This window comes from Podarcis liolepis (genome assembly GCF_965112155.1).
Source record: "Podarcis liolepis genome assembly, chromosome: Z".
In the NCBI taxonomy this organism is placed as follows: Eukaryota; Metazoa; Chordata; class Lepidosauria; order Squamata; family Lacertidae; genus Podarcis; species Podarcis liolepis.
Genome location: NC_139570.1, coordinates 11586196 through 12739628, shown reverse-complemented (window position 1 = coordinate 12739628; position 1153433 = coordinate 11586196). Strand labels below are relative to the sequence as shown.

Genomic DNA, 1153433 nt, shown 5'->3' with positions numbered 1-1153433 from the left:
GGTCAGCAGGGCTATGCTGTGCGTGACAGGTTCCAGTACGCAACACGCACGCATTAAGGAGGGAGAATTTCCTTTCAATTTTTTGCTACATGGCCAAAGAATGAGACTGTAAATCTGCCCATTATTTTCTGGATAACTCTCCTGCCTGGCCTACTTTCATTTGGCTAATCAGTTTAATTGGTTTGTTGCAGATGCTCTAAGTTGTTTTGCTATATTTTATTAAATATGACCTGCTTCACCATATTTACGCTTCTCGAATCTTCTTTCTGGGTATAATAGCAAATTTAAAGAAAATTTGTACTAATGACATTTCCTGTGGGAATGTCTATCCCTATTCCAAAGTGGCTTTTCAGTTGCTCATTATACATATCAAGTACCATAAAAACATAAGAATAGTACTGCTGGTTCAAGCCAAAAGCCCATATAGAGTAGATGTTTTGTAAACTGCACCCCTTAAGGTGGCACGTCAGTGAAGCCTCAGTTTCCTGGACCCAGAGGTATTCCACAGACCACAAAATATCTTTGCTCTGTCAGAAACCCTCCCTCCACTGCCTTATCAACATTTGCTAACTATTAAAAAAAATACACCTTCTTAGCCAACTCCCATGTTGTTAACAACCATTTGATCAGCAGAGGAAGTTTTCCATGATGTAGAAAAGAACATAATCAGTTGATACTGTCTGTAGACCAAACCACAATTATAAGGAAGAGCAGCAGCAGCAGCATAAAAGTTGGTAACCCACATCTGATCCTTCTCCATATCAAATGCTGCCTTTCCCTTTCAACCCTTCCCAGAAGTGTGGGAAGTTACCCCTTATCAGAAGTTCCCCACCCGTGACATGAAATAACATTATAGTTGCTTCTCTTAGACTATTATATCTGCAAAAGGTAGCTGTGTATGATAGTGATGTAAGCAATCTTTCTGGCTTTTTGTTAGTTTGATCCCTCTCCTTCCCCCACCCTCAACCCACCATGCAATCTGATTAGGATGCTGTTATCATGACTTTGTACATTGCTTCTACTCAATGCTTAAAGTCTGGAAAGGCATTGTGGTATGCAATACTCTGTTGAGGTTGCAAACCTTTTTGACCAAGTTCTGCTCCTGGGTCTTTAACAGCGCCATAATCAGCAGACATAATTGTCCTGCTAAAAGCTTCTCCTGCTGGTTTCAAACTGCTCATCGAACAGCTGTTTAACATGGTTGTTTTCTGATGAGTTGACAAGGCTAAACAACATTTCAAATATAAGAAGTGTCCTGCTGGATGCAACCAAATGTTCATCTCCTCCAGCAGCCCGTTTTCGACACAGTGACCAACCAGATGCTTCCAGGGGTCGCACAAACAGGATATGAAAGCAGCAACCTACTGCTATTACTCAATAGCATCTGGTATTAGTGGCTTTCTGTGGCTGACCCTGTAGGCTCCATTTAAGCCATCATAACTCATGCTCAGGTTCATTTCTTGAGCCAAAGGATTACTGTCTCGATGGCTACCTCGCCTGATCTTCAGGAGCTTGGAAACTGAGGCTAAGCGTTAGGTAGCGGGCAGGACTTTGCAGGTCTTTTGCAGTGCAGGTTTTCTGTAGTGGGTCCCAGATTTCCTGATCCCCACTTTTATTTATTTTAAATGCTTGATGGAAAGCTGAGCACACTGCCAATTAGCCCCGAGTCACTGCCATCTGAAAGATTTGAGTGCCTAATTCACATACAGCTTACCGGGTCCAGAAAATACTGTTGACACGGTTCACAGTAAGCCAGTTTGCTTTCCCCCTCCCTGAAATTTGACCAAAATTCATGCATATAAATCAGCATATGCAATATGCAGATTTGTGCCATGACCCCAAGTCTTTCAAGTACCTAGCAATGGCTAGGTTTGGAGTAGGTGCTCTGTGACTCTTCCCGGTAACATCTCCCACTGTATCCTGTATCTGAAGATAAATGATATGTGTCCCAGCATGAGGGCCTTTGTCTTTTTACTCTTTGAATCCGAAGCTGGTGCTTATTGGTACATGTAGTGTGGAAGGCAGGGAGGCCAACAGTAGGTGGAGCCAGCTAGGTTCTACTTAAAGTTTTTTGTGTGCCCCCCGCACTCCCTGCAGAGTTCTGCAAGGGCAACACAGAGACTGAGGAGGAGGAAGATAATAGGTGGTACCACCCCTCAACTGGCTGTAAGCAAGAAGGCAGGAAGGTCAGTACTAGCTGAGGGTATTCTGAGCCAATACTTTGGGTTTATAACACACAAACTCTATCATGCAAAGTTTGCATAATAGCAGCTCTTTTGCAATGCACTGGTGACAATTTTATTTATTTTCTATTGTTGAAGTATACTTCACAGTTGCCTCTTGCTTTGTGGGGCAGCACGGGATCATTTCGGCTAATCATTTGGGCTTTGCAGCAAGTGCAACACTAGACCACTATGTGTCCTTTTTCTTCCCCTTTCCAGAGAGAATCTGGAGGGCAAATATCTATCTTGGAGAGACCTTACAAATGCTGGATCTACTTTCACTCAGCTACTGCTTCTGAGCGGAACAGGCAGCCTGCAAGCCTCGCATCATATATTTAAAGCAGCAGGTGGCATTGTTACTTGAAATAAAACAAGCACAAGGACTGTACCGAGCATCACAAACACAGTTTCATTGATTAATTGATTCAAATAAATTCAGAAGGAAGCGTCCCCAGATTATATTGTACATCTGTTGCCACCACGCTAGTGGGAAGGGCGGGCAGACGGCTGCGATCGGAGACCAAAACACAACAGATTCCATTTGAATTAAAATGCCATATCCCAAATTTAGCTGAAGTGGTGCAGAAATAAAGCAGCACAATCGACAACAACAACAACAACCCCACACACATATAGGAGGCAAGCACACATGTAATGCATACATTTAATTCCTAGGTAACCAACTTTTCCACCCATTCCCATTTCCCCTCAGCAGCAAACTAACATGTGCAGGCATCAGCAGGTGATCATGCTTGTCTTTATCCTGTAAAAAGATTCATTTTCTGGTTTCTGCTTGGGTCAGTCACATGCCTACCCCAGAGCTTGAACCACATACCCCACAGGACAATGACTTGAAACTTAAAACAGAGGATCATCTTCGGGATCCCTTCTCTTGATACTTTATAAAGAATCCCTAGAACTAACAGAGGATGAGGTGCAGCTACACCAAACCCCATCCATAAGAGTGCTTGCACAAAAAGCTTTGGGTCCAGGGTGGAAAATATATGTCTATGGGCCCAGAGTCAGTCTACTTATGATTAAGCAATCCCTGATATTCCCTCACTGCCTGCCTGCCTGCCTGCTGCTGCTGCCCCACTGCCCCTGCATCACTGCAGCCTCCCTTACTTGGGCTGTGCAGTAACACCCACAAAGCAGTGGCACTGACGGCAGCTTCTAGTGAGATCTTGCCCAAAGCAAGCACTGCTTTCATGGTGCAGTGCCCATGAGGGTGCCATCTCTTGACCTGCTGCTTGAGGTGGCTGTCTCGTCACTGGGCTGCCCCTGCTCTCTGCCAGCAGCTGTGTTTGGTGGTTGGTTTAGGAGACCAAAGTATATAAGGTTTCTAGCTACTGAAAATAACATAGGTCTCTGCTTTCTTGTTACTGGGTTCCTGTCTTTATGGTACTTGGTTTGAACTGCCTGTGATGTTGCTTTTTGGCTTTTTCTCTCTCAGTCACATTGATACCTAGATTGATTGTCTGCACTTGACCTTGGCTTGCTTGGACTGTGCTGCATCTGAAACCCTGCCTTCATTGATGAGTACTTTGGTGAAAGTTAGTGTTTCCTGTATCTAGAACCCTGGTCCTTGAGGAGACCCCTGCAGAATGGCAGCCAGGATCAGTGTTTTCCATTGGGACTGGTAGGGCAGAAATTAGGGCAGTTAAGAGTAGATAGATCCAGAGCCAACTAATTATTGTGTTGTCATCATCCTTTTTCCTGAGAAGTTTTGCAAAGGCAACACGGAGACTAAGGGCTTGTCCACACTTCTACTTGTCCCATGCCTTAACACCAGCCCCTAAGCGGTGTGTCTGTCCACTGTTTTAACTCCAAATAACCTGGGTCTAAGCTATCAGCCTCCTTCCATAAGATTCTGTTCCCATCACTTGAGGCTCATGTCCTGTATCATCAGAGGTAATCTCATTCTGCACTGTGGGTGTAATAGTAAGTGTGAACCGAGCTGATTCATTATGTTTATTTGTGATTTGCTTTTCTACAACAATCTGCATCTTTTAGAGTGTCCAATCATATTCTCTGGATTTGTGTTTAATAGGAAACAAATTGGTTTGAATAACTTTTCAATGAAATTGTAGGGTGGCTGATTGCTAAAAATCAGGGTTGTGCACCAGATCTTGGCCAAATTCTAGGTAATGAACCAAATCAAGGCATATTCCTTTATTACCTTGTATGTTCACCTTGGGAAATCAAAGCAATTAGATCCAAGCAGAAGCTTATCTTCTAGTGCTACTTTTTCAAAGTTGAAACTTGTTCTTGGCCCAAATTACACCCCCCCCCCCAGTTGTTGTTCTTCAGTCACTGAAGCATTGAGTGGGGGCGGGGAGAGGTAGGAAGAGAAAATGCGATCAGATTGTGAATAAGGATGCCTCCTTGTTTGTGTGGCTTCACTGGGCAGTCAAATAGACTTTCTAGATCTAGAAAGTGCACTGAGGTCTAATGGAGAATTGGATAAAGGAATTTGTCAGCAGCGATCAAAGAATCCCATTGCTACAAGGGAGCCAGCAATTTTCTAGCCCCTCATGCCAAAGCTTTGATCTGTGGTATTGGAAAATGTGAAAGGCAAGCCAATGACACATAACAAATGCTTCTTATCTTGAACCACAGGACAGTAGTGCAAAGATCTTACTCGTTCCCTTTTTTTTTGAGATGGCATATCCAGCTTTCTCTGTTTTGTAAAATAGCATGCTATTGGCATGATCACTACCTCCCAGTGATGAACATGGAAACCTCACAGCCAAGTCAATAGAAAACAGCCTGGTAAGATCACATTTTTGCTTGGTGGAGTTGATCCTGGGCTATTTAACATCCAACATTTCCTAGAAATGCAATGAGTGATATTTTACCTTTTTGGACATGAATGCCTTTTAAAACACATTTCATGTTTTGATTACAGAATCACAGAATTGTAGAGTTGGAAGGGACACCGAGAGTCATCTAGTCCAACCCCCTGCAATGCAGGAATCTCAGCTAAAGCATCCATGACGGGTGGCCATCCAACCTCTGCTTAAAATCCTCCAAGGAAGGAGAGTTCACAACCTCTCAAGGGAGTCTGTTTCCACTATCAAACAGTTATTACTATTGAACAATTTTTACTGCCAGAAAGTTCTTGTTTTGGGACTTCCGGGGTGGCGCCATCGGTAATGGCAGATTCCCTCTGATCCAGAGGGACCAGCTCCACGGGAAACGGGTCTTTCCCGCTACGGCGAAGCGGGGACCCTTTTAAAAATCACAGGCGGATGAAGCCTCTGACCATGGGACTCGGTGGGTACCTTTAGCGCGCCCCCAACCCGCAAAGGAACCCACTAACGGGCTCCGGAGCAAAGAGGGGGAAGTGGCACAGTGCTGAGAGTCAACTGCTTCTTCCGTGGAGCGAAGCCGCACAGCCGTTGCCAGAGAGCGCTGCCTTTTTCCTGGGACAATTTGGCTTTTAAAACAATTACCCGTGAGTACTTTAATTTCGGACAATTGGACTTTAAATTATGATTTGCGAGTAGGAAGGAAAATTGGACTAAGAAATTTACCTCAATTTGGCACTGAAACGGGAAGGTCTAAACAGGAAGTCAGCCTTCCTTTTCTTGTAGATAGATTAAAGCAAAGGTATGGCAAACTAGAGTTCAGAAAATCGCTTGTAAAGGATTAACTTTCATCATTTAAAATTGTTGAACCCCCTTCGGAAGCAGGAGAAGAGGGGGGATTTTTTTCTGGACTGTTTAAACCTGCAGAAGAGAGTGTAACGCAAAGTAACTTTCCACCGTCTTGATCCTGGAACGGGGTGTCAGGACTGACGTTCTTTGGGAAGCTCATTGACCAGAGACAAACATCTTTGACAGATAGTTAAAAGAAGAGAAACATAGTGATTCCATTGTTCCCCTTTGCATTTTAAAGGAACAAATATTGACAAAATATCAGAAAAAGGAAACTTTGTTGTTAGATCTGCCTTTAAAAGAAAATAACAAATAGAAGCTCTTCCCCTAGAGGGAGCCTATGAAACTGTTACCAATTCTGAATCGGGGAGCTTGCAGCTGCAACAGATTACGATCGTGGGAATAGACTTCTGACCTTGCAGAACAATGTATTCAGAAGCTCTGCTGCTTGTTTTCTGTAAAACAAGTGCCCTACTAGAACAGCTATATGAGAAGACGGACTTGATGACTGTTGCGATTAGAAATTTTGGACAGGTAGTGGGGAACTATATAGAGCCCACCCATGAATCAAATCAGGAGTGTGCTCTGACAGAACAGATGAGGGAAGAGGATGTTGCTGAACCTTGGGCGCCAGAGATGGAGGGAGCTGTGGCCCAGCAGGAACATGAGCTCTTGGATTTGACAAATGAACTTGGAAAAAGCCAGATTTGGAGAAATAAAGTTTGGTTTGGATTGGAAATGGGGGGTTGGATAGACCCCCCTATGCAGGGATGTTTGGACTTTTCAAGTCTGGCAATGGGCCATGAGATGTTTGGGGTTGTGGGGGCTCTTAATTCTGGAGGGACTTTGAAACATGTTTTTAAATACCACATGGAGTTTAGTCTGGACTATGGAAAAGGGGCTGATTTGTCTAGAAGGGTCAAAAACACTGTTAAGTTGGAGTTCCCACGAGTGAAAGGAGCAGGAGACAATGTAAAGTACAGGTATAAATATGAAGAAGAACCGCGGAAGGGACATGGAAGGGACTTAAGGGCCTCGGACATAAGATTACCAGGTTAATGCGCTAGATTGATGGGATAGAAAGGACTGACAAAACCCAGGACCAGGAGGAAGAGACGCTGGATGAAGATTGGAAGGGGAATTTTTTTTTTTATTAGGATTCTTTTATAAAATTGATGAACGTTAGAAAAATGTTGGAACAAAATTATTTGGCTTTAGTAAAAATGTTTAAAGAATTATGTTAGAATATTATGGTTATGAGAAATTGGTATAAATAAGATTTAAGTTTTAAGTTTTAAGGTCTTTTATAGTAAGATAAGATTAAAATAGATTAAGGTAATGTAATGACAGAATATTATGAAATATGGAAAGGATTTGCTGTGAAAATTAACAACTAGGATACAAAAAAAGGGAGGAGTGAGGAGGTCAAAGAAAGAAGGTAATAACAGTTAAGGATTTGAGAATATTGGATTTGTTTTTAAATGTTTGTAGTATATTTTTGTCTTTTGATTGTGCTGTGTTATTTTTTGATTTTGATTTTTATCAATTTGTATTGTTTGATTGTGGTTTGTTTTTCCTTTGTTTTTTCTTTTTCTTTTTCTTTTTTTGTAATTCTAAAATTCTTAATAAATATCATTTTATTAAAAAAAAGAAAGTTCTTGTTTTGCTCATTCTTGCAGTTGGCAGGCAGTAGCCCTATACTAAATACGTATCTTTTTGTTTTGGAGGCCATGCACCTTGGCGGACATACATCAGTAGCAGAGCATGAGCTTTGCATGCAAAAGGTAATAAATTCAATCTCCAGCTAGGACTGGGAATCTCTCCAGGCTGAAGCCCTGCAGCGTGGCTGCCAGTCAGTGTAAACAATGTTGATCTAGATGGTGCAATGCACCTTATTCCTAAGGTAAGGTGGCACATGGTGGTTATAGAAGTAGTGATGGTATTGAGGGTGTGAATATGCGAGAAAACGTATTTTAGCCAAGTAACCGCAGCTTACGGGGACTTCTTCTCATTGCTGGTTTGTGAGAGGTAGTGCTGCACTGAAAAGTCATTGTGCATTTTCCCCAACCTTTTTTGAGGAACAAAAGTTGCACTAAATATGATAGAAGTGGAGAGGACATATTCCTCCTCTCATTCTACAAATCTGGTGGTCTGCACTCTACAGCATCCCTGGTTTTCCACATTCAACTTAAAGGCGAGGGCAAAACATCACAAGGTATCTCCTCCCATGGGGCTTTTTCAGAGCAGGACACACAGTCAGCAAGGGAGGCTGTAAAGTGCTGAGGAAATGTTCACAGTGGAGATATAAGCATAACACCATCAGCCACCTTGCATTGATAAAGTAAGCTCAAAACTCCACACTCAAAGAAATTATAAAGAAATTCCAAGGTGTCTTACAGATGAGACAGGAAAACAGAAAACAGAATGCATACGCCTTGCCCCCTTCTATTTGTAGAAGAAAACATTTTGAGAAACTGAAAGATTGATTTCTGCACAGTGCTAGTCAGAAGTGGGAAATTGTAGATTGTTTATTTCCTACAAAACATGCAGTTTTCAATCTACAAACTGCATATCTGATACAAATCTTGAGCCAAGTCATATGCATCTCCACAGGCTTTATTAGGCCTGAACCTCTCTTCTCAACTCTGTGCAGGCTTCCAAATTTTTGTGCACCTGAGCAAGTGAAACGATACACGCTGATGAGTGTGATGAGTGTGATGAGTCACCGGCTTCTCTTCCAACCCTGGAGTTGCAGAAGTGAATGGGGAATGTATCGGCAGTTGTGCAGTGATCTTCTCATCTTCATCCAGTGGCTCCATGTTGGAGATTGTTGTTTTTTTATCATTGTAATTTTTTTATAATTGTTTTGAATATTCTGTATTAATGTTGTAACTCACCCTGGGGCCTTAGGGTGAAGGGTGGGTAATAAATAAATAAATGCAGATTGTGGGTTGCTTGGCCTGCTGAAACTCCTGACCTCAGAAGGGTGAATCTTTCAGGAAAGGTGGGTTATTTCTGAAGAGAAACATCAAGCGTGCCTTGTTTAAGAATTGGCAAATGGAAGAACCAGGTCCTGATCAACCGTTTTTAGTTTGGCTAGCAAGCCAAGCTGAAAATACAGCTGGACCCCTAACTATGCCTTTCCTACTTGTTACAGCTTTCTACAAACTTTCAGTGTCACTTGTGTTCTGTTATTCTGGAACTGTATCTATATGGAAATTGGCATACGATAATAGCAGATTGAGAAAGTGCTGTCAACCATCTCATTTTCTTTTGCATTAATGCCATTAGTCACATACTATCTTTAAGGGTTTTTGTGCTCTTAAAGGTATGAAGAATTTAGCATCAACCAAAAATGTAATAAGTCCAGCTTAACCCTTGAATACCACAGTTGGGGAGAGGAAAGCAAAATGCCATTCATTAAAGTGAATAGGAAAAAAAAATTATTTTATTTTTTGGTTATGTGAGATAAACAAACTTCTTGTATGCCTTGCTTGCTGAACAGTTTTTTTTAAATCTGGATGTCAAAATAATGCTGTTTCCCTAGAGCTAAGAGTAGACACTTTCACATTCAGGTGCCATATAGTTTGTTTTTGTTATAACAATCTATATGAAAATTGTTTAGATTGTAAATCCCATGCACTCATGAAAATTGAGACAGCCAGTCCCAATAGAAGACTGCATATGCCTCAGTGTTTAGTCCTGTGCCAAATTGAATTGTCACCGTTAACCCACAGGATTACCCGGATAAGAGGAGACATGATAGCCATCTTCAAATATCTGAAGAACAGACACATGGATGATGGGGAAAGCTTGTTTTCAGATGCTCTGGAAGGTAGGATCCAAACCAATGGATTGACATTACAAGAAAGGAGATTCCAACTCAATATCAGAAAAGTAAGAGCTGTTCAACAGTGGAGTGGACTACCTTGGAAGGCAGTGGGCTCTAAACAGAGGTTGGATGGCCACCTGTCAGGGATCATTTAGCTGTGATTCTTCCATGGTGAGGAGTTGCAATAGATGGCGCTTGGAATTCTTTCCAACAATTCTAGGATTGGGTCTGAATGCTCTCATTCTTTGTGGTTTAGCTCATCTCCAGAATCACCATTGTAACCAGGCACATCTGGCAAAGTTAGGGCAGTGTTTCCCAACTGGGGGCCAGAATATTCCAAGGGGGCCACAGGTGAAAATCACATAAATGGGGGGGGGCACAGCATAATACTAGGGGGCCACAGAAGGAAGTGAGAAGTGAAGAAAACAAAGAAGTGACTGAGAAAAGAAAACAGAGAAGTAGAGGGAACAGAAAAGTGACTGTGCTTCCCAGTGGAGGGAGTGCCATGCAGACTCTACAGCAATATCAATTCCACTTCCTTCTTCCTCCCACTTCCACACTCCACCACTGCATGCACCAAGCTGTCTGCATCTCGTTTGTCATGGGCAAGGTGTGTGGCTGCAGCAGTGTTAGTGTGTGGGGTGCTGTTTCTTTGTGCAAGTTTTAGTGCAAAAGAAGGTATGTTTCTTTTATCAGTCACTTCTATGTTTTCTTCACTTCTCACTTTCTTCTGTGGCTTCCTAGTCTCGTGTAATGCCCCCAACCCATTTATACAATTTTTACCAGTGGCTCCCTTGCAATATCCTGGGGGCCATATGGCCCTTTTTGGGGAAACACGGGTCTAGAGAAGAGTCCCAAGGGCTGGATAAAGGGGCCTGAGGACTCCCACCAGCCCCTGCAGTAGAAAAGACATGTCTCAGCAGGAGGCAGGTGCATCTTGATTGTGGTGGTGCTTGTTTATTTATTTTTATTGATTTTTGAATTTATAAGCTGTTGTTGTTGTTGGCATCAAACCAGTGGAGAATCACAGCACTTGCTGTGGCTTCAGAGACCAGTAATTTGTAACTGCTGCCTCCCATAGTATTTTTGCTGCATTAGCAGCACTGAAGTGACCTTCCCAGGGTGTGAGCCTGGGCAGTGTTTATGGACATCAGTCTTGCTGGTGTGGTCCAAAGTAAAGCAGAGCAATATATCTGGTGTGAGCTTAGCTGCAGGAGTGGCCAGAAGGAGGCATAAAAGACACCATCCATCCGTCTTTGGGACTCAACTCCAGATTTGTGTAGGGTTTACTCCAGGCTTCCTCAACCTTGGCCCTCCAGATGTTTTTGGCCTCCCATGACCCCTAGCTAGCATGTCAGGGATGATGGGAATTGTAGTCTCAAAACATCTGGAGGGCTGAGGTTGAGGAAGCCTGGTTTACTCCTTTGCCTTTTCTTCTCCTGAAGATGTCCCACAAGGCAGCAGGTACAGATATTTCCTCCCAAAGCTTTTCTCATGAATGAGTATAGCCTCGTAACAGTGGAGTTTAGGATCAGAGTTTTCTTTCTCTATATGGGCTACCTGCTCAGGTTGATGATCCCCACCTGCATCTCTCTCTCTCTCTCTCTCACACACACACACACACACATACATATATAACAAGGTGGTCTGTCTTATCGAATTGTGAAAACAACTCGTATTGAATTGTGAAAACACATGAAAACATTGGAAATATTATTAAAACATTAATAAACACTGATAGGATTAAAAGGGAAAAAAATATATGCACGGTAGTATACCATCTGCCACTTTTTACACTGCAACATCTCATGTGTTCTTTGAATTGTGGCTGTACATTATCAGACAGCTGTGTGTGTCCCTTCCCCCAAATATTCTTAGGTAGATAATCTAAGTGCCATCTTCTTTAAAAACAAAACAAAACCCTGGTAGAACTGTTGTAGAGTAAATGAACGATTTGTGTGCAAGCACTGTAATAAATGAATAATTGAGGAGGAAGTGCCACACAGTGATTGTTGGCACTATAATAGAGGTGCAATATGTATGCCCCCTCCCATTTCATCTGAAATATGTTGGGGATACACAAGCATATCCCAGTTTTTGTAGCTGTTAATGAAAACGCTCTGCGAAGGTACAGATACATGACTATTTCCAATGCCTACATTTTCTACAACTTTGTTCTTGTGATGTCAATGAGAGATAAATTCATGTTTAATAAAAGGGAGGGAGGAAAGTTGGCATCTTTTACATGCTGTAGTGTTATCAATTTCAGGTGTTCATTTCTCTTCCAACTTATTTTTCTTCCAGCAGAGAGAATTCTCTCTTTCGGTTTGATGTTTCTTATCAGCCGCGTACCGGCAGTCTCCCCCCCCCTTTTTTTTTAAAGAAAAAAATCTAGACACTTTGTTTGTGTCATTAAAGATACAGAGTCTGGAGAATTGCTAATACACCTTGTCATCTCTTTTACTCCTCCTTTCATTTTAAAGTTAGCTAAAGTTCCTCCTAAGTATATATATTTCTTCTACGTATATCACCCTGTTGCAAATTAAGACAAAATGGGTTTTGTTTATCTGCTATACCAAAACAAAGGACCTATGGCATATTGAAGACAAACACATTTAGGGATGGGAGAGGAATATGTGGAGTCAGCTACATTGGCAAAAGAAAAGCACTTTAGATGCATTGCTAATGCATTCTAACACTGTGACACCAGATGGCACTGTGGAGTCCCATTTTTGCTAACCTGATTTCTCATACAAAGTTTGCAACGTGTTTAACTGAAATGCTTCTTTGATGTGTCTAGATCAGTGGCGTAGCATGGGTTGTCAGCACCCGGGGCAAGGCAAGTAATTTGCGCCCCCTAACCTGTGGATTTGCGCCCCCTAACCCTAACCGCCAGATGTTGCGCCCGATGCGCCCGGGCCCCCCTGCACCCCCCACGCTACGCCACTGGTCTAGATCCAGCCTGTGTGGTTCATCTGTTACCCACAAACTTGCTTGTGGATTGGAAGACAACTCCCAGTCTGCTTATGTACTTCTGTGGATTTTTGCAATGTGTTTTTGGTGTACCTAAATGTGTGGCCCAAAATACGTGTTTTACATAAATTGATGCAGTGTTTGTGGTGCAAAGTGTGTATTTTACATTTTTAAAAGTGTAGATAAAAATGTGTACAGTGAGAGAGAATGGGGCAGTATTGAGAAACCTATGACCCAACCTATATGCAAATACATCACAATGGGGAGGGGACACACACATTTGCATGTATTTCTGATCCCTGTATTTAAAATGTTAAGGCAGGGTTGACATCAGCTCCAGGCATCCATGGGCAGCTGCTTAAAATTTTGTTTCTAGCCCAGCAGTCTGGGCAACTCCAGGCAACTCTAGATTTCCCACAATGCCATTGACCTAACACTAGTCTGAGGCACTGTTGGGAGGCGGAATAAAAAACCAACGGTCAGGTGTGATAAAAGTTGTAGTCCAACAACTTCTGGGGATCCAAAGCTGAAGAACACTTCACTAAACTATGGTTTCATACCATGTCCAAACTAGGCTAGTAAACTATGGCTCAATGGTGATTTTAACGTGGGCCTCTCTAATCCTAGTCCAACAATTCTAGTCCAACGGCACTATATTGGCTCAATTTTAGATAGTTCACTTGGCATAAAGTTGAGATTACCTGCTATTAGGTATGGGGGGAAAGAAGAAGAGAGTTTAAGGTTTCTGTAAGAGATGGATGAACGCTTCCAATCCAGATGGTAGAATTACTGTTCAGCTCAGTTGAGGTGGACAGATCTCTCTCTTTCTAGTCTTCATGTGTCCACTCATTTGTGATTCTTTTTTTTACGTCCTTAAGAAAACGCATTAGCATTTTTGTGTGAATTTCTCCTAATATGCATATTTTTGTATGTAATTTTGCCTTAATATATTTGCAAAGCAATTTTTCTTAAAAGATTGTATGCCTCTGCTATTTCCATTGATATATTCCTATTCATGCACACTTTGTCCTAATGTATGTAGTTTCTGTACCCATTATGTACTTGGTTGGCGAACTCTTCTGCGTAATTCAGAGAAGTGCTGATTTTGAACGAAAGCTGTTTGATGCTTTACATATTATTTTTATTATTTCGGAAAGTGCAAATTCGGTACGTTTGGGATGGGATTTGAATCCAATTTCTTCCGCATCCCTAATATATGTACACATAGATACATGTGCGTGCACACACACATATTTAATGGTGCTACCATAAGGCTTGGGTAAACCAGGGGACATTAAGTATCTGCAAACAAATATTGCAGTCCTCTTCATAAGCCCTTAGGAAATTTGACCATAAAACTCCTCCTGCTCTAATTATATGTGTTTTAGTCCATATTTTTTATGGGGACTTAGGGGAGGGACAGGTTGTTAAATTGCATTGCATTTAACAAATCTATATAAAAATTGGGAGCTGCAAGAGCTGAAACAAAGATATCTTTATAGGAATATTTATTTTGAAAGGTACGCTATTGGGATTTCTGTGTTTCTATCTTCTGGGCCTTGGTGGGAAGGAAGACTCATGGATTCAAAACTACCGTACTGTGCATTTCCTGGACATCTGTATTTCTAAGCAGGTTATTAAACAAGGGCTCATAATTGTTCTGTAATATTTTCATTAGTGTTATGGTGCAATTTTGCTAATGAAGATGTTTATCTTCATATGGTTTAATACTGTTTAGCATGCTGGCTTTTTTAGTGGGCAGCAATCAGGGATGCTTCTAAAATTCTCCTTCTGAAGTTCTCTCCTGTTTCTGGAGCTCTAAAGTGGTGGTGCATTAGAAAATCCTCACCCTCCCATTTTTCTTGTAATTTCTGATTTTGCAATTTCATGGAAGACAGTCTTGGTAGGGCTTGATGTGTGACTGTCCCAAGATTATTTGTGTGCCATGCTTTAGCAGTGTGCAAGATCATATGTTCACTTCAGTAAAACACTGGAGGAAAAGAGTAGTGGTGCAATCATACACATGGCCAAACACTTAGTCAAAAATGCTGCTTGGATTTTGCAGCTTCTTTTGCAGATCATGGTAGGGTGGCCAGCTTTGCATTGTGAAAAAGGGGGGAAAGAGTTTTGCATAATCACAACCACCGCCATCCCAAGCAAAGGGCATCAATTTGGATAAAATTTGCATATTCATATGTACAATTGCACAATTAGAAACAATTGCTGTAATTTAAATAGAAATCCAATACATGTCACCATAGTGACGTGTGCCTACTCATTCTCCTGAACAGGTGTTGCTAACAGATGATCGACAACCTCAAACCCTATTTATGGTTCCTTATTTTTAAATCAGATTTGGATTGGACACTCCTCCAACCTAGGGCTGTTCTCTATAAGCCCTTCAAAATGGAGAACTGTGGTCTGTAGAGTATGGTGCGTGGCCACCCTCTGGCCCAAAGCCCTGAGATCTGCAGTTCCCTGGTGATTAATAAACACACAGACACAAGTATTTAGGTTTATGGATTCAAATAGGCCACAACTTTATTGGTTACAGATGTGAGGGGTTTGGCTTAGGCATTGAGTGAAGCTGGACTATATCTCTACTCCTGCCTGTCTGCAGGGTAAACCACCAATCGGGGAGCCCTATGACTTACATCAAATAGGGGCACCCCGAGGGGTCCCCACTGGGGTAGTGGCATTGGCCTAGCTCACACCCAGGCATCAGACAGGATAAATACCCCCAGATCCCTTTAACAGGATACCCTTAATGAGGAAGGGCAGGCGGAGGCTACAACCTCCCCTCCATCCAAAGAAAAGCTTACCTAATGCCTAACTGCCACTCAAGCCCAAATAGCTCGCCACCAACACCCTCACACCTGCAACCAATCCCCGATGCCCTCTGTAATGCCGCTCAATCAGATATTGTTGCCAACATTGGAAAGGTGTACCCTGTCATTACGGAACAGGGCCTCCTGGTCGAAGGTGATGGCAGGGCAACATATCACACAGCCTTTCAAGTGCTGCACCTTTTGCACAACTGTGCAGTTTGCTTTCTTTCTAGCTCTATTAATGGCAACTGGATCAGGGCAATCACACCAACAATGCCTCTCCAGCAGCTGGGACCAAATTACAGTGGAACCTTGGGTTACGTACCATCCTCCTATGAACACCTTGGGTACTGAGCTCCGCTAACCTGGAAGTAGGTCTCCTAGTTGCAAACTTTGCCCCAGTATGTGAGCAGAAGCCATGCGCCGGTGGCACGGAAGCAGTGGGAGGCCCCATTAGCAAAAGCGCGCCTCGTGTTAAGAACAGTTTCGGGTTAAGAATGGACCTCTGGAATGAATTAAGTTTGTAATCGGGGGTACCACTGTATGGTTAATTCTGGGTACAGGGCAGCAACCTTATCAAGAACCCCTGACAATTAAGTCCAGTTGCAGATGACTCTGGGGTTGTGGTGCTCATCTCGCTTTACTGTCCAAGGGAGCCGTCGTTTGTCCGCAGTTTTTCTGGGTCATGTGGCCAGCATGACTAAGCCACTTCTGGTGCAATGGAACACCAAAACCAGAGCAGTGCACGGAAACACCATTTACCTTCCCACCAGAGCGGTACCTATTTATCTACTTGCACTTTGATGTGCTTTCAAACTGCTAGGTTGGCAGGAGTTGGGACAGAGCAACGGGAACTCACTCTGTCACGGGGATTTGAACCGCCGACCTTCCGATTGGCAAGCCCTAGGCTCAGTGGTTTAGACCACAGCGCCACCTGCGTCCCAGAAGTATGCATACTGGCCCCATATCCAACATCCTCATGCAAGGTCTACCACAAGACCTTGAGTCGATGGTAAAGTGAGCGATTAAGTCCTAAACTGGCAGTCCTCTGCCTGGTGCATGGAGGGGAGGGACCTGCACCCTGCTTCTTGTTATCAGGCATAGCAACCAGTTTAGATTTGTTAATATGTCCTGATCATTGATAGCGCAGAGGAGGGTTAGATTGATATTGCATGAAAACCCAAACTGGAGGTAGCAATGGCCCTGGCTACCAGAACCAAGCACAATAAAGCACTGTATGGGAAATGCTACTCCAGCAAGATCAGATACAGAATTTGAATGCAGCCCCTACAAAATGAGATGTAGTGACGACAGTACAATCCTGCACAATGAAATGTGGAGCGGAAAAACAGACAACCCACCACACAGGTATCAGAATGTGGCAATGAGTGTAGTTTAGTATTGTCCACACTGACTGGCTGGCAACAACCACTGACTGGCAGCAACCACCAAAAGAGTGAAGCTAAGTGTATTTTTATCTCCTTGACTGTTTTTTATGGTGCGCATTAGTTTGTTGTTTTGACTATTGTACTTGCTAATCTTTTACAAAAAAGGAAAAAGAAAGAAATTGTCAACCCACCTTATGAATACTGCAGTAGATAGCTCTCTAACCAATATCCATAGGCCTTGAGCCAACCTTCTTAGTCCATCACATAGGAGCAAGCTTCTCATGTGCCAATCAAAAGTGAGCACACAAGGCAAAGAGTGCCAGCTACAGTTCCCATCCAGGGCATAACACAATGTGTAGGAACCTCATGCTGCTTAATATATTTTTAAAAAAAATTGCTTATGTGGTTTACAACAAAAATACAGCAATGATTAAAAATGCAATCAACTTTTAATAAGTTCACCCTCAGCAAACTAGACAAAACCACAACTGTATATCACAAATAAAACTAAGCACAATACAAAATCAATATTTAAAAAGAGAGAGTCAGCACCCAGGGAAGCTTGGGTAAACTTTTTGATACGAAAGTTGGAAGCTACCCCCAATCTCTGTCAAGTTGTGGTGAGATTCTAGGGGGTTCCAGGCACTCACCAAGGACCTGGGTTCCTATGAGAATTAAGACATGGCAGCAACTGCTGTGCCTTGAGAAATATGGCTTAATTACACATATTTACACCTTTAGTCTACATAGACAGAATACATATCTTCCAGCATGGTCATTTCAAGAGGGACTTGTTCCCCACAGCGGTGCAGCACTTGAGTCTAAGATATCTCTTCCTGCCTGCCTTCAGCCAAAATCCTTCTGGCCTTTTCTCAGCCATTCTGAGTCTCCTGCCGAAAGCCCCAAACTCTTCCTGTGACATCATACCCAGTTGCACAGGCAACCTTCCAAATCTCCTGTCTCTGTTCACACCTGGGGGTGGGGGACAGACAAGCCATTTCTCTTGCACTGCTAATGGACCTCATTGGACAGGTATTGTTTCTTATTGACCCTAGCTCAGCCAGGTCATTTTGCATAGCTAGCCCAAGAATTCCTCTGCAGATTGTATTTTCCTTTCACATCCCAGTTAAAATCCTATGATTTATTAATTTCTACTAGTCACTAATAGACACTGTTATCTCATATCTTTAACAGTATAATATTATGAAGAGTTTCTGAAAGGTCATTATAGTCTCTATCTCATGAATTACCCAAGGATGGATATTTCAAAGGGTGAGAAGGTATTCTATGGCATGGTTGCTATTGTTGGTGGACTTTTATTTATTTATTTAGCGTGTTTCTATAATAAATCAGCATAAAACCTACCAATAGTAAATGCTGGGGAACAGATTCAATACGGAGTCAGTTGCAAGGGGAGAGCTACTTAATCTCCATTACTACTGCCTATAAAATCTATACACTTCTTGGAGGACTCCAATCTAAGTACTTGCAACATACAAACTCTGGTAATTTATGGCACTGGATGTAGTGTTGCTAACACTGCTCTGGTCATTTAGAAATGATTCTAGCCTCTGCAGTCCCTTCATCTCCACACCCCCTTCCTTAAGCAAAAAAACAAACCCCTCAGTATGTAGCTTTTTTCTACATACAATATGTGAGGAAGCACAAAAGAGGATAACTATGTAAGGATAACAAAATAAAAACCTACATTTCATCACCTGTCAAAAATGTCTGAATTGCATAATGAGCTGAAAAATTATGGGGATGCCAGAAAAAGCAGAGGGTACCAAGTGAGTCTTGTTATGGGGTGAGTGTTGAAGCCTGAGAAAAGGTCTTATCCTGGGTGCAAGCATGCTTCCTTGTGCAGCCTCCCTACCCCATCGTCCTCTTCTGGATAGTCTCCAGAAATCATGAGAGAAATTCACACAGATACTCAGGTCTAGGACAAATGGTGGAGGCAACACTAAGCATGCTGAGGGGAATTAGATGTGAAATCAACAGATATGAGCCCCACTCTTTTGAAAAAGAAAATAAATAGCTGTGAGGGAGCAGAGATATAGGAAGGCACCATTCACCATTCCTAGCTGCATTTGTCCCATACAGCATTGTTTCTGTTCTGCTGCAGTTCATTTTCTGCAAAAAGCTGTTATTCATCTTGCTGTCCACCATGGCAAAACTGTGAAATTTCCAAAGCTAATTAGATTCTCATTATGTTATTCTACCCCATTGACCTCAGCACAAAGAAAATGCAATACAAATGAGTTTTAAAACATAATCTTTGAAAACGGAAAGCAACAACAGCAAATACCAATCATATTTGCTGGATTGATTTCCGTCACAGACCTGGGATGAATAAGTGAACATCAGCAATTTTTGTTCCCATTTCCATCTGAATTCCTGGGGGGGGGGGGAGAGAGATTTGGATGGAGTCCACAACACTGGAAAGGGATTATTAATTCTACCCAACAAGTCATTTCTCCTGTTATGTTTTTCCTCTTCCAGGAGCTGCTGTTTTGTCCCCAAATGTAAGTTTCTTCCAGCAATGAAAATAGGTTTCCTCCTATTTGGCCCCAATCCAAATAACACTTTCCATAACTGCATTTTCACTAACAAAAAACAACAACAATTTGTTAACTAAGTGAGAAGCATTACCATATATCTGCCGAAGTCACTTGTGGTCATATCCTAAATGGCTCCAACTAACCTGAGAAACCTTTGGCTTCAGATCTCTAATGCTATCTTTTAAAGTGACCTTGGGTTATTTTCCTCTGCCCCCTTAAATTAGCTAAATGCTCAAGGAATTAGTTCAGGCCTGTCCTTCAATTCCTTCTGGGTACCAACTTTAGAGAGAGAATAAAATTCTACATTTCAGTCTCATCTGCAGTAGCAACAACAGTAAATATTCTAAAATTACCGCAAACAATTTCCTATGGCTTTGGCAGGCTGTGCAAAGAGGACTCCCTGGGGCCTCCTTGAGCAGAGAAAGAACTACCTCCTAATCTCTCTAAAACTTTTGAATTGAAACAATTAGCAAAGTGGGTTGGGGGGGGGGCAGGGATGTTGTATGAGTTCCTATTTGGTGTACAGTCAAACCACAGTTCCCAAACGACTCCGTTTTGCAACGTTTCAGCTCACAAATGCTGGAAACCTGGAAGTAAATGCTCTGGTTTGCGTACATTTTCCGGAAGCCAAACATTGGAAGCCGCATCTCGGTTTTCAAACATTTTAGAAGCCGAATGGGCTTCCGGAACGGATAACGTTCAACAACAGATGTTTGACTGTAGGAGAATAATGCTAAATTCCTTCACATCAGTAGTTAGTCTTTAAATGTCTTGGCCAAGAAGAAGAAATATTAGAGTGGGGTAGGTCATTTCATGAATCCTATGGTTCATAATAGCATTTATTAAAATAAAAAAGCTACTTCTATATAGAGACGCTATATTTGTTTGCATTGCTCCCTAAACAAAAACAGCACACCCAGCAATTCTTTGAGAAGCGGACACGGAGCAATGGATCCAAACTACAAGAAAGAAGATTCCACCTAAACATTAGGAAGAACTTCCTGACAGTAAGAGCTGTTCGACAGTGGAATTTGCTGCCAAGGAGTGTGGTGGAGTCTCCTACTTTGGAGGTCTTTAAGCAGAGGCTTGACAACCATATGTCAGGAGTGCTCTGATGGCGTTTCCTGCTTGGCAGGGGGTTGGACTCGATGGCCCTTGTGGTCTCTTCCAACTCTATGATTCTATGATTCTATGATTCTATGATATTTGCACATCTCCGGCTTTTGCAATGCAGTTCGCCATCCAAGTAATTATTATTATTATTATTATTATTATTATTATTATTATTATTATTTATTATTATTATTATTATTTAGCCACTCTGGACGGCTTCCACAGAAACCAAAAATACACTAAAATATCACACATTAAAAACTTCCCTGAACAGGGCTGCCTTAAGATGTCTTCTGAATGTCAGGTAGTTGTTTATCGCTTTGACATCTGATGGGAGGGCGTTTCACAAGGCGGGCGCCACTACCGAAAAGGCCCTCTGCCTGGTTCCCTGTAGCTTTGCTTCTCGCAATGAGGGAACCGCCAGAAGGCCCTCGGCGCTGGACCTCAGCGTCCGGGCAGAACGATGGGGGTAGAGACCCTCCTTCAGATAATCTGCAGAAAACCGCATACACTAGGGTAAAGTATCCATAGAAGTGCATATATTAGCAAAAATGCGTAATGTTAAACAAAAAATGTTATATTAGGACAAATGTGCACCATTACAGGAAGGGAGAGGATGTTTACCATGATGGCAAGCACTGCAGCCCTGTAATGTCCGCCCAACATGGCAAAAAGAAAAGAAAATATTAAAAGCTGTTGCTACAGAAGGCAAAGTAACCCCAAGTGTTTGAGCAATGTTCCCTCTGGTTCTAAAGAAAATTTCACTGAAAAGATGCCCATTTCAGATTGCGAATGCAATGGTGACTTTGTGTGGGTTACAGGTAGGGAGGGGGGTCACTTTGTTTTTCATCTTCATTGTTCTGAAGCCAAATCTGAGTGAAGGCAGGTGCTTATTCTGGTGTCTTTTTTGGAAGAAGGATCTTTTTTGAAGAAGACAGGTGTTAACTGTGGCAGCAAGCACCAGGAGGACCTAAAAAGTCAGTAGCGTCACAAAAAGTGAGTAGAAGTTTCAGGAGTCTCCCTTCCCCACTGCACCACCACCACCCACAGTCCCCAACTTGCAGCTGACAAAAGTCCTTTTAAGAACTTTCAGCTCTAATAAAATGTCATATAATTGCTGAGAGTAGGTAGGGGAGACTCAATGTATCAAACATTTTAAAATGCTTTCTCTTCACGACATGCATATAATGTAGTTGTCAAAATATGCATTCCTCTCACTTAGTTGGGAGACATAAAGGTCGTACCAATTTGAGGAACAATGCAATGTCAGGTATTCAGAAGCTTGTTAGTGGCATCCTGGGAATACGAATACACACACACAAATCTTCGACTGTCAGAGTCACGTGGTGATAAATAACACCTGAAGGCACCTTAAAAACTATATATTTTAATTTTTAAAAGAGTTCTGAGACGAATTAATTCTAGGAAGCAATTAAAGGCCAGGATAGCTCAATAAAGTATATAAGACCTTCTGGGAGCTCACCATCTTGCAATTAGGATACTAATCAAAACATATTTAAGATTCATTAGGCTTATTCTTTCTTGTAGTTTGGAATGATTGCATCCCAACATATTTTGAACATTATGCATGAATCCCCATGTTAAACCCATCTTAAGACCAATACATATGTGTGTGAGGTTTTCTGCAGCGGCTTCCTCCCACCACCTCTCGTCTTCTGGAAAATATTTCAGCTCAAGAATGGGTTTTTATAGGTATGGACAAATAACAGTCTGTGCACCAGTCCATTCCATTCAATATCTACATTCCATCCCACCCATCTGCATTTAAAAATTGGGGGGGGGGTGCTATTTAAAAGTTTGCATTTAAATAGACATTAAATACTCATGTTTAGTTCTTTTAAAAGCATTTTCTCTCAATGTGAATGTTTTTAAAACTGCTTTTAAAAGTTTGTCCTAGGCAGAAAGAGGTGCTTCTCTTTCTTCCACGTCAGCAGAGAGAAACCACTTCCTAGGCATTCCACATAATCAGTGTGTACATGTTAAAAAAAAGAAAATGTTATAAATATATAAAGATCTATTAGAGGGAAAAACACCCTGGTGGGTGGCCCCAACAGTGGCAATGTCAACCAAAAGAATAAATATGGAGGCAAAATGGCTGACATATAGAGATTTATTGATAGAAAGAGAAGAGAAACTAAGACTTAAAATATTATGATGAAATAAAAGACTTGGTCTATGATTGGCTGCAACATTGACAACTAAATGAGATTTTCTTTTTTTAAAAAAATAATATTTATTAGTTTTCCAACAGATTAAACACAACACTACAAAAAACCAAAAAAACACAATACAATACAATACAAAAAACACTACAAAACACTAACACATATAACTAACAAAACAAAACAAAAACCATTTGAAACACAGTCCAATTTCAATATCTTATCTTTCTTTCACTTATTTCCACGACCTCCTCACACCTCCCTTTTTGTATTCCACTTCTATTAATTGTTTCAGCAATTCCTTTCCATCTTCCTCTGTTTTCTATCCTATAATTGTCTTAACACATTCTAACCTTATTTTTCCCTTTAATACTCTATTAATCTATTTATACTTAATTCCTTATAACATTTCTACTAAAGCCATATAACTTCATTCCAACATTTTTCTAACATTCATTAATTATACAGTATTTCTGTAAATAGTCTTTAAACTTTTTACAGTCTTCTTCCACCGACTCTTCTCCCTGGTCTCAGATTCTGCCAGTCATTTCCGCCAATTCCATGTAGTCCATCAACTTCATCTGCCATTCTTCCCTGGTGGGTGTATCTTGTGTCTTCCAATATTTCGCAATGAGTATTCTTGCTGCTGTTGCATACATAAAAAAAGTTCTATCCTTCTTTAACACCAATTGGCCGACCATGCCCAGGAGAAAGGCTTCTGGTTTCTTAAGGAAGGTATATTTAAATACCTTTTTCATTTCATTATAAATCATCTCCCAGAATGTCTTAATCCTAGGGCACGTCCACCAAAGGTGAAAGAATGTACCTTCAGTCTCATTACATTTCCAACATTTATTATTGGGCAAATGGTAGATTTTTTCAAGCTTGACTGGTGTCATGTACCACCTATAAATCATTTTCATTAAATTTTCTCTTAGGGCATTACATGCCGTAAATTTCATACCTGTGGTCCATAACTGTTCCCAGTCAGCCATCATTATGTTATGTCCAACATCTTGTGCCCATTTAATCATAGCTGATTTCACCGTTTCATCCTGAGTGTTCCATTTCAACAGCAAGTTATACATCCTTGACAAATTGTTGGTTTTTGGGTCTATCAATTCTGTTTCCAATTTTGATTTTTCCACCTGGAAACCAACTTTTTTGTCCAATTTTTATGCCTCCATTATTTGATAATAATGGAGCCAATCTCACACTTTGTTTTTCAATTTTTCAAAGCTCTGCAATTTTATTCTGTCTCCATCCTGCACCAGAATTTCCCAATATTTCGGCCATTTGGCCTCCATATTGAGTTTTTTCTGTGCCTTCGCTTCCATTGGTGACAACCATCTTGGGGTTTTCTTTTCTAACAGATCCTTATATCTTATCCAAACATTAAACAATGCTTTTCTAACAATATGATTTTTGAACGCTTTATGTACTTTTACCTTATCGTACCACAAATATGCATGCCAACCAAATACATTGTTAAAACCTTCTAAATCCAACACTTCAGTATTTTCAAGAAGCAGCCATTCTCTCAGCCAGCAAAAAGCAGCTGATTCATAATAAAGTTTAAGGTCTGGCAGGGCAAATCCACCTCTTTCTTTGGCATCCGTTAATATCTTAAATTTTATTCGAGGCTTCTTCCCTGCCAAACAAATCTAGAAATATCCTTCTGCCACTTCTTGAAACAATCCATCTTATCCAAGATTTGCAACTAAATGAGATTTTCAAGGAAGATAAAAAGAAAGGATTTAGTTATACCATATCTAGATTCCAAAAAGAAATAATAGAAGAAAATAGTAAATTATAAAAGAAAACTTATAGCTTATTGTTAGAATGAGAGACAAAAGACGAAGAGGTGAAATCTGTAATGATTAAATGGGCACAAGATACAGGACATAATATACAAATGGAAGATTGGGAAAAGTTAAGGAAAAGTAATTTAAAATTTATGAACTGTATATTGCTGAAAGAGAATTATATGAAAATGATGTACACATGGAATATTACACCGGTGAAAATGGTGAAAATGTATAGAACAAGTTCCAACAAGTGCTGGAAATGTGAAGAAAAGGAAGGTACCTTTTTTCATATGTGGTGGAATTGTAAAATAATTAGAAATTACTGGGATATGACTCATAATGAAATGAAAAAAAATGTTCAAGATAACCATTGTTAAAAGTCCAGAAGTGTTTTTATTAGGTATTGTAGGTCAAGATTTATCAGGAGACAAGAATAATCTATTTATGTATGAGACAACAGCGGGCAGAATTTTACAAGCTCAAAGATGGAAAAGCGATGAAACACCAACAAAAGAACAATGGCAAGAAAGTTGATGGAATATGCTGAAATGGTGAAGCTAACTGAGAGACTTAAAGATAAGAACAACAATGACTTCAAAAAAGATTGGGAACCTTTTATGACGTATATACAGAAACAATGCATGGAAATGAACTCACTTGCAGGATTCGAGTAACACATTTACAGTGGACAAATATAAATAGAATATATAAATAGGATGTAAAAATGTTAGAATAGATAGATAAGGTATAATTTTACTTTTAGTATATAAGGTATATAAAATTATAAGCAGAAGAAATAAACACACTATAAACAAGAAAGGGAAGTAGGGGGGAGTTGCGGGGGGGGGGAGCTAATTGAAAATGTAAAATGTAATTTGAATTTTTGATTACGTTAAAACCTGTTGTAAAATCTTTTAATTTTTATTTTTTTTTAAAAAAAAGAAAGAATGTTCTAGAGCAGATGGTAGCCAATGTGGTACTCTAAAGATGCTGCTGGACTACAACTCCTGTCATTCCCAACCACTGACCACACTTGTTTGGTAGGAGTTGTGGTCCAACAACACCTGGAGGATACTGCAGAGGCTGTCTTAGAGCAAACCAAGGTGAAATGCCTTCACAGACAGAATCTGTGCCAATATGGTGGTTGAATGAGCAGATGGAAGTCCATTTATATGGAAGTCGCTTACAGTCAATTTTCAACAGATTCCTCTGACATTCCTACTATGAATAGCATTTTCTGGGAATCTGAAGTTGGGTGAGCTGCTTGCAGACTTCTCTTGGGGACATCTGGTCAGCCATTGCAAGAACAGGTTGCTGTACTATATGAGTCTTTGGTTTGATCCAGCAGAACTCTTCTTGGGGTCATAAGGAGTTGGTGCTCCCAGACCCTCATGTGAGTGAGATACCAAGACAATCCTCTACCCAGTCCATTACACACTATAATGAGTTTGTGGCAGGATCACTAAAAATATGATAATATGCTCAGGTTGTTAGAATAATAGAATGATAGAATTGGAAGGGACCACTAGGGTCATAGGGATGCCGGTGGCGCTGTGGGTTAAACCACAGAGCCTAGAACTTGCCAATTAGAAGGTTGGCGGTTCGAATCCCCACGACAGGGTGAGCTCCCGTTGCTCGGTCTCAGCTCCTGCCAACCTAGCAGTTCGAAAGCACGTCAAAGTGCAAGTAGATAAATAAGTACCACTCCGGCGGGAAGGTAAACGGTGTTTCCATGCACTGCTCTGGTTCACCAGATGCGGCTTAGTCATGCTGGCCACATGACCCGGAAGCTGTACGCCGGCTCCCTCAGCCAATAAAGCAAGATGAGCGCCACAACCCCAGAGTCGGTCATGACTGGACCTAATGGTCAGGGGTCCCTTTAGCTTTCCTAGGGTCATCTAGTCCAACGCTCTGCAATGCAAGAATCTTTTGCCCAACTTGGGACTTGAACCAATGACCTTGAGATTAAGAGTCTCATGCTCTACCGACTGAGCTATCCCAGCCATTGTTATTAGACTGTGTAAATAAATAAGTATTGGGGGTGCTTTAAAATGATCCTAGCATCTAGGAATCTGCCTTTTTGATAATGTCCTAAAGGAATTGCAAAGCTTGCTCATGATGACTTTACCCACCAGGGCCTATAAGACTAAATTCTGACTTTGTTAATAGTGTTTTGCAAAGAGAGTTGCTAAGGAACCAAATGGGTAAATGCACTTACTTATATGTATGTTTTTCATCAGGCAAATCAAAGGTTGAAATGTAAACTCTGAAGCTCAAGGACATCCTGTGGATTTGTGACATTTCCTGGAGGAATTGCAAGCCATAAACCAGCAAAAGGATTGATACAATGGGACCTATTGTAATTGCCATAGCTTCATCTGTGACAGATAAAAATATCTCCTTTTGAAGTTGTCATCTTTGTTTAAAGGGGGGAAAATGCACAGAATTACTCACACTCTTTTTAATCCCAGATATATCTATATATCTATATATAGATCCTTTGTAATCTAAAAGCGGAATAATTTTTCAATGATGTTCACGCAAACATCTCTCTTTTCAAATAAATGTTACACTTTGTGTTGGAAAGGTCTTATTTACACTTGCTACAATATCTTGCAGTGGCATGTATGGAATACATTAATGTTTTAACAATCAGAGAACTATAGAACTATGACAGTGTTGCAAATAAAAGTGACCCTCACTGCTTTATTCTTTATCCCTTTTCTGCTCTCTTTGCTTGGTCAACTTTTTTGTGTAAGGTGCCAGCAGACTAGGACCAGAGAATTAATGAGAATTCCTTTACTCTCAATAGCACTGGGACAATTTACACATGGATGGGCTGTCTGGTTTGAGTGTTGGTGCTCCATAATCCTTCCCCAAACCAGTGACTGTAAGGCAAACTGCACCCAGTAAGTGCATAAGGATTCTGATAACCTGGGGTGCTTGTTATATGAGTGCTTGAAGGTGCTCCAGCTTTTGGTCATGTGCAGGATTCCTTCTTCCTATATACATAACAATGTAAAGTGTCGCCATGCTACAATTTGTGTGGCTGCCTGTTGGTGGCCATGCAAAATACAGTGTGATGACACCAGGTAGAGTGAGTGAGCAAAGGAAGTTGGCAGGCAGCATGACAGGCAGAACTAACAAGGGAGTGGGCAGGTAGGTGGCCCAGGTGGGTCTCCCCATGTTCCTTGTGTTGTCACTGCAACTTGCCTACCTGCTGGCATGCACACACAACAGTGAAGCCCAAACTCTGAATGAACAGGTGGCCCTGCTGAGTGAGGGCCACATGTCATTGTTGCTGCCACCCCCCAGAACTCCCCCATCCCAACATAACGCCTGAATACCAAGATCCCACTGTCACTTGCAGTGGGAAGGAGAATCAAGAGGAGAAAGTATTTTACCCTGCACCACCACCCACTTCCTTCTGACAGTGGCATTAAGGAAGGGGAGAAATACTTTATCCTCTGCATTCCCTTCTCCTCTGTGAGTGGCAGCAAGAGCTTTGGACTGGTGTGATCTGGGTGACCCATACATGGAGCAAGCTGAGATGATGACCTCAGGCTCCAGGATCCACTGGAGTGGCAGATCCCAATGTAGATCTTTATTTTTCTCTCTGTTTCTGATGTAGATTTTCACTCAGCCCTTCTTCCTTGGCGGGGAGGGTGGACGCCATTTTGTGGTTAGACTTAGATGCCAAAACATCTGGAATGGCCATGGGTGTCATCAATGAAGGGATGGGAAGGGAGAAGTTTTGTGTGAATTGGGATTGTCAATGGGGTGCAGGTAGCATGGAAGAAGCTGTGGGGGTTGAAGGGTGGGGGTGGCTGAGGGTTCAGCAAGTGGGTTGGAGCCACGTGTGGTTGATAAGCAACACAAGTATATGCCTGAATGGCTTCCTATTGTGGCCAGGTTCATTCCCAAATGGCATTGCCTTAAAGCACAAAGTTATGAGACTTTCTAGCAGACTTTGGGTTATATCCAATGCTAGTACTACTCAAAGTAGGTCCTTTCAAGTTATGGAACATTAATAACAATAAGTCTACTCTGAGTATACTTCCATAGGGTACAACCCAACAGGTTTGGGGAGAAGTTAGTGCATGCTAGATGAGGGCTGGAAAACAATGTTGGATAATTTTACTGACGCCCTGAATAATTATTTAACAAAATCACTCCTCCAATTTTGCCAGCCGCAAACAGGGTGGATAAATTTGGGAGGCTATTTCTGCTCAGCCCTTACTTGATTTGAGAAGGAACCATATGTTAGTATTACTGGGTTAATTCATCTGTGATTAGAAAGAGGACTGTTTTCCACAGAGGAAAAGAAAATTGCTTGAGCGTGAAGGTTGGGGAAAACGGAGGAGATACCTTTTTTTTTTTTTTTTGTAAACAGGTGTATATGTTGTAAGACAGTGGCATGACAGGACTGCGTGTTAGACAATATATATTGCATGCTCTGCAAATGAATTAGGAGTAAACTTTCCAAATGTCACACTCTAGACTCTTATCAATATGTATCAACATCCTCAAGCTACTTCTGCGTCGTAAATGTCAGTTGAAATTTTTATGGCTTTTACAGCTTCTGTGCAATTTGTAATAAGCTTTGTGCATGACCCATTATTTTATGAGAGGGGAACAACTGTCAAATGAATGCATTTGTAATGTCAGGAGTTCCATTAGAACATGACCAGGGGCTGAAGGCAAGGGGCTGAGCTACCACCTAGTTTACGTCTTTTGACCGCACTTTGGTGGGAAAAAAAAGGAGCGTGCATCTTCCAACTTCCATTACTTTTTGTGGTTACCTTTTCAAATTAATAATTTAACTTACATTTCTTATAGCCTCATTATCACTCCACTATTTCATTAACTAATCATTACAGCACTGCAGTTTATAGCTTTTTCCGACAAAGGGACCAGGAGCATTAACTGGTAGCATGGAGTTACAGAGAGGTAGCTCTGATTTGCAAGTTGTGCCTGCAGCACTGTGGATTTTACACCATTAGAAAATCTTTTTATCTTTTTTTCTTTTAAAAAAAAATTAAAACAGGAAAGATTTTTAATTCTTTCTCCAGTGATTCATATCCTGTGGATTTTTCCTATTAGGCAATGAAGCTATGATATTAAGATTGAGTATATAAATAATTCCCATAATTCCTGGAGAAGAAGAAAGTGAAATAATTACCTTCCGATCATTTCATTATGAATGGAGTTCTGTCAAAAGTTTTAGAAGAGGGCATTAATACAAATTAAGGTCTTTAGAAACCCATTCTTTCAAGATACATAAAATCAGGATTGAGTAACTCTGACCAGGCCAATGAGAGGTGTTTCATGTGCAAAATGGATTGGGTTGTTGGAGCTGGGTGGGAATAAAATATTAAAGATACCATTTTGAGGTTTTGCAGATATTTTATATTTTGATGGTTTGATAAAGGAGTGAATTTGTTTAATCTTCTGAACTCTGAAAAAAACAAAACCTGCAATGATGGATGTTCAGGAAGTCCATATTATTGTGTCACACAATCCTGAGTTCCAAGTAGGAATAGTCCTAAGTACACCCAGGCGTGAGGGATTTTTTAACCCACTGCTTTTCCTAGGAAAACACACTGTTTACCACGGAATCAGAACAAACAACAATCGGCTGGGGCGCCCATCTGCCCTGTAGGTCTTTGTCTATCCTTGGAGTAACAAAAGGACCCTTGTGCAGGGTACAGGACATAATGCCTGTCGGGAAACTACATACAAAGAATGTTTTCTCCATGTCTCAAAGTATTAGTACTTGCAAGTCATCCAAAGGAATTGATCAGTGGTAAAATTCAGGGCAGACAAGACAATTGTACTTCTGCAAACACATGCATACACACAGCTGTATCCAACTATTTCCCATTCAGAATATACCAATTAATATCAGTGGGCCTGGAAAACTTAACCCCATTGATTTCAATGGGTCTACTCTGAGTATATCCTTAGTTGGATCCAATCAGAATTGTATATCTGGGAGGGATGGAAGGGTCCTCTAGTCGAACCCCTGCAATGCAGGAATCCTTCCCACAGCTGTCCTTAGGCGGGCTCAAACCACCAATCTTCCGGTTAATAGCCAGACACACTGACCCATTGCTCCACAACCCAATTTTTTTTGCAATTAGTTGCCACAGATGTGGTGCTGGCCTCTAACTTAAACAACTTTATAATGGGACTCAACAAACACGTGGAGGAGAATTCTATCAATGTCTGTGGGCCAGGATGTCTATGAAACATCCACGTTCAGAGACAATATACCCACAAACACACACTATTCGATGAGCAACTGTAGAGGGAGGCTGCTGCCTTTTGTGCCCTGCTAGTGGGCTTCTGGAAGCGACACGGGTGGCGCTGTGGGTTAAACCACAGAGCCTAGGACTTGCCGATCAGAAGGTCGGCAGTTCGAATCTCCGCAACGGGGTGAGCTCCCGTTGCTCAGTCCCTGCTCCTGCCAACCTAGCAGTTCGAAAGCATGCCAGTGCAAGTAGATAAATAGGTACCGCTCTGGCTGGAAGGTAAACGGTGTTTCTGTGCGCTGCTCTGGTTCGCCAAAGTGCCTTAGTCATGCTGGCCACATGACCCGGAAGCTGTACGCCAGCTCCCTCGGCCAATAAAGTGAGATGAGCGCCGCAACCCCAGAGTCGGTCACAACTGGACCTAATGGTCAGGGGTCCCCTTTACCCCTTTACTAGTGGGCTTCTGGAGGCATCTTATTGGCTTATGTAGGATTCAGGATGCTGGGCTAGGTGCACCTTGGGATCTTCTTATGCTCTGTACCTTAAGGAGTCACCTAACACACACAGCAGCTTCAAGGTAAATTTTTGCTACCTCTGAATGTCCACCTTTGCTCAGCTATTTCACATTTCTGATCCATCTGGATCTGCCCAATGTCCAAGAAGCAAACAAATGAATTAAAACCAATCTGCAGAAAGAAATACTCTACCTTGCTAAGCAACAATCCCAAGCCAGCCATACTGTTGTGCATAGTTTTGCCAGCTATCAAAATTATTTTTTGTACAGTTCAGTGCATTTGTAATTTTTAAATCTGACAGCTTCGGAGATGAGGTTGAGCAGGGTAGCCAAGCTAATGTGCAGAAATTAGCTATTATAGGTAGGGTCACACGAAACCATACAAATTAACCCCCTATAAGTGCTGCCTAGCATTGCATTAGATTAGATTAGTGGGTGCTTGTCGGAGGTTGGTGTTGAATGACAGGGGGAACTCACATATTGATGTGAGAATCCCATTTGGATTACTGTATGTCTGGCAAATGTGCCAGTGAGTTCCATCTTAAAAAAGCAAAGTTTCTTTTAAGAGGCTTTTAAAATCATTCCCAGATACATTTTTTCATCAAGCACACAGACTTATTTTCTTGATGAAATAGCTGCCCCATGCTTTTGCTCAGTGCTCCTTTAAAGCCCCTTTGTGCTAATATCCCAAAGTTCAGAATATCATGATACTTTCAATCTTTCAACGTACTCTAACTGTAGCTGTAAAGTAGTACAAGTACCAATAAAATTGAACTGAAATGAATTTGTGGAACAAAGGCAAATGGTCCTAGTGTGACTTTTGCTTTAAAAACAAACAAGAAACCTTTCCCTGGTATTTCTCAGTTACTAATACTGTTGCATTTAATACATGGTGCTCAAAGCACATTGTTTTATGGAAAGTCAGTTTGGTATAATGATGTTCCTACCTACCTTCAAAGAGGGCAAAATTGCCTTACTCCTTCTGTCTTGGGAGAGACTCGAGTTGGTCTCTTCCTGTGGGAGAAGGGCAGCAGACCGTGTGGGCAGGGGTGCTCAACTGGATGAGGTGATCCTGCTAGGTTATGTGGCTGCTCTACATCTTCTATTCCCTCTGTTGCAGCTGCAGCAACCTTCCCCTCTGCAGTGTGGGTTTGGGCTAGATGCCATTTATGGAGCCAAATAGGATTTTGGGGAGAGCCCCTCACCACTTCACGTGACTCTGATATTTTGCCTACTTAAGGAAAATTGTTGCATCAATTTGGTTTGTTTCACATTCAGTGCAGGCAGGAAATATCAGGGAAGACCTTATGTCACTGGCACCCTAAGGCATTGTTGGGTTAGGGGGCTGTAAATGAGCCATCACCCACAGCCTGTGGGTGCTTGGAGTGCCTTAGGACCTGGTATGCATCTTGGTGAACACTGGACTGCAGGGCCTGTGTTCTCATGTTGGGTTGACATACCAAAGACTCACTTAGCAAGGAGGGAGCATCTTTTGCTGGGGAGCCAACAAGGTGGAGGAATTTTCCTCTCTTACAAATGGATTCAACCCTCCCCCCCCCCTGACTTACTGATTTGGCTTATTAGCAGATCCTCTGATCTATTGTATTTAAATAAGTATAAACTTTCCCTTCAATCAGGTGTGTTGAGTCATCTCTCAGGGTGTGTTGGCAATGCTTTACATTGTCATATGGGGATAAGCACAACCTGTGTTCAAATCCCATCTCAGCTGTGATGTTCACTTGATAACGTAGGAAGTTGCCTTACAATATCAAACCTTTGGTCCATCTATCTGACCCTTCCCTGAGCTTTGGGAACATCACCATACATAGCCCAGTGGTAGAACATCTGCTTTGCATGGAGAAGGTCAGTCCCTGGCATCTCCAGGAGAGACTCCCTGTCTCAAATCCCAGAGAGCCACCACCAGTGCTGAGCTAGATGGACCAATGCAACATAGTATAAAAGCTTCCCATTTCCTATGTATTAACAACAACATCAAGCTAATTTTGTAAACCAAGCATAAGCCTGGGTGAAGTAATACTAGGAGAGTCAGGGGTACAATGACAGGATGGAGGGTCTGCTTTTCACTGTATGTGGTGCTTTGGAATACTGGGGAGTGTGGGACACTGAATAGATTATGGAGGAGTCTGTGTGTTTAGGAGGGCTTTGTTGGCTGCTGCCTCTGCCAGCAAACCTGGAACCCTGCCTATTCTGCTTTTTAGTAGAAGAAGAAGAGTTTGAGTTTGATATCCCGCTTTATCACTACCTGAAGGAGTCTCAAAGCGGCTAACATTCTCCTTTCCCTTCCTCCCCCACAACAAACACTCTGTGAGGTGAGTGGGGCGGAGAGACTTCAGAGAAGTGTGACTAGCCCAAGGTCACCCAGCAGCTGCATGTGGAGGAGCAGGGAAGCGAACCCAGTTCACCAGATTACGAGTCCACCGCTCTTAACCACTACACCACTCTGGCTTTACCAGGTATTTACCAGGTATTTGAGGGCAAGGCTGGTGGAGGAGTTTGGTCTGGAGGAGTCTGTGTGTTTGCAATACTGGTTGATGGAGCTGCATTTGAATTTCTGAGATTGGCAGCATGGTTAATGATGAGACTCACCCCCTTTATCCCCCACTGACCTGATGATGAACTGGTTGAAATATTCCTTCCAGTAGCACCTTAAAGACCAACTAAGTTAGTTCTTGGTGTGAGCTTTCGTGTGCAAGCACACTTCTTCAGATACACAGTGTATCTGAAGAAGTGTGCTTGCACACGAAAGCTCACACCAAGAACTAACTTAGTTGGTCTTTAAGGTGCTACTGGAAGGAATTTTTTTGTTTTGACTATGGCAGACCAACATGGCTACCTATCTGTAACTGGTTGAAATATGTTAGCTATGCCACTGGCTACTTCAGGGTCTATGTTTTGACTGTTACTTTTCTTAGCACATCCCATTTCTGTCTTTCCCATCATTTTAAATTTGGAATTGCTTTTTTATAAGTCACCTTTTTTGAAGGGGGCGGGGTGGGTTGAGCTAAATGTAAAATAAAAATATATAGCACAGAAAGTGGTCTCTTATAGCCAACACAGCTATGATGATGGATATAACGCTTTTCTTTCACAAGCAAATCAAAAGAAGAGATATGGCCCCAAATTGTGTGTGTTTCTGAAATGTTTGTGTTTCTTGTGGTCAATAAGTTGTGCCAGTTCAATTCTCATCGTTGATCAAAAATTTATGGCAGCAAACAGCAAAGGTCATTGAAATGCACACAGTGTGTACATTTCCCATTACTTTTGTAGTCTCAGTTGTGACAGCTCTGTGCAGCGCTCATGCACATGTTTTCAAAAAGGACATGAAACTTGATTGAGATAAACTTTACTGCTCTTGTTCACACTCCTGATCTTTGGGTTCAGAGCTTCTGTTTAAGTTTATTATGAACAGTTGAGTTTAACATGATTCTTAAACTAATCCAGACATCTGTAGATGCTGCCTGCCACATCTCATCAATATTCGAATTGTGTTTGGCTAAGAGTGTGGGAGAAGATCTCTTCTATATCTGTGCTAGATTTCTCTGGCCCATTCTGCCCAAAGAAGCCTGGTGCTTCTCCCACCCCCATATTATTTTTAAAATCTTATTTAAATAGTAATAATAATAATAATAATATTCCACTACCCTATGTCTTAGTAAATTCCTCACAGGTCTTAAGTACTCTGCAAGCAGCCTCGTAGACAGTCATACTTCTTACCTGATGAAGCCTTCTCTGAATTTGGTAGCCCAGATTACCATATATAGGGTGGTATTCAACTAAGTTTTACTCAGGGTCTAAACAAAAATTAGCTGAATACCACCCACAGTATTTCAGTATGTGGGGAAGCCTACCAAAGTCTAGGCCAACAGGCTTCATAGGAAATTATCTTATACCATTGGTCCATTTAACTCCATATTGATCACTCTCCAGGATTTCAGACAAGACCCACACAGCTCTACCTTAAGATCACAGGGGTTGAACCTGGGACCTTCTGCCACTGAGGTGCAGCCCTTCCTCACCCCAGACATCATTGAAATGTGTGGGTAGTGGAACTAGGGCAGTGGCAGACCTTGGTAATATAGCATCCTGTGCAAGGCCAAAATTAATTGCCCCCTCCCACAGCCCTTGCGCATACCCTCCAAATGTCTTGATTTTCCAGGGATGGTTCTGGGATTATGAAACCATCTCAGCTTCTGATTTGATCCTGGAATGTCCCTATTTTCCCTGTCAGCACCTTCAGCACTGAGCTCAGGGAGGAGGAGGAACCAGCATTTGTCCTGAGTGGCGGCAGCAGTTGGGGCTGCCAGGGAGCATCCCACTGCGACTCCATGGTCCTCTGTTGAGCAGCTTGTAGCTGCTGCTGAATAATGTGTGAAGAGGAGGCGAGGCTGCATCCGCTGAGGCCCAGCCCCATGTGACATGCAGGGGGCAGGCAGAGGGCAGGGCCACCCTGCGTAGGAAGAAAGGGAGAGCGGAGTGCAATGAGTCTTGGTTTTTTTAAAAATATATATATATATTAAATACTTTGTGTGTCTGTGTCTAATCTTGCCCTTTTCTAAAATTCATTTATTGGTGCATTATTTTTTTTCTTTTGTAAATCTACCAAGGAAAAAATAAAATAAAATCAGTGGAGGGCTTGTGTGCTGTGTCCCATTGGTGTAGAGGTGCCCCTCTTCTGATAGGATATGCTCTGAGGGGTGGGGAGCAAAAAATGGGGGATGCTGAGGAAGATCAGCTGGGGGGAAGTGAAAAATGCCCCTATTTTCATCTGATGAATGTTGGAGGATATGCTCATGCTGCCTTCCCAAAGCTGGCTAAGTGAGGCACCAGGCTTTGGAAGGATGTGTGATAATCTGGCAGGGTCCTAGAGGTCTCCTTTCTCCTTCCCAAAGCTGGACATATGCTAACTAGGATTTGAGGAGACAAGGGGATTCTAGAACTCTGTTAGAGCCCTCATGTCTCCTTCCTGAAGCAAGCTCCCATGCACTCTGAGTGGGGGAACCAGTCATGCTGCCCTAAATATATCTTTGTCCAGGGCTGAAAGAAGCAACTGAGGACAGTGCTACAAGTATAATATCATATGCCTTTACTACACACTTTATCGTTTTAAATGAATAGCACGTGAAGGGATCTGTTGCCTTTAATCTTGAGTTCTGGAAACGGCAAACTTATTCTGCTTTGACCTTTGCAGTATGAGCAGTGTAGGCATTGCCTGCCAGCTTCCTCCTCCTCAGACTCAAGTGTTGCCCTTAGCAGGGAGGAGGATGTGGACAAAATGAGGTGGCTCTGCCTGCCATTGGCTCTGGATCCACCTATTGTTGGTCTCCCTGCCTTCTGCCCTACCAGTCTCAATGAGCACCAGCCACCATGGAGGACAAGCAACCATAGTGTGGATTTTGCCACAACAGCGTCTCTCCTGTCTTTCTCCTCCCTTTCTTCTTAATGCAAGAGGCAATTACCATTGCTCAGGCTCTCATTTTAAACCTTATGTCACCCATTTATGGTGTTGTTCTGCATCTTATAATTGTGGAAGCAGCTAAAGTGGTTTTGTGGGGCTTCCCCCCTGCTTTTCTTTCCCCGTCTCTGTGTTTTTGGTGGACTCCTTCTTCATCAACAGCCTAATGAGTAATTTCATGCTTGAATTGGAAAAGCAAAGCCTATTTGGATGAGTGGCAGTAAAGCTGCACAGACTAAAGAGTGGTGCCGATCCTGTTTTTGAGAACTCCTGCAAGCCTACTCTTTGGAACAGAATAGTCTGGTAAACAAAGGTAATGCTCAGCTAACACCCTAATTTTAAAATTATTGCATCATGTGAGCACTCTTGTTTTGTTGTAATTTGTGTGCCATAAAAGAGAAATCTTAGTTTTCTTAACAGTACTTTATTGTACTACCTTGACATTCTGCAGTGACTTTCTCTGCTGGATTGGGAAAATACCATTGTTCATTGGCAGAACAGGAGCCTTGTGTTCAGAAAGCTGCAGGTTTAATGCCAGGTAGCTTCAGTTAAAAGCAGAGACTGGGTGAGGCAAACACAATATAGTGGTACCTCGGGTTAAGAACTTAGTTCGTTCTGGAGGTCCATTCTTAACCTGAAACTGTTCTTAACCTGAGGTACCACTTTAGCTAATGGGGCCTCCAGCTGCCACTGCGCTGCTGACGTGCAATTTCTGTTCTCATCCTGAAGCAGAGTTCTTAACCCGATGTACTATTTATGGGTTAGCGGAGTCTGTAACCTGAAGCGTCTGTAACCCGAGGTGCCACTGTATGCTTGCTTTCCAGTGGTGTCTCACTGCTACTTGCCAAGAGAAGGGCACTGTGTTTACCTCCCTGTCTCCTTGCCCCTCTCCCTCCTGGTAAGCAGCAGCTACCCACTAGGAGGTTAGAATAGTGGCTGTGAGCTAGCCACTTCTGGGTTGAATGCTCCCAAGCTGCAGGACTGGGAAAAGGACCGTGCCTGAGGCTTTAAAGAGTCACAGTCAGCTGAGCGAGACATATCATTGATCTGACTATAGCCCCATCAAACATTCAACCTGAACAAATGAGACCACACAAGCATGCAGGTGGGTAGAGTTGCATGCGCTGCCCCTGGGCCAATGTCCCCTACACATACTGATTCCCCTTCACTCCTGAGAGTTCCCAACTGAGAGGAGAATTCAAAGATCATTCAGCAGTTCTCTAGCCAGGTAATGTGCCAGAATGTATATATATTGGCATGCAAAAGTGCACTGGTGAAATTGATATGCAAAATATGTCTATATTAGGTGAAATCACATACAACAATGTATCGTATTTTTTGCACCATAACACTCACTTTTTTCCTCCTAAAAAGTAAGGGGAAATGTCTGTGCGTGTTATGGAGGGAATGCCTACGGGTGGCATGCCTACGGATTTTCCTCCTCTAAAAACTACATGCGTGTTATGGTCGGGTGCGTGTTATAGAGCGAAAAATACGGTATATATTAGGACAAATTTGCACTGAAATGCTGATTAATTTTAATGATGATTTGTTTTTAATTTTTTAAAAATAAGTATATCACAGACTGGAAATTTAGAGAATGAAATTTAAGATTGGAAATATGGAAAAATGAAGCCAGCCTGATTTTCCTATCCCTACCACGAACCCAAGCCATTAGCGTTTTACAGCTAATAACCAGGACTGAATTGTGTTGATGCCTCTCGATCAACCACATTGCTCCAAAAGTCTGACACTGCCTCATGAACTTAGCTTGATATACATCTGTGTCAATCCAGGTGCCAATTTTTTTTCCAAAGAATACAACGTCTTATTGATTCCTTCTTCTTTTTTTATTTCTGTGCACACGCTCTTCCTCACAGTCAAAATTAACTTTGATTTACAGCAACTTGCAAGAGAACAACTGCAATGCCCATGGCGGTAAGCTGGTTGACAAGACTTTCTGACCTCTGTTCTTATTACAGGAAACACACCTGGAGTCAAGGTTAGCAGAACTGTGGGTACAACCTGATTGTGTCTTGTTATAATCCAGAAATGACTGGACTGCATTTACTTCCTACTGCTGCCTTCCAAGTGATTTCCTGTCTTAGCATTGAAAACATTTCAGCTTTTTAATTAACATTGGACCTTCATCCTTATGGGGTTTTTTCTTTTCTTTTTCTTTTTAAGTATTGATGATTAATCCCATAGCAACCTTTTAATTGCAGTGAATTTTGAACAAATGTGTAAACCTGGTTGGTACTTATGTGTTAATGTCTTGTTCAATAGCATATTTGAATCCAAATAACATAAAATATTGATATGCTTATTCAGAGTTGATATGGAAGAATGCCAGGCAAATTAAATAATAAATAATACATTTTTGATAGTTTTCTACAAAAGCCATAACTCTCCTACCCTAAATCTGAAATACAGTAACTGGAGTATCTTATTGTTGGCATCCACCTGTCTCAAGAAACAATGAACCGTGCCTCCAGGGGCGATGTCAACCACTGCATTAGCAGCACCAAAGCGGCCTCCTCAGGGTGCAAGCCTGGGCAGCATGTATGGCGATCCTGAGCTGCCCAGACAACTGGCTGCAGTAGTTGCTGGAAGGAGACATACAAGGCGCCACCTAACCATCTTAGGATTCCACTCTGTATTTGTGTAGGCATTACTCCTTAGCCTTTGCTTCTCCCAAAGATATCCCACAAGGCATTGTAGGTTTAGTATCAGAGTTTTCTTTCTTCAAGTTGGGCTACCTTCCCAAGTTAATGAGCCCCACTTGCTGCTCATTTCCCTCTACAGCACATGCCAAAACCGCCTTCTTGTCTGTTGGACCCACCATTGGTCTCGTCCGCTCAATCAACCAGAGCCTGTCTTTGCACACAAGGGAAGTCCCTAACTCATGGAGGGTTTAAGACCCATTGGCTACCCTCAGTTTGATTAGAGAACTGCATTGAAAAATTCAGATAAGTGTGAATTTCAAAAGAAAGGGAAGGGAAGGAAGGAAGGAACCTCCCAGTATGGTCAGATGGGGTGTATAAAATTATGCATGTGGAAAAAGTGGATAGAGAGGCACTTTTCTCTGCTTTGCAGTTGGGAGATTTAGGGTAGACAAATGGAAGTGCTTTTTTCATGCAGTGCATAGCTGAACTCTGGAATCTACTGCCATTAAGTTGTAGTCATGGCTAATGGCATGAAGGGGAGTTAGTCAAATTCACTCTGGATAAGGCTATCTGTGGCTACTAGTCATGATGGCAATGTGCTACCTTCCGTTCTCAGAGACAGCGTGCCTCTGAATGGCTGTTGTTTAGGAGCACAGGTGCAGAGAGTGCCTATTGTGTTTGGATCCTGCAAGAAGGTTTTCAATAGGCCCCTGGCTGATCACTCTGTGAACAGGATGTAGGAAAAGATAGCCCTTTGGTCTGATCTGGCAGGACTTTTCTTACCTCTTTATGTTCTTATGTGGAATTGACACAGAATGTTGACTGATTCTTCAAGGAGGGTGGGGGGAAACATGAAGTGAGTGATGAAACGGAATACTTTGGAATGGGGTAGGGTTGTTTGGAACCCTGACTGGGAGCACTTCATATGATAAGTGTGTGTGTGTGTGTGTGTGTGTGTGTGTGTGTGAAAAAGAAGGGGATGTGCATGTCACACACACACACATTTCCATCTCTTTTCGAAAGTTCTAAAAAGTAGGATGTCCACTTTGAAGAATATGCCGTTTAAACTCCCCCATTGTGGAAAGACAAAGAATACATGTGCTCTCTGGGGTGTATTGCTGCCACTGCAAGCTTTCAATAATGCATTGTGGCTGGTGCTTCAGGCTATGGCACTTCCAATATATTTGAACAGCCAGCTTTGGCCATCTCTGTGGGGAGCTCTGAATTATGGATAGGAACAAACTACACCTTCTGATGGCATTGTGTCGGCACCAAATAAAAATTTCCTCCTTCAAACCTTTGTTTTTTTCAGTATGGGAGCATTTAAAAAAAAAGTCATGTTGTATTGGTAACAGGGCTTCCAATAAAATGATTATTCGTGTTAAACCCAATGGATTTGGTAATTGGCCTACCTACCATAATTTTTTTCTGTGCATTCTTTTTCTTTCCTCTCTTGGGAATTCCTCCTGTTTTCTAGGGCTCCTGATACCATTTCCACTCTGATGACTCCCATATCTCTTTTTTCCACTCCTGACCTTTCAGACATTCTCTGATATTCTTCCTCCCACCAGCTTGGAGGCCTTTAAAAGAGGATTGAACAAATTCATGGAGGACAAGGACATTGATGGCTACTAGCCACAATCACTGTGCTCTGTCATCTGAAGGCAGAAATGTTTCTGAATACCAGTTTCTGGAAAACACAGGAGGGAAGAATGCTCTTGTGCGCATGTCCTGCTTGCAGGTTTCCCACAGGTATCTGGTTGGCCACTGATTCCTGCATTGCAGGGAGTTGGACTAGATGACCTTCAGGGTCGCCTACAATTCTATGGTTGTGTGTTCAGACCTTTAAACCTCCCTCTTAAATACTGTATTTTTTGCACCATAACACTCACTTTTTTCCTCCTAAAAAGTAAGGGGAAATGTCTGTGCGTGTTATGGAGGGAATGCCTACAAGGTGGCATGCCTATGGATTTTCCTCCTCTAAAAACTACGTGCGTGTTATGGTTGGGTGCGTGTTATAGAGCGAAAAATACGGTAAATTCAGACAAGACTCAAATTTTGGTTTGGTTTTTGGCAGAATTTAGGCCACAACTTTATTGATTACTGGATGGCCATAACCTTGAACAGATTAAATACTTCAGTTATCTAGGGCTCACATTCCATCATACAGGATCTTGGAAGCACCACTGGCAAACCTCCCTTCAAAAGGCAGAGATCACAAAGCTAGCCATACCCAGATTCTTTTCCACAAAGGGCGGCAAATATGTTCCAGCAGCCTTAAGGGTTTTCAACGCAAAACCCGTTCCCCAACTCCTGTACACTGCAAATGTCTGGCATAATGGGGACCTGCCAAAGCTAGATGGCTTTCAGGCAAAATTTCTACGATCTCTGCTGCAGGTACCCAACTGTGTCCCCAACTCCATACTTCTGTTAGAAGCTCGTGAGTGCCCAATTTCAACTAAAGTGTGGTGGGCTGCCCAAAAACATTGGCTCAGGATTTCAGTGTTTGATCTAGGGAAGGGTTTGTACCAACACCTAACCAATGAGGAGTTTGTCAGCAAATGGCAGAAAACCATGGCTAGAAAAACCACCCCTATTGGTCTGTCACCCCCCCCCAACTTTATTACCTGGATTATGAAGGAGCCCTAAAGACGTTAAAGCAAAGATTATGGGATAATACACACAGTGACTTGCAATCTTGATCACATGCAGTCTGTAGTCCGCTGGCAGTAGGAGTACAATATGGGCATGTCTTTAAGTTAACACCTTACATTAAAAACCTGACAGTACCAAATTATAGGAGGTTATTCTCCAAAGCCAGACTAAACGTCTTTCCTTCTGCAGTGTTGGATGGCAGGTTGAGAGGAGTTCCCTACCAGGACAGACTTTGCTCATGTGCTCAAGACATCGATTCTATAAAACGTATTTTGCTGTACTGTGCGAAATATGAGCAAGCCAGGGCTGAACTGATATTACCCTTGCTGGTGCCTTTCCCAGGAAAATCAGAGACTCACTATGTCAGGTTCCTATTGGAAGACCGGACAAATGCTAGAACATTAGCAGTGGTGAAGTTTTATCAGTCATTGCAAGAACCAATGATCCTTATCTTTAAGTCTGAACAAAATGCTTGTTTAACCTGGAGGTAGGCTGTCTGAATTGTGCATTGCTTTGTAACGATTTGTTGGGTCTCTGGACCGTAATAAAGATTGATTGATTGATTGATTGATTGATTGATTGATTGATTACAGCGAGTGGTTGCATAGGCTCTGATTCGACTAGCTCCCTGCACTGTTGCAGGTAGTGCTGACCCAGGGCACCAGAATAGGTCAGCCAAGGGTGAACACCTGGATAAGTGGAAAGCCGGGAACAGGCTATCTCCACCACCCAAATGCCCCCCTGGACTTAGGCTTGGGCACAACCCCCTCTCAGGGGTTGACCAAACCACCGAGTCCCTGGATTCCTTTAACGGAATACCCTTCACATAGGGATGGCGAAAGCGGCCCCTATCCCTATCACCTGCACCAGAGCCTATCCACAACCTTACAAGTTGCGACAATTTGCTACTTGGCAGGTGAAACCCAAATGGCAACAGCCAATCAACCAAGTGGGGAAAATTCCTGCTATGCCCCTGTCCCAACGACAGATGATGTCATAGCAAGGTCAAGCACAAAATCCCTAAAAGTAGGGAGAGGTGGGCGGGTGTTCTGATGCATGCGCTGAAACAGGAAGCTCTGGGTCACGTTCATAGGTATATATAGGTCCCTTGATCCATTTAGTTTGCGTCCCATTGGTCTGATTAAACTCTGCATCAAGGGACTTACCAGTTGGGTGTTGTGGCTATCCAATCTTACCCACCCACAACACAGGGTTTGGTTGCCAGGTCTCACCGCAACACGTACCCTCTTTAAGCGAGGACCTGATTTCTATGATTCTATGACTGTGAAAACAGGATGCTTTACTAGATGGTCCACTAGCCTAATTCAGCCGGGCTCTTCTTGCATTCTTATGTTCTCTCCTTGCAATCTTATTGAGCATTAGCCATGGCTGCGCATTGCATTGCGTTCTTCTTCCAATTTATTTTAAAATTATTAATTTACACACCTGTTATTGCCAAAATAGGCTTCTAAATGGTTTACAAGACAAGAAAGAAAATTAAAGTGACGATTCAGATCAAGAGATCAAGCGAATGACTCTGTAAACAGGTGCATTTTTAAAAGAGAGTAGAATGTCAATGTGGTTGAGGCCTCTTGCATTTCAGAAGGGGGTGCATTTCATAGCACAGGTTTCTTGGAACCATCTTTGTCAAGACCACAGGTAACATGATTTTTTGGAGTGCCTTTTATCAGGTTAGACTGGTACACCAGCTAGGTGATGGGGCAGGCCCTTGATCTGCTTCCAAGTAACCCAGCCATAGGAGCCAACTCCAGGGAGCTGTGGGTGCCTGTACACCCACAATAATATAATTGTGGAGGCTAGGCACCCCACAAAGTCAACGAGAAAAGCTGGCAGGCAATAGTGGCGCTACCTCCAAGAGAGAAGCAGTTCAGCTCCGCTGACCACAGCCAGCCAGCGAGCCACCCTTTTCTGGGAGGGGGGACTTGGACATGGAGGCAGAGTGTCTCTGCCTCCGAGTCCAAGCCCCTTCCTGCAGAAAAGGGTGCATCTCTGGCTATGGAGAGGAGGAGGAAGAGGAGCCACCACCACAATGCAAACCTGCACATAGTTCATGTGATGCCACACACTACATTCAGGTATGTGTGTGTGACGTTGCACATCCATGTTGTGGCGGTGGGCACCCACAATCCTGAGAGTGAGATGGACCCAGCAATCAGTAAGAGCTGGTGAGTCCATGTCAGAACTGCCAGCAACTTTGAGTTGTGGGTGCTCAGTGGAGATAACAGTTCGGGAAAGCAGCCATATATTACAGTTCTTTATTGCTTCTCGACATATTTACAAGCAGTTCAAACAAGAGACCTGATCATCCTGGAAAGTTGTTCCAACTGGCGTCCTTCCGTTTGGGGTGGGATCAGCATAGCCACTGTCTCAGCCCTACCCGCCTCCTTCCTCTGTGACAAGAGGCACTTGCTCTCGGAAGTCCCTCCTCCCTCTCCAAATCACTTCCCTCTGACCCCCCCTTCGTCCTCCCTTTCCTCTGAGAACGAGAAGCTGCTAATCAAACGGGATTTCTCCCGATAACCTCCCATGCTTTCCTCCCTCTCTGCATCCTGTTCCCTGACAGTCCATTAGCCAATCAGCAGAGAGGGAGTGGAATTTAGGTTAGCTGTTAACAGTTCAATGGTCAAATGGGGTTTTTTGTCTGGGTGGGCAGACGGAGTCTTTGAGAATCAGAGTGGGCTCAGATAGGGAGTATCTTTCAGTGGGAAAATAGTGAAATTGGCTCTCGCTTAGAAAGAGTAATTGTCTGTAAGCAGACAAGGCTAGACTAGCTTTGTTGGGTTAGCTAGGCAGGGCAACCCGGTTTTGATTCCCTGAGTGGAAGTTAAATCCTAGAAGGCGCTGAGTAGCTATTGCTGATAGCCATTCCAGGTGGGAAAAGTCTATCCAAGACTTCGCTTGATAAAGGGTGCTGTTTAAGAGTTTATCTATAAAGCGTTTGTGCCTCTGTAAAAACATTCACTGGTGCTCTAAGACCAAGACTTTTGAATTAATCCATCATCTCCCTACGTCTAGATTTACCTGTATGCTGCTTTGGTCTGACCTAATTTCCTGATTTGTTCCTTAACCAGCAGCAGTGATACACATTATTTGCATTCATGGTTTGGCTGTGTGACTAATTGAGGAAATTTGTAATCTTGCTGTCTCATATTGGCATTACATTGTATCGCTCCTTATTAAAATAGCCTGGCTCTTTTTAATCTATGGCTTACAGATACTTATGTCTTTTTGCTTTCATACTAATATTATGGTATTAAGGCTGCTTGGAGTTTTTATGGTTTTCAAGAAGGGGGCACTTCTCAGTGCAGCTTATGTTAAATTTAACAGAAAATGCAAATATATATTATATCCACACACACCCCAGTCTTATTTTCATAAGAGGGCACGTAAGGATAGGCAAATTTCTCTCTTTCATACCCATGCCATTTTTTAAAGCATTTGTACCCATTAGTGCAGTGTACTTTCTGATTCACCCGTGATTTCATTTCTTTTTTATTTTAAAGCAAATCCTCTTTAACACACACACACACACAGTTTAAATGCTTATTTTGATACTGAACTGTGTCACAGTCGTGGAGATGGGAACAAACTTGGAAAATAGCAAAGTGTAGAGATGTACAGATGGGTCATTTCAACCAGGAATTTTCTATGTTCAGATTCATCAAATTTCCTTACTGACAGATGGGCACAATCTACTAGGATGCAATGAACGGCATCTCTACAGGAATCTTTCATTCTGCATGATTTAGTAAGGGGTTGAGAATTATCATCAATTGCTTAAGAACCAGACATTAACTATGCTAAAAAGTACCCATTTTTACAAATGTGCCAGATAAATAAAAAGTCATGTTTCCTATAAATGCAGATCATAGCTATTTCTCTGCATTAAGTAAATCGAACAATTTCCAGCTGTGCTTCCCTGAGACATTAGCGTGTCAAGAATGCAGCATTTTGAATTTTGCAAAATGAACTTTGTACCAATAAAATATAGCATGTAGATATTTCAGAATATCTAGCATGTTATTCAGAAGTTGGCCCAGTATACTTTTCCATTGAAAACTGAAGTTTCTGCATCCCATAATGCCAAGCATATATAGAATCACTCCTAAGGCAAATAGTATTTAATTTGCGAAAGAACAAGGAAGCGGGCGGAACTGTTAATTACAATTCAACCTGAAATTTACTAATCCTAAAGATTATTGTAGCCCTTAGCATTAATATTACAATCATTGGCCTAAATGGGTGTTTTTCTTTATGTCGTTGAATATTTTTTTTTACTATTGTTGCTTTTATGTTGCTTCATTGTTCTTCTGTTGCATTTGCATTATTATTGTTAGCTGCCTTCAGCACCACTTGGTAGACAAGTGATGTAGAAATGCAACCCCCCTGAATAACAATTTCTGGGGGACATGAGTGAGTGAGCGCTCTTGTCAGCAGAGGCGAGTCCATTTGGGGAGGTGGGACATGGCCCCACCAACCCCTCAGCCTACCATCTTTGTTACAGCTAACACAGGGTGTGGCCCTGCCTCTCAGCTCCTTCCTACTGCATCTCGTCATTGCCCTTGGAGAACTCAGCAGAGAGAAGGAACAAAACCAGAATTAGGTTGTTTTTCCCCCTCCTGCTTTTCATTCATTCATTCTGGCTGTACCTGTCATTGACTCTGGCTCAACTTACTGTTGGTCTTCCTGCCTTCTGCCCTACCAGTCTCTATGAACACCAACCATTGCTGGTTCTTCTGGTCTTGTTTCCATAGGCATCTGCTGGCCATTGTAGGAAACTGGATACTGACCTAGACAGGCCATGGATAAGAGAAGTCATGGTGAGAGGTTGGGACTCAAGGCCCTTGGGACTCTTCCCCAGCCACATACCCTCTCTCTAGGCCACACCTTTCACTGGGCCTCATTTGGACCTTACTTCGGTATTTAAGCTGAGCTGCAATGTGTCTTTGAACTCTCATCTCATCATGCTTTTTGTGAGTTTGGATGATGGACCTGCCTACTACTGGTATGCAGCCCCTAGAACAGCTGTTCTCAACCTGCGGGTCCCCAGATGTTGTTGGACTACAACTCCCATCATTCCTGAGCTCTGGCCTTGCTAGCTAGGGGTGATGGGAATTGTAGTCCAACAACATCTGGGGACCCACAGGCTGAGAAAGGCTGCCCTAGAAGGATGTATGGAAGGGAATGCAGCCCTCAGGCTGCAAAAGATTCTATATCTATCATCTATCTATCTATCTATCTATCTATCATCTATCTATCTATCATCTATCTATCTATCTATCTATCTATCTATCTATCTCTATTTATTTATCATCTATCTATCTATCTATATCTATATCTATATCTATATCTATATCTATATCTATATCTATATCTATATCTATATCTATATCTATATCTATATCTATATCTATCTACCTATCGTCTATCTATCTATCATCTTCTGATTCCTATCTATTTAAAGTAAAATACATTGTGTCTTCTACGTTTCACCAATGTGGCAGGGAATCCTTAATTTACTAGCTTAGAGAAGGCTGGGATTGCTGGGTTTTCTTTCTTTAGGTTTTTCTGTTTGTCTCTCTTCTTATATTTTAGTTGGTTGTGAATTTTCCTCACATCCAAAACCATCCTGATGCTACCATAAGTCAACTCCTCTGAGATTTGAAGTTTGACTGACACTATCTACTCTGTCTAGTTCAGGGATCTCCCATAAGCCATTTCTGGATGGAAGCATGTGTCACAAATGGCATGAAAGCTCAGAGAATTTGGCATATCATTTTCTTTTCGGGCTGTTATAATTATCTCGGGGATCTTTCTTTTTGCCCGGTGACTTCAATTTCCTCTGCTCGACAGACCTTATCTATCAACGGCTTAAACCATGTTTACAAATAATGCTTGTAGGTCTCTGCTTTTGATGCCAAATTATTCCATAAGCTGTTGATCTTTATTACAGATTTGCTGTGTGTTACTAAATATGATGGTAATTATACAACTGGGCTGTCTACATCTTGTAGAATTTTCTTTTATTCTGTGCTTGATGGCTTTCTTTCTGTTGGCCTCATTCAAATCAAATATGACAGTGTATTTGCTTGTTAAATTAATCTCAGTTATTCAATCATTTCAATTGGAAACACAAGGACCATTATATATAGAAATTTCCTGCACAAGCGCAATATGGCCATTTAGCAAAGGAAAAGCTAAAATGTCACAGGTGCAGATCCGGAGAGCAAAATCTTGGGGGAATGTGCTCAGTCAGATAGATAGAGTGTTGGGAGGCTTTCTACAAAAAACTTGGAATCTTAGCAGCTCATGTTTTAGCTGCTCAATGGAATTATATCTAGGCTTTTGAACTGAGGTGACAGTAAGAAATAAACACTGTAAAGCTGGGACAACAGCGTCTGTAACATATCACTTTGAAACATTCCCTGTCTCTGGGTTTCATTGGTTTGGTACTTGTCAGAGGTGAAGTGGGATCTCCATGAGGTGACATGAAGTGCTTCGTGGTGCTTTGGCAATCCAGCATTGGGCGGCAGAGTACTTCTAAAGACCAGTTGCTGGCAATCACAAACAGGGAGCCTGCAGTTGCACTAAGGTCCTGTCTATGAGCTTCCCATCGGCACCTAGTTGGCCACAGTGTAAAGAAGATGCTGAACTAGATGGGCTTTTAGTCTGATTTCTCAACAGACATCATCACATAAGGTAACCAGGGCAGTTTCGGTGCCAAAAACAGACCCAAACCCTGATTGATTTTCTAGATCCATTTGAGTCTCCTCTAAGAGCACCTGGATCTGGTCAGTGGCCACCCATTCAGGAATTTTGCCCCCAAAAGGGAGGTTGGAAACTAGCCAGTCATGTCTTAGGTTCTCAGAATCTATTGGTGGTTTCTTAAGAAGCAGTCTTATAACTGGCTTCTTCAAATACATAGGCACCACCCCCTATTGTAAAAAGGCATTGATCACCTCCCTGGCCCAGATAGCTGTCTTCTCTCTGCAAGATTTTATCAGCCAAGAGGAGCAAGGGTCCAGAGTGCAGGTAGTTGCCCAAAATGATCCAAGCACCTTGTCCACCTCCTCAAGCTGCAGCAACTAAAAATCATACAACAAAACTGGACTAGACAGTGCTCTTGACATCTCTCAAGATTCAACTGCTATAATAACAAAATCAAAGATGCAAATAGTTTTATCCTTAAAATGCTTTGTAAAGACGTCACAGTGAGCTATCATCAGTTCTACTACCTCTTTCAGGCCTGACTGTAAAAGGCCCCACATTGCCCAGAAAAGCTCTGCTGGGCAGCGCAATGAGGTTGCAATACGGGCAGCAAGGTATGCTTTCTCCAGCAGTGGAGCAAGCCGATCAGGCGCCTGGGGCAAGGGGCTGATGTCAATATATCCCACTTTCAGATCACCTTCTTCCCACCGAATCTAAAAGACAAGATCCAGAGTGTGACCCATGATATGTGTCAGGCCGATGGCATGTTGGGACAGCCTCATGGGAGCTATGAAGTCCTGGGCTGCCCCAGAGCCAGTCACCTTTGCATGGATGTCCCCCTGAACCAGAAACCAGAAGCCCTCAAAACTGCTCCTGAGACCAGCTCTGTCAGCTCAGGCAGGGAGACACTAAACCAGCAGAATTCCTAATCTGTCCCAATTATTCAGCACCAGGAACAAACACTCTAGATCCCCATGCAGAAAGCCTGGCAAGAGAAAGGGAGCTTCTATCGACCACAGCAACCCCCTTCTGGCCCTCAAGTCTGCTCTGATGCTGTGCTGAGTACCCAGGTGGGCAGAATTGGTGAGACCAACTCCTCTCTGCTCACTCATTCAGGTCTCAGCAATACAGACCATCTTCCTGTAAAGTAACCTGGTTAATGCCTGTGCTTTGATTCCTTTTATTTCTTTGTGGGACCAGCTGTGGACACATATTCAAAACCTTTTCAAAGTTTCAAACTGTTTCTTCCAGCAAATGTTTTGAAATGTGTTAATATTCTAGGCCAGCTATTGAGAACCATGTATTCCCCCCACCCACCCCAATGTGTGCATAATACATACGTTCAGCAACTTTCCTGCTTTCATCCCATTATTAAAGGAATTTGTTTCATTTTCTATCTCTCTTTTTTCATTATATTTGTAATTCTGATTTATATGCTTTTATTTCTTGACTTGCAGCAAATACAACTTGACTTGTAACCAGTATTCCACTGCCATAAAAACAATTTCCATACCACACCTTTTGTCTGTGTCACTCAAGATATGATGCCATTAAACATTTAAAACATCTTCAAAATTCACCTGCATGGGAAGTCTGAATGCTATTAATGTAACGATATCAAGTCCATTGAAATGTGAGTGCTTTTCAAATTGATAACCTTGGACTTTTAAAACTTTAATACCTAGTTTTGATCAAAACAAAAACATACCACATGCAAAAAGTAGATTAAAAGGGCAAAATAAAGCAAATCACCTTTGTTCTACCATAAGAAATGAAAGCTGTGTGGATATTTCAGACGCAGATATATCTGTCAGAGTTTATTTTATTGTTGTATAGGTCTTTTATATTGCAATGTGCATATATTCTGTTTACCAGGAAACAACACCAAATCCCCACATTCTCTGGCAAGTTTAAAAGCAATATATCTGAACTAATCTGCATTTCCCAGAATGAAACTGCAGAATACCATTTTTTGTGTACCTAGTGTATTGTGAGTTTGCTACACAAATCTAAGAGCATTAAAGGTTTTGGGATAGTACTTTTGACATCACAAGACTTGATTATTTCACCTATTACAGTTGCAAAATGTGGATCTAATAGCAAATCTTTGTAATGAGTTGAACCAACTTAGAATTGGTCTTTTTGTTTTGCTGTTACTTTCTAATAGCAGCAACTTGATTAGATAAAAAGCAGAATGACTTGAGGGGTGGAGGCACTGAAGTTTAATAGCCAGCATCTTATACCCTGACACTGCAAGGGGAGTATGTGTTAATCTTACAGTATAACTATCATCATTACCATGCTACCAAAGCTAATGAGGTGTTTTTTTTTTGCCACAGACTTCAAGGGTTTTTGTCTTACAGATTATTTAACTCTGGTTATGCAGCACAGGAACGAATCCTAGCTAAGTGCATAATAATTATACCATGCTTTCAGTTCCTTATGATTCTATGGGTCTTTCCTGTGTTAAAAAATACCGTAAATCTGTAAACAAGACACACTGTTTATGGAGATACACAGTCTCAGCATCTTTTTGAGGTACAAATCCCACCATCTCTAGTCCTTGTCCATGTTGGCTGAGACTAATGAGACTTGGATTTCCACAACTTCTTGGGGGGGGCACAGGTTCCCCATCCCTTTATTTGTAATCCTTGATTACAAGCAGAATGGTGTACAAGCAGAATGACATACTGAGCCATAAATACCTAAAATTCCAAACAGCCACAAATATTCACAGAGATAAAAACACGTGGTCTTCAAAAATATAGAGCAGCTTCATCCTTCAAAGTAAATTAACAACCAGTGTCCTATAGATGCCTGAGGTGTGTTTGGATCCAGCACAAACAAAGTTCTGGAGGGAGGGTTATTGCCAGTTGTATGGTGGGGGAGGGGAGGCATTCCATAGAAAGGAGCCACCACAGAGAAGGCCCTTATCTTTAGACACCTGAGCAATGTGAGCACTGGTAATGGGCAACTAATGTTTGCCAGAACTCTAGGTCTGAAGTCCTCAGGTTTGCCAGGGCCCGGCCAGGCACCAGGTGGAGGTCTTGAATCTCCAGGTGGGTGAGAGTGCATATATTATATGATGCATATATTATATGATTATATGATGGCACATGCATCTTGCAAACTTCAGCCTGGCAGGAGCTAGCTGCAAATTATGGCATAGGCACTCTGATGCATCTGTCCTCCTTCTCACCCCTCCCATTAACCTCCATCTCCAGGACAACACAGGAGAAACCCCCTGACATCACCAGGGGCTGCCCAAGTTATCAGCTTTGGGCCCTGAAATTACAGAGTCTGGGGTGCTCTCAACTGGCAATGCTATAACAACTCATGGTGGAAAGATTCTGTATATATGGTAAGAGGTGCACATTGATATGGACTGGTAGAAGATAAATCAGGGGAGGCTTTTTGCATATGTTCAAACGCACACATCAACAGGATCTGATAGTGTAACTTGAGGGAAGGCTGTCTGCTTATGCTCTGGGACCCAAACCTCTAGGGATTGGTAGTGTGGTTGAAAGAGGCTCCTACATCTACATAGGGGCACATATCCATATCCCAGTGATGGGGATCCGGTTGGACTACACTCCCACCATCTCTGATTGTTGGCCATGCTGCCTGGAGGTGATGGGACCTGGAGTCCAATCTAGAGGGTCAAAGATTCTTCTGGGATGTCACTATACTGCCACATATTGACTTACTTTGGCAATCCCATCCCCAAAGCAAAGAACTTCCAAGTGCATGTCTCCCCACCTCAAGCATTCCACCTTGAGTAGTTATTTTGCTTGGACACCATCAAGAAAAGTGTCAGAGACATTTGAATTTAATTTATTTACAGGTGAAAGCTTTCATTCTGAATTTAAACTAACTCCAGTATTTCAACTGTGGCATGAGATCTATGGAAATGAACTGCTGGGTCAGATGGTTGCACAAATGTCTTGGAAATCAGACTGGCATAATTATAATCTTAATGAAATACTGATTTGAATAATAAACCACAAACAAATTACATAACATCACTGTAGAACCTCTGCAGGTTTTTTAACTGCTTATTTTGTGATCAAACTGACTAAAGTCTTAATCTTGGGAACTATTGATAAAGTTACATTCACAAAGTAAAGAAGAAAGTAACTCTTTTGTGTCTTGGGTGAAAGCGTCTCACTAACCAACAGAGAATGTTATCCAAAGGAAAAAGCCAAACCTTTTAAGGTGGAGGAGGAATACAACTTAATTAGATTTGACTATTATGTAAACAACCATTACACTGCTCTTCAGCTGAATAGGCTCCCAGGGTATTTTTTAATGTAATACTGAAAAGGAACGACAATGAACCAGGTAGTCCCTGCCCACATGTTTGCATTCTAAAATACACATCATGAAAGTAAATAAAGATGGGGAGAAAGATGGAAGGTGGGGAAGCTCACAAACCAAATCTCAAAGTTACAATGTTCTCATAATGACAGCTTGAAAGGAAACAAATAGTTCAGTGAGAAGAAGAGACAAAACTGAGCTGGTCTCTTAGCTAACACAATAAACTGGGTCCTGCAGTTCCATCTCTCCATCTGCTGCAGCTGGATGCAATCGCCATTACATTTTTTGTCACAACTAGGCTTTACTTTGAATAGGTTAGAACAACTGGTAAAAGCTCCCGCAGTGACATGAGCATTCCAATGAAATGGCAGTAGAAACCAATGTTCTGCATGGTGGACAGAAATCTAGGAATCATCCTTATACCAGGCCAGCCTTCCTGTCTGTCCAGCCCAGTGTAGTTTGCTCCATCTTTCACCAAGCCAATGTCCACCAGAGGTTTTGAACCCATGAGCCCCAGGTGTTATGGCGAACACCAGCCTATTAGAGAAGCCAAAATATTTGGTTAATCAGTCCCACCCATGAAGACCAAGAACCTTGTCACAGGTATAGCTGGTTTCCAGGAGAAATACCTATTTTGTGGGGAGAGTGCTGTTGGTGGTGGGTCACTGCTGTTGGCAGCCCAGCAGTGGGGAGGCCACGAAGTGCAGCTCTTTGGAGTGTGACATAGGGTACTCCCCAGGGCAATTGGTTGGGGAGGGGTTGGCTCCTAGGCAAGAGACTGGAGCAGCCAGTTTGTGGCTGGCAGGGATGTGAATTTACCTGGCTTTCAAGTGAGGTGGGGTACTTGGTGAGGTTTTTCTGTAGTGAGAGCATGAATGCAGCTTATAGGTGCATATCCAGTGTGAATGGTGGGTATTTTGCAATTTTACATTGTTTTGATTTATCTACTGCAATTTTTGGACCTTACTTTTATATCAATATGCTGTTCAATGCTTTGGGAACCTTTGGGTCAAAAAGTAACATATCAATTAACATATAAATGCATAGCTGTGATGTGTTGGCAAAGTTGTTTAAATAATGCAGGCAGAGTGGGAAGAGAAAATAAACCTGGTACCACGTTACTGAGCAAACTCAACAAAAACAGTGCAAATTCTGAGGCGAAAAGAACAGAGAGGTTTTGTCTTTCTCAGGTCAAACCATATACACAGCAGGGAGACATTCAATCAAACATACAGGTAAAAACTCACTCAGAACTGTGAGTGCAGCTGCTATGCAGTCCTGAAGCAGGGATTCCTGACCTACACACACTGGCGGAGGAAGAGGAGTGCAGGGGGAGCGCGCCACCCCCCAGCGTGATCCCCAGGGTGCTATCACAGCTATCCCTCCCCCTGTGCTGGGTGCCCCACCCCCACAGGTGGCACACCCCATCCCGGGACGCGCACCAGCCCTGCTCCCGCCTGCTCTCTGCCCCTCAGTGCCAGAGCATGAAGCTCCGCCACTGCCTACACAGCCAGTTACAGCACATGCTAATTCAGTGAAAGTCATGCCACCAGTGGCGGAGGAAGGGGGGCGGTGGGGGCGGTCAGCCCCAGGTGTCATCCCTGAGGGGTGTGTGATATCGCTGCACCCCCCCCAGGACGCTCGCCATGGGCTGTGCCCCCGCAGGCAACTAGCCCTGCCCCCAGGTGCACAGCATGTGAACTGCTCTGGGTGCCAGAGCAGCTAGCTCCACCTCTGCATGCCACTCTGCTTGGTTGCTAAATAACACTTCCACTCGTCCCTGTCTTGGCTAGTTGACATTAACACTAAAAGAATTAACCCTTAAGTGACAGGCTGAATGATCCCTGCTGTTGCACTTCCAACACAATGTACTGTATATATTGTTACTCACCACCTCCAATCTGTGCGAGATTCCAGGGAGTTCCAGGCTCACTTTACCCCAGATCTGTGTTTCCTTTTGGACAACGAGGCACAACAGAGACCGGTGTCTTTATGATCTATGGTTCATTTATACATATATACAACCTCAGTCTGCCATGGCGGTGTTTGGGGCATCAGCATTCCATGGAGGTCCTGCTTCTCTCCTAGGCAGTTTCCCTTGCTTTCCATGTCATATCCCAGCTTACTCCCCTCTGCACTGACTTCTTTTAAGAGGCCCTACTCCCTTTGGCCTATTCCCTCAGGCTAACACAAAGGAAATTATCCTGACTCAATTACTTTTTCAACACATGTTAATTTCAAGGGATTAGCAAGGTGTCTACTACACAGTATAGGAAGTTAACTTAATTAGTCTTTCACACATGTTATTTGAAGTAGTGCACAGCTGAAATACACACATGGATCTAACCTAAATGCATATGAATCTGGCTATTTCCTGGTTTAATTACTAAAAGCCTTTATTTAAAATACCGCCTACAAACCTATAACTATATTCTATGGGGCATGGAGAGGTTCCTTTCTCAACCACTCTCATTGTTATGGGACCCTAATGGTAACATTTATAAATCAATCTGGGATTCACTTGTTGTAAGGACCAGCTACCCAAGACCATCCACCCAGTGACACACTTGTCAAAACCCAGCTCATTATCAAGTGGCAAGCAAACAAAAATCGCCCCCAGAAAAGTGCAGTTCAGTAGAATGCCTAGGTGTATTCCCACCCTCTCTAGTTCTTGGTTTCTAGTTTTAGAATCCTCAGCCCAGTTCCATACATATCTTACACCTGCAGCCAGAGACCTTGCAGTTGCAAGGATCCAATTTCACAGCAAAATGACTAGTCATCCCAGCAGGACCAAAGCACTCCGCATTCCCCACTTTATTTATTACACCTGCCTTTTCATCTGGGATCTGGTCCTACATTTCGCTTCCTTGGCACCCAGAGGTTTCGCTGTACATTGCCAGCAGTGGTTGCTGGAGTAATTGGAATTGCCATGCAAACGGATTAACTGTGATATTGTTCATTGCCCGAAAACACTCCTGTGCTGTCTAAGGAAAATGCACCCTTCATTACCGAGTCTGCAGCTCCTGTTCCGGGCAATGTCATGGTAACAGCAATTCTTTTTGATTGGCAGCTTACCCTTCTGCAGTCTCCGTTATCTGCATGAATATTTTAAGTCCTCTTTCTTTGCTGCCATTTCTTTTCTTTTCTTTTTCTTTTCTTTCCTTTTTCTTTTTTGTCATGGGTAGCACTGCCCCCTCCCACCTACTGCAACACAGCAGAGAAATAATCTCTCTATGATTTTATAACTTACTTGCTCTCTGCTCTCTCTGCTCCAACCTGCTCTTCTTCAAGCGTGCATGCATGACTACAGACAAGAGCCAACACAGCTACTTTGGACATGCCCAGAGGGATTTGTGAGGCTTCCCCCTGCTTTGAACAGCAGGACACCCTTCCACCCCCAATGCCATATCACAATCTGCTTCTGTAACATCCCTCCTGACTCCCCCTCCTTTTCTTTACATGTCCTGAACAGCTGAATTGCCATCATCGGTATAGTTGCACGTGTCATGCCAGCATCACCACCTGACACCCTCTGGCAGCTGGCAAGTTCCCACCAAAGTGGCAAGGCAGACCAGCACTGATGCCTGCCCCTACGGTTCCCAAGCCATGCAGCAAATGGCTGTGAATTCCTGTTTTATGTTTTCTATGGTGCCCTGGAATGCCTGGAGTGGCATCATTCTGGGACAGGGATGGGGAGTCTTCTTCAGCAAAAGGGCTGCATTTCCCTCTGTGCAAAGTCTGAGGGCCACATGCTGGTGTTTGCTAGGCAATTGTGGGCAGCAGAGCCTTCATAATGGAGCTCCTTTTACAAGAACTGGGAGGGAGCTTTCTGGGTTGATGAATAAAATATTAGGGGAGGGGGTTGCTAGGTCTGAGTGCCATCAGCTTTGGGGCTCCTTTTAGATGTGAAGTTATTGGATATTTTTACCTGACCTTCTGGTGAGCTTTATGCTCACATAAACATTGATGTATGTTAAATGAAGTGTGCATTGACCCTACCTGCACTGCACGTTTAAAGTAGCATTGTACCGCTTTGTTTTTAATCATGGGTTCCCTGCCCCCCCAAAAAAGAACCCTAGGAAAATACCCAGACTTCCCTGACAGAGTTGCAGTTCTCGGAGTTCCTTTGAAAGAGTGTCTGACTGATAAACCACTGTGGAATTGTAGCTTTGCTGGGGGGGGGGGGAGGGAATAGGGGCATGCTAACAACTCTCAGCATCATTAAAAAACTACAGTTCTGACCATTTAAAGTGGTATGACACTGTTTCAAATGTGTAGTGCAGATGGGGCCTTAAGGTAATACATTGCTGTGGTATTATATCTTTTTACAAAGTATCGTTATTGCACTACAGTGGTACCTCGGGTTACATATACTTCAGGTTACATACGCTTCAGGTTACAGACTCCACTAATCCAGAAATAGTGCTTCAGGTTAAGAACTTTGCTCCAGGATGAGAACAGAAATCGTGCTCCGGCAGCACGGCGGCAGCAGGAGGCCCCATTAGCTAAAGTGGTGCTTCAGGTTAAGAACAGTTTCAGGTTAAGAATGGACCTCTGGAACGAATTAAGTACTTAACCCGAGGTACCACTGTATTTTGTTTAGAATGTTTTTTTTATGCCAACCAAGCAACAGAAGTATTTGTGGGGAATATGGTATATAAATGAACTGGCTATGAGCTATTAGTATGATTTCTCCTATATTTGAAGCTTCAGAGTTAACTTAAGCATCCTGACAGAGCTTGAAAACATATCTATTTTAAAATAAAATAACCACCTGGTACCTTCTCACTGTTGTTTCTTCCAGGAGCTCTCAAGAGACTTGGAGCTTTCAAGAGAGTGGACCCCCACAAGTGGCCAGGTTTTTACATAACTCATGTAATGATTGAATCATGCCCATTTTTCCAACCAGAAAACACATTCACAGGAAAGCTTCACCCCAGGAGGATTGCACACCTTCCTGTTGTCATTTCATTTCAGGCATTTAGATACCACTTAATAGTCAAAGTTTCTAAGCAGCCTTTAGTCTGGTAGGCACTGCCTTCTGGAACACCTTTCCAGAAGGAGGGGTGAGCATGCATATTTGGTCCCCCAAAGCACTTCTCCAGTTGGCAAATGTGCCCACAGGCCCCAAAAGGTTGGCAACCCCTAGACTTACAATTGAACACATGTGAAACTGATATGGACAGGGAATAGACTGGTCCGTCCATCCCTAGCGAAAACAGAAGTAGGAGTCTGCGTGGCCTTAAGAACAAAAACTGCCTAATTTAGCTATCCTCCTTTTACCTGCATAAGAAAGTTTTAGCTATCCACCTCTATTTAAGAGTAATGGGTTTCTCCCCCCCCCTTTGATATACACATAAATCAAAACTCACCGAAGGCAGCCGTGCATAAAGTGACAGCTGTTTATTTAAATTATCCTAGCCTTGGTGTGCTGGCGTCTCTCCTTGACAGACGTATGTTAAGCTATTGCATCAGAAATAGAGGCACATATTGCTTGCCATACTGCCGTAACTAGAGACTGGACAATACCAGTTGCTCAGGCAGTTGCAGCATGCCAGAGACAGATTTGCCAAGCCTTTCATTTTTTAAAAAAAAAAGAAAGGAAAAGAAAAGAAGAAAGAAAGAAAAAATGTCTCCTACAAATAAGGATTGCATATGTTTCGGATAAACATTTTGACTACATTTCTCTCGAGTGATTCTTTAAATGACTTTTGTTAAGCAAATGTGTCAGCGAAAATAAAGGACTACTCTCAAGTTTATACATGGGGCAACAGCTAGTATGGCTTGATGAAAAGGATCAAAACAAAAACTCCTACAGTTTATTAGCTTTGATATTATCGAAGCATCAGGACCATATTGATTGTTAGCTGCCGGAAATTCTACTGTCAGTGCGGTGAAGGCTGCTCCATTAGCTGTGTGTTGCTCTCCAAGCTCAGCCTTATATTCAGTCAGCCCCTGTGTTCTTACCTGCTTACTGAAAACCAGTCTAGGGGGTAGCAATGGCTGTTTGATTAATCCTCACTGATAAGTGACCTCTGAACCCGTTCTTCCAATTCACCAGCCTGTTCACTCATCTCTTGCCTTGACCCAGACAACAGTGGTGGTACGGAAGGAGGAGCAATAGATGCTGTTGCCTGTTTTTTCATTGGCTCTCTGCCTGGAAAGCAAGCAGGTGGTTGCAATGATGAGGAAGAAGAGTGGCAGGAGCAGCAGATGATAATGGAAATGAGGGAGAGACCATGAATGGTGTCTTGTCGAAGGACCCACCAGGATGTGAATAGCTCTTTTTATATTCTTGGGGAAGGGGCATATGCCAGTGACAGAGTATCTGCTTTGCATGCAGAAGGTCTCAGTTACAATTCCTGGCTTCTCCCTGTCTCATACCCCAGAGAAAAGCTGTTCTTCAGTGCAGTGCACGCCATGCTATAGTTCTGGACAATAGTATAAGGCAGCTTATTTCCTTTGTAGCAAATATGTGAGTGGGAAAAACCAATTTCATACCATTGCTTATGTATTTCCTGAAAGCATCCAATTGGGTATTGTTGGAACAAGATGAGAACCTTTGGTCTGATCCAGCAGAGCTTTTATTATGTCCTTCTTATGCACCATTAAAGAGTGCAAATATGAAGAATTTATCAGACCCAGTATCAGTTCAGCAAGAGATTTGGTTCTGTGTCCCTACAGTGATTGGCCTCCTTTAAGCACACAACTTGCCTTCCAGCTTGCCTTCATCTTCAGGAAGTTGAATTGCCATTTGAGAATTGAGCAGAGGTACTTAAACTACAGTGGAACGTAATTACTTTCCATTCAAAGTGCTTTGAGGCAACAGAAACAATAATAAACAGTGAACAAAGGGAGGATATTTTTAGACCCAATCATGTTATAAAATAAAAATGATTGTGCAGACACTGGCAAGAAGGAAGTGGAAATGTCCAAGGGAGAAGCTTTCAAGGAGAAGCCTTATGGACCTGGATATATATATATATATATATATATATATATATATATATATATATATATATATAATAGCATCCTGTTTTCTTTTCTATTTAAGTTGTCAACAATTTTTGCCTGTGACAGTTTCCTCCATCCCTCTTGCATTGGGTTGACACCTGAAATAATTGCCACTGGCTCACAAATAAACAAAGGAACAGAAACAACAGTCTTGAAGATGTATTTAGATAATCTACTAAGGCAGGGGAATGGAATCTCTGACCTTCCAAATGTTGTTGGACTTCATTTCCCATGATCCCCAACCAGCATGGCTAATGATCAGGGGTGATGAGAGTTGCAGTCCAGCAACATCTGGTGAGCCATAGGTTATCCACCCCTGCATTGAGAAGCAATAAAGCATCATGACCTCTATACTTAGCACATGCTCCCTCATCCTAATTGCCTTTCCTGTTTGTTTCAGTGGAGGCTTACCAGTCCACCCATTCCTTCCCTTGTGTGGGTCGCCTATCTCCATTAAATTGAATGTGGACTCCACATGTGCACAGGACTTCAGCCTGGCATAGCACCTCTGTGCAGCAGAAGAAGCCCAAACAATGCAAAGAAATACATATAACCTTAAGAGAGTTGTCAGTGCAAAAGATGTCTGGAGGTGGTTGGAGGATGGATGGCGGCTAACAGATTGAGGTTGAATCCTGACAAGACAGAAGTACTGTTTTTGGGGGACAGGAGGCGGGCAGGTGTGGAGGATTCCCTGGTCCTGAATGGGGTAACTGTGCCCCTGAAGGATCAGGTGCGCAGCCTGGGAGTCATTTTGGACTCACAGCTGTCCATGGAGGCACAGGTCAAATCTGTGTCCAGGGCAGCTGTTTACCAGCTCCATCTGGTACGTAGGCTGAGACCCTATCTGCCTGCGGACTGTCTCGCCAGAGTGGTGCATGCTCTGGTTATCTCCCGCTTGGACTACTGCAATGCACTCTATGTGGGGCTACCTTTGAAGGTGACTCGGAAACTACAACTAATCCAGAATGCGGCAGCTAGACTAGTGACTGGGGGCGGCCGCCGAGACCATATAACACCGGTCTTGAAATACCTACATTGGCTCCCAGTACGTTTCCGAGCACAATTCAAAGTGTTGGTGCTGACCTTTAAAGCCCTAAACGACCTCGGTCCAGTATACCTGAAGGAGCGTCTCCACCCCCATTGTTCTGCCCGGACGCTGAGGTCTAGCGCCGAGGGCCTTCTGGCGGTTCCCTCATTGCGAGAAGCAAAGCTACAGGGAACCAGGCAGAGGGCCTTCTTGGTAGTGGCGCCCGCCCTGTGGAACGCCCTTCCAGCAGATGTCAAAGCGATAAACAACTACCTGACATTCAGAAGACATCTTAAGGCAGCCCTGTTCAGGGAAGTTTTTAACGTGTGATTTTACTGTATTTTTGGTTTTATGGAAGCCGTCCAGAGTGGCTGGGGAGGCCCAGCCAGATGGACGGGGTATAAATAATAAATTATTATTATTATTATTATCATCATCATCATCATCATCATCATCATTTAAATGAATGTCATTCCCCACGATGGTATGCGTAAAGGTAGATTTCAAAATGCATTAAGATGGCTCATTAAAATACAATAAAATGCAGTGGGTATATATGGTAAAAACCCTCTGCCTTTTTACAGACTTAGATGGCAATCCTGTGTCTTCTCAGAAGTAGGTCCCATTGAATTCAATGGAGCACATTCCCAGGTATGTGATGTTGCAACTGCACATTACAGCACATTGTGCCCCAGAACTCAGCTCAGACATATTTGAAATGTATCTGAGCTGAACATTTCCTTCAAATAATCTTTTCACTTGAACATATGAGCTACAGGGGTGTGAACATCTTCCCCAAGCCACCCTGCCACTTACCTTATTTTGCTGCTACCACTGCCTTTTTTTGTCATTCTGCCTATGACACTCCTTACAACTGTCATTCCTCATACCCAAGAATTCCCCTGCAGCAAGGGAAGTCAACTTTGTGCCCTCCAGATTATGTTGAGTTCCAGTTCCCATCAGCACAGCAAATTGTCAATGAGGATTTGAGTTGGGAGTCTAATGATATCTGAAGGGCCACATGTTCCCATATCTCTCTGTTCATGTGGTTAAGATGAAAAGGCACGTTGGTATTTCATGACAACTGAATAGATGCCCCAGAATTCCTCACAATGCAGTGGTGTTCTGTGGCTTGTCAGTCACCATTGAAAGCGGGAGCCCTTCCCCACCAGATTTATCAATGTGGAAACCAAGTGAGTGTTTTCTCAATCAGGGAAATAAGCCCATGTGTTCTTAAATATTTTAAGAAGGTGATAAAGCAGCCTAAAAAAAGAAGATTTTAAACAATAAATGGACATCAAAAAGTCAACATGATCTCTTAAAGTGCATTAGGTGCAGAAATCTGCTGAATGCTGTCCAGCAATGTCAATGTTTAGTCTTACCCTTCAGGGGTTTTTTATGTTTAATTTTATAGCTTTCAGTAAAAAAAAAAAATCTATTCTCCTCAATTGGTGAATAAATACTGTAACTATCTGTCATTTTCCTTGATTTGCTAGTCTTGCTATTTCACTCTGTTCCCTTTAATCTTTATTGAGTAGGGCATTAAGAGTGTGAGACCTTCTCTCACCTCGTCCTCATGGCCTCTGCAATTTGATCAAAGAAAATCAATATGCTGTAACTAAAGAGACTTTACTACCTTCTGCCTGCAAAACTACCATGGCAAAGCTATGACTACAGAATAAGTATGAGACTGTATACTTAAAAAACAAATGAAAACAAATGCATAATTCATTTGAGTGGCCATCGGTGAGTAGAACTTCAAATGGCAAGAAATGGCCCCTGGGAAGCTGCCAAAGAGGTGACAGCTCACAGGAAGTGACACCTCCTGGACTGATGGGCAGGTAGAGCTGACTGAGTTTGGTGGGGCTGTGCCCCATTTTCTGTAATGGACCTGGCTTCACTGGGGTCTACCAATGAAGGCTACGGATCTTCCCTAATTATTATTCCCTGTTCCTGTGATTCATTGGAGTTATACTACTGAGACAACCCCCAAAGGGAATCATGGGAACTCTGTTGCATTGAGTTGAAATAGTTATATATCTCACTTCAACGTAGATTAAAACCAAAGAAATTCTAGAACACAGGGAATTATAAAATGTTAAACGAGACAGAAGCAACAGATAGCTGAATACTATAAGCAATTAAATGCCCTGGCAGTTTGTTACAGACAAATATGTTATAAGGAGAGTTTCATTACTGAGAAGGCCTTTTCCCTGGAAACCACCACTCTATCTTTAAAAGATGGATGAGCTCAGAACCAGACCTCCAATGAAAATCTTTAAAGTGGAACAAGTTCATATGGAAGCAGATGGCTCTTTGGATACTCTGGTCCCAGATGATTTAGGGCAGGAATGGGGACTGATTGTCCTCCACATGCTGTTGGAGTAGAGTTTTGATCATTCCTGACCATTCACAATTATGGCTGGGGCTGATGGGTGTTGGAGTACAGCAAGATGTGGAAAACCAGAAGTGACCCTTTCCCCACCGCCACCGTGCCTTAACACATGGAGACTGGTTCACACGTGCATTTTTATCACTGGGTGATTGCAGTGTGTATATAACACCCCTAAGCTAAGGGCTTCCATACAGAGTCAACCTGGGGCTGGTTCACACATTAGTGTCCATCACTGATTACTTTATGGCAGGGATGAAAAAACCTGTGGCCTTCTAGATGCTGTGGGAATCTAGCTTCCATTGTTCTCAGCCAATATAGCCAATGATCAAAGAAGGTGGGGGCTGTAATCCATCAATATCTGGATGGTCATTGATTCCCCACCTCTTGCTTAGGGCTTTGAAGTTGTATGAAGATGACAGAGCTGTGTGTGTGTGTGTGTGTCTGTCTGTCTATCTATCTATCTATCTATCTATCTATCTATCTATCTATTTATTTCTATACCACCATATCATTAAATAAAACATAAAACCACTTTAAAAATGCAGATAATCATTAATCAAGACAAAATTCAAACAGCTGTGAAATCTTGTTGGCATAAGAAAAGGTATTCAAGAGGTACTTAAAAGTCAAGAGCAAGGGATGGTACACCTCCCTCTTCCCCACTTTAGTGACTGTGTGGGGGAAATTGGAAGCTTTCACCTCCATTTTGGATTAAAATGGCAACTGGTTGGTCATTGTGAAAAGAGGATGTTGGCCTAGATGATCCTTTGCTCTGATCCAGCTGGCAGACTCTTTTTACATTCATCAATCCCTTGTCTCTAGGCTTCCCACTAGACTGACCCTGAGCTGAAGGCATTTCCTTCTGAAGTTCATATCTCTAGCCACTCTTGGTTGCTCTTGTCCCAGCAGTGGAATCTTCCTGTATCCCAGAGGTCCATACTCAGTAGGTACAGACCGGAATGGAAAAGGAAGCTCAATGTGGGCAGCTCCAACACCTGCTGAGTGATTTCTCCCCACCACCACCCAAAAGTAGGTGGAATAAAATATATAGCAGTATATGGCAAAGTGGCAACTTTCCAAGGAAACAGAAAGAGGGAGGAGTTGCTGGTGACTGTTGCTAATAAATGTGTGTTTATCTCAACTTCTGAAGCAGAGATTGCCACTGTAGAGATCTGCTGCTGTTCCTTCTACCATCTATGATGGAGGTGAAATGGGGGCTCCACACATATTATGAATAAAATGGAGCAGCAATGGAGAATCACCCACCTCGTTGAAAGAGGATGTTCAACTTTTAGGCAGTTATTCCTTTCTTCAACCAACCTGAGCACTTCTCCTTCTGTGAGGATACCTAATGCAGCTAATATTTCTAATTCAAGTTTCAGAATTCTGACTCTTGTGTTTGCAAGGGAGATGCAGTAGCACAGAGCAGACCAGGAGTCCCAAAACCTTTGGGTCTGGAGGCAAATTTGAACATCTAAAGAATTATTGTGGGCACAAGAACAAAACAAAAATGTTTTCACAGAAAACAAACGGGTGGTGCTCAGAACTCTCACACACTCAGGTTAAACAAAGACCATTTAAAACATAGATATTGGGAAGGGCAAGTGGCCAAGAAGAGTGTCTGAGGATGTTGTGTCACCCATGGGCACCATATTGGGAACTTCAAGAGTTAACAAGTCCACTGTTGTCTATTTTAAAAGCAACTGAACATTGTAATTCATTTCCTAGTTAACTGGCCTGGCGCTGAGTTGGTCAGATTTCTATTCTCGGCATAGAATGTTCATCAACACATTTGCAGTGCCAATGAACAGGAGTAGCTATTAGACAGGTGCCATAATCATTTTTTCTTGTAAGGAAGAAGTACACCCCTCTTCTCCAGAAATTAAATAGTTTATAGACTTCTGTTTACTGATAATCTGCAATGAGCATATGCGATTCCCATGGAGACTGAAAGGTAGATTGCTCAGCAGGTAGTGGTATTCTAATACTAAAATTAAGTTTTTAGTATGGATCTACTAGGGATTTACTTCAAATTAAATGAGAAGTATGAAAAACACACTTTATGCCTTCTGGATTTCACACTGAGTAATCTTTCTATCCAAAAATGAACCACCACATATTGCCACGTTTATAAATGAAAGAAAGTCAATGGAGTTCCCAGTTGCCCTCAGAGATTGTCACAGGAGGGGCCAGTCTCACCTGTCTGTCTGCCTGTAATAGCCAGTTCCCAACATTTGATCTCTTTGTTACACACTCTAGCGGCCTCATGCCAGAGTGTGATAGAAAAATAAAGTGGGAAGCTGGCTTTGTGAGGGGAGGGGAGGAGAGGAGCAAGGCAATGTACTGGGAATGAATTAGCTCAGAGTAGATGGACATGCTTTAGTCCAGGACGCGCAATATCTGATGGGCAACCTTCTGGGAGCCAAATGCTGGTGGTGGGCATAAAGGTAAAGGTAAAGTGGGTAGGGCCAGAAGTAAACAGAGCCAGACTGGGACATTTTGCCACCTAAGGCAAATCAGGAAATGGCACGCGCATACACACACACACACACACTGCTGCCACCTCTGTCCTCCCCACCAGCTCCACCTCTGCTGCCACCTGACATGACTAGAGGCAGCCCAGGGAAGCCCAGGCATGCTGAAGGCAGTGGGGGAGAAAAAAAGAGGCTTCTGTATCTCCCAGCTCTTCCCAGCCTGCCACCTGAGGTGACTGCTTCATTGAGCCCCTTGGGTGGGCCGGCCCTGGTGGAGAAATGGATATGATTCTTACCTTTGCACAATACACTACCTTCTAGCTACAAAGAAGCCAGATGTTTCTACACACAGGCCCCATCTGCACTGTACATTTAAAGCAGTATCATACTACTTTAAATAGTCAAGGCTTTCCCCAAAGTATCCCAGGTGCTTAAGGGTGCTGAGAGCTGTTAGAAGACCCCTATTGTCCTTACATAGCTATGGTTTAACAATCAATCCCTCTTCTCAGAATTGAGAATTGTGCTGTGTGAGGGGAATAGGGGTGTTTAAATACTGTTCAAAAGCCCCTCTTGGGTTACCTGGACATTTCTGTGCATCAGCTGTACGTCTGTCACTTCTAGCCTGGACATGCAAACATCTGGTTGGGCCAAGGTGTGGAACAGCTCAGGAGATGCCAGTGTCCTGATGCCTGGGGTGTAGCTGGTCACATTCTTGCCATGCATTAGGAGGTTTAGCATTATCACCATGCTAAAAGCATAAGTACATAGAAATAGTCCTGCTGGATAAGACTAGAGTCCCTTCTAGTCCAACTTCTTTGTATAGTGGCTTATAGGAAGCTCGCAAGTAGGACATGCATGCCGTAGCTCTCTTGTGATCACCAGCAACTGGTATTCAGAGGCATAAATACCACCCTCCTAGGAGGGTGGGGCAAGGCGGGCAGGAAAAGCTACACTGTGTACTAACAATTTATGTACTTTCAATATACACTAAATGGAGAAGTATTTCTTTTCGATGGTCCTGATTCCCCCACCATTCAGCTTCATTGGCTAGGTCCTAGTATGGTTGCATCTGTAGGCTCCTCCAGACAACCTGTTTATTGAGCATCCCTCCTGATTAGCTTGCACAAAGCTTATACAGGGTTTAGACTATTCCCACTCTCTATTGACAACTCTTTCTGATTTGCTTTCAACAATAAGCATTCATACTGATCAGTCTGTATGATTAGTATGTCATTCCTGCTAATTTTTTTGTTCATTTCCTGAGCATTTCCCCATTGCTTTCATAAGTGCATCTTGTTTATTTTGTTTATGTTTTGGATTTGTTGTGCTTGGGTGACTTTAATTGTGCACAACTAAATATCTAGTATACACCTGAAGCTGTCCCACAAAATACTGACAGTCTGGAGGTGTTCTCCTTCCCCACTATCTGTCTGGCTGTACCATTCAGCTAGATCCTTTGACTGATACCAGTGAGAGCACGTGCCACAGAGTGCCTGCCATTTTGCTCCATTTGTGGCTTGTGCTTTGAGCAGATGGACTCCTGAAGTGGCAAGCTCTTAAATGATTAGGGGTGTGTGCCGTAGCCTCCCTTGAAAACAAGCACGCAGGCTTGCTTCTGCCTTTGTCTTTGGTACACTTTAAACCTCAGGCACATAATGATAAACCAAGCATCCTCTCTCGTTTGCTGACTTACTCTGTCACTTGAGTACCTCTTAGGAGTAGTTTTAAGGAAGCAGGAAAATAAAAGTGAAATAGAGGAGGCAAAAAAAGTAAATAAATGCACAGTTACTTTTGGGGATCTGTTCCACTTCAGACAGAAAGATAAGTATATAGAATGCTGTATAGGGAACAATGGAATCCACACAACTCACACATATAGCAGCTTCTTTGAACGACTCAAGTGTCAGCTGAGATTTCTCTGTTTAATGCTTGTAAATGCTTCAAGATCCATGGATGAAAGGTGCTGAATTTTGAAAACGCCATGCCAGGCACAGTCCTAAATAGGATTAGTTTCAAGAACTGTATCTCATTTACAAATTGAGTAGCTATCTTGCTGTGGAATTGTGCTCCCTGTCTACCCTATTTTAGTTATCAAATGAAGAAGAAGGTCCTTTTTCTAAACAGCTAACAGCACAGCAAAGCCATGCAACCCATAAACGGTCAATAGTTTAGAGATCAGTGCTAAGTAAGTAGTGCGCAGTGAGGGCTGGGCCCATGTCATCCATAGAAGATGGTTGCTCACTTCAGTATTGCTCCTTCTGTCTTTATAGGGACCTAAGAAATGTCCAGCATGTTTCATTAGATAAAGGAGAGCCACAAAGCAGTACATAAATCTGTTCTCAGTGTTAGTCCAACTGCTTTGCATGCAAAATGTCCCATGTTCAATCCTCAGTCTATCTATATTTGCAGAAAAGAAAATGTCACTGAAATGTTTAACTGTTTCTTTGACTGAATCTTCCCACCACACAGGGGCACTGACTCCCCCCCACACACACACATTGAGGGGGCGCGGCATCATGTGATGTCATGCGCCCCTCCGCGCACCATGCTCCCAAGCGCAAGAGCAGCAGAAGGTGGGCTGCACAGAGGGCAATCTTCACCCACCATGCGAACTGCCCCTGCCTGGCTAGTGAGCGCTGCCCAGCGGCAGCAGGGGATGACAGCCCCTCAATATTGGGGGGGGGGCGCTAAAGCCCCTTCCACCCCCTATAGTTGCCACCCCTGCCACCAAATTTGCCACACGCTTGGAGAATCATTTCTATAGATATTGCTGGGCTACATTTCCCATCTTTCCTTACCATTGTCCATGCAGGCTGGGGCAGTCCAACAATGTCAGGAGGGCACCATGTTCTACAACACTGCTGTAAGATGAAAGGGCAGAGGGTGTTAAGGTGAAGTGAGTTATGGGGTTTCAGGAGGAAAACTCAGAATCCTTTTCCAGCCTGGATCTGAAATAGAATGTAACTGCAGGGCTTATAAATCTCATTTCTAGTTTGAGGTGGCTTGTTAATAAGAACCCTTAGAATCCATTTCAAAGGCTAGCCCAGGAGAATTTTGCCTAGCTTCCTTAGTTGTTCCTAGTTTTGCTCTCTGGGCAAAAAGTAGGTTCCCTCCCTGCTCCAGCCTTTCAAAAATAAATAGAAAAACAACAGCTGCATTTTGGCTTCCTCTTCCTTTCTGGGTCAAAATGAATGAATGTCACTTACATCAAGATGATGCTGTTTTTCCTTCCAAAGGTGAACTAGGGAAGCTGCTTTCTCACTAGGCTTTTAATTCTTTAACCAGAGCTCTCCACAGAGGTAATTAGCAGTTACATCATAATTTATTAACTTGCTGGAATGGATGAGCTATTTTTCATAGATAGGAATTGTAAACTGTTGAAGAGGATAGGTGTGGATACAGAAGTCTGCTGACTTTGATCTTCTGCTTCTGGTCTCAAAGACCAAGGGGTACGTGAGTTGTTAGACCAGCCTCCCCCCCCCCCAAAAAAAGTGCCCTAGATGTTTTGCACTACAACTTCCATTAGCCATAGCCACTATGGGCAATTATTAGGGATGATCTAAAACATCTGGACAACAAGAAGTTGGGGAAGGCTGTTCTCAATGTGCCACCAAATAGATATATGGGTAAGAGCTATAGCTCATGGTAGAGCATACACTTTGCATGTAGAAGCTCTCAGATTCAACCCCTGACATCTCTGAGAAGGGCTAGGAGATATCTCATCTGAAAACCTGGAGATCCACTGAAAGTGTAGATCAGCCTTTCTTGACCCTGGGTTCCCAGATGTTGTTGGACTACAGCTCACATCATCCCCAGCTAGCAGGGCCAGAGGTCAGGGATGATGGATGTCCAACAACATCTGGGGACCCATGGTTAAGAAAGGCTGGTGTAGACAATGCTGAGATACTGCAAGTGGAACAAATGACCTACGTAGTATAATGCAGCTCCCTATGTTCCTGAAGCCAACAGGAGCATGGCAGCTTAACTTAGTGTTATACGGTTGGCAGAGGGAATTCAGAGGGAATCTGGCAGCAGCCAACTCATTGGGAAGATATGATTTTTCCCCCTTCCATGAAGTTTTGTATTTGGTTTTGTTTTTTGTACATGGGGAAACAGTCAAAGCATTTTTTCCCTAGTCTGCAGTCTGAAATGAAAGGGGAGATGCCAACATTTTAGGACTCTACCACCTTATTGCTGTAAGCATAGACCAGCCCCACCAGCCCCTCACTTACAGTAAATAATCAATAGTCTTCCCAGTTGGTCTGAGGATGGGTTGTAGCTCAGTGTAGAACATGCACTTGGCATGCAGAAGTTCTTGACTTCAACCCCTAACTAGTGGCGGCCTTGTTATCCATCTTCCCACCAACTGGCACTGAGCAGGCGGTCTGCATCCCTCTAAACTGCTAGGCCAGTTGCAGTTCTCCCTTTTCACCTGTGGTTTCACTTGCGCTGCACTGGGAAGCTGAGCCAACTGTTCCTGGGCCACTCCAGCAAATGAAGGAGCCCAGGGGGCTGTTGTCTCTGTGGGGGAGGACCAGCTTGCTGGCTGGGATGTCACTGCTGCTGCCAGCCAGCGGTGCATGCACTGGGCGAGTGCGGCCAGAGAACACGAAGGAAGGAGTGAATGAAGCAGCGCTGCTGAGCTTAATATTCAAGAGGGATTGTAGGAAAGAATGAATTCTTTCAGATATTTTGAGCCTGAGTCATTTAGCACTTTAAACACCAACATGAGCAACTTGAATTGCATTCCCCAGTCCATCTCCTTCTCTCTCTCTTCAGAGGGTTGTCTTTCACTGGAAGCCTGCTGTGTGATTCTCTGCAGCTGAATCTTAGCAGCTGAATCTCTGCAATACCTGGTGCATTGTTTTTGTTCAAAATCAACCAACAACCATAGTAAGAGAAATACACAAGTGATGAGTGTGCTGGCAATTACAAATGAGTACATGCATGATGCATAATAAATAGCACATTATGGAAGCCAGATGCTTTATTTTTTGAATATATTTTTTTGCACTGCTTGATCCCCCATATGCAACTTGAAGCCAAACGCTCCGTTAGCGTGACCACCTGCCTACAGAGCGCTCCGGTTCCTTGCCGCAAAGCAGTAGTTAACATCCACTTCTACTGTAACTGGAACATCTGGTAGGTTTTCTCGGGTTGGAACCGGCAGACAAGCCTCTCACAAATTGTTTAAAGGGATGTCAGTTATGTGCCTGTTCATTACTCTTAACTGTTCACTTCTTGAAGCAATTACTCAACTGATCAATTATGCTTCAGTCAAGTTAAATGCATGGCTTAAATGCTAAGAGGTTCTGCCTTTAACCAGGTTTCCTCCATGAGTAATTCATTTGTGATGGCGTTCTATTTATTCTCCCCCTCCCTCTATGTGTGGAGAAATAACTGTTTATATTCTGACTGGTATTAGCTTCCATTCCAATTGCATTTCTCTTTTAATTTGTTTGTTATTCAAACAAATGAGGTTGTTTTACCCTGTTGCGTTGTGTATTGTACCTTATAAGATTTGAGCACTGGCTGATGATTTGATTACAGTGAGCACAAACAAAGATGAATGTTTTAGGAGGGAGAAGCGATTTCATACTGGGTGGCTGTGCTTAGGCAGATAAGATTCATTTCAAACATAATAAATACTGTAGTCCAAATTCATTAAAGCAGTGCTAATGGGGATGAGCTTAGCTCCAATGGCTGTTTGCATGTGTGTGCTTGTGCTTTGCATCAGGCAAGGTGGCAAGAGATGGGGAACCTACTGGCAAAAGGAAGATGTTAAACTGTACACAATCCTCTGTCATAAGGAACATAGCAAACTGCCTTATATGGAATCAGAGCACTGGTGCAACGAACTCCATATTGTCTGCACTGACTGGTAGCAGTTCTCTTGGCTTTCAGACAATGGACTTTCCCAGTCTTACCTGGCAATACAAGGGATTGAACCAGGGACTTTCCTGCATGCAAAAAGATACTCCACCACTGAACTGCAGCTCTTAAATTACCAAATGGGAGCTGGGCCCTAGAGAGTCACCAATGATGCAATCATACTGAATGCATGCCTACTGAAACGCAAGTCCCATTGAGTTCAATGCCACTCAACCCTGGGCAAGTGTGGACAACCCATTTGGGCAACCCATGGCCTAGGACTTCATGTGGCTCTCCACCTCCCTTAAAGGTGTCCCCTAGCTCAGGGAGAAAGAGAATCAATGGAAGTATAATAGTGGATAGAGTATGAATGAAGGAGAGGAAAGATGTTTGTGTGGTTAGACAGGGCTGGCACCAGACTTCAGGAGACTGCTCAGGTGAGAAGCCACTACAGAAGTGAGCCAGACTTGACTGCCATTCAAAAATGATGCCACCACCCACTCACCACTAATTGAGGATGAGGGTGACTGAACATCTGGGCTGGCCAGTGATTACCCTTTCTAAGCTCCAGATGGTTCTTGGCCAATTCCTAACCTGACCCACCACTGGAACTGAACTGGTAAATTGGGGAAGGGTTGAGAAGAGAGAAAGGGAGCAGGGTGGAGAGGGATAGAAGATAAATGAATAGGTGGGTGTTGGAGGCATGATAGATGATGGTGTAGAACAGAACTCTGGATATTCCACCCACTTTTTGTTTGTCTTCTCCGCTGCAGTCAGTATGTGGCTCTGACTATTTCCTCCCAAAAAGTTGCTCACCCCAGTAAACAGAAGTGCAGACGTTAAATTGTGATGATGAAATGGATCTGTGCTGTTGAAATCTCTTAGGTTAGAAAAGAAGAATGGATATTGAGGCACATGATCTCAAATGTAGGCCTGTACTGGGCTGAAATAGCACTGGCTTTACTTATCCTTCATGTAATTGCTCACTAGATCCAACAAAAGACAAAATAACAGTTGGTATTATAAAATTTGAACAGGAATAGCTTTTCTACTGACCAATAGAGCAAACTGCCTTAGAAATTGTGGAATATTAGTCTGTGAAGGTATTCAAGAACAAAGTGGACAACCAGGAGTTATAGATATATGTTAGGTCTCAAGACTGAGTGAAGAGCTGGATGATGTGCCTTCTAACTCCATATTTTTGGATTAAGAATGTCATGGATACTTACTAAGCTATGTACCATTTGAGTTAAGAATTCACAGCAATCACTGTGGTTTGGCTGTCAACTAAGGCAGTGAGCAAGACACATGATACTAGCATGGAATTCTCTGCTGTTGTAAATAAAAGTTGGCAATTTAGGAAATACGTCTCATATTTCTAAAATGCATGACATAAAGCAGTTGTGAGGAACCTTTGACGCTCCAGATGTTGCTGAACTACAACTCCCATAATCCCTGGACATTGGCCATGCTTGCTAAGGCTGTTGGAAACTGCAGTTCAGGGCCAAATGTTCCCAACCCCTAGCCTAAAGGCATATTATACAGCCTTTTCGGCTCAACAACTCAGATGTTATCTGTCACTGTGGGCCACCTTTAACAGGTAGGTCAAAACCACCTGACATGATTTATGACATCAGATGACTGGCAGGCTTTGAGTCTGCTCCTAAAACTGGGGTTTCTCCCTCCATTTTAACAGCAGTTTTAAATGCAAACTGCTTGCATGTGTGTTGATGGAGAAAGCCATTTTTTCATCAAACATCATCCTGATGTGGTATACGGCATGTATCAACTTTGCTGATGCTAAGCAGGTCCAGGTGTAGTCAGTGCCTGGAAGGGAGATCACCTGGGTTCCTTATATAGGCTGCTACGTGTTTCATTATGAAAGGGAAAAATGGGAAATGTGTACTAAATAAGTGGTAAAATTGAGAGCTCGAAGTCACAGTAACTACTTTCCATTGTTGCCTTCTCCCTGTTTGTCAAGGTTTATAGTGCGTTACTGTTGTCAAGCATAAATTACTCTATTTGGGCCCACGTTTTGTCTCTGTAAGGCTTGGTATTGCTTTAACAAAACCATTATGTTTTCCTGAATGTAAAGTGGAACCTGTAACCGGATCTGCAAAGGTAAGTAATTCTGGCTCGGTAAATATCATCAGCCAGTATTAGTCAATTGCTCAAGGACATGTTTTCATGTGCAATGTGTGGAGTAATATACTGTACGCTGACAAAAAGGGAAAGTATTTAAACCAAATGTAAGACTTTGTTACAAGAGAGGAATGTTTTAAATAAAATATGCTTGTTTACAATATCTTAGCTCCAGGGAGAGGAAGCAGGCTCCAAATGTCAAATGTGGTAAAACACTGCCCTCTCCTGGCTGACGTGGGTTTGTTGTCCATTGGATTCTTCATTCGTCTTTCCTGCTGCATTTGGTTAATCTGTGAATATGATTCTCCGCTTTCCTTTCCCCAATATCGAGCTGTAAAAAAAATCCCTTGTTGTGCAGGAAATGTGAATGGGCACCAGAAAAAAGGACCATTTTCAGTGTTGCTGAAATAAAATACAGAATTTGTCCATCCACAAACGCAAACCTGCCACGACCATAGTTCATATTTAAGAATTAAAGGTAAAGGGACCCCTGACCATTAGGTCCAGTCGTGGCCGACTCTGGGGTTGCAGCGCTCATCTTGTTTTATTGGCCGAGGGAGCCGGTGTACAGCTTCCAGTTCATGTGGCCAGCATGACTAAGCCGCTTCTGGCGAACCAGAGCAGCGCACGGAAACGCCTTTTACCTTCCCGCCAGAGTGGTACCTATTTATCTACTTGCACTTTGGCGTGCTTTCGAACTGCTAGGTTGGCAGGAGCAGGGACCAAGCAAAAGGAGCTCACCCGGTCGCGGGGATTCGAACCACCAACCTTCTGATCAGCAAGTCCTAGGCTCTGTGGTTTAACCCACAGCGCCACCCACGTCCCTTTTATTTAAGAATTAAAAACTAGCTAATTAGAAATGGTCTGAATCAGCCCCCCACTCCAAAGTTGTACCAGTTGCCCTATCATCCACCGAGTTTCCAACCCATCAGCAAGAGATGTATATGGAAAGAGTGGCAATTGTGGGGAGTGGAGTAGCAGGAGGAGAATATGAAGAGAGTGGTACTTAAAAGCTTATCATGAGTCAACAGTGAGATGCAGCAGCAAAAAGGCCAACACTGTCCTAGGCTGCATCAACAGAAGTATAGTGTCTCAGTCAAGGAAAGTAATTATATTTCTCTATACTGCCTCGGTCAGACCACACCTGGAGTACTGTGTCCAGTTCTGGGCACCACAGTTTAAGAGGGATATTGACAAGCTGGAGTATTTGCAGAGAAAGGTGACCAAGATGATCAAGGATCTGGAAGCCAAGCCTTATGAGGAACGGTTGAGGGTGTTAGGTATGTTTAGCTTGTAAAGGAGGAGATTGAGAGAAGATAGCCATCTTCAGATAAAGAATTTGTTCTCTCCTGCTCTGGAGGGTAGCACCTGAACCAATGGCTTCAAGTTACAAGAACAGAGATTCTGACTAAACAAATGGAATAACTTTCTGACTGTAAGAGCTATTCAACAGTGGAACAGACTCCCTCAGAAAGTGGTGGACTGGAGGTTTTTAAGCAGATGTTGGATGCCCATCTGTCATGGATGCTTGAGATTCCTGCACTGCAGGGGGTTAGACTAGATGGCCCACAGGGTCCCTTCCAACTCTATAATTCTATAAGAGGTATATAGAAAGAGTAGCAATTGAGTTGCAATTGAGTACCAACAGGGGTACTGTGATAGTGGCATGGCAGTAGAGGCATTGTATATGGAAAGAGTTGCATTTGTAGCAATGGAACTTCCACTTTCTACTTTATTGATTGACAAGCGGGACCTAAAATTTACTTTAAAAATTTACTTACTACGACAAAATGTTGCAAAGTAGAGTGTTGTTCACTGCTCCATCCATGCCTCCTTTCTGGCAACAAGGTCAGAGGTACTAGTTAGGGAGCTGTGACAAGTTCAGGGCTCTGAGCTGGCTACTGGAGATCAGTGAGTCACTGTGACTGAGACTAGGGACAGGATCTTCCCCGCCCTAGAGGAACCTCTTTGACTGTCAGAACCCAGAATCTCATAGGCACCTTCCCCTGGGCCTGAGCAACCAGATGACTCCCACCACACCACAAGCCCAGCAACGCAGAGAGAGCACCAGGAGGGAGCCAATAAAATGTATTTAGGCTGGATGGTTGACCCTTTAACACTCTGACGTCCTGCAGTATGAGGTGGAAGTAGCCTGCTGTTGGAGGCTTCAAAGGCCTCCATCTTCCCAACCTTTGTTGGAAGAGGTTACTTGCTCAGAGTTCTCTGTGGTCCTACAACTTCCACCTCACCTCCTTCCCTCCAGTACAGGACTGGAATCAGTGGCGTAGCGTGGGGGGTGCAGGGGGGGCCGGCCGCACCGGGCGCAACACCTGGGGGTTAAGGTTAGGGCGCGCAAATCCACGGGTTAGGGGTGTCGCGTATTCCACGCGGCGTTTTCAGCAAAGCACTAAGAGTTCCAGGTTTTTCAGTGCAGTCCTTTTTAATGTGAGTTATATACAGGCATTACAAAAGAAACAGTCCATACAGAGTACTTACAAACGAATACTCTCCACCACAGCACCACCACACTACAGCACAACCACCACACCCCCTGTTAAACAGGCTTTCCTTTTTAAAACAGGTGATAGCCAATTACACTAATCACACTCCTGCTGAGTCACTCTGACCCAGCAGAGTATTGCATCATCCTGTTGAAGCCTGCAGACTTATCCAGTATCCTGCAAATCCCAACACTCCTCCTTAAGTCAAAGGCTTGAGACCCAATAATTCTCTTAAGTCTCGAAATTTAGGAGCATCCAAACATTTTGTATACAAATCTGCCACATTACATTTTGTGTTACAGTGCTGTACCTTTAACACATTTCTTTCCGAAGCATTTTTCACATTTCCGTATCTTATCGCAATATGTTTACTTTTGCTCTTAAAGTTCTGTTGGTTAGCAAGCTGTTGTGCAGCCATGTTGTCACTTAGCACAGTGATTGGCATTTCAGAAGGTATTCCAAGCTCTTTTGTTAGGCAAGCAAACCACTCTATTTGTGATACACATTCGCTTATGGCTGAGTACTCTGCTTCACAAGTACTTGTGGCAACAAATGTTTGTTTCTGGGATTTCCACTGAACCAGGGCATTTCCAATATATATGGCATAGCCAGTGGTAGACTTTCCATTTTCTCTGTCTCCCCAGCTGGCATCAGCGTATGCATACACTTGCTGATCATGTCCTGTATCCAGCACCAGTTTGTAATCTTTTGTGCCTTTCAGATACCTTAGGATTCTTTTAAGTGCTACCCAATCTCTCTGAGCCGGGTCTGCACTTCTTTGGCTTAACATGTGCACTGCCAATGTTATGTCGGGTCTTGTCCAACAACTTAAATATAACAGAGAACCCAACAGAGAATGAAACGCTGTTGCATTCTCACATTTTTGCCCTTCTGGTTCATGTTTGTACTGGGTAGTTATGGGAGTGTCAACCTCATTTGCCCTCTCCATTCCATATGTCTTCAGTAACTTTTCGATTTTTTCCTTCTGACTCAGAGAGTAAACGCCCTCTTCATTTCTCTGAACCTCTACTCCTAAGTAATTCTGAATCTCTCCCAAATACTTCAGTTTGTATTTGTTACCTAGGCTGTTTATAAACCAAGACACTTGCTTTTGTGCAGTTGTTATTAGACAGATATCATCAACATACAAAAGTAAATAACAAACACTTCCTTGCACCATCGCTGAATATAAACAGGAATCAGCCAGGCTTTGTTTGAATCCCATCTTTTTCAAAGTTGTGTCTATGCATTCATGCCATAGACGTGCACTTTGGTGTAAACCGTATAGTGCCCTTTGCAGCTTTAACACCATGCTGTCTTTTTCTAGCTCATAACCTGGTATTTGCTGTAAATATACTTCAGCGTCAATAGGAGCATTTAAATATGCTGAGGCAACATCAAAATGATTAACTTTTAACCCTCTCAGACTTGCCATTGCTAAAACTGATTTTACTGTTTCAGCCTTTGCTGTTGGGGCAAACACTTCATCATAATGTATCATTTTCCTCTGTGTAAAGCCCCGTGCAACCAACCTGGCTTTCCTCTGACAACTACCATCAGCCAGCTTTTTCACTTTAAAAACCCACTTACAGCTTATGGGCTTTTTACCTTCAGGCAATTCTGTAGGTACAAACACATTGTTGTTTAGCAGAGAGTTATACTCTGCCTGCATTGCCTTTAACCACGCCTCTTTCTCTAGAGTAGGTAACTCTTGCACTTCTTCAAAGTTTTCTGGCTCAGTTACACAAACCTGGTTTATGGTGGCTGGGAACCCATAACGGTTTGGAGGTTGACCTTTATTACTTCTTGCAGACCTCCTTGGTTCATTAATCTCACCTCCTGGGCTACCTTCAGGACTGCTTTTGGGGTGGATTGACTCTGGAGATCTACCTCCTCCTGTCCCTGTTGCACTTTCTTCTCTCCCCTGCTCCATGCTAGCAGCTGGAGAAAAATGCTCAACCTTTACTTCCTCCCTTTCAGTTTCTCTGGGAGAACTGCCAATTCTTAGCTTTGTTTCAACTGCCTTATCAGGTATGCTCGGCAGTAAAACTTTTTCTGGCAGCAGGTTTGCATGTATCTTGGGCCAATTTCTTTGCTCATTAAAGCTGGCTGATCGACTATAACTCAAAAGGTTTCTATCATCTTCAAACCTGTAGGCTTTCGTACCACTTTCATACCCAAGAAATAGCAACTGCTGTGCCCTTTTCCCACCTTTTCTTCGGTTCTTTACAGGTATGTCAACCCATGCCTTTGTCCCAAAGATTCTTAAATGTTGCAAACTGGGACTTTTGTTATAGAGAATTTTATAGGGTATGTCATCTAGTACCCTTGACCACAAGCGATTCCCAATATAATTCGCGGTCTTAATACTTTCAGCCCAGTACTTAATTGGAAGATTTGCATCTGCTAACAATGCTTTCATTTGTGTCTGCAAGACACCTCCTCTACGCTCTGCTACTCCGTTCTCCTGAGGCGTGGCCACATTGGTAAGCCTATGTTTAATCCCTTGGGCACGCAACCAGTTTCTTAGGGAGCTTGCCATAAACTCCCCTCCCCTGTCTGATTGAATAGAGGACACCTTTTCACCAAGTTGCCTTTCTACCCTTCTTACCCAGAACTTCAAAGTTTGGGCAACGTCAGACTTTTGCTTTAATGGATAGACCCAGCCAAATCTAGAAAAATCATCCACTAGGATTAAACAATACTTGTTGTGGGAGACACTAGGTGGAAAAGGACCAGTTACATCAGCATGAATCAACTCCAGTGGTTTTTTGGTTTCTCTCTGGCTTGCTCTTGCTACTGGGCAAGCCCTGCTTTTAACCTCCTTGCAGATATTGCAGTCTAAGTAATTATCACAACTTTTTATGTTTTTCATCCCCCCACACAACTCCAATGTTTTGTTTAGCACCTTATAGCTAGCATGAGCCAGACGCCTGTGCAGGAGATGAATACACATATCATGGGTCGGGACATTTTGCACATTTGCAACCTTAGATTCACACTGCAGTACATACATATTAGTTCTAAGGCTAGCATTTGCCAACACTGCCCCATTTTGCTTTATCTGGCACTGGTCTCCCACAAAATTTACTTCAAAGCCTGCTTTTGCCAAATCGGGAATGCTCAGGAGATTGTTTTGCAAACTAGGCACACACAACACATTCCTGAATGTGTGTCCCAGCTGTGGGAACACAACCTCCCCCTCACAAACCACATTAGCTTTCTGGCCCGTAGCAAGACTTACATGTTTTTTGTTTGAAGCCCTAGCATCAATTAGCAATCCTTTTCTTTTACAAAAGGTTTGAGAAGCTCCACTGTCCAAAACCCACAGTTCTTCATTTTCTTGACCATCTGCAGACACCCAAGCGGTAGACTCTCTCTGCTGCCTCTTGTGCTTCCGCTGTTTTTGTTGTTTTCTTGGACAGTCCCACAGCAGATGTCCACTGGACTTGCAGCAAAAACACCTTTTTACTTTGTTGACCACCGGCTGGTCTGCAGCAGCTCCTCCTGGCTGTTTCTCCGGCTCCCGACACCTCTGCTCTTCCCGGCTGTTGTTCCCTCTGGGATGCTCCAACAGCTGGGCTGAGGTCATCTTTCGCTCTGCACGCCTGTCCTCCTCTGCATACAACCGTCCGGTCACGTATTCCAGAGTCAGCTTATCAGTCTCTACAGACTCGAGGGAGTTGACCAGCATATCATAGCTGTCATCAAGGGAACTCAGGACTATAAAGACTTTGTCCTCTTCCCCCACAGGCCTCCCTCTTAAGGCTAGCTCCTGGAAACAGCCTGTTAGGAATTTTAGGTGGTTTACCAGGGAGTCCCCCGGTTTCTTCCGACACCGGTACAGTCTCCTGGTCAGTGTTATCAGTGAGCCAGCTGTCTCTTGCACATGGACAGCCTTGAGCGCATTCCACGCCTCACTTGCCGTCACCTTATCAGCTACGTAGACTAGCTGGCTGTCGTCCACTCCAAGGATGATCGTAGCCAACGCTTTCTCATCCTTTTCAAGCTGGGCCTCTGCTAGTGCCAGCTTTTCATCGTCGTCCTCATCCTCCTCCGGGGGCTGCGGTGGCTCTTCCACCACTTTCCACAGGCCCTCACGCTTGAGGAAGTGTTGCATGCGGACCGACCAGATGCTGTAGTTCGTGGCCGTCAGCTTCTCCAGCAACACGCCAGTTCTGGACTGCTCCATCCCTGCAGCTCACCTCCAGCACCCACGGCTAGATAACTGCCACCTGTACTCTTGCGCAGCGGAAGCGTGCTGGGCCCATAACCCTGTCGCGTATTCCACGCGGCGTTTTCAGCAAAGCACTAAGAGTTCCAGGTTTTTCAGTGCAGTCCTTTTTAATGTGAGTTATATACAGGCATTACAAAAGAAACAGTCCATACAGAGTACTTACAAACGAATACTCTCCACCACAGCACCACCACACTACAGCACAACCACCACACCCCCTGTTAAACAGGCTTTCCTTTTTAAAACAGGTGATAGCCAATTACACTAATCACACTCCTGCTGAGTCACTCTGACCCAGCAGAGTATTGCATCATCCTGTTGAAGCCTGCAGACTTATCCAGTATCCTGCAAATCCCAACAAGGGGGCGCAAATCCACGGGTTAAGGGGCGCAAATTACTTGCCTTGCCCCGGGTGCTGACAACCCACACTACGCCACTGACTGGAATGTGAAATTCTGTAGCCACCAAGCATGCTCAGTTCTCATTGGGCTGTTTTTTTGGGGGGGGGTGGAGCAGGAGAGAAGGAGAGCGAGGTCAGCATCTGCTTAACCCTCATGGAGAAGATGTTGCAGCCCTGTGGACCTCCTTTACTTCTCTCAGTGAATATCTGCTTATACTTCATAAACTATCAGGTTCCTCTTAGCATACCAGCCTCTTGCTTCTCAGTGGGCCTTTTTTTACTATCATTGGTAGTGCACTTCACCCAAGTTTCCTATCAGAGGGAACAATGAGAAAGGGCCTTTTGATCCCCTTCTTCTATTCCCCTCCTTGAAATGTTTCCATATGAAGTGACCTACTCACATCTGTCCACCTTGCATCCAGGCAATCTAGAGACATCGTAACAGTCAAGGATGCATTCTAGCTGGCCAGTACTATCTACACATACCAGCATGGGCTCTGTAGGGGTTCAAACAAAGGTCCATCCCAGCCTGGGGATGCCAGCTATTGAACTAGAGACCTTCTACATGAAAGGCAGGTGCTCCTCCAGTAAGCTAGAGCACTTATCCCCAAATGGGAGGTGTCAGGGAACTGCCATCGGAAGGACGGGAGGTGGAAGGGCTCACACAGGTTGGGAGAGACTCAGCAGCGGAAGAGGGAACCAGCAGGGGGAGACGAGGTGATCCGAGGGAAAGTGAGCAGGAGGGATGGCTCGGGGAGACTTCCAGTGAGGGTAGTGGGGAGGTTTCAGGACCTCCTGTAGGGACACCCACCCCTCGTCGGAAACTGTCACGCAGAGAGTCCAGAAGACGTGTTTCCGTTAAGGAGCTTTTATGTTGGAAAAGATTTCAAAAGCAACCACTTTCGGAATCTGCCAGCGACTGACGGAGCCATGCTTAAGGGGCTCTGTTACAGACAGAGGTTTGCAGACTTGAGCAAACTCTGAGGGACTTGGATTTTACGCACAAGCAGCTCATCATCCCATCACAGGAGGCAAATAGATTTGAGGAAGGTGCAGAATAGGGCTATTGGCATGTGTGGCCTTAAAAGGGTGTAGGCCTGGGATTCCCCCAGCCCCATCTTACAGGATTCTTGAGTTTGGATCTTCTGGCCACCAAAGGCTAGTACCTGTGTGATTCTGGGATTCTTTCCCTTACCCAAGTTCTCTAAAAACACGAAGCTCTGGAAAATAGCAAACACATATTTTTTCTGTTTCAAACACAGGTAAACCACCATGAGGAGATGAGTCACAAATACACTGATCTGTGTAAAACTATATTGGTCTCTGAATTCTCACGTAGCAACTGTTCTCTCTCTCTCTCTCTTTCTGTGCTAGCTGCAAAAATGCCAAATAAATATTAGTTGATAAAATCTACAGGGTGCAGGAACTGGAAAACAAGGTTAGCAGCAGTGTTCAAGCTGTGATGCCGCCTCCTAGAAATGTCGATAAAGTTGTCCTGGCTTTCTCTTTCTCTTTTCTCTCTCCTGGAGCCTAGAGAAGAAATCTTTGCTAACCTGCTTCTTCCCATTTCCATTTTTCTCTTTCCAGAACTGCGTTCTTTTTCTTTTCTGTTTTCACAAGTGGGACCTATGCAACAAAATCTTGCAATGTGAAGTGCTCCTTTTCTTGGTTACAACCAGCAAGCCAGCCATGTCCTCTTTCAGGACACCCAATTCCTGGCCGCCCTTAGTTTTCCGTCTCTCTCTCTCTCTCTCTCTCTCTCTCTCTCTCTCTCTCTCTCTGCCTCTTAATCAGCATTTGTTGCCTACAGAGCATGCTGTCTATTCATTGATCTGTTTTGAGGTGCTCCCCTTACCGCCCCCGTTCCTTCCTTCCTGTATCTTATGAGTTTGCTGGCATCTCTTTTGCACAGATAATGCCTTTTTGGTTTTATCAGAATCCCAGGTGGATAATGACTTAGGAGAGAGCATGGCTGGGGAATCTGTAGCCCTCTAGATATTGTTGGACTATAACTCCCATCATCCTTGAACTTTGGCCAAACCAGGCTGGAAACATGGCAGAAGAAGAAGAAGAAGAAGAAGAAGAAGAAGAAGAAGAAGAGAAGAGGAGGAGGAGGAGTTTGGATTTGATATCCCGCTTTATCACTACCTGAAGGAGTCTCAAAGCGGCTAACATTCTCCTTTCCCTTCCTCCCCCACAACAAACACTCTGTGAGGTGAGTGGGGCTGAGAGACTTCAGAGAAGTGTGACTGGCCCAAGGTCACCCAGCAGCTACATGTGGAGGAGCGGAGACGCGAACCCGGTTCCCCAGATTACGAGTCCACCACTCTTAACCACTACACCACACTCAGAACAGCCACATTTTTAAAGGAAAGTGAAGAGGAGTGGATTTTGCAATACTAAGTTCACCTGCCCACCTGGGTAGGGGCCAGACATAAATTATGTAGAGAATCAATGTAAATCTTATGTTTGTACACAAATTCACACGCATCTCACCATACAGGCAGGCAAAAGGCATTCAATGCCATATCAAGGATGATCCTTCTTTCCCATTGTACACTCAGCAGCTCTGGAATAAAGATGTTCAAGGATTTTGCTTGCTACAGATTGTTAAGTGAACCAGCCTGATTCACTCTTCCTTGATTAATAGGCATATTAGAATGCAGATATTCCCTGATTTTCACATGTCTGGATTTTAGGTATGCATATATAAAATATGCATTTGGGTTTATGTGTCAGACAAGCATCCTCTCTTATTGTCATTTTGGAGACCTCCCTTTTTAAACAAGCTTTTCAATAGGAGATTTCTTGTGCCAGTCTGTATGTGTATTGGATTTGAATTGTTTTTATTTGTTGTTATTTGCTTTAGCATGTTGCATGAGAACTGATCTGTAAACAAAATGAATAAATAGAAATGTGTGTTTTTGGACAAAATGTGTTACAAAAGTGTGGATTTTGTGTGTAGTAAAGGTAAAGGGACCCCTGACCATTAGGTCCAGTTGTGACCAACTCTGGGGTTGAGGCGCTCATCTCACTTTACTGGCCAAGGGAGCCAGCATACAGCTTCCGGGTCATGACTAAGCCGCTTCTGGCAAACCAGAGCAGCACACAGAAACGCTGTTTACCTCCCCGCCGGAGCAGTACCTATTTATCTACTTGCACTTTGACATGCTTTCAAACTGTTAGGTTGGCAGGAGCAGGGACCGAGCAACGGGAGCTCACTCTGTCACAGGGATTCGAACCACCAACCTTCTGATTTGCAAGTCCTAGGCTCTGTGGCTTAACCCACAGCGCCACCCGCATCCCTTGTGTGTGGTAGGAAATATATAAATACAATGCAGATTCTTGTGCAGGTTTTTGTTTTTGTTTTTTAACCAATTGATGTGGGAACTGGATGGAAAGGACTTGTGAATTAACACATAAGAAGCTGGCCTGAAGTGGAAAGAGACGGGTTGGTTTATCCCTGGGGACAATCTTTTCAACCTGCAGTGCTCTTCCATTTCAGGTATGGAACTAAAAGTATTTGTCCTTTGAAAACGCCTCCTTATTCTTCCATCTCACAGACAACCACAAAGGAAGGAAATATAATCCCTTCTATAAGATTATGAGAACCCGACTTTCCAAACCTGGCTGGTCCTTTCTTCTTGTTCGTAACAATCTAGCAAGCCAGTGCTAGAGTTATAAAAGGAGCCTCAGTACGAAATGTAGAGGGGATGAGCAGTGCTCTGAGAGCCATATAAACCATGTGCAAGAAAAACAGGCTCTTTCATAAATAACACAACATGCCGACAGCTTAGGCAAAGCATTCCAGCAGTAAAGATATTTGTTTCCTTGGCAGCAACAATAACCTTGATTTGGAGGACCACGAGAGCTTTATTTTCCATACAAACCGCAATCACTTGTGTGGGTAAGTCATGCTTGGTTCCTCCTCCCTTAAACTGCACACCAGTCAGTGAACGTTAACCCATGCTAACACAGAAACGAGCAAACATATTTTTTTTAGACCAGCTCTTGTAAAACTTCTTCACAAACGTATCAAGTGCATTAGTAATTCTCGCTCAATTAGACTATTGTTGCAACGCTGACACCAAACCCTACATACATTAAGCATAATAGAAACATTGCCACTTCATCAGTGCAGGGTCCAGTACTGGGGACCACATTTTATGAAGACATTTGATGAAACTACATCTACTACATCTACTACCTTTTCTCTCAGTGAGCTCTGTGAAGCACATGTGATGTTCCTCATCCCTGTTTTATCCTCATAATTCCAGTTACAGATAGGTAGCCGTGTTGGTCTGCCATAGTCAAAATAAAAAAATTCCTTCCAGTAGCACCTTAAAGACCAACTAAGTTAGTTCTTGGTATGAGCTTTCGTGTGCATGCACACTTCTTCAGATACACTTATCTGAAGAAGTGTGCATGCACACGAAAGCTCATACCAAGAACTAACTTAGTTGGTCTTTAAGGTGCTACTGGAAGGAATTTTTTTATTTATCCTCATAACAAACTCATGAGAAAGGCAACATGCAAAAGAGTGGCCAGCAAGACCAGCAGGTTTGATGGGAACCTAGGAAGCTGCCATACTGAATACTTGGTCCCTCTAGAGCTATATTGATGCTGATGGTAATTAGACTTCCTTGGCTGAGTGGTGATTTGAACCTGGGCCTCCCTGGTCCCATTCTGACACTCCAAAGACGATACAAACATGGGTGCATGGGTTTCTATGAGCAACCATGGGAGAGAGGAACTTTCCTACCATATGTCATGTGCCATGTTCCAGTGAAAACGGCTTTTATGAAAACTGTACTCCAAAGTCAGTTGCCGAGGGCAAGTTGACTTGCTCCCATTTCATTTCAGTGTCGCATACACTCAGTTGAGGGCTCGCTCAAAACATTTTGCCTCCTTTGGCAGGCTGCTTCAACAAGAGGCAGCAAGGGCAGCAGGGGCAGAGGTGAGTCCCTCACCCAGCTTCGGGTGGGGACAATGCTGGGGACCAGAGTGGCTGAGTCAGAGGCTGAGGAAGGAGAAGGGGCAGTGGTTAGTGCCTGTGCATCCTGCTGCCCTGTGACAGCCTCTGCAGGGAAGAGGTGGCCCGAGGCAAATGTAGGCACCCCAGGAGTCGATGGGAAGTGACTGGAGGTAGCAGAGGTGCCATTGGGAGGGGGCCAAGCTCCCTCAATATTCTGTGATGGCTGTGTGTACACATGCCATGCAACATGCTCATGCCACTCATGCACGTTGCACAGCATGTGTACAACATATCAGCACGTCGTGTGGCGTATGTGAATGATGTCAGCACATTGTGCAGTGTGCATGCACAGCGCAAGCACATCACATGGCACCGGCCCCCTCAATCACGGGGCAAGCCAGAGTGCTTGGGAGGTGACCAGACTCATAGTTCTGCCCAGGTTGGCAGCACCAAGGTCCTTGTCAGTGCATCAACAGCTACAGGAAGAGCAACAAAGGCACACGGAGATATCTTATTTTGTCTAGACATGTGTGATTGTTTGATTATAAGCACAACAGAATTACATTTTTGTTTGCCTTTTAATGCTTCTACTCCCCCAAATATGTTTTGCATTTTGTTTTGTTTTTACTTGCACATGTAAAATACCATTTCATGAAACACATTTTTTGGGGTGGGCAGTTTTTAAAACTGAAGCTGCACCCGCAAATTCAGAGAAGTATGTAATCCAACCAACATATAAATCAAGAATGTGCAAATTAGGTGGGTTCATGTTAAAATAAATGAATTTCTCTTCCATCCCTTGTAAATGCAGACACTCACTAACCAGTTCATACCCTACAATCTGTAATAGCACAAGGCTTTTGCCCCAAATTGTCCCTGTTCGAACTAACCAAATGTGTGACAGCAAGTATTTTTAAAAGTGATGATCCATGCTCTTTATTTATGGAGTAAACTCCATAGGCCAAATAGTACTCTCAAACTTTATATCAACACAGTAATGTGTGAAGTTACAGCTCATATAATATGCTTATTATCTCTCTGCTTTTTATGTGACTGCTCTGGCCCCTGCTTCAGAAGGGCTGGAGTTTCTAACCCATGTTTGTTCAGTAGCCATATGGAAGTCTTTATTGTTATCATTATTATTATTATTATAGAGATGTTCTTAAAGGGTGAATTAAAGTGTGTGTTATATCTATGTGGGAAACAAGGTGTCAGCCCTCTGCTAATTGCAAGCATAGCACATTATAAAGTATGCTAATAAGAAATTTATCTCCACTGAGCCACAAAGTGCAACTGAAAAATTAAGGGTGGAAACATAAAATTGGTGGAAAGGGCGGAAACATGAAACAAAGAGTTGGGCTGAGTGGGACATAATTGCCGCTGCCTCTGGGTGCTGCAATCATTCAGTAGCAAAACTAGAATGGAACAAGTGAAATCCAGCTTGAGCATTAAGATAGCTTTCCTCAGCCCTGTGGCATCTAGATGTTTTAGAGTACAGATCCTATCAGCCCCAGCTGCATATCCCTTGATAGGTTATCCCCACAACCCCAATGTTGGCTCTCTCTATGTGACTGATGCCTAGAGATGGCATCACCAGGAAGCCAAATAAGGGTGAGAACAATGTTTCCTGCTCTCACTCTCGCTTCTTACAGGCAGAAACCCTGACAAATCATTTCCCAAAGGCACTTTGCCTAAGCAGAGTCCATTTATAGCCATTGTAAGGGGAACTGCCAACCTAGCAGTTCGAAAGCACATCAAAGTGCAAGTACAGTCATACCTCAGGTTAAATGTGCTTCAGGTTGAGCATTTTCAAGTTACTCTCCACGGCGACCCAGAAGTAACAGAGTGCGTTACTTCCGGGTTTTGTCACTCACGCATGCGCAGACGCTCAAAATGATGTCATGTGCATGCACGGAAGCGGCAAAACATGACCCGCGCACACACAGACGTGTCTTAAGTTCTATTCAGGATGCGAACAGGGCTCCGGAATGGATCCCGTTCACATCCAGAGGTACCACTGTAGTTAAATAGGTATTGCTCCGGCGGGAAGATAAATGGTGTTTCCGTGTGCTGCTCTGGTTCACCAGAAGCAGCTTAGTCATGCTGGCCACATGACCCAGAAGCTGTATGCCGGCTCCCTCAGCCAGTAAAGTGAGATGAGCGCCACAACCCCAGAGTCGTCCGTGACTGGACCTAACGGTTAGGGGTCCCTTTACCTTTAAGGGGGGTAAACACTAATCCTCACCCACAACTTCTCTTCTACTCCCTAACCCGCAAAAACAAAACAAAATACAAGAGGGGCATGTTTGTATCCTGCAAAGAAGGTGGTGGATTTTTGTGGGGTGGGGATTTGAGCTCAGCTCTTCCTTTCCCCACTCTATTATTATTATTATTATTATTATTATTATTATTATTATTATTATTATTTCCCACTTTTCTTTGAAGCACGTATTCCCTCTCTCTGTCTGAATTTAATACTACTGTGAGGTAGGTTAGGCTGAGATACAGTGACTGGCTTAGGATAACCCACTTCATGGCCTGGTGGGGATTTGAACCCGCGTTTCCCAGGACCTAGTTTTTTTTATATTCTGGCTGCCACAGCATACTGCCTCCCTCCCTGTAAACTTCAGGGGACTTTATTTGCTCTCTGTTTTCCTAATAAAGTGCTTTGAGTTGAAAATGAGTTGATGGCAAGGAGTCTGCTGAGAAGAAAGGTCATCATAGGCCAAGAAAGTAAGGCAGCTAAAAGGGAAATCAAACCAACTCTGTGAATGAATTATAGGTTAACTAGCATTCTGTTCAGCAGAGCACTTGTCGGTGTTATTTATATCAGTTTCCAGGGGTGGGGAATGTAATAAAATGAACACCATAAGAATAAAAAAGAACATTACCTGCCCCTCAGGCAGTCAGATTTCCATGACTTTTTTTGGTGGTTCCCCCGCACCTTCAGTAGAGTTCTTTAGTGCTCCACTTTGTAATAAAGTTAAGGAATTCTCTGATCTAATTTATCAGTTTTGATCCTGAACACTTTGTAAACTCAGCTGTGCAAAACTGCACACCAGGCCAACAGCAAGTAGCTCTCAAATAAGCCATTTCCTGGGCTCTGGGCTACCAGTGTGAGCAATGAGGAAATAAATGGATGCTTTATGGGGAAATGATGTTACTCTGTGGCAGGACATCTGCTTTGCATGCAGAAGGTCTCAGGTTCAATCATTTCCAGGTAGGCCTGGGAATGCCCTCCATTTAAACCCTGTGTAAGGACTGATGTTTAATACAGACAGTACTGAGCTAGAGAGTCAAATGTCCTGACTTGGTGTCATGCAGCTTCCTTTGGTCCAGTGCAGTGCACTCCCTGATGGTTCATACTAATTGCTGGCTGAACAGTGAAATTTTCAGACTGGCCCAGAATAATGGAGAATGTGCTTTCCCTTTAGCTTTTTAATTAAGTAAATGGAGACTCGAAATGTTTCTGTGCTCAGTTCTATGATTCTGGAGTTGACTATCCATCATGTATGATCTAGCTGAGATTCCTGCAATGCTCAGGATTGGACCAGATGACCCTCAGGATCCCTTTCACGTCTACAATTCTATGATGCATAAGGAATGTTTGAGGAATTTGATATTTGAAAATTTCTACGCAAAATTTTCTGGTTGGCTCCTTGCAGACTATGTATGATCAGAACATATAAAGCTACCATATACAAAGTCTTGTCCACCTAGCTCAGTATGCTATGGATTGAATCTGTAGGCTGCATGCAAAGCATGTGCTTTTCCACTGAGCTATGGTAATCACCAGATTTTGCACTTTCTTATATATATTTTGAATGCAGGTTAATGCAGTTAGTGAACTGAACAAGTGGGCAGCTTGCTATGTACAGATTGTGGGGAGAGTGAACAAACAGAAAAGGGAAGCAGGTCTAGTAAGCCCAGTTGTGAACCAGAAGACAGAAGGGTAAGAACAGCAAGAATGAGATGGGGGCTATCATGCAACATAAAAGAAGTAGGTATAGATAGGAGGAGGTGCTGGAGGAGACTCTTGAGAGTCCCATGGACTGCAAGAAGATCAAACCTATCCATTCTGAAGGAAATCAGCCCTGAGTGCTCACTGGAAGGACAGGTCCTGAAGCTGAGTCTCCAATACTCACGAGAAGAGAAGACTCCCTGGAAAAGACCCTGATGTTGGCAAAGATTGAGGGCACACGGAGAAGGGGACGACAGAGGATGAGATGGTGGGACAGTGTTCTCAAAGCTACCTGCATGAGTTTGACCAAACTGCGGGAGGCAGTGGAAGACAGAAGTGCCTGGCGTGCTCTGGTCCATGGGGTCACGAAGAATCAGACACAACGAAATGACTAAAGAACAACATAGATAGGAAGCACTATACTGCAGGAAATGAAGTAACAAAGGGTCCTTTGGAAACAGGGACCCTCAAGCCCTGGTGGTAAGGGTTCCACCACGCAATCTGGAGCTCCTGGGCACTCAGCTAGAATCACCTGCTAAGCATGGTTTAGAACTTATGCCAAGTAAGCCTACCAGAGGAGGGAGGTCACCAGAGGATATCTTTCCCAGGGCACCTGCACATTGGCAGACAGACTCATAAGCTGCCCAAATTTCAAGGCAGTTCCCTGGTGTGAACTTAACGGTGTTCAATAGTCTTATTATTATCTCATTGCTGCTGCTTAATTGTTGCATGCTATGCAGTTATCCTTTGGAGGCTGGTGTTCCCTCATCATTGTTTTTAATCATATTTTTTTTTAAAGGTCGAAAATAATTGCCTGCATAAAGCTGCAAACACTCTTCTGATACCTTTTTTTTTTTGAGGAGGGAATTGATGGATGTTCTGCTCATGCATTTCTTTGTACGCTGCATCTAATGCTTTAAAAAGGCATTTAACTGTTATGAGGCATAAAATCAATCTTGATTATTATGAGGAATAAAATAGCTTCATTTTACAGAGACAGTAAAACTTTTTAAGATTTTGGTAAAAATAAATGAAGATGCAGGAATAATAAATGGCGCTGCATGACCCTTAATTGTTCTGAATGTCTCTGGCAGGATCTTTATTCAAAGATCATCTTCGTAATCTACCCTGTGTCAGCTTTTTTAGGACAACTCAAGTGATGCTGAATGCAGTGCTGTATATTTATTGTCAGTCATACTCTTCATTATTGGTCCACCCTCTTCAGATATGGAATTCTTAGCATTCTGAAAGACACAACGGTATGTGTGTCACGGATCATGAGTGTGCTAAGTGAACTGGTGGGCTTCCTCCTTTCAAAATCAGAGGCATGGACTACATAGATGGTAATTTTCCCATTTGATGGTGGGGAGATGCAGAACACTGCTTCAGCCAAGCCAGTATATTGCTGAATATGAGCACTTGGGAGCAGCCCACAAAGAAAGGGCATGATAAAAACCAATGAGCATATAAATGAAAACTTCATAAAATTCAAGAAAAGTAATTAAACATTTCAAAGTAGCAAAGTAACCCATCACACCCCCACTTGGGGTACAACAGTGTCTGATCCCAAACTCCTCTCACCCACTCAGCCTTCAAACCTTCCTCATACTGCCTTGTGTTTGGTTGAGCATTACAAGTCCACATGGTTTCTAACCCCAGACAGACAAATACAAGCCATGCAGTGAAAGCAAGAAAGAAACTTCAAGCAAATTGAAGGGAAGATAACTGGAAAGTTCCTCACTGACCTCTCCAGTTTATTTTTTTTTTCTTTATAAGCCATCTAAAGCTTGACTCAGGTTGTAAAGTTTGTACCTTTTTTGTGTGCTTGAAGTTGAAATAGAATCCACCATGGAGCAAATGGTCATCCATTTTAGGTTTTACTAGGCTAGGTAGCTACCAAAAGGCCAGATCCTATGGTTTCATCTGTCTGGGAAATGTCTTTAGTGCACCTGCTCAGAGGACATGTTTTCTTAATGTCAGCTAGCCATATCTCCTCTTTACGGTGCCCATCTCTCCTTCACCCAAATAAGCACTTTCCTTTATGGCATTCATCTGTCCTTCCAGTATTGCAGGACCTCATGCTGAATTTTCCCCAAAAGGTTTCAGTGTTATAGACTAGTAAAGCTGATAATATATTTTCCCCCAAAAGCTTTATTCTTAGGATGGAAGAGAACTACATTTCAATGAGATGTGATAGCCACAACCCATCACAAGGCATATGCACTTAAGCCTATTGAAATCAGTACACTCTATGTCTTATTATGGTCCATGTTTCCTTGCAACAGTTGCAATGGTCAGATGTTACCAGTGTAGCAGTATAGAGTTGTACAGAAGCTTTCCATTGTAAGGTGATACAACCTGTTGGTGGCTGATTTTCATGGTAAAACGCTAACTCTTTAGGATTTTCCCTTGCATACTTTACTCCCCAATCACCAAATGCTGATTTGAGCAGTAAGAGGAGCCACAGCTATTAATATGAAAACCACCTTTCTGGATCAGGCCAAGGGACCATCTAATGGTCAGATAGATGCTTCCAAGAAGCACACCAGCAGTATGAAAAGATGTTCACAATTCTCTCTCTCTCTCTCTCTCTCTCTCTCTCTCTCTCTCTCTCTGAGAATTTCACTGGTCAGAGAATTTCACTGGGTGAGGGATAATTTTCAGCCCAGTTCTATAATTCATTTCTGAACATTCTATTAATGACCCACCCACCCCAACAGAAATTTGAGAACAATCCATGGCATCACAACAGCATGGCCGGTCTCAGGGGCAGAGAATCTCACAGGCGACAACAAGCTTGAAGCCTACTTTGTATGGGAACAGTATGTCTCTTGGTTCCCTTCACTTTTGACGACAATTCTATTTCCCGTAATTATTTCCACCGTGAATCGCAAACCACAGGATGTTTTTACAAAATAGAAGAAAAAGCCAACCTCTTCAGCGGCTGCCTTCGAGAGCCAACTGTTGCTCTTTTGCATTGATTCCAATTGACAGCTGCAGAGCAGGCCCAGGTTGGAGTACTTGGTAATTTCAGCATCTTCTCTTACACCCAGCTGGAGCAATCAAAGGAATTCAGTTCAAAAGAGCAATGCTTGTCAGAGCTGAGCTAACAGATCAGCAGAGGGCAATGCAATGGTTGCTTATGAGAGACTGTAGGCAAGTTTGTCAAACTGCTGTCAAAGTAGCAGTCCCAATTCTTCCTAAGGTGGCCCATTGCCAGTACTTCCTGGCAAACTGTTTCCTCTTTTTGTCTTCTCTGTAGAATCTGAGAACAAATAATTATGTACTATTTGTGTGGGTGGGTGAGGAGGAAGAAAACACACAAAAAGACAGTACCACTTATCAGTCTGCTGTAGCCTTCTTGAGATCAGCTTTGGAGACCACACTTTTCGTTCTTTCATCTGCCATGAGTCCCATGGGGGGAGGGCTGATATGGAGGAGAAGTGGAAGGAGCTTGGAGAGTTGGTTCTGGAAGACCCAATCCTAGAGGGCTGCAGATTGATGATCTTGAGCATCAAGAGGTATTTGATTCAAGAGGGGCAGGGATAAGCAAGTTAGAACGTGGCAATCCAGATCTGTGTGGGGGATACTGAATGTCCTCCCTCCTGAGACATCTAGTCTGCTGCCTTTTGCTAAGAAGCTGTCTCCAGGGCCTCCTCATGCCACTTAGGAGCCCTCCACACCAGGGTGAGGTACTCAAGAGTAAATCTGACACTGAGACACTGCCTCCATTACCAAGGATACAGATGTGCTGCTCCAGTATGAGCAAGCTTCACCTAGCCAGTCCACAAGGAGTGCTCATTTTCCTGACTAGTCTGGGACACCAGTTGCTGTGTTCCCACCACTGTGCGTCAAAGGAAAGGATCAATGTCTTACAGTGCATTTAATCCCTCATGCACCCGCTGAATCCTGCAGCCTGTAACTTGCCTTAGGCAGCAATGTGGATTATGCATTAACACATCTGGCAGAACTGGAGTTGGGTTGATCCCAGTGGGGTGGGCCAGGACAGTTTGATCCAAACCTACCAACTCTGGATGCCAGAGTCATAGAGATGGATGCCTCCTGCTTAATCCACACTGGATGGGATCCTCTTCCTGCAAATTTCATCTGCTTATGTGAAAACAGTCATAGAGACTTAGCCAATTTGAATGTATTATGATGGTCAATGAAAGCAAAACAGAACTTTGGATTTAATAGATCAGATTCAGATCAGAATAATTAATAAAAGCAGGAAAACAATAATCAAAAGTAATTAAACAACATTATTTACTAAAAACTGCTCATCCTGCAATATTAGGATGGATCCTACTTCACCCTTAAAATTGAAAAAGAACCCCACCCCAGGCTATGGTAACATCATACAATATGACTCCATTTAAGAGCCAAATGCCACCACATGGGAATGCTGCCATATTCCACATCTCCCTTGAAGGAAGCACTAGATAATGAATGCAGGGTCTGGGTAGGTTCATGGTAGAGACACAGTTCATAAAGTATTGGAATCTGAGCCTCTTATACTAGTAACTAGTTCAGGGTTTTTGCCTGGAGTGAAATGTCAAATTCCTGTTTAGGGAAGGGGATATATAAAACCAGCCCAGCCAGATGGCCATGTCAGCCCCTATTTTTTTTCCAGAATGCCATTATGCTTAATATATTGTTATTTTTAATAAATTTATTAATCTTTCTGGGAGAAAATGCCGCCCAGAGTTGGGGTGCATTAGGGATTTAGTTTTTAATCCTCTTAACTTCACAAGTCTGAAGTCATTAACTTTGTAAAACAGTTGAAAGAGTTGTCATTCGGGCAACCTTGAGACAAAGAGAGAAGAAAACTCCCAAGAACTTCCAGTCAAGGCACCTGAATGTGTTTTGATGTGGATAAATAACACACATGAATATTCATGCAGTGTGTGTGTATGCACGCACACACACACACACTAAGCAAATATTTGGGGTAGCAGCTATGAGAACAAATGAGTAAATATAGAAACTTAATTAAGGAAAAGAAACTTCAAGGTTGTTGTGAAGATTCATTTCAATATCACTTTTGTAGTTTGAAATAAACATTGCCAGTCACTTCTTTGACCCGCATCTGTGTGCTCACAGTGGCGTATATTGTTACTACCCCACCAATTTTATCTTTCTCAACAGCTTTGTTGCGTGAGTGACATGTTGTTGTTTTTTCCAAATTATTAATTAAATTTAAGTGAGTTATTCAAATTCCTATATGAAATGCCCACTGGTGGCTTGTGGCAATTGGGACTATGGAACAGATGGCAGAATGGGCAACTGTGGATGGAGCCAGACCCAACAATAGACACAAGCATATACTTCCGGCTTGGTCCCCATCCTCCTCCGCACTGAACTCTATAAAATGGCAACACTGAGAGGATGCTGGCAGCCGGTCACCCCCTGGACCAGATGTAAGTGGAAGGAAGGAAGGAAGGAAGGAAGGAAGGAAGGAAGGAAGGAAGGAAGGGAGATGGAGTGACTATGGGCAGAATGAGCTTTGCAGGACCATGCTCCATTCACCTTAATGGGCCAGCCACCTCTGGAAATGTCCTGGAAATTTCATGGCTGGTAGCATAAATTCCAGTTAATGGAAACACTAAATGGGGGGGGGGGAGAGAGAGAGAGATAGTGTCCTGATGCTCAGGCCCCACTTTAATGTTTCCCACAGGAATCTGGATGGCCACAGTGAGAACAGGATGCTGGACTTGGCGAGCCATATTTTAGGCTAACATTCAAGTAAGAGCTTAGCTTTTCACCAGACTCTGGGCTTCTCAGCAGTTCCGTTGCAGTTCTTAGCAGGTTAAGTGTGTACACATATGGTTCCATCCAGCTATGTTCTCCTTAGCGCAGACACATTGAAGTTAATGGACCCAAGTTACCCATTTCCATTAATTTCAATGGGCCTACTCCGAGTTGGAGTAACATTAGATATAAGCTGGATTCAACAGCATGAAGGTGTGAATTGTGATCATCCCAGTCCTTGTATAATCTGCTATCCCAATGCAAGAAACTAACTATCCAAGCTTTATTGCAAACTCAGGCCGAAACATGGTCCTCTAATCAAAATGTCTTCATTCTGCCTGTAGGATGCTTTCTATCCATGCCCTCTCCTAAGGCCACACCACTCCTGCTCTGCACCCTACCTGAGTACTTTGGCTTGACTGGAATGTTTCCTTATACTGATATAATGCCCATTGCTTGCATGAATGAAGAGCCATGTATGAACAGGGGTCTGGCTTTCGATATACTAGAAAGTACAAAGGTAAAGATCTGTTGCTCCACCTTCTGACATATGGCCCCAGAAGGTTCCCTGTGAAGAAATGTGGCCCTTGGTCTGAAAGGAGTTTCCACCACACCTGCTTTATTGTGTTGTGGTGTTACCCAACTCATATTTTAGAAATGAGGCACCTACAGTGGTACCTCAGGTTACATACGCTTCAGGTTACATACGCTTCAGGTTACAGACTCCACTAACCCAGAAATAGTGCTTCTGATGAAGAACTTTGCTTCAGGATGAGAACAGAAATCATGCTCCCACGGTGCAGCGGCAGCGGGAGGCCCCATTAGCTAAAGTGGTGCTTCAGGTTAAGAACAGTTTCAGGTTAAGAACGGACCTCCGGAACGAATTAAGTACTTAATCCGAGGTACCACTGTAATACATACATTTGGCCACTATCTCTGGAAACAGTTTGCACCTGAGTTCACAACAGCATTGCAGCATAAAGCTGAAAAGAGCATGGTTTCTGCACCACTTTGATTGGAAAGCAATTCTAAATGTGGAGATACCATGGAGAACCCTCACCCCCAAAGCCGGCATAAGCTTTAAAGTGTTCAGGACTCCAGCTCTGTGTTTGGTAACGTCTCATTTGACCACTGATAAAGGAACAAGGAAGGAAGCCTGTATCCAAGCAGCCCAAGCAAAGTACAAAACTGAATGCATTGCTTTTAGTACAGTGCAGGCTTCCCTGCATGAGATGTTTGCAGCAAAGAATGCCTGTTTGTGCTAGTCTTCCCTTCTGTCACTATTTTGGTCCCCACTGCATTCAGATTATCTCTCCTTTAAAAAAAAAAATCTCCTATGGTCCCTTTTGATACATTCATGACTTTTCCTGGCCTTCAGTGTCTGCAATCTACCTCTGAGGTTCCCTGTAAATTTTGCTTTAACTTAATATCTTGATTGGAGCCCCACATTATGCTGGCAGCACCCTTGCTATATCTCTGTGTGGGTCTGTCTGTCTTTCCATCCCTGCAGCTCAACCACAGAAATTTCACTGAAATTTTATCTCCCCATTTTTGAATAAAATTTATTTTATCATTAGTGGGTGGGAAATGGTGATGGTGGTGAAACAGGGAAATAATTCAGAACTCGGATCCCAAGATGCTAGTGCACCTAGATTTGAGCCCAGTGGGCATTCCTGGCCCCTGTACTACCAACAGGGGAAGTTTTCTTCGTACAACTAACCTGGCCCAAACTGGATAGGGTTTTTTTTAGCAGCTGCCCTTTCACCCTCCTTCTCACAGGTTCTCTCTGAAGCACTCCCTTTTTTACATTCCAGATTGTCTGACTAATCAGCTTTGAAAAGGCACCTTGCACTGTCTAATGGTCCCTTTAATCAACATGACTTGTCCCACCCTGGATAATTAGAACCCCTGGGAGTATTTGCCTGGACACAACAATATGCCCATGTGTCAAAATGGTTAAGAACATTGAGACAACAAGACCTTGACGTGGTTGTTTAACTGGGATGTTCCAAGTCACGATCAATTCAGTTCTGGCTTCTCTGCAAATATGAAAAGAAAACACACCATTAAGGCTGTCTGTTTGTTCTCCGTGGCTTTTTATTTCTGATTGCTCTGGGAACAAGTAATTTTTTGCACAAATCCTTTTGTAGGCCACTTGCAATCAGCCTGCTATTTCATTACATGCTTAGCATATTTTCTTCATGCTTGATGGGAGAGTGTGTGTGTGTGTGTTTTAAGTGTGCTGAAGAGCAGAAACTGTCTGCATATTTTGCCTTTATCCCTGTTCTGAGTTTCTTGCTTCATAGAGAGCTGTTAAACTAATCCAAGTCTGGGTAAAGTTTCCTGTTTATATGACATTAGAATGAAATTAGCATCCCTGTTCTTCAAGATGGCAGCATGGTCGACGAATATCTATTGGAAGCAAGAAGAAAGATGGAAAATAAAAGTCTCTTAGGGATGGGTCAGAAACTCCATTTGGTTCAAATAATCATCAACATTTAAATGTGAGCAGGCATTTAAGATGGCAAGTGTAAGTGTTAAGTGGGGGGGGATGCTAATTTATCGGCTTGTTTTATGATTTGTCTAATGTTTGGTTTTTCATTGTTCCTTACTCTGAGATTACTTTGCAATGAAGGGAAAGCCATAAATATAAACAAATTGAAATTAATTAATAGTATCAAGAGCTGCTAGTCAACATGATGTTGAAATACTGCCACTATGTTAGGAGGCAGCATCACTCTGAATCCATTCAGGGAGAAAATTTGGAATTTTTTTATTACTATGGTGAAGAAATGGCACAGGAAGAGGACATTGACAGGCACACAAGAAGCTTCCTTAGAACTGGTAAGAAGTAAGACAAATGTTGTACATTAGATCAGTCTTAGTATTTTGGGTATGTGTAACAAAGAGCTGGGAATGCAGCAAACTTCCTTTGGTTGGGATTTGATTTACAGGGTCTGAAATCATATTGACAATTGAAATTAAAGTGCATGTCAGTTTCTCAGCACTCTGGGCATATGAGTCAATTCTTCAGATATGGATTGGAGTTGGGAATATGGGTTGGAGAGGGCTATTGTACTCACATCCTACTTGTGGGATTCCCAGAAGCATCCGATGAGCCACTTTGCAGGTAAAGGATGCTGGATTAGACAGGCCTTTCATCTGAACAAGCAGGGTTCTTCTCAAGTTTCCACAATAAGAGTAATGTAGAAGAGAGTGTGTTGCTTGGGTTCTCGGGAGGCTTGCTTTCAACCTGCCCCACTCATAGGTGCATCATAACTCTTAAACTATAAGTCGTTACTATAAAATGTACATCAGCTGCACAAACTTTGGTAGAAGATGGCATATAAATGTAGTAAATTGGATCTATTCCCCCACCCCCAGAATGGCAAGTATTCGTACTATGTGTGTTCACAAAGACAGTGGCTTTCTCCTGCAATCTCTAAATGGATGTTTCCTTCCTGGTGTAATGTTCAGACTACAAATGTAGTGCTATGGTGGCATAGTGCCATGCATTGCTACCAGTTTACTACAGCAATTTGAGAGTGGTAGTTTAGTGCTATAGCCATGGGGTGTTTGATTAGTGTATTTTGTCCTGCAAAACAGAAATACCTGGAGACATTTCCTTCTTGAAAATCCTCCACTTGTTATTTTCAGAGCTATGGGGAGTAGCCATTATTTATTTGTTTGGGCACAAAGCAAGGAGGAGTTAAATCCTTACCAAGGGTAAAGAGCACAGAAGGGAATACCTTGCTGCTGAAAATAATGTCAGACCAAAGCTATTTGTGCCTGAAAAGATATCTGAAAATGCAAATATAACTTTACATCTTGCCTGACTTTAAATTTCAAGCATGGAGAAAAGGGAGTGAATCCCCTGGATGTGTGATACACACACACACACACACACACACACACACACACACACACACACTTTTCCCTTTGCAACGGTAGGATGTTGTGTTTCTCTCTTTCATTTATCCCTGTGGAAAAGCATCTCTGATTAGCAAGTGCCTTCACAGGTTGGCCTCTTTCTTAATCCTTTGACTTTCTGCATGACCTCTCTGACTGTTTGGAGGAGCAATCTGTTCCTGTTCCAGGCTGTTTCATACCTCAGTGATAGCCTGCTTAGTCTCCTTCAGGCCTGCCAAGTATCAAGGTCTCTCTGTGTGACACATGGCTACCGTGTCACTCACACAGCCACCAAGTGAAACCAATATCCATGACCCCGCTGCTTCTGTTCCTTTAAAAGACCTCTGGACTGTAACGCTCTGTCTCTTCGCCAGCTGCTCTGCTGCTTCTGTGTGACAGGGCAACCACTGAGGCAGGAAAGTGGCTAGGGGAGAATCAAAATCAAAATAAGTTGGCAGCCTTTGGGCTGTAGGACAGTCAGCAAAAGGCTCTTGTACAAGGCAGAGGTGGTGGATGCTGTGCTTGTTGATTTTAAAGAACAGTATTACTACTACTACTACTACTACTACTACTACTACTACTACTGTCATCTGACACAAACTGTGGGACTTGTCAAGCCACTTTTTTGATTTTCCATAGCCAAGTCTTCCAGGCCTAATTGCAAAGCTGGCTCGGCAGAAAATTATCTGGCTTGCAAAAAAAAAAAAAATCCATGGTTCCCTCCTGAGCATTTCTTGTTTAAAGGATCTCAGTTGCTTGACCTGGGAAATATTTATGCCAGGGACCTTAGAATTCTACCCAATCAAGTCACTGAGTGAACGGAATGACTTCTACTTGCACAATGCAACTTCTTCTCCTTCTCCTCCCTCCCTGCACCCCACACTCGCAAATCTATTCTGGGGTTTCTCCTGACCCTATCAAAAGAAGAAGAACATCATCCCTCTTGCTGAGACATTGAAGAGGAATAAATGAAGACTCACCACTGCGGCTACAAATGAGCTGTTCCCAGCTTTTACCCCACCCCAAAGAACTCAGAAAAATCCCGCCCTCCAAATAATCAGAGACCACTTCAGCTCAGCCCTAAATATTGAACGTAACCCCCCCCCCACACACACACACATTAAGATACACTGTGCATACCTTTTATTTATTTGATTTTAAAAGACTAACAACAAGCAAAAAGAACTAAAAAAATATGGTACTCCAGTTTAACAAAATAAGGCCTCAGTAGGGGATTCTAACAGGTAGAGACAAAAAGTCAATGTTGTGCTTCACAGAAACTTTGTGCTTAGTTCCAGAACTATATGCAGTTCTTGGTTAACTTCTCTAGAAAGGACATTACTGATATAAAAAAGATTTAGAAGAGTCAGAAGAAACCAAAGCGATTCAGCATTACCAACTCCTGCAGGACCAGCAAAAGGCACCCTTGACCTTGAGCATTAAACACTCCATGTGGTATAATGTGCAGTTAGTAATGATTATGGTATAAATATGGATGTTGCAAGAGATCTTGCCTATAACCTATAATTCATACAGAAGGGCATGAAAGGTTTTCCTAGAGACTTAAGCCTATCAGCATAAAATTCAAAGCGAGGGATAATCCTGCCTCTCTCTAAGCCATAGTGGTTCAGTGTGTGCAGGATATACAGTGATTCAGTGTGTGATTCGCCAGCAACAGTCTAGCCTCACGAGTCTTGTGGCAGATCCCCGCACAACTTTTTTTTGTATGCAGAAAACGATCTTCATGGATGAAGCAGAAGGCCAAATGACATAATACACTATCTTGTGCTTCTAAGAGCAACAGAGCAGGCGGCATTGGTGGCGGCAGTATTCAACCCTTTCTGAATGTGTCATTTCCCCAATCTAATTCTCAAATTACAGGGCAGCAGCTCAAACTCTCCAAGTGTCCCTATTTTCTAGAGACGTCCCTGATTGAGAAGCCATCCCGGTTTCTGATTTGATCCTGGAATGTCCCACTTTTCCTTAAAGGTAAAGGGACCCCTGACCATTAGGTCCAGTCATAACCAACTCTGGGGTTGCGGCGCTCATCTCACTTTATTGGCCGAGGCAGCCGGCATACAGCTTCCGGGTCATGTGGCCAGCATGACTAAGCCTCTTCTGGCGAACCAGAGCAGCGCACGGAAACACTGTTTACCTTCCCATCGGAGCGGCACCTATTTGTCTACTTGCACTTTGATGTGCTTCCAAACTGCTAGGTTGGCAGGAGCAGGGACCGAGCAACGGGAGCTCACCCCGTCACGGGGATTTGAACCGCCAACCTTCTGATCGGCAAGTCCTAGGCTCTGTGGTTTAACCCACAGCGCCACCCGCGTCCTCACTTTTGCTTAGGATGTCCCTATTTTCATTGGAGAAAAGCTGGAGAGTATGGAGTTAGCTGACCCCTGAGACGTCTGAAGGCAATCCTGTATAGGGAAGTTTTTAAAAAATGTTTCATGTTTTATTATGTTTTTATATATGTTGGAAGCTGCCCAGAGTGGCTGGGGCAACCCAGTGAGATGAGTGGCATATAACTGGTAAAATTATCATTGTGGAATGGGACGTCCCTATTTTCATTGAAGAAATACCCTTAGGGAGGGTATGCTCCCTAAGCTTTTTAATGCTCCCCCTTAGCTATTGTTTTCAAAAGGGAGCAGTGGAGGTTGGTTCAGTAGGTCAAGTGAGGCACTGTCCCACCAACTTCAGTGTGCCATCACCCAGCCCCCACTTGTCTGCCTTCTTACTTACAGTTCAGGGGGTCCATCACTGCCTCTCAGCTCCTTCCTCCTGATTCCTAGTGGTGCCCTTGTATAACTCAACAAGGAGGAACATGGGCAAAATCTAAAATTAGTTGGCTCTGCCTCCACCTACTGTTTAGTGCCTGATGGGCAACAACCACCATAGAGAAAGGATGTGAGAATTGACTCAAAATGAAGACAGGCAAGGATGGAGATTCCCCCAAGTTTCTCCTCTTCCCAATAATCCAAGTGTTGATCTAAACTCCAAGCTGCTATCATCTCCACTGGGGACAAAAGATGAGCACAATGCTCTTACCACTAGGAACCTCAGTGGGAGGGCAAGTTTCAAATGGGTTGAATTAAATGGGTTTCCCTTCTTCACTGTGATTGCTCCAATCCAATCCCGAGCCCCTCAAATGTTAAGCATTCTTGGACAATCTGCTCACACATTCCCTGCATCTTATGGTATTTGGTACAGCCATAAGTGTATAAAGTAATATGAGAATACATGTGTGCGCAAGTATATTCCAAAACTATTCAATAATACTGAAATTGTTCGGGGGGGGGGGTGGATACTAAGCTTTAGCTCCCCCTGCTGGGATATGCTATCTAAATGTCAAGTCATCTAAAGCTTATTGTGCTCTCCACCCCCATCCCACCCAAAGGGTACTCAGAAGGTTAGCAAGTCAGTTATGTTGACTTTGTCTCTTTGTCTACATTACACAGAACAGTTCATCTCAATTAGTGGCTATTCAATCTTCTTATCTTATTTTTACGGCACACCTCTGTCCCTGGAGATCTCAGTGCTTTTTCTTTTTAAAAAATAGCCTAGGTCATAAATCATCCCTTTCTTTGTATATTATCCTGCTTTTGTGTTCTAATATCTAAACTTTCTTCAGAGTGTAATAAGGCATTTGCTGTTTCTGCACAATCCTACCTAGAGGTCAGCTGTAATATCTTCAGCATAAGGTTCTTCATATTTTCACACCTATAACCTGAAATCTTTGGGGTGACACATGAAACTTGGGGTGAGTGGTGGCTTTCATCTTACAACTAGGGTCTGCACAAATGACCTCTCAACATTTTTCACCCTGCCTGCCACTGCCAGGCATAACAGGAAACAATCAGAGGAAGAAGTCAAAGAAAGCTCCCGATGAATGTTGCAGGGAGATCTTTGTTGAATTGAACTTCTGGAAGAAGTTGGCCATACAATGATAGACATTTCTGTGTTTATATCAGAAATATAGCACTGTATTGTAGAACTACGGCTTTAATTTTGCTTCCAGATAATTGCTGAGAAGCAGCGTCTCAGCAGCACCAAGGGACCTCAGTGCAGAAGCAGTCTTAATTGTGAGATAACAGAATGGACTTGGTGTTGGGTTTTAGCCAATATTCTCCTATTAGATTTTCTTCTTCTCCCCCACCCAACCCATTATCTTTTGTTTCCTCCTGGGTGTTCATAATATTGTTTCCTAATATAACTACCCCAGAAGAAAAAGCCATGTTATTTTGTAATTAATTAAAATTTGCCTTGACATTTTAAGGACACTGATCATCTTTACCATTTACACAACAGATAACAACATAATCCAATTTTCTGTTCTCCTTTCTAATGATCTTTTGAAAGAATGTAGCGCTTGCCACCCTGTGTTTTAAATACATGCTAACCTTAGCCTAGCAATCGCTGTCAATTACTAATCTTTTATTATTGGCTTCAGGGAAAGATGAAAGGAAGAGCTGAAATCTAGTTGACAGTTTAGTTATCACATCTGGAGTAAATGAAAAGCGTGGCCTGAATCCATCAGAGACGATTAGGTAAATATGGGGGGGGGGGGAATTACGGATGTCCTTTTACACATGTAAATTTGAAAGCTGCTGTTTGTTGTTGTTTTTTCAAAACAACAATAACAAAAAAATTAAATAAATAAACGAAGTGTCTCACTTTTGACAGATCCCCCTCCTATTGCACAAATCTCTCAGGAACAATGCACTGCATGGCAAAAGGTAACGCGAGACATTTCTCCCCATCAGTGAAACAATTGCAATAACATTGCTTTACCACTCACCTCCAGAGAGACATGAAAAAGTCAGCTGTGAATAAAATGTACTCACTCTGAAAGTGACAAATGAGACCGAAGAGGAGCTGACTGTAGGTCCTAGTGGGACCAAATGTTAATCAAAAGAGAAAGGGAAAGAGAGAGATTGCACTGATGTAAGGCTGTGTGGGATGGGGATCTTCATCTCTTTTTGGCCATTATGCTCTATGCGCAGGGCTTTTGTGGGGGGGGCAGAATGCCTGTGTTCCATAATAGCGTACATGCAGAAGGGGGTCCAGGGGGCACAGATACGATTGCAGGTTGTCATGTCAATCTCACATTCTGCCTGTACAATAAGAATGGGAAAGAAATGTGATTACAGTGGTACCTCGGGTTAAGAACTTAATTCGTTCTGGAGGTCCGTTCTTAACCTGAAACTGTTCTAAACCTGAGGTACCGCTTTAGCTAATGGGGCCTCCCGCTGCTGCCGGGCCACTGCCATGCGATTTCTGTTCTCATCCTGAAGCAAAGTTCTTAACCCAAGGTACTATTTCTGGCTTAGCGGAGTCTGTAACCTGAAGCAGCTGTAACCTGAGGTACCACTGAAGTTTGCATTTAAAGGCAGACCTATCTAACGCTCCCCAGAGAGTTTCCTAGACCATTGTTTCCCAACCTTTTTTGGGCAAAGGCACACTTGTTTCATGAAAAAAATCTCGAGGCACACCACCATTAGAAAATGTTTAAAAAATTAACTCTGTGCCTATATTGACCATATATAAAGTAATTCTCTTTAATAGGAATCAAATAAACACAAAGAAAGTATTTTACATTGTCTGGTTTTGTTTTTAACAGAAATGATTGTGCGTGTTTTTGGTACTCAGATACCTGTTGGAGCACCCCTCCTGCTATGTGCCAGGCTGGCAGCTAAGATTTATGGAGGGGTCCCTCCTCCTGGTCCCACTCCTGTGCAGTGTGTGTGTGTGTGTGTGTGTGTGTGTGTGTGAGAGAGAGAGAGAGAGAGAGAGAGAGAGAGAGAGAGAGAGATTTATTTCTCTGCATTTTATTTTATATATTTTGTTATTAAGAAGATAATAAAAACTGAGGTATAAAAATGTCAGAATAAATAAATAAATACAAATCTTGAAGCTTGTCATTCTAAAACTTAAAATGGTCACTTTTTCCAATAGAACAATTCTTTCCACTCTTACTATTTACTAGGTACCTTTGCCATTGCACTGAGGATCATAAGAGACTGAGTCAGAACGAGGAGTGATGTGACAAGAATGAAGCAAAGGATATTTACCATATTGGCACCAGCACCGCACAATACCTGCCAGGCTCAACGCCGGTCTCGCGCTGCCGCTTCCCGCACTCTCAAGGCCCCGGGAGGAGGAAGGCGTGAAGGGAATCCCGAAGGCGCGAAAACCTCGCGCATGCGCAGGCCTTCCGCCTGCGACAGCCCAGTAAGCCGGCCGAAGCGAGCTAGCGTGTGGCAGAGTGGCGATGGGATGTGGGAGGGAGCTCGCTCGCCACCCCGCGTGTGCCTATGTGGGGCACGTTACAGCCCCGTGACGTCAGCGCCACGCAGGCAGCCAGGCAGGCAGACGGCGAGAGCCCCGCGCTGGGCGGCCTCTCCTCGCCGCCGCCCCGCCTCTCGCCGCCCGACTCGCCCGCCTCCCTCCCACGGCACACCAGGCAACATCTCGCGGCACACTAGTGTGCCGCGGAACAGCGGTTGAAAAACACTGTCCTAGACCCCCAGGTTGGTTTCTAGTTTCCTTCAGCTCAGGCCCCTCCCTGTGTCTCTTTTGGACACTAACTTTTCAGTTTCTACTTTATTTATTTACAGTGGGAATGGCAGTGGGGGCTGGTCCCTTAGGACAAATGGGGTGCTGCCCCACCAACCTCAGCCAACCCCCCTTCCTGCCTTTTTACTTACTTACTAACAGTTTCTGCCTTTGATTCTACCTACTGTTGGTCTCCCTGTCTTTGACCCTCCTGGTCCCAGTAGGCACCAGCCACCACTAGGAAGTAGAGAACATTTTCTTAGCCTGAGGATCACATAGGGAGGGAGATGTCGTTGCGCCACTCCTTGGTGTGTGGAGTGCCACAGGGCTCAATCCTCTCCCCAATGCTTTTTAACATCTTTATGCGCCCCCTTGCCCAGATTGTCCGGAGCTTATTGTCACCAATATGCTGATGACACTCAGCTCTATCTGCTGATGGATGGCCACACCGACTCAGCCCCGGACTCACTGACCAGATGCTTGGAAGCTGTAGCTGGATGGTTTCGTGGGAGCCAATTGAAACTAAATCCTTCGAAGGCAGAGGTCCTCTGGCTAGGTCGGGATGGTATGAGGATGAGGGACCAACTCCCTTCTCTTGCGGGGGCCCAATTAGTGCCATGGCCTTCCGTTAAGAGTTTGGGTGTAATCCTTGACGCCTCCCTTTCCATGGAGGTGCAGGTTACAGCAACAGCCAAGGCGACATTTTTCCACCTTTGCCGCATCAAGCAGTTGGTCCCTTACCTTTCCCGCCCTGACCTGGCCACTGTTATCCATGTGATGGTCACCCCCAGGCTTGACTACTGTAATTCGCTCTACATGGGGCTGCCCTTGAAGCTGTCCCAGAAACTCCAGCAGGTGCAGAATGCTGCAGCGAGGCTCCTCATGAGGTCTCTGCCATGGGAGCATATTCATCCAGTGCTTTTCCAGCTACAGTGGCTCCCAGTGGAGTACGGGGTCAAATTTAAGGTGCTGGTTTTAACCCTTCACGGCCTAGGACCCTCGTACCTACGGGAGCGCCTCTCCCGGTATGCCCCATGGAGGACCTTAAGCAACACCCTAGTGGTCCCGGGCCCTAAGGAAGTTAGATTAGCCTCAACCAGAGCCAGGGCTCTGGCGTGGTGGAATGCTCTGTCTCATGAGACCAAGGCCCTGTGGGATCTGATTTCTTTCTGCAGGGCCTGTAAGACAGAGTTGTTCCACCTGGCCTTTGTCTTAGAATCAATTTGATTCCCTCCCCCTCTTTCTTTTCTCCTTCTCCTCTTTTGAAGAGGCTGCATCTTAATGTTTTAACGCTGTATTTTAATCTTGTTTTTTAAGTTGTATTTTAATCAACTTGTTTTTATTATTGGTTGTTAGCCGCCCTGAGCCCGGTCTTGGCTGGGGAGGGTGGAGTATAAATAAAAATTTAGTAGTAGTAATAGTAGTAGTAGTAGTATTCTCTCATGGTCTGAATGACAGAAGGGAAAAATGGGTGTTGATAGTCGCAAAATGGGTATGACTGCTACATTTGTACAGTGGGCTACATTCCAGCCATGCAAAGTCAGAGTCTTACACACACACACACACACACACACACACACACACACCAGGACTTATCTCCATCAAGGTAAGCAAGAGATATTTTCACAGTTCAATGGCACATTCAAGTGGCGAAAAAATACTCAGGGAGGGCTCTGAGCAGATCCAGGGAAGGGTGTGGTCTGGGGAGAATCCTGACGGACAGACAGAGGCCTGGAGCCATTGTTAATCATCTGTACTGGATTCCAGTTCCTTTCAGACACAATTCAAGATGGTGATCATGATGTTTAAGAGCATAAATGACTTGACATATTCTCATACCTTATACCTCATAGAAACCTGAAATCATCTTCAGAGTCTCTTCTTCAGGTGACCTTGCCAAGTGAGGTGTAGTGGCTGGTTACTGAAATAAAGGCCTTCTTGGTGGTTCAACTCAGTTATGGAATTCACTCCCAAGAGTGGCTCACTTAGCACCTTATTTGTGATTGTTGTGCCACCAGGTTTCTCACATCAAGACCTTGCTATTTACCCAGACCTTTAAATTTGAATCCACCGAACTTTAGAGCATGTAACAATGGTCTTTATAATGTATAGTCAGGTACAATGCATTGCACTGGAAGGAAGAATATGAAAATTTCCAAAAGTTCCCTCTCTGCGAGAAGTGAGGTTACAGGGAACCAGGCAGAGGGTCTTCTTGGTAGTGGCACCCACCCTGTGGAACGCCCTCCCATCAGATGCCAAGGAAGTAAACAACTATCTGACTTTTAGAAGACATCTGAAGGCAGCCCTGTTTAGGGAAGTTTTTAATGTTTGACATTTTATTGTGCTTTTAATTTTCTGTTGGGAGCTGCTTAGAGTGGCTGGGGAAACCCAGCCAGATGGGCAGGGTATAAATAATTCTTATTCTTATTCTTATTATTTTGAAGGTGCAGGCACAGCTACTCTATTTAGACTGGAAAATAATATATTTTCTGGGGGAAAGTGGTTTAGCTGGCCTTTCAGCTATGATTTTCCTCTCCCTTTTCTCTGAAAGCAATGCTTTTGATGTGCCATGTCAGCCAATGATGCTACATAACACAATACCCACAAAGCGCTTCACTGAATGGAAAGGGCAGAGGGAAGGCTGAATTGGCAGATATTAGGGAGGATAAGGGAGAGTGAAATTTCTCTATTTTGATGAGAGCAAACAACATTCCTGCTGTCTAGGTAAAATTCATGGGTGTCTTGACGAAGGTACAAAGACCAAAAGATAAATAAAACACACACCAGGCAGATCTCCTTGTGTGGGTATGTGTGTGTGGTAGTATGGAATAGGAATTAGAGCTGTTATGAAAAAGCTTCCTAGCTTCTGCCTTCCACCACCACCAGCCCTAAAAATAAAAATAAAAAAAAACTAGGCCCCCATCAGCAATGATAGATTTAAAACAGTATCATTCTACTTTAACAGGCATGCTTTCCCCAGAGAATCCTGGGAACTGGTTTGTTAAGGGTACAGAGAGTTTTTAGGAAGACACCCCCCCTCCAAATCTCATCACAGGGCTACATGTACCAGAATTCCCTGGGAAGAGGGATTGTCAACCACTCTGGGAGTTCTAGCTCTCGGGGCGAAGGGGGGTTCCTCACAACTCTCAGCACCCTTAACAAACTGTACTTTCCTGGGTTATCATGGGGGAGCTGTGATAACTTAAACTGGTATGATACTGCTTTAAATGTATAGTGCAGATGGCACCTTAGTTCTGGTCTCCTTACAGTCAGACTCAAATCACTACTTTTCTCCCCGGGGCAGACTTTGGTCTTTCAAATTTCAGTAGCATCCTGTGCAAGGGATAAATTCATTGCCCCGCTCCCTGCATCTTGTGTGCTGTTCTGCATATGCACTACGTCATAGATGCAGCAACCCCTTCCGTTTGGCACCCAGTGCTGCAGAACTGGTTGTACCACCCTAAATCTGCCTCTCACTCACCCCACAGTCTTTCTATAACTTGTAGCATGTGTCTAGAGATGGGAGTGAAATTTGGTCCAGCATGGATTTAAAAGTAGACCTACCGAATTTGCACCTCCCCAAACAATATGTGAACTGAAGTGCAGCCGTTCATTGGAATTCACAATCCTCTGAATTTTACTATGCAGTTATTGCCCAATGAAAGCTTAAAAAAGAGGGTGGGAGAATGTAAACCCTGTTGGAATGAACGAAAGGAATGAACTCTCTGGGAGATAATGTTCCCTGCACTCCTGGAATGGAGACTCGAGAGTAAGAACTGTATACACAGGGACCTTCTGTAGATAAAGAGGGAAATATTGTTTCTCTACCACCCTGAGCAAAAGCACCATAGCTCAGCTCCATCCATTTAGAGAGTGTGATGATTCCCATTTCTCCTTATAGGGGAGCAGCAGGTGTGCAGGATCTCATGTGTGATGTCCAGCATATAGCAAGGAATACATCTCAGAACCCAGGAGCACCAGACTAAGCGGTCCTCTGCCAGCAATTAAAAGTGGTTGGAGATGTGTTCTTCACCCAAGAGTGCTTACTGGTGGTCTTCGTCCTAATCCACTTATGTGCCTGCAGTACATGCCAATTGAAAAAACAGTGATGCAACCAAATCATCAAGCCCAAACCCACCAGGAGTGAAACATAAGGGCAGAGCAGAGTAGGTGAAGAAAGATACTCTAAATGTCAGTTGAGAACCACCATCACCACCCCAAAAAAAAATCTTCTTGGCTTCTGTAAGGCAGTGACATTGCCCCAGATGAATGAGTGAGATTTTGGCCATCAAGATAATCCTAGGTACATGCCTTATACTGAGTCAGACAATTGGTCCCTGCAGCTTGGTATTGTCTTCACTAGCAGTAGCTCTCCAGTATTTCAAAAGGGGCATCACTCCACTTACAAGGGGTTGAAGCTGGGACCATCTGTATGCAGAACACTGAGGCACCACCCTTCTGCAATGCTCTCATTGAGGTAGGCTCCAAATTGACAGTCCTCAGGGAAGGAGTAATATTTTCCCCCTTTTCCATTTTCCAGATCTTAGCATAGGAGCACAGAGAGCTGTCACACACCAAGTCATACCATCGGTCTACCTAGCTCAGTACTGTCTCTACTGACTGGCAGAAGTTCTCCAGGATTTCAGGCAGGGATCTCTCCTAGTCCTACCCAGAGATGCTGAGTATTGAGCCTGGAACCTTCTACATGCACAGCAGATGCTTTACCACTGAGCTATGGTCTGGGTTGGGATGTTACACAGAAAAAAGAGGGGGTGCCTGGTCCTTTAAGAAGACGTGCCGGCCCTGAACTGATTGGCATGATGAACCAAAACAACTCTCAATCAAGCCTCTGTCTGACTCTCAGGAACCTCCTCTCTAAAGGATGGGGCAAATTCACTCTATGTTAAAGGGACAAGAATGGCAATATGCATACAGTGGGTAAATCAATGCTGTTTCCATTCAAGCACATCTTCTGTCTGGACAAAGAGCCCATGGATTTCTTCCTTTGTTAGCAAACAAATCATGAAGATATTTTAATCTGAGTATGTTAAGCCTTTTTGACTGTTTGTTTTTGAGGGTGATTAATTTAATAAACATTCCATTTTATTTATGTTCACACCACAGGGAGACATAATTAAGGTTTATTTCATGCAGATGTAATTATGAAGTTTTATTCTTGTGTTACTGAAACAAAATGTTTCTGGGAGGTACTGCAAATTGGCAATGGCCAAGAGAGAGAGAGAAACAAACAAACAAACAAACAAACAAACAGCACTCAGAGGAGTTTTCACCCAGCAGCTGAATGTCTATGACACAGGGTAGCCAACACGGGTAGCATTGTGTGTGCCAGTACATCCTAGGCACCCACAAAAGGTTTCTCAAAAGGGATGGCTTGGTCTTCCTGCTCAGTTCCTGTGTGTAGGTTCAGCCTCTCCAGTACTGAATTCACTTCTTAAGCATGTTCACATTTCACTGGATGCCAGGACTGAACACACACCCTCCTTTCTGTTTTGAACAGAGGAGAGGTCCAAAGAGCTGTGAGTGAGTGGGGCCATGGATAATGTCGGTGCCATTCCCCATATTGATGGGGTGGCTGATGTGTGCATGGGGTATATGTTTGAACCTAACACGTTTTACAGTCCTGTCTCTTCTCTTCTGCTCTTTCAGACATGGTGTCCATTATGGTACTCCCCAAAAGGTATGAGAGGCTACCATATGTGGTGGCAATGTAAAGTTATCAGGAAGGCCTGGGAAGTGACATATAAAGACCTGAAGAGAGTGTTGAAAATGACATTTGGGTTTTTTAAAAATAGAAGCTATGATTTTGAAAGGTACAGGACTTGATGGATTTACTGTGCAAAAGACTTTGTTCCTGCATCTGAGAATGGATGCCAGGCCAAGCCCAAACCAGCCCTATAGAAGAAAGAAGCCACCGCCAAAGAAGATGAAAGAGATTGGCAAAATAAACCAATGAACTATGCAGGACATATTAGATAATTTGAAACCCAAGAAAGAAAGGACATTGGGGGTTTTTCCTTGTTCTTTCGTTCCTTTTCTTTAAAAGGGGGAAATTGTTTAATACACACTTTGCAAGCTTTGTGTATAGGTTTTACATTAGCTGAACTTCTAAAGGTCACTTGTAACAACATGAATAAGGTTTTAAAATGGACTGTTAAGAATATTAGATTCTATGGACCTGCACGAATAAGTAGAAAATAATGGAACCAGGAGGGGGAGTGGAGGGAAGTGAATTAAGATGTATGATTTACATTTTTGATTGTGATGCTCCCTTTTTTTTTTCTTTTTTGTTATTATAAAATTAATAAATTACATTTTTTTAATTAAAAAAGGGTACTTCCCAACAACATACATTTTCGTGACTAGCATCTACAGCAATTTCTCAAAATTCATTGTCCCCAAAATTCAAAATGTGTTTAATTCAAACCCGATTTAAACATGTGGTCAGGAGCAGGGAAGAAGGAGCAAACACATCTAGGATGAGTGAACATATATCTCTCTCCTCTTCCTTGCCACCAATCTGCCTCCCTCCTTTTGGCAGCCCCATATCACTCCAGGTGGACCTGATGTTACCAGGGGCAATCCTCAACAAACTCCAGCCAAATCCTGAGTCAATCAAAATCAAACTGATTCTGTTCAGGATTCAGGATTCAGCCTGAGCTAGTGTACAGCCCTGATAACAAGCAACAACACATTTTTAGTGCAACTGGTAAAAATATAGCTTACTTCTCATGAAGATCAAGGATTGAGATGGGAATTGGGTGAGGGAGTGCAAGTAAGCTTGATTTTCAGAAATTGCATCTCTAGCTGGGAGATCTTGGGTGTGCCTATCGTTGGATAATAACATAAGAAATATCTTGGGGGATCAGTCCAGTTCAAATGCCTTTTTGAAAGCCCACGAGCACCTGACTGCAGCACCACTCTGCTAACATGTGTTTCCCAGCATCTTATATTCAGGGGCACCCTCTCATATTCAGAGGATTATGGCCATTGTCTAAACCAGACCAATTTGCCTTCAATCTCCTCTTCTTTTAAACAACTGGGTACAAGTAGAGGCCAAGTAATATTACAATCAGCAAACAAGATGCATTTTTCATCAACTCTGAATCACCTGAGATCAACAAAGCTGAAGTTTAAGATGTCAAGGGAAACACCTGAAAAGGGCAGACAGACAAAGCAAACTCACCTGGAATGGATATGTTCATGACATCTCAGAGGGCTTGCACTTTTATACGTAAAGATAAACCATAGGGGAAAAATAGGGAAGGGGAGATAACTGAATCCACAAATAAAAGGTCATTTACCCAGTAATACATGCCCTCCATGTTGCAGTGGGGGTTTTTTGTCTTTTGTTTTAATATCGTCTGCTTGAAAAGCAAAGTGATATCTCGATGGATACACATTATTAACGGTAGTTTAAAACTAGGGGTGGGCGAATCTGTCTATTTTGGTTTCTCTCTGTTTCTTTCTTCTTCTTTTTTGCAATCTTAGTGCTTGGTTGATTCCATTCTTGCATCAGTCTGCATTAAAAAAATAGTAATAAAGTCTTCATGAAAATTTGTATATATTTTGGAGCACATTGCTCTTGGTTTTGCCTAATGTGTTTTTTTGCAAGCAACTTCACACAACACAGTGTATTTTTCCGCATTAGTCTTGTACATATTTAACACAGGATTTTTGTTCACCTTTGGGGTTTTTTGCAAACTTCAAATAAAAGCTGCGCTTCACTTTGCATATTGGTTTCAGAAGTACAAGTTAGACAAGACTGCCTTTGAAAAGCTGTGGCTCAACAGTAGAACACCTGCTGTTGAATGCCCAATCCCCAGCTTCTTCAGGTTGGATTAGGAAATATTCCTATCTGAAACCCCAGAGAGATGTTGCCAGTCAGTGTCAATGAAGCTGGTCTAGATCAGGGTGGCCCAACTTTTCATATCAGGTGGGCTGCAAGAGTACTTCAACACTGAATCCATGGACCGCACATTGTCTTGTATCATGGGGTGTGGGAGAGTGAGCCCAAAATTTGACACACACAACTACCTAGCCTTTGCACTGCTTTCCCAAAACCATCCTAGAGCCCTCCCACATCGTTCCTGTAGCTGGGAAAGCGTCTGAAGGCTCCCTCTTTTTTGTAGGGACCCATCTAGGACTTCTGTAAATAGTAGCACCTATAATTTATGCAGATATCAAGAGAGTAGCACCAAAAAGCCGTGCAGGTATTAATGATCAGAGACACAAATGTCACTTAGAACAGAACCATCCAAATGGAGTTGATTTATGAAATCATTAATAGTAATATTAGAACAACTTTTCCCATTTCTTTTTGGTAAAAAGGAAATGTTAGGAGCAGTGTCACTTCCTTTAGGCAAAGATCAGTGTTACAGCTGAACTGTGTGAAATTAAAGTGATCTGGTGAATGTCTATGCAAATATTTTTGGTGTTGCATATGGATGTACCTCTAACGGTTTACTGGTACAATATCTGTAAAATGGCATTCCTAAATTCTATCACTCAGCAGAAGAAAAGCAGGGTGGGAGAGAATTACAGGATCTGAGGCTCAAGAAGCAGCCCCCCCCCACCTTTTTGGTTTGTTTATTATTTTGAATACATTGTTTTCTTTAATAAAATAAAAAATGCAATATATATTTGAGTGCTAGCACTGCAAATTCTAAAAGCTGTAAAATTGCAATATGTAAAATATATTTTAAAAGGTGGAACTGTTTCTAGATGAAATATAAGGCTATTTAAAAGGCAAGTAATATAGCCAGGGAAGGATGATGCCTTAAACTGGCACAATTTAAAACAGAAATGCTGGAAGGAATGCTATAAAACAGAACGAATAGCTCAGCATTGGAATATTTCTGTTCATTCTAATTTCTCATTCATCAGCTCCTGCTAATGGCTCTAGCAGAAGCCATTAGGCAGAAGTAAATCCCGCTGAATTCACTGAATTCAACTTCCTTTCATGTAAGTGTATCAAGGCTGCAGTTCTAGTGAAATCTGAATTGGGAGAAGAAAGAGAAACTGGCCCTTTACCAGCACCATGAGAACACATAAGGTGATAGGATTGTGGGGATGAACTCTGCCCCTCATTCATATCAGGAATTGGATAATAATCTGAAGTGGGAGGGTGGGAGCCTCTAGTTTTCATGGAAGACTCTAGGGTTTTAGAACCCTATTAAATCAGGGTTCAAAAATATGTGGAGATCCTATAGGAGAGTAGAAGGTTCCCTGATCACCCTCCAACTCATGGAGGGCAACAAAACAAACAAACAAAAAAACACCAGGGTCTGTCTCAAGAGAAAATGGAGTGTGCCCCTAGGAGTGCAGTCAAATTACTGTGGTAGCAGGACCAAAGTGATCTCCCTGGGGCACAAGCCTTGGCAGTGTGTATATGGGCCCAGGCGATAAGACCCCCCCTCCCCTTGGCTTCACTGACGTGGTCCAAAGGAAAGCAGAGCAATACATTTAGCACCAGCTTGGCTGCAGGATTTGCCTGAAGGAGGCATGCAAGGCACCATCCAACCATCTTAGGGACCCCACTCCAAATTTGTGTAGGGTTTACTCCTTAGCCTTTTCTTCTCCCAAAGATATCCCACAAGGCAGTGGAGGTTTAGGGTCAGAGTTTTCCTTTTCCTAGATGGGCTACCTTCCCAGGTTGTTGAACCCCATCAGGCCCTCACTTCCATCTACAGCATTTGCAAGAACTGGACCCACTATTGGTCTTCTCCACTCAATCCACTGGAGCCTGCAGAGGAAGTCCCTAACTCACTGAGGTCTGAGACCCATCAGCTACCCTCACCTGGTTTAGCCAGCCAGTCCAAGCCATTCTCAGGGTGTGGCTGCTGTCACATGCTTCCAGCTTCTAGGAGCCACAGGTGAGAGCTGAGTGCAGGGTGGGGACCAAAAGTGGACAAACTAACCCAGAAGGAGCATGATGTGTCCCCCACTAGAAGTACTACCCTAGCACTTCAGACACCCCATCCGATCCTAATGTTTCGTAAACACAACATTATACTGCCTTATAGTTATGGGTAATGCTAAGGCATGATCTTGAGTTTTGCCAAGAGTGTTGTTTTTTGAAAAGGCAATAAATACATGCTCTTAAGGCCATACAAGATGAAGTGTTAAATGTGTGTTCAAGCATCTTCCTGTGTTAGCCAACATGGGAAGCCCCAATCCTTATCAGAAATGCAGGGTGGAGGGTGTCTAGCATCTCCAGCTATTTGCCCCAGGATGGCTTTATTAATCTACAGATGCATCTGACAAATTGGACAGGAGCTGAACACAGAGCACAATTAACCCACAGGGTTCAGTTGTTTAAGTATTTTCTCTCAAGCAGACAACATTCAGTCTGCTGAGAACAGTGTTGCCACATTCACAGAAGTGTGAAATCCAGCAGTTACACAAATTCTGATATACACAATAGCCTGAGAGATACAGAAAAGTTCATATTGTATAGCACTTTAACTATCCAATTCCTCTAGTTAGTCTTCACAGTACCACATACAAAGAGCTCCCATATAAAGGGCATAGTTGGGAAACAATGAAGGGAAATGGAGAGCTACGGGTAGGGCCACTGGGGAACAGAATGATGTAGTCATCTAGTGGCATGTGCTAAATTCACATCTTATAATATTTGCTTATGAGATTTGTTATCAGGTCCAATACCAAGGTTGCTGGTTAGGAAAATAAGGAATGCTATTAACCTAAATATTGTGCAGGGGGATGTCACCCAGGAAAAAGTGCTTACCTAGGTGGCCAATCCTAGCAAATGAAGTTTGCGGTGGATCATCTGAATTGGCCAGATTTGCATACCAAGTACATGCAAAGCTTCTACACTGTAAAGATGCTTGATGTCCATTGACAGGTTGACAGCCAAGGTAGGAGTATGGTGACATCTCAGGATTTCCCTAACAATGGAACAGGCTGGTGATTTGAGTGCCTGAGCAAAGTTCAGATTGTTTGGATTATTTAAAATGGACAGTAGTGTTGAAAGATTCCTTTTTGTACTTCCATGACATGAGTCTTTTAATTTCGTTTGAAGTGCTTACATCAAATCCATTGCAGGCTAGGCAGACTTAAAAGCTGTATTTTAAACTTGCAACTGTGTGTTTCCAGATAAAGAGTCAGTGCAGTGCAATGCAGTGGTTAGAGCATGACACCATTTTCTCTCTCTTCTTTCTCTACACAGCACCAAAAGATCCAGTGTGCTGTAGGGACTAGAGGTTTGGACTAGGACTAAGCCAACCCAGATTCAAACTCCAAGTCAGCCACCAGTAAACTCACTGGGAAATCTTGGGCCAGTCACTCTCTCTCAGGCTGGTTGCGAGGATAAAATTGTGGGAAAGAATGGGGCCGGAACCATGTATTTTAAATTGAGAAAAGGCAGAATATAAAGCTAAATAATCTGCTATAGATTTTGGAAATTTGTATGTCTTGATGTTTTCTATGCATTTGGACACTTCTGAACTTGTCGGGTTGTATCCTGTACTAGCCCAACTCAGGTTGATTCCCATTAAGATTAATGGACATAATTCTACTCTGAGCAGGACTTAATTGGGTACAACCCATCATAACCAAATTTTGCATTGCTCTTCCTGAGATCAAGTGGCAAGTTTTGTCTATGTTTTGAAACCATTGAAACCAGCATTTTTACTCAAGATGGTAGACTGAATCTTCCAAAACTGCGCTAATTTTAATCACAAGTTTCACAACTGCATTGAATAAAGTTGTTGTCTGTGGAGGGCGGTTATTAGAATTTGCAGGCAACACAGAGTGTGAGGCTTTTAGTGCATAAATAAACTCAAGTACTGTGTCATGATCCTAAGCTGTAACTAATCACTTTATATCTTACATGTGAAGCACTCTGGCCTTTCAAAAAGGGAATTATATTATTTTTAAAGTAAAAGACACAGATAAGTGAGGTAATGTGTTCAATTGTATATCCATGTTCTTCCTTCTAAAATCTAAATGTTTGCATGTTACTGTGTAGGATCTCATTGATCCTGCATTATCATTCCACATGCTAATTACTATTCTTCTTTTTTTTTAAGGAATCTATTAAGATGATGCCACTGTTAAATGCTCTGACAAACCAATTGTATTAAGTGAATAAGGTCGTTAACATTTCCCTTGGTACATTTGATGAGGTTAAGCAGGATGAATGTCACAATTAGTAATGCTATTAAGATAAAGCTCTTGTGAGGGAACTGTATATGATGTCTCTGCCTTGTGGTCCTGAACATCAACAGCCTTTACAAAAATAAAAAATCTGCTGTACAACTAACTTAAGAAAAAGTGCAAGTGAATGAATGACTTGCGCCTAGGACATGTGATGCTAGCAAATTCATAACATGGTGTATTCTGCTTACTCTTCAGGTAGAACAACCATCTAAATACTTATGTGAATATTGCAAAAGCCATATCACCAATGAATTTTTCCCTGCTGGGGCTTGGGAAAGAACACCAGACATAATGCTTGCCTGAAAGATGAGGTTAACTTTCCTAAGCTTCCAAGTTCTCCTTCTGTTCCATCCCTTCAAGGCCTTGCATCTGCAATTGTAACAAACCTCAGGAGAACTGCCTGTAGCCCACTGGGTTTTTGCAACCCACACGCATTGGATTGGTCACTGTGAGAAAAGGATGCTGGACTAGATCTGCCACTGACCTGAACTAGTAGGGTCTTCTTGTATTCTTATGTTCTTAACTACTACTCACACAGAGGAATGCCGAGGGGTGAGGAGGGAACAAGGATAAACTAGTGTTTTAAAGATAGACACATACCTTGTGCATAATCAAAAAAGAGGACAAAATAAGACACAATTTTGCATATATAGATTGCTACGTATATTTTCATATTTAGAACTGATTACGATAATTTAAAGAGAAATACAGTGGAACTCACCATAGTGGAGAAGATTCAGAGCCACCTCTGACCTGAATCATAGCAGTGGACTATACTTCAAACTCATCGAAACATCCTCTTTTCTGGCACAGGTATACAGTGAAGTTGCATCACAAGTGGAATTAAACTGTACAAATTCAATTACGCATGCTTGAATTCAGCGTTGATGAAAGCCTTCTGGGAGACAGTTGCAGTGAAGGAGGGAGAGAGATGAAGGTGGAAGAGAGGAGGGAATCAGGCAGCGGAAGATGAAGCTCAGCTCTCTTGGCTGTCAGACCCAGGGGGAAGTGGTGGAGGCAGGGAGATGAAGGAGGAAAGGAGGAAGAGAGGGGCAGACAGAGAAAGATGCAGGAAGAAGCTGCAAGATCCATTCAAGATCAATTCCAGCCTTTTTCTTCTTTTCTCTGTCTGCTTCCCTCCTCGCTTACACCTTTATCTCTTCCCCAGCACCACTTCCCTGCTTGGCTCTCTGCAGCCCTTGGTCATCAAAGCCAAGGAAGCTAGGTTTCTTCTTCCTCTGCCTGCCTGCCTCTCCTTCCCTCTTCCTTTCATCTCTCCTCCTCCTATGCTGCAACCACAGTCCATGCTGCCACCTGCATTGCCAACCACCCCACTGCCGCTTATTCACTAGCCATTGCAGCCAAGAGAGAGAGATTGCTGCTAGCCATTATTTATTCCTTGCCATGACACCCCAGAAATGAGGGAAAGTGGTTTGCTACTGCTCTCTCAATGCTGCCATCATGCGTGAAGGAGGGAAGGCAGCAAAGCACAGGGAGGTCCTTTGTGTGGGACCTCATCCCCTTGGCACCTAGCAAGCACCCAGGTAAATTGTAGCTACATGTGATTTTGCATACATGTGCTGCCTCAGGAAGGGAACTGTGTACCAGTAGACTGCAAAACAGCAACATTGATCACAAACATTCAAAATACTAAGTCTAATCTAAGTTGCTGAAATGCACCTAGGCTGCCTTCAACACATTTGGAAAAGGGGAGGGGTAAATAACCCAAGCTGGACTATTTCATACCATGGCTCAACCATGTGGGGCTGTTCTTTGCTGAACTCAGCAATTACCCTCTTTATTTGATTTACATAAATTTTGTTTGTGAATGTTTGTTGTAAAATAGGAACTATCTTAATAGAGGCAAGCAGACACAAATAACATCCAGGGCTGAACATCCATCTTTAATGTATTAATATGTGTTATCTAAAAAGGAACATTTTTCACTGGTTGATTTAATTATGGTTTTCATGACTTTGGCACTAAGGGGGGGGGAATCTCTGAATGAAAGTTTTATGAGAAATGAAAATATGTCTTAATGTACTCTCAGCCAAACGTTTCCAGACTGAAAACTAGCAATTTGGACAGCCAAGAGAATGGCTAAATGGCTGGTTTTCTACTACATCACTTAAGAGTACAATCCTATGAAAGTCTTACAAGTACAATAAAATTATATTAACTAATTAATGTATTTATATCCCACCTTACCACCAAATTGGGATTCAAAGTGGTTTCCAACAATTTTTAAAACCCCATTATAAAATGGAAAGTAAGAAAAGCAAACTTATTAAGAGCAACAGTCAAAATGCAACAAAACACATTTAGAACCAGCATTGAAATACCAGTTGCCCTGACAGCATCCCACTTATTCCTCACCTCACAGGAAGATAATTTAAAAGTGTGTGAATACCCAAAAATATCAAGGATTTTTCTCAAAGGAAGGTAATGCAAACAATTCCTAACCCAAAAGAAGATACACGGGACACACCCATAAGTATCAAATATAGCGCTGTATTTCGTGTTATGCAAAACGACTATTTTAATTCTACCTCAAATTGCTTCCTGAAAAGCAATGCTTGAAGAGCACCAACTATTCTCAATGAGGAATCACTAATATGAATTATGGCTGGACCATAATTCAAAATACACCATCAGACCTGCAGTTTAAAAGCCATCTTCATAAAGGATCACACACCCATTGATTGTATTCCTGTAGAAAACAGGAAGGTTTGTTTCCTATTTCAGTGTGGCCTGCTATGCTCAAGTCTCATCTAATGAGAATTTATTCCTTGATTAACCTGGCTGTCTACCTGTATTACGGATCCTATGGGATGTCACCGGCAGTGTTATCCTGCTTATCCCAGATGGCAGGAGGTTTCAGTCAGGATTGAGCACATTTGTATAATTACCTCAGCCTTGTCTCTGTCATAAATCCCTATCAGGATTTTATTGTGTCCTCTAAACTATGTCGAGAGGCTTTCCCTCCCGCTTTTCAAATTGACAGTGTTAACCTCCAGCTTCAGAGATAATTCAAATCATCATTTATAACAGGGATGGGCAATGCAAATGGAAGGGGACCTGTCCTGGGCTATTTCCACTCATATGAAAATCATCCAAATTTTGTTGGAGTTTCAGTGCAGTGGATGACATTGGTTTGCATGTGTGCAAAATTCGGCATTATTCCTTTCCTCAGCATCTGAATCAAATCCCAAAGTTACCCATGAGAGCTTTGAATTTTGAGTTTTTCACCTTCTAAAATCAACAAAGTGGTGCCAATTGCTTTGATTTGTCATTTGCTCAAATATTTTAATGATGGCTCAACACTGGGGTTGCGGACAATAACCCACTTCAGATTTTTGAGAAACTGGGTACAGCAATGCAGGAGAGTGAGGTCAGGGTGAGGAGTGTGCTAGCTCCTCTCCCTTCCCCACCATCTCTGTGGCCCTCCATGATTTGGAGGGTAATTGGCTAGTGTCCCTTGCTTAGAGAAGGTTCCTGAGCAGGTTGTCGCCAACCAACTCCAGATAGTTTTGGGTGAGACATAAAATGGTTTCCAACTAACTTATTCTGTCAACACAAAGATTTCCACTTGTGCAATTGAACTCCCACCACCACAACCCCGCTCCCACCCTGCCTCTGCCACACACTCCTCAGGGTTCTGCCAGTCTCTGAGATCCTTCTGGCCCAGCTCCAAGAAATGGGAATTGGGGGCACTGTATTTCAGTGGTTCCAATCCTACCTTTAGGGCCAAGTCCAGGGAGAATGCCTTTCAGCCCTTGGAGGCTATGCTATGAGGTGCCACAGGAGACTACCTCCATTGCTATTTAGTATCTGCATGAAGCCATAGGGGGCAGTCAGTAGGAGTTTTGAGGTGAGGTGCCACCAGTATGCTGATGACACAGCTCTATATGAATCAGGAGAGGCTGTGCAGTCCCTGGGCCATTGCCTGGACATGGTGCTGAAATGAACGAGAAAAAAACAAGCTAAGCTTGAATCCTTGCAAGATGGAAGCACTATGAGTGAGTAGTCCCCATGTCCAAAATTGTTCAGTTGGGGTTACACTCCCCCTAAAGGAGGAGTAGATTTACAGTTTGTATGTGGTTGTGGATCCAGTCCTGAATCCAGCCCCAGTCACTGGAGGTTCAGGTAGCCTCAGTGGCTAGAAGGGCCATTTACCAAGTGAAGTAGGCTCAACAGCTATGGCCATTCCTGGACCAGGAAAGCCTTGCCACAGCAGTTCATGGACTCGGACTAGTAAAGAAAAAAGTGATGTATATGTGGTATAACATTGTGCCGCTAGATGGCAATGTGGAGTCCCATTTTTCTCTACCTGTTTTCCCAGTTTAAATTTACAACGCTTTAAACAGAAACCGCTTCTTTGATGTGTCTAGATCCAGCCCATGTGTTTGTTACTTCAAGACTGAATTACTGCAATACAAAGCTTCCCTTGCGCTTGATTCAAAGTTGCAAATAGGTGGTGGACTCTCCTTCCCTGGAGGTTTATAAGCAGAGATTGGATGGCCATCTGCAATGCACGACCTAGTTGAGATTTCTGCATTGCTGGCAGTTGAACTACATGGCACCCAGGAGCCCTTCCAACTCTATAATTCTATGATATTATGATTAGTGCAGAATGGTGCAGCATAGCTGTCAACAGGACTGAGGCCTTGCCAGCATATAGCAACTCTGCTCAGAGATCTGCCTTGGTTGCCATTGGCCAAGTTCAAAGTGTTACTATTAGCATGCAAATACCTTAATATGGATAAGTGGCAGTCCATGCATAACAAATTTGACTAACCTTCTGGTGGTTCTTTGGCAACATTATATTTTGGGGAGAAAGTTAATATAATCTCTTTACGACATGAAAAATCATTCAGCATTTTCCTGTGCAACTGTGTAAGCTACAGTCAAGTCAATCTTTTTGCTTCTGGAGAGAACATAGTCCCACAGGTTTACCTCAGTCTCTGAAATGTCATCAGTGCAAAGAGGGCTGAAAGATTTACTTCAGGCTGATTAAGACGAAGGTATGTCATGTGTTCAGGTGTTCCTTTTTCCACATCACTTCAGAAGCCTACTTTCTACCCTCTGCACTCTTCCCTTGGAGCAGTGATGGCCAGACTTGGCCCTCCAGCTGTTTGGGGACTACAACTCCCATCATCCCTAGCTAACAGGACTAGTGGTCAGGGATGATAGGAACTGTAGTCCCAAAACAGCTGGAGGACCATGTTTGGCCATCACTGCAAGGAATGAGAGAAGCTGATCAGCTATGTGCAATTTCAAAGGACCGAGTGCCCTCTCAGAATTTGCTCTCCACATCTTCTCTGAATGTGTTTGAGAAGAGGAGCTAGCTGTCAAGACCTGCTAATTATGTGTCATGTAGTAGTGATCTGCCAAACTGCAGCCTCTCTGAGAAGAACCTTCCAGATCTTTCCTTGTTCACCCATACAGGTTGGTCATTGGCTCCATTGGTATGAATGGAGCCTTCTTTGGGACTGAGTGTCTCTTACATCCCTGCACATGCTCTTTGGTTCTGGTTCATGGCTTTTTCTCCAGTCCTGCCTTTTGGTTTGCTATCCTGGTTGCTATATGGTCCTGTCTTGTTCTATGAGCCCTGCTTTCTGGCTTTAGTTTTGAGTCATCTCAGCCAGCCCTGAAACTATCTGACATGGCCCCATCCCAATATTGCGTCCAACAGCCCTGCCCCTGACATTGGCAGAAAATCTTATGATTGTGTGGAACAGCCTCTATGGCTGTATCCACATAGGCTTCCCTTTCAGAACTTTACCAAAAGTGCAGAGCTGAGCGTGTTAGAGCCAGTGTTAGAATATTGATGTTCCGTTCCACCTAAACAGATGTGTGGAGCTGTTGTATGTCACATGTCTGTTTACATTCCAGCACAGCTTGCTGGGAACTTCTGTTTGTGTATAGCTTTTGCCTTATGCTGCTTCTTGCTTGGACATGAAGGAGAGCAGACATGTTTTCTTTGTCCTGATCTATGCTGAATAAACTGCTTGTAAATATGCTTTATATATGCCTCTGTCCGCCCTTCCGTCGCGAGGAGTTTGTTATCTCTGCTGGCTTGCATGCTCAGCTTCTGAAAGGCTTCTGAAGCTCTGAGTTGCTGATTGATGCAGAACCGAAGACTGGAGTTTGACCGGCAACTGGCTGGTGGGCTGGAGGCAGCTGGGGGCCTGCCAATTGCCCCCGTTTCCTCGGACGCATCGCAACAATAGGCTTCTCTTTCAGACCTTTGCCAAAAGTGCAGAACGGAGGGTGTAGAGCCAGTGGGTGTGTTAATATTGGGGGATCGGATGAGTGAGGCAGCCACACACCCTCAGTGAGATAATCGATTTATAATGCTGAGCCACCTTGAATAAATGCCGTCAATAAATAAGTGGAAAGAGTCCACAGAAGAGAGACAAGGACTCCAGCATCCTTTTGAACTCCCTTGGCACCTTACACTCCTAACAAAGGGGAAGGCTTTCCACACTAACAAATTCATTTTCTGCCGTTAAAGTTGTTTTGGAGCTCTTGCACAGCAAGACCAAACCCAGCTCTAGCAAGGTACTCCTTCAGAATACTCCATTCCATTCTACCTCTTCCCGTTTTCTAGAGCCCTCCTCTCAACCTGCATTTTGTGGTGAATCAGTGTTCCTTAGCCCTGGGCTGCTTTTTTGGCATGTTTCTACTCATTCCTTGACTTTTTTCTTCTCCCCATTAGATTATTTTTTACATCTGCAAAATTGGAAATTATCCCAGCTTGCTGATACCTGGAATCGATGTTGCCATTTTGGCTGCACAGGAAGCTGAGTCTGAGGGCTCTTCAAACATTACATTCAATGAATGTACAGTCTGTGTACCTGGGTGCACAAGCATTGAACTGCACAACTCTATCCACATGTAACATTCAAATACATGTTCAAAAGCATGTGGAAAGAACCCAGGGTTAAAGGAACACATGAGCGGAACTCCTGGTTATTAATGGACAGTGACTTGTACATTCTCCACATGTGTACTCTTCTTTTTTAAATAAGATTTTATTATGGCTTTTTATAATACAGCACAGCACAATACAACACAAAAAACTAATCTAAACAAAAACAGAAAGAGGAAGAAGAATGCAAAGTCATCTCTCCCAGGTAGATCTTAACTCTTGTATCACACAGAAAGAGGTGGACCCTCCCAATTCTCACCTGGGAGCTTCCGTTTCTTTCCCCAGCCTCCCAGCCTGGGATATCTTCCCTTCATTGCCTCTGACATAGGGTCCTTCATCAGCCATCCATCACCTTCATCAACACACATGTTTATTGTGCGTTGAGGTCCCCAAGCCACCCCAATAAACACACTTTTCACACAGAATTTTTGTTTATGGTTTTTGGCATAATTTTGTCCACAACTTTATTAAAATACAAAAAAATGTGAGTGGTTGCTTAAGCATTGGTTGCAACTATCTGACCCCGCATAGGGACAGACTGACATTCGCATGACCACGAAAGTCAGAAAGGGACAACATTTCGGGGAGATGCTCTCACCTCTCCCCAAATGCTCCCAGGGGCTCTTGCATGCCCCCTTGACAGGGGTTCAGACAAAAGCATGGTGAGCCCCTGGATTCCTTTAATGGAATACCCTTGCAGCAGCAGCATTGGAGGGGCAGGCACAGCCAATCCATGCCCCTCCACCAACCAATTCATAAAACCAATGCCTAGCCGCAACCTTACAAGTTGTGGCGATTTGCTACACAGTAGGCAAAAACCAAATGGCTCCAGCCAATGAGCCAAATGGACAAAATTCCTCAAAATCTCCCCAACGACAAGGAGAACCCAATCACAATGGTGGCCAACTAAATTTTACCCGCCCAGCAACAGTGGGGTGTCTTATTGGCCCCCACCGCAACACGTGTTCTCCATGAAGGAGAACACACTATCTTCCACAGGGGTAGCTGAACCTAAGTACGAATGACCTGTACCCAGTTACAGCATAACACGAGAACACCCCTGTATTTTGCTGTGAATACAGGAGTCTGAATCCCTGTAGAGCACACCAAAAGGCCAGAAGCAAGCCAGGCTTAATTTCTCCACTGCCTTTGCAAGAGTTTAAAAAACTAGTTCCAACTTCTCCATGCCAGCATTCTTTTTCTACACTGGGGGGAAAGAAACTCTTACAGTGTATCTGCCTTTAAAACAACTAATTTCAATTCATTAAGTAGCTTTTCATAGATTGAAGCTGGAACTGTTTATACATTTAAAAAGCTCTTCGTTTGATTCTTTTCTAGCATTAGTCGGAATGAAGCGATTTCAAGTTAACAAGCAATTCATTTTGGAGAGCAAACCTTTGATTTAGACTGCCATTTTGGCAAGCTGCAATAAATTATTTTTAAATGTCAGTTTTGCATTTCAAAATTTGATGTTTGACTTTTCAATGGAGGGGGGAGGGAGTAAAAAGCTAGTTGTATGGGATTAGCATAATTCCTCGGATAACTCCTAAAATCTTTAAAACGCCACTTTATCATTAACTAATACAGGATTTTATTCAAAGAGAATTGTTGAATGAGAATAGTTGACTGTGTGGCTGTGAAGACATCACAGATGTGAAATTTTGGCTTCCTCTGTGGTGTTCAGTGCATTTTGAAAATCCCAAATTCTGCAGTGACAAAGACAGTGTTTCTAGACCTCATTATTCCCGTTTTCAAAAATGAGTTTTCTGGAACTTTAAACTAATTTATTATGGCATAAGCTTTTGCAGAACATGTTTGAAATGTTATCCTCAGCTGGCACATGGGTATACAGGAAAGAACCGGAAACCATGAGGCCAAGGGATCATGAAATGTAAAAGCATGTAAGAACAGGGCATGTATTTATGCAAGACTCAGTGACCATTCAAGACAGAAATAATATCTGATAACACAATCTTCCCCTATTGCTATGCCAACTTAATACCTGCAGTTGGATAGGAGTTCTAAATGGATACCACCATACTGATGCATTTTAGTTCCATAATTTCCTGCAAGAGTAATTTCCCTTTTGAAGCTTGTTGGGTTTTTCTTAAGAACATATGAAGAGCCTTCCAGAGCAGACCCAAAAACACAGCTAGTCTAGCGTCCTGTTTCCCGGCTTACTTGCTTTTAAAACACGTACGTTTGACATGGACATCTCAATAGTAAAAGGAGCCTCCCTGTTGGTGTGTGTTCTAATCTCTCAAAGGCTTTAGAGATTTTCCAGTCTCTTAGACAGCTGCTTATTTTTTATTTTATTTCTGCAGAGGTTTACAGCTCCAGAGTTATATCCCTATCTAGTAAAGTACCCAGGAGATTCTGTAGTCCAGAATATCGTGGCAATAGATTTAGTGGGGAATTCTTAAAATATCAAAGGGGTGCGTGTGGGTGTGTGAACACACACACACACACAATGCATTAGTCATTAAGACTGCACTGTTGATTCTGACATTGACATAGCAGGTCAGTATACTGGTGCTAATTATATGTATATCAAGGTTTTTGGGCAAAGTGATTCATAATGTAGAGTGTAAAGACACATGTATACAAGGACTATACGGTGCTTAATATGAACAGCGTTTAAATTATTCAAATCCAGGAGACTGAATCAGAGTAGGAGACGTAATTCCACCCAAACTCCATCATGTACTCATTACATAGTAATGATAGCCTAATTCTACCATAAGGAATCCTTAATAATATCGTGTCATGTCTGAAAATTTAACAATTGAGTTGGAAGTTGACAAGATCCAGAAGCTTAAGGAAACACATTAAGTGAGGCTTGAATAAATAATCAGCAAAGAATACTGCTGTCTCTTCCAACCACCTTCTTCTTCCTTGAGTAACAGTTGCTCTGGTGGTAGGGATGGGGGGGGCAGCATTTTGATTCAGTTCATATTTAAAGGTGAACTTACCCAATTTCTGAAACCATACATAAACCAAAACACAGCCGCCCTACACCATTTTAACTTATCAGAATTCTACAATGCAGAATTACTCCAGCCAACCAATGTATACCAAGATTTATATACTAAGGCAAAGTACACATAAAACACATATATTAGTGGTGGGGAACACACACACACAAATGCATTCTATTAGAAGAATTCCTTTGCTCAAATGTGTATAATAGGCAAAAATACAAGTATATTAGGGAACATGTACATTAAGATGCTGTTGAAATTTCAAGAGGGTTTTTTTTTTTTTTTAGCCATACAAACAAAACAACAACCACCCTCCAACTGATATGGAGATATGAAGAACCTAAGACTGGAGAATTAAGAAGCTGAAATTTATAGATTGGCCCATTCCTACTGATGGTGATGGTTATTATGCAGCATACCATTCAGATTTATAAGCTTGGTGTTATTTTTATTTATTTGGAAAGTTCATAAACCAGTGGATCAAAAAATGTTCTCCAAGAGGTGTACAAATAAAAATTCACACAAGACACAGCTAAAATCTACAAACCAAATGGAATTAAATTGTCATAAATACATCATTGTCATCATCATTAACAAATATACGGAACTAAATCATGCGTCTGGCTAGACTAGCTGAAACAAAAAGTTTTCCCCCAGGCGTCTCAAACAATACAGTGAGGGTGCCTACCTAGTGTTAATTTGCAGGGAGTTTCAAAGCACAGGTTTTGCCATACTTAAAGAAAGACCCCTTTAGTGATTATACCAGCCCTATAGCGCTTCCAGTCTGTCGCTATTTGGGGATGGGATTCAATCACATGCCAGCAAATTCAGGTTGTGCAAAACATCCCCTCCCCTCCCCACACCACCATAAGATTTTGTGCAATAAGGAAACTTTAAGAGAAATACACTGAGAAGTGTGTGATAATATTTGATTGAAGCAACATTGTTTTATCTTCCCCGCAAACAAATCTGAATAAATGCTCAATAAGTAGCTGATGTTGTCTCGCCTCCCTGTCAAGTTAGAGCTAACAAATCAGGATGAATGCTTAATATTCAGGGCATCTGGGACCAATAGTACTCTGGAAGAGATCACAGTGGCTGATTCTCATGATCCTTTTTCTTCATTCCTACTCCCACTCCCTGTCCCCCATTTTTTTGCAAACCTGAGATGATTCCTGCAAGTCATCAGCTTCTCTACATAAGTGGAAACTGCACAATAAGAATGAACAATGCAAATGAAAAGTGTGCAAAACTTCCTTAGCACCAGCTATCAGCAATATCTCAATTGTCTTTGGTGCCTGTTGAAGACCTTCACTTTTCAACAAGCTTTTTAACTAGAGAACTTTGTCCCTGACCATATCTATATTGAATGTGTAAGTGTTTTATGCATGAAATGGCTTTTAATTGTTTGTATATATGGTTTTTTTGTTGTTTTTAAAAAAAACGTATTTATAATTGTTTTCACATGTGGAATTGTGTGTGGGGTTTTGTGTTGATGTGTTTGCTGTGAAATCACTTTGAAAAACCACATTGGAAGTTATTCAGAAACAGAATAAAATAAATTAATCTGTTAGTGGTAACTGTTGGCACTTGGGAAATGAACCATAGTATTTGCAAATCCCTTTTCGTATAAGCACTGCTTTTACATGATGCATATATGGCAGGTGTGTGGCAGGTAGGTGTGGCTTTGACCTAATGGCCTTGTGGGCAGAATGGAGAAGCCTGGTGGGCCTAATTAAACCCACAGCCAGATCTCCACCCCTGAATTCATGAGAAGACATATCAAGAGTGCACAAGCAAACAAGGACAAATACTCTTTTTATAACCATCCTGCAAACAAATAAGAATGAATGTCATTAAGACTGGACACAGGGTTCAGTCATATGTTGGGATTAGTGAGTTAGTTTTCCTGGTTACAGTGGTACCTCTGGAGGCCCGTTCACAACCTGAAAAGAACGCAACCCGCATCTGCACGTCTGCGCATGCGCGGGTCGCAATTCCTACTTCTGTGCATGCGCATGATGTCATTTTGTGCGTCTGTGCATGTGCGAGCGGTGAAACCCGGAAGTAACCCGTTCTGGTACTTGTGGGTTGCCGCGGGATGCAGCCTGAAAACGCTCAACCTGAAGCAAACGTAACATGAGGTACGACTGTATAATGTTAGCAGTTCTCTCCCAATTCCTTTTTTTTCTTTTTAAAAAATCTTTATTTATACAAGAACAAAAACACACACAAAGAAACACAAATACAAAATTACACACAAATTACAAAAATAACCATAGACACATAATTTTCTTGGCAAACAATAAAACATCTATTGGTCTTAACACTAAAGACCCAACTTCCTGTCTATTCCATATTTCAAATTCATATTACTTATTGCCAATACACATTTTCATAATTGAACTTATTCTCAATAAATCTAATTTCTTCTATCTACCTTGCAACTAAAGTTCCTCGAATGCTGCAACAGAATTTAAACTACTATATTTATTTTTCAGATATTCTTTAAAAACCTCCCATTTAGAAACAAATTCCTGTTTTGATTTATTCTTTATCTTTTCTGATAAACCATCTAATTCGGCATATTCTGTCAGCTTTTGGATCCAATCTTGTATAGAGGGGATTTCATTACTCTTCCATTTTGCTGCGATCAAAACTCTTGCTGCCGCCGTCGCATATAAAAAGATACCCTTCCTCTTTTGTGGAATATCCAAAACTGTTATTCCCAGGAGGTAGGCCTCTGGTTTTTTATTGAAAGAGATCTTTAGCATTTTTTGCAGTTCTACATGGATACTCTCCCAGAATACCTGTATTTTCCTACATATCCACCACATATGGTAGAATGTTCCTGAGTCTCCGCATCTCCAACAATTACTTGACACATTTTTATACATTTTTGAAAGTTTCCATGGTGTTAGATACCATCGATGTTGCATTTTTTGAAAGTTCTCTCTAATCGTGAAACAGTTTGTGAATTTCCCATTGATCTTCCATAAATTTTCCCATTGGGCCATGGTTATTGAATGGCCAAAATCCTGGGACCACCTCACCATTGCCACTGTTACCTCCTCCTCCTTGACTGTCCAGTCAAGGAGGAGTCGGTAAGTTTTGGAAAGAGTTTTTCTTTTAGAATTTACAAGATCAGTTTCGAATCGAGAAATTTCTACTGAGAACCCCTTTTGTTTGTCAGATTTAAATTTTTCAAATAACTGATGGTATTGGAACCAGTCTGAAATGTGTTCTCTTATTTCCTCATTTTTTTTTTAATTTTATTTGGTTATCTTCATTTTTTAGAAGTATTTTATATGTTGGCCAGCTTTCCTGAGTATTTTTCCATTTTACTGCTATGGCTTCTACTGGAGAAGTCCACCACGGGACTTTAGGCTCCATCAGGTCTTTATATTTTTCCCATACAGCAAAGAGTGACTTTCTTATTATATGGCTGGTAAATTTTTTATGAATTTTCGCTTTTCCATATATTAGGTAGGCGTGCCAACCCCAACGGTTGTCGAAACCTTCCAGGTCCAGGAGGTCTGGATCCTGCAACGTGCACCAATCTTTTAGCCGCGGGATGCAGCCTGAAAACTCTCAACCTGAAGCAAACATAACATGGGGTACGACTGTATAATGTTAGCAGTTCTCTCCCAATTCCTAGTGTTCCTTTTTCACTGAATTATCTGTTGTGTTATGAAGTTTTGGCTTTTCTGATCAAAATACTGCCATGTCATGATAAATCTCATTCACACCAGTTAGTTGTGGTGTGACTCAACAGCAGAAGCAATTGGACCTGATGCCGTCCTTTGTGTCCTTTTGCTTCTATTCTCCCACGACTCACCCATGAAAAGAGCAAGACAGAATTAATATGCTGGAATGCTGCTCCAATTTTTGTTTTATAGTGATGAGAAATTATAGGTCAAAGCTCCCGTGATAATCCAAGTTAACAGCGTCACATTTATTTATTTATTATTTTTTTTACTGGAAGCAATTATTTAAAAAATGATCACTAAACTTCTGTTACATTTCCAAAATAGGTAAAGTATTAAATAAGGAAACATCGGGGAAATTGAATAAAGTTGTGTCTGAATGCAGCCTCAATCTAACCTCCGCGTAAAGTTTGTGCAAACAAATCAGGACAAATGCTTGATAAACAGGTCACCTGGAGGTGGAAAGTCTTGAAGAAATCTGGTCCCAGCCACTCAGTTCTCCCTCTCTCCACTTTTGCAATGGTACATTGCTGATATGCCACATCTTAAGAGTTGGTACAGCAACTCTTAAGACAAGCTCTCAGTGCTAAAGTATTTATAGCACTTTGTTCCTTGAGCCACCCTTACTTAACTGAAGATTTCTTCTTCTTTTTTCCCTTTTGTGAAGAAATTATGCAAGGTAAAAATTCTATCTTTGCTTTATGACAGTCCCATTAATTACAGACGGAGAGCTGAACCGTTATGCCGTTTAAGAAGTTTTCACAATTAAAAGTTTTATTCCTGGAGGAACTGGAAAACAAATGAAACACCACCAGCAAATTAAAGGCTTTATAGGTCAGCCATCCCATTAGGTCTCTTTAGGGATGCTGTTCGCACATAAAGCATGCCATAACCTATTTGCATAATGATTCTATCTTAACTGTGCCTTCTGCTCGGTTATGGTGTGTTGTTTATCCTTCTGTAGAGCTGATATTGTAGAAATGCAGGGACTCTGGAAGCTGCTATTTATGGCAGGCAGAAATGCTGCCATCTTCAAATACATTTAGCGCCAACAATAGAAGCAACTCAGGCAGGAAACAACAAATTAACACAGAGCAATCAGTTTGCATTGTTATTATTATTATAATTTTGCCATCACTTTTTTGACACGTTCTGTGGAGGACATCTGTTTTCCAAGCACGTGGCATTGGGGTTGGGGAAGTTCAGGGCCTGAGCACCAAAGGCTGCCCTTAACTCTTTTCTAATTCGCCTTTGGGAGTCTCCTATACTATACCACCTCAACCGCAGACCCTCCCCCTAGCTGCACCACTCACAGACTCTACTTGACCCTTTAGATATAGATATATTACATTGTTTGCTTGTTTGTTTGTTTGTTTGTTTGCTTGCTTGCTTGCTTGCTTGCTTGCTTGCTTGCTTGCTTGCTAAAAGGTTTTGGCTTCCAGCTTCATCTGATAAAAATTCAGTGGTGTGGCAGCTATACTGTTTTGCAGATGGAAGGCTCAGGATTCCATGCTTCATTCGCTGAAGCTAAGCAATGATGGCACTGACTTCCAAGTTGAGGCCCTATGGTATCAACGTGTTCGGTGCGTACATTCAGAAGTGCTTCCTTGCCAACAATGATGGCACTCTTGGAAGCTCTGTAGCAATTTTTAGTAAGTCTGACAGGTTGTCACTCTGAGAATTGAAATGTTTGGCAACTTCCTCCATTGTTACCAATGTACAGTGGTACCTCGGGTTACATACGCTCCAGGTTACAGATGCTTCAGGTTACAGACTCCGCTAAACCCAGAAATATTACCTCGGGTTAAGAACTTTGCTTCAGGATGAGAACAGAAACCGTGCAGCGGTGGTGCGGTGGCAGCAGGAGGCCCCATTAGCTAAAGTGGTGCTTCAGGTTAAGAACAGTTTCAGGTTAAGAACAGACCTCCAGAACAAATTAAGTTCTTAACCCTGGGTACCACTGTAATACATACATTTGGCCACTATCTCTGGAAACAGTTTGCACCTGAGTTCACAACAGCATTGCAGCATAAAGCTGAAAAGAGCATGGTTTCTGATCATACCCACTGGGTCCTAGGGACTGAGGCAGCCTCCCCTCCCATCAATGTTTTTGTTGAGGGAGCCCGGCCCCCTCAATGTTCAGCAATGCCCCCTGACTCATCCTAACATCACGCATATGAAGTCAGGATGTCATGCAATGTTGCGACTGGGCCCCTGACTCTGACTCTGATAATGCCTCTTACATGGCTAGATGGAGGGCAGTGTGTGTGCGTACCTGTATAGACCAGTGTGGGTTTTAAGGGGGGTACTCAAGGGTACACAGTACTGGCACTTACTGTAACAACTTAATGGTGAGTACCGGCACCTATTTTTCTAGGAAAAAAGCACTGATAGAACCTAACCTATCCAACACAAATTTTGCACTGCTTAGGCCACTTTTTCTTCTGACTCTGCCCACCACAGGCCACAGAAGTTTGCAAAGAAAAGAATATGGCCCTTAGGCTATGTACACCAGTCAAATCTACACAAAAGTGCATCATAGACATAATTAAAGATAGTTACAGTGTAACACAGCTGGCTAAAGGTTGCCAAGTCTGGGTATGTCTTGTTCCAGCAAAGTGCTCAGAGCTCCAGCAAATACGGCTGGGCCATGCGGTTAAGCACTTATAGGTGACGGCCTGAGGTTCCACTTTTCAAAGGATCATTGATTTTCCTTTCTCAGTGGTAGCTTAATGACTGTGGTTATCTTTAGATTCAGGTAGGTAGCCGTGTTGGTCTGACGCAGACGAAATAAATAATAAAATTTAAAAAATTGTCCAGTAGCACCTTAGAGAGCAGCTATGTTTGTTCTGGGTATAAGCTTTGTCTGAAGAAGTGTGTATGCACACGAAAGCTTATACTGTACCAAGAACAAACTTAGGTAAAGGTAATGGGACCCCTGACCATTAGGTCCAGTTGTGGCCGACTCTGGGGTTGCAGCGTTCATCTCGTTTTATTGGCCAAGGGTGATACCCGGTGTACAGCTTCCGGGTCATGTGGCCAGCATGACTAAGCCGCTTCTGGCAAACCAGAGCAGTTCACGGAAATGCCGTTTACCTTCCCGCCGGAGCGGTACCTATTTATCTACTTGCACTTTGACGTGCTTTCGAACTGCTAGGTGGGCAGGAGCAGGGACTGAGCAATGGGAGCTCACCCCGTCGTGGGGATTCGAACCGCCGGCCTTCTGATCGGCAAGTCCTAGGCTCTGTGGTTTAACCCATAGCGCCATCCACGTCCTTAGAACAAACTTAGTTGGTCTCTAAGGTACCATTAGACAATTTTTAAATTTTTATTTATTTCGTCTGTAGTTTACTTTATTAGGGTGACAGCAGAAGGGGTAAGCAAGATGCTCAGTGGGTCTTTGTGTGGGGGGGGGCGCTGTGGGATGTGGGTGGCACTGTGGTCTAAACCACAGAGCCTATGTGGGGCTACCTTTGAAGGTGACCCAGAAACTGCAATTAATCCAGAATGTGGCAGCCAGACTGGTGACTGGGTGCGGCTGCCGAGACTATATAACACCGGTCTTGAAAGACCTACATTGGCTCCCAGTACGTTTCCGAGCACAATTCAAAGTGTTGGTGCTGACCTTTAAAGCCCTAAACAGCCTCAGTCCTGTATACCTGAAGGAGCGTCTCCACCCCCATCGTTCAGCCCGGACACTGAGATCCAGCGCCGAGGGCCTTCTGGCGGTTCCCTCACTGTGATAAGCGAAGTTGCAGGGAACCAGGCAGAGGGCTTTCTCAGTAGTGGTGTCCACCCTGTGGAATGCCCTCCCAGCAGATGTCAAAGAAATAAACAACTATCTGATGTTTAGAAGACATCTGAAGGCAACCCTGTTTAGGGAAGTTTTTAATGACTGATGTTTTAATGTATTTTTAATCTTTTGTTGGAAGCCGCCCAGAGTGGCTGGGGTATAAATTATTATTATAGCCAAAAGATGGGGGGAGGACATTCTCCAGCATTCTAAGAGGAAACATTAGGGTACAAAATAAATATTTAAGTCCCTTCTGGTGAGTGGGAGACCCTTTAAAGCCTGCAATATATTAGTTATTCCCCAGCGACAAACAGTTTAACTAGAAATTTAACAACTTCAACATGTGTGTATATTAAAATAAAATAAAAAATGTTTTCTTGATACCAGCAAGCTAATTATCAAAGCATTGGGGAACTAACCTGGCTAAACATTTTATCCCCCTAAAGGCATATCATTAGGTCACACAGCTTCTAATTAAAACAGTGTATTGTCATGCATACTACATTTGTTGTAGAAATCTCTTCATTTTGAAAGGTGGGATGCTAGCATACAAACAAATAAAGCAGCAGTACAGGTTTTATTCAACTTCTATTTATTTAAAAGGGGTGGTGGTGGGGATAGCTAACCTAAGTTGGAATTTTAGAAACCACTGGCAATTATCTCTTTCTAACCTTTTTTTCTTTCATTCTCACTCCTTGCCCTTACTTTTCTCACACAGATACAGAGGCTTTTTGTTACCATTTCAAATCTTCTCATCTCCACACCACCACCAAGTTCAACCTTATAATATGATGATGAAGCCTCGGCCCAGTATACCCGAAGGAGCATCTCCACCCCCGTCATTCAGCCCAGACACTGAGGTCCAGCTCCAAGGGCCTTCTGGCAGTTCCCTCAATGAGAGAAGTGAGGTTACAGGGAACCAGGCAGAGGGCATTCTCAGTAGTGGTGCCCGCCCTGTGGAACGCCCTCCCTTCAGATGTCAAGGAAATAAACAACTACCTGACTTTTAGAAGACATCTGAAGGCAGTTCTGTTTAAGGAAATTTTTAATGTTTGATGTTTTATTCTGTTTTTAGAGTTCTGTTGGGAGCCGCCCAGAGTGGCTGGAGAGGCCTGGCCAGATGGGCATGATATAAATAATAAAATTAGTAGTAGTAAAAAAATATCAAGCTGTGCTTGCAAGAGGAATCTGATCACTGGGAGCTGCTGCTTCATCTTTAAACTCCTGCAGTTTGCTGCACTGAGACACCAGACCTCCTTGGGGGGTCAAGAGAGGCATTGAGCAGACTGACCAACATTCATAGACCAACTCTTTGGAATTGAAAGATCCAGCTCCTCTACACAGCAGCAGCCTGCAGTAAAATTACCCAACAAGCACTAATAAACTACAAGCAGCCGCTTCACAGAAGAGGTAAATCGTTCAAATCCAAAGTGGTCACCTGCACATTAGGCCCTGGCTCCTAGTGGGGAAGGGGGCAGCTGTTGAGTGGGAGTTTTGTAGCTGGGCCAGGTTGGTGGGTTGTGTAGGAGCTCCTTTGAACCAGAGATGCAGGGAACTGGACTTGGGGGGACCTTCTGCATACAAAGCAAGGGCTCTATCGCTGCTCCTCCAATATTGGGGGAAGCATGACTATGAATGCCACCTGCTAGACACCACAGGAGGGGAGAGTGCTCTTGGATGTGGCTTCTGTATGCGGGCTTTCCATAGACATCTGGGTGGCCACTGTAAGGAGAGGGTGCTGGACTAGAAGGGCCATTTGCAGGCTGTTCTTATGTTCCCAGAAGCTCTAATTCTCATAATCTGTTGCCTGATCCTTTTAACAGGAGATTCTGACCCGTTAATTGAACTTGGGACCTTCTGCATGCAAAGCATGTGCTCTGGCTGTGAGCTATGGCTCCTCTCCAGACTGTGGGAATGTGGATATGTAGCATATTGGAGAGACATGCCAGCTAAAGTTTAACTGCTGTTTAAATTTTAGCTTGCAAGCAAAATCATGCTCCGATAGTTCCATTATTGGTTTTCAAAAGAGGTTTCCTGCAGACTGTTAAAAGGAAAAGCTTTTGCCATCCTGAGTTCAAAACCTTTGTTTAAATGAGAATATATGATAATCTGGGTGGCTTTTAGAAATGTATAAAACATGCTAGCACATTGAGTCATGCCAGAAGATGAGGAGACAGCATATGCTGAGATGAAACTGAGCACAGCGAAAGCTTAATTGCACTTCTGTATGGTAATGCTGTGATATTTCAAGATGTTCTTGTTTAAAATTGAAAGTACAATTGTCAATTCGGGTAGCTACATACTTTTTACATCGCTACCTCCCTTAGGACTAGGTGTTCCACAAAACAATTATTTCACTGAGTCTTCTGGTTACAATATGTACTGCAGTGGCAGTTGTTTAATTGGTCCCCATCTGGGTTGATACAACCCAGTAAGTGACTCAGATACATCTGTGGGTGAAAACCGGACAGTTTTATTAACATACAGGCATGGGTGGGGCTGGCAATGGCACTGAGTTTGGGGTGGGGATCTGCTGATTAAGGGACTTCTGATCTGAAGTACAACAAACTTCCTCATGGAAGTTATCCAACGTGAGGTTCCAGAGAGGTGTAAGACCAAGTTAAGCTCCCTACCTAAGTTGTGGCAGAGAAGAAGAAATGCCTAACAAAACTTTGCTACCCACTGGGAGAAAAGCAAAAACCTTCCAGCCTACAGCCAATTGCAGTTGAAAGTTCCTTTCTGACCCCATTACGCAGCAGTCACTGAAAGCCTTAGTTGTTGCTGGGAAAGTTTTCCCTCACTGAGGAAGAGTCAAAGAGGGCAATCAAGAAGGCAGCACCTTCTCACCATTATGCCCTCACCCTGCAAGATCCTACTAGGCCATGTGAGGTGTAGAGTGTGCACCCCCCCCATATCTGGCAAGGTTTGTTGATCCTCCCCACACTTGTAGCCATGACGACCACTGCACCACCCTGCAAATCATCCAGACACTGTCAACAAGCTCAGCAGGTGCAGATATTATGCATACTTTCTTCCCACACTGACATTGCATCATGAAATACAGAGAACTTACATTCAGATCTGCAAGTTTAGTTTGCTGTGCAAACAAATTTATTGTCCATTCCTAATCTTCACCTGGTGTCAAAATCACTGTTTATGCTTATGTTTGGAATGGGGTTGGGGAGGAATTCTGTGTAGGGATGCAGGGATCTGTGAATTTCAGTTCTCCCCAATTTTCATTTTTCCAATCTTTCCAATTCTGTTCTCCCTGTTTCTGCAGCAAGTAGCCTTTTAAAAAATCCTCATAAATGCTTCAGCATTTAATGCCAATTTCTCCTAAAAAACACATTTTTGTATGCAGTTTCAACTAATGCACACATTGTTGCTGGCAATTTCTCATCATGTCATGCATTTTCAATGCTATTTTCACTATTATATTAATTATAATACACACTTTCCCCTAATATAGCTACAGTATTTTTTTGATAAACATTGGATAGAAAATTCTCTTGCAAAATTCAGTAGGGGAGAATTTTCAAAGGTGTCTGCTTTTTCAGTTCTCATATTGCCTTGAAAAGTGCAAATTGTAATAGATTAAGCTTTAAATGCGAACTGAATCAAAATTCTTTCTCATCCTCAGTTCTGTGACCTCTGTGACAGAACTTGTTGAAGCCTTGTTCAGTTAGGATGTTGCAAGCAGTAGTTCTTGGTGACAGGTTCTCTGAGGGGAGAAAGACGCAAGCACTTTAATGTTATATTAGGCAGGGCATGGATTAGATAAATTCAGTCTGATTGGCCTGTGTGACAGTGGAATCTGACTAGCTGGATATTCCAGTTGGGAGTTAACTGTTAGTTAGGGAAAGGTGGCTGACTTTTAGTCAGCTGAGGAGCCAGAAGAGATGGGAGTTGATAAGGGAGGTATGAGAAAAAGACCACAGAAAAAAGCTGAGGAGAATGGCTAAGGCCTGAATATTAATACCCAGTGTGTTGTTAATATTTGTCTGGTAAAGATGAGAAGAGAGACAGTGCCGGAGGGTGTGTTTGTATTAATGCTTACAGCAGCTCCAGCATGTTTCCACAAATGGGTTCTGTTTAAGGCAGGTTCACATGACATTAGTCAAAATCCATTTGTATCCTGCAGCTTTTACAATATATATATATATATATATATATATATATATATATATATATATCTTTTTTGATTTGCTTTATCTCAAACCAGATCCCATGTGATTTGTAAACGGAAGCCATAGTTGTGGTGTGAATGGTTTGGGCAGTTTTTGTGCAGGCGCTGCAGTTCACTGTGTGGAAGGAAATGAGCAGGTGAAGGCATCCCTGTTCCCATGATGGCATCAACAGCAACAGAAGAAACTGACTTGAAAACAACCTTGCAGCTTTTCAAGCGGATAAGGTGAACATAACTTCAGCTGGTCTCAAAGTCTGCCCTGCATAAAGATCCCACCAGAGGGAGGTTATGCAAGTGGGCTGAACTGCCCAAGGTGCCAGAATGACAACCAGAAGAGCTTTGGGGTACAGAGACATCTTACCCCCATTATCTGGACTGGGTCGTTGGAGTAATGGGTGTCAACAATGTCTCTTTAGTATTCAGAAGCTTTCATAAAGCACCATTAAGACCCTAATATAAGCATTGGTATTGCCTTATGTATTTAGTATCACTTTGATAAACCAACAATCTCTGTTTAAAGTTCATCCTGTCTCTAGTGTTGGTGTTCATCTCAAACCTAAAGCTGATATACCAGCTACCAGGAGGTTTTGTAAGCGTTCAGGGAGAACTGGTGGCTGTGGAAAATTAAAGGACAACAGACACCTAAACCTGTGCTTGTACAAAGTGAGACTGAGGGCACCAGATATACTTGACAAATGCCAATGCCATTGCTCTTCCGCACAAAATCAAAGCAATTTCTTTCACTCAAGAATTGGGCTGCAGTCAAGATAAAATGGGATGGGTGACAACCGCATACACTACCATTTCTTGGAGGAAATGTGGGGAATAAACATAATAGTAACTAAAAACACAAGAAGAGCCTACTGAATCAGGCCAAAGGTCATCATCCTGTTTTCACAGTGGCCAACCAGATGGCTATGGGAAGCCTGAAAGCAACAGCACTCTCCCACCTGTGATTCCAAGCAATTGCCATTCAGAGGCATATTGCCTTCAACAGTGGAGGTAAAACATAGATATTGTGGTTAAAGGTAAAGGTAAAGGTAAAGGGACCCCTGACCATTAGGTCCAGTCGTGCCTGACTCTGGGGTTGCGGCGCTCATCTCGCTTTATTGGCCGAGGGAGCCGGTGTACAGTTTCTGGGTCATGTGGCCAGCATGACTAAGCCACTTCTGGCGAACCAGAGCAGTGCACGGAAACCCCATTTACCTTGCCGTTAGAGCGGTACCTATTTATCTACTTGCACTGGCGTGCTTTCGAACTGCTAGGTTGGCAGGAGCAGGGACTGAGCAACAGGAGCTCACCCCGTCGCGGGGATTCGAACCACCGACCTTCTGATCAGCAAGTCCTAGGTCCTGTGGTTTAACTCGCAGTGCCACCCGCGTCTCATAGATATTGTGGTTAGTAGCCATTAAAATAAGATAGGAACAATCTCTTTCATTTTGGAGGCTCTGAGAAACAAAAGCAGGATATCCTGCTTGAGGGCTGGAACTCATGCTAAAACCCATCCAGCTTTAGACATTTTTAGTCTTGAAACCTGGACTGAGAATGCAATAGCATGCCATGCCACTTTGAAACACTGATACTGCATAGATTGCTGCATGGTAAAATTTGGTAGAATTTTGCTCTGCCGTTCCACCAGAAGGACTGTGTTGCCTCATTTGCATAAAAATGAAGAATATTACATCCCATCTTCTCATTAATGCAGGAATGATGCCAGCGGAGGCTAGAGAGTCCCAGCTGCAATGCTCTAACTAGGTCTGAGCAGATGTTGTTCAGATCAAGATAGACTACCGTGGGGTACACCTCTGCCAACTGTACAGTCCTTTGTACCTTTATGCTGGAGATGAATATACTTGTGGCTTGCATAGTACAAGCCTCAAGAGGACAGTTTGACAGAGCCTGCCAAATCTTAATATTGATGTTTAAATCGGGAGACTTGCCAAAACTGCAAGCTTCTAAGTACGCAGAAGGCACAGCTGCCCAGTCTTCCAGGCTCACTGGCTCAAGTCTTCCTGATCAAGCTTTGATCAGGAAGGAATGGATTTGACCTAGGGTGGGGAAACTTGTGGCTCCTTCATCAGCCCCAGCCACCAAGGGTGTCAAGGATGATGGAAGTTGTAGTCCAGAGACATACCTGGGTAGTTACAGTTGTGTTCCCTCCCCCAGGTTAAATCACTGGCCTGAAATTGGTGGGTCAAGACTCCAAAGTAGGTCAAGCCCTCAATCTAAGGTGGATTGCAGCTGTGACATCATCACCAGTATGCTTTCTTCCCCCATATAATATATGGCCCACTTGTTTTGGCTAGTCATCACTACTGTAGGCTTACCTTAGAAATAGAGGGAGCCATCCAGTGGTTGTCAGTGGATGTAACAGGACTTCCCTTCCTTTCCTCCCCTACCCCACAGCCTCTGCACCCTTCTAATCTGCCCAGAGGCATGCAGACAACTCATTCTGTAGGGAGCATAGATAACAAAAAGTGGAGGCTGGCCCTATCAACCACAGCGTGCACTCAGTCTGCACCCCATTTGCCTGTCATTGGCTCTCAACTCACTGTTGGGCTCCCTGCCTTCTGCCCTTCCAGTTCCAACACTTGAGTGGATAGGAATCTGCTTTTTAGCAAGTCAGATTATTTATCCATTGTCTATTCCGGGTCCTCTAGAAGTCTTGGTCAGAAGTATTTCCCATCATCTGCTACCTCATCCTTTAGGGCAGGGGTGGGGAACACTGGGCATACTGACTGGGACTTATGGGAACTGTAGTCCAAACCACCTGGATAGACGCAGTTTCCATGCTACTGCTTTAGAATAATGCTGCTAGAGGTTTAAAGTGGGACCTCCCAGCTCTACTGCTGATCTATGGTTCAATCATCACAGGACATTTTAAAACTTGATTTAACCAAGCAGGAGCAGATTTTAAGGATGGTTTGTGAATGTGTAGATCCTATGTTTTTGACTTGGAGACAAATTTCACACTTAGATTAGATTGGACTGGAAAGTGGCTACCTAAGGTCATCTTCTGTTCCATTGGCCTCAATCCAGTTATGCAAAATTAATTGCTTATAATTGATAGATTTCCTTTGCTAAAGTAACTAATGGCACTAATGGTCAATAGTTACTGGCCATGAAGCAGGGGAAGGAGAGCCATTGTTGATGTTCTCATGATCCAGTCCCCCTTTCTGCAGTAGACCCACCAATCCTCAAGCTCAGCTATAGACCATGTCAGTCACTTTAACTATATTGGTAAAGTGGATTCTGATAATTTCAGTCTTGCATCTTTTAAGGCTGCACCATCACAAAGGATCACAATTGAAGAAAGGAGTGGATTCGGGTGATGCATTTCCTCTGAGACTAATTCCCTTTCTCTTTCATTCTGTTTCCCCCATGGTATGCTGTTTGCACTCACCCTTCTCTAGGATGCTTTGAATGCATTCTATAGATTCAAAGCTGACCATTCAGATATTGTATGCAAGTTTTGAATGTGTTAAATATACCATCCTTTTCCGTGTATAAGACTAGGTTTCGTTCTTTAAAAATCACGTTAAAAAATGGGGGTCATCTTATACATGAGTAGTGCATAGGGTGGACGTTTGATTGGTTGTTGCGGCTGTTAGCAGCTATTGTGCATGTTACTGGGTGCTGCGTCAGTGGGTAGTGTTGATTGGCTGACACTGTGGCAATTCGGTGGGCGATTGGCAGCTTCTTCTGGCGAGGGGACAGATGAGAGGCAGATTTTCCAACGATTGTGGCTAGAATGTACCTGGGACGTGGGTGGTGCTGTGGTCTAAACCAGTGTTCCCCAACCTTGGGCCTCCAGCTGTTTTTGGACTACAATTCCCACCATCCTTGACCACTGGTGTTGCTAGCGAGGGATGATGGGAGTTGTAGTCCAAAAATAGCTGGAGGCCCAAGGTTGGGGAACACTGGTCTAAACCACTGAGCCTCTTGGGCTTGCCGATCAAATGGTTGGCGGTTCGAATCCCCGCGATGGGGTGAGCTCCCGTTGCTCGGTCCCTGCTCCTGCCAACCTAGCAGTTCGAAAGCACATCAAAGTGCAAGTAGATAAATAGGTACCGCTCCAGCGGGAAGGTAAACAGCGTTTCCATGTGCTGCTCTGGTTCGCCAGAAGCGGCTTAGTCATGCTGGCCACATGACCTGGAAAAACTGCCTGCGGAGCGGACAAACGCCAGCTCCCTCAGCCTGTATAGTGAGATGAGTGCCGCAACCCCAGAGTCATTTGTGACTGGACTTAACTGTCAGGGGTCCCTTTACCTTTACCTAGAATGTAGTTACACCATAAAGGTAAGAGTGACATGCATTGTTCCCCTGCACTTGCCTCTGGGTACACCCACTTTTGCCTTTGGCCCTGATTACCACTGGTACATGGTCCCCAGTCGCCCGCCGTCGCCCCCCCCAGTAATGTGTCCCTTGGGCTGAAAAAGATGCTCTACCACTAGTTTAAATGCTAAAACATTAAAATAGCAAATTTAAAGACTATGATCTTTTAGGTCCTGCATTTTCAATGCTGGGCAATATTCCATATAAAGGTTTATTGGTGCTGTGCATACATACAAACTTTCCTAAAGGAACAACCATAGTGAAGCTGCTTGGGGTTTGGTTTGGTTTTTAATCCAGTGGAAATATTTATCAGAGTTGTGATCTGTTTCATTGCAACTGGGGCATATTGATAAGAGGAAAAGAAATATGGAAGAACTACAGATATTTGGGGCAAAAATTGGTCATGCAACCTCATTCTAATTTTCCACAGCTCTTTAATGCAGCAAACTACTGAATTTATCTCAACTCAGCCAATTTTATGCATCCACGCTAGAAACACAGAGCACCCAGGATTCCCAACGCTGCAAGTGGAAACATCAAAGGGTTGAAGAAGACCTTAGAAAATTCTAAGTAGACTTCATTATAGTTTGTCACAGCTTTGCACATTTTGTTAAGCTCAGTTTAAGAAAATAGAGACACTTTCTTCCTTTTAAGTGCAGGAATGAAGCCCTGTCTCAGAACAAATTCGCAGAGGTGCATGGCTCTGTTTAAGCGAAAAAATCAGAGTAGATAAAATATGCATTGAGGGAGAGGGAGAGGGAGAAGAACAAAAATCAATAAGGTCTTAAAAATTCCATTAGCCTTGGAGGCACCAGCGACTCCTAAAACATGCCAACAAATTAAGTGTTTTATTTGACAATTTGCTCAATTATTTCATAAATAAGTATGTACTTACTCGGCCTTATAATTGACAGTGCAGCAGGCGGCCGCTAGAAAGTTGGGTGTTGCAAGATCGAGGTTCTCATTAACTCGGCAAGTGGAGAGAGGAGAAGTAGTAATGTAATAGGTTGGATGCATTATGTATGGGGCAAAGAGCTGGCTTGACTTTTCTTAGCACCTTCCTCGAACATACACACATACCATATATATATATATATATATATATATATATATATATATATATATATATATATATATATTCCAACACATATATATTCCAACACATGAAAGAAACAGGACACGAAATTAATTTTGCAGTTTCCAAATTGCTCTTTAACATGGAACATCACCACAAGAGAATAATCATGGAAGCCATCGAGATAGAGAAACACCCTCACAACATGAACAAGCGTGATGACACGTCCCGCCTGCCAGACATCTGGAAATTAGCCCTCCCCACAAAAACCGACACCAGAACCAGAGGCACACAGAACGCCATCACCAATCAACCACACCAGACCCAAACCCAGACCCTCTCCACAGATAAATTACAGACACCATCCAGTAGCCAAACCATAGTGGCACCTCCGGATGCTGCACCCCCCTGCAATCCCTACACAGATCTGGCTGGCACAGGGCACAAAACCACAGCTCGCCCCTATACACGAAGCCAAGCCAGAGCACAACTAAGTGCAGTACAGCCATCTTCTCAGAAAAACTCTTCACAAGCTCAAGAGGTCAAGACACGAAAGCTTTAGCAACTAATCCACACCTAATGACCCTCCTAAGTGGTACTCAGAATATCACTCAAGAAATCACTCAAGATATCCCTCAAGTAATTTTGGAACAAAAGAAGAAAAGGCACACTAACCTGGGAACTTCCTCTCTGCCCAGAACGTTGGAGGCTATACACCACACCCCCTCAACAGTATTTATAGGAACTCAAACACTGAGATCCTGCTCTGTTCCAGTAACAAGAAGCCGAAAGCACCAGCCTGAAGATGACGAGTGAGACCTCGTCGAAACGTCGCCTAGACACCCCAACTCTTACACGGGAAGACACCCGAAGACACCAAAACCTGCATTCCTGTACCCGTGAAAATCTACGAAAGCATATATATATATATATATATATATATATATATATATATATATATGGTTATGATTTCGAGATGGTGGCATAACAGGTGGCCAAAATAAACCAAGTAGTCCTGAAACTTGTTTAAGACTTTCTTAAACTAGTGGCTTGCTATTTATAGCCATTTCTGCAGAGCTTTCAAATTATGTATTTCCTTTTCACAATTTTAGAGTCTATTTGAAGCAGGATAAGAAGAACTCTCCAACGTACAACTCTCTGCCACACAAAAAGGGGGTTGTTTATTTTGTCATGAGGTCAACAAAGAGGATAGGACTATCAATGGTTATCAACTTTGATGGTTATGTTCTCCTCCACTGTCAGAGGCTGTCTTGCTTCTGAATACCAGTTGCTAGAAACTGCAGGAGGGGAAACAGTTCTTGTGCTCAAGTCTGTTTGATGGGCTTCCCATTGGCATCTGATTGGCTACTATGAGAACAGAATTCTAGACTAGATGCACCACTGGCCTGATCCAACAGACTCTTCTTATGTTCTTAACAAGAATTTTAAAAAGTGAATCTCTTTTTAAAATTGCATCTATATGAATAAGTATATGGTGATTTGGGGGAGAAACTACTGCTGTTCTTCAAGCTCAGCAAATAGTCTCAAAGAGAAGAAATTTGGGATTTCAGGTGCAAAATTCAATTTGAGATACAGCTGAATTGAAAAAACACCATCCCCAATTAGGATGGAGGAGAAAATAGATTCAATTCACATTTAAAGGCAAATCTTCCTATGGTTGTTACTAATTTTTAGACTATGCAGAGCAGGCCGACTGAAATCATTGTGCATTACTTAGAGCCATTAACTTTAGTGGGTCTACTCTGAGTATAATTTAGATGAATGCAAGCTCGAATTCATACTTCTGCAAACAATATGCAAACTGAAACAAAGCCATGATTAAAATGAGCATTTCTCTGAATTCTGTAATGTAATTCTCTTGCTGAGTAATGGGTACAAAAATGCACATACTCACGATACAGTAAATATATATATATATATATAATACTTACATTGGTGAAAATAACATAGCTAATTGTGTTATATTAGGGGAAATTGCTGTCAGTGATGTACATATTTTGCAAACTTACATTCAAAATTGTGTGCATTAGGACAAATATGTACTAATGCTGATAGATTTTCCATGAGAACCTTTGTCCCATTCAAAAAATATAATAATAATAATAATAATAATAATAATAATAATAATAATAATTTATTATTTCTACCCCACACATCTGGCTGGGTTTCCTCAGCAAACTGATGTGGAAAAAACAGAAAATTGAGCTTAAGTTTAGGAAAAGGGAAACAGCAAGAAACTGATATGGACAGATCTGCCCATTCCCACCACCCCACAAAATTTGCTGCAACACTTTTAGTAGGTGAAAATGGAAGCACTATTTCAAAATTTTCAGAGTGAAAGAGGGTAAACAGGACTTAATGGAAATATTCTATGTCAAGTATGTAAATATGTATCTAAATTTAATTTGCATTTTGGAACATTTGTTGCCCAAAACAATAATTTGTAAACATATTTTATCTAAATGTGTACACATTTTAAAACACATTATTGCTGTAGCGTTAGAGCTGAAAATTGTACTACAAAATAATTCAGAAAAAATATGAAATTTGAAGGATGCGTATGTTCTGATCTTCATATTAGTTTGACAGGCAACTATGCTCCAGAATTCAAAAGATCAAATTCCTGAAGCATCCATATATGGGAATAATGTTACAGTCTGACAGAGAAAGGAAGGAGCATGATGGAGAGGTCAGTATGTTGCAAATGCTGTGGCAGGAGTGCAGGATTGGTTCTGCTGGTGCATTTACACTGCACTGACCCAACCTTTACTGCATCCCTTCCCCTTTCCATCCCAGTATGTTGCAGTGAGTAAAAGGTAAAAAGGTAAAAGACCCCTGGATGGTTAAGTCCAGCCAAATTTGACTATAGGGTGCGAAACTCATCTCCGCTTTGATGCCAAGGAAGCTGGTGTTTGTCTGCAGACAGCTTTTCCAGGTCATGTGACAAAGATGACTAAACTGCTTCTGGCACAACAGAACACCATCACAGAAGCCAGAGCGCACGGAAATGCTCATCATGCTGTCTACTGCTGGTGGTGATGGTGTGGAGTCAACATTCAATTGAAGGGGAAGAAAAGGGACCTGCAGAAAGGAAAATCTATCATGCATCCCTTTCCTGTTTTGCTGCTGCTGTTTCTTTTTGTGCTACTCTCATTCCTTCCATCCCAGATGCCTCGGCTTTTTTCCAGTCAAAAATCCTCCTTGCTGTGAATCCAATCCAAAGGAGCAGGCACACTTACAGGAGCATTGGAGTAGCACATACAGTACAGGTGGTCTTCCATGATGGTCTTGGCTTGGCTCTCTTCTGTTTTAAATGATAAGCTAATCCGCAGTGGCATGCTATCAGTGTCTTCTGTATCACTGCCAACATGAGAATCAGCAGCATGCTGCTGGAGATCTTTACATAAGATGGCCCAGATGTCTCATTCTTTGGCAAGACAGAGCAGAGTCCTCTAAAGGAAGCAGTCTATGTTTCACAATAATGAATGCTTCTTGCCACTCGAAAACAGAATTGGCATTTTTCTTTCTTTTTTTAGAGCCATGGAGCAGGAGAGCATAAATTCTACAGTATCCTTCCTGGACTCTTAGCCAGGATGGAGTTGGGGGCTTCTGGGATCAATAATTAATTGTGCTGGTGAAGGCTTCCTGGCTCAGAAAAGATCTTCAGAAGCTTCTAAAAGTCCACCTGAAAGGTGGAACATAAGAAGAGCCTGCAGGATCTTGTCCAGCATCCAGTTCTCACAGTGGCCAACCGAATCCCACAAGCAAAACCTGAACATATCAGTGCTCTCCCCATCTGCAATTCCCAGCAACTGGTATTTAAAGTCATACCATGTTTGACAGCAAAGGTAGAATGTAACCATCCTGACTAGTAGCCACCAATAGCCTTATCCTCAGTGAATTTGCCCAATCCTTTTTAAGGCAACCCAGTTTTAGTGGCCATCACTACCTCTTGTTTTACAATCCCCAGAATTCTTCTGCAATTCAAATGCAGCGTGAGAATAATTGTCAGGCTGTCTGGCTGACAAATAATTTGCACAGCCCAACAACTGCTCTCTCCTAGCCAATCAAAGGCTTTGACAGCCAGTGATTCATGGGTTGGCTGTTAGCACATGAGATTTTTCACTTTTAAAAGCTCCTACAAGCCTCCTAATTCAGCCCTGTGCCACTCTATTACAAGGATAGGGTGAGAATCAAGTTGTGCAGGAGCAGAAACCATGGCTGAGGAAGAGGATGGTAGCTTTATGGAAGGATGCTTCATAAGGGATTGACTCCCTTCCCCCAACCTCACTTTTTGCCCCTGCAGTGATACACCATCAGCAGATGTTGCAGGATGATGGATAGTAATCTTTCCCCCCCAGTCCTTAGATTCTTTTTGGGGGGTGGAGGAATGCCTGAATTTGCTTTTTTTCCTGATGGTGGTAGAGAATTTAGGGAGTTTCTGTGTTATTCCAAGGTGAATTCACCTATTTGTTGCAAGAAGAGATTCTTTGCCTGTGTACGGTAATTCTGGCTTCCCTCAGTAACCTTCTTTTGTTTCTAGAGTGCTGGTTTTCAAACATGTGCAGAGGAGTCCTGGAGTTCCTCAGTGCAAAGAACAGTAGTGGAAAATAAACTTCCTAGAACATATTGTGTTAGAAATAAAACACTGTGGTGCCCAGGAGTAGACACTTCTTTGGCTCTAAACTTCCCTGGCCCAGCTGAGCCTATAGCCTGGTTTTGCCAGAAGAAATTAAAAGTGTCATTTGTCAGTAACATTGCACATAAAACCTTTTGACGGTGGTTATGTTCATAACAGAGGAGTTACGAAGTCAAATGCCATCTTTCTAAGCCTTTTACTTTGATAAATAATACAGATTTGCCTAGAGGGTGGGGCTCTGTTATTGTAGTACCCTTCTATTTTAGAGAAAGTTTTCTCTCTTCACTGAAATTATTGTACCATTATCCTTATTGATAGAGCAGTAAGATGTTATGTTTTGCAGCTCCTAGTTTTCTCTATCTCTAGGTAAAGGTACAGGGACCCCTGACTATTAGGTCCAGTCGTGACCAGCTCTGGGGTTGCGGCGCTCATCTCGCTTTATTGGCTGAGGGAGCCGGCATACAGTTTCCAGGTCATGTGGCCAGCATGCCTAAGCAGCTTCTGGCGAACCAGAGCAGCGCATGGAAATGCCGTTTACCTTCCCACTGGAGCGGTATCTATTTATCTACTTGCACTTTGTTCTTTCGAACTGCTAGGTTGGCAGGGACCGAGCAACGGGAGCTTACCCCGTCGCGGGGTTTCAAACCGCCGACCTTCTGATTGACAAGTCCTAGGCTCTGTGGTTTAACCCACAGCACCACCCGTGTCCCTTTTCTCTATCCCTACTTTATCCAAAATTTGATCTGTTCTCCTGTGAGGCCTATCCTGCACCAAGAGCACCTCCACATGGATACGTAAAAGTTTAATTTCTCACAGAACCTCAGTAATACAGGATACCTGGAGGTCCCCGCCTACCTCAGTCAGTTGTCCAATCCCACCTGGGGGAAGCATTGCCAAGGAGACCAGGCCAGGTAGGGGAGGGATTACCTGCCCACACAATAGAGGGAGGATCTTACCTCGGATTCCTCACTTGGCTCCAGAGCTTCTCCCACCCTACCCACCCTCAGTTAATGTCTTATTTGCAGGTTACCTTTTCTTCATAGGTTTTGCAGGTTAACTTTTCTTCACAGGTATGTGGGCGCTGCTACGATAAGGCCGCTGTTAAAGGGCTGGAAAGGAATTTCCCTGCATTGGCAGGTTTTGCCTTTCCTGTAGCAAAACGTCACAACTTTGGCGGTATCAGGCCTTGGGCGGAATCCTTTAGTCCATCTTCCTCTTTGCGGCGGTGATACCAGGGTTCCCCGTTAAAGGGGTTTCTGAAGGGAGGCTTTGACCGTACGCTGAAAGGTCGTCATTGCTCTCCCGTCATTGCTCTCCCGGCGGCAGCGTAACAGGGGCGGCTATCTCTGCTTGAACATATGTTCTCCAGAGCCGCTGCCCCCCCCCACTGGATAACCCTGAAGCTCCCTAGGTCCCCAGCTGGGGACTGGGGAGGGAGAACGCCCAATGCCTGAGCCAAGGTCTACCCACATTTGAAATTTAATAAAGTTGTGGCCAATTTAATCCCATAGCACATTGTCTTGAGTCGTTATTCCACATGACGGGGGGGACCGCTCGGGATCTGTCCACGCAATGCAGATAGACCAGGTCCTACAGTGCTCTTCCTGTGATCTATTTAGTTTGTATGATAGAGCCTGTAATTTGTTGGCATTTTCTTCATGTCAAGGACTTGGCAATTTGAGGATTTGCTCTTTAGTTGGGCACCTCATTAGCCTTTAGCTTCAGTTGTAGCAGAGGTTTTGGAGGCTCCTCTGAATAAAGCTCCTTCTGTTAAAGCACCTGGGTCAGGTGCCTATCCTGACCCAGAAACATTTCAGGGATGGGGTACCTTTCCCAGCTCAAGAGCTATATTCCAATATTGTCAAACTTCTGGATACCACACATTAGTGGTGGGTGGGGCCAGAAGTAAAAGTGGGTGGGATAATTAATATAAATTTGCATGTATACTAGGTTAGTTTCTGCACACATTCACACACACCTTTCTATCCAGGCAAGCAAGAGGCAGTAGCTTCAACAAATGCTTTTTTTCAAATAAGCTGCTTGTTAGGTATTGCAGACACTGGCTACACCAAGGCACTGTACTGAATCTCTTCTCTGCCCTGCCTAATCAAAGTTGTCTAGATATGTCCTTGGTATCCTTTCCTTTTACATTCCTTTGGGTAAATACCAGAAGTCAAAAGGAATCAAACAATCTTTTCTAATTAGTACAACAAGTAGATTGGCATTGTGGCTGGTTATATCTCCTGCAACTGGGGGGATAAACCAAATATGTCAATCTGGCAAATTATTTTGAAAAAAAGAAGAAGATGTAAACAACCTTCACCATCTGTGAGATTAAATGTCCACACAAAAATAATGTTTGGATAATTAATGCTTAGTTTTCCAAAGTCACTTGAGAAACAAATCTGTCCGTACAGAATTATAGTCCTGTCAACGTTTTTTGTTAAGTGTTGAAACATCAAGAGCACCACTACATGTTATTAAGTTAGCAATCCACCTGATTATCAAGCTAAATGAAATGATTAATGGCCACACCCCAGTACATTTCTTGGCAGTCCTCTTCTGTGATCGTAACATCTTGCTTTTATAGAATCCCTGAGTTGGATTGCATGTTGCATTGCCTTTGCTTAACCTTGCTGCCTAAGCATTTTCTCTACCTTCCAACTGAAAATGAAAACGCAGCCTTTAAAACGTTAACTTTAAACAGCAGAATGTGCAATGATTTTAATTAGTTTCTCCCAACTGTGAGGTGTGATAAAGCTAAAGTGTTTAATTTACTACTATTGGTGTAACTGCTCCATCGTCTTCTAGAACATAAATATCCATTCATATATGCCATGGGCCACACAGTTGCTTGCCACATCATCTCTCACTATCCTTACTCAGATCACCAATTCACACATGATTTCCTATGAGCCCTCAAATTTAGAGAAGGACTTGGGGCCCCTATCTTCTCTAATGTTGTCACCCAGCTGGTAATGGTACCTGCAAAGTTAGCCTATTCTGGTTGTCATGACTAGACCTAATCTGCTTCCCGACATGGAGTCCTCAAAGGACAAACCAGACAGCCCAAAAGCTGAGGACCTTGAGGAGCAGTCACAGTCTCCTGAATTAGTGGTAATAGTCCCCTTGAGGAGCCTTGGGGATAGAACTTCTGAAGAACTCTTGGAGCTCTCCTTGAGAATGCCCAGTCTTCAGGAACACCAGCACCAAAAGATCTGGGTCCAGGTCAAAATGCGAGAACATAGCATGTTTCTAAAGGCACAGAGTTCACATGTGGCACCCATGCAAGGGGCCTTCTAATGAGTAAGGATTCTCCTTATGCAGAATAAATTTCTGAGATGTCTTCACTATAAGCAGCTGTGCTTAGGCTGTGATATAGGAGGCCAGAGGTTTTCATAAAGAGCCTCATGGTTGCTGGAAGAAGGCCAGGTCTGAGTTGCTGTGTGATTGAGTTTTTGATGTGATCCAATTTCCTGCACTTGAGGGTAGTTCATTTGGATGACACTGTGCCTCTAATCCTTCTGTCCTTGGTGAATGTTTTGTTAAAGGGCTTACATCTCTTGGAATCAGGACCCTAGTTCCTAGGGCACCTATGCTTGTTGCAGACCACTAAAACAAAAACAAAAACAATCTGTGCCAAGTTCAGCTTGCTGTCTTCTGAAGCTTTCAGAGTGAACTCGTTTGGGTGGAGGTTAAAAAGTAAAGGTAAAGGGATCCCTGACCATTAGGCCCAGTTGTGGCCGACTCTGGGGTTGCGGCGCTCATCTCGCTTTATTGGCCGTGGGAGCCAGCGTACAGCTTCCGGGTCATGTGGCCAGCATGACTAAGCCACTTCTGGCAAACCAGAGCAGCACACGGAAACGCCGTGTACCTATTTATCTACTTGCACTTTGACATGCTTTCAAACTGCTAGGTTGGCAGGAGCAGGTACCAAGCAACGGGAGCTCACCCCATCGCGGGGATTCGAACCGCCAACCTTCTGATTGGCAAATCCTAGGCTCTGTGGTTTAACCCACAGCGCCACCTGCATCCCTTTGGGTGGAGGTTACATACCTGTATTTAGCTGACTTTTTAAGATCCAGTCCTTCAAGCAAAGTAAGGACCTGATTTTAAAAGATCATATTTTAAGAGTTGATATGTTTTTATCCAGCATCCATGCGCTCCCAATCTCCTAGATACAGGTGTAAACTTCAGCCCATTTTTATTGGACACACCTCCAACAGTGGGCATTAATTTTAAGCTTGTATTAATTACAGCCTGGCTTGGTTTAACATTTAACTGAAACAAATATGCAGTGTGATGGGGGAAGAGTGCAGTAAAGGGATTACAAACTATGAAATACTCCAGCTGGGGTGGCCCAATGTGTTTTAGCACCTGAGGTGAAATGCCCCACTGCTGCTCCCACAACGGGAGAGGGCATTCTCCATTTTGCAGAGACTCCCCACCACCACCACCACACATACAACAGTGGCAAGAGGGAGATTATTTCCAGATCCCTCCTACCAAGATCTGGTGCTGGGGCTTTGCATTAGCTTCTCCCTTCAAGATAAGGTGGTGCAAAGACTTGGCACACTGCCACCTGGGGGGAAAGCTGGGTGCTGTAACACCTCCCCTCTCGCTGACTGAGTAGTAGGGGAGGTGTTCCACAGAGCTTTGCCACTGGTCCCTCTCTGCCCCTAAAAGCCAGAGAGACCGGCAGCAAAGATGGGTTGTGCCACCCCTGGGGGGGGGGGGCGTGTGCCACTTGAAGCAGCCTTCTCATCCAGCTTCATGGGCAGGCCAGCTCTGACTCTTGCCCAACCCATCCTTTCACAATATCAAACCTGTACATAAATCTGCATGCTTTTTTTAGCGATATCTTCTGAAATTGATCAGATATCCATTTGCTATCCCATTTGGATGCTTTCTAGAGTCAGAGATTCACAACGATAGATAGATAGATAGATAGATAGATAGATAGATAGATAGATAGATAGATGATAGATATAGATGATAGATATAGATGATAGATAGGTAGATGGGTGATAGATAAACAGCTCACAGCTGTTTTATGTTTTAAGATTCCCAAAAGTTGTTAAACCATTGTACTTTTTTAAAACCTAAAACCCTCCTTACTATGTGGTTTGTGGAAGAGCTGTGTTTATTTTTGCTGTCAGGGATCTTCATGAAAATAGCAATGGCTTGTTTCGTTTGTTTTCTCCCCTCCTCCTTTCTCAATCAGAGGTGAGAGGAAAAGTGCCTCATCGAAGTACTATGCCGCTTCGATCATGATTCAGTTCAATTAAGAGGATCAAGCAAAAAATACAAAGTTAATTCTAAGCCCATTTTTTAGCACACACAACCTCTCGAGGTAAGCACAGCAAAATAGATAGTGGTGTCACTACGGGGTCCATAAATATAAAATTTATGACTGAGTGTCAAATGTTATGCATAGCTCACTGAAGCAAATTAAGATAAATGCAGTTCAATTGTGCTGGCTTTCGACTCCGGCTCCACTGTCAGAGTGTTGTCTCTGTTTTGTTATGATAAAGAATTACAGTGCTTGGGCAACTTCCACCCCACCCAACTCTCCCTTCTTCCACAGCTTGGCAGATTTTTCATGGGCATTCCAATGCTGCCTTTTTCTCCCATTATAATTTATGCGCATAAGTAGCATATATAATCTATGAAAGATAGATTGGAGGGTGTAAGGGCATATACATCAATTTCTCCTGTTTGCCTGAGTTGTCATTAAACATGCCTATTGTGGGTTGAAATTTGGTATTATTGCTTTCTTTTCTTTTCTGCACCAGTCTTAAATAAAGGCAGGACAGCTAAATGTGTTATAAACACAAAACAGAAAGGGCAAGTAACTCTCTTTTAGAATCTCTCCCTCAAACACCCCCACCCACCCCACCCACTTAAGAGTCACACAAGGCAGAGAGCGGGGGTGGGCCTGTTGCCCCCACATTTCCAGCTGTGTTGTCATCACCAATATAAGATGCACCCCAGAGGCAAAAATACACTGACTTAAGAATTTTTACTTCTACAGATCCCCCTGCCCTCCCCCAAATGGGGGGAAAGAGACAAGCCCTGAAGAATGATATCTCTAGCAACTTACATTAATAAAATTGGGAGCTGAAGTCCAACAGCATCTGGAGGGTCACATATGTACCACCTCAATCAATCAGCAAAACACTTTCATCCTATCCTACCTCCAAGGAGCTCAGGATCACAGGCATGGATTACTCTTCTGTTATTCTCCCAGAAACTCAGAATTGTCAGGATGAGGTATTGACTAGGTTATCCAGTTGGGGCTTCGTGACTGTACGATGACTTGAACCTTGGTTTCCCCAGTCCCAGGACACAGCTACATCGGCAAAGAAAAAGTGCTTTGTGTGTGTTGGATATGCACTGTGACACCAGATGGCGCTGTGGAGTTCCGTTTTCCTAACCTGATTTCTCATACAAAGTTTGCAACACATTTAACAAATGCTTCTTTGATGTATCTAGATCCAGCCCTGGTCTGACTCTCTGATAGAGCTATATCCAGTTTCGGAACCGGAGAGGTTTAGATTCTAACCACCAAGCTGTTCTAGCTCCCAATCGAACTATAGCCACATGGAGCTCAAGCAATGGGTGGAGAAAGCAAGTGTGTCTGTATAGCAAGTGTGGTGGAAATGTGACACACAAGCCCATTGATACCCTTCTACAACCTTTTTGCTAGGTTCACACATGCATCACACACTCCAATGTCAATTGACAACATGTGGTCTGAATGGGCTGCTGCCGGTATAACACCACAGGAAGAACGCTTGCAATACAATGTTTTTCAATGAAGCCAGATCACATAGGCAGCTGTAACCATTTGTGTGGAGAATCAGGTGATAAGTGTATGCTTGTGTGAATCAGACCTGTTTACGATATCTGCAGTGTGTTATATGTCAGGCTACCTTTGGAAGCAGCCTGGAAACTTCAGTTGGTCCAAAATGGGTCACCGATATGAGATTGGCCAAGTCACCCATAGTACATCAGTATTTTGCCATTAGCATTGACCTCCTGTCCATTTCTATAGGTGATTCAAATTGCTGCAATCAACCTTTAAAACCACAAACAGCTTGGGTTCAGGTTATCTAAAGGGCTGTGTCCATCATATTCCTCTATAGATTTCAAGGTCATCTTCTGAAGCCCATCTCTAGGTGTTCCTGCGAAACAATGGTGGGTGTCTCCTGGGGATAGGGACTTTTCAGTGGTGGCCCATGGAATGCCCCCACAGAGAAGCTTACCTGGTGCCTACATTATAGCCTTTTCAGTACCAGGTGAAGACAATTTGCGGTCTTAAAATATTTTTGGTACTTTAAGATATTTGGTACAAATGCCATTCATGGTTCCTGGTTTTCTAACTGACCAATCATTCCTGGATCAGATTTTGCAATAGAAAAATGATTAAGTTTCTATTTCCCCTTCTACCCAGATTGTAAAGGGAAACTGTTCCAGATCCTCAGATTGATTACACGTTTGAAGAATTTTTTTCTGATTTATATACATATATATACATTCCTTCATCATAGCCCTTTTCCAGTAATCAGCCAGTGGCGAAACTAATCCATGCATAATTATAATGCAGCCACTACCTCCTCATTTATTTTTAATCTCTCAACAATATGTCCAATCAACAGTTCACATTCATAACATCTAATTATGCAAGGACATTATTAGATTAGCAGCAGATTAAGGGCATTATCAATTCATTTATTTTTAAATAAGCGCATGATGAGGGTTTCTCTTGTGCCTTGCAGCAATGAACATAATGATAATAAAGTTGGTATTAGGGCAGCATTCTACAGTTTCCCCCCTTGTGTCATTTGGCTAAAATGACACTGAGATGCACTGATTCTGCTACACATACATACGCACATACATATATACAACAATTTTCATGTGGGAGGGAGAGGGAGACCAGTGGGGAAAGGGACATAGCTCAGTGGTAAAGCAACTTCTTTTCACACAGAAGGTCCCAGTACAATCCCCAGCATCTCCAGATAGGGCTGGGAGTATGCCCTGTCTGAAATCCTGGTGAGCCATTGCCAGGCACTGTGGACAATACTGAGACTTGCAAGGTGGTGGTGGGAGCTTATGATGCAACTTGCTTGCTTGTTTTAAAGTTGCTTTCATGGCAGGAGGATCACAGGATATTCTCCTGTTAAAGTGGATGCAGGAAACCTTTGGCTCGCCAGTTATTGCTGAACCACAACTCTCATCATCCCTGGACACCGGCCATGCTTCCAAGGGCTGATGTGAGTGGTGGTTCAGCAACATCTGGCCAGCCAAATGTTCCCCATTCCTGCTTCAATGCAAATGTATATTTGTTTTGAATGACAGCTGTTGACATCCATTCGGATGGCCCTAAAAAAGACCTAGATTCTTAGATAAGCAAATGGGTGAGTAGTCCGCTCTCCTTCCCTAGGGGGCAGCGTTGCAGACTGGCATCCAGGACCCCCCAGTGACCCAGCTGGACAGTGTAGGAATGCCATCCACGTCATGGGGACTCCCAGCCATGTCATGCACCCAGCTGTCCAATCGACACAGCTGGGGGCGTGGCTGCAGTTTCAACTGTGGCACATGGGGGGGCAACCTCCTTTCACCTCAAACCCAGAGCCACTCAGTGAAGTTGAATGCTGGGAGATTCAAGGAACACAGGAAGAAAGTACTTGATGCTGCCTATTAGTTTAAACCATAGAACTGGCGATAACAAGTTGCAGTGATGGTTGTGAATGTGGATGCCTTTAATGTAGGGTTGCACAAATTCATGACTATTGCCAGTAACATAATTCCTACAGTATTTATAACAATATATTGTTTCCAGTATCGGAGACTGTGTGCTGCATGCTTCAGGAAACCAGGTTCTGCAGATCACAGATAGGGTTGGGTGCTGTCGCCATCAAAACCCGTTTTGGGGGCTTTCCATAGACATCTGGTTGAGTGGTGTGGAAACAGAAGTCTGGACTAGAAAGGACTTTGGTCTGATCCTGAAAAACTCTTATGATTATTATCTGAGGATTTAATCTCACAAATAACACATGGAATAGCAATGTTCTGCATAGAAAACTGGTGTGTGTGTGTGTGTTCCTATTTTACTAGGCTTGATTTCTTTTTCCTCACAACCAGACCGTTCTTTCTCTTCTCCCCCTGGAAAAGAATGAGATGTTGAACAAGGAAACATTCCAGATGGGCATTAAGTAAGGTAGACTGCTCCCAACACACCAGACACCAATTTTCTTATTCCAATAACACCTTGAAATTAAAACTTGTTAAAGCACTTGTTACTTTTTACTGCTTAAAAGGAATGAAATTATTGCAATGCTCTTGAATATGCAAAAACATTTTGGTCCCCAGCAGCTGAAGATAATGTTCTCCCAGGAGGTTTTCCAGAAGAGTTTCAAGAAAGGGTTTGATATGAGAGTGTTCTATCACTCCCATCTTTTTATAGCAGCACAGTGTGTGTTTATTTTATTTATTTATTTTGCAAAACTTGGGAGCCAGCAATACTTTTTTTCACAAGACCCCTCCCAATGTTTTTTCTTCTTCTCCTCGTGTTGTTAATGATACATTTGTATGCATATTAGATGCTCATGCATCGATTTCCCTATATACACAGAGAGGTCAATAGCTTTCCAGACAGTAAATGCTGCCAGATGTGTTTGGTTTGCAGACACCTATTCTATGAGAGGGACAGTTGAATTCACTGAGAGATAAGCATACTGCTAAACATTCTTACATGTGTGGTTTTTTAAACTCACCCATCCATGAACTGTTACAGTCACTTTACTTACCTGCCCTTTTTCAAAAGCCAATGAAGAACACAACATTCAGAAGAGTTTCAGTAGGCTGCCACTCAAGCAGCATCTTGTTGTGAAAGGAACTCCAAGAAGTAGTCCAGCCCCTATATTCTTTTCTGAAACAATGAAGGGTACCCAGTCCTGTTGAATTCCATTTAATTGAATTGGTGCTGTCCAATACATATTTATATGATTTAGTGCTAAGGCTGAATGCCTGCTATCGCTGATTCATGTTGCTAACATGCAAACAATTGAACGAAAGGTCAACAGCTATATTTAAAGCAGCAATCTCGCTTAAGAAGTCACAGGTACTCTTTGAAAAAGAAGGGGGGAAATAATCACCTTGTCGAACAGTGACTGAAATTATGTAGTTGATTGATTAAGTATTGATTATTTAATTTCTATACCACTGAATGCATTAAAAATATATCTAAGTGATGTAGCAACAACAGAAAAGTGAAACAAAATATTACAAAAATACACAGTTACAAATAAAAAGTTGAATAAAAAGTTATATTCATTTCAACTGGAACAGACCCTCCCTCAGCCTCCAGATTCTCACCCAGGGTCCAAACAAACTCTCAGCTCACTCACAAAAGTATTACAATGAGAACAGTTCCTGGAAACGGTGGACATCACCCTGGCCTCTCTCTTAGACTTGCATTTGATGGACAGGATCTGATGTGGATGGTACTCCCTCAGGCTGCCCAAAGCTGTGCCCCATTCAGCTTCACTCTCCACACTTCCAACCTCAGCAGGTTAGCCAAGTTTCCCATGAGGTCCACCGAATGGGGAAAGGACTCCCTTCCTCTCACACCCTCTATTCTTTCCTCCTCCTCCAGCTGCTTGAAACATACAGCTAATTTGGGGTGGAATCAAGTGGATTCTTAACTACTAGGTGACAAAGAGTCAAGGCAGTGACAAGGAAAGGTTTAAAGATCTGGGTATGTTCAGGCTGGAGACCAGAAGAGTAGGAAACATGACAGGACTCTTCAGATGCCCAATGTCAGGGGTCAGGGAATTGGACCCCCCCCCCCACGGTAGGCTGCCAGGAACAGATAGACAAGGAAAGCTCTTACCAAGTTATTTTATTCAATATTCACAGAGAGATGCTAAGAAATGCTGCATCTTGGAGTAATGGTGTTGCTCCAAGTGAACTTATTTCCCAACTCTGATCTTCATCTACCTCTGAGCTGTGACCTTCCTCAAACCACTGCTGTAAGTCTATACGGTCTTCCTCGTCTCTGGAAGGTTCAGGAGGGGGAAGCAGTCTCTATCATTCCTCCTCTGTCCAGTCCCCGACACCCAAAGGGCTGTTGCATAGAAAAGGGCAAATGCTTCTTGTCTATTCTGCATGAGGACAAAATTATATCTAATGCAGTTAAATTACAAGAAGGCAGATTATATTTAAATGTTATGATAACCTTCTGGATAGTAAGAGTAGTTTGGTAGTGGGACTAATTACCTAGAGCAGTGGTTCTCAAAGGGTGTAGTGCATCACACAGGCATGGCAGAATAGGATGGGGTGACAGGAAGAGTCAAGGACAATCAATATTTTATTTTGGGAATGACTCATGTTCTTATGTAGTTGCATTGTTTTATACTTCCTGGATGTCCCACGATTGTATTATAAAATAGTTGTGTCCCATGTTATTAATCAAGCACTGCTGGGAATTGCTTCTTTTTGTTTTCAAATCCAATGCATTTCTTATCAATAAAAATTTGGCAAGCAAATTTTTATTCTGAAAGAATAAAAGTAGTTTGAGACCCACTGATCTAGTGGCATTCTATACATTCAGGTCCCGCAATTCAAATGCTGGTTATATGAAACTTCCCTTATCCAAACATGAATAATGTGTAGCCTGACCTCACTACACAAACATCTGATCCAGACTCCAACAGCAGTGCTGCTTCATCCCACTAACTGTGCTGCCTAGAGTCCAGGGGTCCTTTACCTTTGCCTTTTATGTTTTGTTTTTTTAAAATAATTTTTATTAAATTTCCATTTAACAATCCAATCATGCCTCTTTAATTAATCTGAATTCTGATAATACATATCATAAAGTTCAAATATTTTGCCGAATTTTTAACATTTTTGTTGGGGGTACCCATGCTTCGAGCTCAGAAGGGTCCAATCCTCTCATATTTCTGCTGCTTTGATGTTCACAAGTCCCGTCTTTCAATCTTCTTGTTGCTATCATTTTTCTTCTTAATAACCTCTGAGTTATTTCCACAAGCAAGTTGAAGCAAACATTATTATAGTCCTGTGTGGATTTTCACGCTGATCCAAAAGCCCTATTCCAGTGGCAGGCACCATACCTTTACCTTTTATGTTTGCAGGTGTAGTAGATCTGTAACAAACACACCAAGCAGCTCAGCAGATCTCCCACCTTGTGTCCTTCCATTGGTCTGGCTCTTTTACTGGTGAGCACTAAGATTCTCACACCACCGATTGAAGGAGAAATACTGAGGAGACTGGACAACCAGTGGGATGTTGGTGTCTCCAGCCCGACTTGTTCCTCTCTGCTGTTGAAAGTACAGTACTCGCTGCAACCTATTCATTTATTGTACAGTGGTGCCTCGCAAGACGAAAAGAATCCGTTCTGTGATTCTCTTCGTCTAGTGGTTTTTTCGTCTTGCGAAGCAAGCCCATTGACGGATTAGCGGCTTTTAGCGGCTTATCTGCTGATCGGATCAGCTGATAAGCAGCTTAGCGGCTTAGAAAAGGGGGGGAGGGGGAAAACCAGCAGGAACTCGCAAGACATTGTCGTCTTGCGAAGCAAGCCCATAGGAAATTCGTTTTGCGAAGCACCTCCAAAACGGAAAACTCTTTCGTCTAGCGAGTTTTCCGTCTTGCGAGACATTCGTCTTGCGGGGCACCACTGTATTTTTAATATTTTCTTGGAAGCCACCCAGAGTGAACACAAGCACAACTGGTACAGACTGGAAGCACCTGTGAAAAACCCAGTATTTCTGCACATAGGAAACTGCCTTACCCTGAGCTAGACATCTCTTACATCTTGCTCAGTATTGTCTACAGCCACTCTCCAGGAGTTCAGACAGGAAACACTTCCAACACTACCTAGAGATGTCAATAATTGAACCTGGAACCTTCCACAGGCAAGACAGATGCTCTTCCACTGAGCATAGCCCCTCCCCTGCATACAAGTGTTTGCACACATGCCCGTTAGGCTTTATCCATCAGAGTTCTTGTTTACCTTTCTGGAGTAATTAAGCCAGTTCTGAAGAAATGATATTCTCTCATTGCTATGGTTCTACCCTAATGTGATTCATTTTCTGTCTTCAGCCAAGAGCTCTCCTAAGCCAAATCTCCAAAAAGTCCATTTTGTCTCCAAGACTGTGGCTTCAGATTACTTGAAGAACTTCTCTGGGAGTCATCTAATGCATTATGCAAAAGACGCAAACACCGTTTCCCCCTCAAACAACACCTGTTTTAATGTGTGGACTTTTCGAATTGGTAGAAAACTTTAGAATATCTGTTTTAAATAAATGACTGTGCTCACATCACCCACTCCCCCTCTCTTCATTTACTATTCTAAAACCACAAGATTTCAACTATCTGAAATGAGCTGCTGCTTAGGCCAATTGGATACAACTTATTGGTTTGCTTTTGCTGTCAAATATACATAAAATATAAATCATAGCATCAATTTACTTAGGTTGCAACAGGCAAAAGAGTCATAAAATACAACTCAATCTAATCTAGTTGAAGTCAAATATGGGGGGGGGGGGCGAGAGTCAAGAAGAACCCAAAAATTATAGTAAGCAGAAGAATAACTTTGCATCTTTAAGAAAAGATTGTCTCACGTTTTAAGAAAATATTATATTATACTGCAAAATGATATTTCATACCCAACACAGAAGATTACTGAAGTAGAAAAATATTGACAAAATGGAGGAGGGAATAGCCAGTATTTGGTGTTATTGTTCTAAAAGCAGGGATGAGCGATTTGTGGCCCTCCAAAGATTGTTGGATTCAGTGTTTTTCTTTTAGGAAAAAGGTACCAGTACTGCATACCCTTGAATACCCCAGGGGAAAAGCACTGGTTGGATTCCCATCACTGGCCTCAGCCAGAATGCTGTCATAAACATGCCCTACCCATGAGACAAGGTGAGGAGACTGCCTCAGGCAGAAGGATTCATAGGGATCATAGAGTTCACATGGTAGCCCCCCTTGCTACTTCTATGGTGGCCTCTTGACAAATAGGAGAGACAGATGTTGTTATCCTGATGTAAATGGTCAATCACCCTTCTTCCCTAGCAAGAGGGATGCCATGTTGTGTTTTGCCTGAGGTGTCAAAGAGTCCTAGGCTAGCCCTAGTGTCACGAATTTGCATACCATTAACAGAGATTCTGTCCCAAGGTTTTGTAAACAGCAATAGATAAAGAACTGTGTGGGCCTTGATGCAGGAGTAGAAATGGGTTGTGCAATTGATCTACCATGGTGGATATCATGTTTGAATTCTACTCATTCTCCAAAGATCTCCGGGTAGCATGTATGACAGGGATAGCCAACAAGGTTGGATTCCAACTCCCACCTGTCCCAGCCAGCATGACCAGTGGTCTGGGGTGAAAACAGTTAGCAGCCAAAATATTTGCTGGGCTCCCTGATGACTATGTTAGCTGTTGTGCTAATTTATATAACCGTTAATGCCAGTATAGGCTTCTAAGTGATTTAGAATATAAAACCAGTCACACAAATGTTAAAATATAAACATCTGTAATTAAAATACACACTAAAAACAATCCCATTAAGACATTTAAAGCTTATATCTCAGCTAGATTCAATATGCCCTAGTTTCATAAGCTCTTCACAACAATTAACGGCTTCTCTTTATATGTATTAAAAAAGAAACCTCCAACCCAAGAAATTTCATTATATTTTAAAATATTAAAGGGAAGCACAACTCTTGCTATGCAAAGGAAAATGAGTGCAGGGGGTGAAAAGGAAATGTTCTTTGGATATAGGGGCTAAAGTCGTGACAGTTGTGTAAATGATTACATTAAGCAAAAAGACTTTAAATAATAATATTGCTCAGTCAAAATTTATTCAAGCTATTGCTGCTCTGCACAGTTGGAGAATAATGAAAAGGTCTGGGTGCAAATCAGAAATCCTCAGATTTTTTCACATAAAAGAGGAATAATTTATTTTAACATCTCTTCTAGGCAACTAATATTTTGAGAGCTTTTAACTCCTTGTGGGTGATTTTTCATTTAGTCTTGTTCGTTTTGCATCACCCATAAAAAGAGGACTTTGGCTCCTCTTCAGCCTCCTTTTTTGCTTAGTAATTCCATGCACTACCCATTCATATAGTCCATTCATTTTTAAATTGGTCCATTTCATACCATTTGTCAGTTATAACAGCTTCAGTGGCAAAGACGTGCATTTTGGGTGCTTCATAGCAGGTGTAGCAGCTCACACTTTATGCTGGACCCAATGAAACCACCAGCCCCCCAGAGATGTAGGGCTGCGTTCTGATCTTGCCAAGCTGAACCAACAAAGAATCTGCAATGAATTCCACACTGGTTATTGGCACTGGGGGATGAATTCTATTCAGTTTGCATTTAAAAAGGAATCTGTATAATTCACACATTCTGAAATAATATTTAAAGCAACAGCCATCCTTCAAAGTTTGAACATCTTTGAATTTTGCAATACAGTTCTTCAGCCATGTACCAAAATGCATATACTTGGGTAAAGCATGCAAAAAGTGCATATATTCATGTGGGAGGGATTACATTATATTATGGGGATTTGCGTTGCAAAAAAATGTGTTATACAGAATTGCATTCAAATAATATTAGATATTAAACAATTTGCATACTAATATAGAAATGGGGATAATTGAACTTAAGTTTGGGAAAATGAAAAATTTGGAGCAACAGAAATTAACTTACTCACCCATCCCTAGTCAATATAAATGTTATATATAAACGGCACCACTGAAGGGCCAGCCATGAGCCCACACTTCTGATTCCACAATAATATCAGTACACTTCCAATGACTAGGAGGCTTCTTTTGCTCCTGCTTAGCCAGTCATTGAAATCACTAGCAGTGGATCCCTCCTTAGGAAACAGCTAAGAGAAACAAGCATAGGAAGAGCTATGAGAGAGGGAAAGAGGCAGGATGATGCCTGTCTTGTTCGCTCGGCTTCTCTCTCTCAGAAGCCACACCTGGTGGCAGAAAAAGTCTTAAGTCTAAGGTCTAATGGAGGGGGAGATAGTAGGGAGGGATGCTGCTGGGCAGGTGGGGGAGGGAGAGAGGACCCCCCCCCAATGAAAGGAGGTGGGTGTACAGCTGAGGTGCAAGCATTCCGAATAGCAAGTGGGATCATCTTAATAGATGGTCCTGGTTGCGGGCAGGCCCTCAACCCAGTTCCCCCACCCTGGCGTGGGTGGAGCCATTACCCTCACGCCAGGGTGGCACCAAAATTACCCAGGGCTATTGCCCAATCAATCTGAATAGGTGATCGTGGGGGGAAGTATAAAAGCGGCGGCACGACGTGTGCCAAGCACCTGCTTTGCGCTGCCGACCACAAAGCTCTGTCTGGATTGTTTCCATGGAGCCTTTTACGGTTTGCTGTGACCTTTCCATTTTACACCGTCTTGAGCTGCCTTGAGTTGCTCATTCTTTCCGAATATGGCTTCTGTCGGGCCTGACGCCTCTCCCGTTAATTCGTGGGTCCCTGGTGTGGTGTTTGTGACTTGGTCGGGGCTGTCACTTCTCCCGGTGATTCTGTGGCTCCCTTTTTTGGCTTTGCTTACGTTGCGCCTTCAATACAAGGTTTTAGGGTGCGGAGGTAAATTTTGCACCCCAAATTCACCATCAGATCACATAGCATGTCCATGGCTATAGCCTGCACCAAAAAAAATCATGCATCCACTGTTTCGTGGGGCCACAATGATGCAAAAACATGGTTACAAAGCACGGATCCACATGGATTCTCCAAACTCACCATCAAATCACATTTGTGGCCACAGCATGAACCACAAAAATCATACATCCACTGTTTCATTCAGAATATTTGTTTTCTTGTATTCCTCCTCTAAAAACTAGGAGCAAAAAATACGGTAATTGACACCTTTATTATTGGTAGTAGCGTCATTTAATTTCTACTTGATCAGTCTTGTTGGCAGGTTTTAATTTTTTGTTACTTATTGGCTCTATTTGGTGGTTCACAATATTTGGTGTCCACTGCTGCGTCAATTCGGCATAAAAGAAAGAAATCAATTGTTTGCTTCTTGTTTCTTAGGGTCCAGCGGCATGCCTCCCAAGAAGTAAATGCCAGCCAAAGGTGCTTCTGCTGCAAAGAAGTGCTCAACTAAAGGTACAGACACCCAGACAACTCAAGGTTTGCGAGCTTCCACAACCACAGGGCACACTGAGGATCTATTAGGGTCCCTGATGGCCAGTATGGCCCATGACCCCGACGCTTTGTCGTGTTTTGTCTCCGACTTTGATGTGCTATTTCAATGTTTTGAACCTCAAAGGGATACTCTGGGTGGAGTTTCTTGGGCTAATCTGTTAGCTGCTCAGGTCTCTCAGGCTTTTATCCCTGCTACAGGTTGTGGAGCTTCCACAGTGTCCCCCTCCTGCCCTCCTGTGTTTGAAATTCTAGAATAAGAAACTGCCTCTTTCCCCTCAGCTGATATGTCTGTTTGTGACATCACAGGAGACCATCCATAGACAGGGCTGGGGAAACTAGGCCTAAGGGGGGCATTTATAAATAAACAAATGACTGAGGAGCCCCCCCTTGTGACACGGGTAGCAGGTGGACTCCATGGCAACCTCAGAAACCCTCCTTAGCACCCACCAAGGCCCCCTGACTCTCCCATTTTAAAAAGGTTTCTCCGGAAATCTGTTAAGTTTTTACACTGCTGCAAGACCATTTGTTTTGGCAGTTGAGGGATTGGTATTATTTATGTATTTTGCCCTTTGTGAGAGATAAATAAACTGGTTCCTTTGACTTAAGGTCTCTGGATCCTTTTAAATAAAGTGATCTGGACAAAATTGGTCAATTTGGAAACCTTCTTATTATACACACTTGCAAGTGGGGTAACCCAAGATCAGGCACATCTTCATCAGGAAAAACACATCTTATAAAGTTGCTTCACTGGCCAAAACTTCCTCCTTCCATGCCCACAAGAAGGGGGATGCCAGTTTACAGAAGTATTGCGTTCGCCTCATTAACATTTTACCATTCCACTTCCCATGTTAATCAGAATACAACACAACACAATACACTGCCATACTAATACCTTTATTGGCATTTCAAGTTTAGACATTCCAAATGGCATGAGAAACAAAGGCTTTCTTCCTGTTTCCGAGAAAATTGAATGGGGAAATCCTTTCGATTCCACAATAATAAGAGGCAGTGGGGTGAGGGAGGCCAGGGCCACATCCACACCATTTAAAGTGCTATGAAACCGCTTTAAACACTCATGGCTTAAACAACCCCCAAAGACTCTGGGAGCTATAGTTGGAAAAGGGTGCCAAGAGTTGTTAGGGGGCCCCGTTCCCTGCCAAGAAGGGAACCCTACCTCTACCCCTACCCCCACCCCTACCCGACGCTAACCCTAACCCTAACGCTAGCCCTTAAGCCTTAACTAGAGCTACAATTCCCAAAGTTCCCTGGCAAGAAGGGAACCCTAACCCTGCCCCCTAACTACAGCTACAATTCCCAGAGTTCCCTGGCAAAAAGGGAATCCTAACCCTAACCCTGCCCCCTAACTAGAGCTACAATTTCCAGAGTTCCCTGGCAAGAAGGGAACCCTAACCCTGCCCCCTAACTACAGCTACAATTCCCAGAGTTCCCTGGCAAAAAGGGAACCCTAACCCTGCCCCCTAACTACAGCTACAACTCCCAGAGTTCCCTGGCAAAAAGGGAACCCTAACCCTGCCCCCTAACTACAGCTACAATTCCCAGAGTTCCCTGCCAAGGGAACCCCAACCCTACCCCTGCCCCTGATGTTAACCCTAACTCTAACCCTTAACTATAGCTACAATTCCCAGAGTTCCCTGGCATGAAGGGAACCCTACCCCTACCCCCACCCCTAGCTCTCACAATGGTGAGTACAGCTCAGCAGCCAAAACACACACACAAGTTGTGCCAATATCTGTGAAGGCCACACCGGGAACCCAAGTGGGCAGGAGGGGGACATTTTTAGGCCCAGTGGTTGCATTTCCCTCCCCACAACACTAGTCAAATGCACAAATGAACAGAGCAATGAAAGCAAGCCTTATCTTTGCACAGCAAGCTGTTCAAGGAATGACATGCAGAGAGAAAGTTAGCATCTCAGGAAAAAAACACTTTTTCGTCAGCCAATCAATCAATCAATCAATCAATCATTTATTGTATTTGACTAAAAGCCATTATAAAGCCAGTTACAAAAGCACCAAACCCAATGACCCAAACTATGGCTCCCAGATTCTTGGGGGGGGGGGGGAGCCAGGTGAATGCCATGTGAAATGAGTGATGTGTCAAGTGATGGCTATGTAGTACCTCCAGGTTCAGAGGCGGCATATTTCTGCATATCAGTTCCTGAGAATCAGGAGGGCTGTTGGGGTCAGATTCTGCTTGCAGTTTTTGCACAGGCATCTGTGAGAATGGGATGCTGAACTTGGGCCACTGGCCTGATCCAGGCAGCTTTCTTTGGTTACAAAGGAAGACTTCCAAGAGAATAGTTTTAATGTAGCACTCCAAGAAATGCTGCAAGTTTCAGAAAGTCAAATAATGCACTCCAAAATCAGAAATTTTGAAAGTGCATTTCAGCACTGTGTCATTTTACTTTCCCCCTGCATCTCTTATCTGAACTATGTACTTGCAGTTTCTTTGAGTATGGTTTTTCCAATTTATTTTTATTTGGTAGCCATTTCTCCCTTTCTGAGGAAGGAACAAAAACATTCCAAGTTCTCTCTCTCTCTTTTTTAAATGATATTTATTGATTATTTTTTTTAAATTACAGGAAAAACACACAGCAGATACTTTCTAAGATACTTTCAAGAATGTATAATCTGCTGTTGAAATGGAACACTGAGGAAGAAACGGTAAAATCTGCAATGATAAAATGGGCACAAGATATAGGACATAATATTATGTTTGCTGACTGGGAGAAGTTGTGGACCACCAGGATTAAATTCACGGCATGTAATGCCCTAAGAGAGAATATTATGAAAATGATGTACAGGTGGAAAATAAGTTAACCAAAGAGGAGAAATTAAGAAAGAAGGAATTTTTGTTTTTTTAAATGTGCTTTTTTCTTTTCTTTTTTGTGTTTAATGTCTGTATTTCTGTATTTTGTAATTTTGTATCTTTTTCGTTTTTTGTATTTTTCTAAACTTTTTTATGGATAAAACCTAATAAAATATTACTAAAAAAAAAATGAAGCAGCTGGTTGCCATGGTGAAATTATGATGACACTATTACTCTGTAGTGGCAGTGCTGAAGTCCTAAGTCAGATTCAAGGGGGGATTTCCCCCCAAGGCCAAGCCTACCAGCTAACAGTGACCTTAAGTTTTCCAGTAAAACATGAAACGGTGCACACGCTACATCTTGTTTGTGTGCTTATCAGGCATGTTCAAAGTCCATTTTGGGGGCCTAATCCAGCCCACTGGTCAGTTTAATCCGGCCCCTGTGGCAATTTATTTCCTGGGGTAAAATCCTAAAAAAACAAACCCTCAACAAATTCAACCCTAAAAAAGGTTAACAACTTGGGTTGACTGTTTCGGCGGCCCTCACAGCCCTTCACTTCATCAAATCTGACCCTCTTTGAAAAAAGATTGGACAGGGTTACAGTCAAAGAGTTCAAGAGAAGCAGAGAAGCGGGTGCTGGATGTCTGGAGTTTCATTCTCTCCCGTGCTGCAGAGTGTGTGTGTGACTACTGGATCACATACTCTGTGTGTTGACGTTCCATTCTTTGGAAGAGAGGGAACAGAAGGAACTGTGCGCCACTTCCGTCTTCTTTGTTCTGTGTTCTGTTGTTCTCTCTCGGACGGCCCACTCCCCATGGTGCTTCCGTTGGAAAAGGGGTGTGGTTTAAGCAGCCCGGTTGCCCCACCCTTTCCCATTGTGCCCTGTCCCTTTCCCTGCAAGGGTTCAGGTGAGTGCAAAATGCCTACTATAAACGCATGCAGATTTTACCACCCTACTTCCCATGTTAATCACAACACTATACAACACAATACAACAAAAATACCTTTATTGGCATTTCAAGTTAAGACCTTCCAAAATGGCTTGAGATACAAAGTCTTCTTTCTGTTTCCTGTTTCTGAGAGATTTGAATTGGGAAATCCTTTGGATTCTTCATTAATAAGAGGCAGTGGGGTGAGGGAGGCCATGGCCACATCCACACCATTTAATGCACTATGAAGCCGCTTTAAACACTCATGGCTTAAACAACCCCCAAAGACTCTGGGAGCTATAGTTGGAAAAGGGTGCCAAGAGTTGTTAGGGAGCCCCGTTCCCTGCCAAGAAGGGAACCCTACCTCTACCCCTACCCCCACCCCTGACGCTAACTCTAACCCTAACGCTAACCCTTAAGCCTTAACTAGAGCTACAATTCCCAGAGTTCCCTGGCAAGAAGGGAACCCTAACCCTGCCCCCTAACTACAGCTACAATTCCCAGAGTTCCCTGGCAAAAAGGGAACCCTAACCCTGCCCCCACCCCACCCCTACGCTACCCCTAATCCTAATCCTAATACTTAGCCACCGTAACAAGTCTCCGTCCCCTTAACCACCTACAGTTCCCAGAATCCCTGAGGGGAAGCCATGCCTGTTTAAAGTGACTTCACAGCAGTTCAGTGGTGCACCTAATGTGGCCTAATGTTGCCTCCCTCATTTTCTTCTCTCTCCCCACTGCCCCATCACTTGCAATGCAGCAGATGTCCGCCTGAAGTCGCCCTTCAAAGCTCCTTCTCTCAAGTATGGCCACAGCTTTGTCCATTCCATTTCTGTTTCCTGTTTCTGAGAGATTTGAATTGGGAAATCCTTTCGATTCTTCATTAATAAGAGGCAGTGGGGTGAGGGAGGCCATGGCCACATCCACACCATTTAATGCGCTATGAAGCCGCTTTAAACACTCATGGCTTAAACAACCCCCAAAGACTCTGGGAGCTATAGTTGGAAAAGGGTGCCAAGAGTTGTTAGGGGGCCCCGTTCCCTGCCAAGAGGGGAACCCTACCTCTACCCCTACCCCCACCCCCACCCCTACCCCTGACGCTAACCCTAACTCTAGCCCTAACGCTAACCCTTAAGCCTTAACTAGAGCTACAATTCCCAGAGTTCCCTGGCAAAAAGGGAACCCTAAGCGTGCCCCCTAACTACAGCTACAATTCCCAGAGTTCCCTGGCAAAAAGGGAACCCTAACCCTGCCCCCTAGCTACAGCTACAATTCCCAGAGTTCCCTGGCAAAAAGGGAACCCTAACCCTAACCCTGCCCCCTAACTAGAGCTACAATTCCCAGAGTTCCCTGGCATGAAGGGAACCCTACCCCCACCCCTACCCTACCCCTAATCCTAATCCTAATACTTAACCACCGTAACAAGTCTCCGTCCCCTTAACCACCTACAGTTCCCAGAATCCCTGAGGGGAAGCCATGCCTGTTTAAAGTGACTTCATAGCAGTTCGGTGGTGCACCTAATGTGGCCTAATGTTGCCTCCCTCATTTTCTTCTCTCTCCCCACTGCCCCATCACTTGCAATGCAGCAGGTGTCCGCCTGCAGTCTCCCTTCAAAGGTCCTTCTCTCAAGTATGGCCACAGCCTTGACCATTCCTCACTGCCAGTATTTCACGTTCACTTCTCCGATGTAAATAGGGATGTCCTGTGGTTCTCTTGATGACTTTTAAGACTGGACTTGGGGAAAACCTCACCGGCTCCAGACATCCCTGTAGGGCAAAGGCAAACAGGTGAGTGGGATGGCCAACACCCGACAGCGTCCCCCCCCAGATTCCTCCTCTGTTTGGCTGCCTGTTAACAAACAAGGCTTCCAAACCCGTTTGCACCCATCTCAGCCAGCGTAGCCTCGCAACATCCACTAGCCTGAATGCAAATTCTTCCGACAACCGTCCACCAGCTGCAACCTCATCAGGTCCATTGCCAGACATCAATCAGCTTCAGAGCTGAGTGTCAGTCACCTTCAAGTAGCGATCCCACCAGCAAGTAATCTTTGTACTTGCCTTCTCCTTGCTCCACAGCATCCCAGCACCGGGCGATTGCCTCCTTCCGCTTGCCAGCTTGCCACCACGGGGCGGGAGACCACCAGGGTCACAGCATCCCAGCACCGGGCAATTGTCTCCTTCCGCTTGCCAGCTTGCTGCCGCGGGACAGGAGACCACCTGGGCTGAGTGCCACCGAGCTGCCCGTTTCTCTCTGGGGAGGGCAACTGCTGAGGCTTGCGCCTTGGCCCACATTTATACCCGCTCAGCAGCCAAATGCTTTTGTCACATCACAATCAACCCACGGACAATGGCAGCAGCTGGGGAGGCATCACCATCACTCCCTCAGCTCTCACAATGGTGAGCACAGCTCAGCAGCCAAAACACACACACAAGTTGTGCCAATATCTGTGAAGGCCACACCGGGAACCCAAGTGGGCAGGAGGGGGACATTTTTAGGCCCAGTGGTTGCATTTCCCTCCCCACAACACTAGTCAAATGCACAAATGAACAGAGCAATGAAAGCAAGCCTTATCTTTGCACAGCAAGCTGTTCAAGGAATGACATGCAGAGAGAAAGTTAGCATCTCAGGAAAAAAACACTTTTTCGTCAGTCAGTCAATCAATCAATCAATCAATCATTCATTTATTGTATTTGACTAAAAGCCATTATAAAGCCAGTTACAAAAGCACCAAACCCAATGACCCAAACTATGGCTCCCAGATTCTTGGGGGGGGGGGGGAGCCAGGTGAATGCCATGTGAAATGAGTGATGTGTCAAGTGATGGCTATGTAGTACCTCCAGGTTCAGAGGCGGCATATTTCTGCATATCAGTTCCTGAGAATCAGGAGGGCTGTTGGGGTCAGATTCTGCTTGCAGTTTTTGCACAGGCATCTGTGAGAATGGGATGCTGAACTTGGGCCACTGGCCTGATCCAGGCAGCTTTCTTAGGTTACAAAGGAAGACTTCCAAGAGAATAGTTTTAATGTAGCACTCCAAGAAATGCTGCAAGTTTCAGAAAGTCAAATAATGCACTCCAAAATCAGAAATTTTGAAAGTGCATTTCAGCACTGTGTCATTTTACTTTCCCCCTGCATCTCTTATCTGAACTATGTACTTGCAGTTTCTTTGAGTATGGTTTTTCCAATTTATTTTTATTTGGTAGCCATTTCTCCCTTTCTGAGGAAGGAACAAAAACATTCCAAGTTCTCTCTCTCTCTTTTTTAAATGATATTTATTGATTTTTTTTTTAAATTACAGGAAAAACACACAGCAGATACTTTCTAAGATACTTTCAAGAATGTATAATCTGCTGTTGAAATGGAACACTGAGGAAGAAACGGTAAAATCTGCAATGATAAAATGGGCACAAGATATAGGACATAATATTATGTTTGCTGACTGGGAGAAGTTGTGGACCACCAGGATTAAATTCACGGCATGTAATGCCCTAAGAGAGAATATTATGAAAATGATGTACAGGTGGAAAATAAGTTAACCAAAGAGGAGAAATTAAGAAAGAAGGAATTTTTGTTTTTTTAAATGTGCTTTTTTCTTTTCTTTTTTGTGTTTAATGTCTGTATTTCTGTATTTTGTAATTTTGTATCTTTTTCGTTTTTTGTATTTTTCTAAACTTTTTTATGGATAAAACCTAATAAAATATTACTAAAAAAAAATGAAGCAGCTGGTTGCCATGGTGAAATTATGATGACACTATTACTCTGTAGTGGCAGTGCTGAAGTCCTAAGTCAGATTCAAGGGGGGATTTCCCCCCAAGGCCAAGCCTACCAGCTAACAGTGACCTTAAGTTTTCCAGTAAAACATGAAACGGTGCACACGCTACATCTTGTTTGTGTGCTTATCAGGCATGTTCAAAGTCCATTTTGGGGGCCTAATCCAGCCCACTGGTCAGTTTAATCCGGCCCCTGTGGCAATTTATTTCCTGGGGTAAAATCCTAAAAAAACAAACCCCTCAACAAATTCAACCCTAAAAAAGGTTAACAACTTGGGTTGACTGTTTCGGCGGCCCTCACAGCCCTTCACTTCATCAAATCTGACCCTCTTTGAAAAAAGATTGGACAGGGTTACAGTCAAAGAGTTCAAGAGAAGCAGAGAAGCGGGTGCTGGATGTCTGGAGTTTCATTCTCTCCCGTGCTGCAGAGTGTGTGTGTGACTACTGGATCACATACTCTGGGTGTTGACGCTCCATTCTTTGGAAGAGAGGGAACAGAAGGAACTGTGCGCCACTTCCGTCTTCTTTGTTCTGTGTTCTGTTGTTCTCTCTCGGACGGCCCACTCCCCATGGTGCTTCCGTTGGAAAAGGGGTGTGGTTTAAGCAGCCCGGTTGCCCCACCCTTTCCCATTGTGCCCTGTCCCTTTCCCTGCAAGGGTTCAGGTGAGTGCAAAATGCCTACTATAAACGCATGCAGATTTTACCACCCTACTTCCCATGTTAATCACAACACTATACAACACAATACAACAAAAATACCTTTATTGGCATTTCAAGTTAAGACCTTCCAAAATGGCTTGAGATACAAAGTCTTCTTTCTGTTTCCTGTTTCTGAGAGATTTGAATTGGGAAATCCTTTGGATTCTTCATTAATAAGAGGCAGTGGGGTGAGGGAGGCCATGGCCACATCCACACCATTTAATGCACTATGAAGCCGCTTTAAACACTCATGGCTTAAACAACCCCCAAAGACTCTGGGAGCTATAGTTGGAAAAGGGTGCCAAGAGTTGTTAGGGAGCCCCGTTCCCTGCCAAGAAGGGAACCCTACCTCTACCCCTACCCCCACCCCTGACGCTAACTCTAACCCTAACGCTAACCCTTAAGCCTTAACTAGAGCTACAATTCCCAGAGTTCCCTGGCAAGAAGGGAACCCTAACCCTGCCCCCTAACTACAGCTACAATTCCCAGAGTTCCCTGGCAAAAAGGGAACCCTAACCCTAACCCTGCCCCCTAACTAGAGCTACAATTCCCAGAGTTCCCTGGCAAGAAGGGAACCCTAACCCTGCCCCCTAACTACAGCTACAATTCCCAGAGTTCCCTGGCAAAAAGGGAACCCTAACCCTGCCCCCACCCCACCCCTACGCTACCCCTAATCCTAATCCTAATACTTAGCCACCGTAACAAGTCTCCGTCCCCTTAACCACCTACAGTTCCCAGAATCCCTGAGGGGAAGCCATGCCTGTTTAAAGTGACTTCATAGCAGTTCAGTGGTGCACCTAATGTGGCCTAATGTTGCCTCCCTCATTTTCTTCTCTCTCCCCACTGCCCCATCACTTGCAATGCAGCAGGTGTCCGCCTGCAGTCTCCCTTCAAAGCTCCTTCTCTCAAGTATGGCCACAGCTTTGTCCATTCCATTTCTGTTTCCTGTTTCTGAGAGATTTGAATTGGGAAATCCTTTCGATTCTTCATTAATAAGAGGCAGTGGGGTGAGGGAGGCCATGGCCACATCCACACCATTTAATGCGCTATGAAGCCGCTTTAAACACTCATGGCTTAAACAACCCCCAAAGACTCTGGGAGCTATAGTTGGAAAAGGGTGCCAAGAGTTGTTAGGGGGCCCCGTTCCCTGCCAAGAGGGGAACCCTACCTCTACCCCTACCCCCACCCCCACCCCTACCCCTGACGCTAACCCTAACTCTAGCCCTAACGCTAACCCTTAAGCCTTAACTAGAGCTACAATTCCCAGAGTTCCCTGGCAAAAAGGGAACCCTAAGCGTGCCCCCTAACTACAGCTACAATTCCCAGAGTTCCCTGGCAAAAAGGGAACCCTAACCCTGCCCCCTAGCTACAGCTACAATTCCCAGAGTTCCCTGGCAAAAAGGGAACCCTAACCCTAACCCTGCCCCCTAACTAGAGCTACAATTCCCAGAGTTCCCTGGCATGAAGGGAACCCTACCCCCACCCCTACCCTACCCCTAATCCTAATCCTAATACTTAACCACCGTAACAAGTCTCCGTCCCCTTAACCACCTACAGTTCCCAGAATCCCTGAGGGGAAGCCATGCCTGTTTAAAGTGACTTCATAGCAGTTCGGTGGTGCACCTAATGTGGCCTAATGTTGCCTCCCTCATTTTCTTCTCTCTCCCCACTGCCCCATCACTTGCAATGCAGCAGATGTCCGCCTGCAGTCTCCCTTCAAAGGTCCTTCTCTCAAGTATGGCCACAGCCTTGACCATTCCTCACTGCCAGTATTTCACGTTCACTTCTCCGATGTAAATAGGGATGTCCTGTGGTTCTCTTGATGACTTTTAAGACTGGACTTGGGGAAAACCTCACCGGCTCCAGACATCCCTGTAGGGCAAAGGCAAACAGGTGAGTGGGATGGCCAACACCCGACAGCGTCCCCCCCCAGATTCCTCCTCTGTTTGGCTGCCTGTTAACAAACAAGGCTTCCAAACCAGTTTGCACCCATCTCAGCCAGCGTAGCCTCGCAACATCCACTAGCCTGAATGCAAATTCTTCCGACAACCGTCCACCAGCTGCAACCTCATCAGGTCCATTGCCAGACATCAATCAGCTTCAGAGCTGAGTGTCAGTCACCTTCAAGTAGCGATCCCACCAGCAAGTAATCTTTGTACTTGCCTTCTCCTTGCTCCACAGCATCCCAGCACCGGGCGATTGCCTCCTTCCGCTTGCCAGCTTGCCAGCTTGCCACCACGGGGCGGGAGACCACCAGGGTCACAGCATCCCAGCACCGGGCAATTGTCTCCTTCCGCTTGCCAGCTTGCTGCCGCGGGACAGGAGACCACCTGGGCTGAGTGCCACCGAGCTGCCCATTTCTCTCTGGGGAGGGCAACTGCTGAGACTTGTGCCTTGGCCCACATTTATACCCGCTCAGCAGCCAAATGCTTTTGTCACATCACAATCAACCCACGGACAATGGCAGCAGCTGGGGAGGCATCACCATCACTCCCTCAGCTCTCACAATGGTGAGCACAGCTCAGCAGCCAAAACACACACACAAGTTGTGCCAATATCTGTGAAGGCCACACCGGGAACCCAAGTGGGCAGGAGGGGGACATTTTTAGGCCCAGTGGTTGCATTTCCCTCCCCACAACACTAGTCAAATGCACAAATGAACAGAGCAATGAAAGCAAGCCTTATCTTTGCACAGCAAGCTGTTCAAGGAATGACATGCAGAGAGAAAGTTAGCATCTCAGGAAAAAAACACTTTTTCGTCAGCCAATCAATCAATCAATCATTCATTTATTGTATTTGACTAAAAGCCATTATAAAGCCAGTTACAAAAGCACCAAACCCAATGACCCAAACTATGGCTCCCAGATTCTTGGGGGGGGGGGGAGCCAGGTGAATGCCATGTGAAATGAGTGATGTGTCAAGTGATGGCTATGTAGTACCTCCAGGTTCAGAGGCGGCATATTTCTGCATATCAGTTCCTGAGAATCAGGAGGGCTGTTGGGGTCAGATTCTGCTTGCAGTTTTTGCACAGGCATCTGTGAGAATGGGATGCTGAACTTGGGCCACTGGCCTGATCCAGGCAGCTTTCTTAGGTTACAAAGGAAGACTTCCAAGAGAATAGTTTTAATGTAGCACTCCAAGAAATGCTGCAAGTTTCAGAAAGTCAAATAATGCACTCCAAAATCAGAAATTTTGAAAGTGCATTTCAGCACTGTGTCATTTTACTTTCCCCCTGCATCTCTTATCTGAACTATGTACTTGCAGTTTCTTTGAGTATGGTTTTTCCAATTTATTTTTATTTGGTAGCCATTTCTCCCTTTCTGAGGAAGGAACAAAAACATTCCAAGTTCTCTCTCTCTCTTTTTTAAATGATATTTATTGATTTTTTTTTTAAATTACAGGAAAAACACACAGCAGATACTTTCTAAGATACTTTCAAGAATGTATAATCTGCTGTTGAAATGGAACACTGAGGAAGAAACGGTAAAATCTGCAATGATAAAATGGGCACAAGATATAGGACATAATATTATGTTTGCTGACTGGGAGAAGTTGTGGACCACCAGGATTAAATTCACGGCATGTAATGCCCTAAGAGAGAATATTATGAAAATGATGTACAGGTGGAAAATAAGTTAACCAAAGAGGAGAAATTAAGAAAGAAGGAATTTTTGTTTTTTTAAATGTGCTTTTTTCTTTTCTTTTTTGTGTTTAATGTCTGTATTTCTGTATTTTGTAATTTTGTATCTTTTTCGTTTTTTGTATTTTTCTAAACTTTTTTATGGATAAAACCTAATAAAATATTACTAAAAAAAAATGAAGCAGCTGGTTGCCATGGTGAAATTATGATGACACTATTACTCTGTAGTGGCAGTGCTGAAGTCCTAAGTCAGATTCAAGGGGGGATTTCCCCCCAAGGCCAAGCCTACCAGCTAACAGTGACCTTAAGTTTTCCAGTAAAACATGAAACGGTGCACACGCTACATCTTGTTTGTGTGCTTATCAGGCATGTTCAAAGTCCATTTTGGGGGCCTAATCCAGCCCACTGGTCAGTTTAATCCGGCCCCTGTGGCAATTTATTTCCTGGGGTAAAATCCTAAAAAAACAAACCCCTCAACAAATTCAACCCTAAAAAAGGTTAACAACTTGGGTTGACTGTTTCGGCGGCCCTCACAGCCCTTCACTTCATCAAATCTGACCCTCTTTGAAAAAAGATTGGACAGGGTTACAGTCAAAGAGTTCAAGAGAAGCAGAGAAGCGGGTGCTGGATGTCTGGAGTTTCATTCTCTCCCGTGCTGCAGAGTGTGTGTGTGACTACTGGATCACATACTCTGGGTGTTGACGCTCCATTCTTTGGAAGAGAGGGAACAGAAGGAACTGTGCGCCACTTCCGTCTTCTTTGTTCTGTGTTCTGTTGTTCTCTCTCGGACGGCCCACTCCCCATGGTGCTTCCGTTGGAAAAGGGGTGTGGTTTAAGCAGCCCGGTTGCCCCACCCTTTCCCATTGTGCCCTGTCCCTTTCCCTGCAAGGGTTCAGGTGAGTGCAAAATGCCTACTATAAACGCATGCAGATTTTACCACCCTACTTCCCATGTTAATCACAACACTATACAACACAATACAACAAAAATACCTTTATTGGCATTTCAAGTTAAGACCTTCCAAAATGGCTTGAGATACAAAGTCTTCTTTCTGTTTCCTGTTTCTGAGAGATTTGAATTGGGAAATCCTTTGGATTCTTCATTAATAAGAGGCAGTGGGGTGAGGGAGGCCATGGCCACATCCACACCATTTAATGCACTATGAAGCCGCTTTAAACACTCATGGCTTAAACAACCCCCAAAGACTCTGGGAGCTATAGTTGGAAAAGGGTGCCAAGAGTTGTTAGGGAGCCCCGTTCCCTGCCAAGAAGGGAACCCTACCTCTACCCCTACCCCCACCCCTGACGCTAACTCTAACCCTAACGCTAACCCTTAAGCCTTAACTAGAGCTACAATTCCCAGAGTTCCCTGGCAAGAAGGGAACCCTAACCCTGCCCCCTAACTACAGCTACAATTCCCAGAGTTCCCTGGCAAAAAGGGAACCCTAACCCTAACCCTGCCCCCTAACTAGAGCTACAATTCCCAGAGTTCCCTGGCAAGAAGGGAACCCTAACCCTGCCCCCTAACTACAGCTACAATTCCCAGAGTTCCCTGGCAAAAAGGGAACCCTAACCCTGCCCCCACCCCACCCCTACGCTACCCCTAATCCTAATCCTAATACTTAGCCACCGTAACAAGTCTCCGTCCCCTTAACCACCTACAGTTCCCAGAATCCCTGAGGGGAAGCCATGCCTGTTTAAAGTGACTTCATAGCAGTTCAGTGGTGCACCTAATGTGGCCTAATGTTGCCTCCCTCATTTTCTTCTCTCTCCCCACTGCCCCATCACTTGCAATGCAGCAGGTGTCCGCCTGCAGTCTCCCTTCAAAGCTCCTTCTCTCAAGTATGGCCACAGCTTTGTCCATTCCATTTCTGTTTCCTGTTTCTGAGAGATTTGAATTGGGAAATCCTTTCGATTCTTCATTAATAAGAGGCAGTGGGGTGAGGGAGGCCATGGCCACATCCACACCATTTAATGCGCTATGAAGCCGCTTTAAACACTCATGGCTTAAACAACCCCCAAAGACTCTGGGAGCTATAGTTGGAAAAGGGTGCCAAGAGTTGTTAGGGGGCCCCGTTCCCTGCCAAGAGGGGAACCCTACCTCTACCCCTACCCCCACCCCCACCCCTACCCCTGACGCTAACCCTAACTCTAGCCCTAACGCTAACCCTTAAGCCTTAACTAGAGCTACAATTCCCAGAGTTCCCTGGCAAAAAGGGAACCCTAAGCGTGCCCCCTAACTACAGCTACAATTCCCAGAGTTCCCTGGCAAAAAGGGAACCCTAACCCTGCCCCCTAGCTACAGCTACAATTCCCAGAGTTCCCTGGCAAAAAGGGAACCCTAACCCTAACCCTGCCCCCTAACTAGAGCTACAATTCCCAGAGTTCCCTGGCATGAAGGGAACCCTACCCCCACCCCTACCCTACCCCTAATCCTAATCCTAATACTTAACCACCGTAACAAGTCTCCGTCCCCTTAACCACCTACAGTTCCCAGAATCCCTGAGGGGAAGCCATGCCTGTTTAAAGTGACTTCATAGCAGTTCGGTGGTGCACCTAATGTGGCCTAATGTTGCCTCCCTCATTTTCTTCTCTCTCCCCACTGCCCCATCACTTGCAATGCAGCAGATGTCCGCCTGCAGTCTCCCTTCAAAGGTCCTTCTCTCAAGTATGGCCACAGCCTTGACCATTCCTCACTGCCAGTATTTCACGTTCACTTCTCCGATGTAAATAGGGATGTCCTGTGGTTCTCTTGATGACTTTTAAGACTGGACTTGGGGAAAACCTCACCGGCTCCAGACATCCCTGTAGGGCAAAGGCAAACAGGTGAGTGGGATGGCCAACACCCGACAGCGTCCCCCCCCAGATTCCTCCTCTGTTTGGCTGCCTGTTAACAAACAAGGCTTCCAAACCAGTTTGCACCCATCTCAGCCAGCGTAGCCTCGCAACATCCACTAGCCTGAATGCAAATTCTTCCGACAACCATCCACCAGCTGCAACCTCATCAGGTCCATTGCCAGACATCAATCAGCTTCAGAGCTGAGTGTCAGTCACCTTCAAGTAGCGATCCCACCAGCAAGTAATCTTTGTACTTGCCTTCTCCTTGCTCCACAGCATCCCAGCACCGGGCGATTGCCTCCTTCCGCTTGCCAGCTTGCCAGCTTGCCACCACGGGGCGGGAGACCACCAGGGTCACAGCATCCCAGCACCGGGCAATTGTCTCCTTCCGCTTGCCAGCTTGCTGCCGCGGGACAGGAGACCACCTGGGCTGAGTGCCACCGAGCTGCCCATTTCTCTCTGGGGAGGGCAACTGCTGAGACTTGTGCCTTGGCCCACATTTATACCCGCTCAGCAGCCAAATGCTTTTGTCACATCACAATCAACCCACGGACAATGGCAGCAGCTGGGGAGGCATCACCATCACTCCCTCAGCTCTCACAATGGTGAGCACAGCTCAGCAGCCAAAACACACACACAAGTTGTGCCAATATCTGTGAAGGCCACACCGGGAACCCAAGTGGGCAGGAGGGGGACATTTTTAGGCCCAGTGGTTGCATTTCCCTCCCCACAACACTAGTCAAATGCACAAATGAACAGAGCAATGAAAGCAAGCCTTATCTTTGCACAGCAAGCTGTTCAAGGAATGACATGCAGAGAGAAAGTTAGCATCTCAGGAAAAAAACACTTTTTCGTCAGCCAATCAATCAATCAATCATTCATTTATTGTATTTGACTAAAAGCCATTATAAAGCCAGTTACAAAAGCACCAAACCCAATGACCCAAACTATGGCTCCCAGATTCTTGGGGGGGGGGGAGCCAGGTGAATGCCATGTGAAATGAGTGATGTGTCAAGTGATGGCTATGTAGTACCTCCAGGTTCAGAGGCGGCATATTTCTGCATATCAGTTCCTGAGAATCAGGAGGGCTGTTGGGGTCAGATTCTGCTTGCAGTTTTTGCACAGGCATCTGTGAGAATGGGATGCTGAACTTGGGCCACTGGCCTGATCCAGGCAGCTTTCTTTGGTTACAAAGGAAGACTTCCAAGAGAATAGTTTTAATGTAGCACTCCAAGAAATGCTGCAAGTTTCAGAAAGTCAAATAATGCACTCCAAAATCAGAAATTTTGAAAGTGCATTTCAGCACTGTGTCATTTTACTTTCCCCCTGCATCTCTTATCTGAACTATGTACTTGCAGTTTCTTTGAGTATGGTTTTTCCAATTTATTTTTATTTGGTAGCCATTTCTCCCTTTCTGAGGAAGGAACAAAAACATTCCAAGTTCTCTCTCTCTCTTTTTTAAATGATATTTATTGATTATTTTTTTTAAATTACAGGAAAAACACACAGCAGATACTTTCTAAGATACTTTCAAGAATGTATAATCTGCTGTTGAAATGGAACACTGAGGAAGAAACGGTAAAATCTGCAATGATAAAATGGGCACAAGATATAGGACATAATATTATGTTTGCTGACTGGGAGAAGTTGTGGACCACCAGGATTAAATTCACGGCATGTAATGCCCTAAGAGAGAATATTATGAAAATGATGTACAGGTGGAAAATAAGTTAACCAAAGAGGAGAAATTAAGAAAGAAGGAATTTTTGTTTTTTTAAATGTGCTTTTTTCTTTTCTTTTTTGTGTTTAATGTCTGTATTTCTGTATTTTGTAATTTTGTATCTTTTTCGTTTTTTGTATTTTTCTAAACTTTTTTATGGATAAAACCTAATAAAATATTACTAAAAAAAAATGAAGCAGCTGGTTGCCATGGTGAAATTATGATGACACTATTACTCTGTAGTGGCAGTGCTGAAGTCCTAAGTCAGATTCAAGGGGGGATTTCCCCCCAAGGCCAAGCCTACCAGCTAACAGTGACCTTAAGTTTTCCAGTAAAACATGAAACGGTGCACACGCTACATCTTGTTTGTGTGCTTATCAGGCATGTTCAAAGTCCATTTTGGGGGCCTAATCCAGCCCACTGGTCAGTTTAATCCGGCCCCTGTGGCAATTTATTTCCTGGGGTAAAATCCTAAAAAAAAAACCCCTCAACAAATTCAACCCTAAAAAAGGTTAACAACTTGGGTTGACTGTTTCGGCGGCCCTCACAGCCCTTCACTTCATCAAATCTGACCCTCTTTGAAAAAAGATTGGACAGGGTTACAGTCAAAGAGTTCAAGAGAAGCAGAGAAGCGGGTGCTGGATGTCTGGAGTTTCATTCTCTCCCGTGCTGCAGAGTGTGTGTGTGACTACTGGATTACATACTCTGTGTGTTGACCTTCCATTCTTTGGAAGAGAGGGAACAGAAGGAACTGTGCGCCACTTCCGTCTTCTTTGTTCTGTGTTCTGTTGTTCTCTCACCCCCCCCACCCCCCATGGTGCTTCCGTGGGAAAAGGGGTGTGGTTTAAGCAGCCCGGTTGCCCCACCCTTTCCCATTGTGCCCTGTCCCTTTCCCTGCAAGGGTTCAGGTGAGTGCAAAATGCCTACTATAAACACATGCAGATTTTACCACCCTACTTCCCATGTTAATCACAACACTATACAACACAATACAACAAAAATACCTTTATTGGCATTTCAAGTTAAGACCTTCCAAAATGGCTTGAGATACAAAGCCTTCTTTCTGTTTCCTGTTTCTGAGAGATTTGAATTGGGAAATCCTTTGGATTCTTCATTAATAAGAGGCAGTGGGGTGAGGGAGGCCATGGCCACATCCACACCATTTAATGCACTATGAAGCCGCTTTAAACACTCATGGCTTAAACAACCCTCAAAGACTCTGGGAGCTATAGTTGGAAAAGGGTGCCAAGAGTTGTTAGGGAGCCCCGTTCCCTGCCAAGAAGGGAACCCTACCTCTACCCCTACCCCCACCCCTGACGCTAACTCTAACCCTAACGCTAACCCTTAAGCCTTAACTAGAGCTACAATTCCCAGAGTTCCCTGGCAAGAAGGGAACCCTAACCCTGCCCCCTAACTACAGCTACAATTCCCAGAGTTCCCTGGCAAAAAGGGAACCCTAACCCTAACCCTGCCCCCTAACTAGAGCTACAATTCCCAGAGTTCCCTGGCAAGAAGGGAACCCTAACCCTGCCCCCTAACTACAGCTACAATTCCCAGAGTTCCCTGGCAAAAAGGGAACCCTAACCCTGCCCCCTAGCTACAGCTACAATTCCCAGAGTTCCCTGGCAAAAAGGGAACCCTAACCCTAACCCTGCCCCCTAACTAGAGCTACAATTCCCAGAGTTCCCTGGCATGAAGGGAACCCTACCCCCGCCACCCCCACCCCTACCCTACCCCTAATCCTAATCCTAATACTTAACCACCGTAACAAGTCTCCGTCCCCTTAACCACCTACAGTTCCCAGAATCCCTGAGGGGAAGCCATGCCTGTTTAAAGTGACTTCATAGCAGTTCAGTGGTGCACCTAATGTGGCCTAATGTTGCCTCCCTCATTTTCTCTCTCTCCCCACTGCCCCATCACTTGCAATGCAGCAGATGTCCGCCTGCAGTCTCCCTTCAAAGCTCCTTCTCTCAAGTATGGCCACAGCTTTGTCCATTCCATTTCTGTTTCCTGTTTCTGAGAGATTTGAATTGGGAAATCCTTTCGATTCTTCATTAATAAGAGGCAGTGGGGTGAGGGAGGCCATGGCCACATCCACACCATTTAATGCGCTATGAAGCCGCTTTAAACACTCATGGCTTAAACAACCCCCAAAGACTCTGGGAGCTATAGTTGGAAAAGGGTGCCAAGAGTTGTTAGGGGGCCCCGTTCCCTGCCAAGAGGGGAACCCTACCTCTACCCCTACCCCCACCCCCACCCCTACCCCTGATGCTAACCCTAACTCTAGCCCTAACGCTAACCCTTAAGCCTTAACTAGAGCTACAATTCCCAGAGTTCCCTGGCAAAAAGGGAACCCTAACCGTGCCCCCTAACTACAGCTACAATTCCCAGAGTTCCCTGGCAAAAAGGGAACCCTAACCCTGCCCCCTAGCTACAGCTACAATTCCCAGAGTTCCCTGGCAAAAAGGGAACCCTAACCCTAACCCTGCCCCCTAACTAGAGCTACAATTCCCAGAGTTCCCTGGCATGAAGGGAACCCTACCCCCACCCCTACCCTACCCCTAATCCTAATCCTAATACTTAACCACCGTAACAAGTCTCCGTCCCCTTAACCACCTACAGTTCCCAGAATCCCTGAGGGGAAGCCATGCCTGTTTAAAGTGACTTCATAGCAGTTCGGTGGTGCACCTAATGTGGCCTAATGTTGCCTCCCTCATTTTCTTCTCTCTCCCCACTGCCCCATCACTTGCAATGCAGCAGATGTCCGCCTGCAGTCTCCCTTCAAAGGTCCTTCTCTCAAGTATGGCCACAGCCTTGACCATTCCTCACTGCCAGTATTTCACGTTCACTTCTCCGATGTAAATAGGGATGTCCTGTGGTTCTCTTGATGACTTTTAAGACTGGACTTGGGGAAAACCTCACCGGCTCCAGACATCCCTGTAGGGCAAAGGCAAACAGGTGAGTGGGATGGCCAACACCCGACAGCGTCCCCCCAGATTCCTCCTCTGTTTGGCTGCCTGTTAACAAACAAGGCTTCCAAACCAGTTTGCACCCATCTCAGCCAGCGTAGCCTCGCAACATCCACTAGCCTGAATGCAAATTCTTCCGACAACCATCCACCAGCTGCAACCTCATCAGGTCCATTGCCAGACATCAATCAGCTTCAGAGCTGAGTGTCAGTCACCTTCAAGTAGCGATCCCACCAGCAAGTAATCTTTGTACTTGCCTTCTCCTTGCTCCACAGCATCCCAGCACCGGGCGATTGCCTCCTTCCGCTTGCCAGCTTGCCACCACGGGGCGGGAGACCACCAGGGTCACAGCATCCCAGCACCGGGCAATTGTCTCCTTCCGCTTGCCAGCTTGCTGCCGCGGGACAGGAGACCACCTGGGCTGAGTGCCAGCGAGCTGCCCATTTCTCTCTGGGGAGGGCAACTGCTGAGGCTTGCGCCTTGGCCCACATTTATACCCGCTCAGCAGGCAAATGTTTTTGTCACATCACAATCAACCCACGACAATGGCAGCAGCTGGGGAGGCATCACCATCACTCCCTCAGCCCTCACAATGGTGAGCACAGCTCAGCAGCCAAAACACACTCACAAACACACACACACACACACACACACACAAGTTGTGCCAATGTCTGGGAAGGCCATACCGGGAACCCAAGTGGGCAGGAGGGGGACATTTTTAGGCCCAGTGGTTGCATTTCCCTCCCCACAACACTAGTCAAATGCACAAATGAACAGAGCAATGAAAGCAAGCCTTATCTTTGCACAGGAAGCTGTTCAAGGAATGACATGCAGATAGAAAGTTAGCATCTCACGAAAAAAACACTTTTTCGTCAGTCAATCAATCAATCATTTATTGTATTTGACTAAAACCTATTATAAAGCCAGTTACAAAAGCACCAAACCCAATGACCCAAACTATGGCTCCCAGATTCTTGGGGGGGGGGGGAGCCAGGTGGATGCCATGTGAAATGAGCGATGTGTCAAGTGATGGCTATGTAGTACCTCCAGGTTCAGAGGCGGCATATTTCTGCATATCAGTTCCTGAGAATCAGGAGGGCTGTTGGGGTCAGATTCTGCTTGCAGTTTTTGCACAGGCATCTGTGAGAATGGGATGCTGAACTTGGGCCACTGGCCTGATCCAGGCAGCTTTCTTAGGTTACAAAGGAAGACTTCCAAGAGAATAGTTTTAATGTAGCACTCCAAGAAATGCTGCAAGTTTCAGAAAGTCAAATAATGCACTCCAAAATCAGAAATTTTGAAAGTGCATTTCAGCACTGTGTCATTTTACTTTCCCCCTGCATCTCTTATCTGAACTATGTACTTGCAGTTTCTTTGAGTATGGTTTTTCCAATTTATTTTTATTTGGTAGCCATTTCTCCCTTTCTGAGGAAGGAACAAAAACATTCCAAGTTCTCTCTCTCTCTTTTTTAAATGATATTTATTGATTTTTTTTTTAAATTACAGGAAAAACACACAGCAGATACTTTCTAAGATACTTTCAAGAATGTATAATCTGCTGTTGAAATGGAACACTGAGGAAGAAACGGTAAAATCTGCAATGATAAAATGGGCACAAGATATAGGACATAATATTATGTTTGCTGACTGGGAGAAGTTGTGGACCACCAGGATTAAATTCACGGCATGTAATGCCCTAAGAGAGAATATTATGAAAATGATGTACAGGTGGAAAATAAGTTAACCAAAGAGGAGAAATTAAGAAAGAAGGAATTTTTGTTTTTTTAAATGTGCTTTTTTCTTTTCTTTTTTGTGTTTAATGTCTGTATTTCTGTATTTTGTAATTTTGTATCTTTTTCGTTTTTTGTATTTTTCTAAACTTTTTTATGGATAAAACCTAATAAAATATTACTAAAAAAAAATGAAGCAGCTGGTTGCCATGGTGAAATTATGATGACACTATTACTCTGTAGTGGCAGTGCTGAAGTCCTAAGTCAGATTCAAGGGGGGATTTCCCCCCAAGGCCAAGCCTACCAGCTAACAGTGACCTTAAGTTTTCCAGTAAAACATGAAACGGTGCACACACTACATCTTGTTTGTGTGCTTATCAGGCATGTTCAAAGTCCATTTTGGGGGCCTAATCCAGCCCACTGGTCAGTTTAATCCGGCCCCTGTGGCAATTTATTTCCTGGGGTAAAATCCTAAAAAAACAAACCCTCAACAAATTCAACCCTAAAAAAGGTTAACAACTTGGGTTGACTGTTTCGGTGGCCCTCACAGCCCTTCACTTCATCAAATCTGACCCTCTTTGAAAAAAGATTGGACAGGGTTACAGTCAAAGAGTTGAAGAGAAGCAGAGAAGCGGGTGCTGGATGTCCGGAGTTTCATTCTCTCCCATGCTGCAGAGTGTGTGTGACTACTGGATCACATACTCTGTGTGTTGACGTTCCAGTCTTTGGAAGAGAGGGAACAGAAGGAACTGTGCGCCACTTCCGTCTTCTTTGTTCTGTGTTCTGTTGTTCTCTCTCGGACGGCCCACCCCCCATGGTGCTTCCCTTGGAAAAGGGGTGTGGTTTAAGCAGCCCGGTTGCCCCACCCTTTCCCATTGTGCCCTGTCCCTTTCCCTGCAAGGGTTCAGGTGAGTGCAAAATGCCTACTATAAACGCATGCAGATTTTACCACCCTACTTCCCATGTTAATCACAACACTATACAACACAATACAACAAAAATACCTTTATTGGCATTTCAAGTTAAGACCTTCCAAAATGGCTTGAGATACAAAGTCTTCTTTCTGTTTCCTGTTTCTGAGAGATTTGAATTGGGAAATCCTTTGGATTCTTCATTAATAAGAGGCAGTGGGGTGAGGGAGGCCATGGCCACATCCACACCATTTAATGCACTATGAAGCCGCTTTAAACACTCATGGCTTAAACAACCCCCAAAGACTCTGGGAGCTATAGTTGGAAAAGGGTGCCAAGAGTTGTTAGGGAGCCCCGTTCCCTGCCAAGAAGGGAACCCTACCTCTACCCCTACCCCCACCCCTGACGCTAACTCTAACCCTAACGCTAACCCTTAAGCCTTAACTAGAGCTACAATTCCCAGAGTTCCCTGGCAAGAAGGGAACCCTAACCCTGCCCCCTAACTACAGCTACAATTCCCAGAGTTCCCTGGCAAAAAGGGAACCCTAACCCTAACCCTGCCCCCTAACTAGAGCTACAATTCCCAGAGTTCCCTGGCAAGAAGGGAACCCTAACCCTGCCCCCTAACTACAGCTACAATTCCCAGAGTTCCCTGGCAAAAAGGGAACCCTAACCCTGCCCCCACCCCACCCCTACCCTACCCCTAATCCTAATCCTAATACTTAACCACCGTAACAAGTCTCCGTCCCCTTAACCACCTACAGTTCCCAGAATCCCTGAGGGGAAGCCATGCCTGTTTAAAGTGACTTCACAGCAGTTCAGTGGTGCACCTAATGTGGCCTAATGTTGCCTCCCTCATTTTCTTCTCTCTCCCCACTGCCCCATCACTTGCAATGCAGCAGATGTCCGCCTGAAGTCGCCCTTCAAAGCTCCTTCTCTCAAGTATGGCCACAGCTTTGTCCATTCCATTTCTGTTTCCTGTTTCTGAGAGATTTGAATTGGGAAATCCTTTCGATTCTTCATTAATAAGAGGCAGTGGGGTGAGGGAGGCCATGGCCACATCCACACCATTTAATGTGCTATGAAGCCGCTTTAAACACTCATGGCTTAAACAACCCCCAAAGACTCTGGGAGCTATAGTTGGAAAAGGGTGCCAAGAGTTGTTAGGGGGCCCCGTTCCCTGCCAAGAGGGGAACCCTACCTCTACCCCCACCCCCACCCCTGACGCTAACCCTAACTCTAGCCCTAACGCTAACCCTTAAGCCTTAACTAGAGCTACAATTCCCAGAGTTCCCTGGCAAAAAGGGAACCCTAACCCTAACCCTGCCCCCTAACTACAGCTACAATTCCCAGAGTTCCCTGGCAAAAAGGGAACCCTAACCCTGCCCCCTAGCTACAGCTACAATTCCCAGAGTTCCCTGGCAAAAAGGGAACCCTAACCCTAACCCTGCCCCCTAACTAGAGCTACAATTCCCAGAGTTCCCTGGCATGAAGGGAACCCTACCCCCAACCCCACCCTACCCCTAATCCTAATCCTAATCCTTAACCACCGTAACAAGTCTTCGTCCCCTTAACCACCTACAGTTCCCAGAATCCCTGAGGGGAAGCCATGCCTGTTTAAAGTGACTTCATAGCAGTTCGGTGGTGCACCTAATGTGGCCTAATGTTGCCTCCCTCATTTTCTTCTCTCTCCCCACTGCCCCATCACTTGCAATGCAGCAGATGTCCGCCTGCAGTCTCCCTTCAAAGGTCCTTCTCTCAAGTATGGCCACAGCCTTGACCATTCCTCACTGCCAGTATTTCACGTTCACTTCTCCGATGTAAATAGGGATGTCCTGTGGTTCTCTTGATGACTTTTAAGACTGGACTTGGGGAAAACCTCACCGGCTCCAGACATCCCTGTAAGGCAAAGGCAAACAGGTGAGTGGGATGGCCAACACCCGACAGCGTCCCCCCCCCAGATTCCTCCTCTGTTTGGCTGCCTGTTAACAAACAAGGCTTCCAAACCAGTTTGCACCCATCTCAGCCAGCGTAGCCTCGCAACATCGACTAGCCTGAATCAAATTCTTCCGACAACCATCCACCAGCTGCAACCTCATCAGGTCCATTGCCAGACATCAATCAGCTTCAGAGCTGAGTGTCAGTCACCTTCAAGTAGCGATCCCACCAGCAAGTAATCTTTGTACTTGCCTTCTCCTTGCTCCACAGCATCCCAGCACCGGGCGATTGCCTCCTTCCGCTTGCCAGCTTGCCACCACGGGGCGGGAGACCACCAGGGTCACAGCATCCCAGCACCGGGCAATTGTCTCCTTCCGCTTGCCAGCTTGCTGCCGCGGGACAGGAGACCACCTGGGCTGAGTGCCACCGAGCTGCCCGTTTCTCTCTGGGGAGGGCAACTGCTGAGGCTTGTGCCTTGGCCCACATTTATACCCGCTCAGCAGCCAAATGCTTTTGTCACATCACAATCAACCCACGGACAATGGCAGCAGCTGGGGAGGCATCACCATCACTCCCTCAGCTCTCACAATGGTGAGCACAGCTCAGCAGCCAAAACACACACACAAGTTGTGCCAATATCTGTGAAGGCCACACCGGGAACCCAAGTGGGCAGGAGGGGGACATTTTTAGGCCCAGTGGTTGCATTTCCCTCCCCACAACACTAGTCAAATGCACAAATGAACAGAGCAATGAAAGCAAGCCTTATCTTTGCACAGCAAGCTGTTCAAGGAATGACATGCAGAGAGAAAGTTAGCATCTCAGGAAAAAAACACTTTTTCGTCAGTCAATCAATCAATCATTCATTTATTGTATTTGACTAAAAGCCATTATAAAGCCAGTTACAAAAGCACCAAACCCAATGACCCAAACTATGGCTCCCAGATTCTTGGGGGGGGGGGGGAGCCAGGTGAATGCCATGTGAAATGAGTGATGTGTCAAGTGATGGCTATGTAGTACCTCCAGGTTCAGAGGCGGCATATTTCTGCATATCAGTTCCTGAGAATCAGGAGGGCTGTTGGGGTCAGATTCTGCTTGCAGTTTTTGCACAGGCATCTGTGAGAATGGGATGCTGAACTTGGGCCACTGGCCTGATCCAGGCAGCTTTCTTAGGTTACAAAGGAAGACTTCCAAGAGAATAGTTTTAATGTAGCACTCCAAGAAATGCTGCAAGTTTCAGAAAGTTAAATAATGCACTCCAAAATCAGAAATTTTGAAAGTGCATTTCAGCACTGTGTCATTTTACTTTCCCCCTGCATCTCTTATCTGAACTATGTACTTGCAGTTTCTTTGAGTATGGTTTTTCCAATTTATTTTTATTTGGTAGCCATTTCTCCCTTTCTGAGGAAGGAACAAAAACATTCCAAGTTCTCTCTCTCTCTTTTTTAAATGATATTTATTGATTATTTTTTTTAAATTACAGGAAAAACACACAGCAGATACTTTCTAAGATACTTTCAAGAATGTATAATCTGCTGTTGAAATGGAACACTGAGGAAGAAACGGTAAAATCTGCAATGATAAAATGGGCACAAGATATAGGACATAATATTATGTTTGCTGACTGGGAGAAGTTGTGGACCACCAGGATTAAATTCACGGCATGTAATGCCCTAAGAGAGAATATTATGAAAATGATGTACAGGTGGAAAATAAGTTAACCAAAGAGGAGAAATTAAGAAAGAAGGAATTTTTGTTTTTTTAAATGTGCTTTTTTCTTTTCTTTTTTGTGTTTAATGTCTGTATTTCTGTATTTTGTAATTTTGTATCTTTTTCGTTTTTTGTATTTTTCTAAACTTTTTTATGGATAAAACCTAATAAAATATTACTAAAAAAAAATGAAGCAGCTGGTTGCCATGGTGAAATTATGATGACACTATTACTCTGTAGTGGCAGTGCTGAAGTCCTAAGTCAGATTCAAGGGGGGATTTCCCCCCAAGGCCAAGCCTACCAGCTAACAGTGACCTTAAGTTTTCCAGTAAAACATGAAACGGTGCACACGCTACATCTTGTTTGTGTGCTTATCAGGCATGTTCAAAGTCCATTTTGGGGGCCTAATCCAGCCCACTGGTCAGTTTAATCCGGCCCCTGTGGCAATTTATTTCCTGGGGTAAAATCCTAAAAAAAAAAACCCTCAACAAATTCAACCCTAAAAAAGGTTAACAACTTGGGTTGACTGTTTCGGCGGCCCTCACAGCCCTTCACTTCATCAAATCTGACCCTCTTTGAAAAAAGATTGGACAGGGTTACAGTCAAAGAGTTCAAGAGAAGCGGGTGCTGGATGTCCGGAGTTTCATTCTCTCCCGTGCTGCAGAGTGTGTGTGTGACTACTGGATCACATACTCTGGGTGTTGACGCTCCATTCTTTGGAAGAGAGGGAACAGAAGGAACTGTGTGCCACTTCCGTCTTCTTTGTTCTGTGTTCTGTTGTTCTCTCTCGGACGGCCCACCCCCCATGGTGCTTCCGTTGGAAAAGGGGTGTGGTTTAAGCAGCCCGGTTGCCCCACCCTTTCCCATTGTGCCCTGTCCCTTTCCCTGCAAGGGTTCAGGTGAGTGCAAAATGCCTACTATAAACGCATGCAGATTTTACCACCCTACTTCCCATGTTAATCACAACACTATACAACACAATGCAACAAAAATACCTTTATTGGCATTTCAAGTTAAGACCTTCCAAAATGGCTTGAGATACAAAGTCTTCTTTCTGTTTCCTGTTTCTGAGAGATTTGAATTGGGAAATCCTTTGGATTCTTCATTAATAAGAGGCAGTGGGGTGAGGGAGGCCATGGCCACATCCACACCATTTAATGCACTATGAAGCCGCTTTAAACACTCATGGCTTAAACCACCCCCAAAGACTCTGGGAGCTATAGTTGGAAAAGGGTGCCAAGAGTTGTTAGGGAGCCCCGTTCCCTGCCAAGAAGGGAACCCTACCTCTACCCCTACCCCCACCCCTGACGCTAACTCTAACCCTAACGCTAACCCTTAAGCCTTAACTAGAGCTACAATTCCCAGAGTTCCCTGGCAAGAAGGGAACCCTAACCCTGCCCCCTAACTACAGCTACAATTCCCAGAGTTCCCTGGCAAAAAGGGAACCCTAACCCTAACCCTGCCCCCTAACTAGAGCTACAATTCCCAGAGTTCCCTGGCAAGAAGGGAACCCTAACCCTGCCCCCTAACTACAGCTACAATTCCCAGAGTTCCCTGGCAAAAAGGGAACCCTAACCCTGCCCCCACCCCACCCCTACCCCTAATCCTAATCCTAATACTTAACCACCGTAACAAGTCTCCGTCCCCTTAACCACCTACAGTTCCCAGAATCCCTGAGGGGAAGCCATGCCTGTTTAAAGTGACTTCATAGCAGTTCAGTGGTGCACCTAATGTGGCCTAATGTTGCCTCCCTCATTTTCTCTCTCTCCCCACTGCCCCATCACTTGCAATGCAGCAGATGTCCGCCTGCAGTCTCCCTTCAAAGCTCCTTCTCTCAAGTATGGCCACAGCTTTGTCCATTCCATTTCTGTTTCCTGTTTCTGAGAGATTTGAATTGGGAAATCCTTTCGATTCTTCATTAATAAGAGGCAGTGGGGTGTGGGAGGCCATGGCCACATCCACACCATTTAATGCGCTATGAAGCCGCTTTAAACACTCATGGCTTAAACAACCCCCAAAGACTCTGGGAGCTATAGTTGGAAAAGGGTGCCAAGAGTTGTTAGGGGGCCCGGTTCCCTGCCAAGAGGGGAACCCTACCTCTACCCCTACCCCCACCCCTAATGCTAACCCTAACTCTAGCCCTAACGCTAACCCTTAAGCCTTAACTAGAGCTACAATTCCCAGAGTTCCCTGGCAAAAAGGGAACCCTAAGCGTGCCCCCTAACTACAGCTACAATTCCCAGAGTTCCCTGGCAAAAAGGGAACCCTAACCCTGCCCCCTAGCTACAGCTACAATTCCCAGAGTTCCCTGGCAAAAAGGGAACCCTAACCCTAACCCTGCCCCCTAACTAGAGCTACAATTCCCAGAGTTCCCTGGCATGAAGGGAACCCTACCCCCACCCCTACCCTACCCCTAATCCTAATCCTAATACTTAACCACCGTAACAAGTCTCCGTCCCCTTAACCACCTACAGTTCCCAGAATCCCTGAGGGGAAGCCATGCCTGTTTAAAGTGACTTCATAGCAGTTCGGTGGTGCACCTAATGTGGCCTAATGTTGCCTCCCTCATTTTCTTCTCTCTCCCCACTGCCCCATCACTTGCAATGCAGCAGATGTCCGCCTGCAGTCTCCCTTCAAAGGTCCTTCTCTCAAGTATGGCCACAGCCTTGACCATTCCTCACTGCCAGTATTTCACGTTCACTTCTCCGATGTAAATAGGGATGTCCTGTGGTTCTCTTGATGACTTTTAAGACTGGACTTGGGGAAAACCTCACCGGCTCCAGACATCCCTGTAGGGCAAAGGCAAACAGGTGAGTGGGATGGCCAACACCCGACAGCGTCCCCCCAGATTCCTCCTCTGTTTGGCTGCCTGTTAACAAACAAGGCTTCCAAACCAGTTTGCACCCATCTCAGCCAGCGTAGCCTCGCAACATCCACTAGCCTGAATGCAAATTCTTCCGACAACCATCCACCAGCTGCAACCTCATCAGGTCCATTGCCAGACATCAATCAGCTTCAGAGCTGAGTGTCAGTCACCTTCAAGTAGCGATCCCACCAGCAAGTAATCTTTGTACTTGCCTTCTCCTTGCTCCACAGCATCCCAGCACCGGGCGATTGCCTCCTTCCGCTTGCCAGCTTGCCACCACGGGGCGGGAGACCACCAGGGTCACAGCATCCCAGCACCGGGCAATTGTCTCCTTCCGCTTGCCAGCTTGCTGCCGCGGGACAGGAGACCACCTGGGCTGAGTGCCACCGAGCTGCCCGTTTCTCTCTGGGGAGGGCAACTGCTGAGACTTGTGCCTTGGCCCACATTTATACCCGCTCAGCAGCCAAATGCTTTTGTCACATCACAATCAACCCACGGACAATGGCAGCAGCTGGGGAGGCATCACCATCACTCCCTCAGCTCTCACAATGGTGAGCACAGCTCAGCAGCCAAAACACACACACAAGTTGTGCCAATATCTGTGAAGGCCACACCGGGAACCCAAGTGGGCAGGAGGGGGACATTTTTAGGCCCAGTGGTTGCATTTCCCTCCCCACAACACTAGTCAAATGCACAAATGAACAGAGCAATGAAAGCAAGCCTTATCTTTGCACAGCAAGCTGTTCAAGGAATGACATGCAGAGAGAAAGTTAGCATCTCAGGAAAAAAACACTTTTTCGTCAGTCAATCAATCAATCATTCATTTATTGTATTTGACTAAAAGCCATTATAAAGCCAGTTACAAAAGCACCAAACCCAATGACCCAAACTATGGCTCCCAGATTCTTGGGGGGGGGGAGCCAGGTGAATGCCATGTGAAATGAGTGATGTGTCAAGTGATGGCTATGTAGTACCTCCAGGTTCAGAGGCGGCATATTTCTGCATATCAGTTCCTGAGAATCAGGAGGGCTGTTGGGGTCAGATTCTGCTTGCAGTTTTTGCACAGGCATCTGTGAGAATGGGATGCTGAACTTGGGCCACTGGCCTGATCCAGGCAGCTTTCTTAGGTTACAAAGGAAGACTTCCAAGAGAATAGTTTTAATGTAGCACTCCAAGAAATGCTGCAAGTTTCAGAAAGTCAAATAATGCACTCCAAAATCAGAAATTTTGAAAGTGCATTTCAGCACTGTGTCATTTTACTTTCTCCCTGCATCTCTTATCTGAACTATGTACTTGCAGTTTCTTTGAGTATGGTTTTTCCAATTTATTTTTATTTGGTAGCCATTTCTCCCTTTCTGAGGAAGGAACAAAAACATTCCAAGTTCTCTCTCTCTCTTTTTTAAATGATATTTATTGATTATTTTTTTTTAAATTACAGGAAAAACACACAGCAGATACTTTCTAAGATACTTTCAAGAATGTATAATCTGCTGTTGAAATGGAACACTGAGGAAGAAACGAGAGTTGTTAGGAGGCCCCCTGTTCCCTGGCAAGAAGGGAACCCTAACCCTAACCCTAACCCCTAACTAAAGCTCCTATTCCCAGAGTAATTCCCATTGTGAGGGCTGAGGTGCTGATGGTGATACCACCCCAGCTGCTGCCATTGTCTGTGGGTTGACTGTGATGTGACAAAAACATTTGGCTGCTAACATTTGACATGCCAAGAGGAAGCACCACACCCAATTAAACCTATCAAGAAATAGCTTATCGAACCCCCTGGAATGCAGGAAACTCAGCTGAAATTTAGGAAACGTTCGTATTTCTGCATGTGTTTATAGTATCCATAATGCTATTCAGAATAGTCGAAAGGGGGGCCCTCAGCTGCACACCCACCTCCCTTCATTTTTTGGGGGGGTCTCTTTCCCTCCCTCACCTGCCCAGCAGCTTCACAGCCTGCTATTTCCCCCTCCATCATCCCAGTGGCATTGCATCCTCCCCCCAGCCCCCCAAAAGCTTGCTGCGCCCCAAGGCGTTTTGCACTCACCTGAACCCTTGTGGGGAACATGACAGGGCATAATGGGAAGGGGCGGGGTGACCGGGCTACTTAAACCATGCCCCATTTCTAACAGAAACAACATGGGGGGGCCCTCCGAGAGAGAACAACAACAGAATAGAACACAGAACAAAGAAGACGGAAGTGGCGCACAGTTCCTTCTGTTCCCTCTCTTTCAAAGAATGGAACGTCAACACCCAGAGTATGTGATCCAGTAGTCACACACACTCTGCAGCACGGGAGAGAATGAAACTCCGGACATCCAGCACCCGCTTCTCTGCTTCTCTTGGACTCTTTGACTGTAACCCTGTCCAATCTTTTTTCAAAGAGGGCCAGATTTGATGAAGTGAAGGGCCGTGAGGGCCGACCAAAGTTGTTAACCTTTCTTTAGGATTGAAGTTGTTGAGGTTTTTTAGGATTTTACCCCAGGAAATAAACTGCCATGGGGGCCAGATTAAACCAGTCGGCTGGCTAGATTAGGCTCCTGAAACGGACTTTGGACATGCCTGGTCTAAGTACTGTAGGGGAGGGGTCAAATGGGGCAGTTCTTGCATAGCCCCAGGGGCAGAGACCAATCTTTCACCTCTTCGTTACCTCCCCTCCTTTCACTCCCCTCCATTCTATACATATGTGCCAACTCCTTTGCACTGAGATGTCTTCCACCCTCTCAATATTATTTAGCAGGGGGCTCAGCCTTCCCAATATTGAAGGGGCAGAGGAGGCAAAGCAAGTGTTGAGCCACATGCGGTGCAACATCAGTGGCAGGCTCTTCCTGAGTGTGTGAGAGGAGGAGCCACAGTCATTGTTGCTGGGCTAGGCACTCAGCCTCCTTGTGACGGTGTGTGCACAATGTGTCACACACATGACACGACACTGGGTCCCCCAGGCTTGGGCTGAAGCCAGCACCTCCTACAAGAGATTATGTTGCCTTGGACAAGGAAACAAGCCATGGAGTGATAGACTGAGTGTAACACCAAAATTACTCATTAGGCTAGTAGGATGGACACATAGCACCGCAAATGTCACCTCCTAGGCCCTGCACACTTGACCTCATAGGTGCCCCCACCAGGTCTAGGGTCTACCCGCCTCCATTGGTTGGAGTTATTAGGCACGGATCAGGAGGGAATGTCAGCTATGAGCTAAATAGATGCCATAGTCTTAGCCTTCAAAAATGTTTTAAATGTAAAATATCTCTTTGTTCTCGTCAAAAGAATGCTTTTAATATGATAATAGTGACACCACTGCTCAATTTGCCTCTTTCCTGTTGAAAATTCCAACAGATCCGAATGCATCCTTTTTATTATACCTGTTAAAATGATTTATTGTAAGGAAATGAAATGTTAATGATTGGTATAAAGATGCAATTTTATGCAGGCATACAATAGTGTAATGTAGATATCTTCAAATGTCAACCAAGGAGTAGGGAACGGGAATAGATAGACATTTGATAGATAATTGTTTGTTTCCCCCCTCCCCATTATTGTGAACTGACAGAGTTTGTTTCTTTTGTTAAAAAAAAAAAGTTTTACTGTTGAAATGTTATTTTATTACAACTTTAAGGTGATGACTGATTAACACAAGCCTAAAATTGGTGCTGATTTTGTTTGTAAAGTTCAAACTTTGTTTGGCTGACTTTTGAATTATGATGTTGCATCCCAGGTTGAGGGACCTGAAAAACCTGGGTCTTCAAAGCCAATTGCAATGTAGTCACTGACAAAGTGTAGCACAGGCAGACTTGAGACTGGTATTATTCTATTAAAACTTCCTCCCAGAGGAGCTCAGGGTGGGAAACAACAAATACAACATCTAAAAAAATCTTTTTTAAAAATTCCAATACAATCCAAGCTAGGAGAGAGCCCTACATAAAGGCTTGTTGGAGGACGAAGGTCTTCAGTGGACGCCAGAAATACAAGCAGATATTTCTCCCATTTAATGGGAGGGAGCGCCAAGGTGTTGGCGCTGTGGCACAAAAAGCCTGGTTTCTCTACTGTGCAGACTGGAATTCCTGATAAGATAGCACCTCCAGGAAGCCCCTCTACTGCAGAGCATAGTGATCTATTGGGTATATAAAGAGTGAGACAATCTTTTAGGCATCCTAGTCTCAAACAGAAGAGGGCTCCGCCCACTAGTGCCAGCACCTTGAACTTAGCTCAGTAGTAAGAATCTAAAAAAGAATATATCTCTGAAAACATTCTGAGTATGGGAATTCATTTTCAGTAACAAAACTGAACAGAGCTTACAGTGCTTCCACACAGAATTCTGTTCCTGATTAGCTTTCTTTCAAACAGCCCAATTTAGGTTGGGAAACTCATTTGGTTGTTGTTATTATTAAACAATTGGAAATTGGAAACCCTTGCTGATGTACTGTGAATCATGTACAGATCCACAAGAAAATCCCAATCCATTTTCTGCCAGCCCTTGATCATAGGGACAGGACAGAATCATAAAGCAGAGAGACCAGCTGAGGCTAGTGTCAGAATTGCACTCCAGGCAGAGAAGGGAGGTTCAGGGGTGAAAGCAGGCAGCAGGGCTAATGAGAATTGTTTAAAGAAGAATGAGTGCTGAGCAGATGAGAAAAGAAAGCAAAAAAACCCCTAGCATTTTACCATCTCACCAGCCTACAGTGTGCGCTCTTTGCCAGAACTACCCAGTAACAAAAGCTTGACATTTGCTCTTTCTGTGCAAATCATACAAAATGTGCACACTGATAAAATTGTTATCCCTGTTTGCCAAAGCCATATACAATATTTTCCCCGCTACACACTCACAATCTTTTTTTTAAAAAAAGGATGAAGATTTACTATATATTTTGGAAAGTTGTTCACTGTGCATTTGGAAACCTTGTAAGAGATTGCAACCAAATTTTGCACCTTGGCTCCTGGGTTTAAGGAGCAGGTTTACATCTGCTTAGATACAACTGGATATCATTTTGAATCAAGATGGTAGACTGAACCTTTCAAAACTGCACTGATGTTTAGGTTTCTTAGAATTTCCAGACAATGCCAGGTACAAGGCCTCTTAGTATTGAATAGTATGGAATTCAAAATATTCCTTTCTCTCTCTGTTGTTTTCCCCTGGCGGTACTGACTTCTCACACTCTCCCCTTGCTTTTTAACTGTAGCATAAAAGGATGCTGGTTAAAGTGCCATTCTTGCAAAGCATATTGTATCCATTGGCATCTGGAGAGGGAAAGATTAGCGAGAACATTGTTGGTATAGGCTCTGCTCTTGAAGTAGTACTGGAGAGCCCTCGTTCCTGAGGCGAGTCTTGTGCGAAGTTCATGGTCAGTGCTTCCAAGAAGCAAATTAAACTCTATAGAGTACAAATATTGTTTTGTAAAGATGGGGAGAGATGCCTCTCAGTCACTTGCATTTGTTGGACGGGGAGTACAAAGTGATCATTAACCAAGGGAATGGATTAAACTACATAGGTAGGAAATACAGATGGAAAACTAACACTGTCAAAATATTATCTCATTTTGCGCCCCCCCCCCCTTTGACCATTCCCTATCAGTTAATGAGAAAAGAAATTGCATTAGGAAAATATCAAGGGGGAGGGAGACAAAATCAGCGAGATTCTCTTAGATGGGACACAGAGTTTTTTCTTGTGTGTCCTTTCTTTTAGGATGCCTGAGTGCTGTTTTGGAACACTTTGTAGGAAAGACGGATTAAAAATATAATAAACTACAGTGGAGAACATGTGTAGAGAGTTGGAGATGGAAGGGAGATGTCACTACATCTCCACCTGCTACTCCCCACTTTTCTTTGCCAGAAAGGTGAAACTTAACGAAGTAGTGTTAACACAAAGCAGCACGTGCTATTGACCAGGGATATGAGCATTTCAATCCTTGCTCAACCATGAAAGTTGATGGGTTGCTGTGGGCCAGGTGCATCTCCCATCATCCCCGCGCACTAGCTTTCTGTCTGGGTCTGATGGGAGCTGGAGCCCAGCAGCAACTGGCAGGCACCCTGTTTAACCCTGGTATACATTTTGCTCCGAGATGGAGAAGAAGGAGGGGGAAGTGTGAAATCTGAATGTGACAACCAAGTTAGTTGCGTAATTAAATATCCAATTTCCTCTGTTCTGGCCCCCACTATCCTTTCTCTGTTGCAGATTATGACACCAGCAAAATAACCTTGGATTTTAATTATGATGTACAGAATTCATGACAGAATTAGGGTTTTTTTTAGTGCCAAAGGATGAAAAAAGGTTCCTTCCAACATGTGAAGACTTTGTAGCATTATGTCTAATGGTGTGTGTGTGTGTGTGTGTGTGTGTGTGTGTGTGTGTGTGTTTAGGAGGGAACTCATAGCTGATCATGTGAACAGGAAATAAAGAAGAATCGTTTAATTTAATCTGCTTATGTTTTCCTCCAGCACTGAACACAGCTGAAAGCCTATATCCCTTTCGGTTTATCCTCCTGTGTGTGTTGTCACACGAGGATCCAGAACTTTACTAGTAGGTTATGTGCTGTGATTTATTTATGTAGTCACTTCTAATAGTGAGAGGCTGAAAGCTGTCTATTTCAATGTTTATTGCACCCCTCAGCATCAAATTCCTAACAATAAATATACTAAATTGCTACTGGAGGTGGGGGGGTGGATACACAGGGTAAATACTATGGCACATCAAGGATATATAAATGAGGGATGGGGAGAAATTGGATTTGGTTCGTTTCTAAAGACAAATCTATCAAATTTGCATGTTCTGAAGCAACCTGAGAATAATAGAGAATCCCTCTATTTCCTAATACGAGCACAATTTTTTTTTTTTGTAGTGTTTCCTCACCCACCCCAAAGAGGTGTGTCCAGTGCTCCAGCCAACCTTGTAGTGCTGTCCATGCCTCTAAAGTTGTGGTCATATAAGAGATGGGGGTGCCCTCCTCTGATTTACTTATAGGATGTCCACATCTATATATTGCCAAGTAATATGTAGTGCATCACCAAGAATCCAGGATGAGAGTGCTGGCAGTTGTATGAAAGGTGCAAATCTAGAAGTAATTGCTATAATAAAAAATAAAAATGCAAACATTCCACCGTAGTGCTCAGCTGACCTGTGTCGGGTCACCTGAGTCTGAGTCTAGTCTGCTGTCTAGGAGCAAATGGTAGACAGACAATTTCAAAAATCTCCTTGGACAGGACATCTAAAAGCAATTCCAATACAGATGCAGTCTGCGGAAGATCTCAACTTTAAAAGGTTTGTTGAAAGAGGAATGTCTATAGTAGGTGCTCAAAACACAAGAAACCGAGTGCATAGGAGCGAACTCTTAGGGGGCGATACACAGGCTAAATGCTATGGCACATCAAGGATATATAAATGAGGGGTGGGGAGAAATTGGATTTGGTTCGTTTCTAAAGACAAATCTATCCAACACAGACAATATATGAGGAGGCTGCTGCCCCCAAGTTGATGAGCATTGCCATTCAAATGATCAGTATGTGCCATGTCTTGTGATCAATTATGTGGAGTGGGGCTTACCTCCCCCTCCCCCATATTTTATTCAAGTTGACAGGGAATTCCAAAGAGTAGGGTGCCCCAGTGCTAAAAATCAAAATCCTATGTTGTGCAGACTGGCCCTCCTGATAAAATGCCTTGCCTGCAGAATGCAATGACCAATTGCTTATGTAAGGGATGATTTTTCAGGTAACCTTAGGATTTACTTTCAACCAGGATTTCAGACCTGATTCAGTCATGGATGTGGTATGTTCCCGACGAAAGCATTAACCATGGTTAACATCATTGCGAAGAGAAAAAGGGAACTCTATGCAGGAGATAAGAGAGAATGGGGAGATGGAGCGTGCAATCCCATTCATGTACAAGTGAAAGCTACAAATCTGACACACACTCCCTTTTTATTTTTACTTTTGAGGGGAGCAGAGTATAGGTGTGTTTGTTTTTTAAAGACTTCACTTAATATAGAAAGGATTGTTTCCCTAAGTCTTTAAAAGTGTCCAAGCTGTGTTTGCCAGCACTTGCTTGCTGCAGCTAAATCCTCTTGCATTATGAGGTTTATACAACGCCATATCACCACCTTGCTCTAAACAGCTGAAGATTGCATTATAATATACAGCATCCAATCATATATAGGTGAATGTGAGTAGTAAAACCCAGGCCTCATAAACCGTCTCTGTCTCAGCACCTGTGCTGCATGTTAATATCATCTCTTCACTTCCCTCTATCATTAAATCTGACAGACCAAATTTTATTCCCGTTTGCCAGGGTGTTAGGATGACTGCCCGCTAAATATGAACCTTAAGCGAAGATGACTTCACCTTGGTACTGTACTTTCTTTGCTTCAATTAACTTTAGCACTTTACCCTGCTTCAATTAACTTGGTGGTGTCTGGCTTCATATTAACACCAGCTCTTCGGTTGAAGGCAAGAAACTTAGATTGGTGGTGGCGGGTGCACAATGGGACAAAAATGAGTTCAGAAAAATGTCTTTGATGACTGAAGTGTCCAATTAAATGATAATTAAGCTATATTTGGGGTAAGGATCTCATTTTAAAATCCCTACATGAAAGTACACACTTGGTGGTTAGGTTTCTGCATCCTTTCTGCCCACAGAAATGCATATAGCCCCCATCTACTCCATTTATTTAAAGCAATATCATACCAGTTTAAACAGCCATGACTTCCCCAAAGGATCCTGGGAAGCGTAGTTTGTTATAGGGTACTGAGAGTTGCTAGGAAACCTCCATTTCCCTCACAGAGCTACAATGGTCAGAGTAGTTTAACAATCAAACTCTCTGCCGAGACAACTTTATTAATTGTAGCTCTCTGAAGGCAATAGGAGTCACCTATTTGTTTATTCATTCATTCATTTGTTTATGTATTTGATCCCTTCATGTGAGGACTGCAGGGCGGTTTACAATATAAAAAGCACAAAAATGCATAACCCCTCCCCCCACAAACAATTTAAAAGGCCATAGATGGCTTAATTAGCCGAAGGCCTGGGAGAAGAGGAAGGTTTTTTCCACAGCCAGAAAAGACCTGTTCTCCAGACTTCTTCCAGAGGAGGCACACAAAGAAGAGCCTCGGATAATAATAATAATAATAATAATAATAATAATAATAATAATAATATTTATATCCCACCCTCCCCAGCCAAAGCTGGTCTCAGAGCAGCTAACAACAATAAAATAACACATCATTCTAAAATCAATTCATTATACAATCACTTCAAATAAAATTAATGGCAACCATTGGGCTAGAGTTCTGTGACGATTGCCAAAGGAGGGAGTCAGGCTGTGCCCTGGCCAAAGGCCTGGTGGAACAGCTCTGTCTTGCAGGCCCTGCGGAAAGATGTCAAGTCCCGCAGGGCCCTAGTCTCTTGTGACAGAGCCTTCCACCAGATCGGGGCCACAGCCGAAAAAGCCCTGGCTCTGATTCAGCCTAACCTCCCTGTGGCCCGGGATCTCCAAGATGTTTTTGTTTGAAGACCGTAATGTCCTCTGTGGGACATATCAGGAGAGGCGGTCCCGTAAGTACAAGGGTCCTAGGCCGTATAGGGCTTTAAAGGTTAAAACCAGCACCTTAAACCTGATTCTGTACTCCACCAGGATCCAGTGCAGCTGGTATAGTACCGGATGAATGTGATCCCGCAGCGAGGACCCCGTAAGGTGTCTCGCCGCGGCATTCTGCACCCGCTGGAGTTTCTGGGTCAGTCTCAAGGGCAGCCCCACGTAGAGCGAGTTACAATAATCCAGTCTGGAGGTGACCGTCGCGTGGATCACAGTGGCTAGGTCAGGGCGAGAGAGGTAAGGAGCCAACTGCTTAGCTTGGCGGAGATGAAAAAATGCCGCCTTTGTTATAGCTGCAATCTGTGCCTCCATGGAAAGGGATGATGATCGCAAGGTCCAGGTCTGTTCATATTGGGAGAGGCAGTCTTTGACAACTTAACAAATAACCGAACAGTCTAAAAGAACTTAATGAAGTTAAGTTATGGCTTAGTTTCTTTAGGTTGTTTGGCGAATAAAAATAATGCCCTTTATGACGGAGTATGAGTATGTATTCAGTAAATGTTTACCTTAAAAACAAAACACAATCCCTGGGTGCACATCATAATAAAATGCACTACACACACCTCAGTCCTGTGTATTTTGTAAAACATTCATGTTTCTGGGCTAGCTCTACCAGAATGACAACTGTGAGTCCTACAACAGCTGCTCCTTGTTTCTCTGCCAGGCCTATTTTTACCTAACCTATGAGAATGGGGCCCTGACGGAATACAGCTACAAAGACTGTTTCTGTTGCTAAATGTACCTAGAGATCATTTAGCTCCGAGTCCTGCAAGATCTGGTCCCTGCCTGGATAATTTTCACTTGGAAGTGACAGCTGTACATTAGGCAGAATGATGCAATTGCCCATGGCAAAAGGAAAGAGCAGTAGTAGGCCCTATCTGTTCATCCTGAGCCCCCAGGCATCTCTGTTCTTGCACAGCACCCCCTGGGCCTCCTAATCTGGCCCACTTCTGAGGTGTAGTAGAGGATGCTATCAAATGACCAGTGCTAAAATAGGACTCAACTATCAGTCTAGACTTTTGTGTGTGAAATGAAGAGAGAGTTCCATCTTGCCCTTTGCTTCAGACAACAGAAAGCCTTGGGCCAGCCCTGACACCTAGCATAGGAGAATAGGGCCCTGACTCAAAACCTAGAAAGAGCACCCTTGATGCTGAAGGTGCTTCAAATGCTTTTTAATAGGGAAACATTAATATGAATGGTATTTGTAAGCATGTAAAAGGGGACTGGAGAATGTATAGCCCTTGGTGTTTTGCTAATCTGGAATCTCCATCATCTCTGATCACATAACATGCTTGCTGGGGCTGATGAGATTTGGAGTTCAACAATATCTGGAGGGCCACAGCAATATATTTATGAAATGTGTTCACTGTATGTTTGCTGTACATAGATATCCCTCTATTTGCTGCTCTATTTAGAGCTGCATCATCTGGAAAAGCAGCATAGAAATAATAATGATTAATAATAATAATAATAATAATAATAATAATAATAATAATAATAATTTATTTCTACCCCGCCCATTCCCCAGCCACTCTGGGCAGCTTCCAATAGAAGGTTAAAAATACATTAAAACATCAGTCGTTAAAAACTTCCCTAAACATGGCTGAATTCCCCTAGCAGAAATAGAGGGCCTCAGAGGGAAGAGGTACTTTCAGCAACAGAATATCCTTTGCATTCCAGAAGGGTTTATTCCCTGGAAACATAGGATTCAGACACGTGTCAAAAGCAAGCATACTAATACATCATGGATATATTTCCCTTTTCAAAATGAGCATTTTTGAAAACTTTTCTGAGAGCCAAGTGATATTAAGTGTGTATTTGAATCCTACTTAAAAAAAATGCAAATAGCATCAGCAAGAGAAGACCTGAATGGTGTCAGTGGTGGAGCCCTTTGCAAGAAAACCAAAAACCAAATAGAAGCTTCAGCAAAGCGATTTTCCTGCAGGCCTCAGCACAGGAAAGAAAGGGTTACATTCATCCCTCCATGCCTGCTGTGAACCTGTTAATTAACACACACAGCTGATGAAATTTGCATTTCTTAAAAAAACACACACCTGTGTGTTAGATGCAAAGAGGGCATTTAACAACAGGTATGGTGTGGCCCTGTGTCTGCTGCAAGTAGTGCACTGTGTGAGTGCCACTTGAAATCATTCCAGCTTTCCATATCTTTCCATTGGCCCTTCATTATCTTGTGAAATATGATAACTTATTTAGGTTCTACGGAACTCATTATCTTTAGCCAGCAACTGTAGTACCCTGTGAAAAAAGAGAGAGAGGGAGAAAGAAATATTTGATTTATTCTCCGTGTTTCCTTTCAAATCTCACATTGAGTATGCTGTGTTTCCTTCTGAAAATCTGAAAATGAATTTCTCCAGCTTGTCTCAGAGAAAGATGAGATGTTTCATGGGGAGGGAACCTGTTAGGCATGTCCTACCATCAGAGGTGAGGGAACTTCAATTTCAATGGTAATTAGTTCTTAAAGACTTGCTGCTGAGTGTTCAGATCACAGGGATGGAACAGTTCGGCTTTTGCTTGAGTAGGGGGCAGTGGGGCAGCTGTATTGTTAATTGGCCATCTTAGCCTGCGGTAAGATGCAACAATCACAGAATGTTTCCCCAAACATTGTCGATCATGAGCAATTATCAGCTGAGGTCTACTCAATGTAAACCCACTGAAATTAGTGTACCTAGCTTAGTTGTGTTTGTTACTTTCAGTGGGTCTACTCTGCGAAAAAAACTTAGTTGAATATCACCCCTTGTATCTCATTCGTCCCCCTTCCCAGGGAAAGAATATCAGTGAGTGATGTGATGTCATCATGCTGTGAGTGCACCTGCCTTCCAAGGCAATAACCAATACTGTGGATCAGGGAGGGTTGATAAAGGGAAGTCTTCTTTCTGCACATAACTGTTAGTTTTCCTTCTGCACAAAACTGCTCCATTTTGGGGAAGCCTTGCTCCTCTTTTCTCTTGCTTTCTGAGAAGTCTTGCTCGTAGGTTTTTCCCTGCTTTTGCACACACTGTACGAACCTGCTCTTCACACCTAGCTGACCACAACTACAGAACTTGATTATTACATTGTCTCATGCTATGATCAATCATTAGTAACAGACATCCCAAGCTCATGGAAAACAAACTGTACCTGTTCTCCATGCCTACCTGATTGTTATATTGTTTGTGCCATATTAATCTCTAGTTACAATTCAATTAGGAGGCTTCATGCCTGTCTAGTTCTAGCTCCGATTCCCAGCCTTTACTCCATCAATGATAAATGATCACATGTAATCCCCACCTCTCACATGTAATTCCCGCCTTAGTACTTATGTTAACCAATCACAAGTTTCTTTGTGTATGTATCAACCAATCAGCCACAGGCCCACCTGTGGCAATGCTTGCAATATTCAATAAAATAGGCTCCCAGGGCCCGCCCTGACAGACGCCTCATGTTACACCTGCCTCTCTCGTCTCCCGTGATTTTTCATTCCTACAGGTTGAAGCATAATTACATCATATGGCACTTTCACCCCATGGAATTCAAGGAATTCATATAAGGAGCAGAGTAGGATCACAGTTTTGGTTCCCAACCTAGACAAGCTCAATTTGTGCAGGTCCTGCAAAGCTGCCATTCTCACTGTGGAAGCTGGAATACTGCTTTTTCAGGATTTAGGCGGAGAGGTTCAGAGCCCCTTACCATTGTACATGAAATTGAGTCTGTGTAGACCATGAATGGGAGGTCCTTTTTCCATCGTCTCATAGCTAAACTGCCAGGGACTGAAAACAAGCACACATATGAATATATTTGGGAGGGGAAATGAACCAATCTGCCTTTAAAGCCAAACTTCCTTAATTTTCACTTTCCAGAACAATATGTCAACTAAAACAAACGCACCCTTCAAAATTGAACCTTTCCTGAATTATGCAATGTATTACTTCTCCAGCCAGCTAATGTGGATGAAAAGACTTATGCTGGGATGAAAGTATGCATTGTGAGAATAATGTACAAAACTGCTTTATACTAGCGAAAACTTTTAGGGAAAAATGTGTAGGAAATGGAGAAATTCACACCCAAATGCTGGTTAGTTTCCATATTTATTTATTTTTTTAAAAAAAACCTGTTGTGAAAATGTAGAGAACTGAACTCAAATCAGGGATGGCCAACAGGTAGATCGTGATCTACTGGTAGATCGCGAGGACTCTGTGGTAGATTGTGGTAGATCACTGTCCCCCCCCCCCCCGCCCCAAAAGCTCAACAAGCTTGACTTCCCAAAAAAGCTCAAAACTTTGGTAGACCACTGCCAGTTTTTTTATAGTGGGAGAAGATCTCAGTCTCTTGAAAGTTGGGCATGCCTGATATACATCTACAGATTACACTCTTGTATATCACAGACTTTCAACATAATTATGCATAAGGAACATGGAAAGGGGACGCTCCCATTAGAATCCTGTCTCTTTTTCATTGTGTGCAGCAAAGGATCTCTAATTTTAACAAAGTAGTAGGATAATCTTAATTGAAGAGGTAACATTTTTAAAGCAACTCAAAGTCCAGGAGGAGGCTAAACGGTTTTGGATTTTTAAGGGTTTCCAAGATCTGCTACTGAGATAGTGCACTTTTAAATCGTTTTCGAAAGAAACAACAGCACTGCAACTCATGGCCATTCAGCAAAATGCATCATTATAAATATCATGAGTCAGTATCATCAAACATGAAACAGAAACTTCATCTGGGGAATTGAATCAAGTAAAAAAGAAAAACCCTACTCTGGTTTCACTTAATGCTTTCCCTAGTGAAAGGTGATGAAAACAACTGATGTTCTTCCAGCGCAAACACCAGTTCTTCTTGCCAACTGCTATGTAAGAGAATGTTTGCAGTTTTCCAGACTAATCCTAGGCACAACTTTGGCAGCTGAAGCATCAATAAATGAACACAATTCAAGAACACCATTTGGGCAGCGTGAGGGACAAGGAAACAAAATGTAAGAGGAAAACTATTGCCAGGAATTCCAGTCCTTTAATCAGGAATTTAGGGCTTGTCCACACTTCTCCTTGCCCAAGGAGTGCCAACTCTATGTCTTCGGCCCCCTAACATCTGTTGGGAGAGTGACTGGGGCCCATCAATGTTGAGGGGGTGGAGGAGGCCAAGCGCAAAGCTGAGTGTGGTATGGCTCCTGAGTGTTAGAGAGGAGGAACCACCAGCCTTTGAAGCTGTGCTGTGCTAGACTCCACGCTTAGCCTCCTCCTGAAGATGTGACATTGTGTGCAAGATGTCACACAAATGTGATGCGTGCATGACATCACACATGTGTGTGACACATGCCAGGGCCCCTCAATCTTGGGTGTAAGTCAGCGCCTCTCCCCTGCCCTGTGCCTAGAAAGCATGGGTCCAAGCAGTTTTCCATTTTCTCCACTACATTCCCCAGGAGAAACAGCTCTATACTGCGGAATCAGAGCAAATGTTCATCCATGGAAAACCCAATTGACATTTGCTCTTACTCAGTTGTAAAGAGCAGGTTTTCCTGGCAGGGGGAAGTGGCAGGACAAGCAGAAGTGTTAACAAGCCCTCAGATATGTGTCCTAGCCAACAGCTTGGGGCTGAATGCTCAGGCTTCAGGATCAGTAGTTGATCTGCAGGAGGTTTGGAGCTTTTGAACTAGTCAAACCTAGTACAAATGTTGGGAACCTTCCCTGTTGCCTGATAATTTGGTAACTTCTGGGTTTTGGCACGTCTAGAAGCTGCAGCCCAACTCAAACCTCCAGTTGAAACTGACCTTAGGGAACCTGAGCTGGAGCATGTGCACAGCCAGCTGAGATTAAGGTAAGGATGCAGAACTTGTGGTTGTCCCAAATGTTGTTGGACTCCAGCTTTCACCAGCCCACTATTTATATATACTACAAAGGATTGGAATAAGTTGTTGTTGTTGTTTGTACTCATAGATCACTACCATGTTATTCTCTTCCAGTAATATGCAAAACAACAACAAAACCTGCTTCTGGACACTGCACAATATGCTTTCAATTTCTCCTCAAAGCTCCATGGAATTTGTATCTTTACTCCATTTACTGATATAAGTAGCAATCATGAATAAAAATCCTCTGGTCTGACTGTTAGTGCAGAACTAGCCATTACAAAGGACGCAAGGATGCCACTGGAAAAAGGAGCATTATATCAAGGCACTGATCTACCACCACACACACCACAAATTTTAAAGGAGGGAGTTTGTTTCCAGAGATGTCGCTGTACATAATTGCCTCAGTTCTATGATAATCCTTCTATTCTTTGTTCATGAAACTCCTCCAAAGAGCAAATGTCTTTGGGACTAGGGTGTTGAGTTCATGCCTTTGAGTGTGCTGTTGGGTAGCTTATATGGTGCCCAGCAAATGTTGTTAGACTTCAACCCCCATAATTCCTGACTATTGACCAGGCACCCCCAAACTCAGCCCTCCAGCTGTTTTGTGACTTCAGCTCCCATTGTCCCTAGCTAACAGGACCAGTGGTCAGGGATTATGGGAATTGTAGTCCCAAAACATCTGGGGGGCCAAGTTTGGGGATACCTGCCATTGACTATACAGGTCAAGGCTGATGGTACATTGGATTTCATTAACATATTCAGGGCACCATGCTGGTTAGGCTTTTACTAGAAGGCCCTTAGTCTGATCCAGACAAGCAGTTCTTACGTTCTCCTTATAAATCTTTTGAACCCCATTCATGTGCAAGAAAAGTTTTATTTGGACTAGCTTCTCTCTCACTCGCATTCTCTCTCTCTAAGCCTGACAAACTGTTCAACCTAAATGCTCGTTTTTATCTAATGCAACAGCATTATGAAGGATTTCAGGCATTTATCTCATAATCTGTGTCCAACTTTCTAGTACATGCAAATTGGATGGTGTCATCTGGAGCAATTGTCAAGTTCAATGACTTTTTCATTAAGTGCAAAGGACCTTAACATGTTAACCTTCTTTTGCTCTGGGCCAATGATCTCCCTTGTAAAAGATTCCATTGTGGGCAGAGGTGCTTTATCAATGCTAACATGTCTAACTCATGAGCTATCAACCTTTTAAAAACTGAAATGACTGCTCAGGCTTTGAAACTTGAGTTTTACCTGCATGGCTGCTGGGCTATGAAGGGCTTTCGTTCCTAGTTAATTAGCTTCAGGGGGGTCAAGATATTAGGCCCAGAAGCCTGTGGAAAATGGTTCCTTCTAACCTAGACTGGTCCTAAATCCTGCTGCGGCAGCACTGGAGCTTTGCCTTCTCAAAATACAGATTATCTGACCTTATACATAGGTGTATTCCTACATAGCTCGTGGACAGACTGAGGCTTTGTCACCAGTACCCCAAATCTCTTTTTCTGTCTCTCTTCTCAGACTTACCAAAGGCTGACCCATTAGGATGACTTGGGTACTGACCCACCAACCTTAGCTAGCTGTCCACCAGTCTGTCTCCTCATCCTCCATTGTTTTTTTTTATTATTGTTATTGCCCACCCTTCATCAGCAGTTCCCAGGGTAGTTTACAACAATTTACAGTTCTGAAGTTAGAGTATAGTCACAGGAACTGGGTGGGCCCTAAAACACACATCTTGGGTGCCAAAGACCAGGGTGAAGATGTGTATTCACCATTTACCCAAACCCACATATTGAGGATGCCTGATACAACTCTTTAGGGAGAGAATTCCACAATTTAGGGGCTGTCTCAAATAATGCCCTGTCCCAAGCTAGCACTGCTCAAACTTTCAAGGGAGGTGAAACTACTAAGAGGGCCCCCACTGCTGATGTTAACATCTTGGAGGGTCTGTAGGGTAAGAAGTGGTCTTTCAGATATTTGGGACCAAAGTCATTTAGGGCTTGCAATGAGTCCAGGGAGTGCCTCTGCCTGCTAGCTTCCTCCTAATTAATCCCAGTTTTGTCCCTTTGCAGGGTACAAAACAAGAATTAATTGACACTGTCTGTCATTGGCTCTGACTCCATCTACTGTTGAGCTCCTCCGTCCTACTGGTCCCAATGGGCACCAGTAGGGCTGGTCAAGGGACGCGGGTGGCGCTGTAGGTTAAACCACTGAGCCTAGGTCTTGCCAATCGGAAGGCCAGCAGTTCGAATCCCTGCGACGGGGTGAGGTCCCATTGCTCGGTCCCTGCTCCTGCCAACCTAGCAGTTCAAAAGCATGTCAAAGTGCAATTAGATAAAAAGGATACCGCTCCGGTGGGAAGGTAAACAGCGTTTCCGTGCGCTGCTCTGGTTTTGCCAGAAGTGTCTTAGTTATGCTGGCCACATGACCCGGAAAAACTGTCTGTGGACAAACGTCAGCTGCCTTAGCCAGTAAAGCGAGATGAGCACCTCAACCCCAGAGTCATTCACGACTGGACTTAATTGTCAGGGGTCCTTTACCTTTACCTTTTTAGGGTGGTCAACCCATGAGGCAAGGTGAGGCACCTGCCTCGGGCAGCAGAATTCACAGGGGCAGCAGATCCAGTCTCCAAGGAAGGCTTCCCCAGCTGTCGCTGCCACTCACTCCTTGGAGGCCAGATCTGCCTCCTCTTCTGCCTCCTCCTCTGCAGCTCAAAGGCTCAGTGAATAGGAGGTGCTGCTGGTCACCCCTAGGGAGGAAATGGAGCGGGGTGCATTCTGGGGCCTCCTGGGCTCTGCAGCTACTCAGCATGATTCAGAACAGCCCCCTTTTCCCCTAGCATATGCATTTTTGCACACATTACTTGGTTACTGTGTTGCAAAGTTCATAGACATGTAATTACAAAGGATGGCACAGTTTCAGTTCCTGGATTGTTTGGGAAAGTGTGAATTAGTATGCTTGCCTTTAAATGCAAACTGAATCAAATCTCTCCCTGATCTCTGGCCCCAGCCCTGACCAGGTAAGCGGCAGTGATTCCCCCACATCACCGGCTACTATGTCATTAGCGTGATATTAAACATTATTCCAATGTTTTTCTTATCCATCATTCCTCCCTGGCCCCTCATTTTGGTACATTAATAAGATTCCTCAACAGTATGTACAGAACCCAGAAGTTTAATAAGTTTGAGAGCAAATCAGGAGGTCAGGCTGAGAGAGCCAGTCATAACACAAGGAGACCAAAAGGCAGACAAATTTTGTTCTTAGGTGTAATGGTTCTAGGGGTTGCTCGTGCGTAAGCCTGTGCCAACACCTGGCTGGGTTGCCTGAGTGAACCTTTCCTGTTCGGACAGCCACTCACCCGTGGCTGTCTTAATATCTGGCAGAATCCGTCAGTGGGCGTTTCTTAAACTTCTTCCAGCAAAGAAGCTCTTTGACGCCCAGTCTCCTCCTACTCTCCCTGCGCGGAAGCCTTCTGCGCAAGGAGGGCGTAGGCAGCGGAGGAACCTTCCTCTCCCCGCTGGTCCCTGGCAAGGAGTCATGTGACCACCTCGCTGATTCCCCCATCTGCCCCCCTTCCCCACTGGAGCTACGCTGATTCCCTTCCCCAGAAGATGGGCTGCCTCTCCCAATCCCGGGACGCTCTCTGGGATCCCTCTGGAGCTTACTCTCTCCCTCCGTCACTGATGGCAGTTCCCTGACATTAGGATTTCATTCTAATAATAATAATAATAATAATAATAATAATAATAATACTAATACTAATACTAATAATAATACTACTACTACTAATAATAATAATAATAATGTGTCCTTTGTTGCTCCAGAAAAAATGGAGAAATTCTCTGGGTGTGGGTTTGTTTACATCATGCTGTGAGATGAAAAAAGCGGGAGAGAAAAACTATTAGTACATTAGAAAATAGAGGTTGAAGTATCTGCTTTTGAGGAGAAATAATATTGATTTCACTGCATCATAGATTCATTCTGAATGTATAAGCAGAGTGCACTTCATCTTAATTGTAAAGCAGTGCACTTCTTAACCACATCCATGCCTCCTCATCTGGCAATGGAAACAGCATGCAACAAAAGGTAAGAACAGAAGAGCCCCACCGTATCTGGCTATAGGCCTATATGTTCAACCATTCTGTTTGCGCACTGGCCAACCACGTGCATCTTCAAAACCCGTAAACAAGATCCTAGTGTAATAGCACTCTTCTCACTTGTGATCCCCAGCAACTAGTATGCAGCAGCATTCTGCCTCCGGAAGTAGTGGTGAAACATTGCCATTGTGACTAACAGTTGATTCATTTATTTACTCCTCTGTTAAAGCCTTCCAAGAATGCAAGGCAATCCTTAATTTAAACCAAACAAGTCTTTCTTTGGTCAACATGTTGCTGTGTTGAAATGAGGGCAAAACCAGACGATGCTAAACTTGTGCCTGGGAAATGGGCACCCTATTCCCTTGGTTCAGCGTTAGAGGGCCTAAGCTAATAAGGCCTGGTGGACATCCACTGACATCAGGGCTTACTCACTGGTGGCACCAAACCTTGTCAGATGGCCATCCGAGATATTAGAAAGGGGCATGGGTCAATCTGATTCACGAATGTCTACATGGGTTGGGACTTATGCATGCAAATAGCCTTTGTATTTCCTCAAGTCTTGAATTGTTCTAACTTGTTTTCTTTTTTAGTGGTAAATTGGCAAGAGTTTTGCTGGCTGGCTTGCTTGCTGAATTTTCTTTTACATTTTCTTTGGCTGTGCTTCTATTGGCTCTTCTCTGTTGGTTTTTTTATTGTTGTTCATGTGTATCTTTTTAGTGCCTTGTGCTGTTGATTTTAACTGGCTTATTTTAATATATACAATATATACTATAGTAATTCAAATAGTATGAATAATAAAAACAAAAACTAATTAGTTCATTATCATGGCAGAAGGTGCACTTTGTTCAAATTTAACTGCCAAAAATTAGGAATAATTCACAGCAGAAACTGCATGCATGTTCGGATTCTGAACCAAGTGAATTGGTTATGACATTCACAAATTTGTCATTTTTTATTATTATTTTTAGCGAATGAGTCTAAAACTATCAGAAATGAATCTGAGGGAAATACCAAAGGGATTTGGTCCCCATCTGCACTATTCATTTAAAGCAGTGTTGTACCACTTTGAAGAGTCACAGATTCCCCCGAAGAAACCTGGGAACTGTTGTGTGTTAAGGGTGGTGAGAGTTGTTAGGAGACCTCCTGCTACCACCCCGGGCTGCAATTCCCTATTAGTCTCTCTTCCCAGTGAACTCTGGGAACTGTTGCTCTGTGTGGGAATGGAGGTCTCCTAACAACTCTCACCACCTTTAACGAACTATACTTCCTAGGATTCTTTGGGGGAAGCCATAACTGTTAAAAGTGGTATGATGATGCTTTAGATACGGTATATGGTGCAGATGGGGCCCCACTTTCTGCTGCTGCAGTGGCCAGGACTTAATTTAAGAATAAAAGGGTAAAAGAATACTGGGAAATAATTTATAATGAATTGAAAAAAATGTTTAAAAGTAATTTTCAAAACAAACAAACAAAACTCCAAAAAACAGAGTCCTTTTTGCTGGGGATAATTCAGACGGAAATTTCCAGGTGTCAAAAAAGGTAATTTGTGTATCCCACTACTGCGGCCTGTGTTTCGTTAGACCAAAAATGGAAAACAAGCGAGGTCCCAACTAAAGAAGAATGGCAACTTAAACTGATGGAATATGTGCAGCTTGTGGACCTAACATGTAGAATAAGAGAACAAGAAGAACATACATTTAAAGAAGATTGGAAAATGTTTATTGAGTATATGGGTGAAAATTGTGTACATTTGAAAACGTTGGCAGCTTTAAGATAAATTCAACAGTGTAAATAAGTTTTGATTGATGTAAAAATGAAATACTGAATGGTTTAGTTTATGTAAACTATGCAGCGGTCTATGGCATGCAAACTGAACCATGGAAAGCGAAGAAGGGAAGTCATTGATATGGTAAGGTTGTTTAAATGAATATTCTAAAATGTAAAATAGAAAAACTTAATAAAAATTATACAGAAAAGGACTTAATTTAATAGGCTTAAGCTGCAGGAGGGTAGATTTTGGTTCAGCTTTAGGAGAAATGTATTGACACTAAGAGTAGTTTGACAGTGGAACCAGTTGCCTAGAGCAGTGTTTCCCAACCGGTGTTCCCCGGCACACGAGTGTGCCGTGAGACACCGGCTGGTGTGCCGCGAGATGCCTGGAGGGAGGCGGGCGAGTCGGGCGGCGAGAGGCGGGGCGGGGGCAGCGAGGAGAGGCCGCGCCTCCTGCTGCTGCCTGGCGCTCCTCCTCGCAGCCGGCAGCGCTGCCTGGGCGCCTCCGCGCGACTCTGTCTCGCTGGGTTTGGTCTCCCAGCAGAGACGGGTCACACGCGCCCCTCCCTCCCTCCCTCAGCCTGCGCGGAGGCGGATTGAGCGCAGCTGAGAGGAGCTGCCGAGGGAAAAAACGTTCACTTTTGTGCGTCCCTCCCGTCGTGACGCTGCGCGCTGACGTCACGGGGCGGGGCTTTAATGGTGGTGTGCCGCGAGATTTTTTTTTAGTACACAGGTGTGCCGTTGCCCAAAAACGTTTGGGAAACACTGGCCTAGAGGGGTAGAGCTTGATTTGCCCTTGCTGGACCAGAGATTTAATAGTGATGTCCTTGCACTGGGTTTCCTTCATTGGTCAGTGGTTAGACTAAATCAGGGATGGTGAACCGGTTACCCTCCAGATGGGATACAAGCTCCATCATCCCTCATCAATGGCTAAGCTGGCAAAGGCTGATGGGAGTTGGAGTCCATCAAGACCTGTAGAGCTTTAGGTTCCCTTGCCCTGGATCCCTCCAGCGCTATGATCTGATGACTTTTATCTAGTCCAAGGTCGAAGTTCTGTTTATAGCAGAATTTGGAATAATTTGCTTCATAAAAAATTAATGTGTTTCAAGCTAAGCAACCATTTTTAATATATATTTTCTAAGGGACTGAGTTTTTGTTGGGATTTTTTAAATAAAAAAAACGGAAAACTTAAAACAGAAACTCTTGGCACTGATATAAATTGCCTGATAGCACCATCTTCTGACAAGCTGTAGTTTTGGAAGTAACCTTGAAGGAGCTTTTGCGTGCATTTTTTATAAAGGAAAATTCATCTGAATGCATATTTTTGGAGCTGTCAGAATGAATGATAGCCTCTTTGCCTAAACAAAAAACACAGGTTGTTCCAGGTAGCAGTGGGGGAGGTCTGTGGTATCAGTAAAGCACGCCAGTGCATCCCGACAATAGGATGTTGACTGGATGTCAGAAGAACAGAAGCACTTGCCTCTTGTGTTCTAATTTCTGAGAAGCAACAGAGAGTGCAATTGATCTGTGGATCTGCATGTTATGTAAGGAGGGCAAATTCGGACAACCTGCAAAGCAGTAAAACACCTGAAAATGTTACGCATATGCAAAATGGTTATCTTTCTCTAGGGATGGGTGAGAAATTTGGTTTGGATTGGATCCTTATTGCCTAATTTGTACTCCTGAACCAATGTGTGAATTAAAAAGCACCTAGACTTCAGAATTTGCTTTTCCCTGAATTTTCTGGTGCAGTTATCCAACCCCCAAATGTTTACAAAAATGCATAGATTAGGGAGATGTCTGCACAAAACTGCATACATTCTTGAAAATAACCACCAGCTGAAGTCCACATTGTGAACCAGAGCAGCATGGGTTTGACTGGAGCAGGTTGACAAAGCCTACCTGGGACTGTCAAAAGGAAGGGAGGGAGTCAAAAGGGTCAAATCACCCGGCTGCTGAAGTTCCATCTAAGTGGCTGTCCTTACATCCTTTGTGATGGAGAATTACCAAAGCTTTTGAATGCGGACTTGAAAGGACTCTAACTATTCTCTTTTTGTTTCGATGTGAGTATGTAAGTTAGTTAGACTTTGCAATGTTCTTATTTTTCTTGCCTGTAACATACAAAAGGAAGTCCCTGCTATTTTAGCATGTTTTCTTATGTTCTTTTAAAATAAATTTTAAGAAAGAAACTGTTTTTGGTTTGTGTGCCTTTCCGGGGGAATAGCTAATTCCTAGCCTTACGCTTGGTTACGCTCTACCATAGAATTTCTGTCTGCAGGTCTGTGGATACAGCCTGTGGAGGGGGGATAACCAGTAACAATGGGGCACAGCCTTCTCCCTGGGTTGTGGCTCCGGGTTCCCCGGAACAAAGGGAGTGGTGGCAGCCTTACGGGTGTTATTTTGTCCTGTTCTGTAAAAAGTAAACACGCCTGCCAGCCCTGCTCAAGAAACCTAGTCTGGCCAGGGAGCAGAGACAGGTGAGGGAGGAGCAAGTGGCTGGGGCTGAAGGTTTACCACATGGTAAACCTTCCGTCTTGAGGGGCTGGGAGCTGGGGGCACCGTCTTGAGGGGCTGGGAGCTGGGGGCACTGTTATACAGTGGTTCCGCTCCTTCCTCCTGGGCCATGTTCAGAAAGTGGTGGTGGGGGATAAGTGTTCAGACCCCTGGGGTCTCACTTGTGGGGTGCCTCAGGGTTCTGTCCTCTCCCCCGTGCTTTTCAACATTTACATGCAGCCGCTGGGAGAGATCATCAGGGGATTTGGGCTGGGTGTTCATCAGTATGCAGATGATACCCAGCTCTACCTCTCTTTTAAATCAGAACCAGTGAAGGCGGTGAAGGTCCTGCGTGAGTGTCTGGAGGCGGTTGGAGGATGGATGGCGGCTAACAGATTGAGGTTGAATCCTGACAAGACAGAAGTACTGTTTTTGGGGGACAGGAGGCGGGCAGGTGTGGAGGATTCCCTGGTCCTGAATGAGGTAACTGTGCCCCTGAAGGACCAGGTGCGCAACCTGGGAGTCATTTTGGACTCACAGCTGTCCATGGAGGCACAGGTCAATTCTGTGTCCAGGGCAGCTGTTTACCAGCTCCATCTGGTATGTAGGCTGAGACCCTATCTGCCTGCGAACTGTCTCGCCAGAGTGGTGCATGCTCTGGTTATCTCCCGCTTGGACTACTGCAATGCACTCTACGTGGGGCTACCTTTGAAGGTGACTCGGAAACTACAACTAAACCAGAATGCGGCAGCTAGACTGGTGACTGGGGGTGGCCGCCGAGACCATATAACACCGGTCTTGAAAGACCTACATTGGCTCCCAGTACGTTTCCAAGCACAATTTAAAGTGTTGGTGCTGACCTTTAAAGCCCTAAACGGCCTCGGTCCAGTATACCTGAAGGAGCGTCTCCACCCCCATCATTCTGCCCGGACGCTGAGGTCCAGCGCCGAGGGCCTTCTGGCGGTTCCCTCATTGCGAGAAGCAAAGCTACAGGGAACCAGGCAGAGGGCTTTCTCAGTAGTGGCGCCCGCCCTGTGGAATGCCCTTCCAGCAGATGTCAAAGCGATAAACAACTACCTGACATTCAGAAGACATCTTAAGGCTCAGGGAAGTTTTTAACGTGTGATATTTTACTGTATTTTTGGTTTCTATGGAAGCCGCCCAGAGTGGCTGGGGAGGCCCAGCCAGATGGGCGGGGTATAAATAATAAATAATAAATTATTATTATTATTATTATTATTATTATTATTAGCAGGGAGAGAAGGAGATACTGCATCTCGCCTTGACCAGAGCGTTGTCTTCCTCTACAGCTGTGGATCTTCTGCAGGACAGGCAAGCTCAGACCTTTGGGGAGTGGGAGCATGATGTCAATTCAACCCTTGTCTCTTCAGCATTGCTTCCTCATGCCTGCAGCTCCCCAACCACTTAGTGTCACTGCCACTCATTTCAACATTTCCACAATAGCCCCAGTTTATGTGAAGGAGCGGGTGCTGGGAGCAGGTCAGCAATAACTCACATGACTTTGGTGAAGTAAACTCTTTATTCAAAGAAACAAGACAGCTCAGGAGGCCAGGACTAGTGAATACAGCAACACTTCCCAAAGGTCCCCACCTTCCTACAGCTCCCTAAAGTTCCTCCTTTCCTGGTTCCTTCCCAAGCAATTTGAGGCTCTGCCATCTTGCCTGTTTTGTGAACCGCCCTGAGATCTAGAGACAAAGGGCAGTATACAAATTTAATAAATACGGATAATAATAATGTTGTGTGTGCATATACAAATGTGTACATGTGAATGTGTGTCTAAAAACAGGCATGTGTATTTCATTTTTTAAAAGTCTGTTCCCTGCGTGGGCTGCTGTAGAAGCTTCTCAAGATTAAAAGCCTAATGAACCATTTCCATCCAAGTTAATGCCTCACTCTACAAGTGCTCTGGTATAATTTTGCAAGGTTGTTTACCTCTTGGCTATCTTCAGGGCTTTTAATTTACCTCTGCAAATTGTTGTGATTATAAATGCCATTTAGAAATATGATGGCCCTTTCTTTTATTATGGAGGCTCGTAGCAATAATGAATGTTCTTTGACATGTTTTCATAATCGTACAATCTTGTTAGGCAAAAAAATGGATGATGGAGATGGAGCCAAAGCACTTAGGAAATGAAAGGTTGAAGGAGAGGGGGAGCAGGGAAAGGTAACTGCTCACTTCTGAAATACCACTTGCTTACGACTCGCAGAATTTATTTTAAACAAAATGCATATTGGCAACAATAGGGTTGCAATTTATTACATTTTTATGCACTCCTCTTTTCCGTAAATAAGTTTCAGGGGCAGTGCCATGGGGCTTTGGTTTGCTTTTTGAGGACCGATTACCGGAGACCAGAATATGCAGACCTATGAAGAGCAAGATACACTAGAAGCTGCCATGTACTGAGTAGGACCCTTGGTCTATTTTGCTTCCTGCTGTCTACCCCATCCTTCTCCAACCTGCTGCCATCTGGATGCTTTGGACCAGAACTCCCATCAGTCCAGGTTTTTGGAGGTACCGGGTCAGTGAAGGCTGCTCTACATTGAATGGCAGTAGTCCTGTAGGATTTCAGGTGTGAAATCCTGGGGTGTGTGGAGGAACCTCTAGGTAGATCAGCCCTGAAACTGGGGGCTTTTGCATACAACACTTACGCTTTTCCACTGAGCTGCACTTCCTCCCACAGGCCAATTATGTCGCACAGCAGTAAATTAATCAACGCAGAGTCTTCTTCATAAACAGAATACAGTGGTACCTCTGGTTAAGAACTTAATTCGTTCTGGGGGTCCCTTCTTAACCTGAAACTGTTCTTAACCTGAGGTACCACTTTAGCTAATGGGGCCTCCCGCTGCTGCTGCACAATTTCTGTTCTCATCCTGAAGCAAAGTTCTTAACCCAAGGTAATATTTCTGGGTTAGCGGAGTCTGTAACCTGAAGCGTATGTAACCTGAAGCGTATGCAACCCGAGGTACCATTGTAAAACTTTTACTGAAGAAAATAAAGTTGTTCATAAACAACATAGTTAAAGAGCCTACACAGAGTGCTCATAGCAGCTATCTGACTCTTCACAGAGGCACAGTCTTAGTTAGTGATTCACTAGAGTCCTGGGGCCACTCTGTCTGCCTTAGCTTTACATAGCAACAACAATAGCACTATTCCACAGACTACTACATACACAATCCATACAGCTCTCTGACTTGAGGCCCAGAGAGGCTGGCTACTTTTATAGGGAGAACGAGTCATCACCCAAGATGAGTCACGAGTCACAGTGACTTAGCAGTTTGCTGTTAACAGTTAGCAGCCTTAGGCTTAAATGATTGTGTAGGCCTTGTAGGCCTTACTGCTTCTTCTGCTCTCAAGAACCTTTGTCTCATGACAAATTACGCCAGGAGGGTGTGATGGATTCACTTAAATAGAATGTGTGTCCCCTTTGTATAGGCAAATATTCCCAGCAGTGAAAGCAGCCCTGCTTGCATGAAGCTCGGTTTGTGATACAGAGCACCCTTTTACTGTAGTTTCCTGACCAAGGTGTTAGTGTGGTACATAAAAGTTGCAAGTGGGAGACTGAGAGGAGCAGTGCTCTGGCTAACTGGGAACACACTCCAAAGTCTGGATGACAAGTTTGACTTAAACCAAAGAAACCAGAGCCCTGTGCAGCCTGGTGTTATGTCCCCAAACTGTAGGCAGCAAGATTTCTCTGAGGGTGAATTCAGATGTGAAGAATATTGCATTACATTTCATGATTATAATGCTGATGCTTCTTTCCTGTTTTCTAATTTTCCTTTCAAACCTGTTGCTGTGTTATGGAACTGTGGCTTTTTGACCAATTATACTGACAGGTCATGATTACTTTCATTCACACCACATTCACCACCCCCATGACTCCCCCATGAAAAGAGCAGGAAAGAACTGAATGCTGATATACTGCCCCATATATATTTTTTCACGTTACTCTCGCAATTTTCCAGATTAAAGGGGCTGCAAATGGATTTCTTCTGGAATCAAATCACATGGAAATGAGCACTAAGCTTGTGCTATATTCCCATTAGTTTTCCAGAAGTGGCTTTTAAATCATGTGAAAGCTCAAATATAATGTGGAAGTTAGGGAAATGTCAGGTTAATGGAATAAACTACCATGTAAATGTAGCCTGGGTGTTTTTACATGTTAAGGAGATGAGAACATAAAACGAATTCAGTGCCACTATTATAAAAGTGGGAGAAAAATGTCTCCCTATCCATTTTTTTCCATGTTCTAGGCAGTTCTGAAAGAGGCTGTTCAAGTGATTTGGACATTATATTCTCACGCTTCCAGTGATAACAACAAACTATAAGATAGGTTAGTTCTGTATGCATTTGGATCAGAACTAAAATCTTGAAGTTAGCAGTGCTATAGACAAACTACTGTGGTTTAGAGACACCTGGCACTGTCATAGCTAACAAAGCTGGTAAAAGGTGTTTTTCACCACCTAAGCCAACTTTTTTGCTATTGTTTTAGATGGCAGTGGGGAGACACCACTTGACTAAAAGTTGAGGGAGTCATAACAATGCTGACTCCAGATTTTATGATTCCCTCGGGCAAGATGCCTCCATCAGGTCTCTGTTCTCCTCCCTGCCATAATCCTCTGTCCCTGGTCTAATTCACGGAGAGGAAGGCAGGTGAGCAAGAAGGTGATGGCAGCTGTTGTTAACTTTCTGCTCACTGCCATTGCTTTTTGAACTGTCTGCCTCTAAACCAGAGAGATGGAGAAAGCATGCAAGTGGCAATGGCAAAGGGAGCAGCATGAAGGCAAGGAGGCTAATGTGATCAGCAGTGGGACCTGCATGAGATGTGGGCTTCAACAGATGCTCTTCCTTGCCAAGCCCTAATGTCAGCCCTGAGTCAGAAGATGGAGATGCTGGATTTAATTTAAGGGCCTCCCTGCCCTTTCTTCCATGATTTGGCCACTACTGCTCTTCATGTAATATTTAAAGCTACCTTCTTAGAACTGCGTTTAGGTACATGAGAAACACAAGAAGCTGTCCGTTCATTTAGCTCAGTACTATCCACACTGACTCGCAACAGCTGTCCACAATTTCAGACACCCCATCTGGAGATGTCAGGGATTGAACCTGGGGCCTTCTGCATGCACAGCCGATGCTTTTCTGCTAAGCTATGGCCTCTTCTTATGGCCTTGAGTCTGATGTTCCGGCTCCTTCTTAAGCAGTGGTGGGTACCAGTGTTTGCACCAGGGAACAAATTCAGAGTTTCTTCACTCTCCCCCGCCTCCCTTTCCAGGGGTAGCAATAAACTATCCAGTCATAAATGATTTAATGGAGCATGAAATAACACACAGTGGCTTCGAGCCAGAAGACAGGATATTTTACCGAAGAGAAGTGGTTATTAGGAAGGTCATTTTGGTTATTGTTGTAATCGAAAGCTATCACACCTCTGGTGTTTAACACGATGGGGCGATCACTGTTACAGTCTGATGGCAGTAAAAAAAAATAATGATAAAAAATAAAGAACGGGAAGCATTACATTCCTTCTCTCTTTTTTCTCTCAACAGCAGGAAGCAATGGTGTTTCAATACCTTTCATTATAGCTCATTTTACACCCCAAAAGATAGCAGAGTCCTAGTGGGGCTCCGATGTACCTTTCCAAAACATTGGCATTTGATGGTGAGATTGGAGCTCCCGAGAAAGGGGCATTATGCTATTCTGTTTGACGTGTGCATAAGGAGAATGTATCTGTGTCTACAACTCTGAGGGAATCATGAATCGAAAGTGTCCCTTTCAATTGTCACTCATTTGCCACTCTGGGAAAGCAATACAAAACATATCCCCTTGTAAATATTTCTGGAATATGGAGAGGAGAATGCAAACATTCAATTCTGGGTGCACAGAGAGGAAGACTGTCTTTGCAACAATCTGCAGCAGGAAGTCGGATCAACCGTATACAGCAGCATATCTTTTGTGGCAGATATCTTTGTAAAGCTTTGGAGGAACTGTGAAAGGTTTTCCAAATTTGAATGGATCAGCAGAGAGTATGGACTGGGGTTGCATTATTCTTTCATGCTTTTTTTGCAGTCAAACTTCCCCTCCTCCCCAAATCTTGGTTTCCTATCCACAGAAGCAACAGGACCAGGGCTATTTGAGAATGTTACAGGGTGATGTTGGGTTAATCAGTCTCTCTCTTTCTGCTTCACCTAGCTCACAGGATTGGTGTGAATATAACCTGGAGAAACAGCTTACATGCTGTCCATAGCGACTGTATTTGGGCAACAATAGAAATTTTATTTTTAAAAAAATTATAATAAAATTTCCCCTCTAGGGAGGAAAGAAACCTGACAAGAAGTCCATGGATCATGCTGCTGATCCTCTCGAATTCAGAACCCATGGCTGCAGCATTGAAATAAAATTAAAAATGAGGAACCAGTTCATGCACCTCTTGGATCACATCTAGTTTCACCTTGTGTTTTTTAGATGTTTGTGGGAAATTATGGAATTTTGTGTGTGTGAAATGAGATTCTTCCAAAAACAAAACCCCACAAAAAACATTTTTTTTTGTGGTGGTGGGGAGCAAATCTAATTGAAATTGCTAAGTGGGTGCTGCCACTTATGCTAACCTTATACAGCAACCTTATGGAGAGCTAGTGTGGTGTATTGGTTAAGGGTGCTAGACTAGGACCTGGGAGAGCAGAGTTCTACTCCCAACTTGACCATGAAGTTCACTGGGTGACCTTGGGCCAGTCACAGTCTCTCAGACTAACCTACATCACAGGGTTGTTGCAAGGATAGAACAGAGCAGGGAGAACTATGCACACCACCTGGAGATCCTTGGAGAAAAGGTGGAATATAAATGCAGTAGTATTAGTAGTAATAATAATATAGTGGACAAGGATTTTTCATAATTTCCTGCTTTTTTGAATTAAATGAAGAAGTAGCTTTGTGACATTCAGGGAAGCAAGACTCTCCCCACAGGCTGCAAATTTTTGTGAGACCCAGTAAGGTAAGAAGCAACTCCTTTCTGAAAGTGCTGGGGCAATATCTCATCCTCCCCCAGAACAACAGCAACAAAAAGAGCAGCAGAAAATGTTTTTATAGAAAAAGAATATTTTATGGGGCAGGGGCAGCTGGGAGGAATGGATTTCAGCCTGGCCTGGAGGATCTTTTCCATCCCAAGGACCTCAGTCCCCTTCTGGGTAACAGTCCTGGGGGCACCTGCCAGTGTGGGGCAGGACCAGAGGCAAAAGCGGCAGAGTAACCAGTGTCAATGCTACCTTTGTATAGTAGGCTCATATCTTCACATAGGTACAGCTTTATCCTTGCCCTGCATCCAGACAAGCAAGAAGCATTATCAAAGGCATATTCCTGCCAGACAGAAAGGCTCAAGGGGGGGGGGCAAAGCAGGGCTGGCGAGGGGTGTGGCTTGAAGAAATCCATGTGGGCCATATAGAGACCTGAGGGCCACATTTGACCCCTGGATGTGAGGTTTCCCATCCCTGGTGTAAAGTCAATGAGTTTATGTGTGCATGGGGGGGGGAGTGCACAGGTACTGGATGCCTGAGGGTGGTACAAATATTTCTCTCATTCATAAGCAATACTTTTCTGTTTCACAAGTCAGCACAGAAGATGGCAGGAGGCAGAGCTTAACAAATACTAAGAGAATAAGCAACACGTTTTTTAGGAAGGATGTGAACTTAGAGATCATTTCTTTCAACGTTCACATCTGTATGGTTTTCTCTTTCGCCTTTGTTTTGCAGGAGATGCTAGTAGATCTTAATAAGCATAGCCTGCATCTATTACATCAGGGTATTGCAGAAGACAGGCATTTAAGATCCTCTTAATCTTTTGAAGATCCCTACTGTATTCCTGAACACCTGTGCCTCTCTTTAAGTTGCCCTTGCTTTGAGGGTTTAAGTTAGACCCTTCCACGCACACCCCATGGCATTATTTCAACACAGACAGGGTGTGTGTGTGTGTTGTGTGTGTGTGTGTCTAGGAATAAGATCTTTGTTTTCATTGGTGTGTTGATTCCCCCCCCCCCTCTTTCCAAGGGATAAAAAACAAGGCTATAAATCCCAGCGGTGGAACTTGAAGAATTGGGTTTGCGTGGTTGAAATCTTTTGAAAATTCTATAAAGCAGTAAGAGGCATTGTTCTATTCAATTTTGAGCTATTGATCCAACTGAATGCTTGTTTGGAAATTGCCTTTGCAGCTTTATTTCAACATAAGAAACACTTCTCCCCCCTCTCCCGCCTCTCTTTAAAGATTGGGTATGTGGGAATTTAGCGTACAAGGGCCACATGTTTATGTGCCTCAAATATTTATGCACATTTAAGAGATTCTGTCCTTGAATTAAGCCATTGCTTAATACCTTCAGACTGAACATTTGTGTTTGCTGAGTACAACTGAACCTACCATTTACTGGCACCAATAGTTTCATCTACTTCCCACATTGCAGAGATCGGCAAAGCATTCCACTTTGCTTCTGTTTGCATGGCTACTTGAATGGGACATTAAACCACCACTGCTTTTCTTTGATGGGTAATAATTTCAGCTATCTTACTGGACCAGTCAAGAAATGATATAATGCAAGGGCAGGGGAACCTTTTTCATTTCAAGCAGTATTGGAGCATGGCTAGTGCTGCCCGGGGTGGGCATGCAGGTGTCCCCTGAGGTAGGCCCAGCATGGAGGCAGCTTGCTCCACCTCCAGGTCAAGCGTGACTCAGGGTGGCACTGCTGCGGCTGGCACATTGCAGCCAAGGAAAGTGAGCGGCAGAGTTGCTGCAACTCCTTTCTCTTTCTCTGCCCCCAGGTTAGGCTTAACCAAGAAGTGGAACTGCGGCTGCTTGTGATGAGCCAATTCAGGCTCCAATGAGGGAGCCTGCATGGGGGGCCCTGGTCGCACCCCCTCAAAAAAAGCAACCCCCAGGCCTTCCCATGCTACACCACTGAGACTGAGGACCAAATCCCCCTCTGATCTACCTTCCAGGGTCAATGGTGGGCAGGATTGGAAGCAAAAGTGGGTTGAATGAAAAATATACCTTTGTATAATAGGACAGTTTTCTGCTCACTCACCCCTCTTCCAAACAAGCAAGAGGTATGAGTAGAGTTCACGGATACGTTCCAACTATGCAAAAAACACACACCAAAACACACTCAATGAGGGTGTGAAGCAGGGTTGGTGAGGGATGTGGCTGGTCAGATAGGGAGGCATCCAGATCAAATGCATCTCATCTTCACTTGTATGCCAGAGGGAATGAGAAAATGTACTTACTGTTTATCCTGTCTTTCATCAAAGGTGTCATACATCATTTTTTCCCATCAGTGTTATCCTCATAACACCTTGAGAGGTACCGTAGCTTAGGTTGAGTAGTAGTTACCAGCACACAGTCACCAAGTCAACTTCATAGCTGAGTGAGAATTTGGCCCCTGGTCACCCCATGGTCTGACACACTAAAAACGACACCAGTTCACAACATTATGGCCTCAACTCATGCAGGTGATATGTTTTAATTCATTGGGTTTCAAACTGTATTATAGAACGGGCTTTTTTGGGAAGGTTATCAGGTTTCCAACTCCCACACATCCGAAGATTAGTAGGGATGCTTGATGAATTTGATTTCTGTTAATTCTAATGTGAAGTGACCTGATGTGAACCTTCTGAACAAATGTGCAGCCTGTAACATAATTATCCTTCAGATTTCATGCTTGTTTGAATTTTGCAATACCATTCCCGGCTCAAAAAGTATGTTTTAAAAAGAGCACATTTTGATAACATACTTTTTGGGCCCGTGGACACATTTGCAAACCACAAAAGCCGTTGTGGGTGCCATACACACACCACAACCAACTACACAACACAATTGATTCTGTTGAGTATAAAATTTCTCTTTCAATACTATTTCAGTGGTGGAGGAAGAGCCACTGAAAATGCATGCATACACATGTGCACAGGTGCCACATCAGCAGTCCTGAAATGCATGTTGAAATATGAAATTTCATGCGGAGATTTATTTCTTTGCATATTTCTAATTAAATCAGTCCATCAGGAACAGGGCAGAATAGTACAACAGGTACAAACCCATTTGAAATTGGCACAGGCCATATATGGATTTCCCTGCAAATACAGCACTTTCACGACACTGGGATGAACAGGGCTCTGTGCATAAGATTTCCAGGTCATGTGTGGGTTTTCCTCCTATTCAGGCATTCATGTGCGATGTCTACAGGGAGCCACATGGCATGACGGGCAAGGCCAGGGGTGCAGCCCCTTCTTTTGCATTCATCTTCATAGTTCACATGTGAAGGAACCCAGGGGCAGCTCTAGGGGAGTGTGACCAGTGCAGTTGTACCATGCACAGAGCTTCTAGGGCGCTGGAGCAGGCCCCACCACTATTACTCCAATGGAAGGTGAGAGGTGGGGTGTGCGCGCCAGATTTTGGCATCACACAGACACTTTACTACTATGGCACCCTGAGTTGGGCCAAAATTGGGCACCCCCCACCCAGTCCTTGTGCCATGCTGGGCTTTGGGAAGGAGATACTAGAGCCCTACCATCTCCCTGCTAGAGCCCTACCATCTCCCCCAACATAGGAAAGTGCTAACCAGGCTTTGGGAAGGATGTGGGAGGTCTCTGTCAGAGCCCTCACACCTCCTTCCCATAGCTGGGCAAGTGCTTACTGGACACCCTTTCTGCTTGGCACCCAGTGCAGGGCAACTGATTGCTCTGCCCTAAAACTGTGTTTCCTGTTGGAGTAGCCTACTACTCCCAGGATTAATCCCCTTCCCAAAAAATGGAAAATATTAAACAGGTGGCTCTCTGGCCTGAATCCATTGACTCCCAACTAGCTCTCACCTTCAGAAGATAAGTAGAACCTTGCTAGATCAGTTCAAAGGCCCTTCTACTTCAGCCCCTCACTTTCCACAGGGGTCAACTTCAAGAAGGCTGCCTACACTCTGCAGGATCAGATCCTTGGCTCAATAGATGTTGAGCAGAGGATTCAATTCTGTGGGGATGCTATTTCAGAGGGTGGTGCATAGGGCGGGAAGGAGAGGCAGGTATCAGGCAGAAAGAAGGAGAAGTCAGGTGGGAAAGCTGCTTGCAAACAAGCACTGTGCCCTGCAGTCCACATTCAAAGGCATCCCCACTGCCACCCAGAAGACGCAGCCAACCTGCTTTCATTTGCATTTTGCTGCTGTTTCCTGGCTGACTTGTTGCTGTTCTTCTTCCTGCCCAGTGCCAGCCTCTTCTTTCTGCATGATGCCCCACTTCCTGACAGTACCAGATTGCTTTGGGTGGCCCAGCTCATGGTGATCTGGGGCTGTCTCCATCTGCCTGGGGTGAAGTCCAGTTTGGTGCTTTGTCCAAATCTGGTGCACAGCCCAAATAGCATGTGATTGATAAGAGACCTGGTTGTAGATTAAACCCTAGAGCAGTGGTATTCCAGGAGGTACAAGGAGTATAATATTGTGCCCCCCACCATTACACTCTTCATGCACAGATATTTTGAATGTCTTTCATTCGGTGTCTCTTTCACATTTAGATGTGAAATTACTGTCTGCTTAATATTTGCAGCACTTAGTTCAGTTTAAGTTCAATGCAATTGTGTGGTTATTTGATGTACTGCACTGCATTCTACCTAGGATGAAAATAGGTTATTGACTTTCAAGTTTCATAGAGTCGTACATACTTTTGCAAAGCAGTATTGATCTGTCTTCAGTTTGGGAAGGTCAGCATAAAGTTTACTGTTAGGTATCATTGCCTGCTTTTTCAGTACTCTGTTCTGGAAAGCTGTTCCCGTCCAAGCTTTTGCTGTTGTCAGCAAGTTGGCCAGAATGTTTGAGTTTGTGTGCTTCATAGTGCAGTGTTTAAGGCACTAAACTATAAACTAGGAGGTCCCTGGTTTGAACCCTGCCTCTGCCATTGATGCATGAAGTGACATTAGGCAAGCCATTATCTCTCAGGCTCATCCATGTCTATACTATGGGAACAATACTATAGAGCAGGGGTGAGGAAGCTTTTCTAATTAGAGGGCCCAATTCTCTTCTGAACAATCTTCTGAACGCTACATGCTAGCAGTAGGCAGGTCCAGAAGTAACAGTGGGTGAAGCAATGAATGTACCATTTGCCTTTTACAGTAGACTAGATTCTACCTCCTGCTCACCTAGCAGTTCGAAAGCACATCAAAGTGCAAGTAGATAAATAGGTACCACTCCGGCGGGAAGGTAAACAAGCAAAGGGGCATTGTTAAAGTTCACGGATGCATTTTCACCAAGCAAAACACCCAGGGCTGGTGTGGGTTGTGACCAGATAGAAAGTTTAAGGGGTGAATTTGCCACTCAAGCCTGAGGTTCCCCACCACGGTTATACAGCCATAGGCTATATCAAATTTGCCATCCTATTCTCACATGTCAAATTTGGAACATCTTTTTCTTTGTTTGAGGGTTGAATTCTATGCAAAGAAGAGTAATGGAAGCAGCGTCTTCTGTTTACGCAAATAGTCATGGGGATGGCAACATGGACACTTAGGAGCACTGTTGTTGTCGTCCTCACTTGCCATAGCAGCAAACCAAACATTTAAGAAAGAAATACTTCCCTCTACCAGTAAGTTCTTGCCCACTGAAAATTACTTAGAATTCCTCTCATTCCTTAGAAATTGACCAGTGGGATATTTGGGGAGGAGGGGATTTCACTCACCATTAATTAGGATTAATAACAGACAAGAGTGCTTATTTGAAGAACTTAACCGTACACTGAGACTGAGGTGAATGTGGTCAGAACTATTTTCGAAGCCCACAGACTCATCTGATTTCCTCTATCCTTCATTCTCTTCCAGTTGATGACGATCCCAGCCACCACCCACTCCAATTTCCTCCAACTGCTCTACCTTACTTTCTTTAAAATTCCATATTTCAAGTGATCTGTTCTCCATCACAATTCAAACACACTAGCTCAGCAGTAGAACATCTGCTTTGCATGCAGAAGGCCCTAGTTTCAATCCCTGGCATCTCCGAGGATGTCTCAGGGAGACCCCTGTCTGAAATCCTGGAGAGCTACTGCCAGTCAGTGTGGACAAGTCTGAGCTAGATAGATCAAAGGTCCATCAGTATAAGGCAGCTACTTATGTTTGATTGTTCCTCACACAAACCCCATCCTTGGTTGATGCCAAAGAAGTATTACACAAAAGAACAACTTATTGGTAATCTTTTGTTATGGATCTACAACATCAAACTGATCTTTCTGCAAAGTTTCACATTATACTGTTTTGAATACCTGATTGCTTTAACTCCAGTTCCTTTGACCCTTTGCACCATGGCATTCCTTTTAACAATGCTTTATGGTTCTAAAGCCAGAGATGTGATGAGTGTCCTTGACTCCTTTGACACTGCCAGTCAAATTTCTCCTCCCTCACAGGCATCTCTTTGGAGCTCCTTAGCTTGCAAGCATTTCGTAATGAGTAAATCAAACCACCCCTTCTAACATGTTAATAGTCTTAATTTCCTTCTTTCCCTCAAGGTGCCAAATCTTGATTGCTATGTTAGGAATATGAAAATTAATATTGAAAAGTAGGACAATGATCAGAGGCGCTGATGCTGTTTCAGTAGAATGCTGATAGAAAGAAATGGATTGGGGTTGGCTATTGGCCAGTGAGAGGGAAAGCTTGCCAGTGAGGATGAGGGCTCTAGCTCAGTGGAAGAACAGATGTTTGGATGCAAATGGTCCTAGGTTCAATCCCTGGCATCTCCAGGTTTGGTTGGCACACATCCCCAAATGAAACACTGGAGAGCTGTTGCCAATTACTGTAGATCAAGAAAGCCAGTGTGTTGCCCTCCAGTTGTTCTTGGACCTGTTGGCCTGTCCTATCTTCCCTGACCATGGGGCTTATGGGATCTGGAATACAATAACATCTAGAGGGCACCATGTTGGTTGTTGCCAGGCAGTACTGAACTGGGTGGACCAATCGACTGACGTGGCAGAGGGCACTACTTATGCTGCAGAGGGGCTAAGTGAGCATGCGGCTTCCAAAGAAAGATGCAGGGCGCTGGGAGATGGAACAGTCAATGTCTACAAAGAGAGTGGTGTCTTTTGACTCTGTACTTCATGATTTCATACCCCTACCCCTCATTTGATGGCAGTGTGTTTTATTTCACATCATTAAACATATGGTAAGCAGCCCTGCTGCCCTTGGGGCTGGTTCAGTGGGGAGATGGGGCAGAACCCCACCAACCTCACTCTGCTCTAAGCCAGGACCTACCTGCCGGCCTCCTTTCTTGCAACCAGTCTGAAGGATAGCTCTACCTGTCCTCGTCCTCCCCCTCCTCCTCCCCCTTAGTGCCATCTTTGTATAATTCTGCAAGCAGGAGGATGAGGTGGGCAAACTAGAATTGGTTTGCTCTGCCTCTTATTACCTCTGCCTCTGCATGTCATTGACTTGGGCTCTACCAGCTGTTCGTCTCCCTGTCTTCCACACTACCAATCCCAATGGGCACTGAGCACTCTCAAACTGATACCAATGCCCCAGTTTCTGAGAGGATAATACCCTGCTTCTGGATCTGTTTGCCACTCATTTGAGTTGTCACTTGCCTACCTGTTGCAGCAACAGTAAGGGGAGGTGTTATCTGGGGGCTTCCCAAAACCTGGATCCAATCATACAAAACTAGGGTCATGCATCTAGCCCACTCTAAGGTTGCATTCAGACATGAGGATTATTGTGTTTGTTCTCCTGGTTAAACTGCTGCCTGATTTGCATTATCTGTTGCATTATGGATTTGTGGGGGTTTGTCATGATAAATTTCATCCACACAACTGGTTGTAGTGTGACACAACAGCAGATGTCATCAGGCATGTGGCACACCCTTAATGGGGATGCATGCTTCTGCTCCCCCATGATTCCCCCATGTCTTTGGCAGGAAGGAACTGTATGCTGGGATACTGCCCCAAATTTCTTCTCATGATTTTCCAGGTTAAGAGGGTTGAAAATATGCCTTCTCTTTTCTTTTTTCTGGAAGCACTTAACATGGAAATGAGCACTTAATTCTACTAGATTCTGCTAGATTTCCAGAAGCTGTTTGCATGCTGTGTGAAAGATCACATAAGATCACATAAAATGCAGACATTATCAGCTAAGGAAACCAGGAAGATGAAGTGAAATGCAACCCACAGAATAATAGAATTATAGAGTTGGGAAGCACCTGAAGTATATCAGCTTCCAATAACAAACTTAGTTGGTCTCTAAGGTGCTACTGGAAGGATTTTTTTTATTTTGTTTCAACTACGGCAGACCAACACAGCTACCTACCTGTAACTAGAACTTCCAACAATGTACTCAACAAGTAAAAAACAGGGAGGAAATTGAGATAATGGTTGACCATAAGTAGCATTTCAATAGGGACAATTCAATCAGATAACATTATTAGTTATAATGACAACTGGGATGGAGAAGAACCTGTGGCCCTCCAGATGTTTTTGGACCCTCCATCAGTTTCAGTCAGAGTGACATAGGTCAGTAAAGATAGGAGTTGTAGTCCAACACCATGTGGAGGGCCACAGGATTCCCATCATTGCTGTTTTAGTTCAGAAGTGTACTTCCTTTTATATATTTTTCTTATCTCTGTGGGATAAATCCCTATACTGAGCATATAGTTGAACTTTGCTCCTGAATCCTATTGCTGGATTTTGATTAAGGATAGAATTGTTCCACTTTCTGTGGCGCCATATGAAGCATTTCTGAACTAGTTAATACTCTGGTGTTGTCTCTCTCTTTCCCAAGGGCATTTTAATGAGGGGAAATTGCTTGTTACCAAATATGTTTACCTGTGTTGCAATTAAAGTAATGAAAATGTGTTCGAGATTAATCAAAAACTGCTGTAGATATTACAGATAAGGAAATCTTCCCCTGCTGACTCCATATATACACAAGTGATTGTTAAAATTAATATTACTATTACCAAACTGGTGTTGTGACATTAATTTTCGGTAATTCCCCTCCCACTCTGATATTCCATTTTGCTGCTACATCCATGCCTCCTGAAATTGCAGAAAGTCTTTAACATATCCACTTAATATTTCTCAGAATGAAAGTGGTTTGTGTGTCAGAGAGAATCAAAGAGTTGACAGATTGAGGCACAGCAGAGTGCAGCTGTTTATCTCAGTACAGTAGAGTCCTGCTGAGGTGTTTTTGTAAACTGGAAGGCCCAACATGTGAGGGATGTTGGGATGAATGTGATGGCTCTGCCCCCTTGTACACACCATGGTATGTCAGTTCAAGGGTGATGGCCTGAAGTGGTGGAGGTATTTGATTTTGTTTGAATTTTAATGAGAAACTACCCAGTTAACAGGTGGCGCTGTGGGTTAAACCACAGAGCCTAGGGCCTGCCAATCAGAAGGTCGGCAGTTCGAATCCCCGCAACGGGGTGAGCTCCCGTTGCTTGGTCCCTGCTCCTGCCAACCTAGCAGTTCGAAAGCACATCAAAGTGCAAGTAGATAAATAGGTACTGCTCCTGCAGGTAGGTAAGAGGCGTTTCTGTGCGCTGCTCTGGTTCACCAGAAGCGGCTTAGTCATGCTGGCTACATGACCCGGAAGCTGGACGCCGGCTCCCTTGGCCAATAAAGCGAGATGAGTGCCTCAACCCCATAGTCGGTCACGACTGGACCTAATGGTCAGGGGTCCCTTTACCTTTTTACCCAGTTAACACATCTTGAACCAATAAGCAAAAGCACATATACCCTTCAAAATTCATACTTCTCCAGTTTTCCAACCAATGAGTCCCAAAATGCATATACTAGGGTAAAGTGTGCTTTAAAATGTGCACATTAGTGAAAGTGACATACAGAAATGCATTATATTTAGAGGAAGTTGCTTGTAAAAAGGTGTATATTGTTGAAACAGCATTTAAAAACTGGTTTATGGGAAAAATTAACACAAAAATGCTGATGAAATTCCAAGAGGGTTGTTTTTTATTAAAAAAACAACAACAACACAAATTGCTATGGAAATGGGGAGAAATGAATGTAAGATTGATTTAATGAGAAACTGAAAGAAACCAAAGCTGCCCATCTCCAGTGCTTGTGGAGGCTTCTGTTCAATGCAGGACCTGGGAAAATCAGAATCCTACATTGTGCGCATGTGGAACAGATGCCTTTCATGTAAACTATTATTTGGGGGACATCAAAGACCAATGCAGGCACTCTCCTGCTACTGCAATTAGAATTGTTTGAGGAGAGACACACTCGCAAGCTCCACTCCATCCATTGCATCTCGATTGGATGGTCTTTACCCTCTGCACATTGAGGGGAATACATCTGCAGCAGGGGTTCTAAATAGTGTTAAGATTGTCTCTCCAAGCTCTCTGCTGCAGATTAGGGATCAGGTAGAAATGTGCACTGTAATGTGAGTCCACCAAATGTGCACTTCTCTCCCCCCCTGCAAAAAATATTAATAATAGAATGTGGGTCAATAGGCAGCTATCCTTTGAAATCTGCAATTCTCTATGTTTTGTAGTGCAGTTTTCCAAACAAATGCATACAAAAATCTATGGGAAAGTATGCAGAAAATGCCTAGATTGGGGGGGGGGGAATGACATTACATTATATATTAGGAAAATTGGCTTGCAAAAATGTGTACATTAAAATAAATTTGCTCTAAAATGCTGGTGAATTTTCATGAAGCCTTTTCTAAAAAAAGATAATGATGATAATTGAAAACTGATGTAGAATGCAAATAAGTGAATTTAAGATTGGAAAAATGAGAAACTGGGAGGAACAAAATTGGCAGATCACCCTCATCCCCAGTAGTTTGTCATATACTTTGGTCTCCCACAATAACTTTTGATTTCAGAAATATCTATTGTCTATAGGGACCAGAGTTGGACTGAGATTGTGGTTTGGGGGACTGCAAAAGAAAGGATGAATATTTTGTGTTTTGTCACCACTGTGCTCCTTATTGCAGTCACCACACCCACAACCACCTTGCTCTTCGTAACACAGGAAAACTCCTAGTGGACTTTTAAAGAACACTGTTGTTGAGCTGTGTGTACGCATGGCGTGTGTATATGTGCATGCACGCACACACACATTTAATTTTTTTCCTTGTTTTGTTTTTAACCTTCAAACATGCTTTGGCAAAGTCGCACTTCATTTTTAATAGGGTCATTGGACTAAAGAACCATAATTCTTCATGACATGTCAACCATTGCATTCAAACAATTAATTAGATTATAGAAGACCAAAATGCTTTTCATTCCCTAATTATACCTACACAATATAAAATGACCCTTTCACTTCTCCTCCTTCCCCTCTAATTAATTCTAATACGAGAGTGGTGATGTTTCATGGCATTCAAACAAATAAATCACATAAAGGCGTTCACACCCAAAACGTTTTGTAAATCAAAAGTACTCAAGTTGGTTTTAGCCATAACTTTGAATTAAATGCTTTTGAAGTCAAATAGAATACACTTCAACATAATACTCTCATTGAATGCTGCATTGAAATTTGTGTACTCCAGTTCCCAACAAGTCTGTCCTCTGAGTCAGGATTCAGGCAGATGCACCAAAATCTTAGCTAAACAGCAACTTTTCTTTCAACTGCAACATAGCATACGTGTAGATGACTGCAAGTCAAGCAATGAAACTGAGAAGGGCCAGGAAGTGGGCCCTTCCATCCATATAACATTCATCCACAAACCTACCCCAGTCAGCTTTTCATTGTGGCAGAGCTACACATAGGCAGACCTACAGAGTAGAGCTTCCAGGACATTGTCACCTCTATAATGCCTCCAAAATTCAACCAATTAGCACTTATCATTTTCCCTTCTGGAAACAAAAGAACACCTTCGACACAAAATGCTCCAGAAATGCATTGTATTTTGACACTGGGATGTATTCATTACCTCAGCCAGTGGATTGGACTGTCAGGACACCCCCATCATTTTTCACAGGCAAGAAAGTGTCAGCAGGTTAACCCATATGATGTTGTTGGGGGACGTTGCCCTAACCAAAGACAGCTTTCTTGCAGGTGTTTTACTGGCGTAGAAAAAATTACTCCAAATACTGTTCGCGTTAGTTTTCTATTGTAATACATTTTGCCTGGACATTTAAAATATGTCACAATATTCCCATAACATTATTTACTTTAAAATATAGCTTTTATTGTTTGGAGTTAGGAGTGCAAAATCACAGCCACTGGAAAACTACTGAGGTAGAAAACACACACACTCCCAAATGATTAGTGTGACTTTTTTTCAGCCTCTGAATAAAGAATAGGAGATGAATTAATGGAGACTGGAGCGATGGGTACTAGCCGTGATTGCTATGTTCTTTCGCCATTGTTGGAGGCAGTGTGCTTCTGAATACCAGTTACTGGGAATCACAAGTTCAGGTGCTCTTGCATTCTTGTCCTCCTTAGGGGCTTCCCAAAAGCATCTGTTGGCCACTGAGAGCAAGATGCTGGACTAGAAATGATCCAGAGCGGCTCTTCATATGTTCTTATAAACTTACATTGCAATAAGGTCCAGAGATAATCTCAGACCTATTATGGCTTCAGTTTTGGACCCCTCAGTGCTCTTGCCCTCTCTGAGTGCTAAGCAACATAATAATTATTATTGAATTGCAGCTGCTAACTTCCGATCTTCTGTCCCATGCTGTACAGATGTTCAATGTGCAGCAATTGTTTCTTTGAGATATGTCTCTTCTGGGTGATATTGGGTACATGGGGATTAATTGCCCTCCAAATGAGGGATGAGACTCTTTCATCATTTTGCGGCTATTAACTTACAAATATTCCATAATATATCAAGGAGACAATTTTTATAATTCCATGTTGGCACAATATCTATTAAACTATAATTGAACTTTAATGATGTGACAGATACAAAAATAACTTCTTTAATTGAAAAGACAGCATTTGAAGGCTACTGTAGAGCATGTGCTCTGCTTTTGCTGGAATTGTAATCTATATTTCTCCCACCTGCCCCATTACTCAGACACCACGGTCTTGGATAATTATATTAGCATAGTCTTTGTGCCAGATGAGCATTGCATTAGACTCAGTTGTGGGATTCTACAGGCTGCTGGCATGTTAGACTATTCTTGTCATAAAATGGAAGGTTTACAGTCTAGTGTTATTGTGTGGAAGTATTCAGTTTATACACTGCATTCCACAGAGTTTGGAGTGTGAACACTAGCTGGGCTTTTGACAAAGCCCATCCTTAGACCACTTAAGGTCCACACTTTGGGCGATCATGTCATTCAGTGAAACATGTTTTGATATATACTGTATTGCATTACGGTCATTTGAAGGTGCTTGTCAATATGGTTTGCTATTGCTATTGTCCACAATGAAGTGTGCTGTGTTTCTGAGCTGAGTCCCTTCCAGCGGATAAATGGCTAAAATTAAGCAACCATTTTTAAAGTGTGTGTGTGTGTGAGAGAGAGAGAGAGAGAGAGAGATCCTTCTGGAGTAGTTTCTTGAAATAATGCATCTTCTAGACTATGTGAGGGGATCCTTTGGCCCTCTGGATATTGCTGAACTACAACTCCCATCATCCCTGGTCATTGGCTGGGCTTGCCTGGAGCTGATGGGAGCTGTAGTTCAGTAAAGGTATTCATTCTATACCTCCAGCTTAGCTCTGGAAATGCAAGCTGCATGTCTTGATAGGTCCTCGGTGGGATGGATTAGGTTTTCTGAACTGCTGCCAGTTCATCCCACTCTGCTTCCATAATTTCTAAGCTAATTTCCCTTAATAAGTGAAGAAAAGTAATAGTTGGCTTTCTAAAAAAAAAAAGATTTCCCCCCCCCCCTTTTCCTTTCCCACCTCCACCCCCTCAAAAAGATGTTGGAGATCAACAAACATGGATGGGGCAAAGTTATTCTTTTGATTTGTGCTTGATCAACTCAAATTAAGTTCAGCTAATTTCTTTGTCAAAGAACTCTCCCCAAATCTGCTGTCAATCTTCAAAGCTTACATCTTGTTTGCCTTTAGTCAAATGAAAATGATTAAAGATGCTTAATATATCTTAGCAGAAGCAACAATCTTAACATTTTCTCATATTCCTAAAATATAAGGTGGCTGATTGCGTTTAGAAGTGCATATTCATTTTGGAGCCATGAAAAATTGAACTGAATGGGGCCCATTTCGTTCAGTGTTGGTTGCTTCAAGACAACCTGTTTATTGAGCATTCATCCTCATTTATTTGGACACATGGAGTTCAAGAAGGCACTAATTTCTCTTCCTATTGTATTGTCACAATTTGTATTGCATCCATTTAGTTTGGTTTCTGCCAAATTCTCCATTCTCCTTCTTACTTACATTCTACCCACAAGGCAGGAGCCAGGGGAGGAGAGAAAGTCAGGGCAGTCCAAGGCGGAGGAAGGTGCACAGGATGGGACCAAGGAAGAAAGGATTTTTCAGATGAGGGACAGGTCAGTAGATTGCCCACCTTCCCCTGCCCCCTTGTCTCCTAAAACAAGGAGGGACTTGAAAAGGGATGAGTAGTGGGCACTTCTGAAACCTCTCAGAGGAGGGTAAACATATAAGTCGGAGGAGGGGAGGGGCCCCACTGTTGCTAGACTGCTCCATGGGGCCAGTGCCCAACAGCCTAGAGGCTAGAAGCGTGTAAGCATGTGTATTCAGAACACTGTGGAACCTGCTGCAAGTGCTTCTCTTGCCAATAAAGATGTGTGTCTTCCTTATCTAGGATGGGCCATGACATGTGTCAGTCACCAAGACTCAGCCTACTATTTCACAGGGTTGATATGAGGATAATAATACTTTGAGCTCCTTGGAGGAAAATTGGGATAGAAATGCAGTAAGTGTCCCAAAAGCTGGAGAGAGGCTGAGCCCATCCTGGCCCTGCTGGATTTGGACTCTGCTGCTGTGCCAGCTCTAGGCTGGTGCAGTGATTTACCTGTGCTTCCATTTTATGCCCACCGAGTGATAGTATGAGTGGCTGACATGAACAATGGGGCTACAGATGAGGGGATGGCTCCCCATCACACCACACCAATGCCTAGTTCTGTAAATCAGAGAAAGAAGCCATTTTACTGCAAATGGATCCTTATAGCCAATGGATAAGTACAGACCCCTGTATTTTGAGGGCTTTCCTTAAAAGCATGCCTCTCTTCCAGGGGTGTGTGGCTATGAGAGCTCTGACAATCAGCTCCTGAACTTTGAAATGTACTGCTACACCCCTTCTGGTAACACTTCTCCATTGTGGAGAATCAAGCTCTTCCACAAAAGTCTGGTTAAACTTGTGATCAGTACCAGTCATTAGTGAACGTTGCATTGCTATTTCAGGAACGACACTCTTTGTAATTTCCATGTTATGTGCAAAAACATGACAGAGAGGAGGAGGAGGTCTATAAGCCAAGGTTCTATTTCTTTTCAGTCGCATGTCCTTCTTCCACTTCAGCTTCAAGGCCTCCTATGTGGCTCGCAACTGAAAATAGCAATTGTAATTAGAAAGCACTCAGCTTAGCTGGGTGCCATTGAAAGGACATTACAATAAAATCACAGCAACTTCCCCCCTCTCCTTTTTACATAGCAGAGAAGCCAGAGAAACAAAACATCACAACTGTACCTCCCCAATGCTTAAATAAATAAATACATGAGGATTCCTGATCATGGGGATGACTGATACTGTTTATAATCCTATTTCAACCTTTCCTATTCAGTGCATGAAGGTCAGGGGTTAAGGTGGTAAGGTGGAGCATGCAAACCTGTTTCCTTTCTACAGATACAGTTTAAGAATACAGCTCTGTATTATCACCCTCAGTCTACATCCATGCTGGGTATTTTCCAGAGCAGAGACTACAGCTCCCATCAGCCCCTACCAGAATGGTCAGTGTTGTCAGAGATTATGAGAGTTGTAGTTCAACTGCAAGTCTAGACTGCTTCTGCATGCATTAGTGCTGATAGTAACACCCTTGCTAAAACTTTTACACTGGCTGCCCATGATACCAGGTCAGATCCAAAGTTATTGTATATGAAGTCCTCAACAACTTGGGTCCAGGATACCTCAATATCTGAGGTGTTATACCCAAGTTCAATTGCTGAGAGTATCCAAAGGAGCACTTTTACTTGCCCCTCATCTTACATAAGCCTAACTCAGACCCTTCCAGGAATGTCCCTGCTTTAGAGAAGCCATCCCGGTTTCTGATTTCATCCCGGAATGTCCCGCTTCTCCTTAGGATGTTTCATTGGAGAAATGTTGGGGTGTGTGGAGTTACCCTACCCCCAAACCGTCTGAAGGCAATCCTGTATAGGGAAATTTTTTTAAAAAAATGTTTTTTAATGTTTTTATATATGTTAGAGGGACGCGGGTGGCTCTGTGGGTAAAACCTCAGCGCCTAGGACTTGCTGATCGCATAGTTGACAGTTCAAATCCCCGCGGCGGGGTGCGCTCCCGTTGTTCGGTCCCAGCGCCTGCCAACCTAGCAGTTCGAAAGCACCTCCGGGTGCAAGTAGATAAATAGGGACCGCTTACCAGCGGGGAGGTAAACGGCGTTCCATGTGCTGCACTGGCTCGCCAGATGCAGCTTGTCACGCTGGCCACGTGACCCGGAAGTGTCTGCGGACAGCACTGGCTCCCGGCCTCTAGAGTGAGATGAGCGCAGAACCCTAGAGTCTGGCAAGACTGGCCCGTACGGGCAGGGGTACCTTTACCTTTACCTATATATGTTAGAAGCTGCCCAGAGTGGCTGGGGCAACCCAGTAAGATGTGTGGGGTATAAATTAAAAAATTATCATTATGGAATGGGATGTCCCTATTTTCAATGGATAAATGTTGGAGGGTGTGCCAACTGGCTTTGAATAAATGTTGGGCATTTAGTACCATCAGTCCCATGTGAACTACACTTCCAGCAAAGATTTGGCAGGCACCCTCACTTTTGACTTTGGGTGCATTCAGACATAGGAAACATTGTGTTAGTTTTCCAGGTTATAATGCTATCACTCCTATGCCATTTTCTAATTTTGCTTTTGCCTTGCAGTACCTGTTGTGTTATGGAACTGTGGCTTTTTGACCAATACACCAGCATGGTATGCTAAATTCCATTCACACCAGAGTATGACGCAACAGGGAACATCATTGGACACCATCGCTACTCCCCCTCTGCTTCCACACTTGCATGTTTCTGTCTCTCAATCATTCACCCATGAAAATGGCAGGAAAGGACTGTAAGCCTCTGTGTCGCCCCATATTTTGCCACTTTGTTCCCACAATTTTCTGGGTGAATGAAGTTGCAAAAATAAAATTAAATTTTGGAGGCAGTTAACATGGAAATGAGTTCTAAGCTTTCACTAGATTCCACCAGTTTTCCAAAAGTGGCTTTATGTTCTCAGAAAGCTCAGATATAATATGGTAATAAACGATTAGTGGAACATTGAGGAAATGAAATAAGCAGCCATATGATTGCAGACTTTTTAGGTCTCACTTCAAGTCCTTTTTCTATATCAATATGCCTTTTAATATGAGCCAATCATTTTATGATAATTATGTAGTATTGCTTTTAATGGTATTTTATATCTCATGTAAATCTTGTACAGCTCCCTGAGATTTTGTATGAGAGGCAGTATATAAATATTTGTATAAATAAATATAAAATAAAACATCTAAAGGGCACCAGAGGTTTGGAACAACTTCTGATTTCTGGATGTCCATTGAGCCTGTTTGACTTATTTAGTTCAAGAAGAATATTTAATATAAGTAAAATTATTATTGCTTTTGGCTATTCATAGTTCCATATTTTTTCCTCATTTTAAGTATTTTGTTCTTATGGTTTAAGTTGGTTAAATTTCCTAAGTTGGTTTAAGTTTCTTAAGTTCCTTTCTTCAGCACAAACATTCACAGATCAGTGAATTAGTAATTCTTGTAACACTGCTTTCACAAGTCCTTCAAATATATGGCTTATAAGCCAATATTTCATATAGATATAGATATGTGGGTTGTTTTGGAAACTACTTGATGAGATGTAATTTGATCAAAGTTAGTGAGTTCTTTATAACTGCTAAATTGCATGTGTGGGTGTATGAATTGGTGTGTGCATATTTTATCATTCTTAATTGTTGAGAAGCTCATTTGCCTGTACACAATTATGAAATCATAGCTGTGTGTGTTTCTGGTGGTGGGGAGACCTTTAAGGTGGTACCATATGTTTTTGAACATCACAATAATCATTAGCTGAATTATCAAGACTATAGATATTTATTAGCAGTGACATTTCATGGTTTACTTCCCAGGTTATACTACAGTGGTGACATAAATAATCACAAAAGCCAGTAATTCGGCGCATCAAAACAATTTCATACAAAGGCGTATATTATATCGGGGCTGTAGGGTCATCTGCTTCATGACTAGTTTGCAGATAGCAGGATATTTGAGACTGTTTAGACGGAAACTTCTGGTCTTACTTTTAAGGGTGGTTAAAAAGAAAAAGCCATATGTAATGGAAGAGACTGGCCATGCTACTTTGAACTATCTAGCTACTTACTTGATTCTTTGACTTGGCGTGCTTGCTGGGTGGCCACGTGTCTTATTTTACAGGGCACAGTCCTCTGTTTGGAGGGTTATCGTGTGCAAAAGCCAAGTTAAAAGTCAAACTTGAGGGGAGATCGGGGCTATTGAACTTACCCACTGAGAGCAGGAACATAGGTGAGCTAGTCACAGTCTTCCCAACTACAGTGAGACTACATTTCTATGTAATTATTTCTCTTTTTGGACCTATAGACATAAATGGGCAAATGCAAAGGTTATGCAGAGCTGTGTTTGCTTTTTTTGGTGATGACCATATTGCATCACGTGCTTTACTAGTTGGATAAGTGATAAACATTTTTTTTTGGGTGGGATGACAGGAAGCTGCCTTACAAAGCATAACAAAGCACACATTGCTTTATACGGAATTAGACCATTGGTCCATTGAGCTTAGTGTTGTCTACACTGATTGGCAACAGCTCTCCAGGGTTTCTGGCAGGGAATTTTTCCCAGCTCTACCTGGAAATGCTTGGGGAGAGGCCCTCCTATTGTACAAAGGGTGGCAACAAGAGAGGGCCTTTTCAGTGGTGGCCCCATGTTTCTAAAATCCCCCAAAAACATTCACCTGGTGCCAACATTAATGCAAATTTTCCTCTTTCCCTAGGCCTTAAAAAAATTAAACTTCTTTTTAATTCCTTGCTCCTTGTAAACTGATGTTCAGATGTTGTGTTCCTTTGCTGGTGGTTAGCCATATTATTAAAACGAATAGCTTTAATGTTGTGTCATCACTTAGAGGCATTAGGCAACTAACAAATGTTAGGTAGTAGTAGACATCACAATACCTAGCCTTTGTCATAATACTGAAACTCAGGAGCATCCAATATAGCTGAATGTTGGAGAGTTTGAGACAGACACAAGAAAGAATATCTCCATACAGTAAAATTGTGGAATCTTCTCCCACAAGAGCTACCAACTAAAGGAATGTTAGACAAATTCATAGATGATAAGGCTATCAATGCCTAATAGCCATAATATTCTACCTGAACTGTAAGAGGCAGCACGTGTCTGAATACTATTTGCTGGGAATTGCAACAAATTCTGGTGAGGGCTTTTTCAAAGAAAAAATGCAAACAATGCACAACTGAAGATGTGGAAAAAGTAAGAAACTGAGCAGAAAGTGGACAGATTTGTCCATTCCTATGTCAGACTAGCATTTATAAGTACCTAGATAAGCACACCAGCTCTCACAGAAATATCCCCTAAAGTCTGATCAGCTAGAATTCTTTCTTTGTACATATGGAATTTTTCAGGACTCCTTGGTGTTTTTTGGTGGGGTTTTTTGGTGTGTTTTTTTGCATCCAGGCTCTCTGGTCTCTTCCAGTAGAATAGCATCCAACCTATTTGATGAATAAGGAGAAAACATGGAAGGAATGAACCCACTACATTTTATTGACATTGTTTTCTGTTCCCTTTCCCATAAGAAACCTGTCAAAGTCTTCTACAACTTCAAGTGAAGGAAGCTGCTCAGATCCCCAGCAATAAAAGTGAATGGAATATCCTCATGATTAAAATTTCATGGTGGGGAACATCAAGGAAGTGTGTAGATTCGATTCTCTTCTCTTACTTGGCTCAGATATACAGTCATACCTCGGGTTGAATGTGCTTCAGATTTATCACTTTCGAGTTGCGCTCTGCAGCAACCCGGAAGTAACGGAGCACATTACTTCCGGGTTTCTCCACTCGCGCATGCGCAGACACTCAAAATGATGTCATGCGCAGAAGCAGCAAAACGTGACCCGCATGCACGCAGGCGCGCCGTCGCGTCTTACGTTCCATTCAGGATGCGGACGGGGCTCCGGAACAGATCCCGTTCACATCCCAAGGTACCACTGTGCTGATTTTAGGACATATTCCCACTCAAGACAGTGTCCAACTTATGGCAGAATTTGAAGATGTAACTCCAGTGGCTACTAGCCCCCTTCCCAACAGAAAATATGTCACCTCATCACCAAAACAGCAAACCATGGAAACTTTATTAAAAGTATTCTTCAATCATATATTTTAAGTGGGAAAGGGGCCTGTCAATCAGGGATTGTGCAAAAGTTGTCAGAACTGTCTCAAAGAAGCTTCCATTGGCCGGCCGGCCAGGCACTGCTTGTGGATCTCTCTTCAGTGTTCTTTCATGCAAACTTTTATGCTCTGTTATCATCCAATATATAAGAAGATCCCTGCTGGATAAGGGCAAAACCCATCTAGTTCCTCATCTTGTTCTCACAGTGGCCAACGAGATGCCTGTAGGAAGCTGGCAAGCACAACCTGGGTGCAACAGCACTCTCCTTGCTTGTGATTTCCAGTGACTGGTATTCAGAGGCTTACTGCTTCTGACAGAGAAGGCAGAACATAGATTGGATTTAACTCTATCCTAGACACAGGAAATAATGAATAAAAGATAATGAGTAAAACTGAATTTTTAAAAGGTAGCTTGCTGAAAAATAAATTATGGCTTCATTTTGCAACTCCAAGACTCAGAGCTTGTTGCTCCCCTTGATAAGATCTTTCTAATCCACAGAATCAGAGCTGTAATAATTTTGTAATTATAATTTGGCTTTTGCAGCTATGAAGCACCCAGATTTATCTTCAAAATTAAGTAATTCTGACTGTGTTTGACCTGAGATGTAACACACTATTAACCACCCCTGTTGGAAAAACCTACAAAGGCCTCATGCTCTATATCAGAGAAACATTAATCACTGCTATGGGGTTATTAATCTAATAAGCATTGTTCAACCAACTTCAGCTCTCTGAAATTTAGTTGCTAAGGTTTTCTCCTTTGACACCAGAAGACTTAGTCACAATCACTAGCATGTCTGCTGAGGTAGAAAGTATTTATTGGCATGGCATTGCCATTGTATCAGGAGCATATACAAAAGTGGCATTTTATTTTTTATTTTAAAACCAGTTTTCTTTGTCTATTACTTTCATAAAAAGACTTTTCTCAAGGTTTTGTGGGAACTGGAATACCTTTAAGAACTAACTTTCCGCAAATGATTGTCTGCTGAAGTCCCTCCAGTCATATATTCATTGACATGTTCAGAATCAAGACTCTGGGAATTGTAAGGCTCCTCTATTTCTGCTGCATTTTTCAAAATATGGTCCTCCTCCAATATGGTCTTCCTCCAACACTAGTTGTGTGTAGAGGAAATCATATCTATGGCACATCCCTTCCTTGATCCAGACCAGCATTTCAGCATGCCCCGGGTGAATGATGAAGCAGTCCACTCCAGGACTTACGTTGGACTAGCAAAGCAAATGAGATTCCAAAATAAAATTCTTCACTTAATGAGCATGGTCTGAATCCAGAGTCCCTGGCTACTGCATATAACAAGGGCATACATTTTGGGAGAAGGGGGAAGGATCTGTGTCCAGATATCCCAATTTGCCCTCACCAAAGCAAGAAGTGGGAACATACCTATTGCCTATGCTTCTAACCTCCACCCATGTGAGCTGAATGTCTGAACAGAGTCTACACACATATAAATTGTATGCTCATAGTCAGGGTTCCCAATCCAATAGAAAGAGTACAGTTTCTTCAGACAAGAGCACTGAGCAAAAATGTGTCTCCTTAACCACATTTTACGTGGTACTAAAGTAAGGCAAAGGGATGTGGGTGGTGCTGTGGGTTAAACCACAGGGCCAAGGGCTTGCCAATCAGAAGGTCGGCGGTTCGAATCCCCGCGATGGGGTGAGCTCCCGTTGCTCGGTTCCTGCTCCTGCCAACCTAGCAGTTCGAAAGCACTTCAAAGTGCAAGTAGATAAATAGGTACCGCTCCGGCGGGAAGGTAAACGGCGTTTCCGTGTGCTGCTCTGGTTCGCCAGAAGCGGCTTTGTCATGCTGGCCACATGACCCGGAAGCTGTACACCGGCTCCCTCGACCAATAAAGCGAGATGAGCGCCGCAACCCCAGAGTCAGCCACGACCAGACCTAATGGTCAGGGGTCCCTTTACCTTTTTAAAGTAAGGCAAACATGATAGAGAGAGGTATAACATTATGCATGGTGTTGAGGAAGCAGATCAATAGAAGTTTTCTCTGTCCCTCTCATGGTATGAGAATACAGGGTCATCTAATGGTGGGTGATTTTAGGGCAAATGAAAGGAGATCAGCAGGAAAATCTGCTACAAGGTGTAGTAAGGGCCACTGACTTGGTCATCTTTAAAAAGAGATTAGACAACTTCATATCAGATAAGGCTAAAGGTGGCTATTAGCAATGATGGCGATATTGTCTCCAGCATCAAAGCTGTATGCCTCTGGATACCAGTTTCCAGGGTTGGCAAGTGGGGAGTGCTGTTTTTCTCATGTGCTGCTTGTGAGCTCCCCCACGGGACACTGATTGACTACTGTAATTGGCCACCATGGGAACAAAATGCTGGACTAGATAGACCTTTGGTCTGATCCATCATGGCTCTTTTCATGTTCTTAATACTCAGCTGTGGTTTCAGAACCACTCTGAATTTTAACCCTGTCCTTTGTAGCATCTGCAGTCCCTATCAGTTACTGTCGCTTCACTCCAGAGTTGTGCTTCTTCTGGCATCAAGTCTGCTCCACTGACCTTTGGTCCTGTATCTTCCTAATTAACCACGTTTCTCATACTGTGCTATAACATACACTGCCAAAAATCTTTGGATACATTGCAGAAAAGTTCATGGGACAGAACTAATATCTTTTCACTTTCTGTTCACACAAGCCTCAGATCCAATCTGCAATACCTGCAGGTTCAGCTCGTGTGCTTTGCTTGCTACTTATTATTTATTTAGATAAGTTATTAAATCCTGCTCTACATTTCAAAGACAATATTGATGTGAACCTCAGACCCAGCAGGGAGGTCAATGTGGCCCTCCAGGACTCTGACACTTGCAACTCTTCCTAAGCAACATTGCATCTCCCCAGACCATGTCTCTCACCAGCCTTGCTTTGCACCTCAAGTAATTTAACCTGGTTGGAAAACATCCTCAAACTGTGATGATGCATATTGCTTGTCTGCATGGGAGACAGATAAGGGTGTGTAGCCTACTGTACAAAGGTAACATTTATATCTATTGCACTGCCCATTTTCCCATCTGGCCTCCCCACCACTGGCATGTGGCCCTCAAGCTGAAAAAGATTTCCTACCCCTGGTTTACAACTGCATCCTAAAGATATCACAAGTAAAAAATCCTTCATCCTTTCTCTACATTCTGTGTCCCTCTTTATTCGGTTAATGCAGGCAACAAACTCCAAAGAGGTGGTTAAGTTCCACTTCATCTTATTTCAGCTTCCTATTGTTTTATTGCACTTAATACAATATTTTATAGCAATGCTACTTGACTTTATAATATTCGCGAGAAAACATTAGAATTCATGTTGATGTATTATGCACCCAAATGTGCATGTAATGACCAAAAACAACCAATTTTTATGTCACTTCAGATTCCCCATGCTCTCCTCCCCACCTCTAGTCATTTTCTAAAAGCTTTAAGTATCATTCTCCCCATTTTGAGTGACTAATATATACTTGGAAAAAGATAATGCAGCTTATTCTGTCATTGTGCCAAATGAATGGAAGGGATGAATAAGCAGAATATCCATTAAATTGAGCCTCTCCCCCCCCACACACACACGCACACCCGAGTCTAACAAAGCTTTAAAATGTAAAATACCATATTACTCCTTGTCTAAAGATTTGGATACAAGCTCACACATCCCTGTATTAAAATCCAATAACTTAATTGCTAACAATTATATGATCTTACTCATCTAACAATTATTTTAATTAGGGGTGCTTAAATAGTTATTTAAAATCGCCTATTAATCTTCACAGACAGCAGATGCAAATTGCAACAATAATTATGACAGAGGAGCTGCAGATGGCCCAGATTCTTCCCCTTATCTTAAAATTTTCCATACACACACACACACACACACACACACACACACACACACACACACATATATAATTTCAGGATTCCCTGAAAGCTCAAATTGTGTCATTTTGAAGTGTCCATGCAAGGAACCTAATAGAAAACTGCATTAGACTTAGGCACATCATAGTTGATTATTGTTTGGTTTTGCTTGGTGAACATTCCTTCCTTTCTTTTCCGCCTTCAAAGCAGGTTCAGTCCAAATGCACAAGATTCTCCCATTTTATCCTCACAGCATCCCTTTCCTTCGTCATCCTTCTGGCTTTTCAAATCCAAAAAAGTAGATCTATGGGTCACAGAGTGCTTGGCTGCAGTTCACCAGGACATAATTCTTTAGAGACATCGGACATGTGCAGGAACTCTACTTTTCCATTAGGCCCCATCCCTTGGGTTTTGCTATTATTTCTGGGCCCAGTTTTGTCTCGGGCCTGAGTATACACATAGCAATGCTGCCTGCTAGAACTTTAAACTGCAATGCATTGCTTTTGACAGCTTATGTAGCCAAATGGCTAACAGTTCTATCCTGTACATTCCTACTCCAGAAGTAACCCTCATTGAGTTCAATCAGATTTAGTTCCACAGATGTTGTTGCAGTCAATCCAACAGAGTTCAATCACCTAACCTCAGAGAGCTAGCATTGTGTGGAGTGTTGGGCTACAAGGACTGGAAGACTTGGGTTTGAATCCTTGCTGAACTGCAAAGATCACTATTTACATATTTTTTTATAATAAAGGTATTTATGAAATACTGATTATGTTGAGCACCATCTTAAACAATGCCTTCTCAACTGCATGCAAGCAGACTGTCTTCTAAGGTAGCAACTGCCACAACCCAAGTACATCATCTTAAAATAAAGTTTAAACAAAAAACAAAGTTTGCTATTTATATGCAGACTTATGCAGATTTAATGGATTTTCTTGACGGATTGATTAATTGACTGAGAACACTTTAATCGGATGAAAGCCCTAAGTGTATTATTCATAGATACTGAATATAAGTACGTTCCATATTTCAGTGAGATGATCTGGAGCGAGTAATTTTTCCACTTGAGACTGCTAAAGGAATACCATCCCATGTACCCAAAATCCATACAGCTGAACCCACTTCCCTAACCACTGATTTAAGAGTTAAGCCCATCACACACAAAATTGCCCCATCCTGCTGAAGGGAATCATTCCACTGACAAGAATCAGGATTCTTGTTCTGAGCCTTCCTTCTCTCTCTCTCTCTCCCCACCTATTTGAAGGAATGGCAGTGGCACACACACACAATCCTTTGGAAAAACAATCCTCTGCTGAGATTAGCCGAGTTGGAAAGTGCAGAACTCTAAATACAGATTTAAAAGATAGGAAGGGGCTTCCTCCTTGTAAAATTGATGCCCTGATTTAGCAGTCCCAAGCAACATTTGCTGTTCCACCCCAGTTGAACTGAGTCATCTAGCTGGGCTAGTGGAATGAAAGCTGGTGGGGCTTACCCCTGAAGTGAGTGACACTGAAGGATATTGCCACTTTGGGGTGGCACGAGGGTGAGGACCTGTCCCCCTGTGCAATAGAGTGGAGGAGGACCGCTTGTGCTTAGGATCAAACTTGTGCTTTATTTTTGCTGGTGCAGGTGCCAAAGCAAAGGATGTGCAAACAAAGGATGTGATGCCAAAGCAGGGGAGGAGATGATGAGACCCAGGGAGCAGCCATCAGACTTACAGAAGGCAGAGAGAGATATGGAGGTAGGAGACAAAGGCCTGTTATCAACAAAGGGGGCACCACAACAGGGTGTTGGTTGCCCCCCACACTGCCCACCTCTTCAAATAACCTGGATAGTCCTGGCAACTGTCCCCCTTGGTTGAAAATGTTGCTGGTCAATCAATTCCAGGTCAGTAAATGGCAAAACAACAGCTACCCAGGACTGGATCCTGGAAGGGCATGCTGACCTTGTGTTATGGAGACTAGGGGTGCGTGTAGGGTGTGTGTGTTAATCTCTCAACTTTACCCACCAGGGTTCTATGTACAGCAACAGGCAAGATCAGGGTGGGTGCGGGCAGGGAGGGTTTGATGCTAACCCTAACTCAGTGGCGGAGCTACCTGGACCAGAGAACAGATGACGGCATGGCTAATGCGTGTCCCAGAGGCGTGACGCACGTCCAGGGGCGTGGTGCACATCCTGGGGGGTGCACAGTGTGCGTCCCAGGGGGCAGCTGCGATGGCACCCTGCCAGAGATGGCACCCAGGGCGACCCGCTTCCCCACCCCCCTTCATTCGCCAGTGCCCTAACTCAACAATAGTAGGAGAGCTCTAAAGGGAAAATATAGTGATGGTCTTTCTGGTAACCAGAGAATGGCATGGGGCAACCCAGCCAGGTAATTTGAAACCCTAAATCTGGGGAGAACAGAAGTCAAGTCTGCTGGGTCAGGCCAATGGCATGTCTATTCTATCATATGCCTGTTGAAAACACGCAAACAGAACCCAAGCACAAAAGCACTATCCCTTCCTGGGTTATTCAGAAGAATTGCAGCCTCTGACAAAGGCAGCAAAGTTTAAATGGGAGGATTTTGCGAATATATGTGCCTAGGAATGGAGTGGGGGTGGGGGATTTCTTCAGTACACAATCCATACTTCCTGAAACAATATGTGAACCGGAACACAGTTATCATTAAAAAAATTGCAGCTCTCCTAATTTTCCAGCCAAGAAATGGGATTTGCAAAGCATATATTAGGTGGAATGTGTCCAAAACTTAATGCATTATGTAAAATAACACAAGCAAAAAAGCAAAAACCTTGCATTGGGAAAATGACTTGCAGAAGCTGTGAATATCGGGCAAAAAGTGTGTGCACAAATGTGTATACTGGAAGAATGCATACAAAAATGGCAACAAATTTTCAAACTTAAAAAAACAAAGTAATCTGACAAGGAAATCAGGTGAAGGGAATTTAAGATTTAAAAAATGAGAAATTGCAAGAAACCAAAGTTGACACATTTATCCATCCTTAGCCATGCCATGGAATAATAGCAAGAATGGGGAGAATCCGCTCTCTCCTACTTTATAGCAGTTTCTACTATGCTTGATCTCAGTAATAAATATAATAAAACTTGCCAAAGTTTCCTACAAATCTTAATGACCCTTTAGAATGGGATAAATTATATTAACTCTTACAAATATGATGGTGCTTAGACACATGCACACTGAGCTACCGCGCTAGTATAGCAGAATTTAAAAGGTTTTTAACAAAAAACAAAAATGATATGCCCAATGGAATTTTCATGGCAGAAATACTGGAGACTGCATTTTAAGAACTGATCTAATTCAGCTGCCATTTCTAGCAGATGGCAAATTTTAGTCTTTAAAATTCAATTAGCCAAGCAGCTAATTAGAAATTCGAGGTATTAGAGACACAGGGTGTTAATAAAAAAAATATTCTGGACAACAAAAGAAAAAGGGAGGGGAGGCCCTGGTAGAACCGGAATGTTTCTGGCCCATGACTTATCAGTAATCCTCCAGTACTCATCAATTCTTTTTATTATATAAGTTGACTGATAAACTGTAATAATAATAATAATGCTTTTTTGCCATGAGTGGCATTCAGCTAAATTTTACTCAGAGTAGACCCGCTGAAATTAATTAACATGACTAAATTATGCCCATTAATTTCAGTAGGTCTACTCTGAGTAACGCTTAGCTGAATACCACCCTTTGTATGCTTGCCACTAAAAGTAGGTTTCATTAAAGCTGTTTCAAGTGGCTGGCTAAAAACTTACTTTAAATAAAAAGAAGCTCAAATTCTGTGGTAACTGCCCAAAGGCAACACTGAAAGCCTTCAAGGACACCATGGCAGCCATGGACAGCAGGTTGGTGACCTCTGTAATAAGACATCCCCAAAAGGCATAGGGACAAAATAAATATAGTGATTTTTTGGGGACAGAAAATAGAAAAAGGAAGGGCATAACTCAGCAGCAGAGCTTTGCACAAAGGTCCTGAGATCTGGTCCTGAGACCTAGGAAAAGGTTTTTCTCAGGAACCCTGGAGAGCTGCTGCCCTATAGTGAAGATCAGTCTTCCCCAACCTTGCATTCCAGATATCATAGAATTGTGGAGTTGGAAGAGACCACGAGGACTTCCTACAATGCAGGAATCTCATCTAGATCATACATGTTAGATGGTCATCCAGCCTCTGCTTAAGAACCTCCAAGGCAGGAGATCCACTACTTCTCAGTCCTATCCAGCATTGCCAATGGTCAGGGATGATGGAAACTGTGATCCAAAACATCTGGAGGGCACCAGGTTGGGGAAAGCAGATGTAGATGACCCTAAGCTAGAAGCAGCATTGCTCTGACCAAATATAAGGTATGCATCCTATGTATAGAATAATCTCCCTTCAGCACATTGGAAAGTTCTTTTGAAAGAATGTCTTGCGCTGCAGTGAGAAACAGAAAGAGTCCTTTGGGGGCAAGGATAAAACGGCCCCATTCTCCATGTCAGTATGTCCCGTGCCATCTGCTTGAGCCAGAGCCTCTGTGTGGATAGAAGGAGCCCGCATGCTTGTTTAAAGAGAAAAGGGACTCAAAGCAAGATGAAGTTTAAATGCTCAAAAATAGCACTCTGCAGTAATGAGGGGATAGCATGACAGGAATATAAAGCATAAGAAAATATCCTTGGAGGATAAGTGAGATGATTAGCAATATCATTAACGCCAAGGAGGCATCTGTTTGAGTCCTCTGAGAAGCACCCAACTCACCCACGTGAACACACCAAGTGAAAAGAGAGTGGCTTGCTTAATGCTCCAGCCTGAACGCTGAAACACAGCATGATTCACATTTAAAGAACATACAAATTAAAGAGAAGAGAACAGGGAGTGGGGGGGGGGAGGACTGAGCTGAGTCTGCCATTCCGGTGCTCAGTGGAGTTAAGAAGGAGCGTATCAAAATAGGCAGCTGTCCATAGTGAGCAAATGTTAATTATGGTGGATTTCCCACCAGGTATCTTGTCTTCTACTGCAAACAGTGAAGTGAAAAGTTGTGTGGAGGGGGGGTTCCTTTCCCCCCTTTTTAAAAAAAGTTTGTCCTTTAAAAGAAATGCTTGTAGAAGTCTGTAAACCGTAAATCTTTCAAAACTTGCACTCTTCCAGCCAAACAATGGGTACAAAAATGTTTGCTTAAGGGGAGAGTGTGCATAAAAATGTATGCTTTAGTGAAAATAACATTAAAATGCATTATGTTAGGAGGAAATTGTTTCTCTCCTCTCCCCCCCCCCCTTCTCTTTCCCCTTCTTTTTTAATTGTGGCTGCATCTAGCAGCAAACACAGTCAAATCTATAAACATTTCTTAGGACAGGATTGCTACACAGGCCTTTTCTCCCCCCCTTAATCTGCTGACCTCCTTGATATGTTCACTTAAATATTATCCTTGCAGTTTTGATCATCTTTCATGAAAGTTATTCCATACAATGAGCTTTGGATATTGTTAACGAGCCTTTGCTTATAGCTACCCACACATTCCTGCTCTTCCGTCCTGCCAAGTACATAAGAGGAGGAGAGCAGAGGAGCAGAAAAGAAAGACAGACGGCTGTACTTGCTTGACAGAGCACTGCGCTATAGCCCTCAATACATGGCCAGTATGTTTCCTGCCTCTTCCTTCACCTCCTCTCTAGGCTGCTTTGGCATCTGACCCATTAAGCTTGCAGACCAAGAAGCTTCTGAAATTCTAGTCAACTGAATTCCTCCTTAGATTTTGGAAGGCCAGGAAAGACCTGCTCTTGTTTCTGAACTGCTGCAAGAGGACTCCTCCCTTGTTCTTTTCATAATTTCATACAGAGGGCCAAGCAAATGTAGGCCAAGGTGAAGTTGCTGGTTGTGGTAGCTTGGGGCCAGGATCCCTGAAATGTCCTCTCACCCCTTATGCACCTAAATGATCTTGGAAGCCACTAAGAAGCCTTCTTTAAGTGGAGAGATTCCGAATCTGCATCTGCATTGAAATTGTTTTTGAGATGTTTTAATCATTTTATCACTTATGCATTTGCTGCTGTAGGCTCCTTTGGGAAGTTTTCCTTAACTGGCATGAATAGGATGTCCTGCACTGCATTTGATTTTCTAAAATACCCTAGATAGCTATGTGGTCTGCATTAAGGGATACTTGAGTGTGAATCTGTCTTGGGGATCCTTGTAATGCATAAAACAGCCGAATGCAGCACTTGAATTCTTTTTGCAGACACTGCAGGGAACTGTGACTTCAGGTACATTCTAAAGTTGCATAGCAGACAATTTGTCCCTTAATGTCCATTGTTTATCACCAATTTCCCAGCTATGTCAGTGCTAGATAAAGCAAGAGAGGACATACTCTCTCCATTTTATATTACACACTCGCATGGTTCGCAGCTTTTATGAAGAAAAACCGCCCCCCTTTCATTTCCACAGTTCCTGAGATTTAACATTCTTTTTAAAAAACGCTGGTGCAGACGGTAAAGGAAAATTAATATATGAATACAAATGGACTTGGAAATAGTGACAAAATGACACCAGTTAAATCCAAGTACAAGAAGAAACAGCCGGTGGTTGAGCAGTAACAGTTTTGGGTACAAAAATGATGTTTGGGTGATATTTGGGTAAAAGAAAATTTCACTCAGCTCATTGAAAGCCATTTCTTTTGAGCAACATTGTAGAAGCAAACAAATAGAATACAATGGTACCTTGGTTCTCAAACTTAATTGGTTCCCGAAGTCTGTTCCAAAACCAAAGCATTCCGAAATCAAGACGCACTTTCCCATAGAAAGTAATGCGAAACGGATTAATCCGTTTCAGACTTTTAAAAACAACCCCTAAAGCAGCAATTTAACATGAATTTTACTATCTAACAAGACCATCAATCCATAAAATGAAAGCAATAATCAATGTTCTGTACTATAAAATAAATAAGACAGTACTGTAGGTGATAAAAATCAAAATTAATTATTTTTTTTACCTGCACTGATGATAGTCATTGTTTGGATGGGGGGCTTTTATCCGTTTCCGCAGTCACTCACTCACTCACTCACTCAGTCAATCAATCATAAAACAAAAAACAAGCCAAAGTCACAAAAATGAAAAAGCCACACAAACAAAAACGCAAAAAATAGCAAAAACAAAAACATCAATAATCACCTCAGAAAACTGCAATCAGCAACGGAAGGCTTTAATTATGATGGGGGGTTAAATTAGCTGCTGAAGGATACAAACAGGATAGAAAAAAATTAATTGTGATGGGGGGACTTAAAATTGCTGCGCAAGGGTAAAACGGGATTTTAAAAAATAATTACGATGAGGGGACTTAAATTTGCTGCGCAAGGGTAAAACGGGATTAACAAAATTAATTATGATGGGGGGGATTAAATTTGCTGCACAAGGGTAAAACGAGAGGGGGAAAGCCTTAATTACTATGTGGGGGACTCAAATGAGCTGCGCAACAGTGAAAATGGAAGCTCAGGAGCACGTTTGGCTTCTGAGGCAAAGTTCGAAAACCGGAACACCTACTTCCGGGTTTGCAGCATTCAGGTTCTGAGTTGTTCAGGTACTAAGCTGTTCGAAAACCGAGGTACCACTGTATGCGCATGATGTTGTTTCCATAAATGTACACGTAATGAAACTGTTCTGCAATTTCCTGAAGTGAATGTTAGACCACACCTGTAATACTGTGTCTAGTTCTGGGAACCACAATTTAAGAAGGATATTGACAAGCTGGAATGTGTACAGAGGAGGGTGACCAGGATGATCAAGGGTCTGGAAAGCTGGCCTTATAAGGAAGGGTTGAAGGAGTTGGGTACATCTGACCCAGATAAGAAAAGATTGAGAGGAAATATGATTGTCATTTTCAAATATCTAAAGGGCTGTCACATGGAGGATGGAGCTGCCTTGTTTTCTCCTGCTCTGGAGGGTAGGACCCAAACTGATGGTTTCAAGTTACAAGGAAGGAGATTCTGACTAGACATCAGGAAGAACTTTCTGATGGTAAGAGCTGTTTGACAGTGGAACAGACTCCCTCAGAAAGTGGTGGACTGTCCTTCATTGGAGGTTTATAAGCAGAGGTTAGATGACCATCTGTCTTGGATGCTTTGGTTGAGATCCCTGCATTGCAGGGGGTTGGGTTGGTGACATTCGGAATATCTTCCAACTGTACAGTTCTATGGTTAATTGTAATAGTAGCAGCAGCAGCACTTTATTTATTTAGAAATGTTTTATACATTGTAATTTAATATTAAAAAATTCAAGCAGTTGACATAAAAGATAGTAGTACACATACAACTGTGTATATGGTTCTTTCCATAGATTAAAAGGAGATGTCCCTGCTCACAATGAACTTGTAGTCTAAGGGCCAAGCTAGACATGCTACTACTAACAGTATTTGTGAGTGGGGTTGTTGTTTGTAGTGAAAACTGGACACCCTTACCCCGATCTGAATTAGGACAGGCAGGGTGTATGGGTGCATAACAGACATCCTCATGAAAATTCATCTGCATTTCAGTGCAAATTTCTCTTAAGTTATACATTTTTGTACGCAATTTCTCCATATATATATATATATATGTTTCCGTAACATAATGCATATTTGTACAGTCATACCTCGTGTTGCATCCGCTTCATATTGCGTCTTTTCACGTTATGTCCTGCGGCAACCCGGAAGTACCAGAACAGGTTACTTCCAGGTTTTGCCACTTGCACATGTGCAGAAACGCTAAATCGTGCCGCGCGCCTGCGCAGAGACAGCGCTTCGAGTTGCAGGCATTTCACGTTACGGACGGGCCTCTGGAATGGATCCCGTCCATAACACGAGGTATACCACTGTATGTTACTTTAATTAATATATGCATTTCTATGCACACTTAACCCTGGTATAAGCATTTTTGTACACATTACAAGGCGAGAACTGCATTGCACAATTCAGAGAAGTGCAAATTCTGAAGGATGGCTGTGTTTCAGAAAGGGTAAATTATGTCGTTTTGCCTTTAAATGTGAATCAAATTAAATCTCTCCCCCTTCCTTAACGTATGTATGTGTTTATGAACAATTTTAGGGACAATATGTATTATCTAATCAAGTCCTTGTAAGATAGATAGACACACACACACACACACACACACACATATATATATATATATATATATATATATATATATATATATATAATATCACAGAATATTTATTAGAAATTCCTAGAAGCCTGTTGTTGTTATTGTTGTTGTTAAGGACTGGGATCAATCCAGGTCTCCGAAATCTCAGCTGACATATATCTAGTGACATCACCCAAACTGTGATCAACTTTCCAAACAGATAACTAAACCAGGGGCAAAGTTTCTTCTTTAATGCTCTTTCAAGGAAGATATTACTTTATCAGCTGATGTCTAACTTCAATAAAAATTAATGGGAAGCTTCCATCTGTGTTAATAAGAGCTGCCTTGGGCCATAAAACAGGATGCGTTTCATAAAAGTGTCGCTGCTAGATTCCATTTGCACAATATTTATGGTGAGGGCTAACATTAAAAAGTCATCCTTAACTTACATGCCAGGACAGGTTTGCTGGTTTTTAAACACTGCACCTTTGTATCGTCTACCAGGGCCAACATTATCATTATGCCAGCCATAGTGACATAACAGCACATTCTCACCCCTCTTTAAACTACAGCTACCCAAGTCACAATATTTGCAGAACTGTAGCACAATTCATGGCAGGCAAAGAAGGTTAGAAAGTCAAGGTGTGGAGTACTGGAGCAGAGTGCCAAAGCAATATTCTTGCCATAAACATTTCTCAAGCCTTAAGACTATGGCCAGCATCTCAAGTGATCTATGCTACCTTTGGGGTGTGTCAGGAACAAAAACTGAGAAACTACGCAAGTGGAACTGTGTATTCCGGTATCTGTTTTTGGTGACAAAAGGTTTCCTATCTTGAACTCATCCTAGCCTTGAGCTCATCCTATCTTGAACTCATCCTTAGCTATCCTCAGCTGTAAGAACTATATAGGTTTCCTATTTAGGTTGTGCCCCTGCTTGTCTAACAATAAATTTCCCTGCTTCTCTATTACAGTGGTACCTCGGGTTAAGAACTTAATTCATTCTGGAGGTCCCTTCTTAACCTGAAACTGTTCTTAATCTGAAGCACCACTTTAGCTAATGGGGCCGCCGCGCCGCCAAAGCACGATTTCTGTTCTCATCCTGAAGCAAAGTTCTTAATCCGAGGTACTATTTCTGGGTTAGCAGAGTCTGTAACCTGAAGCATATGTAACCAGAAGCATATGTAACCCGAGATACCACTGTATTTCTTTGGTTCTAATTTACCAACATGGGCTATTAGCTTGAGTGGTCAATGTCCACTTTGGATGTCTATTTTGGATGTGTGCAGAAGTCCATTCCATTGTATGTTCACAACAATCTGAAAAGGATGGGGTGTGTGTGTTGTGGGTGAGTTGACTCCAAGACCTCCCAGGTTGGGCAAGTCTTCTTCTCCTTCTCCTTCTCCTTCTCCTTCTCCTTCTCCTTCTCCTTCTCCTTCTCCTTCTCCTTCTCCTTCTCTCTCTGCAACAAGGAAGCCTTTTTTTCTAGCAAGAAAACAAGAGAGAGATTATTGTCTATTTGATGGAAAGCTGTGGGTGGGTGCTATGCTGTTTATTAGGGGTGGGATATTATGACCCTTTTGTTGGTTTGGAATCTCAGAAGGAAATAACACATTGTCTTGGAGAGGGTCGTGGTGGGTCATGGAGAGGGAAGTTCTGAGGGAAGGAAACTGAGGCAGGGATAAGTTGTGGTCTTGAGGATAAACAGAGACAGGGAGATGGCATTATCCCGGAGAGGGAAACTCTGGGAAATCCTGTGAAGGAAAATGAGGCAGGTAGATGGGGCCTAACAAGCAGAGTAAGCAGGAGGACATTCCCTAGTTAAAAAATAATCTGTATTTAAATGTGTATTTAAACTGTGTATATTTAAATTATCACAAAACATATATATATTATGTAATGCATTTTGGGTTTATTTAATGAATTTTGGGGTGCTGATTCATTTTGCTTTGTCAAGAGCTCTATCATAAAATTCAGAGAACTGCACTTTCTATAATATAATTATTTTCCAATCTGTGTATTAGTCTGGCAGAAAGGTAAGTGCACTTAAAAACGCAGGCTGAATGTAAATATTTTCTGTCCCATGGGTTTTCAGAGAGCGTAAGGGGCTTCAATGGGAAGTGGGTTCTTAGAAATCCTGGAACACAGGTAACTTCAGCTCCCATACGCACTTACCTGCAATTATGTCTACTGAACTCAGTGGGATTTGCTACGGTGCCACTATAGTTCTGACTTACACTAACATTTTTAGGATGAATGAGCTTCATAAAATATGTTCTTTCCCTCCCAGAGAACCAGAAACTTGAGATTCCTTGCAATTAAGACATAATTGAAGTCATGCATTGAATTAGCTTGCCTGGAAATAAGCATGTTTATATTTTCATTTAAGAAAGGAATAACAGACTCCTTGAGTTGGAACAATACATTGAAGGCTATAACACTTACATTCTTATTTAAAAATAGCACAAAATAATAATGTTGCCTTCAAGGTCCTCTCAAATTATAGTGAGTTAAATTAACGCCTTAATTTGACACATTCTGCATTGCCTTTCACACATATGAAGGAAGGAGAGCTCCCTATTATCAAAAAAGCCTGCTGAAAATGTATGTGTGGAGAATCAGAAGCTGATCTGTTTTCTTCCAGCCTTAGGATGGGGTGGGGGGAGAGATCTTTATAGCTTGTCCAGTTTTCCTGTGTAGAGCACACAGCTTGATATAGATACAAAAACTGAATCAAATTGAATGATTTTATGGGAAGTTCTAAAAATCCAGGTATGTTCTGAAATGGATCCGATGTTTTTTGTAGACGCATACACACATATACCTTCATTTTCATATTCATTATTTATTTGAAGCATTTCCTCGTCACTTTTCGTCAGAGCAGCTTGCAAACCAAATGCACGCTCATATACTTCTAGTATACAGTGTAGAAGATAGTTTGCCCATTTGTCCATTATTTCTCCATGCATTCAGATGCCTTTCAAAATGTCATCGTCAAACTCTGCATGAGAGTTCCAAAGGTGAGGGATGCAGGCCTTTTCAACCTTTGGCTGACATTTTGAATCAAGATGCCAGACCAAAATGTGAATTCACCTGAATTTTGGCATTGATTCTGCCACCTCTAGAGATATGATTATTATCAAACTTGGCACGAGGGTTCCAAAGTTGGGGCAGCAGACACCATCACTGTTTGGAGACTGGATGCCTATTTTGAACCAAGATGGCAAACCAAAACATCCTTTTGTGTGACTTCACCCATTTTATATCTCCCTCTCAATATATCATTGCCTAACTCCCATGATTTCACACCGGTGCCCCTCTCAGCCTTATCTCGAGATGTCGAAAATAGAACCCTGGACCACTGAGCATTTGGCTCCAACAGCCTTCTGAAAAGCTGCAGTTCAACTTCAGCATCTGGTTTTCAGTAGCACACTTCTTCTGAACGCAAAGCTTCAATACAACCACTGCAGCAATTAGCTGTTGAGAGACATAGCTCCCATATGTCATCTGAAAGCTTTTTAAGGCATTCAGTTATAAAATAATGAAGATACATGAAGGTGACATCACAGCAGCAGGCTCCAGCCCCTGACCTTGAGGCATTCATTAGAACACTGAGGTGGGAAGGAGACATACAGAAGGCATAGATATACTCTCATGTTCAGCATTAGCATTAGGGAGAGGACATCATCACCTCTTGTATCTGTGAGCTTCTGTGGACTCTGTTGCGCATGGTGGAGTAGGAGTGCTTTCTTCTTCCTATCAAGAATCTCCTGCAAATTAGTTCCATTGGTTGACCAGAAGTTCTAGAAAAGCAAGCAAAATTCTGTCTATCAACTCTGCACAGCAGATGGAATTTTATAAACCACTTTCATGTCCACCGCTGCAAAGCACAACTTGGGAGAGTGTTGCACTCAGGTCCCAGTGTTGCAGGCTTCCCATGGGCATCTGGCTGTCCTGCATAAGAAGAGGATGGGGAACCAGATGGGCCTTTGGTCTGATCCAGCAGGGCTCTTCTGATGTTACTTCCTTAGCTGTGTTTCTTTCTACAGTAAAGCTTATGAATATTGCAGTGTGATTCCATACTACTCTGGGAGAGAAAATATGCATTTCTTTAAAGTAAAAAAAATAAAATAAAAAATTGTGGCTGGGTTCTTATGTGTGCTGAGTTCCGTTGAGTCGGGATTAGTCTCTCCACACACACACACCCCCCCAAAAAAAAGTAGGAGGGAAGGAGAAAAAGAGATGTGCTTTGATGTGCTTGGTTATGGTCCTTGTCTTAAACAGATATATGTCTTACTGTCACAAAATTGATTAAAGAAAAAGCTGAGCAAATGTCAGGCCTGTCTATTTGTGTCTGTGCTGTACATGCCACTTAAAACTTTTCAGGCATTCCACCGCCAACAGCATTAGCATCTCTCCGACTCGTTATACTTTTTAAAAGGATTGATGCTTGCAATGGACCCTTTCTGAGAAGTGCAGGGGTTAGCAGTCATATTCAACAAGCTGTGTGATGTCAACCATTAAATGTCAACACAGGGCCACCCCAGAGCTTTTGCTGCCTGAGGTCGGAAGGGCAAGATGGTGCCCACATACAGAAGCCAACTGGACTGACAGTGGACTCTTCCTTCAATAGTATAAACAGAATGGAGCCCTCCACAGGGCAGCAGGGTAGTTTGTGGGTTGCAGGATAGGTCACATGCCCTCTAACAGAAAGGTATAGTCAGGGGGAACAGCTGGGGGCTGTCACCACTGCCTCCAGCATCTGCTGCCTGAGACAGTCGTAAAATGTGGGGGTTTGGGGGGGGGTATTGTTGTCATTTTGATTATGTATTTTATGGGTCTATATTTTGATTTTATTCTGTGGACCACCCTGGGACTTCAAGGTATAGGTAAAGGTAAAGGGACCCCTGACCATTAGGTCTGGTCGTGGCTGACTGGGGTTGCGGCGCTCATCTCGCTTTATTGGACGAGGGAGCCAGCATACAGCTTCCAGGTCATGTGGCCAGCATGACTAAGCCGCTTCTAGCGAACCAGAGCAGCGCACGGAAACGCTGTTTACCTTCCCGCCGGAGCGGTACCTATTTATCTACTTGCACTTTGATGTGCTTTCGAACTGCTAGGTTGGCAGGAGCAGGGACTGAGCAACGGGAGCTCATCCCGTTGCGGGGATTCGAACCGCCAACCTTCTGATCGGCAAGTCCTAGGCTCTGTGGTTTAACCCACAGTGTCCCTCAAGGTATAGAGTGGTATATAAATTCAATAAATAATAATAATTGTAGGGCCAGCCCTGATTATATCCTGCAGTACCATCTGTTCATCCATCCCCCCCATCCAGCCTCATTCCTCATTCCAAACCTTTCAAACTCTTGACATTTATGTAGCATTTGAATATCCAAGGGAATTTTGATAACTGTGCATGTATGGACAGGCCTCATATGCAGAAGAACACAGAGTGAACTGTACCACTTCAGAATTGGGGAGGGGAGGTTCCACTTTTGAAAGCTTTCCCATCTAAAAATAGATGCTTACAAGATTAAGTTTATTGTAGCAGACCAAACAGTTAAAGTAACCTTTCCCTTCCTGATATCATTTTCCTCTTATATGGAGAAGTCATTCTTTACCGTAATAAGACTCACTTTTCCCCTCCTAAAAAGTAAGGGGAAATGTGTGTGCGTCTTATGGAGCGAATGCAGGCTGCGCAGCTATCCCAGAAGCCAGAACAGCAAGAGGGATTGCTGCTTTCACTGCGCAGCGATCCCTCTTGCTGTTCTGGCTTCTGAGATTCAGAATATTTTTTTTTCTTGTTTTCCTCCTCCGAAAACTTGTGGTCTGGTGCGTCTTATAGAGCGAAAAACACAGTACCTAGAAGAGCATTCAACAAAGGGATACACGCCTTCTGCAAAGTCCATGCCATTCTACCACAATTAGGACTGTTCCACCTGAATTAGCTGCATATGTCAGTCCAACCTAGGACTGTTCAGTCTGAATAGTCTTGCTTTGATTATACTAATAAATAGCATCCATGTAGCACCTTTTGGCGATCCAAAACAGTTTGCAGTATGTAAACCATCTCTGTTAAGTGTGCATAAGTACTTAAATTCTCTCACCTGCTGGGACTAAATGCCAATTGAGCCAAATCCAAAAAATGCCACTACAACGGTAAGCAAAAAAGAGGGACCCTGAAGACTAAGCAGGGGCTCCCCCCAAAATTCCTACTTAGCTCCCCCGAAAAGCACAGCTCATACTCTAAAGGTAGAGAGAGGGTGTAATAACTGTAGGGGTTACTCGTGCGCAAGTTGGTGCCACTCCTGGCTAGTTTGCCTTGTTAAACCTTTTCTGTCTGGACAGCCCTACACTTCGTGGCTGTTCAGTCACTAGCAGAATCCGTCAGTGGGCGTTTCTTAAACCTTTTCCAGCATAAAAGTTGTTTGACTCCAAGTCTCCTCCTACTCTCCCTGCGCGGAAGTCTTCTGGTGTTGCGCTGATTTCCTTCCCCAGCTGGTGAGCCGCCTCTCCCCCTGCTGGGCCCTTCTCCAGCATCGTTTGAGAGCTTCGCCTCTGCCTCTGGCTCCGATGTCAGTTCCCTGACAGAGGGCAATGTAACAAAGTGGGAAGAATGTGTGGTGGAATCACTTTAAAAAACCTGGTCCTTATTGGACCAGACAGCCCATGTGCTAATACCCAAATCCTCCCCTGAGGCAAAGCACTGCTTCTTTGCAGGATGTTGCAAATTCACCCCCAACTTGAGAGTAAAAGTGCCATTTTTCTTCCCTTATTGCAGGTGAGAGGGCCATAGCTGAATTATTGCATCTTCCTGTTTTTAAGCAGCACTGTCTGACTGTTTCTTCACGTTCTTAACTGCTGTATGATAGTGGTCTTTCTTGCCTGTTATTCTGCCTCTATCAATGGTCAATAAGATATTGGAGTTACTGGACATGGAAAGCGCTTAATTTCTTTCATGAGTGTATATCAGTCGTGGATGAGCTAATCACAGGTTCAGGGTCCATCAAGCCAGTTGCTAATGGCCCAGTGCACCAACTATATCTGTGGTTAATGCATATCAGCTGAGTACAGTGGTGCCTCGCAAGACGAAATTAATCCGTTCCGTGAGTCTCTTCGTCTAGCGGTTTTTTCGTCTTGCAAGCAACCCTATTAGCAGCTTAGCGGATTAGCGCTATTAGCGGTTTAGCGGCTATTAAAGGCTTAGCGGCTATTAAAGGATTAGCGGATTAGCGGCTAAAAGGCTATTAGCGGCTTAGCGGCTTAGAAAGGGGGGGGAGCGGGGGAAAATCGGAACACTTGCAAGACGTTTCTGTCTTGCAAAGCAAGCCCATAGGGAAAATCGTCTTGCGAAGCAGCTCAAAAACGGAAAACCCTTTCGTCTAGCGGGTTTTCCGTCTTGCGAGGCATTCGTCTTGCGGGGCACCACTGTAGTAGAGTCTGTTAATGTCCAGTGATGTATCTTGAATTGCTGGACTTATTTAGAGCAACGGAAATACTTTGTACTGGTATGTATCTGTGTATATCTGTATCTGCAAAAGCCTACAGGCTGTATATATCTACACCCAGAACTGTTTCATTGAGCCTTATCTTCTGCAACTGTAAACTATCTGAATGTTTCTCTGCTTCAGTGTGGACTGGGAGCAACTAGGCATGTATGTATGTATTCTGCTTGGCACCTAAATAAGTATAATGAAGGTGCCAGGTGAGCCTCCCTAGGGAGAGAAGGGAGGTGCTGCAGAAAAGGCCCATGTTGCCACCCTCCTGACCTTTCATGGAGGAGGCACACAGGTATTTGCCCTATTTACAGTTTGCCCTTCACCCAAAGGTCACAGAGTAGAAATAATTTAAACAAAAAAATATCAAAACAATGTTAAAAAGTTTACAATATTAAACCATAAATCTTCTACAACAAACATGAATTCAGAGCATTTTAAAATACAGTGGTACCTCGCAAGACGAATGCCTCGCAAGACAAAAAACTCGCTAGACGAAAGGGTTTTTGGTTTTTTGAGTTGCTTCACAAGATGATTTTCCCTATGGGCTTGCTTCGCAAGACGGAAACGTCTTGCAAGTTTGTTTCCTTTTTCTTAACACCGTTAATACAGTTGCGACTTAACTTCGAGGAGCAACTCATAGAACGCGGTGTGGTAGCCTTTTTTGAGGTTTTTAAAGACTTCGGTGATTTTTGAAGCTTTTCCAAAACTTTCCCGACACCGTGCTTCGCAAGATGAAAAAAATCGCAAGACGACAAAACTCGCGGAATGAATTAATTTCGTCTTGCGAGGCACCACTGTAGAAACAGTCATAGAAGCTTACCCTGAAATTTCAGATGTGGACATAATGCTCCTACAACTCAGGTCTATGGGAACCCACACAGCTGGGAATTAGTTTGCACAGAACACTTGCTACCTGTTACAGAACCTTTTAAATTGGTATGCAGTACATTTTGTTTCTCATTTAAATTCCAAAGAACTGTGCAGTGGCTTGCTTTTTGCAAGGGCCCAGGTGCAAAATAAAAAGGGGGGAGAGCTGTTTGCAATATGGAAGTGTCTTGCTTTCTGCTGTTTTGTACATACTGTGTCTTATTAAGTCATTTTCCTTCTCTTTGTTAGTGACACCATTTTCGCCTACTTCAAAGATGTTTGATCTTACAGGCTTTCTTAAAGGCCTTTTTTAAAAAAGAAAGACAGTAGTGAGCATCTTGTTGCTTCAGATTCTTCACTGAGAAGCCATAAAACCTGTTCTTCTTGATGAAAATGAAGGTTAACACTCGGGCAGTGTGAAATGAAAGTCAATGAAATTCGCTAAACAGATTAACTATCAAAGATGATCCGGAAAAGAACTACAAAGCTGATTAATTTCAGAAATTCAGCAAAGAGTCAGGACTCTTAAGCATGTAAATTTATGTAACCTCACTACAACTAAGCCAACGTCAATTTCACTTCTGTCCTCCAAATTCAAGGTGTATAATTATTGCTTTCCCTCATAAAGGAGTTGCAAAGGTCAGGACAATGACTGTTTAGAAGAGGGAAATGCCACCATAAGATGGATTTTCCTGACATTCTTGCACAGTAGAGTTTTCTTAAGAACTTTCTGTTGCAGGGTTTCTGCCCAAAAAAGACTATTTGTTAACAAATGCTGGATCACAGTTTGGGGACCGGACAAAGGAATGTTAATGGCTTAGGATGGGTGCTTGATGAGTCCTCAATGAAGCTAATGGTTAGGGAAGCAGTTGACAATTCCTCTTGAATTGAAGCTAAGAAGCTGACTCAACCTCACATACCCGCACCCAGCCACAAGTAAGGACAGCTGCTGATCACAGGTGTGTATGTGTAAGAGTGAGTGTGGGTGTGGGTGCCTCCAGACTAGCCATACTTTGAGGCAGTGATTCAAGTGCATGCTGGGAACTTAGGTTTGCACAGTTAAAGTGAATTAAATTGTTCTGCAACCCTAGGTCAACAAATCCACTTAAAAAACAACAAAGAAGCAAATCAGGGTGACTGCTTTATGAACAGCTCATCGGAAGGAGGAGGGAGAGAGAATGGTGAGGAGTGGGATAATAGAAGTCATTTTGGAGAAGTCAGAGCAGATAGAAAAACAGACCTAGCTTTGAACCCTAGAAGCATCTTGGGGGCAAGCTCCTCCCTATTGGAATGTCCCATAAGGTAGCATATCCGCTCTCTGCTAGGAGTGTGATACTGCTCAACTCCAGCTATGCTTAATTTGTGAAGCTGTTGTTAACACAGGGAATCCGGGCTCCCAATCACTGGCCTGACTTGCCATTCCCTCTCTTCAAAGGTAACTCTTGAGTGTTTCAATCAAATTTAGGATGTGTCAAGGATGGCAATTTTTATCAGATGATTCCAGAAATAAAGGGTTGCATCAAATGAAGTTCTATGCACACCGTAGCCACCAGAGCATAATTGTTCACATGACGCAGCTCATGCAAACCATTTTAATGACAATGGCCATCAACTTTTGGGGCGGGCAAAGTTTTATTGGGGGGCTGAAGGAACCCTCTGCTACTAGGAGTTGGCTCCTATACGTCCAGAATTTCCTAGAATTCGGCCGTCAGAAACAGTGTCCGGGTGGGAATGGCTGAAATGTCCAGGAAAATCCAGACGTATGATGACCCATGTCGAAAGATTTTGGTGAATTTTCTTTAAAATAGCTCAAAAACTTTTATGTCCAGATTTTCACTTTCTGAAATATGGCAACCCTAAATTAGACACTGATTTCTGTAGATCTACTCTCAGTATGACTAACCTTAGACACAAAGCAAAACATGTGCTGACTGTTGCAGTTTAGATTTATTTGTTTTATTTAACAAAATGTGAATGCCACTTGGTTGCAATAAAAGTGCTAAGCAGCTTACATGAAATAATAAAACTATTAATAAAAACAGTTAAGAACGTTTAAAAATAATCAACAGTAAAAGAGATTAAAAAGCACCTATGCTTCTGGAAAGGCACCCTTAAACAAAAATATTTTAAGCAAGCACTAGAAATTGTACAGCAAAAGTGCCTGCCTGATTCTAACAGGCCGGGAGTTCCAAAGTGTAGGCACCACCACAATAAAATATTGATTTCTTACTATTGCATGATTTCTTAGATGCATGCCAAAATACTTTCCAGGCATAATGATTTTAAGCTTTTACATCCCAAGATCAATCACATTCTTCACATCCTCTTTGCCTTCTCCCTATTCTTGTACGAAAGATTATACCTCATTGGAGGGGTAGATATTTCCTGATTAGTCTGAACAGAATTCTAATGACTATCACACTGCCTTTTCCGTGATGTAAGCTTGATTTTGTTGTTGTTGTTCTATGGGCCTGATTTTACACAGAAAATCTGCACTATTGCACTATCTGCTCCTACTGTTTTTAGCTCAAGTTCAACTGGGTTATTTCACAACCCCATCACTGTGTTCTCTGAGTGAATCATCAGGCTTGGGTGATTGTGGCCATGCACTGGAATGCAATGCTCAACTAGGTACTAGGAGCTTTAGTTCCTGCACATGGGCGACAAAAAATGGCTTGGTGAATGCCAAAGCAAGGGAAGAAGTGGGCCCACTGTGTTTAAAATTAGAGACAGCCTTGGCAGGGAGCTAGTCCTCTGCAATCCATCTTGATTTTCAGAAAGCAGTCTAAGAACTCGGCATGTGTCTTCTAGTTTTTCATTTCTTTTATGAAGACAGCTGGCCGTGTTAGAGCTGATGTATAAGGCAACATTCTGGAGCTGTGGCACAGCAGTTTCTGTTGGTTTTAAATTCTCCCCCTTCTTTTTACAAGATGTATAAACTATGAGGGCTTTTATATCAAAAGCATTGGGTTCCTGGACTTTTATAGCTGCATTTCCCCTCCTCCATTTATGTTTTACAATTCAGGTTGAAGTGGTATAAATTAGTGGGGCTGTTCACTAGGGGGAGGGGAGAGAGATTGAAAATACTTTCATTTACAAGTAGGCAACATGTAAAGCAGTGATGTTTTCCTGAGGTCAAAAAAAGAACCTCATTAACGGAACAGAGCTCATAAACTTGGTTCCCAGTCCATCAAGAATCCAAAGCAATGGGGAAATAAACCTTCAGTGCAACTTAAAAAGTGTTGGCTCCCCTGCTGGAATTAGAGTGCAGCATTTATTTTGAGCAGCTGCCACGCTCTGTCGCCTGTCAGGAATGAAATTTTAAAGAACGCAAGTGGGACTTGCAGCAGTGTGGAGGGCTCCTGTTCATGGTTTCAGCCAGCCAGCCATGCCCCTCTCCTCTGCTACTGCTGCTTCATTCCATCCCCACAACCCTGGTTCCTCCTTTTCCTTTTCTAACTAAAACTTTGTGGCTACTGAGTATATTCAGTCCACACTGATATATGGTATATGTCAGTTTCAGTTTCTCTGTTGCCTATTTCCCCGCTCTTAAATTAATTTCTTGATAATTCAACATCAGTTTGCATTTTTTTAAAAAGACACCCCCGTGGAAACATATCAGCATTTTGGTGTGAATTTCTCCTACTATATACCATGTCGCAAAGCAATCTGCTCATTTCTCACTGAAATTAAAGGAATAATAATAATAAATTCTAAATGCTAGTTTCACTAACGCACACTTTAGTATATGCATTTCTGTACACATTACTTGTCTGGAGTGCAACATTCAGAGAAATTTGAATTTCAAAGGATAGCTGTATTTTAGTTTACATACTGCTTCAGAGAGTGCGGATTAAGGGAAGTCGCCTTTAGATTCCAAACTAAATCCATCCCCCCCCCACCGCCATTGCTAATTATGTCCCCTGGTTTTTTTTGCTGCATATTGATTTTAAGTAGGGCAAGAATAAAAGTGTTTTATTGGAGTTGATTGCATAAATTATCAATTAAAAAAACCCTGTGTCTGAATGGCATGTAATTATACAAAGCAAACCAGTTAAGTGTTTTGATTGGCATCCAAATCTATCTCTCTAGTTCTTAAGTGAACAAACAATACTTAGCAGGAAATATGTGGCACATATCTAATTATATATAGTTTTTTTCCTGTTTAAAATTGGTATTATGAACGATGCAACATTTCAATAAACATTAGGCATAAAACACAGTACTTTTACATAATGAAATTACAATCATTTGAAGATGAATTGAGCATATTTAAATAATGTATGAGAACAATTTCTGGAATACATGATAGAAATAAAAAAAAAGAATTACAAGAATATTTTATTTCAGAGATAACTTTAAGTGCCAGGTTGTTATTTTGTTTTCAGTTGAAAATGAGCTGGATGTATGTAATGCACACTTAAATTCACTCTGTTGGGAATATGAAATGCATATCATCTTCCCCCACAGAGTGGAACTGTTATTTTGGTCAATAAAAAGTTGCTATCTTTTTGAAGTCTCCATTAGTACCAGCTTGTACTTTTAACAAATAAGTATATCACTGGAGGGAAACTAGATCCATCCTTTATTCTCCAACACTCCTTTGCACTGGTGGCTGGGGTCGGCCTCCTGTCAAAGTTCAAAGGGTCTTGCTGTAACCACCAATAATGTGTTTGCACATTTTTAAAAATCCAAGTTGCCCCTGCAGACAGACAAAGCGGGGCTTGCGGTCCACCCCAGCCAGCTGATATGTGCTGTTAGTGAGCCCTTTTTGTTGCACACTAGGAAATTCCCAATGGGAAACACCTAGGTGCAAACAGTCTTAGTAGGGCTCGCTGACAGCAAGCCCTGCTTGCAAAGCAGCATTTGGGAGCATACTTTAAGCCATTGTTTGCTCATTTGTAGCTACATATGAAGTTGGTGGTTTGGATTTGATTTGATATCCCGCTTTATCACTACCCGAAGGAGTCTCAAGGCGGCTAACATTCTCCTTTCCCTTCCTCCCCCACAACAAACACTCTGTGAGGTGAGTGGAGCTGGGAGACTTCAAAGAAGTGTGACTGGCCCAAGGTCACCCAGCAGCTGCATGTGGAGGAGCGGAGACGCGAACCCGGTTCACCAGATTACAAGACTACCGCTCTTAACCACTACACCACACTGGCTCCGGTGAGGCACATGGGCATGGTTCAGCAAACTGCTTGGTCAAATTAGGGCTACGGGCTGGAGGTTGCCTGTCCCTGAAATAAATTATCCATTTATAGGGAAATTGTATCCCAGTATCCTCTAATTTGTTGTTGGTTACATTGCTAATTCTGTATATACTTACATAGGAAAAAGCCCCATTAAAAGCAGGGTGGCCTGCTTTTGAATAGGCAGGCATACAATTTTGCTGTAAGGCATGCCATTGCCTGTTGGACTGCCAGCTTCCTGTACAGTGGTGAGACGGGAGTCAGGGAGAGAGACATGTCTCTTCTCCCTGCTCTCAACAGTTTGCAATCAGGAGGGGAAATGTCTCCTTCTCCTGCCTCTCCTCCTTGCCAGACTGTCCCCATCCACTTTTTTTTTTAAAAAAATAATTTTTATTAGTTTTCAGTTACAATCCAATAATAGCCTCATTATAACAATACTAATTTATAATGCAATTATTAATACCAATCATTCAAATACCGAATTATATAATTTAGATAACGTGCCCCGTGTGCTAGAATTGATGGTTTGATTATTTGCTTTATTTCTGCATTCCAAAATCTAATTAATTTACATTACATTCCAGTCATAATAATAATCCCTTATACAACAACTGCAATATTAATACCTTCTATTCCTATTGACACATTAAATGATTTATAAAACTATAAGTGAGGAGCTCAAACTATATCCTTGTTCTTCTATGTGGCATCCACTTTTGTTAGCTCCATATAGTTCTGGGTGGAGCTGAACTGATCTGGGGTTGCCTCTGTGGGATTACCAGCATGTTATAACAAGCATGCTTAAGTCTAATTAAAGCATGAAGGGGTTAAGACCATAAAATAAGCTGTTCTGCCAGGTTTAGCTCACTTTGGGAGGGACTAGGTAGTCAAGCTTTGTTCCCCTTCAATCTGCCTAAGAAACTCAACATGTGAGAAGGGGTTAGCTGGTTGCTCCAGGGTCAGGCCACATGGCTCTTGCAAGCCCCTCTTTAGTTCCTATACCAATAACTTAGGAACTTGCACCAAGTTTTACTGCCTGTGTAATTTTTTTCCTGAATGTTGTATGGACAAGCACATGAATCTGACCTTTGCAGAGTATGTAAGTAAACCATTTTTAACTTACCAAATGTTTGGGCTTTTTCTATGCTAAGGGAAGAGTGGAACTTTGGAAGGAACTTGGAAGGGCATATTTTAAAAGTCGAATAGCCTCTATTTCTACACTTTACATATTCTGTGATTTTAAATCTCTGCTGGGGTTTTCTCTCAAAAAAAAGTTCTTGCTCCAGACTTGGATCTTGGCATCTGGAAATTCTCCTTTTATAGCTATTTTATCCTTGCAGCCAGCAGCCTCAACCCAGCTGAATCCCATGTTGACCCAAATCAGCCTGATTCAGTTTGGGAACTAGTCACATTTCCCACGTTCCTGCTATGTTAGCAAATACAAGCCAGGAAGGCTTGAGAGTGAAAGGTGAAGGTCCTTTGTATATAGGTACAAAAATAATTAAGGAAGGACAGATCACCATAGTTCCATTTCATGCTGGTTCTCCCCTGGGGCTCCAAAACTGGCTCAATTCTGTTCCATTCATGTGGATTACTTAGGGGAAATCCTTTTTAGAAATCCACCCACTTCTTAAAACTTTTTTTAAAGAAACAAGTACTTGTGAAGTGCTCATATAGTACATGGGGATAGACAGCAGTAGAGTTCCCCAGGAAAGGACTGCACATTACAATACAATGTCAAACCACATGTCCATGGAGATGCTCTAAATTTAAATAGCTTTCTACGGGATGCATCCTTGGACCAACTAGACCAGGGGTCTGCAACCTTTAAGACAAAAAGAGCCACTTGGACCTGTTTCCGAAGAAAAAACAACAACTGGGAGCCGCAAAACCATTGCGACATTTAAAACAAATATATCTCCGGAGCCACGATCTGACAGCGGGCGGGAAGGTGACGTCGGGACGGTGCGTGACTAACGCACGCACCACCCCCATGCGACATCAGAGCCAGTACAGCGCCCGCCACAGTGAGGAGTGTCGGGGCGCACAATGCGCCTCCTCCCCTCGCTAGTATCCACCCCGGAGCCGCAGCAAAGATGTAAAAGAGCCACATGCGGCTCCGGAGCCGCGGGTTGCAGACCCCTGAACTAGGCAAAATGGAACTGTTCACTCTAACATGAAGAACAATCTTGAATCCTCCCCAACCCTGTAAGTGAAAAATCAAGGTGTGTGTTTTTTTCTCCACTGATCTTATAGATGTGGGAGGGAACAGGGTATAGGAAGGAACAGAGTCTTATAATAGAGATCAGCCAGGAAGATGGCATTTGTAGAGAATTTATATGGACAATGTGAAAAATGGTGTGAGGAAAAAATGTACTTTTCTTTGCTGTTTGAGGCTTGGGTGGGGGAAAAAAAGAAAACAACATTTCATAGTCAGAATTCAGATCTCTGTATGGTGAATCACACTGGCAAATATTTGTCATGTTGTACATTGCAGAGCAAAAATAAATCACAAAACAGACAGCATCAAATCTGCAGCTGATCTTCATCCATAAATTGAGAGAATGTGCAAAGCTGCTATAAAATATTTCAGCGAATGGATTTTCAATGTTCAACTTTGTTCAGTATCAGCGAGGTCCATTTCCCTCTCCTCCAAAGAATGTGTCATCTTTCAAATCTTGTTCTTCACCTCAAAAGTGTCTTGTCCTTGTGGGAGGAACAATGTGTAAATTATTAACCATGTGTTATGAGCATTGTAGAACAGTTTTATTTCTTTAAAAATATGGGGAGGTGGGAACTGATGCAATTCTACATGCTATGAATTTTGTAGAAGGGGGGATGCCAGAGGAACTTGTTATTTCTGAATCCCAATACAAACTGGCCTAATCCTGGCCTAATGCACAGATCAGAACAAAGGAAAAAACTGACTTCAGCACTTTCCAATATCCACAATGGTATCTAAATAATCTTAGAAATGTTTATAAATGCACATTTTTGTGCTGGTCCCCTACCCCTACCCCTTTAAAAAAAAGCAGATAGTTTTAGAAATGGAATGGAGCTGACTCGTGAGTGAACATATGAAAGTGAGTGGACTGGAAATAAACTGATTCACCCATGCATAAAAGAAAGTGAAACTCTTAATTTGTGAGTCAAAGCTGAACATTCCTTGCTTTGAAAGAATGTTGTCATTTGGGGATTCCATCACCCGTTCCTTTTGAGTTCATCTCTGGTGTTTAATGCAGTTTGGTTTATTTCTAGACACTACCATTTGTTTTGTTATTTACTCTTATTACCATTCAAGTACTTGATTGAATTTTTGTACAAGTCATGGCCATCTTTAGAAATCAGCGTATCCAAAAGAAGCCAAGTTCCAGCACTCAGATTACATAAGATGTATGGGGGAGACACATACCTGGTATCTTTTTAATTGTTACTTACTCCTGCGGGCGACCTCACAAATTCGATACCAATAAACAAGGGAGTGCGCCAAGGATGTATATTGGCTCCCTGCCTATTCAACCTTTTCATCAGCGACATGCGAGCACCCCTAGTTAACTCATCTCCAAGTACACACGCGCCTAGACTAGCGGATTACCGCTGCCCACTCCTTTTATATGCGGACGACGCGGTAATTCTATCTTATACACGTGTTGGACTAACCAGAGCTCTGAAGATCTTTGCCACGTATTGCCAACTCAACCAATTAACCATCAACCATGCTAAGTCCAAGATTCTGATTTTCTCCAGAAGCCGGAGATTATACAAATGGAAGCTTGGTGGAGCAAAAATAGAGCAAGTCCTAAAATTTCAATATCTAGGAGTTATTTTTCAATACAACTTGGGATGGAAAGCTCAAATTCAACACCTACTTAACAAGGCCAAAACCCTGTCATATGCGCTCCTCCGATTTTTCTTTTCGGACGGAGCTCTGCATGTTCCCTCGGCCCTAAAGGTGTTCAAGGCAAAAGTGGTTGCAGTGCTTGCTTATGCTGCCCCGCTCTGGGCCGTGATGACAGACCTTGCTCCCCTTGAGACTCTGCAAAGCCAATTCCTACGTCGGCTCCTAATGCTCCCCCTGTGCGTAAGCAACGCAGCCATGCGACTAGAATTGAAGATCGCATCCTTAGAAACTTGCCTGTGGAAGCAAGTCTTCAATTACTGGTTATCATTGTGGCATAGATTACCAAACCATTACCTTGTCCAATGCTTATGGCGAGATGAATTCTCCAGCCTCTGGTCTAGTAAAATTCATGCCAAACTCCTGAGCTATGGAATCTCTCCCTCAGATTCCCTAAAACTAGACCAAATCACTGCTCAAAGACTGATCCGTCAAAGACTGGATGACATCGACTTACAGCAAAATTATATGCTGGGGGGAGGTGTTTGTTCGCCCCAGAACATTGGTATCACTTTAACTTATTGCGTTCCATCATACCTCTCCTCCCTTTCGACTGTTGCCCATAGACTGGCCTTCACCAAAGCGAGGTTCAACGTTTTCCCCTCCAATGTCCTGAGACATAGATTCTCAAAGGGCCAAGACCCCGCCACGTGCAAATGTGATAAGGTGACGCCGGAGTCGCTTCAGCACATTATGTTCACTTGCCCCTTGTTCAATGTGCCACGGGCAAATTTGTTGGGATCAATCATACAGAAACTAGAGGGTACCCCACCAAAATTCCACCTTGCCCAAATCTTGCAGGACAAGGATTCCCACACGACCCTGAAAGTGGCTAGGTTCCTGGTCGCTGTCCTCTCCCAAAAGCGACGCCAAGGAGCGCTACAAGCTAATTAAGGCGTAGCATGCCTTTCCATCTTATAGTATTTTATTGTTATAGTGGTGTTTTAGCGACTGGTTTTGTTTTTTTTTTCTTTTCCCCCACGGCACAAGCTGTCACTTATGTGTTGTTTTTACCTGTATGGGCCTATGGCCGCAATAAATATTATCTATCTATCTTTTAATTGTTTCCACCAACTACTATTATAGGAGGAATGATTTGGTTGAAATCAGAGTGGTGCAAAAGCAAAATGGATCCTCCACAAACATTTGTTTGGTGGGGACAAAATGAAACCCATCCAACTCCCCCTTTAAAAACTGTGGAAGTGGGAGTCCTTGTGGCCTTCTCATAGGCATCTGGTCATCCTCTGGTCAAGCCTTAGATAAAACTGGGTGAATTAGGCATTGGGGCTCCTAGATTTCATTATGGGGCCCCTTATCTTTTTTGCCATAATTTTGTGGATTTGGGTCAAAATCAATTCTAATAGATTTTAGAAGACCTAATAAGAAACGATTAATTAATCAATTGATAGTTTCTCATTAGATTAATTAATTAATTACAATTGTATAGCAACATTTAGCTGAATATTTCAGGGAGGTTCACAGCATAAAAGTACAAAAAAACGAAAACAAAAAACATAATAAAAACTAGAAGATAAACAAAACAAACCCATAAATTCCCCCCCCCAAAAAAACCCCACATTTAAAAGGTCGTAGATTATTGATCAGCCAAAGGCTTGGTTCTAGAGAAACCTATCTGCGTGGTGTCCAAAGATATGTAATGAAGGCACCAGGTGAGTCTCCTTGTTGAGAGCATTCCAGAAATGAGGAGGCACTGCAGAAAAGCCTCTTTTCAGGTTGCTGCCCTCTGGACCTCTCACACAAAGAAGGGACTCAGAGGATTATCGCAGGGTCTGGAGCAGTTAACATGGGGAAAGGCATTCCTTGGGGTATTGTGGTCCTGAGCCTTTTAAGGCTTTATAGGTCAGAATTGGGCTCAGACACTAATTGGCAACCAGTGCAGTCGGGCCAGGATCAGTGTAATATGCTCAAACCATCTTGCCCTGGTGAAGTTTCTGAACCATCTTCAGAGGCAGCCCTATGTACAATACATTGCTGTAATATAACTTAGAGCAGTGTTCCCCAACCTTGGGCCTCCAGCTGTTTTGGACTACAATTCCCATCATCCTTGACCACTGGTCTTGCTAGCGAGGGATGATGGGAGTTGTAGTCCAAAAACAGCTGGAGGCCCAAGCTTGGGGAACACTGACTTAGAGGTTATCAGAGTATAGGTAAGAGAAATTAGGCAATCTCTGTACAGATAGGGGTGCAACTGGGCCATGAGCCAAAGCTGATGGAAGGAACTCTGTGCCACTGAGGCCACCTGAGCCTCAAGCAAAGGATCCAGGAGTACCCCAAGTTCTTTCAGAGGGAGTGTAAGTCCACCAAGAGGAGGCAACCTCCCTATCCATTTAAAATCAATTCTCATGCTTATGAAAGCTTGGGAAAATATGATGGGAAGGGTTTGCATGTTAATTAAATGCACAGAAAACTAAAACTGAAGGATGAATATATGACAAATGTACAGATGCTGCCTATATGGGTGGCTTTCCCACATGAAGCAGCTGTAGAAAATTCTGCATGTGTCACAGTAACCCTAGAAATCTACCATCAACCCTACTGGAGCCAATGGGACTTAAATGGAACGAAATCATAGGACATCTGCTTGAAGATGCTGTGGGCTGCCAGTGAAAGAGTTTAATTGGGAACCATCTGCAGAAAGCATGTTTATTGTATAAACTACTAAAGCATGTACTAATCGTTTGCAATCATGTTTATTTTTTGGCAAAAAAGTGTTAAAAGCAGCAAGGCTACACAATCATTTCTGTTAGCTAAATTGAGAAAGAATAGTTGCAAATAGTTTTAACTTCCTAATTGCAAATTTTGTTTAGCTGCTGGGTAGAAAGTTGCTGAGAAATTTCGAGGGCTCACATTGCAACAGGAAAAGTAAACATCCAGATCTTCGCAAGGCTTAATGTGTAAAAAGTGTCTGCAATTTGTAATGTGTGAAGACACACAAGCCATTTGCGATAATTCAGACTTCTTAATCTGTTAATATCATTGCAGAATTGTAGCTTTCACAGTAGTCTGCATTACATGTTGCTTGGCTTTGAAAGTACTTTGCAGCAGATTTCAAACAATTAAGTATTTAAGGTCTGCAAAGTACTTTCAAAGGCAGGTCTTATCTATTCAGCTTGTCTAACAGGTGAGGCATTGCTTTCAAAATATATGCAAACTAAGTGAGGGGCCCTCTAGAATGGTGGGAGTTTTTTGTAGGTGCATTTTGAAACTTATCATTGATGAAATAATAGCACATTAGTTGTGGATTTATACTAGATCGTCCGCTGCTTGGCAGGGGGTTGGACTCAATGGCCCTTGTGGTCTATTCCAACTCTATGATTCTATGATTCTATGACATCACCCCACTTTATTAGTAGTTCTGCAATGCTGCCCCATGTTAGCATCCTAATTCTTTAATTCAGTTCTTCACATTTCTGCAGCAATGTGCAAAAAAGGGGGGGGGAATCTTTTGAATCTTGGTCAGTATTTTACTGGAAATTTCTACCAATAAGCATGCTTTTTTATGCAGTTTTGACCAATACACAATTTTTTTGCAAGCACTTTCCCCTAATAGAATGCATTTTGTATGTTGTTTTAACTAAAATATGCATTTTAAGGCACACTTTGCCATAGTATATGCATTTTTGTACACATTACTTGGCTGGGAAAATGCATTGCAAAATTCAGAGAAGGGCAGACTTGGCTCCTTTTTAGTTTGCATATTGTTTCAAAATGTGCAATTTTGGTAAGATTGCCTTTAAATATGAACTGGATAGAATTACTCCCTGATCTCTAATATCATCCTTTATTTATATGTGCATATAGGGTTGTTGCCACCCCATATCTTGCAGGCTGAATTGGTACAGTACGGCAACAAGTATATCTTCAGAGGCTGCTGTTTCTTACTCTGTTCTTAACAATCATTGGGGAAAGTGTCAGCAGCAGCAGATATGCAAATGGTGTAGAATAATTGATTAATTGACTGCCTATTATTTAATCAAGATCAAATATTGTCACATATTCAATTAAGCCTTGATGCTGATGTTATTTAGCACAAATTCCTTTGGCCTTTAATAGTTGTTACTTTGCTTTCTTTCTTTCTTTCTTTCTTTCTTTCTTTCTTTCTTTCTTTCTTTCTTTCTTTGTAAAAAGAAATGTTATTGACGGCCAGACCTGGTATTTCAAGGTATAACCTAAAGAGAAGAACTCATATTTACAGCAACCTAGTTAAGTAATATATCTGTATTGGATTGAAATTGTTTATATGAAAGTTTTTTATTGCTAATGGATTCTGGATGTTTTCTGGCAAGCAATTTGTAAATGTGAGGAAATAATAAACGAATTGTTATGTTAAATTAGTTGACAATGGCACTTAACCAATTTATTTTTATAATGTGTGTGTCTCAAACCTGTTGATAATTCAGCCTCCATCAGCACGATACATTTGAAGCATTATCATATCACTTTAAGTTTAAACATTGTTTTCCCCAAGGAATCATGGGAACTTTAGCTTGTTAAGGGTCTTGAAGAGTTGTCAGAAGACCTCTATTCATCTCACATAGCTAGAATTCCCAGAGTTCCCTAGGAAGAGGGAACTGGTCATTAAATCACTCTAGAACATGGGTTGGCAAACTAAGGGCCGTGGGCCAGATCAGGCCCAATTGCCTTCTGGATCCTGCCTGCAGATGGTCCAGGAATCACCGCGTGGATAACCAGCATGCAAGTTCTTTCCGTCTCCCTCCCTCTCCCTTACACGGTGGTGATGCCTCCCCCCTCCCTCCTTCTGGCTTCTCTCCACCCTTCCTAGAGGAGGAAGGGGGCTGGGCTTTGTTGGTGCCACCAGCAGCAGTGCTCGAGTGGCCACCATTTTAAGCAGCCCTTCTCCGGAGCCCTTTCATTCACCGCTCATCATCCCACCACCAGCCCCTGCCTCTCGCAAGACACAGTAGCTGTGGTTGGGTGAGCACCCTTCTCAAGCGGCCGCCATTTAAAATAGCCCCTCTCTGGAGCCCTTTCATACACCACTCATTGTCCCTGCACCACTACCACCGCCAGTCCCTGCCACTCGCAAGACACAGATAAGCAGCCCCCGGGGCTCGTCCAGTGCTGTACAGAAGGGACGGGAGAGTTGTAGGGGGGTAGCTTACCTAAGCAGAATGTTAAAATGCATCTCTGGGTTATTTGTGGGGCCTGCCTGGTCCCCCCCCCAAAAAAAAATATACTCCGGGCCCCCACAAGGTCTGAGGGACAGTGGACCGGCCCCCTGCTGAAAAGGTTTGAGGACCCCCTGCTCTAGAAATTGTAACTCTGTGGGCTGAAACTGTCCTGTTGTATTAGTTTTTGTTCTCCTAAAGTGAACACTGTAAAATGTTTGACCGTTATTGAACAATGCTTGACCAATTCTTGAGTGGTCAGTTGAGGAAATCATTTTATTTTTTATTTTTTACCAGACATATGCTCAAACCTAGTTGCAAGAAGGGTTCAAAAGAATGGCAGGAAAGTCAGTTGGCCACTGCCAAACTGGGAATCAGACTGGATAATGCTGGGAATCAAAGTGGGGAGACTGCTGTGAGACCCCAATCCTACTCCTCATAGGCATGTGGTTGGCCACATTGAGGAGTCGATGGAGGAGAAATGCAATATAAAGGCAAACCTATGCAATTTGCACTTTCCAAAATAATAAGAGAACCAAAACACAGCCATCCCTTGAAATTCTCTCTTCTCTGAAATCTGTAATACAGCTCTCCAGCCAAACAATGGTCATAGGAATGCATATATTGGAGAAAAGTGTGCATAAAAATGAATATATTCATAAAAAATAACATGAAATACATTATGGTAGTGGAAATATGTTAGTGAAAATGGCATATAAAAAAGTGTTAATTTCAAGAAATTCACACTAAAATGCTGGTGAATTTTCATGTGGATTGCTTTTTTAATGCAAATAGTTGCAGAACTGTGGAGGACTTAATTTAGAATTGGAAAAATGGAGACAGAAAATGGGGGGGACGACGACTGAAATTGACAGATCTGCCCATCCCTGTTGTGAGGACAGATTCTAGACTGGATGGTGCATGTGGCCTGATCCAGCAGGGCAGTCCTTATATTCCTATCTGCAAACTTGTCATCATTGTAGTTTCTTTGTCCTTATTTAAGTAACTTTGCAAGGTGGGGGGTGGGGGGTTAGGATGATTCAGCTGAATGGGTCAATGCTGACAGTTCTTGGCATGAATTCATGCTGTGTTCCAAATGTCAATTGTCAGGTTATTGAAGAGGGACCGTGTTTCTTTCAGGTGGCTTCTGCTCAATCGGCTCTCTGGTGCCTTGCCAATAATCAGAGCAGGAGAGACAAAGATTAGGAACAAGGGACTGTTATTGTTCAGAAAGTCACAGAAGAGTTGAACAAGGAGGCGGCAAAAATGTATGAGAACAAGGATGGCATTTGGCCTTAAGCGAGCAATGAATAATAGAGGAAATAGCAAGAAGCTAAAAATATACCTGCACCTGGATACCTGTTGACCTAACAGTGAGTTGTGAAGTTGACTTCTTGATTGGCACATGCGTCTGCACTAAGATGTCCTGTGCTATGGTTGCATTGGGGATTTATGGTAATAGATTGCAATTTCATTACCCTCCTTGATTTTATAGGAGTTGGTAGATTATTCAATTGAACACCATTTGTATTCTTCAGACTAATTAAGCAATTATAAATAATTCCCATTGGATTAATTGGCTAGATAGCTCTCAGGATGTAAATCTTTTAATAACAGTTCTGTTGTGATCCAGACTGAAATTGCTGCATTTTTTCAGACATGAAGCAATATAAATCAGCTACTCCCACTTCATATGTTCACCAGTCATTAATCACTTTCCCCCCCTAAATATGTCTTATGCCTTTAATCTTCATTTTAGTTTAATTATAATTATTTCAGGTATGTAAAAGAAAGGGGAGTGCTAAATTTTTGAAATTCATCAGTATACTGAATTATGCCAACACTGCCAATTTCTTGGAAGTTTTCTTCCCACACAATAGAGGTTTCTTTATCCATATACCTCCCCCCACAACTTGCAAGGCACTTCATACTTTTGGAGGGTACAGCACAAGGTAGTGCTGTTTTACTTTCCATGAATTATTTCTCCTGGCTTTCATGATCAGAAAAGCCCCATTAGGACGAATGACCTCATTGTGTCTTCTTCTGGGTTTTAATTAAATTAGGGCAAACCAAAAGGTTAACAAACACCTGAGACTGGCCAGTTCACTGGTTTTGTTTTTAAGAGATGTCCTTCCTTTATTTCTTGAAAAGTAAATGCTTCCCATTAAAGTAAACTGAACATCTGTAAGAAACATAGCAGACAACCTCCCGACCTCCCCATGCTTAAAGGGTTGCCCAGCTGAGGACATAATGCTCAGGAAATGTGAGCAGTCAGGACGGCTGAAGAAGACAGACCACTAGGGAGACGTGATAAAGGAAAGGAAAGGAAAAAATGAAGAAAAGGGCAGTCTCAAAGCCCCTTTTCCACATTCAGTGCTTTTTTTCCTGGGGAGACGCAGGGGTACACATTTTAGTGAAACTAAGTTTGGCCTCATTGAGGGGCAGTATTTCAATATGAGCAGGAAAATGAGAGTACCCATAAACATTTTTTAAGGGGGGGGGAGCACTGGCCACATTGCAAGTAAGGTAAGCACAACAAAAGCTCTGTGCCACTGGAATTTCACACACACACAAAATCCCTTTGATGATTTCCAAGTGCGATTAATTTTTTTCATTACCTATACGTGAATCATTGCAGAAACACAGAACAATTTTTCAGCACAGCACTAATATATGGAATTACTAGTTATTTTGTGAACTCTCCCAAAATCTTCAGTATTTTTCTCCTGGAAAAATGATTAAAAAATAAAGCTGGCATCTCCAGGTAGGGCTGATAACATCTCTGGTCTCAAACCCTACATGACAGCTGCTAGCTAGATAATGCTGAGCTAGATGGACCAATATTCTGACTCACTATAAGGTAGCTTCCTGTTTCTGTCAGGGCAAGTAGTATATTCTTTCTGGGATTCTTCTTTTTTCCCTAGAAAAAGAATGCATCCTGAAGAATTTTCTCTAAATATTTTGCACCAACATATGCAGCAGAACAACAGAAAAGATAGGGAACTGTGTGGGAAGCAAGGCCGAACTCAGTCTGGGTGAAGGACGAGATTTGGGCTGGATACTGTGTAGACTGAAGCAAGAGTAGGTAGGAGTAGGAGCTGGGTGCCGGTGCGGCTGGTAGGGTGGGAAGTGGAAAGAGGGGAATGATAGGTGGGGCCATAGACAATGATAGACTGAGCTGACTAATTCTTGCATTGTCAATGCCCTCTTCCCTGAGGAGTTCTATAAAGAACTCGCTGACACTGATGAGGAACCTGACAAGCAGGGGCATGCCCTGAACAGGCTGTAAGTAAGGTGGTGGTGGTGGCTGAGGGCAGATTGTGGTCACTGGGGCACTGTTCCATTCACCCTCATTGGACCAGCTTCCACTATTAAGCAGTGACGAGGTCAAGTTGAATGCAGGGGCTCAGACTGCACTGTATAAGTACAAATGTTGCTTCAGTAGGGAACAAAGTGTACCTTAGCCCTGTGTAGCAGCAACAACACAACTGCCTTCAAACTTTGAGCCCCACCTGCACTGCAAGCTGCTTCTGTTGTTTTTCTTGAAGACGCTTGGCCCCCTCCATTTGTGTCTTACTGTAATGAAGCAGTGGTGGGGAGGGAGGGGTCTGGTTGCACTGGATCTCCCATGATGTCATCCAAGTCTTAGTTTCGCAGTGTTGTGTTTTCTGGTTTTGGGGGGTGGCTATCAGTGGCCCCACGAGCTCATCAGATAACAATATTTCTGGGGTCAGCTCTTTTGCAGTTCTCTGCTCCACCACCTGAGAGAGAATCTGACTCCTGGCTCTGGGCACCACTTGCAGGGGCATAAAAGAATGGCCTGTGGAGCTACCACTGCTAACAGTGAGCCCCTCCCCCAAGAAACTATTGGGATAATTTCTCCTCCTCCTGGAGAAATTCAGAAAAATAGTTTCCCCAGTTTCTCTGTCCACAAATAAGATCATTCTGACTAGCTTGGAACTGGAAAATTATTCTTTTATGCTACAAACTGATATAGGGCCTTTTTTTTTTTAGAAAGCCACCTTTATTTGTTGAGCTATTTACAGTGAAGAACTGGAACATTAACAAGCACAGTATCTGAGTACCCTCCTTTTCTTTTCTTTGTCACACACTAATTTGGTTCTAGCAGTTACTCTTCATAATTACTGGTTATTTGCCCATTTGAAGCTCAGTCTTGAACCATGTCTATTCAGACGTAAGTCCCACTAAATTCAGTTGAGGCTCACTCCCAGGTTAGTGATGTGAGGATTGCAGCCTAACTCTTTTATTCACAAAAGCTACACGTCAGATGTTCCTCGTTATGCATGAATGGATGTATCCCATTATATTGTACAAGTAACTAGTTTTACTTCAATTCACGCTTAACTGTAATATAGAAGTTAAAGATCACACTTTAGCATGCAAATTAACTAAATTTCACACTCAACCTGTAACATATACCATATTTTTTTCACCCAAACCTCACTCTTAAAATTATATTATTGGTGCTAAAAGCAAAAAAAAAAAATTAATAAATAAAAATAAGCATTCATCTATTTCTAATGGTTTTCATATATCCTTTTGTGAAACCCTTTATATCTTACAAACCCTCCTCAGGCATTGCTTACAAGAAGGGGGCAAGTATGCGGAATGGGGCACTAGAACTACATACACACAGCCCTGCCCCCAAATTGGGATGTTCCTTCCCGCTCTGTGTTGGGCCATAACTTTTGAAGAAGGGAGCCTGGTCTGCACATTGAAGTTACCTGTGCAATTTACAATATTAACCACCCAGAGTTGTAGATCCTACACAGAAGGCACATAGCATGATAGAAGAGAATTTATTTTTCTCTCAAAAGACACATTCAGATTCAAAGTCTGAAAGCTTGTGTTGCAAAATTTGGGGAAATCCAGTAGATTTTCCAGCCCATACATTAGGATGAGACTTGTTGTTTTGCACTGGAATTTGCAAAGAATCAAATCCCCCAAATAATTCTAGGCAACCATGGAGAACATCCCTGCTGTGTGTATTTTTTTTTAAATAGCCACCATGCAAAGCTGCCAAATACTGAGTCAAACCATTGGTCCACCTAACTCAGTCCTGTCTACACTGGTGGTAGCTCTCTGGGGGCTTCTGACCAGGGCCTTCTACAGCCCTATCTGGAGATGCTGGGGATTGAACCTGGAACCTTCTGCTTACAGAGCAGATGTTCTACCAGCAGAGACATTTCAGCAATTTTCAGGATTCTCAAAAGAGGCCAAGGCTGTTACGGACACAGACTTATCAGAGGTACAGACACAGAAACTTCTGAATGTATTCCTCTACTGAACTAAACTTCCAAGAGAAACTTCCCAATGGTGCCTCTGCAGATGACAGGCTCTCCTTTCTGGAGGTTTAAAAGAGAGGCTGGCTGGCCAACTGTATTTCAGTGAGGTGTGCTAAAATTCTGAAGCACCCTTTCCTTCAAAGACTACAGTTCTCAGAATTCTCTGATGAGTAGGAATGGCCATAAAACCAGTTTATACCTATGGCATTGGTATGCCTTTTGACTATAAGAGCCCTGATGGATTGGCCACATCTCGTCCAGCACTCTCTTCTCACAGCAGCCAGCCAGAAGCCCACAAGGAGTCCACAAGCAGGACCTTAGCACAACATCACTTTCTCTACCTGTGATTCCTATCTAATGCTGTTTGAAGGCATACTGCCTTCAACAGTGAAGGTAGAAGATAGCCATCGTGACTTGCAGCTATTGATAGTCTTAATTTATCGAATCCACTTTGTGGCCATCCCTACTTCTTGTCAGAGTGCACTCCAAAATTTAGCTATGTGTGGCTTGAATAAGCATTTTCTTTTGCTTGCCCTGAATCTTTCAATGTTCTGCTTGATTAACATATTATTTGGATGGAGATTGACAAACGCATATTTGTTAATGGTGTTAAGATAGAAATGATTTTATGTTTGAAGTACCATGCTTTCAGAAAACATAGGCTTTTAAAATGTGTAATATGGCAAAGTGCTAGAGTAGCATCCTCAAATGCCTGTTGGGTGCATTAATAATATTTACTGATAGTGATATAGAAGTGAAACTGTGTGCAAAGATTTTCTTCCCCTTGGCAATTTTGTTTAGGAAAATACATGACCTAATTAAGATAAAAGGGATAACAACCTCTGAAATTGTTATTCTGGAAAATAAAGAGCACTACTTTAATGGGACTTAATTTCATCATTAAATATTTTAAATGCTTTTCTATAAAAAGTTGCATTGTTATTTGAAACAGACTTCAAATATATGCACTGTGACACTTTCCACAGCTTTATAATTAGGAAGAAATTAGTGTTAATGAAACATTTAATATTATTTATTGTGAGGAACCAAAATTAAAATGCTTTCCTATGGGGGTTTAATTACCATTAGCACTCCTTTTCCACTTCAGCTCATAATATGAGCCATCTAGAATGGATTTTGCCCCTAGCCCTAAAAAGGCAGACACAGAAAATAGTATTTAAATAATAATTACATGTACACACCAATGCTGAAATTTGCTGCAGCCATACATAATCCAATATACAAGGGCAGCCAGCCCCTTCATTCATTGGGAGTAATAGCAGCACACATGCATTCTCTACATGCACAGAAACCTGAGGGCTACTGCATTACCACATGAATGTGCACCCAATCCAAGGTCCAATCAACATCATCTAGCACCTGACAAGGTTGGCACCAGAGCACTGGACTGAACGCCTGAAAAAAGCATGTGTGAGAGTTCGGGAACAAAAAAGAATCATCCTGATTTTGGTTCCCAAGTTGGTAGATGACATGACATGGCAGCTCCATTTAACTACCATGTCGCTGGAAGACATGTCCTCTATTTATAAGTGGAAGGTGGCCCATGAGGGTGAACACGCCACTATCCTCTCCTGCTTGCCTTACTCACAACAACCAGACAGAGGTGTAGCTCTGCTTGTCATTGGCTCTGGCTTCACCTACTGTTAGTCTGAATGCCCTTTGCCCTTTCTGTCCCAATGGGCACCGGTCATCACCAATTCTGCTATCAGTTAAGGTAGGAAGGAGTTGCCAAGGCCCTAAAAGGCTTCCCCTAGATTAGGCTATTTTATTTCTCCTCATGAGGCACTCACTAATGCCAGTCCTCCTATGGTATGAATGTGATAGCCTACTGTTAGGGATGGAGAAACTCTGGCCTGCAATCTGTGCATGGCCTTTAGTGCTCCCCTCCCAGCCCCAGACCTGAGCAGCCAGTAGGACTTTCTAAAAGCCTTCTTGGTGCCAATGGAAGCTTTCCTAAAGCCTAATTGCCCTTCATAGGGACTTTTATTTGTGGGGGAGGGGGAGCACAGGTGCTCTCTTCACATACTGTGACCACCTCCCCATGTTCACACACACACACACACACACACACACACACACCTGCAGCAATTAGTCTTTTTAAAAACATCCAGTATTGTCAATGGAGGCTTCTTAAAAGGCTAATTGCCATGCAGAGGGGTTGCAGCATGCAAAGAAGAGAGAGATAACCTATTGCAACATATTGATTTATTCCAGCCTCAGAACTATGTAATAAAACTGTATAGCAACTCCTATGCCTAACCCTAACTGGTGTTTATGGTGGGTTCTTTTCTTGCTTGGTCAAGAGTCAAGTAATCTACTACTTCTCTGTTGAAAGGAAACCAGGAATAATCACTGACTTGAGAAATTATCACCAGCTTTTAAAACGCAAATGTCTCTGTGCAACCTTAGCATAAGTAGTACGAATGAGCATCATCCCCAGCCTTTCTTCACCTTCTTTCTGTTCCTCACTGTGAATGAGATAATCTTGTGTGAAACTCTGAAAGTATACCAAAGTTGCCTCATAGACTCTGTTGGGAAAATAAACGAAGCAGATGGTTCCCCTTGTCATGCTTCATAAAGCAGGTAAAGAGTGCACTGATCTCTTAACAGTTTTCCCAGCTGACAATCTCATTACTAAAAATGGTTTTCTTACAGACTAGTTCAGCAAGACCACGAGTTCTCCATAGCAGAGATGGTTGCTGGTCAACACACACCAACACATACACAAACTGGTCACATCCAGGCTAGATTACTGCCATGCTCTCTTTCTGAGGCTGCCTTCAAAGACTGCTTGGAAACATCAGATATTACAAAATGCAGCCACCAGAATGCTAGTAGGTGATAAGGATGTGCTAATATTACACCCAAATTATAATGGTGATGATGACCATGATGCATTTCCCATAAGTCTCAAGTTGTTTGCATACAACTAGAACAAGTAAAAATAGGTTTCAAAACAATACAAATGAACCCCCAAGGCATAGACCCATTCCCCATCTCCATCCCCCAGAACCTAGGAAAACATTTTTAAAAAATGTACTGGATTTATGTTTAAAACCCTCTGAAATTGTTTATCAACCTTTAAAGCATTGATAGGGAACCTGTGGATCTCAATGCTGATTTGGAGATCCAAGTTCTGATCATCCCCAGTCAGCATGCTCAGTGATCAGGAATGATGGGAGTTCTAAAGGCCTCCTGTCTGAAAGGCCACAGGCTCTCTACCCATGAAAGAGGTTCCCCATACACAAACATATAAACCTTTCCATGCACTAAGGTCATTCCCTGATCCTTATTTCTGGTCCACCACTAAGAAAAATCAGATTAGCAGATACTGGGGGCAAAGACTTTTCTGTGGCAACTCCCTACATCCTTGACACTTTCTTTGCTGAGAACTGAGAACTTTGCTCTCCTCTCTTGTGGCTTTCAAATGGATCCGTAAAACATTTTCTTCTTTTATAATTTCATCAAGTCTATCACTGACTTTATTATTGGCTCACTACACTTCTATCTGATGTCAAGGTATTGATAGTTTTGATATTCCCTTGTATAAATATTTTATACAAATTTATTGTTTTGCTAGTTGCCTTGTGAGGGTTTGGCCCTAAAAAGTTGTGTTGTGTTGTGTTGTGTTGTGTTGTGTTGTCTGTCTGTCTGTCTGTCTGTCTGTCTGTCTGTCTGTTTGTTTGTTTGTTTGTTTGTTTGTTTGTTTAAAAAAAAGAGATTTGTGGGCTTGAGCCAACCCCAAAAACAAATTTAAATCCACCTTGATTAAAAACTGACAGGGCCACTTTGAAAATGTTTCAAAGACATCCATATCACAGGTGCCACCTGGCATCAAAGATTGTGGGCGCCCGCAATGAAGGGCTTCAACTTTGCCCATTGACTGGAGGGGGCAGCCCCCACAAATATAAAACACCTCAGTTATTTTACTCTTCTTGGGCCATAACATTCAACAGGAAGGAGTGATGAAAAGAATACCTGTGTCCCAAGTCTCTTCAGCTCCCTGCCCAGTGTCTCATAGTCCCTTGCTATGTATTGCAAGCTATGTGTGGCACTATTATTTGTACCCACATGAATGAGAAAGAAGGGGTAGTGGTCAATGGGCTCTTATAAGACTAAACAACTTCTCCGTCACACCGTGAATCTTTGCACCTGGAAGTCAGCACACCTCCCATGACATCCTCTTTCCTCCACACACTACTGCCTCTGTTCCCCTCAGTAAGGAGTCACCTTCAGCTTCCAGGGGACATTTACTGTTTGTTCATATAATGCCAGCAATGTGCATAGAAGGTACTAACAAGGGAAATAATGGAGAGGAGAGGAGCAAAGGCAGGAGCATACCATTCAAAAGGCAGATTAATTGCTCAGCTTCACCAAATTGTGACTTCTAAGCATCCGAGCGCATATGCTCCAGAAAAAGGAAAGCCTCACTGCATAATGAGGACCCAAAAAAGGTGAAATATTTGTTTCCAACCCCAGCCTACTGCTTGGAGAATAAAGTGGCCCCATAGCATACAAATGTGGGAAAGTTCTGCTCCCTGGTTTGCATTTGGTGCTTCCTAAAGATCATCAATAATGTGGTGACCTAATTGGTATGCTTGAAGGCACCCACTCAGGCACCTCATTGCAGGCAGATTTCCAGCAGCCATCCCTGGGTGGGCTTGAACCATCAACCTTCTGGTTAACTGCCAGACGCACTAACCAACTGCGCCACAGAGACGGGTGGTGGTATGGTCTAAACCACTGAGCCTCTTGGGCTTGCCAATCAGAAGGTCGGTGGTTTGAATCCCCGTGACGGGGTGAGTTCCCGTTGCTCTTTCCCAGCTCCTGCCAACCTAGCAGTTCGAAAGCACACCAGTGCAAGTTGATAAATAGGTACCTCTCCGGCAGGAAGGTAAACAGTGTTTCCGTGTGCTCTGGTTTCCCTCATGGTGTTCCATTGTGCCAGAAGCGGTTTAGTCATGCTGGCCACATGACCCCGAAAGCTGTTTGTGGACAAACACCAGCTCCCTCGCCCTGAAAGAGAGATGAGCACCACAACTCCATAGTCATCTTTGACTTGACTTAACCATCCAGAGGTCCTTTACCTTTACCTTACTTGAAGTTACATCCACAAAGATATCTTTGTGCAGTTCTGTGCCAAATTTGTAGTGATTTCCCACTATGCTGCTCAAGATTCCTAGACACATAATGTTTCCCAATTGGGGGAACGGTCTCCCATATTGTATTCCTTATCTATTCTATGTATATTATATGAGAAAGAACAAGGCAGTGGAATGAATTCATGGGGAAGTTTATCGATGGCAATTAGTCATGTTTGTGTTTGTGTCTCAGTCAGGTCTGAGCAGGAGGAGCACATATTTGAGCAAGGAAGTCAGGACCAACTGCGGAGCTGCCAAGCGGGAGCTGAGTTTACAAGGCTCAGCAAGGGAGCCAATCCCACAAAGTTGTTGTTGCACCAGCAACTACCGAGCAGATGCTTAAGTGCAATGCTCTTCTTATATTTATGTAAGAGAATATAATTGTGATGGCATTATAAAAAGGGGAACAATCTCCAATACCTCACTTTGGGGTGAAGGGGGAAGGAAACGTGGGCATGTATATGGGGAGATATATTCTCTCATACAGAATCTTAAAAGAGCATTGCCATGAGCATGGGAGATGAAATGCATACATTTGTCAAGATAAAAAATTGAAGCCGCAGTAATATGTACCAATTCTTGGTACATAATGATTCCAGAGCCAAATACTTAAGACCAGCTGTCCCATAATCTTTATTACATATGTCATTGAATTTCAAATTTATAAAGCTTTTATATCAATTCCCTGGAGCAGTATCACCTTCTGAAGTCTTTTGTCATATTTGCATGTGTGGATTCTGCTAGATTACTCTAGAGTTTGACAAGTGTATGTATGTGTCATGCATTTCTGTGATTATAACCACATCTCTAGGTTTTTTTGCATAACAAATGATGCCATAAGGCAAACATCTTTCAAAGCTTTAGTGGGGATAAAAATGCATATTTCAGAAACAGGGCATTTGTTTCCTCCAGGGAGGAAAATAATTCTAAATGGCACAATGTCAAAGCAGAAGCTATGGCAGGGTCCAATTTCGAGACCACATACTTAGATTTAACGCAGTAATTTCTTTTTTATATAGCTTTTTGCAACATTATTTTCAACTGGTTCTACAACTAGCTTTTAATTAGTTGTCATTCAGGTTTATTTTAGAATTGCTTTATTTAGTTCCAAGTTCTCCATGTGTAGTTTTCTGTTCACTTATAAGAACTTATGTTCTTATTAGTGGTGATTGGTGTCCATTAGGACTAGTGAAACTGCCTGCAGGGAGCTCAAAAGTAGGCTGAGCTAGAGCCAATAACAGGCTGAGCTAACTAATTCTGTTTTTTCCCCCCGCATTCCCTTTTCTACTGAGTTCTACACCCTATGGAGTGGCTGGAGTACTGTGTCAGGTTCTGGGCACCACAGTAATAAAAGGATATTGACAAGCTGGAACGGGTGCAAAGAAGGGCAAGCAAGATGAACAAAGGTCTGAAAACCAAGCCTAATGAGCAACAGTTGAGATAATTGGGTATGTTTAGCCTGGAGAAGAGAAGACTGAGAGGTGATATTAAAGCCACTTTCAAATATCTAAAGAGCTGTCATATGGAGAATGGAGCACGCTTGTTTTCTGCTGCTATAGAGGGTAGCACCCAGGCCAATAGATTCAAATTACAAGAAAGGAGATTCTGACTAAATGTTAAGAAGAGCTTTCTGATGGTAAAAGTTGTAGAGACATGGAATGCAGTGCCAGGCTACTTTGCACACTAGGCAAGGCTAACTTCATTTGCTAACTTCAATTTATGAAACCAGATTTCCTGTAGAAAAAAAATGAAAAGCACAAAACTTGAAATTGCTAAATTTATTTTAAATTGCAAGAATAAGTAATAGAATAAGATTTTATTATCTTTCTCAAATAACAAAAGAAAATATTTTAGCACACAAATTATTTCAAATGATTTTGTGAATTGTGATGGTTACTTTTCATCAGCCATAGCTCACTATAAAAGTGAATACATTTTCTAAATAAGATTAAGATGTGACTGTAAAATTTAAAATTCAGTGCTTTTCCCTTTTTTTATGGAGAGAGAGCAACTGTAGAGTTGATTGGAGGTTGTGTAATAACCTCTAATCAACTCTGTGGTCTATTTCATAGATACGTAAAAAATCTAATTATGAATTACTTCAAAAATGATAAAACCCTTCAAAATATAAAATAAAAGTAAAATGTCATGAGAAATGTATAACAAAAATTAATCTTTATAAAACTATGCCCCTAGTTGGCATAATGATAGCACTGGCCCTAAGCAGACTAAGGAGGTGCTAGGTTCTCTCACTCAGTTCCTCCCTGTTGGTGAGGACCAGGTCAAAGAGAGATAACCTCCTTGTTGCTTTTTCCATTGTCAGCAAGGCAAGGGAAGAATTTGTTGGACTTTACATTCTTGGCAGAGTTTGAGTTTCAACAGATATTGGGGTAGCTGAAGTATTCCATGCCTGTTATATCTCTCTTTTTAAAGTAAAGGTAAAGGGACCCCGGACCATTAGGTCCAGTCGTGGCCGACTCTGGGGTTGCGACGCTCATCTCGCTTTATTGGCCGAGGGAGCCGGCGTACAGCTTCTGGGTCATGTGGCCAGCATGACTAAGCCGCTTCTGGCAAACCAGAGCAGCACACGGAAATGCCGTTTACCTTCCCGCCGGAGCAGTACCTATTTATCTACTTGCACTTTGACGTGCTTTCGAACTGCTAGGATGGCAGGAGCAGGGACCGAGCAACGGGAGCTCACCCCGTCGTGGGGATTTGAACCGCCGACCTTCTGATCAGCAAGTCCTAGGTTCTGTGGTTTAACCCACAGCACCACCCGCATCCCATCTCTCTTTTTAGTGTTTGATAATAGGCTCTATGAAAGCATCATCCAAATCTTCAGTCAGACTTAGCACCCACAGTAAGTTAACTTTTGTTTCCCTCTCCTACACTTTTTGCCCAAATGCTCTCAATTTGCCTTCCATGCTCTAGGTGTACACATCCTTTACATATAATGCTACTCCTCCTTCCTTCCTTCCTTTCTTTCTTTTGAACAGGCTATACACCCCAGTTTCTACATTCGCGTCATGAGTCTCACCCCGTCCCACCACATTTCAGTAGTTTCAGTAGTAAGAGTTCAGGTTCTGCTAGCTTGTTTCCCATGCAATGTGCATTTGTGTAGAGACAACTGAAACCATGACTCATTCCTCCACACACTGCTGCCTCTGTCCCCCTCCGTAGGGAGTCACCTGCCACCACCATACATCTCTTCCTTTCCTGGGGGGTGGCAATAATTGTTCTGTACATGGTACCCTTCACTACCACCTTGGTGTGTTCTGAGATCTGCAACTGCTCTTCTGGCTGAGAATCAGTGTCCTGCTTTTCTGTGTCACATTCCACTAGGGGATGTCTCCTGCACTGCGCAATCTTCCTCCTCCCTAGGGGCACCCCACCTTCATCTCTATTCAAGACAGCCCACTCTGGTACATCAAAGCTTCTGGCCCCAAGTTAAATCCTGGAGTTGTTAATATAGTCCAAGAACTTTTCTCTCTCTCTGGCCCCAGAGAGAGATTCTAATAAGCAACTTGCTTCCTCAATATGCTGGCAGCTGTATGTTTGTTGTAAATTTTCCTCTGCAGCTGTGGAGATCAGAAGCCTATCTGTCTGTTTTTAACACACAAGGGCTGGAATTTCCAGGAAGCCAGAATTCTTACTGTGGTTAATAATTGACACTACATGGCAAAAATAATGAGCCTATTAAATAACTTGTAGCTCTGCACTGAACATTATCTGCTTTTTAAATTGGTTGTAATGCTGACAGCTGCTCTTAGGTGGCCAAATAAAAACATGTCTCCCTTGTAGAGATTCGAGTCAACTAAACTTAAATGCTTCTGTCAGTATTTCTAAGGAAAATAAAATATCAAGGTTTCACTTAGCTTCTAGTTTGGTTTGAACTTTTTGTCAAGTTGTGGCTGTTTAAGTCTGCATTTGATTTTACTGTACTTCAATTTATTTATTTTTAACCATATTGGGATTCTTTTCTAGGGATGAAAAGGTGGCATATAAATAATTTTATTAGAAAATGAAGTCTACGGGCAGTCTATGTGTCATGGTTCCAAAGGAACTATACACATGCTTATTGTGAACATGCAGATTAACTCTGAAATAAAACACACCGCTGTTTATCCGCAACCAGCTGTAGGTTCCATGGGAACAGAGACCTGCCTATAGCAATAGCCTAATAAGCAATGTTGGGATGCAGCACTGACCTGTTGAGAATGCCTAAATTTGATGGCTTCAGTGCATTAAGGGTAATTGGCAAGCACAACCAACCTGGTAATAACACATAGCGAAGCCATTAGGCCCAAGTTACGGACATGCTAAGCATATAAGAAATAATGAAATCATTCCTGTTATGATGTTGAGTGGTTAGACAAATCTGGCAGATGACAAAAAAGCGCTGGGTAACCTTTGATATGAATGATAAACAAATTAAAAGGTTAATCAGCAGAAGGAAAAGGACCAGTCTGCTTAGCAGCTCCTATTTTCTGAAACTGGGAAGGAAGGAAGCAGGAAAGAAAGACTCAGAAATCGGCATTTTGTAGAGCAGGCTTCTTCCAACTTTCTGAAAACTGTAGAACTTGTTGTTGGGAATTCTCAGCTGTGTTTTTTCCTCTTTCCCTTTCCAGCTTATTTATGTGACCTCTCCCACTAGACAGAAGACCAAGGCCATTAGGACCCCACCCCCTCCACCAAGGCCCCACCCCATCAGCCAGATAAGGATCAGCTGCGGGGAGTTTGGTTCTGCTCTCCCGTCCAAATAGGCCATTTGGCTTCAACTGCCAGTTGACCTGCAAGTGCAAAACTGAAACGAGACGCATTCTTACCTCTTCTGGTGGGGGGGGGGGTAGAGGGTCCTGCAGAAAGTGCCCTCAGATAAAGCCTGGGGGCAAGCAGTATGGAAAAGGAGATGAGGTAGATTTGCCCAGGGAAGAGACATGAGAAGAGACATGGAGGACCAGCATGTAGATCAAGGTGGAATAGCAAAGCCCCAGAAAGACTGAGCCTGTGGTTTTGAGCCACAAAGTGACTGTTGAATGTACTAGAAATGAGAACTGTGTGCAAAAGAGAAAAACCCAGAGACTAAACTTCTTAGGCTGCTGCTACAGGGAACTCTGTGCAGCCATGTGATTCACTCAGGATGAAGAAACCTAGAAGTCCCAGGACAGAAGACCATGCAAACACTTGCCTGGTAGAGGGCAGAGGGAGATGATGGCAATGCCATTAAGCCATCTACAAGGCAAAGGATGCTAGAGGTAACCAAAGTGGAGTTTGTTAGGGCAACATGGGTGTCATGCAACACAGAAAAAATACTTGCCCTTTTACACAGAGCTCTCTCTTTCTTTTTTGACAAGGTGTTACAGGAACAGGGAGGAGGAAGCAAGAACTCCATGTGGCACTGGCTGGAGGAGGCTGCACTGAGAGACATGGGGTCATGACTGGCTACTGCTTTGAACCCAAGCTCGCTGAAGCTATGAAAGGAGCGATGAGGGATGCTCTAGGGGCATAATGTGTGGGAATGTTAAGGATAGTAGGAAGGGATATATTGAATAAGTATTATCCTTCTTTAACTCACACTAGTAAGTGACATAAAGGTAAAGGGACCCCTGACCATTAGGTCCAGTCGTGACCGACTCTGGGGTTGTGGCGCCCATCTCGCTTTATTGGCCAAGGGAGCTGGCGTACAGCTTCCGGGTCATGTGGCCAGCATGACTAAGCCACTTCTGGTGAACCAGAGCAGCGCACGGAAACGCTGTTTACCTTCCCACCAGAGCGGTACCTGTTTATCTACTTGCACTTTGACGTGCTTTTGAACTGCTAGGTTGGCAGGAGCAGGGACCGAGCAACGGGATCTCACCCCGTCATGGGGATACGAACCGCCGACCTTCCAATCGGCAAGTAGAACTGGCAGATGTGATCTCAGAACCACTGGCAATCATCTTTGAGAATTCCTGGAGAACAGGCGAAGTCCCGGCAGACTGGAGGAGGGCAAATGTTGTCCCTATTTTCAAAAAGGGGGAAAGAGAGGACCCAAATAATTATCGCCCAGTCAGTCTGACATAAATACCAGGGAAGATTCTGGAGCAGATCATTAAGCAAACAGTCTGTGAGCACCTAGAAAGGAATGCTGTGATCACCAATAGTCAGCATGGATTTCTGAAAAATAAGTCATGTCAGACTAACCTGATCTCGTTTTTTGGCAGAATTACAAGCCTGGTAGATGAAGGGAACGCAGTGGATGTAGCCTACCTTGATTTCAGCAAGGCGTTCGACAAGGTGCCCCATGATATTCTTGTAAAGAAGCTGATAAAATGCGGTCTTGACTATTCTACCACTCAGTGGATTTGTAACTGGCTGACTGACCGAACCCAAAGGGTGCTCATCAATGGTTCCTCTTCATCCTGGAGAAGAGTGACTAGTGGGGTGCCACAGGGTTCTGTCTCGGGCCCGGTCTTATTCAACATCTTTATCAACGACTTGGATGATGGACTCAAGGGCATCCTGATCAAATTTGCAGATGACACCAAACTGGGAGGGGTGGCTAACACCCCAGAGGACAGGATCACACTTCAAAACAACCTTGACAGATTAGAGAACTGGGCCAAAACAAACAAGATGAACTTTAACAGGGAGAAATGTAAAGTATTACACTTAGGCAAAAAAAAATGAGAGGCACAAATACAAGATGGGTGACACCTGGCTTGAGAGCAGTACATGTGAAAAGGATCTAGGAGTCTTGGTTGACCACAAACTTGACATGAGCCAACAGTGTGATGCGGCAGCTAAAAAAGCCAATGCAATTCTGGGCTGCATCAATAGGAGTATAGCATCTAGATCAAGGGAAGTAATAGTGCCACTGTATTCTGCTCTGGTCAGACCTCACCTGGTGTACTGTGTCCAGTTCTGGGCACCACAGTTCAAGAAGGACACTGACAAACTGGAACGTGTCCAGAGGAGGGCAACCAAAATGGTCAAAGGCCTGGAAACGCTGCCTTATGAGGAACGGCTAAGGGAGCTGGGCATGTTTAGCCTGGAGAAGAGGAGGTTAAGGGGTGATATGATAGCCATGTTCAAATATATAAAAGGATGTCATATAGAGGAGAGAGGAAGGTTGTTTTCTGCTTCTCCAGAGAAGCGGACACGGAGCAATGGATCCAAACTACAAGAAAGAAGATTCCACCTAAACATTAGGAAGAACTTCCTGACAGTAAGATCTGTTTGACAGTGGAATTTGCTGCCAAGGAGTGTGGTGGAGTCTCCTCCTTTGGAGGTCTTTAAGCAGAGGCTTGACAACCATATGTCAGGAGTGCTCTGATGGTGTTTCCTGCTTGGCAGGGGGTTGGACTCGATGGCCCTTGTGGTCAATTCCAACTCTATGATTCTAAGTCCTAGGCTCTGTGGTTAACCCACAGCGCCACCCGTGTCCATAGCGACATAGCAGAGCAGATTCCCCTCAATATAGCTGGACGCTAGTTTGCAGATTTGTTTGAATCTCTTAGTAAAGATTATTTCCTGGTGTTTCCTTAAATCCATCTTAAAAGAATAAAGACACAAGAGTCTTTCTGAATAAAATAACAAAAAGTTTACTCACATTTCCCTTCACAATATGATCCCTGAAAGGCAGCATTTACTTATCACGAAGCTACTTCAACCTGAGGTATGACTGTATAATGGTACATATAATTTGTAAACCACCCTGTGATCTTTGGATGAAAGTCAGCATAGAAATTAATAATAATAATAGTGATCCTGCAGCCTATTTTTAAAGGACCAGTACAAATACCACACTACACGCACACACACAAACCATTTTCACTCATAGAAACATGCACCAATGTCGTCCCCCTCTGATTTTTCTCCTTCTTAAGCTATGACAGTTCAAAGACCTAACAAAAACAGTGAATGCTACATTAATTTCAAAACATTAAACCAAGCAGGCAAAACTCTTTATGCTGTTTTTTTTCTCCCTCTGTGTTCATTTAATGGAGCTTTTTAGCTGCATCGGTGCATTATTGCTTAGGCTCATTTTTTTTAAGTACTTAGAATGTGTTATTGCTTTAATGCACTTCATGGGACATTGCATAACACATACTTAAATTATTTTACTAATGTTAAGCAAGTGTTCCTGCATTATTAAATGCGAAGTGATATGTAAATTTGGATAAACATGATTTCAGAACATGTTCCTCAGGTGCCCGTTTGCACATTAAATAGCAATAAAACAGTATATTATAGAAGCCCTGTGATGCCAACATCAGAGTGTCAATATTATGGAACCCTGTGACATTAACATTAGAGTGTCATATATATACACAAACGCATGCACACACTTTTGAAAGAAGCTGAAACTCATAACTCATGTTAGACTTAAACATTTTCTTCATTTCCTGCCTCTAGTGAGATGCCGAATGAGAGCTGTTAAGACCCTCAACCTACCTAAAGCTGCTAGCAATCTCATAAAAGCAATATATGGCTCATAAAGGTTCAGAAACTGGTACAATAGAATGATGAAGAATTTGTTTAGTCTCGTAAAAAAAAAAAATTAGCTACTGTAAAATGTGTCTATGAAGCTAAAGTCACTCTGCCACAGATGATAGCGATAATCATTTGTATCCAACGAAGTTATCCCATTGATGCAAGGACTTCTGCTTATGCATTGGAAACCCCCACCCCCACCCCCGAGACACACACACATACACACACACCAAGTGTGTTCTGGGATCCTACCTAGGATCAGATTTCTTTTGGGGAGGGGACAGAGAGGAGAGAGCGAAGGGAAGCTCCATTGTACATGCAGAAGCTGTGCATCAATGGAACAAATTTGCTGGTTAAAAGATAGTTGCTACTAATACTACTACTACTACTACTACTACTAATAATAATAATAATAATAATGTGTAGCACTTTCATCTTAGCAACAGCCATCAGGCTATAGTAGCGAGAGAGAGAGATAGAGACATGGAAGTATAGGGCCCCTATATCTACTCTGTTTAAAAACCAGCAATGTTCAGTTCATCCTCTTCTTGAATACTTTCTATTCCAGCTGATCATTACAGTTACAGTCATTGTGGGCTGTGGATCCTCTTTTCTGCCTCTCTGACGTCTCTCTGGCATTATCTGGGTATTGCTTGATTCTTTGGGTTCTACGTAGATATGTGAATTTATGGGGGAAAGAGTTGCCAAAGTTCCATTCAGGTGTAGATGCTGAGAGAAACATTTTATCATGTGTTCTTCTACTGTGGATTGTTATCAAGGGGGCTGAGAACTCATAGCTTATCCCTTATGAAGTGGTTTCCTGTATTATTCTAAGGGACCCCATGGGGGTGTCTAATAAATCTATTACTGAACAGGTGGCGGTATATCTGAAGGTAGTAGTATCTCTTAGATCTATTATGATTATTAGTTCTTAACATGTGCACCTTCAATAATTGGTTCAGCCAACGTTATTTGTGCTACTTCATGTTTTATACTTTGCTTAATGGTCAGTCAACTGTTATAAATGTTTATTTATTTGCCCTTCTACCTCAGAATCTCTTCTTGCCTTTGTGTCATGTCTCTTGGATCAGGCTTCCTCAATCTCAGCCCTCCAAATGTTTTGAGACTACAATTCCCATCATCCCTGACCACTAGTCCTGCTAGCTAGGGATCGTGGGAGTTGTAGGCCAAAACATCAGGAGGACAGAGGTTGAGGACGCCTGTCTTAGATTGTAAGGCTGAGAGCAGGGAGTGTCTTCCTACCAGTATTTGTAAGCTGCCCTGGGAGACTTTTTCTTGGGGGAAGGGGAGCAAATAGTGGGATAAAAATGTTTTAAATGAAATAATTATTTAAAATTGTTCAAAATGAATTTTCTGGAAATCGTTACAGCAGTTCTGTAAGGTAAGACAGCATTCTTATCCTCCATATTGCATGTGCAGTATTTGCAAGCTTATAAATGTCCCAAAGAGGCTGGAGCCAGATTAATAACCACTCCGTACATTTAAAGCACTATGATATCACTCCTCAGAGTTCCTTGTGAAGAGGGATTGGCTCTTAAACCACTCTGGGATTGTAGCTCTGTAAGAGGAACAGAAGAAGAAGAAGAGTTTGTATTTGATATCCCGCTTCATCACTACCCTAAAAAGGTAAAGGTAAAGGTACCCCTGCCCGTACGGGCCAGTCGTGTCTGACTCTAGGGTTGCATGCTCATCTCGCTCTAGAGGCCGTGAGCCGGCGCCGTCCGAAGACACTTCCGGGTCACGTGGCCAGCGTGACGAAGCTGCAGCTGGCGAGCCAACACCAGAGCAGCACACGGAACGCCGTTTACCTTCCCGCTATAAAGCGGTCCCTATTTATCTACTTGCACTTGAGTGCTTTCAAACTGCTAGGTGGGCAGGAGCTGGGACTGAACGGCGGGAGCTCACCCCGCCGTGGGGATTTGAACCGCCGACCATACGATCGGCAAGTCCTAGGCACTGAGGTTTTACCCACAGCGCCACCCACATCACTACCCTAGGGAGTCTCAAAGTGACTGACATTCTCATTTCTCCTCCTCCACCACGACAAACACTCTGTGAGGTGAGTGAGGCTGAGAGACCTCAAAGAAGTGTGACTAGCCCAAGGTCACCCAGCAGCTGCATGTGGAGGAGCGGAGACGCGAACCCGGTTCCCCAGATTACGAGTCTATCGCTCTTAATGACTACACCACACTGGCTCTCCACACCTGGCTCACACCTGGCTCTCACAGGAGTCTCCTAACAAACCTCAGCACCAGTAACAAACTGCAGCACCCAAAATTCTTTGGGGCAGGCAAGCCATAGCCATTTCAAGAGGCATCATAGTGTGAATGTGGCCTTGATTAGAAGGAATAAACTTGTCAAGAGGCATCATAGTGTGATTAGAAGGAATAAACTTGGCAGTGTGGTGTTGCACAATTATATATAAATGGTTCATCAAAAATAGTCCACTTTTCTTCAACTTGATATAAGTTTTTCTCCTATGTTATCTCATCTGCGCAGTCTACTAAACCCCTTCCTCCACAGATAAATATGCGGAGAGGCTTTATGAAGAACTAATTTGACTCACCTTTTGCTTCTTATATGTGACAATTTTATGTGGCATTGCACTCTCAGTTGTCTGCCAGTTTCCCCCTCCCCTCTGTATTCTCATGTAATTTTTTCTATTTCTATTTTTATTTGTTGCACTCATTATTCTTACTGCGTTTTGTATGTGCTTATTCAGTAACCATTCGGTATGAAAAAGAACTGGGGGGGGGGACCTGGAAACATTCAGATGATCCTCAGCTTCCTTCGCCTCCTACTTTCACCCAGAAATTATTCCTTAGCATATAACCATTTCTGGATCACTTTAGTTCTTATTCATATTATGGGGGGGGGGCAGGGAACCAGGTTTTGTAGTTGCTTTTTGGGGCTGAATCCAATACACTCATTCACTTCACACAAGGATTTACACTTGTGCTATCAAAACTGCCACCCTCTGTTCATCTTGTGCACTCTGCACCCTTCTCAAATCTGGTCTGGAGGGCTGGCCAAATATACAAAAGCAGATTTGGAGGGGTGAAGAACTAAATGAGGGAGGAGTTTCATTTTGCAAGTGTAAATGCTAGCACTAAAAGAACACATTACCTAGGTTCAACGTCACTTGGGAGAGGTGGGCTTTCAATCAGGGACTCCTGTCATCTTGGTGATGCCACAGCTGTGTGCCACCTGGCTGGTGCAAACCAATGCCAGGGTCTTTTTGGTACAGGCCCCCCACTTATGAAATGTGCTTCCTGTTGAAAGCCATCTCCTTATTGCTTAAAAAAAAAATTAACCAGCATTTAAAATCATTCCCATGCACTCATGCATATGATCTTCTGGCAACCTTGAAATCATTTAGCTGTGAGGGTATTTGATTCTTTTCATCATCATCATCATCATCATCATCATCATCATTATCATCACTGTTAATTTGTGTACAGCCTTTCTATCTTACAATACTCAAGGCGGTTTACAAGCTGAAGAAACAAAGAATGTACACCTTATAACAATCTAATGAAATACAAAAATGTGATAATAAAAACAGCTTTAAAATAAGCAATCTACATCAAATAATGTAACATTCGGGACCACATAACACCGGTTCTGAGAGATCTGCATTGGCTCCCAGTACGTTTCCGAGCACAATTCAAAGTGTTGGTGCTGACCTTTAAAGCCCTAAACGGCCTCGGTCCTGTATACCTGAAGGAGCGTCTCCACCCCCATCGTTCAGCCCAGACACTGAGATCCAGCGCCGAGGGCCTTCTGGCGGTTCCCTCGTTGCGAGAAGTGAGGCTACAGGGAACCAGACAGAGGGCCTTCTCGGTGGGGGCACCCGCCCTGTGGAAAGCCCTCCCATCAGATGTCAAAGAGATAAACAACTACCTGACATTCAAAAGACATCTTAAGGCAGCCCTGTTTAGGGAAGTTTTTAATATTTAACTCTGTACTGTTTTTAATACTTGATTGGGAGCCGCCCAGAGTGGCTGGGGAAACTCAGCCAGATGGGCGGGGTATAAATAAATTATTATTATTATTATTATTATTATTATTATTATTATTATTATTATTACATTCAACAATCATTAGAATAGTATAGAATAATAATATCAGCATATAAAAATTAAACAGAAACCCACTCTTAACAATTACAATAAATAATTTTGAAACTACAATCAATAAAACAATAGCAAGCCGCAGTGCATAAAATAATACAATACAAATTGAGAAGCAGAGACTGGAGGGTGAGGCAAGGCAGGTGGAAAAAGGCCTTGCGTGATGGCCTCTCTCCCTCCTTAAAAAAAATATTTGTATTGCTTTGCCATTTGCCACCTTGCGCTCCAAACTGGGAGCAAGGGTGGGATACAAATTTAATTTTTAAAAAATAATAAAGGAGTGTTTTACCAGAGTTCTTTAACAATCAGTGCCTCTTCCCAGGGCACACTGAAATTGTATCTCTGTGGGGGAATAGGAGTACAGTGGTACCTTAGGTTACAAACGCTTCAGGTTAAATACGCTTCAGGTTACAGACTCCGCTAACCCAGAAATAGTGCTTCAGGTTAAGAACTTTGCTTCAGGATGAGAACAGAAATCGTGCTCCGGCGGCAGCAGAAGGCCCCATTAGCTAAAGTGGTGCTTCAGGTTAAGAACAGTTTCAGGTTAAGTATGGACCTCCGGAACGAATTAAGTACTTAACCTGAGGTACCACTGTATACCCCCTTCATGGATCACTGCCTTGCCGTGGCTAAGGGGCTTGAATAACTCAGAGAAGCTATGAGCTATGCCGTGCAGGGCCACCCAAGATAGACAGGTCATAGTGGAGAGTTTTGACCAAACGTGATCCACCTGGAGCAGGAACCAGCAAGCCACTCCAGTATCCCTGCCAAGAAAACTCCATGGACAAAGACAGCAGGCATATAAAAGTTATGACCCTGGAAGATGAGCCCCTCAGGTCGGAAGGCGTCCAACTTGCTACTGAGGAAGAGCGGAGGACAAGTACAAGTAGATTCAGAGCTGATGAAGCAGCTGGGCCAAAGCTGAAAGGACGCTCAGTTGCGGATATGCCTGGAAGCGAAAGGAAAGTCCAATGCTGTAAAGAAAAATATTGCATAGGAACCTGAAATGTAAGAACCATGAATCTTGGTAAGTTGGATGTGGTCAAAAATGAGATGGCAAGAATAAATATTGACATCCTGGGCATCAGTGAACTAAAATGGACGGGAATGGGCAAATTCAGTTCGGAAGACCATCACATCTACTACTGTGGGGAAGAAACCCATAAAAGAAATGGAGTGGCCCTCATAGTCAACAAAAGAGTGGCGAAAGCTGTACTGGGATGTAATCTCAAAAATGATAGAATGATCTCGATACGAATCCAAGGCAGACCTTTTAACATCACAGTAATCCAAGTTTATGCACCAACCACTGGTGCTGAAGAAACTGAAATTGACCAATTCTATGAAGACTTATAACACCTTATAGAAATGACACCAAAGAAGAATGTTCTTCTCATTATAGGGGATTGGAATGCTAAAGTAGGGAGTTAAGAGATAAAAGGAACAACTGGCAAGTTTGGCCTTGGAGTTCAAAACGAAGCAGGGCAAAGGCTAATAGAGTTCTTCCAAGAGAACAAGCACTCTTTTCCAATAACACAAGAGACGACTCTACACATGGACATCACCAGATGGGCAGCATCGAAATCAGATTGATTATATTCTCTGCAGCCAAAGATGGAGACGCTCTATACAGTCAGCAAAAACAAGGCCTGGAGCTGACTGTGGCTCAGATCATCAGCTTCTTATAGCAAAATTCAAGCTTAAACTGAAGAAAGTAGGAAAAACCACTGGGCCGGTAAGATACAATCTAAGTCAAATCCCTTATGAATACACAGTGGAAGTGAGGAACAGGTTTAAGGATTTAGATTTGGTGGACAGAGTGCCTGAAGAACTATGGACGGAGGCTCGTAACATTATACAAGAGGCAGCAACTAAAACCATCCCAATGAAAAGGAAATGCAAGAAAGCAAAGTGGCTGTCCAACGAGGCCTTACAAATAGCGGGGGAGAGAAGGCAAGCAAAATGTGAGGGAAATAGTGAAAGATACATTGAATGCAGATTTCCAAAAATTGAATGCAGATTTCCAAAAAATAGCAAGGAGAGACAAGAAGGCCTTCTTAAACGAGCAATGCAAAGAAATAGAGGAAAACAATAGAATGGGAAAAACCAGAGATCTGTTCAAGAAAATTGGAGATATGAAAGTAACATTTCGTACAAAGATTTCCATAATAAAAGACAAAAGTGGAAAGGGCCTAACAGAAGCAGAAGACATCAAGAAGAGGTGGGAAGAATACACAGAGGAACTATACCAGGAAGAAATGGATGTCTCGTATACCCCAGGCAGTGTGGTTGCTGACCTTGAGCCAGACATCCTGCAGAGTGAAGTCAAATGGGCCTTAGAAAGCATTGCTATTAAGAAGGCCAGTGGAAGTGATGATATTCCAGCTGAACTATTTAAAATTTTAAACGATGATGCTGTTAAGGTGCTACACTCAATATGCCAGCAAATTTGGAAAACTCAGCAGTGGCCAGAGGATTGGAGAAGATCAGTCTACATCCCAATCCCAAAGAAGGGAAGTGCCAAAGAATGCTCCAACTACCGTACAATTGCACTCATTTCACACGCTAGCAAGGTTATGCTTAAAATTCTACAAGGCAGGCTTAAGCAGTATGTGGACCGAGAACTCCCAGAAGTTCAAGCTGGATTTAGAAGAGGCAGAGGAACCAGAGACCAAATTGCAAACATGTGCTGGATTATGGAGAAAGCTAGAGAGTTCCAGAAAGACATCTACTTCTGCTTCATTGACTATGCAAAAGCCTTTGACTGTGTCGACCACAGCAAACTATGGCAAGTTCTTAAAGAAATGGGAGTGCCTGATCACCTCATCTGTCTCCTGAGAAATATCTATGTGGGACAAGAAGCTACAGTTAGAACTGGATATGGAACAACTGATTGGTTCAAAATTGGGAAAGGAGTGCGGCAAGGCTGTATATTGTCCCCCTGCTTATTTAACTTATATGCAGAATTCATCATGCGAAAGGCTGGGCTGGATGAATCCCAAACCGGAATTAAGATTGCCAGAAGAAATATCAACAACCTCAGATATGCAGATGACACAACCTTGATGGCAGAAAGTGAGGAGGAATTAAAGAACCTTTTATTGAGGGTGAAAGAGGAGAGCGCAAAATATGGTCTGAAGCTCAACATCAAAAAAACGAAGATCATGGCCACTGGTCCCATCACCTCCTGGCAAATAGAAGGGGAAGAAATGGAGGCAGTCAGAGATTTTACTTTCTTGGGCTCCATGATCACTGCAGATGGTGACAGCAGTCACGAAATTAAAAGACGCCTGCTCCTTGGGAGAAAGGCGATAGCAAACCTAGACAGCATCTTAAAAAGCAGAGATATCACCTTACCAACAAAGGTCCATATTGTTAAAGCCATGGTTTTCCCAGTAGTGATCTATGGAAGTGAGAGCTGGACCATAAAGAAGGCTGATCACCGAAGAATGGATGCTTTTGAATTATGGTGCTGGAGGAGACTCTTGAGAGTCCCATGGACTGCAAGAAGATCAAACCTATCCATTCTTAAGGAAATCAGTGCTCACTGGAAGGACAGATCGTGAAGCTGAGGCTCCAATACTTTGGCCACCTCATGAGAAGAGAAGACTCCCTGGAAAAGACCCTGATGCTGGGAAAGATGGAGGTCACAAGGAGAAGGGGACGACAGAGGACGAGATGGTTGGACAGTGTTCTCGAAGTTACAAACATGAGTCTGACCAAACTGCGGGAGGCAGTGGAAGACAGGAGTGCCTGGTGTGCTCTGGTCCATGGGGTCACGAAGAGTCGGACAGGACTAAACGACTAAACAACAACAACCACTGTATACTATCACATCTCAGCAACCATAACAAACTGCACTTCCCAGGATTAATTGAGGGAAAGGCACAAGTGTTTAAAGTAGTGTCATACTGCTTTAAATGTATGGTATATATGGGGCCTGCGTGAATGCAGAAATTCCCGGACTTTGAATGAGAAAAGCGTAAATGAAGCCTCGTTGTCTGGCCACAACACGTGAATGAATGTGGGTATATCAAGCGAAAACAAATCCCATTGAGACTGAAATACTGATAGTTGGCAGGTTCATATGACACGGACCCTTGGCTGAGGAAGCTCTGTCATTTATAGCATTCAGCATGCCAATGCTGACATTTTTACCAGAAAATAAGACAGTGTAATCACAAGCCAGTAAGCTCGCTTGATGTGTTTGTCCTTTTCACACATGATACAGGCTGCTTAAATTATGACAACATTTTAACCTCCTAAAATTTCATTGCATTTGGCTAAAACATTAAATTATGTATAGCTTTAATGGCAGTAAACATGATCAAACACTTCCTAAGATGACATTTTCTTTGTTCGGCTGGCACATATGCTATGAGCAGGCAGTGCAAGTTAAACCCTTCATTACTTTGACGTGTGAGCCCTGAATTAAGCAATCTCTTCCCTTTCCCTGGCTAGCTGTCTGTGCCCATTTGAAAGCATTCTGAGCAGTGCAACCAAACTGGGCGCTTCTAAAAATACTAGGTTCACAAAATCCTCTCTGAGGCAGATTTATTTTTTAGAGGGTTATATTAGTGAAAACAGCTGGGAAAGTGTTTACTTCCTAAGAGTAAATTATAAGGTGCATATAAATTTCTAAAACTGAAGGAGTGAAGACGATTACTTTGGGGAGGGGGGGGAGAGGCACTATCTGCTTCTTATTACTGATGTTAATCAGCATGATGTGGTGGGGAGAAGTAAAGAGCCATTTATTTATTTTTGCAATGTAATTATCCAACCCCCAAATGTGCATGTATTACTAAAAATAATGCACACATACATAAATACATTATGAGTGGTAATCAACTACGTTTTACTCAGGGTATACCTACTGAGATTAATGGGCCTAACTTAGTCATGTTCATGAATTTAAATGGATGTATTCTGCTTCATTGAATATGAAGGGAAATCGCTTGCAAAAATGTGTATACTCCGCATAACGGCATACAAAAATGCACATATTATGAGGAAGACTTGTCTTGCAGGGCTTTTTCTGGCATGGAAGGGCAGGACCCAGACTGACTCCAACTACAAAAGCTGTTGAACAAACTCTTGGGCTGGGGTGTTGTTTGGGGTGGGGGGGTTGATGAGTGGTGGTTGTTGCTGTTATTGAAATTAATTTTTTGTCTCTATTCTCAATCTTACGATTTATGTAGAAAGTGTTCAAGCGGTGTCCTTTTTGCTGACGTATTTATTATTTATTATTACTTTCATTGTGTTAGCAATTAGGCATTTTTTAAAATGATGTAAGCTTCCTTGAACATGATCTGAACTATGGAAAGGTGGCATACAAATACAATTATGAATGAATTTTCATGAAGACTTTTAAAGGGGGGAATCACAAATTGGCATGGAAAATGGGATGAAATGAATGGAAGTTTTGAAAAATGAGAATTGACACATTCAACCATCCCTAACACTATTAACTCTCTTCCCTATTGACTATAAAGACAAAGACTGAAGGGTTGTTGTTTTTTAGCAGGGTTGGTAAACTGATCTCTTTAAATGTTGTTCTAATTAGATGTGCATTGGCCTGGGTGAGGCTTTAGATAACAATCACGGCATGTATGTACAGTGGTACCTCAGGTTACATACGCTTCAGGTTACAGACTCCGCTAACCCAGAAATAGTACCTCGGGTTAAGAACTTTGCTTCAGGATGAGAACAGAAATCGCGCAGCGGCGGTGCGGCAGCAGTGGGAGGCCCCATTAGCTAAAGTGGTGCTTCAGGTTAAGAGCAGTTTCAGGTTAAGTACGGACCTCCGGAATGAATTAAGTACGTAACCAGAGGTACACTGTAATGCTCTGCTCATCCTAATGAGGTTTTCTTCTTCTCATCCAGGTTGTAGGATCTTGATCAATTTCTTGCCAGTTCCATACCATCCCACATTTCTTTGATAAAAATAGATACACCCTAAGGAAAAGCAGGACATTCTGGGGTCAAATCTCAAACCAGGATAGGTTCTCTAAATCAGGGACTTCCCTGGAAAATAGGGACACGGAGGGCAGGATTGTGCACAACCCTCTCCATTCAGCCCATGGCCCCACCTGTGGGGTCTTGAATCAGTTCAGCCCACCCTGGGCCAAGCTGGGGACCACCAACTCTGTCCTAGATGTGGTACCAAATTTGGTAGGGAGCAGGACTCATGTTTAACTAGAGGTTTTTTTAAAGCTTAATTACACATACAACTGTGAGAAGGGAAGGAGGTGCTTTCATTTTCCCCTACCCCTGCTCCTGAATGAGAACAGGGTGGTCGATTCTTTTCAAGAGGCATCTCTGATAGCTGCTTGGAAAGAGAGTACCTTGCACCAGGCTTGATCCTCGCTTCTACTGAACACCTGTTCCATACATGCACCAATCCTGCATGTTCTTTTACAAGTGATTTCTCTGAAGGAAGGCAATTTTCAAGGAAGGAGAGTCATACAATGGGCTCCTGCCCTTCTCCAAAAGTTGCAGCCAGTGGTCAGGGTAGGTCTCAACCTTTTGTGGGGTGTTCCTGCCTGATACCTCTCTTTCATTGCCTGATGGTGTGTACCTGACAGCCATGGATTGCTTTAGGCCATCCAGTCCTGAACCATCAAAATCTGTGGCTGACTGTACCCAACTTGTCTGATGCCCGAATCCCTTCTGAACATGCCCAGTTTGGCTCAGGAATCAGGTCTCAGCCAAATCCAGTGCACAACCTAAGTTTTGGGAGATTTCTCTCACCTGTAGCAGCATCGGCTGAGCTACTGAGATAGCCTTGCCACTGACTTCTGGCTGAGAGTTAACAATACAAAAAGAAAGGTGCAGACCGATACTCTCAACTGAGTTAATAAATTTGATCATTCATTAAATACTATCTTCTGATAAGAGATTTATGAAGTAACCAGAAGCCACTGAGCATTAACAGTAATGAATTCATGTCAGTATAAATAAGTTAATTAACGAGTTGGCATCTGCTGCTTTAGGTGGCTAAACTAATACTATTGAAGCTACATGCTTCCTCTCCCCTCCTTCCACATATCCTTTCTCATAATGTTGATGCAACTTGGGTTAATCACACCAAGCATCCTTATTTTTCAGGGTGACATTGTGTTCTGCTCTACAGAAAACAGCCCTCTATTCCAAGGGTTGTCAGTAGACAGACTTCTATTTGAAGGAATCTTCTATTTGAAGAGACGTACCATCTAAGAATGCACTTGTATGTGGGGAATATCACATTAGCTTTCCTGATTATAATGCTAGCATCCCGGACCATTTTCTATCTGCAGTACCAGATGCATTATGGAACTATGGCTTTCTGACCAACACACTGGCATGTCACAACAAATTTCATTCTCATTAGTGGGTGTGGTACGACACAACAAATAACATCAATGGACAACACTGCTACTCCCACACTCTTTCCACATGTGTGCATCTGTTCCCCCATGGAAATGGCACAAAAGAACTGTATGTCAGAATACTGCCACAGATTCCATCAGTTTAATAATAATAATAATAATAATATATTACTTTTACCCCACCCATCTGGCTGGGTTTCCCCAGCCACTCTGAGCAGCTTCCAACAGGAGATTAAAATTACTCTTGCAAATTTCTCAGGTGTACAGATAAAGGTAAAGGGACCCCTGACCATTAGGTCCCATTGTGACCGACTCTGGGGTTGTGGCGCTCATCTTGCTTTATTGGCCGAGGGAGCCGGTGTACAGCTTCCGGGTCACGTGGCCAGCATGACTAAGCCGCTTCTGGTAAACCAGAGCAGCAGAAACACCATTTACCTCCCCGCCGGAGCGGTACCTATTTATCTACTTGCACTTTGACATGCTAATAAGGGACCTTGAAGTTGCCCATGGAAGGCAAATGCACACTGGAGTAATTTATTCATCCCATCTCAGTTGGATCTCATCTGTCTGAGATGAAGCTGTCTGAACAGAGGTGGGTCTAATTCCCAAAATGAGTACTCAAGGGGTGTGACCAAAGTGAGGGGGACAAAAGCTGCATCCTAAGCCTATACAGATCAGTCACATGATATGACAACCCTACAGTTACCATTGTAAAGGCAGAGCAACAGCAGCAGCTTCACTGCTGAATGAAATTTGGATCTTGTGTACTATCTTAACTTGTGCCTTCTTGCTTTATGCCTGCTTCTTATGCACAGAATGCATCTGAAAGGAGGGAGGCGATAGAACCAGCTGAAGTTATCCAAAGCAAACAAAAAACAGGGCTGCAAGCAGCCCAAAGAGGTTATATCTGGGATTGTGGGCCGGGTTCAGAAATCACCCTTCACCCAGTGCTTTGGGATGGGGGTGGGGGAATGAGTGCAGTTTGTGCATTGATATTTCCCTCTTTTTCTTCTTTTCTGCAGTTTCTAGCCAGATACCTCAATTCACCCAGGGACTTTGTGGTCTGCAACACAGTGGGGACACCTAAATGGTGTTCCCACTTTCAAGTACTTGACAGTACAGATTTCTTATATAAGCAAAATAATTGCAACATAAATGTGAACCTCCTGCTGCATCGAAGAGTTTTGCCTGTTCCGATTGCTTGCTTCTGGGTGGAGATATTTCCTTAATGGGTCATCTGAACCCATTCAGAGACTAAGGTGTGCAGGTGGCCCAAAAAACTGTTTTGCAGTTTGTATTTGGCCAGGCAGAGAGAGCAGGGAGTTTGTTAGTAAAATATTTAAATACTGGCTTCTGGGGTCAACATGCTCAATGAAGCAGTTAACAAAACAGGATACTGAGAACAACAGGAGAGCCTTATATATAAAACAGCCAACCAAAACTAATAGCACGATCTTACACAGACTTATCTTGGAATGAGCCACACAAAATGCAGTGGTGCTTACTTCTGAGTAACTGAGCAAGGGGTTGCAATGGAATTAATAAAACAGCAACAGTACAGAAATCCAAACAAGAGACTAGGAAATAAATGTAGCAGAAGAAACTCAACCAAACAACAGCCAAATCCCTGCAGAACTCAGCAAAATACAGTAGCCAGGAGGAAGAAAGTCCCCAAAGGTCTTTGAAACACTTCATTGAAATGCCAGAAAGGGAGAGGAACACCAAACTTCTATGGGAGGAAGGTTGGGATCAGGAGTCCCAAAAGGATTTTTTGACCTCCAAGACCACAAACTTTAATTAGTGCCAATCTAAAATTATAATAATTGACATCATTATCATCCTTCTGTGGGTTGCCAGCTGTGATTTCAAGAGGACAAAATGGTTTTGTGCCCCCAACAAAGCCCCCAATACTAACCGGTCCCATGGGTATTATAACCATAACCATAATGAAACCATAGTAAAACTTCTTACCAAGTACCTGTACATTTCTCCACTACACAGTGGAGCTGGGCGACATCGGTTTTTCAGTTATTGTGGTATATCACCAGACAAACATCACTGTTTGGTGATATACCATGATATTGAAAAAAACAATATCCATTGGCCTCTGCCCGTGAGACACCAGGTGGAACTGTCCCAGCTCTCACCTCGAGAGCTGAGGCAGTTTCACCCAGACTCACAGGCTGGGACAACGCAGCTTGTTTATGCCACTCAGCTGGGGGGAGGGAAGGTCCCCGCCCCCGCGCTGAGACAGCCCTGATGCTCTCGCGTGAGTAGGTGGAGCATCAGGGCTCCTTTAACTGCTCACTGTGGGGAGCAGCAACCACACTCTCCTTGCCTGAGCAGTTTCACAGAGCCTCCATCCCCTTGCCAGCTTGCGGGAGCCAGTGCTGGGGGCTCCTTTAACTGCTTGACTGAGGCAAGGGCAGCTGCACACTCCTCAGTCAAGCAATTCAAAGATGCAGAGGGAGGAACAAGCTATATTGGCGCCTCGCTGATACAGCTTGTTTCTCCCTCTCCGTCGTATGAGGGCAGAGTGGGATGGCAGTTTCACTCAGTGATATATCGCTGGTGAAACTGCCATTGCTCCTAAATTCCTCTGCTAGCACTGCCCAATGGAGGAAGGAACTCTTGACTCCCTCCAGCAGATGCTGCTAGCAGAGGGACTCAGGAACGGTGGCAGTTTCACCAGCAATATACCGCTGAGTGAAACCGACGTCGCTGTCTGCTCCTCATACCAGTCCTGGGAGATATATTGCCCAGGCATACTACACAGTGAGGCCAAGGCTGCAAGTTTATGTAAACTTAATGTTAAGTCCTATCAACGTGCCTGCATAAAGGCTAACCCTAGATCTCAGATCACTTTTTCCTTGAGTCATCAGCTATGATGAAGTGACAGTGTGACCAACTAAATCTGCACCATAAACATGGCATATTATTTGCAAGTTGGCTTGATATTTCAGCTTATCAAATATTCATGGAGAACAATAGAAGAAATTGTTCAAAAGAGAATGGAATTACGGTAGGTGTACAAAGGAATTTTGCAAACTGTTTTGAACTAAAACACCAAACGCATTCAAGAAAGGTATAGCAGACTTTCAGCTCATATTTAACTCTATTCAGTTTGGCTCTATCTCTCTCTCTATACTATGACTCTATATCTCTATAGTACAAGATATCAACAAGGAAGGCTACACAACGCTTTACTTTACTTTTACTCCTCCTCTCTCTCCACACAAAGGCGGGTCTGCCCTCTAGGGAGGAAAAAGAGGTGTCAACAATGATATGGTGATATTGGCAAGCTCAGAAGCCCTGCCTCACTTCTCTTCCTGAACTACAGGCCGCAACTGTTTCCTGGTGTTATGTACTGAAGTTCTCACCCTGGGCCAGCAGGGGGATACTGTAGATAGTTATGCAAATAAGGGATCGAAAGTGACGTTCAGTGATTGGACAGTTTTAGAAAATTGTTACAGTTACGTTGTACTGGATCTGACTGAGCCCTTCAGATCAGTCAGATCAGTTCTGTTCTGGCCTGTGAATAAACAAGAGCTGTTTGAAGAATCGTTGTGTCGTCTGATATGTTCACCCACAACTTAACACCTGGGCCTGTAGTTTTTACAAGTAATCAGTTAATCAACAAGTTATAATGCTAACAGGACAACCATGGTAGACAGTGCTAATGGTACTGTTTTAAACAATTGATAATGTACTATCAAAACAAAATTGAATCAGAGCAGATATAGGAGTTTTGTAATAGTTCATTGGGCTGCCTTTTAAGACTACTGCTAGTGTAGAATGTGGCCGATAGGAACAAGAATGTGTGCTAAACAAAATCACACCTGTGTTTATTATGTTTTCACACAAGCACTGCCCTTTGCAGGATCGGTTGTATGTCCTGCCTGCAACAGGATCTACCTTCTCAAAATAGGCTCTACTTGTGTATTGCAAATAAAATATTTTTGTTGTTGTTGTTGTTGTTGTTTTTTTCCAGTGCATTATCTCACTATGAGGAAACAAACAATGTAAATTAACCAGCCTCAGATCTTCCTACCACCCAGAAAAGGATAATGAGTCAACTCCCTTTGAACTAATATGTCCAGGCCATAAGGGGCAGTTTAAACCCACCCAGCCCAACCTAGTGATTTATTATGGACTAAGAACATGCATCAGTAATCAATGTGCAATCCAATTTCCATATGTGTAGGTGGGTGGGGTTGCTAACTTCAGCAGCAACACCAGTTAATTTATTTAATAGAACGCCCACAGGAACTTAAGTGACACCTACACAGACATTCAATACGTCTCTGATCCTTACCAGCATAATGCAGGATCCCTAATTATGAGGACACCTAAAATTATATTAAAGCTTGAGTAATTATGATTTTTCTGACTATGCTAACTGCAAGATGCACAGATGGTTCAAGGAACGATATATGGGCTCATGCAGGGCATGCTGAGATAACAAGATGAATGTCTTAGATGGATTAAAACAAATCTTTGTGCTGCCATACATGTGATTTTTGTCTCATCCATAATGATGGAAGACCCCTGATGCTCAAAAACAAATTTTGGCCCATTCAACGGCTGTGTTTGAAATATGTAGCCTAGCCCAATTAGATGTGAGAAAACAGCCCACAGAGCTGCCTGTGAAATATCGAAGGAGAACATTTCAGTATTTACTTTTGGATGTGGTGGTGAGGAGTTAGCAAGCAGGACAAGATTCTCAGCATCCATGAAGTATATTAGAAGCCTTCCTATTCTCCCAGGAAATTGATCCCTTGATCTCCCTCCCTCCCCCCCCCCACAATTATTTTTTTAAATCAGCTGGCTGAAGACCAACAAAAAGGCTTCCTCAAATTGGTTCACGTAATTATTATTGTTGTTGTTATTATTATTTTCAATTTATATCAAAAGATGCTGGTGTACAACATAAAAAAGCAAAACATAAAAAAGCAAAATAACAGACAGAATAATAAATCATAGTAAGAACCCCACCCACCCCCGCCCAGCTTTAACAGACCATATACTAGTTTATGGCCTGGCTAAAAAGGAATGTTTTGCCTGGCACCTAAAGAATACTCAGTGTCAATGATGGCAAGACTCTCTATGGAGAACATTCCACAGCCAGGTGGTTAGAAGCTAAGGCTACTGCTTTAACAGTTGGACTCCATAATCAGAAATAGAGATGGAGGGTGCAATTCAATTCAGAACATATTTAAAGGTGAACTTAATCAAACTCACTCTTCTTGAAACAACAGAAGCACCAAAATGGATCCGTTCAAATTCATGCTTTTCATAATTTAGCAATCCGCCAGCCAAGTGATGCCTGCAAAAATGCACATATTAGGGTAAAGTCTGCATGTATATGCTTAGATTAGTGAAAATAACATACAAAGATGCTTTCAGGAGATATCATGGGAAATTGCTTGCAAAAATGTTTATATTTGTGAAAACTGCATGCAAATATGTCTTTGTTTGGAGTAAGTCACACCAGAATACAGTGGTACCTCGGGTTAAGAACTTAATTCGTTCTGGAGGTCCGTTCTTAACCTGAAACTGTTCTTAACCTGAGGTACCACTTTAGCTAATGGGGCCTCCCACTGCCGCCGCGCTGCCGGAGCACAATTTCAGTTCTCATCCTGAAGCAAAGTTCTTAACCGGAGGTACTATTTCTGGGTTAGCGGAGTCTGTAACCTGAAGCGTATGTAACCCAAAGTATCACTGTACAGTCAAATGTCGCTTGTTGAAAGTAATCCATTCCAGAATACTGTTCCGCTTCCGAAACATTCGACAACCAAGGTGTAGCTTCCAGTTGGTTGCAAGAGCTTCCTGCACTCAAGCGGAAGCCGTGTCGGACGTTTGGCTTCTGAAAAACGTTTGAAAACTGGAGCATTTACTTCTAGGTTTTCAGTGTTCAGGAGCCAAAATGTTCCAAAACAGAGCCACTCAGGAACCGAGGTTTGACTCTACTGGAAAAAAATCTCAAGGTTTTTAAAAAATTGTAAATTGCTGCAGAAATGTGAATAATTGAATTTAAGAGTGGGAAAAGGAGGGGGAAAGGAGACTGAAAAGCAACAAATTCATCCATTCCTAAGCAGGATTGACATTCTGCAACATCACAAAATGTGCTCATTTACAACTTACCCTCTTCCATGTACCTACACTCAGCACTTTTCTTCTGGAAAAAAGGGTGCCGGTACTCACCATGAAGTTATTACAATAAGTGCCACACTTTTAATTGGAAAAAAGCACTGCCTACACTAAATGGAGAGGATGAAGACGGCCCCCATTTTGCTAGTTCTCTACTGCCTTTTGAAGCATCTGAGCCTTATTCTACTCCTTCTGTGAGTCAAGTTTGTGCCTGTTTGCTGCTTACAGCCGTAGCTGGCAGGATGGGTTGAACAGTGGGATATGGGGGTGCCTCTTCTAATGCAAGAGGGGTAAGAGTAGAACTGCTGCTAATCACTTGGGATGTGGTACACACAGGTGAGTAATTGCTGCTGAGTAATTGCCAAGTATTGTACCACCACATTGCACCCAATGATTTCAAAAGCGCTAGGCTTAATTGCTCTTCACGTTTCACAACTGTACCCCTTTGAAAAAGCATCCTTCATGTTTTCTATATTCTTTCGCAGAACTGAGACTGTCTTTTATTTGTTGTGGAATCAGTTGCTGCAGATTCTGCTTCTGAAGGCAAGGTTTGGATTTCAGGCATTGAAAGGAGTTTATATTCTCCACAAGAAAATGAAGCAATATAGTATAGAAAAGGTCAATGAGCACAATAATTCTGTCTTCTGGTCTGAAACATTTAAGGGTCTCTGTAAAAGAAAATATAGATGACAAAGCGGAGCCTTTTATCTATCAACACTGTGCATAAGGCATTGGGGAATTCTAGCATATCTTTGGGTTTTGCAAGAATGAACTGAAAAAGGGTTTGACATTTGTGGATCCTCTGTTGAAAGTAACTGGATGCTGTAAATGTCTTTGAGAGCTAAGCTGAAACTCAGGTACCCTGATATTTTTCTTGATTAAGCTAGGCCTAACTTGTTTAAAATCACGAACAGAAAATATCGTTCTTAGATGTCCAGATAAACATAAGTGTTTAAAATATATATATCTGCTGGTTTGAAATCAGGGATAGGATATTCCCAGTTGGTTCAAGCTTCACAAAACTCCAGGAAACTGGGAGATAAGGCTAATGCACAAAACACATTGCTTAATGTAGTATCGCAGCCTTACTGCATTGCATTAGTGATGTTGCCTCAGTGAGGGGCAGGGTGCGTGCAGGGTTGCAAGTGGCTCTCTGAATAGTTGCAGGGTTTGTTCATACAACACAGTTTCTCAGGCTTCCAGATGTGGCCGTAGGCCCCAAGAAGGTCAAATCACTTTTTTGCAATGTCATGTTCCATAACTAAAGGAATGAACATTGCGCATAGCACCCAGCAGGTGGCTCCTTCTGCAAACATTGAAGTCCCAGCAAATTTTCATATCCAAAATTGAAATGTGCACGCACCATAGTTATTTTACCAGTGATTGCTGCCATAGGGTGTGATGGGGTGGGAAAGCCTTAATAACTTTTGAAGCACTGTTCAGAACTTCACCAAGCCAATGAGCCATGTTTTTCCTTGACAAGTCTGAATAATGTGCATCAGTAGTTTCCTCCCAAAATCGGAAAGTAATATATGATATGCCTGTATTTTAAAAAACACATTAAAAGGTTTCAATGGGCCAATTTTCAGCACTATTTAACTTGCTGTGCCTGTGGCAATTTTTACTGGAAATTTGAAATTCGGCACATTTTTATCCTTATCAGGAAGACAATATATGCCAGGATTTTAGTTATTAGCTCTAACTAGAGGGACACTGTTGCGCCCCTTTAAAAACAATTTTAAAGAAATTAAGTACTAGTGTAGATAACCCAGTTAGAACACCTAAGTACTGCCATCAATATGCCATTTATTCACAGCAGTCTTTGAGACTAGGACTTGAGAAGATCGGGAGAATGGCCCATGTAGTCCAACATCCTGTTATTGGAGTGGCCACCCAGATGCCTATGGAAAACTTGCAAGCAGTTGCAGATCTTAACATGTAAATGAGAGGTGTTGGAGATCAGAAGCTTTATGGTCCTAGGGCCTGGGTGCAAGGGCTAAAATGTGGTACTTGGTAGAAGGAACATAAAACAATCCTCTGTATAACTCCATCGGATCTTTTAAAATGTACTACTCCTTAGAGAGGAGCAGCAAAAAGCACTGGAAAGTCAAGCTTTTTATTTTGTTAACACCCCTCCCCCCAGAAAAAAACACGGTGACTGGAGTGTCCTGGTAACATCCTAAGTCACCAAAGATATCTCAACCCACCCTGTCCCCACCCTGCTGTTTCCTTAGAAGGTAAGCATGGAGACATAGTTTTGCTTTTAGCAGTCACAATGCCCTCAGTGACTTATTTATTTTTAAATGTCCATGATGAATGGCTTTCGAAGCGCGTTTTTCATTCCCCCCCCCCCCATTGACTTTGCAGCCAGCCCTTTGATCCTCAGTTTTCAGATGTTTCGGAAGTTGAACTGTCTTGCGGAATGGATTACGTTCGAAAACCGAGCTTCCACTGTAACTGATGATGTACCTAGTAAGCAACTACTATTATTTTTTGAAATCAGGTTTCATTGTAAATGTTTTACAATGACCCAAGTGGTATGTTTCTATTGTGTATTGCAATAATTGCCTTGAATTGTAATGCTGCTTTTGGAATACAGTCATACCTCGGGTTACAGATGCTTCAGGTTGTGCGTTTTCGGGTTGCGCACTGTGCCGAACCCGGAAGTACTGGAACAGGTTACTTCCGGGTTTCGGCACTCACGCTTGCGCAAAAGCACTAATTTGCACTTTGAGCATGCACAGAAGCACCGAATCGCAATCCACACGTGCACAGACACGGCGCTGCGGGTTGCGAACGTGCCTCGCAACCCGAGCATCCACTGCACTACTGCTCCCTCCAGCCTTCTCATATATTTCCTTTCTTTGATTTTCCATTCTTGCTTTGATCTTTGATCTTTTTCTTCATTGTTGTTGCTATTGCATTTTGTGTATTCAAAATGAAAATGAAAAACCAATAATTTGCAACATCTTAAATGATTCATCCCTACCTTTAACCTCCATTTAATTACATGAAGGTTATGCGTCCAAATGGTATTAACTTGGTGTCCATGCAAACAAACATCTATATTCATTATTCTTTTTTTAAAAAAAGGCCTGGATTATTCTCCACTTGGAAATCATTTGCACTGGAATTCCTATATACATTTCTGAAGCTGGGCTTGGGGACTTCTGGGGCTTAGTACCAGTTAAAACGTTTCAGTTTCCACTGACCTGAACAGGAAAGGTAATGAAGCAAATGCTGGGAGCATTTGGAAATTTCCACGTCCTTTTCCTTTGATATGAAAGTTTAAATGAGTTCTCTTGATCCATTTCTACTCTAATGAGCTTAGGACGGAGCATTTCAAATAACTCCAAACTAAACAAGGTAACAAAATCAATAGACTTTTCAAGGATTCGCATCTCCAAAGCATTTATTAAAGAAATATGGGCTCAAATTCCAAGGCGTCTCATTTGAAGTTAATGAGACTACTCTGGAGTTAGTATCTCCAAGACTCCAGATCAGTGGGAGTTTTGCTATTGATGTTTGGAAGAGATAGGTAATAAGCCCCAGGTATTTTGTAAGAAGAAAACAAAACTGGCTACTTCTTTTTTTCCCCTCTAATGAGTAACAGTTCAAAGAAATTGAGATATCCAATGACTGATTCATAAATGCATGTTGATCCCTTTCGGAATGGAACAAACACATATGGAATTCTATATGTGTGAATTGGGGTCAGACTAGACATGAGATGGGATACCCCCATTGAATTTATTGATCTGTTTCTTCTTTGCTTAGAGCAGTTGTGGGAGCTAGAGGCCATAACATTTGGAAAATAAGCCCCTGGCCACAGTGCTATTTCCCTGTTTGAAAGTGCTCCTCTCCAAAAAGATGGTTTTGTTGTTGTTGTTGTTTTTAAAAAAGGAAGAACAGACAAGTGCCCCCTCTCCTAGGAATGTATTGTTATGAATCTTGGAGTCAAGACACCCTAAATTCCAGATTAAGCTAGTGGTAGAATTTAATTTTGGTTTGGAGTATTAAAGCCAGGAATTTAAAGCCAGACTCATGTGTATTTAGGATAGACCCAAGTGTGTATTTGAGCTGTGCTAGACCCTGCTAATCCTTTAATTAAGCCAAGTGTCACAGCTAATTAAGTCAGAATTCGCCTGCTGCATGCAGTGGCGTAGCGTGGGTTGTCAGCACCCGGGGCAAGGCAAGTAATTTGCGCCCCCCTAACCCATGGATTTGCGCCCCCTAACCCGTGGATTTGCGCCCCCTAACCCTAACCCTCAGATGTTGCGCCCGGTGCGCCCGGGCCCCCCTGCACCCCCCACGCTATGCCACTGGCTGCATCAGGTGTTAGCCTGGGGTAATGAGTTGTTAGCAGTATCATAGGATCATAGAGTTGAACTATCTGGTACCAGGAATCAAAGAAACTTGCCATGGAGGGCAAAGAAGTTGGGTCCCAATAGCTTAGAAAAGGGGAGGAGAGCAGAAGCTCAGTGCAGAGTATTAGGAATGAAGCAACAGAGTTAGGAAGCAGTGGGCTAGAGAGGGAAAGGCAAAGAGCAACATTTGAGAACAATGGTTGGGGTCTGCTTAAGTCTTAAGTCTGCCGTGGTTCTGAAAGAATGGGGTATCAATGCTGTGGACCCCTCCTCAGATTCTATATATGTGTAAATAAACCATATATCATAAGGACACCACAGTTTCCGCTTTGCCCCCTCTTCCTAAAGAAATATAGGCCCTGGTGGGTAAAGCACTCCTGGAACCTCACACTGCTGTGGAGATGGGGACAGCATGTGACAGTACCAACAACTTTGGGCTGGAGTGATTTAACTCAGCAAAATAGTACATTGAAAGGGCCAGCCATGTCAAAACCTTGATCAAAATTGGACCAAATCTTACCTAAGTGATGGGATGGGAACTTGTATGAGCCTCTCTGAAAGTAACTACAAGTAGATCACATCTTAATTAACTTAGGTGATTAAATTCTACAGGGTTGCACAGAACCTCCCCCCCCCAAAAAAAAAATACTAAAGAGCAAGAGAGTGGGGAAAATACACCTGGAATGACCACCTGAGATCTTGCAAGATTTCTTGGGAGCCCTCATGTGACCTTCCCAGAGCCTAGTAAACAAGGTGCGGGCTTTTAAAAGCTGTCCGCCTTGTGTGCAGGGACATGACCCACTCAGTACCAGCTCTGGATAGGTAGAGATGGCCATGCAATGCTGCTCTGGAGGCATTCCTGCTTTGCACAATTTTGCTTATACATGCAGTAGCTAGTAAGGTAATCCCCACCACACAGACGCAGAAGGTGAGATGTACCTGTATTTTCTTCCACAATCCGGGAAGCAGTTTATTCATTCATAAGAACTGCACAGTATATTTGTTTATTTAAAGATTTCCAGCATGCCTTTCAAAGTGCACTGGCCTCTCATGGTGGTTTACAACATTCTAAAACACACACAACACAACAAATCAACTCCACCATCATTCAAGTAGAAGATTTTTTAATAAAAAATATCAATTAATTAATTGACAGCTTGCCACTAAGCCCCCTAAAGTGATTTACACAGTGCCATAAAAATATAGAGAGAACAATTGCATATATATAAAACAGTTTTTAAAATCCATATATAAAAACAATTTAAAACAGAAATAGAGCCAGCAACATAAATACAGTGGTACCTCAGGTTACAGACGCTTCAGGTTACAGACGCTTCAGGTTACAGACTCCGCTAACTCAGAAATATTACCTTGGGTTAAGAACTTTGCTTCAGGATGAGAACAGAAATCGTGCTCCGGCGGCACGGCAGCAGCAGGAGGCCCCATTAGCTAAAGTGGTGCTTCAGGTTAAGAACAGTTTCAGGTTGAGTACAGACCTCCAGAACGAATTAAGTACTTAACCTGAGGTACCACTGTATATAAAATGAGTTCAAGACCAATACAGATATTAACTAGGATAAACACATTACAGCAGAGCAGAGCACATTAAAGCTTAGCATGTTATTAATCCAATGCAGACTGGAATACAAATATCTTACAGGTCCTCTTAAAGACCAGCAATGAAGAGGTCATGGTTTCCCTATGATGGAGGTTTCCTGAGGTTTGCCTTTCCTGCAAGTGATGATTGCATGCAGGGACGGTGTGGGAATTTTACCTATGGGGATTCCATTGCTACACACTCGCATGCCTCTTGGGGGAATGTGCAGATTGTGATTCAGTCCACCAACTCTCTTCACGCTTTACAACATGTTCCAATGTTGATCTTGGTTGAAATGTGTACTAAGATGTGTTTAAAAACTTGCATATTGAGAGGAAAATGTATCACAGAGCTACAATTCCCAAAGTGCTTTAACAGGGAACTCTGGGAACTTTCCAGGGTGAATATGTGTCTCCTAACAACTCACAGCACCCTTAGCAAACTATAGTTCCCAGGGTTCTTTGTTAGAAACCATAACTGTTCAGTGATGCTGCTTTAGTGCAGACAGAACCACAGTTGCTGGAGAAGATAAGCAGGAAGGTACTAACATGCTCATGTCCTGTTCGTGGGCTTCCCTGTGATATATGGTTGGCCACAATGGAAACAGAAATGTCTTCTTGTCTGAATCAGCAAGGGTCTCCTTATGCTTTATTGCGGGGAAGGGCTCTCTAGACATGTAGAAAGCTAACATATTCCACCTAGTATGTTAGGAAGAAATCTATTTCTTGTTATCTCCATTCACTTGAAAGATGGGTTAGTATTTTGAATTTGGATGTGCAGTGAATGAGTGCAGTGTTGGTTCTGCAGATAACTGGCCAGGCCCACAGTATGGATTTGATTCTTACACCCTGGTCACAGGAGATTTTCTAAGCTGGAATTGAGTGCCCAGCAACCTTTGCAGATAAAGCCACACTGGCCCATTACAGCCAATGGCAGGGGCGGCTCATCCCATTTCACTGCCTGAAGCAAATTGGGAAGCTGTCCCGCTGCCACCATTCCATCTCTGCAGAAGCATCACTTACCGGGATCATGTGGCAGCCACTTCTTCCAGTAAGATATCACTGCAGGATTCCGCCACTTCATGGGGGGGGGGGGCTGTCCCCGGCAAATGGGGTGCTGCCCCGCAACTCAGCCAGGCTTCACATGCACACCTTCTTCCTTATAGCTAGACAAGCCTGTGAGCATCCTCCTGCTTATTCTTAGTGTTGCCTTTCTACACCTCAGAAAGGGGGGGGGGCAGGAACAACACTATAATGAATGGGTTCTACCTGCTGTTTTGGACCTCTGGCTCCTCCTTCTATTGGGCTCCTTGCCTTCCAACCCAGCATTCCCAAAGTGCATGAACTGCCATTCTACAACATTGCAGATTCAACAACAAGAAGATATACTCCTTTCTAGGGGAATTCAGCAACCTTCAAAATACATAATCTGGGTTTCTTCCACACCCTCAAATGAAGCTCAAACTAGACATTACAGTAAATATATGTCCCTCTTTCAAAATGGGCACCATGTCTCTTCCCTTTCCCCACTATAATGGCTAATGGAACTTGCCTTATGCCCTGATTTTCCATATTAGATGCCAACAGTGGTGGTGGTGAGAAATACAGAACATCATGGATGAATTATTGGCCAGGGTTGGCTCACGTATGAGTCCAAGTGAGGTGACCGCCTCAGGCAGTAAGATCCACCAGGACAGCAGATCCCAGTGTCAATCTTCTCCCCTTGTTCTTGATATAGATCTTCCCTGACTCCTTCTTCCCTAGTGGGGGGTGCAATTTTGGGGGTCCACCTGAGGTGCTGAAATGTCTTGTACTGGTCTTGTTATTGGCCAGCCTTAATTAATGCTATGCAGTTATTGTAATATCTCTTATGCCCCCATCCCCAAGAACTTTGGAGGGTGACAACATGTGGTGGCTCCCCATCTGAGGGCCACATGCCAGCAGTGAGTGTGACCAAAAGTAATAAGGAGCAAAGGAGCAATAAATGTGAATTTTAATTTTGTACCTTATGTTAGTTTCTACACACCCTCTCACACCTTCCTCTATCTTCTATCCAAATAAGCAAGAGTTCAATAACATATTCCAGCCAGGCCAGAACACTTAGGATATGAAGCAAAGTCAGCAAGAGGTGTGGTCTGGGGAGAGGGACATGGCCTCTTGAGAATTCCAGGGGCCAGGTAGAGTGAACTGGAGGGCCACATTTGGCCCCTGGACGTGAAGTTCCCACCCCTGTTGTAGCCCCTCTTCCAGAAAGGGGTCATGTTCCTCCTCCTCCCCCAGTAAAATGATTTTAAACACACACCATGCTTTGCCAGTATAGTTCTTTTAAAAGGTCTTTTAAAAGGTCTATTTCCTGGCATTTATTCACACCACACATTCACTTCAGCTCAGGGGTATTTTATCCAGATGATAAATAAGACAAAGTACTGGGAGGGGGGGTGGAAAGAAAATTCTAAATATCCCTCTTCCTTTTCAGACTAGGCGATGAGTGATTAAATGGCTAAGCATGGAATGTAATTATTGACAAACTGATAAAAGAAAGCAGAGACTGGCTTATTTGCTTTGATTTTTCCCACATCATAAAGAACTGGCAGTTACATTTAATTTGGCAGACGTTTACCTGACTATTATGGATGGAGGGAATCAAACAGGAATTCCGAGAGTTAGCAGAAGCAGACTAATCATGCACATTTGGATTGGCTATTTGTAGCAATAAAGTTAAGTAGTTTAGCTCCGTGTCCCTTACATGCTGCAACTCCTACACAAAATAATTGAGAAACGATCGTGCAGCTGAGATATCTGCACAGTTAACTTTCAGGGGGTGTTCTACCAGCAGAGGAAGGTTTCCTGCATGAAGTCAGACCATGGAGACCAGCATAGCTGTCAACGTTTCCCCTTTTTTAAGGGAAATTCCCTTATTCTGAATAGGACTCCTCGCAAGAAAAGGGAAAAGTTGACAGCTATGGAGACTAGGTTCAAATCTCCTCTCAGCCATGAAGCTCACTGGGGTGACCATACAATAGCGATCTCTCAGCCTAACCCACCATGTAGGATAGATAGCTGTGTGGATAAACTGAAGGAGTAGAGTACCATGTATGACACCTCAAGAATATACGAAGAGCCTTGCTGGATCATGCCAATGGCCCATCTAGTCCAACACACTGTTCTCACAGGGGGCAGCCAGTATGTCCATAACAAGCCCGGAAAAAGGTCCTGAGTGCAACGGCACCCTCCCCACATGTGGTTCCAAACAACTGCTATTCAATAGTGGAAGTAGAACACAGCCATCATGACTGGTAGCTGTTGATAGCCTTATTCTCCATGAATCTTGAGCTCCTGTGAATAAATTTGGGATATAAAATCTAAATAACCAATAAATAATTGTAACTATTGCTTGTTTGATAGTCTTCGTTGTTGCACTGATAGCCCTCCAAGGGTTTTTCTGTTTGTTGTTGTTTCATAAGCATAGAGGTTGCTGTTGTGCTAAATTCCGCGGTCACATCCTAAACCAGCTGGATTGAGATGACTGTTTTACAATATGTCTGCAGACAGTTCCTTTGGTAATTACAGGAACACCGAGCCATGTTGTCAATTGAGATGGCCAGCTGTGTTTACTTTCAGGCTGGGAGGAAGAATGGCCAATAGTTGAGACCATGCTGATCTTTCTCACGCTGAGAATTGCTGAGAGTGAGAGGGGTAACCTTCTATTTGTCTTTCATTCTCTGGCCAGCAATTGTAACCAAGTGACCCTACTTTACCTTTCATTTCTGAGACCATCCTTCCACAGAACAATAGGGAATGAATTCCAACAATAGTGATTGTGGGCTCATCCTTTTGTGCCATGTTTCTAGGCGCAGGTCTGGAATTTCCAGGTCTGTCTCTGGGTGGTGTTTGTGTTGTTGTTTTTCATTCTGCTGTTTTCCCTGGGAAATCAGAACAAACAGCAATCATGTTTTTCATGGCTTACCATTTGCTCCAACTCAGTGATAGAATGTGGGTTTTCCCAGGCAAAACAAAAACCGCTCAGACACGAACCTGGAAATCCCAAACCTGTGCCTAGAAAGTGCAGCACAAAAGGAAGTGTTGTCGAGCCCTGAATTTCATGCTGAAGACTTATTTGTCAAGAGGCGACCTGGAAATCACTGAACACTTGGACAAACACACTTTCTGATGCTGCACTTGATTCAAATGTTTACACCTGCTTCTGTTCAGAGCAGGGGTAGCCTTGTGCATGGCTTATAGTTAGGAGTGACTGGAGCTGTAGTCTAATAACATATGGAGGACACTGCAATGGCTACCTCTGGTGCAGAATATTTCTAGGGAAATTAAAACTGACCCAATGTCAGTAACCACAGCAATCCACCTCAACAAGCATGTTGACTTGAGCTGCTTGTATGGACAGCGTAACACTGAAGTGAAAAAGGGAGCAATCCTGCAGACAAAGAGCTGGTGTAGAACAAACAAGTGCAGGTTCAAGCTGGTGTAAAGTTACACGAGATCCAAAAGTGGTTCAACAGTAGGGCTGCTGCTGTTGCTGCTTTGTCTGCTTTTTGTCTGTAGGGCTGCTGCTCATCCTGTATCAGGAAGTTTTAAATGTTTGACATTTTGTTATGTTTTTATATGTGCTGGAAACCACCCAGAGTGGCGAGGGAAACCCAGGCACATGAGTAGGGTATAAATAATAAAACTATTGTTACAAATTATTATATCTGCCCTGTGACTTGTAGGCAGGGGTCCATGATTTGCAAACACTGGTCTGAGTGTTTTTGCATTCTGTTTCATTTTTGACCTGCCACTTTCCCAGGGAAAACTCGCTGTTTGCGTGGACAGGCGGAGTCCCCAGATCCTGCATGGTGCCCCCGTCATGTGGAATAACGACTCAAGACAACGTGCTATGGGATTAAATTGGCCACAACTTTATTAAATTTCAAATGTGGGTAGACCTTGGCTCAGGCATTGGGCGTTCTCCCTCCCCGGTCCCCAGCCGGGGACCTAGGGAGCATCAGGGTTATCCAGTGTGTGGGGGGGGGATGGGCCGGCTCTGGAGAACATATGTTAAAGCAGAGATGGCCGCCCCCGTAACGCCGCCGCCGCAGGAGAGAGCAATGACGACCTTTCGGTGTATGGCCAAAGCCTCCCTTCAGAAAACCCCTTTAACGGGGAACCCTGGTATCGCCGCCGCAAAGAGGAAGATGGACAAAAGGATTCCACCCAAGGCCTGATACCGCCAAAGTTGTGACGTTTTGCTACGGGAAAGGCGAAACCTGCCAATGCAGGGAAATTCCTTTCCGGCCCTTTAACAGCGACCTTAACGTAGCAGCGCCCACATACCTGTGAAGAAAAGTTAACCTGCAAAACCTGTGAAGACAAGTTAACCTGCAAAATAAGACATTAACTGAGGGTGGGTAGGGTGGGAGAAGCTCTGGAGCCAAGTGAGGATTCCTAGGTAAGATCCTCCCTCTATTGTGTGGGCAGGTAATCCCTGCCCTACCTGGCCTGGTCTCCTTGGCAACGCTTCCCCCAGGTGGGATTGGACAACTGACTGAGGTAGGCGGAGACCTCCAGGTATCACACCTGAGGGAAGGCAAAGCCAAGCCTATGCTGTTGGGGCCACTCCAGATCTAGGGGCTGCATGCGTCCACACAAAGGGCGCCCCCCCGTTTTAAGCGGGGAGCGGTCATTACCACTGAATCAGAATGAGCAGTGATCTGTGGAAAGCCCTATTGCCATTTGTTCCAATTATGGGTAACAGGACCTCCCCCACACAAAAGAAAACCTGGTCGGACATGTGCCTACAAATTGTGGCACAGATGGAAGTCTAGAGAAGCCCTAAATTTTGCAGAGAGAAAACATCTTAGAAAACAGTATTCTGTGCTGGGTTTCCAGGTTACATAAGAAGAGTTTGGATTTGATATCCTGCTTTATTACTACCCAAAGGAGTCTCAAAGTGGCTAACATTCTCCTTTCCCTTCCTCCCCCACAACAAACACTTTGTTAAGTCTCTCAGCCCCGCTCACCTCAAAGAAGTGTAACTAGCCCAAGGTCACCCAGCAGCTGCATGTGGAGGAGCGGGGAAGCGAACCCGGTTCACCAGATTACGAGTCTGCTGCTCTTAACCGCTACACCACACTGGCTCTCATAACTTGAGCTTAATATGCAACCTAAGTCAACCCTCTCTGTTCCTGCCCATGCAAGCCCCCTTTTGGGAGACTTACATCAGTCTTGGCTAAGCTAACTTCAGAAAGAGCGAGAGTTATTGCGGGACGCAGGCAGAGGATGGGGCGGTGCCAGAAAGAGGAGTTTGAGAAAGAGAGTTTTTCTGTGGGCAGGTGATGGGCTGCATAATGCAAGAGGGGGGATTTGCAGTGTACGGGTCTTCTAGAGTAGAGTCTCGGGTTTTGCGCTGGCAGGGGGGCAGGGGAGTCAGAACTGGAGAGCGAGAGAAGGGGTTTGCACAGTTCTGGTGGAGAGTGGGGCAAATAGAGGCGAGTGGGTTGGAGACAGAGACTTAGAGTCAGAGAGTGAGAGAGATGGAGTTTGCATGGGCAAAGGTGGGTGGGAGTTAGTGCTTTCGCTGTCATTTTCGTTGAATATACCAGTGTAAACCCTGTGTGCCTTTGTAATGGATTGCTTTGATGTCATTTCTGCACCAAGGAAATTAATTTCAGCCCCCCCCCCAGTTCCTCCCTTGACTTGTCCCATATTTTGTCCAACCTGTCCTTTATTTTACCCTACCAAAGGCAGCAATCCTACTGGAAGGGGAAGGGGCAAATGCATGGTTTCCCACAACAAACTTAAAATAAGATTCAACAACACTAAAACTGGATCAACAGTTGTTTCCAAAATTCATCGATGGTCAAATTATGAGGGCCATTTCATCCATTATTCTCTGGAGGGAGGAAGCTTGTGTTCTGTGAAATGGGAAACTGCAACGTTCAGACTTCTTCCTTTTATTTTTAAAATTCAGGTAGCTGGGGGAGGTAATTTATATCCTAAGTACATGCAAATCTATTCTCAGTATCCATTGGAAAAGCTCTGGCCAGTGTGAACTGTAGCAGGCTTAGTTAAGACAAACTTTGAGAACCCCATTACTAAAATAGACTTTGAGAATTAAAAAAAAAGCCCTGTCCTTAAGAAAAGGCTTGCATCGTTGCATAAAAACTCAGAAGCAAATATGCATTCTTCAGCAGGTGTTGTATTGTGTGTTTGTGTGTGTGTGTGTGTGTGTGTGTGGTGGAGGAAAGCCTTTACAATGGCCACTATTTTAATTAAGATCTGCTTATGCTACGTGAGTCTATAGATTATATTTCTAAAGCGCTTACGCTCCAGCTGTGTTCTTCTTTTCTCAACCCTATTATTACATATTATTTTCTCCTTTAAGCTGCTATTACCATTTTAAGAAGTTTTCATCATTTTCTCCCAATTCCAAGACAAAAATCAGATTATGTCTGGCACTAAGGGGAAGTAAGGGGGGGGTTGCCTTCTCCCCACCCCACCCGGCGCTAACCTTGAAGGAAAGCAAAGGAAAGCTGGTTTTGTCTGTAAATAAATAAATAACTTTGCTGGTTAAGGGTAGGGAAAAATCTGCAGTGAAGGATACCTGTTTTTCAGATTGTGCATTATTCTGGAAAGTGTGGATTAGGTAAGATCACCTTTAAAAGCAAAGTTAATTTAATTCTTCTCCCATCTCCATCATTAGGAAATCATAGAATCATAGAGTTGGAAGAGACCACAAGAGCCATCGAGTCCAACCCCCTGCCAAGCAGGAAACACCATCAGAGCACTCCTGACGTATGGTTGTCAAGCCTCTGCTTAAAGACCTCCAAAGAAGGAGACGCCACCACACTCCTTGGCAGCAAATTCCTCTGTCGAACAGCTCTTACTGTCAGGAAGTTCTTCCTAATGTTTAGGTGGAATCTTCTTTCTTGTAGTTTGGATCCATTGCTCCGTGTCCGCTTCTCTGGAGCAGCAGAAAACAACCTTTCTCCCTCCTCTATGTGACATCCTTTTATATATTTGAACATGGCTATCATATCACCCCTTAACCTCCTCTTCTCCAGGCTAAACATGCCCAGCTCCCTTAGCCGTTCCTCATAAGTCATTGTTTCCAGGCCTTTGACCATTTTGGTTGCCCTCCTCTGGACACGTTCCAGTTTGTCAGTGTCCTTCTTGAACTGTGGTGCCCAGAACTGGACACAGTACTCCAGGTGAGGTCTGACCAGAGCAGAATACAGTGGCACTATTACTTCCCTTGATCTAGATGCTATACTCCTATTGATGCAGCCCAGAATTGCATTGGCTTTTTTAGCTGCCGCGTCACACTGTTGGCTCATGTCAAGTTTGTAAGAGAGAGTAAGGCTGCCTCTACCAGATGAAGATGACCAGCATGATAAGTCAACAAATTCATCTAATGTATTATGGGGGGGGGATTATTGCCTGTGGGAGGGCAAGGTGCTTGTAGGATTGGACATGGTGGTCAACAAATGTTTGAACCTTGACTCAGAGAGGTGGGGGCACCACTTGCAGCATGTCAGTCAAACAGCAACATGACTTGGGACAACACTACTTCCAGTTTGTACTGCCTGGTGCCCTTGAGACTGTCTAATACCGTCAGGCCCCCTGTCTTCTATTCCGCTAGTCCCAATGGGCTCCAGTCACCACTGTTCTCCTAGAATCTCCTAATCATGCTGTCCTTCTGTCCTTGGGCATGATGAAGGATGCTGCCACTTCACCAGCTTGAATCTGTGGGTACCATCTTGTCTTCTCCCTTTGGCAGTAAAAACAGTTTGGGTTGTCCATATGGGTTAGGGGTTTTTTAAAAAAATAAAACAAAACCTCCCAGATGTTTTAAATTTCTGTTTAAACATAAACAGCAGCAATGCATAGTTTAAAATATATTGTGTCGTGGCTTGTGTCTCTGGAAACAGAATATAATAATTTAACTAAACTATCGTAAGTGCCTTCAACTTTCAATATCTTAAGTAATTGCTGCACAGCACCAGCTGACAAGATAACAGTGAATATTCTAGAAGCTTCCACACAGGGACAGACAGTGTCAAAAAAGCCGGTAGTTTAGAATTCAGTCCACTCAATCTCCTCAGCTACAAACCTTCCCATTATTTAGAACTTCTGTTGCTGCTGCTCTAGCTATCGATCTCTTCTGCATTTGCTGAAGTAAGATCAGATTTACCTCAGTGGAAAAATCTGCCTGCTGCAGAAATATAAGATTTTATTTTTATTTTCAAGAACGGCATCTGAGCCCAAGAAGGTCTCTCTTTTTGGAGGGGAAAGAAGTTTATTCGTCTGAAATCTTACATCCCATATGATATTAGCATCATAAGGGTGGCCATTGAGATGATTAAATTGACTGAAACACATTTTTAAAAAGTGCTGGCAGCTGATCTAATCTGAGCACTGTATGCCATTTAAAAAATTTCCATTGTAATAATTGGCTTTATTAATTCATTGTTAATCATAAATGTTTTTAAGCGATGGCACTTAATCTCACTTGAGGGTGCCTTTCCTGTGGCAACACCGCCATCTATGGGTAGATTTTGTTTTAGTGTCTCTGGGATTCTATATCATTTTAATTTCATACCGGGAGAAAAGGGATACTATTTTTTGTAGCTGCAGAAATGTTGTGGCAACGTAGAATTGGTTTGTGGTAAGTGAACAACTGGTTGCTTTTCTAAATACAAGAAGTCTGGTATTATGGGTTGAGCGACTTACATGCTGATCAGCCCTTGTGCTTTGCTTCAGAGGACTATGGTGGAAGCTTGGTCCTGGCAGAAAGACTGACCTCCATTATGGCTGGAATGAGTCCTCCTTCTATACCTAAATAACAACAAAATGGAAGACCAAGTGGGAAGGCAGGGCATGCAGCATGAATAACCCTGTCAGTATAGGGGCATTTCTTTGCTCTTGTAATTATTGCAGGAAATTTTTGTCCGTTGCTTTGAGCACCTCTTAGGGTTACGAAGCAGGATATAAACATTCTAAATAAATAATTGATGTTGAACACAAACTATGGGACTCACTCTCCATGAGGCAATGATGGCCACCAAGCTGGATGGCTTAAAAGAGGATTGGACAGATTCACGGAGGAGAGAACTATCAGTGTCTACCACAGTGGTTGGCAAACTACGGCCCACGGGCTGGATCCAGCCCAATTCCCCTCTGGATTCTGCCCGCGAATGGTTCTGAATTGGCGCAATCACCATGTGGTTTTTTTCAAGTTTTTAGGGGGCGCCATTTTTTTGCGATCTTCCCCCTAGACTACATATCCCAGCATGCTATGAGGTTGCTCAGACTTCCATGATGCTGGCCAATCCGAAGCCTTGGCAACCTCAGGCCTCCCCTCCATTGGCAGGTTTAACACGAGCCGGTGGCCAATGGCTACCCTTCCCAAGACTCACTGCTCTAATTGGGATGAGGCACAGGGCAGGGCGCCTTGTTCATGTCTAGCTCCGAGAAGGGAGGAGGAGAAGTGAAGGGGTGGGAAGAAGTAGGAGCAGAAAGCCTGTGAGGAGGTAGGAGGAGGACTCTTCTGTGCTGCTCGGCGGTGGCACATTAGCAGCACGGTCATGGACAACCCAGGGTAGGTGAGTGGAGGTATCTCAGCCACTCTGTCTCCGAAGGAAGGAGGGATGGAGGGAGGGAAGGCATATGGGCATACGCGGTCTGGCCCACCACAAGTTCTGAGGGACAGTGAAGTGGCCCCCTGCATAAAAAGTTTGCTGACCCCTGGTCTACTAGCCATGATAGCTGTGCTCTGGCTCCATAGTCAGAGGCAGTAATGCTTCTGGATAATCGATGCTGGAAACCATGGAGTGGGGAGGATGGTTTTGTGCTTGAGTCCTGCTTGAAGGTTTCCTGCACACATTTGGCCAGCCTCCGTGAGAACAGGATGCTGGACTAGAGGAAACTAGGGACCTGATCCAGCAGGCTCTTCTCATGTTCTTTAGGCAATGTATACAGATTTCAAAATGTGGCAAGTCAGCCCTCATATGTTCAGGAGTCAACCTGCTAGTTCCACTGATCAGGGTCTTGGTCATCTGCCCCAAAGTCCTTGAATAGTGGCACCACTGATTTCAAATTCAACAGACCCCTGATAATGGAAGGGAAAGTATCACAAAGTATGTTATCCAAGAAAAATGCTATACAGTAGAAGCCACTGAACAACACATATCTAGAATATGAATACAGTGGTACCTCGGGTTAAGACCTTAATTCGTTTCGGAGGTCCATTCATAACCTGAAACTGTTCATAACCTGAAGCACCACTTTAGCGTATGGGGCCTCCCGCTGCCACCAGAGCACATTTTCTGTTCTCATCCTGAAGCAAAGTTCTTAACCCGGTACTATTTCTGGGTTAGCGGAGTCTGTAACCTGAAACGTAAGTAACCTGAAGCGTATGTAAACCAAGGTACCACTGTACCAACAGTTCCTGTTTAGTTCTTTGTCTTCTTTATTGTGTGTATGGTTGCTAATCCTAATTTATCCCATTGCTTACTTTGTCCATGATGGTCTCATTTTCCCCCATTTGTGAGCCTTTTCTCCTCTCTTAAATTTCACTGGGTTCCATGAGAGCATATATAGTGCCTCTCTCCCAAAGAATAAGATCAACATATTAAATCTCCTGAATTATCTTTTAACATTTCGAGGAGTGTTTTAATGTGTTCAGGCCTGGAGTACACTGTGGGGTTTTTAGACCCTGACAATATATGTTGCTTAAAAATAAATAAATCTGAAGCTGTAAGCACATTTTTCATTTGTTTCTGAAAGAAATGGATCTGTGAACCCAGCTGGTTCTTATAATTATCTTGACTTGCTGCAAGATTTTGCAATATGCCAGCTGACAATTGATTTTGATAATCTATTCTCTTCTAAAGCTACAATGATGCACAAATGCTAGTGTTTCCCTGCTTAAGCACGACATGCAATGTTGCTTTGAGAATTTACCCCTGCTGCTCTGGACCTGGGGCTGAGATAGTACAGTGGTACCTCAGGTTACAGATGCTTCAGCTTACAGACGCTTCAGGTTACAGACTCCGCTAACCCAGAAATAGTACCTCGGGTTAAGAACTTTGCTTCAGGATGAGAACAGAAATCATGCGGTGGTGGCACGGCTGCAGCGGGAGGCCCCACTAGCTAAAGTGGTACCTCAGGTTAAGAACAGTTTCAGGTTAAGAACAGACCTCCAGAACAAATTAAGTTCTTAACCCGAGGTACCACTATACAATGATCTGAAAGACTGGACTAAGACAGAAAATGGCAGAGGTATGGTGGGATTGGTGCTCATGGTGAGTTCCATTGATGAAGATAGTGATTAATACCTGTTGGGCTCTTCGGCATTCAGATTGTGTTATAATTAACAGGACTGCAGTTAATGGGGAGGGAAGCTTAACCTCTTTCTCTTCTGCTTGAGTTCTGATGAAAATGCCTCTTCTGAAGCTGCTGTTTGCATTGGGAGAAAATCCCCTGTAAGGAAGGGGGGGACCCTCTCTTGTGTCAAATGTAAGGGTTACAAGCATGTGGCATCACTGCTAAATCAGTTCCTCTTTGTCCCATCTACAGATTATCTAAGGAGCCAAAGAAGCATCAATGAGGGAAAGCTGTCTATCTGATTTCCAAGTCTGATCATTGTTCATTTGTTTTGATTGATTGATTTTTGCCATCAAGAAAAGCCGCTATGCATTTGAGTCAGCTGTAATTAAGAAGCATGCATTCTTAATGAATCCGTTAATGACAGCTGTTTCAGAAATCAATGCTCACTCCTAAAGGATGTGTTCCATTTTTCATTCAATGCAGATAAAATGTGTGTTCATCAGATAGTCTCCTGAGGAATTTTTTTTTACCGGGTGTGCTCTGTTAGCTTTATCATAAATCTTTCAGTTGTAAAATACCATTATCACATTTACTGTTTTTGTCACCTTTGAAGTGAACAAGATGACGCAGTGTTGGCAGATGCAGGCATGCAAGTCTTTCAGAAAGCTCAGTACTGTATTTTGTCAACCCAGGTTTTGGAGAGGCCTGTTTCCTCTGAGGTGTGAGATCTAGGACATGTCATGATTTGGGAGGCACTTCTATAAGCTACACATACGAGTTACTATATCACAGGTGTGGAGAATGTTTGGTCCTGCAGATGCTGGTGAACTACAACTCCCATCAACTGTATTGTAATTCAACAACATCTGAAGGGCCAAAAGTTCTGAGTTGATGGTAGGGCAGTGGTTGTGCTATCCCTCAAACTATTTTTATGGTATGTTTGTGAATCACCTTGAGTCTCATGTAAGAAGTGGTTAATAAATTATTGTTTATAATAATATAGACATTTCTTCATTGCTTCCTACAAAAAAAAAATGTCTCAAAGTGACTTACAAATATATAAAGTACCAAACAGCTTGTCATTCATTTAAACCATTTAAAACCAATCGCATAGAAAAAAACATGAAACACAACAAATATTCTCTAAGGTGTTCATCCAACAACGAGAATAAAAATGACAAATCTTTCCTCGCCTCACTAAAGATGAGCACCTGCAAAAGGGCTCTATTACTGTGGTTTTGCCCACCTAGCCACTAATAGCCTAAGAAAAAGAGATCAATGGTCCTTAATGATGCACATCCCAACTGGTCACACTACGCTTTTATACAGCTAGATTGAGGTGAAAGACTTGCTGCACAATCGTAGTGGGCAATGAAGCTGACAATGAGCCTGGCAAAACAAGAAGCAGTGACCCAGTTGCTTGAGTGATGCAGTTTCTCTTCCCTCTCTGCCTTGGTGAAAGCAATGGTAGAGCTGTGTTTGATTTCAGCCATGTTGTCATGGAGCCAAATCTGATTGGCTCCGTGACAGTGCCTGTGACGTCATCAAGTTTATAAAGTGAATGCCTAAGGAGTCTTTTGAAGGGGAAAAAACCTCACTGAAGCAGCATTAAATTATGGAATCTAATGGTGGGTGAACTAACTACAGAAAAGAGTGCAAATAAGGATTTTTGACAGATCCTTTCTTATGCCCCCCCCCACACACACAAAAAGAGGAAGAAATTATTTGCACTGAAAATCAAAGTTCACCAAAACTGTAGCATAGCATGAATTTTTGCTACACTTGATAGGGAGAACTAGATAATGTTTCAGGTATCAGATCTATTAAAGCAATAGAAATCTATATATATGTGAGTGGCTTGAGTCACTACCAAATATCACCCAAAGCAAAATACATTGTAAATGAATGTTGATGGTTCAACTGATGCAAAATGTGAAGAGAATGCAGGTAAAGGCAACAAGAATTTCTATTTAGTTAGCTTAAAGTGACAGGTGGATGGAGAGTGTTTCCGTCCTTCCTCTACATTTATATAAACATGGGTGCAAGGTGGCTTACAATAAGTTGAGAAAAATAATTGCCAGTAAGCAGCAAGAGGACAGACTGAAACAATAATAAAGCAGCAGTATATAATAAACCATAAAAGTACATAAAAGCCATTGTCGTTAATTAAAAGCTCATGCAAAAAGTCACACTTAGCCTAGACCCTAAATGAAAATGGAACTACCACCAGGTCATACTCAGACTGGTCCCATTAACATTAATGGACTTAATAATTACTTACGTAAGTCCACTGATTTAAAATTAGTCTGTGAAAACCTAGCCATGGTTACTTAGAACTATGGTAAGTCCTACTAAATTCAATTGGGCTTGCTCCCAAATCACTGGAAATCTTGGTTGGCAACAATGCAACATCTCATGGATTACATATCTCAAACCTGGAATTTCACCATGGCAATGGGCCTTTCCCCAATAGCCACTCAGGGAAATAAGACTCATTAGGTCTTACTTGTGTGATTGGCAGACCATAAACCTGATGGTTTTGTGGGAGGATCGTGTGAAAAATCCATCCAAATGGAAAACAAACACTTCAAGCAACCATACAAACTCCTCCTATGATACCTGCTTAACCCAGAAGCAACAGAACAGAGATTGGGAGTCTTCTCCAGATGTTGCAGGATTCCAGTGTCCATTATCTCTGACCATTGGTCATGCTAGATGTGACTGATGGGAGCTGGAGTCCAACAGCTTCACCCCTACAATAAAGAATGTGTACACGGCTGCTATATCTACAGCACTCAGGATTTTATTCACCCTGTCATTTATAAATAAGCTTAAAGACTTTATCATGGGAAAATGCAGGAGTGGAACATGTTTCTCTTTTTCTTAGCAAATATTCCAGTGACTGAAAAGCATGAGCTACATAATACATTACTCTGAGTCAAATGTTGTCTACAGAATGATCTTTGAAACTGTGTGATTTTTATATGCAGCTGTAAATTTAGTTGTTACCACCCTGGTATTAAGTAATAAGAAAGTTTATTGTTACACCACTGTAAATTACTGTAATGGATGACTTCTAAGATAAATACAGTAATTTCAGTATTCTTACCAAAGTAGTATTTACCACAGTTGTACTCAAAAGACTGTAATTTTAGCATAGTCATTTTTACCTAGTTTGTCTTTAACTTGGAAATTAATATAAATTCGGAGATGGTTCACATAATCCAGACATCTATGTGCAAACCCTCCTATTCATACTTTGGTATAGTGGCCTTGCGAAAAGTAGACTGATTAAACTGGTGTGCTGTGCCTGCATGCCTATGATTCCTGTAATTATGGTCAGTTTAAATGGTTGCCTTTGCAGCCACAATAGACTTCTCTGCCTGAAAATATGTAGGAGGGTAGAGTATGGATGTAGAACCTTTGGGCTTTTCAGAGGTTGTTGGATTCCAGATTCCATAATCCCTGACCATTGGTTGTGCTGGCTGGGGGTGAGGGGTGTTGCAGCCCATCAACTGGGAGGTGGGGGGACAGGTTCCCCATCTCTGTTTTATAGAAATGCAAAGTGGTACCAAAGCAGGTCAAATTATCTCTCTCGACCAGAAGCAGAAATGTAAAAACAAAGCAATTTTCAATGTGTTTGTTTTAAGACAATGTTCACCTCCTACATGCCATCCAACCATAACATGAGATATTGTGGATAAACCATTCACGATGTGTCATGTGATTGTGACAGTCCATGGCAGGTGGTGAGGAACCTGTGATTCTCCAGATGTTGAAGTTCTACTCCCATCCACCTCAGCCAGCAAAGCCAATGGTCAGAGTTCTAGTCCAACAATGTCTAGAAGTCTACAGGTTTACCCATTCCTGGGATGTCTGGGCCCATTCACTTTTGCAGGCATTGGCTCATGGGGTCCTGACATTCATGTAAAAATCAGCTGATTGCATTAAAAAAAAACTCACAACAACAACCCACATTGCAGTCCTCCAGTTTCTAGCCCTCAATGTTCATTTTCTTACTCATTCCCTTTATGCCAACTATGCATCATTTCTCAGTGCAGATGTCTCTGCGAGCGCCCATAAAAGGCAGAAATTTCACCACCTCTGTCCTTCTTGGGCACAAAATTAGAATCGCAGCACTGTTGAAACAGTGCCCTCCCTCCCCAGTCTCAGGATTCCTGCAATGGCAGTGGAAACTACACTGTGTCAATATTCTACTGCTCACACCTTCTGCAGTTAGCAGTGAAAATGCCTCTGGACATTCTGTGCCATCACTGCAGCTCAGAGGACGACTTAGTGAGATAGGTGGCACAGGGGTCAAGTGACAGACAGCTTCTTTGCCTCTTATAGGTATGTTGTTGTTGTTGTTTAGTCGTTTAGTCGTGTCTGACTCTTCGTGACCCCATGGACCAGAACACGCCAGGCACCCCTGTCCTCCACTACCTCCCGCAGTTTGGTCAAACCCATGCTGGTAACCTCGAAAACACTATCCAACCATCTTGTCCTCTGTCGCCCCCTTCTCCTTGTGCCCTCCATCTTTCCCAGCATCAGTGTCTTCTCCAGGGAGTCTTCTCTTCTCATGAGGTGGCCAAAGTACTGGAGCCTCAGCTTCAGGATCTGTCCTTCCAGTGAGCACTCAGGGCTGATTTCCTTAAGAATGGATGCGTTTGATCTTCTTGCAGTCCATGGGACTCTCAAGAGTCTTCTCCAGCACCATAATTCAAAAGCATCAATTCTTCGGCGATCAGCCTTCTTTATGGTCCAGCTCTCACTTCCATACATCACTACTGGGAAAACCATGGCTTTAACTATACGGACCTTTGTTGGCAAGGTGACATCTCTACTTCTCAAGATGCTGTCTAGGCCTGTCATTGCCCTTCTCCCAAGAAGCAGGCGTCTTTTAATTTCGTGGCTGCTGTCACCATCTGCAGTGATCATGGAGCCCAAGAAAGTAAAATCTCTCACTACCTCCATTTCTTCCCCTTCTATTTGCCAGGAGGTGATGGGACCAGTGGCCATGATCTTCGTTTTTTTGATGTTGAGCTTCAGACCATATTTTGCGCTCTCCTCTTTCACCCTCATTAAAAGGTTCTTTAATTCCTCCTCACTTTCTGCCATCAAGGTTGTGTCATCTGCATATCTGAGGTTGTTGATATTTCTTCCAGCAATCTTAATTCCAGCTTGGGATGCATCCAGCCCAGCCTTTCGCATTATGTATTCTGCATATAAATTAAATAAGCAGGGAGACAAAATACAGCCTTGTCGTACTCCTTTCCCAATTTTGAACCAATCAGTTGTTCCATATCCAGTTCTAACTGTAGCTTCTTGTCCCACATAGAGATTTCTCAGGAGACAGATGAGGTGATCAGGCACTCCCATTTCTTTAAGAACTTGCCATAGTTTGCTGTGGTCGACACAGTCAAAGGCTTTTGCATAGTCAATGAAGCAGAAGTAGATGTCTTTCTGGAACTCTCTAGCTTTCTCCATAATCCAGCGCATGTTTGCAATTTGGTCTCTGGTTCCTCTGCCTCTTCTAAATCCAGCTTGCACTTCTGGGAGTTCTCGATCCACATACTGCTTGAGCCTTCCTTGTAGAATTTTAAGCATAACCTTGCTAGCGTGTGAAATGAGTGCAATTGTGCGGTAGTTGGAGCATTCTTTGGCACTGCCCTTCTTTGGGATTGGGATGTAGACTGATCTTCTCCAATCTTCTGGCCACTGCTGAGTTTTCCAAACTTGCTGGCATATTGAGTGTAGCACCTTAACAGCATCATCTTTTAAAATTTTAAACAGTTCAGCTGGAATACCATCACTTCCACTGGCCTTGTTATTTGCAGTGCTTTCTAAGGCCCATTTGACTTCACTTTCCAGGATGTCTGGCTCAAGGTCAGCAACCACACTACCTGGGGTGTACGAGACATCCATATCTTCCTGGTATAATTCCTCTGTGTATTCTTGCCACCTCTTCTCGATGTCTTCTGCTTCTGTTAGGTCCTTACCACTTTTGTCCTTTATTATGGTAATCTTTGTACGAAATGTTCCTTTCATATCTCCAATTTTCTTGAACAGATCTCTGGTTCTTCCCATTCTGTTGTTTTCCTCTATTTGTTTGCATTGCTCGTTTAAGAAGGCCTTCTTGTCTCTCCTTGCTATTCTTTGGAAATCTGCATTCAATTTCCTGTATCTTTCACTATCTCCCTCGCATTTTGCTTGCCTTCTCTCCTCCGCTATTTGTAAGGCCTCGTTGGACAGCCACTTTGCTTTCTTGCATTTCCTTTTCATTGGGATGGTTTTTGTTGCTGCCTCCTGTACAATGTTACGAGCCTCCATCCATAGTTCTTCAGGCACTCTGTCCACCAAATCTAAATCCTTAAACCTGTTCCTCACTTCCACTGTGTATTCATAAGGGATTTGACTTAGATTGTATCTTACCGGCCCAGTGGTTTTTCCTACTTTCTTCAGTTTAAGCTTGAATTTTGCTATAAGAAGCTGATGATCTGAGCCACAGTCAGCTCCAGGTCTTGTTTTTGCTGACTGTATAGAGCTTCTCCATCTTTGGCTGCAGAGAATATAATCAATCTGATTTCGATGCTGCCCATCTGGTGATGTCCATGTGTAGAGTCGTCTCTTGTGTTGTTGGAAAAGCGTGTTTGTGATGACCAGCTTGTTCTCTTGACAGAACTCTATTAGCCTTTGCCCTGCTTCGTTTTGATTTCCAAGGCCAAACTTGCCAGTTGTTCCTTTTATCTCTTGCCTCCCTACTTTAGCATTCCAATCCCCTATAATGAGAAGAACATCCTTCTTTGGTGTCACTTCTATAAGGTGTTGTAAGTCTTCATAGAATTGGTCAATTTCAGTTTCTTCAGCACCAGTGGTTGGTGCATACACTTGGATTACTGTGATGTTAAAAGGTCTGCCTTGGATTCGTATCGAGATCATTCTATCATTTTTGAGATTGCATCCCAGTACAGCTTTCGCCACTCTTTTGTTGACTATGAGGGCCACTCCATTTCTTTTACAGGTTTCTTGCCCACAGTAGTAGATGTGATGGTCATCCGAACTGAATTCACCCATTCCCGTCCATTTTAGTTCACTGATGCCCAGGATGTCAATATTTATTCTTGCCATCTCATTTTTGACCACCTCCAACTTACCCAGGTTCATGGTTCTTACATTCCAGGTTCCTATGCAATATTTTTCTTTACAGCATTGGACTTTCCTTTCGCTTCCAGGCATATCCGCAACTGAGCGTCCTTTCGGCTTTGGCCCAGCCGCTTCATCAGCTCTGGATCTACTTGTACTTGCCCTCCGCTCTTCCCCAGTAGCATGTTGGACGCCTTCCGACCTGAGGGGCTCATCTTCCAGCGTCATAACTTTTATATGCCTGTTGTCTTTGTCCATGGAGTTTTCTTGGCAAGGATACTGGAGTGGTTTGCCGGTTCCTCCTCCAGGTGGATCACGTTTGGTCCAAACTCTCCACTATGACCTGTTCATCTTGTGTGCCCTGCTTGGCGTAGTTCATAGCTTCTCTGAGTTCTTCAAGCCCCTTCGCCACGGCAAGGCAGTGATCCATGAAGGGGCTTATAGGTATACGTAGATGCAAAACAACATTGTATAACATGTGCATGCCTTTTATGAAGCCTTTTAATAGAAACTGATGCATTTCTGTCATGGAAAAAAATGGGCTAATGATCTTCAGGATATCCAACACCCCTCTTTCTTCCTGTGATGGGCAATAACAAAGAAAGAAAGAAAGAAAGAAAGAAAGAAAGAAAGAAAGAAAGACACTATCATTGACAGCCACAATTATCAGCATTGCACATTAAGAGTTGTGTGGTATCTGAGTTGTACACTATGTGCCAGAATGCGGGAGTTTGATAACTGAGCCTGTCAGGAACATACTGAAGGTCAGCAGATCTGTGCCTAAGACTGAGAGTTAATAGTAAACATTTTATTGTATGATTCAGCAACACTCCTCAAGTAATCTTGTCATTCATCATTGTTAGAACAACTGCAAGGCATAAATGTGATTAATTTGTTTCTACTCTTTGGAAGATTTCAAGGCATATATCATTCTTGCCAATCAGACAACTCACTTAAAGAACCAGGCAGAAAGCAGAAACATCTGTTTCTTCAATGGCAATGCATATCTTTGTGTGTTTGCTTCAATGCAGAATTCCCAGTGTAATCCTGGTATTGCGTTTTTTTAATAATGAAAGGGGCAGCTCTCTGTGTGCCTAGGGATGTATGCACATAGCTGTGTTCTCCACTGAAGCGAACAGGGGAAACAACACATGCATGGATGCATGTGCTAAACTTAGTACACACAGAGTTCAAGACTGGGGTGTATGCATACAATGACTTTTTGTTTAGCTTCCTCTCTCTGAGGTTATTTTTTAGCAAGCCCATGCATGTAAAAAAAGCAACATCCTATCACTGGCATTTACATGTTTCTGATAGCCCCAATTTAATCCCTTTCCTTTGCATATCTGTCTTGCAGTGGTTTCTATATGGTCGAAACTGGAATCAAAATACGAATCTATATGCATGAGAAAAACACTAAATTCATGATCGCTCTTGCAAAAAATGTTTGTGTGTACATGTGTGTCCTGAAAAATAAAAATCCTAGTAATTGTTCTCACAACATTCCTGAAGATCCTTCTGAAGATGCCTTATGCTCCATTAGATTATTGATCTATAGCTCAGTGTTGTCAACTGAGCTATAAACCTTCTCCCTAGTTGGCACTGTCAGGCTAGCTCTTCTGGTCAGAATGTGATGCTATTTTCACCACCAAGTCTATGGGTTTCATGCTCATGCTGGTCTCACAATGTTTACAGACTCCTAAAGGTTTTCCATCCTTTGCAATCAATCGACAGCATTGTATGTTAAAATGAACAGATCACATGTGATGGGGAAGACTTCTGACAAGGCTGTCAGGCTGGGTTGGCAAACAATCTGACCAGCTGATACAAGGCAGCTTCCAATGTACTATTTTATTTTATGTTAATTATGTATTTATTTAATGTTGTGTATATATATATATGTATATGTGTGTGTGTGTGTGTGTGTGTATATGAATAATCATGGAAGCCATCGAGATAGAGAAACACCCTCACAACATGAACAAGCGTGACGACACGTCCCGCCTGCCAGACATCTGGAAATTAGCCCTCCCCACAAAAAACCGACACCAGAACCAGAGGCACACAGAACGCCATCACCAATCAACCACACCAGACCCAAACCCAGACCCTCTCCACAGATAAATTACAGACACCATCCAGTAGCCAAACCATAGTGGCACCTCCGGATGCTGCACCCCCCTGCAATCCCTACACAGATCTGGCTGGCACAGGGCACAAAACCACAGCTCGCCCCTATACACGAAGCCAAGCCAGAGCACAACTAAGTGCAGTACAGCCATCTTCTCAGAAAAACTCTTCACAAGCTCAAGAGGTCAAGACACGAAAGCTTTAGCAACTAATCCACACTTAATGACCCACCTAAGTGGTACTCAGAATATCACTCAAGAAATCACTCAAGATATCCCTCAAGTAATTAAGGAACAAAAGAAGAAAAGGCACACTAACCTGGGAACTTCCTCTCTGCCCAGAACGTTGGAGGCTATACACCACACCCCCTCAACAGTATTTATAGGAACTCAAACACTGAGATCCTGCTCTGTTCCAGTAACAAGAAGCCGAAAGCACCAGCCTGAAGATGACGAGTGAGACCTCGTCGAAACATCGCCTAGACACCCCAACTCTTACACGGGAAGACACCCGAAGACACCAAAACCTGCATTCCTGTACCCGTGAAAATCTACGAAAGCAAATATACACACACACACACACACACACACACACACACACACAATTTCCTCCAATAATTTCAAGGTGGCGTGCATGATTCTCCTAATTTTATTCTCACAAGAGCCCTGTGAGGTGGATTAGGCTGAGAGTCATTCAGCGAGCTTCTTGGCTGAGTGGGAATCTGAACCCTGGTGTTGCAGGTCCTAGTCCAGCACTCTAATCATCACCCCACACTGGCCTTCTCTTTAGTGTCATTAAAGAAAAAAACATCCTTCAACCAACCCATATCCTTGATGTGCTTCAGTACAGCACAAATGGCATCATATACTTCACAAGCCTTCATAAACTGCATTAGATGAATCATAGCAATATTAGGAGATGGGACAAGGACTGGCAATGAGTACCAAGGACAGTGAGTACTTGTGTCATCTTGCTGTCATCCAGATGTTGTTGGATTACAGCTCTTATCATCCCTGACTACTGGTCATGCTGCCTTGGACTGATGGGAACTATTGTTTGAAGGAACTGGAAAAAAACAAAGTGGGAGGATGCTGAGACAAGATATCACTAAGGAGGAATGAGGAGAACCAGAGAGGCATCCTTAGGTGGTTCAGAAAACAATAGACTGAAAAAGAAGGACTAAAAGAGGAGATGAAGGCAGCCAGATTAGCTGAGAGAGGGGAGGTGTTTCAGGGTCAAGGAGCAAAACCACAGGGGAGGGGGGTATAAGGAGGAAGTGACTGAATGAGACCACAGTCTTTGTTAAGCTTAAACATGAACTGCAAATCAGATACAGCGAATGTGTGTTCTGTCTGCAGAACACAGACTTAAGTGGCTGTGTGATTAGACTCACAATAGCAAATGTTACTTCATTGATTGCGCAATTTAATTCCAGCAGGGTGGGTAAGTTAGTATGTAGTAGCGAAGAGAGGAAAGTGTTGTGACATCTGCAATTGGTCTATGGCCTGCATTTAGTCCAAACAGCACACTTAGGTGCCTTTCCTGCAACTGTGGGCAGATTTCCAGCTACTGAGATCTTATTTATTTATTTATTTATTTGTTTCTTAATAGATCCCCTGACTTCACCAGCTGGAGCCAGGGGCAATAAAGTGTCTTAGGAGTGAAGCCAGATGCAAAATGGTATGTCAGGGGGTGGAGCCAATTACTAACTGTACTCCATGAGTCTGAATAGCCTGGGATAAAACGATCAACATCTGATTTAATAATGATCAGGGTTTCTAACGTTTTCGGGAACAAAACTGAAAATGGGGTGTGGGGGGGTGGAGTTAATTTATCATGGATCTACCTAATTTGCAGTTTCTGAAACAACGTACGACTCAAAAACACAGCCATCCATTTTTGCAGTGCAATTCTTTAGTCAAGCAATGTGCATATACTCAGGTAAAGCGTGCATAAAAATAACATGTGCTAGTGAAAATAACATACAAAAATGCATTATGTCTTTGCAGACATGTACGCGACATGAAATTACATACTAAATGTGTATCTTGAGAGAAATTCACCCTAAACAGCTGTTGAATTTTCATGAGGACTTTTTTTAAAAGTGATGTAGAAATGTGGAGAACTGAATTCAAAGGCTGGAAAAATGAGAAACCCAAAATTGCTCTTCCCTGTTTCACAATCATTTCCCACAAAAATCTGCTCCTTCCCCCCACCACACCCTCACAAGCTTTCACCATTTTATCAGCCTGACTTTGCAGGGGGTGGGCAAATACCTTTGTTGTTGTCATTGATGTACAACTGAGTAAATCCTTTTCAATCTCCTGAAAAGGACACAATCTGCCTCCCCTTGTCTGCTGGCTGTCATGTGATGGCCTTAGCTAATATCTCTCCACATCCTGGAGAGATAAGAAGAGCGCCGAGGAAAAACAATGAAAAATTATGGTAGATCGGAAAATGGTTGGTTCCTGTGGTGGCTGGTGGCCCATTGGTAATGGTAGGATGGAAAGCAGGGAAAGCGCAATATTAGGAGGCACCAGAGGCAGGTAAAGCCACCCTCGAATGAATTGAGAAGGCAGGCAGGCAGATGGGAGCTGACTTATGGCCTATTGAGGCTGGTAGAGCAGTGCCCCATTTCCCCCAATGGACCAAAAGCATCCATTGAATATTTCCATGTGTGTGGCCAGCTTCCCTTTCCATTTCCTCCAAATGAATGGGGAAGCTCACCATGTTTTCAGGAATCCTGAGACAATACTGTGGAAGGAAAGCCAACCACGCCATGATGGATCTATGTATGAGCTGACGGGTAAAGGGCAGGATGGAAAAGAAAAGTGTTTCTCTTTGTGTTGTCCAGTTCCTTTTTTTTTCTTTTTTTTCTTTTTCGGCTGGTCAATGTTAGATTTTCTTCCATAATCCAATAGTGGACAAACAAAGCTAAAACAACTCTGTATTTAGCTCCTCCCTTTAAAGCCTTCCTTATCTGAGGGCATGGGGCAGTAGCCACCCATGTGTGTGTTTTGCCAAGAACAGTCATTTGAATTTTTCCGTGTGTAAAAAAAGATAGACAGTTGCATGCTGGGGGAGGATGGGGATTGTATCCATTTTAAGCAAAGTCCCAGCAAAGATCTCCATATGACATTTCCACATGCAGCTGATAGACAGGTCTTGTCACACCAGCTATCGCAGTATCTCTACGTGTTGTCAGGCACCCTTCCTGGTTAATTTGAGGCTTTCCTCCCATTCTCAGCTGTTGCTCCCAGTTTGGCTTGCTGTGTAAAATTACAATTTGTCTATGTTGCAACAACAAAAATAACAACCAAAGAGAACAGCAAAAATCTATGGCAATCAGACATCCAAATTATAATTATTAAGTTTGTAGCATTTCCTCTGTCCTTTTTGACAACCTGGGTTGGGGAGGGGATAAAAAGTTTGGGCGCTCTTCAGAATTCTTGGATCTAAAAAGCAGGAAAGTCATAACAGGGATATAACCAATGTATTCTGTCACTAAAGAAACCCACAGAGATATGCAAACACCTTGGAGGGAGTAGCCAATTCACCTGGCTTCAAAGTCATCAGTTGCCTGTGATAAATCTAATAGGGCATTTATACTCAAGGACCTAAGTGATGTAGTCTAATGTCCTGGGGTGGTCCTGGGGAGACTGGCAAGCCCTCCACATAGGTGAGCTTAGGCATTTAACCAAGTTGCTAGGCAAAACTGTGAGCTGGGAACTTAAGGTTCCTAAATCAGAGATTTAGGAATGCAGATAAGAACAAAGAAATGTGGCATTTTGGTACCTAAAGGCTCACCTCCAGCCATATGTGACCTCCCATGCATTCCATTCAGTGGAGGCCATGCTCTGTGTGCCCCTGCCAAATTATGTGTGGCAGATGTGTACAAGAAGCAGGGTCTTCTCAGTAGTAGCACCAACCATCTTGAATGCTATCCTTAGAGAGGCTCCAACACTCCGTGTTTCTAGGCATTTTCCACCCCTGTCCTAAAGGTTATCAAGTACCTATCAGGTGACATTCAAAGACAGGTGAGTAACAAATCATGCAGTCCTGGTCCTCACTACAGATTCACTCACCAGCGCATTTTGTATTTTGTGATTCTGTCTGCAATAATAAATAAGTTAGGATATATGTTGCTTAGCTACACATTGCTTGGTTTCCGCACCTTTCCCCTCTTGGTTAGAACTCAGTGAAATCAAAGGAAGCATTTCTGTTGTCATGATTAGAATGTGTAAGAACAGGACACATTGTTCTAAATAGGCAGGCAATAAATCTAGAATTTGTGCTCAAAGTGGGGTTGGGAAGGGCGGTGCACTCACTGGTTGAGCATATGTTTTCCCAGGTTCGATTCCCAGCATCTCCAGGTCTGGCTGGAAATGTCGCCTGTCTCAAACCCTGGAGATCTGCTTGTAGTTATTATAGACAGTACAGAGCAGGATGGGTCAATAGTATAAGGCAGCTTCCTGAGTTCCTATGATCAATGTCAATAAGGTTAGATGGAAACAGCTTGAACAGGTTCAGCAACGAGTTATAACATTAGAAGTAAATAATAGGCTTGAAGACTGTGGTGAAACTGTATCTTTATTAGCAGATAAAAGGGCTGTAGGTTAGGGGTTGAGCATCTGCATTGTATACAGGTCTCTGGAGCAATCCCTGACATCTCCAGAAAGGGCTAGGAATGTCCTTTTCCTGAAAACCTTGGACACCCACTGCCAATCAGTGTAGACATTGCTGAGCTTGATGGACCAATGGTCTGATTTTGTATAAGGCAGATTTCAATATGAGGTGTTGTCCCACTTCTTTTCAGGGGGACATTCTCTACTCAAGTCTAACCATCCCCCCTTCCATTTTTCTTCTCACTTTAAAAACTATTCCATTTTTCCCTCTCACACACATGTTGGGTCCTGACTAGAATCCAAAACTGTCCAAAAGGTAATTTCACAATTAAGCTTCAGGGAAGATTAAATACTAGAGCCGCATTAGGAGCTGACAATTTAGCAATCAGTTTTGATACACCAAATTCATGATCTGAATCTAAAGTTTCCATTTTAATTCTTTGTACTGGCTTCAGGTCATGAATTCTGTATATCAGATCTGCAGCCAGATTGTCAGCTCTTGTCCTAAACAGTGCATGGATAAACATTGCCTGTCTGAAAAGAAAGAAAGAAAGAAAGAAAGAAAGAAAGAAAGAAAGAAAGAAAGAAAGAAAGAAAGAAAGACATTAAGATTTCACTCTTTTTATGGGAGCAAAAAATGAAAAAATCTTTCAGCAATTTCTTGCTGAAGAATAAAATCAAATTTGAATCTAATGAGTCCAGGTATACTTATGAGTCAATGATAAGGTAGTCTTAGGTGTAAAACAATCAGAAACATTCAACAAATATATATCCAGACCTTTGTAGCCCAACCAGCAATTTAAGAAAAAAGAAGAGTCCTGCTGGAATAAAACAAGCATGCGCCTCCTCAGACTTCACAAGCTCTGCTTCTGAATTTTTGGGACCAAAGGTTCTCCAGCTCAGCTGATTCCAACACCTGCAGGACCAATAACCTCCTGAGTAAAATTATAGCTAGAAACCCTGTTTAAGTCCTCCATTAGGTCCAATTGCAGGTTCCCATGCCTCTTGCTCTCAGATACATGAATCAAGTCTGACTCCTGCTCAGTTTCATTTGGAGCTCTCCCTGGCCATGTTAATTTGCCTGTACTCTCGTCTCCCTTTCCCAATCTATCTATCATTTCTGCCTGGGGGGGGGGGGGACACCATAGGCCTCTCTCTTCTTCAACATTGTTTTCAGAGGCTGTAGTAGCTATCCACAGATCTCCACCCTCACTTTAATTGGATTATCTCCCAATTGTGAGGTCCTTGGACCAGCAGCATCAGAAACACTCTCATGAACTTATTCCATGTTCCTTCTTTTCCTTCTTTTCTGTATCCTCCAATGCACAGAGGAGGTGCCAGTGTGGCAGATCTTCTTCCTAACCTCTTACAGCTACACCTCCACCACCCACCAAGCCATTAGCACTCAAAGCTCTAATTGAGATAACTTTTTTCTCAAGGTCATCATTACATGTTCAGTCATGTTGAGTAAAAAGCTGTAAAAAGAAGAAGAACGAACGAACGAACGCACCTGGCTGCTTCCGTAATGGTTTGTGTATCAGAAAATGGGAAGCGTCAGGCAGATTGGTTACAGATTATTTCGCAGGATTAGTTACACCTTCTGGAGATGCTTTTCTCGGGACAATATACTCTGGGTTCTGAATCATCCACCATAAACTACTAATTTTGCATCAGGCACAAGCCCATCAATTTGAGTCTAATTATATTCTTCCGTGTGAGATATAAAATACCTCAGGGTTTTCTATAATAAGCCTCATTAATGTGGATGAGAAATAATTCTGAAATTCCTTCTGCCAGGGCTAATGTTAATACTGATTCTAATTGTTCTTAAAGGGCATTAAAGTGCAGATTTATATATATATATATTAAAAGAAACAACTTTAAACTAATCATTTAACAAAGCCATTCTTATAACCCCATAGTTTAGAATAGTGGGTCTTAATTTCCTGGATACTTTGCATCATTAGCTGTCATGTGTGTCTGGAGACTGAAGGAAATAATAGGTATTCAAGGGAATATTCCAAAGTCAAGAGTGGGTGGATAAAATGCTAGAACTCTTCTGGTAAGAGTCAAAAGTATCTCATTTGTTCCAGGTAAGAGAAAGGTGCATTTATTTTTGAGATTGTGTGTTTGTGTAAGGCGAAGATATGTCTTGTGCATTGCCACATTCCCAAATAGTGACAAATCCCTATTCTACAGGAGTACATAGTAGGCAATGTTCAGGGTAGCTGTTTGATCAGCCTTCCTGGTGATTATATAAGGTTTACTGTTGATACTGTTGCATTTTTGAAAATCCCTTGAATGCATTGTTAACAATATCCCCAGTTGTATCAACCCTGGCTGCTGTCCAATGTACAGGTAAGCCGGTTTGAGGGCCATTGAAACCAATACGACTTGGCAGCATTGCTGCCCTGGATTATAGCCACTGTGAACAGATGTAGTAATCAGAATTATGACAAGATTGTTCTATGGTGCTGAAAGGCACTGGGGTAGAAATTTGATGACAGAAACATGAAGAACACACTTCTTTTTTTAAAAAAAAGAAACAAAATGGCTGCACCATGTTTACATTGAGAAAAAAAAAATTAAGTGTACATTACCACCTGCTGGTTGTCTGCTGGTATTGTTTGTATATCAGACTTTTGAGTTGTCATGAAATAATGTAAAACTACCCCCCCACCACCACCACACACACACACTTTAAACATTCACCCACAAATGTTTGGCACAACCCTCCGATTGCATGGTTCACGCATCATATGAATTGGCTGTATGTTTTGATTTATTTTCAGAGCAAGCTTCAGAATAGGAATTTAAGATACATCATCTTAAATTAAGCTGGCTAAATTACCCTTATTCCAAACTCTGTTCAGGAATGGAGCTACTGCCAGCTGAGCCCAGCTTGAATGAAGACAAACCTTTAAAATAGTGTCCTTCAACAGTGTCCTTCAGCTCTCTATATTGGACAAACAGGCTAAACCTTACGCCAAAGAATAAACGGACATAAATCTGACATCAAGAATCACAAAACAGAGAAACCAGTAGGAGAACACTTCAATCTCCCAGGACATTCTATACAAGATCTCAAAGTAGCTGTTTTACTACAAAGGAATTTCAGAAACAGACTGGAAAGAGAAGCTGCTGAATTACAACTCATTACCAAACTTAAAACCATGGAAAAACCTGGGCTTAACAAAGACATTGGATTCTTATCTCACTATACATGACTAAACCATTTCTCACCTCCTCACCCCTTGCCTTTTCCTGTAAGACCTATTACAGTCGTTAAGAGTCGTCAACAGGCTCTCCCAGCTATCTGCCTATCTCCCATTCCCACCACCCTTCTGAGTAACACCCCTCCCCACCTTCTCACTATATAGAAGGATCTGGCAACTTCTGTTTCAGTGTATCTGAAGAAGTGTGCATGCACATGAAAGCTCATACCAAGAACTAACTTAGTTGGTCTTTAAGGTGCTACTGGAAGGAATTTTTTTTATTTTGACTATGGCAGACCAACACGGCTACCTATCTACTACTTTAAAATAGAGTTTGACTTAAGACCAGCATACATTTTCCCAGGTTGCTAGGTCACATGACTGAGCAGAAAGACATTTGGAATAAGTGTCTCTCCTTGTTCCATCCTGACCACATCACATGCCCTGAACACCCCATAAATTGTGCCAGCTTAAGTTCTACCAGCTGAACCTGGCTGAGGTGGGGTAATGGACTTGTGCCTGCATATCTCCAGCTCAGCTAGGTTGAAAGAGTTACACCAGTGTAGTTCTGGCATAACACCAGCTCAGCAAGGATGGCCCAAGACCCACATATTCCAAACTTACTTATCCTAACAGATCTTGGATTTGCACTGTTAGTTCTGTTTTTAAAATACCGTATTTTTTGCACCATAACACTCACTTTTTTCCTCCTAGAAAGTAAGGGGAAATGTCTGTGCGTGTTATGGAGGAAATGCCTACGGGTGGCATGCCTACGGATTTTCCTCCTCTAAAAACTACGTGCGTGTTATGGTCGGGTGCTTGTTATAGAGCGAAAAATACGGTACTTTGAAAAAGTTCACACTCCAGAACAGAGAACTTCCTGTTAGCTTCAGTGCTCTCACAAAGTTCCAGCTCCTGCTCCATGTCTGAAGTGAATGAGAAGCTCCCTTAGCTTGGGAGAACTAGATCAGACCCAAAGGTCTTTTATTATTATTATTACCCTTTTTGACAAGTAATACACATTCCTAGACGTACAACTTGACAAACACCATGGATTCATTGCATGGTCACAGCAAACCACAGTGACCCACAACTCGTCAGGTTGCCATTGGCTTAAGGGTACTGCTATTCATTCCTAAAAGTGACAGGTTGCATTTGTCACCAAGCGTGCTGCACAGCAAAAGAAATATGTTATGGAGGGGGGAACTTCTATGCCAGAGAAAGGAAACAGAGCTTCATGTTAAGCTACGTGTTGAACTGACATCTCCCCTTCCATTTCTTTTTTCATATCCTGCTATGTAAAAGACCAGCTCATCCAACGACATGTACATCTAACCCTAAAATGTACTCTTGAAAACCACACTAAGTAATGCAAACATGACAATTCATCAGCCAGTAGAGGTTAGAGTGTAAGACTTGAGCCTGGGAGACCAGGATTTAAATCCTTCCTCAGGATGACCGTGGTCCAGCTATGATCAGTATAACGTACCTTGCAGGGTTCCTTTGGAAATAAAATGAGGAAGGGGGGAGCCGTGTGCCAGGGATCTGTTTGCAGGGGAGGGGGAGAGACAGGAATGTACAGAGAGCCACCTCCTCTGTTGAGCAGCTGCACTTCGGCAGAGTCTGGGGAGGGGCAGTTTTCAGGAGACACAGAAGACGAGAGAGAGCGGAGCCAAAAGCCTGCTACCAGGGAAGGGAATGAGCAGCTTCCGTCGCATAGTTTTCCACGTAAGGAAAAAAGACGTAGAGGGGGTCTTCCCAGTTTTCTTTGCTGGAGGGGAAATAGGAAGAAGGCACTTCCGGATTATGGCAGACATGGTTTTGAAACTTCTGCACTGTACATAAGTTTTGCACTCAAAACCTGAAAAGACAGGCTGTAGTCCTTCGCAAGCATCCACACAGGTAGGATTGAAATGTAGTAAATAAAATAATGTGATAAATAAACAAAACAAACCTTTCCACAAGGGGAATGTTGTGGTAGGAGGCCCTGTGGTGTAGAGTCTGGCCTTGCCATAGCAGATTCTGTTCCCCTCTTCGCCTGCCTCCCTTACTCTTCTCAAATCCTTAGTCCTACAATGGGTGGTGAAGGGAAGTTTGCTTCACTATTTTGGGCAGTTTGGAGGGTGGGCAAAGCTCATTGGTGGCCCCCTACCACCTCATTGCTGCTGACTGCCATTGTTAGCTGCCCATAAGGCCCACAGAACTGCCTGCCCTCATCAAATTTGCAAATTTGCGGAGCTTGGAAGGTGTTAAAAGGAAGAGGCATATACATATATAGTACCAGACTTTCCATACAGAGATAACAACAACAACAACAACAACAACAACAACACACCAACAACTCCTCCATTCAGGTTCATGTAAAGACTTGCATATGGGTTCAGCAATGCAGTAGGGAATAATGTGGATAGCTGTTTGGAATTTACCCTTGAGTGCCCAAATAGCACAATATGTTTCTGAAATATTGAACTCCCTGTGTGTTTGAGCTGCTGTGTGCATAGGGGCGGGGGTATGATTTTTACAGCAGAGCAGGGTAGCTATGAAAAATTCATAGAGAAGAGCATAACTGTGAGGAAACTGCTTTAGAGTTAGATAAATATGTACAGTTCCATCTTACAGTTTAGGGTATAAGGCTTGAAGAGTCCAGTGTGAATGTGTCAATGTGGCGTTAAGAGTCGTGAGGTAGGAAACTATTGGGGATGAGAAGGCTGAAGTACGCTCTGGCAATAATGGAAACAAAAATCCCTTACCTACAAAACATCTCTTCCACAAATATCGATGTCAAATAGACACCCAGATATTCTCTGAATATTTCCCAAGAAATCAGTATTTGACAGCCTATGGTAATTGCTGTTGTTTTTTGTGTTGTTGTTTTGACAACTGACCATTTTTTAGAGTTAGATGTACAGCAGCATTTAGTGTGGTGATACAAGGACTGGCATGCAGAGGTATATGGTATTAAGTGGCATTCAATGGCATTCCTATTTGGTTGCATTCAATCATGACACACCATGGTATTTTAGACTGCAAAGTCCTTGAAACAGAGGCTTGTCCTCTTTACATTTTGTAAAGGCACAGTGATGGCATTTCTTCACAACAGCTTCAGTAAACATCTTACAGAGTTTCATATTTGATACCTAGAAAAATCAAAACAGCCAACAAGTGTAAAATATTGGAATTAAAATGCCATCCACAAAATTAACATCCTAAATTTTATATTGTTCTGTTTCCAACCTTGTTTTTTTTTAAATTTAAAAAACAAGTGATGCAATATTTCAGTTTTCTTGCAGAACTTTGTTTCCACTCTAATTAATGTGTTTATGAATGGAGCAACCAACATGGTGAGCACAGTATCCCAAATGCAGCCAGCTACAGCCTTCCTGACTTTAAACTCCAGATTCAGGAAAGGCAGTTTTGCAGATGTCCTTTTGGAGTATAAAAGCTCCACTCGTAGCACTCTCAATGAACTCCATCTCTTTACCAGACACCTGTAGGGAGCTGAGAATAATTAAATGAGATCATTTTCCCTTTCCCTTTTAAATGAAGTAGACCTGGTTGACTGTACTGCTTATTGAAGAGGGAGTTTCCCTAAAGCTTTCAGGTTGTTTTTGTTTGGAAAGAGCAAAGAAGCAAGCATACTGTGAGGACATGATATCACTGTTGGGGGTACAGTACCAATTTCAAGGGAGGAAGAGCTACTGTTTTCTGCATTCGGTCGTAAAAATGCCATTAAGTTAACAAAATGAAACAAAAAAGGCATATTACTTTTGGAAAGCCTTGGAACAGCAAGATGTGACTTGTAATTCAGGTATGTTATGACACCTCCAGCCTCATAGATTTCAGACCTGAACGGAAAGGATTTTAAATTCAGATCGCCTAACCTTGATGGTCTACAGTAGCAAATATATCCATCTATAGACAGATCTTTCTTTCTCCTCCCCCACCCCAGGTTGTGGAAGCAAACTGTTTTCGTTAGCTGTGTCTTTTTCTTAGCAGGCCATCCCCTCAAAAACTTTTAACTGGATGTGTCAAACAAATATAGCAGGAAGGAACGGCTTCATGCATGACTTATGTAAGCTCATTTGACAGTTTGTGAGCAAGGGTAACCAATATGGTGCCCTGTAAATAATGTTGTACTCTAGCTTCCATGATCCCTAACATTTGACTACACTGACTGGGGTTGATGGGAGTTAGAGTTCAACAACAGTTGGAAGGCATGCAGGTTTGAATTGGTGTGAACTGGAAATTTAAAGTAAATAAGGAGGGGCATAGAAACAGACATTGGCCAGGAATGATGGAAGTTGGCATACCATAACATGTGGAGTACACCAGGTTGGCTACCCCTGTTGTAGAGAAACCCTTCCATATTAGCACTCTTCAGGCTTTCTGCTTGTGTGCCACAGTATGTAGAGGGCAGAATGTGTGTGTACCAGCTGATGGACACTGGGCACTCCTGCGGACAAACACTGGCACCTTGGGTCTGACGTAAGATGAGCACCCCACCCCATAATCACCTTTGACTGAACTTAACTGTCCAGGGGTCCTTTACCTTTACATTGAGTGAGGAGATCTGAAAGGGGACTTCTAAGCGCATTCAGATGAACACACTTGCAAGGCTCCCCATTCCCGATTGTGGGGAGACTTCTAAGATCATACAGACCCTCCTGGTAAAGATATGAAGTTCAGAAATGGATAGGGTAAGGCAGCATGCACAAGCACATTTGAGCAGGGTTCAATTGTAGCTCCCTGCTCATGTTTTACCCATGTGCTTAGGCCAAATGCCTGAAGGGGTCTATTGCTTTCTCGGCATGACTGGGAAACCTGCTTTTGCTGATGTCACAGGAAAAATCTCTGTGGTCTACGTGTGGATCACATTTGGCCCATGTGTGGCCTAAGTATGGAATGGGAGTCTGCAATATCCTATAAACCTTGGGACACCTTTCCAAGTCCATATGGAGAGAGGAAGATTGCAATACCCCATGATGCCTTGGAAATCTTTCCAATGCACTTGTGTAGAGTGGGAGTCCACAATATGCTGTGATCCCTGAAACACTCATTCCAGGACCATCGGATTGTGCCCTAAGAACTCAGGTAAAACAATCCATATGATGTTTACCCTGTAAGCACTGACTGAATAGCTGAATGACATAAAGTAAGAATGTTTTAATAGGAATAAATTCATCTTCAGCATTGCATGTGCCATTAGCACATTGGTTTTGCAATGAGCTGACCTGACAATGGAACTGTTAACCTAATTAGCACCATTGGAAGAGTCGCAGGGAAAATATGGAAGGCAAAAATAGATTCCCCCCCCCCTTTCCTGTGCTTTCATTTCATGGGTGAATGAATTTCACTGGTACACCCCCAAGGCAGGTTGACATTTGTGACCGGAAATGAAACTATTGATCATTGAATTAAAGTTTATATAAGGTCCAAATATCTTAAGTCAAGCTGGGAAGCCAATATTATGAATTCAAGTCAAGCATGTCATTTGTAAATGCCACTGAATATTTACTTCTTGAATAAATCATCATTTAAAAGAAGAAGGAAAAGAAACAAAAGCTTTTTCAGGTCATTCTTCCATTATACAAAGAAAGATTGTCATTGTTCGACAGGCTGTTGGTTCATATAGCTCATTATTGTGTACATTGATTGGCAGTGGCTGTTCGGGTTTTCAGACAGGAGTCTGAAAATCTCCCTACCTAGAGATTTCGGGGATTGAACCTAGGACCTTCCAAGCGCAAGGAAGTCCAAGCTCTGTCACTGAGCTTTCTCCATAGATGATGATGATTATAGATGCTGTACATTTTTTGCTGAGAGGAGAGAAAAAAGAGTGTGCACAACATAGATTAGAATCAAACTGCACATGATTTTAACTACATGATTTTGCCCTTGCATGCAGGGATTTTCTGTTTTCCAATCAAATTGCTGACCCACCAGTTCAGATCTGGATCCTACTATGGAGGTGTATAGAAAACCTCTAGCTCTTCTTCTTCCTCTCTTCCCACCACCAGAAGTCTAGCTCACTACCACCAGCTCACTGCCATCACCACCTGTAATCTGCATTGCAGGTAGGAAGTCCACTTAAAATGAATAGGACCATTTTTGCAATGAAAATTGCAGACATGAGGCAGGAGAGATGATGATGATATGAAATAATAATAATAATAATAATAATAATAATAATAATAATAATAATACCCCACCCACTCTGGGCAGCTTCCAACAAAAGATTAAAAATACCTTAAAACGTCAGCTATTAAAAACTTCCCTAAACAGGTGTCTTCTAAACGTCAGATAGTTGTTTATTTCTTTGACATCTGATGGGAAGGCATTCCACAGGGTGGACGCCACTACCGAGAAGGCCCTCTATCTGGTTACCTGTAACCTCACTTCTTGCAATAAGGGAACCGCCAGAAGGCCCTCGGTGCTGGACCTCAATGTCCAGGCTGAATGATTGGGGTGGAGACGCTCCTTCGGGTATACTGGGCCGAGGCCGTTTAGGGCTTTAAACGTACTGGGAGCCAATGTAGCTCTTTCAAGACTGGTGTTATGTGGTCTCAGCGGCCGCTCCCAGTCACCAGTTTAGCTGCCACATTCTGGATTAGTTGTAGTTTCCAGGTCACTTTCAAAGGTAGCACCACGTAGAGCGTGTTGCAGTAGTCCAAGATAACTAGAACATGCACCACTCTGGCGAGACAGTCCGTGGGCAGGTAGGGTCTCAGCCTGCATACCAGATGGAGTTGGTAGACAGCTGCCCTGGACACAGAATTGACCTGCGCCTCCATGGACAGCTGTGAGTCCAAAATGACTCCCAGGCTGCGCACCTGGTCCTTCAGGGGCACAGTTGCCCCATTCAGGACCAAGGAGTCCCCCACACCCACCTGTCTCCTGTCCCTCCAAAACAGTACTTCTATCTTGTCAGGATTTAACATCAATCCGTTAGCCGCCATCCATCCTCCAACTGCCTCCAGGCACTCACACAGGACATTCACCACCTTCGCTGGTTCCGATTTGAAAGAAAGGTAGAGCTGGGTATATCATCTGCATGCCTTTTCTGCATGCCTGCACACAGAACACATGCTGTGTTTTTACTCTGCTACAAGTCCGGCAAGCTGAGTCACAGTGAAAGCGCACCAGACTGCCACATTACCCCACAGGTTATGGCTTGTTAGCATAACCCCACAGAACAGCCAGCCCAAACCCCCTGATGATCTCTCCCAGCGACTTCATGTAGATGTTAAAAAGCATGGGGGAGAGGACAGAACCTTGAGGCACCCCCACCACCACTTTCTGGACATGGCCCAGGAGGAATGAGTGGAATCACTGTATGACAGTGCCCCCATCTCCCAGCCCCTCTAGATGGTCCAGAAGGATGTTATGGTCGATGGTATCAAAGGACACTGAGAGATTCAGCAGATCTGGATTGGGAATACTGCATTGTCTAACAAGTGTATAAAACTCCTACCATCCCATTATAGTGTCACAATCTGAACTGAACCCCCTGCATGCATGTACATTGGCCTTCAGTGGGAAGGGATGGGGCAGGGAATGTACCAGGAAACATATATGTTTAGATTGGATCCAAAGGTTCCTTCCTCCAAAGGTTCCAGCTGGGTGAAGCTGGGGCTGATGAGAGTGTAGTCCAACAATTTCTGGAGGGCAGCATGTCTGTATTTGAGGACATGTCTGTATTTGAGGACATTCTCATCTGCACAGAAGTTAACAATTTGCCCAAATTTCAGCTACTCTGCATTTACAGTATTATTTCCACATATGAAAAGCAGGTGTAGATAGATAGATATGTATCACAAAACTATATTTATTTTTGGTATGTAACACCCACCAGATTGGCAAAAATGTCTAAAAAAAAGAGAAAGGCATATGTTGGAAGTGTAGTGAAAATGAGGAATCTCTTTTATCACATGTGGTGGTCCTGTAAAATAATTAAGGAATATTGGGAAATTATATGCACTGGTACTTCAGGTTACATAAGCTTCAGGTTACAGACTCCACTAACCCAGAAATAGTGCTTCAGGTTAAGAACTTTGCTTCAGGATGAGAACAGAAATCGTGCTCCGGCGGCGCGGCAGCAGCAGGAGGCCCCATTAGCTAAAGTGGTGCTTCAGATTAAGAACGGTTTCAGGTTAAGAACGGACCTCTGGAACGAATTAAGTACTTAACCCAAGGTACAACTGTATAATGAATTTAAAAAGATACTTAAAAAAGCTTCCCCCCCAAAAAAAACACACACACACCTGAGATTTTCATCTTAGGGATGGTAACAACAGAGGTAAAAAAAAAACCCCAAAAGAATTCATTACTATACACCACCACCGCAGCTAGAATCTTATTGGCACAAAGGTGGAGAACAAGTCTAGTACCCACTAAAGAAGAATGACAGCGTAAAATGTTTGAATATGCTGAACTGGTTGGTCTGACGAACCGGATAAGAGAAAATGAAGATAAGGAATACAAGGAGGAATGGATAATGTTTATTGAATATTTTAAGAACCAGTATAAACAAATACATAGCTTAGCAGGTCTCAAGTAAATCCAGCAGAGTTGAAATAGAGTTTTTAATAGATAACAAATTGGATGATTTAAAAGATATGGATTACGTGGAGTAGTAGAAAAGCAAAGGAACCAGGAAAAGTACCTACGGGACCGCCTCTCCTGGTATGCCCCACAGAGAAACCTACGGTCTTCAAATAAAAACATCTTGAAGGTCCCAGGCCACAGAGAAGTTAGGCTGGCCTCAACTAGAGCCAGGGCTTTTTCGGCTGTGGCTCCGATCTGGTGGAACACTCTGTCACAAGAGACCAGGGCCCTGCGGGACTTGACATCCTTCCGCAGGGCCTGCAAGACAGAGCTGTTCCACCAGGCCTTTGGCCAGGGCACAGCCTGACTCCCTCCCTCGGCAATCTTCGCAGAGCTCTGGCCCAATGGTTGCTAGTGGCTTGAATTAATTAATTTTTATAATGAATGATTTTAGAATGTTGTTTATGTTGTACTTTTGTACTGTTTTATTGCTGTTAGCCGCCCTGAGCCCGGCTTCGGCTGGGGAGGGCGGGATATAAATAAAATTTATTATTATTATTATTATATGGTATACGTATACATGCTGTATTTGGTACGAAGTTGTAAGTTGGACAGGGGGAGGGGAGGGGGTTAAGCATGCTCTCTGTTCCTGTTTATGAAATGCAAATGAAAAAAATAAATGAAAAAACCCCACTATATTTATTTTTGTCATTGGTTTGTTCATTTGTTTTGTCCCAGCCAGTGTAACTTTTTGGATTTTAAAAAATCCAAATACAACTGTTCCAATGATACAGGTTAAAATGTCCACATGGAGTTTTCTCTTTAACAACCAAGAAGTGCCTGCAACAAAAAGTATTCCAAGGAATATATTGATTTTTGCCATGGGAATGCTTTTTAAATATAAAAAATACCCAGCCAAAGTTAACATATTGGGATAAAACATGTCCTAATACATTTTTCAAACAAAACTGATCCACAGAAGCAGATTTCTTCTAAATCCACGTCCTTCATTTGTTTTAAGGGTTCTAACCAGTCTGAGATACACTGGGATGCAGCTCTGGGTAGAAAAACATCTGCAAAATCTATTTGTGTAAGTAATTAATGGGTCTAGGTGAAGGTAAAAGACACTTTGAGAAAAGGTAATCTGTGCTCAGAGTTTTGTATCCCCTCCCCCTTTTATTGTTAATTAAAAATCAATAAAATACTTTTTTTTAAAGAAAAAAGATGATAGCAGAAGAGCCCTCCCAGCGAAGAAGGTAGCAATCCTAACCTCCCATTATCTCTTCCTGCCCATTTCCATTACCACTTTTTATAAACTGTTTTATAAAAGGTGCTGTTTTAGGTGCTATGTCAGTGACAGAAATGCCACAGTTCCATCCCCGGAGGGAATACCTTCTACTTTACTTAGCAAGTGAGGACTCATTCCAGTCAATATAATCAAGATAGTGGAGAGACAGCCCTTAAAACTTTGCAAGCTTTCTGAAGGAAAACGCCATGCAAATAATTACATCAAAATTGTGTCAAAGGTTCCCCTAAGCAAGTCAGGCTGAAAATGTGACTTTTCAATTAACATGACAATGGTGTCAGTGCTAATAATTTCCAACTGGAACATCCTGGGGCGTTGTGAAAACAAAATGTCTGTCTGCATAATAACTCAAAATGGGCCCAATACAACTGAAATAGAAGGATTTCTCCCACGCATCCAATGCGTAGAACGGATGCCATTGCCCCCAACATCTCCTGGAGTTTTATTTGGAACACTGCTCTTTGAAGGGATTTTTTTCACAATTTTATGGCAGTTGTAAATTGGTTGTCTTCTTAAGACTGAAAACCTATATACCAGAAATGGGGGAAGTTCTTCATCTCAGGGGACATGTTCCCTTCTGGGCAACCTTCTGAAGCGCCATATGCCAGTGGTGGGTGTGGCCAGAGGCAAAAGTGGATGGAACGTTCAATATAATTTTTCATGTTGTATTGCAGGTTAGTTTCTACATGCACTGCTCTCCACCATCCATCGAGGCAAGCAAGAAGCAGTAGCAGTACAAGGACACTTTGCAACCAGGCTGAAACACTCATGGGATATCTGAAGCAAGCATGGTGAGGAGTGTAGCCAGTTAAGCAGAATTCACACTGAAATGGGGAATGCCTGTTGTGTATTGCTGAAAGGGTTTCACTGGAAGATTCCACTGAAGATAAAGAACAGCAATAAGAGCTCTCTAAGCACCTAGATGCATTGATAATTAACTGTTACTGTTCTCTACTCTAACACGTTAGTGTTTAACCTTAGATCAGGTGATTAAGGTATTGAATTGCAAATCACCAATGTATTCCTATGTATAGCACATCCTTGGGGATCCTGCCATCTTCTATTCTGTGGACATGACCAAGCCAGTGTAGATGTCGCTGAGAGGGGAGTGCGAACATGCTGGGAGTGTGGGCCTGTTTGAGGTTCTGTCCTGCCATGTGGTGCCCAAAATCTTCCTGATGCAGCACATGTGGAAAGCAATGAGGCATTGCTCATGGTGGGAAGGAAAATAGGCTTGGCTGCTCCCACAGGGCATGATAAAGCAACAGTGCAAGGTGCATGCCAGATACCAAAGATGGAAGAAGTGAGCAGGAAAAAATGGTGTGGAAATATGGTTGGCTGGTCACCAGGAAGGCTGTCCAGCCACTGTTAAGCCCCATGTGCACATGCTCTTGTGAGGAAAATGCTTGCCAGTGACACATCACACAGTTGAGTTCAAACCCTCAAAGGCCCTGAAGAGGAGCTAGGCTGCTACCACTACTGGAGTTCCCACTCCTCTGCCATTAACTGCCCTCCTCCTGCCCTGCCTCTGCTATCACCATTGTTGCCTCTATGGGCTCTTCTCTGAAGTGTCCCCCCACAGATGCTATGAAGAACCGAAGGCCAGCAGAGGGGTGGAGAAGGCTTAAATATTCCCTTGCTTAGCTCTGTGCTCCAGGTGCTGACATAATGTGCAATAGCATGATACGTGGTTGAAGCCATGCCAGGACTCCTTGCTGGTGTGACCCCAAAGGCTGTCATAGTGCTGCAAACCAATGGCTGAGTGTGACTAAGCTAGTCAGCACACCTGGGGTTATGTAGGAATATTTTGTCCTCTCTTGTGATTGGCTGATAATGTGGATTTTTTTCACCCACACCATACTACAGTGCCAGATAATGGTGGGAGCCAAATAATTACTTTGATTGATTAATAAACTGGTTTATAAAGTGACTCCATACCTTGTGTATTGCCTCTTTATTTTCGGTTTCCTAACACAAGTGCACTTTGCCCTGTTGAGGTAAATATTTCCCCATCATACGTAGAGAGATTTGGGTTGAACTAGGAAATTCTGACATTTATACAGTGGTACCTCTGGTTAAGAACTTAATTCATTCCGGAGGTCCGTTCTTAACCTGAAACTGTTCTTAACCAGAAGCACCAGTTTAGCTAATGGGGCCTCCGGCTGCCGCTGCACCGCCGGAGCACAATTTCTGTTCTCATCCTGAAGGAAAGTTCTTAACCCGAGGTACTATTTCTGGGTTAGCGGAGTCTGTAACCTGAAGCATATGTAACCTGAAGCGTATGTAACCCGAGGTACCACTGTATATTAATGATATACATGTCTACTCAGAAGTAAGCTCCTTTGACTTCAGTACAAGTTAACCCCTATGTGTGTAACATGGCAGTCTTAATTCATAAAGCAAACCAAACAGCACTAGCCTCCCTAATAGGGTTATAAAATAGACAAATGCACACTGATTGTGAGATTATTGTTTGTTGCTACAAGCAAGTGAATGTAAAGCAGCTTGTCGTTGCTTGAGGGATGCATAAAATTTCTTCATTTTTTGTATCACTGTGAAGACTTTTTTAAAAATCAGATAAATACTTTAAACCATTTAGACTGTGCCTGTTTCTTATTCTATGTGACTGTGTGATTGTTAACAAGATCAAAGGAAGGAGTTCTTTCATTTCCCTCCTCCCCTCCCCACTTACTATGGTTATCACGGGGCTGTAAAGGGCTTTTTTCCCCAGTTAGCATGAACACAGTGAGAATCTTCTATCAGAAAGAGAATAAATCCAGGCCTTCTCTTCCGTCTAAGTCTTTGGAAAGTGCTGCATTTAGATCAGGGAGCTTGTGTTTTCAGCCCACAGCTGAGTCTTTCAAAGTCTCTCCATAAAATCCGCATGACTTCACCAAGGAATCCCCTGGAGTTAGTCAAATGCTCGTGGGGGAAGTTGAAATCTTACGGCATGGCTTTTAATATTCAGATCCACCTGTTTCAAGTTTCAAAGGCAAAACTTCTGAAAATGGGACAGTCTTTGCATCGGTTGTGTTCCGTGATGTATATGGACACAACTTCCATTAATATTTCACAAATGAAAACAGGGACATTCTGAAGTTATGTAAAAAAAGATGAGCAGTCGTGATACCCAATTCTGGGGGAGAAAGATCACATCAGGGCAGTATTAGGAGAAGCAAAACTGAAAGAAAACAAGTGTACAAGTTTTCCAAGTTCTCCAGAACCCTTCAGAGAATCATAGAATTGTAAAGTTGGAAGGAGTCCAGAGGGTCATCTAGTCCAACACTTTGCAATGCAGGAATCTCAGCTAAAGCATCCATGACAGATGGCCATCCAACCTCTGGTTGAAAACCTCCAAGGAAGGAGAGTCCACAACCTTCTGTTGAAAAACTCTTACAATCAGAAAGTTCTTCCTGGTGTTTAGTCAGAATCGCCTTTCTTGTAACTTGAAGCCATTGGTTTGGGTCCTAAACTCCAGAGCAGGAGAAAACAAGATTGCTCCAACTTCCATGTTGACAGCCCTTTGAAGATGGCTATCATGTTCTCGAAGCTACCAGCATGAGTTTGACCAAACTGCGGGAGGCAGTGGAAGACAGGAGTGCCTGGCATGCTCTGGTCCATGGGGTCACGAAGAGTCGGACACGACTAGACAACTAAACAACAACAACAATCATATCAGTCTCCTCTTTCCTAGGTTAAACATACCCAACTCTCTCTACTGTTCCTCATAAGGCTTGGTTTCCAGACCCTTGATCATATTTGTCCCCCTCCTCTACGCACATTCCAGCCAGGTGAGAGAGTGGGGCCCATCCAATGGCACAAAGCCACTTCCTTTGTTATACTAAGGACCATGCTTAGGGCCATTAGCTCATCAAGAAGTTAGCCTAGCTAGTTCAACAATTGAATCCTCCTTTAAATTTTAACCCTCCCTGGATCCAGAACCCCAGGAATTACAATGGACTTAGGCATAACACAGGCTGACACTCAAACTCACAAGACTGTTTTCCCCATATCTAGTCATAAGGGAATGCTTTTGCCTCAACTGAGAGTCCTGCAGGTATGAAACACAACCAGATCTATTTCTGAGTGAATATGCATGATAATGGTTTGAAATTTCTGTCAATCTCCAGACTAGTTCAGTGGGTTTGGTGTGAAGTTGGAGCTGTTTTTACTGGTGCTTTTCCAGATATTTCTGCAACCTTTCTGAATGGATGGTGCCTGGGTGTCTTTTCTTCTTTCTTATGAGCTATAGTTTCAACAATAAAAATGTGATGGATTGGTTTGGTTTGCATCATGAAAGCCAGTCCTCAGCCTTCTGCTCTGATCACTTGGTGGTTCTTTTTCTTTTTCAGAAATGGGAAGGGGGGAGCTTGCAATAAAGCAGAGCTATTTTCGCATATAAATTCTGCAGGACTTCCTATTAGCTTCCCATTAGCAGTGTGACATTCAATAATATTGAAAATAACACCAACATCAATATTATTTATAAGGTCAGCCATGTCAAAATGATATTGAGGTTTAAAAGGCCTCACTGTAGTTCTGCTCTAGGCAAACCTGAGGCAGAGTTGCTGCCAGAGGATGATTTGAATATGACTTTACATATAAGACCAGCGCTACACCATATACCTTTCCCTAGTTACTTCTCCTTTAGCAAAGGTGCACCTGATTACCATGGAAAGAAAGATATAGATCGGGGGGGGGGGATTTTTCAAAAAAAAAACAAAAAAACATAGTGACAGAATTAGAGTATATATACAAAATAAACAATAAAAAACTATACAGCATAGGCAATAAAATGAAGCTCATATATATAGATAAAGCAAGATACAGTGGTACCTCGGGTTTCATATGCTTCAGGTTACATACGCCTCAGGTTACAGACTCCCCTAACCCAGAAATAGTACCTTGGGTTAAGAACTTTGCTTCAGGATGAGAACAGAAATTGTGCAGCAGCAGCGCAGCGGCAGCAGGAGGCCCCATTAGCTAAAGTGGTGCTTCGGGCTAAGAACAGTTTCAGGTTAAGAACAGACCTGCAGAACGAATTAAGTACTTAACCCGAGGTACCACTGTATGGACTAGAAATGGGTGGCTCAGTGTTTCCTGGTCTGTCAGATTTGCATGTGTTCATTCATAGATCTGTTTCTGCATCCATCTCTGATTTATTCATTTATTTATTTAAAATTTACATTGCTTTTGAACTTTTTTCACCAAATACACATTTTTGTCTGCATTTTATCTCAAAATGTGTGTCTTTTTTTGCAATTCCAGGTAAGGCTGGGAAAGAGCTATGCCTGAAATAATTATCCACACATACATACATTTTGCCTTGCATTTTCTGGGCATAGGTCTGCATTTTCCTCATCCATGTCCAAGTGCTTTGTTTTTGGTTTTTGGATTTTGATCTGCCACTTTCCCCAAGAAAACACACTCCTTACTGCTGAATTGGAGCTAATTGGAAATGCAGATTTTCCGTGGGTTGCAGCTTGCTCTGATTCAGTGGTAAATAACTGGTTTTTGCAGGAGAAGCTCCCCACCCCCACCCCCTGGGCGGGGGATGCTCAGACCTGGACCTGTGGATGAACCCTCACTGTAGACAACACTGAACTAGATGGACCACCAGTCTGACTTAGAACAGGTAGATATAGGAAAGATGGTAAGGATTTGCTGAGCTAATTGTAAAGTTAAACTGTCAAGATAATTTTTTTAACAAAAATTGAGAAAGATGGAAAGAATTTGCTGAAATAATTAATTAAACTAGAATACAAAAAGGGAGGTGTGAGGAGGTCAATGAAACAAGCAAATGGAAGTTATAGATATGTAATTTGGGATCTATGTTGTTTTCTTTTTTCTTGTGCTTTCCATTTTTCTTTTTAATTTTTTTGTTGTATTGTTGTTTCTTTTTTCTTTTTCTTCCTATGTATTACAGTGTTGTTTTTAATTTTTCTTTTTTCTTTATAACTTTGAAACTACTAATAAATATTATTTTTAAAAAAAATAGAACAGGTAGATATGAAAATTGATATGAAACCAGGGTGAATGGTGATTTAGGTATTACCCTATTGATTTTCCAAAAGTGGCAAACTATAGGCTAGATCCAAAGGAGCTGTGATACCTGTGGGAAACTCACAAGCAGGACCCAACCATGGAGGCAGAACACAGCTTTCATCAGTGGTAGGCTTCAAAAAGCCCCTCTTCCATGTACTTGTCCAATCCTCTTTTAAAGCCACCCAAGTAAGTGGCCCTCACTGCTTCTTTGGGGAGAGAGTTCCATTGTTTACCTTTGATCTGTCCTGAATTTTTGAGTGTTCGGCTTCATTGGATGTCCATGAGTTCTAGACAGGTGGGGATGGAAACATTTCTCAATCTACTCTCTCCCTGCTGTGCATAATTTTACATGCTTCTATTATGTTGCTTAGGGACGCAGGTGGCGCTGTGGATTAAACCACAGAGCCTAGGACTTGCCGATCAGAAGGTCAGCGGTTCAAGTCCCCACGACGGGAGAGCTCCCGTTGCTCGGTCCCAGCTCCTGCCAACCTAGCAGTTCGAAGGCATGTCAAAGTGCAAGTAGATAAATAGGTACCGCTCTGGCGGGAAGGTAAACAGCGTTTCCATGCACTGCTCTGGTTCACCAGAAGTGGCTTAGTCATGCTGGCCACATGACCTGGAAGCTGTACGCCGGCTCCCTCAGCCAGTAAAGCGAGGTGAGTGCCGCAACCCCAGAGTTGGTCACGACTAGACCTAATGGTCAGGGGTTCCTTTATCTTTACCTTTATCATGTTGCTTCTTACTCACCTTTTATCTAAACTTAAAAACTCCCATTGGGCAGTTGCTCCAACTCAATGGGGAGTTGTTCCACCCCCTCAATCATTTTGCTCACTCTTTCCTGAACCTCAAACTGTCCATGGAAATTATGAGTATGGGCAAAGGGAGCATATGCAATAGTGTGTTTGGAAGAGTGATGCATATTTGGTTCCACGAAAAACCATGAACAGGAGCCCTGTCTTAAAATGCCTTCCACCTGACTTCTATATTTATCCAAGTTGACTTTTTGAACACTAGACTGCCTTGCCACTGCTCCCCACACCTTTGCAGCATCTGATTTAATATTTGGGCAAAGTTGCTCTCCAAGATTGGAATTACAGTCTTGAACTAAGGAAGATAAAATCAATACTTGTAACAGTTATTGCTAGCTATGTAGTGTTTATAGATTTAAATATAGAAACAGTTTATTCTGTGGTATTTATCAGTGTCAGAGACGAGAGACTTCCAAGAGCAGGAAAAACAGTGGGTAACTGACAATAAAACTGCAGGTTATCTGATATCGTGTAATTGCTGATGTGGTTGAACAAGCTGTTTAATTCTGGCGGGGAGGGGGGGAGGATGCATATGCCTACCTAATGTTCCTGCTCTTTGTTCCCTAATGGGACATTAAAATATAAATGCTTGGAAGCATCACTTGAGCTGTATGCTCTTGAAGTTGTGTGGAGATGCTGAACATCCAGCTTTTCAGAAAATTCCATCCGTAGCCTCTGATTCATGCAGCCCCATATGCCCTGTACAGTGGTGCCCCACAAGACGAATGCCTCGCAAGACGGAAAACTCGCTAGACGAAAGAGTTTTCCGTTTTGGAGGTGCTTCGCAAGACGATTTTCCTATGGGCTTGCTTCGCAAGACGACAATGCGGGTTTTTTCCCCTCCCCCCCTTTTTCTAAGCCGCTAAGCCGCTTATCAGCTGATCCGATCAGCAGATAAGCCGCTAAAAGCCACTAAAAGCCGCTAATAGTGCTAATCCGCTAATCCGTCAATGGGCTTGCTTCGCAAGACAAAAAAACCGCTAGACGAAGAGAATCACAGAACGGATTCTTTTCGTCTTGCGAGGCACCATTGTACATTTAAAGCATTTAACAGTCATTACTTCCCCAAAAGAATCATAGGAACTGTAGTTTGTTAAGGGTGCTGAGAGTTGCTAGAAGACTCCTATTCCCTTAACAGAGATGAAAATTCCCAGAGTTCCACGTCAAGAAAGATTTATTTTTAAACCACTCTGGGAATTGTAACTCTGCAAGGAGAATTGGGGCCTCCTAACAACTCTCAGCATCCATAACAAACTACAGTTCCCAAGATTCTTTGTCGAAAGCCATAACTGCATAATAGTGCTTTAAATGCTTGGTGCAGGTGTGGTCCTACACAAGTATTTGTTCACATAGCACATAGTTAAGATATGGGATTTGCTCCCACAAGAGGTAGCAATGGCCACCAAGTTGGATGGGTTTAAAAGAGCATTATACAATTTCATGGAGGACAAGGCAAAGGATAACTAGGTTCCACCTCCACTGTCAGAGGAAATGCATCTCTGGATTCAGAAGTGGGGAGAGTGCTTTTGCACTCAAGTCTTGCATGTGGGCTTCCCATAGGCATCTAGTTGGCCACTGTGAGAGTGCTAGAAACTTCTCTATATAGACCAGGGATAGTCAACCTTTTTATACCTACCGCCCACTAATGCATCTTTCTTGATGGTAAAATTTCCTTACCGCCCTCCAGTGCTTGATGGAAGGAGGATTCAGCTTGTGCTGTACAACCCCCTACCACCCACCTAGAATCCTAAAATGCCCTCTAGTGCACCCACTAGGGAGCAGGCTGACAACCCCTGATATAGGCCTTTGGCTAGATGGGCCATTGACTTTCTTAAGTTCTTAAGTAGAGCATGCTTCACTGCCATAGATGGTTTCCCTTCAGTTCGGAAAGGATGACCAGAACAGTGATGTAGTGGCAAGTGCCCTCAGAAGAAGAACATCCTGTTCTCACAGCAGAAAGCCAGATGCTTATGGGAAACCTGCAAGCAGGATCTGAGCACAACGGTGCTCATCCTCCATCAGGTAACATGATGCATTTTCATGGCTCAAAGATACATTCCAGCCAGTAAAAAGTACTGGAGGAAGGGGTATGGCCTAGGGAAGAGTCCCAAGGGCCAGTTAAAAAGATTTGACCCTCCTTTTAAGGTTCCCCACCCTTGCTCCAAGCAGTGCACATAACAAAATTAGTGATAGAACACAGCTAATAAACTATTATATTGGATTGATCTTTATTCCCGTTTGAATAAACTATTATACATAAGATTAAAATACATTTGTACATAAGGTAACTGCCAATAAGACACAGATAAAATGTTCCAAATGCATCATCCTTTCCTCGTAGGGGAATTGCTCCTTTTACATTCTTGTTCTAGAAACTCTTGGTGGAAGGAATTGAACCCTGAATAATCTATAGCATTCCACCCCTCCAAGGGGGGGGGGGGATAAGAACAGTGAAAGGACAGAGAATCAGAACTATCAAAGACGTGTGAGTGTGCAGAATATTGTACTAGAAGGTTAAAAAAGATAAAGGTAAAGGACCCCTGTATGATTAAGTCCGGTCAAAGGCGACTGCGGGGTTGCAGTGCTTATCTGGCTTTCAGGCTGAAGGAGCTGGCGTTTGCCCACAGACAGCTTTCCAAGTGACATGGCCAGCATGACAAAACCACTTCTGGCGCAACGGAACACCATGAGGGAAACCAGAGTGCACGGAAACGCCATTTACCTTCCCACCACAGTGGTACCTATTTATCTACTTGCACTGGCATGCTTTCAAACTGCTAGGTTGGCAGGAGCTGGGACAGAGCAATGAAAGCTCACCACTGTCTAGTGGATTCGAACCACCAACCTTCTGATCGGCAAGCCCAAGACGCTCAGTGGTTTAAACCACAATGCCACCCGCATCCTAGAAATGAAACCTGAAGGCCAAAGTCTTTTAAAGCACCTGCTGCTTGGGCCACCTGATCATTTTGGTCATAGGGAAAGTTTCGTATCCCACAGAACTCCAGGGTACTCACTAGGCCCCAGCATGTCCATTGGGCACAATCTCACTATGTAGCAGGCTTCCAATGAATCCCTCTCTGAGGGAGCCGTGATAAAATGAAGCCATATCAAAGCTGAAGATCAGAATGGGTTCAGATGTCAGTGCACCACAGATAAGGCAAAAGGCAATATCTAAAACAAACTGATAAGTATTCTTTAACCAATACTGGTAAGCGTCTAAGCTGCAAGATCCTAAGCATGGACATAAGCTGTCTGACATCTTGCAGGTCCTGTATCCTTCTGAGGAGACTATAGCCATAGCTATTCTTTTATCTTCCTTTTGACAGTTTTGCCCCAGAGCCATCTTTAAAAAGTTTACAGAATGCTGTTGAACTTTCCAATCTGTGTTAATCCTTTTGAAGGCCATGATGCCTGCATTTGATATTTCTTACTATATTTCTCCTTTAATCACACCGTGAATAATCCCTTTGCCAATATCACCCCCCCTCCCTGGCCAACCATTGTTCTTCTATGTTTGGAATAAGAAGCAGAAATGATGGACTGTTTTAAAATGCAACCCGTCTTATCAGTATATATTACTGCAGTAATAATAACTGACCTTGACTAGTGTATTAAGATTGATGGATGTTGTACGCTGGGCTGCACTACTGTGAAGATAAAATAGTGATGGCAATCTAGCCCCTCTATTTTTCTGATTTGGTTTGTTTTTGAGCCACACTTCAAGGATGCTGAAATAAAGAACAGCTTCGAGAAATTAGGAAGTCTGTCTCAGAGTCTCACAACATATCTACACTACAAACATTCATTGGCTTGATAACACTTCCAGCATCATGGCTTCTTCCAAATAACCCATTTTGATCTGCTGCAGGGACATAGGAATTTTGAGCAGATGAGTGTGCTGTGCTGGAGACCACTGTTTCTTCCAACAGTCCCGTTGTTCCCAGAGGAAATGAGTGTTAAATCAGTTTAACTCTGGTGTGGACCATCACTCAGTGGTAGCACACAAGGGTAGCATGTGGAAGATTCCCCCCTCCCCATGAAAACAGAGTTCCAGATGAACAATTAATGGATGGTGACATTTAGGCATTCTCCTTACACAAGGTATAAGGTGTTCAGACTAAGCTCTGAAGCTAAGGCTTTATAGGCTACATAGGCTCTGGTAAATAGAGAGGCCATAACTCTGTGGCAGAGCACATAAGTTCCATATAGAAAGCCCCAGGTTCAAATCCTGCCATCTTTAGCTAAGGGTGATAAAGGTCCATGTCTAAAAGCCTGGAGAGTAGCTGGCAGTCAGTGCAGACCAGGGCTTGTGTCAAACTATTTGTCTATCCCATTCTACACAGTTGAAACAAGTGTGGGAGTAGCCCTCCAGATGTTGTTGAGTGCAGCTCCCACAATCCCTGCTTGGGGCTGATGGGTGTTCAAAAACATCTGGATGAAAACAAGAAACACACCATGCACAAACATTCACACTTGTGTAAATGATACAAAACTGAATGGACAAGTCATCTGACTCATCCAGCTTCTTATGCTGAGACAGAACTAAGCACATTCCTTAAAATTTGTAAAGTGAAAGGCACTCAAACTTAGAAGTCCGGTTTATTTTTAATTTGTTGCTGTGCTTTTCTCAGTCTTTCTCAAATCCACTATCAGCTATCATCTGTCCTTTGCTTCATGTTTGGCTCAAGACATTTGGCTGCCTGAGGTGAAAGACAAGTTGGTGCCCCTTCTCTATTTCAGGTCAACTGAACTAGCAATTGAATCTTACTTCAACACTGGTGATGGGATACTGTCCACTGCTCCTGAGGCAGCAAACCAGATTAGAAGAGTCAGGAGTGCCAGAAGGGAATGGTTGGATAGATGGTGAGCAATATCTGGTTAATGTTGTTGCTGTCCCCAGAATCTGCCACCTTAGGCAGTAACCCTCAGAGTGGTGGTGGGAGTGTTCCCCACCTCTGCAGTAACCCATGTCTATGTATAAATATCATTTGTCAGGTTTCGGTGATTTCACAGTTTTCTGATAATTTCATTCAAAATAATTTGTATAAGTTCAATAAAACTGAACTGAAGAGAGATGAGGCAGCCAAGGTCTATCAGTGTTGATCTTAAACTCTTCTTTTGTTAACAAACTGTGGGGGCAGGGAGTCCTATGAGCCACTGGGAAGCAACAAACTTCAAGAAGCACGTAGGTTATTAATTTCATTTGGGAGGGATGAGTGGGGAAAGATATTAGGGACAATTAGCAATGAAGATTTTCATCCATATAAATGCACCAAGATTGCCTCTAAAGCTATTTAGTTAATTGAGCTATATATAAAAAAGGGTTGATTCATGATCAGCAGATAGACAAATTAATCTTCATTTGAAGCTTGAAAACAAGTCCGAACAATGAGCTTGGACTACAGAAACACTTATTTAATTTGATAAGCAAGCCCCCTGTCCTGAACAGCTGTGTAAACTTTCTTCTTCTTGACTTTACAAGCACTTTTACTTTGCTTCACGAGTTGGCCCTGCAGGAAGCTGACTCTGGTAGTGGATTAGGCATTGCTTTGGATCCTTAGACTATTGGGTACCCTGTTAAATGGCTCCAGGAAGGTGTGTCTCTGTTTGGAAGCTCACGCAGGGGCCAATGGGCCATAGCACCCCTCCAAACAGCAGTTCTGGTCGGTTACCCCAATTGGATGTATGGCATAGGGGAACCCCCAACCCAGCCAGAGTATCAATCTGTGGGCAGGCTGGTTGATCCCAGATTACACCCAGTGCCCTCACCAAAGCCTACTTACATCTGTAATCAATAAAAGTTGTGGCCTGTTTTCCCCTAACACCAGTGCCCTGTGTCTTTATTTCCTGGTGTTGACCTTGCCTGGCCACGACCATACTGCTCTTGGGACCACAAGCAAGCTGTGTAAACTTTTTCTTCTTCTTGACTTTACAAGCACTTTCACTTTGCTTGAAGAAGCTCAGGATTCTTTTTTTAAAAAATATTACCTCGCTTTTCTAAGTAGTGTGGTGTGAATAGTTAAGAGTGTCAGAAAGGTACTGGGGACAGGCAGTTTTGAATGCTCATTCAGCCGTAAACGGCTGCCTTGCTGCCTGAGGCCATTTCATGTACAAAATTGACCAGACTGGCAGCTGAATTTTCCTTCAACATCTTCCACTTCACCTGAGGCCAGCAGGCTAACTTAGTACAGGACAGGTGAGTAAGGGCAATAAAAGTTGCCATGATAGTAGTGTATAAATAACGGCTAGTGTGGAGATAGTGGATAGGGAAACATTTCCTTCTCTCTCATAGTAGCAGAATCCTTCAAAAATTAAAAACTAAGCATGACTTCCCATCCATCTCTCACATGGATCGTTTGTCCCAACAAACTCAGCTTCCTAAGAAACAGGGTTAGCCGGTGTCTGTATTTAACTCTGTTTTCTGGACACATCACACTGTGACAGAATGCAGAGAATTGACATCCGATGAAGCTGAATTATGGAAGGTTCAGGAACAACAAAAGGAATTGCTTCTTCATGCAGTGCGCAGCCAAACAAGGGAATTCACTCCCATAGCAGGGGAAGTTGGGCACCAGTTTGGATGGCTTTAAGTGAGGACTAGACAAATTAATGGAGGACAAGTCTATCAGCAGCTATGAGACATGCTCTACTGGTGGAGGCATTGTTTGCTGGGAATCACAACTGGGGAGGTTGCCATTGCCCTCAGAACCTGTTTCTGGGCTCCCCATGGACACCTGGTTGGCCACTGTGAGAACAGTATGCTGGACTAGATGGGCAGGGCTCTTCTTATGTTCTAATGCATGAGGCCCACCAACCCGGTTTTTTCCCCTCTGCCCCACCCAGCATCAGCTTCATTCAGCTTCATGACGGTGTCAGCCCTGGGAACAAAGCTCACTGGGTGATCATGGGCCAGTCGTTCTCTTGCAGCATAGCCTACTTCACACAGGTGGGGATAAATTGGGGGAAAGGGCTGTGTTTGCCACCTTGAGCTAAATGGAGAAAGGTAGGAAATAATGGTCACATTCCTATCTTCCCTTTCCTTTTTTCAGTTTCAGTTTTTATTATTGTGCAAATTTAGTTCTTTGAATGCAAATTTTCAGATATCAGTGGTGGGCGGGGCCAGAGACAAAAGTAGCTGAGTCAAAGGATGCAGAATGTCCCATTGTACAGTATGGTAATGTTCACATTGCTGCTCTACAGGAGAACCAGACTTACTTCAAATGGCAGCCTCCAAGGGAAGAACTACACCTTTATCTGGTAAAGAGGGCATACAGAAGAACCACATACACATGGAAACAATTTTGTGTGCTTCCAATTGTCACAGGACCGCAGATGCATGAGTCCTTTTGGACCCAGAAGAGGGCAGAACAGTGGTGGAACAGGGTGGCATGGGGGAAGGGTGGAGCAGAACAGGGATGTAATGGGGTGAAGGCTTATGCATGCACTGCCAACATGTGGGGGGAGGGCAGGAAAGGAACTCTCACACAAAATGGTCACCATTTCTATTCACAGTGTAGACTTTGCAGTGAGGAACTCTCTTCTTGCTTTTCCTCTGCCATCTTCCAGTCCGGTTAACATCTTGAGTGTTTAGACTCCCACTGACATACAGAAGGACCTATTCAGTGTAAGGCACTAGACCAGGCTGTCAGGAGGGTCCCAGACTACGAATACCTAATACTGCTGAAAGACATCAATGCCAGAGTCGGGGACTCTCATCACACATGGGATAACTGCATACGCCACTTTGGTATTGGCAGCATGAATGAGAACATGCATCTTCTCTGCCAAGGCAAAACAGTGAGTGTTCTGGAGACCTCCATAGTCAGGCCATTGGCACCAGCTGGAACTTTATTGTCACCAGGGTATGAGTACTTTACTGTGTTCATGTCGCAAGGAACTACCACCGTGCTAACTGTGACACTCCCTGATGGTAAGCAATATCCTTCTCCAGCCAAAGAGGACCCATAGCACAAAGCAGAAATTGCAACCTCAAATCAACACTATCAGAAAAATTGCCATACCTGAATTTTGTGAATGCTTCTCCAATTCCATCAAGCTAGCACTATTGAACTATTGAGACAGCAGCAACGCAAGGTGGAACTACATCAAAGGCAACCTACAACACAGCTATGTCCTCTTTTGGCAAAAGAGAGCAGCAGGTCCCAAACTGGTTTGAGGTTGGCATTAAGGACATGGGTCCTGTTATTACTGCAAAGTGTGAGGTTCTTGCGAACTACAAGTGTGTGCCCTGAAAAAAGACATTTGCTACACTGAGAAGGGCAAGGAATGGTGCCCAGCAGATTGCCAGACGATGCACCAGTGACTACTGTCTAAAGTTGTGCCTGAGCATCCAACTTGCTGCTGACAGTGGCAACACTTGCATGAAGAAAGACATTCAACTAACAGTCAGGAAAACTACACCACTGAAAACATTATGTGGAGAGATCATCACAGACCACAGCAAGCAGATGAAGTGATGGGCAGAGCACTATCAAAAACCAAACTCGTGGGAGGACATGGTTTCCAGCTGACAGTATCCAGACTCTGTCTGTCTTGGAGAAGCTGGATGTCCCTCCCTCCCTTGGTGACCTGGAGAATGCCATCAGCTCCCAGGCTTGTGGTAAAGCTTTTCTGCTAAAAGAATATTTTGTACTTGTTCAGATGTAAATCATAAATGATGGCTTATCTTTTTAGGGATGAGCCATTCAGTTCCATCCGGTAAAATAAGCCCCTTGCCTGAAGGCATGAGGTCCAATGAGGAAGTCACTTCAGGACAGCAGACTCCAGACAGCTGGGAGGGGCACCACTGCTACATGACTGCCATGTGCCTCCTCTGCATGCCCACCCGCTGCCACCACATGCTTGCCACTCACTTCCCACCCCCATGTGCTTGCATGCCTGCACTGCCACCCACTCCTCTCTGACCTCCTTTTACTCCCAGGGCTGCCTCCAAGTGATGGAAAAGGAGAAGGAACTGGCAGGAAGGGGTGGCATTTTCAGTTTTGCCCAGAGTGGCAAAACATCTGAGGGCCGCCCCTGTTTGCTAGGATCTGGGGTTTCATGTGCACTTATGCATTGAGTTCAATGGAGGGACATGACCCATGCAAAGGAATGCATGTGTAGCTCCACTCCCTCCATGCATACACAGGAACACTGACAGTATCAGCTCCAAGCTTCAGTAGGAGAGAGGGGAACGGGGCCAGGGCCATCTTACCCATAGGCGCTAGGGGTGTGGGGCACCCAGGCTCTGGGCTCTCAGGGGCACCAGGCCCAAGAGTTGAGTCCAGGGAAGAGTCTGCCCATCGCTCAGAGTGCTGCAGCGGGCTCTTCTGCTGCGGGCGGCTCTGCACTGTGAGTTCGGGGGCAACTGAACCAGAAAGACACTGAGGCAGCCAGACAGCTCTGCCCTCCTTTGCGCCTGGGACTGGGCAACCGGGAGGGGGGCACCAGATGGATCTCCCCACACACACACACACCACATATGCTTAACACAGCTCTGAATGGGGCTTGAGCTAAATGCCCTCGGCGAGCCCCTCCTCTAGCTCTCTCTTGCTGCTGTCACCACTACCTATTCACTGCCTTTTAATTTGGTTCCAAACAGGATGAAGAGTGAAAGGTAAACAGGAGCTGCTGCTCCTCATCTTTGCTCCTGTTGCTTGCTTAGAAGGGGCAAGTGAAGTGAAAGGAGGAGGAGAAGAAATGCAAGGAGAAGGGAAAGGAGGACTAGGAGACCCCAAGGGTTGTCAGTGGGCTTGTGCTTTGAAGCTCTTGAGCAGGGAACTCAGACCTGGGCTTCACAGCTTCCCCAGCTGTGTCCCCTATTGGCCTTGCAGCCTCCATGAACATTTTTGACTGAATGGAATGTGTCCTTGAACCTGGATATTGCCTTTTGCCTTACAGAGGGCAGAGAAAGGTGTGTGTGTGTGTGTGTGTGTGTGTGTGTGTGGAAACTAGCCTACTGCACACACATGCATGCAAACACACACACACACACAATTTGCATTCATTGCTCTGCCCTCTGGTTCCAACATGCCCCCCAAAGGTTTTCAAGAAAGGAGTGTGGCATTCGGGGTGCAAAGGGTTCTCCCCTCTCCCCTTACTCTTGTGCCTTTGGAAAACATCACTAGCATTGAGTTAAATTATGGATCTAATGATGGCCCCAAATGTGCTGAAAGGAAACAAGCAACTTCTGGCTCCATCCTAGAAAACAACCTGGGCAGAGCCCAAGAGGTGATCAAAGTGAATGTAGGACATGGCTTTTCTTTGTTCCATCCACAGAAGTGCTTAGAAAGACATTAATGTGAACCTGTAGTGAATGTCTGTTGCTATGCTTTGGCATCACCAAACCTGTATAATGAAAACCAATGCAGCTTAATTAAAGTACTTAGATTTAGCAACACATTGAACAACAATGTGTCCTTTTGCAGCATCTAAATCTATTGGAAAGAGTAAATAATGTTGCCCTTGGCATTCAGATGGCCAGCGATCATTTAGTGTCTAGACGTGCGCAAGCGATATACTGTGTAGCTTATATTGATTAGCTTTTTAAAGCTGCATGTTGTTGGATGGGCATAGACATACCCATTGCTTTTAAAAAAGTTTATTCCAAATATATTTCTTTCTAATTAAGCAAAATAGCAATAAAAAGTTCAGGTTCTAATGTGTTCTATGAAATACCCACAATGTCTCCTGGTCCTTGATACATTTTGCAAGGAGTCTTGTTTTTCACTCGGGCTTCTGGAATTTGCAAAGTGTTTTTGGAAGAACAGCAGCGCCACCTAAGGGTTATCATTCTACATGCTGCTAAAGGAAAAAAAGTTGTTTGTCAAGTTCTGAGCTAGGCAGTTGTGTCTGTGTTGGTTCACTGTTCTTGAGAAGCGCTCTTACCTACATGAACACAGTTGCAAGAAAATATGTTTGCCACTATGACAGGAATGGGAATGGGAAACCTGTGACCCTAAGTGGGTTTGGACTACAGCTTCCATCATACCTGACCATTGATGCCTGGAGTTGATGGCACCTGGAATCCAGCAACAACTAAGGGGACAATGGACCTGCACTAATACATAGTCATATTTGGGGCATGTGTTTAGCCACTCATCATGTTTCTTTCAAACTTTAAGAATGTGCACAGTGATATTTCAAAACTGCATGCAAAGTGTTGACCTACCATTTGCATAGCATATGCAAATGTTGCTATCTGACCTATTTTGTCTGTCTTGTTGTCATTAATTTTGCCAGAGGTTTTCGCTGCAGTCTCAGTATTGATATGTGCTCCTGTTCATGCATAAAACACTCCCCATGGATGAAGCAGAGCCATGCATACATTCCTTTGTAATTGTAGATGAGCTGTGTTTTATCAATCTGCATATGTGTGTCAGTAATGCATGGTGGGAAGACAAATATCAGCTGAAGCAACGGCTTCGGTGAACTGGGTACGCATTGCACTCTGTACAAAATTCAGAAATCATTGTATTTATCTTACCGTATTTATTTTGTAGCATTTCTCTCCAGCCCTTCTTCCATCATGAACCTTAGGTGCTGTGCATTGGGATTCATTATATGTCTTTTCATTTTCAGAAACAATACTTATAATTTTGACCTCAAAAGCTCAAGGAGAAATTAATAAGCTGGGAATTCTGGAAGCAATTGCACTTATTTATCACACTTCTGAAGTAAGGTCCTTAGGTGCTGAGCTTTCAAAGAGTTATTCTTGCATAAGCAAAGTAAAGGCCAGCTCAGCTGCTCTGTTTGGGCCTTGGCATCAACACTCAGCATCTTTAAACTATTGCCAGTTCCCCAGCACGGCACAGATACTTGCCCACGGATCCTTGCAGCAGTTGAGAGTATGAACCTCCATTTTAAGTTTCTGACAATGCTCTGATACCATGAGGAATCTATAGGGAATTTTAAATAGTTGCCACCCCTGTCCCCAAATATGTCTTGCCTCACCAGAGAGCAATTTACTGAATTCCCTAGTACTGCATGAAAGCTTCCTGTAACCAACATGATATGTATTTTCACAACATGCTTGCTACACTGACTCCTGGTGTACTTGATAAACAAGAACATGCACTTGCTTACCTGAGTTTGCTTGGCATTGCTCATGTTTGTCTTGAAAGTGTGTAAAACAGTACATAAGAGCCTACTGATGGCCCATCTCGTCCAGCTTCCTTTTCTCACACTGGCCTATTTGATGTGTGTAGGTAACCTGCAAGCAGCTCACAAGCACAACAGCACTCTGCTCACCTGCAATTTCCAACAACTGGTATGCTGATGCACAATGCCTCTGATAGTGCAGGCAGAACATAGCCTTGATAGCTAGTAGCCACAGATAGGCTTGTTCCCTATGATTTTGTCACTGGGCACCAGCACAGTACTGGTGCACCACAATAGTCATGTACATACAGTCTATCATTGTAGTGAATGGCTTGTCATACTTTCCCCTGACAAAACTAGCAGAGAAAGCTGCCCCACTCCAGTCTAACCAAACTAGCTCCATATTATGTACAGCAGGAATGAGGAAGCAATGTCCTTCCAGTTGTTGGACTACAACTCCCATGAACCCTGGGCATTGGCCAACAAGATCTGTAGGGTCACCACTTCCCAATTTCTGATGTTCATCCTGGTCTACTTGTAGTGGGTCTTTAAGGTTTCTGAAAGGGATCTTGTCCAACTTTACTTGGTGATGCTAAGGATGGAACATGGAAACCTTCACATACTAAGCACATGCTCTACCACAGAGTTATACTCCCTCCCCCAAGTGAGTTGTGTATTCTCTCCTAAGGAGGATTCCAAGCCTGTCTCTGCTGGAATCCTCAGTTCTAATGAGTTTTCCAATTGGCAGAGATGTGCATCATCATCTCTAGCACATGATGCCATTCAGCCATTCACCATTTATCCACATCTAACTGGCCAAAGGTCCTGCAGGTCTGATCTAATTACCAGGGTGGGATGTTTTAGGTTTTAAAATGTGGTATTCTTACTTTCTTAGGCTCCATGATCACTGCAGATGGTGACAGCAGTCACGAAATTAAGAGACGCCTGCTCCTTGGAAGAAAGGCGATGGCAAACCTAGACAGTATCTTAAAAAGCAGAGACATCACCTTGCCAACAAAGGTCCGTATAGTTAAAGCCATGGTTTTCCCAGTAGTGATGTATGGAAGTGAGAGCTGGCCTATAAAGAAGGCTGATCGCTGAAGAATTGATGCTTTTGAATTATGGTGCTGGAGGAGACTCTTGAGAGTCCCATGGACTGCAAGAAGATCAAACCTCTCCATTCTTAAGTAAATCAACCCTGAGTGCTCACTGGAAGGACAGATCCTGAAGCTGAGACTCCAGTACTTTGGCCACCTCATGAGAAGAGAAGACTCCCTGGAAAAGGCCCTGATGTTGGGAAAGATGGAGGGCACAAGGAGAAGGGGACGACAGAGGACGAGATGGTTGGACAGTGTTCTTGAAGCTACAAACATGAGTCTGACCAAACTGCTGGAGGCAGTGGAAGACAGAAGTGCCTGACGTGCTCTGGTCCATGGGGTCACAAAGAGTCGGACACGACTAAACGACTAAACAACAAACAACAAATCCATCCCTTTCTGACCTTTGAGGGATACTTAGGAGAGAGATGGCCTACTGCAGGATTTATTGCCAATTCAAAAGAAGACGCAGCATTCATCATTTTTTATTCCTCAAGATGCCTGGGACCAAAGAATTATAGGAGATTGCAAGGTTGTTGTGGTTGTTTTTTTTAGCCCTGCTTGTTAATTTCACCCAAGCCAAGAAGTGAAGGAATTCGTCATATGAAAGGATCCTTGTTTTGCAACTTTTGATTTATTTTTGATGTGGTTCTTTACTCTATAATAAAATATTCCCATCTGGTAAGAGTGCGCTCTAAAGCATATCAGTTTTCATCCACGCTTTTTAACATTATCTCCTATTGATTTTTTTTATTATTGTTTCCATACTGGATAAAAAAAGACAAAGAAGAAGAAACAATAACAGATTGATGTCAGGCAAATGGATTCAAATAACAAAAAGAGAACTACATCAGTGTGGACTTTAGAAAGATAAGCAAACAAGAGAGTTACTGCTGAGTTAACTTCAGGGCAAACAGCATGGCTAGCCTTTAGGTGTTGGCTGGGACAGAGACAAAATTTTCTGGTCTCACAAGTAGGCCTTTTGCTAAACCTTTGCTTATTTGGGGCCACCCGGAATGCCAGTAAGCCTTTGGTTTTGAAGGTTGTTAGCAGAGAATCCTAGCTAAGAGTTTATGGTTGCAATCCTGTGCACACATACCTAGAAGTAATCCCTTTGAACTCAGTAGAACACAGAATACTTGATGGAAACTCTAGTTTGCAACTTAGGGCCCATCTGCACTATATATTTAAACCAGTATCATGGCACTTAAAAACAGTTGTGGCTTCCGCCAGAGAATCCTGGGAGTTGTAGAACACGGGTGGTCCTGTGGGTTAAACCACAGAGCCTAGGACTTGCCGATCAGAAGGTCGGCGGTTCGAATCCCCGCGACGGGGTGAGCTCCTGTTGCTCGGTCCCTCCTCCTGCCAACCTAGCAGTTCGAAAGCACGCCAAAAATTGCAAGTAGATAAATAGGTACCACTCCAGCGGGAAGGTAAACGGCATTTCTGTGCGCTACTCTGGTTCGCCAGAAGCAGCTTAGTCATGCTGGCCACATGACCCAGAAGCTGTATGCCAGCTCCTTCAGCCAATAAAGCGAGATGAGCGCTGCGACCCCAGAGTCGGTCACGACTGGACCTAACGGTCAGGGGCCTCTTTGCCTTTACCTTTTAAGGATGCTGAGAATTGTTAGGAGACTCCTATTCTCCTCATAGAGTTACAGTTACAGTTCTCAAAGTGGTTTAACAATAAATTCCTCTTCCCAGAGAGCTCTGTGGTGAAGGAAATGGAGGGGGGCACCTCCTAACAGCTCTCAGCTGTTAACAAACTACAACTCTCATGGTTCTTTGAGGAAAACCATGACTGCTTAAAGTAGTGTGGTGGTGCTTTAAGTACAGTTGGGGAACTGATATGTGATATAGTAGCAGTTGCAGCAGCGGTACACATGGTGGTGTCGACGCACCCTCCAAACACCAGCGTCACTGTTCCTTGCTTGGATGGGCCTGCACTGAGGTGGAGGCGAGATTGAGGTTGCATGGGCACACCAGTGGGGCCCCAATTACCAATCTTGTGCTCCAGCTGGTGCATCCAAATGGCCCTAACCTCCTCACCTCACTTCCCCAGCCCTGTCCAGGCAAGAAGAGATCTAGTCTTATAAGGGTGGCCTCATGGCTTCCCACCGCCACATTCATCACTACTGAGCAGTAGGGCAGATCTGTTTTGGAAGCTAGATCATATCATTTCCCTCCACAGTGATGTTCTAGTCCAGGAAAAGTGAAAGTCTGCTAGCTTGAAATCTTCTCGGAGTGTGAGAATGAGGGTACAATTATTTTAAGAGAAGATGACTCTAGTGAGCTTTATGTATGCATACCATGGAACCATCTCAATGCTAACATTGAAATAAAATACATGTAGTTGCATTAACTATTTCACTGTACTTTATAATAGCTTAATTATACTTTCTGCCTTTTCATGGCTCCTTTTAGATTTGGCCATTATTCTGTGCAAAAGTGGAGTAAGAAATAACAAAGGGCTGGGAGCATCCAGTGTCATAGCACTGCTGGAGAAGTAAGCAGGTCCGGACCTAACCAATTGCCTGCATAGGAGACCTCTGAAAGCCCCATATTTTCTATACAGGAAGGACTGGCTTGATATATAATAAATAGATCAACATCATCTTAAAGACGTCAAACTAGCTGTCAACTCTGATGCACATTAATTCCACCTGAAGCTCTTCAGAACAGCAGGGCAGGCAATTTTTCTCAAACTGGTGATTGCCTTGGTAAGTTCTCATAAACAGCAGAGCCGCTCTCCTCATTTAGAAATAGTGATTTAGTTTGAGGAATATGAGCAGTGTCAGTGAGCAATTAAATTTTAATTGAGCATAAAATAAAGTCCACTTGCTAGTGTATATTATCACCAAACTACTTGGAAAGACACCCAAGCCATTGTGTGTGTGTTTTCCTTTCTCTCTTGGAAAGTTACAGAGAGGTCAGAGGCCTCTGAAAGAAAACAGCAGGACATAAAAATATTTCCACATAAGAAAGGTTTATTTCAGAGTGTTATCACTTTATCCCTTGAAATAAACCTTCCTATACAGTCATACCTTGGGTTGAAGTGGCTTCGGGATAAGTATTTTCGGGTTGTGCGCTGCGGTGACCCAGAAGTAATGTGCTCCATTACTTCCGGGTTTCGCTGCTCATGCATGCGCAGACGGTCAAAATGACATCACGCGCATGCGCAGAAGCGGTGAATCGCAACCCGCGCATGTGCAGACGCGCGGATGCGGGTTGTGCTCGCTTCTGGATGTGAATGGGGCTCCGGAACAGATCCCATTCACATCCAGAGGTACCACTATATAGGGAACCTATAGGGTTATTTCATATATCAGGGGTAGCCAGAGTGGTGCCCTCCAAATGTTGTGGACTAAACCTCCCATTGGCCCTAGGCTGCATGGTCAATGGCCAAGCAGGATGAGAGTTGCTGTTGCCTACCCCTGCTGCATACTGTAGACACTAATTTAAAACTGAAACTGGTTGTGTCATTTGACTGGCACTTTGTCAGTACAGCATAATTTAATTTACTTCTGTTTACCTGTGCTTCCAGCCCTTCATGTGTTTTGGAGCCTCATTGGTGATCTGTAAAAAACACACACAGAGCTGTCTTGTCCACGGTCTGACTATTGGTCCATTTAACACAGTACTGTCTGTATCAGTGATAGTTGCCATGGGGAGAATCATAGAACTGTAGAGTTGGAAGAGACCCCAAATTCAACCCTCAGCAATGCAGGAATCTCAGCTAAAACATCCACAACAGCTGGCCACCCAACCTCTGCTTAAGAGCTTCCAAGGAAGGAGAGTCCACAGCCTCCTGAGAGAGACCGTTCCATTGTAAAAGAGCTCTTACTAAGTTTTATTCAGTTCACATTTACTATATTTCTACTTTTGAAAACAATGGGCAAACTGAAATGAAATTTGCACTTGTTAAAGAAACAATCTCTCTCAAGAGGCCTGCAGTCTTGGGTCCTACAGATGTTTCTGGACCATGTCTCATTGTCCCCAGCTGCTTTAGCTCGGTAGTCGGATATGATAGTATCTGATAGGAGTTGTAGTTGAATATTCTGCTGTGGGTGGTGCTTTCCAAATTCCAATGATCAATTGATCCTGAGGGCTTCTGTGCACAGCATTATGTAATTCTCACTGCCCAGCTGATCATGAGTATTTGAAAAGTGCTGTGCGCTGCATCAAGTAAGTTCTATCAACTGCTCTCAGGGAAACCAGGTAGGGCTGGCCCAGACTGTGTGGAAGGACACAAAGTTCAGGGCACATTTACTCCTGCCCCCATTTCCCTCTGCTTTCTTCATCTCCCTTCTCAATGCAATTACAGTATTATTAGTTTTTTTTCTTAATTGACTTAATATAGTCACTTACTAATTAAGGGCATCAGGTTGAGGGAAGGCTGATCTAGACTGGAAGCCACTTGGGACTGGCACAAGTTCCTACAAAGACCCTTCCCATCATCATTGCCATATTATTACTGCTGTTGCTGTTGTTAATTACAATGGCCAGTAACATTATACAAAAGAAAAGAAGAAAATGCATTAAAATGCATTAACAAGAGACAAAAAGGAAAACCAAGGAAAAAAATAAAGCAATGGACAATGCAAAATACATGAAATGTTCCTCCAATAGCATATTGCTAAGGAGAAGTCCTACCTATCCCACTAAAATATGAGCACCACTGGAAGAAACATCTTCGTTACCAAATGCCTGCGTAAAAACAAAAAAAACAAAATTAGTCTGCAACCTAAAGATTCCCTTAGGCTGCAGAATGTAAAGAGAGCATTCACTGATCAGGGGCCACCACTAAAAAGGCCCTTTTTTCATGTGACAACCCTCTGTCTCTCCCTTGGGTGGGGTACATGGAGAAGAGCCTCTAATGGAGGCTGCAGGGTCAGGATTGGTTCAGACACTCCTTGAACCACATAAGATCTTAAAGGTTTTCTGTGTATAGTGGCAGACTGCCTTACTCTCTCATTCACTGATATTTTGTTGTTCATTTTCATTTGTTAAAGCTGAGTTAATGTTTCCTCCTCTTAAGCCACCAAAGTAAATCATCCTCCTCATCAGGGGCCTACCCTGTTGGACAGGCCTTTCCAGACTCTGGCGAATGAACAATGCCCCATAATGACTGTTATACAGCGTATCGATATAAGATTAATCAAGTTTATTTCTCCTGTCAGTGCCCGGTTGTAATAGATGACAGGCTGCAGTAGAGTCAAACCATCCAAGAAATTATTTGCTAGAGGCTTTGTCAGAAATCTGCTGACATTCAGGGTGCTCTTGACTGTGGCTGAGATATGAAATTCCAGCTTTGTGTCATATATGCATGAGTTCTTTCAGGCTTCTTTTGGCTTTCTCCAGCTGTAAAAAGGTCAGAGGTAATCAGATAAGCCAGGAGGATGCTATCTGTCATTATAATTGACTTGAGCTATGGCATGCAGGAAAGGGGGGGTCCAGAACAGTATCAACAGTGACATATAAAGAGATGGTAAAGATGCCCCATTATTGCTCAAGCAGGCACCCCTGGAACTAACAGACAATTTCAGACTATCTCATGGCAATAAAGAAATGCCTTCAGGTGTTACATGTGGTGCTTAAAAAAAAAAAGTCATCTTTAGCTGCACAGAAGCTTTATCCCCTTGAATGGGAAAGATAAGGGACGTTCAATTTTGAGACAGTCATTTAATTCGTTATTGATGAACAAAGCGTGTGCCTTTTTCTGCTGTGTAGTGGAAACATTTGGCCAGAATGAGACCCAGCTTTGACACATCCCTCTCCATGCCTCATTGCTTGGAAGAGGCAGGCTTATCATAGAATTGTAGAGTTGGAAGAGACAACATCAACAAACATTAATCGATAGTAATGCATCATATTAAACATCCCTAAATATATTTAACAAATGTATGGGAATTTAACCAATGAAAGTTGTAACCAATAATTGTACTTGGCTTACCACTTCTGGGTTTTCTGGAGTAAAACAAAACATGAGCTTTGATTCACACAGAACACTAAGCCAAACCAAGTAGCATGGCAACAGCAGGACTGGAGGAGGACCATTTTTACTGTGGATACCAAAACACTCATACTGTGGGTACCCAGACACTCATGCTGGGCCATGATTTGGCTTAGTAGTACATGCAAACTATTTCTAGCATCCGATCTCTTGCAACTGAGCTTTAGGAAAGTGTTCAACAAGTTGTACTTACAGTAAGGATGGGCAAATCTGCTCACATTGGTTTCTCTCAGTTTCTATCTCAGTTTCTAAGTTTTCCACTCTTCAACTCTCCACATTTTTATCCCAGTTTGAGATTTAACCATTTATTTGTTGTTGTTTTTTAAACCCTCATGATCAGAGTTTTAGTGCTGATTTATCTTAATATGCAGATTTTAATGTACAATTTTATCTAATTGACACATTTTTGCAAAACAGATTTTCCAAATATAATGCATTTTTTGTGTTATTTTTTGTAGTATATGCATTTTTAATGCACACACTCTCCTAGTATATGCATTTTTCTGCACATTATTTGGCTGCAGAACTGAATTGCAAAATTCAGAGAAGTACACATTTAAAAGGATGGTTGTGGTTTGATTCTCATATTGTTTCAAAGTATGAACTAGGTAGGTTTCACCATTATATAGAAACTGAATCAATTTCCCCCCATCCCTTGTTAAGAGTACCTGATGGATAGTGGCAAATTGCACTGAACTTAATATAGCATATAGAATCACTTATCAGCCAAATCCTCTTCACCACTAAGACGTATTGACAGTCTTCTGATAATTTGACTCATCTACGCTACAGTGCAAAGTTCATTTTCTCACATTCTGTCCTCTTTTTTAAAAAAGGGGGAAAAAGAAAAAGTGCAGTCTTGTTATCTTTCTTCTACCAGTTTAAGACTCCCTTTCTGTGGGTCTTATTTGAGGTGTGTCTGAAGAGATAATAATGTTCTCTCCAAAAGTATTTGAATGGCATATTCATTGCTGCAAGGTCATTGAAATTCAGAAAGTGTAACCAGTTCTTGAAATAGCAGTTTCTCATGATGAAGCTCCTACTATTGACATGTGAGCATGGCAGGAGTCTAAAAGGAATTCTAGGGTGATGCCCTTTAATAGGGCCACTGAAAAGTCACCAAAGGAGCAAGCAAACTTTTGGTTCCATCAAACCCTTCATCATGCTTGATGTTTTGCGACAGCATAGGAAAAGAATATAAGCCTGCGTGCAGATTTTAATAGTCGGAAACTGGAACGTAAGAGGTATTACTTAATTAGTTTAAGTCTTATTCGGTGTATAAGGAAACCTTGAGTTACACCAAAAGCTGAGGCACACAAGCACATGTCTACTGTCTCTTTAAAAATATAAATGCCAGCAACAAATCAAGGACTAGTGACATGTTGTGTAAAATGTGTAGCTTCAGGCTTTATCTCTGTCCATGCATTTCCCTCCCTTTTAACATTTAAACGGGAAAGGTTGAAACATTGGGGTCTTCTAGTTTCAGTAAAGACATTGAGTGAGTTGTGGAGGACATGATAAAGGTGTATAAAACTGGACAGAGAGATGGTTATCTTGCACGCGTAATCCTAGAACTTAGGGTGATCCACTGAAGTTGAATGATTGGATTGATTCAGGACTGACAAATTAAAGTGGTTTTTCGAGCAGCATATGAATGAAGACAAAATGTGGCGATGAATTCGCAGACAGCTTTGAAAGGGGGTTAGACACACTCACAGAGGGGATAGCTATCAGTGGCTCCTAGTTGTGATGGCTACAATGCATCCAGTATTGTTGGTTGTAAGGTACCATCTGCAGGAATGATGAATGGAAGAATGCTTGAAGAATTTCCATAGGTATCTTCTTGACACTGTGAGATCAACGTGCTAGGACCAGATACGCTTTGATCTGACCCAGAAGGGCCACTATTCATACCAAAATTGCATAAAAATTGGCAGATGTGTCTAGCCCCTAGACATGCTTGAGCTTTCTTTGGGAAATATTTCATCAATTGACATGACACATTTATTGGCTATTAGCCTATCAAATGACAAGGCCAAAGCATTCTCCCAGCTACAGTGGTCATTGGTTCCTTAAATTAAATGGGGTTAAATAAAGCTGTTTAATTACATTGTGTTTGGGGTGGGTGCCTGAGCATGATTAAGTGGAGAAAGGGAAGTAGCATTTCTGAGGATGAGTGGGGGGGGGGAAGAATCGTTGTCTTGTTGCTGTTTTTCTTCCATGCTTTAGCTTATGCCCTCTGTTATACTTTACTTTCTCACTTCTGTGAAATCTTGTGTGTTCAGTTCCATACACACCATAATGCCCTTTCAGCATTGCTTAAAGGTGTTCCCATAACTAACCCATACCCCAAGTAGCATTATAATTGGCAACATCATTTGCATTATCACCAGAGGAACTGAGGATTCAAACAACTGGGGACACACAGCTAATTAATGCAGTCAGAGAGGGTTCCCTCAAAGGGATGCATTGTCTCAGGTGTTGATGTTGGCAGCCCTAGATAAAGAAACTTGGTCCGTAAGCTTCCTAATCTATCCACTTCTACAAACTCCCCACAAACATTTTCAAACTGTTCTCCCCTTAACAAATATTAACTAAAACAGCCATTGCAACTAAAAATGCTCAGGCATTTTCCCCCCTCAAAAAAAACCCCTTTTAATCTTGCTTTTCCCTTTTAACTCCCCACCACCACCACCAAAAAAACCCTTTCCCTATAGAAACTGTTTCCTTTTGGATTGCTCATTTGAGCTTTGCTACCCAGGAGGTTGTGGTTAATTCAAAGCCTGGAGTTGTCAGCAAACTCCATACTGTATAATGCAAGTTTGGAATTAGAGGACAAAATTCAGCATAGTAGACTAAAAAAAAGTTTAGGCTTCTATAATGATGCTGTGTTGGAAAAGTTGCTTATGAAATCATACACAAAGCTCTTAATCCCACAGGGGCCTCCATCCACCAGGTTGGGGTAAATCCAAAAGGACCTTACAGATGCTGTGTTCACACATTATTTTATCCGGCTAAGTCCTAAACCCACTGAAATTAATGGACATAAATTAGCATCATCCACCAATTTGAATGGGTCTGTATTGAGTTGGATTAACATTGGATACAACCCATCATTATCATAATTTCATTTACAAATCATTTCCTATGAAGCATCTTGTAACAATAAAAACAATGGGGGGAGGACTCGTATATGAAAACAGTGAAAACAATTGTATGTATAAAAACAATTAAAACAATTTCATATATAAAAACAATTTCAAGTCCAAAATCGGTATCAGCTTGGATAACATATATCCACTTAGGAGGTCTACCAAAAGAGTACAAAAAGGATAATAGCAATGGCACCTGCCTGATCTGAAGTGGAGGAGTTCCAAAGGGTAGGTGTTGGCATGCTAAAGGCCCTTCAAAGTACTGCTGCACGCCACTCCAATCTGAGCGGTGCAAGATTCCAGGGGTTCCAGGTGCTTGCCCAGGGTTTGTATTTCCTTCAGAACGAGGGACAGTGGAGCCTGTCGTGTCTTTATGATATCTGGTTTATTTACACACATATAGTGGTACCTCTCGTTACGAACTTAGACCCACACCTCCATAGGCTTTGGACAGGGCAACGCCCCCCGGAATCCTTTACCGGAGTACCCTTCGATTTGGGGGAAGGTGATGGCACTTCCTTCCCCCCTCTCATTTGCATAACAATACCCCTACCAATGCCTAACCGCCAATGCCGAGAAAGTTGTGAGGATTTGCTATGAGTTGGCGAAAAACCAAATGGCTGGTGCCAATTTGCCAAGTGGAAAAAAATCCTACCAGGCCCCTTGGTGTCGACCAACCGAAGTCCATAGCAATGTCAGTGAGCCAAACCTAAGGGCGGCCGGGGTGGGAAACCGGAGCAGCTGGAACGGAGAAGAGAGGGATATCCTTGGCCGCGCCAGCCCTAAATAGCCCGGGCCATGCCTCCCTGGCTAGCCGATTGGCTGGACAGGGAGATGACGACCCAAGGATTCCTTGATTCTCGCGGGGGCTGTGAGTCAGCCCCCACGTGCGTGGGGAGGACGTGGGTCCGCAACCCCACCTCCTCTCCAGCTCAGAAGTGGCTTTCCGGAAATCTGAATCATTGCTTAGATTTTAACACATGCTGGATCCAGGAATTAGAAGGGTCTCAGCATACAGCCTACTCCCCCACTCCGGGGGGAAATAGAACCATAGCAGTATATATAAGATTTCAACCTATACCTTTTTACTTGGGAGTAAGTCTCATTGAATTCAGTGGGGCTCACTTCTGAGTAGACATGTCTAGGGTTGCTATGTCAGTCACCTATTTTATTCCATCTTAAATGTCTTGTGAGCAGCCTTCTCCGTCGTTCTTGCCTCATAAACATCAGTAACCATGTTCTCAGGCATGCTGCCTTCTGCTGATTCACAAACAGCTGCTAGATTAGAAAGGGGTTCTTATTCTTAAAACTGGGCCTGAGTTACTACTGAAACTTCCAAAAATCTAATTGTCGCATGTTAGCATTCCGACACATCAGGTGAATTTATTCCCAGCTGTTTCCTGTCTTCTCGACAGACAGCCGAAGCTTCCAAAATAATAAAAGGGGCTACATTATGGTTTCTATAGTGTAGGCAACAAACTGTGATTTCTGTTTGCCGCTACTGTGAGATTCACAGATGTTTGATACACAGGAAAGATTTCCAGTAATCACTAAAAGCTCCTGTAGGTGTTGAGATGGCTTTTATCACAGCCGTGGAATATCCTCTGCTGCTTTGGTAAAAGGTTTTTAAGTACTCTTTAAAAACCAAGAAATCACTCCCTTTCATTATTACACTTTTCAAGATGAAGCTTCAGTCTCCATAAACCTGTTTCTGAACTCCTTATTTAGTCATTGTCATGCTAAATACAGCTTCAAAGTCCATTTGCATTTGGTCCTCTGTATTTTTAGAATACTCTTTCTATTGCATGGGGTTCAGTTTAGGATAACATCACAGGTAAAATGGGTGAGAATAAGGTACCGACCTCCATAGAATCAATTTAAACTGGATTACAGTTGGAATTTTGTAGCATCGTCTTTTGAGTGCGGTGTTAGGAGTGGAACTTGGTGGGCAAAAGCTGGTTTGGGGTCAGATTCCAGAGGAATGTTTTTGGAAGTTTAACCAGGAAAACTGAACTACTGTTATTTTAAAATAAAGTTCTGGCATCCTTTTCTAAAAAGTGAATTTGTGTGATGGATACCTCTGCTTAAATGTTGAAACTGAGATTTAAGGAGCCCCCCCCCCAAAAAAAAAAGCCTTATGGAGTACACAGAAACCTACCACTGAAGACTAGGGGTGGATGTGAAATTTATTCTGTCTGCATTTTAAAGTGAACTGAGTTGATTCTGCTCCCAGGCCTATAAACAGAGTGGTAGAGAGTGCTCATGTATTTTTAGAAACCAAAAAATATTGTGATTTTTATCTGGATAGCGCGATTTTTGAGTTTGGACTCATCACATCCAAGATTGGGTGAAGTCAATCCAAAATCATACTTCAATCTACCATCTTGATTCAAAATGGCAGCTGGTGTCAAAGGGTAGTGAAGGCTGCTGCTGCCACCTCAGGCATCCTCATACCAAGTTTGAAAACAATATCTTAAAGAGGTAGCCAAAATGGTAGAAAACAAGTGGGAAAATGGACAAACCATTGCTCAAAATATGTAGTAGATTAGAATGGAGCTAGGAGTTTGATTACACACTTCTCCAAATTTTGTGATGGAGTTTCTGCTGGAAAAAGTGAGCAAAAAACAGCAAGATATGGGGAGGATGCCTATTTTATGAGGAAGTGCATTTTAAAAAAAATTAAGGGACAAAACAGGTCTGTGATTCAGCACAAGCAAAATTTCCACAGAATGGAAATGGGCTGATTTGACTCTTCCTACCAAAGAGTCTTAGAATCCTAGAATTGTCAAGTTATATGGAACTCCAAGGGGCATCTAGTCCAATTCCTAAAATTGCCAGTTGCCAATACTCCTTTATAGGAGAAGGTGATGAAAGCTTCAGGTATTCTTAGAGACACAGATTCTTTAGATACATTCCAATCTGGGTTCAGGCCTGGCCACAGAACAGAGTCGACCTAAGTATGACTTTGCAGAGAACAGGACTGGTTGAATACAACCTTGCTCCTGCATTGGCATTTGATACCATCAACCATGGCATCCTCCTAGATTTGGTCCAGGAAATGGAATTGGGGGCACTGCATTACAGTGAAACGCCTGGTGAGAAAAGGGGGCCTTACCTTCTCCTGGTTTCTTGGCCTTCTTCTCGTTCTTCTCTCCTGATGTCCCATTCCCTGACAGCCCTGGATGGCTCGGGGGGGGGGCGTCATTCAAGGCAACCTGTGTAGATCTGGGGCTGCCTCAATTCAACACAGACAAGGTCCAGATCCTTCCAATTGGGCTTGTGAGTCAGGCCTTGCCCAAACCCAGTGCACAGCACTACTGTCTAGGCCAGTAATATATCTACCCCAAGTTATGCATGTGCTTTAGAAAAATGATTCAGCAATCATGCTTGTTCTTCTCCCCACCCATAAATATTGATTACAGTCCATATACGTGTATCAACTCTATGATTTATCACTGCAAGCACAGTAAAGTTTTCTCTCCCCTTCCTGCAGTAAAGGTTCTTGTTGCATCTTGTGACGAGGTTAATGAGGGATGTGGCAGGGGACTGTTTGAAAGCAGCAAACCATAAAACTTAACCATTGGATGAGTTTTATTGAAATACTGGATGCTGTCACTCATGACATATCCTAGCAAGCATGTCTCTCTCCTTCACTGTGGAGTGATGTTGCTTTCTGTACCCTCTTAATTTCAGACCAATTTATTTAGTGACACTTCTTAAAATACTTTCTGCAGTGGCTGAGTGCTACAAAAACAGTTTTCTTTTCCTTTTTGTTTCTTTTTTCTACGGAGAAAGCAATTTATTTATTTTTTTATCAATAGCAGCCCTGACATTATCAGATTGAGTGGTTCGCATCGATTTTCTGCCTGTGTATATTTTAATTGTGTTGATTTCAAGGATCTGTACTACAGCGCAAGTATCACAGGCCTTCCGCTCATTTCCACCACCACCACCCCTTCAAAATGTTATTTCGGTGGCAGCAATAGTAGGGGGAAATTACTTCAGTCTTGAAGAATACTTAGAACAGCAAAGCAGATTTTCAATTCCTTATGTGAACAATAGTCACATATTCAAATCTTAACCAGTAGATATAAAAAAGAAAGAGGTTCAGATAACTGGGAAGATAAAAAAAGCCCTGTTGGATCAGTCCAAAGGCCCATGTACAGTAGTCCAACATCTGCTTCCCACAGTGGCTAACCAGGGGTAGCTCAGTACTGTCACTACATACTGTGGCTAGGAACATGATGGGGAAATGCATTGAAAAGTGTGAAATGAATGAGTGACCAACAAGAAGACATATAAGCTCCCAGCAAATCAGGACGGATGCTCATAGTCATTTAATCTCTCCACAAACAAATAAGAATGAATACTTAATAATCCATGTAAGCTTTCTGAAAGCAAATTAATGCTCTATAAATAGGTCATTGGGAGCAGCCCCAGATGCCTATGTACTTAAGCACAACAGCACACTCTCCTCCTATGGTTTCAAGCAACTGATATTCAGAGGCATTACTGCATTTGGCAGTGAAGGTAGAACACAACCGTCATGGCTAGTAGCCATTGATAGTCTTGTCCTTCATCAATTTGCCTCATCCTTTTCCAAAGCCATCCAAGTTGGTAGCCATCACTACCTCTTGTGAAAAAGGTGCTGCAGCCCCTTCTAGATTACAGCATACATTAAAATAGATGCCTGCGCCCAATGGTTTGGTCAAGTGCCTTGCCTATTCGGCTTTGGATCAAGTGTACAATTCCTCTTTGCCCATTTTCTCTCCAAGTTCTCCCCTCTGGCTCTTCCTTCCAGACTTTCTTTCTTATTTATTTATTTATTTATCTATTATTTATTTATTTATTTATTTCATTTTAAATTCAACCCCCTGGGATTTCACTGAGAGTGGGTTACTGGCCCAAGAATATTTAGAGAGCCACTGATATTTAGAGACACTGAGGTCCAGCACTGAGGGCCTTCTGGCGGTTACCTCACTACAAGAAGGCAAGTTACAAGGAACCAGGTAGAGGGCCTTCTCGGTAGTGGCACCCGCCCTGTGGAACGCCCTCCCATCAGATGTCAAAGAGAAAAATAACTACCAAACTTTTAGAAGACATCTGAAGGCAGCCCTGTTTAGGGAAGCTTTTAATGTTTAATAGGTTATTGTATTTTAGTGTTTAGTTAGAAGCTGCCCAGAGTGGCTGGGGAAACCCAACCAAATGGGAGGGGTATAAATAATAAATTATTATTATTATTATTATTATTATTATTATTATTATTATTATTATTATGGTTCATTGGGGGGGTGTAGTAGCTCCTGGGGTGTGGTCTGAAGGCACATGACACCACCAGGTTCCTGAAGCTAAGCTGGTCGAGGTCTGACCATTGTCAATCCAGCAGGTGATTTGGAATTTCCAATTTACCTGAAAGATCATATCACCCATTATATACCCAACTGGTCACTGTGCTGTGCAGGGCTTTCAACAGATACTATCTTACCAGGAGGTCAGTTCTTCACAATGTAGGAATCAGGCATTTAGTGTTGTGGCATCTACCCTTGGCTATTCTCTCCTCTTGAATATTGGACAGCTGGGAGTAGACCCAGTTCTGACCAAGATGGCAGCATAATCCTGCAGCTCCTCTGTCAACCTGGCATAATTATATATAAAACTAAATAATGATAGCAAATAAAAACAGGTGATTGAAACCTTAGCAGGCTATGAAACGTGTACACTTACATTTAAAAGAATGGTGCCTGGATTCTTGCTTTAAAGAGAGGAGTTGCTTTGACAGCTGTCCAGAGAGTAATTCAAACATGACACCCCAAACTCCAAAGTTCTCTAAAGATGGACAGTATCTGCTATTGGACTATTGGACTATCATCTCTGTTGTCTTTTCAAAGTCTACTGAAAATCTTCCTCTTTCAACAACCCTTTTAAGCTAAACCCAGTCTTCATCTGTACTGAAATTCTGAAGAAGAAGAAGAAGAAGAAGATTTTATTGATTTTCACTTGTTACATAAGGAATGATGGAAATGCAGATACTATATGTATTTTTCATTCCATTTATTTATTTAACAAGATTTATATGAAGCTTGATTTATATATGTGTGTGTGTGTGTGTGCGTGTGTGGTCTTACATGGTATAAAATTGTTGTTGTAAAAAACTGCCTACCGCCCTACATCCATAGATATCAGGGCAGTTCACAACATAAAATTATAATACAAAAAATACAAAATGCTTCTATTGATATTATATTGGTATAAAATATTGATTAAAAATAGCAGTCAAAGCAGACTTTAAACCAGGAGACAGAACCATCAAATTATTTTATCTATCGGCAGCTTTAAAAGCAAATATACATGATAAAATTCCATATCTGGGTAGGCTTTCTTTAAAAAAAATGAAAGAAAGGTCTGATCAGAGGTGAAAAACAGTACAGCCAAAGCTCCTGCTTGCTATCTGCAGGAAGGAAGTTCCAGAGTGTAGCTGCTGCCAACCTAAAGGATTGAATTCTTGCAGGTGTGGAACAAACATTATGTGGCACTTGCAGAAATGCCCATTCTTCAGATCGAAGAGGCCAAGTGGGAAAATATGGGATAATGTGATCTTTCAAGTAAACTGGCCCCAAGCTACAGAGGATTTCATATACTAATAGTAACACCCTGTGATTGGCCCAGTTACACATTTATTTCTTTATTTATTTGTTTGTTAACAGTGTCTGTAGATCGTCCTATGACAAGAGTTCTCAGGGACGCTCATGATGAGAATTAAAAACAATTAAACTCTTATAATTTCTTCATAAAAGAAGCACAGTTGGCACAGAGAGCATGGATTGCAGGTCCCAAAGGCAATTCCTCGCCGCCAGCATCCACTGCTTGTCACTAGAAGGGATGGGAGGGGGGTGTAGAAGGCTAATTGGTAATGCATTTGTGAGTTTGCAGATAATTAACATCATGGCTGTTTAGTTCTTTGGAGACTTAATGCTGTCTGTTCCTTTTGCATTTCCTCATGTCCCTCCCAGTACTGGACATCACATTTGCATACGGAGCCGCTCTGCCCTTCAGCTGTTCCAGCAACATTTCCAAAGCAGTATCAAGGGGTGGGGCCTATTTACTTCATGTCATTTTAAAACCTAAGGACCCAGGAAATCTGATTTGCTGGACTCTTTTAATTATTCTCTGTTTCATGTGTGTGTTTAAGGATAGTGATACGATTGGTTCGGTTCTCATTTAAAGGCGAACTTGCCAAATTTGCACTTTCTGGAAAATTACAGATGGCGAAACACAGTCGTCCTTTGACAATTGCACTTCTCTGAATTTTGCAATGCAATTTTCCGGCCAAGTAACGTGTACCAAAGTGCATGTACTTTTCATGTGTTAGTGAAAACAACATACAAAAATGCATTTATTGGGGGAAATGGCTTTGCAAAAATGTGCATATTGCAAAAACTGCACACAGCAATGTGCCTGCTAGGAGAAATGAGCAATAAAATGCTGGTGAATTTCGTAAGCACGCTAAATAAATAATTTTGAAAAATCACAAACTGTTGAGGAAATGTGGAGAACCAAATTTAAGACTTGAAAAATTAGAAGCTAAGAGAAATTGACATATTCATCCTATGTGTCTCTCTGTGTGTGTCCTTCCGACATCCTTTTTACTATGCATTCATGATTATTTGTGATAAATTTGAAGATAGTTGTACACCAGGGGTCAGCAAGGTTTATCTTGCCCGGGCCGGATTGGTTCTGCAGAGATCCCTCTGTGTGCCAGATCACATGCGTGCCCGCAATTTTGGGCGTCTGAGCATGTGCAGATGCGATTTTTGGTGCCACGGAAGCAGGTCCCCGTGCCGCGTTGCTCCGGTTTAGCACAGCACGCGAGCAGGAGGGTCAGTTCAGGGGCGGCTTGTGGACCAGTCAAACGACCTTTGCAGGCCACTTCCAGTCCATGGGTTGCTGACCCCTGTTGTACACAATTCTGCTTTTAGCACTGCTTGCACTCGCAAAAGTTTTGGGGTGAATGTACTTCTTCTTTTCCAATCAGTGCATGTTGCATAACTTCCTGCTGAAATATTGTAGCTATTTATACCACAAATGTTCCAGTTTATTTTTTGCCCCACTTTCATTGAGCTATAGCACAACAGTGCCACTCCAGAAAGCAATAAAGCAGTAACTACAGGAAATTATATGTGGACAGTCAAGTATCATCCACCACTAATGCACTATGATTGCAGAATATACTAGCTAAAACAAAACAAAACAAAACTGCCAAGAGGGCCATGTGTGCGCTTGGTTTTCCAAGTTGAAAAGTCCTCTCTGTTTCCAGGACTTCGCCTTTTATAGCTACTGCAGTTATTACCTTTCAATTTCTATGCCACTTTTCAAAACCAAGTGTCTTTGGCTGAAAGGTTATAAACAGCAACAACAAAAAGGCAACAAAATACTGACGTCAAAACCCCATCACCTACCTATGAATTAGGCATTTAAAGAAATTCAAATAAAGCAGCATTTTTAAAAACACACACAAACAAACACACAGGGACTCTTGGCTGCTTGCTAGGCATGCAAGCTTGATGCAATGTTGCCATCTAGTGAAATTACTAAAATATATGGTTTTGTCAATGAAGCACCGGGTTAAGTGCAGATGCTCTCTTTGATTCATATCAACAGCAGTATGATTGTTACTTCCCAGCCATTGCCCATTAAAACGTCGCCCATTAAAATGCAGCCAAATGTGTAAAATATGGAGCATTTCTAGTACATGTGGGGGGGGGTGTTTTGTTTAGATTTCTAAATCAATTTACAACATAGCAGCACATGTGGAGTCTAACCTTCACTCAAACAGTTGTGAGTATCTGAAAGGCTTGGTTTGGGGGATGAACAGTGTTGAAACAGTTGAAAGGTAAAAATAAAAGAAGAGCCTTAGTCCATCATCCTGTTTCCTACAGTGGCCAATCATGTTTTCTGCTGTGTTAGGTAGGGTGGCTGGCGCCCGTGGGGACTGGTGGGAAGAGTCGAATCCCAATGGTAAGTGGAGCCAGAGCTAATGGCAGGCAGAGCCACTTAATTCTGGTTTTGTCCTTCTTCTCCTGCCTGCTGAGTTCTACAAGGGCAACACTAAGATTAAGGAGGAAGAGGAAGATAACATAAGAAAATACAAAGAGCCTGCTGGATCGGGTCAATAGCCACCTGTTGGACTGGTTGTAAGTAAGAAGGCAGGAAAGGGGGGGCTGACTGAATACAGACTGAGGGAACTAGCCCCTATTGGTTACCTACCATTTGTTTCTTGGAATCTGTGAGCCATTCCCCTCTGGGGCCCTCTGAAACTCCTCACTATGGAAGATGGAAGTGAAACATAACTATGCATAAGTGATAGTTAGTGCATGAAAGGGTTAAGACCAGAGAGGTCTGTTCTTAGACTCAGCTAGGTCACACACCCTTACGTCCATGATGAAGGAAATAAAGCTTCTTCTCTCTCTCTCCAACTATAAAACCAACCAGGATGGACATGTCTGAAATTAATCCAAGTTCAGACTACATATTTGAAACTATATGCTGTATTTTGTACCCAGGAGTAATGTGCCTGTGTGTTCCTTTCTGCTGTGAGGAATAATGCATGAACCAGACCTTTGGACTTAGTAAGTAAAAAAAATTGTGCGGTATGCTCATTGCTAGAGGGGTAAGTGTTTCCAAGCAGACTAAATGGGGTATGCAAAAGGATTTGACAACCTGTATTCCATGCTATGATGCTGCTTAACTCTGATAGTGTTTTTAACTCTGCTGAGGGCTTTCTCCTGCTGGAGAGTGTGCAAAACCCCCATTTTGAATCTAGGTGCCCAGCCTATTCTTCTTCTGAATTCAGAAGACATGATCAGAAATGAGCTGCTTTACTCAAATCTTCCTTATGCACTAATCGCAAGCATCTGTTTGGCCACTGTGAGAGTAAAATGCTGGAATTCAAAGGCTTTTGCTTGATCTGATCCAGCAGAACTGCTCTTAAGTTTTTATGTCAAATAGAGTATAGGATGCTGTCTTAAACCATGGCAGACTAGTTATACATTAAGTCCAATACAGCCTGCTCAGTATATCAGTGGTTCCCAGGATCTCAGGCAGAGATTTTCTTCCCAACACCTCCCCAGCCAGTGGATGAACCTGGGATTTCATAAAGTGCCATTGAGCTGTCATCCTTCCCCATAACAGCTGCCTTATCAGGCCCAACCAGGGTTATAGTTATGCCACAGTTATCTTCTAGGAGAAGAAAGGCACAGCATAAAAGGTTGGTTGCAAAGTTTAACATTTTGAATTCCCATCTTTATTTTTATTTTTAAGAATGTTACTAATTCATAAGAGCTATGAATACATTCTTGAAATTGTGTGGGCAACATCCCACAGAATCACACAATCCCAGAGAGATTTATGGATAGAATTTCCATGGTCCATCCTGCAGAATCAGTGCTTGCTTCTCAACCTCTCACCATGATAAGCAGGAACAGAACAAATCAAGAGCACAGACCCAGAGAACAAGACAGGAATCTGGACCACAGAGCAAGAAGGACTGTAGTTGTGTGGTAGAGCTTTTGCTTTGCATGTTGAAGGTCCCAGGATCAATCCCTGGTAGGGCTGGGGGAGACTCTTGACTGGAACCCTGGAGAGCCACTGTTAGCTAGAGGAGATGGGTAATGAGCATGGCCTGAGAGGGGCATCTCGCAGGAAGGTTCCCAAGGGCCAGTCAGTTGTTGGCCTATCCAGTACTGTTGCCTGCGGTGAGTCGGCAAGAAGGAGCAGAGCGCTTGTGATGTTTCACGTGTCTGAAAAGAGTGTTAATTAATTATTTTATTGATGTGTGTGTTCTGCCCTGGGACCATTTGTCAATAAATAAGCAAGCAAGCAAGCATGACAGCTCTCATAATAACCCATTCAACCCATTCAACTGTTTGGGGAAGAAGAAAAATTATTGACTATGGTGCTATCTGCACTTTTCCATTTGGGACAGTTTCCCCTGCTCCCATGAAATTTAGAATTTCTTTAACACCCATGTTTATGTACAAGCTCAAATATATTTCACTGGCTGCTGACCTCCATTGGTGGAGATATTTTCAATTAAGAAAACATTTAGATAGTAAACTCTCATTCAGTAAAAGTAGTTTTTTAATTAAACAGATGGCGATAACAAAGAAATTAATGAACACATACTTGTTTGCCTGCTCTCCTCATTTGCCTTCCTAAATTATTCAGGTTATGCAGCAATTAAGCTTTAATTGCTTTTAGACAAATGGATATCTCAGGATGAATGACAACGTGTGACAGAATTTTCTACGGAGCTCATGATAACCCAAAGGCCCGCATGGTTTTTTTCTGGTTGCAATCCTCAGAGCATTTCCTCAGAGTAGTCCCACATACCACAGCTTTGCAAGAGAGATCAGAAGTGGGATAATTGGCGTTCATGTTTGGAGTGTTCGCACATTGACTTAGCTTTGGAACAAAGCAAATAATCCCGTAAGGACTATACCTCAGGGATGACCAACAAAGGCTGGAGTAAAAGCCATGCCATTCTGTTACTGGGAAAGATGGGATACAGCCACATAGATGCTTCTGCCCTGTGAACATGGGAAGAGGCTGCTCAGTCAGGCCAAAGGCTTGACCAATCCAGCATCCTGTTATAACAGGGGCCAAATAGATGCCCATGGAAATCCCACAGCACCCTCCCTACCTGCAACTCCAGCAACTGGCATTGAGAAGTACGCCATCTGTAAAAGTGGTGGTAAAACATAGCCATCATGGCTGGTAGCCACTAGTGTCTTTATCTTCCGTGAATTTGTCTAATCCTCTTTTCAAACCATCCAAATTAGTGGCCATGACTGACTCCAGTGGAAACAAACCCCCAAAGTCTAATTATGCATTGCTGGATGAAGAAGTACTTCCTTTGTCCTGAATCAGCTTCGTTGGGTGGCCCTGAGTTCTCATATCCATGTCATCTTGCTTTGGTGACACATACACCAGATTTAAGGACACCCCATTGCTTCTTTGATAACCAAGGAATGTAGAAACCATGTAGAGACAGAGCCCCAGTCTGGTCTCACATTGTAATGTGCTTCATCCTTCATCATTAACTTTACAGGGTAGTTTGAGAAGAAGCAAATGGCAGTGAAGAAACAGCCATCATTGGTTGGATCTGTCCATCATCTGCTTAAGCCATTTCCGAGCCTAGGGAGGAGAGGGTGTTGCGGGCTGGCCCCTCCCACAAGCGCGGGGCTGGTGTTAGCCCCGCGAGAGCCAGGGAATCCCCGGGGGCGTGCCTCCCCGGCTTCCCTGTCCGCCAATCGGCGGACCCTGGAGGCGTGGCCTGGACTATTTAAGGCCAGGCACGCCCCCGGGATCTCCCCTTTCGTTCAGTCACTCCTAGCCAGCGGAGAGGTTTTCCCAGCCCACCCACCCTTAGGTTAGGCTGTCTTGACCTTGCTATGGACTTCGGTTGGTCGCCGCAAGGGGCCTGGTAGGAATTTTTCCAAGTTGGCAACTTTTCTGCCTTTTGGTTTTTTCGCCTACCTCGTAGCAAATCGTCACAACTTTCGTGGTTTTGGCGGTTAGGCATTGGCTGGGGTCTATTGTTATGCAAATGGAGGTGGGGGAAGGACACGCCATCTCCTTCCCCCGAGGAAAGGGTAGTCCGGTAGAGGACTCCGGGGGCGTTTGCCTTGTCCGAGACCTAGTAAGGTGAGGGCCGCCGGCACGCCCACGAGCGGTGACACCCGTGGGGGTCCTAGCTGGCGTACTTCAGCAGGGCACTCACGGTTTGTGTTCAACCCTTCCCGGTTCCCATGCCGGGTAGTGATAGGGTCCAATGCCTAAGGCCAATACCTTCAATTCTGTAATCAATAAAGTTGTGGCCATTTACGCCCATTAACCTTAACTAACGTGTCCTGTGTCTTCATTTCATTGGGGGAGGGAACTTGTCACGCAATAGGTTTCCTAAAAGCATAGCTTTTGTTTCTTTTTCTTTTTTGTGGTGGGGGAAGAGTATTTCTGTACCTCCATGTCATAAAACATCAAGGTGGTGTACAATGTTATTTTAAAAATGCAGGTTATGAAGATGACTGTCTAATCAAAACTGAAAATGAAACAGTTGCAAAGGCCTATTAGCATATAAAGGTATTCAATAGACATCTGAAATTCAAAAGCGAGGGTGCCTACTGAATCATAGAGGGAAGATTGTTCCACAGCACAGGACCAACAACAATAAATGCCTGACTTTTAGCTGAGGCCAGTCAAGTTTCTGTAACATGGGGGGAGGCAAGTTTATTGTGCCTTCCCAGATGATGCCAGTGATCACCCTGGAATATAAGGGTTTGGGGAACCCTTAAGCTTTCCTAGATCCAAGTTGCTCAGGGTTTGTATATTCACACAAGTCCCTTGAACCTTTGCCAGTAGTATATGGGCAGCCAGTGCAGATGTTTTAACAGAGGTGTCACATGCTATCAGATATCTACCCTGGTCAGTAGCCTAGCCACTGCATTCCACACCAAGGGCAGCTGCAAGTAACAGCACATTGCAGCAGTGGTTGGTTGCTGTTGGGAAAGAGGTTGTCAGACAGTTCCATGGTCTGACTCTGAACTACTAGGTCTCGTTTGTATTTAACACTCATCAGTGAGGCACATGGATTTTAGTATGAGAGTGCTTGTAATAATACCTTTATAATTTGCATCTGAAAAGATAGCTGCAAGTTATTGCTAAAACTATGTTGCTTGTCATTTTTATTTGAAGACTTCTCCTTCTTCTCCTTCTTCTCCTCCTTCTTCTTTTTCTAAATTATAGCCTGCTTTCTCCTGCATTCAAATTAAATATTTGTCCATACATGAACTCAAGCATTTGTTACTAGATGGTGGATTAGTTTGCCTCATTGAAATAAATGTGGCTCAGTGTCCAAATTTTTACTGAATTAACAACCTGGAAATAAACACAAAATAAATAACTAGCTCCAGGTTTTCGGTACTTTTAATCAAACTGTCTCATAAATCTTACTGGAAAGATAAATGATTTGCCTAGATAGATAAATAAATAAATAAAAAGTTGTTAGAGCAGTAATGAATTGCCAGGATTAAAATATCCATTATAACGCCAACACATGTTGCCTTTTAATGCAAGTACATGATCTTGAATATTATTAAGGTTTAAACAAATTTTGAATGTGACAAGCACAAGATTTAATGTGGCACATAAATGAGTTTAAAGAGCTAATTAGATTTTGTTGGGCAGTTCTATGTCTAACGGATATGTAACAGCAGTAATACCAATTAGACAGGCATAATCACCAAAACAGGTATTAATTTTATCTTGCATCTTTGGCTCTTTACTTCACGTTTACAGGTGGTCTCTCTGATTTCAGAGTGCCAGGGTCCAACCTGTGTCAGTTCCTGTGTGTGTAGACTAAGGATGAAGGATAATTTCATTAAGATCGCATTTTAAAGTAAATCAGCCCAGACTATAAATTCTCAGATTTATATGCAAATTAGAAAATAGTTAACTATAAGGTTGTGCATCAGTCTGAATTTTGTGGTGCAGTTTTGGTTTTTAAAATGTGTGCTTTGCAAGAAAAGTGCGTACCATAATGCATATTTTGGGGGGAAATGAATTGAAAAGCATGCAAAATGGCCTATGTTGTGAAAGAAACAAGGGGTGTATAGCTCTGCTGTTTTTTCAGCTTTTGATACCATTCTTCTGGTGGCAACAGTCTGAGTTGGTATTCGGGGCACTACATTAGAGTGGTTCCACATCTACTTGGATGCCAGCTCCAGAATAAGCTCTACAGCTTCTGGATTCACTATGCAGCTGAATCCAGACAATACTGAGATGTTGTTAGTAGAAGGTTCCTTTGACCTGCTGAGTGACACGTGTCCTGCTCTAAATGGGATCAAACTCCCTCTGAAGAAGTGGGTTTGTAGTTTGGAGGTTCTTCTGGATCCATTGCTATTACTTGAGAAAGAGACGGCATCAGTGGCACAGAGTACCATCCATCAGCTTGGGCTGGTGGCCCAACTGCAGCCTTATTTGGATAGGGATAACTTGGCTACAGTAGTCTTATGTTCTGGCTAACTCAAGATAGGACTAATACAATGTGCCTTACATGAGGCCACCTTTGAAAATGGTTCAGTGTAGAATGTAGCTGCCAACTGTTGACAGGTTTGAGGTGAACAGATCATGTAGCACCTCTTCTGTTACAACTACGTTGGCTATTTGTATACTTCTCAGCCCAATTCTTTATGGCTCCAGACCCCAATATGTTCTGAAATGTCTCTTCTGATAGGGCCCTACATAGACCCTAGAACCTACCTAGACCTTTCTCCAGGTCCCCCCTCTGAGGGAGTCTCAGAGGATGTTAATAAGGGAGAGGGCCTCATAAAAATATTATTAATTTCAATGGGTCATCTCCATTAACTTATGGGGGGGTGCACACGCGCGCACACACGCAAGTGTGTATTCAATGCTAGTCCTAACCAGAGTAAACTGATGACTGAATTAATTTCCGTGGGTTGACTCTGAGTTGGACTAAGATACATACAACAGCTAAAAAAAAACTCAGAGAAGGGACCATGCAAACCTTGCTGAGTAGAGCATTCCACAGATGTGGAGCCACAGCTAAAAATGCCCTCTCCCTCCATACCCATCTGAGCTGAATCAAAGCACCAAATTGAAATATGACCCAAATCTTGAAATTAGTGTGCATCCCTAGTATTTAATACCTGGCAGCATTTGATAGGTAACATACTACAGTTAAATTTACTTTTGGATTACCAGCAGCATGTGACTTTACAAATCTGACGTTCACCACCACAACCAAGCATTGCAGGAGGACCTGTTTTCAAAAAAGTTGATATTTACAAATTCCTATTCCTAAAGTGAATTTGAAATCCTGAATGTGAGATTGCCAAAATAAAAAAAAAAACCTGATGACTGTCGAGTATTTGCAAATAATCATTGTCATTCTACTCTGCACAAAATATTCAGAATCTGAACTAATGTCTGCTCAAAAATAGAGATAATGTGTGCCAAAACCATTTCTCTGCATTACTTTGTACTACTGCCCCCCACTCCAAAAAAAGCTTTAATGCATTTATGTTTGTCCGCTGCATCTTTGGTCTTCCAAGGATAACAAAAACAACAAAGTCTTATCTATTCCTCAGCAGATTCCCTATTAAGCAACAGAAGTCTCTTCCATCTCAGTTTTCTATCTAAACAGGGTGCAGTATGCTCTAAGTGTATAAATAAATAATTTTTTGTAAGAAAAGAACAACACACACACACAGGAGAACTTGCCTGAGACTAGCAACAGACTTCAATGGTATCTTCTGAGACACACCTGACAGGAGAGCTTTGAAATGTGAATCAAAGCACACTCGACTAGGGAGAAACTTGTCGTACTCAATTAAAGATGATCTGCGGCAAAACACAGCTCAATCAAGGTGAAGTGCTTCCATCCCTTCCCATCGTGCTCTCCAAGGCTCATCAGAGGCTCTGGAGAAAGCTGTGCCGTGTGGGGTTCAATCGCAGGTAGAACCAAAGGAGACTCTCTGGGATGCACCTCCTTAATGTTCTTGGGGGAGAAAATATTTATTTGTAAATGTCCTTGGAAAAACTTTCCAACTTCAGCTACAGAACTTAGTTCTTTTAAGGGCATCAGTGATAACGGCTGACAATATCACAGAGGTTAGTCATAAAAGGGACATCAGAGGTCAACATCTTCAACCCCACAGTCTGAATCTGCAGCTACAGCATCATTAGCAGATGGCCAATCTGCCTCTATTTAAAGAAGGCTATTGGAAGATAATTTCTTTGGGTTTAGTGAAGTGGGCTACTTTCCTTTAGGAAAATGAACTTAACAGGAAGTACCATGGCTTAGCGGTAAAGCGAGTGATTTGCATGCCAAAGGCCACGGGTTCAACCGCAGCTTCTTCAGATAGGACTGGGAAAAAGTAGGAATGGGGGAGGAATTCTATTCCATTTGCATTTATAGGAGAACCTACCTAACCTTCGCTTTCCAGAACAATGCATTATGTTTTATTTATTATTTAATTGTTTAATTTGCATACTGCCCTTCATCCGTAGATCTCAGGGCATGAAACACAATCATTCTTCAAAATTCACGCATCTCCAAATTTTGCATTGTACTTCTCCAGTGCAATAGTGTATACAAAAAAACCCATATGAAAATGCATATATTACTAAAAGTAGTTCACAAAAATGCATTATATAAGGGGAAACTGCTTTAAGAAAATGCATATATTAGCAGAAATCCACTCTAAAATCCTGTGGAATTTTCATGAGTACTTGTTTTTGTTTTTGATTTTTGAAGGAAAATAACGATCACAAACTGGTGGTGAAATGTGGTGAAACAGGGCTTTTTTCAGCCAGAACTTACCAGAGCTCAGTTCCTGCACCTCTCAGGTGGGTGCCGTTGCCATCATAAGAGAGCAATGGAGGCGTTTGTAGTATGTTCCAGCACCTCTTTTCCTAGATAAATAGCACTGTGGAGAACTGAACATAAGAGCAGGAATATGAGAGTGAAATATACTCGGAGTCGAATGTGAATTTCATGCTCTTTATTCAGCTCGTAGTAGCAATGAATGAAACTTTCCCCAAAACGTCTAGCTATATATACATTATTTACACAATGGGCCCTGCATGATTGGCTAATTCCGGGCTGCTCTTGTAGGCCAATCAGGCTGCGGATTCACTTCCTCTAGAAACCTGATTGGCTGCTCCTGCAGGCCAATCAGGTCGCTGATTCACTTCCACCTGGAGCTGGATTGGGTGGCTCATGCGGACCAATCAGACTGCTGCAATCTGGATCCCATTGTTCTAGGATTCAGCTCAGTACATAACAGAGAGCTTCCTGCTATTGTAGCTGCACCAGACAAAGCTCTCATACCCATGTCCCTCTCAGTGGCCAGAAGCAGCCCCAGCACTGGAAAGCCAGTTGAACCACGTTGCTCCACTTCACCCTACTGGATTCGCTGCTACTGAAGAGTCCTGTGTCATTCTGAGCTCCTTGAGGGAAGAGTGGGTGTGGATTTAAGAAATAACAGTGTTATTTATTTATGTTACTACATTATACCCCACTTTTGCTTCAAAGAGCTCAAAGTGGTATACGTAGTCCTTCTTCCCATTTTATCATTACAATGGCCCTGTGAGGTAGCTTAGGCTGAGAGGCAGTAACTGGCCCAAGGTCACCCAGGGAGCTTCATGGCTGCGTGGGGATTTGAGTCCTTTTCTCCCAGGTCCTAGTCTGACATTCTAACTGTAGGAATGGATTTATACACTAGGAGAGGATATATTGTCCTGCTGTATCATCCTTTGCAGCTTAAACTGGGAAACTAAGACAAGGTTGATTTAACCTTCTAGAAACAATAATCCAGGGTGATTTAAGATAGACTTTTCCCAGTATTACTCCTTTTCTGCCCCTTAAAATCAAACATACAGTGGATGCTCGGGTTGCGAACATGATCCATGCAGGAGGCACGTTCACAACCTGCAGTGTCTGCAACCCACAGCGCTGTGTCTGCACATGCGCGGGTTGCGATTGGGCACTTCTGTGCATGCACAAAGCGCGATTTAGTGTTTTTGTGCATGCGCAAGCGCGGAAACCCAGAAGTAACCCGTTCCAGTACTTCCGGGTTTCGGTGCATCCGTATCCCAAAAACACGCAACCTGAAGCGTCTGTAATCCAAAGTATTACTGTACATTGTTTGTGAAGCAATAAAGGTAGTAGTTACTTACATAATCTAGGTACTGAAGCAGTGATTACAGAAGCAAAATTAGGCAGATTTATAGCTACTATAAGTTACAAAAGTACAAAATCTAAGTTCAAAATGGGGTCCGAGCTGCAGAGCTCAGACAGGCATGTGTGGTCAGCTTGGAAGCATGGGGAAGGGCAGATGAAAGTGATGGACTACATGGAACTGGCGGAAATGACTGGTAGAATCCGAGACCAGGGAGAAGAGTCAGTGGAAGAAGATTGGAAGAAATTTAAAGACTATTTACAGAAGTATTGTAAAATTAATGAATGTTAGAATGATGTTTGAATGAAGTTAAGCGGTTTCTAGCTGTAATGATATAAAAGAATATGGAAAATTGGATTTTTAAATAGGTAAAAATTTAATGTTATAATATATTAAGATTAAAGATCAGGATAATAAGGTGGGAAAGAAATTGCTGAATTAAATTAATTGAATTGGAATACAAAAAAAGGAGGTATGAGGAGGTCAAGGAAACAAGGATATGAATGTAAGATATGGAAAGGTTGATCTTTTATTTTTATTTTTTTAATCTGTGTACTTATTCTGTATTTTTCTTGTATTTTTATTTTTGTTTTTTATTCTTGTATGTTATTCTTGTATTTTTTGTTTTTATGCAGTTCCTTTTTTTGAAACTTTAATAAATATATATATATATATTTAAAAAATGGAAGCATGGGGAAGAAAGAGAAGGCTGCCCAGGCAGGAAGGCTGCCCAAGGCAGACAAAGGAAGCGATGTCACAGAATTCTCTCTAACAAGAAAGCTCTGTGAACCTTAACCCTTCATGTGCCTATCTGGCAGAACATGAATTGTTGCTTTGACTGCAATAATATCCCACACTAATCACTACACCACTATAGAGCCATCTGCCCGATAATTGTGTTGTGTGTTTACAAAAATATCACCCCCAGTGAGTTACATGATCTCACCTAAAGAAAATATAGATAATTCAGTGGAATGCTGCCTGTTTTTACCGTAACTGAAACCATACATTCTTGAAATTGCAACCAATCATTCATCTCCTCACCTCTTCAAAACTTAATTATTAGGGTGATCAGCAGAAAAAGAGTTACAGTTACAGTGCAATAAGATGGCCCCAGTTTCCTTTGCATTTGAGATGCTTTATAAGACAATTTGCTGTTATTTGGAAGCTGGCACATTGATCTAAGCAGCGAGCAAACAATTAATTGCTCTTGACGCGGACAGACAGCAGCCCCTTTTGATATATAATTGGGAAACAATTCAGCTAAAAGTTTCAATTTCTTGTGCATCTGGAAGACAATGAAGAGAAAGAGGGCATGAGAACAAATTGAAACAGTATATGGGACAAAAATCCTGTTAGGACTCTTCAGGGAGCATGTCTCATTTGCATAATTGTATTTCTGCTGCAGCCAGACATACTGCTGTGCTAATACTTCTTCCTGGGGAGTCCATTAAAAACCCCTCTAAAGATGGCCTTTCCTGACACTGAGCTGTGAAAAATGACAACTGCAGGTATAAGCGCATTTCTTATCATAAGGGTGGAGAGCCTCCAGCCTGTGGGCCTAAATAGACCTCAGCATGGGTCCCAATTTGGTCTGCAAGGACATTTCCCTCACCTAACCCACATTGTTGTTGTTGTTGTTGTTGTTGTTAAACCACCTCCACACATATGGTTTTGGGCAGGTTACAACAATTAAAACACAAGGTTGAAAACAGGCTTAAGTGACTTACCATTACAGAAATATGGTGGGTCCCCAAAATGGACCTTTGGTTTCCATTTTTTGGGACATCATATTTCAGATGTCAAAGGTTAGAATAAAGAGGTGTATTTTCAGCATTCACTGAAAGCTGTATAATGAAGATGCCAGATACATCTCTGTGGTATGGGAATTCCACAACTTAGGGGAGAATGCTATATAGAATGCCCTCTCCTGACTGCTACCCCTGCCCAAGCCTCTGAGGGTGGTGAGGCAATCAATATGTGATTCAGGTGTGGGGCAGGTAGCAACACAGGAACACCATGACAAAGGACACAGTGACAAAGGAAACATCTGTCTTAAAGTCACTTAGTGGTTTACTTGTTCTACTGAAGAAATGCCTTGTACCAGTGGAATGTTGTTGGGCAAGAGAATGCATTGAACAGGTGGCTGGTAACTTTGTACAATCTGTTGGTCCAGTGGTGCCAGGGTCCTTGTTGGCACTTGTAGGGTAGAGTAGAAGGCAAAGAGAGCAACAGTAGGTGGAGCCAGAGCCAATGAGAGGCAAAGCCAGCTCATTCTAGTTTTGTCCACATCCTCCTCCTTGCTGAGTTCTACAAAGGCAATAATGAGACCAAGCTAACAGGCAGGGCCACCCCCCAACACTGTTGTAAGTATGAATACAGGCAAGTGGGGCAGGATGAGGCTGGTGAGGCACTGCTCCATTTTCCCAAATGGACTAGCATCCATTGGCTTGGCCCTTATTTATAATCTATTTTCTTTGTGAAAGTGAAAGAGGTTGACCACAAACAAGACGATGAGGGTGTAGATGGTTTGGCTTGTAACACAGAAAGGTGCTTTATACCAAGCAGAACACAGAACCATAAAGCTCAGCATCTGGTGCCTTCCAGATGATGTTGGTCATTCCTGACCATTGGCCATGTTGTCTAGGGCTGATTGGAGTTACAGCCTCAGAACATCTGAAAGGAACTGCATTGGCTACCCCAGGTCTACAGTGAGTGCCAGTGGCTTTTCAAGGTTCCAGAGAGGTTTTCCCTCTGAGTCCTACCTGAATTCTATCTGGAGGTTGATCCTGAGACCTTGCAGAAGCGGATGCTCTTTCCACTGAGCAATGGTGCTTTCCACACACTTAATTATTTTATTTGTGTGGGCTCCCGTGTGTGTGCGTACTCAGGTGTAGGAAGTCTGTGCTGCAACCCCTGCAGACCCTATATTTTAGGAATGTAAATGCTCCATTTTGGAATGGTTTGGCCTGTTACATCATAGATCATCACTCTCTGAGCCATACACCTCCCCCCATTTCTTTTTTTCATTTTGCTAGAGCAATCAGCCGGCTCCCTAAATCAAGAGCAAAGAGCTGGGTATCTGGCACATTTTCAATGAGATCTTCGCCTCTAGCCTTCTTCCATCCCGCCTCCCAAGCTGTGGTGCTTTGTATTTTGAAGTGAATGCCGTTTTAATTACCATTTTGACTGTTACGGCGTCTATTTCATCTTTCACTTTTAATTTAAAAATGTATGAATCATTGGTTGCTTTTTAATAAAAAGTGAAATGTATTTTCGTTCAGTGGCAGCTAAACTGCTAATTAAAGCAAAGGCTGTGCCAGGAACTTCAAGCCATGTTTTTATACTGTTTACCCTATTTTGGTTCCTGCAAACTCCAGCAGCAAAATAGGATTTGGTTTTTCAGGTGTCTTCATGCCCAGCATTTAAACAAACCTTCATCTTTTCAACCCTTGGACAGTTTTGCTCTCATGTCTGCATGAACATAAGGACTAGAAATTTGGGGAATGAAAACTAAAAATACTTGGAGAAGGCCCATACGTCAGTGGCAGAGCACATACTTAGAAGTCCCAGACTTGATCCCCAGTAGCTTAATGGGGCTGGAAAATATCTCTGCCTTTGACCTGTAAGAGCCATTGTGTTACATGGAACAATAACCTCATAAGGTATCCCTGCTCTGACCATCAGTGCGGGTACATTGGTACCTCGGGTTAAGAACTTACCAGTAATTCATTCTGGAGGTCCATTCTTAACCTGAAACTGTTCTTAACCTGCAGCACCACTTTAGCTAATGTGGCCTCCCGCTGCCACTGCACCACCGCCGCACGATTTCTGTTCTCATCCTGAAGCAAAGTTCTTAACCCGAGGTACTATTTATGGGTTAGCGGAGTCTGTAACCTGAAGCGTATGTAACCTGAAACATCTGTAACCCGAGGTACCACTGTATATTGAATGAGGAAACTGGAACTGCAGCCACAGGCTCCATTCCCCAACTGGAAGATGTGCTCTATGTTTCCATCAAGCAGATTGGTCTCACTGCTGGGTTGACCTATAAAGCCCTTCACAGACCTCAATGTCTTTTGGAATGCATACAAACCAGCCTGGACCATTAAATCTTCATTTGTGGCCCTTCTCTGGGTCCCTTCACATGTGAAGATTTGTAGAGGGGTTCTGACTCCCCATTTGTGGAAAGCTCTCCCCAGTGAGGGCTACCTGATGCCTCTCCTGAAATCTTTTCAGATCCAGGTAGAAACTGACCTCTTTTACTAGACTTTTGCTGGATTACAGTAACAATGCTTGCTTTATGTAAATAATAATAATAATAATAATAATAATAATAATAATAATAATAATAATAATAATAATAATAATTTATTATTCATACCCCGCCCATCTGGCTGGGCTTCCCCAGCCACTCTGGGTGGCTTCCCAAAAAATATTAAAATACTGTAATACATCAAACATTAAAAGCTTCCCTAAATAGGGCTGCCTTCAGATGTCTTCTAAAAGTCTGGTAGTTGTTCTCTTTGACATCTGGTGGGAGGGCGTTCCACAGGGAGGGCGCCACTACCGAGAAGGCCCTCTGCCTGGTTCCCTGTAACTTGGCTTCTCGCAGCGAGGGAACCGCCAGAAGGCCCTCGGTGCTGGACCTCAGTGTCCGGTTAGAATGATGGGGGTGGAGACGCTCCTTCAGATATACTGGACCGAGGCCGTTTAGGGCTTTAAAGGTCAGCACCAACACTTTGAATTGTGCTCGGAAACGTACTGGGAGCCAATGTAGGTCTTTCAAGACCAATGTTATATGGTCTCGGCAGCCGCTCCCAGTCACCAGTCGAGCTGCCGCGTTCTGGATTAGTTGTAGTTTCCGGGTCACCTTCAAAGGTAGCCCCACATGTGTTTTTTGCTACTTTATTGGAGGTTGCTCTTCGGATTAAAATAAAACCCTGCATGGTTTTATTACAATGTTGTTGAGGGTTTTGTGAGGGTTGTGTATGCTTATCCTCTTAAAACATTAAAGTCACTTAGAGGCCTTTTGCATGTAACAGGTGACTGGTTGAGTGTGTATCTGAAGAAGTGTGCATGCACACGAAAGCTCATACCAAGAACTAATTTAGTTGGTCTTTAAGGTGCTACTGGAAGGAATTTTTTTATTTTGACTATGGCAGACCAACACGGCTACCTATCTGTAACTGGTTGAGCATAGGTGAGGGATGGAACTGCTAATACATTATCCATACACACATGCACATATATTAGTGCTATTGCACATGCTCCATTTCACTTTTAGGGTTCCCAATCACTTGGAGCTGTGTGTACAAAGGTGCCCCTTTCCACACATCCTACAGAATGCACAGCTAGTGGGGCCAGTGGATTGTGTCAATGCTGGGAACAGATTTCTGGACCTGGCCACAGGTTTGGGATATGTATGAATGGAACAACAACATTTGGGAAGTACTAAAAGGGAATGATTCGAAGTAACAAATGTCAATGATACCATTCCATATGGACAGATGTTTCTTTTCACTCTGCCTTCAGAATTCTGAGCCACTTGGCAAGCGACTTGCAAGTTGTAAATTTATTGGCATTTGTGATCTCTGCATTGAGGACTTGCCGTTTGTTTCAGAGTGTTCACCATTCACCGTATGTGAGTAGCAAGAAGTAGTGGGAAGGGCGCCCCTGTGAACCTGACCCCATAGCAGAGTCACTTCTGCTTACCAAGCAGGGGGGAAGAAGGAGGAGGAGGAGGAGTTAGGACTTGATATTCCGCCTTTCACTCCCCTTAAGGAGTCTCAAAGTGGCCAAGAATCTCATTTCCCTTCCTCCCCCACAACAAACACTCTGTGAGGTGAGTGAGGCTGAGAGACTTCAGAGAAGTGTGACTGGCCCAAGGTCACTCAGCAGCTGCATGTGGAGGAGCGGGGAGGCGAACACGGTTTACCATATTATGAGTCCACCGCTCTTAACCACTACACCACACTGGCTCTCAGTGGGAAGCTGTGGGCATGTCAGTGACATGCTTGCAAACAAGTGTAGCCAGTCAAGTGCTCCTATTGATATGCCTGCACACAACCAGTGTCCCCCTACCCCCAATAAGTGGCAGCGACTCTACTGCCATGAGGTTGGGTATGTGGTGTCACCCCTCATCTGCTGTGTTCATTCTTCTCTCCTTAAATCTAATAAAGTTACTGCTATGTAAGAACAGGTATATTTGGATTTGCCACCAGGTTGGAATGGATTGTCCAGTAGTGAATGAATCTTTCTAGGTTGCAGGATAGAGCCAGATAGAGCTGCCAAGCAAATTTGTTATGCAATTTAGAAAGACCTGTCTGATGGATTTTCCTTAGACAGAAATTGAAGCATTACAAAGATTAGATAGACAAATCTCAGGATGAACACAAGTTTGACGTGGCATTCCTGCATTAGAAACATGTGACTGTCCATCATGTCCTGAAGAGGATCCTGTGTACATACATAAGTCCCTGCCTTTGAGAGCTCCTCCATTCCTTTTAACTGGAGTGGATAGTTTTCTGTCTGCACACATTTCTTGGCAGCTACAAATCTCTTGAGCTATGCCTTCAAGGTAGCGAATAGAAGAAGCTCATAATGTTTCAGGACCACCAAATATACTTCAAAACACATGTGGAGCTCTAGCAACTCTTTATTTCTGAAGATGTGGTTGTGCTACTTTTGTCAGGCTGTTTGCTCACCAGGGGATATGCCATGGCAGCTGCAGCTGTTTATACCTGTGTCTCATAAACTTTACAGCATGTTTCCAACATGAAAGATCACAAGAATTGCAGCAAATAAGAAACAGGAGGGCATTATCTTTTAATTTAGGTCATATTTTTAAATATAGGGCTGTGCCTATGCCAGAACTTTGTGAATGTGCAAGAAAATGATAAAATGCGGTACAAGTTCCGAATTTAGCTTTTTTTAATTTTTTAAAAAATGTTTCAGGTCTGCATGAAATTATGCATGCTTCTTTTCTCAAAGACTAGAGGATTTGGCTGAATAAGACAGTGCCCTGCTCCTTCCCTCTCGCAATCATTAAATTATGCAGAATAAGCTGGGCAAAATGACAGAATAAATTATGCAGCATAAGAGAAATTATACAGAGCCACTCAGTTTGTACTGTTTATACAAGTTGCATAATTTTTGAGAAGGGTAAAAATATTGTTCCTACCCTGAACCATTGGGCTACAGCAGAAGGCAAATAGAAGTTAATGAATTAGTTGAACTTTCCCTGTCTAATTAAATGCTTATTTTAGTGCAAGGTTTCTTCCCACAACAAATTCAGATACTTTTATTTAATTTAGGGCTAATTCAAATTCATAAACTCTTCAAGTAAACAGTCTCTCTCTCTCTCTCTCTCTCTCTCTCTCTCTCTCTCTCTCTCTCTGTGTGTGTGTGTGTGTGTGTGTGTGTGTGAAGGAAAAAAAAGCTCTCTGGATTTCCCCTTTAATTTTCCCTGACTGCTGATGTACTGCAGTGCTGCTCACTTTATAACTCTTAGGCCCATGAGCATAATAAATGGATTCCAATTAAGTATGGTCAGAAGTAATTTCAGTGGATTTATCAAAATTTGGCAGTCACAGGCTGCTCCAGTAGCACCAAACCGCATTGGGATGCAAGATTGGGTCCCTTGTGCATCTAGCGCACATGGCTTCATGCCTTCCTGTTCATTGCACACAACAGCAGAGTGCAGCAGAATGGTTGTTTTGTTTTAAAAAACAAAACAGATGATAAGCAGTGCCAGCTCTAAGGTCAGCTTACACAGAACTGCCTTGCTAGAGGGTCAAAGCACACATCACGTAGATCCCGCCCACTGAGTCAGAGGAATGGTGATGGTTGCAGTCAATCTCATTTCCGGGACTGTCTTTAGCATATGCGCTGCCAGGGTGCAAAGATCCGCCCAGAGTCCCCAAATTTAGTTTATCCCCCAAATCAACTTTTATTATGCTTATGTCAGACACCACGCTTATGCCTTATCTCTTGTTTACGAAAGAAGGGAGGAAAAAGAAACAAACTTTTTTATTTGCTCATTTATTTACAATACACTTATACTTAAGTATACAACACCACCACACTTAAACTTATAAGTATTGTTTAGGCACCTACTCAGGAGAAACATCACTTGTGTCAAAGGTGCCGCTGACCCTGCTGCCGCATAGCAGCTCAATACAATATGTAGCATAATATTTTGATGTAAGAGTTAATTTTGTGTGCATGGCGCCATTGTGAATGACAAGGTCCGTCGTTGAGTCTGACAAGCGCCACCATTGTGAATGACAAGTGCCACGGCTGGCGTGGCGCGTCTTTGGTAAATGAGCGCACAAAGTCAAAAATCCTTTAGTGAAACAGTAGGTATAGATTTCAGTAATACAGTGGTACCTCGGGTTACATACGCTTCGGGTTACTGACTCCGCTAACCCAGAAATATTACCTCGGGTTAAGAACTTTGCTTCAGGATGAGAACAGAAATCGTGCTCTGGCGGAGCGGCAGCAGCGGGAGGGCCCCATTAGCTAAAGTGGTGCTTCAGGTTAAGAACAGTTTCAGGGTAAGAACGGACCTCCGGAACGAATTAAGTACTTAACCTGAGGCACCACTGTATCTAGGTATGTATGTATGTATTTTGTTTTTCTAGCTTGATGAAAATTATTTATTATTTCATAACAGGTAGATAGTTAAGAGCTTAGGTGGCTTCAGTGGCGGATGCCTGGTGCCGCCCAGGTGGCCCTGCTCCTTTCAACCCTTTAGGTGCCATATACCACAAGGCAGAGGCTGAGAAGGTACTTTTGAGACATGCTGGATTACAAGTATAAATTGGCTAGAATGGGTGTGGGATGAATCATTAACATATGTGCTGATTCCTGCTTAATTGAACTTAGATTAAAGCAGTAATTTTTAAATGTTCAGATGACTTGCTTTATTGTTAAAGTTGTTAAATACGCACATACACACAAACAACAACCCTCAACTTACAGAGCAATATTAGAAAGGTAAGCCCCACTGAGTGTTAGGATAACTCATTTTATTTAACGGTAACTCCCAATTTATGACTGTACAACTGATGTGCAACCGTGCATGCTCACATCACTCTGAAGCCGGAAGTGACTTTTAAAATGGTAAAAACAGTCCTAAAAGAACCCAGAAAGGGCAAAAAGGTGTGAAAACAGTACCTAGCGATCCCACGAGCCTTTGCAAGTGCAATCCCAAGAGCCCTTGCACCAACCATTGAGGCCTGTGATGAGTTGGAGTGTGAGAAAGGTTTGGAGGGAGTGATTGTGATGGAGTTTGGCACCATTCTTGCCAGTCTGGTAAGTGCTGCTGGTTTTTAAAAGGGGTTTTGCAAGGGCTTCCAGAGGTTTAGAGGGTGTGTGCAGACTTTTCCCAATGGCGTTTCAAATAGGGACAGCTTCACTGACACGTGTGGTGCTTCAGAACATAACCCCCATGTAAATTGGGAGTTGCCTGTATATATTTTACATTTGTTTATACTGTTGCATGCCACCCCAATCTCCAAGCAATGCAAGATTCCAGGGGTTCCAGGCACTTGCCCAGGGCCTGGGAATAAGGGACGGTGGAGACTGTAGTGTCTTTATGATATGATATGCATACCAGGATGGATTCTGGATTCTGCCAGCTTCTAGCCAACCTCTCTCACACTCCACTCGGGCTATTGTCACTCTCACCAGCAGCCAGGTGAGGGAGGAGTCCCACCTATTTGCCCTCTGTCACAGAGCAACCTCCTTTTTTATACTAACAGCCTTGCTTTAACCCATTAACTGACTACCCAAAAGCTCTGACTACTTTAATCAAATGGATCCTCCATTAGATTTTAACCCTTGCTGGATCCAAGAACATTAAAGGGACTCAGGCATCATGCAAGCTAACCCCCCAGACTCATAAGAATGTGTACACATGGGGTGGGTGGGTGGGTGTGAGAGAGAGAACCAGCAGCACTCCTCCCCACTTGTTGTTTGCTGGCACCCATGGCACTTTTATAAAGATATGCATACCAGTACCTTGGGTTTTACTCCCACCCAAAAAATGGAAATGCATATATGCCTGCCAAGGAATTCTAGATGCTTTATGTTTTATAATAATAGCTGACAATCTAGGAGACAGGATACAAAAGAAAGGGAACAAATGGAGAGGGAACGGGGAAAATAAGTAAATCTGCGTACCAGCTCTTTTTATCCATTTGCATAATGAACTTAGATAGCAACCTGGTAGAAAAGCTGTTGACAGAGGGAGCTCTGGGAGGGGAGAGGCATCTGTTTGCATATGCCTACCATGGGAAACAAGAAGCACTAGCTGCTAACACAAGCATTTCAGTATTTGTATTGGGTATAAGCAACCTTACATGTCTGCAACCAGCAGAGGGAAGGTTTGAGACTAACAGATAGTCAAGGAAAATACACATTGTTGTTTCCCGCTATACCCTAAGCTCTGTCCCTTCCTCTTGCTCTCATTCTTCTCCCTCTTTTTTGCAGGAGAATGCTAATTAAACAAGCACCGGTCAGGTAGTTAAGAATTCAGATTGTTGGTTCCCAGTATGCAGCCACTGGTCTTCCCAGAAAATGGGCTGCAGGGGAATTTCAAGACAAATGCAGCCCTCCAAGCCTCTCTGACTGGTCCTCAGGAACCTGCCCAACACACAGTGCCAGAAGCGGCTTAGTCATGCTGGCCACATGACCCAGAAGCTGTCTGCAGACAAATGCCGGCTCCCTCGGCCAGGAAAGTAAGATAATAAATAACAACAACAACAACAATTTATTATTTGTACCCCGCCCATCTGGCTGGGTTTCCCCAGCCACTCTGGGCGGTTTCCACAGAGACCTAAAATGTCACACATTAAAAACTTCCCTGAACAGGGCTGCCTTAAGATGTCTTCTGAATGTCAGGTAGTTGTTTATCGCTTTGACATCTGATGGGAGGGCATTCCACAGGGCAGGCGCCACTACTGAGAAGGCCCTCTGCCTGGTTCCCTGTAGCTTTGCTTCTCGCAGTGAGGGAACAGCCAGAAGGCCCTCGGCGCTGGACCTCAATGTCTGGGCAGAACGATGGGGGTGGAGACGCTTCTTCAGGTATACTGAGATGAGCGCTGCAACCCCAGAGTCATCCACGACTGGACTTAACTGTCAGGGGTCCTTTACCTTTACCTTTACCAACACACCCTCTCCAGACCAGTCCCTTCACCAGCCCTGCTTTGCAATTTCCTTGGGTGTTTCTTCCTGCCGAGACAGTGCCTGTCCTTGTACTCTGATAATGCCTGGATGGAGGATATTAAAAATGCCAACTGTACAAAGATAACATTTGCTCCAGTTCCACCCACCACTGGGATGTGGCCCCCAAATGGCTGCCTGGCAGAAAAAGTAGCCCTCAGGCTGGAAAAAAAGGGTTCTCCATCCCTGCAATTGACCATGGCTGTGCTCAGCTTAATTCCTTTCTTTGCCTCCCAGAAAATGGGAGAGAACAGTTCATTGACCAGAAATTAATTGCTTGTTTCCAGGGCGGGGGAGGCTTTGTCCTGAGTAGTGATAAATTTGCACAGCACCTAGGTGTTTCAGGAGATCTAATTGTCTTCACCTACTTCTAATGATGAGAGAAGCAGGAGGTGCAATGTGGATAGGTTAAAGATGGGATCAAGATATTAATTAGAGACCTGTTCTCTTGATACATCCATGGCCTGAGCACGTCTCATTAATGTTAATGGAAATTACCCTTGCATGTCACAGAAGGATAAATAGATCCCTCACGTAGTTTTAAAAAATGTATATAGGTTGTTCCGGGAAAAGAGAGACAGCAGACTCTTAAAGTCAATGAGGCTGCTGTGAGATAGGAAAATAATTCCATAATAATGACCTTATCTATAGAATGTACAGCTAACAAAGGCCTTCCAAATATATTGACGGTCCTGATGTTTAGCTCATGAGATTCCAGTTGTTAGCAATGCTTGGAATGAATTAGTTCAGTTTAATGAACTTCACTGAATTAGTTAGAAAATTTCTGAACTACACCTGAAGGGAAATCCCGTAACTGCCAGGTGAACATGAGTTAAATTGGTTTTGGAATAGAACTTTGAATGTCTTCTAGTCCGTCTTCAAGTTCATTCTCTTGCATTACTTTTTAGCCACTTTGGGTCTTTAATAACATAATTGTTGGAGGGAAGTAAATTAAATGACTCACATTCAGAGCTTTGCAAATGCTGACAGTTAGCTCAATGTTGGTGCTTGCATTGTGCAGTGCATGAAGCTATACAAGCCCTGACAATCAAATAATAATCACATTTTTGTAGGGCGTGAAGCTTGGGCATTAGGAGAGGCTGAAAAGGTGGTATTCCAAGGCAGATCTGCAGAAGACTATGGAGTCAAAAGAACCATAGTGTCTGGGCAGTATTTTCAGAAATCAGTTAAAATGTTCATGAAAATCTGGGCGTATGGCTCAACGACTTTGTCCCAAACAAAATATAACAACAACAAAAAGAGCTCAACAACCTTTGTGTCCAGATTTTCACTTTTTGAAATATGGCAACCCTAGATTGGTGGGGTGGGGGAGCAAGTGTTGATATTCCTGGAGGCTGGACAAGATGACCCTCAGAGTCCCTTCCAACTTTGCAATTCTATTATTCCAATTTCCGGACATGCCACCAAAACCAGGGAGACAACTGCAAAAGCCCCAGAGCTGATGTAGGACATTTCCTTCCCATTATTCTCAATGGGAGCGGTGTTGCTGAATTGTGACAGAGGACCAGAAAATTATGGAATAGCACAATCATGCCTCTTCACTCACACTTCCTCCCTGCTGCCACAAGTCTCACAGGGTGTTGGAAATGACAGTTCATCTGATTTCATTCCTCCTCCCCCCTCCACTTCTCACCCTTTCCAGACTGCAACCTAAATTGTTGATTCTGTTGAATGGATTTTTGTGTGTGCGCGCGCAGCTAATTAGAACAATAACAACACTGTAACAACACTGTACAATGTGTTTAGGGTTATCTTAACCTTTAAAAAGAACTTGTGATAAATAGGCAGCTTTAAAGAGGAAGTTCCCATTGAAATCATGCTACTTCATTTGAGTGTGTGTGGTGCTGAAGAAATGAGGACTCAAAGAGGTTACAAATCCAATCATGTAATGACCTACTTATATTGATGCTCGCTCCCTGTGATTAATTGTTGATCAGGGTGCTGTCTTTTTTTAATTAGATGATGAGTTGGCAATATATCAGTGCTGAGCTTGATTAAACAAAGAAACTAGCAATTTGCATGGATTCTTGAAAAATAGTTTATCTCCAATAACACTTTCTAAAACCACACACTTACAAACACATGCTTACATCCTTCTCATGTACTCTCCCCTGGAGCTATATAGACACTTGAAGAAAATGACAAGTAGATTTGGCCTCAACAGAAATTCTGCCTTTGGTCTATAAGTTAATTGCAGTGTGTAAACACACAACTTGGCCACATCCACGCCATTCATTTAAAGCACTCTTATACCACTTTAAAGTAATGGTTCCTCCCAAAGAAACTTGGAAACTGTTAAGGGTGCTGATAGTTGTTAGAAGACCCCCTTGCAGAGCTACAAATCCTAGCTCTACAGTTCTCATGATTCCTTTAGGGAAGCAAAGTGCTTTGGTGTAAGAGTGCTTTAAATATATGGTGTGGATGTGACCAGTAACCATAATCATGAGTTATATGTACTCAGGACACCCAGTGCTGTCCTCTAATTCCCATCAGCCTTAGCCAACACATCCATGCTCAGCTAAATATATTGAGGTAGCTCAGAGACTCAACCCACTGGGAACTTCCTAACTCCAAAGCACAATGAAATGAGTGGCAAATTGGCAGAAGCACATGCATACTCGGATGCGAGACCCATTAATTCATGCAGGAGTGACTGTCAAGGGGAGTAGGAAAGAGCCATTCTTGGCCTCAAACTCTAGAGTAAAAGGTAAAGGGACCCCTGACCATTAGGTCTAGTCGTGGCCGACTCTGGGGTTGTGACGCTCATCTCACTTTATTGGCCGAGGGAGCCGGCGTACAGCTTCTGGGTCATGTGCCCAGTATGACTAAGCCGCTTCTGGTGAACCAGAGCAGCGCACAGAAACGCCGTTTACCTTCCCACCAGAGCGGTACCTATTTATCTACTTGCACTTTGATGTGCTTTCAAACTGCTAGGTTGGCAAACTCTAGAGACCTGAATTCAAATCCTGATCAGCCATGAAACTTGCTAGTTGGTCTTGCTGGGCAAGTCAGCTCTCTCTCAGTCTAATCTAAGAGGGGGCATGGGAACAGGACAGTGGGGCTTGAGCTAATTAGATAAAGGTTGGGATACAAATGTGATATATAATAAAAATCATTTCACTCTCCTTTTGCCCTTTCTATTTCTCTAAATATAATTTTTTTAAGGGACACATTTCCAATCTGAGAAATCTGTTAACTTTCCTGGTCATGGAAAGTTTTTAAGCCAGGGGCATTTAGTTAAACAAATCTCAGATCATTTTGATATGCATCAAGCCAATCATGTAAGTGGTTCACAATTAGAAACTGGTTGGAATGAATATTCATAATGCACTTGTTTCCAAAACAAACAGTGGTATTAACAGCCCTTATAAATAACTTATTGCAGAGCCGGAGGGAAACTTTTGAAACCTATTGAACCACAAGGCTGGATTCTTGATCCCTCTTCAGGCATCTAACATTATTTCCTGGTTTTCTCTCACTGCAAATCTATATGTTTGCAGGGATGCATGTTTCAAGTTTTTCCTTCTTAGCACTGAATATTTATCTGGTCCAGAAGGATGGTGCAAAGGTAACAACTGTTGTGAGAGCCACCTACATTTTTATGCTGTTTTCACTTACATGCATTTTTCTGTACACTTTACCCCAGTGTTTGCATTTTTGTAAATGCTAGGTAATTAGGCAACTGTATTGCAAAATTCAGAAAAGTGCAAATTTTGAGGAAAGGCTGCATTTCTGTTTACATGTCACTTCAGGAAAGGCAAATTAGATAGATTCACTTTTAGATCTTAATGGAATTTCATTTACACCACATCCCTACCCCAGCATGGCATTTTATCTGACCAGTATTAGCGCCGATTTAACACATCAGACCTTGCTTTCAGAATCCAGTAGCTCAAACATATCATTCCTTCTATTTCCAGTGTTCATAGTATGAGTGCCATTGCATACTTACCTAAAATGGAAAGACAGGAGGGGGCTATCAGAAGGCTTGGGAGGGAGGAGCCCTAAGAAGTACAACAAATATTTAGGGGAAAAATGAGGGAGGCAAGCCCCAAAGTAGACCAATGAAGGCTGAGCTCAGTGGCCACAGAATGTGGATCATTCTTGGAGGATAAGGAATGAAAAACTGAAGGAATGCCTGTGTGGCAAAGCAACCATACTTTAGTGCAGGCTTCCTCAGCCTCAGCCCTCCAAATGTTTTTGGTCTACAACTCCCATGATCCCTAGCTAGCAGGACCAGTGGTCAGGGATGATGGGAATTGTAGTCTCAGAACATCTGGAGGGCTGAGGCTGAGGAAGCCTGTTTAGTGAGTGAAAAGCTAATAATTGTAGGAAGAGATTATCTGCCTTCCAGAGGCAGCATGGGAAAATAATTCCTCGTGCTTATTACCACCTCCACCCCCACCATCATTGTTGGTATTGTTAAGACAGCTGACTTCAAAAGCTCAAGACTGTGCTTTATATTTAAAATAAACAGTTACACCTAACTTTTTAGAAAGTAATTTAAACTGTCTTTCCATCTTCCTGGGTCCCATCTGCATGATACACTTAAAGTAGTCTCAGACCACTTTTAACAGACATGGTTCCCCACCCCTCCCCAAAGAATTCTGGGAAATGTGGTTTGTTAAGGTTACTAAGAGTTATTAGGAGGCGCATATCCCCTTCACAGAGCTACAGTTCCCAAAGTTTCCTCAAAGTTAATAATTTCAAGCTTGGCGGGAAAATTATATTTCAGACATCAGTTGCCTGAATGAACAGAAATGCTTTTTAATCCCTCCTGAATGTTAATAATGAGAAAGACAGGTACACTTCACCATAAAGAACATTACACAAATTAGGAGTCACCACTGGCATGGCTCTGCCATGGATCATTGCTGGCTAGGCAACAGACAGCAGCAGAACTACAAACAAGGCCTCACATGCTGGTTGTAGGGTACAAGGTGTTTGATACAGGAGACTTGCTAGTTTTGATACTTGGCTCCCAAGCTGTTTAGGGGTTTATACACAGTAATAGGACATTTAATTGGGCCCAGTAGCTCACTGGCAGACAGTGCAGCACTATAAGAACCAGCGACACATAATGGCCACCACCCCCTAATTAAGATAGCAGTCACATTCCACACAAGATGAAGCTTCCTGTCCAAGGACAGACCTACATAGATTGCATTTGAGTAGTCTGGACAGGATGGAGAACCTGGGAATAAGTTGCATTGAATTCAATATAACTTATGAGCAGACCACCAGACTGTACAAATAAGCTTCATATAATTGCTAATTTTGTTATTATGCCCCTTGTGTTCTATTAAATCTTGGCTGTCTTCTTTAATGCAGTGCTTCCTTCATAACTATATATATATATATATATATATATATATAGTTGGTCATAATGTTCTATTATGTGTTCTGAAGTTCTGTCTGTATCAATCACTAAGTGTGTTAACTGATTTCCATTTAAAATGTGTCAGAAAACTAGGTGAAGACTATTCAATAATTTCATTTTGGGGGTAAGTGGGGGAGAAACATTCTGGCATTTCAGTCATCTCATTTTGTCTGACAGCTTCCCTTTGGTAAGCAATGCAAATAAAAAGGAAGATTAAAAAGCTGGCGGCATATCTTTAGTGTCAGATGCTAATAATATTGTTCAGGCACCAAGACAATATTCACTTTATGCTTTTCAACATGTTGTTCCATGCTCCTGTCACTTCAGACTGTCTTACAACAATTTCCTTCTTACACTTGTAGCTACTAAAATATATTCTAACAGAATATATTAGCAATGTGAGTCAGGGGCAAGGAAGCTGTGGAGTTCTGGAAATTGCTAGGCTGCAACTCCTACCATCCTTGACCACTGGCCATGCTGGTTGCGGTTGATACCATCTGGAGTCCAACAACAATTGGGGTGCCACAGGTTCCCCATCCCTGATTTCCGTCATTGCAGCCGCTCCCTCCCAAAATAATGACCCAATTCAGATTAGCCAAACCATCACTTTAATTATTATGAAAGACTTTACATGCCTGAGGATCCTGTACTCCCCTCCCCATCCTCTTCCTTTGCTTTGGTTTCACTTTTGAGCAAACCACAGTTCCCTATTATGAACTCAGGGAACTGTGTTTGTTCTAACCATGGCTTATTAACTAACTGAAGTTAGAACAAAGCAGTTCTGTAAGTTTGTTCTAAACTGAAAGTGTGAAGGTACAGGAGAGTGGAGCATGTAAGCCTGAAGCTTTTGCGGGATCATTTGTGATCACTGCAACCATGGTTTAGATCAGCATTTCAGGTGTTGTTGGGTTATAACTCCTATAATCACTGATTATCTAGGGGGCACAAAAATACTGGCTTAGATGATCAACTGAACAGGGTTGTTATCTTTGGCAGTTGATACCAGTGCATGTTAGAAACTAGGAAATTCCTAATTTTAAATTCCTCCCTCTCTCCTTCCATGCTGTCTTACCATTTCACAGGTGTAAAAGAGACACCCACTGTTAATGCCGCCATTGCCATCATTGTCCAAAAAAACCCCACTCCCCTTCTTACCCATGGAGAAAAGTTCATCTCTGCTTGCTGTCTTCATTTACAATAGACCGTCTTTAAATTTAAAAAAATGTTAAGAGGCTTTAAAGAAAGAAAGAACAAGTAAGACATGTCAAAAGCTTCACCTTTTCTCAACCAGTGAGGTCTAACCATGACCCTCAAAACTGTGATTCTCAATCCACCACCTGCAAGTGAGATGACAGCTTGTGTGCAGTTACTTTTGACCCATTCTTAGCTACAATTAGTGTGGGGTGAGTAGTTCTGTCTCCTACAGGGGACCTGGTTATGGAGGCTAGCATGGATACCCAGTGGCCATGTACTCCTGGCACCACTGACTCAACTACACCTGATGGATTGTTGCTGCCCCCTTGCGAGGAGAGGCAGGTGTGAAGTAGTTTGTTCATATTGCTGCTTAGAGGTTTTATATATAAATTTTTATATATTGCTAGTAGCAATATCATACCTTCACAGATGCTGGGCAGATCCCAGCTTTTGAGCCTCCCCATCCCTGAGTTTTCTACATTGCTTTACCTTAGCTGAGATGGTCTTCACAGACACTTCTTCCACTTTTTCGGTATTTCTCACGTTCACAAATGACCTTGCTGCCAAATCTATGACAGAAAGAAGAAAATAAGCAATGCATCTGGTGGAACCATACTTGCATACCACTGGAAGGAGCACATTCATACATCTGTCTCTCACACTGATTGGAGATGCAGTCACTTGTCCTCAGTTGGTGTGGTCCTGCCTCTGTATTTAGAAACGACACAGTTGTGCATATGATGTCATCTGTCCCAGCAAACATGTTTTGGCATTTGAGGGCATGTGAGCAAGCAGGAAACACGTTGTGAGTTTTTTAGTATGTTGAGGATCATTAACTTGATTGTGTCAATTTGCTAAAGTGCCAAGTAATGATTTTACAGGTAATTAGACTTTAACAGGCAGAAACAAATTTATGTCCTCCTTGTTTTTATGACACATGTAATGATAGATGTACCATCATGCAAGCTGTTGTTTCTAGGTACACAACATCTCTTAATGTCTTCAAACCAATGAAATATTACATGTCAGGAACTGATCAGTGACTGTATAAAACACATTAGTGGCTTTTTCTTCTTTTAGCTGCTGTTAATCGAAGCTCATTCGTCATGTCATAGGAAGATGGAATGTTTCAGGTTATTTTTTTGCTGTATGGAGAAATGGCTATGAACCTTTAAGGTCAAAAGGATAAGACAATAGTTTCAGGTTATTACAATTGCTTTCCCCCTCCCCACAATAGTTCAGGCCCATGTTGCCTTAATGGGTTTTGTGTTCATTTTTTCCCTTCTGTGTGTAAGTACTCATACTGACAGCAAGGGTAAAAGCCCCTGCTGAGTTTTCAGAGGATTGGTATGGTACGATGTTCAGTTGCAGGGAACCGTGTTATAATACTTGATCAAACAGGAAACTCTTTGAGTGACTTTGTCACTACCCTGGTAAACAACTTTTATTCAGCCTCCCCCAAACTGGTGACCTCCAAATGGTGCCAGATTCCAGTTTCCATATGCTCCAGCTCCATGAGCAGGACTGATGGGGGTTTGCAGTTCTGCAATATGTGGAGGGCACTAGGATGGGGAAGGCTGATATTATCCAAAGGTTAACACTAAATGTGGTCTGTTGCATTATCCCTGGTTAAGATTCCAAAACATAAAATGAACTATCCCAGGAGTTCCCAATCTGTGGTTCATGAACCACCACTGGTTTGTGTTCTGTTTCAAGTGGCCCATGGCATGCCCAGTTGAAATAGTCATTGTATTTTTATTGCTTCTTTTAGTTCTTATATTGTATTTTATTGTTTTAAATTTTGAATTGTATGGAATGGAGATTGTATTTAATTTCCCACATGTTTTTTTTCTTAATATAATATTCTTAGGCACATTTTCCTATAATGTATGCATTTTTTGTACTCATTCTTTTGTTGGAGAATGAACCACATAAGAAAATTCAGAGAGGTGAGAATTTTGAAGGATAGCTGTATTAGGTAGTTTCTCATTAAAATGCAAAAAATAAAAATAAAAAATGAATTTCTTAGCAATCTCTAGTTCTAGGTTACATGGAGAGGCAGCGGTATTCCATCACTTCCTTTTGCTCTTGTTTGGGCTCTAGCCATCAGATGAATATGACCCACTCTCCTGCCTCCGCTAGTGACAATTCAGACACAGGGGTTAATTAAAGATAGCACGATGGGCCTGCCTCGCTTAATTGCCCTTGTTAACCATTTTATCCTGGAGGGCAGAGAAAGAGGAAGGAGAAAGGAAAATCCATACATCTATGTGCTTAAAAGCCATTTGTCTCTGTGTTGTTCCCTCTTTCTCTGCCGTAGAGTGGCTTGTTGTCAGTCAGTCCTGTTGTCAGCCTATTGCCTTGTGCTGAAATGTCAGCACTGCAACATACTTTTGTGAAGGCTGATGCTTGCACAAATGAAGTGTTTACTTCAATAGATTCTTACCTGTAATTATAATGTCACAACTCACAAAAGTGGAGTTAAACCTCTGTCACTATTTTTTATTATTATTGAAAGTGTTGTTTTTCTTGCCACAACCTCAAGGGTTTATAACTTTGGGGAAATGTTATTAAAGGATAAAAAAAAAGTTTAGCATGCAAACTGCTCTTCTATAAGCCACCAGAGCAAGTCAGGAAATGTGTTGGCATGCAGTTTCAAAGGCAGAAGAACTGCCCATGAAAACCCAGCAAAGCTGCTTGGGGTGGAAGTATATGGTATATGGGGTGCCAAGGGAGCAGGGCGTGGTTGGAAAAGTGTGCACACACCTGTAGGAAGAGAGGCTGATTGTTTAAACCACTCAGAAGTGTAGCACTGTGGAGAGAATAAGGGTATCCTAACAAGTCTCAGCATCCTTAGGGAACTTACAGTTCCCAGGATTCTTGGGGAAACCATGAATGTTTCACATTGTTGCTTGCTACCCCAATCTCTGAGAGGCGCAAGATTCCAGGGGCTCCTTCAGAATGAGTGACAATGGAAACTGTGGTGTCTTTATGATATTTGGTTTATTTAACACATATACAACCTGAGCCTACGATGGAGGGGTTCACAGCATTGACACCTCAAGAGAGCCTTGCTTCTCCAATGGCCATAGTATTATATTCAAACAGAAATCAAGCATTACTCTGAATTTCTCACTCCCTAGCTTGTTGCTTCCAGCTTCTAGCTCACATCATTCAACTCTCAACTCTGGCTTTTGTATTTCTAACCAGCAGGCAGTTGAGGGAGTGATCCCACCCATTTGTCATCTAGAACAGAGCCACTTTCTTTGTTCCCTTAATGGCCTGTTATCTAGGCTCAGCTCACCAAGAAGCTATTCTGGCTTTTTCAGGAATTAAAGGGCACCCAGGCAAACAACCTACCCCACACAAAATTCATAATAATATGGTAAGAAACTGCTTTAAATGTATAGTGCAAATGGAGCTTGGGTCTCACCATCATCTCTACTCAAACACTTTGGATAGTTCTTTGAAGTACTTAAAAAAAAAGCCCACAAGAAAACCTTTTTATTCAGTTTTTGACAATCTTTCATTATTGATTGTGCAGATATTGATTGTGTCATTTTTGTGGGAAATGATTATTTTGGATTATATAGGTAACTAGTTCTGTTTTTCTGTTTGTAAATATATTTGTGCATTATATGTAATGATATATATATAGATATAGATAATGATTGTGTGTGTGTGTAGATATAGATATGGGAAAAGGTGCCTGAGAAATAATAATAATAGGTTGTATCCAGCACTAGTCCTCCTCAGAGCAGAACCATTGAAATGAATGGGCATTACTAACTTACATTCATTTCAATGGATCTACTCTATAGACTTACTTGGATAAAACATGATGATGATGATTTATTTAGGGTGGGGGCTTGGAATTCAAATGGAAAAACCCATTTTCCCCACTCCTTTAATTTACAGTTAATTGGTAGTATCATAGTTGCTAGCTAGTTTACAAACTGTTTAGCAGAGAAGCTGAGTAATTACTTCCCATTAATATCAGAGTTCGAAATTTGTATAGCTGTCATTAAGACAACACTATGAGGGGCTTTTTCCTCTCTCTCACTTTGGGCAAAGCCTAAGGGTAAATGAATGCTAATTAGCCACACAAATGTCAGTTCCTTTTTGCAAGTGTCAGCCCTCAGCATGTCTACCTGGGGATGTAACCAGACTGGAAAAAATGTTATGCCATTGCTTTCTATGATCGCGGTGTGAAGATGATAACTGCTGTACACCGTTGGGAGCATTGCACCATTCTAATGACTAGTGAAATCCCTGAACTGTAATATAAATAAGCAGTGAACAACTTCTAGTCTCTGTGGTACTCCCACCCCCACCCACAGGCTTCCATTTAATTGTCAGGAATTCTTGCCAATAGATCTCCAACTCTAACCATTATGTATAGTGCAGAAACAAGCAAACAAAGCGAGACAAAAGTGCAACTGACATTGCATTTTCCCTTCTGCCAATATCATCTTTGTTGCGTGAAAGGCAATATCTATCAAGCCAAATCATAGAATCATAGAGTTGGAATAGACCACAAGGGTCATCGAGTCCAACCCCCTGCCAAGCAGGAAACACCATCAGAGCACTCCTGACATATGGTTGTCAAGCCTCTGCTTAAAGACCTCCAAAGGAGGAGACTCCACCACACTCCTTGGCAGCAAATTCCACTGTCAAACAGCTCTTACTGTCAGGAAGTTCTTCCTAATGTTTAGGTGGAATCTTCTTTCTTGTAGTTTGGATCCATTGCTCCGTGTCCGCTTCTCTGGAGCAGCAGAAAACAACCTTTCTCCCTCCTCTATATGACATCCTTTTATATATTTGAACATGACTATCATATCACCCCTTAACCTCTTCTCCAGGCTAAACATGCCCAGCTCCCTTAGCCGTTCCTCATAAGGCATCGTTTCCAGACCTTTGACCATTTTGGTTGCCCTCCTCTGGACATGTTCCAGTTTGTCAGTGTCCTTCTTGAACTGTGATGCCCAGAGCTGGACACAGTACTCCAGGTGAGGTCTGACCAGAGCAGAATACAGTGGCACTATTACTTCCCTTGATCTAGATGCTATACTCCTATTGATGCAGCCCAGAATTGCATTGGCTTTTTCAGCTGCCGTGTCACACTGTTGGCTCACGTCAAGTTTGTGGTCAACCAAGACTCCTACATCCTTTTCACATGTACTGCTCTCAAGCCAGGTGTCACCCATCTTGTATTTGTGCCTCTCATTTTTTTTGCCCAAGTGCAAAAAAGTTCATCTTGTTTGTTTTGGCCCAGTTCTCTAATCTGTCAAGGTCGTTTTGAAGTGTGATCCTGTCCTCTGGGGTGTTAGCCACCCCTCCCAGTTTGGTGTCATCTGCAAATTTGATCAGGATGCCCTTGAGTCCATCATCCAAGTCGTTGATAAAGATGTTGAATAAGACCGGGCCCAAGACAGAACCCTGTGGCACCCCACTAGTCACTCTTCTCCAAGATGAAGAGGAACCATTGATGAGCACCCTTTGGGTTCGGTCAGTCAGCCAGTTACAAATCCACTGAGTGGTAGCATAGTCAAGACCGCATTTTACCAGCTTGTTTACAAGAATATCATGGGGCACCTTGTCGAATGCCTTGCTGAAATCAAGGTAGGCTACATCCACTGCGTTCCCTTCATCTACCAGGCTTGTAATTCTGTCAAAAAACAAGGTCAGGTTAGTCTGACATGACTTATTTTTCAGAAATCCATGCTGACTATTGGTGATCACAGCATTCCTTTCTAGGTGCTCACAGACTGTTTGCTTAATGATCTGCTCCAGAATCTTCCCTGGTATTGATGTCAGACTGACTGGGCGATAATTATTTGGGTCCTCTCTTTCCCCCTTTTTGAAAATAGGGACAACATTTGCCCTCCTCCAGTCTGCCGGGACTTCGCCTGTTCTCCAGGAATTCTCAAAGATGACTGCCAGTGGTTCTGAGATCACATCTGCCAGTTCTTTTAATACTCTTGGATGCAGTTCATCTGGCCCTGGAGACTTGAATACATCTAAACTAGCCAAGTATTCTTGTACTATCTCCTTAGTTATTCTGGGCTGTGTTTCCTCTGCTGAATCATTTGCTCCAAATTCTTCAGGTCGGGCATAGTTTTCTTTATCAGAGAAGACTGAGGCAAAGAAGGCATTGAGGAGTCCAGCCCTTTCTGTGTCCCCTGTTTGCATTTCACCATCTTCTCCCCTGAGTGACCCCACTCTTTCTTTGTTCTTCCTTTTGCTACGGACATACCCATAAAAGCCTTTTTTGTTGCTTTTAACCTCTCTAGCAAGCCTGAGTTCATTCTGTGCTTTAGCTTTTCTGACTTTGTGTCTACATGTGCTGGCTATTTGTTTGAATTCCTCTTTGGTGGTTTCCCCCCTTTTCCATTTTTTATACACATCCTTTTTTAATCTTAACTCAGTTAAAAGTTCTTTAGATAGCCACCCTGGCTTCTTTAGGCACCTTCCATGTTTCCGTCTCATTGGTATTGCCTGAAGTTGTGCTTTTACTATCTCCCTCTTAACAAACTCCCAGCCATCATGAACTCTCTTTCCTTTTAGTATTACTGTCCATGGGATCTCACCCAGCACTTCCCTAAGTTTTATGAAGTCGGCTTTCTTAAAGTCAAGAAATTGAGTCCTAGTATGCTTGGCTGCTCCTTTCCGCTGTATAGTAAACTTCAGAAGAGCATGATCACTCGCGCCTAATGATCCTTCCACTTCTACCCCACTAACCAGGTCATCAACATTGGTTAGGACCAGATCTAACTTGGCTTTCTCAGAATGAGTTAGCCCATGGTGTTAACACTGAGGTTTTATGCTGAAAAGATCTTGACCGACATTAAGCAACAGAATGATTTCCAGAACTTGAATTTCACACTGAGGCCTTTATTTTTAATTGAAAGGTGATATTGTATTTATTTAGTACATTTATGACTGCATTCACACGGCAGTTTATTCTGTTTCCCTAACTGTAAATTTCCACATTATATTTGAGCTTTCACAGAACATAAAAGCCAGTTCTGGAAATCTAGCAGAATCTAGTGGAAGCTTAGTCCTCATTTCCATGTTTATTGCTTCCGGGGGTGGGGTGGGGATAACACTTAACCCAGAAAATTGAGAGAGCTAAGTGATGAAATGTGGTTGTAGTGAATAGTGAAGACTGGAATCTGCAAGTCCCTCACCCCTTTCAGTGCTGCGGCATTGCAGGACCCCAGAGGCTTTACCCTGACGAGGGAACTGGAACAGTGGTGCCCTTCCTGATAGGCGGTGGGGGCCTAACCCCCCTCTGCCTATCAGGAACTGGATCCTAGCCTGCACCAGGCTAATGGGGATGCAGGATGGGGCTTGGGCTGCATTAGGGGGTGGAGCCGACGGAGCAGGTAGGCTTCCCTCAGATCCACCCCTTGCCGGAAGTATTTTGATTGTCCCATGCCCAAGCCAAACCTCTTTCATCTGTATTCAACAAAGTTGTGGCCTGCTTAGATCCAAATACCAGCCTCATTGGTCTCTTATTTGCATGGGTTGGGGTATGGGAACCCAATACCTGGTACTACAAGCAGTGCAGGGTGTATTCACAGCAGTGCAGGCTAAACGCAACATACTCGTGCTTTGCTGGGAGTTGTACTCAGTTTTTGTTTTGTTTTTGTGGTGGTACTCACCAGTACTGAATACTGACACCCAGGGCCTGCCCATTCAAAAGGCCAGGTGAGGAGACCACCTCAGGCTGCAGGATCCATAGGGGCAGCAGATCCCAGTGTACCTCTTTATTCTCCCTTTGCTCCTGATGTAGATCTCCACTCATTCAGTACCTGATGGATTGCCTCAGGTGCCAAAATGTCTTGGGCCAGCCCTGCTGACACCCAAGGCAGTGCTATTTTGTGCTGGCAGCTGCAGCACTTTTATCGAGTTATGATTACAGGCACCTCATGTAAAACAAACAAACAAAAAAGCACTGGGATTAAACCTTTAGCATGGCAGGCCCAGCCCTGTAGAATTCCTTGCCACTAGTACTTTGGCAGGGGTCATCCTCACTTTCTTTCTGCTTTGAAAACTGCACTGTTCAGACTGGTGAGTGTGATTATTTATTTATTTACCAAGCAGCTTATCAATGCCTTTTTTAAAAAAACTGATCTTACAATTATATAATTAGATTTCTGTGTTGTATGCTGCCTTATGCTGCCTCTCTTTGAAAATATGCTTTATAAATTTTTAATTTTTTTAAAGATTGCTTAACTAGAAAAAAGCGTACAATAACAACCAATTACAACATACACAACTAATAAAAACCCATAGAAAGCAATTACAGGGCCTGGGTTAGTTCCTATAGGAAGAGGCGGTCCTTGAGGTACTTATGCTGAGTCAACCATTTACCCATCCAGCCCAATATTGTCTCCCATGACAAGAGCTAGCTAAAGCTTTGTGAGAGGTCCTCTTTCTGCCTTTCACCCATCACCTGTTCCTTTTAGCTGGAGCTACACAAGCGCTAAACCTTCTAGGGGCTCTCAGGGAATGCCAAGAAGGTGCTCTTCCACTGAACTATGGGGCCCATCCCTAATCCCTTGGATTTGGCAGGTGTGATGGGCTTGACAGCAAGTCCTGCTTGTGAGACACAATTTCTCTTATCACTGTTGTCATCCCTTATTTTTCAGAAAACACAGACTTCTATAGCAAACTGTATTGAATAATGTAGCTGGCTAGACCAAGGCAGCCCTGAAGGAATAGAGATTCATCCAATAGACTGGAAGATGGAAGTGCAGTCACTCATGAATACAAAGTGTGATTGGGAGAGCTGGGTTGTAAAATGGTGGTTCCTTTTTTATTTTGTTGCATATTTTTGCTTCAGAGAAGCTCCTTATGAAAAACTCAATTTTATCGTCTCAGAATGTTCTGCCACAAGGGGGCATCTTTTTGTGTTGTTGTTGTTGTTGTTTTTAAAAGGCTGTCCCCAGTGAGAGCTGCCATTTTCTTTCCAAAAAAACCCCATTGGATTAACATTATATCATGATATAGCATCACTCCAAGGGCATGGTGGGGGAGATAAAATAGCAGCCACCAGTGGCTCCACCGTTTCTACTGTTGGTAGAGATGGTGAAATTTTGATTCAGTTCACATTTAATGGCAACCTACATAATTCACATTTTAAAAGCCCACCAACTGATGGACACCCATCCTTCAAAATTTGCACCTCTCCTAATTTTGCAATGGAGTTCCCTCTTACAATACATCCCAGTTGCATCTGCAGCCTCTCTGCTCTCACTTGCTGGTTGGGGTTCCTTACTGCACTACTGTGAAATTCTGTGTGTCCATAAGAACCCTACTCATTGGTTGCATTTCCAAACAGACAGTGAGGCCTGAAGATGCAGACTTCCTTCAGCATAGCTGAATCTTGGGAGAAGGTGGGATGTACTGAACAAAAAAATCAATCTGCTCATTGTGCCGTTAATCTCATATTAACTCACTGTTGTTGTTTGAACAAATGGCATTATCCACACATAACTTAGGAATAGGTTTGTACTGTGGGAAGGCTCCTATTCAGACATCCAAATTGGAGTCCCAGAACTTGAGACAGAACTTAATATAAGAAGACCATCCCTTAGATACTGAACCTGACCTAGATGCTGACCCAAGGGCTAAATTATTACCAGATTTTTCTAATGTTCTGACCTCCAAACTAATTGGGAACCAGATCCAGAACAAGGCAGGTGGTTTTAAGGTTGGCCCAGTGTAAGTCAGCCTCACTGAGTAGGGGCACTGTGCACTCACCTAGCTTACATTTTAATGTTTGTGCAACCACCTAGAGGTCTGTTGTCCATTAAGCAGTACACAAATTCATTAGTAACAATAATCCCCAGATCCCCAGATATTGTTGTGATGGAGAAGAACTGTATATAACATTTTGAGTTCTTTAGAAGAATGGTGAGACTGGTGTGGGGATACCATTATGGTCTTCATAACCTGTAGTTCAGCTCTAGTTTTCTGAATCTTCATAGGACTGATGGGATGTAAATTACTCAGCTGCATATTAATAATAATACTATCTATTCAATGTACAATACACCTGCTACCTTGCGCACATTTTGAAGGGGGTTAAACTGTTTCCTTTGGAAGAGGGGGAAATGTGTACTCAAATTAGCAGCTTTTGACGGCTTGAAGTTAATTCATCTAGGAAAATTGGATTGCACTTTTCTTATCAACTGCTGCTACCTTGATGTGGTTGTGAAAAATCCATTCCAGTTTGATAATTTCAAGTGACACTTTGAAAGTTTGCTAGTCATTGGCTCTTAATCATGGAGAGCTTTGATAACCATCAGCTGTGCGACAGGAATGTCATGGCCCATTTCTTTCAGCAATAAAAAACAAAAAGGTAGCAAGCTCTTGCTGAATTTTGCTGTTCCTGTTTTTAAGGAAAAATAGAGCAGGTCTTTACTGACTTTTGCTATTGCTATAGAAATCTCCTTGGGGTGACTCTCTACATAACAGAGAGTAGCACAGTAAGTTGGGATCAGTGCACGCTAAGAACTGGTGCAGATGCAGTAAAGCAACTGTATCTAAATGATGGTTTACAAATTACAGGATCACACTCCCCAGAGATATCCCACTATGGTCATATTCACACCATATATTTAAAGCACTGTGATATGACTTCAAACAGCCATGCTTCCCCAAAAAGAATTCTGGAAGCTGTAGTTTGTTAAGTGTGCTGAGAGTTGTGAGGAGACCCCTGTTCCTCTCAGAGAGTTACAATTCACAGATGGTTTAACAGTCAATCTCTTTTCACTGGAAACTCTGGGAATTGTAGCTTTGTAAGGGGAATAGGAGTCTCCAACAACTCTCAGCACGTTAACAAACTACAGCTCCCAGGATTATTATTTTTTTTTGGGGGGGGGAGCCATGGCTGTTTAAAGTCACATCATAATAGTGCTTTAAGGCATGTGGCCTTTCTGAAGTAAAGTGGGTGACTTTCTGGTTGTGATGCTCCACTTGCAGAATTCTCTGCTGAGGAAAGTTCAACTTTTAATAGAAATGTTTTCATTGCAGTTCATTTGCACACTCTTTCCATTCAACCCCAGCTGGCATGACCATTACGTTACCAGATCAGATTCAAGGTTCTTGTATTAATTTTCAAGGTCCTTAACAAGTTAGGTCCACGATATCTTACAGACAGTATGATCCCTGAGATCTTTGGAGGAGTCTGTTGGTGGTTCCCCATGGCTGCAATGCAATGTACTCAGTGCTGAAAAACTAATCCTGTGGTTGTTTTTGTTGTTGTTGTTGTTTAATCGTGTCCGACTCTTCATGACCCCATGGACCAGAGCACGCCAGACACTCCTGTCTTCCACTGCCTCCTGCAGTTTGGTCAAACTCATGTTGGTAGCTTTGAGAACACTGTCCAACCATCTCGCCCTCTGTCGTCCCCTTCTCCTTGTGCCCTCAATCTTTCCCAACATCAGGGTCTTTTCCAGGGAGTCTTCTCTTCTCATGAGGTGGGCAAAGTATTGGAGCCTCAGCTTCAGGATCTGTCCTTCTGATGAGCACAATTTCCCTAAGAATGGATAGCTTTGATTTTCTTGCAGTCCATAGGACTCTCAAGAATCTCCTCCAGCACCATAATTCAAAAGCATCAATTCTTCAGCAATCAGTCTTCTTTATGGTCCAGCTCTCACTTCCATACATCACTACTGGGAAAACCATAGCTTTAACAATACTCTCTCCTGATTAAGATTATGCAGGTACCCTGCTTGCTGAACTTCAGGTGTATGACAAAGACTTTCTTATTCCAAAAGGCATTTTAAGGCAGTGTTCGGTTTTATGATAACTCTATGTATGGTTTGATTTTACATAACCACTTGGAAATGTCTTAAATAAATAAATGTTAACAAACATTGCATCTGTTAATCACTTTATAAAAATGTTTTGTCTCAGTGTGACTTAACAACATGTCCACCTTACTGAGAGTTCAATGTACACAAGGGAGCAGACAGGTGCAACTACCCCTAAAAAAATTAAATGAAAAACTAAACAGGTTTGAAGGGAATCTAATCAGTTCCTCCAATGTTCTCCCAAAAGTTATCTGTCTAAGCTCAAGCGGCATGGAGGCAAATTATGTTTTTGGTGGGTTTTCTTCTTTCCTGATCATGGCCTTTTAATTGAATTGGCTGCTGTCCATCTCTCTGCTAATTTGGTGGCAGCCTTTGCTGAAAACTGCACAAAGTTCCTAATACTGGGCTATATTTGGAGGAATGAAGTTATCAAGTTTAAACCTCATTTTCTTGCTTGTCTTTATGAGCAGTAGCTAATGGCAGCACCACTGAGCCCTGAACATGACAAAATATTAATTATAAGTATCTACATAATGGAAAATCCTTTTCTAAATTTTAATCTCACAACAATTCCCCATAGGGCTTCCTAATCCCAGAAGCCTTTCTAAGTCAGCAGAGAAAAGATGATGGGGAACATATGCCTTAGTGGTTTTCATTTAATTAAACAAAATTCAAAACTGGGAGTTTTTAAAATAGGAGAGATTAGTTCATTAGTGGGCCTTAAGCATGTCACAGCAGTGAAATATATTGCCCCTCTAGTGATGCTTTTTTGTAGGAATGTTATAGATGATGTCAGGATTTTTGCTGGCCCAGAAATTATTCTGATACGTTGTAGTAAGGGTGAGGGAGAATTTTGTACATTTTAATACAAATCTGCTTTTTTCACACTTTCAAACACCATGGCAAAGTAAAACAAAGCTATCCTTTGAAATTCACTCTTCTCTGAATTGTTGTGGTCCAGTTCTCCAGCCTAAAAATGCATACAAAAATTGTGTTAATGAAGTGGAAGCATGCAGTAAGTTAACATAAAATGCGATAAGAAGTTGCTTGCAAAAATGCTTTATATTAGGCAAAAATGTGCACAAATAATGTGTGTATTAGGGGAAAGGCACATGAAAATGCATACAAGTTTCTGAGGAGGAAATGGGGCAAACTGATCTTAAGATTTTGAAACTAAGAAGCTGAGATAGACCAAAATGGATGGATTCTTCCATGCCTACATGGTAAGCTGCTACCAGTCCTGACCAATGTGCTGATGTTTGCAAAGTGATGAGATCAAGAGCATCTTAGAGAGCAACAACTTCTTCCTTCCTAGGGTCAGTTTCAACCAGAGATGTCATAGATTAATTTTGGATCTTTTGAATATAGTGCATGTGCTTCACCCCTGTGTTGCAGCTCATTCGTGTTAGTTCCCATCTATGAGCTAAGGAGTGATGAGTGGATTGGTCAGTGTTGGTTTCTCTCAGTTTTTCTTTCTTCTCCACATTTCCATCTAAGCATCCACTTTTTAAAAAGTCCTCATGAGAAATCATCAGTATCTTGGTGTCAGTTTTCTCCTAATACATACATTTCTATGAACTTTTGCATGATACATTTTTTACAAAGCTAGTTACCAGAAATAATGCATTTTTATATTATGTTCACTGATGCGTGCACTTTTATGTACATTTTATCTCTGTATGTGAATTGTTCAACATATTACTCGGCTGGAGAACTACATTGCAAAATTCAGAAATGTATGAATTTCAAAGGATGGCCGTGTTTCAGTATTCATGTTGTTTTGGGATGCGTGAATTAGTTAGGCTTACCTTTAAATGCAAACTGAATCAAATTTCTCCCCCTTCTCGAGTGCATGAGGCATGTAATTCTGCCACAAGAAATGAAATCACATAATTAAAGCCTTCTCTGGGTGCAACCTACCCCTCCACATCAGAGTCCATTTTTACGGAAGATTCACTGCTCTATCCTTCCCCTCTGTTCAGTTAGATTCCAGTTGGATGGGTAATGCTGATTCCTCTTTGTATTGGACAAATTATTACTGTTCTATTGCTCTTTCCTTGCAAAGATGTAGATTTGCAAGCCCATACCTGAGGTCCCTGTTCTCCTTTCCACAAGTCAATTATTTAGGCTCGCCACACTCCAGTCAGGAGGCACATCAAAATTTGTGACTTGTGCCCAGATCCTAGGAATATATTTATCTTACTCTTGCATGCTTTAAAATAAAGTGGGGGTACAGTGTAAGAGTATTTATTTACTTACTTACTTTTAAAAAAATTGTATATTGCTGTGTCATAAAAACAGAATACAATACAATAAAACAAAAAATAGACATCAGTTGACTATTATGGAAGGGTGTATGCTTTATTGCCTGCATAGGCCCAGTGGAATAAAAAAGCTTTCAGCTGGCATTTTAAGTCGGCACAGAAGTTTTCAAAGTTAGTTGATGCAACACCTAACTACCCTCCAACTATCAGAAGCCTTTGGAACTAGGATACTAAGATATTTGCTGAAGTGGGTCAAGAAATGTACAAAGTCAAAGGCTTATGCGAGAGTCTTTACTTATACTATCCACCACCAGTCAATCTTTTATCATTTGTACTTTTAAAAAATCTGTGGGTACACAGAATTTCATCTGACTGTTTTGGAAAGTTTGCCTGATTCATTCTTGCGTCTTCTTTTTTTGGCTGCTCCCTTTGGTTGCTGTGTTGAGTGTAAGGTTATTACCCTATAGCCAGCTTTCAATTGAACTAAACCACTACCATCTTCTAAAAAGAGTCAAGTCATGAAAAAGCTCCTTCCTTCCACTGATGGAACAGAAGAGCAGACCCCTCTATACAAAATCTCATAATATAAAATAATGGTTCCAGCAACAAATAGGCTTCTAAGACATGGGTTGGTTTCCATGTCACAGTTAGGGCTGGATGGATTAGCCTATTTTTTATCAATCACAAGTCTGTATGACCATCCCAATTTTAATTATTTATTTTTTTGCTCTCCCATCTCAGGGTTCTTTACCTTTATTTTTTTTAAAGATATTTATTGAGATTTTGTATAATAAAACAATCTTCACAAAAGAAACAGAAAAGAAAAGAAACAGTAAGCATTATCACAATCAAACAAAAACAAGAGAATACACTAAAAAGCATAAAAAGATAGAAAAAGAGAATAAAAAAAAACAGAAAAATCCAGTTTTTTACTTATTGTTTTTATAACCTTCCTTCCTGACTTCCTCACATCTCCCTTTTCTGTATTCCCCTTTACACAATCATGTTCAGCAGTTCCTTACCCTCTTTCAAATCTTGTTCTATATTATACATTTCAGCCTATTATGTCTCCAATTTTCCTTTCCTTTTAAATCCATTTTTACCTGATTCTTTATAACTTAATCCTTTTGTATCATTTTGTTTAAATTTGACATAATATTGTTCTGGTTTGTTTTTTTCACCCTTATTCTTTTGAAACATTTCTTACATATTCCTTTTAACTATGTCACTAATGCCATATTGTCTTTATATCCTGCATCAATTTAACATTCAAACATTTTACAATGTTTTTGCAAATAGTCTTTAAACTTCTTCCAGTCCTCTTCCACAAACTCTTCTCCCAGGTCTCGGATTCTGCCAGTCATTTCTGCCAATTCCATGTAGTCTATCACTTGCGTCTGCCATTCTTCCAGGGTGGGCAAATCTTGTGTCTTCCAGTACCCAATTTATTTATTTTTTAATGCAGATGGTTTCTTCAGTTGGTATATGCACAGACCTCTACAAAATACCATAGTGTTGTGCAACAATAAAGCAATAAAAGAAAACAAGTGGAAACAGATAAAACTGTTTGGATTTATTTAATTATTTTAAAATGCCTGCTGCCCCCAGCTTCTGGGAAAACTTGTAAATAGGGAGGGGAGTGTTTGAAAAGGTAAAGGTAAAGGACCCCTGACAGTTAAGTCTAGTCGCGAACGACACTGGGGTTGCGTCACTCATCTCACTTTACTGGCCAAGGGAGCCGGCGTTTGTCCGCAGACAGTTTTTCCAGGTCATGTGGCCAGCATGACTAAGCCACTTCTGGCGAAACCAGAAATGCCGTTTACCTTCCCGCTGCAGCGGTACCTATTTATCTATGTGCACTGGCATGCCTTCGAACTGCTAGGTTGGCAGGAGCTGGGACCGAGCAACGGGAGCTCAACCTGTCATGAGGATTCGAACCGCCAACCTTCCGATCGGCAAGCCCTAGGCTCAGTGGTTTACACCACAGTGCCACCCGTGTTTAGCATCCAACAAATTGTAGACGGTGTTGGAGCTTGACTAACTACAATGGGCAGTACCTTCCTCAAGGCAGTTGCTGCTGCACTGAAGGATCTAGCCTGAGCTGCCAAGGAACGTGAGACACCGCAAGGAAGGCCACCTGCAGATAACTGCAGTAAATGGGCAGGTGTGGAGGAGCATGTCCATTTGGTTTAAACTGGTCTACAGTACTTAGAGCAGGACTTGGACGCAATGATTTGAGTAGAATTTGGTAGCTGTGTAGAAACAGGGAGCAAAGCTTTCGGCAGGAGTCACAAGATCTAACCGTGGTGGGTTGGGGGTTTTTTTATGAATGAGATAATGAGATAGTAGGCAAAAAACATTCTGTAAAGCATTAAGGTCCATTTGTCATGCTAGGGCTTCTTTCCCCCTCCAGTGCCCAAAAAACAATCAGTCTTTCCTATCTGAGTAATACATTAAACTAAAGCACGTTAAAACTATTAAACTCCATAGTCACTGGAAAGCCCTCAAAATTAGTTTAAAAATTGAATAATTAGGCTCATGCTGTGATGACATTCAGTCTGCTGGTATTGCTTTCAGCTCCTACATAGGATCATTGTGCTGCCTTCATTAGCTGCTCCTTGGAAATTGGTTGCTAAAGAATGCCCTGTGTTTTCCATTAGATTTTTAATGGGAGAAAATGAATTATGGCCCATCCAAAAATCACAGACGTACAACCAAATTCACAACCCAGGTGAGACGAATTATGTTGGTTTAAACTGATGTTCTCTTAGTTAACTCTTCTCCTGCCCACCCAGGTTTCTCCTGGATGTTTATATGTTCTCAGTTTAGAAGTAAAGGTTTACACTCCGGCAAATGACTATAGGATCAAACCCGCCTCATTTGCTTCATTTATGATGATGAGAAAAAGTATTATGATGAAGCTAGGGATAGAGAAATCAATCTATTTCCGACTGTGTAATTTTCATATTTATTCATTCATAAATACATATTGTCCTGGTTCCTGTTTTAGAAAAAAACTGTATTAAATTTGCCTTTAAATATGCATTTAAATTCATCTTTTATCTCACTGTACTCATTTCTGGACATATGTTTTGTCACGCATTGCGGCAACTATTATTATTAGTCGTAGTAGTATTGTCAGGGCTTTTTTTCAGCTGGAACTCTCCAGAACTCAGTTCTGGCACCTCTCAGATGGGCGCCATTGCCATTATAAGAGAACAAGGGAAGTGTTTGTGGTGAGTTCCGGCCCCTTTTCTTCTAGAAAAATAGCACTTTTTGTTGTTGTTAGGTGGAGATCTGTATCACAAATTAAGGGGAAGTTTGAAGGGGAAAATCTGAAGTATAAATCTATTCTGATCTGCACATTAATTTGGGAGAGGCAGACCAAGTCAATTCCCAACAAAATTCACAGAAAACAATTTCTCATTCATCCCTTACTGGAAGCCCGCATTGCTTTACATTGCATGTCACCTCAAGCTTAAGCACTCCTACAAACAAGAAATCTAATGGGCGCCCAGGCCCTGTGACCCACAGTTCCCTAGTGATTACTAAACACATGGGCACGAGTATTTTGGTTTATGGGTTCAAATAGGCCACAACTTTATTGGTTACAGATGTGAGCAGTTTGGCTTAGGCATTGGGTGAAGCGAGGCTATATCTCGACTCCCGCTTGTCTTCTGGGGATCCATCTAAGGATAAACCACAAATAGGGGGAGCCCTATGACTTACATCAAATAGGGGCACCCTGAGGTGTCCCTACTGGGGTTGTGGCATGGTCCTAGACCACGTCCGGGCATCAGACAGGATCCACACCCCCAGATCCCTTTTACATGATACTCTTAATGAGGAGGGGCAGGCGGAGGCTACAAGTCTGCTCCACTTCACTGTGGGGAGGAGTTGCAGTGGACCGTGTGGCCACCCACTCTCCTCCGGGGGCGGGAAACAAAGTCCCGCATTGCTCGGGGGGTCCTGGCCATGTCAGCCAATCCGCTGGCTGGTGGGGACATGGTCGGGACCGGCAGGTGGAGGCTACAACCTCCTCTCCATCCAAACGAAGGCTTACCCAATGCCTAACTGCCACTTGAGCCCAAACGGCTCACCGCCAACACCCTCACACTTGCAACCAATCCCTGATGCTCTCTGTAATGTCATTCAACCAGATATCATTGCCCACATCAGAAAGGTGTACCCTGTCATTACAGTAAAGGCCTCCTGGTTGAAGGTGATGGCAGGGTGATGTATCACACAGCTTTTAAAGTACCTTTTGCACAACTGTGTGGTTTGCTTTCTTTCTAGCTCTATTATTGGCAACCAGGTCAGGACAATCATGCCAGCAAGGCTTCTCCAGCAGCTGGGACCAAATTATGGTTCAGCCGGGTACAGGGCAGCAAGCTTATCAAAGTCCTCTTTAATGTTCCAGGTTAGGTCAATGCCCTTCCTTAGAACTAAGTCGTTTTCACCAAGCTGAATGACCAATTAATCATAAAGGCCATTCAATGCATTTCGCATTGTCATGATGGACATGAATTTGTGCTATTTCATGAACATGTCTTGTCAGCCAAGGGACCCCAGGCTGCATCCTTTGCCGGTAGCAATGGCATGCATGCGGGCCCAATGTGTCTGACAATCCAGATATTGTGGGTTCTTGTGGATGTATCTTCTATATGCATTATAACTTCAACAGCCCATATCTTTAATCCTGTCTGTAGGAAGACCCCAATGTGTGGCCACCATGGCGGCCCCAGTTCTAAAGGAATGAGCTGTGAAGTCCACAGCCGGGAGGCCATAGGTCCATATTTCTTTGTGGGAATGATCTTAGGGGGGTCGAGCCAGGAGACCTGAGGTATAGATATCTTCTGGTGTCTTTTACTGGACAAGGGCCCTTGTATTTTGAAGCTAGGAACCTGATTAGCATGCCTTTACCTGACTGGTCTGTTTTAGGGTGACGGATGTGGGTTACCAATGCAGAGGGGCTAAGGTTTATGCCCTTTTGTAATAGCCCTCTGGAGAAGACACCAGGCTCACCCTAACTGACACATTCTCTCACCCTGATGGCCCCAAAGAATGCAGTGGCATAGGCTGCAGAGAACAGATGGCAATCTGAATCTTCCCCATCCACCTACTAACAATCCAGCGAGGCGTCGCTATCATACTCCAAACTGGATGTACCTGATTCCTCGTCAGTGTCATCCTTATGACTCTTCTTCCCTTTTGGGGGGGGGGACGTTGCCTTTTCTGTTTCTTCGCTGGTGATTTAGACCCACTATTCTGAGGTTGCCCGTCCTCCTCCGAGCTGGAGGTGTCAGAGCCTTGCCCCTCTTTTCGGCTCCAGTACCCCCCACCCCAGTGCTACCCACCACCTGCGGCAGACTGGTGGAAAGGTGTGTGTCAGTCTGTGCACCCTGCAAGACAATGGAAGAAGTTGTTGCCGACTGATGAGGCAAAGGGCGGGGAGGGGGCAGGTTGTAATTATGTGAACTTTGGGGGCTGGGGTGAGAAGGGCCTGCAAGCTCAGGTGATATGTGCATTCCTGACGGGGCCTGAGGTGAAGATGGGTGCAAGTGAAGGTGAACGGGAAAAGCTGGTGCCGAACCAAGAGTCCCAAAAAGTATATGATTTTCAACTGGTGGAATTGAGAGTCGCTAAAGACAACAGCTGATGTACTAGGGAACTCAGGTGACAAGTGAACGGAATTTATCCTCTTCAACCCCAGGAGAAGCAGCACACACAATTCAATCACTCACGTGGCTGACAAAACGACACCACACCAGCCCACGCCAAGTTTGCTGATCACTCTCACAGCAGAACCTTGGCTGCCCACTCCTCCCTGTGGAGGCTGGAATCAATGCAGAAACATCCTCCACCAAGCAGTTGTTTTTAGTTCCCTTCCCGAGCACGCTGCCTCACAATCAAAAGGTTGGGAGCTAAAAGCAGTAGAGAGATTGGCAAGGCTATGCAGGCAAGGAACTTCCCAGCCACCAGGCTGCTCGATCCAAGGCAAAACCAAAAGGCTCAATCCAAAGACTGCAAAAGAGGATCACCACAGTGTCCAATGATGAAAGGCAAGATCTGGTGAGAGGGCGTGAGAAAAGGACCCCCAGGCCACGCAGCAGTTAAATTTCCCATGACCATGCCCCCTACTGGCACTGATTGGCCAGTGGGGCCCCGCCCTGCACTGATGACATGACCGGGTTGGCATGAGGGGGTCATCAATTCCCCACCACCATGCTGGATCACTGCAGGGGCTCAGATGCCTGGCTGCCCACTGAAAAAGGTGGGGAGACCTTCCTCCCATCCAATCCCCAGAAAGGCACCTTCCGTCCTGAACACACCCAGACCAATGAGGACAAGTGGCTGGACTTTGAGTTTTTTATTGGCAAAGCACTCAGTTAAATGAGCTCCTACTGTGCAAGTGATGTACAACAACACTCTCCGCTACGCAGCTGGTCTAGGCAACGTACAGCTGTAGAACCCATGCTCCATTTCGGGCAATTGGAACAATAGTGTAGCCCCGCTCCTGCCGTGTTGCTTTCTTAAACCTCCTTGTTTGACAGACTGCTCAAGCACCTGAGAGCTACTCCTTAAGCAGCTCTATTTGTTCCCATCACTTCAAGCCCCTCCTTGAGTATAGAGACAATGGCGGGGGAGAGGGGATTCCAAAGACACGACTCTCTCTGGGAGGGCCACAGCCCCCCCCCCAAGTTCTGATGGGTCTGATAACAACAAGTTGTCTTAAAGTGGGCCCTCCAAATCCAGTCCTCCAATCATCAATATCTGGGCATTGGGATTCTCCCTGTACCATTCACCCCTCTCCCCCCCCCCACTTCTTTGCATCATCCTTGAAAGATTTTGCCTGGCTGGAACATGTCGTTCACCTCTGACAATACCACTTGCATGTCTGGATGGAGGATTAGAGAGGGATTTACATTGTTGCTCTCCCCACTTTTACTTTCGGACCCACCTCCACTGGCACGTGACCCCTGGGAAGTTGCCCAGGAGGGAATTTGGCCCCTAGGCTCAAAAGGAATCCCTTTAATTAGCTACCAGTAAATAATATGTCAGATACAGAGATGCTGAGAAAGAATAAATGAAAAATGTGAATTTACCTGGCTTGCTAATTTTCTGGATACATGCGTCCAAATGAAGAAGTTGAATTCTTCAGCCCTAGTTGGATGTTCATTATGAACTTGGATGCCATCCCCACTAATAAATGAATATAATGGAGCACTTTTTAATCTTGGCAACAGCGTGAGCTAGAGTCAGTTATCCGAAGCAAGAACAATTATAGAGATGCATTCTAGAGAGTTCATTTGTTCTGGAGACTTGAAACATTTATGTGAAGCTTCATATTGAATATTTAACCAGTGGAAATGTGGGATATTGAAAAAGAAAAGAAAACCTTTGGCAGGGACCCTGAAGATGCTTCACTAAACTTTGTGTCTTGTTGCTGGAATTGCCAAGTATTTGCATGCACTTCGTGCCAAAATTGTGAGTATCCAAATTTGTTATTGTGCTTCCATACTGGATCACTTGGGTCTGTGAAATATCATGACAAATAGATGTTTGTTTTTATTTTATACATGTTAGGTCTCTACCCATTTGTGCTTAAGTTGATCTATTCAGTCTTCTTGCAGAATCCAGCCTATGCAATCATCACTCGTACCAAGCACGTATCACTTGAAAAAACATCCTATGAAAATGATCTAACCTTAAGAAATTGGAGCAGTGAAGCAAACCCTTTTTAAATTATCATTATTATTTATGATGTTGCTTTAAATTTTGCTAAGCACTGTGAAAAGAATAGAATAAACAGGTCCCTGCAAGTGAAAAAGGGGGAAAGGAAGTTTGAGCTGAATGCAGCACAAAATGAAAGAAGGTTCAGGAAATTTCTCTGCTTCCCAGGTACAGTGGTACCTTGGTTGTCGAACGGCTTGGCTCCCAAACAAATCAGTTCCCAAACGCCTCAAACCCAGAAGTAAGTGTTCTGGTTTGCGAAAGTTTTTGAGAAGCTGAACTTCCGAGGCGGTTTCTGTGGTTTCCGACTGAGTACAGGAAGCTCCTACAACCAATCGGAAGCTGCACCTTTGTTTTTGAATGGTTCCTAGAGTCAAACGGAGTCCCAGAACAGATTACGTTCGACAACCAAGGTACCACTGTACATTCATTTTCAGTATGAGAACCAGGTGAACTTGCCACTGTAGTAGGTGAAATGGCTATCTGGTAGTGGATGTTGCGGGGGGGGGATGCCTCCTGTGGCCTTGGAGAAATGTTGCCAGTGCCAGGGAACTAGCCAGCAATAAATCACACCGGGTAAGTGGAGCTGACTGTTTATTACTCTTCTCAGTAAATCTTGTAAATAGATTTATTTGGTCACTTTGGGCAATTTCTTTGGGCACTTTGGGAAAGCGGAATGGAGGTTTCAGCTAGGTGCACCCCATAGGCCCCTTTCAAGATAAGAGAAATGCCCAAAGCTGGCTTTTTGGACAGTGGTCCCTGGGGCTGGATAGAGACTGCCTCTGATGCCAACCTGCCTCAGCCACCTAGAGCTCTGGGGCCCCAACCAGGGGTGATATGGGGAAATCCTACCTACTCACCTTCAGGGTGAGGCCTGAGGCCTGTTAGGCAGTACTTCAGTATCCCCACTTTCCACAGGTTGGGGTTGGTTGTCCTATTGGCTGCAGGCTTTGCCTGATATTTCGAGCTAATTCTGCTAGTTGGTTGGTTCAGAGTCAATAAAGTGACCCTAGTTCATCCCAATCTGATGTGCCTGATACTTTATTTAGTCATCAGGTCGTAAGTGGGAGGAGTAAGAATGAAATCAAGCAACCATGGTTTGCCCAAAGCTCAAGATTTCACTTGGGTTGCCAGCTATGGGTAGTATAAGCCATGGTTTGGCCTATGCTGAGTTCATTACTGTTATGCAGCACCCCAATCTCCAAGTGGTAAGACACTCAAAGGGTTATTGTGTTTGGTTTCCTTGGAATGAAGGTTCATGGAGACTGTGGTGTCTTTAGGATGTATGGTTTTATTTACACATATATACAACCTGGGGATAGGATGGAGGGGCTCACAGCTTTAACACCTCAACACATCTTACTTCCCTATTAGGTTCCCATGGGAGCCCCAAATTCCAGCACAGAATGAACATCCCTCTGACTCCACAGCTACAACAGGCTATCTGTTGCAGGCATTCACACATGCCCCCCAACACATGGTACCTTAACACTTCATTGTGACATCTGAGGAGGGCTGATGTATTAAATCAGTGTGTTTTTTAAAGAAAAAAATTGGTTCTCAGTGTTATCATACACTGAATTACAGAAATGCAATGATGTATTATTATTTCTTTATTGAATTTACACCCTGCCATTCTTCCCAAAGGAGCCCAAGGCAGCAAACAGGTCCACAGATTATAAAACAACCAGAAAATGAAGACAAACTCTATATTCAAGCAAGTCCTGTAAATTTGGGATAGGAGATTTCGAATTTCTACGTAAAGATGTGCATGGTAACAATTTTTACAATGTATTGGTTTACTGTAAGTAAATATGTTCTTATTTCTAGTCAGAATGTCATGTGAAATATTTTTATTTTGTTTGGGATTTTCCCCCTTCTTTTTGGGTGACTTGGAAGTCACCCAAATTGTGTGTTGTTTTTAAATGAAGGAAGAAAAATGGAAACGAGAGTTGAAAACCAGTTTATTAGTATGTTTGCTTGTAAACAATGTATTTTCCAGTCTGGTTTAGACAGTTCTGACATAATACTGCGGTTACATATAGAAATGTACACAGAATGGCATTATGTTTCTGTAATAACCAGATTGCACCAGAAGTAAGGTGGGGCTAGCTTTGAATTTCTCTTTGTATTAGCTTATGCTGCCATCTAATGGATAAATGAACAAGCTATAATATTTGTTCATCTGACTTTGAATATTGTGGGTTTCCTATGTCTGTGAGAAGATTAAATCTAGGATTGCCATATGTCCAGAATTTCCCGGACATATCCGGAATACCGCAGTCAGAAGCAGTGTCTGGGCAGAAATTGGATTTGGGAGCTCAGTCATCATCATCATCATAATTTTTATTTATACCCCACCCTCCCTGGCCAAAACCAGTCTCAGAGCGGCTAACATCAAATGTATAACACATTAACATAAGATCAGGCAATCAATTAACATACATCCTAAAATCAGATCAGGATCAGAATAAAACCCAATCAGATGGCAACCCGCAGATTAGGGTTGGGGACCTTAAATGCTCAACTGTTTGTGCTGAACTTAAATGAGTCTGTGAGAAAAATTAGGAGGCCACTTTCATGCAAGTTCTTATGAAAGGGGAGGGGGAGTCAGGCTGAACCCTGACCAAAGGCCTGGCAGAACAGCTCCATCTTGCAGGCCCTGCGGAAAGATGTCAAATCCCGCAGGGCCCTGGTCTCTTGTGACAGAGCGTTTCCACCAGGCCAGGGCCACGGCCGAAAAGGCCTTGGCCCTGGTCGAGGCCAGTCTAATCTCCTTGAGGCTCGGGACCTCCAAGATGTTGTTATTTGCAGACCATAAGGTCCTCCATGGGGCATACCATAGAACACATGCTCTTGGTTAAAGAACACAGAGCAGAAAGTTGAAAGTTCTCACAATGGAAGGATGTAAGAAGTTGGATCTCCCAAGGATCTGCAGTTGGACCAGTGCTTTTGGGCTTGTTCATAAATGATCCTGAGTTAGGGGTGAATAATGACATGTCTAAATTTGCTAATGATACATGGGTGGCTACAGCAAAAAGGTATTATGAGGAGCTGTAGAAAGATTTGAGCTCCAAATTGGGTGAACGAGTGCTGAAATGGCAGTTGCAGTTCAGTGTAAGCAAATTTAAAGTGGGGCATCTTGGAAGTATACAGTATTATGCATGGTGTGCCGGAAATGGATTGGAGAACCCTGCGTCATCCAATAATTTGTAAAAATAAAAATAGTTTTAGTGTGGCAGCATCCACACTTTGTAACTCCCTGTGTATTGGCACCAGGCAAGTCTCTTCATTTAGTCTTTTCGGTGTCTGCTAAAAACATTTTTTTCTTTGGGCAAGCCTATTCATGCATGTAGAATGTTGAATATATGTTCTAACCTGGTTTTATAGCTTGTATGTTTTTCAACAGCTGTTTTTGACTCATGACTTCATAGTTGTTGATGTTTTATAAACAGCAGCTTTAGGGTTGTTGTTTTCCACAGTCAAGCAGTATATAAATTTTATGGGGGGAAATGTTGGAAGATTCAGGACAGGCGAATGAAAGCGCTTCTTTAACACAGTGCATAGCTAAACTGTAATAATTTGCTACCATGAGATGTCACAATTGGTACTAAGATACCTTTAAAAGTGTATTAATGGAGGATAAGTCATGACGGCTTTGGCTACCTCCATCAGAGGTATGCTTCTGAGTACCAGTTGCTGGAAATATGTGAGGAGAGGACTGCTGTGTTCATGTCCTACTTGTGGTATTCCCATAGGCATCTGGTCGACAACTATGAGAACAGAATGCTGGACTAGATTACCTGCAGTCTGATATATTAGGCTTTTCTTACATTCTCCATGGTTCAATTCCAAGCATCCTCAATTTAAAATATTTCAAGGAACATCCTGAAGAGCTATTGTCCATCAAAGTGAACATTACCGAGGATGATGAATTAATGCAGGATAGGAAACCTGTGTGGTCCCCTCACTGCCCACCCAGAGTTGCTGGACTTAAACTCCCACCATCCTTGACCATTGTCTTTGTTGTGTGATGGGAACTAAAGTCCAAAAACATATGGAAGACCACAGGTTCCCCATCTCTGGAGCAATGGATTAAATAAAGAGTGTTATAGAAGGTCCAACCTGTATCATTTTTCTCGTCTTTCAAAAAAATTATCACAACGGTTTGATTCCAATATCTACAAACATTTGAAGACAACCAGAACATTTCTTTCTGCCAAGTTGTCTATTGGGTTTAGGTCATTTTCAATTTGGGGGCCTATCCTCTAAATTCCTTCAGCTTTGTAGCCTCTGATGCTTTCCTTTAGGTCACCAGCACTTGGCAATGTTTACAAATCGTTCTATTCTATTCTATTTTAAAATACAGGAGATGAGCCATCCAAAAGTCTTTTCATAGAGCCTCTGCTTCTATTTCAGCTGTATCACTTAAGGTCCCCAAAGTCCATTGAAAGAAATTCAGCAGCTCATTAGAAGAAACAGAGCCCTTTTTATTATATTCTCTAATCTCTTTATTGCCAGAATCACAAATGAGAATATAAGGTATGCACCAATAGCCTATTAGCCCCTCTGGATTCTCTGTTCTACTCTCTGCCTTAGTGGTTTCCATAATAATAGCTCTGCCCAGGCCTCTCATCACTGCTGCAGCCTCCCATAACAGTTGCTACAGCGATAGCTTCAGGGGACTCCTAGGCAAGCACAGTGGTAATGGACACAGCCAATTAATTTTCTCTCTACCTTTTCCCCATGCATAGTTTTGCTCAACACTGGCACTGAATGTCAAGTTTAAAATTTCATTGTTTCCTCATCCCCAAACCATCCCTTCAAACCTCCCTAATAAATGTAATCAATGCATTTAGAGCTATGGATGCTTAATCATGTCAAACACAGTAGTTTTCCATAGACACCTCACCTTGCAGCAGCAGCGCTACAGTACACAGAGAAATCAGCAGGGTCAGAATTCCAGGCCAGGAGCTGTGAGGGCCTGACCCCCTTAAGGATTTATCTGGTTCTTCTGAGGCCTCATTGGGTTGTCAGGTGGAAAAAAATAACATGGCCCAAGCAGGTCCAAAGGCTAAGGACAGAGAAAGGAGATGAGAGCAGAAGGAACCAGGGGGGACCCTGTTAAAATGTGCAGTTCAAGGCAAAGCAAGATACCCAAAGTCTGTGTCCAGTTTGGTGGGAACTGGGAACTCGCAGGGAAAGCAGGAAGCATCTGCCAAGCAGCCACCACATTGGACCTTGGACAGAACTATTATCTACAGAGAGCTAGAACTCGCTGGTGCCTTATGTGAGCTGATGAGCCCTGGAGTGTGGTAGGCTCCAGCTCCTTGTAACAAACATTGTCTTATTTTGTAGTCTTTGGTTTCTGCAAGGCTGGAGAGGTGGAGGCACTGCAAGGGAGTCATCCTCTGAGCCACAGGATGACAGCAGAGCTGTGTGAATGAGAAACTCTCTGTTCTCCCTCGAAAGAAGCAGTCTTATCCTCATCAAACAACTCTGCCATGCAAGACAAGATCCCTGACTCATGACATTCTGCAGCGGCTACTCATAAGAAAGAGTTTTCTCAGACAGATGGGCAAGCCCAGGACTTTGTATGCCTAGGTGAGTTGTGGGGTTGGCTGACACTGATGGAAAAGTCCCTAGTGGGGCCAATCCCAGTGGAGTACCCTGTCAGTTCCTGGCTGCTCCTTTGGAGCCATATCCTTACCTGGACTCAAATCATTGTGCTGCTGGCCAACCAGATGCCTACAGGAAAGACACAAGCAGGTCTTGAGCTCAGCAGCATTCTCCCCTCCAGTGGTCACCACAACTGGAATTCAGAAGTATACATTGTTTTGACATCAGGTGAAGAAGATGCACCATTTTCACAGGGTGGGGGGAGGTGAAGATGAGATTGGAACACCCCTCCCACTTGTAGTGCTGTTGCTTTTTCTGACTTCTGTCAGCTTAATTTATGGTCTCATAATCTAATAAATGGTTGACCTGTTACATTGAGCAGTATTTAGTTCACTCTGGGACTACATGATGAAGTGTGGTCTATGAATGCCTATGGAAAAAATATGCCATGCATAGCTTCTGGAGTATTAACATTTGTCCTTGTTTCTGTCAACTGCAAACCAGTTCGTCCTTTGGAATGTCACTGTGCCCTTGAAGAAGTCTGCTACAAGCAGAGGACCACCCAGCTGTGTAAGCATCTTAAGCCAGTACAGTCAGAAGTTGGAGCCATATTGTTGGAGCCACACCAAACATTGAAATCACATTTAAACCAGTCATGACTTCCCCCAAAGAATGCTGGGGATGGTATTTGTCAAGGGTGCTGAGAATTGTGATTCTGCAGCGGGTCTCTTAACAGCTCTCAGCACCCTTAACAGACAACAGTTCCCAGGCTTCTTTGGGGGAAGCCATGACTGTTAAAGTATCGCAAGAGCTCTTTAAACGCATGTGACTAGAGACACAAAGAGAGGATTTTGCCATTGCTTTTCATTGAATGTGTGAATGGTGTTGTTTCTGATCACATGCACACACATACACACTTCAGGCAATAGGATTTCCATAATTAAGGGGCAACAGAATTGCAGCAGATTGCTCTCAGAGGGAAGGAAGATTTAGCTTTCATTATGGAGTGAAGGTCATATTCTGAGTGGAGAAAGCTGAATGAGTGAAACTTGAATGATCAAAAACATTTTTTAAATCCTCCTTAAACATATAGTATGATGCATGTCAGAACTGGGCATAAATTCTGTTGACATGAAATTATAGTGTTTAATGAAAACAAGCCACAGATGGATGGAGGGCTTCACCTGAATGCTTTGTCAACCCATTGCCATTCCGAGGATACTTGGTGACAATAAATATGGAGGAAAAAGTAAAGCTCTTTCGACTCAATTTTACACGCCATTTACTTGCCCGCATTGATTCCTCTGTTAGACGAACATTTTCCAATGTCACATGCAGCACTGAGGAAGAAAAGTGATTTTATATATTATCACAATTGCTTAGTGGGAAGTGTGTTGGTCAGGATTAGGCATGGATGACTATGTTCATTTCTGTTTCTCTTGTTTTCTTACTTTTCCAGTCTCAGGTGAAGTTTTCCACATCATTTTGCAATGTAAAAAAAATGCTCATGAAAATTTACCAGCGTTTTAGTGCAAATTTTCCCTAATGTACACATTTCTCTATGCAATTTTTCCTAATATACACATTTTTGCAAAGCAGTTTTCCCTAATATTATGAAGTTTTTCATTTTATTCTCACTAATAAATATGCATCTATATGAACACTAGTACCCTAGTATAGTGGTACCTTGGTCGTCGAATGGAATCCGTTCCGGGAGTCTGTTTGACTTCCAAAACGTTTGCAAACCAAGGTGCGGCTTCTGATTGGCTGATTGGCCCCAGAAACAATGCCAACAGCCGAAAAGGACATTTGGCTTCCCAAAAAAATGTTTGCAAACCGGAACACCTACTTCCGTGTTTGCGGTCTTCAGGAGCCAAAACGTCTGAGTACCAAGGCGTTCGACAACCAAGGTATGACTGTATATGCATTTTTGTACACATTATTTGGCTAGAGAACTAGCTTGAAAAAATCATAAATTGGCTATGTGGCTGGCTGGTGATCATGGAAGTAGCATTCCCAAACATCTGAAGGGTACCAGTTTGCAGTGTCGGTTTTAGGGTAGCATGAGTGATGCAGCTATACTAGACATCAAGCTGCAAGGGCACCACAATGATGTTGTAGAACAGAGCACGAGAGGTGGGGATGCCAAATTTTACTGTCACACGGGGTCACCGAAATTTGAGAGCCCAAAGTCTACTAATGCAGTTTGGAGGAAGCTAGTCTATATTGGCTGTAGGCAGGTATGCAGGATTTCAGGCTGTGATCTTTTTCAACTTTATCTGGATATATTGGGGATTGAACCCAAACTTCTACATGCAAAGCATGTGCTCTTCCACTGAACTTTCCCCCTTCCCCTGCCCTATATTCTAACATTCAAACTTGTTTGATCATCAAGTCATGGAATTGTAGAGATGGAAGGGACCACTGGGGTCATCTAGCCCAAACTCCCTGAAATGCAGAAATCTTTTTGCCCAATGTAGGGATTGAACCCATGACCCAGAGATTAGGAGTCTCATGACCAACTGAGCTATTTCTTAGTAGATCCTGGGGTACAGCTCCACAGATGGGCTGAGAAACAAATTCAAAAGCCTGATGGTTTCTATGACTTTACCAAACCCAGCTACGTTGGCTAAGAAAGCTTTAGCTGAGCTTATTCAGTTTGGGTTACACTGTAATTTATGCCAATAGAAAGTCTGCATTAGCTTCGGTGAGCTATCACTAAGTGCTAAGGTCAGCTGTGCATTTCATACTTCAGCTGTACGGGAAGCATTTTATGGCTTTTCAGAGTCATGCTGCAGCAAAAAGGGTTCTTTATGATGCCACAGACAATTAATTGAGGCACATTACCTAAAAACTAAAAAGGTCACACATGGAACATAATCGACACCTTGTATCCCTTGTTGCTGAGTGCTGAAATGCAAATGAGTGCATTTTGACTTCCTTGGAGTAGCATAACTCTTTGGCGGTCTTGAATTATGCTTCCATTTGCTTACACTTTAAAATACTAAGTTTACCTCCCTTTTTAAAATAATAACATTGGTCAGAGTTGGAAACAGTTACAGACCATTTTTAATTTTTATTTATTTTGAGGAGAGAAAGCGCATTAAGCTGCAATTATAGCTGTGTCTGGCACAAATGGGAAAAGGAGTGTGGGAATCTGCATAAAAGACACTTTCAAATGCCTCAGCAAATCCTCTTAAGGCTGCAATAATAATATTGTGTCTGTGCTGTAAGAAAGATAAAAAAGGACAGCTCAGAAGGGTAAATTGGAATGGAAAGACATCAGAGTGTAAGGTCAAGAAGAGAGGAGTTGGGGGACATGTCCTATATTCAAAAATACAGCACACTCAGGACTGGAAATGGTAGAATATTCTGGGCCTCTGAACATTATGGACATTATTCACATCTGTGAATAGTAAAAGTCATTTTGTCACAAGGATCTGACCATGAATGAAAATCTATGTTTTGAGCATGGAAAAGCCAAACTGTGTGTGATGTAGTGTGTCCTTTTGGTTCTTCCATTAGGAGACTGATAGGCTGTGTTGCTCACAGCAAGAGGAGATCAACCTGGCCCTATCCAGCCAGAGAAGGAGCAGTTGAAGGGAGTTTGCCTCTCCCCGCTCAGGCAGAAGAACATTTGCCTCCAACTACCAATTGCCTTGGGATCCAGAACTGAAGGGGAGCACCCTCTGGCTTCGCGCGTGAGCCAGGGACTAAAAATTACTGGGTTGGGATGGGTGAACCTCTCAATTTGGGTTTCTCTCTGTTTCTCATTTTTACAGCCTTAAGTTTAGTTCTCTATATTTCTCCATCAGTTTATGGGTTTTAAAAATAAGACTTCATGAAAGCATTCTGGTGTGAACTTCTCCCAATATGCAAGTGCTGTTGTTTTTTTTAAAAAATCAATTTCCTCAATGCACCCCTTTGCAAAGCAATTTTACTTAATGTGATGCAATTTTTCTTGCCCCTGCCCCCATCATTAATAAACTTAAAAGGGGGATAGCATTTGGTTCCCATGCATTTGGTTCTTGGGTTCAGTCCCCAACATCTCCTTGAAGGCCTTGGAGAACCACTACCTGGCAGAGTAGTCAATAAATACTGGGCTTGATAGGCTCATAAACCAGCACTTTAAGGAAGCTTTGAGTTCTCGCCTCTGTATCATTGACTTCCTTCACAGTCATTCATATAGGAAGACTATCAACCTACTAGCTTTACCATGCTTCTCTTATTCAGCAAGGGCAGAAAGTTTTCAATAAAATTATAGGAGAAAAATCTGATGTCTTATCAATGGGAGGCAGCTTTATATATTCATACACTCCTTCCCATGGACTCCTGCCATGCGGTTGGGCTATTCTGGCATTGTGTTTGTGGTAGAAGAGGGAGAAGTGCAACAAAAATTCCCACACTGCAAAGATAATGCCAGAACAAGGCCCTCAATGGAGAATGTTGTTTAAGATTAGGTTGGAGACAGCCAGGGCTTTTTTTAGTGGGAACCTGCCAGAACTCAGTTCCAGCACCTCTCAGGTGGGTGCCATTGCCATTATGGGAGAACAAGGGAAGCATTCATGGTGAGTTCCAACACCTCTTTTTCTAGCAATGGAGACAGCCAACACTACACCCCGCTGTAGTTATTGGGTCCAGCTATGAAAATTGGTTATGCTGGAAGGAGCTGGTGGGAGTTGGAGTTGTAAAGGCACCATGCTGGCTGTTCCTGAGGAGGTAGAAGGACCCGTTGGGTGGTTAGTTCTGTCTCCTCTAGAGCATAGGCCAGTGCCTTACACTGAGGCCATTCACTGGCTCAGTGTTGTCTACACCAGAGCTAGTCAATGTGCTGCACTCCAGATGTTATGAGCTATAACTCCCATCAGCCCCAGCTAGCATGGCCAAAGGCCATGGATGGTGGAAGTTGTAATCTACAATGTCTGGAGGATATTGTGTTGACCAGCCATCATTTATACTGTTGGACAGGGTTTTCCCCACCCAACCTGGAGATGTTTTGATATGATCCGGATACCTTTTTCATGCAAAACATGTGCTTGACCTATAGACCACTTTCTGTTCTGATTCTGATCTGATGCTAGTCAAAGCATGCCATGCCCATCTTGACAACAGAATGAAATTCCCAAACTAGTTTAATGTGTAGGAAGAGAGAGGGAGGAGGAGACCTCCCAGGCTCATATAGAGACACAATTTAGTTATCATGCAACAAACAGAAAGCCACTGTCTTTTAAAAGGCCAGAATATAGTCATGATGTCTAATAAGAAGGAGAAGGAGGAAGAGGGGGGGAAGAAAACCCAGCCAGGATCATATGCAGACACAGGTTAGTTAGGATGCAGCACACCACTGCCTTGGTACATTTTCTTTTCTCCCAGAAAAATGCTTTTATAGCTCAGTGGAGGAGGAAAGATTTAAATAAAGTTATGAGAGAGAATTTGATTTGATCATCAGTTTAAAGAATGCTGGAGTGGTAATTGGAAAATTGAATCCTTACTAGGATTCACTGTAAGGAGAGTAAAATTTGGCATGCATGAAATGAGATGTTACCGGCCAGGTGATTTATCACCCAAAGTGAGTTTGCCACAGCTCATTTGCTTTTACTACGCAAGTCCCTCCCCTTTCTCCTCTCGCTCACCCTGATCTTAGGGTTGAGCACATGGATATTTGTTTTCCCTTTTTCTGTTTTCCTGTCAAGCCTGCTGCTTATTCCCAAGAGTTTATGTGCTTTTTTTTTTGCTTTTTTTTGCTGGTGTTGGCCACAATAGTGTTGAATGGGTGTGGGGGTCCATCTGTTTGCATTTTAATAAAAGGCTACTTAATTTGGACTTCTTCAGCCAATGACATGATATTGATATTTCTCCAAAACATGGAGAAATAGGTTTAAGTTTAGCAAAATGAGAAACTGAACCAAAATTGGCAGATCCTTTCCTCCCAGTTGTAAGTGCAGCTGCACTTCCTGGAACTGGGTCTCAGAACTTTATGATCAATTGGGTGTTTGCTCATTTCTCTCTCTCTCTCTCTCTCTCTCTCTCTCTCTCACACACACACACACACACACACGTCACCAGCGCTGATATCAGCAGGCAGCTACCCCATGCACCTGCCAAGGCCCATTAACTGAAGCAGAGCCCTTTGCTGCCCTCACACCTGCCTGTTATCATAAGAAAATAAGGAGAGCTGAATCAGGACAATGGCTTATCATGTACACCATTCAGTTCTTACAGTAGCTAATGAGATGTCTAAAGGGAGCCTGCAAGCAGTGCCTGAGTGCAACACCAACTCAGTAGTGATTCCTAACTACTGGCATTCAGAAGCATTGCCACCTACGAAAGAGCAGGCACATTGCCCCTCCAGTCACAAACTTATCTGGCAGTAGTTGCTGAGCCTGAGAAGCTGCCCATCATCGAAAATGTTCCACAGTAACTGTCTCCACATTGGGATGTGGTTATTTGAACCCCCGTTTGAAGGCTTCCATCAACCATGATTAATTATGCTGGTGCAAACCTTTGAATGGGGACCCTTGAAACACAAACATTTACTTGAGTCCGGCCCCATTTGAACTCAAAGTAGGTTTAGTCTTGATGTCCCTTTTCACATTTCTTCTGTTGGGCTGAGGAAAACTACAGTTGTGGACACCATTCCTAACCATGTTCTCTGCAGGTGAATCCACTTAAAAGCAATTGTTTTTCAAATAATGTTTAGCATCATGATGGATCATTGTGAAATGTTACATTTCTAAATACAAAAGTAGTACCAAGCCAGTTGTTCCATCAGCACAAGGATTTACAGATGTGCAACAAATATTTCCCCTCTCCACCCCCCGATACCCACTTAAATCTGTTTTAGGGGCTCTCCCAACCCTAGGGTTGCCATATTTGAAGGTTTGGGTTGTTGTTGGTTTTTTTGCAAAATCTCCAAAATATCCAGTTGTCAGCCACAGTGGGGGGTCATCAAAAAACAGCTCAGCAGCTCAGTGAACTTACAAAAGAAACTCAACAACTGCTTTTGCAATTTCCCAAATTTCTTAATTTTGGGTTCCCAAAAATAGGGGTTGTCTTATACATGGGGTTGTGTTATGCATGAAAAATTACAGTAAGTTTTTGATGCATCTTTTAGGGAATTCACACACACACACAAAAAAAACTTACAGTATGGGCAGCCCTAGGTTCGGATTTTCCTGGAAATTTTTACTGATTTCTGAAAATTCCGCCCGGACGCTATTTTCTGTGGACGAATCCCATATATGTCCAGGAATTTCCATACATAAGGCAGCCCTACCCAACCCTCTAGAGCAGATTAGGGAATAATATAAGTGAGGAGAGAGGCAAAGTTCTATTCTGCAAGCATAAATCCTTGCACTAACAGAATGAGGGCATTGGAGACATACAACCCTTGGTTTTACTTTAGAATTGAACATTTTGAAACTGACCAACTACTTCTTTAAAAATGTCCCCAAAAGGAAATTCTCTTATAATCTAAGCTTTTCTGCTTTCCCTTAGCAGACTTGCAAATCTTAGCAGAAAAAAAACCTTTTCCATCCTGGGGAATATGATATATTTTGCACCACCACAATTCTTCAAAGGATGCATAATTAATGATTCACATTCTTCTGTTTTCATCTGGGCCCTGATCAAAAATTGATGATTATCTTCATAGGTCATCCAATTATAATTCAAAGTAAGTATATCTAATAAAAGATTAACACAAATTTCCATTTATCCAAAAGACAAAAGCTATGTTAAGATTAAGTTAAGGGTTAGAGGTCACAACAGTAATTTAAAGCTCAGTGTATCACAGGCAAATTGTAGTCCTCTTCAAAGCTAAAAATTAAGGTCGGGGGAGGAATCCTGAGAAATTCTGAATTAATCTTAGCTGAAAAGAAATCGTGCCGCCTGATGCATGGATTGGCTTAACTTGTAGTTTTCCTGTGTAATGACTTGTGTTTCAATGGCTAAAGTAAGTTCCTGCACTTCAGAGGCGGAGCAGTATCAGCAAAGTAGTTCTTGTGGTGACCATGACAACTCATGTCATGCTGTGATCTGAAAGCTACAGATTATCTTCACCAACAGGGATTGGCTTAAGCGCTTCTTTTCCTGGTAAAGCATGCCCATTTTGAAAACTAAGGCAGAGACAAAAGATCTGTGACTGTCCCAATGTTGTTGGACTCCAACTCCCATCAGCCCCACAAGCATTCCCCATGGTCACAGATTTTTAGACCTGGAGTGCAATAACATCTGAAGGTCCACAGCTTCTCCATCCCTGATTTAAATGTATAAACAACAAGCTGCTCCCATGCCTAAATAACTAGAGTTTCCTGACTGGAGTGTTGGGAGCAAAGAAACAATGTTTGCAATAAGTTACCTGAACCAGTAGAAAGTACAGTGGTACCTTGGCTGTCGAACTCCTGGAATGGTTCGGAAACCAAGGCACGGCTCTCGATTGACTGCAGGAGCTTCCTTCACTCAACCAGAAGCTGCTGAAGCTGCATCTGACATTTGGCTTCCAAAAAGCCTTCACAAACCGGAACACTCACTTCCAGGTTTGCAGCATTCAGGAGCAAAAACATCCCAGTACCAAGGCATTCACCAACCAAGGTACAACTGTAATGGAAAGGCTACCTGTCCTTCCCTCACAGATTCCTTCTTGAACAACTTCCTGTAGATTGCTTTTCTTCAGCCTTTACTTCCTTCCTGCTTCTTCTCCAAATCAGTTAGTGTTAGTCTTAGCCTCTTGATTCTAGGTTGGCCACAAGTAACCCTGTACCCTGAATAGCTTTGTTTGCCATGAGTAAAAAACAACCTTAAGCTTCTATATTATTTTAACCAGCAGCCTTTCCAGACTATTAACTTCCGCAGTCGATTCCAATATATATACCAGACTCCAAAAGGGAGTAGTGTTATCTGAAAACCAAAGCACATTTCCTAGCTATGACCTTCCTGTAGGTATTTGCTTCGCCATTGTTGGGACAGGGATGATGCACTAGATGGTCTTGAGGTCGGATATAGTCAGACTCTTCTTCTGCTTTTACAATATAAGGCAAGGGGGGGTCTGTGGGCCTCCAGATGTTGCTGACCTCCAACTCCCATCAGCCCCAGCCAGCAAGGCCAATGGCTAGGAATGGTGGGTGTTGTAGCCCAGCAACATCTGAGAGCCACAGGTCCCACAACGCTGATTGAATAGGGTGGGCACTCCACATGGAAAAATGTCCACATGAAGAATAGATCTTGGCATTCACAGAGAGGGGGACGCTCATGCTTATTAGAGTTACATGCCAGTGGGACTAACCATTAGGTACCCAATGGACACATTAACTTAGGTGTATTCAGGTTCAGGCAGAGACTCTTGAGGGAACAGTGACATACCATCACATGTTCTATATCTACTGTATTTCTTAGAAAGAAGGTTGTTTCTCTGTCCATTTGTTCTCTCTGGGTTTGGACACATGTTCAGTTATTGCCAAACTCAGCATAAGGGTGCCTAAGGTTGGGGTTGGGGGTCTACATTGACAATGTGCTGCTGGATGCCATTTTGAATCAAGACAGTCAACTGAAACAATCACTTTGACATAACTTCATCTATTTGGGGGCATGGGGTTGGCCACCTCTTGAGATATCATCACCAAACCTCTGCATGAAGGTTCCCAAGCTGGAGGCAGCAGTCTTTGTTGATGTTTGGATGACAGACACCACTTTGAATCAAAATGGCAGGCTGAAACATGGCTTTGGTGTGACTTCACCCAGTGGCGGAGCTTCATGCTCCGGCACCAGGTGGTGGAGAGCAGGCGGAGGCATGGCTGGCACGCGTCCCGGGGACGTGGCATGCCACCTGGGGGCATGGCACCCAGCACAGGCAGGGGGCAGCCTCAATGGCACCCTACCAGGATCGCGCTGCCGGGGGCGGTGCACTCCCCCCGCACTCCTCTTCCTCCACCACTGACTTCACCCAATTTGGTGTGGCAGCCCCAAACTGCACCAATGTGCACCAACTCCTCTGCAGATTGTTGCCTGGTTTGCCCAGTTCAGTGTCATGGTCTAAACTGTGCAGATTTTGTGGACTCTGAAGGTACAGTCACCAAATTTGTCGTGACAGGTCACAACTGTGCTGATTTGGATGCCTCTCAGGACATTGTTATTCAACTTGTCAGAAGAGTTCCTGAGGTAACTTGTCAAAAGGGTTCCTGCCGATCTTTGGACACTGGACACCATTTTGAATCAATATGGTGGACTGAAAGGTGACTTTGGTGTGACTTTGCCCTTATGGGTTTGACTGTTAAAAACAAGAGTTCCTAAGGTGGAGGAAGAAGAAGAAGAGTTTGGATTTGATATCCCGCCTTTCACTCCCCTTAAGGAGTCTCAAGGCGGCTAACATTCTCCTTTCCCTTCCTCCCCCACAATACTCCGTGAGGTGAGTGGGGCTGAGAGACTTCAAAGAAGTGTGACTAGCCCAAGGTCACCCAGCAGCTGCATGTGGAGGAGCGGAGACACGAACCCGGTTCCCCAGATTACGAGACTACCGCTCTTAACCACTACACCACACTGGCTACATTTGGATGATATTAGATGCAATGAACAATGCATCTCTCTCTCTCTCTCTCTCTCTCTCTCTCTCTCTCTCTCTCTCTCTCTCTCTCTGTGTGTGTGTGTGTGTGTGTTTGTTTGCAGTCCCGAACCCATTTAAAAATCACTTTGCGACGGGTTTTTTTTTCAGAATCCAGGGAAGCACTGGGTACTCCCCACTAGTTACTGGGTTACTGGCTTTGATTCAACAGCTTCCATGTATTCTCCAGTTGTGCCTCCAAATGTTCTTGGTGGTGGTGGTTGTTTCCCCCCCCCCTCGGAAATGGAGTAGATCCCGTATCTGTCTACTAATCTTTCATAATTGGAGTAAACATTACTGTAAATAGAAGATGCTCAACTTATCTCTGACAGAATGTTAATAGGATTAGCAGGCAATATGGAATCTCATTGCCAGTGAGTGCTGTAATCCTCCTAATTAGAGTGGTATATCATGGCATAAACCCAGTGTTGTGATTTTAATGAGCAAAAACATACTTAGGGGGAAAATATGGGGGAAATCTAAATATTTTCATGTCGTCTTTGCTTCTTCAGCAAAAGAAGGGGGGGTCCTCTGTTTTAATCAAGGATGCAAATTCTTTTGGCGCTAACACCTGCCTTACTCTCTTTGAGTAAGCAACCCTGATGCATCTTGCTGTACCTGAGAAGCAGCTCCGTCACAGATGTGTTTGGTCTTTACCGACTTTATCAGCTTCTTCCCATAGAAAAGTGCTATTTGTTGGTTACAAAGGCAGGAAATAGGTATACAAGATCCAGGTTTGGGGAAAGTACTCTTTGGTGAGAGAACCCCAGCAGAAGTTTTAGATCACAAAATATGCAGCAAAGTAAATATAGGCTGTTAGACCTTTAAAACATGCCCTTCTATGTTCCTTCAAAAGTTTCCCCCTTCTCCTAGCATAGAAAAAGGCTACATGTTTTGTAAGAATGGTTTAAGTTAAAGTTTTAAAAGGTAACTTGCAACTTTTGTTCATTTAACTTGTGCACATTTTTCTTTAGGCACTTGGCTTTTTTTTTTAAGAGGGTGGAAAGCAAAAAAAAAAAAAAAAAAAGGCTTTGCCAATCCCACCTGCCACTGAGCCCAATGTCTTTTGACTATACTCGATTTTGGATTTACACTATTGCACACATCATTTTCTGATTGTGGCTTCCCAAGGGCACCTGGTTGGCCACTCTGAGAACAAGATGCAGGATTAGATAGGCCTTTGGTCTGATCCAGTGGAGCTCTTCTATATTCTTATATGTTGTGTCCCTGTAAGAAACTGATTTGTTTTCAATAAATGCATTAGCATTTTCAACTTTCCCCACCATGAAGCTGCAGGGATGGGGCAACTGGCCCTGTTGAATTACTGCCTGTAAAGCAACTAGGAAGCTACCTTTACTGAATTGGACCATTGCTCCAACCAGCTCAGCCTTGTCTACAATGACCAGCACTGGCTCTCCCACATCTCAGGCAGCAATGTCTTCTCCCAGCTTAACCCAGAGTTGCCAGGGATTGATCTTGAGGCTTTCTGCATGCAAAGCAAATATTCTGCCACTAAGTTATGGCCTTTCTCTGTTCTGTTAGAGGCATGGGACATACTATTATGAAAGGGTTTGGCAACCTGCCCCCTTTATATTGTACAAATGTTGTGTATTTCCATCCTAATCTTGAAAACTGAGCAATGGGGTTTCATTTACACAGAGAACATAACTCAGCCTGTTGGACTCAGAGGCATTTCACTATAACAAACTCTGTGCATTTCCAAGCATGTTTCCAAGCGTGCATTTCCAAAGTGTTGGTGCTGACCTTTAAAGCCCTAAACGGCCTCGGTCCAGTATACCTGAAGGAGCGTCTCCATCCCCATCGTTCAGCCCGGACACTGAGGTCCAGCTCCAAGGGCCTTCTAGAAGTTCCCTCGCTGCGAGAAGCAAAGTTACAGGGAACCAGGCAGAGGGCCTTCTTGGGAGTGGCACCCACCCTGTGGAATGCCCTCCCATCAGATGTCAAAGAGAAAAATAACCACCAAACTTTTAGAAGACATCTAAAGGCAGCCCTGTTTAGGGAAGCTTTTAATGTTTAATAGATTATTGTATTTTAGTGTTTTGTTGGAAACCGCCCAGAGTGGCTGGCTATAAATAAATTATTATTATTATTATTATTATTATTATTATTATTATTAGTGCACTCATGCACTGCTTGTGGCTTCCCATAAGCATCTGGTTGGCTACTATGGGAAGAGAATACTGGACTAGATCGCTCTGGTGGAGCTCTTCTTAGTTTCTTATATGCCACATTCCTGAATGAAACCTCACTGTTTTTGGAAGGTCAAGAGGAGCATCTGTGTTTTCTGCTTCCCTCACCATGGACCTGCAGTGGTGGAAAAACTGAACCTGTTGAACTACTGCATGTAAAGCCCACTCTTAGAGGTGTGGAAGTTACTGCCAGGAGAGGGCATGTCCCTTATGCCCTTTATGGTATGTCAGCCTCTTGCTTCCACATTCCCATCCTAATCTCTAATGTAGAAAAGTCCTAAATAAATTGAACGGAAGAAGGGAGTCGATTTACCATCCATGCAACAAGTCCATACAGCAAGGGAACTCAGGGACAACCTCCTGGCGGCGGTTTCACAATTCAAGCTCAGATACATTTCAGCATAACAAGCTGTGTGGTGGATTGCAAATTCATTGAATAAACTTCATTTTGAGAATTGCTTTCCTCTCTTTGGGAGACATAGGGAGATAAGCAAGGACTTCTCATCATCTCGGGATGATGAGTGCCTGGACCCACAAACCACTTCTTTCATCCCTTGACCTTAGAGTTTCCCATTCCTCTTCCTTTTGAAATGGTCCAGAATCCGAGTTTTAGAGGGTGAAGGGAAGACTTCATTATCACTGTGTACCTCGGGCTTCATTGTGAATAAATCCAATTATATCCTAGTAATGAGACTACTGGATTTTAAAGTCATGTTTAATGAATGGTAAAGTGTACTCAAAAACAAGCTGAACAACTCTGCTTGCCCCAGAGGTCCTCAGAGATCAATGCGCTTAATTGGTTATGGCATAGCATAGAAGCAGATGTGCAAGGATGTATTGATCTAACTAGTTCCTCTGAATTAAAACTGGTGCTCATACGAGAGGACCCAGGTGAACAGTAATTTCTTGCTATATGCCAGCTTTTTTTCTGGATGCAACCAGTGAATACTCAAGATGCAATCTGTAGACATGTGCACACTTATGTATCAGTGGTAATTTTAAAGCGTTTTACAATGCACTTTTCATCTATCATCATCATTATTTCATAATCTGATATCCATAAATGGATGCAAAAATGTTTAATTAAATATTCAGACAATACCGTTGCAGAAGCACTTCATGGGTGATATCCAACTAGCTTCTGCTGGTGCAAGGATTTTGGCTGTGCAAGAGAACATTCCTCTCGTCTCCTCTCCTCTCCTCTCCTCTCCTTTCCCCATGTACCACATAAATCTGTTCTGGTGGTGGTCCTCTTCAGAGCAGATTTAGGTTCGGTGTGTGGAATGCATGGAAAGAAGAGAGAGGAGGGAAATCCCACTGCAAAAGCAGAAATCCTTTCATTAGCAGAAGCGCTCCACTGGGTGCTACCTTATGTCTTTATCTGAGTGCTTATATCCCAAGCTCTATTACTGATATCTTTGGCAGGTGTGTCATTGGTTGTTCCTTGAGTTGGCAAGACTCAGTTGACCTCAACATGAAATAGAACTGTCAGTGTCATTGGCCCAGTCCTGTGGAATACTCTGCCAGCGTAGATTCAGCAGGTGTCCTCCATTTCAACCTTTAAACACCTGCTGAAAACACAACTGTTCCATCAGGCTTATGCAAGATATTAAGAATAAAAACTAAGAAGGCACCCAGATGCCAACTGTAAGAAGCAGGAAACTGGAGCTGTATATATGCCTTTGGTTTGATCAAGTGGGGATTTTCATTTGAATCCTCAGCACCTTGCCAAAAAAATACCCACAGAGGCAAGCCATGAGTGCTATAAAGTGATGCAAGATTTATTTATTGTGTTTATATCTCTTCCAAGGAGATTAATATGGTGTATATAGTTCTCACACACACACATACACCATTTTCTCTGAACAACAGCCCTGTGAGGTAGTTTAGGCTGAGATGTAGGGGTGTGGGAGAAAATCAATTCAGTTTCACATTTAAAGCTGAATCTATGTAATTTGCACGTTCTGAAATGATATGCAAAATGAAGCACAGCTCTCCTCTGAAGTCTGCACTGCTCCGAATTTGCAATGCTTCCCAGTCAAGTACTGTGCACCAAAATGCAGAGAGCAGTGTGCGTTCAAATGCATATATTTGTGAAAACAGCATATAAAACCACATTTTGGTAGGGGAAATTGCTTTGCAGAAATATATAAATTGGGCCAAATGGCATGCAAAATGTGTATATTAGGAGAAATTTGCACTAAAATGGGGGTGGATTTTCAAGAGGACTTAAAAAGCACACACACCATCAATTAACATGGAGAACTTAAAACAGGAAAAATGAAAAACTAAGAGAAACCAAAATGATCAGATCCTAATTGAGAATGTGTATGGCCCAAGGTCAACTTCATGACTGGGTGGGGATTTGAACCTTCATCTCCCAGGTCCTAGTTTGGCACTCTAACCACTATTCTACACACTGTCTCTCAGATCAGATAAGACTATGTAGTATAGTTAATGCCAAAGTCCAACTTGTTGCTTCCATTCAGTCCACTGTTCTTGCATTCACTTCCACCCTCCAGCACATGTTCTCTGCAGTGTTTAGTCCCCTGGTGGCTCTAAATAAATGCTAAATAGTGCTTGCAGGGAAAGATGATTAAATGAAATCACCGTCAAGTCAGTTTAGATTCTAATCACACGGTTCAGTCTGTTTTATATTCTATTTACACTGTTGTCGCATTTCTTTAATCCAGCAAGCTAGCCTGGTGAATAGAAGGAATCAGACTCAAACACCAGCTGGAGAATGCTGGATGCGTTATGCACACCACCTATGCTCAGAATTGGCAATGGCTGCAAGCAGGCTTAAGAAGGAACTTGGAGCTGGCAGAAGCAAGAGCCGAGTGTAAAGGAACTGTGTGCATTTGTGTGCCTAACAATATGAGCTGTTACATATGGACAGGCACATCACAGCAACAAAATGCATGAACCCCAAATAAAGTTGCAAAAGAATATAGACTTGCAGCTAATCAAACTATTACACTAACATCTTCTATTCAACAAGTGTATTTTCCCTTAAAGGCGATCATACAGTGCCATCTTCTGATCAGAATTTTTATTGCAAGAAGTATACTTGAGGCTTGGTACGGTGCAATATTCAGTATTCGCCTGCTTCATACGTACGGCATTAGAAGCAAAGGATTGTGGGACTTTCACCCAGGGTTTCCTCCTGATGTTACCAGGTCCATCTTCCCTGATCATTGGCCATGCGGCTTCTGAGACTTTTTCCCCAGATGCATTTAGTCTCAGGGCTACAAGTTTTAGTTCATTGATCAGTTATATCCATCCATAATCATTGTTAATGAACTAAAACGAGGCTTCTACTTAAGCAAAACAAAGATTAAAATAATCCATTTTAATCAGAGCAGGCATGGTGTCATATCCAACATTCTCTGTTCGCTAGCACAAGAGTCCTTGCATGAGCAGATGGCAGAGATTAAAAGGGGCACAAATGAATCCCGTGCAACAGGTATCCTAGCAGAAGCTTGCTTTGATCCTTATTTATTCATTCATCAGCTCACTGAGTTTCTATGCTACCATTCCTCCCTAGCAGCTGATTCTTGTTGTGCAATCCACCAAGCTTTGTGTACAGTAGTACCTTGGTACTCAAACAGCTTGGCTTCCAAATGCTGCAAACTCGGAAGTGAGTCTTCTGGTTTCCAAACGTTCTTTGGAAGCTGAATGTCCAAAGCTGTGGCTTCCACAGCTTCCAATAGAGTGCCCGAAGCTCCTGCAGCCAATCGGAAGCCACACCATGATTTTTGAACCATTTCGGGAGTCGAACAAACTTCCAGAATAGATTAAGTTCAAGAACCAAAGTACCACTGTGTTTACTTAATTGTGGTAATTTAGAAAGCCCTAAATAATTGGGCCCGCACCACATTAAGGAAGTTCTGGTTCCCTTATGCTCTGCCTCAATCACTGAGGAACCTCTGAGGGGGCACATCTCATGGTTCCCCATGTCCCTGAGGTTCAGGTGGCTTTTATTAGGGACTAAGCCTATAGAGTAGGGACGCGGGTGGCACTGTGGGTAATACCTCAGCGCCTAGGGCTTGCCGATCGCATGGTCGGCAGTTCGAATCCCCGCGGCGGGGTGAGCTCCCGTCTTTCAATCCCAGCTCCTGCCCACCTAGCAGTTCGAAAGCACCCCTAAGTGCAAGTAGATAAATAGGTACCGCTTTCTAGCGGGAAGGTAAACGGCGTTTCCGTGTGCTGCGCTGGTGCAGGCTCGCCAGAGCAGCTTCGTCACGCTGGCTACGTGACCCGGAAGTGTCTCTGGACAGCGCTGGGCCCCGGCCTCTTAAGTGAGATGGGCGCACAACCCTAGAGTTGGACACGACTGGCCCATACGGGCAGGGGTACCTTTAAGCCTATAGGATGGGAGGCCCTGCCCTTTGGAATTCTCTGATGGTAGAGGTTTGTCATGAATCACTTCTGCCTTCCTTTAGATGTCTTCTGAAGACTGTTACTCAGATGTGCCTTTGCAATGTGAATCTATTTTCACCAACCAGAATTTATCGATGCTTTTCCTGATTTTTTTCCCCCTATTGTTTTTATTGCTCTTATTGCAACTTTGTATTCTGAATACCACATTGTTGTGTTTTTTCATGGAACTGCAGCCCATAGATACTCCAGTAAATAAATAAAATAATTAAAATATGGGACAGAAAAGCCTCAGCGAATGAAGAAATGCTGCTACTAGAATTCACCAGGTGCAAAATTGAACCGTACAATTTCAAACATTTTCAAAAATCTGCTACAAATTCTGGTGGTCCAACCTAAACCCTCCCTGTGAAATCCATTCTGCATTTCTTACATCTGCACTCAGGGATGGCTAGTGCAGTGCCCTCCAGATGTTGTTGAACTACAGCTAACATCATCCCTGACCGTTGACTTATGCTGGCAGGATGGGAGCCATGGCTCAACAACCTCTGGAGAGCATCAGTATAGCTATCTTAGTTCTACATGCTCATTTTTGGAGACACCAGGAAACCTTCGTGGTTTTCTCACACACCAGTGAGTAGTATCATCACTTCTGCATTCTTTCCTAGTGTTACCAAACCATCTCCTACAATCAATGGTTTGAAGGGGAGTGGGGTGAGAAAAGAATAGGGGTTTTTTTCCAGCCCAGAAGACTAACTCTGCTATTTACTTGAAGAGAACAAACACCACTACAAATGTTTGCTCTCTGTATTATCAATGTTGTTCAATAATTCAATGCACTAATCATATTCATGGACACACTGTGCAATCTAGATGCCTCTTCAATTAATTGTTCTGTATCCAAGATCTGAAAGAATGTTAAACACTTTCTAACGAAAAGGAATTTAAACAGCTCTTCCCAAGCGATTTAGAACAGAGTTAGGCAGGCAGTAGGTTTACATGGTGAGACCTTAGCTGGAGTTTACCATTTTGTTTTGTGGGTGGAGTGTGGGAACAACTTTGAATATCCACCAATAGATGAACACATGGATATAAAAATCATGCATGGGTGGCAGGAGATATATCAGGGAGAGAGGCCAGAATTCTTTTCCCCAGTGAACTTTTTAGTTCATTGATCAGTTATTTCCATCAATAATTATTGTTTACAAACATAAATTATGCTCCTTCTTAATCAAAACAAAGATTAAAAGATTTCATTTTAATCAAAGCAGGCAAAGTGCCATATCCAACTTTCTGTTTACTAGCACAAGAGTCCTTGCACTAGCAGAGGTTAAATGTGGCACAAATGAATCCAGTGTGACAGATACACTTGCAGAAGCTTGTTTTTATTCTCTTTCTATTCACTAATTCACTCAATTTCTATCCTATCCTTCCTCCCAGTCAGCTGATCCTTCTGTGCAATCCACCAGTCTTTGGTGATGTGATTTCTCTTGCACAACTATGTCCAACCAGCACAGGTATGTTGCTTTTCCAGGCTCTCAGCTGATAAAGAACTCAGGTTAAAATTTCTGCAAAAAATCTATAATGCTCAGATAAACATGATTCATGGGTGGAGGTGAGGGTTAAAGGCACTTCAGGTGAACTGCATGGCTATGCAAGTTAAGAGGTGATCCAGTGAGCAACACGCCCCCTGCTCTTTGTTTTAAAAGATAAGGGTACGCACAGCGTTAGCACAGTGAGAGGAATATTCAGATTGGGCAAGCAAACTGATGCTCCTCAGAGTGAGTTGGTTCTGAGCAGTGCTGGCATCTCCAACTGTAGAGGCAGAGCATAGCCGTTGCGTAGCAAGTTCCCTCCTCCCACCAGTAGGAATAACGACACGTGACACAAATCTTTAAAGTTAATGGGCTAAAATTGGCCACAACTTTATTGGTTACAGGTAAAGAGCAGTATTGGCTTAGGCATTGGTCCTATCCGTCTATCCAGTTTCAGCCTGTTTGCTTGAAGATCGGGAAGGGTTAACACCTGCTGATGCACATCAACTAGGGACTCCCCCAGGGGTCACGGCTTGGGGGGGGCGCTTTAGACCCTGACCTCCATAGGCTTCAGACGAAGCCATGCCCCCCGGAATCCTTTACTGGACTACCCTTCAATATTTGGGGGAGGTGATGGCGCTGCTCCCCCCAAACACATCTACATAACAATACCCCCACCAATGCCTAACCGCCAAAACCAAAGAAGTTGTGACGATTTGATGGCACGGTTTCTAGCCCGGCAGACAATACTGTGGCCTATAATCCAAATGCGCACAGCCACATCTCCTGCAAGAAAAGAATGTGACAAGCCGTAGTCAGGTATGAAGTGACAAGTCATAAGAAGCTGAGTGGCCAAAGAGGGAGATCCTGGGCCGCGCTTGCCTAAAATGAGGCAAGCCACACCCCCTGAGCCAGCTGATTGCTGGCCAGGGGACAACACAGCCCAAGGATTCCCCTGATCGCGCAGGGGCTGGAAGCCAGTCTCCGCACGCGTGTTGGGGGCGTGAAGCCCACAACACCACCTCCTCCTGAGGTTGGAAGTGGCTTTGTGGCAAGTAGCCATCGACAGCCCTGTCCTCCATGGATTTGTCAAATCCTCTTCTAAGCCAGCTAGGTTGGTGACCATCACTGCCTCCTGCTTCGCTGTGTACTTTTATTTGGTCTTTCCTGAATAGTTCAACATTCAGCTTCATGGGATGTCCACGAGTTCTAGCGTCATGAGAGAAGGAGAAAAAACTTTTCTCTATCCACTTTCTCCATTGAAGGGTTTCAGTCGGTGTTGGGGAGAATTGATACAGTGGAAGCGAGTTCCAAAGGGTTGGTGATGAAATAGTCTTTGCAGGAGGCCCTCTCTTGCAGGACACAGTGATTAGTTGGGCTTCATTTGCACAAGGGGGTAGGTGGAGGCTGAATACCAAAGGAGGTGGAGCCCAATCTAAAACTGGGTGGGCCAAAAGACACATCTGCACACATACTGCCCATTTAGGCTGCATTTCTATGGTATTCCTGCAACTTCTTTACCTGTTAATTTGTGTGGTTGTTTTTTTGTAATCTTTGGCATGACACAAATGACACCTCTGGAAATCCAGTGAAATCTTGCAGGTGTTGCGTGCTCATTTCTCTGTTAATCATTTCCACGGGTTGCGGGGAACCAATTTGCAGCCCTTGTAACTTGGAAAATCGTGGGAGTTTTGTGTTGTAGTTTCCCCTGCGATTTTCTGATCATGCCACCATCACTCTCATATGATTACATTTGGGGCGGTACCCCAGTATACAGTTCTTCCCCACCATTAAAATAATAATAATCAGAATCTGGTGGATCAAAAAGCCACAGTTCCACAATGCAACAGGAACTGCGGCATAAAAAGGAATTTTAGAAAACAGGACATGGGATGCTTGCATTATAACCAGGCATCCCCAAACTCGGCCCTCCAGCTCTTTTGAGACTACAATTCTCGCCATCCCTGACTACTGGTCCTGTTAGCTGGGGATGATGGGAGTTGTAGTCCCAAAACAGCTGGAGGGCTGAGTTTGGGGGATGCCTGGTTATAATCCATAAAACCACATCTGAATTCAGCCTCATGCATGCCCATCACAACAAATGTGTTCACATACACATATTCCCATGCTTTCCCCACCGCTCATCTGTTTCATGAGCAGCTGGGCAGCATAGAGAGAAAGAAATCATAGGGAAGAGAAATTGAATCCCTCCCTGCTACTGTTCAGATGACAGGGGGAAACTGGGGAGGAGCAGCTGCTCCTTCAAGAACCACCACTAAACCTCAGCCTAACTGAGACACAGCCTAGCCTGCCTTCCAGGGTTGTGAGTGTAACATGCATTTGTGTTGGGGAGCACGCATGATGTTGTGTTCGATCAAAAAAAATCTTTCCCCCTTGGTGCTCTTTTCTTCATTAAAGTCCCTCCTTCCTCACCCCATCCGTCTAAAACTTTTAACTATTCCATCAGAGAGAGAAAAAAGTGCCCTTAATGAAGAAATTACTTAGAGCGGGGGTCGGAGCCCCTCCTCCAGTTCTACAGCTTTGGTCCACATTAGAACTACACAGCTGCCATACAGATGCTCTTTACGAAAATACAAACAAGAGGCGCAATCACAGGCATGCTCTGGCTCACCTAGTTTGGTCCTCAGTAGTCCTTACACAAATATCTCTTAAAGTAGGCCAGAACCAATGTCTTCCACAGTACAGGCAGAGATATTGTGATTGGCCAAAGGCAAAGAAACGACCTTTGGACTGGACAGTAATATAAACTCTGTGGCTAACAGCTCATTTTCCAAACCAGTGTGCTGCACTGGCTCTCCAGCACAGGGGCCAACTCCAAGGGGCTTTGCCTCTCCTGATAAAATATTTGAGGGGACAGCCTCCCCCTAAGTTGATGGGCATTGCCACTCAGATGGCCCCCCACTATTTTATTCAAGTTAGTACCCCATTGTGACTAGACTTGTGACTGATATCCTTTGGTTGCTCACCTAAAGCTACTGGAAAAGCATCCCTTCTCTCGTTTGATTGTTCGCAGCAAAAGATACCATGAAAAAGAAAATCACATCGTAGCCAAACATACACCATGAATTCTTTGTCAGAGAAAGTAGACTTTATTTCAACTGCATGCTGTACTTGCTGCACTATAAATATAAGGTATTTTTAATGTTTGAATGGATCAGTATTTTTTTTAAAAAACAACAACAACAACAATCACACACCCTTCCCTCCCCACCTCCCATATACTATCCACCCCCACTAAATACTTCCATGTTCTGCACGTGTTTCTTTCCTTATCTAATCCCAGCAAATAGTATAATATTATTTTAAAAATCATTTATTTAAAAAATTGCACATCGACAGGGTTCAGAAATCATTGTCTTTTTTTTTTTGTAAAACTTTTCTTTTTTTCCCAAGTCACAATAACTTTTTAAAAGGGAGGAAGTCAACTTGCAAAATTACGTGGGTAAACACATATGATTCCAAGTATTTTTTTAAAAAAACAAACAAACAAAAAACGAGACCAAGCTTCTTATATACAGTGTAATATTCCCTTGCTTATATGATGGCAACAGGTGAAATAATCAGAAATATACAAACACACTGTATAGATTGGCACATGAAAGGAAATATATCTGCATGTGCTTTGTTCTTTCTCTGGGGCAGCTGGATTATTTCTTTTTAAAAAAAAATTAGGATGACTTCATTGTTTTCCTTAATAACGGGATGATTACAGTCATACCTTGGGTTACAGACACTTCAGGTTGCGTGTTTTCAGATTGTGCACCGCGCCGAACCTGGAAGTACCAGAACAGGTTACTTCCAGGTTTTGGCGCTCACACATGTGCAGAACCACTAAATCGCACTTTGCGCATGCGCAGAAGCACCAAATCACAACCCACATGTGCGCAGACGCGGCGCTGTGGGTTGCGAACGTGCTTCCTGCACGGATCATGTTCACAACCCGAGCGTCCACTGTGCATACATAATGTGCTTACATTGACGATAAACTATTACGTGGTACCTCAGGTTATGAACTTAATTCATTCCAGAGGTCCGTTCTTAACCTGCAACTGTTCTTAACCTGAGGCGCGCTTTTGCTAATGGGGCCTCCCGCTGCTGCCATGCCACTGTCATGTGATTTCCGTTCTCATCCTGGGGAAAAGTTCTCAACCCGAGGTACTACTTTGTTTGTAACTCGAAGTGCTGGCAGTGTTGAGCACTAATGTAGGGATCAGCAATTAAATGACCTTGAAGCAAATCCCACCCACTAGAGGAATTTCAATTGGCCCCTTAAGTTGTTAACCTTACGGCAGGGCCGTAGCTCACTAGTAGATGATGATGATGATGATGATGATGATTTATTTCTACCCTGCCATCTGGCTGGGTTTCCCCAGCCATTCTGAGTATCTTTCAACAGAACATTAAAAACAAAATAAAACTTCATCCCTAAACAGGGTTGCCTTCAGATGTCTTCTAAAAGTCAGACAGTTGTTTATTTCCTTGACATCTGATGCATAGCTGTCAAGCGTCCCTTATTTGGTGGGACAGTCCCTTATCCCAGCGCCATGTCCCGCTGCTGTCCCTTATTGATGATGTCCCTTAAATTTCCCAGGTTTCAAAGGAAGCAGCTCCTCTCCCTCCCTGCCTGCCGGCCTGGGAGGAGGGAGGCTCCAAATGTTTTGATTGGCTGCGTTGCTCACCCAATAAGAAGTCTAAGAACGACTGGGGGGTGGAGCTTGCATGCCTTGTGCCGATCAAATTGGCTGCGTTGCCTGGGGACTCGCCTTTGCTCAGCGCTTCCCAGTGGAGAGGTGGCGGTGGTTTTCCTTGCTGCATCCCCTTTGCCGGGTTGCTGCGCTGTGGGAACCACCGCTTGAGGCTTCGTTTGGCTGCTGGTTGACTAAAATCCCTTATTTTGGCTGCTGATCTCTTATTTTCGAGGCTGCTGGTCCCTTATTTTCAAATCTGTAAGTTGACAGCTATGATCTGATGTGAGGGCATTCCACAGGGTGGAGCATCTGCTTTATATGCAGAAGGTCCCAGGCTCAATCCTCAGCATCTCCAAGTAGGTATGAGAGGCACAAACCCAGCCTGAAATCTTGAACGGTTGCTGCCAGTCACTGGCTGCAAGAAAGATGGCAGGCAATAGGGAACTGATTGAAGGCAGATTGGGGTGGGGGGGTGCCTACCACTGTGCCTACCCTGTACATTTCAGGGTAGCTGGTATGGGGGTGGGGAACCATTAGTTGCCTGGGACACTGGAGAGCGGCTGCCAGTCAAAGTAGACAACCCTGAACTATATGGACAAACAGTTCAACCTGCTCTAAGGAAGTTTTCTGTGTTCCTATGTTGGAGCATCCCCAACATTCTGATGCACAGAGGGAACTCCTGAATACATAGGTTCCCTGCATTCGCTTTAGTAGATCCACCATTTTTCTTGGATTCTTTTCTCATGGAGAAAAGTCATAGGCCAGTGATAGAATGCCTGGCATACAAATGGCCCCTTCCAGTTAAATAGACCTCAGGTTAGCATTGTTCACAATGATTCTTGCCTTGGAGAGGCTGCTGCCAACTGGAGTGGGAAATACTGACCTTTACACATTCAAATCCTCAGAAGAACACATCTGCTGCCCATTCAGTATAAGTTAAGAGGAGGGCAGAAGAGCACACAAGTATCATCTTTCCATGTGCCCGGCTATGGCTGGTGCAAAATAGGACAAAAGGCAGGTTAGCCAGGAGTAGATGGAGACACAGCTGATGGCAGGTAGAAGCAACTAATTCTAGGTTTTGTCCTCATCCTCCTCCATACTGAGTTTTTCAGGGTCAAGACTGAGAGTAAGGAGGAGGAGGAGGAGGAGGAGGAGGAGGAGGAGGAGGAGGAAACAGGCAATTGTGCCAACCACCTGGACTGGGTGCAAGTAAGAAAGCAGGCAAGTTGGGGCTGGGTGAGGCCAGACTGAGGTTGATGGAGCAGGACCCCATTTGCCCTGATGAAGCGGCCTCCACTGGGAAGAAGATATCAACATCTCATTAGGGCTGTGAAAGACACCCTGCCTAAAACCCTGGACAGCTGCTCCCAGTCAGTGTGGACAGTACTGCGATGGATTGGACTAGCGATCTGACTCAGTGGAGACCAGCTTTCTATGTTCCTATGTACTTTGCCCTTTCCTTTCCACAGCAAGTGCTCAACAAATCACCTTCTTTAGTATTCAGCATCTTTTGGAATTAAAGTGTAAACACACTTATTTTAATGATCTGTAGTTCCCTGCAGCACACCAGTTCTGAACTTAACAGAATATTTATCGGAATGCATCACAAGGTTTGCACCCCACAGCTGAGGTCGCAGACTTGTCATATCAATATGATATACATAGTTCCCCTGTGTATGTTTCATTCCGCAAATGCGATTACATTAATGCCACACTGCCAACAGGGTCTCGACCCACAGCCATTATTCCAGAGGAAGCAAAATTGGTTCAAAATGGTTCTCACAGATGGATTTGCAAAGGAAAGACAATTCCGAGAATCATCGGGCATGTGGTGACTAATATAATAGCAGCTGTGTGGTTTTTAGCTTATGTTTTATGTGCCATCTTCATTAGAAATCCTTCTTTTAGTGTGTGTGTGTGTGTGTGTGTGTGTGAGAGAGAGAGAGAGAGAGAGAGAGAGAGAGAGAGAGGTGTTTCACTTTTGGTGGTATATAGACTTTGGATTCTGGAGGGCTGCACCCACTAGACAACCTCAGAAAGTAAATCTTAAGAACACTTCACATATTACAAAGAAAGGGGAGCAGAACTGCAGCCACTGGCCCTGCCCTTGACGCTTATTCAGCATGTGCAAACTTCATGTGCAAAGTATATCCAGACTCTTTAGGAGCTAGGAGGGACCACTGGACTGGTGCATATGTAGGTTGCACATAGGAAAAGACTGCAGACATGAATCCACTCTCCTTTCTCTGGCCATGGCCATTCTAACATGCAAAGTGGCGGTGTGAATGCCTTATTTAGCCAGAGGGACCTATTCATTTTGTTATGCAACCTTCCAAGGGCCACATGCCAGTGGCAGGCAGGGAAAGAAGCAAAACAGACCAGAACAGCAAATGTGAATTTCATCTTCATACAGCAGGCTAGTTTCTATGCAGACTCACACACCTCTCTCAGTTCCCCACCCACAAGAGCAGGAGGCATGATCAGAGCTCAAGGACACATCCCAGCCAGTCAAAAAGAAAGCAAGGAGGTGAAGGAGTGTGGGTTTGGAGGAGGTGTGGCCTAGGTGACCCTGGGGGTGAAACAGAGAATCCTGGGGAGCCACATGTGGCTTCTGGTCCTGAGGTTCCCTATTCCTGATGTAGCATGTCCTAGGCAGCCCAGTGTTTATTCAGAAGTTAAGCCCCATTGAGTTGAGTAGGACTAAGGACACAAACACACCATACAATTAAATCTGTATTATACTACTTTAAACAAGTCATGGCTCCCCCTAGAGAATCTTATGAACTGTTAAGAGTGCTGAAAGTTGTCAGGAGACCCCTATTCCTCTCACATAACAATTCCCATGGTTCCCTGGGAACAGAGATTACCTGTTAAAACACTCCAGAACTGTAGCCCTGTGAGGGGAATAGGGGTCTCCCAACAACTCTCAGCGCCCCTAGCAGATTATGGTCTACAGGATTATTTATAACAGAGGTTGGTTGACCACCTGTCATGGATGCCTTAGTTGACATTCCTTAGTTGACATTAGTTGACTAGGTTACCTTGGGGTCCCTTCCAACTTTACAATCCTATGTGATTCTAGATCCCAGGCGTTGCAAACTTTGTATGACAAATCAGGTTAGGAAAAGCAGAACTCCACAGCACCATCTGGTGTCATAGCGTTATAATGCATATACAAACACGTATAAAGCATTTTTTCTTTGCCAATGTAGCTGTGTCCTCAGACAATGTTGGGACCTTGCCATCTTCCTGAGGTCCCATAGTGAAAGACTTGAAGTTGATGGTCTGTGATGTTTTCTTAGGGAAGGGGTTGGGGGTTGGTTGCGTTTACTTAAACTAGGGGTGAGGAACATTTCTGAGCCAAAGAACTTCTGGGGCAACCTTGTATGAGCCACAGACCTGGGCTGTGCAGAACCAGGGGCAAAAGTGAGCAGGTCAATGAATAGGAAAGCTAGCTTTGTACAGTAAGTTAGTTTCTATACACGCACATACGCACCTCTGCATCCTCCATCCAGGCAAGCAAGCAAGCAAGAGGCACTATCAGAGTTCAATGGCACATTTCAGCAAGGGAGATGTGATGCTATGCAATGCCAATGAGCAGGGTCTCACTGGGTCTCTTTGGGCCTGAGGCTCCCCACCCCTTCTTTAAGCACTCTGATGCTTGCAAGACATGCAACACTTTGCAGGGGCCTAGGCTGATCTGTCACAGGTGGGAGAACTGTAGGGGTAGCATGGATGGCCCAACCAACAAGGTTTGCCACATCGCACCACCTTCTCCTGAGGCCTTCTATTTGGTGCTAAGGCCTCTGCCCAACAAAGCAGAGAGATTCTGCGTGCATTTGCAATCATGCGTTTGCAATATACTGGTCCTCAACTGGAGAACTGGAAGCACATGACCTCATGTGGGTAGAAGCAGCACTGCAGTGACTTTTTTTTCTGTCAGAGGAGGAAGGAAGGAAAGCAAAGAAAAAAGGGCAGATCTACATGCAGCAAGGGTAAGCATATAATACATTTACAAAACAAAAACTTGGCCCATGCAAGCAGAGTCCTGTGTTCAGAAAGACTAAAGACCACTTTAATAATTACGTCCTTTAATCATTTTTCCATTAGCAATTCCAGGAACATCAGTGTGACACTGTATTTGAGTGTTCTTATTATTATTATTGAGGGGAAATTCGTGGAACAGGTCTCGGTGTTTCGATTTCTGGGAATGGAATTGCGACATGACCTAACCTGGGGAGAAAACAGCAAAGGCCTAATGAAGAGAGCACAGCAGAGGTTATATTTTCTGAGAATCCTCCGGAAAAACAACCTCTCAAAGGACATGTTGATGGCATTTTACCATTGTACTGTGGAGAGCGTATTAACTTATGGTCCGTGTGTGTGCTTTGGGAGCTGCACGGTTAGGGGAAAAACAATGCTGTCCAGCATTGTAAAGACTGCGGAGAGAATAATTGAGTGCACTCTTCCAACCTTGGATCAAATCTATGCTTCCAGGTGCCATAAGAAAGCTGCAGAGATAGCGCAGGATAGTGCGCACCCCGGAAATGATCTCTTTCAGCTTCTGCCTTCTGGAAGAAGGTACAGGGTTACAAAGACAAGGACTAGCCGCCTGAGAAACAGTTTCTACCCAAATGCGATTTTGGTTTTAAACACAGTGTAAGGAGTCTCTATGGGAGTATTTAAAAATAGGGTATCAGAGTTTTTAGTGGGCTAACTAGGTTGGGATTGCTGGGGTAGCAGGCTTGTTAGGTTTTGAATGTTTCATGTAGATTTTTCAATTTCGTTGTTCTGTATGGGACAATGACAATAAAGATTATCATATTGTATTGAGTTGCTGCTTATAACCTATCAAGTATTTTATTTCTACAATCACAATCTGCTCCCCCCCCCCCTTTAACTCAGCACATGCTTCAGGAAGGGTAGAGATGGGAGCCACCTTGTTTCTAGACATTGGGTGATACGTAAGCAATGCCTATATTAGAAGCCACTGACCTCTTTTTTATGACCATTGGCCACATTTTGAGCAAGGGCTGCATTCCCACCCTCTCCCAGATCAGCACCTCCCCACCCAAAGACAAAAAAGATGAAATACATGTGCGCGCACACACACACACAGAGAGAGAGAGAGAGAGAGAGAGAGAGAGAGAGAGAGAGAGATTCTACATGGATTCTGGGTCAAAGTTAAAACCAATATAATTAATCTGAATCACACACACACACAAATCTTAGAGTTGAAAGAGGATGTGAGAAAGAGTGGCACTTTTCCAACTTCCTCCTTCAACTGTATGTACTTTTGGAAGGAGAAGAAAGTAACCCCCCTTGCTACCTTATGACCATGGGGACAGTGACAGGGGATGCTCAGAGATTCCATAGCTGCATAGCCACCACAGTGCCAACATGTGCTAAGTTGCCAACTCCTGGTCTAGATTTATCACAGAATCCAAAGAATCAGGGTCAGCTCAAGCATTAAGTGGCCCTGAACAATGTGTCCTCTCGGCACTGCCTTCCATCAATGGACATCTTGCTGCAGTAGCAGTGCTCTGCACAACACTGGCCAGCTGTGCCTAGCTACCCTTGTATTTTTCCACATGAAATATGACCCCAGGTCAAGAGCACTGTGAGAAACTTTAAGGGCAACTAGATGCAGCTAACCAATGGTGATCAAAACCAGGGGCAAGGCCTGAAAAAGCACAAAAGAGGCAAGCATTAGCAATGAGCCCTGCCAAAGTCTTGGGGTCCTGGCAACTGTTTATGGACGCTAAGTGGTGCAGAAAAGACCCTGCAGAGGTATCTTTGTGCATGAGGAGGAGACTACGCAAGGCGTCTTTCTGGTGAGGGGATAGGGATTCAATGCTCCACATGGCTCCCTGCCCTCCTTCTCCATATCAAGCTGTCCAGGGGTTCTTATAATGCAAGTGTAAGCAATTATGGGGGGGGGGAGAGATACAGGTTTCATTTTCAGCTGCACACTCAGCTGTTCTTGACACAGAATTGCTTTAGAATGAGGCTCTCTCTATTGATGCACAGTGTGTACCCAGATCCTCCCTACAGATAGAGATTAACATCACCCATGATGATCAAACACCAGCCAAGTGTGTCTTTGGAATGCAGAAAATGTGATTTTCGTGCTCAGGCTCCACACGGGCTCATCCTTGTCTTTCCTCCTCCTGTAGTGGAAGTGCTTTGTGTTGTTTTCAAGGATGCATCTCCTCTTCTGCCATGCTTCTTATGAATATTTCACACCTGGAAATGGTCTGTTATGGCAGCTTCACGACTACAACACAGGCGCCGGCTCTTCCTATATTGACTGGAACTTCCTAAAAAAAAACCAGCCAGAATGTGCTCTGTTAACTCCACCTAACATGCCATTCTGAATCGGTGGGAGGGGGACTGTTGCCCTTTGGATGTCAAACCCGAACTCCACCTGGGTTCCAGGCCAAGGATGGTGGGAGCACAGCATCACCTCGAGGGTGAAAGTTTCCCCAGCCATGATCTAAGTTAATTAAGAACAGCATATAATTTCCCTCTAAATACTACAGTCATACCTCGTGTTGCGTTAGGTTCATGTTGGGTCTTTTTGGCTTGCGAACACAGCAAACCTTGCATGCATACGCAGAAGCGTTCTGCATGCTTCGCACATGCGCAGGACTGCTCTATCGTGCTCCGCGCTTGCACAGAAGCGCCACTCTAGTTGTGGACTTTTTGGGGTGCAAAAGGCACCCTGGGATAGATTGTGTCCACAACTAGTGGTACCACTGTATATTGCTATTGCTAGGGCTATTGTTGGGGTGTATGGGGTGTTAAAGGAGGGGTACTTTTTGGGGAATCCCTGAAAGATGGCCATCCAACCTCTGCTTAAAAACTGCTGCTTATCTATTAATTGCCTTACAGAGTAACATAGACAAAAAGGTAGATCCCTGCCCCAAGGCCCTTACAATGTAAACTTTGACAGAGGGGGGGGGGAGGAAGACTTGGGCAAAGTAACTAATATGGGAGAAATACGGTTACATGCACTAAAGTTCTGTTTCTGTGCTGTGTAAGGACTTAAAGGCTTGTACCAAAGGCTGTATAGGATAATTACGCTTGAGGTGTCTTGGGAGTCAGACTCAAGCAGAAGGGGCAGCCAGGGATAATGGGTGGAAACATTTGAGGGAAAGAGAGACCCTGGAGCAGCTGGGGTTGGTACATCTGGAAGAGCAATGAGACAGGTGGGCATTTCTTGGTTAGTGGCAATAGGCAAGTTGGTGTTGTGTAGTGTAGCTGTTAGCAGGCTAGACTCACTCAGCCATGAAGCTCCTCGGGTGACCTTGGGCCAGCCACCATCTTCTCAGCATAATTTATCCCACAGGGTTGTTGTGAGAACAAAAAGGGGAGGTTAGGAGAACCATGTAAAGAAGCTTGAGCTACTTGGAGGGAAAGCGGGATATAAATGCAATAACAAGCAAATTACCTCTATCCATTCATTGTTTTGTGCATCGTAAGATTCCACCGTATCCAGGTAGGTTTGTCCATCGTAACCACCCACTGCGTACAACCTGTCTCCAAGAGGACAGATCCCAACAGCATCACGGGGTACACTCAAAGGTGCTACAGTGGTCCAAGTGTCTGTTTTCGGATCATACCTAGAGTATTTATGTAGATCTTTGCAGTTATTAGTAGAACAGAAAATTAAATAAAATAACTAAGCTTAAATGCCTCCTTCAGCTGCAGCAGCCCATTGGAAGGGGCCATTTTGGTGATTTGGGCGTGGGAAATTGAAGAGGGTGAATTATATACCCAGTAGCATTCATCCTCATCTCTTATACTACATGCTACTTTCTCTTCCCCCTCCCCACCCCTGCAAAGTTCCTTCTGTTTCTTCCTCTCTAGACAGGACATGTCACGTCCCACTTGCACCCTCACTTTGATTTGGCTTCAGGGTAGAATAATCAGAGTGAGGGCAGGAAAAGGAAGCAACGTTTGCCATCTGGGGAGGAAGGAATCGATGGCATTGGGGCAGTAGGTATACCTAGCAGCAGCAAAGAGTAATCAAAGAGAAAACAAAGGCATCCAGATTAACAGGCAGGAGTGACACTGCTTTGGGAAAACTTCCCCCACACCCGGTCCCCCAAATCTGAGCTGGTAAAGGTTCTCAAGACTCCATATTGAGCCATGAGGAAGTAAGAAATATAATCATGCTTCCTGCAGCCACGAGATGGCACTCTTGACTTATGATCTAGTCCTTTCTTCTTAGTCACAATATAAAATGACTGAGTTGAAGCATGCAGCAGCAACAGTGACAGCCAGTCACCCATTCTTTATTCCCTTTCCATTTAGAGGACATCAAGCAAATGTCTCAAGAAAAATCCAAACATTTATTGTTATTATTATTATTACTATTTGCTGGATGGCTATAATAATTCATAGAAATGTTTTAGTCTGTGCACGCTTTAAGGAATTTTAGATATCAGCAAGCTGCCTTTTGAAGAAATTGATGGATTCTTAGTATAGAAGCCTTTTGCAGTTTAATAAATCAAAGCTACCATTCATTGCTAGATGGAAAGTGTGCATACAGCATACATTTGGAATTAAGAGAAGCAGCATTTGCATCAGATAAATCGGGTGGGAAACCTCAGGCCCAAATTCAGACCTCCAAGCCTCTCTGCCTGGGCCTCAGGACTTCTCCCCTATCTGCCACTGACTCTGCTTTGCATCCTCCTTGAGTGTTTTTGCCTGCCTTGAATATGTCCTCGAATACGGATCATGCTTCTCGCTTCCTTGGAAGGAAAATAAAGAAGAGTGTGTGCATGTGTGTAAGACCTAGCCTACTGTATAAATGTCGATTTTATATGCATTGTTGCTTATGGTCCTCAGAGCCGTCTTTCCTATTGGGTTTACTGGCGCATTGCACCAGGGCGCCAGCCTCTCAGGGGCGCCCCAGCGAGTGGGGGAGCTGCACAGCTTTGCCGGCAGCCTCCTCTTTCCCTGCACGGCTGCCAACTGTGCCCTGTCAACCATATGGCTGGCGGGCGTGCAGCTTGCCTCCCAAGCCTCCGCAGGAGGAGTGCGATCCCCGCAGAGGCTTGGGAAAAGGTTGGCAACTCTGGGAAAGGGGCGGGCGCCAGAGGGATCTTTGCACCACGGCGCCAGATATGCTTAAGACGGCCCTGATCATCCTGCCCACATATGTGGCTTCCAGAAACTTCTGCACCTCCAATAAGAATCTATCAATTTACGAAGCGGCACACAGGTACAGTATGATCACTTCCCTAATTTCAACTTTCATTCTTTGGGAGGCCCTCCAACTGCATCCCTAATTTTGGTAATTTACTAAATTACTTTCTCTGGCGAATACCTGTTACCGTATTTTTTGCTCTAAAAGACGCACCAGAACATAAGACGCACGTAGTTTTTGGAGGAGGAAAACAAGAAAAAAAAATATTCTGAATCCCAGAAGCCAGAACAGCAAGAGGGATCAAACAGCTGCGCGAAGCCTCTTCAGGGCAGGGGGAGCGTTCTTCCCGCCGTCCTGAAGAAGCTTTGCATTGCTATCCCAGAAGCCAGAACAGCCAGAAGGATCGCTGCACAGCGAAAGCAGCGATCCCTCTTGGTGTTCTGGCTTATGGGATAGCTGTGCAGCCTGCATTCGCTCCATAAGATGCACACACATTTCCCCTTACTTTTTGGGGGGGGGGAGTGAGTCTTATAGAGCAAAAAATATGGTAAATCCAGCATGTTGTTTAAACCTAAAACATCTGTTTGGACACACAAAGGAAGATGTCAATCATTTAATTCCTTTATGTGGTGCGGCATAATGGTTACAGCCTGAGATGGTGACCAGACCCCCACCTGGGCATGAACCTCACTGGGGTGACGTTGGGCCAGTCACCTTCTCTCATCCTGAACAACCTCATAGGGTTGTTGTGGGGATAACATTGGAGTTGGGGAATATTGTATGTCACCTTGACCTCCTTGAAGAAAATGAGGTTTATATACATGCAGTAACAATTTTTAAAAACGCCCCTACCTTTCTACGCAGTCCGAAAGCCGAGAACAGTGATTCGAAGCAGGAGCATCGTGGCCACCCACGGCATAGAGAAACCCATTGTAGGTTGCAACACCAACCCCTCCACGCCGCTTTGACATGGATGCGCACATGCTCCACTTGTTTGTGTGGGGGTCAAAGCACTCCATGGACTTCAGGCAGGAGCTGCCGTCTCGCCCGCCAACAGCATACAACCTATAACAGCAGGACAAGCAAGACATGAAGGCATCTTGTCTAATTGCCCACATTTTGAAGGAAGGACGCAGGAAGCATGCCATCGGTTCATCTTGCTCTACAAGGATGTAGAATATGTGGCCCTCCAGATGTTGTTGAACTCCCAGCAGGTGTTGCCAGCATGGCCAATGCTTAAGGGTGATTGGGTGGTGGGATGCAGTACAACAACATCCAAAAGGCCAAAGGTTCTCCATCTCTGGTCTACACTGACTGGCAGTGTCTCTTCAGTGTTAATCATAGAATCATAGTAGAGTTGGAAGCATAGCTGTCAACTTTCAGATTTGAAAATAAGGGATCACCAGCCTCAAAAATAAGGGATCAGCAGGCTCACCTGTCCCGGGGACAGTCTACGGGATATCTAACAATCCGAGATAGCAGCGGGAAGAAGCGGGAAACGGCGCTGGAATAGGGGAATTTCCCCCCCAAAAAAGGGAGGGTTGACACCTATGGTTGGAAGAGACACTGAGGGTCATCTTGTTTGACCCCCTACAATGCAGCTATCCCATACAGGGATCAAATCTGAAACCTTGGCATTATCAGCCCACAGTCTAATCAACTGAGCTTATCTGTGAGTGTTGTGCATACTTGCTGTTCAGTGCTGCAACCCCCACAGTGCTCCTTGGTGTTGCCATGCTTGCAACGTAATTCCACTGCCGGGCCTGAGGGTCCCATCTTTCCACCGTGTTGAGGTAACTCCATCCATCATGGCCTCCCACCGCATACATTGGCCCTTCAAGCATTGCTACACCTTTGGATGAAAATCAGAGTTGGGAGGAAAGTAGTAGAAATTAATGTAGAGGCACATCTGTTTAATTACGTATTCATGTTCCTCACCTACACCCTGCCATCCACCCAGTAGAGCCATATGGTGGATAACTGGCATAACAGTCACACAACAAAACACAACACCTAAATTCATGCAACAATACAGGACAAGGAATCTCTGGGGCTGTGAAACAGCCTGTGAAGCTTCATGGCTATGGAGTAAGAGTGGGTATGTCTGTTTCATACAGTGCATTCCATCCCATTTTTAACTCTGTGTGTGTACTCAAAACATTCTCTTTGTAATAATTGCAGTGAAGAAGAGGGCTGGGAAAGCCCACTAACACACGTAGTTCTAACTTCCACCAACGCTGGATCCAAGTTGTTGTGTTTGAGCTATGATAGGAAAGCTCTTACTGTGATCATTGAATCACAGTGGTCCATTCACACATGCATCTAATGTCAAGGGAGAACATAGACCTGTTCTCAAGGTATGGGTAGACCTGTTCTCAGTTAGAGGTCTCTGGAGAATCATTGCACGGCAAGTGCATGTTTAATGTGTGACAAACTGTCATTGCCAGTTTAAGTAGAAGATAATTTTGCAAATGTTCTTACCTAAACCATGTCTGTGGGTTGACATTGGGGGCATCACTGTCCAGGCTTTGGTTACTGGATTGAAACATTCGACTGTATTGGATGTTTTCAGGCCATCTCTTCCTCCTACAATGTACAGCTTGTTGTCAATCACAGCAACCCCAAACTGTAGCCGCCTTCCATTCATGGTTCCAATTTGGATCCAGCTGTTTGTCCTCAAGTCGTATTTCTCAATGGTGGTAGTGCCTGTTGAAAATATATGAATAGTGAATTTGAAGGAGAATCTTACAGAATAGTGGTGGCAATGGAATATTCATGAACATTCAGTGATATCGCTGACACTATTTGGAGATAATGAGCAGCCAATTTTAACCACTTATATAACTGAGATATCTTATATAACTGAGATATCTTGAGAATTTGTACATAAAATACATGGAAAGTACTTGTGCTTGAAATACATGGAAGTGCAAGGCACCATTAAATATTTGGTGGTTAAGAAGTTTTTTTAGAATTTGCTTCAAGGATAGGAACTGGTCAAAATTCTAAAATGATGGTGTGGTCATGTGTACCAGTGGCAAGTTATAGAGTATGGAAAATGAACTACATGCATGCAGAAATAGGCTGGAAAAGTAGAGCGGTAAACACCCAAGACTTGTACCTTGTAGCTAGGGATATATTCACAGACTGAGTGGTGTATGGTGTTTTTTAATCTTTTTGTAAAGGGATAAAAGAGAGAGAGAGCAGGATCAGACCAACCAGATGTCTATGTGAAGCCCACAAACAGGGCCTGAGAACAGCAGCCATCACAACAAGTAGGCACTGACAGTCTTATCCTCCTGAATTTCTCTTTTAAATCCACCCTAGTTGGTGGCAATTCCAGGATTGTTTAACAGTGTAAAGAAGTATTTTCTTTTGTCTTCCAACATTCAGCTTGAGTGTCCCTGAATTCTGGGGTCATGAGAAAGGGACAAAAAACTTTACTCTGTCCACTTTCCCTGACATCCATAATTTTACCAACTTCTATAATTTCATCTCTTACCTGCCTTTTCTCTCAACTAAAATGCCCCAGAAGTTGTAACCTTTCCTCAGAGGGAAGTTGCACCAATCCCTTGATGGTTTCGGTTGCCCTTTTCTGAACCTTTTCCAGCTCTGAAGCGAGGCAACCAGTGTTGCTGTTTTCAACTGTGAAATTCCAATTAATTCTAATTCATTCCACTCCTGTCCATTCAATTCTACAGGTCAGCCACTAAAGCAAAGATCTTAAGGCTCGGACTTCAGCTTCAATCTCCTATGTGTCCATTATGATTGCACAAGAAACACAATGCAATCCAAACCATTTTCTCCCCTTCATCCTGAGGATCTAAAGTGCTGTGCTTTTTTCCTCTTCTTTTTTTTTTACCTTGGGAGCGGTGTGAGCAACTGTATCTGAATAATGTTAATATTCATTCCATATAACAAAATGTAATATGGTGGCAAGACGGCGTGTTTGAAATTAGTTCAAACATCCAATCTTGCTAGCAATTTCTGCAGTAGCAAGTAACACTACAATCTCTTTGAATAATTGCTTTTCTGTGGGTTGTATGCTGTGGGGGTAAGGTTAAAGTTTCTGCAGGTAGCAGCGGAATATAAACCTATTCGTTCCCTTTTTTTAAAAAAAAAAAAGTCTGGCACTTTAAAAGTGGCAGATGGAATCAGATAGGCTTTGGTTTATAGGTGGATTGCCTTATCTTCCAGAGCTTACACCTACATTCCCTGTTGAGGATTCAAAATACTGTATGCAGAATTAGCAATACCTGGTGGAGGGGGCACAGGGTCATAGCTTGGCAATGCCAGCAGGTGCAAGGTGTAATTTGGGGCAGGGCTTTATTGTGGCTCCCCAGGTCTGTGGAGCATCATTCTTGTCAAGATCCAACAGGTACCAGCTATCTGCACTTTCCAGAAACAATTTAAGACCATCTTGCTCTGATGGGCTTTCCCATCTGGATGAATGGGTCTTTACCATGAGTGTCTACTTTGTATGGTTTTTGTATTTTTATCTGTTTTAAAATATATTTGGTGTAAATTGCTTTGAGACAGTTGTTTATAAGGATATTAATAAATCAATAGTAATAATAATGTGAAGGTAAATTAGTAAACACAGGAAGTTGCCTTCTAATTAAGGTGGGGTGGTTGGTGGTGATGGCAATTACAGTGGTACCCCGCAAGACGAATGCCTCGCAAGACGGAAAACCCGCAAGACGAAAGGGTTTTCTGTTTTGGAGGCGCTTCGCAAGACGAATTTCCCTATGGGCTTGCATCGCAAGACGAAAGCCCATAGGGAAATGCTGGCGGTCGGGAGCAAAGACTTTCGCCCACAGCCGGCCTTCAGAAGAGGACCTCTTCTGAAGGACGGCGGGGGGCAAAAGTCTTTGCTCCCCCCCGCCTGCCTCCCCCCGCCTGCCCCGGGCGATCTTAAAATGCTGGCGGGCGGGAGCGAAGCGTTCGCTGCCGACCCCCAGCATTTTAAAATCTCCAAGGGACAGCAGAGAAGTCTCTGTCCCGGGGAGATTTTAAAATGCTGGGGGTCGGGAGCGAAGCGCTGCCGACCCACAGCATTTTAAAACGCTGTTCCGAATCGGGGGGCGGGAACAGCTGCCCCATCCGCCCCACTTCGGAACGATGTTCCGAAGGGGGGAGGTGGGGCGGGAACAGCTGCCCCATCCGCCCCACTTCGGAACGATGTTCCGAAGGGGGGAGGTGGGGCGGGAACAGCTGCCCCATCCGCCCCACTTCGGAACGATGTTCCGAAGGGGGGAGGGGGGCGGGAACAGCTGCCCCAGCCGCCCCACTTCGGAACGATGTTCCGAAGGGGGGAGGGGGGCGGGAACAGCTGCCCCAGCCGCCCCACTTCGGAACGATGTTCCGAAGTGGGGAGGTCGGGCGGGAACAGCTGCCCCAGCCGCCCCACTTCGGAACGATGTTCCGAAGGGGGGAGGGGGGCGGGGACAGCTGCCCCATCCGCCCCACTTCGGAACGATGTTCCGAAGGGGGGAGGGGGGCGGGAACAGCTGCCCCATCCGCCCCACTTCGGAACGATGTTCCGAAGGGGGGAGGGGGGCGGGAACAGCTGCCCCAGCCGCCCCACTTCGGAACGATGTTCCGAAGGGGGGAGGGGGGCGGGAACAGCTGCCCCATCCGCCCCACTTCGGAACGATGTTCCGAAGGGGGGAGGGGGGCGGGAACAGCTGCCCCAGCCGCCCCACTTCGGAACGATGTTCCGAAGTGGGGAGGTCGGGCGGGAACAGCTGCCCCATCCGCCCCACTTCGGAACGATGTTCCGAAGGGGGGAGGGGGCGGGGACACCTGCCCCAGCCGCCCCACTTCGGAACGATGTTCCGAAGGGGGGAGGTGGGGCGGGAACAGCTGCCCCATCCGCCCCACTTCGGAACGATGTTCCGAAGGGGGGAGGTGGGGCGGGAACAGCTGCCCCATCCGCCCCACTTCGGAACGATGTTCCGAAGGGGGGAGGGGGGCGGGAACAGCTGCCCCAGCCGCCCCACTTCGGAACGATGTTCCGAAGGGGGGAGGGGGGCGGGAACAGCTGCCCCAGCCGCCCCACTTCGGAACGATGTTCCGAAGTGGGGAGGTCGGGCGGGAACAGCTGCCCCAGCCGCCCCACTTCGGAACGATGTTCCGAAGGGGGGAGGGGGGCGGGGACAGCTGCCCCATCCGCCCCACTTCGGAACGATGTTCCGAAGGGGGGAGGGGGCGGGAACAGCTGCCCCAGCCGCCCCACTTCGGAACGATGTTCCGAAGGGGGGAGGGGGGCGGGAACAGCTGCCCCAGCCGCCCCACTTCGGAACGATGTTCCGAAGGGGGGAGGGGGGCGGGAACAGCTGCCCCAGCCGCCCCACTTCGGAACGATGTTCCGAAGTGGGGAGGTCGGGCGGGAACAGCTGCCCCAGCCGCCCCACTTCGGAACGATGTTCCGAAGGGGGGCGGGGACACCTGCCGCCGCCGCCCCACTTCGGAACAGCTTTCTGAAGTGGGGCGGGGGGCCGGGGACACCTGCCGCCGCCGCCCCACTTCGGAACAGCTTTCCGAAGTGGGGCGGGGGGCCGGGGACACCTGCCGCCGCCGCCCCACTTCGGAACAGCTTTCCGAAGTGGGGCGGGGGGCCGGGGACACCTGCCGCCGCCGCCCCACTTCGGAACAGCTTTCCGAAGTGGGGCGGGGGGCCGGGACACCTGTCCCATCCGCCCCACTTCGGAAAGCTGTTCCGAAGTGGGGCAGGGGGCGGGAACACCTTCTGAAGGCGGGCAGGGGGCGAAAGTCTTTGTCCCCCCTGCCTGCCTTCCCAGGGGCTTTTAAATCGCCCCGGACAGCGGAGAAGTCCTCCGCTGTCCGGGGCGATTTAAAATGCCGCCCGCCAGCATTTTAAGATAGCCCCGCACAGCGGAGAAGTCCTCCGCTGTCCCAGGGCTTTTTAAAATGCTGGGGGTGGGAAGAAAAGCCCTTGTCCCCCCCCCCCAGCCTTCAGAAGAGGTCCGGGGACAGACTGTCCCCGGACCTGGCCTGAAGGTGGTTTCCCTAGGAACGCATTAATTGATTTTCAATGCATTCCTATGGGAAACCATGCATCGCAAGACGAAAAACCCGCAAGACGAAGAGAATTGCGGAACGAATTAATTTCGTCTTGCGAGGCACCACTGTATATTAAATTATGGGCGTTCCACACACATTATGTCTCAAGGCAGTGTACAAAATGCAATAAAATACAAAATAAGCATACTTCCAGCTGGGAAACAAAAATGTCTTCAGCTGTTTCCCAAAGTGCAGATAGTGGTCAACTGTTATATCTCAATAGGAGTGATGTTCTACAGAGTATCTTTGAAACCTGAAGGAGAAGCTCCCCCACAGACCACAGTGGCCTGCTGAGTATATAATGGATAAGCTGGTCTCTCAAGTCACCTGGTCCTGAGTTGTAGAGGGTCTTTTATGATAGTAACAACACCTTGAACCTGACCCAGTAGCAGATTGCCAGTGGTAGTTTGCCCTCACAAGCAACCTAGTCACCAGGTTTTGCACCAGCTGTAGCCTGTGGAGCCACTTCAAGGGTAGTCCCGCATAGAGCACTTTGCATAAATCCAACTTTGCGTGGACAACTGTGGTCAAGCTATCCCGATCCAGGAATGGCCATAGCTGTCTTCCTAGCTGAAGCTGGTGAAAGAAGATGCAAGAGGGCAGGGCTCCTCTCGTAGTTGTGTAGAAGAGGTCACTACACTTGCTAAAATTCCCTTTCCTACACAACTATTTAAATACAGGAGCCCTGACTTCTTTTACATCTGCCCATCCTAGTCTGAATTGAGCTCCCTATTCCAAGCCCAGTACTCTTTTCACCATCCCATGTTGCCTGTGATGTGAAAATGTACTTGGAATTGTATAGGCAGTGCCTGGTAGCCTCTTGAAAGGCAAAGGAATTGTGGACTGAGCGATCTAGTAGTCAGAGCACAGCTTGCTAATATCGATCTTCTGTAGTTCATCTAAACTGTTGCCACAGTTGTGCTCATCCTCATCAATAATCTCCAATGGCCAATGATGGTTGGAGTCCAACATCTGGAGAGACCCAGATTCCCTATCCTGGCTTTGTATCAGGAGTAGCCAGTAGGTACCTGCCAGATGTTTTGGGCTATAACTGTTATCATCTCCAGTCAGCATAATAAATGATTAGGGATAGTGGGAGTTGTAGTCCAAAACATCAGGAGAATAGTATGTTGGCTACCCCATCCTTACATGCTAACTACATTTATTGTGAACTAAGTTTTCATAGGCCAGAGGTCACTTTGTCAGTTTACCTTTGGTGGCATCCATACCCCCCACAGCATAGAGAGAGCCCACGGTGGACTTCCTAGGCTTAGTACGAGGACTCTGCATCATAGACCTCCTTTCTGGTAGCAGGTGATACTTCATTGCTTCCATGAGAAGTTTCTGGCACTCAAGGTCATCAGTGAACATGGGGCTGTTTTCCAGATCTGCTAATAGCTGAGACATACAAAGTCTTGGTGTTCATATTGATGTAATCAAAAGGTCATTTCTATATATATCAGCCAAGTCTTTCTCCAGATGTTATGGGCCACAGGGCATTATAATAATTAGTGGGGACCCTGAGACAGTCAATGGAAATCCTCCTCATGGCTGGTGTTGCTGCTACTGATCCTTCTCCTCTTCCACACCTGGAGCTGGCTATGGGAGGAGAGAGTTGGCAAGTGGGCCAACAGGACCCAGGATTCAGGTTGCATGGGCTTCTGTGCATATTAGTTTGCACACATAAGACTAAACAAAATGTTGGAATTCAACTGCAATTTTGGGGAATGAAGTTGGCAGGTCAGCAGTGAACTTACCTACTGGTGCATGAACTTCAGTAGATGCCTAACCATGCTGACTCCTGGCTTGGGGAACTGCTGTCAAGCTTCCTACAATCAAATCCCACTCCCTATCATCCTCAACCTTCTTGTCATAGCTTGGAAGATTGTCTCCCATCTCTTATCCCCAGAATTTGTCCTCCTCAGTGCATTACCAAAGCACTTCTCCATGGTCTGATGATCCTATGATACTATTGGGATGTCTGGATGGGGGAATTACAGGAAACAATTCCACTCACAGTTTCTCACACAAGCACAGCCTGGTCTCCAATGGGAGGTGCCATGTGATTTATCACCAGACCTGGCCAGCTTCTGCTCTCTGATGCCTCCAGCTTTGGCTCCAACCTAAGTGCCAAGATTGCTGACATATCCCTATTGTCTTCTAATGAAAGGAGTACAGTCCCATAGTCATCCTTCCAACATTAAATTAAACTAATTGCCAGCGGGAGGTTTTTACTAGGGGCAAGCAATACCAAAGGTAAAAACATGGCTATTCACCCAACTCTTTTGATAGAATGGTTCCCTTACTTGGCTGGTATAACAAATAGGTCAGCTTCAGTTATTATCCACATTTCCACATCAGATTGTGAGGGGCTCATCAACATTTTATTGAAAATGTATTCCAATATACACATTTTTATACTTTTCTACATCCCCCCAATCTTTACATTTTGCAAAGCAATTTCCCCTAATACAGTGCATTTTTTTAATAAAAATCTATATATGCATTTGAAATATACGTGAGTATATGAATTTTTGCACATTACTTGGCTGGAGACCTTCATTGCAAAATTCATGCAAGTCTGAATTTCAAATATGGTTGTGTTTCAGTTCACATGCTGTTTCAGAAAATGCAGATTAGGTAGGCTTCACATTCCTGAATGTCATCTGAATCAAATTTCTCACTCAGTCCTAGTTGCTAGTGTAGGGTTTGATTTTCACATTAGGTGCATTTCAATGAAATATTATTTGAAATGTGATTGCTCGCTCCAGTATTGTGTGACCAATAAAGAGTAGGTTCAAAATGGTTTAAACAAAATAAAAATTAATAACAGTCATAACAACAGGAGGTTTGGAGCTAAAAATAGTATCACAAAATCGAGGGAAGCACAAAATCAGCAGCACATTTACCCTGGAGGTGTGGATCAGGTCAGTGTGCATAAGGATTCATAGAAATCAAATCTCTCAGGCATTCTATCCAGAGGCCTACCTGTGGGGACAGCAAAGGCAATCGGATATAGGAGAGAAGCATTCCGAGCTCCCGCTGCCTGGGTTGCAAGTCGTGCCGAACCCACAACATCAATGCCTTGAATATGGATTCTTCATCTGGGACATTGATGTCATCGCTTGACAGGAGCTTAGCAATTTCACCAGCAGGCAGCAAGAGAAATTCCTGGTTCTTTATTACCTCAGTGAAGTGTTCCTAATGAAAGGAGTAAAACATAACTTAGCATGGCATCTGCATTTTACATATTTGTTCATTCATAGAATCATAGAATTGTAGAGCTGGAAGGGGACACTGAACACCATCTAGCCCAACCCCCAAGAATTTCATTCATACTACCTTTTATCCCGTATGAGCCTAGAGGCTCAGAGAGGATAGTATTGCAATTACAAGTAGCCTACTTTTCTTTCTTCTAACTCTAGTGTCAGGGCCTGGTTGGACGCTGGGGAGTGGTGGCTGGATACTGAAGAGTGGGTGTCGGGAGAAGGAGGGTTGGAGACTGACTTGGAAGAAGGGGTCAGTGATCTGAGGGAGTCTGTGACAGCCAAGAGATTGAGAGTCAGAGGCAGGAGAAGATGCAGGATTGGAGGGTGAAGAACAGGTGCAGATGCAGGAGGAGGGAGAGAGAGGTCCAGCTGGCATAGAGTCAAGGGCTTCCTCACCTCCTCCTCCTGCCCTCCCTTCTCCTACTTCACTCTCTCCCAAGACCAGAAGAGGACTGAAGTGGGAGAAGCAGAAGCAGATTATATGCAGGTGGAGTCTTCGCCTGCTTGCCTGCAGCTCTAGTGGGGAAGATACTTAAGATGAGATTGGGACAAGGCCTCTCTGTTGTGGCAAATGCCTCATTGGGTGCCCACCTAGGAGGAGCTGAGAGACACAGGGCTGTCTTCGCCTAACATATAAGGGTACTTTTGACAATAAAGAGATAACTCCTCACTCCATAACTTCCTTGCCTAATCCCAACCAAGTCTCTAGAGAAATATGCTTCAGCTGGAGTTCTGAGCTCTGGGTGCAATATTTTTGCTAACATTTCTAGGATAAAGTAGGAGTGCAGCATTTCATTAATCAGTTATATGAACAGATTAAAAACTATGCAGAATTAATCTCTATTCAGATGCAATGAGCTTAAGAAATACCACAAGCTGTTTATAGTACAGTGGAACCTCAGATTGCAGACGTAATCCATGATGGAGGCATGTCCGCAACCTGCAGCATTCACATCCTGAAGCAAGACATCTGTGCAGGCACCGCCGCGATTTGGTGCTTCTGCACATGCGCGAGCGACGAAACCCGGAAGTAACCCGTTCTGGTACTTCCAGGTTTCCTGCAGTCCGCAACCCGAAAACATGAAACCTGAAGCATCCGTAACATGAGGTATGACTGTAAGCAGTTTCTTGCTTGTCGAAGCAAATTTCCCAGGTAGGAGACTGTTAATAGTTCACATCAGTAACAACAAATCTAAAATAATAATGATCTTTTCTCACATGACTTTTTAGAGGCTGCTTCTTATATCCATTGAGTGTTTATTGCTGGGAGTCACTCTCCTCATTCTCATGCCTGTTGACAATGATGAGCTAGATGGAATCATGGCAGTGTTTGCCCATTGGGCCTGGTACGGTGGAAGATAGTAGGTAGAACCATCGCCAACAACAGAGACAACTAATTCTTTCTCTGCCCCCATTTTCCTCCTCCCTGCTGAGTTCTACAAGGGCAGCACTGAAACTATGGAGGGGAGATCCAGCAGTCTATGCCACTCTCCCGGGAAATAGGGAAGTAGGGAAATAAGTGGGGGCTGGCTGAGGGCAGACTGAGGTTGGTGGGGCATTTCTCCATTTGCCCTAATGGCCCAGCATTCACTTAATTCCTGGTATATCTAGAGCAGACCTCCTCAACCTCGGCCCTCCAGATGTTTTTGGCCTACAACTCCCATGATCCCTAGCTAGCAGGACCAATAGTCAGGGATGGTGGGAATTATAGTCTCAAAACATCTGGAGGGCCAAGGTTGAGGAAGCCTGATCTAAGGTAAGCACTTTCCTGGTTCTCTACAAGTGAAGGTGTGAGGACTCAGCTGCCCCCCACCCCAAGAGCAGAGGGCCTACAACCCATCCAGAAGTCTATGCAGCCAGTGCCTTGCGCACCTTAATACCACTACCATGGGTCATAAAAACTCAGCAGCAGCGTGTACGCTCCAGTTTAACTCATCTTGGTGGCTTCAAAAACCATGGAAATTCTCTTATTTTGCTTCACAGGGATTTAAGCTGCTTTTGAATCAAACAGCAACTTGGGTTGAGCTTGTGCCCAGCCTCACAGCACTTTCATTTCACATTCAGACCCAGGAATTGCTACTCTTTGTGCATTTGAAGAGGTTCTCTTAACTCTTCCCCTCTGCAATATTTATCCCTAGATTTTATTTCACAGCAGGCTTCCTCTTTCTCACCTCATGTCTCAATTGTTCCTTCCTCTGCTTTGAATCACTGGGGTATGGGCAACAGTGTATAGGCTCTTCTCTGCTCCTCAGATTATAGATATTTTTCACATATCCGCTTGTTCCAGCTCCCGATCACACCCAGTCATTTGCTCCCTTTCTGAAAAGCACCACTGTGTTTTCCTTGCCACCAAAGGCATCAAACCCCACCCACAGCTAATGTGCTCTTTGGGGAGCCGCTGACTTTATTGACAGTTGAAAGAGGATTCTAGCCTTCGTTTGCCCTATCATCTTGAAACAGGAGGGAGGGGAGAAGGCATCCTTTTGCTCTTTGAAAAAAGATGAAATGTAGAAGTGAAGAGGCTTGAATGGTTTTAATCGGTGCATCTAATCGATTAGCTCAGTCGCAAATTAAAAAAACCTCTTCAGATTAAATTGAGTCAGGCAGATGGGCTCTTGTACCAAGCCCTTTCCATCACGACCTGAGGACGTGCCAGTTCTGATGAGACCTAGGGAGCTACAAATGCATAACAGCCAACTTTTTCAGATCAAAAACAGGGATGTGCCTCTTCCTGGATGTGCTCCCGGGCGAGTCGCGTGAACCGCGCCGGAATCTCACCCTGAAAAAAACACTTTTTCAGGGTGCGATCTCACACACACATTTTGTGATGCCACACAGGATTGCAGCCCCAACCAAAATGCTTCCCCCCCCCCCAGTATGAGCGTTGTGCAAGAGCTCGCAAGATCATGGCACCCAAAATGGCAACTGTGGTCTTGCACGAAGAAACAGGATTTCCCATTTTTTTCCAGGACACTTGGCGGGTATGCAAATGCAGTGAGCGTGATGGAAGAGTGGACCATACCTCTTTAGGAAGCATGCGGGGGAGGGAGAAGAAGCTATTTTGTAAAGATTCCTTCAAACCTCCCTTAAAATAGGCATCAGGGACATCAGGGACATGAGCTCCAGCCCACTGCTCGTCGTGCTGGTTTTCTAATTGCAGAGTGCTTGGGGTTGTTGTTATTGTTGAATATATGTAAGTTTTCAGATACAGTATTCCCCTAGCGTTTGCTGATTGAAATGGCAGGGTCCATTTTGCCACCTCTGTTTTTTGTTTTTTAAAAAATAATATTTATTACTTTTAAACCTTACAAAAAGGAAAGAAGAAAAAGAAAAAAAGGGAAAAAAGAGAAAAGAAGAAAAAACATACAGTACAATATATAAACAATACACAACCAAACATTAACCTGTTAAACAAAAAAAAGCAAAAACAGTTCAAAAAACACACATCATACCATCTCAATATCCTCTCTTTCATCCCCTTGTTTCATCGACCTCCTCTCACCTCCCTTTTTGTATTCCATTTCTATTAATTGTTTCAGCAAATCCTTTCCATCTTTCTCTATTTTCTGTCATATGATTATCTTAACATATTTTTACCTTATTTTCCATTAAAACTATAATACTTATTTATGCTTAATTCCTTAAAACATTTCTACTAAAGCCATATAATTTCCTTCCAACATTTTTCTAACATTCATTAATTTTACATTATTTCCATATATAGATTTTAAACTTTTTCCAATATTCTTCCACCGTCTCTTCTCCCTGGTCTCGGATTCTGCCAGTCATTTCCGTCAATTCCATATAGTCCATCAACCTGGTCATTTTGCCACCTCTGGACTATTCCACTTTTTTACCACCTCATTCCGCTGCATTATGTTTATCAGTCTTTGGGGCAGTTGGGTTGGGATTGAGCAGAAGGCCTACATAATGATTACCTGTTGTGAGGTTGTATGATTTAGGGAATATTGGAAGCTGCCTTATACAAAGTCAGATACCCACAGTCCATCTGGCGGCTGCTTAGCATCAGCTAAGATTTCAGCCCCACCTGGAAAAGTTGGGAAATGAACTGGGGAACTCTTGCAGGCAAAGCAGATGAGCTATGGCCCTTCCTCTCATTTCAAATTGGAGGCAGGGGAAATTGAGTGTTTGCTTCTTCATTTTCTCACATGGGGGGTAGCTCTTTTTAGATTGCAAATGTACAGTCATACCTCACGTTACGGACGCTTCAGGTTGTGCGTTTACAGGTTGCATCCCACAGCGGCCCAGAAGTACCAGAAAGGGTTACTTCCGGGTTTCACCGTTCGAGCATGCGCAGAAGCACTAAATCGTGCTTTGCGTATGCACACAAGTGCCAAATCGTGCCGCGCACCTGCATAGATACGGCGCTTCAGGTTGCGCTCTTTTCAGGTTGCCAACAGGCCTCCGGAAGGGATCCCATTCGCAACCAGAGATACCACTGTATACTATTTTACATACTTTAAAAAGTAGTGAGCCAGCCTTGCTCAGCTTACAGGCCATGTCACTCATTCTACTGAGCTGGGCCCTGGATATGTGCTGCAAAGCTCTACCTTGATGGTGCCCCGTACAGATTCCTTGGGCATTTAATCTTGTTGTAGCCATTTGCCACCACAACCACAACTTGCCAGTTCCTCTCTAGCTTTAACCTCCCAGCAGTTAGTTCCAGGAAACTTGTTCCTTTGACCTCACCATAGTGTACACGTGCGCCACCCGCAGGAGTTCTGTACACCCCTGAGCATCTCCGAAGGACCGAATCCCTAAACAGTTTGATGGATGGAGCTGCTTCACAAGAAAGTTGCAGCAGACTTCAATGACTTGTGAAAGCTGAAGAAGGCATGCAGCGGCCAGCAAGCTTTCAATCGTTTCTTCTTTGAGTTCCAAGACACCTGTGTGGTTTAATATTTTCACAGAGAGAGAGAGAGAGGTGCATGAAAATGGATTGTTCTTTTTTTGTGGGGGAAACTCAAAGAAAGTGTTCTTATGACTGCACAAGGTATTAGACTTGTTCGCACAACACGATGAGCACAGGCACAAGCTGCCTCCAAATATGCACAACTGTTTGTGTGAAAGAGCATAATACAGTTTGTTGATTTGGAAGCCGCTGTGCATAAGAGAGTTGTCAGGGAGTTTACCTGTGTATGCATAGTGCACAAGGTCTTTCAGTGCGTCGGGGTCCACTCCTTCCATTTTGATTTCTTCCTGTTTTGCTTCACGGACATCGTTGGTAAACATTGCAGCAAAATAGTCAGACACAGCACTCAGAACCAACCTGGGAATAGAAGGTAAGGATCTGTGTCAGCTCTTTCTCTTGATGGAAGCATCAGCCTTCCACACTACGTTACGTTGGTTTGGTTTTGCTTTTTGCCTGGGTTGCTCTAAATGATGCATTGTGTGCACACGGAATAACATATTTTATTTTATTTTGGCCTGTGACTAGAATGTCACACATCTGTGCAGAGAATAAGGTGATTAAGTAATTTAATATTCTCTTGGAGAGCTGTTTCTCTTCCCTGGGCAAATTAAATCCCCCCTCACTGGCTTGATACACTGACAGTGCAAGTCTTTGCACGTCTACTTAGAAGGAAGTATCATTGTTTTCAAGGGAACTTACACCCAGGTGTGAATAGGGGAGAAATTCAGTTCAGTTTGCATTTAAGGGTGAACTTACCTAATTTGAACTTTCTGAAACAATGTGCAGACTGAAACACAGCTATCCTTTGAAATTTGCACCTCTCTGAATCTTGGAAAGTAGTTCTCAAGCCACAAAACATGTACAAAAAATCCATATACTGGGTTAAATAGTGTGCATATAACTGCATATGTAGTGGAAAACAGCATTCAAAAATGCATTATATTAGGGAAAATTGTCCTGCAAAAGTGTGCATATTAGACAAAATTGCACAGAAAAATTATTATTATTAATTTATTATTTATACCCCGCCCATCCGGCTGGGTTTCCCCAGCCACTATGGGCAGCTTCCAACAGAATATTAAAATACAATAGTCTATTAAACATTAAGAGCTTCCCTAAACAGGGCTGCCTTCAGATGTCTTCTAAAAGTCTGGTAGTTGTTGTTCTCTTTGACATCTGGTGGGAGGGCATTCCACAGGGAGGGCGCCACTGCCGAGAAGGCCCTCTGCCTGGTTCCCTGTAACTTGGCTTCTCGCAGCGAGGGAACCACCAGAAGGCCCTCGGCGCTGGACCTCAGTGTCCAGGCTGAACAATGGGGGTGGAGATGCTCCTTCAGGTAGAAGAAGCAGGGCAGTCAGGGAGGCTGGGCACCTATAGCAGGTCATAATCTTTACCTGTGGGCAGGAATCCTATGCTCTCCAGCAATGAGAAGAACATCACATAGTTGCTTCTGCTGGAGATAATTCTCCATCTTGCGGAATGTCTGCTCTGCATGGTTTGCAGAATGAAAGCATTCATCTGATCTGTTGTTGTTCCCTCCCATAGGAGAGGAGCAGCTGCTTATTGATAGCCTTTTGGAGAAAAAATGAGGTCACTGTTATGCAGTAATAGCTGTTAGCAAAGTCACTTAAATAACATAGAGTTCAAAGAGGAAAAGATCCTAATTATGCTTTACTGAGGAAACTGAACAAAAACGGTATATAATTAAATCTACCTACAACTACTAAGGTTTTTCATTTCTGCCAAATGACACTTCATTCTTATCATTAACATTTAACAAATAATATACATACACAATTTTTTTTACTGAGGATATAAAATAAAAGGAGAGCAGGGATGGAAGGAATGTAGTGCCATTTCACCAGTATAGCTGAGAGAATAACAGTATTTGACTCCTGCTGTTATTCAACTGGTACCACCCCACTGCTCAATAGAATAATTATTTGTAAAAATAATTATAAATCAACAACTCATTTTTAAAAATTATAGCTGGTAACTGAGAACTTGCACACGAGTTTCCTTATCTCCTCCTCCCTCCTCGTCCATTTTCCTTTTGTGTTGAGTCTTTATTTATAGTAGATTTCTTGCCACCCTTTACCATAAAATAAACCTTTCTCCTTCTTCTTTTTTACATTATATGACCAGTGGCTGGGTTTCCTTCTTCCTCTCTCTCATAGTGATTTGCTAGTCCCTCTAGGTGCTTTTCTGTGGTTGAAGGGGATAAGCAAAATTAAATTCACCCTGAATTCAGCAAGCCAAGGGTGTAGGAAGCATGAGGTTAGAGCGGGAGTACTTTCCGAAGTATGGCATGGCATCTTGCATGCTGAAGTGTCTAAAGCTACGTACAGGTGATAAAAGTTCGGTTAACGTAAGGTGTTGTCACTGACATGTCTTGGAACTGTGTTTGGTTAATGTGATATTGTAAATTTTGAAGATAATTTATGTTTGATTGTCTGTTTGTTTGCAAAGACATTTTCTGACCTGCCTTTCGCCCTAACTTACCAGAGCAGGTTACAAGCAATCATGCAATTAAAAAATAAAATAAATAAAATAGGTTATATAAAATTATAATAAATAAGCAAAACAAGTCTTTAAAAAAGCAACAGGACATAAAACAAAACAGAAGAGGTAGACCCTATTTATTTATTTATTTGTTTGTTTATTTGTTTATTTATTTATTTATTTTAAAAACACACACACACATTTTAGCTGTTGAGAGATCAGGGAAGTGGAAGCTACCGTATGTTTCCCTCTATAGGGCGCACCTTGTTTTAGAGGGGGAGAACAAGAAAAAAAATTCTCCCCCTCTCTGCTCAGCGCCCCTTCAGCGAAGCGGCAGGAGAAACGGAGTCCCTTCCATTTCTCCTCCCGCTTCACTGAAGGGGCGCTGCGCAGCTCTCCCTCTCTGCTGAAGCCAGTAGAGTCTTGCTCTCCTGGCTTCAGCGAAAGGAATCCGAAGCCTGCAGAGTGCAGCGGAAACTTGCGCTGTGCACCGAAGGCTTCAGGCGGCTATCCCTGAAGCCTGGAGAGCAAGAGGGGTTGGTGCGCACCGCCCCCTCTCGCTCTCCAGGCTTCAGCGAAAGCAATGCGAAGCCTCCGGAGCGCGGAGGGAGTGCTCCCTCTGTGCTTCAGAGGCTTCTCATTGCAATCGCTGAAGCCAAGGAGCCTGCATTCGCTCCATAAGATGCACACACATTTCCCCTTAATTTTTGGAGAGGAAAAAGTGTGTCCTATAGAGCGAAAAATACGGTATATGAAGAAAATGCCAGATGTCCTTCTGTGGAGAGGGAGTTCTATCCTTCATGGGCTACCACAATGTCTAACAGTGTATGCTGCCACCATCAAATAGCTTTTATGGCATCCTATTTATTTTATTTATTTAAGAGCCCTGTTAGATCAAACCAAAGGCCCAGCATTTATTCCCAGAGAGGCCAGCTAGATGCCAATGGGAAGTCCACATTCAAGAACATGTTCTTATTTAGAGGGATTTTTATCTTTTGATGTGAAATTAACTAGACCAGAAGCAGTTTGAGGCTGGTCTAGTCAATTTCAATGTGGCATTAACTTGCACCAGGCTAGGAGTGGCTCCAGTAAGAGGGGACTGGACTGAACAGGCTTGTCCCACCTGCATTCCCACTAAGTTGTGCACCTGTAAAGTTACTGAGTGCTGCAGTAGCAATGTGGCTGGGCAGAGGGGCGGGGCAGGGAGAGAAAAGTCCAGGTGCAGCACAGAAATCATAATCTGTACATAGCCTTAAGGATTTGCTCTAGTTGACTGAGAATGCGCGACTCCCTCTTCCACTCTCTTTTTCTATTTTCCATCAAAATGAGTTATCCCCAGTGCCAGCCACTAACAGAGCTTTTGACGGAAACTCATTATATCCAACGGAATGCCCATACATTTCAAACGGAGGCGCCGAGCCGGCTGCTGCATTAGAAGATAAATATGGGAGACTGAGCTCAGAAATTGGAACTATTAGGTAAATAGCGCAACGAATTGCTGGCATTGCATTTCGGGCAGAAGACAGAGATGTGCTAGCACCAGAATTACCGTGGAGGACAGAAATGTCCTGAAGGTGGCCTCTTTAATCCTGTTGGTGCAATTGTTTCGAAAATAGGGGTGGGGGGAGTAAAAAATGAAGATCCCACTCCAGCTGATGAGTTTCTTTTGAAGTTTCTGATCAGCAGCCTCGCTACACTCTGCCTGGCAGCATAACCTTTACAGCATGGTTTGGGGCTTGGTTTAAACAGCCACCTTATTCTCTTGTTTGGGGAGGGCTGAAGCTCAATGGCAGGGTGTCTGCTTTGCATGAAGAAGGTTCTAGGTTCAATCCCAAGCATCTCTAGGTAGGGCTGGGAACATCCACCCTCTGAAACCCTGGAGACCCCCTGCCAGTCACTGTCTGCAATACTGAGATAAGTAGACCAGTGGCAGCTTTCTGTGCTCCTATTTATTTTAGCCTTTTATTCAGAATCATGAGGACTGGGACCTTGCTTTATTTTTAGGGGAGGAGCCATAGTTTAGTAGAACAGCTTCTGTTTGGCATTCAGAAGTTCCCAAGGACTATTCCCAGCATCTCCTGGAAGAGCTGGGGAATGTTCCCTGTCTGAAATGCTGAAGAGCCCACAGCTAGTTGATGCAAACAATGTTGTTGTTGTTTAGTCGTTTAGTCATGTCCGACTCTTTGTGACCCCATGGAGCATGCCAGGCTCTCCTGTCTTCCACTGCTTCCCGCTGTTTGGTCAAACTCATGCTGGTAGCTTCAAGAACACTGTCCAACCATCTCGTCCTCTGTCGTCCCCTTCTCCTTGTACCCTCCATCTTTCCCAACATCAGGGTCTTTTCCAGGGAGTCTTTTCCCTGGGGAGTCTTCTCTTCTCAGATGCAAGCAATACTCAGGGCCAATCACCTGATATGATATAAGGTAGATTCCTATGTCCTTACTGTTCCCGCTATGTGGCTTGCCACTGTTTTAAGATATTTATCATCTATCTATCTATATATCCTATCTATCTATCATCTCACAGTTTTGTAACTGAGATCATAGACATTGGGAAGGTATGACTCACCTATCCAATTGTTTTCAATAGGACCCAAATTCAGCAAGCCTTGACCCTCATGTAGATGGGAAATGTGGAAAATGAGGCTTATGACTGTGCATTTAATACCCGCCCCCAAGTCATCCTGTTGCTCCTGGCCCCACTTTTGCCCTCATGATGCTCATGATAATGTCAGCAGTAGAAAGTCTTATCTGTGTGCTGAGCATGCATGTTACAACCCAAAATAGCAAGGCTCCTAAACTGCAAGAGAAGAACTTCCACAACTGCTGCAGACATTATCCTGAACTCAACGAAATTGTGTTAGGAGCAATGGAACAAAAAGAATTTAGCATGATAAATGGGCATGGAAGTCCAATTGAAGAAAGGTGGCCGCCGCCACCTTACAAACTATCATAACAGTTCCTAGGATACCAGAATTTAAATCTCCACTCAACCATCAAGCTGGCTGTCTCTCATCTTCCCAATCCTAAATTTAGTTCTTCATATTTCCACAATTGTTTCCCATTTAAAAACTAAAAACCAAGTCTCTATGAAAATTCATCAGCATAATAACAGGAATGCATTTTAATATACACATATCTGAATGAAAATTTTGCCTGCTATGTACCTTTTTGTAAAGCAATGCTCTCTAATAATGCGTTTTTGTATGTTATTTTCATGAATATATGCATTTTTATGCACCCTCCACCCTAGTATATGGAAAACTGCACTGCAAACTTTGGAAGCGCACAAACTTTAAATGTGGACTGAATCTAATTCTTCTCCCATCCCCCCTCTTACATACACATTTTGCCTGACTGATAGAAGTCACCAGGGCATAGGAAAAAGCAGTTTTTCCACCTCAGTTTCTCCCTCTCCCTGCCCCATTGGAGTGCTCTGCCCATATTCCTGATTGCACATACAGCAAAGAGATGGGATGCAGGCATGTTTGTTTTTACTGTCTCAGTGAATTGTATCATCAGATAGGAATGGGCTGCATCTTCCTTTTTGAAGGGGCGGGGGAACCAAAGAAACACATTTCTGATGCTTGTGAAAATGTCTTCTGCTGGTGATATTGATGTGTCTCCAATATAATGGGAAACTCATGTAACATTAATGGAAACTTATATGATGTTAGGTCTGGAGAATCATTTTCATTTATCACCACTGGGTTGTTTTTATGAGTTTGGGATTAAAATGAGCCATTTTCCTACTCCCAGCTCTCTTGTTGAGTATTTATGTGGTTCAGAAAACAGGGAACTTGTTTGTATTTATGAGGCAGTAAGACTATCAGGAGACTTACAGAACAAGCAGCATTACAGTGTGTAGCTTTCTAGCTACCATGAAGACCCAGTGATTAAACATCCACCTCTTTGCCATCACACACTCAAAATGGAATATACATTAAGACCTATATCTGTTAAAGCTACAGGTGGAGGGCAAATTCCATCCAGAGCACATTTAAAGGCAGACATACCTAACATGCAGTTTCTGAAACAACATACGAACTGAAACAGAGCTAACTTTGAAATTTTCGCTCCTCTGAATTTTGCAGTGCAGTCCTCCAGTCAAGAAATGTGTACAGAAATGCACGCACTAGGGTAAAACATGCATTATAAAATGCACATGTTAGTGAAAACAGTATACAAAGTGCACTGTATTAGAGGGAATCACTTTCCAAAATGTCTCTATTAGGCTAGCCAATGGTCTGACTTGATTTAAGGCAGCTTCGGATCCACTTGAACTCTCTCAAAAGCTCACTGCTGAAGACTGTGTTGCTTTTGTTGGTTTATGCTTCTATTATTTATTTATTTATTTATTTGTCTAGCTATTTATTTTTCATTTGAGAATTTGCACCTCCACCATTCATCCCTAGACAGCGTGCAACATATTAAAATAAACGCAGCAAGTCTCAGTAACATATCAAGTAGCATAAAATATTGATAATAGCAGCAGCAGGCAGACTTTATGAAAGTACCTTAAAAGACCCAGCACTTAAAAGATAGCACGGTAAATTTCAGATTAGGTTCCCTAAAAAAAGAGTTCCACAGGTGCAGTGCTACGGCCAAAAATAGCCTCCTGCCTGGTCTCCACTTGTCTCAATTCTGACAATGCAAACACCTGAAGAAGGCTACCAACAGATGACCACAGTATACAGGTGAGCTGATACAGGAGCAGGAGTGTCTTTAAGCATGTGAGTTCCCACTATGAGTGGCTGGAAGGCAAACACCTTCAGTGTGATCTGGGCTTGGCAATTGTTGGCAATTAATGGTAAAACTTCAACATTGGCAAGATATATTCCCAATGGGAAGTCCAAGTCAGATTTCTAGCAGCTGCATTCTAGTTTCTGCAGCATCTTCAAGGGCAGCTCCATGTAAAATACATTACAGCAGGCCAACTGGAGTTTATCAGTATGGGAAGAGTCATTCATGTACAAATACACAGACTGAGCAGAGGAGAAGGAACATTCACATAAGCAGCATTTGTCCAAAGCAATGACAGACCCCCTAAAAACCACCATCGCTCTCTTGAAGATCTATACCTATGCTGCTTCTTTCCAGCTAGTGACTTATGATTACCTTTCCCAACTCAATAAAACATATCACTACTTTCTCCCAATTTTCAATTCCATGCCAGGGCATCAGATCTCTCATTCAAGGAGTCAGAGTGGTGTCATAGCTGTGTCCTATATCTCAAGCCCACAGATTATTGAGTGCGTGATTTACTGATATTCTTTTCTGCTCCCATTTTCTCCAAGTGCTTCCTTCTAAAGAAAGATTACTGGAGATTGGTGTTGCCTTTTTCTAATACATGATCATGAGGAAATTACATACATACATACATACATACATACATACATACATACATACATCATCATTTTACCCACAAATAAAACCATGCTCAAGGCAGCTTACAACATGAAAAAAACTACAGAATTATAAGTATAATGTAAGTAAAAAGGTAAAGGGACCCTTGACCATTAGGTCCAGTCGTGACCGACTCTGGGGTTGTGACGCTCATCTCGCTTTATTGGCCGAGGGAGCCGGCGTACAGCTTCCGGGTCATGTGGCAAGCATGACTAAGCCACTCCTGGAGAACCAGAGCAGCGCACGGAAACGCCGTTTACCTTCCTGCCAGAGTGGTACCTATTTATCTACTTGCACTTTGACGTGCTTTCGAACTGCTAGGTTGGCAGGAGCAGGGACCGAGCAATGGGAGCTCACCCCATCACGGGGATTTGAACCACCGACCTTCTGATCGGCAAGTCCTAGACTCTGTGGTTTAACCCACAGCGCCACCCACGTCCTATAACATAAGTAATCATAAACAATAAATTAAAGACATTATACAATCAATTTTGACATAAATCATAATACAATTTAAAATTAAAGCTACCAAAAAAAAAATCAGCAACAGCAACAAAAACCCACAACAAAAACCTCTAAACAATATCCCAGCCCAAAAGTATGTTCATCCCCTGTAGTCAGAGTCAGTCAGAGCCCTACCCTCCCAGGCCAGGCCAGGTGGAAAAGGCCTGTAAGGCAGGGAGTAAGTCTTCCAGGACTTGGAGCCAAGGTGGTCTATGGCCTCATCAGTAGCCTCAGCTTCTGAAGCTGGAGTCAGTCCACTGTTGTGGTGATATCAAACACAAGGCATGTGTATTTTTCCACTCTTCCTCCTCACCTTTCCCATACTCAGGATTCTTCGAGTACTTGGGCCACGTAAAATGATTTCTAATGTGGTTATTGTGGTAAAGTGATTTTAGGGAGGAGGGGAGCCATATGGCCCCTTGTCAAGAGTTCAAGGGACCCTAGGTATTCATCCGCAGCCATGATGGTATCTGGTCTCTCTGAGCTCCCTCGACGTTTGTAGCTGGAGTCAGTCAGGACCCTGCCCTCCCAGGCCAGGTGGGGGGAAAGCCTGCAAGGCAAGGGAGCAGGTCTTCCAAGACTCACAGGTAAGATGATGATAGTATAGGTTGAGCAGGCAGGAAGCATGCACACTCTTGTAACACCCTCCCAGGCTATAAGACACTGAATAACAAGTGCCTGGAAACAATGACAGAGAGAGGCATTATCCTTGTCTTCATGCCCTGTTCCGACAGGCTTGGATGACCAGGCAGACAAAGGCCCTGAGAAGAAGCTGAAAGGGCAATGAGCTTAGCATGTGTGAGGTAAACTTCCAGAGGCTTTAAGTTACTGCTTTGTTTCACACCAAGAGTGTCTGTGTCTAATAAAACACAATGCTCCCTGGTTTAAACTTTATGTATTTTCCCAATAACCTTATTAATATAGTTCCATATTCATACTCTTATGAAGCATTAGAAACCATTTGGCAACTGTGACCTAATAAATAATACTCTCATTATGCACCCAAACATCCCAGAAGATGCGCCTTCACGTACGTGGTAATAAAGCATGAGCCTTGCTCTGCAATACTAATAATCATTTCAGCTTGTCAGGTAAATAGCCAATTATGGCTTGATTAGTTGTCCAAGTCCAAAGGCTACAAAATGCAGAAGAATTATGGTAACTGGGGAGCCACTACACAAATCCTTTAGAGAGGAGCTGGCGCCGATGGACCTAATTTATTTGTAGTGGCTGTGTACAGCGAGTCTAATTATGCTAGATTCGGTAATTGTTCACTCTGCCGCTCTATAATAATTGCTTTTCCAATTAATCTTATTTATTTTGAAATTGCTTATACGTTTTCATATTTGACTTAGGTATCAGTGACTGCAGTAAAATGACTTCCCAAATAGATGATATGATGAGGACTAGAAGAGTGACACTTTGCATTAGGAAATGATTTTTTCCCAAATTGGTTTCTCACATTTTTCATTTCCTGCTCAGAATGCTCAGAAAAATCCTTTCCCACAAGAAGGGCTTGAATGCAATTGCCTTCTGCCAAGGTTTGTTCCCTCAGTAACTGGTATATAGGGTCATACTGACTCTAAACTGGAAGATTCCATACAGCTGTTAACAGACCTGTCCTTTATGAATCTGCCCAATTCCCATCTAAAGTTATCTAAGTTTACGATTGTCAGAGCTGCCCTAGGTCCCAGCTCACAAAGGACCAACGCCAGGTCGTTGTTATATACAAAAGTCTTTATTGAAGTTCATTTTCACTTCCACAGCCGTAGCGTGCAGCTCTACGTCTGAAACTCTAGACCGCCGAAGCTCCGTCTGAGTCTCCTCCCCCCAGACACCAGTTTAAGACCCTAGCCTTGCTCCACCTCTTCCTCCGCTCTTTCCTCCTCTGGGTCCACCTGTCAGCTGGGGTCTCGCCCTTCCTAGACTCTTCTGACGCTGATTCCCCTGAGTGTTCTCCCTGCTTCCGGCGGGCTTTAGGACCTGGTTCCCGATCCGGGCTTTCTGCTGTCCCGCGCGCCTGTACATTTGAACTTGGCGCGCGCGCCCAGCCGGTAACCTTCCTCCTGACCATTACACTGCTCCTGTCACTGCTTCCCCCTTCGGGAAGGCTAGCTGGAGTTGACCTCCCCTCCGTTTCCCCACTCTCCGATAGAGGCGTGGTCAGTCTCGACTCATCTCCTCTCCCTGCTGGCAGAGCCGTTGGACCTGACACTTGGGACTCCTCCCCCCCCCCCCACTACGCTCTGGTGGGGAAGCTGGCCCTGATCTCCAGCTGCTGCTTTGGGAGTCCCCGCTGGCCCCCCTTGCCCTGACCATCGGCGCCTCCTTCTGGGAATCTTCTGATTCGCTGGAGAAGCTCATGGAATCTCTTGGGTCACTGTCATACTCCCCTATGCTGCCCTCAGATCCTTCCCCTTCGCTCTCCATCTCCTCTCTCCCCTGTGCCTCTGTCCCTGAGCCCCTGACAACGATCATCACCATATCTTACAGCAAGACATTCCACACGTTCTAGTATTTGGGGAGAGGGAAAACTTTATACAGATTTTCTCATGGAAAACTTCTCTACACATACTTTCTCATAGATAAAAGCTACCAAGATTGTGTAGCATGTTATTTTTCATTACCTAATAATTTATCGTAACAAAAATAGCCTAAAAGTAGCCTAAGGGGGGAAATAAGCAAGACTGCTTTTAGCTCACAGTCATACTGGTGAGAATGTGCCTCCATGAAATGATCAGTGAAAGCTTTAGTTGATTAATCTATTGAGCACACTTTTACCTTAATAGACACTTTTTGTGTGCCCAATTTTTGGCTGTGAAAATGCATCACAAAATTCAGAGACATGTGAATTCCCAAAGGTAGCTTCCATTAAAATGTGAACTGGATGAAAATCTCTACCTTCTTCCCCCTTCCAAGTAACTGAGTACTTGAGAGCCAGAGAATGTTAAATTAATGGGTGCTGGGAGCATGTGTGCCATGAAGCTCCCCTCTAAAGTGATGTACAGTTTTGCATAAGCTGTCAGAAAGACCCACCATAATTAGAAACATGCGTTTCCGTAGAAACAGCATCTTTGGGAAACTGAGCTGCTGTCCTGATGATACCTTTCACACTGTTGTTCCGATGACGCAGAAGATTATACTTGGTGTCAAAAGACGGAAAAGCAAGAGGGGGTTAGAGGAGAGGATTGTCAACTGGAACGGGGGAGAGGGGGAGTGGAAAGAGAGAAATCTACCAAAAGCTGTTCAGGAAAGATGACAGAGGAAATATCTTTATCATAGCATGGAGCAAATCCCCAGCTAGACAAGGGCAAAAACGAAGGGAAAATACTGCCCCTTCGTGACTTTTACTATATATGTGCCATACATGAGATCTGAAAAGGGTTTCTGGGGTTAAGCAGAGAAGGAACTCCAGCTCCAGGTTAAGTTCCCCTTTCAACAAACTCCCAAAATTGGCATCTTGATCCCAGTCAATATCTCTGTTGTACTGTTTTGAACTGATTGAATGCATGCACGTGTTGTTGTTCTGAACTGTTTTAAACTACAAACTGTGTTTTTAATCGGTTGTTTTTTTTAATAAATGCAGTTGTTTTAAGTGTTTCAATGTAAACTATTTTATACATATATTTTATTATTTGGTGAATCACTTCAGGATGCCTCATGGGAACCAATTTATAAATGATATGGGGGAGGGGAGGGAGGAGGAGAAGGAGAATAATAATTAAAAATGTAGAATTCTGTGATTCTAGGGAATAACACAGTAGGTCTGCTCTGAAAAGTTATTGCAAAGGTGCTGCTTCCAGCCATATGGAAAACCTCAGAATTGTTATTTTCCCACAGTTGGGATTTCATGCGTTTTAGCACTTTGCACATCAGCTTGCAGTAAGCGTGTAGGGCCCAGTTCTGAAAGATGTGGTGAGGCTTCCGCTCTGATTAGAACTAATAGGTGTTGACAGCTCTTAGAGCTGAAGGGTGCAGAGGAACAGGGGGAGGAGCACCCAAATGCTAATCTAAGATGTCAGGAATCCATACTGAGCATGATTTAATTCTGGAGCTAAAAGAACAGGAGGCGGATGCACACTTGAGACTAAAGGGGGGGGGCACTGACTACTCTGTGCCAATGTGGAGTTCAGGATCAGCCACAAAGCTCACCAGTCAGCCTTGCACAAATTCCTTTCCTCTCCCTCAGACATGCTGTTCTGGTAAGTTGGATGACAATTGGAGGGGTTTAGGCTCTTATCTGCTGTTTTTTTCTTGTAGGTCATCCTGACTCACAACTCACAGCTGTGTTGCATGGATCTAAGCCAGGCATTCCCAAATTCGGCCCTCCAGCTGTTTTGAGACTACAACTCCCATCATCCCTAGCTAACAGGACTAGTGGTCAAGGATGATGGGAGTTGTAATCCCAAAACAGCTAGAGGGCCAAGTTTGGGGGTGTCTGATCTAAGCTGAGCCAAGCATAATGTGGTGTGACCAGCATTTTGCTTTGAAACTTCCAGAGGAGTAGATCAGTATTCATGGAGAATGAGGGTAAACAGATACTGTAGTCGAGGAGGTGGGGGAAAGGGCGCTGTGGCCCTTCAGATGTTGTCCAGACTCCCATCATCCCTGGCTTTTGGCCATGCTGGTTTAAGATGAAGGGAGCTGGAATTCAATGGCATCTGGAAGACCCACAGATTCCCTGCTCCTGCCACAAATGAAGATAGATGCAGTTTAGGCAGCTGCTGTCCAGCCACTCCTTTGTAAAACAGTTGGATGGCTAAAAGGTCCAAGAGGTCCAGCTGATGGGAATTAATTCTTAGGAGATGGTCCCCTGAGAGCTGGGGATCTCTCTTGTTCTCTGAATGAGATATACTTCAGCACTTTGGCATGGCTGCACCCGTCAAACTTAGGGGAAAGTGGGAGAGAGTGGGAGAGAGAGAAATAGCTGGCAGTTTTGAAAGAGAGAGCAAAGGGTTACTCATTTGAAGCTGAGATGGAGTTCTAGGAATGCTGCTTACATTCCCCTCTCTAATATATGTGCATGAGAAAGAACAGGAGATAATGAAGTTGGAGCATCTATTTGCTCTGCTGCAGAAGAATCACCCAAACCAGAACCCTGAGAGTCTCACGCTGGCCAGGATGGAAGATTGGGGGTGGCAGGTTGGAGGGGAAATAAGTATGCCAGCTCCTGGGCTGGTGCAGTCAGCCCCTGGTCTTGCATTTCCCCACCTCTGCTATAGAAGGAGTGCATTACACAAAGGATGTGCTGCCACAGAGAGGTCTGTGCACTGCATCACCAACCACAACCCTCCACTCACAGGAGAGTGTGAGGAACAGACTTCATGGCTGGCTGTCAGGTGCTTTGGAACCCCACACAAGAGATTTTGGCAGGTGTCATGTGATAGACAGGTGGGTTGTCCTGGTGAAGTTTTTCGGGGGGGGTGTACCTACCATACACATTTTTGCAGAACAACTTTCCTTAATGTAGTGGCCTTTTGTGTGTTATTTTAACAACAATATGCACTTTTATGCACACTTTTTCAGAATGTATGCATTTTAGCATTCATTCTATCATCTATCTATCTATCTATCTATCTATCTATCTATCATCTGTCTGTCTGTCTGTCTGTCTGTCTGTCTGTCTGTCTGTCTGTCTATTTTGTATACAGCCCTACACCCACAGGTCTCAGTTGGCTGGACTATTGCATTGCAAAATTCTGAGAATTCTGAAGGCTTTATTTCTCATATAGCTGTGAAATGTGCAAATTATGTGAGTTCACCTTTAAATGGGAACTGAACCAAATTTCTTTCCCATCCCTGGTAAGGACCAAAGCTGATGGGTAAAGTGGTCAACACAGCATGGACAATTGTCTAAAGCATGAAGCGCACAGCGCTAATGGCCTGTGCCTAACTCCTCATAAATAGTTTGGAAGTCAATGATTCAGCCGTAAAATAACCTTTAATTGTCCATTAGGTCTAACTAAAGTGCTTTTAGACTGCATTTCTATAAAACGAGCAATCGTTTTTTATGTCCTCCTAAGAATGCGCACACTGTGATGCAATTTCCTGTTGATTTCATAGCTGTGTCACCCCAACTTCTCTGTGAAAACAATCGAAACGCTGCTTTAATATGCTTGAAGTATCTAATTTCATTGCTATTTCATACACTGTCTGCAGGCCCCTTTTTTTTTGAGATGCCATTTTTCACAAGAATAATCAATGGCTATGTTGAAAGATTTATGGACTATAATTAGAAAGAGTAAAATGTACCATTCCATTATCTTTATTTCCCATGATAAAGAGGGCAGTGCTGCTGAAGTAATGCAGCCTTAGCCAACCTTGTGCCCCCCAGATGTTTTGTTCCCACCAACCCCATGGGACTACGATTTTGGACTGCATTTCCCACCATTGAGCCTGATGGGAGCTGTGGTCCAAAAACCACTGGAGCACATAGGTTGGGGAAGGGTGCTGTGAGCACATTGCCAGGATCATGGGCAGCTGTTCAGAGTCCGTGCACATTGTTGTGCCATTCTTCCAAGCTATTTGGATCAAGCCACAAACATAAAAAGTTGTGTGATTTATCCCAAGTGTGTGCCTGGCTTCAAGAAGAGGATAGAAAGCCTGTTATGGAAGTGTAAATGACTTCACTTATTGCCTCTACGTTTTACAGAATTGTGTATAACCTTTACTTAAAGGGCACTTCCATGCTGCTAGTTGGTGCTTGCTGCTCCCTTAGGTAACAGCTACAGCCAATTTTGCTGCCTATAATGAGAAACTATAATATATAATTTAAGCTATTTTCCAAACAATGCCCCTACTGAGTGTAATGCAATTAAATGGGAAACCTGAGTTGCAGTGCAGAGGCTTTACACAAGAAAAGTCTAACATTAGGCACAGGAGAACTGAAAGTAAGAGGTAATAATGAGCTGGTGAAAACATTAAGTATATTCACAAAAGAATATTTTTCTTCCTTGGCCCAGTATATAATTGAAAAGGTCCCTCCACTGGGTGATATTGCCCAGCCATACAACAGTGTTAGGTTTACCAAATGTCATGTTTATCATAAACAAAACGTTATCTGTTGCCTGTGGTCTCTACCTACATAGCCATAGGCTGTTTCAGAGAAAATGAAACTGCAGAATGTTAGCAAACTGTGCAACTTCTGGGAGAGAAGTGAATGGTCTCTTTGCCTAGGGAAAAAAATCAAAGAGTACATTGGGATAATGAAGAAAGTGAGGTCATAAGAGCTTAAAAACTGGGGACTGTGGAGGCAAGAAATTGGCAGAGATGATGAGAAAACAAATGGGCTATTCACCTGTAGGGATGCAGGAGAAATTTGATTATGTTTGCATTTAAAGGCAAACCCACAAAATCTGCACTCTCCAAAACAATGCACAAGAAACATCACCAAATTTTACAGTGCAGTTCTGCAGCCAAGTAATTTGCATAGGCTTGCATATATTATGGTAAAGTGTGCATAGAAACACATATGTTCATGAAAATACTGTGCAAATTTGCATTGTGTTAGGGGGAAATGCCTTGCAAAAATGTGTATATCAGTAAAAATTGGCACAAAAATGCTGATGACTTATCAAGAGTGGTGCTCTGCTAACATTATTACCCTGGAAGAAGAACTGTGGTTGCCTAGCTCTCTATCTGACACCTTCCCTATCTGACACACAAATCTTTATTCTTCATCTCTCTCTCCTTCTCACCTATTTCCCTCCTCTGTTTTGTTCCTTATATTCACATTTATCTAAAAAAATTAAAATCAGATTTGTTGGTAATTCAACAAGTCCAAGACAGTAGTAACAAGGAGAAAATTCAACTATTAGAAGCCTCTTTTCTTTTCCCCTGTGAATTTTGTATCACCAAAAAAAGAAGAGAGATAGCTATTTTTTCAAACTTCTCAGTCTAATGGTGAATCTCCAGATACAGTTGGACTTCAGCTCCCACTGAACTTGGCCAGTGGTCAGGGATGATGGGAGTTCCTCCCCGTTGCTTCAGTTCTCTATTCTGCCTTCAGTTATCATTATTCTCCTTTTTATTGATATAGCTCTGGATAAAAATATTAATAAACTACAGATTTGGTGATAGTGATGGTGAAAAGAGCTAAGGCTGCCAGAGCTCCCAAACCACCTTTTCTGAAGGCAAGCTGTGTGCATCTCACCTTGTCAGTCTCGCACCCAAAGTCTGCCGACTCGGAGGCAGCTTAATGATTTTCTGTATAGCCGACCCTGACCTTATTTAGGCGACGCTGATTGGAAGTCATTGTGTGAGCCTGGAATAAGCTTACACTGCTAGTTAGTGGTCCGGTTCAATGTCATCTGCATAGAAAGTGCAGATGTGACTTGAAATTTAAGTGGGCAATTCTGCAGGCAGCAAAATCCTGGAGGGCTCACAATGGCCTGAAAGGACCACCCTGAAACCGGAATTGGCCAGTGTTGTTCATACTCACTGCTTGGAGCCACTTCTCACTAGCAATATTCTGCACTGTCATGCAAAGTTTGTAAATGTGCGCTCTCCGTATGGGATGCTGCACATGCACAGTCCATACAGACGTCGTGCATGTGTCACCGGGTGATTCGCCCTGCCCCTTGGCATCCCGCCCCAGGTGCCAGAGAGGGTTCCTCCACCACTGGGCTTATTGTGTGGTTCATCTCTATCAGGATCATGGTCCTCCAGCCCACCTAGCAGCCCCAGTTCTATGGAAACAGCTTCAGCACCTGTAGCAAATAAATACTCGTGGAGACAAAATCTGTACTCCCAAGTCTGGGTCATAAGTTTAAATGCCAGAATATTTCTCCCTGTGCTCAAGGTATATTTCCCGAATTAAAGTGTCAGTTCAGAATAGCAGCAAAGGCAATAGAGAGGCAACTGTCTAAATCTGGATTGTAAGCTCCTCGACGCAGCCATTTGTTTCCCTTACAGCAGAGATGGGGGACCTGGGACCCTCCATGGCCATGGTCTGGGGTGTGGGATATCTAGATTTGCCAGCCCTGTATTAAAGTGTCATCTACATTCATAATGTACTCAAAAACAACAGCAGCAGCAATAACAAAATGTTGCCGTTCCTGATTCCAGACAGTCGGTCAGTCGCATCCTCTTTCTGGATGTGTCATTCCATTCTATCCCCCCTCCCCAGAGTTCCATTTCCATTTCCCCAAGAATTAGCATTCCGTGCCCATTGAGCATGCTCAGTCCCCACTGAGCTGCTTTTCAAGATTTTCCACCCTTAGGCGTTTCTTCCCTCTGCAAAGTCTGAGCCTCTTGCAAGCCTGCTGATTCCTTCTTGCTTGGGGTAAGAAAAGGTTCTACACTTGACCATTTCAGCCTTGGAATATTTGATAAATACATTGAGCATGGTGACTATTTGGGGACGCAATGAGAAGCATTTGTTAGATGGGCACACAAATGGAGCCTAAGTACTACGAGGTTTAGCAAAAGTTGCTAGCTATGGGAGCCGAACAGAGCCTCCATTTACAAGAGGAGAATACCACTGAATATGATTTCCTGGGAGCCACAGCATGGAAGGCTCTCACCTTGGGGGATTGTGACCTTCCTGGAAAGGATCTGATAGCCAATGTGGGCATCAAGAGGCTGGAATTTATATACCCTTGTCTGATCCAGTACAGCTTTGCCTTCTAATAAGCAGAGTTCCTCTTATGCAACAGGGTTTCCTTAGGAACATAAGAAGATGCTTTATGGCAAATGAGAGTATTTGTCCATCTACCTCAATACTGTCTACACTGACTGGCAGTGGCTCTCCAGACAACGGCCATTCACAGTCCTACCTGGGGATGCTGCAGATCAAACTTGTGACCTTCTGCCTGCCAAGCATGCATACTGTTTGAGAAGCTTCTCCTGGTGGTGAGGGAGTTATCCAAAATTATTATGGGGGTGGGAATGGCAGGTTGCAGCTGTAATAGGGAATTTGGGACATCCCCCTTCAGCTCTTCTATGAATAGAATAGTCTTCCACTTGTATTGTGTCATCATTGGATCCAAACCACGGGGGGGGGGGGAATTTGGCCACTCAGTTTAAAAAAAAATGCCTAGAATGTCTGTCAAAACACTAGACATTTTAGAGGCAAGAACACCATATTCTATGGTAATGAGAAGATAGTCATTGACAAGGACATGAAAAACGCAACGCCCAGTCAATCCTGACAGTCACGAATCCTTGATAGAAAGAGGTTGTGAGTCAAACAGTTCCCATTAGATGAGTCCACAATCCCTGTATTTGTCGTTTGGTGAAGTTCATGAGAGACGCTAGACATGTGTCATCACGATTTGGGGAAGCTAGGCAGCAGATGAGAAGTGCCATAGCCTGACCCTTAATTGCTGGGTGCGGGAATGTTAAATACTATTATGCCTTCCACTTTCTCACCCATCCCCTTCTTGGGTTGTAACGCAGACAATCACTAACTTTAACACTGCAAAACAGAATAAAACACCCAGTCGAAAAATATGCAATGTACAAACAGCTTGCGTTTGCACCGCATGCTTTTAAACTTCAAGCAGATGGTCACAGACAGTACTTTTTGCATTTTGGGACATTTGATACCAGTGTTCACTCCTCTTTTTTTGCCCCCTTCTGCACCCATACATATGCCAAGTGAGGATAACACTACATGCATCTGATGAAGCAGGGATCTGGTTGAAGAAGCATGTGTCATAATAAATGAGTTAATGTTTAAGAAGCGACATGACTAGCATGTCTAACCCTCTGCCCATTTTTAATACTGGCCCTTTCACTGACTGTTTTCACAGAGGATAGATCTGCTGGTGGCTTAACAGTGGAGGCTGGTCCATTAGGACAAAGTGCCCCACCAACCTCAGCCTTCTCACCTGCCTGTCTCCTGGCTTACAACCAGTCAAAGGGATGTCACTGCTTATCCTCTGGTGCTTCCTCATTCTCAGCATTTCCCTTACCAAGAACTAACTTAGTTGGTCTTTAAGGTGCTACTGGAAGGAATTTTTTTTATTTTGACTATGGCAGACCAACACGGCTACCTATCTGTAACTGGAGCATTTCCCTTGTGCAACTCAGGATGGAAGAGGCCAGGGACAAAACAATAAATTAGTTTTCTCTGCCTTCCTTTGCTCTGCCTTCACCTGCTGTTGGTCTCCCTGCCTACCAATCCTATTGAGCTGCTAATGGGAACCAATTAGAACTTTGCTGGGTCATGGCCATAGCTCAGTGATCAGACTTTTCTAACACATTGTCACAGGAGTGTGCTGGTCTGTAATCACACAGTTCAAAGATAGTTAACTTTATTAGCAAAAAGAAGGATCTCCACAGACTTGACTGTGGAGACTTAATGAGCAGAGCAGCTCATTCCCAGTGGTCTTCTTCCATGAAAATCAGTTGCCAAGACTGAAAGTGCCCACCTCCTCAGGCTTTTCCCAAGCAATCAGAGACTGCGCCTGCATGAAGCCAACTACTCCTCTGCTCTTTTCATGCCTCTTCTGGTTCTGGGAGACTGAGGGGAAGGGGAGATTGTCGTAGCAAGAGGGAGAGACACCCGTGACTCTTCACCAGCCGGACTCACCTCTTACTCTTGGCCTCCCTCTTCTCTTGCTTCAGCTTCTGCCTCTGATTCTGGGTTTCTCTCTGCCACAGACTCTCCCAGCTCACTCAGCCCTGTTACCTCTTCAGCATCTGACACCTCCTCTTCCCTGTCTTCTCCCTCTTCTCCCTCTGACCACTCATCATCATTCCACCACCAATCCCTGGGCTCTGAGCCTTCCTTTCCTGAAGGTTCTCCAGCTAGTTCCTCCCACCATTCCTCTGCATCCAACCAGTCCATGACACACATATGGGAATCTACCTGGAGCTTCTTCTTCACCACCACCACTACCAATGACAACAACAACAACAACAACAACAACAACAACAACAACAACAACAACAATGCACTGCTTAGTAATTGGAAACAACTTCTCATTCTGATCCCATTGTTGAAGCCCGTAGCTGGAAAGGCTGTTCCAGAGGAAATATGTTTTAGGGTTTCAAAACACAGATAGTGCAAAACACAGTGATGCTGCCCTATCCAGGTAGGGACCATAATTTAGTGATAGGGCAGCATCAATTTGCACACAGAAGATCCTGGGTTCACTCCCCAGGACCTCCAGTTAAAACGAGCAGGAAGCAGGAAATGTAAAGGACCTTCTCCACAGACTCTGAGGGGCTTCTAAGTTGGGCTATAGCTTAGAGCAGTGTTTCCCAACCGGTGTTCCGCGGCACACGAGTGTGCCGTGAGACGTTGCCTCGTGTGCCGCGAGATGCCTGGAGGGAGGCGGGCAAGGCGGGCGGCGAGAGGCGGGGCGGCGGCGGCGAGGAGAGGCCGCGCCTCCTGCTGCTGCCTGGCGCTCCTCCTCGCAGCCGGCAGCGCTGCCTGGGCGCCTCCGCGCGACTCTGCCTCACTGGGTTTGGTCTCCCAGCAGAGACGGGTCACACGCGCACCTCCCTCCCTCCCTCAGCCTGCGCGGAGGGAGAGCCAGAGAGAGGCATCGCTCCTGCGCGGCGGGAGAGGGAGCAGCCGGAGCGATGCCCCAAACGAACGCATGGGACCGGAGGGGAAATCCTCTCCGAGGCGGATTGAGCGCAGCTGAGAGAAGCCTTTCGAGGAGCTGCAGCAACTCCCGGCGACGGCTCCTCAAGCCCCGCCGCCGCCCCCTCCTCCGCCCGCTATCGCCGCCACCACCACAACAGCCGCCGCCGCCTCAGTTGCCGCCGTCCCTCAGTCCCTCGCTCTGCTGCCTCCTCCCACCCCCAAAGCTTGAAGGTTCCCCGGCAAGGGGGAGGGAAAAAACTTTCACTTTCGTGCGTCCCTCCCGGCATGACGCTGCGCGCTGACGTCACGGGGCGGGGCTTTAATGGTGGTGTGCCGCGAGATTTTTTTTCAGTAAACAGGTGTGCCATTGCCCAAAAAAGTTTGGGAAACACTGGCTTAGAGGAAGAGAGCACACTTTGCATGCTGAAGGTTCAAGGCCTAATTTCCAGGGACTCCAGTTGAAAGGATCCAGAAACAGTCAATGAGGAGGACCTCATTCTGAGTAGTCAAAGTAGGCAATCCAAGTTGGGTGGACAACTAGCTTGATGTGGTACAAAGCAGCTTCTTATGATTCCCCATGCCAGGTCCATTACAACTGGAAGTACTTTTGTGCCTGGAATTGTTCTCATACAGTGACTTTTCCATGTCCCTGTTCAATATTCCTGACAGCTGCTGTAGGATATATGGAGAGACTCTCAAAGGAAGGCCAGACTCCACACAATTTTGAAGGCATCCCAGCAGTGATGACTATATTGACTTGTTGAGTTTTGCTGGGCAAAAGTGGCCTCCCAAAATTTTCCACCCTTATTGTGGGAGGCAAGACTGGGGAGGAGGATATTCAGATTAATCTCTGGGAGGTATGTGGAATTCTCAGGTTTTGTGGTAGCAAAAAGAATTCCCAGAAAATTTTCTTTTGAGACATTTTGATTCAGGTTAATGCTGAATGAGACTGTTGCTCATTCATTCTGATAGAGGAAGGAAGCAATTGTCCAGGAGAAAAGGACCAGGAGAAGGAAGGTGTGCCCATTGCTTTATTTAATATTACTGAATTACTGAATATGAAAATTCAGTAAACAATATGAAAATTGAAACAATATGAAAATTGGGGGTGCTTAGCAGGAGCTGAAATTCTCCATCCAATTATTGGATTAAGAAACTGAGGAGGCCATTTTGTTGAATATTCTCCAAGGGAGAATCAACCTTTTCCAACAGTTCAGAAAAAGAAAAATTCAAAGAAATTCTGATAAAATTGTTTTTCTGAGAATTTCAGCCCAACTTTAGCCAGCTACCAGCAGAGAAAGGGATCTTTCCAGCCAATGGTGGTTGGTGCGTATCTGGGCTGCTAGGAGGAGTCAAGTAATTCTTGTTTGTCCCCCATCCTCTTCTCTTCTGAGTTATAAGGAGTAGACAGCTAGTAAGCAGTGCTACCCTTAGAAAGGCCATAAGTAAGAAGTCATGCAAGCTGAGGACACAACAAAGTTGGTTGGGCGTTGCTGCATTTGCCTTAGTATAGCAGTTTCCACTGTTTCCACCATATTTGTTGTTCTTCATGCTCAATGTCCCTGCTCAAGCTATGCTCTCTCATACACTTACTTGGAAGTAAGCCCCATTGGCCTTCATTGAACACTTATCAGTAAAGGTGTGTAGAATCAGACTTCACAAGGGAAATTCCATTACTGAGTATGTTGCTGCATTCTTGTTGGCATCAGTGCAAAAAGTACACTGGTGTCAGGCACTTAATGAATTCTCTATAGATTTCAATATGCCAACGTGCCTTTTGTTCAACTTGCCCAGACATAGATTTGAACGAATCAGGATTGCTACACATCACAAGCTGGAGAAATGAGAAGCAATTTTTTAAAATGCAGGTTGTCAAACAGAATTCCTTTTTCCCTGGCATGAAAAAATGGCGGAGACTAAAATTATATATATTTTTTGCAATACATGTACAGTTTGTATTGGAGCAAATACATTTGCATCCTGACTGAACTAAATAAATATTCTCACAGCAATTCTGTGAGGTAAGTTAGGCTAAGAGAAAGTGACTGGCCCAAGGTCACCCAGTCAGCTTCAGGACTGAGAAGGGATTTGACCCCTGACATCTCAGGTTTCTTGTCCCAACACTCCAACCACTACAACATACTGTTTTTTAAAACAAATTACTTCTGGAACCACATTTCCACCACCCTCCCCTTTTTTTTGCTTTTGGCCCTTGTTGCTATCTGTTGCTATCAGTTTCTCACAAGAAGTGACTCCCATCCTAAATCTGAACCCTAATGCTTTCCTGCTCATTTTCAGTGACATTTTACTTAGAAAGGTTGTCTACTCTGGGTTAGTAGTTAGTTCAAATGAACACAAGGGAACTTATTCCTAGAGGATCAGCCTCCATGTGTGTTTAGGACTTACAGGTCAATCCAACATATCAATCCCTGACAAGCAAGTGTCCCGTCCCCCCCACACCCACTGCCCCCGCCGTCAAGCATTTAGTTTAATAGTACTCCCAAGCAAGTGTGCATGACTGCCCTCGGCTCTCTCCCTTCAGCAAGCTGCGGGTGAGATTACTGCAATTTTAAAATAAACCTTTAAGAAGCTCCTTGCCACTTCCCAGTATGGTTCAAGGTTAATTATATTCATCAATGAGGCAATAAACAGCAGCAACAAAGAGGACTGGTGGCAGTGTCTGTGTGTGTCCCAACGTTTTCCATTCATCAAAGTTTGAACTTATTGATAAAGTCACGGGAAAGGGAAGGTTTTGAGCTGGTTCATTTATCTGAAGACAAATTAACACGCTCTACAGAAGCTACTGAAAATTCTTAGAGAAGTGTCAGGGGGGAAGGGGGTGGGAGTAAAAACAAGGTGAAGCACAAAAGACCTTGTTCCTTGGTGGGGGGGGTGCATCTCATAAACAGGAAACGCCATTCACACACACACAAAATAGCAGTATTTAGCACAGTGTGATGTGTGTGAATTTTAGAGGAAGGGGTTTCATTCACTTAGGGTTAAAAAGCCCCAGCATTTTTTAAAAAATGAAACAAAGCATGCTTCCTAAGAACTGGACAGTATATTCATTTCCAAGACAACAGCAACAGTAAGGTTTATTTAAGAAGAGACAGTTGGGAAAGAAAGAAAGAGTAAGCAGTTTAGGCCAAAGCTCACCTTTCTCATTAAACTTTAGGCTCACAAACCCTTAACTGGGGGAAAAGGAAGCTGTTATATGCCAGGTCAGACCACTGGCCCATATGGCCCAGTACAGTGGTACCTCAGGTTACAGGCGCTTCAGGTTACAGACTCCGCTAACCCAGAAATAGTGATTCAGGTTAAGAACTTTGCTTCAGGATGAGAACAGAAATTGTGCTCCGGCGGCGCAGCAGCAGCAGGAGGCCCCATTAGCTAAAGTGGTGCTTCAGGTTAAGAACGGACCTCCAGAACAAATTAAGTACTTAACCCGAGGTACCACTGTATTGTCTACACTGGCTAGCAGCAGTTTTCCAAAATTTTAGGCAGGGGGTATTCCCAGCCCTGCCTGGAGATGCTGGGAACGGAACCTGGGACCTTCTGCATATAAAGTGTGGATGCCTTACCACTGAGTTAAGGCCCTTTCCATACCCTGCTCTAACCAAGTATAAGAACATGCAACCAAAATAAATGCACATGGATACCCTGTCTGCTTCGATTTCTGCCATTCCCCTCTCACCCCCCGCCATGTTATATTTTAGACTGTAAGTTCCTCCAGGCAGGGACTTGTTCTCTTGTGCATTGCAATGTGCTGTGCACATTGATGGCGCTTTTTATATATGACAACAATAACAACGTTAGCAATAACTACAAACAATGACCATTAATAACAGCAATAACATGCAGCTGGTTTTCTTCAGCGCTGCCCTCTAAATCACCCACCTCTCGACGGACTCATCCTTGCTCTCCTCTGTGATCATCTGCAGCTCCTGCGCCTTTCTGTCCAGCTCTTCTTTGTCCCCTTCCTCCTCTCTGACAGCTTTCGGCACCTGCTCTGTGGCTTGCAGGTGCTCGATGAAGTTCTGCTGCTCAGGCCAAGTCTGGATCGGCCGGTGGGGCACTGGGGTCGGTCCAGGCACTGGCGCCAAGATGTTGTGTCGTATTGGGCTGTTGTTTTTCTTCAGCCCATTTCTGTCCCGCGAGTGGCTCTTCAGCCTGTTCTGAACTGGTGTCCCTCTATGCTCATATCCTTCCTGCTGCAGGCAACCTCCGGTGCCTGTGGAACTCTGAGAGGGGTGGCTGAACCATCTCCAGCGGAGCCTCAAGATCTGCTTCACGTCAAATTCCTTCTTCCCCGAGACTGACATCTTCACAAGTTGTGGAAGGGGAAAGAGAAAGAGAGAAGGAAAACACTGCTACAAAAAAATCCTGTTGTTCCAGAAAGGAAACAGACCCTGTGTTCGTCTCCTGTGTTTTTCAATGCCTCTGCTTCATCCTCTCCAAAATAAGGAACGAAAGGAAGAAATGCTCGTGTTCCTAATACTTGTCCTTCCCTTTCTCTCACTGAGGCTTCCTCTGTATGTCGCGGACAGTTCTGCTAAGATCTTCCTAACTGTATAGGTGGGAATCCATCCTGACAGAATGATGAGGTCAGATCTTAAACAAGTAAATCAGCTTAGCGCAGGCAAGCATCTGCTATTACACTACCCGGTGGCTCAGCTCACACACACTCAAGGAAGCAGCACTGTAGAGCTACACTATCATCCTAAGGGATCTTAGCCTGCAACCTCAGCTGCATGTAAAAAAGAAAGCAGTTCATACTTTATTCCACACACACACACACACACACACACACACACACACACACACACACCAAGGCAAGCCAAAATGCCTCTCCCTCACACCAGGGCTGCAATCCTATATACGCTTGCCTGGAAGTTAAGCCCCACACATAGGGTCAGGATGCCTTGTTGCACAACTTTAAGCCTTCTTACGTGTAAGCAAACGCCACTCAGTGAAATCAAATCTGGTTCATTTCCAAGTCAGTTGAGGAGGTTTAGGGATGTGATACAAGATTTTATAAGGGGTATTAATGGGAGGATGTTTCTAAGTAGGTTTTTAATGCTCGGTTTTTCAATGCCGTGATTCTCCAGCAGTTCAGCTTATTCTTAAGAATATCTTTCATATATTCCTTGTTTTCGTTATTTGTTTTTGTTTTGTTTTTTAAAAGTGAAATAGCTAGAGGCAGGTAGCCCTCAAGTATCGCACAATATTACTGTAAATGAAATGAACAGCATTTAATTTTAAATTCAATGGCATAGTCCGGCATAAATGCGCTTTCTTTCTCTCCCCCAGGGTCCCCCAGTTTGTAGGCATAGAATTCTGTGGAATTTACCTTCCCTATAGGAAGGACTGCAGAGGAAACTTGAAACATTCAGATGAGATACCCTCCCTAAAGAAGCATATCTATGGAAAACACAACACTGTTTCCTGGCTAAGTGCCCATGTAAATATCCTCACGCCATCCGGCTCATCTATTTTCTCTCTCTCACACACACACACACACACACACACACACACACACACTGCATAAAGAATCAGTGCAATTATGTTGTCTGTAACCAGCTGGGGTATGCTAGAACAGGGGTCAGCAAACTTTTACAGCAGAGGGCCAGTCCACTGTACCTCAGACCTTGTGGGGGGCCGGACTATATTTTGAAAAAATAAATAAATGAACGAATTCCTATGCCCCACAAATAACCCAGAGATTCATTTTTAAATAAAAGGACACATTCTTCTCATGTAAAAACATGCTGATTCCCAGACTGTCTGCGGGCCGGATTGAGAAGGCGATTGGGCCGAATCCAGCCCATGGGCCGCAGTTTGCCTACCCATGTGCTAGAGAACCAGCACATGGATTTAAAGTCCCTCTGTCATTTTATTAAAGATCCACATGCCTCTCATTTATGATGGTGGGGTGTTTGGAAGAAGAAGCTACCTATTGTGGGGTATTTGGAGGAGTGCAGTATGTGCACACACACATGACACACTGCATTTCTGGAGCACCTGGGGTCAAGGATGTCAGCCTTGTTGAAACAATGACCAGAAGTGCCATTGCTTTTCCTCATTAGCATCAATGAGGAATCTCTATATTGGGAGCTGCCAACATGGTCCCATGGGCACCAGTCTGCCCGCCCATATTACCTGCAAAATCCACAATGCAGAACAGACTGTTTGTTCTGCCGGCTCAGTTGCTGTTTGCAGTGGCTCAGCCTCTCTCCCCAATTCAACATGTCCCCTTAAGCATGCTCCTATTTCACTGAATGCCAGGACTGGACATCCACACTCCTTTGCATTCTGAACAGAGGTGCAAAGAACTTCACTCTGTAATCAAATAGCTGCCTTTTATTTCTTCATTGATGGGTGCTGATGGGAGGTGGTATCTGCAGCACCTGGTGGTCCTCTCTCTTCTGGCGCTCTTTTAGATATGGCACGCACTTTGCATCCATGCCACAATTTCATAGCAGCCATTTTGTGCCACGCCATTCCCTCACAGTAGCAATTTGGTGACAGGCAGCTATAACACTTTCTCAAAATTCCCAGTGTGCCCACTGGCCCAAAGGGGTTAGTGGCCCCTGCTCTGCATAATAACTGCAAGCTCAATCTTCTGAGTGTCAATCTTACGTAGCTGAAATAACACTAAACTTGCATAGGTGGTTGGTATCAGAAGGCTATACAGTGGTACCTCAGGTTAAGAACTTAATTCATTCTGGAGGTCCGTTCTTAACCTGAAACTGTTCTTAACCTGAAGCACCACTTTAGCTAATGGGGCCTCCTGCTGCTGCCACGCCGCCAGAGCGCGATTTCTGTTCTCATCCTGAAGCAAAGTTCTTAACCCGAGGAACTATTTCTGGGTTAGCAGAATCTGTAACCTGAAGCGTATGTAACCTGAAGCGTATGTAACCCGAGGTACCACTGTATACCCTATCGAACCTGGGGTTCCCTCCCAGGAATCTAGGACTGTTCCTACCTTAAGAAAACACTATGAGTCTGTGAGAGAGCCTCTACTTTGTATGCAGAAGTCCCTGAATCAATCCCTGGAATCTCCAGCTAAGGCTGGGAGAAACCTTGATCTAAAATCCTGAAGAGCTGCTACCAGTTTGTGTGGACAATGCTAAACTAGATGGGCCAATGGTTTGACTTGGTAGAGGGCACTTCCTTACGTTCCTGGTCCAGGTGGAGCTAAGCTTTAGTTTAGCCTTCAATCAACATAAGGAGGACTGCTAAGGGCTTAATTGGCTGGACTGTGCTTTCTCAATCTTCTTAGGTTCCCAATTTTCCCTTTCTATTTCAGAGCTCCACAGAGGTCCTCCCATGTAGCTTTGGCTTTTTGCCTTTATGTATTTATTTCCCCTCCATCTTCAGCAGGGGAAAGAAAATTGGATCCAGTTTTCATTTCAAGGCAAATTTACTGAATGTGTCTTTTCTGAAACAATACAAGAACGGAAACACAGCAACCCCTTAAAATTTGCATTTCTCCAAATTTTGCAATGCAGTTCTTCCCATCAGCCCCAGCAAGCATGGCCAATGGCCAGGGATTGTGAGAGTTGTAGTTCACCAACATTTGGAGGACCATAATAGATTCCCCACACCTGCATTAGGTTAAAGTGTGCATGGAAATGCATTAGTACAATAGCATCCAAAACACATTATACTGGGGAAATTTGCTTTGCAAAAATGATACCTATTAGAAGAAATTCTCACTAAACTGCTGATAATTTTTCTTGTGCACTTAAAGCAAAGTGATGTCAAAATGTGAACTTAAGATTGTGACAATGAGAAAACAGAGAAACCAAAAACTGACATATTTGCCCATTTCTAATCTCCAGCATTTACATTTTATGCAAAATAAAACTGAAAATCAGGGAAAGAATATAAAAACTCCTAAGATTGTTTAATGCATTGGGGCCTGGTTGCTATGATATCTACAATGCTTTTCATTTCATTTTCTTACTGCTGTGCATCTGAGTGTGTGCTTGTTCAAGCACTTGCTCAGCAGGATTTTTTTAAAAAACCAAAAGCAACAACAACAGTGAACCAGAGAATCCACAGCTTAGCAGACTTAAATTGATCCTGGCGGGACACTAACAGCATATTACCTGAATCTGGCTTAAGTATGAGGTTGCGTGGAGGTGTTCCTGTTTTTGTGGAGTGCTCAGCATGCTTTCTGTCAACTCAGCACCGTTTTACAGTGATGAAAAGTGTGCCATCTGGGTATTAACAACGCTTTGAAAATGAACACGACCTAAAGGTGCTTGCCTGTTTGAACGTTTGCTCCTGAAGTTTGCAGGGCACTCCTGGTGAAGTCAGTTCACTCAGTCCTATGAGCTGCTCAGATCAGTCTGTGGAATTTCCACTTTAAGAAAAAACGACAGCCCCAAACTCCCATGTTTCTGACACCAGCCTGACACATAGAATTCAAGCAGACAGGCTGATGGCTTTATTTCTGGCATTGAAACAGCTGATGAGAAATGTTCTGCTGCACAGGAGCAGGAGCAGTTAAGATACTGGCAACCCTCTTTGTGGGAAGATCAGGTAATAAATAATAATAATAATTTATTATTTATACCCCGCTCATCTGGCTGGGCTTCCCCAGCCACTCTGGGCGGCTTCCAAAAAAATATTAAAATACTGTAATACATCAAACATTAAAAGCTTCCCTAAACAGGGCTGCCTTCAGATGTCTTCTAAAAGTCTGGTAGTTGTTGTTTTCTTTGACATCTGGTGGGAGGGCGTTCCACAGGGAGGGTGCCACTACCAAGAAGGCCCTCTGCCTGGTTCCCTGTAACTTGGCTTCTCAACCACCAGAAGGCCCTCGGTGCTGAACCTCAGTGTCTGGACAGTACGATGGGTGGGGAGAGATGCCCCTTCAGGTATACTGGACCGAGGCCGTTTAGGGCTTTAAAAGTCAGCACCCATGATCTTCCCACAAAGGATACACCACAGATATCATCAAAACCAAGGAGTGTGCAGTAGAGTTTGGTTAGCCTAAACAACACCTTAGGGCAAGCTCAAGGAACTTTGAGGGCAGCATTCCCTGCTCTGCATTTTTCTTGGGCCCATGTGCAAAGAGTGGGTGGGGCTAGAGGCAAAAGTGGGTGGAGCAATTGATGTAAATATCATCTTTGTACAGTACGCTAGTTTGCACACACTCATAGGCTCCGCCTCATGTTCTATCCAGGGAAGCAAGAGGTATGATCAGAGTTCTAGGCCGTATTCCAGCCAGGAAAAAAACACTCAAGGCGGGTGTGAAGCAGAGCCAGTAATGGAGAAGTCCTTGACGGCCAGACAGAGAGTCCTGGAGTACCACACTGAACAGCCCACCCAGGAGTTCCAGGAGCTTACCCAGGGTTCGGTTTCCTCAGAATGAGAAACAGAAGAGGCTATGGTGTCTTTAGGATATATGGTTTATTTACAAACATATATATAGCCTGAGTCTACAATGGAGGGGTTTGCAGCATTGACACCCCCAAGAGACATATTCATGGAGGATAACACTATCAATGGCTACTAGTCATGATGGCTATGTTCTGCTTCCACAGTTGGAGGCAGAAATGCTTCAGAAAACCATTTGCTGGAAACCGCAAGAAGGGAGAGTGATCTCATGCTTTGATCGTGCTTGTGAATCTCCCTTGGGCTTCTGGGAGAGCTTCTGGGAGAGAAGGATCTTGGAGAGAACAGGATCTTGGACTAGATGGTTATCCAGCAGGCTCCTCTTATGTTCTTAAGTAGGCTTCCTATAGGCATCTGATTGGCCACTATGAGAAGAGAATGAAGGACTAGATGGGCATTTTTCAGATCCAACAGGGCTCTTCTTGTGTTTTTATATTCAGAAAGAAATTAGATGAAAGGCATTAGTGGTTGTGCCTATGGTACTCCCTCCTGCTACAGACTCTCTCCTAAGTCCAAGCCTAAGCACTTTGTAAAACCTGTGTGTTAAGGCACAGTGAGTGAAGACAGCGAAGGTTTGGACAACAGTCCAAGCTTTCAAGATGGGACAGGCCAAAACTCTCCCCTTATCTCAGTATCAGCATAATGAATTTTCATCCCAGCAGCTTCAAATGAAGCTTAACTTCTGCAGGATTGACAAACAAGAATAATAACTTAAGTCCACCCAATATTCCCATTCACTAAATAAAAACAGTAATAACCAAAAACATTTATTTTGCAAACGAGAGACTTGCCATGTGCCAGTAGTTCTCACTCTCATAGGCAGCAAAGAAAAAGGAGGAAGCAGCAGGTCTGCTCAGGGAACAAGCACACTCCTAAAGCTCAGCTGTGTTGGTGTGGGCTTCAGCTCTGAGCATGCTCAGAACCATTATTTGATTCTGACATAGGCTAAGGCTACCCCATAAGGCTGTTCTTGGATCAGTGTCCTCCTCACCCTTCCCTAATCTCCTACAGCAGGGTTTCCCAAACTTGGGTCTCCAGATGCTTTTGGACTACAAGTCCCATCATCCCTGACTACTGGTCCTGCAAGCTAGGGATGATAGGAGCTGTAGTCCAAAAACAGCTGGAGGGCCGAGTTTGGGAAACCCTGTCTGTGCTGGATTGGCCTCATTAGAACAGATGGAGAGTAGGCAATCCTATCACTGGTGGTTTTGCTTAGAGGCACAAGGGAGGGCCTCCTTTGACATAGCTATACTTTTGGTTTAGTGGTACAGAGAGCTGACTGTCCAGAAAACAGATTGGCAGAAATGTCTGAAGAACTTCTCTGAGCTGAAAAGCAAATATAAAATGTGTGTAAGAAAGGAAGGTGTGTGTGGCTTTGAAGTTTGTTTATTTGTTTGTGGAGGGGGAGTTGGCAGGTGAGGGGGTTAAAAATTGCTTTACATTCTTATTGGGGAGGGCTGTGCCTCCACTGTTCCCAAAATTGGCACCCCCTTGTACATCCATACAGCACCATGGCCTGCACACTGTTACATAATATAAGCAGTTTTGCAAACATTATTTTGTTGGACAGCTGCATCATAGAATCTGGACCAGTGTGGTTTTTTGAAGGAAGGTTTTGTTTCAGTTTTCATATTGTTTTGAAGTATGTGAATTTCAGATTCGCCTTTAAATGCAAACTTGGTTGAATTCCTTCCCCACCTCCAGCAGCAATCAGGATTCACAGACCTTGGTCTGCAGCAAAGTGTATCGTTCAGTCCTATATCTTGCAAACTGCTGCCTCAGCAGGGTGGCCCATAGCATGAAGCACACATTTGCTTTCCCACTATTAAGCATTATGCCCACAATATTTCAATACTTCAGAGAAAAAGCAGAGAAAGGGGCCTTTTGTTAGGAGGGATTGAGAAGTTCCAGTACTTTCTAATGGGAAAGAATATATAAATATACATAGCCTGGAGACTTTTATAAAAGAGAGAGAGAGGCAGAAAAAGAGAACATTCAATTTAGACACTTGTATCATATTGCAGCTGGAGCAAATGTCACATTTCTTTTTGCAGACTTGCCACTTAACTCGCTTGTTAAGGAAGAACCAGAGGGGGGAAAGAGCCTCATAAGCAGGTTGTCAGCTCTAGTTTGGTTTTTTTTTTTCCTCCCTCCCCTCTCTCACGATAAGTTATAGTTGTTGAAAGCCTGAAATGTTCAACAAGGTTTTTCGTTCCGAGGTGGACCGATGTGGTGGGCCTGGTTGACATCCAGCTATTGAAAAAGAGTACAGTCGTACCCAGGCTCCCAAACACCTTGGGAGTCGAACATTTTGGCTCCCAAATGATTGAAAACCAGAAGTGAGTCTTCCAGTTTTCAAACATTCTTTTGGAAGCCGAACATCTGACGAGGCTTCTGTGGCTTCTGATTGGCTGCAGGAGCTTCCTGCAGCCAAACAGAAGCCATGCTTTGGAAGTCAAACATTTCAGAAGTCGAATGGACTTCTGGAACGAATTCTGTTTGACTTCCAAGGTACAACTGTATTAGGAATGCAACAGCAGGATCATTCAGTCTTAAGAGTTAATTCTGCTATCAGCAGGGCTGGCCAAACCATGGGACAAGGTGAGGTAACCGCCTCAGGTGGCAGGATTCACAGGGGCACCAGATCCCAATGTAGATCTTTATTCCAGCCTTGTTCCTGATGTAGCTGCTCACTCACCCCTTCTTCCCTTGTGAGGAGTGGGGCACCATTTTGTGGTTCGCCAAAATATCTTGGGCCAGCCTTGGTTGTCGGTAAGTCAACTAGCCAAGAGGAGGATGAGTGCAGATGTTACTTAGCAACCAGGCAGAGTAGCATGGTTTTCACTGCTCTGATTGGCTGTATAGGTCTGAGGGAGTTTTCTTCTGTATATTTGGTTAAATGTCTCCCTACTATGTGCTAGGTCTGAACTAAGAAAGCCAATACCTCTCTGTTCCATTCTCCTCAAATTATACACTGTTTTGGTTCAGTTTGCTTAGTAAAGTTTTATCGGGACTTTTCTATCTGAACTCAGTTTGCATTACTAAAATCTTTGCTGTGAGTGCATATATTTATATACACATTTGATCAGATTAATGTGTTACTGGTTTTTTAGGTGTACCCTGCTGGATCACATCAAGTATCCACACAATCCAGGGATCAAGAATCTAGTCACCCTTCAAAAGTTACTGGGCTACATTTCCCATAATCTTTTGACTGTTCACCATGCTTGCTTTGGTTGATGACAGCTGAAGTCCACCAATATCTACATTCATGGGTTTCCCTCCCAGATCTAACCCCACCACTAAACCATTAGATGTTTCCAAGAAGCCCACAAACATGGAAGGAATATACTTCTGTCAGGGGTTCAGGAGCAGAGGCAAGGGCAAGGGAGGAAACAGAGAGCGAGGGGGAGGAGGCAGAAGAAAAGATGAGTGATGACGACGACCCGAGATCTCCGAGTCTTTCCAGTGAATCAGAAGATTCACAGAAAGGAGCACCAGTGGCCAGGGCAAGGGGGGAGCCTAGGGGGACACCCCAGGAAGAAAGGGCTAGAGGGGGCTCACAGGGGAGCAGTTGGAAATCGGGACCAGCGTCACCAACAGAGAGCAGGGGAGAGGAAGGGCGCCAGGTATCAAGCGCTGGCAGCTCACAACAGGAGGGAGGGCACGAGTCAGGAGTGGCCACACCTCCATCGGGGAGCGAAGAAATGGTCAGACGGAAAGTGGAAGGTTGGGCGCGCGCGCCAAGTTCAAATGCACAGGAAGGTGGCGCAGTAAGCAGCCCGGAAAGGGAGCCAGGTCCTAAAGCCCGGCGCAAGGAGACAGGAGGGTCCGGGGGGTCAGCGTCAGAAGAATCCCAGAAGGAAGAGACCCCGGGGGGCAGAGGGACCCAGAGAAGAACAGTCAGGCGGAAAAGGTGGAGTAAGGCTAGGATATTAAGTTGGTGTACAAGGGGCGGAGACTCAGACGGAGCTTCGCCGGTCTAACCCATAAGTCGTAGAGTTGCACGCAGCAGCTTGAGAATGGAAACTGTAACTCAATAAAGACTTTTACTAAATGATCGCTGGCTAGCGTGATCCTCTGTGAGCTAGGATCTGGAAGCAGCTCTGACAACTTCCATCATCATTTTCTCCACCACCAAATTGTTACTCAGTGGTGGAGGCTGGTCCTTTAGGGTGAGTGAGGCACCAACCTAAGTCTTCTCTCAACTGACAACCTGGACATGGCCTTGCCTGCCAGCTCCCTCTTCCTTAGTCTCAGTGTTGCCTTTGCAGATTTCAGCAGGGAGGAGGATGGTGTCAAAACTAGAATGAATTGGCTCTGCCTAACATTGCCTTTAGATCCACCTACTGTTGCTCTCTCTGCTTTCTGTCCAACTAGTTCCAATGGACACCAGCCACCAGTGGTAGTGTAGCATCTCAGAATGCAACACTCCTACCCCATAAATGTGTCCAATACCCTTGTAAAGACATCTGGGCTCCCTTTAAATATACGGGATTGTATCCAATGTCATTGACACTCAGATTCCAGAAAAGTCAGTAGGGTTAAGCAAGTCAAGATCCCTTGTTTTCAGTGTGTCTCCTCTCCTCTCCTCTCCTCTACAGGAAGCTCCTGCAGCTAATCGGAAGCTGCATCAGACGTTCAGGTTCCAAACTACGTTTGCAAACTGGAACAGTCACTTCCGGGTTTGCGGCGTTCGGGAGCCAAAATGTTTGACTCGCAAGGCGTTCGGGAGCCAAGATACGACTGTACTCTTATATAAGGTCTCAGACAACAAGTGTCTCTTAACTGTTTTACAGTGGACTTTTTGACCCCATTATCTTTTTTTAAAAGAGAGAAGTACAAATGTCTCATTTTCAGTTTTCCTAGTAATCAGGGTGCCCTGAATTACATGTGCACCAAATTTCAGCTTTCTGGGTCATGTGGAAGTTCCCTAACAACTGCGATGCTCCAGGGATTGAAACATCTTTCTATATTAAAGAGATATGAACTTGCTGGAGAAATGCAAAGCACTTAAAATGTGGGATCAAAGTATATTATTCCATCACCATCACCGTATTCACCAGAAATGCCTGGTTTATTGGTTTGTTTTTAAAGGTGGGGTTGACCTGTAGATGAATGACCTGTGGCCCTCCACACTCTGTTGGACCCCATCAGCCCCTTGGCAGTGGTAAAGGGTGTTCATCGCTAGAGTCCAGCAACATCTGGAGGACCACAGGTTCCTCACTCCTGCCTCGAGAAAGCAGAAACTGTCAAGTGCCTAAATAATGGATGTGGCTATGAATTTGCCTCCCAAGCATATTACATGCTCCTACGGCATATTTGACTCATTTTGAGTTTCCTGAGAATTGCCATGTCACCCATCACATATTCCCTGTCAGCTTCCCTCTCTGGCAAGCAATTACATTTTTCATAAATGAGTTCCCTATCCTCACGCACCATTCGCCTGTTACTTGGGGATATTGTGTCCGCATAGCTTGATTTATGATTGAATATTGGAGTTGATTGGTGCATACAATCCCCTTCTCTATGTCCAGCCAATTCCCTATATCCAAGTTGTCTTTTGTTTGAGAGATGACTTCTGAGAGAGAGAGAGAGAGAGAGAGAGAGAGAGAGAGAACACGTTATTCCTCAGCAACAATGTTTTTTAGAGAAGCCCGTGGGAGCTGTGAAAATCATCTTGGCTGTTTGCTAATGTTGCCGGTCTTTGAATTAGCCCCCCCCCCTCCATTTCCCTGAATAACTTGTTAGGTAGAGAATGACATATTACTCTCTCTTTTGTTTGATATCCTGAATCAGAGCTCATGGAACATGTTGCTTTCAAGAATGTAACAATGGCAGCCATATAGGAGGTCTCCAACAAGGTGGCTTAGAATCGACTTTGCAGGTGTCAGTTGGTGGAATGACAAAATAGAAAGATAATGTGCCTCGCACGGTGGAGTGAGATGGGGGGGGGAATCCCCTTGCAAATATGATACATCTTGGTTTTGCAGCCTCGGCTCCTTTTTAATTCCTATGGAATGTCCTCCAGTATTTCATACATGAAAATAGGGACAAGTGTTTAACACAAACACAGATTTCTCATGCCAAGGATTACTATCCAAATCACATTATCATTGCTGAAAGGTTTGCTCTGACTGATTTGTGCTGTGCATGGAAGTTTATGGAAGCATCAAACTGGAAGGGACCATGGAGATCAATTAGACCAACTTGATACAGGGTCTCCAAGGCAATATGAAACTATTGCGTCCCTGACGGATGGCTGTCCAGCCTCTCAGATGCCTACTGTGAAGGAGAGCTCACCACCAACCAAAACTCCAGATTAAGGTGCCATCTGCACTATCCAATTAAAGCAGTATTGTACCACTTTGAGCAGTCATAACTTTCCCCAAAGGATCCTGGGAGCTGTAGTTTGTTAAGGATGCTGAGAGTTTTTAGGAGAACCCTATTCCCCTCAAAGAGCCAAATCTTCTGGAGTTCCCTGAGAAGTGAAATAAACTACTCTGAGAATTGTAACTCTGAAGTTTCTGAAAACTTATGGCAGGAATGTATGAACAGGGCTCTAAAACTGGGTCTGGGTCTATATAATCTGCAGCATTATGTTCTTCCACAATGGGGTGACATTAGTGAAATGCCTATCAATTAAAAGGCACCTCCATTTTCCATCCTGGCCTCAGTGCCACGGCCTTCCTCAAAACTTGTCAAAACTACTAACAATATTGAGTAAATTTTAAGCTATGTAGAAAGGCTCTGACATTCTCCTAAACAGAGTTACCAATAGTGCTTGGCATTCATCACTGTGGATCTTCATCAAATAGCATCTTTGAGCCCTGACAGAATAAGTGCACGTGCCTAAGGTCAGTCTCAGCTATGTCTTTCTTTTTCTTTATCTCAGAGGTGTTCAGTCCACTGTCAGAGTAAATAAGTCCCTCACCCAAAGGATGAAGCAATTACCAACCTCTAGCAAATGTCAGCTCCAGATGTTGCTTATGAAAGATGGGTTTTTCCCTCCTCTCTCTCTCTCTCCAAATCTTGGTGTAACCTGAGTAGGAATGAGGCCCAGTAAGTAACCCACTGCCATGGCAGCATTTGAACTCAGGTGTGTTTATTGCAATGCAAAGGACCTTAGCTCAGTGACGGAACACCAACTTTACATTCAAAAGATCCCAGGTTCAGTCTCTGGTGTCTCAGGTAAGGTTGGGGAAGGACTTCTGCCTGAAGCCATCGATAGCTGCTGCCAGTCAGTGTAAGCAACACTAGGTAGATCATTGGTCTGAGCCAATATAAGGTAGTTTTCTATGACCACTCAGAGCCATGAAGACTGGAATCACTTTAGTTTTAGGTGAACGGTCATAGTTACTTGCAGAGTGCCTCATTTGCATGCCAAAGGTATCGGGTTCAATCCCTGGCATCTCCAGGTAGGACTGGGCTGAGAAAGATTCTCTACCTGAAACCCTGGGCAGCTGGCACTAGGCACTGTCAGCAATACTGAGGTAGATGACCCAATGATCTGACTTGGTATAAGGCAGCTTCCTATGTTCCTACAGATGTCTCTATGACCCCATCTGCACTTTACCATTTAAAGCAGTATCACACCACACTGGACAGCCATGGCTCTTTCCCCCACCCCTGAGAGTCCCAGGAAGCATAGTTTGTTAAGGGTGCTGAGAGTTGCTAGGCAGCACCTGTCCCCTTCACAGACCTACAGTTCCCAGAGTTCATTGAGGAAAGAGTTTGATTGTTAAACCACTCTGGGAAATGTAGCTCTGTGTGGAGAATAGGGGTCTCCTAAGAACTCTTAGCACTTTCAACAAACTACAGTTCCCAGGATTGTTTGGGGGAAGCCAGTTTAAAGTGGTGTGATTCTGCTTTAAATGTATAGTGCAGATGGGGCCGTAGAGTGTACAGAAGGACCCAAGATTTTCCAAACTGTTTGGAAGAACCCAAAGTTTCAGTGCCTATCAGCAACAAATATTTTCTTCTTCTTCTGCAGGATTATCTTTTATTTGCTGGATGAGGGTTCATGTGGTGTTTTTGTCTGATTCATCCTCATCCGGTTTAAGCTTTCAGACCTATCAGGCACATAATGAAAAATAATGTTTTGGCAAAATGTGCCATTTACACTGAAAGAGATGGCAAGCTTACCTTTTCTTTTTTAATCTCAGTGTACAGGATTTAGAATTTCTCTAGCACAAATAAATTGTTCTCTTCAAAACAAATATTTTCGTCATTTAAATTCATCACAGGTTGAGTATGTTCCCAATTGCTCTTGACTGCGCAACTTGGCAAACAGAGGGCATATAAAGAGATTGTCATTCACGTCAGCAGGCCTTGTGTGGGTGGCTGTTGCCATAGCCCTGGAGCAGTTTGAATTTACCCAGGTCAGGGTCACCTCAATCTAGCAAATATTTGTTGGGAATAAAACAGCAGAGATCATTCAGTGTATGACTTAAAAGTTAATCCTTTTATCAGTAAGTCGGTTAGCCAAGAGGGGGACAGTGGAGGTGTTTCTTAGAACCCAGGCAGAGTGGCATGTTCTTCAGTGAGGTAGCTCATGCTCTATTGGCTGCAAAGTTTTGAGGGAGTTTTTCTGCTTTATCTGTTAGTTAAATGTCTTTCTGCTATGAGCAAAACCTCTCAGTGAGGGGAACAGGGGTCTCCTAACAACACTCAGCACCTTTAACAAACTACAGCCCCCAACGTTCTTAGGGCAAGTCAAGACTATTTTAAGTGGTATGATCATGCTTTAAATGCACAGCGCAGATGGAACCTGTGTTACATTCTGGGTGTTTTACCAGCAGCAAGGTCCAACTAATAACATCTATGTTCTTCCCAGCATCCTCAATATCAACCCCAAGGGTTCTCCCAAATGAAAAAGGGGATATATTTTGATGGGACACTGAGATCAGGCAGCGTTGCTCATTCCCACTTTGTTCAAGAGCCTCTATGAGATGACCCCACCTGAGTCATCTTCAGTCAGCAACATTTATTTCACTGGTCCTACACCCTTCATTTCTTGGGATCATTGTACCTGTTCTGCAGTTTATTTATAAACATTAGTTTTGTCATCAGTTTCTGGAGTTAACTGTGAAAACATTAATGTCATTGATTCTTCGTTAATCAGGAATTTATATAGCCCTTGTGTATTATCCCCAGTTTATTCTTCTCCGCTGTCATAAATCTGTTGCATTTCAGGCTTCAGTAGATGCTCCCCAATCCATAAATCATTCCAGACATCTATTATTTCTTAATTACTTTATGAGGAATGCCTTTTTGCAGAGGTTATGCAGTAATTCAAGGTGACAGTGACTTAAAGCTTCAGGTGCATCTTCTTCTTCTTCTCCACCACCAATCTGGCCCAACATAATCAGGATAACATAACAGCAAGTCAGTAATTCTGGGTCACATATTGAGACATTTATTATTGCCAATTAAAATTCCGGAATACTTAAAAGCATTGCTAGTATTGCAATGATGGGTGTGTGCTAGTGTATATTCTGGATCATATCCATTCCCAGTCCTACTCAGAGTAAATTCATGGTTCTTTCAATGGTTCTGCTCTGCATAGAACATGGTTGGATACAGCCCTCTGTCAATAATTGGTTGTGTAAGTCCGCCTAGAATAATCTATTTTATTAATTTTTAATCACTTGGAGTTTTGTTTAACCTGTGTATTTTATTCTTACTTGGCCTGTGAAGTCAGCAGTCAGGGTGCTATTTGACTTGGCTTGACTTAAGCTGACTCTTTAAATATGTCTGTTTGTAAGTAATGGCCAATGCTGGATTTACGTATAAGCTAAACAAGCTATAGCTTAGGGCCCCACTCTCTTGGGGGCCCCCAAAAAATTAAAGGGGAAAAAACTGGATGTACATTTCCAAAATATAAGATAAAAAACAAATAAAATAAAACCTACATACAGCAACAGTGTTTTGTGTTGTGTAGGAAACACAAATGGCTTTAGATATCTATTAGGTCCATAAATTACCAGAAACATATATTCAACACAAAAAAACAGCAACAATTTGTTGTTGACAAAGGACAGCTGGACATATAAAGGGCCCCATTACCTTCAGTAGCTTAGGGCCTCATCAAACCTAAATCTGGCCCTGGTAATGGCATATATTTTCCATTTCATATTAACATCCAACATAGTGTCTTTGCTATAATAACAAAAATACAAAGCAAGGGAACTATTAATTAAAAAACAAAAAGTAGTAGCCTAGTGATTTGTTATTAAATGTTCTACTGCCATTTTACAATTTTCTAATATGCAAAGTAGTTCTATACAGGACCGGTCCACCCATGAAACAAGAGGAGACAACTGCTTCAGGTGGCAGGATCTACGGGGCAGCAGATCCAACCTCCTAGGAATGCATTGCTTGCTGCTTCTGCTGACAGCTGCAGCACACTCCTTGGAAGAAAGATCTATTGGCCCCTCAGCCTCCCACCTCTGTAATGGCCTCTTGGCAAATAGGAGGCACTGCTAGTCTTATCTCATCCCTAGGGATAGGCAGAGACCAGCAACAGTAGCAGCAGCACCTATTTGCTGAGAGCCCACTGGGCAATGCTGCCTCCACAGTGGCTTCTCAGTGAATAGGAGGTGCTGTTGGGCTCTTCCCCATCCCCTCCGGAGTCTCCTGGACTCTGCACCTACCCAGTGGAGGTGGTCCATTTCCTCCCTGTAACAGCCTTTGATTCCTACTTCAACCATCAGGTAAGGCTGATTTGATTCCCACCCTTGTTCCCAACGTAGATCTTTATTCCCGCCCCCTGCCACCGCCCCACTCGATCCTGATTTAAATCTTCAATCACTCCTTCTTCCCAGGCACCATTTTAAGATTCACCATAGGAGCAAAAATGTCTTCAGCTGGCCCTGGTTCTATATGACTGGGAATATCACCTCCCCACTTGTTTTGCTCTCCCAATTTTGAGAAAAAAATGCATTCCAGGGAGTCACTCATATTGTAATACAACAGTTTAAACACTGCAATGCCACATTGCTTGTTCCCATATGTGTAAAGGTGGTAACTGATGACTTTCCCAGTGCTTAGCAGAGGCAGCCTGATTTGACCTGACCATCAATTTAGATCAGTGTCGGGGAGCGGGGGTGGGCAGGGAAACCTTTTTTTTAACTCTCAGAGGAAACCATAGCCAAAAGGTGAGTGTATCAATGGATGTGACTTTTCTTTTCTTTTTTAAACTCTGGACAGTGAGCTACCTTCTACGCAAAGTCAGGCTTGTCTGCAGCTGCACCCGCATCTCTCTACAAATCCTGACACAATTGCTCCAAAAAGTTGTCCTTTTGGGGGGGACAATCCATAGTTTTTGAGCTTTATTAGGGCGACTGGCAGTGGTGGATGACAGGGTGGCAAGTGGACTCCTGAAATTGCCATCCAGGAGGCTACAAGGACGCAATCGCTGCTTAGCGCTTCTGCTTCTTCTGAGGAGCAGACAAAATCCTGGACATTTACTATTAAATTGATTGTTCTCACTGGGTGCCAATTTAGCCCCCACCCCCGGACATTACTGGAATTTTCCAGTATATATGGCGACCCTAAATTATCAGAGTTCAAGGATGCACTCCAGCCAGGTAAACTGGACAAGCAAAAGCAGTCCAGAGAGCATGATGCAGGGCCATTGAGAGGTGTGGCCTTGGAGGGGGTGAGGCCAAGTGAGAAGGGGCTGCATTCAGGATGTTTATCTGCCGTGTCTTTATTCTCACAGAATATATTCTTCCCTCTTTTTTTCTCAATGAAGACAGGCAGTGTGAGTAGAATAATGGGAGGAAATGCATGAATGGCATTCTCTGCTGATGATCTCAGCATATGCTGATCTACTCTAGAAGCAAACTGAACCAGGGCCTCTTAAAAAAAATGTAGCCCTCAATCCTCATTCATTGTATACAATACCCTTGCCTTCCTTTTACAACATCCCACAGCTTGTATATGAAGGGATATTTGGGGGGAAATGGGGGGGTTGATTCCAAAAGTGCTTATGCTTCTATAAGTTATCTAACACGTGTGTTTGCATAAATTGTCTAATTAATGTGAAACACTACAATACACACACGTAATTAAAATAATAGAGGACAGCACCCATGAAGGCCTGCTGTAAGTGCAACCGGGGTGGTTAAATAAATAACGAATTGTTGATCTCAATTCAGCAATCTCAAGCACAGGGTGTGGTTTAGCCTAGAACAACCGAAACAAAAAATCTGGATGTCTGCAAAAGTTCAAGAAAACCAGCCTATAACAAGCTGCTCGCAATAAATAAACAATAAGATACCCTTTTCTGACCCTAAAAAATATTCCCAAGAAAGCTTATTTAAGGGACTTACTCTCCTTTTATCCTGCAATAACCCTGTGAGATAGACTTGGTTGCGAAAGAGTGAGATGATCCAGACAGCTTTGTGGCTCAGTGAGATATTTGAACGTTTGACTCCCTGGTCCTAACCTACCACTCTCACCTTTGTGCTACAGTGGCAGGAAAGTTCTTGTTCCTTTTCTCTTTGATGTCACCATGTATACAACCCCCGCTCCTCTCCCCGCTCCCTTTCTTCTGAGTCATGCTGCTAAAATAGAGGACAAAAGTGTCTAGGAGGCAAAAAGTGACAGTTTGCAACACTGCATTTTAAGGAACCTAGCCATGATGTCCTGTGTCCTAAGAGGCATCAGCACTGTGTCAAAAATAGATCAGTCAATACTGGTTTGTATCAATGAATGTGAGACAGAGATGGGATAGGTCCTCGAGATATATATATATATATCTCTTCCTGACATTGTTGCTCTGTTTGCCAGTTGGATAATGCCCTGAAAATCACTTCTGAAATGGCATTGACTAGGACTGATGTGCAGTTTCCTGGTGGCTTCTAGGAAGAGTGTTTCAGGATGTAGCAAGACTACCCCTTTCCTCCACTTAATAGGACAGAAAACATGGGGAAAGTGATGTAGCTCAATGCATACAAAATACCCCAGATTAACACAGAAAGCCAGTGTGGTATAGCAGTTAAGAGTCTTGGACCAGGCAGATCAGGGCTGTTTCTGGGGGACAGTAGAGACAGAAGTCTCTCAACAGAAGTTATTGAATAGATCTGCTTACCTTCTCACCCTAGTTCTGCAGTGTTGGTCTAATAATGGGAATGCTTTAGGAATATCAGACCATTATTTGAAAACATCTGACTTATATCTGACCATCCAAATGACAGCTTTGTTGTTTGTTTGTTTGTTTGTTTGTTTGTTTGTTTGTTTGTACCAGTCATCTGCCCAACCCTACTCTGTAGCTTCCCCACAACTACACACCCAAGAGGAGGAGGATGGTTCAAGAGGAGGCCAACTAAAGCCAATCTAGTGGCCATCATTGTCTCTTGTGGGAACATATCCCATGGTTTGGCAAGGTACTGTGTGAAAAAGTGCTTGCTTTCTTTTCTTTTCTGTCCTGAATCTTACAACGTTCAGCTTCATTGGAAGCCCATGAGTTCTAATGTTATGAGGGGGACAAAATAATAATAATTCTCTCTTCACTTCCTGCTTGCTGTGCATAATTCTGCACTCTTCTCTCTTATCTCCTCTTACTCACCTAAAAAGACATCCCTTGCTGCAACCTTTCCTTTCCTTTCCCTCCATCAAGCAGCACAATGTAGCAACAAGGGCACCCCCATGTTCTCTTCTTAAATCTTCAATTTAACAACAGAAAAATGCAGGATACCTCTTTTCCAGATAACACTGTTTGTCTCAAATGCCCACCTCTAGACTAAACACCATCATGCAGACATTCAGTCAGCAACACATACTGATCACAGCATTCTTGGAGGAGTTGCCCAGTGTGGAACATCAATGAACCAGGGAGCTTGACAGAACTCCATGGCAACCTCTTTGCGTACTTAAACCTGGAAAACCTGTGCTCCAAATTTAATTCCCCCAGGAGAATATTTTTCACTGCTAATTTCCACTAAGGAAGGAAAGGAGTTTCAAGGCACAGTAAAGCACAGAACAAGAACTAAGAGCTGAAGCATCTTCAAGGTATGTAGCATAGGTTGAGGGTTTACTAGGGGTGGCTAACCTTGGTCAAATCAAGTCCCACATAGTTTTGCTACAATCCTTCTGGGTAAAAAAGGTAAAGGACCCCTGGACGGTTAAGTCCAGTCAAAGGCAACTATGGGGTGCGGCGCTCATCTCACTTTCAGGCTGAGGGAGCCAGCGTTTGTCCACAGACAGCTTTCCAGGTCATGTGGCTAACATGACTAAACTGCTTCTGGTGCAACAGGACACCTTGACAAGTGCCAGAGTGCACGGAAATGCTGTTTACCTTCCCGCCGCAGCAGTACCTATTTATCTACTTGCACCGGTGTGCTTTCGAACTGCTAGGTTGGCAGGAGCTGGAACAGAGCAATGGCAGCTCACCCCTTCATATGTATTTGAACCACCAACCTTCCTATCAGCAAGCCCAAGAGGCTCAGTGGTTTAGACCACAGCGCCACCTGTGTCCCTTCTGGATGCCACATATCAGCAGTGGGTGTGGTAAAAAAAGGGCATGGTCACCCCACACTTTTACGCACATGTGTGGACACCACACAAACACAACACAACTAACTGCAGGCAAGCAGACATACCCATGCAAGCACAAGCATAGAGAAACAAATACAGATCACCCCCCTCCTGAACTTTACAAATAAACCCACTGCTTATCCATTCTCTCTTCCCTTCTTCCCTTTCTCTTCAATTGCAGGGATTTCTAAAACGACTTCCTGTTTCTTGGTGATCCATAATTTGCCATTACCTTAGTGACACTTTGGTTGCACAAACCATAGGTTGCCCAGACACCAGAATCTGGAAGCACAGTGTGTGAATTGGGTCTGGTACGCCTCCAGGTTCCTTCAGAACAGTGGTACTTATCAATTTGGCTCTTAAGACAGGGGTAGCCAATGTGGTACCCTGCAGATGCTTTTGGATTTCAGTTCCCTTCAGCCTCAGCTAGCACAGCCAGTGGTCAGGGTGCAATAACATCTGCAGGGTACCACATTGGCGACCCCATCATAAGGACTCTCTTTTAGCTTGCATTTCTGCCTGATCACTGAGGTCTTCAGGAGACTCACTATTGCTCAGACCTATGGCTTGCATCAAGCTGGATGTTGTTTGCATCCATCTGTCGAGAGAGAGGGGGGGGAGCATCTGGGTGGAGGCCCAGATGACAAGACCCTTCCTGGCCTCACTGTTGTGGTCAAAAGGAAAGCAGAGCAATACATTTGGCACCAGCTGGCTGCAGACGTTGCTGGAAGGTTCCACCCAACTGTTTTAGGAAATCCAGATTTTTGTAGGGTTTACTCCTTAGCCTTTTCTCTCCTGAAAGGTATCTTGCAAGGCATCTGCAACCATGCATTCAGCATTGTAGGACTGATTGTTTGGATCTCCCTCCTGGCTGATATCAGATAAGCCCCATCTCTGTTGAATTTCTGGTGCTTGGATGAGACATCTTTTTGTTTCAGCTGCCATTTCAAATACGGTTTTTTCTGATTTTATGGTTAATTCTACCTGATTTTATTATGCATGCTGTACCCCTATTAGACACTGCTTAGAAATGAAGGTAATTATATACCACATTGCTCTGAATATAGGCCATACTTTTCTCCCTTTTATAAAACCAGAGTGCAGCCTATACTCAGATTCTTATGGATGGAGAAGCCGTCATTTAAGAGATCTCATTTTAGGGGCACAGACTACATTTGGGTTCAGCTGGTATTCAGACCAATAGAGTAAATTATTAAGATAAATGCTTTAGAAAAACAATGTAGATGAATTTATAATAGTCACTCATGTTTTCACCTGTATGGAAGATAAATCATCTCCAAGTGGCCACACTGTTAGGTTTTAAACAAGTAAAAGGGGGTGGGAATGCCTGGGGTTGGGGGCAGGGGGTTGTGGCCTATATTTAGCGCAATATCTACTGAGCCACACTTAGGGATGTACTGTTTTATTTTTCATTGTGCTTTGTATCCTGAGCATGTATATTTTTACACCACAAACATATTTATATACTGAGTGGCATAGAAGTTCTGAACAAATAAACACTGTTTGCTGGAACTCAGTAGCACATTTTGGATGGGAAACTGCATTTCCTCAGAATATGATGTCATCCAGATAATATCAGCTGCCTTTTTCCTTTTAAATTTTACACTCTGGTTTAATTTCCCTGCTGCGTAGATTGCTGGTAATGGCAGGATCGTCCATGTTTAATTAATGGTGTGTGTTGCCGTGTTTCTTTCTTTACGATCCTCTTCCTGTTTAAGAGACAAATTTTGGGACTGTGATTTCACAGCACTTGTGCCCCTTTTTTTAGTTTTTTTTAGCAAGATGCTCATGTCTTATTTGCTTGGTGTATAGATGCATGCCACTTTTGTGTGATCCAAACAGGTTACTGTAAGGTCTGTTGACTGGATCAAGTGGTCTGTTGCTTTAAATCAGGGGTGAGGAACTGTATGCCCAGGAACCAAACACATCCCTTCTGGCTCTTTAATCAACCCTCAGAACTCTCACCAGCCCACACCCCCTGGCCTTGCATGGCTGGACTGCATCCTTGAATGCTGATAATCCTTCTTGATGGAGGATGCAGAGGAAGGTGTGCGTATGTGCAGAAACTAGTCTGCTGTACAAAGATAAAATCAGTATTTGTGCTCCACCCAGTTTTGCCTTTGGACCCACCCACAACTACTGGCATTTGGCCCTTGGAAACCTGCCCAAAGGGAAGTGCAGCCCTTTGGCCAGAGAAGATTCCTCACTCCTGCCTTAAATTGAAAAACAGTAGACAAAGTTGACAGAAAGGCAAAACAGGCAGTTTCCTGAGCTACATGGATTGCTGGGAAGTAGATCGCACCAGTGAAGTAATACAGATGTCTGTCCAAAGGTTTAAGGAGAGAGAGTGGGAGAGGGGGGGGAGAGGGAGAAATTTGGAGATAAGGAATTAAAAAGAGAGGCCTCCCCCACTTCACACAAACATAATGTGAGCCCGAGTGTCTCTTGTTTTCAGGGTTCTATTCAGTACCGCTTATTGTTGTGCTGCGTAATTATGGTGGACAATGATAAAAATAAAAACTTAACTGAAAGAACTTGATTTGTTAAAATAGTAGCATTTTTTATTAGTATGATAGTCAACAATTGCTTCCCACTCTCTTTTCAGTTCACTAACCAGCTTGGTAAAATAAGAATAACCATCCAAATGGAGAAATATCGTAACTTCTCTCAGAATTATTATTTTTTGTTCTCAAAGACAGATTTGTCCAAGTCAGAATAAGCCTAGGTTAGGGGTAGCAGTTGGCATTGTCTTCTCCAGGTGGTTTTGGGTTACAATTGCCATTGGCCCCAGCCAACATGGTCAGTGTTTTGGGATGATGAGAGTTGTAGTCCAACAACATCTGGAAGGAACCACATGGGTTACCCCTGCTCTGGGCTCTATGACACTTTCATTCATTGGTACAGGATCTTAGTAGGTACTAGTAATGCAACTTGGACATCCTGATTTAACATGTTCAAATACTACAAGAGTATCTTGGTCAAATTGCTTGCTACCCATTGAGAGTAACTCTTACCTTACTGAGGTTTAATCCGGTGACAACATTTGTTTTGGATGTCTGATTAGTCAGTGCTCCATTTCAGGGTTTACTGATGAAGTGCCATCCAAATGTTGAACTCCAGCCCCCATGATTCCTGACTATTGGCTTTGCTGGCTGGGACTGATGGGAATTAGAGTCCAGCAACCCTGGAGGGCACCACATTGGGTACCCCTGTTTCATATTTATGTTTTTTTGTGGAGCAGAAGAACTGGGGACCTTAGAGGTTATCTTTTCAAATGTCCTATTCATGTATCAGTCAAAAACAAAACGCTCTCCCAGCCACAATTAAGCAAGGAATTTTGGTTGATCTTCAAAATCAACTGTTTTTTTAGCTAACAAATAGCAAGAAGTATGACTCTTACACTTTTGTATTATTGCATGTTTCTTTGAAGAGGCAATTGATTGGTTGTCAGTTGCTGCCAAGATTGTTGTAATGATAACTAGGTACATTTGAGTTTTGTTTTGTTTTCCTTTGTTTTCATCATGGCCTCTGGTAAGGTTGCCATATTTCAAAAGGTAAAAATCCAGACACAGAAATTGTTGCGCCTTTTTTGGCAAAGTTGTTGGTTTTTTGTTTTTCTGGCAAAATCTATGTTTAAAAGGGACGTTTTTCAGCTACGCTTAAGGAAATTCACCAAAATTGATTCTCCCAGACATTTCTACGATTTCCGCCCGGACACAGCTTTTGACTATATGCTGCCTTTCCACAGTTCACACAATACTCAAGGTGTCTTATAACATGAACAAAATGCATTACTGCAACATAACAAAGGTAGTCATAAACAATAAATAAAGCATTACAAAATACAAAACCAAACAGAACAATTTCCACATAAAGCACAACAAAATATAAAATCGATGGAAAATACCATCAGCAACAACAGCAACAGCCTCCCATCTGCCAACAAAAAGAAAACACCAAGCAACACAATGAGCAATGGTTATTTTACTCACCGTAGTAAATGAGGCTGAAAGGTTATAAATGACATTGTAGTTATTTTAGCATCCTTGGCATTTCATTGTACTGATGTAGAACCATGAATCAGGCTGAGTCACAACATTGAACCAAGACAAAGGGCCGTTGCACTATTTTGCTTTGATAAGTCAACCCCAGAATCAAGAAACTGGTGTGTCATAATATGGACTGCCCATCCTCCCCAAATACAAGGTCTTTCTGCACTTACCATTAATAGTGAGGGTTATCACAGGATGCGGGCAGAGAGTCAGGTGGGGTCAAGAGGAAGAGTTTGAGAGATTTTTTGTGCCAGCAGAGTTCGCAGAGAGCGGGGGGGGGGAGGGTTGCAGTGCGTGGGCCTGCTATGGTGGAGTCTCAGGTTTTGCACGGGTGGGTGAGTGGGTCGGAGAGTGAGAGGGGGGTTGCATGGCCCTGGTGGAGAACGGGGGGAGGAGGAGAGTTTTTGTGCAGGCAGAGGTAGGGGTGGGGGTTGGAGATGGCAACTCAAAGTCATTGTAATGGATTGCTTTCAAAGTAATTTTTAGCCCCCCAATTCCTGCCAACCTGTTCCATATTTTGCCCAACGAAATGTAGTGTCTAACTAGATACCTGACAGGGAGGTTTAGATTCTGCTAGAACTTCCTAACATGCAAGTAGAGTTGGCAGGCAAAGGGAAGGGATTGGTCTTTTGGCTCCTGGTGTCACAGCAGCCTTTAAACTGGCACCAAGAGAACCTTTTTCTTATGGCTTCACGTAGGGGTGCGAGCAGTTTGTGGAGAGGAAGTCTCTTCCTCTTGAAAGAGTACAGCAGATTTTCCCCCAACATAGATGGTTACTTTCCTCTCCTCTTCAGTTTCTGGACGTCAGTTCAGGAGGAGGAGTTGAGCACATCCTTCAACTTGCAGACATCAAGAGATGGGCTCCCATTTGCAGAAAGGTCCATTGATCTACTCTTACCTCTTGCTTTAAAAAAAGCTCTGTTGAAGAGGCACACTTAGAAATGCCATAGCTGCCTGTTCCGTTTAATTAAAGTGTCTTTGTTTGGTTTTAATTGCTGTGTTATATTTAACTGGGGGGGGGGTGAGGGGTGGAGATGTTCTGGGGTTAATATACTGAAATGCTTATTCTTACTGAAATTAATTCTCCTCCAACTGTACTATCTCAGCAGGCTATTTTTGAAAGCCAAGTAAACAAGCCTGGGACAGAACTGCATATATTATCAGCCTGTGTGACTTGGCTCTTCAAGTGTAACATTTCAAATTAGCTGCCCCCTAAAATCCGTTCCTTCTCTCCCCCCCCCCCCCAATTTCCCTTCGGAATACAGTATCACTTATTTGAGTTCTCCCACAGGTGCATGTTAGCAGCAGATGGTGCAGTAGGAAAGACACACAACATAGAGAGAGAAATCTTAGTGAGAGAAATCAGGCCCCAACATTACTGATAGAGAGGAGGCAAGCAGGGTTGGCACAGCAATCATGCAACGATTCCAACCAATTCCATTTTGGGCCCTTGCTGCTGGAATGGTATTACACTTGATGGGAGACACCCAGCTCTCTGGGGGAATTGGCCAGTGCTGAATTCTGGTGTGGCACAGTCCAAAGATCCAGGGTTTCTGCTGGGCAATCAGTCAAGCAGAGGGCCTTCTTGGTGGCTGCTCCCCAAACTCCCTCCCTTAGAGAAGCTAGACTGGCTGCCTCCTTGTTGTCCTTCCACCAGCAAGTCAAGACTATTTATTCTGCCCAGGTTTGTGGAATTGACTGTTCTGTTAAGGAAATTACTTTTAAGGGGTGCTGTGCTCTTTTTAATATCTGTGTTTTAGCATTCAGGTCAGTAGCCATGGTGGTCTGACGCAGTCAAAATAAATTGTCCAGTAGCACCTTAGAGACCAACTAAGTTTGTTCTGGGTACAGTGGTGCCTCGCAAGACGAAAAGAATCCGTTCTGTGATTCTCTTCGTCTAGCGGTTTTTTCGTCTTGCGAAGCAAGCCCATTGACGGATTAGCGGATTAGCGCTATTAGCGGCTTTTAGCGGCTTATCTGCTGATCGGATCAGCTGATAAGTGGCTTAGTGGCTTAGAAAAAGGGGGGAGGGGGAAAAATAGCAGGAACTCACAAGACATTGTCGTCTTGCGAAGCAAGCCCATAGGAAATTCATTTTGCGAAGCACCTCCAAAACGGAAAACTCTTTCGTCTAGCGAGTTTTCCGTCTTGCGAGGCATTCGTCTTGCGGGGCACCACTGTATAAGCTTTCGTGTGCATGCACACTGTGTATCTGAAGAAGTGTGCATGCACATGAAAGCTTATACCCAGAACAAACTTAGTTGTCCTCTAAGGTGCTACTGGACAATTTTTTTATTTATTTTGACTGTGTTTTAGCAGATCTTTTTTTACATTGTATTAATCCTATTATAGTTTATAATAGAGATGGGGCAGGGATGGACATTGAGGTCTCAAATCAGTGGTGCCCTGTGCAACACCAAAATTTGGTCTCCCGCCTCTCTCATTCCATTCTGTATAATAGTTGTGGCATCTGCTACAGCACCCCTGTCTCATCACCCACTGGTCACACTCCCCTAAATCCACATTTGGATGGGGGGGATTCTATTCAGTCCACATTTAAAGATGAGGCTATCTATTTACACGTGAACCCAAACACATCGTTGAATTTTGCGATTCATTTTCCCCAGAGAAATAATGTGTACAACCCAGGCATATATTGGGGTGAAGTGTACATAAACATTTTAGCAAATAACTTACAAAACTGGATGCCGAATTTGAGAATGTTGTGTTGGCAAAGTTGCATTTGAAAATGTGTGTATTAGGAGAAATCTGAACAAAAATGATGAATTCTCATGAGGAGAAGTGATATGGAAACTGAACATAAGATTGGAAGAATGAGAAACTGAAATTGATAGATTCACACATCCCTACTCCGAGATGTAAGAATGTAGCCTAAAGGGATTTTTGGACCACTTATCTAAGTGATTGATTGATTGATTGATTGAAATTTTCAGTTCTGCTTATAACACAGACTGTTTCTGCCTTATTTGCTTGAACTTCACTTGCAACATAAATCATTTCTCTTTCCTGCCCTCGCAGCCAGGCTTCTTGATTGCCCAGAAGAGTTTTGCAGGTGCATCAGTGCTGTTCAAATGTATTGGGAGCTTAGCGGAGCAGCAAGTTGGGGCGAGGGCAAGGTTGCCACAACAATCTTTTTAAAGGCAAAGTAGAGAACGCTGTGCTGTTTTAAAGACTGGCCATGCAATCTCTTCTAATCCACATATCAATGCTCTGCTGTGGATCAAGTGGCAGGGGGCTTGCTAATGCTGGTGTTATGCCAGGAGTTACCTTGGCAACAAGTCCCATTCTCCTTTCTGCCAGTCTTCTGATATGAGGTGCAAAAGCCGGTCTCCAACCAAGGCATTTAGCTTGACTGCCTCAAAAGTTCCGCAAGCTGTAGCTTCGCCTTCTTGGTAATCCTGACTTACAAGTGACCTTTCACATCTTTGCCTTTGAAAGCTGGCGTTCTCATAGCAGGTCAGATGTCCCTGCTTCCTTTCTTCATTGCCTATTATAGAGATTTTTGGAGCAGACTTCCTTGAGAAGTGGTGTGAGCTCTCTTTCACTGGCATCATTTAAGCAGAGTGCAGACGTCAATCTGACAGAGATGTGGTAGTTGTGCCCTGAACTGAAGGTCCTACTCAAGGCACGTGGTTTGGACTGGATGGCCTCCAAGGTCCCTTCCAACTCCATGGGTTGGCACTAACTCAAAGTCATTTATCACTATACATGTTCTGCTGATGAAATGTGTTGTGCCAACAGAACACTGTTGAGCAAGACAATGTCCTGACTTCCATCCAAGACATGCAGACAGGTGCTCTTACTTGGAAGTAAGACACAGATCTTTATTCAGGGAAGCAATGGGACAGGCTTGGCAGCAAACACAGTGCTTAGGAGTCATGAACCAGAAGCTCAAGAACAGGGCAAGAAGTTCAGAACTGGACAGAAGCAATGAAGAGGTCCCAATAGGTTTCCCTGTCCTTCTCACCATGATTTTCATGATGGGATGTGTCATGATCACTCAAACATGTTCAGCCTCCTTCATTGACTGATCAGAACATTACCCAGCCTCCCCTGAGGCATCCTGCTCTGCAGAGAGGTTGGAGAAGAGAACCACCATCCCTACTCTCTCTTCCAAAGCGACTGAATTTGAGGTGGAGAGTTCCCTCCCCCTCCAACCTGCTGAAAAGTAGTACATAAATGCTTGCAATAAATAAATAAAAGTATGTGGTATGTAACAACTGAAGCAAACAAACAAACAAATAAAAATAAGGAGGCAGCCGCTTTCGGGTTGCTTTTAATGCAACAACTCTGTGTGTGTGTGTGTGTGTGTGTGTGTGTGTGTGTGTGTGTGTGTTTATATTGAATGGGTTGCTGTCTCTGAGCAAACACCCCCGAGTCTTACTATACTGTTTTTTTTAACGTCCATAAAAGATACACACTCTGAATTAATCCTAATGAAGTCAGCTGAGGCTATTAGTGCACCCCTTAATCAACTTCTCTCTGAATGGATGCTAAAGTTGACTTCAGGAAGTCGATCAATGGTAATATGGTTGAATTCTCTCCTGGGTTGTATTACTCCTCCCCCACCCTTTTCCACACTCCCCTCCCCCATACTGTTGACACCTTTTTGTCTATCTCTTGGTCACTTATTGAATCCCGTTTGCTTTCCTAAGGCTGGGGGGGGAGGGTAACAACACCACCACCATTCAGAAATAAAAGTCCTTGTCCATTGCTGTGAGCAATTGCTGTCATTTGACATTAGATGTGTGTTGCTTGTGTTTTCTGTTTTTTTCCTAGAGGGACAAATTTGTTCTGTTTCAGTTCTTAAGATTGTTTACTTTTTAAAATGTAATTGGCTCCATCAATTGTTAAGAATATGGAGAGGTGGGAAGACAGAAAGCCCTCAAGATGGTTGCTATGAAGCTTCCCAGGCTAATTCGCATGCTAAGTCTTCTAAAACTGGGTAATATTCCTCTCCCCCCCCCTTCTCTCTACTTCATTTTTATGATATATATTTTTGCCTTCCCCTCCAGATTCCATGGCATTTGCTTAGATGTCCTTGTCTCTTTCTAGCAGAGGCTGAAAACCTCTGGAAAAGAACATCATGTACAGAAATGCTGCAATATCTGAAGTTTCGAAATTAGTCACTAAGGAGCTGAGAACAAGGTTTTGAAAATCTGAACAATAGGTGCAAGGCTGCCAGAGATGTCACACTCTACTGCAATGGATAAAAATATCCTCCTCTCAAAAAGAAAATGAAAAGGTTTGAGTTGGATCAAAGATATGGGGTCCCCCCCCCCCCACATCTCTTACTTTTTAAGATCAGGTCTGCAACACAGTTTGCTTCCGGCATCTCAGATCTCAAGATCACAAACTTGCTGTGTGCTTTGGACGCCCCCAAGAAGAAGTCCTGGAGTTAGGTCCAAACTTAGATGTGATGGTGCCAGATTCATCTAAGCCTGCGCTGGACCAAAAAAGGCTGCCCCAGTTTTGGATAAGCCATTCATGGGCCATGAAAATGGCAAAGACATAGGAAGCTGCCTTATAACTAGCCAGACAATTGCATCCCCTCCAACATCCTACTGATCAAAATCATAATACTTGGGGGGGGGGGTTGTCCCAAACTCTTGCAGGAGTCAGCTGACTTGTGCCTGAGTACCAGACCAAAAAAACAGGACATTCTGGGATCCAATCAGAAGCCAGGATGGTTTCTGGAATTCCAGGATATTCCTCTCCAGATGAGAGATATTGGCTCTTCCCAGGACATCCCTCGCAACAGAAAGGGCTATTGGCACTTCCTACTTATCACTGGTGGGATGTGGGTGGCGCTGTGGGTTAAATCACAGAATCTAGGACTTGCCAATCAGAAGTTCGGCGGTTCGAATCCCCGCCACAGGGTGAGCTCCTGTTGCTCGTTCCCTGCTCCTGCCAACCTAGCAGTTTGAAAGCACGTCAAAGTGCAAGGAGATAAATAGGGAAGGTAAATGCATTTCCGTGCGCTGCTCTGGTTCGCCAGAAGTGGCTTAGTCATGCTGGCCACATGATCTGGAAGCTGTGCGCCGGCTCCCTCGGCCAACAAAGCGAGATGAGCGCTGCAACCCCAGAGTCAGCCACGACTGGACCTAATGGTCAGGGGTCCCTTTACCTTTACCTTTACTTATCACTGGCAGCAGTTGCAGTTCCAGGGTTTTAGACACAAGCCTCTCCCAGCTCTACTGGAGAGGCCAATGACCAAAACTGGGATCTTCAGCAGCACAGTGGTGGAGGAACCCTCTCCGGCACCTGAGGCAGGATGCTGAGGGGTGGGGCAAACCACCCAGTGGCGCACGTGCGACATCCATACGGACTCTCCAGGTGTGGCATCCCATGCAGCCCATACAGCCCATACAGGAATATACGATAACAACAAGAAGAGAAAAAGTAATAAAGGACTATCTGGATTGAACTGGATAGAACTGTCTAATTAAAGCAGTAATATAAGTGATGTTTGGACTCGTGCAGAGTTTTGGACTCATGCGGAGCTTGATGTCTGGGTACCCCCAACAAAATTTAAAATTTGGGTGTATAATTTGGAACTAATGTGATTTGGATAATGTGATGTGATTGGCCTGTTAATAAAAATTATTTTTTTTAAAAAAGAAACTATAACCCAGGACTATAACCTGCATGTAAGACAGATGCTGTATCACTGAGCTTTGGCCTTTACCCCATTTTGACTGATTTGTGGAGTAGGGCAGAATTTCTGAGAGCATTGTGATGTTGTGGGGTATTCTGAAGGAACGAAAAGTGGTTCAAGCAGCTGGCTGGAGCCAAAGGAGGTCCAGTGAGTTATATCCCCCGCTCTTAAGATTCACTCACCTGGTATGTGAAAGCAGTTTTAACCCTTCTGGTGCTCAAGTCTTTTTCTTCCCCCGCCCAATAATTCAGTTGAAAGCTTTCATCTGAGAAGCCTATATCTGCTCCAGTCACATATTTCCCATCATTGCTCATGTACTGTAGAATTCCCTTCCCTCTGTCACAGATAAAAGAGCATGAAATGTCTTGTGGAGTCAGATCGTTTGGCCCAGGCTTCCCGTGACCAGTGGATTGGATGCTGTTATTATTGAATTTCTCCTTTTATCTGAAATCTGAATTACCTGCCCAAGAGCAAACTGGCCTCTCAACTCTCCCCACTCTTTTCCCTTTGGTTAGAATAAACCCTGCTGCAAGCCTGTATTAAGCACCCTACCTGTAAGTTGCATATACCCATTCAATATACCTGTTAGTTACTGAAACCTGAATGGAGCCTGAATTAGACTACAGAAAAGCATGGGAACAACCTCTGCTTGGAAAGACTGGAGAGCTTCAGGCAGCCTAAACAGGGCTAGAGATAGACCGCTGCTCTTGCTATAGAAGGCAAATCCTACTGTTCATTATATCCATTCCTGTTTCTTGCACCAAAGAGTGGGTGCTTTGCGTCATTTATAAAGGGACACGGCCCATTGCTGCCAAGAAAATGGAAGGGGTGCTGAAGAAACCAGAGGCCTTTCTCCTAGGCATAGTTGGCCAATTGGTGTCAAAGAAGGATAGAACTTTCTTTATGTATGCAACCACAGCAGCAAGACTACTCATCGCGAAGTATTGGAAGACACAGGAGCTACCCACACTGGAAGAATGGCAGATGAAAGTGATGGACTACATGGAATTGGCAGAAATGACTGGCAGAATTCGTGACCAGGGAGAAGAGTCGGTGGAGGAAGACTGGAAGAAATTTAAGGACTACTTGCAGAAGTACTGTAAAATTAAGGAATGTTAAAATGATGTCTGATGGAAAATAAGTGGTATTGGTAAAAAGATTTCTAAGAAAATGTAAATAGGGATTGATAATTGGAAAATTGATATTTATAATAGGCTAACATCTTGAGTGAGGATAAATGCTAGAGGGTAAGGATTTGCTGAAGTATAAAATTTGAAAATACAAAGCTACTTTCTGTCTTGCTCTTTTGGTCTTTCTTTTTGTTCTTTGTTTTTTCTTTTTTCCTCTCTCTTTTCCCTCCCTTCCTTTGCAAACTGTTTCCTATTGCGTATTTTTTATGTGTTTTGTTTTTTGTACTTATATATTTTTGTAGTTTTTCTTATGTCTAAGTTTTGGAACTTTTTATTGTTTGTGAAACTTTAATAAATATTATTTTAAAAAAAACAAGAAAATGGAAGGGGGTGTGGGTGTGGGTGTACTGCTCTGAGGTAGCAACAGAGAGCAGTCTCCTGGGAAGTGTGGGTGCCTTCTTTAGTATATAAGCACTGGACTTTAGAGATGAACATAAGCCTATGGCATGTTTGCTTTGCAACCACATTGAAGGGTAGTGTGCAGGTATACTCTAGTAGCATCAACAGTGTGCAGCATGCTCCTTCTGTTCCCCCTCAGAGCAGCACCCATCAATGCATATGCAAACACGTGCCCTCCTTTTCTCAGGTGCTCCTAGGGGGCACGGCCCCTTCTCTCCCTCTTCTCCACAACTTGACTGGGAAAGGGTCCTTTTTGTGTGTTTTTTGTGCCAGGTTAAGTTTCCACTGAAAGAATATACACCCTAAGAAGGCGAGCAGAGTGGCTTTGCACACTCTGGCTGTTTAATCACGAGATCTCATTACTGAAGATAAACAGTGGTTATTAATAGCTAGCCCACTGATTTCGTAGCCAATCTATTATTCTAGCAGCAGAGTGTTTTCGCTTCCAGATTCTAGGAAAAGTAATTCAAATTCAGAAGGTACCGGTAATTAGAGTTCAACAAACCCTTGTTGTTGTTGTTGTTGTTGTTGTTGTTGTTGTTGTTGTTGTTGTTGTTATTCAGCAGCATATGATGAGATTGGAATATCCAGAAGTTCAGTGGGAAATATAAACTTCAAAGCAAGGTCCAGGAAACTTCCAGGGCCAATATTCTAGGGTAGAGGGGCAAAAGACAAAAGTAGGTAAAGTAATGAATGCACATTTTAACCTTTTTATAGGAGGTTACTGCACACACACCTCTCTAACCTCCATCCAGGCACTACCAAAATTCAAAGACCCATTCCAATCAGCCAAAAACACTCAAGGGTCATGTCGACACCATACAGTCATACCTCATGTTATGTTTGCTTCAGGTTGAGCATTTTCAGGTTGCGTCCCGCGGCGACCCGGAATTACCGGAACGGGTTACTTCGAAGTTTTGTCACTCACACATGCACAGATGTGCAAAATGACGTCACATGCATGCGCAGAAGCGGCGAATCACGACCCACACGTGCGCAGACATGCAGATGTGGGTTGCGTTCTTTTCAGGTTATGAACGGGCCTCTGGAACGGATCCCGTTCGCAACCAGATGTACCACTGTACATTTAAAGCACTTTCACAGCTATGGCATCCCCCAAAGCTACCATTCCCAGCACCCTAAACACACTTCAATCCCAGGATTATTTGGGGGAACCCATGTGCTTAAAATGTGTTTAAGGTATGGATGTGACCAAGGTGCATATGAAGGAGGGCTGGTCAGTTGGTCTGGAGAGAAGGTGTGTGGCCTGGGGAGAGTCATACATAGAGACCGGGAAGGGGGGGACACACATTTGATAGGCTTGAGGTGCCCCACTCCTGTTTTACACTGGTTTTGAATTGATGGCAGTGGTGACAAGGAGAGGATTTACTGAGGGTCACCTGCTTGCCTCCACCATTTTAAAAATCCAAGATCCATATATCGTATTTTTCGCCCTATAGGATGCACTTTTTCCCCTCCAAAAATGAAGGGGAAATCTGTGTGCGTCCTATGGGGTGAATGCAGGCTTTCGCTGAAGCATGGAGAGCGGGAGGGGTCGGTGCGCACCGACCCCTCTCGCTCTCTAGGCTTCTGGAAGCTATCAGCAAGCCTGGGGAGCCCGCGGGAGTTCCCACAGGGCTCCCTAGGCCTGCCGCCCGGAGTGTGGGGCGCGCTGAAGCAGAGCGTCCCACGCTTCGGGCAGATATCCGCGGCTGGGGGGGGAATATTTTTTTTTCCTTTATTCCCCTCCCCCCAAAAAAACTAGGTGCGTCCTATGGGCCGGTGCGTCCAATAGGGCGAAAAATGCAGTATACAGCATCACATGGTGTCACTCGTAGATGGTTTCCAGTTTGTGTTTTTAAATGTGGTCACCTTGCTGACTCCTGCTTCTATAATCTCCCCCTACCACCTGAAAATCTGCTCATGCTGCCCAATGATTTTGCTGCCCGTGAATGATGAAGTGAAATGGAGAAGACTCTAGACAACATTCTCACCATCATAGAATATTTGGAATTGAAAATATATTTAGAGGGCGTCTGATGCAACCCCCTGTGTTCATTGTAGGGCTTGCAATGCAGGGAACAACTTTAGCTTCCCAAAAAGGACAAGAGGAGCCCTGCTAGATCAAGACTATGGCTCATCTAGTCCAGCGTCTCCTGTTCTCATTGTGGTCAACCAGATGCCTTCCAAACTGAGCTATAGTAACTCTTGCCACCTCTGGAAGGGGCATAACACTGGGGTCTAGCATCTGCTTTGCATGCAGAAGGTCCCAGTTTCAATCCTTGACATCTTCAGTTTGGCCTAGGAAGGATTCTGGTCTGAAACCCCAGAGAGCTGCTACCAGTCCATGTAGACAATACTGAGAAAGCACTTTGCCCCACTTTGGTCTGTGCGTATCCTGCCTACCAAACTAATGGCTGTGGTCCTTCTCCTTGGCTATGCTTGAATGTGAATGTCTCTATTGTTGGATAACCGTTTCTCATGTGTGATTTAGTTGAGATTCCTGCATTGCAGGGGGTTGGGCCAGATGGCCCCCAGGGTCCCGTCCAACTCTACAATTCTATGATTCTATAAATAGTCTAATAAAGTAGTTTCCTGTTTTTCGGTGTTCACTAACCTATTAATGCTCTGTTAGGCAAATCTGTATTCTCCTCCATAAGAAGATTAAGCAATGCCAGTTGCGGGGGTTTTGAGCTATTGAGTAGCTCAAACAGTAAAGGACATTTATCCTAATGTTTCCCTGAAAAGAAGCTTCCCCTGTAACTGACATCCATTAGTTCTAATCCTGCCCTTGGAGCAACAGAGGAGAAGTCCGTCCCATCTTCCACATAACTCTCATGCTCCCATCCAAAAATGCAACATCAGTGACTTTTACTTGAGAGTAAGGAATATATATTGGGGTTAATAATGGTGCGGGTCCAGAAGCAGGCACTGCATCCAGAAGTCAATTATTTGAAGGTACATATGCAAGGCAAAGAGATTCAGAATTGAACAGAAGCAATGAAGATGTCCCAACAGTTGTCACACCCCTCCCACCCAACTTTTGCAGACGAGGCAGAGCAAGCTCACTTGCAAGACATTCTTGACTTTCAAGACCTCACCCCATCTATTGAGAAAATGGTTTTTGTTAGTTAGTCAAACATGCACTCAATATACAAAAGCACATCTCACACAAAAGGAAGTATTTACGGTTCTAAGTCACCACAATATTGATACAGTGGATGTTCGGGTTGTGAACGTGATCCATGCGGGATGCACGTTCACACCCCGCAGTGTCTGCAACCCGCAGCGGTGTACCTGCGCACGCGTGGGTTGCGATTCGGTGCTTCTGCGCATGCACAAAGTGCGATTTAGCACTTCTGCTCATGCGTGACCGACGAAACCTGGAAATAACCCGTTCCATTACTTCCAGGTTTCGGCAGTCCGCAACCTGAAAAAACACAACCTGAAGCATCTGTAACCCGAAGTATGACTGTACAGGATTGAAGATGGTGTCACTCTATATGTCAAAGAGGACACAGAGTCCAACAAACTAGAAATCCCTAAAAGCCTAGACCCCTTCACAGAGTCAATGTGCAACAACAATGGGTCCCAAGAGTAATTTAGTACTGGGGATGTATTATTGCTCCCTCCCACGTATTAAAAATTCATTTTTTAAATGGCTGCCCAATCAATCAGGGGCATAATTTTAATCAGTCAAAAGGTTTAATTGGATTTGAAAAAAATTAATCACCCAAACTTTTCAGTCCTAATTGTAGCTCAAGTTTCAGATGAAATAATGTACATGGATGGTTCTATATGAGTCATACAATAATAGAAATAGCTATGCTGAATTCATGGTCCAGCCATTGACTAGCACTGGCACCATAAGTTCTCGTTTTTCATTTTCTCTGCAGGATATAGCATTTCAAATTGCCAAAACTAACACCACTTCTCATGAATTGCAAATTTGCTCCATCAGAACGTTACTTACCTGAATAACTATCTGTAGATTGTGCTGTAAGCATTCCCACCATTCAGGGTAAAATTGTCCAGACATTCTGTATACTAATTATTCATTGTCTGCATGTGTGGGGAGTGCAGCTTACCTTTCAGAATACTAAATAGCAGAGGGGAAGGAAATGGCCGTTATCACCATTATTCTTTGGAAATTTGTATCCTCTTTCTTGTCCCCTTTATTCACTACATTGTTAGAAATGTAGGCATCTCCATTTCCTTCCTTTAGTTTCACCTGTAATTCAATGACCCTCTGAGACCTTAGCAAAGTATTGAAACCATGAGAAGAGTCGGCATATTCAGTTTTTCCAATCTTAAATTAAGTTTCCCATTTTCCCATTCCTCAATTCAGTTCTCCACATTAGTCTGTGGTTGTTATTTTTTTTAAAGTCCTCATGAAAATTCATCAGTATTTTAGTGTGAATTTCACGTAATATACACATTTTAATGTGATCATTGCCAAATATGCACGTTCTTGCAAGCTGTGGTACGTAATACAGTGCATTTTTGTGTTATTTTTGCTAGTATGTGTATTTTGAGGCACACTTGACCTGCATAGATGCATTTTTGTACAAATTACCTGACTGAAGAACTGCATCACAAAATTCAGGAGACATCTTCAGGCCCCAAGGATGATGGGAGAGCCACGTCTTCCGCTCAGGGTAGTATAGAAGTGGGTGCTGAGGCCTTGCCCTAGAGCTGCTGGATGATGCATCAACCAAATCAGAGTCCTCCTCAATGTCAACACAAGGACCTTGAGGCAGGGGGCATAGCAGCAGCTAGCTTTTGTGCAACACTTCAGAATAAAAATAAGTAAATATATAAATAAAGGACCTACCCACATGATGCTGACACAAAACCCCTGCACAAACACTATGAAATAGAATGAAATATTGTTTTTCCCCCCATCTCTCTCCTGCCCGCTCTTTTCCACTCTCTTTCCCTCCAACCATATGATGTCTATGACAACTGTGTCTCATACCAAATGTAAATGAACTATGAAAAAGACACCATGAATCATTATCTTGTTTATTTGTTTGTTCAATAAAATCTTTAATTAAAAACTATCTATATATCTATATCTATATCTAGATAGATAGATAGATATAGATAGATGATAGATAGATAGATAGATAGATGATAGATAGATAGATAGATAGATAGATAGATAGATAGATAGATAGATAGATAGATACGCTGCCAAATTTGTTTCTCCCTGCTGGCATATTTATTTTATTTATACTTCTTATATTTAAATGCTCTACGTGGGGCTACCTTTGAAGGTGACCTGGAAACTGCAATTAATCCAGAATGCGGCAGCTAAACTGGTGACTGGGAGTGGCCGCCAGGACCACTGAGGGATCTGCATTGGTTCGCAGTATGTTTCCGAGCACAATGCAAAGTGTTGGTGCTGACCTTTAAAGCCCTAAACGGTCTCGGTCCTGTATACCTGAAGGAGCGTCTCCACCCCCATCGTTCAGCCCGGACACTGAGGTCCAGCGCCGAGGGCCTTCTGGCGGTTCCCTCATTGTGAGAAGTGAGGCTACAGGGAACCAGACAGAGGGCCTTCTCAGTAGTGGCACCCGCCCTGTGGAACACCCTCCCTTCAGACGTGAAGGAAATAAGCAGTTATCTTCTCTTTAAAAGACCTCTGAAGGCAGCCCTGTTTAGGGAAGTTTTTAATATTTAATGCTGTATTGTTTTTAACACTCGATTGGGAGCCGCCCAGAGTGGCTGGAGACAGTCAGCCAGATGGGCGGGGTATAAATAATAAATTATTATAATATTATTATTATATATCCACTCTTTCATTCCAGGAGTTCAAGATGGTTTGCATGGCTTTCCCTCACCTGCTCCCACACACACACATTTTATCCTGAGAGGCAGGTTAGACTGAGAGACAGTGTCTGGCCCAAGGTCATCTAGCAATCTTCCTGGCTGAGTTAGGATTTGAACTCTGATCTCCACTCCAACCATTACACCACACTGGCTCTCATCATCTAGCCCTTTATGTCTGTGGTTGGCAGAAAATACTGACTTTTCTTTCTTTCTTTCTTTCTTTCTTTCTTTCTTTCTTTCTTTCTTTGTTTTAACCAAGATGGAAATTCACCATCTTCACCATCACCCCTTGGGTGCCCCTGTGCCACTGCCTGCTCCCTCCCTCTGATAGGAAATAACCTCTGAAATCTGGACTGCATCACCAGCTGCTAGGGACCAAGAGAGGGTGCTCACACACGCACACATACATATACAGCAATGCATTATTCTCATGATTTACAATGACCACTCCCCGCATTAAACGGGGGGCGCCCTTTGTGTGGATGCGCGCAGCCCCTGGACCCGGTGCGGCTCCATCAGCACAGGCTTGGCTTCGCCTTCCCCTAGGTAGGATACCTGGAGGTCTCTGCCTACCTCAGTCAGTTGTCCAATCCCGCCTGGGGGAAGCATTGCCAAGGAGACCAGGCCAGGTAGGGGAGGGACTACCTGCCCACACAATAGAGGGAGGATCTATCTTCTTGAATGGGGGGGCATGCAGCCTCCTTCCTCTTTGCAGTGGCAATACCAGGGTTCCCCGTTAAAGGGGTTTCTGAGGGGAGGCTTTGACTGTACACCGAGAGGTCGTCATTGCTCTCCCCTGCGGCGGCGGCGTAACGGGGGCGGCTATCTCTGCTTGAACATATGTTCTCAAGAGCCGGCCCATCCCCCCCCCCACACACACACACACGCTGGATAACCCTGATGTTCCCTTGATCCCTGGCTGGGGACTGGGGAGGGAGAACGCCCAATGCCTGAGCCAAGGTTTACCCACATCTGAACTATAATAAAGTTGTGGCCAATTTAATCCCATAGCACGTTATTTTGAGTTGTTATTCCACATGAGGGGGGGCGCCCAGGGTTGGGGGGCTCTGCCTGTCTACGCAATTTATAAGCAGTTTAAAAATGTACTGACTGCTGAGCATAGATGGGGGGGGGGCATGAAAATCCTGGCCGAAAGCCTTATGAGCCAAAAGGATATGACACAAAGGGAAAAGGAAGGGGAGGGAAGAGGAAACCATGCAAGCTTGGGCACCAGTTCTTAGTTGCATTTATTATCTATTACATTTATGCCCCACCTTTCCTCCAATGAGGTCAAGGTGGTGCATGTGGTTCCCTCCCAAGGTCACACAGTAAACATTATCACAGTACGAAAAGACACATTCCAGCCTGGCATAAAGCAAGGAGTGGTGCTAGGGGAGAGGTGCTGAGGGCCAGGCACGGTGGGATGGAGGGCCTCATTTGCCCCTAGGCTTGAGGTTCCACACCCCTTATGTACAAGGACCGAGGCCTCCTCCTGACTATCTGGTTTGGTCCTCCGTCGTGCCATCTGTGCATCTGTTGAGATGAACACAAGATGCTTCAATGTACCTCTGGACTACTTTTTTCCCTTCCCCTCCTTGTTGATCCAGCTTGCAGACCCTAGAAAGTGACGGAGACTGCTTCCTGCCAGCTTGTTTTCGGCATTTTCCCTACTTCCTCTCTTTTCTTTCTCAGGACCTTGTTAGAACTATTTTGTTTAGGTGATCATGGAAACACAATGAGATTTCACCCTGCCGAGCACATTTTACAGAGCAATACATTGTTACTTCTGCTATATAAATAAGCAGGTCTGTTATCAAAAGGTAACTTTGCTGACATTTCTTTTAATGTGCCAGGTTTGGGGGAGGTATTTTTAAAGCAAACCAGAAGACATTTATTGTTCCCAGATGAGTAAAAGTTAATTGAAATTGCATATTTAAAACCATGAATGGGCTGGGGTCCAGGAAACTGCAGGTGTGCAGCTTAGTGCCACCCTCCTTAAGAACATGCCTAGCAGCTTGGGCACAGGCTTTCTTAAGCATTTCAGTGGAGATTGGTCCATTGGGATGAATGGGGCACTACCCTACCAAGCTGAGCCAGTCCATACTGACTTACTTGCATACTGTTCATTGAGTGGCACTGGCTGTCAGCTTCCTCCTCATTAAGAACATAATGAGAGCCCTGAAGGATCAGGCCAATGGCCAATCTACTTCAGCTTCCTATTGCCATAGTGGCCAACCAGATGCCCATAAGTAGTTTGCAAGCTGGATGTAAAAGCAGCAGCCCTCTGCCTGCCTGCAATTCCCAACAATGCTACTGACAGAACATAGCCATTGTGGCTGGCAGGCACTCATAGCCTGGCCATCTGCAGATTTGGCAAATCCTCTTTTAAAGCCATCCAAGCTGGTAACCCTCACTACATCCTGTGGCAATGAGTTCCATAGTTGAACCATGTGCTGTGTGAACAAGGCTTTAGTACACATATGGCAGCCGCTGTAGGTTAACCATGAAAAATTAGCTTTAGAGATGGGATGGAGGAGAAATTTGGTTTTGTTTGTTTGTATACCACCATATCATAAAAGCAGAGGGCAGTATACAGTGGAGAGGCACAAAACACTAAAGCAATACAAGAAATCGTTATTGTGCCCAGCTCATTTTTATTTTAAGAAAGCTGCAAAGACCTGTCAGCATGAAATGGTCTTCAAGAGATGTCTGAAAGTATGAAACATACCTTGTAGATATTTATCCACATTTATTATGCTATTTTTGTAATATACAAATGATTTGAGAAAACCTGGTATACTTATCTGTATAATATTATTCTTGTTTATTAAACATAGTTTTTAAAAAAATAAAAAAAATGAGGATGCCTGCCAGAACCGGCTTTGACTCACCTGACAATAGGGCATAGGGATCACCTAAAGTGGGGAAGAATACTGCCCTTTTCCCTCCCCTCTCATAATACTAAAGGAACCCAGCATCTTCTAATGAACTGAAATTGTGGAAGATCCGGGACAGTCCAAAGGGAACACTTGTTCACATAGTGATGATATGCAGATGGAAGGAAGATGAAGGGTGGTGTTTCATGACTGCCTCTAGCTTTTAAAGAGAGAATGGTTCTTCCATGGCTCTTACAAGTCACAGTGCTGTTTAAAGGGGTTTAACAGAACCATGCCTCTATTTCTGTGGCTGTTTACTAGTTCGTTCTCTTAGGAGCAAGAATGTTGACCACATTTGTGGTAAAGTGTGTGGTGTTTTCTTATAAAGCCCATTTCCTTCTTATGCATGTGAGTATGGAAGATACTGCCAGACAGCCTTCAACATATAGCAAGAGTGCTGGAGTCCTGTCTAGCCATGTTATATGGGATCAATTCCAATCTGTTACCTCTGAGGATGTGGACAGGCTGCTTGGATGAGTGAAACCGACCACCTGTCTCGAACCTTGCCCATCCTGGCTTATAAAAGCTAGCTGGGGAGGGCTGGGCAATGGACTCTGTGGGGTAGTGAATGCTTCTCTCTGTGAAGGAGCCTTCCCAGACCCACTGAAAGAGGTGGTTATCAAACCGCTTCTTAAAATACCATCATTAGATGCGGCCATTATGGCCAACTATTGCCCGGTCTCAAATATTCCATTCTTGGGCAAGGTGATTGAGTGAGTGGTTGCTGAACAACAGAACAAAACTAACAGACTTTTATAAGACATCTGAAGGCAGCCCTGTTTAGGGAAGCTTTTAATGTTTGACCAACTACTACTACTGTATTTTAATATTTTGTTGGAAGCTGCCCAGAGTGGCTGGGAAACCCAGATAGGCAGGGTATAAATAAATTATTATTATTATTATTATTATTATTATTATTATTATTATTATTATTATCCCTTCAGATGGGGCAGCTGTTATTGCCTATTTTATCTGATTCTACTAATAGATGAATAATAATAATAATAATTTATTAATTATACCCCGCCCATCTGGCTGAGTTTCCCCAGCCACTCTGGGCGGTTCCCAATCAAATGTTAAAAAGAGTACAGCATTTAAAAACAGTACAGCATGTGTGTGCATGTGTCTGTGCACACACCTATAAATTAGATAGATAGAGATTAAATAGATATATTTATTTACATATGTAGTAATTATGTTAAAGGCCCCTGGCACAAAAATCCTTGCACCTCTTTGTCTGAAAACGGGCAGGCTTTATTCCTTCTGAAGCGGCTACTGCACAGTTGACTGTAGGCATAAGGTCCAATCCTGTTAATGTGGGACTTTGGTCCAAACCACATGTTCCTACCGAAGAGCTCTGTTGCTGACCATGTCGTTTGGCCCTTAGGTGAACCCATCTTCTGTTCATTTTAACAGCTACACAGATGCTTTCAGCCACACACACTCATGACCTTGGATCATAGAATCATAGAATCATAGAGTTGGAATAGACCACAAGGGCCATCGAGTCCAACCCCCTGCCAAGCAGGAAACACCATCAGAGCACTCCTGACATATGGTTGTCAAGCCTCTGCTTAAAGACCTCCAAAGGAGGAGACTCCACCACACTCCTTGGCAGCAAATTCCACTGTCAAACAGCTCTTACTGTCAGGAAGTTCTTCCTAATGTTTAGGTGGAATCTTCTTTCTTGTAGTTTGGATCCATTGCTCCGTGTCCGCTTCTCTGGAGCAGCAGAAAACAACCTTTCTCCCTCCTCTATATGACATCCTTTTATATATTTGAACATGGATATCATATCACCCCTTAACCTCTTCTTCTCCAGGCTAAACATGCCCAGCTCCCTTAGCCGTTCCTCATAAGGCATCGTTTCCAGGCCTTTGACCATTTTGGTTGCCCTCCTCTGGACACGTTCCAGTTTGTCAGTGTCCTTTTTGAACTGTGGTGCCCAGAACTGGACACAGTACTCCAGGTGAGATCTGACCAGAGCAGAATACAGTGGCACTATTACTTCCCTTGATCTAGATGCTATACTCCTATTGATGCAGCCCAGAATTGCATTGGCTTTTTTAGCTGCCGTGTCACACTGTTGGCTCATGTCAAGTTTGTGATCAACCAAGACTCCTAGATCCTTTTCACATGTACTGCTCTCAAGCCAGGTGTCACCCATCTTGTATTTGTGCCTCTCTTTTTTTTTCTTTTTTCTTTTTTGCCCAAGTGCAATACTTTACATTTCTCCCTGTTAAAGTTCGTCTTGTTTGTTTTGGATGATACAGAGATGGCGATTTAGGAACGTTTTATGTTCTGGAAAATCTCATTGCACTGTTCTCTTTCCATTGTCAACAAAGATCACCAGCTTCCATTGTTTGATTGTGTTATTTCAGGGATGTGACCATGAAAGTGGTATTCCTATACATACATTGGAAGAGTCCTGTCATAGCCAACGACCAGTTTAGCGGCTGGTTGTGATTAGGAGAGTGAGGAGGCTTCATTCTCTCTCTCTCTCTCTCTCTCTCTCTCTCTCTATCTATCTATCTCTCTCTGTGTGTGTGTGTAGTCTTATAAAAATAATGTATGCCTCAACATGTTTACAAGAGCAATCCCTTTACTTACTTCCCTCCCCCAGCTCCTGGGCTGAGCAGTGATGTGTGTGAATATGGCAGCTCAATATCACAACCCCTTCCCCATGGTTAAGAGTAGGGATGGGGGAGAAACTCAGTTCTGTTGTTGTTGTTGTTGTTGTTGCTGTTGCTGTTGCTGTTGCTGTTGCTGTTGCTGTTGCTGTTGCTGTTGCTGTTGCTGTTGCTGTTTAGTCGTGTCCGACTCTTCATGACCCCATGGACCAGAGCATGCCAGGAACTCCTGCCTTCCACTGCCTCTCACAGTTTGATCAAACTCATGCTGGTAGCTTTGAGAACACTATCCAACCATCTCGTCCTCTGTCGTCCCCTTCTCCTTGTACCCTCAATCTTTCCCAACATCAGGGTCTTTTCCGGGGAGTCTGCTCTTCTCAGAAACTCAGTTCAGTTGCAGTTAAAGGTAAACCTACATGATTTGCACTTTCCCAAACAATACAAGAACCAATACACAGCCATCCTTCGAATTTTGTGCAATTCAGTTCTCTGGCCCCAAACACATCGTGTTAGGGGGCAATTGCTCTGCAAGAAAGTGTATATTAAGCAATATTGCATGCAAACATGTGGATGTTGGGAGAAACTCACAGAAAACTGCTATAGAATTTTCATGAGGACTTAAATCATCATCATCATCATCACAACAACAAACAGATGTGGAGATTGAGAAGTTTGTTCATCTATGCTAAGGAGTTCCTCTTGTGCCCATGACAGCCAGTGTGGTATTTTGGGAAGAGCATCTCACTAGAACAGGGTCACTTGGGTTCAAATCCCCACTCAGCCATCAAACGTGGTGGGTGAGCTTGGGCCAGTCCCTGATTCCCAGCCTAACCTACCTTGCAAAGTTCTTGTGAGGATTAAATGAGGAGAGGGAAAACTATGCAAGGCACCTTGAGCTCCTTAGAGGGAAAAGGTGAGATATAAATAAACAAATAAATGTGGTGCTGCTTTGGCTGCATAAACAACAGTACTCCTAGCCTGAACATCATAAACAGTAGGAATGATTCCTTCCCACAGATGCAACTGGCATGGTGTGCAATTCAACCATCTGGAAAAGCTGCCCACGCTGCTTCAGTGAAAAATTACTGATCCTTCCCCCTTTTTTTTTGCTCATCCAAAAGCTTCGACTTCCTCTCTCCCCTTTAGAAGGGTTTTAGATTCAAATGAATTGTAGAGTTTGGATTGACACAAAACATAGTCATACGCAAAGCCAGAGGCAGCACTTCGAAAATCAAGAAGATGTTTTTCACTAAGGAAAAGGAAGCCAAAACAAAATGATTTTGCAGCCTTCGGGGCGTTGTCAAGTTGTACTTGCTATTTTGAAATGATTGTTGGGGGAAACAGAACTGGTATCTTCATACTGTTGCAGGAAGGCACTGAGATGCTACAGCTTACAGTATGGTTTATCGATGGTTGTAACCCAGCATTTGTCAAATTTTAAGCTTATAGGAAATGCTATTGGTGATTAAGTTTGCTTTTAAAAGTGAACCTACCTAATCCACACTTTCTAAAACTATATGTGAACTACAACACAGCAAACCTTCAAAATTCACACGTCTCCTAATTTTGCAATGCAGCTCTCCAGCAAAGTAGTTTGTACAAAATTGTGCATACGAAGTAAAAGTGTGCATATATTAGTGAAAATAACATACAAAAAAATGCATTATATTAGGAGAAAGTGCTTCAGAAATATATATATGTTATTCAACATTGCATTCGAGTCTGTTTATATATATATCTCAGGATAAATTTCTACTAAGATGCTAATGAATCCTCATGACAACTTTCCAAAAAAACTGAATGAATGAATGAATGAATGAATGAATGAAACAGCAAACTTATGTGGAAAGATGAGAAACCGAAATTGACAGGTTCACCCATCCTGAGGTTGAAGGTGTGCATATAAAAACAGTTTTTCATTTTTTCATGGGTTTTTTCTTAGATTTCCCCCTAAATTGAATTTTTGAATTCTGAATTTATTGCTATTCACGTTTTATGCTGTTTTCTGTTGCATCAATTAAGTGTTTTAAATTTGTTGTTAGCCGCCCTGAGCCCGGTTTTCTGAAACGGGAAGGGCGGGGTATAAATAAAAATTTATTATTATGTTATTATCAGCCCAAATGTAAGTAACCCACCTTTTGCAGCCACCATGGGAAATTATTCATATCCTCCTTTTCCTTTCACAAAAGACTACTGTCTCGTGCAAGTAGGGTCTGCAAAGGCTTGTGGAATTTAAAAGCACATCACTGATAAGCGATTGTATGTCCTCACACTTCTCCGTGACAGATTGTATCAGAGCTTTTTCTAGCCGGCTTCCTGTTTCCTTTGCCCTGAGTGTGCTGAGCCATATTTGTATTCCCCATAAAACACACATCTTCCTCTTGGGGTAGAAATTCCTGTTGAACTTCCCTCTCAAACTACATTAAACAATAGTTTCCTGAGGTCTTTCTTCTTCTTCTTCCTTTTCTTCTCCCTTTTTAAGTAACACATCGTACCATTAATAAATCATCATGCCTGCTCATTGCCAACCATTTAGCATGGCAGGTCTTTATCCAGTCTTACATCTTTAAGTTCTAGGTCTTTGAGTTTTGTGTTTGCTTTCTGTTTTTAATTTACCCAAACAGTGACAGTAATTTCTGGTGCATATTTCAGGAAAATATGGATTTTGAGCAGGAAATCAATGCAAACCCAGTTGCGTGCATGAAGCTTTCGCACATATGAGCACTGTTCATTCAGATGCATGTGGAACAGAGTTTGTTCATCAGAATTCCTGGACTTGTAAAAATAAAAATGTATCAGAATGGGAGAATAGTTTTCTATTAAAAAAGAAAAGCCAAGCCATTATTTCTATTTGTTCAACCTTGGTTCTGTGCTGAGTTCAAGAAATAGAAGCCATAGATAAAGTAGGCACAGACTCATGTACATTAACACTGGTTGCAAGCTCATTTCTGGATCCAGTACAAAGTACTGATGAAGCCTTATACCACTAGTAATACTGGTTGGGGCTGATATTATATATATATGGTACTCTTCCTCCCAAATTTTTCCTCACACCAACCCTGTGAGGTAGGTTAGACTGAGAGATGGTGATTGTTCCAAGGTCACCCAGTGAGTTCATGGGTAAATACGGATCTGAACCCTGGTCTCCCAGGCCAACACTCTAACCACTACACCACACTGGCTCTTACTATCACATGAACAGTTTGTGAACAGGTTACCTGAGAGACTTTTTTTTCACCTACATCAGCCTGCTTGCACACTGTGGTTACCTTCAGAATTTTTCTGAGCAAGGACACAGGACAGGGCCTTTTCAGATGTGGCCCCCTACTTGTGTAGCAGTGGGTTTTCTGATGAATTATGAAAACATTTTTATTTTTGCCCAGCTTGTGGATTTTGCAAGGATTTTATTATTTTCATCTCAGCAAGAGATTCTGTTGGCTCTTTTTAGCTCCCCATTTTTAATCGTATAATTGGTAATGTTTGGATAGCTAATGGCCTGATTCAATGCACATCTGGGCATGCTAACACACACACACCCAACCTTCTTCTCCAGTGTTCCTGGAAAACAAACTTCCTTCCTTCCTTTTTCTTTTCCTTTCCTTTCTTTCCTTCTTTCTTAGCTTCTGCTGCAAATTTTCAGCTAACTGAAGTTTGTTTTATCCAGTTCAGGATCTTCGCCATAACGAGGGTTTTCATTTGAGTTTCTTCCTGCTAAATAGTTTGGAATCTGCAGGTAACAATGATACATTCAAACAGGCCAGGATCAAAAACTGTGATCTGAAGTTTGTCCTACAAAATTGAGCTAAAACTAACCACTGTATGTCATGGTTCTAACAAACTTTCAGCTGTAGTTAGCTGAAAACTAAAGCTGATTCCTCTGATCTGCTCTTTGTGGCTGTGATGTAGGAGGGAAGAGGAGAGCCAGAAGTTTGTTCGCTAAACTATGCTTATGCGACGGGATTGCTAGCATAGCTGACATCTGTGGACACTAGTGTGCTAGCCATTATCTCCATGGAAGGGCTCAACAAATATCCCCTCAAAAGCTAAGTATGCTTCACAAAGCAGCCTGACTCATCCCTGATCTTTTATGTTCCATTTCCTGGAATTAATTATTCTTCCTGTGCCTATAAACACTAACCTCATAACATCTTCAGATGAGTTACATATTCATCCCTTTCAGTCTGAATCAATATTAACCATATAAGAGTAGCTCTTTCTGTTAAATGGAACTCTTAATGCCAAGACAAACAACACTGGTTTAAGCCTCTGTACACGTGCATGAAATTTTCCTCTAATCAATGTGTGCAGAATTCTAGCGTTATATGATGAGCTACTAGAACAAAATATATGGCACTGCCTTATACTCCCACTGATCCATCTCACTCAGTTCTACCCACTCTTCGCTGCATCCCATAAAACTTAACACCCAATCCAGCAGGACAGCTCTACCTCCACAGTCATTACCACCAGGATGGAACTTCTGCATGCAGCCTTGCACACAGAGACAATCGAAAGGACCATTTCCTGAACCCCACCCACCAGTACCACTAGAATATCGGCACCCTGTTTTGGCCAATACACATTGCTATCTGCAAGCATTCCATCTCTAGAGGCTGGCTCACGTGCACTCCCCTCTGTGCAAGTGACTGGGTTGGACCGGGAGGTAAGTGCTATCTGGTCTGGCCCCTGCTAGCTTTAGCTCTCCAGGGTCTCACCCAGGCTACTTATAATCCAGACCCTGTGGCAGCACCTGGTGAGTGCCAGGGTAGATGTATCCTGACAGGCCCCACTGAAACCATGACGTGGGCACTGCCAGTCAGCAGCAAACACTCCCCCAATTGCTGATTGGCAGTCAGGCATATGTCAACATTCCCGGGGGATGGGGCATATCTCATGGGAACCAAAAGACACTCAGCACCAGGAGGCTGCCATTTTTACTATTGCAAACCACCCCAATCTCCAAGCAATGTGAGATCCCAGGGGTTCCAGGCACTTGCCAAGAGTTCAGATTCCTCAAAATGAGGGACAGCAAAGACTGTGGTGTATTTAGGTTCATTTACTCATATATCCATACTGCCTGAGCCTAGGATGTAGGGCTCTCACAGCATTAACACCCTAAGAAGGCCTTGCTTCTCCCATGGCCGCAAGCTTGGATCCCAACAGAAATCAAGCATGTCTGTCTGTCTGTCTGTCTGTCTGTCTGTCTGTCTGTCTCTCTCTCTCTCTCTCTCTCTCTCTCTCTCTCTGGCTTCTGCCTGTGTCTAGCTTCTAGCTCTCTCATATAACTCTGACCTTTTGTCTTTCTAACTACCAGATTGTTGAGGGAGCAGGGCTCACCCATTTGCTTTCTAGCACAGAACCACTTCCTTTGTTACCTTAACAACCCATACTTAGGCCACTGCCAAGAAACTGGCCTGGCTATTCCAGAAGTTGGATTCTTGTTGGAGCCAGGAATTAGAAGGGACTCAGGAAGACAGCCTTTCCTGCCCCGTCCACTGCCCCCCTCAACATTACTTTCCCACCATGCATTGCTGGAGAGCATCTGGCCTAGCATTGCAACATTGGGCATTCTGCAGCGCTGCATTGAGGTTGCAGGTTCAGTCCCTGTATGGGACAGCTGCATATTCCTGCATTTCCGGGGGGGGGGGTGGAATAGAATGTTCTCAGGGTCCCTTTCACCTCTACAATTCCATGAAACCTAGTCCCTCCTCTGCAAGTACGTGTTGAGGTATGTGAGTCTGAAATATTTATGAAATGGAAGAACACAACACCTCCCTCCCAAGTTGAAAAAATGCCACCATGCTGTCATATAATAAAAATTATTATTCATTTCAGTGTGCTGTTTTCTTTCCCTTTTTTTGTTGCTGCTTTCCTTGACTCAGAGATATTTTATTTCTGGTGGTTCTTCATTCATTTTTCTCTAAGGACTTGTAAGTATTTGCATTCTGCATTGCCCAACCCAGTGCCCTATCTACAAGCTCAGGCAAAGAAGAAAAAAGGATAATGTTGTGTTCAAAAAAAAGGGTAACCTAAACAGTCAAGGGAATGGAGCGGCTGCCCTGTGAAGAAGTGTTGCAGCATCTGGGGCTTTTAAGTTTAAAGAAAAGATGAAGAAGAGGCAGCATGGTAGAAGCTTATAAAATTATCCCTCAGCCTATGGGTCTACATGGCTAGGGTGTTCAGAACATTTGCAAAGCATTTGTCCATGATGGCCTACTCAGTGGTGGAGCTTCATGCTCCGGCACTGGGGGGGCAGAGAGCAGGCGGGGGGGCTGATGCGCGTCCCAGGGGCGTGGCACCCCACCGGGATTGCACTGCCGGGGGTGGTGCGCTCCCCCCGCCCTCCTCTTCCTCCGCCAGTGGGCCTACTGTCATCGTAGAGGGATCCCCATGACCCTGTAAAGCCAATCAGATACCCTGTTTTGACTCATGTCCTCCTTTCCCCTTTCCCCAATTGGCTAGAGAGTTCAAAACCTTTCCCTATTGGTCCATGATGGCCTACCGTCATGGTAGAGGGGGTCACATGACCTGGTAAAGCCAATTGAATACCCTGTTTGGCTGAGGGTTCAAAACCTTTTCGTACTGGTCCACATGGCTACGGGTTTCAAACTTCATCCTATTGATCCACGATGGTCTACTGTCATCGCAGAGCAGTCCCGTGGTGCTGTAAAGCCAATCAGATACCCTATTTTGGTCCTGAGGTGCTAAAGTTCTATGCACACTTACAGTGCAGTAAACCTCAATTAACACAGCTGTCGTTTACTGCTAAGTAAATATGGATCAGATTGGTTTCTCATTACGAAATGAAAGTTCTCTCTCCTCTCCCTGACAAGAGCTCTAACATGACTCAAGCTCTTAAAAATATGGCACTTATGGGGAAGACTCTGAGCCATGCCCTCCCTTAGACATGGAGATTATGACAATGGACTTGTGCATTTGAATGGCAGAAAAATGTTTACAAATGTAATATGTAACTGCATATGCCACATGAAATAATATATCATTTATACAAACTCTTGTATTTGGATTTACCTTTTCTCTGTGTCCAGTCGCAACTATACTGTCTGAGATGTTTTAGTTGTATTACAGTAGACCTGCAGCTTGTGCGCATTTAACTTGTGCACATTCAGCTTTATGCGATTGGCAATTTAAAAATAATAATAAAAGGGGGCAGAAAATGGGTGGGCAAAAAGGAAAAGAGACTTTGGTGACCCCAGTCACAGTGAGACTGCAGCATGAAACCTTCAATAGGTCCGTTGCTTTCACTGATGACTCAGAAGGGATTAATAGTGGGTTGAACTGTGGCTATGATTTTGTTTTGTTTTAATTTAATCACACTCAATATGTTAATGGGCTTACCAATGCCAGGATGTCTGTGCTATGAATGACCAGCCATAAGACCCTTTGGGGCAGGCATCCCCAAACTCAGCCCACCAGCTGTTTTGGGACTACAACTCCCATCATACCTAGTTAACAGGACCAGTGGTCAGGGATGATGGGAATTGTAGTCCCAAAACAGCTGGAGGGCCAAGTTTGGCCATGCCTGCATTGGGGTGTTTGTAATGCTAATCCTACTCAGAGTAGACCTATTGAAGTTAATGGACATCTCTGACATAATTACTGAGTAGGAGTAGCATTAGATACAACCCTTTGTTGTTTTTGCTGCAGAAGACTAGCTAGAAATTTCCTCTGGAAAGTACAAATACTTGAAAGATTTTAATCATTCAGAATGGTTCTAAAGTCATACTATTCAGGGTTTTTTTTAACTCATGTATGCCCTCTGCTGGTTAACTAGAGAAAGATGCATTTTAAAAAAATATATCTTCAATTTCTATCTAGCAGGAATGGGAAATACATTGCTCTCCAGATGTTGATCCCAGCAGGGACCGAGAGAATTGTATTCCAGGCAACATCTGGAGGACTGAAGTGTTTTCCCCTCTGCCTTACAAAAACTGATTTTTTTATTTAAAAAAAATACTATATGGAACAATGGTAAAGGTAAAGGGGCCCCTAACCATTAAGTCCAGTCACGGATGACTCTGGGGTTGCAGCGCTCATCTCGCTTTACTGGCCAAGGGAGCCGACATTTGTCTGCAGACAGTTTTTCCTGGTCATGAGGCCAGCATGACTAAGCCGCTTCTGACAAAACCAGAGCAGTGCACAGAAACACCGTTTACCTTCCCGCCGGAGTGGTACCTATTTATGTACTTGCACTTTGACGTGCTTTCGAACTGCTAGGTTGGCAGGAGCTGGGACCGAGCAATGGGAGCTCACCCCTTCACAGGGATTCAAACTGCCAACCTTCTGATCGGCAAGCCCTAGGCTCTGTGGTTTAGACCACAGCACCACCCACGTCTCATGGAACAGGTGTGCTAATTGTTGCACTCCTTTAAAATCTGTGCAGGTGATGGAAAAACCAACACTTAACAGACTTTATAGAGCAAGGGTTAGTGACCTCTGGAAAACCTCCAGCTGTTGTTGCACCAGAACTCCCATTATCCTATACACCTTGGGACTGGGATACCTGAAAGATTGCCCCTTATATAACTAACGAACAGTAGTGTAGCATGGGTTGCAAGCGCCCGGCAAGTTAAGTATTGTGTGGGCCGTTAGCATTCCCTGAGTCCTTTCCACCAGTCCAGTATGGAACCCCTTATCCCATCAACACACATCTATTGTATCCAGTAAGTGTGCTTGGGATCCTAGCCTTCAACATGGAAAGGTGTACATGGGGCAACAATCAGGTGTTTACGAAGCCAGCATACAGTCCTCAGGTATGGCTAGTGGCGGCTCCCTGTTGAGTGTTGCCCAGGCAATTGCTCTGTGGGTGAGAAGCTCCTGCAGATGTCATGTTAGGAGGAGGTCCATTCCATACAATGTAGGAATTTAGTGTCTTGGTACCGACCCATTGGAAATCCCTCCTATTAAATCTTAGGCTGCTGCCATCTGTTTTCTTTTTTTGTGTGTGTCTGCCTACTGAAGACCTTTCCCAGACTGCATGTGTACTGGACCTGCTTTTAGATATTTTACTTGGTTTATTGCCTGTGTGATTGCTTGCCTCCTTTGGGAGGAAGGGTGCGATAGAAATTTAATAAACAAACAAACACCCCTGCCTTGCAGCATCTTAAGGGCCATTGGTTGGTCACCCCTGGTCTACACTGGCAGTGGCTCTCTTTTGTATACAAAGAAGAAGAAGAAATAAACTCATGTGCTTGCCCATTCCTCAAACCAAAGATCCTGTTTCAAAAAGACAATGGTACCAGATATGGGTCAGGGGAAATAAGCCGGTTATTAAAACAGGAAACTAAAGCTTTCCTCTGCCAGCCTTAGTATTTAGCAGCATTCACCACATGAATAGAGGCATCACACACAGGAAGCTTGCCTGCAACTGCTCACAGCTGGCCCACCTGCAGGATGCACAGTGGCAGATCTGGGTTCCAAGGAGTGTTGTTGTTGTTGTTGTTGTTGTTGTTGTTAAAATGTCTATACTGCTCTTCATCCAAAGAGCGCAGGGCAGTTTGCAATATAAAACATACCATAATAACAAACAAAAACAAAAATACACAGACCCAAACACAGTTTAAAAGTCCACAGATTGTTAAATCAGCCAAAGACCTGGGAGGAAAAAGGAATGTCTTCACCTGGCACCTAAAGATATGTAATGAAAGTGCCAAGCAAGCCTCCCTGGGGAGAGCATTACACAAACAGGGAGCCACTGCAGAAAAGACCCGTCCTCATGTGCTTCCAGACCTCTCATGGGGTAGTTCATATGGGGAAAGGTGGTCCTTGAAGTTTTGCGATTCTGAAATGTTTAAGGCTTTATAGGTAAAAACCAACACTTTGAATTGGACAGGGACACTAATTGGCAGCCAGTGCAGCCAGGCCAAGATTGGTGTTATATGTTTAAACCATCTTGCCTTGGTGAACAATTGGGCTGCCAAATTCTGCACCAGCTGAAGTTTCCAACTATCTCCAAAGGCAACCCCATATATAACATGTTTCACTAATCTAACCTAGAGGTTACCAGAGCATAAAGAGCAATAGTTAGGTCTCCCTGTCTAGATAGGGGCACAGCTGGGCCACCAACCAAAGTTGATAGAAAGCATTCTACTCCATTGTGGCCACCAGAGCCTCATGAAACAGCAAATGATCCAGAAAGATTCTTAAGCTATTATGGAGCTACTCCTTCAGAGGAAGTGTAACCCCATCAAGAGCAGACATCATCCCAGCCATCTGGTCTAGGGAGCCACCCACTAGCAGTGCCCCAGTTTTATCTGGATTGAGCTTCAGTTTGTTGACGCTCATCCAGTCCATTACTGAGGCGAGACAACGGTCCTTCATATCCATTGTCACACCTGAAGATGTAAAGGAGAAGTAGAGCTGTGTGTCATCGGCATATTGCTGACAATGTACTCCAAAAACTCTGGATGTCCCTACTCAGCAGTTTCACATAGATGTTAAACAACATAGGGGGCAATATCAAGCCCTGAGAAAGCCCATATTGAAAGTTCCTTGGGACCGAACACTGCCCAAGCATTACCCTCTGGAAGTGAACATCCAAGTAGGACTGGGACCACCACAAAGTGGTAGTACCTACCCCTAACTCAGGCAGCCACTCCAGAAAGATATCAAGGTCAATGGCATCAAAAGTCAAGAATTAACAGGGACACATGTCTCTCCTGACAGAGGTCATTATAAAGAACAACCAAAGCAGGTTCTGTCCCTAAAATCCAACTGAAATGCATCTATAAAATTGGCTTCATCCAACAGAGCCTGGATCTAGTCCATGACCACCTGCTTAAGAACCTTGCCAGAAATTGCTTAGATTTTCCAAATACAGGGAGGGTTTCCTAAGGAGTGGTCTTATCGCTGCATCCTTCAAGCAAGCAGGAACCACCTCCTCTCACAAGAAAACATTAATCACCTCCCTGGCCCAGCCAGCTGTCTCCTCCCCGCTAGTTTTTATCAGCCAAGAGGGCAAAGGGTTCAGAACACAAGCGGTCACTCTGACCGATCCAAGCACTATGTTTGTGTCCTTGGGGCTTACTGAAATTCATCCAACAGGACAAAGTAGTGCCACGTAGCCCCCTCTGCGTAACATCGGAGATAAGGTCTCACCAGATGCAAGTGATTTAGTCTTCAAAATGCTTTGTCAACAAGTTACAGTGAACTACCATTGGTTTTGCTGCTTCCTTTAGGCCAGACCATAAATGGCCCCATGCTACCCAGAAATCTCTGCAGGGTGGCCAAAAGTGCCGAGTTCCACGAGACATTGGGGAGGCTAGTCACATGCATCTGATGTCAAATGTACAACACATACATGTGACTTCACGTGTGTCAGGAGGAGGCAGCGAGGCCTGGCAAGGCCTGCCACCACTGTAGGGAGGCCTAGCATGACCCAGTCCCTCAAGATTCAGGGCATGGACATAGCCTAAGGTGGAGCAGGGACAGCTGCCCCGCCCCAATAAAGTAAATCAATAAAAATACTTAACTGAGTTTCTGCCCCCACTAACATAAAGCCTGGCTATGTCCATGAATGGAGGCACTAAAGCATGTCTTCTTTGCTGCCTTCATTGCCACTAAGTAGGCTTGATCACAAACCCTCATCAGCGTTCAAATCATTTGACCCTTCTTTTGCTTTGTAGATGGTGTTGCAGCTAGGAGGTGCAGGTACAGGTCACAAGACTGCTGCTTCTCTCAGCTGCTAGGGCTGGCTTGAAAGGCTCAACAGGTGCAAGGCCAGCAGGAGTGAGTGGGTAGCTGTGGGTAGTGAGAATATTTCTCCTCTTGCCCCCCCCCCCGATTCTTGCCCAAAACAGCAGTCAGTCTCTTGGTTCCTGGGTTGCCTCACCACCTCTCACGAAACTGGTGCTGCAGTTGGAGCGACTACTGTAGCCAAAGCCACTGCGGGGCGCTCTAGGTTTACTCGCTGTTTTTGGAGAGTTAGAATCTGAAGCGCGCACACCCACTGCCCCGCTCCTAGCTCCTGCCAGCACCAGGGGCTTTTGTGAGCGAGAGAAAGCTCGCCAAGGGGCTGGGGCTTGTGCGCTTTCGTGGGTTCCTGTTGCTGGAGCCTGGGAAAAGCAGCTGTGGAAGGTACAGCAATGCCTTGAAGAAACACTGAGAAGGCGTTTAGGTGCGCGGGGGCTATGTGTGCGTGCAGGTGAAATAGAAGTAGGGCCATCCCTAGCTTAGGGATTATGCACACATTCCCCCCTCCCTATTTACAGGCAGAACTTTAACGCTCCTTGTCGGAGCGCAAAAAGTCCCGCTCTTTAAATCTGAATAAGAGCAAACGTCAATGCAAGAGAAGGGGCGATTTGTCACCACCTGGGCAGTATGTGCACTCTCCCTTTCTCGCTGGCTTGGAAAGTTGTTTTTTCTTCCCCCTCTCCTGCCTTGTGGGCTTCTCCTCGCTGCTCTGATTGGCTCTCTCAATGCTCAGTGGGGCTTGCTTCGGAGCGGGGGGGGGGGCGCGGATGGGGACAGGCGAAGATCGACCTAACCCAGTTGCGCCGACCTTTGCTTTGTTTGAAAGCTTTGCAGTTTCAAAGGAACCAGGTTTATGCAATAGCATAAACCGGTCAATCGCAGAACCAGTCAAGCAGAGAGAAACGCGTGGCAGTTTCTGAGCGGAGCGTTGTGGGGAGGGAGGAAAAGACGCATCCGATTCCATTCATTTATTGGTGATTTGAGGGCACGACCAACGGAGCAGTTCTCGGGTCCTCTGAGGCGTTTGCGCAGGAGAATTTCCCAAGAACACACCTTTTCAGTGGAGGTTTTTATTAACTCACGGCAACTGGAAAAATAAATAAATCACCGCCTGTGCGATTCCACGTCCAACAACTGACCATTTCTGTGTGGTGGTGGTGGTGGTGGTGTGGTTTAGAGTGTTGGAATAGGATCAGGGTTCGAATCCCCACTCCGCCATGAAGCTTACGGGGTGACCTTAGGCTAGTCATTTCCTCTCAGCCCAACCACAAACCTTTGTGGAAAAAGAGAGCAATGCGCCATCTTGAGCTCAGGTGGGATAGAAACGCAATAAATAAATCTCTAAGGCGTGTTTTAAAAACACCTTTTTGTATAACATCATTAAAGTTGGCTTTCAGAGCTCCAAAGGATTCTGGGGCGCTGCTCCCTGATGTGGGGCTTACCCTATTCAGGATGTCTGGGGGTTTCGGCTGGATGATTTTCCGTATCACCCCAGACTATTAAATAAACTGCCACCATCGATGTTTTTTGCAAAGCATATGTGCTCTCGCTGCCTGGGTAACACTGACCAGCCAGGTCTACTCGGAAGCAACCCTTCCTCGCTGCAATGAGGCGGGCTTCCTAGCCAGCGCGCTTGCTGAGGATAGCAGCCCCTTCATATCCTACGTTTCGGTTACGTACTTTTGTTTTTAAAGCACAAATAAGAAAAAGTTTCACTTCCCTATCGGAAATCGGGGACGAACGTTGAGCATCGGATCGCTTCGGGAGATGAACTTGGGGGAGATTCAGCCTCCTCGCTACCTGGGGTTTTGTTTTTGGATCAGCTAAATCAGTGGGCAAAGAGCAGTTTTGTGGCTGCAGAACTAGATCTCTCCTCCCCATCCGCATCCCCCCCCCCCAGCCTTGAACTAAAAGCAGCATGCGCGCGCACACAGCATTTTAAATAACACATCTTTCTGCTCTCCCCATCCTGCTTTTCCTAAGCGTCAAAATTATGGACTATTCTCCGATTCTCCCCTGCAGTAGTTAGAAATATATTCCCTTTTTTTAAAATCATTACTGACGACTTGGGAGCCAGGATTTAACGTTTATCAAAGGCTGTTTCATTTAACGTGATGTTGTATATGCCATGTGAATTCATGGTTGTGAAGCGAAAGCCAAGAACAGTTTAAAATGTTTCAGTTTGAATTTTCTTTTTTTCCTCCTCAGCCAATTCGGTCCTTTTCCAATCCAGCATGGAAACATGCAACTGGCATGTGATTAAATGTTCTTTTTAGTATGGTTTTTATTAACTATCTGTGTTATGGAGTGATTGGAATTCAGGTGTCACTTGACAGCACCTTCCTATGCATCTCTACGCAGAAGTCCTGCTGAGTTCAATGGGACTTACTCCCAGGTAAATTGCCGTAGGACTGCAGCCTAATCTATTTACTATTTCATGTCCCTGCTTTGTCAAGTGCACTTTACAGATATGGCCCACAAAAGACTGTGGCACAATGCATTTGCTAAATTTTAAAATGCCACCAGGATCTTTGCGACTTTATTAAAGAAGCAACAACGCAGTTCTAGCCGTGCTTACTCAGAAGTAAAGGAAGTTAACGGGGCTTGCTTCCACATAAGCTGGGCTAGGACTGCAGCCTTGAATGGGGAGTTGTGCTCATGTAAACATTTACAAATTGACTGCTTGTAGAGAAGGTAACAGTCATGTACTCGCTTATTCGGGGAGGGCATAATGGCTGTGAATTTGTAAGTTTTCCGTTTAGAAGTAATGAAATAAGTAATGAAAACAGATTTTGGGAAGCTGGTCTGGTTTATTGTTTTACTCATATATGGCAGGGTTGTTGTTTTTTTGTTATTTATAGAGACTGCAAGTGCTGCTTAAAATTTGAGTTAAATGCTGATGAGGGCTGAGATTTTCCGAGCTCTTACTCTTAAGAGGGACAACCTGCAAATTACTGTGATGGATTCCCCAAAACTGTTGAGGACTGTGTTGCTGGACAACTCCTGTAGTCCCTGCCTATTGGCCCTGGCTGGAATTCATGTGTTTAAATGTCCAACAATTTCTGGAGATCCAGACTAGCCACCACCAATCTAACCCAGCAGTTTATTGCAAGAAGCAGTGGTTTTCCAGAGTCTCAGAGTGGTCTTTAGACTCCTTTTCCTAAGCAGAGATGTGAACAGGATGGACACAGTGGAATTCAGTGTCTCAGAATGTAGTGGTCACCAGCTTAGACTTCAAGAGTAGACAAGCTCAGTGGGTAGAGCATGACTCAGGGTTGTGAGTACAAACCCCATGTTGAGCAGAAGATTCCTGCATTGCAGGGAGTTGGACTAAATGACCCTTATGGTCCCTTCCAACTCCACAATTTTAAGATTCTATGGTTAAGGCTATCAAACACTAGTCATGAAGGCTATGTGCTACTGTCAAGGGGGCAAGGCAGTGAGTGTGTTGGATTGGTCCTGCTGGTGTGCCTGCACCATGCCAGCCACTCCACTGGCTGCTACCTCTAGGCATGTAGCAATCTTATTCACAGTGGCATTCTTGTGTCTGTCTTGTTTGCAAGGACCATGCAAATTTGCCGAAAGTGACTCAGTATGTTGGTGGGGCTGTGGAGAAGGCAGGAGGCAAAGAGGTGATTCTTCCCTGTTGCTTTCATTGTATTAAAAACCACCCATAAGTAACAACGGGAGAGGCACCATTCTCCCTCAGTGGTAAAATGTCTTGCAACTGCTGGAGGCTGTCAGTAACATGCAAGTGGAAAACGTACTGTAGGAATGCTGACCCCCAACTCCACAATGTGCAGCCAGTGAATTGAGAATTGGCACATCAAGAGAAACTTGCCATTACTTCATTGCAGAAGAGAATCTCTACATGCAGAGTGTTAAGCTGGGCCACTAAAACTACATATGCATCATACCCAGTTGTTTTGGTATGCTTTCTGCAAATAGGGCAGCTATGACAGGACACTGACATGTTTTGTATAGAAGCTGCTTGAGGTGTCAAATGGAATCACAGGATTCTAGAGTTGGAAGTGATCCTGAGGGTAATCTAGTTCAACCCGCCGCAATGCAGGAATCTCAGGTAAATCATATATGAAAAATGAGGTGTGTGCCAAATTCTGGGAAACTGGCACTGAAATCAGAACTGGCGGTGGATTACGTTAATTTAGAAAGTACATTTATGTGACTCCATCCAAGTAAAGAGTAAAATCATTTGGAAATTTGTAACCTGTCAAATCCTGTAGTGTGAAGAAGTTTCCCCCCAGTCTTGATATAGAAGAGCAACTTGTTACAAACTCCGAAAGCTCTCAGGCTAGCTATCCAAGGTGAAAAACAGATGGAACAAGTCTGAGACCATCTTGTCTTCCGAGCCTTTTCGACTTGGCCTGGGAGGGAAGAGGCCTGACTACAACTACAAAAACTGAGGCTGCTGAACAGACTCTTGGGCTGGGGTGTTTTTGGGGGATAGGGGGTGTTGCTGTTGTTCTTAGTGCCTTTATTTTACATCTTGTGATTCAGCTGGAAATTGTTCAGCTTGGTTGTGTATTTTTTGATTCTTTTTATTGTTTATGACTTTTGCCATGTTGCAGTTATGCATTTTTTTAGGTTGTAAGCAGTCTTGAATATGGAACTATGGAAAGGCGGCATACAATATTATGCACATATATGTGTATATATGTGATTCATCTTGTGTCATGTATTATGGATAGAAGTCAATTACACAAGGTCTCACCGGAAACAATGGAAACTTAAATCCCACTGATTTCAATGGATAGTACCTATACATTCTTAGTTTGCTATTGGTTCTTATTTTCAAGAAAGTGTGCATCAGAATGCAACATCGATCATTATTAAGTTTTGATAAGATTGTATGCATATGCCCACAATTACAGTAGCAACACAGAATCAGAACAGTTTAAATCAGACCAACTTAATACAGGTGCTAGGGCTTCTGCAGAGCTTGGACTTTCAACAACTTTAATGAACACCAGTGAACAGCTTATATCCCTAAAAATTCTTTTCTCTTGATGAGCTTGATAAATACAATTACAATTCGGGCAGGTAGGAGAATGGGGGGTGGGGAGAAGACACAAAGTTATCTTCAGTTAAAGAAATGTTTACACCAATCATCATTGCATAACATCTCTACTTTAAATTATTAACCCAATTAGTGCTTTATTCACATTTTAAAAACTTGTACAATTTATTACAAATATAAAACAGTGCATTTTCCATACATTATCCCAATTCTGAGACAAAAACGCAAAAGACATGGAAAAAGCTTTAATTTTTATAAACATAACATTTGCACCATTCATACTCTTTTTTATTTTCTCCTCTACCCTTGATTCAAAAAGATCAAACTTACAACATACTGTAGGTTTATTTTTATTCAAAAAGTTACTTGTCTCAAGACATAAATACAAATCAGAAAACAGTACAATTAGGACAATAGAATGTGGAGGACAACAGGTTAAGGTAAATATATAAAACATTTTTAGTTTGAAAACATAAAGCTGTAAGAACTGCTTTCACAAAGAAACACTCCTTCAAGAGTAAGAAAAAAATCAGCTTAAGTTTAAATCATATATACAGTCCTTTCAGCAGTTCTATTTAAATGCAGTGGTGTAGAGAAGGGGGAAATATAGGCAGTACGTTTTTAGACATGATAATATGAAGCTAGGCAGATTGGCTCCGTGTGTTCATTAACCCATGATTTTTCAAAATAATTATGTCATCACGATACTTTAGAAAACCTATGGTTTATGGCTACCACAGCCCACAATTTGATTTTTTGAGTGAATAAGAGGCCTTTTTAAAAATATTTGCTTATCTGAGGAAGTTATTGTATTGCAAGCATTTTAAGGCGCATGGAATGATTAGAAATTATATACCTCAAGAGCTGAGAGACAACTGACAAAAAATATACATATGTAATATAAGTTAACATTTCCTTTAAAGTGATGTGTAGCTGCCTAAGCCTTGCAGTGAGTTGATGTCAAAATGGCATAGATCCATGTTTTTATTTAGAATGGTTAAATTTAATTGTGAAAAAGTCATGAAATGAAATTTAAAGCTTAGCTTTCAAAGAATATTATGGGGGGAATTGATGAATTCTATTATCCAATTTAATTTACATACAGAGGAAATGTACTGTAACCTGTTAGAAGTATTAACCTGAAGACTGCTTGCAAAGACAGAGATAGATAAACCAATATAAAATACAAAATTAAAAATCATTTTTAAAGCATGAGTTTTCATGCTCATCTATTTTTAAACATTGTTAAACTTTCAATATATTTCTGAAACCTCATAATTTTTAAGTTGGAATTTAAAAGTAAGAAAAAACTAAACAAACTGCGCAATTATAAAATCAGCACCAATTTATATATATATATATATATGTATGTATATTTATATATATATATTTATTTTATTTAGAATTTAGACCCCTATTCCCACACTCTAATAAGCTGTATATTTTTTGTTTAGATTTTTTTTTTCTGCAAACATACTACAATAAGCTTCTTTATTTGGAGACAAAATACAGTGGCACTACTGGAAGGAATTTCACAACATTACATTTTTCTTAAAGGACAAGCAAACTCTCAGGGTCATAAATGGGTAAGCAGGATTGATCTCAGTGCTTTCTGGCAGTTTATGGTTTCTGAATATTTCATGAATATGCAATAAGCAAGTTTTGGGAGGCTTGGGCATTTTAGGTCCTAAAATAGCTTTTGAGTAAAACAATCAGATTGTAAGTTTATTTCTCTCTATGATTATTGTAAGTTAACCAATGCTTCAGTTGACCAACATTTATAGCATTTCGCTGAAAATGCTTCAAGTCCCTTCCAACAATTCAATAATTCTCGGAACCATCCCATCATTTCAGCTCATAATTTCAACAGTAATCTAGAATAAGTCATGATTATTTGAATTCTATCAGAAAAATCATAAAGAGGAGGGCTTGAAAATGCACCAAGCCCCTATCCAACAGCTACGAATTTCAAAAAAGTGATTATTTACTATGATTTGGAAATAAACTAATATTACATAAATAAAATACTGGTTTGCCAACAGAAACTGTAGCTTATCCTCAAGTTGTTTACTTGTCCTTTATGTTTCAGGCAAACAAAACTGCCTCTTAAATGTACTGGATCTTGTAAGCACATCATTCTCCTTAGAGAAAAAATCTTATTTAGAATATCGCTGTATCTACCACATGTTTTTTTTATTTTAAAAATCTCTTCCACATTAGAAAACAACTTCAGCATGGTGTTATCGGTTGTACTGGAATTAAAACATTGATACCCCAAGAACCTAGAAGAGAGGGGGGAAATGTATGAAGGTGAGATCAGGTTGTAATTTTTTTTTTCACCAGTGTCTACAGCAGTTAATATCTATAAACAGAAAATACTTTTAGTGTATATACCAGCAGTGTGAAGCTGTCTGCCAGGCCTCTTATCATACAACATCCACTGAGAAAGGGGAGCCCAAGTGTAGATGCTAAATCGCTGCTTGCCCTATCTGGGGAACTCTTTCTCAGTGCAAGCCAATCAGAGTGGAAAGAGAGAATGGGGTTGAGTTTGTGTGTACATTTTGGCCTTGGGACACTTTGGGCGCTGGTCTCACCTGCTTTGGGCATGATGCCCCCAACCCCTTTCCCCTGAGGGAGATTAGCCTGAAGCAGGGAGTCCCACATCCCAGTAATACTAAGTAGAAAATAGAGCATTGCAACTTTTTCCTCTTTTCCTCGTGATGAAATTGGGTTAGTGGAAATATATAAAGAACTGCAAATCCAGAAGGTAATGCAGCTTATTCATATTTAAGCTACAACGTATTTAAGCTACATGCAGAAGAAATGTAATGCAAATAATTTCAATTGGGTTGAGAACACCAAGACAATATTTAACATGAATCTGTAGAATACAGAAAGCAGGTCACTAGAAGTGAAGACTTTTCATTTTTCCAACTGTGGTTACATTAGAATTATTAGAACTGTACTAAAAAATATTTATGTTTAGAGAAAGCAAGGGTAAACTTTGAATCAACGTGCATTTCTTTATATACACATTTCCGTATCTACCAGTTGTTTCCCTTTCAGGTGCCTATGCTAGAAGAACAATGAAATAGAACTTATGGCTTGGAGGGAAAAGTAAAAAGAAGTCTAGTAAAGGTTATTGTTTCCTTCTGAAATTAAAAGCCAAAGTCTATTTCTAAAAACTATGTATTCACATTCAAGTAGGTAGCCGTGTTGGTCTGACACAATCAAAATATATAAAAAAATTGTCCTGTAGCACCTTAGAGACCAACTAAGTTTGTTTTTGGTATAAGCTTTGTGTGCATGCACACTTCTTCAGAAGCTGTACTTACAGCTACCACAAGACTTTTTGATCAAATAATTTAGTATCTACTGCCATCTTGTGGTGCAATTGATAAAATGCTGCTACTTTTCCAATTCAAGCAAAAGGAACTGACTGATTTACTCTAGGCCAGCATTCCTTGGTGCACCTTCCACTTTGGCACCAATCCGCTGTGACACCAATCCACCCCTGCTGCTGTTCCCTCAATCCTACCTATCCCCATGCTCCCCAGAATGGAAGGCAATGGCACTTTTGTAAGAGAGATGTTCATTTGCCATACGCAGCAGGTCGCTGCTATCTTAAACCCCTCAAATGCATGGTGTTGACTTTAAGCAGTGCATTTGGGGGACCCAAGATTACAGCTGCCTACAAAAAAAATATTCCGTTACTTCCGGGTCACCGTAGAGCACAACCCGAAAATACTTATCCTGAAGCGTATTTATCCCGAGGTATGACTGTAATACATTTGTTTTTACATTGGAAAGATACTCTCTAGGAGAAAGGTTCTGTGGTGTTTAGTCTCTTATTTTTTATTGTAACTTTTTTCTATTTTAATGGGTCCATTTTAACGAGTAGTCAAAATTTGTGATTCTGTGCCTCATCTCACTATGAGCTTCAGGGGCACTAGAACTGTAACTAGAGGTCAGGAACAATTCCCCTACTAGCTACAAACTCAGGAGGAAGGGGCAGCCCATTTCATGGCAACCTTCAGGCTCAACTGGGAGTACTTCTGGAATGAATGCAGAATTTATGTGCTAGCACCTTCCAAGCTCTGAGCCAAGGAGAAGGTCCTTATCACAGCTGCCAAGGAGGAAGTGATGTTTGCCCTGACAAACTAATTTGTAGATCATCAAATATTGCAATTAAATACATTACCCAGCTTGTCATATCACACTTACAGATTCATCCATGATTGAAGCAGGATCAAAGAAATCTGGCTTTAGCTCTGTTCTCTCTCTCCTGTTCTTTGATGGTGGCTGAAAAGCAAACCAAGTATCATCATATTTGGATGTTTGTTTATGCAATCTGCTTAGACCGTCTAAAATTAATACACATACTTCTATGAGTTTTATTTAAAATGTGTCAGCCAGTGAATAAAATCTAGAGATCTGTTAACATTTAATTTAGTTGACGTACTAGACAAAGAAATGGTGCATCCAGATTTAGTTAGCACAAAAGCAACATTTGCAGCAGAGTCCTAAAACCTGCTGTGGCAGAATCAGTGCAATGCTATAGCCATCTTATGAAGACAGATACAGCAGCGGAAAAGCTTTAAGATAGCAGTAATTGATTTTTCTTACTAAATCTATGTCCATGGTATCGAAATCCATGCCTTCATTGAGATCTTCAATGCGCCCTTCTGATGACATCATCACATCTTCCACAATTGGCTCCTCGTCATCCTCCATTAGACTTGTGCCACGTCGACTGATATTTAAATATTAATACAGAATTTTAACTTAGTCGTGTAATACATATAACTGTTATATAAAAAATCCATTGGCATTTGCCATCAAGTTACTTACAGAAAGTAAGCACTGGAAATAAAAACTCTTGACTATTGAAAGCTCTCAAAACTTTATCTCAAAAAAAAGTCACTCAGAGAATGAAACAACTAAAAATGTAATAAATAAATGTGTGAACAATGCCTAGCCTTTCACCAATATGTATGTTTGAAACATAAATTAAGAACAATCTCAAATATACAGTTTGCATCAAGACCCAACACTAGCAGTTTCTAAAGAGTAAGCGACTTCAGAAAGCATCAGGAGTGGTAGTGCTTTGCCCTCCTTATATGCAGGCACATAATTTAACTAACTATGAGAAGGGATTCAGCAACTCTTTTAAGATGATGGCTGCATTCAAAGGCTTGCACCACATGAAATGACTGCCCAGGGTTCCAGCCAAAGACAAATATTCCTTGAGCACAGTCCACATTGTATTCTCATTTGTCTTCCCATCTATATCCTGCTATGGCTCTGCAACTGCAATTCCTCCTTATCCCCCACCCCATCCCCTGGCAAGCTAGCTAGTTCTGTTGATATAAATTTATGTACAATGTGGCAAACACTGCAGCCCTTGCTTATCATTCAGGTACGCAGGGCAGAATGAATGGGTTGAGAACAGCTGTTCCAAAAGAATGAAACATTTTAAACATTTGATGTTTACTGTGATTTTATGCAACCCAGTCAGATGGGTGGCATTAATAATAATAATAATAATTTTGTTGTTGTTGTTGTTGTTGTTGTTGTACTAGAAACTCCACCAATTTCAAAGGCACTTTGCTGTGTGGCATTGGGAAAGTTCATGTGAGAAACTTGAGACTAAACCCCCAAAGTAAGCTAGTTTCAGAGTTCTATAGATCTTGGCCAGATGTATCAAGGCACATGGACTACAATTAAGAGATAAATAATGTAAACCCAAGGACAAAACATACTAGCGAAGAATAAGAAACATAGGCAACTGTTGCTTGAGCTTACATGGCATGCTGCAGGTTGGTTCTCAGCTTCACGTAGTTCATGGCTGCTCTCTCCTGCTGCTGTCTTGCTACTTCTTCCTGCTGCCTTTGAGCTAACATCCATGTTACCTGCGTACTTGGAAGAAAAATAAACAAGATTTTAAAAGAAGGGCAGACCAAATATTTCAGTAGTAGCAGCAAAGCACAAAAAGAGAAGCGTGTATATACTTGTAATCGAGTGGAGGTTGGTGGTGTTCAGGCTGCATTGGATAGACACCCATGTAGCTTTCTTCAGGCCGCAATCTTTTGGGCTCCCTCATGATGGTGGAAGTGAGTTGCGGCGTCTGCATCATGACAGGTGTGTGCATTGTCTGCTCCCTGTTCATCCACATGCTGTCGCTACTGCTGCTTTCCTCAGCTAGAGAGATAAAACAGCTTTAGAACTCAAAACCCTTAACTAAAACAACTAAACAAAACTGCAGTGATATAGGTCATGTTTCTAAGAGTACAGTGCACTGATAAAATACCCTGGCAAGAAACTATCATTTTGTACAAAGCAAAGCAAACTACTTTCACGTTAATGACCACCTTTCTCAGATAGGGTACTTCCCTCAAGGATGCTTATTAATATATTTTATATATCTTGGAATCTCTTGCCCAGTCTTTGAGTCTTAACTGTCCTGAGGGACAGCTACTTAAACTCTTCTGTGGCTGGGTGCTTGCTATGGACTCCCCAGATGAGCCCCCCGCTGCTGCCACTGTGATTGACCTGTGTGAAGCCATTGGACCCAGAGCACACTCTTTAGGATGTAGAGAAAGCAGCTGGGTCCTTCCTGCAGCTGGTATGCTACAGGGCTGCTCACCAAAACAATCTGCCAAATTCAGAGTAAAGGCCTGGTTAATCATGGGTGAGTGAGACAATCTGTGCTAGCCACTCCCAGCTTCTGACCTACCACTGTCCAATCTTGGATTGGCACAACTTCCCTGATGAATGCAGGGAAACCTCATTTCAGGAGGCTTTGGGTCATCAGGAACAAATGCCAGGGGACAGATTGATTGGCAGGAATAGGCCTACCACATTAGCTGCTCAACCCTTTGCTTTCTGTAGCTCTGAGCGCTTCCCTCCTTTGCCCCTGCCTCCCTCCAAAAAGACTTCTGGGCTGGAAGCACTGTACTTGCTAGGCAGTGCTGCCTGTACTGGTTACCTCCAAAAGCAAAAGTCTTTGTCTTTTTATTGAGTTCCTTTCTTCTTTTTTAAGTGTCCCCCTTGTCAGTAACCCCAAGAAAGGAAAGTCAAAGGAAGAAAAAGAGCTAGTGTGGTTGCACAGACTGGGAAGTAGACCTCAACACAAATAACAACAACATCTCATTCCCACTTAGTAGGCACACTAGCTCCACCTGGCTACTGGAGCAACTCACCGGATGGTCCCCTCCTGTACTGCAGGAAAAAAGAATCAACAGGCATAGACTCAATGCAGAAAATCCAATTACCACTTCCTAAAATTATATGGCTCCAATTACCACTCCCTAAAATTATATGGCTATCAGGAATGTGGCATAGAGTCATTCATCCCCACCACCACTGATAGGTGGTTCCCTCCCTTTCCTTGTTTACTACAGGGAAACTATGTTTCGTGCTAACCCAGCCTTGCCTGCAAAACATGCATCTGCAAAACCGCTTCAACTCATGGAAATCCCTTTCTGGCCCTAACAAAAGTTTGCCCAAGATCTGTCAGAAGTCACAAAACAGCAACTATGGTTTCAGAAAACCACGAAGGGAGGAAGGATCACACAAGTCAGTGGTTTGGAGTACAATAAATATATTGTTTTCACTAAGACTAAACTAAGCTGAAAGCTTTCTTATTAACAGTGGGCTACAAATAGCTAAGGTTTTGTGAGAGGCCTTCACATTAAATGAAATCAGGAACTGTACTACAGTTTACATTTTAGCACTTCTCAAGTTGAAAGCCAAACATGCTGGAATGGAAAAATTAAAAATACAAACCTTCTGGTAGTTTCCGCTTCCCTGTAGCTGGTTTTGTTTTTTTGTTCCTTACTGTAGACCCTCGATTACTGATTCCACTAATGACTGACATAGTATCGTCATCACCCCCAGCTAGCAAAGAGTTCCTGTAAGACATGAGTGGAAGCCACACATCTTCTCTTCGGAGAGACATCTGAAAAGTCATGAACTTCTCCAGATATACGTACCTTTAAGAAGGAACAATAAATTATTACTAAAACACACTGGATATATATTTAACATAAGAATATCAAAAGTAATGGCACAGTTCTCTAAAGCTTTTAAATTCAAAGGTCTAAAGACAGAAATAGCATTTAAGCAGCAATTCTCCCTGCAATAACAAAACAGCTAGCAGCCATTTCCATGTATTGCTTTTGTCAACACAAACTCTAGCCATTCTTACATCTGCTCATTTTGTTTTTGGGTTATTATGTATTTTGTGTTCTCATTTGGTATTTTTATGTTATGAGCCACACGGTGATCTTTGGATCAAGGGTTGTATACAAATTTAATAATAATAATAATAATAATTGTAATATTAATTGTAATAATAATTCTGCACCCCACTAGCAGACTGAATCAAGTTAGAAAAGACTGTTGAGTTGGCCCTAATCTGGAATGTAATAGCAAACAGACCCATAGAGCTAGAATGGAATGGAATGGAATGTTGGCTCTGGAACTACTATCAAATTCTCCTCTGGAATTTTTGGTAAAAGCTAGTCTTGTTCCATACATCATGGACAAGCTACATGTATATTTTGTCCTAATTCTAGTGTCTCAAACAGCAACGAGAAGACTTAGGCACTACGTCCCAGTGCTAAAGTTTGTCCACCCACAACATTCTGAAACAATTCTATTTACTTTAATTAATTAATTGATTGATTGATTAATTCCACATTAAGGCACAGCTATTCTCAGAGAAATAATTACAGAACAAATTTATTAAAAGAACAAATGATGATACTTAAAAGACATCCATGTAGCTTGTAAGAAAATCCAAATATAAAGAATGTACTTACACTGTTTTTTTGTCTTGCCTGAGAAGTTTGGATGAGAACTCACTCAATATATCAAGAAATGCCAGATTTAATGGTGGATGGCTCTCACCTTGAGGGTTAGGCTCTTTAAAAGCAAACTCTATGCCGTCCCTGAAAACAATTAAGAATTTAAGTTCGCGCTTATAAATAAGTTTTCACAAAGGGCAAAAAATTGAAAAACATACAGTAAGATTTCCCTTTGAGATGAAAAGGCACCAAAACAATTGATGCTAGAAAAATATTTCAAAAGGGTAAACAGTATTTTTTACATTTCAAATATTGCAAATCATGTATTTTACAACTGTGAATCAAACATTGTTCTCAATTAAAATTAAATTTTAAATGAAGCTAAAAGGATTTTTCCTATTTGTTTTTGTATTCTCATGGAATACAGGAAATTCAAAGTATGACACTTTTCTTTTTGGTGTTGTGTGCACATATGAAAGTGCTTTATGAAAGTCTACCCACTGCCTGATGCCAAACTCTGAAAAACAAAGGTGGTGCTAGGTCTTGAACCTCAGAGCTTCTTCATGCGAAACAGGTGCTCTGCCACTAAACTGCAGCCTTATCATAAAAAAGCTTCAGAAATATCATGGCCTACTTTCTGATATGCCCAGCTAGGCTAGAAGAAAGCAAGATATTTTGCAGCAGATGGAGTAAAATGCACAGACCTCCAAGGGGTTTGTGTGATAGCACTGCTGAAATTACAGGAAGTTACATAGGTGGTGAATCTTTCAAACTGAGGTTCACATATGCCTGGAGAGTTATATTTGGCCTCTGCACCACAGGTTCTACCCCTACCACAAAGACTGAATTGGCTAGAATTGAATATACGATTTATTTTAGACCTTCCACCTGCTAGAAATGGTGAGACTGATCACACATTAAATTCACAAAAAGCTAAATAGTAATTCAAAACTCCAGATGCATTTGTGTTTTCCGAAACAAAAACAAAAAAAAAACAAAAAAAAAATGGGAGCAATTACTTGTGTAGCATAGCAATGGCTTCTCTTGTTTTCAGTTGATCGAGTCCAAATGTTAAAGCAAAACGTCGAGCTAACTCCTTAATGCCACTGAAAGTTGGTGATGATCTGTCAAAGTTATACCCATTTTCTTGAATCATCTCATTGAAAAGCTGCATAAAGAAAGCATTTTTCAGTCTTAATAAACTTTTGTATAATTTAATGCATAATCTGACTATTTCCCCAAATCTTACAAAATGAGCGTCTTCTACCAAAACCATCTTAAGAGCTAGTCTTTCAACATAAAAGAATAACACTGCTTACACTCCAGCAAGATATAAGTTTATAAAGAGGGAAGTATTACTTATAACAATACAATGAAGTGTACAGAGCATTCTGTCTGCTAAATTCCATCCCCCAAAACTTGATTGAAGCTTACAATATGCGTACCCGTATGTCAACTTATTTTCGGTAAACCTTTGACAATGTGGTGTTAGTACTAGTTCTAAAATATATGCAAGGTGAAGAAGAGCATAGAAGAAATGTGGTTAATGAATTGGGACATTATGAACTTGGGCATTAATATTAATAAGGATTTATTAAAGTATTTCAGAATTATCGTCTGATGGCCTGCAGGGTGATGCAAGCTGACATATTATTCAACCCATTAATTTACAGACTGAGGGAAACATATGGGAAACCCTGTTCCTTCAGGTGAGGGTAGTCCAACACATGGCCCATGCACACTCGCATACATTTAAGTGACTGAATTTCTCTTTGAGAGAAATCACAAACATATGAAATGTGATTTGTTCCCAGAAATTTCCTAATTGTCAATGCTCATTAAAGTTAGCATTAAGTATCACAGAACTTCATGGGCATAACAATGGACTCAGATATAAATAGAATTACTCCTGTAACTTGAGTTGCACTAATTTATTTTAAAAAGGTCTGTTTTTAGCAACCACTGGGATCAGGTACTTTAATTGAGTAAGTACTTACCTGTTGTAAACTGAGAATCAGAGTCTTTGCACACTGGATTTTATCTATTTGCCTTGTTTTACTCATTGTTTCTTTGATTATATCTCCATAATCATTGTAATACTATAAGGGAGAGAAAACACAGAGAACAGCTTGACTTGCTGACAGCAAACAGTCACTTCTTAACAGTGTCAAGAAGTCAATTGAAGAGATACTAAAAAAGGACTTTAAAATATTTCATTTAACTACAATTTAACAAGACATTCCGAGGGCCCAGGCAAGACATGCATTCTATCAATACGAGACAGAAGGAAAACAAATGTATTCTAATAGGAATCAAGTATATGAACTGTTTATGGTCTAACAGCCACACATAAAAAGGAAATATAAAATACTTGAAAAATGAGAACATGCTAGCTGACAGCAACCAGTTAACATGAAAGCTCCACCCCACCATTTTCAGAAGAAAAGAAATGCTGAATTACCTTCATATATTGCTTAAAAATATCTGCAGCAGTATTCATTTCCACCACTGTATATACAATAAGTTTACAAAAAGCTGCAAGCAAATTTCTCCTTTTGTGCAAAGCTTCAATCTTACTGGCTTCATCATCCTGCTGTCCATCTAAGAAATGAAATAAGGTGCACAGCATTAAAAAATCAATTCTCATCAACTGGACCTTTATTAACAACTACTGAAAATGTTGTTGAAAATAACCTATGACAGCAGGAAAAAAGAAGTGACTACCAAATTCTTTGCCAGCTACACTGTATTAACAAGGCAATCTTTAAAAAGAAAATAAAACTTTAAGTACACCGTAGCACAGAATAGTTTTGGTAGTTGATTTAAGTTCTCTTTATTCATTTCATGTATGATCCCTTTCCAACTTTTTTACAAGAATTTACACTTAGACTGGTATTTCATGGAATCATAGAGCTATCTTTTAAAGGTAACTGAAAGCAGGACACAATGCAAGGCCACAAAGTTCCAACTGTTGTAAATGACATATTCTAAGCTAACGTGAGTTACTACAATTTAGACTGCAATGATGAAAATATGGTGAAAGCCAGAGCCTAATTCCCACTCAAGTGATAAACATGTGTCTTCACTGTACCACTTCAGACTGCAGCTGAGAACTCATGTGATAAAAAAAGAAAATAGGCAAGCTATTCTGAGGAAGCCAGTGATTTAGTAGATTAAGGGAGAACCCAAGTCTTTTGGGTCATATTCAGATTCTGTCAATATGATTAGAAGATGATTTCACAGCCTTATACCTGCACTGTTGTTATCATCATCCTGGTCAATGAAGACATGATCGAGAATAAAACTCAACATTTCAGCTTGCAATGAAGAGTCAGGAGTATAAACTAGCGGCTCTAAGATGTCACGACCTCCTGACATAATCTGATGACTGAAGATCATTAATACATCACACAAAATTGTAAAGGCCTGCAAAAAATGATAAGAACCATAATTATATATATATTTTTCTGTTGCAGGCTGTTAGATGTGGAATTCCCACCTCATCATTACATTGTGTCTGTCATATTATGAAGACCCTGACCTTTGACACCTGAGATGTTTTAGGACCCACCTTATTCTTCCGATTTTAAGCATTAACAGATTTTAGTATAATTGTATTATTGTGGCAAGGAATCCAATAAACAGTTATAGTCATCATCAACCAGAGATATGATATGCTAAACTTCTAAAGTAAGGATCCAACTAAGTTTCCCATTTATCTAAATATTAACCTTTCAAACCCAAAAGAATGACATCCAATAAAATAAAACAAAAACCTAATGAAACAGTCCCCTCCCCCAGCTTACCTTTTATTCTGAGGAGCTCTACTAAATCTAGTGAGAGAGCTATGTATTTTAGCACATGTATATTTCACCTTTCTAAAGGCAGTACCTGAGTAATTTCCAGTCCATCTACCATCCAGGCCCAGTGCACCTAGAAGCATTCTGGGTTGAAAATAGCTGAAAGCCCTTTTTAAAAATAAAAAAAAATCAATTTTCTTAATTGATTGTTGGGCAGGGCGGTGGAACTAATGTAGGTGTTCTGGGGTACCAGGTTGCCATTGAGCACTGCAATGGCAACCCCAGGGCTAGAAATTATTCAACTAAAATATCAAACAAAAGTGTGTTTTCATATGCCATATGCTGAAACAATCTAAAGATACTGCCTTTCCAATATTCTAAACGTTAGCATCCTAACAATTTGCACTATTACACAATTGAGGAAAATCAAGATTTGCTTAATATATATATATATATGATGTTTCTTCAATCACTTACATACAAAGGGGCCAAGTAGTAAAACAGTGACTAACCTGTTCTTTAACAGCAGTATTTACGTTGGTAAGGTAGTGCTGGCAGATTTGACAAAATACCCTCATCTGTTTCTTTAAGCGTAGAAGATCCTCCTTTGAAACAGAATGTTAAATAATATGCAATGCTTTAAATTATACTTGCTTGTTAAACAAAAATGTATGTTAACTAAGAACTTGTCATAAAATAGAAATGATCTAAGAAAAGAAACAAAAAACATGTAGTATAATTGCAGCTTATGTGACCCTTGGAATTATATCCTGTGCAAGTTTCAAGCAGGTTTCTGGATCACACATTGCATTCCACTGTTCTCCTCATTACAGATAGAAATAAGCAGCTGAAAAGAGATGTCCCATTTATGTCATTTAAATGAGAGACCTCCCTCCCTCAGCTCAATAAATCCACCCTGCCCTTCAGACGTCAGAAGGGTTACCAGCTGTCCTACTCTCCCCACCCCCCATCATACTGACAGGCACTTCAAGTAGCTTGACCTGGTGACACACTGCTATTATACATTTCATTCTATGAAACTATAAGTTGCCACCATCATCATAACAAGGCTTACCTTTGTAGAACTGCTGTCAGTAATTTTTGCTAGCTGCCAAAGGATTACATAGTGAGTACACTGCAGAGCATGAATAACAATCTGTGTTTAAAACACAAGATAAAATGGTTATTAAAAAAAGGACTGTGATTTTTGTTTTCTTAGATGTATTTTTCCTATTACTGCTTTTTTAAATATACAAACCTGTTCAGGCATATCTCCATTCTCAATGCCTGTTTTTAATAACTTGTAGTTACAACCAAATAAATCCCATCTTGACAGATCATGAGCACTGAAATAGAAAGAAAATGAACAGTTCAATTTCATCACACCTTCTCCCCCACTTTGCAATGCACTGATTACTGTATTCCTTGCAATACAGTGCAAGCAGCACAGTGCAACTACCCTTAGGCATTAGTTGAATTACTCTCCTTATAACAGATCTAGACATGTTATCACCACAGAAGAGGAAACCTTAGGTGGTCCTCATACCTCTCTAGGCCACACCTATTGCAGCCCCAACTTTTGCCTCTGACTCTGCCCACAACAGTCATGTGGCCCCCAGAAGGTTCCCCATAATGGAATACAACCCTTGATATGAATAAATATCCCCACTTCTGCTACAGAGTTCCAGTGTGCTTTGCACAGCACCAAGTCATGGAGGATGCAATGTGCCTGATTTTCCCTCCTTGCCCCTTCCCCTGGATTGAAAGAGGAAGGAAACAGGGGTGCCAATCTGTAAATAGCTTTTTACTGTAGAATAGATTGTGGCATCAGCACAGTTGGTATCATTCAATATAAAATATATTCCTAAATGAACTTTCCAGATCTTGGTCTAGTTCTTATCTCAAATTTGTCCTGGAAAGCACTGAGCAACCATCCTAACCTCCCAAGACTATTTATGTAATGTACTGCAGAAATAATCTGGTTACCAGCAAAATTTAATCAACATCTCCTGTAAAGGAATGTGTCCCACACAGTCAACAGTAAGATAACCTGAAGACTCAGGAAGCAATTGACTTCAAGCAAGTAATGAAACTTTTGGGAATACCGTAGTTAAGGATTCTTTTACTCTTTAGATAAAAATATGTTAAGTGTTGTAAGATTTGTTGCCTAATTATTTTAAAATTTTGCTGTCTGAAGCAGCATCCATATATTCGGTCTCTTTCATTTCATGTAGTAAGACAATATTTCTTTATTCTCTTACTAATGAATTTCCTGTGAGTGTAAGAATAAGGGTAAACTCATTCATTTTTTTTTAAACCCACACACTGTAATTCTAGCAAAAAAGATGCTGAACCTTCCCTCAGCTTAATATTGGGAGTGTACATAGAAGACACATAGGTAGTGGACACATATACAGGTTTTTAATGCCCACCTTCAAACAAGACAAGACAGATTCATGCACAGCTTTCCCTAAGTAAGTAGTTCTAAACAAAGAGCTAACATGAAGGCTAACCGGTGGTACTCTCTCTCTCTAGTATTAAAAGAGTGAATGCCTCTTTACACAAACATGAAATGTAGTAATGCTGATAGGGGACAAGACCAGCAGGAACAGAAGTTGGGCATATTGAGAAGAAAGTAGTCAAATGCCTATATAATACATGGCTGCTAAAATGATCACAGCACTACTGTCAATTATTTTAAAAATTATTTTTTGAAATAGTTTAATTTTAGCACTTTTAAAACTTCTCAGTGATTAGAATTTAAATTTCTTATTATTAAAACAAAGAGTTGAGAGTTGCAAGAAGCGGACAGGCTGTTCCTGTACTTACTTATGAAAAGCAGTGATTCGCTTTAATGTTGATAGGACCTGATAAGCGTCATCTTCATCAGGCTCTTCACCCTGTTAAAAAATGATACAGTTGCAGTAAAAGTAAGTATCTTCAATAAATGGTAAAGTAATATTTTAAGAGTAGCTCAAATGAAAAGCACTCACAAAATCAACAACTATCAATGCTTTCTATTTCAGGCCATATACAAAGTACTTGCAATTGTTGAGGTTTTTTGTTATTACAAGGAGCGATGAGAAACAAATATATCTTACATTGCCTCTTGTAATATGTAACAAGAGAACCTTGTAAATAAACACAATTGTTGGGGTTTTGTACCTTGTGAGAAGCTTTTTGCTATCTGGCCATGCTAGCTTGAATGCTAAAGCAAGAAATACACACACACACACACACACACACACACACAAGATACATGCCTCTTGCAGAAAATCTTCAAGAAGTCTATTGAATTTGTCAGCCAGTTCATCCATTAGCTGACTTCTTGCAATGTCCACTCTGTTAAATATTGTGAACTCTTCATTACAGAGTGCATGGTACGTTTTAGAGCAAGCTTCCAAAACATCTGTGTCGGTGTGCTTTTCAACAATATCCCGGATCTGTCGCAATAAGGCATCCAAATGCTACAAAAGACAAATCAAAATTATCAAGTAAGCACAGCAAACATATTTTTTCTGGTTATTTGATCAAGTAGAACAAACAAACAAAAACAAACCAACAAACAAACAAACCCAAAAGGAATTTCTTTAAAACTACTTATTTCAAAAGAGGTAGGTATTGGACCTGTTACAAGAGTTGCATTCTCTTGAAGCTATCTGCTCTATAGCCAAGCCTGCAATAGCCCCCACTATGGAATGCTGCTAACCCCCAATATACAATTATCTGTTTAATAGCAGGATTTGTTCAGTTTTTATTCCCTTTATTCTTCTATACTTGCAAATTTGCTTACCTTTTCTAATCTCCCTGTTGTGTAGATTTCCAAATCAAAATATTGTGGCAACTGTAACAAGTTGGTGACTTTCTCTGCATCTACAGAATACTGTAGAAATTGATAAAGAAAACAAAGCTCAAATATTTTAAAAGAAAACAAAAGTGCCCCACAAAATCATTTATTTATTAAATTTTAATGCCAGCTTTCTACCAAATTATGCATTCTAACAATTCCAGACATGAGTTTCACCAGGAAATCAAAAATATTCATTATTAATCAACATTGTTAACTTCATTAACCAAGTAACTTCTCCAAATGCAATCTTTCTGTATGCCTCTTCAAGTGCTGGGACCAGTGGAAAATTGCACAAGAAGGGCAAAGCACATTATTTGCATGCAAAAGGTCCCAAGTTCAATCCCTGGCTTCTCTAGGTAGGACTGAGAAAGTTACTCTATGAAATCCTGGAGAGCCGCTGCCAGTCAGTGTAAACAATACTGAGATTGATTGACCAATACAGTGGTGCCTCGCAAGACAAAATTAATCTGTTCCGCGAGTTTCTTCGTCTTGTGGTTTTTTCGTCTTGCGAAGCACGGCTATTAGCAGCTTAGCAGCTTATTAGCGGCTTAGCGACTATTAACGGCTTAGCGGCTTTAAGAAAAAGGAAACAAACTCGCAAGAACTCACAAGATGTTTCATCTTGCGAAGCAAGCCCATAGGGAAATTCGTCTTGCAAAGTGACTCAAAAAACGCAAAACCCTTTCATCTAGCGAGTTTTTCGTCTTGCGGGGCACCACTGTAGTCTGACACTGTATAGGCAACTTCCTATGTAATTGTGGTCTTAAAAAGAGAGAGAAATAAATCACTCACTTTTGCTAACAGCTGAGGGAGTGCCACAGCAAAAAGTTCTGTGATCCTTGTCCTGTCATCCAACTGTGCTTTTTTCTCCTTTGCCGTAAGTACCTACATTGAAAGTGTGAGGATAGGTATAACTAAATAAGTGATCATATCAACAGTTTCAACAGTTGTTTAGTGCAACAAGTAACTTACTAAGTTATAAAAATGTAACTCATAGTAGACCCAAGAGCCTGCTGCGCCAGACCAAAGGCCAATATAGTCCAGCATCCTGTTTTCCACAGTGGCAAACCACATGTCCCTGGGAAACCCAAAAGCAGGACACAAGAACAATAGCTCTATCCCACTGTTGTTCTCCAGCAATTGTTATTCAAAGACATGCTATTCTGTACTACTTTCTGGAGTTAATATATAAAATAAAGAACAGGCGTGGCTCAGATGTGCAGCAGCTGCGCCAGAATCCCCACCCATCCGTGTGCTCATGCATGCCCAGTGACAATTATGTGTGGGGAATTTGGTACAGATGCCACATGTATGAACAGATTCATATAAAGGAGCAAACTAAAATTTATTGTTTACATTTATTAGTTGCTTATTAACTGAATCCTCTAACCAATGTACAACCAAAGTTAAGCAATGGGTGTAGAATCATGTTTTCAACAGCCACACAATTTACACTACATAAAGTTATTGCATTGTAGAATTAATAAGTGTTAATGCTACAAAAATGTGCCACAATTCTATGACCAAATTTCAGTATTGGAACTTTACTCTGGTCTTTGAGACAAAAGATAATTTAGTTAAAGTTAAGATACTTTCACTAATATGTACACTAGGCATGAGTTCATCTTCCAATCAGCACATCTTACTTCTGATTTAACGTAATAACCCAATAAAGTTAAAGGGCTTTTGGGACACAACTATAGGGTCTTTTGATATGTATTTTAACAATGCAACATTACTGACATTGTACTGCATCCATCTGTCACAACATATGTGAAGAATTACCAACACAGTTTTTCATTTGCTAGAAAGCCTTATTATTAAAATCAAATATGAGAATGAATTCAGCACTACTGCCATACTATAAGTTTACAAAAACAAAACCATACCCGCTTTCCTGAGCCTCTTCCTACAGGCGGATGACATTCAGCTGCTTGTCTAATTGTACACAGCATTATTTCAATTAGTGCACTTTCCTGTTTGTCTGTTAAAGCTGAAATTATAAAAAAGATCAAAATATTTCAACTCCTTTTTCCTAAGAACATACCTGCTTATGAAGCCTTAGATATAAGTAATAAAGGTTTTCCACTGGAATTATGTTAATAGCTTAAACTTGCAACTGGGGCATCAAGATTAAGTAGAAAACAACAAATGTGTACAATTATGAGTTTGAATTCAGGTTTGGAAGTAATAGTAATGTTTTCGGTTTTGTACTACATTCAAGGCTCTATTTGCATTTTAATGCTTTCTTTAAGAAGACAGCAGTATTATTTTTACAGAATAAAGTAAATGGGAGATTCACATGATAAGAACAAAGCAGGAGCAAGGGTACTGATCTGCAGAATTAACTCAAGGTACTGATTTAGCATTAAAATGATTTCAAATGTTTAATAAAATTATCAGGGATGATGTTTCAGTATAAATCTGCAAGACAGCATTATTCCTACAACCACAATACCTATACAGAAAAACTGAGGAGCAACCAGACATCTGTTTATTAAAACACATTTGCTGGTTTGACTATGAAATAGGGGAGGGGGTTAACTTTGTATAATAAAAAATCATGGTGAGAGACCAAGGGAAAGCGGATTTCGCTCCTCATCACTGCAAGATCCACTCTATAGTTCTCTGGAGAACTTGTTTATTAAACATATACATATTTCATTTGATCCCCAAGTTGAAGACAACAACAAAAATTCAACAGATTTAGGCTACAAACTATGCTTCATAAAGAGTATGCCCAATCCAAGAGTACATTCCAAGGAAATATGCATAGAACCAAACTGACCTATGGACTGCAAGACATATGGACTATTTGCTAACCAATGGTTGCAATCCAGATTTCTGTACACAAAAGAGCTTCCCTTTCTCTTCCATGAGAAAGGAAACCTCTCCAAGCTCAAAACCCCTTCCCAGCCAGACTATAAAGTCTTCTTATGAAAAAGTTTGATGCTGAAGAATACAGTGAAATCTTACGTTCTTCTCCATTGAGTGGCTCCTCCAACAGAAGACTATTCATACATTCCCAGTCCTTCAAGAGGTCAGTGGCACAATCCCACATGCTGTCCACCAAGTAAGCAGCATGCTCATGTAACTAAAAAAGATTCAACTGTATTTAACATTTTGTCTCAGGAAAACTAGTTAATATGTATACCCCAATGGTTAGGAAAAGCCCTACTGTTGTTGAAGCTGTGAAAGAGCTAATACTAATTCCTGTTATTTATAATTTCAAAGGGAAGTGTTAATATTGAACAGAATTATGGGCAATTAACCAGGAAAATGTTTTGTTACTTGTTTGCAGTTACTATGATGACCCCTTGAAACAAGTATATTTAAGCATCCTGAACTGGTTTACTTTTTCAGAAATGTGTGCTGCATTTTAATTGACAGTGACAGTCATGGTTATTTGAAAGATCTAATCACAGCAAAACACTCAAAGAACCTCAAATCAGACAACTCTTCTTCTCCCCTCATGCTTCTATTATCAAAACTGTCAATACTAAACAGTGTCAGCAATAATCATAAAGGGAGAGATTTGGAGGTGCACAGAAGAGCAAAGGAAATGTGGCCTATGAGTTCAATCTTCCTGGCCATATTGTTTATATTCATACTCTTAACAGAGTAGCCAAAACTTTTCATGAACTCATTTTCCACTAATTAGTGTAGCCAAAAAAATATAGGCCTCGGCCTCATTCAAGGCAGCTGTTTAATCATCAAAAACTACCTCTACAGTAAAATAAATAATCCCTTTAATAACAGATTTGTAAAGACATCCTAGTTTAAAAAAATGTTCAACAGATACAGTGGTACCTCAGGCTACAAACTTAATTCGTTCCGGAGGTCCATTCTTAACCCGAAACTGTTCTTAACCTGAGGCGCGCTTTCACTAATGGGGCCTCCAGCTGCCACCACCGCACTGCAATTTCCATTCTCATCCTGGGGCAAAGTTCGCAACCTGGAGCAACTACTTCTGGGTTAGCAGAGTTTGTAACCCGAAGCATTTGTAACCCAAGGTACCACTGTATATAAAATGAACTGGGGCAAAACTATTTTACTGCTCTTTTAAGCAAATTGCTATACTTGGGTGAGACACTTCTTATTATTCAGAAACTCTTGAATGCCTGGTATGCTCTTCTGGAAGAAATCACCATAAAAATCAAGCATTTATCTTAACTATAGTTCTATAAAATGAACAAGTTACTCATAAACATACCTCACTTTCCAAAAAGAAAAATACTAAAGTCTTGACAAGGTTAGCATTTGGACCTTGTCTCCCCCGTCTTTTAAGAATTCCATCCTCTTCAGGGTCTCTACGACTAAAAAGCCTTTCAAAGCAAGGGAACAAAAAAACAAGCACCAGACATTTATTGCTATATCAAAAATTGCTGTATATGCATTTACTAGACAGATGATGTTTTCAAGAGCAACAGTTAACTATTATTAACAGGTAAAAGTTTGCTCTTTTATAGACAATATCCAATTGTTGCACCCTACTGATGCAGTGAACTTCCACTTGCACACGTGATACATTTTATTTCTCATTTTCCTTGCTGTCACCCATGCACCCCAAAATCTGCTCCAGTGGGTTGAGGGACCCTCTGAGATAAGATGGGGCAGGGGGGAGATGTAGGGGGCAGAAGAGGAAGGGGAATTCCCACTGTGTACACTGGCACTATGTGGGATCTCATCCTCTATCACTATGGAAGGGTTGCCTATAATAGGGTTGCCACATTTTGAAGAACAAAAAAGGGGGCACATTTACCAACTTCTACTTTCTGTTCTGTCAGGCAAACGCTGAGGCACTTTCTTGCATATTCACCTCTGGCGACTGAACACTCAGTGGCCTAGTTTAAATATGTGTGTGTTGGGTTAGGATAGCAGGAATGCAAATACTTGCATACTTAGAATCATAGAATTGTGGAGACAGAAGGAACCCTGAGGATCATCTAGTCCAACCCTGCAATGCAGGAATGTGCAGCTGTCCCATATGGGGACTGAACATGCAACCTTGGCATTGTCATCACCATGCTCTAACCAAAGCAGGGAGTTGAACCAAGGTCCTTCTGGGTGCAAAGATGTTCTTGGCACTGAGCCATAGTCCCGCTGAAACAGAAACAAAGGAAGGAGCCTTATACCAAGTCTGACTCAATGCTCTGTCTACCTCAGTACTGCCTAAGTCCAAAGTTCATTTCAGGACCTAATCCGGCCTGTCAGATTTTATCTGGCTCCTGTGGCAGTTTCCTTCCTGGGGTAAAATCCTAAAAAAAAGCTCAACAACTTCAACCCTAAAAAAACCCCTTCATTTCCGGCCCTCTTTTTAAAAAGTTTGCACACCACTGGCCTACGCAGTTGCTTTGGAACATCTCAGGGCAGCAGTATTACCACACACACACAAATGGCTTTAGTCATTAAGGTCCCCAATCCATGCATGTTTTACTTGGGAGGAAACCCCACTGAACTGCTGGAATTTACTTCCAAGTAGAACACTGCCTCCAGATCAGAAATGGAAACAACCCTTTCCCCCAAATGATGCCCAATTTGCTTCTTTTGTTTATTACACATTGTATTTTATTGTATTATGCTTTGAATTCCATAAAACTATACTCATCTTAAGTCTGCATAATACCTCCTGCACTCCACTAACCATAGTTAGTGGAAACTAGTTTGCAAATCCTGGTTTATGATCATCCAATTTGCTAATCAACCATAAATTTCTTATTTGTCAAGTCAGATATCACACCAAAAAACCTTAAGTCGTTAACTGAACTGAACCATAAATACAAAAACCACCAGGATTTTCAAGCTGTCCATTTACTAGAGCTGTGGCATGCAGTGAAAGGCACATGATGTCCACAGAGTGTGAGCAGGCATACTTTCCCTAAACTCTATGAGACTTTTAATGGTCAAAACGAGCACTTCAAATGGGGTCCAGAAACAAACTTTAGCCCCTTAAACATTATCAAGCCCCATTTGGTTGGAACTGACTCTGACATAGACCTATATGTAGAACAGTACTGAGATTTCCTGCTCAGGTGGAACTAGAGAAATAAAACTTAGTTGTGATATTTGTGTGTGTAACTTCCTACAGTCTGAAGCAACTATACTGCATTCGATTATTGTTTCCCTCATGAGGAGCGACTTTGTTTAAAACATATCCATAGTATGCGAATTACAGAAAACATTAACCATTTCATAAGTGGTACTTATACAAAAACATTATCCTGCCTTACTTTTTATAAAGAAATTCTCCTGCTGCTACAGCTACTGGACGATGGGCAGAGTAAACCAGGTGGTAGACATTTTCACAGTCTTCTGCAGTCAGGACTTCTTCACTACTCCTAGAAATGAAAATAAAAAATATATATCCCAAAATCTTAAGGAAGAACGAAGAGATTCAAAGTTGATGTTAACATTAAAATCAAAAAAAGGAGCAAAGTGACTAATATTTCGATGTAGACAAAAATAAAAGTACAGAAACAATAACCACAAAGCCAACGGAGGTTAGGTTTACAATATAAAAGCACAAAAATACATATCACAGTAACAAATGAAAACACTATGCATGCACTCCACAGTTTAAAAGGCCATAGATAGTTTAATTAGCCAAAGGACTGGTAGAAGAGGAATGTTTTTGCTTGGTGCCTAAAGTTATGGAACAAAGGTGTCAGGTGAGCATCTCAGGGGAGAGCATTCCACAAGCAGGGAGCCAACCCAGAAAATCCATTATGGTTTTGCTACCCTCCAGACCTCTCACAGAGAAGGCACACAAAGAAGGCCCCAGATGATGACTGCAAGGTCGACTGATTCATATGGGGGGAGGTGGTCCATGAGGTATTGCAGTCCAAAGCCATGTACACCAACCGCTCAGGGGTTGCATAACTAGTTTCATTTTACTGAGTTTCATTAGCTGCTTATTAAATTTGTGAACAGCTGTATAAAAAAACCGTAAGTGATCTGAGGTAAATGCTGACAGCTAAGTTATCTTTGCCGCCAACAGTTGACATGTCCCATAGCTACCAGAATTGGTTATGAATGGAGGGCTGGTCAAGTACTACAGCAGTTTTATATGTAATATTATTTGCACTGTGGGAAATGGGCCAAATTCTCGCCGACATTTTTATTCAAGTATAATGAAATGTAATTGGCAATAAAATGATATAATGGAGACAGGGTGAATCCGGTTGATTGCTAAGTAGTTGATAGCTGCAGCTGCTTGGAAACTGGGAGAAGATGCTGTAGGAATTCTTACACCACCTACAAATAACTTCCATGAAATCAGTGGACTTTTAAAATTACCACAGCAGAACAGGTGACCTCACTAAGTCAGTTTATGCTGTCCTGCTGCTCACTGCGGACATGAACAAAAAACCCACCAAAGAATTTGGGCTCTCAAATATATCAAGGAATCATGACATTTTCTGGCACAAATGGCTGTTGAGAACTACTTAAAAACCTGCTCAGAGTATCCCAGCATGATAAAAACTGAACCCCCCCCCAAAAAAAAGTTCTTTCAGCCCCATAAGCAACATACTAAAAGTGACACTGCAAAACAGATATTCTATGTTCAAAGCTTTGTCAAAGTGCACGTAAACAAAATGTACAAATTAACTCCACATGTTTATATTACACACTGGCGTGAAATACTTACTGTAAAACAAGAGTAAGTAGTTTTATTGCTTGCACTGCCACATCATATTCTTTGTCTAGAGTCATAGACACAATTCTATCCTGATGGGGGGGAAACAAAGTTTTAAAATGACAAGTGTTAAAAATGGAAAGTCTGGAATGCTAGCTTAAATGAAAGAGAAAATGCTAGCTTAAATGAAAGAGCAAAAATACGAACCTTGAATCGACTGGTGAAGAGCTCCAATTTGGAATTCAGTTCTTTATTATAATAAAGCCCTTGCAAAGCTGTAAGACATTTGAGTCTTACCTCCCCTTGCTAAGAAAAAAATCAAACACATGGAGGCTTTAAATATCATTTTTCAACATGACATGCTGCATTCATTGATTGAACAGCTCTAAATATATTCTAAATCAAAGTTAAATGCTGCAGGTATTTACTGTTTTTGGTTTGTTGCTGTCATATTAATAACCAAGCACTCTCCTGATCAAACAGGCAATATTCCCAAAAACAATATAATCTTCCTCACTATGATTGTGACTGGGATCCAAACAACTACTGGCTGCATTCTAACATGGTAATCCATAAACATGGCTTACTGTGAATGAACAGCACGCTACTGCGTGCTGGCAAATTGCTCCAGCTGCTCTCGTTCCTGAGTGAGGGCAACAAGCTATAATCCAAACCAGAGCTTGTAGTTTTTGTTTCCCAAACAAACCACAAATTGGGAAAGAAAGAGCCTTAGTTTCACAGATTGTAGTTTGTAGAGAAAGAAAACCATGTGCTGGTTCAGACATTGACAGAAACTAAGGTTCCTGGTTGATTGCTCCTGCTCACACTAGGAGAGAAGTGCAGCAGGAGCAATTTGACAGTGTGTGCTAGCATATTCCTCATTCACAATAAGCCATAGTTTATGGCTTACCATACATTTAAAAACATTTAAGTAGGCACCAGACAGCCTTCCTAAAAAGCATTCCAGGGTTATGGCACCACTACTGACAAGGCACACTGTAAAGAGCCTGACGAACATGTGTATGCAGGCACTTTGGTCCCAAGCAATACCCAACAACTTGTGAAACGCTTTTGACTCAAAGACCTCTTGGAATGTAATTCATATAACTTAACTTTTGTACTTCTCCATTTTGCTTAAAACCAGCAGATAATATATATTTAAAATGTTGTACCTGTACTGAAACTAACTTTGTTTGGTTTTGCTGCTTTATTCTCAATAATTAATTCTGAAAACCTTGAAAACGGACAAATGGTACACAGCACCTTACCTTGTCATGCATTGTCCAGCCCACATATTTTAAATAGCTGTCATTGAGAAAGGCATCACTATACATTTTCATCCAAATCCCAATTTCTTCAATACAGATTGCTCTTATTTCAGCTATTGCATCCCTGGAAGAGAATTGAAAAGTAAGTAAAATATGATAAATAAAATAATCACAAGCAAAGCTTAGCCCGTTCTATAGCACAGAGCAACTGAACTCACCTGTATCTATGAACAAATACACCTTTAAAAATTGCATTCATCATATTCTCTATTTCATCCTGATTTTCTTGGAGCTGAAAAATACATTAAGTGCCAAATGAAGAAACTGTAGTTTTAAGAGATATGCTGACACAATACATGTCTATAAAACTGAAATAATTCTCAAAAAAGATTACAGGACAGGTGAATTTGTTTAAATAATTGCATATTAACAAATCATTTTCAGTGTGTGAACATTACTGCATGCCATACTGGTGTGGGAAACGTTTGGCCCTCTAGATGTTGCTGTATTACAACTGCCATTTGCCAGGCTTCCTGGTGCTGATGGGAGTTGTAGCTGCAACAAAAGCTGGAGGGTCAAATGTTCCCCACATGCCATACAGTAGGATAGCAACATGAATAAAATATCCGTAAAAGTTTAAAATTATACTAATGAAACAATGAAGCTTGAATATATGCTTACAAGAGTGACCACAATTAGGGGGTGAGGTGGAGTGCTTCTTTTAGAGAAAGCAATTTATGAGCATTGATGAACTGTTGCCCCACCATGCTTTCAATCAACTCACTTTTACCTTTTGCAGAGAACCTAATCATCTAGAGACATCTAAGACCAGAGAGTGGAAGTGATTCAATGTTGGACACCATCCCATAAAAGAAAGCAGAAGCTCTCTTAAGAGCAATGTAGGGAGATTAAATGGCACTAAGTTCAGTTAAGAGGCTCTCTGAGCTTAGCTCCCCAGTTTGGAAAGAAATGCTTCCTTGGCCTCCACTTGTTCTCAGGTATGGTGCACATGTTGGGAGAAGAGTCACTTTGACTCTGCCCAATAGTTCTTTAGCCAAAGTGAGGTTATCCATGGAAAGGGAGAAGATAGAATGCATAGGAAAAGAAATATATCCTCTACATCCATCCGTTGTACCCAGATGACATCCATGTTGACTATTTACACTATTCACGCTACAGGAACTTTGAAACTAAAACTACAGCCATTGTACTTCAATATTTCAATACTTCAATACTAGAAGACATCTGAGGGCAGCCCTGTTTAGAGAAGCTTCTAATGTTTGATGCACTATTGTATTTTAATATTTTGTTGGAAGCCGCCCGGAGTGGCTGGGGAAACCCAGCCGGATAGGCTATTATAATATTTATATTGTGTCTTAGGCACAGTAAGATCATTGTCAGCTAGGATCCAAATCCTGTGAAGACTCATGACACAGTAGCTAAATTCTGGAGGTAAGAATTTCATAGAAAAACTAATGCTCAGTGCCACCTAGCAGAAAAGTTTGAGAACCCACAGTAAACTAGACTAAAAACTCAATTTTTGGAGAAGGGGTAAAAAGGAAACTCCATTGTATATAATGTTCCACACAGCACAAATCCAGCTGGTGGGAGTCAACATAGTCTTTTAAAGGGCAGTCTTGGTTAGCTTTCCTTGAAACAAGTCTACACCCATGGATAGAATAATCATAGAAATAGCTGATATTTTGCCTATACAGAGAAAGAGTCTGTCACCTTTTAAGATCTTCATTTATTTCTGTGCTTATTTTGTTATAGTTGTGATCTGTGCAACCAAACTCTTCAATATTTTATTGGGCTGATTTTTAAATGAAATCCAAAGTATTTATAAAAGGTGTTTGTTACTTGAGCTTTCAGATTTACAGTATTCCGAAAATAAATGATTTAGTAGTATTAATCTAGTAACCAGATGCTTCTCCAAAAGTGTACAGTAAGTTCCATGTGTTTTGTATTGATGTGTTATTATCTTTCGCGTAGAGACATTATGAACTCTTGCAAGCCAGGAAGAGATCATGAACACCTTTGACGCATGGCACACTGCAATCTTAGTAGCTTTGACAAGTGATTATTAACAAAAACTTCTAACATTAGGTCAACCCACTCTTTAAATATGCTACTGAGATTCACTTATTGAAGGGTTCTTGCTAGAAAGGGTCATTCAGGCCTAACAAAGGCTTTTTCTGCAATTGCTTACACTTCTTAATTAATTCGATACAATCAGGTTTGATCTGAATTAACATATTTATTTATAATATTATTCAAACGCTTAGCAGTTATGGAAGACCCTATCTTGGCATACTGGTTTACTATATGATTGGGGTGATTTAGGGTCCTTGCCTTGTTCTTCATACAGTACATAGGCAAACAATGGAACTCACTCTTTAAGGAGGCAGTGATGGCCACCTACTTGGATAGCTTTTAACAGAGGATTAGACAAATGCATGGAGATCCCACCTCTCCCATGTAGGTCACTGGGTGACCTTGGGCATGCCACTCTATTTGAATCTTTTGCACACTTGGTCGTTGTGTTGGATGTGTTAAAACTTTAAAAGAAGAGGGTGTCAATGGCTACTAGCCATGATTTCTATGCTCTACCTCCAAAGTCGGCGGCAACAATGCTTCCAAATACCAGTTGCTGGAAACTGAAGGAGAAGAGAGTGCTCATGCACTCATGTTCTGCTCCCTGGTTTTCCACAGGCATCTGGTTGGCCATTATGAGAGCAGGATGCTGGACTAGAAGGCTCATTGGCCTGATCTAGCAGGCTATTCTTATGTTCCAATAACTAAGCAATGGCAAGATAAATTTCACAATCAACTGACAGCACACCTCATTTTGCATCAAAATCTTTAGAAATTAAAATAATTGACAAAGGCTCTAACCTCTTTCCTTTTTTGTAGCAAGAGCTCCAGTCTATCATTAGCTCGTTTTACAATTATTTTATTTCGTTCTGCTTCATACTGTCGTTGTGTATTGTCCATGTTAATGCTCAGATTTAATGCCACATTCACTAATGCAGTCATCAGTTTCATAGCTAAAAAGTATGAAAGATAAAATCACTTAACGTGCATGTGTTTTAAAAAATAAATAAAGACATTATCAAGACTGCTAAATGAGACATAGAGACAAAACCACTATAGTACATTTAAATTAGACTGCTCAATGTAAACAAGGCTGCAATCTTATACACACTTACTTGGCAATAAGTCCCACTGAACTCAAGGGGACTTACTTCTTAGTAGACTTGTACAAGGATGCACCATTTGAATGATTCATTCAGAAATGGAAAGGATGGTTACATGCATCCTAGATAATATTGATCTTAATGAACTACTATCTTGATTTGCCTCTGTATCTTTATTTTCTTATTGGAGGAGATATCAAAACAGGCCCATCAGAATGACTACAGTACAAACATATGAATAATTTATTTTATTTTTCTAAATTAAATTACAATCAACACATGCACACATAGAAATGTATGTGTGCATTTGTATGTAAGTTTATAAAACAAAAACTAGCATAAATAAGAAATGTCTTCATTTATATAACAACAGGAATATATTTTCTACAACAGTATAGTATCTTATTACATAACCATTTGAAATAACCCCAAACTTTTCAAAAATGCATTTCATTACATATGTTTTATTCAGAGACTCTATCCTATTTTTTGTGGATGGGTAGCAATCAAATTCCATGTCTTTGCCTGGTACCAAAAAGCTTTCCCGGGGCAGAACCCAGGGCAGATATTCTCAACCATAGCCATATTCTCAAGGACATTTTTCCAGTTGCATCTGCTTTATTTCAGAAGGCAGAGACAACAAAGCATCCACATGCTAACATTCAGTAATAAAGGAGGAAGTCAAGTGAGGATGATCTTAGTTTTTGGATATAGCCCAAAATATATTTTATTTTACTGTGATTATTCCCACTTTAAAGGAAGGCAAATAGATATCTCCTTGTTCTGTTTTATCAAACAATGTTTTTCTCTTTGGCTTACTGCAGATTTCTGAACCATTCATCGCAAATTCAATAAAATATGGGAGAAATCATTATTCAGGATGCCTTTTAAGACTTAAAAAGATAATACGCAAAATCATCCTAAGACTGCTTACCTGCCAGTGTGCTAGTATGTCGAAATGCCCTGACTTGAGAGTCTGATAGTCCTGTAAGTAGTGAAATGACTGTGTCCATCATATATTCATCATATATGATACTATACTGGCACTGCCGGACCAATACTCCAATAAACTCACAAAAGCTTGACTTAAATTTCTTCCATTGAGGACCAGCCATGGTAAGTGGATAATCTCCACTATCCTACAATAGGAAACAAATATATGTTAATGATATTTCATATTATTGTTTGTTAAAATATAAGACGACTTGAGGAACTAAAACAGCAGAAGTAAATGCTGTAAATGTCAGCATTCTTCAAGACCCAAGAAATGCTCCTCACAAAAAGGATTATCATTGTTTTCTTTATTACATAAGATATTCTAAGTTTTGTTTTGCTTTCCAAAGTGGAACCACGATTTCTGCTCACCACAAAAACATAACAATTTTTTGCAGAACCAAAACTCTCAAGGCAGCAGGTGCATTTGAACATGCAAGAATAATAATAATCACTCTGGAATAGCCTTGGGGAAAGAGGTTATTTTAAGAAAACTACATAAACTGAGATGCCAACAATCAGTTTTCAAAACAACACAGGGATTTCAAAAGAAACCAATGATAAGCAATCTGTAAGACATCCAGTTTACTGTTGAAGTCAACTGTCCTTTTTAGCTCTTGAAAATACACACTTTTGGAGAGGAGCTCCCTTATTAAGGCATAAACTGATAACCTCTTCAGAGCAGAATATGTATGGCTCTTGTGCAGTTTATTACCATTGTGCTAAGAAATACAGCTAAACTCTTTTAGATGAATAGTTGGAAGCAGTCTTGGGAAAAAACATACTGAAACAGTATTTCAAGGTTAAACAGTAGAATGATATTTGTGTAGGAGCATGTACATACATATGTAATACTTATCAAATATTCCACGTCTTTATTACATATCATATTGTTTCTAAACTTAAATACAATATTAAATCTAACAATGCCAATAATATGAATATGGCTGTTTAACAGTTCCCTGGGTTAATATCTTTTAATTTATCCCACGCAAAAATTCTCAAAACTCCACTGTCCATTGTTTTCATTACTGTTACAAGCCATTATTAAACATTGGAAATGTATATTCTTTTTAAATGTCTTGCTTCCAATAACTTCTTTGGGATACCTATCTCTATTCATGCTTGGTATTTCATCGCTCCCCTTAAAACAGGGCTGGAGAAGCTTCTTTAGCTGAAAAGCTGTAGGCTCACATGGGCAGCCCTCTGTGGATTACATGCCCGTGGTGAGTGGGGCCAGGGACATGTGGGCGGAGCCACACGATTCTTACTTTTGTACAGTAGGCTACATTCCAGACATGCAAAAGCCAGGCAGAGGATTACATACACAAACACTTCCACACACAACAGGCATTATGCACTCAAGGAGGACATAGAGCAGAGACAGGTGTGGCACAGAGAAAATCTTGAGGGCTCAATAGAGGCCTGGAGGGTCATATTCAGCCTCTGGGCCAGAGGTTCCCCACCCTATCCTGAAAACCAGTGTTCAAAATTCACTGGTCGCCAGTCACATTTCGCAACTCACAACCATCTACTTGGTGACTGACATCACCATCTGGCTGGCTGGCACATAGTAGCATTTCTTGCTGCATACCAGCCAGCTAAGCTGGAGAGATGTCAGAATCACCAGCAACTCTTGACATCTCCACAAGTCGGCAGCGTCTTTTACTGTCATTGTCACACTACCACAAAAGTCAGCTAACTCGTGTAGTAGCATGGCAGCAAAAGACGCCACTATGCTCCAAACAACCCATCTGTGGAGATTTTTGTTGCTGGCAACTCTGGGTGGAGAGGGCGAGAAATTAAGACAATGGAGCCAGGAGGAGAACAGAAGCTGCTTTATTAGGGTGATGGTGGCTGAACCATAGAGCTGTCCGGAACACACAAGAACACACTTTCCTTGAACTCTGTTCATCCTATCAGAAGGATACACGAGCGTGGCCCCAACAGAATTATCTGCACATCGTTAATACCCTGCCTTCCTGAACACCACTGATTATTTTTGTCATTTAATATCGCCACCAATGACACTTGGAGGCCAAAGCTGCATGGTGTTCATCTTTTTATTCCATAAACATGCAACCTAACATCGCAATAAACTAAGTTTCCAAGGTTTATTTTTTAATGAGCTACAGAATCTCAGGGCTGCAAAGGGATGTTTGCAAAACAGGTGAACTTTCATACTCCAGAATGAAGCTCAGAAGGATTTTTAACGTTTAGTGGATAGGATTTCAGAATTGTGGGTTCTAGTCAAAGCTAATCCTACTCAAAGTAAATCCATTTAAGTTACGAGGCATAGCTAACAGGGTCATTACAATCAATGGGTCTACTCTAAGCAGAACTATTTGGCTACAACCCACTGTCTGGCCAGGTATTTTTCTCTTAAGACAACTCTTTGGTCCCTAGTGGTTCTCTGGACTCTCTTTTACTTCCGTGTGTGTGTGTGTGTGTGTGTGTGTGTGTGTGTGTATCCTTTGACTCTCTTCTACTGTTATCACTGCTATCCTTTCTTTTAGGACCAATTGACACAACAGTGGGGTGGGTGGAATTCAGACAAGGCCATCAGCCTTATGAACGCCTCTTAACTCACATGGTGTGGCTTGCTACTTTCTGAAAAGTCTTTGAAAGATGGCTTGAGCAACGTTAAAAATGGTTGTGCTAATCAGCCATTTAGAAGCACAGGAAAATGGTTATAAAAATGATAGTTAATATATAGTCATTTGTGGACTTAAACCATATCGTGAAATTTTGTGCCTTCATGGCACAGGACCTACATTTCTTTTTCACAAAATGCATATACCAATGCTCAAGGTCTCCTCTAAGTACTCACATTCATTTCTATCATTCCAGTTCCAAGAATACTCAGTAGACCTGGTTCCCACCACTTTTGCTTAGTGTTATAGTTTTGTAATGCAATCATATGAAAGTTTATTCCGAAGTAATCTCCAGTGAATTCAATGGGACTTACTTCCAGATAGGTATACATAGAGAATTTTCAGCCTTACACCCCAGAGAAGTGGGGTTAAGACCTTAGTTTATTTATCACCCAGTGCCAACTGGGTGGGAATCCATTAAATAGCCCTGTCAATGGAAGCCCTGCAGAGTCAGTGTGTTGGACTATGACCTGGGAGACCAGGGTTTGAATCCTCACTCATCCATGAAGCTCACTGGGTGACTTTGGACCAGTCACCATCTCTTAGCATACCCTACCTCACAGGGTTGTTGTGAGGATGAAATGGAGATGAGGAGAACCATGTACACTACTTTGAGCTCCTTGGAGAATAAATGTGGGATATAAATACAATAAGTGAAATAAAGGATTTCTGCTTCTGTAATGGGGCTTTATTCCCTTCCTCCACAAGCCACCCCCCAAAATGGCTTGGGGGGATTAGAGTAGCCACTACCACAGTGCACAGGGGCAAAAGAGAGGGGACTGTTCCATCCGGCAAGTCAAAAAGCTTGCCATGACAGAATGATTGCCTTAGTGTGATGCTGAATTCGAATCCTTTAAAAATCAGTGAGGCTGTTTATTTTTTGAGGTGATTTTTATTACAATGGAGACTCAAACATTCCACTGTGGTGATCGTAACTTAGGTTTAAAGTGCCATTTGGTGGCTAGCTTACATATCTGAGTTTCTAGCACTGCTTAAAACATCCCTTCAAAAGAGATGCCATCATTATTATCTGCATGTTTTAACTGTAAGTTCATTTCCACTGCTTTTACTTATTAACTTTCCACCCTACCACTATCCTTTGTTATGCAATGTATTACATAAAACATTTATATCCTGCGACACAATAGTTCATTTCATAAATGCATGACAAATTTTCTAGAAATATGTCTAAAATTTACCTCATCAAATTCTTCAGTCATTTTCCGAATAATTTCTGAGTTTTGCATATGTCGAAACATCTCTGCTGTTACAACCCCTACAAGTAACAAATAGTGATTTAAAATCACATCATACAGTATCACAGACCTTAACTTCTGTGGGGGGGAAAAACGTTATGCAGGAACATACTAAACTGAAATGTCATTTAATGTTTGGACAATAAGCACTGTTTGTGTATACAAACAATTACAAATTCAGGCAAGGCCTGCTTTATAAGCTGCTAACATGCAAGTTTTTATACAGTTGGCTGTTAGAATTTTCTAAAACATGTTATATGCTATATTGTATGCCACCTCAATCTCTGGCAAGCCACTACAGAAATACTGCTAATAAATTAATCCTGAAATATTATGATTCACAAACATGAAATCCTAGTTGGCAGCCTAAGATCAATCCACAATGTCTTCAATTTTTACAAGCAAGAGAACCGAGGAGGAGGAGAGAGATAATAATAATAATAATAACAATAATAATTTTATTTATTCCCCAGCCACCCTGGGCGGCTTGCAGCACATATAAAACATAGTAAAATATCAAACATTAAAAACTTCCCGATATAGGGCTGCCTACAGATGCCTTTTAAAAGTTATGTAGTCCTTTATTTCCTTATGGTACAGGGCTTGTTCTCAAGCTAATAAAACATAGTTTATTAGACTGAGAAAGTGACATCTGAACCGAGTCTTGCTCTCCAACAACAAGAACTGAAAATACTGCAAACTATACTATTTCTTCTACCTCCTCACTCACTGCAATGTTTGTTTTTTTAAGTGTTTATTGAAGAAGATTTCTCAAATCTTTAAAGAAGAGGCAGCTAACCCATTCGAGTGAATACATTGTTTCCTCTCTACTTGACCACTGAGTTGTGAAATTTAGACATCCTATCAACTCAAGCCATCGTTTGCAAGCCTACTTCAAACAGTGATTTCCAGTTCTGATTTGCTGGCTGGTAACAAAACTCGGGTTATAAATTCAGATGCCATGATAAACCATAGTTGTGCTTCCTTAGCCATACTTGGGCATCATGTCTGAACTGAGCTACTCTGTGACAGGCAAGTCTAATTGAAACATGTCTAGCCAGCTGTGCTTAAGAGAGAGAGTGGTGGCAGGCATTTGCAAGCCAAGCCCCCACATTTAAGTTGAATAGTTAATTGAAAAAAGGGTGGGATTCGAATTTTTTTTTAAGTCTGTAAGGAAGTAAACGCTACTTCCAAATACACTTCTTACCTTTACAGCCTGAACATTGAATAAAGAAGTTGATGAGATCAAGAAGTGCTATATCCCTGTCATGTTTGTAGGATTCTATCCAGTCATCTACCACAGACTAGGGAAAAATAAATAAAGCCACCATTAAATACACTGTAACTACCTTTTCAAGATGCAGCTCCCACCCACCCCAAAAAAGCCACCAATCAAAAAATTATAATAAGCTCATAAAGTTCCCTGAACCAATTCTTCTAAACAGCAAACTAAGTTGCTTATTTCTTTACTTTCTTTCATTTCTCAAAGTATTAGGCTATATGCATTCACTAGCAGAATGTTCTTCTGCTCACACAAAACAACTTTCCCTTCTCCTTCCCCTCTACCAGTCCTGCTCCAGTTATGTGAAACAGAGAAGTCTAAATTGTGGTGAACAAAGTATTTTGCTTGTAAGCAGCTTCTACTGGTGAAAGAGGTAAAATGTTTTAATCAAGCAAGACAGTTCTCAGTTAAAACTATAGCTTGCAGATTGATGACAATGAGACAAAAGAGTTAGGTACACTGATTTTAATCCAAAGGTGCCTTTCAACTCAGATGCTGCCCCCTATGAGCAGAAGGGTACCTTTGGATCAAACTATTTTTATGTTTGTATCTAGATACAAACAAATGATTCCATTAACCAAAATAATTTAGAAGTATTAAATAAACCTGCACTAATAATGCACACTAACTCTTAAGATTTGGGATTTAGAAAGTACGTCATTCTGCCAATACTGGTAGAATTAGCTTCATAAATTAATTTCTGAATAGGTAAAGTTAAAGGACCCCTGGACAATGAAGTCCAGTCAAAGGCAACTATGGGGTGTGGTGCTCATCTCGCTTTCAGGCCAAGGGAGCTGGCATTTGTCCACAGACAGCTTTCAGGGTCATGTGGCCAGCATGACTAAACCACTACTGGCGCACAGAGTCTTGGGATTATGTTCTCCCCCTCTGAAGGAGAACTTTGGAAGTTTCACTTAATAACAGCATGTCTTGTTATCAATATTTGGGCAAAATGTGGTCAGCCTTAACTATTTGCTGTTTGCTGAAACAAGCAAGTTTTATCACGTTGCCTTCACAGTCAAAAATCGCACATGTGTTAAACTGCTGTTAATATTGCTCAATAGAAATTTCTGCCTTCCTCCTCATAGCTGCACCAGAGGAGAAGGAGAAAGGATTTTGGGCTCAGGGCTTTACTGGAACTTAAAATGCTAAAACATTATTTAGTTTATGTTCAAACATAGCCAATATGATTATATGTTCTTTTATTAATTTCTTCATGAGGTCATGCTCAGTTTATAGCCAGAGTGGGGAACTGAGGGACAGATTTGAGTTTGGACAACTTTCCAGGGGTTCATTCCAACGGTTAGACAAACAAACAAACAAAAACAAAGAGAATAATGCTAGTATCTCTCCCCCTCCCCATAGTTGTCTCGCTGTTAAAAAATTTATGTTTTAAAATATAACATCAAGGATGTGCATAAGAGCCCAACTCTTTAGACAGTTTCAATTTTATAGAGTGCTTTATTTACACTGCTTGAATATTCACTTTAAGACCTCCTAAAAAGACTTACCTGCATAGCACTCTTGCCCATTTTAACAACTTCAAACAGCATCATGTTTTCCACACCATTCTGCTGGTGATGCCCATTCATTCGATTTGGACCACCAGGCTTCCCTGCTCCGTTTCCAACTTTCCCCTTCTCTCCTGTACCTTTTTTCCCCTTTTTACAGGTCTGTATAAATATCAAAAGCAAATCTATTTATTAGTAAAAGTACAATTGAACTATTTCAGGCATTATTATGTGTTACCAGAGGTTTAAGATTTTGGAATCTTTATTTACTATAAACCACTATTAGCACCCGTTGTGTTCTGCCAGTTTATATTTGCTGAAACAAAAGTTTTCAACACAAAGACCAGGATATAAAGGGTTGCATGTACACAGTGACTTTCTGGCCTGCCCATTCTAGTAGCAACCTATCCCTGGTAAACCTGCCCCCAAAGATGTGTGAACACTCTGGAACACATTCCATGAGAAGAACAGCTTCAACTTGAAGAGAAATCTGCAACCTCTCCACACACTTTTACACCAACATTATTCAGATTCAAACAAGCACTTAAGTCACCATTACTGCATGGATAAAATTTCATTCAAAAATTATATAAAATATAAACCAGCTTTATTACATTGCCACCAGTCTATATGACTGAGAATGCCAGATACACATACCTTTCCTTTTCCTGGTTTCTGATTTTTTCCTTCAATATCTTCAAAGTCAGTATCTGAAGAAAAATGTGTTTCAGACTCCCTAAAAAGACATATTTTATATTCTTGGTAAGTATGCCTTTATTTTGAAAGTATTTTATTTACCATGTCTATTATCTTGATGCAAAATAGTTTGCCCTGGCTGAACAGGGTTTCAATATGAACAGGTTTCAATACGAACAGGAAGGTACATGTCAGAAGCAAGCCAGTCCATGACAGTACAGGAGTGGTATCAGCATATGATACACACCATGCCAATTCAGAGAGGTGGAAGGATGAGAGCAGAAGCTAGGAAACCTTGAGTTAATATGTGGATAAAGAATATTTCCTACCCATCATCTGAAAAATTTAAATGGTGACAAGAATACTGCATACATAACAATGAAATTTGCATGCATCCATATCAGTTTATCTTCCTGATGCAAGCAGATACTTCACTTAAGCTGCAACTCAAAATAAACTTACTACAGTGTAAGCCCTACTAAGCTCAATGGGCATAACTTTGAATAAACTCCCAGCATGATTTGCAGGAAGCAGCAAACCAACAGACTGTGTGCAATTAACATCAGGTGAACAAATAAAATTTAGACAGCACACGATTTAAAGGGGAAAAACAATGCAGTCAGAGTAACACTCATTTCTTTGCTCATCCTTAGCAAGTAATACTTTTGTATTATCTTAAAAAGAGCACACTCAGCAGCCTTGTTTGAGCCAGTTGTGAAGTAGTTCATTACCTACACCACTGGTCTTCCACTAGTGGGTCTGGAATCACTAGTGGGTTGCAGCTTGATCCAAGGTGAGTTGCAACAACAGCACTACCTTCATGTGAATATATGCTAAAAGATTAAGAAAGTGGGTCTTGGGTCTGAAAAGGTGGAAGACACCTGACATACACTATCCCAAATCTGCAAGAAACACCTCCAACACCTCCTTGATCATTGAACTTATACGGTTTAAAAAGCCATTACATCTGAAGAAGTCACAAGACAAATATTTATGGCAGGTACCCTTTGATAGTGGCTAAATTGTTCAAGCAATCTTTTTAAGTAACATCACATAATTCTTTGATGATGAAATGATGCTAGGACTACTGACTTAATATAAGCCATAATTTTAAGGCATATATATAATAGTATATATCATTGCTGTTGAGGGGGGGGGAGGAAGATGCTTTGTGGGTTTATCATTTAACATTGCTATTTTAAGGTACTTACTGAAGCAGAGCAAAATTAGTTGTTGCTTCTTGAGCTGCTATCATTTCTTTATCATCTTCTGGAGCACTACTGTATTAAAAATGCATTCAAAAAGCAGCTGTAGTTTGCAAAAGTAATTGTTTATCACTTTATTCTCTTGTTGAAGAGCCTATACCTGTTAAAAAACAAACAAAAGGTTAACTCAATTTACATAGCAGCTTGTGGTTTTAGTTGCTCTCATCAAATATATATTGTTGCTTCTTTAAAAATAGCCCCCAAAGATAAAATAAATAAAAGTTTTAACTTTTTTTCAAGAAGCAAGATATACTTGGGATTAGTATATAGGCACGTGAAATATCTCAGAATTGTCTCACTGTGCTCCTGGGAATATAAATGCCTTCGAGAACAGAACAGATCAAAGGTTCACTGGATCTAGCATCCTGTTTTCATAAAAAAATCAACAAGATACTTCAAGAAACAGAGAAGGCAAACTGCAATCTTCCCTACTGTTTTCCCTGTAAACAATAGCTTTTAAGGAGAAAATCATATTCTAACATGAAAGCTCCATTTAGTTCTCTCATAGTTAACAGTCAGTGATAGACCTACAAATTTGTCTAGTCTCCCTTTAAGATCATGTAAGAAGTCCATGTAAGTTATTACATCTTGTAGTAGCAAATTTCAGATTAACTGTGCCCTTAGAGAAGAACTTTCTTCTGTTTCCCCCAAGTTTATTAATGTTTATGCATTTCAACAAGTAGCCCTGAATTCTGTATTATGAGAGAGAAAATTATTTCACTCATCCAGTTTCTCAACACCATTCATACTTTATATGTATCAATCATTTCACTCCTATGAAGGTACTCCAATCCCTTGAACATTTTGGTTTACCTTTTCCCAGTCTTTTCCAGCTCTGTAATACCTTCTTATAGGCAGATGATCAGAACCATACAAAGAATTCCAAATGTGGCTATATCAGTGATGGAGAACCTTTTAGAGACCGAGTGCCCAAACTGCAACCCAAAACCCACTTATTTATCGCAAAGCGCCAACAATGCAATTTAACCTGAATACTGAGGTTTTAGTTTAGAAGGGGAAGTTGGCACATCCATGTGGAGACACAGTGGAGTAATAAAGTGGTATCTCAGTTTTTGAACGGCTTAGTTCTCGAACTACTTGGAACCCGAACACTTCAAACCCGGAAATGAGTGTTCTGGATTTCAAACTTTTTTCAGAAGCAGAACGTGCTCTGTTATGAGTATAACTTCCATTTTGTTTTTGTTTTTTTATGAAATTTTTATTAGTTTTTCACAATTTTTATACAAACAAACATTACACATCACAAACAAACACACACATAAACAAACACGTATAATTACAAATCCTTTTTTCTTGAGCCTTATTTCAGCGATTTCCCCGTACCTCCCCTTTCTGCATCCCAATTTTGAGTATAACTTCCATTTTGAGTGCCACACTTCCATTTTCAGAATGAGGAAAGGCGGGCTGGGCGGCAAGCGAGCAGGCACCTGCTGCCCTCCAGCACTTCGTCCCTCCGCCATCGCAGCCACAACAGCAACCACCCCCTCTTCCAGCTCTGGAGGCACTGAGTGAGGGAAGGCTGGGCTGGGGCAGCAAGTGAGCAGGCAAGTAGGAGTGAGATCGGGCTGCTCTGAGCTGGATCGGGGCTGCTCAGCTGGGGAGGTGCAGGCTACGTCACACTTTCCATTGAGGAGTTTGCGGCTGCACTCCCCTCAAGGGAGAAGTTTAAAGGATCCCCCACCTATGCATCAGATCCCCTGCAACCCTGTGAAGACAGCCAACATGAATAGTTGATGAGATTGGGGGCGGTGGGGGCAGCCGGGAAGCTGCATCTGAGAGCCCCTGCAGGCAACCCCTGAAGGCAGCCAGGTGCTCCTCAGCTGAGCTGCCTGCTCCCGCTCCTAGGGGATCTCTCAGAAGTGGAGGCTTCGTGCTTCCCAGCTGAGAGATCTCCACCCTGCTCCTGCTTGCACACAAGTAGGAGTGGGAGCAGGCAGCTCAGCTGGGGAGCACGAAGCATCCACTCCACTTCTGACTCCGCTCCTATTGGCCCTGGCCAGAGGGTGTGTAAAGCCTCAACCTCACAGCAGCAGGAGAAAGGCGGCTGCTCGGAACTCTCTGCAGCCCACCAACACGTCAGCGCACTTCTGAGCGTGTGCACAGAGCTGCGCCCCGCCCCCCAGCGGTGGCTCCCCAAGGGAAACCGCGTGCCCTGGAGGTTATGGCTCCGTTTTGCGCGCACATACCTTGGCGCCCCATCCGAGGTGCTTCTACTCACTTGACAACTCAACGCACTGCCCTCGCCTTCTGCCGGCTCTGTGCTGGGGCGATGGCGCACGTGCCCACAGAGAGGGCTCTGAGTGCCCCCTCTGGCACATGTGCCATAGGTTCGCCACCACTGGGCTATACCATAGATTTATATAATGGAAATACAATACTGGCCATTTTATGTTCCATCACATCCCTAACAATCCCTATTATTTGAGAAAATTTCTACTCTGCATTTCTTACCTCAAAAGCATTCCCAGATTTTAAAAAAGAATTATCCTTAATGTTGGTAGACAGAGACCTAAAGGTGGCAAGTGGACCAGATCTTAAGCCATTGAGAATCTTTCAATTTACCAATAGGGTCAGTCTCTCACAGCAATTCAAAGTAGCAAGTGGAATGGACTGGGGCTGTATGCTACACACTGGGAATTACTTTGCAGTTGCACAGTACACATTACCACTGTATTAAGCAAAATGCTTGTTCACCAAAGACACAGCAATGCATTTTCATTAACTGCAACTATGGTAGTCAACCTGCTATCAGTGGTGACACGCTTGTCCAATTCCTGACTGTGGTTTTTAACATGTTTAAAATACTGTAAGCAATAGCTAATTACCAGATGGTTCAAGTGCCTCTTGCGAGGTTTCAAGTTGAAAACAAATCACAAAATTGAAGACCATATACAAACATTTCAGTTGTCTAAGCTTTAAATCCAATTAATCAAATTTAAATATTATCAAATGCAACTGAACACTATATTCTTTTAATTTTACACCAAAGTCTTGAAATGTAATTTCCTGGCAGGAATAAAAGGTTAAAATTCATACTGCCACTAAGTGATGCTAAAACACAATCAGCTTACTTAAAAAAAAAAATGTATCATGCTGGAAGATCACTTGGTGGAGCTCTAGCCCAAAGCTAAATAAGACAGGTCACCCAGAGGTTGACCTAGCTATTTCTTGACAGGAAGTTTAAACTGTAACAGCTAAGGCAGAACAATATTATAATGAGTTAGAATTTATATTTTGCAGCTCACTAAATAAAATTACGTACATAGGGTACTCCCTCACTTTAATCATGCAGAGCTTAAAAAACCCCAACAACAACTATAACAAACAAACCCCAAACCTGCTGCAACAATGAGGAAGGTGGTGATTTTACAGAGTTTTGCATCGTGATTAAACTCATCACATTAATATATTTGATTATTTGTTATATTAGTTAATTTTCTAGGTGACAGCGTGTTTTCAGTTGTAAGCTAAAGATTCTGCCACAAATGAACAATCTGATTTTAGAGCGTTGCTCCATTAAGAATTATGTAGATAAATGTCCACTGAAAATAAGAATTGCAAATAGAATGAGCCAAAACTGATCAAACCTCAGGGACAAAAATATCTATATCACCTCACACAAAATGTGGCTCTCAGCCAAATGTTTGGAATGTTCCCACTGAAAAGTAGAATGACTGTGAACTGACACTAAGCAAGATGAAAACGCTGCAGTGAATAATCCAAGATGGGCTCAGTCACACATGCAATTCATCACATGATATGACTACAGCCTATGTGAACCAGGCCCATCTGGATTTAAAACTATTATTATTGCATATTTCCCACGAGGGCTTGATAATGAAGCCTACATATGGAGCAAATATTACTGTTCAAGAAAAGTACACTCCTGAAGGTCCAAGGTTAAAAAAAAATTTTTTTTATGGTCTGATGCAGATACTGTATAGCATTGCCAAGCACTGCTAATCTTTTAACCAAATGCAATTTTCAACAACAACAACAACAACAATAACAACCACCTGCCCTTCACCCTAAGGTCACAACCATCACCACCACCTGCCCTTCACCCTAAGGTCCCAGGGTGGGTTACAACAATAATAAACACAACATTATAAACAGTTGAAACTACATATAATCACAAAAATAGGGTGTGTCATAAAAATATGCATCTCTGGTGTCAAAAGCCAGAATAAAGAGGTCACTGAAAATGATATACTAAAGTTGCTGGACACACTTCTGTAACTTCTGTAGACAGGGAGTTCCATATGTTAGGGGCTGCCACAGAAAATGTCCTATTGCAGGCCAGCAGAACCCCCAAACTATGAGTCTGCTCCTTTCAGGGGAGGGCAACCCCATCCAGGACAGGCCATCTCCCCACCTCCTAAATACATTACATATCTTGTCTATTCAGCTTCAATTTATTGACCAACATCCAGCTCATCATCAGCTCCAAGTGCCTCAACTGCTTCTCCTAATTCATATGGAACAGAGAGTCACGGCTGAGTGTCACCTTTGTACTGATGACACCTTGCCCCAAATCTCCTGACAACAGCTTCCAGTGGCTTCATATAGATGTTAAATAGCATAGGAAACAAAGTGCCTCACAAAGTTGTCACTGTAGACCTCAAGGGTGCAAGAACAATGATCTCTTGGCCAGATGACAAAGGCCCATTCAACACTCAGAAAAGCTCTACCAGACAGCTACTTGCTGCCACAATGGTGGCAGAGAAATAAGTTTTCTTTGTGGTCATCACATGGAAGGCACAATGGTGCAGTCCCACCTGGGTTCTGTCAGGTTCATACCAAGCTTTAAGCTACCTGCACTCAAGATACTGACCTTCCTGGTACAGCATTACTAGCTGGGATTAACCTTAATGGAGGTTTGCAAACAATTATGGTTAAAAATCCAATTCAGGGTTATTGCTGTGTTGTGGTTATGACAAGGAAACCATGACAATTCATATGGGAGAAGGAAAGGTATCAGAGGTTGATGTGTGTAAGCCTGCAACCTACACAAAGCAGAAGGTGGGCAGCATTTTTTACACTATGAGGGATTGAACCAGTTGTACATATAATTTTTCTCACTCACCCTTAAAGTGGAAAATGTGTACACCTGTACACAAATGGCAACAGTTAGCAGCACTTATATTAGCACAGTATCTAATTATTCATAGGAAACCTTTATCACTCTCACAGTCACACAGTAGGCATGGTCCCATTGTTTCACTTGTGCTAGGCTGACTTCACAACACATCTTTCTCCACTTGTGCTCTAGCCATCATTCAGCCTGTTTCACTAAGGTGCATGGAGGGTTCAACAATGCCTGAGAGCATACTTAGGGACAACTGTGTCAAGAGCCCAACAAGTCTTGGTGTTCCAAAGCATGACAAGGGCTACAACAGGATCACCTGCTCTATCTATGAGAAATTCCCCCAGAGCATTCAGGAATCCATTGGATTCCATTAGTCTCCCGAGACAGATCATCTCAATCTGTCCACCATCCTGAGTGGGAAGATTGAAGCTATAAGTCCAAAGTTTACCATGAAGTGATCTAACTATAATAGCAGGGTGGCATCCACCATCCTTAGACCATCCCTTCCTCCATCTGGAGCAAAAATCCAAACTAGGGTGTCCTCTGCCCTATGTGCTAGACCAACTTGAGACAGACCAGTAGTTGGCATGGGGCTGCCTCAGCACTGTAATTCTGGGTTATTCTAACATCGCACACAAGACCATCTTTGCCAGCTCGGTCAGAAAAGATACTGGGCAGCAGGGTGGATGATACACCAACAGCAGCTCTAGTCTACTGTCTCCTTGGTCCGACACCACCAGCTCTGAAACTGAGGGTTTTCCTGGAAATGGACATTATATGGAACACAGCAGCTCCTCATTCCCATACTGCAGCCTGTGCTGATGCTGCACCAAGTATCCAGGTGGGCACAGATGGACAAGATCAACTCTTCCCAGCTCAACTACCCACCTCATCCATGATCAAATCAAGGATAAATGTGGTTTTATTCTGTACTGATCTAGCATTAAACAGCAGGCACAGATGATGAGTAATCAGCAACCCAACACTGGAAGGGATGGGGTGAGAAAGAAAGAGTAAATAGCCCCATCTTCAACTTGCATGGTAACCTGTCACCTCCCCATGGATGTATCTCCTTCTGCCACTGATCAGTGAAATTGTGGTGGCATCACCTACATCCCTCTTTTCCCAAACACATTATGCAAACAACAGCAGCCCACCAAAAAAAATCTGCCACCGATTATTCCACAAAGTAGCTGACATAATTGAGAACAATGTTAGTGAAGGGTACAGAACCCACCCAGTCACTATCACACTAGAGCCCATCTAATAAATCCCACAGGACTTAAAACCAGCATCTATATACAGGTCTGAAGCCTAAGTATGGGAATACAGGAACATGTGCACTGCAAAATTCTACCTTCCATTCTTCCTTCAAGCGTTTCCTTCTGCTTCATTTAATACAGTCCCACTCTCACAAAAATAGTAGCAAACCAAAATGAAGTGCCCATGACCAATAGTTCAAAACAGGGATGGTTGTTATTGGACATACTGCAGCAATTTACTTTCATCAGGTAAAACATGAAATGCAGGTGGCATGTAAATATTCCTATTTAGGAAATGTTCAGATTGGTTTTTCATTTGAATAGCAAAGCCTCTTTTATATGTCTTGAGCAGCAGGCATTGATTTAGTTTTGAGATGAATTGTAGATCTAACACAGCCTTGTAAATAAGCTGTGAGAAGTTACTAGCCTGGCTAGTGCTGACAAGGAGGGATTTAGAATTGCATTTCTATGCTTGTTACAGAGAGATTGTTCACTTCATTTGTCTTCTGCTAGCTTTCTTACACACCTGTGTGGAATTCTTGATCACATGTGGCTACTTGGCTACTTCTTAAATACAAGGGTAGGCTATCAAGCTTTCATGTCCCAAAAAGTTTGGGGGTAGGCGGGAAGGAAAACGGCGTTTCCGTGAGCTGCTCTGGTTTCACCAGAAGCAGCTTAGTCATGCTGGCCACATGACCCGGAAAAACTGTTTGCGGAAGCAGACAAACGTCTGCTCCCTCGGCCTGTAAAGTGAGATGAGCGCCGCAACCCGAGTCATTCACGACTCGACTTAATTGTTAGGGGTCCCTTTACCTTTTTAACTTACACTAGCTTAAGTGCAGTACAGAGTACAAGGGATAAATCCAGACATCCATTCATGTGCAAGCAAGACCACTTGTTTACTCAATTAAATGTGTACTCAGCAATCCAGGCATGTGTACTGTATGCAAACACAAGAACCTCCAGATGTTATAAACATGCACTATAGATTGTGCCTTGCTTTTACTACACTGCCAACCCTTTCTGTGCCCCCCAGACTTAACCCCAATGATTTGCACAATTTCTCTGCAACTTTCTTTACCAAATACAAAGCTTTAAAGAACAATTCCCCAGCAGTAGAGCTTTACTGACTGACTTCTCTCTCAAGTTGCCATGTAGGAAATTCACCCTTTGAATGAAGGGGAGGGGGAGGGGGGAAGTTAGGTATGAGCAAATTAATTATATGACCAGAAGAGTTTTATTTTGGTTAGATGTGTTATTTGTTTGTTTTTGCATTTATATCACATCTTTTCTCCAAGCAACCCAAGGTTGCATACATGGTTCCCATCCCCATCTCATTTAATTTCAACTACACCCCTGTAAGGTAGGTTATGCTGTGACGCTGTAAGTGGCCCAGGGTCACTTGGTGAGCTTCACAGCTGAGTGGGAATTTAAAGCCTGGTTTCCCAGGTCTTAGCACTGCACTGCCTTCTCATTTAAAATGCAGGTCATTCTGACTGTGTCACCTTAAAACAGATCAGACATGGGAAATATTCTAATCAACACTAGCCTAGAAGGCAAAAACTGGAATTATAGTAAGTGAAGATATAACAAGCTGGTGGGCAGTTAAAAGAACCAATTTATTAACTCAAGCGTTTTCTACTGAGACAAAAGTCCCCAAATATTCAGTCTACGAAAATTGACAGCAACCAAACTTGACTGCATTTTTACTGCTACACTAGAAAGAGTTACTGACTGTTACAGTCAGCAGTTAAAGTTTGTGATTTGCATCAACTGGCTGAGATGAATGGGCTCTTCAAAATAAAGAAGTAGACTTAAGGCACTGGCAAGTGGGACCTGTAACTAAATTTTGTAATGTATCCTTATTCTATTCTAACAGCTATGCTCCTCTTCCAACAAGTCAGCCGTGCCCTCTAGGATTCTGTAAGCTGCAAGGGGCACATTTTTACCTCTCTTCTCCAACTGGAGCTCAATATTTTTGTGGCTCCTGAAGGCAACTGAGTATGCTCACGTAATATTGTGCAATTCTTCTGTTATTTACTGAGCCCTGGGTGCTCACTGGAAGGACAGATCGTGAAGCTGAGGCTCGAATACTTTGGCCACCTCATGAGAAGAGAAGATTCCCTGGAAAAGACCCTAATGTTGGGAAAGATTGAGCGCACAAGGAGAAGGGAATGACAGAGGACGAGATGGCTGGACAGTGTTTTCGAAGCTACCAGCATGAGTTTGACCAAACTGCGGGAGGCAGTGGAAGACAGGAGTGCCTGGCATGCTCTGGTCCATGGGGTCATGAAGAGTCGGACATGACTAAACAACAACAACATTCTATTCATTTAGCAGCATTTGGGGTGATCAGCTTTATTCTGGCCTTGCCCTTTCCCAAGACTCAAGGTCCCCAAAGTTTATGTACAATGATTGGCCTGGTCAAAATTAATGGGTTTAACCTAACTGAAGGGAAGGACCTGGTGTTGGGTTCTCTGATAGTGAAGGAAAAGACAAGCTGCACTCAAATATTCCCTCCCTTCTCATGGTCCTTAAACCAACAATGTATGCCTAATACATAGGCTGGGGGTGTAGTTTCAAATCTTCAGCAGCATTGTTACATGGAACTGGAGTGGCAATCTGTCTAATGGTTGTGCTGAATCCACTCAGAGACTTCCTATTTACTCAGCACTTTTTTATGACTGTGCTTGGATGCTGTTTATTGCTTCTTCCCTGACTGTAAGTTTCCCTCAGTTGTCACAGATGGATTTTTATATTCCAGCCCACAAAGATCTTGGGCTTCTCTGGGCTGACTGTCAAGCTGAAAATGACTTCTTGGTCTTGCACCTGCTCACCCTGAACTGGTACAGTGTCATGTCATTATTCCTTCTGAAGTACCGCCAGTGCTTAAGCATAGCTGTCAATGTTTCCCTTTTTTAAAGGGAAATTCCCTTATTTCGAATAGGATTCCTTGCAAGAAAAGGGAAAAGTTGACAGCTATGTGCTTAAGCCTCTCTAACAGTTTGCCAGCTGGAAACAGGAACAATATACTCTAGTACATGGGGCTAGCATGAACGATTCATTAGTGTACCTTATCTGACTTATCCAGTATGATTATTTTTTATATAATTTTTAAATGTTTCCATTAGACCCTTTCTCCAATATAGTGCACAGAGCGACTTAGAAGATAAGTAAAATGTCATTTTAAAACCAACAAGTACAATAACATTCAATATTCAGCAGTGTTTATATCGTATTCTAGAACCATACACATAGAAAAAAATCCTTTGGGATCCAAATGCCCAAATAAAAATGTATTCACTTTTCTTAAATATTTCCATCATAGGTACAAATCAAATGCCAGGTGGGGGTGGAAGTGAGAGCTGCAATTTGGAGCTTGCAGATGGTAGCTCCGCATCATAAGGTTCCATGTTATCTTACAGACATATTCACACAGCTACATCTTACCAACAAATTTTATTGCTTGATACAGTAGCAAGTACGGCAGCTAAACAATGTGACTCCTGGTCCAATCTCTACACCTCGTAATTACTCTGACCCTTTCACATATGGGTTGTCTGATTGCAGTTCTCTTCCACTAGTGCAGGGGTCTGCAACCCGCAGCTCCGGAGCCGCATGTGGCTCTTTTACACCTTTGCCGTGGCTCCGGGGTGGATACTAGCGAGGGGAGGAGGGGCATTGTGCACCCCGACACTCCCCACTGTGGCGGGCGCTGTACTGGCTGTGACATCGCATGGGGGCGGTGCGTGCGTTAGTCATGCACCATCCTGACGTCACCTTCCCGCCCACCTGCCCGCTACATTGTAAGGGGCATGTACGCTGGTCACTGCATTGAAAGGGGGCATGTACGCTGGTCACTGTTTTGAAGGGGAGTGAAGAACACACACACACAAAAAGGTAACTTGTTAATTTAACATTTACAGTGGTACCCCGCAAGACGAACGCCTCGCAAGACGGAAAACCCGCTAGATGAAAGGGTTTTCCATTTTGGAGGCGCTTCGCAAAACGAATTTCCCTATGGGCTTGCTTCGCAAGACGAAAACCCATAGGGAAATCTCCGGGGACCTCTTTTAAATGCTAGCGGTGGGGAGCAAAGCCTTTCCCCCCCTCCGGCCTTCAGAAGAGGTCCAGGAAGGCTGGCGGGGGCTGAAAGGCTTTGCTCCCCACCGCCAGCATTTTAAAAGCAGTCCGGGATAGCAGGGAAGCGCTTCCCGCTATCCCGGACGGCTTTTGAAGGCAGGAGAGGTCCGCGAAGCCTGGGCACGCTGATCTCAGCGCGCGCAGGCTTCAGCATGCCGGCAACTCTCCGCAAGCAGCGGCAGCGCTGCCGCTGCTCGCGGAGAGGTCCGCGAAGCCTGGGCGCGCTGATCTCAGTCATGTTCTTGTCAACTTCTCTGGGCTTTCTGGTTGGCTGATATTGGAAGACAAAGCTGTGCTAGATAAATCTTAATATTGATGTTTTTGTGGAGATACTGACTGAGCATTAAGTTGCTGGCAACCAGATCTGGAGAACCTTGTTAACTACAGTACTTGGATGTTACATATATTAAAGGAGGAGCAAATGATGCTCAGTAGGCATTTCAGTTTTTCTTTTGCTATACAAAGTCAGTCCTCACCCAGAGTTTGCAGGAATACGGGTATCTAAAGGAAAACTTATGGGAGGAAAACCATGTGTTCAGTCCCTGTAGACTACATATTTTTGCTTGGCTTACTAGTCAGCCATTATTTATGGCCGTCTTCCTTCCCATAGTTATATGATACATGCAGAGGGGCAGCAAGAGTATTTCCACTGTACTGATGTATGGAGAAGGTAAGAACCAGCAGAAATATATCCCACTGTTTGGAAGAGTTTCTGTTGTTTCTCAAGACCTCCAAGTTGCAGAACAAAAGGGAGCTCTGGAGAGGAAATCTGTGTGCTATGTGACAGATTGCCAGGAGTAATTGCTTTCGTTGGGCTAATGAGTGCATTGTGGATACCTGCACAAGTCTGAATTTTGTGGACTACTTGGGAGTGAAGAAGGAATTCACAGTGGTGGTTATTGGGTCTTCCTTTTCCAAACATAACCTTCAGTACAAATTGTACCATAAGAATGAACTCCTTTGATTTTTGCTATTTTACTGTTAGTCTTTTGTCAAATTTTAACTATACAGTAATACTTTAATTTGAAATGAACTTCTTTCTATTTTTGCTGTTCTTTCTGTAAAATTATATAAATTTTATTTTTCAGTTTTTGAAATATTTTCTAAAAAAACAAATCCAATATTTTCCCAATAAACATGTATATTTTGACTTCCCCTCACCCCTTTTGCTGTTTCATATATTTATATAGTTCATAACACTGCTTTGTTATCCTTTTATTCTAATTATTAATTAATCCCTAGTTTTCCTTTCACATTAATTTTAATTGCTTGACTTTAAACTAATCCTGATAGAGAACTTATATGTGTCCACAAATGCAAATAGTCCCAGTCTTTGATAAAGGTATTTTCCTCTTGGTTTATTATTATAGTTAGAATAATTCCAACAAAAATATATAAAAAGTCTTTACCAATTGTGCTTGCATATTTAGTAAATTCATAAACAAAAGCTTGTCTAAGGTGTGCAGCTAATACTCTGATTTTGTGAACTTGGCACACTATGCAAAGGTTCACCTTTTTGGATGATATACTACATCCAAATAACTGATAGCTAAATAACTGCAAGTATTCTTATGACATACAACTTAAAGAGTTCCTAGATGTATGCTGGTATTATGAAGCTAAGAATTACAATTTTTTCTTCTTCAGATGATAAACTCTGGAAGATATGTTTTTGCACACACCTCATTACATGACATTTTGCATTTTCTACATAAGAAGGCATTAATATTGCTAACTGAAAATGTAATGTGTTGAAGCACAAAACAGTAGCATTTATTACGTTTTGAATTTTAAGCCATGATCATGCATAACCTTGTAATCATAGGTGACAAAGAACAACATGCTGGTGACTTTGAGAGGTCTGCTGGAAGAGGGATGGACTACTCCATCTGTCTTCTGCACCCACCCCAGAAAACAAGTGGGCTGCCCCCTTGGTTTCAGCAGACTGTTGGAGAAGATAATAACCTCTTCTTCCCTCCTCTGCCAGTCTCCAACTAGTATTTGTTATTGTTGTTGTTGCTGCTGCTGCTGCTGCTGCTGCCGTCCAGCACCTTAACTAAAAACTTTTGTGGACCTACTGAGCAAGGCTGGAAATGCATTAAAATGCAAATCTTAAATTCAACTTTATGTAAGTAAGGGTTGGTCTAAGTCAGTGGCAGTCAACACAGTATCCTGAAGGTGCTGGACTCGCAAATCCCATCAACCTCAGTCAGCATTGTATGTATTTCTTTTAACCTAATGGGTAGCTTTTACTTAAAATTGCCGAAGAGCAATGGGGTCTTAGAGGACCAGAAGTTAACACATCCAGCACAGTTGGGGCTTCAGGAAAGAAGTGGTCTCCAATTGGAGATGGTCAGAAAGAGAAAGTGTAGAAATGTAAATCCCTTTGTGCTTCTGTAGTATTATCCTGTAATTCTAGGAGTACACAGTACAGCCAAGGTTTTGGGAAAGACTGTACTGCACAAAGGACAGCACATCTTCACAGAACTTGGAAGAAAGGAAACCTCTATCTCTATGCTCCAGTTAACACAGAGATGCATTAATTACACCCAAGAGGTAGCATCATGTACAGCTTTGTGAATTACTTGTGTCACTTTAGTTATTTGGTGCAGCAGTACATTGGCAGAGCTGCACCGATAACATGCTGTGGCTGATCTTTCTTCCTCAGTTACTGTATAAAGAAGTTCTAGACAAATGACGAAGAAATGGGAATAACTCTGCACAAACTCTGTTTGTCTCAAACAAATGTTAAATTTTATATTGACATAGATTTTTATTCAGTTCTTTAGTGAAGAGTGCTAGAAAATGTTCTATTTTATACTAAACTTCCTCTCACCTTATTTAAAAGCATAGCATTGGGAAAAGATTTCAACCTTTATTTGTTGGCATCACAGTAAATGGGACTTAAATGTCTGCCACTCACAAGTAAATGAAGAATGGCATTGTTGGCCATAATGAAAAATCCAAATTAGAGCTGTACATGTTCTAGTTAATCAAAACCTTAAGCTTTTGACTTATTTAGAACTTTTATCATCTTGATGGTAAACTTGGAAAAGATCAAATTTAGCTGTTCAACAGTGAAAACCTAAACAGAAGGAATATTTATATCATCTAAGATTTGGGGGGGGGGGTTATTCTCTGAATAAACATGTTCTTTCAACTGCTAGGTAAAATTACTGAATATGGCCTCTATTGACTTTTTTGCTTAGAATACCTCCTAAAATTAATTCTGAATTCTGTTACCATTATGACAGCCTAGATTCTCTTAATTTATATTCTCTATCTATCAAGGGAAGTGAGTGCTTTGCTTAAGGATTGAGGCAGATCTGAATAAAAGAAAGTTTTTATATATCTGGAGTTGAGGAATATGGAGCTGGTACAGCCTCATACCTGCATTGCATCGAAAAGAGCTTTATTTAAAAGTCTATTTTCTCACACATCTGGTCTTACAGCTCTTAAGAGGGAACATACTCATGGTGTTGGGTGTAATAGTTTATTCCATCCCCAGCCCCTTTGTTTATCATCTGGCTAGAAGTGCTATTCAACAACTTGGAATGCTATTTTGTCTTACGTTGGTTAGCTTAATATGGAAATTTTGGGTTTTGTTCACCATAATATATCTATATTCTTTCTGTTTGGAGGGAGCTTAAATGGCTTGGTTTCTGCATTCCTCTGAGAATGCTACCACTCCATTTCACTGTCAAGGGCCATGGTTTCAGCCATAAAAACTTAAGAGCTCTGCTGGATTAGGCCATAGGCCTATTTAATCCAATATCCTATTTTCCACAATGGCCAACCAGATGCCTTCAAGCACAACACAAGAGTAATAAACATCTCCCACTGTTATTCTTTTACAGGCAGTACTGTTATATAGGAACATATTAACTCTGAACCTGGGAGTGTCATATACGCACCATAACTAATAGACATTGATAGCTCCATTTTCATGTCATGTTGTTCAATCAAGGATCAGGGGATGACTGGCTGAGGCAAAGACAAGTCTGCAGCATGCAACAGTAAAGCATAAGATGAGGAAGGATCACAATTTAATGGCAGAACACATGCTTTGTATGCAGGTCCCAGATTCAATGCCTGGCATTTCCAGGTGGGGTTGGGAAAGACTCCTATCCTTGGCTAGTAAACTAATGCACTGAAATGATATAGGCAGTTTTTTGTATACCTATGTTAAGCCTCCTTGTTCCTCTGATTAGACACTGTCTGATCAAGAAATATTTATTCTATATATACAAGTTTTGCCTCTCACATTACTTGTTCTGAGCTACTGATGTTCTCATACTAGTTTAATAGCCCATCCTGCAGATCTTCCCTTTACCAGACCTCTGTGGTTCTGGATCCACTGTGGACTTAATTAGTGGTAGGAATGAACCAAGATCTTGGATTATGCTGTCCAGTGCTTCTCTCTTTTTTTGCTACCTAGGAACACTAATCCTCATCTTGCATGTAGCACTATCCAAAATCTAGAGTAACAGGATAGCTCTGCCCCTACAGGACCTTCCTTAATGTTCAAGCATAAATATTTTGGAACAGTTATTGGGGCTTTTATGAAGGTTAAATGTTGAACTATCTGTAGCCATTTGACTAAAACTGTCACCATCCTTGACCAATGGCCATGCTGGCGGGGGTTGATGGGAAGTACGCTGGCTACCCATGTACAGTACTTCACTGTCCGTTGTTACTAGCTTTTCTTTATTTCTACCTTCCACTTGTTGAGTCATTTTTCTGGTTCATGACTCATGTATCCCACTTCCATTTCACACTGTGACCTGATTGGAGATATATGGGAAACTGTCCTTGGTAAAGCTATATCATCATTAATCAGAAAAACTGTACCTGTGACATGAATTTAAGCAACAGTTTCTCACATCAATGCTGTCTCTGTACTATATTTAAGTTCAACAAACAGGTTTTCCTGATAGCTACCCTACAATTTTGTAACTTATTTTCTATAAGGTTTGTCGAAACAGACATTGACTTTCAAAAACATAAAATTGTTCTGTTTAGGCTGGCATCTGGTAGCCACTATCTATGCTATTTGAGAGTTAGAAACATCCAAGCAGGAATTGCTACTATGGAATATAAGTCTGATTTAATTGTATGCATAGCAGAGACTTGCCTTGAAAATCCATGCTTGTGGCTCTCAAGAAATATGCGTATGCTGATAGAAGATCTTATTTAACTTGAAGAAAATTCAGCTGATACTTATTATCATGATTTCTATAGCCAATTTGTTGCAGCCAATTTGCACAGCTTCCCCTTGCCATCTCGTCCTTACAACTAATGGACAGAAAGCAAATTTATTATCTCAACTGATAAAAAAGGTGTGCAGAACACATGGCTTCCTGTTGCACTAGAACTTAAGACACTGAGAGGCAAAAGATAGAAATACTGATCCAACGGAGTGGAGCAGCCAGGGCTGAACGTACAGAACTATTTGAAAGCAGCTAAAATCCTGTGCTGTGGGACACAGATGGCGCTGTGGTCTAAACCACTAAGCCTAGGGCTTGCCGATCGGTTCGAATCCCCATGACGGGGTGAGCTCCCGTTGCTCAGTCCCAGCTCCTGCCAACCGAGCAGTTCGAAAGCACATGAAAGTGCAAATAGATAAATAGGTACTGCTCTGGCAGGAAGATAAACTGTGTTTCCGTGCACTACTCTGGTTTCGCCAGAAGCGGCTTAGTCATGCTGGCCACATGACCCGGAAAAACTGTCTGCGGACAAACATCGGCTCCCTCGGCCAGTTAGGTGAGATGAGTGCCGCAACTCCAGAGTCATTCGCGACTGGACTTAACTGTCAGGGGTCCTTTACCTTTTAAAATCCTGCTAAACTGCTATTTGGGGAGAAAGTGAGCACGCACTTTATCTTGCAGCCCACTCATTTTCCTTACAGGTGATCTGCAGAATTTTAACATGCCTATTTGTGCTCATTTCTGATTGTTGGATCATCTAAAGGAAGGTGTGTATGGTTGTTGTTTCTGTCTATGATTCCCCATTCAGTTAGGTAAATGATTATGGAAGCCTACTTCTACCATGGTGCCCCTAGCTAGGTTGAGGTGGCTGAGGTGATGATGTTGTTGGGGGGAGGTTTTGGAAGGAAGACAAAGCACCAAAGTATGTTGATTATAGAAATGTTTAGATAGATCTATGTCAATATTTTAGCGAATTTAATTTAGTTGCCTCCAATGTGCATCATGCCTTTCCTCTAAGGAGCTCAGAGCAACTTCCAAAGTTTGCCCCTTCCCCCTTTGTTTGTTCACAGTAAGTGATATGTATAATAAGCTATGGCTTAATGTGATGTGTGAACCAGGCTGAAGTGCATGAACATCTGGAGGGCAAAAGCTTGTCTACTCTTGCCCTAAAGCACACATACAGTTTAAGAAAACTACCTGAAAATGGCTTAATGTATTTGCTGTGTTTTGCTTTACTATGCAATAGTTTACCTTAAACTGGGATGGGTAACATTTTCGTAGAAAGAGGAACATAATTATATAACCCAAACAGCTAAAAGTATTGAAAACACCCCTAAAAATGGGGTGGGGGGAGAATATACTTCACATATACAATCTCACCATCCACCCAAACTAACTCAAATACAGAACTGCTCATTTATTCCCCCCTTTTTTTTCTTCCCATTATTTCTTCCTATCATTGCTGTGCCCTGAGAGATAACACATAATTTCTCTAACAGCATATTGCTGTTATGCTCCTTCTTTCCCCATTTTTATGTCTCCTCTGTGTATATTGTGCTTGGTTGCATTAACAGACTATTTGGGATAGTGCAAATAGTCAGTGCAGAATTACTGGTTCTTGGGGAAAGATGGGCAGAAATAAGCCTCCTCTTTGATAGTTGCAGAGATTAATAGGGACTATAGAGCAACAAGCACTCAATAAGCAAATGAGTAAGGAATTAGAACACTACCACATAGCTTGAAATAATTTTAAAACAATCCTTTCTCATGGTAATATTGGTCCATAAGTGGTGTAAAAGTGGTTGTGATAAGTCTGCCTTGGCTGATGAGAGTTGTCATAAGTACACCAACGATATACAGATTATTTCTTCATAGCACCTGAAATCAGGAGTGGCTGTGCAATCCCTGGATTAGTGCCTGAATGTAGTGGTTAACTGCACGATGGCTAATAAACTGACTTTGAAATATGTATTTTTTGAAATCCTTCCCTGGACTCAAACAGCTGCTGGGATCAGTAATAAACCGCTACCTTGGGAGGATCAAGACAGACAGAAACATGTGGCTAGTTTTGCCATAGCTGTTTAAAACAAATTCAGATTATTATTTTAGTAAAATGAGTTCTTTTTCACATGACAACTTGAGTGGTGCAAGATAAAGGGTACACAAAATCAACAATTTATATTGCTATATATAATAGCATTGTTTTGAGACACAGAATATCACAGTTCCAGAAACACAGCTTCAGCTAAACATATTATCTGAGGAAGGCATTTCTATACAATCTGTGTGTGCCCTAAGATGGTGCCCACCACCAAAAACTGCTTGAGCAAAAAACTGACTTTATTTTTTATAGATGAATGCAACTGCCCATGTGTTCAAATCAGAACACACTCACAACCATGTGAGTAATCATTTCAACTTTTCATAACCTGGAATGGCACTCTACAACATTACCAACCTTCAACTATTCTACTCTATCGGGAATGACCACTGGCTGAATCAGCAACTCCCCACCCCCACCCCGCTTGCAAACACAACTAATATGAAAAGCCAGTACTGTACAATATTGGATAGTAATTAGAGTGCTGGTCTTAGACCAGGGAGACCTGGTTCAAACACCTATCCACATGACTTTGAGCTATTCACTAACGTCTCAAAAACTCACATTGCCAAGTAAACCATCAAACGCTATACTTTACTTCTCACACATGAAAAATACATTTCCCTTCACACACATTCAGCACATGGTAAATATGTGATCTGCCAACAAATGTATAGGGTGTATTTTCCTGGAAATTCAGCAGAATTGCACAGGAATTGAGGCTATCAGACATTATCTTCCATCAGGACAGCTATATATGGTACATCGGGTTAAGAACTTAATTCGTTCTGGAGGTCCGTTCTTAACCTGAAACTGTTCTTAGGCTGAGGTACCACTTTAGGTAATGGGGCCTCCCGCTGCCACTGCACGATTTCTGTTCTCATCCTGAAGCAAAGTTCTTAACCTGCAACCTGAAGCGTCTGTAACCTGAAGCATCTATAACACAAGGTACCACTGTATTATGAGAAACAAAAGGACAGTAATTTACTGAGTGTGCACCAACTGTTATAAAGTTCATAGTCAGAAGCATTTGACAAATTTGAGCATAAATTTGACATCAGCCTCCAAGTCTGGGGAGGGTGATCTTGTGTGTATGGAAAGGGGGGGGACTGGCAGAAGAATGTGGTATCAGGGAAGTGGTGGTCTTGAGCAAAGTAATCCTAAGCAAGCCAATCATCATTTTATTTGAATGTTCCCTTTCCATAGATAAAACTATGCTGAAAGTGCCTGACAATAGAAAAAGAATTTCAAAATTACAGACATAATAGTCAGAAATAAATAAAGCATATCAAGAAGTATATAACCAAATTGAGAAAGTTCCACATAAATGAGATTTTAAAATGCTGATACCAAAAAATTATATCAACAACAGTAACAAAATCCCACAAGCAATCCCCCAACACAAGAGTCTACTCAGCCACCTCAGCTTTTGTAGCTAGAGTCCGTCAGGGCACTGCCCACCCAGGCAAAGTAGGAAAGGGTTACAAAGACAGGGAGCAGGTCTTCCAGACTCACAGCCAAGATGCTCTTATGGCAATGTAAGCTACATTCCAGCTGCTTCAGGCACGGTATGTGGTGCCAGGCTGTGTGGGGTGGGAAGCATAAAGTGTTATTTTCTGCCCTTTGGTTGACTCTTATGGGATGATTTTAGTTTTACCTGCAGTTTTAGTGGTGTAACTTACGCAGAGTTCTGCTAGTGAAATCAGCTAGGATCAGCATTACTTTGTTTATTCCTCTCTCCACTCCAGCAAACCCATTTCCCATTCTTGACACACACCCTTTTTGCCCTCTACACCAGTGTAACTTCTATCACCTTAATTTATGCCAAGAGAGCTTTGGCTGCTATAAGTTATTTATACTAATTCAAGGCCAGTTAAATGCATTGGAATATACAATGCACCCTAACCTTTCCTACTCAGCATAGCACTGTTTTGAATTGCACAGTGAATTCTGCTCCTGGGGTGCACCAGAGAAAATCTCTGTCTCAGGAATGTATGTATTTGCCTATCCAAGTTCTAAAGCAAGAGCCATGGAAACTAGAAAAACTATCAAGAAACTGTTCTTCCACAACCCACAAACTCAGAAAAATGCCATTGGTTTGATCAACCTATGGGCACCCTACAGTTTTGTTTCACAAAATTCGAAAGGGTAGCCACGTTAGTCTGTTCCACTAGGAGCAACTAAGAATATAGTGGCACTCTACAGACTAACCCATTTATTGTGGCATAAGCTTTTGCGGGAAGACAGAAGTGCCTGGCGTGCTCTGGTCCATGGGGTCACAAAGAGTCGGACACGACTAAACAACAACAACAACAAGCTTTTGCGGACTAAATCTCACTTTGCCAGATCTCTTATACAGTAAAGGCAAGCTCTGGTTCAGAAAAGCTAATGCCCCAACCAGACTCTTAGTTGTTTTTACTCACAAAATAGCAACTAAATACTAAGCACTCCATGATTACAGAGCTGTTAATAACTTTTCAGCACTTTGTACAAACATATCTGACACCACAGCTCGGCCCAAGTGTTACATAATGTCAAAAATGTCCCTGGTTTGAGGTGGTAAGGGAGCACTCATAAAATAGGCTAGTGACACATGTAGATCATATCCAACTGAATGTGAATTGCAAGAGCAGCAGCAATTTATGATTTTAAGTTGTTTTGAACTATTTTTAATATTGTGTTTCAATTGCTGTAGCCCACTTTGAGACCCTAGGGTGAAGGGCAGGATTAAGACAAGGAAATAAGAAAGGAATGGCAAGGAGTTGAGTTGGAAGAGAGAGCCAAAGAGGAGAAAATGAAAAGAATACAGTATAATCTTAAAAGTGGGTCACCTTTTGAGGTTGGGCTAAGACAGGCTCTAGGTTATGAAACCATGAAACATTATTAATCTATGGTAGTAAAAATACTGACCATCACCTCCTAGCTTGCTGAGAAACTTTAGGCTGTTTGTAAACAATGCACTGCAGAGCGCAGTGTCCTTTTATTCCAAAATATCATACCCCATGTTGAAGAGACACCACGTAGAAAGTAATATATCTCCACTGCAAAACACCCCAAATCTATAAGCATCGTACACTACTGAGAACAGTCTTAACTTACAAAGCTTCTGTTGTGTCCTTAAGCAGAGGCGTAAGCTTTGGTTGAAATTCAGGGCAGATGCTGTATCTGCAAGACTCCAGACGATGTTTCTGATGGCAGCCCCAAGGTGTGGATTGAAATACCTCTCTTTCTACAGCGCACTTTCAGGGAGTAGGCCTTAGCACTTTCAGGAAGTAGGTCTTAAATCATGCACTACTTTGTCCACAAACTCAAATGATTTGCATTCAGAAACACACGCGTGTTCAGATGTTTACAAATCCAGCCTTTCCTCAAGTGCACTTAAACCCACTTGCCAAGAATAGAAGATTCGGTGTCTTCTAGCGAGGCTGACGAAAGCGAGAATGCAGGGAGAGGGTGGGCGGGGGTGATTTCTGCGAACAGCGGAGCACAAGCCGGCTGCGGAGTAGGCCCCATCAACAAGGACTGTGTGTGACGCACTTCGGTAACCCGACTCCCCGCCCTCCCCCATGATGCTGAGAAAAAAGAAAACTACCCTCCTTCCCTAAGAGGAGGACGACAACAACAACAGATAATTTTGTTCGGCAGGTTTCCTCCTCTTAACCCGTCGGCGTCGAGAGAACGGAGCTAAGCCGGCATCTCCATGGGGAAAGGGGACGAGCCGAGCCGAGCCTCGGCTAGAATGAAACAAACATGGGGTGTGGCAGCCAAAAGCACCTCCTCCCTCACCGCAGGAAGGGAACTACCGAATAAGGGCTACAAGCCGCGGTGTGGAAAGCCTCGAGGGCAGCAGCGTCCGGGGAGACCCCCAGTTGCTTAGGTCGACTGGCAAGTTGATCAATACCCTGCCCCATATATACATACATGTGCTGAAAGTGGACACAAAGAGGTTCAAAACGGAGCTTAACAAGTCAACAAAAAATGGAAAAAGCAGGCGGTAAAACTAACACATTTCAAAATCCAAGGGCAGCAAGTTCACGCTAGACACCGCACACCACCAAAAATCGGGAGTGGGAAGAATCTCAGAAGGTTTCACCCACTTTGGGTCGTTTCGCCGCCGCCCTATTTTCAGGGACGGACGGACACGCACACAAACACACACACACAAACACCCAAGATACGAAAATACCAGATCCGCCGACGGAAGGAGAGGTTTACGTCTAAGAAAGTGGGACCAGTTCATACCTGGAGAGTAATCAGCTCAATTTCTAAGAGTGTGGAGAGAACGCGAAAAGAGCGACAAGCAAGTACTGTATCTAAAACAAAAGTGGCGCCAAAATAAAAAAAAAAACCCAAAGCTATTAAACAGCCTCCTTCCGCCTCTTCCTCCCCTCCCACCCGGCAGCGACCCAGCGGGGTTTCCAGCAGCACAAGCACACCAAAAAGTCACTTTGAACAGGGGTTTGGTTCCCCCAGCATCACCACTAACAGTTCAAAGCGGCCACCATAAAACATAAAAGGCCGGGGGTGGGGGTGGGAAACGACATGTCTAAGGTTACAATCCTTGGGGTTTTTACTGGTGAGTAAAGGCTGTCTGAACACAGTGCAAATTCCTTCTACGTAAACATGTTCAGGACACCGAGCTGTACATTCCTCACACTTTCAAAATGCGTCGAGATGGAAGTGGGCAAGAAGCAAATCCCACGATTTCCCAACAGCTCACTTTAAAAATCATTATCGGTGTGGAGAAACAACTCGCGCAAAAGTTCCTGCCCGAACAGAGAGAAGGACAGGAGTGTTCACTCCTCCCAGTACATCCCTTTCCCATGATATACTGTCCCTCTGCCAAAGTCACAGGAGGACAAGAAAAGTTGAGGGTTTTCCGTCCAGCTCGAGGCATACGCCCGCTCGCAAGTTTTTAATTCCCCAATATGCAAAACAATTTTAAAAATAATAAAATGTATGTCATTTTCATTCTCATCGCTTTGAAGTGGAGGAGGGTGTGGGAGGGGAACGGGGGTGCTGGGGGGGGTAAGGAAGGATCGGAAGGCAGAAACACCACTAATCGTTTTTAAAACACCCTTCCTGATTTCTCTGCCACCAAGCGTGTCTTACAAGCGCCCCCGTAGCTTCCTCCCACGGAGAACCGAGAAGTCCGACTCGCCTTCTCCCGGCTTGGGGAGTTGAGAGAATCATCATCATTATTATTGGTTACGATGTGTATACCGCCCTTCATGCGCAGATCTTAGGGCGGTTCACAACGTTAAGAGGTTAGGCATTTGTGCAGTTGTGGTGGTGGTGGTGGTGTGTTTTTTTTTAAAAAAAAACCCCAACATATCCAACGAAGTGCCCTTTTCTCACACACACTACACACCCCTTTCCATCCCCTCCAAAAATAATCTGCTGGAAATCCTCCATCTTGCCAGCCGTAGCTCTTAACAGTAGACAACACAGGCTCGCATTCTCTCCTTCTTACCTACCCTGGCAGCCTCCCCATTCAACACAATAACCCCTGGATCGGGTTTTTTTTCGGGGGAGAGGGGGCACAGAGGAACGGATAGGGGCGAGTCTCCATTTTTTTCCGCCCGAAGGAGGCGGGCTAGGCCTTTTTCCTCTCCGGTTGAAAGGAGATTGGTTGGAGAAGGGGGGAATGGAGTCAGAGAAAGAGAAGAAAAACAGCAATTTTAAGACTGGTGCGATTTTTATTTTGTTTTTAATTTAGGGGGTTATTTCCGTCTTGAGGCTCGCTCCCTCCCGCCGCCGCGTCCAAGGGAGCGCCGGGAAAAGGGGCGAGCGAATGAGGGGAGGCGGGAGGGCAGGCAGCGTCTGTGGGGCTCCTTCGCCTTCTTCCCCCACCATCTCCTCCTCCTCCCTCCTCGCTCGCTCGGCCCCGCGTCCTCCATCTTGCCTGCGCTTGCGAGTTTCCCCTCAGACTCGAGCTGTTCCGAGGCCTGCCCTACATTCCATATTCAAAGAAAGATGGATAGGGACACCGATATTTCCAGATATCTATCTATATATATTACACAACACCGCCGTTGTTGTTGTTGCTGCTGGCCGCTTCCCTTTCTCCCCCCCCCCCACCTCCGCCCGCTGCCTCCTTCTCCGTTCACCCCCCTCCGCCGCCGCTCAAAAAATAAATAATAATCATTTTTTTATTTTTTTTAAAAAAAACACAAACCCGCAAACACGCGCGCGCTCCCCTCCCCTCGCGGCGATTTGATTTCAAACAAACAACTTCCCCCCTCGAAATTTTCCCTCCTCAGAAAAATAAACTTCCAGAAGCTTCTACGCCACGGTCGAACTTACCTCACCCGGCAGGCCTGGCTGGACTGGCGGTGACGGGGCTCCTCGGGCCCTGCGCGCCTTTTCCCCCCCTGTCCTCTCTCTCGCTCGCTCTCCTCTTCCAAGTAATTATTGCAGTTCGCTTCTCTCCTCTCTGCTTTCCCTCCCTCGCTCTCACTTCCAAGGCCAAACAACTCGGGTCAGGTCGACCCCTTACCTTCAAAGGCCCCCGCAGCGGGGGAGGGGGGGTGGAAAGTGGGGCCTAGTAGGAAGGCCGAGAAGGGGGGGCCCTCGAGCGGGGCGTTGTGGGAGGGGGGGGTTTGAAGGGAGCGAAACGGGCGGATTATTTAATTTGGCGGTGGCGGCGGCGCTGGGGATTGTTTGGGGTGTTCGCAGCTCGGCGGCAGGAGAGCGAATGGAGAGCGCAGGCGCCACCTGGCGGCCACCGAGCACGCTCTCCGCTGCTGGGCCTAGAGCGGCATCTGCCGGGAGGACTCGGGAATGCAAGGGAGGGGGAGGGGGGGTAAAGGACAGCATATAAGACACATTCTGGATAAGAACGGGGTAAACAAGGTGCTGCGCCTGCGCGACTCGTGCAGCCCTTTTTCTCCGCCCCCCACCTCCCCGCGCACCCCCACCTCCTCTCGCTTTCCAGCTCTCTCCGCCTCCGCTTCGCTTCGCTACGTCATCACTGCCATCGACCACGCCCCTGGCTGTTCCCCTGCGAGCGCGGGGGAGGCTCGAGTCCGCACGTATCGCCCAGAAGAGGCGGAGGGATGGTGATAATGAGCAAGGCGGGGCGCGCGCAGCGCCCAGGGATCCCGTGCAATACCCCGCCCCTCTCCACCCCACCCTGGGCAAAATATCCGGTAGGAAGGGGGGGGGGAGAGAAGGAAGGTTGCCCCCACCCCACCCCTGCTCCGCGACAATCCCATGGTGCAAATAACCTGGGGTTGCTTCTGAGTGCACGTGCCCCCGAAATTAGGCTGGGAAAAGCTCCGCTGAGCTCCTCTGGACTTGCAGAATCATAAAATTGTGGCGTTGGAAGGGACCTCGAGGGACCCTCTGCAGTGCTAGAAACCTCCAATGAAGCAGAGTCCACCTTCTGCGGGAGGCCGGTCTGCTGTCCAGCAGCGCTTTCCATCAGAAAGTTCTTCCTGTTGTTTAGTCGGAATCTCCTTCCTTGTAACTTGAACCCATTGGTTCAGGTCCTAGCCTCCAGAGCAGCAGAAAACAAACTTGCCCCATCCTCCACGGGACAGTCCTTGAGATACTTGAAGATGGCTTTAATATCTCCTCTCAGTCTTCTCTTGACCAGGCTAAAAATACCCAACTCCCTCAACCATTTCTCATAAGGCTTGGTTTCCAGACCCTTGATCATCTGTTGCCCTCCTCTGCACATGTTTCATCTTGTCAATAATATCCTTCTTAAATTACTGCGACCAGAACTGAACACAGTATTGCAGGTGTGGTCTGAATAGGCAGAATACAGAGGTACTACTATCCTGAGCAGACACATGGTTGACACTTAGATACTTCACTGTGTACATCTGCTGCAGTGCTTTGTGGAAGAAAGTCCCATTGAACGTAGAAAGGCTTGTTTCAGAGTAAAATATGCTTGCGGAAAATTAGGCTGTACATTTGCAGTGATTCCATATGCATTTCGCTGGGGCAACTGAGTGTCCTGAATTCCTGCTCTACTTGTTTTTATATGCTTTTATGTATTTTATAATGATTTGTTTTTGTACTGAACACTGCTTAAGAGATTTATCAAATATTAAGCGGTTTATAAATGCTTTTAAATACTTACTAAGTCCCATTAAACTGTATAGTTTGCTTCCTGAGTAGATCTGGCTGCACAAATTCTGTACACCTTTACATGGAAGGAAGTCCAATAAGATCAGGTTGCACAGCTGCTGCTGTGCTATGCTGTACTGCTTCCTTCTTTCCCTCGCATCTGCAGATTTCCTCCTTTGAGCTCTAGGTTACCTACACATCTTATCCTCACAACAATCCTAGATGTGTGTTAGGCTGCTTGTCGGCCTAAGGGTAACTCGGTTCATTTCATGGCAAAGTGGAGGATTTGAACTTGGGTCTCCTTCCCAATCCTAAAGGTAAAGGGACCCCTGACTGTTAGGTCCAGTCGCGGACGACTCTGGGGTTGCGGCGCTCACTAAACATTATGTCACTCTGTCTCTCTGGTAAATCATGTCACTTCATTTAAAGCAGATATCTTCAACCTTTTCAGATCCAAGACCAACTTTAAACCCAAGCATGCATTTGGGGACCAATTTCTTAATATTTCACCAGATATTTGCACGGTGGGGAGTGCTCCTGTTGTGACCCACATTGGATTAGGCCCCAACCCACTAGTGGGTTCTGACCCACAAGCTGAAGAGTTTATTCCCCCCCCCATAAGAAAATTAGTTCATAAAAGGATGCTTTCTCTTTATCATGTGGAGTCTGATTCTGTTACTGCTGAATTGTGCTATCTTTAGGAAGCTTTCTCTAACAGCTGAAAACAATTGCTTCCAAACTCCGCACGGTTCAAAGGAAGTTGCATGTGAATATAGCAACTCCACCTTGAAACTCTCTTACTCTGTCATTACACTGTGACCTGACATGATTCATGGGTGATTAAAGCTACTGTGTGTTTTGAGTGCTTTAAGCTGGTAATACCAGATAATTTGATCATTTGTTGCACTTACTTGATATTTAAATAGCGAGGAAGCGCCAACATTCTGGACAGATAAATCACCTTGCACCCTTAATAACACAATAACTGATGCTTGCTACACACAGCATAGTAACATAGGACACTATCATATTCTTAGTCCATCTTGCTCAGTGACATTGGCATTGACTGGCAGCTGTGTGTACTGATGAACTTTCATAATGACTGTGACTAGGCTACCTAAGTGTTGCACTAGGACCAGGGAGACCTGGGTTCAAATCTCCCACCCAGCCCTGAAACTCACTTTGGGTCAGTCACTACTTATAAGATAATAATAATTATAATAATAATAAAATACAAGGCAGAGAGCAAGGCTAGTTGCATTTTTAATTCCACAATATTTGTGTTACTTTGATTATGTCATTTCTTGTTTCCCCCCCCCTCTTTTTTTCGTTGTGAAAATAATGAGTGTAGCATAGGTTGATTTAAATATTTATTTTGGTTTAATATCGAAGGTGGATCTGAGCTGAAATAAGTTCAAGTTATCTTAAGACTGTGCTGACTGCCTGTACACTACCAGACCAGGTTTAAGGTTATTTCATGAATTAACAATTTGGGCCCAGGATACCCTCTATGGTCTTTTAATTTCAAGACACAAAGCCGCTTTGGTTGTTTTTAAATCATTTTATATCACTTTTAAGCCTATATCAATTTATAAAGCAGTATTACAACTACAGCACTACCATTGTTCCAGTTTGCCAGGAGGGAGAATTGCAGCTTGCACCAGGCCAAAATGGGAAGCAGATTGTCATGACCAACTCCCAGCCACGCCTTCTGAGGGAAGGGAATCCCCAGCTAACACGGTATTCCGCTGCCACCATATAAAGGGAGGGAATTTTTCTATGAGGCTTCCCCCTTTATCAGTTAGCCTAAACAACCTTCTGTTTCCAGCAGCTCCTGAAGTGTCTCAAGGTTGGGGCTTCCAAGCATCAGGGTGTTGTTAAAATAGGAAGAAACCACATCAGATATCATCTGATATTTTTGTCAGAAAGTATTATCCTTATCAGAGCAAACTTGACAAGGCAGATTAAAACACTTCCATTTTCCATGAACTAAGCAGTCCCTGAACTCAGCAAGCCTGTGCAGAAGAGGGGCAGCCAAGTACACTGGCCTTGGAGGCTTACGCTCTCTTGCCAAGAACTCCCCATGCCTCGCAGCCGACCAGCGACTTAATGAGCAAGACGCTCATACTTGTCTGTATGTGCTGCAAGGCTTCAATAGTAAAATCTGGACCTCTGTTACTGCATACTAGCATGCATATCCTCCAACATTTCTCTGATGAAAATAAGGATGCCCTATTTAATAATAATAATAATAATAATAATAATAATAATAATAATAATAATAATAATACACCTCCCATCCAACTGGGTTTCCTAAGCCACTCTGGGCTGCTTCCAACATATAGAAAAACATAACAAAACATTTAAAAACTTCCCCATACAGGGCTGCCTTCAGATGTCTTCTAAAGGTTGTAGAGTTATTTATCTCCTTGGCTTGGGGGTCGAATTACTCCATACCCTCCAACATTTCTCCAATTAAAATAGGGATGTCCTAAGGAAAAGTGGGACATTCCAGAATCAAATCAGAAACCGGGGCAGCTTCTGTAAATCTGGGACTGTTCCTGGAAAACAGGGACACTTGGAGGGCCTGAGCATGTAGCATCAGATCAGATTAGGTGGTGGCGCATCTCATCGACTTGAGAGCCTTTTAACACCACATGTCTGGTGCTGGAGTTATCTTGCATTGGAACTCACTTCAGTCAACCATGAGTGATGAACGCCTTAATGATCTTCTCGTTCTCAGCATCGAACATTCCATCCCAGATCTTATTGACCAAAATGCAATTATAGAGTGTTTTGCTGAACAGAAATCTAGAACAGTGTTTCCCAACCTTTTTTGGGCAAAGGCACACTTGTTTCATGAAAAAAATCTCGAGGCACACCACCATTACAGCCCCGTGACGTCAGCGCGCAGCGTCACGCCGGGAGGGACATGAATTGCTAGCAAATTACATAATCACCTCCTTGAGGGCTGGCTCATCTTCTCCGAAGGCAGAACCCCATTAATTAACAGCACAGACTCACACCATAGCCAAGACGAGGGGGGAAAACCTCAGTCATGCACAGTCATGCACATGTGGGGGCTAAATGAGGACGAAGACCGGGCAGAGAGCAGGGTTCAAATCACCCCACCTGGCCAGGACAATCCCTGGGTGCTCCCTTGGGCCACTCGCCTGACCCACCTCGCAGGGCTGTTGTTGCGAGGATAACACGGGGAGAACCACGCACGCCCCCGGGAGCTCCTTGGAGGAGAAAGCGGGCGATGAATGCAATGCACGAAATATATGAGAGGCGACCAGGTTTTGCAGGTGAGGGGCCCCCGCCAGCCTCCGCTTCCAACACCGGCGCAACGACGCCAAAGTTTCCCCCCAGGCTCGGCTCGGGGAGCAGCGCTGCTCCCCCCCGGCTCCCCTTCGCCCTCCCGGCTCTCTCTGCCGCCCACTGGGGACCCCCCTCACCTGCCAAGTCCGGAGCGCCGGTGGAAGTTGCATGCATGCATGCAGGGCGCCGCGTTGCCATTGCATTGCACTGCACTCCATGCAACGCCTGCACGCATGCATTGCCTTGCACGCCTGCCAAGGGGTCTCCCCACGGTCCGATGCGTCCCCTCCGGCGCGGATGCAGCATTGCAAAAATAAACACCCCCCCCCGACGCAGCCCTACCTGGGGGGCAGCCTCCGCCTCCGCCGCTCCGCCTCCGCGGGGATCCCCGGGCTCCATCCTGCCGCCCGATCTCCGCGGGGGCGCAGGCAGGCTGCGCGGGGTCTGCGCGGAAGAGCCCCTGCCCGCCCAGCCGCCGCCGCTGCTGCGCTCATTCCATGGCCGGGAGAAGAGCGCTTCAAACAAAACGCCCGGCCCGCCAGGCCACGCTGGGAAACGTAGTTTGTGCACCCCGCGCGGGCGCGGAGCCCAAGGGCGAGGGGACTATGGATCCCGGCAGCCCCCGCGCCAGGGACGGAGGGGGAGAGGCCGGGTGCAGGGATGGAGGGACGGGTGGGCGAGCGAGTGAGTGAGTGGCAGCCGCCAAGCCTTGGCCGAGAGCCAGGAAGGGCCTCCCCGGAGGAGGAGGGAGGCGCAGAGCGGGAGGGAGGGAGGGAACCCCAGGGGTCATCTAGTGACGGCGCCCCAATCGAAAATTTGACTTAAAAAAAAAAATCTTTCGAATTTTTTAATTTTTCCCGCGGCACACCAGGCAACATCTCGCGGCACACTAGTGTGCCACGGAACAGTGGTTGGGAAACACTGATCTAGAAAGCAGGTATCTTGAGTTTATATTTATGCTTATATGTGCATTAACATACGGCAACCTTCCCAATGTTCCCTTTGTGCTTCTGTTTCTAGTCCTGAACTATTCAATCTTTTATTTGGATCACTAGTTGATGAGACGATGAACGGTGTGACCAAAGGCCGCACAGTAGTTGGGTACGAATGATTAGTGATTACTAACTTTTGAGTTTCTAAAGCATGTAAGATATACTGTGTTGGAAATGTTGCAATAAACTGGTTTATCTGAACTCCCTTGCCATCTTATGCTTGCCGGCTGTTTTTTTGTTTGAGTTTATAACTTTATTCTAACAAGACTGCCACCCCGGGTCTCAGACAAGCTCTGCATGGGCTGGGCTATCCAGAAAGCATTATGTACCAGCAAGCTCCAGCTGTGGGCATCACATCCATTGATGCTGGTGCTTTGTAGCTTTCTGTGGGGCATTTAATGAAGTATTTAGCTTTCACCCAGTTTGTGTGTTCACTGTGTTCTGAATCCAAAATGGTTCTCCTTGCCCCTTTAGCGAGCGATTCAATAACCGTCCCCATTTGGGCTCTAATCCTTGCTAGTAACACTAGAAAGGAATGGGCTGGCATGGTGCAATTTATGTGGCAAGCTGGTGTCAGCAAACTGAAGAGTTATGGTTATCATCATCCTTCTGACTGGAAGTAGCCCTACATCTAGAGGCACTTCAGCACCCAGCTGAGAAATTTCACCACTGGGTGCCACTGAATGAGGAAAGGGACCCAATGCCTTTTGCAGAGGTCATTCAAGATACTGACTCCATACACAAGGCTGCCTCTTCAACACCATGCAGATTGCTGCAGGGGCAGTCAGGAGCCTGTGGTCCTCTAGGTGGTGTTGAACTGCAACTTCTATCAACCATGACCATTGGCCAGGCTGATGCAAGCTGGAGTTGGAACAGGTTCCCATGGACTTGGAAAACCCAGATTCAACACACACACACACACACACACACACACACACACCCCTGCGCCAGACAAGAAGTTCACAATGAGACCTTGGACCAGTCCATAGCTGTCAACTTTTCCCTTTTTTGAAGGGAAATTCCCGTATTCCAAATAGGATTTCTTGCAAGAAAAGGGAAAAGTTGACAGCTATGGACCAGTCACTGTTATTCAGTCTAACCTCCCTCACAGGGCTATTGTGAGGATAAAAGGGAAGAGGCAGGGATTGAACTAGGTACTGTCTGAACTCCTTAGAGGAAGGTTGGATATGAATGCATCTAACCTGATCTGACGTCTTCTGACTTACAGGCCTGCTCTATTACATTAGATCCCCCAGCCCCCCCCCCACCAAAAAAACCTTGCTAACACTGGACAATCTTTTATCACATTGATCTGCCTATTAAGGAATACATATATCCTGGAGTCTGCACATTAGGATCACCTATTGCCCCTGACAAACTGAGGGTACAGTTTAAAACACACTTACCATTCTTACTACAGGGGAAAACTGGGAATAGGAGAATAAGCTGCCAGGAAACTTCTCTCTTATTACACATAGATACTTAGAAACACTCCAAAATTCTTTCAAATAGCTTTTATCTCTGCCTGCCTGCCTGTTTCTTTCTCACTGTCTCCCTCTCACTCTCTCAATAATAGAAATGTGAAATTTAGAATTACATGTCTGTAGGTAACTGATATATAGAAAAAAAAAAAGAGTTCATTAAATAAAGATTTAAGATCACTTCCTTTTCTTTCACATTCCTAGGCTCTATACTCCAATATACACTTACTCAGCTGTAAACTGCACTGAACATTGTGGGATTTACTTCTGAGTAGACATGCATTGGATTGTGCTGAAAATGTTGTAGTGCTGGTACAGATGTTTGGAAAGTACTTAGAAAAACAACAGCAATGCATTTTTGTAGGAAGGATATATTTTATTTCATAAATATAAATGGGTAAAAAGAGAGAGGATTTTTTTTTTAAGTTACTGGAATGCTGCATTAGAGCTTCATTAGGAGAAATTTGTCCTTTTTCTGTCCCCTGCAATTTCAAGCTGTGAATAAGACAGCTAACTTTACATAACATACAAGCTTCAAACCCATCAAAAGCATTTCTGCAACACTGAAATTTTGAATCCATATAACTGTGCCTGCAAAATAATAGGCCCGCTTCTATGAAAGCTGAAATCCAAGCCTTTGAAGATTATAAGAATCTATTGCAAGAGCTGATGACAGCAGAGCTACAAAGCAGAGCCGACTGTACATAAAATCTAAATATTAATATTGACTTCACATTTCAGTCCACTGAGGGGGGGGGGGAAGGAAGTCAAGTTCATATGGAATGTTCTTTAAAATTTATAACAAGGGCATTTTAATATTCATGCATAGGAACAGGCAGGGTGGGGAGTCAAAAGTTTATATGAACTTTTCTTGGCTGATTATCAAGGCTGGCAGACTGAAGGTGCAGTCAAAGGATATAGCAACCCATGAACAAATAAACAAGCCTTGTATTTAAGCACTAATCTGATAGCCACAGGTGATGAAGAATTGCATGCAGATAATAGAGAGCAGGCTGGTGGCGGAGTGCTGTATCTCTCCTCTGCTCCCAGCAGAGGATCAAATACAAGGCTGATATCTAGGCTTATTTCAAACTTACTAGGCTCCTATTACTACTACTACTACTACTACTACTACTACTACTACTACTACTATACCACCCTTCATGTGAGGATCACAGGGCAGTTTACAATATAAAATAACAGGCCTGTGAGAAGAAGGATGTTTTTGCTTAGCGCCTCAAGATCAAAAGGCAGTGAACACATAATGATTTACAGCAGAAACAAACAATAGCCAAGCAGCCCTTTAAAGACTTATGCAGATGGGCAGGGACACACACACTTTGGCTACATCCTCTCTTGATTCCTGTAACATGCTGTATGTGACAGCCACCTTGAAAAAGTGCACTGAAATTCCAACTTGCTCAAAGAGCTGCAGCCAGATTTTTGAAAGGGGATGGTTCTAGCGAGCATTCAACTTTCTTCTTATAATCGCTCTACAGGCTACCAGTTTGTTTCCAGACATAATTCATAGTGCTGGTTATGAGCTATGAAGCCCTATTTGGCTTGGGTCCAAGCTATCTGAATGCCCATATTCCCTCATATGAACCTACTTGGGTTTGGGGATCTCTGGGGAAGGACCTTCTCCTGGTCCTGCCACCCTCACAGCCACCCTTGATAGGGATGTGGAAGAGGACCTTCTCGGTGGTTGTTCCCAGACTCTGGAACTCCCTCCCTGGAGAAGCTGAACTTACTTCCTCCTTGTTGTCCTTCTGCCAGCAGACTTTCTTGTTCCAACAGCCTTTTGGGAACCTGAATGCTTTTAATGAAAGGGCTGGGGCTGTGTTGTTTTTACTGTCACTGGTTGGCATCAGTCTTTCTCAGGAGACAATGGCGGAGTGCACCTTTGGGGGTAAAGTCAAACTACTGGGAAAGTTACAGTGCCTGCCATGGCTGGAAAGATGTCGAAGGAATGAATAAACTGGATCCTTGGGAAAATAATTTCCCATTGCTCTAGAAACAGATGGGGTAACTTGTTAAAAGTTCTGTGTGACACTGATAAGACTAGCCTATTCAAGCTGCAACCCTAGTCATACTAGTATGTAAGCAATCTCTACTGAATTCTGTGGGGCGTATTTCTGAGTAATGTGTGGCTATTGTGGCATGAACCAACGCTAGAAATTGTAACTTGTGATGTGTTCTGGAATATATGGGTAAATATCCTGACCTCTTAAAGCTTAATTTAAACCTCAGTACACTAATCCTGTGTTACCAGCAAAATTTAATTATCACCTCCTGTGGGAAAGAATGGCATTCTCCACAGACTACAGAATCTTCCTCCAATGGTAAACTCCTGAAACAGGAGAAATATAATATAACCAACGAGTCATTTCTCACCAGGGTCATCTCCTTTCAACTTCAAAATAGTAAACATACAGGAACTTGTAGGAAACAAACAATGGTACTAAAAATAAAGCTGTTATAACCCTCACTCATCCCTTTCCCATAAGGATACGCTGGCTCCAAATAATACTTAAATCCCCAATTCTCAATGGTTGGGTAGTTCAAAGCTCCAGTGGAATTCCCTGCTTCATGCCTTGCTGGACATGGACCAAAGGGCTGAGAGGGATGCTGTAGTCTTGCAGGTTGAGGCTATTGAGAAGAGCAGAACTCAAGACCAAAGGTACAGACTTCTGATCCCTAACAGGTTCTGCTTTCTTTAGGACAGATATACCCATTCCACACCTTTCTTTAGGATAGTACAGCGATTCTTTTTACCCTCATGGTCAAGGTGTGCATGCTGCCCGATTTGCTACCGACTTTTATTGTAAGCTTGCTGCCTGAAAACAGCAGCTGTATATGCTATCACTTCCATTTATTATAATAAACCAATCTTTCTTTATTCCTCTGGGGTTGTGGTCTTCCACTGGTGGGTTGGGACCAGTTGCAACCAGTGGGTCACAATCTGATTCAAAGGTATAATCAAGGTGCGGTGCAAGAGGAGCACTACCAGTATACAAATATATGGTAGAAGATTAAGAAACGGGTCCCCAAATGCATGTTTGGGTTAACAGTGGGTCCTGGGTCTGACAAGGCTGAAGATAATTCCTCTGGTGTGTGCAACATCTTTAAGGGGCATAAGGATAAGAACAGAAACACATATTTATAGTGGATGCATGATTTAACTCCAGTAAGATTCTAAACCTGTTAGGAGTGTGCCTAGGGATATACAAGAGTGCTGGAAACACGTATGGGTGTAGATTCACACCTTGTAGCACAGCCGTTTCTGATTCAGTGACTGCTAGCAATCACTGCTTTTATAGTTTCATTCCATCATGAATTATTTCACGCCTAGTGAGACTTTGCTTTAAGCTGAAGCTCCTTCCACATCCCAAGCATTGATGTGGTTCTCCCCTGTATGAATTCTTTGATGGGAAGTGAGATGGTAACTCCAACTGAAGCACTAATATTCTCAACTCTACTGTATCCAAAGAATAAGAAGGGGAAGAGAAAAGACAGGAGTTGGACTTATTTGTGGTGTCCCTTATGAATGTGAGAAATAAATTTCAATATATAATATAAAATCACTTTATTAAAAATCATCAGAGCTGAACTGCAAAATAGTACTAAGATTATATTACATGATTATACTACTTTTAAAAAAATATATCATCTGTCAAGACATTGGCATATATTTGCTCCACTCAATCCAGATGGTGGTGAACCATTATTTTATAGTTATAGATCAACAATATTTACAATCAAAACTCATTATACAGTTAGATCCCAAACTATTTGTTTGCATAAGTGTGTTTCAATATTGTCCACAAAATATAGTTTAAAGCTGCTATCAATTGTAATAAAATTAAAAAATATTTTAAAATAAAGTGAAAGAAGTGGAGAGGGTGAATAAATGCTGTGGATATCCCTTTTGGATACAGATCATATTCTCATTATGATGCAAACACAAATGGATAAGAATGAAAGCTACAAAGATATAACCATCAGGATGGATAAATTACCAACGAAGGGTATAATTTAACTAGCAGTGCTGCTGCACAGTATTAATTAATGTTGATAGGCTGTGTGCTCTTACACAAACTACAATGAACAACAGCATTAGGTTGACTGAGCTTAACCAATGTGAATCATATTCAAAACATGTGACTTGTAGATAACTCTAAAGTAAGTGGGAAACCAAATGTTATACAAAAGCCTGTTTGATTACTGCACATCTTGGAGGTATTTATCCTTTGGATTGTTTTCAGATCAACTAGCAAATACATTTAAAGCCTGTTCCACAATGCAGCTCCACAGAGCAGCAGGGCATGGTGCCCTACAGCTACTACAAAAACTTGCTGCCAGCCTTGGGGCTCAGAGACTTATCTGTGCCACCATGCTGCTCCTTCTAGCAACTTAAGGGAATGGTCCTAACAGTGTTTTAAATCAAGCCCAAATATTGCAATCCTAAGCTCTTTTGTAACTCCCAATAAAGTCAACAGCATTTCCAAATATAGAACTCAGGCAGGACTGCAGCTGTAATGTTGCAGTTTAATGGAAAAAGCCCAAATCATATAGATTTATGTATGTAAGATGTCACACATATTTTCAGTTAGTGTTCATGCAGATCTAACCATGATAGTAAGCAGCATGATATATATAATCTACAGAATGGCAAAATTCAACAAATCCATTTGCAAAGTCAACAAGAAAGAGACACCAGTAACAAATATAATAAGTGAGCTGGTGGAAGGGGAAACATAGCCACCTGACATTTAACACTAGTAGATGTAAATATTTTGAAATACAAATTGTACAAAATAGGATTAATTTTCAACTATTTCCTTCAAATCACTGGAATAAGCCTTCTGACATATAGGAGAGGTTCCCCATCAGCAAATTCAACTCTCAACTGGAGACTAAAGAGTCATTAGAGTTAAAAACACCAACAAAAAGCTATTGTTCTGAAACTCCCCAAACATCCTAGAAGGTCTAGACATAAAGCAACAACATAAATTATTTATATACATGCATTATGAAAACTGAATGTTGTAGAGATATAATGTGCTTTCCATTTCTATGACAAAGACACATGAAGTGCAATCAATTGCCACTGCATCCTAAACGATATAAAATAATGTTGATCTACCGATTCTCTCTGCCCTGGTGTGAAGCATTCTTCAAACACTTTGCCATTCATGGGACAAAACTTTGGCTAGACCTCAGGGCAACTCTAGCCTAGTTCTTACTGGGGAAGTAAGATTCTGCTTGAGCTGTATCCCTTCAGACTGCAGGTGGTGGTGGGTGACATAACTAAATATTGCCCTATATACCATCTCAGGACAGCTTTCTGATGCCTCTACATACATTGTGGCTCTCGGGGTCAGGCCACCAGGACTAAAGTGAGTCAAAGTACACACAATTTAGCAGCTACATAATTCATAGAGTAAATCAGTGCATTCAATTTAAGCTTAATTTCCTTTAAAACCATTTACATATTAACACTGCATATGCAGTCAATCTATTTCTGTAATGGTAGGAGTTTTCCAGTTGCATAGTATGATGCTTTTATTAATACATATATACCTTCTGCCTTTTTGTAATAACTGTGCAACACAAAGGACATTTGTCAACCGCTTCAGCACAGTCCTTACAAGCAACAAGATGTCCACAAGGAATGAGGACTACTGATATAGTTTTATCCATACAGATTTTGCAAAGCTTTTCTTCCTGCAAACTTCTTAATTTCTCTTCAGCACTGAGATCTAAGAAGGAAACAGAAAGTTATAAAAAATTCTTGAAATGTTTTCCCTCCTTAAACAAATATGACAACTATTGATAAAAAAAGAGATAGCTGACAACTTAAATTAAGCTGATGTGGCATATTGGACAAGAGTACAAGTTGTGAACCTTTAATGAGCTGCAACTGTCCTCATTTACCAGGTTTTCTAGCCTCTGTTCCCAGGATATTGCCTTTCCTATTTTTGTTTATTGGGATGCCTTTTAAAATTCCATTGGAATTTTACTACAGTAGTCATCCTCAGTTTAAGTTTTGAACTGTTGACAATAAACTGTCCCTAAATCACTTTTTCTCACTTGTTTAACAAAAAGAACAGAGAGCCAGTTAGTCTTTAGATCAGTAGAGGACAGACTCCTGTATCAAAGGGAAAATAACATAGCACCAGGTCAACTGTTTTTTGACCAACCTTTCAGCAAACAATAATTTTGTGTTTTGTCGCTACAGTCCATTTGAGAGCTTTTTTCCTTGCCTATTTTCTTGTTCTTTTCACTGAGACTGCTAATTTACAGCACGATCATATCATGTCTATTCAGAAGGAACTCCAATTGAATTCAGTGGGGCTTACTCCCAGGTAAATGGGATTAGGATTGCAGCCTTAGCTATTGTTTGATTCTATGTTTAGAAGTCACCTTGAAAATTCTCTGGAAGACTGGGTAAAAGGTACATTAAATAAACAAAGCAACAACTAATTTACCCCCACATTATGAGGATAAAACTACCAGCCTAACTCTTTAGAGACTATGCATTTTTGGCATACAAAATGTTTTGTACACCTGCCAATTTATGGTTTTTTTAAATAAATAAATAAATTTTGTTTTAAACTATAAAGCAAAAGCGGTAACAATATTTGCTTACCATCATGTTTGTAGAAATAAAGGAAAATTATCCAAAGATTACCAAAAAGTTAGGGGAATTATTCAATTGATCACCAATTTGTATGTCATCTTTCCATAGTCAAACCATATTAAGGTGGCTTACAACAGCAAAAAATAAACAACAGAAATGTATAATCCTCTAACAGTTACATATTATACATATATCAAAAACAATGAACTAATGAAAACATCTCGATAAATATACAATAAAATCAAGTAATCCTCAAGTAATACACAAGGTCTAACAATAAAAAATGCAAATGCATAATAGCAGCAAAATTAATGCATCTCTAAAATTATATCTTGACCCCCAACAAACTTCTAAACAACATACTGAGCAGCTTGGTCTTCCTAGACCAACATCAGAAGGAATGTTAAATGGAATAGCAGGACAAGTATTTTAAAAATGATAAATCAGTGAACACCAAGAGCATACCAAAAAAGAGATAGGAAACAGCTGTCAAAGCAGTCAGTCAATGGAGTAATGTGTAATAAAATGTTGGAAGGGTGCTGCTGCCCAAAATTCTGGTCACCAAAACCCCACTACATGTATCCATGAGCAAACACTCTGCCCTCAAGCAAAAATATATCCCATCCAGAGCAACCTTTCTTGTTCTCAACTCCCATATATGCTTTGGACATATACTGTGCTCACCTTTTTGCAAGGTGCTTTCCCAGGATGCACTAGGGTTATTATCTCTTTGGGCACTGATTAAGTCAGTGACCAATGTCTCAATAGATCTGTAGCCCTCTGTGGACAGATGGCATTTCCTTTCCAAAGTGCTCCTAATTTCATCCAGGCTGAAACCCATGTGCATTGCATTCTGTACCAGCTGGTTCTGTAAAAGTTCCTCATCTGCAAAACCAGGAGATGAAAATATAATCAAAGCAAGGAAATTAACTGAGATAAAAATACAGCAGATGTCCTGATATACTGAATTACTTTAAAATACTTAATGGAAAACATAGTTTACAGTACAACTTATCATTGTTCAGATACATGTAAGATTAAAACCGGAATGAAAGTTTCCTGAAGTGCAGGTAGAGCTCCTAGAGTGCCCTAATGGCTGAGCTCTAGTCCTGTGGCATGGCACTTAGTTGACACGAGTCAGGCTGGCCCAAGAACTATACGATCTATGCTTTTTGTTATGTGAGGACATTCAGGTCCAAATCCTTTGTTGGAAAGACTTTTCAAGCTCAGGGTAAGGCTATCTGCTAAATTTTCCTTCTGCTAGGTGCACATCACATCCCAATTTCGTTCATCTTTTCAGACTCAAATTCTGAGGCTTCTCTATGCTATTTTTTCCAGATGTATTATTCCCAGGAACTCACACAGGAGCTGGCTCCTCTCTATTATCTTCTCCTTAAACTTGAGCAAGACTCATTAATTGCCTCTGCCTGCCCTCCCTCTTCCCCAAGTGTTCCTTGCTGCAAACTGTATTTCAGATTTCCTTTGGAACTAGAAAAGACTCCACTGAAGGAATGTAAAGTCTCTCTTCGAGGAGGAGAATCTTTCTATGCTTCAACCAGATTTTTATGGTAATGTTGATTGTGGTTTTGCCATCTCCCTTACAAATCCAAGGAGAGGAAGAGCACAAACAAATACAGGAAGCTTAGTTTACTGAAGACCTTGTGACCATTGTTAGGCTTACTGAGTAACAAACTGAGCAGGTCAGTTACAAACATTTGTATCCATACCTGTAAAATGTGAAAACTTCTCTGCTTCCTCTATCTAAACAGAAACACTGACATTAGAATGGATGTAATGAACTGTGAGCAGAATAGAAAAGAACTGCTGGTGTTGTTCTGTAAAATCTTGTGCTAGAGCAGTTTATTACTATTATTATTATTTATTAAATTTCTGTACCACCCTTCATCCAAAGATCACAGGTTGGTTTACAATGCAAAAACACAAAAATACAAACCACAGTTACAAACACAATACACCCCCCCCCATTTACTTGCTACATTTAAATCAACCTTACTGCCAAAGCACTCAACATTTTAAAATAATGGCTTACAATCTAAGAGATGTGGTACGAAAGAAAGAGAAATAAGCAAATTCAAGTACCAACTACATCTATAGTTAGGAAAGGAAGTCACACAGTGATCAAGAGGAATGGCTGTTGCAGGACTCAGTACTGAGAGTGAAATCACCTCTCCCTCTGAGAAGTTACTGTGTTTGGGAATGGTTCAAGGAGGAGCCAAATGATAGTTGTTTTTTTTAAAAAAAAAGCAGTGGCGAAGGGTGGATTGCACCAAGGGTGGATTTAACAACAACAACAACAACAAATTTATTTATACCCCGCCCTCCCCAGCCAAGACCGGGCTCAGGGCAGCTAACAACCAATAATAAAAACAAGTTGAATGAATACAACTTAAAAACAAGATTAAAATACAACATTAAAACACTAAAACAATTAAAATGCAGCCTCATCACAGGAGGAGAAAGGTGAAAAAAAGAGGGGGAGGGAATCAAATTGACTTCAAGCCAAAGGCCAGGCAGAACAACTTTGTATTACAGGCCCTGCGGAAAGAAATCAGGCCCTGCAGGGCCCTGGTCTCATGAGGCAGAGCATTCCACCAGGCCGGAGCCAGTGTTGAAAAAGCCCTGGCTCTGGTTGAGGCTAATCTAACTTCCTTAGGGCCCGGGACCTCTAGGGTGTTGCTATTTATGGACCTTGAGACTCTCCGTGGGGCAAACCGGGAGAGGCGGTCCCATAGGTACGAGGGTCCTAAGCCATGAAGGGCTTTAAAGGTCAAAACCAGCACCTTAAATCTGGCCCTGTACACCGGGAGCCAGTGCAGCTGGAAAAGCACTGGGTGAATATGCTCCCATGGCACAGACCCCGTGAGGAGCCTCGCTGCAGCATTCTGCACCCGCTGGAGTTTCTGGGACAGCTTCAAGGGCAGCCCCGCGTAGAGCGAATTACAGTAGTCAAACCTGGAGGTGACTGTGGCCTGGATCACAGTGGCCAGTTCGGGGCGGGAAAGGTAAGGGACCAACTGCTTGATGCGGCAAAGGTGGAAAAATGTTGCCTTGGTTGTTGCTGCAACCTGCGCCTCCATGGAAAGGGAGGCGTCAAGGATTACACCCAAACTCTTAATGGAAGGCAATAGCACTAATTGGGCCCCCACAAGAGAAGGGAGTTGGTGCCTCATCCCCATTCCATCCTGACCCAGCCAGAGGACCTCTGTCTTCTAAGGATTTAGTTTCAATCGGCTCCCACGAAACCATCTAGCCACAGCTTCCAAGCATCTGGTCAGTGTGTCCGGGGCCGAGTCGGTGTGGCTATCCATCAGCAGATAGAGCTGAGTGTCATCAGCATATTGGTGACAACCCAGCCCAAAGCTCCGGACAATCTGGGCAAGGGGGCGCATAAAGATGTTAAAAAGCATTGGGGAGAGGATTGCGCCCTGTGGTACTCCACACACCAAGGAGTGGTGCAACGACATCTCCCTCCCTAGTGCCACCCTCTGTTCCCGACCAAAGATAAAAGAGCACAGCCATTTACGGGCTATGCCCTGTATCCCCACGTCAGTGAGGTGGTGGTCCAGAAGATCATGATCAACCATGTCAAAGGCTGCTGACAAATCTAAAAGAATCAGCAGTCCTGACCCGCCTTGATCCAGTTGTCTATGGAGATCATCTGTTAGGGCAACCAGAGCCATCTCGGTCCCAATACCAGGACGGAACCCGGACTAAAATGGATCTAAAGCTGATGTTTTCTCCAGAAACCTACCAAGATGTTCAGCAACCGCTCTCTCAATTACTTTACCCAGATATGGAAGATTTGAAACTGGGCGGTAACTGGATAGGTCTAAAGGATCTAGTAAAGTTTTCTTTAAGAGTGGACACACCACTGCTTCCTTCAGCTCCCCTGGGAATGTCCCTGTGCCAAGGGACAAACTGATAATTTCAACCAGGGGGTCCGTGTGACATCTGGGCCCTGATCAGCCAAGACGGGCATGAATCAAGGAGGCAGGTGGTGGGCCTACCAGCTTGGAGGAATCTATCCACATCAGCAGGGAGTAACACTGGACCTGAAGATAGCTGAGGGGCCTCCAGTTCTGTCACTGTATCTAAATTGGCAGGGAGGTCACGGCGGAACAGCAGGACTTTCTCCGCAAAAAAGCTTGCAAATGCCTCACAGCTGTGGGTCGAATTTGTGCTTGAATTTGGCTGTCCTCCTAAGGATGTTATCGACCTAATTATTCTAAAAAGTTGTGCCGGGTGAGAGCTAGCGGATGCAATGTAAGCTGTGAAGTAAAATTTCTTAGCAGCTTTCATAGACATCTCATAGGCTTTCATAAGCGTCCTATAAGATGTTCTTGAAGCTCCGTCACGAATCCATCGCCATACTCGCTCTAGCCGTCTGAGATCCCGCTTCATTTTCTGAAGCTCCACAGTAAACCAAGGGGCCCGGTTTTGATGGGGTCGCAGAGGGAGCTTAGGTGCGATCTCATCAATGGCCGCCAAGAGCTGGTTATTCCAGTCCTCAACAAGGTCATCTAATGAGTCGCCAGGAGAAGCAGGGTCCCCCAAGGCCTGACGGACTCTATCAGGATCCATCTGCCTTTGTGGGCGAGCCCAAATAGGCTCGCCACCCAAGCAGGGGAGGAGCGGGAAGTCAATCTTGGCTTTCAGAGTGTAGTGATCTGACCCTGGAACTTCCACAGAGGGGAGCATGATCACATCTATGCCAGCACCAAAGATCAGATCCAGCGTGTGGCCTGCTTGGTGAGTGGGGCCCAAAACAAACTGGGAAAGCCCTAGTGTTGCCATGGAAGTCACTAGGTCCAGAGCCTGTGAGGAGGGAGCGGCATTGGCATGGAATGTTGAAGTCTTCCAAAACCAGTAAGCTTGGGAACTCCAAGGCCCAGCCCACCACCACCTCCAGCAGGTCTGACAGGGTGGCTGCCAGTGCGCTGGGTGGTTGGTACACCAGCCAGACAGCCAAGCTCTCCTTGGTGCCCCCACATGAGACCAACACATTCAATGCCGGAGATCGCCGGTGCTGGCAGAGCTCTGAAAGAGCAATCCTCCTGGATTAACAACGCTACTCCTTCCCCTGACCCACAGTCCGCGATTGATGGAGGACAGAGAAACCTGGGGGTTTCTCTTTCTTACCTTTGGTAAGGCAGTGTGAGGATTGGGAAGGGCACCAAATTTTGAACTTCCACAGGGCACCATAGTACCCAAGTCTGCCACTGGTTGCACAGGCAAAATATATGGAATCAATTTCAATCCGTTACCCCCGAGGATGTTGACAGGCTGCTTGGACGTGTGAAACCAACCACCTGTCTCCTTGATCCTTGCCCATCCTGGCTAATAAAAGCAAGCCGGGAAGGGCTGGGCGATGGGCTCTGCGGGGTGGTGAATGCTTCCCTCTGTGAGGGAACATTCCCAGATCCGCTGAAAGAGGCGGTCATTAAACCGCTTCTTAAAAAACATCTTTAGACCCGGCCAGTATGGCCAACTATCGCCCAGTCTCAAATCTTCCATTCCTGGGCAAGGTGATTGAGCGAGTGGTTGCTGAACAACTCCAGGCACGCCTGGAGGATGCGGACCATTTGGATCCCTTCCAATCGGGATTCAGGCCTCATCATGGGACTGAAAGTGCCTTGGTCGCGCTGGTTGATGATCTCCAGCAAGCTAGGGACAAAGGTGAGAGCTGTTTCCTAGTTCTGCTGGATCTCTCAGCGGCCTTTGATACAATCGACCATAACATCCTTCTGGACTGTCTAGAGGGGCTGGGAGCTGGGGGCACTGTCATACAGTGGTTCCGCTCCTTCCTCCTGGGCCGTGTTCAGAAAGTGGTGGTGGGGGATGAGTGTTCAGACCCCTGGGCCCTCACTTGTGGAGTGCCTCAGGGATCCGTCCTCTCCCCCATGCTTTTTAACATCTATATGAAGCCTCTGGGAGAGATCATCAGGAGGTTTGGACTGGGTGTCCATCAATATGCAGATGATACCCAGCTCTACCTCTCTTTCAAATCAGAACCAGTGAAGGTGGTGAAGGTCCTGTGTGAGTGCCTGGAGGCGGTTGGAGGATGGATGGCGGCTAATGGATTGAGGCTGAATCCTGACAAGACAGAAGTACTGTTTTTGGGGGGCAGGGGGCAGGCTGGTGTGGAGGACTCCCTGGTCCTGAATGGGGTAACTGTGCCCCTGAAGGACCAGGTGCGCAGCCTGGGAGTCATTTGGGACTCACAGCTGTCCATGGAGGCGCAGGTCAATTCTGTGTCCAGGGCAGCTGTCTACCAACTCCACCTGGTACGCAGGCTGAGACCCTACCTGCCCGCGTACTGTCTCGCCAGAGTGGTGCATGCTCTAGTTATCTCCTGCTTGGACTACTGCAATGTGCTCTACGTGGGGCTACCTTTGAAGGTGACCTGGAAACTACAACTAATCCAGAATGCGGCAGCTAGACTGGTGACTGGGGGCGGCCGCCAAGACCACATAACACCGGTCTTGAAAGACCTACATTGGCTCCCAGTACGTTTCCGAGCACAATTCAAAGTGTTGGTGTTGACCTTTAAAGCCCTAAACGGCCTCGGCCCAGTATACCTGAAGGAGCTTCTCCACCCCCATTGTTCTGCTCAGATGCTGAGGTCCAGCGCCGAGGGCCTTCTGGAGGTTCCCTCATTGCGAGAAGCAAAGCTACAGGGAACCAGGCAGAGGGCCTTCTCGGTGGTGGTGCCCGCCCTGTGGAACACCCTCCCATCAGATGTCAAAGCGATAAACAACTACCTGACATTCAGAAGACATCTTAAGGCAGCCCTGTTCAGGGAAGTTTTTAATGTGTGACTTTTTAGTGTATTTTTGGTCTCTGTGGAAGCCGCCAAGAGTGGCTGGGGAAACCCAGCCAGATGGGCGGGGTACAAATAATATATTATTATTATTATTATTATTATTATTATTATTATTATTATTACTATTATTATTATTATTATTATTATTATTATTATTATTATTATTTCCATTAATTTCAGTGGGTCTACTCAGAGTCTGACTATATTGGATACAGCCCCATTTGTCAATCTGTAAATTGTAATCTTCAGGCTGAATGAACGACCAGTGCTATTTTTAATAATGTTGTACATTCATAGATAATCATAGTCTAGCAATATTACATTGAATCCCTAAAAACAATAAAGTAGTATTGCGATTTATACAAGCCCATTTTAAAAATTTGAGCAAGTAAATTACTCTGCTGAGAACAGCATGTATTCTGGACCAATAATTCTAAATGGAGTCTTATGCTCATTTACTATCCATGTTTTCCCCATCATCATCATGCTTCCACTGCCACTGCCTGACAGGAACCACCATCAGAAGCAGCAACAACAGCAGCAACAGAAGCAGCAGCTGAGCAAGACTAAGGACATGGAGGTGGAAGTTGGAGGTGTTGTCAGTTCCTGAAGACTCCAGTCTCCACTTTGCCTCATTCCCAAATGAAGCACAAACCCTGGGTAAGCACCTGGAACCCCTGGAATCTCACACTGAAACAGTATTTTTAATTTTTACATTTTTATAGGGATGGTTTTTTCTTTTCTTTTCATTTATCTATGTGGATTTTTATTTGTTTTTCTGGTGGCAAATCACTTTCAGTTGTTTTTGGCAAAAGAAACCAACTAATAAATACTAATACTAATACTACTAATAATAAATTAAGTAACTTGAATGCAGCATATAGTAATTAACCTTTACAACAACATTTGGAAGCACCATCTGTTCAAACATAGGCAGCTGGAGAAAGATGGCAAGATAGTAACCAAGTAACCAGATAGTATTCATTTGACTGGTTCAGTGAATTTATAGTTCAAAATTACATTTATCTTAAAATAGATTTTCAATGGAGGTATCCAGAAAGCATGGTTCCTGGGGACAGGAGGGTGGGGAGAGTGGAGAAGACACACACTTACTGTAGAATCCTGTTGTGGTGTTAAATGAATGTTATTCACAAAGTCTTGCCCCTTTTCTTCTATCAGGTATTTGCACCTAGATGGAAAATATTTGAACTAAATAAAATTGATATTACCTAAAACAGTCACATGGAAGAATGCACTTATAGTGAATCTGGAAGAACATAGTAGCCTATGAAAAAAAAAGTTCTTAATATGTTAAGGAAGTGGAAGTTGACATAATTCCTTAAAATGTACACTGATCAGATTACCTGGAAGTTAAAAACCAAATTACTGCTTTAAATCATTGACAGGTGCAGTGAGTGACTGATTTGGAAACAACAAACAAACAAGCTCCCGCCCTACCATGTTATATTCCATCTTTTAATCTGCTTGCTAACGGTACAGTTCTCTTTTCACCCTTTCCCCAGAAAGAAGAGGCTTTGGAAGCATCAATCACAGATCCTATTTATCAACATAAGCCGTGAGGTCTCTGTTGGACTGTTTCCATTCCATCATAGGGAGAGGGACAGTGCAGGGAGCAATCACCAAAACTTGCCCAGGATTCAGAAGCCCTAGAGATCCAATTTCTCCCAACTGCATCTCCCACATAACTTTGCCTCCAAGCTGACAGACAGAACAACTCTTTCTGAGATGACCTCCCTTTCCTACCAGGCTGCTGTCTGGAATGTCTCTGCACCCCTCCCAAAAATAAAATGTTAAGGGAAATATTAAAGAATAGATTAGTGAGAAGCTTGCAAAGGAGGTCACAGAGCAGCTGGTTTAAATTCCAACATCACAGACCACTTTACAAATAGGTAATCTACATTTGCAGAGTCTCCTGAAAATGGAATGGAACCACATGAAGAGTACTTATTAACATAAGTATACAATGTACAGTATGTATATATAGACACTAGCACAGATAACAGATAATACACATAGGGAGAAATGAAGTGCCTCACCCAGGAAACCATTTTGCATGCTGCTCCCAAGGATCTTCATCTGTCTTCCACTCCTGTAATCCACCACCACAGTGAAAGCATGCAACGTTATCACCATTACCTGTGGAGAAGTAGGAATATATTCATGTATAAGCTCTTAATAAAATCTGCCTCTGCAAATATTTCTTCGAATTGAATGAAAGCTTATTATGCCAGGTGCCAGGTGAGCAGTCCTGGAGAAAATGATCCAAAATGGGGGCAAGTTTTGCCCTAATTAAATCAACTGTTTTCAGGCCTTTTCACCTTCACCTTCCACATTAATCTGTCTAGCATGCTTGCGCTGCAGACTCTGGAGTGTCTTGGGTGCACATTCAGTTTACATGGGGTGCTGCTGATCATGCCTCTCAACTGTCTCAGATGAGCTAGTGTGTGCCCCAAGACACATATGCACCCATTGCAGCAGGTAAGTTGAGGTAGACAAGCTGTATTTTAAAAGGAAACTTATCTATCATTCCTTATCTTTTCTCTTAGAACCCCCTATTTTATTTTCAAGTGGCTAGGCAACACTTTTCTCCTCTACACAAGGCTGAATTTATACAAATTAACATACAGATATTCACATTTTTCTGGGGCAGAACCAAAGTTCAGCACAAATGAACTGTGCATCACTGAAAACCAGCATGTCCATATTTATGTCCCACCACACCATTTAAGGTAGCTTATTAAACTCTCCTATGCAGCGTAAGACTTTTACATTCAATTTGACTTTTGGTTTCTAAGAACAGGCCAACTGTAAATTTCTGTCATTAACATATTTTTAACTATCCCAAGTTCTTGGGATGGGGTGAATTTTAAGTAAGTTGGAAGAAAAAGAATCTGCACTAAATCAAGTACAGTACATGAAAAGTATATCCTCTCCAATGCAAAGGACATAATAATAATTATGCACTTGAACAAATATTTCATTTGAAGATTATTTAGCACAAAAAACAAAAACAGTGACTCAGTTGTTTGAATTATTTAAAAAGCACCAAATTTAGAATTACACACTAGTGTTAACATATTAACAAGAGTTAGTCAAACTTGGTGCTCTAAAAAACAGTAAGAGAATTGAAAAAGGCCACTGCTTTTAATTCCATCATTTTGCTAATTTTATTAAGAGCTCATTGAAACCATGTTAGGCACTACTAATCATATAATGACGTTTTCCCCCTTGAGGGATAGCAATACAAACTTTGAAGCTCTGTATTCAGCTTACCTAGGCTATAAAAGCCTGCTTGGGCAAGTTGTTCCTTGCTAACCAAATACCTCCATGTTGCAAAAGTCTTGATTCGGTTTTCGTAATCTGCCATAGATGGAGTTTGGGGAAGGTCAGCATTATGTATGTCACTTCTATCCAGGCTGGTATCACCAGATTGATTTGAAACACTTCCAACATTTCCCACATCGTGGCCGAGGACAAAGAAACACCTAGGGAAGTGGCGTCTGTGCTCTGACCAAGCACGATCAGAAGGTTCCCAGTTTTTCAGTTTTCCTCCACAGCAGAAACACTCAACTTCATCAGCAGTGCCAGTGTAATAGAGTCCAGCATGGGCCAGCTCTTTCGGAGTGATAAGAGTATGGGAGGGCCAGTTGTGAAAAGATCTCAGCCTGGCTTCTTCACTACACATGGCAGGATTTCTGGGGTACAGAGAACCAGAGAGATCTACCACTTGCCCACTTCTCAAAAGATAATCCCCATAGAGATCAGAGGATGGATCAAGAGGGGGTTGGGGAGAGTCAGCTGCAAGGCTGATTTCAGTTCTGTGTGAACAGTTTGGGAAAACAGAATGCGTATCATTCTTCAGAATCTTAATGGCATTAATAAACTTGCAGTTTGGAGAAACAGTTCTATGTCTTCCAACTGCCGAGTCCCCATTTTGCCATCCTTCAATGACTGCATGACAACTAAAACACTTTACTTTGTCTCCCTCTCCAGTGTAGAAGAAACCAGCTTGGGCTAGAGTTGAGGAGGAGATAGGACAGTGACTTGGAAAATTGGTAAATGTTTGTAGTCTGGAGCATTCTTTAGCGAGATCTTGGTCAGGATCATCCTCTGGAGTGGCACGAGCTTCACAGTTATCTGGTCCATTACATGTCATCCCTCCTTCAAGAAAAGGGTTTTCAAGCGTTTTCCTAAATAAGAACACATTTAAGTTTAGAATTCTAAAGGTATGAAATTTAATACTTAACTTTTATATGGGTTTTTGAGAGTTCAAAGTGTTTCATATTCAGAGTAGACATGATGACCTCCAGATGTTGGACTCAAACTCCCATTGACAGCAGCCACCATCATGGTCAATAGCCAGGGATCATGAGAGTTGTAGTTCAATAACTTCTGGAGGGTACCACACTGGCTACCTCAGATCCAGCTGTAATCCTTAAAACAAACCTATAAACGTCTCCATTATTACCTTCTATTTTACAGATTGAAAGGGGTGGGCTTGCAGCTAAGTATCACTCCTGATGTCCGATCATAGCTGTCAACCTTCCCTTTTTTGGTGGGAAATTCCCTTATTCCAGCACCGTTTCCCGCTGCTGTCCCGGATTGTTAGATATCCTGTAAACTGTCCCTGGGACAGGTGAGGCTGCTGATCCCTTATTTTCGAGGCTGCTGATCCCTTATTTTCAAATCTGAAAGGTGACAGCTATGTGTCCGACTTGTGTGAGTTGATTCACTTTCCTAAGGACTAACCTGTTTGTTTTATGCAGAATGCAGAAAGGTATGTCTTGTAGATAACAGCATATACCAGGCTTCCTCAACCTCAGCCCTCCACGTTTTTGGCCTACAACTCCCACAATCCCTAGCTAGCAGGACCAGTGGTCAGGGATGATGGGAACTGCAGTCTCAAAACATCTGGAGGGCCAAAGCTGAGGAAGCCTGGCATATACCAACATAATGTAAGGTGGTGAATGAATCCTTAGCGTTCAGTGAGTAGTTGAGACTACAGGCAGTGACTGTTTTAAGTGTGTCTGGTATGTGTGTGACTGTGTGCATCATGCCAGAACTGAGCTGAAAATGTCACAAAAAGGGGCAGAATTGGGTCTATGCAGGCTTTTTCAGTGGTGTTTCAAATACAGTGGTACCTCGGTCTACGAACAGCTCTGTTAATGAACTGTTCGGTTTACGAACTCTGCAGAACCGGAAGTAGGTGTTCTGGTTAGCTTTACCTTGGTCTACGAACGGAAGCTGAATGGTGGAAGGGCACCGGCGGTGGGAGGCCTCATTAGGGAAAGCATGCCTCAGTTTAAGAACAGCTTTGATTTAAGAATGGACTTCCGGAACAGATTAAGTTCATAAACCGAGGTACCATTGTATATGTGATTTCACTGAAATGTAACCCCCACGTAAATTGGGGGTTACCTGTACTCAGCTAACTGATGAGATTCCTTGACTGCCACAAGCCTTTCTCAGAAGTAGAAATATATGTTGTCCCACTCTTGAAGAAATAGAAAACACCAACAAGTAATCACTTGCTGTTACAGTGTAGGGATGATCTTCTTCAAGAACTTAACAATTTCTTAGGTTTATGTGACACTTCTGGTTAAGCCTTAATTCAGATACTATAAATTCAAGGTAGGCTCTGACATACCATTCACTGTGTTATCTAAACAGCTGTTAAATACATTTGTTAAAATGATTTATTTGAATGTTAAATCTGGACCAGCATAATGAGATTTGAAAATAAACACTGAGTCTATCATAGCTTCCTTACTTGCAAACCTAACGAGGGGATTACGATATACGATATCTTTATTGTCATTGTCCCACGCAGAACAATGAAATTGAAAAACTACATAATACATTCAAAAACCCCTAAAAACTCTGAAACCCCATTTTAAAATACACTATACTATAGAGACCCCTTATGCTGCGTTTAGAACCAGAATTGCATTTGCGTAGAAACTGTTTCTCAGGCGGCTAGTCCTGGCCTTAATAACCCTATACCTTCTTCCAGAAAGCAAAAGCTGAAAGAGATCATTTCCGGGGTGCGTACTATCCTGCACTATCTCTGCCGCTTTCTTATGGCACCTGACAGCATAGATTTGATCTAAGGTGGGAAGAGTGCACCCAACTATTCTTTCTGCAGTCTTCACAACCCTGGACAGCATTGTTTTTTCCCTGGCCATGCAGCTCCCAAACACTCTCCACAGTGCAATGGTAAAATGCCATCAATAGGTCCTTTGAGAGATTGTTTTTCCAGAAGATTCTCAGAAAATATAACCTCTGCTGTGCTCTATTCATCAGGTCTTTGCTGTTTTCTCCCCAGGTTAGGTCGTCTCTCAACTCCATTCCCAGAAATTGAAACACCGAGACCTGTTCCACGCACTTCCCCTCCATAATAAGAGGCTGAATATTCAATTTACATTTCCTAAAGTCCACAATGATCTCCTCTGTTTTCTTTAAGTTAAGGAGTTGTTTTTCCTGCACCACTCCCCCAACTGCTCAACTTCCTTCCTATAGGCCGCCTCCCTCTCTCCAGCCGTGATTAAATCAACTACCGCTGTATCATCTGCAAACTTAATGATCTTATTACTGGGGTATTTGGGGGCACAGTCAGCAGTACAGTGTGTATATAAAAGTGGGCTCAACATGCCCCCCTGCGACGTTCCCGTATTCGTGATGAGATCTGCAGAGACGTGGGAACCCAACCTGACCCTTTGGGAACGGTTTGATAGAAAATCTAATATCCACCTGCACAAGCATGGTGGAAGTCCCAAGCCTAATAATTTGGGCACCAATCTATGCGGAAGAATAGTATTAAATGCAGAACTAAAGTCTACAAATAATAGTCTCGCGTAGTTACCTTAAACTTTTCAAAAGAAAACATTACTAAAGGAAGTCAAATATGAAATGTGTATTTAAAACAGCATAATTAACAAGAGAACAAAGTATTATCATATGTCTAGAACATATTTGCAGATGTTGCTGCTAATGCTGCCAATGGTGGCTCATGGCAACTGGTGGCTGTGGAAGCTCAGGCTTGATGGCCTGGTTCTGCACTTAAGAGACTACCAAGATGGCCTTTGGCCTCTTCAGCAGTCTCAGCTTTTGTAGCTGGGGTCAATCAGGGCCCTTCACTCTCAGGCCAGGTGGGAAAAGCCAAGATGGTTTCCAAATACTTTCCAAATATTCAGCCTGCACCCTTAGTGGGAATGAATCCCAACAACTTTAATGGGACTAATTTTTGAGAGGACTGAGCTCTTGGTTAATAATTCCTCCTTCTAGCCTTCAGGTAGCCTACCTCAATATTTGTTATCGACATAAATAGGTCATCGGCAGCTGTAGCTTTTGCTAGCATATGCATTGAAATTAGATAGTACAGGTGCTGACTTAATCTGTGGGCACTTTTCTAATTAAAACATTAATTAACTAATTAAACATGTGGGATCCTAAATAGTTTAACCTGGTGTTTCCTAAACCTGGGTCTCCAGCTGTTTTTTGGACTATCACTCCCATCATCCCTAGTTAGCAAGACCAGTGGTCAGGGATGATGGGAACTGTATTCCAAAAGTACCTGGAGACCCAAGTTTCGGAAACACTGGGTTAACCAGTGAGTAAGTCCTATTAAACACAACTGGACTTCCTTCGGGGTATACATGCATAGAATAGCCCTGTCAATGGTGCCAGCTTAATGGCTTTATTGTTCCAGCTCTTCTAGTTTTATAAATTGGACACTGCCTTGGGCAACTTGCAGCTGAAAAGCAAATTATAAACTTTATACATAGATAAATAATTTGGTTTACACAAGTAACACAAATATGGCACAAGATTTTTCTGAAATCATTATGTCCACAAAATTTCTGGAAGAAAGAGGAGCAAAGACAAATACACACCTGATCTCTGTTTTAAATTTTTAAGAAAGCATACTACACATACTTTTTCATTAGCGTCTTTCAAATATTGCAGTAATGTGCCATCCACAGGAAAAAATGTTCAAAAATTGTTTACTGATGCATTTTACTTTTCTGCAGCTGTGTGTGCATAATTTCTCGGCAAATTAAAAGCTTCGGTCATGGTGGACATGTTACAGATGAGAGATTTTAAACAGCATTCAAATACTAAAGAAGTTTTTGGTGGGCATTACCAGAGACATCCAGTTATTTCCTTCACTCAATATATCAAATTTAACATCGCGTGTACCAATAGCAACCTCAATTACTTCAGCTGCTTTATTCACTCTTTCACATGGTTGACAAGATGTACGATGCCCATCAGTTGCTGGTTGCCACAAGAGTCAAGTATCTTAGGCCTCGATTCAAAATCGCAACCCACCTCTCAATCACATGACATCAATATGGCATCACCTTATTGACAGGTGGGTTGTTGACAGGTGGGTTGTCTGGCTAATCTGTCAAAATCCCTTGTGAGGAGTTTCCAAGCACTTGACCTGAGAGCCACTTTTCGGAAGCACATGGCATAGGGCTGGCAAAGTGCCTCTTTCTTTCACCCATGGGGGTGCAGGGAGAGAAGCATCAGCTACCTAAGCGAGTTCCTCTTAACAAAATGCTGCTGGAGCAAGGTGCACTCTCACCACGGAACTGCATCTTGCTCTAAGCAAAGAAACAATTATCAGCTCACTTTAAGCACTGGACTGTTCCTTTTAAATATCATATTTATCCACCCCACAGCAGACCAGACATCATAGATGGGTGTGCCTTGGGGAAAACAGTGTTGTAGGCCCAGTCTGGCCCATAGGTCAGGAGTTCCTCACTCCTGGTTAAGAGCTGTGTGAAGAAGTACAGAGATAGCTCAGTCACTAGAGCATGAGACTCTTAATGACAGGTTCATGTTGGGCAAAAGATTCCAGCATTGCAGGGAGTTGGACTAGATGACCCTTTTGGTCCCTTCCAACTCTACAATTCTGTGTTTCTGTCTGTCCTAAATCTTCTATGATTAAACTTCATCAGATGACCCAGGTCCTAGTATTATGAGACAAGGAGAAAAATCTTTTTTTGCACCATGCATAATTCTATAACTTCCATTGTGTGCTCTCTTAGTTGCTTTTTCTCCTAAGCTAAAAAGCCCCAAATGTTGTAAACCTGTTCCTACCTGGAGCTAGGCATGCTCCCACTAGCTATTACCTGATGAGCGATGGGAGCATGTCATGCTCCAGCATTATCGTTCCTGATCACTGGCCATGCTGATTGGGGCCGACAAAACATATGGCTGGTCACAGGTACCCCACCTCTCTTCAAAGGAATGGAAGTTATTTTTTCCCATGCCTTGACAGATTTGAGCGGTGAAGAAAAATTAGCTAAGCTGCATTTTCCAAACAACTTATTTAAAAACCTGAGCAATTTGAGTGGTGAAGAAAAATTAGCTAAGCTGCATTTTCCAAACAACGTATTTAAAAACCTGAGCAATTACATTCCGAGTAATCGACATTCCTGTTGTACTATAGGAAGAAAAGGATTTGGGTTGCATTATGAAAGGAGAATTCAGCTTCAGGAGTTTGTCATGTGTACAGGTGTGTCCAGCAGCCGCACCCAACCATCCTGGTTCCCAGGGGGCATCGTTTCTTTGCATACTACAAGGAAGCATCTTGCTTTTATCCTGCACAGCTTTTATTCTATGTGTCAAAACCGAGCAAGCGACCTAAGAAGCAGGAGCCAAAGAAAACACGACATGCATGTGGCAGTGCCACCACCCAGCTACCTGTCATCTTCAGCTTGAGGGAAGCGATTGTGGAATAATAATATAAAAAACCCCCGAGATTACTGCAGCTACTCTGCTCTCATAACATCCTTTTCCAGGAAAGTAGCGGGGTGGGTGGGAAGGATGTACTCAAGATAGCACTCTCTCTTCCCTCCACATATGCACATACTCAAGTCTTACAGGATAAAGGCTTCAGGAGTGCAAAAGTGAAGTCCCACACTCACAGTCCCACAGATCTGTGGGGTAAGGTGGAGAAGCAAGGAGGGAACTGTCGAAATAGGGGCTTGCGTGTGGGACACCCGCGCACAGAGCCAGTACATGGCATTTTGGCACATGAGGCGAACCACAAAACGCCCCTCCTTCCTGATAGGCAAGCAATAATCTGCATCGGGGGCGGGGTGGGAAGGTGGGAAGAAAGATCCACATAGGCATCTGCCGCCCCTGTGCATCCTGCTGCCTGAGGCAACCGACTCACCTTGCTTCATGGGGTGGGCCGGCCCTACCCACGCCAATCCTATTGAAAGGGGGCTGAAATCGTGAGAGGGTGGGCCAAGTTACTCCCTCTTGAGTCTTCCCCAAGGCCACCTCCTCTGCATTTGCTTATTATAGCAAGAGGTGCGGCTTTGGCGGCCCCGCTCCAGAAATTAGGGGTTCGCCACCTTTCCTCGCTTAGCCACTGACCCTAGCCTCGGGCGCTTCACCCCGCCCGTTTCGCCGAGGAAGGCCATGCCTGGCCCCGCAACGTAGGCCTTACCTTTGGACTCGCGAGGCCAAGCGGCTCCTGTGACTCGAGAAACCGTCAGCTGCCTCAGAGAGGGGCGGGGAAAATGGCGGCGGCTCCCCTTCGTCTCCTCAGAAGAGCGGCCGGGCGCGGGCGGATGCGCCACCTAGCGGCCTCGGCGACGAGCCGCGATGCCGGGCGAAGCGCCTCGCGGAAGAGCGGCACCTGGCGGGACTCAGTTGCCAGGGCGGGAAGCGTAGCCGCGGGGAAATGTGGTGGAGGCCACGGGCGGACTACAATTCCCGTCAGTCCCCAAGCGCTGCGCCGCCAGTGACCAGCGGTGATGGGAATTGTAGTCAGGTTCCCATCCCCTGCCTTGGTTGGCGGTGCGCTGCGCTCTTTTGTAACGGACAGCGACTCAAAATCGAGCAGGATGTCATATAGGATCAGCTTGCCTATGTTGGTTTATTGGTGTGTTTGCGGACTGCACTTGCATGAAAAAGGAGAAAAAAGGGAAATGAAGGAAGGAGGCACGTCGCCATAAGCAATGGCAATAAAAGAATTGTGGCTGCGATCTAAAAATATATATCACCTACGAAAATATCAACAACTTTCGGGGTGTCCTGGTTTCTGAAATATGACAACCCTACATTAGTAAATGTATGCTCAGGCAGAACTCTTCCCTCCCACGTATCGTGTTTTCCATCACTCAAGGTCACTTAGTGGGTTTGTGTGGAGGGACCTTGAGCCCCCGCAGTGTTTTGCCCTTGGTTAGTTAAGTATTTTTATTATTTACTTCATTTAGAGGACACACCTGCCTCCCCGCCCCCCCTGGCTTTGCCCATGTTAAGTGGTAAATGAATGAATGAATGTACATTTTTTTACTTTCAACATTCATATATTTGCCAAAAAACCTTCCAACACCATAGCTGTCAACGTTTTCCCCCTTTTAAGGGAAATTCTCTTATTCTGAATAGGATTCCTCGCAAGAAAAGGGAAAAGTTGACAGCTATGCAACACTGCTGTGGGGCAGTGTGAAGAGACACCTCTCCTTTGGAAGGGGGGGGGGCTGCTCAGAGACCAGGGGCGGCAGCAGCTGCCCAGAGGACTCCCAAGGAGAGAGGAATCTGAGGGAACACTGCAAGGGAGGGTGTTCGAAAAGGGGTGAGAGGATGCCAGCTCTGCAGGCAAGGGGTGACATAGCTGGGCTCCTGAGCCCCATGGGAGTGCTGCAGAGTGAATGTACAGTAGTTGGTCAAGGGAGCCTTGGACCCAGAAAGGTTGAAAACCTCTGCCATAATTGACTGAAAAGGCCCTGTAACAACCACCTGCCAGATCACATTTAGCCAGAGAAAATGTGCTTTAAATGTATGATTTGGATTGTTCTCTGCTTCTGGCAAACATCTTCAAAGGCTCATTAATGTTCCAAATGATAAACTGGTTTGTAATCAACAAATGATTACATTCTGGAGTATGTTTGTTTATATTGTTACAAAAGCCAGGTGTCTGCTCCCTCTCTCTGCCAAGCAGTGGCCAGAGCGCATGGGGTCACAAACACCCCAGGGTCTGTGTGGAGAATAGAAGACACTGTGGAGACTCTAGTGTTTTAAGAAATAAGGTTTATTTGTCTATTTACGCTCTCAGTCTGCGTGAACAGGGTTAAAATATTATTGCATGACCCAAAGCATTGCAGGCAGCCGTTCCTTCTCCCTCACCAAGATGGATCTCAGCCTTTCTTCCTCTTTCTTCTTCCCAGAAGCCCCTTCCTCAGAGCAGTTCACTGGCAACCTTCCAAATCTCCAGTCACTGGTCACACCTGGTGCAAGAAGTTCTATTGCTTTATTAAGCTACCCAGGAATTCCTTTGCTTATTCATTATATTATCCCTTCCTATCACAAATAACCCCAAATCCTAGCATTGATTACCGTGTTTTTTTTCATCTATAAGACACCCCCATTTAAGACTCCTATTTAAGAAAACGGGGGGAGATGGCCCCCATGTATAAGACGCCTCCAAATTTTGGACATAATTTTTTAGGGGAAAGAACCTAGTCTTATACATGGAAAAATACGGTAATTTTAGTGTTTAAGGGGAGCTCCCCAGTTCTGTAACAGTATTCTTAGATCACATTTTAACTTGGGGTGCCATGGTGGGTGGGTTACATGCAATCTACATACCCAGAAGTTGAATTAAATTCAGTAGAATTAATATTGTAGCCTTTAACTGCTGACATAGAGGGCAAAGCAGAGGCACATCAAAGTTGTTAAATGCTATAAAGAAAAAGGGGCATTCACATGTTACATTCTATGAGTGAGCAGTCTTTATACCTGTGTACGCAACCATTTAACTTCACAAATCAACTAGTTTACACTCTTTCATGCAAACAATTGCACATCTATAGTCTGTTTGTATCTGGTGTTAAGTGTAAAGCAAACAAGCAAAGTGAGTCAAGTCAAGGTGCAACATGGCTCTGTTGTTGTAAGATAAAATTAAGGCTATGTGCCTAAAACACATTTCCTGAGCCTTGGGATAGCCAACATGGGTGGAATCTAGACACATATGAAATTCTTGTGACTACAACTCCCATAATCTTCTGTCGTTGGCCATGACTAGTAGGGCTCATTCACGCTTATGCTTGCCCCATGTTTCCTAAGCACAAGTCTGAGAGGTTTCTTGTTTAACCCATTGTTTCCCTGGGGAAAACCGGCTGTTTGCCGCTGGGGGCTTATCCATACAGTACTTACTTCTCCTGTGCTCTGTGTCAGAGCCCTGTGTTGTTGTTTTTTGCTCCAAAGCTTTCCATGTGAAAACCCTCTTTTTAACACTAAATCAGAGCAAATGGAAAGAAAACCGTGGAAAATCTGAATTGACCTTCGCTCCAATTCAGCTTTAAAGAGCAAATCTTGGTGGGAAAGCTTGGGATGATAATGATGATGATGATGATAATAATAATAATAATAATAATAATAATAATAATAATAAAGCTAGGGCATGGAATGTTAAAGCGCAATCCTTTGCCTGGAATGAGTGGGGCAAAGGGTGAGGGGAGACAGACTTTGTGCTTAGCGCGCGGAAACTTGTTGTGGGTCACTTTAACCCCAGAACAGCAGCGCAGGTGTGCAAAACTGAATTAAAAGCGGGGCGGGGCGCCGTCCACGTAAGGCCCCCTCCCCCGCGCAAAGTCCATCACATGACCCGGCGCACGGGAACTTATTTAAACAGCAGGCCTCGGCCCAAGAGGTCTGCAGTTGTACTGAAGGCAAGGCATGGTCTACTGGCCTGCTGGCCCTCTCCGTCCCTCCCGGCGGAGCCCAGCGCTGCCCCTGCGCCTAGTCCGCGCCATGCCGCCAAGGAAGCCCAGGTTCTCCCGCCCTCAAAAGCATCCACTCCCTCCTCCTCCTCCTCCCCGTCGTCGTCCTCGTCCTCCTCCTCCATCGCCGCCCACTTTCCCGTCATGCTCGTCATGGCCGCCCCCACCGTCCCCTCTGACCTCGGGCCCGCCGTTCTCGCATCCGGGCTTTCGGCACTACACCAGGAAGATGGCGGCGGGAGCGGCGGCCTCAGCGGTGGCATCGACATCGGGGGCATCCACGGCGGCGGCGCTCCCTGCCGAGTGGATCAGGAACTGGGACAAATCGGGCAAGATCGAATTGTGAGTCCGGGGGGGCGTGGGGGTCTGGGGGGAGGCGCAGCGGTGTGGGGGGTGGTAAGGGGGGGGGAAAGACATGGTGGGAGGGGGAGCTGGCAAGGTGCGCTGGGTGGAAGATCGGCGAGGGTGGGCAATGGAGGGCCTGATCCCACTCCCCCAAGCCCTCAGATCGGCGGCTCCTGCTGTGGGGGCGAGACCCCCCACTTTCCCGCGCGCGATCCCCCTCCCCCCTCCCCCGATCTCCGCCGCCCCTTCGCAGCGCTAGGCCCTGAGGTGACTCCGGGCTTCCCTCGCTCCTTTGAGCGCCGCGCCCGCCCCCATCTCTTCTTGCGCTAATCCTCCCCCCGGTCCAGACCTTTAGATCTCGGTCCTTCTTTCTCTCGCTCTGCTCGGAGATCAGATCGCTTTGAGCTCCTTTCCCTGCCGCGCGATGGAAACGGGACAGACACGCTCGCCGGGGTGGGGGGTTTGTCTCTCGGTGGGACCCCCCCCCCAACCATCCCACTCCCCTACGATCGCCGCCTTTCCCGTTTCCATCGTGAGGCAGACGTTCGTCAAAAGCTGTGTAATGTTAGGTATCCTGGGCCCATCCTTCCTTCCCTTTCTTTCCTTTCTTTCTCTCCCCCATTATTATTGTCATTATTGTTACGTTAACCAGCCCTCGCCTTTTGGTAATGTTCCCCACTCCCCACCATAGCTGGACCTTCCTTCCTGCAGTTGCATTGTTGTTCGTTTGTTCAACAATTTATTCTTTCAACCATCTGAATAGAAAGCTATCTTTAGAGAAGCGTGAAGCTTGGATGCTGTAAGTGTAAGCCTTTCCCCCACCATCTTAGCTTGCTGCCTTTTGGTACCTTCCCCAGTGAGGTTTATGGTCTTTCTGGCTCCAGTTTTGTACATCTTAGTGTGGGGTTTCTGCTAATAAAATCGGACTGCTTGCTGGAGGTGTAATGGGGTTGGACAGCAACCCTAATCCCTCTCACTAGAGAGTGGGTTCCATTGAAGTCAGTCAGGCTTGCTTCTGAATAAATGTGCTTAGTAGGGTCACGCTATAAAAGTTGCCTTTTGTAGTTTAGCTGCAGTGGGATTTGAAGACTTTGTGGATCGAGAGCTGTCATTATGCAGAAAGCAGATACAGTGGTACCTCGGGTTAAGTACTTAATTCGTTCCGGAGGTCCGTTCTTAACCTGAATCTGTTCTTAACCTGAAGACCACTTTAGCTAATGGGGCCTCCTGCTGCCGCCACGCCGCCAGAGCACAATTTCTGTTCTTATCCTGAAGCAAAGTTCTTAACCTGAGGTACTATTTCTGGATTTACAGAGTCTGTAACCTGAAGCGTATGTAAATTGAGGTACCACTGTACTTCAGTTATCAACTTACAAATGCTAACAACTAAACAGAATATAAATTCCTTAAATCAATTGAATTGAATCGAAACCAAGCAGCTATGCAGTATCCCAGACCACGATTTATAGCCCAGTCCCAAGTATGTTTATTCATATCCAAATCATACTGACATAAATTAAATTTAATTCCAGATTTACTTAGGATTGCAGCCTATAGCCTGAGCTAGTGTGGTCCAACCTCTCAGACTTAGTGGGACACAAGAGTATTTCAATGCAGAACATGTGGCCACACACTGAATTTAATTTCCAAATTGTAAATTAAAGTGCTTGCAATATAGTTAATTATATTTAATATACACAATATATTCAAATGGATATATAAATGAATACACAATTAAATAAAAATAATACATTTATTTAATAAAATTTAATACACAAACAGTTGTCTCTTTCTGTAACAATGAAGACATTGAGTTCCTGTCAGCATAAGCAGGCAGGGTATAAAAACAAAATCATTTTAGAAGGCTTCTAATAAAAAACAGTTCAAAGCTCTTGTGAAGCCAGTAAATAAATGCAGCCTGTGAAGAAGCTTGAAAAGCTTGAAGAATAAATCCCTGAACTTAAATGTAATATTGTGGGAGCGTGGAACTCTTGTTTCCTCTCCCCAACCCTTCCCAAAAAAATCCCGGAGTGTAGTTTTAAATTGGCCAAAGGAATGGAGAGGACCAGAAAATACAGTAATTGCTGCATCACTTTTTTGTTTAGTGCAATGAAGGAATCTGGATTTATTTGTATTTTTTTAAGCAGCAAAATGAGAACAGAGCTTCCTCTTTGCAGGGATGTTTACAATTCTAGGATGATTTAGTCCAGTTGAGCATGTAGACATGCATAGGATTGTGCTATTACCAACTTTTTGCTTAAGAAGGAAAGAAAGAAAGGTGGGGAGTGGGTGGCCAACTATTGAAGCTTTGATCAATGTGCCAATAATTATTAGCATTGTAATGCATTAATAGAGGAGGAGGGTTGGGGCAGGGGAGGATCGAGGGAGCCAGCAGTACAACCACAGGTTCTTGTACACCTGAGCAGTGCCGTCCAACCACCTGGTGTGCCCGCAGCTGGGAATGTAGGAGGCAGGACTTTCTGATGACAATGGAGTGCAACACTTAGTTGCTGCTGCTGCTGCTACTACTGGTGGTCATTAACAGGGAGGGGGTTGTAGGAAGGGCTGCCAAAAAAGGCCTCAAAGGCCACATGTTGGACCACCCTAGTGTGAGCAGTACTCTCTTGAAGGTAACTCGCATTCAATACAGGTAATTTACCTTTGAGGGATGAAGACTGTAAGGATCCCACTCTTTGTATATGATTGCTTGGAACAAAGTCTCATTGATCTTGGTGGGACATATTACTAAACACACCAAACAGAGAAAGTCTATCTCTTGGAATATGCATGATGTGGTCCCATCATATTATCAATCCTGCAAGTGTTCTTCATGTGCAGATAGGTTTGCAAATGTGACTTGTAATAGTTCAGTAGGTATTAAGGTCCACATAGTACAAGACTTGTTTTTGGAATGAACAAATTCTAAGTAATCCTTCTGTGTTAATGTACCTAAGTATGACAGTGGCCATCCCAGTTCTGATTTCTTTTGACAGTGTAGTTAGGATATTACTACAAAATAATTTTTAGATCCAGTTAGGTACAGTCAGTCCAATTTATTTGCTGAAACTATTGGGCACCTCAAAACTGCAAACAATCTAGTTGAGATACACTTTCTAACAAAGAAATGAGATCCAGGGGCAAGAGCTGTTTTCATTCGATTGGGAGCCACCCAGAGTGACTGGGGAAACCCAGCCAGATGAGCTGGGTATAAATAAATTCTTCTCCTTCTTCCTGAAATTTCCAGGTCCATAAAATCTTAGCCACAACACCTTGATGTGCTGGTTCAATTATCCACACAGTTTTAGACTTCAGTAGCCCACTATGTGGGTTTGATACAAATATATAGCTGTGAGCAAAACATCTTAATTTTTTTGGGTCACAGAAGATTTCCATTTTCAAAGTGTACCAGCATAGGTTAGACCAGGGGTAGGCAACCTAAGGTCCGTGGGCTGGATGCAGCCAATCGCCTTCTCAATCCGGCCCATGGATGGTCCGGGAATCAGCATGTTTTTACATGAGTAGAATGTGTCCTTTTATTTAAAATGCATCTCTGGGTTATTTGTGGGGCATAGGAATTCGTTGGTTTTTTTCCCTTCAAAATATCATCCGGCCCACCACATGGTATGAGGGAAGGTGGACCGGCTCACGGCTGAAAAAGGTTGCTAACCCCTGGGTTAGACTGTGTCCACCTCTTCCCAAAAATACCTGCTGACAGACATGAATATTAGCTGAAACCCTTGTCTTCATAGAGTTAAAAACCTGTTTAGATGTGTGTTTTGTGCATGATAGAAGTTCCTAACTAATTTTAAATTGGTTTAAAAAAATCTTGTTTTTGTAGTGTCTCTGTTCATAAACATGACTGCTGCTATTCCCCAAAGGTCCCTCATTATCTGCTCTGCTGCTTACTGTATTTTTGTGCCTTTAAATATCTTCTAGAAAAAGAAATCACATTCTAAACTAGTTGTTAGGACCAGCTTAAAGTTCAGTCAATCGTGTGTTAATATTTCAACAATTTCTAAAACGTGCACGGGGTCAGAGAAGATAAGAAATTACAGGCTCATTAGCCTAAAGTCTCTCCCAGGTAAATGAGTGAAAAGCATTACATAGGAACCTAGGAAGTTGCCTTATACGAAGTCAGAACATTGATCCATTAGCTCAGTATGATCTGCTCTGACCAGCAGCAGCTCTCCAGAGTTTCAGATAGGGGTTATTTCCAGCACTACCTGGATTGAATCTGGGACCTTCTGTACACAAGGAAAGTACTCCATCACTGAGCTTTGGTTCTTCCCTGAGCTATGAGCTACAATTATCAGACATACAGAATAATAAGGTTGAAGAGGAAGAATAATAGTCTCTGCAAAGAAAAGGCTTTTCTCACCATTTTTAAAGTATTTTCTGAAGGTAGCCCCAAAGTGCAGTGCTACCTTCATTGGTACCCTCCAGATGTTTGAATTTCATCTCTCATTAGTCTAAACAAACATCTGCATGCTGTTCGGGGCTGATGAGAGTTGTAGTACGAAATACCCAGAAGGCATTAGGTTGGGAAAGTCTGGTATAGATACAAGTAATTTGGTGAACATTATATAATTGAATTGCCGAAAAAAGAACAACAATGTAACGAAGCCTGTCTATGTGTCCTTTTAAAAAAAGATGATATGGGGAAAATGTGTTGAAGTTTATAAAATAGCCAGTGACCATATTTGAATGTGACTTAAGCCATGGTGGTTTATGGCTTACTTGAACTGGGACTTGGTGTGTATTAGCAAGTTTGTTTTGCTGCTCTTGCTGCTTTGACGAAGCAAACCACAATTCCTGGCTTCATGTTATGTTAATCCAAAGATCATTGTTTGTTTTGTTTCCAATAAACCATGATTAGTATGTTAACAACATACTTCAGAAGCAGATCATGTTTTATTTCCCAAGCACAAAAAAAGGACGGAATCAGACTTGCACTGTAAGCCATGGGGCATGCCCATGGTGAGACAGAATTAGTTTTTATAGTACTAAAACTTTTGGTCAACCAATGAAATTGATTGGCAGTAGATTTAGCTCACACAATAGGAAATATTGTTTCATAAAATGCATATTTAACATAACAGATTAGTTAACATTGACAAAAATATAATAACAGAGCAGGTTTATACAAAATTGTGTTTTCTTAATCTAAACTCAGATGCTGATGGTGCTATGGTCTAAACCACTGAGCCTCTTGGGCTTGCGGATCAGAAGGTCGGTGGTTCAAATCCCCGCAATGGAGTGAGCTTCTGTTGCTCTGTCCCAGCTCCTGCCAACCTAGCAGTTCGAAAGCACGCCAAAAAGTGCAAGTAGATAAATAGGTACAGCTCCAGCGGGAAGGTAAACAGTGTTTCTGTGTGCTGCTCTGGTTTCACCAGAAGCGGTTTAGTCATGCTGGCCACATGACCCGGAAAAACTGTCTGCAGACGAACGCCGGCTCCCTTGGCCTGTAAAGCGAGATGAGCGCCTCAACCCCAGAATCATTCACGACTAGACTTAACTGTCCAGAGATCCTTTACCTTTACCTTTTTAATCTAAACTCCAGGAGTGAAAATGGGCAGATAATAGCATTAGGCTGGTTTGGTTGCTTACGTTGTTTTGTGGTGGTATACAAATTCTGAGTTGCCCAGTGGTATTTTATTTGGCATCATCTCCTGGTGTTGGTGATATTGCCAATGAAGATTTGTATGAGGGAGTTGCCTCTAACTTGTTAGTTGGATTTTTCAAGAGTTACTGTTACAAGGATTGCTGCCAGAATTTATTGGGTGAATCCTTTGATTCTGATACCACAAGTATTTCCTCTTTGAATGAAGAGTTGAAAAGATCAAGCACAGAATTTTCAAAAGGAACAAAGAGCAAAATAAAATCACTCTCATTGCCAGTAATTATTTCATATTTATCAGGCGTCTCTCGGAGACTAGATGCTTCAAATCTTAAATGCCTAGACAAATGCCTGCCTGCAGACTGGTAATGTAAATCATATTTACTTTGCTTCAGCAACTGTTTTAAACTAACAGACCTCTTTCCTGCTTTAACTGGAGGTCTGTATCCTTTGTTGCATCCTATGTACACTGGAAACAGTAAAATAAATGAATGACTATTAAATGAACTTTAAGACATTATTTTGTTTACTCTTCATACCTTGTAGTTTTCTTTTGGTTTTTCTGGTGGTGACTTTTGGATTCCTTTTATTTTCCTCACTCTTAATTTCTTTTTTTATTGAGAATGCCAGACAGTGGTTGTTTACTCCCCAGTCATAAGTACAGTGATTTGAGTATAAGCCACATTTATGTAAGTAGAATCACCACTTGAGGCTTATGAGTGAAATATATTTGTGAGTCAGTTGCTTTTTAACAGTAATAATATTATCAGTTACAGTGCCATTTCCCCCTTAGAACGCTAAATACATGTTTTGTAGCCGTTCTTGCAGTATTGAAAAATCTGCCTTAGTTGAAACTTCACTTTTTCAGGATGTGAGAAAAACTAGGACTGTTGACTCATGAAAATGTTTTCCTTGCTAACATTGCCTTTGGATAAGGCTGCATCTGGCTGTTACACTAAGCCATAGTTAAGCTCAGAGATCTTCAAGCTCACATTTTCTCCGAAGTGTACAGAAGTAGGAAATTGGAAGCATTTGTTTCTGTTTTTGCTTAAACATGATTTGTTACTTCATGTGCATTGATAAACTGGTTACTCTTATCTAAAACAAGGTTTTAGGTCATGTTAATATTTATCTTGGTTTATCAGTTCAAACAGAATGATAAAACAGTTAAGCAGAAGCCAAAACTTCCAAACCATTTCCCCTACGTGGAAGGTGAGGGGAGTGCATGACCTAAGCTCATTTATGTCACTACTATGTCATGACCTAAATGCTGAATGTTTTTCTTAATTGCATAACTAAGAGCTATTACATTACATATACACTTAATTAATAGACATAAATGAATGCTGTTTAAAAATTATACTTTCATATACATTCCGCTCATAACAGCCGAAATAACAGATTTTTAAATACATATTGAAAGAGAGAGAACGAAAAAGAGAGGGAACATATTACCATATTTAAGAATGTAAAGAAGAAAATACATTATTGAAGTGAGATGTGAGAGACCATGATGTACAGATCCCACTTGCTGTTTCTTTTCTTTGTAATTGCATGTACTCATTTACTGTTTAGATGGTTAGCAGTAAAAAAGAAATTACAGGCTCTTTAAAAAACAAAAACTGGTCAAGGTCCATTGGTCTTCCTATTGATAGAATCGGTTACATTTGTATTTGAAGGTTCATATTCTAGAATGTTTTGAACCATTCTTTTTGCTAAGTTATCGGTCAGTTGGTGAAACAGCTGGATGGCAGCTGTGTAGACGTGGCTGGATGATTGTTATGTGAAATTGTTATGGAAGATTTACCATCAATCAGTTTTAGTATTTCTCTGTAGAATTAAACTGTAGTGTTTATCACAGTAGTAGATATGAGTGTAAACAGATACTGATTTTATTTTTCACTCAGTTTGCTGCTTGAGCAAAATCAGTGTACAAAGCCTGCTCCAGAACCCTTTTTCTGACTCATAAAAATTTGATCGCTGTGTTTTGAGCTATTTCTTGAAGGCATATTTGTTGTGATTTTCTTGTTAGACCTTTGTGCCCAGTGACAACCTACCTGTGGTCAAAGTAATGTAGAAAGTACTGGATGCTTCATAAACAGGCATTTATTCAAGAGGCTGGAGAATAATATCTTTTTAAAAAACAAAACCCTGTGAACATAGAGAAACCTTTATCTCTGTCCTATAAGCATTATTGTTCACTAAATATATATACCACCATCCTAAGATCACAGAATGGTTTACAACATAAAAACACAAAATATAATAATAAATACCCCTGACACATTTAAAAGGCCATAGATTCTTTAGCAGTCAAAGTCCTAGTTGAAGAGGAATGTTTTCACCTGGCAGCCAACTGTGCAATGAAGACACCAGGCAAACATTCCTGGGAAGAGCATTCCACAAACAGGGGGACCAAAAAAAAAAAAAGGCCTGTTCTTGTGTTGCTACCCTCTGAAGTGCTCGGAGGAGTGGGGACACAAATAGGGGCTCAGATGATTATAGGGTCTGGGTCAGTTCATATGGGGAGAGGGTGGTACTTGTAGTTATTGCAGTCCTGAGCCATTTAAGACTTTATAAGTCAAAACCAGCACTTTGAATTGGGCCTGGTGTAGTCAAACCAGGATTGGTGTTATATGGCCACCACATTCTGTACCAGCTTCAGTTTCTGAACTGAAGCAGAGCATACAAGTTAGGCTTTCACTTTCCAGGTAGGGGCACAGCTGAGTCAGCAACCAAGGTTGATGGAATGCACTCCATGCCACTGAGGCTACCTGAGCCTCAAGTGACAGGAAAAAGATCCAGAAATACCCTAAGCTACATAACTGCTCCTTCAGAGGCAGTTTACCCCCATCAAGAGCAGGCCACCTCCTATCCATCTGGTCTAGGGGACCACCCCCTAACTGTGCTGGATTGAGTTTCAGCTTATTGGCTCTTATCCAGTCCATTACTGAGGCAAGACAGGGGTCCTGCATATCCTGAACAACACTCCCCAAGCATCCAATCCAAGTAGGACTCGAACCACCACAATTCACACTCCCTGACCCTCAAGTCTGCACTGATGCTGCCCTGAGTACCTAAGTGGGCATATTTGGGTGAAACCAACTCCACTTTTCTCACCCACCTAGGTCTCCGTAATACAGACCTGACCAGTCTCATTGTCCACAATCACATCATGGTTGAGGGAGATTTTATTTAGAGTCTACCTGGCATTCAACAGTAGCAGCTTCAGACTTAAGGACTGGCTGATAGGGCAAGCACAGTTCCCCAGGTTGTGGGGTGTGGGTGCTGGCACATAGCACAACCACTAACTGCCTGTGCTGTGTCTGCCCCACCACACACACCAGGCTTCCCCTGTGATTGGGGCTCCTCCTATTCTCCCCAGCTCCTCTGCTCCCACACACATCTTTTCTTCCCTCCGAAAGCAAAACATATTAAGAAACAGTAAAAACAATTAGGATGATGTTAAGCAGGTAGCCCTTGCCCTTGCTCTCCCCATGAAGTTGCTCTCCCCAAGGGGATGACTCCCATTTGGTTTCAGCTCCTTCTGGGATGCCAATTCCCGCATCAGCCCTGGACTTTATATAGTCCCCACTCCCCTGGTAGGCTGAGCCCAGGTGGGCTGTCAATAAGTCAGCAGTGGGAGAAGCAGGGCAACTTCTATCTCTGCCAGCCAAAAGTGGGGAAAGGCTGGCTTCCTCAAGAGGAAGAATTCAAGCAGGTGTGGAGGAGGGCCAGGTTGAAAACTCCCCTCCACCACTGATTGGAGTTGCTGCCTCGGTGGGTGGGTTATAGGACAAAGGTATTACTGTATTTGTTTATCCGTTATCCTGTCTTTAGCATCAATTTTGAGTATAATATATTACTGAGTTACAAAATTTTGAATATTGTACCACACAATCAAAAATAATAAATTTTCAGTAGGCGAACTTTCTAGGAACTAAGATGCTTAAAAAATCCATTTTATTTGTTTTAGCTTGCAGCTTTGCCGTAATCTGTCTGAAAATGTAACTTTCAGAGGTAAGTAAATACATTTAATGCTTTTTTATTAAAAATAATGAAATTAATCTTACACATTAACTAGGATAGCTATTTATAGAGGTCAGGATCTAGAAACTTTCAAAACCAGTTGTGTGCCTTCAAACTAGTTTTAAACATGATTTTTGTATAGCAGCCATTCCACACCACATAGCTAACTACTTTTCAAATGAACATCTTAAAAACATTTTAACATATGCATGGGAAAGTTTATTCAAATAAGAAAGTATATACAGTCCAAATAGTTGTATGCCAGCCCTTGGACTGTCTGAGATAGTGATCACTCATCCCAGACTACTGTTAAAAGGACAAACTTTATCATGAATAAAAGAGGGGATGCTGGGGCAATGCTTTGTCCCTATACTTTACTCAGGAGGTACTCAGTAGTGCTGTGGGTTCTATCCTGGCGAAGAGACTTTATATTCAAATATCCCTGAGGTATGCCTACTTAATTTGCTTCTGCCTATGGTAGAAGGAAGTAGGATACAGCTAATAAGTGTAAGGAGCTTCCTTCACTCCTTCAGAAGTGTCTTGAGGATGAAGTAACGGTGCAAAAGGTTCAAAATGAGTTAAACTTATCCATTAGTACTGTGAGCAGATCACAGTTCTTTGCACTTTTTGGTTTAAGCGGTGTTTTCTTGTTGCAATAGTAACTGTGATAAACTTGAAAAGAGATCATTGAGTGTGTAATAGATAAAATTTGGTGATTTTTGGATCAGAGCTCTTGCATAGTCACTTGGAACATTCCCTTTTGCAAGCCTTCTTGAAACTAATAGGAACTGTGCAACAGCACTCTGCTCTGATACCTATATATTAGACTTTTTTCAGCTTTTATAAAAAAACCTGTTTTGAAATCATTTTTGGCGAAAAACAGGTTTTGGCAAAAAAGAATTGGATTGAAATCTATCTTGGTAATGTTCAGCCATAATTAGAACATAATTGGAAATAACAAAATGAATTCTGTGAAATTATTGTATAGGAATGCTATAAAATACCCTCATCAGAGTTTAAAATTACATGATTCAGTGCAACCCCCCCCCCCCAATGTCTTGCAGGTATCCAGCAGGCTTTATATGAGCTTGCATACCATGTTGTCAAGGGAAATCTAAAGCACGATCAAGCTTCCAGTGTTTTTAATGATGTAATAGTAAGTATATTTTTGTGGTACCTTTTACCAAAACTTCTTGCTTAGCCTTCTTAGTTCAACACTGTTTTAAATTTCCAAATGAAACTGAACAAGTTGGAGAATGGTTTTCTGCCACAATTCTTTTCCTTGTGCCAGAATGTTCAAAGTAGGAGGTTTGAATGTCAGGCTGTCTACTAATAACAAAATCTGTTTCTGATTCATTTTGATATAATTATACTATTTACCGTATACACTCGAGTATGTGTATTTTTATGCTGAAAAAGCCCCCCTTGGCTTATACTCGAGTGAGGTGGGCGGCGGAGGGCCGACCGGCCCGAAAGGAGCCCTTTCTTGCCGCTGGTTCCGCCACCACCCACCTCTCGCAAGGGCAGGCACAGAAGCTGCAGTTGGGATAGCGCAGTGCCAATGGTAGGCAGGGGGAGGGGCTGGGGGAGATTGGTGAAGAGAGAGAGGCCCCCTCTGCCGCATGTGCACGGTCCGGTCCACCACAAGCTCTAGGGAATGGTGAACCAGCCCCCTCCAAAAAAAGTTTGCTGACCCCGGTCTAAAACAACTAAGGGCACAGTTGAGCCAAGCTAATTCAGCCCATGTTTTAGTGCTGTTGATGTCTACGGGATGAACACTTGTTCATACTTAACTTCTCCACTTAAATCAGTGGGATTTCAGAAAATATAATTTAACCAGTTTCATGCCCTACATTTGAGTTTGAGGGTGAAGGGGATTTCACTTTGTGCTTTAAATGGTGTTTCTTGGGACTGCTGTAGTCACTGTTCTTAAATAGCCTGTGTTTTATAATAGCTTATAGCTGATGACCTCTGGATTATACTGCAGAGGCAGTTTGCCATTGCTCTTTGGATAAAAACCAAAAACACGTGAGACTTAACAGTTGTATCTGTTTTCCTTAGCTGTTGGGGAGACACTGTGATGTATACAGTTAAAACATATTTAGTGTACTCATCAAATTCTTTTCTTTTAATAGGAATTTCGTGATGACATGCCTTCCATTCTAGCAGATGTATTTTGCATTTTAGGTAAGTTCACCCCTCCTTTACCTTCAGAAGCACTGTCACATTTAGTATGTAGCACCCAGGTCACCATGAAGGGATGAGGTTAACTTCTCTTGAAATAATCACTTCTTCTAATAGCAAGCTCAGGTGCTTAGTGCTGATGACTGTGTAGCCAAAACAGGGTCATTCAGATACAAACGGGACTGTCATTATGCTTGGAGAAACCTCAAGGTTTGCGGGAGTATAGTAAATGGGGTGGGGCGGAGAGAACTCACCCACACAAGTCCAGTGAGGACCGAGTATGATCAGTGATTATGGAGCGCTGCATGTCTATTGATGAGTGAGAGGGCAGTAGGGCAGAGAAGCAGAATCAAAGTGTCCTAAAAGAGAACAGGTCTGGCTGGAAATTTGAACAGGACAACTTTACATTGCAGTGTTTGTGGCAAGTTTTTTGTTGTTCAGACTATTTTTAACCATTTTCTTAAAACACACTACTTTAATTTGGTTTAGCAGATATTGAAAATAAATTTGCTACCCAAGCATTATGCTTAGATAAGTATTTTGCACAGAAAAGCAGTCCAAAAATCACATATGTTAGCTTACATTGTTGCTTGTACAGTGGTACCTCTGGTTACAAACTTACTTCGTTCCGGAGGTCCGTTCTTAAGCTGAAACCGTTCTTAACCCAAGGTGCGCTTTTTCTAATGGGGCCTCCCGCTGTGCGCGTACCTCCAGCGTGTGATTTCTGTTCACATCCTGGGGCAAAGTTTGCAACCAAGAGCAGCTACTTCTGGGTTAGCGAAGTTCGTAACCTGAAGCATTTGTAACCAGAAGCATTTGTAACCAGAGGTACCACTGAACATGTTAAGCAAGTTTCTGCAGCAACATCTGAGTACTGTATATGCTTATGGTAATAGAATAGATTGCCTATCCAAAATCATAAATTCTTAGCTACTATAAAATTTGAGGAGAAGATCCACTGACCTAACAATTGTTGAGGTTTAATGTGACTATCTTGGACCATTCTATCTTAGTAATTTCTAAAGCTTGGTTATTATTCAGCAATGAACACATTGTATTCTATATCTGAGTAATCATGCTTTAAATAAACGAAATTAGTTATATGCTAAGTTTGGTGCCATTATTATTTACAGTTTTGATGCCTTAAAGGTTTTCAAATCAAGTTCATGGGAAATAGTTTCCTATTCCTATTTTCAAATTTAATCTAATTAATGTATTAACTGTTGCTTACGAAAAATGGTTCTAATTAAAAATATGAAAAAGGAGAAAAAACTTTTAAAAATTATTAAAAGGAAGGCATGTGTATGAAAAATAAAATAGTCCTAGACTTTTGCAACCTTGGCAGTTTCTGTTTTAACTGAAGATAGATTCTCTTTATAGGCATAGATGTCTGCTAGTTGTGTTAAAACATTGCAGGAGAGAGAAAATATGATACAAATCTAGATGTACGCGGGTTGTAAATCATGTCTGAAATTATTTCTGTCTTATCAGGGCCTGAGCTAAACAATGCTTAGATTTGTGACTTGGTCACAATTGTGTGATTAGATCTGTTAATAGACAAGAGTGTTAGTATCATTAGACTGCAGTTGGCAAACCAGTTCACACTTACATAGGACAGCCTTATTGAATGCAGTGATGTTTTCTTCTCAAGAATCATGCTCAAGATTGCACCACAGTCATACCTCGGGTTGTGAATGCTGTGGGTTGCGCGTTTTCGGGTTACGGACTGCGCCGAACCTGGAAGTACCGAAACAGGTTACTTCTGGGTTTCGGCTCTTGCGCATGCGCAGAAGCACTAAATCACACTTTGTGGATGCACAGAAGCGCCAAATTGCATCGCGTGCGCAGGCGAGGCGCTGCGGGTTGCGAACATGCCTCCCTCATGGATTACGTTCGCAACCCAAGGTATGACTGTATTAAGTAATTCTGGGCTTTATTTAAAATAAAACTACAGGAAATAGCATTCTAATTTAAGCTTGGGGAATGAGCTAATTTTATATTTATTTAATAATAACCCTCTAATATCAATCCTTATTACTGGAATAGTCAACTATTTGTACGAGCCAGCTATACCTATCAAACAACTACTCCAGAAATGCTAAATTCTGGGGTAGTTGTTTGATAGGCGTATTTACAGGATATTTTCTGAAATGAAAAATCATAGAAGACTCAGAAATCAGGCAGATATTGTTGATACGTTATGCCAATTCCTCTCCTGTGTTGTTTTTTAAGATATTGAAACTAGTTGCTTAGAAGAAAAAAGCAAGAGGGATCAGTTCATGCAGTTGGTGTCAGCATGTTTGGTAAGTTATGCTTCTGTATATTTTTTGCTTTTAAAAAAGGAAAATGTTGAGTTTTAGGTGGCGATGTTAAATTTTCGTTATCCAGATTTGATGCAATTTATATGAGACAGGCCTTTTGTGAAAAGAAGACAGTTAGTCTCCCGTTCATTTTGGTGCCCTCTTGTGGAATATATACAGTTCTGCACACGTGAAATGTAGAATTTCCCCCCTTGAGACTTAGGCTTAGTTCTCAGTTCACTGCTAAACCTGTGTCTGAGCTGTGCCTCTTTAGGTTGTAAATGGGGTTCCAAGTGACTGAATGTTTCTCTCTGTCGTCTTTCTCTCTCAGAGGTACCGTGTTACAGAGAGAAATCTAGGTTAGAAACCTCCTCCCATTCTCTTGCTAGGAAGGCTCTTTTGTACCAAGAAACGTTCATTCGCATGAGCACAGCCTGAAGCAGTACAGCTGCATGTACAGGTTTTTCACCAGGCCTGAATCTTCATGTCTTTAATTTGAGTTATTTTTGTTTTCATCGTAAGATAACCAAAGGTCAGGTGCTGCAATGGATAATGTCTACTGTGTTCTTTTTCCACTCAGTACTTGGTTTCAGATACTATACTAAAAGAACGTCTGGACCCAGAAACATTAGAATCATTAGGGCTCATCAAGCAGTCTCAGCAGTTTAATCAGAAATCTGTGAAAATCAAGACAAAACTTTTGTAAGTACAAAACTAAGTTCCATTTGAGTGTATGTCTCAGCAGCAATCCAAAATTGTATTTGTGGTTTGCTCCTGAATGTAGAGAGAAACAAACACTGGTTCAGACACGAAGTCTGCTGTTGCTCCATGTTTTGTTTCACTGCATATAATAATAATGTAACAATAATATAACAACAACAATGAAATACAAGTGTTAAGCTGCATGCATCAACTTGTAGCTTCAGCCCAGCATGCTGAATGTGGCCGCTGAGAAAGGTTATTAGCCTAAATCAGGGGTCTGCAACCTGCAGCTCCGGAGCCGCATGTGGCTCTTTTACACCTTTGCCGCGGCTCCGGGGTGGATACTAGCGAGGGGAGGAGGCGCATTGTGCGCCCCAACACTCCTCACTGTGGCGGGCGCCTGTACTGGCTGTGATGTCGCATGGGGGCGGTGCGTGCGTTAGTCATGCACCGTCCTGACGTCACCTTCCCGCCCGCTGTCAGATCGTGGCTCCGGAGATATATTTGCTTTAAATGTCGCAATGGTTTTGTGGCTCCCAGTTGTTGTTTTTTCTTCGGAAACGGGTCCAAGTGGCTCTTTTTGTCTTAAAGGTTGCAGACCCCTGGCCTAAATGCTTCAAGTCTTTGGCTAAAATGCAGCCAAAGGGACACATACAATAGTAAATCATGCTCAAGTTGAAATATCTGTAATAATAATAAATAATAATTTTCAGATATTCGAAGAACTTAATTTCCTGATCTCGCAGTACAAAAACCTGGTGCCCATGTACAATATTACGAACACAGAACCATTTAACATTAATTACAAGATAAAAAGTGAAACTTATTTTTGAAACAGGGCAAGGTATTCCTACAGTCATGAGATACACCCGTGTCAAAGATGACAAAAGATTTTGAACCAAAGTTTTGTGTATGATGTTACACACATGCGTGCGCGTGTGCACACACACACACACACACGTGCTTTGCACTCTCCGACAGACATCACACGGAAAGCCACTGCTTGAAGACTGGTGAACCTCTCTATACAGTATAAGCATTTAATAGATGCAAAATAATGCAGCTGGAAGAAGAAGAATTTTACAACTCCTATCTGCATACAGTATTTTCAATGAGCTCCAGGTATGTACAGTGAGAGGGGAAAGTATTTGATCCCCTGCTAAATTTGCCTGTTTGCCCTCTCACGAAGAAATGACCTGTCCATAATTTTAATGGTAGGTTTATTGTAGCTGTGAGAGACAGAATTAACAACAGGAAAACCCCCAGAAACCCAGAAGACAAAAGTCAGAGATTGATGTGCATTATAATGAGTGAAATAAGTATTTGATCCCTTTGCAAAACATGACTTAGTACTTGGTGGCAAAACCCTTGTTGGCAATTATAGAGGCCAGACGTTTCTTGTAGGTGGCCACCAGGTTTGCACACATCTCAGGAGGTATTGTGTCCCACTCCTCTTTGCAGATCCTCTCCAAGTCAGTAAGATTTTGAGGCTGATGTGTAGCTACTCAAACCTGATGTGTAGCTACTCGAACAGCTCCCTCCACAGATTTTTGATGGGATTAAGGTCTGGAGACTGGCTAGGCCACTCCAGGACCTTAAAGTGCTTCTTCTTGAGCCACTCCTTTGTTGCCTTGGCCGTGTGTTTTGGGTCATTGTCATGCTGGAATACCCACCCTCGACCCATTTTCAGTGCCCTGGCTGAGGGAAGGAGGTGTTCACCCAAGATTTGACAATACATGGTCCCGCCCATCGTTCCTTCGATGCGGTGAAGGTGTCCTGTCCCCTTAGCAGAAAAACACCCCCAAAGCATAATATGTCCTCCTCCATGTTTGACGGTGCGGATGGTGTTCTTGGGGTTGTAGGCAGCATTCCTCCTCCAAACACGGCGAGTTGAGTTGATGCCAAAGAGCTCAATTTTGGTCTCATCTGACCACAACACTTTCATCCAGTTCTCCTCTTGGTCATTCAGATGTGTATTGGCAAACTGCAGATGGGCCTGTACATGTGTTGTCTTGAGCAAGGGGACCTTGTGGGCTCTGCAAGATCTCAGTCCTTCACGGTGTAGTGTGTCACCAACTGTTTTCATGGTGACTATGGTCCCAGCTGCCTTGAGATCATTGACAGTTCCCCCCGTGTAGTTCTGGGCTGCTTCATCACCGTTCTCCTGATCATTGCAACTCCACAAGATGAGATCTTGCATGGAGCCCCAGACCAAGGGAGGTTGACAGTTATCTTGTGTTTTTTCCATCTGCGAATTATTGCACCAACTGTTATCACCTTCTCACCAAGCTGCTTGGCAATACAGTGGTACCTCGGGTTAAGAACTTAATTCGTTCTGGAGGTCCGTTCTTAACCTGAAACTGTTCTTAACCTGAAGCACCACTTTAGCTAATGGGGCCTCCCGCTGCCGCCACATGATTTCTGTTCTCATCCTGAAGCAAAGTTCTTAACCCGAGGTACTATTTCTGGGTTAGCAGAGTCTGTAACCTGAAGCGTATGTAACCCGAGGTACCACTGTAGTCTTGTAGCCCAGTCCAGCTTTGTGTAGATATACAATCTTGTCCCTGACATCCTTGGAATCTGCTGGATTGATTGCTTCTGTCGACAGGTGTCTTTTGTACAGATACTGAAATGAGCTGGGATTACAGGTAAAACCTCTCCCTTACAGCAGGTGCTTCTAATCTCAGCTTGTTACATACAGTGAAGATACCAGGTAGCCTGACATCTGGCTGGTTGATAGGTGATCAAATACTTATTTCACTCATTCTAAAGCACATCAATCTCTGACTTTTGTCTTCTGGGGGTTTTCCTGTTGTTGTTCTGTCTCTCACAGCTACAGTAAACCTACCATTAAAGTTATGGACTGGTCATTTCTTCGTCAGAGGGCAAATTGGCAAATTTAGCAGGGGATCAAATACTTTCCCCCCTCACTGTAAGCAGCTTGCATCAGCATGTAGCTTGTACGCAATAGAGTTAAATCAAGAGTGGGAACCTTATGCCCTCTAGATGTTGGTGAACTACAACTCCCATCAGCCCTAGCAAGCATGGCCAAGAGCCAGAGATGATGAGAGTTGTAGTTCAGCAAACATCTGAAGGGCCAAAGGTTCTCCATACCTGGGTTAAATAGACCATATAAACAAGTTCTTAAATTGAATTCAGTTTCACATCTATGGAAACGTAATATGAAAACCTAGAAAAATAAATGCAGATATGATCAGTTCAGTATTACTGTAAGTATGGCTTTAATTTAAAAATGTCAACATGTTATTTTTGTTCTTTATTCTTATTTCTGTAGTTATAAGCAACAGAAATTCAATTTATTAAGAGAAGAGAATGAAGGTTATGCAAAACTGATTGCTGAACTGGGCCAAGATTTATCTGGCAATATCACTAGTGAACTGATCTTAGAAAATATCAAATCTTTAATAGGTAAGGCGAATACACTGGCATGTTTGACATTTTTCCTGGATAGCTATGATATGTCTTGGATTTAACCCAATGCTAATTTTAATTTATAAACACTTGCTCCCCCCAAAAAAGAATGTTGTCTGGTTTTGAACATTCAGCCCAACTGAAATTTAGGCCATGTCTCTATAGTTTCTAAGTGTGGTATCTGACCTAAGTCACACTCTGAATAGGCCAGCTGAAACTTAAATTGGTCAGAAACAACCCTTAATTCTTATATCTAGTCCTGTAAAGACATAGGGCAAATTCCATATTCCTGTAAATGTACTGATACTGGTGTGCCTAATTATGAATACAGTTAATAAATTTCTGTTTAGAATTGATAGAAGACATTTTCTGATACAGCTAAAAGGGTTGTTTTAGTTGCCTTAGGCAGTGATAACTTTTTAAATCTTTTTTTTTGTAGGGTGTTTCAACCTTGATCCCAACAGAGTGTTGGATATTATTTTAGAAGTCTATGAATGCAGGCCAGAGTATGATGACTTCTTTGTACCTTTGATAGAATCTTACATGTACATGTGTGAACCTCAAACACTCTGCCATATCCTTGGATTCAAATTTAAGTTTTATCAGGTAATGCAGGTATTAGTAGTCTAAAATTCATTGGTATTAGTGTGTTTTCCAGTTACCTGATGCTTATTTTCTTAATACGAAACATTAGTCGAAATAATTTTGTGTTGGATCCAGTTAGTTGTACTTAAGCCTCATTGAGCTGACTGTGAAAAGGTAATCATGGCTAACATTTTGTTTACTTGGACATAAGGTTTTAATGAGCCTCATAGCCTTAAATGTTCATGCTTCTTAATGAGCTACTATGCAGATCAGTTTATAAATATCCTTTGTGTTTTCCACTCCTTCAAATTGTTTTATACAGTTCTTGTCTTTAAACAGTACAAAAATACATTTTAAAATGCTTATATTAGAATAAAATGTTTTGAAAATTTGTACATTGAGATAAATTTAATACATATTTAATGGAGTGATTTTGCAGTAAGATTGCAAATCAGTGCTGAATAGTTTTAAGCATCAAACCATGTGAAATTGGCACAGAGGACATTATACCTTGCATTCTCTCATCACATTCTCACCCCAACCCACAATATGTTTGGAAGTGCCAAAAGGGAGATGAAGCAAACTCCTCCCTCCCCAGTGTTGGCATTGCTAGGATTTGAGTGCTTTGTACTTGGGAGATGAGCTCATCTTTCTCCCGTAGTGAAGGTTGTTTATCTTCTGAGCCTGACAAGTCCCTGTGATGGCTGATCCTTATCTTCATCACAATACCATTTTGCCTCTGAAGCCAGTTTCTGGCTCAAGCAGAGGGGCAGCTGTCACCATAACTGGCTCTGCGGAGGAGATGAAAAACGTGGGTATAGGGAGAGGAGAACGTAATATTCTTTGTTCTGTTCTTCCCCTCTTGTGATTCCCCCCTCCAATGGATCTATGTTTTTTGCAGTCACACTAGGCTAATTTGGGAGAAACTTCATATTATAGAAGTTATTACAGAAAATTGAAGAAAATTGAACTGTCAGAAGATTAAGTGCTTAGACTTTTTTTAAAAGCAGTGGTAATATAACAACTGATTTATTGCACGACTGTGCAAGTTCTTGCATGGGAGATGCCTTCTCTGTTAAACCTCCGCCCTCTTTACCTTTCTTTTAAAATGGAGGACCCTCTAATGTTCTGTAACACTCTGAACTGACTTTCTAAAGCTAGCCTTTTCTTTTTAGGAGCCAAATGGAGAGACACCTGTTTCTTTGTATAGAGTTGCTGCAGTACTTTTGCAAAGCAATCTGATAGATTTGGAAGACCTTTATGTCCATGTAAGTTATTTTTCTTGAAGTGAAAACTGCTCATATGAATTATTTTTATTGAGATTGTTACTTGTGGCTTACAAAAACAACAACAACAACAGTATCTCATTGCTAATTTCTGTGCACATTTGCATTCTAGACTGTTCATCTAGTTGCTTATGGCAAGTTTATCTCAGTGTCATATCTCAGGAGAAAACTAGGATCTTGTGTGTTTGTCTTCCCCATTGTAGAAGATAAGGCAAGCGTTGATTTCAGGGATGTTGTTTTGCAGTTGCGAAAAACAAATTTCTCTAAGGGCACATCTCAAATATCATCTCTTTATACTTTTTCTATTGACTTCAATGGATATAATGTGCAATAGAAGCTAAATGTTATTATCTTATTTTTTATAAGCATTTTGTTTAAATTACTATTTTTTTGACTACCTAATGTGAGTTCTTATACTTAAGTTTTTGCAAAGTTTTTTTAAAACGGATAGGTCTTGGGGAAAGATTAAGAGAGGTTTTGATGTTTTGTTAAGAAAACCTGCCATAAAGTCTATGATATGTGTGAAACACTTTGTTTTGCTACATAATTTAGGTTTTGAGTAACAAATGGTAAGGCTGATTTCTCACAATAATTTTTTTTTTAATTTTTTTGTAAATAATTACGATTCTCATATAATTTATGCTTTGTATCAAAGTGCCCCATCCGGTGTATCAAAGTGCCCCGTAGGTGGGGCAGAATGATACAAAACCCATTTTTTTTACTCAAGTCACTACATCCTCATTATCTTCTAACTTTAATGGTTCTTGTGATTGCTATTATAATATTGATTAGTCATGCCATGCATAAAACAAAAAAAAATATTACTTGGCTCATTTTTGTTACATAAAATATGAGATTGAATTTTTCTGCATCAATCTGCCCTGCCTCACCCTAAATAAAAAAATGCCATTTAAATAAAAAAATGATTATTATTTTTTTTTTTAAAAAAAAACCATTGATTTTTATCCACCCTGGCTTAAACTGGTTTCTGGCTCAGACATCATGAGGAACTGACACTAATAAACCATATATGTACTTGAAAGTGGGCACATGTGGGTGGAGGGGTAAGGATGTAGCCCAGAGACACAATACTTGTTCTCAATCTCGTAATCTTCAGCTCCAGTATTTCAAGGACCGTATTTTTTGCACCATAACACTCACTTTTTTCCTCCTAAAAAGTAAGGGGAAATGTCTGTGCGTGTTATGGAGGGAATGCCTACGGGTAGCATGCCTACGGATTTTCCTCCTCTAAAAACTACGTGCGTGTTATGGTCGGGTGCGTGTTATAGAGCGAAAAATACGGTATCTGTTTTGGGGAGTTTTACTGAGGATTACAGTAGGCATTCACAATTTTATTCACAATTAAGTAAAACACCTTTATTTATAAGAATCTCCAAATTGTCTCTTTAGCTTCTTCCAGCAGACAACACTATTATTGAAGAACATAAACGAGAAATTGGAGAAGCCAAACTAATTGTGAGGAAACTCACAGTGGTTGTATTGTCTTCCGAAAAGACTGAAGAGAAAGAAAAGGAAAAGGAAAAGGAAGAGGAGAAAACAGAAAAAGTAAGTTCTAAGGATATTTAAAGTTGTAAATCTAGCACAGATATCCAGACATCTCAGTTGAGCAGAACTTTAGTTAAACAGTACATTTTTTGCAGTTACAGAAATCTATTTTGCTGAGAGATGGGGGGGATATGCAGCTGTTGAAAAACAAAAGCACTTGTAACTAATTCAGAGCTCTTGGACAAATCTGTTAAGCTGTGTGCCCATTAAACCCAAACTCTGTGACTAGAATGAACAGTTCAAATTCAGTATTTATATCTGTTTTCTATATTCATCTTATTTATATATATAAAAAATGCTTTCTAAAGAGACTGTGTGGCGTAGCATATATTTTTCATGCAGAATGACAAAAGTCAAATTTCTAGTTAAAAGGATCAGGTAGCAGATAATGAGGAAGGAATGACCTGAGACAGAGCTGCTGTCAGTGAGACATAGCTGACAATACTGAGTGGGGGGGGGGAGTTTTGTATGGTTTTCAAAACCACTGTGCGGGTGTTCGCAGCATTACAGAGCAATTCAACAAGCAGGATGGGGAGAACCAAAGGTGGACAATCCAGTTTCCCCAAACACACTACTGGGTTTGTGGCAGCAGAGGAAAAGCAGGAACAAAGTGGCAGTATTGATCCTCTTTCCAAGGTTTTGATTTTTCCTTTAGCAGTATTGCTCCCATTGGAAACAGTGGGAGGGAAGAATAAATATGCCAGCTCCAGGACTGGTATGTTTCCTCCATTTTGTGGCCATATCAGGGGTCATTTTTCCAGTCTGCCCTCAGCCAAGCCTTCTTTATACTTCTGTTGAGGTTAAAGCTCTGATGTTGGTAAAGCAAGGGATGTGAAGGTTTCCATAGCAGCAGGGAGCAGCTTCACAAGGTCAGATTTCACTGATGGCAAATTTCTCTCTACACTCGGAGAGGGAGGTCTGAAACATCCTCCCAGTGACCATAGGGCTGCAGCTTTTTTTTTTTTTTTTTTAAAAATACATTTTTATTAAAGATTTTCTTGGTTTACAAAAGAACATGCCTTGCCTCTTTTTTCAGGTTGTATAGTCTTTCTTACAGATCAGTTACATTTGTTATGAGTCCTTGGTGTTGAGTACAGTATAAGGTTGGGGAAGAAGAGAGGGGAGAGGTGGGGTGGGGAGGCTTATATTCTTTTGTACAGTGGTGCCTCGCAAGACGAAATTAATCCATTCCGCGAGTCTCTTTGTCTTGCGGTTTTTTCGTCTTGTGAAGCACGGCTATTAGTGGCTTAGCGACTATTAACGGCTTAGCGGCTTTAAGAAAAAGGAAACAAACTTGCAAGAACTCACAAGATGTTTCGTCTTGCGAAGCAAGCCCATAGGGAAATTCGTCTTGCGGAACGACTCAAAAAATGGAAAACTCTTTCGTCTAGCAAGTTTTTCGTCTTGCGAGGCACTCGTCTTGCGGGGCACCACTGTATAGTGTGCCTGTGGGGTTTTGTGTCAGCATCAACTGGGTAGGTTCTTTCTATTGGTTTATTACATTTTCTTGGTAGTGAGAGGTACTGGGGTGCAGGGTGTAGTTGTCTGCAGTGGGATTTGTTTGCATTTGTGAGTGGGGAAGGATGTGTTGGGTCAGGTATGCCAGATTGATTTGTATGCTGTTGGTGGATTCTTGTCTTCTTGTTGGGCTGTGTATGTGATAAAGGGGAGCCATACTGGGGTGAAGGCATCCTTTTCTATTTGTCCCCATGTCAGTTTCAGCTTATTGGTTAGCTTTTCTAGTAAGGCCGTTTCCCATACAATTTTATATCATTGGTTCGTGTTTAAACCTGACAGGTCCCTCCAGTGTCTGACTATGAGGCTTCTGGCTGCTGAGAGTAGGAGGGTTATAAGCTCTGTGTAATGTGAGTGGCCATTATGATCTTGGAAGATGTTCAGTAGGGCCAGTTCTAGGGTGAGTTCTAATACCTGTTTAGTTATTTTGCATACCTCTTGTGGGATGCTGTCCTGAAATGTTGGATTTTAGGGCATTCCCACCACATGTGGAAGTGAGGCCTGGGCGTATCAGTACCAGTTTCTGTGGTGTTAAGTATCACCTGTAGGTGAGTTTGAGTGAGTTCCCTTCTTTTGGCTGATATGGACTTAAAAGGAGGTTTAGACCACATTCTAGTCCATTGGATGGGGTTAATTTCATAGTCTGTTGTGCTCCTATTATTCTTTGATTGCATCAAGGGGGTTTGTGGGATTTTGGAGCAGTATTTTGTATATTGTGAATGCCATCCCTTTTTCATGTCCCTCTGTTGTCAGGAGGAGATGTCCGCTTTCATTGTGTCCCAGAGGAGGGGAGTTGTTATGTCATCCACATCATTGTCCTTAAAGTATTTTTGGAGAGTTTTCAAGAGGCTCTCTAGCTAGTTGGTTTGTGGTTAGGATGGGGCTGAAAGACCATGATGGGGTAGTTTGCGATTCCTCTCCTATTTTGAGGGTAGCTTCTACTGGGGTATGGTCTGTGATTTTAATGTTACCAGTGTTTGTTGTTTCTTCCAGGTGGATCAGGCGTTGTGTGAGCAGAATGCTCTCCATTCTGGACATTGTGCTGTGGCATCCAGACTGGAATGTGTGGTTGGAGTCTCTTGGGTTCTTTTCTCCCTAGATGTCAATAAAGCCCTGTGTTTTTTTTAGCATTTTCAGTAGTTTGTAGGCGTCTCTAAGTGTTTGGGGTTTCCATCTGAGGAAGGTTGCCCACGGGGATTGCTTCTCCTTCAGAGAAGGAGAGGAATTTGTTTAGTGTTTTCTGGATGAACTCTAGTTGTTTTGTGTTTGGGACATATGTGGAGCCAATTGTTGCTTTTGTTTTGCCATCTAGTACATAGCGCTTTAGGAAAAACGAATCTTCCTTTTTTTTTGTCTTTTAGCACTGTTGTGGCTTTAAAATTTAGGTCTCTACTGAGTATTATGCTTACTCCGCTGGCCTTTTCTGAGTCAGGTGCCACCCATTGTTGACTGAAGCGGGGTTCGCTCAGGAGTTTGCTTCCTTTGGGTGGATTGTATACTTCTTGTAGGAAGGCAATGTGTGGTTTCATGGTGTTTACGTACGCATCATCACGTATGTAAATACCATGAAGAATTAAAAATTTAACAGGATTGTCATTAAAAGAAGGAAAAGGAAGAGAAAAAATATCGTGTATTGTGGATTCAAGTTAGGAGATAAAAGACAAGAATATGAATACACACACACTATTGAGAATTGATGGGGAGATATATGTATATAGATATTTGATGTTTTTATTTGTATATTCAAAGGCGGTGCTCAGAGGCTGGTGCTCAACTGGGGGTGGGGCTCCTTGTTGCTCTTTGCTTTGTTTTCTTCTTGACTCCGGAGGCCTCCAGACCCCTTATCCGGGTGCTCCTGGTCCCTGCGTGGTCGAGGCCACAGGGGGGGTGGGCTGTGGGTTCCGCACAGCTTCCCTGGCTGTCAAGCCGAGCACCCTGTCCCCCCCCCCCAGTGGTGGCAGTGTGGGGACCAGCTAGTCAGCGCAGTTGGTGCTGGCGGTCCTTAGGAGCTCCTTGCAGCAGTGATGCTTGCCATCTTGTCTCGCTGGAAGTCCAGTTGCAGCTTTAATTGATTAAAACTCATTACTTTTTCATATGCTATTAATCAGCTATGATTTCCTTTAAACAAGTGACAGCCCTAATATTTCCTCCCAGTTATCATGTATGTAAGAGATGCAAATGTACATAGAAAGCATGGGTACGGTAGTTCTTCCTCTTACCTTGGGAGGATAAAAAGTTTTTCTGCACTAAACAACCTTGCATGCCTGCTTATCTTTTCAGCCACCTGATAACCAGAAACTGGGCTTATTAGAAGCAATGTTAAAAATTGGTGACTGGCAACATGCACAAAACATTATGGATCAGATGCCTCCATTTTATGCAACTTCACACAAACCTATTGCTGTTGCTCTTTGTCAGCTTCTTCATGTGATGATTGAACCTCTCTACCGAAGGTAAAGAAATTGAATAGATGATATGTGCACTGAGAATATTTGTACAAGCTAACCATGCATAAATCTGGCTGTGATTGATTGAAATGAGCTCTTCTTAACCTTTGATTCATCTGTGGAGATGTTAGGAAATGTTTATAAACTTTCTAAAAGCTCACACATGGAGCTTCTAAAAGCTCACACATGGAGGCCAATGAGGCTGCTTGTTATTTAGGGATGCCAAGTCTTAAAATGAAAACAAATGTACTAATACCTAGGTAGGCATTGTCTGTGTTAGGGCCTAGTTTCAGACCTTCTATTCTCCTAATGTGTAAAGCCATAAAAGGGGGCAGGTGGATGGAAAGAGATCCAAAAGAAAGAGAAAAATCCTGCTCAGTCACACTGTCCTTTAGTAGGCAACGATAGCAGTGTTGCTGAAAAGGTCTTGGCAGAAAAGCTTTTTCACAGTATGATTTTTTTGTTGTAATATTTTTGCTTGGTCTGGTGTATTTTTTAAAAAAATCATTCTATACCTGCACCTCTTGTGCTACATGGAAATTGTCTGCAGAAGTTGCTTACTGAATGCATATCCCTTTGCCTAATATTCACCAGGTCCTCTATTTTGGGGTTGGTTGTGCATTAAATGGAGGAAATCTGACAAGTGCACGGATGTTGCAATTACAAGTAATGCACAGAAACTGTAGAAGAAAGTACTTTGATATGTTTAAAGTGCATTGTATAAACCGTGGAAGGGCCATAGCTACTTTGCATGCCGAAGGACCCAGGTTCAATCACTGGAATCTCTGAATATCCCCTGCCTGACACCCTGGAGAACTGCTACCAGTCAGTGTAAGCAATACTGAGCTAGATGGACCAATGGTCTGGCTCAGTAAACAGCAACTTCTACTGCTCCTAACTGTAAAACTTGCCTCTCATTTACAGGGTTGGAGTACCCAAAGGTGCCAAAGGGACACCAATTCTTCCATTGCAAAACAAGAGAGCACCCAAGCAAGTAGAAAGTTTTGAAGATTTAAGAAAGGAAGTGATCAACATGCTTTGTTACCTTGGCCCACATCTCTCTCATGACCCCATATTGTTTGCAAAAGTAGTGCGTCTTGGAAAAGCATTTATGAAAGAGGTTGGTAACCTTATAGTTAATGAACAAAATTTCCCAAAAACTGTTTCTGTGCCCTACAGAAGTATATTTTGTAGCTTTGTACATATTAGCATGCATATGTAGGAGATCAAAGAGTTCCTGAAAAGATTTTAAAAGGAAACTGTTGATGGCCTAATCTTGTCCCTATTTAAAGTGAAAGGTGTTAGCGTTCTGAAAGTTGAATAAGGATAGGAGAATATAGTTCTTATTAAATACAAATAAGAAACAATTACTTACAGCCTTTATAAGCTATTTTATAACGAAAGATTCCTTAGCAAACTTACAAGATAAAATACAACTAGCTAAAGATTACGTGATAGTAGCATAGAAAGTAACAATAAAAAATGATGCAGCCTAAAAAACAAGACGTGTAGAGTAAAACAGTAATACTTAAAACAGGATTTTAAAAAGTTCTCTGGAGAAGATGTCAGGCTCTGAATTGGCACATGCGGTAAGAGGTGATTTTGAACTGCCCTGAAGTCCTTTAGAGCCCTTCATTGCTTGGTTACTGTAGCATCAAACCCCAAAGATCCTGAAAGATAAAGGCAAGCACTTCAGATTGGGCCCAGATATGGAATGGAAGCTGCTGGAGATGACTGAACTTCAGCATAATGTGTTTTTTTAATGCCCAGTCCTAGTTAGTTCAGAGTATGGCAGCAGGATTGTGAGCTAAAGTTTCCATACTGTTTTAAAGACGGCCTCATATACAACATATTGAAGTAATCCAAATGAGAGGATACCAGGGCCTGGGTAACTGAAGCGCAGCTATGTATACATGTTCAGGTCTTCCAGATATGGATAGCAAATTATGATTTGTTACAAAGAAAATGACTGGAAGTTTTTAATTGCCATGTGCAAAGAAGGGCTTGGGGAAGGGAGTTTACAAACCAGAGGCCCACACCTGCTCTCCTCTAGTAATGCTAATGTATAATGTTGGCAACTCTGCTCTAAAAAAAATTGAACTTTAGTAGACGTTTGGGATATAGGAAGTTTGGTAAGAAGATGTCTGTAAGTCTTGTAACACTTATTCTTTCCCTAACCTGCCACTCCATATTTTACTTTTCATCTTTTCAGTTGTAAATTGTGAGTAATGCACACTTCCATGGTTTTAAAATGCTATTTCCGACTGACTAAAAAAACAAAACAAAACAAAAAGCATGTAAACAGCTGCCAAAATGAAGCTTTCATGCCATTTGTATTTTGGAGTGTTTCTTTGGGATTATGTTATAAGAAGTTGTTTGTACAAATAATGTACTGTTGCCAATCCATTGAGAGAAAATTTTGACCCTTTTCTTACAGAAAAGTGCCCTGTGTAATTTCCTTGTTAAACAGCTGAAAATATTCACAGTACTTTCTATAGAAAGTACAGTAAAATATGTCTTCTAACACTTGCAAGTTTTTAAGCATCTGTTAACTACTTGGATAAGCACTTGCAAATCTAAATCCTTGGCAGTTTTTGACAAATGTCTCTGTAAATATCACTTGCATGGCACAATATCTTTTGCAGAAAGCATCAAGCATACTGTTGAGACTTGATTCCACCCCCACCCCCCAGTAATGGTAAAATGTCTGAAGTGTTCAATTGCAAACAAGTTAAGCACAGTTCAGAGTGACAAGGTTGCAGTTCACACATTGGCCCAACCATTATTTAAGAGTAGATGAACCTCTCCTTTGGTGCGCTTCCACAGAAAAGAGATTGGAAGCATCTGTTCCTGGATTAAACTAATCAGAGTTTGCTTGTTATGTCAGAACTGCAGGCTCTGGTTATTTTAAACAAGAAGTCATGTCTTAAATTACAGTTTGATCCTAGTGTGTGTCAACAGACCTTACTTAAAGTAATTAACCATAGGTTAATTTATAATTATTAGTTGAAAACAGAAAGGAGATTCTTCTAATTTTCTTGCTGTCTTGTCAGAGGGAAGGAGGGAATTCACAAACCCAAGGCCCATTCATGTAACTCTAAACTGGTTTAGTATTAAGCCCAACTTGGCTATTGGCTTCTAAAGGGAGGGAAGTATACTTACAAGAGTGTCCAGACATTTGTGGTTGTTCATACTCTGGAGAACTGCTACAGACAGTTGTGGCTGGAGCAACACCATTCCCCTCCTGTGTTCAGCAGTAAAGAGAGCTTCTCCTTACTACTCAGCTTTGTATTCACCTTATTCAGTACCCCACTTTCTCTTCGGCAGCAGAGGACCAAGGAATCCAATTTTGCAGACCTTGCTGTAGCTCAGCTGATCCCTGCACTTGGGAAGGGGAATAACCTGACTTGCTCAAGATTGCCTTTGATATGAAACCATTGCATTTTAGTAGTATTTGATTGTTCGTTGTTGTTTTTAGCACCAAGCAGATGCAGGCAAGCAAGAGGAAAAAGAGAAATTGGTGAGCTGTTTTAAAATGTATTCTTGATTCTCCCCCCCCCTTTCCAATCCTGATTATAAGTGTGGCAGAAATGACCACCATATATCTGGATAGTCTATGTAATGCTGCTTAAAGGTGGAACAGCTATAATAAAAGCTGCAACTCGGTGTTGATCCTGTAGCCTGCCCTCTAGCTGTCTTGGAAGCCCAAGGAAGGTTTCAAAAGCTTAGAATATGTTTTACTTCTTTGTTTCTATAATAATAGTAATTTATTTGTTGTATTAACATTTTTAATGTTGTAAGATACTTTAGATGGGCTTCACCCTGAAGTGTGGCATACTACTATTTCAAAGTAAGCAAGAGGCACAATTCTTCTAAAGCCTCTAGCTTCCAGGGCTCAAGTGTACTGTTGAAGACCCAAACATTTGTGTGGCCTCAAATGTGCACTGAGATATTCACATACAATGTCCATTCACTTCAGTGCAGAAAGTTTTCAGAGCTTGCGTTATTAGAGCAGTTCGCCAACAGGGTGAGGGGATGTGGGAGGATGTTATATATGCACCAACCTTTCTTGCCTCCCCCCCCCCCACTTTCCCCAATGTCTATTCCTATTGTACATCACATGTCATAGCTGCCAAATACAGCTTTTCTACCTGGTTGCCTGAATAGAAAAAGCAGGTGATTGGTCAACTAGGACAAATGTATCCTGATTTAGTAGTGCCTAGTAAGACTGTGGTGAACCTTCTCCCTTGGAATAATGGGACTGTATACACTTAACACCTGTCTTTAAAAAATAAAACCAGATGACCCCACTGTTGCCACAGTGACTTCATTAATTTTTGCTGTTTTGTTTTCTTCACAAGTCTAGTGGGAAGGTGGCATAGAAATGTACTGCAACAGCAGCTTCTGTGTATTGTCATATTTTAATGGTTTAAAGCCATGTTGTTTTTTAAATTCAAAAATATATAACAGAAAACTGACAGAATTTAATCCTTTTTTAAAATGTAAAACTAGTAGCCATAGACTTTGCTTCATAAAGTTGTAGAATGTCTACCCTTTGATTTTGCCTTCAAATAAGATAGCTCCTTTCCTTTCTTTCAGGAGTTGTTATTCAGCTGTTTGCTGAGTATTACCGACCAGGTTTTGCTTCCTTCTCTTTCTTTGATGGATTGTAATGCATGCATGTCTGAGGAACTCTGGGGGATGTTTAAAACATTTCCATACCAGTATCGGTGAGTAATTACCCGTAAAAACTATATGGCATCAGAATTTCTTCATCAAATTATCTAAGAGAGGCATTAAATACATATTTTGATTTCTTGGAACCTCCTATAGGTATCGCCTCTATGGGCAGTGGAAGAATGAAACATACAATAGCCACCCACTACTGGTGAGAGTTAAAGCTCAGACAATTGACCGAGCCAAATACATTATGAAGTAAGTTATGTTGAAACTTGTTTTCTCCTGGGGAATGTTGACGAGACTATAGAACAAATTGTAGCAGGGCAGTGAGTCCCATTGGGTTCCATGAAGCTGGCTCCCACGATTAGTATCCTTAGGATTGCAGCCTAAGTATTGGATTGAAATGCTACCTGCTATTACCAAGTAATACCGTGTTTAAATAAAACTTTCTAAACTGTAATTTATATTTAACAAAAAACACTGCCTTAACTTAGAAAGCTGGGCAGGCTGACAAGACTTCTACAATTTAATATTAAATCAGTTTCATTATATGGTTAGATAAATTACTGTACACGAAGAAGTTTCCATTTACAGAAGGAGAATTTGATTCATGGAATGGGTCCTTTCACGAACACAGCTCCCTTTTCATGCATGGAAGCTTGCTCCATGAAGAGAGTAATTATCCCACCCCATAAGGAAATGTGTTGGCTAGGACCCTGGGTACAGGTGGTTACCATAGGAGTAGTAGATGTGTCAGAAAATTTAGCTGTTGGGACTGTGCTATTTTAAATAATGCCAGCTTAAATAAAATGAAAATACACTAGCTTTACAAACCTTGTTGAATCTTTTCTGCCCCAGAGCGTTAATTCATTACAGTTTGCCTATTTGTATTTTATATCCTCTGTTCCAAGCTGAATACAGAAATTGTATGTGAAAGTTGCCTGTAACATGAGTTTTCCCTGGGGGAATTGGGAAGGTCTATCTACATTTACAGGAAACTAGATTAATCTAAAGCCGTGAGTAGAAAAATGTGAATATAAGACTACAAAGAGAGGAACTAAAATGTGAATGTACTCTTGTAGGCGTCTAACCAAGGAAAACGTAAAGCCATCTGGAAGACAAATAGGAAAACTGAGCCACAGCAACCCAACCATTTTATTTGATTATGTATGTGGCAAGATAAGTATTGACTACCTTTGCTTTTCTAGTAGCCCCATTTAAGTTACCTTATTCCGAAAAACAAGTTGAATATTTAAAAATGTGTTTGATATGGGGGTGGGGTGGTGGGACGTGGTAGAGGTATATAGTATTATGCATGGTGTGGAGAAAATGGATAATTTCCCTCTAAAATGCTAGAAATTGAGGCAATCCAGTAAAACTGTGTTGTCAGGATGGGGAGAAAAGGTGCTTCTTCAAAGACCCTATATTCACTCCCATAGTATGTAGCGATGGCTGTCAACCTGGATCGATTTAAAAAGGAGTGAGACAAATTCATGGCAGATGAGGCTGTAAATGCCTACTAGCCGCGATGGCTTAGCTCTGCTTCCACTTTTGGAGGCTGTATGCCCCTGAATACCAGCTGCAGGGAATTACAAGTGAGGAGAGTGCTGTTGTGCTCAGGTTCTGCTTGTGAGATTCCCATAGGCGTCCAGTTGCCCACTTTGAGAAAAGGAAGCTGGACTAGATGGGCCATTGGCTTAATGCAGCAGGGCTCTTCTCATATAATACGTTAGGAAAAGTGCACACATTAACTATGTAATGCAGATGTGTGCATGAAGTTTCATTACTTACTTGTTTTTTCTTCAGATTGAAAACCATAACAGTAGTTTCTTTTAAGAGTTTTTAAGGACTTCTGGCTTCTTCTTCTTATACTTGGGAAACTCATTTTTGCTCTTTTTCAGATTTTGTCTCAGATACAGAAGTATGATAATTTAATCACCCCCGTTGTCGACTCATTGAAATACCTCACTTCCTTGAACTATGATGTCTTGGCATGTATCCTTTTGCTAACTTCCTAGAACTGCTAGTTACCCAATGGTTATATCTTACACAAGTTTTTTGTTTTGTTTGTTTTTACTGCTCCAATGAGAATCATTGCCTCAGCTGAGCAAGCGCCTTTGTTGTACAGGGGTGCCTCTTAAACAGCTCAGCTGAGCAAGCTGCTTTCTAGCCAGATGAAAGTTCCTGGCCTGCGCCTGCTCTGTGATTTGCTGCCCTCTTCGGGAGGCAGGGGAGTGCTGAGACAAAAGCATCCTCTGGCTTTGAATGGTTTACCATCTGGGCAAATATTTTTAACGGGTTATCACGTGTGGATTTAAAGCTGGTTTTCAACAATCTATCACCATATTGCCCAGGCCTACTCCTTGCACAAATTGAATAATTGAAAGCTTTTTTTAAAAAAAATTCATCCTGCCATTGTAGCACAGTAGTAGTAATCCCTTTATCATATATTGTAAATTTCTAAATATTCAGACTCATGAACTGCTGTTAGTGTAATCGTTAAGAGCCAAGCCGTGTTTGACTGCTCATTTGGCCATGTGTCATAGATTTAGGGAGCTGTAGCTTTTGACAGAAGAGGAATAAATACACCTAAGGGTGTTCCTTGTTCTTTGCTTTATCCTGTTTGAGTTGTGGTTAAAGGTGTGTGAGAAAAAGGAATTTGAGTGAACAAGAACTCAAAACACTTCGGAACCACAAAGATATATTCCTGAAGTGTTCATCGTTTTAGGTTTCTGCTATAATATCACAGGTAGTAGTGTATGCCAGGTGTCTCAAAATATTGTTAAATTTACAAAGCAAAATAATTAAATGCTTAATACTGCATGTAATTATGTTTGGAGAAGAATTCCTCCTTAGCCTCAGCAAAGATTGCATAATTGAAGCACTGGCTAATCCTGAGAAGGAGAGGATGAAACACGATGACACCACAATCTCCAGTTGGCTTCAAAGTTAGTACTTGGGTTTTATTTTTTTTAATTAGAAATGCAGTCCTCTCGTTACTTAGCACCTGCTAACATGTTTAATTCATTAATTAAAACATTTGTATCTTGCCTTTCTATTTTTAAAAAATCCATGTTGTGGCTAATGGTTGTTAAAGTGTGTGTGCACGCGCGCGCACACACACAAATCAAGGGGGAACAGCATTTCGAAAAACACACAGAGCAAATGTATTCCAGATCCATCTGGAATACAATTCTGAAATAGCTACAGGAAAAAAAAGAGTGCTTTAGCCACCTGTCTGAAAATCAACAAGGCTCTAGGATGGGAGTTCCATAGGCTTGAGTAGCCCTAGTACAATTCAGAAAGAGCAGGAATGTAGAAGAGAGGGCCTCCAAGAACCTCTGTTGTTGGCAACAGCTTGGGAGCCACTTGCTTGTAAATTCATGGCACTTGAATAAAAATTGGAGCCAGGAAATGTATGGTTGCAGACACGATTCCTTAAGTACAGGAGGAGAGGGCAGGAGGGAGGGACCAGGTAGAATGTCATTTGCACACCAAGAAGTGTGAAAAACAGGTTCTAAGGGTAACTTGTTTTTGACGCATGAGAAATAGCCTATTGATGTGATGTTACTGAATGTGCATGACATAGGAAAGCTTATATTTCAGTGACAGTAATTAAAGTTCATTTTCCTCCCATCTATTTTAGGTTTAGCTAGCTTCTGTGGTGCTGTTTTTCGAAAATACCCTATAGAACTAGCTGGTCTACTTCAGTATGTGGCAAACCAGCTAAAGGCTGGGAAAAGGTAAGTAGAGCATGGTTACTTTAGATCTCAAAAACTATGCCAGTTTGGTAGTTTTTGTTGCCCTCATTGGAGTATTTTAATATATTTTGATAAGTTGTGTTTAATATAACTTTGCAATCTTTAAGATTTATGAAAATCCTAGGATTCAAAATACACTACGACATAAACAGTTGGGTAATTTGCACCGAGCAGCTAGGTTACATTCACATCTCCCAGGGAAATTGCACAGAGTGCCTACTACATTGTGAAACTGCATTGAAGTGCTCATGTATACGGTCTGCTGTTCATGTTGCTGTTACAACATCTTGACATTGATGCACTTGGATTGGAGACAAAGTGGTTTGTGCTTCATGTGCAAGTAATTTCAGAAAGATATTGTAATGGGCTCTTAGACCTTTCACAATACTTTCAGTAGAGTTCAAGAGCAGTGGTTTTACCTGCCTATGTTTCACTCTTTCTCTCTTCCCCCCGCCCCCTCGCCCATTTTTGTTCTCATTCTTTTCCATAGCTTTGACCTGCTTATTTTGAAAGAGGTGGTACAAAAAATGGCTGGAATAGAAATCACTGAAGAGATGACAATGGACCAGCTAGAGGCCATGACTGGTGGAGAGCAGCTGAAAGCAGAGGTGTGTTTGAAGCTAGAGAGAAAAGAAAAATAGATGTCCCAAAAATACATACATAGTAGCTTAGGATGTTTCACCTGCTGTACAGTCGTACCTTGGAAGTCGAACGGAATCCATTCTGGAAGTCCGTTCAACTTCCAGAATGTTTGGAAACCAAAGCGCGGCTTCACCAATCAGAAGCCCCGTCTGACGTTCGGCTTCCAAAAATAGTTCGCAAACCGGAACAGTCACTTCCGGTTTGCAGCATTTGGGAGCCAAAACGTTCAAGAACTAAGATGTTCAAAAACCAAGGTACAACTGTATTTATTTTTTAAGGTAGATGAATAATTGATACACCTCTGAAAGGTATATTAATACAATAACAACTATGGAAATAATTTTAGTAGCAATCTAGAGCAGCGTGTTCACGTGCCTGATCTACGTGTAACACTTCGGATTCTTAGCAGCAGTTAAACAGGAATGTTTAGCAGGATTATTCCTCTTCTGTCACACACAAGTTTCTCACTGCTGGCCTTAAGCATTATTAACTGGTACCATCTTTAAATATGGTTAACTCTTTGTTTTAAATTAAATTAATTATTACTTTACTGGGGCTCAAGTACCTGCTCACTTGGCTCACCCCACCTCCACAAAGCTCCACTTCCCCTTGCTCACCAAACCTCCACAGCTTGCTACTGCTGCAAGCCCAGCTCACTCGCCCGCTCCACTTGCCCACACAGCTCCTGTCATTTAGTTCACAGACCCAGCTCACTCGCCTACTTTAAACCAAAGATGCGATCCCAGCTTGCTTGGCCGCCTCCTTGCTCACACCACCAACTGCCTGTCCAAGGCTTCACCCACCCTGGAGCATGTGCAGCCCGTCACCAGTATAACAATGGACTAGTTTAAATATGGCATAGAGAGAGAAAACTATCCAAAATCACAAATAAACAATGCATTGTTCAGTTACCTTTTTAACGTTTGCTTCTTACCAAAGCAATAAACAAGGGGGTTGCTGCTAACCAGGGATTTGAAACCTGCCTTCAAATGTGTTGTGAAATCCTGGCTAGCAGTAAACTTTCCTGTTTGCCTCAGCGGTGGTTAAGATTGGCATTTGGACCATTGCATAGCATAGGAAAGGAGGAGAAGTGCATGTTAACATGGCCTTCCAGTTTCAGAACACGCAAGTGCTGCTATCAGAATGCTCATCTGCAGATTCAGTTATCCAAACATAAAGAATTACGCCCAAGCCTCAAGTGCATGGCTGATTGAGATACCCAAGGAGCCAGACTTTGCCCACTACTTGACTTGCTTGTGCATTTTCGGTCAGAAACCATGGAAGAGAGGGAGGTGTGAAGAGAGATGAAACAAAGCAGTTTTTCCTTTGTCTCACTTTTGCTGGTTGGCTGCAGCCGTTTTAGGAAGAAACCAAGGTGGGAGTGGGGAGAGAGATCACAGATTAGAAATAATCGAAATCATCAGCTCATTATGCAAATGCTTGGAATGCATTGTGATTGGAAACAGGGCCTGCATATACTGGCATGTAGACCCTCAAAGGTTGCCCAAGAAGGTTTGTCACCCTCAGCCTGAAAAAGCTTCTCAACCCCAGATCCTACTGTAAGCCAGGAAATGTCAAATTTCTCTAAGCATGCTAGGGAATTGGAGAGGAAGAAACATTCTAACTCAAGGTTTCCTGAAGGCTATTTACTGACAGGGTTTGGCACTGTACACCTTAATTTACATCCTCTGCTGTTTTTCTCAGTTTAGGTATCTTAACTACATTTCTTCTTTGGGCAGGGTGGATATTTTGGGCAGATCAGAAACACTAAGAAATCTTCCCAGAGATTAAAAGATGCACTTTTGGACCACGATCTTGCTCTTCCATTGTGCCTTCTCATGGCTCAACAGAGAAATGGAGTGATATTTCAAGAAGGAGGAGAGAAACATTTGAAGCTGGTGGGAAAACTCTATGATCAGGCAAGTAAAATGATCACATTTGTGTTTGTTTTAAACAAACCTCCATGGAAATGCCATGTATACTGCATTCAGAAAACTGAATTTATATTTTGTGGTATAGATGTTTGTTTTACTTGTGTTTTGGGTTCTTCATGAAATTTACAAAAAGGAAAACTAAGTAGCTTCAGTCATGGCAATCCCTTACCATCCATAATGCTGTCACATTGTTTGACAAGATTCTGTAAGTTCTGTTTCAGGTGTGATCTTGTACTGTACTGCTAACCAGATTCAGAAGTGACTACAGATTTAGTTGACTATATGGTGTTGTCATATCTGAAGTTGCCTTGAATATTCATAAGAAATACATAAAGTTTGTTACTGAGGAACATTTTCTCATTAGTATTACTGCATGTTTATTACAAAAGGTAGTGATTTTCCAGCTATTTTCTTGATTTTTAGAAGGTTAACATTATATTTAAATCTCATTGAAAAGTCTGATCTAATACTTCTCTATTTTTCTATTCAGTGCCATGATACTCTGGTACAATTCGGTGGATTTTTGGCTTCCAATTTAAGCACAGATGATTATATTAAGCGAGTGCCTTCCATTGATGTTCTCTGTAATGACTTCCACACCCCTCACGATGCTGCATTTTTCCTTTCACGGCCTATGTATGCACATCACATTTCAGTAAGTACAGATGTTCAGTTAGCTTTCAGTCTGTATATCCAGAACACACAGATGTATTGAAAATTAAACCTGTCATTCCACTGATTCTTTTAAAGGGACCTTGCTGAGATTGAAAGCACTCCTCATTCGGTTACTGGGTTTAAAATCTAGCTGACTTAATTTATTGGACTTAGTTTTGTATTTAAATCTAATAGAGTTAATAAAAAAGGAATTTTGTTTTCTGTTTGAGAAGTGGATAATTGAGTACTTGTGTCTTCTTTTTATTAGTCAAAATATGATGAATTGAAAAAGGCTGAGAAAGGGAACAAACAGCAGCAGAAAGTTCACAAATACATTACAGCGTGTGAGCTTGTGATGGCCCCTGTTCATGACTCGGTGATCTCCTTGCACATCCCAAAGGTCTGGGATGATATCAGTCCACAGTTCTATGCTACGTTCTGGTCACTGACAATGTATGACCTTGCTGTGCCACATAGTAGCTACGAACGGGAAGTCAACAAACTCAAAGTCCAGATGAAAGCTATTGATGACAATCCGGAAATGGTATGTATCGTTTTAAATGTATGTTCGCTTGCCGTTTTTAAGAATCTTATCAGTTCATGAAAACCATTGATCAAGAACAGTTGACAGCATTAGATAATAGTTTTTTTTTAAGCAATACATTTTCTGCTCTGAGGTTTTTAGTTACCTTGCTCTTCTCTCTAAATAAAAAAAAAAAATATTCCATACAATTCTGCCTGAGCACTGCATTTCTGCAATTCTGGGGCCATTCTAGACCTCTCCACCATTGAGCTATACAGTGACTAGACACAGGAGAATAGCACTATTTTCAGTTGTAGTGCCTTTCAGTTGTCGTACCTTGGTTCTCAAACAGAATCCAAAAACCAAGGCACGGCTTCCGATTGGCTGCAGGAGCTTCCTGCACTCAATCAAAAGCTGCTTTGGATGTTCGGCTTCCAAAAAACATTTGCAAACCGGAGAATTCACTTCCGGGTTTGTAGCGTTTGGGAGCCAAGGCATTCGACAACCAAGGCACGACTGTATTAGCTTTCCAATGGCATTGAATTGCTTTACAAGGCTCTGTTAGCAGCAGAATAATGGCAGAGGAATGTAGTATGTAGGTTTACAAGGAGTGCCAGTGTTGGGCATAACCCAGCAGATGTTGGTCCTGTCCAGCTCCCAGCCATTTAAATGGACCTTACATAGGAGACTATCAAACCCTGGTGATTTGTGTTGATATGGTTTGTGGAATAGAAATATAAGGAATAATAATAAGCCAGCTTAATAAGCCAGCTCTTTGTGAAAGATCAGTTTTGAATCTATCCATGTGCTCAGATGGTATAAGGTAAAACAGAAGGACCCCTGACAGGTAGGGGCTAGGGGCACCATGGTAGAAGTAGGCTTCCATAATCATTTACCTAACTGAATGGGGAATCATAGACAGAAACAAGAACCATACACACCTTCCTTTAGATGATCCAACAATCAGAAATGAGCACGAATGGGCATCTAGGAATGTTAAAATTCTGCAGATCACCTGTAAGGAAAAGGAGTGGGCTGCAAGATAAAGTGCGTGCTCACTTTCTCCCCAAATAGCAGTTTAGCAGGATTTTAAAAGGTAAAGGACCCCTGACAGTTAAGTCCAGTCGCGAATGACTCTGGAGTTGCGGCACTCATCTCACTTTACTGGCCGAGGGAGCCGATGTTTGTCTGCAGACAGTTTTTCCGGGTCATGTGGCCAGCATGACTAAGCCGCTTCTGGCGAAACCAGAGTAGTGCACGGAAACACCGTTTACCTTCCTGCCAGAGCAGTACCTATTTATCTATTTGCACTTTGACGTGCTTTCGAACTGCTAGGTTGGCAGGAACTGGGACCGAGCAATGGGAGCTCACCCCGTTGCAGGGATTTGAACTGCTGACCTTCCGATCGGCAAGCCCAAGAGGCTCAGTGGTTTAGACCACAGTGCCACCAGCGTCCACAGCTCCACCCGCAGGACAGTAAGCACACTATCACATCTGAACACGCCATTTCTTTTCGTAGCCTCTGAACAAAAAGAAAAAAGAAAAAGAACGCTGTACAGCTCTTCAGGACAAGCTTCTTGAAGAGGAAAAGAAGCAGTTAGAGCACGTGCAGAGAGTGCTGCAGAGACTGAAGCTGGAAAAGGATAATTGGCTTCTTGCAAGTAAGTAGGATAGACCTTTTCATCACCTGCCACTTACACAGAATTGCAGCATTCTGACTTTGGCAGCATCTGTGTAAATGATTTGATAAATATTTGTAAATGAGTGACTGTTCGTTCTTACTTTTTTGTAATGAATATAAAATTCATTACTTGAATGCAGACCCAAAAGTTGGCAGAATTTTGGCACTTTGGGTGGCAGTTTCCCTTACTTGTAAACATATCTTAGGGCAATTGCAGATCTAATGCCGATGCAATTGTAATAATGCCCAAGAGATTGAGTACCAGCCTTGCAACTTTTGCCCTTCCTATAGCACATTCTCTCATCCTGTGTTAAATGGGTATAGGATCCCTCTTTACGGCCCAACTTCAACCTGTCTTCAGTAAGTAGGTTACTGGTTTAGGCTTCACTGTCTTATCACTGGTACCCATTTATCTCTTAGTAGTTTTTCAAGATTGGGGAGGGGGGATTTCCTCTGGGGAGAAGATAGAGATACCTGGTTGAGGGCTACCTATCTCAATCTGATGGCTTCATCAGGCAAGGACACGCTGTGCACCCAAGTACTCCCACTTTATTTTTTCCCTTTATCAGTAAATTTAAATGCCTTTTTGTGCATGGTGCATGTGGCAAATTAATTTTACTGAAGATTAGATGGTGACGTAATGATGACCTCTTATTTGTTTATTAGAGTCCACCAAAAATGAGACTATAACAAAATTTCTGCAGTTGTGTATATTTCCTCGGTGTATCTTTTCTGCTATTGATGCTGTTTACTGCGCTCGCTTTGTGGAACTGGTGCATCAACAGAAAACACCAAACTTTTCAACACTTCTTTGTTATGACAGAGTAAGTAGCTCTTGTTTATTATTATGATTCTTTGAGAAATAGTGATGAACCCTTTCCATCAAGGAAGGAAAGATGCACTAGCTGAAAGACGTATTTCTCTGAATTGTAACTCTTAGAGTATAGGTAATAATGTCAATTCCTTCGCTAATAGAGATTAAACATATTATGGAAACTTGAAATGAGTGGTTGCAGGAAAAAAAGGATCCTAATCTTTCTGGATCAGAAAGCTATTTGATGATTTGGTAGCTTTAAAAGACTGAGAAAGTTGTTGTCTTCATAGGATACTAATGAAATCAGGAAAGTTAATTTTTCAGTGTTAAAAAAATTATTATATTTTGTTCTCTAACTTTTGTAATAGTAAGGCTTTTTGACATCAGGTTACACTAACACAAGAAACAAAACCTGACTGGAGTGGAGAGGATAATTGGGGATTTCATTTTCATTTCCTTCAACAAATTATTGGAATAAAATCCAGTGTTTCAAGTATAAAAACTTGGTTTCATAGCATTGTAATGTGTCAATAAAAAAAAATTCTTGCAGGTATTCTCTGATATAATCTATACTGTAGCCAGCTGTACTGAAAATGAAGCTAGTCGATATGGGAGGTTTCTCTGCTGCATGCTTGATACTGTAACTCGGTGGCATAGTGATAGAGCCATATATGAAAAGGTATGTAAAATGTTCAAAATGCTCATTTGAAAACCTGTCATACTTAGAGAAGTATCAGTGTTGCAGGTGTTTTTCCCACTAAAGGAAGTAGAAACTTTTGCCGGCCCAGATAATAGGAGCTTGGTGTCATTCGGAAGGACTGTATCATAACTAAAAACTGATACATGTTTGTAGAGTGTTATACTATGTTTAGTAGCTTCTCTAGAAGGCCTGCATTTAAATCCTAGCCTGGGGAAAACTTGTCGTTGTATTTTAAGTAGCAATATACCCATGAGATCTTGACTTCCCCTGTCCAGCCTTAGCCATACCAATATCTGGCCCCCCAGTAGGCTCATATTTCAATAGCTTTGTATAAACCACTTTCATCTTAACATGCTTCTTGAATAAGCTTAAATATCTTCTTTGTGTACATGCAGGAGTGTGGCAACTATCCGGGCTTCCTCACCATATTACGGGCAACTGGTTTTGATGGTGGGAACAAAGCTGACCAGTTAGATTATGAAAATTTTCGGCATGTGGTACACAAGTGGCATTATAAGTTAACCAAGGTAAGCTAACGACACTGTGAAGCTTGTTGGTTTTGTAGTTTTGCTGAGAGCCTCTTGGCAACATCTTTCTCTGCCTTTCCTAGGCATCTGTACACTGCCTGGAAACCGGCGAATATACACACATCAGAAATATCCTGATAGTGCTGATCAAAATCCTTCCATGGTACCCCAAAGTTTTGAACTTGGGCCAGGCTTTGGAGAGAAGAGTCCATAAGATCTGTCAAGAGGAGAAAGAGAAGAGACCTGATCTATATGCATTAGCGATGGGGTAACAAATCCTTCATTTAAAAACATGACTAAATAATACAAGGAAAGCATTCCTGAGGTTTTTTTTATAGATCAGCTTTTTACTTTAGGTTGACTTTGCCTTACCTTGAAAGATTGTGTATCTGTTGGTTTCAGAGGAACTTTGGGTTTTTATTGTAGATGGCTTATTTGTCAGGAACCTTCTTGGGCACACTAAACTCAAAAGTCCTGTCCTTAAAACATTTGCGTAAACTTAGATAGTACATCTAGAGTTTAACAAAGTTGGCAGATGAGAGCAAGTTGATTAAAAGTATAATATCAAGATAGGGTAGAAAGTGTTATTCTGTACATATTGAACTTTCAGACTTTTTTGATTAAATCCTCATGTATTTTGCATTTTGTACCACATTTTTATACATGCTAACCTCCTTTCTGTGTTCCAGAAAAAACTTTTAATGCATTTCATTCATAGTGTCAGTGATTGGTTATTCTTTTCAGAACGAGGGGAAAATATTTTGGTGGCAGAGGTTTTGAGGATCACAGTAAGGATTGAGTTGTTACAGTTGATTTGAAGAGAGCTATGTGATTCTACAAAATTAAATGTTTGTATTTAACTTGGCTTAGTTAAACGACCTACAGTTAAATCATTTGCTTTATCTTTTCAAGCGGCTATCCACTTCTTGTGTTTGTTTTTGTGTGTGTGTTGTGCATATTTAACACTTTATGCGACTTACAGCTATTCTGGACAGTTGAAAAGTAGAAAACATTGCATGATCCCTGAAAATGATTTCCACCACAAAGACCCACCCACCAAGAATGCAGTACCTACAACAGTCCAAAATGGGCCCGGAGGAGCTGGGCTTCCTTCTTCACTCACAGTAAATGCAGCTAAACTGGAAGAAAGCACAGCTGAGGAGACTGGTATGTCAGTTACCATAAAAGTAGCAGTATAGATGGTGGGAATTCACACTGGTGTTTTCTTAGTTTAAAAACATGAACAGATAATGGCCAGTTTACACATGCATACCTGTGAGAAATTACTCCGTTGAAACACTTTATGACTGAGATAGTGAGTTAATGCTCTTTCATGGATAGAATTCTGGTCCTTTATGCACATACATGTGTGAACCTGCCCCACTACTTGTTTAGCTCAGTATTATCAGGAAGGGAAAGATGCATGTGTGCTATACATTAAATAATGCTGAATTGATTTTTTTAAAGTGCCTTCTTTGTGGTGAAAAAGTTAAGCACCACCTTACCCAAGAGCAAACACTGTTGAACTCATTGAGATTTAACTTTTGACATTTATAGGATTGTACTATCAATCTTCTATCTATCTTCTACTATCAATGTTCATAATAGTTCTTTATGCATGTTACTACTGTATGAATAATAATTGCTGAGGTTAATCTTAGTGGTATTATTATTATTATCTGCAATGTAACTTTTTTGTTACTGACAAATACTTATTGATGCGTACTGTTTCTCTGTAAAACAAATACGATTTTACTTGGGTGTTAAGCACAGTATAATTTGTTTTGAAGACTTTATACTTCAATGAGTCTATTGGTTTATTCATTGTCAGTATCTTTTTTTTCTTTCAACAGATAAATTATTAAAGGAGAAATCTCAGGGTGCTGTTAAAGTGATTAATAAAGCTGCCAGTGCAACACCAAAGCTGACCACGAGCAATGGGAGCAATGCTTCCAACAGGTGAGTAACTGCCACCATTTTCTCTTTAGAATCCAAATTACATTGGGAAAAGATCCGTACAGTCAAACCTCAGTTGTCAAATGTAATCCGTTCCGGAAACCCGTTTGGCTTCCAAAATGTTCGACAACCGAGGCGCGGCTTCTGATTGACTGCAAGAGCTTTCCTGCACTCAAGCAGAAAGCCACATTGGATGTTCAGCTTCTGAGTAACTTTGAAAACTGGAGCATTTACTTCTGGGTTTTTGGTGTTTGCGAGCCAAAACATTCCAAAACGAAGCCATTTGGGAACTGCTTGACTGTATCTTCAAAGGACGACAGAATTCTGGGGTTAAAATGTTTCCATTTTGCTTGGGATGAAATGGAGACTTCCCACTGGTGCACATGACCATGAGGCCATGTAGGGATGGGGTAATGCAACTTTATGGGCCTCTAATGTAGGGATGTGACAGAATTCAATTATGCTGATCCCTGGCGCAGTCAAGACCACCAGTCCCTTTGGTATTAGCAAGGAAGAGAGGTAGCCCACTTAACTAACTGAAGCAACCACTGCTCCAGAAAAATGTTTTTGATGCCACTCACCACTTAAATTTAAAAAGTGAGAGTATCTCTTGTTAACATGTTTAGGAAAAGCAGAACTTAAAAGGGTTTTTGCACTCTATAGAGAGGGATGTTTTAAATTAAGGATGATTAAATCACATTTCGTGTTAGTACTGATTTCCTTTTTATTTCATGTAGCAAAGTTATAAAAGAAAAAGAAGAGAAAGAGAAATGCGGGAAGGAAAAAGACAAGGAGAAAAAAGAGAAAACTCCAGCTGCCACTCCTGAGGCCAAAACACCTGGGAAGGATGGGAAAGATAAACCAAAGGAAGAAAGAGTGAACAAAGAAGACAAAGCAAGAGATAGCAAGGAAAAGACACCTAAGTCTGATAAAGAGAAGGAAAAGAACAAGAGAGAAGAGAAGTCGTCAAAGGATGAAAAATCCAAGATCATTGTGACCAATGCTGAGTCAAAGTCAGCTGCAGAAAAGGAGAAAGAGAAGGAGCCGTCCAGAGAGAGAGAAGTAACCAAGGATATGAAATCCAAGGAAAACATTAGAGGAGGAGGAGGAGGAGGAGGAGGAGAGAAGGCTCCAGTAGCTGGGTCCTTGAAGTCACCTGTTCCCCGATCAGAAGCATCAGAGTGTGAAAGGGGTAAGCTCACCTCCTTTCTTGTGGTCTTCTCTTTCCTTAACTGTAACATAATAGGGTAGAAGGTTTTGATTTTGATTTTTTTAACGGAAGCTGCGTGCCAGTTGACAGATTAAGCCATTACTTGTTTTTCGTGGGAAAGCTCCATAAAATTGGTAAACCATCTTGAAGATCTGAGGCTTGTGAATTTCCAAGCACTGATGACCTGACTCATGTTGATTTTAATGATTTAATAAATTAGTTCATTCCTCTCTCTCTCTCTCTCTCTCTCTTCTAGAACAAAAACGTCGCAAAGTTGATACCCATTCTTCTCCATCACATTCCTCAACAGTAAAGGTTAGTATAGCCTGAGGAAGGCAGCGCCCATTTTAGGCTCTCGGTGTTTGGAATGCCAGTGTTCGACTTCCTTCAAGTTTTGTGCCAACTGGAGCCATTGGAGGTTTTATATTGCATTACGAAATGCGTTATTTTTCTTGGTTTGGTGGACTCTTTTTTCATATTAAAATTTTTAAAAATATATTTTTTAAAAAAATTAGAAAAAGAAATTAAAAGCTTCAAGGACCTAGCACAAATGTTGTAAATAGAATTTGGAAGTGTCAAGATTTTTTTTTTTAAAACCAAAAAGTGCCTCACTGTTTTTAAACAGTCAGATATATTTTTGGAGTGCAGTGGTAGCTACAAGCAAACGAGTGTCTTGCAGCACGCAGAGAGAGGAGCCTATTTTTCCTGCACTAATGTTGAAGAATCTGTAGCACTGAAGAGTTCCTGGAGGATTGTGGGATATGCGATACCTCTGAATTCACCAGGCTTCTTGATGAGCTTCATACCACGGTGTGCCTTCCAAGGAGGAGCCTTGAAAAGGAGCCCCGTTTTAAAGTCTCCTTGGTGATCAGTTCTCCTGTAGTTGTGTATATTCAGTGAGCAGGCAGCTTCTGTTGCACCTTTCCTGCGAGGTTTTTTATATTCCAGTGGGTTCCCACCCTGTTGAGCTCTGCGTTACGCTTAAGCCAGATGCGGCAGCCAAAACCTTCCACCCAGCAAAGAGAAAACCCCCAGCAGTCGAGTGCAGCACAAAACCATGGCTGTAGCCTTCTTGAAGACTCAGGGTAGCAATTCCTTGCTCCATGTTTATAATTTTATTTCTAAACCAACTAAGCTCATGGAATCTTTGAATTTGCAGTACGTTGAAGCTTTAAAACTGTAAGTTACCGATGCGTCATCAGAGAAACTGGGATGGATTATGTGGGTGTGTCGCCATCTTGCCAACATTAAAAAAATTATCTCTTAAGACGTTGGCATGAGGTGTAGAGCAGCTGGATGGAGTAGTACAGTTTCATTAAAGATTTTGAGTAATAATAGATAGTTGGGATGTTGATCCTCGGGATGTTTGCTTGGGAGCAAGTCCCATTGGTATCAGTGGAATTTGGTCCCAGGCAAACGTGTGGCAAAGATTGCAGTTTTCATTTATAATAGTATTGTTTTCTGTGCATCTATTTAAATAGCTGCATTTATAGCTATTTAGGGGAATGCTATTCACATGTTTAATGTTAAGTCAGGAAGGTAGAGAATTTCTCTCCCCACCTCAACCCAGTTGTATAGCTATCACTTAAAAATATAGCACTTCAATAAAAAAAAATTAAGATATAATGTGGGTTTGGGTGTTTTGAAAAAAACTAATTGGCAAACACCATTATTTTGTAGCTAGGTTGTTCTTATTATTTAAGTGCATATGAGAAGTATTAATACTTCATTTATTCCCAGAAGGAGTAGCTGTTTTTTGTTTCAAGGGTATGGCCCTGCTTCCCCAAGTTCCTGAGTTTCTGAGAACTGTGCGACCTTACGTGTCATCTCCATTCATTTTCTACAGGACAACCTCAGCGAACTCAAGGACTCTTCAGCAAAGGTTTGAATCTTTCAATCACTCACAGAAAATACCGTAAATAACAAATAATGGTTTTTGCAGGTTCAGCTGTGACAATTTCATAACATGGAGTACATTATAAAAATATGACACCAGGTGGCGCTGTAGTGCTGCAATCCAAAGTCAATGGTAAATTGCATTGGGATCTCTCTCTTTCTCCAGATATAGACAGTGCTTTTTTCTGGAGGAGGGGGTACACATACCCCTAAACATTTTGTGGATCTAAGTTTGGCCTCATTGTGGGGCAGTATTTCAATATGAGTAGGAAAATGAGAAGTATCCCTAAACTTTTTTTTTTAGGAAAAAAGCACTGGATATATAGATATATAGGAGTTTTTTATAGCATTTTTAAATATCTGTGTAGACCCTGCCTGCGTTAGCACCGCAAGATGCATTGCAAGCCATGTATGAATTGTGCAAACCTGGCTAATGCAACATGCTGCACTGCTTTAGTGCATATGCCCACTGGTTTTCGGACTGTGTTCTAGGAAGCCCTACAAAGTTTTTTGGGGCTTCTTCCATATTGTTTAGTTCAAGGTCACACTTTCAGCTAAAGCAGGGCATCCCTGGGGCACATCAGGCCCCCACATGGTCAATCCTCCTAGAACATGCACTAGAATCCTCTACAACTATTCTGTGGTAGACATTCTTCAATAGTCTGATCAATATTGAAAGTATTCCCTGAAGGCAAAAAAAGTTTGATAACCACTGTGGCATATGAGCAACCAGGGGGGCTTGTCTTTTACCGAGGTGCTTGGAATGATTCAGCACTTTTGATGCGATTATTCCCTCCTGTCAGTTCATTAAATCCCCCTGATTGCACGTAAGCTTTTATAATGTATTTGTGCCATATTTCTCTAAAGGGTTTTTGCTTGTTAGGAAAGCAGCATCTAGCATTTCTGTCCCAAATTGTTGCAGTTACATGCGTTTCCCCCTATGCTTTTCCTCAGCTGCCAGCTATGCTGAATGAAATTGGGTTTTTTTAATTATTCTGTTTTTCACGGGATTTTAGTTGGAAAAAGCATTTACTCTTTGTGCAAGCGGCAGTTCCATCTACGTGCACAAGCTGAAACTTCTGTGTTGTCTTCAAGGATTGTCCTTCAAAGGGCAGGTTTACTGCAGCTAGTGGCTTTGGAAGCAATCTCCTGAATCAGAAAGCTAGGATTGCTTTGGGGTTGGGTGAAAAGCAGACCTGGCCAGTGCTCTAACCTAAAAAATTTAAAATGCAGGTAGATTTGTCTGACCTAGAAGCTGTAAATCTGAATGGCTAGTAAGTGCCGAACCCAGCAATTCCATCTCCTCCTGATAGTCCCATTCAGTGGCGTAGCGTGGGGGGTGCGGGGGGGCCGGGCGCAACACCTGGGGGTTAGGGTTAGGGGCGCAAATCCACGGGTTAGGGGGCGCAAATAACTTGCCTTGCCCCGGGTGCTGACAACCCACGCTACACCACTGGTCCCATTAACTGGTTTTTAACTGACAAATCCCATTTGGACCTCCCTCCCATATTGTACCTTCCCTCTTAATCTAAATAGTCTATCCAGTAAGCCATTCTCTCTTCACCACACCCAACAGTAATAGTACACAACACTTCAGAAACATGTTAAAACAATTTATGGAGTTCCCTGCTGCAAGATGCGATGGCTGCTGGCTTTAAAAAGGCATTAGACAGGTTCTTGGGGGATAGCTGTATTAATTAATACCAGTTGCTAGGCTACAATAGCAGAAGTCTCTTGCTCTTGGTCCTGGTTGCAGGTTTCTGAGCAGCATCTGACTGGCCTCTAGGGAAACCAGGATACACCAACCTGATCTATCAGTGCTGCTCTTAGGTTCTTGAAAGAATAGGGAGTACACTGATTTAGGTGTGGCAGTCAGTATGAGATGATAATGGATGCAACATTTATGGTTCCATTAGGAAGGGGCAAAGTTGCTTTGACAGGTGAGGGAGGAGACTTACTGATGGATATATCCGAGATTAAACTTGCAACCCTCTGCTCCCAGTATATCTTATTTGGGGTGTTTTTTTGTACTTCAGAAAAGCCAGAAATAATAGGTTCTCTTGGGGAATAATTGCATATGGTTAGAAATAGCGGGCCCAGGTAAAGATTTCTGTTCTTGAATGGCTCCCGTGGGCAATGCTATTTCAAGAAAAACCCAAAAGTTGGGGAAATGCAGAATGTGAAGACTAAACTAGGTGGATATGGAAAATCCTTGAACAAGATCACACAAATTTTTTTTTGTTTAAAAGCAGCCATGAAGGGTGTTTTGTGTGTGTGTGTGTGTGTGTGTGTGAGTGAGAGAGAGAGAGAGCGCACGCGCGCAAGTGAGACACGTGCCAGGTATGGAAAATCTGATAACTCTCTTCATGTATTTTTTACGATTTAAATTCCCTCATTCCCTGAAGCTATTTGCCCTGCAGGGAAAAAAACCATATGTGGGGAATATAAAGTGGGAAAATGCCAGGCCAGTCAGTTTAAACAGAGAAAAACTGAGCATATTTAAATATGTGTTTAAATATGTGATCAAATTGACCTGCCCCTGTTGTGTGGCTGCTTTTATTTTATTTTTGAAAATTTTGATATATCCTAACTACAGATCTTCTATATCGTACTAAGTTTGGAACAAGGCTTGCTCTATTTTTCTACTAAGTGCTTTGTGCAGTTATTTTTAAAATAGGGAACTAGCTACTATGCAATATTATTGTAAGTAATTTTATGAGTTCTGTGCTAACCCATCCCCGAACTTGAATGAAAAATTATATTCATGCAACATTTCCATGCGCTGTCTTCTTTCTTGCCACCGAAGCTTAGTTATTTCATATAATCACCAACAATAAAGGCAAACGGTAGCATACAGTTTTATGTACCTTTTATAAATGAGCTTGATAACAAATCTTTTAGGAAGCAAGTGTAGTCTACATCATTAATGTTTCTCATTATTTAAATAGACTGGATTCACAATTAAGTTTGGAGTTCTACAATGCAAGCATGCTTGAACACCACTTTTGTCTGTTGTCCTTCTGTTACTGAAATTTCAGGATTCCAGTATGTAGTAAGTCACAATGCTGAGTAAAACAATAAAATTGTGAAAATATTTTTTTCAGCTTTACTTTGAATTTGAGATATTCAAGGAATTTTTCAGAGTGGTACATAAGGAAAAGCAGAGAGACTGCTAGAGATGAAAAATAAATATTTCTGGATTTCTGCAAAAGAGAATTATTTTAGTGCACCGTCATGACAGATAAGCTTTAATCCTTGGTAATGTTGCCTTAATTTAACAGCACTACATTAACCACTCAACTCCAACACTGTCCAAGAGTAAAGAGAGAGAAGTGGACAAGAAAGATTTGGACAAGTCAAGGGAAAGATCCAGAGAGAGAGAGAAGAAAGAGGAAAAGGAAAGGAAAGATCGAAAAAGGGTTTGTGACTTATACATAACAATTTTAAACTGTGGTTCTTAAAATATGACGACAGGTTTCAGCAAAGTTTTTAATGACTGCTTCTTGATTTCACTAAGACAAAACAGGGAGCAAATTACTACAATTTGTGGTGCAAGGAGGCACTTCAAAGGAAGAAGCAGCTTTTAACAAACCAGCTCTCTTTAAGCATAATATTTAAACTATTGTTTTGGAGATCTGTGTGTATTAAATTTATTAATGTTGTATCTGACTAGGATCATTCAAATAGTGATCGGGAAGTGCCTCAGGATTCAACCAAACGTCGCAAAGAGGAAAATGGAACAAGTACGTTCTCTCCTGCTTTTTCTTTTTTTGACAATGCCTAGGTGGTGATATGAGTGGCTCTATTTATGTAGCTTTTGTCTTTCCAGCTGGTTCTTCCAAACATAGTAAGAGTGAAAGTCCTTCAGATTCTCCTCACTCCAATGAGAAGGAAAAGGACAAAAGCAAATCAAAATCTTCCGGCAAAGAGAAAGGAGACTCAATAAAAGTTGAAAAGATGGAGAAAAGCTCTGGTAGCAAAAAGGCAAGTCAGACTCTCTCTCTCTCTCCCCCCCCCCATTAGTAAAATCATTGTCTTGTTCAGTGGATTTTAGGTAGCATATGAAGCTTGTCCTTCATAATAATAATAATTGCATTGAATATAGAGTTCAGATCAGTAGCTTTTTAATGAGTGTGTGTATGTGTGAATGCAAGCTTTCATTTTAATGTATGAAGTAGAATACAACAAACCAGAAATTTTGATTAGGAAGAGTAAATACCTTGTTCTTTTTTTTCCTTTCACTAACCCAGCCTTTCGCACTCCTGTGAAAGAAGAACCAAATGTGTTATGTATGAGTTATTATTTCTCCTCATGTTTTAAACTTGTTTTGTGTAGGAGTCCAGACATGATAAGGAGAAAACAGAGAAAAAAGAGAAACGGGATAGTACTGGAGGAAAAGAAGAAAAGAAACAATATCCTTTCACTGTGCCATTAGTCTTTGTGTCTGTTGGTTTCCCAAAAATTTAAAACAACCAAATTTCCCTTAATCTTTTGATTTACTCATAAGTCTTCAGACAAACACAGATAATGAACAATGTTCTGACCAAGGTGAGAATAACTTCTTGATCTTCTCTCTTCACTGGAGATGGGAAAGAATCTTCCTTGCCAAGTGGATTGATGGAAGAGGTACAGAGTGATCTGTTCCCTCCTTTGCCAGTCTGCTACATTTCTGGGCTTCTTGTGGAGGAAGAGACTTTCCTTTCTCTGCAGCTAGCACAAAAATAAGGTGGACTGGCAGAGGAGGGATGGAGCAATCAGCTCCTCCTCTTCTGGCCTGCTTACCCACCTGCATGAAATTCCTGACTGCTTATAGCTTCTACGCGAGTTGTTAAATACAGTGGTACCTCGGGTTAAGAACTTAATTCATTCTGGAGGTCTGTTCTGAAGCTGAAACTGTTCTTAATCTGAAGTACCACTTTAGCTAATGGGGCCTCCTGCTGCTGCCGCACGATTTCTGTTCTCATCCTGAAGCAAAGTTCTTAACCTGAGGTACTGTTTCTGGGTTAGTGGAGTCTGTAACCTGAAGCATCTGTAACCCGAGGTACCACTGTATGGGGTTGTGGATCTGTGGCAGACGTAGTTGCTGATAGCCAAGATAATGCCAACTGAAAAACTCAGCGGTCCTAAATCCAGCTCCTTTAACATCATATTGATGTTAAAAAATGTAAACATTCTCTCTCTCTTCCTTCATAGAGAATGACTGCAAAAAAGCATACAAATATAATGTCAAACCACATTATATGTGTAAAAAAATAGTGCCGAATCCCAAATAGTAGTCTCAGAGGTTGCTCTATAGAGCAAGTCTCTATAGCCAAGACTAAAATCATACAGTAACCCATGGATTCGTTCTGTCAGTTGTTTTAAATGAAAGCTTTCTATACCATCAAAAACTGCTGTGCAGACTGAAGTTTCTGTTACTCTAGCTTTAGGTTCATTAACATAAGTCATTTTTCAAAAAGAACTCTCAAGTTGTTCAGTTAATAGAAAAATTCTACCAAGGTAGCCAGGTTAACCTGTGATCCCTTCAACTGCCTTGGTCGTGCTGGTCGATGATCTCCAGCAAGCTAGGGACAAAGGTGAGAGCTGTTTCCTAGTTCTGCTGGATCTCTCAGCGACCTTTGATACAATCGACCATAACATCCTTCTGGACCGTCTAGAGGGGCTGGGAGCTGGGGACATTGTTATACGGTGGTTCCGCTCCTTCCTCCTTGGCCGTGTCCAGAAAGTAGTGTTGGGGGATGAGTCTGGGATCTCACTTGTGGGGTGCCTCAGGGTTCCGTCCTCTCCCCCATGCTTTTTAACATCCACATGAAACCGCTGGGAGAGATCATCGGGTTTGGGCTGGCTGTTCATCAATATGCAGATGATACTTAGCTCTACCTCTTTCAAATCGGAACCAGTGAAAGTGGTAAAGGTCCTGTGTGGTTGGAGGATGGTGGTTAACAGATTGAGGTTGAATCCTGACAAGACAGAAGTACTGTTTTGGGGGACAGGAGGCAGGTGGGTGTGGGGGACTCCCTGGTCCTGAATGGGGTAACTGTGACCCTGAAGGACCAGGTGTGCAGCCTGGGAGTCATTTTGGACTCACAGTTGTCCATGGAGGTGCAGGTCAATTCTGTGTCCAGGGCGGCTTTCTACCAGCTCCATCTGGTACGCAGGCTGTGACCCTACCTGCCCATGGACTGTCTCACCAGAGTGGTGCATGCTCTAGTTATCTCCCGCTTGGACTACTGCAAAGCACTCTACGTGGGACTACCTTTGAAAGTGACCCAGAAACTGCAGTTAATCCAGAATGCGGCAGCTAGACTGATGACTGGGACCGGCCGCCTGGGCCACATAATACTGATCCTGAGAGATCTGCATTGGCACCCAGTACATTTCTGAGCACAATGCAAAGTGTTGGTACTGACCTTTAAAGCCCTAAACAGCCTTGGTCCTGTATACCTGAAGGAGCGTCTCCACCCCCATCGTTCAGCCTGATGAGATCCAGCACCAAGGGCCTTCTGGCAGTTCCCTCATTGCGAGAAGTGAGGTTACAGGGAACCAGGCCTTCTTGGTAGTGGCACTCGCCCTATGGAACACCCTCCCATCAGATGTCAAGGAAATAAGCAGCTATCCTATTTTTAAAAGACATCTGAAGGCAGCCCTGTTTAGGGAAGTTTTTAATATTTAATGCTGTATTGTTTTAAACACTTGATTGGGAGCTGCCCAGAGTGGCTGGGGAAACTCAGCCAGATTGGCGGGGTAAAAATAAATAATAATAATAATAATAATAATAATAATAATAATAATTACTACTACTACTACTACTACTACTACTACTACTATTGAAATGACCATACTGTGGCAGGGCCAGCCCAATATATTTTGGCACCTGAGGCGAACCACAAAATGGTACCCCCCCCAAAAAAAAGCAACCTTATCTGATGGTTGAAGTGTGAATCAAAGGCTGTTGTTTGGAAGAAAGGGCCTACTATGAAACATGCTGGGCAGGTGACCCCGGAGGGCAACCCCCAACATTTTCTCACTAGGGGCGCGAGGAAACCAGCAGTGCCTTCTATTTGCCAAGAGGATGCTGAGGAGGCAACAGATCTGGTTTCCAGGAGCACTCCAGATCTGTAGCTGCCACTCTGGCGGCTGCTGCAGCAGAGATCTGTTGCCCCTGTGGATCATGCTGCCTGAGGTTATTGTCTCACCAATATGGGATGGCTTTGTATTGCCACATACGTATTTGTGGGGATAGGACTTATTTAAAGAAATGTCATTGAGACTTTGATAAATGCTAAGATTACTATATATCATGAATTCCATTTCAGTCAAAAGATAGAATTATGTATTTTAATACTTGAAATAATAATGGTAAAAGTTTGTCCATTTCTGATTAAAAGTCAACATGTTCAGATGTCAAGCTTTAACATGCTGCTTCAGCTATCAGTGGCTGCCCGGGTATTCTGTAAGTGTCAAAACAATGCTTACTTTGGGCATTCACGAGGTGAAGGGAGCTATCTCACTTTTTTTATTCTTGATCCATTTATCTAATTTAGGAATTCCGGGGGGCACTGGCAATCTTACCACTTGTCAAGTTTCACTTCTAACATAAAAGTTGCACTCTTACTATATATAAAATAAGGTTTTTGTTACAGATGGCGTTGCTCTCAGATTAAATTAAATTCCGTTTGTATCAAGTAACCCCCCCCCCCCCAAGTTACCACAGACTCCTTTTTCTACTTTTGCTCTTGGGCTGATACTAGGGCTGTAACTGCACAATGGGTACACGTGGTGCTTAGTTTTGTGCAGTGTTTCATCTCTTCAAAGAGGGTTTAGTAAGAATTCTCTCCTGTTCATCTATGGGAAGTAGAGCATCATGTCGTGAGCCATGCTAATCCATTTTGGGCTTCATGCCACTGTAAAAACTGGGCATCTTTTTCATGCGCTTTGTTTATTTGAGTGAGAGCAACTTCACGCCATTCTGCTTGTTTGCAATCTTAGTTCTGTTAGTTTCATCTCCTGATCCTTTATGAAATAGATCTAATTGTCCTGATGTTCTCTCTTTTTTAGGCAGGTTTGAAAATGAGAAGATTCTGAGGTGTGACCATATATGTATTTTCCGGAATATACATTGCACAGAAGATTGCGAATGAAGAGGACCCATCTGCATCTCCTTAAATTATTCAGTTCTCTGCTTTATTTCCCTCCCATTGCTGAAGATTTGATTGTTGAGTTGTACATTACTGTATTTTTGTTGGTTAGCTTCTTAAACATTTATTTTCAGTACCTGGCTGAAAGTGTTACATGTTCCATATTTTAGCACAATGTGCTGCAAATTGTTGCCATCGTGCAAATGAGGTTTATACGTGTACAGAGTTTCACATTAGGTTACCCAAATACTGCCTGATTTCAGTAATCCTTTTCAGATGGAATTGAAACATTTGCTGTGTTTGAAAACCCAACAAATAAACAGTTGTTGAACCTTTGGAATTTACCTCATTTAAAATCCAGTTTTTATTTATTGTTTCTAATATCAATAACTAAAACCAAGTGGGAGCATTGTTTTTGTGCGGTGCTTAAGAATTATTTGTATATTATGTGCACAGCATTTCACCAGTTGAAAAAGAAAAAAAAAAAGGAACCCTCACTTATTGTTCCCCACTACACCTTATATGTTTGTCATAATGTTTCTAGAAATTGGGAAATACTTCATTCCAAACAGAAATTTAAGAATTAGGTTTTCATATTACAGCTACAGGAGCTTTGTATCGCTGGACTTTAGTCAGGAAAAAAAACGTTTCACAATGACATTTCTAAGAAAAGTAAAACAATTTTTTTATCTGAAATTCTACCAGTGTAACCTTTTTTTCTAAATAAACAATAGTTTTCTCAATGGGTCGTAAATCATTGTGTGTGTTGCTTATTCAGGTGGTTCTGTACTGTAATTTCTAATTGTCGTATACTTTTGTCCTCTTCAGTCCACTTTGACACCTAATATATTTTTATTTAATTTTATTTCATAAGCTTTAGGGAATATTGCAGCCCAAGCAGTGGTGCAGCTAGGACTACACCTAAAGCAATGAAAAACAGGGTCACAAAAAATGCTGTGCAAATGTTTGCTTGCTTTTTAAGGATTTGAGGAAATATATCAAATTTGCCACAAGCTCACCATTACCATTTAGTGTCACATTTGTATAATGCACTTAAAACATCACATTTGCAGCTGTATAGCTGAGTCCCTTGCTGGAGTTCTGTTACGCTCATCGTTTACATAAATTCTGCCTCTCCTTTTCATAAAAAAAACCCCCAGCTTTTTACCTGATGTGTCATCCATCCTCTATTTCAACCAAACAGTTTTGTCTTTATGACCAATACAGGATTGAGAGGAGCAGATAGAGATGCCAGCTCGTTAGCATGACATTTAATATCTATGTCTATAATGAAAGAAGTGGGTTGGGAGCAGAGTCAAGAGCACCAAGAGAAAATTGTCACGTCTGCAGCAGCATAAAAGGGCTGGAAGGTTAAGCTTTATGTAGGTTTTGCATCTACAATGATGTTCTCATACAACAAAAGAGCTTACACAGAAGTGTATCCCACCATTTTTATGACTAGCACACTCACAAGAACTGCTAAAAAGGGGGTGGTGGCGAAGACTTTCAGAGCGGATTTGTAATTGAAGTTAGGAAAAATACAACCGGCTTGTTTCGCTTTGTGTATGACTGCCATGGATATATCAGGAGAAACAACAGGTGTTGAATTGTTCTGGCTGGATTATCCTGAGTGTTTGAGGCCCATACTGTGCTTTTTAAAAAGAGCAACCCATAACTTGTGCATTGGATGTGTTTTTAAGAAACACACACCCTTAAACCAAGGGCCGTTGAGACTCAGTAAAATCAATTCAGCTGTGCGCACAGAGATTGTTCTTTATTGACCCAGTCTGGAAAATAAAATTATGGACTGCCTACAAAAAAACAAGTGTCTGGAAATCAGACTTCTCTCCAGCTAATTTGTAATGATTTCTCTAGCAGAGAGGGGACGTAATAGGTTAAATGTTTAATTTTCTGTCTTTGTAGGGGGTTTTAATAAATACGGGAAGCAGAGATACCCCCATTTAGAGCTTTGAATAGCTAAATTGTGTGCAGCCTTTGCTCTTTGCACACAACACCCCAGGCTTTTTTTTGGGGGGGGGGGGGTCAGCAAATCATACTTGAAGCTTTCTGTTGGCTTGTTCTTGTGGTTTTTTAAAAAAAAATTCTGAAAAACTATTCCCTTTTATGGTGCTTGAAATAAAAAGGCTGTGTAGTCTGCATCTCTAGAAGTCTATAGCCTTGTCTTAAAGCTGGGGGGTGGGGAATGCAGAGCAGGCATTTCCCCTACTTTCCTGACATGGTGCAAAAAGAAAGGGTAGTAAGGAAATTGTCATCCCCTGCAAGTCAAGCATATTGAACTGTATTTACCCTTAAGTTCCACTTCATTTAGGAACTGAAGTGATGTGGAAGATATGTTAAAGCCCAAAGAACGTGGTCCTCAAAAAATTTATTTGGATTGGGGGATGCTGACCATCATACTAATCTGTATTTTGGAGGTACTTATTTCATCAAAAAGTGTCTGTAAAATATGTTTCTCTAAAGTAATGCCTGGTAAGCAGCTGAATGAATTTTTTCAAGGGATTTATAGCTACGCTGAATAATTCACTGCCAGTAAAAGAAACCTTTAAATTTTAGATGACCAGGGACAAACTTTACTCTGGCATAGCCTAAATAGACTTCATTTGGGACAGAAAGTATTCCAGATTTCACATTGCATGGTGGCCCATGTGACCGCAGCCTGATTGTCTTACATTTGTTTGTAATATGCAGATTGGTCATAAATCAGCATATTTCTCACGTGCTTAGATACAGGCCTGGTTCGCACACTAGTTGAAACCATAGTTAAATCTAAGTTTTGAAGTTGAACACGCAGCCTGCCAGTGCACAGTGCTTTTCTCCTCTGCACCTCCAAGTGTTGCATCTGAACTCGGGCTTATGAGTTATTTCTCTCCAAAGAGACCACAAGTTGTAAACAATGTTCTTATCTTGCCACTCATGGTTTGTCTGGGGAGTGAAGCACCCTTAGTTTTCACCCTGTGCACCAGCATGCAGACCGTCTGCAAACCGTAACTATGGTTTAAAATGGGTGGGTGCTTCCCTAGCGCGCAGCCAACCTCGGTATGACTTGCGTTGGGCGCCAGATTTAAAAGCAGCAAACACAAGCCTAACACATGGGTGGAGAAATGGAAGCTACACTTCAAGGCTCCTTCTTGTTCCTTTCCACCAGTGGCTTTCCCTGCCTGACACCTGATGTCATATAATGTCAAGTGTGAGGCAGGTGGTTGTGGCTTGAAAAAAACAGCCACACAGGGTGAATTAGGACCCCTGGCAGACTGCATTTGGCCCACAAGCTGGAGGGTCCCCATGCCTGGTTTAAATTGACGGGGATGAAAAGCCAAGGCAAATAGTTTGCTGGCATCCTTGGATTACTCTGGCACTGATTGACCCCATCAGACAAAATCTCTTAATTTGCTCAGCCTATATTTGGATCCCGTTACCTTCTGGGCACTTTGGAAATCATTTAACTGGTTGTGGCAAGTGGTGCTTTTCAACACAGCCTCTGAACATTCAGTAAACGCTTTTCATTTATTGGCTAGAAATCAAAATGCAGCTCTTTCATTTACATTTGTTGATTCCTGGCAACTTGCATGTGCTGCCCTTCTCTGGAATTCAAAGCCAATATTGGCAAAGGAACCCACAAATCATTCAAAAAGCCTTGGCTTGATCTCCCACAAGCCAATGACAAACACCTCTGCCTTCTAAAGCAGCTTGGGGGTGGGATTTCTTCCAAGCCAACCTAAAAAGAAAGGAATCCAATTCATCTAGATTGATCTGTAAGTGAATTTCTTATAGGGCTGTCAAACTCTGAAAGTCAGTGACATTACATTACAACGCCAGCCTTTCCCAACTTCTAGATATTGTAGGACTCCAAGTACCATCAGCCATAGACAGCACGAATGGTGTCCAGGAATGTTCCAAGAGCTCCAGTCAAAACATCTATAGGTCACCAAACTGACGGAGGCTGCTGAGGTAGAACCACCAACTTGTTTCTGAGTCTCTCCTGGTCACACATTTTAAGCACATTACTTTCCGCAAACAATTTCGAGAACTATACTTTTTAATGAAAACCTATGAGATGGCAGTGAAGGCTGCTAAGAAGTCTTCTCGGCCTCCATTGCATCTGCTAGCTCTCCCCCAGTGCAATTATTTAGTATAATTACGGTATTTTTCGCACCATAGGGCGCACCTAGTTTTTAGGGGGGGAAATCAAGAAAATTGATGTGGGGATCCATTTTGCAGCACAAGGCTAGGGTTAGGGGGGCTGAAGCGACAGAGCCCCAGACCAACCATCCCAAAGACATCTTCCTTCCAAATCGGGTTGACAAAACCAAGCGCTGCTTTGCAAGCGACACGATGTATGTCTGCACTGATCTTTTTGCTGTCTTAAGTCGTGTTTGTGTGTGAAAACGGTCCCTGTTAAGTTGTGGGCGAACATATCAGATGACACAGCGATTCTTCAAACAGCTCTTCTTTATTCTGAGGCCAGAACTGAACTGAACTGAGGAGCTCAGTCAGCCTGCTTATATAGAGCTCCAGAACAGTGTAACTGTTGCAACTTCCTAAAACTATCCAATCACTGAACGTCACTTTTTGATCCTTCATTTGCATACAAACTATCCAATCACTGAACGTCACTTTTCGATCCTTGATTTGCATAACTATCTACAGTATCTACAGTATCCCCTGCTGGCCCAGGGTGAGAACTTCAGTACATAACACCCCTCCCCACCGAGATAAGGCGTTAGTTACAATCGTAATGGTTTCCTTATATACTGTACTACACGTAATGGTTCAATTAGGCACAAAAGCATATCGGTTACATTTCACATACTTAGACCAACAGTGATACATGTCCAACAACATAGTCCTTTAAATAAGTTGGGCGCTTGGAAGATCTGCCAGACCGCCGGGGACTGGTAGCCAAGTCCGGGGGGGCCACCCAATTCTTGCTGAGGCTGTGGTGCGACCTTAGGTGGCGTTGAAACCAAGTCCCCTGGATCCGCTGCTGTGGATGGAACCTCCACAAGTGGAGTTGGCGGAATGTCAGGCATGGCAGTGGTCTGAGTCTGTGGTAAGTCTGGCAGACGCTCTGAAGTGGCTTGGTTCGGCTCCACGCCGGCAGTTTGCGAGAGGTGTAGGTGGAGCCTCACCATCTGTAAGTGTCTCTTCCGGAGCCATGAGCGCAGTTGGGGGCACCACGGTAGTGTCCAAGTCCCCAACCCTGCGTCTAAGCTGGTCTATGTGCCGGCGCCACAAGCATCTGTCTTCTAGTGCCACCTGGTACGAGCGAGGTCCAGTGACTCCCACTACTGTAGCTGGCACCCAAGGAATGTCCCCCACAAAGTTCCGGGCAAAGACCTGGTTTCCTGGAACAAATGACCATGGCGCGTTGGCACAGCCTGGGGGTTCAGCCATGGCAAAGTCCGAGGCGGTGGCCCATAAGCAGTTTGGCAGGACTCCGCCCTGTGGCTGCATGAGGGGTGATATGTTGCACGAACAAGTATTCGGTGACCTGCTCGTGCCAGTCTCCCCAGTCCAGGCAGGCCAGTGCCTCTTTTGCCGAGCACACCATTCTCTCCGCTTGCCCGTTGCTGGATGGATGAAATGGTGCCGTTAGGGCATGGCGGATGCCGAGTCCCAAAAGGTACCGCTCAAACGTGCCTGACGTGAACTGTGGTCCGTTGTCAGAGACAAGGACATCAGGACACCCATGCGTCGCAAAGAGGCCTCGCAGCACCCGGATGACGGCCTCGGTAGTGGTGGAGGGCATCAGGGTCACCTCCAGCCACTTGGAATAGGCGTCCACCACTACCATAAAGGTCTGGCCACGAAAGGGGCCGGCCAGATCGATGTGCACCCTCGACCAGGGTGTCTTGGGCGTCTCCCAGGTGTGTCCCTTAGCTGCCGGTGGCACAGGCCTCAATTCTTGGCACACTTGACAGGCGGAAACCCAGGCAGTGATGGCATTGTCCATGTTAGGCCACCAGACATAACACCGAGCCAACACCTTCATTTTGATGATTCCCGGGTGCCCAATGTGCAGAGCCTCAAGGACGCGTTGACGGAGTCTTTGTGGAATCACGACGCGGTTTCCCCACAGCAGACAGCCGTGATGAGCCGAGACTTCATGTTGTCTGGTTGCGAACGGCTGGAACTCCGATGCAAAAGGCCCTTGTGGCCACCCCCTCCACACCCAGTTGAGCACACGGCTGATGTTGCGATCCTGGGCAGATGCGGAGGCCACAGTGGCAGCCGATACAGGCGCTGCCGGAAGATCCTCAATCAGGAGGAGCGATGAAGCAGGAGCCGGGTCTTCCACAAATGCTGGAAGAGGGGAACGGCTGAGGGCGTTGGCATGGCCCATCGATTTCCCCGGGCAATGGATGAGCTGGTAGTGGCCAGTGGTAGAGCAGCCAGGAAAACAGTCTATCGCAGCATGCGCGGCGAGAGGACTGGTGGAGTTGGTCGATCACCGGCGAGGAGGCCCAGGAGCGGCTTGTGGTCAGTGATAAGGTTGAAAGTCCTGCCGTAGAGGTATTCATGGAACCTCTTCACTCCAGCCACAAGTGCCAGTGCCTCCTTGTCGAGCTGGCTGTAATTCCGTTCCGTTGGAGATAGCGTCCTGGAAAAGTAGGCGAGCGGTGCTTCTCTTCTGTCTGGAAAACGGTGACTAAGGACAGCGCCTATGCCAAGAGGTGAGGCATCGCAGGCAAGGCCCAGCGGCCTGGCTTCACTGTACTGTACCAGCACACTGTCCGATGAAAGGAGAGCCTTGACCGTGTTGAAGGCCGCTGTCTCCCGATGACCCCAGGACCAAGGTGTCTTTGCGCTGAGGAGTCGGTGAAGAGGCTCAGCCACCGTGGCTTTGTGGGGCAGGAACATGTTACAAAAGTTCAGCAGTCCCAGGAACGCCTGCAACTCCGACTTGTTCTTTGGGATGGGGGCCTGCTGGATAGCGCGGATCTTGGATGTGGTCGGGTGAAGGCCAGAGGCGTTGATAAGCTAGCCCAGGAACTCCACCTGTGGAACGGCTACCTGGCACTTCTCTCTCTTTACCTTGAGCCCGGCCTCTTGGAACCTGGTCAGCACGGCGCGGAGGCGCTCGAACAGCTGCTGGTGTGAGTCTACGGACACCAAGACATCATCAAAATATGGTACCACGCCCGGAAGCCCTTGCAGGAGATGCTCCATAAGGCTTTGGAAGATGCCAGGATCCACACTCACCCCAAAATGCAAACGGCGGCAACGGAATGCCCCTCGGGGGACGATCGTCTGGGCTTCAGTGGTGGCATCAATGACGGGCAGTTGTTGATAGGCTTGGGCAAGGTCCAGCTTAGCAAAGACCTTACCTTCATCCAAGGAATGCAGCAGGTGTTGAACAACAGGAACCAGGTAAGCGTGCTGCTGAAGTGCCTTGTTGATCGTGCACTTGTAGTCAGCGCAGATTCTCACCGACCCATCCGGCTTGACAGGTGTGACAGTGGGGGTTTCCCACTTGGCGTGGTCAACCGGCTCCAAAACTCCTTGGGCGACCAGCTTGTTCATCCACCTTAGCCTTGAGAGCAAAAGGAACCTGGCGTGGCTTTAGCTTGATGGGGGCAACTTGTGGATCAAGGCTAAAGGAGATGGGCGTACCTGTATATTGGCCCAAAGTGCCGTCAAAAACCTCGGCAAAGTCTTTGACCAGACCCTCAGTCTCTGCATTAGAGATGCAGTTGATGCCGGTGACTTCCAGGCCAGGGGGGATCAAACCAGTCTAACCCTAGGAGGCTTGGCCGCTGACCTTCGACCACCACCAGTCAGAGCAGGCCCGAAAAATCCTTGAAAGCGATCCGGAACCGGCCAACGCCTACCACGGGAATGTCGTTTCCCTGGTAGTCTCTCAGGTGTACGCGGTGAGAGTCGAGTTGCCTTTTGGACACTCTGGGTACCAGTCTTTGGATGGTGCTCCAAGACACGATGGACAGGGCAGACCCGGTGTCGATCTCCATGTCACATGGAGCTCCTTCAATGAGCACCGTGACGTTCAGCTTGCGTCGCGTAGGCGAGTTGGTTTGGCCAATCATGGTTCCAGATGGGCAGCGGCAGTTGGTGAGAGCGAAACAGCTTTCCTTGGCAGACTGGAGTGAAGACTTGGACTTGCGAGTCGGTGAAGGGGGGGTGTCAGACGGAGCCGATCGGCAGACCTTAGCGATGTGCCCTCTTCTGGAACACTTCCAACAGATGGCATCTCTGAATCGACACTTGGCACGGGAATGGTTGCCTCCGCAGCCGGCACATTCCGATTGGCCCTTGGACTTCTTTTTGAACTTCCTGTGCTCCCGCTTTGTCTGGTGCACGTCTTCGTCTTCACTGGAGGATGCCTCATCACTGCTGGCCTCTTTGTGATGCACTGGAGCTGGCTTCCTAGCAAGATGCGGGCTGCTGGCCTTGCGGATCTCCTGGGCGGAGCGTTTGGCAGCTTCCGAGGCCACGGCCTCCTCAATGGCTTTCTGTAGCGTGAGGTCTGGCTTGGCGAGGAGACGCCGTTGCAGATGGATGTCCCAGACCCCACAGACGATTCGATCCATCAGGGCATCGTCTAAGTCTCGGAACTCGCAGTGCATTGCAGCTTGTCGGAGGGCGGTGGTGTAGTTGTTGATTGACTCCCCCTCTGCCTGGTTCTGGTGGTAGAACGTATGGTGGGCAGCAATCTTGGACGGCTTTAGTGCGTAGTGGTTGCGGAGCTTCTCTTGGATCGTGTCCCACGGTGTTTCCTGGACTGCTACAGGCGCAACCAATGCTCGGGCCGTCTCAAATACCTCAGGCCCACAGAGGCTGAGGAATAGGCCCCGCTTAGGCTCCTGTGATACTTGTGTCAGCTCGTTGGCTTGGAGGTAGCAGTCGAACCGAGTGAGGTAGGAGTCCCATGATTCAGAGGCTGGCGCAAACGGCGGTAGAGGCACAAATGAAGCCATGATTCCGATGCCGGCGTAGAGGATGATGGATGGAACACTGTGCTCTAGCCAGAACAGTCAGCTCTGAATTGGTTCTGTTCAGTGATTTCGCTCAGTGATTCAGCTCAGTGATTCAGCTCAGTTCAGAGGGTGGCTGCATCTGGCTGTGCTCTGATGTCCATCCATCCCCCCTTCGTCGCCAGTGTTAAGTTCGCCAGGCGAACATATCAGATGACACAGCGATTCTTCAAACAGCTCTTCTTTATTCTGAGGCCAGAACTGAACTGAACTGAGGAGCTCAGTCAGCCTGCTTATATAGAGCTCCAGAACAGTGTAACTGTTGCAACTTTCTAAAACTATCCAATCACTGAACGTCACTTTTTGATCCTTCATTTGCATAACTATCTACAGTATCCCCCTGCTGGCCCAGGGTGAGAACTTCAGTACATAACAGTCCCCAGTGCAGGTGGGGTAACAGCAGCCAGGATTTGGGGCTGCAAAGAGGAAGGAAACAGACCATGTGGGGAGCGGGATTTAAATCCACACTCACGCGCTTAACCCCCCCCCGTAAACGCTACTAATAAAATCCCCTAGCACTGTGGTGGGTTGGACTAGATGACCCTTGGGATTCCTTTTAACTCTACAATTCTATGATCAAAGTTGGACTTTTATGATTCTATGTTTCCCCTGTGGCTGCTTCAATTTTTTTTAAAAAGAAAAAAAGTCGGGAGATCCCATCGCGCCTATTTCACGTCTCCGTTCCCGGATGCCTTCGCCACCTCCCCCTGCAAAAAAAGGAGCCACTTCTCTCTCTCTCTCTCTTTTTTTAAAAAAAATAATGTTTATTAAAGTTTCACGAACAATAAAAAGTTTCAAAATTTAAACATAAGAAAAACTACAAAAATGGAAAAATACAAAGACAAAACACATAAGAAATACACAATAGAAAACAGTTAACAAAAGAAGGGGGGAAAAGAAGAAAACCCCAAAAGCAAAACAGAAAATAGATTAGTATTTTCATATCTTATACTTCATTCACTAGTTTCTTGACCTCCTCACACCTCCCTTTTTGTATTCCAGTTCAGATATTTAATTCAGCAAGTCCTTACCCTCTAGTATTTTTCCTTACTCAAGATGTTAACCTATTATAAATATAAATTTTCCAGTTGTCAATCCCTATTTACATATTCTTAGAAATCTTTTTACCAATACCACTTATTTTCCATCAGACATCGTTTTAACATTCCTTAATTTTACAGTATTTCTGCAAGTAGTCTTTAAATTTCTTCCAATCTTCTTCCACCAACTCTTCTCCCTGGTCACGGATTCTGCCAGTCATTTCTGCCAATTCCATATAGTCCATCACTTTCATCTAGGGGCCGCTTCTTCTCGAGGAACCCCCCTCCCCCAGCAGGCAGGGGCGATGTGTTTTGGTGCGTTCCTCGTCTCTCCCCCGGGTCTCCCTCGCATTAGAGAGAAATGCCTCAAGGCAGCGAAGAATAAACAGCAGCACAAAGCGAGACCAAAACGCGAGGCGTTCTTTGGGGTGCTCTTTCTCGGCTTTCCCTTTTTTGCTGTTTTTCTCTTACCGCCAAGCCCGCGGAGCTGATGGGCATCTGCTCGAGCTACCAGGCGGTGATGCCGAACTTCGTCTGCATAGCCGAGGAGTTCCCTCAGCCCGCTCAGCCGGCCAAGCTGCCTTCGGGGCAAGCTGTGCAGACCCTGCCACTCCTGCTTCAAGATGCAGCTCTCCCGGCTTCAGCAAAAGGAACCCGAAGCCTTTGGAGCACAACCCGAGTTCCCGCTGCGCTCCAAAGGCTTCAGTCGGCTATCCCTGAAGCCTGGAGAGCGAGAGGGGTCGGTGCGCACCGACCCCTCTCATTCTCCAGGCTTCAGCGAAAGCCTGTGTTTGCTCCATAGGATGCACACACATTTCCCCTTCATTTTTGGAGGGGAAAAAGTTCGTCCTATAGAGCGAAAAATACGGTAGGTCTTTAACGTCTCTCGAGGTACAGCCAAATTTAAATAATAATTTGACACACATTTGCGAGCTTTTTTGCGGAGAAGGTCTTGTTGCTCCGCCATGACCTCCCTGCCAATTTGGATACAATAAAGGAACTGGAGGCCCCTCGACTGTCCTCGGGTCCAGTATTGGGACCGGATATCCCCAGCCAATGTGGACAGACTCCTTCGAGCTAGAAAGCCCACCACCTGTCCTCTTGACCCGTGCCCGTCTTGGCTGATTAGAGTGTGTCCAGACGAGGTGCAGGCCCCCCTAGGGGATATCATCAATTTGTACCTTGGCACGGGGACATTCCCAGGGGAACTGAAGGAGGCAGTGGTGCGCCTGCTCTGAAAGAAAACATCATTAGATCCTTTAGATCTATCCAATTACCTCCCGGTTTCGAATCTTCCATTCCTGGGTAAGGTGATTGAGAGAGCGGTTGCTGAACAGCTTGGTGGGTTTCTGGATGAAACATCGGCTCTGGATCCATTCCAGTCCAGCTTCTGCACTGGTCATGGGACCAAGACGGCTCTGGTCACCCTAACAGTTGATCTCCACAGGCAGCTGGATCGAGGTGGGTCGGGGCTGCTGATTCTTTTAGATCTGTCAGCAGCCTTCGACATGGTCGATCACGAACTCCTGGACCACCGCCTTGCCGACGTGGGGATCCAGGGCACAGTCCTTCAATGGCTGCGCTCGTTTCTCTCTGGTCAGGGACAGAGGGTGGCGCTTGGGGGGGGAATTGTCATCGCGCCACTCCTTGGTGTGTGGAGTGCCTCAGGGTACGATACTCTCCCCGATGCTTTTCAACATCTTTATGCGCCCCCTCGCCCAGCTTGTCCGGAGTTTTGGGCTGGGTTGCCATCAGTATGCTGATGACACCCAACTCTATCTGTTGATGGATGGCCATCCTGACTCAGCCCCAGACACACTGATCAGATGTTTGGAAACTGTGGCTGGATGGGTACGTGGGAGCCGGAGGCAGAGGTCCTTTGGCTGGGAAGGGATGATATGGAATTGGGGGGACAACTCCCATCTCTTGTGGGGGTGCAATTAGGGCCAGCACTGTCCGTTAAGAGTTTGGGTGTAATCTTCGACACCTCCCTTTCCAAGGAGGTGCAGATTGCAGCTACAACAAAGGCAGCATTTTTTTATCTCCGCCAAGCTAAGCAGTTGGCTCCTTACCTCTCTCGCCCTGACCTAGCCACTGTGATCCACATGATGGTCACCTCCAGACTGGATTATTGTAACTTGCTCTACATGGGGCTGCCCTTGAGACTGACCCAGAAACTCCAGCGGGTGCAGAATGCCGCGGTGAGACTCCTTACAAGGTCCTCGCTGCGAGATCACATTCACCCGGTGCTATACCAGTTGCACTAGCTCCCGGTGGGGTACAAGATCAGGTTTAAGGTGCTGGTTTTAACCTTTAAAGCCCTATACGGCTTAGGACCCTCGTACCTACGGGACCGCCTCTCCTGGTATGTCCCACAGAGGAACTTACGGTCTTCAAATAAAAACATCCTGAAGGTCCCAGGCCACAGAGAGGTTAGGCTGGCCTCAAATAGAGCCAGGGCTTTTTCGGCTATGGCTCCAATCTGGTGGAACGCTCTGTCACAAGAGACTAGGGCCCTGCGGGGCTTGACATCTTTCCGCAGGGCCTGCAAGACAGAGCTGTTCCATCAGGCCTTTGGTCAGGGCACAGCCTGACTCCCTCCTTTGGCAATCTTCATATAATTTTATCCTAATGGTTGCCATCAATTTGAGTTGAATTAATTTTAATGAAATGATTTTAGAATGTTGTATTATTTTATTTTTATTGTTGTTAGCCGCCCTGAGCCCGCCTTTGGCTGGGGAGGGAAGGATATAAATAAAATTTATTATTATTATTATTATTATTATTATTATTATTATTATTATTATTATTATTAAAGATCATGGCAACTGTGGCTCTGTGAGAGTTAAAACCACAATGTCTAGGGCTTGGGGGGTGGAGGGTAGGCAGATCTTAATATGTATGGCTGTGACAGAGTTAGCAGTTGCCTAAGTTCTAGTCTGGGAGGCAGGTTAAACCACAGAGCCTAGGACTTGCTGATCAGAAGGTCGGCAGTTCGAATCCCCGCGACAGGGTGAGCTCCCGTTGCTTGGTCCCTGCTCCTGCCAACCTAGCAGTTCGAAAGCACGTCAAAGTGCAAGTACATAAATAGGTACCACTCCAGTGGGAAGGTAAACAGTGTTTCCATGCGCTGCTCTGGTTCGCCAGAAGCGGTTTAGTCATGCTGGCCACATGACCTGGAAGCTGTACGCTGGCTCCCTCAGCCAATAAAGTGAGATGAGCGCTGCAACCCCAGAGTCTGTCACGACTGGACCCAGTGGCGTAGCGTGGGGGGTGCCAGGGGTGCCGGCCGCACCGGGCGCAACTTCTGGGGGGGCGCGCTCGCTGCCTCCGGAGTCGCCGAATAGCCTCGGGCGCAGGCTGTAGCAGAGCCCCGACGAGCTGGCAGCGGCTCTCAGCGCTCGCCGCGGTCCCCGCGCATCAGGGCCGCGGAGGGCGCGCCAGGCAGCCCCTCCTCACCGACAGGTAGCGTTCGCCTGCGGGGCTCGGCCAGCGCGCTGGGCTGGCTGCGTGGAGTCACCGAGGAGCCGCCGCCGCCTGCCATGCCGCCCTGGCTGCTTCAACCGCCTCCGACAGCCGGCTCGAGGCTCCTTCCGGCCGGGTCTCCCGACGGGGCGCTGCGGGCGGAGGCTCCGGCACCAAGCGCCACGCCGCCCAGGCTCGGGTCGCTGTCTGGACGTGCGCAGCCCGCCAAACGCGCCATCGGCAGCGCTCTAGTGCCTGCGCGCCAAGACCGCCCACCCGCCTCGACGGCCCCCCCCCGCGCCGGAGGCCGGCCGACGCACTGGCCCCAGAGCCGCCCCCTCCCCGTGCCAGAAAGAAGCCGCGTCGGGACTAGCCGGGCCAGGGAGGGAGACCGAGAAGGCTGCGCCGCGACGCCCAAAGACGCGCGTCTTGGCGCAAAGGGGCCCGCGGCACCCAGACGCGGAAGGGACCCTCTCCCCCTGACCCGCCACTGAACTGCAATTTCCAGCTCCCTTGGCAAATCCCAGTCCCCAATCCCCAAGATGCTTTATTTGAGGCAGGGATCCTTTAATTGCAAAAACAACACCACGGAGGGCAGTAGTCACCACGAAGTTTGCCCCAGAGTAGAGCCGTCAGTATTAATGACCATGGTTAGGGGTTAGGGGGCGCAAATTACTTGCCTTGCCCCGGGTTAGGGGGCGCAAATTACTTGCCTTGCCCCGGGTGCTGATAACCCACGCTACGCCGCTGACTGGACCTAATGGTCAGGGGTCCCTTTACCTTTACCTCAAGTTCTAGTCAATGCCAAATCTTAACAGGGTGGGGGAGCGAGGTATCACTCTTGACTTCTTCTGCATCTCCTCAAATTCCTACATTAATAGATGGCGGTTGTGGCATTCCAAATGGCACTAAAGACCACTTTAGCCCTCAATCAGCCTCCTCAGGCCTTGTATTAAAGCTGACCAGGATGACAACTGAGCCTGACTTCAACACTGGCAATCAGGGGGTAGGCTAGGTTAGGGGGCACATTGCAAGAGCATGTAGCACACATATCCTTCCTCCATCCCTGCCCCATGGCTGCCTCACTCTGCCTTATTGAGCTGGCCTCACAAATGACATATATCACCCTTGAAAGTTAGCTTCTCTTCCCAATCAAAACAGTCAAAGATTTTCCAAAGACTGGCCAAATTAGTTCATACTCTGGTGACCTCTTGCCTGGACTACTGTAATGTGCGGTATGTGGGGCTGCCCTTGAAGACCATCAGGAGACTGTCACTAGTGTAGGTTGCTTCTTCTAGGCTGCTAAATGAGGCAGCCCTTTGGGACCTTGTACCAGCACCACCTGGGACGCAGGTGGTGCTGTGGTCTAAACCACAGAGCCTAGGGGTTGCTGATCAGAAGGTCGGTGGTTTGAATCCCCACGATGGGGTGAGTTTCCGTTGCTCAGTCCCAGCTCCTGTCAACCTAGTAGTTCAAAAGCACGTCAAAGTGCAAGTAGATAAATAGGTACCGCTCTGGCGGGAAGGTAAACGGCGTTTCTGTGTGCTGCTCTGGTTCGCCAGAAGCGGCTTAGTCATGCTGGCCACATGACCTGGAAGCTGTATGCCGGCTCCCGCGGCCAATAAAGTGAGATGAGTGCCTCAACCCCAGAGTCGTCCGCGACTGGACCTAATGGTCAGGGGTCCCTTTAACCACCACCAGACCTGAAAGTACTGCCCTGGCTGCCAGTTAGTTATCAGGCCCAGTTCAGTGTGTTAGTACTAGCATACTGTTGTGAGGGTTTTCTTTAACATGCATTAGGCTGCATGTTAAGAACCTTCTAATTCTTGGATCCAGAAAGTGCTAAAATCTAAGCAAGGATTCAAATTCCTGGAGTAGGCAGGCAAGCTTCCTGGTGAGGTAATGTTCTTGAGGTTGAATCCTGACAAGACAGAAGTACTGTTTTGGGGGGGACAGGTGGCGACTAGATGTGGGGGACTCCCTGGTCCTGAATGGGGCAACTGTGCCCCTGAAAGACCAGGTGCGCAGCTGTCCATGGAGGTGCAGGTCAATTCTGTGTCCAGGGCAGCTAGGAAGTTTTTAATGTTTGAAGTTTTATTGTTTTTAGTGTTCTGTTGGGAGCCACCCAGAGTGGCTGAGGAAACCCAGCCAGATGGGTGGGGTATAAATAATAAAATTATTAAAGTATTATTATTATCATAATTACTAAGCATGGATTATTCAAGGTAACAAAGGAAATGGCTCTGTGCCAGACGATAGATGGGTGGGTCCCCATTTACTCATAGGTAGTGTCAGGGACTGGCAGGGCTCTGAAGTGTGGGGTGGAAGTAGGGGGCCAGGGGATTGACCCAGGAGAAGGGGCCAGTGATTTCTGGGGTTTGGTGCTGTTTGCAAGGCCAGAGCCAAGGTGGGGGGATGAGGAAGGATCTAATCAGTCTGAGATGGAGGGAGATGCAGAGGATGTGTCAGAGGTAGAAGAGACTGTTCAGGTGAAGGACTGGCCAATCAACTTCCTGCTATGCCATCCCTAGCCCTGCTGTCTCCTAGAACCAGGAGGAACTTGAAGAGGGATGGCTTCTGTGTAGGAGAAGTCTCATGTTGCATGTGCACGCCCTATCAGATGAGGGTACATAAGCTGGAGGGCAGGCTGTGGTCCCATTGCGGCTGCTGCAACTGCTCTGCAAGGCACAGACCTGGGGCCAGCTGCCTAGGGGATAGAAGTATGGATGCATGTGTACCCAGAGCACCATGGGAGTTCCTGTCAGTGCTTTCAATAAAGGATCAACTATCAGACGTGTGCCCTCCTTGGCTGGGGTGCCTAGGGCAGGTAGTTAGAGAGACAAAGGCAGATTTTATTTTATTTTAAATTTTTTTATTGGAAGATTTTAGGGTTATAAAAAGTACATATAGCAGCTCCAATTTCAGTTCAAAGAATGCATTTTACAGGTCAGCTGTATTCAATTTAAGACACTACTGCTATAGATAGTGTGACGGGGGGCAGGGAGATAAGAGGGGAGAGAAGGGGGTGTTAGGTACCATCCATAAGTGAGTTTCAAAGCGAGTTCCCTTCTTTTGGCTGAGATGGATCTAAAGGGTAGTCTCAGTTTAGACCATTGAAGGCAGAGCTGAGTGATGAGAAGTTTGTGGACAGCAAGCTGGGAAGCTGGGAGACAGAATCATGCCTGATTTCTGTTGGAATCCAAGGCTGCGGCTTTGGGAGAAGCAAAACGCTCTTGGGGTGTTAATGCTGTGAACCCCTCCACCATAGGCTCAGTTTGTATATACAGTGGTACCTCTGGATATGAACAGGATCCATTCCGGAGCCCCGTTCGCATTCATAAGTGAATGCAACCTGCGCATGCGCATGCACGTGTTGCGATTTGCCGGTTCTGCGCATGCGCGTGGCGTCATTTTGAACGTCTGCGTATACATGAACAGCAAAACCTGGAAGTAATGTGTTCCGTTACTCTGGGTTGCCGCAGAGCGCAACCCAAAAGCGCTCAACCTGAAGCAACTTCAACCTGAGGCATGACTGTATGTATAATTAAGCCATATATCATGAAAACACTACAGTCTCCACTGCCCCTCATTCCAAGGAAACCAAACCCTGGGTGACTGCCTGGAACCTCTGGAATCTCACACCACTTGGAGATTGGGGTGGTATTCAACAACCCAAAGCCCTAAACAGCTTGAAAACTGTTTAAAAATGCTTAAAAGAGCACCTCTTCCAGCACCAAGCATCTCAGGCCCTACAACGAGCAGGAAATACCTTATTATGGTGCCACTGCTGGCTGCTGCCTAGCTGGTGTTGACATAACCTTCTCAAGCTTTTGATGGTTGAAAAATACTTTTCTTGGCAACCTCAGACCCTCCAAGTGCCCCTATTTTCCAGGGACGTCCCTGATTTAGAGAAGCAGTCCCAGTTTCTGAATTGATCCCAGAATGTCCCACTTTTCCTTAGGGTGTCCTGGTTTTCATCAAAGAAATGTTGGAGGATATGGAGTTACCTGACTCCCGAGCCATCTGAAGGCAATCCTGTGCAGGGAAGTTTTTTAAAAACATGCTTAATGTTTTATTCTGTTTTTAAATATATTGGAAGCTGCCTGGTGTGGCTCGGGCAACCCAGTAAGATGTGTGGGGTATAAATAGTAGAATTAACATTATGGAATGGGATGTCCCTATTTTCATCAGAGAAATGTTGGAGGGTGTGCAACCTTGAAAGCATTAGCTCTGAGGAGATGTCTTTTCAGCTACAAAACAGAAGTATGATCTGGCCTGCCTGGCAGGTTTAACTTGTGAGAAAATGTGAGCCCATTAAATAGGTCCCATTAAACCTATTCAAATCAGCCCTGAATCTTTTTAGGATAAGAGGTGTAGCTCAGTGCCAGAGCATCTGCACTGCATGTAGAAGTTACCAGGTTCAATCCTCAGACTCTTCAGGTAGTGCTGGGACACCTGCCTAAAACTCCGAAGAGCAGCTGCCAGTCAGTGTCAACAGTTGCAGACTTCGGGCTTTCAAATTTCAGAGATGCCCTGTGCAAAGCCAAAAATTGGTGCCCCCCCACCTCTTGCCTTGCATTCTGAGTTGTGGCACCCCCTGTGGTGCCCTTTCAGCTCTGTGCTCAGTGTGGGTGAACCACTCACACTCTCCCAAACCCACCTCTGGTCTGACTCTGTATAATTCATCTTCCTCTGTTCCTTTCTATCTGGGTTTCAGACTCCTTTGCACATGTGATGTATTTGCAAGAATTGGTTTGTATGTGTTTTGGGTTTTGTTGTTGTTTCCTTTATAAATCCAAGCCAGAAAACCTGTACAGATCATGAATTGCTATTTGGTTGGTCATTCAGTTCCAAAGCTAGTATTTTGTACCAGCCTTAACTGGCCACTAAACGTCAGTATTGCTCCAAATTAATACATCTTCCACAAAGCTTAGTAAATTAAAACGCTTCTAAATTTGAAGGACTGATACTAAGTAGGTTGCAACTAACGGAACTTGCTCCCAGATTTTAACCTAGTGCTTTCTTTGCTCCTTTATTTTATTCTGAAAGTCTGTGATTTCCTTAAACCTGTGTATATCTATAATATTGCATTGACTTGCAATAGCATAGTTCTTGCTTGCTTGGTTCCAACTCATTATTTTATTTATCATTTGTAAAGCACCTAAAATGTACTGGAGGTTAAAAACAAAAACAGAAAGCCCTCTTCTGTCAACCGCCTTGAGACCTGCAGGTATAGGGAGGTATACATATTTAGTAAATAATAATACCGTAGTGGCTCGAATACAAGCCACAGCTGAATATAAACAGCACCTTTAAAATTGGAGGGGGGGGGGAAAAGAAAATAAGCCACTCTATTCCTCACAGCTTCTGGCTGCATAATGGGGGGGGGGGCGTGCTGTGTTGCCCCTAGCCTTTCTCCTCCCTCCTTCCCTCCCTTCCCGGCCTTGGTGGAGAGGACGGGGAAACTGCTCGCGGGGTGGGCACTGCTTTGCCCCGCTCCTGGCTGCATACCGTAAGGTCGCGAATATAAGCCACACTTTAACTTTTCACGGCCGGAATTTGGGGAGAAAGTGAGGCTTATATTCAGCCTATACGGTAATAATTCTGGAAGGCTTTCAATCTTTCAAGAGAAGAAGGGATGGAGAACACTCACACGCCAATTAGGAAAACTACAAAAGCAATTCTCATAACGACGGATGTTAATTGAAACAATTCAAGAAGGGGTGAGTGTGAGTGGGCGTGTCTTTCACCAGACCCTGTTCAGCAGCCTTCTTCCCACCTCCGTCTCTGATGCAGCCAGGTGGAATAGCTGCTACGGTAATTAATAATGGCCGAGGCAGTGGGAGCTAAACCGCAACGAATGAACTGACTGGGTGGGACCGATCACCCGACTTTTCTCTTTGATATTGAAGCCGACTTTTGCCTTTGATACTGAAGCCAGGTGCAGTGGCTATTCCATTTTCCTGTTAAGAATCAATCAAAGCAGCTAACCAATAGACAAAATAGCCATGGCATCAAACCAATATCTAAAGGAACACTGTGACAATTTAAAAAAAAAAGCTGTAACTTGCAAATAAATAAACAAAATAAACCAGGCAGCTGCCTCAGTAGGCTGTTATCTGGTATAATTGTAGAATCAACTATCATGCATTCCTAATACATTTTTTGAAACGATCTTTTTAGAAAGCTAGTAGACCTTCCTTGGGATCACATTCCAGAATTGTGATGCCACCACAGCGCCACCCGCGTCCCTTGTCTTCCTGATACTTCCTTCTATATTTCCAAGGTGCTTGTGGGGTGTGTGGGTAGAGTCTTGAGGGTCACATATAAATGCTTGGAGGGCTGCTTTTGGCCTTTGAGCCTGGGATTCTCCACACTTGTTGTAAAGTAGCCCAATGTCCTCAAGTCTGCTGGAGCAAACGCTGAAACATTCAGCTACTAGTCCAGTTGAATTCAGGGCATAGAATAGGAGTCACTGCTTTGCCCAAGTTTCCTTAGCTTAATGGTTTCCTTCCAAGACATGGACAACAAAATTTATTGGCCCATCCTGAATGAGTTATGTTGCATGCAAGGATGAGACCCTTCTTGTGGTTTTCACCTTCAATAACTTAATGTGCTCAAGTACCATCAGTGTGTTCCCTGCACATTGAAGAATCCATAACTGTGTCCATTAAAACATGTGGATTCTCTCAATATGGTTTGTGGCCTTCATAGAATCATCTGGTTGGTCACTGTGGGAGACAGAATGCTGTAGTAATCAGGTACTTGGGCTGATTCAGAATGACTCTTCTTACCTTTCACCTTTCTGGGTTTTCATTCTACAGTTTCAAATGCCTGTATAGTCCATACCTCCCTCCCTCCCTCCCTCCCTCACCATACTCTAACATTTTAATGTTCTATCTTTTTATCTATCCAACGTTCAGTCCTAGCATCTTTTATTGGTTTTTATCATATTCTTTTACTCCTTATTATGTTGTACCTCCATTTTATAGTACTGCTTTGTTGTTTTTATGTTGTGCTTTTGTACAGTAGTGGAGGAACCCTCTCTGGCACCAGAAGCGAGATGCCGAGGGGTGGGGCGCCCGGTGGCACACGCACGAGATCCATATGGACTGCCGCTCGTGCGCGCCATCCATTCAGGCATCCATAAGGGCTGCCGCTTGCATGGCGACTGTATGGACTGCGCATGTGCGGCATCCCGTATGGAGTGTGCATGTGCTGCATCCCGTATGGACTGCGCATTTGCGGCATCCCGTATGGAGTGTGCATGTACTGCATCCCGTACGGACTGCGCATGTGCGGCATCCCGTATGGAGTGTGTAGACTGCGCATGTGCGGTATACCATGTGGAGTGTGCATGTGCGGCATCCCGTATGGACTGCACATGTGCGACATCCCGTATGGACTGCACATGTGCGGCATCTCGTATGGAGTGCGCATGTGCGACATCCCGTATGGACTGCACATGTGCGGCATCTCGTATGGAGTGCGCATGTGCGGCATCCGGTATGGTGTGTGCATGTGCTGCATCCTGTATGGACTGTGCATGTGCAACATCCCGTATGGAGTGTGCATGTGCGGCATCCCGTATGGAGTGTGCATGTGCAACATCCCGTATGGAGTGTGCATGTGTTGCATCCCGTACAGACTGCACATGTGCGGCATCCCGTATGGAGTGTGCATGTGCGGCATCCCGTGTGGAGTGTGCATGTGCGGCATCCCGTAAGGAGTGTGCATGTGCGGCATCTCATATGGAGTGTGCATGTGCGGCATCCCGTACGGACTGCGTATGTGCGGCATCCTGTGTGGAGTGTGCATGTGCGGCATCCTGTACGGACTGCGCATGTGCGACATCCCATATGGAGTGTGCATGTACTGCATCCCCTATGGACTGCGCATGTGCGGCATATCATATGGAGTGTGCATGTGCGGCATCCCGTATGGAGTGTGCATGTGCGGCATCTCATATGGAGTGTGCATGTGCGGCATCCTGTACGGACTGCGCATGTGCGGCATCCCATGTGGAGTATGCATGTACTGCATCCCCTATGGACTGCGTATGTGCGGCATCCCGTGTGGAGTGTGCATGTGCGGCATCCCGTACGGAGTGTGGATGTGCGGCATCCCGTATGGACTGCGCATGTGTGGCATCCCGTAAGGAGTGTGCATGTGCGACATCCCGTATGGAGTGTGCATGTGCGGCATCCCGTACGGACTGTGCATGTGCGGTATCCCGTACGGAGTGTGGATGTGCGGCATCCCGTATGGACTGCGCATGTGTGGCATCCCGTAAGGAGTGTGCATGTGCGACATCCCGTATGGAGTGTGCATGTGCGGCATCCCGTACGGACTGCGTATGTGTGGCATCCCGTACGGACTGCGCATGTGCGGCATCCCTTTTGGAGTGTGCATGTGTGACATCCCGTATGGAGTGTGCATGTGCGGCATCCCGTATGGAGTGTGCATGTGCGGCATCTCATATGGAGTGTGCATGTGCGGCATCCTCTACGGACTGTGCATGTGCGGCATCCCGTGTGGAGTGTGCATGTGTGGCATCCCGTATGGACTGCGCATGTGCGGCATACCGTATGGAGTGTGCATGTGCGGCATCTCATATGGAGTGTGCATGTGCGGCATCCCGTATGGAGTGTGCATGTGCGGCATCTCATATGGAGTGTGCATGTGCGGCATCCCGTATGGAGTGTGCATGTGCGGCATCCCGTATGGAGTGTGCATGTGTGGCATCCCGTATGGACTGCGCATGTGCGACATCCCGTATGGAGTGTGCATGTGCGGCATCCCGTGTGGAGTGTGCATGTGCAGCATCCTGTGTGGAGTGTGCATGTGCGGCATCCTGTATGGACTGCGCATGTGCGACATCCCGTATGGAGTGTGCATGTGTGACATCCCGTATGGAGTGTGCATGTGCGACATCCCGTATGGAGTGTGCATTTGCAGCATCCGGTATGGTGTGTGCATGTGCTGCATCCTGTATGGACTGTGCATGTGCAACATCCCGTATGGAGTGTGCATGTGCAGCATCCCGTATGGAGTGTGCATGTGTGGCATCCTGTATGGAGTGTGTATGTGCGGCATCCCGTATGGAGTGTGTATGTGCGGCATCCCGTATGGAGTGTGCATGTGCGACATCCCGTATGGAGTGTGCATGTGCGGCATCCTGTATGGAGTGTGCATGTGCGGCATCCTATATGGACTTCGCATGTGTGACATCCCGTATTGAGTGTGCATGTGCGGCATCCTGTATGGAGTGTGCATGTGCGGCATCCTGTATGGACTGCGCATGTGCGACATCCCGTATGGAGTGTGCATGTGTGGCATCCCGTATGGAGTATGCATGTACTGCATCCCCTATGGACTGTGCATGTGTGGCATCCCGTATGGAGTGTGCATGTGCGGCATCCCGTATGGAGTGTGCATGTGCAGCATCCTGTGTGGAGTGTGCATGTGCGGCATCCCGTATGGAGTGTGCATGTGCAGCATCCTGTGTGGAGTGTGCATGTGCGGCATCCCGTATGGAGTGTGCATGTGCAGCATCCTGTGTGGAGTGTGCATGTGCGGCATCCCGTATGGAGTATGCATGTACTGCATCCCCTATGGACTGTGTATGTGCGGCACCCCGTATGGAGTGTGTATGTGCGTCATCCCGTATGGAGTGTGGATGTGCGGCATCCCGTAGGAAGTGTGCATGTGCGGCATCCTGTATGGAGTGTGCATGTGCGGCATCCTGTATGGACTGCGCATGTGCGACATCCCGTAAGGAGTGTGCAGACTGCGCATGTGCGGTATCCCATGTGGACTGCGCATGTGCGGCATCCCGTATGGAGTGTGCATGTGTGGCATCCTGTATGGAGTGTGTATGTGCGGCATCCCGTATGGAGTGTGCATGTGCGACATCCCGTATGGAGTGTGCATGTGCGGCATCCCGTATGGAGTGTGTATGTGCGGCATCCCGTATGGAGTGTGCATGTGCGGCATCCTGTATGGAGTGTGCATGTGCGGCATCCTGTATGGACTTCGCATGTGCGACATCCCGTATGGAGTGTGCATGTGTGGCATCCCGTATGGAGTGTGCATGTGCGACATCCTGTATGGAGTGTGCATGTGTGGCATCCTGTATGGAGTGTGCATGTGCGGCATCCCGTATGGAGTGTGCATGTGCGGCATCCCATATGGAGTGTGCATGTGCTGCATCCTGTAAGGACTGCGCATGTGCGACATCCCGTATGGAGTGTGCATGTGCGACATCCCGTATGGACTGTGCATGTGCGGCATCCTGTATGGAGTGTGCATGTGCTGCATCCTGTATGGACTGTGCATGTGCGACATCCCGTATGGAGTGTGCATGTGCGGCATCCCGTATGGAGTGTGCATGTGCTGCATCCTGTATGGACTGCGCATGTGCGACATCCCGTATATAGTGTGCATGTGCGGCATCCCGTATGGAGTGTGCAGACTGCGCATGTGCGGTATCCCATGTGGAGTGTGCATGTGTGGCATCCCGTATGGACTGCACATGTGCGACATCCCGTATGGAGTGTGCATGTGCGGCATCCGGTATGGTGTGTGCATGTGCTGCACCCTGTATGGACTGTGCATGTGCAACATCCCGTATGGAGTGTGCATGTGCGGCATCCTGTATGGAGTGCGCATGTGCGACATCCCATATGGAGTGTGCATGTGCGGCATCCTGTATGGAGTGTGCATGTGTGGCATCCCGTATGGAGTGTGCATGTGCTGCATCCTGTATGGACTGCGCATGTGCGGCATCCCGTATGGAGTGTGCATGTGCGGCATCCCGTATGGAGTGTCCAGACTGCGCATGTGCGGTATCCCATGTGGAGTGTGCATGTGCGGCATCCCGTATGGACTGCACATGTGCGACATCCCGTATGGAGTGTGCATGTGCGACATCCTGTATGGAGTGTGCATGTGCGGCATCCCATATGGAGTGTGCATGTGCGGCATCCGGTATGGTGTGTGCATGTGCTGCATCCTGTATGGAGTGTGCATGTGCAGCATCCTGTATGGACTGCGCATGTGCGACATCCCGTATGGAGTGTGCATGTGTGGCATCCTGTATGGACTGTGCATGTGCGACATCCCGTATGGAGTGTGCATGTGCGGCATCCCGTATGGAGTGTGCATGTGCTGCATCCTGTATGGACTGCCCATGTGCGACATCCCGTATATAGTGTGCATGTGCGGCATCCCGTATGGAGTGTGCAGACTGCGCATGTGCGGTATCCCATGTGGAGTGTGCATGTGTGGCATCCCGTATGGACTGCACATGTGCGACATCCCGTATGGAGTGTGCATGTGCGACATCCTGTATGGAGTGTGCATGTGCGGCATCCGGTATGGTGTGTGCATGTGCTGCACCCTGTATGGACTGTGCATGTGCGGCATCCCATATGGAGTGTTCATGTGCGGCATCCGGTATGGTGTGTGCATGTGCTGCATCCTGTATGGACTGTGCATGTGCAACATCCCGTATGGAGTGTGCACCCGTATGGAGTGTGCATGTGCGACATCCTGTATGGACTGCGCATGTGCGGCATCCTGTATGGACTGCGCATGTGCGGCATCCTGTATGGACTGCGCATGTGCGACATCCCATATGGAGTGTGCATGTGCGGTATCCCGTATGGAGTGTGCATGTGTTGCATCCCGTACAGACTGCACATGTGCGGCATCCCATACGGACTGCGCATGTGCGGCATCCCGTGTGGAGTGTGCATGTGCGGCATCCTGTATGGAGTGCACGCGCGTGGCAGCCCGTATGGGCGGCGCCCATACTGACCGCGCGCGCCCTCGGCCACTCTTCAGCTGGGGGGAGGCAGAGGCCATCTTGTCACTCCCAGAGTGGCAACCAGGGTGGCCCGCCCCCTCTGCCCCTCACTTCATACGCCCCTGCTTTTGTATAACACTTAGAGATCTTACAACATTGGTTGGAATTGTCTTTTAATGAATAACTAAATAAAACTTCCAAATATCAGTGGGCTATCTCTGTGGTGTTTTCTTAAAGCCCCGCTACTACTACCACTCCTACTACTACTACCACACACACACACACACACACACACACACACACACACTTTAAACAGTATTGTAATATGAAACAACCTTATTTGGTATTTTGATAACACCAATGAATAAGAAATCCTCTACGGTAACAAAAGATTTTAAGCTTAATAGCTTACTTGTTTGTGTTCTACAGATTGCAAAAGAGCATAGATTTTAAACCAAGATTCACTGAGGAATGTTGCAATTTCATTACAACGCCCAGAAACAACTATTATTCTGTTGCCTTTCATTTCTGCTTATTTCTAGCAGTTAAGCTTATCACACTTTGCTATGAAAGAGACAATTTGCACACCAGAGAGCTATGATCCCATTTGATTTATTTTCAAAGTAGCAGATTCCAAGATATTTTCCAAGATCATTTGAGCTTGTGCTTCTGTGAACCTTTTTGGCTTTATTAAAGAAAGTTGCTAGTCTTGATTGAAAGGGCAGTCAAAATGAGAGAGGGAGTGGAGGAAATGTTAAATCCAATATTGTTGTTTATTTTTTTTGCTGGGGGGGGGAGAAGACAGAGTGTCCCAATATGCACTGCCAAGGGGGTGGGCACTGATTTGCATCCATCTTTCACATACTAATTAGAAGGTGCACATTTAGGAATAATCACAGCAATTGAAACAGAAATACATAGTGAGGAAGATCAAGACCGGGTGACCTGTTGAATTCCTGCTGAATTCACTGCCCAGGTGCTGACCATTGATGGACAGCTTCAAGTCCCTGATCTCTTTTCATACGCTTGTTTAACTCTGAACATGACTTGGACAGCCCTTCTGCAAGACGGCTTCTTTGAACGGACAGCTCTTGGCTGACAGTCTTTCAAACAGAGAACTGTACTCTGTGCAGTAGTACTTATGTCCTCTCTTGCATGGGGCTATGTAGCATGGTGGGGGGTGGGAGATGACAGAGAAAGAATACAGTTCCATAATACAACAGGCAGGGCAAAAGCAACGTTAGAAAATGGCCCAGGAGTACTAGCATCGTATTAATACACAATAACATCCCATGCCTGAATGCACTGTAAGTTTATAGTGCAGATTATGATACTGTATGCTCCTTTAAGTAATAATGTTTGCTGCTTCTTTCTAATATGCTAGAGCCTCGGTTCTCTAGGAAAGCACCCCCAAGTGCAATGAGCGCAACCTGAGGCATCCACGCTCCCGCATCTCTTTGGTGCAGCTCAATTTAAATGCGCCAATTTCCTAGCTTCTTGTAGCACACAGCAGCTTGCAGCTGGAATAGCTGTGCAAAGGGCTGCTTGCACAGCGAGGGCTTTAATTATTAGTCTGTCATTACAGTTTCTTTCACACTTCTATAACTCTCACAGTGAGAAACGTCCAACAAATTAACAGCCCGGTTCTCAGTGCCATGCTGGTAATTTTGACATGTGCTTCGTTGGTTAGAATATCAATCACCAGCATGCGGTTGGTTCTGCTTGCCAGTTTCCACCATATTTCGCACCAAGCCTGGAAATAAAGGAAGGCAAGCATGTTTTGCTTTGAAGGATGGTGGTATGGTGGTGGTGGTGGTGGGGGAAAACAACACACCTGCCTGGGTCTGATTAAATTTTGAGCATGAAATGAAGTTGCTAACAAGGAATATAATATTGTCACTTAACATGCATCTCTGTGTGTGCATATTGTGTGGGAGGTTCAGTACATAAATAGATTCATCTCGCTGCGTTGAGCTGAATGTAGCTAGGTGACAAATTTCAGAAATAACTTTGCATCTAGGATTTGTCTTCTCTTACGACAGGGCTTATCAAACACTCTACTTTAAGGCTGCAATTCTTTGGTCCCTGGGAGGCTGTCTGATGGCCTGCAGCAGTGGCAGGGCACCTCTGGCTCAGGGGCCAACCTTGGCCTGCCAGAGGTCTAATTTGACCCACAAGGCCCTTTCCCCCAAAACTTGCCCACCTCTCAATCAGCTAACATCACTCTCATGGGCAGGTGAGATTAGCTGATGGGCATGGGGTGGGCTTCTGCATCAGTTGCACCCGCCTGTTCCCGACAGCGAATTTGGGTGTGCACAATCCAAGCAGCATGATTTGATCACCTGCTTATCAACAGGTTAAATCCAGCTCAGATCCCTGGAGAGAGCAGAATTAAATTCTCTGCTCATCACCTGATAAGCAGAGAGTTCAATCCTCATTAGTGAGTCATCAGGTGATTGAGCAGTACGTGGTCCTGCACACCTGTCAAAGGTGGTTGGGGAGGGATATAGCCCACCCGGTCAAGAAGATTCCCCACCCCGGGCTATAGGCTACATTGGATTTGGTGGTTTTTTTCAGACAGAGAGCTCCAACCTCAGCAAGGCTGATACTGGGTCCCTCCTTCTCCATTGCTGCAGAAACTTTTGTGATGTTGTGGTCCATCAGATGTTGGCTCTCCAGTGTCCATAGAAGGATTGAATCTGAAGGGTCAGGTATCTTTGCTGTCCACCATCCCATCCCCAAAGCTAGGATAATTTTAGATGTGCATAGGAAACTGCCTATGGACATCTAGCTCAGTGTTATTTAAACTGAATGGCAGCAGAATCTCCAGGATTTCAGATGGGAAATCTTTCCCAGCCCTACATGGGATGTTGGGGATGATGGCCTAAGAGCCATTCCATTCTTCCATTCTAGATCAGCTCAGGAGCTGGAGTGGCTCTCTCCCTTGTATTTCTTCCTCTCTTTGTGCTTAATGAAAGGAAATGCTTTTGTTAATTAAAAAAGAGAAAAAGAAAAAAAAGCAAAAAAGCAAAAAGAAGAAGCAAAAAACAAAACAAGAAACAGGCGTGCTCTTCCACACTCATTTCCACAACGTCTCCCTACGACCACGACCTTAAGGAACTTTGTATGTCAACCTGTCCACCCAAAGAGTCTCTGTGTATCTCCCGGGAGAACCACTTGGATTTTCGGAGATGAAAACTGGGGTGTTTTCATATAATACTTTTTTTTAAACATCAACACATGTGCATCCATAATCTGACCACTGAGCTGTAACCTTCTCCAGCTTCTTAGGCAGATCAATTGCTACCTCTGATCTTTCCCCCCCTTCTGGATATGCTGGAGAGTCAAACTGGAACCTTATGCACACAAAGTGTGTGCTCTGTTGCTGCGCTCGGACTTCCCTAGAGTGGTCCTGCCTCGCTCTGCCTGCTATGCTTATGTACTCTGCAAAAGCCAGTCTTCCACAGAAAACAGTTCAGAAACCAGAGGCCTGTATAAACTAGAGGAAACAAAGCCCTCTGGTGTGTAAGCCCACCAGGTTCCCTCCACAAAATCCTTTTGTCTTTTTGCACTTTGGAGGGAATCTTATCTGTTTCTGCCTCTAAAGGCTTTCCAGCAGGAATGTTGAGGAACCCTTTTGTTCCCCACCCCAAGGGCTGCATTCCTTCTGACCAACCTTCTGGGGGCCATATCACCTGCCACCTGGCAGGTGGGGCCAGGGGCAAATGCGGGCACTGCAACAAAGGCAAACATTCTTTTCGTTCAGTAAGGTCCAAAGCTCACTACTGCCCCTTTCTAGTTTCCACGAAGGCAAGCAAAAGTCATGGCACACACATCCCATCCAGCCCAAAATGCTCAAGGAGCATGTGAAGCAAGGCCAGCGGAGGGCATGGCCTGGGGACAAGGGGTGTGGCCTAGAGTTTATAAGGCCAGCTAGAATGTGGCCTTTGGCCTGAGGTTTCCTACCTCTGGTTTTTGATGTCTCTCAAAAGGGCAGCAACTTTGTGGTGTTCAGCTGGCCAAAAGGGAGGACCATTGTTAGTGGTGAAGAAGAAAGGAAATCTAGCATGGCTAAGTGCTTTGATTCTGCATATAATGTAATTTATGGGTTCTTCTTCTTCTTCTTCTTCTTCTTCTTCTTCTTCTTCTTCTTCTTCTTCTTCTTCTTCTTCTTCTATATTATTGGCTGGCAGGCCCAGCTCTCTGCTTCCCACATTGGGTGCTTGCTTGTAGTTGTGCTTAGCCCATTGTGTGCCAGCAGGTTCCCCCCCCCCCAGGTGAAATTTATGGGAACTGAATTCCGGCATCTCTCATGTGGGCAACATTGAACAAGCATAAGTTCCGGCCCCTCTTTTTCTAGAAAAATAGCACTGTGTGCCAGATCCCTGGATTTTGTACAACCTGTGGGCTCTCTGTATACCATAGGTTCTCCACATCACATCTTACCTGCTGCCAATTCTGCTCACCACCCATTGGTCCCACTGCAAGACTCTTTGCAGGACTATGGGTCAAGGCAAACTTCCCTACAGTCCTTGTAGAAATGACCATACTGCTGGTTAAATATGTTGTAGAAACGAGCTGTTTCTTTAAGTGGGATTGTTTATGTGACCAAGCCTGGTGACAGGCAGGGGCATTCTGATGTGGGGGTCACCCTGGGTGCCATTCCAAGGGTGTGTGTGACAAAATGCCGCCCCCCATCAGCGGCACCCCCCGTGACATGTGACATGTGAGTGCCGTTCCAGGTACTGGAGCAGGTTGCTTCGCCTCTGGTGACAGGAGGTCAGCATGATCAGGCATCTGTAGATGTTCTTCACCTCAGAAGTGGTCTGTCTGACAAGAACCCCTTTGGATCTGCGGCAGTGAGGAGATAGATACATTGAGGATGGGGCGCCATAGATGGTGTCATGCCTAAGAAGCCATCTGAAACCAACAGTGTATGGGATCCTATAGGTCTGATTCCAGCTCATCCCATCCCATAAGCATACCTTCCCCCTGTACCTTGGTTGGAGAACCGCATTGCTAAATTCACAGAAAAGCAGATTTCAAAGGACAGCTGTGTTTTGGTTGGCGTCTTGTTTCAGAAAGTGCAGATTAGGTAAGTGCACCTTCAAATGTGAGCTGAATTCAAATGTCTCCCTCATCCCTAACTAGAAGATGCCATGTAAAATTTCCCATAATGCCCCCAATGAAGTATCAATCCGGGGATTTCTTAAATGGTAGCTCAAAGACCCAGCCACCTAATACAGGAGACTGAGAGTAGGTATCTTTGCTGATGAGCCCTGATAGTTGCCTACAGTTGTCAGGTGATTGTATGGATGGTTATTTTGTCATTTCAACACAACTAATTCCTTTTGATAAAAACTGTATTTAGTGAACCTGTGAGCAGTTGCTGACATGGTTTTATTTTGGAAATGCGAAGTACGCCCCCAGGTTTTTCTGTATCGATGAGGCCTAGAACCTTGTTCTTTCTCTCTTTTTTAAGGGTTCTTAAGGATGGCGGATTTGACCAAACTGCGGGAGGCAGTGGAAGACAGGAGTGCCTGGCGTGCTCTGGTCCATGGGGTCACGAAGAGTCAGACACGACTAAATGACTAAGCAACAACAACAACAACAACAACAACAATGGTGGAAACTATTGCAGTTGCTTGGGTGTAAGTTGCCAGGAATATCCATGAAACAGGCCACTGAGCCAAGTGTTTGCTTTAGGCAAAAGTTCAGAATCAGTTTTTTTAATTTTGTTTTCTTTACAATTTTATTTACAAAATGTATTAAAACTCTTTGTACAATGCCTCATTCAAATGAGGCTTAGGAATTTATGCCCACACATGCAGTTTTACACTTTTGACAGCCATGAGTTTCGCTTGGCAGGGTTTTTTTCTTCTTCTTCTGTTCACTGAAGTGCAATTTTAACAACCGAATAAAGAAATAACCTAAAAAAGATTTGTTGTTGTTTTTAAAAACAAAAGGGAAAAAATAAAAATAAAAAATTCTCAACTGGCTACTGCTGAACTTCCAGAGCTTGAAGTTAGTAGCAGGATTTTTTTTAAGCAATTGACATTTTTTAATTATTTAAACATGCATGTTTTTAAAAATAACAACCCTTTTACCAAACCCTTCACTAGTGTGAAGTCTCCACTCTGAAAAATTATTTTCATTTGACAAACATACATTTCTTTTTATACAGCATCTAAGAAAATGTCTATTTTTTTCCTTTTTTAAAACTTAAATACAACATTTTGCACAGCTTTGCATTTCCTTTTGCTGGAACATTATAGCATTCAGAAATTGAGAATCACAGTTTCATGAAAAAGTACAGCTTCTTTTTGCTTAATACCTCTGTAAAAACATGAGCAGCAGCTTATTCTATGGGAGAATTTTCTCTGATGATTTTTTTTTATGTTACATTTGTGAAAACGTATCCCCCCCCAAGTCCTATAGTATATCCCTTGATTTAATGAACTATCAAATATATCATCAGTGACCTTTATATGCCTTGTTCTAATGAGCTATCAAATATATTCAGTGACCTCTTTCAAACATTTTTTCCTTTTTTGATTTTAAAGAAAAAATATATTATTCATAATATTTCTTAAAATTTTGCTTAATATCCAGTATGTTATCAGTGAAATGAAACCCTTGCTGAACTACCAGTTGCACATATTGTCATAATTAGAGGTAATTAGTATGTAGATGACTCCTTTAACTTGTATTTTGTCTATCTGGTAAATGACAATGGGTTTTTTTTGTTTTTTTGTTTTTTTGTTTTTGTTTAAAGATGCAGCTAATGAACATATGATGCTGCTTCATAATGAGTCAGACCATTGGTCCACCTTGGTAAGGATGTCTACTCTAAGGAGCAAAAACCTCCCCAAGATTCCAGACTCAGAGGTCTTCCTTCACCCTGTTACCTGAGGTCTTTTACATTTAGAGATTCCAGGAATTGGACCTGGTATCTTCTCTAACTCCAGCCACACGCTCTGCCCCTGAGCTCTTCCAATGTTGTCGACTTCTGCTAGACTCTATGGTGGAGCACATCCTACATCTGAAAAAGCTGTAAGGCAATAAATGCAGTCCGTATCTTAAGCTGTATATACTGGAATGCGTTATATCTGTTAGGAAAACTGAAGATGAACCCTAAGTATCTTTCAGAAAGGAAAGAAAAAAAGTAGCCATGAAATTATGATTGGCAGCAGCTGAGAATATAATAACTACCAGCAATAGTAATGCTAGAGCATTTTGTTACGAGTCGGACCAGCTGGTCTCTTTTGAGGTACCATCCTGTGTTATGTTTTTAATTTTAGTTTTTTACAAAGCGAGGCTGATCCACGAAGCATCGTCTGAGCACAGTGCTAGTTTTTTTTTCTTTTAAAAAATTATCATCATCATCATTATTATTATCCTAACTATTACAAAAGGAAAAGGAAAAAGAAAAGAAAAGGTGGAGATTCTGAAACTGCGTTATGGGGGACAACTGTATTCTTCAGTCCTCTCACATATAATCATTTGATATTAAATGCTGAATGGAGAAGGGACAACAGTGCCAGCAATAAACATCCAAAAGATATATCGCACAGAAACGTGAAATGTGGCAGGAAATGGAATGGAATGAATTCTTCTCAAAACTAGTGATGCTATTTATTTTTGTTTTAATAATAAAAATAAGAATGCACTTGCAGATGATAGAGGACATGGCTGCATTTCTAGCCTGTCCTCTTGTGTTTTCCTTCTTGAAAACTTTCCTTTGTAAGATACACCAGGTCCTTCCTTGACAAATTGATGCATGAGCCTCCATGATGTTTTATTTCGATTGGTTGACACACCTCCTCCCCCCCTCCATATATTTTCATCATTTTTATTTTTTGTATGTTACATTCACTTGTTGGAGCAGATATATGCATTTTCTTAAAATGTGAGGCAGGATCTAGAGCGGAAATGGCAAAAGAGGATCCTTACCATCACAAAGGAAGGAACAAAGCAACACATTGTGACAGGAAATCACAGAGTTAGGTTAACAGGCTGCCCTAAGAATATAAGCAGTGGTATTCTGAGGCATAATATTAAGAACAGCTTAATATTTTGATAAAAGGGGGCACTTGAAAACCTTTTGTCTCTTTTCAAAAGAATTAACGTCCATATATACTGTGCAGTGGTATCAAAGAATGGCTTCTGTTGAACTTTTGTTAAAATTATTTTTACAAGAATACTTTTCTCTCTTTCTCTTTCCGTGTATGAGAATATCATCTTCTTATCAATCTGTGTTCTTCTTGTAGTAGTAGTTGTTGTTGTTTTGTTTTGTTTTCAAGCAAAGCAAGACTATTTTTTGATGGTTTGCATTGTTTTTGAGTCTTAAGAATTTCCTGTAAGGCACTGAAGGAAAAAATAAAATTCCTATGAAGAGTTCATTGCACCATCGTCAATAATGTGTCAGACCCGACATCTGGGAGGGAGTAAAATTGGCTCAGGTGGTCAGGATCACTGAAGTTGCTGGGATCTTGGTAGCTCCTTCCTTTGCATGCCATCATAAGTGCGGGATCTGCAATGAGAATGCAACTATCTCAGCTGTGTCCCATGAGAGGGAGGTTATCACGAAGGCATAGGTGAAAACCAGGGATGAGGGAAGAAATGATCTGAACATTAGCTACTCGAGCATTATACTGAAAAATACATAGCACCACAAAATCCAACTAAACAGAGGACTTGTTCACACATTACACTGAACACAGGTGCAAGCTGTCTCTACACATGAACAAGTGTTTGAGTGAAAGAATGTACACTTGCTGATGTGTACAGCTCAACTCTTGAACACACAGGGACACAGACTGTGCACTTGCTGAATGTTACAGGTGAATAACTGTAAAGGTAGTTGAGTTACCAACAGGCTTAACTTGAGTCAACAGTGTGATGCAGCAGCCAAAAAAACCTAATGCTATTCTAGGCTGCAACAGAAGTACAGTGTCCAGATGAATGGAAGTAATAGTACCACTCTATTCTGCCTTGGTCAGACCACACCTGGAATACTGTGTCCAATTCTGGGCACCACAATTTAAGAAGGATGTTGACAAGCAGGAATGTGTGCAGAGGAGGGCAGACAAGATGATCAAGGGTCTGGAAATTAAGCCTTACTAGGAGCGCTTGAAGGAGCTGGGTATGTTTAGCCTGGAAAAGAGGAGAGATGATAGCCATCTTCAAATATCTAAAAGGCTGTTACATGGGAGATGGAGCAAGCTTGTTTTCTCCTGTTCTGCAGCCTTGGTCCCGAACCAATGGCTTCAATCTACAAATAGGGAAATTCCAACTCATTATCAAGAAGAACTTTGACAGTAAGGACTGCTCAATAGTGGAACAGACCCCCTGGGGTGGACTCTCCTTCCTTGGAGGTTTTTAAGCAAAGGTTGGATAGCCATCTGTTGTGCATGATCGAGTTGAAATTCCTTGCAGGGGGTTGGACTACATGATCCTCAGGATCCCTTCCAACTGTACAATTCTATGATTTTAAGTGTGTATACAGGTACACAAATAATGAACTCATGGAATGTAGCATGTGAATCCCATATATGTAGCTGTCTTCAAGGTTTGTAGATGAGTTTGCAAAGTGGATTTAAGGAACATAGGAAGCTGCCTGACTCTGAATCAGGCCATTAATCCATCTATATTAGTATTGCCTATACTAATAGGCAATAGCTCTCCTGGGTTTCAAACAAGGGCCTCTCCCAGTTCTATCTGAAGATGCCAGAGTGACCTTGGGACTTTCTGCATGCAAAGCAGATGTCCTACTACTGAGCATAACTCATAGCCTATTACTCTCACTCAGTGATACCAATTCAGCAGAGTGCTGTTGCCTTGCATGCATTTGCTAGACAACAAAGATCCAGTCAATGTCTAAATCAGGGTTTCCCAAACTTGGCTCTCCAGCTGTTTTGAGACTACAAATCCCATCATCCCTAGTTAGCAGGACCAGCAATCAGGGATTATGGGAACTGTAGTCCAAAACAGCTGGAGACCCAAGGTTGGGAAACCCTGCATATTGCTGTTAAAGCTTCTTTGGTGCAGTAAAGCTTATTTAAAGGTAAAGGGACCCCTGACCATTAGGTCCAGTTGTGGCTGACTCTGGGGTTCTGGTGCTCATCTCGCTTTATTGGCCGAGGGAGCCGGCGTACAGCTTCCGGGTCATGTGATGACTAAGCCACTTCTGGCAAACCAGAGCAGCGCACAGAAACACCATTTACCTTCCCGCTGGAGTGGTACCTATTTATTTACTTGCACTTTGATGTGCTTTCGAACTGCTAGGTTGGCAGTAGCAAGAACTGAGCAATGGGAGCTCACCCTGTCACAGGGATTTGAACCACCGACCTTCTGATCGGCGAGTCCTAGGCTCTGTGCTTTAACCCACAGCACCACCCGCGTTACTGATATGCTAATTAACCTTTCTTTGAAATTATCTAGGCTGTATCTACTTATTTGGAGTAATAACCTCAGCTCCAAGTAGAATTGCCTTAATGAATTAAGAATTAATGTTATGACCTTTGTCTTCCCGGATGGCCGTTGTGAGAAATTACTTTTGGAACAGCTACAGAGGATGTTGTCATTATATTACCTTGTATATAAATATCTCTGTGTGGGGGGTGGGGGTGGGGGGGTGGGACTGAGTTTAGCCATGGAGGAATTTATGTTACATCAAGTGAGCCTGTTTGCTTTCTGCTATCAGACAAGGAAAATTATGTCACCTTGCATTCTTCCTTGCTTGCACTGGCAGAAAATAGAGAGACCAATTTGTAGCTGAATTCTGAATGCCATTTTATCTATGCTATGACTTATAGCTAGAGAAATGATGATTGCTAATGCTATAGCACATTACTGTGACCTTTCAAATGCAGTAGAGATAGGAGTTAGGGCTTATCCACTTCTTGCCCCACTCATTCCAGGCAACGGTCCACAAATGGTTTTCTGCAGATTGTCCATTGCTCTAATTCAGCTTTTGAAAGTGTGTTTTTACAGGGAGCAAAGCTCTGGAGCCAAAAAGAAAGAAAGAAAAAAAAAGGGTGCTCGAACACAGAGCTTTAAAGTGTTGGACTGTGCCAGGAAACCATGAAGGAAGGGTTAGTGTGGGTAAGCCTTTAATCATGGTTAAAGGTAAAGGTAAAGGTACCCCTGCCCGTACGGGCCAGTTGTGTCTGACTCTAGGGTTGTGTGCTCATTTTACTTAAGAGGCCGGGAGCCGTCGCTGTCCGAAGACACTTCCGGGTCACATGGCCAGTGTGACGAAGCTGCACTGGCGAGCCAGCACCAGCGCAGCACACGGAAATGCCGTTTACCTTCCTGCTATAAAGCGGTACCTATTTATCTACTTGCACTTAAGGGTGCTTTCAAACTGCTAGGTGGGCAGGAGCTGGGACCGTAAGACGGGAGCTCACCCCTCCACGGGGATTTGAACCGCCGACCATACGATCAGCAAGTCCTAGGCACTGAGGTTTTACCCACAGCGCCACCCGCGTCCCACGTCTAATCATGGTTAGAAAGCAATAAATGGGAATTCTGCCCTTGTCTTCACCAGGAGATTCCCCTACTCCTACTTCCATGTACATACACACCTGTCATTCACCCTTGCTGCTTATACAAATCACATAATTGTAGAAAGTCAGTGTGTTATCCTCTGACCCCCACCCCCACCCCACCCCCACAGCTTTGGCAGCAGGGGAGACACCTCAAGAATGCACTTACCTGAAGTCACCACAGTTCCCTTTAATAAATGAAAGGGGAAAAGATCATAAGAAAGTCAGGAAATAATAATCAATGATGTCCATCTCTATGTGTAAGGCTGGAGGGCATGATGATATCCTGGCAAGACCTGTGATGCCCAGTGCCAAAGTTTTCAGGGCTGACCTTCCAGTGAGGATAAATGAGGCAGCTGCTTCAGGAGAGAAATTTAAGGGCCCCTCTTAAGGGCAAACAAATTCAATTTATTGTTTATTATGATTTTTTAATGACATGTGATCTTGTTTTATATTTGTTTCATATTTGTGTGTGTGTTTGTGTGTGTGTGTGTGTGTGATTTGTAAAATTAATTTTTGGTGCACTGAGGTGATTGCTGGAGGCTGCAATGTTAATGCATCCATCAATGTTAATGCTGCAATGTTAATGCATCCATTCATGGCAGCTAATAAATTTGGGATATTTTTTCATTGAGTATGCGCTGGTATGTGTGCTGTTTTTATTTAGATGATCTCTCTCAAGTGGTGGCAAGTCTTGGGTGAGCCCTAGAAGCTGCCATTCAAAGTGTCCTGGCATCATAGTGAAAATCCAGGATGGCAAATGGTTTAAGAATTAATCCAATAATTGTTTGGGAATTAAAGGTGGGGAAGCTGCCTTATACTGAGTCGGAATGTTGACCAGTCTCACTGGGTATGACTCTCAGTGGCCTCTCAGGATTTCAGACATGGTTCTCTCCCAGCCAGAGGGCCCGAGACAAACCTAGAACTTCCTGCATGTGAATCAGGTGCTCTGTCAATCAACTACTACTGCCTTTCCCATGGCATTGCTAGAACACATGTTGGAAAGGCATCAACTGTGTTGTGTCCCATTTCTGATGTGCATAATCCTGAGATGTTACTCCACGTTGGGGAACACAACACCAACAACACATCACCACAGGGAACACCAAAAACATAAACCAGTTGATTTGCTTACTGGACCTTTAGCCGTACCACTAGATCTTAACACTTTCTGTTCCATACACGTTGTAGCCTTCTCTGTACGTAGCATAATTCTGGGTATTGGGTGCAGGAGCAGGCTTAAAGTTTTGTGTGTTCTTTGTGAGTTTCATTCGTTTGGACTCGGCCCGTGACTTGTAACAGAACTCTATCAAGGCCACCGTCATGGCAAGGCCGAGACCTCCGACAAGAATATAGAAAACCCCAGCAACATTGCTCAGGCTCAGAGCGCTTGTCTTGTCCTAAGAAAAACGAACCAGTTGGTTAGTTTTGCAGCGGGAAGGAAAGAGACAGAAGGACAACATCTTTCTAGAGGTGTCTAGCTTTGAAGGCCTAAATGTGCATTTAGACAACTCACTCTCACTATTTTGCAGCTTAGAACTCTTTGTACCCAAATCTTTACATCAATTTCAGAGGTAACCAGCTGAACCAAAACACTCTTGCCAGATTCATCTCACAAATAATGTCCCATGACATGAAAGGGCTTAAGGCAGGAACACCCAGGAAATAATGTTTTATCTCCCCCTACTTGATACTAACTATACAGTATCTGGTAACAATATGGATAGTTCCCTAAACCAGTGGTATTCACTTTGTAGCTGACTACACACAGCTACATGGTGAATATCACTGGGCTAACCTGAGCCTTCCTATTGATCTTTGAAACATTTTCCCCTCTGGAGCGGGGCAGAACATAGCATGGTGAATTCAGAAAAAAACTGCTTTTTCATTTTAAAAAAATTAAAGGAAGGCCTTTAATTCTGTTGATATTGGAGAATGTAGAGGAAAAGAATCACTTTTTTTGCTGTTTTAACATCTGGTAGCAACAGTTGCTATGTTTGATGAAGCTGGTCAGTTACTTTCAGGCTGAGCTAAATAACCCTGCGCTCTCACTTGGGTTTCTGGGGTTGAACAAACAAACAAAACTCCCAGCTTAAAATATTAATCAATCTATACTGTCTAAGGTGTACCATCAAGGCAATGGGGGAAGCCTTTTGTTTGAAAAAATAATATTAATGATTTCTCTGTCTGTTTTGAGACACCATCATAACCATTTTGCTGCTGAATTGGATTACCTGCTACATGGTTTCTCAATTGTTTGAATACTTATGGTTTGAGCTGTGACACAAAGAAAATCAGAAGGCTTGTCAACATGAGAAGGCTGTGCAGGTGTGTGTTGGAATATGAATTCAAACCCATTGAGTCAAACTGGTTAAAGTCTCAGTGTGGACAGACTGCTTTTGGGCTTGCGAGACTGGGTTCCCCTCCCAGCCAAGACTCACATTGCAACCGGTGACTAAGCTATCAGCAGCTGTTAACGTTGCAGGACTAAATGAGCCTCCACGGTTATGAGAATTGCAAAATGTAACTCAGCAAGCAGAAAGTGGCAACAAGCCATTCTAATTAACAAAAAAGCAGTCCACACACAGGGGCTTGCTCCAGTCTGACAGCTAATTTCATCTAAAACCAACACAGCTCTCTCATGTAGGCAAGGCCTGAGTAATTGATGTCAATCTGGATTCCAGACCAATTTACGGCAGAAATTTGAAACTGACTCTTTAAAAAGTTGCAGGTTAAGCCTCAGCTTACCAAAAATCTTTAAGCAGTTGCAAAATGTCTTTCGAATTTGGAACCCCCCCCCAAATGTCCCAAAACCAAACAATGAAAACCAGACCCCAAAATAGATCAGTTCCTTCCAGCCAGGGGAAAACAAACACATTTTAGAAGACTGGGCTTGGCTGACTTAATAAATTTTGAATCCTTGATGATTTTTTGGTTTTAGGTTTGAGTTACAAAGAGGCTGATCCTGCAATGGTGCATTCAAACATCCATCGGCCCAAAGTTCACCTTAACAAGAAGCCATCTCCAAGCCCTGCTGGAATCAATACTCATGAGTTGACTTCAGCAGGACCAGAAAATGGAGCCCTCTAAAAAAACTTCTAGCAATTCTTATTATGGTCATTATCACAGTAATTTTTCAAAGGCACAAACGAAAGGCAGGTGTTCAATTCTCATCTGTTTGCAATGGGAATTGGACACCAGGCTGTTGTTTGGTGCCTTAGAAATGCATCCAAATCAGTATTTAATACTGGTTGGGTATTTCAATTCATTTTTCCTTTTGAAATTGTTCCATTATATATACATCTCCATGTTTCATCACAGCAGGTAAGCATAATGTTTTCTCCCAAATCAAGAAGGAAAAGCGTTTATGGATGGAAACCCCCTTGGTCACTTCTACATCTGGAGTATCCATTTCAAACTTATGGAAGTTCCACTGGAGAAGTCCCCACTGGGATGGTCCACACCCACCGCCCCAGCAACAGAATTTGTGTGTGAAGCTTGTGACAAGCTGAAAGCCATACCATAAAAGGGAAATCAAAGTACGCAGTGGCAAAAGTTTCTGGTATGGAATGTAAGTAATACAGTAGCAAAATGGTTTGATGAATAATCATAAAAAAAAATTGAATGGCTAAGATTTATGGAATGAACCAGCAATAAAATAGTGCGCTATTATATATATATTTAAAAAATAAACCCCTCCAGACTTTCTTTCTTTCTTTAAAAAAAAAAGGATATGTCATGCTTATTAATGTGAAGTCCTCTGAAAAATATCCATCCTTAACACTCATGCATTTGTTGTTCAAAAACCATCATTGTGCATGGAAAGGAGTTACGGAATTTCATAATAAAATCGATGAGCTTTGAAAATTTATGGAAAATAAAGGCAAACTAGAGGCTAAAAAAATCATACATGGACTCAAACGGAACTTCTGTAGGTATATATTAAAGTAGAGATACCAGTTTGAGATTTTTTTTTTGAGGGAGGGGTCAACCTGAGTATATATATAAAAAAATGTACTTACAACTAGCGCCTTTGATACTGCAAAAGAAAAAGGCTGTCATTTTTACTGAGTTTTTTTAAAAAATGGAGTTCTCTTAAAAATAAAAAATAAATAAAAATCCCTGCCCCCTTTTTTTTTTGACGGGGATGGGGTGTGTTTTCCTCAATGCTTTAGAATGTAAATAGTTAACTTTGGAGAATAACTTTGGTATAAAATAAAACAGCGGGTCAAAAATATATATATATAAATATATATGTGATTGCTAATCAGTACAAAAAGACCTTCAGCGACTGACCTTACTTCCCGAGTCCTTGGCGCCACATTCACCCTTATCGTACCACCATTTGTTTTTCAGCTTGTCTAAGATGCCTTGTTCACTGAGTTTCAATACTGCAAGGTTTACAGGAGTTCTTCACGTGGGAAATAACATAAATAACATTATATTATGTTATTTTATGTTATTCAAGCTTTAAACTACTTTAAAACTATACAAAGCGATAAAGCAGGGTTCCTGGCCACAAATGTCAAAAGAAATTATCTCGTACTGCAGGCAAACTGGAATCGTAAACCCCTTAAAAGTTAAAATTCTAGAGCATCGCTAGATCACCAGGTCCTGCCCATATCGCTTTGAGTAATCGGCACACACTGTTAAATAAACTCCATGGAAACAAAGTGGTTCAATTCTCCCCAGTTTTTTTCCACCCCTTTTTTTCTTTCTTTTTCTTTTTCTTTTTTTCCGGTGAGTACCTTTAGTCAGCTTGCAGTAGCTTTGCAATAGATTTAAGGTGGAGGAGAAAGATTGCACTCAATGGTTGCTTATTGAACTAACAGAAAGAATGCCTCTGTTTCAGCCAGTGCAGATGAATGTTTCTCTGCGCATCCACTCCCATTCCACTTCACCTATGCATCCAGCTGATGAATAAGATTGGGTTATCCAGTATATTTGCAGAGAATTTCTAGCAATGTAGTTGTGATACACAGGTAATCCCTTTGTACAGTGGTGTGTCAAAAGAGATCACAATGCAGTTTTCTGCACTGTTGCATGTAGAAATTATCTACAGTCACTTTTATCTCTGATCTGGTGGCACGGGAAAGCTCTATAGATATATAAAATGGCTTTCCTTCTTACGACTAGCATAAACAGAACCTCATGTGGGCTTGGTGAGATCACACCTGGAGCACTGTGTCCAGTTCTGGGTGCCACAATTTAAGAATAATATTGTCAAGCTGGAACGTGTGCAGAGAAAGGCGATCAAGATGATTAGGGGTGTGGGAATTAAGCCTTATGAAGAATGGTTGAAGGAGCTGCATATGTGTAGCCTGGGAAAGAGGAGACTGAGAGGCATACCTGTCAACTTTTCCCTTTTCTTGCAAGGAATCTTATTCAGAATAAGGGAATTTCCCTTAAAAAAGGGAAAAGTTGACAGCTATGCTGAGAAGAGATATGATAGCCATCTTCAAGTATCTACACATGATACGTGCACTTTGAAAATACTTTGGCTTGTTTCCCTTGTCTTATATTCAAAAGAAGGAAAGAAACAAAAGAAAAAAGGAGAAAAATTCAAACAAGCTAGAAAGTCCCAAGCTATTTATGAGAGATGTTGACCCAATACATACCTTACTAAGGAAGTGTGAGTTTCCCTAAATCCTGGACACAAACCGCTCTCTGGCAAGGTCTGTAAAAAGGGTGCCATGATGTGGGCCACTGAATGTTGAGACAGTTTCTTGTTGCAGTTATGGGAACAGTGTGGGACCACATGTTCGAGAAATAATGGATGGATTGGATTACACATGCTCTGTAGTCTTATGATCAACCACAACAAAAGCAGGATATAAATCCTAGAGTTGCTTCCAACTAAGTTCTACTCAGAGTAGACCCGCTGTAATTAATGAGCTTAAATTAAGTATTGTCCATTAATTTCAAAGAATCTACTCAGAATAGGACTAAGATTGGATGTAGCCTCTAACAGACTGAGCTACAGTAGGATCGCCACAACTTTGAGAGGTGGGTATGCATTGGGTATGCCTTGGTTGGTTGTAGCATCCTCCTGCCCCTCCTTGGCTAAGGGTATCCTGTTAAAAGGATCTGGGAGGAGTGGCTCCTGCCCAATGCCCAGATGGGGGCTAGGGCCATACTACTCCTCCAATGGTGACTGCTTGGGGGGCACCCTGATTTGACGTAGGTCATAGAGCGATCCCCCCCTCCACCCACCAGCTTCACCTTTAGAAACACTCCCAGTGGACAAGTAGGAGTGGCATGAGCCATTGTTTACCACAATGCCTTAGGTCAAACCTCACATCTGTAACCAATAAAGTCTCATTTTATCCCCAAAACAAATATGTCATGTGTTGTCTAGTTATTCTCACCTTAGGGAACAAGGTGGTCATGGGGCCTTGATATGCAGCCAGATGAAAGCAGACTCCCACAAAATCTCACAACCACAACAACTAGCCTAGTGAGTTGTTAGGCAACAAGCCTAGCAGCTCACTTTTCCAAAGCATGTCGCAGAGTTGCAGGAGCAGCAGTCCTGATCTGGACTGGGGTCCTGATGTAGATAGTTGGCTTTAACACTTTGCCCCACTTCAGTCCCAATTCCTGCTGTTTGCATTGGTCGTGTGTGTGTGTGTGTGTGTGTGTGTGTGTGTGTGTGTTTCTGTGTAATCTCCCATTCTCTCCAATCAGGATTTCTAAGGTTGAAATGTATTTTTAGGGTCCATCTTATATTTGAAATGTTAAGTTGTTGGAAACAGTTTTTAATATAATATAACATTGTGTTTTAATATCAATATTGTATTTTAATTGTTATAAACTGCCCCAATCCTCTTTTAAAGCCATCCAGGTTGGTGGCCACCGCTGCCTTTTACAGAGGCTAATTTACTACAGCACAGCAAGGACATTTTCACCATCCTGACCAAAGTCTATTTTTAAGGGGCAAACTACAGGTGTTGTTAATTTTGTGTAAAGCAAGGAAGTATACCCATTCTACTACCCTCCACCCCAAAGCGCAAGTTTAGGGCAACAGTGATTTCAAGAAGCTTAATGAGCTACTGGGTGTGATCCCATGGTCAGAAATATCAAAGAGAAGGGAGTCTAAGAAGGATGGGAGTTTCTAAAAGGAGAAATATTGAAAGCCCCAAAGCAGGCAATACCAACAAGAAATAAAAGTGGGAGGCATCTAAGGAAACCAGTGTGGCTGCATTAAGGAGCTTACAGATGAGCTGAGAATTGAGAAGAGAATTCTTGGAGAACAGGTGAGGTCCCTACAGACTGGAGGCAGGCAAATGTTGTCCCCATCCTCAAAAAGGGGGAAAGGGTTAACTACTGACTGGTGAGTTTGACATCAATAAAGGTCCTAGAACAGATTATTCAACAGTCAGTTTCTGAGCATTTAGAAATGGATGTTGTGATTACTAAGACCCAGCACGAGTTTCTCAAAAATAAGTCATGCCAGACCAATCAGATTTCTTTTTTTTGGATGGAATTACAAACTAGGTGAATAAGTGAACTGCTGTGGACATAGTTTATCTTGGTTTCAATAAGACCTTTGATTTGGATTTGTGGCTAGTTGACTGCCTGAACCCAAAGAGTACTCATTAATGGCCCCTCATCCTGGAAAAAAGTGACAAGCAGGATGCTGTAGGGTTCTGTCCTGGGCCCATTGTTGTTCACCGTCTTTATAAATGACTTGGATGAAGGAATTGAGAGAATGCTCTTCAAATTTGCAGATGACAACAAACTAGGATGGGTAGCTAATGCCACAGAAGACAGAATCAGAATTCAAAATGACTTTAACAGATTGCAGAACTGGGTGAATTGAACTTCACTGGGTGGAAATGAATTTCAATAGGTATAAATGTAAGGTTCTGCATTTAGGTAGGAAGAACCAGATGCACAAAAATGGGATGGGGGACACCTGGGTTACTGGCAGTAAATGTGAAAAATATCTAGGGGTCTTGGTGGACCACAAGGTTAATGTGAGTCAACAGTGTCATGCAGCAGCAAAAAAGGATAATACAGGCTGCATCAACAGAATTATCGTGTCCAAATCAAGGGAAGTAATTGTACCACTCTATTCTGCCTTGGTCAGACCACACCTGGAATACTGTGTCCAATTCTGGGCACCACAATTTAAGACGGATATTGACAAGCTGGAATGTATGCAGAGGAGGGTGACCAAGATGATCAATGGTCTGGAAACTGAGCCTTACTAGGAGCGTTTGAAGGAGCTGGGTACGTTTAGCCTGGAAAAGAGGAGACCGAGAAGAGATATGATAAAGGTAAAGGGACCCCTGACCATTAGGTCCAGTCGTGACTGACTCTGAGGTTGCGACGCTCATCTCACTTTATTGGCCGAGGGAGCCGGCGTACAGCTTCTGGGTCATGTGGCCAGCATGCAGCGGTGTAGCGTGGGTTGTCAGCACCCGGGGCAAGGCAAGTAATTTGCGCCCCCTAACCCCTAACCTGCTGCGTCAGGTGATCTGAGGTGAGTTGCCGCTGGCGCTGCCGCCCAAACGACGCCGCTGCTTGCCCGGAGGAGGGCAGAGAGGCAAGGAAAATGCAACATGGCCCAGAAGCTGCAGCAGGGCTGTGAGGAGGGGCTGCCTGGCATACCCTCCGCGGCCCTGATGCGCGGGGACCGCGGCGAGCTCTGAGAGCCGCTGCCAGCTCGGCGGTTCCGCGAGACATGGGGCTCTGCTACAGCCTGCGCCCGAGGCTCTTCGGCGACTCTGGAGGTGGCGAGCGCGCCCCCCCAGATGTTGCGCCCGGTGTGGCCGGCGCCCCTTGCACCCCCCACGCTACGCCACTGCCAGCATGACTAAGCCACTTCTGGTGAACCAGAGCAGCACACGGAGGGCAGAACTGGAGGGTAGGATTCAAACCAATGGCTTCAAGTTACAAGAAAGGAGATCCCAACTAAACATTCAGAAAAAAAGTTCTGACAGTAAGAGCTGTTTGACAGTGGGACAGTCTCCCTCAGGAGGGTGTGGACTCTCCTTCCTTGGAGGTTTTTAAGCAGATGATGGATGGCCATCTGTCATAGATGCTTTAGTTGAGAGTCCTGTATTGCAGGGGTTGGACTAGATGACCCTGCGGGGTCCCTTCTATGATTCTATGACTGGATGGTGGTGGCTGTGAGGATTGAATTATTCTCACTCTATGGTCCTGGATGAACACACACACTCCACCACCAACACTGTCATTAGGCTGAGGATGGACAATTCTATTGGACAGGGGCATGAGAGGTGCAAACAGACCTCTTATTCCCCACAATGCTCAAACGTGCTGTCTGTACATGCAAAGGATAGGGAAATGGCACCACAGGCTCTTTGGACAAATTCTAAACATTATACCAGCAAACTTGCGTTTTCAACATGTCTGCCAGTCAATGTGAATGCAGAGGCTGTAAGTATTTACCGGAGAGAGTATCAGCAGGAGATGAGGGGGGGTTCTTAAATCTTCCCACATTTGTCCACTTGCTCATACAAGGGCATTCAGCCTGACAGATTTCTATCACCCTGAGATCCATTTCTGTGTACATCTGAGGGGAAAACAATTTCAAAACATTCAAGGGAGCGTTTGTAGGGGAGAACTGGTGGGTGTGGAAAGGGTTAACCACTAGGTGTTGCATCCAAAGTTAGTCATACTCAAGAGTATACCCACGGAAGTTATGGGACAGGCTTAGCTTAGGTCTATTAAGTCCAACTCATCTGCCACAAGCAGAACTTAACATTGTGTACACACCATACATTCAAAGCAACCCCCAAAAAGAATATTGAGAACTGTAATTTACTCTCACAGGATTCTTTGGGAAGAATCTTTAAGGAACTACACTTCCCAGGATCCTTTGCAGGGCAGCTTTAACTTTAAATTTATTGAGTTCTTGCAGCCAACCCAAACTGGATGAGAAACTTCATTCCCAAACGCAACTAATTGTTGGTAACTCTGATTGGCTCTGCCCCAAGATCTTCTGCAAATTTTCTGTCTCCAAGGGATGCTGATAGGATACCAGGTCATGAGGGGGAGGGTCCGGGGGAGGGTCCGGGGGAGGTTTTAATAGCAGCTTTTTCCTCTGCCGACAGAGGCGCCTTCACAGAGGAGTGAGAGAAGTCGGGAGAAAGTTTGAGGCGCGAGACAGGTGTTGTAGCTGCAGCTGCAGCGCCCACGCCCCTCTCGGCACTGTCCCATCTCCTAGCCGCGACAGGTCTTCACTGCTATCCGGGTGCCTCTGGAATAAGAGAAGCAGGCAAGTCACCCCTCCTGTTTCCTCTCGTTTTCCCGCTGCCGCTTGACAACTCGCCCCATTTGCTTGTGGGTCCAACGCAGCCATGTCCCCCCCGTTCTTCGCTGCCGCCACCGTCAAACGCCTGCTGGCCTGGAAGGTGTTAACTTTCAACGAGCAGGAAGGCAAGATGTACGAGAATGCTGTCAAGACCTTGGTGAGGAAGACCCACGCCAGCAAGCAGCTGGGGGAGCTGGAGAAGGCTATCTCCACTCAGAATCCTGGCACCAAGTGCATCACCATCACCAGACCTCTGTTTGAACAGATGTATGCGTCCTGCGGAAATAACTTCCCGCACACTCTCTTCTGCCGGCTGTGGCGATGGCCAGAGGTGCAAAGCCACCATGATTTGGGTAGCATAGAGACATGTGCAAACGCCTATAAAAAACTAAAGTCTAAAGTCTGTGTGAATCCGTATCACTTTGAGAAAGTGGAAAAGACAGAGTGCATCAGTGAGCCAGAATTCACATTTCTCCAGAGCTCCAGTGCTCCAGTGGGCCCGCCAATACAGCCAGAAGATCCAGCTTCATATCCTCCATTGGAGGATCACAGCTACCATGCAACAGGAAACTCTAACCTCCAGGCAAGCTTTGTCCCTGGAAGCAGCACCTTTGTACCTGAAAGCAGCACCTCTGGCCCTGGAAGCAGCACCTCTGGCCCTGGTAGCAGCACCTTTCCCCCTGAAAGCAGCACCTTTGTACATGAAAGCAGCACCTCTGGCCCTGGAAGCAGCACCTCTGGCCCTGGAAGCAGCACCTCTGGCCCTGGAATCAGCACCTTTGTACCTGAAAGCAGCACCTCTGGCCCTGGAAGCAGCACCTCTGGCCCTGGAAGCAGCACCTCTGGCCCTGGAATCAGCACCTTTCCCCCCGAAAGCAGCACCTTTCTCCCTGGATGTAGCACCTTTGTCCCTGAAAGCAGCACCTATGTCCCTGGAAGCAGCACCTCCGGCCCTGAAAGCAGCACCTCTGGCCCTGAAAGCAGCACCTCTGGCCCTGGAAGCAACACCTCTGGCCCTGGAAGCAACACCTCTGTCGCTGAAAGCAGCAACTTTTTTCCTGATATCAGCCTCATTTTCCCTGATTTCAGCACCTTTTCCCCTGGAAGCAGCACCTTTTCCCCTGGAAGCAGCACCTCTGGCCCTGGAAGCAGCACCTCTGGCCCTGAAAGCAGCACCTCTGGCCCTGGAAGCAACACCTCTGGCCCTGGAAGCAACACCTCTGGCCCTGAAAGCAGCAACTTTTTCCCTGATATCAGCCTCATTTTCCCTGATTTCAGCACCTTTTCCCCTGGAAGCAGCACCTTTTCCCCTGGAAGCAGCACCTCTGGCCCTGAAAGCAGCACCTCTGGCCCTGGAAGCAGCACCTCTGGCCCTGGAAGCAGCACCTCTGGCCCTGAAAGCAACACCTCTGGCCCTGAAAGCAGCAACTTTTTCCCTGATATCAGCCTCATTTTCCCTGATTTCAGCACCTTTTTCCCTGAAAGCAGCACCTCTGGCCCTGAAAACAACACCTCTGGCCCTGGAAGCAGCACCTCTGGCCCTGAAAGCAACACCTCTGGCCCTGAAAGCAGCAACTTTTTCCCTGATATCAGCCTCATTTTCCCTGATTTCAGCACCTTTCCCCCCGAAAGCAGCACCTTTTTCCTTGAAAGCAGTACATTTCCCCCTGAAAGCAGCACCTCTGGCCCTGAAAGCAGCACCTTTGTCCCTGGCAGCACCCATGTCCCTGGAAGCAGCACCCATGTCCCTGGAAGCAGCACCCATGTCCATGGAAGCAGCACCCTTGTCCCTGGAAGCAGCACCCATGTCCCTGGAAGCAGCACCCATGTCCCTGGAAGCAGCACTTTTTTCCCTGAAAGCAGCACCTCTGTCCCTGGAAGAAGCACCCATGTCCCTGGAAGCAGCACCCATGTCCCTGGAAGCAGCACCCATGTCCCTGGAAGCCGCACCTTTGTCCCTGTCCCTGGAAGCAGCACCTTTGTCTCTGTCCCTGGAAGCAGCACCTTTGTCTCTGTCCCTGGAAGCAGCACCTTTGTCCCTGTCCCTGGAAGCAGCACCTTTGTCCCTGTCCCTGGAAGCCGCACCTTTGTCCCTGTCCCTGGAAGCAGCACCTTTGTCTCTGTCCCTGGAAGCAGCACCTTTGTCCCTATCCCTGGAAGCAGCACCTTTGTCCCTATCCCTGGAAGCAGCACCTTTGTCCCTATCCCTGGAAGCAGCACCTCTGTCCCTGGAAGAAGCAGCACCTTTGTCCCTGTCCCTGGAAGCAGCACCTCTGTCCCTGGAAGAAGCAGCACCTTTGTCCCTGTCCCTGGAAGCAGCACCTCTGTCCCTGGAAGAAGCAGCACCTTTGTCCCTGTCCCTGGAAGCAGCACCTCTGTCCCTGGAAAAAGCAGCACCTTTGTCCCTGTCCCTGGAAGCAGCACCTCTGTCCCTGGAAGAAGCAGCACCTTTGTCCCTGTCCCTGGAAGCAGCACCTCTGTCCCTGGAAGAAGCAGCACCTTTGTCCTTGCTGGAAGCAGCACCTCTGTCTCTGGAAGAAGCAGCACCTTTGTCCCTGTCCCTGGAAGCAGCACCTCTGTCCCTGGAAGAAGCAGCACCTCTGTCCCTGGAAGTAGCACCTCTGTCTCTGGAAGAAGCAGCACCTCTGTCCCTGGAAGTAGCACCTCTGACCCTGGAAGCAGCACCTCTGACCCCAAAAAGAGAACCTCTGCCCCTAAAATGGGAACCTCTGTCCCTAAAAAGTGCACCTCTAAAAGCAGCACCTCTGTCCGTAAAAGCAGCACCTTTGTAGAAACACCATCCACTGTGCTTCATGGTCGTCCTGAGAGTACAGCAGCCAGCACTAGTAGTAGTAGCCAGCAGGAAAAACCTGAAGCTCCGGTGATCCCTGGACCCAGTAATGTGAACATCAAGCCCGTCCCGTACTCTGAACCAGCCTTTTGGTGTTCCATCACCTACTACGAGCTTGGCCAACGGGTTGGGGAGAGCTTCCATGCTTACCAGCCCACTGTGATTGTAGATGGCGGTACCGACCCTATCAATGCTGGACGTTTCTGCTTAGGCCAGCAGACCAATATCCACCGTGATTCTGAGGTGGAGCAAGCCAGAATGTACATCAGGGAAGGAGTGAGACTTTGCTATGAAGACGGGGACGTGTCTCTGGAGTGCCTTAGCAAGACTCCCGTTTTTGTTCAGTCTCTCATGTGTAACCAGCGCTATGGAGTGTTTCCGAACACTGTTATCAAGATTCCAAAAGAATGCAACTTGAAAATTTTCCGTAAGGATGTATTTAGTGAAAGTTTGTCCAAGGCTGCAACCCGGGGCTTTGAAGCGGTCTACCAGCTGATGAAGATGTGCATCATCCGAATGAGCTTCGTCAAGCCCTGGGGACTTGAACACAAGCGGCAGACGCTCGCAAGTGTTCCCTGCTGGATTGAGATCCATCTGAATGGCCCCTTGCAGTGGTTGGACAAGGTCTTGAACCAGCTTGGTTCTCCAGCCACCTGATGTTCCAGCAAGTATTAAAGAAGTTAGAAGCAGAAGCCAAGACCAGGAAATGGAATTCGTTTCACTCCTGGCAGAGAGAAACCTAAGTTATAATCAGTATCATTAGGCTCATTTCTATCTTGCTTTTTTGGTTGTTTTTTTCTGGACCGAAATAGAAGTAATAGATTTAAAACAGTAGATATATAAAAAAATCTATTTGAAATGTAAATATATTTAATATGTCTAGCTCAGTACTAAGCACTTGGCCACAGGTAGATGTCCTTTGCATCTGCTGTGATGATACCAGCTTTCACTTATGCATCTGAGAAGCTCGCTGGATGGGCTGCCAAACAGGGGATACCTGGGAGCAAATGTAGTGGGAATCCCTTAATGTTGCAGAATAATGGGACAAGGTGTTTAAGGAGATTTCCCTAACAGCAGATAAAACTCTTGTCTCATCTCTGCATCTGGTGCCTTAAATACCTTAAAAACAAGGAACTCACGCCTCACCTTTCGATGGCAGCAATAATGTACGTTACAACGTTTTGAAAAATATTGAGTTAGTCAGTTTGGACCATTGGTCCTCAAGAGTCTGGCAAAGAAAAAAATATATCCCCATAAACTGCAAGTCTCTAGGGGTTCTAGTAAAAAAGGTAGGCTTTTTGTAATAAGCTAGACTTTTTGTTTGATTTCATATTATTTATGAATAAGGTTCTTCAAGCCTATGCTTAAGTATGGTTACATGAAAATACAATTGACAAAATTTAACACTTATGCTATTTGATTTAATAATATTTTTTCTTATTCTTATTATTTCTAATCAATGGTGCACACATAAGAAAGAAAATGGTGCACACATAAGAAAGCAAATAAATATTTTTGTTTGGTTATTTTTGAGTTCAAAAGTATTGCTAATGACTGCAGAATTTTTTTTAAGACTGTGTAGTAAAAATGACAGGCTTTTTGCAATGCTGTCTGATTTCATTTTGTCTATGAATATACAGTCTATGCTAAAGTATGGGTTACATGAAATTACAATCAACAAGATTCAACAGACTCATGCTATTTGATTTCCCCCTTACTCTTATTAGAGCTCTATTAATTTTTGATATATTCATTATATTTTACTCTTATATTTCTGTTCATGTGGTGCAGACGTAAGAAAGCAAGCAAATTAAGATTAGCATCTTTGCTTGAGCCACCTCTTGAGTTCAGCATATTGCTAATTACTGTAGGATTTTCTTTTTCAAATATGTGCAAGTACTTGTTAAGTACAGCAAAATATTGCTAAGATTTATGTTCCATGTCTGCACTGATCCTGCGTGATGATTTTTTCTCCCCCCCCCTTATTTTTCCTTCTGTTACCTTTGAAAGTTCAATAAACAAAAAGTTCAATAAAACAAAAAGTTCCATAAACAAAAGGTCTCAGGCTCAATCTTTGGCATCTATAGCTAAAAGGATCAGATAGCAGATGATGGGGAAAACCTTAATTTGAGATCCTAAGAAGAGTAATGGAAACATAGATTTGTAGGGTTGGAAGGGACCCCAAGGGTCATCTAGTCCAACCCCCTGCAATGCAGGAATTTCAGCTAACGCATCCATGGCCATCCAAACCTTTGCTTAAAAACTTACAAGGAAGGAGAGTCATTGCCAGTCAGAGTGGACAAAACTGAGCTAGGTAAACAGAGTTCTAAGGCAAAGTGCTGGGGTGGGTCAAGATCAAAAGCAAATAAAAACATTGTTGGGTCAACTCTTGCCTTACTTTTCAGACTAAGAAATAAATTACTGACCAAATCTGGGCTAGAGAAACAATGGCCAGCTGGGGTCCCAGCTTGAGTTAGGAAATTAAAAGGAAGTTTGTATGGAAGGTGCTTCTCCCTGGAGTTTTGTGGAACAGACAGACTTATTAAAATACATTTAAAATATCTAAAGTGCCAAGACAGACACATGAAGTACAAACTGTACATAGTGACACATCTGTGCAATTCCATTTGCCATAGCAGTGAGATTTAATTGGGGAGAGGCTGTATCCTTGGTGTTAAGTGCTCCTGAATAACATGTTTCCAAACAGTGCATTTATATATTCTTTCTCTCATTAAGGCGTTGAGGACTCTTGTACAATGGGCAAACATTTTCATCTCTGATGAAGTGCAGTTTCAAATCTACAGAAGTGTATGAAAATTAAAGCAATGATTCTCCCATTCATCTCTCAGGATGTTGATGCCTGCTGAAGCTAAACGAATGTTTTAAGATATTCCTTTGCAGAATATATGTCCCACGAAGCCAAATGCATTCAGCCAGCCCTGCCCTGTAAAGCCCTCCTTTATTTTGCAGTCCCAGAAAAGCTACAAAAAGAGAGAGGTCCTCAGTGGACTGTCAAGCATCACTGTTGAATTGCAGAAGATGGCATGGTTGGGTGGCTGTGCTCACCTCGCTTCTGGTTGGCTGTGTCACTGCTGCTTACCATGATGTAACAGACTGAGGTTGAATCCTGACAAGACAGAAGTACTGTTTTGGAGGGACGGGGCGGGCGGTTGTGGGGGATTCCTTGGTCCTGAATGGGGTAACTGTGCCCCTGAAGGACCAGGTGCGCATCTGGTACACCAGCTCCATCTGGTACACAGGCTGAGACCCTACCTGCCTGCAGACTGTCTCGCCAGAGTGGTGCATGCTCTAGTTATCTCCCGCTTGGACAACTGCAATGCGTTCTACATGGGGCTACCTTTGAAGGTGACCCAGAAACTGCAATTAATTCAGAATGTGGCAGCTAGATTGGTGATCGGGAGTGGCCGCTGGGACAACACCGGTCCTGAGAGATCTGCATTGGCTCCCAGTATGTTTCCGAGCACAATTCAAACTGTTGGTGCTGACCTTTAAAGCCCTAAATGGCCTCAGTCCTATATACCTGAAGGAGCATCTCCACCCCCATCGTTCAGTCTGGACATTGAGATCCAGCACCGAGGGCCTTCTGGCGGTTCCCTCATTGCGAGGTTACACGGAACCAGACAGAGGGCCTCCTCAGTAGTGGCACCCGCCCTGTGGAACACCCTCCCTTCAGACGTGAAGGAAATAAGCAGCTATCTTCTCTTTAAAAGACATCTGAAGGCAGCCCTGTTCAGGGAAGTTTTTAATATTTAACGCTTTACTGTTTTTAACACTTGATTGGGAGCCGCCCAGAGTGGCTGGGGAAACTCAGCCAGATGGGTGGGGTATAAATAATAAATTATTATTATTATTATGTAGAGAGGGAAGGGATGAGATGGCGGTGAGGTTGGCAGCTTGCAAATGTGCTGGCAGAGCCAATCTGGAGCTCCCGCTGGTATGCTTGCACTGCACCAACCTCAGGCCTTCCTCCCTTTCAGCAGGGTTACACCAACTGGAGGTCAAGCAATCACTGCCGCCCCACATGTTGTCCACTACTGCTGTTTAAGTATGCTGGTTTGAAAGCAGCAGCAATTCACATACATTTTGACAATGGAAACTGGTGTGCTTTGGGACTGGTAGGGCAAAAGGCAGGAAGGCTACAGCCAGTATTACGCAGAGCCAGTTACTGCTGCTTCTGTTCCCATCCTCCTCCCTGCTGAGCTCTGCAATGACAACACTGAGATTGAAGAGAATGAGGATGGAAGTCACTGCCAGCTCCTGGGCAGGTTTTAAGTAAGGAAGTCAGCAGGTGGAAGCTGGCTGAGGGCAGGCTGAGGATGGTGGTGCCTCATTCATCCCTATGGATCAGGCTTCGCTTCATTCTGGAGAGATTATCTGAACGTGTATCTCCACTCCTTGCTGAAAATGTGTAGGCTGATGTTAGATGGCACGAGCCGGCTTTGTGGGTTTATAGAACAGATATTTCTTTATGCTGCAATTCATACTGACAATAGGCCCAATCCATGCAGATGTTGGCCAAGAGTAGCATATTCATGTCCTTTTCCTGAAGCCTGTTTTTCAGAGATGCAAGTTAAGTGCAGACATTTATCAGTATTCAGTCTCTTAAATAACACTCCTCTGACAGTCAGCTGAGTTGTAATCCCAATCTAAAAGCACACTTTTTCCCCCTATCAGGAGTTGGGAGCAATTTGCAGTTGCCTCTTTCATAACCTATGAAAATTAGCTGAAGTGTTAAATCTCATTGATGAGTTAGGAACTGTAGCATCACAGCATCATATCACAGCATTCTCTTCCATATTCCATTAATATATTATTTTGTTTCTGTAATTAGTTTCCTTCTGAGCAATTGAAAACACTTCTTATTTAGTTGCTTTCAAGTGTGCACGTTTAGCCTTTGATCCCTGCTGTTCCCTTGATGGAATTTAATGCAGTTTTTCCGCCTTTTAAAGTGGAATTTATCCCCCGCCCCCTATATGAGATGGTGCATTCTGCTCAATTAAAATACATAATAAGGAAAAGAGCAATGTGTGTGTACAATTTGATGAAGTCAGAAGTTATTTTGCAGATCTTTGCATTCACCTCTGTGAAAATATTACTATCTGTGTCCAGTGGCAGCATCTGGCTTGACAGGTGCTTCTTTAGATATTATATCTTTTATAAATGTAGCCCACACATATTAAATTCTACACTAACAATATCATAGGTGCTAATGCAACAATGCACAAGTTGTCTGATTAGGAAATTAACCCTGCTGCCAGGCATCTTCATGCTACTGGACATGATCCATGCAAATACTTAGAACTTAGCTATCTTAATTGGAGAATGAAATCAAAGGGACTGAGAAGTGCTTAACTATGGGCTGTACTCAGTGATTGCACAGCACATCAAATGAGTTTTTCAATGGTGGTGGAGATATCAATACTGGCAGAGAAATCCAAATTTCTTTTGCTCTGGGCTGGGTCTTTGGGCAGCGGTGTTGTTCATCTAGCAGCAACGCTGACCTCTGACATCCTCCTGTCACCTGTGAAATGATGCCAGCATTGTTCAAAAGGTGCAGAGATTCCCCTTCTGCCCGCAGATGTGCTGGCAGAGATTCACCAGGCAGCAGGCAGTAGAAAGCCTGAAAAGAGGATGTTCCAAGGGTAAGTTGGGGTTGAGCTAGTCTGGGATCCATTGGATCCCAAGCCAGTGCTGCTGCCATCATGTCTTGGCTTTGGACCTATGGCTGTGCCAGCTCCAGGTCAGAGCATCAATAAGTCTGTCCTTCACCTTCCACTCTGGCTGCCACTCTCTGTAAAAGACTCTCTGGGCTACGTGGGCGGTTATGACTGCTTCCTAAATTCATGAGATTTCTTGGAAAAAATTATCACCAGCTGCCCCATTCTTTTAAATACACTTTCTGAAGGGGGGGGGGGAAGCACTTTTCTCCAGTGAGTTCCACAATCTGTCTCTAACTTTCCCCTCTTGAATGGTTTGCTTAGAGATGGTCTGGAGATACTTAATAAAGTTCTACAGCTGAAGCAGCTTTGGATTTGTATGCTGTCTTGGGAAGCCACATGAAAGCTGCTCTGAGATCCAGGGAGTAAGGTCTAAGTAAAGTAAAGTGAAAACACTTATGGGATTTAGTTTACTTACACTGTGATAAACATCCTAATCAATCTCTTGATTGCCTTCCCCATGAGTTTCTGAGTCTTGGGTTGTCCAAGGACTTCTTCACACTTGACATCTTCTCCTACACAGAAGCTCAGTCCATTCTGGGGTAGATGAGCAGTGGTCCAAGATCTTCATGAAATACATGGGAGATTCTTGCAACAAAACCAGACCAATCTCATGATAGAAATGCAAATAGGTTGAGCACATGAGCTTCACTCAACTTGTCTTCAGGGATCAGTGAATTAAAATGGTGGTTGTTTGCCTATTAAGCTAGGTGTTCCCTTTTCTCCTTGTAGCCCTATCAATATTCAGCTCTGTGTTCCAGCATGTGTATGAAGCCAGTTGGGAATATGGCTTAGATTGAGCCCAAGTACTTCCAGACACAACAGTTGGACACCCTTGGTTTCCTCTTCGGTATGCAGTTCCTTAAATTTTCAGGAGCAAGTTTTCCAGGAGGGGGAGGGGGAGAACAACTACAGGAAGAGTGAACCAGAAGGCACCATAATGTTGGTTCCAGGTTGCAAAATGCTCTCAATGGGTCCTTCTTCTTGCAATTGTCACTTGGTATTTTGCCCAATCTCTACCACTGATGAGAGATAAAAGTTAGAGGAGTAAGGAGTCAATGGAAGCTGCTGTTACTTTGGCTCACTCCAGTCGCTGGCTGATCCTCTTCCTCAGAGCAGGTGGAAATGGCAAAAGCAGCAGCAACAGGGCCCAGGCTGCTCTGGTGATCACCGCTGGCCCTTGGTAGGCCCAATGGTCCTTGACATCTGTCCTGGCACACACAGAAGTTTTCATGTTGATCCTCAGAATTTTGACATGTGAATATCTTGTGAATGCTGCAACTGTACTCCACCCCTTTCCATTTTTAAATTGCATGCAGTTTTGATGAATTAATTTCTGCCAGGGAACTGCAACCAATCCCAGGTCTCTCATGAGTTCACATAAGATCATCCCATTTTGTCCAACATTCTGCTCTTACAGTGGCAACCAGATGCCTATAGGAAGCCCAAAAGCAGGACCTGAATTCAACAGTGCTTACTTTACCTTGCTGATTCACCTGCTTAATGCATTCATCAATCTATTGGATTAATGCACCTATTTCTCAATACACGCTTGTTCCATCAATGCATTACCTTTATTTGTTTATTGACTAACGCTTCACTAATGTTTACAGGTATTTCTTAAAAATGTCACCTATGATAATCTCATAAAGAAGAAGAAAGAAATGTCAAAAATAAGGGGTAACTCCATCTTGCATCCCTTCTTCAAAGTTGGAGGAAAATCACCTGTTCAAGTCTGATCTTTGTGCTTGAACTTCATGCCCGTCACTTGGACTAGATTTGCTAGCGAAATTGTTCTGTGTCTTCCATCACATGTCTTTTATTTCCCGGCCCTCCTCTGTTTGGCTCTTGGAGAGAGATAATTGGGCAAATGATCGACATCAAGTCATTTGTTAAAAAAGAAGTGTGCTTGTTTTATCTGAGCAAATAATTATCTGGGAAAGTGCTTGAATCTTGCTTTTTCTTTTTCTTTTTACAAGACCTAGTACTCAGATATTGTCAAATAGTTCAAGGTCTGTCAAGGTATGTTGGCAAATCACATTAATAACTTGTAAGGACTTCTCTTTCTTTCCCCCATGTCCGCTGGAAATTCTGAGATATCAAGGTAGGTTTTCACTGGTCTGTCTAGATGCCACTGGGGCTACAGCAGAAATGACAAAGGCACATATGGGAGTGCACACAGGTCTCTCCTATGCACATACACAATTCTGTAACACTGTCTAAACCACAATCAGTCCACCAAGCATTGTGCCTATGCAACCTGCATCAATAATAGCAGATGATCTATCAGAGTGCCATACACTTCTCTCTGATACAGCATTTATTTTTTCAATACTGGGTTGGAAAAATCAGCTAGTTGCATTGTTTTTAGGAACACAGGAAGTGGCCTTATACTGATTCAAACCATTGTCTGCACTGCATTGTCTACCCTGATTGGCAGTAGCTTTCTAGGGTTTCACATAGAGGTATCTCTCAGCCTTACCTGCAGGTGTTGAGGACTGACCGTGGGAGCTTCTACAGTGGTACCTCGGGTTACAGAAGCTTCAGGTTACAGACTCCGCTAACCCAGAAATAGTACCTCGGGTTAAGAACTTTGCTTCAGGATGAGAACAGAAATCGTGTGGCGGCAGCGGGAGGCCCCATTAGCTAAAGTATTGCTTCAGGTTAAGAACAGTTTCAGGTTAAGAACGGACCTCCAGAACGAATTAAGTTCTTAACTGGAGGTACCACTTTATATGCAAAACAGATACTCTAGTGGTGAGCTGTGATCTTTCCCTAGCAGCTGCAGAGGCCAACCACTGCAGGCAACTGAAGCACAGTTTGGTCTCACTGTAGCAAACTACCACTTGGTGAAATTGTTGCCTGCATTCAGTCCTCAAACAAACTAAGCAAAAATCCTTCCTCTGAAAAATATTCTCATAAAGGAAAGTAAAATGTGCTTCATCTCACTGTATCATTAAACAATAAGATACATGGCATTCCATCCCAGGCATGTCTACTCAGAAGTGAGCCCCACTGAGTTTAATGGGACTTATTAATATAAGTTTGCTAAGGATTGCGGCTTCTAAGCACATTCTTATTTCAAATTAAAAAGTAATGCAAATCAAACACCTTTTGTAGCAGGGATAATTATCCTAACATGAATGCCAAACCACGGTGAACAGAATGGAACAAAGCTGAAAATCAGAACCCTGGTATCTAGAGAAGTGAAGTATGGCATTTGGCATGCAATGCTACTTACCATATTTCTTCACTATTCTAAGAGAATGTTTACATGTTAACTTTTCATCCACAGGAGTAAGGTAATCTGTGATTCAAGAGTTCACAGATATCACTGACTTCTGTAGGGCCTTTGCTTAAGATTGTAAATCAAGAGAGAATGCAATCTTCTACTAAAGCCTTGGTAGCTATGTACAATGAGCATTGGTACTCACCTGTGAATACTGAGAATCCCAGATAAATTTTGGGAATGTCCAATAATAGATATATCCCCACCTCTCAAAACACACACACTCTGGGGGCATTCACTGCAATAATGATTTAGCTGAGCTTCAACATTCACTTTGCATCTCTTGAGTTTTAGGATATTTACACAATTTGCTTGAGATTGTCAATATACAAACTGTATATTGGAATTCATTCTTGAGGAAGCATCAGTTCAATATACATAGGGACACAGGAAGAGCCAGCTGGAGCAGGCCAATGGGTAAATGGATTTTAAAAAAAGTAGGCGGGGGAAATGACCCTACTGTGAATGTCTACTATAGACTTCCAAGCCAGACTGAAGACTTGGATGATGCCTTCCTAGAGCAGGTTACCAAGCATTCCAAAGGGAGAGATCTAATAGCCATGGAGGACTTCAACTACCCTATATCTGCAGGAATTCGAACTCACTCTGTCAATAATGTAAGCTCCAGAAAATTCCTCACTGGCAATTTCCCAAAAGGTGGAAGAAGCAACAAGGGGATCATCGGTTGGTGCATTGCCAAAATAAACTTGAAACGAGCCTTGAAGCACCTCCCTGAGGCACCCTTAAAACATCTGCTTAGCAACAAGAATTCTCCCCAGCAACAGGTGTCTTAGGGCATTCTGGAGAAATGTAGTTAAGTGTGAGGCAGTCAGTGTTGGTCAGTGTGGCCGCCAGAATATGTGAAAGTCTGTGAGCCTGTCTCTCTGGCTGAATGGCTGAATGGAGCAGAGTATATAGTTCTGTTTCTTATTTTATATTTAGACCGGTAGTATTATGCAACTTGTAATGTAAATAATAAAGACTTTAGAGAAGAACTGGGTGGGTGATGTGGTTATTCCTGTCACAGACATTCACCAAGAGAGGGCTGGAATGCTGCTGCTGTGAAAATGCAGGAAGACTTTCTGAGGAGCTTTGCTGAGACAGAGAAAAGGAACCCCTAAGTGTTGGTGCTCATGCACTAACATCTTCTATCTTGGGCCTGGTCCTCACCAACAGGGAAGAACTGATTGACGAAGGGAACCTTGGGAGGAAGTATTCATGTCCTTTTGGGTTTCATGATACAGAGACAAGGGAAAGGCAGGAAGCTGAGTGTAGTTGGACAAGCATTCTGGACTTTAAGAAGGCCAATTTCAATAAGCTGAAGGAACTACTGGGTTGAGATCCCATGGTCAGAAATACTCAAAAGAAGTGAGTCCAAGATAGATGATAGTTTCTTAAAGGTGGAAAATTGAAGGCACAAATGCAGACAATTGCAACAGGAGAGAGAAGTGGGAAGCATTTAAAGAGACTGGTGTGGCTGCATAAGGAGCTTACAAATGAGCTAAGATCTAAGAATGACATGTATAAGAAAGGGAAGAAAAGGGAAAGATTATCACTGGTCAACAACAAATTTGTTGTCTGCGTTTTTTCAGATGATTTAGGACGAATCTGATGCGCTGAATCCAAAAATCACATTGGTCTTGCTCAATCAGGTCAAGTTTTTGAGCTATGGCCACATGTCGTTTTTTTACATTTTTGTTCACATGTACGCTTGTGTGGAGCATCTTAGAAGCAGTTGGTGGGGGTAAAATGCCATGTCGAATAATTGTTTTGATTGGAAATGATTATTTTAATGACAAGAAGTATTCAGGTCTGATAGTTCTGCGTGTTTATGTCGAAAAGGGATCAGTTTGAAGTAATAAAACCTCGAAATCTTCCATAAATTGGTGCGGCTGGGATCAACAGAAAGAACCGGAGCAGCCTCAAGTATCCTGATCTTCAATCAGCATGTCGTCCTGTAGCTCATTGTGATGAAATTCCAGTGCCTATCTTCGGAGAACTTCCTGATATTAGTGACAAAGATGCCTCCAGTGTTGAAGGACATGAAGAAGAAGAAGTCGTTCTTGAAGATGATGCTCCACATCCATTTTCCCAAAAGGAGTTGAATGATCTAGCTCACGACCTCAGCTTGTCAAAGGACTCTGCCAAACTGTTGACATCCAGATTGAAGGAAAAAAACCTCCTTTCTGACAGCGCTCGCACCAGCTTCTTCCACAACAGGCATCAAGAGTACCTCCGTTTTTTTCTCGGAAGAGAAGGACTTGGTGTACTGTGTAGATATTGCACAGCTTCTGCTCAAGCTTGGAGTGTCACAGTATGAACCCAAAGATTGGAGACTGTTCATTGATAGCAGCAAGCGATCATTGAAATGTGTTCTGCTACACAACGGCAACCAGTTTGCCTCTATACCCCTGGCTCACTCGAGTACACTGAAGGAGAACTATGAAGTGGTGAAGTATGTGCTGGAGAAAATTGGTTATGATCAGCATAAGTGGTTTATTTGTGTTGACCTGAAGATGGTGAACTATTTGTTGGGACAACAGTCTGGCTTCACCAAGTACCCATGTTTTCTGTGCATGTGGGATAGTAGGGACCGTGCTCAGCATTACACGAAGAAGGACTGGCCTGTGCGGGAGGAATTGGTGCCTTGCAGAAAAAGTAACATCATCAACGACCCTCTGGTGGACAGAGACAGAATACTCTTCCCACCGCTGCATATCAAGCTCGGCTTAATCAAGCAGTTGACCAAGGCTCTGGACAAGGATGATGACTGCTTCACTTACTTGTGCCAGGCTTTTCCAGGATTGACCATGGAGAAGTTGAAAGCTGGCATCTTTGATGGTCCTCAGATCCGTCAGCTCATCAGAGATCCAGAGTTCGGAAACTCAATGAACGAAGTGGAACTGGAAGCATGGAAGGCATTTGTTCTGGTAGTGAAGAACTTTCTTGGCAACAATAAGGCCAGAAACTACGCAGAACTTGTCAACAACATGCTGACTGCTTTCAGAAACCTGGGCTGCAACATGAGCGTCAAGATGCACTACCTGTTTTCCTGAGAACCTGGGTTCAATGAGTGACGAGCAGGGGGAGAGATTCCATCAGGACATGAAAGAGATGGAGACCAGGTATCAGGGTCGCTGGGACGCAGTCATGATGGCTGACTACTGTTGGACTCTGAAGAACTGCTGGACTCCCTGCCGCTGAGCATTCCAGGAGTTCCAAGAAATGGAAGTTCAAGCCCTGAAGTTTGAAAAATGGTGAAGCAACATGCAATTTACGTGTACTTACCTTTATCTATGCCCACCATTCAGTTTACAGTAAACCTGACCTGATGGAGAGAAACAGATGCCCTTTCCTGATTCAGCAGTGCAAAAATACCCTAAATCAGTTGTAGAAATCTAGACAACATTCAAAAAGTAATAAATTGTTGCCCAGTGTTATAGTTTCTTAAAGGTGGAAAACTGAAGGCACAAATGCAGACAATTGCAACAGGAGAGAGAAGTGGGATGCATTTAAAGAGACTGGTGTGCCTGTATAAGGAGCTTACAAATGAGCTAAGATCTAAGAATGACATGTATAAGAAAGGGAAGAAAAGGGAAAGAGTATACACAAATGAAGGAAGAGTATACATGAAGAGCCAACAGTTGCAGGGAGAAGGTCATGTGAGCAAAAGCACAGAATCAGCTCACACTTGCAAGAAGGGTAAAAATAATAAAAAGGGTTCTTTTGCGATGTTTGAAGCAAGAGGAAGAACAAGCAAGTAGTGGGTCCTCTGCATGGAGAAGATAGAGAAATATTGTTGGGTGACAGAAAGAAGGTGGACTGCTCAACACCCATTCTTCCTCTGACCCAAAAGGAAACCTGTGTCCAACTTAGTGATAATAGAATAAACAAAGGAAGGAGGGAGCAGAAACCCAAGATAGGAAAAGAGGTGGTAAGAGAACACCTAGTTACTTTAAATGAATTCAGATCTATAGGGCCTGATGAGCAGCACCTAAGGTTACTAAGGGAGCCTGCAGCTTTAATCTCAGGGCCTTTGTCTATAATATTTGAGAATTCCTGGAGAACAGGTGAGGTCCCTGCAGACTGGAGGTCAAATGTTGCCTGATAAGTCTTATTCTTCATGAATTTATCTAATCCTCTTTTAAAGCCTTCCATGTTGCCTGACACTATAAATATCTTCTACCTGATCTTTTTACTAGAGACAGCAAGAACTGAACCTAGGACCTCCTGCTCTACAAATATCTGGTCCATGTGGCTTATGGTCCACCAATCCTCATTTTGCCCAGAAAGTCATTTTGAACAAATGTCCTCCTGTCCTACACCTGATAACATAGCAGGTGTGGTCAGTAGTAGACATCATGGGGCCAAAATGGGGTTTGCAAGCTCCCAAATGTAGCTAATCATTAGGGTTTGCACCCACACAGCTTAATTCCAAGCCATGTGGGTGAAAATGGTCATCTGATGTCATTGGGATTGTCAGGTGACTGAGAGTTGGGCAGCCCTGCCAAACTTAGCCAGCAGGGGGTGGGGAAGAGAAGGACTGCTCTGGTGACCAAATCCAGTTCCCCATCATTGCATTAAATTATTCACCTCCAAAGGATGGACAGGAGTCTGGCTTGGTCTAAGACCCAGCAACCTTTTCACAGTGACTTGAGCCAGCTGCATGGAGGCTGCCGACATGTGCACATTCTGCTGTTTCACAGAGGTGTTCAGTAGAATCTCTGAGATCCTTCCACATTAGATTCCCCGAGCGTCAAATTTAACCAGACTGTCACTTTATTATTATCAATACATCACAAGCATGAGAAGCACAGAGTGGGAGGAAATGTGTGGGTTAATAAATACTTATTTAAGTTCATAATAAGAACTTGGTATGAAAGATTAGTGTAGGTAGGTGCAAAATTACGAAGTGCCAAACCAGAGATGTAAAGGCGGAGGAAGCCTTGGAGCAGAGAAGGTAGGGGGCCTCCCATGAGGAAAAGTCAGAAAAAAAGACCTGTCATTAAGCCTGCATTTGCCCCTATTTTAAGCCCATTATGTGGAAACAGGTCCTGCTGATTTAACAGAATATCATGGTAGTTATCCAGCAAGTGCTCTGACATGAATGCAGGAAGGTGTTTGTGTACGCTGGGATGTTTCATGTATTTATGCAATTCAATAGTTCTTTGTTATCATGAGATCATTTGTTTCTATGCTTTAGAGGAGGGGTTTTAAATATGGGTAACGGTGTCTACGTGACAGCAGGAAGAGGACTGAACTGGAAAAGCCAAGGCCATAAAATATCAGGGATTTGCATGGACCTCTTCTGTATAGGACCAATAGGGTTGCCTAAACTTTTCACTTAAAATGAAATAACCTAAGTGAGTCATGCATGCCTATTATTTTCAGTGGACCTATTCTGGATAGGAGCAACACTGGGAAACTACCCAATATGTCTAGGTTTGGGAATGAGAACGTGGAATGCTGTTTTTAGCTCCTGTGCTCCTTACTTAAAACTTTTTGATTGCTTCTCTCTTTTCTGTGGTGTTATCATTTCCCACATTTGTTGCAGAGTGCCTCAAGTTGGTTTTTGTTTTGTTTGTTTGTTTTTTGAACAGGACAGCAGGATAGAAATATTTGCAATAAATAAATAGATCACATTAAGCACAGGAAGCTGTCTTACACAGAGTCATTCCACTGGCCCAAAAAGCTCATGTTTTGGCAGCAGCTTTCCAAGCTTGCAGGCAGGAATTGTTTCCATCCCTGTCAGGAGATGCCAGGAATTAAACCAAGCACCTTTTGTATGCAAGGTGGACAGGATACTTTTTCATAAGGTATGCAGTGCTGATGTTCTTATTTTTTGAATCATCATCCTCAGGCGGTGGAAAATCTTGGGCCAGATTCCTAGAAACTGTCCTTGTTTCTCAATTTGATCCTTTTACATGGTTTTGTATGTTTTGTGGTATTTTATGAATTGTGACTTGCCATTATTTTTATTGATTATAATTTATTAACTCTTTATTGTAATTGTTAACTGTTTAATTACTATTTGCTGACATTTAATTTTACTGTTTACTTTTATATTCTAATGGATTATTGAATATTGCTTTATTTTATATGTTTTTTATTTTAAAGTTATGTTTTTATTATGACTTTTTTGTATTGGATCAGATTGTTATTAGGTATATGATCTTTATTGTCTATTTTGTTGTTTCTTCAGCTTGTAAACCGCCTTATGTGCAGTAATATAGAAAGGCGCTACGCAAATTAAAGTCAAATAATTTAAAAGAATAAATTTAGGTTGTTCTGGAATTACCATGAAAATCCAGGGGCAACTGGTTTAAGAACGAATCCGGTAAGTGTGAATTATGATAGGAACATAGGAAGCTGTTTTATGAAAAGTCAGACCATTGACACACCTAGTTCAGTTTTGTCTACACTGACTATTAGCGGCTCTCCAGGGTTTCAGAAAAAAATTCCTACCATCCTGACATGGAGACACTAGGGATTGAACCCAGGACATTCTACATGCAAAGCATGGATTCTATCACTGAGCTACAGCCCTCCCCTATATAGCTTAGACACTGAGGATATTAATGGGCAACTCCAGAGGATGGTAGTACCATTCAACATTTGCTGGGCTGCCAAGACCAGTCAGGAACCCACCACTTCAAAAGGACTAGTCACCTGGGAAGGTTGAAAGGAGAGCAAGAGAATTCTTGATCTGCTTGCCCCGTGTCTTGCAAAATCCTGAAGCCAACTCTGGAGCATTTCCTTGAAGGATGTGTAATCTTTGAGATGGGGGGAGGGGGATATTGCTTGAACAATTGCGGCTGAACTGTCTTATTTACAGTAGGGAATAAATGCTTTTAAAGTGTTTTACACAAAGACATTACTGTCTGCAATTTTAAATGTTTATAAACTGTCACTTTAGAAAAAGAAGCTATTTTGAGCAGAAGCTATGGGCAGTGCCAAAAGATGTCTCCAAAACATTTGCCCAAGAGGGACAAAACAACGAAAAAAGAAAATAAGAAAATTGGGGGAGGCCTATTTCTGTTTCTTTTTATATCAAAAAGCAACAACATGCCAGCCTTTAAGCAGTTTTAAAGGGCACCGTTAATTCTTTGATGAAAATGTGTATACATCTGGCACCAACAACTGGCTTGACCCATATTATATTCCCAGGTGACTTGGCCTGGATGATGGAGGTTTAGAGCTGATGACTGCTGGTTCTTAGGAGCAGTTTTTGTGCTCAAAAACAAACACACAATAATGCAAGCAAGCAAGCAAGCAAGCAAGCAAGCAAGCAAGCAAGCAAGCAAGGGAGCAATTTGCTGGTTCAGAACAGGGAAATATAGGTTCTTATTTCCATTTCCATTTTATATAAAGGGTAAACAAGCACCAGCTTAATGGTGATAGCATTTGGCCAGCACAGATGGTCAAATACAAAGAGCTCCTCCGGAGCACCCAAACACTTGGGCATTTCCAGGGTTTTGTTTGTTTGTTTACTTCCCCTGCTTAACAGAAGTTCCTGCATAATTAATTCACTTAATTTATTGCCACAAGAAGTGGTGATGGTCTCAGAAGCTTAAATGGCTCTAGAAAAGGACATGGCACATTCAGGGAGGGTAAGGACCTATAAGGAGGAGGGAGGGAAGCTGTGACCCCTCCAGATGTTGCTATACTACCACTCATATCACCCCTGCCCATTGACCCTGCTGGTTGGGTCTGATGGGAGTTAGAGTCCAGCAACATCTAGAGAGGCACAGATAGGTAAAGGTAAAGGGACCCCTGACCATTAGGTCCAGTCGTGGCCGACTCTGGGGTTGCGGCGCTCATCTTGCTTTATTGGCCGAGGGAGCCGGCGTACAGCTTCCGGGTCATGTGGCCAGCATGACTAAGCCGCTTATGGCGAACCAGAGCACTGCACGGAAGCGCCGTTTACCTTCCCGCCAGAGCGGTACCTATTTATCTACTTGCACTTTGAGGTGCTTTGTAATTGCTAGGTGGGCAGGAGCAGGGTCCGAGCAACAGGAGCTCACCCCGCCGCGGGGATTCAAACCACTGACCTTCTGATCGGCAAGTCCTAGGCTCTGTGGTTTAGCCCACAGCGCCACCCGCGTCCCTTAGAGAGGCACAGATAGGGACTAGCAAATCTGTCAACTGCAGTTTCCTCTGTTTCTCATTCTTCCAGTCATAAGCTCAGTTCTCCGCATTTCCTCATCAATTTGCAATTCTGTTTTAAAAGCCCTCATAAAAAATCATCAGCATTTTAGCACAATATAATGTTTGTATGCAACTTTGCCTAACACATTTTTGCAATGCAATTTCCCCTAATATAATGTATTTTTATATGTCATTTTCACAAGTTGTTGTTGTTTAGTCGTGTCTGACTCTTCATGACCCCATGGACCAGAGCACGCCAAGTACATGCATTTTCACAAGTACATGCATTTTAATCCAAAATTTGCCCCACTACTGTATATGAATTTTTGTACATACAGGTAACTCTCAACTCCTGCTTGCTTAACATGTGCAATTTTAATTTTACGTGGTTGAATGCTGGCTGGCTGAAATCACACAAATTAGGTGCATGGAAGGTGGAGAGCTAAAAAGCTCTTTTTGCACAGGGTCTTCCTGGCATGGAAATAACTTTTAAGCTCTGAAACTAGTTTACCAGGCTCTGGGAAGCTCTTGCATGGATTCTGGATGGGAGAGCTCTCATAGGAACTTGGACAGCCCTGCAAGATATTGAGAGCCTGGCGCATACTCAGAGTCTGCTAACCAAGTCTGAGAGCTTAAAAACCCTATACATTGCTTGGAGGGAGTAGGTAAGACCTATCTGGTTTTCTGGCTCTGGGTGAGGCTTTTCAGGAGGGGACAGTTTCAAGGGGGTGACTTGTACTTTTGCATATAATTGCCATTCCTGGAATGTGACCCCTGCAAAAGATGTGAGCTGTCTTGTATTACTTGGCTGGACAACCGCACTACAAAACTAGGAGAAGTGCAAATTTCAAAGAAGGGCTGTGTTTTGGTTTGCACCTTGCATTGGAAAATACAAATTAGATGGGTTCACTTTGTACTGTGAACTGAACTGACTGAATCAAATCTCACCCAAATCCCTAACTACAGGTTCCCCAAACCTGACATAGAAAGAACGGATGGCAACCATGGATGGACTTTTCCAATATAATGCCCTGATTGTGGAACATTTCCCCTAACATTGTGGGTTGTTTTTTTAGGAGACAGAGACTAACACTTTCTTTTCTGTCCAGGCATAGTGTCTAGATTTTGTTTTCCTTGCTGTAGATGTTTTTGCTGTGGATACAGTTTTGCTTGCTATATGGACCCTTGTTTTGTATGTTGGTTACGTCACATTCTTAGGTTTGATAAGCCAATGCTTATTTTATCTTTGCAAGCAAGGGAGAGGTACAAAGCTTTCACATTGTGTGAGTGCCTTTGGGTCATGCAGAGCTTTGCTGGAAGCCAAATGGAATGTTTTGGTGGTTGGATTTGGATCCTGGACTTTCAGCTGCATGTCCATGTTATAACTGAAGTCTATATCTGGTGTTTTTAAGCATAAGAAAAGACCTGCAGCTTGATCAGTCCAGCACCCTGTTCTCACAGTGACCAAACCAGATGACAAGTAGGGCCAGCATTCTCCTCTGCTTGGCATGAATGAACAGAATCTGACTTATTAGGAAAAAGCAGACCTGCTAGGTCAAGATCCTGTCCAATGCAGCACCCTGGCTCTGAGAGTGACCAGTTGGATGCATCTAGGAAGCCCACAAGTTGGAAAAGAAAGCAATAGCTTGCCCCCACCATTGTTCCTCAGTGACTGGTATTTCAGAGGCATAGTGCCTTTGATTATGGAGGAACTATATGGTCATCATGAATACTATCCACTGAGAGCCAATATAGTGTAGTGGTTAGAGCAACAGACTAGGCCCTAGGAGACCAGAGTTCAAACCCCTCCTCTTTTTTTAATGGAACCCCTTATATGGGATTTGTATATAAATTTTCCCTTGGCTCTTTTTGCTGAGCCATGTAGGACCAGCATGTATAATTGGCCCCGTGAATATTTGACGTTTTCTCCCCTTATGGCTTTGATCTATAGGCTACCACTAAAACGAGACTGCATTTTAAGCTGCATTTTAAACTGTATTCTAACTTACATTTTAATCAACTGTTGTTTTTTAAAAATGTTTTTACTGTATTTCTATTCAGTGTTAGCCGCCCTGAGCCCGGTCTTGGCCGGGGAGGGTGGGGTATAAATAAATAAATTATTAATGTTATTATTATTATTATTATTATTATTATTATTATTATTATTATTACTTACCTCACATGTTTGTGAGGTAACTTACCTCAGTCTAACTTACCTCACATGTTTGTTCTGTAAGGATAAAATGAGGGAAGGGGAGAACTGTGTATGCCCCTCCCCCACTCTGTGCTCCTTGGAGGAATGAGAGGATATAAATGTAAAACCAACCAACCAGCCAGCCAGCCACATCACATTATTCAGAGGCAGTAAGATATCTTTTTACCTAGACTCTCAAAAGAAGGTTGTGATCTGCTTCAAATTCTACTCCTTCTGGACACCTTACCTAATACGACAGTATGAACAAGAGGGAATTTAAGTATTTCAGAAACATCGGTTACACTATAGTAAAGGTTGGGCTACGGAATAAGCCTTTGAGCTCAAATGTATACTTGGATATTTCCCCAACCCTAGCTTTTATTCCCGGTGGTAATGACTAGAGAAGTGAAGAAAATGGCATAAAACTTCCTTTGTTTTAATCATATACAGCTTTTGCTGCTATCCAATATGATTAAAGTAAATGATTATTGCACTTGCTCTGCTGATAGAAGCATCATTTATGAAGAAATTCAGGGGGGAGCTGTATTAACTGCCTGCACGTTTCCCCATCAATAATCTTCCTGCAAGTGGGTTGGTTAACTACAGAAAGTAATTACAAATTATTGTTGGCTCTTTTTTTTTTAAAGAGTAGATTGCATGGAGGGGGGAGAGCAACAGCAGCCAAGAGAATTTAATGGAATTCTTCAGGGTATTACTTTTCAATTAATGGGATTAATTTAATGAAATATCCCTTTCCTAGCTGGGTTATTAGATTTGACAAAGGGCTGTGAAACTGAAACATGCATTGTATTGCAGGAACAAGCCATGGGTTTATGCACCCTCAAACAATGCACACCCCAATGCCTAACTTCGTAGCATCATCACAATACCTGCTGGTGGGGAAAACTTCTATGCACCTTTTAGTCAAATCCATAGCATTCAACACATCTCCAATGAGAATAGGGATGCCCTACTTTCCTATACAGTCATACCTTGGGATAAGTACGCTTCAGATTGAGCGCTTTCGGGTTGCACTCCGCAGCGACCCGGAAGTAACGGAGCACGTTACTTCTGGGTTTCGCCACGCATGCATGTGCAGATGATCAAAATGACATCACGTGCATGTGTGGAAGCGGCGAAACGCAACCCGCGCACAGGCAGACGCACTATTGCGTCTTACGTTCTGTTCGGGATGCAAACGGGGCTCTGGAACAGATCCCCTTCTCATCCCGAGGTACCACTGTACAGGGCTGCCTTCAGGTGTCTTCTAAAGCAGTGTTTCCCAAACGTTTTTGGGCAACGGCACACCTGTTTACCGGAAAAAAATCTTGCGGCACACCACCATTAAAGCCCCGCCCCGTGACGTCAGCGCGCAGCGTCACGCCGGGAGGGACGCACAAAAGTCAAAGTTTTTTCCCTCCCCGCGAAGCAACGAAAGAGGGCGCCTCAACACCGGGAGGTGGGCAGGGAGCGGGGGGAGCGGCCAGACGGGCTCCGCTGGGGGACTTTCGGCTGCCGGAGGCGGGGAAGGGGCGGCTGCAGCGGACCCGGAAGTGGTTGCGCCCATCGGGGGCGGTGGGAGCGCGCCGTGCGGGTTGGTGGGTGGGGGAAGGAGAGGAAGAGGAGGGGGCGGCGGCGGCGGCGGCCGGAGGCTGGACGGATCCGCGCAGGGACGGCGCGCGAGCCGGGAGGAGGCGCGAAGAAGGAGGCAAGGCGAGAGCAGCGCGGCTCGGGATGCATTCGGACTGCCGGCTGCTGCGCCCGAGACGCGGGGTATGGTGAGCAGCCCGGAGCGCCCGCTCCCCCGGGGGACCCGGCCGGCGCTGGCCTCCCTCCTCCTCCTCCTGTTGCTGCTCAGGCGGGACGCGGCGGCGCAGAAAGGTGCGTGCGGGAGCCCCGCCGGGAGGGGAGGGACCAGAGCCTTCCCGCCTTTCTTGCTTGGCGCCCACCCAAAAGCCCGCCGGGTTTTCGCGCCTTCCTCCAGTAGGCCGGCCGAAGCGAGCGGCGATGGGATGTGGGAGCTCGCTCGCTCGCCGCCCCGCGTGTGCTCGCCGCCGCCGCCCCGCCTCTCGCCGCCCGACTCGCCCGTCTCCCTCTCACGGAACACAAGGCAATGTTCGGCGGCACACTAGTGTGCCGCGGAACACCGGTTGGGAAACACTGTTCTAAAGGTTGTGTAGTTGCTTATCTCCTTCAGTCACATAATACCATACTCTCCAACATTCTCCAGTGAAAATAAGGATGTCCTAAAGAAAAGTGGGACATTCTGGGATCAAATCAGAAACTGGGACGGCTTCAGTAAATCAGGGACTGTTCCTGGCAAACAGGGACACTTGGAGGGTCTGCAAATCTCGAAGGCAGGAGGTATTTTGTCAGGGAAGGAAGTAGAAACCCTATTTTAAAAATTCAACATGGATATTGTTTCTTTCTTTCTGACAAATCACAAACTGAGCATCTGGTTATTTAACTATCCTAGTATCCATTAACCTGAGCTATATACAACAATATGTATTAAAAATTAGCAATGAAAAATTATCAGCTTAAAGAGCCAGCAAATTCAGAAACAATATGATTTTTAAAATGTATCTTTCTAAACTTAAATACTCCCCCTCCTCATTTTCTTAGTGTTTAATATATAACTTGAGAAAATTAGTAATTCATTTTCAGCAAAGGTCTTGGCAATCTAACACATTTGAACGCACACACCCACACACACACACCCACACACACAAAACTTATTTTCAAACAAGCTTATTTACATATCGGAACTCTGATTTTTTTGGAAATACTCAGTGCCCTGTGCTAGATATGCAACCGAGACACAAGGCTAACATTTGGCAACCCTGGCTGGGATCTGAAGAGTGAATCCTTGAAACATATCTGCCTGCCGCACCTACCAGAGGCCACATACAAACGGGGACAGACTGGCCCAGTAAAAACTGCTGGTGTATAAGCAGAGACTCATATAACCCATACCACTCAATCCATAACCCATCATATAACCACATCCAACTCAACAAATGCAACAAGAGAGGATTCCTTGGATCGCACCCAATGAAGTAATACTCAGAGCAGACCCAATGCCATTAACAGACCTCAGTTAACCATGCCCACTAATTTCAGTGGGCCAACTTTGAGTATGACAAGCATTGGATGAAACCCTCAGTCTGGTTTCTCCTCTCTTTCTCTCTGTTAGTTAAATAAGGACCCAGGATTGATTGCAACGGTAGCAGTGCAAAGGAAGGGGGGAAGAAGAAAAAAAATCCCCCCTCCCTGAGCCTTGCAAGCTACTGGACAAGCAAGTGACTTGAACATAATGGTTTCAAGATGGTTTCTCATCTTCCAGGCTCTTTTTTCCCTGATGCATAAAATAACAGCCTTGCCGATTACTCTTGACTAAGGTACCCGATTGTGGTGACATTGAGGCTGACCTTGGAGTCACCTCCCCCGCTGCCGCACTCTCCTTTGTCGTACCACCATTTGTTTTTCAATTTGTCCAAGAGGCCTTGCTCATTCAGTTTTAATACTGCCAGGTTAACAGCATTTCTTGAAACGATAAAACATAACTCGTAAGAATAATGCACAGATGCTCGGTTAAAGTCGTTAAAAAACGTATAAAGAAAGGAGCAGAAGGAGGACAAATTGGCCGGTAATTTTTGTTTCCTCTTTTCTCTCTCTCTCTCTCTCTTTCACTTTTTTTTTCTTTTTGGTTTTTCACAGGGAGGTGGAGCTATATAGAGAACGTGTTTGTTACAGCAAATAACAGGGTTTAAATATTGGAAAGGTGGCATGGAGGATCTAAACATTTGCTTAAAAAACGGAAGTGTGCGGGATGGGGAAATTGTCTTTTGAGAAAAAATAAGAAGGAGGAGGAGGAGGAAGAGGAGGAGGAGGAGGAGGAGGGTATTTTAAAAAAAGAGGCGACGAGAACACCACGTCATGCAATTAACACCCGTCACGTATGGCGGTTTTTAACTTGGGCTTTTACCATTTAAATTGAAAAAAGCCACTGGACTGTAAAATTAAAAACAGCAACAAACAATCGGAAAGGACAACACGGAGAGAACATTTAGAAAAAAAATGGATGCATTAAAGTCAATGAAACCATAATTTACCGTCTTATTTAACTTCATGGAATACTGATTTTTTTTTTGAAAACTTTTTTAAGTTTACCTCAAATCCACAAGAAAGAAAAAGACAACACAATACATCAGGGTAGGTGGAATACTATAACAACATGGATATTGTTATATTATTCCACCCACCTTAATGCTGAGCCTTTGGGAGTTGCTACACCATAGCCTTTGGAATCCAGGTTCCCACCAACTTTCATTGTGTCACAAGGCTTCCGTTGTTCAATGTACTCATTCATGGTCGATTCGAGCAGGAAGGCAAACTTCCCCTTAGATTTCCTCACGCGGGCTACCCCGTCCGCTGTTGTTTTGGCAAATACAGATGGCTCTGCCGACTTCATGTACGACCACATTTTCTCATAGACAGCTATTTTGGATCTCTGTAGAAGACAGGAAGTTGGGGTGGAAGAAGAAGGAAAGGTTAACATGCAATTTCTCACTTTACAATTTTTTTAGCAGGGTCCAGGGGCTCCCAAACTGTGGCCTGTGGACCGCTGAGCTTCCTTCAGGTGGTCCGTGGCATGTCTGCAATGAATACTCATGATTATATTTAACTGTAATTTTGTTGAAATAAATAAAAAAACAAAAAAAATAGTCCAGTAGCGCCTTAGAGACCAACTAAGTTTGTTCTGGATATAAGCTTTTTTGTGCATGCACACTTCTTCAGACTTCACACTTCTTTTGTTGCTTCTTTTATTTCTTATATTGCATTACAGTTTGAATTCTATGAAATTCAAGGTCTAATAAAATAAAAAGAAATAAAGGAAGAAATAAAATTACAATTAAAAAACCCTATAGAGCATCTAGAACATTGTAATCGCTAAAACAAGCAGAAAAATCATTAAGTGGTCTGCCAAATTTCTTGGAAATTGCCAAGAGGTCCATAGGGGAAATAGTTTGGGAACCACTAGCATAGGCCATTTCCCCCTACTTCTAATATATTTTGTTCAAATGTTTAATTCATTCATACAAATATTTTTGAACCACTTTTCATCAAGAAAGAGATCAGAAAGAGATTTATGTTGTTGGGAAGAGCCCTAGGTGAGAGGTAGAACATCTGCTTTGCATGCAGAAGGTCCCAGGTTCAATCCCTGGCCTCTCCTGGTAAGGCTGGGAGAGACTGTCTGAAAGTCAGTGTAGACTTCTAGCGATAGTTCTTACTGTATGCCTTTATGCATTTTTGTTGATATATATGAATAAATAAATTAAAAAATACTGTGCTTGGTGAGCTAGTGGTTTGACTCAGTATAAGGCAGCTTCCAATGTCTCCCCAAATCCAGCAAAATTAAGCAGTACCATATAAAAGACAAAATCTAGACAAGGGAACAGGGATCCCAGCTTCAATAAAGTAAAATATTGAAGAAGGGGAGGGGAATAGGTAAGCCCCGTCCTGCATAAGTGATCACATGACATGGGGCACACACCATTTGAATGGCAACGCTCATCAACTTTGGGGGCTCTGGAGCCCTCAAATATTTTATTGGGGGGCTGAAGGGACCTCAGCCCCTAGAGGTTGGCTGCTATGCAAATGAAGCGGAAACATTAAATACAATAAATCATCTTACAATACCAAAACATCATGAAATCCACTGAATGTGCAGAATTAACATGCAAAAATCCATTTATTATAGGAGCTAACCAGACCCACCAGACCATATGATGTGACGAGGGCAGTGGTGTAGGAAGGGGGGGGGTGCGGCGGGTGCGGGCCACTCTGGGTGTCATCACTGAGGAGGGTGGCAAAATGGCAAAAATATGTGTTTTTAAAATAAATAAATAAAAATTGGGCTCACTTATTTTTGGAAAAAATAACTCCCGCCCCCAACGCACCCCTCTTCCTTTCCCACTGGTAGATAGGTGAGGTGTGAGGCACAAGGCACTGGGTGCCACACTGCGGGGCCTGCAGTGTTCCTGAGCCATGTGTCTCTACTGAGGGGGAGGTGGCGGGCAAACTGCCTGCAAGCTCTGTGCTGCTTTTTCGAGCAGCGTGGGGCTTGTGTCTGCCCACCACCTCAGCCACCCTACAGCTGAGGGGGAGGCTGCAGAGAGGCTCCACACAGTGCACCCTTCCTTGGCTCGCCCTGTCCCCATGGGCAGTTTGCCCCGCCCCCAGCTGCAGGACGCATGCACCACACTGGGCACCCGAGTGGCTAGCTACACTGCTGGGCGAGGGCCAACCTAGATGCACTGGGAGTGAGCTAGCTATGCATTCTCCCCTTAAGAATAACCCAGTCTGCCTCCATCTCTTCCTCCCACAGGACAGACTGTGGCCCTCCAGAAGTTGCTATCAACATCCTTGGCTGGAGCTGAGCTGGAGTCCAACAATAACCAGAGAACCACAGGTTTCCCATCTTTGGTCTAGGATAAATGGTGCTGGCCTCGTTGCAAACACCTGTGTGGAACCTGAACCTGACAGTCAAGGTCACAGGAGATCACAAATAGGGCTATCACAAATATTTATTCTCCCTGCATCTCTGTTATTATGGGTGAACTGGGTTGTGTGTCTCTGCCTTTTTACATAAACAAAGGGTGAGTGGCTGATAAGAGCTGATGGGGAACAAGTATGGAAAACATAGCTCGAATTTGTTAGCCCCAGGCAGGGTTGCCAATTTTTCTTCCGGTAGCGCTCTTCTTCTCTGAATTGCTGGCCCAGGAAGGAGAAACCAGCAGTTAAAATTCCATCCTGCCCCATCATGGAATTCCAATGACAGGGGGGGGGGGAGAAAATGGGATTTCACATTCCATTGAGTAGATTCAAATGCAGCCCTGAGACCACAGGAGTTCAGTTTAGCTGATGATACACACAGCAGGGAGGACATACTAAAACACTGTATTAAATAGTAAGCAACGGTTTTAGCAGTGCACATTGTTTGAACCTTTTGCAGGAAATCAGTGAGCCTCCCAAGACCATATACCATATTTTTCGTCCCATAGGACGCTCTGTCCCATAGGACGCACCTAGTTTTTTGGGGGGGAAATAAAGGAAAAAATTTTCCCCTTTATTTCCCCCCCAAAAGCAGGTCGGGGGAACAGAACCAGGTCGAGGAACAGCGGGATGGCGGCGCTGCGCCTCCCTGCTGTCCCCCGAGCTTGTGGGGGTGGCCGATGTCTGCCCCGTGCGAGGGGTGCTCTGCATCAGGGCGCCCCCCCTGCTGGGTGGCAGGCTGCTATCCGCAGCGTGGGGAGCCCTGCGGGGAACTCCTGCAAGGCTCCCCACGCTGCGGATGTCTGCCTGGCGCGGGGGGCGCTCTGCTTCAGGGCGCCTCGCCCGCCGGGTGGCAGGCTGCTATCCGCAGCGTGGGGAGCCCTGCGGGGAACTCCTGCAAGGCTCCCCACGCTGCAGATGTCTGCCTGGCGCGGGGGGCGCTCTGCTTCAGGGCGCCTCGCCCGGGTGGCAGGCTGCTATCCGCAGCGTGGGGAGCCTTGTGGGGAACTCCTGCAAGGCTCCCCACGCTGCGGATGTCTGCCTGGCACGCGGGGGGGGGGCGCTCTGCTTCAGGGCGCCCCTCGCGCTGGGCAGCAGGCTGCTATCTGCAGCCTAGACATCCCTGCTGGACCTCCCGTAGGGCTGCCTAGGCTGTGGATGTGTTCCTGAAGCCTGGAGAGCGAGAGGGGTCGGTGCGCACCGACCCCTCTCGCTCTCCAAGCTTCAGCAAAAGCCTGCATTCGCCCCATAGGACGCACCCAGATTTCCCCTTCATTTTTGGAGGGGAAAAAGTGCGTCCTATAGGGCGAAAAATACGGTAACTCTCTATTTCAAACTTTTAGTATGCTGTGAGCAACCTCTGGCCCATGGGCTTAAGCAGGCATGGCAGGGTTCCTTGTCTGGCCCATTTTCTTTAAACCACACCCACTGGCCGTACACCAGATGTCATATAAAATGGAGCTGCAATGGAACACTGGGGAACTTCAAGCGTGCCCTGATTGTTTCTTTGCAAGCACAGCTCACTGACATCACTGATCAGCTGATGGGCTTTGACAGCAAGCCCCTTTGAAACTGGCCATTTGCAGGCATTGTTTATATTCAAACCACACCTGGAAATGGGTGTTTTCCCAGGCTGGCATTGCAGTGAGTTTTGCTGGTTTGCAGAGGAACAAATGCCCACTGGAATCCAAATCACGCTGGCACATGAACAAAATGGGGCTTGCTGTTTTGCTTTTATTACAATGCACTGTTCTTTTTTCTGATATCTTTATGTCATGCTTTAAGATCCTGCAAGTTCCTTGGTGACTCCTTATCAAGCGACTGAAATCATCACCATCATCATCTGTGCCGTTTTGCATGCAAAAGCATGTGCTTTGTACAGTGCCACAGCCCTTTCCCTATTACTCTGATCTCAACTCAAGTGGGTTCAGTGGCCTGATGTAATTATCGTATCCTGGTGAAAATGCAGTGGTACATAAAAGACTTCCTTCCAATCCAGCTTCCTACATTCGGCTTGCCCTCATCACAAACACATGGAGAGAAGCCAAGTCTTGAAGCCCACAAATGGAAGTGATTTCTCTTATGTACTCTGCAAAATCCATTTTCCTTTTTTTGATACTGCTCTTTAGAAGACCAGAGGCAAATATTTCTTACAACTTCAAGAGATAATGATGATAGCTTTCTGGGGAGTTGTTTTGCATGCGTGTTTTTAGGGACAGTTCAAATGCAAACATATTTCTAAGTCTTTCATGTAGGCCTTCAGAGAGATTAAAACTACCTTCTACAACCAAATGTTTATTGTAGATTATAAATAGACATTATCAGCAACTCCTGATGCTCCTTTGGAAACTCTTTCAGAAATAACTAAGAAGACTACCACACTACTTTCACTACAGAAAACAGATAGCTGCCTTGAGCTACTATTTAGTAATCATTGGGAAGGGTGTTGGATCAGTAATAGAGCTTTGCATGTATTCATTGTTGGTTCTACTCAAAGTAGAATGTGGCTAATATAGGTCCATTAATTTCAGTGGGGAAAGTGTGGGTAAAAACTTAGTTGGATTCAACCCATAAGGCTCCATTAAATCCTCAAATAAAATCTCCAGCGTCTCTAAGTAGGACTGTCTAAAGTCCTCTTGACTAGAGCTAGGGCTCATCCACATTTCCATTTGTCCCATGCATAGAAAGGGCAGGTCTGAGCAGTTTTCCTTTTGTCCTGTGCTTTCTAGCTATGGGTCTGAGCAGTTTTCTCTTTCCCCAAGAAAACCCATTCTTTAGCACTCAGTCAGAACAACGCACTCTCCAAGTGTCCTTATTAACCAGGGACAGTCCCCAAATTAGAAAAGCCAGCCAGGTTCTCATTTGAGCCTGGACTGTCCCTATTTCCTCCACCAGTGCATTTTAAAGTATCTACCAACTTTCTAAAAGGATTAGGAAAATTCCTTCAGGGTCAGACTATCAGTTTCTAGGTTGGAATCACTATGCTTCTGAAAGCCAGTTGTTGGGAACTGCGGGGGGGGGGGGGGAGTTTTGCCCAGGTCCTGCTTACAGACCTTCTATTGGCATCTGGCTGGCCACTGTGAAAGACGGATGCTGGACTAGATGGGGCATTGGCCCAATCCAGCAGGCTCTTCCCATGTTCTAAAGCATTTGCACCCATCATTTGCTGCTGCTCTCAGGTCCAGTTTGCAGACAGGATTCTGGACCCTTGGAGGCCTGCAAACAGGACTTGAGAGTTGCAGAACTCCCATTCCAATAACTGAGTATAAATAAATAAATTTAAAACTGTAGTTTGCTAAGGGTTCCAGGAACTGTGAAGGATGAATTCTCATGCCTCTTTGAGGGAAGCCAGGATTGCTTAAAGGGGTACAACACTTCTTTAAATGTGTAGTATGGGTGCGACCCCCGTGTGCCTTTAAATAAACTTTAAACATGTGGTATGAACACAGCCAAAGACACATAGTTGCATCTTTTGCTGCATCTTTAACCAAAGCATCTAGTTTGGTCCTCCAGGAGCAACCCCTTATGCTACAGGACAAACTGGATTATTATTGTTATTATTATTTGGGGGGCAATGGAATTTTCAAAAGCAGATGGTGTGTGTGTGTGTCTAAATATACCGGTAAATTAGAAAACCTTACTAAGTCTTTGAATGGCGCTGTGGGTTAAACCACAGAGCCTAGGACTTGCTGATCAGAAGGTTGGCTCCACCAGTGTCACCATCGCCAAGCTTGGGAAGGAGGTTGAGCTGGTGCTTGTCCTAGGTGGTGGCGGCGGCAACTGCAGCTGCAAGGGACCATTCTGTTGCCTCTCTCTGGCTTCTCCCTGACCTCTCCCTGGCCATCGCTACCACCCTCTTCCCTTGGGCAGCTTTCAGTGGTTGCTGGAGAGCAAGCAAGGAGGAGGAGAGGCTGCTGCCCCAGCTCTGAGGTGCAGGCAGAAGATAGGGCTACCCTGGGCAGGAAGAAAGAGGGAGTGGAGCAGAGCACAGGGAATCTTAATTTTTTATTTTACAAAAATGTGACAGAGTGTGAATTTTGAAGGTTGGCAGGTATTTTGGTTCCCATGTTTTGGAAAGCATGAATTAAGTAGGTTTGCCATTAAATGTGAACTAAATTGAATTCTCCTCCCCTTCCCTAGCTGTGACCAAGGTTTGTTCTTGGTAAGCAATAGTTAAGAATAAGAGAGATCCTTTTGTGTGCTGGGACTGCTATCACTTCCTATATTTTCTTGCTTTGCCTGCAGGGAAGAAATTATTAGGCCCTGGGAGCATTTCAAGATTGCTCTGGAAACCTAGTGCAGTGTACAACACTAAGAGCTCAGAGGCTAAGCGAGATGCCCAGAGGATACAAGCAAAGAATCCTTTCTCCAGTGAAGCTCCTGTCCCCAAAGATAGAGCAGTCATTTAAGGCAGGAAAATAACAAACATCATTTCATCCTGCACGGTATATGTGTGACTTAAGCTAAGCTCAGAATCTGGTGCTTTGGCCAAATGGGCATCCAACTTTGTGGATGTCTTTATATGTTAACTGCTTATTGCACCTGGTTATAGTCCCAGGCTATGTGGGGGTCCATCCCTTTTCATTTTCACAACTACCTTCAGCAGTTGATTAGGATGACACAGAAAGTGCCCAAGAGCAGCTTTGGCGGCTTGTGAGTATGGAGTGGCTTTTGAGTTGGGGATGCACCACATTGGTGTGGCAGGAGAGGATGGCAAGTGTGGCAGGAAGATTCAAAGAAGCATTTAAGCATTTCAGTGTAGGATAAAGGTAAAGGGTAAAGGGACCCCTGACCATTAGGTCCAGTCGTGACCAACTCTGGGGTTGCGGCGTTCATCTTGCTTTATTGGCTAAGGGAGCCGGCGTACAGCTTCCGGGTCATGTGACCAGCATGACTAAGCCGCTTGTGGCGAACCAGAGCAGCACATGAAAACGCTGTTTACCTTCCCACTGGAGAGGTACCTATTTATCTACTTGCACTTTGACGTGCTTTCAAACTGCCAGGTTGGCAGGAGCAGGGACTGAGCAATGGGAGCTCACCCCATCGCGGGGATTCGAACCGCCGACCTTCTGATCGGCAAGTCCTAGGCTCTGTGGTTTAACCCACAGTTCCACCCGCATCCCCCTCAGTGTAGCATAGCATAATACAAAAACATTGGGGGTGGGGGGAGAGATAGCATGCTCTTCTTATTTCCCCATGTCCTTACAACTGTGGCATCAGGTTCTGCAGCAGCAGAGCTTGCATATCTACTTGTACAATTGCGAGTCATTAGATGCTGAATGTAATTTAAAGATTTACCATGCAGATAAGCTGCCACAGCTGTAGACTTAAGACAACTTCACTTCTGAATTGTTTCTTTCCTCCTCTCCCAGGTATCCCACAGTATCACAGCAGTGGCATATTCATTACATTTGGATATATGTAAATGGTTCCCATCTGGAGGAAAAGGCTGTCAAAGGCAGCTATCCCATTTTGATACAGAGGACTATCTGACAGCCATCCTTGAATATCTAAAGGGCTGTCACATGAAGGATGGAGTAAGTTTGTCATCTCCTGCTCTGGACATTAGGACTCAAACCAATGGATTCTACAAGAAAGGAGATTCCAGCTAAACATCAGGGAAAACTTTCTGACAGTAAGAGCTGTTCAGCAGTGGACTTCCACAAGAGGTAGTGGACTCTCCTTCCCTGGAGGTCTTTAGACAGAGGTTGGATGGCCATCTGTTGTGGATGCTTTAGTTGAGATTCATGTCTTGCAGGGGGTTGGACTAGATGATCCTCAGGATCCCTTCCAACTCTACAGTTATATGATTCTAACCAGAAACAGTATCCATCCCCTCTTCAGGAGCATTGGGTATTGTTCTACAGTTCTCCACAAACAGGGGTTTTAAACTCTGACAAATATGAAAAATTAGAAAAGAGAAAGGATTCTTTGTGTTGATGAGGAGATGAGAGTTTGTCTGTCTTAAATTGAACCTCATATAAATGACATTACCAGGCAAGCTCACACCTCTCACTGAAGAAGAAGAAGTGTGCATGCACATGAAAGCTCATACCAAGAACTAACTTAGTTGGTCTTTAAGGTGCTACTGGAAGGAACTTTTTTATTTTGACCTCTCACTGAGTTTGTATACATACTTAAGGTACATATGTAAGAGTCTCGTTTATAATTATATTTTGGGAATGCTTTGTGTTCTTATGTAGCTGAGTTTAAAAAATAATAATTTTCTAGATGTCCCACGATCATATTATGAAATAGTTGTGTTCTGTACTACAAAATCAAGCACTGCCAGGAGTTGTTTCTTTTTGTTTTCCAATGTATTTCCTATCAAGAAAGAATTTGGTCTGCTGCTAGCAAATTTTTATTCTGAAATTGTGGCTCAGAGAACCACTGCTCTGAGCAGTGGTGGTGCCAGGGAACAACCACAACCTCCCTGCTGCCTTGGCCTATTGAGTGCCACTGCCTATGCCTTGCCTCCTGAACCACCTCCTGAGGGCTGCATGCTGGTGATGAGCAGGCCCAGAGGCAAAAGTGGGTAGGTGTATGGTTGGCTGCATTCCAGCCAATCAAACTTCAAGAGGTTTCTGGCCTCTCACCACCACTGACATGTGGCCCCCAAAAGGCTGCCCAGAAGGCAAGGCAGCCCCCAGGCCCAAAAAGGCTCCCCTCCCCTGATACAAGCTTTCATAGATTACATTCTACTCCATCCGATGCATTCAGGAAAGCACTTCAAGCTTATGCCATAATAATCAATGGTAGTCTTTAAAGTTCTGAAGGATTCTTTGCCATCCTAAATGAGGGATGTACAGAGCTGGACATCTCTTCTGTGAAAGGATCTACCATTCGTGATATTTGTAAGCTTTTTTTTTTTAAAAAAAAAAAGTTGTAAGAATACCTATTATTTATTTAGGACACCTCTTCAATCGCTCAGAAGGTCTTTCATCAATTAATAATCTAACCAATTCATCACCTGCACACTTGCATCCCTACAGAGAAGCTATATATTTTCTTCTAACAAGCACCTATTCGTGTGACACAGCAGTTATATAAAGTGGTACAGTAAGTTAGGGGGGGGGGAAGAATATGGAGCCTTAGCTATCTCAGGGAATGTCACTATCATTATCGCGTAGTTGTTCTCCCAAAAGTAGAACACGGAAACAGGGAGTGATTGCATTTCCCTGGGGCACTGGCTGCTTTGCTCCAGTGATACGTTCTTCTAGCTACCAAGTTAACCCGTTAGCTGAAGCTCTGCTGCAGTTTCACTTCAACAACTTTGCAATTCATGCTTTGCTCTCTGACCTGCACAAAGTCTCAGGTCTCACAGTTAGTGTCTTCTGCAAGCAAATATTCATGAGATAGTGAGTGAAATTTGCTCATGTGTGTGTTGCAAATCGCAATTAGAGGTTAAATGGAGTGGAGGGAAGATTTGCAGGATGCAAGTCAAAGGGGACCATTTATCAGCCATGCCACATTTTGCTATGAAGATATAAAAGATTTCACTTTAGGACCAGACGTGGGCAGAAGTGCAGTAGTCTGGGATCCCAGGAGGCCGAGGCCCTGTTACTATTTCTGCAGCAGGGTCCCCGTCTCCAGCAACCTAGAGATGCCCAATCAACATGAAAGAGGAAATTTGTAGCCACTGAAAAGGAATATTCTCACTCTTTGCACTAACTGAAGCCAGAGTGAAAGGAGCTGTGTGTAAAGAACACCAAATACTGTAGTGGTTTTTCCTGTATGCTCCAAAGGCAATATTGAAAACACAAGATGCTTCAGTTTCAAGAAAACGGTGTATAATGCAATATTAATGAGATATGAGCTCATATACCCATCTTCTCTTCTCGTGCAACTGTGCATTGACTGCAAGCATTTCCTTTTAGCTTTGATTAACCACAGTTTAGTGTTGTGTCCAAGCCCTAAATTGTGGTTAATCTGAACTATGGTTTGCCAAAACAATCCAGCTGCCATGTCTCTCAAGTGGTTTGTTTCAAACAAGCCATAATTGCGGCTCTCCACAGCTTGTTATGTTTGTACAGTATGACAAGCTGCAGTTAATGCGGGGTAGCTCTCTGAGGAGAATAGCCTCCCAACAATTCTGAGCACTTTTTACAAATTACAGCTCCTGGGATTCTTTGTGGAAAGCCAAAGGTAGTTTGATACTGCCTTAAATGTATAGTGCAGATGGGGCCTAAGAGGGCTGGTTCACTCCTTCCTGCTTGTACTGCCAACTAATGAATTACAATCTCTGACTTTGTGCTATGTTCAAATCAGTGCTCTTGTTTTGCTTTGCTCCAGCAAACGATAGTCAGTAAGCCAAGAACAAACCATGCATATTGAGAGCAAAATAAGCCATGGTCTCTGGTTCAGACCTAATGCTATGCCAGGGAATATGGTTTGTTTCCTCTCCACATGAACAGGAAGGAGTGAAACAAGCCAGAAAGGCAATCCATTAACTATGGTTTGCCATGGCATGTTAATGAGCTCACTTAATTATGAAAAGTCTCCCTCTAAAACAAAATTACAGTGTACCATACCAGGAATGTTAAGCGTAATTACATATACAAAGATTCTTCTGAAACTTAATAGCATATAAGTAATCACATCAAAAGGGGAGGAGAAATGTACCTGCTGGATCTTCCCTCCACCCTGAACAGGGCTTACACATCTACAGGAACATAGGAAGCTGCCTTGTACCAAGTGGTATGGTCCATCTACAACTCCGCTCATCCTTGACAACTGGCCATGCGAGATGGCATTGATTTGAGCCCAGCATTGTCTGGAGATCAGCACCATTTCTACCTATGTTGTCTGTGCTGACTGGCAGCTGCTTTCCAGCATTTCAGTTAGGAGTCTTTTCTTTTTTACTGGGGATGCCAGATTTGAGCCTGGGACCTTCTTCAAGGAAGGTATGTAGAATCATAGACTCATGGGATCATAGAGTTGGAGAGCCATTAATCCAACCCCCTGAAGTTCAGGAACATTTTTGCCCAATGTAGGTTTCAAACCCAAGACCCTGAGATTAGGAGTCTCATACTTACTGACTAAACTGCTCTGCTATTGAGCTAGGACCTTCTCCCTTACATCCATTGCCTCTCTCCATGAAACTTTTGCAGAGCTTTTAATTGCACACACAGTGCCTACATGCTTATAGGTTGTGTGCACATAGATTACATTCATGTGTTAGGCTGAAGATGGAGCAGCTCCAGTAGCTGCAATCCTTCTCCACATACACAAACATGCTGAGTGAACAAAGGGTGATTGTGCTTCTTTTTTTAAAATACTACTACTAATAATAATAATGAAATAGTTTAGCCATTGTAACAAAAACCAGGAAACTTACTCTAAAAAATTCTTTGGTTGAGCCTGAATCCAGAGTTCCATAGGCTATTTCGGTCTGCTTAGCCAAGTCTTCAGCACTTTCTATGGGAGACACCATCCTTTCCACCGTAAGGAAGGCAGCAAGGTTGGCAGTGTAGGAAGAGATAATGATGAGGGTGAAGAACCACCAGACGCCACCAACAATTCGCCCTGAGAGAGATCTAAGAAAGAGGAGATGAGGTTATATTGGTTATAAAAACAAGTCTTTGGTCTTCTTTGAGAAGAGAAGATGTGTGTGTGTGAGAGAGAGAGAGAGAGAGAGAAAGAAAGAGAGGGAGAGAGAGAGAAAGAGAGGGAGAGAGAGAGCTAGACACCCATACTGGCATTAAAAGAGGCCCCAACATCATCAATAATCATGGCATGAAAACCACCAGTGCCAAAACCCCTATTATGCTGCACCTAATGGGCTGACAATCCATTCACAGAGTGGGTAGAGTCAAGAGAAAATTAGATCTCACCATGGCTACTATCCTCTTCTGAGCAGAGCTCTGGCTGTCTTTAATCAATGCAAGGGTGGAACACCGGAGCATCTTTCCACATTGTATCTCTAGCCAAATTAACAACTCATGTGCTGTGTCTGCTAATTCAACTCACCTGGCCCTTAACTGAAGTACTCTACTCCAGCAAGTCTATAGGCCAGTCTAGGCACCCAATCATGAGAGGGTTAGGGTTAGGGTTAGGGTTAGAGAGGTGAGAACTGATTCCAAAATATGCCCCCACATGCTATGGTGGAGCACCTCATCCACCCTCTGTTTGCATTTGTTTCCATTCATTGTAACTATAGAACATGTGTGTGTTGTTAGCATGCATTGAACTCTAAATAAAGTATGGCTTTGTGTGTGTGTGTGCGCGCATGTGTGTGTGTGTGTAAATACCTCTTCCACTCCACCTCTCTCTCTCTCTCTCTCTCTCTCGTTATTCATATGCTACACTGAGCACCTGCACAAGTTGCCTCTACATCTGTACATACGTTTGTGTGAACAAGTGTACTAGATTTGCACAACTCAACAATCGCATACACACAGGTATGCAGACTGCACATTTGTTGAAAGTCACATATGAAACACTCAGGGTGCACACCTCAACTATTTGCCTTACACTTGTTGAATGTAAATGGCCATTCTCTCTCTCGCTCCCCCTCACCCCCACAATATCCCCAATACACGCAACATTCACATACATCAGAGTCAAAATGAACTTGCTTCCAACAGTCCTTCCCTGAGAATGTCAACGGAAAGGAGGACTCATATCCTCCTCCTCCTCCTCTTTAACTCTCAGCTCCCTTCCTACCCACAGAGTTCTTTCTTCCTTGACTTCCCTCAGCCTCCCTACCTTCGCCACCTCTGACATCAACGCTGTTTCTAATTCTGGAGCTTTACTTGCTAGCTAGGTTGATCAGGCTGTCTGGACAATGCCTACGTTTACTGTATATATAAAAAAACTGCATGTGTGTAGGCTCTGCCTGCACAATCTGTTCCTTGCATATTTTTAGTGTACAGATTGCTTGTTCCACTTGTGCGTGTGTAGGTTTTATAAAGACTATGAGGGGGCAGGCCCAGTGGGAAATGTGCGGCCTCCTTCCCTCCATGCATTGTATGTAAGTTGATAGGAACATAGGAAGCTGCCTTAATATCACCCACACTGACTGTAAGACATGGCGTCTGCCAAGCCCTGCCAACTGGAGAAGACAATAATAGGCTAAATGCACCAATAGTTTGACACAGTATGCGGCAGCATCAATTGTTTATGTATGGTATCTGAAAAGGTTGATGGTCATGCTTTAAATAATTTTTTTGGGAGGGGAGGGGAGGATAGAAAAGGATATAGTAGCCATATCCCAGCACATTTCCGAGCACAATTCAAAGTGTTGGTGCAGACCTTTAAAGCCCTAAACAGCCTCGGCCCAGTATACCTGAAAGAGTGTCTCCACCCATCACTCAGCCCAGACACCAAGGTCTAGCTCCAAGGGCCTTCTGCTGGTTCCCTCACTGTGAGATGTGAAGCTACAGGGAACCAGGCAGAGGGCCTTTTTGATAGTGGCACCTGCCCTGTAGAATGCCCTCTCATCAGATGTCAAACAGATAAACAACTATCTGACTTTTAGAAGACACCTGGAGGCAGCCCTGTTCAGGGAGGTTTTCAAAGGTTGATGTTTTATTGTGTTTTAAATATTTTGTTGGGGGCCACTCAGAGTGCCAGGGGCCACCCAGTCAGATGGGCAGATGATGATGATGATGATGATGATGATGATGATGATAATAATAATAATAATAATAATAATAACAACTGTCAAAATGGGAAAAAAACTGGGGAGGGAAGAGTGGTGCAGTATGGGGTGGATGCAGGGAAGTGCAGCACCTATACATTAGTGGCAATGACATTCATCAAACCACCAGAATCACTGACACTCCTTGCTTTGACAAGTGAAGGAGGATTTCGAGTTTGTCTGTGAGAACAGATTAGCAAAGCGGATGTCAGAGAATGATGAAAAGAACTAAACAGAGGCTAGGCACTTTTTTTCTTTGATAATAATAACAACAATAATTTATTATTTATACCCCCGCTCATCTGGCTGGGCTTCCCCAGCCACTCTGGGCGGCTTCCAAAAAATATATTAAAATACTGTACTACATCAAACATTAAAAGCCTCCCTAAACAGGGCTGCCTTCAGATGTCTTCTAAAAGTCTGGTAGTTATTGTCCTCTTTGACATCTGGTGGGAGGGCATTCCACAGGGAGGGCGCCACTACCGAGAAGGCCCTCTGCCTGGTTCCCTGTAACTTGGCTTCTTGCAGTGAGGGAACCGCCAGAAGGCCCTCGGTGCTGGACCTCAATGTCCGGGCTGAACGATGGGGGTGGAGACGCTCCTTCAGAGCAGGGGTTCATCCTTCAGTCCAGCAGTTTAAATTGTAACACTCATTGTTACAAGATTAAATGCAGTTCTAAATAAAAGCTAAAGGTTGTATTTCAGCTTGCTGAATATATTTAGTTAAAGCTCAATGTGTTTTATGGGTTGAACCTATGATGTAAGAAGTAAGCCCACTGAACCTTCTCCCAAGAAGCTGTGCAGAAGCTAAAGGTTGTATTTCAGCTTGCTGAATATATTTAGTTAAAGCTCAATGTGTTTTATGGGTTGAACCTATGATGTAAGAAGTAAGCCCACTGAACCTTCTCCCAAGAAGCTGTGCAGAAGATTGTAGCCATGTTGATCTTACTTATATGGGTATTATTGGATCCTGTTGGGTGCTATGTTAGCATTTTAGGCTTGCATTTATGGGAAGAGGGATGGGATATAAAGGCTGTTGGGATGAACTCCTACCTCAAAATTAACCACTACTAGATCACTGGTGGGGAGGAGGGAACACTGAGCATCCGTGGCAGAACATCTGCTTTGCATGCAGAAGGTCTCAGGTTCAATCTCTGGCATTTCTGGGAAACCCTAGACAGCCACCCCAGTCAGTGTAGACAGTACTATGATAAATGGGCCAATGGTCTGATTTGGCGTAAGGCAGTTTCCTATTTCTATTCCTTTTAGTTCTTTTTTGAAGAAAACGTTTCAAAATGTGACTCACTATGGACCTTCCCCAATTACTATTTCTTTTGGTCATTTTATTCTGCTTAACAGGAGCACTTGTGCAATTTTAGAAATGCAATAACTGTTCTATATTGCCAGATTAAGCAAACATAAATGTAAAATATTCAGTGAATGGAAATATGTAATTATTTTGGGAAAAATATGTATCAGCAAGCTTTCTTGATCGGATCCTACTGGGACTTTGAATATCTAAGTCTAACACAGAGAGACATGAGGAGATGTTCTGGTGTATTTTATGTTAATTGGAATTTGCATGTCTAAAACCCAATGTTCCAAAGCATGCATATTCTGTTTTGGCAATTGAGTCTCTGGCAGATTTCCATTTTAGCCAGCATTGTCCCGGAAGAGGACTGCAAATATTTAGTCACTTCATTCTCCCTAGCAAATTTATAAAAATGCAGAAGGAATTTATAATAAGCCAAGTCATTGTAAGAAAACTTTTTCATCACCACAAATCTAGAGATATGATTTTGCATTAGTTCACCAAGTGCTGAAGGGGAAAAACACACCACCTTCTTTGCATCAGCCACTAGTGTATGGTTAATACACAATTCAGGAAGTAATACTCATGCATCAAATCAACACATATGCAGGGGTTGGAACTGTGCTGGCTAGACCCATCCCTGAAGTCATGCGAAATGTGTGTGCTTCGACACAGGTGGCTGAAAAGGAATATCCTTCACTGTGTACAGCTGGACTCATGAAGGATTCTACACAATATGGAACCCTGTTCAACCAATGATTCCCCCTTTACTGATGTTTGCATCAACATATGGGTGATGTGCATGGCCCCATTTCATAAAGGTAAAGGTAAAGGGACCCCTGCCCATTAGGTCCAGTCGTGACCGACTCTGGGGTTGCGGCGCTCATCTCGCTTTACTGGACGAGGGAGCCGGCGTACAGGTCATGTGGCCAGCATGACTAAGCCGCTTCTGGCGAACCAGAGCAGCGCACGGAAACGCCGTTTACCTTCCCGCTGGAGTGGTACCTATTTATCTACTTGCACTTTGACGTGCTTTCAAACTGCTAGGTTGGCAGGAGCAGGGACCGAGCAACGGGAGCTCACCCCATTGCGGGGATTCGAACCGCCGACCTTCTGATCGGCAAGTCCTAGGCTCTGTGGTTTAAGCCACAGCGCCACCCGCGCCCCTCTTCATAGTCACTCATTAATTCAGCATGTGAGCTTTACTTTCTTAAATGCTTCATGTTGTGAGACTTTCCCTCCCTCAGTGTTCTAGTTATCATCGTTTGGTGCAGACCCCAGCCCAGTAAATCAGGGAGAGACTTACTTAAATTTGATTAAACCACAAGAGTAGATACCCCTTATAGCTGCCCCTTCCCCACAGCAACCACCCACCCAAGAGCTATTGGTAACAGGGACAAAAGAGAGCACTCTGGAAACCAATTGGGCCAGTAAATTTCCAAGGGTGAATCAACTTAACTGGACTTCCACCCTGGTAGATGTATGGAAAACCTGTAATCAGAAAACCTACAGCGAGTAATGGCCTGACCATGATAAAAGAAGCACATCTCCCTCATTCACTTTCAGAACACTGGAATCTACGCCAGAATAGAATACCAAACCCACTGTGTGACCTACAATAATGACTTGTCCAAATTATATTGGGGTTGTATTCTCTTGGTCTTTGAGAAGACTATAAAGCCCAGAGCTTTCCCCAGTAGGATACTCATGGGCTCTCAAGTATATTGGGCTGTATTCAATGCTAGTCTGACTCAGAGTAGATCAGTTGAAGCTAATAGGCATGACTAATTTAGGTTCCTTAGTTTTAATGGGTCTACTCTAAGTAGAAATTAGATGAAACCCATTATCTCTGCAACTTTAATTTGTGTGTGAGTTTAGCACAAAATGAACTGCATGCACAACAGATTTCAAATTAATGACACAGAACATAGACACATTGAGCTGGAGTGGACCCCGAGGGTCATCTAGTCCAACCCCCTGCAATGCAGGAATATGCAGCAGATCGAATCTGCAACCTTGGCGTTATCAGCACCATGCTCTAACCAACTGAGCTATCAATCTATAATGATACCACCTGCAAGGAGTACCAATATTCTTCTGAACCCCAAATCCCTGGTCCCCAAAACAAACTTTAGGATTATAAAAGTCAGTGGTTTCCCCTCTCCCTCTAAATTGCACTTGTCCTCTCAATAGTATTTATGCAAAGTACACAGAGTGGTCAGATACATGAAAATAAGCACAAAATCAATTGCAGTTAAGAGCGCCTTCCTCAACAAATGAACTTTAGCTGTTATCATGAAATCAAAGTAAATAGCATACCTTGAGAGGAAAATTTGAGTGGATGCATGTTGTTAAAATAATAGCATGTTAACAACAAGGACAAAACAGATGCATTTTTACGCAACAGTTACATTATATTTACAGAACATTTACTCAGTCTTTAATGGGAACATCGTGAATGTTTAACTATACTCTTGACTACAAATTATGCATCTCTCTGTCTTAGACAAATTGTCATTAGGCACTCTAATCTGGAGCACTTTTAATCCCACTTACTTCTGTTGAAGTCAATTGGCATGATTCTTGATGACCACAAAGTATTCCTGTAGCTGGCTTTTTTTTTTTTTTGGAAAGGACAGAGATCTAGAGATGCAGGCTGGGATCTAAAGTGCTGTGTAAAGAGATTTTTAGGTGCAAGGGGAAAATGCTGGCTGTCTTTGGTTTACCATCCCACTGAGATTCCTGTTTGCTTGTTTATGTTCTTTAAGCATTTTAAAGTATCTACCAACTTTCTAAAAAGATTAGGAAAATTCCTTCAGGGTCAGAGTATCAGTTTCTAGCTGCTGAGCTGGCTATGTTCTACCTCCTCTTGTTGGAATCACTATGCTTCTGAAAGCCAGATGTTGGGAACTGGGGAGGGGGATGTTTTGCCCAGGTCCTGCTTACAGACCTTCTATTGGCATCTGGCTGGCCACTGTGAAAGACGGATGCTGGACTAGATGGGACATTGGCCCAATCCAGCAGGCTCTTCCCATGTTCTAAATCATTTGCACCCACCATTTGCTGCTGCTCTCAGGTCCAGTTTGCAGACAGGATTCTGGACCCTTGGAGGCCTGCAAACAGGACTTGAGAGTTGCAGCACTCCCATTCCAATAACTGAGTATAAATAAATAAATTTAAAACCATAAAAAACTAGAAGCAAAACAATACATAGAAACAGAACTCACTGAATTCTGAATGGATCCTATCTGAAGAGACAAGTGGAGAGAACAGTCTCCCCTTCCCAAGTGCTGCCTTCCCAGTAGTTTTTAAGGGGGCTGGGAATTGTAGGGGTAAACTGTTATGTACTGAGTTGAATAGGATCCAAACTGCAGCAATCTGATTGGTCCTAGAACAATAGGCTCCAAAATGCAGCAGTCTGATTAGTCCTAGAACAATAGGATTCAGAATGCAGCAGCCTGATTGGTCCTAGAACAATGCAGCAGTATGATTGGTTGGCAGGAACCACCCAATCCTGCTCCAGATAGAAGTGAATCCACAACCTGATTGGCTTACAGTAAAATTCCGGAATTAGCCAATCATGTGCAGCCCATTGTGTAAATAATGTATATAAAGCAGATACTGTGAGGGGACATTCATTCATTCCTCCTCACCACTATGAGCTGAATAAAGAGCATGAAATCACTTTGCGACTCTGAGTATATTTCATAAACTAAAGTTCCAAGGATTCTCCTAGGTGGAAGCCCTGTGCTTAAAATGCGAGAGGTGCAGAACTGTGCTGTGCAGAAGGCATCTCTCCAGCAGCCCATGCAATCAAAGCAAATTCAATACACATGAGACTTCTCCCATTGAATCCTAGGGACTGTAGTTTGCTAACGGTTCTAGGAACTGTGAAGGATGAATTCTCATGCTTCTTTCAGGGAAGCCAGGATTGCTTAAAGGGGTACAACACTTCTTTAAATGTGTAGTATGGGTGCGACCCCCGTGTGCCTTTAAATAAACTTTAAACATGAGGTATGAACACAGCCAAAGATACATAGTTGCATCTTTTGCTGCATCTTTAACCAAATGATCTGGTTTGGTCCTCCAGGAGCAACCCCTTATGCCACAGGACAAACTGGATTATTATTGTTATTGTTATTGTTATTTGGGGGGCAATGGAACTTTCAAAAGCAGATGGTGTGTGTGTGTAAATATAAATTAGAAAACCTTACTAAGTCTTTGCGTGGTGCTGTGGGTTAAACCACAGAGTCTAGGACTTGCTGATCAGAAGGTCGGCTCCACCAGTGCCACCATCGCCAAGCTTGGGAAGGAGCTTGGCCAGGCATTTGTCAAGGGCCCACACCCAAGCAGGAGGCTGATTGACAAGAGTCCCCTGGACCTGCCACAATCAGGATCTCCTGATAAGGACCATCTCTGTTAGTAGGAAGACCTCATTTTTTGGACAATGCGATGTGTTGCTAGCAGGAAAGGGCATATAGTTACAACGTCAGGGCAGATATGAGATGGGAGATCTATGACAAGATCTCCCAACTTGCTTCTCTCTTACAACTGCTTCATTGCCATGTCACCTTGAGTGTGGGACACAAACCTATGTGAATTAATTGACACTAACCCAGGAAATATGCCACAATTAGAACATAATCACTTGGGAAACACAGGTGTTTCATGGGGATGCTTGAGTCCATGCTTATGTCCTGGCAAAACAAATTGAAACTGGATATTTTGAAGCAAGCAGACTCATACAATGCTTTCAATTATTATTATTATTATTATTATTATTATTATTATTATTATTATTATTATTTTAGAGCAGTGAACATCAGACCTGTTCCTTTGACATGAATGCAATCCAGAGAGAAAGTAGTCAACTCATTTAGCCTGCTGCTCAAAACAAGTTGGAAATTGTTTTGCAGGTTGTGTAAGTACTTCCAGTGAAACAGATGGACATAATCTGGTTTAGCTCCCTTATGGTCAGGCAAGACCCTTTGTGGGATGTTGTATCCATGTATGTTCCTACTTCCCACATCATTGCATGGGAGAGAGGAACACCTGAATGGGTCTTAAGGCCATTTCACATAGTGAACAGAAGAAAGCCTTCGGTGTACAACCCGGGCTGGCATCAACAGTCAGACATCTGGCAACAGCCCACATCCAGGCAGGAGGCTGCTGGACAAGATTCCCCTAGAGCTGCTGCAACAAGAAGGTAGACTCATTGAGGGAAGGGACTCCAAGGAGCGAGTTTAGTCCAGGGGTCCTCCAAAATCTGGGGCTTTGAATAATCAATTGCAGAGAATTGTGTTCCTTGGGAAGGATGCATGCATTCATCACACTGATGTTCTATGTTTTAGGTGCCCAGTGAGAAAATCCTAGATGTGCACCTAAAAAAATGTACTGTGTGAAGCATCCCACAGAAATGTGGCATTATTTTATCTGTTTTTAGAATGTTTTATACTATTTTACATTTTTATTATTATTGATATGTTTGCTGTCCTATGCTCCTTTGGGAGGAAGGGTGGAATATAAAATGAATGAATGAGTGAATTAATGATAATCATTATCATCTAACAGAACTCAATTTCCTGGATAAATGCTAATTCTCATGAAGAATCCAATGCAGTGAGTAGCTCATTCCAGCTAAAAATCCAAAATTAAGTAAGGGCATACCCTCAGGAATTTCCACACCAAATACTCACCTATTATAGGTCTAACTAGGCATTAGGTGTTCTGGCTGTTTCACACAAAGGCAACTTGAAAGAGTCTGGGTCAGGAAGTCCAACAGTGAAGTCTCTCCCAGAATTCTTGTCTGTCTAACAGCTCTGCATGCTTTCATTCCATAAATGTACTCCAACAAATCTCACACCGGAGGACTTAAACTCCTTTAACTAGTGATATTAAAAAACGGACTATAGGCTCAGTATCTTCTGAACAAATGAAAACCTTGTTCAGCTTCTTCACATTTACAGAGCAGTGGCTGGGATCCACAGGAAGGGTATGCAATTGTGGGTGGGTGGGTGGAAAGTATGCGCAGCAGAGGTTTGGCTCATTGTCCTCCACCCCTGAGCAGTTCCCACTGCTGAAGGAACATGCGTCTGTTCTGCTTCAAAAGTTGATTGTCTCTTTAGCAATAAGAATCATTGGTCTGGTTTGCACATAATGGTGAACCAGTGTTTAAAAACTATGGCTTACCAGGAATGAGCAAGCATGCTGGTGCATGCATGCTACTCAAATCATGCCAACCTGCCTCCCTTTGCTATGCCATACTGAAACAAGCCATTATTGTTTCTCTTCTTCAAACCACAAGAAGAATATAATATGGAGCATTCCTGTGGTATGTATAGAGAGAAACAAACCATTAGCATTGGTTTACATGTAATGCTAAGAAAGCATTCTGGTTTGTTTTCTGATATAGGACAGGGCCTTCTCAGTTGCAGCACCTAGACTGTGGAATTGCTTCCTTTGAGAGGCCTGGGCTGTCCCCTTTCTTACTGCTTTTGGACAGGCAGACAAGCCTCCCCCCCCAAGCCTCCCCCCCCTTATTTCTACAAGTTGGTTTACTATGTGTTTTAAATCCCACTACATATTCTGTTTCATTCACTTCTCCTTTAATGCTCTCTGGCATTTGTTATTTTAAAAAATGTATCTACAATTTTTATTGTCATATTGTACATTTATTTATATTTTATTATTATGAATTGCCTTGAGGACCCCTCTGAGCTGAAAGGCAGAGGCAGAAATGTTCTTCTGCACAAATAAAATATTAATTACTTGTATTGAATTGTGGGTAAATCTTCTGATGTTTCGTTGTCTGGTTTGGCCACAACACAGTGCTAATTACTGACAAAATGTTGGGCTTTCTTGAATTGCCCCCCCCCCACTAATCTCCAGGCATGGGGAGCAGCCGAGAGTGGGTTGGGAACTTTAATAACATTAGCTACTCATAGACTGATAGACTCATAGAGCTACTCATATTACAGCAACTTTGATCTTTCATAGGCCTTCTTGAAGCATCCAAAATTGGGACGCTGATAAGGAGAGAAAATGTCCCATTCATTATGCAAAAGAGAGATTGCTGAACATGTTAAGAGTCATCTAAAGAGCCTAACAGAAATCCTATGGGATTCTATTTACAGCTGAAAAACAGGTCTAGTGGAAATAAACATAAAGCCTGCAGCTTTCCATGTGATGCCTCATGCTTATTTTCCCGGTCCTTTAATGGGTGAACACATGGTCAACAGCAATTTAAATGCTATCGCTACACACTATCTTAACAGCAAGCAGAGAGGCAGGGTCTCATTACAGGTTTCAGGATTAAACTACAAAGCACACGGGCACATGAAGGAGGCTATAAGCTACTCATATACAGAAGGGTATTATGACAGAAATTTGTTTGGCCATCAACAAATCCTTATAGAGGCATTGCACATGAACAGCTGGACAGATCGTAAGGTTTGGATCTTAATGTGACTATAACAAACATGCAGTCACGACTTTGTGTGAATTCTGGTCCAGTCCCATTTAATTTCATCAATACTCTTTGTCATCTAGATCCACAGTCTTGATCTTTCGTTCTTGCAAATATTATATCGGCCTCCTAAAAAACCCATCCCTGAAGCTATCGTTAGTCCTTGAAGATGGGGAAATAGGTGCAAGAGGGCGCCTGACTCCCACTCTGCAACTAATAGCAATGAAAGGGAGAGATCATTACACGCTGACAGCAGTGCTTTTCTTCTGGAAAAATGGTGCTGGTACTCAACATGAAGTCCTTACAGTAAGAACCACACTTTGAACTAGTGCTTTTCTTTTTTAAAAAATAGGTGCTGGCACTGCATACCCTTGAATACCCCCAGGAAAAAAGCGCTGACTGACAGCACATGTGCTAGGGTAGCCACATAGGTATGGCCAAAAAAGGGGAGAAAATAGGATATAGCATTGCATATGAAATATCATGTAACTTCCCATACTGGGGAAGACAGTGAACAGGTGACTTGTTTGCATTTTGAACCTGCTACCTAGGTGCTAACTGTTGATGTGTAACTTCAAGGTCCTAGATCTCCCTTCTAATGGCTCTTTACCTTTAAACCCAATCTGGGGTTCATCCCCATCTTGTTCCCCTGGAGAAACCCATGGTTTAGTGTTGAATCAGAACAAATAGCAACCGGGTTTCTGCATATTGCCTTTTGTTCCAATTTGGTGCTAAAGAGTGGGTTTTCCGGGGGAAGCAGCAGGGCAAAGGCAAAACCACTGAGACCCATGTCTAGAAAGCCCAGCACAAGTGGAAAGCCACTTGGGGCCATACTTTCTAGGCACGGGAAAAGGAGAAGCACTTCAAATAGTAGGACTCATGCAAAGTAGGACTCATGGCAACTCTGTTTCACCATCTGCATGCAGGTCTCTACCTCATGGGTAGGCAAACTAAGGTCCAGGGGCCGGATCCAGCCCAATCACCTTCTCAATCCGGCCCATGGATGGTCGAGGAATCAGCGTGTTTTTACATGAGTAGAATGTGTGCTTTCATTTTAAATGCATCTCTGGGTTATTTGTGGGGCATAGGAATTCGTTTATTTTTATCCCCAAAATATAGTCTGGCCCCCCACAAGGTCTGAAGGGACAGCAGACTGGCTGTCTGCTGAAAAAGTTTGCTGACCCCTGCTCTACATGAATCCCAGGCATCTTCAGCTGGAAGGTTCAGGCACCAGGTGATGGCATTCTGGAGAGCTACTGGTGGCTGGTACTCAATGGGACTGGGAGGGTGCAAGGTAGAGAGACCAGCAGTAGGTGGAGCCAGAGCTAATGATAGGCAGAGTCATAATAAATGGCAGGCAGAACCAACTAATTCTCCTTTTGCTTCCATCCTCCTACTTGTTAAATCCTACAAGGGCAAGACTTATGGTGGAGAAATTGATGGGCAGTGCTATTTCTCTGGAATAGTTGCAAATAAGAAGGCAGACAGGTGGAGATTGCTGAAAGAAGACTGAAATTGGTGGGGCAGTGCCCCATTTGCCCTAATTGGGCATCCTCCTCTGGCTACCACTGAGAGTGGACAACTGTGGTCTACATAGCCTGGCCTGACAGAAAGTAGCTTTCAATAGAGCGGGGGGCAATTTCATCAGAAAAACAACATAAATCTCCCTTCCATGGGTATAGCCAAGGGGGAGGCAGGGAGGGGCAGCTGCCCTCCCAATCAATAAAAATACATAGCTAACTGAGGTTCTGGCCCCCCAACAAAAGGCCTGCCCACCCCCACCCCCAAAATCCTGGCTATGTCCATGCTCCCTTCTCAGATTTCATCAATACATTGCAACACGCTTCTGTTAAAAAGCTTTTGTGTTTGCACAGTTCAGTCTCAATGAATAAGGGCTCATTCAGACTTAGCGCTCATTCACACTTGCCTTTTCCCTGCTCATTCCAGGCTTTAAGGCTCTGTTTATGAGCCCCCCCCTTTTTTATTTTTTTGCTCAGGAGCTTTCCCTGTGAAAACCTGCTTTTTTAAGCTCAATTGGAGCAAACAGCAACCCACAGAAAACCTGAATTGATGTTTGCAGGCAGTATATATATATATATATATATATATATATATATATATATATATATGCTTGGATATGGAGCTTTTAAGCTTGGGCCAGTGCCTAGAAAGAGCTGGGCAAAAGCTAAGTGTGGGTAAGCCCTTCTGCTGTCCCACTGCTTCCCCCAGGGGAATCCCACTCTTTGCTGTGGAATAGAAGCAAACATCTGTTGGGTTTTCCAGGTATTGACGTTTGCTCCAATTCAGCAGTAAAGAGTGGGTTTTCCCAGGGAAAGTGGGGGCAGGGGGAGCAACCGAAAACTGTTCAGACCTGTGTCTAGAAAGCATTGGACAAGCAGAAAATCTTTCGGATCATGGGAGTAGCCAGTAATAGGATTTTTGTTAGGGGGAGCAGCCGAATTTGTTGAGCTTTTTTTAGGAGACTGCCCCCTTAAGTTCAGAAATCAGGAGGGATTTAGGAGGGAGCAGAACTTCAGTTAATTGAGTACAGTGGTAACTCAGGTTACAAAAGCTTCGGGTTACAAACACTTCGGGTTACAAACTCTGCTAACCCGGAAGTAGTACCTCAGTTTGAGAACTTTGCTCCAGGATGAGAGCGGAAATCGCGCGGCGGTGGCGGGAAGCCCCATTAGTGAAAGTGCACCTCTGGTTAAGAACGGTTTTGAGTTAAGAACGGACCTCTGAAATGAATTAAGTTCATAACCCGAGGTACCACTGTACTTTTCTTGGCACAGGACACACTAATGTGGACATTGCCTGAAGGTAGATCTCCAGTTTTGTAAAACTGTTACTAAAAGGCTTTTTTAAAGTGTCTTTAAAATTCAAAAGCATTGCCTCTTTCCGTAGGATTGCTGAGATATGCCATACCAAGAGTTAATACAAATAAGATTTATTATTTTTTTAAATGAAAAAGAGGATCTGAAACATGGCAGCCTTTGTTGCAAAGACAATATGGATTGGGGCTGTAGCCATAATGAGTGGTGAGGAGCAGGCCTCACAAAGAGGCCTCCTCTTTGTATTATTTCAAAAGCTTTAACCCTTGTACTTCTAGAGATTGGAAATGATACATTTTTTAAATGTAAGCTGGCTATTTGAATTTTTTGTTTTGTTTTGCTGTCCCACACCAACTTACATTCAATCTGCATTTATCTAGTTTCCCTGACGTGTCCCAACGTAACGTTGTCAGTCAAGGCTCTGACCTATGTTTAAAAGACTGGGAGATCCGAGCAAATTTGTTTTTCAGAACAACATGTACACAAGGCAAGACATAACAGTTCTGGAGGATGTGTATGAAGGAATGAATATCAGATAACAACGTAAGTCATGGATGAGAGGGAAAAAAGACAAGAAGATGAAGGCATGACGAAAACTTAAAAAGCTAGTGTGAATAATGGTGAGCAGCATAGAGGGTTTCTATTTTTATTTTTAAAATGCTGTTGCATGTGTGGCTTTGCAAAGGCATTGGTTCTTGTTTTGCAAAGCAGAAATCAAAGTGTTATATGCACCAAGCAGATGACCGTAAAATGAGAGATGCAGCAAAAACACGGTAACCCTCCAAGTATTGCTGAAAGATGTAAAAACCCGATGCATTTTACAGTCTCAACATGGTGTATATAAGTTCTGGCAGTGATGCACGGATGAGAGGCATTGAAAAGCAATGCCCGTCACAGACGTTTCTTTTCAAGGGCGAACGCCGGCAAGCAATTGTGGCTTGATGGAGGAAGCTTAGCATTGGATGGAATGTCAAAATAAAAATTTGGAAAGCATGTTTGAGAAAGAAGCATATATGCACCATGGCATCAGCCAACGACCATAAAATGCAAAAAGGTGATGGGAGTGTGATATGGGGTGGAAAAAAAACAAACCTTGGAGAAATATCGCATCCTTGCTGCATAAAGGCACCCAGGGAAAACCAAAGGCTGTTAAATATTCCAAACTCATTTGGAGGGTCAGGAGGGTTCTGAGGGTCTCGTGGTTCTTCCTGGTTGTCCTCCAAATGCCACTCGTAAGGGCTGAATCTGCTGACTAGGAACAGAACCACGCTGACTCCAATGTAAGCAAAGACTATACACATCCAAATTTCATAGGCCAAAGGATCCAGGAAGGAGAAGACCCCCGGTTTAGACTTTTGGGGCTTCTTGATCATGATGGAAATGCCCAGGCTCATAAATGGCTTGGAAAAGTCTATGACTTCTTCTCGGACCAAAGTTATAGTCAGCGGGGCAACTGCAATGTCTGCTCTCTGAAAAGACAACACACAGAAAAGAGAAGAGAGAATTACAGCCAGGTATCCCTGCCATCTTTGCATAAAAACAAAAGGCATTTATATAGATCAGCCTTTCTGCTAACTTGGCGACCTCCAATTCCTATCACCCTCAACCAAAACCTATGGAGGGCGCCATGGAGGCAAAGGCTGGATGGCATTAAATGAGGATTAGATACACTCGTGGAGGATAAAGCCAGCAGTGGTTAATGGCTACAATTGCTATGCACCTTCAGCAGTATTGGAGGCAGTGTGTATCTGAATACCAGTTCTTGGAAATTGCAAGAGGGGAGGGTGCTGTTGCACTCATGTCATAAGAGCCCATCTATTCCCGCATGCTGTTCTTACTCTGGAAGCAGCACCTGAGCACAATAGTTCTCTCCCCACTTGCCTCCTAACTATGTAGGTAGAACATAGCCATTGTGGTCTGAGGCCAGCGAGAGTTTTATCTCCCATGAATTTGTCTAATCCTCTTTAAAAGCCACCCACGCCAACACCTCACACATATTATATCTCAGTAGTTCTTAGGTCATTTATACCCCTCATGATTCCTTACATTGCTTCACATACAGTGATCCCCAAGACAGAGCTATAATAAAGAGTATAAGTGCCCATATGTTTTGAAAGTGTGGAAAGCTTATCCTGCCGCCACTCTTCTAGTATCTAGGAATCCCCCAGTCATTGCTCAAACATCTTCAAGCCAATCTTTGGAGCACAAAGGCTAGAAATAAAAAAAAGAATCAGGAAGTTTGTGTTTTGTGGTTAATGCTATCTCCTGTTATCGTTCTGCACTTTTGCAGAATGTATGCAGCCTACTGCCTTTTTTCCTTTCTTAGTTTTGGTGGGGGAGAACACCATCCCGTTCAGTTGCTATTTAAGGTGTTTGACACCAAGTCAAGTTCTGGCATTCTGCTCCACCCCAGCCCCCCTAAAGCACACACACTTGCCAACCCAGTAATGTTTGGGAGAGGGCCCACAATGTAGTGAAGACCCATAGGCAAAATGGTCCAGTGCTTTCAAGCGAAAGCAGAAACTGACCCCAAGAGGCAAAGTCTCAAAAATAGGGTAAAAATGAGGTTATGCATGACTCTGACACAGATTTGATATTGAAACAATTGTTCAAAAGATGTCAAAGGAGGTGAGAACTCACTAGGGAAGAAGATCTGTCCCCAAATTGAAATAGCTTATAAAAAAAGGATGAATGCTTTCTGCCAAGGTAATCAAGATAGCCAGGTCTTTGCACAAAGACATGAACCTACATTTTTAATGCTATGAACAGTGCCAGGGGTGTGGGTGGCAGGAGGATGCTGGGAAGTTTCATTTCAGAAACTGAGTCCAGGCTCAGTTTAGCCTGTGCTCTATACACTTAATAAATGTGCAAACACAGCCTTCCTCAACCTGGTGACCTCCTGATGATTTTGGACTGCAACTCCTATTGTCCTTGAGGCCCTGCTGGCTGGGGCTAATGGTCTGAAGGAAAGTGAGGCCACCCCATTGCTGACACTAAGCGGTGCCTTGGGTTCCATGACTGAAGAAAGGAAAGGTATAAAATAAATAAAAGGTAAAAAAATTAATTGGGGGGGGTGCTTTATGCAAAAGGTAGATTTTGAACAAAGTAACAGGGATTTAAAGGGAAACACATAGCTGTTCATCATGATGCCTAGATGGAGCTTCCATGTTTAAATGCAGTATACCACTGAATGGCTCTTGCTAGGGAGCAACAGCAGGGAGAGAAGGCTGTTGTCTTCAAGCTATGCTTGAAGGCTTCCCATTGTGGGAAACAAGGCAATGAACTAGATGGAACTCTTTTTATGTTCTTAATTAGGGCTCATCTGGCAAATTATGGACTGTCTGGCCATTCCATTGTATCAGCAGGGAAGGACATATTTGCGCCTTTAGGTTATTTCAGACGTATGCAAGAGCAACCTCTGGGGAAAGAGACACAAATTTCCAGCTTTGCTCTGTGAGGGACGCACACTGCTGCAGTGCTCACACCACTAAGGCAACATCAGAAGAAGCCGCAATGTGGATAAGCATCAGCTAGACTGCCTGGCCAGCTTCGAGGGAGCCACTTGTCTGCTGTGACAGTTTAAGCACACAGTGGACAAACGCAAGCCAAACTAATGAATTATGCAACCGCTCAGCATGGCTGTTGCAGGAACTGACTTCACAACAGACCAGGCTTCCTTCAGATCCCATTCCTTGCTGCTGCTGCTGTTGCTGGTAGCATAGTTATTCAAAATTAATACCGTGCATACAAAATAAGACAATCATTTTTCCAGACAAGACACACAGGGGCATTGGAGAAATGCAAAAACTTTTTGCCCTTGACTTTTCTGACAGGCTCCTAAGCTCCTGAGAGAAAGTAAAGCCATCTTTTGAATGAAAAGTGTATTTGCCACAATGAACTGTTTTATAGGGGAGCTCATCTTCAAATGGCCTTGTGGGCATTTTATTATTAAGCCCCCTGCCCCTATGAACTGCCATATGTTTCTGCCTCTCCATTGCTGGCGGTGGGGGAAAAATGAGTGTGAAATTTCATGATTCTGTGAAGAATAATGGTATGAAAAAGGGAGTGTGGAAGGAACCAAACTGCACACTCCCTTCCCCTGGCTCTGGTGCAAGTCATAGTAGATTGAGTGACGGCTGTCTTAATTTTTTTTAAAAACTCTAATCCTTAAGGCCACGAGGGGCAAAGTTCAGTTTTCATTTAAATACAGAAAGCAAAGGTTCTAGTCCTTATGGGTGTGGAGATAAGCTTGGAAATGTACGGCAAAGTGTCTGCTTAAATCCAGAAGAGCAGCTGAATAATCAGAGATGCGCTCCAGGTCACATCAACCCATCCCTTCCCCCTCTCAAGGACAAGGAGTAAGAGAATGCATTATGCAAAGCAAGCAAAAGGAAAAATGTGCCTATTTGCATAATTCATATCAAGGTTAAAGGAGTCACCTTTCCGGATTGCAGAATGTGGCAGGTTCCCTAGTATTTGCTTACCAATTTCCTGATTTCCTTCCTTCCTTCCTTCCTTCCTTCCTTCCTTCCTTCCTTCCTTCCTTCCTTTCCTTCTTGTCAAGGTAAAATTTTGTCTAAGCAAATGCACCCAACTTGGGGCTACAGTGGTACCTCGGGTAAAGTACTTAATTCATTCCGGAGGTCCGTTCTTAACCTGAAACTGTACTTAACCAGAAGCACCACTTTAGCTAATGGGGCCTCCCGCTGCTGCCACGCCACACGATTTCTGTTCTCATCCTGAAGCAAAGTTCTTAACCCGAGGTACTATTTCTGGGTTAGCGGAGTCTGTAACCTGAAGCATATGTAACCTGAAGCGTATGTAACCCGAGGTACCACTGTACTTAAGTGCTGCAGACCATGGGATGATCAAGCATATTAGGAGCAAATTACATATTTGGCAGCAGAAAAAAACTGCAAATTGGGGGAAAGGGCATGATTTGCAGTAAAAAGAGTAACAGAAAGGAGGGAGCTTAATCCTCCCCCCTATTATGTTTCCCTTGCAACCTCCCCTCGCATCTGTTTCCCCATGCAGTAAAAATGCATCTGGAACCTTACTTTGAGGGCAGAACAACAGCGCTGAATTATATGGGAAAAGGTACCAGGGCCAGGGGTCTTCCTTAATTAAATTCACAAGCCCTACCCTAGGCTCTCCCCATATTTTGGCCAATTCATGGCCCCTATAACTGTGTAATAAATAAGATCTAAAGGAGCTGTGCTTCAGGGCTAGCTCAAGACAATTTGGCACCTGATGCAAACCACAAAATGGTGCCTCCGTCCCTGCCAGGGAAGAAGGGGTGAGTGCAGATCTACATCAGGAGCAAGGAGGGAAGAAAGATCTACATCTGGACCTGCTGTCCCTGTAGATCTTGCAGCCTGAGGCAGTCACCTTGCCTCGCCTCAAGGGTGGGCTGGCCCTGTATTTGAGTGCTGGGGAAAAGTAGCTGGAGCAACTGGCTGGCAAGGGAAAAGAGAAGCAGAAGTAATGCCAGATTCAGGCTCTGGAGGGCTCTTTGGCACAATGGGTTTCCTTGCCAAGCAGGCTTATAAGCAGTTGTCAAAACATAAAAGTTTTTAAATGTTTAAATTATATTTTAAATTGCTTTTTGTTATCAGAGGAAGGTTTGCTGGGTGCCTGTGCTCCTTTAGAAAGAAGGGCAAGATATATGTTTAATAAAAAAATAAATAAATTCAAAACCAGTCACACAAACATAAACTACATGGTTTGGAAAGTAATTTCCCTTTGGATTTCACATTTCTCCAAATTTTTCAATACAGCTCTCAGTTGCACACCAAAATGTGCAAAGAAGAGAAAGAAACATATTTGAGGAAACAGTACTTTAAGAAATGTCCATACTGAGATAACCAAATTTAAATTTTTTTTTGAGAAAAAAGGTTGTGATAAAATACATGTGTAAAGTACTTATTTAAACACATTTTTTTATGATAAAAAAACAGATTGATGCAAAAGTAGAATGGACCTGACATATGAATGAAAACATGATCAATCCACCTTTGTTCATCAGCAACGTGAAAGTCCAGATCTGCTCAGGCAGAGAAGTCTGCCTTCCTGTTTTGTTAAAAAAAACCACAGTATCATTGCCAGCCTTACACTCAGAGCTATTGTGCTCCCTGTGGAGAGAGGTTGAGAAGTGCAATCATGTTCACGTAACACACCCGAGGCTCTCTGCAACACATCAGAACAACAGCCTTCTGAGTTGTACTAATCCCAGAAGATCAAGGGAGATTTCTGAACTGAGACGAACTACCCTACAGAAGGCTGGCTTTTGCACGGAGATTTCATTGTTTGCAAACTCTTTTATCATTCACTGGATGCATCTGCTGTAGGGCGACATGTAAGCAGATCCCAAACTGAAATGATATTGCCAGTGTGGTCATGAGAAAAGTAGGTTAGATGTGGCTAGCGGGTGGGGAGAATCCACGAGTTATGGATACAGAATTGCACGGAGCACAGAGCACCAGGTTTCAGCATTGTCATGTTGCTGCTAAGGTCCGCACCCATGCAGGCTACCCCTCTGTCAACCTTTGGAGCCCCCGGGCTCAGCCTCCTCTCCTCTTCATTGCTGCTACCTACTCACCTGCCTTTTCTGAGCAGGCAGTCTGTTAGGAGATGCAGAAGCATCACATCTACCTCTCTTCTGCTCTCCCTTAGGACAGTTTGGCAGACTGGCAAGTGAAGGAAGGGGCAGCGGTTGCAATGCCAAAGAGAAAATGGGGCCTGTTGAGAATATCTTGGCCAAAACTTGGAGCTGGCGCTAACTGAGCAGTTCTGGGGAAATCACTTTGTGTTGGACTGTTATGTACTGAGTTGAATAGAATCCAAACTGCAGCAGTCTGATTGGTCCTAGAACAATGCAGCAGTATGATTGGTTGGCAGGAACCACCCAATCCTGCTCCAGATAGAAGTGAAGCCACAACCTGATTGGCTTACAGTAGAATTCCGAGATTAGCCAATCATGTGCAGCCCATTGTGTAAATAATGTATATAAAGCAGATACTGTGAGGGGACTTTCATTCATTCCTCCTCACCACTATGAGCTGAATAAATAGCATGAAATCACTTTGCAACTCTGAGTATATTTCATGGACAATATTCAGATGTCTGTCAGGGCCCAATGAAGGGGGAGGACCCCTAGTTCAGGGAATGGAAGCCTCAGGCCCACAGCTCTCCAGGCCTTTCTTCCACAGGCCACACCCTCCTTGGGTTTTTGTTTTGTTTTGCCTGCATAGAATTCTGATAATGCTTCTTGCTTCCCTAGATGGAGGATAGAGGGGTGTGTGTGTGTGTGTGTGTGTGTGTATGTGTGTGTGTGTCTGATGTCATGGACTGAATGGACACAGGAATGGTAGGAGGCACCAGCTGGGGGACCCGCAAGGGAAGATAGCTCTGAGCCTGGAGAGTGGTGGTGGGGTCAGAGGTAGAAGACTGGGGAGAGGAGTTGTCGGAAGCTGAAGGCGTAACAGGGCTTAGTGAGCTGGGAGAGGCTGTGGCAGTCCAGAATCAGAGGGAGAAGCAGAAGCTGGAGAAGAAGTGGGTGAAGAGGCAGAGATTAGCCAGGGTGTCTCTCCCTCCTGCTGTGGTGAGCTCCCCTCTTGCCCTCATCTCCCAGAACCAGAAGATGTATGAAGAGGGAGGAGCAGAGACAGGCACATTGGCAAAGTCTCAGATTGCTGGGGAAGACATGGGGAAGGAGGATATCTGGGCAGCTGTGGGAAGGTGGGGATCTTCAGCCACTGCAACTGCCTTATAGGGGTAAAACCTACAGAGAAGAGTTGCTGTGCTCCATTGTCAGATACAGACCTTGCTAAAGCATAAAAATCCCCTAATCCTTACAAATTTCTTTTCTGGCCACTGTGAGAACAGGATGCTGGACTAGATGGGACATTTGCCTCATCCAGCAGGCATTCTCTCTCTCATATATATATATATATATATATATATATATATATATATATATATATGAATATAGTATATATATTTACCTGCAGCCCAGAGTGATAACCACTCCAAGAAACACTTTACCATGTAATTCTACTTAATGTATAATCTGCAAATAACACATCAGATGCTGCTGACCAAAGTGCATATTACCTGCCTCAGCACTAAAATGACTAAGGCTATTTCACACATATTTATGTCCTGCTGAAGAAAGTGGGGCTTACTTTGGAGTAAACAACATGTATAACATAACACCATTAAGTCTACTTTCTCCTCCTGGCAGCTGAGATGATTGAACGATCGCCAACCCAGATGAGGGTTGCTGATGTGCTCACAGAAGCAGGGATGGCTCCAATTTGAGTGGAGAGGAATAGCTTTTCACACCGGGCAAGAACATTTTCATCATGAAGTCTCCAGGTGTTTTACAAAATCCTTGCTGGGTGAGACTGAGCTTGTATCATTCATCCACATTTTACCGCGGGTAAAATGTCAGGCTCCTTGAGGTTAACTACATGGTCAAACATCACTCAGCAAGTCAACCGCAGAGCCAGAACAGAACAGGGTGGTCTTGGCTTCCACTCCATTTCTTTAATCGCTCAAGAGCTTTTATATCCGGGAAGCTCTCCCTCTTGGTTAACCTAAGCCTACCTCTCTATAATTTGAAACAATCACTTCTTGTCCTGTTTTCAGTCAATAAGGCAAAATGCTTACTCTCTTCTTCTTCTGTCTAAGATCCCTTTAAACCTGCTAAGGTCACCTCTACATAAGGATGTCAGAGAATTCCCATGAAAACAGAAACAGGAGCAATGTTCACTTGTTTGTCTGATGGCCATAACATAAATCATTCCGGTGAATACAATTGGCATTTGCTGCTGTTCATGCTTTCAGTCTGTAAGCAATATGTAATTGATTAAACACCGCCCCCCCTCAATATTTGCTTTCCATTATTCCACCCCATTCATTGCAATGCAAAGACAAGATAACATCCATATTGTCATACTGGATGTTGGGAGGAATAATGTAGTTTTTGGTGGAAGGAGGCAGACAATGGAAACAGTTTTGCATACAACGAATACAAATATCTCTACATTATAGATGTTACTTGGTTTAACCGTCATGGAATCCTATGCAGGATGGTGGAATTCTTGGGAAAGGAGTAGCCGTGACAGCTATACCGCCATAATACTAATTTTTTCAGGTTCACCAAATTTGTAGCTGTCCTAAAGAAAATTTGAGTGAATGCTTGAAATGATGAAGTCATGTAACTGAGAATGGTCAATAGGTGACAGACAAAGAGACACATCATGCCCATGTTTTGGACATTCACCACAGTACTGTATATCCCAAAGTGATATTTCTTACTTTCTTTGCACATTTATGTACCTGCATACACATCTATGGAGCTTTGCCAATATAGGTGATAGAAATTGGGCCCTGCTTGGCTTTGTTGTCCATTCAATCATAAGCAAAACCACAATATATGCACAAAAGTTCAATGGCAACTTACCCCATAGACCAGCTCACCCACCATGCCATTCCACATTTTAGTGTCAGGATCCCTTGCTCCGTATTTCCCATCGGGAACAATGGATAATTCATATTTTATCCCAACGTGCTTTGCTATTTCATAAGCTAGATCAACACAATATCCTTCGTATTTTTCATTTCCTCCCTTTTGGTCAGGAGATTGCTTGCGCATCACGTAGGGTGCTTCCTGTAAAATGACAGGGGGTGAAAACAAAAACCAAAGTCCTCCCCCCCCCGCAGTTTTAATATACATCTTCTATTAAAAATGTGCCCAGAGTCTGCAGGGTGTGTGTGTGTGTGTGCAGCAGAGACGGGAAAACCTGCAAATTTTGTTTTCTCTGTTTATCATTTTTTCAATCTTAAGTTCAGCTCCCCATATTCCTACACCAGTTTGCAAATTCCAGTTTTTAAAGTCCTCATGAAATTAGGGTGAATTAGGTATGAAAGTGCATACACATTCATATGCAATTTTATCTAAAACATACATTGTTTTATTTTTCCAAATGTATTTTTTGTATTGTTTCCACTAATGTATGCGTCTCAATGCATGCTTTACCAAGCATACAGTTGTGTACACATTACTTGGCTGGAGAACTGCATTGTTCTCCAAATGCAAATAGGGGAGGTCTGCCTATAAATGTGAACTGAACCAAATTTTTCTCCTTTCCCTAGTTTGCAGGTGTCCAACTTCATCTGCAGCACTATCTCAGAAATGCTGGAAGTAAGCTGAGATGGGAGCATAATGGGTCATGTTTGGATTAGCTTTTACCTTGAAGAAAACCCCTTGCCATTGTTGGCTGCCATCTGCCTCTAGAGACAGTGGAGTGTGCCTCTGGGGGTGAAATCAAACTGTTGCATTAGCAGCACCTAAGTGACCTCCCTGGGGTGCAAGCCTGGGCAGAATGTATGGAGGACCTGGGTTGCCCAGATGACAAGACCCACCTCTTGGCCTTGCTGATGTTGTCCCAAAGAAAGCAACACCTTGGCCGCAGGAGTTGCTGAAAGGAGGCGTACAAGGCACCACCCAACTGTCTTAGAGATTCTACTCTGGATTTGTGTAGGGTTTATTCCTTAGAGGGGGCAGGAAAGACTCTCCCAATGCAGAGCTATGGGTCTTTTTGGCACCCCCCATGCCGTACAAGGCAATGGTAAAGTGTTTGGGGCTTCTTGAGGATAGAAAGGAGATAATTAAAGGAGAAGCACGACTGATTTATACACTTCTGGCAAGAACGATCCTTTTCTAAGACTTCTATTTGCTAGTTACAAACCGGCTGCTCTGGAACTTACAAGGATGGTTGTGACCACGATGGTCCTGTTCTCGACAGAGGAAGTGTCGTTGGAGACTGTGGGGTCTACTGCTGGCACAAACCTCTCATATTCATTCCAGTAACCAGCCTGTAATTGAAGAGAACACAGCCAAATTAGCACGTTGCATTTCAACTGTGTTAATATTTCACCAGCCACTCCATGCAATCCATTGGGCCACTGTGGGGATAATGACAGCCCTGCTGATTGGCACTCCTGGTGCTTTACATAAATTAGCACAAGACACACATGCAAAAAAAAAACATCCAAAGGGTTTTTGTTAAAGGTACAGTATTTATTTTTTTAGGAGTGCTTTCCCTCTCTTTTTGATATGTCTTGCAATAAGGGTTGTGCATCAAGAGAACATTTGCAGATATCCATTCTTAATGTTATTTAATATGTACTTCCTCCATTCATTCAATCAATCAATCGTTCATTATAGATTGGTGTGTGTGTGTTGTACTCCAATCCACTGCTTGATGTAGGGAACCTAGAGGGCAGTGCAACACATGGCTATACAGCCTCTGCTTCAAGAGCTGCAGTGAGGCAGAACCCACCAGCCCTCTAGCTAATTGGTCCCATTGATGAACCCCTCTTACCTTGAAGGCATGACTCCTAACAATCAACCAAAATCTCCCTTCCTGTAACTTTAGCTTTTTAGATCTAGGGCTTATCTACACTTTTCTTTTTGCTCTGCTCTTTCCAGGCACAGATCCTTGCTTTAAAGCTCCATGTCTGAGTGCTCTTCTTCTTTTTTTGCCCTGGAGCTTTCCCCATGAAAATCCACTCTTTAAAGCTCAGTTGGAGCAAACAAGTGAAACATGTGGCAATTCGGGTGTTTTTTTTTTGGGGGGGGATTGCTGTTTGCTCTGAAGTGGAGAAAAGGCAAGTGTGGACAAGCCCTTGGTCTGATGCCCCCCCCCCATTTTTAATAACCCTTGCTGGAAATCACAGGAGGGGAGAGTGTTGTTGTGTTCAGGTCTTGCTTGTGGGTTTCCCATGGGCATTTTGTTGGCCGCTGTGATGGGTCCTGATCCAGCAGGGTCCTGATCCATACCAGACCAGTATTAAGTGGCACATGGCTTTCATCACCTGCTTACCTTAAAGGACTGCAGAGACCTACAGGTGAGGCTTTTAATCTCATTTTCACAAATTTATAAACTGCATTCTAGCCTAGGCCATCAAAGCAGTGTAGAACAAGATTAAACTAACATAAAATACAAAACCAAACAAATTTTCGAATACAGTTAAAACTATTCCTACAAACCACAAAAGCAATAAAACAATTGATTATTTCATAAATAACAGGGTCACACTTCATGGAAAGCCTTCTCAAACAAAAAACAGCTTCAGTAGGCACCTAAGCACCACAACACTGGGTACTTGTCTAAATTCAGCTAGCAACTGATTCCAGGCGGCTAGAGATTCAACCCTAAAATCCTGGAATCCAGTATAAAGTAAGTGCACCTCAAGGGCACTCTCAGTCATATCCCATCTGAGGAGGCCAGACACCAAGGAAAGGTGAGGTAACTGATCCCACATTGTTGTCAGAGGCAGTATAGCCCTGAATATCAGTTTCTGGGAATCATAGAACCATAGTAATGTAGAGTTGGAAGGGGTCCCAAGGGTCATCTAGTCCAACCCCCCCTCCAATGCAGCCATAAGTGCGGAGAGCACTGTTGCTCTCAGATCCTGCATTGGGGCTTTCTATAGGCACCTGAGGCTCTTCTTACATTTTTATATGCTATTTATTGCTTTTAATGGTTTTATGCATATTATATATTGTTGTAAGATTTGTAAATTTATAAAGGAAAACTGGTTTTTTTTTAAAATTATTAACAAAATAAAAAGGAAGCCCCCACAAGTCTGAAGTCTGCTTGTCCCCAATGGCTCTATTAAAATATTTCTGTTTTTCAGCTGATCTTTTCTTCTATGTTAAACTCATGGTAGAAGCAGGGCTGAGCTGGGAGAGTAAATACACATTTACCCATGTGTGGCTTACCTTCCGTGGTCCTCCAGGTCTCATTTCATAAACATCAATTGTATAATTAGTTCTACGTCCGTAGGTGTCAAATTGGATATTTCCTGTCATTCCTTGCACTTGAACCTTAGCAATGATAAATCACAACATACTGTCACTGAAAGGAATAAGATGCCCACAGATCTGAAATATTTGCAATCTACTGGACATGCTTTCACTCCAGCAGCCAATCTTCCAAAGAGGAATTTATTGCTTCTGGGGTGGTACAACCACAACACATTTGCCCCTTCAATGGCCACAGTTCCCTGGGAACTTAACACCCCACAACAATTCCATCAAAATGAATGTGCACAGATGCACACAGATATAGTCTCACATAACCAACGTTTGCTCTGTGAATAAAAAGGTAAAGGTAAAGGACCCCTGACAGTTAAGTCCAGTCGTGACCGACTCTGGGGTTGCGGCGCTCATCTCGCTTTGCTGGCCGAGGGAGCCGGCCTACAGCTTCCAGGTCATGTGGCCAGCATGACTAAGCCGCTTCTGGCAAACCAGAGCAGCGCACGGAAATGCTGTTTACCTTCCCACCAGAGTGGTACCTATTTATCTACTTGCACTTTGAGGTGCTTTCGAACTGCTAGGTTGGCAGGAGCTGGGACCGAGGAATGGGAGCTCACCCCGATGCGGGGTTCAAACTGCTGCCTTCTGATTGGCAAGCCCTAGGCTCAGTGGTTTACACCACAGCACCATCCTCGTCCCGTGCGCTGTGAATAGTAAACAATAATAACCTCCTGTCTCTCTTGCAGACTTGTCTACTTGGAACTGCCATCCAGAGCATCTACATTAGGGGGAGCTGATGTGGTGCCTTCCATATGTTGTTGGAATTCAACCCCTATCAGTCCTAGATGGTATGGCTAATGGTCAGGGATGATGAGGATTGTACTCCTGCAATATGTGGAGGACTCCACATTGGCTACCCTTGACTTAAGCAATGCTGATTCTGCTGAATCAGACCAATTGGTCCATCTAGCTCATTATTCTCTACAGCAACCAATGGGCAGTGGTTCTCATTTGCTGGGGAAACATGAGTGGAAGAGTACAGTTGTCCTAATATTCTGCTTGCAGGTTTCACATAGGCACCTGGTCAGCTATTGTCAGGGACTTTTGAGTGCAAAGTAGGTACTTCAAGCTGTGACCCTTTTCTACAACATAGGTACAACCTCTCTTGCTTCTTTCAACTCCCTGATTCTCACGCTCATTTGGCACAACTTCCTAGTTCTCATGCTCATTTGCAGCTAAGCCTAAGTACATGCAACTGAAATAATCTTCCCCCAATCTATTCCTTCTTCCTTTCTTCCATTGTTTTCCCCATGCTGAATTTTAGCTTGTATGTTCTTCGAGGCAGGGACCTGTCTTCTTGTATTTAAATAAATACCTACATTATACATACAAAATGTCAACGAAGATGGTAGTGTAGATTTTCCAGGGAATTGTGTTCAACACAGCCTGAATCATAGGAGCCAGCTCCTAGGGGTAGTGGTCCCTTTGTGTGCCCCCTAATATTTTTGAAGGGACTGTGGGTGCCAAAGTTGATGGGAATCACCATTAAAATGGTTTCCATGCACAGCGTCATGTGATTGATTATGCGGGGTGGAACATACTTGGACCCCCTCGATATTTTATTCAAGTTGGCACCCCTGGTCTGAATACAGACAACCTGTTTACATGACATTGTAAGGTATCAGGTAAAATAAAGGCAATACATTTTGCAAGGCAAAGCCAGGTTGTGTAGTTTACAGTTGCATGCACAGTCAAACACATTTCCCGGATCCCCTAAAGATAACCTCTGTAGCCAAATACATTAGGATTTAGGTTGGTGTCGTCATTGCTTTTGTCCTTACCATTTTCAGTGCTCTTTCTATATCAATCCCTTGGCTCCAAGGCACAGCAGGGTTTGCTAGGCAATCTCCAGCACTACCTCTCCGGGAGACATCAACACGCTGCCTTCGGAGGTACCGGAAAGCTTCTGCTATGACTAGTATGGCATCGTGGGTCAGTGCAGATGTGTACTGAAGAAGATGCAAAGGAGACAGTTTGACAAACTGCATTTTAGTAACAGCTTCAGACCCAGTTTTGCTCCCTGTGTTCATTTATTTTTCAGCCTGGAATAGTCACCCTAACTAGCTCACATCCCTGGAGATGTCAAACTTCATTTTGTAATTACATAATTGTTGACACAGGTGGAAGAAGGGGTTTACATTTTCCTTCCTATTCATGCTGGTCATTGACTGTAACAATAAAGATTTGCTTTCCTTTACATTCACATTTACCTTTATATTGTCTTTCGATGACGAGCAATATTCATGGAGGCTTAACAAGAGACTAGTCCACAACAAAATAAAACCAACAACAGCAACAATAAAGTGTCATCGGTGTATGTAGATCTGCTGGGTCATCTTATTCCATATTAACTATGCCGATCTCAAGGAGATGTCTTCCTCCTGTAGCCCCTATTTGGGAGACCCAAATGATCCCTTCCTCTCTGTCATTCTTCACCAATTCCTCCCAAAATTATTTTTGGTGCTTTTGGAAATTGTGTCTACTAGCACTTTTCCTCCCCTTCCTTCTATAGTGTTTATTTATTTTACCACATCTTTCACCTTTCAATATGCAGTGGTTTTTGTGAGGTATTACCATCTGTTGCAATGTTATAGGGAGCTGCCTTATACTCATCCATATAGCTCAGCATCCATCTACATCAGGGCATCGAACCTGCTGCCCTCCAGTTGTTTTGGATCCAACTCCCATGGTCCAGCCAACATGTCCAATGGTTAGGAGTGATGGGAGGTGTTGCCTGCAACCATGTTGCATCTATGCCAGCCTTCCCCAACCTGTTGCCTTCCAGATATTTGGGGCAGGAACTCTCAGCAGCTCCAGAGCAAGAGAGTGGGCAGGTGAGCATGGGAGAGAAGGTAACATGACTTCTGGTACCTGCCGTAGAGCAGCTAACAGAAGGGTCAGCACAGATTGGAGGATCCAGTTCTGATGTGTGACATACCTGGACAGAAGGCAAAGAGCCCACTCACCTGGCAATGGACCTAGGCTGCATGCCTGGCTGCTTTGCCCCTGCTCTTTCTAAGGGTTAGAGCACTTGTTTTGCATGCAGAAGGTCCCAGGTTCAATCGCCAGCATCTCCAGATGGGGCTGGGAATGGCCCATTAGTGAGATGCTGGAGAGCTACTGCTATTCAGCATAGACAATACTAGCCTAGTTGGGCCAATGGTCTGACTTGGTGTAAGCAATGCTTCCCCCCCCAAAAAAAATATGTTTAGAGGTACTTTCATTTTGACTCAAGAAAACCACCATTTTATAGTTCAAATTGGGAAAAATAAATATAGTAAATGGACAAAAATACAAAGATTCAAAAAATGTTTAGGGGTATGCGTCCCTCCCCCCCAGAAAAAAGCACTGGGTGTAAGATAGCTTCTTATACTCTTATCCCTTTTTCCTGGGTCATAGGTTTGTTTTAACTTTTTAACTTGATGTGTGGCACAGATTCGCCAAGTAAAGTTGGAAACCACTCCCGAAAAACAAAATTCAAGGCCTCATTAGGTGCAGGGTCTATTCATGACATCTTTCTAGCTATAAACCAAATATATTCTATATAACATCTCTTTCTGTCCTCTTTTTGCTTGCAGTTTTCTTCTTTTTCTTTGTTAAACAATGAGCTAGCCAATATAGGCTGTCTGGTGTTAAAAGCACAGCGACCATGAATTACATCTCTCTGGACTGTATTTTCTATTAACTCAAATATGTAGCCAGCAATAAATCTGTTTTTTTTTCTTAGGAAAACAACGAAAACACACCACTTTCACTGCTTTCTCATACGGTTCAGAATTACCGTTCTTATTGAGGTTATAAATCTGATAAACATTCCTGTTTGTAGGAAGGGTAAGATCTCTAAATGATTATTATTTTTTTGCCAGTGAATTGAATTTATTTCAGAGAAAGACTTAAAAAAGAAAAGAAAACCCAACCCTTCAAAATTAGAGATTTGCCTATATTCTGAATATATTGCTTTCTGTGGTCGGCATTCTATTTATTTGTAGCTGAATATTCAGAGTTGACAAAATTAGCTGGAGACTCCCCATGTGATTTAGAACCCTGATTATGCAGGATTCTAAATTGTGCAGAGAACCTCTGTGGCTACCGCAGTAGCTTCTCAGCAGCTGGGGAAGAGCCACTGGGCTAGGTTCCCAGCTGGTGGGTTGCTGTTGCTTGCTGGCAGGGACAGAAGAGAGGCAGGAAAGGGTGGCATGGTGCAAAGTCACTGCACCAGTCTCCCGACTGTCTCAGCCCTCTTCCTCCCAGTAAGTAGCACTGACCCTCCTTCTGGAAGGCTAGTGTAGCAACTCCACCCCACATGGGAAGTGGATTCTCTCCAGAACGTCTCTCCACTCAGAAACATGCTTTCTGACTTATGAGTGCTGGAAAAATGGGGATGGTGGGGGAGTCCGAATAGGGCTCATATAGTCTTCTTTTCGGGAGATGCCAGTGGCTGCCACCAGACCTCGTGACAGCAAATTCCATTAATTAATTAATGGGGGCACAATCTGAAAGCCAGGTAAGCAAGGCACTGGGCATTGGGAAGGAGGCATGAGGCTCTGACAGGGTCCTATAGTTCCCTGTCTCTTCCCCAAAGCCAAGTTACTACGTTCCCAGTTTGGGGAAGGAGGTAGGAGGGCTCTGGGACCCAGCCAAATCCTCATGCCTCCTTCTCAAAGGTGGGCACCTCCTTAACTGCCTTTGGGAAGGTAGTCTGAGGACAGGAGGGGGTGCCAAGATTTGGCCTCACACAGGGTGCCATAGTACCAAGTCCCCCACAGGTTTAATGCTGATATCTAGACTGTAGGCACCTGAATGCTGTGTTTTCTTTGTCTGTTCAGAATTCACTGACTCTGAGTCCAAGTGTTAGAGTGGGGATTACTGATTGTGTAGATGCAGAAATGCTATTCACGTTTATCCAAAGACATGGCTTTGAAACCCATGAAGCCCATGAAAGCTCAGACATTACAGCAAGTTGTGCTTTAACAAACGTTTTCCTCTGTAGCCAAGGAGGGAAGAGAAGACAAAGAGAGAAAGTACTTGAGCTTAGGCTCATTCCTGCACCTTAAAACTATGGTTTGAACCAGGAATGTTACATGTGAGTGTGGGGAGAGACTGAGGCTTAATTTGTGCAACAAGTCACGTTTGGTTTGAACCATGCTTGGTTTGAACCATGATTTATTCAACAAACCATGAGTCATTTCACGGATTAATGAACGAGCCATGGCTTATATCCAGCTAGTCTTGCCTGACCAACGTCTATGGTGGGTGACCTAACAAACCATGATTAAACAAGGCTGTTGGATTCAGACACCATATCATATCGTAGTTAAAATAACTAATGGTTTGTGAGCCATCAACAACCTATGGGTTTGCTTTATGTTTGTTGGTAGACAATAAACAACAGTCTGCTGGGCTGGGTTTACACATTCAGAATAACCATAGTTTGGCTAAACAAACCATGGCTTAGCATTATGTATGAACCAGAGAAGAGGGAGAAGCAGGAACACACAGAGAAAGAAGGATGTGTATGATTTTAATAGTATGGCTGCAGCTAAGGTTGAAGGTGGATTCTGGAAAAGTTGACGACTACTGTGCTACAACATACCAACTCTGAGTTAAAGGCTAATATGAAAAGTAATGGGTCGTAGCAAACCAAGTACTACTCAGAGTAGACCCATAGGAATTAATGGGCCTAAGTTAGCCATGTCTATTAACTTCAGTGGGTCTACTATGCATAGAACTATTATTTATTTAATTTGTATACCACCCTTCAGTCTTAGATCTCAGGGCATTTGACAGCATAAAAATACAAGATAAAAACACAAAAAATACTAAAAACAATATCAAAAAACCCACAGTCAAAACAAAAAAAATCCTTCCAGTAGCACCTTAAAGACCAACTAAGTACTTAGTTGGTCTTTAAGGTGCTACTGGAAGGAATTTTTTTGTTTTGACTATGGCAGACCAACACGGCTACCTATCTGTAAAAAACCCACAAATCACTAACCCTCCTTCCCCCAACCCTATCCCATACTATAGGATACAACCCTATGGACACTGGGTGGCAACCTCTCAAAACATTCCCTTTATCTCCTCTTTCACTTCTACTAAACTAAATGGTGGAATGTTGTCTTCAAAGCCACAGCCAAACCATACATTCAAAGCACTTTAAATAGTGATGGCTTCCCCAAAAGGATCCTGGGAGCTGCAGTTTCCTAAGGGTGCTGAGAGTTCTCAGTAGACCCCCTATTCCCTTCCTAAAGGTACCCTGGGAAGAAGAACTGCTAAACCACTCTGGGAACTATAGTTCTGGGAGGAGAATGGGAGTCTTCTAACAACTCTCAGCACCCTTAACAAACTACAGCTCCCATAATTCTTTGGGGGATGCCATGGCTGTATAAAGTGCTTTAAATGTATGGTGTGTATGTGGCCCAAGTTGAGGAGGCACTTGATCTACGCTCCCAGCAGCTACACAAACCCTATAACATTATTTTGTTCTAAAAAAGACTGCCTTTGCTTAGAAGCCCATAAAGAAATAAAGAAATCCTCTCTGAAGAACTGTGTATTTCTAAGGCAAATAGGCAATATCTGAGGGAATCAGGCTCCTGAGTTTTAAATTGCAACCCATTTCCCTAGCATGATAGTTGGTAGCCCAAATATATCTGGGAGGAGCTAACTAACTAGCTAACTAACTAACTAATGCTTCTTCTGTTTCGCATGTTTGTTTTTTGTTAGAGCTTCTTTTAAAAAGTCAAAAACTAGCAAATATCACAGAACAGCTCCACCGTACAACTGAGCATTAGAGTCGACTTTTGCTCTTACATAGACAAGAAAAGGGTTTTGTAAGAGCTGTCCAATCTATTACTACATAAAGCTCACACAGTGGTATGTTCTCCCTCGGGCCAGGCCTGCTTTAATGATCAGAAACCCAAATGCAGCCTCCTTGGAATCATGCCAAGAGACAAATCAAATTTTCTATTTTATTTGTATTCTACTAACAAATGCATGAGCATGCAAAGGAAAGCCAGCGAGGGAAGGAGGAAGAGTAGATGAAATACTGAATAAATCAACACACCAGGGCATTAGTCTCTAGCCAGTTACATTTTTTAGTCCCAGACATTGTACATTTATTTGTCAGGATGGTTTTCTAAAGGGGAGTGGCTGTCTCATTCATAAATACTGTACAAATTTAACAAATCAGGAGTAAATCTGTGCAAATATTAGATTCAGGTAGGTAGCCAGGTAGGTGTTGGTCTGACACAGTCAAGATAAAAATAAAAAATAAAAAATTGTCCAGTAGCACCTTAGGGACCAACTATGTTTGTTCTGGGTATTAGCTTTCGTGTGGATGCACACTTCCACAGATGTGCAAATATTAGTTTAGTTCCTGAGTGATACCCAACAATAGGAGTATTTTTTAAAAGCCAGAGGAGTACTTTTTTTGCCCCCGCCCATCAAATCAGTTATTTTTAGGCCTAAACTATAGTAAATTACACTACAGAGCTCTGATACAGGACACACTGCAATGATCTTTGTACTGGATTGGACAAGATAGCACTGTCCTGCTTCCAAGTAGGAATGGGTGAATATGTCAGTTTTGGTTTCTCTCAGTTTACCAGTCTTAAATTCAGTCCAGTCAAACCTCTGTTCCCAAACGCCTCCATTATTTTGGCTCCCGAATGCCGAAAACCCAGAAGCAAATGCTCTGGTTTTCAAATGTTTTTTGGAACTTGAACGTCCGACGCGGCTTCCACTTGAGTGCAAGAAGCTCCTGCAACCAATTGGAAGCCATGCCTTGCTTGTCAAATGTTTCAGAAGTCGAACGGTCTTCCGGAACGGATTAAGTTCGACAACCAAAGTTTGACTATATCCACATTTCCACGAGTTTGAAAAAGCTATTGTAAAAGTCTTTAGCATTTTGTGGAAATTTTCCCCACTACACACATTTTTTGTATGACATTTTACCTACTATGTACATGGTCTGTCAAACACAGTATCAATTGGCATCAGTCAACAGATATTGAGTTCCAAGAAGCTGCATCTCCAATAGAGCTGGGAAAGGACTCCTACCTGAGATCTCAGAGAGCAAAGTCAGTGGTACAAATTAGTGGTGAGGGAAAGAAGAGGAATTGCCACAATGGTCATGGTTTGAAAAGTGGCCACCCAATATCCATAACTTTTCATTTCGGCCTTCAGAGTTCATGTGTTTTAGCATAGTAGCCTCCAACTTTTTCAGATCCAGTATCTACCTTGAAAAAGCTATAGACCCATATTTCTTACCCATTCTGTCACTGCTCCACAACACTTACCTTTAGCGGAGAATTTTTTGCTTCGGGGAATTCTCTTTCATCAAGTCTCACCCAGCGCTGCATAAACTGCTGGACCATTGGATTGTCATTATTAATAATCTGAAATCCAGTTACATTGGCACCTCCTTGTACCACTCTTTCCAGTGAAATATCTGTAAAACCCTAGAAAGACAAAATAGTTTTTTTTGTTTTGACCTGGAATCTATCTTGCAGTCTCCATCCTAAAGCAACACATGCCAGGAACAGCTTAACCACTTTATCCTGCTGGGTGTATAAACTGTTGCTGACTTTCAAGTTGGAAGAGAGAGAATTAGAAATAAATTCATTTATTTTTTTGGAATACAAAAAAAAATAACTGTTTTGAAATTCAGAAATGCAGTATAGATGCATAAAAACATAAGAAGAGCCTATTGGACCAAGCCAATGACCCATCTCGCCCAACATCCTCTTCTCATAGGATCCAACCAGATGTCTACTGGAAGCCTGTAAGCAGGAGATGAGCACAGGAGCACTCTGTCCACCTGCGATTTCCAGCAACTGGTGCTCAGAGGCATATTGCCTGTGACAGAGAAATAGAACATAGATATTGTAGCTAGCAGAAGGACCTTCAATTGAAAACAGATGATCCTAAGTGGGGTGCAATTATGTGTCTAAGCCTTATAAATAAGCATCACCTTATTTAAGGGACTGTTGTCTAAAAATTCTGCATAGGTGGCACCACAAGTGCAGTTTTCTCATATGACATCAAATATCCTCGAGACTGTTGGGGTGGTTGCAGTAGCAGGGGGACATTTTTCCACTTATGGTAGGAATGCCCTCTGGCATCCAAATTTTAGATTGACATATTTGAAGAAGTATCTTTTTTTTTTTTAAAAAAAATGTCCCCTCCAAACCTCCCTGCAACTCACCCTTTCGAACTTGTGGGATGATCAAACCACATCTTCCCAATCTATGGAACTTCTTCTTAACATGGATGCTGGCTGCAAGACAAACCTCTTTGGCCCAGAAATGGAAGACACTACAGAACTTAAACCTCTTGTCGTAGTATAAGGCTATGTGGACTCTGGCTATTGTAGAGAACTTTTCTATGCTATGTGGACTCTGGCTGTTGTAGAGAACATTTCTATTCTGTTTGGTGGGATTTCATTTCTTACGTGTCAAATTCAAATATACAAAACTCTCTTCCCCCACCAAATCACAACTTTTTGCTTTCATTATGTGTTTTGTTGCTTTTATTTTTCTACATTATATGCTCTCTATTTATTAGGAAAATCCTACCTTTTTACCTCTCCTATGCTTTATAACCTTGATTATGCTCTTTCATGTTTATATTTTTTATTTTACACTAACCAGGCCCTTTTTGTGAATGGTGAGTGGGAAGAATTTAATTGATCCAGATTCAGTAATCCCACATATACACTTAAGAACATGCATTGCTGTATTTAGCCAACTTCTACAGTCCAGCATCTTTTGTAAGGGTCTCAGCAAACAGCATATGCTTGCAGGCTGGCCCTAACAAGGCTGCGTCTATGGGAGGAGCAAGACCCTTTTGGGGTATTGATGCTGCGAACACCTCCATTGCAGGCTCAGGTTGCATATATGTGAAAATAAACCATGTATCACAAAGACACCACAGTCTGTTGTGCCTCATACCCCAAGGAAACACGAACCCTGGGTAAATGCCTGGAACCCCTGGAATCTCGCACCGCTCGGAGATTGGGGTGGCGTGCAACACATGGGAAGTGGAGAGAAGACTTTCAAAACTCTCTCTCTCTCTCTCTCTGTCTGTCTCTCATGCCATAAGAAGAAACCCTTGGGGAAAACCTGTTATAAAGTATATGTTAAAAATCAGGGCCGGCCCATTCATGAGGCAAAGTGAGGCAACCGCCTTGGGCGGCAGGATTCACAAGGGCAATAGAATTGGCCTTCAGGGAATGCATCCACCACGACCACCACCGTGGTGGCAGGACCAATTCCAGCACACTTCAGCAGGGCTCCTCGCATGCCACATCTACAGCAGCCTGCTGGCTCCCCCCCTCAATTAAAGAGGAAATGGTAGGGGTTGCTTTGTGAGGTCTCCTGGGGTCTACACCTATCCATGATTTAGAGTGGCCCCCCTTCCCTCAAGCAATAGCCTTTGATTAACACTTCAACCATCAAAGGTTGATTTGATGCCCCCCACCCAACCCCTGTTCCTGATGTAGATCCTTAATCCCTGCTTATTCCTGGTGTATATCTTCACTTTCCCCTTGCTCCCTGTGGTTCACTTCAGGTGCCAAAATGTCTTGGGCTGGCCCTCTTAAAAATAGACAGACACAGGGCACACCATATCTAGTTATTTAATATATGAAACAAGTTATATCTTACTCTCTCCACAATAAGCTTTAGATGTACTGCCTGGAATTGGACAAATGAATTGTTAAGCAGCTTGACAACTTGGCAAGATAGAATTATGGATTAACTTTGAGTCTTCATAACAACTGTAAAATAACCAAGCACAATGTCGTACTTCTTAGCAGTGAGGTTGAAGCATTATAAAGGAGATCTGGATTCTCAGTGGCATAATTTGAGATGAAATACAAATTATGAATTAGTTTCAGATTATTAGGGCAGGGAAGCTTCAGTAAAAAGCCAAGAGGCTGTCACTGAGAACAAATGATTATGACATCCCAGTTCTAGCATTGTTCCAAAGCCACACATCAAGGGCTGGGAAATACATTCTGGCCAGGATTCAAATAGGTGCTTTAGAAATGCCTTGAGCTTTGCACATGCTCAATAGAACCTTTTTGAAATGTCCCTTAAATACAAAAGAAATTTGCCAAGATTTCAGTCTTCACTGACTTCCTATTCCCTTCTGGGCTCAATTTAAGAGAGGATAACAAGATCCTGGCTGGATGAGGCCAATAGCCCATCTAGTCCAACATCCTGTGCTCACAGCAGCCAACCAGATGGCTGTATGAAACCTGCAAGGAGGACCAGAATGCAACAACCTCCTCTCCTGTGGTTTCCAGCAACTGGTATTCAGAAGCACACTTCTTCTGACTGTGGGGAGAGAGTTTAGACATCATGGCCAGTAGCCATTGAGGGCCTTAGTTGCCATGAATTTGGTCATTTTTAAAAAAAATATATTTAAAAGTCCTCCAAGTTGGTGACCATCACTGCCTCAGGCAAAAAAGGTGAATTCCATAGTTAACTATTGTACATGCTATGTAAAAAAAGTACTTCAATTTTCATAGTGGTTTGTCAATCCCTCTTTGTGGGGAACTCTGGAAATTGTAGCTGTGTGAGGGGAAAAGGGGCCTCCAAACAACTCTCACCCCCCCTAACAATCTAATGTTCCCAGGATTCTTTGGAGGAAGCATAACTCTTTAAAGTGGTATAGTGATGCTTTTAATGTATAGTGCAGACGAGGCCCTAGTCACCCACCTCTAGACTTATTCCAGTTTGCCAGCGTCTTTTGAACTGGACAGAGGGCTCCAGATACAGCCTGAATTGCTTAGGGTTGAGTGTAAGGATTGCTTCTTGTGATCTGGATAGGACATATTCATCAGAAGCAGCTCACTGGATTGGGAAGGGCTGCTAAGCTAGCTTCCTGACTCATGTACCACTCTTGCTTTTATTGGGAGCGAGACGGTAAAGAGTGAGGTGGTTTGAAACATTAATCCTGGGAATATGGAACTAGCTGCACACAGTTCATCAGATTCTAGTGACCATCCTTCAGTTTGCTTGGGCAATTAGGAATGGCATGACTTAAAGGTCAGTATGTTATTTCCCGCAGTCATGCTAAATCTCCTACATTGATAAATAAATAGATAGAGAGAGAGGGAGGGAGAGAGAGACAGAAGGTCTTACCAGATTAGCAAGCATGTAGTGATAACTTCTGGAATGTTTACTAAGGGTTGCAACCTGTATAAGGGATAAAGAAAGGGAAAAAAAGACACATTATTTAGCTGCAGGTAATTCCACATGAATAAAAAGGCAAGCATAAGGTGATGTTGACTTTGAGGCACACGTGCAAGGATTTCTGTGGTGACCCCTGCTATTCACATTGCCTTCCACACAGGGAAGTGTTGCACAAAAACTCACAGCAAGGGACTTCTCCCATGCAAATTCCGTTTTTGAAATGAATGGAACCTTGTGCTGGAATGCATCTGATGGTAGATTTTCTGCTTTGTGATCATGTGTGCCTATTCCCCAGGTCATGTTAGCCTTGCACAGATACTGAGAATGGTGAGGATTCCTTGACTGGGTATAGAACACATTGTTCATGTAAGCAACATATTAATCTCTTGTCTAGTCTTGCATAGATCTCTGCTTGGAACTGCTGGCTGCGAAAGAAACATGGAGTGTACAGATTTTTGGGGTGGTGTTGGTGGAAGGAACACCTTAATGTGAATCCTGCATGGAATGCATCATAGGAACATACTGAATCCAACCACTGGTCTATCTGCAGCAGTATTATCCACAATGACTAGTAGTGGCTCTCCAATGGTTCAGAAAGAGTTATCTCCTAGCCTTAACTAGAGATGATAGGATTGAACTTGTGACCTTCTGCATGCAGAGCAGATGCTCTACCACTGAACAATGGCTGCTCCCCAACTTTTGTCCAAGTACACTTCTCACTTTCCTTACCAAGAAGGAAACTCAACAAGCTCTCTTGGCAACCTATACTTAGGGCACCTTCACAAATGAACATCCATTGCTTGGTGACAGTGGCATCTAAGTGTTGACTTGTATCTACAGAACAGGCAAAAGACCACGGACAAGGCTTCCATATCTCCTCGAGCCACAGTACTCCTGGGAACCTTGGAAGTTCTTGGCACAGAACAACACAATGACTCAAGATATGTGGTTAGGTTTCCATGGAGAAATCTCCCTGAGTTATTAAGGAATGAGGCATGTGTTGTTAAGTACTTTAAACAAAGGTGCTCATCCTTTCCAGAGATTTTGCCTCTGCAGCACTGTCCCTGTGTCTTATTGGTCAGCACAGAGGGCCAAAGCCAGTGCCACACTCACAGGTTCAAGCATAATGGATGACCAACATCAAGCATAATGGATGACCAACATCCAGCCTGCAGTCCAAATGTGATACCTGGAGACCACACCAGAAATATGTGTAGGAAACAGGAGAGTCTGCTCCGTAATGTTATCTCTTTCTTTTGAATCTTGCATGTAGTATATATTTATACACATGCAAGTGTAATGCAGAATTGACTAAACTTATGTGTTCCGTAGGGACGTGGGTGGTGCTGTGGGTTAAACCATAGAGCCTAGGGCTGCTGATCAGAAGGTCGGCGGTTCGAATCCCCACAATGGGGTGAGCTCCCATTGCTTGGTCCCAGCTCCTGCCAACCTAGCAGTTCGAAAGCACATCAAAGTGCAAGTAGATAAATAGATACCGCTCCGGCGGGAAGGTAAATGGCGTTTCTGTGCGCTGCTCTGGTTTGCCAGAAGTGGCTTAGTCATGCTGGCCACATGACCCGGAAGCTGTACACTGGCTCCTTTGGCCAATAAAGCGAGATGAGCACCGCAACCCCAGAGTTGGTCACGACTGGACCTAATGGCCAGGGGTCCCTTTACCTTTACCTTATGTGTTCTGTAACTGTGAAGTTAGACAAAATTGTAAACCCGTGGCTCGACAGTAGATGTTGCATGCAGAAGGATTCAGGTTCAATCCCTGGCAACTTCAAGTTACAAAGGCTGTTAGTCCTGAGACATTGGGCATCCTTTGCCAATCAGAGCAGTCAGTACTAGCTAGATGGACCAATGATCTGTCCCCAAATAATATACTTTTACATTTTTATACAGACAAGGGATGGGAAACCTGGGGCCCTCCAGATGTTGTCGAACTCTAACAGCCATTAGCCTCAGTCAGAATTGATGAGACCTGAGGTCCAAGATTATCTGGAAGTTCACAAATTCCTAATCTCTGATATGCGCAGATTTTGGTGGCATGATCTTAAGAGGTGTTCAAATGCATAACAGATGGATGAACAACTTTTCAAAATATATACTGGAAGGCAAAGTTAACCATCAGAATGAAGTAGTGCTCATTTAGATTTCAGAGACAGATAATTCTATTGAAAAAAACCTCAGAACCTTCACTACCTTTCTCTCTGCTTCTACATAGAAAATGCCATGTTATTACATTTAGTTTGTCTTTGTCTTGCCAGGATTAAGTGGGAACAATCTTTTGCAGCTGCTCTTTGAATGTCTGCTACCCACACAGCCAAATCCAGTCATTTCTATGTGCAAACGGCAAACAGTTCATTAATTACCCTCTATTTGGCAAAGCTGTTTTGAAACTAAGGCAGGACTCTGCTCGGTGATGGCATATCTGAGGTTTTTTTTTTTTTAATGATGTGCTCAGCTGCACAATAAGAATACCAGGAATATGTTAACAATTGCATGTGCACGTATACACTAGGGTTGCCATATGACCGGGATTTCCTGGACATAACCATACTGCAGCAGTGTCTGGGTGCAAATAAGGGGAAAATGTCCTGGAAAATCCATACGTATGGCAGCCCATGCTGGCAGGGCTGTTTTGTCAACTTCCCATTAAAAATAGCTTTAGAAGTGGATTTTTTTTTTTTTTGCATTTTTGCCCCCAAAGCCCAACAACTTTGCCAAAAAAAGGTCAACAACTTTCACTGTTTGAAATATGGCAACCTTAGCATACACACCCTGCAAGTTTCAAAGTCAGTGAAGCAAAGTGATAAGATAGAACAAAAGATGGTTGGGGTCAACCAAACCAATAACAACTTGCAGAGATCAGAATCCTTTTTTTCTTTTAAAAAAGGGTAGATTGACTTAAAAGGCACTCCAAAAAAATGAGGAACTAAGGTATAGAGGAGGTATCGTAGAAGAGACCAGGCAATCTGGGTGCCTCACCATACATTAGTGGTAGCACAGGAGCCAGCCTCTTGGGGCTGAGATTGCTTCAGCCCCCCAATAAAATATTTCAGCCCCCCCAATTGATGGACACTGACATTCAAATGGTTTGTGCGTGCTGCAACTTGTGATCGATTGTGCAGGGCGGGTTCTCACCTGGGTCCCCACAAAATTTCATTCAAGTTGGCACTCCTGGCACCCTGAAATTGCACCCTGAAAACTTCATCCTTATTCTACTACGTCTGTTCAGTTCATTGCTCTGATATTGCCCTGCCCAGCCCTTCCTTGCTGTGTCCATGGCACAGGGCACCTGACACTCTGTATAGCTTCTGTGAAATCTAATAGATTTCCTGCAGAGAGTCTGAAAGCATCATGTGGTTCTAAGATCACTGTGCAGTAGCGGCCAAATCCCTGCTTGAGAAAATAGCAGCATTTCCAGAAGAAACTTATCAGGTTTTGTTTTATATATGTGGTGAAATCGAAGCTCGTTAGAGGGAAAATGACTTAATTAGGCCCTAATAGTACTTTTAGAATTCAGCACATCTTCCTAGCCTAGAGCTAACGGCATGTAAGCCTGAGAAAACATTGCAGCAATCTGAATGGAAAGAGAGGCAAGCTTATCAGAACCAATCAGCCACACTGGCGTTGGCCCTACAGGAGCAAATGAATTTGATAATGCCTTTCCACAAAGCAGAAATACAGAAGCAGAACATATAAATCTTGTCAACTGTGTATACATTTTTTGAGTCTAGCAACCTAGAGGGAAAACTGACAGAATTGTTACAATGAGAGGAGAATCTTTCTTCAGCTCCTGAGTTTAGCCAGCTTATTTATTTTGATTGTGCAAGACAGGCAGGTAAACAACAACATAAGCCTCTTTCTTTAGCTTTAACCCTTAAGAAATTAAGTACAGTGGTACTTTGGTTTAAGAACAGCTTAGTTTATGAACAACTTGGATTAAGAACGCTGCAAACCCGGAAGTAGGTGTTTTGGTTTGCGAACTTTGCCTTGGAATAAGAAAATGTTTTGCTTCCTGTTGAGTGTGTTCCATTTGTAAATTGAATCCCCCGCTGCTATGGAAAAGCACACCTTGGTTTAAGAATGCTTTGGTTTAAGAACAGACTTCCGGAACGGATTAAGTTCATAAACCAAGGTACCACTGTACTTTATAAGAAATCTAGTGGTAAACACAAATGATCTGCTCACTCCCTTGCCCATGGATAATTTTCATAATTTCCAACTTGTGGGTGTGTTATAGAACTGTACAATGCTGGTGCCAGCAATGGGTTGGTGTGCCCCATGGAGCCCAGTGGAACCCAGATCTTCCTCTCCGGTTTATGGGGGTTTTTTTCAGAGGAAAGAAAGAGTTTTTTTTATCACCGGGTTATAGAAACTTGGTGGTGTAGAGTCCAATCACTCTGCAGCCCTTGTGGCTTTTCACCCTCCCTTCCCTTGTTGATGCTCAGTACCAGACACTGAACTCTCATCTCAGAAGCTTTCTAGTCACCATCTTTGCTTTCCCTCAACACACTGGGAATTCCTGGGACAAAGATGGGCTTCCGAGATGATGGAAGTGTGTCTGTTGCTGTTAAGTGGTATGGGAAACACCAGGACTGCAGAGAACTGTATCATTTACACAATCTTCTAGAAGAGAAAGGAAGAAAAGCAGATATGATGGAGTAGGCCAGTGAAAGTGGGGCATGGAGGCCCCTCCTGTTCTGAGGGCCCACTCTGGCCTAGTGCCAGCCCTGGAACTGTGTCAACAATATCTTTATTGAAGGATATAGGATAGAGGCTGTGAATGCATTGCTTTCAGCTCCCCAGATCTATCAATGCCTAATGATCCATGCTTATCTTTTAAAACGAGGGTTAAACCATTTGCTGCAGTGTTTTCTTTTTTCTATTTGCCGCTTCCAAAGGTGACATTTCAGATATTCCTGAGCCCATTATATTTTTCCACCAGATAAAATATCGAAGATGACACACGGCATTGCTAAAGATTTTCGTGGGTTTTGCAGTAAGTGACAACTCATAGAAATATGCCTCTTAAGCAGGGGTGGCAGTGAGAGATCGACCTGCTCCAATGCATTTTTCTCATTCTGCAGAAGCACCGTACAATGAGGTACTATTCCAATGGACAGACAGCCGTTTTTACGGGTTACTGAAAATGGTTATAAGATGCACCCAGATAAGCACAGTTCCCCCCCCCCTTTCTTTGTTTTCACTAGAATCTCCTGTGTTGTCTACCATTTTTTGTTTTAGTTCATTATTTTATTTTAAAAAACGAATAGGCTGCTCTTTCTTTATGACTGCAGTGCTAAAGCTGGCATTTAGCAAACAGCCAAAATGTGCATGTAACATTCACATTGAAATTAAGGCATTTAAAGAAGATTTTTCTGCGTGTTAGGCTTTCTAGGCACTGCTGTGTTGTTGTTTTTGAGACAATTAGAGTAGACTTCTCCAATCTGGTTCTTGCCCAATGATTTGGACAGGGCTCCCATCATCCCCAACAATTGGTCATGCTGGTTGGGGTTGATGGGAGCTGTAGTCCACAACTCTAGGGGTGAACCAGGGTGGTGAAGGCTATAACAGAGGATGAGATCAGCTGGGCAAACTTAATATAACCCTGGGGAATTGATCAAGAATGGGTTTCATCTAAGGCAGCACTGTTTCAAAAAATGTTATTTCTGAGATAATAGCATTCTGCCCAGCTGTGGTTTTAGGAAACCTAACTTACAACTTCTCCAGGAGCAGCAAGTAGGGTGTAAAATGAAAGAGAGCTTTCATGTCAGGGCACTTCCCAATGACCCATTTATGGAGCATTCATCCTGATTTGTTTCTGCAGGAGATTAGACGTTGCCAGCTATTTCGTAAACATTCTTTCTGATTTGTTTGCGGACATGTTAGATGACACTGAGTGTTATCCCACATTTTTCAGCGCATTTCTCCCATTCTTTAGCTTAAAAATCCTAACCTTTTGGAGGAAGCAGGCTTGTTGTATAAAACTTCCCAATCAACTAAAATTATGCTGATATGTGATTGCATCTTATTTGGAAAGGGGGACAGTTCAGAAAACCTTGGATAGTTCCTGGGGAACTTTCCCTATTACTCTTCCTCAGCACCAGGAAAAATCCCTGTCTACTTAATTTAAATTTTTATATGCCCATTTGCTGTTAAGGGGGCAGAGTTAATTTATGTAGTTGGCATCTTTCACTGGGAGTCCTTGAGCAACTCACTCACTCTCATCCTAATCTACCTCACAAAGTTGATGTGACAATATAAGGAAAGCAGGCTATGTAAGTTACCCAGAGGCATTGGAACAAACTGTGAGTGGAATACAAATACATTTAATAGATAAAGTAAATGGAAGATGGCTCCTTGGAAAAACCTGAACCATAACATGTAGTGGTTGGGGTTTTTACCCACTAGCAGATTTACTTGCAAGGAAGCAGTTGGGTGGTGGTGGTGGCGGCAGCTTTGCCTTTGCTCACATGAAATTCATGTGTCACTTTTTCTACATAGGAGAACCTAGAACTATATGAAGTGTAACACAACAACCAAGTAGGACAAAGAACCAGGAGGAGATTTTCACCCCTTTGTTCTGGACACATTCATTGGAAGGAAGAGCTGTTGCAGAATAGATAGCTGCTTTCTACTGAGTCAGATCATTGGTTCAGCTAGCTTAGTACTGTCTACACTGACTGGTAGAGGCTCTTCTGATTTTCAATCAGGGATCTTCTGAAATCATTCTTGGAGAGGCTGGGGGTTGAACTTGGGATCTTTTGCACATGGAGCAAATGCTCCATCTACCAAGCTACTTGGAAAAAAGCCAATTCTTAGGGCATTATCTTATCATTTGACATTGCCATGTTTTCTTCTGCTTTCTCCTACTCAGTTTAACCAAGTTCCTCTCCCCCCCCCCCCCAAGAGGTTGCCTTGGAAACTAATTAAGGAGTGACTCTGCTTGCGAGTGAAGTTTCCACCCCAATGCTTGAGTTGAGAGACAGATGCAGAAATTAAGGTAATGCCTTAAAAAATAACAACATGTATGATCTTTCATTTTAAGCTGAACAAAGATGTAAATGTTAGGACTGGAGCACAGCATTTGCTTGCATGGCAACACTGAGGTTTTTTTTAGGCTTACAGCAGGGGTGCCCTGTGTAGCATCTGTGCCAGTGTGCCCACCACTACCTCAGTACATATCCCTTCAAAAGCCCACAATGCACAGGAAACAGTTTGCTTTTCCTGCTTGGCCATTGTTTGCCCTGGCTCGGTGTCTTTCCTTCCCCTAAAAAATGCCAACATTTTATTGGAAGCTAGGATTGGACAACGACCCTCCCTTCCATTCTGAATGGAGGGGAGACAATAAGAGCTTCTCTCTGTGAGCAAGCACAGTAGTAGCTGATGTAGGGACCCATTTTTAGCTGATGGGGTGGCTGATGAGGGAAGCACATACCCACACAATTTTGGGTATGTTTTTTTTCTGCTGTTCTTCCATGTTGCAGCATTTTTGTGCCCAGTTTGCTTGCATTGGGTGCTTCAACAATGTTGAACAACAGAAGGTGAGAGGAGGCACTGCACAGGGCAGCTCTGAAATTTTAAAGCCAGGAGTCTGCCATTGCCGTCCAATGTTTCACAGGTGAAAACAGCCGTGTGTCTGTGAAGCAGGGGACGGGTTGAAGCTCAGTGCTAGAGTAACATCATTGCATGCAGACAATTTCCGTTTTATTCCCCATCATCTCCATGTAGGGCTGCACAAGTCCCATATGTGCAGACTGGGGGTAGCCCTCCAGACTACAACTGATGTAAATGCAAACAGCACTGCATATATTTCACAGGAGCATTCTCGTTTGCAGCCCTGTATCTCAGCTGTCCATATCTACCAGGGCTTGCCTCTATTTTTTCTGGCACCTGCCTGTACCTGTTAAATCACAGTTTCTATATTTTCTTTTGGAGGAGATGTGGAACGTGAGTGGGAAGGGCCATAGCTCAGTAAGCTTTGTAAGCAGAAGATGCCAAGGTTCAGTTCCTGAAAACTGCAGGCAGAACCAAGAGAGGTTCCAGGCTGAAATCCTGGAGAGCTTCTCCCACTCAATGTGGACAGTACTGAGGGTGAAGGACCAAGTATCTGACTCGGTATGAGACAGGAATGTGCTCCTTCATTCTATCCACATTCACATACTAACTGTTGTTACTCAGGGCCCCATGACATATTGTTATACTCCATCTACTACATTTATTAGAAAATGTCCTTTAGTGTGTCATGTCCTCCTTTAAAGCCTTCAAATCCAAGTGATTGTCACCACCTCTTTTTGTGGCAGCACATCTCATAAATGAGTTAGGCACTGGGTGAAGTGACTCCCTTGGTTTGTCCTGACTCAGTCACCAATTAGTTTCAATGGGTGAATCCAAGTTCTAGTGCTAACAAGATAGGGAGGAGAAACCTCTCCCTGCCCACTGTTTCCACACCATGCAAAATGAACCACTCCCAGAGAAGACTTCTCCCATTATGCCTCTGCAGGAGTTAGTGGGCTGAAACCAGAGGAATTCAAGTTAGCCATGCTGGACATTGTCTTGCATTGATTTGGGACCTACCTTGGTCTGCATCCAAATAAGGCATTCTGGGCTTGACTTACAGAACGGCTCATTCTAGCTTTTTAAATAAATAAATAAAATCTTCAAGACATAAGAGTGAAATGAACCTCCCATTTTAAATGTCTAAGAAATGGTGCCACAGTGATCAAGAATGTGTGAAAGCACATGCTAAACTCATTCTCCAGAGGAAGCGAAATGCACCCACAGCATATATAATTCATCTCAGTTCTTTTGCTTGCTTTCCTTTCCTTTGGCTGGGTAAATTCTCTTCTAAGCTTAATGGAAAAAGACAATCCAAAATATGCAAATCCAGAGTTATCCCACCCCACAGTGCTGCATTATCAGCCAAACACAGTTGCCAAGAAGAAAGGACCTCTCCTTTCCCCTTGACTATCCCTACTGCAGAGATCTAAGAAGTGTTTAAAATTTCCCCGAGATTGCCTTATTTATTTATTTACCTTGTGTGGTGATAAGGAGTTGAGCTGGAAATAAGGAAGCAAACACTTTCAAAGAAAGAAAATGTAAATCACATAGCAGTAAACCCAGGGGTAGATCAATCCTGACTGGGAAAGCAAGCTATGGCTCTTAGGGCAGATTGCTACCACTAGGCAGAATGAGTTGAGCACCTCAGGTGGAATGATGATGATGATGATAATAATAATAATAATAATAATAATAATAATAATAATAATTTATTTATACCCTGCCCATCTGGCTGGGTTTCCCCAGCCACTCTGGGCGGTTTCTGATAAAAGATTAAAAATACATTAAAACACCAGTCATTAAAAACTTCCCTAAACAGGGCTGCCTTCAGATGTCTTCTGAATGTCAGATAGTTGTTTATTTCTTTGACATCTGAAGGGAGGGTGTTCCACAGGGTGGGCACCACCACTGAGAAGGCCCTCTGCCTGGTTGCCCGTAACCTCACTTCTCTCAGGAAGGGAACCACTAGAAGGCCCTCAGTGCTGGACCTCAGTGTCTGGGCTGAATGATGGGGATGGAGGTGCTCCTTCAGGTATACTGGGTCAAGGCTATTTAGGGCTCGAAAGGTCAGCACCAACACTTTGAATTGTGCTCGGAAACGTACTGGCAGCATGCTGCCAGTAGCAGCAGCATCCTGGCTATTAAGGACAGAGCCCTTCTGGACAAGGCTAAAATCCCACATAGACCAGCGTCCTATTCTCACTGTGGCCAATCACATGCACCTGGGAAGCTTGCAAGCAGGTCCTGAGTGTGTTTCCCTGCAACTGGTGTTCAGAGACATACTGCTTCTGACAGTGGAGTCCGAGCACAGCCTCAATGGCTAGTAACCACTGACAGTCTTGTCCATCATGAATTTGTCTAATGACCCTTTAAAACCATCCACGTTGGTGGCCATTGCTACTTCTTGTGGGAGGGAATTTAATACAGTCATACTTCATATTACCAGTATGTCCGCTTCATGTTATGTTCTTTCAGGATACGTCCTGCGGTGACCTGCGGTACCAGAAAGGGTTACTTCCGGGTTTCGCCACACGCACATGCGCAGAATCGCAAAATGACATCACGCGCATGCGCAGAAGCGGCGAATCACAACCCACGCATACGCAGACGTGGGTTGCATTCTTTTCATGTTGCGAACTGGCCTCCGGAATGGATCCAGTTCTGGTTAGAGGTACCACTGTAGTTCTAAATATCTTGATGGCACCTGACTGGCGACAGTTCTTGTTTCCTCTTAGCCCTGCTTTGACGCCAGTCCTTTTGGTACTCATCACGAGTTTGCTATTAGAGGGAGTGATGCCTCTAGGAAGCTTGCAATCAGCACCCTTCCCAGCAACTGGCATTCAGGCACATACTGCCTTTGACAGTGAAGCAACAGCATGGTGTCTCTGACCCCGGAAGTAGCGCATATATATATATATATATATATATATATATATATATATATATGCTTTTTAACATCTTTATGTGCCCCCTTGCCCAGATTATCCGGAGCTTTGGGCTGGGCTGTCACACTCAGCTCTATCTGCTGATGGATAGCCACACCAACTCGGCCCCGAACACACTGACCAGATGCTTGGAAGCTGTGGCTGGATGGTTTCGTAGGAGCCGATTGAAACTAAATCCTTTGAAGACAGAGGTCCTATGGCTGGGTCGGGATGGCATGGGGATGAGGGACCAACTCCATTCTCTTGCGGGGGCCCAATTAGTGCCATTGCCTTCCGTTAAGAGTTTGGGTGTAATCCTTGACGCCTCCCTTTCCATGGAGGCGCAAGTTACAGCAACAGCCAAGGCGACATTTTTCCACCTTCGCCGCATCAAGCAGTTGGTCCCTTACCTTTCCCGCCCCGACCTGGCCACAGTGATCCATGCGACGGTCATCTCCAGGCTTGACTACTGTAATTCGCCCTATGCGGGGCTGCCCTTGAAGCTGACCCAGAAACTCCAGAGGGTGCAGAATGCTGCAGCGAGACTCCTCACTGGGTCTCTGCCACGGGAGCATATTCGCCCAGTGCTTTTCAAACTGCACTGGCTCCTGGTAGAGTACAGGGTCAGATTTAAGGTGCTGCTTTTGACCTTTAAAGCCCTTCACGGCCTAGGATCCTCGTACCTACGGGACCGCCTCTCCTGGTATGCTCCATGGAGAGCCTCAAGGTCCATAAATAGCAACACCCTAGTGGTCCCAGGCCCTAAGGAAGTTAGATTGGCTTCAACCAGAACCAGGGCCTTTTCAACACTGGCTCCGGCCTGGTGGAACGCTCTGCCTCATGAGACCAGGGCCCTGCAGGATCTGATTTCTTTCTGCAGGGCCTGTAAGACAGAGTTGTTCTGCCTGGCCTTTGGCTTGGAGCCAATTTGATTCCCTCCCTTTCTTTCTTTTTTCCTTTCCTTCTCCTCCTGCGATGAGGCTACATTTTAATATTTTAATGTTTCCATATTTTAATTTTGTTTTTAAGTTGTAATCATTCAATTTGTTTTTATTATTGCTTGTAAGCCACTCTGAGCCCGGCCTTGGCTGGGGAGGGCGGGGTATAAATAATAATAATAATAATAATAATAATAATAATAATAATAATAATATTTATATAGTCATGCCATTGGTAGCTGTTTCCACCATGGATTTATCAAATCCCCTTAACAACAAATCCTAAAAACCAAAACCCCATCTAAACTTGTGTCATGGCTATATTTTGTGACAGTCAGTTCCATAGTTAAACTCTACTCCTCATGGGTGCTAGAGGCCCAATTCAGATGTAATAAGAAACAATTCATAAGAGCGTAAGAAGAGCCTGCTAGGTTAGATCAAAGTTCCATCTCATCCAGCCTCCTGTTCTCACAGTGGTCATCCGGATATCTACAGGAAGTCCACAACAAGCGCAACAGCATTCTCCCCACTTGTGATTCCCAGCAACTGGGATTCATGTGCATACTGCCCCCAATAGTAGAGGTAGAACATAGCCATCATGGCTAGTGGACATTGATAGCCTTATCCTTCATTAACCTTTCTAATGCTTTAAAAAAAAGTCATCCCAAGTTGGTTGCCATCACTGTTATGACAATGAGTTCCATAGTTTAACTATACACTGTGTGGATAAGTACAGTGGAACCTTGGTTTCCGAATGTCTCCGTTGACGAACGATTCAGAACTCAAACGCCCTAAATGTTTCCGTTTTTGAATGCTTCCATATTGAGTTTTTCGTCTTAATTTTTCCGTTTTGAGGCTTCCGTATTGAGTTCTTGGTTTTCGAATGTTTTGGAACTCAAACAGTCTTCCGGAATGGGTTACATTTGAAAACCTAGGTTCCGCAGTATTTTCATTTGTTCTGTCTTGAATCTTCCAACATTCAGTTTCATTGGAGTTATCACAGTTTTAGTATTATCACAGACTTCTCCTTGTTCAGCCTCCCCAAGTATTCCAAGTGCAGGCTTACAATACTTCAACCCCTTTCCTAATGATCCCTAGAATGCACTTTTTCCAACAGCTGCCACCCATTTTTCACAGCTGCCATTCACAGGGTTGACATCTTCATGGAGCCATCCTATATGTCCCCAAGGTCTTTTTCCTGGTCCACAGTAGTAGAAACCTACTGCTTCTGATCCTGCCTTCTAGAGCAACAGAGTGCAAGTCTGTTCCCTCTTCTCAATATAATTTTAGTTTTTCCTGGGTGCATTCAGGCATGTGATTTTTTGCATTAGTTTTATGAATCAAAATGATAGCACTTCTGTCCCAATTTCCAATTTTCTTTTTGTACACTTTACTTGAATAAAGAACTGCACCCCAACTTTCAGAGGAGTATGAATTTTAAAAGATGGCTGTGTTTCTGTTTGTGTATTTTTTCGGAAAGTGAGAATTAAGTAGGTTAGTCTTTAAATATGAACTAAATCATATTTATCCCCCATCCCTACTATCAAACTTGTGCTGACCACCAAACCCTTTTGGGGTTCTATGTAGCAGGTGTGAGCTAAATTCATAACTGTTAGTTCAGATCCCCAGTAATACCGGGAATCAGTACCATTGTTTGGAAAGGATCCTATTTCAGGTCTTTCAGGTTGAGAAACCCGCAGTTCCGCTACATCTGTATGAAAGGATCAGAAGATAAACCTATAGGATCTTCAGTGTAAATCAGAAGAAAAATACAACCAAGGATGTTTATGGGTAATTCCCAACTATCACCAAAAAGCCAGCTTTTTGTAATGCAATTCAACATCATGGCTCTCTTGCAATGTTCCTGCTAAGTTCAAAAGCAGCAGGATATGACCCAAGCACCCCAGTTACCCATGCAGATTCAACACACAGCTTGATTGGAGCTGAATGCTGTCGGAACCAATTCACATCTTCAGCGCTTCTCCTGAATTGCTTATAGCGAGGAGGCTAGTTTGCCATCAGTCAATAATGGAAAATTTGCTCAGGAAAATATGCTAATGCTCTCTGAAATTTTAGGCAACAAGCCTAAGCATGCTTCCCAGGAATGAAAGCCCTGATGAACTTAGGGAGACTGATTTCCTAGTAAACAAATTTACAGTTGGGCTGCAGTTGTGACTTTCCATTAAATTCCAAGCTGTAAAGTCAAATGCTAGATTCAGTAAATTGAATTGTTCACATATTATTTAGATAGCACCATGAGCACTGATGACATTTCACACAAATTGCAAGGGGACAACCCTGGTGGTTCATAATCTATCATATGGTGTACTTTTAATCGAATGATTTTATTCCAAATTGCCACAGATCAAGCTTTAAAAACAGTCCAGTGCATATTCTGCTAGCCCTCCCCCAACCTTAAAACAAACAAACAAACAAACAAACAAACAAACAAACAAACAAACAAACAAACAAACATAACAGCCCTCTCTGACAACCCTATTTAGAAATAATGACCTTAAATGCAGAGTTATGAGAGCTGTCTTGTCACAACAGGGCACAATTGGGAAAGGACCATAGTTCAGTGGTAGAACATGCTTTGTATCTTCATTCCCCAGTATTTCAAGGTAAGGTTTCCCTGAAATCCTGGAGAGCAGCTGCCACTCATTGTAGACAACACTGAACCAGATGGATTAATGGTCTAAGAATAAAGCAGCTTCCCATGGGAGTGAAGTCTTCACTCAGGTCTGCAGGGGAGGCCTGCCCCTAAGAGCCCATATTGGGTGCTAATTAGCTCCTGGGTCTCATGAGTTTTCCCCAGCTGTCAGCACAGCCACATGGGATAGGAATCACCCCCAAGGCCAGAATGCCAGCACTACATCCCTCCACCATCATGCTAGGCTATAAAAGCCATTGCCGGCAAAAAGGAATAGGGCTTTTTGGCTGAAGATCAAGGTAAAGATGCTTTAAATAATGAATGAACAAAAAGTGATGGTGCAGTAAATTGTTAGTGACTCACCCTTGCATGTAAAAAGGGTTAAAGTAAGCCATGAGCTCATGTTGCCAGCGAGTACAGCTTGGCTTGCTCCCAGCAGCTTTTGCCTCCTTGTCCCCCCCCCTTTTTGTTTGTTCTCCGAACTCAGCAAATGCTGCATGTAAATGAATTGAATCTCTGTAAAAACCTGTATGTTTACTAACCCAAATAGTGTATGATCATTTTTGTAAGAAACCAAGTACATTTATTTTTAAGTCATCTGGAATCTTTGTCATCTTTATTTTACTGCCAGCAGATGGAGACTTGTTTGATGCAACTTCTGGAAACTCTATGAGTAAAACAGTCACTTATATGCAAAGCTAAGTTTCTGTGATTTATTCTGGCCTAGGTATTTTTGTGGGGAATGTTTGTTTAAAGGTGGATAAGAGCCAATATAAATCTAACAAAGTTTTAAAGTGCTTGGAACAATAACCATTGCGCTTAACTCTGCTTTTGGAGAGTAGAATCTCTCCCAGATCTCTCTCCCCAACATAAATTTCTTCTGAATGGGCAACAGTGGTGCTGCAGGCCCAATGCAGGATGGCTCACAATGCTTGGTAACAACAGCAGGCAGCCCAATCCTTAGATTCACACATCTGGTAAGGTGGAGTGCAATGTGCATTATGTATAAAACTGTTGCACAATGATATGCCCATTACAAAAAGGGAACCTACCTGTTCCAAAATGGTGTTTATTCTTTCAACCTCGCAGTCGATCAAGTATCTTTTCTCCTGCCGCTTGTCCATTTCCTCAATGATTGCCTTGAACTCCTGAACATCTTTTATGCTTCCCACGGATCGGGCAGTCACTTGCCAATTATTTTGCACGGCGGCTTCCATAATTGCCTGAAGAATGGAAAATCCTGGGGAAAAGAAAAGGGGAAAGAAGACTTAAAAACAGAAAGTGGGGACAAGTTGATTTAAAACAAAGAAGGAAAGAAAGCTCCTGCTTCATCTGGAAACAGCTGCAGTGTTTATAACCCAGTAAAATTAATGACCTGCGAGCATTCTGTGAACAATAGAAATCCAGTTGTAATTTCCCTCCTGCTTGTAGTAACCCTCTGGATTTAGCAGAGTTGCCAAGACATAGAGATTGTACATGAAACATTTAACACGTGCCTTGACAATTTTCAAGTCCATTCATCCTGCTGCCATAGACCAGGTAAGTACACCCACACCCACAGACCCACACCCACACACCAACGAAACTGTGTAACTTCTTTTAGATGACCTCATGTGCAATCAGCTTGATGCTGCGGAGGAAATCTATTCCAGACCGTGGACCACATTCCCTTCTGCTCAACCTTCCAGGAATCACATGCCAGAGATGGAAAGGTGGGCAGAGCAGTAAAAGTTAATGTTACTTTAGTGCACTACAGATACATGTACACCCCTCTTTAGCCTCCATCCAGTCAAGTTCAAGGGCACCTTCCAGGCTGGGGAAAACTGGAGGGTACAAAGCAGGGCTGGTAAGGGCTGAGACCTAGAGAGAGGGAATGTGGCTAGGGAGAAGGCATAGCCTGGGGAAGGCTTCCAAGGGCCAGATAGACTGGGGGGGGGGACATTTGAGTCTCCCCATCCCTGGCCTAATCAGCAGCCCAAAGGACAACTTGAAAAGTCCTGTTCACACCTTCAAAATATGCTCACTGAAACTGTGAAGATCATTTTTTCCACCCCAGCATTGATCTTTGTATGTTCAATGGAAGGTGTAACAAACTACAGCTCCCAGGATTCTTTGGGGGAGACCATGACTGTTTCAAGAGGTATGATACTGCTTTGAATGTATAGTGCAGGTGGAGCCTTATATTACATGAAGTAGCTTCTTTTTTGACATTATCATATTTCCAAGGTGGCACGGAGCAGTACTGGAATTGATTGGGAGGTGCAGTCTGGCCCATAACTAGCCCAGACTGAGCTCTGCATAAGGAGAAAATGGCAATTAAAATATTGTGGCAATTATCTCAAGGCAAGTAATGTAGACATGTGGTTTTACTGGTATTCAGAGGTGTGTTTCCCCCCCGCCCCCCGTTCATGTAGTGCATTTCTTTCTTTTTTTAATAGAGAATGTAATGGCATTAAATAACACCTTTAAAGCTCATATTAAGGTAATATCGACTCATTTAACAGCTTCAGCAGAGCAGGGAGGCAGCATAAAACGAACAAAGAGCAGCACAGTGGGAAATTTACGCTTGCAAGTGGACCATTCATTCCTTGTGAACAACTGTGGCTGGGACGTAGACTGAATTTAAGCAAACTGCTGAGAGCTAATTGTGGAACAGCTGGGGAGAATAATCTCATTCTTGAAGGCTATCTGCATGGAAGCTTTTTTTTAGGGGGGGTGGGCTGCAATCTTGCTATGGTCTCTTATAGCAGGAGGGCAATGTCCCCTGACTTCATTTAAGAAGCCATTATTTACTAATGATAGGGATTCAGTCCAGGGCTGTGGGTGGATTTAACAGGCCTCATCTGCACTTTATTCTGCAAGCAGCGCCATACCATTTTAAACAGTCATAGCTTCCCCCAAAGAATCCTGGGAACTGTAGGGTTCTTAAGGGTACTGAGAGTTGTTAGGGAGACCCCTATTCCACTCACAGAGCTACAGTTTTCAGAGTAGTGTAACACTCAGACCCTCTTTTCAGGGAACACAGGGAATTGTAGCTCTGTTAGGGGAATGGGGGAATGCTTCCTCACAACTCTCAACACCTTTAACAAACTACATTCCCCAAGTTTCTTTTTGGGAAGCCATGTGAATCTGAAGTGGTATGATGCTGCTCTCTATGGGCTCTGACTAGCTGGCTAAACCAGGTGAGGGTGGCCATTGGGTCTCAAACTCTCAGTGAGTTAGCGACTTCCCCTGCATGTGAAGACAGGCTCCGGTGGATTGAGCGGATGAGGCCCATAGTGGGTCCAATGGTTAAGGCGGCAGTTTCTGCATGTGCTGTGGAGGTAAGTGAGGGGCAGATTGGCTCATCAGCCTGGGAAGGGAACCCAACTAAGAGAATAATAATAATAATAATTTATTATTTGTACCCCGCCCATCTGGCTGGGTTTCCCCAGCCACTCTGGGCGGCTTCCATAGAAACAAAAAAAAAAACACACACTAAAATATCATACATGAAAAACTTCCCTGAACAGGGCTGCCTTAAGATGTCTTCTAAATGTCAGGTAGTTGTTTATCGTTTTGACATCTGATGGGAGGGCATTCCACAGGGCGGGCGCCACTACCGAAAAGGCCCTCTGCCTGGTTCCCTGTAGCTTTGCTTCTCGCAATGAGGGAACCGCCAGAAGGCCCTCGGCGCTGGACCTAAGCGTCCGGGCAGAACGATGGGGGTGGAGACGCTCCTTCAGGTATACTGGGCCGAGGCCGTTTAGGGCTTTAAAGGTCAACAGCAGCACTTTGAATTGTGCTCGGAAACGTACTGGGAGCCAATGTAGGTCTTTCAAGACCGGTGTTATGTGGTCTCGGCGGCCGCCCCCAGTCACCAGTCTAGCTGCCGGATTAGCTGTAGTTTCCGAGTCACCTTCAAAGGTAGCCCCACGTAGAGCGCATTGCAGTAGTCCAAGCCCAAGCGGGAGATAACTAGAGCATGCACCACTCTGGCGAGACAGTCCGCGGGCAGGTAGGGTCTCAGCCTGCGTACCAGGTGGAGTTGGTAGACAGCTGCCCTGGATACAGAATTGACCTGCGCCTCCATGGACAGCTGTGAGTCCAAAATGACTCCCAGGCTATGCACCTGGTCCTTCAGGGGCACAGTTACCTCATTCAGGACCAGGGAGTCCTCCACACCAGCCCGCCCCCTGTCCCCCAAGAACAGTACTTCTGTCTTGTCAGGATTCAACCTCAATCCATTAGCCGCCATCCATCCTCCAACCGCCTCCAGGCACTCACACAGGACCTTCACCGCCTTCACTGGTTCTGATTTGAAAGAGAGGTAGAGCTGGGTATCATCTGCATATTGATGGACACCCAGTCCAAACCCTCTGATGATCTCTCCCAGCGGCTTCATATAGCCGATGTTAAAAAGCATGGGGGAGAGGACGGAACCCTGAGGCACCCCACAAGTGAAGGCCCAAGGGTCTGAACACTCATCCCCTACCACCACTTTCTGAACACGGCCCAGGAGGAAGGAGCGAAACCACTGTATAACAGTGCCCCCAGCTCCCAACCCCTCTAGACGGTCCAGAAGGATGTTATGGTTGATTGTATCAAAGGCCGCTGAGAGATCCAGCAGAACTAGGAAACAACTCTCACCTTTGTCCCTAGCTCGCCGGAGATCATCAACCAGTGCGACCAGGGCAGTTTCAGTCCCATGATGAGGCCTGAACCCCGATTGGAAGGGATCCAAATGGTCCGCATCCTCCAGGCGTACCTGGAGTTGTTCAGCAACCACACGCTCAATCACCTTGCCCAAGAATGGAAGATTTGAGACTGGGCGATAGTTGGCCATACTGGCCGGGTCTAAAGATGGTTTTTTAAGAAGCGGTTTAATGACTGCCTCTTTCAGCGGATCTGGGAATGTTCCCTCACAGAGGGAAGCATTCACCACCCCACAGAGCCCATCGCCCAGCCCTTCCCGGCTTGCTTTTATTAGCCAGGATGGGCAAGGATCAAGGAGACATGTGGTTGGTTTCACGCGTCCAAGCAGCCTGTCCACATCCTCGGGGGTAACAGATTGAAATTGATTCCATGCAACTTGACCAGACAGAGCTCCAGCACTCTCCCGCCCCAGCCCTGATCCCACGGTGGTGTCTAGCTCCTTCCGAATATGAGTGATTTTATCTGCAAAAAACTTTGCAAAGTCGTTGCAGGAGATCTTGGGGTCTTTACAAGGCCCCGGTGGTAAAGGTGGTTCCGTTAAATTGCGGACCACCTGAAAGAGTCTCCTGCTACTATTTTCTGCAGATGCAATAGAGGCGGTGAAGAAAGTCTTCTTTGCCGTCGCTATCGCCACTTGGTAGGCTCGACGTTGAGCTCTAACCTGTGTCCAGTCAGATTCAGAGTGAGTTTTCTGCCACCGACGCTCTAGCTGTCTCAACAATTGTTTCATCGCCCTCAGCTCCGAAGAAAACCATGGAGCTGTCCGGGCTCCATGCAATCGGAGAGGGCGCTTCGGAGCCAGACAGTCGATAGCCCTGGTTAACTCCGCATTCCAGCGGGCCACCAGGGAATCAGCTGAAAGGCCATCAACATGGGCTAAAGCATCCCCTACCACTCTCTGGAAACCATTTGGATCCATTAAGTGGCGGGGGCGGACCATCCGAATTGGTCCCACCTCCCTGCAGAGGGGAAGGGTCGCGGAGAAGTCCAGTTGCACCAGGAAGTGATCTGACCATGGCACTTCTTTGGTTTCACTTTTAGTGTCAGATCACCCACGTCACTAGAGGTGAACACCAGGTCTAAGGCATGTCCATGACTATGAGTTGGGCCCAACTTATGACCACATGACCTGGGTTGCTGTGCGTAAGAGAAACCTGGCAGGCTAGCAGCGGCAAGGACAGGCCCCTCTGCTTCCTCCAACTAGGTCTCTGTCACACATGCCAGGTCAAATCCTCCATCCACAATCAGGTCGTGGATGGAAGTGGTTTTATTTACCATTGACCTGGCATTACACAGCAACACCTTCAGGTTATGTGGGTTTCCCCTGTTGATTCCAGTATCCATCCGGTCAAGGCCAGACCCGGAGGCAGGGATAGTCTTCAAACAACGACTAAACCTGCCTCCTCGGTAATGACATGGTCTGGTCTTAGCGTAACTCCGCCTCCTGCCCATGATCACCGAGATCGGATGTCCCAGTGCTTCCCCCCCTGTGGAACTTGTCCCAGCCATCGTGTTGGCTGGGGCCTAACTCCCAGGCAGCCCTGAGAAGGAAAATTCTGATCATAAACCTCTGCTGCCTTGCAGGATATCTTTGGAAGAAGAAAAGGTGAAGGAGTAAACCCTAAACAAATCTGGAGTGGAGTTCCTAAAATGAAGAAGAAGAAGAGTTTGGATTTGATATCCCGCTTTATCACTACCCTAAGGAGTCTCAAAGTGGCCAAGAATCTCATTTCCCTTCCTCCCCCACAACAAACACTCTGTGAGGTGAGTGGGGCTGAGAGACTTCAAAGAAGTGTGACTGGCCCAAGGTCACCCAGCAGCTGCATGTGGAGAAGAGGGGAAGCGAACCCGGTTCACCAGATTACAAGACTACCGCTCTTAACCACTACACCACACTGGCTCTCAAATGGTTGGATGGTGTCATGTATGCCTCCTTCCAGCAACTTCTGCAACCAAACTGGTGCAAAAGGCATTGCTCTGGGCCACATCAGTGAGACTAAGAGGGTTTTTTTTTGTTATCTGGGCAGCCCAGGACCTCCATACACACTGCCCAGACTTGCACACTGTGGAAGGTCACTTTGGTGCTGCTAACACAGCAAAAACAACATGGGAGGCAGCAGTTCTGAGTTACCACTTTCTGCATCCACAGCAGGCACTATGATTCTCCAGCGGTTTGACTTAACCTCTGGAGGTGTACTCCATTGTCTCTTGAGACAGATGGATGCCAACAATGCTTCTCTGTCCAGCCTGTGAAACTCTTTCCCAAGCCACACACCAGTTGGGCTCACATCACTGTGTAGAAGCCAGCTTACTATACAAAGGTAACTTATATATTTGTTGCTCTGTCCACTTCTGCTTCTGGCCAGTGGTCCTCAAAAGGTCACCCAGAAGGAAACGTAGGCCCTGGGCTGAAAATTACTCCTTACATTACCTGGTTTACAGGTTGGGTTGTCTGCCCTTTGTAAAAGAGCTTCAGTCCAGAGGCAGTTCCCAATGCAGCATCTTTTAAATATAACTTCTGAGCAGGGCTTTCTGGTTCCCTTAATGATGTCCTGACTTTGGTTGCTTAATGCTTCTTGAACGTTCTTGAGTTCGTACGTGTGCACTTTATTGCCGTACAATTAATACATGCTGTGCTTGGGAATACGGTCTGGCTTCCCCTCTCCCCCGAGACCACTGAAAGAGAGGCATTTACATATGTATGGTACAATGAACTCAGCCTTCCTTAACATCATATTTTACAAAGATGGCTGTGATGTCTGAGGCTGCATTACGATTCTGCTACATGCTATAGAACGAGCAGGTACAAGGCTTGGGTTAGCAGACAGCTTACAAATGAGACATTTTGATAATTGAAAACTCCAAGTGCAATTAAAGGGAAATTTATGCTGGTTTTTTAAGCTAAGTGGGGGGGGGGGATTGGCCTTTTATTGCTTTTGCTTAAGGAGTGTTTAATATTGTACATCATGTCCCTAAGGGAACCTGCCAATATACCTGGAGTCTTGCTTCACTGCCACACAGCTGTTGTATGCACTCATACTTTCCAAAATTTCAGAGACAAGATTCTTGGGGAGGCATAGGTCAGTGGTTAAAGCTAAGTCACCAGCCTTTGGGGGCCAAAGGGCATGTTTGCTAACTGGAGAAACATGCATGTCAGAAGCAGGGATGGAAGGATCTGTCTGTTTAGATCCTCTCAGCTTTCTCATTTTACCAGTCTTAAATTCAGTTCCTCACACGTTGCAGCAATTTGCAGATTATTATTTTTTAAATGCCCATGAACCACCAGCATTTTAGTGTGAATTTCTCCTAACAGACATATTTTTATATGCAGTTTTGACTAATGTACACATTTTTGAAAGCAATTAAATGTACACATTTTTGAAAGCCTGAATACAATTAATTTTTGTGTTATTTTCACTATTATCTTCATTTTTGCGTACATATTCTCCTGATAGATGTGTTTTTGAGAGCTTCATCACAGTTTTTTTTACAAGGATATAGCTATGTCTCAGTTTCAAAAAAGTGCAGATTTGATAGATTTGACTTTAAATACACATTTCTCCCCAGCCTTAGCCACAAATCTCCCCCTCCCAGGAGATAAAAAAGCCTTATTTTGGCCAAAGAATTATTTGTGGAGATGGGAACCTGAGGACATCAAGGATGTGTGCCCATGTTGGTGACCCATGGGGTAAAAAATGCACTTTGTGTGCTAAGGTCCAGATTCAGCTGCTGACAGCTTCTGTACAAAGATCTGACAAATCTGGAGGAGAACCAATGCAAACCGGAGTAATTAGTGGCAACATCCATGCCACACATTGAAGACACGTTGAAAGCACATGACTCCCCTCATCCCCCCCCCCCCGAGAACTAGTTTGTTAGAGGTGTAACTCTATCAGGGACAAACCCAGGATTCTTTGGGTGAAGCCATATATTTTCAATGTACTTTCAATGTGTGGTGTGGATGCAAGCATTACCAGCTAAACAGTGGATGAAATGCATTAACAGCAAGAGTTATTTGCCTATGGAACAGAGCACCTCACAAGGAGATTGCTTAAATATCTCTAGTGAAGGAGAGAGATAGAGAGAGACACTGGATGACCATTTTTAAAAAATATATTACATTCCTATTACTGACTTTTCCCAAGTGAGATCAGGGCTCTAGTCTGTTCCACCCTGTCCATGTAACAACCCTGTGAGATAGATTAGATTGAGAGTCAGTGATTGGCCCAAGCACACCCCACACCCTTTGTGTTGGGAGTGGGGATTTGACCCCAGGTCTTCTCCTCCTAGTCTAACATTTTGACCACTGTGGCACACCAGGGATAACCCCCCCCCGTACCCTTCCAACTGTATGATTCTGTGACAGCTGTGCTACACTGTTGGTGCAAAAACAGGAGTCTTCTTGTGGAATTTAAAGACTTACAGATTTATTATCGATGGGACTCAGTGGAACTAACTTCTGAATAAGCAAGTACAGTGGTACCTTGAGTTACAAATGCCTCGGGTTACAAACGCTTCAGGTTACAAACTCCGCTAACCTGGAAGAGTTACCTCGAATTGAGAACTCTGCCCCAGGATGAGAACGGAAATCATGTGCCGGCGGCACAGCGGCAGCAAGAGGCCCCATTAGCGAATGCAGGCTTCTAGTTAAGAACAGTTTCAGGTTAAGAACAGACCTCCGGAACGAATTAAGTTCATAACTAGAAGTACCTCTGTATAGGACTGCTCTGGCCATGCTGGAGAGCTGTCATAGATTCTGTTCCAGGAACTATTTTCTTACCACTTTAATGCAGTTGTAAGTGTGGTCTAAACCTCCTGCTCATGGAATCATAGAACTGTAAGTGCAATGCCTCTATCTATCCCTGAGCCACACACCAAATGCAAACAAAACTGATATATAGCTGTCAAAGGGGGGGGGGGGAATAAACACATTTTGCCTACAATTTTAGACAGATACTGTTGCTCTGATAATACCACTACACAGACAAAAGAGGCCTATTTGCCCAGTTTAATAGCACTCTAAAAGCGTGTGAGAATCTCTCTTTTCAAAAGCAAGCTGAGCAGCAAGAGGAAAGAATACTTTTTCCACTGAAGAGCTCGTTCAGTTAGATAAAATTCCATGTCTAGCAGGACTGACCGAATTTTTTATATAGTTATGCTTGATCAGATAGCACCGTAACCATCACTAGTGAATGCAACTGAAGAAATGATAGATCCGATAAGGGCTTGCATCCAGTGGACCATATTAGCGCATATCTTTGGAAGCATGAAAATCTTTAGGACAGCCATCAAGCACATTAGTGCAAGAAGGCACCAGTAATTTAAATCCGTCTTCTGTAGCTAGCTGCCCTTCTTCTCCAGCCCACCCCACTCCCCTCACTGGGTGTGCAGGAAATTATGCCTAATATACACATTTTTTTGCAAAGAGATAATGATTGTTTTAAAATGTTATTTTCACAAATACAATGCTTTCCCTTAGTATATGCATTTTTGTAAACATTACCTGCCTGGAGAAATGCATTGCAAAACTTTAAGGCGTGTGAATTTCGAAGGGCGCCTGTGTTTTGGTTCGTACATCATTTCAGAAAGTGTGAGTTAGGTAGGTTTATCTATAAATGTGAACTGAACTGTATATATCCCCCAGGTTTTTAAAACATGCCCATCAATGTGGAATGCACAAAATCAAAAGCATCTCTCTGTGTAAAAAAAATAAAAAAATCCCCCCTCTCTGTAGCTGCTGGTGCCTAACTGAAGATGCAGATGAACACGTCTGCCTATGTTTATGTATTTATTTAAGGAAAGGGGATCTAATTAGGAATCCTGCAGTTAGTAATTAGCAGGTTAGCGGATAGCCTCATGCACTGGGTGAGATGGTTGATCTGTGTTCCAGGAGAGTTGAGTGCCTGGATGCAGGGATACCCAAACCTATAATCAGGTGGCTTTCAGCTGGAGGTGAGATGCTGCTGCTGCTGCTGCTGCTGCTGGCGGCTTTACAATTGCCAGAATCACATTCAACACCTTCAAAAGGTACGTTTGGCTTATGGAAGAATTTCCAAGAAAATTGCAAAGAGATTAATTAATTTATTTGACTCTCGAGCCAGATTGGCCCTCTCAGCTGTGAAGGGCATTCTGCCGTTGACAAAAGCCTGCTCCCCCTCTGAAGGGGTATGCAAGATTACACACACACACACACACACACACACACACACACACACACTGCACTGGGATTCCAGTCATTTCTGCTGGTCTAGTTCATTTCATGCCTTATTCATCTGCATTTGTTTTGTTGTGACACCCACTTTTATTTTCAGGATTTATTTTTTTAAAAAGAAACAAAACCCCAGCCCCAACCCCCCCTTTTTTTTTTTTTTTTGCTTTTGGTGGCAGCGACAGAGGAGACATCTGTAGCCATTTCTAGAAGCTGCCTTTTGGTGTCTCTCCCCCCCCCCCAATTCAGCAATGCAGGATAATTTTGGAGCATTGCCTGGGGTGGGGAGTGATGGTAGCCAGGGTGAAGCATTCTGGGAAAAGACAACAAATGGCAGCTGACAGGAGCAGCAGCTGATGCAACCCTTAGCCTAATTTTGTGTGCCTTTGGGGTGACGATTTGCAGGAGAAAAGGAGGTCAGGAGTGGGAAAACGTGGAAACAAGCCAAAAGGGATGGAGCAATTAATATGGGAGGGAGCAATTGGTTCAAGATCTCTGGCAGGAACAATCTAGCCCTCTCCTCACAGCCTGCTGAGCAGGGAGAGAGAGGCGGTTGGTGAAAAGTGGCTTGCCCTTCTGGCTCTCTCTCTCTCTCTGCCCCTTGCTCGCCATCACACCATGGCTCCAGACCTATTACCTTGAAGAATACAGCCCCATATCTGCCATCTGGAACCCACCAGATCTAGGGACTAGGGTCACCTGGCTCACCTGACATGCCACGTTTTCTTGCCATACAGGATTCTTGTGAGGAGCAAGCAGTGGCGTAGCGTGGGGGGTGCAGGGGGGGCCGGCCGCACCGGCCGCAACATCTGGGGGTTAGGGTTAGGGGGCGCAAATCCACGGGTTAGGGGGCGCAAATTACTTGCCTTGCCCCGGGTGCTGACAACCCACGCTACGCCACTGGGAGCAAGTGCTACCCTGAGCTCCTTGGTGGAAGGGCATGATAAAAATGTAATAAATTTAATTTCAAATGCATGCAGTAATCTTACTGATAAAGCAAATCAGGTTTTCATTACGCAAGCCTGAATAATGCTGAATAACGCTGAAAAAGAGAGAACAAAAGTCCAGAAACTGCTGAGTTTAAATAATGATAAATAATATTCGTTTGAAGAAACAATCGCAGGAGATTATGTTAATCAAGCCACGAATGGAAATTCATATTCAACATTTATAAGAGTATGTTAGCTTAGCAAGTCTTAGATAAATGTCCTAGAAAAGTCAAATATTTGGCTGGTTGAATTGTCTCCCTATTTCGTCAAAAGATTCTTGATGCCTAACCTCCAGTCATCAAGAGCGAATAAATATGTACCTCCTCTTGATAAACTTTAATATATATTTCTGAAGCCACCCTGATATTGTCATTAGAATATGCTAATAATTTTAAACCAGAAATAAAACAAGTATCCCAAAGGAAAAATCTACCAATTCTGTCAGGGAACATGTCATCCTTCACTAATCAACTTTGTAAGAGGAATTCTGTGCCTGCACATTTACGTGAAGTTGAATTTTGTTTTAAAGAACTGGTCATCAAAAAATAATTAAGGTACTCTGAAATTTACGTACGCTGTTTACAATTGCATTAATAATAATCCATGGATCACTTGGCATACTGTATGCAAATCAGTGCAATAACTATGTTCTTCATAGTTGAAAGTGGCATGTGTTTTTCTTTTCGTTCCCAGTAAATAATTTTTTCAGCACTCTGCAGTCTCCCTGGCTACCCCTGCTTCCTGATCTCAATAAATAAATAAATCCCAAAACCACCCCATGGAAAGAATTATGGTACCCCATGGGTTTCCCCTTGGTTTCCCTTTTATCAGAATATGGGCATCTAGGAAAGCTGCAAGGTGAGATGCTTGGCATAATGAAATAAAGGGTGCTCATAAACACCCCGTGTCCCCATTAAAAGGTAGGCAAACATGACACAAACTTTGTACCACTCCCATGAGAATTTCATGGAAATGTTCTCTCCCCTTGGATAACTTTGAAATGTGATATATTTTCACATTTATTGATGGGCAATGGCTAAAACAACTACAACAACCACTGGAGAATTTTTGGCACAGCACTAGAAATGGTTCCTTAGTAGAGGAACATATCTGGTCCCAAACTCCATGGAACAGTCTACAACACTCCCATTTGCTTGGAGGTAGATCCTTAGCTGCATTCCTCTTCTGGAATGCTGTGTGATCATTGCGGTCCTGCAAGGACTAGATCTCCCTTGGGTGGGAAGCAGACTGCTTGATGCTTCGAAGAACATTTTGGTCTTAGCTTTGAAATAAGCAGCTTAGCATAGCTTCAGCACAGGGGCAGCATGGTGGGAGAGGGAACACAATAGTCACATACTGTGAAGAGTCCATTAGAACCCTTCCCACCATGTGCAGTTTGAGAGGGATTGTGACCATAGCTCAGCCCCCATAAACAGTTTTAGAATTAACAAGGAATATGAAATAAAGCATTATGTGGGCTCCAGCATTAAGACTTTGTGGGTGTTGCACTGGACATTCTTACAACAGTAGATTATTCCCAACATATTTAACTGGAGCATTCAAACCAAGAAGGTAAGGTGTTAAGCAGATAGGGTGCAATGCATATTGAGTGGGAAGTGAATTAGTGTTCTCAGTTCCCCACCTCACCCTGCGAATCGGATGCTTCTCTTTCCTTGTTTATTTCACATACAAAGCAGAAAAGATGTTTATTTAATATTGCCTCACTATGATATTTATATCTGTGCAAAAAGAGGAAGGGAAAGATAAAAACCAGGTCAGTGTTGCCCGTGAGCCACAGTACAGTTGCCTCAAAGGAGGAGGGGGGGGGGGGACATGTAAAATGGCCAATTATTCGCTTGCAGATATTACAGGCTTGGAACAACTCCAGGGACTACACCAAATTCTCTGGCTACCTTTTGCCATCCATTTAATCGTAACCCTTCTGTTGAGATTTATTAAGGCTAGAATCATATGGAAGCAGTATTCCCTCTAAGGCAAGGTTGGGGGACCTGTGGTCCTCCAGATGTTGTTGGACTACAATTCCCACCATCCCTGTCCATTGGCCATGCTGGCTGAGGATGATGGGGGCTGGAGTCCAATATCCGTACTCTGATTCCAGAGGAAAAAAATGAGGGGATTCCAGAGGAAAAAATGTACGGTATTTCAAACACATTCCAATGCACATTTAAAGCACATGACAATCGCCAAAGAATCAAGGGCACCTCTCACAAACCTACAATCTCCAATACCCTTAACAAACTACAGCTCCCAGAATTCTTTGGTGTGTGTGGAAGAAGCCATGTGCTTTAAATGCATTGTATGGATCTGTCCCTATAGTCACAGCAAGGATTACTGTTAATATCCTGTTCTGTATTTCTGATGGTTCTGTTCTGTTGGTTGTACGCCCTGCAATCACCCACCTTCCACAACAGAAAACTGGATGATGTGTCTACTTATACAGTTGTGCTTTAGACTAAGGTTACCAGATTTTTTTCAGTGAATCCGGGGACACCTTTCAGCTTCAGTAGGAATGAATGGATTTTGTCAGGGAACTGATTTGTAAATCTGGGGACTGTCCCCAGGAAACAGGGACATCTGGTAACCTTACTTTAGACCCTGAAATATGTTGGAAGTTTCCATGAATGGAGGAGATTCCCCACTTCACAAAGCCACACTCAAGCTCACAGAGGGCTGGAAGCTGACTAAAGGTAATGCAACAGAGAGGGCTGAGTGCCATGCCTATCTCTGACCCAGAACGTGAGTCCTTGAAGGGTGAGCCAGACACCTCCATAGACTGAGGGCAAAACTACAATTCTCATCAGCCCCAGTAAGCATGGCCAATGGCCAAGACTGATGAGGGATGTAGTTCAGCAACATATGGAGAGCCAAAGGTTCTCATTCCTTATGCTAAAACTTTCTGAGTTTCAAAAGCCATTGCATGATAGGCCATTGTTGGGAAAATGAATACAGGATGCAGCAGGAAAGGGAAAAAAAAGGCAGGTGGACCTCTGGGTTTCATCCCATCACTCCAGCACCTCTTACTTGGCTGGATGGAATCATATGTGTAGAAACCTATGAGTTTGGGATGGATGGAATGCACCCTGCTGGCCAAAGTTGCATTAATTGCTCCACTTACTTTGCCTCTGGCCCCAACCATCACTGGAACACATGACCCCTGGAAGTTGCCAATGAGGAAATGTGGCCTTTGGGCTGAAAAAGGCTCCACATCCCTTCAATAATGCAAGTGTTTCAGTTTTCATCTACAAAATGTTAAATATGTTGCTCTTCAAAGAAGAAAGCACGTTACTTTGTTCTAGTAATGTTCTTCCTTTAAAGCCCTATAGCAGGCATAGGCAAACTCGGCCCTCCAGAAGTTTTGAGACTACAAGTCCCACCATCCCTAGCTAACAGGACCAGTGGTTAGGGATGATGGGAATTGTAGTCCCAAAACATCTGGAGGGCTGAGTTTGCCCGAGCCTGCCCTATATGGCCTAGGACCCTCATACCTACGGGACTGCCTCTCCTGGTATGCCCCTCAGAGGACCTTATGGTCTGCAAATAATAATACTTTGGAGGTCCCAGGCCTCAAGGAGGTTAGACTGGCCTCGACCAGGGCCAGGGCCTTTTCGGCTGTGGCCCTGGCCTGGTGGAACACTCTGTCACAAGAGACCAGGGCCCTGCGGGATTTGACATCTTTCTGCGGGGCCTGCAAGACGGAGCTGTTCCGCCAGGCCTTTGGTCCGGGCCCAGTGTGACCCCCCTTCTTTCCATGTAACCCTGTATGTAAGTGGCCCCTTGGCCGTTTCTATTCGCCCATATGGAACCAGCACAGGTGACTGGGCCTGGCGAATATTTAATATTCCTACCTTCATGACTGTGATTTGTGGGTTGGCCACTTCATTTTATTTTGATTTTACTGTGATTTTGAGCTATGTTTTAATCAATTGTTTGATTTTGTGTTTTTAATGCATTATATATTCGGCGTTAGCCACCCAGAGCCCGGCCTTGGCTAGGGCGGGCGGGGTATAAATAAAATTTATTACTACTACTACTACTACTACTACTACTACTACTAGTGGCTACTGCAGGCAGAAAGGAACTTTGCAACATGTGTTCTTTAATTAGCAGGGCTAACTAGGAAATTGGCTCAGAGGAGGTTCTTTTCCTTATAAAAAACACCAGCACTGGGGTGGAGGGCAAGCTGCAACTGAAAGTGGTAGCGTAGCAGATGTTTTGAAAGCAGTTGTTCTCTAGTAGCAAACACCACCGCTGGAACATGATGGTATTTTTCATTCTTTAATGCTCAAGGTTTTTGCATAAAGACTTGAATTGTACCCTTTGGGATGGATGGATTGAAATCAAGATTGAGTGCAAGTGCAAGAATTGATTTGAGTGGGGTGCAAATCAAGACCGTTTAGTGACTTCAATCTTCAGTTTAAATAATCAGAACCACCCTCGTTTAAGTTATTGATCTTCATCAATTTTCAATTTGCACCTCCATTGCTCTCAGAAACTTGTTCTCGACTTCATTGGTTTGAAGAGCCAAGCAAAGCATGCGCATTCTCTCTGTGCTTCACTGCAGAGGACGTTGTGTAATATAATCTCAACACAGCAGTGCCCTTTCAGATCTCAGTAGAGGGAAAGGGATTTCATTAGTGGAGGGCAAGATTTACAGCAAGCAGGTCTGGGGTCAGCACCTGGTGTGGTAGGACAAATGTCAGGGGCCCCATGTAGTGGCGGAGGAACCCTCCCTGGCACCTGGGGTGGGATGCCGAGGGGCGGGGTGAACTGCTCGGTGATGCATGTGTGATGTCTGTATGGACTGCACATGTGCGGCATCCCATACGGAGTGCGCACGCATGGCAACCATATGGGATGCTGCTCGTGCGCATTCCGTATGCGATGTCGCACATGAGCAGTCCATACGGGATGCCACACATTCACACTCTGAACGGGCTGCCACTTGCATGGCATCCACACGGGCTGCTGCATGAGAGGCAGCCCATATGGATGCCCGTATGAATGGCACATAAGAGCGGCAGCCTGTACAGTCGCCGTGTGAGAGGCAGCCCGTATGAACGCTGCGCGAGCAGCACCCATACAGACTGCGCACACCCTCGGCCACTCTACAGCTGGTGGGATGCAGGGGCCATCTTGTCACCCACCCCCCAGAGTGGCACCCGGGGTAACACACCCCCTCTGTCTCCCACTTTGTACTCCCCTGGTCCCATGCCTCAAGGGTCCATTGCTGCTGATACTGGACTCGCTTTGCTTTTTTTCCTTTTTTTAAATAATCTTTTTTAAAAAACCCTTTATTTAGGACCTGGCACTCTAATAAAATAAAATAAATTTCATGTGATTGATATATATGAATGCCTCTGGACTCCAGTGGACATAGGAAATTGCTTTAGACTGAGACAGATCACTGCCCCATTTAGCTCACAATGCATGGGTTCATTTAGGCAGCAGACTGGAAATGACAGGTTTGGAAACTGGGACATTTTGCAGTGAAAACATGTGCTCCACCACTGAGAGATGGGTGCTGCTAATGAACATGGGTACCTACCTCTGACTGAACTAGGAAACCATTGGTCCACTTAGCTCAGTATTCACTTGCAGTGGCTTTCTTGGACTTCAGACAGGAAACACAGGAGGTTGAAACTGGGACCATCTGCAGGCACAGTGTGCACTACCTATTGCCCCCCTTCCATAATGGGGAGCCTTCTCTGGATGCCATAATTCTGTGGAGCCTCTGCACTGAGAGTTACTGAAGCAGGTTCACTTGGCTCTGATGAGTTACCACATCTGTTGGATTTCCCCACTCCCTAATCTGTTTCCATTCCAGCTGGTCATTCTAAGAACTACTGTAGAATGTTCAGAATTAGTGCCTGAATTTGCTTGTTTTCTTCTTCGCTCCTCATCCCCCTTTCTTTTTCTGCCATGCCCTTCACATTATAAGCTTATGGAATGGACAGGGAATGTGCTATTTTTATTGATTTTAAGTAAGCTAGTTTGGGAGTTGTTTTGGATTAGGGTGGGGTAGAAATATTGAAACAAATAATAGAGTAACACAATATTATTTCAATTAAGATCCAAATACTTAATCCACTCCTCTTCTTTTAATAAGAACAGCAATAATAAAGCATGTTCCACTGTGTAGAGGACTCCTCATCCATGCATCCTAGAATGGAGAACACAATCTCCTCCCATACACTCTCTCTCTCTCTCTCTCTCTCTCTCTCTCTCTCTCTATATATATATATATGCACTGTCACAAGAATGTTGGGTGTTGGGTGTGGAAGAAGAATAAGAAAGCCAAGCTACTACTGAGGGTTGAAAATCCAGTTATTCCCAGCTAGGCCTGATCTCCATAGCAACCAGTATATGGACGAGAGGAAACTCAGAAGCAAACAAACAAACCTAATTTAAAGAGCCAGACTTTCATTAATACTCTGCTTGGACTCCTCAACTTCGGATGTTGAGCCTGGGGTGCAGAATGGGCATTGTTTCAGAGCCAGCCCCAGATATTATAATATTAATATTTTATTATTATTATTATTATTATTATTATTATTATTATTATTATTATTACCCTGCCCATCTGACTGAGCCTCCCCAGCCACTCTAGGTGGCTCCCAATCAAGTGTTAAAAACAATACAGCATCAAATATTAAAAACTTCACTTCTTAGGCCCAGGGATTTTGCTTTGCTCTGACTCCAAGACTCCAGTTCAGAAGCCCTAATGAAATCTCACTCTCAACTGACACATTGGAGCTGATGACTGTCAAAGCCAGCCAGTCCCTTTTAAATGTGAAGACTCCTACCCAGATGGAGTTGCAGCTGCCGTTTAAGGCTTAGGGCTCATCCATACTTCTCTGTGGGTGTGGGTCCAAGAGGTTTTCCGCTTGCCCCATGCTTTCTAGGCATAAGTCTGAGTGGTTTTACATTTGCCCCAAGGTTTCCCCTGGAAAAACAGCAACATTATTTACCACTGAATTGGAACAAACATCAAGCCATGGAAAACCCGTTTGAAGTTTGCTCTGACTCAGTGGTAAGCAGTGGGATTTCCCAGGGGAATGCAGCAGAGAAAATGGAGGTGGGGATGAGCTCTTAATCTTATAATGGCAATGGTGTCCATGTGAGAGGTGGCAGAACTGAGTTCTGGCTGGATGAGTCTGCAGCTTGACTTCCACATGGAGCTATTTATATGCCACTATTCAAATCCTGAACCTTGGCCTTTCCCGAAGCTAAATCTGCCATATGTTGACTGACCTTGCTGTGCTTGATGGAATCAGAGCTACTGATCTGAACCCACTCCAAGCTTAGGACAGAACCTCCACAGCTGAAGCCATCTCTTGGAACAGAAATTAATGGATTCTGTGCTGATGGACGTCACTGAAAAGTCCAGCTTCTGTAAGCTTCTCATTTGCTGTCTGATCAACAACAAAACCTGAGCTAAGGTTTAGAAATTGTCCTGCAGGAATGCTAAGAAGAGACGGACATACTCTAATTGAACTCCTGCGGCAAGAGGCTCCGATATGCGTTTTGCAAAGCAATTCACAATAGCGGAATGCCCAAATCCAATTAAGAAAGGAAAAGGATTATGTGTTTCTAGTTGCTCCAAGGCACCATTAAAAAGGAAACAAACACACAACCCTGATGCATCAAATTCAAATATTTCATTTTGAGAATATGCCTGGCAGTCAGTCTGGGAAAGGAGAGGTTAGTTCCCCCCCCCATGCCTATTAATTTAACTCTCTGATAGACTGATCCTAAGCAGGTTTAGTCAGAGACAAGCTTCCACTGGATTTGACAGCCTGTTCTTCCAAGGACAGTGGCTTAGGACTGCAATGTTAGGCACCTACTGGAATTGTACTTTGATTGTCTGGCTTGTGGCCTGCAGGCAAAAACTTGGCTGCTTAATTCAAATAAATTATTCATCTATCTAACAAAATTTATGTAGCACTGATTGCAAGTAGAAGCTCTAAGCAATTTACAAAAAAAAAGCATTAAAATTTTAATACAAGAGGAAAGTTTTACTTGTGTCATCACCTAGTAATACTTAGATTAGAAATACTTCCTAAATAAATAAATAAATAATAAATAAATAACATTTTAATAAATGAATATATACATGAATACATTATTTTGCATACTTCGTTGAGTCATTTTACCACCTTGACATTCTACCTATGTCCAAGAACCAAATAATTTTCTTAGGACCCATCTGCAGCATAGATTTGAAGGAGTATCATGCCACTATAAATAGTCATAATTCCCCTCCAAAGAATCCTAGGAGATGTAGTTTGTTAAAGGTGCTAAGAGTTCTGAGTAGACCCATATTTCCCTCGCAGAGCTACAATTTGCAAAGTGGTTTTTACAATCAATTCATTTTTGTGGGGGACTCTGGGAATTGTAGCTCTCTGAGGGGAATAAAGATTGCCTGACCATTTTCAGCACCCTTAACAGCCTACAGTTCTCAGCATTTCAAGAAAGAAGTCATGGCTGTTTATAGTGGTATGGTATTGCTTTAAAATGTATGGTGCACATGCGGTCTAGGGACACACAAGACTTGTTCTAATATCTTAGAGCTTTGTTGTTGTTTGAGGGTGAGAAACACATGACTTTTCAATTGTTCTTGACCGATTGTCAGGGATGATGGGAGGTGCAGTCAAACAACTTGCAGAGTCAAACCTAAAGGTAAAGGGACCCTTGACCATTAGGTCCAGTCGTGGCTGACTCTGGGATTGCGGCGCTCATCTCGCTTTATTGGCCAAGGGAGCCAGCGTACAGCTTCCGGGTCATGTGGCCAGCATGACTAAGCCACTTCTGGCGAACCAGAGCAGCGCACGGAAACGCCGTTTACCTTTCCACTGGAGCGGTAACTATTTATCTACTTGCACTTTGACATGCTTTCAAACTGCTAGGTTGGCAAGAGCAGGGACCGAGCAACGGGAGCTCACCCCGTCACGGGGATTCAAACCACCGACCTTCTGATCGGCAAGCCCTAGGCTCTGTGGTTTAATCCACAGTGCCACCCGCATCCCCAGAGTCAAACCTACTTTAACATAATTATCATAATCTCTGATTTTTGTACTTCATTTTCACCAGACCTCCCTGCTAACAATCACTTTCCCTCTTCATATCCTAGTGTTTATCTATCAAATATAAGAAAAAGGTGACTCATTGGAAGAATGGAATAAATTTACTTTAGATTCAGTATCAGAATGTCAGAAATCAAGTGAATTGATGTGAGTATTAACTGTTTGATTACAATGATAATATATTGATTAAAATACATATTGTTTTGATTTTTTTAAACCCCCTCCAAAAAATATCATATTGTATGTGCATTTTAAAAATATATTTATGCTGATGTAAACAGCTTGGAGATCTAAGCAGTCTTTCTCCCTCGTTGTGAAAGGAAGCTCAACATTTTTTGCATTATTTTCAACATGTTTTATGTGTCATGGAAGGCATAGAGGACACGTCAGTCAGGAAGCTAGAACGCCACTGTTCACACAGTTAGAACTAGAATAAAACTACAGGAGTCCAATCAGGTCAAATTGCACCAACTCTAGTACTGCGCTGGTTAACAAGGCACGTTGGATCCAGAGGAAACACTACTCATTCAACTTCCACCTTACAACTAAGTTTAAGAGGGGAGATAGAGATTCACTCTTGTCTAAACACTACATTGTTACCAACCAGCAAGCAAGGTTGTTGCTTTAAGTGTAGTTTATCCCAGGTACTGCTGGATTTTTCACAACATAATCTGGCCCATGTTCCATTCTGGTGTATAGTTTGATTTGCATGTGTCTTTCGTAGAGATCAGAAAGCCCAGCAAACTCATTGAAAAACACTTTGGAAAGATGCCGACACTATTTATAGAGTAAGGCCACTGACACTCAAAGCAATTATATGCATGAAAATGTAAGCGATTCTTCTTTAAGTAAATGTGGTTGCTAGGCAAAACTATACAGCTCTTAACAATGGATACTCAAGAACAATTTTGTTGCTGCTGGAGTGACAATTTTAAGCATGACTTAAATACAGAGAAGAGTAAAGTCTCCATGTGTCTGTAGGATGTGAAGAAACCCCACTGAAGTCACCTTCAGTGAACATCAAATCGCCCCCTTTAAATGTGGGTGCTTTGGCTTCACTGAAGGTAGTAGCTTTAGACCAGTGGGAGCCAGTGTGGTGTCCTCAATATGTTGTTGGACAAGTAGGGATAGGAAAATCTGTTAGTTTTGATTTCTCTCAGTTTCTTATTTTTCCCAGTCTTAAGTTCAGTTCTCCAAATTTGTGTGTGTGTGTGTTTGTGTGTGTGTGTGCACGCACGGGTACGCCTGTTTTTTAAAAAGCCCTCATGAAAGCAAATCAGCATTTTAGTACAAATTTCTCCTAATAAACACGTTGTTGTTTAGTCGTTTAGTCGTGTCCGACTCTTCGTGCACGCCAGGCACTTCTGTCTTCCACTGCCTCCCGCAGTTTGGTCAGACTCATGTTTGTAGCTTCGAGAACACTGTCCAACCATCTCGTCCTCTGTCGTCCCCTTCTTCTTGTGCCCTCAATCTTTCCCAACATCAGGGTCTTTTCCAGGGAGTCTTCTCTTCTCATGAGGTGGCCAAAGTATTGGAGCCTCAGCTTCACGATCTGTCCTTCCAGTGAGCACTCAGGGCTGATTTCCTTAAGAATGGATAGGTTTGATCTTCTTGCAGTCCATGGGACTCTCAAGAGTCTCCTCCAGCATATTTTACCTAATATTTGCAAAGCAATTTCCCCAAATGGAAAGCATTTTCATGTGTCGTTTTCAAGAATACACGCACTTCTGTGCACGTCATACCCTAGTATATGTGTTTCTACGCACGTTTGTTGGAGAATACCAGTACAAAATGGGAAGAAGTGTGAATTTTGAAGGATGGCTATTTTTTCCATTCGTGTATTGTTTCAGAAAGAACAAATTGGGTAGGATAACCTTGTAAGTAAGAAGTGAATAAAATTTCTCACCCACCCCTAACTACGAATCCCACCTTTTCTCCTCATTGGCCATGCTGGCGGGGTGTTTGTGATGGGAGTTGTAGTACTATCTGGACAATGCCTGAAGGGAACCAGGTTAGCTATCCTTGCTTTGCACCACAGAGCACCATGGCTCCCCACAAACACCTGACAGCCCTTTGCAAAAACTGAAGGTTACAGTAGCAGGTGCAGTAGTTATGTCACCTTTGCACCCTGGGCCCCATATGCACTATATATTTAAAGCAGTATCATGCCACTTTAAACAGTTATGGATCCCACCCCCCAAATATTGTTAAGCATGCTCAGAATCCTTAGGAGATCCCTATTCTCCTCAGAGATTTATAATTCCCAAAGTTCTCAGGGAAGAGGAATTGTTTGCTAAACCACTCTGGGAATTATCTTCTTAGTCTTGGGCGATCACTCATAGCTGAGTAAGATTGTCTTCCATGAACACGGTTTTAACAGTGAGTCCGTAAGTGACGGTGGAGGTCAATTCTGGATCCACACGTCCTTCCACAGTGGGAACATAGGTTTCCAGGCAGGAGAGTTTACAAAGCTGTTGTACTACCAACCTTACTGTATGCTTGTGAAACATGGACCACTTATAAATACCATCTCTAACTCCTTGAAAGATTCCATCAATCGTGTCTCCAAAAAATTTTACACATCGCTTGGGAAGACATAATGCCAGTGCACTGGAATAAGCAAAGCTCACCAGTGTTGAAGCATTGATTATTCCTGGGAACTGTAGCCCCCTAAGGGCAATATGGCTCTCCTAACAATGCTCAGCACCCTTAACAAACTACAGTTCCCAGGATTCTTTGGGGGAAGTCATGGCTGCTTAAGGTGTTATGATACAGTTTAAAATGCAATAGTGCAAATGGAGCCCTAGAACCTTGTGATCTACAACGTTCTAAGTTCTGCCACCCCACTCAGCCTTTGTGCATTCCATCTGCAGATTTCCTCTGTGAGAGGATATTCTCTACATGGAGATACTTCCCTGTCTCCTTATCTCCCCTTCCTTTGTTGTTTCTGTTAACAAATGTTAGCTCCTTGGAGTTGGAGATCTCTGGCAGCCCTCTTGTAGCCATGCACACTGACGGTTCTATGTAAGTAACTGAAAAATATTTCATTTCATTTTCTTTGGAGAGACGGGGCGGGGGGGGGGGGGAGAGAGATGGCACAAAGTATCCTTTGGGGAACTGTTCTCCAGCAAGTGCCAACTGCTGTAAAGACATTCTGAGCCAAAGTTTGGAATAAATGTGCTCAGAACACGAAGAAATTAAAGGATGTTAACAATGATTGGGGAAAGTAAATATTTAAACACGGTGAAATTCAGCCAGAATTGGCCTTGCCAGTCAGGAAAGTTGCAAGCTGCCTTAAAGCAAATCAGATTATCTAGCTCAGGGATGGGGAACCCTTCCAGGCCATCCTTTCCTTGGGCACTTCTGCCTGGTCCTTTTGCACAGTGTCCTTGAACTAGGATAATGGTTCTTGCTTGCCAGGAAGTAGGGTGGTGGGTGTGTGAAAGCACCTTCATCGAAGACACACAAAGTAAACACTCTTGTACAATGAATTTGCTCTGTCAAGGTGAGGGGAGGATCCTTTTGCTGTAAGGAAAGCGATAGAAAACTATAGTGTGTGTGTGTGGAGGGGGGGGGGAACAGCCCCTCAACTACAGTGTCATAACCTCCACACAGACAAATCAGGAGAACTGCTCAATATAGGATTCATCTATCAGAGATGAACCCAACATATCTAACTGTATTAAGAAACTAGTCCTTGCAATGGATCTAGCAGATTTTTAGTCACAACCTGGTAGGGTAGCTGGGTTTGCTCTGCCATCATGTGGGGGGGGGGGAGAGGGGATTGTGTCCTTGCACAGGGCACCATATTGCCTAAGACCAACCCTGTTTCGGTATTATCTACACTGACCTGCAACAGGATTTGAGGCAAAGGTCTCTTCAAGCCCTGCCTGGATAGGTTGTGGATCAAACCTGGGACTTCTTTTGTGTGGAGCAGTTGCTCCACTGTGGCCCTTCCTCTAAATGTGTCTAGGTGAGTGGCTGTCACCAGATCTTGCAGCATTAGTTGACTGCACCCTGTGTGGTGTAGTAGTTAGTTGTACCGACTCTCCTGTCAACCAGTGTTCTGACCACCTCCCCCTTCCGGCAACAAGACAACATCTTCTCCTTCATATCACCTGACAGAAAATAGCTAAGCAATACACATTATCGATCAGCCTTGCACGTTTGCCTGCACCCACAATCATCCACCCACATTTAGGTGAAACTCTTATTAAAGAAATTAAAAGCCTAATGCCCACCTCAGCCTCCCTACTCAACATACAATAATGACAGCCTGTCTTGAAGGAAGAACAGTTTTTATACAGAGCCCCCCACCCCCCGCATAAAAAGAGTTTCTGATCTATGTACCATTTTCTTCAGTTTCTTAACCTCATGTGTCACAGGCATTCAAATGGCTACCCTGAAGGGATGCAGAGTAGGAATGGGAGTGGGGGTGGGCGGGCAGGAGAGGGAATGATGCTTGATATTATTTCTGAGAAAAGGAGAGATTTTGAGAGGCAAGGGAGAAAAGCAAAGGAAGGGGGAGAAGACGAATGATACATAAGCAATAGCTGCCTCAAGGCAGCTGTAATGTACACAGTGACAGTCTGAGTTTCATGCATTGCTATTTAAAAATAATGGCATTACAAAAGAAATTGCCCGCATTACATTAGGGGAATGCGTGGATGTGTCCGCATCTCAGGGATTCATGCTTAGCATAAATGGCTGGAATGTAGATAACTACCCAGAACGTATAACAAGTGAGTGGATATTGAAAGAAGAAGTGGCAATTCATTTTGTGAGAGTTTTGGAAGATCAAAGATGAAACCGTATTATTGTCTACCCCCATATTATTATTATTGTATGTTGTGTTTGTGCAAGTTTCATTTTATGGTTGTTATATGGATTTCTCTCCTACTCCATCCTCTTTGGTGATATTTTGTGACTGCATCTTTCCAAAATGAAGGTATCCTATAGACATTGGACAAGTAAAAAAACCACCATCTGACTTTTATTGTGGCTGTTTCTGATAATTGTTTTAATGATGAAGTTTAATGTGTGTCTGTCTGTCCATATCTCAGTAGTCATTCTGAGCAATTTCATTTTGGACACAAGTGTGTGATATTTCTATATCTATATTTGTGTAAGGCTGTTGTCCTGCCATAGTTTGTAAGGCTGCCAACAGATGGCGCTGCTAACTGCTGTGTGACCAGAGGAGAGAGCCAGTGTGGTGTAGTGGTTAAGAGCGGTAATCTCGTAATCTGGGGAACTGTGTTCGCGTCTCCGCTCCTCCACATGCAGCTGCTGGGTGACCTTGGGCCAGTCACGCTTCTTTGAAGTCTCTCAGCCCCACTCACCTCACAGAGTGTTTGTTGTGGGGGAGGAAGGGAAAGGAGAATGTTAGCCGCTTTGAGACTCCTTAAAGGGAGTGAAAGGCGGGATATCAAATCCAAACTCTTCTTCTTCCTGCAAGCCACAGACAGATGGCTTGAACAGACTGCAGCAGCCCCCTAGTTTAATGGACACATCTACCTGACAGCCTTGGGGCCCCTGCCTGGCTGGCTTCCTCCTTGTCAGGTCTGGAAATCCAAAATGTCTGCTGCTGATTAGGATGAAGAGAGGACTTAAGCAGGAGATGAGGCTGGGGCAGAGGAAGAAGGATGGGAGGTATTTTACTACTACTACTACTACTACTACTACTAGTACTATTTTATTAATTGCATTTCTATACAGTGGTACCTCGGGTTACATACGCTTCAGGTTACATAGGCTCCAGGTTACAGATGCTGCTAACCCAGAAATAGTACTTCAGGTTACAAACTTTGGTTCAGGATGAGAACAGAAATCGTGCTCCAGTGGCGCAGCAGCAGCAGGAGGCCCATTAGCTAAAGTGGTGCTTCAGGTTAAGAACAGTTTCAGGTTAAGTACGGACCTCCAGAACGAATTAAGTACTTAACCTGAGGTACCACTGTACTGCCCTTAATCCAAGAGTCACAGGGCTGTTTACAATTAAAAACCCAAAAGCACATAACATACCAACAACCAAAACCATGCCCCCTCATAACTTAAAAGCTCGTAGATTGTTTGATTAGCCAAAGGCCTGGGAGAAGCAGAATGATTTTGCCTGCTACTGCAGAGAGGGCTTGTTCTTGCATTGCCACCTTCCAGATCTCTCATGGAGGAGCCACCCAAAGAAGGGTCTCAGATGATGACATGTACAACTTACCTCACTTTGGCCCCACTCACCACAGTCACGTAGCTCCCAGAAGATTGCTCAGAAGGAAATGCCCTGGGCTAAAAGGTTTTTTTTGGGGGGGGGCAGACTCAATCCAGGGGTGACCCAGGTCTAATCCCTTCATTAGACAGTAAAAAGACTCAAAGAGGCCTGTTGCCAATTGCCATCTCAGCAGCAGAGAGAGGAAGAAAGCAAATAAGACCAACATGGCAACTGAAAGGCAGAGCCATCTCTATAAACCCACTGAATTAAATACTCTCAGCAAACACATCTCCAGTCTCAGTAACATTCATGTAGATAGGCGCACGTATACTAGACTAGCGATACCATCAGGTGCCGCGTGTGGCATTGACAGAACTATCTCAAAGGCAAAAGACATGTTAAAGCTTTTGTGACATACAGTTGCAAGACTCCTGCAGAATCCTTAACAACTGGTGCTTGGGACTCCTTTAACCTTCCCAGGAGGATCTCCCTTTTATCTGAGTGCCATGCCTTGCCGTAGCAGCAGCCCCAGTAGCTAAACTCAAATTTATGATTCTAATAAAATATGCTCCCTATGGGGCTAAGGAAACAGAGCTGGGGTTTATGTTTTCATTAGTTACAAGTCTGGCTCCTGGGCTGCACTATGCTCTGGGCTGCACTATGCTCTGAGGCAAACATGTTTGCTACAAGTTTCCATTAGCCAATCAGTGCTTTTGGGGGACCCAGGGCTGATTTCTTGTAGCACATTTGGAAAATTCAGACTAGAGCTGAGTGGAAGTGGCTCAGGAAAAATAACAATTCCCTGAGAAAATGTTCATCAAAATGGTTCCCTCCTCCATTTTTTTCTGTCCATGAGAAAGGCTAGCTTGAGATCTTCCTGGGTATGTCAGAGAATTCCATGGAAATGAAGAATGGTGCTAGGAACTGGGTCAGTTTGTGTGTCCATCTGCAAGTAGGAATGGTAATCAGGCAGGCAAATGCAATCAATATTTGCTGCCCTCATTTTCTTCCACAGTCTGCAATTCGCTATTATTTCCCCCCACTACACAAACAACATATTATTGATGGTGTGCCCCATTTAAATTAATGATGTGCAATCATATAACAATAATGTAATTAACTATATTATTAAATCTGTCCGCAGATTTAATAATATAATTAATTAATTGATAATACAATCCAAATCCAGCTCTTTCCACAATCTTTCTCTGTCTAACTGTGTATTGCTGTCAGTGTCAACAGCATGTAGACATTGTTAACGACATCAAGCCTTGACTAGGAGCTGATTCCTGGGAACATGCTGACTTTTAGTAACAAAATCCTCAAGCTAAGATCCTATTTTGTGGTACTAGTAAAAAAAAAAGTAAAAAAAAGTGGAGCGCTCCTGTTCAGGTCAAGCTGGAACAGAGTAGTGCATTTCATTCATGTAAATAATGGATTGCCTACTAGTACAATCCAGAAGAGCCCTCCTGTTTTAGGCCAATGGCCCATCTAGCCCAGTTTTCTGTTACTCACACAGGCAAACCAAATGTCTCAAGGAAGTTCACAAGCAGGGCACAGAATCATAGACGTGTTGAGTTGGGATTGTTGAGCTTCTGAGCACAATTCAAAGTGTTAGTGCTGACCTTTAAAGCCCTAAATGGCCTCGGCCCTGTAAGGAGCATCTCCACCCCCATTGTTCAACCCGGACATTGAGGTCCAGGTCCGAATGCCTTCTGGCAGTTCCCTCACTGCGAGAAGTGAGGTTACAGGGAACCAGGCAGAGGGCCTTCTCGGTAGTGGCGCCTGCCCCGTGGAACACTGTCCCACCAGATGTCAAAAAATAAACAACTATCTGACATTTAGAAGGCAGCCCTCTTTAGGGAAGTTTTTAATGTTTGATGTTTTATTGTGCTTTTAATATTCTGTTTGGAGCCGCCCAGAGTGGCCCGGGAAACCCAGCCAGATGGGTGGGGTATGTATGTATGTCTGAATGAATAAATAAATAATCGAATGGACTTCAAGGGTCATCTAGTACAACCCCTACAATGCAGGAATTGCATTGAAAGAATCTCTGATTGGGATGGCTTTCCAACATATGTTTAAAAAACCTCCAATGAAGGAGAGTTGGAGTCCATTCCATGGTATGAGGGCTTCAGCTCTCCCACCTCCCACCCCACTAACCCATCAACTGTTATTCACAGATTTATCTGATTCTCTGGATGGTATTGAACCAATCCATATTCACTTTACAAGGAGAATTACCCCAAGAATACAATATCGTCTGTTTACCACATTTGCTAGGAAATTAAGCTGTGACTCACTAGAAGCAAGGATATATGAGGGAGGAGGGATGACTACGATTTTAAACATCTCATTGGAATGCCAAACAAAATCCATCTTTGTAAGAGGGAAACACTTTACAAATTGCTTTAAAATTAATTCAAAACGAGATCATTTCATCCTCCAGATGCACAAAGTTTGTCATGTTTGTGTTCCTCCCCCCACCCTATAAAACATCTGAGTCATCATTATGCTCCACTAAGGGAATTAATGCTTTCCCAGAAAACATGACATGGATAATTAAACAGGTAAAAGAAAACAGCTGATTCCATTGTGTGAATTTTGAGGAATAATAATAATAATAATAATAATAATAATAATAATAATAATAATAATAAATACTACATGCTTTGGCTCAGTACAAGAAATTATCAGCCTCGTTGAGTGAAGACACACATTTTAGTGCCAAAGAGGTAGAGTTTACATGAAGGGACTGTATCCCTCGTCATTCTATAGAAAGGGGCCTGTAGCTGTTTGCTTCTATATACAAACCGGCTATCAGCTGTCATTCTTGACTCTGTTTCTGAATCAAGTCTTTTTGTGCTTGTACAAACGAAGCAAAAATGGCTTCCCCCATGGGCAAGAGGGAGATATTAGCAGACTCAGAATAACCCCCAAGGTTTGCAGAAGTCTTCAGAAAGGAGAGGGAAAACCCCCCAAACAGCCCAATCAATGCTCAGCTGCCATCTGTAGACTGACTGAAAAGCAAAATACTGGGGAGGGAGGAAAGGAATGCAGTAACTGGAAAAGGAAGATGAAGGAAGACAAACAGTTGTAGAAAACACGAGGAGAACCCTTCTCATTGCCTAGATGAACAATTTCCTGGTTCACACTGAGAAGCTGTGGTTAAATGTCCTTAGGGAAGGAATGTGTGTTTTCTGCACTGAAAAAAAAATTGGCGTTGTTGCTTCTTTTTTAAAAAACGTTTTAACAGTCAATGTGCAAAAAAAATTAACAAATTGTGTATATACAGCTAATTATAATTAGTATGTAATTTGGTTGGGCTTACTATTTGTTTATAAGTTTTCTCACTCACCCATCTCACAGAAAATGCAGTTATAAAAACAGCTAAAATCATAACAATTAGAAAACACATAAAACCATTCCATGTGGGACAAAACAATTTATATTCAGCAAATAAGGTTGGACTTGCAAAGCAAAATACCTTAATTGCCAAGGGCCAAGGTAAAGAAGTGTATCCGCAGCATAGAGCAAAAACTTGCTGCCTGTACAATTAACACATTTATCTGATGCTTTAAAATGCTTAAAAAAGAAGACGACCACAATGTTTGCATTGCTTTGCAGAATTTGGAGGAAGGGGTAGAATAGAAATTCAGTAAATAAATGGGAGTTGCCCATAAAAATAAATGAAATGCAAGAATTTACATTTGTGCGCACACAAAGACAGGGAGGGGGAACCAAAATGAGGACTGAGCAGCCACAGTGAGCACAGAATGCTGAGTGAAGGTTTGGGTGCTGGTAAGAAAATGGAGTGATTTGAACTCTCAACAGAAGCCAGGAAGGCTATATAGCCCAGTGGTACAGCATCTGCCTAGCATGCAGAAGGTCACAAGTTCAATTCCTGGAATATCCAGGTTGGGTCAGGAATGTCCCCTGTCTGAAACCCTAGAGACACACTGCCATCCCGTGTAGACAGTACAGAGCTTGATGGACTAAAGGTCTGCAACATTTTGTTGCAGAACCCCACTTCTATAATTTGAGAGCAGGAGGCAGGAAATGGCCAGCACACTACTGGCAAGCTGGATTAGACCTCACAAGTAATTTGTCTAATGCTGCAACACCAAATATTTCATTGGAGAGCGTGGTAAAGGGGATCAATCCTTCTCGTAAAATTTAAGCAGATGAGTAGCTCTATGGAAGTCAACTGGGGCTTCCGCCATGATTAATGTCAGATGTGCATTTCGGATGCAATATATTGCTCTAGGCATCTAAATAATAGAAAGAATGGCAGAATTAATCAGCCCCTGTCTGTTCCATCTTTACTGTAGCAAGTCTTACACTTGGCAATACTAAATGAAGCACCTGCAGTTTTATCTGCTCTTCCTTCACCTTGATATATGAAAAGGAGAAGCTGCGGAAATGTTTATACACAGCAGCCGTAAGAATTCATCTCCGCACTGTTATTTTTTTAATGAGGGAAGAATAGGAGGAACTTGAGAACAGTTTCATGGGGACCTCGGCCTATTTTACAGCAGTTATGAATGGCAGTCGCACAGAGGCCTTGAAATATGTCTTCCCTGAGGCCTCAGCAGAGAATGAGAAGTGGAGTGGAGCTCAGTGATGTTCCAGAATTTTTCAAACTCAGGGGAGGGAGTCTTCTGAAGTGGTAGGGGGCCTAGGGGACAAATGAGGCCCCCCCCCCGAGCTTCTCTATCTACTCCTTGGAACTTTTTTCAGATCATCTCCCTCACTGGCCTTGCATGAGTGTTTTTGCCTGCTTAGAATTTGCCCTTGAACTCAGCGGATGCCTTTTGAGTGTCTGGAGAGAGAGGGAGAGAGGGGTGCGCATACTTCTGTATAGTCAGGTATGGAAACATTTTTGGCCCAGTGGGACAGACATTTATCTCCCCAACATGTGGGCCAAAATGGACAGGTAGGTGGGACCACCAGCCAATCATCTGAAATCATAATGACACGAGGTGAGTGGCCCTGCCCACTTGTTAAAATTGACCTGTGTAGATAGGGAGAAATAGTGACCAAGCAGGATTGAACTCCTCACATATCAGCTGACATACAGGGAGTTTGATCCTGGTTTCTGCAGGATTCAGGTGTACCAGCAGGTTCCCTGTGGAGAAGAAACTTGTGAACCCTAACCAAGCAGGAATGAACTTCTCTGCCCATCCGCTGATATGTGGAGAGTTCAAACCTGATTTTCCAGATGCAATTTCCAGTTCTGTCTACCTGACATCACTTATGAGAACAGGTGGGCAGATAGGCATGGTTGGGGGAAGATGACTGAGTGAGCCAAATGGAGAGTTATGTGACAACGGTGAATTTTGCATTTGTTGTGTTTCCCTTTTTCATATCTGCCCCCACTGACATATGGCCCTCAAAAAGCTGCTCAGAAAGACCCTTGGGCTGAAAAGTCTTCCTTACCCCTCTTCTAGTATTCTCATAAATTTCAGGTTCCCCTTTAATGTGTGGCATCCACCCCTTTGTTGCACAAATCTACTGATTCTCCTGTGCACCCAATCACATGCAGCCTGCAGCTTGGCCTGAATACTGTGTCTTACAGAAAAGGCATGTTCTAGATTATTAATTCACTCCTTCCCCCTCAGCTCCATCAACTCCTCAGTGTTTTGTGCATTTGTAGTTTGACTCACTCACCCAATGTGTGACCATCCTTGTGACAACCCAATCAATGGTACGTCCAGCAATGGCCAATAACCATAGTGCAGTAGTCAATAAACAGAACCTCCATGTTCTGGGATAATCAGTGGAACATCCACTAATGGAAGGAAAACAAGGGGAGGTGGCCTTCATTTTGCTCACCTTCCTGTATAGAACTGACCAATCACTCCTGGAGGCAAGAGCCTTATTTGGGTGCTATCCCCCATGTGAACCTGTTATTTTTCCAATGTTGATGATTTTGTGTTTTATGTTTGTGTGTGTGTATTTTTTTGTTTGCTGATGTTTTCAATTAAGTACTATGTACAGATAATGTAAGAAAATAATAACATAAACATGCACATAAAGTGAAACATGAATTGACATAAACATGTCTTTTGCAGATGGCAACAAAAAACAAAAACGGGTATTGTGGGAGAGGAGTCAGATCATGTGAAAGGTAAGTTCTACCATTTATATCTATTAGACTGTGTGTGTGTGTGTGTGTGTGTGTGTGTCTAAAGGTAAAGGGACCCATGACCATTAGGTCCAGTCGTGACCGACTCTGGGGTCGCGGCACTCATCTTGCTTTATTGGCCAAAGGAGCCGGTGTACAGCTTCCGGGTCATGTGGCCAGCATGACTAAGCCACTTCTGGCAAACCAGAGCAGCGCACGGAAACGCCGTTTACCTTCCTGCCGGAGCGGTACCTATTTATCTACTTGCACTTTGATGTGCTTTCGAACTGCTAGGTTGGCAGAAGCAGGGACCAAGCAACGGTAACCGGAAAGGGTTACTTCTAGGTTTCGCCACTCGTGCATGTGCAGACACGCAAAATGACATTGTGCGCTTGTGCAGATGCGGCGAATCGCGATCCACCCATGTGCAGACGCACAGACTCGGGTTGCATTCTTTTCAGGTTGCGAACGGGGCTCCGGAACGGATCCTGTTCTCAACCAGAGGTACCACTGTATATTTGACATAGTGAATATATATATATATATATATATATATATATATATATATATATATGAATGAATGAATTACATTGTCCACAAGAAAGTCAGAATGATAATATATTACACACACACACACACACACACACACACACACACTTGAGAGTTGGTGATAAAATAAATCAAAGAGAGAAATGGAGAGAAAAGGGGTTATATATTTACTATAGGGACATAAAAAATATCCCTAAATAGTGCTGATGGTGGAGGTTGAGGTCAGGGGTGGGACCAAGTAGAGGAGGGTGAGGGGAACCATCATTTCATCTGCATGCATGTTTATTGCTAGAATTGGTCCACAGATGCATTCCAAAAATTCAGTGAACAAAGTATCTTTCCCTTAAATTATTTACATATCTACACATAACATGAACATTAAACATGCTTTATCCTGTTCTGTGAGAGTAGCTCAAGCATGCATATTTATGATCTGGTTAATATTTAAATAGGATGTATTAAAACAAGCGCCTGCTTATACACATGGCATGTCTGCAACTCTCAAATGGCCGCGCACTGGAATTGCCTTCCATGCAGATCTTGCATTCAGTGCTGCCTCTCTTTATGCCCTAAATAATTCTGTTTGCTTTCCTTATTAATCTTGGTGATATTGATCAGTGCATGAGAAGCTTTGGAGAATTTTAGATATTGTTTCTAAATTTTATCTTTTGTTCATAGCCCATCCCCGTTTTTCTGTGCTAAGCTGAAGAGCTCTGCCCGTATCTCCTATCTCATAACACACAATGCTTGTCTCATGCTCAAAATGTGCTTGGGAGGTCTTAGAAGGATGAAGTAGGCGAGGCCTCCAGAGTCTGTGAACCACCTGATGAAGGTCCTATCTGCACTACACAGTTAAGGCAGTAACATTATACCACTTCAAAGAGTCATGACTCCTCCCAAAGAATCCTAGGAACTTGAGTTTGTTAAGGGTTCTGCTATTTGTTAGGTAAGGTAAAGGGACCCCTGACCATTAGGTCCAGTCGTGACCGACTCTGGGGTTGCAGCGCTCATCTCGCTTTATTGGCCAATGGAGCTGGCATACAGCTTCCGGGCCATGTGGCCAGCATGACAAAGCTGCTTCTGGCAAACCAGAGCAGCACACGGAAATGCTGTTTACCTTCCCGCTGGAGTGGTACCTATTTATCTACTTGCACTTTGACGTGCTTTCGAACTGCTAGGTTGGCAGGAGCAGGGACCGAGCAATGGAAGCTCACCCCGTCGTGGGTATTCGAACTGCCGACCTTCTGATCGGTCCTAGGCACTGTGGTTTAACCCACAGCGCCACCCCCGTCTCACCTGCTATTTGTTAGGAGGCCCCTATTTCCCTTACAGAGCTAAATTCCCAGCGTTCCTTGGGTAGAGGGATTGATTGTTAAACCACCATGGAAACTGCACCTCTGAGAGTGGAATAGGAGTCTTTTCTGAACTCTCAGCACTCTTAACAAACTACAGTTCCCAGGATCCTTTGGGAGAATCCATGACTAGCAAAGTAGGACCACACGTTCTGCTCAGTGGCTTATAGGCTCGCCTAGATGGTTGAGTTCTTTTGAGAACTGTTTTATCTGGTTTTTATTTGTTGTATTTTTATTTTATTTATTTGTTGTGATGTTTACATAATGGAAAATAAATAAATGCATGCATATTACTAAAACTCACCAAAACTAAACACAAGACTTGTTAAAAGTGGTGGTGAAATACCTGCTTTATATCTTCAGGAAATATTTTTTCAACGTATGACATCTCCTTGCCTCCATGGATGGTCTTCCATTGCATGATGGTAATAAATTATTTGGCTATAAGTCTAGGAAGTTTTGCCTCTTATTTGTGAAAGAGGTATGATTATGAAAGCAGCACAAACTCCCCATCATTGTTTAGGATAAATACCAACTTAGTAGCCCCCCAAGAACCATGAAAAAAACCATTCATTTTGTTATTGACTCTCAACATGGCTCCTCTGTACATCAAATTAATAGATTTCCCACCATGGTGTTTTACCCTGTGGTCTACTTAGCAATGAAGTAAGAAAACAATAATTGCTGACTTAAATTCCTCCCACCCTCTTAGCTTGTAGAGTCAAGATTAGGCCTTTAAGGTCTGATTCTCTACCTGTTTAGATGAGAATATGTAAAGATAGTGTGGATAATATTATTGCATCTTTATTTATTCTCAGCTGACTGTTACTCTCATTTGAATAGGAGCATAGGTAGCTATCTTATACTAAGTCTGAGTTTTGATCCATCTATCTCAGTATTATGTGCACTGACCATAGCTGTCAACTTTCCCCTTTTCTTGTGAGGAATCCTATTTGGAATAAGGGAATTTCCCTTAAAAAAAGAGAAATGCTGACAGCTATGGCACTGACTGGTGGTGGTTCTCCAGAACTTCAGACAGAGGACTTTCCCAGTCCTACCTGAGATACTGGGAATTGAACCTAAGACCTTCTGCATGCAAATCAGATACTATACTGAAGCATGGGTTTTTGCATGTAGTTCTTCACAGCTTGCTCTTCACATATGAGAAGCTGTCTTAGAAGAGAGTATCTGCCCATCTAGACCAGAATTATCTACTCTGATATGTAGGTGGTCCCAAATCATTGCCAGAAAAAAGGAGCCATATTTTCATTTATCTGTGTGTGTGTGTGCTAATTTATGGACCAGATTAAACTACCTTATTCCGCTTGCAGAAACCAGTGAAAGGACTCTCATTGGTACAGTGGGGTTCTCCCCACACATCCCCCAGATTTGCTCTGCAGTGTTTGGGGATTTCCCAGATCAGAGAGAGAAAATGCTTTCTCTGTGGGAACTATCTCCTTAGTGCTACATTCCATGCTGAATGTCTTGGTGCCATTACAGAAAGAGCTTAAACAGAATGTGACAGTCTTTCCCACTATAGCTAAGCATCCTGTCTGCCAGCTTAGGCTATTGCCCAGGTGTTAATTGCTGACGCATAAGTTCAAGGCACTTATTCACCCTTCTTAGGGCTCTTTAACTTTAAACTGGAGTAGGACTGAACAACCCTTCAAATGAAGGACTCTCACACTCAGTAGCAAGAACTCCTTAGGGTCTTAGGCAGAAGCCTTTCCCATCACTTGCTGCTACTTTAGGTGGAAACCTGGAGCCTTCTGCATACAACAGCATTTAGTCATCATGATCAAGTGGAACCTCCATCTTCGATGCCGATATACCTGAAGCAGGTAACACTTTTCCAGTCTGAGGACTGCATTCCTTTCCAGGCAGGACCAGATATAGAGGCTGGAGTGTAACATTCCCAATACCTGAAATATTCCATTGAATACCTGTTGCTGGAGAGCAAATACTGTGTTAACAGCACTGAAGTGACCTCCCTGGGGTGCAAGCTTGGGCAGTGTGCATGGAGGCCCTGGGTTGCCCAGACATTAAGACCCTTGCTGACACGTTGGACCCGCTGATGTGGTCCAAAGGAAAGCAGAGCAAAATGTTTTACATCAGCTGGGCGGCAGGAGTTGGTAGAAGGAGGTATACAAGGTGCCTCCATCTTAGGGATTCTATTCAAGATTTGTATAGGACTTACTCCTTAACCTTATCTTATTTTGAAGATGTCCTGCAGGGCAGCAGATACAGAGCAAATGCAGGGGAAGGCTATTGCCCAAGCAGATATCTTTTTGTCTTCTTAAGGCAACACTATGTTCCCCCCCACCCATTATATATATATATATATATATATATATATATATATATATATATATATATATATGCAGGTTTTGGTGTCTTCGGGTGTCTTCCCGTGTAAGAGTTGGGGTGTCTAGGCGACGTTTCGACGAGGTCTCACTCGTCATCTTCAGGCTGGTGCTTTCGGCTTCTTGTTACTGGAACAGAGCAGGATCTCAGTGTTTGAGTTCCTATAAATACTGTTGAGGGGGTGTGGTGTATAGCCTCCAACGTTCTGGGCAGAGAGGAAGTTCCCAGGTTAGTGTGCCTTTTCTTCTTTTGTTCCTTAATTACTTGAGGGATATCTTGAGTGATATCTTGAGTGATATTCTGAGTACCACTTAGGTGGGTCATTAAGTGTGGATTAGTTGCTAAAGCTTTCGTGTCTTGACCTCTTGAGCTTGTGAAGAGTTTTTCTGAGAAGATGGCTGTACTGCACTTAGTTGTGCTCTGGCTTGGCTTCGTGTATAGGGGCGAGCTGTGGTTTTGTGCCCTGTGCCAGCCAGATCTGTGTAGGGATTGCAGGGGGGTGCAGCATCCGGAGGTGCCACTATGGTTTGGCTACTGGATGGTGTCTGTAATTTATCTGTGGAGAGGGTCTGGGTTTGGGTCTGGTGTGGTTGATTGGTGATGGCGTTCTGTGTGCCTCTGGTTCTGGTGTCGGTTTTTGTGGGGAGGGCTAATTTCCAGATGTCTGGCAGGCGGGACGTGTCGTCACGCTTGTTCATGTTGTGAGGGTGTTTCTCTATCTCGATGGCTTCCATGATTATTCTCTTGTGGTGATGTTCCATGTTAAAGAGCAATTTGGAATCTGCAAAATTAATTTCGTGTCCTGTTTCTTTCATGTGTTGGAAAAGAGAGGAAGTTTTTTCTTCTTTTTTGACGGCATTCTTGTGTTCTGCGATACGTGCATTTATTCGTCTGTTTGTTTGTCCAATGTACGTGGCTGGGCAGACTTTGCAGGGTATTTCATAGACCCCTTGGTTTTCCAACTGGATTTTATCTTTGGGGTTTCTGAGGATATTGGCTATTTTTTGGTTGGTGCAAAAGGCTGTTTTGATATTGTGTTTATGGAGGATTTTGCTAATTTTATCTGTAGTGCCCTTGATATAAGGAAGGAGGGCCATGCCATTGTTTTCTTCTGTGTCTTGGTTTTTGGGGGGTGTTTCTTTTTGGATTAGCTTCGTAACCCTGTTTTGCTGGTATCCATTGGCGATTAACACATTTGAGAGATTCTGTAACTCAGTTGTCAAGTGGTCTTTGTCAGCCAGGCGTTTGGTTCTGGAGATGAGAGTCTTGGCTACGGAGTTTATTTGTGCAGGGTGGTGGTGTGATTGTGCATGTAAGTAGCGGTTGGTGTGTGTTTTTTTCCGGTAGATGGTGTGTCAAAACAGCCTTTTGCACCAACCAAAAAATAGCCAATATCCTCAGAAACCCCAAAGATAAAATCCAGTTGGAAAACCAAGGGGTCTATGAAATACCCTGCAAAGTCTGCCCAGCCACGTACATTGGACAAACAAACAGACGAATAAATGCACGTATCGCAGAACACAAGAATGCCGTCAAAAAAGAAGAAAAAACTTCCTCTCTTTTCCAACACATGAAAGAAACAGGACACGAAATTAATTTTGCAGATTCCAAATTGCTCTTTAACATGGAACATCACCACAAGAGAATAATCATGGAAGCCATCGAGATAGAGAAACACCCTCACAACATGAACAAGCGTGACGACACGTCCCGCCTGCCAGACATCTGGAAATTAGCCCTCCCCACAAAAACCGACACCAGAACCAGAGGCACACAGAACGCCATCACCAATCAACCACACCAGACCCAAACCCAGACCCTCTCCACAGATAAATTACAGACACCATCCAGTAGCCAAACCATAGTGGCACCTCCGGATGCTGCACCCCCCTGCAATACCTACACAGATCTGGCTGGCACAGGGCACAAAACCACAGCTCGCCCCTATACACGAAGCCAAGCCAGAGCACAACTAAGTGCAGTACAGCCATCTTCTCAGAAAAACTCTTCACAAGCTCAAGAGGTCAAGACACGAAAGCTTTAGCAACTAATCCACACCTAATGACCCACCTAAGTGGTACTCAGAATATCACTCAAGAAATCACTCAAGATATCCCTCAAGTAATTAAGGAACAAAAGAAGAAAAGGCACACTAACCTGGGAACTTCCTCTCTGCCCAGAACGTTGGAGGCTATACACCACACCCCCTCAACAGTATTTATAGGAACTCAAACACTGAGATCCTGCTCTGTTCCAGTAACAAGAAGCCGAAAGCACCAGCCTGAAGATGACGAGTGAGACCTCGTCGAAACGTCGCCTAGACACCCCAACTCTTACACGGGAAGACACCCGAAGACACCAAAACCTGCATTCCTGTACCCGTGAAAATCTACGAAAGCATATATATATATATATATATATATATATATATATATATATATTCAATATTCATTAAAGGGAGAAAATAAAGGGTTGTAGTGAGAGACCTTATAATGCTTAGAGTAGTCCCACTGAAACCATAACTCAGTTTTAAGTAGCAGTATCTCCAGTGGATCCACTCTAGGTACAACTAAACCTGGGTATATCCTATGGACTCAGTTACAGCAGACTATTTAAGCTTGCTCTTCATCCTTAGTGATCCTAGCCATGCTGAAATCAAGTTTGCATCCTGTGTTTCGAATTTTGATCACCCCAAAGTGTGACACAGTGTTAAGGACATAGATCACAGTGCTGGAGCTCTTTACAGAACATGAGCAAAATAAGTCCCTGCCTTCCAAGGAGCTTACAATATAATATACCCCTCTACAAAGACACATTCTTATTTTGCAAACACCTGTAATATGCTACTTGCCATTCCACTGGTAAATCCAGAGTTTAATGCTTTCTATCTGTCTTTCCCAGCAACTCAATAGTCAAGCCAAGGAGGAAACAGCTCAACAGCCTGCGATTTCTCACCGATCACCCCATTCTAACAACAGCCTAGTAAGCTAATAATGTTTACACACTGAGAGAGAGATTGTATTTAAATGATAATGTATTTCAAGAACCGACAGAAAATTGCTCAGTACCGTCTCCCAGTAGTGCCCCGAGCAAGCAAAGATTTGACAGAACAAATTATTAAAAAGTATGACAGTTCCAGATTCCTCTCCTTGCCCGCCCTCCCCAATTTTCAGTGGGATTTTGGCAGTGACGTATATGAGGTCTTTTACTGAACCATCTGATACAAGCAATCACTCACCACAATTACTGGGGAGGCTCTTGCGATGCTCCCTTATTTGAAGACCCATCACAATAGATTAGGCAGGCTACCCAAACTGCCAAATGTTTCAGATGCTGTCAAATACAATTACAACTCTCAAGAAGATGGGATTTAGGGTCTCCAGCTCCAAAAGGTAATGCACTTGTCCTGCAACTCCAGCTTGCTCTGGTTTCCCCCAGAAACAATAAAAGTAGATGGAAAGTTAAAAAAAACACAACAACAACAACCCCAAAACAAACCAAAACAAAAAACCCTTGGAAATTCTACTGACTTCCACATGGTCTTAGAACAAACCTCTACCAAGCTGGTGTTCTTCAGTTCTAGGACTTGAGCAGCCTTAGATTGCGCCCTCTGTGTTCTCAAATCTCTCATGGGGAGCCAAGAGTTCTGGGTGGGCCAGTTTAGATTGCTCATCGGAAAGACCTGAGCTGACACCTCTCTCATACCATGCCTGGCGGATTCTACAGGCTTTGAGATTTCATGGAGACATTATCCTAGGCATCACTAGCAGAAGGACCTAGGTACCAGAACCAGAGATACATCTATGCTGCAATGCACATTTGAATGTGTGGAACACAGAAGCCTTTATACCAGTACAAACTATATCTCCATTTAACTTAGCACCATCTATTCTTGACTTACCATACCATGCTGGAGTCTCTAGCAGAGACATTGCCCATTACCTGAACCTTGTAACTGGGGATACCAGTAGGGTTGCCACCTTGTCCCTAGAAAAATGGGATCACCATGCTTTTTAACAAAAGTGTCCCCTGTCCCATTTGGACTTAAAATGGGGTGTCTTTCCCCCCTATATTTGAGCTTGGCTGGCCCAAAATGGCAGTTGCATCACTGTTGGTGCAGCTGATGAGGAGCCTGGTGCAGCACAAGAGAGAAGGGGTAAGGAGTGACCTCCTCCCCCTCCTTCCCTCCTTCCTTCCCTCTCACTGGTTCTCCTCCTCAGCCAGCTGCTGCCCATTGGTCTAGCATGGTGTGGGTCTGCCACTGCTTGGCCCCTTCCACCACCCTGACCTGACTTCTCCTCCCTCATCCCTCCTCCTCCTTCCCACTCGAGTATCTTCCAATGCCAGCAAAGGAGAGAGTTAGGAGCTGCAGCTCAAATTGCCTATCGGAGCTGGCTATCTACCCTTGGACCCTGTCCGTCTACATGAGTCGAGGGGAAGAGCGGGACCAGGCTGGTGAGGAAGCCGGGAGGCAGGAATTGGGTGTCATGAGAATGTGTGTGCCTCTCCCCCCAGTCCCCCCCTAATCTGTCCTTTATTTTGCCTGATCTTTCCCTTTTTTGCCCGACCAAAGTTGGCAACCCTAGATACCAGTGGTCACAACTGGGACTTTCTGCATGCAGAACATGTGCTATGGACCTTCTGCAAAAGTTACACTGTGCAAGGGCATTTTCAAGGTGGGACATGGTAGAGACAAAGAGGTTTGCATGGGTTGGGGGGTCCATTGTGGCATCCGTTGGTCATTCATCAACCATGGAGCAAGACTGTACGTAGCTCCCTCTGTTCTGCCACTGGCATACCCTAGTAGCAGAGCAAAGTTTAGGTGGAGCAAGATTTCTGCCTTCCTTGACTCAGAGAGTACAGTTTTAGATGACAGCACACTCTCTGCTGTAGTCAGTCTACAGGTCTACAGCTACAGGTCAATTAAAATACACACCACTAGGAAAATAGGAAGTTGTCTTATATCATATCTAGTCCAGTTTTGTGTACTGTGACAGTGATTCTTCTGAGTCTAAGGCAGAGGCTTTTCCCATCACCTACCACCTAAACCTTTTAACAGATGTTTTCCTGGAGGTTGAACCTGGAACCATTTGCATAGAAAGCATGTGCATTACCTGTGAGCCATGTCCACTGCCACCCACCTGTGCATGAGGATGTGCTGATAGGCCTATATTACAAAGTGAATCAGGGCACGCTTCCCAAACAACTGCTAGCAACTGAGCTGTGCATATGAATGTGTGTGTGTGTGTATTGGGGCCTAAGCATCTCTATTACATTTTATGGATTTAAAGACCTCGGGCAGTAATTACAACACTTCTTTAATTTCTTAGTCTGGGAAAGATATCCTCACAGGGCATTAACAGCACAAAAAAGATGAAACAGATGTTCTGACTGCGGTTGTATCTGCCCAAAACACAAACTGTCTTCGCTTTTTTTGGTGAAACTGTAAGGCAATTATATTTTTATAGATATTTACAAAATCAGACCAAGTTCTCTTCCCCAGCTAAAAGAAAAAGCGGAGGAGCTCCAAGCCAGTTTTTCCCCTATCTGAAATCTGTGGGTAGTCAAAGCTATTTGAATACCTAGCCTGCGGTTTCCAAGCAGCAACTAATTTTGGAGCTCGCCATACTGTCTTGGATTAGATAAGAGCAGTATATTTTTTGTGTGTGATGGTGCCCAGTGGTATACTGTACCCTTGTCTTTCTTTCAATCATTGTTATCAAGATATGAGTACTAGCACCTCATTTTTAGCAAAAGGTTGGGAAAAAGCACTGCAGTGAACTTTATATTTGTATGAGTGTATATCTCAGCAATTTGTTTTACAGAACCTGGCTTTGAGATGTCTTTTAGTTCCTCAAGAGCTTTGCTAAATTTAACATAAAGGTAAAGGGACTCCTGACCATTAGGTCCAGTCATGACCGATTCTGGGGCTGTGGCGCTCATCTCGCTTTATTGGCCGAAGGAGCCGGCGTACAGCTTCCAGGTCATGTGGCCAGCATGACTAAGCTGCTTCTGTTGAACCAAAGCAGCACACAGAAATGCCGTTTACCTTCCCGCTGGAGCGATACCTATTTATCTACTTGCACTTTGATGTGCTTTCGAACTGCTAGGTGGGCAGGAGCAGGGATCGAGCAACAGGAGCTCATCCCATCATGGGGATTCAAATCACGACCTTCTGATCGGCAAGTCCTAGGCTCTGTGGTTTAACCCACAGCTCCACCCGCGTCCCAAAATTTAACATAAACTGTGCTAAAAGTGCATACAAAGCAAGGGTTATTCCTCCCTGCTCCCCACCCTATACCATGGATGGGAAATCTCAGGCCTCGGAGCAAAATGTGGTCTTGTGACTCCTCAGGCCACACACCTCTCACCAGTCCTGCTTTGCATTCTCCTCAAATGTTTTTGCCTGGATGATGGATATAGAAGGGCATGTGACTACAGGTAGAAACTAGCCTACTCTGCAAAAGTAAAATTTACTGTTACTGCTCCAACAACTTTTGCCTCTGGCCACGCCTACCACCACTGACTCGTGGATGATAAAACTGCTGTGCAGAGTAGAATACAGCACCCCCCCAAGATAAAAGAGTGATGTGCAGGTCATTTTAGCCCCCAGCCAAAGGCTTTTTTTATCAGCTTTGCACAGACTTTATAAGCCCACAAGAAACCCCAAAGCTGAAAAGCTTCACTCTATCAAAACTCAACTCTTTGCTTCTTGATGGTGGTACCCAAATTGTCACTTTGGCCTTATATAAAGAGGCAGCAGAACTCTAAATCAGTATAGAGTAGGAATAGAGGGTAGCTTTTGTTTTTGTTTGGTCCATGCTTTTCAGTAAACCAAGCTCCTGGACTAATCAATAGATCAGAACATCACCCAGGTTTTCTCCAAATTTTGTGAAACAATTTTCGCCTAATCAAATTGTGCCAAAGTGTGTAAGAATTATTTATTTAATTTTTATTATTATTTTATGTATACCCAGTGCCTTTTATTCTGGGGGTATGCAGGGGTACACAAATCTGTGAGGTAGGTTAGACTGAGAGCCAATGATTGTCCCAAGGTTGCCCAGTGAGCTTCATGGCCAAGTGGGAATTTAAACCCTGGATATGAATCCTAGTACAACATAATACCATGCTAGCTCTGATCCAGGAAAGAAACTGCTTAGCTATCATGATGATTAAGCAGTGTACAAATTCTGTTAGATAAAATACCTTGTGTGTAGGAGTAGAAAGAGGAAAGTGCAAAGGGATTGTCTTACCTCTTTCTGTGTCATAGAGGTACACGAACTTCTCCCAGTTGTAGTAAGTCAGGAGGCTCAAGATGGCTCCCTTCAGAGCTGGGCGCATTTGAATGACAAATTGCACATCAGCATCAGTTGGGAAACTGGGAGTGATGAAAGATGTGTGCAGCGCCCCACAGAAAGACGTCAGCGTGTTCATCGACATCTGGTCGTAGAATCCAAAGATGGCATACACTCCCCTGGAAAACTGCGAACAGACTAAGAGACAAAAGAACAAAGCTGTTACAAATCAGGGATGGGCAAGGATGGATGACAGTGCATGAGAAACATGAAGAAGTTTCAGTGATGCTTATATAGCAAGCAAGTCACAATCATCTTCACTAACAAGGCAAGTTGCAAAGATGATTGCTGTTTGCTTTGCTTTCAGGCCAAGAAGAAAATCCAGATTTAGAATGGAGAGACTCATAAACTTGGGTCACTAGAATTCTTCTATTGCTAATTTTACACTTAAAAAAGCAAAACAACAACAACACAATTTTATGTTTCAAAACATACAATTGGAACTTATGAGCCCTTAGCATTTGATATCTATGAAGACCTCATTCTATGCATCTGTTTTTGAAAATCTGTTTTGTGCCATCTGAAACACCCTTTACAGCTATAATCTTCATTGTACTTGGAAACCAACCATTTCCTAGTAATGATATATTTAACTGCCCAAGATTCATGGAGGAATAATTGCAAGGGATAGAGACTACAACCTTTGCAGTAAATATACGATGCTGCATTCCCAAGTACCAGATCCCAGAGCATTCATTATTTCCACAAATCATAATATTTAGAATCTCTGAAGTCTGCTAAAATAATTTTAGAAGGGAAAAAATATTATCCACAATAGCTCATTGACATAGAATCAAAAGAATACCTTAGGAAAGAGAAACTAAAACACATCTTTTCTCATCCTCATGAAACACAGATGCAAAAATATAAAACTGGTAAGAAGAGGTTTTATTCTGGAGTGGTTACACACTGTGAATGAGTACAAAGCAAAAAGGGCATGTGGATATTAAGAAAAGGGCAGGTGCATTTGGATAAAGAGTCGATCACCACCAGACACACTGAAGAAATAAAGAACACACTTTAAATGAAGATAAAAATGTTAAGAGCAGCCTCAGTAGCTGAAATGAAGATATAAAAGCACATAGAATACTTCATTTGGTTCTTCTCCAAGATTGAAGAGAACTGTTAGATCTTTTGCTAAAAGTATACATGAAAGAAAGAGGATTTTTCAACATTGTAAACAAATAAACATGGGCAAATAGAGTGGGGGAAAACGTTTAAGTGTTCATGTGTTGGAGGCGAGTAAGCACTATCATCTGCAACTTTTGCAACCCATGCCTCTTTGTCATCCAATGGCAATAGTTTAATGGTAAGAATGCATGTTATGTATGCTCAAGAGTCCAGGCTTGGTCCTGAGAATTTACAGTTGAAGCACTCAAAAATTATTTGTAGAAATGGTTGATGGTCTTATAATTCTACAACGAGGGGTGTTTCTGAATACGCACAGCAGAGTAAAAGTCTTGCTTCTAACAATGGACCCAAGTAGGAAGAAGCTCTTGGGTAGCTCCATGGATCTGAGCAAAAGCAAGCTGAGCTTGAACCATGGAGGCACTGTGGGTGAGTGGTTCTTCTGCCTGAGTTGCCTACCCTGTTCCTTGCCCCTTTCTCTCCTTAAGGTGCAGTCTTACACAATAGCCTTCCTGAATCTGGTGGCCTTCAAATGTTTGGAACTGCCAACTTCAACTAGCCAGACAACCTTACCTACCTAGGGATACGTCCCTTTTAACTCAACAGGAATTACCTCTAAGTAGACCTGCATGGGATTGCACTGCAAACCTCTTTAGATCTGGCAACAATATTTGGGCCTCATCTACCACGCATACATACCAAACTGTAAGGAAGAGGATTCTCTCAGATGGTTGTTTTATAATATAAAGTATAAATAGAAGACTGTGATTGCTGCAGGGAACACATCTGGCTTACTTAGATGCTGATCAGAATGCATGCATGCAAATAAAAAGCAAATGGACTTTTAAGTTTAGAATGTGAAGAACATGGGGAAAAGCCAGCAGGTACTAAAGACGGCATATTTACAAGGCTATTTTTAAGGCAGTATAACCATTGTGGTATTTGATCTCTCCCTTGCACTGTACACAAAATTCCCATCAATTCTACATATGCTTTAGTGCTGTTTGCATGAAGAAAAATGCGGAGCAACTCTCTGTCTGCTGCCCTTCCCTACTGCTTCCATGTAATTCAGGTAAAACCCTCCCTCCCCTCTCCCTGCTGCCCAACAGCATCAATGCATTTTTCATCTCCATTTGACATGTGGTCAGAACGGGAAGCTCATAAACAGGTTATTAAATAAGCAGTTTTGGTAAGTCGTGATGGAGCAAACAGCAATAAAATATTCTTTAAATAAATTCTGGCCTCAACAGGCTCATCTCCTTAATAATTATTGCTCCTTGGAAATGCTTTCCATTTTTATTCACTTAACACTGTAATATTTATTTCAGAGGATTATTTTTTTTAAGGACACTAATCATTTTTATTTTATTTTAGTCTTTCCAGTACAGGGAATTTCTCAGCAGAGTGGATTGTCCTTTTGACAGTGCAGTGAAGGACAGTACATTATTTAGAATGCACAGAAGATCTCTCTCCTCTGTGCTGCAGTTGCTTGTACTGGAACAGAGAGGAATATTTGCTAAGGATGACATGGGAAGAAGTAGGAATAGGTCCAGATAGGCTGAGCCTAGGAATGTGTGAATCTGCCAGTTTTGACTTCACTCAGCTTCTCAAGTTTTAAATTTAGGCTTTCATATTTTAACATCAGTTTCTGAAATCCTTATGAAAATTTATCAGCATGTCAATATGAATTTCTCCTAATATATATATTTTTGCAACACTTTTGCCTAATATACTCTTTTTTTGCAAAGCAGGTTTCCCTAATTCATATGCATTTTCATGCATGCTTTACCCTAGTATAGGCATTTTTGGGGTACAAATTGCCTGGCTGGAGAACTGCACTATAACAATGGGCTTTGTGGGCTTCTCTCTCTGTCTGAATATGGTGGAATTCTAAAAACATCCCAGCACAAACTGAAGACATCACATTTACAAGGCTATTTTTAGGGTAGGATAACCATGGCAGCATTTGATCCCACTGTTTAACCCTAGTGTACCTGCAGATCCCATCGATTTTGCATGCTTTAGTTCCACTTGCATGAAGCAAAACACAGAGCAACTCTCTAATGATCTGCATGCTGGTTATCTAACATGGATATTTTTCTGCCCCCCGTTTCTATGCTGTGGTTAGCCATTTGCAGAAATGGACTTGCAAAGTAGATGGAACTGAATTCTACACCGCAATGCAGAACCCTCAAGGAGCACTAAACCTCCTATCATTATCTGCTCCTTTTAACCTCAGAAACCAGTGATGGAACCTACCACCTTCTGAATGCAAAGCATTAGATCTTTGGATCTAAAGGGGTAGTGGCTATGTGGCAGCAGGGCAAAGAGGTCATGAAGGTGTGGCCAAAGCGGTTGTTAACATGCTAATAATAAATAAGTATGACAGTGCATTTACTCAACCACCACCACCAATACATTTATTGTGCTATTAAAATAAAGCAACAAAAGATAGCAGGTCCCTGTCCTGAGGGACTTACAGTCTACACCTCAACATGGAAGACACAGCAAGTCTCCACTCCTGTATACATTTATGCAGGAATGAATCCCACTGACCAATTGTAAGTGATCAGCAATTATGACTGCATCATGCCCCATGGCAAGCTATGTGTTCTACCAGTGTGCAAGAGCCTGAAGAGCTTAGGTATGTGATGACCAGAGATAGAACATTATCTGTGGAATACCAGAGAGAGAGAGAGAGAGAGAGAGAGAGAGAGAGAGAGAGAGAGAGAGAGATTCATTTGCTGCTACCATTTGCTCTTTGGACATCAGATGGAAACAGTGGTGGATGTAATGGTGGACGTAGAGCCATTGGCAGGCTGAGCTGACTAATTTTTCATCTCCATCCTCCTCCCTTATGAGTTCTGTAGCGACGACACTGAGACTAAGGAGGTGGAAAGCTGACAGTCCTTGAACTTGTCAGAAAGAAAGCAGGGAGATGGTTGAGTGCCCCATTCACCCTAATGGACTAGCCTCTGTTGGGTGCAAGAGTATGCTGCTGCTGCTGCAGTTCTGTTTTTGTTCTTGTTTTCTTCTCTAGGAGGGGGGCATTTTACGAGCATCCTTCTTATTCAAAACTGAAAGGTTAAGAAAAGGGTGGCAGAGCAATGGAGCATCAAATGTGGATTCAGGGAAGACTTTTTTCAGTATGTTGGCAACTCCGCCATTCCTAGAAATGGCATTATGTAAGACAGAAGGAGGCAAAATGACATGGGTGGGAAACCTACAGCCCACCAGCTGTTACGGGACTCCAACTCCCAGCAGCCCTAGCCAGCATGGCCAATGGTCAAGGATGATGGGAGCTGAAGTCCAACAAGGCATCAGGTTCCCCCTCCCTGTAATACTAATAGCTGCATAATTGAGAAGACTCCACACGTTGCTGTACCATTTGTCTGGGTTCTTTGGAGGGGGAGATGCTTTTGAAATCCTCATTCTATGCTGCCTCTGGGGGTGGGGATTGCGACAGAATAGCAAGAGCTATTTTCAATAAAGTGCAGGACAAAAAGAGACGTGCTTACATTTGCGACCCACTATTTGTTTGCTGCTTCATTTCTGAGCTCAGTTCACAAAGCCAAAATTTGTGTAGACGTTGAGCCATGATGCAGCCTTTATTTGAGCAGATTGCCTGGGAAGCTAAACATTATGCAGAAGGGTTGTTTTTTTGGGAGGGGCGGGGGGGGGGAGAGAGAGAAACTCAAGCATGAAATTGGCACTTTAGTCTGCAACCTGCCAGATTTGAACAAAAGCCCTCCAAACTCCCTCCCTCTGCTAGATCCTCTCTGGTTTAAATAACTCAGGGACACCTCACTCATTTTAAAAGCAGTATCTTCATTTTGCTCACTTAACTCAGGGGTTCCCAAAGTGTGGGCCTATAGACCACCAGTGAGCTTCAGGTGGTCTGTGGAGGTAGTGGAGGGTGAGAAGAGGCTCTGCCTTCTCATCCTCAGAAGACAAAAGTCCCAAGCTGCTAAAAGAGGCTGTCAAGGCACTTGAAAGGAGTGGAGATTCAATACATGGGAATGGAGGAAGCAGTAAGAAAGAGGGGGGAGGAGAGCTTAAAAAGACCACTGCAATTCTGAAACAACAGGGAGCAAAATCATTAAGTGCTTTGTGAACACCCTCAGCAATTTCCAAGCATTTCATAGGGAATTTTTTGATGGGATCCACTGACTTAGGATATTCCAGGTACTTGGGGCACTCCCCCCCCCCTTAAAATCAGGGAAATACTTTAACTATAATTAATTATATAATTAGCTGTAGTATTAATAGGTGTTTGGGCATCATCAAAATGGAAAGGTTGCAGCATTTTAAAATAACCTCAGAACAGGCAGTGTTGGAGTTTCTATATAAACGCTACAGCCATTTAATAACATTCCTTAAGGTCTGATAGCTTGTCTATTGTTTTAGCTTGAATGCAGCCTGATAATTGATGGTCAAGGGACATTGCTCAGGGGTAGAGTGCATGCTTTGCATGTAGAAGCTCCCTGTTCAGTCTTTGGCATCTCCAGCTAAAACATTTTAATTTTTTTTAAAAAAAGACCTCTAGCACCTTGGACAGCTCCTTCTGCTTGAGCAGAAAGTACTGCAGGTCTTAATTTAGGCTAGGGCTCAGAAGCTTCAGCCTGTTGTCAGATCTTAATCCTGAAACACATAGAGAACAGACAAGACAAGGCTTCAACAGCTTCAAAGGGCTGTGGCTCAGTGCTAGAACACTAGTCTGGCTTGCAGGTCCTGGGTTCAAACCCAAGCATCTCCTAGTAGGGCTGGATACATCCCCCATGACCCTGGAGAGCTGCTGCTAAAAAGTGCAGACAATATTGACCTAGATCAATATGTGCTTTAAAATGTCCTCAAGCAGTCGGTGGCAATTTAAATTTTTATTTCTTTTTCCCCCTTTTTCCTTTGTTGGGGGTGGGTGGGTGGGATGGATATTTGGTTGGGGATTAATTTTAGTTTAATTGTTCTGTTCCTTTTTTGTTGTTGTTGTTTTATTGGTTTTGTATAGTTTGTGTTTTGTTTTTAAGGGGTGGGATCAGGGCTGCCTGGGAGTGGGGCCCCAGCCAACACGATGGCCGGGACAAGTTCCATGGGGGGGAAGCACTGGGACATCCGATCTCGGTGATCATGGGCAGGAGGCGGAGTTACGCTAAGACCAGACCATGTCATTACCGAGGAGGCAGGTTTAGTCGTTGTTTGAAGACTATCCCTGCCTCCGGGTTTGGCCTTGACCAGATGGATACTGGAATCAACAGGGGAAACCCACATGACCTGAAGGTGTTGCTGTGTAATGCCAGGTCAATGATTCACAAGACCACTGCCATCCACGACCTGATTGTGGATGGAGGATTTGTCCTGGCATGTGTGACAGAGACCTGGTTGGAGGAAGCAGACGGGCCTGTCCTTGCCGCTGCTTGCCCACCAGGTTTCTCTTATGCACAGCAACCCAGGTCATGTGGTCTGGGAGGGGGGGGGGTTGCAGTGATTTTTAGGAAGTCACTAGCTTGCACCAGGCGTCCTACTGGGAAGATCCAGTGCATGTTCTGGAAGTTGGGCAATAGGGGCAGTACAAGATTCCTTTTGGTGTACCGACCTCCCCGCTGCACCAAGGATTCCCTGTCCGAGCTGCTTCAGGTCATGGCGGATTTTCTCCTGGAGACACCTAGTTTGGTTGTCCTAGGGGATTTTAACATCCATGCCGACATGACATTACAAGGGGCTGCTCGGGACTTCATGGAAAGCATGGCCTCCATGGGGCTTTCCCTGAATAAGTTTGGCCCAACTCATAGTCATGGACATGCCTTAGACCTGGTGTTCACCTCTAGTGACGTGGGTGATCTGACACTAAGTAAAAGTGAAACAAAAGAAGTGCCATGGTCAGATCACTTCCTGGTGCAACTGGACTTCTCCACAACCCTTCCCCTCTGCAGGGAGGTGGGACCAATTTGGATGGTCCGCCCCCGCCACTTAATAGATCCAAATGGTTTCCAGAGAGTGGTAGGGGATGCTCTATCCCATGTTGATGGCCTTTCAGCTGATTCCCTGGTGGCCCGCTGGAATGCGGAGTTAACCAGGGCTATCGACTGTCTGGCTCCGAAGCGCCCTCTCCGATTGCATGGAGCCCGGACACCCCTGTGGTTTTCTTCGGAGCTGAGGGTGATGAAACAATCGCTGAGATGGCTAGAGCACCGGTGGCAGAAAACTCACTCCAAATCTGACCGGAGACAGGTTAGAGCTCAACGTCGAGCCTACCAAGTGGCGATAGCGACTGCAAAGAAGACTTTCTTCACCGCTTCTATTGCATCTGCAGAAAATAGTAGCAGGAGACTCTTTCAGGTGGTTCGCAATTTAACGGAACCACCTTTACCACCGGGGCCTTGTAAAGACCCCAAGATCTCCTGCAACAATTTTGCAAAGTTTTTTGCAAATAAAATCACTCATATTCTGAAGGAGCTAGACACCACAGTGGGAGCAGGACTGGGGTGGGAGATGCTACAGCTCTGTCTGGTCAAGTTGTATGGAATCAATTTCAATCCGTTACCCCCGAGGATGTGGACAGGCTGCTTGGACGTGTGAAACCAACCACCTGTCTCCTTGATCCTTGCCCATCCTGCCTAATAAAAGCAAGCCGGGAAAGGCTGGGTGATGGGCTCTGCGGGGTGGTGAATGCTTCCCTCTGTGAGGGAACATTCCCAGATCCGCTGAAAGAGGTGGTCATTAAACTGCTTCTTAAAAAAACATCTTTAGACCCGGCCAGTATAGCCAACTATCACCCAGTCTCAAATATTCCATTCTTGGGCAAGTTGATTGAGCGCGTGGTTGTTGAACAACTCCAGGCACGCCTGGAGGATGCGGACCATTTGGATCCCTTCCAATCAGGATTCAGGCCTCATCATGGGACTGAAACTGCCTTGGTCATGGTGGCTGATGATCTCTGGCGAGCTAGGGACAAAGGTGAGAGTTGTTTCCTAGTTCTGCTGGATCTCTCACCGGCCTTTGATACAATCAACCATAACATCCTTCTGGACCGTCTAGAGGGGCTGGGGGCACTGTTATACAGTGGTTTCGCTCCTTCCTCCTGGGCCGTGTTCAGAAAGTGGTGGTGGGGGATGAGTGTTCAGACCCCTGGGCCCTCACTTGTGGGGTGCCTCAGGGTTCCGTCCTCTCCCCCATGCTTTTTAACATTTACATGAAGCCGCTGGGAGAGATAATCAGGGGGGTTGCACTGGGTGTCCATCAATATGCAGTTCTACCTCTCTTTCAAATCAGAACTAGTGAAGGTGGTGAAGGTTCTGTGTGAGTGCCTGGAGGCGGTTGGAGGATGGATGGCAGCTAATGGATTGAGGTTGAATCCTGACAAGACAGAAGTACTGTTTTTGGGGGACAGGGGGCGGGCTGGTGTGGAGGACTCCCTGGTCCTGAATAGGGTAACTGTGCCCCTGAAGGACCAGGTGCGCAGCCTGGGAGTCATTTTGGACTCACAACTGTCCATGGAGGCGCAGGTCAATTCTGTATCCATGGCAGCTGTCTACCAACTCCACCTGGTACGCAGGCTGAGACCCTACCTGCTCGTGGACTGTCTCGCCAGAGTGGTGCATGCTCTAGTTATCTCCCGCTTGGACTACTGCAATGTGCTCTACGTGGGGCTACCTTTGAAGGTGACTCGGAAACTACAACTAATCCAGAATGCGGCAGCTAGACTGGTGACTGGGGGCGGCCGCCAAGACCACATAACACCGGTCTTGAAAGACCTACATTGGCTCCCAGTACGTTTCCGAGCACAATTCAAAGTGCTGGTGTTGACCTTTAAAGCCCTAAATGGCCTCAGCCCAGTATACCTGAACGAGCGTCTCCACCCCCATCGTTCTGCCCGGATGCTGAGGTCCAGCGCCAAGGGCCTTCTGGCCGTTCCCTCATTGTGAGAAGTAAAGCTACAGGGAACCAGGCAGAGGGCCTTCTTGGTAGTGGCGCCCGCCCTGTGGAACGCCCTCCCATCAGATGTCAAAGCGATAAATAACTACCTGACATTCAGAAGACATCTTAAGGCAGCCCAGAGTGTTCAGGGAAGTTTTTAATGTGTGATATTTTAGTGTATTTTTGGTTTCTATGGAACTATGGAAGCCGCCCAGAGTGGCTGGGGAAGCCTGGCCAGATGGGCGGGGTACAAATAACGAATTATTATTATTATTATTATTATTATTATTATTATTATTATTATTATAGATCAGGGGTCAGCAACCTTTTTCAACTGTGGGCTGGTCCACTGTCTCTCAGACCATGTGGTGGGCCAGACTATATTTTGGGGGGAAAATAAAAATGAATGAATTCCTATGCCCCACAAATAACCCAGAGATGCATTTTAAATAAAAGCACACATTCTACTCATGTAAAAACACCTGGCAGGCCCCACAAATAACCCAGAGATGCATTTTAAATAAAAGGACAAATTCTACTCATGTAAAAACACGCTGATTCCCGGACCGTCCGTGGGCCGGATTGAGAAGGCAACTGGGCCACATCCAGCCCACGGGCCTTAGGTTGCCTACCGCTGACCTACATGGACCCAAGTAAGTATAAAGTCACAGATATGAGGGATTGGAAGAGAGTGGTGGTGTTTTTCTTACTGATAAAGTTTCCAGGCAGATCATTTCGGCATCTCTCCTTATGGAAATTAAAAGCTGCATAGATGAACCAACAACAACATGGCTAGACATTCATGAAACAGAGGTTGGAAACAGAAAAGGTATTCATTAAAACAATAAATTATCCCACACTTCAGACAGGAAACGTTCCCAGAGCAGATCCCAAATCACTAAAGAGAGAGAGTGAGAGGGCGTGTGTGTGAGAGCACTTACAATTTCAAAAATACATGACACAAAAGGGAGATGCTTTGGGTGGGAGGTAAGGGAGGAAATAAGCAAACTCTGGTTCAAACTGTTAGTTTCAAGTTGTTCTAATGACCAGCTGGACTCTTTGGTCACTCTTTGCTAATTGGTTGGTCATTCTGAAAGTGAGAAGCTGCATTTTCTTGAACTCATACCATGACAACAAGCGATTTCCTGCCAGTTCAAGACAGGTCACAGGCAGAACTCCTCAATATATTTTAATTGTCTGTAGAGTCATGCCTGGATTTTTAATACTCTGGCCCACACCTTTGAACACCGCACATGCATCGATGCAGAGCATTTCCTTGCATGTTTAGTCAATCAAGTTTCACAAACAAGAACAATGGGGCTTACTCCCATATATGTGGGGATAGGACCACTGCCTTAGATCATTCATAGCAACTGAAAAACGGGCATGAAAGCAGCAATCCTCTATAGGACACTGCCAGGCGAGTGTTTATTGGGGAAGCTTTTTTGATGATAGTTGGTGGGGTTTTTTTGCAGCATCCATACAACTTCAATGGAATCAGAATGCCTGCCCATATTCCTTTCTCTGTTTAGTCTGGATTTATCTTTCCTCTGGAGAATGTAAGTACACAAACAAACAAACCTCTGTGGTCAACAATGTACCTGCAATATCTCAATGACTTATTTGCAATTACCTATTCAAGGAGGCTATTAGCTTCAGTAGCCATGTTTTACCTCCAGCTGCGAGAATCACAAGTGGGGAGAGTGTTCTTGCAGTCACATCCTAATTGTTTGCTTCTCATAAGCATCAGGTTAGCCATGGTGAGAACAAGAGATTTTTTATTGTGTTCTTAAACTGAACCTGATATGGAAGCACCAATACATTTATGTGAAAGCAAGTCCACTGAACACAAAGGGGCTTACTTCTGAGTAGACATGCACAGCATTGTCAAGTTTATATCCCAGACCAAGGTGAGGTACCTACCATATGTCTGATTATTTCCCCATATTAACCTGTAAATGGAAAATGGACATGCTGAGGGGTGGGGTGGGGCGGGAGAGAGAATCCTTTTCCTTAACATGCTAAGTTTTCTATTTGCAGAGTGTTATTTTCAATATGTGAAAACATGCAGAATATCACCTTTGCTCTAGCTTACTGTCAGATTTAATATAAAAATAAGGGAAGCATCATTTTTGCCTTGAGCTCACAAACCTATTCTCTTTGGTTTTTTCAAAAAACAAAACAAAACCAACAGCCCACATTACTTATTCTATTCTTTAAAAAAACAACCATGCAGAGTTCAGCATTTTAGCAGGACATTCCTTGTCAAAGGAATATTTAACAAATTGTCTTCACTGGATATGAGGGCAATTTGTGTCTAGCAGCGGCTAGTGCCCGTTGGGTGAAAGGCAAAGACGCCACCAGTAGGTGGTACCAGAAGCCATGACAGGTAGGGGCAACTCATTCTACATTTGTCTCCATCCTTCTCCATGGTGAATTTTACAAGGCTGACACTGAGACTGAGAAAGAGGAAGCTGACAGGCAATGTGACCCTCTTGACTGTCTGTAAGTAAAAAAGCAGAGCAGGTGAGGTTGTGTTAGAACAAAAGATGCTGTCTTATCCTGAATCAGACCATTGCTCCATCTAGCTCAGTGTTGTCTACAGTGACTGGCAGTGTCTCTCCAGAATTTCAGAGGAGGGGCATTCCCAGCCCTACCTGGAGATGATGGGGCTTGAACCTGGACCTTGAGCTACAACCTAATAAACTGGCCTCCACTGCCCCTGGGAGTTTTGCCAAAATCTAAAATGGAGGTTTAAGGATCAGGGTGGATTAAAAAGCAACAGAAGATACAAGAACCCACCATGCTATTAATAGTAGTTTTTGTGGGATGTTGCAACACGAACTAAAGTTTTTATCTCAGGAATTTATGCTTAAATGCTAACCACTGAGAGTTATCCTTGTTATTTTGCTGGGTATTGTGGTAATTAGAAGGGCTTGCAATTAGGAACTCGGCCAAATTTCAGGTAAGCAGGCAAGCTGATTAGGGTTTTAATAGCTCCGTTGCAGCTAGGCCAGATTGTGCCAAAAAGCTGGAGCCAGGGGTTGCACAGCGACACCTAATTTTCCATTCCGTTCAAGTAAAACTTCCTTGCTGTCAAGCCAGCAAGCAGGTTTCATTAATTCCCAAGGTCTTAAAAATGAGGACAACCGGGCAATTGGTGTGTGTTTTTTAAATTTTGTTTTGTTTTTTAAGGAGAGAGGACAGTATGCAGGTTAATGTCTTCCCCAACACACAAAGCTAGCTCAATATGTTGAAGACAAGTGTCAGCCCAAACTGGAGCCTGGCAGCAGCAGATTTCAGTGTCTGGTCACCATTGGGTGGATATTGTGGTGGGTTTGGGGGAAGGGCCATAGCCCAATGGCAGAGAATCTGCCTTGCACGCAGAGGGTCCAAGGTTCAATCCCCAACATCTTCAAGTAGAGCTGGGAAACATTTAACTGTTTTAAATGTATATTTAAGAAAAGGCCTCAGGGACAGTTGTACAAAGCACCTTTCTTTTTCTGGGTGTGTGTGTGGGTATGAGTGCATAAAAGGGAAGTCACAGAAATTATCTCAGAAAAAGTGTTCTGAGAGTTTTATACTATTCATTCATTTGTTTGTTTTTCTCAAATGGAAAAAGGGGGGGGGAGCTGAAATTCTCCTAGTTTTGTTCCACTAGGCCAGACAAAATTTCTGACAGGTCAAATGCTGCCTATTGCTTGTTTCCCTCCCTCTTGGATGTATTATTATTTTTGTTGTTGCCCCAACTGCATTGTACACCATATGCTGGATCAATACTTTAAATAATAAGCAAACAGTTAAACAAGAATTTTATAGCATAAGGGAAGGAAAAAATGAGAAAGAAAATAAAATCAATTGGCAGTGTAAGGCACCTGCTAGACTAATATACAACTGTAGGCTTATATCCATTAAAAGAATACTTAGAAGAATGCTGTGTGTCGCATTCATGGATCAATTCTGGAATATCTATTGCAAGGGGCCATTTCCAGAGGGAGCTATCATTTAACTTCACAGCTCCAAAGCAGCTGTTGGGCTCTAGTTTATGAAATGCAACCTTGCTTAATGGCTTCTTTGCTGATGAACAGAAATTAAGACCTCTTATGAAAGGAAAAAAGTGTGTTATTTCATCATGAAGTCATTGAACAAGGAGAAGGACCAGTAATCTAGGAGTTGTAGTCAAAGCTAGTCCTACCCAGATTAGACCCACTGAAATCAATTGACATGGTTAACTTAGGGCAATTAATTTCTGTTGGTCAGCTGACCAGCTCTTACAATCCCTGGTTATTTTCCCAACAGATACTGCCAGCAATAATAATTTTGTAATATTGTTCTTCCACACTAAGCATCTATGAGAGCAGGGTGGGAGGAGAGAACCTGTGGCTTTTCTGATGCTGTTGGGTCCCCAAAGAATCCTGGGATGTTATGGATGCTGATAATTATAGTTCTGTGAAGGGCTAAACTACAGTCCTCAGGATTCTTTGAGGGAAAACAATAACTGTGGTATAAATGTGCACATGTATGGTGTTTGATGTAACCTTGGACTCTCAGCTCCCATCGCCCACAGCCGGCATGACTAACAATCAGGGGTGAAGGGACCTGTAGTCCAGCAACATCAAGAGGGCAACGGGTTCCCCAGCTCTGCACTAGAATCGGAAGAAATCTGTCAAATCTGCAGGCTCTAACAATGTATATCAAAAATAACCCCCTCACACATTTAGTCCAGAAAAGACCAGAAAGAAAAGAAGGGAAAGGGGGGGGGGGAAGGGAAAAAAGACACAAGAAGCAATATTTGTGATTGCATGTCTATCCCTAGTGGAGGACAAAGGTTCAGTCTTTTGTGGGAATTGACCCATGAGTCTTTCCAAAGGTGCAGGGGGGATGATCCAGATGCTGTATCAATTTTAGCCCTCAAAAGGGCCCTTCTTCTTCTTCAACATAATAACACAGGACAATTCAAAACCAAAAAACCAAAAACCAAACACATTCACAGGAAAAGAAAAAGATTTCTCAATGTAAATTATGCATAATCAGTATTTATCGAGCTCAGTTAATTGACACATAACAAAAGAGATGTCTGGTGCACTGCTGAGTAATGCGCACACCAGAAACAGGGAGGGAAACTGAACAATGAGTATTTGATTGCACAGAGAAGGAGTCATTGCTGCTTTCAAAATGCATTTTGCATTTTCAGAAGAGGCAGAGGTCAAAATCTGATGGCTTGGGCGGACATGCGCAGAGCAGGATTCAAATCCCAGTTCAGACAAGATGTTCAGTGGTTGGCCTTAGGAAAGTCTCTCTCTCTCTCTCTCTCTCTCTCTCTCTCTCTCTCTCTCTGCCTCACTGAACCCAAATTGCTACTGTGATCAGAGAGGTATGCAAGCAACTATAATGTAGTCAGTAGATAGTTGGTCTTGGACTACAGTTCATATCTCTGTTCATTCAGTCATTCTCTATCACCTTATGTTACTTCACAGGACATTGGGAAAAATCTAAGTACACCAACTTGAGTTACAGGATGGAAGGATAGAGCTTAGCATGGTGTGGCAACACCCTTGGGGAACTTCTGGAAAGATCAACTGGAAAGAGTTTTCTGGGCCTTCTGCTTTCAAGTGGGCTTCACGATCTAGGGCACAGGAGGGGAACACGTGGTGCAAGGATTAGGATTGATTTAAATTCAGCACAGATTGCAAAACCCACTTGCATCACATCCACTTGGGAGTTCCTGATCAGAGCTCCCAGAAAGGGTGGAGCCAAGGCTTGCAATCAGAGCTGAATTTGCTGAAAGCAAGATCTGCTTTCACCAGGAATATTGTCAGCTGTAGCCTGAATTCAGTCCAGGGCAGCAAAGGCGGAATCAGGAATGTGTTGCGTATACTCCCAATTCTTCTTTTGAATTCTGACACCTGACATCATAGGATGTCTTGTGATTGATAGGTGAGAGGCTCTGCTCTGCATAGAGTCAGTTCTGTATCTGTTCCCCACCCCTGCCAAAAAACAAACAAACATTTTTATGCTGTTTGAAGTATGCTGATATTTCCTCTTTGTTTTTGGGTGGCTCCACTTTGCATGTAATTTTATTGGCACTTCACAATGGACTTTGCTACTAAAGGGAGTGACCTTGTATTTGGGATAAGTGGATGACTTACTTTTCAGAGCAGAAGTGTTGATAAGTACATGAAAAATAATACTGCAATAAAACCAGTCTTCCTTTTAGTGCAAAAAGGTATTCCATACAGATGGCCCAAATGACAAATTCGAGCTTACCTTTACCTCTTTGAACTTGACAAATATATAGAGGTTATTTTGCCCCAAACAGAATTACAAGCTGGTTGGACAGTTTTATTATTGATGCATCCTTGGCATCCTTCAAGTACCCATGCTTGGCAAAGTAGGATAATACAGTTTCACAGGCGGATTCAACAGATTAAGTAAAGTGACTCTTCAAAAATGAGGAGTGATAAGAGACCTCATTTTCCAAGAAGTAGCAGTTCAAAGAACAGAAAGAGAGTGGGTTTTGTTACAGCTATTGTCAACTTTTTCATCTCCATGAACAAATCCATGCTTCCACAGTCAGTGTTGTTATCACTCAGTACAAACCTTACCTTGGACAACAATGGCATTGGAAACAACGAACACAACTGAGCATCATTTTTAAAAAGCGATTGTGAAAGAGACTGAATTGAATTCATTCTGATTGTAAGGAATGATAGATTCAGTTATATTCTAGCCTCCTTAGGTCCCATCAACAGCAAGGAAGAGACACTGGATACTGCAAAACTTATATTTGGACATTGTTGGACTGGTATTGCACAGTAAGTACTGGCCGGTAGGATCAGACCCGGGAAAACTGGAGCAGACAGATAGAACTTGAGCAGGATTTAAGACTACAGCTCCCACAACATAAGAGCCCTCCCAAAATTATGTTTGCTGAGACAGCAAGTGGGTGGGCAGTATAGGGTGTGGGGATGGGGGTGGAGAATAGATGAAGGACTGAATACTTCACATACATAGACACAACTTCTGTGAATATCCCCAAGCCATTTCCTCCCACACTTGATCCACAATAAGTAGCCAGCCTCAGTTGGGGGAGGTGAGTTAAACACAGCCTGAATAACTTCTATACAGTACTTATGAGGGGCAAGTGAAATATAATCTCTAATTATATACTGGTTGTTCCAGAAGTAGCCTTTTCCCAGGACTGGACTGGAATTTCCAGGACTGGAATTCAGAGGAGGAGGGCAAGATAAATATTTATAATATTCATTTTATTTTATTTTAAAAGATTGTGCTGCCTACATCATTGAACAAAAGGCTCCAGAACAAGACTGGCACTCTGGCATAGGCCTGCTAGGGCCATGCATGCTGCATGGCATCCACAGCCCTGGACACCCAGAATTGCAAGGCAAAGTAGGCACTCCCTGTGGCACCTTAGATGCTGCTGGATTTCAGCTCCCAGCATTTCCAGTAGTCAGTGAAGTTGGGAGGAGTAAAGAAAATCTGCACGGTCACAGGTTTCCCACTGTTTCCTTTGAATAGGAGGAGAAAGGATGTCCCTGATTATTAACAGCAAGGAAAGCAATCAGGAAGAATGCAATCAGAAGGCAATCAGTTCTCTCAAGAATGTAATCAAGCCAATATTGCAAGAAGCCTTTGTAGCTCTATAATGCAGTTCATCCAGTGTGTGTGCGCGCACACACATACATACACTGCCACCAAGCTATGACATTAGCCCAGGCCTTGTTTTGCTTAGATGTGGCAAGATCATTTTGCCCTTCTAAACTTTCTGTTTAGTTAGCAACATGTTTAAGGTGACATAATTGAAGTGAAGAGAATCACAATCTGTACAGAGCACAGATCACAAACAGAAGTTTGGTGCAGTTAGCATGCTGCTGCTAATACTACCTTCTAAACCAGGGTAATATTATATTTTTCAGTCCAAGGGACACATTTCCATCTGGGCAACCCTCCAGGGGCCACATGCCAGTGGTGGGTGGGGCCAGAGTCAAATGTGGGCAGAACAAATGTTATTGTTACTCCTGTACAGTAGGCTAGTTTCCTCTCTGCCTCCTTATTCTCCATACAGGCAGTCAAGAGACACAGTCAAGGATACATTCCAGCAAAGCAAAAAGCACTCACAGGAGGTGAGAAGCAAGGCTGGGGAGGACTGTGGCCTGGAAAGGGCTGGGAAGGTTCCCACCCTTGTGCTAAACATTTATGCAGGGCACTTTCAGTGGTGGCACCCCAGCCCTCGAATCTCCACCTTTCTGAGATATGGGTTGCACCAATTCCTATGAGCTTTCTGTGCCAGCTGAAGTTATTTGTCCAGCTTTTTTTCTAGCTATTAGTGCCTGGACAGCTATTAGTGCCTGGACCTGATTTGATTGCTTGATGGAAGATGATGGCAAAGGTGTATATTTTAGCTTTCCTTGCCAGATGCCCAAAGCTGTTGTTTCACTTTAAATGTACCCTGCCCTGGGATTGTCTCCTTGACAATGAAGGGCACATTAACATTATTTAAAATGTTTGAAAGTTCACTGGAGTTTGCTGTTTTTCCAGCCTTAAATCCTGTTCTCAACATTTCCACACAAGTATGTCCACACGACAATTCATCCGCATTTCAACAGAAATTTCTTCTAATGTACCCATTTTGTACGTAATTTCGCTCGATACACACATTTCTGCAAAGCAGTGTACCCTAATGTAATGGACTTTTGCATGCTTTTCTCACTAACATATGCATTTTCATCCACATTTTACTGTAGTGTGCTGATTCCTGTACACATTACTTGCCTGAAGAACAGCATTGCAAAATTGAGAGGACAGCAAATTTCAGAGGGTGGTTGCGTGTTGGCTTGTGTACTGTTTCAGAAAGTGCAGGTCAGACAGATTTGCCTTAAAATGTGCCATGACTTGAATTTCTCCCACATATTAGATTTCTGTTATCTTAAATAATATATTGTGGGTGTGGTAGTATAGCATGGAGGACACTTCCACCCATACGACATGATAAGATTAGCAAAATTTGCACAAAACTCAAAGAGAAAGAGACCAAAGAGAAAAATGCTTTTATGGGTCCATGGCAAACATCTGCTCTTCCTCCCTTGCATTCCTAGTGACATCTGTCTCTTTACTTAGAAATGCTAAAAGGTACTGAATGTGCTCACATGCACAGCAGCGTATTATTTATTTAGGCCAAATTCTGTCTCTCGCCCACCTTCACGACATCTGCCTCATCCTAGATTTTTTTTCCCCCACTAGCACTTTGCACGTGCCTGGAAATGTGATTTTATTTTTTTTATTTTTTAGGAAAAACAAATTAGGTCACCGTCTCTGCCCCATGAACTTTCACTTTTTCAACTCTACTGCTGTCAACTGTCCCAAAGTTGTGCTTCATCCCTGGGGTGGGTGCATTCTTTCAATGACTCTCTCCTTAAAATGCTTTAGATGGCAATGCATATTACTTCACTTGTTTCAAATTGCCGGAAGCCAGCATGGCTGTATTTGACAGCCCTCCTACCCATTCTAGAGGGTGAAACCTTGGATCTCTGTCCCAAAGTGTTGGTCTGATGGCACCACTGCACCTTCAACATGTTACAGACTAAAATACAGTGGTGCCTCGCAAGACGAAATTAATTCATTCCGCAAGTCTCTTCGTCTTGCGAGTTTTTCGTCTTGCGATGCACGGTTTCCCATAGGAATGCATTGAAAATCAATTAATGCGTTCCTAGGGAAACCGCCTTCAGACCAGGTCCGGGGACAGTCTGTCCCCGCACCTCTTCTGAAGGCTGGGGGGGGGACAAGGGCTTTTCTTCCCACCCCCAGCATTTTAAAAAACCCCGGGACAGCGGAGGACTTCTCCGCTGTCCGGGCGATCTTAAAATGCTGGCGGGCGGCATTTTAAAATCGCCCCGGGACAGCGGAGGACTTCTCCGCTGTCCGGGGCGATTTAAAAGCCCCTGGGAAGGCAGGGGGGACAAAGACTTTACAGGCATACAACTGAGTCATACTCACAGAAGACCCACTGAGATTAAAGAATCAGAGTTAGCCATGCCCCAGTGGCAGAGGAACCCTCTCCAGCACCTGGGGCGGGGCAGCCCGTACAGAGTGCGCATGTGTGACATCCCATACGAAGTGCGCATGCGCTGCAGCCCGTATGATTGCTGTGCGAGAGGCAGCCCATATGGACGCCACATGAGTGGCACCCATATGGACTGCACATGCCCTCGGTTGCTCTACAGCTGGGGGGAGGCAGGTGCCATCTTGTCACCCCCTAAGTGGCACATGGGGCAGACCACTCCCTCGCCCCCCACTTGGTACACCCCTGCCATGCCCTACTCTGAGTAGGACTAGCATCAACTGCAAACCATATAAAACTATTGAGAGTTCACTAGGAATAGATTCACCAATAGAAATATTCACAATCACTGCTACACCTGTCTCCTAAAGGGTGCCTATGAAACTCATATTTCTACCATGGTGGAATTCCTGAGTAGCAATTTTAGCTAGCTTCATATCAGCTTCATGTTGCTTCTAGAGGAATGGAAGCCTTTTAAAAAGAATCTGCAATGAGGCTGTGTTTGGTGGGGGGTTAAAAATAACCTTTGGACCGGGCACAGCACATGATCCCATTGTTGTTGGGCAGCTGCCAATGCCAAAGCATCAGCAGGGTGCCCACAGCTGACCAGAATGGACCTCTGGTCCTGCTGCTACCTCACCTATTGGTAGAGGGAGAGCACCTGTGAAAAGGGGAAGCAGCAGTTTCAGCCTGTTCCATTCTCTTGCCTTGTCTCCTTTAAGTGGCAATAGAAATTGGGCTCAGCAAGTGGGTGATGGGACCCAAATATAGTACGCTGCCCAATGTCCTCCTACCTCAGCCTAAAGGTGGCACTTCTTTGGAGCAAATTCACTAATCAGCAACTAATTGGTGCGAAAGAACCTACCCTGGCCTGTACCCAAATGTGTAAAATATCTGCACCAAAGTTTGATGGTCTGGAAGCAGCCTTTGACTGCATCCCAGCTTCATGTTTGAGCATGGCCACCACCAACCTGAGCAGATTTTAAAGAGAGTTAGACAAACTCATGGAGCAGAAGGCTAGCAGTGTCCAGTAGCCACAATGCCTATGCTGGTCCTCCACTGTCCAAGCTTGTACACCTCTTAAGACCAGCTGCTGGAAATCACAAATAGGGAGACTGCTCTTGCATTCTGTCCTACTTTGGGGCTTGTTGTGACTAGCATCTGGTTGGCTACAGTGAGCACGGACTGCTGATAGGGCTGCATTCCATCTTCCTGATATTTCCTTACCTGAATAGTCATGTAATCTTTCCTACGATGTAAAAAGACAAGACAAAACAAAACACCTTCTGAAAATCTAGGAGAATCTTGTGAAATTTAGCACTCATTTCCATGTTATTTGCTCCCAGGAAAAAAAAAAACCATTTGCAATCCCATTATCCCAGATAATCATATATAATTATTTCCCAGCACATTTATCAAGGTGGGGGGGGGGGAGAGAAGCATATATGAGCATACGTAATGTGTTGGGGGGGGGGTTTGACATGTTTTGTGATGTCTGCTGTTGTATCACACCACACCCATTGGTTTGAACGAAATGTAGCTTGACATGTTGGCATATTAATCAAAAAGCCATGGTTCCATAACATGGCAGCTAATGCAGAGTGAAATGTATGTTATAAGCCAGGGCAGCAGTGCCAGCAATATAACCAGGAAAACTAGTGCATTGGTCTGTACATCTGAATGCACCCAAATGGGCCCAAGGCCTGATCCAGCAGGGCTGTCCTTATACCTTCTCCATCCCTTTTTATTATTCTGTAGTGCCATGTTTCTCATCTCTCAGCTTCTTTTCTTGTTATTGCATCAAAATGAGTTTGATGGGGGAGGAAAGTTATAAATCTTTTCTGAAGTTTTTTTCTATGTTTATGGCTTAGGAAAATTGAGAATGAAGTCAATCTGCCACTCTGCGTAGCTTTGACTAGCAGAAATGAAATTGCATCAGGAAAAGTTACCATTAAGGATGAATCAAAAGCGTTTAAGGGGGGAAAGGGGGGGCGCGAACCTGACATTTTCTTGCACAGTAGGGAATCCTGTGAAAAAGGTAAATAAGAACAGTGCCTAATGTTTTTGTAAGTTCAAATAAGAGGGCAAATCTATCTCACTATCCATCTTTGCCCTGTCTTTTTCCTGTGATCAAGTCACGGAAATATGACTGCTAAGCAAGAGCTGGCAGCTGTCGCTATCTTTGGGCTGTGAAAGTCTCATGAGGCTCAAAAAGAGAGATAAAGGAGTAACAAAGGGGTAATTTATAGAGAAAATACAGTTCCAGATAACTCAAAGAAGCTACAGAGAAAATAATTGTTACTTCACCCCCACCATAGTTAATCCCATTCATGGAGGAAAAATAGGTTTGGTTGTAGTCAACTAAATCCTATTCAGAGTAGACTCATTGGAATTAATATGCTTAAGTTAGTCATGTCTTTCAATTTCAATAATTAAACTCCAAGTATAGTTAACATCAGAAGCAACTCAACCAGAGCCAAGGAACAATGCATATTTATGGTGACAGCATCAATCAAGTTATCACGATGTGAATGGTACCCTGCAGATCTAATGCCACAACTCAGACTTTCCATTTTGCCATATAAAAGACAATGCTTTTCAACAGAGTCAGTTAACAGATTCAGCTTCCTCCCAGCAAGGACTGGTTCAGAGACACAAGTGGTGCACAAGATGACAGCACCAACAAGTGATGCCTTGGCATGTGTAAATAAACTTCCATGGATGTGAGCACCAGGCACAGAACTTCACTATAACCTTGCATAGAATATTTTGAGTGGAGTCAGTTTACATAACCTTTCTAGCTGACATTTGCTGCGGAGGATACAAGGATCTCTCATGTTATTGCATCAAATAGTTTTTTTTATGTAAGCCACCTTGAAAATCTTTCTGGATCAAAAGGCAGGAGAAGAAATAAAATAGACTGTAGTGGTGAACATGTAGAAAACCATTCTTGGTTTCTGTAACCCAGCCTCTAAACATGTTTACTAGAAATTAGGGGTGTCGGGGAATTCTTTCAGAAACAGGAATAGGAGTGGAAATTGCTTCAATTTGCAAGCTCGTCATACAGAAACAGAAATCATGGAAGTGAATAGGAGCAGTATTACTTATCGTTATTTTAGCCTGCAAATGTTATGTAAATAATTACATTATTATCTGCATAATTTTAAATGCTTCCCTTCCATTAAAATTGATTACACAATTAATTATGTTAGTTTTGGCCATAGCAGTTAATTAAAAGGGACTTTAGCATGTCAGACTGTATGGAACTGTATAGAATTGGAATGGAAGAATGGAAATAGAGCCTATTGCAGCAAAGACAGGATGGGTTGGAAATTGCTCCCTCCTTATATCCCTACTCAGCATTCATTTCCCGGGTGGAAAATTTGCCATAAAGGCACAAACTCCGAAAGAGTAATTTCACTTCCTAGGTTGCCAGGGAATTCCTAAAAATTCATTTTCTAATTAAACAAACAAACAAACAATTCCAGTAGCCACGCTTTTTAAAGTTTGTAGTCCCTTGATGTGATCTGCCTTTCTAGCTTCCTTTGCAGCAAACATAAATAATAACAATGAAATGAGTCATTGGTATTTAATATGACAAAATAATATCTGTTGCTATATAGTGTAGGTTAGCTTCTGGAATAATATGACAGTATAGTGGAACAGGAAAAATTGCATGTTGTTTTAATTCAAGAGAGGCTGAACACCTACTGTTTTGCGTTCTAAAGCCATCCATTTCATGAACAGTCGGAGTTCATATCTCTCACAGATACGTATTTTGTTTGTGTATTAATGTGTATGTTAATGTTTGTGTATTAATGTGTGTAGATATTCTAATTGTGTATTAATACTGCGTAAGTCTGGTCAGAGAAAACCCTGGCAATGATTAAGCAGAGACAATCACAAGATTCACTGACATTTGGCAATTATTATAGCGCCCGGTCGATCTTTCCCATCCTGCTGTGTATAAGAACACATTTTCTTTCCTGCAGGATTCATAGGCAAGGGTGGTTGTTGTTAATGCAATGGAAGCCTTGGTCTCCTGCAGAAATGATAAGAGATTAGTGTAGCTCTGAAAATTATGATTGCTGCAGTAAATACAGGTGTTTTATACTGGTAGTGTTTCATGTGCATGCATTTAGAAATCAGAGCCTGATCAGGTACATGGAAAAAGCACTGGCATAAAACAGCTCCTTCCTGCAAAATGTGTGGAATTGACCAATGTATCGGTTTTCTTTATTTCAGTTTTCTCTCTTCCTCTCATTATTGTATTTGGAAGGTACAGTTACCAATGGACACAAACACATAAATCCCAGTTGTATTTACTAAAGTAAACCTTTGGGTAGGGATGGGCAAATCTGTTGATTTTAGTTTCTGACTTTTCTGGTTTAATGTTCTCCACATTCCCACATTAGTTTGGATTTTTTTTTTTTACAAAAAGTTCTCATGGAAATCATTCAGCATTTTAGTGTGATTTTTTTTCCTAGCATGCATGTTTGCCTAATATACATATTTTTGTAAAGCAATTTCCTCTAATATAGCACATTTTGTTTGCTGCTTTCACTAATAATTGCATTTTTGTACAGATTACTTGGCTGGAGTATTGAGATGTAAAATCTGAAGAAGTGTGAATTCAGTTAGCATATTGTTGCAGAAAATGTAAGTTTGCCTATCAGACAAACCGAACTGAATTCCCCATCCCCAGCTCTATTTCTGAACCGGTTGACAGAACTTTATGAAGACTAAAGGAGCAACATGTATAGTAGTAGTAGTAGTAGTAGTAGTAGTAGTAGTAGTAGTGATGTTGGCAATACCACCCACAGTAGAGAGGTGCATGGACCCATTAGGCTTTTTCATTGGTGGTGCCATAATTATGGAATTCATTCCCTGCTTAATTAAGACAGCCCCCTATTTTTCATTGGTATTCCACTTGTTTTAGAAGATGCATCTATATACACAGGCATTCCCTTGATCTCTTGACCCAAGTATGCAGTTTTAATTACATCATTGTTTTGATGGGATCACTCCATTGCATATTTTAATTATGGATGTTTATATTTTAATGGGATTATTTTATTGTGTATTTTAATTATAGATGCTTATTTTAATGTGTATGTCATCCATTGTGATACTTGTAAACCATTTAGAAGCCAATCCTGGCATTAAGCAGTGCTTAGAAAAATATTAATAGAACATTAGGAAGAAGAATGCACAGACATGGCCAATGCTCAAATTAATTCCCCCATTTCTCATCAGAAACAAAAGGATGACCTGGCTTCCAGGAGCAGAGGCATACGAATGGACCTTTCATCCATAGATTGCTCTGCAATCATTTCCTAATGCACAAGACTGCAGGCGAGAATATTTGAATCCTGTTTAGATCAAGCAGTTCTATAATTATCCAATCATTCCTACAATTGTGTTTTTGACTAATAATTCCACCTTTTTCAAAGCCTCTGTGCAGGGTAGAGGTCCAAGTCTGGTCCCTGCCTTGCTGTGATCTATTTCATAATTCTGGATCCAGCTTTAGCCAGGGCAATTAAGAATTGAAACACGAGAACCCATTTTCGGCCACTTCCTCAAGTTACTTCTAACATGGCAGGAAAGGAACAAATGAGAAAATGCTGCAGCTTATCCTCACCCTGGGGTGCAAACTTGGGGGTGGCCAAGTAAGCCCTGCCCTGCCCTGAATAATTAATCACATGATGTGGCACATGGACACCATTTGAATGGCAATGCCCATCAACTTAGGGGTGGCATCCCCTCAAATATTTTATTGGGGGACGAAGATCCCTCGGCCCCTAGGAGCTGGCTCCCATGTCCTCACCTACTATCAGGAGGGTTAGCCCACCTGTGAGGTGATTGTCTCTGGTGGCAGAATCCACAGGGGCAGCAGATCTGGCTTCCAAGGAATGCATTGCCCACTGATACTGCTGCTGCAATAACAGCAATGGCTGTGGTGTGCTCCTTGGAGGTTGGATCTGCTGCCTGCACCCCCAGCAGTGCCAGATTTACATATAAGCTAAACAAGCTATAGCTTAGGGCCCCACTCTCTTGGGGGCCTCCAAAAAATTTAAAGAGAGAGAGTGTTGTGTAGTGGTTAAGAGGAGTGGACTCGTAATCTGGTGAACTGGGTTCGCTTCCCCGCTTCTCCACATGCAGCTGCTTGGTGACCTTGGGCTAGTCACACTTCTCTGTGATAAAGTGGAATATCAAATCCAAACTCTTCTTCTTCTTAAAGGACAAAAAGTGGATGTACATTTCCAAAATATAAGATAAAAAACAAATGAAATGGCCTATTAAGTCGATAAATTACCATACACAAAAAACAGTGACAATTTGTTGTTAACAAAGGTCAGCTGGACATATAAAGGGCCCCATTACCTTCAGTAGCTTAGGGCCTCATCAAACCTAAATCCGGCCCTGACCCCAAGCTACCTCTACAGCAGCCTCTTGGTGAATAGGAAACACTGCTGGTTTCCTTCTCCCACCCCACCCCATTCCTCTTTATTTCTCCTTTGTTCCTGATGAAGATATTCACTCACCCCTTCCTCCCTGATGCAAGAGCGCCATTTTGTGGTTCGCTTCAGGTGCTAAGATGTCTTGGGCTGGCCCTGCCTATCATGAGTAAGTTCTGAAAGCTAGCTGTGACCTGCTTCAAGATACAACAGGGAGCTGAAGCAGGATACCTCCCCCTCATTCAGTTTTTCATTTTCCCCAAATGACACCCAGCATTTGATGATTGCTAATCATGCACATTCCTAATTATGCTGTGGGGGTTTTGGGGTGACTCCTTAGGCATTTTTCATATTTCAGGGTTCCCTCAAGCATGCCTTTACTTCCCTCTTTTTATTCCGTGGCCCCATTTCCCCTCAATTTCTATTGGCACTCACCACCCTGGTTTGCTATTGGGGGGAGTGACACATATATTTTGCTTGAAGATTCTGATTGAGAGCAACAGATTGCAGATGATAAGAACAGAGAAACAGCAGCCCAACAGCCATCTGCTGAGGATCTCTCTGGAGAATTCAACACTAAGAGAAGTAGGTGACTGAAGAGCATTGGAAGCGAATATACACACCATTAGCTAAGTGACAGCATGAGGAATAGCAACCTTTTTAGGGTTAGCTTTAACAAAATAAAAAATAAAAAGATTGCCAGAGTTGTTTCCCCCCCCTCTCTCTTCCCCATCAGATTTCAGAAAGGCAACAATAATGGTTACTGAGGATGCTGAAGTATAGCAGATTCTCAAGGAAAGGCATCACTGTCTTTTTCACTTCTTATCTTAGAACCAGAAAGGGAAACCAGGATTATGCCACGTTTTGAGCACTTTTGAAGCCCTAAATCTAAGGCAAAGGCCATAACTCAGTTGTAAGACATTTGCTCTGCATGCAGAATGTACATCCCCTGGCAACTCCAGGCAGGACTGTGAGTGTTCTCTGGAGAGTCACTGCCAATGCATTGGCCAAACTGAGTTTAATGGAATGTTGGCCTGACTCCATTTAAGGCAGCTCCCTATATTCTTTACTTTTGCTGTTGGGGCCCTTGATCCATTAGAAAAGGCCAAAGCATTTGTTGGCTTTTTCATATATGAAAAAGTGGGGGGGGGGGGAACACAACAGAGACTTACAAAGATTATTAGAGGGATTTCATAAAACTCAAGTGTACTGGAACCAGAGTCGCCTAATATAGCTGAAGAGGTTTGGAGGAAATGAAAAAAAGAAAAAAAATCCATAATGCATTACTTACACAATCTTCTGTCTCAACTTCTGCAATGGCTGCTAATCTAAATCTGCCACCTGCCATCTGTCCCAGCTCCTGCCAACCTAGCAGTTCGGAAGCACAGCAGTGTAAGTAGATAAATAGGTACCGCTGCTGTGGGAAGGTAAATCGTTACGGTGTCCCATTGCACCAGAAGTGGTTTAGTCATGTTGGCCGGAAAACTGTCTGTGGACAAACGCCGGCTCCCTCATCCTGAAAGCGGAGATGAGTGCTGTACCCCATATTCAAATTCAGTTGGACTTAACCGTCCAAGGATCCTTTACTATATCTTTCTTTATTAATGTAGGTTTTTTTTCACTCCCCCCCCCCTTTCCTTCTCTTTCATCACCATAACTGAAATTCTTTTAATAAAATATTGATAATAAAAAAGACAGAGAAAACAAACAATGAACAAGATGGTAACATATGATTTGGGGGGGGAGAGAGGAAGTAGCACTGTGTTGTAGTTTAGGGTTAAGGGTGGCCCTAAGATTGGCAGGCTATAACAGAAGACCATTGAATACTGGTGGAACCTAATAAATGATGTCTAAGACATAGAAGGAAAGCACAGCAGAAACTGATCTATAGAACCCTATTGTTGTGGTTGTTGTTGTTGTTGTTGCTGCTGCTGCTGTTTTTCCTGAACCCTAAGTTCCAAAGAAATAGCACAGCAGCCCTGTAACTCATAGAACCATATTTATAAATTCCTCATGGTCCTGGTGTCTTTTCTTTTCATCTCTCTTATTATAACAAGAACTTGGGGTGGGTGTAGGAAACACAAGCATATCTAGGTATCTGATGACAACTCCTGGAGCTGTAATAAATTCTAGAGTGTCCAACGTTTCTCTTCAGTAGCTGTGTCTTAAATATCTGATGCTTGTGTCTGAGAATAACTTAGCTGTCCATTGCATTTTTGCAAGGGAAAAGGATGGGGGGGTGGGGGGGTAATCAGAGTCAGATGACTGTCTCTGCCCCCCATTAGATGCTCTGCCTACGGTCCCACCAGTTGTGTTAGTTTTTAGCCACCCCTGGAGAATGACTATGGGTACTTAATTTTTAATAAAGTGGATTTTTTTTTTGCCCCTTGGTCTATGCAGCAGACATTTGTCCATGCCAGCAAGCCACTGCTTTTTGAGTTTGTTCTTTATCAGTGCAAAATTACTCCTTTTCTTAACTCTGCCTGTTTTTGAAAGCATAATAGTAATCTTTTGATTCTTAAAGCAGAAATACCCTATTATCCTTTCCTTTTAAGCATCCTAAAGTACTCTCGAGTGATGAATGGCTCTCAAATTCATCCGCCACTAAAAAGAGTCATAAGAAGAAAGCTTGTTATTTTCGGCATGCAAGGAAGGTATAACTCAGGGCATCATTTCATATCCTCATAATAGCTGCATTGTGTAACTGCCAGGGCAAAATGAATAGCTCTGTAAATATAAATCAGTGCAAAGTTCTTTCAAAGAAGTGGCAAAGTTGTCAAAACAATCAGCAGTTTCACTGCATTTTGTTGGCCTGTCCAAAACTCAAAACCCGAATGGCTGAGTTTAATTGCAAGATGAGTGCACCGTAGTCATCATTTTTGTATATTTATATTATTATCCATTGTTGTCATCAATGTTGCTTTGGAGGTCAAAATAAGCCGGGAGGGGGGATTGCTGCCCCAAGGAGCTTTATGATCTAGATTGCTGAAAGCAGGGGAACACAGGTGATGGTATATATATGTGTAAATGTGAATTTACTAAGCTTCATGTGAGCTGGAGATCGGAACTAAAAGATCAGCATATTCTGAATGTACAATGAGTACAAGGGGTGTATCTTGATCATTGGAGCTTCCACTGGATGAAACCAAACAGACCAAGCACTGACTCAACAACTGACAAATCTTAAAGATCATCCAAGCAGTGCTGGAAACACTGCACAGGTACAAGTGTGCATCAAGAATACTTAATGGGTGGTACTCAGGCACCATTAAGTTTTCAACACCCATTTTTGGCAGTTTTTTCTTCATAATAGTGCACACATCCAACACTCACTGGGTCATAGGAGACCCGGTCCATAGCCCTAGATAGATGTGGCCACAGGATCGAGACTTCAGATAATTAATAAATCACCAACTCAAGATAGAGAGATAGCTAGCATGGGGAAAGTTCAATAAAGGAGCCTATGCCATATGTGTTGAATCCCCAATGAACGGAGATTCAGTCACTGGGATTTGCCTGAAGCTGGCAAGAAATGGTGGCAAGGGAGAGCGGAAAGGGTTGGCTGAAGATCTGCCCTAGGGCAAGGGTAGTAAGGAGCAGGACACAGCCAAAGGGACTAAGGTAGGCTGAGGTTGCAAGGAGGCAAGGAACAGCTAGGATGGAAAATAGGCTCAGGGTTAACAAGAACATGGTTGGAAGTCTTAAGAAGCATACCATAAGAACATAAGCAAAGCTCTGCTAGATCAGGCCAATGGACCATCTAGTCCAGCATCTTGTTCTCACAGTGGCCAACCAGATGGCCATGAGAAACTCACAAGCAAGACCTGAATGCAACAGCACTTTCTCTATTTGTGATTCCCAATGACTGGTATGCAAAGACACCTCTTCATGACTTGTGCCCACTAATAGCATTTTTCATGAATTCATCTGAGGTTGGTACCTCTTATGGGAATGCACTGCTTGAAGAAGTAGTTTCTTTAGTTCACCTGAATTTTCCAGCATTCAGCTTCCTTGGAAATGACATGCTCCTCAGGCAAAGAGGGCTGGTGACAACTTGAGAAGCATTTCTACCCAGCAAAAAGGAAAGAAAGAGTGCAGGAAGGAGAAATTTGTTCTCAGAAGATTTATTACAGTTCAGTGTGCTTTGGAACACAAGGTTCCTTCTTCAGGAGCGGTCTGTAGAATAACTGAAGCAGCTTACACAATATATTTCTGCCTGTCTGGCATCATGGCTTATCATGCCCTATAAGAATCAGATGTCCAAAATCAGCACAAGCCAGAATCCCGAGGAATTTCCAGGCAACCGGTGCCCTCACACTGCAGAATCATCACATGAGCACTGCTGCCCTTGATCACAGCTTCCAATCGTGCCAGCTTGCATTCTGTGCCAATGCTAATCAATAGTGAAAGGGATAAAAAGAACGTTAGCTCTTAAACTGTTCATAATTAGGCCTTGGAGTATAAAATAGGCCCTTCTTTTCAGTGTGAATGTTAGAGGCTCACCCATTTCTTTGTGGTTCTGCCCCCTGTGGCTCCAGGGACACAGATAGATCACAGCTTGCACTGTAAAGCTTTTCTTACCAGCCGACAAGGCTGAATCTGTTCTAAAAAGAAAGCTTTTTTATTTTATTTTTAAAAGATATATATGTAAAGCAGCTACATTTGCAGGAAACCATTAAATCTTTGGGAATCTCCCGAGCTGTCAGACTTTGATTCCTGGCACAAGCATATCAGGGTCTTGCTTTGGTTTGGTTGCTTCATTCCTAGTCTGTACCAACCCTCATAGACTTTTGCATACCCTTTGCATACACAACAGTCAGTGTATACAAAATGAATTCATGCACCACACAGCACACATTGCTTATCATGATGTTCCATCACTGTGAGGTTGATTAAAAGTTAACCAGTCACAAACCACAAATTAAGAACCTAAGATGAGCCTGCTCAATCAGGCCAATGACCCATCTAGTCCAGCATTCTTGTCTCACAGTGGCTGACCAGATGCCTGTAGGAAGCCTGCAAACTGGACACGAGTGCAATGGCATGCACCCCAACTGTGATTCCCAGCAATTGGTATTCAGAGGCATTATGCCTCAACAGTGGAGGCAGAACATAGTGATCCCAGCTAGTAATTGTTGATAGCCTTCATGAATTTGTCTAATCCTCTTTTAAAACCATGCTAGTTGATGGCCACCATTGCCTCTTGTGGGAGTGAGTTCCATAGTTTAATTATGTGTTGCATGAAGAAGTACTTTCTTTTGTCTGTCCTGAATCTTCCGGCATTCAGCTTCATTGAGTGCCCATGAATTCTAGAATTATGAGGGGGAGAAAACCATTTCTCTATCCACTGTCTCCATGCCATGCATAATTTTATAAACTTCTCTCATAGGAAACCTAAACGGCCTCATTCCAGTATATCTGAAGGAGCGTCTCCCCCCCCCCCCCGGCCACTCTACCCGGCCACTGAGATCCAGTGCCAAGGGCCTTCTGGCGGTTCCCTCCCTGCGAGAAGCCAAGTTACAGGGAACTAGGCAGAGGGCCTTCTCAGTAGTGTCACCCTCCCTGTGGAATGCCCTCCCACCAGATGTCAAAGAGAAAAACAACTACCAGACTTTTAGAAGACATCTGAAGGCAGCCCTGTTTAGGGAAGTTTTTAATGTTTGATGCATTATTGTATTTTAATATTTTGTTGAAAGCCACCCAGAGTGGCTGGGGAGGCTCAGCCAGGTGGGCGGGGTATAAATAATAAATTATTATTATTATTATTATTATTAGGGACTCCATATGTCATTGGATTCTAACTCCCAACAGCCCTAGCCAAAATGCCCACTGACCAAGGATAATGGAATTTATTTGTTGTTTATTTATTGTGTCAAGCAGTGGGCCAGGAAGAATCTCACTGGCAAACGATACCTAGCTGATTTGCATTGAGATCATCGTCATAATTACAATTTTCAAGACCCTCACCAGTACGGCAAAGAGTAAAGTACATTTTGTATTGCGACCATATGCATCTTTTCTCAGTAGTCACTCTCAACAAGTTCTAGAAGCAAGTCCTCAGTGTGTTGAAGAATTAAGAAACATAAAAGAAGATGCAGAGGCATCTCTGTAGAAAATGCCACAGCAGCTGGAAATCTGTTGTCACCATCGACACCAGTAATTCACCAACAAAAGAATGCAAACTAGCTTTCACTATCAGCTGGAACTATACAACCAGCCAGTGTAAACCTGCCTTTTATGACTGCAGCCTTGGTCGGGGAACTGAGCTCTGTTCCAATCTCCTGTGAAAACATCAGAAAACCAAACAAAACTAGAATATTTGGGAGAAAGTATCTAAGAATGTAGGTTCTGAATGTGGGTTGGCATGTTGGATCCTGCCATTGTAGTGAATCTGGATGGATGGCATTCAGATGTTCATAGTCTTTTTGACACCTGGAAAGAAGCATAGTTAATGTTGATCCACCAGTGATGTCCACAGCTGACCCTCAGCTACCTTTGGGAGGAACAAGGTGGCACTGCATATATATTTTGTTTAATTTCATTGTTCCACAGTAGTACCTTTGAGTGAAGGGCAGATTATAAAGAGTTCCTGATAAATAAGCAAATAATTTGTGGGGTCTTGGCTCACTTCCTCTGATTTAGGACTCCAGCTATAGGATACAGTCATCTCAAAGGGCCAACTTCTCCCATGGAAAAGCAACAAAAAAGGGTCAAAGCCATCCTGATGCAAGACAAAGAGTTAAGGTATCAAATTCCAGGTAAGTTTCAAATGTCTGCATTGTCTCTCAGGAGACCACGGTACAGCAGATATAAAAGCAGCTCCTTCCACTCTTTTTCTCTTTGTTAACATCTGGTAGATCTTAAAAACTAATTTCATAAGGAGCACTTGTCCTCCACCAATTGGCTTTGCCCTTTAGTAAATTTTGGGGTGTGTGGTCTGGACTTCATTTTAGTTGTTACTGATGCCATAGACACCAGCATATTTCAACAAGAGGCCTCATTCTTGGATTTAAATAGCTAAAAAGTCGCTCATCATACAATAGTGGGTCTGGGGACTCACTAACAAAAGCGAGTCCTTGCGGTTAAAAATAGACTTCTACTTCAAGGTTTGAAGGCTAAACACCCACCATACTTTACTCAATGGTCTGAAGATTTTACTGCATTTTTTAAAAAAAATATTTGGAGGTATCTATCTCATTTGGACATATAGACAACATTTATATATATCAGGGTTGATTCTTATTGATGTCAGCTGACATCCCTTCTTTCTTTTCACTATATCTGCAAACAATGAAATTAAAAGTGGTGGGGACCGCCACCACGCAATGCTGATCCTGAGAGCCATCTGTAGGCTATTTCATTCATACTGCTGGAGTGAATTGGGGGCACTGTGTGTATTTACAATGGTAGGTGGGTAACACACGCCAGTGTAGAATGCAGCACTACTGCTGGTGGCTGTCTGTAGATAAGCCTGCATATTGCTTTGCCAGTCTCCGCCAAAACTGGTGCCAGGGTTGTCCAAGGCAATGTCATGCCACATTTCATACCACCTGCAGGATGCCATTCTAGATGGATACTGCTTCTACTAATGTTTGAGGAAAGGAGACAGATTTCTTTAAATAGTTTAATGATGACCTTCCAAAAATGACCCTTCAACTTGCCTTATCTTGTACTAGATATACAAATCCATAATATGAATTACTGTCACCCTCTAACTGTACTCAGCACAGAGGAGGATGCCAATTGTGGACGACATGCCATTTGCCGGGTTGCTATCACACTCTCCATCCTTCCAAGCCAGTGGATATTGTTTTAGAAAACTCACTCCCAAGGCAGCCCCCAACATTCCAATGAATGTAGAATAAGGTAGTAGCCTCTGAAGGACACACACAGTTCCTTTGAAGGCCTGTACATCCATTTTGCTGAATCAGCAGCTCGTCGCCTTGGATAAGAACATTTCAGCCAGCTATCACACAGTGATCTGTCCAAGGTTCTGACTGCACATGCCTTGTCTAAGCCAGCCCTTATTTACCAAATCGCTAAAGCCTTATCTGCACTGCACATTTAAAGCAGCATCATATCACTTTAAACAGTCATGGTTTCCCTCAAAAAATCATGAAGACTAGTTCGTTAAGGGTACTGAGAGTTGCCAGGAGACCCCTTTCCCTCACTGAGAGCTACAGTTTCCAGAGTGGTTGAACAATCAATCCCTCTTTTCAATAAGCTCTCTGAGGAGAATCAGGGTCTCCTAACAATAATTCTCAGCACCTTTAACAAAATGAGGTTCCCAGCATGGGGACTAAGCTGCCCTGCCAATATATGGCAGCAGTGTTCCAGTCCAGCTACTCTGTGAGCCCTGAGACCAGCTGCACAGGACATCCACTGTATTTTTCCCATGCATTTGGCACAGTGTTTAAAAAGGAAATCTACTGCTCAGGACCTATATTTTAGCAGGTAGAAGGAGAGCTAATGTATCTACATTCCAACAAGTAACAGGAAGAATGGAAGTATGCTGACTTGTGATGTGACATTTTTGGCGTTTTCCCTCTCCCCTTTTGGTAAGCATTAAATTATATGCACGCTGAGAAAAGCAAATATCCCATGGTGGCTCGATGCAGGAGACTTCCTCAATCTGCTAATTATATTCATCTAAAGTTTCTCCAAGGGTGACCTAATCTGAATTGCAATGAAAATGTCAACCTTGAAGCCAGAGTTAGCATTGCCTGATATTTCAGATGTGTGAAAGAGGTTGATGACAGGGCTGCTCTTTTGACATTAAGCAAAGTTAATTAGACAATGAGAAGTTTGGCAGCTTCAAAACAAATGCAATCAATATAGCAAAACTGAGAAGCAGCAGAGGAGAAGCTGTGGTCACCTACCTGGTCCCTCTGCCCATGTGACTGCAATTCCCTTTTGTTCCAGTTTTCTGGCCTTTTGTTTATTTCAAATCAGCCACTCAATTTGGGAGTAATCAGGTGAAGGTCATATTACACAGTGACCCAATAGGCAAAACATATGAAGTGCATTAGTGTTGGTGTTTTAAGAAGAAGAAAAATTAATGGTAATGTCATCTTCAAAAAGATTAGTAATTATTTGGTACTATATTCACTGGATCCAAATCAAGCCAATACATCTACTTGTCGTAACTAATGGATCCTACCTAGGGCAATCTTATTTTCCTGTGTGGTCCCAACCGAAGCGGGGGATTTGTAACAGTCAAAAGGTTAGTAGTTGACAAACACTTGATGCTGAATTATATAACTGGTTCATCCAGTTCAATATTTTCTGCACAGACTGGCAAAGGCTCTTCGGAGTTTCAGAGAGGAATCTCTACCAGCCCTAGCTGGAGAAGCTAGGGATTCAACCTTCAGCCTTTTGCATGCAAAGCATAAGCTCTGCCATTGAATCATGACCCATCCCTTAACTCAGGGCAGATAAACATGTTTCATGCCAACTATTTCAGCACCAGGCAGCACTGCCAGTGGTCAGGGATGATGGGAGATGTTAGCATCCCAGATATTGTTAGGCAACAAGTTCCCTATCGTTGTCCTAATTGGAGCGTGTCCAGCAGAGGGCAACCAGAATAGTGAGGACGTCTGGAAACTAAGTCCTATGGTGTTGGGTTGGTGGAGCTGAGTAGGTTTAGGCAGGAGAAGGGAAGATTAAGAGGAAATATTACAGCTGTGTTTAAATATAGGGCTGTCATACAGCGTTGTCATAAGGTAGATGGAGCAGGCTTGCAAGGAAAGATTTCAGATAAGCTTTAGGAGAAATTTATAGCAGTAAGATTTGTTGAACATTAGTCTCAGGACATGGTGGGCTGTCCTTCGCTGGAGATATATAAGTAAAGTCTGGGCAGTCATCTTTCTGGGATGCTGTGGCTGCACTGTGCAGTTTCGATCCTGCGTTGTGTAGGGGTCGTTGTTTATATTATTTATACCATTATGTGCCAAAATGTGTTAGACTAGATGACTTCCAAGGTCCCTCAAAACTCTTTAATTTCAAATTGTAAGCTTAGTTTGATCAGTCATTGTGCATGCATTAAAAAATACAAAAAAATTAAACACTTTGCGACAGGTGTGAGGAACAGTTGTCTCTCCATGTATTTCTGAGCAGTAACTCCCATCATGCCATACCTGCTGGGATATTTTAGCAATATCAAGAAAGCCAAATGTTCTCCAGACCAGCTTTACGTACCATTGCAAAAGGAAAGTCACAATGCAGGTTCCTGCTATTTATTCAAATGGGAGATTCTCTCTCCCTACTCTAAACCTTCAGTTTAAAATAGCCATTTATGTTGAGCACTCTGTTTCCCCCTTGCTTGCCATGCATCTCCATGCTCCCTTGGATCTGAACTGCTGTCTTCCGTATCAAATTTGTCAAAGATTTGGCTTGCTGTTGCAGCCCTCTCATGTGAATATTCCCAGTGGGCTTGGGTCTTGTTCCTCCTGAAGTCAATGGGAAATAAAACTCTCAAAGACCTCAGAGGATGAAAGTCCCCTGGCTTATTGTTTAAGTAAGAACTCAGGCTCTTTCTGCTCCAGTGAAGAATACTCCAAACATAAGAAGTAAAGCTACAATCACTACTGGCCATACTCATCTTAGAGAAATGCAGTTCACATTTTGCCTCAAACATAGTGAAAAGATTCTCAGATGCAGATGGTCAATAATAAGACAAGCAGATGCCCAGGTCTCTGCAAAACACTGGGGGCACATCTTCAGAATTTATTTAAGGTACTTTTACACCACTTTAACTGTCATGGCTTCCCCAAAAGAATCATGGAAACTGTAGCTTGTTAAGGGTGCTGGTAATTTTAGCTGTGTAAGCTGTACAAATCCTAACAATTTGCAGCACTCTTAACAGACTACAGCTCCCAGGAATTTTTTAGGGTGGGGAATGCCCTGGCTGTTCAAGTGGCATGAGGTAAAGGTAAAGGTAAAGGGACCGCTGACCATTCGGTCCAGTCGTGGCCGACTCTGGGGTTGCGGCGCTCATCTCACTTTATTGGCCAAGGGAGCCAGTGTACAGCTCACCATCAGTCAGCTGGGCATCTTCTGCATCCTAAGCTTCTCATCCTGGAGGATCTTGTCCCCTTAGCTGGTTCCTCCCCCTGCCGCTCCCCGTACACCTCTACCTAGTGAAGGTAAAGGGACCGCTGACCATTAGGTCCAGTTGTGACCGACTCTGGGGTTGCGGCGCTCATCTCGCTTTATTGGACGAGGGAGCCGGCATACAGCTTCCGGGTCATGTGGCCAGGATGACTAAACTGCTTCTGGCGAACCAGAGCAGTGCACAGAAACGCCGTTTACCTTCCCGCCGGAGCAGTACCTATTTATCTACTTGCACTTTGATGTGCTTTCAAACTGCTAGGTTGGCAGGAGCAGGGACCGAGCAACGGAAGCTCATCCTGTTGCGGGGATTCAAACCGGCAAGTCCTAGGCTCTGTGGTTTAACCCACAGCGCCACCTGCATCCCCATTAAAGTGGCATAGCACTGCTTAATTTATGATGTGAGTGTAACCTGGGAGAATTTAGTCTTGGGGACCACATACAGTATATAAATGCTGAAAATATGTCTCTAGTCATTCACAGGTCATCAACACACCAGGAGTCCTTGTTTGTATTTTACAGGTGGGTAGCTACAGTCAAGTGTGTCCATGGACAGACAGATTTATGAACCACTGACTTTAAGGGTGGCTTCATCTGTATCAAAGCCTTTGCACCTGTCACCACTTCTTCTTGTTGCTATGAATTCATCTTTAGCGAGGCCAGAGATTGGTCAGAAACTTAATGAGATCCAGATAGCAGGAGGAGAAGTAATCATGGAGCATCATGCTAATTGTAACTGCAGCAGTACAGGAGGGTAAGGGAGGAGAAGGGCACTAACTAAAACAGGTGCAGGGAACCTTTGGTCCCCCAGATGCTTATGGACAACTTCCATCAGCTCCAGCAAGCATAGCCAATGTCCAGGGATGCTGGGAGGCATAGCTCAGCAACAGCTGGAGGACCACATGTTCACCACACCTGCACTAATGTAAAGGCTGGGTTAATTGATGCCATTATCATTTAAAGCTAAGCAGAAGCCCCCAATCTGGCCGGTGTCTGGATGTCTGGAACAACACAGGAGCCCTATATAAACTGAGCTTCTCAAAACATAACCCACATTTAGAGTGTCTCAGTGGGGAGGGCCATCCTTTGAGGTACCTAAGAGTGATTTGCACTTTCAACTGCTAGCCCTGTCCTCTCTCTCTACTCCCCTTCCTCTGTTAATTCCCTTAAAACAGAGGCATCTTGGGCAGCAGTGAAACGACCAGTTTGCATCATCATTGCTTTACCAGCTGGCTTAAAAGAGAGAGAGAGAGAGAGAGAGAGAGAGAGAGAGAGAGAGAGAGAGAACACCCAGAGGCAAGGAAAGCAAGTTGTTTGTCCAGTGGAAACAGAAAATGAGGAACAGCAACAGACAAGAAAAGTGGTGCACATAGCAGGGAGTAAAGGCATTTTTTTCTTATTTAAATGATCTCTCCAAATTGTGGGTCATATCATGTCCTGGAATACTATTCACCACATCAAAACATGCCAAGTTTTTGTTTTGTAAAACCCCATCCCTCTGAATGCTTGAAAACAAATCAAAGAGGGGAGAAAACACACCACACCACTGAGGAGAAATAGTGAAGAAAAGCTACAAAACCCCCCATTTGATGAGAAGCACCCAAACAAACATCTAAATGGATCTCGGCAAACAAGGATAATTAGGTAATTATGCTCTTTTTCCCTTTGGTTGGCAAAGGAGGAAATGCCATGGCATCTGCATCTAGGATGCAGACAGATCAACATTTGTTATCTCTCTTTGTGGGCTAGCTGAAGATTTTGAACAGATACCTACAAGGAAATTTAATAAGAGGAATGAGAATAGAGGGTGGCCTGCAGATTGGTCAAGGTGGCTAGCTGTTGATGAGAGATCATCTGCATCGAACAACTACAGCTTTTAAAAATAGGCCCCACCTTCACTAAGATCAACCAATTTTCTTGCAGGGTTTTAAGTATTAAAGCTAACCCTTTTCCCTTGGAAAATTCCAGAGCGGGATGGGTGAAGTAACCCAAGGCTTGGGTTTCTAAATATCCCCTGCAAATGGTGCGTAATCCAAGAACACATTTGTTGACCATAAAGGTGTACAACAGCCCTCTTTTTTTTTTTTTTTTTGCGATGACAGTGCAGAGAGAGAGAGAGAGAGAGAATATGCGATCTGAGTGCTAATGAGCTGACACTGCAGTGGCTGGAGCAATGTAGTGTAGTGCACTACAAGAGCAGAACAGAAAAAGACACCAGCAGTGCTTTATTTTGAGGGAATAGGAGCAACAGAACGTTAAACATAATTGAAAACCTAACAGTAAAAGACACCGTTGGAGGTTTTGAATTAAACTCAGAGAGAGGGAATTTATTTACACACACACACACACACACACACACACACACACACACACGTAGTCATGCTAGGGATGGAATTATGCATTTAAGCTGCTCTGTCTCAATATACTCCAACAAAGATGTCTCACTTCAAATGTGAGCTGAACCCTGCAATGCCTCTGTATCCACCTGCTTACATTGACTTATGCACTCGTCAGACTTGCAAAGCAAGTTAGCAGCTTCATTTGGCATTTCCTGCTCCCCAAGGAAGAGAGAGAACCCAAAGCTGTAGAATGGTCACACTATGGCTAACGGAGCATTTGCCCATCTGATTGCTGTTGCCTACACTGACTGGCAGTGGCTCTCCAAGGTTTCAGATAAGGAGCCTTTCCCAGCCCTACCTGGAGATTCTGGGGGTTGGATCTGGGCAAAGCAGATGCTCCACCACTGAGCTACAGCTCAGTACAGCATCTCTCCTCTGTATCCCCAGATAGGTGTTAACACCAAGATAAGAAACATGGTATGCCAAGACAAAATACTACAGGTTTATGTAGCAAGTTAACTGGAAAAGGGGGGGGGGTGCTTACACACACACACACACACACAATCTCATGAGATCAGAGTAGTTCTGCCTCTGAAAATAGATGATACCTTTTAGCGAATAGCCCATTTTCCCTTCCCTGTTTCCCCAGGTAAGTCTATGCTACCTCAGATGTGACCAGGTTGCAGTAAACTGGATACGGCATAAGAAACGAGTTTTCTTCCTCCTTGATCAAATTAGAAAATGGTTTCAAGAGATCATAATTTCAAACCTTAGGACAATGTTTCCTTATCATTCTGCTAACTTTCTAACACTAACAACTGGTCAATAGCAGACCAGACTGCCTTGTGGGGCAGGGTGGGGGCGCTATCATTTGCTGGAGGTATTTAAGCAGGAGGCTAGACATCTGCCAGGGTTGCTGTGGATGAAACATATGACCATTGCATCCCTGACTGATCCTTCACTGAGCAGAGCACTGCACCTGGATTCCTCGGGGAGGAAGGGCCATATCTCAGTGACAGAGCATCTGCCTTGCATGAAGAAGATCCCCAGTTCAATCCCTGGCATCTCCAGATACGGCTAGGAATGACTCCTGGTTTGACACCCTGGAGAGCCACTTCTGGGTGGCTAATAATAATAATAATAATAATAAATTTATTTACTTAATTTATATATTGCTCACTCCATAGGGAAAAATACATGTCATTTAAATATCCATTTAAAAATACTGATAGAAGCAAACATTGAAAACAAGGTGGCATTATTTTTAAAAAGCAAAATAACAAATAAAAACAGCAATAATTATCCGGCTATCTTTGGAATGCAAAATACTTTTATAGGCATTTTAACAACCCAGTGGGAATCAAATTTACACACACACACACACACACACACACACACACACACACCCCACAACACACACACACAACAACAACCTGGGATGATTTTACCCTAGGATCAAATAGTGAAACTATTAGGGTGAAAACACCTTCAAATGTCTTTAGGAAGAACAATATACCACTTGATACCTTTACAAGTGCCCCAGCTGAAAAAGAAAGGGGTGGTTAAAACAAAACAGGAACCAAGGACCTGAACATTTAGCACCATCCCAATTTAAAACATATTATAGAATTCAGTGATAAAAGAATAATAGTAATTCGACCACCTTGTCCCTTGCAGTATTCATTATGATGGGGCTCTATTTATAGTATAAACTTATATTGGTTTTATACCTATCACTCTAATTGCACCCAAGGAAGGTAATTTGGTAAAGCACTGAGTTTGTCCCCCAACCACTCTTCGCAGAATTATATTTCCCAGAGTCCCTGAAGGAAGGGAATGCAACTACCAACATTCCCTAACCTGGTGGTCTCCAGATCTTTGAGAGTACAACCCCCATGGGCATGGGCTGCATGAAGCTGGTGCTGAAGGGAACATGGCTATACTAGCTAAAGCTGATGGGATTTGTCCGAAACACCTGAATGGCACAAGGTTGGGAAAGGATGGACTAAACAGTCTGTTGAATCTGCAGTGCAGATAAACCCCAAATCATGGTAGAGTCACTGCAACTTTTTCATTTTCAGTTGCAAATATCAAAGGCAAATATCACATGGTAGCCCTTGAGGGTAGGTGACTATCCAAGAGAAGCCACACAATTGTAGGAAAATGTATCCAAAACATAAAAAAGCATTAGCTCATTAATAAGGATAAGGGATTGGCAGTGGCTAATTTGTATACACTTTGGGGAACTAGGGCATATTTGTATGCATGAGCATTATGACTTTACAGAGACAAATTACTTTCAGATCTGAGAATAGTAGTGGCCTTTCTGGATATTTATTTGTAGCTGCAAAGACTTCAGTGTTCAGTGGGCAGGACTGCAAATAATGTATTTCCACCCACTGTAATACATTGTCAACCGAGCTTTTTATTCCAGACAAGGTCACTTTTCCCTACCCTTTCTTCTGCGTACTTAGCCACAGATGCTCCAGGAGAATAGGATGCAGGGGGGGGGGGGAGAGAAAATGTTTACCTTCACATATCATATCAGATACAAATTTACCGGGCCACTTGCATTGAATAGTCTGTTGCAAGTCTACTGCCAAATAAAGAAATGTAACTTCTTTTCAAAAGGCATGTATGGAATTCCATTGACAGAAGATATGGCAATGGCTTAGACAGTTTCCTTATACCATGTCAAACCATTGATCCATCTAGCTCAGCATGGCCTACACTGCTTAGCAGTGATTTTCCAAGGTTTGTGATCTTCCCCAGCTCTATCTGAAGGTGCCATGAATTATACTTGGGATATTCTGCATGCAAAGTGCATGCTCTTCCACCAAGTCACAGTCATTCCTCCTGAATTCAAGAGACAAGTTAAAGTATCCAACAGCAACTTTAAGCTGTGGAGACACCCATGATCTGAGGGAGTTTGCCACTGAATATCAGGTGCTTGAAACAAACAGGGACAGGCTACTTTGTGTTTTGCTCTTAAGCTTCCCAGAAGGATGCCTCTGGCCACTCTTTAAAGCAGGACATTGGACTAGGATTAGGTAAAGGTAAAGGGACCCCTGACCATTAGGTCCACTCATGGCCGACTCTGGGGTTGCGACGCTCATCTCGCTTTATTGGCCGAGGGAGCCAGCATACAGCTTCTGGGTCATGTGGCCAGCATGACTAAGCCGCTTCTGGCGAATCAGAGCAGCGCACAGAAATGCCATTTACCTTCCCGCCGGAGCAGTACCTATTTATCTACTTGCACTCTGACGTGCTTTCGAACTGCTAGGTTGGCAGGAGCAGGGACCGAACAACAGGAGCTCACCCCGTCGCGGGGATTCGAACCGCCGACCTTCTGATCGGCAAGTCCTAGGCTCTGTGGTTTAACCCACAGCACCACCCACATCCTTGGACTAGGATTAGTGATGGGGAATTTGTGGCACTACATGCTTTTGCTAGACCACAACTCCCATCAGCTCTGACCATTGGCTATGCTGGCTGTGGCTGTGGGAATTGGAATTCAGCTGTATTTGGAAGTCTGTAGCTTCTCATCTCTGCCTGGATGGAACTCATGGTCCAATATAGGGTGCAACTTGAGGAAAAATAAGCATGCTTTGGTTTCCTTTTCAAATGCTTAATTGCTAAAGCAGACTAGATTGCCATAAGCAAGCATCAAATGTACCCTATAATCACACTAACCACATGTATGGGCAAATAAGGGCAGCAACAAGCAACCAACAGTGCAACTCTATGTTTACTCAAAATTAAATGCACCTAGTGGGGCTTAGTCCTAGTGAAAAGAATTGCAGCTCCAGTGATGTTAAAATGTGCAGTTGTGGAGGAGAAATACACCTTGGCATTACCATGTTATTTTCTAATTGGATTAGGGATGCATTCAGGAAGATCAAGCGCTGCTGCAACAAGTAATATAATGCATGATATATGCTCCTGAGCATTTAATAAACTGTTCAATTCCAGTCTGATTGGTAGTATTCAGAAGAGTGAAGATAAAGAACTGCTTCTCTCCAGGCACAATTAATGCATGGAGTTCCATGGCAAATATCGAGAATAGCTTTAAAGGGGGTGAGACAAATGAGGATTGTGCACTGAGATAGATTTATAAAACCTCCAGGTTCAGAGGCAGCATGCCACTGAATAGCAGTGAGGGTGGGCTATTGCTTTTATGCTCAGGAGCACATGACTGGTACCCCCTTTTCTGAAGCTTCTAAAGTGGGATCTGCAATAAGATATTGCTAAGTTGAGAGCTCCTGCACTTGTGGTCTGCTCCGTTCCAGCCAGCCATGTCGCCTCTCAAGATTGCCCATTCCATTTGCCATCTCTCCCCAGTTTTCTATTCCTCTGTCAACTGATGCTTAACATCCTGTGGCCATGGAGCATTCTCAGCCCTTACTGAGCTGATGAGAAAGGGCACTGCATTGTCTTAAAGTCTCCCCTCCTAAACATGGCAGTACCATGCTCCTTGGATGGTGCCTTGTAGCCTCCTTCCAGCAGCTCTTACAGCCCTGCTGGTGCCAAGCGCATTGCTCTGCTTTCCTTTGGACCACACCAGCAAGGTCGAGGGAGAGTGTCGTGTTGTCTGGGCAGCGCAATACCTCTATATGCACTGCCCAGGCTTGCTCCCCAGGGACGTCACTTCAGTACTTCTACTGCAGTAGTTTGACTTCACTCCCAGAGCTACACTCTATTGTCTCTTGAGAAAGATGCCAATGTGGCAGTACATCTTCCTATTTTTTCCAGTAACCTCATTTTGCCTACATACCCATTGTAACCAGATATCACTATTAGTTTATATAATGCTGCTGCACTGGATGACTTTGGGGTTTGGCTGAAAGGGCTCTTATATTTTTAAAATGAGGGTAATTATAAGGCAGAATGATTACTTTGGATGCCACAGAAGAGCAGCAAGGGGCCAATTATTTCATCATTAGGTGTGTGTGTTTGTTTAACTGAAAGAAGAAGGAATGGTGTTTATTTTCCATCTCAGATCGACAAGTGTTTTAAACCAGCCTTGCAAGTGATTCTGGAGTTTTATTGAAGGTTTATTCTGCAACATGTTTTCAGTGCTGGCTCACCCATAAGGCAAGCTGAGGTGACTGCTTCAGGTGGTAGCATACACAGGGGCAGTAGATCCATCCTCCAATGAATACATCACTCGCTGCTGTGGTAGCAGCAATGACTGTGGTGTGCTCCTCCTTAGCTGCCCAACCCCAAGTCACATGTACAGCAGTCTCGGCTAATAGGAAGTGCTGCTGGTCCGTCCCCCCCATGTTCCTCTTGTAGATCTTTATTTTCCCCTTTTTCCTGATGACGATCTTCACTCACCCCTTCTTCCCTGAGAGGGGTGGGCACCATTTTGTGGTTTCCTTCAGGTGCCAAAATACATTGGGCTGGCATGCTTTTGCCACAATATAAATGCACCAGTGGTGTATTTATTCTGCTCTATTGGTTTTTCTGTGATGCTTCCCAAATGCTGCCACATTACTGCTGACCTGAGGGCTTATAGAGCAACAAGGGTGGACAGAAGCAAACATTTGGTGTATAGAATGTTACAGGTTTCAGCAGGAAGTTACAGAACATGTGCTGGTTGTAAATGAAGCAGTGAGACTGCTCCAAAATGTTTGCAGGTACAAACAGTATTGGATGTGGGATCACTCAGGACTGTTCCAATAGCATCATGAACACAAATAATAATAATCTGTGCCATTAAAAGGACACCTTGAGGCACCCTTCATAGGATCCAAGCAGCAGTTTTATGGTGTGTTTTTTTTTAAAGAAAGTAGTTAATAGCCAATTATCATAAAAGTACAGTGCCTTTAGTTTAAATCCATATAATTGATATTTTAAAGGAAACTATGTTTGAGATAGGGCCTCTTGAAGGGATTACATTCATTAAGGATTACTACTCAGATATGTGTTAAGAGAGCTGTTCGGGAAGGACAGGATTATTAAAATAAAACTCCAAATCTAGACATAGGGTTTTATTGGGGGTGGGGGTACTTGCCCACTGACCAGAGAAACAAATGTGTCCCACTCTTGTACCTTTAACATTGCAGGAACCAGCAGATGTAGCTTTTCATAGCATTAAAAAAAATCCTGCTAAGGTTCACACATATGTTGTTGTTATTGTCACAGTTTCAATGGCTGGTTTTAAAAACTGGGAACCTTCATTATAAACATGACTACTGGAATTTTCATTTAAACTTCCAAAGAGCTGGAACTGTAAATCATACACAATACAAAACATAAACCAATGGGATGGAATTGCACAACTAGGAGCCTCCCTACTAGGGTCTGTGCAGCAGAAAAAGGCTTTCTTAAAACTAAGCTCACACATTCTCAAAGCTCCTTCCCCAATAATTTTCATGTCTCTGGGACATCTTGCAATAGGATCATGTTATTCTCCCACACACCACCATCACCAGTTCAACTGGAAGGTCCAGGGGAAACATTTTACACAAATGTTACCATGATAACAAATTGAATTATTTGCTGAAGAGTAAGGATTTCTTTCTTTCTTTCTTTCTTTCTTTCTTTCTTTCTTTCTTTCTTTCTTTCTTTCTAGAAAATGCCTTAAGGTAGGGAACAGCAACTGGTAGATGCAAGACCAAATCCAGCCTCCTTGCTGCCCACCAAAGCTTTTATAAAAAGAGGTGAAGCACCATCATACAAAGTGGTTTTTGGCAGCAGGGCATGAGAGCTGTCATGGTGTAGTGGTGGCTTCCAGGTGTTCTTGAACTCAGACTCCTATCATCCCTAACCATTGGCCATGCTGTCTTGCACTGTTGGGAGCTGACACCTGGAAGATACCACGTTGGCTCACCCCCGGGCTGTAAGGTCCCTAGACTAGAACCAGGGAGACCCAGGTTTGTGTCACCCTGAACCTCTGGGAGGAAGGGGCAGGATATGAATCCCTTACATTTTAAAACCAACACCGCACAATTGGAATTGTGCGGTCCACCATCCAGTCTGCGAAATGTACCCTTGACCCAAGTGTACCCGATTGTCTGGTGTTCAAATAATCCAAGTCTGAAATCAGACACCAACTAAGCTTTCAGTGTGGAAGGTCACTGGAACTAAAAAGCCCTCCTTTTGTCTGCTCCCTAAACAGCTTCCTTGGATTTAAGATTAGAGGCTGGCATACAGCCAGAGATGCTCTTGTTGCTGTAAACGTCATCCCTCTTCTAAACAAAAACAGATGCCCAAATATTAAGATAGGCCTTCTAACAGGCTGCAATGTAACAGAATGCAGAACTCACTTGCTTTCCTTGACCACACTACATTCATTCCTTGACTGATTGCCTCAGTCTCTCCCTCTCTAGTCACTCTTTTTCTCTTGTGAAACATCAAGAGCTATGAAAAACACACATGCATTTGCAGTGCTAATTTTTCCAGACTGTCAAGCTTTCTCCACCAATTCTCCTCCCACCCTTCGGTTCCTAGGGCATCCATCAGTTTGCACAGTCACACTGGTTTTTATCAAGGCATTCTCAGCAAGAAGAAATGCTATTTTTAAGGCAGAAGGAGGCCAGTAAGCCTATTTCCCTCTGCCACCCTCAAGGTCACTTCAAAAAGCTTCCTCCACATTTTGTTCCTGAGAGACATTATTTGTGAAATAATCCCCACCTACTTGCTCACACTCCTATCCATGCTGTTGCTAAATGCTGCTTATAATCTCCGCATCAAAGCAACAGAGGCACATGAAAATGTGTCTTAACTTGGAATTGCTTCCATCAGATTTATTGGGGGGGGGGTGCTTGTGAAGGGGGGGGCAAACTATATTCATGATCCCAACAGTAGCATGCATTAAAAATGCTGCAAGAGCAATTAATGATGTCTTGCTGCAATCTAGTTTTACCAAACATGAAATGCAGTTTTAGATAGCTTTTCAGGTCAAGAGGGAGATAATGTGTTTGGATGGTGGAGTTGGGGCATCGGTCTATAAACAGGCAGCGGCTATAATATGAAAAATCCAGCTAGCTACTTACATGCATTTGTTACTGAAAAACTGTTCGAGGAATCCAGGTGGTCAACATGGTAGTTCAAGTGAAAAGGTTTTTCTGTAAAATTCTGGTTTGTGTTGTATAACTGTACAGCAAATCGAAATGCGCTGTGCTCCTGGACTGTGTTTCTCATGAAAAGTCCCCCTGTAAGGCAGAAGAAACAGCATTTGTTTATTTGCTTGGGTAAAAAAACCTGCATATTTTCAACTGTGTTGGGAATATGCTATGCAGCTGATGCTTATCACCAAACATCACACAGCAAAAATACTATATTCCAGATCTTAAGCAATGTATTCAAACATATAATGCAGCTTACAGCTAGGGTTTATGTGAAACATGTACACACAATCTCTATCTCACTTGCAAGGTTGAAATCTTGTGCATGTTTACCTAGAAGTAAGCCCCACTGACTTCCAAGAAAACAGGGATAGGATTGGGCTTCTGTAGCCCAATACCATCTATGCTTACTCCAGAGCAAATCTCACTGAGTGTAGTGGGGCTTATTCCTAACCCACAGGTATGCATACAATTGCTGCCTGCAGTCTATATGCCTCATATATGTTGGTGTCTCACAACAGAACCTTAAGGTATCATTTTAGGGCTTTTTGTTCAGAGCAAACAAATACTTTAAACAAGCAAGCTGAAACAAATCCTACCAATATCACTATGGCTCCCCCCCAAAAAAACAACCCTAAACATGCGCAGCCCATTCCTACGTATGCTTACTTAAATGCACATATCACTACATTCAGTGGGGCTTGTTCCCTGGTAATGATGCAGAAACCGGACTGCAGCCTTACCTGGAAGGAGTTCCAACTGGTTCTTACTTCCAAGCAGGCATGCATAGGAAAGGACCTTTAGCCCTGCCATCCTGTGCATGCCTACTTAGAAGTAAATCATCCCGAGTTCAATGGAGCTTATTCCCAGATAAGAGGGCACAGGACTGCAGTGTGATTACGGGCTTAAACTATGGTGTAGATATACCCAAGAACACACACACATGCACCGAATTTAGTGGGACTTACTTCTGAGTAAACACAGATAAAGATCAGATATGCATAGCATAAGGCTCCATGGACCGTGGGGGCTAGCGGGCTTCTGCAAGGGTTTTAGGGTTAATCTGCTTGATATGTCTTGGCTCCAGGTAAGGGTTCAAAAAGCGTTCTGTTTTGGTCCCGGAGCAACACATAGCAGACACACGTTATGCACGGACAAAGTTTTGAACAGCAATGCGCACAGAGGTCTCCCCAACAAAGACTGGCACGGATTTCGCCTTGGAAGCAGTGAAGGAGAAGGCATTGGGCTGGACCCTTCAAACCGAACTTATTCTTGTTATTTTTATTGGGGGGGGCAGGAAGTCAATCCCACTTCCCCCAGAGATGAAGAAACAAAAAGACCATCTGCTTCAGCCGCAAGATGGTCCAAGGTTTAATCCCCAGCCCCATCTCCGAGTAGGGCTGGAATAAGGACCCTCGAGAGCCACTGCCAGCCAGTGTAGACGGCAGTGAGTCAGATGGACCAATGGCCTGACTTCCAGCGCATCCATGGGATGCATTCCAAAGGAGCTTCCTATGTATCGCTACCACCCTTGCCTGTTCCTTCTGCAGCCGTGTAGGGAAGGCTACAGCCGCAAACGGAAGGGGGGCGGGAGGAACCCTAACCGAGGTAAAACGGCGCCTTACGCTAAATGAATACAAAGCTATTTTTAAACACGGCTTGGCATTTCTCAATGCCCCAGAACCCCAGTGGGAGGGAACTTTGCACTCCTACTCGCGGAACAGCCCCCCCTAAATACATTGGATGCAACGCTCGTTTGATGACATATGCAGGCAGACAAGGAATTGATTATTTTAGCCATCTGCCTGCACGCTCCCCTCAGTTTGTCCGCTCCAACCGCCCCCACTCCCCCCCCCCACCTCGCTCCATGCCAGCCCAACACACACACGAGACACCCAACGGATGGTTGTGCCATTTCCGATAGCTTGGTCCTATTAGTCTTGGCACATTTGGGTCCATCAGCTAGACTCACACACCGTCCCGTCCCCCCTCCCCCACGTCCCCCGAGTCTGCAAACAAGACAATGTTTAGAGGTTTTAGAAGAGCTGCGAGTCACAAAAGCGTACTCCATTAAACGGCAGAGTTACGTGCCTCGTGAATCTTGTTGAGTGGGGAGGGAAAGAGAGGGGGAGAGGAAGTTTTGGATTCAGGTGGACTACGGGGGGAAATAGAGTGATAAGACACGGAGCCTCTCTAGCCCCCTTTTTGGGGGAAGGGGGGGAGATGAGTGAAAGTTTTGCTTTTCCATTGGGTGAGGACTTACAGATAATTCTTTAACGAGAATAGCACCCCAGTCGACGATCAAATCAAGAGGTGGGGTCTTTAACATAAATAAATCACGATTTCAAATGAGACTGCAAGTCTCATAGTACTGTTAATAATGGTACCGCAATCCAGGCTTCCGTCCCAGCGCTGCCCACCCTCGACCCATTATTAATCTGTCCAAAGGTATGCAGCGCTGCATTTTAATTTTAAAGCAAATGACAATTTCTCTTAGCGAGTGTCTGTCTTGGGGGATCCTTGCGGGAGTGGCGGTGGGGTGGGGGAGTGGAAAGAGGAAAGGCAGTGGGGTATACGAGTTTGAGATGAAAAGGTCGACCCCCCCACACACATCGCCACTACTATCATCGACTTCTTTCAATCTTCTTTCAGTATAACCTTGAAGCGCTAATAATAATAATAATAATAATAATAATAATAATAATAATAAATTAGGCGCTTTGGAAAGTGATACGAGCTTCTTACCTATACTGATGGTGTTTGGAAAACCTCCGAGCGACTCCCCCAGAAGCCCCACCAGCATGAGGAAAATAGTTGGAGGCACCGGCTGACCCATATTAATGTGATTTTTTTTCCTTCTTCTGTTCGTCTAGTTTTCGTTTCGCTCGGTTCTTCTTCGGCCCCTGCAGTTCAGTCCCTACGACGAAACTGACCAGATGGGCATCGGCGCAAATGTGGGGAGCCTCAGAAGTAAGACCCCCTTCCTTCCTTCCTTCCTTCCTTTCTTCCTTCCCTCACTCCCTCCCGTTCTTCGCCCTCCTTTTCTCCCTCGTTCCTCCCTTCTTCACTCCAGCCTGAAAAGGCTCATTGGCTTGGAGGAGCTTGCAGCGCAGCCGAGCTGGGACTACGCTTGCCTCTCCCCCTCTTCCCCTACGCAAAGATGGTGGGGCGAGCCAAGCAAACGATCGCCCCCACCTCGCTAGCCTGCCTGCCTGCCTTTCCCCCACCCAAAGAGCGAGCCGCCCCCGATCGGGCCACGCGGGGGCTCACAGCTCAAACTTCATCTGCTGCCGCTTGAGCGCGGGTCGTCCCCTTTTCAGGCTCCCCGCACGAACTGCCGCAAGAGCCCCGCAAAACGCGGCGTCTCGATGTGTGTCAGTTTCACCGGCAAGTGAGTGAGTGAGAGAGAGAGGCAGGCGGGCTGCTGCTGCAACGCCGGGAGATGCGATCAATGGCAACACACCGAGGCTCACGTGGACCTTTCTTTAAAGCTGGCCCCTTTAAAGCTGCATTGACTCTTTCTCGCATTCCATCTCTGGGAGGAGGAGGGGGAGAAAGGAAGGAAGGAAGGAAGAGAGGGAGAGAAAGAAAAGAGGGAGGTATAGCCAAGAGACAGGGCGATGAGAAAGGTGGGGGGAAGAGAGGGATTGCGGGAGAGGAAGGCAAGCACACGGAAAGGTGGGGGTGAGGAGTGTTAGGAAACATATTCATTTAGTCCATCTAGCTCAGCATTGTCTGCACTGAGTGGCAGCGGCTCTCCAAGGTTTCAGGCAGAGGACATTTCCCCTGCCCTCCCTGGAGATGCCAGGGATTGAACCTCTGGGCCTTCTGCATGCAAAGCAGGTGCTCTATCACCAAGCTAAGGCTCTTCCTGCTCTCCCCAGGAGCAAGGCACCTATGCCTCAAGGCTGTTCCCCTGTTCATACACCTGTACTAAGGAGTACAGCCTAAGGAACACCAAAGTCACCAGGGCAGCCAACAGGGTGCCATCCAGCTAGTCCAGCTCTCCTACAGTCAGCCTAGCCAATGACCAGGGAGATGGGAGATGGAGTCTAGTACCAAGTGGGAGGAATAGTGTTCTTAGGCTTGAGTCTTCCCTGCCACCTTCCTACAGGTATCTGGTTGGCCACTGTGATAATAGAAAGCTGGACTATATGGGACATTGGCCTGATCTAGACAGGCTCTTCTTAGGTTTTTATCTTTCTGATGGAAGCTGCATAGGATGAACTGCAATCTCTGTACACATGGTTCCTTGGGAGTAATCCCTATTAATCAACAATGGACTCCTCCCTTCTTATCCTGCATAGCAAGGGTGGGGAACCTTTGGCTTCTAGGTATTACATCTCTCATTAGTCTCAGCAAGCATAGACAATGGCCAGGGATGATGGGAGTTGTAGTTCAGCAGCATCTGGAGGGCCAAAGGTCCCCACCCCCATCTGCTGCATAGGATCAGGTCGCCTCTTTGCAAGTATGCTTATATCAAAATAAGCTCCTCTTAGATACAGTGGAGCTTCTTTCTGGTAGACATGCATAGGAACTGGGCTCTCAGGCTGTAGTCCGCCATGGAGAGAGTTGAGTGCAGGTAGTGAGATGTACTTCTAGGCTTGGGCAGGGAATGCTCTGCCAAAGAGAGGATTTCAATAGGGATGGTAGTATTTTCCCAGCCCTGCAAAACAAACTGATGTCTGTGCTGGACAGCTAACCTTTCTTCTGCACAATCTCAGAAAGGCACAAGAAGGAGTTAAGATCTACAAAGTTGGATCAGTGTGGTGTAGTGGTTAAGAGCAGTGGACTCGTAATCTGGTGAACCGGGTTCGCGTCTCCGCTCCTCCACATGCAGCTGCTGGGTGACCTTGGGCCAGTCACACTTCTTTGAAGTCTCTCAGCCCCACTCACCTCACAGAGTGTTTGTTGTGGGGGAGGAAGGGAAAGGAGAATGTTAGCCGCTTTGAGACTCCTTCGGGTTGATAAAGCGGGATATCAAATCCAAACTCCTCCTCCTCCTCCTCCTCCTCCTCCTCCTCCTCCTCCTCCTCCTCCTCCTCTTCTTCTCCCTCCTCCACCCTCTGCCTAAATGGTGAAAGGACATAAATACGCACAGGAACAGCTAGAGACATAGCCAATGGAGCTTCTGGAAACAGAATAATAAAAAAGGGAGACTTTAGGGCAAGGAATGTAAAGGCTTTGAAGAAAATGAAGCATAAAAGCTCTTTGCAGAGCTGGCTTGACAGTGTTCTCCTATGCATGTTTACTCAGAAGTAAGCTGCACTGCTTCTAATGGGGTTTATTCCTCAGTGAAGTTTGTTTAGCATTACAGCTTAAACCATTGTGCAACCACCAGTGGTGCTGCATCATGTTATCTGAAAGATGCAAGCTATTTTATTTTAGGTTATTCACTACCTTTCTATCCCACTTGTTCTCCAAGGTGGCTTTACATACTTAATCCCTTTATTTATTCGCAAAACAACTCTGTGCGGTAGGTTAGACTGAAAGATGCTGACTGGGCCAAGATCACCAGCTGAGCTTCATGGCTGAATCGAGGTGTGAAGCTTGGTCTCCCGGGTCCTAGTTGAATACTCTAGTAGCATTTGTTTGCAAGAGGAAACTGCCTAATACTGAGTCAGACCAGTTGCCTACTATTGCTATCTATGATGCTGACCGCCAGCGGCTCCCCAGAGTTTCTTGCCTGGAGATGCCAGGGATTGCCACCTTTCTCATTGAAAAGATCTATCAGTAAATCCTTATCTATACTTTCCAACCACCCCTGGTATATATCATGACTAGCAGGCATTGAAAACCTTAGTAAAGGTAAAGGGATCCCTGACCATTAGGTCCAGTCATGACCAATTCTGGGGTTGCGGCGCTCATCTCACTTTATTGGCCGAGGGAGCCAGCCTACAGCTTCCAGGTCATGTGGCGAGCATGGCTAAGCCACTTCTGGCGAACCAGAGCAGCACACGGAAATGCCGTTTACCTTCCCGCCGGAGCGGTACCTATTTATCTACTTGCACTTTGACGTGCTTTCAAACCGCTAGGTTAGCAGGAGCAGGGACTGAGCAACGGGAACTCACCCCACTGCAGGGATTTGAACTGCCGGCCTTCTGATTGGCAAGTCCTAGGCTCTGTGGTTTAACCCACAGCGCTACCTGTGTCCCCTTGAAAACCTTAGCCTCCATGAATTTGTCTAATCCCATCTGAAAGCCATCCAAATTGATGAGCTCTTCATATCTAAGTTGTGTACAGTTTGAGAGTGATACCCACAGAGTTCCTTCCTGGGTACCATCTTCCAGGCTTCATGCCATGTTGTTACTGCCCTGAATAATATCATGTCATCCCAAGAATGTGTACTTGGGCTAACTCTGGAAATGCAGGATGGGATAACTGAAGATAAGAGTGCATGAGAGTGGAGGCATCAGAAAATAAGAAGAGCTACGGCTGAAAATGGCAATCAGGGAGTGAAGGATCTGGCAGAACTGTAGCTAGGGGGGAAGGGGGGAGCTAGCTGGGTCCCCCTCCCCCGGGTGAAGCCTCCAGAGGGACGCCATTGAGGCTCCCAGCCTGTGTGTGTACGCAAATGCATGTGGAGGATGCCAAACTGGATCTGGGAATGAAAAGGGAATGAGAAGACTGACCTAGCACCATGCAATGGGCTTTGTGGAAGAACAGCACTTCAGGCTCAGATCACCCTGGTCTAAGACTATTCGCTGCAGCATTCTGGACTCCAGTGAGAATGAGCTGTGCAGGTACATTTCCCAATGAAAAGTAGGGTTGCCAACTTTTTTTTTTAGTGAGTTCTGCTTGCATGCATTTTAACAGGAGCTTGATCCACCATCATTTATTTATGTATTTTGCCAATTTCTTTCTCACTTAACCAAAGTTGTCTCTAAACACTGTGCAGAAGACTTAATACAATGAAACTAAAAATGAGTTAAAGCCATAAAATCAAGTATTAGCAGGCAATCAGACTTACCTTATGCATGTTGCAATGCTTCACCTGCTGATTTCTGCAAAGTGAACTGTAGCTCAAGGCAGAAAAGCAGGACTAGGCAACCCTATTATAATACAGGATTCTGGCCTTCCTGAAAGCCCTCACTTCTTATTTCTCCATAACTACATCCAAGCACAGTCCTGCTGGGTTAAAGATGCTGCATTTGTTTCATGTTTATCTGTCTATAGATTTTGCTGCTCTCTTCTTTTCTCAGCTCTGCATGAGATTCCTTAAAAAAAGGGGGACGGACGAACAGACCTCTCAAGTAATCTCTTTCGTTCCTGAACAAATGCAAAATAAAAATAAATTCTTATAGAAATGTAGGAAGCTGCCTTTCATACCCTGTTAGGTCATTCAGTTATCTTGCACAATATTGCCTACTATTACTGGCAATGGCTCTCCAGAGCCTCAAGCAGGTCTGTCCTTCTCATCATCCACTACCTGATGTTTTTATTTGGAAATGCAAAGACTGGACCCGGGATCTTCTGCATGCAAAGGGTGTGTTCTGCCACTGCTCTTTCCTAAATGCAGCTGTTCCCATTTTAGTGCCCTGCAAGTATGTTCTATTACTAGCAGCAAATATTCCTTCCAGCATTCTCTGCTGCTGGGTCTATGTATGCATCCAAACAAAGTGTGAAAAATGTAGTAGAATAGATTATACCAGTCCAGATTTTTGGCTTTGGACACTGTATGTGGTTAAATCATATATAAAGCACACAACTTTCCCAAAATAATTCAGAGAACTCTATTTTACCCTTCACAGAGCTGCAATTCCCAGCCAGCTTAATGAACTACAGAACCTAGGATTATTTTTAGGGGGGGGGGGAGAGACAGGATGTGCTTTTAAGAAGAAGAAGAAGAGGAGGAGGAGGAGGAGGAGGAGGAAGAGTTTGGATTTGATATTCCACTTTATCACTACCCGAATGAGTCTCAAAGCGGCTAACATTCTCCTTTCCCTTCCTCCCCCACAACAAACACTCTGTGAGGTGAGTGGGGCTGAGAGACTTCAAAGAAGTGTGACTAGCCCAAGGTCACCCAGCAGCTGCATGTGGAGAAGTGGGGAAGCGAACCCGGTTCACCAGATTACGAGTCCACTGCTCTTAACCACTACACCACACTGGCTCTTTAATGTATGTCTGTAGTTTCTCTTTCCCTCCCTCCCTCCCTCTCCCTCTCTCTCTGTGGGAGATACCACTTTCAAATTCTCTGCTACATACTCAGTCCATTATACTATTCTTTTTATTTTATAGTCCTTTTAGGCTGCTGAACATATAAAGATTCAGAATGGTGTCCCACAAAATATTAACCCAAAGAAGATAATCAATCCATAAACTGAAGTTTGAGACAGACTAAAACAACAGTGACAAATAAAATGTGGCTGAGAGGCTAACCAAGGACAGTTTGGTGGTGCTGGGGAAAAGTGTTTTTAACATGCATCAAATATGGGATAGCTGAGTTGGTAGAGCATGTTATGTACTGAAGTTCTCACCCTGGGCCAGCAGGGGGATACTGTAGATAGTTATGCAAATGAAGGATCGAAAGTGACGTTCAGTGATTGGATAGTTTGTATGCAAATGAAGGATCAAAAGTGACGTTCAGTGATTGGATAGTTTTAGAAAGTTGTTACAATCATGTGTACTGGAGCTCTATATAAGCAGGCTGACTGAGCTCTTCAGTTCAGTTCTGTTCTGGCCTCTGAATAAAGAAGAGCTGTTTGAAGAATCACTGTGTCATCTGATATGTTCACCCACAACATTGGGCAAAAGATTCCTACACTCAGGGGGTTGGACTAGAGGATCCTAGCGGTCCCTTCCAACTCTACAATTCTATGCTTTGCCAATCCATTCTGCTATATATGCAGACCATGCCTAGCTTTTGAGGTGCTTTCCTTTTTCCTTTCTCTCTCTGTTGAGAAGTGAAAGAATCATGTTTACAAGTTCATTCAACAGAAGTGTGGCTCTAGGAGTTAGAGCAATAGGGCCTCAAGCTTTGCTTGCTCAGAATATTCCCAAAGTAAACCATCTATCTTTTAACTTCCAATTTTCTTTCCCAACATCTTTTAATCTATGTTGCATGTCAGTATTTTTCCACCAATTATATGATCCATGTTACCTTCTTCAGCACCTAATAGTCTCTGAGAAGAGGCAGAAGCAGCACCTATGTGTCAGGCCTTTCTTTCAGCCTGCTTATGGGATCTGCTCTATCCTTTTTTCCCCCAATCTCTTGATTTTACAGGTGGGACATGTCTCCATGGCAGGTGAGCTACATTTCAACTCTTCAGTGCAGAGCTAGCTTGTAGAATTTGGTTTGCTTCTAACCAGTAGACAGATGCACATTGCAAATTTAGTACACCAGCCTATACATGCTTGTATGATAGTAAGCCCCAGCGAAAGCAATGGGATTTTCTTCAGGGCAGGCATAGTAAGAATCATGCTATGGCATGGTTTTATATCCATTTAAATATCACAACTTCTCAAAGTGAACCCTGTAGGGTGGTGAAAGTAATGCAAGAAGTCCCTGGACCCCAGATTAGGAGAGAAGGATAGGCAAATGTAGGCAGAGGGGGATTTTTTTGGTTTTAAAAGGGAGAGAGAGATGCTAGTACTCATCTCTTGATAAAAGTGCCATAAGATAGCTACTGTGGGTAGCAAAAAAAGAGGTGATGGTCTCCTGGACTAGTAAGTACCATTAAAAACAAACTCACTGAACATATATATATCAATAATCTAGTTTAATGCATTTCCCCAATATCTGCTTTAATTACTTTTTTCCAATGCTCCCATATCTCAGTTATTCTTTTTTGCCTGTTGTGTGCTGGTTCTTTGAGGCATCAGATGCCTTACAGTCCATAAACAAACAAGAAAGCTAATAGGAAGTGAAAAAATATTAAAGTGGACCATGGGATCCTTGGGATAACCAATCAACACAATAATTTGAGTTGTGTAAGCCATGGATGGTACGCCTGTAACTCTCCTGTTGTAGCTGGATTTAAACAACCATCAGCCCCAGCCACCAAGGTCAGGGATGATATTTGTGGTACAACAATGGCTGGAGGGCCATGAGTTACCCATTCTTTTTTTATAATAATATTTATTAAAGTTTCACAAATAATAAAAAGTTCCAAAATTTAAACATAAGAAAAACTACAAAAATATAAAAATACAAAAAACAAAACACATAAAAAATACACAATAGGAAACAGTTAACAAAAGAAGGGAAGAAAAAGAAGAACAAAAAGAAAAACCAAAAGAGCAAAACAGAAAATAGATTAATATTTTCAAATCTTATACTTCATTCACTAGTTTCATGACCTCCTCACACCTCCCATTTTGTATTCTAGTTCAGATATTAAATTCAGCAAATCCTTACCCTCTAGCATTTATCCTCACTCGAGATGTTACCCTATTATAAATATCAATTTTCCAATTATCAATCCCTATTTACATTTTCTTAGAAATCTTTTTACCAATACCACTTATTTTCCATCAGACATCATTTTAACATTCCTTAATTTTACAGTACTTCTGCAAGTAGTCCTTAAATTTCTTCCAGTCTTCCTCCACCGACTCTTCTCCCTGGTCGCGAATTCTGCCAGTCATTTCTGCCAATTCCATGTAGTCCATCACTTTCATCTGCCATTCTTCCAGTGTGGGTAGCTCCTGTGTCTTCCAATACTTCGCGATGAGTAGTCTTGCTGCTCATGAGTTACCCATTCCTAGCATAACCCATGTTTTCTGACAAATCAAACACTTAAACCTGAGGAAATGCTTTAGGAAACAAAAGGCCCACAGCTTTGGAATATATATATATATATATATATATATATATATATATATATATGTTTGTGTGTGTGTGTGTGTGTGTGTGTGTATCTCCAGATTAGGTATGTGTAAACTCATTCACCACCTGATTCAGAAATACTGAGCTTTTCTCAACATTTCCTAAGAGGTTTGTCTGAACAGTAACCCCCATATTCACCTAGAAATTTCATGTTAGGTGGAATTTGGGTACAAATTGAAGACTTTATTTATTTATTTAATTTTGCTGTAGGTGATATGGCAGCTTCTACAGCTAAATGGGGTATGTTTCTGGACTGCCACAGGGAACCTTTCCCAGAGCTTCATCACACAGCAAAAGTAATTATGTATCAGGGAAGATGTTCAAAGGGAGGAATTTTTTGCACATGGCCTCCCTCTCTTTCCTTGTTTTGTCTCCCTCCCACACATGGCTACTGTTGCCATTGACTATAATTGAAAGCTACTGCTTGCCTGTAGGAAAACTCCGCCTTTGATGACCATATTTCCATACCATCCAGAATTTCACAGATGGAAATAGGTTATCCATGTGTCCTGCTTTGCAGCAGACAGTCCCCCTGTTTGAAGGGCTGCCAGGGTGGCCATCCTCTGTTTCAAGGTGTCCATTATTTGAAGTGCTATCTGGCCCAAGTTTGGTGTAAAGATGAAGGACCATGAGAATTTAGCATGGCATCTAGGGCACAGGGCATCTGTACCCAACTGCATGTTGCTGGTTCCTGCCTGTACTGCTATTGTCTTTGAGAAAGCCAGAACTGTCCAGAGGAAATCACTATGCTGAGAGCACCTTCAGCCCCAGAGCTGTTCTTTAGTTGGAACCCAGCCGTGAGTTAGAGGAGCTGGACCAGGTTCTTGGCAGTCTTAGCCTAATGCTGGTGATTAGGGCTACACTGAACCTGAGAGAGACAGGCAGGATTCCATAGCACCAGGGCTTGTAGAACCAGAGCTGGGATGTTCACAGGCCTTGATGAACTGAGTGCCTCCCTCCCACACTACTTTGCCATTTCAACAATGCAGGGAGTGCATAGGTGAGAGGCCATGAACAAAGGAGAAAGGCATATTTTTGGGCCAGAGGGATGGTCCTTTAAGAGGCAGCAGTTTTCCAACAAAGGGGGTGTTGGGAGGGCATATGACAGGCGGAGTGGAGCTACAGGCTCAAAAGGTTCCAGTTCACTTCCAACCCCTTTCAGAGCAAGGTGCTCACTGGGAGCTGTCCTTGGTGCTGCAGCAACTGACTTTACTTGCTCCACCATGCCTGGTGGATAAAGGTAAGTTACCCCTATCTGTTAGGTCCAGTCATGGAAGACTCTGGGGTTGTGCGCTCATCTCGCTCTATAGGCCAAGGGAGCCAGCGTTTGTCCGCAGACAGCTTCTGGGTCATGTGGCCAGCATGACTAAGCCCCTTCTGGCGAAGCAGAGCAGTGCACAGAAACACTGTTTACCTTCCTGCTGGAGCGGTACCTATTTATCTGCTTGCACTTCATGTGCTTTTCAAACTGCTAGCTGGGACTGAACAATGGGAGCTCACTCCATTGCAGGGATTCGAACTGCTGACCTTATGATTGGCAAGCCCTAGGCTCTGTGGTTTAGACCACAGCGCCACCCGCATCCCCGATTAAAAGGTAAAGGTAAAGGTACCCCTGACTGTTAAGTCCAGTTGCGGATGACTCTGGGGTTGCGGTTACTCATTGGGATTAGAACAGAATAGTACCATACTCTGTGTATATAGGAGAATGGAGAAAGGAGGGAGCTTCACAACTGCCTTAACAACTACCTTCAACTGAAGAAATTATGGGGAGGTGAAGAAATGTTGAATCCATTCTCCCTCGAAAGGCAAAGTGGCTTCAAGTCTGCTAAAACATTCTTTTGTGATTCTCAAGAATGAAATGGAGTAACACACATGAAGCTTTGTGTGTGAGACAATGAGCAGTAGGGGCAAAGGCTCATAGAAAGCGGGGAGTAGGGGGCTGAAAATTCTGGTATATATACAGACACATACAGTTTTCCCATTTCTATTTTTTAATTGTATGAGAGGTTTCTGAGTAAGACAATGACCACCCCTTTCCTTTTGATTCTCTTAAAACTATCTATTGCTAGCAAGGAAGGCTGATTCTATTGTATCTTCCAGCTTATTTTTTCTTTTTCTTTTCTTTTTAAAAAGTACTAACCAAAGAGCCTTTCATCTAATCAGAAATATGTCGCTTCTCTATGGTTATTTCCCCATAAAGCAGAGGAGAGACAATTAACTGAACTTTATGCTAATGCCTGTGGTTTGATTAGCTACAACCTGATTAATTCCAAAGGAGACCAGGTTATTTTTGCAGATTGTGTGATAGTAGCACTGATAATAACAGAGATGAAAGGGAATTAAAGAGGGAGCAAATTGTCCAAAGAAGAAGAGAGTGTTAATCTGGCTACGGGTGCAATTGTAGCACTCGGTACTAGGATACTATGTGTCCTGCCTTACAGAAGACAGTCCTCTATTTGAATAAATCCTCTGTTAGAAGGGCTGCATGGTTCAAGTGCAGCTGAAAGATAAATAACATAAAAAAGGGAGAGCAGGGATTTCAAATTTGCCCCTCAAGAGTTAGCACATGGACAGCAGACTGAGCAGATGCACATGTCACCTGGTCACAGTCAGACACACTATGGTGAGTTGCAATGTGTTTCTTTTAAATTCTAGGGATAACTTGCCAATTTGCATGCATGCACATATATTAGCATATGCAAATTTTATGCTAACCTGTACCCTCTGTTTGTGGTGGTGCTCTTCCTCTTTTGTGGGAGATGGACAAGTAGACACATTGTTTCATTCACTGAATGTTGTGATGCTGTTCCCAGATGTGAAAATGTAGCTAGATATGTAAAAATAAGTATATTAATGTGTCTTTTAGCTCAATGTACACACATTTAGAAATGCATACAGTGTGAAAAAATATGTATTTGAAAATACAGTTTGTGATAAAATACATATTTGAATAAAACTCTCATACTTCTTTTAGAAATGCAGACCAATGCAGAAATGGATTAGAGGAAGGCTATGTATGAACACATGCCAAATTGACACATCAGGAAATTATTATTATTATTATTATTAATAATAATAATAATAATAATTTAATGAATTAATCACTTCTTGTGAAGACTCTTGAAGCGATTTCATACAACAAGAAAAATATAAAAGCAGTTAAAATGATTGCAGGCATAAAAACAATTACATATACAAAGACAGTTAAAACAATTACATATATAAACACAATTTTAAAATCCAGTATACATATCAACAGATAGAACAAGAACATCTCCAATTGTTGAAAGAGGAAAGTTGTCAGTGGGAGCCACAAAGAGAATAGAGTCAGTACCTGTCTGATGTGTAATATGAGGGACTGATCCATCCATTCCTAAGTCTTTGTGGCTTACTAAATGAGTCCAAAGCACATAAATTTGGAGGTTCCTCATTTTAGCCCTGGCAGCTTCTAACAGATACACACAGGTTCCACTGTCACCCTTGAAATCCTGTCTGTATGTCCTAATCTGACTGTATCATGATGTTATCCTTTTCCTCATACTGTCCCTGATTGGCCAGGAGAAGGAGAAATTAAGCAGTAGAATCATAGAAGGGAAATATCCAGCATACCCTTGGAGCACCCCAAGCTTTCTCCTTGCCTAGACCTACTGCTTAGACTTTTTATCCTCCTTACTGGCCACTGACAAACTGTTTCCTTTAAATCTCTCCAACTGATGTGGTCTAGTAGCCACCAGCCATTAAGGCCTTAAGAAAGCATCAACACACAAACCCAAGAAAATCATTTTCTGTTCAGCTGAAGATTTCCTGATTCTTTGCTAGTACACTATGGAAGATTGTGCAATGTAATCCTATATGTGTTTCCCTGAAAAGAAATTCCCACTGTGTTCATTGGAGTCTATTCCTTAGTAAGTATGCTTAGAATTGCAGCCTGGGATCTGTTTGATCTCAGAAAACTCACACATGTATATTTGGCTGCAGGCTTAACAGCTGTGTGACATTGTATCTGGGAAACTACCACATAGTTCATCATTTATAGAGTAGGTTGAATGCAGGTGGGTGGGTTGGAAGTTTTGGGATTTGGGGTAGTCCAAGCATGAAAAGTGCACCAGTGAAATTAACTAGAAATGTTTGAGTTAAATTGTTTTAAAGTGCCAACAATAGGATAAGTGGTGAAAAGCCAATTAGGATTTTAATTAGAGCTGCTATAGTCAAATATATTATCTAATTAACTGTGGTATTAATTTTAACCTGTCTCTCATGTAATTGGCATTTTATGGAGACTAATTTGAAAACTTGTTATATTTATTTTTCTAAAAGAAGATGGTGTCCCTTTCTATCACTTTTAACATGCAAGTCAATAGGAAAACACAGTCTTTTGAATGAATACATCAGTTGCTTTGTGGAAACAAAGATGTGGACTGAATTTAGAGGTGCTTTCCCCTTCAACACAAGGGCTGTTTAAATTTCTGCATCTGAGTGTTATATGAGGAAAGTGAAACTAAATCCCAAAAGGTAGTTCTGCATGTTCAACTTCTTGCACAAGGGCAGGTAAGAACAGGTTATCTCCAGGAACATTTTACACTTTACCATCTTATGCCCAGGACCTGACTTTTAGAATGTGCTTCAGATGAACATAGGAGGATAAGAAGGGGTCTAATATTGAGTCAGACCAATGGTCCATCTTAGCCCACTATTGTCTACAGTAATTGACAGTAGCTCTACAAGGTTTCAGAGAGAGAGAGCTTTCCTAGACCTACCTGGAGATGTCAAGGATTGAACCTGGCTTACTAGCAGTACATGTGAAAAAGATCTAGGGGTCTTGGTGGACCACAAGCTTAACATGAGTAAACAGAATAGCTAACACTATTCTAGGCTGCATCAACAGAGGTATAGTGTCCCGATCAAGAGAAATAATAGTATTACTCTATTCTGTCTGGGTCAGACCACACCAATTCTGGGCACCACAAATTAAGAAGGATGTTGAAAAGCTGGAATGTGTGCAGAGGAGGGCAACTGAGATGATCAACCATCTAACCCAGGGGTCAGCAAACTTACCACATCTCGGGCCGGTGTCTCCAGCACTGATCGCACAGCGGGCCGGAAGGCAGGGGAGCGCGTGCCCATACTCGTGCGCACACGCTATTTCCGGTGCTCCTCCAACCCGAAGTGCATCGGAAATAATGCTTGCGCATCCACAAATAACGCTTGCGCATGCGCAAATAACACTTGCACATGTGCACAAGCTATTATCGGTGCTCCTCCGACCCAGAAGTGGGCAGCCATGCAGTGCCGGTAAGAGCTCTGGAGGGTAGGACTCGAACCATTGGCTTCAAGTTACAAGAAAGGAGATTCCAACTAAACATCGGGAGAACTTTCTGACAGCAAGAGCTGTTCCGCAGTTGAACGGTCTCCCTTGGGAGGTTACGGGCTCTCCTTCATTGGAGGTTTTTAAGCAGAGGTTGGATGGCCACCTGTCATGGATGCTTTAGCTGACGTTCTAGCATTACAGGGGGTTGAACTAGATGACCTTTGGGGTCCCTTTCAACAGACCTTTGGTCCATCCAGCTCTGTCCTACACTGACTTTTTAATTTTTTTTGGAAATGTTGGGAATTGGGAAAGTCAGTGGATAACTATGTTCTGATCAGCCTAATAGTTGGGGAGGTGTTTATTGGATTAATTCATATCAAAATTTATAAAGATTGAATTCCTCAAACAACTTTACTTTATTCCAACAATCTGTTTAGGCAAAATCTGGAAGGCTATTTAATTCATTTCCAGTGAGGGACTTTCAACAAATGTCTACATCACTTAACAGGTTATCTCCAGGAAAGCTTTAGCTGACGACTTGCTGTTTATTATATGAACTGATACTTTTCATAAGCATTATATTTTTGATGTGCCATGGAAGCCCCATAAGTTGTGCTTCATTTATGCTAGATTTTTTCAGACCAGCAACAGGCTTTTTCACATAAATATGTTCATTTCCAATAAATTCTTAAAATTAGAATTAATGAATAGCACAATGCATACAAAATCAGGCCGGACAGTTTCAAAGTCATAATTAACCTCTTTCAGCTGACAACCCCTATGAAGCATGCATGCTTGTGATATACAGCCTTTAAATCTTAAGGGGCATGCATGATATTGAACTGTTGTATCTTAAAATATTGGCAAGTATTTCAATAAAAACAAATTCCAAGCAAAGCTTTGACTCTGAATACAACATTTAAACTACCATACATTGTGTGTTTCTCTAAATCACCTATTTTCATTCAAAACTTTAGCTACTGGGAAAAAAGAAGATTTGATCAGATCAGGGTATTGGGTAATTTTTTGGAGCAGGTGGGAATAGCAAATCTGGAAAAAATCAAGAAAAATACTGGAAATTTTCCCAGTTCAAAAATTTATGGAAAACCTATGCTGGAGATATATGCATTTACAGTGAATTCTAGCTGGTGACATGTGGGATATTTAGGAAGCAATCCTATACACAATAAGCTGGTGTAGAGCAAGTCAGTGTACGTTAAGCCCTCATATAGTTACACCAGATGCAAAGCTCATTCCGCAGCATGGCAGCTGCTGCTCTGCCTAAGTCTGAAGAGAGAAAACAAGGCTTTGAAACACCGTTCTATGCCGGGTTGCACATGACCAAGCTGAACAGAGTTAGGATCCAACCTAAGCCCTTCTTCTCTGGTTCAGGCACACCATGCCTCCAGAATGCCCCTTTTGGGGAATTCACACAAGCCTTGGTGTACCTGGCTTCAGCTCACCTGGCTGAGCTGGAATGTGATACAGGGCATTTTTTTTCCAGCTGAGCAGGAGTTAGGGACTTAACACTAGCTGAGCCTGGCAGATATGGATATCAGTTGGCTGGGCATCTTCTGCATCCCAAGCTTCTCATCTTGGTGGATCTTGACCCCTTAGCTGGTTCCTCCCCCTCCCCCCCCCCGTACACCTCTACCTAGCTCTGGCCAAAGTAGGGAATTGCCAGGGGCAGAAATCAGCCACATCAGAACTGTCCCTACAGGACCACAGAGGCTCAGCTGTTACAGCTTGACACTTACAAAGGCTACTGCACCAGGCTTGTTTCCTAACTTTGAAATCAGACACCAACTCTTTCTGGATACTAAACACCATCTTACCTGCACCAGAACGGCATTGGACAGTCAGCCATTGATGCTGTGTTGGCCATTTAGGTGCAATGGGGTAAATTAAGGATACTGCCCAGCTTAACTTTGAAATTCTTTCCTTTTGTGTTGTTCAGGCAGTTCTTCCCTGCATTACTTTGATGTACTGTAGTTATTTGCTGTTTAATCTTGTATAATAATTAACTCCAATTGATCCACTGCAGTGCTTTAGGAAAGTGCCTGGACCTATTAAATTGAACAAAGAATACACCAACACTATCTTTGTTCCAAGCATAATCATGCGACTGAAGGAGAGAGCAGATTAATCTAATGGCATCGCTAGATGGGACTCTTTGGTGCTGTAAATTTAGGAGTGCTGTTGTAAGGTTTTAAAATATTAAAAAAGCACTATTGTAGAATCTCCCGATTAGCAAGTGCACATTTCCATTGTTCTCTGGAGCAGGTGGGGGTGGGGAGTTCACTGCTTCTTTGGCAGATGGGAGGAATAGAGGCAAGAACAGTATGGAATTAAACTCTACAGTCCTTAAACAGGCCTAACTCCTCTATTCCTGGAATGCAGTTTCAGGTAAAAGAAACGAGAAATAATGCTTGTTCTGATACTGCTCTTGTACTTGCCAAGTGTTGAAAATCCAAAGAGATGCAGAATTAGAAAGTTCTCTGTATTGCCAGATGCAGTGGGAGGGAGACTGCAGGTTTACTGCAGTGTCTGGCGAGCTTCAGAACCAGACCAAGTGCGTCCACTAAGCCATTTGCATGCGCTCTTCTCTGGAATTCGAGCACTCCAAGGAAATTGTTTCTAAGCCCTCTGATGCTGAAGCAGCCTTTAGCAGAGGTGAGGAACCTGTGACCCTACAGATGTTGTTAGACTTCAACCAGCATGGTCAATGGGCAAGAATGATGAGAGTTGTAGTCCAACAACATTTAGAGGACCACAGGTTCCTTATCTCTCTCTTAAAAAAATAGTAAGCTAAGCCCTTCAAAGAAAGGAAACGCAGATGACTCCAGTGTAAAGGATGACACATATGACCCCAATTTAGTTCAAGGTGTGACCCATTGTGGCTTACAACCCACCTGCTGAGAACTAGTAATTTAAAGAACACTGGCTGGACTGGCAAAGATCCACCAATATTCCATTGCCAAAAATGGGCAGTGGGATGCTTTTAGGCCTATGGGTATATCTCCAGATGTTGTTGGATACAACTTCCATCAGCCCTAGTCACCATGTTCTTTTATTAGTGATGATGGGAGTTGGAGACATGCTATCATCCAGCGTGACACTGGCTGCTGATGGAAACACATCTTAATGGTCCAGGTGAATGATCAGTATCTTCATAAATTCAGAGTGATAAGGCTAGTTCACCTAATATTTATATTTCATATATTTCATCATGGAACTTGAGGCAGCATATGCAAGGGTTCCCAGATGGTCTCCCATCCAGGCAGTGGCTAGACTGAGACTTGCTTCATGTCAGCGTGGTGGTGGCCTCCTGTGCTTTCAGGCCCTCTATTCTATTATCTTCATAGTTTTTAAGAAGGATGACAGCACTAAATTTATCATAGACCTTAAGTTCAAAAAGGGATGCATCAGTTTCAGACAATGTAGCATAGTAGCTATATCCCCTTGAGGATTTCCTGATGTCAATAGAACTTGAAAGATGCTTACTTCCGATCCCAACCATGTGCTTACCTTCCTATCCCTACAGCATAACAGGAAACATTAGCAGTATTTCGGCTATATCCTCATTGTCTAGAAACTTTAACATGTGGTTCTGGTAGCTCTGCTATAAAGTATTCGGCTTTACCCCTGCTTAGAAGCTATACTGCTCAGAGCAGCATCTTGGAGAGAGGACTCTGTCCTGGAAATGCACAAGATAAAATAAATATTAGGACCCCATGGCTTCCTTTTGGAAGAAGGAAGAAGAGCCATCTGGATCCCAATGCAACAACTATAATGCCTAAGGTAGTGCTGGATTGAAAGATCCTGAAGACAGGATATCCCGCAGAGGGGTGAGAGAAGAGAGAAGATTGCCGGAACAGCACTAAACCTGCTGGATCAGGCCAATAGCTCTTCTATTTTCTATTCTCACGGTGGCCAACAGGATCCCTGTGGGAAGCCTTAAAGCAGAACCTGAGGAGTACTGCAGGGACACGGGTGGCACTGTGGGTTAAACCACAGAGCCTAGGGCTTGCCTATCAGAAGGTCGGCGGTTCGAACCCCCACGATGGGGTGAGCTCCCGTTGCTCAGTCCCAGCTCCTGCCAACCTAGCAGTTTGAAAGCACGTCAAAGTGCAAGTAGATAAATAGCTACCGCTCTGGCAGGAAGGTAAACGGCGTTTCTATGTGCTGCTCTGGTTCGCCAGAAGTGGCTTAGTCATGCTGGCCACATTAACCACAAAAACTATTTGCAGATAAATGTTGGCTCCCTCGGCCAGTAAAGCGTGATGAGTGCCGCAACCCCAGAGTCGGCCATGACTGGACCTAATGGTCAGGGGTCCCTTTACCTTTACTTTAAGGAGTAGTGCACCCCTCTCCTGTGGTTTCCAGCTGTGGAGGTTGGTGCAGTCATTGTGGCTAGTAGCCACTGGTCGCCTTATCCTCCATGAATTTGTCCAATCATTTTTGGACAATTTGTCAGCATTTTTGGTATACAAATCTCTTGTGTGCAGTTCTGCTTGCATGCTTACAAAGCAATTTCCTCTGATGTAATGTTATTTTGATTAATATATGCATTTCCATGCATATTTTCCCCTAATACACATATTTGTGTACACATAATTTGGTTGGAGAACTGCCCTACAAAATTCAAAGAAGTGTGAATTTTGAAAAGAAAGATGCATTTGGTATATTGCATGAGTAGGGAACACCTTTCACCCCTAGGGTTGCCTTTCCTTCTGGGAAACCTGCCAGGGCCACATGTCAGGGTGGGTGGGGCCAGAGCCAAAATAGGTGGAGTTATGGCTATAAATTTTATCTTTCTTCAGTACGCTACTTTCTATACCCACACACCCCTCTCTATTCTCCATCCAGGCTAGTAAAAATCATTATCAGAGTTCAATGGTCCCAGCCTTGCAAAAACACTTAGGTGAAACAGGGCCAGTGTGGGAAGTGGCTGAGGTTGGGGTGTGGACTGGAAAGAGTCCAGATGGAGAGGCCTGGAGGGCAGCAGACTTCTGGGCCTGAGATTCCCCACTCCTGCTATAGGGTTGGATCCCAGAACTGATGTGCCACTCATCCAAAGGTGTGCTTTGTATCACATACTTCTGCTTACTGTTCAATGACTATATTTCACACACCCCTTTCAGTTTTTTTGTTGAAATTGCCTGGAGGATTCACTGCCAGCCTATCATCAGGATGTCACCCAACACCTTAATCAAAAGTAAGTTGAGAGCCTGGAGCAGCTGAAGAAGCAAAGCAACAGGTGAGTATAAATACTGCATGACTTCCGTGCAACGTGACTAAAATAATAATTCTGTTCTCATTGTCTCCGGGCCTTGTAAACTTTCTTCTCTTTTGGATTGCATTCATTTTCATTTTCATTTTTACAAAAGCACTGGGGAATAATAAATATTTAAAGTAAGGCAGATGAATGTCATACAAATGATCCTAGATCTCCTGCCCACCATTGGTGTGTTTTCACACATTTGTTTAAGCCTGTCCGGCTGTCAGGATTTGGACAGAGAATGAGCAGAAGTCTGTGCTACATTAATCATCTACAAAGTTTATGGTAATGAGCTTCTGCCATGTTTGAAAGATGTCATTTTCTTACAACCACAAAACCACACAGCTCTTCCACATGTAAGAAATCCACCCCAACCCCTCGGCCGATGAAACTTCTCTGTACACATGATAGTCTTTCGAGAGGTCTACAGTTCACATAAAATGTGTGAAGATAATCAAGGCCCTTAGTGTCCCTTCTTCTTAAGTCTGGCAGAATTTCAGAACATTTAAAATTATGATTTCTACTCAGGCTTTGAACATAGGACACTGCTTTAGATATGTCATTGGATTCATCTGGGTCAGTATTGTTTATTCTAACTGTGCCTTTCCAAGGTTTCTGCCAGCCCTAATTGGAAATGCCAGTGACAGGGTCTGGGCAGATGAAGAAGAGTGGTGGAGACCACCAGAGAGGAGGAAGGGGCAGATAGTATAGATCTATAGGACTGGTTCAACTGGGTCCTTGTTTCTCCCCACCTAATAATATTCAACAAAACAGCATCCAGAAGCCTGAAGTGTTATTTTTAACAACTTCCTCCCTCCCCATCTCTCTCTCTCTCTCTCTCTCTCTCTCTCTCTCTCTCTCTCTCTCTCTCACACACACACACACACACACACAGTATCACTAACTTCTGAATGAACACTCATAGGATTGCGGGGATAGTTCCCCCCTCTTTTTCACGTACAAGGGCGCGCGCGCACGCACACACGTGCTTTCAGAATTCTTTTTGTTCAAATATTAATGTACACCTCTGAAGGGTGAGGGATGCATTTTGAGTACCCATGGTGATACAGGATTGGCATGAACTTTCTAGTATGGTTAGTATATGGATTTGCCTCTCCTAGCCTTTTTTTGTACGTAGCAATTTATTCATATGCAAACCAGCCTCTGCAGAATCCGCATGCATTGCTATATTTCACCATCAAATCCCTTGGGTTTACAGTAAAAACTGATCACAGATTGCACACCTTGAATATATATAGGTATATTTTGCTGCTGGAGCAGAGAGGTATATTTTGAGAATTGCCATAAATGTGGCAAAATTTACCAGCTGCCTTATACTGGAAGCTGTCTTACAGCAAGTCAAATCAATAGTCCACGTAGCTCATTTGAACTACAACCCCCAACATCTCTGCCTGGTGTGAGTTGATCCAAAACATGTGGAGGGCACCAGGTGTACACTGACTGGTAGTTGCTCTCCAAGGTTTCAGACAGGTGTCCTTTACCCATATTTTCCTGAAGATGCCAAGCACTGAACTGGGAATGTTTTGGATGGAAGGCGTTTGCTCTTCAGGCCACACCCTTCAATGACCCTCCAGAATGTGTCCTTGAACTACAGTGATGCATCTTGCTTACACCTGGATGGAGACATGTGCATGTAGAAACCTTGGATTTTGCATGGTTGGACTGTAGACTCCTTTTCAAAGCCAAGAGTCATGTCCATTGCCTCACCCACCACAAGCATGTGATTCCTGAAAAGTTGCCCACTAAGCACCAGATCTGAGTGGCTTCACTGCTGAAGCAACAGCTCCCTTAAAGCGCTGTGAATGGGGGAAATGGACAAACAGTCCTAACCTGCTAAACATAATTGGAGTTTGCTGTTACAGTCAGAATAACTCTGATGTGCTGGTGCAGTCAGCTAATTGGATTCAGGTAAGTATAATTATGCTGGGCAAATTGCCCTGTGGACTCATGGTGGCTGATCTTTCCCACCTCATGTTAACCACTGCAATTCTGCCCAAATAGCACCTAATAAGACAGAGCCCAGCTTAAAGCATATTACTCTAAAAGTGTCTCTTTGTATTGCTGGCTTTTCCCTTCCTTGAACCCTCCCACCCTTCACATCGCATCCAAGACTGCATTTTTAGTGGCAACACTGTAAATATAATAATTGGAAAGATGAGTTTGAGGACTCGAAAGTGAAGTATGTGAATCCAATGACATATCTAAAGAGAGAATAATTGTGTTGTGCTCCTACAATCATCTACATTTGCAAGGGAACTTTATATCTATTTCACATTGTGGCAACTACTAGGTCTCATGTTCTTGACTAGCAAAAATAACCTTAAGGGAATACTATGCCAGGTAATCAAAGCGAGAGAAAGATCAAATATCTTTCACTTGGCTGTGAAAAGAGGCAAGATTGCTACCTCTTGCATCCATCCTGCTCACATTTCATTTTCTTTTATATATTTCCAGAAATGGCATACTAAGGTATATCTCATGGGTATGCAGCTACATACATTCCTTTTTTTATTTCTTCATTTATTTTCTCTCATATTCATAGATAGATGATAGATAGATAGGTGATAGATAGATAGATAGATAGATAGATATAGATAGATAGATAGATAGATAGATAGATGATAGATAGATAGATGATAGCTCACACAAAACAAAATTAAGCAAGCAGCTCTAACCCTCTGATGTTGCTTGCTAAAGGGGATTGGAGATGTTTAGTCCTCCAGATGTTCTTGGACACAAACTCCCACCATCCTCAGACAGCATAGCCAGTGAGCAGGAATGGAATTGTAGTCAGACAATAAATGGAGGGCAACAGTCTCCATTTGCCCTCCATTTGTCCCTTTGCCAGTGTGTGTGTGTGTGTGTGTGTGTGTGTGTGTGTGTAAGGGGGCTCTCTGCTTTATGTGTGGAGAGCTGAGCAGGCAGAAAGGCACCACTAGTGGTATTCTTGCCAGTGGTAGTAAGTGCACGGTCAAGATGTGAATGGGGACAGAACAAGCTATGGATCTACTGCTTTCCAAACTGCTCCATTGCCCTAATTAAGATCTCTCGGCTAGGGATGTAAAGAGGCAGTGATTTCTATCCCATCCTAAGTTCATCACAATCAGCGCTGTTTTGTTCTACTATAGATCATCTACTAAAACCTATGTTCATCTTGCTATATGCTATGGCTGAAACTAACCTAATTAATTACATAATTCATTTACATAATTCATTTCAGTGGAAGAGAACTGTCAAAAACTTGCAGAAAATAATGTAATTATTTACATAACATTTCCTAACTAAAAAACCAATAATAACAAATGCCACTCATGTTCACTTGCATGACTTCCATTTCTAACCTTGGATAAACATGTGAATTGCAGCAAATTCTGCTCTTGCTTCTGTTTCTGGCAGAATTTGCTGACATCAGCTATGCCGCCATGAAGCTGTAACTAAATTCCTCCAATTTGACCAAACTGCGGGAGGCAGTGGAAGACAGGAGTGCCTGGTGTGCTCTGGTCCATGGGGTCACTGACTAAACAACAGCACTCAGAAACAAGTCCCACTCAGTTCAATGGACTCATGCCCATGTTAGTGGGCACAGGACTTCAGCCTAACAGCACAATTCTATTAATGTCCACTTAAAACCAAGTCTTGCTCAGTGGGGCTTATGGAAACTAGATATAGAATTGCAGTTCTTAGTGTTGGGTCTGACTACAGTACATTGTAGTTTCCATTTATGAATTGCTTCCTAAGAAGATCTCAAAGCAATTTCACGAGAGAATAAAAATATACTTAAAACAACTGCATGTATAAAAAGTTACTCATATTCAGAGCAGAACCGTTAAAATTAATAGACCTTAAATAGTTGTGTCCATTAATTTCAGGGGGTCTGCTCTAAAACTGGATACAATCCCCAGTTGTCTGGGGCCAGGAGAACTTCCTTAGGCTGAGCAATTCATTTGACTTTTGTGTGGCTGGAATGAGCAAAGGTAATAATCATAACTTTTTGCAGATTGTTGTTAATTTTAAACTGGATTTTATGAGGTGCTGCAATTGGTGGATTGATATTCCAAACCTACCTGTGGTCTGTTGCATGAATGATGGGGTAGAAATCAATCAATCAATCAATCAATCAATCAAACAAACAAACAAACAAACAAACAAACAAACAAACAAATTTATCTTTTGATACAGATTGAGCTGTGCGCATCCCAATCCTAGTCCACTAATTGCAGCACACGACCATTTCCTTGGAATTAAAGCTGGAACAAGACTGTTATGTGAAGAGTTAACTAGACAGGTACATCAAAATGCTGAAGGCAGTAGGGTTAATCCAGAATAATTGGCTTGGGAAAGGTATCTACTCTGAGTGGCAAGTCTCCCCCTCCCCTCCTCTAAAGCAATGGAATGTGTGGCTGTTCAAATTCACGATTCAATTTATCTAGCCCCATGAATTGATGGCTTTCATTTTCCTAAACTGCCAAGCCATTTGCTATTGTTTTCAGATCACTCACATTCATATACCCAATATTCTAATGGATGGATTTCTGCAGTAATTAATTGCCCCACAGGGACAGAAACAAATATGATGTTGTTATCATTGAGGTACTCAGTTTTCAATATGAATTAAAGTAATGACCAACATCTGAAGATAACCCAGAAACAGGGGAAGCGGCCTCATATTTAGTCAGACCATTGGTTCATCTTCTTCACTGTCGTCTACATCATGGGAGGGTAACCCTGTTAACAGACCCTGCAGCTTGAGTGATTTAGATTGGAATAATAACTTGCACTCTGGAGTTCAAAGACTCTATTCATGCAGGAATTATTTACAGTATGAGTGGAGAGGATATAAAAATAGGGCACATCTTGTCTGGATAGAACAACAAGCAAAATGACTCGGCTTTTAGGGGTGGACACAGCAAAGACTACAAGCAAGTGCTGACTGGATTTCTAGAAAAACTACAAAGTACCCTTTGGTGGTTCAAAGTAACATATACACATACATACATTGTTTTATTTGTATGCTGTCTTTCAATAGCCAAAACCATGCTCAAGGTGGCATATAACATGAAAAAAACACAAATTTACAAACATAACAAAAGTAGTCATAAGCAATAAATAAAATAGCACATGCATTAACCAAAAACTCAAGAGAAGGAAACATGTTTGCTTATCTCCAACACATGTCATGCCCAGGAGCAGAATGCAGTTAAAAATACTATGTAGTAAGACAGGGAAAAACATGTCTGAGACTGTAAAGCATTATTGAACCTGGAATGTTCTCCAAGCAAAGCAGATGCTCTACAACTGAGCTATGGTCCTTCTCTTGTGTTGAAGGGAATGCATCTTCTGAATGATGTCTGCTATGGAAAACCATTTTGAAAGAAGTATTCTCCCTTCTTTCATACTTAGAGGAGGGAATGCCTCTTGTGATACCATAATGTCAGGTACTGACTACTCTCAGTGCTAATCAGCTGATCACTGCTGAGAGCAACTCCTCTGAAGTCCAGCTACAGGCACAGTGTGGATACAACTCACATGTACAATCAGAGTTCAAGGGGGCTCACTTTCAGTGCCCGTCAGTTGATTGATGCAGAGAGCAAAGGAAGTTGCCTTATACTAAGTCAGACCATTGGTCCATCTAGCTCAGCATAGTGTACACTGACTGGCAGTAGCTCTCCAGGTTTCAGACAGCAGTGCCTGGGACCTTCTGCATGCAAAGCAGGTGCCTTACCACTGAGCTACAGTCCAGAGGATGGAGACCTTTGTTTGTTCCCCATAATTCCTCTTGATTGTAATGATAGCAATGGAACCTCTGGGTGCAGATGTTCAAAGTTTGTCATTCCTTTGATGCCTTTGGAGGGCATGCTTTTGCCTTTTTCTTTAGCAATTCTTGACTTCTGACCAATGTTTGCACATAGTCCTTCCTAAAACATGTTCCTTCAAAAAGAGTTTAGCTAGAATAGGAACTTCACCAACTTGCTCCTAGAGGCTCAGGCCAGATTTATGCCTAGAGTAGCATCACTGGAGTTAATGAAGTTACTCCAGGGATGAATTAAGTCTGCTGTGTTTATTCTCTAAGCTCCCTTTATGTTGTAAATCATGCTAAGATTAACATTAATCTGACTGAAATATTCGAGCATCCAATTCCCTGGCTAATTCTATTAAGCACATTCTCCCTCTCTCTCTCTCTCCCTCACCCCTTCCTCATACTACTTTGAAATGTTATCACATGGTGACAAAAACGTAAGCTTTTTATTGGATTTTTGCAAATCCTTTCTTTGCTGGCTGCTCTTGAAATGGGGTCTATTTGCTGAATTATTGTTTCTTCGGCACTGGCAAATGAGTTTTTAGGAACAAATAACAAACAGTAATTTTGAGCCCTGTGCACACTTGCCAAATACTATTTAAAAAAAAACTTTACATTATACTCTGCCTTTTTTCCACCATAAAACCTAAGGTAGCAGTGCACATGTGGTTCCCAGGTAGTCATGTCCCCAGGCACTGAGCAGTCTCAGACCTACTTAGGTTCCACAAAGTTGTAGCCTCATCTTACTTCAGACCATATCCAGAGAGTGTATGTCTGAATCAGAAAAGGCATGTTGTTAAATATATAACCATGCTAAGTGGAGAGGTAGAAAGTCTCAGGTAGATGGACCAACTGTGGTCCTCCAGGCATTTCTGCTGGTCCTTGGAAATCTCTCCAATCCACACACTGTCTCTTCAGTCCACAGCCCTGCTTCACACCATCCTGAAGTGATTTTGGTTGAAGGATAGAGAGGTGCATGTATTTGTAGAAAGTAGGCAGCTGTACAAGGTAAAATTTATATTTTGCCCTGACCCCACCACTGACATATGAATCTTGGAAAGTTGTCCAGAAAAGAATGCAACTCCCACTGTAAACAGTTTCCCAATGCCCTGCTAATGTTTGCCTCCTCTTCCAAAAGAAGTCGTGGATGTGCCATTATGCCACTTCAGAAACTGCTACTGCTTAGACAGATGCATACTGTTACAAATAGATTTCTGATTGCAGTGGATCATGAAGCAAGACCTCTGACTGCAGCTTTAAGGGCAGCCCTTGTGGTGCCACCAACAAAAGGTAATGAGTAGTCCTTTGAATTGCACCTGGACACACATTGGGAGCCAACATATATCAAACAGCCAACCAACCAACCAACCAACCAGTAAGTGGCATGATGCCCCTAAGAAGAATCCAAATGTGGTCAGGATATGGTAGTCTATACCTAGCTGCCATCACTCATAATTACTGTGAAAGAAAAAGCAACCCTTTATACAAGATGCATTTTCAAAATATTATTATTATTATTATTATTATTATTATTATTATTATTATTATTCTTTCCTATAGAAATGTTTAGCATATATATGCCTCCCAAATTCATTTGCCAGTTTCAAGTTCAAGGGGACCTGTGGGCAAAGGTGCCCTCTGTGTTTCTGCCTCCTTAAGAGTTGCCACCATCTCCTCATTGCTGTTTAGGGTACCCGTTCCCTAGAGTGAGAGGCCAAGGCAAATGAATGATGTTGAAGCTTGGGCACAGCTTTTTTATCCAGAGAGGGAGGTGAATAGACAGTGACAGTAAAGAGGTAGAAGCAGCAGGACGGGGAAGCTCCAGGGAGCAAAAGCAACCCCACTGGAGGAGTGCGGGCCTGAGCATTTGCTTGATAATGCCTACACCTTGCTTTCAAAGACTAATTCTTCAAACACTATAAGGATAAAAGCAAGCAATCTGGCATCATGCTTTCACAAAGAAATAGGTGACTCCGTACTGCTGGGTAACATAAGGTGATTGTGAGCATGAAGACACCACTCCAAGATCGGATTTTAAAATATATTTGTTTTAAAAGAAATCTGCTGCAGTTTGTTTAGATCAGAAAGCAATAAAAACATTTTAAAAAGAGCAGGAAAACAGAATTATTATTTCTATTGGGTGGGGGAACTGTTCTTTATTCCAAAGTTTCCTGGCTAAACAAAGGCAGTGTACCCTTTGTGTATGTGGAGATTCAATTAATACTTTCCAAAATACTAAAGGCTAAATGCCACATTTACAATTGTTTCTGCTTGACCTTTATAAAAGTTTCTGAGTAAATATACAGCAGGGAAACGTTTGTTTCTTGTTTCAATTAAATGGTATATTTGTTGAGGGAAAGGTCATTTAGAGGAAAGCGATGCTTCCCCCCACAACAAAAAAATTCTTGCTTTTTCCCTCTGTTCAACCAAATGAGTTAATGAAATATATACTCAAAATAGGTAAGATACATATACATATTTCAGCCCTTGGTTTGAAAATTGATTGGCCACATCATGAAGAAGACACACTTCTTGTTATTACGGACAAATGTTTTCTTGCTATCCTGGCAAACGTGGCTTCAGTCAAAATAATGTGGTGTTACAGACCTGCAGAACTAAAATCTTCCAAGGGTGTTTGTAGCCTAATCAGGCCTGGCATGCAAGGATTAGCACGCTTAATAATTTTTTGTTTTCTATGTGAGTAAAAACATTTTCGCCTCCTACTCCTCACGCTTGTGTTAAGAGATGAACAAATAAGTTATTATCTCAGCAAAACAGTTGCAGAAGCACATTGGTTTACAGTGTGGTTCGGTGCCTTTCTACACAGAAGTCCGCCCCATTCATTAAAGTGGATCCTAGTTCCAGTGTGTAGGATTTGTGGGGTATTTAATGCAGTCAGACCAATGATTCATGTTTTGCCAGATAGGCTCATGAAGGGGCTGAGGCTCACAGAGCTTTTCTGTGAACTTGCTAGAGAGAACCCTGTGAGATACATACACACGTCATTTCCCTTTTGTGTCCTGACAGGAAGAAGGTGTAGCTATATATGCTGCTCCCTGTCTGGACATACTCTCTTTCCATTCTTTTCCACCATGTCTGCAACATGACGGCTCCTACATCTCTGACTACATTTTTAAACTAGACTTCCTATGCCTTAGTGACTTAATTACCTATTTAAGCCTGCCTGCATCATGCTACTGCACCTGTTACTCTTCAAAACCTATTCTGAGTAAGTAAATGTTATTTTTTAAAACCTTTTATAATATTTTTTTGTGTTTGATGATGTTGGTGGGTTTTATTTTAAGTGGAGGAACAGGAAGTCATACCAGAAAAAATCCAGTTTAAGGCAAAATTCAGTTTAAGCATCTTGGATTTCTTATACCAAAAGGCTAAAACTAGCCTGTCTAAGTTTCTCTTTAAGCAGCAAGGGGATGGCACTCTGTTGAACTCACACATGTGAGGGAGGAAGGATAATACCTAATAAACATATCTTCTCCTGGCATCTAATCAAACAAGGATTATAACAAGAATGGGGAATCTTAGGCCCTTTGGGCTGTATGAGGTCCTCCAGCCTCTTTGTCAGTCCCTCATAACTCTCCCCAGGCCACATAACCCCACTGGCCCTTGAGTGTTCTTAGATGGTTGGAATGTGTCCTTGAACTATGACAGTGCTTCTTGCCTCCCTGGATGGTGGACAGGTGTGAAAGTGTGTTTACATTCATTGCTCTGCTCACTTTTGACTTGACCCCACCCTATTCCGGAATGTAGACCCTGGAAGATTGTCCAAACGAGAATGTAGCTTTCAGTCTGAAAAAATATTCCTTCCTCTGGAGTAAGAGTTACTGTTAGACTGGACTCTCTGCCTCCCAGGAAGAACCCCACAGTGGAAGAAGCGTCAGCCCACACCTAACCTAGACCTTTTCTGTACTTAAAAGGACAGTCTGCTTTAAATGCCAGTTGCTCTCAGGCTGCAAAAGGGGAGAAGCATGTTCTTGCTACATCGTTAGCCAGAGGCATAAGAGTCAGGGGGTTGTATGTGAATTTACATACAGGAGAATTTATTTTGTTTCAAACAGTGTATTATAACAGTCTGTTATAAGCCACCTTGAGGACTCATTCTTCACAACCAACAAACAAAGAATATAAAGGTAAAGGTAAAGGTAAAGGTACCCCTGCCCGTACGGGCCAGTCGTGTCCGACTCCAGGGTTGTGCGCCCATCTCACTTAAGAGGTCGGGGGCCAGCGTTGTCCGGAGACACTTCCGGGTCATGTGGCCCGCGTGACGAAGCTGCTCTGGCGAGCCAGCACCAGAGCAGCACACGGAATCGCCGTTTACCTTCCTGCTAGAAAGCGGTACCTATTTATCTACTTGCACTTAGGGGTGCTTTCGAAGCTGGAGCTGGGACCGAAAGATGGGAGCTGGGACCGAAAGATGGGAGCTCACCCCGCTGTGGGGATTCGAACCGCCGACCATACGATCGGCAAACCCTAGGCGCTGAGGTTTTACCCACAGCGCCACCCGCGTCCCTCATTCTTTACAACCAACAAACAAAGAATATGTATATGGTTAATTATCTTTAATATTAGCTGTCTTGAATTTGCCATTGCTCAGGAATTTGAAGAAAGCAAATCATCATCATCATCATCATCATCATCTGCAGTTTTGAAAGGTTCTGTCTGCCATCTTGCTTCAGAACGACACCCAGTCATATGCATAGATGAAAACCTGCTCACTGATCTCAGGAATCATAATGGAAAATTTGATTTTGATATCAACAGAGAAACAACTTTCCAAAATATATAGCAGATAATTGTTGGAAACAGAGGAGGTGCAGCCTAGCCTTATGTGCACTTACTTATTGGAAGTCAATTCTGTGGATTTCAATAGAATTTAATCCCAGGTTAAATAAGGACATTTTGGCAGATTTAGACAGCAGCAGTTAGCTGTCCAAAGAAGCACTATGTTGGTGGTGGAGGGACGACGACAAAGTAGCATGATAAGAAGGCAATCTGATCTGGGAGAAGGATGAACTTGAAAGACATTGAGATTTTGCATGAAATAGTCACTTAGTGTCGGATCACTGATGTCCCTGAGGTTAATGACTTCTCAATCAGCATGTTGAAAGCATTTGCTGCACAAAAGTATGTGCTGTATTTTACAGAAATGCACGTTTCATCTGAAAGGTTTGAATCCATTAAAGAATACTCTGTTGAAATAGAATTCTACCTTTCTGATGAGATAGGGCATAGTGACTTCCAGCACCAAAGCATATGAAATATGTAATTACGTCATTGTTTAGATTGCTAATTCCTGTTATTCAGGTTGACACTGTAAATCACACTGGCCTCAGTAGGAAGGACTTTCTGGTGTATATTTGTCCACAGCTAGGTAATAAAGGAGTGCTCATTCTTCCTTGTTCTATTGAAGTTATGCAAATCTTAAGTTATGTTGATACTGCTGTTTCTGTTTTTGAAATTAGGAGCCCCCTAGCCCAGACACTTAGGGTTGCAGTTATACCCCTGCTCCACTTTACATTTCAGAATTAGATCGAAGTCCTTCTAGGACATTAGCACCTGCACAGAGGTAACAGTGTTCTTACATATTATCTGCTTACTTCATACAGTTTTCTTTCTGTACATTAAGAAGTGCCTGGGACCAAAACCCCCAAAATAAAATGGAAGAAAATTGATTGAATTTTACATGTGTGTCAGCCAATGAAAATGATATGAGGTAAAAGGTTTCAGACAGAAAATGAGCTAGTGAAGCTTCCCTTGCCATAAATGATTTGTGTATGTTTCTGTTGGGTATGGATTCCTTTACCTAATAGAATTTACTACCTAAAAGTTGCAGTGATGGTCTAATGTGGCTTCCAAAAGGAATATAGACAAATTATAGAAAAAGAATAGGTCTGGCAACAGTTCTTGGCTACCATGAGAGTGAAGTAGAAAAGACATATTTATAAGTGGTTTGCTTCTAAAATTTAGTTGCTCTGGGAGAAACACAGTGTTGTTTATTTATTTATCGATCTTATACTTATAGTCTATTTTCTTCCATCATAGAACCAAAGACAGTGTACATGTAGTTCCCAGGAAGTCACCTATCTTGGCACTGACCAGACCCATGCTCCAGCAAGGTGGCAGCCTCATAATCTTCAGACCATACCCTGGGACCCATAGATAGACTTTTAGCTGAATTCCTTCTTCTTTGTTTCTTATCAATGACTGCTTACCTTTGAAGATGACAGGTACTTGACACATCCATGTAGATCATGCAGTTTCCTGTCACTAAACAATTGAGGACAAACTACTAAATGCTTGAACTAAGGGATGGTTAACCTGTGGCCCTCTAGATGTTGCTGGACTCCACTTCTCATCAGTTCTCCCCAGGATAGCTAAGCGTTGGGGGCATGTGAATTCTGGTCCAGCAACATTTGGAAGGTTCCAGGTTCCTGATTCCTGAATAAACACAACTGAAAGCACTTGAGGAGATGCAGTATACAGCAAATTGTTCTCAGTCATGGGAGGGAAAAATAATCTTGCCTTTGCTAAACCATTGTTATTACATAGCTTTGGACCAAAGTACATCCATTCCTCTCTAGGCAATTGTGTTTTACAATGTCATCTCCCAATAAAAGCCATTAACCATCTAAATGACGACATAATGACATCTTGCATAAGCTATGGCTCTAGAAACCATTATGTAATATTTCTCCAGCTCCCAGCAATTGTTATTCTGCAGAGTGTTTAATGGAATCAAACCTTTCCCATGAAAACAGGCTTTTTCTTTTTCGTATTTCAAAATGCAACACATGCTTCCAGGCAGCAAATGCTTTCAAAATACTTATTGAGAAGACATCAGACTTAGAGATTCCAGTGATCTGACGCAAGTTCTGTCTGTGATGTAGGATTTGTGATGGCTTTATTATGCACACAGGACATCGCTTGATGCTGTAGCTATCAAGTGATGGATATTGATGTGTAAACCAGCCCACATATAATGACATGGTCTTATCACTTTTATTGCCAAGTTTTCATCTACAGAGCTCTGTTTATTTTTTATTCATTTTTTATTCATTTATTTATTAACCATCAATTTTAAAAAATATATAACCATGCTGTGTGTACATTGACACTCCTGTTTTATCCTCACAACAACCAATGAAATAGATTTATCCATGGTCAACAGGTGAATTTTATGCTTCATAGAACAACAAAAGCCCTAGTGGGTCAGACCAGAGGTCCATATAGAGCTCCAGATGTTATTGAACTACAACACCCATCATCCTTGACCATTGGCCATGTTGATTGGGATCAACCAGAACTGTAGTCCAACAATATCTGGAAGGCCAAAAGTTCCGCATCCCTAATATAGTCCAGCATACTGTTATCTATAGCTGCCAGTCACATTATTGTGGGAATTTATTGCTATTGTCCTGGCCAGGTATTGTGCCAAAGCTGGTGGGGTGATGCTAGACAGGTTAGGCGTTTCAGGACCATGGAGAGCTCTGACTGAGCAACTTTCTCCAAAGAAGTTAAAAGGAAAATTCAGATTTTTCCAGGAGAACCTTAGAGCCCTCCTCCACAAAGATGTTGCTGAACTCCCATTATCTCAGACAATTGGCCCCACTGACTGAGATTGGTGGGAGTTGAAGTCCAGTAACATATGAATGGCCAAAATTTCCTTGCCTCTGTTTTAAAGCCTTTGTCCCCAGACTACCACTCTAAAGTTTCACCACTTCTCAGTAAATTAGATTTTGAAAGAGCCCATGCGATGGCCTGAAGATGGATACTCCTTCCCTATTCCAGAGCTCTGTATACTCCCTGTGCCTCTGAATTGGTGTGGTACTCTGGGAGGGAAAGGTGCCTGTGATGGTCTCGGCTCTGGCTGTACAGATTCTGGTACTATGGGAGGTTATTCTATAAACTCCTGTCTTCCAGAGGTCTCTTGATCTCCAGCAGCAGTCCCCGAACCCAAACCTGGTCCAGCTCCTCAACTGGGAACTTTCTAGCCTCCAATTCTGTATTGTGAATGCTGCTGGACTATGGGGTCATGATACCGACATACCTATCCTCCACAATGGATTTAGCAAATCCTACTTGAAAGCCAGTGCTCATCCCCACATTTTACAGTTAATTCCATAAATGTGTCTCCTGTAATGAGACTCCTTATCACTGTCCCAGACATATTGCCAATTTATTTTGTTGGATGGTTTGGAATTCTTGTGTTATGAGATGCCTTTTCCCAGGAGGAAGGCAAACAATCATTTCCATCTTCCATGAAGCGATGCATGGCATGTTTGTTTGAGCTTGATTTTATTGGCAAATTGGGAACGTGACAGTCATGGTGAATGGCCACAACCCTTACATACACTTAAATCCCACTGAAAGCAATTAGGCTTAAGGAAACCTAACCTTTTGCTGGAATGTGCCTTGATTCTTTCTTTCCTTAAAAAAAAATATTGAACTGGAATCCATTTATTATTTTAGCCCTATACTTGTTTTCATAGCAATGTTGGGCTTTTTGCTCTATGTGATGTTTTTCTTATGTCTTCTATCCTTCCCTTTCTTTTGCCAAGCCATGTAAGGTGAAGGAGTGGTGCATCTTTGAGAGACCTTGGCTGTCTTAATGGCAGCTACAGTTGTGGTGGTGGTGTGTGGCATTTGAAATGTGATTCTTTCATTTCATGCATTTCATTACAATCCATAGGTTGAGCTCTTATACCAGGGGCAGGCAACCTAAGGCCTGGGGGCCAGATGCAGCCCATTTGCCTTCTAAATCCAGCCCGCGGACAGTCTGGGAATCAGCATGTTTTTACATGAGTAGAATGTGTGCTTTTATTTAAAATGCATATCTGGGTTATTTGTGGGGCATAGGAATTCATTCACCCCCCCCCCAAAAAAAAAATCTAGTATGGCCCACCACATGGTCTGAGGGACGGTGGACCAGCCCAAGGCTGAAAAAGGTTGTTGACCCCTGTCCTATACTCTTGGCATTATAGGAGGAAACTTGAAATGTGAGCCAGTGATTGCATTTGTGGAACCTCTTCAAATGGGTACTGCATTCCAAAATACAATGAAGTTGTCCCGTGCCCTTCAGCTCCATTCAGGTTTGGGATGGTTTGGCAGCCCTAGACATATCATGAGGAGAAGGGAAGAGGATAAGGAGAGGCCAGGGGCTGTAAGGCTGGCACCCACAGATGGAGAAGAGGTGCCCTTGTGACTCTAGATGACAAAGAGGGAGAAGTTACAGATAGGTAGCCGTGTTGGTCTGCCATAGTCAAAATAAAAAAATTCCTTCCAGTAGCACCTTAAAGACCAACTAAGTTAGTTCTTGGTATGAGCTTTCGTGTGCATGCACACTTCTTCAGATACACTGCAGATACAGTGTATCTGAAGAAGTGTGCATGCACACGAAAGCTCATACCAAGAACTAACTTAGTTGGTCTTTAAGGTGCTACTGGAAGGAATTTTTTTATTTTGAAAGAGGGAGAAGTTCAGGGAAGTTTTTAATGTGTGACATTTTAATGTATTTTTAATCTTTGTTGGAAGATGCCCAGAGTGGCTGGGGAAACCCAGCCAGATGGGCAGGGTACAAATAATAAATTATTATTATTATTAAAGAGCACAAAGGATCATCAGGGAGGGGGAGGACTTTAACAGCCAGAGGAAGGGGCTGAACATGAAGGACTGTGGAACTTGAACAGTCCCCATGATCAGAATGTCATGGAACAATTTCATGAAAACACAAGAAACTTCCATAATTAAAATATACAATAAAAAACAAGCCTATTAAAAAGTGTAACAATTAAAAAAAGTTTAAAAGAGCAATTAAAACAATTAAATCAGGAAGTTTCAGCAGAGAGGGCATTCCACACCAGTGAAAAAGCCTACCTCCATGCTACCACAAGCTGATAATCATCAGGCTACAGCAAAACTAATCAGATTCAATTTTCTACTGCTGCTGAGCTTGTCTCCACCATCCGGTTGATGTTGATGGGTTACAAGTCACTAACGTTTGGTAAGACCATCAAGGAGACCCATGTTCTACCAACTTACTTTGTTTGCAGCTAGAGAGATAAAGTTTGCTGTTTGCAGAAAGAAAGAGAAAGAAGACAAGAAGTGTGTGACTTTTCTGTTTGTCTGCCACTGTTGAAACTTAAGAAGCTATTAATCTTGCTGCTTAATAACTTGGGAAATCCTTCATGCGTCAAATCTCCATAAACTCAGATTTAAACAACTTCATTATAGATACTTTTCTCCAGGCATTTTTCTCTTGCAGCACTGCTGAATCTTTCATGGAGCCAGTACAATGTGCACAGCTGGAATCTCTAAAATGCTTGAACCAGCTTGGCAGATCTTCTCTAATTTTCCCCACTGCTGTCGTCCCCAGTGCTCACCGCTCATACCACTGAAAATTGCATCACCAGCAGGCTCACTGTGGCTTCTTTGGTTTACTAGTGAAATATGATGATGATCATAATCACTATTGAGAGCAGAATGTCGGAAACGTCTCGTAGGTCATTCCTTCTAAAGATGTTCACAGTATTAACTGTGGGTTATATAGCACCTGTCCCAAACTTGTTTTCTGCTTTGAAATACTGTGCCACTAGTATTCGGCCACAGTGGCTTTTTTCAAAGGTGAAGAAGAATCATAGAGTTGGAAGTGTCCTTGTAGGGCAGGGGTCAGCAAACGTTTTCAGCAGGGGGCCAGTCCACTGACCCTCAGACCTTGTGGGGGGCCGGACTATATTTTTTGGGGAAAATTGAACAAATTCCTATGCCCCACAAATAACCCAGAGATGCATTTTAAATAAAAGGGCACATACTACTTATGTAAAAACACACTGATTTCCAGACCATCCACAGGCTGGATTTAGAAGGCAATTGGGCTGGATCTGGCTCCCCGGGCCTTAGTTGGCCTACCCATGTTGTAGGGGCATTGAGTTCAATCGTATGTGCAATGCAGGAGATCCAGAGGTACAGCATCTCCAACAGTTGGCTTTCCAAACTTTGCTTGAAGAAGAACAGTGAGGGAGAGACCGCTGACCTGTTGGAATCATTCACTTAGTAACCTGGGGGTTAATTCCATTTACAGTTTACAGTTAATTAGCCAACCAAAAATGGTGACGGTGGAGGTATTGCCTAGCAACCAGTCAGCGTGGCATGATCTTTGCCAAGGTAACTCCTCTTCTGATTGGCTGTGTAGCTCTGTGGGAGTTCTCCCTGTATGTGCAGTTGTAAGTCTTCCTGCTGTAAGGCCCAAATTAAGAAAGATAGATCTCTGTATTTATTTCTCTTTATATTATGTTCTGTTTTTGTTTGATTTATCCAGTAATGTATTATCAAGGTTTTTTCTGGATTCTTTCTGCAGGGTAGAGACACTTTTTCAGCCTTCTGTAGAAAGGTAAGCAGGGCCAGCTCCAATGGTGGGCAGGGAAGGCCCTGGTTGAGCCCCTCACTAGCCTCACCCAACCACACTGGCAGCGCTTTGAGAGTGGGAGAATCAGTGCAACAATCTGTGCCCTATGCTTTGAGAACCCTTAATGCCGATAAAGAACCTTCCAAATTTAGGCTATCTACTAGTCATATTACCTCTCGTATCAGAAGTACTGTGTCTCTAAATACCAATTGCAATGGAACATGAGCTACTGTGCTCATGACCTGCCTATGGGCTTCCCATAGACATCTGGTTGACTATTCAGGGAATAGAGCGCTGGACTAGATATTCCCACAGGAAGCTCCAGTGGGTTTTTGCTTATATTCCTATATTTTCCACACTTTTTTAGAGTGTCACTTTTATTTTGGGCAAATTCAGGATCTGTGAAAAACCTGTTTGGTCAGGCATGGAGATTTTAGCCTTCGAGTTATTGAACTTCAGCACCCAATGTCTCCAGCCAGCCTGGTTGATGGTCATGGATGATGGGAGTTGTAGTCTAACATCATCTCTAAGGCCACACTTTCCTCATTCTTGTCCTATATGGTGAAGGACACAGATACCAGGGAGTGGAGACTTCCAAAGGTTAGATGGACAAAGGGTCCTTAAAGCAAGGATGGAGAACCTGTGGTTCTTCAGATGTTGTTGGACCACATCCCCAGCCAAGTATGGCTAAGTATGAAAACAGAGCATCATGTTGGATTCCCCTATCCATGTGCTTGGCAAGTTATTCTAATATTATATCTCTGCCAGAGAATTCTCCATTCAAGAGCAATGCTGAGGCCAGGTCACAGCACTATTTTTTTTTAATAAGTAATGTATACTTTGTTCTTCTTTCCTTTGTGAGTTTGTGCCCTTTAGGTATAAGTAATTCTCCATGCTTTCAAATAATTTTGTAGTAATTTCTCTTTACAACTGGTGTATTAACTTTTCATTTGGGAGTTCCACTGATAGGTGTTTTTCATAGCGGTCGTTCCACTGATAGGTGTTTTTCATTTTACTGGAATACTTTCAGGTAGACTAACAATGCAATCCTATGCACCTTCATCTGGGAATAAGCCCCATTAGACATAATGGGATTTACTTCTGAGTAAACATGGAAAGGGCTGTTAGGCTACGAGCAGAGCAAGTTCCTAAGGCAGGAATGGAGAGCCTTTGGCCTTCCAGATGATGCCAAACTACAGTGTTCATCATCTCTAGTTTGCTGGAGGTGATAGAAGTTGAATTTCAGCAACATCTGGAGAGCCAGATACCCCACACCTGTTCTGCGAGTGCCAATAAAACCAGTGAAAACACTCTGGCATACAGTGGTGCCCCGCAAGACGAATGCCTCGCAAGACAAAAAACTCGCTAGACGAAAGGTTTTTTCATTCGCGATTTGCCTCGCAAGACGAATTCCCCTATGGGCTTGCTTCGCAAGACGAAAACGTCTTGCGACTTTGTTAAACCGTTTAAACCGTGCTTCGCAAGAAGAAAAATTCGCTAGACGGCAAAAATTGCGGAACGAATTAATTTCGTCTTGCGGGGCACCACTGTACTTTGGTTATGTTTTGCAGTTTATAACACAACCCTATAGTTCTCCTGTAACCAGTCTTAGGAGGGGGGGGGGTTAGTGGGACTATTGGATTGCTTAGCCAGTTACTTATTTGGGCAGGAACTGGCTTGAGCACCCAAAAGTCCAGCCAGGATAGCTATGCTCCTCAGTCAGTAATCAAGTAGCAATGTCTTCTTATACAGTGGTTCCCCGCAAGACGAACGCCTCGGAAGACGAAAAACTCGCTAGACGAAGGAGTTTTTCATTTTCTTAGCCGCTTCGCAAGACGCATTTCCCTATGGGTTTGCTTCGCAAAACGAAGCTTGCCTCGCAAGCTCCGGGGATAGCGGGGAAGCGCAGCGCGTCTTCCCCGCTGTCCCCGGACCTCTTTTGAAGCAAGGGGCGGCGGGGAGAAGATCGCTTCTCCCCGTTGCCAGCCCCGCAATCTCCGGGGACAGAGGGGAAGGCGCGCACGCCTTCCCCTCTCTCCCCGGACCCCTTTTGAACCAAGGGGCGGCAACGGGGAGAAGCGATTCTCCCCGCTGCCCCTTCCCTTGCTTTAAAACAGGTCCGCGCGCCCCTTCCCTTGCTTTAAAACAGGTCCGCGCGCGCCTTCCCCTCTGTCCCCAGAGATTGCGGGGCAGGCAACTGGGAGAAGCAATCTTCTCCCGCCGCCCCTTGCTTTAAACAGGTCCGGGGACAGAGGGGAAGGCGCGCGGCTCTTCCCCTCTGTCCCCAGACGGTCTCCATAGGAATGCATTGATTGATTTTCAATGCATTCCTATGGGAAACCGTGCTTCGCAAGACGAAAAACTCGCAAGAAGAAAAAACTTGCGGAACGAATTAATTTCATCTTGTGAGGCACCACTGTATTCTGTTTCTGGGGGAAAGTGTCTGCCATTATGTAGCCCAAACAGCAGCATCTATGCTTAAGAGAGAGGATTCAGCAGAATCAGGAGGATCCTTTGGGTTTACAAAAGAACAAACAGGGTTTAGAAAAACGCAGCGGCCTGGACTGTTGATGACTCAACAACAAACCTGTGTGAGGAGGAAATGGAATGAAGTGGAAAAGAAAGGAAGGAAAAGACACATAGAGAGTAAAAGATGCAAGAAAATGATCACTTCGTCCGGATAGGTCATTTCCTGTTTCACACTGTGAAGCTATTTTAAAATATTCTGCTGCTGTAATGTTGCTGACATATTAAGGGGTAAGAGCAGGGGTCAGCAAACTTTTTCAAAAGGGGGCCGGTCCACTGTCCCTCAGACTAAGGTCACCAGATTTTTTTCAATGAATCCGGGGACACTTTTAAACTTCAATGGATTTTTGTATGGGGCTGATTTGTAAATCTGGGACTGTCCCCGGGAAATGGGGAAGTTTGGTAACCTCACCTCAGACCTTGGGGGGGGGTGGACTATATGACCTTTAAAGCCCTAAACGGCCTCGGTCCTGTGTACCTGAAGGAGCATCTCCACCCCCATCATTCAGCCCAGACACTGAGATCCAGCGCTGAGGGCCTTCTGGTGGTTCCCTCATTGCGAGAAGTGAGGCTACAGGGAACCAGACAGAGGGCCTTCTCGGTAGTGGCGCCCACCCTGTGGAACGCCCTCCCATCAGATGTCAAAGAGATAAATAATTACCTGACATTCAGAAGACATCTTAAGGCAGCCCTGTTCAGGGAGGTTTTTAATATGTAACGCTGTACTGTTTTTAACACTGATTGGGAGCCGCCCAGAGTGGCTGGGGAAACTCAGCCAGATGGGTGGGGTATAAATAATAAATAATAATAATAATAAATAATAATAATAATAATAATAATAATAATAATAATAATAATAATAATTATAATTATAATTATTATATTGTGACCCCCACACACAAATGAATGAATTCCTATGCCCCACAAATAACCCAGAGATGCATTTTAAATAAAAGGACACATTCTACTCATGTAAAAACATGCTGATTCCCGGACCGTCCGCAGGCTGGATTTAGAAGGCAATTGGACCAGATCCGGCCCCAGGTGTTAGTTTGCCTACCCATGGATAAGAGGTTTTATTATAAATTCTATGGTGGCAGTCGAGGGGTTTTTTTTAGGGACAAAGAACTAAGATACTGTACATTTGAAGAAATACTGGTAATCCAGATTCTTCACATTTGGAGGAAAACTGATGGAAGAGAAAGATACTCAAATCTCCACTGCTGGATGTCATTGGTGGTGGTGTGGGGGAACACTACCATCCTTCACAAACACTGTAGCTTTTTTGTTTTTTTCTGTATTTTGTCCCTTTTTTGGGGGGGGGGGGTATCTGTCACTAGTTTGTTGACTTTTTTAAGAGTTCACCTAAGGAAAAAATTGACTCAATCCATCTCTATGTATTCTCCTTTTGTTTATGAGCACCCTTCAGTTCAGCTGTGATTTGGCTGCACTGGCCTTCACATAAGGTAAGGTAAAGGAACTTTGGTAGCATAACCTTCTTTAAACCAGGAGTAGCCAATGTAGTTGCCCTCTAGATGTTGTTGACTACAACTCCCATCTTCCCTGACCATCAGCCATGCCGAATGAGGCTGATGGGGACTGTAGTGCAAAATACCCGAAGAATATCCCATTGGCTACTTCTGCATTAAACAATACTTTTGAAAGCATGCCCCATGTTACGAAATGCTCTTCTGGTTTTATGAATGAATATACTACCTCCAGGACCAAATATATTCCAGGTGCCTCTGAATACCAATCACTGGGAATTGCAAGTGGAAAAGGCTATTACTCCCAATTCCTCCTACTGGGCTTCCTAAATGCTGGCAACTGTATGGAACAGAATGCTGAACTAGTAAGCCAGGGCTCTTCTTATGTTCATATGCACACCTATCTGGCAACCTCACCAGGACTAAGTGTGCATTGACTGGAGGTTCTAGGTTGTTAAGGGTGCATAACCAAGAGGGGAGAGGGGAGGGGTAGAACTGCAGACCTTGCATCCCAGTAACAGCAGTGTTGCCATGTGCTAGGACAGTGCAGTGGTAGGACCAGGGCAGTGCAGGAATGGCAGTGAAGTCTCCTATTGTGCTCCTGCCAGTGCACCTGCACCACCACAACCTTTCCACCATATTGTACAGGCAAGTTCAGTGATGCCTGTTCTAGGAGGGCAGGCCCACAGCACTGCTGCTCCCCACTGGCTGCTCCTGTGTAGGAGCTGCATTGGTAAGGATTCAGCACTCTACAAATGGACAGAGTGAGAGACGAACAAAATTAGAAACCATAATATCTCCCCTTGGGACTATTTCCCCATTGCAACATGGCTGTGGGAAAATTACAGGTGCATTACAACAGTCTAATCAACCACTCTGAGACCTGGCAAATGTTTCACATTGTGTTTTTATGGCACTTGCTTTTAACTTGCCTCTAAGCTCACAAGCTCAATAGGCAGTATTGCAGTGATGAATCTGTATCACCAGCTAAAGTAGTTCCATATTGAATAGATTGCAGTCAAAAAGAGATAAGAAACAAAACAAAAGCAACAACAAAATCAAGGATGATCTAGCATTGAAGTCTTTTCAGTTTCTGTATAACTCTAATAATTCTTAACCCACCTAGAAGTATTTAGATTCCTACACTTCAATAAAAATGCAAGTTGCCTGGACTAGTAGCTAGATTCCTGGTTCACACCATTCCTCCTCCACGAGACTTCACAAAATGAATGTTCCGGTTGGTCTCCAAAAAGCATGAGTATGGAAGAGAGAGAAAGAACTTAGGGAGTTTCCCTGAGCAGGGAGTTCCACAGTAAAGGGGTCACCACTAAAAAGGCACTGCTTCTAAATCTTCTGAATCTCAGAAACCCAAGGCATACAAATGTATGTTGTTGAACCAACTTCCATCAACCCTGGCCAAGCATGTGGGGCAGCTATTCCCCTAAGTAAGGCCTGGTTCACAGGTTTCGTGATGAGTTGAGGTAATACACTAGAAAGAATCACTAATTATATTTTTCTTTAGATGCAACACATTCCAGGTTCAATCTGTGGATCTCCAGGAATGTTCCCAATTTGAAATCATAGAGAGCTGCTTCTATTCTGCATAGATCATACTGAGCTACATGGACTAATTGTCTGACTTGGTTTAATGCAGCTTCCTATGTTTTTCACCTTCTAACTCATCCATGTTATGAAGGTTTTAATCATGAATTACAATGTGTGGCTACATTTCATCCAGTCATCACATCTTTAACAGGTTCATTGAACTCCAGAGCTCTGCATAATCCCAACTAGAATGATCATAGGGCACTTGTGAGCTGCTGGTGGTAGGGGAGAACTAGCAAGGGACATGACATAGGTTCATAAAATTATATATGACATGGTTAGATCTCTTTCACTTTTCCCCTCTCATAGAATCATAGAGTTGGAAAGGACCCAAGGGTCATCTAGTCTAACCCGCTGCAATGCAGGAATCTCAGCTAAAGCATCCATAACAGTTGGTCATCCAACTTCTGCTTAAAAACCTCCATTGAAGGAGAGTCCACAACCTCCTGAACTAGTGGTGAATTCCACTGGTGAATAGCTCTTATTCTCAGAAAGTTTCTTCTGACAGTAGAACTTTGAGTCACCCAGTAAAATGGGTTGGCAGCTGATTGCAGACAGGGGTGGCAATGGATCATGCAATGGATGAGTAATTTGTGGGAATAACCAGCCTCATATAACCAACATGCATAAATATAATTAATACATGAAGTGGTTAAGACCATAGAGTAAGCTGTCCTGCTAGGCTTAACTCACATTTGGAGGGACTTGATAATCAAGCCTTTGTTTCCTTTCAGTCTACCAGAGAAGCTCAGTGTGTGAGGAGGTGTAAGCTGGTTGCTGCAGCTCAGATCTCATGGCTCTCACAAGACACTCTTGAGTTCCTATACCAATAATTTAGGGACTTTCAGCACTGTAACTAAGCCAAGTTTAACTGCCTGTACAACTTTTCTGATGTATGGAAAAGCATACAAATCTGAACTTCTAACAGTTTGTATGTAAATCATTTTTTAACTTACCAAACGTGTGGTCTTTTCCTATGCTGGGGGAAGAGGGAAGTTTTGGAACTCACAAGGGCATGTTTTAAAGGCCTAACAACATATATTTCCATGCTTTACTCTGCTGCATATTTTGTAATTTTAAATCTCTGCTGGGCTCTCTCACCAAAGAGTAATTGCCCCAAACCTGCATCTTTGCATCCAGGGAATTTTTCTTTCTTCTATACACCTATTTTTTTTCTTGCAACCATCAGAATTGATGAAATTCACTGCCAGGAAATGTGCTGATGGCTATTGGTTTAGACTGATTACACACATTCTTGGAGGTTGATTTCACTTACATTGTTCCATACTTTGGGGCATAAGAGGAAGAGAGGCATAAGAACCCGATGGGAGGCTTGTTGGATCAGGCCAAAGGTCCATCTAGTGCAGCGTTCTCTTCTCACAGTGGCTATCTAGATCCCCCAATGGGAAGTCTGTAAGCAGAACCTGAGCACAGCTGCTCTGGCTGGCATCTGATTGGCCACTGTGGGAAAGAGGATGCTGTGTTACATTGACCTTTGGTCCTGTCCTGCAGGGCTTTCTTGTGGAACAGCGATGAGAAATATTTGCCTTACAGCAGCTTTAGTTGACTCACTGCTAAGAACAAGTGCAAGAATGACTCCAGAGGAATCTTGATAATGGCCCCACCATGACAAACAATATTGGAAGCTGTGGAAAAATTGAACAGGATCAGTGCCAGCCAGAACCATGTGGACAATTCCTGTGCCATGCCCTGAAACTATAGGATGAATGCTCTCCCCACAATGCTGTAACCTAAAGGAAAGTTCAGAGAACTGGCGTGCAGGGGGGACACGACTGCATCCAGGTTTGCTGTTTTCTCCTCCTCCAGTACCTTGTGTCAGCGCTGAGGGAGAGCCAAGTGCTGGGATAATGTCCCATGTCATCAAAACTCTTCCTGACTCTTCAAAATGCCCATTAGAAGAGAAGCTGTATATATTTATTTTGGTCAGTAGAGCTCATATAATATTTATGCATAGGTTTTCAGCTGAGTGAAACCTTCCTAGATATTTTTGTGAGTAGAAGGATTTAGTCAACTGGAAGAAGGAAAAGAAAAGGTGTGTGTTTGGGGGGGGGAGATATAGGCAAGAAGTTTAATGTTTCATCTCATCCTTCTATGCAATAAACATCTGATAGATCTCCATGAGTCTGGGAAGTGGAAAGGCCTGATACATATTTCCCCTTCAAAGCTCCATGCAGTTACCAGGAAACAAGTCGAATGGCTGTAGTTTCGTGGTAGAGCATCTGCTTTGCACACAGAAGGTCCCAGTGGGAATGCCCATGGTCTGAAACCCCAGAGAGCCTCTGCCAGTCAGTGTAGACAACTCTTAGCTAGATGGACAAATGCTCTGATTCAATATAAGGCAGCTTCCTACATTCCTAAGACTGTATTGCTGACCCTGGGCTTCTGAATATTGCTTCAGACACCTGCTTTCAGGGATCATTATGCATGAGCACCTGCTTGCATGTAGGCACCAGCATGATCCGGGTCATTCATTCATTCATTCATTCATCATTTTATTTGTATGCCGCCTTTCCATAGTTAAACCCATGCTTATGGCGGCTTACAGCATAAAAAAAATTATAATATAAATATATATATAATATAACAAAAATAATAATCATCAATAAACAAAACACATCAAAAAGTACACAACCAATTTGAACAATTTCCACAATCATAGTAAGTTCTAAAATAAGGATACACGGGATTATCAATAATGTGACTGCATTTGAGCAGCTGGTTGTCTGCAGGCTTCCTTGGTGCAGATGTCTTGGTTGACATGCAGATTGACACCTAGGGGTGCTCAGTGAGATGCTCGGTGCCAGAGGTGAGGCCAGCAGTGCTGCTCCATTTAAGAATATTGGGGAAAATAATGATTTTTGGATTTGTGTAGGGTTTACTCCTTAGCTTTTTCTTCTCCCAAAGATAGGAGGACTCCCCTGCTCAGCGCCTGAGGGCACCAGTCCTGCCACTCACCACCTGGCCCAGGGGGGCCTGATGGGCTCTGTAAAGGACTGCTGCTGCCGCCACTGCTTCTAATGGGTAGAGAGGGCTCTGTTTTCTTTTCTTTTTGGTTTTTGTTTAAATTGCTGTTATTTTTTACCTATGTCATTTTAAACTGTGATATTAATGCTGTATTCTTAGTTTTAGATTTTGATTTGTGTGGAAATTGTTTTCCATTTGGTTGTGTATTTTTTTGATGTGGTTTGTTTACTGTTTATAACTTTTGTAATTATGTAAATTTTGTCATGTTGTAAGCTGCCTTGAACATTGTTTTTAACTGTGGAAAGGCGGCATACAAATAAAAATGATGATGATGATGATGATGATATTCCACAAGGCAGCAGAAGTTTAGGATCAGAGTTTTGCTTCTCCTAGATGGACTACCTTCACAGGTTGACAAGCCCCATCTGCCCCTCTCTACAGCACGTGCAGAAACCATCTTCTTGACTGTTGGACCAACTATAGGTTTCATCCACTCAGTCCACTGGAGACTGTCTTTTCTATTTTCTTTTCTTTTTTTAAAAAAGTTTTTATTGTTAAAATAATTCAGCATTAATACACACATATTGCGAATATACAAACAAACATTTCATACAATCCTTAAAAATGTTCAAAGGAAAAGGAATTATCTGTGGGATTGAGTGTAGGTATGTTTGGAGACTGTCTTTTCATGCAGGGGAAGTCCCTAACTCACCAATGGTTTGAGACCTATTGGCTATCTGGTTTAGTTGGCCAGTCAAAGCTGTTCTTGTAGGGCAAGATTTCATAGACGGAATTGGTGTCCAGGGGGTGCTTTGTCCTGGATCAATCAGAAAATCATAAGGTGGTGTCCTGTCCCGTCCCCCCTTTTGAAATATGGCAACCCTAGTTCTTGGGGTGTGGTTGCTGTTGCATGATGACAATAACTGGACGCCTTTCTTTAACTCCAGCCTCAAAGATCTTAATTGGCTGGCTGCCACATTGCTAGGTAAAGGGACCCCTGACCATTAGGTCCAGTCGTGGCCGACTCTGGGGTTGCGGCGCTCATCTCGCTTTATTGGCCGAGGGAGCTGGCGTACAGCTTCCGGGTCATGTGGCCAGCATGACTAAGCCACTTCTGGTGAACCAGAGCAGCGCACAGAAATGCCATTTACCTTCCCGCCAGAGCGGTACCTATTTATCTACTTGCACTTTGATGTGCTTTCAAACTGCTAGGTTGGCAGGAGCAGGGACCGAGCAATGGAAGCTCATCCCGTCACGGGGATTCAAACCGCCAACCTTCTGATCGGCAAGTCCTAGGCTCTGTGGTTTAACCCACAGCACCACCCGCGTCCCACATTGCTACCAATGACCAAATTCAAGGTGCTCTTATTAGCATGTAAAGCCCTCAGCAGCTTAAGACTAGACTTATCCCATATGTGCCCGCTTGACCACTTCTGTATTTGGAACTGGCACGTTAGCTAGTGGCACATAAATGTTCATTCTTCACTTGCAATAAAATAATCTTTTAATATGGAAGCACCAATTTTCTGGAATGCCCTGCCAAATATGCAGTGTTACTGATATTAGGCAAGCAGCTTCATTGTGCTGTTTTTGATGCCTGCTAAAAAACCCTTTTTGTTAGCTAAATCTACCCAGCTGTGCCATTTTATTAGGGATGTGCATATTTCTAAAATCTGATGATTTTGTCTATATTTGGATATTTATATCATGCCTGTGTTTTTAAAAGTCTTTTTATTGCTCTTTTTATTCAAATCTACTAGTGTTCTTCTTATTAAGTGGTAAAGCATTTATATATCATGGAGGCAAAGGCTATCAAATGTCTACTAGCCATGATAGCTGTGCTCTGGCTCCATAGTCAGAGGCAGTAATGCTTCTGGATAATCGATGCTGGAAACCATGGAGTGGGGAGGATGGTTTTGTGCTTGAGTCCTGCTTGAAGGTTTCCTGCACACATTTGGCCAGCCTCTGTGAGAACAGGATGCTGGACTAGAGGAAACTAGGGACCTGATCCAGCAGGCTCTTCTCATGTTTTTACTGTCTTTGAAAATATAAAACACTGAATAACACTAAAAAATTCATTACTTTTCAAAAAACGGCTCAGGCTGCCAAACACAACACAAAATGCATTTCACCAAGTCTAATAGAAACTGGAGTAGAGCTGACTCTGTGTTTACTAGTTCGGTAAATGAAAAGGGGGCATTTTATTTCATTTTTATTTGATAGCCTATTCCGCCTGATGGAGGTTAAAATGGGCAGAGCTCTGGACAGCAGCTGCAAATCTACAAAGGCTGTTACAGGTTGGTTGAGATAATGAACATGGCAGTTGCAGCTTCATCGAATGTTTGGATTTTATTCTTTTTTATTTTATTTTTTGCAGAAATGCTTCCAAATTTGTTCTCATCGAAACTACTCCCCAGTTTATTTGTCAAAAATATTTAAGCCCCTGTTTAAAATGTCAAAAGCTGTTAGCTGATTTAAAGTGATTAAATAGGCATGGACAGAAGCAGCTGCAAAAAAAACTGTTGGTTTGGGCTTATAGGAGCTGGAGGGCAACAGGTTCCCCAATTCCTCCTATATGGCATTGAATAACATAAATTTTGTAGGTATCTTACGATTTTCTTTCTTTTTTAATTATATATTTTTATTGATTTTTACATATAATTTCCAAAAATCATATAACTTATTTTCTTGTCTTATACAATGTTTTGGACTTCCATCAGCCACATCTGAAGATTTTTCAGTCTTTATCACTTAGTCTACATTTCATTAATTTCATTATTACTTTTAATAATCCTTCACTAATAATTCTCTTCATAATTTTCTCTGCAATATTTCGCATAGTCCTCCTTTCAGAACTTCTTGCAATCCTACTAGCGTAATCTGTTTATTATAATTGCTTTTCAAATATTTCAAATATTTACTCCAGTCCTCTGAGAAGCTCTGGTCCTGCAGGTTTCGAATCCTTCCTGTCATCTTGTCTAATTCTGCATAGTCAATTAATTTTGTCTGCCATTCTTCTTTCATCGGTAGTTCTTCTTGTTTCCATTTCTGTGTCAATAATACTCTTGCTGCTGTTGTTGCATATAAAAACAATTTGCTATCCTGTCTGTTAATATCCTCCCCTACAATGCCAAGTAAAAATGCTTCTGGATTTTTTAATAAATGTATATTTCAACATTTTTTTCATCTCATTATATATCATTTCCCAGAAGCTTTTCACTTTCTTACATTCCCACCACCATGTGATAAAAAGATCCTTCTTTTTCTTTACATTTCCAGCATTTATTATTTATTTTATACATTTTAGCTAAGGTATCCTACGATTTTCAGTTGGTGATTTGAAAGCTTGCATTGAAATCCACTCCCACATGTAGACTGCATGTAGATTCTACCAATTCTGATTTTCTGACCCTTGGCACTTAGGAAGACTGGAGCCCTTTGCACATTTAAGACCCACTGAACTCAAAGCAGCTCAGTGCAAGTATAGGATTGCACTGTGTACACCCAAAGTGGTCATTTCTTAATAAAGGACTCCTGCAGCGAAGAAGGAGAGCTGCTGCTGAACCTTAGTTAAAATCGACTTGTGCCAGCAATTAGTACAAGCCCAGCCCTTTGAACAGATGCAGATGGATTCTTTGGCTTGGCCTCTATATTCTTTAAAAAATCATGTTTCAGAGTCTTTCCTGGCCTTCCACCAGATGTTTGTCAATTCACTGTTTGCAGTCACTTGACACAGATTAAAGTGTTGCTGCTACCACCACCAGGTAAACTATTTTTGAGGTGCAACGATATTGAAGGGGTCAGCAGAGGTCCCTTTGCCAGACCCACTCTCCTCGGATGTAGAGTCAGTGCAGGATAGCTATAGCTTTCTGACAGAATATTTGAAAACATATGACTAGGATGGATCAGTCTGGTACATCCTTATACCATAGGATCTGGGCTGGCTAGGTGTCTTTTGAATGCATTATACATGTCTAGGAGTTACGTCCTGCACAAAGCCACCTCCCCTTAGCACGTACTACTAAAATACATTTTAACCAGTGCAATTAAGAATTCTGCCATCCAGAATATACTTCGGCACCAGGTAATTTAACACAAAGCTCTGAATTGATTTAAGATGCTTTGTGTCTCTCTTAGTTTAATCCATAAATCGCAGGCAACTAATTAAAAAAATACCATGTACAGTATATATATCTAGCTCAAATACAGAGGCAACATGATTGAACTGCACCTGACCAGACTTGTAATGCTGATGAGATTACAAAAGAGATTTAAGATAATTTAGCAAGGGCCTCCGTTGCAGCGCCTTTTCATTTCCTCCTATTGTAGTTAAGTTCCTTCAAAATTCTCTTGAGGCTTCTTTCTTGCATTCATTCGCTCATGTGGCAGCTGTTCCCCTATAGCACCTTCTCGCATGGCTGTGGTTTATGTGCATGAATAATGCAACCACATGTGAAGAGCTGTTCATGGGTGGGGAGCCTTTTTCAGTCTGAGGACCAAATTCCTCACTTCAAGCAACTTTCCAGGAGCCACATGCTAGTGCTGAGTAAGGCCATAAGTAAAAGTGGGTGGAGCAATGAGTGTCAATTTTACCTCTGTACATTAGGCTGGTTTCTAAGCACACCAACATCTTTAGGGTCTTAGAGATGAAATAAAGTGATTCTTCATGTAATGCACAGTTGAATATGGAGCTCCCCCACACAGGAGGCCATGATAGCCACCAAAATGGATGGCTTTTTTTAAAAAATGGGTTAGAAAAATTCATGGAGGACAAGGCTATCAGTGGGTACTAGCCATGATGGCTATGTTCTGTCTCCACTGTCTCATGTCCAGCTTGGCAGGCTTCTCACAGTCATCTGGTTGGCCATTGTGGGAATGGCATGTTGGATAAGATGACTTGATCCAGAGGGTTCATCTTATGTTCTTATCACACACCAGTATCTATACAACATCCAGGCAAACAAGAGTCCTTATCAGAGTTGTGACATATTATGGTCAAGCAAAAACAGTCAAATGAAGGGTCCATGAGTGATTCCGAGCAGTTGCAGCTGGGAAGAGGATATGACCTGAGAAGAGTCCTGAGGGCTGGATAGAGTTGTCTGGATGTGGTTTGGTATCCCTAGTGTAGCTTAAGGATTGGCCCTGCAGATGTTGCTGGAATTACTGGCTGGCTGGTCCTAGTGTTCCACAAGTTCCAAGTGTGGAACATTATTCAACCCAAATCAGCATTCTCCTTCCTAGTGAGGAGGCCATTTAATGCAAAAGGCTCATAGGGTTCTCTCCACCCATGCGGTTGGATCCAGCACACACATCCATAACTATGTAAGGCAGCGCTAGGGAGCAACTTGAAAAATATATGAAGGGAGTACTTGTGAAGGATTGCTCCAATTGGCTAGAATATTTTTTTAAAAAAATGTATGGTGGATACAGCATGGAATGTTGTATATACTCTTTCAACGGGTTTAAGAACATAAGAAGAGCCCTGTTGGATCAGGCCAAAGACCCATTTCGTCTAGCATTCTGTTCTCTTCACTTGTAGATCTCAGCAACTAGTATTCAGAGGCATACTTCCTCTGACACTGGAGACAGAACACAGCAGGATGTAGTCAAACTATGAAACTCACTCCCCCAGAAGGCAGTGATGGTCACCAACTTGGATGGCTTTAAAGGAGGATTGGACAAATTCATGGAGTGCTCTTGTGCTCATGTTCTGCTCCCTGGTTTCCTACAGGCATCTGATTGTCTACTGTGAGATTTGAAGGGTCATTGGTCTGATCCAGCAAGCTCCTCTTATGTTCTTGTAGCCATTATGGCTAGTTGCCATTGATAGTCTTAGTCCTTTTTGATTTTGTCTAATTCATTGATGCATGTGTAAGTAAGGGACATTGTGATAGGCCGGTCCTCTGATGCAAGGAGCTTCCTGGCAGGTGTATGGACCAAGAACAATGAAAGTTATACAGCAACTTCAGATAAGACACATTCCCAGCCTTTTCCGAATATGATCCTCCACTTTGCATCATTCTAAAAACTCAGTAACTGCCTTTCTCAATATCAGTCCCTGAAATCATCTCCTGAAGCCCTTCTTCATGTGCCTCCTGCATGAGAGGTCTAGAGGGTGGCAACAGAAAAAATGGGCCTTTTCTGTGGTGGCTCCCCATTTTTGGAATGCTCTCCCCAGGGAGACTCGCCTGGCACCTTCCTTCCATATTTTTAGGTACCAGGCAAAAACATTCCTCTTCTCCCAGGCTGTTGAGGGGGTTATTGTTTTTCTTTGCGTTTTTGTGTTTTTATATTGTAAACCACCCTGTGATATTGGATGAAGGGTGCTATACAAATTTAATGGATAATAAAAAATAAATAAAAAGTACTGCTGTCCACCTATACTGGGGAATGAACCTTGGATTTCCCCAGTGAGCAGAAAGGTTCTGAATTATAGTCTCTAACCAGGTCAGCAACTGTCAAGTTGAAGGTCATTTAGTTCAACCCCTGCAATGCAGGAATGCAATGAATTCACTCCAAAGAACAGCAGTGGGGAACTTCAGGCCTGGATACCTAAATGAGGCCCCCAAGCCTTTCTATATGGTCCTCAGAACTCTACCCAGAGGCACCCTCTCCCTCCCTAAGCCACACCCCTTGAGAATCACCCTGAGTGCTTTTGCCTGACTGGAAGTCTTGGAACTGTGATCAATGTATCTTGATTGCCTGGATTGAAGTTAGAGGGTGTGTGTGTTTGAGTGGGAGTAGAAATCAGCCTACTGTACAAAAGTAAAATTCATCACACACACACCCGTTCCTCCCACTTTTTCTGGCCCCACCCACCACTGGAATGCAGCCTCCAGTAAGTTGCCCAGAAAGGAATGTGGCCCTTGGGTGGAGAATGTTACCATACCTTTGACCTAGAAAGGGCTAGGGGCTGCAGAACAAGATGTTGTGCATTTAAGACAATCAGATACAGCCCTTGGTGGGGTGGGGTGTGTGTGTTGTGTGTGGAGTGTGTGGATCAATCTCTGTTAGATTAGCACACAAATAAAGTAAGCACATTGTTTTATCATTCAGTGATCCTGTTGTGTGTCTTGGTTTCTCTTTCCCTGCCATCAAATACAAATAAATATGTATGAAGCTGCCCTCGCAGAACAGACCTTTAACCTCTCTATTTAAAGCCATTCCATTATTTCGAGCAGCAATAGACACAGGGAGTGGGGGGAGGAACCACCCTCCTCGCAGCTCTGTCTGTACAAAAAGATGTCACGTTCGGAGGTCACTCCCTTCGGAGAAAAAGTGGTGGTGGGGGGTGCAGCAATATAATAGAATATATCCTCTTTGTAAACAAAAAATGCCCAGGGAGATATTTTAGAATTCTGTTTAGAGAGTAGGGGGAGGGGGTGAAGCTGCCTCGTAGTGTGAAAAAGAGTGGAAGGGACAAAAGCTGCACAGGAAATGTGCTGAGTCTGCCAGCCTTGAATTCTCCTATAGAGCAGGTTTGAGGCCCTGCAATATGGAATTTGTCTGTCAATGAAGATAAGACCCTTCTGATACAAGATTCTAATGCTGTGTGGATGGAGGGGAAATGAGGTAGTCAATGTGCAGAGAGGATCAGAGAGGAAGACTCCAGGGTCCACATATTGTTCATGGAGCATCTTTCCATAGGAACACAAAGGGCTGCTTAATCCAAGCTTGTCTAGTGCTGGAAGGGCTGTAGCTCAGAGATAGAGCATTCACTTTACATGCAGAAAATGCCAGGTTCAACCCTCAGCATCTACAGGTAGGACTGGGAGAAAACCCTGCCTGAAACCCTGGAGAGCTGCTGTAGGTCAGTGTAGACAATTCTGAGTCAGATGGACCAGTGGTCTGGCTCACTATAAGACAGGGTTTTTTTTATGCTGACACTGACTGGCGGCACCTCTCCAAGGTTTCAGATGGGGGATTTTTCCAGCCCTACCTGGAAATGGTGCAGATTGGACCTAGGACCTTCTGCATGGAAAATTACTACTCCCGTCCCCAATTGGTAACAAGCTAGGAGCTAACACAATCAAAATGGTTCTAAGAGATATTACAACATTCATATATATTGCCACCTGTTCGGCAATGTGTTTATTAGACCCCCCCCCCAAGGAAGAATCTCAGAGGATCAGGCAGGAAACATAAGGGAATAAACTATGTGCTATCTGGCCCCTTGACAGAAACCTACCTTAGCAAAAAATAAGCAAATAAAAATAAAGACTGTTTCAAGAGCTATGATTGCCAGGGCAGCACCTAGCCTTGAAGGGAACATACTTTTAAAGCGAAGCAGTGGTGTAGCATGGGGGGTGCAGGGGGGGCCGGCCGCACCGGGCGCAACATCTGGGGGGGGCGCTAAAATCCACAGGTTAGGGGGCGCAAATTACTTGCCTTGCCCCGGGTGCTGACAACCCACGCTATGCCACTGAAGCGAAGTACTTCCAAGGCCTTCTGAGGGTTGTGCTCTTCTACTTCTATTTTTCCTGCTGCATGCATGCCCCTCCCCAAGAATCCTGGGGAGCTGTAGTTTAGGGTGCTGGGAATTGTAGTGCTATGAAGTGTACACAACTGCTCCTAAGGTTCTTTGGTGGTAACAGTGTGCTTTAAATGGTACTTAAATGTATGGTGTACATGCAGCCTAGAACAGGGCATTCAGCCTCCTACATTCTGAGCAGCCAGTGTGCAGGGCTTATGATACTTATGGAACATTTATTCTGATTGTTATTGTTACATTGGATATTGTTTGTGTTTTACACAAGCTGTGCACTACATACCAGCAATATGTTTAATTTTTTTTTTAAATAACTGAATATGTGTGTGGCTGGTGTGGGGGAGAATTCAGTCAGATATATATTATCTATAATCATTTACTGTACTCTCTCCTTCAGCCACATATACATGAACTGTTAATTTTCTTTATTTCAAAAATATTACTAGTATATTACTACAGAAATGGAGGTTTTATATGATGATGTACTGATGGTAAATATATTCATATTAGTTAGCATTCTAAAAAAGAATAATGAGTAATGGGTCTGAGAGTAACAGTAGGCATTCCTTACAGCCTACCCGAATAATGTAACCAGTGTGCTCTACTATCTATCCTTTCCATGGTTATCAACTTTTAAAACTGGGCTCTGATCCTATTTCTTTAACAGTTGGTCAATGTACAGACAATACTAGCTGAAAATGCTTCTTGCCACGCAGTGAAAAGCTTAGGTGTCTAGCACATTTTTGCTGATCAAGACACAGATTGATGAGTAGGCAGGATATTATACAGTGGTACCTCAGGTTAAGTACTTAATTCGTTCCAGAGGTCCGTTCTTAACCTGAAACTGTTCTTAACCTGAAGCACCACTTTAGGTAATGAGGCTTCCTGCTGCCACCGCGCCGCCAGAGCACGATTTCTGTTCTCATCCTGAAGCAAAGTTCTTAACCTGAAGCACTATTTCTGGGTTAGCGGAGTCTGTAACCTGAAGCGTATGTAACCTGAAGCGTATGTAACCTGAGGTACCACTGTACTGCATTACAAGTCAGCTGCAATACTGCCTCCACTAGGATGGGGGAAACTAGCCTTCCACATTTCATTAGACTACCACCCTCTCTAAACATTGGCCTTGCTGCTGAGGCAGATGGGAACCAAAGCCCAATAACATCTGGAGAACCACAGTTTCTTCCCACTTCCTCAGGCATGGCAAGCCTGTGGCCCTCCAGTTGTTGCTGAACTACAACTCCCATCAGCCCCACTAAGCATGGCTGATGACCGAGGGATGATGGGAGTTGTAGTTCAGCAGCATCTGGAAGGTCAAAGGTTCTCTGCACCTGGTCTACACTGACTACCAGCAGCTCTCCAGGCTGAGTCTTCAGAAATTTGAGGGACTGAACCTGGGACTCTCTGTGTGCAAACAGCATCTGCTCTATCCAAGTGCCACAGCTTTCGTCATCGGTTGAAGTATCTACTCTTTCAAGAAATACAGTTTTTTAAAAATAAAATATTCAAGTTACAAATGCCAGAAGCTCAGATAAAAACATTAGCTACAGTGTATACCGCTCCAGTTTATTTTTATTCAGTAAAAGTTTTCTTTCTTGGGGGCCTGTTAGTCGTCTTTCATTTTATGTCTGTTATGCAGGGAGCTTAGGCAGTGCTGCCCACAGAGATTATGCTTAAAATATTTAACATTTAAATCCTCATTTCCTGTTGCTTCCTTTCTGATTGCCTGTCTGTTTCTCTTTTATGAACGCCTCTTAAAACACCATCTGAAATCCTCCTCCAACTCAAATCTTAGTCCCTTCTTCCAAATCACCCATTATGCTTGAAATCCCCCACTTCCTTTGTGTTGGCTAGCTACCAAATTCATCAGCTTCCCAGCTGCACTCATATAAGTACACTTTCTTTTCAGTAACTCCCTTCAAGCAAGATACATGCATATTTTAAAGACACTAATTGATACATACACACAGAGAGATATATACTGAGTTATGCTACATAGTTCTGTATATGGGCTCATATATATTCAGGGAGAGATGTCAGTGGAAAGCAAGCACTTCAGTAGCATTCTTTGGAGGCTGATTTTCTACATCTAGGGAGTGAAGAAGCATTCAAACATGCCGAAGCCTACTTGTGGTTTAAAGTAGTCTGTTCCAGGAAAGGCTGTACCAGATGATGTCTCTGAACATAAAGTCCTAATCTTCGCTGTGCCTGGTTTGCTAGTCATCTCTGGTGTTAGCTGCATATCACACTTGGCACTGTGCTTCATCAGTGGTCTGATTATGCAAATGTGAAAGCTTATCATGACTGATATGTAATACGGGCTTCTCCATAAGGCAGAGGTTGCTAACATGATGCCTGGGGCCCGAAGGCACCCTCAAGGTCTTACCCTAGCACCTATGAAACCTCTGAGCTTCCCTTAACTCGCTGCCTCCATAGCTGTGAGGTTGTGAGGGTGGTTAGCCTGTTCTCCTTGAAAAGTGCATAGAACTCAAGGTGAAAGTTTCAACAGCAGTGCTGTTTCCTGCGACCCCTTCCAGCTCTGTGTACTTTTTGAAGCTCATACCAATTATTCTGTGTGCAACCTCCTCCCAGATCTCTTGGAAAAACAACATGTGTAAATTCCCTTTCCCTCCTCTTTTGTTGGAGGGGGTGATCTGGGGGACAGGGAGAAAAGTGCCTAGAGGGGGATGCACTCATGGCACTCACTCAAAAGTCTAAATGTGCCTGGGGACTTAAAAAGCTTGCTGACCCCGGTCATAAACCCTAAGACAAGACAGAGGCCCCAAAACAGCCTTATTAGAAATATTAACCAATAAACTGAAACTGACATGGGGACAAATAGAAGAAGATGCCTTCACCCTGGTATGGCTCCCCTTTATCACATACATAGCCCAACAAGACAACAACAAGAATCCACCAACAGCATACAAATCAATATGGCTAACCTGATTCAAAAACACCAACACACCCCACTCACACATGAAAAAACAAAGCCAATCACAAACGAACAGCCACAACCTAGGCCGACCCCCAACCTCTCTCAACACCAAAGTAACACAAGTGAATAGCAAAGAGAACCTGCACAAGCGATGCGGACACAAAACCCTGCACATACATTAAATAAAATAGAAACATGGCCAACTGACCCCACCTCCACTCACCATTCCCCCCTTCACCTCTTTCCCCCTTTTCTTCTTAATGTAACACTAATGTCTCAACAAATGAAACTGATCTGTAGAAAATGTAACTTGAAAAAAGAGACATTGCATATACTTTTGTAAACCAAGAAATCTTTAAGAAAATACATTTTAAAAACAAACAAACAAGACCCTGAGCCAGGAAGGAAGATCAATGTATGAAAAGAGAATTTTTTAATGCTTTGATTACACTGATACACCCACAGGAGATTGTTGTAGGAGATTGAAGTGGCTTTTCCTTATTCAAAAGTCTGGTTTGTGCAGGTGGGTCAGTTGCTAAGTAGTACATGCATGTGAAAGAGCCCAGGTCCAATCCTCAGCATCTCCAACTTGAGTTTCTGCCTGTCAGTGTAGACAGTACTGAGCAAGATGGGCCAGTGGTCTGATTTGGTATAAGGTAAGCTTCCTATGCTATGTCCCAGTCTGTGGTAGCAGGATTGTGATGTTTCACTCAGAGCCTCAGCTGGCAGATGGTAGGACTGAAAACATGTGAGTCATGAAGACAATGTAGACAGCTCCAGAAACAAAATGCTTCTGAAGATTAGTTCCTGCCGAGCAAGGGCACTGCTTGTCAGCTTCCTGGAAGCATCTCGCTGGGCACTGTGGTAAACAGGATACTGGCCTCAGTAGAATTTAGGGCTTTTAAAAAATTATTATTTAGTCAAGGTCTGCCCCAGACAGGTATATGGAAGTAGAAGCATGACTGGAGGTGGCTAAACCCTTTCCTTCGATTTTGGCTTACTTACTTGCAGCTTCTTTTCTGATATCACATTCCTGCCAGCTGGGTTTCAATACTGAGAGGGAGTCTGATGGAGAGAAAAGCATATGGTGAAAGAGAGGGGAGGTAATATGGCACCCTGGGCAAGGACAAACTTTGGTGTCCTTCCACTCTGTGCATGCTCTCAGAGCTACTGTGTCATTGTTTTGTGCTCCCTCGGCTCAGTGCCATGTGCAGGAGAATTACCCATATTGCTGCAGGGCCCAGTTTAAAGTGCTGGCGTTGACCTTTAAGGCCCTAAATCAGAGATAGGAATTTGTAGCCCTCCATGTATGGTTGGGCAATGGCTTTTCTCATGGGCCAGTCCATCAGAGCTTCCAGTCCATTTCCATGCCCAATTCAAAGTACTAGTTTTAAACTTCGGAGGCCTAAATTAGGGGTGGGAGACCCGTCAAGGCTCACTTATCTGGTTGACCACTATGAGAACAGAAAGTGGCCAGCCTTTGGCCATTCATTCATCTATCCCCCAGGGTTCTTTTGATGTTCATATGGGAGTTGCTATAATACCAAATGTTGTTTATTTATTTGCTTTGCCTTTGAAAAGGTTATGATTTTATCTCCAGAAAAGGGTGAGATTATAGTAGAGAGACTTAAGGGGTAATTGTTGATGTGCAGAAGTGGTGTATCCATTCAACGATGAGGAAATAAGCTCAACATTTAATATTTTTGTTATTTGATGATAGAGGATTGCCATATTGATCAAGATTTGTTTGACCAGGCCAAGAGGGAGGAGGAGGAGTGTGGTTTGAGAAGGAAAGCAAACAGACAAGGACCCATTGATGTCCTGTGCCCAAGGGCCCCCAGAAATCTGGAACTAGTTGTACTGGACGGGGGGACCAATGGCAGGGACAGGCCTTTGTAATATGGTGCCCTGTGTGAGATAAAAATTTGATGCCCCTCCCCAGCTCTTGCATTGTCTTCCCAAAGCTGGTTAAGTGAGGTGTCGGATTTGGGAAGGAGGTACAAGGCTGTGACACGGTCCTAGAGACCTCCCACCTCCTGTCCAAAGCTGGGCAAGTGCTAACTAGGCTTTGTAAAGGAGACGGGAAGTTGACCCCTCAGCTCGGCACCCTGGGGGGGGGGACCAGTCATGCTGCCCTAAATCCGCCTGCCAATGGCTTGATTCAGCAGGGCTCTTCTTATGTCCTTGTACATGCAAGGGTCATGTGACACAGGGGGCAAGTAAGGACCTACCTCTTCCTATAAAATTGCTGGCTTAAGAAGAGCCTACTGGATCATGGTGGTGGTCACCCTTAACTTCCTGCTCCCACAGTGGCCAATCAGATGCCTGTGGGAAGCACATAAGCAAAACATGAGCACAACAGCACTATTCTTTTTCTCCAAGGCATTGCTGAGTTAGTGTTGGACTGCCTAGCCTCACCTGACTGCCTTTTTGGCTCCAGACCACCATTACTGAAACACCTCTTACTGCAGTGGTGTGCAGATAGTGGACTAAAGGGAATAGGCTAGTCCCCTAAATGTTCCCCTGGCATCTTCTTCCCAAAGCCTGAGAAGCTTCTGCCCAGCTTGGAGGGGACGTGTGATGCACACATGCATGATGTCAAGATATCATGCATGTGGTGTCACCCCCCCCCCCACACACAATTGCCCTTGTAAGCTAGCGCCTCTGGCCCTAACTGTTCCCCTATGAAAAAAATCACTGCCCACCACTACCTTGCTGAGAACAGTATTGAGAACCCTTCTGCTGACACTAATCTTAAATCACTCATATATATATAGATAGATAGATGGGGGCTTCTTTATTCTTAACACAGTGCTGACAGAAAGATAATGCTATCATGGATTACAGCTTTTCTGTTTTAACAGGTATTTTATGAATCTCTAGTTGGAAAGCGTAAATCTTAAAGTTGCTCATCAATAAGCAAGGGTACTTCTCCAAATACATAATTTATTCTTTACATCTTAGTTCATCCCTCTCTCTTTGCCATAGTAAAAACAAACAATCCAAATTATTCCTTTCATGGGTTGCTAGTTTTCTTCTGTGTTCCAAATCCTTTCCCACAGGGACTGAGAGATTAATACATTCTCCTCCAATTGTATCTCAAGAGCTTGGTTGGAAATGGGAATATTTTGCAAAGAAAAAAAAGAGACGGATATCTCTACAGATGGGATGATGAACCAAGTTTTTTTTTCTAACTGTAAAATATATACATATATAGATGAAGAACTGTGCAGGGCACCTAAATCATAGAAATGGTGCAAAGAATGGAATCATTGACCTCTGTAGAGCTGAGAATTTATCTTGTGAAGAAATTTAATAAAAAAAATCAACAACCAAAACTTCCATTATCATAAAGGTGATTTAGGGTGAGAAGGCTACTCTGTTTTCTCATTTTCAGAATGTTAAATTATGAAGTATCCAGAGAATTATTTCTTGGATAAGGTAAAACTTTGGCTCTATAATCATTTTTCATTGCCTGCTTCTTAACAGGGCCATTTCAATGAATTTCTCCAGGGGAGGAGAAATTCTCCAAGAGTTTTTCAGGGATGGGGCTCACCATTATGAATGGCAGTGGCATTTTCTCCTCCCCAAGGAAAACAGATTTATTGTCATTTTGCATCTTCCACAATGTCCCATTTTGGAGAATAGGTGGGTGGGGGAAATTTCAGCCATGAAAAAATAATGTTGTAGAATATTTGGCCTTTTTAAAAAAGGGCTGTTAGATACAGAAAAAGCTCCAAATACCCCCCTCCACAGAAAAAGGTTCTCTGACTGAACTCTATTTCTTAACACTTTAGTGTGCTTGGTGATATGTAGGGGAAGCTCAGTTGCTGAGGGGGAAATGCATTTTTATGACTTTTAGTTCTTGTCTCCCTATACTTTTCTTGAACTTCCTGTGATTGTGACCTTGGATTGTTTCCTGACCTTGCATCTGGGTTATGTTTTGACCTACAGTTGCAATTATTCAACCCCTATTGCAAATCAAGTTTATTATCAAAATTTACAAACTTTCAGCTGTTTGCAATGAACAAATAAAACAAAAGCAATTGAAATAACACAACAGATGCTTCAAGTGGCTCCCGCAAATTCAGCTGAAAATGCAACCTGATTTGCAGTGGGGTTTGAATAATTTCAATTGCAACTGTAGGCTGATGCTCTGTGCTGTATTTGAAACCATTCCCTCGTTGATGGTGAAGGCTTATGTCTTCTGTAACTGGCACCCCGGTCCCTGAGGGCATCCCCCGGAGCATGACAATTAGACTTAATTGCTGAAAACGGTAAATAAAGATTGATTGACTAACCATGGATTCTTCTCTAGAGGAAGCTAGATATCTTTTCTTCAAAGTTTGCTTCACATCAGAGTAGTGTTCCATGACATTGTGGTCTCCAGACTTTGTTGGATGCAACTCATAGAATCGTAGAGGTGGAAGGGACCCCAAAAGTCATGTTGTCCAAGCCTTTGCAATGCAGGAATCTCAGCTAAAGTATCCATGACATATGGCCATCCAACCTCTGGTTAAAAACCTCCAATGAAAAACCTCCACAATCTTCCAAGGGAGACCATTCCGCTGTCAAACAGCTCTTAAAGTCAGAAAGTTTTTCATGATGTTTAGGCGGAATCTCCTTTCTTGTAACTTGAAGTCATTGGTTCAAATCCTACCCTCCAAAGCAGGAGAAAACAAGCTCGTTCTCTCTTCCATGTGACAGCCCTTGAGATATTTGAAGATGGCTATCGTACCTCGTCTCAGTCTCCTCCCAACATCCCAAGCTAACAAGGCTCAGTGAAGGCTCCGCTATGGGAGCTGACACAACAGGTAGAGTGGGGCTGGTACTCTTCTGACCCCTGTGCGATTTGCAAAATGAAAATAATGTAGTTCCAGTGAAAGGAAGTTGCAATTACTTTCTTGTAATTGCCCCACAAGGTGAGGCAAAGCAGCTGCCTCAGGTGGTGAAACCAAAGAGGCAGGCACCCTGCCACCTTTTCCTCTACCAGAGAAGCAGTGCCAACAGTGTCCAGTGAAATCTTGTCAGAAACTGGTGCTGCTGCCAGTGCTGCTTCTCCAATGCTGGCAGGGTGGGCAGGGCACTAGTGGGGGCGCCACTTCTGCAGCTTCCCAGGTGGGGCAGCACATTCCCTGCTCTGTGTTGTGAGAAGCTGGGTGTTGTTCGAACGGAAGATGAGGGATGGAGAAAATTGGAACTGGGCTCTTGGTTGGTGCTTGCAATCTTGTTTCTAAAAGCTGCTGCTATAGACATTCAAAGGTCCTGGAATAAATGGTGGCTGATTCATAGCCTAAGAGCTTACCTAAGGGTTTCCAAACACTAGATGTCTGCATCCCTGAAAATTAATCACTCTGCCTTTGGGTTACAGAGCACCTAGGATTAAAGGGTCTCTACCTAGAGGACCAGCACCTTCTCACTGTGTCACAGGGCTTCTGTGATGCTCTGCCACAAATTGCATTTGTCTTCACACTGCCCTATCCATTACAACCTCAAATCTAATTTACCCAGCAATCCCCCTTGTAGGTCTATTTCAGTGTTAGGTTCAACCAGCCAACAAATCTGTTTATTGTTTCTTACTTTGCCCCGGATGCTTCATTCAGGGTTTTTCTTTTCCTTTTGCTTTTATGAGCACTAGTCCAGACAAGAGCCCAGAGACATTAGAATTGAGAATAGATTCCTGTCCTCTTTGAGCCAAAGATCAGCTAATGAAAACATCTTGTTTCATGGCATGATTTCTGGGCAGCATCAATCAAAGTTGAAGGAATAAAAGAAAGCAGGGGAAAGGCAGCTGTGGACTGAGCTCAGGCAGGCCACTTTCTCTGAAGGATTAGGACCACATGTAATTTACTCCTCGTGTGCCCCTACACTGTATCCTTCAGCAAAACAATTTGCTTTATATTGTGCTTAACAGTGTTTGCTTATTTACACAGTCCGGCAGAATTTGCTTGGCTAACTGGCTGTGAGCACCTTAGCAGATCAAGCTGACAAGAATGTGGGTGAATGTGCCGCTGTTGCATTAGTCTTGGGGTGAAGATAGATCTACTGTTAAAAGAGGACACACAGCAGGCTGTGCATGAGGCTGTTGTAATATCTTATTTTATCTGATTAGAGATAAAAGCACATATACTTGAAGTTAGGAAGAAAAGCCCATCATAAATCCAGATCTGACATGTGCTTCCCACTTTAGCAGCTGCCTTCCCCCATCGAAAGAGGGGCACTTCTAAATGAGGGATGTGGATTTTAAGGAGTGTGTTCCGCCAGCAGGTTATCAGAAAATTTTATTCCACCTGTATAAGAGGTGGGGAACAACAAATATAAACAATACAGTAAAACCCAAAAACCTTAAAATGTACAGTTCACAATCTATTTCACCAAGTATGCTAAAACAGGCAACCAGATTCAGAACACATCACAGTTTAGGGCCAACAGGGATTGCCCGACTGATATCTTAACAATGACTGAGAGCCATAGCTGATAACCTCTTGCCCTTCATCTCACGCTTCTGGGCAGTGGCTCCCATAAATACCTGCAGGGATACAGGCTGAAGTCTCTCAGGTGTTTCCCTTCTCTCTCAGTCTAGTCCTCTCCTTCAGTCATCTCCTCCAGATTTATAATCTTTTGTCATCAAACTAACTACTCTATCAAGAAACATTTTGTCTCTCCCCCACACCCCACAAACCCTTGATTAACCACAGCAAGTCTCTCGGCTTTATGTACTGCCTCCCTCCTCTCTTTATTTCATGAAACATTGGTGTACGCACATGCAAGCAAAGCACATAATGGTTCAGTTTTGCCTTTCTCACTATCGCTTTGCTTCAGCTATCCATCCTGTATTTTTTTAATAGTTCCATATCTCGTTTTAAAGAGAGAGAGAAATCAAAACTTTAAAAAAAAAATGCTGCAAAACTACTGTATGAATTGGGAGGTGCTGAACTCATCACAGAAACCAGCCTATTGAGATTATTCAGGGCATGTAAGTTTATTTTACCGTTCATGCCACTAAAATGTCTGAGCATACATGTTTTTCCTCTTCCCTCCTCCTTGCTCTTTTTCATGTGCCATGTCTGTTTTGTGTAAGCCTGTGAGCAGTGACAGTCTTGTTTTTCTTAATCATACATAAGGCCCTTTTTAAAAAAATAAAAATTGGAACAGAGTAAAAATTGCTTTAAATTAACCGTACTTCTCTGGCTTTTTCATCTTCTGAACCAGTTCCCTTGTAATGAAGCCCTCTAGTCACCAGGCAAGCCCTCCTCCTCCACCAGCTCTTGACTTGACACAGTCTCTGTCCACGAATAGGTGCATTTTTCTACAAATTATTGGTTGGAGGATTGCATTACAAAATTTGAAGAACTGTGAATTTGGGCAGAGTGCTGTGTTTTTGCCTATGTATTGCTTAAGGAAATGTAGAATTGAGTAGAAACTGAATTTCTTCTCAATCCCTTGCATCTGCTTCAAGGGCAGGTGCTGGAGTCGAGGCTGGGAATCCAGGTATGGTTTGTGGGGTACTTGGGAACCCAGGCAAGGTGTCTTTGGGGCTCGTTAACCCAGGCTGATTGACTATGACAGCAAGATCTTCAGGATCCCTGGGTGCACCGAAGGTCTCAGAATTCCACTCCCGAGATCCTCCTGGAGTCTTGTTAGGCTTGGACTCTGATGCTGCAATGCTGCATTAGGCATTAGGTCTGCAGCAGAGAAGCAGCAGGTTGGAGGAATGAGTTTTAATTCTTCATTGCTTGCTGCTATACTACAGCAACTGTGTCTCTTTCCTCTTCTGAGGTTTTACCCCTGTGTCAGCAACTGAAATGCTCCAGGAAAACAGAACGGGGAGTAGTTTGGGGAGTAGACGCAACAGAATAATTACATGCAGAGAAGGGTTAAACACTTTCTCAGTCGCTTCTGGCTTGCAAATTGCCTCCTCATAGTTCTGTTTTGCAAACAAAAGAAGAAGATAGCTGTTGGCTGCTTATATTTCTAGCCTTGGGCTGCAGATTATGCCATTTCTGACTAGACCTTAACAATTTGCAAAGGTTAAATGGATGTTCCTCTACCTCCTCCTTAGCAAATATCTTACCTCAACAAACTGAATGATCTGAGTATATCTGTATAGCATATATACATTACTGATTTGCTTAGGTGCTGTGCCACTCCACAGAGACGCATAGCACATGCCTCATAGAATCTCAGCAGATTCTGTTAGAATGAGGGAAAGATCTATGAAGAGAGGGAGGGGAGGCTTCACTAATTTGTAAATGTAATCTAAATTGTTTCTGCTGTCTTCTAAATGTCAGGTTGAAATTTTCCACTGTATCTCTCTGCCAAGACAACTCAGGGTGCTGATTTTGGCAGGCTGATGCTTGAGTCCTATTGTGTGGGAAATCTTTTTCTTTCCTTTTCCTTTTCCTTTTTTTGAAGGCATTACGGAAAAACCAAGAACACCCACACAGATAAGGTGGCCAGCTTCTTTCTCTCTGGGGTAACTACCAATTGACAAATGAGTTTGATTTTCCCTTTGATGCTCTCTGCGTATTATTGCAAATCCAGATCAGCTCCATGGAACAGGGACTGGGGAGGAAGGAAGGCATAACAATGCCTGAGCATCTTCTAAAGCAGGGAAGGATTTGCAGGGGGATCTTGTATTGCTTAGGGAAAGGAGGGTCATCAACCTATTCTCTAGGTGGCTGATAAACTGTTACAGTTTGAAATGAAAATACACCCCCCTCTACCTCCAGTAATACCTGGATGAGCATCTTTGAGGAGAGCTGAATAGAAACAGCTAGCATGGAGAGAAAGGGATTGAAAAGACTAAATTTATTCCTGGTGTAAATTTCTTGGATTCCCAGAGAGCTCTAGGCAAGGACCCTGGGATTTTGGAGAGGGCAATGCAAAACAAACCCTGAAGGGAGGTGGGGCAAGAAATAGAAAATCAAAATGAAAACGCTTCTGATTCTTTGGAGATCAGAGTGCAAAATTCAGCTTCATGGGATCCCTCCACCCCAATAGTAATTGCAAGGACACAAGCCAAGGGCAAGGATTCTTAAAAGGACTGTGCATGCAACGCAAGGGAACAATTTAGACAAGGTGCCACGAACCTTGGTTTCCTTCTCATTTATATTGTGGTTTATGAGGTGGGGTGGTTGATGAATTTTCATATTGAAAATAGCATGCTGATGTGGGGAACCAAATTTATAATTGAGAAATATGAGAAACTGCAATGAACAGATTCACCCATCCCAAATACAGCCGTTCTTGCACAGGTATATTTTGGTTGGTTCAAGGAAAACAATATAGAAAAGTGAATTCTTAGGTGCCAAAATCCAATTCTTGGATGAGAGAACCCCAGCAGAAATTTAAATTCACAAAACATGTAGCAAAGTAAAGTGTGGAAATAAAAGGCTGTTATATGTCTTTTTAAGTGAGTTCCAAATTTCCTCTTTTCCCTAGCATAGAAAAAGAGCACACATGCGGTAAGTTTACTTGCAAACACTCCAAATGTCAGTTTTATGTGCTTTTCCATACAGCATGCAGAAAAAGTTGCACAGATCATAAAACTTGGCTATGGTGACAGTTCCTAAACTTAGGAACTCAAGAGTAGCTTGTGAGAGCCATGTGGTATGAGCTGGAGCAACCTGATCTTCTGATGTAGATTCAAGGCTTAGTTACCCATTTCCTTCCAAGGTAAGAAGAAGTGACCTCACTGAGCTTGGCAGGGACAGCTTACTCTATGGTTTTAACCTCTTCATTCATTACTTCGACTTAAGCATATTGGTTATATGAGGCTGGTTATCCCACAATCTTGACCACTGTAATCCATGCATTGGTAACATTCAGGCTGAATTACTGCAATGCACACTATGTGAGGCTGCTCTTGGGCTGAATACGGTGGCAACTCTGCTGATGGGTGCATCTGACTGACATGTGACACCATTGTTAAAACTTTTACCCTGGCTGCCTATCTGCTACCGAGCCAGGTTCAAGGTCCTGTGATTAACTTACAAAGCCCTAAACAACTTAGATCCGGGGTACCTTAGGGACTGCCTGAACCCTTATAGCCCAGCTTGATCACTGAGCTAATCTGCAGAAATGTCATTGATTGTTCCCCAAGTTGGCAAGGCTCATTTGACAGCAACAAAAAACTGAACCTTTAGTTTCATTGGCCCAGTCTTGTGAAATACTCTGCCAATGGGGATTCATTGGGTACCTTCTGTGCCATCCTTTAAATGCCTGCTGAAAACCTTTATATTATGGCAGGCTTATGCAGACAATTAAGAACCCATTTTTCCATAATAGCTAGCTGATTTCTGATTTTAAATTACTGTATGTTTAGTTTAAGGTTTTATAACCATAAATTTCTATAGGGTTGTTTCATAAGTTTACTGCTGTAAACTTCTGGTATTTTTTATGAATAGTAGTATAAAGATACATTATTTACAAATAGCATACACAAGAGCACCAATTTTAGAAGCATTTTGACTCAACTTGTATTGGCGTGCAGGTTTTCTGAGCGCCCCTTTTTCTGAATTCACCCACATTTTAATTCAATCCAGTGAAGAGCTGGGTCCATTCAAGTCACTGTATCCTCATGTACTCCATGCTCCCCACTAACACTTTCCAGCAGGTAGTCATCAGAGCAGCAAGCATAGCTTGTGCATTCAAAGTCCCTTTAGCCAAAGGAGTGGGAAGCAGCACATCATTACACCTATTGAAGAAGAAAAAATAGCAGTCTGGCATGTCTAACAACAGGTTTGCAACTGAGGAGTTCCAATTCTGACTACTGGGATGAGATCAAACTCCTTTCATGAGTAATCAAAGAATGTGTCCACATTGCCTGCCTGCCTTTCCCTCCCCCCCAACCCCAAGTTTTGAATAATTGGACATTCCCTTTCCCTGGCATGTTAGACCCCTGCAAGTAGGCTGTATTTTGCCAGAGGCTAACTGTGCCTTTAAAAGCCCATTGCACACAACAGGGAATGCAATTTTGTATGAGCTATGAAGCAGATTCTACTGAGCAGAACAGGAACTCATGTGTTATTCAAGACCATACCATGTGGCTTGGCTCACTTACTTGGAGTCATTTTGAACAGTCACCCCTGCAGGCAAATGTCTGTGATGTGCCTGCTGTCTGCTTCCATTCTGAATTGCATAAGCCGATTCAACACAGGTGGAGCCAGGGACACAAGCTTTCTCTAGATGGTACACACTCATTTGGCATCCAGTTTCCAGCAGCACTGAGAGGCAAGTTGGGGCTGCACCACTCATCTGGAACTTCTGTCTGGATGAGACACTGCAGCATACTGCGACGAAGAGAGGGAGCAGTGCAATGGTGGCAAGTTTCAATGCAGTACAAATATACCAGGAGAAGCACCAGATTGGCACAATGCCAAGATACTCTTGGAGCCTATATTGCCACTTCTACACCCCTATCTTCCCCTGCAAGCTGCAAGCTGCACCAACTGTGGAGCAATTCCACCAAACCCACTAAAACTGGGTTCCTCAGTTGTGAAAGCAGAGTTATTAAATATTTTACAGGAAGAAATGCAATGGGATAGTTTTAGGAATATTTGTGGTTCCCTGATGCTAATAAGGGCCCCAAGCAGGGCTTTCCCCCCAGGGGGAACTCACCAGAACTCAGTTCCTGTTCCTCTCAGGTGGGTTCCGGTACCTCTCAAGTGGGTGCCATTGCCATTCTAAGCGAACACGGAGGAGTTCATTGTGAGTTCCAGCACTTCCTTTTCAAGAAATTCACAAGAAAAAGCAGTGAACTCATGGGCAAGAGGTCATGCAATTAAGCCAGGATCACATCAGTGATAATGCTGCAGGGTGTGGTTGTGGTTTTGAATGAGGAATAAATGATGTTTGATAAATGCAGGTCGGTACTTATAAATACCCTAGGAAGCTGCCTTATGCTAAGTGGCAGGATGAGTGCTGCTCCAGCTTCAAGCTGGTGCAGTGATTGGTTCCATATAGAGCCTGATGCTACCATGCAGCAGTAGTGGGGCCAGTCAGGATGTGGGTCATCTCAATCCCTCCTCTTCCCCACCTCCAGAACACCCCATTTCAGGGTTTTCTGCTGGTTGCTGCTGGCAGGGATCAAGCAAGCAGAAAGGGGAGTTGGCAGGAGGCCAGCTTAGACTGCAGAGCTGAGCAGAGGGACATCCCAAAAACTCTGGGCTGGATAAAATGGGCTTTGGGTTTCTCAACCAAGCATTTGTCCCCTGGGTGCCAGACAGCACAATTACAATTTGACCAAATAGAAGGAAGTTGTAACTGGGGTGTTAGTTGGTCGTGGTCACCTCTCTTGCTGAAACTAATCCTGCATTTCTTGGAATTTCTCTTACTCAGATGTTAGGGTGAATTAAGAGGTGGTGGCAAATGTAAAAAGTGGGTCATCAATGGGCCATTGCTCCACAGAAGCTAAGCAGTCTCCACAACTTGTTCCTTCCAGGAGCTTTTGTACCCCAATTGTTCAGCCCAGACAACTACTTCTGGTAGTTTGAGAAGTGAAGTTACCAGGAACCAGGCAGAGGGCATTCTCAGCAGTGGAGCTCTCTCATCAGATGTCAGGCAGATAAATAACTATAAAACTTTTAGAAGAAATCTGAAGGAAGCCTTGTATTGGACTGTTTTTAATGTGTGGTGTTTTATTATGTTTTCATATGTGTTGGAAGCTGCCCAGAGTGAATGGGAGGAGTATAAATACAACAACAACAAAAACAACAACAGGCTTGAACTCACATCTTCTGTTTCCCAATCTGGAGGCTGCTTTTGGATGGACCGTGTGGTTTATGTTTTTGAATGCCCCTAAGTATCTGTTGCTGGGAATGCTGTTGTGCTCAGGTCCTGAGCACAGGCTCCTGGATGCCCACTTTAAGAACAGGATGCTGGACTAGATGGGCCATTGGCCTGATCCAGCAGACTGTCCTATGCCCTTATGGGGAATGAACAATGTGCAATACCTCCAGGTCTTTTGGTGCGCAGTCAACTTAGGAGTTCATTGTTTGTTTGTTTGTTGTTTTTTGCAAAGACAAAATGCAGGATTGTAGTCACCATACCACTGGAGAAATCACAAGCCCACTTTTCAGATAAGTACTGTACCCCAAATATGCTATGCCAGTTTCTGTGACAGCAGAAATGTGTTCAGAAATATGTGGTCTCCTGTATAATCTTCATATAATGCTGATTCTGTCTTGGGTGGCCTTCTTCTACTGAACGGGCAAATTATTTTGGCTTAGTTCAACCATAATGTCAAGCTATGGTTTAGCATTCTGCTCAGGCTCATACACTCCCCAATCTCTGATGAGATTTTAAGGATGAGATCTCAAGCATCACTTTCCTGTTTTCTGCTCTTATAATGCTGTTGTTAAGTCTGAACTGGACTGTGAGGCTGAAACAAGCCAAGATCAAACTGTGGTCTTTTACCATACTTGCTAACAAAGCATGATTTAAATCAGAGGTAAGAAACTTCAAGACTGGTGGGAAAATCCAGGCTTCTAAGCCTCTCTAACCAACCATCAATACTCAATCCAAGCCACACACTCTTCCAAGTCATCCCAAGCCATGTCTCTCAGTGGCCCTGTTCTTCACACTCATTGAGTGTTTTTGCCTGACTGGAATTTGCCCTGATCATGTTTCCTGTTTTCCTGGATGTAGGAGAGAGGGGCATGTGAATGTGTACAGAAACTACCCTAGTGTACAAGGGCAACATTTATATTTGTTTCTCCACTCACTTTGTCTCTGGCCCCTTTATCTTTGGGGTTGGTGTGCCTCTACCCACAAAAATGTTGGTGGAATGTGACTCTCAGGCTGAAAATGTTTCTCCATCCTTGGTTTGAAACACCCAGTTTGAAACACCACGGAACAGGGTACGCCAGGTAGTTTAAAACAAGAAGCAGATGTTTCCAATTTCCTCTTTCTCGTCGCATCAGAGAAGGAGAGGGCTGGAAAAGAAGCAACCCTGAGGCATGAGCAGGTTCATTCACAAGATGCTAAATTATAATTGCACATGATATCCCAAGGAGCCTCTGTGTTAAGATAGTTGCGAAATTGAATTTAAATCCACACAGTCTCCGTTCTTCTTACTCTCTTTGATGCGAACATGAAATTAGAAATACACTAAGCGCTAAGTGTTCTAATCATTAGCGGAAGGATTAAATGAGGCCAGGGGAAAAAATGGAAGAGATTAGGCCATTCCCATGCCCATCTTTGCAAATGTGATATGGATATCACCAAACATTTTGCTGAACGTTCGCTGTGCTAACCCTTCATTTCACCCACACTGTTTAAAGCGATTCCAACATTTTGTTCCTGCAGCACTTTCAAATAAATAAATAAATAAATACGCCCAGCTTTCTGGGATGGTTGCTTTTGAATTATTTGTATTTTAATCTCCCGGCTTGGGAAAACAGATAGAAGAGCCAAACTCTCTCCGTATCGTTAGCTGAGGTATAAATATTTGATCATGCTAATTGGCAACGGGACAGAAGAAAGCGGAGCCATGTTGTGTAAAGAGTGATGCGCTTTTGGGGTTTTGCAGTTTTCTTTGTTTCCCTTGTGTTAAGCAGATTTCACTTGGATGGGTTTTGGAGGCATTTGTCCATTTCCCTGGTTTGGGAAAGCTTTGCACTGAAGCTTAGGGCATTGTTGTTTCAGCTGTGATTAGTTCAGATGGAGAGCTTATGTAGGAGCTGGAGGCTTCACTCTGTACTGGCTGCTGGGTCCTGATCCAGGCAGGTGCTTAGCACCCTTCCCCCAACACAAATTCATATGCAGCTACAACAGTGGCATGGAGGCTCCTGCCTGCTCAACATCTCCTCTTCTCCTGTAGTCCTAAACTGATCAGGAACTCGGGCAACTAGTAAGTGACCTCTGGTCCTGGATAGGGATGGAGCGGAAATTCATTTCTGTTTGTATTTAAAAGCAAAGCTACCTGATTTACAATTTGTGAAACAATATGCAGACTCAAACATAGCCACTGGGGTGGGGAGTTCTTCTTTTTCAGTGGAGTTTTCCAAATATGTGATGTGTACAAAAACACATATGCTAGATTAGCAAAAAAAGAGAGAAATCTGTACATTAATCAAAACTGCATACAAAGCTATTTATCAGGTGAAATTTGCCCAAAAATGCTGACAACTTTTGATGAGAAATAAAGAAAAAGTCATCAACAACACAAATTGCTGCAGAAGTCTGGAGAACTGAATTAAAGATTGGAAAAATGAAAAACTGAGGGTACTGAAACGGATAAATCTGTCTAACCCTACCTGGGACAAGGGATGCTTGAATCCAACAGATCTTCATGGGTGCTGGCAGTGCAGGAGTTTACAAGTATGGAGGGGAGGGTGCTGCTGCCCCTGCTCTTCCTCTCAGGAAACCCCAGGTTTCATTGCACTGCTTTAGGCCAAATTCCAATGCATCTCAGAGCACAAAAATCTTCCAAAACAAAGCTGTGCATTGTATGCTTCCCTGGTTATGTTGTTTGAGAAATCCCTCGGGTCATTTTGTTATTGTTGCTCCAACACTTCACATAGGATGTTTTTCTTTTTCTTTTTTCTTTTAAAAAAAGCACAACAATAGCAAAACCTTTGGGATATTTTATGCCCCAGATACTTCGAAGGTGAATTCTATATGGGCACATATTTCTGCTTCCCCTAAATCTGTTTTTGTTTGAAATGTTTTATTCCAACACTTAAGCTTGATAAAGACTAAAAATTGGGGGAACATTTTTTGATACAGTGGTACCTCAATTTAAGAACAGCCCTGTTTACAAACTATTCCGCTTACATACTCTGCAAAACCGGAAGCAGTGTCCCGGTTTGTGAACTTTACCTCGGTCTAAGAACGGAATCCGAATGGTGGAAGGGCACCAGTAGCGGGAGGCCTCATTAGGGAAAGCACGCCTCAGTTTAAGAAGGGTTTCAGTTTAAGAACGGACATCCAGAACAGATTAAGTTTGTAACCTGAGGTACCACTGTCTTTTAATGTCCTACTCACTTTTTTTTTAACGTAAAGGAAATTGGAAATTGAAAGGAAGCTGCTATGTATGGGGTCAGACCATTGATCCATCTAACTTAGTTAGATTGTCTACACTGGTTGTCAGCAGGTTTCCAGAGCTTCAGAGAGGGATTTCTCCTAGTCTTACCCAGAGATACTGGAGAATGAACATGGGATCTTCTGCATGCAAGGCAGATTCTCTACCGGTGGGCTACAACCCTTTCCCAAAGGTTGCTTTACACAAGATGAATGACAGCTATTTCCATGTATGAAATTGCATGGGAATGCTGCCATGTGCGAGAAACATATACTGTACTTTCCCGTATATAAGATGATGTTTTTTCATTTAAAAATAATATTAAAAACTTGGCGTCATCTTATACACGGATAGTGCATATGGGGGCCGTGGGATTGGTTGCTCCCGTGAGCCAGAGATTGTCAGCGGCTAGTGATCGTGTTATTGGTGGCTGCGGCAAGGGCTGTTCTTGATTGGCTGTCACTGCAGTAATTGTGTGGGCGATTGGTGACTCCTGCCAGCGAGGGGACAGATAATATGTGGCTTCTGCGGCGTGGTCAAGTGGAAGCATAGGTCAGGCAGGTGAACAATTTTTGGCAACCCCCCCAAAACAAGCCCAACAACTCTGGGCAATCTCCCCCATATTTTAAATTTGGAGTACTCAAAAATAGGGGGCGTCTTATACATGGGGGCGTCTCATACACAGAAAAATACGGTATGTCCATGCACATGCAATTGTGCAATTCTGTTTCATGCCCTACCCACTTCTTTCCAACTTCAAGGCTGAAGTTTTGTGCAGCCTTGTTCTTAGGTAAGGTGCCTGCAGGAATGTCAAAGGAAGTCAAAATAACTAAAATAAGATTAATGAAATAACTTGGGGGCTTGCATATCTCTGGTTTGTTTTCAGCATGTGTACAACACTCCACATTTGCACATTTTCCTGTATAGTCTGTATAGTTCTTGAACCTATTTGAATGAATTAGCTCATACTATAGTCATCAGGTTAATAAAACGTTTCTCTTCTCAGGGAGGTGAGGGGGACATAGTGTTAAGCAACTGCAGATAATGTAGTCAAAGATCCTGGTTGATGATATAATATCAGGGCTGGGGGAGGTGGGGAAATAAAAATGATGCAAGCTTTTAAGTACAGGCAATGATTGATCTCTGCATGTCAGACTGACACACAACTGTGCATGTGTGCATCACAGCAACCTGGAAGTGGCAAGAAAAGGGGCATAATGGGGCAGGACAGAGGTGAGGCAGGGGGAGCATAATGGGGCATAATGGACTGTAATGGGGCGAGGCGGGCTCATGTGTGCTCTGCCATCCTATGCAATGACCCAGAACGCAACCACCATGGAAACTGGGGGTTGCCTGTACAGGCAGCAACTGTTTTGCATGTGTTTGATTGGCACATGACACGGCTGACAACACATGTGCCATTTTTGACCCTAGAAGGGGGTGGAATGGGGTGGGGCCCTAACAGGGTGGAATGGGGTGGGGCATGGAGGGGGTCAACAGGGGGTCAGCATGGAGGAGGGCGGGGCATGGGAAGACCTGTACTCCTGTATTCCTGAGCACCAAAAACACTTCACTTTCATTACTGAAGACCCCAGAAGTGAAAATCCTTGACAACTGAATAATAGAAATATACAAAGAAAGACAATGAACTATATAAAACTTGACTTTGGAAACAGATTTCTACCTATTTATCTACATGCACTGGCATGCATTCGAACTGCTAGATTGGCAGAAGCTGGGATAGAGCAACGGGAGATTACGTCGTTGTGGGGATTCAAACCGCCAACCTTCCAATCGGCAAGCCTTAGGCTCAGTGGTTTAGGCTGAGTATAATATTTACACCCTCCCCATCTGACTAGCCACTCTGGGCAGGTTCCAACATTTATAAAAACATAGAAAAACATTAAGCATCAAAACAAAGCTCCAAAGGTTGCATTGTTACTTATCCTCTTGGCTCTGGGGTTGCATAACTCCATATCCTCCAACATTTCTCCAATGAAAATAAGGATGTCCTAAGGAAAAGTGGGACATTCTGGGATCGAATCAGAAACAGGGACGGCTTCTGTAAATCTAGGACTGTCCCTGCAAAATAGGGACACTTGGAGGGTCTTTAGTGAGGCATTATCCTAAGGACACAATCCGGACAGGTCAAAACACTCATGACATTGAGCTGGGTTGGGGAGAGTTGTGACCTGGGAAGGAAGAGTTTTGAGGGACAAATAGAGAGTCTTTGATGGTGACATTTGGCTCCCAGGCCTGAAGTTCCCCACCCTTGGTCTTCACTGACTCTGCAGGTTCTCTCTTAGACTCTCCCATCACTTGCTACCTGGTCTTTTTATCTAAAGATTCCAGGGTCCTTCTGCATGCAGTGCAGGTGATCCACCCCTGAGCTAGAATCTTCTCCAATATGTTCCTTCTGACTGTACACAACTATAAAGTTACAAGCACCCCCCGCTTTTTTTTAGTTTACTCATGGGTAGAAATAAGTAAAAAGCATTACATTTTATTTTATTTTTTTACTTCCCAGAATCAAATTATAAAAGTAACAAAGAGACAGTAAACAGCTTTGAGATGAGTGCCTTGTATGACAACTACTGGATCATTAACCTTAAGTGTTCTATCTTGGTCCTATTATCTAGTAAAATACAATAAGTAGTAGACTACAACAGAGAAGTAGATGGCTCATTTCCTGATTCTTTTGCAAATATGTACTGTTTAAATGCAGCCTAAGGAGGGAAACTTTTTTTATAGATAGGAACATTGGGTAAATAAATGTAATTGAACAAATACATGCAACAGAAACACGCAGTCACTTGGCTCTTACTGACTCACCAACTGGAGTGTAGCTAAATTGTAGAGTACAATGCTTTGCATGTTAGAGATCCCAGGTTCAATATCTGCCATCTTTAGGTAGGGCTAAAAACCTGGAGAGCTGCTGCCAGTCAGTGTAGACCAGGAGCTGGTAGACATTAGGCTTACAGGCTCTACTTTGTCTTTTGTCTCTAATTTGCTATTTTAAGGCTTTAAAACAATGGGTTATTATTCAAGAGCTGCATAGTGTCCACAGTTCAAGCAACCAGTAACCCCCCACATCTGTAGGGGCAGACACATCAAGGGGACTACAAGCGGGCAGACAAAGTGTGTTCTCCTTAATAGAGAGCACGTGTTGCGGTGGGGTCTAGCAGGCCACCCCACTGTTGCTGGGCAGATCTGTTTGGATGGCTGCAGGCTGTGATTGAGTCCTTGAATTTCTGGAGAGATTTTGATGTTGCCAATTTGTGGGTTGGGCTCAAAGGTTTTAAATATTGGGCACGCAGCTTTGGGAGTACTCTTTTGCTGCGTGCACTTGATCACCCGCCCACCCTCCCTGAACTGGGGATTTTGCGCTTGATCTTGCTATGCAGGGGCCTGGTAGGAATTTTATCCATTTGGCTGATTGGCTGGAGCCATTTGGTTTTTGCCTACTGCTTAGCAAATCGTCACAACTTGTAAGGTTTGCAGTTACGCATTGGTTAAAAAATTGGTTGGGGTCGGGTAAGTGCCTACCCCTCCAATGCTGGTGTTGCAAGTGAATTCCGTTAAAGGAATCCAGGGGCTTGCCATGCTTTCGTCCAAGTCCCTGGCATCGGGCTTGGGCAGCGCAAGCCTCTGGGAGCGTGCGGGGAGAGGTGAGGGTCTAGTGCCCAGCTTCATTTCTCCCCAATATTGTTTTCCCTGACTGGCTTCCGCTGGAATCCAGAAGTCAGTTCTATCCCTGGATGGGGGGACAGATAGTTGGAACCAATGCCTAAGCAACCACTCACAGTTATGTACTTAAATAAAGTTGCGGCCAAAATTATGCCAAAAACCTTTTTAAAAATTCGGTGTGATGTGTGAGTTATTGGGGTGGCCCTGGGGACCTCGACACGCAAATATAGATTAAGGTGTTTCTCGTGCTTCTCACACTCATGCACCTGTTTCTATCCTCCATTCCAGCAAGCAAGAAACATTAAAAGACTCAAATTACACACTTGTTGTTGTTGTTTAGTCGTTTAGTCGTGTCCGACTCTTCCTGACCCCATGGACCAGAGCACGCCAGGCACTCCTGTCTTCCACTGCCTCCTGCAGTTTGGTCAGACTCATGTTTGTAGCTTCGAGAACACTGTCCAACCATCTCGTCCTCTGTCGTCCCCTTCTTCTTGTGCCCTCCATCTTTCCCAACATCAGGGTCTTTTCCAGGGAGTCTTCTCTTCTCATGAGGTGGCCAAAGTATTGGAGCCTCAGCTTCACGATCTGTCCTTCCAGTGAGCACTCAGGGCTGATTTCCTTAAGAATGGATGTGTTTGGTCTTCTTGCAGTCCATGGGACTCTCAAGAGTCTCCTCCAGTACCATAATTCAAAAGCATCAATTCTTCGGTGATCAGCCTTCTTTATGGTCCAGCTCTCACTTCCATACATCACTACTGGGAAAACCATGGCTTTTACTATACGGACCTTTGTTGGCAAGGTGATGTCTCTGCTTTTTAAGATGCTGTCTAGGTTTGCCATGGCCTTTCTCCCAAGGAGCAGGCGTCTTTTAATTTCGTGACTGCTGTCACCATCTGCAGTGTTCATGGAGCCCAAGAAAGTAAAATCTCTCACTGCCTCCATTCAGATAAAACCACAGCGGACCTTGCCACCAAACTCTGCCAATTTGTCCTTACCCACAACAACTTCAAATTCGGTGATGACCTGTTCCTTCAGATCAGCGGCACAGCAATGGGCACCCGCATGGCCCCACAGTATGCCAACATCTTCATGGCAGATTTAGAACAACGTTTCCTGAACTCCTACCCACTCAAACCTCTCTTGTACCTGCGATACATTGATGATATTTTTATCATCTGGACACATGGTCAACAGACCCTGGACACCTTTCACCAGAAATTTAATGATTTTCACCCCACAATCAACCTTACAATGAATCAATCTATGCAAGAAATACATTTTTTGGACACTACTATAAAAATACAGGATGGGCGCATAGACACCACCTTATACCGCAAACCAACTGACCGACAAACATATCTACATGCCTCTAGCTACCATCCCAAACATACGAAACAGTCCATTGTATATAGCCAGGCACTACGTTACAGCCACATCTGTTCCAATTCTACAGACAGAGACTCTCACCTAAGAGATCTACAGCAAACCTTCTCAGAACTAAAATACCCAGCAGATGAAGTTAGACAACAGATCAACAGAGCCAGACTGATACCCAGAGAGAACTTGCTGCAAGACAGACCCAAAAAAGAAAATAACAGAACACCTCTAGTCATCACATACAGCTCCCAAGTTAAAACAGTACAACGCATCATCAGAGATCTACAACCTCTCCTGGACAATGACAGTTCTCTTTCTCAAGCTCTGGGAGGAAGACCTTTCATTGCCTACAGACAGCCACCCAATCTTAAACAACTCCTAACCCACAATAATACTACAACCAGACTTAACACAGACACTGGCACCAGAGCCTGCAATAAACCCAGATGCCAACTTTGCTGCCACATACACCCGGACAACACCATTACTGGCCCCAACAACATCACACATACCATCTCGGGACTATTTAATTGCTCATCGTCTAACATTGTGTATGCCATCAAATGCCAACAGTGTCCTTCAGCTCTCTATATTGGACAAACAGGCCAAACCATACGCCAAAGAATAAACGGACATAAATCTGACATCAAGAATCACAAAACAGAGAAACCAGTAGGAGAACACTTCAATCTCCCAGGACATTCTATACAAGATCTCAAAGTAGCTGTTTTACTACAAAGGAATTTCAGAAATAGACTGGAAAGAGAAGCTGCTGAATTACAACTCATTACCAAACTTAAAACCATGGAAAGACCTGGGCTGAACAAAGACATTGGATTCTTATCTCACTATACATGACTAAACCATTTCTCACCTTCTCACCCCTTGCCTTTTCCTGTAAGACCTATTACAGTCGTTAAGAGTCGTCAACAGGCGTCAACATCTCCCATTCCCACCACCCTTCTGAGTAACACCCCTCCCCACCTTCTCACTATATAGAAGGATCTGGCAACTTCTGTTTCAGTGTATCTGAAGAAGTGTGCATGCACACGAAAGCTCATACCAAGAACTAACTTAGTTGGTCTTTAAGGTGCTACTGGAAGGAATTTTTTTTTATTTTGACTATGACAGACCAACACGGCTACCTATCTACTACTGCCTCCATTCCTTCCCCTTCTATTTGCCAGGAGGTGATGGGACCAGTGGCCATGATCTTTGTTTTTTTGATGTTGAGCTTCAGACCATATTTTGCGCTCTCCTCTTCCACCCTCATTAAAAGGTTCTTAAAAGATTAAAAGATCATTAAAAGATGATGCTGTTAAGGTGCTACACTCAATATGTCAGCAAGTTTGGAAAGCTCAGCAGTGGCCAGAGGATTGGAGAAGATCAGTCTACATCCCAATCCCAAAGAAGGGCAGTGCCAAAGAATGCTCCAACTACCGCACAATTGCACTCATTTCACACGCTAGCGAGGTTATGCTTAAAATTCTACAAGGAAGGCTCAAGCAGTATGTGGACCGAGAACTCCCAGAAGTGCAAGCTGGATTTAGAAGAGGCAGAGGAACCAGAGACCAAATTGCAAACATGCGCTGGATTATGGAGAAAGCTAGAGAGTTCCAGAAAGACATCTACTTCTGCTTCACTGACTATGCAAAAGCCTTTGACTGTGTCGACCACAGCAAACTATGGCAAGTTCTTAAAGACATGGGAGTGCCTGATCACCTCATCTGTCTCCTGAGAAATCTCTATGTGGGACAAGAAGCTACAGTTAGAACTGGATATGGAACAACTGATTGGTTCAAAATTGGGAAAGGAGTACGGCAAGGCTGTATATTGTCTCCCTGCTTATTTAACTTATATGCAGAATTCATCATGCAAAAGGCTGGGCTGGATGAATCCCAAGCCGGAATTAAGATTGCCAGAAGAAATATCAAATTACACACTGAAGCCAGGCAAAAAACAGGGTGCAAAGCAGGGCTGGTGAGGCATGTGGTTTGGGAGAGAGAGCGGCCTGGGGAGAGTCTCAAGGGCCAGACACAAAGACCTGGAGGGATGAAGTTGGCTGCTGAGCTCCAGGTTTCCCTTCCCCAGTCTACAAAGATAGGCACCAAAGTTGCGGGTCAACAGAGGAGAACAAGTTCTGCTCTTTTGCATCATCAGTAAAAGGTTGGTGCTGATGCTGTGTTGGGCTTGATAGACTGCAGTACAGTAAGTAGATTATCCTTCCATCAACACGCCTCTTTCCTTCCAATGTATTTTCCCCCTAGCGACATAGTCTGCATTTTTATTTTTACCAGCTCGCATTTCTCAGCTTGTCTCCGTGATTCATCTCGTTGCTCCCAATTAATAATTATCTATAACTCTTCTAAATGGCTTTTTTGTTGTTGCAAGTAGCTCTGTCAGGAGAATCATCTTCAGTGCCCAAAATACCTGCTGCCAGCTCAAGTTGTTGCTGTGGGCTCTGTTGTGTTGATCAGGCACAGAGTCTCCTTCATGTTCCCTGCACTGCTGCTATTCTATCTATTCTAACTTTATAGTCTTTGGAAAGCTAGAGGATTTCCAGAAGGATTTAAGAACAGCCTCCCCAAAGGTTCGTCGTGGTTTGCCAACATGATGCCCATGAGCAGCAGTGCGCCCCCACTACTTCTTATGGTTCCTGCAAAAGTTTTGTTCTTTCTGCTTTGCACCAGTTCAACCCTTTGTACATAGAACATTCACACACCCGTCACATGACTGACTTTCAATGGATGCCAGGATCAGACAGTTATTCTGAGCAGATGAGAGGTGCAAAGTGTTTCTCCCTGTGAATAATGGCAGCCCTAGCTGGTGGTCTTTGCCTTCTTTGACAAGGCAGCTGAACGTGATGGTGGTAGTGGGTTTTCCTGCAACATATTGTGATCCCTTCTCTTTTCCTGCTCTTGTGGGTGTGGCAGCCATTTTGTATTACACTATTCCCCAGAAGCAGCCATTTTGTGCCCACAGCACTTTCTCAATGTGCTCAATGGCTCAGAAAGGTTGGTGATCCGTAGCTGTCTCTTTCAGTCAAATGCCTCTGTTCGTTTCTAACATCTGATATTCGGACATATTCTGCCATGGAACATGGACACCCACTATCATAGTTGGGTTCTTTTATGAATCTGTCTCTTCTTTCTTTCTTTTCTACACCACTAAGCCTTTACTCTTTTTGTGGTAGTGAGCTGCACAACTTAATTATAAGCAGTGAGTTATTTTCACTCCTGGACGTATGGTTGGTCAGCTGGATCAGGCCAGCGCTCCATCTAGCTGAACATCCTGTTCTTGCAGTTGCCAAGCCAACCAGGTGCCTGTGGGAAGCCTGGAAGTAGGACCTGAGAACAACAGCACTATCCTGTGGATCCCAGCATGTGGTATTCAGAAGCATACTGCCTCTGCCATTGGAAGCAAAGCATAGCCATCATGGGTATCATGACTGATAGCCTTCTCCATTAATTTGTCTAATTCTCTTTTCAAGCCACACTTCCTTAGCTGCATGATCCTTATGGGATGAATAAGCTGCAGGTATATAATATTATTTTTGTGTGGCTAGAGTAATCACTTTAGGAAAGGAGTATTAGTCCACAAACTAGATTATATTTACTCTCCTGCTCATTCTTCCGATTGATTTTATGATAGTATATTATCTATATGTAACAATCATTGACCCTGCTTCATATTTTGTAAATTGTTTGTATCGATTGAAAGGGTTCATTTTATATTTTATGATTTTCTTTAAAATTAATAACAGTTTTGTTTTGTGTTTTTTTGTTGTTTTAAGAACTATTATGGGAGAATGTCTCCCTGATACACAGTGGTGGTCTGTCCATTAAAGTGAAAGGTGCATTGCCCCAATAATCTTAGTCTGCTCTTCACTAGTACATGTCCACATTCATTCTTTTTGTCCTGGCAATTACCCTCCTCATTCTCAGTTCTACCCTTGTAGAACTCAGCAGAGAGAAAAATGAGGACAAAGCTAGAATTAGCCGGCTCTGCCTGTCATTGGTTTTGGCCACAGGTTCCCCAACCTTGCACTACGTAGACCTTCAATTGCATCTGGCAAGGCAGTTCTTCTGGGAATGCAGAATGCATTGTTTGACTTGTATATTGTTTTAGGACAAGTTTAATCTGACAGCAATTATCCCACAGTCCCTGTTCCTCCAAATTAAACCATATTTTTTCTAAAACAACATTGCTCCATTAAATAATAAAAAACCCAGCATGGGGAACCTTATGCCTTGGGACCAAATGTGGCCCTCCAGACTCTTATCAGGCCCTTGGGACTCTCCTAGACCACACTTTCCACCAGTGTTTTCATCTGAATGGAATGTGTCCTTGAACTCTGATTATGATTCTTGCTTGCCTGGGTGGAGCCTAGAGAGGAAGCTTGCTTACTGTACCAAGTTAAGATTTATAATAATGGCTCACCTACTTTTGCCTGTGGCCCCATCTACTCCTGACATGTGGCTCCTGGAAGGTTGCCTAGAAGGAAATGTGGCCCTCAGGCTAAAAGAGTTTCCTTAGCCCTGTTCTAAACCAATATCAGAATGTTACACTTGATGTTGATATAGACCTAAGTAGATCAAGCCATCAATGCCACTTCTGGGTCTTGCCAAATACGATACCAGTTGCACAGGCCAATGAAATACATTCAGATACATATATGTGGCTATGTCTGACCCATTACTCCTCATTCTTTCCTAGAGCAAAAGAACAAAGTGTTATAAAATGGAATCACCATAAATGCACAGCTATTTATTTGTAGCTGTGTATGGAAAGCTGTGGCACGTTGCACAGTTGAATCTGGTTGTGCTCCCAGCCTCATAAAAAAGAAAGAGGGATTGTTATATGATCCCACCACAGTATATTAGAAGGCTGTAACCCAATAAAGGACCCACAGTTAGAGAGTAATGAGAAGCTATAATTTTGAAATGCTCTTCCAACGTTGAATTTTTCCCATTTCCACTCTTACATATGATTCTGATTTCAGGCACAATTAGCACCAGAATTAGAGGTTGTTGTGTGCAAAGATAGAGTTTAAAAGAAGGTTTACTGGTGTTTGTAAGCAAGTTCATATGTTTATATGTTTATATCCATCTGCATTTTAGCATCTCTGTTAATGCTTTAAAAAGGCGGCTACACAAGGATATTCTGATATACTGGGAAATAAACATCCTGGTTGAAGCAGTAGCATAGCATGGAGGGGCACAGGGGTGGTTGCCCCAGGTGAAAATTTGTTAGGGGGTCAAAATTTCCACACCCAGTGCTGCCTCAATACAGCTCTTCTGTAACTTGGCTCCGATGGACAGGGCTTCTCCATTCGAACCAGGAGGTGACCTCTACACACAATGGAACTCTTTTTTTCTTATCTCTGCAGCTACAATCTCCTGAGTGATATGGATGCCATTAGGCAGTTGAATTCACATGTGTACTCTGTCTGTTTCCCTCCCACCCATGCCCTCTGTGTGGCCCGGGGCACTGGTATCCCACGCTACGTCACTGGATTGAAGTGAACCATGTCTAAATGCTATTGAAAGCACCAAGCCTTAAGTTAATCACAAAGAACATGTTTTGTTGTGTTTCAATTTGTGATGGTGTCACCATTTTCCCCCTATTAAAGATATATATATATATATTATAATAACCAAATTTGGCTGGCTTTAGTGCAGAGATGGGAAACTTTTTCTTCATCAAGGCCACATTCCACTAGGGCAATCTGCCAAGGACCCATGGTAGCAGTGGGGGAGGCCAGAGATGTTGGTGGGTGATCCAGTGGCAAAATAAATTTGGATTTACTGAACAGAAAAAGAGACTGCCCTGCTTCAGTTTTCACTGTGGCTACCTCCAATTGGAATTCTGAGCAATTCTATGCAGAGGTAAGTCTCTCTGGGTTTGATGGAATAAGCATACAGGGGATTATATTATTCCCCCCTTTTTTTTACTATGACAAGTGAAATTAATTCTTCTTTGACTTTAGTGTGCCACAAATGTACAAGCCTACAAATGCATGTGCACACATAACACACACAAAGAGAGCAGAAGCATACCAATTTGTACTCAGACAGTTGAGTAAAAACTTCTTTCCCTCAAGGAATACTGCCGGGGTGGTGGTGAGGGAAATGGTTTGTTTGCTTTTGTTCTTAAAAAACCCTTTTTATCAAATAAAATATGATGCTTTCCAGTTGTTCCGAAGCTTCACAGAAAAGACAAAAAAAAAAAATTAGACACTTTACAAAGCCAGGAGAAATAAGGAGGGAATTAGCAGAAAATTGGGGGTGGGGTGGCCTTTAAAACTTAATGCTTTCCTTGGTATGAGACAAGCGCCAAGGATCTGGTAATAGGAGTGGTTGGTGGGGTGGCATGAGTGATGGGGTGCTGGTCACCTGGCTTTCCAACACCAAACATCACTGCCTGTTACTGAAGTAGGAGAGACTTGAGAGACACAGCTACATTAGTCAGAAAGCAACATTTTGTATGCATTGTAAACATGCAACACCAGGTGGTGTTGTAGAGCAGAAAACTTTTTATGTGGTTTTACATAGGGTTTTATTCTTTTGTTATAAGGATTTAATTTACAACTTATTTATAGCATTCCCCCCCACCCCCATGTGTAGATCCACAGTGTTCAGCACTGTGGTGGAAGCATCAGGGTAGCTCTCCTGCCATGCCTGCAGAGCAACAAGCTCCCCACTGCCTCTTCATTCACCCCTGGTAGCTAGACGCAGTGCTCAGGGCTGGTAAGCAAAATAAGTAATGCCACCCTTCCTGTTCCACGCACTACTGTCTGAAAGTTCTTCTCTGGTTCACACTGAAATCCAAGCAGAAGAAGGACTTAAGAACGCCCACAGTGTCTGCTTGCTCATCTCCCACCACTAAAAATTACCTCCCACTTAGTTTTTCTTGCTGTTCCAGTGGTATGAAAAATGGAAGAAGGCAGGTTGGTCTCTCTTCCTCTTCACCTCTCTGACGCTAAACATCCTGTTAGGTGTGCCTGGAAGGTATGACAATTTCTGCTTGTACTGTGTTGGAGTCGGGTCACAGTGCATAATGTTGTTATATTGTAACATGCCCTGGGATTATTTTAAATAAGTGCGAGGCTAGAAATTTCTTAAATAACTAAATACTTTTTCTGAAATAGGTAGTGGGGGAATACAAAACTAGTGGTAATTCTTTCTTTCTTCTTCTTAGTGCAGAAATTGGAACTTCAGGTGCAGGGCCAAATGTGACCCTCTGGTCCTTGGGACTCTGTCCAGGGCACACCCAGTGCACAGCTATGCCATCTTTCCCCAAGGCACACCTCTCAGTAGCCTTGCTTCACACCCTCCTTGAGTGTTCTTGCCTGGCTGGAATATGTCCTTGAACTCTGATCCTGCCTATTGCTTGTCTGGATGGAGGATGGAGATATATGTGTGACTGTGTGGAAACCAGTCTGCCATTAAAAGGTAAGATTTGCTTCTATTGCACCTTCCACTTTTGCCTCTGACCCCACCCATATGCCCCTTCCAGACAGCAGCCCACAAGGCAGGTCACCCTCAGTCTGAAAAGGGGTTTCTCACTCATCCTGGAGATAGAGGAGAGACATCATTTCTCTCCCCAACAACAACATCATTTGTCAAACCTCTGATGTTGCAAAGCTAATGCAAGAGAAGAAGTCAATCCTGCTTTGTAGACAAATGCAACACATGCAACAGAAGAAATGTCAGATCCATAGTTTCCATTAATGAGGCATCTCTGCCTGCATAGCTGATCCATTTGCTGTATGCTCCCTGGGGGGAGGGCTTCTTCACTCTGATTTGTATGCGAGTTCTCTGAGACATGCTGAGAAAGACAAAGAAGTAAAACAGATGGGCTTGACAGATGAAACCATCATCCTCTGGTTCTTTTTTGGCCAAGAGAGCCATTAAACCTGTGAACTAGTCGCTTGAGGGGTGTAGAACACCATCAGGTACAGGTTGATGTGTCATTAGGCAGAGGAGAAAATAACAAGGTAAGCTTTCTTCGGCTCCTGCAGACTGAAGAGTATAAGGCTGCAATCCTCATGCTGCCAACTCTGGAGAAGTTCCAGCAAATATTATTGCTTTAGGTGAGTTCTTGTTGAGGTGGAAAAGCTGGGTCTGAGGAGCTACATGTCACTTTATATTCTCTCTTCCCAAATCCCTCCTAATAGAAAATTAGGGGGTCGGGGAGAAGAGTCCTAGGCTATGTAGACTGATGCCAACACCCTGTACCGCACAGGGAATTTATTGCGTGGCACAGCATTCCATCTTGACAACACCTGCCCCAGAATTGTGCAGGCCAGACAGGGATGGGAATATCTGTCAATTTTGGTTTCTTTCAGTTTCTTGTTTCCCCCTGGTTTTTAGTTCAGTTCTCCACACTTCCACATTGGTTTGCATTAAGAAATCACACAAATATTTGCATGCAGTTTTTGTTTGGTATATGCATTTTTGCAGAGCATTCCTATGCACATACTAACGTAGTATATACATATTGGTATACATTACTTGGCTGAAGAATTGCATTGCAAAATGTGGAGAAGGTGAGTTTCAAAACATGGCTGTGTTTCGTTTCACATATCATTTCAGAAAGCATAAATCAAATAGGTTTGAAATGAGACCTGGATTGAATTTCTCCCCCACCCCCAATTCCAGCTCCAGACCACACTGAGAACTTAATGTTTGTTATCGTGTTGATGTGTTACAGACCTTACAACAGGCTTGTAAGGTAGGCCACTATTATTATCATCTCTATAAAAACATAAAGGACCCCTGACAGTTAAGTCCAGTAGTGAACGACTCTGGGGTTGCGACGCTCATCTCACTTTACTGGCCAAGGGAGCCGATGTTTGTCCGCAGACAGTTTTTCCAGGTCATGTGGCCAGCATGACTAAGCCGCTTCTGGTGAAACCAGAGCAGTGCACGGAAATGCTGTTTACCTTCCCACCAGAGTGGCACCTATTTATCTACTTGCACTTTGACACGCTTTCGAACTGCTAGGTTGGCAGGAGCTGGGACCGAACAATGGGAGCTCACCCTCTCAAGGGGATTCGAACCGCCAATTTTCCGGTCGGCAAGCCCTAGGCTCTGTGGTTTAACCCACAGTGCCACCCTCTATTGCTACCTCGGGTATTGTGTCTATTATGTATTGACAATTATAAAAGCATCAGACAGTACTTCTCACAGGCTTGCGCTGGATTTTTTTAAGGATTTGGTTAATTGCTAAAATAAGCTATACGTCACTGTGATTAATTTAACAGAGGATTTTTTAAAAAATAACAATAAAATAATCTCAGCTTCCTCATTCATTGACTGCTCTGGTAAAAATGAAATGATGCTGTTTCAAGGTGGCAGTTATACAGCTTTGAGGACAGAGTGCTCAGAAAGCTTTCATTGTTATAGAAATGCCAACAGATCTGACAATATCAGCAAAGGGAGAGAACTTCTGGATGCATACATGCTGAACACATTGATACCTCATGGCCTCTACCTGATTGATAGCACCAACATTGCCGAGCTTCAGTGAATGAAACCCTTCTGTTTTGTTAATCGTAGATGTGTGTGCACATGTGTATTACTTCCATCAGATGTGTGGGCATAGCATAGGGGACATCAAAGATGAATAGAAGGAACACACCTTTATCGCAACATAGGAAGCAGCCTTATACCTGGCCAGACTATCTGCTCATCTAGCACAGTTCTGTATATTCTGCCTGGTGGTGGCTGTCCAAGATCTCCAGCATGACTGCTACCCAAACCTACTACCTGTGATCCTTTTAAATGGAGATCCTAGGGCCAAGGTGGGTGCATTTCTCAAGCACTCCCCCCCCCCAATTCTCTAGTGAAGGCCAGCTCCTTCACTCATAGTAAAAAAACCTCATGACTTTCATATAATAAAAATGGTGACTATAATAATGGTAGAAGTAGTAAAACAACAACGATGTTATTCCCACTTCATAACAAATCTGAAACCATTTTCAGTGCTTCTGCACATTGCTAAACATACAGCTTCTCATTTGTTTGATTTACAGCTGATATTCAGAGGCCATGGTTTCTAAATTGGGGTGGAAAATTGAGTCATGTTTCAAATTAGTTCACATCAAGCCATAGCACCACTAATGCAAAGGTAAGAATGTTTTCTGAAGCGGGGAAAACAAAGTTAGAGGGGGATATTGCCTTGTTAAAATTAACCCCAAGCTGTCTCAAAAATTAATTACACCGTGGAGGAAGCTTTTCATTTTTCTAGTGTTCCAGTGTCAGCCTTTTCCTTATCTCTTACAGTCACACTTTTTGACAATTGATTAGTACTGTTACTCTACAGAAGGAAAACACTAACGAACAGAGAGAAGATAGGGATTTAATTATTTTGGCATTTTTGAAGTCGCTCAGGGCCTTCCAGAGTATGTGTCCAACCATGTTTGAAGCTTCGTGAATATTCCCTGGCTAGGGAAAGCTCTTTAGTGTACCAAAGGAGAAACACACAGTTATAGATGGATAAATCTGTCAATTTTGGGTTCTCACAGTTTCTCATTTTTCCCAGTTCAGCTCAGTTCATCATATTTCCACATTGGACAGATGTTTGTTTTTTAAAAGGTCCATATGAAGATTAAGTGCCCATGTCTCCTCCTGATATCCACATTTCTGTCTGGATTTTACCTAGGACTCAAGTACAAATGAGGGAGAAATTTAAAGGCATCCTCTACATCACTCTGAGCAATTAAGCAGTAGGCAAGGTGCTGAAGCAGGAGGAGACCAACTGAAATAGCTAGGGCTGGTGACCAGTGGTGGCCTGCAGGACACTCACTTGCCTCCCATAGGCAGAAGCCAGAAATTGCTTCTCCCTAAGGGGATGCCAGTGTAAACCCCAGGCATCCAGGGACAGCAAAGGAAGACAGTAGAGGAATCATAGTCATGCATGATAGAAATCTTCCTATCCTCACTTCTGTCAGGCAGCTTGGAAGGAATTTGGGAATCCACCAGAAAAAAGGACACCAATGATTGCTATCTCTCCGAGTACAACACCAGCCTTTATTTAATGGTAGAACTCAATGTGGTATACCTATGGATGTATCGAATACTTCTCCTACTCAGTAGACCCTTTGGAATTATTGGACATGAATAACAAAGGTCCATTACTTTCAGCGAGAATTAGTTCTACAATGGTACTTTGGTTTATGAACATAATCCATTCCGGAAGTCCGTTCTTAACCAAAACATTCTTAAACCAAGGCATGCTTTCTCATAGCAGTGGGGGACTCAATTTACAAATGGAACACACTCAACAGGAAGCGGGACATGTTCTGCTTCCAGGGCAAAGTTCACAAATCAAAACACCTACTTCCGGGTTTGCAGCATTCTTAATCCAAGTTGTTCATAAACTAAGCTGTTCTTAAACCAAGGTACCACTGTATATAACCCCTGATTCCAAGATAGACTTTCACCCACTGATCAGACTTACATAGTTTCAGCAAGGTTATTGCATCCTGTGCTCTCAGACCATGCAAAGACCGGCTTCTGCAGAAAAAACTGGGAACTTGTATACAGTTGCATGGATCTGCCTCTTGCTGATTTCATCAGGGTTCATGTAGATTTGTGAACAGGACTTGTGGACTGAGATGGCAATTTTTGAACAGGAAAAATCATCATAATTCATCAGCTAGATAGGTTCCTCAAACCAAGAAATGTATCACAATTAGTTCCACTGGAGCACTGATTGGAAATAAATTTCTTATAAACATGCTCCAGGCAGGTCTCTCAAACACCCTACCAATTAATACATACATTTCAACTTTTCTGCCATTGGAAAATTGTATTCCTTATTCAGGCAGACAATAAATCATTATGAAAATACATACATCAGTGAAGCGGAAAATGGTAATTAATTGTACATGGGTATGGAAGGATTAAGAAGATTGAGCATAAATGGAAATGATCCGAACTTGCATTGGCTCAAGCTGATTTTCAGGCACCAAACCTTATTTGTTTACATGCACTAGTGCCCTTTGGATGCCCTAGGAAAAGGATAATGTGCTCTGAGCAAACAAAGGTCTGCTACAAGCTGATTGCATGTAATCGTTCTACGAAAATATGCACGTGTTGGGGAAGGGGACTTATTTCTGTAAAAGCGTGACTATTATTTATTTGCTAAGTGTGGATCCCAGTGTTGTGGGCAACTAGATTTTCCTTCTGGAAAACAAATTCAAGGGAGATCTGCAGTTGGAATTTTATTAGAAACAGGAGCAGATCTAACAGCTCTCCCAGGTGGAGGCAAACACTTTGAAGAACAGTCTCTCTTTTCCTTTAAATATCTGTTTCCTTGACTTTTGCCCCATAGCCTTACATGTCAGCATCAGTGTGCATACCCCTAACTAGGACGAACAAAGGTATGCAGAGATGTTTGTGTGGAAGGGGACTGTGGATTCACCTATGCTTATCCATAACCTGTCAGCCAAGTACCTTCTCTATTCCAGTGCCTATTGAAGCTCTTCCCACTTTGATAGGCCTTTCAAGCAGGTATCTTCATCTCAGTCTGTACCTGTATTGGATTTGGAAGGTTTATTTAAGGCTTTCTTCTTTTAAAAGTTAAATAGTGCTGTTTTTTAAAAAAATTGCTAATTAATTTGGGGATGTTTTATGTTATAGCTCAGTTGGTTAGAGCATGGTCCTGATAATGCAAAAGTCGTGGGTTCAATCCCAGCTGCATATCCCTGCATTGCAGGGGTTAGATTAAATGATCCTCTGTGTCCCTCCCAACCCTGCAATTCCATGCTTCTAAGTGATTCATAAATAAAATAAACAACATGTAGGCTGCATGGATGGGTACTGGCATGATTCTGGAGCTGAGTGTCATTATTATTACAATGTCTTATGTACATTGCTTCAGTTAAGAAAGCATATGTAGCACTAATCATCTGTTTGAAAAGAGGAGAGTTGTGCTTCATCATCCGCCTAGGGATGGAGGAGAAATAGCATTAAGTTTACATTTAGAGATGAGTCCTACCTAATTCACACTTTCTGAAACAATATGCAAACTAAAACAGCAATCTTCCAAAATTCTCATTTCTCTTAATTTTGCAATGCAGTTCCCCAGCCAAGGTGCACGGACAAAAATGCATATACTATGCCAAATCTTGCATAAAAATGCATGCATTTGTGAAGATAACATCGAAAATGCATTGGATTAGGGGAAATTGCTTTACAAGAATGTAAGTAATTAGGCAAAGCTGCACATGTAAATTTGGAGAAATTTGCACCAAAATGTTGGTGACATTTTTTTCCTGAAAACCTGTGGATAACTGAACTTAAAGAATGAGAAACAGAGAGAAAATGAAAATGACAGATTCATCCATTGCTTCCTCCACCCCATTCTGTTAAAAGTTTCCACCCAGGAACATGCTAAAGGCCAAGAGAAAAATCCCTTAAACAAAAACAAATAAATCATGCATTGTTAGTGGCTTTGCCAGTCATGTTTGGTTTGGCATACTTTGTACAACCTTGTCCTGCTGGCCTCAGTGAATTCTTCCTCCTAACCACTGCATTTGGCACCAAATAACTAAATGACAAGAGGCCTGAAAACACAATTATATCTGCTCATTGCAGACTGGGTTCAAAAAGAGGTCAAAGCAAATGCAGATGTTCAACATTAATGCTCAAGTAGCCATTAACACTAATGTTCAAATGGTAGCAAGCAAAGAGTGTTTGCTCGGAAAGGGGGGCGGGATGTGAATGAAGAAGAGCCAGATCAGAGACACGGACATAGCAAACATTTCTCACTGACAAAAGGTGACATAAATAATGCTCCACTGCCGACACATTCATAATTCTAGAGAAAGTGTAGGAAGGCAGGGAGGGCCTCAGCCAGTCACCTAAAGGACAATGAATGCCAAGAGGTTAATTGATTGGTTGATTTCTAGTGTAACTGTTTGTGCTTTTGGGGTGGTGGCGGTAAAGGATTTTTTTTTATTACCATTTAAATTTTGTAACGTATATAAAAACAGAGAGATCAATTACAGCAGGCAAAAATTAAAAGCTGGAAAACAAAACTACAAAACAGGTACATAGAATGAGTAGTTGCACGTGAGTTAAAATAACAAAGCCCAAGTAAGGGCTACCAACTTTATCAGATTGTATAGTTCCAGAGTTGCCAGGCTTGTGACGAGGGCTGTCTTGAAAATGATGGTTTTGCTGTATCTATCATAAAGGAATGCCGAATCATATCAAAAGTGTCTAGCAGTTCCAGTCCTTGTCAAAATCTCAAATTATGTGTGATTTTCTCCATTATAGCTGTATTCCAGAGTGAGCGGCACCAAGCGTCCAGTGTAAGATTCATGCTGCCAAGGTCATGTATGAGACCAACTGTTTGTGCTTTTGATGGACAACTGAGAGGAGTATCAAGGAAGTAAACAGGCAGCAAATGAGGTACAGAGATACAGCCTGGTGGCCTCTCTCAACAGCATGCTGTATGGAGACAGCACAATATCGGAGCTGTGGAGCAGGTAGTGACCCTGAGGGAACACATGATTCCTAGTATGGTGTGGATCCTGCTTGGTGGTGTATAGTCTTACAGTGTATAGTACCTACAGTACTTTCCCTCCAGACTAAGAGCAGGGAGGGGATAAATCAGCATGTGCCTAACACTGGCTGGCATCAACACTCAACAAAGTTCCAAACTAAGCAATGCTAGGGTACACAATAACTGAATGCTAATGGTATAACTAGATATAAAAGCTGGCTGTATGATTGCTACAGAACTCAGTGGTACTCCTAATCTGAATTTCTGTGTTGATTCTAACATTTATCACAAAGTTGGGGAAACTTTTTTTCAGCCCGAGGGCTACATTTTGGGGGTGGGGTACCTTCCAGGATCTGTGTGTCAGTGGTAGGAGGAGCCAGAAATAAAAATGGGGGGGGGCAATTGATGCAAACCTTTGTATAGTAGGCTGCATTCTACACATGCTCACACATCCCCCTCTATTCTTTTCCATGCAAACAAGAAGCAAATTTAAAGACACATTTTAGGTAGGTAAAGACACCTGAGGAGAGTATGAATTAGGATCACTGAAGGGTCTGATCTGGGGAAAGGGGACATGGCTGGGGAGAGTCCCCCAGGCCAGGTGGAGAGACTTGTGGGAGGCACATTTGGCCCCTGGGCTTGATGTCCCATGTTCCCGATTTAGCATTTCTAATCATCTGATCAAGTCTCCCTTAGGATTGATGCACTAGAAACCATACCACTGTATTGTTCCAATTTTTTATTTTATTGTACAGAGCAATCAACAAGAACAGAGTGAAACACTTCGTTGCCTGGGTAGTAACAGCAACAGTAGAGTGAACTCTTTGGAAGAGCTTTAGAAGCAGAGAGGGACAATTCTAGATGTTAGTAGGACTAGAGTGATACACCTACATGGTAAACTACAGGAGAAAGTTCTCTCCTCTGGTGAGGAGAGAAAATGTGGCTTCTTATGTGCTAAGTTTATCAAGCTACATTGACCCCCCCCAAAAAAAAAATGCAAAGAAAGAAATGAGGTATATCGATGCAATTGTATAGATTCTGTGAAGGCTACAGTCCACTGTGCATGCTGCAATTCTCACACTAATTTTTAGAAACTCTCCTAGTTTAACTGGAATTTAGGAGGAGCAGAAAACATGGTGCAGAGCACTGGTTCAACTGAAGTCCTTGCGCAACAGAATGTGTTTGCACAATAGAACTTCCCTACTCTCACCTCTCCCTATTGTCCCATCCCCTCAACCCTCTGGAACAGATTTCAAAAGAGGGAGAAGAGGGAGGGCAAGTTCCATTGCACAAGCAGAATTCCTTATACTTTTATAAGGAATTTGTCAGATTCAGGCCAGAAGAATGAAAGGAATTGAACACAAAGGGAAATTTGCTCATACCTATCTTTCACCACTAATGTTCCAAGAAACAAGATACAGGGTGTGACACCATTACTCCAGAGTTACTCTCCCTCCACTCCCTTTCCTGGGATGCTTGTTTTGGGAATAGTTCCTATTACTTGGACATGTTACTTTTACCGGTTTCCTTCATAGCTAGGTTGACTATAATTTTGGTTTGAAGGCCACATATCCCTGTGGAAAACCCTGTGTTGGGGCTGCATGGTAACACTGGGAGAGGATGAAGTGTAAAAGTGGGTGTGGACTGACAGCTTGCTAAAAATACCCAACTATTTAATTTAAATGAATTCATTATTTACTCTTGCATTCAACACATACTGTACTTTATTTTTTGCCTTTATGATAAAAAGCACTAATAATTCATTTGTGCTTAAAAAACAACTCACCCACACCCCACAGAGGACGCTCACTTATAATTTATGTCCTATAAATTTCATCTTAATTCGTTTGAAAAATAGTTACAAAGGGCATGTCTTCATCATGATTCAATATTTGCAATAGCATTTCAGTTGGTTTGAAAAACCCTGTCAGAGGACTACAGGATACAATGGATTGCTTGCCTAATCGGATTTGGCAATTTTCATGAGCTGATAAAATATAGATGGTTCTAACTTTTATTCTCTTCCAACCAGTTTGCAAAATGCACTTTTTGTAGCTCAAGCAGAGAAGGGCAGATTATGTTCTTCTGTTCTCAGAGTTAGCATCTGTGCGGTACATGGTTTCTTCCTCTTGGTGAGTGTTGGCTCAAGGTTTGGGGCAAGATTCCTTCCATAGGCTCTCCTCTCTCAGTATATTGCCTTCCTCATTGCAGCAAGTGCCCATTGGGACTGGTAGGGTAGAAAGCAGGGAGCCCATGCAGTTAGTGGAGCCAGAAACAATGACAGGCAGAGCTAACTAATCCCAGCTTCATTCCCATTCTCCTCCCTGTTGAATCCCACAAAGACTAAGTAGCAGAAGTAAACTAGCAGCCAAAGCCATCTCCTGGACTGGAAGGAAGGCAGGTGAGAGGGGAAGGCTGTGGACAGGCTGAGGTTGGTGCGACAGTGCTCCACTTACCCCAGTGGACCAGCCTCCACTGTCACTAGGGTGACCATTCCTAGTCATGCAGCTCCTAACACAGGAATATTCCCTGGTGGCTCAAGAGTAACACACACACACACACACACACACACACACACACACACACACACACACAGCTATGAAATAATCTGACCTTATTGCTCCACAATTTGGAGTGAGACTTAAAAAAGAAGAAGTGTGTTTTTGTGGGTGGGTGTGCACATGCATGCACGCACACACAATTTATAAATGACAGGACCTGGCATCAATATAGGCATTGGCATGGCCCCACAAGTGCGTGGCAATTTCAAAACAGATGGTACCTAAATAAGCTGTAATACTCCAAGGGCAGAACTGAATACTTCCCTCCAATGCCTCCTCCTTCAGGGCTTGTTTTAATTTGGTGCCATGCTTCATATTTTTGTTGCCTAGATCTTGTTAACTAAAGAACAGGTCGAGCCCAAATAAATTGAAGCTGTTCTCAAAGTGATAGGTTTGGCATGATTTCACTGCACAACAGCTGGGTCATGATTTTCTTTCTTTTTTGTCTTTTCTAAAGCTAGAGATTTCATGGAACTTTCTTCAGATGATTACGCCTCTTAATTGTTTCCTACACAGGCTTCTTGGAGCATGCAAATTGGTGTAGCCCAGCAGCCTGCTTCTTTATGGGCTGCGCGAGGAGTGATTTGCGTGGCTGCGACATGCAATGGACATGCAGATCATAGAACAAGCTCATCAGCACACAATCACTGTTACGGGGGAGGAAGAAAGTGGCTGATTAAAAAAGGATAAAGCAGAGACAGAAGCTCATTCTCTCCATGCCAAGCATACAAATGCAGAGGTTTATGAACTGCATTCCAGGGAGATGGGAATGGAGGGTTTCCTCAACAGGTGCCAGTCTGGATGTGATTACAGCTGGGATCTCTGTGCTAAAAGGCTAAGGACTGTATTCCCACCTGGGTAGGGATGTCAATGAATTCTGACAAAAACAGGTTCGCCTATTGCCTACTGTTCCATCTCTAGAATGGAAATCAGTCCAGTGAATATGACTGGTATTCTATGTTGCTGCTGCTTTCAGTCGACAAATGATGCATAATTGATTACAAGTTCCCTACCTCCTAATCCACCTTTTCTTTGCTTTGAAATCCATTGGGTGGACTACCATGGTGAAAATGTAAAATATATATACATAATTTGCCTAATTAACTACATAATTAGCACACAATCAATATATAACCAATTGTCTAAATGATGAAAAGCATGTAATTTTGCCACAGCTGACAGTGAGATGAATGACAGTGACCTGCAGTGGAACAGAAACAGTGTTGCTCATCAGCAACCTCCTAAGGGTGGGCATGGCCAGAGGCAAATGCACACAGAGTAACAAATGTGACCCTTACCTTTGCACAGCTATCTACATCCCAGCATTATCACACTTCATGGACAAATTTCAGCTAAGCAAAAGCACTTGAGCATAACACGGGGCAGGGGCAGTGTATAGTGTGGCCTGGAGAAACTATTGAGGGCCAGATAAACGGACCTAAAGGGCTGTATTCACATGCATATCCTATTCGCCACTCCTAGTTTAAAGCTACATCTGTCTAGTTGCATATTGGGGTGCAAAGTCTGATTTTTACAGAAGAAACAGTGCATTGGGGGGGGGGAATGGGTTCTAGGCCTGCTGTCCTACTGTGTAGCTTATGTCTCTGTAGCCTGTAATTGCAGGCACTTTCCTTTTCAGCTGAGCTCCAGTACCAGAAGTGGGTTCAGCTGCTACTTTGGCAGAGAGCCTTCCAGCAAGTGGCAGGTGAAGGAAAAATCATAACCCTCTGCTTAAATAGTCATCTTGATGTTTTCAATCAGACCTCACCCAGCCCATTTCTCCATGATTAAGATATGTTTTATCTACATATCTGTTGCCATCATGTCTGGCCTAACATTGGAGAAAGTGCTGTCAAATGAGCCTCTGGAATGATTCTGGTAAAGTGCTTGCAGTAACTCTGTAGAATGAAGAGTGAATGATGGTAGGTGGGACCATATTCATTCCAGAGGTATGAGAAGATAAACTACTGCTTGTTGTTTGAGTTATTGATAAGATGGCTGATTCTTGATAGAAACTCCATGTCCCAGTTGTGTTTTATATATGAAAATCTCAGTACCTGAATTACCGGGGACAACCTTTGCAGCTCCATTGGCAGGATCCAAGGGAACAGTGCTCCAGAGTGAAGACTGCTGACCTCCCATCTACCTCTGGAGTTTACAAATGTAGGAAATGTCAAGCCTCCTCACCACAGTCTTATGAGGGGTAGCCACTACCAACCCTTTGAGCATCCTGGCCCAGCCGTTTCTTCTTACTGCTGTTGCTGTCTGTTCACTTGACAACTTTGAGTACGTGAGTGGGGAAAAGAGGAAGGAGAAGAAGCCGCAACCTCTGTACATTTTGTGTTCTCTCTCTTTCTTAGGATTGGGCCCAGAGGGGGAGTTCAGCAAATGGGGAATGGAAATAAAGGTACGGAAGAGGAGGAGGAGGAGGAGGAGGAGGAGGAGGAGGAATGAATGTTCTCAAGAAAGGCACTGAGAGTATCTGTTGTCTGCAGAGCAGAATATGTATTTGCTAAATAATAAGTAATAAAATAATAATACAGCATCTAAAAGAAGAGAAGATTCGTAAGAATGAAAACAGTACTTAGAAAATAGGTTATTAAATACACAGTCTTTGCCATAAGAATAGCAGCATATTCATAGAACTATGTTTCTTAAAATTATAGCTTTAACATAGAAAGGTGGGAGAGAGAACGTTTATATACTGAATGGGTTTTTCTCCTCCTACTTTCAATGCTTATATAAATCCGATGGGACTCTACTGTATAGTCAATGGAGGCTGGTTCATTAGAATGAATGGGACATTGTCCCACTATCTAGTTTGCCCCCAGCAAGCCCCACCTGCCTGCCTCCTGTCTTTCAATCACTTCTGTGGGTGGCACTGCCTGTCAGCTTTCCCCTAATCCTTAGCCTCAGTGTTTCTCTTGTAGAACTCAACAGGGGTGAGGATGGGGGCAAAGTTTGTTGGCTCCACCTGTCTTTGGCTCTGGCTATACTGTCTATAGTGCACACTTGGTAAACTTCCTTGGCAAGTATAAACAGGCAAGGGAGCCACAAAAGCACAGAGATGGAGGGGGCCTTGTAGATCATCTTGACTCTGCTCAAAGGAAATTCAGAGCTGGAGCATTCACCATCAAATGGTTGTTCATCCTGTGCTTGAAGACTCCTGTGAAAAAACAGACAGTCACGGAACCAAGAAATTACACAGAACAAAAGAAATTACCATGAAAATCCCTGAAACGAGAAGTAAGCGACTATAGAATAACAAAAATTAAACAAAAACTAAAATTAAACAAAAACTTAACGAGATGCCAGCTACAAAACTCGTTTCACTGAACTAATCAGTTTCCTCAGAAGGAAGTAAAGAAATTGTAAGATTTTAAGTGATATCAAACAAATTCAAGAGCAGGGCTGGAAATGCTTCCTCGAGTTTGAAAAAAAAGGTATGAAAACCTCAATGACAAGTTTTAAACATAGCCCTATTTAAGAGAATCAAGCAGTAGTGATAAGAAATTGAGGTTTTAAAGTTTCAAACAAATTCAAAAAACAGGGCAGAAATTCAAAAAAGTTTTAAACATAACCCTATTTAAGAGTACCGAGCAGTAGTAATAAGAAATAGAGATTTGAAGTTTCAAACAAACTCAAAAACAGGGCTGAGGCTGTCCTGGCTGCTAATGTTAAAGAAAGGTATGAAAACCTCAATGACAAGTTTTAAATATAGGCCTATTTAAGAGGACCAAGCAATAGTGATACAAAATTAAGGTTTGAAGTTTCAGACAAACTCAAAAACAGGGCAGAGATCAAACAAGTTTTAAACATAGCCCTACTAAGAAATTGAGATTTTAAGTGCATGAAGACTCTGCAGTAAAGGAGAGGCCATTGCCTCTGTGGTTCATTGGTTCCATTGCAAAACTACCACCACCAATAATTATATTCTATATTCACCTGTTGTTGTTGTTGTTGTTGTTGCTGCTGCTGTTGTTGGTCTTCTTCTTCTTCTTCTTCTTCTTCTTCTTCTTCTTCTTCTTCTTCTTCTTCTCTTCCTCTTCCTCTTCCTCTTCTTCTGATTCCAGGCCAGAGTGCAATAATATAAAAATACAAGATTGCAGTAATTAAAAGAATAGAGTGGGTTCTCATATATGTGTGCATGCACATATACCTATTGGGCTTATCAGTAATTGCTATAGAGATGCCAACAGATCCAACAATATAAGCCAGGAGGGATAACTTCTGGATGCATGTGCTGGACATATTAACACTGCATGGCCTCAATGTGGAAGGTTGAATGAAGCCCTTCTGAGCCTTACACCCTCAAAGCCCTAGAACTGCACACAGCATCATTTTCATCAGAGCAACTGATTATGTCAGAAGCTGAAACATTTTGATATAAGAATTTAAAATGACTGTTTTGTTAGACACTCTCTCTCTCTCTCACACACACACACACACCCTTCATGTGTCAAAGGCCAGGGCAAAGCAGTTTGTCTACTGCAGGGATAGGGAAGTCATGTCCTTCAAGATGTTGCTGGAACACAACTTTCTGACCATTGGTAAATGGGAGCAGACACCCTCAGCTTCTCCAGCCCTGGTCAACAGCATACAGAAGAAGCTGTACAATGAGGATGGCAGACACAACACTGTAAGGGGAAATCCCATATCCTGGTGGCTGCCACAGAGAATGCCCTCTCCCTGGCTGCCACCACCCCGAGTATCTGAGGGTGGTGGAAGAACCAAGAAGGCCCCTTCTGCTGATCTTAATGCCCAAGAGGAACTGTGGGGAATGAGGCTGCCTTTCAGATATCTGAGAGAATCTATAGCTCAATGGGGAAGGGAAGCACATGCCTTACACAAGGAACATCCCAGCCAGGTACCTTTACAATACATCATGCAGAAGGGCCACAAAAGACTGCTTAAATCAGACTAGACAAGGCTGAATAGATACTACTGAGCTAGTTTGTTCCATGAACTGACCCAGTAGTTAGAAACTTCATACATTCAGTTTTTGAACAGAAGAGATTCATTATCTTAATGGCATTTCTGGACCTAAGTTCTAAATCCCTGCAATCTCCCAAGTTACAGTGTGCAGGGTACAGAAAGTCTCTTGGTGTCTGATGCCACTGCAAGAACATGGTGCTGGACTAGACAGTTTGAGCCAGCAAGTTTGTTCTTATATTGTTATCCATTAATAAAGCTTTGAACATACAGGAAACTGGAGACAGTGCATTAGCCCAACTGACATTAATCTATTTTCTGTACATTATCTTCTTTCTGAAGAGTGCTGGCCAGTATCTTCCCAAGTTAGTTTGTGCAATGTACTTAGAGATTATTTGTGACTGGTGCTGCTCAGTTTCCAACTTGCTAAGTTCAGTTTGATTTGGGATCCATAAATTATCTTGGCTGCCACAGAGCTGATTTCAAACACCACCAGCAAAAAGGAAAAAAAGGGGGGGGGGACTATTTTGAGGCCAGCTTCTAAAGGGGTGCACACTTTAGACCATAGAACTACATTTCCCAAAAAACCACACAAATTCAATATTCTTTGCTCCAGTTTCTAGCAGATAATTTTGTTGGCTTTCTCAGCAAATGTTGCTAATGCTAGATGAGAGAGGCTTCAGTATGAGAAAAGCTTTACCAAGCTCATTCACTAGAAAGTGTTTTCGTTGCATCTGGCTTCAGAAGGGCTGCATTATGAGTAAACAAAAATGCAATCCGTTCTCCCTTTCCAAAGCAGTCAAAATATTTCTTAGCACCTTGATAGCATCCGTCTATTTCAGAGCACCTTACCGATGTGATTAATCATCCCAACTGTGTAAGCAATTATTATTCCACCTGAAGGAAAATAATGCTGGTCACAGCACTAAAGCATGTTCATGGGCAGCTGGGGAATAAACACCCAAATTCTGATGCATGCTAGCTATTTGACCTTGGGTAGGTCAGTTTACACATTTTCTCTCTGTCTCCTTTGCAGCATGGTCAAAAGGATATTTGTAGCTGCGTTTTGTTTTGGTGTTAAACAAAAATAAAAGCATTGTAAAAAGAAAAAAAATGCAGCAATTATGTTGCAAAAGGCACTGGTTGGAGGAAAATAATGAAGTGCAGGGTGCAATTTTATGTTCTCTTGTGGAGAATCCCAGGGGCATAAGATATTGTGGACCTAAAAGGGATGTGGGTGGCGCTTTGGGTTAAACCACAGAGCCTAGGACTTGCTGATCAGAAGGTTGTGGTTCGAAACCCCGCGATGGGGTGAGCTCCCATTGCTTGGTCTCAGGTCCTGCCAACCTAGCAGTTCGAAAGCATGAAGTGCAAGTAGATAAATAGGTACTGCTCCAGCGGGAAGGTAAATGGCGTTTCCGTGCACTGCTCTGGTTCGCCAGAAGCGGCTTAGTCATGCTGGCCACATGATCCGGAAGCTGTACACCGGCTCCCTCGGCCAATAAAGCAAGATGAGCACCACAATCCCAGAGTCGGTCACGACTGGACCTAATGGTCAGGGGTCCCTTTACCTTTACCTTTATCCATCTACAACTGGTGATACCCTCATTTTAGCAGCCACAGAAATCATCACCAGGGGGCATCTTCGGGGCAAATCAAGGAGACTGTGGATTAAAAGCTCCTTTGTACAGGGGAGTCTGGGGTAGGGGCAGCACAAGCTCTAGAGCTGATGTACTTATTTCATTCCCAGTGGATGTGTATGCCCGAAGGCGGAGACCCGTAAAAATCACAGGTGGGAGAAGCCTGTGAACGTGGGATTTGGTGGGCACCTTTTGCACCTCCCCTACTCGCGGGGAAACCCAGTTTCAGGGATCCGGAGCGACATGGGGTGAGCGGCGCGGTGCTTCGAATCGTCTGCTTCTTCCACGGAGCAAAGCCGCATAGCTGTTGCCGGAGAGCATTGACTTTTTCCTGTGGACAATTTGACTCCAAAGTAACTACCCGTGAGTAGAGCTGAAATGGGAGAATCGGATTTTAAACGTTTAATTTGGCATCGAAACGGGGAGGTTCAAAACAGGAAGTCCGCCTTCCCTATTTGTAAACAGACTGAGGCAAGGAGGCTGTAGGCTGAAGTCTTGGAAAGCTTTTTGTAAAAGACTAAATTTTCATCGGTAAAGAGCATAAAACCCCCCCTTGGAGGCAGGAGAAGAGGGGGGGGAAGTTGTGGACTGAGTATGCCTGCAGGAGAGAGTGAAGGGAGTTAAAATACCGCCGCTCTGACCCTGGAAACGGGCTGCCAGTAGGACTGACGTTTTGGAATGTTCATTGACAGCACTTAGAACGTTCCTTGACAGCTAGCAAAGTAAGAGAAATACATTGTTTCTATTGTCTCCGGCTGCTTCTAAAAAGGAGTAAAAAGTAACTGAAAACTGAAACTAACTTTGGATTGTATGAGTTGCGTTTAAAGGGGACATTGTTGACTATTATAAATAGAAACTGTTTCCCCCTAGTGGAAGTCTCTGAAATTGGTTACTTTATAAGAGCTGGGCTAGGGGGATTACCAGCTGTAAGATAAAAATTGTGAGACTCTGGGATTGACCTTGAATCTCTCAAGTGTTATGGCAAATGGAAAGGAAAAAACAGACGAAATGTCGACAGAAGAGGCCTTGGTGGTCGCATTAGTGAAAATAAACGATTCGCTGGAACAGCTTCACAGGAAAACAGACAATTTGGGACAAGAGGTGAACACCAACACAGAAACCATCCAGAGATTGATATAGGAATTTACCTTGATACGGCAAACTGCGGATGAAGTCAGGGAGAAAACCCTTGCTGCTGAATGTAAAACAATACAACTGGAGTTTGAGAGAGCCCCATCCATTCAAAGGCAACTCGATGAACATAAGTTGACATCTGATATGATGGAACTTAAAGAAAAACAGATGAATTTGAGGACCAGAGCCCTACCTGAATTGGGAAAGGAAAGCTTGACAGAGCTTCAGGAGGAGACAGGACTAACATTGGTTGAGAAAGAGAGGCTTTTGGGGGTCAGTATGACCGCCAAAAATGTGAATTTATTTAAGGGTAACTGTGAAGGACGTTGGATTGAAGAGAAAGGGGATTGGGAAATATGGACAAATCTGAAGTTGCTATTGTTGGGCCGAGCTGTTGTGGTGGGGATGAGGGTTGCTGTGTTGCCGGGGATGTTGCTTTTGTTCCAAACAGTGCAAGTTTTGCATGGGATGGATTGTTTCAGGAGGTGGCAGAGGGATGTTTCTGGATTTGTTTGGCAGGGCAGGAAGCCTCAAGTAAAATTTAAGATATTGACGGATGCCAAAGAAGGAGATGGACCTGCCCTGCCAGACCCCTAAACTTTGTTGTGAACCATCTGCTTTTTACTGACTGAGAGAATGGTTGTCTCTTGGAAGCACTGAAGTGTTGGATAATGGCAGATGAAGTTGATGGACTAGATGGAATTGGCGGAAAAGACTGGCAAGATCCGAGACCAGGGAGAAGAGTCGGTGGAAAAAGACTGGGGAAAGTTTAAAGATTATTTATAGAAATATTGTAAAATTAATGAATGTTAGAAGAATGTTGGAATGAAGTTATATGGCTTCAGTAGAAATGTTATAAGGAATTAAGTATAAATAGATTAATAGAGTATTAAAGGAAAATAAGGTTAAAATGTGTTAAGATAATTATAGGATAGAAAACAGGGGAAGATGGAAAGGAATTGCTGAAATAATTAATAGAAGTGGAATACAAAAAGGGAGGTGTGAGGAGGCCGTGGAAATATGTGAAAGAAAGATAAGATATTGGAAGTTTTTGTTTTTCCCCCTCTTTTGATGTGTTTTTAAATTGTTTTTGTCTTGTTTTGTTAATTTTTATGTAGTGTTTTTGTATTGTAATGTACTTTTTTTTCTTTGTTTTTTTGTAAGTGTTTAAATTGTTGTAAAAGGAATAAATATTATTATAAAAAACAACAACAATGGGTGTGTATGCTTATATGGGAGACTCACTCACTTCGAAGGAGGAATGTCAGGGTTATAAATGCATGCTCTGTCAGGATGGGTGGGTTTGCTCCCATGTGGAAATGAGGCACCGGTTCTAGATGACAAGTCAACACCCTGCTGTTCAGATGCTGCTGCCTCCTGTTCTTTCTCCTCCCTCAGCTGACCCAAGCGCTTCCCAGCTTCCTCTGACAGGGAGTCCCAGCACTCCTACACCCTCTTCTGAAGTGGCTAAAATAGCGGCCAAAGAGGAAGACCCCTCTCCCTCTTCCAACACAGGTTCCCACCATTCACTCCTTCTTCTGTTTCTCCATCTCCTAATTTCTCCTCATCCATCAGAGACTGCTAATCCAAGCTTGATCCCAATGGTGCTGCAGGGCTCCTGATACCAACCAGACCCTAATATATAAGTCAGCTCCTCAATCTCAGCAACTGGTCTCACTAAGTAAGCATGCAGGCTCCCAAGACTTGCCTAGCTGCACATTGCTTCCTCCTTCATTGTCTACTTGATCCAGTGGAATGGCCAAGGATCTTCTTGGCATGTAGGAGGTCCCAAGTTCAATCCCCAGGTAGAGATCCAGGTCTGAAATCCAGCCAATGAGTGTGGACAATACTGAACTAGACAGACAATGGTCTGACTCAGTGTATGGCATATCCTTGTGATGTAGAAACTGACCAGCCTATCTTCAGCCATGTGATTTGCCTCTGAGCCTTTGGACTTTGGACTGCTGTGGTCTCCCAGCTGCATCCATGTATCTGAACATGCCTTAGGCCCTGCACCTACAAAATTGGTACCCATCCCTGATTCTGTAAGGAAGACCCATGTGATGAGCCCTCACCCATGTGGCTTCCTCCTTGAAATGATATCTCAGCAGCACAGGGGCTGCTCTCAAAGATATGCTGGGTGGTCTAAATAGCACAAAAGAAGGCTACAAAAAGATATGTATAGAATTGTTTCATTTCATTCTACTTTGAATTGTGCTTTGTCTCCCTTTTCCTCTCGAGCTGTGCTGCTGCTGCTGTACACAGCAGGTGAAGAGGCTGACATCTTTTACACTCCCTGGCTTATCATTGATTGGAGACAAGAATTCAGAGACTCTAGCACTGGCAAGCCTCCAATGATGCCCACCCACACACGTACAATGTTTAAAAATATACCAAATTGTATCTTACAGATGGAGATAAGGAGGTAGGAAAGATAAGGCTGTTAGAATAGACAAGCAAACCTATAACTTCACAGAAAGGTTTTCTGCGGGTAGGAAGTGCTCTGCTCCCAATTTCATTGCAGCTTGGTGTTTACATTCCTTTGACCTTATGCCGTGACTCTATGGTCAACGGAGATACTTCTCTCTCTTTTTGCCACCAGTATATATTACTGAATACAGAATTCTTAAGCAATGGATTTCAAATTATCCTCTCCACCTGGATCCTGAGTGTCTGCTATTCGGCTCTGCTTTCTGAGGAAACAGAGAGACCCCATCAGGCAGCAGCACACAAATGCTCTAGTCTTCCCTGACTGTAGGAGCATGCACTGTTGGGTGCCACTTCCCAAAAAGACTGACCTGCTGGATGTGGTCAAAGGGCAGGACATTTCCCATTTAATGGCATTTGAACCAATGACCATCATGAGTTCCCAGAACATCTGGCCAACCATTGTTGAAAACAGAATGCTTGTTGAGGCGGACCCTTTTCTGAACAAACCAAGTTCTTTTTACATCCCTTGGAAAAGAGGGTGCTGTCTTATACTGAGTGAGACCATTGGTCAATCTAGCTCAGTATTGCCAACATGGTTTCTTCCAGCTGTTGTTGGTTTGCAACTCCCATCATCCCTGACTATTGGCCATGCTGGCTGGGGATGGTGAGAGTTGGGAGTCCAAAAACATCTGGAGGGTACCACATTGGATATCCCTGATTTTCAGTGGCTGGGCAGTGACTCTCTTGGGTTTCAGACAGGGAACATTCCTAGCCATAGCTGGAGACGCTGATGATTGAACCTAACATCTGCATACAAAGCAGATGCTCTACCACTGAGCTATGGCTCTTCCTTAAATTATTACATTGGTGTCAACAGGCCTAATCTAAGGTCTTATCCACACTTCCTCTTGTTCCACTGCTTTCCCCTGGGGAAACCTGCTTTTTAGTGCTCAACTGGAGCAAACAACAATCCAGGTTTTCTCCGGATTGATGTTTGCTTCGATTGAGCACTGGGGGGGGGGGGTCCCTGGGAAAGGAATAAGGCAAGGGGAAAACTGCTCAGTCCCATGTTTTCTATGCACAGGACAAGCAGAAGTCTGGACGAGCCCTGGATCCAAGCCAATGGCTTCTTCTGAAATATGGATTTCACGGTAATGTTTAAAGTATGTGTTTAACTCACTCCAATTGAAACTTCAGGGCTTTCACAGCCCTAATGTCTGTGTTGTGCCCAACATTTGTGTGGGCAGGAAGGAAGAAGCAATTTCATGACGCACAGAATTCCAGTGGTGGCACATAGCAGAGTGGAGTGATGTTTAATAGGAAATTGCTGACAGCTCTCAGTACCTCTCTGAAATTGGCCCATTAAGAGCATATGGCATTGTGCAGTGTATAGCTTTGTGCAGCATTAAAACTCCACAAGGAATTGCATTCCAGGTTTGTTAGCTATGAATGGAACATAAATGAGAGTTTTTAAAGTCCTCAAAGATGTTTAAGAAAACCCTTTTAATGCATTCATGGAATGCAATGACAGCATTTTTATTTTTATTTTTTACATCTCATCTCGCCAGTGAAATGCTTATGGCACAAATCATTTTATAACAAGTCTTGATATGCAGGTGGGATTTATGTCCCATTGTGGATCTGCTTCACTAGATACAGACAGCATCACAAAACAGTTTGCTGGGACACTGGAAGATTAGTAACGGCCTCCAATTTTTGGGAGTGGGTTTGGGAGAGAAATTAGGAGGAAATGGGAAACTCAAGTGCCCAAAAGGATAGGCAGAAACTAAAGCCATGTCTTCCAACCACCTTTGACTCCCTCTTAACATGTCTATATAGCTCCTTTAACACATTACGCACCCACATGGTATATATGTAGGCATTGTCCACATGACCTGAAACCTTGTCTGGACAAAGATTCATAATCATGTGGAGAGAGTGTACATATTAGGGCTGTGCACCAGATTCAGTCAAATCCTGTACTGAAATTGGGCCAATTAAGGGGGATCTGGGCTTCAGTCAAGTTCAGAGGTGACAACCCCAAATCTCCATGTGGGGAACATGCTGGGGCTGCCTGCCTCTTCTTCTTGCCTAATATCCCTCCCTGTGACAGCCCCAGATTGCTCCAGGCAGCCCAACTCCACTCAAGATAATCTGGGGTTGCCACCACTGAACATGCAGCCAGCAACTACATGACCTCTCTGCCCTTGTATGTATTTTCCACATAAAGTGTGAAAGGGAGGGTTGTTATCTGCAAATCCACATGGAAGAGGTCTGTATGCTTAGGCAGGTGTTCATCTTTACTCCAGCAACATACCTTCCCATTCCAAAGTTCAAAAAGTCTTTCAAGCAGATATGTTCAAATCAGGGTTTGTCAGTTCCGCATATGCAAACGAAAAGGGGTGTGCATGTGGAAATAACCCTAATGCTCTGTGCATATGCATTCTCTAGGACGTGGTAGACTGGGAATTCCTAGATCGCAGCAAAACTACCATTATAATTCATAATATTCTTGTTTGTTCTGAGCATTGATGGAGCATGCAATTGTATTAGAGAATTATATTGCACAGTATATTTTGAATAGATAATGAAGGGCTGGGTGCCTACTCTAAAAAAGTTACTCCGCTAAATATGGAATTCAAATCTCTGACAATGGAAACCATAATCTTCAGTAAGGGGTTTATTATAACCTGGCATGCATAAGCATTGTTAATGCAAGGAGCAGTATTTTGACAGAAGAACATAGGAAACTGCCTAATATCAAGTCAGATAATTGGTCCATCTAGCTCTGTATTGTCTACACAAGCAATTGTCATAGGCTGGAGCTTATGAGATAGTAATCTAAAACTTTTGGAGGGCACCAGCTTGGTGAAAGCTGCTTTATGTTGACTGGCAACAGCTTTCCAGGGTTTCAGAGTCGTATTTTCCCCAGCCCTACATGAAGATGACAGAAACTGACATGAAGAATCCTGGCACAGAAAGTGCCCTTCTGAGTCTGATGTTCAATTGCTACTAGAAACTGCAGAACATAAAGCAGTTGGACCACATTCCTTACTAACAAGATACCTCACTAGCCAATGAGTTCAAATCTGCAAATAGCACCAGACAGCCAGATTTTCAGAAATGGTGAAGATAAACCAGATGGCATAGGTGCTTAGCTTCAGATAAAGCATAGACACCCCCTACCTTTCTCTCTCTCACCCACACACTTCCCAAACATGTTATAGTTGTTGAGAGTGTACCCCTTGCAGAAAAAAAATTTTTAATAGTAAAAAAAAACCCCACACAAATCACCTATGCATACCTTATGTATTTGTAGTTTGCTTGCCATATCAAGGTTTGACAAGGTATTTTATAGCAAATGAAATTCACCCCACAATAGCCTCCCCCAAATTCAGACACTCTCTCTATATTTTTGCTTTTTCAATCTTTATTAAGTTTGATCATTTGTACAGTTATTCCATTCATTATTCAAGACATAATATGCTACACACCCAAAAAAAGAAAACCGAAATCGTTCAACATCAAATAATACTGCTATGTTAAGTCTTAAAGTCTTTAGAAATGACTTCCCTCCACCTCACTGCAGCTCTTTGTTGTTGTTTAGTCATTTAGTCGTGTGCTCTTTGTGACCCCATGGACCAGAGCACGTCAGGCACTCCTGTCTTCCAGGAGTGGCTCCTTACCCATTCCCTATTTTTTAACTGTGTCCTTTTTCTTCTTTTTCTTCATTCATCCTACATACTGTACATTATCTATCTGTTATCTACTTTGCGAAAGTTAAACAAAGCATATTAATGATTTTGTTGGGAACAGTGTTTTTCTAAACACGCTCTGTAACAATCCCACTCCATTATGAATTTTTGGTTTGATTGGTTATGATTGCCTCTGTCATTTTTGGTAGTTCTAGGAATTCACATAATTTAGTTTGCCATTCTTCCTTCGTAGGGCTTTTCTCTCCCTTCTAATTTTTAGCAATCAGCATTCTCACTGCTGTTGTTGCATATAAGAAAACCCTCCTCTTATCATTTGGGACATCAGTTGTTAAAATGCCTAGAATAAAGGCTTCAGGTTTTTCACAAATGTTTATTTAAACATATATTTTTTTAAATTCGTCATAAACAATATCCCAATTTTTTTAAATTTTTTCACAGGCCCACCACATGTGGTACATTCTGTTCCTTCCGCTTGGTTGCATCTCCAGCATAGGCTTGAATTTGTTTTATATATTTTGGCCATTTTGCTGGGGGGTCATGTACCATCTGTAAAGCATTTTCATAAGATTTTCCTTTAATGCGTAAGAAGCAGTAAACTTTATATCTCTTTTCCATAATTTTTACCAATTGTCCATCTGGATGGAGTAACCAAAGTCCTTTGACCATTTAATCATCACATCCTTAACTTCTTCCACCTTAACCTCCCAATCTAGCAGGAGTCTGTACAAATTCAGACACTTTAGATGTTTTGGAGTTGGACATCTCCCATCAGTATCAGGCAGTGTGGCCAATATTCAGATATAAAATGAGAGCTATCATCCAAAAACATATGGATGGGTGCCAGATTTGGAATGAATGCCTTTAAAAATTCTTCCCTGACCCTGGGCTTGTTCACACTCTCTCCTTCACATGTGATGGAAGAATTTCCTGATGAACAGCAGCTGCATGTGTGGACTAACACCATTCATAAATATTTTAGTTTACATGATCTCAGTCAACAGGAAATTTCTTGGCATTTTCTGATCAGGTGAAAATGAAAGTATCATATCACCCAGCTGATATCACCCAGCTAGTCATCAGAAACTAAAGCAATGAAGTATTGTGGTGCCCGAAGTATTTTTGCACCCATTACTGGGCTGGAGAACTGCATTGCAAAATCCCAAAAAGTGTGAATTTTGACGGATGATTTATTACCTGCCTTCAGCAGCAGGTCCCAGGGCAGGCTTCAACAATCTAACATTAAAATCAGTTTAAACATATTGCAGCCAGAGGAATAGGATGACCCTGAACAGAAACACATCTTAGATGTCAAAGGCCAGAGTAAATAAATGCTTCTGTTCACATATTTTATTGCGATTTAAATTGGTTTTTCTTGTTTGCATTTTAGTGTTGTAACCTGCCCTGGAACTTCAGGGTCAAGGGTTTTTGTTTTTTTAAATTACATTATTAATAATAAAAATGAATCATTCCAGGAATAAAATTTTTTGAATTTAGTGGATTTAATTGGGAACTGAATACAGTGGTATTGGTTCTCAAACTTAATCTGTTCTGGAAGTCTGTTCCAAAACCAAAGTGTTCCAAAACCAAGGTGCACTTTTCCCTAGAAAGTAATGCAAAATGGTTTAATCCATTGCAGACTTTTTTTAAAAAAAACCCTAAAACACCAATTTAACATGGATTTTACTATCTAATGATACCATTCATCCTTAAAATGAAAGCAATAAGCAATGTACAGTACTGTACAATAAAATAAAATAAATAAAACAGTACTGTAGATGATAAAAATTAAAATTATTTCTTTTTCTTACCTGCACTGATGATAGTCATTGTTTGGATGGGGGGCTTTTATCTATTTCTGCAGTCACACAATCAATTAATCAATCATTCAGTAGCTGAACTGGGATCCACACAGTCTCAAAAACAAATTAACTGAAAAAGCCTCAAAACAAAAAAAGCAAAATAAATAGCAAAAACAAAAGCACCAAATATAAGCTCCAAATATCAACTTAGAACACTGCAATCAGAAATGGAAGGCTTGAATTACAACAGAGGGAAGCAAATGAGCAGCGCAACAGGAAGCATGGGGACTTAAAACAGAGCATGTTCCGTTTCCAAAAAATAGTTTGAAACCTGAAACACCTCCTTCCGGTTTTGCAGCGTTCGGGTTCCAAGTTGTTCATGAACTAAGCTGTTCAAAAACCAAGGTACCACTGTCATATTTCTCCTCCATCTCTACTCAGTATTGGGGTAGATATTCAAATCCTTTAGCATATTTTCCCAGGGTTAACAATTAACAAATTTGTAGTGCACTTGTGTCTGGGAAGAATCCAAGCAGAACTAGTTATCATCCAAAGCCAGTCCCAGCCAGCTCATTCCCCTCTGTCTTTCACCCTCTTCCCTCTTTCTACTGTCATCTTCCTATATTTCCATCACCATCCTAAGTGTTGTTCCACTTTCCTTTCAGCTGCCCCTTCCTCCTTATCTTAACATTCCATACTTTAAATCAGCGATGGGGAACCTGGTTCTCCAGGTGTCATAGACTCAATTCCCACCATGCCCAGCCAGCATGACCAGTTGTCAGGGATGATAGGATTTGTATTCCAGCAGTGGCTGGAGGGCTACAGGTTCCCCACGTCTGCTCCAAGCAATGTCCTCAAAACCTAAACATGGTTCATTACCCTAGTCCAATGAACCAGGAATTCTGAAACTCAAAAACCCAGCTGAGGAGTATTTCAGAAGCACCCCTCCATCGAAAATGTTGTTCATAAGGCAGTGATAAGCATAGGCAATACCACCTATGATTAAATGAGAGTCTTATGACCTTTTTTTGTGTGTTTTGGATCCGAGACATCTGTGATTACAAAGCAAACAAATGTTTGCTTTGAGCCAAAAGCAGCATTTTCAGCTAGAACAAAATGTTCTAGCCTTACTTTATCATCTTTCTGACAGATGGCACGCTTGTTTATGTGTACGAAACAAATGCATCAACACAACAGGAAGCCCAGTATTCCATTAAGATTTTATAGGAGTGTCTGGATAACCTTGGGCAAAATGCAATTTCCCCCCTCAGTCCATAAGAAAAGCCTGCTGGACCAGGTCAACGGCCAATGGCTCATCTAGTCCAAAATTCTGTTCTCATAGTGGCCAGCCAGATCTCTGTGGGAAACCTGGTCTCTGTGTATGAGGCAAACTTGACATTGGCTACAATACGGATAATCACTTGCAGAGGTGTGTAGAGGAAATACTGGGAAACTATAGAATTCACTATCAGAAAATGCAGCAATGGCCACCATTTAAGAGGGCATTCAGATGTGGAGATTATGGAATTAGTTTTAGTGGTTATAATGTTAGTGATTCTGGATGAATTTCTAACATTCCTTCCCCCCCCCAATTATTTTTTGTTGAATTACCAGATTTTAACCCAATTTTACAAATTAGACAAATTATTTCCAGATTAATACAATTTTGTTTAAGTGACTTTCCACGTGCTGTTCTTGATGTGACCTTATCTTCTTGATGTTACTGCATTTACAAAATTACCATTGGCAACAGCTGCACTCTTAATGATTCTATCGCATTATTACATTATTTAACCCTTTCATATGAAAAGTTTATGAAAAGAGTTTCTAACATCGCTTTTACAATACATTACCTGTTGTGCTGTGGAACTGTGTTTTTGTTGACCAACATACTAAAATGTTGTGATATATTTCATTAAAACTAGTGGGTGTGGCATGACACAACATCATCAGACACGACACTTTGTGTATGTGAGCTTATGTTTCCCCATGATTCACCCATAAAAACTGCAGGAAATAACTGTATGTTACTTCCCCAAATTTTGTCCCATGATTTCCGGGGCTAGCAGGGTTGTAAATAGACATTTTCTGGAAGCAATTAGCGTGGAAATGAGTGCTGAAATTCTACTGGATTCTGCTAGGTTTTCAGAAGTGAAAGATCATGTCTCATGTGAAAGATCACACAAAACACAATCATCAGGAAAATGGAATAGGGTGCTGTCTGGGTGAAGTCTAAGATGGCTTTAAATGAGGACTAGACAAATTTATGGAGAAAGAGCCTTTAAAGGCTAGTGAGAAGAGACTTAACCTTCCTTCTTCCCCATGTTCCTGTTGGAGTTTTTCAGAGCTACACCATATTATTGGGGGTGGGGTGAGAGATCAGCTGTTGCAGCTTCTGAGAAATCTGGTTGCCGTTTCCTGCATTTGACACTTTTGAGGAACAGTCTGCTGGTTATATTATTTGTTAATACCTGTCTGAACTGAATTTTTTTTCTTTTCATAACAAACTGTGGTTTAACATGCCAGCATAAACAATATCAACTAATTTATTTTTGGATTTATATTTCCTATTGTACAATGAATTTAAAATGTTATAATGATAGTAGTAGCAAACTGAATTGTTTATATGGATTCTGATATGATATTTTGAATTGATATTTTCAGCTTTAATGGTGTATTTGGATAGGGCAATGCACCAAGACCAAATCATGCCAATTTGGTGAGATCCTGACTTTTTCTGCATTGGGTGGAGACAGCCTTCAATTGCCATGGTTGGGTGGCAAGGTTTTATTGTTACATCCAGTATTGTTTGCTAGCATTTCCTTTTTTCAAAGTTTGTGTTTCTTCTGGTTCTCTGCATCTGAACATTAATTCTCTTATTGCCTTTAATAGCTTCCTTGCTTCTGATAGTTAACCACGCTGTCACCTACTTGGCCTTGTGTAGTGCCTTCCCTGTTCTACAATACACATTCTAGCCAAACCTCTATTACTGTGATGATGATGATGATAATTATTATAATAATATTTATTATTTATACCCCACCCATCGGGCTGGGTTTCCCTAGCCACTCTGGGCAGCTTCCAACAAAATATTAAAATAAAATAGTGTGTTAAACATTAAAAGCTTCCCTAAACAGGGCTGCCTTCAGATGTCTTCTAAAAGTCTGGTAGTTGTTTTTCTCTTTGACATCTGATGGGAGGGCAGGTGCCACTACCGAGAAGGCCTTCTGCCTGGTTCCCTGTAAGTTTGCTTCTCACAGCGCAGGAACCGCCAGAAGGCCCTTGGCGCTGGACCTCAGTGTCTGGGCGGAACGATGGCAGTGGAGACACTCCTTCAGGTACACTATACTGATACTGAATAACCCCCAAGCATTCCAGAGCATTTTAACCATACTGACTTTCCCTTTTTCCCTTTTATGTTCATCACCGGGGTGTAGTAAGTTCTGAATGTCAAAGATAAAGCAAACCAATTCAGACCTGATTTAAAGTCTAATCCAGTTGTGCTCATTCTAGATTATTCAATTCTAAACTGAGTTGTGCTCACTCCTTTGCTTGTACTATAGGAAAACAGATATGTCTATACGAATAGAAATGATACTTCGGGGGAGGGGGTGTCCAGGTGCTCTATAGCTGGGATGGGGTACCTATGCCTCTCCAGATGTTGGTAGACTCCAGCACCCAACAGCCGCAGCCAGAATGGCTCGTGGTCAGGGATTATGGGAGTTGCAGTCCAACAATATATGGAGGACCACAAGTTTCCTATCCCTGCTCTATAGGAAGAGATAATAAGCACATTATCCAGCTTCATAAAACATGCCTATCAATATTACTCGAAAAGAGTGCAAACTTACTTTCTCCTCCTAGGACTTTTATTTTATTATGCATTTAAGTATTGTGGTTTTTTAAAAAAAAAAATTGGCCACTTCATTCATGAAGTGACTCATTGTTCTTATTATCGGCACAAGTGAAGACAAAAAGGCAAAGCAATTATTAAAGCATCTTCAAAAGCATTACAAGTAGGAATAACTGAATTAGAGTGACGCAATTAAGGGATGTCCACATGTCCACTTGAGTTCCATTAATGAAGAATCTGATGAAAACCTAAAAGCTTTGTTTACATTTTACCTTTACTTAAAAGCTTAAGTTAAATGTGAAGAACTCTGATGCACAAACCATAATGATTAAACTTATAAAAAGTTGGGATGGGAGGAAGTAAAATCTTGTCACATCATCTAACCAAGTATTGCTTTTTGTTGTTATTTACAAATATGTCATAAATTGGTGAGGAAGCAACTGACTATATGATTATTCCTGAATCCATAAAGGGAGTGAAAGAGTGGCTTATTAAAAACTCCCACAAGTTTAGTTACATACTGCTAGGATGCTGTGGGGGTGCTGTGGGTACAGGCCGCCCCAGGTGTCACCACTGGGGTGTGTGTGACAAAATGCCAGATGTCACTCACCACAGGGCCTGCAGTGCACCTGAGCCACGCGTGTCTCCTGGGAAAGACTTGGTGGCTTGGGCGCACACAGGCTCTGCGCTGCCCAAACTGTCCACCCACTGCCTCCCCCCAGCTGTAGGGCGGCTGAGTGGGGGGAGACAGGCAGACTCCGGAGGCCCCATGGTGTGCCTGCCCCTATGGATGGCTCGTCCCACCCTTGCCCTGCCCCTATGGGCAGCGCGCCCTGCTCCTGTGCATGCTGCCCCAGGCGCCCGAGCGGCTTCCTCCACCGCTGGATATAGGGAGACTGTAGACACTCCCCTGATGTCATCGGACTTTCATTCCCACCAGCTACAGTCACTATGGGCAATTTTCAAGATTGATGGTGGGTGTTGTAGTTCAGCCACATCTGGAGGGTAACAGGATCCCCACCTAGGTGCTAGTTGAATGAAACCAATTTACTGAGAACAGTTCACAAAGCTATCATCATGCATGAAGTCAGTGGAGTCTTCCTTCAACAAAGTCAGTGAAGGACCAACCTGGGAATGCTCAAGGGTAACCAACCTCTTTAGGCCTATGGGCACACTTGGAGTTTTGAAAGCATGCTGTAGTGGATGCCCCTCCCCACACAGAAAGACAAGAAGAGAGAAAGTGCACACACACTTCACTTTTCAGTCAGTAGAACTTTACTCAGTGAGTGTCCATTGGGGCTGGTAGGTGGGAGGCAGGGAGATCAATGAAAAACTGCAAATAAGACAGCAGGAAGATTGGGGCTGGCTGATGGCAGACGGGGATAGGTAGGTAGGGAAGTAGCCTCCAGTGACTTTGCTGCAAAAAGCCCAAAATTTAACTGCCTAATTCTTCAAAGCTATTACAACTAAATGTTCTAAGGAATTTGCATTTAATTTTGAAGTGTCAAAAGGAACCTCTGAAGTGGAACAGATAGAGAGTCATAAAATGTTCCAAAGTCATCCATAGATAGGAGAGTTCTAAGGGGCCCAAAGTATTCCCACACTTACATCCTTCTCTGTTTTGGAGAAATGTGATGAGACAGACATCCTGCTGCAGAAGAAATATTTGCAAAGGGAGATAATGGAGAGACAGTGAAGATTCACTTTTAGCTGACTGACTTCTTAAACAGACTGAATCTTGGCATAAGCACCTTAATTCAAACACTTGTCACCAAAGATGCACTTGGAAAGAAATGACCACTGCAGAATATTGAGCAATTGGAACTGAAGAGAAAGCAAGTCAGAGCTTATTGACAGTTTGATGCTGCATCATACATTGAAGGCTGGAAATATATGAGTTCATCCTGAGAAATGTAAGAAGGCATTGTTTTCTTCTCCACCATGCCTTCATCACGTGCAACACTGTTTCTGTTCCACTACAGATCATCTTCCACCCAAAACTACATTATCCACTGTGGTGAAGTTTCATTATACTGTCATTATGTTATTCTACTCCATGCAAAGGAAACACAAGGCAATGGTAGATGGCGCATCATATGCAGAGTGAAAATAACAGCAATTAATACTGAATGTATTCACTAGATTAATTTCCATTCCGAATAGTGGGATGAATAAGCATACATCTCCAATTTATGCTCTCGTTTTTGGTTTAATCAAAATTCTGCAAAATCCCTACTCAGTCTCCACTTCCTCCTTTACTGCTATATGCTGGGGAACAATGATTTATTTCCCATGAAACACCCTGGCCATCTGGGGGGAAAGCCAGCTCAGAAGCAGTAAATCAATGTATATTTTTCACTATGGCTGCCATCTATATTGTATCACACATGTGGCAATGAAGCCTCTCAGATTGACTTATGGAGCTGCTGCAGGGGTAGCCAATAAGGTGCCCTCTAGATGTTGTGGACTCCAACTCCCATCAGATCCAGCTGGCATGGCCACTGGACAGAGATGATGGGAGTCAACATCTGGAAGCAGGGGCACAACCTACTGGGGTCCCAACACGTTTGCCCCCCTCCGTTGTTTATTTGGGGAGGACCACCCCTACGTTCAAAAAGATCAGGTCCAAATGCAGAGATGAGCATGGCGCAGCTTCAGTGGTGAGCTTCTCCTTCTCCTGCTGTGGAAGCAGCCCCTGGCAGGGGACAGTGGCAGGAAGAGGAGGAACCGCCAGCCATTGAACCCCTGCTGCCACCATGTTCTGCTCTGCCCCCTCCCAATGTCCTGATAGGACATTGACCCTCCCCCCCCCCATCTGCCTCACAGGTTGGCATTTCTGTCTGGAAGGAACCAAGTGTCATGAATTGGCTGGATGTAGAGGAGTGGTGGGAGGCCCAAGCTGGGGGACACCCACAGTGGAAGAAGGCTCAGAGCCAGGAGATTGCTGGTGCATGGTCAGAGGGAGAAGAAGGAGCAGACCTGGAGGAGAAGGTGTTGGAAGCTGAAAGGGCAACAGGGTTTAGTGAGCAGGAAGCTCCACCCCCCACCTCCACCCCGATTTCCCAGAACACAGAGAGAAATGAAGATGGTGCAGCAACGAGAGACAAGACGACAGAGCCTTAGACTGCTGGGAAAGGAACCAGGAGGGGATCCTTGGGGCAAGACCTACTGGTAAGGGTTGCTATGATCACTAGGTGTGTGCTGTTTAGCGTGTGCTGAATAAAGAGCTAATTTCACTGACACTGGTTGCTTTATTGCTTTATTTCTGACCTATGCCTGACTCTAGCTCCTGACATCAAGGTGTCTGTCCCTAAGTAGGGATCAATACAACTGTCAATTTCATTTCTTTAGGTTTATCATTTTTCCAATTTTAAATTCAGTGCTCCACATTTCCAAAACAATTTCCCAGTCCAGTTAATTTAATTAATCAGCATTTTAGTGCAAATTTCTCCTAATAAACACATTTTATACAGATTTTTATGTAATATACACATTTCCCCAAGCAATTTCCCCTAATAACATGAATTCCTGCATGCCCTTTTCACTAAAATGTGCATTTTATCCACATTCTCCCCTTAATATGTGTATTTATGTACATATTGTTTGGCTGCAGAAGGATAGCTATGTGTCAGTCCACATTTGGTCTGAGAAGTACAGATAATGTAGATTCATATTAAAATTCTCCTTTCTATTCCTAAGATATTGGGGTGTCATGGAATGCAACAATCCTGATAATCAAGAGGCAGTAAAATGAGATGGTTTGATGAATTTCAGATATAAGATCTAAATAATGAGCCAGCTGGCTGCAGGCCTCTAGCTGTGCTTGCATTCAGAAATGAGCCTAGAACATTACCCCAAAGTCTATGAGAACATGGAAGAGAAAATAACTTCAGTAGTGGGTAGAGGTAAGGATAGCTTCACTACATCCCTCCAGAGGGCTCAGCTCCTTACCTAGTCCCAAAGCTCTACCCTCTTCACTGGCGGAGGAAGAGGAGTGCGGGGGGAGAGCACCGTCCCCAGCAGCACGATCCTGGTGGGGTGCCATCACGGCTGCCCCCCCCCCCCGCGCTGGGCACCACACCCCCAGGACACATGCCACACCCCTGCGGGCGGCGAGCCACACCCCCAGGACGTGCCACTCCCCTGCAGGCAGCGTTCCACACCCCCGGGACGCGCGCCAGCCCTGCCTCCACCTGCTCTCCGCTACCCCCAGCCAGAGCATGAAGCTCCACCACTGACCCTCTTCACTAGTGAACTACACCCCAGGTCCTAGCTTCCTCCATACTGGCTCTCATGGTATGTCCACTGGTTCTTGGCCTGGTAGTCAGCTGCCATCTGCTCACATAGGCAAGACCAGAGAGGAGTGAAAGGGGCAAGTGTTTGCCTAAGTGTTTGCCTTTCCTCCTGTTGGTGTAAATCTTGTGGAAATTATAACAGGCATAAACTGGAAATTTAAATAAGGTTTCAATAAGCATGCTCACTTGACCTGTTTGAACTCTCCTATCTGATGATTCTGAAATGCTTTAAGATTCCATTAAAAAAAAATCAATAGGATTTACTTGGGAGAAAATATGTCAAAGAGACTAGTATGAACATAAAATATACAATCATTTGTTTTTCAGACATTTAGCATGTGGGGTAAGGTTCACCACATTACTGTGATGCAGATTACCTCTTCAGTGGTCTCCCTTATGTTCCCAATGGCTACTCCACAAAACCATTAGATCAGGGAAATGCATTTGCTAAGGCAAGAAGTGTGTGTACAGGTATTCATGTGTGTGCATGAGAGAAAGTGTCATAGTTATAAAAACATGATATTTAAAGCTGGGGAGGAACATCAGATGTACACTAATCACTTTCACTTCGGATCTCTCAAAAGGAAGGATCTACTGCAACAAGCTTTGAGAGTTGTTCCCTTGAAACACATCACAAGTCACTTGTACATCTTCCTTTGGCAATTTCACCAGATTTGGGTCATGTTTATGCATCCTTTCAAGTGTCTCGAGTAAAAAATTTTGCTGCTGCTATTTTTCTTTGCTGCCTTAATTTGTTTACCTGTTACTAAACTCACTATTGATTTAAATTAACTTTGCCAAGCCTCATTAGCTCAGTTAACTTGCATGCACTTTAAACACACTCGCATATGTACACAGGCTGATGTGCACACAGAAATACCTGAGTTGTTTCCCACCTGTTTGAGTAAACAAAATACTAGCGGCTCTTTACTCTGTAGGAAAGGGGGGAGGGGGGAGAGGGCCCTCTTGTGAAATAAAAGGCAAGATATCGGGAAATGGGATTTGGAGTGTTTTGAAAACCAGAAGAAGAGTTTCAGTTTATAGAGACAGAGATAGAAAGAGATATGAAAACCTACCTGTGAAGGACTCTAGATCTGAAGTGCGTAATAACCTGGTGCAATGTCTGACCCCATATGATGCAAGAAGCCTCTGATTTGACGAGGATAATGGTGGCTTCATTTTCCAATCATGCCTGATCAAAAGGCTAGTACCTTCATCCTACACGTGGAAAGGCTCCTTGTTGCTATGTAAACTGCTGATATGTAAACTATTTTTATATATGCAAATTGTTTTATAATTTGTTAATTGCATGGTGAAATTGTTCTGAGGTGGTTTGTTGGAAGATGGTTTGTTGTTGAAATGAAATACAATAAAGCAAAACAAAGCAACAAAAAGCTTCTGTAACAGAAGCTTGTGCAATTACCAGGTGACTGAAGAACATTATAGGGCATGTGGGGATGCACTTTCAGTTCCCAGGACTTACTACATCCATATTCCAATGGACACACCTTGGGCAGCATGGGGTAGTGCAGAATCAATCTGTATTGAGCTTTTGTTTTCCAAATGGAACTATACGATACGATACGATACGATACGATACGATATGATAATCTTTATTGTCATTATTCCGTACAGAACAACGAAATCACTAGACTATGAGAAGGCATTTTTAATAGACATAAAATATGCAAACAGTGTGCAGCCTAAGTCACATACCCTCCAACATTTCTCCAATGAAAATAGGGATGTCCTATTCAACAACAACACTATTTATATCTGGCCCATCTGACTGGGCTGCCCCAATCACTCTGGGTGGCTTCCAACATATATAAAACATAATAAAACATTAAGCATTAAAAAAAAAAAAATCCCTATACAGGGCTGTCTTCAGATCGCTCGGTATTGGAGTCGAATAACTCCATACCCTCCCAAATTTCTTCCATGAAAATAAGAAAAAGTGGAGCATTCCAGGATCAAATCAGAAACCAAGATGACTTCTGTAAATCCTGGGCTGTCCCTGGAAAATAGAGACATGGAGGGTCTGAAATGAGAGCCCTTTGCCTAAATTGGGCTCTTAGACAGCCTATTTTTCCTTACATAGACTTTTGACTTGAGCATGACAATAGCATGCCCGATTCATATTCTTCTGTTATCATTCTTCTGTGGACTGCTGTTGCCATTAAGGTGATGTTTCAGGCCAAATCTCCCCGCTTCAGTAGTGCCAGTTTTCCTGTGTAGCAGGAGTGGGGGTATTTTTTTAGTCCAAAGGCCACACTGGAAACCATGCATGTGAAGCCAGATGCAAAAGTGGGGAGAGAATTGGATGCGACTCTTTCCTTAGGCTACATTCCAGCCAGTCAGAGGTTTCTAAGACCAACCCACCCACACTCCTTTCATTCCTCCATCTTGGTAAGCAAAATGCATTATCACAGTTCAAGAACACACATTCCTGTCAGGCAAATGCGTTTGAGGATGGCACGGAGCAGAGGTGATAAGAAGAAGCAGCCTGGGAGGAGAGACTGTTGCCCAGAGAGAATTCTGAGGGCCAGGTAGAAAGGTTTGGAGGGTCCCATGTAGTCACCAGGCTTGAGTTTCTCTACCCTTGTTGTACAAAGACGCCCACCGTATCATTTTCATTAAGAAGAAAACACATTAGAGCCCCAACTTCATCATACATTTAAAACCATATTATACCACTATAAACATCCATAGCTTCCCCCAAAGAATTCTGGGAACTGTTTTGAATTAAGGGTGCTGAGAGTTGCTAGGAGGCCCCAGTTTCCCTCACAGATCTACCATTCCCAGAGTGGTTTAACAATCAATTCCTCGGGGAACTGAAGTTATGTGAGAAAAATAGGGGGTCTTCTAACAACTCTCAACACCTTTTACAAAACACAGCTGCCAGGATTCTTTGTGGGATGCCACAACTGTTAAAAGTGGTGTGATACTGCTTTAGATTTATAGTGCAGATGGGGCCCAGGTCTTTCCTAAATGATGCCCTCAATTTTAGTTGCCAAACCTAGCAAATGTTAAATGCTGGAGGTGCAGTGATGGGGAGGAACAATGTCTGCGTCATAAATGAAAAGCAGCGAAGGAAGTGTCACAACTTCATTTTACAAACATAACGCATTGTCATGGCAACATGACTCCTAGCATTCTGTTTTTTAAAAAGGGAGCACTGAAATGTGAAGAGTGATGCAAACTCCTTCCACAATGTGACAATTGTATAAAGAAGCCTACGTTGATAGTACACAGTAATTCAAACAAATACATCTTGAGATCTTTTATACCTAGACAGAGAGATTATGCATAATATTGTCTATGAACCCTGTTAGTTTGCAAATTTGTGCTATTTGTTCAAAACCTCACTAGGGATTGAGGCAGAATTACATGAGTCAGAATTTTGGACTGATCGTTATACAGTTATGGAAAACCCTTAAGAGTTTAGAGGGTTAGAGAAAGAGAACCAGACTTGCTCAGAATTTGAAATGTTGCAAGATGCAAAGGTTGCCAACCTTTTGCGCACATTCAATGAGCACATTCAGAATTTTGAGAAAGCCCAACAGTCGTAAGTCACAAAATGGCTGTCCCATATCACAAAATGGCTGCAGTGGGGCCATGGCATAATGACAGCCACTACTAAAAGAACAGAAAAAATACAGGACCACAAAACTGGATGCTTTTCCCATCAGCCACCCCATCAATGGGGAAAAGGCACTTACATCAACCACTGGCACCCTCACAGATAGAAGCTCTTTGCCCACCCATCCTGTTCAGAACAGGTAGGACAGTAGGCATCCAATCTTGGCATCTAATGAATAGTGGGTATGTTCAAGGGAGAGCATCTTCAATGCAGGACCTGAGGAGGAAAAGCAAACAGTCTCTTGTGTAATGCTGAGTTTTGAGGGGATAGTTACTGAAATATTCTGCAGACACCCTAGGAGGCACCCTAGACCCATGCAGAGAGGAAGGGGGAGCTCAGGGACTTAGAGGGCTAAGCTGGTCAGGGAGCCCCACCAGGGACTTGGCTGCCTTTTTGTTTGAATTTATAATTTTATTCTAACAAGATTCCCACCCAGTGCCTCAAGCAAGCTCTGAATGGGCCTGCTGGTGGGCCTTCTGGTGCCCATGAATGACAGACTGGTAACCACTTTAAGGCTTAACACACTTACATGTTATTGCATTGGCAATTAGGGCAGGGAACATGAGGCTTGTAGACTAGTTCAAGCCCTTGCTGGAGGCAGAGTCTCTGGCAATATCACTGCAGCTGTAGTGTCTTGTTCACTTTGGAAACAGACATGAAACAGCAGGAAGAGGGGCCTGGAGGACCTCTTCCATTTTCAAAGCAGCAGCATTGGGAAGAACTGTCTGATGGTATGTGCTGCTGGACATAGAAGAGGCTGCCTTGGAAGGTGGTAAGCTCTTCTTCATTAGAGGCTGGAGTATGGTGAAACAGTAGATTTCCTGCATTGGCTTGGGATGATCTCTGCATTTCCTTCCAACTCTCGTAATTCTGTCAGGCTGCATATCAGGCAGTTGAGGGACAGAATAAACGCAGAAGGCTTGCCTCTTTGACTTTGCTGCTTAAAACAGTTATATTTTTATAATTGATGAAGGAAAACACAACATAGGACTGAATTAAGTTAATCAATGTCTTTTCTGTCCATGCCTCATCCAAGCACTACTTGATGATGTTGGGCTGTGAATCCTAAGCCAATATATAAATATGCTTGTGCCACTTTGATCGACAAGGACAGATTGCTTGGCAAGGAATAGCACAGGGCAATGATGCTAGAAGAGAATCCCAAGCAAAGCACGCTATAGTCAGGGAGCATCCTAACTTCTGCCTCAGGGCGATTCATTTGCTGCTTTCATCCCTTTCCTAACTTCTTATGTTTGTGGGCCATGTGTTATGTAAAGAGCATTGGAAACATGGTGCCCTCCTTGAAATAAATTGCTTGGCCCAAGTCTATCCATCACATTATAAAAAAATAAAATACTGCTTTTCAACTGGGATTTGCTACTCTTCAGACATGAAGAGATGATAGGTGGATAGATGCTTGAACGAGCTTGGAAATTGAACAATTGCTGATGTGGAAGAGCATCCTCTTGGTTAGTGATGAATCGCCTCAGTCTGCACTGAAGCATCCCTATCTGTGCATACAAGACTTGCACTGAAAGATGCAATAGAGCTTTGCCATGTTTTCAGGCCAAGTACAAACTTGCGTCTGTTATCACCAGTTTCCTAAATCTCTTCTAAAAGCAAGAGATACCGGTGGGGTGACACTGCTTTGTTTTCTCCCTGGCCCCACAATCAATAACCTAGCAGAAATCTTCCAAACTCTTTTGTCCCCAGGATGCAGAAAGGTTTAAGTGATGCAGTCCCTATGTGCCTGCTACCTCTATAACTTGTTTCACACACCTCACTATAGACTGAGCAGGACAGGACCACTGTAGAACTTACATGGTTTCATCAATGAATTTTCACTGTAGTAAGTTTACTTGTCTAAGGAGGTTCATATACCCCACCAGACCAGTCTATCAACTCCAACATGGACAAAGCATTAGGGTTGATGGAATATGTCTTCCTCGGGGGTACAGAAAATCTCCCCATGTGTCATCATCGCTACCCCTCAAGTCATCAATCTTTTGGACATTAGCTCTCCTCTCCTCACTGTCATCTGAGCCCAAGAGTGGCTAGATTATCCTTTCACTGAATGCATACCACTGTGTGGTTGGCAAAACAGCATCCACTACAGCCTTCTTCTGCAGCCTGAAACAAGGCGTGGTGTGGACCTTCCACCCAAGATTGTTTTACTTTGATGTTGAACAAGCAGGGGTAGTACATGCAAACAATGCATTCTACTATCAGTCTTAAGTTGTTGAGGGTTTTGCCTTTGAGACCATTTTTTGAAACCCATATGCAACAAAGCCTGTTTACTGTTGTTAACCACCCTGAATGGCTCACTGGACCATTTTTAAGAAATGCCAGATCTGTGTGAAGTTTTCCTGTCCTTATGGCCTGTGTGATCCAATTCCCATATGCTTGATCTGCAGACAGATCCTTTATGACAGTGAAGTAAGAGGTTCTTCAGTTGAGAGTTTGGTAAATGAAGGTTCAATTTCAAGATCCATAGCATCTTGCCAATGCTACCTGCCCACTTGCTATTTAGAAAATATCTTCCTATTAAGCACTGTGATTAAGTGCCACAGGGGTGTGGAGGACACAAACCAACCAGATGCTTATGACTAAGCTAGACCTCTACCCAGTGCATGGTATCACCCTCCCAGCCAGTGCTAACATTTGTAGAATGATCTCCAATGGCCTGCAGGCTCTTATCAATGTCCTTGTTCATGAAATCTACAAGACTATTAGCTGGTTTTTCTCTCGAGCCTTTATCCAGAGTGAAGATATCTTCCACCTGGCTCACTGCACACAGAATAATGCCATTCTGTGATGATGCTGGGGAACTGCTGATCTGAATTGTCTGCTTTCAACCTAACTTTAGTTGTATCTTCACGGCTGTCAAAGAAGATGTAGTCAATTTTACCGTTCTGACAAAGACCATCAAATTCCTGATCCAAGGATTTCATGACTTTTTCATTGTATCCAATGAAATTATACTCAGAGTAGACCAATTAAAACCAGTGAACCTCTGGCAGATGAAGGTGATCGACTACATGGAATTGGCAGAAATGACTGGCAGAATCCGAGACCAGGGAGAAGAGTTGGTGAAAGAAGACTGGAAGAAATTTAAAGACTATTTACAGAAATATTGTAAAATTAATGAATGTTAGAAGGATGTTGGAAAGAAACTAAGGGGTTTCCAGCTGTAATGCTTTAGGAGATACGAAAATAAAAGGTTTACAAATGGGTAAAAGCTTAATGGTAAGGTTTTGCTGAACTAACAAATTGAAGTGGAATACAAAGAAGGGAGGTATGAGGAGGTCTGGGGAAATAAGCGTAAGGAAGATATGTTATGGAAAACTACTTGATTTTTAATTGTTTTTATGTTGTATTTTGTATTTTGTTTTTTTAATTTTCCATTTTCATTGTTATATTTTAAAAACTTTAATAAATATCTTTTGGGGAAAAATAAATAAAAATAAAACCAGTGAACCTCAATTAATCACTACCCTTAATTTCAATGAGTCTACTTTGTGGGTTTGGTGGTGGCGTTATTCACATTTTTGACATAACACCACACAAATCAATAACCAATTGAGTAGTACCCTGTTCAAAATAGAGTGTATTTTTGACCACTGTCACATATATTTCTTTAATTTTACTTTCAGAGAAATAGTCAAAAAATTGAGATTTCATGTCCATTAGTTGAAGAGGAGCTAGTTACATTTGCGAAGAGCTCACATCTGTGTATATTTATTGTATGCAGCTGCTATGCTCCTGTTGCTTGTCAGTTTATTGGTGCGCAACATAAAATCGTGCCTATCGGTAGTGTCTGTGTGACTCATTCCTTTCAATATCCCAAACACCAGAGTGAGCTTCTCTGTCAATTTAGTTTGCCATAATTTGGCATCCAATTATTCAAATTGGAAAATCAGGACTTTCCAATAATGTGCCACCGTTAATGAGGCTACTTTGAGAATGACTAAAACTATGTATATGTACATTAGAAGCTTGAAATGCAGTAAGGTTGTTTCTCTCTGCTTCTTTCCAAGTCACTTTTTATTTCACTTTTATGTCGCTCTGGAATTCACTGACCCTAAAGCCCTGCCAGGCTCTTTCCTTGTTTGTTCTTAGGTGCCTGGCCAAGGTACTACTGTTCAATTGTGCATTTTACTTTACCAACAGCTGACCATGTTCTACCTCAGTAAGGACAATAAGAAGAGTCCCATGGCTGGATCAGGCCATCTAATCCAGCTAATCCATCTAACCCATCTAATCCAGCATCCCGTTCTCACAGTGAACACCCAGACCATGGTTGCTATCTTGGACTTGCACCTACTCAGTCCTGGCGAGTTGACTTACTGAGAACAAAATTAACCTTTTAAGTTACATGCTGAATGATCTCAGCTGTTGCACTTCCAATTGGCTTAATTAATTAATTAGTAAAGGAAGCTATTGTCTGCTGAATGCCTGGGATTAATGCCTTGCTGATTTAGTTTTTAGGAGAAAATCTACTTTGTACCTTTACACACACACACACACACACACACACACACACACACCAGTACAGAAAGATATATTTTTTAAAAAATAATAATAAAAATATATTTTTATTAAAGATTTCTTTGTGTACAAAAACACATGCGTTGTCTCTTTTTTCAAGTTGTGTTTTCTACAATTCAGTTTCATTTGGTGTGAAACATTAGTATTACATACAATGTTAAGTTGGGAAGAAAAGAGGGGGAAAGAAGGGGGAATGGTGAGTGGGGTCAGGTGGTTATGTTTCTATTTTTCTACTTAGTGGGGGGCGGGGTTGTGTCAGCGTCACTTGTGTGGATTCTCTTACTATTCGTTCATTGTGTTTCCTTGGTGGTGAGAGAGGTCGGGGGTGGCCTAGGGTGCATTTTAAGGAATCCACTTCTTTTTTTAAAAAAAATCCGTCATGTGCACAGTAAGCAGCCTCCCTGCCCTCCCATACTTACAGAAAAGGCTGGGTTTTCAGGAAACATGGATCCATTGAAAGGCTCCAGAATGCAGACCATTGTCGAATGAAAAGCACCCCCTTCCCACCTGGAAAACAAGAAAAAGTGACAAAAGGAACCTGTACCCCACCCATGAGAATTACAGACAGATTTTCCTTCCATTTTGATGTTTTGGGGGTACATTTACTTTTACTCAATAATTGGTGCAGAATGGTCAAAAACTGCACACCCAAAAATGGCAGAGCTCTAATTGTTTTATTCCAGTACGTTTCCGAGCACAATTCAAAGTGTTGGTGCTGACCTTTAAAGCCCTAAACGGCCTCGGTCCAGTATACCTGAAGGAGCATCTCCACCCCCATTGTTCAGCCTGGACACTGAGGTCCAGCACCGAGGGCCTTCTGGTGGTTCCCTCACTGCAAGAAGCAAAGCTACAGGGAACCAGGCAGAGGGCCTTCTCAGTAATGGCACCCGCTCTGTGGAACGCCCTCCCACCAGATGTCAAAGAGAACAACTACTAGACTTTTAGAAGACATCTGAAGGCAGCCCTGTTTAGGGAAGCTTTTAATGTTTGATGTATTAGAGTATTTTAATATTTTGTTGGAAGCCACCCAGAGTGGCTGGGGAAGCCCAGCCAGATGGACGGGGTATAAATAAAAAATTATTATTATTATTATTATTATTATTATTATTATTATTATTATTGCAGTGCTCTACAACAGTGGTGAAGATCTTCAGTCCATGGAAGTAATTAAGTATCCCCATTTGCCCCACAAGTCTGTTTTGGCCTTGCCATAGTTAACTGAGGTATGCCTGATGTCATATACGAGGTCAGTTGTGAGGCAGGCCAGGATGTGGATGGGCCAAAGGGGTGTGATTTGTACTTTCAAGTCCTGAAAATCAGCTGTGCCTTTGCCCTCACTGTTTAATTTCACACTGAATGTGCAAAACCGAGTCACCAGATGCCATTGGGTGAATGACAGGTGGGAGGCCCACACTGCCCATCTGTCAGACTTGGTCCATGGCAGGTGGGGTGGGGAAGATAAGGATGCAGACAACTATATGGAATCTTTCTCCTGCTCTGCGATTTAGGCTTTCATCCTACTCTCATTCTGATACAGAAACCTACATTGAAAATTACAAAACACAACTGCAAGCATAGCCACCTTTGTAAGTTGAGTCAATCAGATCATGGCTCACAACAAAAGCCTGGCTTTAGGAGACCTGTCAGAGCAGAACACATTTAACAGTTTCCGATGGGAAAATGCATAGAAGAAAATGACAGGTTTGCTTTTCTGTTGTCTGCTAGCAAGAAATGTGAACTTTTCAAGTGTGGCTGTGCCTCAGATAAATACAAGGGCAGCAAAAAGATTGCTGTGGAATCAGAGTGACCAGTCTGCACCCCTACAATTTCAGTGGTGGTTTGCTGACACTTGAGAGTGCCTTCACAAAATCTGGCAAGAAGGTGAGATACAGTGACCCCCACATTGCTCCTGTGAAAGATTGCCACATCAAGCACACCACTTCAAGGCACTTCCAACTGTGGAAATAACCTTTCGTAGACCCCTAATGGGGAAGCTGTCAATGTAATGTGCTCATTATTGCATGGAGCTGCTCCTCATGTTGATCAGAACAGCTGCTTGGAATACCTTGAACAGCAAACTCTGGGGAATGTTTATGAATACCAGACAGGGTGTGATGAGGTGGCATAGGTCACTTTAATTGGTGTTGCCTCCGGGTGACATGAAGGTACCCTTTTTACACTTAAAGCCACCCCTAACCTAAGTTTCATTCATTGGGTACATGTCAAGATTGATAGCATGGCACACTATAGCTTTTTTACCAAATAAATAAACAAGATCCTAGAAACATCATTGTTTCACCCCTGATCTTTCTGCAATATAATTTGTAGTCTAGGAACTAAAAACACACAGAAAATACATAGTTGTGACTATGGATAGAACTGTACACATGTATTTACGGTGGTGGCTCCTCTTTTAGGGAGGCTGGGGCACTTCTCCACCAAACCCAGTCTGCTCTCAGCCAGAACCTATGCTTGCCTTCTCACAACTTGCCATAGTGGTGTCACTGACAGTCAGCTCCCTTCTCCTTATTATCAGCGCTGCCCTTGTTGAACTCAACTGAGAGAAGAATGGGGACAAATCTTAGATGAATTGGCTGTGCCTGTAATTAGCTCTGGCTTTACCTACACTTCACCTCCTTGCCTTCCACCCTATTGGTTTCAATAGCCACTGGTGACCAGGCACCACTGCATACCTGGAGAGAGAGTTTGAATTGGGACCATGAAATCAATTGGCATTATGGGGTAATATCCGGTTTGGACTACTGCAATGCACTCTATGTGGGGCTACCTTTGAAGGTGACCCGGAAACTACAACTAATCCAGAATGTGGCAGCTAGACTGGTGACTGGGAGTGGCTGCCAAGACTATAAAACACCGGTCCTGAAAGACCTACATTGGCTCCCAGTACATTTCTGAGCGCAATTCAAAGTGTTGGTGCTGACCTTTAAAGCCCTAAACGGCCTTGGTCCAGTATACCTGAAGGAGCGTCTCCACACCCATCATTCAGCCTGCATACTGAGGTCCAGCGCCGAGGGCCTTCTGGTGGGTCCCTCACTGTGAGAAGTGAAGTTACAGGGAACCAGGCAGAGGGCCTTCTTGGTAGTAGCGCTCGCCCTGTGGAATCCCCTGCCATCAGATGTCAAGGAAATAAACAACTATCTGATTTTTAGAAGTCATCTGAAGTTTTTAATGTTTGATGTTTTATCATGTTTTTAATATTCTGTTGGGAGCAGCCCAGAGTGGCCGGGGAAACCCAGCCAGATGGGTGGGGTATTAATAATAATAATAATAATAATAATAATCAGGAACTTAAGGATTTGACCCCAAATCACCTTCTCCCAATCTCAGCAAAATGAGTTTTTGTACAAACTCTAATTATGATGTCATATTGTCTCATACGTGTGCACACGTGTGCACCCCCCCCCCAAATATATATATCAGTGTGGTCAGTGTCTTCTTTCTGAAGATTCCCAAAGTGGCAGATTTACAGGATTTAAGACTGGTTTTCACAAGAGATATTATGAGCAAGGTCACTGCAGGTCATGAAATTTTCATCAAGATAATGGCAGAGGGGCCAATAATACAAACATGTTTGCTTTGTTGAATGGCATCAGTGGGCAAAAGCCTGATCTTTACTGAAATGGTATAAAATGCTGAGCAAGGGCTTCATTGTGACTTGCAGCCACTTAGTAGCCTTATCCTCCATGAATTTGTCTGGTTGGTTCCACATCTTGTGGAAACCAATCTTATTGTTTGACAATGTGTGAAGAAGTCCTTTGTTTTGTCACTCCTGAACCTCCCACCATTAAACTTGTTTGGATGACACCCAGGTTCTACTGTTATGAGAGACAGATACACATTTTTCTCTACACTGTCTCCCTATGATGGTTTCTTCCACAGTGAGGGGACCACCAGAAAGCCTTTGGTGCTGGATCTCAGTGTTTGGGTTGAATGATGGGGGTGGAGATGCTCCTTCAGGTACACAGGTATCCCATCCCCAGGAGGAAGCATTGCCTGTGACAGCCACCTAGTGTTCCTAAGTGATAAGACCAGTGCTTACCAGTTTTCTGGAGGTGGCTCTACTACCGAGTCAAGGCAGACAAGGAGGAGCTACAATGCAAGAAGGAGCAAAAGAATCTTGCTTGGTCAGATCATTGGTCCATTTAGCTCAGCACTGTCTCCCCTGCCTGGCAGCATCTCTCCAGCTTTTCAGACATGGGTCTTTCCTAGCATACCTGGAGATGATGGGATTGAGCCTGGGACCTTTGGCGAGCACTTTGTGCTTTGCCACTGAACTGCAGGCATTCCCCAAGGAATCCCACCCAACCTGGATGAATGCTTTCACTCTTATATGTGATCATGAGAAGAAAACAGAGATGCAAACTCCATATGTCTTAGTCAGTTGAACTTTAGAACAGGAGTAGCCAACATGGAGAGATGGGCCTTAAGTCCCATCCTCACTTTTCATAGTCTATGCTGGCTGGGGATGATGAAACAATAATCCAACTAAATTGGAGAGCACGACATTGGCTTCCCTTGCTTTGGAATACATCAAATAAATTTCGTCAGCCTCTTTTAAAAGAATAAAGAGGGAGAAAGGCCACATCCTTAAAAGGTTTTACTCCCACAAAATCTATTTTTTCCTAAAAGCCACGTCACAAAATTTTCCTAGCTATGTTTGAAAAGAACAGGTGGGGGGAGGGGTGCAGATGTAGTTCGTAAGGAAAGAAATCTACTTGTAAGAGAACTGACAGGAACAGACCTTTTTGGCGACAACTTTGTTCAAGACTGCTCTGGCTGTCACTCATTTAAAGAACTAATTAATGCATTACAACATTACGACATCCCCCCCAAAAGCAAGATAAAAAGTCTTCCCCTCCCAATAATATTTGCTGTGTTTCTGTGGTGATGTTCAAAATTAATTACAGTATGGTGACATTTAAATAGGTATATTGAAATAATTAATCTGTTAACTTGCCTGCTTATGGCTTATGAATGGGTCAAAGGAAAGAAGTGATTTCATGTTTTCTGACTGGCATTCTCTTTTCTTTTCATTTGCATCTTAATCCCACCATTAAGGTGCTTTTTTAAAAAGAATAATAATACAAAAATGTTTAATTTAAAACCTTCAAAGTGTGTTTTTTCCTCCACTCTTTTATCCTTCACAACACTTCCTTAGTTGTTTTGAATAGCCTAGAAAAATAAAATAAAAAAGAAGAGACAAGCACATACCATTTAGATAACATGTTTAACTGAAGTGAGCAAATTAATCTTTCCCCCTAATTTATCCAGGTCGGTTCACCAGTGAGAGATCTGTACCACAAAAAAACTGGTCGCAAGATCTAGCTAGGTCATGCCACCAATTTTATGGTGTATAAAACCTTGCACTAAATAAACCTTCCGGATAAATCTGGGAACGAGTCCTAGTTCAGTAGTAAAGTGCAGGTAGGAACATAGGAGTTGAGTTCTGGTTCAAAGCCAGAACCCACAGAGAAAGTGGCAGGACAGGTTAGAGGCTTCAGGACCATGGATAGCTCTCCAGTTCAAAAGGATTACCGTAGGTGACCTGTGTTCAACACTACTGCATACCACTGCAACTCAGAGTGGAGAATAGTGGGTAAAATGGCCAAGGTAAATAGCATTGTCATGATTCCTGAATCCACAGCAGCTAAGAAAACAGACCAAACTCAGGGCTCTGAACTGACTGCTGGAGATCAAAAGACTACTGCACATGAGGCTGTCAAACAGGAGCCCTCATAAGAACTTGACCACCAAGACATGCAGTGCCAGAACCCAAACCCTCACAACCCTTCTCCTGGGCTGTGATATGCCTCACACTGTACATTACCAGTCCAGTGGTGCAGGAAGTGCCTAGGAAAGAGTCTGTGAAATGGAAGAGAAGTGCTTACCTTCAGGCCAGAGGTTTGGTCTGCTTAAGCTCCAGAGTTATCCACGTGGGGATGGAGAATACCTGCTTTGCATGCAGAAAAAGTCCCTACTTCAATCCCTAGCTTGTCTGGTAGACTCGAGAAGGACCTGGTCCTGAAGTTACGGAGAGCTGCTGCAAGTCAGTGTGGACAATACTGAGCTACATGGCTTGAATCAATATAAGGCAGCTTCCTGTGTTCTTAATCAGATCCAATGTTTAATAATATTAAAGGAAAAATAGATGTCAGCAGTGAGAAAAGTATTTGGGGTTTTTTTTATAATTCAATGAAAAGCTGTTAAAGGACATCAGTTTCCCATAAGCGTATGATCCTTACTAAGCAGAGAGCCATCAAGTATCAAATATAGCAAATGGTTAAGGATTGCAAAACTGTGTTCCATATTTTGTTTCTCCCTGCAATTGCCCAATTATTTGACTGATATTTGACTCCAACTCATTTCATCTCTCCCTGTAATCAAAGAAGCACACTGATAGGGGAAAAAATATCATTAAGACCCCAATTAATCAGGGAGGCATTGATTTTTGGACAAACAGAAAGTGTTTAGAAATGCAAGCCTATTATCTAGTTCTACACTAGAGCAAAATGGGTCTGTGCTATTCAGAAACCTCACTGTGAATTCTGTCTGTATTAAATTAATCCAACAGTTGCTCTTGATATATTTTCCTGCCAACTGCTATTATTATTATTATTATTATTATACATTTCTTAGTCACTGTTCTAAAAAATGACCCAAGGGTGGGTGCGCGCGCACACACACACACACACAAAATTTACTTCATAAAATTAATAATAAAAAATAATAACACTATGGGTATTAGTGTTTTGGTTTGTTATTATGTTATGTATTTTTGCATTTTTATATTGTAAACTGCCTTGTGAGCCTGTAAAATATTATCCACCACTTGATTGTAAAAAAACACACAAACAAATCTCAAAGTAGATCACAAAAAGATAAAGCAATAAAATGGAGAAAGAATTCACAACTATACTTTACAACAAATCAGTGTTGAAATAGTAAAACAGATTAAGATGACCTTCTTACCACTTGCTTGCCCAGATGCTTAGAAAGAATGTTTTTAGCAGTCACCAGAAAGGGTAGTGAAGGTGCCTCAATAGGCGGGGAGTTCCAAAGTACAGGCACTGCGACACTCGATCAAATTCCTACAAATGCAGAAGTTTATAGAAATACAAAAATTTAAAACCAAACAATGGGCTGCATACAAAGCTAGTCTTACTCAGAGCAGACCCATTGAAAATCATAGGCATGACTAACTTGGGCACATTAATGCCAGAGTGAAGAGGAAAGTTTGGGGGCCAAAAATACTCTGTAGTGCCCATGCTGGGGCAAGCATTCTATATATCCATTGCTGAATTCCCAAGTCATCAGGCCAATGGGTTAATTTATGTGGTTAGAGTTTAGTCTAGCAACTGAACTGCTCACTGTGCCAGCCTGATCCCCACCCAGCATGCTCCCCACCTGGAATGGCTTTTTCACATAAAGTTTGGTTCATATCTCTGCCTAGTCTGTAAAATCAGATTTCTTCCTTTTGCGTAGAATGAATAGAGATGATGCTGTGGCTCTTGACTGACACAACAAAGGAGGTATATGTTGACAACCGCAGTGCTGACTGTTGCCTATTGGAACTAGTAGGGTGCAAGGCAGGGAGGCCAATGGTAGGTGGATCAAAAGCAAATGACAGGCGGAGCCACCTTCTGAGTTGACTGCAAATAAGATGGCAGGCAAGTGGTGGCTGGCTGAGAGCACACTGGGGGTGGTTAGGCAGTCCCCATTTGACCTAATGGATCAGCCTCCATGGCTTTACTGCATCCCCCCACCTTCCTTCCTTTGTTTTTCTTATAACCTGTGGAGCTGTAAAGCTGTGATATCCTACAGTGTCTGCCATAGATGTACTTCTTAAATGAAACTGCATGCTGCTGTCTTGCTATGCAGTGTTGCAGAGCTTACTTCATTATCACGCCCCGACAGCCAGAGGAAGGAAGCAGAGCACCGCAAAAGGACTGTCAATTGCCAATCTCAGTTCAAGTTCAGTATAATGCCTCTGCCTGTTTTGAATGCATCTCTACGCACGGACATCACCACTTGCAGTTTACAGGTGATGCTTTCCATACTGCCTCTTTGAGCAGCAAGCGGAGGGTGGGGGGAGAGGCAGTGAGCCGGAACTCCCTGCTTTAGCTGAATAGCTTGCCAAATTGTTTGGCTGCTTGAGCTCAATAATATATTTTGAGACACTTGGCTGTGTGCAGCTCCATAGATCTGGTTGGCTTCTTGCACACTCCTCTACGGTTCATGCTTCACTTCTCGGGCGGGGAAAATAAATAAATATTAAGTGATAAGCAGCTATAAACACCGCCATCTGTTTGGAAGAATACCCACACTCTATTGCAGCCTTTTCTAACCTGGTGTCCTCCTGATGTTTAGACTAGGACTTCCATTATCTAACAGCTACTCATCTTGATCATTATGTTCTACCACCGCTGCCTGAGGCAGTATGTTTCTGATGATCAATTGCTGAAAACTGCAGGAAAGACTAATGCTGTTTGCATTCAGCTCCTCCTTCTGCGCTCCCTATGGGCATCTGGTTACCAACTGTGAGAACAGGATCCAAGGTTAGATGGGCCAGTAGCCTGACCCAGCAGGCTCTTCTTAGGTACTTAACCCTGACTATTGGCCATGGTGGCTGGGGTTCATATAGTGAAATGAAATAGGATTGGACAAATTCATGGAGGATAATAATGGCTTCTAGCCATAATGGTTATGGTCTACTTTCCCTATTGAAAACAGTGTGCCTCTGAAGGCCAGGAGCTGGGAATTACAAGTCTGGCGTTTGCTGTTTCACACATATAATAGGCATCTGGTTGGCTACAATGAGAACAAGATGCTGGACTAGGTGGATTCTTGACTGATTCAGCAGAGCTTTTCTTAATGTTCTAAGGTTGTAGAAGGCTGCTCCTATTCACCTACGACAGCTACAACTCGCAGAGTGTACCTCTAACCAGGGAACTCTGGGAATTTTAGCTCGGGGAAGGGAATAGAGATTTCCTACTAACTCTCAGCACCCTTAACAGACTACAATTTCTAGGATTCTTTGGAGGAAGCTGTGACTGTTTAAAGTAGTACGATACTGCTTTAAATGTCTAGTGCAGATGGGGCCTAGGATAGGTTGAGTAATTTAACTGAGTCTTCTCTGAGGGAAACTTAGCTGAAAACCTTGAACTGTAGCACTGCTGTTAGGAAGCGAGGATACACTGCATGATTTTGCTGCAGGTCCCACTTGTCATCCCTTATCCTAGAGTCTGGCTGCTTTGCATTTTTTTTGTTAAGCATTATTTAGCAAATTTATTAGGAAACAAGTCTGCAAATTCAGCATTTATTAGCGAAGGAAAATTAAAATGCTAAGCTGTTATACCAGGAGGGAAAGCCTCTTCATTTGGGAACCATGCAAAGATAAGTACCAGTACAGGAAGGGACAAAATCAAATAAAATGGTGAGTGCGACAGTAATATTACAATGATATTGTACTACTACCAGAATTGGTTGCTGGAATATTATTCTCAGCAGTTTAATAAAAGAGAAATGGGATTGATTCAACAAGGTGTACCCTAAATGCTACTGTAATATTTTCTACAGTACTTTCTTTCACAGATATCATTTTACTCATATGAAAAGACATCATATGAAAACAGGCTTCATTTTTTAATGAAAAGAACTCTGAAAAAACCCCTCCAATGGCTTCCATTTTCCTATTGGCCAGAGGTACTTTGGCATTCTTCAGCTTTTTCCCTTTTCAGTTTACCTGTCGCCAAAAAGAATGGATAATGGAAAAAGTATGTCAAGGCTACCTGTACCTTTGCATATTTCATACTTCTCCTACTTGCAGAATTTTGTAGACAAGCCTCAAAAATCCAACCAGTGAAGGAAAAGAATCAGATTTCATTTGGTTCTTAAAATGGACAATGATTCCCTGTACAGTATATATTGATTGGGTCTAGGGTCAGCCTGCTCATGAGATGGGATGAAGCAGCCACTTCAGGGGTAGAGACCCCCAAAGAGGCAACCATGTGGGCACCACACCACCACCTCTGCCACTGGCGAAGAAGCAGCACCAGGATCGGCGCTGATTTATGTCAACATCTCGTGTGATTTTGCTGAAATTATGTGAGATTGCATGGAGCCTGAGAGATCTTGCAAGATTTCAGTGAGATCTCACGAGCCCTAATTAGCTCTGCAAGCCAAGCATTAGAGCAATGGTTCCTAAGCAGGGCCTTGCTTCAATATCTTACAGGCTGCGGTAGAATGTGGTAGCAGGGAAATCCCAGGCAGTGCTGGCCTGAAGGAGAGCACCAAGATCTCCCTCCTCCCCAAGATGGGCATGCTTAAAAAGTTTTGCTGGACTACTCAGCCATCCGTTTCTGCAATCTCCATCCATTCTGCCACCTGAACTGAAGCCACATGCTTTGCCTTCCTGAATGGTACATTATATGGTACACAAAAGCACAGAATCAACAGAGTGGCAGAAAGATGTGGTTTTGTTAGGGCTGGATTAAAACTTTCCAAGGGCCTAAGTACTTAAAAGGTTTAGATGGCCCCAAACAATAATAATAAACAGTAAAATAAAATGGTGCTTTTCAAAATGAAGCAAAACCTACAGTAAGATTGCAAATAATGTTTATCTTTGCATATTTTCACCTTATTTATATCTGAAAAAACTCTCCTATTTTTTCTAATTGCAAGGTATTTGATCAGAACTAATCTTACGCGGGTGGCGCTGTGGGTAAATCCTCAGCGCCTAGGGCTTGCCGATCGCATGGTCGGCGGTTCGAATCCCCGCGGCGGGGTGAGCTCCCATCTGCGGTCCCAGCTCCTGCCCACCTAGCAGTTCGAAAGCACCCCTAAAAGTGCAAGTAGATAAATAGGGACCGCTTTCTAGCGGGAAGGTAAATGGCGTTTCCGTGTGCTGCGCTGGTGCCGGCTCGCCAGAGCAGCTTCATCATGCTGGCTATGTGACCCGGAAGTGTCTCCGGACAGCGCTGGCCCCCGGCCTCTTAAGTGAGATGGGCGCACAACCCTAGAGTCTGTCAAGACTGGCCCGTATGGGCAGGGGTACCTTTACCTATACCTTTTTAATCTTACATAATATATCTGCTTCTATACTTAGTAGAGTTGATGCATCCAGCCTCCCTTGTTGCATAGTTTTTCTGCTGGAATTTTAATATACTTCAGCTGCGTAAATGAACACCCAGTTGATCAATTTGTGACCACTAAAGTTAAAAATCTGGTAATAGAAAATTTGTGTGGTGCCCCCTTCTCTTGATGTCCTAAGCATGTGCTTATTTTGCTTAATGATTAATTCGGCCCTGGGTTTTGTGGAGGCCCTGATCTTGATTCAGAATAAGGGGTGCAATTGTTAACATCTTTACAAGAGGGGGTGGTCCCTGCCTGCCTGAAGGAGGCAGTGGTAAAACCACTCCTTAAGAAACCTTCCCTGGATTCAGAAAACCTAACTACCAGCCAGTTGCTTATCCCCCTTTCCTGGGCAAGGTTCTGGAATGAGTGGTCACAGACCAGATCCAGGCGCTTTTGGAAGAAATTGATTTCCTGGAACAGGGTTTGGCCTGGTTTTGGCACAGAAACTGTTGTTATTATTATTATTATTATTGGTCGCCCTGTATGATGACCTTTGTCGAGAGAGAGACAAGGGAAACATGTCCCTGTTAATTGTTCTCAACCTCTCAGCGGCTTTCAATACCTTTCATCAGCCATGGTATCCTTCATGAGTGACTCTGAACTGGGGGTTGGTGGCACTGCTTTGCGGTGCTTCCAGTCCTACTTAGATGGTTGTTCCCAGAGGGTGTTACTTGGGGAATGCTTTTCAGCCCTGTGGAACCTTCAATGTGGGGTTCTGCGGGACTCAATCCTACCCCCCATGTTGCTTAACGTCTACATGAAACCACTGGGTGGGGTTATCTGGAGGTTTGGAGTACGTTGTCAGCAGTATGCTGATGACACTCCGCTCTAGTTCTCCTTTACATCTGCAGGTGAGACAGTGGATGTGCTGGACCAGTGTCTTGCCTTGGTAATGGGCTGGATGATTGAAGCTCAATCCAGATAAGACTGAGGCACTGTTGGTGGCTGGTTCCCTAGACCAGATGGCTGGGAGATCACCTGCTCTTGATGGGGACTCTGACGTTTCCTCCACAAACATCTCAGTTGCACTGGGGGTGGTACAAAGTGCTAAGAGATGAAATAATGAATGATGCATTCATTCATCTCTTAAGACTGACGGCTCTTGAAATAAAAGGGATGAAGAAATTATATTGATTTATATAGCTTATATTATTACAGAGACTGGTCATTCAGACACAATCATGTCTGAACAAATTGACCAACAAAATGTCTACTTTCAATTTTGTAAACAGCTAGGTAAAAAGGAAAGACTAGCTCATGTACACATATACTTGGAAGCAATTTATTCCTCTCTTTTTTAAAAAAAAGCAGGTGATTTTATTTGTTTTATTTGTTTATTTATTTATTTTGTTTCCTTTTTGTATGTGTTTTTTATTTTTTATTTTTTGCTTTCTCGGTTTTTGCTTTCTTGATTTTTGAATTTTGAAATAAAAAAAATCAAGAAATCAAGAAATTAGAAAAAAAATAAAATATCCAAAATCGAAGAATTGAAAGAATTGAAAATAAGAAAAAATTAAAAGATTGAAAAATAAATTAAAAATACAATAAATAAATAAATAAATAAAGCAAGTGAAGTGGCTTATTTAAGAAAATAATATTGTGAAGCAGAGGGAATGCTAGATTGATTAAGTTTGTTTATGCAACTCTTCTTACTGGCAATGAAGCTCTAATTTTGCTTGTCTAAATACTTAATGGAAATGAATGCCTAACAAGCAAACAATGTAGATCTCTGGACCCACTCTATGTTTGCGGTGCCTAAGACTGTACAGAATTGGAAAGCACCCTTTCAAAATCAGTTTTTTCATTTCAGCTATACTTGGGCAATGAGGTGAAATCCTTTTTGGGGTGAAGAGAATTGGAGCTGCCATTCTTTTAATTTTGGGGCATTCAAAATGGCTACCAGGATTAAAAAACATGACTGCCTCCTTTGCTACAAATGGCAAATACCATTGTAGTAGACAGCAGCTGAATATCTGCAGAAAAATACACACTGTTACAGAGTGGGCAGACCATCCATCCAGCAACTCATTTTATTTAAGAGGTATAGTGTTGAATATCCCTATAAAGAAAGGGTAGTGATTGAAGTAGGCTTGTTAGAAATACAAAGTCACAGTGTGCTATTCTGTGCAACCCTATTTTTAACTCTGAACTACTAGGGCAAACTTCTTTATGTTTGGATTTCTTTCTCTTTTTTTCCCTAAGAATGTCTTGCAACATACCTGCCAAAAAAGAAGCTTCTTTTGGGGGGAGGGATTGGATGTTTTTGCATGTATAAGCAGAAATAGGCCCACTGAATTCAATGGAGTTTATATGCTGAAGAATTAATGAAATTACCTGGAGAAACAAAGTTGGGAGATGGACTGTTTCAAAATAATAATAATAATAATTCTCAAATTATTCAATCAATTCCACAATTTTTGTTTAATCTCAATTTCTCCCCAGTTCTAGGTCTTATCTGTGGCATATATTTAAAGCAGCATCATACAATATTTAAGTCATGGCTCCCCCCCCAAAAAAAAATCTGGGAGCTGTAGTTTGTTAAGCGTGCTGAGATTTGTTGTTGTTGTTTAGTCATTTAGTTGTATTCGACTCGTCGTGACCCCATGGACCAGAGCACGCCAGGCACTCCTGTCTTCCACTGCCTCCCGCAGTTTGGTCAGACTCATGCTGGTAGCTTCAAGAACACTATCCTACCATCTCGTCCTCTGTCGTCCCCTTTTCCTTGTGCCCTCCATCTTTCCCAACATCAGGGTCTTTTCCAGGGAGGCTTCTCTTCTCATGAGGTGGCCAAAGTATTGGAGCCTCAGCTTCAGGATCTGTCCTTCTAGTGAGCACTCAGGGCTGAATTCCTTAAGAATGGATAGGTTTGATCTTCTTGCAGTCCATGGGACTCTCAAGAGTCTCCTCCGGCACCATAATTCAAAAGCATCAATTCTTCTGCGATCAGCCTTCTTTATGGTCCAGCTCTCACTTCCATACATCACTACTGGGAAAACCATAGCTTTACTATACAGGCCTTACGAACTATACGGAGATTTGTTAGGAGACCCCTATTCCTTCAAGAAGTTACAATTCCCAGAGGGTGCATTGAATGCTTAACCAAACTGCAAAGTGCAGCTCTGGGAGAAGGAATAAGGCTCTCTCAGTAGCCTTAGCAAACTACAGTTCTCAGGATCCTTTTGGGGAAGTCGTGACTCTTTAAAGTGGCATCAGTGTTTTAAATGCATAGAGCAGATGGGGCCCTAGCGAGGCCATAGAATTGTAGAGTTGGAAGGGACCTGAGGATAATCTAGTCCAACCCCCTGCAATGCAGGAATACACAGCTGTCCCATATGGGGATCAAACTGGCAACTTTTGTGTCCTATAAAGAGAGGCAGCTTTCATCCTCTTCTATGGAAAGTGGGAAAGGGGATACAAATTCTATACATTTTCAGGAGGTGGAGAACTTTCCATATGATAGGAGGCAGCAGAGAGTTTCAGTGGGTTTTTCTTTCTTTTATGTAAAGCAGACATTTGAAATGTTAACAAAGATTTACCAGCAGAAGTAGATGCCAAGGAACCCTCCTCTTAAGAAAAAAAAAATCTGTAAAAAAGTCACGTTCAGATATATATTTAAATACCAATTTTTGAATGTTTTTCCTTTTAAAATACAGATTTCTAAATACATGTTAAACAGTTCTAAACATTTTTCTTTAAAACACAAACAAACATACATTTTTTTTTTTTGCATTTTTCAAGGAAAATTGCATAGAAAAGTTTAGGAAGGGTGAAAGCTCATGGATGGCTAACCTGATCCATGCATTGGTCCAGAAGGTCAGATCGGGCTGGAATTTGCAAAGATGAAAATGCTCAAGCGTCTCTGTGTGCAAATGCATTTGTGCAAATGTTTCATTCATTTTAGTGTAAGCAACATCCAATGTACGTCAGATGACAAATGATATTTATTTAGCCAAAGCAACATGAGGTTTCAGTTGCCCAGCCTTAAAAAGCATGGGAATTCATATGGGAATGATGCAGCGACATTGTACAGCAAGCCCCAATCTGCAATTTTAATGTATACTAATGGAGCACAGTGACATTGGGGTTCGTTTATCCAGTAAAACACTCTGGACTGACATCAGGAATCATCTAATATAATGATAAAAAGCTCTTTCAAAGGCTAAAATGATTCAGCTGACAAACTGGCAATTACTCCCACAGACTCTCCAAGCCTGTCTTTAAATAAAACATTTGTTAAAACATTCCACTCTGTGCCTTGTGTCACCTGCAGAAAGATTAATTCTATGGTACATTCTCTCTGCAAATAATTTTCAGGCAGTGTTTGGTGTTGTGAAAACGCACACACAAAATTTTTACAAGATCTCCACTTGTGATGCCTAATTAGCATTCCTTTACAAACCAGTGATCTCATTATCTAGTTTGAGTCATCCCTTTTTGAAATTTTTCTCTTTGTATTTTTCTTTCTTTTACTAATTTGTAATTAAGATGTGATTAAATTAATCCCATATTTAAAAATGTGGATTTGGGCTTTATTATTCAGTGCATTCACTTATCTTCTATAGGTCTTCTAAAGTTATTTCCCTGGACCGGAATTCTGTAACCATTTATATCTGGGGCTCTCAAATTAACAACTGATTTAAGAAGGGGAGAAGAGCATACAGCTCTATGCCCACACTCAGCAAACACAGGAAGTATGTAGTGCCCAATTGGTGGGTGGTAAAAGTATGGTGAACTCATTCTCCAAGCGCTGGCCCTTTTGTAGAGAAGATGACAGCACCCCCACCATCCCCAGAACAGGGGTGGTGAATTTCAGGTCTGGGGGGTCAAATCTGTGGGATGTTAGCATCCCAAATGCATATGTAAAGTGTTAATTGCAAGAGTTGTAGAACTCTGTGATGCCATACGGCTGAGACAGTTATTTTCAGTTGATACAGTTATGGCAATAAGTAAACAGTCTTAATGGTTAGAGCAGCAAGCATGTTAAGTTGTGCTGCTGTCTGCCTCGGAGTATCAGTCAGCCTGTAAATGTTAGTCATATATGTTAGGGTTGCCATATTTTGAAGAGCAAAAGAGAGGGGATGCTATGATGACCATTCAAAGCAAATAAATGCAATTTGTCTCAAATTTTATCCTGAAAAAGAGGATGTGTCCTGAAAAAGCAGCACACATGGCCACGCAAATTAGCAATTTAAGAAACATCTGCCTGCATTTTATATTTAATCTGCAACTGCAAGCACAATAAGTAAAAGTTATTTGTTTGTTTGTTTGTTTAAAAAAAACTTTAAAAGAAGTGTTTTGCACAGTTTTTAGAGGACGGGGAAAGAGAACTAATTCAAGGGTCAAATGAGTGAGGGCTGACTTCTGCATACTCTGCAAATGGGAACTAGGGTTTAATCCCTACAAAATCTGGAATTCCCCACATCAGTGGTGTAGCATTCTAAAAATCTTGAAAGCAGTGTACAATATAAAAAACAAACAATATCATTAAAACCAATACAACAGCAACTTAAGAGCACATAAAAGCAAAACAGAATTTCAGGAGATTCAAACACATAAAGCAGGGGACAAAAGTTATGGGTCAGGGAACATCTGGGCAAAAAGATAAAGCTTTACAAGGCTCAGCAAAAATAGAAGTCTTAAATACTTGGGGCAGAGACTGTTCCCAGGCCATAATGGAATGTCTCTTTTCCAGTTGTAGACTAAGACTGGATGTCCTAGACCAGTAGCACTCCATCTACTGCAGTCCCATCAGTGCGAGCAAATATAGCCAATAGTCGGAGATGATGGGACATATCAAGGGCCACAGGTTAACTATTCTTGAGCTTTTCAGAGGAAAATGGCTATGCATTTTCATTTTTGCTGAGCAGACACACATTCATGCAACTTGCATCCACTTTGTGGATCCAAGGCCAACCCCCCCCCCCCACCTCTGAATTCTAAAATGGAATTACTGTGATCTGAAGTTCTTGGTCCCTTTTGCACATACAGAACTCTAATCAGGCTTGTGGCGTATGTGTGTAGGGGATGCTCTGCCTCAATGCAATTCTATACATGGACCAGTCCCCAACACTGAAGATTAAAAAAAGCAACCTCTATTCACTTAGAGATCCAAATGCACATTCAGGTTGCTGCATAGACACTGGAGTCATCAGACCTTGCTATATATCACAGTGCAGCCTGTCCCAAGGCGTACCCCCTTGGTAGATCTGGGAGATATGCAAGACTTCTAATCTTGTTCCCCCCCCCTTTTTTTTCCTTTTTTTTCAGGGCAGGGACATTTCCTTGCCTTAGGACACAAACAACTTTTAAACACTAAACAAATTAAATCTGCTGAGGGAATTTAAATAATTCATGGGATGGCAGGGGACAGCATCAAAGAAAGGGAACATCTTCAGGAGAGAGAAAGAGGATCTTCGTTTAAAAACCCATTATGAGAGTAGAAAAGGGTGCTTTTGCTGAGGTCTACAATTTAGAAGAAACACTTTGCTACCTGATGGTACCAGAAATAAAAGTGCAGTGGGGCGGAGGCAGAGCAAAGCAGAAAGCTTTTCAAGAGCTTCTGGAAGTTTGTCACTGCCTAGAGCAGGGGTGAGAAATGTTTAGCTCATTGGTCATTGTCGCAGTCAACCTCCTGTCAGCTCCAGCTAGCATGGCCAGTTGCAAAGGATAATGGAAGCTAGAGCAACAGTTAGAGGGTCCCACCCCTGGCCTAGCCTTTAGATGCCAGCATTTTGCAGGAGAAAACCAAGATTGCAAGGAATTCTGTTACTGATGATGGTGTGTTGATCATCATAGAATTGTAGGATTTTAAGGCACCATAATGGCCATCTGGTCCAGCACTCTGCAATGCAGGATTTTTTAGGTTGAAACCCATGAGATAAAGAGTCTTAAGCTCTACGCACTGAGCCATGATATCAGTGCTCGCAGAGGCAGATTTAGGGGAGTGTGACCAGTTCGGTTGCACCAAACCTTGGGGGGTGCCACAACTATGATTTAGAGTGGAGCATAAACAGCAGGGAGGGGGGAGGACACCAAATTTTGGCATCACACAGGATGCCGCTGAAATTTGAGGCACCAAGGTTTATCGCCACACATTCTCTCTTCATGTTCACTTGACAGTCTTAAGACTGGCTTATAAACAATTTTCACCAGCAGCACCAACACCGCCTCTCAAATCTTTCACCAGAAGATGCAAGCAGCAGCAGCAGCAGCAGGCCTTGTCCAATAATTCCCTTCTTGTAACATTTCCAACATCTGGTTGTTTCCAAATACCCTGGTATTTTTTCCTGTTATCTGGTTAAATTGGACATTTTAATTATCATTCTTACTGCTGCCTAGTTCTGTTTGTGTTTATGATTGAATTGTTAACTTCTTTATATTATTTATTGCACTTCTTTTGCGTATTCTGTACCTTTTGTGAACAGTGTACTGCTGTCTTCTTTTTCTTCTTCTGTATATTTCTTGCTGTTTTATTTCTTTCAGCCTCATTCTGAGGTTGTGCCAAGAGCAGAGCTGGGTGAGAAATTCAACTCAGTTCACGTTTAAAGGCAAACGCATCTACTTCACACTTTCCAACACAATACATGAGGGTACAGTGTGCATGTAAATGTATATATCAGAGAAAATAACATATATAAATGCATTACATCAAGGGAAATTGCTTTTCAAAAATGTACATATTAAAAGAAAAGTATGTGTATATTGGGATAAACTTGCATCTAAATGCTGGTGAATTTTCATGGGTACTTTTTTGAAAAATAAATAAATTGCAATCTGACAAGGAAATGTGGAGAACTAAATTCAAGACTGGGGAAAAAAACAAATATGAGAAACTGAGACAAACTGAAATGAATAGATTCTGCCAACCCTAGCCAGGAGCCAGAGAGTTTGGGGCTTGTTGCCAATGCTACAACATAATGAGCCTGACCAATTGTCAATATAGTCAGGCCAGAAGTGATGCAGGGCAGGAGACAGAGCTGTGTAATTGGGAATATGATAGAAATGTGCAAAATGAAGCATCGCGTGGAGAAAGTAGATAGAGAGTTGTTGTTTTTCTTCCTCTCACATAAGTCTAGAACCTAGGGCCATCCATTGATGTTGAACGGCGGAAAACTCAAGAGAAGAGGCAGAAGAAAATGCTTCATCATACCATGCATAGTCAAATGAAGCTACTGCAAGACATAGTGGTGACCACCACCAACTTGGATAGTTTTAAAAATGGTTTAGACAACTTCATGAAGGCTATCAGAGGCCATGGTAGCTGTACACTACCTTCAGCATTTGTGCCTCAGTCCTTATAATTTGCAGTAGCTTGAATAGCTCAGGAAGTTGTTTTAGGCTGCAGTGGCAGGACAAGCAGGGGAAAAGGAGAGACAGGGCAGGGAGGAGATAATAATAATAATAATAATAATAATAATAATAATAATAATAATAATAATAATGTTATTTATGTACATGGACCTTTAATATATGGAATTCCTTCATCAGGAAGCTTATAATCCAAGACAGACACAGAGGAAGTGGGGAAATAAGAGGCATGAGTAGGCAGAGAAAGGGGAAGTGATTGTTTTGCTTTGGGTTAGTTACACTAACAGCACAGTCCACACACAAGATATGAGAAGGACAAGAGAGTTTGGCTTACGTGGATCTAAAGCCCTTTACCTCAACTGAGCTGGAGATGCACCAGGCTAAGTCACCCTGGCTCAGTCAGCAGCCCATAAGACCATGTAACTTATGCTAGTGTGAGTCCAAAAAGGGGCATTCCAGGGGTGTAGTGAGGATGTGGCAGAGGTGGGACAGGGCAGTGAGAGACGTATACCTATTCCAGACCAATTTCACCTGGTAGTGGTTTTGAAAGTCAAATGAATTGTGTATTCCCATTTGCTAAGTGTGAAAATTGCATTTGAACACAGTTGTAGTAATGAAAGAAAAGGAAGAAAGAGAATCTGGATTCCTTGTTCCCATGTCCAGTGCAGCAGGAAATATTAACTTCAGATAAACTGTGCAAATCAGATCCCTTCCCCCAATGTTGAATTTATTCCTGGGAAATTAAGCCTGCTTCTGTTGTTTAAGCTTCAGGAAGAAAGGAATAGGGACCCCTCTAACTATTACCCTTTGATGCTGGTTGCATCAGGCCACCTATGTATAGCACAGACCACAGTACAAAAGCATGAAGGTCACTGGCTGTGTGAGCGAATTGGATTTGACAGAAGCTCTGTGTCTGCCTCGGGGCACCAATAACTAGAGCAGCTCAACATTAAACTGACATCAGCAATATCATTCATAATGGACTTTTCGCTGATCATTTACACGACTTGCTCATTTGCCTTATACTTTGTAATTTCTTTGGTTTCTCGTTTTGGGTCCTCATCTGAGATCACACAAAAATCAGAACCACTCAAAATGACAAGTGTCTTACCAAAATGCATAGCAATATTCCTTTAAGGAAGAAAGGCAAGAGGAGGAATTTTAAGGCAAACATTTGAAACCAAATTGTGTTCTAACCATCTTGAATCTCTCATTAAGCAGTTAATAATTACATTTGCAGATATGCAAATGTGTCCTTTGAATATTCAAATATATGATGCTTTGGGAATGCAATAAAGCCTTTTGTTGATTTTCTTTTTTTCCTGGGTGCATTTGTTTCACATGAGAACACAGGAAGCTGCCTTATTCCAGGTCAAACCATCTATTTAGTGCAGATTATCTACACCAGTAGTATCCAGCCTTTCTTGACCCGGTACTCACTTTTAACTCAAACATACATTTGGGAACCCATATCTCTCTCCACCCCCACCCCATGGACTTATATGTGGGTAGTGCTGTTTTTCAACCCACCTGGTACTGGGTCCCAGCCAGACTGGCCTACCCATGAGGCAAGAGATGCATCACTCATTGCTGCTGCCACAGTGGCAGCAACAGCTGTGGCACATTCCTTGGAGGCCAGATCTTCTCCCCTTTGATATCACCTCTACAGTGGCCTCTTAATGAATAGGAGGTGTTGCTGATCTACTCTCAGCCTTGTTATGGTGGAGTAGGGACACCTTATTTACCCAGGAGCCAAAATGTATTGGTCTAGCCCTAGTTTCAACCTTCCAGATGAAAACCAATTATCTTCTACATTGACTGGCAGTGACTCTCCAGCAGAAAGGTCTTCCATATCACCATATCAAGAAACCATATCATTTGGTTTCTTTTTTCTTTCATTTTTAGCTAGAGATGGCAGAGATTGAACCTGTGACCTTCTGCATGTCAAACAGCTTCTTTATTAAAGAGTTATGGATCCTTCTTGTGGAGGAATCCTTAAGTTTGCATGCTCTCTACTTATGGGTGTATGTGAACCAAGATTTAACAAATAGTTCCCACTCATGCCCACTGCAAAATGTCATGAAAGGACAGTACGTGTTGGGCCTACTTGCATACAAATGTAAGTGTCAAGACTTAAAATTTAATGCATGCTAAATGTCCTATATTTGGCAGAGGGTGCGGGAAGTTGGAACTGTATGGCTTCATTTGGCATTCTATAGTTATGATTCTGAGGATTGAGATTTATACTTGGGGTGCAAGTGGGACTGGATATGTGAGGAGTTCCTAACACAGCAGCAAATTTGATGGGATATATTCACACGGGAGGAATAATTTATGAATTATATTTTTGAATCTGGCCTACTGGATCTGAACAATGTCTTCTGCAGCAACATTCTTGCTAATAGGGTGCTGTGCATTCCATTTTTAATGCAACTGTTCTCATGCTTTATTCTTTTCACTAAAAGTCAATTGGATTCATCACTAATATATATGTTCTCAACCAGCTGTGGCACTGCGAAGCCTAGTTAAGGCATGTAAAGTCCCGTGCCCTATATGGCAATTGCATCTTTCATTTGTGAAGGTCAATGCACCAGCTATTATAAAACATGGAATAGCCATGTTTGTTTCCAACTCTGGCCAGGATCTGAAAAACTCCTTGCAGCCATTTAGGAACTTCTCTACTTGCACAGAAGGATTGCTGATTCCTTCATCCATCTGTAGCCCCTAGTGTTCCATCATATTCCGCACTGGAGGGCGTCAGACCTTCAGAAGAAAAGTGCTGTAGCTCAGCTGAACAGCACATACTTGGCACGCAAAAGGGGTTCCACCCTCCTTCCCTGGCATCTCCAGTTTAAAATGCCAGGTAGGATGTGTTGTGAATGAACTCTGCCTGAAAGCTTTGTGAGCCACTGCTAGTCAGAGTAGACAATCCTGCGTCAGGTGGACAAATAATCCAATGTGTCATAAAGCAGCTACTTCTGTTCCTAAGAGGGACCTTGCCTAAGTACACATTTGAAGGGGTCACAGTTGTGCTGTAGAATATATGCGCTGCATGCAGAAACTTCCATACTTACTCTCCAGATAGGGCTGTCAGTCAGTGTAGACATTACTGAATTAGATAGACCAGTGGTCTGATTCAGTATATGGCAGCTTCCTATGTTCATAGGAGAGGTTTACAGAAGAGTACAAGAGGTTATATATTTAGAGGGAAGGAGCAGCTGAATAGCATTATGCAAATATAGAACACTGTTGTGAAACCTGTTATAAAGTCCCGAAAGCAATGCGTTCAGAACATTGGTTTCTGGACTTTATTTATAACAGGTTGTATCTAACCTACATTTTAGTCAAGAGTAGACCCACTGAAATTAATAAACCTAACTTAATCATTTCTATCAATTTCAGTAGGTTTGTGCTGCAAAGGACTAACACGGGGAATCAACCAAATCTCTCTCATGTTGAACAAACTGGGGCTTCAAACAAGCTCCATGTACATATTATCTCTATAATACAATTAATTTGCTTAAAAAGAAGTAGCACGATGGGCTCTGATTAACAGAATGGCCCCTCTTGCACAAACTGGAACGTCTGCCAAAAGGACGCTTGTCTCATAGTCTTACAATATCGGTACTGAGCATCCCGAGAAACAAATGTATTCCACACAGAAGACAAAGAGATAGCATTTCCCCTACTTCAAGATAATGGCAGTCGAAATCTGAAGAGGAGAGATAGAATCGTGTCAGGGAACTGTTTTCATAAATGTGACTGTTTATACCTGCAGGGCCTACAATTTCTCCTTGTATTCAGCATCCACATTATCTCTCTTTCTCTCAAAGTTTGCAGAGTGTGTCTTTTGGACTCATCATTAGCACACAGGGAAGGCCCATCCTGTTTTACCACAGGTGAAAGAGGGAGGTTTCCCCAGTCCCTTGCTAAAACCTCACTTAGTGCGAGGCAGCAGCTCCATGAGATCTCGTGAAATTTTGCCGGAAGCAGCCATCACTTTTCACTTCCCCGGCAGCAGCAGCGCCTGGCATGGCACAAATGGGGGTGTTGCATGTTCAGACCCAGAGATCTCCCCCCTAAATAAAGACACATTTGACTCAAATTTTAGTTTTGCTTTTTTGGCAGAATTTAGGCCACAACTTTATTGATTACAGAAAGTGAGTGGTTGCATAGGCTCTGGTTTGACTAGCTCCCTGCCTTGCAGGTAGTGCTGACCCAGGGCACCAGCATAGGTCAGCCAAGGGTGAACACTTGGGTAGGCAAAAAGCCAGGAACCAACTATGCTCACCACCCAGATGCCCCCTTGGACTCAGGCACAGGCACAACCCCCTCTCGGGGGTTGACCAAACCAGTTGAGTCCCTGAATTCCTTTAACGGAATACCCTTCACATAGGGATGGCGAGAGCGTTCTCCCATCCCTATCACCTGAACCAGTGCCTATCCACAACCTTACAAGTTGTGACAATTTGCTACATGGCAGGCGAAACCCAAATGGCAACAGCCAATCAGCCAAGTGGGGGAAATTCCTGCCATGCCCCTGTCCAACGGCAGACAACACATAGCAAGGTCAATCGTAAAAAATGCCCTAAAAGTAGGAAGAGGTAGGCGGGTGTTCCGAATGCACGAGCCGAAAGAGGAAGCTCTGGGTCACATGCATGGGTATCTATAGGTCCCTCAATCCGTTTGGACTGCACCCCATTGGCCAGATTAAACCCAGCATCAAAGGACCTACCAATCGGGTGTTGTGGTTGTCCAATCTCACCCACCCACAACACAGGAGGTCGGTATCCAGGTCTCACCGCAACATGTGCCCTCTTTAAGGGAGAACACAATCTGCTACACTGGATTCCAAGACAGCCTCCACTGGTACTTCAATTCTCCAAAGGAGTAATGACCCTAGTTGAGAGTCATGCCCGCCAGATTATAATGAATGGCTTGGCAGGGATTGGGTTGGCCAATAACAATACACAGAATCATAGAATCATAGAAATGTAGAGTTGGAAGGGACTATGGAGATCATCTAATGCAAATTAATTATTTTAATTAATGGAATTTCTGCAATGTATTAATTATAATTGTTAATTTTTTATCTGTAATATCTTACATATTTCATTTGCATTTTGGTTTTACGGTAATACCTGTGAACTGTTAAGAGAATTTTCTTTTTAACATATAAAAACATAGAACGTTTTAGTATATAAAGTATCTTTAAAAAAAAAAAGCCAGTAAGTAAAATACTTGAATATGGTGAGATACCTGAAGGAGTGCCTTTCACGCTATTGTAAGTGTGGGCAACCTGGACCTCAGATGTTGCAGAACTCTGACTCCCATCACCTTGACCAGTGGCCAGAAATGATGGGAGCTGTAATTCAGATCAAGGAACAGAGTTTGTGACAATGGCCAGGCCAGTAGGACAGGGCGGCCCCTGCAACACAATTCTTCCATCAGCCCCTGACTTGATGGCAGCTAGAAACCGCAATAAAGTTTAGATGTCTTTTTAAAAACACATCTGTGCTCCCAGGCCTCTGCTTGATACATCATAGTTCTAACTCTGCCCAATTTCTTCAGTTGCATCATCTTCCTGTTAATGTTTTAATATGCAATTGCTGTACACTGCTCTGAGACTTGATGTGAGAGGCAGTATAGAAATGTTTAAAACAAAATTGTAATAATATACTCTAGCATACAAGATTAGTGTAGATTTGCCATGCACAGTTTGCTAACATTTCTTTAAAAGCTACTAGAGGCTATAGGGCATCTTCCCACAGAAGCTGTTTATGTGTATTAGCCTCTGTAAATAAACATCCCAGTGAATGGCAGTAGTTGTTTAAATGTTCTCAAAGTGTACAGAAAGTTCAAGAGAATCCCCCCCTCCACACACAATATTATCTTAGGCAGCTGTTTTCCAACATTATAATCACCCTAAAATGAACAAAGAAGAGAGGGTAGATAAATTAAAGTCCCTGAATACACATGCAGACAGCAGACACAATCCAAATTGTTATGATCTTCCATTGCAAATCATTCACATTAGAGCGGAGTACATGGAATGCAGTGTCTCAGCAATGCAGACATTGTCAAGATGTAGAGAGCACCCATTGTATAGCGTCTCCTGGTGATGCTAGATTGTGCCAAGAAATGTCTTGGCCTCAAATGGAGCTAATGTTGGTGCATTCGGTTGCCTCTGAGTCATCTTGTCAGCAAAACACAGAAACATGTGCCTTGTGTGGTAAAGTGTTTTGTGAGGAGTTCCACTTGGTTGGGATTTGGAAAGACTGCTAGTTGGACTGCTAGCCTGGCCATAGCAGGCCAAGTATCTAAGGTTTCATTTTGAACTCCCCAAGTCACTCTTGGATGCACATTGCAGCTGATTCCTAAAGTTTTCTGTCCTGACTGGCTTTAAACATTACTAATGAGCCGAAATGTATCTACGGTACTTCCCACAAATAAGTTTGGAATGTAGGTGAACTTGCACTCCTGCCTTCACTCTGAGATGACTTGATATTTACAAAGCTGCCTTTCATCCTCTAGGTGCCATCTATTTCATCTGCTTCATAGTCCTCATGGCAGCACCAATGATCAGATTTCTAAAAGTCCATACTTAAAGCCACAATCTTTTTTTCCTTTTCCTTTTCAACATCCAAGGCTAGTTGACTTGATGTTAGCAAAGCATGTTGCAACATAACCAAGCTGAATTGCCTCTCAAGATATCATCACCAAGATAGGAATGAGGGCCTACTTTAACATCTGTGTGCCAAGTGCCACTTTGAATCAAAACATGCCTTTAGCATAAGTTTGCCCATTTTGGGCATGGGTTCAGGTGTTTCTCATAATATCACTGCCAAACTCAGCATGGCGGGTCCTTAGGTAGAGGCAACAGTCTCTATTTATATTTGAGTCCTGGACAACATTTCATTTTAAGTCAAGATGATTTTCACATGACTTCACCTGCTTTCGGGTATAGGTTCTGCTGACTCTTGAGATTTTGTCGCCAAACTTGGCACGAACATTCCTAAGGTGGGGGCGGCACTCTTTATTAGTGTTTGAGTGCCTGCTGTCATTTTGAATCAAGATGGTGGACCCAAACATGACTTTGGATTGATTTATCCAATTCAGGACACTGACAGATCCAAACTCACAAATTGCACTATCCATTTTAAAATCACATCATCAAAAATAAAATAAAACACCCAAGCAGTGCTGAGCACTCCCAGCTGGTACTTTTAATAAATAACTGCTGTGTCTGTGGCTTCAATGCAACAATTCTTTGAGCATCTCCTGGTGGGGAAAAAAATGAGCAGTAACCAGGAAAGGAACAGATCCCATGTATTTTGAAATATTGGGAAATTGTATACTCATAGCAAAACAAGCCCTTGTGCATTGCCACCCTTTCAAAGTGACAATATACGAAGATTTTCCTGCACAGCAATGCACTCCACATAGCGAAAGCATCATTGATCATTGCTGTTCGAGGAACGTTTTCTGTGTATACCCAAATAAGAAACAAAAAAGCAGGCAAACAGTCAAGGCACATGCTGTCATCACTAGAATCATGCCTAACAAGAGAAGCTGTAATAGAGGGGTGACCTTGCTGTGTCACATGAACATGAAGAGTGTACTGGAAGCAGATGAGGTAGCCTCCGGCTCCTGATGCAGAGATTACTTCTTCAGATGATGAGTTCCCTTTGGGGGGAAAAAAATTAATTATCTTTTCAGTGACATATAAAATTACCTTTTATTGCCCAACCTAATCTTGAGAGCCAACTGTTCGGTCTGCCACATGTAACAAGTTATTGTCACACACGGCACAGTCAGGTTTGAAAATAACATGTGGTATCTCATTGCAACACGCAAGAGGGGACTTACTAGGCTGCGGCACTGAAAAGGAGCAAATGGTTCATCTTAGTGGGCCAAGAAGTAAAATTTCTTTGCTCTGAGCCAACTGCATTTTATGGAATATAGCATGTTAGATAAATGGAGATGAACAAAACGTGCTGCCAAGCCTGGCAAGCTCCTCTGGATGCAAAGCAAGCACTGACCAAGCAACTGGCATTGACAACACAGACAAAAAAAGGACAAGAGCAGCTCAGTCTTTACTAAGGCACTGAATTGCTCAGGCAATGAATGGCTCATAAAGTTTGAGGCTTTGTAGGACGGCGGAATGGTCCCTTTTTGTCCCCTGACAACTCAGTCGAGAACTGCAGCTCTACATTCTGGCAACAGGTGGCACCTAAGCACAGGCAGCAGGCTATAAACTCCCATGTGCTCTATGGTCATAGGTGTTGGCCTTGAGATGACTGACTGGACCTCTGTTCAAGGACTTCATGACATGTGGGTCTCTTGAAATGCTAATCACACCCACTAAATATGGACTCAGTTTGTATCATCATCATCATCATTACAAAATTGTATACCACCTTTCATCTGTAGATCCCAGGGTAATTCACAACATAAAATTACAATATATATGAAAAACACAAAACACATAATAAAAATAATAAGAATGAAGACAACCCAATAATCCCCTCTTTCACAACCAGGGCTTTTTTTTATAGAAAAAGAGGTGCTGGGACATGTTGACTTTTTTAGGGGGGAGCACCCCCCTGTGGGTTTCTGCATCGCCCCCTCCAAGCTGCCACCCACAGCCTCTGTCATGTCACTGTGACACCCACAGCCACCTTCAGAGATGTTGGAATGCACAAAAGAGGTGCCGGAACTCAGTTCCAGTGAGTTCCAGCTGAAAAAATGCCCTGCTCACAACACATTTAAAAGGCACATGTCAATCAGTCAAAGGCCAGATTAAACAGGAACATTTTCACCTTGTGCCCAAATGCGTATAATGAAGGCACCAGGCAAACCTGCTTGGGGATAGCATTCCAAAAATAGGAGCCACCACAGAAAAGTCACATTCTTCTATTGACATCTTCCAGACCTCTCGTGGAGGAGGCACATGTAGAAGGGCCTCAGATGATGATCTCAGGTGTTGCAGGTCTGGCCCTGGGCTTAAGAGGGCTGATCAAACAACCTCCCTCCCTTTCTTTCCTTCAGGAAACATTTGTGAGATCCTATCCTTTTCACGTGAATGGTAAACACTTATTAAATATCCCCATATTTTCTCATAACAACCAGTTCCTTCTCACAATGAGTATGGGATACCTAAATACCAACCATTTCAGACCAGCAGATGAGGCTTTGTTGTTGGTGCTGCCACTGGTGGTTGTCTGGTTGGCACTGACTCATGGCAGGGCCTTTTCAGAGCTGGTTCCCTGGTTGTGGAATGCTCTCCCTAGTGAGATGTGCCTGTCTCCATCATTATTAACTTTCAGGAGGAACTTGAAAACATTGCTGATTACCGAGGCATTTGGTCACAGAAGAATAATGTTTGAGATCATTGTATGGAAGTATATTTTTAATTATAATTGCTTTCACAATGTTTTGATGTCTTTTAGAATGGTTTTCCCTTCTTCTTCTTCTTTTGAAATTGTATATCTGTTTGCTGCTCTGGGCTCTTTGGTGAGGAAGGGTGGAATATAAATTCAAACAACAGACCCAACACATTTTTACCACTGGAGGAAGGAGCCCACACTCACACATCTGTTCAAAACCATTTCTACCTCCATCTCTGTGCTGTTTATTTCATGCTGTGCTTTAGATGCTGATGGACAGTGACAGTATAAGATTAATATACTAGAACTGATTTGCAACCCAAATGCTAACCACATGGTCCTGCAAAAATACTTCCCCCCCCCCCATGCATCTTCTCATTCTCTCACTGTGAGCCATTTATAATGCAGTTGGTTTAAAAAAACAAAAACAAAACCCAAACCAACTCATTTATTGACTTAGGGGCAGCAGGCCTCTGTAATAGTGCTGATGGGCTGTTTGTGCTCTGTGCTATGACCGTGAGAGTCAACATCTTAATATAATCTGAAAGGCAAAGAAGAAATAGGCATGTCTTAAGAAACGAAAGGGAATTCAACAATAGGGGGAGAATAACAGTGGGCTGAGATCATTCTAAGATTGGCGGTTCCTGGCTGAGTCACTGTTTACATTAAAGGGGTGCGGGTAGCAGAGAACCCTGGCATACTTCCATTTTGTGAGGTAGATGGTTACAGGAGGGGTGGGGGTCTTAGTTGGCCAAAACTGGTAGGCGTCCAGAGATGTGGCTTGTAGATTTCATTAAGCCAGGGGTGGGAAACCTCTGGTCATAGAGCTAAATTTGAACCTCTCTACCCAATTATTGGAAATCTCTCTAGGCTACACTCATCTGTGCCATGCAGGAGTGGTTCCATCTGGATGGAAGGTGCTTCCTGCTTATCTGGATGACTTTTGCTGACCTCTAACTTTTCCATGGCAAGAACATACCCTACTGTACAAAGCTATCACATTGGTTGCTCCACCTACTTTTGCCTCTGGCAACACCCATGATTAGTAAGCACCGTCCTCCCCAGAAAGTTGCCCATGAGGACATGTGGTGTGTGACCTGAAAAGGGTTCTCTAATCTCTGAATTAAGGGATCCTTTCCTATCTTTTTGGACTGCAAGAAGATCAAACCTATCCCTTTTGAAGGAAATCCGCCCTGAGTGCTCACTGGAAGGACAGATCCTGAAGCTGAGGCTCCAGTACTTTGACCACCTCATGAGAAGAGAAGACTCCCTGGAAAAGACCCGGATGTTGGGAAAGATGGAGGGCACAAGGAGAAGGGGACGACAGAGGACGAGATGGTTGGATAGTGTTCTCAAAGCCACCGGCATGAATTTGACCAAACTGCGGGAGGCAGTGGAAGACAGGAGTGCCTGGCATGCTCTGGTCCAGGGGGTCACGAAGAGTTGGACACGACTAAATGACTAAACAACAAAAGTTCCTATCTTTTACCCCAATAATTTGAGCCGCTACACTAAATAGCTGCAAAGCAGTGGAGGAAGGCTGCCACTTTCTGTGGGGAGTTGGGAAAGACCAAGGGGTGGTGAACTATATTTTCAGCCAGATGGCTGCTTTCTATTCTGGGCAGTCTTTTGGGTGTCACATTCCAGTGATGGGCAGAATCAGATGTGAAAGGGGGCAGAGCACTGAATGTGACTCTTACCTTTATACATAGGCTACATCCCAGCCATGCAAAGGTCAGTGTGTGCTCATCTATTGATGCTCTATCAAGGTCACCCAAAGGCATTTTGATCATTTGAAGGCACATTCCAGCCAGGCAAAAACACTTGAGGAGGATGCGGAGCAGAGTCACATGGTGTGACTTGGGGAAGGGGCCAGACAAAGAGGACTTGAGGGCTACATCTAGCCCCCAGGATGTAGGTTTCCCACCTTTCTCATCGTTGCCATTTCCCCCTACAAATTTCGCCTTCAGCAACTTTTCTTGTAACTAGGGGCCTTTTCAGTTACACCTCATAAATCCGGGGGGGGGGGGATCAAACCTGGACACCTCACCTTCTTCTTTCTGTATGTCAAACAGTTTGAGTTTGACCCACTGGAGTTTAAAGTTGGAAAGACCCATGTTGGCACACAAGTATTAATGAGACTACTTATGTATATGTGAGAAAAGAAATGAGGGTTTTTTTGGGTTTTTTTAATAGTTCCATCTGTCTTCAGTTTGCAACATTATAAATCAGCTCTCACATTTACCCCCAAGCAACAGGGATGCTAATTTCACACTCTTTGGTAAAAGCTTTCATTCTCATCACTGAAGTGCAGCAAATGAAGGATAAAATAAAAAGAGAATTTAACAAAAACAATCACTGTAACACAAGACGCAGGTGGGTAAGCCAAGGCTAATGGGCAGCATCTGAGGTTTAAGAATTCATAGGCCTTGCTGACATCTGAACTCGTTGGCGCATAATGCTTATGGCGATGTTAGTGGGGCTAGATAATTTTTTTCTGCTTGAGGGCTGCATTCTCTTCTCAGCAGTCTTCCAGGGGTCAAGATTGGGCAGAACAATGGATGTGACTCTTTCCTTTGTCCTGTAAGCTGCACGCACGTTCTCTCCATCCTGCATGTAGGCAAGGAAGGGGGTATTATCACATTTCAAGCATTCAGGAAGGGTGCAGAGCAAGATCAATGTGTGGTGTGGCCTGGGGGACAAACGGAATGTCTAAAGAAAAGGAGGCATAAAAATGTTAGAAATCAAATTAATATATGTAAACCTGTTTGTTATATCTTCTTGGCTCCAAGTAAGATGGCTAAATACTTGGGACGGATCTATAGTCATGGTTTTTAACATTAAGATAATGCAGATGGGCACATGATGTCCTACTTTTTCTGTTCATAATGCGCTATTACCTTGCCTTTTTGTTGTTTCATTTTTAATCATTTTATGCTGCTACATTGGTGAAACACTGCTTGTATGTAGTGTTTTACCTTTTTTAAAAAACTGTATTCCAACTCTGACCCCCACTCCAGTGGTATTTGAGGTACAAATAACAAAAGACATGGAGGGAGGAAGAATTAAAATGTGGCACCAGAAGGAGGAGCAGAGCAACCACCGACCAGCAGCAAGTAGAGATTCAGTGTTTGGAAAATGGCGTGGCCGAGTTTAACCCAATATAAAAAATGTTTTAATTTGCAAGTATACCCTGTGACGTTTTCGAATGACATATCTAATATCGTTCTAATAGGGGGAAATAACTTTAGATGGGTCAGTGTAGATCCAGCCTTGGCCTGGACAAACTGAAGCAAGGTAATTGTGGTATAAAGATACACAGAGAGATAAGCATTTCCAGATACCTCTGGCAACATCTTTGCAGAGGCACCTTCCATCCATGGCACAATGGGAGCCACATTTCTGTGGTTTTACAGCACTGCACCATTATGACCTTTAAAGGTATCATAATAATCTTTAGGGACGCGGGTGGCGCTGTGGGTTAAACCACAGAGCCTAGGACTTGCCAATCAGAAGGTTGGCGGTTCGAATCCCCGCGACAGGGTGAGTTCCCATTGCTCGGTCCCTGCTCCTGCCAACCTAGCAGTTCAAAAGCATGTCAAAGTGCAAGTAGATATATAGGTACCACTCCGGCGGAAAGGTAAACGGTGTTTCCGTGCGCTGCTCTGGTTCGCCAGAAGTGGCTTAGTCATGCTGGCCACATGACCAGGAAGCTGTACGCCAGCTCCCTCGGCCAATAAAGCGAGATGAGCACCTCAACCTCAGAGTTGGTCACGGATGGACCTAATGGTCGCTTTACCTTTAATAATCTTTAAAGGCCTGGCATCATGGCAGCAGGGCCTATTGCACCAGTCCTATAACAACAACAACAACAACAACAACAACAACAACAACAACAACAACAACAACAACTTCTGAATGATCAAAATTCTTTGTATATATTATTTTGGTAATCCTTACAAATACTACTGCAAGGCATGGTGTCATAATTATCCCCTAACTGCAGGTGTGTGCTGCGAATGAGAGAGAGAGACTTTCATATTCACAACTCGTGCTTCGTGACTACATTTGGCTAGGTCAGGTTTAAGTTTCCTTTTGGGTAACTTACTTCATAGAACCATGTGACCTTTTAAAGTCTTTTTAAAACCAGAGACAAACTGTATCTGCATTTCAGCTTTTTGGATATTCTCAATAAGCCAGTCTGTTAAATGTGACAAGGAAATATTTAACACTTGGGGGGGGGCAATAAAATTGATGCACAATTCTTCTTAGGAATGAACTAAGTACATTGTAATCACAGTAATTAGAAGAATGCCAAATTAACATGTTTGCTGGATAATGAAGACATTTGCCGTCGCGGCCTAATAACATGTAAAATCTCCCTTGTAGTCTCCATAAATTGTGCCATAGGGAAACTGGTTGGAATTTAGCCATACAGTGCTTGGGTAACTGAGGCAAGATCTAACCACCCAGAAAAGGTTGTAGTTAGCATGCTGTCCTGAGCATAGTGTTCTAATGTTTGCATTTCCTCACTCCTAGCAGCTTAAAATCTACATTGCCTTAAAAAGCAGGGGAGGTCACACACATGCAGCTTTAATCATCCATGTGAGTGCAGTCACACTTCCTGGAATTGGCACAATAGGGGGTTGATATGAACCTGCACGTGCATACTAGCCACAATGCCCATATTCTTCTTCCACTGTGAGAGCCATGATGTTTCTAAATAATGCAAGTTCCTTGGAATCACAAGTGTACTCAGGTCCTGCTTTGAGGCTTCCAAAAGGCACCTGGTTGGCCACTGCAAGAACAGGATGCTGGACCAAACCTTCCAAGTGTCCCTGTTTTTCCAGGGATGTCCCTGATTTAGAGAAGCCTTCCTTGTTTCTGATTTGATCCCAGAATGTCCTACTTTTCCTTAGGATGTCCCTCTTTTCATTGGAGAAATGTTGGAGGGTATGGAGTTATCCAATAAAGGAGCTGTCTGAAGGCAATCCTCTATAGGGAAGTTTTTAAAAATGTTTAATTATGTTTTAATATATGTTGGAAGCTGCCCAGAGTGGCTGGGGCAACCCAGTCAGATGTACGGGGTGTAAAGAGTAAAATTATCATCATGGAATGGGACATCCCTATTTTTATTGGAGAAATGTTGGAGGGTACGCTGGACTAGATGAGCCATTGGCAAGGTCCAGTAGGGCTCTTCTTTTGTTCTGTTATTAAGTGAAGGTGTGAAGGGGTAGCACAAGGGTAGGAAACCTCTGGGGGGTGAAAACAGTCATCCAGGCCTTTGTATCTCTTTCTGGGACTCTGCCCAAGAAACACTCAACCACAGCACCTCGGCTGGAATGCAGCCTTTAACTCTAATAATGCCTCCTGCTACTGTGGATTGAGGATAGAGAAAGTGGTTGTATATGTAGATTGCAGCCTTGCGTAAACGGGTGAAATCTAAATCTGTTGCTCCACTCAGTTTTGCCTCTGTCGTGTGACCTACCTGGAAGGTTGCACAGTTGCATGTTAAAATCCCAAGACCACCCCCAATAAATAAAGAAACAATTGACACAGAATTTAGTTTAAGGTTATTGGCATAATTTTGCCACAACTTTATTGATTACAGATCGTGAGTGGTTTGCTTAGGCATTGGTTCCTGGCTAGCTGCACCTGACCTTAGCAGGGCAGCACTGATGACTGGACACCAGCAGAGGTCAGTGCAGGTAAACATCGTGGGGGAGCATTGGACTAGGCGCAGTCTCAAGCTCACCCCAAATGCTCCCAGGGGCTCTGGGGTGGCCCTAACCCCTGGAAGGGGATCGGACAAAAGCAAGGCAGGCCCCTGGATTCCTTTAATGGAATACCCTTTCACGCATTGGAGGGGCAGATGTGGCAACCTCCCCTCAACTCCACATTGAACCAATGCCTAACCACCAAACCTTACAAAGTTGTGACGATTTGCTATGCAGCAGGAGAAACCCAGGTGGCACCAGCCAATCCACCAAATGGGAAAATTCCTACCGGGTCCCTGTCCCAAAAACAGACGACCCACAGCGGCATAGCAAGGTCATAATGGACCCTAAATATAGGGAGGGTGAATGGGTGATCCGATGCACGAGGCGAAAAGAGGAAGTTCAATGCAATGTGCAGTGGTATATATAGGTCTCTCGGTTAATGCATGAACAATCCCAATGGCCAGAATTACCCCAGCAACCGAGGGACCACCAATCGGGTTGTTGTGGCCATTCAATCACTCCCACCCACACAAGCAGTGAGGGCAGTCCTGATAATCTCACCACAACACGTGCACTCTGGGAGGAGGACATGATCTCTCAGGATGAAGATGCTTCCACACCCTTTGGGTGATAGGACTGCACCCACTGGCTCCTCCCTTCCCATGACAACTGGCCATGGCCCCCAACAACCGTACATTTACTGTCAGTGAGAAAGAGGTATTTGTGCAGTGGTGAGTGGTGCTCTTTGGGACTGGTATAGTGGAAGGCAGGACGAACAACAGTAGGTGGAGCCAGTGGCGTAGCGTGGGTTGTCAGCACCTGGGGCAAGGCAAGTAATTTGCGCCCCCTAACCCATGGATTTGCGCCCCCTAACCCGTGGATTTGCGCCCCCTAACCCTAACCCCCAGATGTTGCGCCCGGTGCGGCCGGCCCCCCCTGCACCCCCCACGCTACGCCACTGGGTGGAGCCACAGCCAATGAGAGGCAGGGGCAACTCTTTCTTGCCTTGTTCCCTTCCTCCTTCCTGTTGAGTTCTACAAGGGCACCACTGAGACAAAGGTGGGGGCTTGCTGAGGTTGATGAGACAGCTGACAAGCAGTGTCTTCCACTGGATTGGTTGTAAGGAAAGCAGGAGCTGACTAAGGTTGGAGGGACAGTGCCCCATTTGCCCTAAAGCTCCTTCACTCCAATTTGAAAACTTGATAGCCCAATCACAGATCTAGGTCCAAATACTTGCTTGTTAACTCTGATGACCTTGGCTCAGTGGCGTAGCGTGGGTTGTCAGCACCAAGGGCAAGGCAAGTAATTTGCGCCCCTAACCCGTGGATTTGCGCCCCCTAACTCTAACCCCCAGATGTTGCGCCTGGTGCGGCCGGGCCCCCCCCTGCACCCCCCACGCTACGCCACAGCCTTGGCTCAGGTTCTGTCTTTCAGCCTACCAAGGTTACTGTAAGAAGGAGCACCATACACATTACCCTAAACTCCTAGGAGAAAGGAAAGGATGCGTATGTGATGAACAAATAGTTTTAATTTGCAATATATAATAAAGACAATAAATATTGGCACATCTAGTTGCCTGCTTTCACATCCACTTCACATTTCACCACAAGCATGTCTAAGTTAATGTGTATTTCTGCCATATTTCCTTGCTAGAGGAACTGAATGCTTTATACCACACCCATAAAAGAGATATGAATCATGCCACTCACACAGACAAGGAAAACCTCTTTTCATTCTAATCCCCTTGATAGCCATTGTGACCTACTCTTTCTTAGTATTTCACCCCTTGAAATGGCCCTCCCTGCCCGCTTCTCTATATCAGCCGCAATTTGCAAGTGTTAACTAGAGGGAAATGGGGGTTGTACAAAGGGGCAAAGCAAGCTCTGGTTCTACAAAAATAAAATGGCAACCATGGGATGATGGTGATGAAAGTGGCAAAATGCAGTATTAGATATGCATGCAAGTGTGTATTGAGGTGTTTTTGTACCATCCATCAGAGTCTTAAGTACTGTTTATAAAGATTTAAAAAAACAAAAACTCCTATCACCACAAGGGTCACTAATAGCCATGATGACTATGTTGTGCCTCCATTGTTGGAGGCAGTTTGCCACTGAATACCACTTGCAGGGAAGAGAGCTGTTTCATTCATGTCCTGCTTTTGAGCTTCCCACTGGAATCTGTCTGGCCACTGTGAGAACAGGATGCTGGACTATTTAACATGATCCAGCAGACTCTTCTTATGTTCTTATATGGAACTAGGGATGGATGAATCTGCCATTTTTTGTTTCACTCCGTTTCTCATTTTTCCACTCTTCAGTTTTCCCCATTTCCACAATTTTTCTAAAAATAATAATAATAAAGACCTTATAAAATATTGTCATCATTTTAGTTTATATTTCTCATAGCATACATATCTTGCCTAATAAAATGCAGTTCTGTATGTTATTTTCATAAATACATGCAAGCTTGTGTGCACTTTCTCTTAATATACACATTCTCCTACATGTTATTTCGTCGCAAAACTGTTTCACGAAATTTAAGAGGAATGCATGATTCAAAGGAGTTCTGTTTGTCTGTTGTTTCATGAAGTGTGAACTGGGCTGAACCCCTCCCCACCATCCCTAGAAATGCCCACGTTCAGAAGCAATGTGCCAACAAACGCCAATGCCAATGAAACTAGTGGAAAAAACCCTCTTGCCTTCACATCCTATTTGTGGGTTTCCTGAAGGCTTCTGGTTGATTACTATGCAAAGCCAGATTAGATGGACTTCTGTTCTATTCTAGGGCTGCCATATGCCTGGATATTCCCAGTGAAATTGATGCCTGGGGGAAAACGTGGCACTTTGTCCTTAAGCAAGTCAACAATTTTGGTCAACAACTTTTGGGGTGTCCTGGTTTGTATTTTTTGAAATATGGCAACCCTACTATTCCAGAGGGGCTCATCATACATTGCCATGCCTTGGCCACTGGTGATTACCACTTCATGTTATCTTGTGTTTCCCTACAAGCTCTTTTTGTTAGCGGAAGGCTTGTTCCATGCATGCAGACTTCAGGTTTGTGTACAAAACGGCTTCTCTGGCTCACCGAACTTTGTATAATATTAAACAGAACTTTAGCTCTGTTTAATTAACATAGCAATTATTATATTTTTTGCAAGTCAATGGACTAACATAATTTGCAAGGGAGGCATAATGGGTGCAGCCAACCAAACAAGGCTCCTGTGCATCTTCCATTGTGCCTGACACAAGCTTCATTGAGCCCCACTTGGCAGATTGCACCCACTGTTAAAAAAGCAACAACAACAACTTCCCTTCTAAGTAATTCCATTTGATAGGAGGCAAACATGATTTGTGCATGTGTGTTTAAAAAATCCAGTGTACTAGACTCCCTTTCTGTAATTATGAGACCATTGTTAGTATGACTGATTGAATTTGAATAGCACTCCCCAGGGAAATGCGCTGTGCTATCAACTTGAAATGATTATGATTATTTGGCCTTTAGCAGTCATGGGATAAATTCAGCAGCAGGGCAGGATGGCAGTTTGCCTACAGCTACACCTAATGAAATCAAGCACATCTGCATCTCTGACAGCAGGAAATGCTGTAGAATGAGCTAATTTAACAACACATTGGAGAGTCTATTGCTAAGCCCTGAACTCTTCACAAGCAAAAGAATGAAGCAACTGAGTTCAGGGAAGGGTAAAGTGGATGGTACCATTTCAAATTGCAAGAAGGGATATTTTTTTAAAAAAAATCCTTGTATAAAAATGCCCCTTGAAAATAGAAAGAAAGAAAAAAGCTAGAATAGTAGTAGGCAGACGGGGATGGAACCTCTCTGCCTATGCATTAGGCTTTGATTTTTACTGACAAGGGGTTTACATAAGACATCATCCAGCAGTGATATCCCCACTGCCTCCAGTCTGAAATCAGAGGGTAGTGAGGGATCTGAAAACCAACTTCTACAAGGAATGGGTGAAGAGCTGGATAGGTCTAGTCTGCAGATGGTTAAAAGGGGCTGTCATGAACTGTGGGGAACTGTATGGGGAACCCCCAGGTTTCGTCCTGAGGTTGCTTGTGCAAGCAAACTATCACCAGCACATCACACATTGCTTGCAGGATTTGCACTAACTGTCAATCTGCTACTGGGCCAAATTCAAGTTATTGGTACTAACATACAAAGGCCCTATAGGCGTTCCTTGAGAGACTACCCTATTTCCAGTAGGCTTCTCCAGAAAGTAGGGTGAATGGGATGTTAGGGGAGGGGAAGTACCTCTGGTGGGGGACACATCATGCTCCTTCTGGGTTAGTTTGTCCCCTTTTGGCCCCCACCTTGCACTCAGCTCTCACCTGTGGCATCTAGACACTGTCAGCATGCAACAGCAGCCACACCCCAGGGACGGCTTCAACTGGCCAGCTAAACCAGGTGAGGGTAGCCAATGGGTCTCAAACCCTCAGTGAGTTAGGGACCTCACCTGCATGCAAAGAAAGGCTCCAGCAGATTGCAAGGACAGGACCAATAGTGGGTCCAATGGTCAAGAAGGCAATTTCTGTATGTGGTGTAGAGGGACATGAGGGGCAGATGGGGTTTGTTAACATGGAAAGCTAGCCCCTCCAGGAGACGAAAAAGCTTTGACTCTGCACCTCTGCTAAATTGCAGGATATCTTTGGGAGAAGAAATGGTTAAGGAATAAACCCTAGGGAGTCGAGTCTCTAAAACGGTTGGATGGCACCTTTTATTCCTCCTTCCAGCAACTCCTGCAGCCAAGCTGGTGCCAAACATATTGCTCTGCTTTCCTTTGGACCACACCAGTGAGTCCAATAGAGTGGTTTTGTCATCTGGGCAGCTCAGGACCCCCATGCACATCTGCCCAGGCTTGCGCCCCAGGGAGGTCACTTCGGTGCTGCTAACACAATGGTTTGACCCCTGGAGGCTCACTCCATTGTCTCTCAAAACAGATGAATGCCAACATTTCATTTCTCCAAGAAGTTCCAAAATCCCACCAGCCTACTCCACAGTAACTGGAAGCAGGGTTTTTCCTGTGGCTGTTCCTGTAACTGCAGAACAGCATTCCTGTTGAGGTAAAACAGGCCCTTACTATTTGCACTTTCCAGAAACAATTGAAGGCATTTCTGTTCTGATAAGCCAGGCTTCCTCAAATTCGGCCCTCCAGAAGTTTTGAGACTACAATTCCCACCATCCCTGACCACTGGTCCTGCTAACTAGGGGTCATGGGAGTTGTAGGCCAAAAATATCTGGAGGGCCGAGGTTGAGGAAGCTTGTGATAAGCTTTCCCAACTGGATGAGTAGGCCTCTGCAATGAGTGTCTACTTTATATGGTTTTAAAATGTCTGTGATGTTTTCTTATATTGTTTTAAACTGTTTAAATTTAATTTATGTTCCCAGATTAGTTTAACAATCAATCCCTGTCCTCTGACAACTTTGGGGATTGCAACTCTGTTAGGGTTCTCCTAACTCTTGGCACCTTAAAAACAGCCACACTACAGTCCCCATGATTCTTTGAGGGAAGCCATGACTGCTGTATGAGACTGTTTTGAATATATAGTGAAGATGGGGCTTTAGTTAAAAATATTTTTTTAAAGTCATTAAGTTAAATTTCCATTCTGGTCATCAGTTGCCATGGCTAACAACCTCTTCACTTGGCATTTGTCTAACCTTTCATTTTAGACACAGCTGGTTGCTATCGCTATCGGCTGGCGTAGGCATCGTTATGCATTGTGTGGAAGAGTACTTGCTTTTGTCTGTTCTGAACTGTACCCCAATCAATTTGGATAACCCATAATCAATGGCTCTGTCCTACATCCACTGTTAGAGGTAGCATGCTTCTGAATGCTCGTTGCTAGGAATCAGAAGTGGAAGAAGGGCTGTTGCACTTAAGTCGTGCTTGCAGGCTTCACACAGGCATGTGGGGAGCCACTGTGGGAATGAGATGAACCTTTGGCCTGATCCAGCAGGGCTCTTTTATGTTTTCATGTAGTAAATTTTGTTGTTATGAAAGAGGGAGAAAATTCTGTCACTGTAACCACCTTTTATACCACACCATGCATAATTTTATCTCTCATGTCTTTTCTCAGTTGATTTCCCCTACCCCCAGAAATTCTTCTTTCTAAACTCAGTCATCTTCCTTGCTTGGGGCTTTTGATACCCACTTTATGTGAACATAAGGGAGCATAATGTGAACATAATTAAATTTCTCATGCTATTGTATACTGTTCCAATTGAAGAAGAAATGCAGCTCTCACCCACCCCACCCCACCCTCTCCCTCTGAAGTGAGGCCATGGACCATCAAAGCCAGCCAAGGAGATGTGCACTGTGGAGAATTTCCCCATAAACCCAGACACAGCCATCCTCTTGAAGAATAATTCAAAGCCTCTTGATACAGTTAAAGTTTTGTGAACCAGTTGTGGTGGCAGGTTTTTAGTGGTGCTATAAAAGCGCTTTTGTAAATCAATTTTAAGGAGAAGAGAAGAATGGACTCCCATCTATCCCTCCTCAACTACCTTAGTAATTGATTTTTTAAAAGTTCTTTTTCTATGTACCAGAGAAAAATGGGGGGGGGGGATGAAGGTAAGCTTCTGACATATTCCCCAGGGATGTATCATAGTACTAAATCCAGTATCTGATCCAATATGCTTAGATCTACAAATGCCATGACTTCAAATGCAAATTCATTTGCCGAGTCACTTCACTTTAAGTTACAGTTATCATGGGGAAGTGCAGAACTGCATCTGACCAAATTCTTCCCTCTTTATGCTTGCTCTTTTTCCTCTGCTGTTGCTCTTAGACAGTGAGCATCTTGGGGGCAAGGATCTAATTTTGCATCTGAAACTTTGGAAGGCACCCTTGTGCTTTGACAGTGAAACATGAATGCATAACAACAAAAGCTCCTTCGTGAACTTTTTTCTTCTCTACCTTGCAAATGTACTCCTAACCATTTGTCTTAATGGAAAGGGTGGGGAATGTTTTGCAGCCTTCTGGGGCCACATGACAATGGTGAGTAGGCCAGAGGCAAAAGTCGGCAAAGCAATAGATGTGATTCATATCTCTCTTCAATTGGCTACAGTCCAGATGTGGAAGAGTCAGAGGTTTTACCTGGCATAAAAACTTCATCAGTGTTGGTACTGCTAGCACCCACTGCATTCCAGACAGTGCCCTCCAGATGTGGTTAAATGACAGCTCCCATCACTCTAGGCCACCGGCCAAGCAGGCTGAGGCTGATTGGAGCTGCATCTTGGCTACTCCTGTCTAGTTTATACTGGAATTTGTGAATTTCATATTTGGTGAATATGGAGCATCACTATCCAAACATAGACATAACATGGTCTTCTTGGTGGTGGCTTCCTAGAGCAGCCCTCCAAGCTGCCTCTAGACCCATTTCATCAACCGGCCAAGATGGACTGCTTTGCATAGGCTTTCTGGCATGGAGGATGCATCCAGAGTATCACTTCTTCTGCCTTATTGACACTGGTTTTGCTTGCTGTTTGATGTGGTCCAATTGGTGGTTTAGTATTATTATGCACTTTGTGGCTTCATTGTTCTTTTAAGTTTCATGCAACTTGCCTTGAGACGGCATGGTGAAGAGTAGACCATGAATCCATATGGGTTGCAGCCAATGGGTTAGTCCTACTTAAAGACCCATAGAAAAACAATGGGCATTACCCAACAGTGTAATCCAAACTGCTTGTTACTGCCACCACCACCAACAACAACCTTGTGGATTAATGGAGCTACAACAGCATCTGCAGTGCAGTCACATAGCGGCAAAAGGTGGGCAGCAGGGGTTGGCCTGATCTTTGTGTGTCGGGCTCAGTTGGTGGCTGGCATTGGTTATGAGAGCAGCTTGGGATCGAACAGATCACAGTTTGGCTCAGCCCCAGCCCTGGAATGCCCCATTTAAGGGCCTTCTTCTTGGCTTTGCCAGTGGGAGTGCCATTAGTGGATAGAAGGGGGAATTCTGCACCAGTGTCACTCCATCAGTGGCAAGAGGCCAGCTGAGCTGGTAGAAGGAAATGAAGGGATGCCTTCACTTAATCTACCCTACCCCCTCACAGCCTGATGTAAAAGGTATGGCTGGATACCTGTCTAACTGAGGTCCATTAATTTCAATAGGTCTGCTCTGAGTAGGGTTGGCAACATGCCATTCAACAGAACTTGCCAACTTGCTCTTTGATGGCTCAGATTACAATGCCAACAAAGTTTCCCACAAATGCAAGTCTGCCCTAGAAAATAAAAGCCTTGCCTATTCTCTGTCTACTACATAACACATTCAGAGTGGATTGCCTAAGATAACATGTAAGTTGCGGGCATGAAATTTTACAAGCCCCTCGTTCTTTTCTTTTTGAGAATATGCTGCATGTTCTCCAACACTGATCTGCTTAAAAAGGATTTTGCATTTTAGTGCTTCTTTTATCTACACGTCCCAGGAAGCGGCTGTAAAGCTGTTTATAAATGTGTTTAAGTTTATAGCACAAAAGTATAACTTATAGGAAGATTGCTTCCCTCTCTCTCCCCCCCCCCTTTCCTTAAGAGCCTATTTATTCTCAAGTGGGAGGTGGGAGAATCAGCTTAGATATTTCTGAACTAAAAAAAATAAAATATCCAAACACAAATAGCATTCCAGTTATCTTATGTGAAACAGAATTTTTAAAGGGAAGGGTTTTTAGAAATGTTCAAGTGCTTTCAGCTGACAGGGGATTTATATACATCAAATCAGGAATGGAGTGCAGAGATGGTTTTGTAATGCAGTCCGGTCATTTATGGTAGTCCCAAGGCTGGCTGCAGTAGAGCATCTGTTTTGCTTGCAGAAGGTCCCACATTCGACCCCTGGCATATTTAGGTTGGGCTGGGAGAGACTTCTTTCTTGCAACCCTGGAAAACTACTGCCAGTCAGCACAGACAATAACCAGCTAGATGTACAATTGGGTGTGACTTGGAATAAGGTGACTTGCTATGTCCCTGTGTTTCCTGACATGCAAGCACTGCGCTTTTAATTCTGTTCTCCAGGTCATTAGGAAAGGGGTTGAAAATAAAACTGCCAATATCATAGTGCCCTTATGCAAATCTATGACACAACTGCACTTGGAGTATTGTGTACAGTCTCGTGGCTTCACCTCAAAAAGGATATTGCAGAGCTGGGATAGTTCAGAAAAGGGCAACCAAAATGATTGATGGGTTGGAACAGAAAAAAGGTTACAACATTGGGGCATTTTAGTTTAGTGGGGGGAAATGCAAGTAAGAGAAACATGAAAACATGAATATTATGGAGGAGGTAGATACAGAAGTGTTTACTTCCCCATAGTGCTGCAAGTAGAGGATATCCAATGAAGTTGAAATTTAGAAGGTTCAGGATAGATTCTTTAAAAAGTAGCTTTCACACATCTTATAGTCAAACTATGGTATTCAATCCCACATGATGTAGTGATGGCCACCAATGTGGGTGAGTTTAAAAGACCAATGCGTGAAGGATAAGGCTATCAGTGGCTGCTAGTCATGATGGCTATGTTCTACCTCCACGGTCAAGACAGTTGTAGGAATTACAAGTCTGGAGAGAGCTGTTCAAAATCCATATTGTCAAGCAACTGCTTAGCCATTGTCCCCAAGTAGGCTTTGAACTCTGTGGTTCCTCATGCTAGAAAGGAGTTTAGGATACTCTTGCTTCCAAATTAAATGCCACAGTACATTATTCCCTTCCATGAAATCCCTGATTATAAATTTACTCTATATAAAATAGTGAGACTGATATGGACTTAATAACATAAGGAGAACCCTGCTGGATTAGGTGAAAGGTCACTCTAGTTCAGCAACCCATATCCTGCAGTGGCTAATCAGGTGCCTTCAGGAAGTACACAAGCAGGATATGAAGACAGCACCCACCCCTGCTTTGCTTCCCAGCAAGGTGGTGTGAAATGGGCCCAGTCTCGTACTTTGGAGGCTGAATCCATCCATCTTGGTTAGCAGCCATCTATGCATTTTTGCATATATTACTTGGCTGGAGAAAGGCATGCAAAAATTGCAGAAATGTGACTTTCAAAGGATGGACGTGCTTCAGTTTGCATATTGTTTCAGAAAGCTTTGTCTCTAACTTTGGGGAAGGACCATAGGTCAGTAGTATAGCATTTGCCTTGCATGCAGACGTTTCTAAGTTCAGTCCCTGGCATCTCTAGACAGGGCTGGGAAGGACTCCTTCCTGAAACCCTGGAAAGCTGCTGCTAAGTCAGTGTAGACAATATTCAGCTACATGGACCAAAGATCTTACTCAGTGTAAGGCAGCTTCCTATGTTCCTAAATGCAAACCGAATCAATTTTCTCCCTCATCCCAATGTAGTTCTCTGCTCACCTCCATTGCCTTTCTCCTTTGACCTTTTGTCATTCCTGAGCTGCAGCTTCTGGAAGGCAAGCAGACAAAAAGAGGGATGTGGGGGGAATAACCTGGGAACTGAATCAATCAACACCACTGGAAATAAGTCTCTGTATGGTTGGCTTCAAAAGTATAGACACAAATGCTGACGAGCAACAACAGTGTGAAATTTTTTCCAGCCCCTTTATCTAAGCATGAAGCGACTGTGCTTAAGGAGCATTACGATAAGGTGGAAATAAAATAGGCAGGGTGGTAAATAAAGACGAGAGACACAAATAAGAAGGCAATAAATATGCAAATGGCATTCTTTGAAGGCTGGTGGAAAATCTCCTTGTGCAGAGGTACCACACAGGGAAACTGGCTAGATGTTACACATTCCATTGATGACTCTTTCCCTGCCATTTCATCAAGCAATGGGGCTAAAGTCTACTGTATAGTAGTGATACACAAACACCTTGATACTTTGTTTACTGAGACCACCATACTGCAGAATAAATGCACAAAATGCTAAACTCCTTTGTTGGCTTGTTTCCTCTGGGAGGGAAGAAGGGAGAGAAAGCAACTTTAAAAACAACCATACAGATTTTCCAGGAAAATTAACATATTTGGGGCTCTTGGAAAAAAAATATTCCCATCCCATGCCATTGTGATCAGAAAGGCATAATCAGCTCAGCTATGGCTATTTAAATGACAAAGAACTCACAGTGCCAATGAAGGCTTGGATTACATTCCATTGGTCTCAGCTCTCTTCTTATTGGCAATGCCATCCACAAGATGAAATAAAAATGTTCCAGGTTTAATTCAACCAGACTGCCCTTAAAAGAAATCAACTAGATCTTGGATGTTTTATGTACCGTATTTTTCGCCCTATAGGGCGCACCTAGTTTTTTGGGGGGGAAATAAAGGGGGGGGAATTATCCCCCCCAACCGCGGATATCTGCCCGAAGCGTGGGGCGCTCTGCTTCGGCGCACCCCGTGCTCCAGGCAAGCAGGCTGCTATCCGCAGCCTTGGGAGCCCTGCGGGAACTCCCGCGGGCTCCCCAGGCTTACTGATAGCTTCCTAAAGCCTGGAGAGCGAGAGGGGTCGGTGCGCACCGACCCTTCTCACTCTCCACGCTTCAGCGAAAGCCTGCATTCACCCCATAGGACGCACACAGATTTCCCCTTTCATTTTTGGAGGGCGAAAAATACGGTATTTGAAATGACATACCTTTTGGCTGGCCATGCTCAAAAAGACATGCAGGTTATGGCACCTGAAGGCTGTACCAAGTCTACACCAGGGTTTGAGAAAATGATCCGATGCACAGGGAGGAACAGGGCTCACATGTTTCCCATCCTAGGTTCCTTCAACTACAACTCCCATCATCTCTGCCCATTGAAAGTCTAATAATATCTGGAAGCCCACAAAATTCCTACCACTAAACTGTTGACTGGGTACACGATACATTCAGTTTCCTCACTTCATATATATGGGAGGTGGCTAATTTGTGGCCCTCCAGATATTACAGAACGGCAATTTGCCCCAGCCAGTGTGGTCAATGGCCAGCAGTGGTAAGAGTTGTAGTTTCTCAGTATCTGGAAGGTCATAGATTATCTCTGTCATATCTTTCAGCTACATCTGAAAGTAGTTCCCATAATTGCCAGGTGAACCAAAAGTGAATTATTTCTAGTTCATATTCATTCGCTCTTCCATTACTGCCACACAGCAGGAGATTCAGACTCTTAGCTTTCATTAAATTAACAAAAAGAAAGTCTATCAGACATGCATAAAGTTAGAAGGCAATGGAGGCAAAGTTCTAAGGTTTGTTCAGTGCAAACAGAGGTGTCACGATTGCTAAGGTCACTTACTAACTTATTCACTGCCACTAAGCCATCAGAAAGAAAGAATATGAGACAATTTTTGCATCTTCCCTGCTGAAGAGATTCACTCTCTTCCAACAGAAGCAGCTTGCAGTGAGAAGTGCAGATACAGGAGCAAAGTAAATGATGCCTTGTGCCCTTAACAGCTGCATAGCTGGCACAAATAAAACAGGACAAGCCTTTTCTAGTATGGAAATCAAATTATGATAAAGCTTCACCTTTTCACATTCCGTCTGCCAGACATCTTATCAGGGTTTAGGCCCAGTTTTGGTACCAAAACTGCTTTGGTATGATGTATGTATGTATGATGATGTATGTATGATGATGTATGTATGTATGTATGTATGATGATGTATGTATGGTGTATGTATGTATGATGTATGTATGTATGTATGTATGATGATGATGATGATGATGTATGATGATGTATGTATGTATGATGATGTATGTATGATGTATGTATGTATGTATGTATGTGTGATGATGTATGTATGATGTATGTATGTATGATGATGTATGTATGATGATGTATGTATGATGTATGTATGTGTATGATGATGTATGTATGATGACCTCTATCAGGAGAGAGATGATGTGTTCCTCTTGGCGGTGTCTTGTCAGTATGAGGTACATGTGGGGGGCTCAGGAAAGGGCCTTTTCAGTAGTGGCTCCTTATATATGAAATTCCCTCCCTACTGAGGTATGTTTAGCATCATCTCGCCATAATTTTAGGTGGCTAGTTAAGACCCTAAAAAGTTACGCTTGGTTAGCAAGTGTTCTTCAGTGATTTAAATGATTGTGCTGTTTTATGTATTTTAAAAATCTATTAGCTGCTTGTAAATTGTCCTGTGGTTTGTACAAAGGGAGCATATACATTACATTAAAAATAAAAAATAAATGTAGACATGGTGATGGGTATTTAAAATTGCCTTCTCCTACCTGTGCAGTTCCATGATGCCCCTGGCAGTACTCTTAAATTGCACCACTAGGTCCTGCAATTGAAGTGCTGGCATTCCAGACTGGTACACACCTGAGCTGTGGAAGATTCACTACCCATGAGGCCCTTCCAGTATAGCAAAATTGGGCCTGCTTCTACATATTTAAGTGTACAAGCACTGTCATACAGAAACACATAAGAACATGCTGTACTACAATATTCAGGTTACTGAGGTCTGGTGATATATTGCACAGATTGGCCACAGTTGAAGCCTTAGGCCACGAGTGCTGTCTGCCAGCCTGGCACTGGGAATCTGAATTTTATAAATAGAAACCAGCTCTTTCTCAGCCTCCCTCTCCCTCCCTTTCCTTTCCCCCTAGAAATTAAAGCTGCTTCCAGTACATTGCATTTCTGTAGCCTCTGAGCTGCTAGAATTTAACCGCACAGCTCCAGCTGTACAAGAAGGAAATGGCTCTAGGGGACAATAGACATTGACTTGTCCGTGGCATTTGACATTCACAATCATGTTATTCTGCCAGATTCATGACAGTAGAACATAGCTTAATTGAAGGACTGTTCAGTGTCCGTTTTCCGTTCCAAGAGAAGAGCCATAGGATGGATACAGATGTATAATTGCGGGAAATTCACTGACTTCTGTTGCAAGGCTGCATAATTAGGCCTATGTTTGGTGTTTTATAATTACTTATGCAGAGAAATGTAACCATTAAAATGTTGAGAGAGCAAGTCCCTTAAATGATGTTTATATTGACCTATCTTTGCAATTTCCCTCCCACATACTTGACTCAGGACCCATCTGCTCTATACATTTAAAGCAGTACTATACCAATGCGGGTGGCGCTGTGGGTTAAACCACAGAGCTTGGACTTGCTGATCAGAAGGTTGGCGGTTCGAATCCCCGTGACGGGGTGAGCTCCCGTGGCTCGGTCCCTGCTCCTGCCAATCTAACAATTTGGAAGCACGTCAAAGTGCAAGTAGATAAATAGGTACTGCTCCGGCGGGAAGGTAAATGGCATTTCCATGTGCTGCTCTGGCTCACCAGAAGCAGCTTAGTCATGCTGGCCACATGACCCGGAAGCTGTATGCCGGCTCCCTTGGCCAATAAAGCGAGATGAGCACTGCAACCCCAGAGTTGGCCATGACTGGACCTAATGGTCAGGGGTCCCTTTACCTTTACCAAGTTAAACAGTCATGGCTTCCCATCAAATACTCATTGGAACTGTAGTTTGTTAAGGGTGCTGAGTGTGGTTAGGAGATCCCTATACCACTTACAGAGCTACAGTTCCCAGAGAATTGTAGGGATTGACTGATTGATTGATTGATTGATTGATTGATTCACTGTAGGCAGGGGTGGCCCAGGTGCTGCTCCCTGTCACCCCCACTCTCCCACCCTGGAGCCTCACTTACTGGGGTTGTGTGGTGTTGGCCTGCTACAACCACAGCCATGTGACCCCAGTGTACTTTCAACAGCAGGTCCTACTCAACAGCAAGTCCTTTCCTTGACCTTGTGCCTTGTGTGTACTTTCAAGTAGTCCCATGAACAGACACATAGCAAGTACGAATTTGCAGAGTAACTAATTGCACAGCCAAGCCTACATACAGTACATACTGTTAATGTACACATAAGGTCTCTTGCAGCTGAATGCACATACAGCTTGGGGAAAGGCTTCCTGCCATGTTCCCTGTGCACAAATATATTGTAATGAGTTTACCCAGATTTGCCATATGATCAGGATGTAAGTCATTGCCACTTAAACAGAAAAGAAGATCAACCCTGCAACGATGCACATTGTAGTCGGTGAATTATGAAGCGAATAAATTCATAAAGGGGTCAGTATGCAAAGGCAGATTGATAGAACTGGGTGAATTCAGCTTTCTGGATAAAGAGCATTATGCAGGAAACATGATCACAGTTCTAAAAATGTAAAAGGCTGCTATAAAGAAAATGGAAAACAATTGTTTTCTATTGCTATGGAGGACAACATTGGTGCTTACGTTAATAGCTCCCCCTTCCCTTCCTCCAGCAGACATTTTAACCTCCTTACTGCTCCTATATGAAACAATTACTAGACTGAAGTGAAATGTTTATTGGTGGCATTTAATTTCCATGCATTCCCAAGCATCGTTATGCTGTGTGACTTTTCAGGTGAGCTGAGATGAAACCTTATACCACAGTGATTGCTAATTAGATTGCTACAATTCTGAAGTGAGCATGCAAGTTTAAGCACCTGTGTTTGGGTTGTAGCTAAAAGTGGGTTTATATTATTATTATTAGTAGTAGTATCATGGAAATTCTAGGATGAATAAATAATGTCAGTGACATGGGGGTTTGCTTCTAGTGTTCTGTCTAGAGCTGGCAGCAGGTTTAAAGGGGAAATCATTTTCGATTAAAATGTTTTCTAAAAGAAATATTCTTTTGGAAAGGCACAGAAGAAATGTGAAATGCAACTAAATGCTGCAGTGTGAAATGCTTCTGTTTGGCATTCCAGTCACTTAATTAAGCCCCCCCCCCCTGTTTTCCATTCCTCCCCCCAAACAGCTAGCATTCTGAACCCACTGAACATGCATAGTCTTCACATTGGTCCATCTAGTTTGGCCCTACATAGATATGTCAAGGATTGAACAAGGGACCTTCATCAGACAAAGCAGATGCCCTAGCCCTGAGCTATTTTGCCCCCTTAGTATGTTTCCCTAAATAATTTTTTGACTGGTTCTCCAAACCTCAACCTCTTGTGCAGTGGTTTTCAACCCAGTGTGCCATGGCACCTTAGGGTGCAATGATTGATGGTCAAGGGTGCTGTAGCAACACTGGCCTCTGTCCCTCTTTCCTTCCCTCCCTCCTCTGATGCCCCCTCGCATCTCTGCCTCCCAAGGACTTGCACAGCTT

At 43.2% G+C, this 1153433-nt stretch overlaps 7 protein-coding genes and 6 long non-coding RNA genes across 28 annotated transcripts; 5 read left to right on the top strand and 8 right to left on the bottom strand.

Annotated features, from left to right (window-relative positions):
- Positions 1-165133: 165133 nt before the first annotated feature.
- Positions 165134-198344, bottom strand: LOC310698889. Its single transcript, XR_014521782.1, has 3 exons — positions 198054-198344; positions 166622-166877; positions 165134-165610 (listed from the first exon to the last, which is right to left on the bottom strand). It is a non-coding gene; the product is annotated as an uncharacterized lncRNA (long non-coding RNA).
- A 135768-nt stretch (positions 198345-334112) lies between these two features.
- On the bottom strand, positions 334113-356475 carry LOC310698934. The gene is made up of 3 exons (XR_014521837.1): positions 356380-356475; positions 335180-335284; positions 334113-334217 (listed from the first exon to the last, which is right to left on the bottom strand). It is a non-coding gene; the product is annotated as an uncharacterized lncRNA (long non-coding RNA).
- A 113894-nt stretch (positions 356476-470369) lies between these two features.
- LOC310698943 lies at positions 470370-743542 on the top strand. The gene is made up of 2 exons (XR_014521846.1): positions 470370-470418; positions 741889-743542. It is a non-coding gene; the product is annotated as an uncharacterized lncRNA (long non-coding RNA).
- Positions 480391-531911, bottom strand: KLHL4 (kelch like family member 4). 2 transcript variants are annotated; one of them, XM_083486683.1, is made up of 11 exons: positions 530705-531851; positions 507250-507426; positions 506076-506212; positions 505633-505829; positions 500642-500854; positions 498865-499051; positions 493049-493273; positions 492257-492419; positions 491420-491632; positions 488864-489035; positions 480391-487730 (listed from the first exon to the last, which is right to left on the bottom strand). In XM_083486683.1, exons 1-11 carry the CDS (start codon positions 531127-531129, stop codon positions 487671-487673), a joined length of 2169 nt encoding a protein of 722 aa, XP_083342809.1. In that variant the 5' UTR covers positions 531130-531851; the 3' UTR covers positions 480391-487670. The 2 variants fall into 2 exon arrangements, with proteins under 2 accessions (XP_083342809.1, XP_083342810.1); XM_083486684.1 differs by lacking the exon at positions 488864-489035 and having other exon boundaries at positions 530705-531911.
- On the bottom strand, positions 591163-653995 carry STAG2 (STAG2 cohesin complex component). Of its 8 annotated transcripts, none has more exons than XM_083486231.1 (34): positions 653599-653995; positions 629416-629569; positions 628166-628244; positions 627509-627670; positions 625923-626019; positions 624659-624735; positions 620747-620951; positions 619511-619662; positions 616834-616907; positions 616616-616739; positions 615555-615653; positions 615360-615439; positions 613942-614049; positions 611925-612036; positions 610688-610805; positions 609601-609704; positions 608504-608596; positions 607655-607744; positions 607125-607328; positions 606691-606761; positions 605120-605207; positions 604937-605017; positions 604374-604466; positions 603313-603487; positions 602523-602662; positions 602059-602160; positions 601081-601229; positions 600077-600205; positions 599040-599245; positions 597263-597452; positions 597057-597170; positions 595878-596004; positions 595476-595553; positions 591163-593533 (listed from the first exon to the last, which is right to left on the bottom strand). In XM_083486231.1, exons 2-34 carry the CDS (start codon positions 629457-629459, stop codon positions 593510-593512), a joined length of 3789 nt encoding a protein of 1262 aa, XP_083342357.1. In that variant the 5' UTR covers positions 629460-629569; positions 653599-653995; the 3' UTR covers positions 591163-593509. The 8 variants fall into 8 exon arrangements, with proteins under 8 accessions (XP_083342357.1, XP_083342356.1, XP_083342358.1 ...); XM_083486230.1 differs by having other exon boundaries at positions 595878-596009; positions 597059-597170; positions 629416-629563; positions 653785-653991; XM_083486232.1 differs by having other exon boundaries at positions 653792-653991.
- LOC310698941 lies at positions 650777-652998 on the top strand. The gene is made up of 2 exons (XR_014521844.1): positions 650777-650833; positions 650938-652998. It is a non-coding gene; the product is annotated as an uncharacterized lncRNA (long non-coding RNA).
- On the bottom strand, positions 664737-685713 carry XIAP (X-linked inhibitor of apoptosis). 2 transcript variants are annotated; one of them, XM_083486463.1, is made up of 7 exons: positions 685142-685713; positions 677947-678863; positions 676710-676809; positions 675766-675841; positions 669536-669569; positions 668493-668693; positions 664737-666927 (listed from the first exon to the last, which is right to left on the bottom strand). In XM_083486463.1, the coding sequence occupies exons 2-7, from the start codon at positions 678827-678829 to the stop codon at positions 666734-666736; spliced, it is 1488 nt and encodes a 495-aa protein (XP_083342589.1). In that variant the 5' UTR covers positions 678830-678863; positions 685142-685713; the 3' UTR covers positions 664737-666733. The 2 variants fall into 2 exon arrangements, with proteins under 2 accessions (XP_083342589.1, XP_083342590.1); XM_083486464.1 differs by having other exon boundaries at positions 684863-685151.
- Positions 686711-690484, bottom strand: LOC310698880. Its single transcript, XR_014521766.1, has 3 exons — positions 689113-690484; positions 688599-688733; positions 686711-686924 (listed from the first exon to the last, which is right to left on the bottom strand). It is a non-coding gene; the product is annotated as an uncharacterized lncRNA (long non-coding RNA).
- On the top strand, positions 688161-744296 carry LOC310698743 (THO complex subunit 2-like). 5 transcript variants are annotated; one of them, XR_014521720.1, is made up of 39 exons: positions 688161-688760; positions 698357-698400; positions 699474-699565; positions 700545-700596; positions 702826-702896; positions 703474-703595; positions 706891-707024; positions 707467-707633; positions 708788-708880; positions 710309-710464; positions 714260-714432; positions 715351-715546; positions 717905-717946; positions 719026-719156; positions 719260-719361; positions 720189-720273; positions 721008-721101; positions 721974-722054; positions 722753-722849; positions 723358-723475; positions 725249-725428; positions 725934-726098; positions 726366-726641; positions 728140-728281; positions 728968-729125; positions 729666-729794; positions 730211-730342; positions 730426-730610; positions 731325-731509; positions 732196-732301; positions 733036-733490; positions 733765-734687; positions 735355-735390; positions 738686-738823; positions 739078-739147; positions 739234-739388; positions 739740-739816; positions 739905-739952; positions 743463-744296. XR_014521720.1 is itself a non-coding variant. In XM_083486202.1 (39 exons), exons 1-38 carry the CDS (start codon positions 688375-688377, stop codon positions 739930-739932), a joined length of 5112 nt encoding a protein of 1703 aa, XP_083342328.1. In that variant the 5' UTR covers positions 688305-688374; the 3' UTR covers positions 739933-739952; positions 743467-744296. The 5 variants fall into 5 exon arrangements, 2 of the variants coding, with proteins under 2 accessions (XP_083342328.1, XP_083342327.1); XM_083486202.1 differs by having other exon boundaries at positions 688305-688760; positions 733765-733823; positions 743467-744296; XM_083486201.1 differs by having other exon boundaries at positions 688307-688760; positions 733765-733823.
- Positions 744297-774583: 30287 nt separating this feature from the next.
- Positions 774584-977564, bottom strand: GRIA3 (glutamate ionotropic receptor AMPA type subunit 3). Of its 3 annotated transcripts, XM_083486399.1 has the most exons (16): positions 976686-977561; positions 973869-974027; positions 926744-926983; positions 882956-883143; positions 867769-867822; positions 863917-864078; positions 857401-857568; positions 855524-855628; positions 853504-853611; positions 852197-852403; positions 843823-844199; positions 828817-829015; positions 817187-817434; positions 816353-816467; positions 781555-781819; positions 774584-777403 (listed from the first exon to the last, which is right to left on the bottom strand). In XM_083486399.1, the coding sequence occupies exons 1-15, from the start codon at positions 976774-976776 to the stop codon at positions 781574-781576; spliced, it is 2667 nt and encodes an 888-aa protein (XP_083342525.1). In that variant the 5' UTR covers positions 976777-977561; the 3' UTR covers positions 774584-777403; positions 781555-781573. The 3 variants fall into 3 exon arrangements, with proteins under 3 accessions (XP_083342525.1, XP_083342524.1, XP_083342523.1); XM_083486398.1 differs by lacking the exons at positions 774584-777403; positions 781555-781819 and having other exon boundaries at positions 815091-816467; positions 817286-817434; positions 976686-977564; XM_083486397.1 differs by lacking the exons at positions 774584-777403; positions 781555-781819; positions 867769-867822 and having other exon boundaries at positions 815091-816467; positions 976686-977564.
- LOC310698846 (mothers against decapentaplegic homolog 3-like) lies at positions 793322-799482 on the top strand. The gene has a single exon (XM_083486612.1). It carries the CDS (start codon positions 793421-793423, stop codon positions 794207-794209), a length of 789 nt encoding a protein of 262 aa, XP_083342738.1. The 5' UTR covers positions 793322-793420; the 3' UTR covers positions 794210-799482.
- On the top strand, positions 802993-810959 carry LOC310697894 (uncharacterized protein; the record flags this gene model as incomplete). The annotated part of the gene is made up of 4 exons (XM_083484497.1): positions 802993-803263; positions 804833-806015; positions 806181-810334; positions 810706-810959. The coding sequence occupies 2 exons, from the start codon at positions 802993-802995 to the stop codon at positions 805633-805635; spliced, it is 1074 nt and encodes a 357-aa protein (XP_083340623.1). The 3' UTR covers positions 805636-806015; positions 806181-810334; positions 810706-810959.
- Positions 977565-1097448: 119884 nt separating the features above from the next.
- On the bottom strand, positions 1097449-1118042 carry LOC310697948. The gene is made up of 6 exons (XR_014521264.1): positions 1117729-1118042; positions 1109776-1109894; positions 1108695-1108827; positions 1107912-1107978; positions 1103205-1103292; positions 1097449-1098453 (listed from the first exon to the last, which is right to left on the bottom strand). It is a non-coding gene; the product is annotated as an uncharacterized lncRNA (long non-coding RNA).
- Positions 1118043-1153433: the final 35391 nt, after the last annotated feature.

What these genes read in the sequence shown, in the direction of transcription:
- STAG2 (XM_083486230.1), bottom strand. Translation starts at nt 629,459, where the DNA reads ATGATAGCAGCTCAAGAAGCAACAACTAATTTTGCTCTGCTTCA. An exon ending in GTATTTGTTCATAGATACAG is followed by an intron (nt 616,740 to 616,833) that starts GTGAGTTCAGTT and finishes ATTCTCTTCCAG; the next exon opens with GGATGCAATAGCTGAAATAA. An exon ending in GCCACTCAATGGAGAAGAAC is followed by an intron (nt 609,705 to 610,687) that starts GTAAGATTTCAC and finishes TTATAATTTCAG; the next exon opens with CTTTAACAGACAAACAGGAA.
- XIAP (XM_083486463.1), bottom strand. Translation starts at nt 678,829, where the DNA reads ATGACATGTAATGGACCAGATAACTGTGAAGCTCGTGCCACTCCAGAG. An exon ending in AGCAGGCTTTTATAGCCTAG is followed by an intron (nt 676,810 to 677,946) that starts GTAAGCTGAATA and finishes ACTTCTCCACAG; the next exon opens with GTAATGGTGATAACGTTGCA. An exon ending in CACCACAACAGGATTCTACA is followed by an intron (nt 669,570 to 675,765) that starts GTAAGTGTGTGT and finishes GTTTCTGTTTAG; the next exon opens with ATAGAGGAAGCAGAGAAGTT.
- LOC310698846 (XM_083486612.1), top strand. Translation starts at nt 793,421, where the DNA reads ATGGGAACCTCTGTCCCTAAAAAGTGCACCTCTAAAAGCAGCACCTCT.
- LOC310698743 (XM_083486202.1), top strand. Translation starts at nt 688,375, where the DNA reads ATGGTCTACTGGCCTGCTGGCCCTCTCCGTCCCTCCCGGCGGAGCCCA. An exon ending in AATCTCCAGTTGGCTTCAAA is followed by an intron (nt 722,055 to 722,752) that starts GTTAGTACTTGG and finishes CATCTATTTTAG; the next exon opens with GTTTAGCTAGCTTCTGTGGT. An exon ending in CACATTCCTCAACAGTAAAG is followed by an intron (nt 733,824 to 735,354) that starts GTTAGTATAGCC and finishes CATTTTCTACAG; the next exon opens with GACAACCTCAGCGAACTCAA.
- KLHL4 (XM_083486683.1), bottom strand. Translation starts at nt 531,129, where the DNA reads ATGTCAGTCTCGGGGAAGAAGGAATTTGACGTGAAGCAGATCTTGAGG. An exon ending in AAGGATGAGTCCGTCGAGAG is followed by an intron (nt 507,427 to 530,704) that starts GTGGGTGATTTA and finishes TTTCTCCAAAAG; the next exon opens with GCTATCAATAAGCAGCTGCT. An exon ending in TGTGCACTATGCATACACAG is followed by an intron (nt 505,830 to 506,075) that starts GTAAACTCCCTG and finishes TAAACCACACAG; the next exon opens with GTGTCTTGGAACTCAAAGAA.
- GRIA3 (XM_083486399.1), bottom strand. Translation starts at nt 976,776, where the DNA reads ATGGGTCAGCCGGTGCCTCCAACTATTTTCCTCATGCTGGTGGGGCTT. An exon ending in TAAACACCATTTTGGAACAG is followed by an intron (nt 867,823 to 882,955) that starts GTAGGTTCCCTT and finishes TCCCTTATACAG; the next exon opens with GTTGCAACCCTTAGTAAACA. An exon ending in ACTACATGCTTGCTAATCTG is followed by an intron (nt 864,079 to 867,768) that starts GTAAGACCTTCT and finishes TTGTCTTTCTAG; the next exon opens with GGTTTTACAGATATTTCACT.